General features: G+C 41.3%; 8 protein-coding genes, 3 non-coding genes and 2 pseudogenes across 86 annotated transcripts; 5 read left to right on the forward strand and 8 right to left on the reverse strand.

The window, feature by feature from the left end:
* Window positions 1-52,871: 52,871 nt before the first annotated feature.
* IL1RL2 (interleukin 1 receptor like 2) lies at window positions 52,872-97,476 on the reverse strand. 13 transcript variants are annotated; one of them, XM_047854404.1, is made up of 13 exons: window positions 97,450-97,471; window positions 96,578-96,680; window positions 96,329-96,457; window positions 95,851-96,134; window positions 94,321-94,555; window positions 91,066-91,261; window positions 82,480-82,639; window positions 78,546-78,620; window positions 71,215-71,344; window positions 70,074-70,210; window positions 67,919-68,062; window positions 58,381-58,542; window positions 52,872-56,504 (listed from the first exon to the last, which is right to left on the reverse strand). In XM_047854404.1, exons 3-13 carry the CDS (start codon window positions 96,367-96,369, stop codon window positions 56,137-56,139), a joined length of 1,932 nt encoding a protein of 643 aa, XP_047710360.1. In that variant the 5' UTR covers window positions 96,370-96,457; window positions 96,578-96,680; window positions 97,450-97,471; the 3' UTR covers window positions 52,872-56,136. The 13 variants fall into 13 exon arrangements, with proteins under 13 accessions (XP_047710360.1, XP_047710359.1, XP_047710355.1 ...); XM_047854403.1 differs by having other exon boundaries at window positions 96,329-96,686; window positions 97,450-97,476; XM_047854399.1 differs by having other exon boundaries at window positions 95,851-96,680; window positions 97,450-97,476.
* Window positions 95,140-186,217, reverse strand: IL1R1 (interleukin 1 receptor type 1). 7 transcript variants are annotated; one of them, XR_007151208.1, is made up of 14 exons: window positions 146,936-147,088; window positions 136,442-136,578; window positions 132,801-132,864; window positions 123,805-124,039; window positions 123,506-123,695; window positions 122,316-122,484; window positions 120,270-120,335; window positions 114,830-114,947; window positions 113,908-114,059; window positions 110,806-110,949; window positions 109,877-110,044; window positions 107,654-109,346; window positions 106,940-106,941; window positions 95,140-95,150 (listed from the first exon to the last, which is right to left on the reverse strand). XR_007151208.1 is itself a non-coding variant. In XM_047854416.1 (13 exons), exons 4-13 carry the CDS (start codon window positions 132,856-132,858, stop codon window positions 108,928-108,930), a joined length of 1,719 nt encoding a protein of 572 aa, XP_047710372.1. In that variant the 5' UTR covers window positions 132,859-132,864; window positions 136,442-136,574; window positions 185,676-185,773; window positions 185,919-186,217; the 3' UTR covers window positions 105,966-108,927. The 7 variants fall into 7 exon arrangements, 6 of the variants coding, with proteins under 6 accessions (XP_047710372.1, XP_047710370.1, XP_047710371.1 ...); XM_047854416.1 differs by lacking the exons at window positions 95,140-95,150; window positions 146,936-147,088 and adding exons at window positions 185,676-185,773; window positions 185,919-186,217 and having other exon boundaries at window positions 105,966-109,346; window positions 136,442-136,574; XM_047854414.1 differs by lacking the exons at window positions 95,140-95,150; window positions 146,936-147,088 and adding exons at window positions 185,676-185,773; window positions 185,919-186,217 and having other exon boundaries at window positions 105,966-109,346.
* On the reverse strand, window positions 117,247-120,259 carry LOC125162887 (small ubiquitin-related modifier 1-like; annotated as a pseudogene).
* Window positions 186,218-266,994: 80,777 nt separating the features above from the next.
* On the reverse strand, window positions 266,995-301,390 carry IL1R2 (interleukin 1 receptor type 2). 3 transcript variants are annotated; one of them, XM_047851150.1, is made up of 10 exons: window positions 301,196-301,390; window positions 285,560-285,664; window positions 284,427-284,551; window positions 283,345-283,609; window positions 277,265-277,445; window positions 274,588-274,762; window positions 272,400-272,462; window positions 271,219-271,354; window positions 269,270-269,412; window positions 266,995-267,187 (listed from the first exon to the last, which is right to left on the reverse strand). In XM_047851150.1, exons 2-10 carry the CDS (start codon window positions 285,586-285,588, stop codon window positions 267,048-267,050), a joined length of 1,257 nt encoding a protein of 418 aa, XP_047707106.1. In that variant the 5' UTR covers window positions 285,589-285,664; window positions 301,196-301,390; the 3' UTR covers window positions 266,995-267,047. The 3 variants fall into 3 exon arrangements, with proteins under 3 accessions (XP_047707106.1, XP_047707107.1, XP_047707108.1); XM_047851151.1 differs by lacking the exon at window positions 285,560-285,664; XM_047851152.1 differs by lacking the exon at window positions 285,560-285,664 and having other exon boundaries at window positions 301,263-301,336.
* A 5,409-nt stretch (window positions 301,391-306,799) lies between these two features.
* On the reverse strand, window positions 306,800-306,883 carry TRNAQ-UUG (transfer RNA glutamine (anticodon UUG)). The gene has a single exon. It is a non-coding gene; the product is annotated as a tRNA-Gln (tRNA).
* A 75,047-nt stretch (window positions 306,884-381,930) lies between these two features.
* Window positions 381,931-575,999, reverse strand: MAP4K4 (mitogen-activated protein kinase kinase kinase kinase 4). Of its 50 annotated transcripts, none has more exons than XM_047851577.1 (33): window positions 575,919-575,999; window positions 574,276-574,341; window positions 490,077-490,133; window positions 458,100-458,225; window positions 456,737-456,847; window positions 450,849-450,939; window positions 448,184-448,314; window positions 445,569-445,623; window positions 444,028-444,106; window positions 440,529-440,704; window positions 438,117-438,189; window positions 436,387-436,597; window positions 422,536-422,697; window positions 418,622-418,708; window positions 417,831-418,043; window positions 416,694-416,855; window positions 413,949-414,182; window positions 412,909-413,015; window positions 411,331-411,482; window positions 410,556-410,653; window positions 409,752-409,760; window positions 408,337-408,512; window positions 407,415-407,535; window positions 406,161-406,352; window positions 403,964-404,081; window positions 403,471-403,641; window positions 396,410-396,553; window positions 390,132-390,266; window positions 387,710-387,810; window positions 385,570-385,743; window positions 384,877-385,036; window positions 383,980-384,119; window positions 381,931-382,266 (listed from the first exon to the last, which is right to left on the reverse strand). In XM_047851577.1, the coding sequence occupies exons 1-33, from the start codon at window positions 575,925-575,927 to the stop codon at window positions 382,183-382,185; spliced, it is 4,125 nt and encodes a 1,374-aa protein (XP_047707533.1). In that variant the 5' UTR covers window positions 575,928-575,999; the 3' UTR covers window positions 381,931-382,182. The 50 variants fall into 50 exon arrangements, with proteins under 50 accessions (XP_047707533.1, XP_047707535.1, XP_047707534.1 ...); XM_047851579.1 differs by lacking the exon at window positions 575,919-575,999 and adding an exon at window positions 574,684-574,947 and having other exon boundaries at window positions 385,594-385,743; window positions 411,331-411,479; window positions 417,831-417,950; XM_047851578.1 differs by lacking the exon at window positions 575,919-575,999 and adding an exon at window positions 574,684-574,947 and having other exon boundaries at window positions 417,831-417,950.
* RFX8 (regulatory factor X8) lies at window positions 575,042-832,914 on the forward strand. 7 transcript variants are annotated; one of them, XM_047851627.1, is made up of 17 exons: window positions 575,042-575,108; window positions 575,791-575,930; window positions 580,980-581,075; window positions 775,888-776,011; window positions 786,146-786,207; window positions 787,304-787,390; window positions 806,425-806,488; window positions 810,435-810,545; window positions 811,133-811,210; window positions 814,057-814,170; window positions 815,036-815,186; window positions 817,432-817,490; window positions 819,119-819,275; window positions 821,691-821,785; window positions 824,970-825,084; window positions 827,907-828,223; window positions 832,548-832,914. In XM_047851627.1, exons 4-17 carry the CDS (start codon window positions 775,940-775,942, stop codon window positions 832,722-832,724), a joined length of 1,659 nt encoding a protein of 552 aa, XP_047707583.1. In that variant the 5' UTR covers window positions 575,042-575,108; window positions 575,791-575,930; window positions 580,980-581,075; window positions 775,888-775,939; the 3' UTR covers window positions 832,725-832,914. The 7 variants fall into 7 exon arrangements, with proteins under 7 accessions (XP_047707583.1, XP_047707581.1, XP_047707580.1 ...); XM_047851625.1 differs by lacking the exon at window positions 575,042-575,108 and adding an exon at window positions 575,217-575,593; XM_047851624.1 differs by lacking the exon at window positions 575,042-575,108 and adding an exon at window positions 575,217-575,498.
* Window positions 626,238-626,322, forward strand: TRNAP-UGG (transfer RNA proline (anticodon UGG)). Its single transcript has one exon. It is a non-coding gene; the product is annotated as a tRNA-Pro (tRNA).
* On the reverse strand, window positions 661,164-661,560 carry LOC125161709 (40S ribosomal protein S12-like; annotated as a pseudogene).
* A 14,248-nt stretch (window positions 832,915-847,162) lies between the features above and the next one.
* Window positions 847,163-878,879, forward strand: CREG2 (cellular repressor of E1A stimulated genes 2). Its single transcript, XM_047854304.1, has 4 exons — window positions 847,163-847,579; window positions 850,242-850,411; window positions 875,482-875,595; window positions 878,730-878,879. Exons 1-4 carry the CDS (start codon window positions 847,163-847,165, stop codon window positions 878,875-878,877), a joined length of 849 nt encoding a protein of 282 aa, XP_047710260.1. The 3' UTR covers window positions 878,878-878,879.
* A 49,311-nt stretch (window positions 878,880-928,190) lies between these two features.
* Window positions 928,191-964,910, forward strand: RNF149 (ring finger protein 149). Its single transcript, XM_047851863.1, has 9 exons — window positions 928,191-928,812; window positions 940,260-940,510; window positions 941,442-941,510; window positions 947,396-947,478; window positions 949,637-949,733; window positions 953,051-953,249; window positions 956,899-959,326; window positions 960,788-960,930; window positions 963,173-964,910. The coding sequence occupies exons 1-7, from the start codon at window positions 928,356-928,358 to the stop codon at window positions 956,940-956,942; spliced, it is 1,200 nt and encodes a 399-aa protein (XP_047707819.1). The 5' UTR covers window positions 928,191-928,355; the 3' UTR covers window positions 956,943-959,326; window positions 960,788-960,930; window positions 963,173-964,910.
* LOC125163168 (small nucleolar RNA SNORD89) lies at window positions 959,404-959,518 on the forward strand. The gene has a single exon (XR_007151325.1). It is a non-coding gene; the product is annotated as a small nucleolar RNA SNORD89 (small nucleolar RNA).
* On the reverse strand, window positions 962,210-980,379 carry CNOT11 (CCR4-NOT transcription complex subunit 11). Its single transcript, XM_047851862.1, has 7 exons — window positions 979,748-980,379; window positions 976,722-976,886; window positions 968,257-968,409; window positions 966,380-966,582; window positions 964,925-965,127; window positions 963,425-963,521; window positions 962,210-963,344 (listed from the first exon to the last, which is right to left on the reverse strand). The coding sequence occupies exons 1-7, from the start codon at window positions 980,259-980,261 to the stop codon at window positions 963,147-963,149; spliced, it is 1,533 nt and encodes a 510-aa protein (XP_047707818.1). The 5' UTR covers window positions 980,262-980,379; the 3' UTR covers window positions 962,210-963,146.
* Window positions 980,380-1,041,195: the final 60,816 nt, after the last annotated feature.

Raw genomic sequence — 1,041,195 nt, forward strand, 5'->3', positions numbered from 1 at the left:
AATTGTGCAACCACCATCATAATCCAATTTTAGAACATGCCCCTCACTCTAACAAGACAGTTGAGGCCCATTTACAGTGAACCACCCCCTGGCCCACTCCTAGTGCCTGGCAACCACATCGGCCTTCTGTGTCTCTAGATTTGCCTGCTGTAGACCTTCCAAGCACATGGAAACACACTATGTGGTCTTTGTGCCTGACTTCTTCCACTTAGTAGGATGTCTGGGAGGTTCTTCCATGTTTACTATGGATCAGGACTTCGCTTCTTTTTATCGCTGAGTAGTATTCCATGCAGGGATGCACATTTTGTTTTTCCATTCACCAGTTGATGGACATTGGGTTGTTTCCACTTTGGGCTATTATAAATTAATAATGCTTCTTTGAATATTTATGTGCAGAAGTTTTTAATTTTGATGAAGCCTAATATATATATTTTTTTCTTTTCAAGTTAATGCTTTTTGGATCCTCGCTAAGAAATTTTTGCTTACTCCAAGGTTGTGGAGTGAAATTTTTCCCTTTGTTCTTACAGGAGTATTATATTTTCAATTTTTACCTTTAATCTCCAATACATTTTATCTTTTTAAATTTTTTTAAAGTTTTTTTTTAATGTTTATTTATTTTTGAGAGAGGAAGGGAGAAAGAGAGAGAGAGAGAAAGTTGGGGAGGAGCAGAGAGAGAGAGAGGGAGACACAGAATTCAAAGCAGGCTCCAGGCTCTGAGCTGTCAGACTCAAACTCATGGACTTTGAGATCGTGACCTGAGCTGAAGTCAGACGCTTAACCCACTGAGCCACCCAGGTGCCCCTCCAATCCATTTTAAATTAAAGTTTTTATGTAATGTAAAATATGAATCTAGGTAGATTTTTGTAGAGATATTTAGCTCTTACATTCCTATTTGTTAAATATTTTTCTCAATAAAGTATTTTGGTGTCTTGGTCAAAACTATATACATGTGGATCTAATACTAAAATCAGGTATTATGACTTTTCCAGCTTTTTTTTCTTCAAAGTTATTTTGGCTTATTCTAGATTTTTTATGGTTTTATATAAGTTATAGAATCAGGTTGCCAATTTCTGCAAAAAAAAATCTTCAGGAATTTTGATTGGAATTGCATTAAATCAGTAGATAAATTTGAAGGGAGCTACATTTTGTAATTTTAGATTTTCAATGCATCAACATGTTATATATCTCTTCATTCTTTATATCTACTTTAATGTCTCTCAACAGTGTTTTGTAATCTGAAATGTAAAGATTTTACACATACTGTAAACAATATATTTTTTTAAGTTTAGTTATCTTGAGAGAGAGAGAGAGAGAGAGAGAGCAGGGGAAGGGTATAGAGAGAGAGGGAGAGAGAGAGAGAGAATCCCAAGCAGGCTTTCCACTATCAGTGGGAAGCCCAACACAGGGCTCGAACTCATGAACCATGAGACCATGACCTAAGTAGAAACCAGGAGCCCTCCGCTTAACCGACTGAGTCACCCAGGCACCCCATATTCTTTAAAAAAAATTATTTTCTAACTGTTCACTGTCAGTATAGGAAAGCAATTATACCCATATATTGATCTTATATCTTATGACCTTGTAAATTCACTTATTAGCCTTAGAAGATTTTATGTTTTAGATTCCTTTGAGTGATTTTTGTTTTACATACACACTTATTTCTTTGGAAAACAAAGATAATTTTACTTTTCCTTTCAGTATTTATGTCTTTTATCTCTTGCCTTATTATACAAACTAGGGCCTCTAGTATAATATTGAATAGAAATGGGAAGAGCAGGTATCTTCCTTGTTCTTAATCTTAAGGAGAAAATATTTACCTTTTTACCATTAAGTATAAGTTTGGGTTTGACCACAGTTGACCTTTGAACAATGCAGGGTTAGAGAAAATACATTTACAGTACTATACTGTATTTGTATACAGGGGAAAAGTGTGTATAAATGGACCCAGGCAGTTCGAGCCCGTGTTGTTCAAGGGTCAACTATAGTTCTTTTTCTATTTTCTTAAATTAGATGTTTAGGTCACTGATTATAATCCTTTCCTTTTCTAGCATAACTTATGGGTACTATAAATCAGAACTATATATTTCTTTCTATGCACTGCTTTAATTTTGTCATACAAATATATACATATAAACACACACACATTCTGTTCCCTGTATTGTCTAATTTCTCTTGTAATTTTTTCTTGGACCCCCTGATTATACAACAATGCATTGCTAAAAATCCAAATAATTTAGGAATTTTCCAGATATCTTTTTGTTATTCTAATTTAATTCTCTCTTGGCCAGATAACTCACTCTGTATAATTTTAATACTTTTAAAGTGTTGAGACTTGTTTTATGATGCAGAATATAGTCTTATCTTGGTAAATGGTCCACGTGCACTTGAAAAGAATATTTATCCTATGGTTACTGGGTGAAGTGTTTGTAAAGGTCATTTGGGTCAATTGTTTGTTGTTATCAACCCAACCTTTTTATACCATAAAGAGGTTGGGTGTTTTGGGTGTATTTTATGATTAGGAATACATTACTGAAAGAGAATTAAAATAATTTCCAATTGTGATGGTGGATTTGGTAATTTCTCACTTCTGCTCTGGAAATTTTTGTTCGCTGTGTTCTGAAACTCTGCTTTAGGAGCATATACTTTTACAATTGTTCCTTTTCTTTTTTTTTCTTTTTTTTTTTTTTTGTTGATGAATCGCCTTTTTAACATTATGAAATGTCTCTTTCTTTGGTAGTACTCCTTGTCCTAAAATCTACATTGTCTGACATTACAATAGCCACTCCAGCTTTCTGATAGAGTTCACGTGGTATAATTCTTCCATTTTTCCACTTTCACTTTACTTGTGTCTTTTTACTAAATTTGTGCCTTTTAAATAGCATATACTTGGGCTTTGCTGTTATTACCTAGAGTGACAATTTCTCTCTTTAATTGCAGGATTTAGTGCATTTATTTTCCTTCTTTTTTTTAATCACTCTAAAATTCTATGATTCTGTAGTATAATTACTTTATCTTGAGTAGATTGGGATCCTACTCATTGGTAATGTTATGGATAGCCTAGACACTCACATGTCTTTCTTCTATTTGCTTCATGCACACAGTGAACTGAATTCCCATTAGTTTCCCCCCATCTTCATAAGCCTATTTTTTTATCCAGTTACTAGCTCCATATTACTGAATCAACTGTGAATATTTATTCAGGTCGCACTCAAAATGATTATCTTTATCGGGTAAAGAGCCAGAATTTACAACATCCTTTAAATGTGTTTGTTATCCCAATGTTTCCATAGTCAAATGCTTTGTTTTAGACATTCTCATTACTTTGAAACCTTATTTCAAAACAGATGTGGTAGCTACATGGAATTATACACATTCCTAATATTTGTTTTCAAATATGTGCAGAATTGAATTACTGAAGATTGGTTTTGAATTTGCAAGGTCGTTTTGCAGTAGAAGAAATCAAAAGCATTGTTAGCACAGATATTCTCATTCAAGAGAAGCACCGTGCAAGATAATATGTGCCACCATGACTTGATTTACTTAGTAAGTACACGAGTATTATCTGAACGACGCCAGAAATAGGTATTATTGGCATTGGTATTATTTATTACCCAGTCTAACAATTTCTGTCTTTCACTGGAAAAGTGAATATTTTAATGTAAATATCAATCTTGTTGTGCTTGTGTCTATCATCTTGCTATTTTTTGTCATTTGTCTCCTATTTATTGTTCTTTACTCATCATTTTCTAGCAGCCTTTGGATTAAGTATTTTAATATTGCGTCTTTCCCTATTGGCTTATGATCTCAACTTCTTTGTTTTATTTTTATTGGTGCTGTGGGTTCCTGGGGTTCACAATATGCATTGTAACTCTTCATAGTCTACCTTCAAGTAGTTTATGCCATGTAGATAAAATGAAAGAACACTAACGTGATATATTTTATCTCCCCCTTTATGCCATTGTTGTAATGCACATTAATTGTACATGAATTGAGGCCCTACAATACATGGTCAGTTACTTTTCCCTTAAAAAGCAAACTATGCTTTAAATCCACTATCAAACAAAAATGACTTTGTATTTACCCACATGTTTACCTTTTCTACACTCTTCATTCCTTCATGCAGATCTGAGTTTCCACCTGCCATCATTTTCCTTTACCCTGAAGAACTTCCTTTAAACTGCCTTTTCACAAAGGTTTGCTGGTAATACATTTTCTCAGTTTTGCTTTGCATACAAATATTTTTTTATTTCACGTTCCTTTTTAAAAGATATTTTCCACGTACATAAGATTCTAGGTTAGCTGTTTTTTTTTTTCTTTTGGCATTTTACAGATGTTGTTTCATTATTTTCTGGCTGGCATTGCTTCTGACAATAACACAGCAATCATTTTTACCATTCTTCTATAAGTAATATGTTTTCCTGCCCTCTGGCTTAAATTTTCTCTGTATCAGTGGTTTTCAACAAGTTGATGCATTGCCATTGTTTTGTATTGCTGAGCTTCTGAGAATTGTGGATTTATTTTTTACATCACATATTAACATTTTATTATGCTTATTTCATTAAATATGTTTGTACTTAAACCTCTTTCCTCCTTCTGAGACTCTTGATATTGTGTTAGACTCTCAATATTGTCCCACAAACCCCTGAATATCTTTTCTTTCTTTTCCACCATTTCTTCTCCTTTACATACTACAATCTCTACCCTGTCTTCAAGTTCCCTGATTTTTGTTTTCTTCTGCACGATTCAATCTACTGTTAACCCCATTGAATGACTTATTCATTGCAGATATTATATTTTGTTAGTACAAAATTTCCATTTGGTTCATTTTTTTTTTCTTTTTCATTGTTGTCTCCCTATTTAGATGTCCTATTTGATCCTTACTATGGTCACATTTTCCTTAAAGCTTGGAAAGTAATTAAAATAGATATTTTAAACATCTTTGCTTATTCTATCATCTCTCTCAGATCTGTTTCTATTTCTCTTAGTTTGGGGATCACATTCTCCTGCTTTTCCAAATGTCTTATAGTTTTTTATTATGTTTTGAGAATTTGGAATGCTATGCTGTTATGTGTCTTATTATTTTCCTTGAATTGTGAAACTTATTCTAGGAAGAAGTATTTTACTTGTGGATTTATTTAATCCTCTGAAAATTTATCATAAATCTTTACTCAGGTGGGTCTAGAGTAGACTTTGCTCAGGGTGGGTTACCTCTGCTTACTACTCAGAATTTCAATAAGGTCTCTCCACTTTGGCTCAAGTAATGTGCCTGCTATCCAAAGTCTGACAAATTTTTTTTCATAAGTATTCTCCACTTCTCTAATTATTTGTGGTAAGAAGGCTAGTCCAACACCAGATACTCTGTCATGGACTGAAAAATCAATTTTGATTACAGCAGTCTCCTGCTCAAAATCTTTTAGATCACGACTATTTACAGAATAAACTCAAAATTCCTTAGCCTGAAAAATCTGATTCAGTATGCTTTATTTCCCACATCTGTCCTCAAAATATTTTCTACCAGGAAAAAAATTCATCTTTTCAGCCTCATTTTTGGATCAAAGTCTTGGGTTCAAATCCTGCTTGAACTTTGGTTCTCCAGTCTGTAAAATAAGAATAAGAACCGGGCACCTGGATGGCTCAGTCGGTTGAGCGTCCACCTTTGGCTCAGGTCATGATCTCACAGTCCGTGGTTTCGAGCCCCACACTGGGCTCTGTGTTGACAGCTCAGAGCCTGGAGCCTGCTTCAGATTCTATATTTCCCTCTCTCTCTGCCCCTCTCTGCCCTGCTTTCTCTCTCTCTCTTTCTCAAAACTAAAGATGTTTTTAAAAAATTTGAAAAAAGAATAAGCACCATACCTACCTCACAGGAGTTGTGAAGAATAAATACCATAGTTTACAGAAAGCACCTAGTATAGTGTCTGTCTTATCAGAGGCACTTAACCATAAGAAGTATTGATGCACCTGCCCTTTGATGTGCCCCCAAGTAGACTGCAATTTCCTAAAGAATAGACGTAACTATTTCATCTATTTACCCCTCCCATAGCCTAAATCCATGCAATAAATCATAATGGTTAAAAACATTGGCCTTGTAACTAAACCTCCCAAGTTTATTCTTTTATCCTACAAGGATATACTGATGTCATATGAATTAAAAAACAAAGATCCATGCAAAGCAGCAAGAATACTATTGGGAGCAAAAACAGACATGGGGTCTCTGCCCCAGTAGAGCTGACAGTCTATTGTAAGAAACAGACACCAATGAGACATTTACCAAAAATAAAAACAAACAACAACAAATAGAGCAGGCAATGGAAATCGTGCAAAGCACCATGGCAAGAAGGAGGGTGGGGGATACAGAGAACTGAAATCAGAGGGCAAAGGCTGTGCGTGTGCTACAAGATGAGGGTGGAGAAGCTTGGTTCAATCCTTGAGGTCACGTTAAGAATTTCCATCTTTAGCTTAAGAGCAGTGGGACACAGCCGAATGGTTTTAAGTAGGGAGATTACTCTGGCTCTGCAGCGTGAAGAACAATGTAGAAATGTACAGACATAGCTGGGATATATCAGCGTTTCAGTTACTTTTGCTGCTCAACAAATCACCCTCAAATTTCTCAGCTTCTTTTTTTATCAAGTATAGTTGACATGCAATGCTACCTTAGTTTCAGGTGTACAACATAGTGATTGGACAAGTCTATATGTTAGGCTACACTCACCACACCTGTCACCATAAAATGCTATTGTGATGCCATTGACTATATTCCCTGTGATGTAACTTTCATCCCCTGGAACAATCATTTTATTATGTTGATTGATTTAGTATTTCTGAAACTTGGGCAGACAGGGGTGGGGCGGAAGGTGGAGAGAGTAGAAGGTGGAGGGAGAAGGGGCATAACTTGCCACTGTTCCATGATGCCTGGGAACTTTGCCTTGAAGACTTTTTAAACTGGGAGGGCACTGGTGGCTAGGGTCTGGAATCATCTAAAAGACTTGATCACTCACTTGTCTGGGCTTTGGCTGAGATAGTGCAAAAATTATAACTGACGACCAAAATGCCCACATGTGACCTCCCCATGTGGCTTGGCTTCCTGAGAGCATGGCCATCTAAACTTCTCAGGGCTCCAACATCAGTGTTATAGCAAGCAAGATAACGTTGCATTGCCTTTTATGACCCGGCTCTGAAGTGACACAATCCTACTTTAATGAGACTTTGTTGGTCAGTGCAGCCCCAAGTGCAGCCAATTTCGAGGGCATAGAACCTACACTTCACTTCTCAATGGGAGATGTTATCAAAGAACTTCAGGGCAATGTTTAAAATAGCAAAATCAGTAATAATGTTATTTCAATAGAGATGGTGATAGATGAGGGTAGCTTAAACCAAAGTGGTGATAGCAGAGGTGGAGGAAAGTATTTAAGACGTAACATTAGCAGGACTTGGTGATAGAACAGATATGAGGAAAGAGCCGAGGCTTTCAAATTGCACAGCAGAAGGGATGGTGGTGCCACTTACTAGACTATGGAACAGAGGAAGAAGACTGGAGCTTGCACATTCCGGTTTGCGGGGAGGATAACTTGAATTGGCTTGGGAAATGATGAGTTGGGAGAGACGTTGAGACATCGCAGTGAAAGTCAGGTAAGCAGCTGAATGTATGGACTCCAAAGAGACATTAGGGTGGGCTAGGGGAATTATTATTTTGGTGGTCTTTGACATCAAAGATGCAGGTGAGATCAGAGAGGGAATACAAAGCGAAAAGTAATGAGGGACAAGCATAAATCTTTGAGCAACTTTAACATCAACGACTTTGGAGGAGACAGAGGCTAGAGGTGCCTAGAAGAGCAGTCAAGGAGTTAATAGAAAATGAAGAGTCGCCTGCACATCAAAATCCCAGAAAAGAGAGGAGCTAAGGAAAGGAGAGTGGTCAAGTGTCATATGCCGAGGAGAGTCTAGATGAGAAGAGGTCTGAGGATCTAGTGCAGGGAGTTGATTACTGTGGATGCTGAGATTTTTTTTCCATAGAGTTATGAGTGCACAGTGGAAAATGAGAAGAAACCTGTCTGAAATGGAGGCAGAAAAAGACCCAGGGCTTTCATTCCACAGTCACCACTGAACCCAGCGTGCTCAAAGCCAATGAGTGATTTTGCCACCATTGGCCCTTCTAATCACCCTGCCTCTATAATTTCTCTTCACTGAAAAAAGCCCCTCTTTGTTTACACTTTATATTGCTCAGCAAACATACACTTCGTAGAAAACCCTCTTCTGTGTTTCATTTAGCTGTCCTCTTTCACCCACCATTTACCTGCAGGCATCCTCCTGACTCAGTCCGGGTCCCATACCCACTTCCCCCACATCCACTCTCTCCCCCACAGCCTCGCTTACCTTGAGATGCACACCTGCCTGCAAGATGGCTGCCTAGACACACATCTCCATGTTTCTTCCTCTGCTCAAGCTTTTTCTGGCTGTTTTGAAGGCCAAATGCAGATGATTTTGTTGCTGGAGCCAACAATGTACCCTACCCAAAGTTAAATCAAATGAGTCCTATAAACTCTTCTTGCCATTGGTTCTTCCCTATTTCTAGTTCCCCGTATCTCAAATTCTGATGCCACCTTCTGCTTTTTGCTACCTTCTGGCTTCCTGCGCTCATCTCTGCCTTTTTGCCTCTCGTGTGCACATATATCCAGGGCGGTCTCCTGCATTCTCCTGGATTCCCACGAATTTCTATCTTCACAATAACCCAGGCCCAGTGTTAACACATCCGTGGCTCTAAGAGCCACCTATCAGGCTCCCTGATAACAGTTGGTCAAAGTCATCTTCTTGACATGTTACTATCCTGTATGTGATCGGGTGATTAAAATAGAAAGGGGAAGTTCCAACTGGTTGTCAACGCTGATCCTTTTGCATGGTTCCCTGGAACACTATGTTTAGAATTCTGAATCCCCATCCAGATTCTTGCAAGAATTCCAAAGTTGGCTGGTGCCATTTGGTTATTTTGTTATTTGTTTTGCTCTTTGTAAGAATTAACAGACCCCGTTGCAGGTCAAATGCAACCCTCGGTAAGAACATTGGATGAAATAAAAATAGGCCTATATTTTAATCTCCATAAAGGGTTAGGATATTCCCTACAAATTCCAAAAATTCTATAAAATATGACTTATTAATGTGTGTTAGGAGGTGATATGGTTCAACATTGGCTCTTTTGCTTCTTTTACATTATTCGTCTCCTTTATATAGCTACAGTTATCTTAGAGACCTACTGGTTACAAAGAGCTCTTAAAAGGAATGCCTGATCCAGAAAATTTTCATCTATGGATCAGTTATGACCCACCAGCTCCTCCTCAGGTTGTGACAAGCTGTCCTCGTGTTTTGCCTGTGCGCTATACGATATGGAAACGTAGAATCTGTCAAAAGAAGGACCACCTTGAGAAAACACATCCCTGGAGATCCAGCAACTCTCTTTACCGCTCTCAACGCTTTCACCAGGTGAAATTTCATCACGTTCGTGTGCAAAACAGGCAGGGCCAGGACTTGGGTACCACAGTTAGACAATTCTGAGAAGGGTGTCTCTGGCGACTGTCATATTTGCAATATCAGTGTGAATGCATCACAGATGCTACTGCACAGCCATATTATAGACCTAAATTTGGTTATCAAAACATGGCACACAAATTTTCAAAGATTTATAGTTAAGGTTGATGATAGTAATGTGCAGTTGTTCATTGTACAACTCAACTGCTGTTGCCGGTGGAACACCTTTGGAAAAACACATGTGATATTAATGAAAGCATACAGTGACCTCTTGGTTTGACCCACCAGCCCTTAGTGTTACTGGAATAATTTGTCCCTGGACACTTTCAATAGATTTTCCAAAGTGTTATATGAAGACCCTATTAAGCACATGTTGTCTGGCACAGGGCAGGTGCCCAAAATAGTTGTGCAGAAAAATAAACGCGCTTTTTCAAAAATATCTTTGCCATTTACTAAAGATAGAACCATTCATTAGTTGCTTGCCTCTGATGAGAAGCCCTCAAGAAGAGTTACCTATTCTGCTTAAACACGTTAGTAAGAGCTAACACTTAGGAGCACTTGCTATAGGGCAGACACTTTGCTGAGCACCTTATCAGTATTATACGTTTCCTTCAACCCAGCCTTTGAAGCAGGTACTGCAGGTGCTTTATAGGATGAGGGATCTGAAACAGAGAACGTTAAATAATTTCCCCCAAATAACAAAGTTAGTAAAAACTGAAGCTGGGGGGCACCTGGGTGGTTCAGTGGGTTGAGCATCCGACTTCGGCTCAGGTCATGATCTCACAGTTCATGAGTTCAAGCCCCACATCGGACTCTGTGCTGACAGCTCAGAGCCTGGAGGCTGCTTTGGATTCGGTGTGTGTGTGTGTGTCTCTCTCTGCCTCTCCCCTACTCATGCTCTGCTCTGTCTCTCTCTCTCAAAAATAGATAAACATTAACAAATATAAAAAAACAAAGAAACAAAAACACCCCCGCAAAAAAAAAACTGGAGCTGGGATATGAACCCAGGCAGCCTGCTCCTGAGCTTAATTTATCCCGTGGTTTGCAGTTTGTCTCAGCTAAGCACTGAAAGTAAGTAGAACCAGACCGAAACCAAAGGTTGAGGATGACACAGCGGAGGCAGATGTTAGGTTAAGAAAGAAAAGAGGGATCTTCAGAATTGCACTCCTTCCATTTGAAGAGGGCTGAGGCCAGATGTGACCGTAAAAAGCGGTCAAGGCCAGATGTGACAGGAACAAAGGGATAGCTTACAAATAGGAGTGAACCAGAGGCTTCTGGAATATTCTGGAAAAAATTTTTCCAGTTTTATTGAGATATAATTGGCATAAAACATTGTGTAAGTTTAGGGTATACAACCTGCTGATTTGATATACATGTCTATTGCTCAATGATTATCACAATAAGGTTACCATAATAACACATCCATCACCTCACATAATTACCTTCTTCTTTTGTGTGTGTATAGTGAGAACAACTGAGATTTACTCTTTTAGCCACTTTCAGTTATACAATAGAGTATTGTTAACTATAGTCACCATATTGTATGTTAACTCTCCAAAACGTATTCATCTTATATCTGGATGTTTATACCTTTGACCAACATCTTCCCGTTTCCCTAGGACCCCAGGCTCTGGAAACTACCATTCTACTCTCTGTTTCTATGATTTTAACACTTTAGATTCTACATATAAGTGATACCATATAGTATTTATCTTTCTCTGTTTGGTTTATTTCACTAAGCATAATGCCTCAAGGTCCATCCATGTTGTCACAAATGGCAACATTTCCTTCTTTTTATGGCTGAAATAGATTGTGTATATAGGTGTGTGTGTGTGTGTGTGTGTGTGTGTGTGTGTGTATGCCTCATTTTCTTTATCCATTCATCTACAGACGAATCCTTAAGTTATTTCCATTTCTTGGCTATTGGTTATTGTGATTAACGCTATAATGAATATGAGGGTGCAGGTATCTCTTCAGGGTAATGACTTCATTTCCCTTAAATATATACCCAGATGTGAGATTTCAAGATCATATGGTACTGCTGTTTTTAACTTTTTTTGAGGACCCTCCATACTGTTTTCCACAGTGACTGCACCAATTCACATTTCCCACCAATAGTGCACAAGGATTCCCTTGTCTCCAGAACCTCACCAGCATTTGTTCTCTCTTATCCCTTTGACAATAGACATGCTTTGAGGTATAAGGTGATATCTCACTGTGGTTTTGACTTGCATTTCCTTGATGATTAGTGATACTGAGCATACTTTCATGTACCTATTGGCTATTTGTATGTCTTCTTTAGGAAAAAAAATCTGTTCAGATCCTCTATTTTTAATTGATTTTTTTGTTGTTGTTGTATCTCTTCTGTAACAAAGAGGATCTGAAAATCTCCTCTGCCCTTGTGCACAGTAAGCATACCAGTGGGAGAAGTTCATGTATGCATATTTTAGGCTGAGGTCCGATAAGACCACACCCCTCACTGCACCTGCACTTGACCTCCTCAGATCTCCACTTCAGATGAACCTTCAACCGTGCCAATGACTAAGGAGTCTGAGTCTCCCTTCATTGCTGACTTCCTTCTTCTCCCATGTTGGGTCCAAGTTCTCAGATACCTATAAATCGCTGAACCAGATGCGCACTTGAAGGAGATAAAGCAGCAAGCAGAAGCTTTGAAACTGCTCCACCTCCTCTGCAGGTCAGATTCTTTGCGAGTTAAATCATGTGCAGACTGAACTTGAGTTTGCCCTTTTGATTCCTCGGGACTCCTCAGAACTCCTTTGGAGTCATTCCCTGACATCACCATTCTGGCTCAACCCTATGCCCCCCTTTTTTTTTAATTTTTTCAAAAAATGTGTATTCTTGAGAGATAGAGACAGACAGAGCACTAGTGGGGGAGGGGCAGAGAGAGAGAGCGTGAGACAGAGAGACACAGTGTGGGAGACACAGAATCCAAAGCAGGCTCCAGGCTCCAGACTATCAGCACAGAGCCTGACGCGGGGCTCAAACTCACAAACCACAAGATCATGACCTGAGCCGAAGTCAGACACTTAACCAACTGAGTTACCCAGGTGCCCCAACCCTGTGTTCCTTCTTGATTGGGTTTTGAGGGTACTAATCCTCTCTAGGTCCTAGTTATTGATGAATACATATAAGACATCTGCTAGAAATCTAGATCTAGAGATACAGCTAATGTTAATAGTAAATCTAGATTAGAGAAAACAAGTAGAGCCTCTTGCCTCCTTCTTCAACACAAACCTTGGAACCATAAGACCCTAATTTACCTTCCTGACTCCATGGGCAAGGTAAGCCTGTGCCTGCTATATAAAGAGAGGCAAAGAGTTAGGACAGGAAGAAGGGAACAGAAGGGAGATAAAGAGTGACCCACTGGGGCGCCTGGGTGGCTCAGTTGAGCGTCCAGCTTCGGCTCAGGTCATGGTCTCACGATTCGTGAGTTTGAGCCCCACGTTGGGCTCTGTGCTGACAGCTCAGAGCCTGGCGCCTGCTTCAGATTCTGTGTCCCCCTCTCTCTCCGCCCCACCCCTGCGTGTGCTCTGTCTTTCTCTGTCTTTCAAAAATGAATAAACATAAAAAAAAAATTATTTTTAATTAAAGAAAAAAAAGAGTGACCCACCCTGAGAGAATTTTAGGGCCACAGATCCATCGTCTCAATAAGGTACTGCTTGAAGGTTAGCCCCCAGTCCCATCAATAACAGAAGCCCCTGAAGGGAAACATGAGGAAGGGTGGATAAGGCACTTTCTAACATTCCTAGCTGTTAGTTCTCTTAACTCCTCAGGCTTAGCAATCAAGCTTGTGACTTACGCTTTTGATATCTTCTTTGGGAGAAGAGATTTGTGGTTGATTGGAGAAGTCTTGCTTCCTGTTTCGAGGCTGTTTCACTACTCTGCTGTTCCTAGGAGAAAGAAGTTCAGTTTGGGCACCCAGATAGCTCTGCAGGGTTCAACACTGGGCATTAAATGTATTTCCCAACTAAGGACAAAAACCCATGGCTTTATCTCCTTCTAGTGTTAAATTATGCCAAAGGCAATATCCATGTAGACCAGAGGACATAAGCAATAAACCAGAATGACAATACAATAATATCCCAATTCCTGGAACCACAAAAGTCCCAAATTTAAATTATCTTCCATTATTAAGGTCTCAAGAAGAAATTGGCCTTTGATCAATGTGCCCTGAATTAAAGACCAAAAATCCAAATCATTTCCTACTTACTTTTCTATTCTGACATTCAACCAGGAGAGTTCTGGGATCCTTTAGCATCTGTTTGGTCCTTTTCTACTAGAAACCCCTTCAAAGTTTATCTCATCCAATGGTATCCTTCACGGTATCTTATTTTCCCAAAATGCTCCATGGCCATAGCATTTTCACATCACCAACCCCACTGATACTTACAAAATTTCAAAAACAAACCTCAGCCGTTACAAGTCATATCCCAAACAAATACAATTGTTTCTCATTATTCACGGTAATTATGTTCTATAAAGTCACTGTGAACACTGATTTTCAAATACTTCTTGTGCATAGAAACACTAGACAACTTCAGCATCAGGCTTGGGGTCCAAGTTAAGCAGTGAAATCACCAACAGAAAGCACAAAAAAATGCAAAAATATTGGCACTAACTGGACCACAAAAAGGACCCTTGTTTGCAATATGAAAGTTGAATCAAGAAAGCAGAGCATTGCCTTGTTCCACATCAACTGGGAACATGCACATTGGGTGAGTTGAATTTGTGCTTCTGTGTGTGTCCATAAATACTGCAACAGCAGCATAAGTATTGATTTCAGCGTTACAAATAAATTTTAGCAAATAGGGAAATTCACAAGTATGGAATCAGTGAACAAGGAGGATGAAGTGCATGTTTTCACAGCCCAGGACACAGTGCATTCTGGACCCATGTTGTGTCACCCTGCAAAAACCACAAAAGATATCTCAATTGCCTGGAGGAAGGAACGTAGGCAAGGAAATCGAGAAGAGCCAAAATATGGAAAGACCCCAGATGCCCATCAACTGACGAATAAATAAAGAAGATGTGGTATGTTACTTGGCAGTGAAAAAGAATGAAATTCTGCCATTTGCAACAACATGGATGGAACTAGAGTGGATTATGCTTAAGTGAAATGAGTCAGAGAAAGGCAAATAACATATTATTTCATTAATATGCAGAGTTTAAGAAACAAAACAGATGAACATAGGGGAAGGGAAGGAAAAATAAGGTAAAAACAGGGAGGGAGGTAAACCATAAGAGACTCTTGAATACAGATTACAAACTGAGGGCTGCTGGAGGGATATTGGGTGGGGGCAGGGGCTAAATGGGTGATGGGTCTCAGGGAGGGCACTTGTGATGAGGACTAGGTGATGTATGTAAGTGATGGATCACTAAATTCTACTCCTGAAATCATTATTACACTACATGTTAGCTAACTTGGATTTAAATTTTTAAAAAAGAAAAGAAAGGGAGAATATCTTTTGCTAGCCTTACCAAGATGCCTATTCATCCGCGACTCTTTCTCAGTACCTCTGCCTCTGAATGTCCTCACGTGTGGAGGGAACCTTTCCTCTAAATGGTAATTGTGGCACGATGCTCACCATGTCCTGAAGGAAAAGAAATCCTCATCTGTACCCAACCCTCTTTCTCACTGAGGGAGCTTTGGGTCTTGTTAGGAACCACACAGAACCTCCCTTGGAGGAGGTCTGACAGCGACATCTGAGAGACAAAATCCAACACCAAGAACATAAACCACGTGGCTTCAAGACTTCAGCACTCAGCACTCAGCACTCAGAGCACTCAGTTCACCAGCACTCTGGTGTGCTTCAGAGATCACCAAGGGGTGAGCAGAGCAACCAGCCAAGAGGTCCCGGCTTGCCATGCAGATGTCATTGTTGTCCTAGAAAGTGTCTACAAGGGAACTCCAAGAAGGCTGGTCTGTTTTAGCCCAATACGTACTTGCATAAAGGAGAAATTCCTAGGGCACCTGAGTGGCTCAGTCAGTTAAGTGTCCAATTCTTGATCTCAGCTGAGGTCATGATCTCATGGCTCATGAGTTCAAGCCCCACATTGGGCTCTGTGCTGATGGCGTGGAGCCTGCTTGGGATCCTGTCTCTCCTTCTCTCTGCCCCTCCCCTGCTTGTGCTCTCTCTCTCAAAATAAATAAATAAACTTAAAAAAAAAAAGAAAAAGAAAAAAGAAGAAGAAGAAATTCCTTAGGCTAAGCCATCAGCCCCTTCAGATAAAGGAATTCTGTGATGCATTCACTCCAAAAATAAAACAAGAACTTTAAACCTCATTGGGGTTATTTGACTATTGTATAGCACCTTTCCTTTCCTACTAGGGAAGGGTCTTTTTAGGAGTTGACCTCATCAAAGAGTGATTTAAACTCTGTCACCAAAGGGTGCCTGGGTGGCTCAGTGGGTTAAGCCTCCAGCTTCTGCTCAGGTCATGATCTCATGGCTTGTGAGTTTGAGCCCTGCATCGGGCTTTTGGTTCTCGGGTCAGAGCCTCCTTCAGAATTTCTTTCCCTCTCTCTCTCTGCCCCTCCCCAGCTCATGCACGCACGCTTTCTTTCTCTCTCTCAAAAATAAATAAACATTAATAAAACCAAAAAGTAAATAAAGGCTGCCGCTGAACTTAGGAAAGGATATAAAGCACTCTCACCCCGCTTGTGTCCTTTTGCGGGGGGCTGGAGCCACCTTTAATCTTCAAATGCCAAGACACTAGATATAGTGCCGGCTACATGAGCCAGTAATAGTATTTTTATTATTGATTAGGGACCAAGAAGTTCCAGGATAGTTGTTTTACTTGTATGGATCAAAGCTGCTTTTAGAAGGCTTTTTTTTTTGGGGGGGGGCTTTTCTGTTCCCTTTTCAGATTTTTTAAAAAAATGTCCCCACCATCTATGCAAATTATATTACATCACATTCCCTGATCACATCATATCAGCAAGCTGCCCAATTCCTTGTTACCGCAAGTGACAGAGTACCCTGCAGAATCTAACAGGAAATGTCTGAAGGAATTCAAGCCACGGGGCTAACCACATAAGGCTGCAGAAAGCCGACAAGCACAGAGGTCAGGAACAGACTTTGAGGCCAGACCAGCAATGCAATCTTGGGCAAGTTATTTAGCATTTCCAAACCTCAGTTTCCTTATCTGTAAAATGGAGGTAACTATTACAACTTCTTAAGATTATTGCCATGATGCATGAGAAAATGTAAACGTAAAACGCTTGGCCCATAATAAAAGTTCCACAAATAGTAGCCACCCTTTTTTATGCAATAATGTATGGCTTTTTCTTTTTTCTTTCTGTCCTTCTTTCCTTCTTTCTTTTTTTCTTTCTTTCTTTCTTTTCTTTTCTTTTTTTTTTTAAATTCCAGAGAAGTTTCCAGCCCCACCATCTTTTGGAAGACAAATGGTTATCTTGGAACAGATTTTTTTTTTTTCTCTTGAATGAGGTCACTTGAGTGCCCTCTTAGGAATGAAATATAGGTGAGTTGGCAATCTAATTGAAACTTCTTTTTAATGGGCCCAGAGTAGCTGCATCTGTGGGGGAATAAACCTTGCTACAGAGAAACCTAAGGGTTTCTGGAAGGAAAGAGACTGTTCCCAGGGATTCCGGGGTAGAGAGGCATAGTGATGGGCAGTACGGTGACCCTACATGAAGCCCTCAAGTTGTGAGCACAGACTGGTGACCAGAGCTCTCAACACATTGGTTGTCCATTGGAAAACAATGAGTGCAAACCAAATAAAGGGCACCTCCGAGGCCAGCAAGTACATCCTGGCAAGTAAATACTGAGTGCATCATGGCCACCTCAAACAATGACTGTGTGGAAAGGACCACTGTGGCATCAGATTCCATATCCCCTTTAAATGATGAAGCAGATACTATCTGCAATAACGGAAGGGATTTTTTAAATGAAGAAAAGTATGCTATTATTTAAGGATGTAATTTTGACCAAGAAGCAAAAATCCATATTGATTTTGCAGGGCCATTGAATAGGAAGTCCACTGGGGAGAATTCCCTTCCAGAATGACTCATTGTACTCGCAGAATCTTTACGCAACAAAGTCTTGCATCTGTTGTCAGATTACTGGAGCAAGAACTGCTGACAAAGACCATTCATTTGCGTATAGAGTATGCAGACAGGCATCTGACTTAAGCCAAGCTACTCTTCCTCGTCAGCCTCGGAGAGACTCATCAGTCTGAAAACATCAGGCAAACCACTCCAGAAGCCCTGAGCCAGAAAGCTACTGGGGAATGAACAGAAAGCCTCTCCCCATTTCTTAATTTTCCACCGGTCACCTCATGTTCAACTAGAGGAGTCAGTTCTAGGGACTTACTACTAGGTCAATCCTTCCACAGACTGAAACTCAGGTGACAACTTATGGAGAAGAAAGGTCAGAGTGTAGATGTCTCTCATGTCCACGGTCCAATCACCACACCCAGGGAAGTAGTCTTTCTAGGGACTGGGGAATTGGATTAGTGGCTTCCTGCTACGTTCCTAATTTGGGGTCAGAAAGTCTATGATAGGGCAGGTGTTCAGCTAATACACTATGCCATCAGCACATTGACAACCATGACATGTACCTTCATGGTTAAAAGGTAAAGTTGAGAAGATCCATAGTCATTGGGAACATTTTCTATAGGGCCAGCGATATTGTCTCTTAAGCTACATCTGAGTATTCAACAGAGCCTCAAGGGAGGAACTAATATTTCTTCTGTGATCACAGCAGCTGCTGAAATCAATACACTCAATATTTCCACATGCACTAGTTAAACACAAAGATAGCTCCTCGGCCTCTTACAAAAGAAATCAATGGAGAAGGAGGGTGTTAGCACTTTCCAGGGAATGCTGTGGTTTTAAGTCATAGTAGCTGCCATTATTTTGGAGACCTTTCTATACGCCAGGCCCTGAGCTAAACTCTTCACATATATTAGCCCATTTGTATGCTAAAGACAACTCTGAAATTAAGGTATCATTAACACCATTGTGGTATGGGAAACTGAGGCACAGAGAGGTATCAGTCATATCCTTAATAAGTGGGAAAGCTAGGATCCAAGGTTCAATCGAGTGGACTCCAACACCTGACCTTATGATTGACACTGTCTCCAAAATCTTTGTACTTATTGTCCACTTCTCACTGTCTTTTAGGTGAGTGTCTTTGGTGCCAGAGTAAGGAAGTAGAGCATTGTTTAATTAGTAACATAGCCATCACAAAATTATCACTGTACCTTGTTGGCCTTATGTTTGTAACTGATGCTCAGTAGCCCTGAAGAGATCACTGATCTAGGCATGTTATGAGAATAGACACATAAGCTTCCTGCTATCTAGAACTTTCTGTGGCAAGACAGATGTATTGGCAACATTTGCAGAGACAGATAAGATATCTCAAGACAAACACAGTTGCTTAGAGATGTATAAATATCATGTGTCCCACAGAGTAGACTATTCAAGAAGTGCATTTGGAAGCCAAACGTTAAAATGTTTCTGGAAATGACAGAGCATCTCAGGATTCTCTAAGTCAACATTTTCTGAGCTTTCTTAAACACAGAACACTTGAAGATAATAACACATTGACCCAATGCTGTAAGAGAATACAAGATATTTCACATGCTTAAAATACAAAGCAAAGAACATGTTACAGATGAATTACAGTTAGCATGTTCACCTATGGCTCACCATTCTTTAAGGGTGTAGGTTATCTAAAACTAAGAGAAGTACATAAATGAAATGGAAGCTTTTTCCCTTTAGTTTGATTTTAAATGTATTTCACAGGGCACATATCTATGGCATTATTTGTGTGTTTATGCAGGACTTAGTAGAATATTTGAGGAATAATAGTGATCCAAGGAATTATGGCTGAAGACAAGGAGCTATGCAGAGAGAAGAAATGTAGATGAATAAAGGAGAAATAGGAAAGGGTTCTCACTTTAGCCTATAGCACTAAGAAACTCAATCTTCACTGTAATTAAATATCCGACTCAGTTTAGGTTCTAAATTTTTAGGGTAACAGCATAGAGCATCAGAGGTATCCAATGAGAAGGTGAGATGCCAGTTGGAAGTCTCCTGCAATAATCATTCTGACCAAGAAGGGATAAGGGGTTAAATTTAGAAAATGGATTTTAGAATGGAGTAGCAAGGAAGAACAAATTGTGTTTCTTTGTTTAAGAGCAGAATCAGTTTTATTAAGTTATTTCGCACCAGAAGGGAAAGAGAGATGGGAGTTTGGGGGACACGCTTCAAACAAGATGGGTCGGTGCAGAACAGAGATACCAGATATTGGAGGAGGACCAGTTAGTGGGAAAGGAACGGTGGGTTCGCCTTTGGATACGCTAATTTTGAGGTGCTGTCTTGATGTGGAGATGTTGGAAATATAAGTCAGCAAAATTATGGGCTAGACTTATTAAATCTTGGGATTTCTCCATGTATGAATTGCAGTCACGTCATGGAGATGATCGAGGTCACTTAGGAAGAGGGCAGAGCAAGGACTGCAAGGGACAAGGATGGAGCCCTGGGGCGCATGGAACTCTTGGTGGGCAAGAGGGTGAATGGCACCCGCACAGGGAAGGGAAAGACAGAGAAGGATAGAGACATTTCCATCAGCAGCTGGTGCAGTCACTAATGACAGTATTGAAAGTGATTTCGGAGATGTTGAGGACGGCATGGACAGGACAGACACAGTGGGTGGGAAGGAAATGCTAGAAGTGAGAACATTAAGTTCAACGTGTGGCTGTTTGCAAATGGCAATAAGTGCAAAAGACCACCAGCTTCTCTTCTCAGAGACACGAAAAGGGGGAGATGGACAAGCCCCCCCAGGAAACAGAATGCACTCAGGAGAATCAGCTAAGCCCAGGTGCTATAAAGAATATTTTCTGAAAAATGTATGGGTGAAGGCAGTCTACCAAGAGTGGACCATGCTATCTGTCCTCTCTCCCACTCTTCCAGCACCCTACACCTAGCTACTTCCTCACATCTTCAGCGTTCAGCTTAAATGACTTCCTGAGGAATCCTAGACTCAAACTGTCTCCGTTTTTTAATACAGCCTGGGCTATTTTCCCTATTGTGCTACTCTTCAGATACGTAATTTGTTCAAAATCTCTTTTCTTCTAGACTCAGAGCTCCAAGAGGCTAGGAAACATATTTAGTGTCTTCACTATTGTATCCCCACGTAATAGAAGTTCAATAAATAATGTGTGGAATGGATGAATGAATCAATCAGTCTCTAGGGATCCAGGTTCACAGTGGAAAAGGTTGGTCTGGGAGGCAGCACTGGGAGAAAAAGCGAGCAGGGAGGTAAAGTAAGAAAGTATTAGAATGAGCTGCAGAAAGCAGTGACTCAGAAGTACATGGATGTTGGTTTGTGAAGAAGGACTTGAATGAGAGGCAACTAGTTTCTGGACTCTGCCTGTGATTCCGGTCTAAAGAAATGTTTGCTTTGATAATTAGTAGCATCCAAGGTAGGATGACACTCACTGATCATGGTGCAGGCAGGAGGAACAGGGTATGAAAAAAGCCTTGATGCTAGAGGACACAATGGGGAGGTCTTGCTGGCTCTTGTAAGGACTTTATTTAGCTTTTACTCTGGTTGGGACAGCGAGCCTTTGGGAGCTTGAGGAGTATGATCTAAAATCTTAAACCGGTATTAAAATTGCTACTCTGGCTGATACACTGGGGAGGGTGTCAAAAGAGGAAATAGGAAGAGCAGCAGCTGGGGACTACAGTCATCTAGATGGCAGTTTGGGATCAAGATGTGTGATGGGGTCATGAGAAGTGGTTCCATTCTGCATACAATTTGGAAGTAAGCCACCCAGACATGCCCTTGGTTTGGGTTTGGGTGTGAGGGCAAGAAAGAAGGAAAGGGAGACCCCACGTTCTCAGCCTGAGCACTTGGAAAGATACAACAGGCACTGGGGCGCCTAGGTGGCTCCATTGGTTGAGCGTCCGACTTCAGCTCAGGTCATGATGGCACAGTTCGTGGGTTCGAGCCCCGTGTCAGGCTCTGTGCTGACAGCTCAGAGCCTGGAGCCTGCTTCAGATTCTGTGTCCCTCTCTGCTCTTCCCCCGCTCATGCTGTCTCTCTCTTTCTCTCAAAAATAAAAAAGTAAACATAAAAAAATGTTTAAAAAAAAAGATACAACAGGCACCAATAAGAGAGGATAAGAGATAAGAGAGGGTGTCAGTAGGGCAGGCTGGGGGAGGGGCTGTTGTAAATATATTAAGTGTGAAATGTTTATTAAATATCTAAGTGGCAAGGTTGAGTAGACAGTTTGGAGCTCAGGGGAGAGCTCCAGGCCAGCGATATAAATTTGGGACTTTATCACCCCACTGATTTTATTTAAAGTCCTGAAACTATTTGGGGCACATGGGTGGCTGAGTTGGTTAAGCGTCCAACTCTTAATTTCGGCTCAGGTCATGATCTCACGGTTTGTGAGTTCCAACGGTGTCCGTGCTGTGGGCGCAGAGCCTGCTTCGGACCCTCTCTCTTCCTCTCTCTCTGCCTCGCTCTCTCTCTCTCTCTCTCCCTCTCAAAATAAATACATAAACATTAAAAAAAAAATAAAGTCGTGAAACTATTTTTAATTTTAAAACTTTCGTACTCTTTTCCACAACGGCTCTCCTACCTTACGTCCCCACAACAGCGCACGGGGTTGCCATCTCTGCGCATCTTTGCCAGCACATATTATCTTTGTTGTTGTTGTTGTTGTTGTTGCTGTTGGTAATGGCAGCCATAACAGGAGTGAGACGGTAGCTGTATGCAGTTTTGATCGGCATTTCCCCGAGGATTAGTGGGATTTTTTTATATACCTGTCACCCCTGTGTATGTATTCTTTGGAGAAGTATTTATTCAAGTCCTTTGCTGGTTTTTAATTAGGTTATTGATTTGTCTGTGTTGCTACTGAGTTGTGGAAGTTCCTTATATATTTTGGATAGTAATTCCTGATCAGGCATATGGTTTGCAAATATCCTCTCCCTTTTCACGGATTGCCTTTCGCGCTGCTGATTGTTTCTTTGCACAGAAGGTTTTAACTTGATGCGGTCTCACTTGCCTGTCATGTGATCCAGCAACCACACTTTTGGATACATATCCAAAAGCATTGGAATCAGAATCTTGAGCAGACCCTTGCAACTCCCACGTCCATTGCAGCACTATTCATAATAGCCATCACCTGGAAACAACCTTAATACCCAGCAACCAATGAAGAGATAAATAAATTGGGGCTTATACATACAATGGAATATTATTTAGCTTCAAAAAGAAGAAATCCTGCCATCTGTGACCACTCGGATGGACCTGGAGGACATTACACTGAGTGAAATCAGCCAGGCACAGAAGGACAAATACCGCCGCCCCCCACTGACATGAAATATCTAAAATTGTCAGACTCACAGAAACAGAAAATAGAATGGTGTTATCGGGAGCTGGGGGGAGGGGGAAGTGAGGAGTTATTTTCAATGGGTATAAAGTTTCAGTTACACAAGATGAACAGGTTCTGGAGATCTGCTTTACAACAGTGTGCCTGTAGTAAGCATACTGTATTGTGCACTTAAAAATGTATGAAGAAGGTATATCTCCTGTTAACTGTTCTTGCCACAAGATGGAAGGAAGGAAGGAAGGAAGGAAGGAAGGAAGGAAGGAAGGACTGAAAGAAGGAAGGAAGGAAAGAAGGAGGAGGGAGAGAGGGAAAAAGGAAAGTTACAAAATTAGATGAGATAGAGAAGGCAGAACGAGCCTATGGCAAAAGGCTTTGGCCATGAGAAGGCAGCAGGGGAAAGAGTGTCCCAGGGGAGACCCAGTGAAGAGGTAATGGGGGTTCAACAGAGGAGCGTCCTCTGATCCAGGGGACATCATTGAGGAGGAGAAAGCGTCTTTGCTTGATCCAACTTTAGGCTCCTGAACCTTCTCTTAGGCCTGTCTGTACACTTCCCTGTAAAAACCAGTTTTAGCCAGAACCTGGCTTTGTCAGTTTAGCTGGAAAGCCCCACCCTCACTATTTGATGACCTCATGTCTGATCAAGGTTCTTCACCCTTCGCCCTTCCCCAAATGATGTCTGATCTCCCCGACCTGCCTTCAGCAAGATTCTCGTCAGGTAGGCTTAGCCAGAACCTCCCTTAGCCTTAATGTTTCCCCTCAGGAATGTTCTACCCACTGATCCCCACCCTTCTCCCTGGCTACAAGTTCCCCCTTGTCCTTGTTGTGTGAGAGGCTGAGTGCCATCTCTCTCCCCGACTGCAAAATCCCCCTGGGATTGGACCCCATGTTACCATCTTGAACTGGTGCCATTTAATATATATATTTTTTTTACTTTAACAAAGATGGGGGATGAGTTTCAGAGAAACCAGAAGGGTCTTCAAGGGTTAAGGAGGGGCAAGCGATGGAAACAGAGATCTGTGGGGAGCATGGGTAATGCAGCCTGTGGGAGACAGTGTGATCTGGGAGACATGACTTTCTGGCAACTGACTCAAGTGGGGGTAAAGGGGTGAGAAGCTGAGACCTGAGGTCCCAAGGCAGATGATGGAGGTGAGGCCTTGAGACTAGGGAGATGGAAAGCAGGGGAGCCAGGCCTCATAGGAGGCATGGAGGAGGGGGAGAGCAGTCTTTCTCCAAACACATGGGTCCCCTCTGCACCCCTGGAAGTGGAGGTCAGTGGCCCTGGGAAGGTACTCCTACCCCGAGGTACCGGGGCCACTCCTGACCCAGGGAGGTCAGGAGGCTAGGAGGCCCGCAGGAGCTGCCCAGTAATGCTGGGCAGAAACTTTCAGGTGAGTCATTTGGGACTCCATCCCCAATGCAGCCTCCTGTAACATCCCCCAAAATAGTCATGTTGTCAGTCCCAACTGGGTTACCCAGTCCAAAAGGATAATAAGGAAAATGTGAATGAAGTTGTGAAGCCAGCAGCATCGGGAAGCCTAAAGAAGTTGACACTTGATAGAAGGTGGGGTGAGCAGGCGGGAAGGAGAAAACTGGAGATTCCCCCGGACCAACCAATGTGCAGCTTGTGGGCTGGACTCAGCAAGCCCTGAATGGGGATCGGAAATTTAGAAGGGCAGGAGCACTGGGTTGGGGGATGATGCTCAGCAGGGCTGTGGCCCCCTGCAAGGCTGAGTGTGGTCCACAGGGGTGGCTCCCCCTGCCAGGGGAGTGGGGGGCGGCTGAGAGCTGAAGGACCAGTGACCGGTGCTCCCCTGGATTTCTCACAGTGGTGCCATAACTAAGAAAGACAACAGCGAGACCCATCTCAGGACAGCCCATCTCTGTGACCCAGCTACCATCCCCCAGGAAGGTCCGCCTCTGTAGCAACCACCTTCCAGCTTTGGTACAGATGTTCTGTGCCCGTGTTTGGAAGCCTCTCCTCTACCACCAAGTGGAAGCTCTGAGTTGTATTCTTCTTACGAGCAATGAAATGTCATTGTATCCCAATAAATGTTCTAAGAGTGAATTGTGTCTAGGCCCTGGGCTCGCTTTTAGGAAACTGTGGGCGAGGTGACAGGAACAGGCATCATCAGCCAAGGCCCAGGCCCATGAAGCAACCCAGGGTTCACGAAGTGGGCCACCATGGGGCAGGGGAGTGGGAGAGCCGGCGGGCCTGGGTCTGGGGCGGCAAGATCATCTGAAGGCCCATGTGTGTTGGCAGGACTCTGTATATGGGCATGAGGCCAAGATCTCCATGTACTGCCGGCCTCAGGACTGGCCTGGAAGCCAGCAGCCAGGCCAGGGCTTTCAAAGATCTACCCGAGTCGTGACAGAAGCGAGAAGCTAAGAAACAAGGGAGGAGCTGACTGTTCTTGTGATTCTGACATGTTCTTCCTTATCTGTTTGACTTGGCCGTCTGTGTGGTGAAGTATCGAGAATGCTAAAAATATGACTCCCTTGAAACTTTTTGGGGAACCTTCCAAGTCCAGATACTTCAGATATCATCACACGAAAAGATAGGATTCAGTAGGGAGACAGGGGAAGATTAGGACCTGAGGTCCCTGAGTGGGGAAAAAAACTAGTATTTTGGAACAATGCTGGGAGCATCTGACCACAGCAAACCCCCTTGGACGTAAGGTCTCTTAAGAACGTAACAGACACCCCCTCAGGTTTGCCTCAGGAATTTGACAATCAAAACACCTAACTAAAATAAGTCAACCGTAAAACTTACGTTATACACGGGACGGTATGACCAGTCTGACCCCTCACACAATGGAGTCGAGTCAGTCAGGAATGAACAACCCAGCACCTAGAGCTCTCCAGCCAGTAGGGGTAGAACCTGAGAAGGAAAAAGGGGGAAGGGAAAGGAGGGCTGACCAGAACCTTATAGAACAAGACCTTTAGTCGGGGGCATTCACTTTCAAACGTCCCCTCTCTGGAAAGAGAGCTTTCCTACTATTCTTTCTAATCTCATATCTAATAAACGTTGGACCTGCTGCTCATTCTGTGTCCACCCCTTCCTTCTTCGAAGCGGTGAGACAATGAACCCCAGATACTGAGGTGAAAAAATCCTGCGACAATATGATAAGAAGCCGCCTCCGCCTCAGAGCCCAGGTGGGGTGCTTGCTTACTGTGACCCCATCTGGAAACAAATCACTCAAAAGTAAATGCCACCCTCCACTCGAACACTGCATTTTCTGTCCTATTATTGTAACTATCAGTAGCCATCGTGGGCTGAATGCTCGTTATACAACAAAGGCTTTGCTAAAGCCCTAAGCTTCACTATCTCCTTTATCACACAGTAGGAAACGCCATCCTGATTTTGCAGGTCAAAAACCTGCAGCTTAATAAAGCAAATTAAGGGTGGGGGTGGTGGGAGGCGGTGGGGGGTAGGGAACGGGGGCTGAAATTCTGGGGTCCTTAGCTCATACCCTTTTTTTAGTATTGTGATAAAATATACATAATGTAAAATGTACCATGTTAGCCAGGTTCAAGTGTCCAAGTTCATTTGTGTTAAAGTACTTTCAGACCGGGGCGCCTGGGTGGCGCAGTCAGTTGAGCGTCAGACTTCAGCCAGGTCACGATCTCGAGGTCCGTGAGTTCGAGCCCGGCGTCAGGCTCTGGGCTGATGGCTCAGAGCCTGGAGCCTGTTTCCAATTCTGTGTCTCCCTCTCTCTCTGACCCTCCCCCGTTCATGCTCTGTCTCTCTCTGTCCCAAAAATAAATAAACGTTGAAAAAAAAATTTTTTAAAGTACTTTCAGACTGTAGTACAAACATCACCACCATCCATCCCCCAAATTATTTCACCTCCAAACTCTACCCATTAGATAATACCTTTCCATTCCCCTCCCTCGCCCCCAGCTACCACTGTTCTACGGAATCTGACACTTCTAGGTCCCTCACATAAGTGGGGTCATACAATTTTAATCCTGTGACTGGCTTATTTCACCTAGCGTAAGGTCCTCAACATAAGGCAGAGCCATAGGAGAAGGTGGCTTCAATCCCCCAACCCCTGGGTGAGGGGCCAGCATTTTTCCACTGTGCCGCTCTGATACTTAGGCCCGCGTTCTTGATTTTGCGATGGACGGTATCCTGCTTGAATTGTGTCCCCACACTCCCCAATTATAGGTTGAAACCCTAACCCCCGTACTACCTTGGAATGTGACTGCATTTGGAAATGGGACCTTCAAAGGGGGTAATTAAGCTTAAACGAGATCATGTGGTGGTGCCCTAAGCCAATGTGACAGGTGTCCCTAGTAGAAGAGGGACATCAGGGATGGGGTACTCCTGGAGGACAGGCCATGTGAGGACCCAGCGGGAAGGCGGCTGTCTGCAAGTCAAGGACAGAGGCTCTGGAGAAACCAAACGTGCCAGCATCTTGGTCCTGGACTTGCGGCCCCCGGGACCATAAGAAAATAAATGTCTGTTCTTTAGGCCACCCAGGCCCAGGCTGCGGGACTTTGTTATGGCGGCTGGAGCTGACTACTACAGACACGGCTCTCTGTGTTCACAGATACGAAGGCCAGTGTCACACTGCGGCCTCCTTGACCTGGCGACAGTCCTTCCCCTGTCTGATCTGTGGGCATGGACCACGGGGGTTACCTGATTCTACGTATCCTGCCCAAAGGGATGTGGTTTCTGAGCCCTTCCGGGGGCTGGCACTGGATGACTTTTCAACGTTGTATGTTTCCAGCACTGCCCCTGGCCTCCATGGAGGTGGTTTCACTGGCCCCAGTAGCCTTATTTTCACCGAGGGGACCTGTTCCCATGGCCTGCAGCACCACAGAGACGTCATGGCTTCACCAACTCTGTGAATCATTCCTCTCTCCAGCCTGCTGCTTTGGGGCACTAGAGGGGGAAAAACACCTCACAGAGAAAGTCACGCGGCCCGAGAAATGAGCCTCCACCTTCTGAAGGGAAAGTTACCAGTCTCCCTAATAAAAGTACGAGACTCTTTGACCTCAAATTCAGAGTAATTCTTCTATACTTTTCAATGCTCTGTGTTTAAATTTGCCACTCGGAGGTGCCACAATCTGTGTCTCATCTTGCTTTTCAGCAAAACAAATAGAATTTTTTTTTTTTTTTTTTGGTTCTAAGACATATAAATTCTAAAACAGAGCCTCCACTTGGTCCAGAGAAACTGGAGGCCCTGAGAGACGTTTCAAAGGGTAGAGCGAGCTGGGGGGTGGAAAGTGTGTTCCGTGAGGGGGAGAGAAGGTGCTAGAAGAACCAAACAATTGCTAGAAGAGTGCCATTGGGGGCCACCCAGGAAACTCAGTGAGGAAGATTAGGCCCCGCGAGCGGCCTTGGAAATGTATGACCCAACACAGGGAAACTGAGTAAGAGTGAGAACACCCATTACTGAAAACGAGATTCATGAATTTTCATTTAAGAAGAGCTCAGGAGAACATCAGCCACGTCGATGAGGCATGGGTTCCCAGACAGATGTTTCGGCCAGAAGCCAAAGAGGGTTAAGACAGAGATTCCAGGCAGGGGAAAAGTCTTCATGCTTCAAAGAGGAGAAGAGAAATGGGTACAGGGTTCAGGGAGTAGTGACGAGGCTGAAGGGAATAGACGGGTGTGCAGTTGGAGGGTAGAAATTAAAGGTGAACTGAAAATCAAAAGGGGAAATCTTAGTGCAAAGAGGTCAAGGCAGGGGCAGCAGCCACAGCCTCTAACGCAGAACAATCACAGAAGTGGGGCGACAGAGGGTGTCACTTGTTGGCCGAGGTGCAGGAGGCCCCGAGGCCAGGATCAATGACAGCCCAATGTCATCTGTACTGGTTGGGCACTCGCCGAGTAGCAGGAGTTATCTGTGCCTATCATGGACCGGTTCGAGAAGAGGAAACCAATGAAAAGGAGAAAGCGAAAATTTTCTGTGTACCCTGGGCAAGATACATCCCTCTTTGATCACTTGAGAATGATAAAGGGGAAGTTCACGGGCATCAGCAGTACAAGGACCTTGCATTTGGCAGTGGACCCAGGGTGGGCTTCCCGTCTGGCCATGCCTCCTCCCATTGCCCAATCCTGGTTTCTCCCCCGCTTGTGGAATAAGTGCTGATGGACCTCCCTTCATTTGCTGACCAACACATTTACAGAATGTAGTCAGTAGGCGGATATCAACCCGACATCTGTTCTGGCCAGGCCCTGTGTTATATGACAGATACTCACTGGAGATGGGATGGCAAGATCAACAGAGGTTTCTCTCCACAAGCAGGATAACACGTTCATGTGAACCCAGCTGCAGTGAGAGGGCCTGCCATAGGGCTGACGAACCCTTCTCTTCCCCCCTGGCTTGTTTCCCTTTCGTTCCCACAGCATCTTCCCAGACTTTCGGTTTGTTTGGCTTGCACCTCTATCTTGAATCTCTGGCTGTGAGTCACTGGTCCCACTTCCTAGCCACTGAGGAAATGGACACCATCTGATGGGTCCGCACCACCTGCCTTTCCCAATGCAAAACTTCTGGGATTTTCAACCGTAGTCTCCCTCCCCTCCCGGCAACTCCTCCTCCCAGAGAAAAGTGCCTTTTTTTCTAGAGTTAGCCCCTCCCCTTGCGTGCCGGGTGTGATCTCTCAATCCCACCAGCCCTGAGTGCAGTCTTACCTCTTACAGGGTTCCTCCCTGTCTCATCCTTATATCTCTACGGGCTTCCCCACCCGTCTCTACGGTTGGTGCAGGCTCCTCGCCCTAAGGAAAGCCTTCCCTTACATTCACTTTCCCATGCGACTGCCGCCCTCCCTCCACCTCTCCTTCCTTCCCGCCCAAGCGCTTGCCCAAGGCCCAACCCCAGCCTCCGCCACCCCCATTGCACACCCACTCCTTGGACCCTTAGGGTCTGATTTCCGGAGTCCTCCTTGAACTGCTCACTAAAAGGTAACTGAAGACCTTTCGAGTGACATGCAAATCTCAATTCTCATCTAGCCCCCACTGGGACCATTTGACGCTGTGACCACTTCCCCTTTGAAACTCCAACCCACACCCCACTCCCTTCTTGCTCTCCCTCCCACCACTGATCGTTCTTTCTGGATTCCCACTCTGATCCCTCTCTCCCACTACAGCTCAAACGCAGGTGTGCTTGATCTGCCATTGCCTCTCTCTCCAGGGACGCTCATGGATTCCCACACCTGCAACCGTCAGCACACGCAGGTGGTTTTAAGACCCACATCCAGGTGGACCTTCTTCTCAGCACCCCTTCCTTCACCTTACTTGCAACTTCTTGCATGCTACGTACACAATATGCGTTGTGTTCACCCACTTATTTTATGACTCCCTGACATTGACCCTATTCAGGCCTTTATCTTCTCACCAGGACTACTGCAATGGCTTCCTAATTTTTCTCCACATCTGCCATAGTCTTCATGCACTCAATTTAGTTTCCTTCTCGAAAACCAGTGATGGTTCACACAGCCCATAGACTAATGTCCAAATTCATTGCTTAAGAGTCTTCACTCTGGATGCATGAGTTGCAGACTATGGAGAAATTATTTTGCCTTCTTTGAGTCTTGGTGTGGTTGTAAGAACAGTCGTTCAGGTTGTACACTGCACAAGTATGCCCAGATGATGGAATCCGTCAACACTAAAATCAAACTCATGCTCCAGCCACCAAATCAGTGGCCTAGGCCGAGTCTCAGTCTGGTCAGAGTAGGAAGAAGCCTTTCCCTAATTTCCCCAAAGGTTCAGGAAGGGCTGGGACTTCCCAGATTTCTTCCACAATACATCCATATTCCTGCTGCTACCTGACACTCAGACTCAAATCTTTTATTTTTCCCAAGTGTACCAGGTACTTGAATAGCCAAGGGTGAGTTTCCATCATCTCTGCAGCAGTTTGTTCCTTTATTTTGCAGTTGGGGAAAACCTCGTCCTCCAATGCTCCGTGGTCTGGGAAGGCTCTGTGCTTCCCCCCCAACTTGGAACTTCCTCTTTAGTCCACATCCTGGTTACACATTGATTGAGGACTGTGCCACTCTGGCTTGGACTGTGCTTTTGGTTGGGAATCTATCTCCTCCACTTGGTTTTGGGTGATGTGATAGCAAACCCAGAGTGGAGCCCACTCACGTTTGCTCTTTTGAGCTTAGTATTCCCGGCAGACCTGAACTTGTCACTAAGCACTATGGGGGTTACAATCTGGAAGACAAAGGGATAGAGCAGAGTTTAAGGAGCAAACATGCATATTTTGAAGGAGGCAGATTAGAGAATGATTTTAAAATAGCTGTCTGAATTAAAGCGATAGTACAAAATAGCCCTGGGTATATTGGAAAAACACAGATGAGTAAAAGAAAACCAAAATGACTCCTAATCCCTCCAGCCAGAGAGAACCGTTATTATCATTTTGCTCTACAACCTTATAGATGTTATTATATATTGATGATCTACCAAAAATAAAATGAGATTTATGTGTTACTTACTACTTTACTTGGTGTATCACGACTACTTTCTTTCTTAAATTTTTTTAATGTTTATTTTTTTATTTTTGAGACAGAGAGAGAGAGAGAGAGAGAGACAGAGCACAAGAGGGGGAGGGGCAGAGAGAGAGGGAAACATAGAAACTGAAGCAGCTCCAGGCTTTGAGCCATCAGTACAGATGGGGCAGGTGGGGCTCAAACCCACGAACTGTGAAGTCATGACCTGAGCCAAAGTTGGACGCTTAACCAACTGAGCCACCCAGACGCCCCTATCATGAGTATTTTCTGACGATATAAAATATTTTCTATGGGATTAATATTGTTAATGTCTGCATAGTATTCCACTGGGTCATTGTACCATAATTTATTTAAACGTTCCCCAAATAGGTCGATTTTCATTTTGTCTCTGTTTTATGTAATGCTGTAGTCAACATCCTTGTAACTATCTGATACAACATAACTTTTCTCTTAAGAATAAATGCCTTAGAAAGACAAGCGCTGGATCACAGGCCAGGTACATTTTTAAGACTTTTGATATCTGTAACTAAACTGGCCCTGGAATCTCCCCACCAACCTAACCTTCCCATTGGAGACCAGCGACTTGCCAATTCCACTACCCTCACCGAAACAGGTGTTTCAGATCACAGATGTTTAAAGCTGAATGTAATCCAAGAGATGACCCACAGCAAGGGTCTCATACGTGTCTGCCACTGGACCCACGGGGGCCCGGACAGGGCATTGTGTATCTATCAAGTTCTGCAGGTGACACTTCTGCACAGCCAGGTTGGAGAACCACTGATGAAGTCCAAACCTCACGCTCCCTGTTTGAGGAAACTAAGGGCCAGAGAAGGGGTGGGTCTTGTTTAAGTTGGCCCATTGGTGGAACAAAAATTAAAGTGTATCCAAAAGACAAAGGAAAGGATGCTGTTAGATGGGGAATGAAATGATAATCATTTTGCAGTGAATTATGGATAAGAGAGGCAGTCGTCCCTAGGTGTTTATAGTAGAAACTTCATTCTGGGTCTGCAGACGATCTAAGAACATAGAGAAGGAATGCTACTCTTTCCTCCATTTCATGGAGGCAACATCCCCAGAAAATTGGCTCATCACCATTTGTTCATCTTAAACTTGCATTTTTAAAAAAATTTTTAAGTTTATTTACTTATTTTGAGAAGAAAGAGAGTGAGCACATGAGCAGGGGGGGAGCAAAGGGAGAGGGAGAGAGAGAGAGAGAGAGAGAGAGAGAATCCCAAGCAGGCTCCTCACTGTCAGCAGAGCCTGACACATGGCTCGAATTCACAAACTGCAAGATCATGACCTGAACTGAAACTAAGAGTCAGACACTTAACCAACTGAACCACCCAGATGCCCCAAAATTTGTATTTTTTTAAGTCTGTCCTTTTTAAGATATTTTTATGTTTATTTATTTTTGAAAGAGAGACAGAGCACAAGTGGGGGAGGGGCAAAGAGAGACAGAGGGAGACACAGAATCCGAAGCAGGCTCCAGGCTCTGAGCTGTCAGCACAGAGCCCAATGCGGGGCTCGAACTCATGAACGGTGAGATCATGACCTGAGCCAAAATCGGGTGCTTCACTGACTGAGCCACCCAGGTGCCCCTTTAAAGTCTATCCTTAAAGGAAAGGGAAGAAAGGAACATACAGATAAACTCCTACAGATAAACTATGTGTGAATTTATTTTTTAAAAATAAAGAAAAGTTATTTTTACAAAAGCCGCAACAAATAAATTTGTGTCAACCCAAAGAAAAAAAAAGACACAAAAATTCATTTTTAAACAAAAATCAATCCTGATGACATAAGTCAAGTAACCGTTTCTTGGTTGGGGGAAAAGCCGTGCATTTGCAGATGAAAACATTTCCCAGGAGGAGAAAAATACTGTAGCTTTGTGGCTTTAAGAGTCTCGAGCGAGCGGCATTAGGGCACAATTGGATTTTGTGTCTATTTTAGGGTACATCGAACTCAAGTGTAAGAAGCCTAGACCCTGTGACCCGTCATTGCTGCAGGCGTGAGCACACAGAGAAGAATCATGAATCCGTGTGTGTGTGTGTGTGTGTGTGTGCGCGCGCGCGCGTGCGTGCGTGCGTGCGGTGGGCAGGAAAAGCTGAGGAATCTTGCCTGAGACGCATGGTCTTTCAGAGACCAGCTGAATTAGCAATTGCAACCAATGGCTCTTCCCAGTTACCACTTTACAAGAAAAAGTGATTGCAGCACCCTTTTTTTTCTGAGAAAGGAAACATTCTCAGAAAGGAAAGAGAAGGTTTTTTTTTTTTTGCTTTGTTATTTACTGCTGTCAGGAGATACACAGCTTGTGGTTTCGAAAGTTCGAATTGCCTATCACCAAATCCACCTTACCACTCCCACTGGTGAAATGAAGCGTTTCTTTCTTGAGCGTTGATCCATCAATGAGCAACTTTGTAAATGAGCACCCCTCCCCCTGCATTGCCCTGAGTGCCATGGGACACAGCCTGGGACCCCGAGGAGCTTAGGCTACGGAATGGGGAGTGAGAGCGGGTTCACATCTTACCCTGCAGGCAAGACTCCGACTTCCTCAAGCTTTGCACAGGAAGACGAAGAGCATTCCCAGAAGCCACTCGGCTTGCTGATGCAATCAGGCCAAAGGAAAAAGCAGCCAACAGTGTTGGGAGAAACTACAACGCCTTCATCCGGGAGATGATCTTTTCCCTGCTTTGGGAGAGTTATGATACACTTGGGCACATCAGAATCCTTAGGTGACCACCAGGACGACACTCCTCAGGTGGTCCCGAGGGCTTCTCAACCTCCGCCCAACTGACACTGGGGCCCGGTAATTCTTGGTTGGAGGGCTCTGTCCTACGTCTTGTGACGTGTTCAGCAGCGTCTCTGACCTCTACTCACTAGACGCCAATAGCTGCCTAAATCCCCCGGTTGTGACAACAAAAAATGTCCCCAGACATTGCCAAATGTCTCCTGGAGCACAATCACACACAGACACCCCTCTCCACTTCGAGGTGACACTCCCTGTTTCCTAGGAGACCATGCACAGGTAGGTGAGGAAAACATCGGAGAGGGGGACCTAAGAAAGGACTGGAGAACAGAACGATTGTCTGTCTGCAGTATTAAGAGAAGAGCAGGCTGGCCGGTAACAAGACCAGCAGCCACAGTGTGAGACACTCCAGTGTTCCAGTCTCGTGTCTTCTTCCCCAAACATATCCATGAGTAGATGTTACCCTATCTTAACAAAGGCTAACCAGTATTCTTTTTTGTTTTTGTTTTTGTTTTTTTGTTGTTGTTGTTGCTATTTTGACCATTTCTTTTTTTTTTTAATATATGAAATTTATTGTCAAATTGGTTTCCATACAACACCCCGTGCTCATCCCAAAAGATGCCCCCCTCAATACCCATCATCCACCCTCCCACCCCTCATCAACCCTCAGTTTGTTCTCAGTTTTTAAGAGTCTCTTATGCTTTGGCTCTCTCCCTCTCTAACCTCTTTTTTTTTTTTTTTCCTTCCGCTCCCCCATGGGTTTCTGGTAAGTTTTTCAGGATCCACATAAGAGTGAAAAGATATGGTATCTGTCTTTCTCTGTATGGCTTATTTCACTTAGCATCACACTCTCCAGTTCCATCCACGTTGCTACAGAGGGCCATATTTCATTCTCTCTCATTGCCACGTAGTATTCCATTGTGTATATAAACCACAATTTCTTTATCCATTCATCAGTTGATGGACATTTAGGCTCTTTCCATAATTTGGCTATTGTTGAGAGTGCTGCTATAAACATGGGGGTACAAGTGCCCCTATGCATCAGTACTCCTGTATCCCTTGGGTAAATTCCTAGCAGTGCTACTTAAGCAGTATTCTTAAAGTCACCCAGACTCTCTGTCACCAGGTTGGGGTCTGAACCGGGTCCCCCATGCTCCTTCTATTGCTATAACAAGGTATAGAACTAATGATCGACTATGGAATTTTGAACAAAACAACGTAAAATGGGGTCACACTAGAAAGGTCCTAGATTACCAAAAGGAGCAGTTGACTTTTTTAGATGCAGGTCGCATCCTTCTCACTGATTTTGGACACTTTTTCAGAGGCAATGGAAATTAGCTTTGAGCAACAATATAAATTTTAGGGGGGAAATTATTAAGAAGGCACAGACAATATGGAAGGAAATAGAGTAATAACAAAACAACTAGTTATGGCCTAGTAAGAAGATTAAAGATATAAATGTGACATTTTTAGAGGAAAGAAAATATAAATTCAGGGGAAACTTCTTTTTCTTTTGTAATAAGTGGCCCTTCCAGAGGCACACCCAACCAGAAATTAAACTTGGGTGTATGTGCAAGGAATAATCCTCTTAACTGAGGGACGTTTCCACCCTGTAATAAGGTAAGCGAGGACAAGAAATCACTTGGGATTCCCTGAGAGACCATACTCATTTGGAAAGTCATATCACCTTTCACTCACTGACAGTGTCTTCCCTTAGAAGAGTAGGACCCAGGAAAAGAGGAAGAGGGGAAGGACCTTCTTGGGGGGAAACGGTGACCCCACTTGGGAGAATGAGTTATGGCCAAAGAGACAGAGCACATGGTGGCCCTGGTCCATAGAGTGGCATGCACGAGAAGGACACCTGATGCAGCATCCACTGGACCTGCCAAGGCAATGATCACAACCTCCGCCATGATGTTCTGGATGCATCCTACAGGGACAGCTTTGTTAGTGTGGGTAGAACCTCACCTCCCTGCAAGGCTATCCCTGTGTCTTCCACCAACCCGTCATCATAGCCACCTGGTAACTTATTACAGACCTCAAAATATTGGTTTTCTGTAGCCAAAACCGTCATCATCTCATGCCCTCGCGGTGACAGCACACTCACCAGTCCCTGAGCAGTGAGGAGCATGGGTAACAGACATTAAAGGTGAGGGTCCCTTTCACATTTGCCCTCTGGCAAAAGGCATGCTGAACGACCTTTGACCCGTGACCCAATGATGTTCGACTGGACATAGTACTGTAGACCTAACAATTGTAAGGAAAGTGATTTGAGGATGTGCAAATCAGGCACTAAAGTAGTCATAGAAAAATTATCATCTTGCTTCTCATGCCAATGGAATGTAACAACAAGTGCCAAGAGATTAACAGGATATTAACAAATCCTCTGGCCAGGATGCAATAAAACTAGAAATAATTAACAATGTTACTGCAAAGGCAGCCATATTGGTCCAAATGAAAATCAAAACTCAAATATCCCCAAGTTAATAAAATCATAACCAGAAGAATGTCACATATTAAATTTCTGGAATCCAGCCAATGAAGAAAAACAAACAGAAGTTTGGTAACATATACGCCTCTTATATACACAGAAGATACCAGGAAACTGAGTAAGACTCCTTGAAATGGCCCAAGCCACCACGTTAAATACCATCTCCATCTAAAGACAAAAGAGAGATGTTGGGGGCTGGGGGAGGGGCACCAAGGGGGGTGTAGTTATGGAAGGTTATGAGAGAAAGTGCAGTAAACAAAAGTAGGTTGCTATGCAGACTTAAATAGGGTGCATTCTCCACCGATGAGAGATTCTGGTGATTTAGAGTCATACTTCTCTTCCTGGTACAGAGTGGGAAACGTACAAATAGAAAGTCCCCTTAGAAATGCGAATATTCCTTACAAAAGGGTAATTTCTACTGTGTTCAGGGCTTCTCCCATTTCTTAAAAATAATCAGCTCAAAATAATCCATGGGCCCAAGGCACCCATGGAATTATAGTATTATAGAATTCTATAATTCTATCCTTAAACGTTAAACCTGTTTATTGATCTCAACTCAAAATACCTTTGAAACACAAATTGGTTCCATTACTAAGGATGTTTCATGTTTATAGTTTTGCTCTTCAGTCAGATTCTAACAGTCTGCTTGAAAATGGGCACAAAGAAGCTTAAAACACAGAGATTTTCGAAAGTCTTTATTGGTCGGTCCTCTGTTGAGATCTCTAAGACACAGTGGGTTCGCTAGAGTGGCCTGCACTAAATTTTCTTGTTTTATTGTTCAAAGTACTCTGTGGCCTCTGTCCTTCTGCTTATCTCTAGCATCAATGATCCAAATCTCTTTCTGACCTTTCTCCTCTTCAACGGTTTCCTCTGAACTCCCTGCAAAGGGGTGCCTCGTGATTCTTTTTTCTCTTCTACGGCATTTGCTTGTTGGCTTTATTTTTTGTTTTCCTTTTTTAAAAGAGAGGCATCTTATGAGTGAGCCCGGTGGTTTATAACCACTGGGGAAAAAAATCAACCCTCTTGTTCAAGAACAATCAGGAGTAAACAAACTTACCTCTTTACATGTGAGTTCACACATGGTCGTGGTGGTAAGGTGATAAGCAAATCAGGGCTTCCTGGCCAGAACAAACAAGTGCATATCATCAGTAGCATTTTCTCGTTATGTGTTTACAGTCTATCCTACATGTCTTAGGCAGCAATATCAAACAACTTGAAGGAAAGAAAGAAAGAAATAAATAAATAAAGAAAGAAAGAAAGAAAGAAGATAGAGAATGAGAGAGAGAGGGGAGGGGAGGGGAGGGAAGGAGGAAGAAAGGCTCGACTACGTGCCAATAATTCTAGTTCCTGATTCTAGTTAAAATAAAAGGCACAACTCTGACAACTATCCGAGAAGGCCACTCCCATAGGCTCCCTTCTTTCAGACAACCAAAGCAAAACCCAACACATCAAGCCACCATCACAATCAAGAATTGGCCTCGTTGTGGAAAGCTGCTCTTGTACAACCACGTTTAAACCATCTCTGTGGTATGATTGAAGCAGCATAGGGGCAGCAGAAAACATTTCCCTCCTTCCCTTCTACGTTCTTTGCCTGATCTAATAATTACATTGACATAAGACAGATAGCAGGAGAAAAAGAAATTAATTTCGTGTGTGCAGGAGCCCCATAAAAGTAGGAGAACCAAAGAAGTGATCAAAGCAAGCAACTTATATACCTTTTAGATAAGCAGTAAATCTGTGATGAACTCACAAGGCCGAGAGGTTTGGGCTTGAAGCAACAAAGCGGTGAAGAAGTAAATTTTGTCCATGCAGCCTTCTCAGCCGTAAATACCTGATCTCTGGGGAGAAGGCTCCTTCTACCCTCCTTGTACAGAGAGGGTACCTTTCACATGGGAAATGTGTCTCCTGCTTTCAGGGGGACAAAGGAGGGTAAGAGTGTCCTTCTTGCACTGGCTGTTTCCCAAGTATCTTTAGCTCAAGATAATATGCCAAAAATGGCACTTCAGGGGATGGTATATTCTTCTCTCCTTCAGGAGTGTTTAAACTAGCTGTTGGGGAAAGAGAGAGAGAGAGAGAGAGAGAGAGAGAGATACTTCTCTTTATTTGGATGTGTCAGATATAAAAAGGAAAACTTTTAAGTGTCCCCGGTGGTCCCAGTCGGTACTGAGATGGGCTGTGGGCACAGTCTGGACACTCCACTTCGGGACAGGTGACGATGGAGAGGCACATCATGGCAATCCCCCCTGACACCAACGTGTGCCTGTGCTCAGCCTGCATTGTTGTGATGGCTCAGCTTGCTCCTAGGAGAAAGTTGTTGTGATTTGAAGCATCATTTCAACAACCCCAAAGGTGCCCTTCCCCACTCTCCCTCACCAGCCCACTGATTCCCAGAAGAGAGCCGTTGACAAAGAACCAAACTACTCCAAGCTGTTCCATTGGAAGCAGATCAGCTCTCATTCATTTATTTACTCCCAAGATTTGTAGAGGGAGGGGGCAGTGAAGGAGGGGCAGGGAAGCATGACATTGTTGCTTCAACTTGAATTTCATTTTACTGATTATTAAAAGCATTTATTTGGCTAGGTTACACCAAAAAGATACATAAAAGTTGCTTCTGAGCCATTAAGTCATTTTATAATTTAAACCAAAACATCCTCATCGTAGAAGCCCCAAACTTAGTATGTTTCTTTTATCTCTTTTCCAAGGGGAGAAACTCACAACATTATTCTGGAGAAAAATCTGCATTGTTTATGGTTGGTATTGATCAGAAAGGAAGTCTAATGGGAAAGACGGAACTATGGAGGAGGATTACATTTGTCAGAATTCTTTCAACTGCAAGAAACAGAGACCCAACTTACGCAGAAATGAGGAAGAGTTAACTGCTGAACTTGAGAATTCCGAGGGAGTTTAAGCATAGCAGGATCCAGGATCTCCAACAACGTCATAGGACTTTCTTATTCTTTCTCGCTCTCCCTCCCCTTCTCTGATTGTGCTCATCTGTCTAGCTCTTCATTTTTGGCATGACTCTTTCTTGATTCTGACAAATTCTATGCTTATGGAAAGAAAAATTGCCACTGGCACATCTACTTCTGAGAGAGGTGCTGCGGGGGGTCGGGGGGACAGAGAAGGAGAGACAAACATACAATTTTCCCCACTTAGTTCAGCTAAAACGAAATTCTAAACGCTTCTGGCTTACCCATCCTGGGGCACAAAGCTATTGTTGAACTATGTGCAGACCATGCGGTGTTAGGACTGACCAAGCCTGGATCATGGACCATGGGATCCATATGTATACAGGTGGTAGTTTCCTAATGGAATCAAAAGAAGGGTAGGAAAATTTATGGATCATACCCAAAGTATAGTCCACCACAAACCTAGACCCCGTCTAAAAGTAAGCAAAACTAGGAAGAAAACCATTACTCAGGGCCATCATGGCATATTGGATTTTGGAGTCAGCTAACCCTGCGTTCCAATAGTATTGTATACTTGGGAAAGGGATTTGAGCTTCAGAAGCTCAACACATGCATCCTCAAAATGTAGCTCAGAAGGGTGGTGTAAGGGTTTGTATGCTAAGTGCCTGAAACACGGTAAATGCTCTCAGCGAAATGTTAATCCCTACAGCCATCAGACGTACCATTGAGATACCAGGTGTGGTTCCCCTGTGACAGGTTTACATGTTTGTGCAAAACACCTACATTCATTCAACCTTGTCCTGCGTTCTCCTGGTTTCAGAGAGTAAATGCACCGCCTCCAGTGTTGTACCTGCTGTCACTCATGCCCCACAGCAGCCCATATTAAATGTCAGCTCTCTGCTCTTTTCCTGTAACAAAGCTTCCGGATCTCCATTCCGCCTCAGCTAGCCATCACATTGTAACAAAATCAACTGAGTTTATCCCCACAACTGTGTGGGTGTAGTTGTTGGAGACATTTTCATTTAAAAACAAAAAACAAACAAACAAAAACCCTACTCACGCTGATATTGCATACACCTACTTTTTTTTTTTTTCATCTAATTCTAGAAAGGTATGTGGTGGTGGACTGATGGAGATGTTTTTGGGAAAACATAGCATTCTACAATCCCTAAATGTTACTAAGTAACTGATCACTTAAGCAGAAAGCCAGAACTAATTGAGACACAGAACCAAGGAATAGGCCTCAAAGATCATTCAAGTCAATACCTAATGTAGAACCAAAGGTTTTGGTGTCCAGTGACATGCTGCTCTCAAAAGCTTGAGCCAAAGTGATGCGTGACCATCAACAGATCCTCCATTAGAGGGGTGCCTGGGTGGCTCAGTTGGTTACATGTCCGACTTTGGCTCAGGTCAGGATCTCATGGTTCGATGAGTTCAAGCCCCACATCGGGCTCTGTGCTGACAGCTCAGAGCCTGGAGCCTGCTTTGGATCCTTTGTCTCCCTCTCTTTCTCTGCCCCTCCCCCCCTTATGCTCTGTGTCTCTCTTTCTCTCTCAAAAATAAATAAACATTTAAAAAAAAAAAAGGTCCTGCATCAGAGCTCGAGGTGAATAAGAGTTTGATAAACTCAAAACTAAGATTACCCTTTGTTTTGTTTCATCAACGTACTATAGGAATTCAAGAACCACACAGAGTCAGACCAACTTCAAGTTTCTCCTTATGGTGAAACGTGCATACAGAATTTACCATGCTTGGGTGTGCCGTTTTGTGACGCTAAATACATTTGCCTTGGGGCGCCTGGGTGGTTCAGTCAGTTGAACGTCTGACTTCGGCTCAGGTCATGATCTCGCGGTCCGTGAGTTCGAGCCCCGCGTTGGAATCTGTGCTGACCGCTCAGAGCCTGGAGCCTGTTTCAGATTCTGCGTCTCCCTCTTTCTCTGACCCTCCCCCGTTCATGCTCTGTCTCTCTCTGTCTCAAAAATAAATAAATGTTAAAAAAAATTATAAATACATTTGCCTTGTTGTGCAACCCATCGCCACCATCCATCTTGAGAACTTGTTCACCTTCCCCAGCTGAAACTCTGCACCCATTGAAATCTAGTTTAATAATAAATGTTTCATGCATGTGAAAAATACATAGAATGATATCATGAACACACAGGCACCTGCCACGCAGCTTCCCCAAATTATAGTTTGTAACATTTCATCCGGATCTCCTCCTCCTCCTATTTTCTTCTTTTTTTTAAGAAATGGGACATTTGTCCATACAACTAGAAACCCCCACGTGGTCCACTCAGGCCCATTTCACTCTCTTTCACCCCCAAGTGGCCACTATGTTCATAATTTTATAACATTTGTGCATATCCACAAATAACACATAGGACTGGTTTTTTTTAATGTTTATTTTTTTGAGAGAGAGAGAGAGAGTGTGTGCACACAAGTGGGGGAAAGGCAGAGAGAGGGGGAGAGAGAGAATCCTAAGCAGGCTCCATGTTGTCAGTGGAGAGCCTGGCATAGGGCTCGATCTCACGAATCATGAGATCCTGACCTGAGCTAAAATCAAGAGTCGGGTGCTTAACTGATGAGCCGCCCAGGCACCCCAACATAGTACTGTTTTGTGTTTTATTGTATCTTTACTATATCTAATGACTGTAACTATTGTGTGTATTCTTCTGAAACTCTTGATCGACATTGCTTTGAGTTTTACCGGTATCAGGACGCTCCCCCAAATCTGGCTTCAACTCTCATGTCCTTTCTCTCCATCCTTTCCATCTCCTTCCCTTTCCTGATACTGATTCATAGGGGTTTAGAGCCAGAGTCCAGTGAACAGTAGAAGAAGAGAAGCCATCTCTAGCATTGTGCCTCCCTGGGCGATACCATGAAGAACCCTGGATCAAGGGACCTACCTCTTATATCATGGAGTGCCAACCACGTGACCTAAAATCTGTTTATCCTCATCTGAAGATCGGTGAACAAGGAACCCACGCAAGACTTTTTGTCTTGTTCCTGATTTTCACCTGGGTGTGACACTGAGACTAAGCTTAGTTCCCCATAACCTAAGTACAAACAGCTCCAACCAAAGGCCCACTGAGAGGGACACTGCAGAGGAATTGGTCCTACCGCCCTCACCAGCCCCCGGGCCCCACCCCTCACCAAAGAACAACACTCCACATCCGGAGAGAGGTCAAGGGACGGGATTTCAACTCCTACTGTGTCGGCTTGGCTGGTAGATTTGCCCAACTGTCCCTGTGCCTCTGAACTAGAGGAACGTGGACTGGAGAAGAGGTGGGGGCACGGACACTCACTGCCACACCCACGTGGGCACACGCCACCAGAGGCTCTGGCTTCTAAGAAGTAAGAACGATGGATCCTCACGCACCTGCAGTCCTGATGGTAGACCGTGGCAGCAGGTGAGCTGAGAGCTTCAGGTGCGGGGAACACAAGCATCACAGGTCCACGGTACCAGGCCGCCGCTGGTCATCAGCAGGAAAGAATAGCCGGATGAGAGCTCCCGGTAAGTGGGACACGGAGGTGTCACCACCCACCTACCTGAGGACCTTGGACAACAAGCTAGGAGAGCAGTGGAGATGCCCCAGGGAGGCAGCTGCCACCGTGTGCAAAGACGGAGACATCTTTCTTTCTGTCTCTCACTGCTCCAACTAGGGCATGAGACACAGAGCAAGAGGACAGGTGCCTCATAGCACATGACGCCCACCTTCACGCTAGTCCCGAGACTCATCTCCCCTCTCTGCTGAGAGAACAAAAGAAAAAGAAAGGCTTTGAATCAAATGACTGATGTTTGGGGGCGCCTGGGTGGCTCAGTCAGTTCAGCATCCGACTCTTGATTTCGGCTCAGGTCATGATCTCATGGTTCATGAGATCGGGCCCTGCGTGGGTTCTGCACTGGCAGCACAGAGCTGGCTTGAGGTTGTCTCTCTCCCTCTCTGTCTACTCCTCCCCCGCTTGCTCTCTATCAAAGTAAATAAACGTTAAAAAAAACAATGACTGAGGGGCACCTGGTTGGCTCAGTTGGTGACGTGTCCAACTTGATCTCACCACTCGTGAGTTCAAGCCCCATGTCGGGATCTTTGCTGACAACTCAGAGCCTGGAGCCTGCTTCAGATTGTTTCCCTTTCTGTCTGCTCCTCCCCAGCTTGCTCTCTGTCTGTCTTTCTCCCTCAAAAATAAATAAACGTTAAAATTTTTTTAAAAAATGACCAACGTTTTAATATGGACTAGAGCTGCATCCTATAAATCCCAAATAATTCTCCAAAATACCCAAAATGACTAGCAATGTATAAAATTAGCTAGATCATAATTAAAGGACCTGATGGGAAAGGGGACTCAGCACTGGGGGGAAAATATGTTTGTACCACACTCATTGAGCTCAGTTACCTGGCTACCCCTGTCGTCCACCTGCTGCAACAGTCTTACAGAGTGCTTGCAGTGATAAGGTGAGATTTCATTTTACACTTTTCCTTCCTTGATGAGACATCTCTAGAAAAGTCTTACAGCAAAACACTTATGCATTCAATCATGTAAGAAGCCCAAGCCTACATGTTATGCCTTTAAGGGATCTTTTTTGTGTGTTTCTGAAGCAAGAAGGGGTTTAGGATCAGCGTGCTCACCTACTCTCCACGGTGTATAATTCACCAGTATAGATTTGTATTGCTTTGTGTCAAATCAATTCTAATGAGAAGCCCTTTGAGATAGAAGGGGGAAAAAAAATCCCAGGGCGCCCTCTGCAGGACACTTGGAGCAATCATGGGCACCTCTCAGGTGGCCTCAGACCTCACGAGGTTTATGGGTTTGGGATATCCTCGCGGCTCATCCGCAAGGAGTTTTAAAGAACTTTCAGGAAGCCAGGCAAAGCACATCTTTTGGATTCTCTGTCTCAGGTCCCACCCTTGAGACGTGGGACAGGCACAGCCCACTTGGAGCGTCACTGGGCAAAGTCCTGGAGGAATGGACGCTGCAACAGAGGAACAGAAATCTGCTTCCCGTTTGCTATTCGTCCTTCAAACTCCGTCTCAAAATATGATACAAATAAAATCAGGTCAGATTATCCTTATTTTGCTTGGAAGCCATTATGTAGATTCACAAAAAAAAAAAAAAAAAAAAAAAAACTTGGACAGGAAGGAGCCGGCGAGCCAATGTCACTGATGCTCCTGGGCCCCAAGTTGGTTCCCGTTATTCATCATTTGGCAGACACCTGCGAAGGCCCCAGGACAAGACAATGTCTGTACCTGTTGGCGCGCAAACTGGCTACTGTCACAGTTGAGACGTACGACGGCTATTTTCCCCTTGCGTAAGAGAGACGAAGCCTGTCTAACATGCATAAGGTCATTTGTGGGGATTTTCAAAGCTAGCCTGCACTGCTGAAGAAAAAAGTTGGAAAACTGAGAAGGGAATCTGTTTTCAAGCATGAAGGTTAGGGGTGAATTTCCAGCCCTTGTCCACCCGCCCTCAATGAGATATTTGGTTTTGTTGATTTATTCCAACAGACATGGAGTGCTTACTAAGAAGACCCTCTCAAGGCCTCAAGCATCTCTTCCCAAGAATGTCTCAAGAAATTTCTCAAGAATATCTGTGTCCTGGGGCACCTGGCTGGTTTCGTCGGAAGAGCGTGAGACTTTTGATCTCAGAGTCATGAGCTCAAGCCTCGTGTTGGGTGTAGAGATTACTAAAAAATAAATAAATAAACCTAAAAAGAAAAAAAAAAAAGAAAGCATATCTGTGCCCTGTCAACTGTGGTATAGGAAATGAAATAGAGAGGATGACATCAGAGCAGGGCCAGAAACATCCTAAAATCCCAAACCTTCTTTTAGTTTTAGGGGAGTTCAACCTCCCCATAGGAGGTCAGCCCTCCACTGCAGCCTGCCTGACTCAGTCAGGCTCTGTCCTCTTCCTGTCTGGGGAGAGCAGTCTTCCCCACTGGGCCCTTAATACAAAAGACCCCCAAACACAACATCAGCCTCTTCTGCCCTTGGCGGGTTTTGTCATCACTGTTGTTGAAGTAATTTACTCTACCAGCGTGGTTAGTGGGAGGCTAGAAGTTTCTCTCTTTCCGTGTGGAGCCTTGGGCTTTTCCTCACCTGTGTAGTATGACCCATCAAGTTTTTAAGATGCCCCCAACTGGACGGAGCAGTAGAAGAGCCCAAATCCGCAGGAGCGCCCCAGACACCATGACCCTGCTGGAGAAGCGCCCTGATAGGAATCACCAGGAACATGGCATGCACTTCCGACAGGTGCACTAGACATGCCTGGGAATTACACAGCCTCACCCCAGAACGGAGACATGTGCTACTGGGTCCTGCCAGATCAAAAACATCCCACCCTAGAAGGAAAAAGAAAAAAAAAAGAGAGAGAGGGAAGGAGCCAAACCATAAGAGACTCTTGAAAACTGAGAATAAACTGAAGGTCGATGGGGGGTGGGAGGGAGGGGAAAGTGGGTGAGGAGGGCACCTGTTGGGAGGAGCAGTGGGTGTTGGATGGAAACCAATGTGACAATAAATTTCATATTTAAAAAAAAATAAATAAATATACATTAAAAAATAAGAATAAAAAAAAATCCCACCCTATCTTGTCGATCATTTCTTTTGAAATGTACAAAAATGTATAAAACAAGAAGTTTCCCATTGTCATTACCAAAATAGGAACTCAAATACGAGCCTAAAATTCTCCACTGACACACCTTAGACTATTTCACTTTCTGGCATCTTCGGTCAACATGGTGTGAGTCACCACTAGTACAAGCTCTCTGGAGGGGAATTTGGAAGGATGTACCAGATGTCTTCATCTGGAAATCCTATTTCCAGTAATTTACCCAAGGCAAATCATCAGGTGAATGAGCCGTGTTTGCCAAAGTTACAGACTGGAAACAACCTAAACATCCATAAGTCAAGGGATTAAATAAAGTATAATACCTCTATCCAATGGAATGCTATGCTACCGTTAAAAGCGATGCATGGTGACTATAGTTAATAATACTGTACTGCATATTTGAAACTTGCTAAGAGAGTAGATCCTAAAAGTTCTCATCACAAGATGTTGGCTTATTGTGGTGACCATTTTACAATACATACAAATATCAAATCATTATGCTGTACACCTAAAACTAATATCATGTTGTATGTCACTTATACCTGAATAAAAATGGAGCTTTGTGTTTATTGGCTCATAACTATGTCCATGTGCTATTGCTATGTTGGTATATTAGTATTTTACTAGAGAACATTTAGGTATGTATTTCAAGATCAAATCTTTGTAAATATTCATATGTAGGCTAAAATGCTAATAAAGATTGGTTTTAAATAACTTCCCATTTTATGAGTTTTTCTAGTGGGCAGAAAGTCGAGAAAAGCAAGAGCTGTCTACATTGTCCGAACAAAACAAAGCGAAATGCCTCCTTCTCTAGCTTCATCCTACCCTATAGAACACAGTCTTTGTTGTTTTCACAGGCAAACTGGCTTAAATGTCTGAGAATTGGGTGGGGTTTTTTAAAATTTTCTTTTAACTACTCTGGTTTTCAAACTTTTCTGGAGAAAATTTTAAACATAAAAAAGTTGAGAAAATAGTATGCTGGACCCCCATGAACCTCATTCATAGCCATCAATTCTTCCATGGTCTCCACCTCTCCCTGCACTGGATTATTTGGGGACAAATCTCAGACATCACAATGCTTAACTCATAAGCGTTTCAACATATCACTTCTGAAACACAAAGACTGTTTCGGAAACATACCAATACTACCATTATCATAAAAAAAAAATTAACAGTAATGCTCCAATGTCATAAAACACCCAATCAGCGATAAATTTCCCTAAGGCCATTTCTTATAACTGTGTTACCTCCTGGATAGGTTACCTAATCTTTTATATCTTTAGTTTCTTTATTTTTTTTTTTAAAGAGACTATATAGGATAATTGAAAGTATTAAATGAGATAATGTATTTAAAGAGGTTAGCATGGTATCTGGCACAGATGATTTGTGACATTATACACTTTCTCACTCCCTAAGCATTTATATGAATTTGCCCTTATACTGTAAATTACCTGTTCATTTCCTTTGGCCCTTTTTCTAGGGCGCATTATGGATATCAACCCTTAACTTCATACTTTTGCCCACAGTTTTTTGGTTTATTCTATGCTTTTTAAAAAATTTTTCTAATGTTTATTTATTTTTGAGAGAGAGACAGAGTGTCTGCAGGGGAGGGGGGGTGAGAGAGAGAGAGAGAGAGAGAGAGAGAATGCAAAGCAGGCCCCAGGCTCTGAGCTGTCAGCACAGAACCCAACATGGGACTTGAACTCACGAGCCATGAGTTCATGACCTGAGCCGAGGTTGGACGCTTAACAGACTGAGCCACCCGGCCACCCCTACTTTTTTATGTCACTTATGATTATGTAGTAAAATATGTCAGTCTTTCTTTTCCTTTGTTTTGACCCAGTATAATATACATCTGCATTTTCTAGTATTTTGTGTTTTCCTGGTTTTTTTTATTTAGCACATATTAACTTTGAGAAATACTCTTTAAATTTTTTTTTCAACGTTTATTTATTTTTGGGACAGAGAGAGACAGAGCATGAACGGGGGAGGGGCAGAGAGAGAGGGAGACACAGAATCGGAAACAGGCTCCAGGCTCTGAGCCATCAGCCCAGAGCCTGACGCGGGGCTCGAACTCATGGACCGCGAGATCGTGACCTGGCTGAAGTCGGACGCTTAACCGACTGCGCCACCCAGGCGCCCCAAGAAATACTCTTTAAATGAGCCCTATAATCTATTCTTTCATTTAAAATGCAAAACAATGTAATCACTCTCTAATCCATGAGCTTATATATTTTATAGAATCAGGTTTTTCTTAAAGTGGAACAACTCCATACATTAGCTCTATAAATTATGTAAGATAATTTGGGGTTCCCCATATTTATGGTGACACCAACAACCAGTTTTTCTCTAGGGTCTAAAGTGCTTTTCACATATATAATACTCAAAACCAACCTATCAAGGAAGTACTATCCTCACCAGGGTTCTGGAAATGAGACCTGTGGCTGATGGAACAAAGAGATTAGAAAGCTTGAACCCATGTTCTGCCTCTCTTTCTTCCTCTGCAAAGCAGACTTCCTTAGCATGCCTGCCCCACAGAGCCGAAAATGAAGTAATGTATATAAAGCATGTAGGAGAGTATCTGGAGTGTTGTAAGTGCTCTGTAAATGTTAACTATCATTATCATCATGAGCACTAACGCAGGAGTAAAAATCATGAGTGCAAAAGAATAATAATTTTGGTAAAAATGACAATATAGTAAAAAATAATATTGTTATTACAATGTAATAAGAGCCAATGTCCACTGAGGTCTTACTAGGTGCCAACAGGCATTATATTTACTTGCTGGTCATCCTACAGCGTAGGTGCTTTTATCGTCCTCTTTTTATACCTAAAGCAACTGAGGCACAGAGTTTGTGACTTGCCTGAGAAAATCACCAGTTGTGCAGACGTACTCAGTTAGCAGGCGGTGGGGTTGTAACTGCAGTCTGAAGTCAGGGACACCCTCTGGAGCCATTATGCTTAGAGCTCTGTCTTGTGGACACAGAAGAAGGAGGACCTTCTGGCCCCCATCACAACTCTTGGGCTCAGTACTGCCGTCTCTGAAGCGCAAGGGTTAAGAACATAGTGACAGACTTAGAAAAATGGCACTGAATACTTCAACCTTTGCCACGGCCTAAGAAGAGGAAAGCTATTCTTGGCCTTAAGTTAAAGACCCTCCGAAAGCTTACATGCACCGGTGAACATCATCTCTTGAGCGAGGTGCCAGATGGAGAGCATTCCCTCAGCCGCCAGCAGAGGGCGCAGTGGAGCCGTGGGGAGGCACCAGCGTCCTTTCTTTTTTACCAGGTTAAGGCGTGAATGTCCTTTTCTCCTGTGTCTCATGAGAGGAAATGCTTCTCTCTTTCTCAAAGGCCTTCACCCGCTTTCTTTTCCTCTTATCCTCTTACTCAGGCAGGAGCTTCTGTTCATTTAAAACTGCTGTGGGAGAGACTTCTGCTGGCCCTGGGGTCATTTAAAATAAACAAAGCTAATTGACCCGGAAGTTAGATAAAGAAGAACTATAATAAGTTCTTGATAAAGCCTTGTTGATTAAAGAAAGCAGAATGTCATGATTGGCTGGGTCACCAGTAGGCTGGGAAGCTGGTGCTGTGTTTTTCAAATTGCTTTGGAAAACCAGAAGGTGGTCCTTAAGTCGGTAGGCCGTGACCTCGCATTTTGAAAAACTGAACGAGAGGAGAACAAAACAGAATCGAACATGTAACAAAAAACGGAATTGTTTTTTTCATTCTCTCCGCGCGCGCGCGCGCGCTCGTACGTGTGTGTGTGTGTGTGTGTGTGTATGGAGTTGCAATGTAAAATGTAGTTAATCCTGCAGTTTGCCGTTTACAAAACATGAACACCCTTGGTAGCAGAGGCCAGCACTTCATGTACAACCTAAGCTGCGTGTCTCTAAGGTCTGCACCCCTGGTTTGTCCTACATGTGGCTCCATCTGGGATGGGGAGACAATAAATCATGGCTCTCTGGGCTGACCACATTCGACAGATGTATTGAAAACTCATCCAGCCCCTGTCCAACAACTTTCACTCCTTATGTTTTTCTTTTCTAGAAAGATGCTAAGCAGAGTGCTGGCGGTGGTGACGAGCAGGAGGTTCTGATAACACACAGAGCAGGAGGGAAACAGGGAGAAAGGAGGGTGTGACCACAAAACCATCACTGTGTAAACCTTTGGTCTCCAGAGCTTCTCTGGGTAAGTTAAGGGACAACGTGAATAAATCAAATAAAACAGTAGGTATCAGTGACTCAGATTAAGAACTAATACAGCCATTGAGTAGGAGGGAAAGGAAGCCACTGCGCATTATTCTCACATTTTTCTGTAACTATAATCGCAGTTTGGATTTTGCCCAGTTTTTCAGGGGACACAGTCACCCGGGTCGTGTCGTCAAGTTATAAATAGAATGGCGACACACTGGTAACCTGGTTGTGGTAGAAAAGGGTTTTTAATTTCTAGATTGATAAAATTGTCCTTTTCATATGAGCTCTGAACAAACAAAAGCGAGATTTAGGTTTCAGAATTGAGAGTTCTGAATTTACTCGATGGACTTCTGATCGTTGCAAGACTTGCAGCTTCATGTTTTCTCGTGGCCAGAAAGGGGAAGGGGCGTGTGCTGTTCAGGCACGGGCCTCTGTGACCGATTCAGCCGGCTGCGGCCCACAGGGATGCCCCACCTGCTCTCGCCACGTCCAGCTCTCTGTGGCGGAGCTGCTAGAATCCCAACACCAGCCTCACCGCACAGCCAGAGATTGCAAAACACAGCAATCCGGCCAAGCATTTGGTGCGAGGTCTCTCCGCCGGGTGTGAGTGCACCTGTGTCTCCCTTGAGCGCATTCAGGGCCCGAATCGGAAACGATGTGCTTGGTCCTCTTCTGAGATGGTGGGAGGTGAGGGAAAAGCATTCTGATGAGGACAAGAAAGACTCCATCTTGTAGTCGGACCATCTGATGGTATATCCCTGTGGATTTCATCCTCTCTCTCTTTTTTAAAATGTCTATTTATTTATTTTGAGAGAGAGAGAGAGAGAAAGCAGGGGAGGGGCAGAGACAGAGGGAGAGAAAGAATCCCAAGCAGGCCCTGCACCACAAGTGCAGTCACCGGAGCCAGATGCGGGGCTCGAACCGACGAAGCCGTGAGATCGTGACCTGCGCCCAGATCAAGAGTCAGACGCTAACCAACTGAGCCACGCTGGAGACTTTCACTCTCTTTTGTTATCCCTTCTCGTCCTGTAAAATCTTTTTTGGTCCTTGCAGGTGTCAGTTGCGCTTCTAGGTATTAGTCAAGGGTGGACAGGCCAGATCGCCCGCGGTGGGCAATGGCAACTGTTGTTAATATAAGAACCTCTGAGGAAAGGTGACTCTGGAGAGCAGGGCCAGAGCCACAAGCACCGATTTCCCTTCTCAAGGGAAGAATCTCTCTCTCTCTCTCCGAGGTCTAGGGTTTGATTTTGATTCAAGCAAATGGCAGCATCCCTTTGAAGCTACCTGGGGAGGGAGGGGAGAGGGAGACAGTGTGTACAGAGCCCCATCCACGAAGGCCCCAGAGGAATCCATCTGAGATCTGAGAAGAGTGGCCTTTAGCCGTCACAACAGACGTGCTGCTGCTAAGAGGGCCCCCATCGCCCCCATCACTTCTTCTAGACATTGAGGATTCGTCATCTATAGAACAGTCTTTATTCAAAGAAGGAAACCAGGGAGGAATTTTCCACTTTAACTTTCCAGACACGGCCCTGGATAAATCATCCAAACAAAGCATCTGTTGGAGGAAAGTTTATTAAAAACTGAGTCAGGATCAAGAGCCAAAGAAAGGTCAACCGACTGGGCCAGAGCAGGCAGACCTCTGAGTCACCGCAGTTTGGCAGGGGCAGAAGGCGCTGGGGGATTGTGCCCCCCGGCCCCAGGTAGGTCAGACGACTCCTCGTGACTCTATGGCCTGTGCCAGGCACTTTCGCATACGTGTCTTTATCTCGGTTGACCTTCTGGGAAAAGACCAGACCTTCCTGGACCCTCTATTTAATGTGACTCAGTCTTCACCCAGGACTTTCTCACAGGCAGACTCACAGTATTTGAGGGGAGAAACCAAAGGAAGTGGGTCCTGTGGTTGATTCAGTCATTACAGGAAGGTGGGCCAAAAGGTAACGGAGGGGTTCAACACATGTTTCATCTTTTCTTTGACCTATTCCCCTCTCACCCCTGCCCCCAGGTGAGTCCTGTCCCCTCAGGTTATCCGGAGCCCCATTTACCTCACCACGCCCCACTGGGGAAAACAGGAGAGAATCAGTGGTGGCCTTCAGCTTTCATATAATCTGCCTTTCTATCGACTATCCGGTGACACCTAAACCTTCCTAGTTGTGCAAACTTAGACATGAGTCCACAGCTGACAACTGAATATTTTTTGCTTTTACCTTCTAATCTATGTTTCAGTGGCAAAGCCAGGCTAATTCAATCACTTACATTTTTACCACATTGTATCCCTTTGTTCCACTAAAAACTGGTGGAAATTAAAAATGGAACTGCTGGAACCAGGAAACTAGTAATAATAAAATTGAGAATGAGATGGGCGAGTACTTAGTATGAAGCTTACACTTCACGATCGCGAGCAACTTAATCACGGGTCCAAGTGCTGAGATGTAATGTTAAAGAACACCTACAAAACAGTGGAAATGCACATTTCGGGGGCTGCATTGTGGATCAAATTGAGGATCCTCAGTGGAATCCCAGCACCCCTTCCTTGAAATCTCTGTTAGGGACCAGCCCATTCTCTGACCCGCGGAATTAATGGTCTCTCCATCCTCGGTCAAGGGCTATCTGCACACACGCTACTTCAAGCCCTTCTCTCCCACCCACCACCACTACCCCAACCAAACAATGCCTCTGAACTCCTGTTACAGAAATTCTGGAAGGCTCTGAGGCAAGTAGAGTCTTCAGGACATATTGTCGAGTTTCATTTCAGGGGCGTTCCAATGAAATAATGGCAAGAAGTGAGCAACTTCCGGTACCATAACAGGGTGCTTGGACTCACAGCCACTGAGTGTCTCAGGGAGAATGGAACATGATCTGAGAGGTGGTAGGACTGGCTTGAGGCTAGAGGAGGGGTGACAGCACGGTCCTCCGGAGGCCCAAGATAGGCCTCAGCTGGGTCTCCCCAGTTCAGGTACTTCCTTCAAACACTCTCCCGGCCTGGGATACTGTGTGGTAGAGTGAGCCCAGCGGAAGGTTATTCCTGACACCTACCTCCCAGGATTAGGCTTCGAAACTCCCTGAGCTCCTCATAATCAAGACCAAGCTGCAAGCGGGGACAATATTCAAAGCCTCCATGGGAGCCGGTAGCCCTGTGTGGATACTCAGGGGATCAGGAAGGCTCGGGGTCCTTGCCTAAAGAAGAGGACACCAGCCAGCAGGCAGGGCAGTACGGTTTGGAAAGTTACTCCAGCTGAGCGCTCACAGCATGGGCCCCAGTCGTGGATGCCGTGGGTCTCAATAGGAGCGCCTGTCTCCAGAGGCATTCTTTGTGTGACTTTAAGAAGGTAGTAGAAAGCTTAGGATTCTCCAAAAACTGTGGGCTGCCTACTGCAAAACGTTCAATGCCGATTGATTTTCTTTCCCCCCTTCAGTTAAAATTTTTTTCCCTGAATATCATGGCCAGAGTTCTTTCAAGTGTATCCTGACTCTTGGGGCTTCTCTGTCTCTCTTCATCCCCTGGAAAGAAAGGGCTTGGAAGGAAGGGGGAGGCTTTGGGGCATGGACTCCACATAAGCCAAAGTGAAGGGCAAAATGCCTGTCTGACCCCCGCAGCCAACAAGCCTTCTCCAGCATCGATAGCAATCTCCAGGTACAAAGCAGAGAAGAGAAAACTGAGGCAGTGAGGGGAACAGAATGAGGAACACATCAGTGGCCATTGCTTTGCTCCTGGGTACATCCAGAGAAATAGCTTCTTTTCCTTAAACTGGCAAATCCTCCATGAGGAATTCAGACTCCCGTGTTATACGGAAACCAAGAAGCCAAGAGTTTACAAACACCTGATTAGAAGGACCCTAATAAGCTTATTACTTCTGGTGATTGTCCCTAGTCCCCGTAATAAAATAGACACATGCTACTCTTCAAGCAGATAAGAAATAAAGAAGGGAGGGAGGGACTAAATAAGAATAATGAAACAAAAAGCAAATATTACACATGAATCTTAGTGACATGTGGCTAAGTGAACTAAGCCAGTCACAAAAGGCCAAATCCTGTATGATTCCACTTATATGCGGGACCTAGCATAGCCAAAATCATAGACATAGAAAGCAGAACATTGAAGGGGCTGTGACAGCGGGGAGGGAGGGTTAGTGTTTAATGGGGACAGAGTTCCAGTTGGGGAAGATGACAAAGTTCTGGAACCAGACGGTTCTAATGGTTGTACAAGGTGAATGTATTTACTGCCACTAAAGTATACAGTTAAAAATGGTTGAGATGGTAAATTTCACATTATATATACTTCAGCACAATGAAAAAATCTTCAAAGAACAAACGTTACATAAAATAAAGAGGGGCTTGACGCTAAGTGAGAACTGGCATATGATGGCAAAGAAATGTGTAACCTTAGGTCACCTCGGAACCTAAATTCTAAAAGACTTGAGGGGGCTCCTCATGACGTAAGATCCCACCAGACACTTTATGCTGTCTGCAGCCTGTCAAGAAGGTCACACAGCCACCTATTCCTGTCCCCCATCCCCCAGACTCCGTCCACTCTGCTCATTCCTGCATGCTAGGGTCTTTGTTCTCCCAACTCACCCCTCCTGCTCCTCCTCCCCCTCCCCAGCCCCTGTCCTGCCCATTGGCTGATTCCCTTCCAGTCCCCATGACCCTTCATTCGGGCCATGCCTTAGTCTGTCTGGGCTGCTATAATGAAGCACAATACACTGGGTGGCTTATTAACACTGGGTGCCCTCATGGTCAGGTGAGGGCTTTCTTTCAGATCACAGACTTCTAGCTGTGTGCTCACATAGCCAAAGGGGGCAAGGGACCTCTTGGGGTATCTTTTACGAGAGTACTAATCCTATTCGTGAGGTCTCCACCGTTATGACCCAATCACCTCACCTCCTCCTCAAAGGCCTCACCTCCCAATACCATGACATTGGGTATTAGGGTTGCAACATGTGAATTTGGGAGATACAACATTCTGACCACAGCAGGTCACTTGTTAGGGTTTGATGTCAAAACCACAGAACTTGGACGCTATCTAAGCCTCAGGTCAGGTCTTTGACAGTAGTTTACAGATGAGTTTACAGCGAATTTTTAGCATCAGAAATCCTCATGCCTTGTTCAAACATAGATTGACCTGTGATAAGGGGACACCGGCTAACTGACAGATGGCTTTGTTTGACATGGACTAGAATTGCGTCATGTTGGTGTGCCAGCTGTGTCTCTCACATGCTTCTAAGAATTCTGGCCTTCATAGGCCAGCTGGAAAAACAAGCGAATTGTTACTTATTTTGATTTGGTGGATAAAGTCTTTCAAGACTGGAGTCCTGCAGGAGGGTAACTAATGTGCAATCCCAGTGGCGCCACACTTGGTCCCCACTAGTCTGTGTGACCTTTAAGTGGCTTCCAGTATCAATGTGCTATGACTGTGGTCATGAAAAAAGTGCCATTATCCTCGCCTGCCCTCCCCGCCATTCCCTGACTTCCGTCTCTGGCCCCACGTATGCTACACTGCATGCCAAACTTCCTGACATCTTAACCGCCACTCTACAACTCTCGCGTCCCATTACCCCAGGGCTCACGTGCTACATCTCTGCATTCAGGGAGTGTTCATGAGAGCCTGTAAGTGAAGGAGGGCCTTCTGGAGAGGTGACGTCTTTCCCTTAAGAAGTAGTCTGATCAAAACAAGCAGCAGACACAGGCCCTCTCACCACAAGTATATACGGTAGCAAGCTTCAAGCAGATGGTCCAAGTGTGATGCATCGTTGTCCCTCTGTAAGCCACCCCGTGCCAACAATGCCATCACTGGTGGTGAACCCACCTTGGCCCCCCACTTGCCGGCTATGAGGTCTCAGTCCGTGTGCTTCAGCATCTGGGCGGAAGAAGACGGTGGAGGCTTTTTGGGTGGCATGTGATATCTCACTTTTTTCCAGAACTTGGTCTTTGCGCACTGTGACTGCTCTGTGAAGTCCCCACTCCACTGGATGGCCCCGTGCTTCTGCTTGATGTACTGAATTGACTCTGGCATGGCCGTGTAGTCCTTGACCTTCTCCAGTTCAATCAGAATGACCTTCATCCCGTCCTGGATGAGCGCATTATAGACTGCGATTTGTTCTTCGGACATGTTCTTTAACAGGTCAAAGCTCAGGAATTCAGGAACTATGATGATGATCAGCCTCCTGCACAGCTTGATGTTTTCATCAATGACATTGGCCACAGCTGGAAATAAAGAAAGAAGAGGCGGATTATCTCATGAGTGAAACAGCCCAGACCTCAGTGCTATTGAGAATATTAGAAAGGGGACCCAGGAAGACAGTGTGGGCTTTAAAATAAAGGTGACTTAGGAATGGATTAATAAACTTGTTTTAAGTTCATTTCTTTATCTTGAAAGAGAGAAAGCGAGCGGGGAAGGGACAGAGAGAGAGGGAAAGAGAGAGAATCCCAAGCTGGCTCCATTCTTGATCTCATGGGGATCTCATGGGGCTCGATCTCACAACTGTGAGATCATGACCTGAGCTGAAATCAAGAGTCAGACACTTAACTGACTGAGCCACCCAGCCTCCCCAGTGAAAGTTTTTTTTTTTTTCAAACATTTATCACATCCTCTGTGAAACCTTCCTGACTTTCCCTGAAAAATTGGTCCTTTGTATTCATAAGTCTTATTTTTTGGTGGTTAGCTGTCACTTTCCTCAGGCTCCACCTTGTGAACTACTCTGAACAAGGGTTTTATCATCCCCAAGTTGATATCTCCAACTTAGCCGAAGGGCTGGTATATATTAGATGATTAACACATTTTTTAAATAGATTTTAAAAGGATAGGGAAAATGTAGATAGCTCAAACATTGTATTAATCTTTATCGGTGTTTTCCTTTTGTGCTTCACAGCTACTTAAAGGCCCAGGACTTATAGAACTAATGTGAAAATGAATAACATCCCCTGATGATTTCTTGGGGAGAGTTCTTGAAATATCCAGCTATGGATGCAACTTGGTCTTTTTTAGCCATAAAGATTAATTTTTATATCCTCCTTATTCCTAGAATATAAAAATAGATTGTGGCCTTCCCAAGATCATGTTCTTCTTCCCTTTGGTTTATTTTTATATTTCTAGTGCCTAGAATATTACGTGGCACATAGTAGGTGCTCAATAAATATTTGCTGAGTAAGTAAGTGACAGAATGTGCTTACGAAGTCTTAACTCTCCCACATGTTTATGGCAAGCGTTAGATCAAATTTTCATTTCCTCATGAAGGATGATTTTATGACTTGAGAAGATGAGGGCTGAGATATAGTTGTAGCTCACCATGGATATGAGCAGCCTACAAATCCAAAGTACTTAGCAACCTTTGCAAACGACCCAGAACAGGCCACTAGCAAATGTTGTAAAGTAATTTTGGTTTCCTTTTGACCAGTAAAGGATGTTTATTTCAAAATTCAGCCATTTATTGTATAGAGTTCCGGGAAGGAAAACTTGCAGGTCAAAAGGGAAACTTTTATCTGCCGAATGTCTCATATGTGCTAAGCTCCATACTGGTCTCCGCTTGGGTTTTGCCTCATTTCATTCTCTTGGCCAAGTCAGGGAAGCATTCTCATCCCCATTTGACAGATGAGACAACTGAGGTTCAGAGAGGTTGCCTGCATAGCCCAAAGCTTCACTGCTGTCCAATGGGAGACATAAATAAATGAATTCTATTTTACTTATGCAGGAAAAGCCTGGGGGGTTGAGGTTTATAAGATCAGCTTTAAACATGAGCAGATTGATATACTCAAGCTGATGGAATACATTCAGCAGTTAGTCTCAAGGGCATGAGGGCAAATGAGCCCTTGTCTCCTTTCAGTCTCTTGGCCAAGGCTGCCAAGAGTCACATTATTTCAACCAGGCATTCCAGTCACCCTCCTGCAGGAATGGGCCCCAGAGATAAGAGGCCCGGTCCTAACTTGGCTCAGGGTCTGTGGGTTGGGGAGGTACAGGACTCTCCATGTTTCCATGGAGAAGGAAAGGAGAGTCCCCCACCCCACCATTTGTAAAGTGAAGGAACAGAGACCTCCCTCTCCCTCTTTATCTGCTGCTTTTATACTTTTGATACTCAAAACTTACCTTGTCCAGGAAATTCATCCCTACCAAATATAAATAATTTGTATCCACACTGCCTCTCTAGCACCTCGGGCAGAATCTTCAACACCAGTGTGTCCACCTCGTGACTCTGGATTTCTCTTTGGGGCTTGGGGTACAAGACATAGGCATCATACAGCTTCCCATCTGAAAAGGAAATGGGATACAGTCGTGGGATTATTCCTACCACATTCTTTTATGCCACCATGGCGAAACTCTGAGCTGCTACCCTGACATCCTTCCCTTGGGCTCATTGACTTTGGAGTGCCCACTGGCTGGCTCAGTGCCAAGCACTGCCACACCAGGCAACTCTCATTCTTTCAGGGCTTGAAACGTTCCTCTTCACTGTCTTTTGCTTGTGTCGTTTCTGAGGGCAGGTTGAATGAAGCGCACATCTTTGTTCCTCGACAGGTGAGGTGTTTTTTTCGTCTGGCTTCTTTTAGGATGTTTGGATTGTCTTGTCTTTGATCTTCTACAGTTTGAAAATGATAGGTCTAGGTGTTTGTTTCTTTGTTTATTCTGCTTGGTACTCTCAGAGGTGTCTGACATTAATTTGGGGAAATTCTCAGTCAGTCGTGTTTCAGATATTTATGTTCCTTTCTCTCTTTCTCCTCCTTTGGTCTTCCCATTACACTTATGTTACACCTTCTCTGGTAGTCCCACACTCGTTGGATATCTTTTTTTTTTTTCAGTCTTTGTTCTCTAGCTTTTCAGTTTCAGAAGTTTCTAGAGTGATATCCTCAAGCTCAGAGATTCTCTGCTCAGCCATATCCACTCCACTAAGAAGCCCATCAGACGCACTCTTCATTTTTGCTACAGTTGTTTGTTTGTTTGTTTTTAATTGCTAGCTTTCTTTTTGGTTCTTTTTAGGATTTTCTTCTCTCTGCTTACATCACCTGTGTGTTGTTACATGCTGTCTGGTTTTATCCATGAGATCCCGTGGCATACTAATCAGGAATATTTTATTTTATTTTTTATTTTTATTTTTTTCAATATATGAAGTTTATTGTCAAATTGGTTTCCATACAATACCCAGTGCTCATCCCAAAAGGTGCCCTCCTCAATACCTATCACCCACTCTCCCCTCCCTCCCACCCCCCATCAACCCTCAGTTTGTTCTCAGTTTTTAAGAGTCTCTTATGCTTTGGCTCTCTTCCACTGTAACCTCTTTTTTTTTTTCCTTCCCCTCCCCCATGGGTTTCTGTTAAGTTTCTCAGGATCCACATAAAAGTGAAACCATATGGTATCTGTCTTTCTCTGTATGGCTTATTTCACTTAGCATAACACTCTCCAGTTCCATCCACATTGCTACAAAGGGCCATATTTCATTCTTTCTCATTGCCACGTAGTACTCCATTGTGTATATAAACCACAATTTCCTTATCCATTCATCAGTTGATGGACATTTAGGCTCTTTCCATAATTTGGCTATTGTTGAGAGTGCTGCTATAAACATTGGGGTACAAGTGCCCCTATGCATCAGTACTCTTGTATCCCTTGGGTAAATTCCTAGCAGTGCTATTGCTGGGTCATAGGGTAGGTCTATTTTTAATTTTTTGAGGAACCTCCACACTGTTTTCCAGAGTGGCTGCACCAATTTGCATTCCCACCAACAGTGCAAGAGGGTTCCCGTTTCTCCACATCCTCGCCAGCATCTATAGTCTAATCAGGAATATTTTAAATTCCCAGTCTGATAATGCCAACATTCCTGCCATATCTGGCTCTGATGTTTGCTGTCTCTTCGAATTGTGTTTTTGCCTTTTAATATGACTCATACTTTTTCCTGATAGCTGGATAGAATGTGCCAGGTAAAAGAAAGTGCTAAAAAAAAAAAAAAAACGCCCTTTAGTAACAGGGTGGTGAGGTGTGCAGTCTATGGTCCCTATGATTAGATCTCAGTCCTTCAGTGACTCTGGATTATGAACTTCACAAGCATTGCTCAGTTTTTTATCCCCACTTAGGTGGGGCAGGATGGCTAGATTGGGCTGGAGTTGGGTATTTCTCTCTGCACAGGTCAGTTAGGCTCTGATAACACCCTAGCAGGTAAGGCTTTCATTAAGTAGTTTATCCTGAGGGCAGGCATTGTTAATAAGAACACAGTGCTCTAGGATATTTCAGAATGATTTTTCTCCTCCCCTTCTGGGGGCAGAATATTTACTGTCAGAGCCAGGTCAGACTTCCAGGAGGTAACACTCACAAAAGTGTGGGTTTTGACCCCTTCTGACTAGGTCCTTGTGAAGATTTTAAGTCTCAGATTTGTCCATATTGAGCCTCCAGTGATTTGTCAATTACAGTTCAGAGTTTCCTACCCCATGGACATCGATCTAGGAGGAGGATGGTCTTTTCACCATTATATAAGCATCACTTCAAGATGACGCAGCCCCAATTGCAACCTGACTCCTTTGACTCTAAGTCCACCACTCCCTGTGGTGAAAATGAGAACTGAAGGCAGGAGTTTCCATGGGCCCTGTGCAATGGCGGACTTTCGTAACTGTACCTGGCAAAACCAACCAAGTCTCTCACAATTCAGACCCATTAGTGAATTCCATCACTGCAATTGCGCATAGCACTCTAGAGACCAAGCCTCTGAGCAGACTCTAGGAACTTCCTGTGTGAAACTGAGAAGCGAAACACGGCAGCACATTTCGTCATCACCGGGATGAGCCAAGCATTTATTGAGCAACTAACCACATGTAACAGTCACTGTGCTCACCTGCGTACAGATGAACAAGACACATCTAACTGGAAAGACCATTCACAGACTTGGAAATAGAAACACGAGGCATTGCAAGATAACAAATGGCCTCATGAACTGGAGAAACAGAAAGAAAAGAAACTTCCCCATGGCCTGGAGCTCTTGAGAAAAATTCACAAAGGATGTAGGGCAGCTCCTGGATATTAACGGACTTAAGGAAAAAAATGGGCTGGTAGCGGAGGGTAAAGAGATCAAGGAGAGAGAGTTTGAGAAGGGCATGGAAGGGGAATGTTTATGCTCTACTCAGGGGTCACATGAACAAGTAAGAAGCTTTAGCATGCTAGAAGGCTTGAGTGACCATCTCATTAGAAAAATGTGATTTTTGAGGGGTGCCTGGGTGGTTCATTCGGTTAAGCATCCGACTCTTGGTTTCGGCTCAGGTCATTATCTCGAGGTTTCCTGAGTTTGAGCCCCACATCGGGCTCTGGCGCTGGAGCTCGGAGCCTGCTTGGGATTTTCTGTCTCCTCTCTCTCTCTCTCAAGGGCCCTCCCCCATTCGCATTGTCTCTGTCTCTCTCAAAATAAATGAAAATAAACTCAAAAAAAAAAAAAAAAGAAAATGTGATTTTTGACCTTCGGGCTATTAAGAAATTCATAGCCAACCTAACAGGAACCGAAGAGAGAGCCATCCCTTTCTATTCCTCTTTTATGGAAGTTTTTTGGATTGAATAGACTTGAAAAGAAGGGTGGCTCTAAGCCCAACAAAAGAAGGTAGAATTTTATATTCGTTTAGTTTTTGTCTAAAGACTGTCCCCCAACTTAGGATGGTTCGATTGATGATTTTTTGACTTTATGATGGTCTGAAAGCTATACACATTCAGGAGAAACCATACTTCACATTTTGAATTTTGATCTTTTCTAGACTAGCGATATGTATTCCTCTCCTCTCTGTGATGCTGGGCAGACCCAAAAGCCACAGGTCCCAGTCAGCCACGTGATCTGGAGGGTCAACAATCCATATACAGACAACCATGCGATACCCATACACCTGCTGTTTTCCACTTTCAGGGCCATATCCAGTCAATCACATGAGACAGTCAATACTTTATTATAAAATAGGTGTTGTGTTAGATGATTCTGCCCAACTGTAGGCTAATGTAAGAGTTCTGAGAACGTCTAAGGTGGGCTGGGCTAAGCTATCATGTTCTGCAGGTTAAATGCATTGAATGCATTTTCAGCTTATGATATTTTTAATTCATGATGGGTTTATTGGGATGCAACCCCCATCATAAATCAAGGAAGATCTGTAGTGAAAATGTGCACAGAACTTTAGAGTTTCCATGTAGCCTTTTCTCATTTTCCATAAATTCTCACCCCAACCACTGACAACCTTCTGGTCTCTGCCTACCCTTCCTGGTCATCCTGTGGAAAATGGTAATATACACACATGTGCACACAGGCACACTCTTCCTCAGTCTCTCTACCCCCTGTAATAAAAGGAAACTGTGTGAAAATGGGGGCTTCTTTTGGTGTGATTCTATCTTCAGTGTCTGGAGCAAGAAATGGGACAGAGGAGGTCTCCATCAGTCACTGCCAAATATCTGCATGGGGCTTGATTTTGCAGAGGCTCAAGGAGGTTACATCTATGTAGGAGAGAGAGAAGTTTTAGATCATGAGCAGATTTTGCTTTTTAATAAATCAGGGTCACATAAGTCACGTGCCAAAGGGATGATTAATTTGTGTCTAGAGTTGGCAAAAAACCAACCGACTAAAACTCCTTGTTCAATGTCTTCAATGTTACTAGTCTATACCACTACTCCATAAGTGGATATTTTTCTGTATCAAATTTAATGTCATACACTTGATTTTCTAAAGCTGGGGGACATGTGAATTTTTTTTTTAAGATTTCATAAAGGCTTTATGCTTTTAAACACTTTAGAAAGGAATTAAATCTTCTCACTTAAAACTATGATAATATTTATCCTTTTTATGGTAAAGGGGTGGTTGGCTTGGTACTTTCTTTGCCACATAACAGAGCTTCCCCACTGAATACAGTATTTCCTGGTCTAGAAACTACAACAAACATCCATGTTCATCACCACCTCTGTCGGAACCCCTGCCACCGGTGTCTCTCTTCCCTCAAGCTGTTTCTCTTTCTTCCTTCTCATACAAACAATAAAATGAAATAAAATAAAATAAAATAAAACAAAACAAGATAAAATAAAGTAACAAAATGAAAAACTATGTTAAGTGAACTCTCTCCTCTTTTTTTTAATGTTTATTTATTTATTTATTTTGAGAGAGAGTGTGTGTGTGAAAGGGAGAAGAGCAGACAGAGAGGGAGACAGAGAACCCGAAGCAGGTTCTGTGCTGACAGTGGAGAGGCCGATGCAGGGCTCAAATGCAGGAACCACAAGATCATGACCTGAGCCAAAGTCAGACGCTTAACCGAGTCACCCAGGCGCCCCCTGAATTCTCTCTTTTGACAGCGTTCCAATTCCGTGTTTTTATATGAGGAGTGTGAACATACAGCTGCTCTGTGCTGTGCAACGTGCAGACTTTGGGACAGAAGAGACCTGGGCAGCGAAGGACTCACACTTTTTAAAAACTCAAAATATAAAATGCTCCCAATTTTTCAGTCATCTTTTTTTTCTTTCGAAGCTTTTGAGTAGAAACGCTTATGTTCACGACTTGTTCTCAAAACGTAGTGGGCTCTTGTCACTTCCAAATGATCAAATCATAACTGATTGACCCGATATAGCAAAAAACCAAGCTGACGCCATTTTGCTTTTCACATCCGCCTGCAGTTTTGAAGGGCCGTCTTAGCCGACTGCCTGCCAGCACTGCACGGTTGTGTCTCTCACAGTCACAGTAAGGGTCACGTTTATACCTTCAGATTGCAGGTAAGGAAGCTGAGACAGACAAGGCCGCGCGTTATTTCTCCAGTCTTTCAGCTGCCAAGTACACAGCTTTGAGTCAAACCCAAGCCCACCGCCCCTCTGGTGTGGCTGAGATGAGAACTGGGAGGAGGAAACTTCACAAAGTTTCTCCCTGATTAGTCTCGTGCAAGTGGGTCAGACAGCATTTTTTACAAAAATAGCCCTAGCAGTATTTCCAGTTCCACATGCTCTTTCAGAACGGACCACACCCCCCCACAAAGAGGTGGAATCTACTTCCACTCCCTTAAAATTGGCTAGGACTCTATAGCTGCCTTGGCAAATAGAATGTGGTAGAATTGACACTAGAAATTTAGGGTCTGAGTCATAAGAGAAAATATGGCTTTTCCTGGCTCTCTTGTTCTTGAAACACTAGCCCTTGGAAGCCAATCACCACGCTGTGTGGGCTCCTGTGGGCTTCAGGAGCCCACACCGAGAGACCACAAGGAGAGGCTGTTGAGAGAGAAACCGAGGCCACCAGCTGATGGCCAGAATCAACTGCCAGTCCTCCAGCTGGGTCCCCAGACATCATGGAGCTGGGACAGGCCATCCCCTCTGTGTCTGTTCACATCCTGACCCACAGAACCCATTAGCAATACAGATGGCTGCCCTGTGCCACAAAGTTTTGAGGCAACTTGCTTCCTAGCCATAGTAAATGGAACAGCAATTGGGAAAGTGACAATGAATGGCAATAGATAATGATGAGTTGGACACCCCCCCCCCAACTGTCTATTTCACTCAAAAATTGTGGAAATGTAGACCTACTGGTAAGCTTTTTGAGAAAATGGCCTGCTGGCAGATACCCCCATAGCCTGCCTCTATATAGTGGTGGGGTAACAGTTCATGAAGATTCTGGCCACACTTTTTTAATTTCCTGAGGAGGTTCAGCCCTACTTTCGATGTTAAAGCATCTGCATACGGCTTTATTGGCTCTCGGCAAAAAATACAAAGTTTGTTTGCATAAATTAATATTTATGACAGATCGCTTAAAGATTATTCAAGCCCTTACTTTCTTTTCTTATATTATTGCTAAATCTCCAACCTGATCAAACTGGACCAATGGAGAAATCAGATAGAATCCATCTGGCCTTCAGGTGTTTTTACTAAATTGCATGAAGTTTGGCATTTTAGCCTTAACATGGAAGACACTAGAAGAAAAGCCACATTAAACATGCTATGACATTTACCATGGGAAGGCTGTTGCAGACAAGGTTCATTATATTACACCCTTGAAAAAATAAGGCCTCCCTACAAAAACTTTTCCTTGGAAAATTGTCCCAGACAAAGCCATGTGCTGTCACGAGCAACTGAAGGGTATTTGTGAGAAGCACACAATGAATCTTGTCATTGCTTTGCCTTTACTTCTAAAGCAAGCTCATCTTTAAAAAGTGTCCAAGATTTGTCATTAATTCTACCCCCAAGCTTTATTTTATCGTTCTACCCTCTGTTCACTGTACCTGCTTTGTTTGTTTTTCATTGTTGTATTCTCCACAAACCTATCTGGAAGCAGGTGAGGCATACACAAATCTCTCTAGGAGATGTGTAAGAGCACTCTTATAGTCTTACACACACTTGCACAGCCTGGAAGGAAAATTTTTAAAGTAACTCCTCTAATTTAATAGAGAACATACAGAACTCATGGATATTAGGGCTGTCGATGACTCAATAAAACTGAGTTATACACACCTATTACTCATGTTATAAAGCGTAACTAATCGCATTGGAGTAAATAACTTATCATAAGAAAGACACACTTCATCTATTTCCTCATTTGTATTTGCCACCCATTACTCCACAGTTCCCAAATAACTCAGGAAATATCCCTAAGGGATACAATACTTGGAAATAACATCTGGGACAAATCGTAAGTCTCATCGCTAACTCGTTGTCAAAGCCAACACTCAGAGAGGAATTACAGGGGTAGTTCTCATAGACGGAGCTGTAGAGATTAATCATAAAGTACGCAAGTACTCCTCGGAATTAAGAAAAAAAATAGAACCCTGGCTTGACTATGAGCCCCGATGTCCAAATTCTCAGCCCGAATTTGGGCTATAGCCTGCTCCCAGCAGAGGGTGGGGCTCCCTGAGTCTGTCATCTGCTCAGCTCCCCACCCCCCCACCGCTCTGGGTGAGTCACTATTCCTTTTATCTCTTCCTGCTAAACTCCACCTCACCAGCAGACAGCTGCACAGGCCCTCAGCTCTCAGACTCCTGGGAGTCCCAGTGAGTCCGGGAGTGAGCCACACACCAGGGCCAGAGATCTGGAAACACCACTGAAGTCTCTGCAGTTCCCTGTCAGGCAGTAAACAGAGGGCAGCTGGACCACTCACGTGTGGGTGTCAGAAAAGACAAGTGGTGATGCACTGGTCCCCTGCCCCACAGGCAGGCAGGAGCGCGGCCAACAGGGAGACTCTGCAGGGACTGCGGCCCCAAAGAGAAACCCCACGTTCAGCTGACTGTCCGCAACCTAGAGTCGCTTCAGGCTGCGCTGGACACACAGAGTCAGGTTTCCGCGACTGAGCTGTGCCACCAAAAGAGAATGCAGGGGTGCCTGGGTGGTTCAGTCGGTCAAGCATCCAACTTCAGCTCGTGAGCTCAAGTCCCATGTCAGACTCTGTGCTGACACCTCAGAGCCTGGGACCTGCTTCAGATTCTATGTCTCCCTCTCTCTGCCCCTCCCCTGCTCGCTCTCTAGCTCTTTCTCAAAATAAATAAAAAACTTTATTAAAAAAAAAACAGGGGCGCCTGGGTGGCGCAGTCGGTTAAGCATCCGACTTCAGCCAGGTCACGATCTCGCGGTCCGTGAGTTCGAGCCCCGCGTCGGGCTCTGGGCTGATGGCTCAGAGCCTGGAGCCTGTTTCGGATTCTGTGTCTCCCTCTCTCTCTGCCCCTCCCCCGTTCATGCTCTGTCTCTCTCTGTCCCAAAAATAAATAAACGTTGAAAAAAAAAATTAAAAAACAAAACAAAACAAAACAAACAACCCATGATGGTGGGAAATGCCTTCTCCTCGGAGTTTCAGGATCTCACAGGCATTTGTATGTTGAGTAGTGCTGGCAGGACAGACGCTTCGCAGACCAAACTGAAACCCAGGGCAGAGTGGCAGGGGCAGCTGAGGCTTTGGCCTTCGGACAACAAGATGCCCCTTGTGCCCCAGGTCCTTGCTCAGTGCTTTCCTGGACTTGAACTCAGTTGTTCCTACAATACTCTGTGAGGCAGGCTCTGATCATTTTCTCTCCCTCCCTCCCTCCCTCCCTCCTTCCTCCCTTCCCTCTCTCCTTCTTTCCTTCCTCCCTTCATGTTTCTTTCCATTCTATTGCCCAGAGAGAGAAGAACCTTAAATACTTTCTAAGATCACACGGGAGTGAGTAGAGAGCCAAATGCAAACTCAGGTCTCTCTCCAGCCTTGAGAGTCCTCTGACTCTTAAATCTTTCAGGTACCAAGCACAGGGCCTAGAATGAGCTCCAGCCGCAGGCAGCTCATCACTCCTCATGATGTAAATTCTGTTCATGTGCCGACCATATTGAAGATGCATCGCAGATGGGGAGCCCTTTGTCACTCCAGGAGAAATTGTCTTCTTTTGGAAACACCAGAAGATGTGAGAACGGCTCTAAAATGGTCACAGTAGGACCTGGAAGATGATTTGCTCCTGTTGCTTTGTAAATGTTTGCTCAGTCACCACTAGCCTGCAAGCCTTATTTAACTGAACAACGCTGGTGACCACAGACCAATTGTTTCCCTGAGGCATGAGAAGTTCCAGGAAGATTCTTTCCTTCCAATTTGCCAACAACATGAAAGGCAAGCTAGTAAAATATGTGAAAGTATATTTACAATGGGTATACGGATGAGCAACAACCAAGTATGAGGCATTTTTCATTGGTTACCCACACTTACCTTCTTCGATCTCAGTAGAAAGGAAGGCACTTCGATACCAGAGAACAATGTCAATCTTAAAAATGTTGTAGATGTACGTGACAGACACTGCTGCACCTATCAGGGTGACAAGCCCTCCTATCAAGTAAGCTTGAACATCCGGGGCTACAAACGACAGCAAATAAATACATAAATAATCAGATAATAATCATAATACAAAGGCTCAATTATACACTTTACTTATACAGATCACATTACAAATACCAAATGGAAATGTGTGAGAGGTCAACGAGGATACTGCTTAAATATTTTTTTTTTACAGTTAAATAACAGGTATATGGGAGTAGAATAATCTAGCGTGGACCATGAATTTCAGGAAGCAAATGTGCTCTTGGGAACCTGGGGAAGGAAATCCTGCAGAACTCTCGCTTCTGATGGTGGATACAGCATGGTTCTGAGGCATGAGAACTGCTTCCAAAACACACACAACCAGGTCTTACTTAGTCAACACTAGACTCTCCAGAGGTAGACCCTAAGCGTGTGTATTGGAAGACCTGGTGGTTCTCTTGCACATTCCTGATTATTCCTGTTATAACTGCTTCCACAGGCACCAAAAATTGAGCAGCAGGATGTCTGTCATAAAGAGCCGTCAACGGCCTCCCCTGAAAGCCAACTCTGTTGTCTCCATAAGGCTGGCAGAGAGCCAGACTGCCCCCTTTGTGCCGGCAAGGTCTGGGTTGGGGGCCTGCCTGCAAGGCACGATCTCAGAAAGGGCGTCTACCCCTGCTCTGCTTGTGAACACCACTGCGGAGCAATTATGGCAAAAGCAGTGGGTGGGAGATGACCAAGAAGCAGAACCAGTTCCTCTGGAATGTCAAGTCCCTAAAGACATGCTCCCACATCACCGCTGCCACCACCACCACCACCACCACCGAGAAGAGGAACACAGCCTTCTCCCTTACCACAGCCCAAATCAGTGCTGCCACGGAAGGAAGGAGGCTCTAGGAAGGAGAGAATTCGAAAAGTGGAAGAGGACAGAGGAAGAGAAAATCTCTCCATTCTTAGAACCCGCCGCATACACCACTTCCTTCATCAGCCCCTTCCTGATGCTCTAGTCCCCACTAGAAGGTGTGTGTGTGGGGGGGGAGGATGGCCTGGCTTGGGGGGGGGGGTAGGTATAGGGGGGGTTCTCTTTTCTTTGAACTCACAGAGCACATTCCTTTTTTTAAATACTCTTTAAAGATCTTATCACAACCTGCCCTAAGTCACACCATACTGCAAACAGTCTGAGGTGGAAGACATCTCCATGCACCACTGCATGTCTTTAAATAAATGGCACAACAAAGCATCGTGACTAAAACACATTCTGGGTCAACAGAAATAGCAGCCCACTGATTAAATCCCAGCACAACCAAGTGGATCTGCTCTGCACGCTGGTGCCCAATCTCATCCTGACCATCTGTTTGAACCTCTAGCTTCTGTTAGATAGATCTGCCCTTCCCATCCATCCTCCACCTCTCTTTGTCCTTCCCCAACTCTTGGAACAACAACGCCACCCCTCCCTTTAGGAGGACCCATGTCTGGGAACCTGTAATGTATAGACTTCATGGATCTTGATACTGTAATGGTCATGATAAGAAAACCATGTTGTGCAATATTTATGAGATTCATAAAGCTCCTGGTAAGTAGACAGGAGTGATGGCCAGAAATTCTTGAGTTGGTCATTCATCGCCTTCAGGAGTGTTGATATTATCTGCTCTGGAAATGAGTTTAAAACCATCACATTTCGGGGCGCCTGGGTGGCTCAGTCGGTTAAGCATCCGACTTCGGCTCAGGTCATGATCTTGTGGTCCGTGAGTTCGAGCCCCACGTCGGGCTCCGTGCTGACAGCTCAGAGCCTGGAGCCTGTTTCAGATTCTGTGTCTCCCTCTCTCTCTGACCCTCCCCCGTTCATGCTGTCTCTCCCTGTCTCAAAAATAAATAAATGTCAAAAAAAAATTAAAAAAAAAACAAAAAAAAAACCATCACATTTCCAAACAGGAAATGAATGCTGAGTTTTTCTACTGACTATCACTCTGCTGCCTCATGCCAAGTGCTTAATGCCATGCTGTTTTCATGTGTCTCCTTGTCATTGTTTTGAGCCCTCCAAACAGCATGTACCCCACTGAACAACTACCTGGGAGTTTTAAAATAAAGTACGCTGCTGACACTCCAGCATGGCAAATGAAAGGATGGCCATAATCTTCCATTTTCACTTCTGAGAAGGTTATGTTCACTGTGTAAAAAATATGTTTCTGAAAAGAAATGTGAGATCTGTAAAAGAAAAGAACCACGCAGTTATACATGAGTCATATTTACCCAACCTACTGTACCATCTTCAGTCTAGAGAATAAAAGTCTCTCCCACAGAACACTTTGGGCCATCCTGTTACCCTAAGAAGGCTTCACGGAGTGGCTCAGTGAGGTGTGTGGAAATTTTTCATTTTCTTCTGGAAGGTGACAAGGCAGTGTGGCTCTGTTAATTACAGATAGCATCGTCAGCCCTCCAGAGCCTTGGCCTGGTCCTCTCCACTTATCCTAACTTATCAACCCTGCAGGGTTCAACACAATTTCTCCTGCCCTCTGCCTTCAGTAGTCTTGATTTATACCACCCAATTTAAACAATCACAAATTGGGTTTATACCACTCAATTAGCTAATGATTAAGTCCTATCTCCCCTAAGAGTCCCCGTGTTGCTGCCTCTTTTGCTACTGAAGCCTAGAAGGTCTATAGCTCATGTTATAACTAAACAGGAATGAGGCTGGTTTTAAGTTGGGAGAAATTGATCTTGTTGCATGAAGGCCATACTTGGTGCTTTGCCTCATGTGTCTGACTAGGGTGTAAGCAGGATTGAACACATGAACACCTCACACCCCCTGATTCAAGAAGGTTTGGCTGTGCATAGCACTGGCAAGATCTTTGAGAGACAAAGCCAAAAGGAGTAATGAGGGATCAGTGAGAAGCATCTAAAAAAAGCAGTACTAGCATCAAAACACTTCATGTTTATTTTATTTTTGAGAGAGAGAGAGAGAGAGAGAGAGAGCGAGCATGAGTGGGGGAGGGGCAGAGAGAGGAGGGAGACAAAGAATCTGGAGCAGGCTCCAGGCTCTGAGCCATCAGCACAGAACCTGACATGGGGCTCGAACCTACGGACTGCGAGATCATGATGTGAGCCAAAGTCAGCACTCAACCAACTGAGCCACCCAGGCGCCCCCAAAATAATTTAAATGAAGAAATTCTTGCCAACTTTTAGGGAAGTCAGAAAAACACAACACCTACTCAAATCCTTCTCTGATTCGTTTGGATTCATTGTAGTAATCATCCACCAAGGTGTCATTGACTCTCCAGGATCGGAGATTTGTATTATCCCTTGTGTCTGTTATATTGCAGTCTACAGTAAGAGTAGTGCCTGTAAAAAACAAATTCATAAATATTACATGGAAAGTCTATAAAAAATGATCAGCTAAACAAAACCTCTTGCTTCTGAGCCTGGAATATGTTTTGATTACCAAAAATACCCCTTGGAGTTCAACGTTAATCTACTTTATTCTCTCCTTGGACAGAAATAATAGGGGACAAGTGGCCTTCCAGGGTGTTTAAACAGCCGAATATCTGGCCAATGTCTTCCACAGTATTAGGGACACAAATACTAGTTCTAGTCTTAGGAAACTTAGCAAAGAACTTTAAAGTTTACAAAGTATTTCACACACATTGTCTCCTTAGGTCTTCATATCCTCAAAACTATACTACAATAAAAAAAAGAGGAGGTGCTATAAGGTCCATATTACAGATGAGAACACTGAGGTTCAGATAGATTAGTGACCTGCCCCCAAGGTCACACATTAGAGAAAGAAATGAGACATGAACTCTGGTTTTCTAGTTCCAAATCTTCCAAATACTTTACCAATCGTGACCCCTATCCTGACTCCACACATGTCCACAAATTATATTTAACAATTTTATATTTTTATTTTATTTTTATATGTATTTATTTTATATTTTTCTTTTGTTTGGTTCTATGAGCCTAATAAATTCCATCTATTTACACGACATAAAAAGTTACTCTGTTTCTAAATAGTCTACTTCATGTTTCTTTATTCCAGCTGGAATTAAGGTTTTAAAAAAAAAAATTCTCAACTATAACACATGTATAGTACAAAGTATAGAATATACATGTAAAGTGCATATCCATACCACCTTCACCCCATCAAGAAAATGATATGGGGGGGTGCCCGGGTGGCTCAGTCGGTTGAGCGTCCGACTCTTGATTTCAGCTCAGGTCATGATCCCAAGGTCATGGGACTGAGCCCCACATCTGGCTCTGTGCTGGGAGTGGAGCCTGCTTGGGACAAGAGTGTCTTAACTATTAGTCAGTCTTTACATTTCCCTACCAACATTATAAACAGATTCAGCAAAAAATGAAACTCTATTGAGATTTTGGCTCTCCCTCAAAACCAAGGAAACGGGTTTAAGAGTTCAGTCTTGAGTGTGTTATTTCTTCTACAGGTTTCTAAAGATAGATTTTTAAAAATCAGATTAAGGATGTTCCCTTACATTCATAGTTTTAAAGGAAGTTTAAAAAAAAAATTCTGGGGCACCTGGGTGGCTCAGTCGGTTAAGCGTCCGACTTCAGCTCAGGTCATGGTTTCACGGTCCGTGAGTTCGAGCCCCGCGTCGGGCTCTGTGCTGACAGCTCAGAGCCTGGAGCCTGCTTTGGATTCTGTCTCCCTGTCTCTCTGACCCTCCCCCCATTCATGCTCTGTCTCTCTCTGTCTCAAAAAAATAAAAATAAAATAAATATTTACAAAATTTAAAAAAAAATTCTAGTTTAGGTGTTCATGGTTTTTGGTGTCTATGAGGTGAATATATTATTTTTTTTCCTTTGGTTTGTTAATGCAAAAGAAAAGAATGAATTACCTAATAGGAAGCAGCTTGGCATTGTTTCATGTAAACCCAACTTAGGCCACAAGGTAACATTCTTTAACATGCTGTTAAAATAAATTTGCTAAAAATGTGCTTAGAGTGTTTCATCTGTGATGATGAATGAGATTGGCCTGAAGTTTGCTTTGTAACAACGTTCGTTTGGGGTTTGAGGGTTAAGAGTTTCCTGACCTAGTATAACGAGTTAATGACTGTTTCCTCTTTTTCTGCTCTGTGAAACATTTTGTTCAAATTTGCTAAATGTCTTTACTAACTGCTTTGTAGAGCTCACGGGAAAAGCCAACTAGATACAGAATTTTGTTTGTAGCAAGATTTTTAAATTTATAGTCTTATTCCTATTCTGAAATCTTGTGCCAGATCCTCTGTGCTGATTTTTATATAAAATGCCCATTTCTTTTTAGATTTTCAAATTGGCACTAAGTTGTTCAGAATATCCTTTTGTGATCTTTTTCGTGTGTATATGATCTACAGTGATGGCCTCTTTTTCCTTCAGATTGTCCCTTCCCTCATTTCTTAATCATCCAGGGGGCTACCATCACATCCCACTTTCAAAAAAAACAACTTTTTCTTTGTTAATCACTCAACTGCACGTTCATTTACTATTTCACTATTTTCTGCTATTACTTTTCACTTCATCTCTTCCATTTTTTTTTTTAATTTTTTAAAAATGTTTATTTGTTTTTGGGAGAGAGAGACAGCATGAGTGAGGGAGGAGCAGAGAGGGAGGGAGACACAGAATCCGAAACAGGTTCCAGGCTCTGAGCGGTCAGCACAGAGCCTGATGCGGGGCTCAAACTCACAAACTGCGAGATCATGACCTGAGTCGAAGTTGGACACTTAACCAACTGAACCACCCAGGTGCCCCGATCTCTTCCATTTCTGTTGGATTTATTTTGTTTCTCCTTTTCTGTCTTCGGGGGTGAGCGTGTTGCTCATAGATATTGCAACCATCTTCTTTTCCTAACTCAGGTTAACAAGCGTGCTCTGATCAAATCTTTGTATCTCATCAACCTCACTGTAATCTTATTAGTATTCACTGTCAAATAATTTTCTCATTTCTATTATTATCCATGAGCTATTGAGAGGAGTTTTTATTTGATTGTTTATTTGATTTGATACGGTTATTCTAATTGTCTTTTTATTACTTATTTCTAACTTCTGACAATATGTAGTTGCAATGATTTCAATCTGTTGTTATAGCCCAATATATGGTCTATTTTATCAAACATTTCATTGTGCTTAGAAAGAATGTGTAATCTGTAGTAGCTGGGCACAGGGCTCTGTAATATAAACATCAGGCCATTCGTTGGACACATTTTGTTTGTCATGATAGGGTGTTCTGTTTGCCTGTTCTATCAGCTATTGTGAAAACCGTGGCTGGTATTATCCCATTATTATTCCATTATTACTGTAAATTGGTCAATTTCTCCCCGTAATCCTGAACTAACTTTCTCTTTCTGTATGTACATACATACACACACACACACACACACACACACACACCTTTAAGGCCATGTTATTATGTATCTAATAGGTTCAAAAATGAACTTTCAATCATTATGAAGTATCCCTGTTTATCTCTAATAATGCATTCTGCCTTCGTATCTACTTTGATATTAGTATAATTATACCAACATCACTTTGGTTAGTGTTTATATCATATATCATTTTCCAGTCTTTTCCAGCATCTTATAGACAGTCCAGAGTTTTAATTTCTTGTTCAAGCCCAGTGTGACAATCTTAATTTGGAGCATTTAGTCCATCATATAATTGGTGATATATGTGTGTTTAAATCGACTTATATAGATATTTTATTTGTAGCATCTGTCCTATATGTGTCTTTTCCTCCTTGCTTTCTTTTGATTCCTTCTTTTGGATCGCTTCTTACCTTGCTCTTGATTATTATTACTCCATATAACCCTATATTTTAAAAATTATTATTATCTTAGGGTTGCCTTAAATATTAAAACATAGATCCGCAAACTTATCAAAGTCTGATATTACTGATATCTCCACTCTCTTCTAAGAGAATGTAAAGTCTTAGAATGTAATTACATTTGACCTTCTCCTAGCATACAGGCAAATGCTGTTGGGAATTCTAACGTCATGTATATTTTAAATTCCATGAACAATCATCATTATTACTGCCTTATGCAGTCAAGATTCATTTAGATCTGCTCACATATTTACATCAACACTGCTCTTTCATTCCCTCCTACATAGCTGATTCACAATCTGGAAACATTTCCTTCTGCTTAAAGAGCATTGCAGTCGTTCCTTTTAAGACTGTGCTTGGCAAAGTTTGTCATTTTTAGTTTGCCATATTTTCACTGATTATAAAATTGGCAGCATTTTTTTCAGCATACAACCTCTGTTATTTCCATTGAAGTTTCAAACAGTGGTTTTACTGTTGCACACAGAGCATGTCTTTTTTTTTTTTTCCCCCTAACTTTTAAGATACTTTTCCTTTGTTTTTTGGTTTTCCGCAGTTTCACTGTGGTATTTTAAGGTGCAGGTTTGGTTTCATTTATCCTGCTGAGTCTCCTTAGCTTCCAGGGTCTTTTAATTGATGTGTCTATCAGTTTGGAACATTCTCAGATTATCATTTGAATAATATTGCCTCTGCTGTCATTTTTCTCTTTTCTCTTTCTTGTAGGACTGTAGTTACATACAGGTTAGCTCTGCAGATCCTCTTCCTCTAACCTCTATATTTCTTATTCTTTCGTCTCTCTGTGCTTAATCCTGGACATTTTCTCCTGACCTATATTTTAGTTCAGTAGTTCTTTTTTCAAATGTCTCATAGGCTATTAAACTCTGTATTGAATTTTTTGTTTTGGTATTGTCTTTGTCAGTCCTGATGTTTCGTTTGTTCTTTTTCAAATCTGATATGCTACTCTTTTTAAAAGTTTTCAACTGTCTTTTGAAAATTTCAATCATGTCTTTTCCTTCCTTGAACATAGTAAGCACAATTTATATATATATATATATATATATATATCGTTTTGGTGTATGTTTTTTATTGCAGATGAGCATATTTTCATATTTTCTTAGTCTTTTTTTTTTCTTCTGTGGATTATTCATTTGCCCCATTTGGATTATTCACATTCCTTGATTTGTTGGTATTTTCCATAGAAATTATATTACCTGTTTTTTAATACCTCTGTTCCAAACATTCTCTCTTAGTTTGTCATTCACATTTTGATTTTACCATTTTTCACATATACATACACTTAAATTTTTTATGATAGTCTAATTTTTAAGATATACACACACACATATATATATATACATACATATAGATACATATATACATACATATGTGTGTGTGTGTGTGTGTGTGTGTGTGTGTATCTGGGACCCTGGGGATCTGTGTCTGCTGTATGTGGTCTACCAACTAGAATTTACTGAGTCAAAAGTTATACATATTTGTGAAGGGTCTGAATACATATTAGAATTTCCCTCTGCAGAGTTCATACCAGTCCATTGACTTATTTATCTATTTAGCAACTATTTCTTGAGCATCATCTTTTTAAAAAAATATTTGTTTATTTATTTATTTCGAGGAAGAGACAGAGAGAGAGCAAGTAGGAGGGAGGCAGAGAGGGAGAGAATCCCAGACAGGTTCCACACTGTCAGCACAGACCCCAACACGGGGCTCGATCTCACAAACTGTGAGATGATGACCTGAGCTGAAATCAGGAGTCAGATGCCTAATCGATGGAGCCACCCAGACGCCATAAGCACCTTCCGTGTTCTAGAAATTGTTCTGAGCACTGATGATACTGGAGGGAACAAACCAGATGCAAAGCTTTCTCCTAAGAAGCATAGATTCAAATAGAATTAGAGATAACAAGACAGGTTCAAAATATGTGAGGTAGTGATAAGTACTTTATGAAAACACACAGAAAGCTCAAGGGCTAGAGCATGATGGTGAGTGAGGTGTGCTATTTCAACACGGTGGTCAGGTGAGATGACATTCAGTGGAGACCCGATGGAAGTGAAGAAACAGACCATGGGGATGTGTGTGGAAGAGCGTTTCAAGTAGAGGAAACAGCAAGTGCAAAGTCCCTGAGGTAGAAGTGTGCTTGACTGTTCAAGGAACAGCAGGTATACCAGTGTGATCAAAACAGAAGGACTGAATGGAGAGCTGCAATAAATGAGGTCCAAGCACATGTGAAGTGCTAACAAGGGGAAGTTGACCGTGGAGGGCCCTGCTGGGAATGCAAGGATTTTGAATTTTAGTCTGAGATGGGAAACCTTTGGAGAGTTTTAAACCTAAACATTTTTAAATGATTGCTCCTATTCATGGCTGGTCATGTATTAGAACACCTCCGATAGTGTCCTTGCTAATATTTGGTATTATATATGTTTTAATCCTTACCAATTTCATGGATAGATATCATTGTTTTTGTGTATATTTTTTATTGCAGGTGAATATATTTTCGTATTTTCTTAGTCTTTTATTCTTTTGTGAATTATTCATTTGCCCTATTTGGATTATTCATATTCTTTGATTTCTTGGAATTTTCTATAGAAATTATATTAGCTGTTTTTTAATATCTCTGTTCAAAACATTCTTAGTTTGTCTTTCACATTTTGATTTTACCATTTTTTACATATACATACATTTAAATTTTTTATGATAGTCTAATTTTTAATCTTCTGTGATTTCTTCCACTGTTTCTATGTGTAGAAAGTACATCCTTCTGAGGTTGGACATAAATTTATCTTTTGTTATTATCATTATTATTTTATTTGAGAGACAGTAAGTGCTTGTGAGCAGGAGAGGGGCAAAGAGAATCCAGAGCAGGCTCTATGCTCAGCACAGAGCCTGATTTGGGGCTCGATCTCATGACCCTGGAACCATAACCTGAGCTGAAACCAAGAGTTGGACACTCAACCAACTGAGCCACCCAGGTGCCCTGATTTATCTTTATGTTCTTTTTTTTTTTTTTAATGTTTACTTATTTTTGAGACAGAGAGAGACAGAGCATGAACGGGGGAGGGTCAGAAAGAGAGGGAGACACAGAATCTGAAACAGGCTCCAGGCTCTGAGCTGTCAGCACAGAGCCTGACGCAGGGATCGAACTCACGGACCACGAGATCATGACCTGAGCCGAAGTTGGACGGTTAACTGACTGAGCCACTCAGGCACCCCTATCTTTATTTTCAGTGGTACTTTTGAGGATTTATTTTTATATGTAGTTCTTTAATTCATCAAAAATGTATTTTCGTGTCTGATATGAGATAAAGAATGAACTACATATTCTTCACATTTAACAAGTTTTACTAATATTGCACATACACTATATCTCTTTCTCTACATATCTCCTTTACTAAATTTCTGTGTATTCCAACATATGCTTATTGTTTTCTGTTATGTTATCTAATCTTTGTGTTTGCGTACAAATATCAGTATTTTATTATAGCTTTATAATTAAACATACTTTAATATTTACTAGGAAAGATCTCTATTTCTTCTTTTTCACGCTCTTTATTTCTTCTATTCAATTGTTTTCCTGCTAACTTCTTCCAACATTTTTGACATGAAGTTTTAACAAATGCCTTGTCAAATTTCAGGACCGTCAATGAAATTTAATTGGTTTTATATTAAACATGTATATTAATCTCCCCTTAGTGATTTCAATGGCTTCAATAATTTTACTCACCAGGTTGTACTTCAATTGAATTGTTTTTTGGATAAATGATTTTAGGAATTCTTCCTGCATATCCATGTGTTTCTGCTAAGAAATCAAACCCACGTGAAATTGCATTAGAATCATGTATGATACCTTCCCAACTACTTATCCAATGCTAGTGTAAAGAAAACACAGTACTAAGCAGATCTTCAGTTAATACTAGTCAAGGAAAACACAAAGCTCATGGCATGATGAAATGCCACCCCATAAATACCTATTTTGAAACCAGAAATAACTGAATTGCTAAGGAAGAGCCCTAAGCACTGGGCTACCATGAGAGCTCCCTTCGCCATTCTGTATTTGGAAAAATGTAAACTGATGAGATTGTGTACTAAAAGCTCATTACCTAATAATCCAGATGCAGTTTGTAAGCAGTGGCTCTAAGCAAAGCTCTGGCCTGGGTCCTACAGAGAGATAATGATCCTAATGTCTCACTGCTCCATCCTCTCTCCCTGCTTTTCCACATTCTTTATATCCCATCCTCTTCCATTATACTTCCACTGTATCACTGTCTTCCCTTGTGTTGACTTGTCAGCCCTTCAATTTTCTCCACTTATTCTCTTCCCAATTTGCCCACCAACATTTAGCAATCACCTGCCTAGCCCCACGTGCCTCCTCTAGATTTGGGGTGGGACGCGGAGAAGCTATAAGAGGGAAGCTAGGAAAATGCAAAAACATATGTCCTTTATAATGACAATAATATTTGCACGTTCTACATACAAAGCATCCAAATTCAGTGTGTTCCAGACAGAAATCATCACTGGCCAGTTGATATACCACCTTGCTCTGGATCGCACACAGCTAAAATCTAGAAGTCATTCTAGGCAACAGCCCTTCTCTTACTTCTTCAAATTACCAACCACCAAGTCAAACTAATTTCACCTCCTAACATTTCTTCATGTGTGCCTCCTTCTTCACAGCTAAACCCTCTATTTTCCACTCTCTACTCTTTCCTAGGTACTCTTATTCATATCCACCCTTCTATTACCATCTAAAGGCCAAGGACTTTGAAAGTTGCATCTCCAGATTTTTCTCTAGACTATGGCCTTGGCCTACTTGACATCTCCGCGTGGACACCTCCAAGTACTCAACTTACCCACGACCAAGCTCATGATCTCTTTCCTAAATCCAGTTTTCCTTCAGAGTTATATTATTTCATTGAATAATATCACCAACCAGCCCATTGCATATGCCAAAAGGCCTAACTCCCTTGACCTTGCCATATCCCTTACCCCATATTCAATCCAACACTAACACCTGTCGGTTTTACCTCCTAAAATTCCTTGAACCCAGCCACATCTCTCCATCTTCAATGCCACCATGTTGCCTGTACCTACCTGATATCTCACCTGCATTTCTGTACCCACCTCCTACATGCCACTTCTACCCCTGTAGGGATCATTCTGTGCACAGCAGCCACACTCAGCTTTCAGAAATGTAAGTCACATCATGCGACTCTCCTGCTCTCCACCTGTCTGGCTGCTTACCATTGTTCTTGGAATGAACTCCACACTCTCTGCTTTGGATTGCATGTTCCCACCAATTCCTGGCCCCTGATTACTTCTCCAACCTCATTACCTAGCGTGACCTCCCTCCCTCAGCATTGCTCCAGCCAACCTGCCTATTTCCCATTATTCAGACATACCATGGTCTGTTTTGTTACAAGGCCTTTATTTTGGCTGCTCCCTCAGTCTGGAAAAATCTCACCCACTCCATCATTCAGTTTATGCTTCCTGACTGTCAGTGTCACTATTATCAAGAAGCTTTCCCTGACCCACAGACTTCTCAACAGGTCCTTGTCTGTTTGATCTCACATTTTCCATTCTCTCATTGCAATGAATCTCCTTGGTAATTACACATCTCACTAGCAACTTATCTGATATAGCTCTGCCTCCCCTCCCTGCTCAGACTTCAAAGTTCCATCAGAGCAGCAGTCATGGCTGTTTTCCTCCTTATCATGCTCTCTCTACTAAGCACAGGACCTGGCCTTGTTAGGCACTTAGTAAAGAGCCACTAAATTACAGCCTGAAGAAGAATCTCCTGCCTATTCCACTCAAGTTCTGATTATCAGCCCTCTTCTGGGTATTGCAGCAGCTGCCAAAGTGGTCTGCAGGCTCCAAGACACTCTTCAACTCTTGCTCAACCATCTCAAGACTGGTCTTGTCCATTACAAATGCAGCCTCATCCCTCTGCATCCAAAGGCTCTGCAGTGGCTCCATGGGAAAGCCTGCGTGTAACTGGCCCCCTTAACCTTGACCCTGTTTCACTCCATGGCCTCAGCAATCTCCGCTCCTTACCACATGCTTACGTATGTGCCAATAAAATTAGTTTTAGATCCAACACAAACTATACTGGTGGACACTTTTATGTTTTGTCTTAGACCATTCTCTCTGCCCTGTCTCACTCCTTACATCTATAAATCTAACTCATCCTTCAAAATTCAGCTGAGAAGACATTTCCTCTTGGAAGCCTTCCAAGGCCACTTATTTGCCAGTCTCGTGACTACTTCTGATTCTTTTACTGTTCCTCAGACACTATCTATAACTCTATCCTTATCACGTAATGTTAAAATGATTCATTTACATCTCCATCTCCACTGCCACCAGGTTGAGAGCTTCTCAACAGAAGAAACAATGGGTTTATGTTTTTTTTTAATTTGTTAATGATCAGGTTCTAACAATTTGGGAGATATAATAGATCATAATTAAGTGTTTGTTGCAATGGCACGAAATATAGACTATTGAGCTCAATGACCTCTTGAGGTAGTCTTCATTTCACCTTTGAAATGTTGTGTTTCAAAGAATCCCTTGGCTACCCATGTAAAACTAAAGCATGACAGTTGCCAATCATGCTGTTAATAAATAGGTCTGTGCCTAGTCTAGGCCAGGCACTGGGCTAGGTGTGGGGGATTGAGCAAGACAACTTTCGCCTACCTTTGGAGAGATAACAGGTGACGTAAAACCCAAAAGCATGAAAATCATCAAATGTAATACAATTATTTTTCTTAAGTAAAGGGTTCTAGGTGGGAAGCAGGAAGCCATCCATGCTAAATACATGCCTAAGAGAACCACACCATTAGGAAATTGCTAAGTACCACCCAGCGTTTTGAAGTCTGATAGAAATTAGTGACAGATATAATGGTCCAAATCAAAGAAATATTCAGTCTTCAGTTCTTCCCATTTAGATGAATAAACATAGAAAACAACTATCTCCTGACAAGAGAGCAAAAGGCAATAGCAAGAACTCCTTGATGAAGGTGTTGAAAAGAAGGAATGCTCATCTGGCCACTGAAAGCCTTAGTCCTAGACCTGTTTCTGTCACCAACCAGCTCTGTAAGTTTCATAAGTTACTCCTCCTGGGTCTCTATAAAATTAACGGCTTAAGCTGAATCATCTTTAGGGTTTCTTCAACCCCAAATATTCTGCTTTCAGGTCTCCAGGTCATATGTTCAAGCCAACTGGCTGCTCTGGGTTGAGAACTGATGCCCCATGAGCATCAAGTCCAGAGACCTTGAACTCTGCATGCATGGGCAGGGGAGGCCAACGCTGGAGTGGCCCAGCAAAGTAGTCACAGTAGTGATGGCTGAGGGAAATAAGAGTAACGATAATATCTACCACGTCCTGAATACCTATACTTTGCCAGGTACCCCAGTACCTGCTTTACATACGTGCTCTCATTTCATTTTCACACCAAGCGTGTTGAGCATTCTGTTTTCCCAGATGAGAAACTGAACTCCTCCTGCCCTTTGACCACCCCCTCTTTCTCCCCTCTGATTCTAACAATGGCAACTTTGAGAGTCTGCTAACCCTCAAAAAAATCAAGATTGAGAATCACTGCTTCCCAAAGCCAGCCATCTCACGCAGAGCCAAGAGGAAGCCAAGGCAATGGATATGAGCATATTTACTGATATTCACAGTGATGCTGTTTAAAATAGTGTACCGCTTCCCTGTGTGTGTCAGTTGGGCTTGACACGCGTAGTCCCCTCCGTCCTCTGCTGAAACGTTGCTCACTGAGAGCTTAATTCTCCAACGAGTAAACCGTCCTCCTTTAATCTCTTTACAGTCCTAAATACAAAAATATATATACATATATATTTTATTTACTTATTTACTTATTTGAGAGAGAGAATGAGTGCAAGGAGGGGAGAGGGACAGAGAGAATCCCAAGCAGGCTCTGCGCTCAGTGCAGAACCTGATGTGGGGCTCGATTCCCATGACCCTGGGATCACAACCTGAAGCAAAACCAAGATACGGATGCTCAACTGACTAAGCCACCTGGGAGCCCTTATACATATACATTTTAATTCAAAGAGTATTTTGGTGCATCAGTTACATTCCTAGTTAGCACCTCCTATGAACTGTGGGGAGATGAAAGAAACATGTGATCCCTAGACCATGGGTAATGTATAATCTAACTGAAGATGATTATCTATCTATCTATCTATCTACTATCTATCCATCCATATCCATCTATATCTGTAGATAGATAGAAAGATGGATAAATATCTACAGAAGATCTGACAAAGAATATGTTACAAGCTACAGTGAGTGCTGTAAATATTAAGTCTAACAGAGGTTGAGAAGAGAGAGGCCTAAGTGGGCTAGAAGGAAGACTATATGGAGGATTGAGTAGGGTCCTCAGAGGAATAGGGTAGGAGGATGTGAACAGGCAGGAATGCCTTCCACCCACAGGGGACCATATCTCCCAGTGGACCACCATCTCATGGCACCATGACCCTTTGCTAAAACTGCAAGCCCAGGTGATTAATGACTGCTTCCACTGTGTTCCAGGCCCAAATACACCTTCTCAACCTGTCGGGGGTTGGACTTTACAGAGGTCCAAAATAACTCTTCAAGAACATTCTGGTTGGTGGTCTGAGCAATAGTCAAAGTATGATGGCTAGGCTTATGGGCAGATGTCACATAACTTGTTACATCGCCCACGCTGCCGCTGCATCGACAAGAACAACCTCACGCCAAACCAGCTTGAGGTCTGGTTGGTCTCAGGAATGCCTTTCTTGCTTGGCATCCTCGGCAACCACCCACAGGGCAGGCCTCAGCCTCCATCTGTCTGTCAGAAGCTCACATTCTCATGCTAACTGCCACTTCTTCCATCTCACAGACCCCCTTCTGAACATTTCCTCAAAACTTTGCCCCTTTCTTTGGGAAGTGCCACTCAACAGAGTAACTTCTTGAATTATTGAGCCCATTTATTCATTAAAGCATTCAAGTTCCTGCTCTTTGCTAGTCTGTGAGAGGTCGTGTCATACAGGAATAAGATGCAGTCCCTGTCTTCAGAAAGCTCACAACCATGTAATATAGAGGACAAACTTTCAGGGGTTACCCTGATAAAGATTTAATTGCCTGCGTTTGGAGCTCTCTTCTCACGGAGTCAGCTGTAGCTAGCTCAGGAGCAGACTCCATTCTTCATGGGAACAGTGTGAATGGATCCACCTTGGAAGCTAAAACTCAATAATGCCAGAACGAGCATTTGTTTATTTATCATGTGAATTTCTAAAAGTTTTACCTTATTCCCCATATGGGAAACCCAATTATAATTGGATAGTTACTTAACAAACAGAATGGGAATTATTAGTAAGGGTCAGATGGGTGAAGGCATCAGATCCCATAATGTGATGCCACCTTCTTTGGAGTAGGGACAAACAAAAAGCATTGAGTCCTTGGACTATGAAAACTTTCTTTCCTGGATAGGGCTTTGATAGGGACAATCTCTGCAGGCCCAGAATACATGGATCCGTATATCCCTTTCTACATTTCCGTCATTGACCAGTCCCTTTCTGATCGACTCGTCCTTTCTTTTAAGATGTACAAACACTTAATCATATGGAAATCCAATCTTGATAATTTAAGAAGCAATCTTGATAGCTCCTGTCCCTTTACAGTAACTGGGACTGCTTCTACCACAGTCCACTAGGGCATCATTGTAGAGTTTAAATTCTCAGAAGGCCTTGACTGTTAGTTAAAAATCTGTAAGTGACATCTCACTGACAAGACCTAAACTTAAAATATTAGTAATGAGAGCAGGCAACACTTGAATGTATTTTGTCTCCCAAGCGCCAAGAAGAACACTTTGAGCCCAGCATGTACAGTGGTTGGAGGAATAGAATGGCCCAGAGTGTCTGGCTAAGATGCAGAACCTACAGGAGAGTGACAGAGATAGAACTGGTCAGGCACCCAGAAGCCCAATCATAGAAAACCATGAAAATGGAATGAACGTTGCAGCTTTTCCAGCAAGGGAATGAGACGATCATATTTGCCTTTGAGAATGATCTCAGGAAGTACAGATACAGCCTAACAGTGGAGCAGAAATCATTGTATTGAGAAGTAGTTTGGAATTGAAAAAAAAAATGGAGACATTACTGCTTTTCCAATGTGAATACTTCATTGTCCATGAGAATGCATATTTTATTTTTTTAATTTTTTTATGTCTATTTTTGAGAGAGAGAGAGAGAGACAGAACGCAAGTTGGGGAGGAGCAGAGAGAGTGGGAAACACAGAATCTGAAGCAGGCTCCAGGCTCTGAGCTGTCAGCACAGAGTCCAATGCGGGGCTCAAACCCACAAACCGCGAGATCGTGACCTGAGCCAAAGTCAGACGCTTAACCAACTGAGCCACCCAGGTGCCCCAAGAATGGATATGTTAATACCTGAACCTTCTCCTCCATAACCCTTCAATTTCAAGGACCATCTCTATTCCTCTTGGTCTTCAATTATCCCAGCCACAAGCTGGGCTTTGTCATTATCCAGAACCACTATGTTTCTAAATTCCTCAAAACAAATATACCATTCTGATTATCATTTATTATTCCATCTCTTCCATTCCTTTATTTTAACCAAATAATAGCATGTGATATTTATTTATTAAATAATTGCTATGTACCTACACTGAACTAAGGGCTTACCAGATAGATGATTTCATTCACTCTTCAAAACAAATCTGTGAGCCCTTATCTCTTGGACGGGTTTTAGTTGCATAAAGCAAAAAGCGTCCCAGCTATTTTAGGGGGGAAAGGATTTAACACAGGTATTAGGCGCTTACAAAATTTTAAGAAGCACTCAGGCAGTGAGATCTAAACCAGACCATGCTGGTGAACTAGCTCACAGGATCCCTGCTACCTCTGACATAACTGTGAGGTGGGAGTCAAGACTTTGAAACACCCCATCTGAAAGTCAGACACCAGGAGTTGCCACGACGCAACTCTAGCATGCGAAGTCATGCCACATCTAGTAAAGTCACACCAACAAATACATCATCAGAAGGCCTATGCACTGCTTCTCAGCTCCCACAAAGCCGAGGTCTGGGCCCTGGAACACCGCTGCAGAAAAATCCCCATGTTCATGCTGTCCAGCAGAAAAAGCAGGACAATCTAGACAATTTCTCATTTCAGCCCTTCAGGGAAGCCAGCTGAAGAAGCTTAGTCACATCCAGAACATTAGCTGCAGGAAACCCTGGAAAACTGTAGGGTGTGTATTTGGTTGCTTTGGTTGTTTGTTTGTTTGTTCGTTTGTTTCTTTTTAGCTTTATAGCCTCTCTAGTGTTTAAAGAGGCTCACCATGGACAGTGAACATCTATCCACCATGTTCATTATAGTCTTCTACCTGAAATTTCTACCCATCACACCCATTTTTCTGTCTTCGCTGGAAGCAGTCTTCTTGACCCTTCCATTTGGTATTAATTACCACTTTCCTTTAGGTATCATTTCCTTTCCCATCATGTGGCCGTCACTTTACTGACCCCCTTTCAATTCCTCCACACTGTTGCCCTTTATCCTTGAAGCATATTCAGCCTACAAAACCCCATCCTGGGTTGGTCCCATTGTCCCTCTTCTACATGCCTACAACCCGATGAACATTATGAGAAAAAATCACATCAACATGAGTCTTGGCATCACTACTAATTCATGGTCTTCACCTTAGAAATTCTTTGCCTTCGACTCCCTCATTCACCTACTCACCTACACTGTTCTTTCTAAATTTTCACCTAACATCTCCCTCCAACTAATGGAGAAAAGAGGAGCCACTGGGAATGAGTTCCCTCCACTTACTCTCCTCTCCTTTCCCCTCATTCTGTCAGTTCTATCTTATACACTCTCCTCAATGGTCCTCGTTTAATCACTGAATTTCTGAAATAGCGTCAATGATCCACACACCACCATACGCAAGCCCTTCCAATTTATTCCCTGCAGTGCCTCCACGAGGACTTTACTAACGCGTAAAGAAGTGGAGTATGTCATTCTCCTAATAGGGTGATTGGCCGTTAACATACTTTAAGTGGGGGAAAGGCTATGTGCTGGTTAGCAAACAAGATCTTCTACTTCCTAGCATCACCTTACCCCACTCGGACATGGACCCCAGACTCTAATGCCCCCAAACACCATTCTCTTTCTTACCTGATCCCTTTGCACCTGCTAGGGTTTTTTCTAATTGTCATCATTTTCACCCCCCACCCCCCCTTCCCCACCAGCTTCATTTCTATTCATTCTTTACGCAGTGCAATGCTCACCTCCTACACAAAGCATTTCTTGGTATGGCCCCAGGCAGATAATAGGCTCTAAGTGCTTGGAGAATTGATTCCAACGTTCTCATTTGACAGAAGAAAACACTGAGGCCCAAAAAGTAACTCAAAGTCTGAACTGGAGAGTAGCAAAAACAGAGCCATAACTGAGGTCGCTGGTGGGAACAGTTTCAGAACAATCCCTCTTCTTCATATTGTTTGACTCCTAGCCTCCTATCTGCTCAAGCTGAGCAGATAGTTTAAAAATAAAAATGCCCAGGGGCGCCTGGGTGGCGCAGTCGGTTAAGCGTCCGACTTCAGTCAGGTCACGATCTCGCGGTCCGTGAGTTCGAGCCCCGTGTCGGGCTCTGGGCTGATGGCTCAGAGCCTGGAGCCTGTTTCCGATTCTGTGTCTCCCTCTCTCTCTGCCCCTCCCCCGTTCATGCTCTGTCTCTCTCTGTCCCAAAAATAAATAAACAAACGTTGAAAAAAAAAATTTACAAAAAAATAAAAAATAAAAAAATAAAAATGCCTGAAACTCACCCATGGATAATCTGACTCAGGAAGTAGAAGATAAGTCCGAGCCAAGTGCTTTAAAAAAAAAAAAACCCATCCTCTTAACACTGAGGTAGTGACAAAGTTGATTCTAAAAACCTACCTCTCTACAAATGTCAAGTGCTTTCAAATCTATGACCACACAGGCCCAGGCCGAGAGGAAAAAATTTCGAGAAGAGTTCTACTGATAAGACTCTAAAGGGGCATAATGCTGGTGCCAAGAGGTAATTGTTGCAAGGCTGCAAGGTGGGAGACAATGCTGGAGGAAGAGTCTACAAGAAGCCATGGAGAAGAACGTGTGACCCCGTATCCTGAGAAAGCCAAAGTTGGATTCGGAAAGTGGGTAATGCCACAGTCCAAGCCAACTGAGGCTGAGGGGACGGTGGCCTGGCAATCAGTACCCTCTAAGTAAAACAGGAATACTGTTAGGGAATTTTTTTTTCCAAGTAGGCTCCATGCCCAACATGGGCTGGAATTCATGACCCTGAGATCAAGAGTTGCATGTTCTACTGACTTAGCCAGCCAGGCCTCCCTTGGAACAGGATTGTTGTTAGTTTTTAAACTGTAGTCAGAGCCAATGCTAACAAGAGGATAATGAGAAAGAGTATGCAAACTGTTTATTATATGTCCCAACACATATTAAATGAATACTTGTCACGTAATTTTTTTCCACTGGCCCAATAGTTAATAAGAAAAACAAAACATATTGGAGATAGAAAGAACTCAGAAGCCATCCACCTATTCAACAGAAACTTACTGAACATTTCCTCAGGGCCAGGTATTAGCCTTGTAAGTGGAGAAGACACAGGCAGTAGCTATAAAGTCTGTAAAGAGAACTTCTCATTAAAGGAAAACTGGGTGTTTAGAACTAAGTGTCCCAAATACTTCTTTTTTTTTTTAATGTTTATTTATTTCTGAGACAGAAACAGAGCATGAGAGGGGGAGGGGCAGAGAGAGAGGGAGCCACAGAATCCTAAGCAGGCTCCAGGCTCTGAGCTGTCAGCACAGAGCCCGACGTAGGGCTCAAACTCACAGACCATGAGATCATCACCTGAGCCGAAGTTGGACGCTCAACCTCAACCAACTGAGCCACCCGGGCGCCCCACCCCCAAAATTATCCTGAAGGTGACAGCCAGTAGACTGATAAGACAGTGCTTTGACAGATACAGGTGTAGGAGACAAAAGCTAGAGTCAGGGCCTGACGTCCTGCCAAACTCTTAAGTCCTCAGCTGGGATCGAAATGACCACACAGTTTGGTTAAACCGCTAAAAGCATGGCCCTAAAAGAAGACCGCGTCAATCCCAACTTCAAATGATGATTCTCACAAGTTTACTATTGCGCCAAGCAAGCCAGGCTTGTGCCTATATGTACTACCTACAATATGATTCAATTTCAGTGAAATTCATAAGCTGGCAACACTCATCTATGCTATTATAAGTCAGGGGATTAGGGAAGTACAGTTCTTTGGAAGATGGCAGAAGGGGGCCTTCTGAGGTGCTGGTGGTGTTTTAGTTCTTGACCTTGATCACTGGAAGGGGTAACCAAAGGGTATGTTCACTTTCTGATAATCCATCAAGCTTGTCCCCTTAAGCTTCATGTATTTTCTATACATACACTGAACCTCGATGGAAATTGTTCACGCATTCCAAACATTGGTACCCAGAATATATAAATATATAAAGTCTCTTGTAAGTCAGCAACAAAATGGTAAGAAAAAGGAAAAAAAAAATAAAAATAGGGCAAAAGGTAGGAGTCACCAGTTCAGAGCATTCAAAAATGGTCAGTAAATGTATGCAAAAGTTGTTCAATCTCAGTAACACTAATAATTAAGGAAAAGCAACTAAAACAACAATACAGTAACATTTACACCCATTAAGCTGATAAAAAAATATATAAGTCTTATAATACAAAGTCCCAGATAAGGTTTTAGGGGGTTCAGGATATTGCAGGGGGTGAGTATAAGCCGATAAAAAATTTTGTCAAGGAACTTGGCATCATCAATGAAATTGAATACTTTATACATAGCCTACAATCTAACAATTATAAGGTTAATGAGAATGTAGCCTACAAAACTTGCACACCGGCAAATGCGCCTTCAAACACAGGGATAAGGCCATTCATTGCCTTGTGAGAGCAGAAAATGAAAACAAAGTAAATGAACACAAAACGTAATAGGATCAACAAGGCCAAAACTGGATCCTTGGAAAAAAGTAATAAAACTGACACCTCTCTTATGAGAGACTAATCCAGTGAGACAGTGAGAGAGAAATACATTGTAACAGGGATTAAAAGAAGAACCTTCTGGCAGAAACAGACATCAAAAGAGCAAAGATGATAAACCGTTGCATGCTAGAGTATCTGAAATGTTTAATGAAAGGAGCAATTTCCTACAAAAAAAGAAATCTTACCAAAACTCTTTCAGGAAGAAACGAGAAATTGGTATAAGCCTCTCTCCATTAATGAAATTGAATCAGGTGATAAAAAGGTTTCCACAGAGAAAAATCACGCCCCAGATGGCTGTACCGACAGGTGCTAACAAGCAGAATTACAGGAAAACTAATCCTATCTTAAATAACCAGCCTGGTCTCCTCCCTGCCTAGGATTATGTCTTAGACATTAATATCTGCTGGGACAGCCAAGAAAAGAGAATGCTCCAAGGTGAAAACACAAGGTGCAGAAAGGTGAGTCAAGGATTTCGTGTTTTCATAAAAAGTGAAGGACAAAGATATAGTTTTATTTGCTTGGATAGCATGATATAAAAATAATGCAAAGGATAGAAGAAAGTAATAAAAGCAGCCACGTGCTAGGAAAGGTGTGACAGGCCCAGGGCAAATACAGCTCAGGAGAGCAGAGGATACTTTCCAGGGGTGACTTTTTATACTTTGTGATTATTGAATCTTGTGCGTGTAGTACCCACTCAAATTTATTAATCTGTTAGAATAAAAGAATAACCAAGGATAGTTCTCAAAAAATATAATAGCAGGGAGGTGGTGAATACAAGGAATAAAATATTTCAAAGTTATAAGAACCATAAATTTTAAAATCAATAATCAGCTGGGTAAAATTATCAATATCAATTAGCTAACAATTAGCTAGGTACTCAAATCTCTTTACCAACTCTGCCTTGAAAGATACAACTTAAACTAAAAACAAGTTTAAAAAAAATTTTATGCTTATTTATTTTTGAGACAGAGAAAGAGTGAGAACAGGAAAGGGGCAGAGAAAGAAGGAGACACAGAGTCTGAAGCCAACTCTAGACTGAGCTGTCAGCACAGAGCCCGTCGTGGGTCTCGAACTCATGAACTGTGAGATCATGACCTGAGCTAAAGTGGGATGCTTAACCAACTGAGCTACCCAGGCCCCCCAAAGTGAGTAAGTTTTAAAGAAGAAGAAAAATATCATAGGAAAATTATTTTTTTTACCTTGTACCACGTTATTGAATCCAAAACACAACTCTGTGGGAAGTTCAGATGACAGGTAAGACTGTCGTCTTTTCCGGCATGTAGTATTTGTTTGTATTCATCTGATAAAATCAGTTGACTGTTTCCAGAAAAACAATACCAATATTTTCTTAACACAGTTAGGTTTACATGGATTCTGTGACAGGTGTTTGTATAGCTGTAAGAAAATGGCAAATTGAAACCTCGTAAACTCCAACAGTCACAAAATCAAATGAATCCACTCATCTCCAGATTGCCAAATCATCTTCAAGATATTGTGCAAGCCCTCTGCCTCAAACGAGGTGGGATGCATCTCACAAATCATTACTTACAAAAAGGAAAAAAAAATATATTTATATTGTGGAAACCCTGGACAACACCTTAACCACGTGATCCAACTGATTACCACCACCAAGGGGCAAATGAACACCATGAGCTGCTGAGTGTGTTGTCTGAAGAGGGTACAGACTACATGCTATTCCAGCCAAGAAGGCTCAGCCTCATCCTACTCAGGAAGAAATGTCTGGCAAACCCGAATGAAGGGATAGTGTATAAAATAATTGTACTCCTTAAAAATGTCAATGTCATGAAGCACAGAGGACCTGTTCCAGATGAAAAGAGACTGAAAATATGTGACAGCCCCATGCAATACATGATCCCAGATTGGATGCTCTACCAGAAAGGAAAGGAACAAAATGTGTCAAGAAAAATCGAGATGATTGACAGAATTCTAGTGTGAATTTGGAGTTAGATAAAAATGTTATATGATGGTTCCTGAATATGATAACTAAGAAAATATTCTTGGCAGCAAACACACATGGAACTACTCAAGGCTAAAGGAACACGATGCATACAACTCAAGTGTTTTAGAAGAAATGGCTTAGAAAAAAAATATTGCGTGTAATATACATATACAGCTGACCCTTGAACAACGAGGGGGTTAGGGGCACTGGACCCCGTGCACTGTTGAAAACCCACATAGAACTTTTGACTCCCCCAAACCTGAACTACTAATAGCCACTGTTGACTGGAAGCCTTACTGATAACATAAACAATGGATTAACACATATTTTGTATGTTATGTGTATTATATATTGTGTTCTTACAGTGAAGTAAGCTAGAGGGGCACCTGGGTGGCTCAGTCAGGTGAGCGACTGACTCTTGATTTCAGCTCAAGTCATGAGCCCAAGGTCGTGAGATCAAGCTCCCTGTTGAGCTCCACGTTGAGTGTGGAGACTGCTTAGGATTCTCTCTCTCCCTCCCTCTGCCCCTCTCCCCTGCTCATGCTCTCTCTTTCTCTCTTTAAAATGAAAAAAGAAAAAAATAATAAAGTTAGAGGGAAAATGTTAAGGAAATAATAAGGAAGAGAAAATACATTTACAGTAATGTACTATATTCATCAAAAAAATATCCATGTATAAGTGGACGTATGCAATTCAAACCCATGTTGTTCAGGGATCAGTCATATATGGAGAGAGAGCAAGAAAGAGAGAGAGAGAGAGGGAGAGAGAATTATAAGGTAAATGTGGCAAATGTTAAAATAATGAGGAATCTAGATAAAGGATAGGTGGGAGTTCTTTATACTATTCTTGCAAACTTTGAAGGGATTTGAAATTACTTCAGTGTAAAAATATACAGTTTACTAAGTATGTCTCATATCTATATGTTAATGATTTTTGAGAATTCACACTTATTTTTTTCCATGACAGCAGCATCTGTGTCTACTTTCTAGGAAAGATGATCTTTCCCTGTCTCACAGCAACCAGATTTAAGTATTTTAAATCCAGCCCAGGCATCCAGATGAATTTGTGTGCCACACAATCTCCAGCTCTATTATGTCATAACCCAGGGTCAAACAGGACAGGAGACCTCCACGAGACACCTTGTCAGCACCTTAATCTAAACAGTGAGTGAAATTGTGGAAAGGAGCCATGAAATAGGGGCTCACAGCCACTCCCACTTGTGTACCACTGGGCAAATGCAATCACCTTTCTCCAGTACCAATTTCCCATATAATCTCAGCTAATTGTCCCTTCCACCCTATCAGGCTGGCGTTACTTCCATTTTACAGATAAGAAAATCAAGGCTCAGAGAGATCAAATCATTTGTTAAAGACATGCATGCCAGTAAGGAAAGGTAACAAAATTGAGGCCGTTGGGCAAAATTTGTCCACAAATGTGTTTTATTTAAACCATACTCACAAAGCTTATTGAAAACTCACACACACACACACACACACACACACACACACATACATACAATTTCCAGGTTCCCTGAAAACTTAGAAAATGGGCTTGAGCTGTAGAGATTGCTGCCTTTGGTGGGACATATGCTTTCTGGTTCCCCACAGCCCCCACCAGGCTCAACTGTCTCCCTGCCATGAGCCCTGGGTCACTCACTCATTTACATTACATCCTAACATGAGGCTTACTTAGCACAGGGCCTGAAACATATCTGTCAGTCACTGTTAAATTCCTATTGTGGTGCCATTACAAAAAGGTGCTCAAAGGAGGTTTATCCCCATCTGGTTGTGCCACCTGTCACGAAAACTTCTGGCATTCTAAGAAAGAAGGCAGCAATAACAATGCGAGAAACAGATTTTTAAGCTGGTCTGGCCTGTGGCCTTAGATCAATGGGAAAAGACGCATTTCATGTTCCAACAACTGATTTATAAACCTGTTCTGTTTTAAAATGTGTTCACTGGATCGCTTCTCGGCATTTTGGCTGAGATCAAGTGTAAAATGTGTTCACTGGAAACCGTCTGGTAACAAACTGTTATAAAACTATTTTATTCTCTCACTGAGCTTTCTATGTTTATTAAGAGTTTATAAAGAATTTTCCTAAAAGAATTATATATATATATGTACATATATATATATGTACGTATATATATACAAATATTTTTCAACGTTTTTTATTTATTTTTGGGACAGAGAGAGACAGAGCATGAATGGGGGAGGGGCAGAGAGAGAGGGAGACACAGAATCGGAAGCAGGCTCCAGGCTCTGAGCCATCAGCCCAGAGCCCGACACGGGGCTCGAACCCACGGACCGAGAGATCGTGACCTGGCTGAAGTCAGACGCTTAACCGACTGCGCCACCCAGGCGCCCCCATATATATATATATATATATATATATGGTTATAACACTATACACACACGTGTGTGTGTGTGTGTGTGTGTGTGTGAAAAAGAGACAGAAAGAGGGACTTAGTTCTATTTTAAATGAGCAACTTACTTTATGACACATTGGTAGATCCCGGTGTCCTCCTGTGTCAGGGGGAGAAACAAAATCCAGTTTTGCTCCTGGTGAATTCTGGACTGTGCATTTGTGGATATTGGGCTTTTGCCAGGATATTTATACCATGTTACATGTACTTTCCCGGACGTCGGTGACAGGTTTATACAATTAAAAGCAAAAGGCTGGCCGGCGGAAGGTGTCTCCTTGTACATTCTAATATCCTTGCATGCATCTAGGGAAAGAAAGGGGTGGGGGAATCATGAAAGAGAACTCTGGTGCTATTTATTATCAGCTTTAACAAATGCCTCTTCAATTTTCTAGCCAATTTGAAATTGTATTGGAGAGTTTTCTCAGCGTGGGAGTTCCCTAAAATGGTCTGCTGATTTGATTTATGGACAAAAATGTGTCCATAAAAGACATTGACTCATCCTCTCTGTCTGGGATGATTTTGTTCTGTCCCTTCTTTCCTAAGACCCTGAGTCCTTATCTGCCTGAGTACACGTTCCTGTTCTGAGCCCCCTTGTCCTGTTTCTTTGTGCTCTGCCACCCAGTTATTTCACTCCGTCTTGAATAAAAGGTGCAAGTATTTCATCTCAAAGAGGATTGTTTAAAAATCTGCTCATGTTAAAGTTCGCTTCTACTGAACCGCATAGCATGGCACTGCACTGCGTGTCTTCTTGGGAGAAGTCTGTTCTGCTGCTGGGTTTTGAGCCTTTGGACTCAAGACTTCCAAATTTGCCTACCCACACCTCCTCACCCCACCCACCTTCCCCCTCCCAAAGGTGCCTCAAAACCCAAAGGGGACATTTGGGGCTGAGCGTCAGATGCTGGGAACTTGCTGTTTCCCCACTCAGCGTTAACTTCACTTGGTCCCCTGGGGTGGAAGTAGCAGAAAGGCTGGGGGCTGTTGTGAGCCCCCAGATGGGCCGCGCAGGCGCTCCCACAGAGCCGCAAGGAGGCAGGTGGGTGAGGGTGGCCTAGACCCGAGGACGGCCCAACGTACCTGCTCTGACAAAGGGTGGAAGCGCGATGGACACGCCGCAGAACAACAGGGCCAGCATCCCCCCGTTGGGCGACAAGGAAGACACAAGGTGGGAGCAGATGAGGTTCGGCGGGGACGGCGACCACGAATCTCAGAGGTCCTAGCCCAGGCCTACCTGTCTTCGCGGGGTGCCCACATTTACCCGACGTGCCGCCAAAGACTCCCCGCTCCCGGCCCCACCTCCAGAATCCTGCAGGCTGGAGAGGGATCAGCGGGAGGAGCTGGGAGGCGCGGTGCCGGGAAGTGATCATCGTAGGGAGGGAGGTTCCCAGCTCCGGGGTGCGCCCTGGCCCCTCCTGCGGCCGCGGTGGCGTGACCTCTGCTAACCCGCAGCGAGGCGGGTGTGCGCCCTGCGCCGGGTGAGCGGCACGCCACCCACCTGGGCTCCCCACCTGTGCGTCCCGCGTAGCCTCTCCCCTGCGCGCCTTAGCCTCGGGGTCCGCCTGGGCCTGGCGGTCCAAACGCAGCCGTCACCACCAGCTCACCTGGGAGAAGCCAGCTTAGGCCGACCTGGCAAAGGGCCGCCGGAAAAGGGAGAGGAAGCCAGAGCGCCGCCGGACCGGCAGGTAGCGGGAACTGCACACCTTCGCCCAGAGACGGAGACTGCTCCCCCAAGGTCGCCCGGCGGGCCGGGGGCCGCCCTCCCGGGAGTCCCGATCTCCGGCCTCTCGGTCGCGCACATGTTAGCCGGCCACTTTCCCTCCACACCTTTCCGACGGCCGGCGCCGCACCCGCTTGGCTCAACCGCAGACTCCTGGCCCGTGTCCACCTGCCAGACCGGCGGGAGCAGGCAGGATCCCGCGGAGAGAGGAGAATGGGAGACAGGCACTGAACCCAGGCGTGGCATTTCCATACCGCGCTACTTCCTTGCCACCGTGGGCAGGGCAGGCCTACCTTTCCCAAGGGGAGCGTAGGAAGGAATAGTGCCATCACAGGAAGAAGTGGGTTTAAAGGCGTTGTTACCTGATTTTCTGGCGGCTGACAAATCTTTCACCGGCAGTCATGTCTCCTTAGATCTATTCCGAATCGTCCCCATAAAGGAACTCTTGCCTTTCCAGACCGTCTGAGCAGTTATTACATGCCCTGCTTGGTCTATACAGAATACCCCAACGTGGAAGCTGTCCCAAATGGCTTCTGAGGAATAGCATTTCCCTGCCCCAGTCAGGCTGTTAACTTCTGTAAAGCAGACCTCCCAGGGCGATCCTGAAATACCTGAGCACAAAGTCGGCTCCTGTGTGAAGTTTCCAAAGATGGTATCAACCAGGACAGGTTGCCCTGGCCTTCAGGAGACACCCAGAGATAGGCCTGCAGGGCACTGGGACTCAGAAAAGAAGAAGAAGAAAGAGAAGAAAAAAAAAAAAAAAAAAAATATATATATATATATATATACATATACATAATGTAATCTCCATTTAGCAGATTCCTGACCAAGCTATCTCTGGCGGGTTTTGTGGTTTTAGAGAGAGCGAGACAGAAGCAGCTGCAGGAACAGAACAGGAGTTCGGCAATTTCATTTCCAGCACAGCTTTCTGTGATGAGCTGGGGGCCAGGGGTTTGTAAGTTGCTATACTCAAAACATTATTGAGGATTCTAAAGTGCTTGTTTATGTGGGTTACTGCTGTCAATATTTACTATATCAGAAATTAAGACGGAGAGCATTTAAAACGCTTATTTTCTTGTTTATTTTAAATACAAACAATAGACTTTAACATAAGTGTTAACATAAATGTCATGCACCTTATGAAAAATAACTGAACTTTCCAGAACAAATTTATTGAGGAAAGTCATACTGTTCTACATACTACCACATACCCCTGCTTAATGTTCCCAAGTCTCTTTGATGTCTGACTTAACAGAAGACAGCTGGATTCTCACAGCTGCTTCGGCACCAAACCTCTTAGGATGTAACATGTCAGGTAGCCTCTGAAAAAAAATCCACTTTCAAGCAAAAGACTGGAGAGAATGAGAATTAAAAAGATAAATGTTATGCCCAGAATTCGTGATCCCCAAAGACTACCAGGGAGCCCAGTCCGATGCAAAAGCAAAGAGCCTTTATTCGAGCTAGCTCCAGCTCCATCCCCTACCTGCACCGATGCAGCGGTGAGATACCAGGAAAGAGAGAGCAAGTTTCAAAAGCACAAAGATTTTATTGGGGTCTAGGGGCAGTTGGTGAGGTAATGGCTGTGGCCTCAGCCGATTGGCTGGGGAAGGGTTGGAGTCCTGTTACGCAGGTCGCCGGGCGTGTTTTGATCAGGAAATTTGAAGTGGTGAGCGGGAGGTTACTCAAGGGGAGGAGGCGTGGTCAAGGTGAAGGACACAGAACAAGATGGAGTTGGCGGGCGTAGGCCGCCCTTTCAATAAATAGGGTCTGAATACTATTATGAAAATAGTTTTGATTTCACACACCTTGGCAACCCTTAGGCCTCTCACACTTGGAGGACCCCTTTGGTAAGCTGCAAATGGAGAGCTTTATTCCTTTCCCCTAGCATCAGCATTAAATGAGGTTCTTCAGTACATGTACATTCAGCAAGGTCTAGGCACCCACCCAAAACAAAACAAAGGTGTTACTACAAAAACTGTCAAGTGACATACATACAGAACCATTGTTGTAAGCAGTGTTAAAAGTTATTTCCATTTTTTTCTTAACTCTCATTGTCTTGTTCAGCTTCTGCCTTATAAAAAAATTTGTATCATATCTTACTTTTTTTATAGCTGGACAGTAGTCACGAGTGCCAAATCCAATCAGTATAGTTGCCCCAAAGTTAGAAGTTCCAATGTGCCTTCCCAGCCCCCCACCCCCCCCCCCCCACCCCTGCAGTGCCTCGAAGGGACATTTCTGCTATTTCCTTTTTCTGGTGAGGCTCTGGACCGGCCACTTTACACTTTCAAGGATGGTTTCTAGGCCTGTTTCCTGATAGGTGGAGGGGGAACCACTTGGCTCTGAAGGCAGAACCTATCAGGAGGATGGAAATGCTGTTTTTAAGGAGGCTGTAAACGTTGCAATTAAAAACAACAGAAAGCCAAAACATCTAGGGCAGGCCCTTAATTACCTTGAAAGATTGGAGAAACCGGAGAGCATTGTTTGCTAATGAGAAAAGGGGAGGTAGGAATTCAAACAATGTATTTATGGAGGTTCTCTGTGGCTCAGCTCAGGCTTGCTTTAGGATGGCCCTGAGAAAATTGCTGTTTTGTGCGGGAACTTCCCGAGTTCAGTCACTTTATTCTTCTCTGATTTTCACATTAAAATTTTTCCTTTTAGAGGTGCAACATGCAATGGTTAACAGCTAACAAATTCAAAACAAATCATAAGTCATGGAAGCAAGACCCAGACTCAAATCACAATGACCAAGTTTCTGTATACCTTCCCCCCACACCCCCACCCCCAAACTCACTATCCTGTTTAGTGCTTATCATTCCGGTGTGTGTGTGTGTGTGTGTGTGTGTGTTCCTTAAGCAACATAAATGCAAACATTTTGAAGAGTGTAGTTCTAGTTCTAGATCATTCAAGGTCACTACTGTATGATATTCCATTGTTCAACTGTACTCCCATTTATGTATCCCTCTCCTTTAGACATACAGGTTGTTTCCAATTTATATTTGCTCTTAAAAATAGTGCTATGGTGAAGATTTCTGTAATGTTCTCTTGTGTGGCTTTTTTTGAGAGGTTGTCTAGTGAGTGAAATTGAGACATCACTGGGTAGATGCATCTGTGACTGTATTAGAAAATCCCTCATTTTCTCCACATTAGGCACCCTTTAGAGCATAAGGTTTACATTGCTTCACGTTCTTGGCAATATTTGATAATGTCAGACTTTTACATTTTGCCAGTATCACAAGTCTAGTGACGTAAAAGCTATCTTGTGATTTTATTTTATATTTCTCGAATTCCTAGTAAGATGGGACATCTTTGCCTATGTGCATTGGCCATTTATGTGTCCCCTAGGAAATGTTTTCTCACGTGCTTTGCCCTTTTCCCCACCTGGTTATTTGCCTTCATTTTATTGATCTACAGAGAACTCATTAAATTCTGCCTCTGATGTCTCATGTAGCTGCTTTCAAAGGGAGGCATAGAGGTACCTCACTGTCCTCTCCCTGCCAGGGAGTTCAAACCCCAGCAACAGCCCTTATGTATGACAGAGGGATGATTACACCCACTTTTCAGAGGTGGCATTTGTGAAACGCTCCTTGCAGGGTGCCCGACAGCAAGAGATACTTGATGAGCCTGGAGTTTATTCTCACTCTCCCACTGACTCCTTGTCAGTCTTCCCTAATTGCAGATATTTTTTGCAATGGCAACATTCTTAGAAGTTAATGTCATTGGGCACAAGCCATGGTTAATGGCCTCTTTCCAATGGTTTATTTATTCATTAATTTATTTTTATGAAGTGAAACCATTTCTCCACAGATCCTTTACATCATTCTGAGAGCAGGTGTAAAACAGCAATCTTTGTAATGGAGGCATCACTGAGTTCAGCTGGGTTGACTTTTACCTTCAGTCTATTTGCTCCTTAGACAAGGTTGTGATGTGTATTCATATACACGAATGTGTGTTTTATACAATACACAGTGGCTTTTATTTGTTCTAGCTAAATATCCGATGATTTCCCACTGAACCCAACCCGCATGTCAAGTTCCCCAGTGAGGATGAAGCAGAGATATGTTCACATGTAATGGTCAAATGCTCTGAAATGCAACATTAGGCTGGGGTTGGGAGGGCGGGGGTGGAAGTTCTACCGCGATCTTCATGCCTTTCAGGTTCTTCAGTTCTCACATTTGTAGTCTCTGGGAGACTTGAAATGTACAGCAGCAATTCTGTGCCAGGCTTTTGTTGCTGGAATGAAATGAGCTTCCAGAGAGGGAAGAAGCAGTAGCTTGGGTTTCCTGAGGTCCTAGGCCTGCCCCTCCCCCAGGCTCGGTGATCCCTTCATTCACTCATTCACTGAGCATTCATAGATATCTGGGGAAAGAGTTCTCCTTCTAGAAGGAACAGCTAGTACAAAATTTCTGAAGGAGGAGAGAGTTTGCATGTTTCAAAATAGCATAAAGGAAGCCAGGCCAGTGTGAATTGAACAGAGTGAATAAGCAGAAATGCTGGATAAAAGAAGTCACAGAGTAGGCTGGAGCTAGACCACCCAAGGGGCCCGTAGGCAATAAAAAGAAGGTTGGATTTGATTCTAGGTAAAATGAAAAGCTATTCGAAGATTTAAAGCAGAAAAGAAATATAACCTTATTTGCATTTTTAAATGTCACATTGAGCATTAAAAACTCATAAAAATGGCTAAAATTATAAAAACTGTTAATACTAAGTGTTGAGAAGGATGCGGGACAAATGGAGCTATCATATACTGTTAGTGGGAACACAAATTGGCACGACTACGTGGGAAAACTATTTGGTAGTATCTTCGGAAGCTAACTCAGCAAATCCACTCTGAGGGATACACCAAGTAGAAATGTATGCATATGTTCACAAAAGAGACATTTGCTAGAATATTCACAGCAGTAGTGTTTATAACTGTAAAAAACTAGAGATTACCCAACTGCCCATCAACAATCGCATAGATAAAACAGGTATGGTTGATTTCATGCGATGGGATCCCATAGAGCCATGAATAAAAACCACACCCAAGTGTAGGCAACAATATGGACAGATCTCACAGATGAGTCTCACATCCATATAACGTCAAGCAAAAGAAAATGGATTTTAAAACAGACATCATACTACTTGATTCCATTTACATAAATTTCTTTTTTTTTAATATATGAAATTTATTGTCAAATTGGTTTCCATACAACACCCAGTGCTCTTCCCAAAAGGTGCCCTCCTCAATTTCAAAAACAGGAAAAATTAATCTCTGCTGTCAAAAGTCAGAATGGCCATTTCCCTTGGGCCAGGGGCTGTCAGTATCTTGGGGGACACATGACAGGGATGCTCCCATGCTGATCACCTTCCTTTCTTGATTTGGATGCTGGCAGTATGGACAATACATGTCTGTGAAACTTCATGGACCTGTTTCTGTATGTGTTCCTTTCCAGATGTAGGTTATACTTCAGTTAAAAAAAAAAAATCAGGGGCGCCTTATACTTCAGTTAAAAAAAAAAATCAGGGGGTGGTTCAGTTGGTTGAGCATCTGACTTCGGCTCAGGTCATGATCTCACAGTTCGTGGGTTCGAGCCCTGCATCAGGCTCTGTGCTGACAGCTCGGAGGCTGGGGTCTACTTCAGATTCTGTGTCTCCCTCTCTCTCTGCCCCTCCCCTGCTCACGCTCTGTCTCTCTCTGTCTCTCAAAAATAAATAAATGTAAAAAAAATTATAAATAAATAAATAAATAGATAAAATCAAAGGCAATTTACTCTCAATACAGCATGAAAAATTGGTTATGAGGAATCAGGTAGCAAGTAGAGAAACGTGGCCCCAGGTAGGAGGTTACTAGAGTAGATCAAGGAATATCCAATCAAAGCAGAAAAGCTAAATTACGGACCATTCACCTGATAGGCTTAATCATCACTCAGAAATCACATTTCCAGTAATAGTAATATAGGCAAATGTTTTTACTAAGTAAGGGTATTAAACTGCTCATATTATATGATCCCAGCTTTATCAATAGAAAGACAATAAAATGTTAGTAATAATTTTTAAGTTTGTAAGATAAGGGGTGAATTTTTCTTACTTGTATTGTTTAGAAATTTCTGCATTCTCTCAAACCAATACTGTTTCCATAATACAAAAAGGTTGGTTTTTTTTTAAACTCATTTAAGAAAAATGGTTCTCATACAATCAACTCATAGAGGCATTACTGTCCCCACTTGCCAACAGCCTCCCTAAACTTTTACTCCCTAATTCCCCTGCATCATTATGCCCACCCCCGGCCAACTTTATTTATGCCTTATGTTCTCCCATCCAAAATCTCCAATAGCTCCCTTGTACCAACTCCGAATCAAAAAAGGCAGATATTTTATTCAGGGATTTAAGACCCTCTACCATACGAATTCATTTCCCGAAGTGCTTTCTCCTTTCACACTATTCTCTGTGACAAGGTTTAAGTGTTTTCTGACTTTAGAATTTTCCCAGTGTCTGGCATAACATGAGGCACATCATTAACACTTTAAAATAATCCAAAAGTAAACTTGAGAGCAAAAATATCTCCCCTATATTTGAGAATCTAAGGGAGGACGTGGGGTCCAGGTTTTAGAAATAAGAACTCAGAAGAAGGCAGAATTGTACATTTCCTCTTAACAGTAGTGTTCAAATGGATGGCCACTGTGCACAGCTGTGAAGGCAACCGAGCAGCTGAGTGTGTCTCAGGCTAAGCAGGATGAGTGACGTAAGATGGCAGAGGAGAGAAACAGGAGTGGCAGCCAGGCAGGATTAACCACTTGGGCGAAGCAGAAGGGGGTTCCCACGGAAGATGTTAAACATGCAATCCCCTCTCACTAAAGAAGTCCCAGGAGTCTCTCTCTCTCAGGATATATTTAGTGAAAGGAAAACCAGGGAACCTTGAGAAATGGTATTCCTGCAGCTCATCTCAGACCCAGAAGTATGAACTAAGCTACACTTGGGATCACTTCCAGGTCAAAGGTTCTGAGAAAAACAAGTTTCGCTGACTTGCACTCTGAGCAAATTAATCTCCCAACTCCCAGCACAAGCCTGGAGGAGTCTCAACAGTATCCTGTGGGGCTAGATTCAAGTGGGACAGGCTCAACTGGTCTAACAACTACACATGTTTCTGACTACAGTGTTAATATTTGGGCTGCAGATTTAAGGTGAACACACAGGGTTTATGTACTTTAATCAGCCAAAACCTGACCAACATGTGTTTAGATGAGCATGTTTTTGTTTTGAAAGGCTAATAGTCACTTTAAATAGTGTCTTCTATTTCCTGTAATTCTCCTCCCTAAAACTAATATTTGCATAAAATTAATATTTGCATAAACACACACACACACAAAGTCATATTTTGGTTGTAAAATAAATGTTGGCATACCAAAAAGAGGTCCCTCCCACCTGTCTCCCCACGTACATTTTTATGTGTAATCTATTTTTCATATTTTATGAATTTTGACTACTGTCCTGACCCATTTGTGCATCTAAAAAAGTAAAAAAGGAACAACTTTCCCCATTCCAACTCCAGAACATTCTCTTCCCAACTGCTACCCCCTCTGTGACTTTCACATCAAGCCCAACTTACCACACGAACAGATTCTCATCTCAAAGGTGAACAGATTTTCTTCTGACAAACTAGCTTGAGGAGATCTGATTTTATAACCATCTGATACTTATAAGTCCCCCAATTAATATTTGGGAAACCTACTACAGGTGACCCTGGAACCATGAGCAGTTCAAACCTGTGTTGTCCCGGGGTCAAGTGTACATTAAAAATAACTAGTCAGATCCTGACTTGCTAAAACTGGATTAAGTAAAAGTTATCATTTTTAGAAGTTAACACCAAGATAATATGCCCTCCTCTCCCTCCATACCCAAAACTTCATAATCTGAAAAAGCTATGTTGTGGCTAAATGAATTGGGGGGCACCTGGGTGGCTCAGTCCCTGTCTCTTGATTTCAGCTCAGGTCATGATCCCAGTGTTATGGATCAAGCCCTAGCTTGCGTTCCATGCTGAGTGTAGAGCCTGCTTGAGATTCTCTCTCTCCCCCCATGTGCTCTCTCCCCGCCACTCTCTGAAATAAAAAATCCAAAAAATTAAGTTTGTTTTATATGTATTGAACAAAAGGCAAAATTTTTTAAAAAATGTATCTTGGGATTCTTTCTCAGACACCAGACAGGGTCTTTCCACATTTAAAAACCTTGAAACACAGGTTTCCTAGGTTGTCCTATTTCACAAATGAGAAAACAGGAGACACAAAACAACGAAGTGCCTTGCTCTAGTTTCAAAACTCCAACAGTGCTGGAATTTATATTCATGTTTTTTCCACCAGATGGCACCCTTACTGAGAAACATTTCTATAGACAAAAACAAAACAAAATAAAACAAACAAAAAAAAAAAAACCAACAAACCCAACCAAACAAAAACACCCAGAAAACAGAAAAACAAAAACCCTGTTCTAAGGAAGTTATTTAGTAAAGAGAATAAAAATCCTCATGACCAAAAAAACAGAAACAAAAACAAAAACAAAAAAAACTTCTAAATGATTTTTTTGAAAGGTTGTTAACCTTGATTTTGTGTTGTTTGCTAAAAAATATATTAACTGGTAAAATAACAAAAATATGCTAAAAAACCTTCTGAATTTTTCCAGTGAGAAATTCTGTATAACCAAGTTTTCTGGATAGCTGATCCTGAAGTTTTCTGAAGTTCTTGCATTTTTTTTTCATTTTTATTGAAAAATCTTTCAGGAATGTGTTAAATCCCTTTACTTTTTAAAAAATTTTTAATTAAAAATAACGTTTTTTATTTGAGAGAGAGCATGGGGCAGGGGGTCAGAGGGGGAAGGAGGGAGGGAAAGAGAGAGAGAGAGAGAGAGAGAGAGAGAGAATCCCAAGAAGCTTCCATGCTGTCAGCGCAGAGCCCAACATGGGGCTTGAACTCAAGAACTGTGAGATCACGACCTGAGCCAAAATTAAGAGTCAGACGCTCAACCGACCGAGCCACCCCGGCGCCCCTAACTCCCTTTCTTTAGACATTAGACATCCATTAAAGCCCACTGTCAGCAGAGGGTCAGCTTGGACGAACACCAGTCCCCACCCCTCGGCGATACAGATATGCCATGGCTGAGGGGAGCAGGGCTCCTGGCCTCGGTGTCACGCAGCTCTATCTGGCCACTTGTACTTTATTTTTCTGACTGCTTTACTTCCTCCTTGGTGTCAGTTGCCACTTCTGGTTTATTACTCTTCTCTCTCCACTCTATTTGCAGATTCCCATATGACATGAGGTAACCAGGTGTATTCACAGAATGACTACTAAGCAAACTCCCATTTTCTGAGGGCCCGCTGCATGCTAGGCACTTTGCCTGTCAGAATGTACTTCATCTTTCTAACCCTTACACAACTCAGTGAATTCGATATTATACCCATTTCATAGGTGAGGAAACTGGGGCTCAAATAGTTTGTCCAAATTTGCACAGCGAGTCTGAGGCAGGATCTAAGATGGGTCCTCAGACCCCAGGCTGACCTGCCTCCCCAGGCCGGCTCCCCTGAACTCGACCTGGGAGTTCAGAGAATCTCTCTGAAGCAAGAACAGAACAGCACCGACCATGCAGAGGGCTCTCTGATCTTTAGAGTTTGTGAGCATGGTGAGCTTGCATTGTGGACGCGTTGGCCAATTGTGTTCACCTCCTGGGTCAAAGGAGGAACTCAACGAAACCTTTTGCAAAATGTGGAACAGTCCATACAGATGTTGCCCTTGTCTTTTTTGGACTCATAAAGTGTTAACAGTAATAAAACTCACATTTTAATCCATTTTAGAAGCAAGCAAACAAATGGAGTAGAGTTGAGGCTAGAGATGGGATCCAGAGCTCATTGGCTGGCTCATGGACCCTGAATTCCCCAGACAGAAGGTGTTCTCACCCTACATCAGACCTGGGAGTGTGACCCAGCAAGCCCAGGGCAGGGCCGGCATGGAAACAGATTTTAATGAGGATTCTCAATACCAGCTTTTGCCAATTTTATTGGAAAACAAGTACAGTCCATCGATCAGTGATACATGCTGTACATGAATCTGGTGTTTTACTATATAAAAATACTTGGTATCTGCTTAGAATTGTACAAACACGTTTTTAAAAACCCTTCATCATTAACCAATAAAAATATAATTTATCAAAAATACCACTGAGAAAAATGGCTCACTACCTTTTCTGTTATTGCAAATAAACAAAGGGAGGTGGAAGAAGGAAGATATAAATTCTGCTAAGCCAGTTTTTGACAACTGGAAGCGAAATGCTTTATGGCAAACTCTCCTTTAAACACTCACACAAACAAAAAAAAATTACCATCAGATAATGCAGTAAAATCTAATTAATGGGAAAGGCCTGAAAGGAAGAGCTTAAAAGAGGTTTTCAGGGAAAACAATAAAACAAAGGAAGTTCCCAGGGAACTAGGAGTTTAGCGCCTTCCCCCGGAATCCCCCCTGGAAGGACTGGGAGTGACAGGCGACATGCACTTTCCTGTTGGGGCTCCTCCTGGTCCCAGGGCACATCCCCTGATTCTTGTCCCTCCAGAAATTCCAGGTGCAAATGCCGCTGGGAATTCTTGGTTGTTCTCCCCGCTCCTTACTTTCTGGCCAACTTTGCTGCTAAGTCTAATGTTCGGAATTGGCTTTCGTGACACTACACAGCAAGTATATTTTACAGATGACAGACTAAAAATGATCAGCAACATAATACGTTTTAAGCATCTGATAGGCCTTTTGGGGGCATAACAGCCCCCCCGCCCGAGCCCCACAGACTTCTGGCTACAGTTCGTGTATATGCCGGCAAATAAAGATAAGGCAGTTTTTTAACAACAACAACAACAACAGTCTCAAAACAGCACTATTACGCAATGCTGTAATATTGGATTTAAGAAAAAGCAGGTAGAAGGAGAAGAGGCAAAGCATTCAACTCTGTTTCTGTCTGGCTCTAACTGCTTTCAGGGGGAAAAAATATGCTATATAAGACTGTGTTCACCCATAGCATTAAGCATAAAAAATAAAAAAAAAAACATAGGGCCTGTCCATGTTCATACAACTTCTAAAAATGGTGCCCGTGCCCCTCAGCAAATGGCACATGAACTTGGCTTTGCAGTTTTCCTGGGTTTCTCTAAGGACTATCATCACGTTTTAAAAAACCGTGTCCTAGACCAAAACAGCAACTTGCTTTCATTTTTAATTCACTAAGAAATATCTACCTTTTGGGAAAGACTATATGGCAGCAGAAACATTTTCTGTAAACTCGAAACAATTTTTGTAAATTCCAACACTCAAAAGTTTAGAATTTGGTTTCTTAAAGAAAGCATCTCTAGACTCAGCCACCATCTCAGAAAACAGTCATTTCTTCTCACAAAAGTGCCAGGGTAGGGGCGAAGGGGACACTCGATGACCTGAAGTCAAGCGTTCAGGACACTGCACTAAGAAGCCAGCGACGGAGCTAGAAGCCCTACGTCTGACAGCACTAAGCGTGATTTAAAAAACAAAAAACAAACAAAAACAAAACAAAACAAAAAACAGGTCACTTCTTTTCTCTATAAAATTAGGATGATTGTAAAACTTAAATATGAGAATCTGTGGACAGTTTTCAACAAGAAAGCCCCACACAAATCTATGTCACATGTGCTAATTACTCGTGAAGCCACCGCAGACTACAAGAGACAGCCCCTCCTGCAGAGAGCAGGGTCTCTCTAGTTGGGACACATAACCACCTTCTCATAAAGTGACGGCCAGCAGACTAAGTGCCATCAGACTGAGAGCAGAGAGCAGGTGTCTCAGGGCAGTTTCTTGGGGAAATCTCTTAGAGAAACAGAGTTGGGGTAAATTTTGAATTTCATACAACTCTGGGGGGTTGGAGAAAATTCCAGAAGACATTCTGGTCGGAGGAGACTGGAAGGAGAAGCAGAGATGAAGGAACACTAGGGGCAGGTGTGGAAGTGCGCAAAGGCCGACCTGGGAGTTCACAGAGCAGGACAGTGAGGGGCACAGCTGTGCGGACAGACTCGGGGTTTGGGGGCAGCAGTGGGGAAATGCAAATGCATAATTGGGCTTTAGGTCCTAAACCGGGAGAGGTGTTTTCAGTAGGAACAGGAGGAGCTTGGAGCAGCATTTTATGAAGGAAGGCTAATCCGTGGGCCAGGTGTGTGACAGAGAGGGAGGAGGAAGGGATTGGGAAGCTGTCCTTCCAAAGACATGATGAGTCAAGTGGAATGCACAAGAGGAAGGTGCTACAGAAGGGTCACTCCAGGGGGAAAGGCGTCCAGAGTGGATCTATTCTCTGCTACTCCTGCTTTTGAAATGCCCTCTCTCCAGCAGAAAGCTAAGGTGATTTCAAAAACATGCAATCCTTTTTTCACCGAAATGAGAATTTTAAAGGGCTGTGAAATGAAATTCAGTCTCTGGAAACAGACTGCTGGCTGTTGATGGGTAGGGAAAATGCGAAGCAAATGGTAAGTTCTCCAAGCGTACTGCTTCCCTCCTCTGTGAAATACCAGTCTCACTTTGCCTGCAGCACTGCCAAGGAAAGCCTCTGGGGTGGCCAGTGACCATGCTATCCCCGGGGGCTGGGTCACAGCTGCCCTCCTTGGACTGTGGACAGCTCCATAAAAACATTTATAGATGATAAATATTTCCTGATTGTTCTTTCCTCTCATTTGCTGTCCTGGTGCCTGTTCTCAGCAGTTCAAACATTTGGACAGGGCATTTGTTGCCTTTTAAAAAGGACTGCCAAGCTCTCGGTTCTGAATTGCCCTGACCTGCTATTGTCACCACATCCTGCTCCCTGAGCAATCCGATTCCAGGTGATCTCAAGGATAAGAGACTCTACACGTGCATTTTATGACTATATAGTCAGTGAGGGCACAGCCTGGCCTGCAATGCCAGAAGACAGGAGTCACCCAAGGAACTCTTGGCCAAGCTTCTCCCTGCTACCCGAGAGGCACATGCACCTCCCTCTGAAGCTTTTTCTTCGAGTCTGGTCTCATGGCCAAGGACAGTAACTGGTGTTTGGATGAAGGTGGCTGCCGCTGGACGGGCATGTGATACCTGACATTCTTCCAGAACCTTGTCTTTGCAGACTGCACGCCCTCTCTAAAGTCCCCTGACCAGCGTATGGCCCCATGTTTCCGCTTAATGAATTTAATGGTTTCTGGCATTTTCTCATAGTCTTGGATCGTCTCCAGTTCAAGCAGGACAACTTTAATCCCATCCTGAATGAAAGCATTGTACATTGCTATCTGCTCTTCAGATGAATTCTCCAGCCAGCCCAATCCTGATGCCTCTGGGACCAAAACGATGATCAGTCTTCTGCTTTTCTTTATGTTTTCATTAGTGACGTCAACAATGTCTGAAAACAGGAAGCCCAGCAGAGTAAGTAAAATTTCAATTTATAATCATTCTCTCCCAAACCAAGACCCGACCCCCATCCCCTATGTCGTACAATGTTTTTTTCTCATCCTAATTAAGATTAAAGAAGCTTCTGATTTTATAGACCAGCTTAACACCTGGCCCACAAAAGCTGAATATTTCACTTAGAACTCAGAATACTCCTGGTATAAACTTTAAAGCCTTAAACCATTTGATCTCTCCCACTCTTATTTTACTGTCTCAGTTGTAAAGTAACCAGTGGATCTAACTAGTTCTGAAGTTTTCCAAAACTAAATAAAACTTTGTCAATTCTTGTGCCAACAAAACACAAGAAAAGTAAGTACTTTTTGCAGTTAATAGATGTGGAAATCATCACTACCAACCACTGAGGAGTTCTTAAAACTGCCAAATATATACACCTATGCCACAGTTCTTCTAGAAAGATGAAACCTAGCTTTAGCAATTATTTTTACAACCAGACTGTTTTTTTTTTTTCCGTGACACACATACCTTCCCCAACATAGGCGTCCCTTCCATAAATGAACAGCTTATATCCACACTGTTTTTCCAAGACCTCAGGCAAGACTTTAAACACAAAAATATCTGAGTTCGAGGTGGACCCTTCCCCAAGGGTCTTTGGATATAGTATATATGCATCATAGGTCTTTCCATCTGAAGCTAGAGGGGAAAGTAAAATATTTAGATGTATTTGGATCCAATCTATCTGGACCAAAAGATTTGGTAAAGTCAATACCCCAAACATGCATTTCGGAATGAATTATTAATTTTGTGTGGGGGATGGTATGAACGAAGCAGCAATGCCAAAGTACAACAACTTTTTAAAGTGTTCATCGACAAGTTTCTATTTATTGTGCTTTACACTATGAAGGTGTTCTTATGTTGTTGAATGGCCACCTCAGGTGCAGAGATTGTCTATCTCTTGGTCTGGGAACTATCCTTACCTCACTGGTCTTATCTTCTTCCCCAGTGTCTTGGCCCTGTATTCTATCATTCTTCCTTTTATGTATTATTGCAGTATTGGGTTTTTTTTTTTTTGCAAGATTTAAACAAAAGAGAAAGCGAGAGGTTCCCTGACACATGAAAATCGTTCTTTCTTTCTTTTGAAGACAGATCATGGGGTCATCTATGTCCTAACCAGCATGGAGCAGGCCCTCAACAATGCATATTGGATTTACAAACAGATGCTCTCAATGCCTATCTACCCCACCATTATGAACACTAAAGCAGTAACCTGGAAAACAATGCTATTTAGTCTATTCAGTTCCAAAACTATAATTATGTACACGAATAGCTACTATTCTTGCATATGCCACATTTCATTTTAAAATTTAAGTAAACACCCTCTCAGCCATCTTCTACATCGCTTGACTACCCCTTATCTCCAACAAGGAAATATTGCATAGAATACAAAGTTGTACCTTTTGGAGGGAGAAAATCATAGCAAGAATCCCTGTACCAAAGCACAATGTCAACCTTGAAGATTTTGTAGATGAAAACAGAGCATGTAATTACTAGAGTTAACATGACAAACACACCAATTGTGTGCTTCTTGAAATCAGGGACTATGGCAGAAAAGAGGGAAAAAATATATTAGAATCAAAAGAATTAAAAATTTGAGCATACCAAATTAAATATCATCATCCCAGAGAAACCATTTTTGGGATTGGCCTGCAATCCCAAATCCCAGATAATATTAACCTATTCATTATCACAACTTAGTAATGCATACTAATGTACAAAGCCATCTAGAATTGATACTGTATAAAACTGAGGTGCATTGTATTAAATTTCCACCTAAATCTTATAATACAGTTGACCCTTGAACAATACAGGTTTGAACTGTGTGAGTCCATTTATATGCAGTTTGTTTGTTTTTTTTACAATACCATACGGTAAATGTATTTTCCTTATGATTTTCTTAATAGCACTTTCTTTTTTCTAGCTTACTTTATTATGATAATACAGTATGTAATACATACAATATACAAAGTATGTGTTAATCAACGGTTCATGTTATCCATCACGTTTCCGGTCAACAGTAGACTATTAGTAGTTAAGTTTGGGGAAGTCAAATTTATACTCAAATTTTTGACTGGGAATGGGGGTGTTGGTGCTCCTAATTCCCATGTTGTTCAAGGGTGCACTGTATACAATAACACAGAAAAAAAATGCCAAATACCATAGGATAGAGCACTTCAGAGTAAAACAAGTCAAAGTCACACAAAAGCCTACAAAAGTTTCTGGAGGTACAAGAGTTAGCTGGGGGCGCCTGGGTGGCGCAGTCGGTTAAGCGTCCGACTTCAGCCAGGTCACGATCTCGCGGTCCGGGAGTTCGAGCCCCGCGTCAGGCTCTGGGCTGATGGCTCAGAGCCTGGAGCCTGTTTCCAATTCTGTGTCTCCCTCTCTCTCTGCCCCTCCCCCGTTCATGTTCTGTCTCTCTCTGTCCCAAAAATAAATAAACGTTGAAAAAAAAAATTAAAAAAAAAAAAAAAAAAAAAGAACAAGAGTTAGCTGGGGAAAGCTGAAGTTTGGGGGTAAGGAAAGAAAGGGCTTAGGGATGCCATACAGTATGTTTCACTCTTCCACACTCTCTCAGCTCCACTCTCTAATTATTCATCCAAAGATTACAGCGGAGGAGGGACAGAGAAGTAAGGTGAAGGAGGGGCAATGGGGTACGGTGTAGAGAAGAAAGAAGACAGTGGCTTCTAAATGACAGGGGCCATGCAGAAAAGAGAAATCTAACAGTTGCATCACTCTACTTTCCCAGTTTGGGTCTTTGATCCATCCGTAGCTGATTCGGGTATGAAACAGAAATCAGGATTGCACATTTTCCAGACCAATATCCAGTTGGCCCAATGAACAGTTCACATTTACAGCCTTAATTAGTGTAGCTTCACACAAGATCATGATACCTGTAGTGTAAATCTTCCAGATTTCTTGTTTTTATTCAAGGCCACCTTGATTATTCTTGTTCTGTTCCATTTCCATGTGACTTTTATTTTTTATTTTTATTTTTTTTTAATTTTTTTTTAACATTTATTTATTTTTGAGACAGGGAGAGACAGAGCATGAACAGGGGAGGGTCAGAGAGAGGGAGACACAGAATCTGAAGCAGGCAGAATCTGAACAGGCTGTCTGTGCTGACAGCTCAGAGCCCGACGCGGGGCTAGAACTCACGGACCGCGAGATCATGGCCTAAGCCGAAGTCGGCCACTTAACTGACTGAGCCACCCAGGCGCCCCTCCATGTGACTTTTAGAATAAACCTGCCCACAACAACACACCCAACCCGAACACATACCCACACTTGCACAAATACTGTTGAAATTTGGATTGGAATTTTTTTGAATCCATAGATTCATTTGGGGAGAACTGATATCTTTATAATACTGAGTCTTACAATCTATGAACATTGTATAACCTTAGGTCTTCTCTAATTTATCTCAATAATGTTTTGTTTCTTTTTTAGTTTGTATCACACTTTTGAACAGACTTTGCTAGACTTATTCCTCAGTATTTGATAATTGTTGATACTATTGTAAATGTAATCTTCTAAATTTAGTTTTGTTTGTTGTTGGTATTTATAGACATACATAGAAATACCATATATATGCACATATATGCATATGTTTACATACAGACAGAAAGACCAGTGATCTTGCTAAATTCATTTACTAATTCTAATAATTTGTCTATAGGTTTTTAAATTTTCCTCCATGTACACATTTATAAATACCCTATTTTTAATTCAACTACAAACAATCAAAATATTACACAAAGATTTTCAGTACTGTGTTTGATTACACAGTTGACGAGAACTAGTGATTTCTGACTTCCTTTCTGGAAAGTGGATATTTAGGCTTCCCCTGTTCATCCATTATTCTGTCATTTACCTAAAAATATTCATCAGATACCTATGATATGCCAGATTTAAGTCACTACTAGCTCTGGATATAGAATGAATGGGGGGCGCCTGGGTGGCGCAGTCGGTTAAGCGTCCGACTTCAGCCAGGTCACGATCTCGCGGTCCGTGAGTTCGAGCCCCGCGTCAGGCTCTGGGCTGATGGCTCAGAGCCTGGAGCCTGTTTCCGATTCTGTGTCTCCCACTCTCTCTACCCCTCGCCTATTCATGCTCTGTCTCTCTCTGTCCCAAAAATAAATAAACGTTGAAAAAAAAAAATTTTAGAATGAATGGTAAGATAAATGGTCAGCACCATCACACAATTTAAGTCAAGGAAAGAAAACTAAGTATGACAGATACTGTGACAGGGACATGGGGTTCTCTGAAGTATGTAACAGAGAAACTAACCTCATCTCTTTGGGCAGAGAGCTTGTTAAGAGCAGGCAGCAAGACAGAAAGCTTCCTAGAAGTAGTTCAGCTGACAAGTGAAAGAATAGAAATTTGCCAGGTTAAGAGGAATCCAAGAGCTTCTAAGCAGAGGAAATAGCATTGCAAATCTCCAAGTCATGGAATCTTGCAACAGGAAACCAAAACTTCATTTCAAATATTTTGTTGTTTACCTGGATGTATCAATTGGATATATGCTGAATTTATACCATCTGTATTCTTGGCTACACAGGTAAATGGATATAGATAAAATCTACTTTCCACTTCTGAAATATTAAGTACTGTGATGATTGTGTTCTTTCTTTTGGTTGAAGGATTTTCCACTCTGTTAAAAAGAAAGAGAATACATGAAGTTGTTTGAGTAAAACTACTACAACTGAGACATATACACATGGTTTATCTCTTAATTCGCCACATGAATTACAGCAGAAGTTATCACCAGCCCTAAGCACAGGGATAATAATCAGGCTGTTGGCAACACTGATCTGAGATTTTATAGCCCAAAGACCACAGTCAGTGAAAGATTCAGTAGCAGAGATCATGTTAAAATTATCAGCTTCCAAGAAGAAAAAAATGGATGCACATGCTAGTCACCATGGGGCACTGAGAAGAACGCACGAAACAGGAGATTGGGACAGATGACCAAGGAGAATGCTAAGGAGTCAGGAGCTGATCCCTAGAGAGGAATCAGAAAGCCACTAGAGACTTGAGAGGTAGAGTGCCAGGCTCTTGGCCCACCTAATGAGTCTTTCCTAAACTGCTTTTAAAACCCCAGAATATCATGAAGGGTAATTCAGGAAAGTTGCTTCATTAGAATTCTGTACCACATCTACCTATGGTCAAGAGAAAGCCTTCCAAGTGGTTCAGAATTTACACCACGAGGACATGTATTTTTACCTTGTGTGTAAGTTCTTATAAATCCTGTTTAGCTCAGGAAAACTCAATATGGGCAGCAAAGGGTCAAGACTCTGCCCAAAGAGATGAGATGCCAACTAACTCTTGCTATTCAATGAAACCATCAAGGTTGTATAAAGCATGATATGAAGTGTAATACCAAAACTTCTCGGTTGCACGATAGGCTTTTAGCATACTTACGGCAAATAATCCTCCACCAACACTGGGTCGTCGTCATCAATTAATGACCCATTCCACTTCCAGTATACAAAGTCACTCAACTGGCCACTGACATTGCAGATCAACTGTAGCCTGGATCCTGCAAAGCAATATATTTTTAATCAGAGCTATTGATTTTTATCTGATCTATCTAGATTAGTAAATGGCTATTGATTAAAAATTTTAAATTATAGAAAAGTACAAACAGAAAGAAAAATTGCCCTTAAACCTACCACTCGGAGAGAACCGTGATTAGTAACTTCATGTATCTCATTCTTTGTGTATACGTGAAATTTTAAAAATGAAACATTATTGTCTACTATTTATAAATATTGTATACTGGGAACTTCAGCTCACATGATCAGCCTTCCAAAAGAGGCCGTTTCATGGCTGCTTAGTATTCTGTAATACAGATCTACTATGATTAATGGCTTTTTTATTGATAAACACAATTTGCTTCTAATTTTTCATTATTAGGATTAATATTCTAATGAACACCCTTGTGCCTCAATATTATACATATCCTGAAGTATTACTTTGAATCTGGAAGTAGAATTAAGAGATAAACATATTTAAAAACTCATCCTCCCTCTTCCAAATGAGACTGTACATATCTACACTTTGTCCAGCAGGGTATGTGAATGCTCTCTCACCCCCAAGCCCCCAGATTCCAAATATATTTGCTTAGTCATTGTCCAATGAGAGAATTAAAAACACCATTTAAATTTTTGTGTGAATTTCTTGGGATACCTGGGTGGCTCAGACAGTTAAGCGTCTGACTCTTCATGTTGGCTCAGGCCATGATCTCACGCTTTGTGAGTTGAGCCCCACATCAGGCTCTGCACAGACAGTGTGGAGCCTGCTTGGGATTCTTTCTCTCTGCCCTTCCCTGCCTCTCTCTCTCTTTCTCTCTCTCTCTCTCTCTCTCTCTCTCTCTTTCTCTCTCTCTCAAAATAATAAAGAAAGAAACTTAAAAGAAAAAAACAAAAACGTTTCTGCATTTCTTGAAATCATGGTGAATGGACATCTTTTATAAGTTCAGTATCGGTTTGTTTTTAAGAACTGTTTGTTATGCTTACTGTCCATTATTTAATTGCTTCTTATATTAACTCCACTGCTGTATGGGAGCTCTTTATTCACTGAGGATATTAACGTTTTATCATACATGAAAACTATTCCAAATAACTTTCAGAGTTCGTTGCTTTTGTTTTATTTCTGTCTATGGAAATTCTTTGATATTTCTCTCTCTCTCTCTCTCTCTCTCTCTCTCTCTCTCTCTCCCTTCCTCCCTCTCTCCCCTTTTTTGGTCAAATTTCTGTTTTATATGTTTTCACAATTTTTTCTAAAAGCTTTATCACCAAATCAGGAAAATACCCAAGTACATTTTCATTGAGGTATATAATGTTTTCATTGTTCTGACTGTTTTAGTTCTTTACTCTGTCTAGAATGTAATTGGGTATGGTGTGAGAGAGAGATTTAACTTCATGTTTTTATCCAAATAGCTCATTTATAATTTCAGAACCCCTTATTGGATAATAATTTGTAATGTCACTTTTGTCATAAAATAAATTATTTGGGACTTTCTTGGTTGAGCTAAATGTGTATACTGATGTCAAGGGTACCACAATCTTAATTACTATAGTTTTAGGGTAAACATTGGTATTATTTAGAGCTCTTCTTGTCAATACTATTTTAATAATCTCATCATTTTAATATTCTGGGTGAATTTAAGAAATCACTTGCAAACTTTTGAGCCCATTCATATTTTTGTCAGAATTCCATTAAAACTATAACTTTAGGGGAGCCTGGGTGGCCCAGTTGGATAAGCATCCACCTTCAACTCAGGTCATGATCTCACAGCTCTGGGTTCGAGCCCTGCATGGGGCTCTGTGCTGACAGCTCAGAGCCTAGAGCCTGCTTCAGATTCTCTGTCTCCCTCTCTCTCTGCCCCTCCCATGCTCACACTCTATGTGTCCCTCTCTCTCTCAAAAATAACCATTTAAAAAATTTAAAAAAAAATTAAAAAAAAATTTTAAGAGTTGATATCTTTACAATCTCTAGTTTTCCATACAGGAAAAACATACATTTCTATTAAAGTTTTCCATAAATTGGCATTTCTCAAGACTGTTTCCATTATTGCTCCCTTTTGAGTCTTTTTAGACATTTTTACCCTAATTGACTACCTCCCCATGAATTTTTAATACCACAGACATACAGTATATCTGTTGATTGAGGTTTTTTTTCCTCTAAATACCAATTTTATCCCCACTGGAAACAAATAGCTCCCACTCCTTGTCAATATGCATGCTTTAAATCTCAGTTTTCCTGATATTTATATGTCAGAATTTTTTTCTCCCCTCTAAATCCTATTTATTTTTAAAAGATTTTGCCAAGAAACTATAGACATCTCTATGACATGTTGCAAACAGGATCTCTTTCCCCATTATGTTTTCTAGTTGGTTACTGCCAAACAAGTTCACCATTTTTAGAATATTGATTTTGTTACAAGCATTTTATGTATTTTAATGAAGTTGTTATAGACAATGTCCATTTAAAACCCACATCCCCAGGCCAAAAAGTACAAATAAAATTAAAAAGTGCAGTGTTCTGTGGTATACACTTGTGTATGAATAACTTTATTGACTGCTTATGAAAAGCAGAACTTTTCGGGGATCTTCTGACAAGATTTTTCTTTAATCTTAAAATGCTTTCTCTTCAGTGACACCATCTTTGGAGTCAGTCACTATTCTCACCATCTCTATGCCACCTCGACGCCAACCTGCTATTCCTCTTCTTTGGGGTCAGACCCCCAGATTTTAAAAGCAGCTTTAAATTAAGGAAAGGCCATTTTGCCACAGCTCAGTTCTCTGAGAAACTTCCATCTCCCACTGAAAGCCACAAGTCAGGAGGGAAACAATCACGTGCTGGAACTTCAGGTCCAATTGGAAAGCCAGTATGAACACTCACGTCGGTCTTATTCACCACAAGCCTGAAGAAGCATGGTCCTGGAAAAGATGGCCCCTCTGTGCACACACGTAATTTATAAAAAGGAGAGGGCAAAGGAAGGAGACTGAGGCTCGATTACTAAAAATCAGCACCATGAAAACAAATGATAATGACTAATGGACACCAGAACTCAAATTACCAGACGTTTTAACGAGGTGAGGTGACAGTCTTCAGTTCCATCTTGAACGCCACAAAAGAACTGTTTTTAAAAGTAAAAAGGGACTGACGGGAAAGAAGGAAAGATAAAAAGAATATCTAAACTGCTGAAGGACCCTATTTGCTCCTGATATCCTGATAAACCTCAATCACTTCTTCTTCCTCCATTCCCAACTCCTTCCGACTGTGATTATCAGCAATTCTCTGACCTTTGAAGAGAAGCCTGAGTGAATTCACTGGAACTCCCAGTCTTTGACAGTATGGTTCTTGGTGTTTCTTGAGACACGTTGTCTGTCCTCTTCACTTCAAAGTGAATCTCACTGCGATCCTGGCCAACCACTCTGAGTTTAATGTGTGCTCTTTCCTTCTTATCCCACAAGTCCCCACTTGAAGGCTTTGACTCCTGGTCAGACATGGTGATGATGGCTTCAGCCAGGGTCTCCTCCTCACAGCAGTGGCCTCGGAGAAGTAGGCCTTCGCTCTGGGATTCACAAATCTATCTCTTCCCCACAGCACACCACCACAGCTGGAGGGACTTCTGCTATACCTAGAATATTAATTTTATATCTGGCCAATTAGTAATATATTAATTCTAATTTTAATAATAAAGTCATTTTCTCCCTTACAGTAAGCATGACTTGGTTCCTTTACTTATGGTTGTATCGGTGGGCACTTCTGAAATATGTTAAGTAATGCTGGTTATGTGGGCATCTTTGTCTTGCTCTTGACTTCAGTGAGGGGGTCTATACCTGTAGAAGGTCTAACACAACAGTGGCTCACCATGAAGAATGTTAGTGACTACTGGTTTGAACTGATGTTATTTATTAAGTTAAGGAAGTATCCCTCAGTTCCTAAGTTATTTTACTGGTAATTTGGATTGAATCTTATCAAATGCCTGTTAGACCTACAGGGTAATCATAGGACAGGGTGATGGGTGCATCAGACCAACATGATACATTAAAATATAATAACATATGATATATTAAAATATGCTTCTGAATATGAAGCTATTTTTAGATTTGGAGATCAATGTCACCTAAACTATAGAGCTCTAAAGTGTACACATCTAGAACAAGAATTCTTAACAGAGGCTATGGCCACCAGGGCAAATAGTGGATATCTTGGGCAAGAAAATCCTTAGATATTGCAATGGTTTGTGACCCTGCAAAGTGCACGGTACATCAACAGATATACAATATATCTGTGGCATTGGAAAACTGAAGAAGGGAAGAAGATAGGGTGGGGGTAGGGTGAATGCCTTTTTAGGCTCTACAGGGGAGCAGTAATGAGGAGAAACAAAAAAGCATTTCTCTAGATTACTAGAATACTGCTCTAGATTCTATATTGGCTTATATGTAATTGTGAGTTTTCACATCTTTGTTTTTTTATACCTGTGAATGCCTTTATATTACCTCCCGCCATTAATAACTGCTTGGACACATACAGCATCCTTTGGTCCCAAACTTTTACCTTCTAATCTCTGTACAACTATTCACGGTCTTCATGTAGTTAGTTTCACAGAAGAGAACTTTATATGCCAGCCTGGTGTTTGATCCTCTGATATAAAAATCTGTTTTTATGTTTGGGCCAGTGGTTTTCCATAAAATTTTCAGTGACAGCAGAAATGTTCTATATTTGTGCTAATGCAGTAATCACTTGTCACATATGGTTATTAAGCCCTTGAAATATGGCTACCACGACTGAAGAACTAATTTTTAATTGAACTAAATTAACTAATTTACTTAATTTAAATTTACATGTACATAGTCACATATCGCTGGTGGCTATCGCATTGTATAGTTTAGGTCTGGATGCTTATAGGATTATGTCTTTGTTCCTGAAATAAAAAATTTTCACTGACTTGATGGTCATCCTAGAAAAAAAAACGTATCCTTTTTGGTCTCTTATCTTATTCTTCTGCCTGAAAACTTAGGTCTGGTCATAAGAAATCCATCCTGTACCAGTCAGATAAATTATACTTCTCATTTCTAGTCCTTTTGAACTTGGTCTTTGGCTAGTGTTTCCATGGGTAGTAAGTATCCACAGGAGAGTGGGGGTGGACAAATCAGACAAGGCTAGATTTTTGTCCTGAGAGGCAGGAAATCCAAAGAAACATTTAAAGACATAATCTGTGCCACTTTCCCACTAATGGTAGGTATATTCAGTAAATAATTTAGGTTATGTGTGGTAAAGGCAGAGTTTATCTTAATCTTGAGTTCAAAATAATGATTTCAGCATATTCTGATTGGAGACCACTTACCCAGACTTGCTTCCATTGTCTCATTAGTTGGACTCACAATTATAGGCTTCACAGGCTTGTCTTCCTCTGAAAGACAAACATCAGCAGGGGTTCTTAGTCTCTTACAGAGCAGAATCTCAGCGGATGACAACAGTTAGCAAAATATACCAAAATATATCACATGGAGTCTGGCCAGATATTCCCCTGAGAGCCCAGCGCATATATGGCAGGAGAGAGAGGGCAAGAAGTGAAAGAAGGAGGCCACCACAGAGGCCACGGCAAAACCATGAACGCCTGCCAGAAAGCCTGGGCCCTGCTGAGCCCATCAAGTTTGGTGCTACAAACACACATATCACCAGGACTCCAGACAAGTGCCTCTTCCTAAAGCAAATCAGGAAAAGCGAGTAGCTGTGGCAAGGTACTTCTGTGGATGAAGCATTATTAACCAGAAGGACCGTCCAGTGCTAGACCTGCTTGTATTTCGTAATTTTAGTAATGACCCAAGAGTTGAGTGCCAAGAAATTTGGCATCATTTATTAAAAAGGGTGGAAAAGTATGAAGGAGCTCCAGAAATCCATCTGAGTTTTATTTACAAGAAGACGGACTTCAAAGGTTGATCTGTAGCCAACCCTGAGAAACTATGAGCCGGAATGGCCAGGATTCCACCATAGTCAAAACAAAACAAAACACAAAAGGCAAAAAAACAAAAACAACAACAACAACAACAACAACAACAAAGCAAACTCCATCAGAGCAGGATATTGTCTCTTTTGTCCCCTGACGTATACCTAGAACAGTGTGCCTGGCATAGAGTAGATGCTCAATTAATATTTTTGAATCTGCCTTTATGAAAACAAAATATGACCTTATCTCTGATGAAGTATATTATTTCTATAGAAGGGATCAGAAAATGAGACAGAGGGTATTTAAAACATATTTGACCTATCTAAAAAATTCCCTAGTTCTCTCTAAAATTCTGTCTGTCGCTCTGGTTGCCGTATGTCAAGAAAGACAAGCCAGAGCTACACAATGGCCAGAGAGAAGCTGCTAAAATCTCAGGATGGTAGTGATATAAAGACTGCTGGAAATTATAATGCACTGGTGCTTGTAGGATGTGGGCAAGGAATTAATTTTGATTCAATAAAATTAACGTTTAAAAAATATAAGTTATTAGATGATTGAGAACACCTAGCTATAGGTAGGGTGATCATATTTTGGAATTACCTGAGATAGTTCCCATTTTTGCCTCTTGTCCCAGCATAATTACCAATAAGACTCCTTTAACTTTTAAAGTCCTGGTTAAAGTAACTCTTCTATTACTGAAAGCTGACGAAATCTGACACAGAAAGGATGAACATTCTGCCCATCCCCAGGTAATGTAGGAGTGCATTTTCTTGTAAAATAGCTTCTAGGGGAAACATAGTTAATAGAGAATTGAAAGCCTCGAGAAGATTTACTAGAAAAATCATCATACACCTTTTTACTTCTCCTCTGTTCTGCACCAGGCACATGACCACAAGTTGAGCATACCTGATTGCTGATCTCCCCAACAGTCTTGGAAGGTTGTATCCCATTACAGAAGAGGAAACAGGCGTAGAGAGGTCAGGCGAGCTAACAAGAAACTAACAAGAGGTAGAGCGTGCTCTGGGAGTGCAACGTATTCCAAAGCCCATCAGCATCCACCCCATCACACCAACAACCCTCACTGCTACACACTCAGACTCCCCAAGCGAAAGACCTTGGAACTACTCTTCCTCATACACCAGCCACAGGGAACTCCAGAGCTCTCTGGAAGAACCATCTTTAGCCATGCCAAAGAACAAGTCTCTTGCTTCCATTGGAAAACAGCTCGTAACTGTTGGTTGAATTAGCCCTGCATCTGAGGCAGGAATGCAAAACACAGACGCGGTATTAGCAACAAAGACTAAACTAATAGCCATGTGACATTTGGCAAGTCACCAAGCTGCTCTTGGGTTTAGCTCTTCCATTAACAACGAAGGGAATACTAGAATCATGATTTCTGGGCCTTCCCAGGTTCAAACTCCTAGGACTGGAGCTATGACTCACCTAGAGTGAGAAGTTCTATAACCCGGGTAATACGATACTGCTTTCCCAAGTATGTATAGGATGCTTGACAAGTATAGTTCCCCTTATGTGCTGCAGTCACATTCGTCATGATGAGTCTATTTGTCAGTCCAGTAAAGTTCACATTGTCAAGTAGTAGAGGTTTGCAATCCTAGACAGAGGCAGAGGAAGGGAGTATTGAAAACCAATTAATGAATTCCCCCTGCCTACCAGCAAAAGAAACTGTTTTTTCACATTGGTGAATGTTTTACAAATGTGTCTATTTATGTGTATGTATGTGTATACACACGCACACACATATGTATACATGCATATTTATGTTCATATATATTCATACATATGTGAATTGAAAACCTCAGGAGAATTTACAAAAATAATCTCACATGCCTATTTATTTCTCTTCTGTTTTGCACCAGGCACATGATCACAAGTTGAGCACATGTATGACTACATATATATGACCATGTTCCTTACATACAAGTTTTAATATAGTATGTTTTTGGCAATACTCACAATTACATTTCCAGGATATTAAATGTTTATGCCTATGAGCCTTGCACTTTGAAGACAAGTGAAGACAAATTTATTTGCAAGAAAAACATGTTTGAGGAAAGAATGCTAACACCATATTTTCTTAGTAATGCTGTACTTCCTTTCTTCATTGACATTATTTATTTTGTATTTCTTCACCCCTATAAGATGATTCCCCACATAAGCTCCAACCAACTAGGTAGAGCGAAAGTACCAAAAAACGTGATGTGTTCCATGGAGTGCTAGCCAATCCACTTTCAAGATAGTCACAGAAACCACTAAATTATTTCAGGATCACTTAATATTTTTAATAAAGCAAAAATACATATGTTTTATGATAAATAGGGATCTCTTAAAAACCTTAAATTTATAATCAGTCTTATCATTAAATATCTTTTACTTCTACTATACTTTTCTCAATCTTAATCAAATAAAATTAAGAGAAAGTAAGATTTTTATTAAGCTGCAAATTAAATGTATGTAGTCTTACAACTTTTAAAAAAATTTCTAATAGGTTTCACACACAAAAGCAAACAACATGTCACATGAAAAAGTCCTCTGCGGATTCACCCTATGGTCCAAGACAGAAAACTGATTTTATCTGACAGAAAAGCAAAATACCATATGTAATATAAAATTACCTTATGCCACTGTATTTTGGGTAACTCATGTTTTTCGTCTCTAAAAAAATCCAAATAAGGACACACAAGTTGTCCATCTCTTGCAATGGGTAGTTTCTGTGTAAATATAGCTTCTGCATTGTAACACAAGTTAGGTTCATGCTGCACAAACTTAATAGCTATTTTAATTTTGAGGCAGTAAGTTGAATTTCTAAAACAAATCAAAATAGATGAATTAAGCACCATTAAAGATGTTTCCATCCTTAACGACTGCAGCCACACAGAACACATGTTTGTAACATTATTAATCCCTTTCTTACCTTACTGCACAATAGTAATGTCCCGAATCCTCTACCTTAGCGGGAACAAACCAAAGTTTATCTTTGTGCTGATGAATCCTGGAGTCTACTTCCATAGATATAGGTGTCTTGCTGTCATTTTTATACCAAATTATAGTGCCTTTCTTTTCGTTCGGGTTAAGAAGACATGAACGAACATCAATTTCATACGCAGATGAAACTAAAACTACTTTTTCTTCACGTTCCTCACAAGTATCTTTAAAAGGGAAAAAGGGAAAGCAATTTCCATGAGAAATTCGTCAGTGATTTTTAATGTAATATCTACATATAAACACATCAATTATAAAATACATCAATTCATATTATGTATGAGTTTTAACGGCTTTATGATTAAAAGTATAATCTTGGGGGCACCTGAGTGACTCAGCTGGTTAAGTGTCCAACTCTTGGTTTCAGCTCAGGTCATGATCTCACGATTTGTGGGTCTGAGGCCTGCTAGGCTCTGTACTGACAGTGCAGAGCCTGCTTGGAATTCTCTCTCTCCCCCTCTCTCTCTGCTCCCCTTTGCTCGTGCTCTTTCTCTCTCAAAATAAATCAATTAACTTAAAAACATTTTTTTAAATAAAAATATCATCTTGGAAGTCTGAAAGATTTATGTACAAATCCAGTTGTGTCACCGACTAGCTGTGTGTCCTTGGGAAAGCTATTTAACCTCTCTTATCCCTTCCTGTCCATCTAAAACTTGGTGCTAATGTAGCAGGAGAGATATCTACTTCAGTACAAAATGGACTGGATTTGGCCTCCCACCTAAACAATTTTAAAAATGGACCGTGTATATGAAACAACAATATTCAAGACACTGAACATCAGGGAACAAAAGACAGAAATACTCGAAAGATGGAAAACAAAACAGGTGAGCCCTACAATTTTCCCAAGTTACTGCCTAGAGAAAGATTCTAGGTCATGACATTGCAAGGAGGAAACACAGGCAAAGCCCAGTGTTCTCTCTGAATGGAGAAAATAGAGCTGGGAATCCAGGTAAACCATAAGTTTGCAGAACAGAATACCAAAGGGATTATAACTGTATAGATAGATAGAGCTTTGAAGATAAGTCTCCCTTAAGCTTTCAGCTGAGTACCAATTAGCATAAGCACATTAGAAGTGCCAAGGCCAGGGGCGCCTGGGTGGCGCAGTTGGTTAAGCGTCCGACTTCAGCCAGGTCACGATCTCGCGGTCCGTGAGTTCGAGCCCCAGGTCAGGCTCTGGGCTGATGGCTCGGAGCCTGGAGCCTGTTTCCGATTCTGTGTCTCCCTCTCTCTCTGCCCCTCTCCCGTTCATGCTCTGTCTCTCTCTGTCCCAAAAATAAATAAAAAACGTTGAAAAAACAAAATTTAAAAAAAAAGAAGTGCCAAGGCCAGAGTGAAAACTGCCAAAAGGTTTAGAGTGAATATCCACTGGAGCACACACTTGCTAGTAACATTTGATGTTTTCAACAGGCAGAATGAAAAGCCTCCTTAATCATGGGGCATCAGGTAAAGTACCCAGATGATTCCGACCCACCAGATGGGACGTATTAGGCCCCATACAAAACCTTGTTCTGATCATGACTAATAAAGCTTAAAATCAAAACCTGAAAAGACCAACTACTTCCAAGTCATAACCTTGTGGCCGAACAATTCAAGAACATTTTTAACAATACAAAAATATCCAGCACCCAAAATGGTAAAATTTACAATGACCAGCATTCAATCAAAAATTATCAGGTGTGCAAAGAAGTGGGACAATACAATCAATAAGAAGAAGGAAACAGTCAATCAAAACTGACCCAGAATTGACACAGATGATAGAATGGATTGAAAAATTAAAATAGTTATTACTACTCAGTTCCATTTGTCCAAGATACTAGATCAAGCATGTTGAGTAGAGACATGAAAGAGATGTTTTAATGAAATTTAAATCAAATTTCTAGTAATGAAAACTACAATGTTGTCTTAAAAAAAACACTGGATATGATTAATGGCAGATTTGACAATACAGAAAAAAAGATTAGTGAACCTAAAGGCACAGCATTAGAAACTATCCAGAATTAAACACAGAGAGAAAAATAACAGAAATTTTACAAAATAAAATTAGTTAGCTGCAGGACAACTTCAATACATGTAATATAAATTCCTGAAGAAAAAGGAGAAGAGAGGTGGGTGAAACATAAAAAGTACTTGAAGAAATACAGGCTTTCAAGATTTTATTAAAATAATGTACACACAGATCCCAAAATCACAATAAACCCTAAGGAAAAAAAAAACCATGACAAAAACTACACCAAACACAAAAATGATGCAGCCTTCTTGTCAAAAACAATACAAACCAGAAAAGAGTAAAATAACGTAAGTACTGAAAGAAAAAATTACCAACCTAGAATTCATGATCTAGTAAAAATATCTTTCAAAAACAGGAGCAAAATCAACACTTTTTTTTTCAAATTTATAAAAGCTGTAAAAATTCACCACCAGTACATCTATGCTAAAATATACGTATATATATATATATATATATATATATATATATATATATATGTAAGGAAGTTCTTCATAAAGAAGGAAAATAGTATCAGATGAAAAATGAATCTATATAAAGGAATAAATTCTCAGAAATGTTTCTTCCATGGGTAGTTATAAAATAATTTTTATTATTTAAATATCTTTAAAGATAACGGAATGTTTAAAGCAAAAATTTTTTAAAAAGCATTGTGAGATTTATAACACGTAAAGAAGTAAAATATATGGGAACAATAAGGCAAAGTTCAATAAAGGAGAAGTGGATGTATATTGTTCTAAATTTTTTATACTATAATTGAAATAGTATAGTATCACTTAAAAGTGGATAGCAGTAAGTTAAAGATGGATACCATAATCCTGAGAGCAGTTATTTTAAAAACAAACAAGTTATTAGTATAAGCCAGACATAGGAGATAAATATGAATTATGAAAATTCTCAATCCAAAAGGCAGCAAAAAAGTGAAACAAAAATGAAAAGAATTTATAGGACAAAGAGAAAATAAAATATGATCCTAAATTAAACCCAAATGTATTAATAATCATATTAAAATATTTTAATGGTCTAAATACCCCAACCAAAAGGCAAAGATAGTTAGACTGGATAAAGAAAGAAGGACCCAACTATATGCTGCCTATTATACACACACTCTCACACATACACACACTTTAAGTATAAAGACACAAATACATTAAAAGTCAAAAAGAGAAAATATCTACCATAATACTAATCAAAGGAAAGTATGAATGATTATTATATTATCCAATTTTACAGTAAAGAACATTACCAGGATAAAAATGGCCACTTCATTGCAATAAAGCAGTCATTTATCAAGAGGTACACAGTAATCCTAAATGTTTATTCACCTACTAACAGTGCTTCAAAATACATAAAGCAAAACCTGATAGAACTTCAAGGGTAAATAAAGAAACTCACAATTACAGTCAAAGATTTCAACACCATATTCACAATAATTGATAGAACAAGTAAAACAGCCATATAATGATAATGATATAAAAGATGTGAGCACTGTCAATGAATTTGGCATAATCAATTTTTTAACTTGTTTTTAATGTTTATTTTTGAGAGAGAGACTGACAGAGCATGAGTCAGGGAAGAGCAAAGAGAGAGAGGGAGACATAGAATCCGAAGCAGGCTTCAGGCTCCAAGCAGTCAGCACAAAACCCGACGCGAGGCTTGAACTCACAAACTGTGATATAACGACCTGAGTTGAATTCTGATGTTTAACCAACTGAGCCACTTAGGCACCCCTGGTGCAATCAATATTTCTAGATAATTCTACCCAACAGAGCAGAAGACACATTCTTTTTGAGTGCACACAAAAAATTTTATCATATTCTTGTTCATAATCTAATATTCAATAAATTCAAAAGGATTCAAATTAGACAAAGTATGTTCCCTGGTGACAACGGGACTAAACTAGAAATCAATAATAGAAAGAAATCTAGAAATTCCCCATATATTTGAAGGATGTAAACCCCTTCTAGATAACCCATGAGTTAAAAAGAAAGAAAAAGGGAAATTAGAAAGTAATTTAACCTGAATAAGGAAAACAAAACATATCAAAACTTGTGGCATGCACTAGCAGCAGTACCTAGAGGAAAGAAGACAGCACTAAATGTCTACAGAAGAAAAAAGATCTCAGATTACTAACTTCAGTTTCCACTTAAGAAACTAGAAAAAATATATATACCCAAAAGATCTGAGAGAAAAACTGATGAAATAAAAAACAGGAAAATAATAAAGTCAAAGATACCAAAAACTAGTTCTTTCAGAAAATCCATCAAATTGATATATGTCTAGCTACTGATCAGGAAAAAAGAGGGTGACATCTCTTATTACAAATATTTTAAAGGGATAATAAGAAAATCTTATGAACAATTTTATACCAGTAAATTTAAGAATTTGAATAAAATGAGCAAATTCCTTGATTATAAACTTCTCAGAAGAAAAAGATAACCCGAAGAGACTTGTAAATACTAAATAAAGTAAATCTGTACTCAAAAAACTTCCAAAGAGAAAACTTCAGGCCCACATGGCTTCACTAGGAGAAATAACACCGATTTTATATAGTCTTCCAGAAAATCGAAGAGTCAATAACACTTCCTGGTTTACTTTGAGCTCGGCAGCATTCAAATGTCAAAAACAAAGACACGACCAAAAAAGAAGCCCACAAGCCACTCCTCATCGTGAACATAGATGTAAACGGTTTTTAAAATATTTTAGCAAACTGAATCCTACAATAATATCAAAAAAGGATAATGCATTATAATGTACATAACATCAAAGGAATACAAAGTTGGATCCACCTCTTTTAAAAACTCTATGAAATTCCATATTTGAACACCTATTAAAAGAAAAATTATATGATCATCTCAACAGTGCAGAAAAAGCACTTGACAAAATCCAACATCCATTCCTGATAAAGACTCTCAGCAAACTAGAAATGGGGGGGAACTTTCTGAACCTGATAAAAGACAGGTACAAAAAACCTACAGCTAATCATATAGTAAGATTAGGAACAAAGCAAGGATGTCCACTGTAACCACTTCAATATTATACTGGAAGATCCAATTAGTACATTAAGGCAACAAAAAGAAATAAATGGCATCCAGATTGAAGGGGAAAGAAAAATGTCTTTATTTATAGCAGACAACATGACCATCTGTGTAGATTATGCTATGAAATCTACATAAGACCTGGAAGGATTAATAAATTGTAGGATATGAATATGCAAAATTAAATGTGTTTGTATACACAAGCAAAAAATAACCAAAAATTGAATTTTTAAAATATCACTTCTAATAGCATCAAAAGATACGACTAAAGAATAAATCTGACAAAAGATGCTTCAGACCTATCCAATGAAAATTACAAAATGTTGCTTAAATAAAGTTCTAAATAAATGAAGAAATGTATAATCTGTTCATGGGTCAGAAGAATCAATTTTGTCAAGATGTCACTTCCCTCCAAAACGATTTATATTCAATTCCATTTCATTCCAAATATGAGCAGGATTTTTTTTTGTATAAATTGGCAAGCTGATTCTAAAATTCATACAGAATGAGTCAACAATTTTGATTTTTTAAAAATGTTTTAAGAAGTTACACTGCTTTATTTCAGCATTTATTATAAAGCCACAGGAATTAAGACAGTGCAGTATTGGTATACAGATAAATAGGTCACTGGAATAGAAGTCTCAGAAATAAGACTGGAAATTTTTTTCCATCAAAGGCTTCCAATAATCAAAACATTTATTTAAGGGCGCCTGGGTGGTTCAGTTAGCTAAGCATTCTGATTCTTGCTTGATCTCTGCTCAGATCATGATCTCAGGGTCATAGGATCAAGTTCTGCTTTAGACTCCATGCTGAGTGTGGAGCCAGCTTAAGATTCTCTCTCTCTCTCTCTCTCTCTCTCTCTCTCTCTGCCTTTCCCCCACTCCCTCTCTCTCTCTTAAAAAAAATACAAAAACAAAACGAAAAAAACAAACACATTTATTTAATAACAAACCAGCTAAATCTCAGTGGAACAGAACAGTTTGTGTTTTTGTAACTTAAAATACTGTCATCCCCTTTTCCCAGCTTCACTCTAGCCTTGAAAACAGAAGCTCGGAAAACACAACAGCTATGAAAAACAGCAGGCTTTCAAGAGGAGACCAGGTTTGGAGCTCCTCAGAAAGTCCTATTCTTAGAGCACTGCCATGAATTTACCTGACTGGAAGCTCCTTGGAAAAGTCACAGAGTGGTGTTGTACCAAAAAGTAAATAATCCAATTAAAAAATGGGCAGAAGACATGAATAGATATTTTTCCGAAGAAGACATACAGATGGTCAACAGACACATGAAAAAAATGCTCAACGTCATTCATCATCAGGGAAATGTAAATCAAAACTACAATGAGATGTCACCTCACACCTGTCAGGGTGGCTAAACTCAACAACACAAGAAACAACAGGTGTTGATGAGGATGTGGAGACAAAGGAACCTTCTTGCACTGTTGGTGGGAATGCAAACTGGTGCAGCCACTCTGGAAAACAGTATGGAGGTTCCTCAAAAAGTTAAAAATAGAACTACCCTAAGATCTAGGAATTGCACTACTAGGTATTTACCTAAAGAATACAAAAATACGAATTCAAAGGAATATGGGCACCCCAACAGTGCAGAGCCTGCTTGGGATTCTCTCCCTCTCTCTCTGACCCTTCCCTGCTCACACTCTCTGTCTCTCAAAGTAAATAACTAAAAATTAGGGAAAAAAACATAAAATTGAGATAAAAGTGGACAGGGGCGCCTAGGTGGCTCAATCGGTTAAGCGTCCAACTTCAGCTCAAGTCACGATCTCGCGGTCCGTGAGTTCGAGCCCCGCATCGGGCTCTGGGCTGATGGCTCAGAGCCTGGAGCCTGCTTCCGATTCTGTGTCTCCCTCTCTCTCTGCCCCTCCCCTGTTCATGCTCTGTCTCTCTCTGTCCCAAAAATAAATCAACGTTAAAAAAAAAATTGAACAAAAAAAAGAGAGAGATAAAAGTGGACAGGTTAGCATGGTACCCTGTGAGGACTTCTAAATATTTAGCTACTAGGAATGGCGGTAGCAAAAACAGTATATGATAAAAAGAGTAAACTTTAAGAAGGTCTCAGCTAGACACCCTGTTCTGTTTATCTGGGATTTGCCCCACCACTCTACTGAAATTTTTCTGATCTATAAGTTTTAAGCTGACACATCAAATAAACAACTCTAAGATATCATCTTACTTAACTTATTTAAGTATCTGCATTTGACACCTATGATCCACTCATCCTTGAAACGCTTTCTTCACTTGGATCTCAGGACACTTGTCTGCTTCTCTCCTACTACATTTCAGGTCTGTCTTTCACTGAGTCTCTGATGAGTAGAAATTTGACCACCAACCTTGGAGATCTTATCTTTTCCAACCACATTCAGGTGACCCCATCTCATCTCATGATTCTAGTACCAGCTGCTTTCTGAGGTCTCCAATTTTATATCCAGCCCAGAACTCTCCCCTGGGCTCCGGACTGCTTAGTCAACATCACTATTTCCACACGGAATGGAGCTAAACTTAACATGTGTGGTCTGAACATGGATCTTCCCCTGCCCCATCAAGGGCAACTCCACCTTGCACTTGGCTCAGGCCAAAACCCTTAGAGTCAGCCATGATTCTCTTTCTCTCATACCCACATCCAATTTATCTTAAAATCCTGTTGGCTCTATCATCAAAATATACCCAAATTTTGAGTACTTCTCACTTCTCCTTGCCACCCTTGAACACGCTCCCATCAATCCTTGCCTAGATCACTGCAACAGCTCTTAAATGGTCTGTTTCTGCCTTTGCCTCCCCACGATCTATTCACCATGTAAGAACCAGAATGATCCTGTTAAAATAGAAGTCAGATCATCTCTCTGGTTTTGAACACAGACCCTGCAGTTTTCTATCTCACACAGAGTATAAGCCAAGATCCTTAGAAAGGTCTATGGGTTCTACACAAACAACCCTCCATCATCCTCCCCCCACTACCATTATCCACATGACCTCGGCCTTTATCACATCCCTCACCTTTCACTCTGCTCCAACCACACTGGTATTTTAGTTCCTAGAACATGCAAGTACTCCTGGCCTCAGGGCCTTGGCACATGCTGTCTGAAATGTTTCTCCACTCCCAACCTGATATCTATATAGCTCCTGCCTCCCCCCACTTCAGGTTTGACTCAAAGGTCAACTTCTCAGTGAGGCCTTTTCTGGCCACACTATCAAAATCTTTAACCTTCTGCCCACCCCAGTCTCCAAACTTTATATATCCTTTTCCTGATTTTTTTTCTATGTATGCTTCTTAGCATATGACATAATATATACTTACTTATCTAATGCATTGTCTCTCTTCCCTAGTGGAATGCAAACCCCATGCAGGCAGATATTTCTATTGGGGTTATTCACTGTGTCCCCAGCACCTAGAGCCTAGCACAGAGTAAGGGCTAAATGCATTTGCAGTATGGTAAGAAGAGGAAAAAAGGAAAAAAAAAATGAAGAAATCAAGAAAACAAAGAACTGTCTTATGATGGTTTTCAGTTCAGTTGTGGGTTCATAATGAATTTTGATACTTCTTGTGAATGAGAGCCAGGATTTCCCTTATCACACTCTTCAATCAGCAACAAAGTCGGAGAAGGCTTGGCCCTGACATTGGAGACCCGGACTTTAGCTCCTGCTCTGACACTAGCTACGTGAGCTTGGGCTTGTAAGCTCACTGTGCCCCAGTCTACTGTTCCATAAGTGAGAGAATGAGGAAGGAACATCCAGCAGTACGGTTTTGCGACCAGGAGGTCACAGATTCAATAGAACAGGAGAGAAAAAAATGACTCCATCACAGAAGGTACTTCATGAATTCTAAATAACAGAGTTCCTCAGCAAACAGGAACACAAGGAAATGTTTACTTACCGGCTTCCAGAGAAGAAATCAGTACAGCTATGAAACAAAGCCTAAGTAACACTTTCATATTCTCCTGGAAAAGACAGAAATGGAAGAAAAACCAAAATAAAAATGTCACTATTCCAGAAAAATCTCTAAAACCACACATGCTAACTCCCACCTGCCTCCACCCTCCTCCCCAAGTCACACTGATGGGTTAGTGCCCTGCATCAATGTGATCATGCTTCTGGACAGAAGTGGGGACAAATTCAAACAACTTAAGGTTAAGAAAGCATCCATCATCTGTCCCAACATTCATTTCCCACCTTGTTTTCCACTCAAATTTCCCTCCAAGGTAATCTATGCTATATCCAAAGTGACTAGGCCCTAAACCAGCTTGCTTCTACTTGTGTGGATTTGTTCCCCACCCAGAATGTACCCTATTGCTAGGACCCACTTGCAAAAGTCTTCCCATACTCCCAGGTCCAGCTGAAAGGTCACACCTTCATTTTATAAGGTAAGATACTAAATCGTTGGTACCAAATGGTATACCTAAGTAGAGATGCCCCAAAGAAGACTTTAAAAAAATAGTTAACAACATATATAGAAAATAAATGGTTTTCGCTTCTCTGAAGCTATTTAAAATTTCTACAGTGAGCATGTATTTGTCTTGTCACAAAGGAAAAGCAAAACAAAACAAAACAAAAGACTCCATAGGCCCTGGGTGATTTAGAAGACCACACCAACATAGCATCGGCCTCAACAGGTATCTGTCAGCCATAGGGCTACATGTGGGATGCAACCACATCAGGCACTTGATTGATACTGGAAAGAAAACGTGCCCACTGCCTCATCAATAAAACAATGTCACTAAAATCATAGCAATTGGATGTAAAAAGAAAAAAAAAACAATTTTTCCTACTCTTCTAAACTTCTCAAACCCCAATGAAGTTAATTTTCAGGACAGCCTCATTTTCCTTCTGAATGTTCCTTGTAGGTGCTCCTGAACAGGGCATACAGTAAGTTCTAGTCTCACACCTCCAGTGAGCTTCTGCACAAATCGAGGGCCCGTGAATACCTCAGACTCAGTAGGCCCCCACCCAAACTCATCTTCTCCCCACCTCAATGACAGGGACAGCACTGCCCTGCACAGGCCACACACACTCCCACCCAATAAGAGATCTAGGCCAATGACCTTGAATCTACCACCCCCCCACCCCAGAGCTGCTCTCTTAACCACCCTAACCATTATCAAGTGGCCCCGTTCACTCACACCCACTGCCGATGCCTCTAGCTCAGGCGATCACCAGCTCCTGCCTGGATCAATTATGGCAACAGACTTCTCATCGGTCTCTTTGCCTGTGGACATACCACTTCCCCCTCATCCAGAGAGCCCACAGACCCACAGTTACCAAATGATCTTTTCAAAATACCTCCACTGGCCCCCCAGTGCACACAACAAAGTCCAAACTTCTTAGCAAGTGCATACAGGTTCTTTGTGCCGAGGCTCTGACTTTCTTTTTCAGACTCAATGCCCCGCCTCCTTGTCGCCCACCGTGGTCCACGGCCTGTTCTTCACCTCAGAGACTTTGCCTTCCCTAGTCCCTCCTCCCTTCACCTGGCTACCTCCCTCATCTATCAGGTCTCAACGCCATCACCATCATCCCCGACAGACCCCTAGGCCGGCTGGGCCTTCCTCCTCTGTGCTCATGCAGGTCATAGCCCCCGCCCAGCACATCTTACTGTGGTTATCCCAGGACAGGAAGCATCATGAGGGCAGGCACCATGACAGGACCCTCACTGCCTCCACAGAATGCCACTACACTTGGAGCTCAAGCCCTTAATAAATTTGCATGGAACAATGAAAAAATTAACAAAAGAAATAGCTCTCCCCTCTAACCCAATTTCAGGGGCAATGTCCAGAGTAAACCATGCAATTTCACATTTTAACAACACCTGTCTGTTAATTTTTACAGGAGATGAAATCTGTCTATATTATCTGAGGCTACAAGTTAATTGCAAGCACAAAACATATTGTAACTAAGACATCACTAATTCAGACACTAATGACGTGCAATCATTTAAATATTATCTGAAAAATGTTCTATTTAAGAAGTGGTATTAAAACGCATTAAAAAATGTCACAACGTGCTTTTTCATAAATGCTCAGAGAAAAAAAAGAAAGACTTTCTCAGTATGTAGACGCTCCCATTTATAGTCTCCCCACTTTACCCCCAGCATGAAGACTATGATCCTTAAGCCTGGTTCAAGCCTTGAAACCTATCTCAGAGCAGTAAGACTGCATTCCTTAAATATCCTGTAATTCTGACATTTCATTTACGTAAACTGGCCTTCTCCCAAGTTAGCCGAGGTTAATCACGCTATTATCACTATATACTGCCTTTAAACTATATTCAGCTTATTAGCAGCCTGGCTTATTAGCTCTTTCTGTAGCTCTGTGGAAGTGTTTTAAGTCTCCCTGATAGAGAGGCAGAAAAATAAAGGTTTACATGATTTCCCAATGACCAGGTCCAGGCCAATCAACTACTCACGTTACTTTCTCTGAAACAATATAAAGGCACTAGGAACCAACTGAACAGTGCCAGCTATTACTTCATGCAGTTACAAGATCTGACTTGTGTGATTACTGAACAGGGAAGAAAAGAAAGATGCCCGGGTGAATTTTATGTATAGACTGTATCTCAGGATCTAATTCCAAATTACTCGTAGGGTTGTAGAGAATTACTTGGAGAGAGTTACATGATGACGCAGGGGTGTCCACCCCCGGGGCCCTAACTCAGCCTGGAGGAGGGCTCTTGGACAAGGTGTTACCTGAACCTCAGGAGGCGGTGGGGAGCCCGTGGAAGAGATCAGCCCCGTCCTGTTTCAGAGTATAAACCAAAGGTGGGAAGCTGAGAGGCAAAGCTGGGGAGGCCCAAAGTGCCCAGAACACGGAGTCTCGCTGTGGATATGACTGCAATTTGTAGGTGGCAAAAAAGAAAATCACTTAAGCCACAGGGTGGTGTGCGATCAGATTTTCATGTTTTATAGAAATCTTGGCACCCACGTGGAATACAAACCAGAGATAAGAGGGTTGGCGGGGAGAGCAGGCTGCTGTGAAAGGGAGTCCAGATGAGAGGGCATGGGGCGGTGAGCCAGCGGCAGTGATGGGGTGTATCTGAGACCCAGTCAGAGGCAAGCGAGAAGAAGGGTGACAGAGGGGGTCTGGGACGCACCAGCGCCTGTTCATTCAGGTGGAGACCAGCAATGGGCAGGCCAGAAAAGGGGGACAGGCTCCAGAACCCACAGACAACCCGAGGAGATGCCCAAAGGGTGTCACTCACAGCACGACTGGGCCTGGGTCTCCTGTGGCTAGCTAGCAGTGTGGCCTCCAACAGAGACCGAGAACCCCAGTGTCAGCTGACAGCTGAGTGACATGGACACAAGGCCTGGAATGTGCCAGAACTGGAGGGCATACAGAGCACTGGGAGCCATCATCACACAGGTCGTAATCGTAGTGACAGGTAAGTGACCTGGTCACTGGGAAAGTGACTGAGCAGTGACCCTCAGAGCGGCCACAGACCCCTTCAGAAATCAGATAAAACCATGGAGCTGACCCAAAGGAAAATGTCCGGACAGATGTCCAATATTGAGAGATATGCCAGGATCACCTGAAGCTGAGGCTGAAGACTGCAGCTGTCTGTGAGAAAAGGCCGGTGAGCCCCTCGCCCCTCGAGTGGTGTGAACTGGTGTGTGAGGTGCTCCTGCTTCTCAGGATGGAGTCAGCATCTTTAAGGGGCGAGTCTACCTGGGGAAGGAAGCACACACACCAGTGTAAGCTCGACTGAGGAAGCTTAGTTACCGACCGACCACTGCACAGATCTCAAGAGGTGTCCAAAAAACCCACAACAAGCTGGAAAAATGCACCATACATTTAAAGAGCAAGATGTCCCACGGTCCTCTGAGACGACGGTTTCAGAAGATCAAATCAGAGGCGTGAGAGATGCCAAGAGGTGAACAACCATCATCCCTTCTGGGAAAAAAAAAACCACATACAACCTGGCTCTTTGCCAGCCTCAGGGATGCAGAAAAATGGAGCCACCTGTGGGGATCTCACCGCTTTCTGCACTTGGAGAAGAAAGCTCAGAGAAAGACCCAGATGCCAGGAAGAAATGAACAGGTCCCTTGTAAGAAGAGGCACACTGGGAGTCCTTCCTCACATCAAGTGTATTGCACTCCAAATTACAGAATTTGAAACAACTTCCAAAAAGCTGAGCTGTTATGTCCTGTAGACATTCCACAATCCTTTCCCTGGTTTTATGGTTTACTTTCAACATGTTGGAGTCTGACATTTTCTTCAGGTCTGATTCATTTCCTTAGGCCTTGGAAATGCTGGTATAAGGCATTAGGCCTTTTAATGTCCAATCAATAAAATAGCCTAATGCAACACCAAACACGTTGCTTAGGTTAAATAGACTAACTACTGCCTGATGATTCATGTTAGATTTATGAGAAGATACAGCATAACGTGAAGGGGTCAGAGGCACAGTGGCTTCTCCACATGAATCACACAGAACACAAAATCAAAGACTCCCTGATCTTCCTGCCCCCTGTCCTAAGCACAGTGCCCTCTTGGTCTCCAGGAGTATGGCCCAGAAATGAGTGCAGCGGGGGGCAATTACCTGGGGAATGTCAGAGAAATTAACAGAGGTGGGGGGGGGGGGCGGGGGGGCGGGGAGCGGATGGGCAAGAGGAATGAATCTACTTGGAAAGTCCAGGAAATCTTTTGCAGAATTGACTTCCCACCTCCCCTAAACCACTTCACTTTCCCTCTTCCTCTTTGCCCCAGAAAGTTGTTTAAAAGAACGTTTATATTCTGTCTCCACTTCCCATCCTCTGCTGTTTGGGTTATAGGGTCTTCTCCTTGCCCATCTGCAAGCACGCTGCCTTCCGCTTCCACCACGCCTCTCCAGTGCTTCTCCGGGCTGTCACTTTGTTCTACTGCTCCCAGTCCACCTGCTTCTTCTGTGATGTCCAACCAGCTCTGAGCCGATTCTGATCTCAGGCCTTTCCCAGGGGCCCTGTAGAGGCCCCTGCCCTCAATGGCCAGGACCACAAGTCACATAGGGCACAGGGCACCGCATGCCTCAGACCTCTGGCTCTGGGACCCAGGGCTCGGGCAGCAGTGGTGGCTCGCCCCAGTTGCTGGCCTTCCCTACCTAGGCCGGGAGAGAAAGGTACAGAGAGGACCCTTTACCTCTCCCATGCTCCTGTGAGGAGGGGCCCATCCTCCTCACCTTGCATGTGGTAAGAGCTCAGGAAGGAAGAGAGGGAGGGAGGGAGGGAGGGAGGGAGAGAGGAAGGGATTCACCCACCCACTATCTTCACATTAGACTACACGAAATCTGGCCTTGAAGCAAGGGGGGGGAAAGGATAGAATATAGGTACTCAGTGTTGAGTCAGAGAAGAGAAATGCAAGGGAACCACCCTGGACAAGGAAGACTACCACTTCAGGGGTTACACAAAGGACGCACAGCCAGGAAGCCACGCAGGACGCTGGGGGACAGCAGACGGAGCAGACCAGACACTGGGAGCGATTCCTGCCAGAAGGAATACCGGCCAAGTCACCCTCCCTTGTTCAGAGGCAACTGAGCAAAGCCTGCAGTGATTTTTGAAATTGGTTTGTAAGTAAAATTCAAAATATTTTTAGAAAGTATTGGCAATAAAAAACGTCATGCATTTATTCCACTGTGTTATTTTTCAGATGCGTTTTCCACATAAAAAAAAATGACTAAGGAAGGGGAAAGGATTAATGTTCCCAATAAACTAACAAGCCCTAACACAATGCTCCCGTCCTGCCCACATGTGCAGTGATGTCTGTGTTCCATAGGAAATTTCCCACCCTGCCTACCCTCCTCTCCATGGCAGCTTCCAGCTGGTGTGCAGAGACCCAGCCATGCACTGAGGTGCTGATGCCCAACCACGGTAGTCAGCCAGGGCCTGGCATGACAGGAGGCCTCGGCTGGTCAGCCCCCTGCCCCCAGCAACCTGGTCTATGCACTGCAGTGCCCCGGGGTGCGAAAACGGGAAACACAGCTTTCTATGACAATTACATGAAATGTATAGTTCCCCTTGAATTTTGGTGATTATAACGTATTTGGAAACTGGAAACTGGTACATCACACCACGATTATGTGCCATATGAAAATATGTATGAAGCTAGTTGTTTATTGACGATAAAATGGAGGGACTCCTGGGTGGCTTGGTAGGCTAAGCATCTGACTCTTGATTTTGTCTCAGGTCAGGATCCCAGGGTCAGGGGATCGAGCCTTGCATGGGGCTCCAAGCTGAGTGTGGAACCTGCTTAAGATTCTCTCTTTCCTCCTCCTCTGCCCTTCTCCCCTGCTTGCACATGTGTACTGTCTCTCTCTCCCTCTAAAATTAAAAAAAAAAAAAAAGATAAAATGGAAATGTGAATTTGAGGCATAAAGCAATGTCCTACCAGACCTAGAAGGACAAACTTCAACGTGAACTAAATTACAAAAGCAGAGATCAAGTACAAGAATTAACAATGAACATACAGGCCCCCAGCAGAAGCATCCCACTTCACCACACAGTGCTGTCCTGTCAGTCTGCAAGGAACTCCATATCCAGCACTGACACAGGAAGGGTGACAGCTGGGGGACAGAGTGACTGTCACCAGAACCCAAGTGGTTTCCACGAGGCCCAGGGCCCCAGTGCAGAGGGAAGGGGCATTTATTCCTACTTTGTGGCCACACTGCATCTATTAACGCCTTCTTGTTCTGGAAGAATTTCCCACAACCTCGAGGAATTTCCTTCCTATTGCTGAGGAATCCCCCCACATTGTGAACCTGGCTTTCCAGGACAGAAGCCAGGCACAGGACAGAGGTGGCATGCACCAGACATCATGAAGAGGCAGGTGCTGTGTGGGTCCACTTCTGGGAGAGGGGCAGCGGAGGTACCAGGCTCTGAGAGCAGCGTCTGAGCCCAGGCTGTATTGTCCTGCAAAGGACCTGTGGGGAGCAGAAGCTGGGATGGTTCATGCTCTCTCTGCCTACGTTAACCTCCAAGATGGATTCCCGGATTGCCCCCAGCTCGGTCACATATCATGAGGGGCCCTGCACGTGCACACAGGTAGACATTCCAATCCACATATCCAAGTTCACCCCCGCCATACAGCCTTGGCCACTCAGCAGACCAAGGAGGCATACCAGCAGCAGAGTCCATAGGGGAACAACCTAAGAAAGAGACCTGTTATACTCTGTCCAGGCTGTCTGGACAAGGCATTTGGGGGGGGGGGGGCGGGTACCTGGGTCATGGCCATGCTACTGTTCCATTACATGTTCCAAGTAGGCACATCCTTTTGGTTCTACAGACTCCTGGCCATGCTAAGGCACACAGCTGGTTGAGAAGCAGAGCAGAACCCTCCAAAGTACAGGACCTCTGTGGGACCACTTTTGCCTGCCTCTAAGGGAAGTTCCGCAGCAGCCAAACCTCCACAGAAACCCAGGAAGAGAGAGAAGACAGCAGCAGATGCCCCCTCCTTCCTCCAGGGACCTGAAGAGCCCCACATCTGAAATTTAAGTGAAATCCTAACGGTACTTTCACATTTCCACCTCATACCAGCTCACTGTTCACAATGAGTGCCTTACAAATACATATGCAGCATCATTTAATAAAACTTCTCATCCCAAACATTATTCAACATGTGTATCTATGTATATTTGACCTAAGAGAAATATTCAGAGAATTAGGCTTCAACTAAGTGACTGTAACTAAGAAGCGACTGTGGATAGCCCCTGGAATCACCACAACCTCCATGCTCTATTGAAAACCACTATGTTGTGGCAACTGGGTGGCTCAGTCAGTTGAGCGTCTGACTCATGACTGCCCAGGTCATGATCTCACGGTTTGTGGGTTCGAGCCCCACATCAGACTCTGTTCTGGCAGTGAGGAGCCTGCTTGGGACTCTGTCTCCCTCTCTATGCCCCTCCCCTACTCACTATCTCTCAAAATAAATAAACATCAAAAAAAAAAAAAAAACATTGTGAACACATATGGGGAATGGAATATGGCATTAAAATCAAGTCCATAATTTTGACCTTTACCTGTTACAAGGATTCAAACAGCAATTAAACAGGCTCCAATAATGTTAGGACCCAAAACGTTAGGTTTAAAGACAAGGCATAAAGAAACTTGCTCATAAAGCCATAGAACCACAAAACTGTGGAAAATACTTTAGAATTCTGGACTTACACAAATCCCTCTTTCATAACCTAGAATCTGCAAATCCCCAAGGAGAAGCTGTAGACAGCCAGGGAACTTGGAGTCTAACTTCCTAGGGTACTGATTTTACTCAAGGATTCTCTGGGCAGAGTTATGTTTCTATTAGAGAAAACATGGCTATATTATGAAATGGAAAGAAAGATCTCCAAAAGGTAACGCATGAGTCATCAAAGAAGCCCTGAAGGTGAGTCACTTTGGAGTGCTAGGTTGAGCATTTACTCCTTTGGTGGTAAAATCTGAGAGGCATTGCCCTACATAAATACCCGCCGTCATCTCTGTTCGGCCCCAGTCATGAGAAAGGGAACAATGAGGGCCGCACAAAGTCACACGCGTGGGGCCAGACTGTCAGAGCAACCTAACCCTAACACTGAGACACCTCCCCAGGAAGGTTCCATGCCCGAGACAGGGAAGGAGAACAAGGATGTGAACACAAAGGGGGTCACCACAGTGTGGTACAATGATTTCCGTTCTGCAGAGAGGAGAACCATGTACCCCACCACACACAGAGCTCCTAAAACTCAACTGTGTGTTCAGCATGGCTATCACTGATTTTCCCCCAGAGAAAAAGTTATGTAAAACTATGAGCTAACAAAACCACTCCCACAACAGAGGCCACAGAAACACGCATCATCTCAGAAAGTCTGAGAAACACTGAAACTTGGGCGACCTTCCTTTCAGATGACCCAAAAGCCCGGCTCACAGCAGATTCATCCGGCGTATTTGCCCACACGAATGAGGCAAGGGAAGTTTTTTAATCACCAAAGGCTATCACGCACAGGGATATGGAGATAAAGTAAACACAGTCACAGAGGTTTTAGATGTTGCTGTATAGTCTAAGTTGTTCCGCTATTACAAGGCACAAAGCCACCGGATTGGTTGGTTTCGTGTGGGTTTCAGGGACAATGGGGAAAATAAAGCAGAAGGACGGGACTGCCATCACTAGAGGGCTACAAACAGGAATCGGCCAGACCTATCTCTTGGTTGGACTTGAATTTTAACACAGTCCAATTTCTCCCCAGTGAACCCTCTAGGGCTCCTGGACCACAGCAACCAGACCCAGTGACAGGAAGGGCTCTGCTCTCCTGTCCCTTGTCTCCCTTTCAAATGCTCTGCCTGGCCCTGTCAGCCCTCCAGCACAGCTCCAATGCAGTGCTTGCTAGGGGCCTGATACTGAGTCTGGCCTCACACGGCTTGCCCTTAAGCACTGCCTTCCAGCTGTGAGAACGGTTCTGTTGCTCTAAGTGGCAGCTACAGGTAGCCTCAGGGGGCTAGACGTTCTCCATACGAATTTTTCTTTGTTTTCACTCCTGTGGTTTTTTTACCGAGATGAAATACGCATACAGTGAAACACACAGTAAATCTTAAGTGTATAATTCCATTAACTACGACAACTGTATACACCAGAATACCCCATCAAGATACAGACCGTCTCCATCCTCCCCTAAAGTTCTTTTGTGTCCCTTACTAGCCACCCCTCACTGCACAGGACTCCACGTTCTGATTTCTATCACCACCAATATGACCTTTTAACAGTTAACTTTGGACGGCTGGCTTGCACCCAATCAGTGCCCTGCTATGTTAGGGCGCACAGGGGCATGAAGGCTTCAGTCACTCGCTACCAAGTGATGCAAGGGAAGCACTAGTTCTCAAAGGGGCTGGTGTGGCTGCTAAGGTAGCACTTTTGAAAGCGTGGAGAAGGGGACACCTTGGGTGATCACAACGAGGCATTTAGTGGTAGAGGCCCTTCCAGAACAACTCGAGGCAGTTCCAGAAAGTAAAGATGGACTCTTGTCCTGCCTGACTTCCAAGCATCTCATGTCACTTATCATTTGGGGAGGCTAGTGCCTAATTCCGTCCTACACTTATATATTGTTGGCACGCTTTTCGTACATACTAAATTTTCCAGGAATGCAAATATGGTGAAAACAGAGAGGACTGGCTTTGACAACCACTTAGACCTTGAGCAAGAGTCACTCATCATTCAGTGGTACTTGGATCCCCCACCAGGATGTCTCTGATCCGGACCAAACTTGGAGTTGTCCCTGTGATCCTACAGTCCAGCCTACATAACCCATTTGGCAGCCTCATTGGGTTCTAGTTTGGTTCTGCCCAAGCATCCATCCACACAGTGATCCTTTACGTCTAGCTATTATAGTGACTATTTGGAAATTACATTGTCGGTAAGTTTTATTATATTATTTCAGAATTGCAAAGATTTGCATTAGTAAGGGGTAAGTGATGAATCACAGGAATCTACTCCCAAAGCCAAGAGCACACTGCATACACTGTATGTTAGCTAACTTGACAATAAACTATATATTTAAAAAGAGGGGTAAGGGGTTCTGAATGAGCCAAGAAGCACTGCTCTAAGTGACAGAATTTAATTCTGGATTGAACTCAGGGGCAGGAGTCATGGGCTGTATTTGCTGGTGGCCTTCAGTGCCTTGGTTTGCCAGGCCACACGTGCAGAGCTCACGATGCATAGGCCACCTCCCCCACCTCCTACTAGCACCCTAAGTCCAGCTGAAACTCGGCTACCAAACTGCACTGTCGATGGGGAATCGTTTCAAGAGACAGCCTAAAAGTTGCTCTTTGTACCTCTTCAACGGGGACCCTGGGGGAGGAGGGGGGGGAAGGTCCCACTTTTCTCTGTTACCAGGCATCCTTTTACTTCTCCTAAGCACTTCATTTACAGCTTGAAGACAATTGTGTCCCACCAGGTTTCCTGTCTCCCACTGCCTGCAGGAAGGTACACTGGGGTTGTCAACCTTGGTCACACATTTAGAACGCCCTGGGGGCTTTAAAAACACCAGTGCTTGGGCGCACCCCCAGAGACGCTGGTTTGTTTGCTCTGGAGTCCTGGCATTTCTCATCAGAGTACCTCAGGCAATGCTAAGTAAGGTACAGGCAAGGCCGGGGCACCCAGCTTACCTCCAGATTTATAGCCCCACTTGGCAACTTTGCAAATAGATAGTTCACGAAGGTTTACGTTTGACACTTTTCTAGACTCACTGCAGGCTCCACTTCCTCTCCGCTCTTGTTTTTCTTTCATCCTATTTTTCATTTATGGCATCTTGTAAATCCTTTCTGGAACAGGTAGGAATGGGGAAAGCCTCCATCACCCTGCCACGTGTATTAGAAGCGCAGAGTTCAGGCGTTCAAGCCTGCAGGAACCCCAGCCCCTTTCAACACTTGGTGAGCTCACTCTGGTTCCAGGGCTCCCCCACAGGCTCCCCAGTGCTGAGCATGGCCAGGAGGCTGCAGCAGCATTTCCTGGGGTCTCAGCCGGCAAGGGCAGGGTGGAAGGAGCAGGCGAACAAAGCTGCTGACAGCACAGATCCTGTAAGCCGGCCCGACAAACTCGAAACCTCAAAGGAAAACACAAACCCAAATACAAACTGCAGCAGATGGAGAACATCATGAGGCTGGGCCATGGCCAGTGAGTCTCAGTGCCTTCCGATGACAGCTGTCCTTCAAAGTGGCAAGTTCACCGTGAGTCCGTCATGTAGCATAATCTCTGTACTTCCCTCCTCCCTATGCTGGGGTAGTTGCAACTGTCCGGCTTTGCCACTTTGATTAATAAAACACTCTGTTTACAACATCATCTCTTCCTGCTTCCAGGAGGACACCCATCTCCCACTGGTGCATCCCAGCCACACGGTTTCCATTTTCCATGATCCAAGGGCACGGCCAAGCCCTAGAGTATATCTCAGCATCCTTGGGAACCACCCATATAAGTTGTATCTGTATCCATTACCTTCTTGCCCTCTCCAGTGGAGACACTGAACGGTGTCCTGCCTGTGGGTGGCCAGCGGGCCCACTCTCCATTCAAAGAGGCAAAGTTCAAAGAACCCCCTTAGGCAGAGAGACTGCAGTTGCCCTGTGACTTCACCAAGAGGACTCACATCCATTAGAGGGCAGAGATTTTCATCTATCCCATTCACTGCTCTGTCCTCAGTACTCGGAACAGTGTCTGGCACAAAGTAGGTATTCAATAAACACTTGTTAAATAAATAAGTGAATCTAATATTAAGTAGTATTTCACCAACAGTAAAAGAATTACTGACAAGATGCTATTTTAAAAAGCCATAAAGAAAGCCTTTCCGCATTATGCCACACAGGGCTGAGTAGAGCCTGTTTAAAAAGGAGGGTTTAGGGGCACCTGGGTGGCTCAGTCGGTTAAGTGTCTGACTTGATTTCAGTTCAGGTCATGATCTCATGGTTTGTGAGTTCGAGCCCCCCCCCTCCGGCACTGACGGCTCAGAGGCTGCTTGGGATTCTCTCTGCCTCTCTCTCTCTCTCTCTCTCTCTCTCTCTCTCTCTCTCTCTCAAAACAAATAAATAAACTTAAGAAAAAAGAAAGAAAGAAAAAGGAGAATTTAGTTCTGCCCTGCCAAGATCATGTGAAAATTCAGGTCAAACATCCTTTCTGGAACTACATGGAGGCCACCCAAATGTAGACAGGGCCAGGTGATGCTCCACATGCCACAAAGTGGCAGCTCGCCAAATAAGACTAAAAATACATAAAGGGTTCCACGTCCCTTCTCGCATCAAATCCCATCCCGGAGGCCCCACGTTTTCATCTAGCACAAAACATAATACAGGATATGAATACAGAATATTAAATGCAATGACAAGGATATGAAATAAGAAATTAAAAGCAGTCAAGAGAAAAAAAGGTGGCCACAAATGCACAGTAAACTGGGTGCGGAAAGGGGCAGCAAACCCCCCAGCACTCCCCCCACCCTACATCCCTGGCTCTCCTCAGTTCGCCAATAGTCCTGGAGTTCAATGTTATACATTCACTTTCCAGAAGCTTGGTACCAAGCCAGGGTGACCCAGACAGCACCTTCCAGTGACAGACGGATCTCAGCTCACCTTTTTTTCTCCAAGGCATCAGTGGCCCAGAGATGTCCCTTACTTGGTTTCTACGCTGTGGCGCTAAAAGCCCTAAAACGTGCCCATCTGATAAGCATCTCCTACCACCAGAAATCACTGGGGACATCTGCCCTGGCAGGAATCCACATACCCTCAGCAGCACAGAGGAGAAAGCCTGGGCAGGCACGGACCATGGAAGCCATCGTGCGGTAAAGCAGAAGGCATTGGAGTCCCGAGGGCTCACTCTCCTTCTGGGTGCCAGTCCCCCAAGTTAGTCACCTTGTCTAAGCCTCCACTTTCCCTGCTGTGAAAGGAAGGTGGTAATAGCGTGTCTCTCACAAGACTTTGGGGAAGATAAAAGAGAAGCTTAAAGAGCCTTGTAAACTGTGAAGTACTGGACCTGCCTGTTGTGAATGAGTCTTCTTCATGTCTGTTTGTAGCTACACCCAGCATCAGCCTCTCCCTGGGGTCGCGGGAGCACAAGTTTCTCTCCCCCACTGTAGGGCATTCGCATTCGTCCTTACCTTGTTGACCAGACTGACAGCTCTGAGCCTAAACCCCGGAGAGGGACACTCCTGAACCAGCCATACTTGGCTGCATTCAAATTCCTGGAAGCAGTTTACATACACACACACACACACACACACACACACACACACACACCACAACAACCCGCCAGGACCATCGTCAAGTCCCCCCCGCCCCCCCGCAAAGGGATTTGAACAATCCTTATTCCGGTTTCACACAAAAATAAAAACAAGCAAAAAACCCCCACAGATTTCACCGCCATCACCTTCTTCCACAACAAACTGACAACCAAGTTCAGTCTCAATGACTTAAGAAGGACGCTTTCCGCGCGGTCTGTGCGAAGGGAAAGGTGTCAAAGCCACGGTGGGTACCCACCCCACCCCCCACCGCCGCTCCCGCCCGCCCGCCTACCCGTCAACACTCCAACCCCGCAGGCTGCAGCTTCCTCCTACCTGGGCGAGCCCCGGGCCGCCCCGGGCCCAGCGCGGCGGGGCGGGCGCCCTGGGAGCCGGGCGAGGGGCTCCGGGGCGCGGGCGCGCGGTTAATCACATGCCCGCCGGCTCCTGGGGGCGCCGGGCCGCCGCCGCCGCCGCCGCCGCCGCCGCCGCGCGCTCCGTGTCGGCTCCGGGCGCGGGCACGAGCAGGAGCCGCACCGCCCTTGCGCCCGGGAACAGCCGGGCGCGGCTCCTGCTGCGCTGAGGCTCCGGCTCCGGCTTGGACGCCTCGGGCGGAGACGGACGCGGGTGGGTGGGTGGGCGGAGGCGGCGGGGCGGGCCGGGCTCAGGAGGGAGAGAGCTGGCCGGGTGCCCCCGCTCCCTACCCCCGGGAAGCCCGGGACTCCGGCCTGCCCCGCTCATCCCCCTCATCGCCGGGGGCCCCGGGCTCCCGCACCCTGGAGGGGCAGTGACCGTGGTCCCACCCGCAGTGACTTGGGACGACTCACCTGGACAGCGTAACCTGGCTACCACCCAACTGCGGGGTCCCTGGGCATGACTGCAGCGAATGGAGCTTGGGACTTTCAGGTCCCAGAAACACACACTTTCCAGCCTAAGAGACCAGATAGGGTCAGTCACTGGAGCCTGAGGCCTGGCCCCTGCTCTCTCACACTGGCCCTGGGAAATTTCACAAGTCACCAACCTCTTGGTACCTCCTTTCCTCTTCACTGAAAAGAGATCACAGCAGCACCCACCTCATGGAGTGGTTGGGGAGATTACATAAATTAACACTGTAAACCAGCGCCAAGCACAGGGTTGACACAAGAGTCACTTGCTGCTTGTTATTGTTTTGCACCTGGATGAAAGAGCAGCTTATCGGTGGTACAGTCTTGATACCAGACTTCTTGGCCTGACCAGGTATTCTTTTAAGCTTAAAACCCACTTACTCCCATCCACTCATTTTGCACATGAGAACTGGTAGTCCTAGAAATGCAGTGAATGGCCGGGGTCAGGCGTAGACTTTGGTGCGGGGAGGGAAAGATGCTGGGGTATCAGCAGAGGCTGGCTTGGGCTCCAAGCCCCACAGCCAGGGGCTTGGAAGCTGCTCTTCCCTTTCCAAAACTCCATACCTCCAGCAAGTGCCTGGACCCTGACTTGTTTTGAGGACCTAGTGAGCCATCCTCTGGGGACACATTGAGTAAATGATGATTGCTTCCTTCCTAACAGAATACACACGCAGACACACACACACACACACACACACACACACACACACACACCCTTCCTGTATCCCTTCCAGGCTGGGCAGGTGCTGGTTTCCATAGCCCTTCCCTTGATATCTCTGTCGGAAACCCAAGAACTGAGATAACCCTGGCCTCAGCTGGCCCAGATAATTCTGGGCTGGAGGAAAGCATAAAGAAACCAACAGCAATAATTCATCAACCCTAATGCTGACTTGTGGCCTGCTGTGATGATAATTTCTTATTTTTTAAAAAAATTTTATCTGGTTCCAGCCCTTGCATCTGGTTCCTCTTTCTCCAAGGAACAGGCTTAACTCTGGGGCCAGTGACACGGTATTATGAGAATTCGCCAGGCGTGCCTGGGTGGCTCAGCGCCTGGGGTCATAATCTCACAGGTTGATGAGATCGAGCCCCACATCGGGCTCTGCGCTGACAGCGCTGATCCCGCTGGGGATTCTCTCTCTCCCTCTCTCTCTGCCCATCCCCCTGCTCACTCTTTCTCTCTCAAAATAAATAAATAAAATTTTAAAAATAGCTTAAAAAAAAAAAGAATTCACCAGATGTCCCCATCTCTTTAGTATTCCTTTTTAGAGTGGTGGTTCTCAAAACATTGATTATACATCAGAATCATCAGGAGAGAGAGCTGGACCACTGTTGCCCAGATCCGTCACATGAAAATCTCTGGGACTGAGGCCCAAATCTCAGTGTTATTAAAGCTCCTAGGTGATTCCAACATGCAGCCAGGGGTGGGAACAACTGTTCCTCTGAGCCCCCCTAGTGATGGCCTTACTGTGAACCCTCCACTTGAAGCTGCTTCAGCACGTGTCCCAGGGGCACTTAATGAAAGCTAGCATGAGCAGGTCAGGCTCAGTGCTGCAGAACTAGTGTTGTTAGTGAGCATAAACATATCTCACAGTTTGTATAGTGAAAGTTTTTAAACAGTTTACGAGTAGAAAACATGATGAGTCTGTGTAATAATGTAGAATTTAAAATTACATTTTAATCTAAATTTCAAAATTAAAATTTAATTTTAATTTAAAATTACATTAAAATTAAAATTTAATCCTAATTTAAAATTACACTTAAAATTAAACTAAATTAAATTTAAATTAATAAAGTTAAATGTAATTAAATTTTTAAATTGGAATTAAAATTACACTTTTCCTTGTTTTTTTCTTTGTATTCTGATGCCTCCCACCCACACCTACCCCAACCATCCTGCTAGACACGTGAGCCCTTAGACCCAGATAAAACACGTATACACCCGTCTATTATGAGGATGGGGTTTGAAGACCTTCCCTTCTTACCTATAGCCACTGTTCTCTCTGGCACTTTGAATGTATCTCCTCCCTCACTCAGCCATGCTGACCACGTTTCCAAACTCTCCCTTCCCTTTGTTTCCTTTCCTAGGTGGCTCATGTGTTCACCTGTCTTGCTTCACCCCTGAGTTGAAAGCTCATGGTGCGGAGATTGTCACTCCTGTATGCTCTGGTCTCAGCACCACACAAATGCTCTGAATGCGAATGTGTAAGACATATGCCTCCGCGGAGGTGATGATATTTGTGTGTTTCACAAAAACTTACGAGAAACGGAAATAACATCCAGGGTCTGGATGGCACCTTCTGGAGTGTTATCTCCCTCACTACCTTCCCATCTCTGAGACTCCTGTCATTTGGAAGACTCGACTGTCTGCCATCCACAGACCACCTTTCTTGAGAGAGACCGTATTCTCTGAGGATTTTCGGTGTATGACCCTCCTAGCAAGCTGCCCAAATCATGGGACTGTCTTTGATAAGAGTGTCTAGTAATGCACAAGAAGCAGAATCCTGGAAACCACCAGTGTCAGAGCAAAGCCCTGTGTCCAGGGTGGTCTGTGCCAAGGGACAGGTGTGACAGTGGAACTGCCTGGGCCTGAGAACAGGCTGTTTCACAAATGGTGACACAACACTCCTAGAGTGTTCAGAGTCCCCAGACCCTCAGAGGGGGAAGCCAAGGGGTAAGAAGGCTGACACTGACCACCCCTGGCAGCTGGGGATGCCAAGGCAAGCATGATCCCAGCTGGGGTCGGTAAGTCCAGAGGACGACGTATGGAGAGAACTCCAGTCAGTGTCCAGAAGGACAAGGGGTTTAGAAAGAGAAGGATTCTAAAGAGAGGAGGCTGAGTCTTGCACCAGTAGAGACTAAGCAACTCTGAAGTGGCAAGCTTTTTTTCTAGCGCTAGAGATGGAAATGAGGATCCATGAACTAAGCTGACTTCAGTTGTGGAAAATAAAATGACATCTTTGCACACAGGGCCTCTGTGATTCTTGCTACGCCTGTTTTTCGTTATTTATAGAACTGCCAGTAACGGCTCACAGAACCACAGTGTTCCCTGAGATAGGTTTAAAAACCACTGTCCTACATGGACTTCCTTCTACAGCCTAGTTTTTCGTTCCTTTCACACATTTTCCATCTCCTGACCTCCAAATAACCACATTTTCAATCTGTGTCTCATATTACCTCCCATTACTGCCACTTGTCCGTTTTCATTGGCTCAGGACTATCCCTTTCTCTAAGCAGTTCTTTGTGGGTTTCTCTGACCGTTTTGCTGTTCAGATTCCTCTGATTTTGCAAGACCTTTACCAAGCAGAAAGCCGCATGTGAACCAGAGATGAGAGTTGATGAGAAACTGTAGAATATCATAAAATTGCCAATGACGGTAAACTATTTCTTAACTTCCTTTATAAGACGAGGACAAAAAGATGGACATGGCAGGCAGCCCGGCAAACTTTTTATTCTAATTGTGGCTTTAATCTTGCTCAATGAAAGCAACTGAGGGGCTCCTGGGTGGCTCAGGCAGTTAAGCGTCTGACTTCAGCTCAGGTCATGATCTGACGGTTCCTGGGTTCGAGCCCCACATCAGGCTCTGTGCTGACAGCTCGGAGCCTGGAGCCTGCTTCAGACTCTGTGTCTCTTTCTCTCTCTCTGCCCCTCTCACGCTCACACTCTGTCTTCTTCTCTCAAAAATAAATAAACATTAAAATAAAATTAAAAACAAAAAGCAACTGAGTGCAAGTGGCTTCTTACACCTGGTTTTATTTCCTTGCTAACAACACGAAACAGCACAGAAGTTCCAGAGACCGATAGACGGGGTGGCTTCCAAGAACTGCTGCACCTAACAGAACCAGACTAGTGGCCTCTTACTCTCTTATGCCAGATCTTTATCCGATCATTGGTTGAACACATGAAACTCAAAGCACCAATAGCCAAGCCAGCCATCACCACCCAAAAGGCAGCCATTACCAGCTTCCCTCATCATCCAAGAAGGGCTTTTTCTTTTTAATGTTTAGTATTTATTTTGAGAGAAAAAATAGAGAGCAAGGAGGGGAGGAGCAGAGAGAGAAGGAGACAGAGAATCCCAAGCAGGCTCTGCACTCATGGGGTTTGGACTCATGAACTGCGAGATTGTGACCTGAGCTGAAACCAAGAGTCTGAAGCTCAACTGACTGAACCACCCAGGTGCCACCAAGAAGGGTCTTTTGAAATCTTTGTCCTCAGTCATGTAAAGGACACATAACAAAAGCACTGCCTTCCTTAAACTCATCTTTGAACATAATGAAAGAACTGGCTGCCTTAAATGCTTTCCCTTGTATTTCTACAAGGTCCCGCTATCTTTGGTTCTCTGAAAGTGTCTGTAATTTGTCTCTATGTTTTGTCACGTACTCTCTTCCATAAGCACCTTCCAAAATCCAGAGTTCTTGTTGTAGCCTTTTAACTCTTCAATCCTTTCTAAACATTACTGCCAATTTGTCTTCTCTAAATGGTTTCCTTTTAATACTATCACTGTAGTAGATTAAAAAATGGCTTCAAATTCTTCCCTTCTCCAATTAAGAGGTGAAGTCTAATTCCTCTCCCTTGAATCTGGGCTGGTCTCGCTGGCTTACTCAACCAATTCCGACCAATAGAATGAGGCAGGATTGACTTTCTGGAACTTCTGAGGCCAGATCATCCAAAACCTTTCAGCTTCTTCTTAGGCTTCTTGAAACAGTCTTGGTACCCAAAGCTGCCAGATAAGGAGTGTTATCATCCTGAGACTGCCGTGCTATGAGAAATTCTAAACCACATGGAGTCCACAACCCCAGCTGACAGCCAGAACCACCTCCCACCATGGGAGAGCACTATTCTGGAAGTTAAGCCAGCCAACCCTGGTCAGCTGCTAGCCAACTATATCCATAGGAGAGTCCCCAAAGGAGAACCACTCAGCTGAGTCCCATCAACCCCAGAGCCATGAGAGATAATAATACATTGTTGTTCTAAGTCATTGAGTCTGGATCACAGTAATAGATAAGCAAGGCAATGACCCAACTCAGAAGTATGTCACAACTCGCTGTTGGCCTGTCCTGTACCATACAGAATCAGCCTAGCATGCAAGGTCTCTTCAAATTAAAATGACACATATCCTCCCTTCTCCTGCATCACCTCTGACCACTGCCCAGTTACAGACTTCCTGAAGATGATTATTATGATTATCTCACCAGCAAATAAAGGGAAAGGAGAATTATGACATAGTGAAAAGGTTTAGCTTGAAATATACTATTTTGAGTAAAAGAAGTAGTTATTTCCTTGTACGTTTCAGCAAGTACTAACTGCAAGAATGAGTTAGTTTCTAGTATTGTTATTTTTTTAAGTTTATTTATTTATTTTTGAGAGAGAGAGAAAAAGAGAGAAAGAGAGAGATAATCCCAAGCAAGCTCCATGCTGTCAGTGCAAAGCCGGATGTGGGGCTCAAACCCATGAACCTGAGATCATGACCTGAGACAAAATCAAGAATCAGACACTTAACTGACTGAGCCACCCAGGTGCCCCTCTAGTGTTGTTATTTGATGGTTTGCCAAGAAGTAGTGCAACCATCAGAAGTAAGCCTCTACAGACAAAGATACTTAGAAAGGTAAGGAGCAAGCTACTACCTCCGACAATAGAAGCAGAAGAAAAATCTGGCCAGACTCAGGAGTGCCATATTTGTTGAATCATTTTGCTAATTTCCAAAGACTATGTTAACACCTGTTCCATTCTTTTGTGTCCTCACAACAATTTGGCAATAGTCAGCAGCAGGTGGACTACTGTCCAACAATAATTACTATTATCCACGACTTCCCTGAGAGAGGATGGGAGCTGGGAAAGTTCTCTGTCCTGGGTCCAAAAGTTGAGAGAAGAGGCCTTAATACCACTGATTCCTTCTTTACCTCTTGCATCCTCATAAGAAAATCGCTGAATTAAGAGCCTGGGTGATGAGTGCTGAGCTCTTCGTACCCTGGGATAGTTAGACCTGCTGAGGAGCTCAGCTTACAGTCTAGAACATAGTGGGTATTGTCCTCATAGGAGGTGAGTGATACTGGGCTTCGGGTCCTCCTGAGAGTGACAACAATAGAAGCCTATAATATCATTTCCCCCGAAAATGGCATAAAAGATTTAGGATCCAGTCTAGACCAGATTCTGGGCAGGAGACACAGAAGGTCCCCTGACTGTGACTTATGCACAGCCCTCAGGAGGTGACTTCAAGGACTCCCTCTTGTATTCTACATCTGTGGTGTGCTATTTAATACCTCAGCCTCTAGAATCATGACAGTATTTAAATTATTTAAAATTAAATAAAATTTAAAATTCAGTTGTACTAGTTAGACTTCAGGAACTTAATAGCCATCACATGTCATGAGTGGCTACCATATTGGATAGCACACCCATAGAACATTTCCATTACTGCAGAATGTTCTATTGGACATTGCTACTCTAGAGTCTAGAGAATTCAAGGCCTCTGGAAAAGAGGTCTTTCCCTGGCAAACTAGTCTTCATCCAGAATAAATAATCTGCTCATTTTAAATCTATACTTAAGTGAAAATATTTACACCTTCCCCTTTCCTTCTCATCAACCTTGTCATTGTTTAATCTGTCTTCCATTTCTCAGCTAAAACATACCAGGTCACATGTTTTCTCTATATTTTATGAGCTCATTTTTTATATTATTGTAATTACCTTACATTCATCAATATGATTCTTTGTCCATAATTGTTTCATGTCTATATTTTTATTTTTCTAATAAAAATATATGTAAGATCTTCAAGGATAGGAACAATGCATGGGGAGGGGGGGGGGGGGGAGGTGGACGCCTGTCCCAGAATACTCATTTACAACCTTGAATGTGAGAAGTAGTCAACCAGGAGCTCCTGGGTGGCTCTGTTGGTTCAACTTCCGACTTCAGCTCAGGTCATGATCTCACGGTTTGTGAATTTGAACCACGCATCGGGCTCTGTGTTAACAGCTAAGAACTTGGAGCCTGCTTTGGATTCTGTGTCTCCTTCTCTCTTTGCTCCTCTCCTGCTTGTGCTCTGTCTCTCTCTCTCAAAAATAAAAATAAATAAAAATAATTTTTTAAAAAAGAAGTAATCACCCAACCAGCTAAGGAAGAGGGTATAGGGAGGTTTTTCATGATAAGTATCACCGCAAACTTGTGCTGTGCCCATAGTGATTTCTAACAAAGGTAACAATCTAGTCCCCAGTCACAAGATCATGAAATCAGCAAGAGAATATTTATTACTTTTCAATTAAAAACAAAAAAGACTGAAGGTTTTAAATGCAATATGTTAGCACTGTAAAATCTTACCACACTACATTTTCATCACTCCTTTTTTTATTCTCTAAGAAAAAAAATCATTTACAGTGTTTTGCCCTGCTGCTTTGACATATTGTGTGCTTGTCAAGGAACTTGGCGATTTCCCAATCTGGACGTGAAAATAATAACACAGAGAAACAATCTCAGAGAAGGAGCCCAAGGAGAAAAAAATGTAGGTGACACCCAGAGCCCAGGCTTTCTCAAGAGTGTGAGGACTGGTCCCTAAGCATAAGAGTTGAGATGCAGATGATGGGGCGCCTGGGTGGATCAGTTTGTTAAGCATCCAACTTCAGCTCAGGTCACGATCTCATAGCCCATGAGTTTTAGCCCGCATCAGGCTTTGTGCTGACAGCTCAGAGCCTGGAGCCTGCTTCCGAGTCTGTGTCTCCCCCTCTCTGCCCCTCCCCACTCACGGTCTGTCTCTATCTCTCAAAAATACATAAACATTAAAAAAACAAATAATAATAATAATAAAAAGCTTAAATGTAGAGGAAAGCCCTATGTGTCCTAGGAAGAGAGTTTTCCCCCCATGCTGTCCCAGGAAAAGGGGAGGAAGTCAGGAGTAAAACAAATGCTTAGAAAGTGTTGAGCACTTTTTCCACTTTCCCTGCTCTCTGTGTGGAAGTAGTGAGGTAGGTACCTGGATGACCCAGTGAAAGCCAGCAATTAGGAAAGACTCTGAAATAGCATCTGCGGAGAGAGAAACCCAAGCCAGACATGGCAGGGAGCAGAGACCATGGAAAAGAACAGGGCCAAGCACACTGTGGGCTCAGGGGCACAACAGAGCCCCCATAACTACCACCTCACACACTGATCTCATACATCTTCTTTCCAATGGATCCCAAAGTTTTTCATATTATTCATATGAAAATGATATCAATAATATTGATACGATATTACTGATTGTAAAGGGCATTGCTTTTTTTAAGATTTTATTTTATTTTTTCAACTTTTTTTTTTTTTTTTTTTTTTGGGACAGAGAGAGACAGAGCATGAACGGGGGAGGGGCAGAGAGAGAGGGAGACACAGAATCGGAAACAGGCTCCAGGCTCTGAGCCATCAGCCCAGAGCCCGACGCGGGGCTCGAACTCACGGACTGCGAGATCGTGACCTGGCTGAAGTCGGACGCTTAACCGACTGCGCCACCCAGGCGCCCCAAGATTTTATTTTTTAAGTGATCACTACGCCCAACTTGGGGCTCAAACTCACAACCCCAAGATCAAGAGTTGCACACTCCATGGACTGAGTCAGCCAGGCACCTCAAGGGTATTGCTTTTAAATTTAGATTCCTGACTGTTCATTACCAGTATGCAGAAATACAACCAATTTTTATATATTTACCTTGTGATCACAAAACTCACTTATTGGTTCTAGTAGCTTTTTTATTGAGTTCGTAGGATTTTCTATGTAAACCACCATGTTGTCTACAGAGCTGTACTTCTTCTCTTCCAATCTGGATGGCTTTTATCTTTTCTTGACTTTTTACACCAGCCATATCTAGTACCATGCTGAACAGAAGTGAGGAAAGTAGACATTCTTGCCTTGTTCCTAATCTTAGGGGAAACTTTCAGTCAATGATATTAGATGTAGGTCTTTCACAGATGCCTTTTATCAGGTTGAGGAAGTGCACTTCTATTCTTAATTTTCTGAGAATTTTTATCAGGAATAGATGTTGGATTTTGTCAAATGCCTTTTCGGCATCTTTTGAGATGATCATATGGTTTTTCTTTTTTGGTTTTATTAATATGGTGACTTACATTTATCAACTTTCCATTGCTAAGCCAGAATTACATTTATCAACTTTCCATTGCTAAGCCAGAATTATATTTATCAACTTTCCATTGCTAAGCCAACTTGGCATTCCTGGCATAAAGCCCTCTTGGCCATGATGTATTTGTGTTTTTACACATTGTTGGAATGGACTTACTAATATTTTGCTTATAATTTGTATGTCTTCATGAGGAATACTGGCCTACAGTTATTTTTTTCTTGTAATGTCTTATCTGGTTTTGATATCCAAGTAATACTAACATCAAAAAGTTGGGGAGAACTCATGACTTGGGAAGTATGTATTCTTCTTCAATTTTCTGGAAAATTCTGTACATAATTGATACTATTTCTTCTTTAAGTGTTTGGCAGAATTCACTAGGAAAGTTATTTGGGCCTAGAGGTTTTTTTGCGGGAAAATTTTCCATACAAATTCAATTTCTTTAATAGACAGAAGACTATCCAAGTCATCTATTTCTTCTTGAATGAGGTTGGTAGTTTGTGTCTTTGAAAGAAATTATCCAGTTCATTTAAGTATCAATTTTTTTTGCATAATTTTATTCCTAATATTCTGTCATTATCCTTTTAATATTTGTAGTGTGGTGCAGTGATATTACCTAAGCCTGATATTGATATTTCTGTCTTCTCTCTTTTATTCTTGATCATGCTACCCAGGGCTGTATCAATTTACTGCTCTCCTCAAGCCTCAGCTTTTGGTGTCATTAATTTCTCTAGTATGTTTCTGTTTTCTTTTTTTTTTTTTTAATTTTTTTTTTCAACGTTTTATTTTATTTTTGGGACAGAGAGAGACAGAGCATGAACGGGGGAGGGGCAGAGAGAGAGGGAGACACAGAATCGGAAACAGGCTCCAGGCTCTGAGCCATCAGCCCAGAGCTCGACGCGGGGCTCGAACTCACGGACCGCGAGATCGCGACCTGGCTGAAGTCGGACGCTTAACCGACTGCGCCACCCAGGCTCCCCGTATGTTTCTGTTTTCTATGTAATTGTTCTCTGCTTTGATCTTTGTTACTTCTTATCTTCTGCTTGCTTTGGGTGTAATTTGTTTCTCTTTTCCTAGTTGTAGTTGAGGCTGAGGCCATGGATTTAACACTTTTCTGCCTTTTTAAATAGGCATTTCATGCTGAAAATTTCTCCATAAGTGATGTATATCATTCCACATCTAAGAACATTACTTAAAAATAGAACTGTCATATGATCCAGCAATCCCACTTCTGGGTATTTATCTAAAGAAAATGAAAACACTGATTTGGAAATGCACATGTACCCCTATGTTCATTGCAGCATTATTTACAACAGCCAAGATATGGAAGCAGCCCAAGTGTCCACTGATAGAAGAATGGGTAAAGAAGATGTGGTATATATACACGAGGGAATATTACTCAGCCATAAAAATGAATACAATCCTGCCATTTGCAGCAACATGGATGAACCTAGAAGGTATTATGCTAAGTGAAATAAGTCAGGCAAAAACAAATACCATATGATTTCATTTATATGTGGAATCTAAAAAACAAAATGAAATGGAAACAGACTCATAGATGTGGAGAACAGACTGGTGGTTGTCACAGGGGTGTGGGGTGGGGGGACAGGTAAATCAGGTGAAGATAATTAAGAGGTACAAACTTCTCAGTTATAAAACAAATACGTCACAACTTACTGAAAAGTATAACATAGGGAACATAATCGATAATATTGGAATTATTGGAATATTGGCGTTATTGGAATAACTTTGTATGGTGTCAGAGGATAAAGGTGATTATGTTTTAATGTATAAAATCATCACACTATGTTGTACACCTGAAACTAATATGATATTGTATATCCATTATAATTCAATATAAAAAAAAAAAAAAGAAACTTACAATACCATAGCCCCATCTTTTCCTGCCTGGCTTTTGTGCTATGTGTGTCATTCATTTTGCTTTTACGTAGGTTAAAAACCTCGCACTGCACTATCACTCCTTCTGTTTGAACAGTCCATTTTCTTTTAAAGAAATTTATGCCATAATTTCATCTCCACCTGTCATCACTTTCCTTCTGCCTAAAGGATTACCTTTAATATTTGGTAGTGTAGGCCTGCCGGTGATGAATTCAGGTTTTGTACGTTTAAAACAGTTTAATTTTGCTTTTGTTTTTGGAAAGCATTTTCACTGAATATAGAATTCTAGGTCGTCAGCATTTTTTCCCCCAGTACTGTAGAGACAATGCTTCAAAGCCTTTTGGCTTACGTTGTTTCTGTGAGAAATCTGTCATCTTGTCATCCTTGTTCCTCGGCATGTTCTTTCACTGACTGCTTTTAAGATTTTACTCTTTACCACTGGTTTTAAGCAATGTGATTATCACAGAACATAATGTATCGATCTCTGTTTCTCAGGGTTCACTGAACTTCTTGGATGGATGGGCTTGTAATTTTCATCCAATTTGTAAAAGTTCTGGCCATTGTTTTCAAATATTCCTTCTGTGACCCCTCCTGCTTTTTGGAGACTTTGATAACATGTGTATTTGGCTGCTTGAAATTGCCCTACAGTTCACTGATGCTCTGTTCTTTTTTTATTTGTTTTTCTCCTCTGTGTTTCATTTTGATAGTTTCTACTGTTGTGTCTTTAAATTCATTATTCTACATCGTCTAATCTTATGTGAATCTCATTTAGTATACTTCGATCTCAGACTTTGTAGTTTTCATCTCTAGAAGTTATAGGTGGGCCTTTTTTTCTTTTTTTAACATCTTCCATTCCTCTACTTACTGCTTTGAGCATATGGAATATAGTTGTAATAACTGTTTGAATGTCTTGGTCTGTGTTGGTTTTAGTTGGTTTTGATTGATTGATTTTTCTCCTTATTTGTCTACTTCTTTGCATTGCACAGCGATTTCTTATTAGATGCCAAACACTGAAGTTTAACTTGCTTGATGCTTGGTATGTTTGAGTTCAAGGATGCATTCTAGCTCTTGGAAGTGCTTCCATTATTTGGGGTGTTGCCCTTATGATTCATCAGGCAGGGCCATGGCAGCATTCAGTGTGGGACTCATTTCACCCCACTGCTCAAACACAATCCTAGTTCTCTATCAAATGCCTGCAGGTTGTGAGGTTCTCCATTCTGACGGGCGGGAACAGAAATTATGCCTGGCCTTGCTGTCTACTACTTCATCTAATCCCATGGGTGGTTAATTTCTGGCCTCAGGTAGTTCCCTCACACGTGGGCTGACCCATACGCTGCTGAATTCTCAAGGGAGACCCCCCTTGCAGACTTGATGTTCTTCCTCATTGAGGCTTTCTCCTCTCTGGCATCCATTCTTGTGAACTACAGCAACCTGGGTCTCCCTTGGCCCTCAGCTCCATCTCAATTCAGCAAGTTTGCTGAGTTCTGCCAAGACCTCCCTTCCCTGTGGAAATGGCTAGACACCCTTCCACAGCCTGGGAATTCTCTCATGTCAGTAAGTGGGGGCAATCATAGGGCTCACCTCATTTTTCTCCCAGTCTCTCAAGGGTCCCTGTCCTTCAATGGCTGATGTCCAGTATCTTAAATGCCCTGGTTTCATGTATTTTATACAGCTCTTTTGTTGTCTGTCATGAGAAAGTAAATCCAGACCCTACTAGTCAATCTTGGCTGACAGCAGAACTTGGCTACACAGTTCTCAGTGTTCATAAATATGACAGTTGGCCAGGAACATGTCTAACATTCTTTACACATCTCAAAACGTTTTCCTTTTAATTTTGTTTGGAAAAGCTTTTGAAATATTTCTAAATCACAACCCAGAATTAATAAATGTTAGCCAAAACCGAGACTTTTGAGGAAGGAAGGAAATTGTGAATGATGTCAGATAAAGGGCAGTCTGGCAACCGCTGGGTCCCAGAGGCAGAGAGACGAAGGTTGTGTCGTGGGGAGGGGAGAGGAAAAATAGTGAAGCAGGAGGAGGGGAAGGAAGGAAAGGGAAGAGGGAGGAAAAAAGACATATAAAGTCCAAAGAACCTAATTATCTATCCCCAGGGTCGCCAAACCCAAGAATTTTAAAGGAAGCATTAGCAATTGTGATTGTTTGAATACAGGCATCAGGAGGGAAATGTTGAGAGGAATTCTATGAGGGTCCCAAAATATTGCTAAAGAGAACAAATAGTTTACATTAGTGGCTCTCAAAGTTCCCCGAGATCCTTTTAGAGATCCACAAGGTCCAAACTACTTTGATGTAATTCAAAGATGGTGTTATGTGTATTCTTCACACACATTCTCTTGCAAGCACACAGTGGATTTTCCAGAAGCTACATGATGTGTATCTCAAAGATTGAATGCAGAAGCAGATATAAGATTCATCTGTCCTTTGTTGAGCCAAACATTCAAGAGATTTCCAGAACAATGTAAAACAATGCTATTTTTTCCATTTGTTTTCAAAATACATTTTTGTAAGAGAAATGTTGTGTTAACTGGTAATGGATTTATTTTTCTTTTTAAAGGATCAATAAAATTTTTAAGTGGTTTTTTTTCAATACATGAAATTTATTGTCAAATTGGTTTCCATACAACACCCAGTGCTCATCCCAAAAGGTGCCCTCTTCAATACCCATCACCCACCCTCCCCTCCCTCCCACCCCCCATCAACCCTCAGTTTGTTCTCAGTAATTGGTTTTAATGTCTAATATGTGTAATACCAGTAGAGTTAATCAGGTAAACAAATCTCTTTAAAGTTTTCAATAATTTTTCAGAGTGTAAAGGGGTCCTTAGCCCACAAGCCTAAGAACTTCTGTTCTAAAGCTTTTGCAGCCTTACAGAGACCACTGAGTACTTCATGGAAGTATCTTCCCCAGAACAAGGATCAAGAAGATCCTTGAAGATCAAGGAGTCACAAGGGAGGATCACCCCCAACACCGGCTTCTTTACCTTTTATCCAGACTTTGAAATGATGACTCATAGAATGGCAGCCCCTGTAAGCCTCATCCACAAGGAACTGGGTCTTAACTCATTATTGAGGTCTGAATTGCTCTTTTCAGTGCTACAAGTCCCACCCCGAATTTCTCGAAAGGGTTGCGAAATTGCCAGTGTCCTCTCCAGTCTGCTTCACCATAATTTTTCCACTATTCATCTGACCCATGCCTAATAATTGATCATTTATGAAGGAAGGAAATGTATAATCAAGCACCTATTACATGTCTGACAGTGAGTTCAGTGCTTTCATAGGACATCACATTTATGCTCACCACCCTATGAACAATATCATTATCCCCTTGTTTTATAGATGGAAACATAAAACTTAAGGATCTTGCCTCAGATTATCCAGTGAGTGAAATAAACCAACGGGGACTCAGCTCACTCTCCAAAGCTCATGGTCTTTGCCATTCATACTGGTACCTTTCACTGCTCTGCCATTATCACTATTGTGTTGCTGTTGTTTGTAAAGTAAAAAGAACACCCTGAAATATCGGAATTCTGCTTTCTACAACCAGAGGGAGAACAGCCTAGTGGCTATAAGTGTAGACAAAGGAGCTGGACAGCTGTAGGTTGGATCCCAGATCTATCATGGACTAGCTGTGTGGTGCTGAGCAAGTCACTAAACTTCTTTGTTTCCTTGATGGTAAAAAATGTTCCTAATTACACCTGCTTTATCGGGTTATTATGAGAACTGAAAAAGTTGATATGTAAAGAGCATTTAAACATTGTCTGATACATAGTCAATGATAGAGATGAGTGTTATTTGCCATACATTAATTATATTTGGGTAAATTACTCAGGATCTATGAACCTAAAAAAACAGGTATAAAAATACCTGCCTGGGGCACCTGGGAGGCTCAGTTGGTTAAGCACCTGAGTCGATATTGGCTCAGGTCATGATCTCATGGTTCATCAGATCGAGCCCTGCATCAGGCTCTGCACTGATCCCGTGGAGCCTGCTTGGGATTCTCTCTCTCTCCCTGTCTCTCTGCCCCTCCCCTCCTTGCTCTCTCTCTCTCTCTCTCTCAGAATAAATGAATATTAAAAAAGAATAACTGTCCAGTTACACCAGAGAGTTATTGAGAAAGTCACAGATAATGAATGTACTAGACAGTATTTTTAACTGAATAATATGCAAATAAGCAAACAATATAGAAGGTTTATTTGCCATAAACTCCCAATATGATGTCATTTTTGAATAGGGAGTTTTCTGGTAAAGAGGAGATCAGTATTTCTGGCTAAAAGAGTATGTACTTGTCACCACAGCTAATAAATCCCTTATTCCAAAAACACTAACCAAAACCACAGTTAAAAAGCAGGATATTTCTGCACAAACACTCAAGTCTAAAGTAACCAAGTGTGAAATGTAAAATGACTCAGTCTCTCTGTGTGTGATCGAACAGTGAATTTTGTTAATATCATGAGGAACTATCGGGAGCTGAAATTTAAACAGTCCTCAGAGATATTGAAGGACTTAAAACAAACAAAAGGTCAGTTTGCAACCAGAAGTTTCTCAACATTCCTTACGTAAACTCAGAGATTCAATTATTGCCATGCCAAAGTTGTTCTGCTGCCCTTCATTTTTCATTGTTAAAAAGTTTTACCAAAACTTGAATCATTTCCTGTCCTGACAACCGCAATATCTTTTTCCCATTCTTTCTACACTACTAAACTCCAAATTACTATTGCCAAAGAAATTCCCTTCCGCATTGCCAAATGGTATCTCAAGCCATTAGATGTCACATGCACATGAGCACACACGGGAGCATGCACGCACACCGCTACTCTATCTGAGGTCCCTACCGGTGCCTCATAGCATGTTTCACATCTAACTCACTGTCTCTATTATTTGTGACCTTGTTTCTTAACCAGCTATGCCTATTAGAATGTAAGCACCCTGAGGGTAGGCTTTTGGTCTGTTTTGTTCACTGTTGTACTATCATTGTCTACAAGAAAGCCTGACGTGTGGTAGATTCATTTTCACTTATATTGAATGAATGAATGAACGAATGAATAAATGACTTAGCTCTGCACATTGACGGTCCTTATACTTGATTTCAGTATTCTTCATCCCTTACATTTGACAATGTTTTATCTTCCTTGCCCCACCTCTTATGCAACCGGTTATAGTTTTCTCAACCATCTTTGTTTTGTCTCATCAGGCCCTAGCCATGAATATGTAGGTTGTTGACATTAAGACAACTTACCTGTCCTGGATCTTTCTAAGGGTACGTGGGGAGCTGACTCAGCCAATAGGACTTCACAATATGGAGACCTAAAGCAAAGTGTTTCTCACCCTTGATGAAGTGAGGGTTCGGAACATAGAAATGAGCAGATCAGAGAAAGCTGAAGTCTAAATCACGAATCAACCACCCCCTGGGCTGCTGCACACAAGGAAGGACCCAAAAAAGGGATTTACATAGAAGCTTAGACCACTGCTCCAATTCATGGCTTGCATTTGGGCTAATACGTGGGCTGGAAAGAGCGTTGATATTACAACCCTTCTCCTTCAAACACAGATGAAATAGCCACTGGCCCTAGATATGAGAAAGGGGCCTCATGAATCAGATCGAGAGATGGCTGGGTCAGTGGGCTGCATACCCGGCTATGCACCAGAGTCCCATGGGCATTCTAGAGCCCTCCTTTCTGAGCAGAATCTCCACAGATGATGCCTGGAAATCTGTATGTTTAAAGAGCTACCAACTGCTCCTCAGAATAACAGCCACTAACCAACAAGCCCCAGAATTTTCCCAGGGCAGTTTTAAGTGGTTGTCTGTTTGGGAGGGTGCATTATTTACTGGACAGAAATTGGGAATACTAGAGGTTCTGCAATACCCAGGGCCGCACTAAACGACAAAATGTCCTCCAGCCCACAAAACTTGAAAATATCCCACCAGACAAGATGGTAGGTAAAATCTAAGCCCAGAGCCTAATTCTGTTTTTCATAGAAACACATAGCACTTTTTGTGTCATTTTCATATGTGTTGAATTTTTTGGAAATGCAGCTACCACAAAAATTGAGGTGAAGTAGAACTTTATTTTGGGGGGAACTTTAAAAAAGATTTTTCACCACTGGGGAAAATCACATCATTGAAGGCAATGCCACTAATGATACTGGAATCTCCAGGGAGACACAGACTGTTTCCATCTACATTTGCAGCTGCCACTTTACAGACATGTGTGTGTGTTACTGCAAACTCCTGTTTCTTTGTGTCTTCCAGCTCAGTCATACTCATGTACATACACATTGAATTGAATGTGGAATCACTTTTATTTCTCCTTCACATCATGGTTAGGGTAGCATAGTTCAATTTTTAATACCACGTGCAGGTAGGATATGTTCTCGGTAAATTTCGTTATAGAATAGTAAAGGGGATTTATAAAATATTTTTTAAGAAAGAGAGCACTAAGTCCTTGGAAGGTAAGAACCACTGATCTACTTCTGTCCCCCTCGCTCTAACGCTCCCCTACTCTCTCTCTCTTTCTCTCAAAAAAAAAAAAAAATAAATGTTAAGAAAAATAAAACCACTGATCTAAATCATCTAATTCATGTCTCAAAACAAAGCTAATGGTTGGAGATGACAACACCATTGTCTTTGACTTGTCCTTATTGTCTATGTGTTCACCCTTGACTTTATCCCATTCCTTCTCCACAGTTGGTGACCTATTCAATGGCAAGTCTTCTAGGAAAACCATTTCTAATTCCAAGTTTTGCAGCATCCAAAGCATCACAAAAGAGGTCTTTTTCATGGGCACCCCCTCCCCTCCAGAGATCTTTTCAGCTTTCCTCAGCTTTCCTTTTGAAACACGGATAATTTGAGTTTTGTCTTTAGAACTTGTTTTTTTATTAACACAAGCCCTGCTTTGAAATATTACACCCAAGACTGTGAGAAAGGAGACCCAACCAGCTTGGCTGACACTCCTGAGCCATAAGTACCACAGTGGGGCTGAGAATTCTTAAAGTTTTGTGCTTCCCTTTTTAAACATCTCCCTTATTCTCATGCATCACCTGTGTGCCACATTGTCATTTCAGGCTGCTAAATGCGACTTAATTCTAACTCACCTTTGTGACTGCCCTCAACTCATGTCAGAAACTCTTCCCTTCACTTTCTCCGGAAGCCCTCAGTCCAAGAGACAACATGGTTACAAAGACTTGTGACCAAGGGGAAAGAAAAACATTGTTTGTGCCAAACTAAATCCCAGTATGGAATTAGTCTTCATGAAGAGACGATGAAGTCACAAGAGTAAATCCTCTACTGTGGTTTTCCTACCAAGTTGTTCTTCAGGGAGAACACAGCACATGCTAAGTGATCAATGGGTTCTAGATAGTTGGGTAGTAGCTGAGAAAGAGCCTCCAGGAGATCCCCTTGGCCAACAGTCTACAGAGCTATGAGGGTGGCCACTCTGCTGTCTCTTGAATTATCCTTGCCAAACCCTTCCTTGGCTCAAATAGTGCAGGCAGCATCTGAGGTCTCTACTGAGATGACTTCACTCAAAAACCTTCCCTTCTTCTCCCTCCCCTTTTCCAACCTCTCCCCCAATTTCCTCTCCCTGTTATTCTCCATCTTCCACTACAATTTCTTCCAAATCCCCTTCCTTGCTCTCCATCAACCAAGAAAGATCCACCTAAGACACTCTACTCATTTCTCTATGTTCTTGGAATTGTATTAGTGTACACTATTTTAAACCATAACATTTTATTATTGCATGTGTGTAAAGCATATATGTGAAGTATTTCCCCTGATCCTTTCATTGACCACTGATTCTGGTAAATGTACTTTTGCTGTACTCCAATTTTCTTTGAGCATGGAACTCTGGGAATATTTCATTCCAAAGAAGCTAAATGTATTTATAAGAAAACTCAGCTTGCTTCTCAAAGTTGGCTTCATAATGCTGTTTCCAAAAAGATAAAAAAAAATACAACTTCCCATGAAATAAGGGTAGCATGGTACATCTGTGGTTAAATGTCTTTGACCAATCTTTGACATTATATTATATCATCCTTTGAATCAACCCACCTTGGATTGGGACCCAATGTCACCTTAAGGAAATAGGCTAAATATATTTGTATATTTAATTCAAGGCTGCATTTGATCTTTCTCCATTTATATAGATGCCTTTGGGTTGGTATCTACTCAGTACATAGTATACCCCTATTTCTTAGGAAGATAAGCCAACCTCCCTGACCTCCACTTCCAGTCCATAGGTGTGGGGCTAGGGACACTTGGATGGTTGGGCTGAGAATATTCACTAGACCCAAAGTTGGGACATTTACATGCTCTCTCCCAAGAACTTTGCATCAAGCCTGAAATACGTGGAGCTAATTCCTACATGTCATGGATGGAGTCAAAATGAAAGTATTGTTCTTCTTTGGACTCCATTTGGGAGGGTGGCCATGTTTTCTTCCATGTGAAGCAGAGAAGAAAAGAAAGCCAGTTTTCAGAGAAAGAGAGAAGCAAGAAGTGGAGACAAAAAATGAAAAGAGATTCAGATTCTGACAGACAACCCCCCAGGCTGATTCAGCCCTTCTGGGAGCCAGGCTGCTTCCTTGTCCTTGTTCCCAGAGGCACTTCTGAATGGTGACTAAATTTCTTCCTTTCTGCTTGAGCAAGTTTATCTCCTTTAAAAATGCCCTTGGCTCTTGCCATTGCCAATTCTTATTGCTTACAATCATCAAAATCTAGCTGAGAGCCCTCATTCTTATCAGATTTTTTTTGTAGATTCTTAGATTCCATTGTTTTTCCAAGAGTTAGCTCTTCTCTATTTCATGTCCACTCATTCATTATTGTGTGCCCACACGCATGCACACACACGTGTGTGTGTATGTGTGTGTGTGTCAAACACACACACAGATTGCCAAAGGGATAAGGTATTATTATTTACTGATAGCACATTTTCTTCTTCCAGGAAGTACACACTGAGAAACCAAGATATCATCAGAAGTGTTCTGATCAGAAGTGATCATCAGAAGGATCAAGGAATCAGACAGGAGGGTTACTCCAGTGTTTAATGGCATCGCTTTTGGGGGCCTTCATCTTCACCCTGCACCAGGACCTACCAAGGGCTGTGACTTACCCAAAACCTGGGTGGGCATTGTCTCATTTGTCTGGGAGTCCTTATGTCTTTGCTATATGACAAGCTGGACTTCTTTGAAATGGACAAAGAAGAAAGAAATGGACACATCTTTTCTTTAGCTGTATAACATGAAAGCCAATCTATTGCACTAAACTGCTCCAATCCCACTTATATTAATTCAGACTTATATTAATTCCCACTTATATTAATTATGTACAGGGATTTCTGTTTCTTGAATATATAAAAATGTATACTCTTCCAGGATCACCCTTTGTGTCTGGTTGCCCAGTGGTTTCATACCTTTGAAGAAGAGGCATCTATTACCTTGGGAAGAGGAAGATGGAGGCTAGAACAAAGAAGGCATTGCTCATCTTTGAACCCCAGAATACAGTTTAAGGCAATGGCCAAAAAAAAAGCCTAAGTTAAAATGTCATTAATTGTAAGATGTGTAATAGAAAAGAAGAAAATGCTGCCAATTAACTATGACCTATCATCTATTGCAAGATGTATCTTAAAATATGCTGGGGAAATGGCAAGGCTTTGTTGAGAAACAAAAGGTATTTATTTGGAACTCCTCAAGTGGACTTTGCATCTTAAGAGTCAGGGAGGAAGACTGGACCCATGAACCAAAGACTAAGCAGGGCTAGACTAGAGCAGTGGAGACCCTCTACCACACAGATGGTTAGGGAATGTCCTGAAGCTGATGGAAAGAGCCCACAGAAAGAGAAAAAGGAGAAAGCAAGAGCTTAACTCCTACAGTCACAACTGAAAGGGGGAGTAGAAATCTATTGTGAAAGGGCTGGTGGCCTCCTCCCCCATGAGGTCGCCTGGGGAGACAGCAATTCCCTCAGAGAAGGTGGGTGCAGACTGAGACCTGGCTTCCAGCTGGGCAAGGAGAATTGCAGAGCTGAGAGAGGTGCCACCAACAGATGGAGAGAAGCTGCTGAGAGTTTCTGGCACCAGAAGACTGGTGTCCAGAAGCCTCACATCTACACCAATACCCAGAGTCATCAGTACTGGGTGACTTGATGGCCTACACCCAGGTGAGACTGTCACACCACAATAGACACGTGGTAGACAAAACACAGCAGGGACCCAAGGACAGGGCTACCACCATTGACAAAACAGAATGAGACATCTCACCAGGGCCAGATTGGGTTGGGCCCCCTCCACGATGCTGGCATGGGAACCAATCCCTAGAGGATGCTAGATCTACCTTAGGGAGAGGACCAGAGAAAAGCAAGAGGGAGAGACCCTGAAAGGCTATTTACGAAGAGTTACTGAGATTGAACACAAACTATGACAGAGATAATAACGTCTGTATTTGGCTAAAAACCTTGACTTGTACTGAACATACTAGAACTCCTCTTACATTTAGTCATTCAATAAACAGTGATTGAGCACATACTATATACCAGGCAGTGTTCTAGGTACTTGGGATGTATCTGGGAACAAATCACACAAAATCCCTGCCCACATGGAGCTTACATTCTACATGGTGTAGACAGACAATAAAGAGTAAACATAATAAAGAAGGAAATAATATAGTACGTGAGAAAGTGAATGTGGAAAATGTCTGCCTCAAGAAGACTGAGCCTGAGAGCAAGACTGTGGTTTGCTACATGATATATATTTCCCATCTGAGCCCCTATACTTATCGTATGCCAGTGGTGTCATAACACAAGTTAGACCCTACTCTCAAGAAATTGACAATCCGGGGCACCTGGGTGGCGCAGTCGGTTAAGCATCCGACTTCAGCCAGGTCACGATCTCGCGGTCCGTGAGTTCGAGCCCCACGTCAGGCTCTGGGCTGATGGCTCAGAGCCTGGAGCCTGTTTCCGATTCTGTGTCTCCCTCTCTCTCTGCCCCTCCTCTGTTCATGCTCTGTCTCTCTCTGTCCCAAAAATAAATAAACGTTGAAAAAAAATTAAAAAAAAAAAAAAGAAATTGACAATCCAACCTGTGAGTTTATACAGTGAGCTTCATGGGAGCAGGAATTATGCCCTTTCCTAATTTAATGAATATTTACCAAGCACCCAGTAAAATATATGCTAAGCTCTGGGCACTCCCGCAACACACATACAACACACAGATACGCACAACACACAAAATACTCACAAAATGCACACAGCAAACACGATACACATGTAACATACACACTCACACACAACACTCACCAACACACACAACACACAAAAAACAGGCACATGACACAGCCATACAACATACACACAACACATAAAAACACACATCCATACAACACACATACACAAAAGCATACAACAAACATAACACACACTCACATAACACCCACATCAAAGTCTCTGTGCTGAAGTATTTTAACATGAAGGACCCCATGACAGAGATGAAGGCTGATTTAATCAAATTAAGCACGTGAAAGTCAGTGAGACCTGAAAGCATTGAGACCTCAGAGGGAAACTCCAATTGAGCTAGTTCAGGACAAAACTATTTGTCCACCTGAGTTCCTGAAACAGCCATTACAGAGTCCCATGAAGGGATTTCTGGCCATGAGAATGAGTTATAACTAAAATCCACCTGCATAGCTAAGAGCTAATGGTCTGCACTTGTTATGTAATTCCCATTAAGACTCCAAACTCTGCCCCTGCCAGGCTGAGAAGGCCATTGGCACCAGATGTACCTTACATCTTTCTCAACACCTGGAGCTTACACAAACATTACAATCGCACTGTGAAATTGTGTCATTGGGATTTCAGTTCCAGAAGTTAATCTGATGCAGTTAAGTTCAGAACAATAAATCACCGACTACACACAATTTATTTTCTAATTTTCAGCAGACCAAAGGAAGTTCAATTTGGTTTCCATAATAAATATTCCAATTTCACATGAGAGTACAAAGGGAAACCCTCCTTAGACAAAGGCAGTTTTTAAACTACAGTCAGGAGTTTATTTCAAGGTATGCTTGAGTTATTGGAAACAAGGTCCAACCTAACTTGAGCATAAGGTTACTGTTTTTACCATTACCCTCTGACAAATGTTTTCTTTGCTTCCAGAATTGTATGTTTATTTGGAGCAATATTCATTTATATATCTTTTCTTGATACTTTGCAAAACATTCTTTACCATGCCAGAGGACTGATTTTGGTGGAAAACTCTCAGGAGGTAGCAGCTTTGGCACTCCTCCAAAGTCTTAATAAGTGAGGATATAACTTTTGAAACTCAAGTGCTCGGAACAAAATAAATATTTTCTGCCCAGCAGTGTCCCCCACCCACAAACGCCATTTCTGAGAAGCCCATATGACACATCCCCAAGGAGCCATACAGACTTGGACACACATTTAAATAAGCAATAAGCTGTCTTGAGTCCTTGAGTTACAAGGTGAGATTAACCTACTGATAAAAATAACATGCCAGAAGAAACATGCCAGGAACGTGCCAGAAGAAAGGATAGAGACTCAAAGGCAGCAATCTGAGTACAGAAGTAACTGAAGAGAGATGTTGGAGGCTGTTTAATGATCTGAGAAGTCAGAGATAACTAACAGTAATATACGCACTTGATTTTGTGATGTCAACAAGAGAGCTAAGCAAAAAACGTCCATGCACGACAATGCCACAAACAGCATTAACTCACAGGAGAGGCCAAGGTGCCTCCAGCTCTACTATTTCCAAATTTGCTTCATCAGTCTCATGCCCCCTCTGTCACCTTTCCAGAATGGCAAACACACAGATAAAAGTGTTTATTGTGATACTTGGCATATGGTAGGTGCTTTGCATTGTTATTTGTGGTCCCCCAAAGGTGGGCAGAGAAAGTATTAGGATTTCAAGTGTAGACTAAGGACCTCTTCCCCATCCCAAATTGGACATGTGGTGTGATGAGAAAACATGTGGATATGGGACGACACTGCCCAACATTTAAAACCAAGATGTTAAAACTAAGACTTGTTAACATTTACTTTGTCACGCACCTAAGATTCATAGGGAAATAAGCATAATCTTTTTAAAGACTTTTTAAAGATTTTTAAAGCCATTTTGAGGGTGTTTTTTTTAAACCTTTTTAAAGGTTTAAAACTTTTTTTTAAGGTTTTTTTTTTTCCTTCCCCACTTATCACTAGATACTTTCAAACTGGGTCAAACACATATTGCAGTGGGATAATAAATTAACATGAGAACAGTAAGAAGCAGAACTAAGAAACTATAGATGTGCAAATTTTATTTAGAAAAATGTAGCCTGATCGTGAACACATTAGGATCAAGTGTCGAAAGTCTGCTGCCATGATTTCCCGATTTGCCCCGTTTCTTCGACTGTGCAAAAGGGACAAAAAAAGCAAACCCAGAGGTTTTGGGGACAATGTCCTTCCTCCTCATTTTATTTTATTTTATTATTTTATTTTGTTTTATTTTATTTTATTTTATTTTTATTTTTATTTTCATTTTATCTTTTTGTATCCTCCAATGCGCCTAACCCAGTGCAGAGAACTCATTAAATACTTTTTGATGCTTTAAAGTCAGACTCACACAAAGTGATCTCAACTATAGGAGTACTGATGTCTCAGAGGCTGACTCACTAGCAGCATTTAGACTTTCTTATTAATAAAATTCCCCAAATACACTAAAGAGCATTCGGATGTAATAAAATTAATCCAGAAACATCATTTGCAGAAGTACGTTGTCCATTTATTCCAAAATCTGCCTTACTTTTAAAGTTTGTTTTTGTATTTTGAAAAGAAGAAGAAAAAGAAAAGCAGTTGCCATATTTACTTAAGAGTCAATATGGCCCCAAATTGTTAAGTAAAGACTGTGCGAACCATCAAACCTCTTAATGGCTGCACCTAACCATCTCATATTCAGAGTTTCACTGTTACTACTTTAGACAAGATCCTGTGTGGGGGGGAGGAGGGGGAAGTTCTTAAGTGTTTTCCTCAGGAGAACTGGGGAAGAACAAAGGAAGCTTTAGCAGTTCGAGAAAAGGCAATTAGAAGAGTCTGAACCACCAAATGCAATACACTTACCTTGCCAGCGCAAAACTGGGTAACCTATGTGGGCTTATTTTCCACCTTATCAAAAAGGATGGTTAGACCAAAACACACTTTTCTTCTGAACCATCCACATTAGCTGAATAAATAGTACTAGGCAAGTCCCTACTCACTCTTTGCTTCAACGTTGGCAGTCAAAGTCTGCCACACAGGGGCCCCCACTGCGGCTGGGATGAGGCCAGACCACTCCATTGCAGGTCCTACACCCGCCTGGGTCTCCCTGGACTCTAGCTTTTGCAAGTGTTTGCCTCCTCACCAACTTTCCCGGTCGCTACCTCTTTCCCTCCACAGAGAAAGTCACTCTTCCTCCTCCAGCTCATGCCTTCCTCCCCACTCCTCCAACCAGGGGGGATTCTCTCCCCTCCTCTGAACGCTTGGCTTAACCTCCCCCTCTCTGATGGCACTGGCAACCCCAACTTCGTTCTGGACGAGTTCTTCACTGCCCTGATACTCAAGTTCTTAAAAGCAGGCTCTTTCTCTGACTATAGCTTGAACAGAGCAGACATGTGAATCTTTGCCAAATAAGTACACAGTGGCTACATTTACACGACTAATGCCCACCGTGCCTTAGAAAATTCCACCCACACTGAAGGGATGGAGAGCCTTTGGTAACTTCTAGGGACAAGGTTTTCTGGGAAATGGGTGTAAATTCCCCCAGCAGGCAGGATGTGGCAATTGCTCTGGACAGCCTTGCTCCAGACAGCTTCTTGTTTGCTCAGGTAATTTACTGAATTTATGGCTGTCTACATCCCAGGTCAGTGGTTTTCAACCCACATTATACCAGTGGCATGGTATAATCACCTGGCAAGCTTTTAAAAATCCCTGTGCTGATGCTGTGTCCCAGACCAATCACATGAGAACTTCTGATGGTGGGACCCAGGCATCAGCATGTTTTAAAGCTTCCCAGGTGATTCAGATACACAGCCAGGATTGACGACCACTGGTCTAGACCATAGAGGATGATCCTATTCAGCAGACGTATATCCAATTTGTACAGAACTGCATGGTTCGCTAACACAGCAAAACCTGTTTTCTACATGGACCCAGCCTACTGTGGCCAGGCAAAGAAAGAGAGTTGAGCCTCAGGGACTTAGTCACACACAGCAGGTTTCCCTAGAACAGTAATTTATAATCTGGACATCAATACATCAGTTCCAGACCAAAGGAAGTACCTGTCTCCACCACCCCTCCCCGTAGCATTTTTCTCTTTCCTGTGAAGGTAGTTTCTGTACACTTATCACACTGTCATACCAAAGTTCTTAAAGGTTTCAACTGGGAAAAAGAAGTTTAGAACTCTAATCTTGCTGTTAAATAAAACTCAGAATTTGAGGTTGATGATAAATATTCAAGCATGGTGAATGATGTTGGGTGTAATTTCCCACATTATTACAATAGCAAAAAATGGAACTGCCCCTTCTCCTTATGAGTCAGCTCAGTAACCCACCATATTAATCTAGAGAAATGCTTAAATCTTGAGGGAAATTTATTAAAAAGAGGTAGTCGTGGTAAGTTCACATGAGATTTTTCAAGTCAACTAAGTCTAAGTACACATTCCATCACCAGTGATTATAACCACGTATTTTCCTTCTAGGAAAGAAATCCCGTGAATCTTTGCACTGCCAGCTACATTATGTGTATAGGTACATGAATATCAATATGATTGGCGTATAACATTGTGTAAGTTTAAGGTGCACAAGGTGTGGATCTGATGCATTTATATATTGCAAAATGACTACCACCATAGCATAAGCTAACACCTCCAACCCATCACATAGTTACCACTTCTTTTTTTATGGTTAGAACATTTAAGATCTGCTGTTAGCAAATTTCAAGTGCATGATATTAGCTATAATAGCCATGCTGTACATTAGATCCCAATGTGTTAATCTCATAACCGGAAGTTTTTATCCTTTGATCAAAATCTATTTCCCTCTAAGAACAACACTCCTCCACTCTGTTGCTCTGAGTTTAGCTTTTGTAGACTTCACATGTAAGTGATATCATACAGCATTTCTCTTTCTCTGTCTGGCTTATTTCACTTAGCCTAATGCCCTAAAGCTTCATCCATGTTGTTGCAAAAGGCAGGATTTCCTTCTTTTCTCGTGGCTGAATAATATCTCGTTGCATATATATACCACATATTCTTTATCCATTCACCTGCTGACAAATATTTAGGTTGTGTCCGTATCTTGGCTATTGTGAATAACGCTGCAGTAAACATGGGGGTGCAGATATCTCCTCAAGATCCTGTTTCTACTTCTTTCAGATATACACCCAGAAGTTGGATGACTCAATCACATGGTAGTTCTCCTTTAAATTTTTGAGGAACCTCCATACCATGGTCAGTAGTAACCATAACCAATTTACATTCCCTCCAACAGTACACAAGGCTTCCCTTTTCTCTATAATCTTTCCAGCACTTGTTATCAGTTGTTTTTTTGATATACAAATTATTCTTTAATGGACAGATGATACTATTTGTGAAATCAGGTTTTTCCCACCTACTTCAGGCAGGGTCTGTTTAATCATTCCAGAGAAATATCTATCAAGTTAATTTGTACCTTATTATTATGTATATTTCATCTAGATTGATTTTATTTTAAAAATTATCTACTGACTATTTCAGAGCGTGGAAAATAACTCTTGCACATGATACCTTTTTTTTTTTTAATTTTTTTTTTCAACGTTTATTTATTTTTGGGACAGAGAGAGACAGAGCATGAACGGGGGAGGGTCAGAGAGAGAGGGAGACACAGAATCAGAAACAGGCTCCAGGCTCCAAGCCATCAGCCCAGAGCCTGACGCGGGGCTCGAACTCACGGACCGCGAGATCGTGACCTGGCTGAAGTCGGACGCTTAACCGACTGCGCCACCCAGGCGCCCCGCACATGATACCTTTTTAAAAAACTAGCTTACAGATAACATGTGCCAATTTGGGTGATAAATCCATATCAGAGGAGGAAAGAGGGAACCTTAATCATGTGCTTCATGTGAACAAACTTTGAAAAACATCAACACTCACAACAATGTGACTATTTCAACTACACCTTAAGAAGAATGATTCCAGGGGCACCTGGGTGGCTTAGTCGGTTGAGCATCCAACTTCAGCTCAGGTCATGATCTCGCAGTTCGTGAGTTTGAGCCCCGCGTCAGGCTCTGTGCTGACAGCTCGGAGCCTGGAGCCTGCTTCAGTTTCTGTGTCTCCCTCTCTCTGCCCCTCCCCACTCAAACTCTGTCTCTCTCTGTCTCTCAAAAACATTAAAAAAAAATTAAAAAAAAAAAAAAGAAGAATGATTCCATAAACCAGTGCTTCCCTTCTTCAAGTTCTCTTACCATTTCAGCACAACAAAATACAAAGAATGTTGGGATTCCAGCAGACACGTGTTTATATCTGGACTCCTGTTAATCATTCACTACATCTTGAGAAACTACTTGCTGTCTCTGGGTCTCTGTCTCCTTCAGGAAAAATTAAAAATAATAAAATCCATGTAAGGAACACAAGTAATATCTGAGAAGCACCCAGAAATCATGGGGAGGAGACCGACAGGGGCAGGGGAGGAGGGTGCTACATTGTTGGTATTTCCAGAAGAGTGTGGCTGCTAGTCAGCCTACAACAAAGAGATCAAGAGGTGGGCAAATGAAATCACAGACAACAAAAGACCTAACAAAAGATAACAAAAGAAAAGTTGCCCGAGGATTTCCAGTCAAGTTCTACCCTCTCACTAACTCCGGGAATAGAGTTAGGGTAACCACATCAGTTTTTTGGGGGGGTGCACTCATGGCTTTGGAATGTGTTGGTTTTGTGATCCATGTTGGAATATGCTGTCGGCAAAATTGACTGAGTGGCTACGGTCATCAAAAGCAACACTGCTTACCTCAACCAAGAAAGGGCTCACTGTCAAGAGGTTTGGTATCTTTAGAAACAAGATGGGATAATTTAAGCATGGTTGTGTCGAATAATACCCCTTCAAACTATAAAAAGAGGCAGACATCCACAAAAGACGCACACATGCCATCACCTAGTTAATGTTAGAACAATGTCATTATTCATTCATTGAGTCCGAGAATGTCTGAAGGCTTCAGACATCAAACTTGCTAAAATCCTTTCTGAAATTTCAGTCTTTAAAGCAAATAATGCCATTGTTATGGACTGATTGAACATAGATATAAGAAAACTAAAAAGCCTAAAAATCTAGGAATCCTAAGATATTTATTTCAACTATGTTTAACAAGTATGTTTAGACACATTTTAAATTTTACAAATAATGTTTCTGGACTTTTTTTGTTTTGCTTTTTGGTATATATCCCTTTTGCTGCCTTTTTTACCCATCATTATCACTTGACAGTCCCTTCCCCAAGTTGCTTTCAACTGGACAGTTCTGTCTGGGTTGGTTGAGCACCTAGAATTCACCTGAGGAGTCCCTTCCTCTCGGAAGGAAACCCTGCCCTCTTTTCCCGGGACCAGGAGGAGAAGCTTCCTGAGCTTATGAAACTGACCTACAGCCTTCCAATTTCCTATCCAGATGTTCTATGTCCATGGAAGCCTGCATCCCTTAACACCTCTTCAGGGCCAAAGTTCATGCAGTCTTCATTCCAGGTGCCCCTCCATGCACATACATTAATCCCCACTCTGCTGTGGCCACAAATGACCAGTTGTGCCATGCAGACAGGCCTGAGTGCCCCCCCCCCAATCATCAATACTTTGTCTTGTTCTCTTATGTTTATTTACAAGATGGAGGCTCTTCTCAACTTGGAGCCTTATCATCAGGTACCCAAGGGCACAGTCCATCCATACCCCTTCTGCAGAGCCCTCCCAGCATCGCAAACTCATGAGCAAAGTAGCCCCATAAGAATGGAACCGAAGGACCAGGGTGGAAAAGCAGTCATAGTAGAGGGAAAACCTCTCCTCAGGGCCTTCCCCAGATAATAAAACTTAGGTATTTGCTTTATTATGGAGTACAGAAAGCCATGGTCTCAGTGCTCAGGGGACAGTCCCAGCTCCACCCCTTGCTCACTCAGTGGTCTTAAGGAAACCTCTCTAGTCTTCACCTCTAAAGTTAGAATGATAACCCTACCTGCACCTCCAGAGAAGGATGTGGGAGAAGCACATTGATGGCCCACACCATGAGGCCAGAGTTTTCATATGGAAGCTGAAAGGTGCAGGGCCCTTTTGCTGTTCCTTTCCTGCCTTCCTTTTGGTTGTTGACATTTGATTCTCTAGAAGCCAGACTAAACTGCTGCACATTTTCTAAAGCTTTCTATTTTCCCTCCCACTTCCTCTTCCTCTTCCTCCTGGGGGCACCCAGTACAGTGCTTGGCCCAGACTGGAAATGCTACAGTGATTTGTGAAAACGACCAGTTAATTCAGCGAGGTGTGAGATAATGAAGGAGAAAGTCCTTATAAGCTGAGTTTTACTTCTGGGAGAGGTAGAATGTATTTTTGTGGAACATCTCCATGGCATTGTTTGGGCAAAGCTTTTGTCACTTGTCACACACACAGGAATTCAGGGCTGGGCAAAAGAGTGAAGTATCTTGGGTGCCAACGCTCTACCACATGTCAGTCATGTCACTGTCTCTTGTGGCAAACGCAACGACTTCTGCCCATGACATCCACTATCCAGATGAGCTATTATGGTCTACAGCATAAGACTTTATAGACTCTGTCACCATCTTTCCAGCCCATGACTGAAGGCTACCTGAAATTCAGAATAAAAGCCAATCTCCTAACAATGGCTGCAAATGCCCACATCGATCTGCCCCCTGCCCGTCTCCAAGCTCATCTCCAAGCCCCCTCCCTCATACTTGACCAACCCTATACATGTCTTCTTCTGTTCCTTGAACAGGGCTCTACCGTGCTGAACCCTCTGCCCTCAACCTGTGTGCCTCAGACCCCGCCCTCCTCCACCAGGACCTGCATCACCAAGCTAATGTAGATCTTGGCTCATCAGTCACCATCTTAGCAGCCGTCTGTCTCTTTCATGGTGCTAATCACTATTGGTACATGTGCTGCTGCCCAGCTTTTTTGTGCTGCCCTTGCAAGCTGCAGCCAGATTGCCCTCACTCACTATGGTGTCTCATGGCTAGACACCTAGCAAGGCCTAAGAAAACAATCATTGAGTAAACCAAAACTTATGATCACAAACAGTTTTAAAAACAATCTCAATACCACTACATGCATATTAGAATGGCCAAAATCCAGAACACTGACAACAACAAATGCTGACAAGGAAGTAGAGCAACAGGAACTCTCATTCATTGCAGGTGGGAATACAAAATGGTACAACCACTTTGGAAGATAATCGGCAGTTTCTTACAAAACAGACTTACCATACAATCCAGAAACTGTGCCCCTCGGTATTTACATAAAAGAGTTGAAAATTTACATCCACACAAAAACCTGTACATAGATATTTATAGCAGCTTTAATCATAATTACCCAAATTTGGAAGCAACCAAGATATTATTCAGTAGATGCATGGATAAATAAGCTGGTACATCCAGATGGTGGAATATTATTTAGCACTAAAAGGAAATGAACCATCAAGCCATGAAAAGACACGAAGAAAACTTAAATGCCCACTTCTAAGTAAAAGAAGCCAATCTGTTCCTTGATTCCAACTATATAGCATTCTGAATAAGGCAAAACTATGAAGACAGTAAAAGATCAGTGGTTACCCCAGGTTGTCGGGTGGTGATGGGGAGAATTAATAAGTGGAACACCGAAGATGTTAGGGCAGTGAAAATACTCTGTGTGATACCACAGTGATGTGTGCATGTCATTATATACTCGTCTAAACCCACAGTACAACAGCAAAAGTGAACCCCAATGTAAACTATGGACTTTGGGTGAAAACGACGTGTCAGTGTCGGTTCATCAATGGTAACAAACTCCGGGAAGGGAGAGCATACTGATAATGAGGAAAGCTATACATGTGTGGGGGAAGAACATAAATGGGAAATCGCTATACCTTCCCCTCAATTCTGCTGTGAACCTAAAACTGCTGTTAAAAAATAAAGCCTAAAAAAAGAAACCTCCATCATGACATGAGATATGAAAAATTTAAAAAAAAGCTGAGTTAACCTCTTCCTCCAAAAGATCACAAAAGTTTCATAAAAACCAGTTGACTGTGGGGGGCGCCTGGGTGGCTCAGTCGGTTAAGCGTCCGACTTCAACTCAGGTCATGATCTCACAGTTCGTGGGTTCAAGCCCCGGATTGGGCTCTGTGCTGACAGCTCAGAGCCCAGAGCCCGCTTCGGGTTCTCTGTCTCCCTCTCTCTCTCTGCCTCTCCCCCGCTCATGCTCTGTCTCTCTCTGTCTCTCAATAATAAATAAATGTCAAAAAAAAAAAAAAAAACACAGAAAACAGTTGACTGGCATACTGTGTTGACAAGTGCATGGGGAAACATTCTCTCCAATATTCCAGAGGAAGTGTTCATTGGCATAAGTAGGTGGTACGTGGATGGGCAATTTTGAAATACATACAAAATCACAAATGCACATAGTCTTTGACCTGTAATTCCACTTCTAGGAATTTAGCCAATAAATACGCTTATTTGCCACTCTGCAGAATGACACAGGTGAGGCTCTTATTCATTGCAACACTGGTTGTAATAGCAAAAGACTGCAAGCAACTTAAAAGTCCACTGAAAGGTTAAAAATGCACCTCACTAGATGCAGATATGGACTAGCGTGCAGAGGAGGGTACACCATCAGTGTGCGTGATGGTTAATTTTATGTGTCAGTTTGACTGAGCCACACGACACCCAGATAGCTGGTTAAAGACTGTGTCTGGGTGTGTCTGGGAAGGTGCTTGTGGAAGAGATTAGTGTTTGAACTCATAAAGCAGATGGCTCTCCCCAGTATGCATGAGCATCGTCCAATTCCTTGGGGGGTCGCAACAGAACAAAGAGGCAGAACAAAGGTTGAATCAGCTCTACTTGAGCTGAGACATCTGTTTTCTCTTGCCCTCCATGCTTTTTGTTCGCAGGCCCTCAGACCTGGGCTAGAATCTACACCTTTGGCTCTACAGCTCTTAGGCTTTAAAACTATGCCACCTGCTTTCCTGGGTCTACAGCTTGTCGACGGCAGATAGTAATACTTCTCAGCCTCCATAACCATGTGAGCCAATACTTTATAATCTCCTCGCTCTCGCTCTCGCTCTCTCAGGATCCCAATTACATGCCCAATAGGAGATTGATATACGTGTCTTCTGCTGGCCCTGTTTCTCTAAAGAACCCTGACTAATACAGTGTGGAAAAGGTGGAAAAAAACTATTAACCCTCGTTTAGCTACTTGTTGGTGAGAGTGAGGGAAAGAGGTGTCCGAGAAAAGGAAAGAGAGGAAAGACTTCACTAGATACCCCTTTTAAATTGTGTGTTACCTATTCAAAAGTACACAAACTATATGTTATTTGTTGAAAAAAAAATCTAATTCCAAAATCTTACTGAAAAGTTCAACAGAAAATTGTATAAAATGCTACTTTAAATTATATTCTTATCCCCATCTTATAACTGGAACAACTAAACGAAGAGAAGGTAGGTCAGTTGCCAGGAGAAAACAAAGCTGGGCGTCCTCTCCCAAGCTAGTACTTGCCTTACTTCATTCTAGCTTCCTTGGAGACATTTCTTGGACATTCCTCGTGCAGAACTAGGGGCCCAATGGATAGAACATTTAGGGAAAGTGCCCCCACGTATTAAACACTCAACGTGTCTAGGCCGAGATGATAAATTGGATGATCCTGCCAGGGAATGTCAGCCTGAAAATCAACTCCAGGTACCATTTCACAATGGCCCACATAGAATCAGAGAGAACAGGGCAGAGCACCCCACCTCCCCACAATCCCCAAGTGAGGGGATGAACTGGCTGAGTTTCCAGGCCCGACACCTTCAAATGTAGCACAGGACTCATAGCACTTTTGGACAAGGAATCCATCACGTCAGCACTCAACTGTCCAGACCACTGTAGCATGGAGGCTAGGAAGTTCAATGGACTTGATATAGATTGATGGGGAATCTCCCATCACTAGCTCATCTCATCACCTTTGGGCCACTTGCCGAACTTCTCAGAGTCTGAGTTGGTTTGGTCCCTGAGCATGTATAATGATGCCAATTTTGCAATGTTATGAAAAAGATGAGATATAATGATGTAAGAACGCAGATCAATGTGTGTTCCTTAGTGGGAACTCAGTAAACGGTGGCTATGTAGCCAACTGGACAGCACAAACATCGTCGGTGGGTCAGCGGTCCCAAACCTACGTGCCATTCATCGTCTCTAGGGTTCAGTCAATCCTACCCTCACCAACCTGTGGGCTCTAAGTAAGACTGCATCATGAATCCCAGCTGTGCACTGACTTTGAGCAAATCACTTCTCTGTCCTTCAGCTTCTTAATCTGCAGAATAAGATCATAACAGTGACTACCTTATATACAAAGCACTTAAAACTAGATCTCACGTATAGTTAAGTGCTTTATGAAGTATTAGCCCTCATTATTATTTATTCGGCACCAAGTTCAAAGCGTTGCTAAGCATCAATTTGGTTCTGATGTTGATAGCCTAGCACTGAGCTGAGGATCAGAGTGAAACTCTGTACCCCCTGTAAAGCTTCTTATACTCACACCAAGCCCATTTGTGAGACTTACTCTTACAAATCTATGATCTCCATTTTCCTGGTTCTACCCTTGGCTTGTATTCATTTGCTTAATATCCATTAAGAGCTTTAAAGGTTTACTCAATAACAATGGAAACCAACCCAAATGAAATTAAACCATTTCCAAACTCTTCTGTGATTCCTTTCCTGGCAGAGTTGGGTAAAAATGTTCCTGGCTACCTTCTGTTGACTCGTTCAAGAAACATTTGTGGAGCCTGATACCGCGAGGTATCAGACCCCCAGACCAGGTGCTAGAGAGAGAAACGCACATAAAACAAGCCCCGCCTTTGAGAAGGGGGAACTGAGCAAAGCAAGTGGACAATGACAATGCAATATAAGAAGGATGGTGCATTGTCCTACTTTCAAGTGAGATAAGTAAGCAACAAAATAGAAACCATCTTCAATCTAAAGTATGTCCATATGCTGCTAGAACATACCAAATGCTAGGACTGCATCCAAGAACCAAGAAATATGTTGCAACACACACACACACACATACACACAGACACACACGCACGTGTGCACACTCTCAACACACACACTTTCCAAGTCTAGAATTAGAACACATTGCCAAAATTTCAGCGTGCTGCTCTCCAAAAACAACATACTTTATAAGGCAAGAATATAAATAAACAAAACAGCCATCATAATAGTACCATTTTGTATTTCTTCCTTTTTTTCTATTCAAAAAGCTTTCCTCTGTCTCATCTCTCCATGTTCCGAATACAATCATATGGTGGGTTGAAAAGTCAGTCCTTACTTTTGAACTTTATAGATAAAACGGAGGGGCTGCTGGGTGACTCAATCGGTTGAGCGTCTGATTTCAGCTTAGGCCATGAACTCGCGTTTCACGTGTTCAAGCCCCTGCATTGGGGTCTGTGCTGACAGCTCAGAGCCCGGAGTCTGCTTTGGATTCTGTGTCTCCTTCTCTCTCTGTCCCTCCCCTGCTTGCACTCTGTCTCTTTCTCCCTCTCAAAATTAAATAAAGATTTTTAAAAAAATTTTTTTTAATTTATAGACAAAAAGGAAATAAAATCATAAAGACTGAGTTTTGCCCTGGGTTGTTCAAATGGTGGCAATTCAGAGCAAAAGCCTCTGATTCCCCACATCTCAATCTACCTTCTGAGCGACATCAAATGAGGTCAAAGTCCCCAGAAATTAGGTTGGCATAAGTTACTGTAAGAAATGATTGCTTTGATAACCAGAAAGACAAGAAGAGACTGAACCCAAAGGGGCAGAATAGGAAACCAAAAGGACTTACAAAGGGTTTTCTTAAAGCAAATCAAGACCACAAAATAGCCTTTGCCAGTTATTAGATTAGCAAGCGCATTTAAAAAAAAAAAAAAGGCGGGGCGCCTGGGTGGCGCAGTTGGTTAAGCGTCCGACTTCAGCCAGGTCACGATCTCGCGGTCCGTGAGTTCCAGCCCGAGTCGGGCTCTGGGCTGATGGCTCAGAGCCTGGAGCCTGTTTCTGATTCTGTGTCTCCCTCTCTCTCTGCCCCTCCCCCCTTCATGCTCTGTCTCTCTCTGTCCCAAAAATAAATAAACGTTGAAAAAAAAAAATTAAAAAAACAAAACAAAACAAAACAAGGCAAACCCCAGTGTTAGTGAAAGTGTGGGGGAAATGGTATCTGTACAGAACTGGAGGGCGTATACATGAATAGCATCTTCCTAGATTAATTTCGTAGCAGGGACCAAGAGCTTCAAAAATGCTCATGCCCTTTGACCCCATGGTGTTCCCTCTGGGGAAGACAGTCCCAGGAAACAATCAGGAAGAGATAGAAAGGTTAGTGAGTACATCAGTCTTGTAAGGTTAATAATAAAAAAGAAAACAATCCAATATCTACCAACATGATTTCTAAATTCTGTATGTAATGTGATCACACAACTTTTGTAGAAAGAAATTCATTAGCATGGCGAGATGATCACAATATATTCCCAAAAGGGAAAAGCAGGTAATAAACCAGCAGGTACAGTACAAGGATGTTTTTCTTTTAAATGCAAATGCAATCAGGGAAAAAACATATGCACCAAAATGTTAACAGCATTATTCACACAGTGACGGGTTTTTTTTTTTTAATTTTTTTTTCAACGTTTATTTATTTTTGGGACAGAGAGAGACAGAGCATGAACGGAGGAGGGGCAGAGAGAGAGGGAGACACAGAATCAGAAACAGGCTCCAGGCTCTGAGCAATCAGCCCAGAGCCCGACGCGGGGCTCGAACTCACGGACCGTGAGATCGTGACCTGGCTGAAGTCGGACGCTTAACCGACTGCGCCACCCAGGCGCCCCACAGTGACGGGTTTTTATCTTTCATCTTTTTTCTTGTCTATGTCGTTTATTCTGTATCTGACAGTGAGCATGGGCGATGCGTGTTGATTTGCCAATTTTGCAAGGGCACATTTTAGAAGTGAATCCCAGCCATTCCTCAACCATGCCTGGCAAGGTTTTCTCCTAAGTAAGCAAGCAGGCATGTGCCCAGAAGGGGTTGAGGGATAGAAGACTAACCCCTGCATGTGGCCTTGAGAAAGGCCCTAAGTATCTCTTGAACTTCATCACCAGAATCAGGAAGGTTTAAATCACCTCAAGAAGCACTCCCTGCTCTTCCTAGGCAGCATTATCTCCCTCCTGTCCCCAGCAGATTCACACGTTTCCAGCAAGCACAGATCCTTCCTTGGCCTCCAGCACATTTGGTGGTCTCTAGCCACCCGTGAGTGGGTCGCCTGATTCACAAACCAGCTGGTCATCAGCTGCACCTTCTGAAAACATCCTTCCTCACCACAGTACCTACTAGCAGTTTGCTTAAGAGCAAAGAGTCATGAATTGAATTGAATTGAATTGAATTGAACGGTAAACCTCATTTTGCTCTCCTTCTGGTGTTCTCATTTCTCTTTAATCTTCCAGATTCTATCCCATTTTCTTATCCTTTTCCACAACAATGCTACTGCTAGGACTATGGAAGTCAAGGGCGTCCAATAAAGAAACACCGGGGGATGTTTCTAATCTCCTCTGAGAGTGTAAGGTCTTCCTTACAGCTGTGGGTGTAACATTCGTAAGGCCTCTGAAAAAAAATGGTTGCGCTTTTAAGATTACATTTTAAGCCCTTACTGGAGGAAGCTCCTGCAAGTGTTGCTAATACAATACATTATAACATTAAATGCAACCAATGGATGTCTGTTAATAGTAATGCAAGGCCTTCAGTCAAACATTGGCCCAGGTTGTGCCCCTCTAAAACTGACAAAACTTAATGGAAAGTGATAAAATAAGTCTTAATTCTAACATCAACAACAATGTTTTTTAAAGCTTCTCATTTATAATACCCGTCCCTTAAACCTCACAATTTACCCAAAGTCATGCAACTATTTATGGTTTATAAGTAGCATATATTTCCCATATCACTCATCGTTAGTCTTCCAGAGAGTAAAACATACCTTATCATAGGTGACCTCTTCATATGACTCACAGACACATCTCTAGGTCAAATATGGCTACAACAGAGCCATATAACTCCAAGAAATCCTTAAAAATCCTGTTTTCAACAAACAGCATAACATTATCAGTTTTATCAAATTCCATTTGTTCCTCCTAAATACTTTCTCAATGTATAAGTAAGCAAAAAGAAAAAGAGGAAAAAATACGGGAACAAAAACCAGAAGTGCAATTAATCATCTTACCATGTCCTTTCTTCATCGTAGGGACATTTGGGGATGGCTGGCCTCACAGGAGGTGGTGACTCCAAGGGTAAGCCCACAGGGCTTCTTCCCCCAAATAAGTCAGCTGAGTCGCAGTTGGTTATTAAAAACAAAAGTGCATTTTGATGTCAGCCCTGGATAGACTTGCTAATTCCTCTTTTCTCTCTCCGAAGAGCTTTGGATCTGGTTCGTGCAGCACCAGAGGGTACCTCACATCTTGTCGGCCGACTCAGTGGTACTGAGGCTAAAAGAAAGGACAAATACTCTGAGTGATGTGTGTGTCAGAGCCTACAGGGGCTTTAATCCTCGGCAGTGACACATTTGGGGAGCTACGAACAGGAAACTCAGAGCTGGGCAGACTGCCAGAATCATTCCGAAAACGTGCCAAACCCTTACGAAATACCCACACACTTTATTTCACATTCACCTCGAACACTTCACAAGCCTGTGTCTCTGTCCTCATGTGACTTTGCGTTAGACCTAGACAAGCCTTGCCCGCATGTCCAGCCTACCACAGGTCCCGTCATCCCCCGAGTCAAGACGGGCACTGGGGTGTCCTACCCTCTCCCTTGGTTGCTGTCCTCCCAATCCTTCTTAGAACAATATCCACAAACGTGAGCCTGAAGGACCTTTCATTCAGTTCTCTTTATCTTTCAGCCCCAGCGTCTCTTTGTGCCTCTGCCACATGCCCTGGGAACACCGCCAGCCTTTCTCTTCAGCATCCTAGAGGTGGGAGGCCCACTGATCACCCTCTGGCATAGGGTGTCTGGATGCTGGGACAGTGGCAGGCAGGGAGGGTGAGGGGAGATGAGGACTGTGTGTAGCCAGAATCTCTGCCTTCCTCCAGAAGTGGTCGGGTCTATCCAGGAGAGATGGTGCTGTCTGTCCGGTTGCCTCTTTCCTCCCTCTCTCCTTTGACCCCCTTCTACACCCGTCATTCATGTTCTCAACATGACATAGGGTCCAGCTTTTCACAGTGCTGCTCACGTATCTGCAGCAAAGGGGCGCCTGGGTGGCTCAGCTGGTTGAGCGTCTGACTCTCGGTTTTGGCTCCAGTCATGATCTCAGTTTCATGAGTTCCAGCCCTGTGTTGGGCTCTGTGCTGCCAGCACCAGGCCTGCTTGGGAGTCTCTCTCTCCCTCTCTCTCTGCCCCTCTCCCCTCAAGATAAACAAACAAACAAATAAATAAACTTGAAAAATAAAATCTGCGGCATAGCCAAACCTCTCCTTCTGGCCATCAGCTGGCCTCAACACGTCTTTCTGCCTCATTCCCACTGCCCTTCACAAGAACCCCTCGTGCCCATCTGGATGGCCACCCACTGACTCGAGAAGACACTGTTCAAACCTTGGCTTGCCCATGCTGGGCAGCCACCACCCTACCACCATCTCTTATCTTTGCGAATGTGACGACACCCACGTGCACGTTTCCAACCCTCCTCATTGCCCCACCCCCAGACTTCTGATCTTTACCACCATTCACTCAAGCATATCCCCCCGCCACTGCATCCTGGGGTGATTCTTCTTGCTCTGAACCTGTGTCTTGCCTCCATGACTAACAACAGACAGCAAGAGTAGCCACTTATTAGGTTTCAGGCACTTTTCTAGGAAATTTAACATTTTTAGACCCGTGTTACAGATGAGGAGACTGAGGTGTAGAAAAAGCAAATCCCTTCCCCAAGATCCCTTCCCCAGGCAGGGTGGAGCCCAGATTGAGGCCATCTGGCATTGTTCTTCAAGTCTTACCTGGAATCAGTGCTATTTGGGGGTGGGGGTGGGGGAATATATGTACTCAGGGACAATGCAATTTCCTCACACTATTGGTATCCTTTCCAGAAGGTGTCCCAGAATGCCTTCCCATTCTAGATAATTACCAAATAACCACAATTAATTGGTATATTAATGAAATTTAAATGAGATACCAAATGTTTTGCTTTAGCCATGGGCAGGAATTTCAACAACATTAAGAATAGGCAGAATGGTCTTGAGGTTTAAGGCTCCTGCAATAGTTTCGCTGACATTTCTAACCTATCTATAATGTGAGTGTTCAGGTCTAGGCCACCTGGTAAATCAACAGACTGCTTAAGACATAATCCCAGTGAAACAGCTGAGAAGTCCCTCAAAGGTCTGAATGAACTTTCTACCCTTTCTCCAACGAGGAGTAGCCATGAGCCTTGAGGGGCTAACTCCATCCCTAACTCTAGCATTGGCCCGACTGGTCTGAGCCAACCAGGGTCATTCTACTATTCCTTCCAAAGAGATTGCAGGATGGGCATAACAGGGCAAAGCCAAGTGCCACACAGCATCCTCCTGGCCATAGCAAGCACTTAGGGGTGGTCCAGTCAGAGCAAGTCTTAGGGCTTCTACCTGACAATGGTAAGAAGCACCCACTTAGGGCTGCTATGTGAACCTTTCTTAAGACAAAGAGAGAAACAAGCTTGAGAATGAAGCCCACACACAATGGAGGGGTTTCCACAGAACTACAGAGAAAGTGCTAGAAACTCATCCAACCCATATTATCTCTGGAATGTTCAGTGATGAGAGACATCTACTTTTTGGCATTGCCAGGTCAGTTGAATCGGGTTTTCAAACTATACTGACTAATGCAGACTCCCAGAGCAGAGATGAGTGGTGGCTGGGGAACCAGAAGGAGGGGCATCTCAGGGGAAAGAGTCTGACCCCAGTTCCTCTGCACAAGCAGCTTGCCATCTTTCTTTCTCCAGTTCCTCCCTGTTCCTCATCTCCTCCCCTCCTCCCCTCCCCTCCTCTCCTTCCTTCTCCTTGGCCTCCTTCTTCCCCCTCTTTCATTTCCTCTGTTTCTTCCTTCTCCTCCCACTCTTTCCTCCCATAAAGAAAAGGAAAACATCATCAGAGAGATTCCGAGTGGTAAGAAGAGGCCGATAAGGAGAGAGGAGACGACAGTCAGCAGTGGCTTGCAACTTCAGATGAACACCAACTCATAAGCTCTCAGACTTGGCTCTTATGCTCTTTGAAGCATACCAGCACCTTCCAGGGCTGCTAGCCAGGAGTGATTGATGCTGTAGGATGAACAATATTTCATTCCAGAGATGCTTCTGTCCTTCTACTGGGTGCAAGACCCTCTTCTAAGCATTTTGGAAGAAGAAAAAAAAAAAAAAAAAGGCCTGGAAGACCCAGCCTTGGCCTCAAGAAGCTTACCCTCCAGTAGATAGGCAAGCTGCAGATGCAACAATGGGCTTAGCCCACCATTAGTATTTGCCTCCCAAAACAGGAGTTTGTGACCTCAATTTTTCCCTCCTTGTTTAGCTTATCATCTTATCTAAGCCTCTAGTGGAGGAAAGAGATTTCATTTCAAGGATTTTTCTGGTCCTCTTTTCCATTCCAGAGAATTTTCTCTCCCTTCCCCTTTCCTGCTTCTCAACAAGGAGAAAAAAATGTCAGGAATCTAGAGTGTTTAGTTAACATGTGTGAACACACACACACATACACACACTTCTGCGTGGGATTTCTCAGTTGCTTAGTCCCTCCACAGAGTTCAGGGGAAACAAATAGTCATAGCTGGCAACAAAAATGCAATACCAGAAGTTAATGGAAAATCTCCAAACTCTAGGGTTCTTTATAAATGCTGGAGCACAGAACCTACTGAGTCAAGCCCAGAGGTTTTACTATTCAAACTATAGAAAACATCATTATGACACAGTTTTATCAGTAACATGGTCTTTGTAGAACCCCAGAACATTCTGTATTTACGCATAAGCGGTCAGAGACAACTCATGTATTTTCCCAGAATATTTTTATGGAAAAGTTTACACATTCAGAATTGACTTGCATTTAACAATATCTTTAATGTGTTTGTGATTCGTGTGTTTCCTACATATCACAACTGATGAGAAAGGAGAATATGAAGAAGCACATACAATATATGTGTCCATGACCACGTGTGTGTGTGCAAGTGTGTGTGCCTGTGTGCAAGCATGGACATACCTGGAATCGAACCTTGGCTGCCCGCCCTATGCTATGAGTCCTTAAGAAAGAGTAAACCTCTGTTTTACTAGGTCCAGCAATTTTGCAATTAAACAAACACTGACCGGAAACCCCAGGAGACCTGAGTATGGCTTTGGGGAAATCACTTCACCACTCTGGACCTCAGTTTCTACATATGAAAAAAAAAATGCAGGATAGTCTAAATCCTTGTTATATAAAGCATGGCCATAGGCCGAGAGCATCACCAGAGAGCATGTCAGAAATACAGAATCTCAGGTCCTACCCCAGAACTACTGAATCAGAATCTATATTTGAATAAAATTGCCCAGGTGACTTGTGTGCACATTTAGGTTTGAGGAGCACTGGTCTACATGATCTCTGAAGTACCTTCTAGTGACACATTCTGTTAGTTTAACCTTTGTTCCTTTAAACTGGAAAATTAACACACTATGCCAAATGGCCTCCTTGTAACCTTTGTGGTTAAGCCCTGGGAGAATCTGGCTCGATATTTGCCTACTGATTTCACTCCTGTCCCAGGCAATGACAAATAAACAAATCGGATTGTCTCCATGACCCTTCCAGACCACTAAGCCACACGGGGTCTTCCACCTTCCCTACCAAACCTCTTAATACTTCATACCTCCAGATAGCTCTTTCATCCTTCACAGGGTTGGAGGGATTTTGCAAGTACAGATTAGTGAGCAGGAAAGACTTTAGATAATTATTACAGAGCTAGACTTTTAGCACTTAATGAAACCATGATCACTAAGAGAAAACATGAATTGACTAAGGACAAGCCAAGTCTGGTGAAGCTCATTCAATGTTTGATGGCATTATAGATGGGAAGATTACACAGAATACTTCAGACTCAATGAATCAAGAGTTCATGAAAGCATTTACAAACTTCTTTCTTGTGAGCAAAATGAATAATACAATTAGTAGACCTGGAAATCTTCGTAAACACCCATACTCCATGACGAATGCGTCAATCTGAAGGGTGGTCTCCACCAGAAAACCTCAGGTGCCATACCTGCTCCCTACCAGGAAACTGACAGCCAGGATGGGGATATACATGGTCATGGGTGACCTTCCAGTTGTGATGAGTCAAGAGTGGAGGAGTGTGGGGGGAGGAGTACTGAAAGGAATACATTTCCCCCCACAAGAGCAAATTCAAGGTTAGAATGCAAAACTTGAATCTGAAACCAAAAAAATTATCAAGTGAGCATTGCCAAAAAGATCCAGAGAGTGTAGAGATGGATCCTGGTAATATTTCCAGAGGCCATGAATGAAGGAGAGGAGAGGGCCACAAAGCCAAGTTAGAGGCTAGAGATGGAGCTGGTAGGCCCAGGGCAAGTTCCTGAAGCCTAAGGGCAAGGCTGGCATGCTTACACAATGGGGGGAGTTTAAATAGACTGCAAATTCACTGAGTAAGCAATCAGGATCCCAAAAATCCCATTAGGAGGGAGCCATAGACCCCAACTAATAAAACAAAATTTAACAGAGACAAATGTGAAACCCTATTCTTTCTTCCCAAACCTAATTTTGTAAGTATAGGATAGGGCAAAGAGAAAGCAGAAGCATTGGTGGAAAACAAAACCAAACAAATGTAGGAGTTCTTGATTGACTAAGACATCCTCGATGAATCCTAAGCGTGATCAGAGACTGCATGCTTAGCTCCCCTGGTAGAAAAATGACGTCTAGTAAAAGGGAGGGTGGTCATTCTCATCAATCTCCAGAACAGTGTTTCCTAAACATTTTCCCATCATGGCACTCAGAGGAAATGATAACAAGGGCTTTCCTGGCCAGAGAAGATGAGCCAGGCTCTCCTGTTGACCCATAAACCAAGGGGATTGATATCTGCACACCTGGAAGCCACCAGGTATCCTACTCCATAGATGGAGCTAGGACAATGGAATAGAAAGTTCTAGAGGCCGATTGAAGAGAGACCTTTGTAACAATAGAGCTCCCAGCAATGAAATGGGCCAAATCCAAAGGTGATATGTTTGACAGATCCCTGAAGTATTCAAACAAAGGCCACTTGGGATGGACATGAACATCTAACAGGAATCCCTTCCACCATCTCTTACTGGCCCTCTGATTTTTCATGAAGTTTGTGGGGGTTTTTTGTTGTTGTTGTTCATTTGTTTTGTTTTGTTTTACCCTCATGGCAAATCACTGTGCTAGGCAGGCGCATTTTCTTATCATTCACAAATTGAAATAGGAAACTAGAGCTAGTATGAGAAAATCCACAAATAGAATTTAGATCTACCAACTTCAACTCCTTTCCTTGTTTTCCCTATCACAGTGACTAGCTGTACATTTCTGTAAACTTTGGGTGTGGGTTTCAGTTCTTCCAGTGAATAAGGAATTCAGTGTCTTTTATAAGGTAAGATGATATATTGTTTGTACCCATTATATTTCAAGTTCTAAGTGAGTCCCAGCCCAATAAATGTGTCCGACTGACTGTGCCATTAAACTTTAGATGAAACTATTCTGTCTTCAGTTGTTCTTTGACAAAAGTTAATACTATTACTAAATCTGTGGGAAGGTTCAAAGGTTTTGAGTAGTACAGACTTTTTAAATGGTTTTCTTATTTAAAAAGATATAACCACAATATAGAAGATAGGGAAAATAAAGTTTAAAAATAGTTTCTAATAGAAACCTTAAAAATCTATAAGATATGACGTCAAAGGCTCAGTCATTACAAATTGAACACATGTGCTCCTGCCCCTTCATGATCTTGCCATCTATTTCCTAATTATTGTCAGCATTTGGAATACTTCCATCTATTCCTTTTTTTCTATGCCCATATATGTTTGTAATCTCTCTCCTTTTTTTTTTAAGTAACCTCTACACCCAACGTAGGCTTGAACTCACGACCTTGAGAACAAGAGTCACATGTTCTACTGACTGAACCAGCCAGGCACCCCTCTTTGTAATCTCTTTTGATTTAACATTTCATTGCAAGCAGTTTTTTGTGCTATGACATGGCTTTCATAATTATCATTTTTAGTACTAAATTATCACATAATGCATATCACCTCCTATTCTGACACATTTCCCCTTCTTTGAAGTCTTAGTTCCCTTTATGGCTTTTGTTTTACATTTAGAAATTAAACAGATTTTTTTTACACACTACATTTTAAAAGTCTGGATGGATGGACATCTTCATGTCATTCACATGTCGTTTGAAAAGGACAGGATTGTCCATGATACAGAGTTCTTTTCCTCTTCATATGTTTTCTGTATGTTGTAGATATCTTACCAAGCAAGGAACCTCACCAAGATTTCTAATAGAAACCTTAAAAATCTATAAGATATGACGTCAAAGGCTCAGTCATTACAAATTGAACACATGTGCTCCTGCCCCTTCTGTAGCTGATGCTCAAAAGGATCACAAACACGATCACATTCAGTACAAGGAAATCAACAGATCATGTGTCAGCTTGATTCGCTTAACATCAAGAGCCATTATGAAGTGCCTTGGGAGGGGTGTGTGTGTGTGGCTGGAAAATATCGCTTTCCATGTTTATTATTCCTATCTCCTCATAGATGAAGATTTTATGAGCAAAGACACATTAATTATGTGGTTTCAGTCATAGAAATCACAAAAACAGAAGTATCCAAATGTACCTATTGGTTAACAAAATGCTGTGAAACTATACTCAGTTCTTGACTCAATTTCAAACCCTGTTCTTTGTAACAAGCAGTTCTCCTTAAAAACTCAGTTCAATTTCATTACTTCATCTCCAATTCCCTCAAGGTGGAGGAATCCTAATTAATCATGTTCCCTAAAGTTATTGTAAGTAATTCTTCCTTTAGAGGGGTTATTTCTACTTCCTCTCAAACTTCCTCTCTAAGAAATCTGAGTGCTTTTTGTCTAAAGGGATAATTCTTAACAAGATACTCTCATGATAACCGCTGTGAATGTATGGGGTAAAATGATGCATAAGAGAGAGGTTCAGCCAAATTCAGATGCCATGATTCATTTACTTCTCAGGCCTGTCCTTAGGACTTGAGCTCATTGTTCTGTGGCCAGTCTCTACAGAACAGCTCAGCTCTACCTGTTACCAGCTCTGTAACCCTGAGCAAGTTTCGTAACCTCTCTGTGCCTTGGTTTTTCATCTATAAAATGGCAACAACATTTATATGTACTTCATTGTGTTATGGAGAATTTTAAGGGAGATCATATATATAAAGCACTTAGAATGGTGCCCAGCATATACATTTTTTTTCTTTTTAAAAAAATAACGTACCACATAAATACAATTAAAACAAAATTTTCCTTTGAGGGCACTTGACTCAGTGAAGAGTCTCCTTCTCTAAGCACTTTTTCTGTACTCTGAATCCTCTTCTTCCTCCTAACTTCTAGCTACCAAGACTCCCCAAGGATCACAGCTGCCAAATGAGTCTCTTCACCTACCTCCTTGCCTCAACCCTTACCTTCTGGGAGGAGAGCTTAAAATAGTACCTCGAGCCCAGGCTGCTGTTCTAGTTCAGGACAAATACCAGTCTCTGGGCACTTCCCCTTGTGGTCGCTCAACACTCAACCGTTGCAAACTATGTCAAGTGCTGCGCCAGCCTAAGAATACAGCTCAGAAAGGACTGCTCTCAGGAACCCTGCCAGTAGGATGTGAGCCCAAAGTTGTATCCTGCGGGTGTGAGAAATGTTTGGACGGCATTAGCAGGAGGTTGGCAGGATCCACATAAGATCAGCTTGGCTCACCAAGCCCCTCCTGCCAGTTCCCCCACAACTTGACCCCACACCCAGACTTGCCTTTCCAACTCTCTTCCCTAGACACGCCTACCAACTCTCCTTTAGCTAACCTTGTCCCATTCCCCCATCCATCCAGTTACTAGAATCCCTTTACTTTCATTTTTTCTTTACATTTCATTATTAAATAGCCAGTGAGCTTGATTTCATCTTAAAAACCTTTCTTCTAGAAGGGTGGGGAAAATATTAGACTATTTGTTCAGTCATCATTAACATTTTATGACACAAGGTTGAAATGGTACACGTATATAAAATTATATATAATATATAATATAAATTGCATATACACATATATATGTGCATATATATAATTATTTATGTAGTTATTGGTTTATATGAAAAATCAATGACTAGGGATTTCCATCGGATGGACTCAAGAAACCCTGTGATAATAAACTGAGGATAAACATTTAAACCACACAGGATAAAGAGTGAGAGTAAAAACACTTCACACATAAAAGTAGAACTTAGAGGGGCTCCTGGGTGGCTCAGTCAGTTAAGAGTCCAACTTCAACTCAAGTCATGATCTCAGGACTCAGTGGGTTCCAGCCCATGTCCCGGTCTGTGCTGACAGCTCAGAGCCTGGAACCTGCTGCAAATTCTGTCTCCCACTCTTTGCCCTTCCCCCACTCATGCTCTGTCTCTCTGTCTCAAAACTAAAATAAAAACATTTTTAAAAAATTAAAAAGTAGAACTTAGAAACCGTTAAAAGCTTTCAGAAGGAGGTTCTTGGGTGGCTCAGTTGGTTAAGTGTCCCACCTTGGCTGAGGTCATGATCTCACCATTCCTGAGTTCAAGTTTGCATCGGGCTCCCTGCTGTTAGCACAGAGCCTGTTTCAGACCCTCTGTCCCCCTTTCTCTCTATCCCTCCCCCTCCCCCTTCAAAAATAAACATTACAAAAAAAAAAGCTCTCAGAAATACAAACTATAAAAAAAAAAAAATCACCAGAGGCAAATAGCATAGAAAAATGGTTATCTCAGCCTTATCTCCAGTTGAGGACTGATAAAGAAGTCTCCCATGATAATATGTGGCTCCTGGCACGCCTTTCAATGGGTTTGGAACTTGATTTTACACAAGTCTGTATGTTCAGAAAATCCATAAGCCAACTTAAAGTACACCTAAGGCCCCTGGCCAAGGGAATGTAAATACTCCCTGGAGGAATGTACTCTCAAAATGAGCCTCAAGCTTTTTTCGCAGATAGATTTTAAGCAAACATGACTTCACAATGAAAAATAAAACACACACACACACACACACACACACACAAGGATATAAACTACTAAATATTCACATAAAAATCCAAGAAAACCAGCCTGGTTAGAAAAAAACAAAAAACAAAAAACTATTAGGTGTCTCGATCAGATGTGGGGGGGGGGGGGGAGGTCAAAAATGTGGGGCACTCCAACCAGGTGGAGGCTGGTAACCTAGGCAGGGAAAGAATTCACCCAAAGCAGGGCAAAAGAGGTAGACGTTTATTGAATGCAAGGCAAGGGAGCCTCTGGCAGGACAGCAAAGGAGAGACTGTCTTCCGTGAGGCGGTGGGGAGGGGCCGCTTTGTAGAGCAGACTGAGGGAGTATGGGGACTTATGGAATTTTCCCTGTTTTGGTAATCCTACGAACTGTGCCTGGTTGTAACTGGTCAGTGAGAGCCTATGGCTATTTCATGGTAAGTTGCTCAATGAGTCTGTTTGCATTCAGCTCAGTAGGGCCCTTACACCTTGCTCGGGTTTCCATTCCTCAAGCCTGTTGCCTAAAAGTGGCCTCTACAAACACCTCTTGAAATATTAAATGATCAAACATAGGATATAAAGCAAATATGTATACATTTTAAAATTTTGAAAAGGAATCAAGAAACATAGTAAGAAACAAAAAATATACAAAATATTCAGGCAAATATTTTTTAAGATTTTTTTTTTTTTTAGTGTGTCCTTATTTTTGAGACAGAGACAGAGTATGAGCAGGGGAGGGGCAGAGAGAGAGGGAGACACAGAATCTGAAGCAGGCTCCAGGCTCTGAGCTGTCAGCACAGAGCCCGACACAAGGCTTGAACTCACGGACCATGAAATCATTACCTGAGCCAAAATCAGACGCTCAACCAACTGAGCCACCCAGGCACCCCAGGCAGATATTTTTTAAAAATATATATGTACTATACTATTAATTAAAATTGAGCATACAATTAAGCCAAAAGTTTAGAACAAATTTCAAGCCATTGATATACATACAGACCCTATTTTTTTACTACAGTGCAATTAAGTTACAAAGAAAAACTAAGACACATATATATTTGGAAATGTAAGCATACATGTCTGCTTAACTTACGATAATAACAGAAATTAGAAAACACTTAAAATTAAATAATACTTTTTAAAACCTATGTTTCAAAGCTAAAAGTATATGGCTATGGAGGGGACATTTTTACCCTTAAGTGTGTATATTGGAAAAGAGGCTAAAATTTAATGAGTTCAGTGCTTTCCTTAAGAAATTAGGAAAAGAAGACAGAAAATTCAAGGACTTCTACAAGCAGACATCAAAACTTATTATAAAGCCATAGCAATTAAAGTATTGGTCTGAGAATATACAAACAGACCAGGAACACAATAAAGAGCTCAGAAAGAGGGTCATATTGAGAAAATTAATGTCCATTAAATACATATGTAATCCCTACATTTCATATGTAAACTGCTCCCTTCCAGTATAGCCAGAACTAAGTAAATAGTTCTGGATAAATTGCTGCAAGCGGAATTGACCTGTTTTACTTAATGAGTCAAGGCAGTTATGAGCAAACGTGAAACTACACTGAAGTGGTGAGCACAGTTTAATGTAAAGAATTATTGAATCACTATGTTGTACACCTGAAACTAATATAACATTGTATGTCAGCTAAATACTTCAATTTAAAAAAGAAAGAAAATAGGAGCAAGTGTGAGTTCCCCATCGTCCTCTTTCTCCCATATATGAAGCTGGAAAGAAAGAGTTCCAAGATTGTAGGATGGCAGAAAGGTAGCAGCCTGGATGCAGCTGCCATTAAAAGCCACTGGGGTGCCTGGGTGGCTCAGTTGGTCAAGCGTCCGACTTTGGCTCAGGTCATGATCTCGCAGTTCATGTGTTGGAGCCCCACATCTGGCTCTGTGCTGAGTTCAGAGCCTGGAGCCTGCTTCAGATTCGGTGTCTCCCTCTCTCTCTGCCCCTCCCCCCACTTGCACTCTGTCTCCCTCTCTTTCTCAAAAATAAATAAACACTAAAAAAAATTTTTTAAATAAATTCATTCATTGTTGGTTTTTTTTTTTTAAAGAAGAGCCAATTACCAATACCAGACTTACAAGTGAGAAATGAACTTTCATTGTGCTAAGTCAGTGAGATTTCAGGCTTTGTCACTGCATTGTATTGTTTCTTATCCTGACAAATATTTGTGGAAGGTTAGTACATGACAGAGGTGACAATGCAGACAGTTCAATAAAACATTCCGGGACAAGCGGTAAAACACACGCAGAGAAAATGGAACTAGCTTCTGATCTCGTACTATCCTAAAAGAAAGTCTTTCAGCTAGATCTAAGATTGATGATGAAAGGCAAAAATCTTCATTTATTTTTTACAATAAAATATAAAAATATATACTTATTCTAAAATAAAAGAATTTCAGAGTAGTAAAAAAAAAAACTTTAAGAGGACTCAATGTCTTTAAAAATATATGAAGATTGATAAATTTACCTATGTTGTAATGAAGAACTTCCCATCACCAAAAGACATCTTAAAAAAATAAAGGATAAGCCAAAAGTGGGAGATATTTGCAATGCAAATGACCTATAGAGAATTAGGATCCAAAACATACAAAGAATTCCTAGAATCATTACGGAGGGAGAAACAGACAAATGTTAAAATGCGCAAAAGAGATAAAATAGACATTTCATACAAGGGGAAACTCAAAGACGAATAAAGTCAATGAAAAGATGCCTCAGTTAAAAATCCAGGAAAATTAGAAACACAATGAAATACTACTCTACATTTGCTAGATGGAGACACAAAAAATTTAAGTCTAAGAAACCAAATGTGGACAATAAATAGTAATTCTATTTGATGTGCTATAAATCATTACAACCACTTGGGAAACAATTTGAACATATACTTACCCTCAGATTCAGTTTATGCTTTGTCTAGAGCATATCGTGAAATATATACTGTAGGAGATGAGTACCAAAATGCTCATAGAAACATTTTTTATAACAGCAAAAAACCATGAAATCCCCAAAATCCAGTGGTAAAATAATGGATAAATTAATTACAGTATTAATTATAATATATTTACACCATTCAATACTATACAGCTGTGAAAACTAAGTTTAGCTACATGTATTGACATGATTATAGCTTAATTTTTTTAACATTTATTTATTTTTGAGACAGAGACAGAGTATGAATGGGGGAGGGTCAGAGAGAGAGGGAGACACAGAATCTGAAGCAGGCTCCAGGCTCTGAGCTGTCAGCACAGAGCCCAACGTGGGGCTCGAACTCACGGACCGTGAGATCATGACCTGAGCCCAAGTCGGACGCTCAACCGACTGAACCACCCAGGGGCCCCGACATGGTTATAGCTTAAAAACAAAATGCTAAATTAAAAAAAGAAGCAAATCACAGAAGAATAAGGCAATATTTTTTTACAATATAAAAAAAGAAACAAAATAATATATTTTTCCCTTTATTTTTAAAATTTATTTAATTTCAAGTTAGTTAACATACAGTGTAATGTTGGTTTCAGGAGTAGAACCCAGTGATTCATCATTTACATATGACTCAGTGCTCACCCCAACAATTGCTCTCCTTAATACCCATCACACATTTAGCCCATCCCCCTCCAACTCCCCTCCAGCAACCCTGTTTGTTCTCTGTATTTAAGAGTCTCTTATGGTTTGTCTCCCTCTCTGTTTTTATCTTACTTTTCCTTCCCTTCCCTATGTTCATTTGTTTTGCTTATTAAATTCCACATATGAATGAAGTCATATGGTATTTGTCACTCTTTAACTTATTTTACTTAGCATAATACACTCCAGTTCCATACTAGAGTTCCACATTGTTGCAAATAGCAAGATTTCATTCTCTTTGATCACAGAGTAATATTCCATTGTATATGTATATACCACAAATATTACACATACATATATTATATGTGTATACCACACACAATACCGTATTCTTCATCGATTCATCAGTCGATGGACATTTGGGCTCTTTCCATAATTTAGCTATTGTTGACAGCACTGCGATACATATTGGGGTGCATGTGCCCCTTCAAATTAGCATTTTTTGTATCCTTTGGATAAATACCTGGTAGCGTAATTGCTGGGTTGTAGGGTAGTTCTATTTTTAATTTTTTTTTTTTAATTTTTTTTCAACGTTTATTTATTTTTGGGACAGAGAGAGACAGAGCATGAACGGGGGAGGGGCAGAGAGAGAGGGAGACACAGAATCGGAAACAGGCTCCAGGCTCTGAGCCATCAGCCCAGAGCCCGACGCGGGGCTCGAACTCACAGACCGCGAGATCGTGACCTGGCTGAAGTCGGACGCTTAACCGACTGCGCCACCCAGGCGCCCCTATTTTTAATTTTTTGAGGAAACTCCATTCTGTTTACCAGAGTGGCTGCACCAGTTTTCATTCCCACCAGTAATGCAAAAAGATTCCCCTTTCTCTGCAGAAACACGACAGGGATGTCCACCCTCACCACTGCTGTTCAACATCGTACCAGAAGTCCAAACCTCAGCAATCAGACAACAAAAGAAATAAAAGGCATCCAAATCGGCAAAGAAGAAGTCAAACTTTTCACTCTTCACAGATGAAATGATACTGTACATGGAAAAACCCAAAAGTCTCCACCAAAAAACTGCTAGAACTGATATGCGAATTCAGCAAAGTCACAGGATATAAAATCAACATAAATCAGTTGCATTTCTATACACCAATAATGAAGCAACAGAAAGAGAAATCAAGGAATCAATCCCATTCAAAATTGCACCAAAACCATAAGATACCTAGGAATAAATCTAACCAAAAAGGTGAAAGATCTGCATGCTGAAAACTATAGAAAGCTTATAAAAGAAATTGAAGAAGGCACAAAGAAATGGGAAAATATTCCATGCTCATGGATTGGAAGAACAAATATTGTTAAAATGTCTATACTGCCCAAGGTAATCTACACATTCAATGCAATCCCTCTCAAAATAACATCAGCATTCTTCACAGGGCTAGAAAAAACAATCCTAAAATTTGTATGGAACCAGAAAAGACCCCGAATAGCCAAAGTAATGTTGAAAAAGAAAACCAAAACTGGAGGCATCACAATCCCAGACTGTAGCCTCTACTACAAAGCTGTAATCATCAAGACGGTATGGTACTGGCACAAAAACAGACACATAAATCAATGGAATAGAGTAGAGAACCCAGAAATAGACCCACAAATATAAGGCCAGCTAATCTTTAACAAAGCAGGAAAGAGTATCCAGTGGAAACAAAGGCAGTCTTTCCCAACCGGTGCTGGGGAAACCGGACAGCAACATGCAGAAGAATGAACCTGGACGACTTTCTTACACCAAACACAAAAATAAATTCAAAATGAATGAAAGACCTAAATGTGAGACAGAAAACCATCAAAATCATAGAGGAGAACACAGGCAGCAACCTCTTTGATCTCAGCTGCAGCAACTTCTTACTAAACCTATCTCCAAAGGCAAAGAAAATAAAAACAAAAATAAACTATTGGGACCACATCAAGATAAAAAGCTTTGCACAGCAAAGGGAACAATCATCAAAACTAAAAGGCAACTGATGGAATGGGAGAAGATATTTACAAAAGATATATCATATAAAGGGTTAGTATACAAAATCTATAAGGAATTTATCAAACTCGACATCCAAACAACAAATAATCCAGTGAAGAAATTGGCAGAAGACACAAATAGACACTTTTCCAAAAAAGACATCCAGATGGCTAACAGACGCATGCAAAGATGTCAACATCACTCATCAGAGAAATACAAATCAAAACCACAATGAGATACCACCTCACACCTGTCAGAATGGCTAAAATTAACTCAGGAAACAATAGATGTTGGCAAATATATTGTTTTGATACGCAAACATAAATGCTAAAATTATAGAAATGCTAAATTCAAGAGAGTGATTCTATCTAGGGGGAAGTGGGAAGGGGCAAGGGCACACAGAAAACCTTAAGGATACTGATAATGTTCTATTTCTCAGATTACTTGGTGGGTTTGTGAGGACAGGTTTTTTGATTTAAGGCCTATAAATTATATCTATCCCCTTGTAAACTCTGAGTGTTTTATAATTTAAAAATAATCAATGCCCTTCTCTTGTCTTCTTGCTTTTAAAGAAAAAGAAAACAATGTTGTAGTGAAAACTTCATCAGATAAAACGGAATTTATAAACAAGGAGAATTTTTCTTCCTAATAGATACATTGCTGTCCATTCCCACATTCTTTATCATCTCTGCAACCTCTTTTTACCATGACAGAAACTGTATTTTCCCCCATTTTTACTACCAAAAGAAAATGGCATCATCACTGCTTGCCACGCAGGAATTGTATGTATGTGACTCTCGGAGGAAATGTCTGGTTCATGATTTGGCAATAAGAAAGGACACTATAGTGGAGCAGGCAGGGAAATCCAAGGTTAAACTCTTGGGAAATGCTGTGAAGTGGACATTTGTTGGGTTTTGACATATGTATAAAGCTGTGAAATCATCACTACAATCAAGATCATGAATGTATCCATCACCCCTAAAATTTTCTAAAATCCCTTTGTAAATTCATCACTCTTGCCCCTCCCCAGGCTGCTGCTGATCTGCCTTTCTGCTTTTATTGATTAGTTGGCATTTCCTAGAATTTTATATGAATTGAATCATACAGTGTATGCTCTTTTTGCCTGTCTCTCTTCACTCGGCATAATTATTTTAAGATTCACTTATATTGTAGTATGTATCAATAGTTCGTTCATTTTTATTGCTGCATAGTATTCCATTATATGGATACACCACTGCTTTCATTCATTTAATTATTGGTGGACATTTGGGTGGTTTCTGGTTTGGGGCTCTTATAGGTAAAACTGCTATGAAATTTTTGTACAAGTCTTTGTGGGCTTTCATTTTCTTGGGAAATACTTTGGAATGAAATGTCTGAATCAGATAGTAGGTACATTTTGAAATTCGGGGGAAACTATCAAATTGTTTCCCAAAGTGGTTGTACCATTTCACATGCTCACCAGTGGTGTTTGGTGTATTAAGTATCCTCAATATGGCTAGTATTTTTCATTTTAGCCATTCTAACAGATATTTCCCTGAGAACTAATGATGTTGAGCATCTTTTCAGGTGCTTTTTTTTTCCAGCCACATATCTTCTCTGATGAAACATATGTTGAGATCTCTTGCCTATTTTTAAATTGGGTTATTTGTTTTCTTACTATTCCATCTTAAGGGTTCTTTATATATTCTAGATACAAGTCCTTTCTCAGGTATAAGATTTGCAAATGTTTTCTCTTGAATGCCTTTAAAAGAAAATGTTTAATTATGGTGACAGCCAACTTATCAATTTTTTTCTTTTACAGATTGTGCTTCAGTCATAAATATCTTTGCCTAACCCAAGATCACTGATGTTGTCTCATGTTTTCTTCTAGAAGTTTTATCATTTTAGGTTTTATATTCAGTCCTATAACCCATTTTGAGATCATCTTTGTAGTGGTGTCAAGTGTGAATCAATGTTTCTTTGTTTTTTGGCATGTGGGCTTTCATTTCACATAAGGGTGTCCGATCATTCCAGCACCAATTGTTGACAAAACGATCCTGTCTCCAATGCCTTTTTAAGCTTTGTTGAAAATTAGTTGCCCATATGTGTGGACTCTCTTTTCTGTTCCATTGGTCTATTTGTCAGTCTTATATAATATCATACTGTCTTGATTATTGTAGCTTCATGATAAATCTTAAAAATAGGTAGTTCATGATATGGGCTCTGGTGTGGGGAGAGAAGGTGAATTTCAAAGGTTAAGCTCTTAGGAAATGGCTGCCTTTGTTCCTCTTCCTAGCTTGTGTGTGTGTGTGTGTGTGTGTGTGTGTGTGTACACATGCCTGTGTATCAGGATATCAGAGAACTGACCGCTTTTTCAGTGCTAAATAAAAATTTCTCCTAGGAAGTTTCCTTCTATATATATCCACTCCTAGGCTTTATTACCTGTTTCTAAAAAATCAATCAAGTATAAAAACAGTCACCTTCAGCACTCTGTTAAGTATAAATGCAGCATCTCCTCACATACATATACTGACCTGACTTCATGTGGCCTAGGTTCTTATCTCTGAATATAGTAATGCATGCAGCCATTTCCTAGATTCAATATCCAGCAACAATGAATGTTCAAAAGTTTGGTAAGAATGGGTTAATAGCTTTTCTGGGGTAATCATGTGGCAAACCTCGAGACCTAGTTGACCCATTGCTCTAACCATAGAGTGTGGATTCTCTTACATAAGGGTTTTTGTTTGTTTACAAATGAAATACCTGATAGAGTGTTAGTATCCAAAATATATAACAAATTTACAAAACTCAATACCCCAAAACCAAATAATCCAGTTAAAAAAATGGGCAGAAGACATGAGTAGATCTTTTTCCAAAGAAGACATACAGATGGCCAACAGATACATGAAAAGATGTTCAACATCTTAATCACTCATCATCAGGGAAATAAAATCTACAATGACATGTCACCTCACACCAGTCACAATGCCTAAAATCAACACAAGAAACAACAGGTGTTGGCAAGGAAGTGGAGAAAAAGGAACTCTCTTACACCGTTGGTGGGAATGCAAACTGGTACAGCCACTCTGGAAAACGGTCTGGAGGTTCCTCAAAAAGTTAAAAATAGAACTACCCTATGATCCAGCAATTGCACTACTAGGTATTTGCCCAAAGGATACAAAAATACTAATTCAAAGGGATGCTCCAATGTTAATAGCAGCATTATCAACAATAGCCAAATTATGGAAAGAGCCCAAATGTCCATCGACTGATGAATGGACAAAGAAGATGTGGGAGATATATATATATACACACACATACATATATATATGTATATACATATATATGTATATGTATACATATATACATATATATAATGGAATATTACTCAGCCATCAAAAAGAAAGAAATCTTGCCATTTGCAATGACATGGAGCTAGAGAATATTATGCTAAGCCAAATAAGTTAGAGAAAGACAAATGCCATATGATTTCACTCATATGTGGAACTTAAGAAACAAAACAAACAAGCAAAGCGAATAAGAGAGGAAAACCAAGAAACAGGTTCTTCACTATAGAGAACAAACTGATAGTTGCCAGGGGGAGGTGGGTGGGGAATAGATTAAATAGGTGGTGGGGATGAAGGAGGGCATTTGTGATGAGCACCAGGTGTTGTAAGGAAGTGTTGAATCACTAAATTTGACACCGAAAACTAATATTACACTGTTTGTTAACTAACTGGAATTTAAACAAAAACTTTGGAAGAAAAAGAAAAAGGAGGGGGTTTGTTTGCTTGCTTGCTTTATTCTGTTATTTTATTGTGGTTTGGTTTTTGCACAAGGGTTTTTTACAGAGTTTTGCTAGCTTTCTCAAAAAAAAAATGAGTTAGATTAGGGGCAATTTCTTGTCCTTTAAAATAGCTGCTCTCTTTTTTTTTTTCTCATTTGGTGTTCAACTCATTCTTCCCTTCCCTGAGCACCATTAACCACCACCTACCTCAAGCAGTTGGGGCCATAGGAGCCTAAATCCTCATACCGGTTCCATGTTGCATTACTGGAATCACAAACAAGTCCTTCACACTGAATATTATTTTCTCATGTAAATGGTGGAAACCAATTACTATTCAGCCTCTCATTCCAAAAGCTCTCCTAAGATGTATCACAGAGAGACATCTACAGATGTACCTTTGGTTTGGGGGTAAAGTTATCTCCCTTTCTGGACTCTGAGTTTTCTAAGTGCATGTTAGCAAAATTTTTACTTGATCCTAATACATTCATATTAACAAGATATTCTACTCTTTTTAAGTTTATTTATTTATTTTTAGAGAGAGAGAAAGACCGCATGCGTGAGTGAGGGAGAGGAAGAGAAAGAGGGAGAGAGAGAATCCCAAGGAGGCTCTGCATTGTCAGCACAGAGCCCAATGCAGGGGCTCAAACTCATGAACTATGAGATCATGACCTGAGCCAAAATCAAGAGTCAGACACTTAACCAACTGAGCCACCCAGGTACCCCAATGATATACTCTACTCTTGACTGACCTGCAAAAATCCTAGTCCTGGAACTAGAAAGTCAAAACACACTTTGCCTTGGACACGCCATTCCCTCAGGCATCAGTTTTGACTTCACCTTCCTCTTGGTTCTCTCCTATGTGCCCCATTACGCAGATAAACCTCAGATCTATTGATCGAGAGCTCCACTTCTAGAGGAACTAGCCTGCAAGTGTGCTTCTCTGTGCTCTGTTCTCCAAGTTCATATGTGGTGTGCAAAGTAGAATTTCCAATGTCATTGTTAGCACAAGCCAAAATGTTAATTAACTCATGAGTGAGGAAATAAACAAGGAAAACCAAAAAAAGTTGGTTTAGAGAACGCTGAGAAACATGGGGTTTATATAATCAGTTGGGAAATGAATGTGAAGATAACATTGTCAAGAACTGCTTCTGGGAAGGATGTGCTAGATAAAAGATACACTGGACCTTGCCACAGTAATTGGGCAAATATGGATATACTTAAGAAGCTGTATTTTCAAACACGTCAGAGAGCTGTGAAAGCAATAAGGAATCGGAAAAAAAGTTTTCAGGGAATAGAGAACAATTAGAATATGAGTTTATGATTGCCAACCTTTGCTCTCTCTCTCTCTCTCTCTCTCTCTCTCTCTCCCTTTACCCATTCTATCTGCAAGCAGAGATTGAGCTTGGCCCAGGAAGAGGACCCTGCTGGGACAAAAACCAGCAAAGCTTTTAGTGACTGTGTGGAACAATTATGACAGTGTAGAAAAGAGCGATCTCAAACACATGACTAATCTGCAAAATGGGACGTTTGCAGAGGCCTGAGTAGGGCAGGTAGCTAGGCACAGGGTCTGAAAATTTTTCAAGTGCAGAGTGAAATCTACTGGAGTTTTGAAGTAATTACAAATCAAAACCTCCAAGAGCCTGCCTCAAACACATACCCTGTTTTCCCCTCCAGACATTCGCCAGAGTTTTCATCTATAGGGGGCTGAACACTGGAGAGCGGGGCTGTGAATCTCTGGAGGGCATGTCTGCATCTCACAATTTTTCAGGACTAAGGAAACACAGACTCACAAGTCTCTTTATGAAAGCCCAGAAAAGCCTCAGTCATGACACAGGGGTAAACCAGGGTCTCATGTGTCTTTCTAAAGTTGCAAATCCTGATTGGATTGAGTTTACCAAGATCTCATTTCAACTGTCTAACAAAAAAGAGGAAACTGTCTGATAAATAATGACATCTGATGCATCTATGATCCTCTAATGCACCTTTTCTGGAAAAATTAAAAACTTACTGACGAATCAAGAAAAGATGGCCAATAATCAAGAGAGAAAAAAAAAACAGGCAATAGAATTATACACAGATGACCAAGAAATTATGGTTAACAGATGAGGACTGTATAATAACTACAATTAGTACATTCAAGAAGATAGAGAAAAACATGAGCTAAATAAGTAAAAGGATAATAATATTAACAAAAGGAAATCTATGAAAAGTAGTCCAATAGACAGTCTGAGACTAAAAACTCTAACATTTGAAATAAAAAGGCAATTGATGGGTAAACAGTGAATCACACACAGAGCCAGGGTGAGTGAATCAAGAGACAGTTTAACAGAAATTGTCTAAACTAATGCATGAATAGAAAAAAGAATCATTTTAAAAAGAACACAAGAGATTTGTGAGACATACTTAAAAAGTCTAACATACAATTAATCTTAGAAGGGGAAGAGAGAAAGAGCAAGTCAGAAGCCATCTTTGAAGAGGTAATGTTAGCTAAAATGCGACAGGAAGTTACTCAAATAAGAATGCTGCCAGCAGAAGGGAGGAGGGGAAGGGACAAAGCAGGGAATGGATGTGTTTTGTTTTGCAGAACCAACTGCTCCAGCCAGAGTAGCTCAACTAGGTGTTTCCCCTGATAGTCCCTTACCTGAGCGAGTTTGAGCCGGATTGGAGCTGAGGACTGCACAGAAGCCCCCCTGAGTTGTCCTGAAGTTACCTTTAGCTCATTCTAATACTAATGTCTCCTACAGACGGAGCTTTCCACCATTTTTTGAACACACGATGTGTGCACTAGCACGTTGACATGGGAGACCCTCGCAACTGAACCAAAAGTGCCCAGCCAAGGGCCCTGCCCCTGCCCCCTAAAACACTGAATACGGCCACCTGTGCTAACCCCACAGGGACAAGTGCTTTGAGAGCAATCCCCGGATCTCCTTACTTGTGTGACAAGCAATAAAAAGGTGATTTTTTTTTTTTTGCTTTCAGCATTTCCTTGGGTTCAATTCGATGCACCCTGAGTGGTGACCCCCTTGGGATCGGTTATAGCCATGGCCAAAAATTTTCTGAAGGTGCTGAACCTCATATTCAGGCAGCTGAGCAAGTTCACTTTGCCGTTACTGCCACTTTCCTGTAACATCAATGGGCTGGGTTTGATTTAACTGGTCTTCACTTAAACAGGTTTTCCTGGTTTTTACATGGCCTTTCTCTTTTGAGCCTCATGTTGTAGCTGCCGAATGTCAGTTGTGCCAAAAAGGAAACAGACTCAGGGAGACCTTGGTCAAAGCCACACAGCTAAGTAGCAAGGCCACAACAAAAATTAATATTTGGCTACATATTGATATTTCCATTTTTACAAAGGACTGGCGTACATTACAGTTGTTTTGAAATAACTGGTAACTATGGTTTTTAGGTACTTGAGGAAAACACTTTACAAATGAATCATCAGAAGTGTTCAGACTTATTCAACCGTTCTAATATCTCCATCAGACCTTGAATCAGAGTAGCCTGAGATAGAAAAGCCCATATGCTTGTATCAAGACTGGCTCAGGGATTACCCTTGACCACTCAGAACTTCCAGCTCTTTGATCAAGAAGGCATCAGCAGGATTACACGCAAGATGATATCACTCCATACGACAGCACGTTGGGGCACAAAACAACTGGGGAGAAGGTGGCTACCCGAAAGAAAAAAAAGATTCTATTCTAGGCACCCTCAGTATAAGTCAGCAGCTGACAGGTAGGAAAGTTCTATCTATTTTGCATTTTCTTTCCGAACACCCATTCAAAGAAAGTGTTCTCTAAAGTGTGGAAATGAGTCAGCACATGAAGCTTACTCTCCTGATCAGCAGCAGAATTTCTTGGAGTCCAGGGCAGGACTGGATGTACTTAGAAACCAGTCAGCATTTACCGCTGTGCTAAGTCATGCGTCTGTCCCACAGAAGCCTCCAGTCCCCCTGGAGTTGCCCCTGCTAAGCCTCATGATGTTTCTGACATCATTCCTGTTCTTTCATGAAACTGGCACGGGTCCAAACCCCACCCCTCACTATGGCTCCCAGGAGGAAGTCATTCTTCACATGCAAAGCTCCATGTTGGTCACAGAGTTAGTTATTAGAAGACATTGGAGGGGCACCTGGGTGGCTCAATTGGTTAAGCGTCTGACTTATGTTCAAGTCATGATCTCACAGTTTATGAGTTCGAGCCCCGCATCAGGCTCTGTGCTGACAGCTTCGGAGCCTGCTTCAGATTCTGTGTCTCCCTCTCTCTCTGCCCCTCCCCCACTCACATTCTGTCTCTCTCTCTCTGTCTCTCTCTTTCAAAAAAAAATAAACATTAAAGAAGAAGAAGAAGAAGAAGACATTGACAAACTCTAACAATCTCTAAAAGCCAGACAGTTTTAGAGGCTGGACCATTGGCTTTCACTTGCGCTGACCAAACATCTCCCCGCACTGAATCTCTCTGAGACAGACTGACTGATGGCATGCTCACTCGAAGCATTTAAAGAGAGAGAGAGAGAGAGAAGTGGTATTGTCTCCAGAGGCTGTTTGTTAGAGCAGGTTGAATAGGAAAAAGCAGGACAATGAACACCAATGTTGCCACTGCGTATTGCTGAGCGTGTGGAATAATCATGGCACCATTTCCAAGAAACTGCTCTTAGTCTGCCCTGATTCCAAAGTTTTATACCAAGTAAATCAGTGGTGTCTGAGAACTTAAAGTATGTGCTTTGATCCAAAGCATTCCAACACGCACTACACATCCTTGGCTCCAGGACAAACAAGGCAACCATTTTTTAGAAGACAATTAGTACTTGCTTCTCGTGTGGTTTCTACCAGGAATACACCATGCGAAAAGAAATTTTCCAGAAATAACATTCAAATTAAGGGATTAGACATAAAGTGTCATGGAAGCAATACATAGGATAAGGAAACAAAGATAATTATAATACCAAAAAAGAAACAGGAGAGAACTTAAAGAAGGAAGAGGAAAAGAAGAAAACGTGGGCGTGAATGACAGAGTGTTGGGCTGTCTGGCCCACATCTACTGACAGAGAAACTCCGGAGAGGGGGTACCTAGCAACCTGTACTTTCCAGTAATTCTGAGACAGGCTGAAGTTTGCAAAAACACTGAACTGGAACATTCTGTGACCCACATTTTAGCTTCTTTAAGGGTGGGACTGCCTCTTTCTGTTTCATGTATTCCCGTGTATTTCGTGTATTCTGTTTCATGTGGGAATTAATGGGCCATTAATAACGATGGGTGACTGGCTGAGCAGTTCCTATTACAGTCACTGAGATAACCAAGAGAGGAGCCCCTGGAACTGCCCTGGTCCAGTAAACCCAAGTCCAGTAGGAACCTGAGGCTACTACAACTTCCGGGGTAGCAGCAACCCGCAACACAAGTGTTCCAGTACGTCCGCTGCAGTTTCCACAGGACAATCAAGGTGTCGTTCACATCTAATTAGTCCTGGGCTTGTAATCAGGGGTGGCAAGATCTCTGGCTTTCTTCCTTAGCAGGAAGCTGGATTACTCACTGGCAGCTGAGGTGCTTCCCAAACCTCTGACCCATGACTGGAGACAGAGCTGTTATTTCCTGTCTCTGGGTACAATTAGTCTAACTCAATCCTCATTTTTATTCTACTGTTAAACTTGATCATTTGTACGGCAATGGCTGAAACCATTGTGGAGTCAGACCGACTGATAGATGCTCTGCTATGTTGCAAGTTTAGATTTTATTTTTGGTTCTTGGGAGAGTGCCAGATACGCCATTTGGGTGTGGTTCCAATTCTCCCAACGCATTACAATTAACTCAGTATATCTCTATAGGATTTTTTTTAAAAACTTCTGCATTTAGAAATAGGTATTCTCATATACTCATATGTTCAACAAAGCTTTATTGAGATATAATTCAGACACTATAAATTTCTCCATTTTAAAAGTGTGTCATCCAATGGGTTTTCGTATATTCGTACAGTTGCGCATCCATCGGCACTGATTTCTGATCATTTTCGTCACCCCAAAAAGAAATCTCATGTGCATTAGTAGTCACTCTCCATTCACTTTGTACCAACCCACTCCTGGCAACCACCGAACAACTTTGTTCCTATTGATTTGCTTATTCCAGACATTCCCTATAAACAGAACCAAACAATATGTGGCCTTTTGTGACTGGCTTCTTTCACTTAGCATAATGATTTCAAAGATCGTCCACGAAGTAGTATGTACTGTAGTACAAATTTCCGTTGCTATATGAAAGTTTGCTTTACACTTGGCTTTTACGAAAGACCTATGTTAGTACCTGTTTTCACTCACTGAAAGATATCTGATGAGATTCTTCACTTTTACAAAATGGTAATTGCTTCTTTGCCTTACAGTGCTTCAGATTACAAAAGGGTTCTTAGGAACACTCTGCGTTTGAAGTGTGGAGGACATCTGTACTTCATTCCTTTTCATGGCCAAGTAATACTCCCCTGCATGGATATACCACACGTGTTTGCCCATTCATCAGTTAATGGACATTTGGATTGTTTCCACTTCCTAGCTATAATGAATAATGTTGCTATGAACATTGGTGAACAGGTTTTTTGTTGTTAATCATGTGAGGTATATATCTAGGAGTAGAATTACTGAGTCATGTGGTAACTCTATGTTGAACATTTTGGAGAGCTGCCAAGCCATTTTTGGCAGTTCTCAGTGAATTCTTGCCAGCAATAAATGAATGTCCCAATTTCTCCATATCCTTTATCACTTATTATTACCTGTCTTTTTAAATTTAGTCATCCTAGTGGGATTTACATTCCCTAATGACTAATGTTGAGCATCTTTTCAAGAGTTTATTGGCCACTCGTATATCTTCTTTTTAAAAATGGTTGTTCGGGGCGCCTGGGTGGCTCAGTCGGCTAAGCGTCCGACTTCAGCTCAGGTCATGATCTCGCAGTTCATGGGCTTGAGCCCCGTGTCGGGCTTTGTGCTGACAGCTCAGAGCCTGGAGCCTGTTTCAGATTCTGTGTCTCCCTCTCTCTGACCCTCCCCATTCATGCTCTATCTCTCTCTGTCTCAAAAATACATAAACGTAAAAAAAATAATAAATAAATAAATAAATAAATAAATAATAAAAATGGTTGTTCAAATCCCATGTCCTTTGTTTAACTGGGTTATTTGTCTTTCTGTGTTAACTTGTAAGAGCTTTTTTATATGTAGGGATACAAGTTCCTTATCAGATATATAATTTGCAAGTATTTTATTCCATTCCATGGGTTACACTTTCGGTTTCTCAAAACATGATAGGTTTTAATTATGATGAAATGCAATTTGTCTATTTTTCTTTTGTTGTTTGTGCTTTTGGTGTCATAGCTTAGAAACTATTGCCTATTCCAACACCATAAGATTTACGCCTGTTTTTTTTAAGAGTTTGTTAACTCTAGCTCATACAGTTCAGTCTATGATCAGTTTTAAGTTAATTTTTATATATGATGTAAGGTACAGGTACAAACTCCTTTATTTACCTATGGATATCTATGTGTCCCAGGACCATTTTTTGAGAAGACTGTTCTTTCCCCACTGATTTGTCACGATTCTCTTGCTGATATCAGTTGCTCACAAATGTAAGTGATTTCTGGACTCTAGATTCTCTTTCATTGATGTTTATGTTTTTATGTTTAGACTTATGACAGCACCACACTGAAAACTGTAACTTTGCACCAACTTTAGAAATTGGGAAGTATAAGTCAATGAACTTTATTTTTGTTTATTTTCAGGATTATTTTGGATATTCTGAATCTCTTGCATTTCCATATGGATTTTATGATCAGCTTCTCAATTTCTGCGATAAGGGCAACTAGGATTTTCATATAGATTGTAATAACTCTGCAGATCAATTTAGGGATTATTGCCACCATAAAAATGTTCAGTCTTCTGATCCATGAATGTAAGATGTCTTTTGATTTATTTAGGTCTCCTTTAATTTCTTTCCACGAGGTTTTGTATTTTTGGTATACAAGTCTTGTACTTCTTTTAACTGTTACTATTGTATTCCTTTTTAGACTATTATAAATGGAATCGTTTTCTTATTTCATTTTCAGAGTTTTCAGTACTATTGTATAAAATACAATTATTTTTGTAAACTTATTGGTTTACTAATAAACTAATTGGTTTATTAGTTCTAACAGTTTTCTGTAGATTCTTTAAAATTTTCTATGCAAAAAATCATGTTATCTGCAAGTAGGGATACTTCTTCCTTTCCAATACGTATGCCTTTTTTCCCTCTGACCTAACTGGTCTGGCCAGCACCTCCATTATAATGTTGAATAGAAGCCATAAAAACAGATATCCTTCTGTTGTTCCTGATCTTATCTTTCTCTCACCATTAAGTATAATGTCTGTTGTGAGTTTTTCAGGGATACACATTATCAACTTAAGGACATTCCTTTCTATTCCTAGTCTGTTGATTTTTCTTTTTATCATGAAAGGGTGTTGCATTTTGTCAAATGCTTTGTCTGTATCTCTTGAGATGATCATGTGGTTTTATCTTTTATTCCATTAATATGTTATATTATATCGATTGATTTCTGGATGTTGAAACAACCTTGCATTCTTAGGAGAAGTCTCCCTTGGCCATGGTGTATGATCCTTTTATATGTTGCTCTATTTGGTTTTCTGGTATCTGATATTTTGCTGAGGATTGTGCTGTCTATATGTATAAGTGATATTGACCTTCATTTTACTTTTCTTATCATGTCTTTGTCTGTTTTGGTATCAGGGTAATATTGGCTTCATAAAATGAGTTGTCAAGCATGCCTTCCTCATCTGTTCTTTGGAAGACATTTTTGAAGGATTAGTATTAATTCTTCTTTATTTTTTTTTATAAATTTTTTTAAACTTTATTTATTATTGAGAGACAGAGAGACATAGAACGTGAGCAGGGGAGGAGCAGAGAGAGGGGGAGACACAGAATCCAAACCAGGCTCCAGGCTCTGAGCTGTCAGCACGGAGCCAGACACAGGGCTCAAACTCACAAACCACGAGATCATGACCTGAGCTGAAGTTGGACACTTAACCGACTGAGCCACCCAGGCACCCCAGTATTAATTCTTCTTTAAATATTTGGTAGAAATGAATATTCATTGGAACTCCAGTAAACCATCTGAGCCAGGGCTTTTCTTTGTAGGAAGGGTTTATTATTATTATTATTACTAATTGAATTTTTTTTTACTTTTTATGAGACTATTCATATTATTTTTCTTGTTGAGTCAGTTTTGGCAATACCTTCCTAGGAATTTTTCCATTGAATCTAGGCTATTCAACTTATTCGCATACAATTGTTCAAAGTATTCCCTTATAATACCTTTTATGTCTCTGAAGTCACTAGTAAAGTCTCCTCTTTCATTCATGATTTTAATAATTTAAGCCCCTCTCTTTTTTTCTTGGTCAACCTAACCAAAGTTTTGCCCATTTTTCAGGAAACCAACTTTTGGTCTTGCTGATAGTCTTTATTTTATTTTCAGTTTTCTAGTCCATCTGTTTCCATTCTAATCTTTATTATACATTTCCTTCTACTTGTTTTGGATTTGGTTTTCTCTTCATTTTCCGGTTTCTTAGAGTGGAAAAATATGTTATTTATTTGAGATCTTTTAAAATATAGTCATTTACATTCCTATATTTCTCTCTATGCATTGCTTTAGTTTTATCTCATAAGTGTGGTGTGTTGCATTTTCAGTTTCTTTGATCTTAAAGTATTTCTAATTTCTCTTTTGATTTCTTCTTTGATTCATTATTTAGGATTGTGGTGTTTAATTTCCACACATTTGTGAATTTCCTAAATTTCTTTCTCTTATTGGTTTTTGATTTTATCCTATTGCAGTTGGAGAACATACTTTGCATGATTTCGATCCTTTTAAATGTATTGAAGATTAATTTTATGACCTAAAGTATGGTCTATCCTGGAGAATGTTCCGTGGGCAGTTGAGAAGAATGTGTATTTTGTTGTTGTTGGGTAGAATATTTTGTATATGCCTGTTAGGTCTAGCCCAGCAATGTAAAATTCACGATGTCTACCATCCAACCAAAAACTACTAAGCATAGGGGATATAGTCAATGATATTTTAATAGCATTGCATGCTGACAGATGATAACTACACTTGTGGTGAGCATAGCATCTGTATAGAGAAGTTGAATCGCTATTTTATATACTGAAACTAATGTGACCTCATGTGCCAATTATCTCAAATTTTAAAAGTTAAGTTTATTTTATTTAGGGGAGGGAGTAACAGAGAGAGAAGGGGAGAGAGACAGTGAGAGAGAGAGAGAGAGAGAGAGAGAAAGGGAGAGAGAGAGAGAATCCCAAGCAGGCTCTGCACTGTCAGCATGGAGCCGGACAAAGGGCTTGAACTCATGACCCAAGCCAAAATCAAGGGTTAGATGCTTACCTGACTGAGTGACCCAGGCACCCCTAAAATAAAAAATTTAAAAAAACCTTAAACTACTAAGCATTCAAAGAAGCAGGAGAATATAACCTGTAATGAGAAGAAAAATCAATCAAAACTAATCCAGAAATAACACCAATTATAGAATTAATAAACAAGGACATTAAAACAGTTATTTGAATGTACTCCACATGTTCAAGATGCTAAAGTATCTTGAAGTTTGATCTCAAACATGTTGAGTAGAGACATGAAAGAGATTTTTAAAGATCCAAATCATGTTTAATGAAATGAAAACCACCATATCTGAATTTGTTAAGCTTGTTTATTCATTTTGAGACAGACAGAGAGAGAGAGAGAGAGAGAGAGAACAAGTTGGGGAGGGGCGGAGAGAGAGGAGGACAGAGGATCTGAAGCAGGCCCTGTGCTGACAGCAGGGAACCCAACGTGGGACTTGAACCCACTAACCATGAGATCATGACCTGGGCCGAAGTCAGATGCTTAACCGACCGAGCCACCCAGTCACCCCCATATCTGAATTTTTTTAATGAATGGGATTAATGACAGATTCGATACTGCAAAAGAAATTATTAATAAACTTCAAGACATGGGAATAGAAATTATCCAAAATAAAACAGGGAGAAAACAATTGGATTGAAATGAATAGAGCATTGATGAATTGTGGAACAACTTAAGGTATCCAAATATACATGTGATTGTAGAGTGTGGGGGGCGGGAAGGAATGAGGTAGGGTGTGGTGATAGAAAAAAATATTTGAATAAATAATGGCCAAAAGTTTTCCAAATATGATGGAAACTATAAACCCACAGATTCAAGAAATGCAATAAACCCCTAGCACAAGAAGCCTAAAAAAGACTACCCCAAGGCGCATCATAATCAAATTGTTTAAAATCTGAGAGAGAACTTTAAAAGTTGCCAAAAGAACAAAGATAAAAATGACAGCAGATTTCTTATCAAAAATGATACAAAGCAGAAGATCTTGGATGAATATCTTTAAAGCACTAAAAGAAACAACTGTCAGCTTACAATTTTTTAGGCCATGAAAATATCTTTTGAAAATGAAAGGGAAATGAAGCTGTTTTCAGACACATGAAAGCTGACAGAATTCATCACCAGCAGACCTGCAGTACATGAAATGTTAAAGTGGGTCATCCAGGCAACAGGAAAATTATACCAAATAGGAACCTGGGTCTATAGAGAGGAATGAAAAGCAACGGAAGTGATAATTCCATGGGAATATATATAAGATTTTTTTTTAATTATTTAAAATCTCTTTAAAATATCATTGTTTAGGGATGATTGGCCAGCAACCCTACCTGATAGCTCCTTCCTCTGAACCCATCTCCTTTGAGAATTGTTTACACAACTCATAATCATGAGTTCAAGCCCCACATTGGGCATGGAGCCTACTTAAAAAATAAAACAAAACTATTTGAACCAAAATAACAAAAACGTATTGTGGGGCTTGTAACATGAGGAAGAAAAATCTGTAATACTAACAGTACAAAAGCTGGGTGGAGAGAAATGGAAGTGCTATAAAGTTCTTATACTGGCCAAGTTCTTATACTGGTCATCTGGGCCTCCTTGGGACACTTCTGGAAACGTGAATGGACAATTAGGATGTGTGGGGTGGTGTTACACCGAGAATTTGCACTTGGTGAGTGGGTAGACAAGTCTGTTGAGCAAGATTAAATGGCTCTGATAATCTCCCCCAATAAATTCTGAAGGCTTTAACCTATCTTTCCATTCTTGTCTGTCAAGATACCCCTTACATGCCCATTGAAGAAACAGACCTAGTCATCTGGGCCTCCTTGGGACACTTCTGGAAACGTGAGTAGGCAATTAGGATGTGTGGGGTGGTGTTACACCTCGAATTTGCACCTGGTGAGTGGGTAGACCTGTAGCAAGTCTCAACAGTCATGTGGAAGGAGATCCAGGAAGGTAAAAACCATTTTCCAGATGGCAAAGAGCTTCTCATGTGTGGCAGAACCCTCACATTACCCTTGAACTAACTAACACCCATAGCTGCACACCTTCTTGGGTAAATAGAGGAATGGAGACCCATACCTGGAGTCATCTGTTTAGTTCCTGCTTTATAGAATTTCTCCTTCAATTTCCATATCCTTTTCCATTGGAAGAACTTTATAGACTCTGAGCTATTGAACGCCATTGTGAAAAATATTCCCACTTTTTCCCTTAGCAGAATGTCAGTGAGAAAATGGGCATTCCTTATTAGATGTTGCAGTGGATTGAGGGAGGCTGCAAATCTTTGTCTCTCTGTCCTTTGAGAGGGGTGGTTTGTGTTCCTTCCGCTTGAATATGGTGTGAATGCCTTACCCGTGAGAGGCAGGGAAAGTGATATGCCAGGTGCAGACCAACACCTCACAAATACCCAGCAGCTTCCAGTTTTATACCTTTGAGGGTTTGGAATTACTGTGTAAGAAATAGGCTACCCTGAAAGAGCAAACACGTGGGAAGACCATGCAGAGAGTCCCTTAGGCTACATGGAGAAGAGAGGCCTGGTCAACAGCTGTCCTCACCAAGATGCCCACAGTGTGAGGGAACCACATTGAACCCCATCGGCCCAAGTAAGCCCCCCCATGACTGAAGCCCCAGCTGACATCGTGTGGAGCAGAACTGCCTGACTGACCCCAGCCTGCCCACAAAATCATGGGAGGAAACAAAATGGTTGCTGTCTTACTGAATTTGGCAGGGGGTGTGATTGCACAGCAATGGATAATTTAAGACAGCTGCGAAAATCTTAACATTTGAGCTTCTCTCAGAATTACCAAAACTAAACTCAAAAACTAAATGTCAAGTCTTATTGTGAAGCTGGAGACCGTGTGCTGGTCATCACTGGTGACATAAAAAGAGGGCGGGGCTGGAAGTGGTACTACCGGGTTGAGAACGGACTGAGCTACTTATGAGCTGTTTGACGTCGATAAGTCACTTGACCTTTGGCTCCTCCATCTTCTCACCACACAGTTAACATCAGTTTTAAGAGGTTCCGAAGAAGGCCAAATGCAACCATATGAAACGCAGCTTTTTACTGGGTGAGGTAGGATTGCATTTTGCCTCTTCTCTTCTCTTTGATCTTAGAGATTGGTTGACCACACGCCATGACTTTCCAAAAGCGAGTACTGTTGTCTCCTGCCTTGGGAAGGCAAGAGGATGTGAGATCTCGGCTATTAAAAAGGCAGTATGTTGTCCATTTGACATCCAAGAAAAAGTCCTGAGGGTAGTTCTTACCTGCTCAAAGTTTTAAGGCATTTCACAGAGGTTCTGCAAAATTTCTGAGTAAGTGGTGACAAGAACAGCGGAGGAGTCACACGGTGAACTTCTGAGAAATCCACCACACTTCACCTTTTCATCACTACCAGTCTGCACTAAGTTGTCAATCCCTGGGGGCGGAAGATGCAAAAGAGGAAAGGAACTAAGAGGGGAGACTTTTTTTTTTCAGTGATTGAATCTTTGTTTCTGTTCCAGTTTGTGGAGCCCATGGCCCCTCCCTCCATCCCAACATTTTTTGCAGAATCATCCTGTTGCCCAATGGATTCTTTCAGTACTCAGTTGAGTTTTTGTTTATTGGTTTTCTTATTATCTCTCTCCCCAACCAGGATGTCAGCTACATGAAAAGAGAAACCTGTCTGCTATGCTCGCCATGTTTTAACCATGGTCCCTGGAACAGCACTCTGAACACTCACGAGATACCTGTGCAATGAATGTCTTAGTGTGTCCACACTGTTACAACAAAATGCCGCAGACTGGGGGGCTTATGAACAACAGACATTTATCTCTCACTGTTCCAGAGGCTGAAAGGCTGAGGTCAGAGTGTCCACGGTCAGGTGAAGGCTCTCTTCTGGATTGCAGACTTCTCATTTCCTCACACGGCAGAAGCAGGGAGTTTTCTGGGGGTCTCCCATGGGCACTAATCCCATTCATGAGGGCTGTACTCTCACGACTAATCATCTTTCAGAGGCCCCACCTGCTAATATAATCATCTTTGGGGGGGCGCCTGGGTGGCTCAGTCAGTTGGGCGTCCGACTTCGGCTCAGGTCATGATCTCACGGTCCGTGAGTTCGAGCCCCGCGTCGGGCTCTGTGCTGACAGCTCAGAGCCTGGAGCCTGTTTCAGATTCTGTGTCTCCCTCTCTCTCTGACCTTCCCCCATTCATGCTCTGTCTCTCTCTGTCTCAAAAATGAATAAACGTTAAAAAAAATTAAAAAAAAAATCATCCTTGGGAGTCAGGATTTGAGCATATGAATTTTTGGAAGACACAAACATTCAGGCCATAGCAATTAAGAAATACATAGTCTCTCACACTCTGGCCCCATATCTACCTCCTACTGAATTTTCTAAGTGGTTAATCCTTTCACACACCCTTTTTTTAAGTTATTTATTTATTTACTTATTTATTTAGAGAGGCAGTGAGAAAGCAAGAGTGAGCATGAGCAGGGAAGGGGTAGAGAGAGAGAATCTCAAGCAGATTCCACACTGTCAGCCCAGAGCCTGATGTGGGCTCAAACCCACAAACTGTGACACCATGACCCGAGCTGAAATCAAGAGTCGGTCATTCAATGGACTGAGCCACACAGGTGCCCCAATCCTCACACACTCTTAAGTTTGAGAACCACCAGACCTAATGCCTGGATCAAACAAGAATGTTTAGGAAAAAACAAGGAGACTGAGAAGGTTTCATGATATTCCAGACCCAATAAGAAAAAAGGAAATTTTATGCCTACTGGACCAGGGCTGTTTCCAAACAGACCAACCAGCCCATTTTACTTAGTACAAGCTCAAAACTGGCCAGGAAGAGTACTCCCTCAGTCCCTACACTGCGAGAGCATCCTCCTGAAAGCTCTTTGACACTATTTCTAGGCACATCCAGGGCTGTATGACAAACCCTGATCTTGTCCTAACATGTGAGTGCGTGTGTGGCTCTGAGGCTAACCTATTGGATGGCAGAGCCGGCCAGGAGACTGAAGACCAGCTTGTCTGAGGGAGGCGGGCAGTACAGAGGGCCTGGCTTGAGGGCCAGACAGAAAGAGATTCAAATCCAACTTCTAATCGCACTGTTTACAACAAGCATATTTTAGAGAGATGAGAGATTGAAATTAAAAAAGAAAGGAGAGGGGCACCTGGGTGGCTCAGCTCATTAAGTGTCTGACTCTTGATTTCGGCCCAGGTCATTATCTCATGGTTCGTGAGTTCAAGCCCTGCCTTGGGCTCTGTGCTGACAGCAAGGGGCCTGCTTGGAATTGTTTCTCTCCCTCTCTCTCTGCCTCTCTCTTTCTCTCAAAAAAATAAATAAACTAAAAAAATAAAAATAAGCAAGATATAAAAAATAAAGGAGAAAATATAGGAGAATTTCTTATAATCCTCAACAGAGGAAGGACTTTTCAGCATGGCCTAAAACTCAGAGGCTGTGAAGGAAAATGACATATAATTTCAGCTACGTAAAAGAGAAATACTTTCATATAGAAAAGACGGTGTTGGGAAAACACTAGGTTCGCCAAACAAATGAAAACTTAGGGAAATTGTTGGCAACGTGTGTTACCAGCAAAGGGTTAATGCTCATGAGAACAATTCCCACAAATTCAAGACAAAACTGGGCAAAGCAGATGCATAAACAATCTGCAGGAGGAAAAAAGCAGCCCATAGACATGAAAAATATGTTTGAGATTACTAAAAATGAAAGAAATATAAATTAACATAGCCGGAAAACAACTTATTTTGGCAAACACTAAAAGATTTCTAAGACCCAAGAGAGTGAGATAAAAGGAACCAGGCACAGCTATCGTGATCATAAATTGTTAAAACCTTTTTTGGAGGATGAAGTGTCACCATCACGCAAAAATTTGAAGTTGCATTCTGTTTCACCCAGCCATTTTATTTCTAGAAGTTTATCTAAACTGATTGTGGCACAAGTAAACAGCTCTATGTGTATGGTACAAAGCTATTGCTTTTTAACAGCATTTGCAACTCCAAAAACCTTGGACTGATGCCAAGAGTCCATTGTGGGGAAGGCATGGCCCAAATGCTTGCATGGAAGAAGACTCTTGGCCAGTCATTGGCCATTGGCCATTGGCCAGGGGACACATGCATTGAGGAGTCCAACTGGGGTAAATCACATAACTCGTTGCCTGGCATGTAAGGCAACAGCTTCTCTCTCTCCCTCATAACCCTGACGTGAGACTGTAAAGCCGGGTGCTGCTACAACAGTCATTTCCCACCAGGAGGGGAAGCAAGCTTCCAGAAAAAACAACTTGCAGAGGAGGGCACATCAGAGGAAATGCCGAAGATAACAAGATAACCAGTGAAGCTGGAACCACTGGATTAACATCTGGAAGCTACTTTTTCCATGAACTTCAATTACGTAGGCCAAGAAATCTCTTCACCGTCTAAGCCAGTTTGAGTCACTTTCCGATACTTTCTGAAAACCTCACGACATAGCTATCGGTAGGGAAGTAGTTGAGTAAATCATGGCACAGGGGCCTCTGGGTGGCTCAGTCGGTTAAGCGTCCAGCTCTTGATCTCACCTCAGGTCATGATCTCATGGCAGTGGGATTGAGCCCTGCATCTGGCTCTGTGCTGATAGTGCAGATCCTGCTTGGGATTCTCTCTCCTCCTCTCTCTCTGCCCCTCCCCTGCACACACACACACTCTCTCTCCCTCAAAATAAGTCAATAAATAATTTTAAATAAATAAATAAATAAATAATGGCACTGCCATATAATAAAATACTGTGCTCAGGATAAGAAGTATAGGGAGCTATACCACCACTGTTGTGCACAGACTTCCATTAATAAGGAAAATGCTGGGGCACCCGGGTGGCTCAGTCGGTTAAGCCCCCGACTTCGGCTCAGGTCATGATCTCATGGTTCATGAGTTCGAGCCCCGCATCGGGCTCTGTGCTGACAGCTCAGATCCTGGAGCCTGCTTCCGATTCTGTGTCTCCCTCTCTCTCTGCTCCTCCCCCATTCATGCTCTGTCTCTCTCTGTCTCAAAAATAAATAAACATTAAAAAAAGAAGAAGAATGTTAAAAAAATAAAAATAAAAAAATAAGGAAAATGCTAGGGAATCATATGCATGGTATCACCCATTTAGTTAAAAAGATAATCTGTAGAGAGGTTAGAATCGTAAGGGTATCATATGCATGGTATCACCCATGTAGTTAAAAAAATAAATTAATCTATATAGAGAGTGATAGATTAGAATCATAAAGGAAGAGAAAGCTTTTATTTCTACCTATATAAACTGGTTTTTTAAGGCTTTAGCAATAAATACCTGTTACTTTAATGTGTGTATATATGTCTGAACATATATTTCAGCTTCAGAGCTCTGAAGTGTTCTGGATACCATCATTTAAAAAGTTAAGGTGTAACAGATGCTAAGGGCATAGTCTCCACATATCTTAGTTTTCACATAAGATCAATTTGCATAACCTTATGCTTATTTAGCTTTTGATCACTTTCTCCAGTTCCTTGTCTGCCTTGAAATAGAACATGTGTCTTGATCTCCAGAAGTAATAAAAATAAATAGAAATCCCCTCACAGAGCCTGGCACAAAATGTCCAATCAATGGTAGCTCTTGTTACTTCATTTTTCTTGGAGTAAAGGGAACCCTTCCTGAAATTTATTTTTGCTTGGGGCTCAATGAAACTCCAGTGAGCTCTGACATTATATGGCTTCAAACACCCTAGAAGCAGCAATAGCTCCCTGAGCCCAGCTCAGGAGCCGTGCTGGGGCTCCTGACCCTGGAAATAACATGGTCACAAACATAGCCCCAGGGAAACAGGAGGGGCCCTTTAAGGGAATCTTGGACTCATTCACCCAACCAGCTGTAAAGGAGCCTCGGAAAAATCATTTGGCTGCCCTGCTCATTTTTCAGAGGATTAGTCAAGACAAATCCCTTGGAATTTTCCTTAACTGGATGTCACCTCCTGTTTTCAATATGAAAAAAATAAAACTGAAGAGCTGCCAATGAGTGGAGTCTTGGGCCACATCCCCGGATTACTCCAGGCCAAGTTTTCCTTCTTCAGGGGTAGGAGAACTGAGAAGCAGGTCAGTCAGGGCTTCAGTGTCCCCAGAAACCAACAGCTTGGGGCTCTGAGCGGGCTTCAAGGCCTCTTTCCATCCCAGCTCACGCCTGTTTCATTTTGCAATGATGAATGTTACACACACACACACACACACACACACACACATACTTTGATCTTTTTTAAGTTTATTTATTTATTTTGAGAGAGACAGAGACAGTGTGAGTTGGCAAGGGGGAGGGGGGGCAGAGAGAGAGGGAGACAGAGGATCCCAAGCAGGCTCTGCTCTGCACTGTCCTTGCAAAGCATGACACAGGGCTCGAACTCAAGAACTGTGAGGTCACGACCTGAGCCAAAATCAAGAGTCAGACACTTAACCCACTGAGCCACCCAGGAGCCCCAACTTTGATGTTTTTGAAGGGCCTTCAATAAAGCTTTAAATTGTTGTCAGTTATTATTGGTTTTCAGGGTAGCAGCTCTTCTAAATGAAACGCTGAACAAGGCTTGGCTTTGAAGCTGTCTTCAAAGACAGCTTCATCTATGTGCATAGATGTATGCACATCTATGTATGCGTAGGTAATTTCAGAAATATTCCCATGCATATCATGTGTGCTACAGAGACTCAGGGAAGACATCCAAGTCCATGAACTTTCACACAAGGGGGCAATGTTCTATTGGGTTTTTTGAAATGTTTACGAAGTACGAAAGAAACAAAATGTCATGGTGCTCACGTCTGGCACACAGGAGCACTCAACAAATATCTGTGGGATGACTGAATGACTCACGCAGATGACTTGGGCCCTGGTTTCCTCTCTACCAATAGAGACAATCACACCCACTCTGTGGGATGGTGGTCAAGGCTGAGGTGAAATGCTTTGTCAAGGAAAGGCATACTGTGAATATAAGACACTGGGAATGGAGGGGTAGCCAACCTTGGTGTCCAGCTCTCCTACTGGAAACTAGAAGATGATCTGAGGTGAACTTTCCAAGGAACTGCACAACCACCCTCCATTCTTATCTCCCCTAGAAGCACATCTCCCCTGTAGTCAGGCTGCCTTATCAGTGTCCCCACACGGCAGGCTCAGCCAGCTTTGTGCTTGTGTTCATGCCGGGATCCTTCACCGAAATGAGTTTCCTGGCCCTCTGCCTGCTTAGCAGAGGTTACCCTCCCTTTAAAGTCCAATCGTCAGTTCATCTTTCCAAGAAGCCTTCAAACCATCTCTCTCTCCTGTCCTCACCTGTGCCCACCACCCTCCCTGTGAGCAGGCAACTTTCCCTGGTTGCCACCCTAACAGAAGGCAGGTGCCAATGTAGCCACCAGCTTGACTGTCAAAGCGCGCATCCTAGAAGCCTTGACTTTTAAGTCTGGCCCTGGAGTGAGAACAGAGTTTTGTTTTTATTTTTGCTTTTATTTGTTGTAATTCAAGAAACATATCCTAATAAATCAAAAGCCCAAAGCCTAGAAGCCTGGGGCATTGAGTTTATGTCATAAACCAGACAGGGAGTACACATCTGAACCAGCACATAACACAAGAAGTATGAGAACATATGACTGGGTTTGGGACTGCAGTGGAAATGGCATGGGAGGGATGCCAGGAGGAATCTGCATCTTGATGTCCAGACAAATCTCACATTGAAGCCCTACCTCCAACATGGAGCCTGTGGACGGGGAGCAAGGGGGCTGGGGTAAAGGAGGCCTGAGGGAAGCCTCAGAGTTCCAGTAGCTTCAGTGGACTCAGATAAGTTCCTTGGCTACCCACCCTTCCCCACAAATCACCTGCCTCATGAGACCAGGGACAAAGCAGGACACCCAATGACCAGGTCTATGGGCATCACAGGCCAGCATCCACTGTGGGCAGCACTGGGACAACAGGGGAGAAGAGGCAGGTGGAGAATCTTGAACCGGTCTAAATACTTGAGGAAACATGTGAGACTGAGAGGGCCTGAGTTCTCTCCAACTAGAAAGACTGGATTTTTCCAACATCTGCACAAGTAGGGATTCATGAACTAAGATCAGTTACAGAGAAAGAAAGTTCCATTTGGGTGTAATGTCACCCTCCTATCCAGCAGCTACCCACACCCCCTGGGTGACCAGCCAGTTTGCTCTGGACTGACCCAGAATTAACACTGAAAGTCCCTTGGACCAAGAACTTCTTCAGACCCAGGCAAGCCGGGACAGCTGGTCACCCTGCCTGGTGCTAATGTAGCCTCTTCTCAGGATGTCCCAGCTTGAATGAGAAGCAGAGACTCTGTCGATATTCAGAATATGTTCACTGGAGCAGCAAAGGTGACTGTAGCTATCCCTACACTGAAGTCTGATGGGGGTTGGTGTGGGGGGGTGTGGAAACTACTGTTAAAGAAATAATTAAAATACGGTGTGATAAGGGGAAATACAAATTAGAACAATGAGCTAGAACTGCACATCATGGCTAAAATCGAAGATTGACAACTGGAACCTCATACGCGCTCATGGGAACATACAGGAAGCAACCGCGTTGGGAAAAGTGATACTTTTTTTTATAAAACTATAAACTATAAAATTATAAAGTACCCTTTAACCCAACGAGTCTAATCTTAGATATTTTCTCAAGAGAAATAAAGCCATGTGCCCACAAAGGACCTGTACTTTATAGCAGCCTTAGTCACAACAGCCAAAAACTGGGGAAAGCTCAGGTGTGGGAAAGCTGGCGAACAAAGTAGGGCATATTTGTACAATGGAAAAGTGCTCTTGAAAAAGGAGGGACCTACACACACGTGGATGGATCCCCACAACCTTATGCTGAGTGTATATGACACGCCAGGAGAGACAAAGCTAATCAGAAATCATAGAAATCAGATCAGTGGTTTTACAGGGCTGGGGTGGGCAGTGGTGGCCAGGCAGGGGCACAGTGGAACCTCTCCACATGTTGGAAATCCTATATCTTGCCTGTGGTGGTTGTTACATGGGTTTTTACATTCATCGGAGCTTATCAAACTGCACGCTTAAAATGGATGCATTTTCCCATTTGTAGATTATACCTTAAATGAGTTGATTTTTACAAAATCAGAATGAGAAAATAGAACATGATGCCATAAAACACTGTAACAAGCATGCACACCAAGGGAGTGAAAGAAGCTTTGGTCACTGGGCTGGGCCAGAAAAGTCAAGGAACCGTGCCGAGCGGGAAAGAGGAGGAAGCACACTCCTGCAGAGACCATCCATACGTGCATCCATACGTGCAAGGAAGCACAGGAAGAATGGTGGGCTGCAGAATGGCACAGAAGGGGTTGGGGGGAGCCCACCGTGAGAAAAACGAGATCTGAAAGGTAGGTCCGGAAGAGTTTGGGAAAAGTCTCACTGGCGCTGCCTCTAGACTAATGTTGCTCAATCATGATGTGCTGATTCACAGAAAGAGCAGCTGGGTAGTGTTACTGTGGCATACAAGTGGCATGTTACTAATCGGGACTCAGTCAAGGGGATCCCTGCAATGTCTCGTTCCTCATGTGCAGGCTGCTGTGTTTTCTTAAGGGAGAGAGGGAGAGGGCACTCCTTCTGAGTGGGACCTTCCCCGTGCTGCAGGGTAATGCACAGTCAGGGGCCACTGTTGTTGGCAATGGCTGGGAAGAGATCCGTGCTTCAGAAGGATGCTCCGGCCACAGAGTCAGGAGAGGACTGGAGTGAGGTGAAACTAGAATCAGGGAGACCAGTCAGTAGGCTGGGACAATGGTCTCCCAACCCCAAGGCATGATGGGGTTTGGGTTAAGGCAGTGGAGGCATAGGGAAAAACACAAATGTATGTTTTGGCAGCAGATGCAGCAGCATTTTGTAAGATTAAGAGCACTAGGAAGTTGGGTAAACCATGAAGTGCTGACTTGGTGAGTAGCCAGGCCATCCATCACTCGGGACAAGATGGAGAAGAGGGAGGGCGGTCCAGGAGCCAGTGGTCTTGCGTCCCATGACACTACTGACAGCAGCCCGTGTTCATGATCTCTGCTCTTAACTGAAGTCAGGACAAAACTGTCCTTGGGGTTCTCTGCAGGGCATATTTGCTCCCTATCAGGCAGGCTTCCTGGAAGCATAACCCCCAGTGTACCCCATGACCCACTTCAGACCAGGGACGAGAGCACCAGCCCGGGTGAGAGAGGTGCCCACAGGCTCTCACGGTCCAATACTCACATCGCTCTGCAAACATGCGTGGCCCTAATTACTCCATTCACTCTGTGCTGTGCAGACCTAGCCTAATGCCCCTTCAGAAGTTCAATACGAAGTCCCACCCTCAGTGACAGGCAATGGGTCCTAACAATTAGAAACAAGCTACTCTGTAGGATAGGACACCGTAGGGTTCTTGCTTCCAGGTGTGTATCAATAAAACCTGGCACACTGGGGAGTTATGTAATCAGATTCTCCCAGGGCAGAGTTTTCTGGAAGCGAGTTCAGAGTCCAAACAGTCTTGCCCCTGTCTCTATATCATTACTCACCAAACTTCCTTGTGGAGATGGAAAGAACAGGCACAAAATTCTGAGGTACAGATCACGTATGATTTTTCACAATAAAACTAGGCAGCAGCAGAAACCCACAATTCAAAATCACAGTCCAGAGAAGTCTAAGGCGAGAGTATTGTTTTTAGTTGGGGAACGGATGCCCACCCGTGCATCCGGTAAACAATTCCCAAGGGACATGGGTTCGGAGGAAGGAGCTACCAGGTAGGGTTGCTTCCCTAAACCCTGAAACCTAGCGTGGCGATAAGTCTGTCACACAAGATCAGAGTGTGCTATGACTCAGAATTTACTTGGTTTCTCAGAAAGAAGGAGCTCTTTGCCCCCTTGACTCAGCCTTCCCTTCTGGGAGCAGTCCTCTGCCTCAGATGCACTGGGCTCCTTACCCCACTGTCCTCGCAGTCCCTCCTCTGGCCCTGCCCACCTGACCCGGAGCCCCCTGTCCCTGCTCTGTGTGTGCACACGCACGTGCATCAGGACCCCCACCCTGGCCGGATGCCCGTGAGGGACAAGGGGAAGCCGCCCCTCTCGGGGGCCCTAACTCTCCCTCTGAGATGTTTGTGTTTCCTGCCACCTTTCCCTGTGGTGGGATCAGAAGCAGCGAGAGGCAGCAGGTGTGGACTCCCAGCACCCTCAGGGTCTGCTGCCCCTGCTGTGGACAGCAGCGGGCCTGGGATTTGGGCAGTGACCAGAGAAGGAAAAGACACTTCAAGACTCTTCTGGGTTAACAGTTTTATCTGTCGAAAAATAATAGCTGGGCTTATACTGTCAGGAAGAGGAGAGGAAATAACATTTCTTAGGTATTCAGGGCTTAGTTACTTATCAGCCAATTCTTTTTTAAAACGTGATTACTGGTTTCCTGGACCAGACAAGCTTTGGAGCCGAGCTTCTCCTGGCAGTGGGAGGGAGAGAACCAGGAAGCCATGTACGAGTGACAAGACCTCAGGCCCAGGCTGAAGCTGCCATTTCCTGGGACCTTGGGCAAATTGTCTAGCCTTTCTGTGCCTCAGTTTCCCTATCGGTAAAAGAGGAATGATGGATAGTGATGGAAACTAAGGCACAGGGTTCCTGTGGGTACCACTCACTCGCTTGTGTATGCATGAGCACCTATTGTGTTTGGTCACAGTTCTAGAGGAATAAAACAGGGAATCTGTATCAGGGAATAAAACAGAGATTCCAGTCCCTACAGGGAAGGAGGGGGGTGGGAAATAGAGTGGTTGGTCGGGTGGGGCAGGGACTTGGGAGAGGCAAACAGGTACCCGAGGCCCAAAACTGATGGTGGCATTGCACACGGCCGGCACTTGCAAGGCCTTGACGGTGAGGGCCTCCTTCAGGGGTGCTCCCTGGGTGCCTGCAACTAGGTCAGGTGCAGGGAAGGGTTGATCAAGGCAGGCAAAGTGCCTCATAAAGCCCTTAATAACTATTAGCTGCTCTTAAGAGAAGCAGAAAAGCTCTGAAATAAAAACATACATTCTCTGGGGTGCCTGGGTGGCTCAGTCAGTTGAGCGTCCAACTCTTGGTTTTAGCTCAGGTCATGATCTCATGGTTTGCGAGTTGGAGCCCTGCGTGGGGCCCTGCGCTGGCAGCACAGAGCCTGCTTGGTATCCTCTCTCTCCCTCTCTCTCACTGCCTCTCTCTCTCTCTCTCTGTCTCTCTCAAAATAAATAAATAAACTTTAAAAATACATATAAATTCTCAAACGTTTCAATAGGAGCGAGCTATTTAGTGTTGGAGCAAATAGCTGGACACATCTCAAAGCGTGGGTCGCCAGCTCCGGCTGCATCTGAGAGAGGCCAGGGGGGAAGCAGGCATAGATGCAAACATATCCAAACAAAAGCATTAATGCTGGAGCACAAGCCACCCCAGAGATTTTGATTCCATTGATCTGGGGAGGGGCCCCAGCGTCATGCTTGAAAAACTCGCCCAGGGGACTCTAGTGCAGGATCAGGGTTGAGAACTACTCCCCAGGGTGAGGTGACGTTTGATATCATAACAGCAATCACCCCACGGGAGCACACTATGTGCCGATCACTTTGCCAAAGGCTTTACGAGAATTATCTCATTCCACCCCGCCTCACCTGATTCTACCGGGTCAGTCATAGTATCATCTTCATTTCACAGAGAAGGAAACAGAAACTTCAAGATTTTATGTAACTCTCTCAAAGTCAGGCAATTCACCACCTTCTGCTACCTCTCTGTCACAGCCCGGACAATAACTCATGCTTTTAATGGGTCTACTAAGTTTTCAGGGAACGATCAAATGTGCACGATGAGTTCTGCTTAAGAACACAAGACACCGTGTAATTTATTTTACAAAGATAGACATGCAAAATAGTTACAAATTTCCAAAACTGGGTGTTCAGAGCAGTGAGCTCTGATTCCTGGAAAATGCACTTAAGAGCACATTCCTGGATGATGCCCAGTAAGTGAGATGTGCTTGCTCCGGAAGGATGAGTCAGGGTAGACAAGAGGCAGGGGGCTTGTCAAGTCTGACGCACCAGAGATTGAGCAGGGCGCCGCTTTAGAAACAGTGGTCTCCTCCCTGAACCACAAGGTGGTGTTTAAGAGGAAACCTAAGTTTCCGGAGGGGAGTTAGCCAAGTCACAGAGAACCCCCGAATCTGGGAAGCCACACAGGAAAGCAAATGTCGAACAGAAAGGAGGCTCTGGCCACAGTGTCCTGATGCAGGACCATGATAATTAAAAAGAAGCATTGGCAGCCACCCCAGAGCGGGGCTGCTGAGGAGAGGCAGAAGACAGCTGCCCTGCAGTTCTGGGGCGAGGGTGGTCCCTGGAGATCTGAAGCTGGGGTGCCAACACGCTGTCAGCATGGCAGAGGATCAGTTCCATGGTTCACTCTCTTTTCCTGCCAAACCATCACCGCAGAGTCCCCGTCTGCCGCTTACTAGCTGTGTGACCTTTGGCAAGTTACTTAACCTTTCTGAGCCTCAATAGGCGATAGCTAATACTACCGCTTCCTGTTATTAAAAGTGGATGAGTTTTTATAGGATTGTGTCATGCGCAGCCAATCACCAGATAGCACTGCGTTGGGCAAACTTTTCGTATTAAATACCAGATGGTAAGTATTTTAGATGTTGTGGGCCAGGAAGCAAATATATATTTGCTCTGGAAGGCAGGCACGTGTTTGGGCCCAGATGCGTCTGTTGGAGACAGTCTCGGGAAGAAGAGCAACCTGTGCGTCAGATCAGTGCGGTGGGGGAGTTGAAGGCGACGGAGACCCTTCTGAGACCCCACACCCTCTCCTCCTGCACTCAGGCAGCCCCCTAGAAGAGAGGTCACTGAGGCTCCAGCTCCCAGACTGGGCAGTGCCCAACCACATTGGGAGTAGAGTGGGGAACAGGGTAGGGGAGGACACATCACCTTGGCTTCACAGTGCTCACCAGTTACCCCCAGAGCCATACAAATACAGGTGATAGGTGACATTGGCCTGAGGGCCGCAGTTTGCCGACCCTTGACGCAGCAGGAGAAGCCTAAATGTAACGCAGTTGTGAGTTGTGGGGTGTGATCAGTGAGCACACCCTCACCGGCATTCTCCAGAGCAGGACCCCGTTAATGGGTTATGAAAACACTTTAGTGGATCACTCCTGGCATTTTTTTTTTTTTTAATACAAGAAAGAGAATGGAATATACCCAGGTTTTCAGTTGCATCCCTCTATATGGACGTATGTTCTGGGTGCAATGTCAAATGTGTCTCTTACTGAGGATTGGACTCTCGGCATACTTTTTGGCTTCTGTATCCCTCAAGAAGGGGAGTTCTCCCATCTATTCATCAAATATGCATGGAACGCTATGATAAGTCCTTTGAGGAAAGGGGTCAAGTCATAATCTTCTGATTACCCTGACACCTACCCTCTTAGCTGGTGGGTAGAAAGTGATGGGAGGAAAGGGAAGCTGCTGGCATGTGCAGCCAATGCATATTCCTGGAAGGACCCTGGCAAGGGGCAGATCTTTGCTGGTAACCCCCCCCCCCCCCCACCATGGGCCTTACGGGCTTTTATAAGCAGAACTTCTTACAGAGACTCCTCTGTGCTCAGAGGAACCCTAGGGTTCCTTGATGTGCTTTGGAGGCACACAGGCTCTTGCCTTCCCTCCCTGACTTCAGCCAGAGTAGCATCGCATTTTCCTTCCATGTTTTGAGATGTCCTGTACATTTTCTTCTGACCCCAGGGCTCCAGTTCCCGAACATTAAACACCAAGCTGCTCATAGATGCACATTTATGTATACACGAAGCCAAGAACCCCCTCCCACCAACCTTCCAGTAATTGCTCTTGACCCACAGGGGAGGGAAGGCCTTGCCCTCAGAAGCAAACAAACTTCAAAGAGCTGTTTGAGAAGGAAAACAGGTCATGTGTACTTGAAAAAAGGTCAAAGGACATTTGATAACAGGGGGAGTGATTATTTTTTCTGGAGTACACAAGGGAACGTGGCATAGAAGATCTGTGGAGAGGTTATGAGGCCTGTGCAAGCAAGGAAAACTGCAACTCCTTTTGGTCAGGTGAGTTTATGGTGGGGGGATGAGGGGAGTCTGGTTTCCTAAGCAGGATATGAAAATAACTTACCCCAAATTTACAACTGAAGCTGTGTGCACCTGTGTCTGAGGTTGGGAGACGCAGAGAAGGAGTCAGGGTTCCAGCGGGGCCCCAGCCAGCATGTGACATTGGACAAGAGGGTCAGGTGACACCTCGGCCTCTCCACCTACAAACCCAGTGTAAGCTCATCTATCTGTCTCTCAAAGTGAAGCAGTGCATGTGGGATCATTTGAAGTCTTTCGATAGCTAAGGTACCATGTTATTCATTTTCTCCCAGTCATTTGTTTCCGGGTCTGGAAGGAAAACCTCACAAAAAAGGGGAATTTTGATTAATACCAATTCACTGACTTCTCCGCATAGCCCTGAGAAACTGGTAACTCATTTCAGTTCTCAAGGGGCTTTCCTAGCAAGGGAGGTGTCCCTGGTGATTCCACACCCTCATTTCTGAAGAGGAAAAAGAATCACTTTCCACCACAGCTGTTGTATCGGACAAACCATTCATCTGAACAGTATGATGCCCAACAGAAGTTAAATGATGCAAATGACCACCACATTTCATAGGAACACACCAGCCCTTGATTTGGGCCAATAAGAGACACACTGTAAGGCTTTGTGAGTCTTCAAGAATCAAGTTCAAGCTTTTCATTTTGACCTAACTTTCTACTTTGGGCTCTGGACGCAATTCACCATAGGGACTAAAAATCTCAGGAAGGGAGAAAGCTCTCCAGATATCCTTAGAGGAGGAGGAAGTGGGGACCAGATTCAGGGCCTGCCTGAGTTTATGACCAGCCAAACAGCTTATTGACCCCACATGTGTCTATACCCACCTATAATCGTAGCACAATGCTACAGTCCCAGAGAAACAAGTACATGATGGAAAGTAATCACCAAACAATGTACCTACATGACAGGCTTTGGAAACAAACCAGAAGAATATTCTTCTCACTACGTTAAGAAATAAGGAAACTGATACAAAGAAGAACACTTTATGAGCTGTGGAAAGAATGAGGACATGTAACTCAGACCTGATCAATCAGATTATATCATGCTCATGACCACAGTGACTAGTCCAGAGAGGATCATAGGACATAGCTGAACAGAAATATCATAGAAAATGATCTTTTCTCATGTGAATTGCTGTGCAAATATAATGTACACCTTGAGCTACCCGTGGCTGATATGCCTACATGCAGGGAACACATTCAAGAGACAAAGATAAGGCATCCTGATGGCCCCTGGATTCAGCCATGCCTGATGCTGTTCTGTTCCTGGGTTTTACTTAACTTCACTGTCTTTTGAACCAATAGACTCTCTCTCTCTTCTCTTCCTCTCTCTCCCTCCCTCTCTCATATGCTATTTTGAGATAAGTTGTCACTTGCAAATAAAACAAACAAACAAACAAACTACTAATAGATCTTTCTCAAGAGAAGTTTGGGGCATTTCCAGAGGCATTGGGCATACTTGTATCGCTACCTAATAAAAGCTGTTCATAAAAAAAAAATTACTAATAAAAGAACTTAGTTATGAGTGAGATTATATGTAAAAGCTTTATATTTTTATTCATTTGTATATTTTGACTATGATTCAAAAAGAAAACAAAAATGGCCTAAGTGAAAAACATGTAACTTAGAAATCTTGAAATATTATCTTTATAAACATGTCAGTGAGGGAAGTTGCCTGCTCATTCAATACAAATGCAAAGTTAATCCTTGGTCAAAAGTAGTCAAACAGGGGCTTTCCAAATTGGGATGTATAATAGGATTTTGCTGCTCTGAATGCCATCCAAAGGAAACATTTCCAAAACACAGAATGCTCAGTGGGCCCACTCAACCGTTCAATTCAAGAAGAGAAAAATGTTTATTGCTGTTAAGCTATAAAAACACGTCCAAGAAACTAAAATCAAATGTTTTGCTGGAAAATCAATTTGCTACTTTGCATTCACTAAGATGTTTTAATAATAAAACGCCTGTGAAACTATGGCTCTGAATTCTAGTCTACTGTTGCCAGTGGGCTGGGATTCTTCTGTCACCCTCGTTCACTACGGAGTCCTTGAGATCTGTCACCATCACAAGCGTGAACGATGCCACGAGGCAGACGCTGCCACAGGCACCGTCCAGACTCTGACCCAGCGAGAGACATATTCTGCTAGAGAAACCCCAGAGGGCAAACATAATCATTCTTGCCCAAGGTCAGAGAACTATTCAAGGGAGAAGCTGGAATGAGAGACCCCAGTGGGGTGTCCCCAGCTCCATTCGCCATGGGTCTCATTTAGAAATGATGAAGAAAATACACTTGGTAAGTGTATCAGCCCCGAATCATTGCCATCCTCACCTTTGCATGTCAGAATAGAGCCAAGGCCACGTGATCATCCTCCCCGGTGCTGTGACACTTGGGCCACTGGGATGACCCATGGCCCATGACAAGAGTCTGAAGATCCTATTGCTCCGTGACTGTAAGTCAAGGAATGTTCTGCAAGGAACTCGTGGGTCACTAAGGGATGCTTATTTTACAGAGGGGAAAATTGAGACCCAGAGAGGGGAAGTGATTGTTCAAGGTCACACAGCCACACCTGGTCACAAAGCTCAGACCCAAACGCAGATCTCACTCACCTGCCAGAGCACTCTGCCTCTTGAACTTTTCTACCTTCCCACATGCTTGTCTTCCACCTGGTGCCCAATGGCAGGACCTCCCGTTCATGGTTAATCCTGCAGGGTGATAGATGTGTAGACTCACAGGGGCTCTGCCCAGCTCCCCCAGACTCTGGAGACATTTGCTGTACCTGTAAAAAAGGGATATTTTTTATTTTTACATTTACATCTACATAAATATATATAGGGAAAGGCAAAAGAGATCATATCCCATAAAATGGTAGCCCAAACTCTGTCCCTCTCTCCACCCCCATCCCTGATCGAGCTTTTAGCATTGCTCACATCCCTGTCTGTGACTCATACTGAAGATGTGGTGTCCTTTGCCCAGTGCAACTGCCCCGAAGTACCTCCAGAAGGGGGAGGTGGTGATAGCTCACAGCAGCTAAGCCCAAACCAGCCAAATTGATAGAATTCCCTTCAGGTGGTGCTCTGCCTGAATTAGCTGCGGTCTCTCAAATGATTCCAAGCTGAGAACAATCGAGAAGAAAACCAGAAAGAAAAGCAGCGATTACATCATGGCTTTGGGTACAAAGTTACAGAGGTTGGGCTTGTAGAATCCAAGTGTCAAAAAGGGACTCATCACCGCAGGACCAGAAGGCAAGCGCCCTGCAAAATGGCTGTCCTCTGGAGTACTGGGAGAAAGAACAACTGAGTCGCCGATGACCAGGGGTCAGGGGGTGTGAGGCAGGGGGAAAGGAGACGAACCGTCCTAAAGTGGTTTGGGGCCGCACGTATGCTTCATGCGCACAAGAGTAGGGGAATGATTCCTCACCTCGCTGTCCAGATTAACAGAAGACTCTCACCGAGCCCCTAAGTCAAGCCGGCTGCTTGTCTATGACTGAGCATTGACACCGAGTGTGTGAGCAGTCAGAGGACATGATCCCGTGAAGAGTGTTTGCCTGGATGCCTGATCAGAGTGGGCAGCCAAAAAATGTCAGGTCTGTCTGTCCCCATCATATGTGGCTGGGTAGCCAACTGCCTGTTACGTTGACAGCAGGTTCTCTGATCTGAAAGCCTGAAAGGGTCACGGGGAGCTGTGTGCTGTCAAAGGCCAGATGCACGGAGCCTCCCAGTAGCCGGGAAACCTGTGGTCTGTGCTGATCATGCGATCACTTCCCCTTCCCCATGCACCTACGGTGAACAGGGAATTAAATGTATGAACTGAGTAGTTCATTTGTTTTCCCCCTTGAAAGAGCCCTCTTTGGGTAATTAGATACTTAAAAAACTGTTCTGGGGCATGGCATAAAGACGGCCTTGCGTGCTGGCAGGGAGGGCCTAGAAAACCCTCCTTCCGTTGGCAGACGGGGAGCAAGGCCGGCGCTCAGATATTCTCATGTCTTCGTAGGGTTCACACTGGGGAGGAAGCTAATGATTCTGGACCAACAGGTCACCACTACCCTCACACACACATACATGCACACACCATCCCCTCCCAGGAGAAGCCTACACAATTGACCCATCAGTTCATCAAAGGAGACCCTCATAACCACCCCAGAGATGACGGCCTTGATGAAATGAGAAATCTGAATGGGCCTGGAGGCTCATCTTCTCCCACTAGCAGCTGAACTGGGAGCTGATTCTGCAGGTCTGAGTTAGCTGAAGGGAAGAACAAGCTACCATCACCCCCTGAGTTCTAGAGGCCTCCCCTGTCCATCCAGGTCACTCAGCAGGGAGCATCCATTTTCACATAGTTGCCTAGTCCCTGTCCCTTGACCCCATGTAGAGCTTTATGAGTGGTGGGGCTCCTCCAGTAGACCAGATGTTCTGTGCCCGACCCCCAATGCAGGGTGATGAACATGCCAGAGCTTGTGTGGGCTCTTAACCAAGACCTGTGTGGCAGCTTGCCCCGCCTCTGAATGTCCCCAGAGGCACACTCTTTCTGAATATTTACTTCTGCTTTGTGTCATTTTTCTGTTTCCTCAATCTCTTTTTTGTTTTAATTTTTTTAAGTTTATTTATTTATTTTGAGAGAGAGAGAGGGAGAGAGTGCATATGCAAATGCAAGCAGGGAGGGGGCAGAGAGAGAGGAGAGAGAGAATTCCAAGCTATTTCTGCGTGCTGTCAGTGCAAAGCCCGATGTGGGGCTTAAACTCACGAACTGTGAGATCATGACCTGAGCTGAAATCAAGAGTCAGGCCCTTAACTGACTGAGCCACCCAGGTGCCCCTCCTTAATCTCTTCCAGCGGACTCTTCACAGTACAGTCAATGCTACCTGCTTCAGGCAGCCACTCCCCTTTTTAAAAGAGCAGATTTGAATCCTCTCTCTACTGAGAGGCTAGATAAACAAGTATCAGAGGGCAAATATACTCTTGGAGAAGACCAGAGAACTCTCCTTTGTGGAAGAGATCAAAAATCAAGAAAGGAGCAAAGTTCCACAAAGACCACAAACCTTTTGAGCATCTGTAACTAGGATGTTAGAACATCAGAAACAACGGAGGAGACAGCCATGCAACAATATGAAGGGCCCTTCCAAGAGTCCACTCAATAGAATCAGCCCAGAAAACATTGTTCTCCACCTACACGAGAGCCCTCTCAAATCTGGTCCCCCTGTGCTGCAGGCAGCTTTCGCTGGCCCTTTGTAGAAGGATGCTTTGCAGAAGCCACTAGAAGAGCCTCCCCTCATGAAGGAGCATCCAGCTTGAGCCTACGGTATTTGACCTTTCATGCAAAAGCCAACAAGAGAGCAAAGGGCTCCACACCAGCCCCGGCACACAGTGTGCACACAGTCACAGTTAAATAAATAAAATGAGTGACTGAGTGCATGAGAACAGAAGGATCTAGAACACTAGAAACACAGTTAGTGGAACCCATAGGATTCTGTTGGTAGGACCCAGTCCTTTAAAGATGATCCTTAGCAATACAGAGAATCTCTGCTGTGTCAGATGAATTAAAATTGAGAAATGGAGTGGATCATGCAGAATGCAGAAGCTGTCGAAGGTTAACCAGTGAAGAGGACCAGGGGTAGGACAGACACATCACCATCGCTCTCTAGGGCAGAGACTGTGGCCAGTTCTTCAATGGGGAAGTATCAGTGGTTAATGTCAGGATGATACTGTGCATACATTTGGGCGCTATTCATATTCACGTGGACTTTTGACGCTCTGGATGTGGTTATCAAATACTTTTTGTGTTTCTCATGAAGTCCTGAGCCCAAGGACTTCTTTAGGCATCAGTGAGGAGGTATAGCTGAACCAGGTGATGGCAACATCTGTAGGCCCAGGGCCTACAGAGGCAGAGGACAGAGAGAGCAATGTTTGCAAAAATAGGGCTGGGATAGGGCCAATTCAGTAAGGTGCTGCATCTTACACAGGGATGTTATAGCATCAGCAGTAGCCAGCCTCCAATATGACCCTCCCCAGATGATCCTCACTTTAACTAGTATCTATGCCTTTCTACCTTAACTATTAAATCAGGACTTGCCTACAGAAATAACAGTAGGTGACCCCTAAGCTAGGTCATAAAAGGCATGTAGCTTCCACCATGGTGTTTAGGATCACACATTCCAGAGGAAGCCAGCTGCATGTTATGAAGACACTCAAGCTGCCCTGTGGGACATGTAGATGGTGAGGAACTGAGATCCCCTGCCAACCACCAGCATCGACTGATCAGCCATGAGTTATCTTGGAAGCGGAACTTCCAGTCCCAGTCAAGCCTTCAGATGACGGTACCCCTGGCCAGCATCTTGACTGCAACTTCATGAAAGGCCTGAGCCAGAAAGCAGCCAAGCCAACACTCCTGAATTGCTGGCCCTCAGAGACTGTGAGCTAATAAATAGTTGTCATTGTTCAAACAAGGAAAATTTATTAAACAGCAGTGGATAACTAATGCAGTGTCTCTTTTAGAGAAGGTATTTTTCATTCCATTCCAAACTCTTAACTCTATTAACTGAATAGTTGAGAGTGGCAAATAAATGGCCCATGTACGCACTACCCCAGCCCTCCTCATATTCAGACAATACAGGAGACAATTTTGGAAGACAAAATGAAAAAACTAAACAATATATGTGTGTGTGCATATTATGTGTATACACATATACATGTATATGTACACATTTATATATATATGTATATACACACACACACATATGTGTATTCTCTCTTTCTCCTACACATGTGTATTCTCTCTTTCTCCTACACAGATACATAATAACGGTACAGTAAAACTTTGGATTGCAAGTAACTTGTTCTGTGAGTGTTCTGCAAGACAAGCAACATTTCTAATAAATTTTAACTTAATAAGCGAGCGATGTTTTGCAATACAAGTAGTATGTGACATTGAATGTCACAGGATCACAAGTGAGCCAATGGTGCTTGAAATTTGCTTTCATGTATGAGTGCTTTGAATTACAAGCACTGTTTCAGTTTCCAGAATGAATTATGCTCGCAAACCAAGGTTTTACTGTACTGAACTAGAACTCTGATGATTTGGGGTTTACTTTGATCTGCATAAAATGGGTAAAATTTGATGCATGAAAGGTACTTTAAGGGAAAGGAGTGTATGCCAGCCAGGAGAGCTTTGACTAAAGTTAAGTATGTGTTGATTACATATCTAGAAGGGACGTGTTCAGGAGCCAAACCAGGAAAACCAGATGACCCAGGAACACAAGGTGCTGTGAATTTGGCTAGGCTCACTCCTAACATTTCTGAGGTTTAAAATGAGACTACAAACAGGGACCACATAACTATGTGTCTGGACATTTCTATGGTATTTAATATACACCTAGAAATGTTATGTCTGAATTTCTACCTATTTGTGTCCCAGGCCTATGGCCAGCAACCAGTTGGTCCCCTGACCCTAAAACTATAGGGGATTCCCCACCATCCCCACCACACCACACCTTACTTTTCTGACTCAGGATTTCTAGGCAGTTCCAAAACCACATCCTCTCAGCCAAAGGGAGGAAGAAAATATAATTATTCAGGGAACCCAGCTCCTGCCTAGACATCTACTTTTAGCGATTGGTGGTAGCCAACTGTAAACAAAAGCAGCAGCTTTCTCCTGGTCTTCAGAGCAGACCTGTGATTTTCTCCTATTCCCACACAAACTCAGTGCTCCCGCCCTGCCACCTCAGGCTCAGAAGAGTCCTCAAGCAACTTTCTTCCATAATCCCTTTTTGCTCAGGTCTTGGCCAAACTTACAAAAAAATTTCTTAGGAGACTGAAATTAAATTTAAAAGGAAGACTTGAGGATTTGTTGCTTATTTCTCTAAAGTGTGGGGCCCAGGGCAGGGACCTCTTACAAATCTGAGGGCAGTTCTGACCTCAGCCATTATGGATGCTATTGCTGGAGGATGCTCTTGGTCAATGCCAGCTGAGGATTTACTCCACACTTCTCCTTGGACAGGATGTAGTTGAGGGAATAGAAGCATCTGATGATTGACCACTAAGGTCCCTTTTAATGGAGATTCCATTTTTCATGATCCTTCAATATCCCCCACTGGAAGCTGGTCCTTGGGTAGGATTTTATGTCCCTCATCCCTTCGCAAACAAACATGATGGATTCTTGCCATCCATGTGAGCACTGAGCTGCTCAGGGTTGGGGGAAAGCACTGAAGTCATGGTTAAGGGAATCAGATTTTGCTAACTTCACACTATGAGAATGAATGCCTCGGTCTCCCTATCTACCTCTTCCAACCTCCCAAAGGGTTGGAGAGTTATTACTTTAAGGATAAAGGCTAAACAATCCTCTTCTTGGTCCCTTGCCCACATTCAGTAATCACGTGGTGCTCCAGTATCACAGGAATTCTATAGATGAGGGGTCAGTAGACCCCAGCCCAAGGACAAAATCCTGCCCACTCCATGTTTTCATGAATAAAGTTTTACTGGAACACAACCATGTCCACTTTTTTACATACTGTCTATGGCTGCTTTTGTGCTATAATAGCAGAATTGAGTGGTTGAGATAGACACTGTGTGGCCAGCAAAGCCTGAAATATTTACTATCTGACTCTTCACAGAAAGAATTTGCTGACCCTTGCTCTAGATGATGATGGCCATTAACACTCCTATGTGCCGGGCATTGTTCTAGGTGCCATATCGCATCGTCACACCAAACTTTGAAATTATCTGATGAAATGATACCAATTTCATAGGTAGGGAAACAGAAGAAGAGAAAGCGCTTAAGGAAACCTCTCCAATGTCACCAATGTAATAGGGGCTGAGACTCAGTTCTGGCCAGTCTGGGTCTAGAAGCCATGCTCTTAATGGCAGTAATATACTGCTTGAAAATTCCATCAGAAAAATTCTACCTGTATTACTGGTGGCATTGATTTTATGAGGACTTCAGATCCCAAAATCAGACCCCCAGTTACCTCCATAAATCACTGGGAAGGGAGATGCCAGCTATAGTGGGCAAATGGACATTCAGGAATGCAATAGCTTTTTAAATTTGGTTAGAATGAATCTATCCCTTAGCACCAACAAAACGAAGTTTCTGGCTCCAGTGTGAACCCTCCTGAAGACCTCAGTGGCTTCACTCACATAAGGGCAGTGGTCCTAAGTAAAGTCTTTCCTGAGCCACCAGCCAGGTCCTTCAATGTACACCAAATCAGTCACCCAGGGACACACTCTTAGAAAGACCAAGCTTTGCCTTAATCAGAACACCCTTCCTGTAAGTGACCCCATTTTATCAGTTTGCCTCAACTAAATGTTAATGGTAACCTTCAGCCTATTAAAGGCCCCCACTGAAGGAAGAAATCACTATTTATTTAAGCTTCTTGGCTTTAGCAAAGCATGAATACTTCCATTCTGGAAGCGTTTTTTAGAGAATGCCAGCCAGCTATCGTTCAACCGTGGCTTTCAAAGCGCTCGTTGGTATCAATGAACAGCAAAAGGAAAGCTTCTGAAAACAAGGCCATTTGATGGAAGATCCCAGAAGACTTCACACATCCCGATCAAATAGGCTACTGGCTTCCTCAGGCTGTTGGCCTGAATCCCAGTTTTTGGCTTGACTTAAAAGGATTCAAATAGTCCCACCCATCCACACACACAGGAAGATCTGTTGCATCTATTGGATCTACTGGAAGTGATATACACTCTCCCTTTCTGGTCACGTTAGGAGACAGAGGGCATGTGTGATTGATCTTAAACATCTCCATTGTCCTGGCTCTCTGTGGAGCAAAGTTGGCCGGGTTTCAAAACACGGTGCAGGCGTCGTGGCCAACTGAAACATCTCAGATGGAAAATTGCTTCTAGGTACAACCTACTTCCTAAAGTACTTCAGACTTAAAATTAACCCTCAGAAGGAGCTAGAAAAGATGTTAAAAGGCCTCTAACTCAAATCCTTTGTTTTTCAAATAAGAAACATGAAATTCAGCAATGTTTGGTGATATGTGGCTAAGATCACACAGTTAGCCCTAGTAGCTCGAGAGAGTCAGTTTGGTAAATGAAATGGAAAAGGAATATGTGCCTTGGGTCAAACAATGCTTCAAAATATAGCGGCCTTCCCATCCTAAAACGTCTGGCCTTCCCAGAGAAACTACACTTACCATTCTTTAATGCATCCTTTCAGAAACATTCCAGACTGAGACAGCCTCAGTATATATGCCGATACACTTCTCTTCCACAAGTCAGCAAGTACATGTGATCACTCTGGTCCTTGCCCCCAAATAATCTCCATCTGTAAAAGTTGTCGCAGGCACAGCCAGGACTGTTTGTATTGGTCAGACTCCACCAGGCCCATACGCCTTTCATACAGTCATCACCTGCCAAGTTCTTCAGGGACACCTTCCATGTTCATTCACGTCTGCAGAACACAGCCCCAGCTGGCAGTGCCTAAACTTGGACTAAACGGGCTTAAATACGAACTCCCTGAACCCTGGCTGTGACAAAGGGCATTTAGATGTTACCTGCAATAGGCGGGTGTCATGGCAGTGGGTATTTCACCACATGGGGAAAAATCCGTTTTGGCTTGGACACTATTCAGGAAGTTACTTCTCCTACCAAGAGGATTTGGAAACACCCCTCCATCAAGTGCAGCAGGGCCACAGAGGCAGGACACAGAGCCCCGGACTAGAGGCAGCGGTCACCACCAGATCACCTCCTGACCACACTAATTGGCAAAGCAGTAGCCGAAGTTCTGCACAGCTGGCCAAAACACCCTCCTCTGCCACACAACTGGCAAACGCTGCTAGCAACCGCCTCCTCACCATTTCATTGGCTTCCCGAACAATGACCGAAAATTGAGCCATCTTAAGTCAAACCCCTTTTTCCATGGGGAAATGTCACGGGAGTTCTGCTCTTGGAAACCTACATCATGCAATAAAACAATGCCCAAACTAATAACTAAAATAAACACGCACATCTGTGCCTTTACTACTATTAAAATCAAACCCAGTTTCAAAGCAGCCTAGCGGCCCCTGGCTGACTCAGTAGGAAAAGCGTGCAACTCTTGATCTTGGGGTTGTGAGTGCGAGCCCCACAATGGGTGTAGAGATCACTTAAATAAATACAAACTTATAATAAATAAATAAATAAATAAAGCAAGCAAGCAACCTCATAAGAGTGTCTTTGGCAGAATTCTCCTGCCAGGTAGACATACTGCAGTTTCCTTTAAGTCCAATGACTTAAGTGCAAAGAAATGCACGGAAACCACTTCCTTCAGCCTCTTCATTTTGTCTCCCTAGAGTAAGCAGATCAGTTTTCACTACTTCAAGAACCTGGAATTCACATTCAGAATGTAGTCCAGCTGTCTCAAACATTTTATTGCTATTTGATGCTACCAAAAAGAAAAAAAAAAACCTTTTAATAATATATGGTGGGCGGGGGGGCACCTGGGTAGCTCAGTCAGTTAAGCATCCAGCTCTTGATTTCGGTTCAGGTCATGATCTCACAGTTTGTGAGTTTGAGACCCACATCAGGCTCTACACTGTCAGTCAAAGACTGCTTGGAATTCTCTCTCTCCCTCTCTCTCTCTCTTGCCCCTCCCCCACACTCTCTCAAAATAAATAAATAAACTTAAAATAATAATAATAATAATAATAATATGTAGGAGGATGGGGAAATTTCCATGGTAACATCTACTTTTACTTGACCTACCCCATGATCTGCCATTGTAATTTATCACCTAAACCACCTACAAGGTGAGTAAACAGTCTTGTGATCTGAGGGGCTTAAGAAAATTCCCCCATATCTCTCTCTCATGACCACATCATGTTGTCAAAAACTCGACCAGCAGCGGTCAATGAAGACACCTGTTTGAAGGTAAACGCTCTGTACAGTGGAGAACAATGAACCTCATCAGTTACTAAAATCTCAGTACACCTCAAGATAAAACTCATGGTAAAATGAGAAGAAACTGAGGAGTTGGGGACATAAGTCCACTGATGTAGTCAAACCTCAATTAAATGGGTGCATAAGAGCTTCCCTGCCCATCCCATGTTGGAAGAATGAATTGGGTTCAGTATAAACTATATAAAAGTATGAGCTTATGATTTTCTTGCCCATAGCCAGACTCTAGGAAAGAAGAGAAAACCAAAAATGAGGGAGTTCACCACCTGGGACCAAGGTTCCAAGAGGAAGGAGATGCTCAGGGACAAGGTGAAGTGGCCTGAGGAGGGATTGTCTGCAGAGCACAAGGCTGAGACACTGGGGTGACTGTTTTCCCTGAGGCCAGCCTCAAAAGGTTCAGGATGTTCCCACTGATTTCTGGGCACACGTTGCTATGACACTCTCTCTACGACTTCTAGATCTTTAGCAAAACCCCCTCTTCAGTTTGTGCCACCTCTGGAGACAACATGTTCCATGAGGTTACTCCCTGCTCTGTGGGGTCATGTATTATTTTCTTGTAAATTTCCATGCATCCCTGGGCATGCCCTGCTTCTCTTGTTCCAGAAACAGGTGGGAAAAGCCCATTTTCAATCTAAAGGTATCTTGTTTTGGGGTGCCTGGGTGGCTCAGTTAAGTGTGCAACTTCAGCTCAGGTCATGAACTCAGTTTGTGATTTCAAGCCCCTCCTCGGACTCTGTGCTGACAGCTCAGAGCCTGGAGCCTGCTTCAGATTCTGTGTCTCCCTCTCTCTCTGCCCCTCCCCTGCTCACACTCTGTCTCTCTCTCAAAAATAAACATTTAAAAAAATTTTAATAAAAAATAAAGGTATCTTGTTTTAATAGTTTTACAGATTTGTATTCTCAAGGCTGTTCAGTCTCAACCACTGAGCCTGCCCTCATACACCCTCCCTGATTTGTTCAGCCTGTAAATACCACTCTCAGTTTGCAATGAGTTGCTGGGATTATCACAAGCAAGGTTTGGGTCTGGGTGGCACATATCAGTGTCTCCTGTGACGGTCCTGTTCCCGGAAGGAGACTTCAGGCCAGGCAGCACGTGGGGAGAGACAAAGGGAATTAGAACTCCCCAGTAATCTAGGAAATCAACCAACAAACAGAGAAACCCCTGTAATCCAATAACCTCTAGAACCTAGGCTCAGAGAGACTGGGAGTTGGAAATCATCATCAATGTCATCTGATGATAATGACAATTTAAGCAGTATTTATTCTGTGACAGACAGTCAATATTATTTTACCCCGTTCAATTTAATCTGTAAAGTCACTTTATGAGATAGGCATTATCCTCCTAGCTTATAGAGATTTTAAGGAGTCTGTCCAATGTCACACAGTGAGCAATTAGCTGTGCTAGGATTTGAACCCAGGCTAGCCTGGTGCTTAATTAGCCCCCACATCATCTCCCTGGTCTGATACATTCTGGAAAGGTCTGGGAAGGAGATGGGACAGCCAGAGGTGAAGGACAATTCTGAGGCTACAATTTGTGGCCAGATATTTTTTAAATATAAAATTAATTAGGGTACAAGGAAGAAATCATAGGAAAAACAGATCTCAGAGCAAAGAGTGTTGTAGAAAGGCAAAAACAAATAAAATCTTTCATCTCTGGTATCTCTAATACTTCATCTTACAGACATCTGGTCAACCACTCTCGGTAAATGTGTGCTATAGAAATTTCTACCAGAAATAATTTTTAAATTAGTGTTTCAATTAAAATCAATAATCTGCACTTGGGTTCTTCCAAGATTTGAGAGCTATCCCTGGTCTGGTGTTGCTTAACTGCCTCTTTGTTGCTAAGATCCTGAAAAGTTGACTCTAGAATGACCTGTCTGCCCAAGCCCTGACCATCTGGGCAGGCAAGGCTCACAGAAACCCACGACAGCATCCCCTCAGAGCCATGTTCCAAGCACCGCCCCCCCCCCACCCCCGCTCAGTCAAATGCAGCCTGGTTCTAAACTCATAGGCTGAGGATTCTCTGGGGGTTGGCAACACCAAATGACATCATAGCCACAGCCATTAAATAGCTGATTCCAAACTTTGGGCACATTCCATCCACACACTTGATGTGAACAAGGAAACACCAGAAACTGAGGGGAAATAAGAATGTTATCTACTTCTGTGTTCAAAGTGTGCATTGTGAAAAGCACTTATCCAGTGAATTCTGCTTCCTGGGCTTAGTGGTTCATGGGCCTTGAATGTCTCCAGAAGAAAAATATATTCCTGGCAATGTCAAGAACAGAGACACCCGGGCATCTCCATCACTGCTGGTGAAAATGTAAGCATGCAATACCTTTCTGAGGGTATTTTACTTAAATCCCTTGAAATGCACATCTCTTGGACTCAGCAGGTTCATTCTTGGGAATTTACCATAAGGAGCTAATTAGATAAGTGTCAGCAGAGTCAAGGATGTTTATTGTAGCAGTGTTTATAATAATTAAAAACTAGAAGCAACCTAATGCCCTATGGTAGAGATTTGTTAAATAATTTGTATGATGTTGACACAAAAGAATATAATTCATACCATTAAAAACTATCTTGTAGATATGCAGTTATTGATGTGGAAAGATTAACCCCAACCCTACTTGAACCTTTTGGGATTTTAGTGTGTGCCTCCTCTTTATGAATGACTTCTCTGCATTTCTTTAATTATATTTAAATAGCCATTTCATTGTTCTTGCCCCACTCAAACATCAAGTGACTAGTATGTTATAGTATGTTCAGCAAATATGATTTAAATTACCTTATGGTAATGTAAGGTACAAGCTTATGGTGCCCATTCTTGTCTTGCCCGAGTGGAAATCCCAGGTTTGATAAATTATCTTATCCGGAAGTTAGCATCTCATCTGGTTTCTGGTCACACTTCAGACCTGCCCCAAATCTAACCTAATGACTTCAAAATACAGCCAGTAGAAAAGGAGGCATTTATCAAGCTAAACAGGAAACCCAGTGACCAAAACCAACTTTCAAGATAAATGAATACTTCAACGTGATCCAAAATGAGGGAGTACACAAAGAAATCTCTAACTTTGCAGATGACTCAGTTCTTCCAGATAACAAAATGGCAAGCTGCTGAACTTCAAGAAGGTCCGACAAAGGAATGAGTAGTAGACAGGAATCTACAGCTCTAATTCTCTGGGAGTATTTGCGGGTATACTTTTCCTTAAAATGACTTCCAGAAATGTTACCTCTACTATTTTTATAAAACAAAAATGTCAACCTATCGATTATAACCCTGAGAAGAAACGTGGCCATTCACTGCGTCCAGTTCTTGGCAACATTTACCCATTGCCCCACTGAGTCAAAGGGTAGCAAGGCCACCACTGTCAGAAACAGTCATTCTGTGTTTGCCTAAAACCGACTTTGAGCTGTATTTGGAAAACTATGTGAACCCTGGGTCACCACAGCTTTAAAAAGAGGCTCAAGGAAGCTCTCAGAGCACAAGTGATGGTTGCAGAGATGTGTACAAGGTCTACATACACTAGGCAAGAAGACAGAGAGCTGGATAAAAATCCCAGTGGGTGTGGCTTGAGCAGACTTCCCTTTCTCAGTCTCTGTTCTCTCTGGACTTGAGAGAGGAATTGATCAGGTAACATTTGTGAAAGTTCCTTTCAGGATGGCTGGAATTGACTAAGGGCTCAGAAAAACCCTGATTTGCCTTTTCATGGGAAGCATGCTATGGGAAGATCCCACCATGCTGAGGATCTTCAACCAGAACAGATCAAGGCACTGGGGATACTAACATTATTACAAAAAACCAAGAGAATGTGTAGAATGAGACCATCCTCCCCAGGACCCTCAGGAAACCAACCAGTGTACCTTCCTACCTCCAGATAGCCAGCATTTAGTGGAAAGCGCCACAAGGACCCCAGGCCAGTTCAAGACAAGATCTAAAAGCAGTGACAGCCAGCAGAAAAAAGAGAGCAGCCTGGCCAGGGGCAGGCATCCATGGAATCTTCAAGGGCTTTCTCTGTCCCCCTGCCAGCCCCAACCAACCCAGAGGTGTGCATTCAGGGGAAACAAAGAGGGTGTAAGATAACAGATCTCACTATATACACCAGTACACAACACACACACACACACACACACACACACACACACACCACAGCAGTGGGTAAATGGAAGAAATATATCATGAGATTAATTTTTTTAATGAACAATACTAAGTATGAACAATCAGAACCAGACTGTTCCAATAACCCAACATTATTGAAAAGCTATGAAAATGGACCAATGAGTCATTCGGGGGATCCACGGCCAGAGAAAAATGGGTATGTCAGGACACAACTGGCTATAGTTATTGAAAAAATTTCAAAACCATGTCATGCCTTTGCCCCCAAAGAGGTGAGACACCTGAATAAATTAGTTCCACAATTAGTAAAAGAAGATGTCTTTTTTCCAACAGTACCTGTGTGACATAAGGAACCGTGACGAGGGTGCCTATAAGGTGGAGAAGATGGTAGCCTTATCTGAATGGCCAGTCTCCTGGACCTCACTGTGGCATGGCACACCACTGCTTCCTGCTGGAAGTCCTCCTCAAGCCCAGACGTGAGCTCAGCAAACCAGCCCTCTCATCTTCTGAGCACCCGGCTAGTCACCTCAGACTTCTGGCTTCTTCAGCTGCAGGCATTCCCCCAAATTTTTGTTGTACTTTCTGCTTTACTTCCTCTCAGGAAGCTCATCCATAATCATCGCTGTACCTACTAACCGCTCATGGAAACCTCTTCAGATGGCCTCTGATACATCTGACTTATGTTTGCAGGTTGACTCAGAAGACTTAGGTCCACCCCTTAAAATTCAACGCTGAGAATGGAGCATGCTTTCCCCTCCTGGGGACAGTTTCTTCAGATTCTTGATCCCAAATCCCAGATGTGGATCACAGAGGAAAAGAGAGAGGTGCCCAAATTTTCCCCATGATTTCCTAATATGTATATTTGGAACTTAGTCGAAACAGCTGTATTTGGGCCTAACTGTAAAGATGCTACATGTCCTTCTAAAAAGGGTAAGGCTTCAGTGACTACAGGAAACAGAAAGTCGTGGCTAGGTTCCAGTTATCTACTGCTGAGGAACAAATTACTTCAAAACTTAGAAAGTTAAAATAACAAGTATATTACTTCATCTTACAATTTTGTAGGTCAAGAAGATGGGCGGTTGGGTGACTCATCTGTTCCATGTGGCACCTAAAGAGGTTACTTGGTGGCACTCTGTTGGAAGGGGCCTGGTCTGGTGGGTATCTGATACATCTGGCACCTTGGCAGGGGCAGTTGGGAGGCCAGACTCAGATAATAATCTCATCTAGAGCGCTTTCCTGGGCCTCTCCAGCATGGCACCCTCAGCGAGGTTAGGCATCTAATATGGCAGCTCGGCACCAAGAGCAAGCATTCCAGTCAAGACGCCCAGCTGTAAGTTGTAGAGATACCTGAGAACAAACTTTGAGAGGCCCAGGAAGTTGCCTCTGCCTCATCCTATGGGTCAAGCAAGTCACTAAGATAAGACCGAATTTAGAAGGAGGGGATTTAAATGCCACTTTTGCTGGGCGAAATTGCGAAGAATTTTCGACCATCTTTTTTTTTTTCTTCCCCGACCATCTTTAATGCACCACAGACCCTATTTTTGTCCTTTTCACTATTTTATGCTTGGGTTAGGCCAACTAGTTTTCTCTGTAGATTCTTTTTTTAGAGTTTATTTGAGAGAGAGAGAGAGCAAGGAGGGGCAGAGAGAGAGAGGGAGAAAGAGAGAGAATCCCAAGCAGGCTCAGCACTGTCAGCACGAAGCCAGACGTGGGGTTCAGACTCATGAACCATGAGATCATGGACCTGTAGTGTGCTCTGTAGATTACACCATGTCGTCCCTCGCTAGCTCCCTGTGATGTGACTCCCCTTATGCAGGTACTGTGGTGGCAGCAGGCTTAGCATTACTTTTAGGCCTAGAGGAATTAGTGACTGTTAGAAAAATATCATACCGACACTGATGCTAACATCCATTTTAGCAGATGATGGAGGTAAGAGTGTGAGTTTTGCAGGCACAGACTACCTTGGTTCAAATCCTTGCTCTGTCATTTACTGGCAATAAAAAAAAGGGGGGGGGGGCAAGAGGCTAAAATTTTCTGACCCTCACCTTTTGAATGAATATAATACCTGAGCAGGTGTCTTAGGGACCCCTCACTCCTGATCTGTGTCCATTCCTTCAGGTAAAACATTATGGGGGAACTTCTATGTGCCTTTCAGGAGATCCTGGGGACAAGAGCCCCAGTGGCCACAGTAGGTGAGCTCCATAAATCACCCTTTGCATGTTTTTCCCTTACTCCCTGCCTCCCTCTCCAGGCTCCCTCCCTCCTGCTTCCTGGTATCACCTCCCCCATAAACTACCTGCATCCAAGTCTTTGTCCCAGAATTCACCTTCAGGGGAGCCAAACTAAGGGAATTCTCACCTAACAGGTTATTCTAGCATAACTTAGCCTCAGAACATGAGAAATGTCCAGCACAAAACTGGGAAATAGTTCTCCCAATCCTTGCTTATTCTCTGCCTTTCTGGGATGTCAGCACCACTCACCTTTCCCCAAACTCGGCCATCCCTTTCCAGATCCACTCACTGCTCAGCCTTCCCTCCCTCCACTTGGCAAGACCCCACTCACTCCTCCCTAAGCAAGGGAACAGCCCTAACTCTGTCCCTTCCCAATAGCACGACTCTCTCCTTCCTGCACCTTCCACAGTCTCACACTTTATAATACTCATTACGTTATCTCCGTCTGTTTTCATCAGGAGACAAGCTCTCACACAGCAGTGGACAAGTCTGTTCTTGCTGGCTAAGGTAGGAAAAGCCAGTATTTGTTGAATGAATGAATGAATGAATGAACTAAATCTGCTTTCTTCTGTGATGCAAGCACTGTCCTCATCCCCTTCCTACTTGCCCTCCACTGACCTGCCCACACAACCACGCTGCAAGCCTTTCGCCTGCTGCGTTCCCACAGCACACTGGTGTGTCAGGCATGTACCACGCTATTCTCCACAGTACAAACTAGTGGGTTTTGCTTGTGGGTTTCCCTCCTTCCTTCCTTCTTTCTTCCTTCTTTCCTTTCTTTCTTCTTTTCTTTTTCTTTTTTCCTTTTCCTTCCTTCCTTTTCTTTTTTCTTTCTTCCTTTTTTCCTTTTCCTTCCTTCTTTCCTTTTCTTTTTTCTTTCTTCCTTTCTTCATTTTCCTTCCTTCCTTCCTTGCTTCCCTCCTTTCGTGAGAGTCCCAGCATCATGGCTTAAATCATGTGCTCACCAGAACGTCATGCATGTTGGTGTCAGTCCCACCTGGGTCTCCCTTACATGAGCTCCCTGGGATTACTGCACTGCACATAGAGGCTAATATTTGGCCTTACCCCAGATCCACCCTCTTGCAAATCAAGGACAACTGGCTGCCCCTCCAAAATAATATTCTCACTTGGAAAATGAGCTGCCCCAAAGGAAGGGAGGTTGGACACGGGATCCAGGTGTGGGAATACCTGCTGAGGGCTGAGAGCAGAGAAACATGCTGTGTTACCGCACCAGCCTTCTTCCAATCCAGCCCACAGAAACATGTTGCCAGATTGCTAGGACACTGGGCTGTAATCAGTGAGAAAAGAAAGGCTGCTAACACGGCTGTACTATACAGTAGGAAACTGAGTGCACAAGGCTGGGATTGGCTTTCTCAGGAAAAGGGAAGCCCGTGTGACCGTTTTGTTCCATGAGACGTAGCAGGAAGCTCAGGAAAGGGTTTCCAGATGAAGGTAAAGACAGAACAGAGGCTCCCCTTCTCCTCCCTGCCTTGAATGTGGGAACTACATCTGGCACTCCAACTGTCATCTTGTGACCATGAGAAAAGGTAAAAAATTCAAGAGTCACTGATCCTGACATCTTTGAGCTGCCAAACCTCTCTACTTCCCGTAATGTGAGAAAAAATAAACACCCGTTTTGGTTCAAACCACCCTGTATTGGTTTTTCTGCTCCTTGAGGACACATGCATCCCATCTGATACAGGTCTGGACTACAGAAGGCTTTTAGCTGCCATCGTGGCCCCTTCACCGGTGGCGCCCACAAGCTGGTGTGGCCTGGAGAAGCAGGTGCGGTCTGTGAAATGTCATGCCCACTCTTGTTCCATGAACTCCTGGAGAGCAAGGAAATGCTGCAGAATGTGTCAGTGTGTCTTCTTTCAAACCCCCACCAAGCCTAGCACCTCATTCATGGTAGTTATTTAATAGATTTTGTTTGTTTGTTTAAATACTTTGCTTCTAAGCAGGAGAAAACAGAGAATCTGCTTTAGGCTATTGCAGAACAATCGTAATTTAGGAAATATTAGAGCCAGTGTTGTCAGTGAGCATGGGGAGGTCAAGAGGCTCATGGTCCCCCAACTTCCCTGAAATCACCCCCACTCTACCACCACATGCTCTGGCTTGAGGGGATGGTGGGGAGACTGAGGACGACCTCTTCGTAAATTTTCTCTCCAGGCAGATTGTAATGTCAAGTGCATTACAGGAATTTGTCTTTTAAAGATGATGGGGGTGGGGGTGGGGTGGGGGTGAGGGGGGCAATGATGCACTAAAACACAAAGGACTGCCCATGAGATATCATCAGATGCCATTCTCTCCAGGAGACTTCTGAAGTCAACCTGGGCTTATGACCTTAAAGATAAGTCTTCTGAATTTCCTCAGGATGAACATTGCTGCGTAAAAGCTGACTCAAAAAGTCATGGCAGACTCAAATGTTTACCAAGAAAAGTGTGCTCAGCACTTGACATAACTCCCAAAGGACTTTATTCTAAAAATATTTTTATTGGAGTCTGAAATAACTTAATCATAGGCTCCGATTAGTCAGAGCTCAGCAAGCACCCTGTGCCCAGACTCTCAGACATTTAAACAGGAAAGTCTAAGTCCAAAGAACAGAAAACATTCTGAACCACACCAGTGACTCGGAAAGTGACCCTCCCTGTTCATACCAAGCTGTCAGGCCCTACTTTGTTGTTGGAAGATAATGTTAAATCTAAATCTCAAAGCGGGGCTGGGAGGGTTCTTTTCACAAGGGGATGAAGGAGTGAGGGCAGACAGAGCCTGGCAACACTAGATCTTCGAGAAAGGGAACTCCAATCTCTGGGTGTAGGAGGGAGTAATTCCTGCAGTAGGACTCTAGTGTCCTCCTTTGGTTGCAGAGAAAAACCTCCTTGTTCGCCTCAGAACATTTCGCTTCCTATGAACACATAGCCTGTTCATTCATTCATCTGATATCCTTGACATTGGGAAATCTATAGATCTCTGCTTTCCAAATAATATTTGTAAGGATGGATTCCTTTGAGGCATCCAAGTACACACATGGGTAGATAAACGGGGCCTTAAGGGAAAAGCCCATATAGACACTCCAGGAATAGGTAATGAGCTTCCTGGATGGATGTGGAGGTAGGGGACAGGGACTCTGTTTTCCTGGTCCGTGTGTGCTCCAAACCTTAACACTGTCCCTTGCTCATTCATTCACCAAGTGCCTACTGGGTGCTTAACATGTATTAAGTCAGTTAACCCGTGCTAAGCATGTCACTGGGACAAAGCCAAAGGGTATAAAGTAGAGACCCTACCCTTAAGGAGCCTATAATCCACTAGAAAAGACAGGTAAGGATGCAAGCAACTTCAGTGCCCTCAGAAAAGCGATTTTGGGGCCAAGACTGTGGCATCCAGAGCTAGATAATAGGGTTCAAACCCTGCCTCTACCCCCCTTACTACCTTTGTAACCAAGACAAGTAACTCAACCTGCTCAAGCCTCAGTTTCTCCATATGTCAAGTTGGGAGGGGTATTATTACTAGCCGTCTTATAGGTTTGGGACAGTGAAGGAGACAGTGTCTGAAAAAATATATAGAAAAAGCCTAGGCCATCGGCTCAATAAATGACAAGTATTCTATCTGTGTTGGCTGCCTAGTGCCCTGTGGGCACATAAGAGAAGTGTCTTTGCCAGCTTTGGTGGGTTGGGAAAGGCTTTCCAGGAAAGATCTGAACAGAAAGGAGGAGTCAGCCAACTGAACACGAGGGGAAGGAGTTTTCCAGGCCCAGGAAATAGCACAGGCCAAGGCCCCCAGACCAGAGAGAATAGAGACCTGGCAGAAATGCAAGTGGTTCAGTGTGGCCAGCACTGCGTAAGAAGACAGGCAGAGACCGGCAGCAGGTGAAGCCAGAGGCTAAGCATTCACCTATTCACTCAATAAGTATTTGCTGGGCACCTGCCTCTGCCAAAGCTGCAAACGCAACAGTGAACAAACAGGTACAACCCACTGCCCTCACGGAGCTTACAATCTAGCAAAAGGGGACAGAAGTAGACAAAATTAATGAGACAAGTAAGCTGACTGGAAAAGGCCTCTGGGTTTAGACGCCAGAAGGCGGGCAATAGGTAGCCATTAAAAAGTTTGAAGCAGAGCAGCGACACCATCAAGTTTGAGTTTCAGAAAGATGACTCTGGCTGCCCCGGGGGGAGGTGGGCTGGAGCTGGAGGCTGGCCTGGACGCAGGGGATCGCGTCCCAGCTTGAGCAAAGTACAAGCCTAGGATGGAACTGTCTGTGGCCTGAAGAAACCGTGAGGCTGTGGCACACGCGAGAGCTGCAGGTGCACGCATTTCTGCCCGCAGGCTCTCATCACACACCCCTTGGCTTTTGAGCTCCCCCTCCTGCGCCCCCTCGTAGCTGGCTCTCTGCGTGTTGGGGTCAGGCTCTCCGGAGAGAATCTGATTGGCTCTGAGATATGAGCTGTATCACGCTGCCCCTCTGGGGCCTCTTAGAGCTCAGCCTCTTTTTTTTTTTTTTTTTTTTCGCTTTTATTGCCTTTTTAATTTTTTTTAATATGAAATTTATTGTCAAATTGGTTTCCATACAACACCCAGTGTTCATCCCAATGGGAAACAATCCCATTGCCCTCCTCAACGCCCATCACCCACCTTCCCCTCCCTCCCACCCCCCATCAACCCTCAGTTTATTCTCAGTTTTCAAGAGCCTCTTATGGTTTGCCTCCCTCCCTCCCAGCCTGTCCTAAGCTTTCCTCCTCAAAGCCCTTGCGCGGGTCTACCAATGCTTTTTGCTCTGTGACCCTCTGCAGTCTGCTTTGGAGGGACAAAAAGTCAGACCCTGAACCCTCACTCAAATCACTCATAGGCGAGAAAAGAGAAACATGTGATTAACAGCATAGAAAGTTGAAAGCACTAAATGCTATCATAAAGGTCCACATAGGATTCAGGGCTGGGAGGCATTATCCCTGTGTTTGGGAAGGCTTTGTGGTGGAAGCAGCATTTGAAAAGAGCCCTAAAGTGGGAGTAGGGTTTGGAGAGAAAGGAAATGCATGGACAAAGCCAGTTGCAGGAAAGCCAATGGTAAATGGGCAAGCTCCTCCTCTGGCCCTAACCATTCAGTGCAGAAGCCATTTGTTGATTCATCCATTTATCCATTAAATCATTCGTTCATTTGTTTGTCCATTCATCCATTCATTTGTTCATTCATCCATTCGTTCATTCACTTATTTATCTATCCATTCATTCATTTATTCATCCATTCATTCAACAAGCAAATTGATCACCTACCAAGTACCAAGCTATAAGGACCTCTTGGCTTCTGAATGTCTCTTGAACAATTGCTGGACTTTTTTTTTTCTTTTCTTTTTGGTACAAAGGTGAGGCCGTATTGCACAGGAAACAAAGGCTTGGTCAATGGCCTTAGAAAGGTTCTGCCCCACTCTCTGGGTCTGGCCTCCATGAAGAGAGCCCAGTGGTACTCAAACTTTTTGACCACAGCCCAGCAATTCTGCCTGTTCTTTCTTCCAAAAAGAAGTTTTTGATAATGAAGAGTTGGGCAGGAACAACAACAAAAGTTGCAGTACAGTTGCCAGAAATAACCAAGAATTGCTTATTTTTAGGAGGCAATATTTGGTCCCCACTCCTAATGTTTCCTTCGATTTGGACACTCCTGGACCCTGGTCCCCTCAAGGTCCACCCTGAGGGAGGAGGTGTGAGGGACCTTCCATGAGTTTCAGAGAGGGGCCAAGCATGCCTTGCTCAGTCACATGCTCCTGTTCCACCTTTTAGGGGCAAGGCTATCAACAGGGAACAAACTTCTGCTGGGCTCCTCCCTTTCCTAAATTCTTCTGGGACTGAGTGCTGGGACCTGTCCAGCTCAGGCATTCAGAATCAGGAAGCTCCTAGGCCACACATCTATGACATACCCTCCAGCACCAGCTCTGTCCGTGATGTGGGTAATGCTCAAGTTCCCCTTCTTCTGCCTACTTTTCTGTCCTTCCTCTGAATTGCTTCAGAACTCAGCTGGGGAAAACAGAAGTGATAAGGAGTGGGATTTGTGGGTAAAATATACACCACGATGGAAACATCTGATGTGGCCCAGGGGATGCCTTTAAGTTGTGGTGGCCCTGCTGGCTCTTCCCTTGGAGGCTTGCAGCAGCCCACATGGGACCATGTGCTGCCTAGGTTGTTTTACAGAGGGTGGTGGGCAATTTCCAATCTGCATTATGCTTTGCCCCATGGAAACTTCCTCTGGCAGCCATTGCAGCTCCTGGGTGATTGGTTTGCTTGCTTGTTTGTTAGCATGTAGTTTCATATTAAGGCTGTTCGAAGTAGGATGGGGGTGAAACAGGGGGGCAGGCCCTGTAGTGACCAAAGCAAAGACAGGAGCCTTTGGAGGCAGACTGCTCCAGCCGGACCTTGAACTACATTAGCTACAGGCGTGTGTGGCATGATTTCAGGCAAAGCTGAATGAAAGTGGACTAAGCCTTTTCAATGGTGGTGGTACTGCATCTAAACTGCAAAGCTGCTGAGTGCCTGTGCTGCCCATGGGCACTGAGACGTTCTAGCCCTGCAGTCAGTCCCAGGCTCAAGCAGGCAGAGCCAGATCACGTGCCCCAGCCGCCTTCTCCACTTAGGCCAAGGACAGTACTGTGGAGGGACGTATTTTAAATCCATGTGCCTTGTCCATAATCTAAGAATCTTAAAATGCTCAAATAATTGCTGAGTGAGTTTCAATGTGACATGATTCTTGCTAGATGGGGTGGCAAGAATTGTTTGTTGAGGGAACGTGGCTAAAACCGTATTTCAGGCAGTTTATTAGGACAGTAATAAAGGAAGGTACAGCACAGATAAGGCAGAGTAAAGGGGCCATTAGGACAATGGCATTGAGTCTGGCCTGGGGTAGATGTTGAACCGATAGCATATAGTGGGATTATCCAGCTTAAGAGAGAAGATGAGCAGGGGGCTCTGGCAAGCCCAAGCTTATAGAGTTTATAGTGTTCACATGGAAGAGGCAAATGAGACAAAAATCTAGAAGAATGTGCCAGGGTGAATGAATGAATGAATGAATGAATAATGCTTGGTCCAGAAAGCAAAGGAAATTAAATGAAAGAAGGCTTTCAGACCCACAGGTGTTAGAAAACTAAACAGGACAAGCCAAGGTTCCAGTCCAGCTACTCTAGGAACCACCTGCAGGGCATGGAAATTGCTGGCACCCTGACCACTGACAGCAGAATCTGTGCAGGTGGAGCCAGACTTCAGCAACATTGCTTCAGGCACTCCATGTGATTCCAGTATGTGGCCAAGGCTGGGAACCCTCCTGCTTACCTGGTGCACACAGGGTTGGAGCACATCCCTCTGCTTCAGAAACATATTTAAGTGAGTGGGAAGTGGACTAAATGAGGGATGGGCATTATGGGGGGCATTTGTTGGGATGAGCACTGGGTGTCGTGTATGTAAGTGGTGAATCACTGGGTTCTTCTCCTGAAATCAATACTACATGGCATGTTAACTAACTTGAATTTAAGTTAAAAAAAATAAAGATAAAGAAAGATTTATGTAGGGGAAATGCTGCAAAGGGTCTTGATCATTCAAAAGCTGAGGGAAAATCAGGAACAGAGAGGCATGTGGTGAGGGGATCACTCTCAGGGAACCTCAGGGGCACAGGCAGGGTCTGCAATCTGCTGAGGGTGATTTTTCAGTCAAAGTGGGGCTGGAAGAGATGCCTGCCCTTGGGAAAGATGCAGAGGCCTAGAAAGTTCCACAGCAGGAGGCCATGGTCACTGGTGCTCTGGCCCAGGACCACATGGCCTGCTGACAACATACCGGGGAAGCTCTGTCACCAGGCAGGGCCTGAAACACAGGACTCATCAGAACAGGCCATGTAAGGAGTTCTGAGTGGGGAGCTGGGTGGGGAAGAAAGACCCCAGGAAAGACCCAGAGCCTGGGATAGGGGCTTCCCCTGGAGACACATACGTTACTCAAGAAAACATCAGAGATCCAAATGCTAAGATAAGAGGCACAGGTGGAATTTTCCAGATGAGGTCCCCATGGTGCTGTCACTAAGGCCTGTGGGAGTAGTTGCCCCAACAGATTTGACATTCCCACATCGTGGATTCTGGACAAACCATGTGGGACTCAGACTGTGAGCGTGCCTCACAACCCCCCAGGGGCACCACCGCAAGCTTCCCATCAGTGGCTCTGTCATTTCCAGTGAGTTCCCTGGGATGCCAATGCTGCTGGTCTGGGGCCGGCACTCCAAGAACCAGCTGCCTGCACCAGCACCCAACTGCCCTTCTCCCCAGCACCCCTGGGACTGCTGTGGTCACTGCTGACACCCAGTGCCAGGTGGGAGCAACCATGGTCTGAGAAATCAGCTCCAGAAGCCAGGAAACAGCTTATTTTAAAATTTGGTGTGAGTGGAGTCAGGGCTGTGCTAATATTGCATTAACACCTGGGACTTTTTAAAGGGGACATGTGAGAGGCCAATTCGATGCCCAAGGCCTCGGCACCGCACCCTTCCCTGCAAGAGACAGAAGGCGGCCTAGACAGCAGTCCCCTGTCCCTGGACAGAGAAGCCGTCCTGCTGAGACCAAGCAAGGTAGAATTGGGGAGGAGGAAACTCAGACTTTTATTTCAACATTTTTGAGGTTTGGTTTCTTTACACTCGCATTTACAAGGGCAGGATAATTTACTCTTTGAACTTTAATGTCTCCTTGGGAAACTGATAGTGCAAAAAGAATTTAAAATCAAACCTGGGCTACAGAATATTATTTTACAACCTTTTCGTGCTAACCCTTGACAGGTTTATGGTGACTGCTTTACCAGCTTGAGTTTGCTTGATAAAGGATGTTTGATATTCTTGCAAAAAAATAAAACTGGGGCATAGGTATTTTGTTGGCTCTTTACTTTTGGCCATTTATTTCCTTGCTGAACTTCTGGCGAGCTGTCAGATGAAGCTGGGCATAACTGTATTAACCCTGTGTTTCTGACACCTGAGCTTTGCTGACCCTGAAGGGACTGCCCTTCCCTAGTTAGCCCATTCAGGGAGCATACTTTTCAAATGCACACCAACCAACCCAGAGTCCACAATCCAACTACCTCCTTTATCAGTCTCTCACGCTCTCAGGGCCACTATCCACCTGCCCTAAGCCAGGTACCAGTGAATGAAATTACTCAGTGAAATTAGTCAAACTGGCCAACCTGAAGCTTGCCTCCACTGTCCTGTCCATTCCTTCCTCAGAAACCATACTTGGGTCACTTGGGTGGCTCAGTCAGTTAAGCTTCTGACTTTGGCTCAGGTCATGATCTCCTGGTCCTTGAGTTTGAGCCCCACGTCGGGCTCTGTGCTGATAGCTCAGAGCCTGGAGCCTGTTCGGATTGTGCCTCCCTCTCTCTCTGCCCCTCCCCCACTCACACTGTCTCTCTCAAACATAAATAAACATTAAAAAAAAAAAAAGAAGCTATAGTAAAGGCCATGCTCTCCCTTCCCTCCCTCTGCCTCCTGACCCACCCTGGTGCTTCCCCATGTGGCCCCTGCTTGGCATGGGCTGCCCCCTTCAGGGATCTATAACAAACCATCTTTTCAATGACAATCATTGCCTGATTTGTTGGTCTCACCACACCTGAATAATAATAAAACTGACATTTTAAAACAGTAATTTGGAACAGGAAATTTAATTTTTTTTAAGTTTATTTTTGAGAGAGAGAGAGAGTGTGTGTGTGTGTGTGTGTGTGTGAGCAGGGGAGGGGCAGAGAGAGGGAAACAGAGGATCCAAATCAGGCTCTGCACTAGAAGGACAGAGCCCAATGCAGGGCTCGAACTCATTACCGTGAAACCATGACCTGAGCCGGAATTAAGAGTTGGTCACTTAACCGACTGAGCCACCCAGGCACCCCTGGGAAATTTAATTCCCATGCTGTCCCTAACCATTTCTGAGCCTTCAGGGGGCTAAATCTACATTGCCCACCACCAGGTCCAGAAAAAGTTCATGTGTTTCCAGGACAAGCAGCCTCGGAAAGGCCAACTGGGACTGTGTGGGTGGGCTGCCCACCTTCACCCTGCAGGATTCAGGCCAGTTGGAGTCCCACAAGACAAGAGAACTAAAACCCTGAGGAATTCTGTAGGGGAGAGGGGCACTTGGGTCCCCTTCCTGGTGCTTCCTTCCCCATGGTGGGACCCCCACTAGAATCACTCTTGTCCCCTCATGGATTCCAGATGTACCTCTGGTGAGTTTGGAGAGGAACCAGACACATGCATCTCAGCTCTTATCAGTGGCCGGGTCACCCCCAGGAAAGCAAATATTTGCTCTGCTCCTTCTTTTCTGTATTCTTGTAAAGGACTTGCCCCCACTTGGGGCCAGCTGTTCTCCAGCTGTGTTGAGGCCTGGGAGTCAGTATCAGTTGTTTGTTGCCATACATTTAAGCCACATTATGATGTAATATTTAAACTTAGCCTCCATGCCCTTGTCTCCAAAACATGGGTTACAGTATTCGCCCACAGATATTTTGAGGATTAAATTGAGTAAAACATATAAAATCTTGCACATTGTAAGCAATTAAATGTTGGTTTCCTCTTCTTCCTTGCTTTTTTCTCCCTTACCTAAAGCTTTCTCTGGCTTGGTCCTTGCAGCTGGCTGAGCAGCTCTTGGCCCCCTGTGACCCAAATCCTTGACCTCCCTCAGGAGCCTGGTAACTGCAGACAGGCCATTTCTGAAGAACCAGTAAGCAGCACCTCTGGGAGTTTCTTTGCAAGAGACTTTGTTTTGCTTCGCTTCATCTGAACAAGAATGAGGAAGAATTTTCTGCAGTCACGCTAGGGAGAAGAGGCATACTCCATGGCTGAGCCATGTGGGAGAAGGGCTGCAGGCCCCCACCGCCACTGCGGTTGTCTGGCTGGCCACATGAGCCATGAAAGGAGAGCTTCTGGCTCCTGGCACCGCAGCTGACAGAAACTGCAGCCCAGGGTGGCGGCTGGACGGCTTGTCCTCCGGACACCCTGGAACACTGCCTTCTCCAGTGCTCCATTGGAGGCCAGATACAGTACTGAGGAGCCTTGAAGAGATGGCATGTTTAGCAGATGTCTGTAGACGGGGACAACAGCAGGAAAACAACCACCAAACACGAGGCCCATTTATGTGGCCAAGTAAGCTATTGGTAGGAGTCATGCAAATAACCAGTGCAGATTTGGGAATAGGGGCAGGAGCCGGTGGGATTCCATTTGTCCACACAGGCTGGCGAGTCCTGGGAAAACCCAAGCAGCACACAATTTCTCTATCCACCCAGCAGACGTTTCTTAAGTACCTACTAGGTGGCGAGGCACCATGTCAGGTGCTGGGGATGTGGGGATGTGTCAATGAGCAGAAGCGATCCTGTCCCTAGAAGATCTTACCGTAGACATACAACCCTACCCACTCTGAAAAGCCCCTATATTTTACCACAGCACATGAAATACTTGAGACATCAAATTTAATTTGAGTGCATAAATGTTCGTTCGTACCTGTTACTGGCATCCACTGTCACCTGCAGTTAGTTCTTGGGGAAGTGGTATTTCATTACATAGGGCTTGTTTTCCTACAGGTAGCATGCCAAAATGTGAGGTTGTCAAATGCTATTTACTCCCCCATCCCCCCAATTTTGTGGGGGGAGGTGAAAAAAATTCCAAATTGGAAGGTTCAACCAACAGAAAGAACATAAAACAGATGAAAACATTAAGAACACACCTTGTTTCTTTTGTTTGTTTAATTTGGACTCAGATGTGCAGAATTAATCAGAATCCTAAGTTGAAGACGCACACTCTTCATTGGTCCATGAGTGGCCTGTGTCTTAATCTGTTTGATCAGACATGATGAAACTTACATCTTCCTAACCCATCCCAGCCCTGGTCACCTGATGTGTTCACTATCGTGAGCCTTGGGTTTCTCATGCTCTTGCTTTCTTAAATTTTAGACAATTGTAAACCCTTAAAATCACATATGTACTTTTTAAATACAGATACATACACATCCAAATATAGTTAAAATGTAGTTTTATCACATATGTGCTCTTAAATATAAATATATAAAAATACATGTATGTATGCATATACGCATACAGAGAGAGCTCTTAGTTTTAGTTGTTTTTCATTTTATATAAAAAGGGCATCATGCCGGGGGCACCAGGGTGGCTCATTCGGTTGAGCATACAACTTTGGCTCAGGTCATGATCTCGCAGTCTAGTCCATGAGTTCAAGTCCTGCATCTGGCTCTGTGCTGACAGCTCAGAGCCTGGAGCTTGTTTCAGATTCTGTGTCTGCCTCTCTCTCTGCCCCTCCCCGTCTTGCACTCTGTCCCTCTCTCAAAAATAAATAAGCATTTAAAAAAAGGTATCATGCTGTAAATAGATGTTTCTGGACTTGTTTTTTGCTTAAGATTTCTAAGGTTCATCCATATTGTTGCATGTAGCTGTATTTTATTCACTGTCACCACTGTAGAAGATTCCACTGTGCCCAGCTTATGGATTCATTTTATTGTCTGGTGGGTATTTAGTTATTTCTATATTGTTGGTTTTTTCCTCTGTATTTTGGAAATTTCTAGACATTTTCAAAAAGAGAGAGTTGCATAAGGAACCCCTAGGCACCCGTCACTAGTGCTAACAATCGTTAACACACAGCCAATCATATTTCATCTATATTCCCTGCCCCTGCCATGGTACTGGACCTTTTTGAAGCAAATCTCAACTATCATCCATAAATATTCCTGTATGTCTCTTAGAAATATAATGACTCTTCTTTTGGGTGCCTGAGTGGCTCAGTCGGTTAAGCTCCAACTATTGATTTCAGCTCAGGTCATGATCTCATGGTTGTGGGGTCGAGCCCTGTGTCTGGGTCTGGACTGATAGCACAGAGCCTGCTTGGGATTCTCTCTCTCCCTCTCTCTCTGCCCATCGCCCCCCTCAAAATAAACAAACCTTAAAATAGAAAAAAAAAGAAATACAATGACTCTCCTTTCAAAATATAACAATTCCAATATCATACTTATACCTTGATATTATCATAAATGTGGTGTCCAAAATTCCCTCCTATTCTTTCTAAGAGCATGACCCCCAACTTGTGAACTGTGAACAGGAGGAAGTGCATAAGCCACGCAGTCAAGGTGGAATCTAAAAAGTTGTTTTCTGGCTGCAGTCAGCTTCTTTTCCAGGTCATTGTTGAAGCTGCCAGAATCTGAAGGTAGGGAACTCTGGAGAGCACTGGAGGAGGAGTCCCAGGAAGGAAGAGGGATGAGAGTGGGGTGGTGCCCAAGCCTGAGGAGCCAGAAAGGCAGAAGCACCCAGAGAAGCCCCTTGCAAAGTCCTCACCCCTTCTTCATTCCAAACCTTGCCTCCACCTCCTTCACGGTGAAAGTTCTGATTCGATGCTAAAAGGCTCTGCCTTCTCCTTTCCTTCTCCTTCCTTACACACTTACAAAACAGGAAAGGAAGGACAGAGAAGATAATAGCAGGGAAATATATAAGTAAGGCTCGAAAACTGCCTACACATTTCCTCAGTCTAAACCAGTGGTCAGAGAACTTTTTCTGTATGGGACGAGATAGCAAACAGTTCAGACTTTGTTGTCTCAACTACTCTGCCTTCAAAGAGCCAATGCAGTCATAGACAGACAATACATAAACAAAATGGCATGGCTGTGTTCTAATAAAACTTAATTTGCAAGGGCGCCTGGGTGGCTCAGTCAGTTCAGCAACTGACTTCAGCTCAGGTCATGATCTCACGGTTCGTGAGTTCTAGCCCCACATCGGGCGCTGTGCTGACAGCTCAGAGACTGGAGCCTGCTTTGGATTCTGTGTCTTTCTCTCACTCTGCCCCTCCCCCACTTGTGCTCTGTCTCTCTCAAGAATAAATAAACGTTAAAAAAATTTTTTAACTTAATTTACAGAAACACAAGGCCAGGCTACATTTGTCCAGAAGGCTGAAGTTTGCCAACCTTTGGCCTAAACAATACAACTATTTTTATTCCTGTCTATTCCTCCTATGGTTTTGATTATTAAACATTGCACTCTAGTCCCTGTTATCAACCCCATTTTCCAGATCAGAAGACTGACATGGAAAGACTAATGGCCTTGCCTAGGATCAGAGGCACCACATGGTAGACCTTGAATTAAACTTAAGAAATAGGTCTTCAAAATCCTTTGGTTTTTTTCCATCCTTTTCTAGCTGGATATGAATTTTAATATTGTCATAATCACATAAATCGCATAAAATATACAATTTTTCCATAACATTACAAGTATTTCAGTCTCGCATTCTTGTTAATTATAATTTATAATTGATGCGTAATTGTTCATCATCACGGTGATGAGTTTCACTGAAATATTTCATACATCTGTTTATCTTCTTTTGTTCAATTACTGTCTAAGATTAATTCCCAAGAGCAGCATCCCCAGGCATCTGCAGGGCCCTGGAGTGGCGTACCCGGGAGGGGGGCACTGGCCTGTGGCATTTGCCAGTTTCTATGGCGTCAGTACTCCCAGGGTGGTGGATTTTAAGCTACCAACATGACATCACTGAACAGAGCTCAGAAGAGATGCTACACTCAGCTCTTGCAAGAAGATACAAGCTGTTCCCAGCACCCCACTGGCTTGATACAAATTCCCTTTCTACTTCCCAGTACCAAGTTATAAATGGAATTACAGGAAATGGGAGTTACCATTTGGAAATGACCTTGAGTTTGCCTTTACAACTTGATAGTGTGTGTGAGTGCTTTGTTATCTCAATGTCACTTTAATTTACATCTCTGATTATTACTGAAACAGATCACTTTTCTATGGTTTCATTATGTGTTCCTTCCATAAATTCCCTATTCATGTTCTCCCATCTATGAGGGTCATGACACCTTTCTTTAAACCCTGAATTAACTGTATAGGCTATCATTAATTCCTTGAACTCGCCTGACATAATATCTTCTACCTTTTGCTTTCATTCTTCTATTAGGCACGAATTGTAACATAATTAAGTCCATCCATCTGTACCCTGCCCATTCTTGTATTTTATTGGTAGTGAACAAAAGAAAATACATCCTAGTTTCATTTATTCTAAAAACGTTTATTAAATGTTCAGTGTATGGCAGGCACGATTCCAAGTACTGGGGATACAGCCGTGACCAAAATAACATCTCTGCTCTCATGCAAATCCACTGGGAAAACCCACAAATAAATAAGTAAATATGTAATGGAAGGTTTGGTGATGATAAGATCTATCACACACAAAGCAGAGGGAGGGGACAGAGAGGGATGGAAAAGAGGTGCTATTCAGAAGTGCCTCTGGGAAGGACTCTTGAACAAAGACTCAAATAAATGAAGGAGTGAGTCATGCTAATTTTTCTACAATTTGATTTATTTAAATTTAATTTATCAATTCAACTGGGATTCTTTGGGAGGAGTAACATGATATAAAAGGGGTCCTAGTTTTGTTTTTTTTTTTTGCAATGTGTATGCAATCATCCCAATACCTTTCTTTCCTCCTTACTTTCAGAAGCTTTGTTGTAAAGTTGAGTCTGTTTCTCAGTTCACTAATATGTCCTAATAACATGTATTTTTCTCACAATCTACTCTATTTTAATTGCTACTTTTTGGCTCGTCCTTTTGAAAAAATTCAGCAATTCTTGCTGATTCTCCTTCTGTAGCATTTCTAAAGCACTCTTTCTGGTCTCAAAATGAAATTCCATCTTCCCCAAAACGCAGCCTACATCTTAACTATTTTTGTATCTATAACACCTTCCACGGAGCATAGCCAAGGTAGACTTCTAATACGCTTTTGTTAAATGACGAATGAATGAATTATAAAACTCACCTAGATGTTTTTGACTCTAACTCAGGCCTGGGGGCACCTCACTCTTTTAAACAGGTCACAAGTGGCAGGGAGCTACTCACCCGCCCACATGCACACTTCCTCCTGTCATTCAGCTTCAGGATAAACATCACATTCTTTCTTTAGGGCTTCACCATAAACACAGCAGCTCTGTTAAACTGAGGAAGAGCACTATCTTCGAAAAGGTCAAGCCACTTCCATGAAAAAGGATATCGCTTGGATTTGAATTGTTTTATTGCCTTTATTTCACTCGTGTAAGATTGAAAATCTTAAGGGCCAGTCTTTAACGTGGTCAAACCATATGTTTTTCCAGTTCTGTGTTTATACCGTCTGTGCATCCATATTCCCACCAAAACCAAGAAGACCAGGGAGAGGGGGGCCAGCGCAATCCCCCAGGAGAATGTGGCAGCTGTAGGAAGAACAGAGTCACATCATGGGTGGATGGAACATTCTCTCACTGCCAGGGCAGGACAGTGCAGGGCAGGTTTACGGAGAAGACAGGAAGTGGGGTTTGTCTTTTCTAATAATAGTGCACTGATTTTTTAGAAAGCATGTCCCTCAATCAGGTCAAGGATATTTGAGAATGATATCTGTGGCATTAGGGAAACAAGGAAGGTAGAACAAAAATCCAATAAAGAGAAACAGCAGAGAGTGGGGTGACGGGTCATGGATCCTTGTTCCGCCCGTTGAATAGTGTGCAATAAGATGGTATCTGTTTAGCGGCATCTGGGAGGCTTAGTCAGTGAAGCGTCCGACTTCGGCTCAGGTCATGAGCTTACAGTTTGTGAGTTCGAGCCCCCATGGGGCTCTGTGCTGACAGCTCAGAGCCTGGAGCCTGCTTCAGGTTCGGTGTCTCCCTCTCTCTCTTTCTCTCTCTGCCCCTTCCCCGCTCACCCGCTGTCTCTGTCTCTCAAAAATGAATGAACATTTTAAAAAAATAAAAAAAATTTTAAAAAGATGGTATCTGTTTAGGCCTCACCAGCTAACTATGACTTGGTCAGGGTACAGTCTGCCCCTTTCCAATGAGTGTGGCTATCAGGAAGATTAAGTAAAGTAGCAAAGGAAGAGAAAACAAACTTCAAATAAAGGAGCCTTAGGTGTCAAGATTATTGCTTGGGCCCAGCTATTTTACATTCTACTCCTTGGTATCCCTGTGTTATGAAAATAGAGAGAGTACAAATAAAAACATAACAAGTACACACAAGTACATAAGTGTTACTGGACTCGACGATGAAGCCAGAGCTCTACATTTTAAAGCTATTTATCATGGTCTGTCTAGGCCTCCAGGAATCTACACAATGTCACACCATTTCTCCAGATGATTCTTCTCTCTTAAAATCCCACAAGGTTTAGAAATGAAAAAAGCTTTAATTTTCCAAGCAGCCGCCCAGAGGCACCTCTCAATGCTGGTGACAGGCTTTCGGCTATGCCTGCTGCCATGAGGCATGGCCAATCCAGCACAGGACATGGAGGGAGCAGGCTCACATTACAGAAATGTTTAAAGGGTCCCAGCTTCAGGACCAGACAAACCATAGGTTCCTTTGGGTCACAGTCTGAACCCCAGAAGTGAACTCTGCTTTCCGTGGGATGCTTCCTTTCCAAATCTCTACAACTACTGACCCTTTCATGGAAATGATTTAGGACAATGGTTCTCAAACTTGAGTATGAAAGGCGTACCGCCCAACTGCAGTCTTTTGCCTTACCCTGGGAGAAGCTGGGTAGATGTGGGGTGAGCCAAGGGTTTTGTGTTTCCAACTAGTGGCTTAAGACATCAGGGGTGTTGTCATGCTCTGCCCTGAGGCTTAACCAAATCCTCAGCTTTTCAATTACAAGTCTGTCTGCAGCTGCCTTCCCAGCAAACACAGAGAATGTGGAGCGATTTCTTTGATTGCTACAGACTGCCCAGAAGGCATAATGAGACTGTAGCTGGAGATCACTTCTGGCTTGTCGCCTGTTGACCTCTCTGGCTGCCAAGGGTCTCTGCACTACCTCTATTTCCCTTTCCCACTCAGTGCTTAAACACTGGGAAGAAATCAACTTGGTCAAAACGATAGCATGGGCTTTTCGTCTTTCTTAAAGGTCCATTAAATGGGCACTGGGTTGACTGATGACTTTAACCCTGAAGCTGCCCTGAGCCCCACATATCTCCCAGCCCCCACCTCTTGGGGAAGGGAGTTTCTCAATTTCGGGATAAAGAATGTCCCACCCTCCCGCTAGAGGCGTCAGGAAGAAACAGGTGGTCTTGCTGATCCAGGGCAGAACACAAGGATTTTTTTAAGTTTATCACAGAACCACTTTGTCTTTTTTCCAAAAATCAGTTTGCTGCTTAAATTTTGATTTGAATATACTCTCCCAAAGCCAGCCTCCACCCGACAAAAAATAAATCAGAAAAAAATGAGAGATCTGCTTTCGGTGGCCTAAGCAATCACGTGGAAAGCCAGTAACATTGTCTAGCAGCCACAGAACATCAAACACGCTGCTTGATACATACCTTCTTTGACCGTGGTACGTAGCATCTGAGTACTCAGTGTGTTGCGCACAACGCATTTAAAATCCGTGTTCAAATCCTCTCTTATGACTGGATCAAAAATCAGTGGCACTTCAATGTAGTTCTCGTTATTTTCCGAGTATTCCCTGAGGGAGGAAATAATCACTCAAACATGATGTATCAAATGCAAGTTCGTCTTTACAATGGAGACATCCAAACACTCTCAATGAGAAGGATCTATTGTGCTTAAATTGGTCTCAACTCATAAAGTCAAGGGCACTTGTCATTCATTATATTTGTTCCCTATCTGGGAGAATTTCTAAGCCTGTGCCTGAAGGTGAGAGTGACACTGAAGCTGTTGGGAGTGACACTAAAGATGTTGGTGCCTGTAACAGGACACTTGTCACAAGGAGAACTTAACAGGAGCCAGTTTTGTTTGGATAATGGAAGAATCCATTTTTTAAGGCCATTGATGAACAAAGAGGCGGCAGTGGGAATAGAAATGTCTGGTTTGGGGAAACTTAACTGTAACACCAATAAATCATTTGCATATTGAGGAGGAGGGAGTTTCCAGGAATCCTGGCCTCCTTGGTGTTTCCTCCTCTCTGCTCCTTTGCCAGCTGTCATTCTGGAAACTCAAGTTGGAAGCAGAGAGCCGCAGATGGGCCAGGGAATGGCTCAAGTCAGCCATTTGTAGTGATGGTAATCTGAAGATGCTTCACTGCTACTGATGAGCATGAATAAAAACATCATGTATTTGGATCTACTAGGACTATCTTTTTTTTTCTCCTTGGGAGAAAATAGGCTCCTTTAAGTGAGTGGACAGTGTGAGTAAGCCCACATGAGGCATGTTAGCAATGCCAAGCTTTTCTCAACAACGACTGTGCAAGCAAGCAGCTGTGCTAACCACATATAATTCTGACCTGCTAAACTGCATCCAGAAAGGTATTTTTTGATAGGTCTTTCAAAAAAAAAAAAAAGATAAAAAAATTGGCAATTGAGGGGCGCCTGGGTGGCGCAGTCGGTTAAGCATCCGACTTCAGCCAGGTCACGATCTTGCGGTCCGCGAGTTCGAGCCCCGCGTCGGGCTCTGGGCTGATGGCTCAGAGCCTGGAGCCTGTTTCCGATTCTGTGTCTCCCTCTCTCTCTGCCCCTCCCCCGTTCATGCTCTGTCTCTCTCTGTCCCAAAAATAAATAAACGTTGAAAAAAATAAAATTAAAAAAAAATTGGCAATTGAAAGTTCAGGCTAATTCAGAGTACCAAAACTACAGTTTTAAAAATCTTTGATAATTGGGAACATTGAATGGTCTCCTTCCTCAAACAAATGGTTCACACTTACAGGGTCTGACTGTTCTACTTTCAGAGTGAGAAAACATATTCCAAAGAGTAATTCTTATGAGAACAGAATTCTTCCTTTCTTTTAGTATTAACCTTCCTTAGTGCCTGCGGCAGTCCCCAGTTCCTTGAGAAACAAAGGAGGCCCTTGGATACTGGGACTAACCTTTAGTCTTTCGAGGGGTTTGTGAAAATGTTTGACACTCAGGTTGCTGAGTGCATAGTGGAAATGTATTAACTCCAAAGTTTTTTGGGTTCTTTTTTTTTTTTGAAAACTGCAAAAATCGACACACAAATGTTTTTGAAAACTGCAAAAATCGACACACAAACGAAACAGCTAGAAAATGCAACATCAATGCCAAGTCAGCAGCAACTCAGCTCCTAGAGAAAGTTTGATTCTCAAGAGCAATTGGTAATGCTTAGCAAAACTCAGTGTATAAAATCCTAAAACTCCAACAGTTTAGAATCAAAAAGATTATTTTTAATGTAGAATGTGTGTCATTACGAATAGGTTCAGTATGACCTTCTCTAAAAGGAAGAGCAAAGCCCACATCAGTCCCCTAACAGCTATGCCTAGAAGATGCTTCTCAGCTGACAAAGATCTTCACACACTTACTGGCGCTGCCCCTCAGTCACACGGCCTCCTTGGTACGCGCTCTCTATGCTGGTGGTGTTGGCCATCCACCACAGCATGGTGGTCGAATGTGTGCCAGCTCCCAGAAACACCTTACATGGGATTGTCAATCTTGACCCTGCATACAGCAAGACAGCACACATCATACGTCAGAACCCAGCCAGGAAACAGGGGTCACACCAGTCCTTGCGTCCATCAGCAAATCTGAGTGGTGGACCCTTCCCCATCTTCTCAAACACAGGCACAGGCCTGTCTGAACCCCAGCCTGACTTGAGTGTGGCTTTTGACCTTCATTGAGCCACCGGGACCCCTGAGCAGCTTTTCCTTCTGGAAAACAGGAGAAATGAGGCCCTCCTACACGGTCGATGCTGGCATCGAGTGGCATCCCGTTAGACATAGTGATGTTCAACAGTGAAGTGTGTGTGAGCCAGAGTGAAAAATGGAGACCTTGTCGGTCACTTTCCTCACCCCAGTCAACCAGCTGACTAGCTATTTCGGCAACAAGAGACTGTCTCTTGGGGCCAGTAGTGGCAGGATCAGCCTCACTTTACAAATGGACTCTTATGGAGGGGCGCCTGGGTGGCTCAGTTGATTAAGCATCTGACTTCGGCTCAGGTCATGATCTCCCAGTTCATGGGTTCAAGCCCCGCATCAGGCTCTGTGCTGACAGCTCGGAGCCTGGAGCCTGCTTCGGATTCTGTGTCTCCCTCTCTCTCTGCCCCTCCCCTGCTTGTGCTCTGTCTCTCTCTCTCTCAAAAATAAATTAAAACATTACAAAAAAAATTTTTTAAATGGACTCTTATGGAAAAAGCTTAGCGTCAGCCAAGTTTGGTAAAGTGAATGATTTAAAATATACTACAGGTGCTGGCTACATGAGGGAATCATGCTGTTAATCCTCTCATACAGTTAAGAACTGTCACCAGAATGTTCGGATTTTTACATGCAGATTTTTGTAGGTACGGTTTTCATGTAACAAAATAGACCTAATTTCAACCAATGCCACTTCTAACATCTCACAGAAGGAAATGTTCCCTCGTATCTGTTATTTCTGCCTCTCACGCTGGGGTCCTGGGGTCCCACCCAGGGGGGTCACAAGGGTCTGGGACACTGCGCTTAGGGACTGCAGGCACCCCTGTGGGTTACATGGTCCTTGCGGGCCTTACCCAGTGAAGCTAAGATGGTCTGGTGGGGGGAGATAATCACAGGAATTGTCTCCTCTTCTTTTTCTGAGAATGATAGGAGGAAAAAAAGATTCAATTAGGAAAGCCTTCATTTCGAGCTGAGAGTCAAGTTCCATTGTTTAGCTAATTAACAAAGTTCTCCTCTACAGTACGGCCAGCCATTGTAAGATTCGACCTTTGTCTAGCAAAGGAAACAGGCTCTCCACAAAAGTGAGCATCTCTGGCCAATGCCTTTCCCAGAAGAGATATTACTGGAAGAGGCCACACTTAAATACACATTCCACTAACAGATGTTCTTTGCTGTGTGATAAATAATTAACCATTCCCCTCCCTGGCTTCCTGAATAAACCCTTAATAGCAATGTTCACAATGTCCACAAGATAGGCTTTACCCCAACATCTATTTGCCCTAAAATATCTCCATCCTTTCCATTCCTGCCTCTGAAGAGTCACTCGAAAAAAATTTAAAAAGGCACAAGTATTTGGGAACCACCTGTTTATACTGTTAATCCCACACTGAGTGACAAAGAGCACAACCCAGCATTGGCTACTATGCCTTGCTCATTGAAGACATAAACTCTTTTGGGAAACAGAGGTGGACTTCTGAATAGCAACCCAACTTCCCAAGAGGAAGGTCTCCCAACCACTTGAAGAAACTGGGCACCTGAACTAGAGCAAAGAGCGTGACTGGGGGTGGGTGAAGGGCTGCCCATCTCCATAGCTGCTCACTCCATCCTTACACCTTTCCTGGCAGAGCCTCTTGAAATCCTAACGTGAGTAAGCATTAGGCAGTCTCACAGCAGAGGACCAGATGGCTTCTTGACCATGAAGGAGTCTCCTCCCAGCCCCCCAACAAACACACATAATTGCATGCCTGCTGCACAGATGCTGGGGCAACAGAGAGGCGGCGAGAAAAAAGCCTCAGGGGCTAGAAACCTTAGTGCTTCTCAAATCTGAAGGTACATCAGCATCCGTGGGCCGCATGTTAAACACAGATTGCTGTGCTCCCCCCACCACATTCCTGTTTCTAATTCAGTGGGTCTGGGGTGGAGATGAGAGTTTCCAAGTCTAGTGAGCATCCAAGTGCTGCTACTTCTGGCTGGCCCAGGACCACCCTTTGAGAACCTCTGAGAAACAGTGAGATCATAACACTGGGTAATATGAAAGTTGGTCGCCCCCTAGTGTTCATATGCAGTATCACATAAACAGGATAATTAGGAGCCCCTTCAAAATCCTGGGAAGTTTCCATGATTCCCTGTGGGGGAACAAGTTGTTGGTATGAATGAATCCTCATAAGACAGTAAAATAGCCTAGAGATTTCAGTTCATGACACGATTTTCTCTGTAGTAAAACTGAATCTCTGGATTCCCTGTGACAAAAAAAAAATGTCTTCTCCCTTCAATGACTAATTATTTAACCTTAATGTATTTTCAAAGCCCTCCAAAATGCCTTAAAAGACTCCAACTGTGTACTTGTTCAGTATATAACATAAAGAAAAGCAGCATACTCTTCAGGGCAGAGTCCAGGACTTAAACACTTTTATGTTCCTTGCACCAAGCTTGATGTCCAGCATGTAGGAGGTATGCAATAAATGTTGAACAATTTTAAATACTAATCAACACTGTTAACAACATTACTTTCAAGTAGAACTCATTTAAACCAAAGAGAGCACTCACTATTTGAAATTCTAGTTTCAAGGGCCACGCGCCTTGGGGAAGACAAAAAAAAAAAAGGGCATTTTCCACTGGATATCCCAATGCACAGCCTTCTAACTGAAAAGTCCAATAAAATTCTAGTATCCAAGAATTATACATAAAGTTATGGCAGCCATGTTCTGATCGCTGGCCCTGGAGCACAAGCCTTCCAAAAGGGGTTTTCCAAAGAGACCTTCCAAGTGAACCACTGTTTGGCCCCATCTGCTGGTGTGTTTTAGCCTCACACTTGGAACCCTATCAACTACCCAGGGATTCAGCTTTCCTCATGAAAACACCCTGCTTTCTATCTTTCAAAGGTTCACACATGTCTTATTAGACTGATGCTTTAGGAGAATTGATAGGTCTGTCTTCCTTTCCTGCCAAAGACATTCAAGGAATTCCACGGGGAACCCTAATTTGTTCTTTACATGCTTGCTATTGACAGGGTGGAAAAGTACCTCAATGGCAAGTACTCACTGTTGACACGTAGTTCAATATTCCTAGTCACGTTGTACTGCATGCCTTCGTGGGCGAATGTCATGGCACAGCTGTAATAACCTGCATCCTCCACAGACACATTATGTATGAGTAAGCGAGAGGTTCCCCTCACACTTAGAAACTTCTCATTGTCTTGATCCAAAAGGACAGAATCCTTAGGGGAAAATATTTTTCAAAGTTATACTATGTACTAATTTATATCTCAAAAGCTATATGAATAGTATCAGTATTAACAATTGATGTTGAATATGCAATCCAACAATTGCCCTGGTATTTACTTTACAAATGTACTTTAGGCATACTATTAACTGTACTTCTTAGCAGAGGGAATTTGTTAACATAGAAAACATAGTTGTAGGGTGCCTGGGTGGTTCAGTTGTTAAGTATCTGACTTCAGCTCAGGTCATGATCTCAGTTAGTGAGTTCAGTCCCACATCGGTGGTCTCAAGCCCCATTTCTCTCTCTCTCTCTCTCTCTCTCTCTCTCTCTCTCTCTCATCCTCTGCCCCTCATGGGAATCTCTTTCTCTCTCTCCTTCTCTGCCTCTTCCCCTCAATCACTTGTGACTTGAAAAGTAATATTCAGAAGAAATAATATTGCAGTAATTACTTTAAAGACTGTTTCAATTTTAGGAGTCAGTAAAGATGGGAGAAAATTTGTGAAAAAAAGAAAAACTAAATGTGAGAAATGAGAGCACACTTCCTACATGGGTGAGAGATTCTGTGGGTCTTACACAACAGAATCCTCAAGAGCAAGGCCTCCAGTAACAGAAAAAAAACTGAATGTGATTCAAAAAAACATCCTAATGAGCACACAGTGTTCTCAGGAACCTATCTTTCAAAACCATGATGATCGAAACCTTGCAATAGTCAAACATAACCTTGAGCTGTTTCAGACTCTTGCTCTGAATGGTAGCAGAGACATAACTGGAAAGGTTTGTCAGCTAATGGCTCATAAAGTATTATTTTACAATCTATCTAACCAAAAAGAGATTTTATTGTTCCTAACAGGAGGAGCCAAACATGAAAAAGCCAAACAGGGCTCAGTACCCCCATTCCTCCAAGGCATCTAAGCCCCCAGGGGTCCCCTGAATGGCAGTGGTATGTGGAGCCTGGCCTCCTGGGCTGGAGTTCCGGCTGCACCATCTACCAGCTGCATGACCTTGGACAAGTGCCTTACACTTCCGTATCTCCATTTCTTAATCTGTAAAATGGAGATATTAACAGTCCCTACTTTGTTAGTTTATGCCAGGGAATCCAGAATAGACTTCTACCCAGTTCAGACTAAGTAACGATTAGCATTGATATCCTATACATATCTTGTAGCTAGAATACCAGTCAACTGGTTGACCTATCCTCGATTACAGAATTAATTTGTATCAAATTGTATTTTTTGTATTTTTTTAATGTTAATTTATTTTGAGAGAGAGAGAGAGAGTGCAAGCAGGGAAGGGGCAGAGAGAGAGGGACAGAGAATCCCAAGCAGGCTCCGCACTGCTGGTGCAGAGCCAGACATGGGGCTCAATCCCACACCCTGCGAGATTGTGACTGAGCCAAAATCAAGAGTTGGATGCTTAACCGACTGATCCACCCAGGTGGCCCTATATCAAATTTTAAACAAATTACAACTTTTCAGCATCAGTCTATGGTCTGTCTATATCAGGGATCAGCAAATTTTCCTGTAAAGGACCAGATAGTAAATATTTCAGGCCTACATTCCACATGGCCTCTGTCCTCTGGTAAGTTTGAAGAGCTATTCAGCTCTGCCCTTGGAGTATGAGACCACAGACACAGAAAGTATGGCCATGTCCCAGTAAAACTCTATTTATTGACACTGAAATTTGAATTCTATGTCATTTTCATATATCATGAAATACTAGTCTTATTTTTTTAACCATTTAAGAAAGTGAAAACTGGGGGCGCCTCAGTGGCTCATTTCAGTTGAGTGTCCAACTCTTGATTTCAGCTCAGGTCATGATCCCAGGGTCGTGGGATTGAGTTCCACATCAGGCTCCATGCTGAGCATGCTTAAGATTCCCTCTCTCGCTCTCTCTGCCTCTCTCCCTGCTCTCTCTCTCTCTTTCAAATAAAAGAAGAAAGAAACAAAGAAAGTAAAAACTATCCGCAGCAAATAAAAACAGGTGGCCACTCAATTTGGCCACTGGTTATAGCTATCATTTGCCCACACCTTGTCTACACAAGTGATCTGATGATAGTATTTATTCAACCAGGCAAGAAAACAAAGTGTCTATATTTACTCCTTTAACACAAAAGTTAATTATCATGTGCTTTAAAAAAGCTTCATTAATATGTGTACACGGTTGTTAAATAAACAATGGGTTTTTTCCCATTGCTATAGACAAATGACAGTAAAAAGCTATTCTCTTCAACTGCCACTTACTCTGCATTCATTTTACATTCTGTCTTCTTAAATTCCTACTCTGAGGACCCTTGCCCCAGCCACATAAAGATGAACAGAACATATTAATCATTGCCCTTTTTAAACTAACTAGTTGAAAAAAAATCAGAAATATAAAAGTGAATGTGTTATCTTCAGAATGGGTATTTTATATCCTTCCTGTAGTTGGTAAGACATATTTCAATTAAATGGCAATTTAAAAAAAAATTTTTTTTAAATGGCAATTTTTAAAGATGTACCTTGTACCACTGAATCTTCATGTCCATTTTGTTACTGATGAATTCACTCAGCTCAGGGCAAACTAAGGACCCAGAGGTTGACAACGTAAGAATTTGTGGGTATGATATGAAAGGCAGGGAAGCTTCTGTCTTCTCAAAAACCCTGAGCTCAGTGGACATTTCATCACAGTAAGACGTGTTTCTGATATAAAAGAGAAAAAAGGATAATAAATGACAAGGAAAAATAACAGTAAAGCTGAATGACATTAAGAATAATTTGGGGCGCCTGGGTGGCTCAGTTGTTGAGTGTCCGACTTCAGCTCAGGTCATGATCTCATGGTTCATGAGTTTGAGCCCCACAGTGGGCTCTGTGCTGACAGCTGGGAGCCTGAAGCCTGCTTCGGATTCTATGTCTCCTTATCTCTGCCCATGCCCCACTTGTGCTCTGTCTCTCCCTCAAAAATAAAATAAAACATTAAAAAAAAAAACAAATTTCCCCAAACCCATTAAAATCTGTGTTCTGCAGTTTCTTGATTAGTATCACAATGCTTCTCTTCCTGATCTTTTTGAGTCCTTGAGAGACAAAACAACAAAAAAGTACCACATCATAACTATTGTAAAAAAAAATGATGACATGGTCTGCATTTTTCCCAAAGGACCCTCTGCAAGCCTGATTTCAACCCCATAGAGGGTCACTAAGAGATCCCCAAATATCCTTCAAACAGGCCTGAACCTTTCCAGGTTCTAGGGGGTCCCTGAGCACAGCCCCAACACAATTCAACTTCCTAATGCAGAAGGCCATATCCAAAAAGAGAGATTGTATGCAAAAAGCCACCATTTACCTAGAATAAAGTTCCCTTTACTTCTTTTGGGAATCATCTATGAGCGTTAAGTCGAATTTCATAAAACTGCTGAGAACTTTGTGTAAGATCTATAAAATAATTTTGCAATACTGCATGGGGAAATGAACTTGGCAAGTTTTTTTTGTTTTGTTTTGTTTTTTTGTTTTTTTTTAAAATTTTTTTTTCAACGTTTATTTATTTTTGGGACAGAGAGAGACAGAGCATGAACGGGGGAGGGGCAGAGAGAGAGGGAGACACAGAATCGGAAACAGGCTCCAGGTTCTGAGCCATCAGCCCAGAGCCTGACGCGGGGCTTGAACTCCAGGACCGCGAGATCGTGACCTGGCTGAAGTCGGACGCTTAACCGACTGCACCACCCAGGCACCCCAAGTTTGTTTTGTTTTTAATTTGGGTGGGTTTTTTTTTTGTGTGTGTGTGTTCTTTTGGTTTTGTTTGTTTGTTTTTTGGTTGGCCTAACTCTAATCTCAATATCATAATTCTATCAAGACCCTAGAGCTGGGGAAATGGCAGAGGCAAAACATTGATAGAAACATAGGAAAAAAATAGAAAAACATGAAAATACAATGGTCTCAGCTAAGCCCCTGGCTATCTAAGAAACACAACACCAACAGAGACCATGAAAATGTGTGCTGTATAAGGAAGAGGCAGGGGGGAGGGAACCTGTACAGCAAAAGAAAAAACAATCTATATCTGAAGAAGGAACAAAATGTAAAAAATGTATGTGAAAGAAGTAAGTGATAAAATCTTGCTACCTGAAAGTAAAAAGAATTAATTCAAATATATAGAGCCAATATCTGTATTATATTTCATGTCTGGTTTAAAAAAGGAAAAGAATGAACAAACATTTTAGGCACAAAGAAATTCAGGAAGTTAACTATCATCTTGAAAAATATATAATCTCATTGTAAGAAATGTAAATGAGGAGGGGCACCTGGGTGGCTCAGTCCGTTGAGCAACTGACTTGAGCTCAGGTCATGATCTCATGGTCTGTGAGTTCAAGCCCTGCGTCGGGCTCTGTGCTGACAGCTCAAAGCCTGGAGCCTGCTTCAGATTCTGTGTCTCCCTCTCTCTCTGCTCCTCCCCTGCTCCCACGTTCTCTCTCTCTCAAAAATAAATAAACATTAAAAAATGTTTTTTGAATAAGAAAAAAGAAATGTAAATGAGGACAAGTCTAAAGAAGAGTGTACACCTGAAAAGAGTCATCCCAGCACCTGGAGATACATGCCAGGCCCTGTGTTGGGTGCTCTCTATATATTATTTTATCTATTCTCCAACCCTATGAGGCAGAAATTATTATTATATCATTTTTAGATGAGGAAAATTAGGTATACAGAAATTAAGTAATTTCCTAAGGCTGTACAACAACTAAGAGGTCAAACCAAGGTTAGAAGCCTGGTAAGGCTTTGGGAAAACCCATAAATTAGGGCAGGATCTGTGGAAACCAAACTTACTACGCATATTGAGAGTTACAAATCTGTTCACATTTTTGATCTGGTAATTCCCCTTGGGCAAGACACCCTGTGAAAATGACGCAAAAGAAAGATGTGTGCGGAATGATTTGATCAACACTCACATTCTCCACGTGGTGTTACATCCCCACAGCAAAGGGGTGGTGGTCATTAGTGTTGTTCACCAAATGTGTCCAATTCCCCCATCCTGAGCATACAGTGGAATTAACATGTCATGGCCCCACTGTGGGTGGGTACAGTTATGTGACTCTTTCTAGTCAATGAGATATACGTGTGTCACTTCTACACCAAAGTTGTTTTTTTTTTTTTTTATGTTTATTTATTTTTGAGAGAGACAGGACAGAGCACAAGTTGGGAAGGGGCAGAGAAAGAGTTTGAGACACAGAATCCAAAGCAGGCTCCGGGCTCTGAGCTGCCCAATGCGGGGCTTGAACTCACAAACCACGAGATCATGACCTGAGTCAAAGTTGGACGCCAACCGAGCCACCCAGGTGTCCTTGCACCAAAGTTTTAATAGCAATCTCCTTCTGGTATGGCAGCCAACATTTGAGATAGTGACTGCCCCCTCAGTCTGGGTTCTCGATTGTCTCTGAACCCAACATGGGTTTGTTGGCTTGTTACATGTGTGATAAATAAGCATTTGTCGTTTTAAGCCACTGACTTGCCCACCCTGGTTGACAGAAAGGCCTTGTGGATTCTGGATCAGAAGATTATAAAAATCACAGGAACAGGGCTGTTTCATGACCTGTGACTACAAATCCAAAGGGTATTATGGCAACTGCTGGTGATTCTCAATCCATTGGGAGCCCAATCTTAGAGCTGGAAGAGAGTTCTAGAGATCAGCCAGGTAGACTCTCACATGCTATGAAACTTTGACCCACACTGAGATTTCTACCGCCCCTCTCAATCTCAGATCTTTTTTTCTTTTTTTCACTTTTTTTTTTAATGTTTATTTATTTTTGAGACAGAGAGAGACAGAGCATGAACAGGGGAGGGGCAGAGAAAGAGAGGGAGACACAGAATCAGAAGCAGGCTCCAGGTTCTGAGCCATCAGCCCAGAGGCCGACGCAGGGCTCGAACTCATGGACCGTGAGATCGTGACCTGAGCTGAAGTCGGACGCTCAACCGACTGAGCCACCCAGGCGCCCCTCAGATCTTTTTTTCTACAAGAATAGAAAATAAAATGAGTATGAGGTATAATTTTTTAAAACAACCATAAAAACAAACTTTAAAAGACAAACATCACTCAGCTGACATCTCCCTGATTTTTGCATAGTATCACTACAAGAGTCAATAAGCATTGCCTTCAGGAAAAAAAAGGCACTTTCGTGTATATATTGACCGTCTTCTACGGTGCTCCCTATACTAGGTGCTTCACATGCTGTGATTTCATAGAACTCTCCCAACAACTCTCTTTACAGAGGAGAAAACTGAAACCCATAAATGCCAAGTAATAAGACCAACATCCTACCAGCTAGAAAATGAGAAAGCTAAGATTCACACCCATACTATTCTAACCCAATTCCGTTCTTTTTCTAATACACTGTTAAGTTTTCCTAGTAGTGCTCCTTAGGAAAACATTAGAATTCTTTTACACTAAAAGGAAAGAAAAACCATGCATTGATAGCTATTGTAAAATCAAGCATCCACATTTCCCTGCTATGGAAGTAAGAGATTGTCTATTTACTAGGCAGGATTCATTGACAGGATGATTCATTGACACACTGGACTATGACTCAGCCACAAAAAAAGAATGTAATCTTGCCATTTGCAACAACATAGATGGATCTAGATGGCATGATGCTAAGTGAGATAAATCAGACAGAGGAAGATAGATACCATATAATTTCACTCATAAGTGGAATTTAAGAAACAAATGAACAACAACAACAAAAGAAACAAACAAGACTCTTAAATACAGAGAACAAACTGGTGATTATCAGAGGGGAGGTGGGTGGGGGAATGGATGAAATAGGTGAAGGTGATTAAAAGTATACTTATAGTGCTGAGCACTGAGAAATGTACAGAACTGCTGAATACTCTACACCTGAAACTAATATAACACTGCATTTTAATTATTTTTCCATTTTTAAAGGAAATTAAAAATAAGACAACAAAAAACTTTGAAAATTAAAACTAGGCAAAGGACTTGAACAGACATTTGGCCAATAAAGGACATGGGTATATGCTTAGCATAACTAATCATTAGGGAAATGCAAATCGAAAGCCCAATAATATAACACTTCACACCCAGTAGGATGGCTATTATTCCTCTCCAAAACAAACAAACAAACAAACAAACCCCAGAAAATAATAAGTGCTAGTGAAGATGAGGAGAAACTGGAAGCCGTGTACATTGCTGGTGGGAATGTAAAATGGAGGAGGCACTGTGGCAAACAATGTGATGGTTTCTCAAAAAATTATTAAACATAGAATTACCATATGATCCACCAATTCTCTCCTGGGTATATACCCAAAAGAATTCAAAGCAAGGACCTCCAACAGATTTTTTTTTTTTTTTTTTGAGACAGAGAGAGCATGAGCAGGGGAGGGGCAGAGAGAAAGGGAGACACAAAATCCAAAGCAGGCTCCAGGCTCTGAGCTGTCAGCACAGAGCCCGACATGGGGCTCGAAGACTATGAGATCATGACCTGAGCCGAAGTCGGATGCTTAACCGACTGAGCCACCCAGACACCCCACTCCAACAGATCTTTGTACACCTATGTTCAGACCAGCATCACTCACAACAGCCTAAAGGCAGAAGCACCATAATTACCTAAATATGGTATATTTATGCAATGGAATATTATTCCATTGAATAATGTTGAAAAGGAATGAAATTCTAATACACACTGCAGTATGGATGAACCTTGAAGACACTGTGCTGAGTGAGATAAGCCAGTCACAAAAGGACAAACAATGTAGGACTCCACTCATATGAGGTATTTAGAGCAATCAAACTCATAGAGACAAAAAGTAAGATGGGGGTTGCCAGGAGCTGGAGGGAAGAATGAGGAATTCGTGTTTAATGGGCTCAGAGTTTCAGTGTAGGACGATGAAGAATTCTGGAGATGAAGGATGCTGATGGTCGCATAACAATGTGAATGTGCTTAACGCACGGAAGTGTACCCTCAAAAAGGGATAAGAGGATAACTTTTATGCTATGCATATGTTACCACAACTTTAAAAAAAAGCAACGGGACAAAGAGGGAGGGGGGTAGACCCCACATCAGGAGATTTGGGTTCCAGTTTCAGCTCCACACCCACCACCTAGGAGCACTTCATAAGTGAGCTTGGTCCCCTCACACATACAATAAGCAATTGGATTAATGCATTCCTACAGTCCCATCCAGTTTCTATATCAATTTCTTTTGTCCATGCGGATGCAGGCATGAACAAAACGGCCCAAGTCCCAGTCCTCCTGGGGTTTACATTCTTACAGGGTAGGCAAACATTAAATATGTGAACACACGTGTGTCAGGTAGGAAAACTACCAGCAGGGTAAAAAGACAGAGTGTCAGGAATGTTGTTTTAGGTAAAGTGGGTGGGGGAGCTGTCTCTAAAGAGGTGACATTTGAGCAAAGACTTAAATGGAGAGAAAGAGCCATGAGGGTATCTGGGGAAAGCTCTCGGGTAGAGGTATTTAAGGAACAGTGAAGAGGACAAAAGGTAGATTCTCATTTTGAAATCCAGGTCAACACTGAAGAACCATGCAAAAGTCCATTCTGGAAGGAGCTCCACTCCGTACCCTAGTCCTGGGGGGCCTCACCTGACAGTGCAGAGGTAGGTGCCAGAGTCCTCTTGCAAGGCTGGCAAGATCCAGAGAGCACCATCCTGGACCCACATTCGTGTCTCTTCTTCCCCTGGAATTGTTCTAGCAGAATCATTTTTATGCCATGTCACGTTGACGTGGGGGCTGACAGACTCCCACAACCAATACTGCACCTGGGGGCACTTCAGGACCACAGGCTCCCCTTCCACTTTGAAGTCAGTTTTGAAATGCTTGCCAAGAAACTGGCAGTTTCCTGCAGCCACTGAAGGACAGAGAGATCATAGTCAGGCTTCGGATCCAAAACCTCCTTGGATGGGCAGCTCTGAAGAAGCTGCGTGCCCCTAACAAGTGGCCTGCACCCCGGAGGCCCCATTAAACCCTCCTGTTATAATGACTTCAAAATTCCCAAAAACAACTTTTGGGTTACTGTCAATTCCAATTTACATTTTGTGGGGAAAATTCAATCTGGTTCACATGGAGATGAAAAAATGATTAAAAAGTTGGGCCATATTTTTCACTTGTTGACTCCTTATGATTCAAAGTAGATTTGGGGGGAGCCTGGGTGGCTCAGTTGGTTAAGCATCGAACTTTGGCTCAGGTCATGATCTCACAGTTTGTGGGTTTGAGCCCCGTGTCGGGCTCTGTGCTGACAGCTCAGAGCCTGGAGCCTGCTTCAGATTCTGTGTGTGTGTCTCTCTCTGCCCCTTCCCTGCTGATGCTCTGTCTCTCTCTGTCTCTCAAAAATAAATAAACATTAAAAAATTAAAAATAAATAAAATTAAAAAATAAAAGTGGATTTTGGCTGAGTTCAGATACAAAAAGAGCTTAGTTGTGACAGGACATGTGGTTAAAATCCAAAGGCACCTTTTCCTGAGGGCAAATACACCACCTTCTTGGCTCGCTCTTTGGCAGGAATGACCTATGCCCAGAGCAAGCACAGTGCAACAGAGGAGATGGGCAGGAGGAAGCATCTGTCACAACTTGCCTTTTGAAAACAATAGACTTCACTAGATAAACAACTGCTTTCCCCCAGAGAAGCTTCAGGCAAGCCCTTTCCAGCTGAAAAATTCATTTCTCACCTGTGTGTTCCTCAGGCTGAACGGTGAAGGAATAAACGCCGATTATCAACACGTACAAGACGAACATTGTTTCCAGCAACTTCTGAAGGACACAGGAGGTGATCTCAGGTTCAGCACCCCCTAATCTGTAGGAGGAGACAGAGGGGTCACCAGGAGCCACACACACACCCAGAGAGAGAACACCTTGACGATGGTCCCAGCAGGAGGATCTGGAAGCTTCACCTGAAGATGGAAATCTTTTTGCCCAGACTTTATAACCAAGAAAACACAAAAGTTTTGGATTTTCTCCTCAACAGCTATATTCACTGAGCATACCTAACATCAACTTCCCAGAGCACTAACAAGGTGCCTTGGAAGAGGTGTTCCATATCTTAAGTGTTTCTCTCTCCTGAAGTGTGCCTTAGTGCTCCCTGCTGCAAACCGAGATGCTCTTTCCTTGGTTGTGGCCACTGCCTAGGCTCTCTCCAACCTTCAGGTCTTTACTCAAAATCATTTTAGTGAGGTCTTCCCTGACCTTCCCGTGTAAAGCTGCACCACCCTTCTGTGACTGCCCCACATTTTCCTTTCCTGCTCTATTGCTGTCTGTGGCATTCATCATCAACCACGTTCCCTCCCTATAGAATGCAAGCTCATCTACTCAAAGATCCTATTTACAACTATATCCTTAAATTCTACTTGTTGAATGAATGAGTGGCTTAATCACTAGAAGCCAAAAGGTCTTTATATTTTACTTGTTGGAGAACTCTTCCTTCTGTCTCTATGGATTAGCTCTTATTTTACATACAATTCTGACGTACCTGATGGATGCTATGTACCGCTAACTCTCTGGTCTAGAGCATCCCAGGAGGAAAAGCAAAATAAGTTACAAATAGTGAATAGCTTACACAAGTTCATAAAGTACTCCTCCCCACATACTTCCCCAAGACTGGAGCACCAGATGTCTCCATATTTCCCTGCAGTCCCTTTCACACCGTAGCGTAATGGTCTGTTGTATTAGCCAACCATTGCCACAACCATACTACTAACAATCCACCTCAAGACTGAAATGCATAAAACAAGCGCCATGGCGATCACGCCAATGGTGTAAAGCAATTCTATCTCACATTCCGTGAATCAGATAGGGGTTGGCTGACCTAGATCGGGCTGTTAGGCTTGACTCCATGCTTCGGGTGGGATTTAAGTCTTCTCCATGTGTCTCTCATCTTCCTTGGACCTACAACCTCCTGGGAGATGATCTTCTGTGATGGCAAAAAAAGGACGCAATGTGGCAAGAGCACTCAAAGCCTTGCTCAGAACTAGCTTACTGCTGGTCTGCCCACATTCCATTGGCCAAAGCAAGTCATGTGGCCAAATCTGCCATCACTGGGGCGGGGAGATTACTTCCACCTCTAGTGGGAGGAGCCTCAAGTTACACTGGAAATGGAAATACCTGGGAGCAATGATGACGTCTGCCACAACCGTGTCTTGTTGGCTCCCCTGGGTAGGGACAGTCTTGAGAACCGAGGCATGGTCTAATTCACAGCCCTCAAGGCCTATAAAATACCCAGTCCCAGAGAGTACCGGAGATTATTTGTGCTCAAAAGCCTAGCAGGAAATTGGGAGTGATGAGTGAATCCAGGAAAAAAAAAAAAAAAAAAATTCCCTATCACCCCCCCTTCCCCATTTCCTTAAAGTTTAACTTGTTCCCTGTCCCTGGAACAGATACCATTCTGAATGTCTCACAGTAAACCCAGATGGACCTTAAGTGGCCAGGGCAGGATTGGTAAACTGAGGAAGTACACTTGCATGAACCCTCCCTCATCCGAAGGCACGGGTTCAGAGTTGCAGTCTGAACGCCCCCTTGAGTGATGAGGAACTGGAATGGGCAGTGAAATGACCTGAGATCTTCCCCTTAGCTGTGTGTCTACCCTAGGGCTGTTTCCCCTAAGCTCTTCCTGCTTCTGCGTGGTCCTATCCTTCACCTGTTTCTGAAACACAAATATTTCCCGTGACTTTAACCACTAACCCCAGCCTCAGGTTAACCAGGCAACTTGATTAGCATAAGAGTCACAACAACATTGACCAAGTTGCTTTGCCCTCTTTGCACACACATTAGCTTCTTGCATCCCCAACTGTACTGGTCCCAGCCAGATTCACTGGTTCTCTAGAGAGGCTTTGAAAAAAGATGGAGTCAAATACACATGTATAACCAATATCACATATCCAAGTAAGTGGATGAAGTCAAAGATGGTGACACGGGGACTGATATAATAGTGAGCTACTGAGCTAAACACTGAGAAAATAAGTTTTGCCATTTTACCCCCATGATGTGAATCTCATGATGCCAATTTGACAGACCATATAATACAAGAGATTAAGGAGGTTATATAGCTTGACCAATATCTCACAACTAGTAAGCAGGAATTGAAGTTTAAACCCAAGACTACTGATTCCAAAGCACTTACTCTTCAAAAATATAGTATTTATGACAGATGCTGCTAGTTTCCTCCTCTAAGATCTGTCCTCCCTGCTTTGCCAATTATAGAACCCCTGACTCTTAGTGTGACACATTGCTATCCCACACAAAGGCTATATTTCCCATCCTCCCTTGCAATTAGGAGTGGCCTAGTGACAGAATTTGGGTCAATGAATGTAGGTGGAAATGTATGCTCCTCCTGGGAAGTCGACTTAAAAGCCTCCTCAAAAGACTTAAAAGTCTCCACTGGTCTTCCTTCCTGCTAGTTCAGTATGGATATGGTGGGTGGATTACAGCCACCATATTGGGTCACAAGGTGCAGACCACTTGCAGACAGTGCTGGGATAAGACAGGAACATGAGTCCTTCAGTGGTTTCATGGGGCTCCCACCCTAGACTACCTTTTTTTTTTTTAATATGTTTGGGCTTCCTGCCATACATAGGCAAACTGAATCTCAATATGCAAACTTTTCAAACTTTATAAAAAGAACACGGGGGGAAGGAGCCCTGACAGGTCAGGTGTTGTGTTCTCACTGGTCCTCTTTCTGATACTCAACTGTTTCAAACAGTTTCTGCTGACTGACTCTTTAAGAAGTCACTTTGACTCAGCTTCCTCGCTGGCTCAGTCAGTAAAGCAAAAACTCTTGCTCTTAGAGTTATGAGTTCAAGCCCCACGCTAGGTGTAGAATTTACTTAAAAGAAAAAACTTATTTTATGGGGTTCCTGGGGCTCAGTGGGTTAAGTATCCAGCTTTTGATTTTAGCTCAGGTCACAATCTCACAGTTTGTGAGATCGAGCCCCATAGCGGGCTCCATTCTGAGCATGGAGCCTGCTTGGGATTCTCTTTCTCCCTCTCTCTGCCTCTTCCCCATTTGTGCATTCACGCACCCTCTCAAAATAAATAAATAAACTTAAAAAAAATAGAAGTAATTCAACTCAAAGGCAGGAGGAGCTGAGCAGCCTCCCTTTGGATGAGAGCACCTCCCAGGACACAGGTGCAGGCTTAGCCTTGAGTTATGTGGTTTGTAACCACGTTTAAAATTACTTTGACACCAAAGAGTCAGATTGTGTCCATCCAGGGGGAGTTATCAGCTGACGCTTCACAGAGCTACAGAGCTGGAAGGGTCTTAGGGAAATCTAGTCCTTTCACTTTCTTTTTCACATGTTGAAAGCGATTTGGACATTAACCTTCTTCTCAAAATCGCAGGTCTGGTCAGGATGAGAAGTAGAGACATTTCAACAAGGACCCTGTTCCAGTGGCATGAAACCCTAAAATGTTGTACTCCCCATCCCCTCTCACCCACCCACCCCCCTTCCAGGGCCCCCTCAGCCAAAGGAATTAATTGCCTTGGTTTCCCTCTGAAGACTTTGGCAAAAAACAACTGCTTTACTGTGACCTCTTCAGGAAGTGGCTTCAGACAACTAAACCACAAACATGCAGTAGTGATCATTTTTAATAATCAAAACCTCAGGAAAAGGCTGGAACCAAAATTGCCCTAGCGTGGGAAATAGTAATTCTTTGGCAGGCCTAAAGGAAAAAGAATTTGTTCTGCAGAGGTGTGCAGCAAAACATTCCTCTCCTGCCCTACTTTCTTTCAACGTGTCTTTAAATTACAGACAATTTGACATTTCTTGAATCCGAGTTGACCTTCTTACTGGAAGAAAGAAATTTTAAAGGCAACTGATTCCAAGAATTTGAATGACAATTTTTTTTCCACACAACTATGTTTCACTACACCCAGTGTATGAAAACCGAAGAATAAGATGGAAAGCAGGGCCAGGAATAAGAAAATGACCAACAATTTGTGGAGAGTTCAAGGAAGGAGAAAGAACACAGTACGGTGGAAAGAGCTGGTGGCCCCGCACTGAGCCTAGCACCCCGCTTACCGCCTTTGATCCCTGGTGTCAGCCTCCTGCTCATAGATGGTACACATAGCCTAAGAGTATGTAGCTGTTTGCTTCACCTTTTAATTTAATTTTGAAAATCCCAACAGACTAAAAAAGTGAGGATGGCATAACACCAGTATGTATTTCACGAGACTCACCAATTATTAACATTTTGCTTTATTCTCATTCTCTCTGTCTCCTTCCCTATATATACACACACATATATGTGTGTATATATACATATATAAGCATGTATATACATACACATATATATACATATATACATACACACACATATATACATACACACATATATACATATATACACATATATACATATACACACATATGCACACACACATATACACATATAATATACACACATATATACATACATGTGTACATATATACACGTGTATACACATATGTATACATATATACACATATGTGTATAAACATGCATGCACACATACATATACATATACTTACACATATATATACACATACACATATACATATTGTTCCCCTGAACACTGGAAAATTACAGACATCTCAAACTTCACCCCTAAATACTTTAGAATGCATATAGGAACACATGTTTTAGCAGATTGAGAACAAATAAGCAAATAAATGACAGCTCCAGAGATCAATCTTCAGGCATTTAAAAGGATTAAACATGTTACCCTCTAGTATATTTTAATATAGCTCTTAATTCACTGAAAAGATTAAACTTTATTTCTATCTTCACCTTGTTCCGGAAAGATTTTAGACAGCTGCCCATCTCTGAGTCAGGCAGTACAGTCACCCAAAAAAGCAAAACAAAGATGACAGATCTTGAATATTAATGAAGTCAAAGAGTTATCAGGCCCTACTCATACTATTTAGCCACCTCCAGTTTAAAGTAAATTCCTAAAAACTGACACATGTTGTTGCAGGCATGTGGTATGAAACCTTTTGACACCCAAAGGAAAATAAATATTTGCATCAATGTTAAGCTTGGAAATTTTTAAAATTTAAAGCCGAAGAAAAATAAGAAGTATTTTGAACTAAGTCTCTGGAAAGCACAGGATGTTAAGAGCTTAGGGAATAAGCTTCTTTAGGGAATAAGCTTAGGGAATAAGATTCTTTAGGGAATAAGCTTAGGGAATAAGATTCTTTAGTTTCAGATGCAGAGAAATACATGATCAATTTTGAGGCAGCCTTTTTTTTTTTTTTTTTTTTTTTAGTATACTGGCTTAAAGCAGAACCCTTGATGGGTTGTCTACAGAAAGGAGAGAAACTAGTTTCCCCACCACACCACACTCCCCCCACCCAACCCCAGAATTCAGGGAACTCAGTGCAGCATGGTGGGACAATTTCTGGTCTGCATGGCCATGTCAGAATGAGAGCACCTCAATGTCCTTGACTCCAGTGGGGTCTGGGGAGATGGAAATGCTTACTGGAAGCCATAGCACAGGAAGACCCATCTTTGGGCCATGATGGGCTGAATCTCAAAGGGAAAACTTAGAGAAGCTAAGACTTGGCTCCATCAAGGGCTACATGCCTTCTTTATGTTTTACTTTCTGAAACCACTCTTTTTTCATCAAACCTTTTGAGCTTGGTCAACTGCCCCAACCAGGAACCATTGGCAAAGAGGTTTAACAAATCAACCCAACTCATCTCCCCACTCATTTGAATCCTCTGTTCACACTTTGCATTCCCAGTAAGTCTGAGTCATTCAGAGCCCCCAGCAAGCTGGACCATCAACCAAGACACTTCCTTCACCTTCTTCCTGCATCAGGCCCTCTTACAGGCTACCCCCTGACAAGACCCACCCCTCTAGCTCAGAATAATTGCCATCCTCCTAGAATAAGACTGATGTGGGGTGGAAGCTCCACCCATGAGGCCCTCAGCACCCACAGTATGAATCCACCAGGCTTCACATTCTCCCAACCTGATAGTTGTGTGAGAGGAATTTTCTGCTCTGAACAATTCCAGAGGGCTAACTAAACTCGTGAGTCTGGTAGAGTGCATCATCCCCATTATAAACATGAAGCAATGGAAATAGACTCAGATACATTAAGTAACTTACCCAAGGCCACAGAGCTAATGGAATGATAAAGTGGAATGTAATCCTGAGTCAACACAATCCTTAGCCTTGGTATTCATCCTCTGCTCTATAGAAGCACCAGAACCTGGAGCTAGAGGGGGCTCTAGAAGTCATAAAGCTCAGCAGCCCATCCAAACAGTCTTTCCAAACCCAGCATCCTCCATAGATTGCCAACTTTACCCCTCATTAGATGGACACTTCCAGTCTTGGAATATACACATGATCAGAAACTTCTGTCATTTAGGGGCATATGGGTGGCTCAGTTGGTTAAGCATCTGACTGTTGATTTCAGTTCAGGTCATGATCTAGCACTTTATGGGATTGAACCCCACATCTGGCTCTACACTGAGGGCACCGAGTCTGCTTGGGACTTCTCTCTCCCTCTCTCTCAAAGTAAATAAACATTAAAAAAAAAAAAAAACAGAAACCTCTGTCATTTCAAATGTAAATTTGCCTTTAAGCTCCACTCATTGGTCAGAGTCCATCCTAGAAGGAAGATCAGAAGAAGTCCATCAACATTGCACAGTAGTTCTGAGAGTTAGGGAGTCTCTATGGGAAAGAACTGTGGAAAGCACATGGACTTGAGAGTCTGACAAAGCAAATGTGAGTCCTGCCTTCCTTGTGTGCCAGCGGGATGGTTTAGGGCCCGTGGCGGGGCAGGGACTGGAGGGCGTGGGGATCATACTGCCTCTGAGAGACTCAGTCTGCTAATCTGTAAAATGGCTGTAGCCTAGCATATGGCACAGAAGGGTCAGATTCCATGTGATATGTAAAGAGGTCAACACAGAGCTGGCAAAGACAAATCACTTAAAATGTGGTGGCTGTCATCAGCACTTTACAGAAGCAGACCCAAAAACTCAGGAGGTGAGTAACTTTATCAAGAGCACACAACTGGCAGAATTGAATTAGAAGTCAGAGTTTCCTCCACCTGCATTCTTACTAACTCCTGCTAAGGGTCCCTCTCACAGCCTGAGAACTTTCTGGTACCATAGTCAATAACTTACCTAATACCAGTTGCTACATTAGAATGGTGTTCAACTTTACCTAATGGAATCAATAAACCTGATGCCTAAATCCATGTTATAGAAAAATGTTTGGGGCACCTGGGTGTCTCAGTCAGTTAAGTGTCTGACTCTTGATATCAGCTCCGGTTGTGATCTCCCAATTGTGTGATTGAGCCCTGAGTTGGGCTCTGCGCTGACAGCACAAAGACTGGGATTCTCTCTCTCTCTCTCTCTCTCTCTGCCCCTCCAGCGCTTGTGCGTGCATGCATGCTCTCTCTTTTCCTCTCTCCCTCACTCAAAATTAAATAAATAAACTTTAAAAAAAGAAGTGTGTTTAACATGTAAACACACAATTGTAAATACATGCACACACACACACTGAAAGCCTGCCATGGAATTCTGATGCTTTCATTCAGACCGACATCTTAGCAGTAAAGTCTTTAAGCACATTAGAGAAGGAGATTGAAGCTGGATTTCTGGAAGCTGGATTCACTCTACCATTAACTAGCTATGTGATCTTAGGCAAGCCACTAAGAGATTTACCCAATCTGGGTCACAGTTTCTTCATCTCTAAAATAAATACAAGGACTGAGCTGCTGAAAGCTCCCAGGTCTCTTTCAGCTGTAAAACCCTAGGATTCAAAGTCAGTGTGGATTTGCACTTAGGCTCCAGCCGTGGGCACAGCTCCAGTTTCTAAAGCAGGAAGTAAGGGGCCTTAGTCAGATAACCACCAAATCTCATCAATTCACTTGCAGAAGTCCCAAAGCCAGAAAACAGCAGAGCCAGGATTCAAGACCTCTGAGTTCTCCTGAGGATGGGAGTTCTAGCTCCACTGGGCTACTCACTGGGTAATGTTTGTTGTGTGTTGGCATGGGACAGGAAGCAAACCCTTTAAGCCGAATGTGGCTTTCAACCTCTTGTAATCTGAGTGTACGTAATAAACACCACACAGTCATTCAGAGAACTTATTCATCTGAAATAAGGTGGGCAGAGGAAACAAGGACAAAATGATCTGAACAGCTGAAAGAGAGCAATATGATCCTGGCACAAAGGCATGTATATTTTACTCACAAAAGGAGCTTTTCACCTCTCTCACAGAACCTCTTTCTGGTTGCGTATAGAGTATTATCACTTTTCAGAGTGGCAATTATATTTTCTAAAGATGGCCACAACAGTATCTCCCATCTTACGTGGTCTTCTGTGATGTGATTGTGCACTCTGCCATCACAACTTGGAGTCCAACTCCCCTCCATTGAATGGGGCCAGCCTGGGACTTGTGTCTAACCCACAAAATAATGCTGGGTGAATGCTTCCACCTAGTTTCCTTGGGATGCTTACTCTGGGGAAAGTCAGCCACCATGTAAACTGTCCAACTACTCTGAGACCACCTTGCAAAGGAGGCCACATGTAGGGAATATGGTTGACAGTTCCAGCTATGTCTGGCCTCATAAGAATCCCCTCAAAGACACCATCCATGTGAGTAAAGCCCTCTTAGACTCTCCAGAAGAGTCCTTTCACTAGCTGAGTACCACTGTTTGAACCCAATCAAATCACATGGAGTAGAAGAATTGATTAGCTGAGTCCCTCTCAAATTCATGACCTGCAGAATATGTGAATTATAATAAAATGTTTGTTATAAGCTGCTAAATTCTGGGGCACTTTGTTACGCAGCAATATGTGACCAGAACACTTCATCAAAAGCAGATTCGAGGTGGCAAATTAGAAAGAGGGACTGTACTGGTAGAAGAAAATGTACAGAGAAGCGAGTGACAGCTGATGGCCCAATGACACAGGAGACAGAAAAACATTAAGAGAGATGCAGGAAAAAAGAAAAGAAAAATATGAAGACAGTTGCAAGAACCAGAGTACTTCAATCAAAGACCTTTAAAAGCAGACATCAATGGTCCCTCCACCTCACTATGCCTGACTGACAGTGTCAGGGTGACACATTCCATTGTATTTCTCTCCTTGCTATCTCCAATTCTTCTGCCACCATAGCCCAAAGAAAAGGGAAGAGCAAAACCCTCCCCAGAAAGGAGGGAAGGAAGTGGATGTGACATATTCCTTCCTGGTAGGAAGGGGAAGTAGAAGAAAAGGCTTTGGGGGCTCCAGGGTGAAAGGAGGAAAACCACAAGAGCAAGTAGGCATATTGGCATGCTCCTGAGACACACGGTAGAAGGGATGGGGGTGGGGGAGCAACTGAGAGCAGAGAAACTTTTGTTCTGCTTTCAAATTGGGTCTCCAGAGGAACCCCACCATGGTAAAGCAAGGCATCCTGACCAAGTAGGGGTGCTAAGGAAGAAGGGAAATAATGGCATGGCATGTTCAGGTAGAGGGATGCAAGGGTTAGTCCCCTGCTAGATTGAGTTCTTCACTGATGGAGAAGAGATCCAGATATTCCCCTGTGCTTCCAGTGGAGAATGGGAGGTAAACTGAGATCTGGGCTACTATGGGGCTGACATGATGAAAGACGAGGTGACTTGAAGCCAAGACTGCCAGATATTCAGTCCATGAGGAGCAGTGTGGCCAAATGTGGAAACATACCCCCAACAGGTGGTAAATTCCACATCCTTAAGCCCTGAGCTCTTCACCCTCTACTACCATGGCTTTTCTGGGGCTCCCCTGAGATCCTCTTGGTCCAGCAACAAATACTACAGCATCCATTCCAGTTGGTTGATGTTCGTTCATCTCTGCTGGTTGCTAAATATTCTGAGTATAATCTGCACAAGTGGCCAGTCTAAGCCAGGAGAGAAACGTGGCTGTGGCCAAGAAACAGAGAACTTATGGAGCCAGTGAGGCACACAGTAGACCCAGGTTGGCCATTGTCATGGCTCTGACCCAGCTGCAAGATCAGACCATGGGTTTTCCCAGCCACAGAACTCAGCAGTAGATTCAGCAGGACACTACATGACCACCCCATCCAGAGACATCTCTATGGAAACCAGTGAAGTCTTCAGGCCATCAGGTGTGGACTGTCACCCTTCCCATCCTGCCCTGAGGACATGGCCTCCCTATTGTCAGACTCCTTCCTGGCTAGGAGGTGAGAAACTCTGAAAGCCTGAGCTCCACCCAAAAGAGACTGAATAAATCCAAGAGAGGCAAATGTGAGCCAGCAAGATGGGGATGACATTTTCCTAATGAAAAGGGGCCTCAAGACCAAATGAGATTCTTATCAAAATAGTGATTAAAGGTACAATTTTTGGCATCAATTTGTAGTGAGTATAAAGTTTCACCATGCTACATATATTTTAGAAAGAGTTCCTTCCAAAATTAAGTTGTCAAAAAAGGTGGGTTTTTCTCTTTATGCATTGAAAGATCATCTTCCACTCCCTGGAAAATGTGCCCAGCCAGGATGGCTTGTCCTCTGAGGGTCACAGAAGGTGGCAGCTTTCCCTAGCCCTGTGTCCAGCATGTCCATGAGAGCAGAGAAAAGTCAAGCGAAAACAAACAATTAAAAACTCAAACGATTTTGGGGTGCCTGGGTGGCTAAGTATCTGACTTCGGCTCAGGTCATGATCTCACGGTTTGTGAGTTCGAGCCCCGCGTCGGGCTCTGTGCTGACAGCTCAGAACCTGGAGCCTGCTTTGGATTCTGTGTCTCCCTCTCTCTCTGCCTCTCCCCTGCTCATGCTTTGTCTCTCTCTGTCTCAAAAAAAAAAATAAATAAAACATTTAAAAAAAAAAACTCAAGTGATTTTTATCTATACCGTCTGGGGAAATCCGTTGCCATGAGAAAGCCCACTAAAGCCCAAACTTACTGGGTTTTCCACAGACCCAAAAAGTCTCACCAGGGAGTCCTTTGCTGTCCTCTGTGGCTGGGATCAAGCATTCCATTCACACACTAACCCCTCTGGCTGTTTTCAGCCCTGCAATGCCCAGCCGCCTTGTCAAGAAGAGATCTATGAAGCTGGACGGTCTGAAATCCTGCTTCCTCCCAACCTGAGCAACATGCTATGGTAGACAGACTCACGCTGACCAATATCTGGAACTTTTCTACTTTGGATACACACAGAATTTCACTTCTCTGTACCCTTGAAGTTAGGCATAGTCACATGACTGGTTATAGCCATGTAAAGTAAGTAGGAAGGATATGGATCACTAAGCATTTCATTTCTGGTGCCTACCCTCCAGCACTCTTTCTCTGAGCCCTTGTTTATTGACGGCGGCCACATAGGATGATCAGGTTATCTTGATAGGAGGCTGAGGTCTATCTACTTCCATCCATGGATCCACTCAGTTGTCTCTGCATGTCTTTCTCCTTCTGTTAAGTAGGAGAAACATCTATTTCCCACCCCAGCACTCATGTCAAAACAATCTAACAGATGGTCTTCATGAATTCTCTTTTGAAAATGTCCTCAAGTGGCTACAGGGAGCTGTCCACAGTCTCACATAGCTGACCAATGACAATGAGATAGCATGAGCAAAAGAAACTTGTGTTGTACTAAGCTACTGAGATGTTTTAGGTTTATCTCTAACTTGGAATGATATGCACAGCAACCAAAGAAAACAATTGTAATTGTTTTCTATTGTTGTGTAGAGATACCATGAACTTGGTGACTTAAAATAACACCCATTCATTAGTCATACTGCTGTGGGTCAGATGTCTGGTCTCAGCTTGGATAAAGTCTCTGCTCAGGGTCTAGCAGACTATCAAAGCTCAGGGTCCTGTTCCAAGCGGTTTTTGGTAGGAGTCAGTTCCTTTTGATTGTACAACTGGGGTCCCCACTTTCGTACTGGTTGTAAGCCAAGGCCACTCTCAGCAGCTAGAGGCCACCCACCATTTCCGGCCTCATGGCCACCTCCACAAGATGACAGTTTGTTTTCTCAAGGCCAATAGAACAATATCGGATGTTGCGTCATGTATGTCTGACCTCTTGACTCTGACCCCTAGACTTTTTTTTTTTTTATACAGTCTACCTGGTTGTATCAGGCACACCCAGGAAAACTTCTTTTGATCAACTTCAAGTCAGCTAGTCAGGGTCTTAAATTACACCTGCAAAATTCTTTCACCTTTGTGGTACAATGTAAACCTAATCATTACATTCTTATATTCCCTCCTCATTCAGGGGAGGGGATATACAAGAACCTGGATCAGTGGGGGTCGTCTTAGGATTCTGCTTACCACAGACATTTAAAAAAACATTCTGATGAATATTAGCTCTAGAAAATTCAGGAACTATCCACAGCTTTGCTTTCACTTCTTCCTTGCTCCCAAGTAAGAAAACCTTGTCCCAAATGTTTTGAAGCCTTGCTATTCAAAGTGTCATCCATGACCAGCAGCATCACTTGTGAAGAGAGGTGAAATCGCAGGCCCCACCTCAGACTCAGGCATCAGAATTATGGGCATATTAATGAGATTTCTAGGTGATTGAGAAGCATTGATCTTTAGATTGGTTTATCCTTAAATAAAGTAGGCAGAGGTCTACATGGAGTGAGAGCACAGCTTATATTAAATTCCCATGCCCTGATCACTCCAGGCTTTCAGAGCGGTTTCTGAAATTTTGCTGTCAGAATCACATAATCTGATGATGATATAGAATATGGTGATACTAGCTAACATTTACTGAACATCAATATACGCCAAGCAGTAGGCAAAGCTCTTTTAATTTCCCCAACGTGTAATGAGCTACATATTATTATTTTTGTTTTAGAGATGAAGACATGGAGGCTTACAAGAAGAGTTCCTTACTCCTCTATGGAAAAACAAATAAAAGTGGTGGGGCTAGGATTTGCCATAACTCAGGGTGTATGTGATCGTATTGTCAGAAGTTGTCAAAGCTAGTCCGTGAATCACAAACTAGGGTCTGGGCCAATTCAGCTTGTGAGTAAGCATTATTCAGCCAGAATGTTGGTATTACTTTTCACTGAATTTCTTTCCCAAGGGACAACCTTATTCCAATTGGCCACAAGCCCTATCACTCACAGACTCACAGAGTTGATTTACTGCCTGGACTGTGAATATACTCAAGCCTGAAATCCCCAATTAAGTCCACGTATTCTTGAATTTCCCCTTGACATTTCATGACAAATGTGGGTAGTATGAATACTTTCCAGAGATCCTTAACAACAGCAAAGAACCTCTGCTCCCTAACCCATCCCTGTCATCTGATGAGTGAAACTAATGTCCAGAAACTAAGGTATGTGTCTAAGTCACATAGCAAGATAATATCAAGGTTCTAAATTGGGCTCTTTTGGCCCTGCAATCAAATATCACAATCATCTGCCTCCTCATGTTTAGGAAACTATTTATGCTCAATATGAAACAGAGGTTCTTAACCAAAGTATGTTTCAGAATCGTTTGGATGGAGGTTAATACAGATTCTCAGACTTCTCTCCTATTCACACCACTGGTGAGTCAAATGCCCGTTAATCTGAGATTCATCAGATAAATTACAGGTTCAGAACACAGAGTTTGAAGTTGAGCTAGTCCCTGAATAATTAATAGAGGTGGGACAGTAAGAAGTATAAGGGACAGAATAGGGCAGTGGCTCTCAGCCTTGGTTATACATTGGAATTCCTGAAAAGTTTTAAATTTTTCTTTTAATGTTTATTTATTTTTGAGAGAGAGAGAGAGAGTGTGTGAGCAAGGAAGGTGAAGAAAGAGAGAGACACAGAATCCAAAGCAGGCTCCAGGTTCTGAGTATCAGCACAGAGCCAAAAGCAGGGCTCGAATTCACGGACCACAAGATCATGACCTAAGTCAAAGTCAGATACCTAACCAACTAAGCCATCAGACACCCCTAGAAAACTTTAAACGCTACTAATGCCTGGGTCCCAGCCCCCGACATTAATGATGTAATTGGTCCCAGGTACAGAGATTTTTAAAAGCTCCCCAACTGATTCTAACACTTGGCCAGGGCTGAGAACCACTGGAGTAGGGTCTCTGAGATGCTAGAGTATTAACAGCACCATCATCATTTTCCTTGTGACCCCACTGGGTTTGGCCCATCACCTGGCCACAGAAGCTTCCATATTCCTTTCATCTTTTTGCTGCCCTTTGCCACCCCCTTCCTATGTTAAGCAATGTTCCTTCATTAGTGAAGAACAAAATTGATAGGAGCCTGAGGTCAAGATTCAGACACTAAGATACCTCTTGTTCCTGCTGTGATTATGTGTCCATCCGTTAAAAGAATTCTCCTATTTAAGACCTCCGGCCTCTGGTACTCATGTCAAACCCAGTGGGTCTCTGAGAGCTGTTTTGAAAATGGCCTCAAAATGTTGTTGTCCTGAAACAACTCCCTGGTCAGTTTGCACTGGGTGTAAAACTTCTTGTTGTTGCCTAAAGAAGTGGTTCTCAAAGTGTGGTCCCCAGACCCGGAGCATCAGCATCACCGGGGAACTGCTCAGAGATGCAAGTCCTCAGACATTCTGCACACAAGTACTGAATCAGAAATCTGAGTAGATCCAGCAGTCTGTGCTTACTAAACCCCAGGGGTACAGGTACACCCTCAGGTTTGAGAAGCACTGGCCAAAGGCTCTGTCTTGACCATGTACCCCCACACGGAAAGCAGCTGATGATAACATAAAAAGGCAACCTAAACCCATACAACTGCCATTTGTCAGTTGTGTTTTTATGTGACACGGACTCTGGTAGCCTGTCCGTGGCTAGCAGAGGAGGAGGAACAGGGCCTGAGGGTCTTAATCACACAGTAGTTTGTCGTGCAACAGCTGGGGTGTGAGGTCCAGTGGGAGCCAGGAGGTTGAGGACACCTGCTGGCAGGACTTGGGAGATGCTGCCTGGCAGCTGGGAATAAATGGAGCAGAGACTATCCTCACAGCTCCTCTGACCCTACCCAAGTTTCCTGCTTGCCTCTTAGGGTAACCAAAGAGGCTAAAATGTGGGAAAATGCAATGGAAATGGACAAGACTGTAATGAGATGTGACTGTAATGAGATGTCAGTTGTGTGTGTGGAAATACCACACTGAACCGGTGGGATGGAACCCACTGCCCCCCTTGAGATGGCAGAGCTCAGAGAGATGGGCCAGGGCAAGGGTGAACTGGGTGGGATGGGGTGAGCTGAGGAGCAGGAAGCAGCATCCCATCGCAGGCCCTGAGCAGCTGGGGGGCGGGGGGGCAGGGGCTTGACAAGTCAGGTCACTCAACTGTCTGTTTATAGAAGAGGAAACCCAGACAGAGACGAGGCTTGACCTGGACCACACCACACTAATGGCAGAGCTGGGAGCTTCTGAGGACACTGGGGTTCCATGAGGAGCCAAGGCCTCCAAAGGTGTGGGATTCAAGGGAGATAATGCCAAAGAGTGAGAGCCAACATCTCGGCAGCACACACAGTGTGCCAGGCTGCTCCAAGCGCTTCCCATGATTCAGACTCATTTACTCTTCCCACTACCTTGGGATCCTCCTCACCAAGGTCACTATTTACATATGGGGAAACTGAGGCACTGAGAGGCTAAATGTAAATTGTGCAATGTATTTCATTATAATTGGGGATAAAAACTAACTTTATTTTAAAAATCGTACCTAGTTTTATTATTTCACGAGAATGAAGCAAGGAATAAAGGTAAGCTTAATGCTTCCTGGCTATTGATTACTGGCCAGCTGCTGGCCACTGGATAGATGATCTCTATCCAAATTGTACTCCTTATTCACTAGAGTACAGAATGGTTTAAAGACAGTCATGTTATGGACACAGGTGTGACATCATACAACTAGTAAGAGGCAAAGTCAGAACTCGAACACAGACCCTTTAGCCTCACAGCTCACACTTTACCACCACTATCTGCTTGCTACTCCTCCAAGACAACCCAGAGTCCTGGTGTTCAGCCGGCTCTGAAAGCCCCAGTGTTAGAAGAGTGACACCCACTTTTAAAAAGGAAACATGCCCTACTAGAAAGTTCCCCAACCTTCCAAAGAAGAAAGCCTCTGAATTCAGTGTAAGCCTTGTAGGCACAGCCTCCCCCGAGGTGACCTGTCTACAACTATGAATTTCCTTTTATTGGATTCTGCACCAATTTTACCTGTTGCTTGGAAACATGGAAGATCCTCAGAGACCCTCTGATCCAGCCCTTTTTTGACAGAGAAACTGAAGCCTAAGAAGGTCAAGGTCACCTTCACACAAGTGAAGATCAAAGAGATGAGGAATGTCACCCAGGAAGGCACCCAGAGACATCAGGAAATCTGCTTGAGGATCCATTCTGAAATGGAACTCAAGGGTCCTGACGCCTCAGATTTCTCTCTCTCTCTCTCTCTCTCTCTCTCTTTCCCTCTCTCTCTCTCTCTCTCTCCCTCTCATTCTGTCATTCCCTCTCTCTCTCATTCTCTCACTCTCTCTGTTTCTCCTTCTCTCTCATACCCTCACACTCTCAAAATCCTCTTACCTGCAGCCCTGCATTCTTTGACTTTGTTGCTTCTCGCCTGGGGAAGGCTGCCAGGCCCAACTTTTACCTTCAGTGGAAACTCAGCAGTCCAGGCAGGGATTTATATCCTCGTCCTCCAGGGATTTCCTAATAGGGCATGTGTCACTCTCTCTGACTGAGTGGCTGTGAACACACCTTTTCCCTCCTTACCGGGGAGCACCCTCTGGCTTATGGTGCTGGGTGCATGATCACTCAGTTGGGGAAGTGGCCAAGGAAACTGTGTGTAAGTTTCCCTATTTTTTTGTGACTCGCTAAAACTTACGTACTTCCAGCTGAGAGGTGGTTTTAAAGTGATGTGTATTCTGCCTGACCATGGCTCCATCAAAGAGAAAAGGAGGTCTTCTGGGCTTTAACTGGTGAGAGAGTTGATGTCTGTCCGCATGGAACCCTTCTGGGATAGAAGGAGAGTTAAGCTTTGAGTCCTCTGTGTCCCAGTCTTATATGATTTCTAATTGTTAAGTGAAGGAAGGGGGTGACTTTCCAAATCTTTATTACAATTTGTGGAATTTGTCAAACCGAATAGTTTGTCTGCTGGAAATGGAAATTCGGTCCTAAATCATGTCTGTACAGAACAAATGTCTCCTAACTCCCTCTAACAGGCCCAAAGGTTATGTTGATGGCTTCTCTATCCCCTTCATCAGCCACCAGGAGTTAGAGAGGAGGGAGTCATGTGGGGTGGGAGTGGAGGAAGAGAGGCGGTAAGCCAGACCAGTGGCTGCCACAGGAGCTTGCCCACTCACTGGGACCTGCTGCAAATCCTCAGATGCACAGGGCCCCTGATGGTTTCACTGCCTTGCTGTTGGCCCAGATGGGCTTACAAACACCCACCCCATCACCCTTGCCCCCTCCACATACCCCAGGGTCCAGTGCCCTCCTTGATATGAACACGAAGCCACAGGGGAAAGAGTAAAAATCTGGCCGGGACCAAGGCATGGGGCCAGAACATGAACCCTCTGGGTCCCCAAGACCTCCTGTTGGGCCAAGTTGCATAGTGTAGGCAGAGGTGTAATGTGGATCCCCCTGTTGGTGGATGGAAAAGAACATTTATCCAAATGTCCTTAAAAATCCATATTATTAACCTTAATGACACATTCTGTCTAACTTACTCAGATACTCAGGTTCTTACAGGTGAAAAGGCAGATAGAGAAATGCTTTTAGAGAAGTCTTAGGGATTTCATATCCAGAACAAATGGCTCGAAGCTAAAAAGTCCCATTGGCCCTTGTTTTATCCTTTTGCTAACAAGGAAGATAACTTTCAGGGAACCACAGCTCAAATTGGGTAAATAAAATCTGAGAAAAATGCAATGTTGGACCTAGATAGAAACTTAGAGGTGGTTGCAAATTGAGGTCCAGGCACTTAAGGAGACCACAGGTGAGGAAGCTGTATTAATTTATGTAATTTCATGATGGAAGCTGTAATACCCCCAAAATGGAGTTTCTTGGGCAAAGAGTAAAGGTTACACTGTATCCATGCTTATTCTTTCTCCAATGACCAGTTGAAGGGGGAGCGTTTGGTTTTGTTCTGTAATCTTGACATGGTTAGATTGACGTGTGAGCTATACATTTTGAGTCAAGCCAAGTAATTTCAAGGGTGTAAATTCACCCTAGCAGGGAAATTTCCCCAAATACCTCATCATCCCAGGATGAAGGGTATGCAAATAATTGAGTATTGTCCTCACTCTCTCTGTGGTCAACCAAACATACCAGCCTCAGCTAACCTTGCCTTGGCTGGGATCCTACTTGGTAAATAGCACAGGGAAGCCCACAGCTTAATATAGCCAAAGAGAAGAAGTGAAACCATGCAGTCTGCTTTTGGTCAAGTATAACTGCTGATCTTGTGATCCATAAAGAGGAATTTACATAACCTCACTTCTTCAATGGGAAAGTGTGATCATGGAGCCACAAGAATTGCTTGAATAGCCCTTTGAGGAATTAATGCCTCAGACCCAACCGTCACTGAAAGTACTCATGGAAAAATGGCGACCCTCCCATATCCCTCCATTTCCCATCCATGGTCTACACTGTCCCCTCCTCATTATCACTAGAGTGTTTGGTTCAATTTCTCCACCAACTGATGGGAAATGGACAAGGCACAGAATGTTCTATAGTATCTCGAAATCCTCTGAGGTTTGAGGTGAAAGTCACCCAGGATGTTTATTGCAAGGATTGAAGCAATGAGTCTTCATTTTTCGAACCCAGCCCTTTCTAAAGTCTGTTTGGGGTCAGAAATTGAGAGCAATCTTCTGAAAACCTCTGTGGCAAGCTTCCAACCTGCCCTGTGATGTAGAGGCCAGAGGGTACAGAAAAGTGAGGAGGGAGTTTGAGGGAGCAAAGAATCTGTGTTGGTCACTGTGTCATGGATTATAGCAGAGACTATTTGTCCCTGGTTTGATGGGACGGCCTCTGTCAAATTATCCTCATAAATTCACTCATTCTTATCCTTGATTTGGATTCAAGACAATATGGTCACCAAGCCCCTAGGGTCATTGAACATTCCAAGGCCTGCTCTGGTCAGTGGACCAATAACAGAAAAATACTCTTGTGCCTTATTCACAGAGGCAAGAGAAAAGTCTTCCCATCCCCATACATAATTAACAAACTAACAAACTAAACTATTGACTGCAAATGGGCTTCTAACTCATCTGTGAAAAGAAGTAAATGCATTCTGTGTGGGTTTCCAGTTGCTTCTGTAACAAATTACCACAACCAGTGGCTCCATACAACACCAATTAATTCTCTTACAGTTATGGGGCTCCTGGGTGGCGCAGTCGGTTTAGCCTCCGACTTCAGCCAGGTCACGATCTCGCGGTCCGTGAGTTCGAGCCCTGCGTCAGGCTCTGGGCTGATGGCTCAGAGCCTGGAGCCTGTTTCCGATTCTGTGTCTCCCTCTCTCTCTGTCCCTCCCCCGTTCATGCTCTGTCTCTCTCTGTCCCAAAAATAAATAAAAAACGTTGAAAAAAAAATTTAATTCTCTTACAGTTCTGGAGGTCAGACACGTGGCATGGGTCTCGGAGGGCTAAGCTCCTTCTGAAGGCTCCTGGGGAAAATACACTTCTAGAGGTTGTCCTCATTGATTCACTGAGGTCTCCAGCACCCTCACCTTCCCCCCGGGGTCCCATCATCACATGACCTTCTTCTATGTGTTCCTTGCTCCCTCTTGTGAGTTACGCTGGTGATTATATTTGGGACCCACTCAAATACACCAGGATAATCTCCCCACCTGAAGATTATTACCTTAATCTCATCTGCAAAATCCCTTTTGCCATAGAAGGCAACATAACCATAGGTTTCAGGAATTCGGACATGGGCATGTTCAGGAGACAATTGTTCAGCCATGTACAAGCACAGTTTGCTCCCAGTTCTGTTTTGTTTTTTTTAATACCCACAATAAAGGCAATCTATAAAACTCATTTGGAGATAAAACTTCCAAGTCACCATCCCCGGCCTTTTATGACTGTAAGTCTCAGGTCAAATGGCCTTCCTGGCCACTGTCACTCACACCCCAACCATGGCCCACCCTAATATAGCCCCAGTTTCCATAATGGCTTCTAGTTCCCACACAGCTCTTTTCTTTTTTTTTTTTTTTTTCAACGTTTATTTATTTTTGGGACAGAGAGAGACAGAACATGAACGGGGGAGGGGCAGAGAGAGAGGGAGACACAGAATCGGAAACAGGCTCCAGGCTCTGAGCCATCAGCCCAGAGCCCGACGCGGGGCTCGAACTCCCGGACCGCGAGATCGTGACCTGGCTGAAGTCGGACGCTTAATCGACTGCGCCACCCAGGCGCCCCAACACAGCTCTTTTTTTGAGTCATGAGAACTTTCTCTGCCTTCTAATAATCTCTTAGTAACGTATAGAAAATTTTGCTTTTTCGGCTGACACACTTCTGAAAAGCGGTGACGGGGCCTGAGTCATCCTGCAGGGCCCCAGGGGTACCATCGCCTTCTCATCTGTGTATCATGTTATATAATGCACGGCCTCAGTGACCCCACCTGCGCGGTGACACACCTGGCCTGCGACAGGCACGCACACTTCATGCAGAGCCCCGACCCCTCCAGCACACTCATCACCCCTGGGGCAGGTCGTCACAAGCAGGCTCAGCACTTGGGCTCAGCAGCCTTCAGCAGCTGGAAGGAGGGCCTCAACTGAAATTAATCACAAAGGAGAATCCACGCTTCTCAGCAGCCTGTCATGGGCTGGCACTCCAGCTTCCCCAGGAAGTGACATCCACAGTGGTTACACATGGTGCTTCATCCAGCGCTACTGAAGCAATTGCCTCTGCCCCCTCGGGCCTGTGGGTGGCCCATGACCTCATGCCACTGCAGCTAGCCTCAGTGCAACAATGCATACACTGGACAGGGAAAGGGTGGTGATGGTCACACCCCCTCACCTGGTCTGGGAGAGGTTGAGCTTAGAAGCATGGGGCAGTTACATGCCAATGTGTATTTTATGGACGAGACAGTGTTTTTAGAACAACTTTAAAATGAATCCACAGGGAACTCCATTCCTATGTCTGCCAAGTCAGGGCCAACCATTCCCCTTCATTAACCATGACCTTTATTAACAACATCTGTATTGTGAGGCTCTGACATCTGGGCCTTGCTGAGCCCTCAAGGGCTAGCCAACTCCTAGAGGTGGCAAACGACTCCCCCTACAAGCACACCTCTCAGGCGTGCCCCAACCAATGTGTGCCCATGCCCCAACCACTTACGAATGTGTCTACCTCCATGGACTTGGTCCCCATTTGGGGGGTCCATTTCCCCTTCAGATCAAACACCTTTTGAAGCATTCCAATCCTTTGGGTTGAGAAGAGTAGATTAAAAAAAAAACAAAAAACAAAAAAACGTTGGGGTGCCTGGGTGGCTCACTTGGTTAAGCATCCGACTCTTGATTTTGGCTCAGGTCATGATCTCCCGGTCTCTGAGTTCAAGCCCTGCATCTACCTCGGTGCTGACAGCTCAGAGCCTGGAGCCTGCTTCAGATTCTGTGTCTCCCTCTCTCTCTGCATACCACTCCCCCGACTCACATTCTCTTTCTGACTCTCAATCTCTCAAAAATAAATAAACATTAAAAAAAATTTTTTTAATAAAAATAGTTTTCTGTACCCTGTCAGTATCCCGGGTCTCAGCAAAGGGCAGGACAGTGTAGAGGCAAAGCAAGTGCCCCAGCAGGGGAAGGAAGAGCCAGCACAGCAGGGGCAGGGAGCAGAGAGCCCTGTGCCAGCGAGAACCATGCCTGGGTCCCTAGGGCAGCAGTTCTCAAAGTATTGCCCACACCAACAGCAGTGGCACGTCCTGAGATCCCGGTAGAAATGGCATTCTGAGCCCTCATGCCAGACTATTAAATCAGAAATAGGGAGGTACCTGGCAACTGGTGCCCCACCCACATGATCCCCACGTGATTCTGATGCTGACAATTTCTCCTCTTTTTTTCAATTTTTCTTTTTTTTTTTAATTTTTTAATGTTTATTCTTGAGAGAGAGAGAAAAAGCACAAGCGGAAGGGGCAGAGAGAGAGGGTACACAGAATCTGAAGCAGGCTTCAGGCTCTGAGCTGTCAGCACAGAGCCTAACATGGGGCTCAAACCCACGAACATGAGATCATGACCTGAGTCAAAGTCAGATGCTCAACCAACTGAGCCACCCAGGCACCCTCTTTTTTTCAATTTTTAATTGAGGTACAGTTGACATACAATATTATATTAGTTTCAGGTGTATGACATAGCAATTTGATATTTACCTTATGAAATGCTCACCATGGTAAATAGAGTCACCATCTGTCACCATACAAAGTTATTACAATATTATTGACTATATTTCCTATGCTGTTCGTTTCAACTTTGTGACTTCATTTATTTTATAACTTTGTGCCTCTTAATCCCCTTCACCTATTTTGCCCATCTCCCCTCCCCCACCCTTCAAACTATCAGTTTGTTCTCTGTTATTTATGAGACTGTTTCTGTTTTGTTTTGTTTTTTTATTTTAGATTTCACTTATGAGTGAAATCATATGGCATTTGTCTTTCTCTGTCTGACTTATTTCACTTAGCATTATACTCGCTAGGTCCATCCATGTTGTTGAAGATGGCAAGATCTCATTCTTTTTTATAGCTGACTGACATTCCATTGTGTGTGTGTGTGTGTGTGTGTGTGTGTGTACACACACACACACACACACATATATGTATATATGTATACATATATGTGTATATATACACATATATACATACATACCAAATCTTCTTTATCCATTCATCTACCAGTGGACACTTGATTTGCTTCCATACCTTTGCTATTGTAAATAATGCTGCAGTAAACATGGCAGGGGACACATATCTTTTCAAATGAGCATTTTTGTTTTCTTTGGGTAAATACTTAGCAGTGGAATTACTGGGTCATATGGTAGTTTTATTTTTAACTTTTTGAGGAACCTCCATACCGTTTTCCACAGTGGCTGCACCAGTTTGCATTCCCAACAGTGCATGAGGGTTCCCCTTTTTCCACATCCTCACCAACACTTATTTTTTGTCTCGTTTTTTAACGTTTATTTATTTTGAGAGAGAGAGAGAGTGCAAAGTGGAGGAGGGGCAGAGAGAGAGAATCTCAAGCAAGCTCTGCACTGACAGCCCCCCATTGCAGGGCTCCATCTCACCAACCATGAGACCATGACCTGAGCCAAAATCAAGAGTTGGACACTTAACCAAATGAGCTACCCAGGCGCCCCTCCTGTCTTTTTGATACTAGCCATTGTCATTTGGTCTTGATTTGCATTGCCCTGATGATGAGTTATGTTAGTATCTTTTCATGTGTCCGTTGGTCATCATGGATGTTTGAAGTGACAAAATTTTGAGAAGCACTACTCCAGTGGTTCTCAATTCTGGCTGCACATGAGAAGCTCTTAACAAATACTGGTGCCCAGGCCCACCTTCATACCAATTTAATCTTGAAAGAGGTGGGGCTGGGCCAGTCAATACTTTTTATGCTCCTGCAGTTATTCTAATGCGTTGCTTGCCACAGTTAAGAGCCACTGCCTGAGGAATTGAACTGCTCACAATCTTCAGAGCTGTGTCTTTACCTCTGGCAGGAAGAAAAGGTAAATAAGTGGGGGAAATTCCCACTGAGGACAGTTATTAAGAAAGACAAAGGTGAACCTGAGCTAGATCACAAGAGCTGAACTTCCAGGCTCTACCCTGGAATCAGGCCAAGCATGGGGACAGCATTCCCATTCATTCATTCATTCATTCCACTAATACGATTTTGAGCACTTGCTCCAAGCCCAGCATTGTTCTAGAACCTGAAAACTCACACTCTAGTAGAGAAAATGACAATAATAAAGACATAAACAAATGAATGTCAATTTATATCAAGCAAGATGCTAGTCAACCAGTAACCAATACTAAGGTAATTCAAATGTCATTTCTCACTGGGTTTGGTCTCAGCAACTGGCATCATCTGTTCTCACCCATCGAGTGTTCGGTACATCACCCCCATTACTTTTGGGACATCTATAAGACTTGATCTGATGACACTAATCCAGTAACAGTAGGGGCGTCAGTAATGCTGACAGTTTGGAAAAAGGTCTAGAGTGAAATTTACTCTGATTCCATCTGGATAAAAAGGGTTGCTAAGTCGGGCACCTGGGTGGCGCAGTAAGTTAAGCATCTGACTTCAGTTCAGGTCATGATCTCATGGTTCATGAGTTGGAGCCCTGCATTGGGCTCTCTGCTGTCAGCACAGAGCCCACATTGGATCCTCTGTTCCTCTCTCTCTCTGGCCCTCCCCAGCTTGTACTCTCTCTGTCTCTCTCAAAAATAAATAAACATTAAAAAAAAAGGTTGCTAAATAAAAAACAAAACAAAAACAAAAACCAGAACTATAGTGAGTACACATTACATACTTATGAAAAATAGTCACATGCCATAAAGTGATGATGTATTGATAACACATCATGATGATTTGTTCTAGGCTTCTCTATTCAGAACACTCTGTTAGCCTGGATCCATTTACAGAGTATACTTGACAGATTTCCAACTGCTTTTTAAATATATATATTCTCCAGTAATTCAAACTAATCTGCTTCTCAAAACATTGAGAGTCAAAGTAATAAATGGCCACTTTCCTGAAATCATGGGTTCATACTTTTTCTTCCAGCTTTTGCAGGCAAAAGTAAAAATCCCGAACTAATGCTACAAGGAAGCACCCTGTCACCTCCATCAATGCCTCAGGAAGATGAATGACCCCACAGTCATCCTGGCCACTCTCCAGGTGACTAAGGTGACCAAGAGGGCAATGTTAGGATCACACACAAGCAGACATGCCCACCTGGTTTGCCTTCCTGGGCCTGTACTCAAAGGAGTTCCATCCCCAGACTCTGTCAGAGCCCTGGTGGAGGGGTGGGGAAGAATCTGCTGGCTTCTCTAGGATTCAGTCAACCCACATATTAATCCTCTTCAGATTTAGAACCCCAGGAGCTCCCCAGCCCCAGCTCTGGTTCCTTTGGATTCTGAAAGACAGAAGGGGTCAGCTGGGCCCACTCTAACAAGCCCCAAGGAGCTGTCCAAGCTTTGGGGCCATTTGGGACCAAATACTAGTAGAACTAAGCAAAATGTTACAGGGATTTGTTATGTCAGACCATCACATGTTTTGTTCTCATACTCAGAGATCCAGAGATGCACAGATTGTCCGAGTAAGAAGAGGCTCGGGACCACCCCGGGGACCCCCTCTCCCTTTACACATGAGGAAGGGATTTGTGATAGGATTTCACCCAAGCTGAAGACTGAGGGATGAAGCCATCCCTTACCCTGTTCCCTCTCCCCCACCCCATGAGTACTCAAGATCTACTAGAGCCCTGTTCTTCTTTGAAAAACAGGTGGAGAAAACACTTTCCAGACTAAGCTCTGTGTGCTCTGGATGCAGCCAGCTTCCTTTCTTTGGTGGCACAGGGCCAGGCCATGCAGCATAATGCTAGTCTGGGTGGGGTGGGGCAGGGGGCGGGGAAGTAGCTATCACAGAGTCATCTCCGCTTCCAAGCAGACTTAGGTTTGGAACCCAGCCTCAAACCATCCTCAAGTGTGTTAACTCCAGAGACTACACTTCTGTAACTGCAAGAAGAGGGTCCCAGTAGAAGCTGCTCTCACTTACCGAGCTAGCAGTCACTGACTTCCTGCCTCTGTCCCAAGCTCTTTATTCACATATTCACTTATTTCATCATCCCAACAGCCCTATGAGGTATTATGAGGGATTCACAGCCCCGTTTTGCAAATAAAGAAACTGAGGTATGCAGTCATTAGTAACTTGTCAAAGGTGACAGACACAGTGTTATGGTTGAATTGTGTCTACCCCCAGAAATAAAAGAAGGTAACCCCCAGGACATCAAAATGTTACCTTGGTCAGAACTCAGTTCTTTACAGAGGCAATCAAGTTCAAATGAAGTCATTAGGGTGGGTCTTATCCAAAATGATTGATTTCCTTATACAAAAGGAAAAATTTCAGGTTGCCTGGGTAGCAGTGTCGGTTAAGTGTACAACTTTGGCTCAGGTCATTACCTCACAGTTCGTGAGTTCGAGCCCCGCATTGGGCTCTGCGCTGACAGCTCAGAGCCTGGAGCCTGCTTCAATTCTGTGTCTCCTTCTCTCTCTGCCCCTCCCCTGCTCACGTACTGTCTCTCTCTGCCTCTCAAAAATAAAAAAAATTTTTAAAACATTAGATTTTTTTTAAAGGAGAAATTTGGACACAGAGACATACACAAGGGGAAGATAGCTGTGTGATGCATCTACAAGCCAAGCGACCCCAGTGATTTCTGGTAACACCAGAAGCTGGAAGAGGCAAGGAAGGATCCTCCCCTAGAGCCATCAGAGGGAGCATGGGCCTGCTGACACCTTGATCTGGGACTTCTAGCCCCCAGAACTGGGCCAATAAATAACTGTCGTTCTAAACCATCTAGTTGGCCGTAACTGATACACAGAAGGGGTTGGTGCTAGAGCTGAGATGCCAACTCAGACCCTCCAATCCCAGAGCCCATGCTCCTCATCACCATCCCACGGGGTGGCTATGAGAGGGACAGTGGCCAGCTCAGCACCAGGACACAATGTAGCTCACCCGTAGTGGTGGCAGAGGAGGTTAGCTACGAACCCCACAAAGATGAAATAAACAACGTTTACTTGTTGGCCATCCACATTCTCAGAAAATAAATATATATGATGGAGATGGAAAATATCTCCAAGACTGAAACCATCCCCAACTCCCCAGCATGTAGCAACAGGACAGTTCAATTCAGAATGCCACATACCGTGCAGAGTATGAGGCGGTTGTTTACCACTTTCTTTTTCAAACTGATATTTCACTCTATCATATTCCATCAAGAAGTTAATTACTTTGCTACTCTTGCCAAGTGGGAGATTCCAGACGCAAAATGCCTTCCCAGTTGGGGCAGGTGAAAGGCCCTCTCCAGACCTGCTCCCCTCAAGCCTGGTCACACCACGGGGTCAGCAGTGGGTCCCAGACCCAGCACAGAGGGAACCTGACTCAGGGTGCTTGACAGAAGCACAGCCCTCACCCTGGCTGGGAGCCCAGTCAGCACCACTGATCTTGAACAGCCGTCCCCAAAACAATCGCTGGTGAGCAAGAGTGGGAGGGAAATCAGTCACTCATTCAGTGAAGCCCAACATTTATTAAGCACTTGCTGAGTTCAAGGACTGGATGTGCAAAGGTGAACATGACTGTCTACTAGTTAGTGGCCTTGGGCACGATTCTTAATCTCTCCGTGCCTCTGCATTGTCCTCTATATAGTGGAGACAATAACAGTGTCTGTCTAGGGTTGTTTTACCATTAAACTACCACTTAGAAAAGTGTTGTACACAAAGTAAAGCACTCAGTAAACATCAGCAACTACTACAAAGCTAACACCAACTCGTTAATGCACTGGACATGAAGACCTCGTCTGAAGCATAATGACATGAGGTGCCGAGAAAGTCTGAGAGATGAAATCCTCCTAGAAACAGCTCTCTGTTTATCTGAGGGCCGAGTAAGGGCCTGCCCTACTCCCAGTCTCACCTGCCAGAGTTCCTGGCACCACTCGTGAGCACAGCCCCACCTTGGGCACTGGGACCAGCCTACTGCAGTCGGAAGGAATTTATGAAGCCCCAAGCTATTGGCTCAGTATCGATTCAGCCTTGCCAGGCCTCTTCTGACCTTGTTCCTGCCAGACCCCTCTCCCAGGTCAGGCCAGGACCTGCAGGAGCTGCTGTGCACAGGCATCTAGGGCCAGTCTCTTCGGGGAAAGAAAGGTCAGAGGCCAGAAATTGGTCTGGGCACTTGGAAGGCAGTGACATCTATGGAAGGCAAAGGTGGGTGAGTAAGGTGGGAAGTAGGTGGGTAGATGGGTAGGGAAAGGAGCAAAGTCCATGCTTCCAGAGATATCTCTGGATCCCTGCCAGAATGATCCTTGTGCCTGCCTGGCTCTGGGAGACAGGCCCCTAAGGAAGCAGGCAGTCCGCACAGATCGCTGATTCTGATGGCTGAGCTCTCCACTTCCTTCTCAAGATTAGCTCCACTGTGCACCCCCATTCTCATGAAAACAGACAAAGGGAGATGATGTTTGTGAATCCCATCTGTGCTCCAGGCACTGGGTTCAATACACAACATGCATCATTCCACTTCAAGTACCAACCATCCAGGCACTGCATGGCATCAACTTACTTCTCCAGGGATCAGGAAACAGATCACTGGAAACAGGAAACAGGGGCAGAGAGCCCACTTCACACAGCCAGCAAGGAAGAGAGCCAGAGTTCCAACCCAGGGATGCCTCTGAACACCAAACCCTGTTCCCTGATCTTAGATCCCACATCCTGGGGACAGTATGTGCCCCTCTCTGCCAGACATGTCCCTGTAGCCCCCTGCCCCACTCTCTGATGCGGACTGGGGTGGAGCCCATTTGCCTGGCCTCTGTCTCCTGACCACTTCTAGAATTGACTGCTCCCATTGGCCAGGGGACTACATGCAGGTCTATCAGTGACACTGCTCCCCATTCTGGCATTTCTGCATTCCTCAGAGCCCTGGCTCTCACAGGGATGAACTTTTAATAACTGGATGCTCATACCGGGCTGACAGAATGGAGACATCTAAGCAATGGGGCTCCTATGAAGGCATAGGCTCAAGGTGGCAGGTGGGAAGCAGGCCATCACTTCATACAGAAGGTGCTGACAGACAGACCAGCAAGACTGGGTCTCTTCGTCTGTGCAGTCAGGGATTCAGAGCAGCCCTTTCTGAGGTGACGGCGCTTCTCATCTTCCCAGAGAAGGTGTTGGCTGCTCAAGGCTCCCTGAATGCACTCAATTACCTAGCCAGTGACCAGAGTCACACCAGAACTTCGTCCCAGTCTACTTGTGAGAGAAGCCTGTGGTAGTCTTGTCAGTGGCCAAATCAGGGTATGGCCTCCTAGTGACAGGACACAGACCTAGCCACAGGCCTGCCACTCTCCACCATCAGCCTGCTGGCCTCAGTCATCCTGTCCCAGACCTTCACTCAAGACCCTCTCCTGCAGACACCCATCCACTTCCCCCCACCCCCGGCCAACACTAGGCCCCTTGCTCCCCATTCAGGGTTGTCCCCCTCACTCCCTCTCCCAAGTGGTACCTTCTTCAAAGTCCCCTCCAGGTTAACCACTTGCTCTTGTAGTGGGCCTACTCTCCCAAATGAGTCCCCAATAGCTTTTGTCCCTGAAGTGCAAAAGTCATTCACATTAGAGCAAGAGAGCCAGCACCTACACACCAATGCCTCCTGGCCTTCTCTTAAAAATGAAGAGAGACATTACTGTGTTTGTTCTTTCAGACCCTTCTACTGCCCTGAGAACCAGACGGGAAGCAGTATGTCAACAGCCTTTCCTAGGGATATAATTGGGCCAGCATGAAGACATTAGTTCCCCTCCCAAAGCCCCTGAGGAAGGAGGGCAGGGTGTGCTGCAGCACCCCAAGTATGTGAGGACAAATTTGGCTAGCCACTATACACACCCCAAATCTCCAAACAGGCCTTTCTAGTCACAGCTCTTCCTCCCTCCACATTCATAACCTGGACCTTTCCAAGACACCAAGAGAAGGAAAGGAAGAGGTAACCCAAAGTGATGGGGCAGCGGGGTGGCATCCATGGCACAAAAATCCCCAGCCTGCCTGGCCTCCACCCCTAGAAAAACATTCCAGTCTCTCCTTGGCTCCCTTGTGGGCCCTGCTCTTTGAGGTGGCGGGAGGAGAGGCCCAGCTGTCTAATCTCCTGTGGGACAGGGATCCTTCCTCCAGTTGTTCTCAACCCAAACCACACCTGATCATCACCTGGGCCAGGCCCAAACACAGACATTCTGATTTCACAGGTTTGAAGTGTGGTCTGGGCATCGGGTTTTTAAACAATGCCCAAGGGGCGCCTGGGTGGCTCAGTCGGTTAAGCGTCCGACTTCAGCTCAGGTCACGATCTCACGGTCCGTGAGTTCGAGCCCCGCGTCAGGCTCTGGGATGATGGCCCAGAGCCTGGAGCCTGGTTCCGATTCTGTGTCTCCCTTTCTCTCTGCTCCTCCCCCGTTCATGCTCTGTCTCTCTCTGTCTCAAAAATAAATAAACGTTAAAAAAAATTTTTTTTAATAAAATAAATAAATAAATAAATAAATAAATAAATAAACAATGCCCAAAGGAATTCCAGTGGTCAGCTGACTTGGAGAATTGAAGCTCTATGCCCTGAGCAGGACCCACTTTTATATTTCTGTGTGTCCAGTTTGCCAATGCAGGATGGCATCCAAATTTCCCTCATGCCAAGCTAAAAAAGGGCTCTTGGCTTTCTTTTTTTTTTCTTTTTTTAAATGTATATTCATTTTGGGGATAAAGAGAGAGAGGGAGAGAGAGAGGGAGGGTGGAGCAGAGAGAGAGAGAGAGACAGAGACAGAGAGAGGGAGGGAGGGGCAGAGAGAGAGAGGGAGACACAAAATCTGAAGCAGGCTCCAGGCTCTGAGCTGTCAGCACAGGGGGGCTCTTGGCTTTCTTAAACACTCGGTGAGACTCCGGAAGGAGGTTCCCTCAGTTGCAAACTGACCTGACAGAGAACATTAGCTGCCAAAGTCTGAAGTTGGTGATTCCACTCCACAGCCTTGCCATCATGTTACAAGAAAAGTAAGTCTAAGACCAACTTTTATCTCATACATGTAGACATCTTTTTTTTTTTTAACTAAAAATGCTTACTAGCAAGAAAGGACAAAAGAAGTTCATATATCTTATCGGGTAGGCTCCAAAAGTTCCAGTTTTCCATTCTTATAAGTACTCCAACCACCATCTGGCGTGAAATAGTCCTGTAAGCTAAAAGCCAAGCCAGTATGAGGTCATGAGAATCCACAAAGGACCTGTACTGCATACAGGATGATTGGACATCATCCCTAAAGGGGCTTTTCATGTTCTGTTTATGCAAGAACGGAAAAAGCTCTCTACGATATCTTAGTCACACGTCTCAAATACCTTTAACCTCGGCAATGAGAACTGGTTTCTAAATTGTACCCCGAACATTAGCAGGGTCACTCTCCTCACCAAAAACAAAACAAAAGCAAAAACAAAACCATTCTAACCATTGTTTAGTTGTTGATTGAGACGGAGGTGACAGGAAGCCTCCTTTGGGGGACATGCTGACCTTTGGCCTAAACTCTCTTGACCCAAATGTTTACAGCACCTGGGGCATAGCTTAATCTCAGAGCCACACATGAAGGCACATGTAGATGCTTACATGGTTCCAAGGTCAGTTATCTGAAGCATGGAAAGGAGCTTAACCTTAACTGGGCACTCCCATCAAAGGCGAACAACCTGAATCTAGTCAGTAGCAAATGCCAGACAGAAAGCGAGGGACCTTCTACAGAATCCCACACCCTACTTTTCAAAAGTGTCAGTATCACGAAGTGCTAGAAGACTGGTACCTGTTCCAGATTACAGGTGAGGAGCAACAAATGATCTTGGATTCTCTTTCCTTTTAAAGGGCATTATTAGGACAAGTCAAGAAATCTATTCAAGGTCTATAGGTTAGATACCAATATCATGGGAATGACCTGATTTTGATTATTGTGCTGGGGTTATATAAGAGAATTCCTCATCTTTAGCAAATATAACCCAATGTATGTAGGAATAAATGGATATGCCTACAACTTAGTCTTTATTGATTCAGGAAACAATAATACACACACTTATGCACACATGCACACATACACATGTGGGAGACAGTGGAGAAGAACAAAGAAAATATAATATATTAACATTTGGGGAATCTGGGTGAATGGCATGAAAATTCTTTTTATTTTTGCCACTTTTCTCTGAATGTAAAATACGTCAAAGTAATTTTTAAGTCAAAAAAAGCCAGCCCTGTAACACGATCCATACCTGGCTGCTTTTCTCATCTGCTCACAGACCTGGGCCTCCCCCTCCCAGGCCCAGATCTTCTGTGCACACCCAAGGCCACCTGCTGAGGGCAGCTGCACATGACTGTGTGCCATGTTTCAGGGACCCCTTGAGTCAGCAGCTGGCTTTCAGGGTGACCAGCTCTCTGAAATTCCCAGGAGCCTAACACAACAGTCACGATCCCCACTCTTGTGAAACCTCCTCCTATCTCCCCGCCATTGGGCCTAGGAGGGAGCCACTAAAATTGTCCCTCAAACCTTATTCTCCACCCCCCTCCAACCCGAAACCTTGCTCCAGGAACTTAGGGAATTGTTTGGGGGGCAGGGAAGGGCTGACTCAGGAGCCCTCTGAGCTGGCTGTATCTACTTTGTGTTAGGTTTCTTCATGGACAGATCCATGCTTTTGTGGAAATAAAGGAAGTCCACTCAGATGAGAACCAGCAAAGGCTATTTATTCAGAGCTGGCTATAACAAGCATGTCAGCCACCATGTCTTGGTTTTGGGAAAACTTTATGATGGAAAGAAAGGAATGCCCTGGTTGGAGGCTGTCGACATGGAGAAGCTGTAGGCCCAGTAACCAGAAGCTGGGTACCCTGTGTGATTGGTGAGGGGTGCATAGTTGGTTTTCTCTGGCTGTTACAAGGGTTAACTTGTAACTTGGCTTGGTTTCTAGGACTGGTTGCTAGAGAATTACTCTGACCTCCTACAAGGCTGCTTAGAGATAGCAGGCTTGTTTCCTGGGCTGGTTACTGCAGACTGTGGGCCAGAGTGCTGTTTTTACATATATCCTGGCCATTGTCCATTTGTATATTCCATCTCCCAGTTGTTAAGACCAAAGTCTTTCTATCAGTACCCAGTGATCTCAAGTCCCAACTGTCAACCCAGCCCTGGGAGGTTTTTAAGGAGCTAGAACAACCATTTCTCTGATAGGTGCCCCTAAGTGTGTTTTGGTGTGTCTCTGAATCTTCACTCATCTGGCTAAAGGCACCCACACTGAGAGCATGTGCACTGAGAGCCATGGGGCATTTCCTCAGCACCATCCTGCCTGGGCCTCCCAGAGCTGCTGATGCCCCAGGCGCTCAGCTGAGCTATCTAGCCAAGGTTCCATCCCTCCTCCCCAAGGGTGGCGTGTCCTCCCAAAAAGCACCCTCAGCTTCTGGTAGCTCAATGTTATCACCATCTTCATCATCAGTACAGCTGGCCCTGTTTCCTGCCCATCACGCCTCAGGAGTCAGGCCCAAGCTCAGGCAGAACGGTATTGCCACATCCTCATTCTTGACATTATCCCTGCACACCCCTCTTTCTCTGAGAAGGGTTTCTGGTATGGGGAGTTGGATTCTGTTTATTTGGGGAAGCTTTTGTGTTGTGATTGTTGTAGTGGCCATGTTTAGTCAGTCAGAGTCTGAAATAGGATCCCTAACATCACCTTCCCTGCCCCTATCTTTCTGAGCAGTAATTTGCGCATGAATTCTCCAAAATCTGCCTTTTCTCTGGTAAAAAGAAAGCCTCTAGCCCAAGGTAGAGTCACTTGCCCCCAGGACAGCAAACCAAGACTTAATTGTAGTTTCAACCTCTCAAGGAGTGAAAACTTACAACCAATCAATCCCGAATTTTCTGGTCTGCACCAGTAAGGCAGTCTGGGCCTCTGGGCCAGTCATGGGCCTCTCTGGCCCTCAAAGGAAGATGAGATGATCCATCTAATAAGACCTCCTATCCTTCCCTTAAGGGAAGGTGACCTTGCCTGAAACAATCTTCTTTTGCTAATAACTTTTTGTCCCACCCTCCTTCCTATAAAAACTTTCCATTTTGTATGCCTTGAAGCTCTGCTCCACTTGCCAGATGAGATCTTGCCCAATTCATGAATCACTTAATAGAGCCAAATTAGACCTTCAAATGTACATGGTTGAATTGTGCTATTTAACACTCTAATCAACTGGAGCTGTAGTGAGTCTGTGGTACAGATACAAGCTGTGCAAATGTTCTCAGAAAGCCCAGACCAACCTCCAAAATCAAGCAGCCATGACATTTGCTTCATCAGTCTTAGTCACAAGAAACTTCACATTTCCTAATTTTTCCACACCAAATTAAATCTGGCTCAGACACACCCCCACCACCTCCCAAGCACACACATATACTTTAGTCAGAGCTGGTGAGAAAGCCAATCTCGGTCAAGTCCAGGGTCAAATAAGAATCCATAGGAAGGAACTTACTACCATTATCTTCACTCTCTGCCCAGGAGCCACATGGAAAACCCTCTCCGCAGACAAGCCCAGCACCAAAGGCCCTCATCACTCTCTCAAGGACACCCTGCTCTGTTCTCTGTGAGACAGAGAAACTGAAGGGACCCACTTAAAAAAAAAAATATATATATATATGTGTGTATATATATATATACACATATATATATTATAAAAAATATAAATATATAAATATAAAATATAAATATAAAAAATATAAATATAAAATATTATATATATATAATAGAGGCAAATTTGGTTTTTCCAAGGAAGTAGGGGGAAGCCAATTAAATCTCTTCCAGACAGGACATGACTTACATATCTATCAGCTCCCTACAATTAACAAAGAGCTGCAGAATGACTCCTAGGTGATGAAGAGGGTTAGACTCTGATAATCCAATGCTAAATGTCAACCTATAGATGATGCATAATTTTCCATTGAAACACACTTTTTCTTCAACACAAATCTCACTGAGCTCCACACTTGCTCTCCCATCCCACCCTCATCTGGATCAATCCAAGCTATTCCTGCAATGGACTCAAATCCCCTGAGGGGGAAAGGAGTGAGAGATTGAATATACAAACAATGGTCAGACGTTTAAGGCCAGGACTTGATTGGTAAATGACAGCTGTCCTAATATTTGTCCTCCTCTCCCACACACTTCTAATTTAGGACCAGCCAAGAAAGCCAAATACACGCCCCTAAACCATCACAGAGGATGCCCAGCTTCCAGTAAATTCACCTTCAGGTTCCCCATGACAAATATCTCCAATCAGGGCACACCCAAAACCTCCCCTATTTCTACCAGAAAGCTTTCCCACTCCTCCGCCTGCCTTCCAGTCTCTGCAAAAATCAAGTGATGGTGGCTAACTCCCTTGCTAGACCCAGCTCTAAATACATAGTGTTTGCTGCTCCCATTTGGATAGTTTTCCATTTATTTTCACAAGGTTATGTTCTGCACAACAGGATACAAAATATTGGTTTACCTGCCACAACAAGAGAGGCCAGAATTCAAAATCCAAAGGCTCGGCCTGCCTGCCTGTACCAGAGAGAAGAAAAATCTTACCTTGCTTATTCTCTACAGAGGCAAGAATGGGTTAGTTACACTTCATGTATCACCCTGTAGGAAGGGTGCATGGAACATGGGTGGGTAATCAGCATTGGAAGCCCCCATCATTTTCTGATCACTGAAGGCTATGGAAGGCAAAAATTGAAAAAACACTTCTTTAAAAAGAATTTGAATACCTCAACCCCTCCCAAACCTACCTGCACCCTATGCAAAGTCCCCTCATCTAGGCCTTTGCCCCTAGTGTTTCAGGCACAGGACCACCTACACAAATCCCACCCTATCCCTGCTCTGGGTCATTGTAACAGCTCCATCAGATGCTGATTCCCACTGCTAAACTTGCCATTCAGGTGAGATAGCCAGCAATGGAAGCTCTATTCTGAGAAGTCTTTCTCCAGGGTGGTCCACAGAAGGCCCTCATTCCCAACACCTTGGCAGGTGGACCTAAAATGAGTCTTCCTCTGAAGTTTTCCTTGCAAGCTTGGGAGGAGGGTTATAGAGGAGAAGTGGGCAAGGATGGGGAAAATAGGAATTGCAAGAGGCTCTGGAATCCTTAGGAGTTATCAGGAGAGACAGTTAATTATATTCTTATGTTCATAAGTTACCATTTTCCCAGGGTATAGAGATTCTATTGTCGATCCATAAAATAAAAATTCATTGAAAGCATTAGTGAATCCATTGTGGCTTTTGTATTTATCTCTTTTTTATCAGTCAATAAATACTTCAAACACCATTACTGTTACCAAGTAGGAGACTAAAGCTTTTTGCTACCACCTCCTGAGCCCCCAATCTGAGACCTAGTGACCACAGGTCCACCCAAGCTCAACCCCCACCCTTGCAAGAGCCCCTCTGCATTATGGCTCCCTTTGTCTTTACTGGAACAGGAGTGAGCAGCAACCCGTTCCAGAGCCAACTCTGTCATTTCTCAGCCCATTGTCCTTGGGCAAATCACAGTCACTCTGAGCCTCCTTTCTCAAAGAAGTTGCAGTAATACTCTACTGAATAGCTCACCAAGCTGATGTGGGGATCATATCACATGGAGTTGGTGAATGTTCTTTGAAAGTGGTTTTAAAAAAATAAACCCCAAATAAAGAAAAACAAAGCCATACACAGAAGGCACTACTGCCTATGAAATGCCACCTTCCTTCTTACCATAATTCTTCTGGAAGGATTAGGAATGAGGGTAACAGCCATTAATACAGCATTTGTATTTCATAAAGGGCTATTTATTACTTCAGGGGGGAAAGACTCAGGGGAAGGGACTAACTTGCATTTGATCCTGGCGGCGGTAAGACCCCTCATAGAGAGCAAAATGGAGTCACTCATGTCAAGCAATGACTCATGTCAAGCAGTGACCTAAGCAGCCAAGGGTGTTACAGCTAAGACCAGATATCACCAAAACCAGCACAGGCTGAGGACACCCAGAAATGATAACCAGCAGAACCAAAAGAGACCTGCAAAGGCCCAAGACAGGAACTGTCAGATTCTCTGGAAGCTGACCCTTTCATGTCTGACCACAACAAAAAGGCCCTTGAAGGCTCTGCCTGACTGATCTCTGAACATAACAGATCCTCCACTGCTTGAACATGATAAGCGGTAAGCACCGAGAGCTAACCTGGACCCAACAGAGTCTTCATCTCATCTGTGTGCTCACAGACTGACTTTGCATTGGCTTTGTTAACTTCTTACCCCTTGTTGTATCTTGCTTGTTGTGTGACTTGGTATTGTGCTTCACTTTGTGTGGCATGTATGAAGCCAAGTTCAATGTGTAGTGATCCTGAACCTGCTTGACAATTGTGTTAATCTTGCTTTATGATCGAGTAAAGCTGAGGTTGTGGAAAGACACAGCTCATATGTGAGCCTTCATAGCATGCTTGCAGACACTCGTTGACCCCCTGAACTCAGGATTGACCCCTGAACTCAAGAAACTCCTAGAAGCTTCTGCCTGTCAATTTCATCTCTTAGAAACTAACTAATTAATTGCTGGAACAGGTAAAGAACCATTTGAGGACAACTGTGCTTGAACAATTAATCAGAAAATGCTGGACAGTTACCTCAGCCTCATTATAATGTTAAAATCCTTCTCCTGGAATATCCAACCTTAGCTCTAATAAAAAGAGCCTGCTTACCAGATTTGGAAATTCTTCCCCATGATCTCCTTATTTGCTGCAAATAAAGACAACCTTGTGAGGCAACTCCACCTGGTGTAGTCTCTGTGCATAACTCATCCAGGAGCAGACCCACTTTGGTTGGGTAAAAATGTCAGCCCCTTTACCGACAGCTGTGTGACTTTGGGCACTTGATTTAGCACCAATGAGCTTCCATTTCCTCATCAGTAAATTATAAATCATTGGGAGGATTAAAGGAGATAATTAACCCACTTGGCTTTGGTATCTGACAGTAGTAAGTACTTACAGTAAATTCTCAGCAACTTTTCCATTACTATTAAAAAATTCATTTTAGTAGTTTCCCACAGGGCCAGATCTGAAAAACCAGAGTACTAAAAACTCTTCAACCCAACAAGAATTTATTGAGTGTCAAGTTAGCATTGCACTAAGCATTAACAGAAATGACAATATTCAACCCAGCCCACTGCCCTCAACAAGTCTAGAATCCTACTGTGAAGATCTTAAAGCAGGATCTATGAGTGCATGGTCGTGCATTTTACTTCCTCCTGTTATGTAACTTGGTCTTTTGGACATTAAATGAGACCCTGGGGCACTTAAGCAGCTGTGCGGGAGGAGCCTGGGCACTGAGGCCTCCGTGGCGCCCCTAGTGGAGGAAGCGGATGCGGCTCCCTCCTACCTGGACAAGGTGTGGATGATGCCACGGAGTAGCTCAAGGATCAGAGCATGCACAGACAAGGGGGAGGGAGAATGGTGCATTTTGCCAAGCAGAGCAGATTGGTTCTAGAATTCCCTTTGAAATTTCCTCTGAACACTTTTAGTTTTTTAAGTTTATTTATTTATTTTGAGAGAGAGAGAGAGCGAGCATGTGAGCAGGAGAGGGGGAGAGAGAGAATCCCAAGCAGGCTGCCCGCTGTCAGCCCAGAGCTTCACAAGGGGCGTGATCTCACAAACTGTGAGATCATGACCTTAGCTGAGATCAAGAATCAGACACTTACCCACCTGAGCCACCCAGGCGCCCCTCCTCTGAACATCTTTAGAAGGAAGCCTTGGCAGTAGACCCAGCCAGTAGGACCACAGAGTCTGACACTTTAGAGGACTCAGCATTTTGCAAACCTGAGGATGCTTAAAGGCCAGGAAGATTCCCAAGTAGCAAGAGTACTATATTATACTGCTGCTGGTCCTTTGCAGTTTTAAGACCCTTTCCACCTACGTTTTCTCACGTAACTGTCCCCACACTGCTGAGCAGTGTCATCTCTCTTTGACAGAGGGAGGTTAGGTGGTTTGGCCAAGGTCACTCACAGAGTAAGGGGCAGTGCTGCCTTTCCGATTCAGAGGACGCACCCTTTCCCAGGGCACGCTGTCTCTGGAGGAGCCCCTTTCTCAAGCACCTGCCAGTGTGGGGAGGCTAGTTGGACATGCAGATTCTGTACTGATCCCCACCCCCAGAGTTTCAAGGTCTGGAAGTGTACAAGGCCTAAGAATCTGCATTTTTACCCTGTCCAGGTGAGTCTGATGTAGCTCTTGGACCATATGTGAGAAAAAATAAACTGTCCTAGAGCCACAAGGAAAGCATTGAAGGAGTCAGTCTCATGCCACTACCCTAGTGTGTGTGTGTGTGTGTGTGTGTGTGTACGCACATGTCCTTTCCTCTCTCTCCTCTCTAGGGAGAAAGGACAAAAGACCCATTTGAAAGGAACAGGATGAGATGGCCAACAGGCACATGAAAAGATGTTCAGCGTCGCTCCTTATCAGGGAAATACAAATCAAAACCACACTCAGGTATCACCTCACGCCAGTCAGAGTGGCCAAAATGAACAAATCAGGAGACTATAGATGCTGGAGAGGATGTGGAGAAACGGGAACCCTCTTGCACTGTTGGTGGGAATGCAAATTGGTGCAGCCGCTCTGGAAAGCAGTGTGGAGGTTCCTCAGAAAATTGAAAATAGACCTACCCTATGACCCAGCAATAGCACTGCTAGGAATTTATCCAAGGGATACAGGAGTACTGATGCATAGGGCCACTTGTACCCCAATGTTCATAGCAGCACTCTCAACAATAGCCAAATTATGGAAAGAGCCTAAATGTCCATCAACTGATGAATGGATAAAGAAATTGTGGTTTATATACACAATGGAATACTACGTGGCAATGAGAAAAAATGAAATATGGCCTTTTGTAGCAACGTGGATGGAACTGGAGAGTGTGATGCTAAGTGAAATAAGCCATACAGAGAAAGACAGATACCATATGGTTTCACTCTTATGTGGATCCTGAGAAACTTAACAGGAACCCATGGGGGAGGGGAAGAAAAAAAAAAAAAAAAGAGGTTAGATTGGGAGAGAGCCAAAGCATAAGAGACTGTTAAAAACTGAGAACAAACTGAGGGTTGATGGGGGGTGGGAGGGAGGGGAGGGTGGGTGATGGGTATTGAGGAGGGCACCTTTTGGGATGAGCACTGGGTGTTGTATGGAAACCAATTTGTCAATAAATTTCATATATAAAAAAAAATAATAAAAAAAAAAGAAAGAAAGGAACAGGATGGGGGGAGGAGAGACAAATGAGAGTGTCTTTTCCAGAAGGAAGCAAAGGTGTTGCCTGAGGGCAGAGGAAGAGAATGGAAAAAGAAGGGATTGCAGACTAAAAACAGGTTTCCCTCCTCCCAGGTTTAGGCCAAACCCTACTCCAGCCACTGAGCTTCCAGTTGAACTCGCTGCACCTGCAACATTCAAGAGCATGAGGAAAGCAGGTGGTTTCAGAGGGCGGCCTGAGCTTCTGAGCTGGGACGGAGCCAGGTCCAGTTCATGCCAGTGTCCTGTAGTGTGGGAGACTCAAACCAGTGGGATCCAGGGTCTCGACGGCTCTCTGGGCTGTGAGCACTGTCTTCTCACCTGGGTAAGAATATAACACCCTGAGCACCTCTGTCAAACATCAGCTTGGTCCAAATCCCTCTTGCTAAGAGGGGTTTCAGCCTGTGACATGCACATTTGTAATGGAAAATGTGGGTTTTCTGAGCTCCACCAGGTTTGACTGACTTTGGAAATGTTAACCCTGAGGGGCACCTGGGTGGCTCAGTCAGTTAAGCATCCAACTCTTGATTTCTGCTCAGGTCATGGTGTCCTGGTTCATGAGTTCCAGCCCTGAGTCGGGCTCTGTGTTGGTAGTGTGGAGCCTGCTTGGGATTCTTTCTCTCTCTGTCTCCCTGCCTCTCTCTCTCTCTCTCTCTCTCTCTCTCTCCATAAATACATACATACATACATACATACATACATAAATGCATAAATAAAAGTTCTAGAAATGTTAGCTCTGAGTTTTCAGAAACCGAATGTGACTATCTAATTAGTCTTAGCCCCACATCTCCCAAGCCTCAGCCACTTCATTAGGCACAAAGAACCCCATGAAAGACTGAGTCCTCCCCTGCTGCCCCTCTGCAAAGTCCTGCATTGCCCTGGCTGTCCACTTCACTGTAGTCTAAATCACACTCTGAGGTCCCCTCAGTGTGCAAGAGAAAAGGCCCGGCTGACTGGGCAGTGGGGTCCCACACCTTGGAACTCACTATTTGTTTCCCAGGAAAATACAAATCCAAAGGAAAATACAAATCCAAAGGAATTTGTATTTTTGTTGAATTCTTGTTGAAAATAAGGGAAGAGATTTTCTCCCTTCTCTTTTCTTAAAGCATTTACCTTAGAAAACATATAAGTTCTTTCTTTGAAATGTATGTAAATCTTTTTTAGAACCTAAAGAAGCCTCTTGCCAGATTTATAACCCAGGCATGTCTTTCTCCAGGACCTGAGAGCCATTTCTTTGAAATGTAAACATCAAAGGAAATACCCTCTCAGTTTCTCTGGGAGAACCAGGAGCATAACATCAGCAGGTGCCTGATTCCAAGCTGCAAGAGTACTTCCTGTCATAAAGCCAGAAGAAGTTTATCTTTCCTTTGTATAAAATCAGTGAACTAAGGGCACCTGGGTGGCTCTGCTGGTTGAGCGTATGACTTCAGTTCAGGTCATGATCTCACAGTTTGTGAGTTTGAGCCTCGCATCAAGCTCTCTGGTGTCAGCACAGGGCCTGTTTCGGATCCTCTGTCTCCCTTTCTCTGTCCCTGCCCCACTTATGCTCTCTCTCTGTCTCTCTCAAAATAAATAAATAAACTTAAAAAAAAAAAATCAGTGAACTAACACAGGCATTGACTTTCTTTACCGGGTAAATTGAGGATGAACTATGTGTAACAAGTGGTACTGACCAGTGTATCTTGAGGACATGTATATAACAGGTTGTACCCGTCTGGCAGTGTAAGCAGTTGAGATTTCTTTCTGCTTTGCGGTCTCTTAGATCACTTGTGCTGCACATCACATTGTGGTTTGATGCTTATTTACCTATAAAATTGCTTTCTTTCTCTTCTGTCTTTGTCGGGAGATCTTCTGGGTTGGGAGAGTTTCTTTTTAATTCCGTTTCCCTGGTAGGATAAACGAGCCTCACCTCCATCTTTTCCAGACAGGGTGGGATTCCCCCAAACCTTGGAGTCCAGCTCTTGCTCTCTCAGAGCTTCCCACCGCTGGGAAGTGCTTGAAGTTGACATATGTGGGCCACCTGAGCACTGTCACAGGCCTTCTAACCTTGATTAACATGGAGGAGGAGGCCTTGCCAGGTGTTCACCGATGTAACCCAGAGCAGGACACGGGTGGTTGTTCAGAGTCCCACTTTCCAGAAAGAACCAGCAGCAGGGCCCTGGGACTGTGGCTCCGTGGGTCCGGGCTGCTATACCTGGAAAAACTCTAGGTTGGGAGAGATGGGGTGTCGTGAAGCCATAATCCAAATATGATTTATTTTCCCAGAGGGCCAAGTGTACTCAAGTAAATAATTTAAAATATCATTTGTAATGAAAACAAATGGAGATTATATTATGCTATTGGATTCAAATGTTCATACTAATTTCTAAGCTAACATGGGAGAAGACAAATGCATTTCATGCTTCATCCTTAGGGCTATATTCTCCCTACCGCTTCCCTACCTCAACTCTGGGCAGAGGTGCCCTACCTCACAAGCTTGAGAAGCTCTGCTTGGGAGCTGACAGAATCAAGCTGAGTGGTAGGCAGGGTGGGGATTGTTTCTCCATTAAAAAAAAATTTTTTTTGGGGGGGGGGCGCCTGGGTGGCGCAGTCGGTTAAGCGTCCGACTTCAGCCAGGTCACGATCTCGCGGTCCGGGAGTTCGAGCCCCGCGTCGGGCTCTGGGCTGATGGCTCAAAGCCTGGAGCCTGTTTCTGATTCTGTGTCTCCCTCTCTCTCTGCCCCTCCCCCGTTCATGCTCTGTCTCTCTCTGTCCCAAAAATAAAGTAAAACGTTGAAAAAAAATTTTTTTAACATTTATTTATTCTTGAGAGACAGAGAGAGACAGAGCATGAGCCAGGGAGGGGCAGAGAGAGAGGGAGACACAGGATCCGAAGCAGGCTCCAGGCTCTGAACTGTCAGCACAGAGCCTGACATGGGGCTTGAACCCATGAACTATGAGATCATGACCTGAGCTGAAGTCGAACACTTAATTGACTGAGCCACCCAGGCACCCCTCTCTGTTTTTTTTTTAGATTTTTTTAATGTTTATTTATTTTTGAGAGAGAGAGAGAGAGAGACAGACAGGCAGAGTGTGAGCAGGGAAAGGCAGAGAGAGAAGGAGACACAGAATCTGAAGCAGGCTCCAGGCTTCAAGCTGTCAGCACAGAGCCTGATGCGGAGCTCATGAACTGTGAGATCATGACCTGAGCCGAAGTCAGATGCTTAACTGACTGAGCCACCCAGGTGCCCCCCACCCTCTGTTTTTATAGGTGAAGTTCAGAGCTGTTCAGGGATGAACTTGGAACTTTCCATCATGCATGCTTACATGCACATGCACACACACACAGACACACTCACGCTGTCCTGCTCCGGGCCTGGAGGCTGAGCCCCACACAGCGCACCATGCAGGCCTCTCTTCAGCCCTCAGAAGGCCCTCGCAGGATATCAGAAGGTGGGAGGAGGCAGAGGGCATCTCACTCTCACTTGGCTCAGGAAAAACCCTTTCTCTCCTTGCACCTCTGAAGGATGGGCAGCTTCCACTGTGGCCAGTCCCTGGCTACCTCAAACACCCCTGTGGCCCCCTACTCTGCCCACACCTTGGAAAAGAGCACTGTAGAGACACATGGGGTGAATCTGCTTCCTGATGCGACTCCGGCTGATACAAGAGGCCTCACCAAGCCACAGAACTAGAAATAACCTTGTCCCTGACTTCCAGATCCAGCCTTTGGTTTTACCACAAGGCCTCTTAACTGCCCAGGTGACTAATTTCATTCTAGAATTGTTCACAGCAGGAAGGGGAAGCGACAGCATGAACAATTCTCCTCTTTCTCCTGTGGATTAATCTCAGTTGGCTTGTAGTTGACTGGTTTGGGTGATACACCCCCTCTCCACCCTAATCCAGCTGATTCTGCTTTGTGGTAGCTTAACCTTACACTGGGCCCCATGGGGTGGGGACCAGGAAACTCAGTTGGAAGTTAGAGCAGGCAGAGGTAGGTGCTTTGAAGATATTATTTCATTTAGTTGTCTAACATTCATCAGGTTGTGTACTTTCAGCCCCGTTTTAAAGACGTGTAAACAGATTCAGAGGGTATGAGGTGATTTGACCAAGGTCCCTCCCCAGTAAGTGGCATGGCCTACCTATTTTCTCTACACTGACACCTCTTGGTGTTCAAACTCAGGATGGTCTGCACTGATGGCATATGAAGGGCTGAGCCTTCAGGTCAAAAGCCAGAACCCCCAGGGTTTGTTTTAGGAGCTGCACTGTGTTTCAACACAGGGTTGCCTAACACTACTTTGCTTACAAAGAAGCAATGCCAGAACTTCTCTGCCTGGTTGAGAAACAGCATGTGGTTTACTCTACACAAAACAGAAACACGTTATGAAATGCCGCTAACCAGAGTCCAGGTGGCCACGGTTAGTTCCTAGCTCCAGGGAACAGTCTGAAGGAGGAGGTCCTGGGAAATGTTGCTGAGGGCCAACCCATTGCCTGACCACTGGCTCAGAGGCCCCTAAATTCCTCAGACTCTGAAGTCAGTTCACAGACTCCCCCAGGGCACTATGAAGAAGGCCATTGACCCAGGCTTTCCAAAGAAAATATTGGCTATTCTTTTGGGAAGCCTTACGTCCAGAAGAGGAGTGGTCAAGTACCTGTGACCAGGGAGAGAAGGTAGAAGCTCAGAGACTGTGCACCAATCCTGCTTTGCTATATGTCCTTTGACAGATCACTTAGCCTCCCTGGATTCTTACCTTCTCACCTACAAAACACACAACCAGCAATTCTGCCTTCGAAGATACCAACATGCCAGGAACTTGGGGAGCGTCTGGGTGGATCTGTACTACCTCCAGGCATGCAAAGCCCAAGGTGACAGCATCGGCTTCTACAAATTGGCTTTATGGTAAAATAAATAAAAGCCAGTTTCCTTACTGTCTCATCAATTAAAAGCAATATACTTTTAATCCAAGCACTGGGAGGAGAAAAGAAGAAGGCAAAGCCTTGGATTCTAGCTCTTGCTCTGCAGAACATAATAAATAATTTTGAACATAAGTCACAACCTTCCTGTGCTTCAGTTCCTCCCTCTGTCAAGTGAGGGGCATCACCTTTAAGATGACCTTGGAGATGGTTTTCCTTTATTCAGACCCTGGGTGGTCTCAGCCGCCCTGCTGGCCTGCCTGCCTAAGGAAAGCCAGCCCTCAAGCAACATCTGAGCTGGGCTAGACCAATAGCAAAAAAGTCAGCCTGAACACCCTGGTGATCCCTCCCATGTACTTTCCCCAGTGGCTAATCCAACTAGAGACCATCTTGGAAAGAACATCCCCCTCTGTGGGAACCCACCATTTCCCCTGGTAATACCACTTTCCAGCCCTTCAAGGAGGACAAAAGAGGAAAATAGCAAGGGGACACTGGATCAAGCAAACCCCAACCCCTGTTTGATTTGCCAAGACTTACCTTCTCAGTGGGATGCTTGGGCTTTCCAGAGACATTGAGCTTTAAAGAGTGAAGAGTTGTGTACAGAGGGGAAGAAGCTGCTCTTCAAGGCAGAAGGAATAGCATGGCATGTTGGAGGAATCTCTGACACGTGGTTGGTTCATTCTTCTGAACAAATGCCACCAAAGCTGTATCTTGAGTATGTCTCCAACATGTGCTGCCCTCCCACCCCAAGGTTGGCCCCCAATACAGTTGTCACAAATTCTAGAGGCATCGTCTCCCTGTCCCTGAGCCAAACTTTCAGAGAGGACTTCTAGTCTCTATGAACAATAAAATAATCTATTGTTCAAGACCAAACAGGTAATATGGAAAGCCTTGGCATTCTGCTTAGAGATCAGTCCAGGTAAATAACCATCATCGTCATCTAGATTGTTGCCACAAATATGCTTTATAGGCTGAAGTGGATATTGCAAGAAACACTGTTAATGGAATTCCAGAGGCCCAGGGTAAATCACATTATTTTTAATATATGTGGAAGACATGATAAGATGACATTTGGTGCCCATTCCTGCCTTCCTATACTGAAGATCTAAAAGCCCTTGCTGCTAGGGCTCTAGACACAAACCAGGTACCATCAGTTAGATGCATTTCCTCATGGTTCCGGAGGCCAAAGGATGGCAGAGCTGGTAGTTTCTGCTATTGCTACTGGCAAGCATGACCATAGAGACATTTGGGTTTTTTTCCCCCAGAAAATCATTCCAGGGGTCACTCACCAGCTTTGTGGGTATTGAGAGATAGCTGCAGTAGGGGTAGTTTGCAGATCAAACTACATAACAAGCCATTAACACATTGGTTACCAGGGTGTTTCTGATCAGGTGTTTCTTCTGATCAGGTGAGCAGAAGACAGTTATGTAGAATTGTTCTGGGAGTCAGTCCTGAAGCCCTCTCTTAGAGCCCCCTCCAGCCCTCATGTAAACACTCAGCATGTACCAAAGACAGAGCTGCTCACCATGGCAACAGCAACACAAAGCTGATGATCCAGGTGATAACATACATGGAAAGAGACTAGTAGGCTTCCTTCTCCTTGCATTCCTCACTCCCTGCCTCATGCCCATCTCTGCCTATTGAAATCCAACTCACCCTTCAAAATACAGCCAGATCTTACTTCTTCCAGGAAACCTTCCTTGGTGGAATGCTGGAAGCACTCTGTCCTCTCTGTGACACCCACAACTTCATATTTATTTCTCCTCTATAGCATAGAACATACACCTGGTATTTTAGCTATTTGCATGCAATTATCCTTTTCCGTAAGATGCTAACTTTCTTAAAGACAGGGACTTGGTCTTTTTTCTCTGACAACACTTGACCTAATGTTGATATCTAAAATAATCCCAATAAACACCATGACTGAATGAGGCCTGTTGAGGAGACAAGATACAGACAAAGCCACTGGGGAGGTATATGTAAAGGTTGAATTGAGTGCATTTTACAAAGAATGACAGACCATTTCCTCCATTTCAAGCAGCAAGGTGACTACCCTCCCTCCACATTTCTGTGCCCACCTCCAACCCCACTCACAATAGAAAGAGGTATATTCTCTGAGCAAACTGAACCATGGAGGTACCAGATTACAGGATGCTAAGAGCAGTAAAAATCTGTGGCCAAAGATAGGAAAAACGAAATGTAATCTGACCCAGGCAAAATTATGTTTCCTATATCACTTCTACCATAAGAAGTCAGGGAGTTTGTAAAAATTTAACACATCTCAAATCCCCAGAAAACATATTTCCATATTTGGAGATCCTCCTATGGAAAGGCCAACTATCTGATCACCCTAATGAAGCTCCAACCCACAACGCCTGCACAGGATATGAAACTTCTAATTGCTATTTCATGCCTCATTTTTAAACATGAATGGATAGTGATGAATCATTAGACATTTCAGGAAAGTGCTCACCATCAAAAAGAGGAACCAAAAGAGACAAACAAATTCACAGAAAATTTAAAGGAGAAGAAACAGGGAATGGAGAGAAAACAAACCAACCCTAGAATGTCCTTGGAGAAATGAATCTACCCGACAAGTACATATTACAAGAATAGGATATTGAGAGAAAAGAATTATCAGCAAACAAGAAGATTTCTTGAGAAACTGGAAGAATATATCCAACTACCAAATTAGTGGACACAGTCCACTCAAGACCTCCCTCACTCTGATACCAATTGCAAGTTTGAGGGATTCCTAAAACTATCCTCAGGTTCTACAATTCACTGGAAGGACTCAGAACTCACTGAAAGCTGCTATCCTCAATTACAGTTTATTACAGGGAAAGGCTGATTAACATCAGCCAAAGGGAAAAGTATATCAGGCAAGGTCCAGAAAAAGTACAAAACAGCATCTCCCCATGGAGTCAAGGAACATTATTCTCCCAGGGACAATGTATGATGACACACATGAAGTAAGTCTAACTAGGGGGTTCACCTGAGCCTCACTGTCCAGTTTTTACAGAGGGTCCATTACATGGGCGTATCAGTTCACGTGATGGATCTTGGGCCCCTGCCTCCAGTCCTTTCAGGCATGACACAAAGCCTGGGCCCCATAGCACACTGTTGGTCTTTCTGGTATGCTCAGTCCCCACACTAAGACTTTTGAGTGTGCCAGTCCTAACACTAAACCACATTGTTAGTTTTAGATATGAAAGGACTCAAAACATTTACTTCTCATGCACCTTTCTGAAGAAACTACTGGAATTTGTGCTCCTATAGAACTAAGGAATAAATAAAGAAAAAGATGGAGATGTGCTATGGCAGATTGCAAAACAAAACAAACAAACAAAAAACCCCACTATGAATCCTTTGTAGCCCCTTCTGTCTGTGTCCCCACTCTTGAAACCAGGCTGGCCTTGTGACTTGTTTTGACCAGTAGGATGCGGCAGAAATAACAAGTGATTTTCACACATAGTTCTCAAGAAGCCTTGCAGCTTCTGTTGTCACACTGGGAACTCTTGCACTACTATGTGAACAAGCCCAGGCTGGCCTGCTGGAGGATGTGGAGCCATGTAGAGAAAGGCACCAGCCACCACTGTCATTCCAGCTGAGGCTGCAGACACAGGAGCCTCAGCTGAGCCAGCCCAGACAAGAAGAACCACCCAGCTAACCCATGAAATCATCAGAAATAAACAAAATTTAGGTTGTTTGAGTCATCCAGTTTTGAGGTAGTTTGTTACCCAGTGAAAGCTAATGGATAATCATGTGAACCAGCAAATAGGGGGCTGATCTTAAGAAAGCTGCAAAGAAAAGTCTTCCCATGAAGACATCTTGGCCCACCTTTAACATTGCAGGGCCCAGGGCAAGATACAAATGGAGGCCTACATACTTTAAACTGAGCATTTAAAGATATGACTCAAGCAACAAATAGTTCAGTGAAATATATATACTCCTACTTTAGCAAATTCACCAGCATACCTTCTGGAAGGAGGAGGGGTGTTGAATTCCCACTTGGAGTTGTAGGCTGGAATGTGAAGACTTGAGAGGAGAGCTAGCCTCTAGCCCATCCCTTCCTCCTCTCACTGGAGGCTCTGTTCAGCACCACAAGGGACCTTGCATGCAAGGTCAACAGTCAAGAAGTTCTGTCCACTCTCTAGGCCAGCAGCAGCACCCCCAATAGATGCCCCTAGTCACATCTCTGTCTCTCTGTCTCTGGCTGGCTGGCTCTCTCTCTCTCTCTCTCTCTCTCTCTCTCTCTCTATCACACACACACACACACACACACACACACACACACACAGACCAAGGTCCACATTCAGGATAGCAGACTCAGAGAAGAGGTTCCCACAGGTCCTGGAAGAAGACTTGGAGCAATCCAGGGAATTCCAGGATCCAAGGTCCCCAGGGTGTGGTCTGCAAGGAGGAACGTGTTTCTGGATGGCCTGACGCCTTTATCTTAGACTCCTCACTCCGTGGGAGCCAAATTCCTGGAGAAGGATCTTCAAAGCATAGGACTTGGGTCATGGGTCCCCCTTGGTCTTGGACTCAGGATGGTACTGGTAACGATGCAGTAGTCCTGGAAAGCAACCAACTCAGACTAGAGCAGGAGATTGGAGAATTCCAAGAGGGAGGTCCCAAGAAAAACAAAATGGTTTTGTAAGTCATTTCATGTTTCACCATCTGGAATTTAAATTGATAGATCTAAAATGGATCTTATAACAAAAGAAATATTGAGAGAAGAGGGAAGATGGCGGTGTAGGAGGACGCTGGGCTCACCACGCGTCCTGCTGATCACTTATATTCCACCTACACCTGCCTAAATAACCCAGAAAACCGCCAGAGGATTAGCAGAACGGAGTCTCCGGAGCCAAGCGCAGACGAGAGGCCCACGGAAGAGGGTAGGAAGGGCGGCGAGGCGGTGCGCGCTCCACGGACCAGCGGGAGGGAGCCGGGGCAGAGGGGCGGCTCGCCAGCCAAGCAGAGCCCCCGAGTCTGGCTGGCAAAAGCGGAGGGGCCTGACGGACTGTGTTCCGACAGCAAGCGCGACTTAGCGTCTGGGAGGTCATAAGTTAACAGCTCTGCTCAGAAAGCGGGAAGGCTGGAGGACAAAGGGAGGGAGAGCTGCTGAGCCCCCAGACGACAGAGCTCAGTTTGGTGGGGAACAAAGGCGCTCACCAGCGCCATCTCCCCCGCCCATCCCCCACCCAAAATCCCAAAGGGAACCAGTTCCTGCCAGGGAACTTGCTCGCTCCGCGCAAACACCCAACTCTGTGCTTCTGTGGAGCCAAACCTCCAGCAGCGGATCTGACTCCCTCCCACTGCCACGGGGCCCCTCCTGAAGTGGATCACCTAAGGAGAAGCGAGCTAAGCCTGCCCCTCCTGCCCCCGTGCACCTTGCCTACCCACCCCAGCTAATACGCCAGATCCCCAGCATCACAAGACTGGCAGTGTGCAAGTAGCCCAGACAGGTCACGCCACCCCACAGTGAATCCCGCCCCTAGGAGAGGGGAAGAGAAGGCACACACCAGTCTGACTGTGGCCCCAGCGGTGGGCTGGGGGCAGACATCAGGTCGGACTGTGGCCCCGCCCACCAACTCCAGTTATACACCACAGCACAGGGGAAGTGCCCTGCAGGTCCTCACCACGCTAGGGACTATCCAAAATGACAAAACGGAAGAATTCCCCTCAGAAGAATCTCCAGGAAATAACAACAGCTAATGAGCTGATCAAAAAGGATTTAAATAATATAACAGAAAGTGAATTTAGAATAATAGTCATAAAATTAATCGCTGGGCTTGAAAACAGTATAGAGGACAGCAGAGAATCTCTTGCTACAGAGATCAAGGGACTAAGGAACAGTCACGAGGAGCTGAAAAACGCTTTAAATGAAATGCAAAACAAAATGGAAACGACGACGGCTCGGATTGAAGAGGCAGAGGAGAGAATAGGTGAACTAGAAGATAAAGTTATGGAAAAAGAGGAAGCTGAGAAAAAGAGAGATAAAAAAATCCAGGAGTATGAGGGGAAAATTAGAGAACTAAGTGATACACTAAAAAGAAATAATATACGCATAATTGGTATCCCAGAGGAGGAAGAGAGAGGGAAAGGTGCTGAAGGGGTACTTGAAGAAATTATAGCTGAGAACTTCCCTGAACTGGGGAAGGAAAAAGGCATTGAAATCCAAGAGGCACAGAGAACTCCCTTCAGACGTAACTTGAATCGATCTTCTGCACGACATATCATAGTGAAACTGGCAAAATACAAGGATAAAGAGAAAATTCTGAAAGCGGCAAGGGATAAACGTGCCCTCACATATAAAGGAAGACCTATAAGACTCGTGACTGATCTCTCTTTTGAAACTTGGCAGGCCAGAAAGCATTGGCACGAGATCTTCAGTGTGTTAGACAGAAAAAATATGCAGCCGAGAATCCTTTATCCAGCAAGTCTGTCATTGAGAATAGAAGGAGAGAAAAAGGTCTTCCCAAACAAACAAAAACTGAAGGAATTTGTCACCACTAAACCAGCCCTACAAGAGATCCTAAGGGGAATCCTGTGAGACAAAGTACCAGAGACATCACTACAAGCATAAAACATACAGACATCACAATGACTCTAAACCCGTATCTTTCTATAATAACACTGAATTTAAATGGATTAAATGCGCCAACCAAAAGACATAGGGTATCAGAATGGATAAAAAAACAAGACCCATCCATTTTCTGTCTACAAGAGACTCATTTTAGACCTGAGGACACCTTTAGATTGAGAGTGAGGGGATGGAGAACTATTTATCATGCGACTGGAAGCCAAAAGAAAGCTGGAGTAGCCATACTTATATCAGACAAACTAGACTTTAAATTAAAGGCTGTAACAAGAGATGAAGAAGGGCATTATATAATAATTACAGGGTCTATCCATCAGGAAGAGCTAACAATTATAAATGTCTATGCGCTGAATACCGGAGCCCCCAAATATATAAAACAATTACTCATAAACATAAGCAACCTTATTGATAAGAATGTGGTAATTGCAGGGGACTTTAACACCCCACTTACAGAAATGGATAGATCATCTAGACACATGGTCAGTAAAGAAACAAGGGCCCTGAATGATACATTGGATCAGATGGACTTGACATATATATTTAGAACTCTGCATCCCAAAGCAACAGAATATACTTTCTTCTCGAGTGCACATGGAACATTCTCCAAGATAGATCATATACTGGGTCACAAAACAGCCCTTCATAGGTTTACAAGAATTGAAATTATACCATGCACACTTTCAGACCACAATGCTATGAAGCTTGAAATCAACCACAGAAAAAAGTCTGGAAAACCTCCAAAAGCATGGAGGTTAAAGAACACCCTACTAACGAATGAGTGGGTCAACCAGGCAATTAGAGAAGAAATTAAAAAATATATGGAAACAAACTAAAATGAAAATACAACAATCCAAACGCTTTGGGATGCAGCGAAGGCAGTCCTGAGAGGAAAATACATTGCAATCCAGGCCTATCTCAAGAAACAAGAAAAATCCCAAATACAAAATCTAACAGCACACCTAAAGGAAATAGAAGCATAACAGCAAAGGCAGCCTAAACCCAGCAGAAGAAGAGAAATAATAAAGATCAGAGCAGAAATAAACAATATAGAAACTAAAAAAACTGTAGAGCAGATCAACGAAACCAAGAGTTGGTTTTTTGAAAAAATAAACAAAATTGACAAACCTCTAGCCAGGCTTCTCAAAAAGAAAAGGGAGATGACCCAAATAGATAAAATCATGAATGAAAATGGAATTATTACAACCAATCCCTCAGAGATACAAACAATTATCAGGGAATACTATGAAAAATTATATGCCAACAAATTGGACAACCTGGAAGAAATGGACAAATTCCTGAACACCCACACACTTCCAAAACTCAATCAGGAGGAAATAGAAAGCTTGAACAGACCCATAACCAGCGAAGAAATTGAATCGGTTATCAAAAATCTCCCAACAAATAAGAGTCCAGGACCAGATGGCTTCCCAGGGGAGTTCTACCAGACGTTTAAAGCAGAGATAATACCTATCCTTCTCAAGCTATTCCAAGAAATAGAAAGGGAAGGAAAACTTCCAGACTCATTCTATGAAGCCAGTATTACTTTGATTCCTAAACCAGACAGAGACCCAGTAAAAAAAGAGAACTACAGGCCAATATCCCTGATAAATATGGATGCAAAAATTCTCAATAAGATACTAGCAAATAGAATTCAACGGCATAAAAAAGAATTATTCACCATGATCAAGTGGGATTCATTCCTGGGATGCAGGGCTGGTTCAACATTCGCAAATCAATCAACGTGATACATCACATTAACAAAAAAAAAGAGAAGAACCATATGATCCTGTCAATCGATGCAGAAAAGGCCTTTGACAAAATCCAGCACCCTTTCTTAATAAAAACCCTTGAGAAAGTCGGGATAGAAGGAACATACTTAAAGATCATAAAAGCCATTTATGAAAAGCCCACAGCTAACATCATCCTCAACGGGGAAAATCTGAGAGCTTTTTCCCTGAGATCAGGAACACGACAGGGATGCCCACTCTCACCGCTGTTGTTTAACATAATGCTGGAAGTTCTAGCATCAGCAATCAGACAACAAAAGGAAATCAAAGGCATCAAAATTGGCAAAGATGAAGTCAAGCTTTCGCTTTTTGCAGATGACATGATATTATACATGGAAAATCCGATAGACTCCACCAAAAGTCTACTAGAACTGATACATGAATTCAGCAAAGTTGCAGGATACAAAATCAATGTACAGAAATCAGTTGCATTCTTATGCACTAACAATGAAGCAACAGAAAGACAAATAAAGAAACTGATCCCATTCACAATTGCACCAAGAAGCATAAAATACCTAGGAATAAATCTAACCAAAGATGTAAAAGATCTGTATGCTGAAAACTATAGAAAGCTTATGAAGGTAATTGAAGAAGATTTAAAGAAATGGAAAGACATTCCCTGCTCATGGATTGGAAGAATAAATATTGTCAAAATGTCAATACTACCCAAAGCTATCTACACATTCAATGCAATCCCAATCAAAATTGCACCAGCATTCTTCTCGAAACTAGAACAAGCAATCCTAAAATTCATATGGAACCACAAAAGGCCCCAAATAGCCAAAGTAATTTTGAAGAAGAAGACCAAAGCAGGAGGCATCACAATCCCAGACTTTAGCCTCTACTACAAAGCTGTCATCGTCAAGACAGCATGGTATTGGCACAAAAACAGACACATAGACCAATGGAATAGAATAGAAACCCCAGAACTAGACCCACAAACGTATGGCCAACTCATCTTTGACAAAGCAGGAAAGAACATCCAATGGAAAAAAGACAGTCTCTTTAACAAATGGTGCTGGGAGAACTGGACAGCAACATGCAGAAGGTTGAAACTAGACCACTTTCTCACACCATTCACAAAAATAAACTCAAAATGGATAAAGGACCTGAATGTGAGACATGAAACCATCAAAACCTTAGAGGAGAAAGCAGGAAAAGACCTCTCTGACCTCAGCCGTAGCAATCTCGTACTCGACACATCCCCAAAGGCAAGGGAATTAAAAACAAAAGTGAATTACTGGGACCTTATGAAGATAAAAAGCTTCTGCACAGCAAAGGAAACAACCAACAAAACTAAAAGGCAACCAACGGAATGGGAAAAGATATTTGCAAATGACATATCGGACAAAGGGCTAGTATCCAAAATCTATAAAGAGCTCACCAAACTCCACACCCGAAAAACAAATAACCCAGTGAAGAAATGGGCAGAAAACATGAATAGACACTTCTCTAAAGAAGACATCTGGATGGCCAACAGGCACATGAAAAGATGTTCAGCGTCGCTCCTTATCAGGGAAATACAAATCAAAACCACACTCAGATATCACGTCACGCCAGTCAGAGTGGCCAAAATGAACAAATCAGGAGACTATAGATGCTGGAGAGGATGTGGAGAAACGGGAACCCTCTTGCACCTTTGGTGGGAATGCAAATTGGTGCAGCCACTCTGGAAAGCAGTGTGGAGGTTCCTCAGAAAATTAAAAATAGACCTACTCTATGACCCAGCAATAGCACTGCTAGGAATTTACCCAAGGGATACAGGAGTACTGATGCATAGGGGCACTTGTACCCCAATGTTTATAGAAGCACTCTCAACAATAGCCAAATTATGGAAAGAGCCTAAATGTCCATCAACTGATGAATGGATAAAGAAATTGTGGTTTATATACACAATGGAATACTACGTGGCAATGAGAAAAAATGAACGTTTTTGGTAGCAACATGGATGGAACTGGAGAGTGTGATGGAAAAAAATTATGGAAAGAGCCTAAATTATGGTAAGAGCCTAAATGTCCATCAACTGATGAATGGATAAAGAAATTGTGGTTTGTATACACAATGGAATACTACGTGGCAATGAGAAAAAATGAACGTTTCTGGTAGCAACGTGGATGGAACTGGAGAGTGTTATGCTAAGTGAAATAAGCCATACAGAGAAAGACAGATACCATATGGTTTCACTCTTATGTGGATCCTGAGAAACTTAACAGAAACCCATGGGGGAGGGGAAGGAAAAAAAAAAGAGGTTAGATTGGGAGAGAGCCAAAGCATAAGAGACTGTTAAAAACTGAGAACAAACTGAGGGTTGATGGGGGGTGGGAGGGAGGGGAGGGTGGGTGATGGGTATTGAGGAGGGCACCTTTTGGGATGAGCACTGGGTGTTGTATGGAAACCAATTTGACAATAAATTTCATATATTAAAAAAAAAAGAAATATTAATGGTAAGCCCACATAAATCTAAGCAAATGAAAACATGCAATTATTAACTTCAGGAAAATCAAACACCATACATGAAATAAACAATGATTGTACACTATCTGGCCCAGCCCTTGTTTCAGTTGTAAATTTCTGTGTGCCCACTTGTTGGAATGAGCACTTGGTGTTGTGTGTAAGCAATGAATCATGGGAATCTACTCCCGAAACCAAGAGCACCTGGTATACACTGTGTGTTAGCTAACTTGATGGTAAATTATATTTAGGGAAAAAAAAGTAGTCAGACAAGTTGTTACTATTCTCTTTCAGTTAGAAGAATATTGTTTTCCAAACTTACATATTTAAATACTTAACTATTGATAATGATAATCAATGATAGTGATAGTGAAGAATGATAATAAAATTTCTATTTTTCATTGTCCCTTGATTTATGATGGAAGAAAATAAAGTTGTGTGTTCAGTATTTGGAGAGAAACAGTAAAAATGTAAACAAAGCAAAAGTAATAAAAGAAAGTTTAAAAAGACCTGTAAATGAGGAACAAACATTTCTGAAAATAATGGGCATTTTGGACATAAAACTATATTGTTTGAAATTTTAAAAAATAAAAAAATAAAGCGAATTTCTGTGTGCCCAGAGGAAATCAGACTAGGTAAACAACCCCTTCCATGGACAGTACAACCACGTTGAAGGAAAAAAGAAACATAGGTGGGGGAGGGATCCTTATAGAAGAGAAAATGCTTTGTAATAAATTCTGGATACAGTAATAAGATGGAGAGGGCCAAATTTCACATTAAAGTATATCTTTGAAAGCTACGTATTCATTGACAATGGCCTTGGAAATGAGAAATGGAATAAAGAGCAGTATCAGCCAAAGAGTGGGGGGAAGGGCTGGGAGCGAGGACAGAAAGAAAGTGCTGTGTTAGTCAGCTTGGGCCATAATAGGACCACAGACTGGGTGGCTTAAACAACAGAAATTCATTCTCTCACAGCTTTTGAGACTGGAAACTCTAAGACTGAGGGTCTATCAAGTTTAGTTTCTGGTGAGAACTCTCTTCCTGCCTTCTTGCTCTATGCTCAAATGGCCTCTTTTCTGTGCACATGCAGGGAGAGAGGGAGGCGGGAGTAAAAAGAGGGGGAGGAAAGAGAGAGAGAGATTTCTTCCTCTTCTTCTAGGAACACCAATTCTATTGGATTAGCTCCCTACCCCTATGACCTCTTTTAAACTTAGTTACCTCCCAAAGGCCCTATTTGCAAATACAGTCACTTGGGGATTAGAGTTTCAACATACGAATTTCGAGGGACATACTTCAGTCCATAACAGTGACCCATAAAGCATCGCCTGCTACCTGAAACCAGCTCAGTTTCAGTTCAGTGCAGCCTGTTAGGAGTGGTTCCAAACCAGGCACAGCCGAAGTACAGACTTGTTGACCAAATACTGTCATTTCACACCTAGAACAGCCTGTTAATAACATTGGGTCTGTGTCAGGAATCAGGACATCCAATGCCACAGTGCTTGTTGAGACTTCCCAAAGCATCCAGTTAAATCAAGGCAAAACAAAGGGAAAATACACTTGCTCTGCTTCCAGGGCAGTAGGCCATGGTGATGCGAGACTGTAGGGACCATCCTCACCTGGTCAAAGATATCTTGCTCTCCCATCTCACATGAAATAATGCTATAAGCCCTAATTTCCAGCAAACAAGATAGTTGTGATAGAAGCTGTTGATTGCACTCAAGGCATCAGAAACATGTGGGATTGCCAACAGTCTCTGAACCACGCTGGTGTGGCAAGTGGGTTAGGGCATTGCGTATTCGGCAGTATTGGGGCATGTAGATGAAAATGCCAAATTATTGAAGGGTCTGAGACATCACCTCAATTTCTCTTAATTATTTTTACAATTAAATGTGTTTTCTTTTAATTTTTTTTACATTTTTATTTATTAATTTTGAGAGAGAAAGAGACAGTGTGAGCTGGGGAGAGGCAGAGAGAGAGGGAGAGAGAAAATCCCAAGCAGGCTCCATGCTGTCAGCACAGAGCCCGACACAGGGATAGAACTTAAGAATCATGAGATCATGACCTGAGCCGAAACCAGGAGTCAGATGCTTAACTGACTGAGCCACCCAGGCGCCCCATGATTTTTTACATTATGTAAATAATATACACTCAAAACATATTTTTAATTTATAAAAAAGTTTTTAACATCACTTAAACATTTTTAAACTCAAAAAATTAAAAGGGAGAAAGTAAAGATTTGTTATTTGCATATAAACATCATTAACTTTTTAGTAACCATCTTTTCATTATCTGTATATGAATGCACACACATACATAAAATTGTACATACGTGGAATACATACTTCTTCTCTGTAAATGCCTTTTATAAATATAGTCTTCATCCTTTTTGCTTGTATGTACCCACTGCATCAACAAATGTTAGTAACTGGTATAATCCCTGCATACCTTTCTTGGAACTGGTTTATCTATAGATAAATATTTTGGTCATTGTATTATAAACGTAGGTTCATATTACACACCTTTCTCCGAAACTTGGTTTTATCACTTAGGAATACAACACTGTGATGATTAATTTTGTGTGTCAACTAGGCTGGGCCACAGGCTGCACAGATAACTCGTCAAACATTATTCAGGATGTTTCTGGTGTTTTTAGATGAGATTAACATTAAATGGGTAAAGCAGATTATCCTCCTTAATGTGGGTGGGCCTCATCCAATCAGATGAAAGCCTAAATAGAATTAAAGATCGGCCTCCCTAAGCAGGAGAGAAGTCTCCAGTTGACTGCCTTCAGACTTCATCTGCACCATTGGCTTCCTGGGTCTCTAGCCTACAGCCCACACTGTAGATTAGTGCTTGCAAGTCTCCACAATAGTAAATCTCTTTCTCTATGTATGTACATCCTATTAGTTTCTGTTTCTCTGGAGACCCCTGACTAATGCAATTGTTTTAAACATCAAGTTACCTTATGACCCAGAATGATCCACTTTTAGGTATATACCCAAGAAAAAGGAAAATATATGTACACACAAAAACTCGTACATACGTTTTTACAGCAGCATTATTGATAACAGCCAAAAAGTGGAACTCACTCAAATTTCCATCAGTAGATGAATAGATAAATAAAATGTGACATATCCATTCAATGCAAAAGAAGGAAGAAAGTATTGATACATACTACCAGTGGATGGTCCTTGAAAATATTATGCCAAGTAAAAGAAGCCAGACACACAAAGGACCACATGTTGTATGATTTAGTTTATGTGGAATGTCCAGAATAAGCAAATCTGTAATGACATAAAGTAGATTAGTAGCTGCCTAGAGTTAGATGCATGGGAGTGATTTGGGTGGTGGTTAAATAAGTACAGGGATTCTCATTGGGTTGATGAAAATATTTCAATTTAAATAGTGATGACAATTTTATAACTTCACGAGTGTACTAAAAAAACACAATTCACACATCATGTCACTCAAAACAGTTATCACCCCATTTGTGATATTCCCACCAAAGATGCAAGACCTGTATCTTTGATGTATGAGGAAACGTCAGACAACCCAAATTGAGGACATTCCATGATATAGCTCATCTGTACTCTTCAAAAATGTTAAGGTCAAGAGAGACAATGAAGGACTGAGGAAGCGTCACAGATTGGAGAAGATTAAAGAGACATGACAGGTAAATGCAATATGGATCCTAAGTTGGGTTGATTCTGGATGGTATCCTAGAAATCTTTTTTCTTTTTCCTATAAAGAGGATCAGTGGTACAGATGGTTGCAGAATAAATAATAACAATACCAATGTTCATTTCCTAACTTTGCTACTTGTAAGAGAATGTCCCCATTTTTACAAAACACATAGTGAAATAGGCAAAAAGAAGAATCATGAAAAATCATCTATATCTACCCAGAGAAAGAAAGAGAGAAAAAAACAATGTGGTAAAAAATTAACTGGGGAATCTGAGTGAAGGGAAATATAGGAATTCTTTGTATGACTTTGCAACTTTCCAGAAAGTCTGTAAATATTTCCAAAGGAAAAAAAAGGGAAAAAAAGAATACATCATAACACTCTCTTCTGGCCACTAGTATAGTGTAACTCATGTTTTCATGGGCTGCATGATATCCTTTATTTGGAGGAACAGAGTTATTTGAGTATTCTCCAATCATGGGCATTGGTCTTGTGTCTAATTTTTGGCACAATTTTTTGTACATTAATCATTACATGTTGGTGCTTTTATATCCGTAAGGTAGAGTCTTAGGAGTAAGACTGCTGGGAAGAAAGTTATGTCATATTTTTTAGCTTAGTACTTGTTGCTAGATTTGTTTCCTCAAAAGTCTGCACAATTCATTTTCCACCAATAGTATATGAGATATTTTTCCTAATATATGTCAGTAATGGATGTAACTCTTGTTAATTTTTTATAATCACATTATCCTAATTTGCATTTCCCTAACTGCTAATAAATTTTTACAATTTGCCAGCCTCTTGATTTGTTTTCTTATGAATTGCCTATTCACATATCTTGCCCATTTTCCTACTTGTTCACTGTTTTTTTTCCTAAATTTAAAAAGATTTTTTAACAATCTTTCAGGGTGCATTGAAAATATCCACCCATCCCCCAACACACATCCATTTTCTCATTATCCTGTTGACTTCACTGATAGTATAATTTTGCCATTTGGAAAATTATATGTAATCAAATCCATCTGTCATTTCTAATATACTTTCCAGATTTATTGTCTTGACTTAAAAATTCTCCCCCATCCCAAGGGTAAAACATAGTTGCTTAGGGGAGCCTGGGTGGCGCAGTCGGTTGGGCGTCCGACTTCAGCCAGGTCACGATCTCGCGGTCTGTGAGTTCGAGCCCCGCATCAGGCTCTGGGCTGATGGCTCAGAGCCTGGACCCTGTTTCCGATTCTGTGTCTCCCTCTCTCTCTGCCCCTCCCCTGTTCATGCTCTGTCTCTCTCTGTCCCAAAAATAAATAAACGTTGAAAAAAAAATTTTTTTTTTAAAAAAAAGAAAAAACATAGTTGCTTAAATTTGTTTTCATAATCTTTGATTTAATTATTTTTACATTTAGCATTTAATTTATCTGGAGTGTCTATTTGAATATAGAGTAAGGAAAGAGTTGATTTTCTTTTCTTTTCCTTTCTTTTTAAAGATTATTTATTTATTTTGAGAGAGAGAGATAGGGAAAGAGAAAAAGAACACATGAGCAGGGGAGGGGCAGAGAGAGAGGGAGAGAGAATCCCAAGCAGGCTCAGTAAATTCAACACAGAGCCCAATGTGGGGCTTAATCCCACAAACCATGAGATTATGACCGGAGTCAAAAGCAAGAGTCAAATGCCTAAGTGACTGAGCCGCCAAGGCACCCCAAGGAAGAGTTCTTTTTTTTTTTTTTCTTTGATGAGTGGCTAGTACTGCCAGCAGCATATAATAAGTAAATGACAAAGAAACCAAGGACAGCATGGCATGGTGGTTAGAAACCAAACTGGGATCCCCACTTTGCCAAGTGCTACCTGTATGACCTTGAGCAAATCATTGAACTTTTCTGTCCCTTACTTCCCTCCTTTGCAAAATGAAATAAATTGAACCTCTTTTATAGGGTTGTTATGACAATTACTCAGGCAATATAAGTGCTTAACACAGTTCCTATGAAATTTAGTACTGGTATTTTTCAGCTGCAAAGCCTCTTACTCTACAAGCCTCAGTGTCTCAAATGCCCAATCCACCCCAGGGCAGGACTCAGGGCCAGGCAGACTAAAAGGACCTCCCCAGACTCTCACTTAGCCATCATTGCCCCTAGGGAACCCAGGATCTCCACCCATCAACTCTCTCCTTGCCCAAGGCTCTTGGCCCTAGTCCCCAGACTCTTATCCCGCCCAATGAGGCAACTTTCCCAACTTTGCTTTCCCAACTTGCTAACTCCAGCTCTGCTGCTGTTTGGCTTAGAAGAGGAAGTAGGTGCTTGGTGGGAGTGTGTGGGAAAGACTTTGGAGTCATCTTCCAAATTCACCCTTCTTTCTAAACTGCTTTAGCTCTTTCCTAGTTACAAAGGCCAACTGGCCAGGCAATGAGCAAGGTGGGTAAGTCACCTGAGGCCTTAACATTTGGCACCTATTGTGATAAAGCTATATGAGTGTATATGGGATGCATGTGCTCCCACACATGTCCTCTCTTGGGTACAATAAACCTTTGAACAGTCCATGGAGACTGTCATGCCTTATGAAAAGATCAGTGTAGGAATGAGCCAAATATAGTCCTTATATGTATTTGTATGTTCATTAAAGTACAACAGTAATGCTGGGGGTGGGAGGCACAGCAATCTCCTTTCTCCGACCTCATATTTCCAGGAAGAGGACCTCTGCTTCAAAAACAGTCCTGCCATTCACCCTCCACCTCCACAGAGGAGGCCATAAGTGACAGGGGAGGGAGGCTTCCATTGGTGCACAGCCTTCAGTGGGTAGAGAGAATTTGACAAATGACCTCAAGCATTGTAAATCTCTGTTTCCACCTTTTCTCCCTTATTTGGTGCCAGAAAGTCATCCTGGGTTCTTGTATCTGTTCTTTTTTTTCTTTTTCTTTTTTTTTTTTTTAACGTTTATTTATTTTTGAGACAGAGAGAGACAGAGCATGAATGGGGGAGGGTCAGAGAGAGAGAGGGAGACACAGAATCTGAAACAGGCTCCAGGCTCTGAGCAGTCAGCACAGAGCCTGACGCGGGGCTTGAACTCACGAACCGCGAGATCATGACCTGAGCCAAAGTCGGATGCTTAATCGACTGAGCCACCCAGGCGCCCCATGTTCTGAAAGATCCTAAATTCTCTTCAAATATCTAGAGCAGGACAATGAGGATGAGGGAAGGGTGTTACTACTCTTAAAGCCACTTTGTCCATGCAGAGTTGGGGTATAAAATGAACAACAGAAAGGAAGAGGGCCAACAGCATCCACCTCTTGCCCATGTCTGGTCTTCTTGCCCACTGGGCTGGAAAGACATCTTCTCTCACCATGCCTGGAGCCTGGCTGCTCTCATCTCTGACTGCACCCTGGGATTACCTAACAAGTGCATTGGACTCTGACAAGTACATTTTTTAAGCCACTCAAGCGTTCAATAAGCCTAGGTTTAACTAGCCTCCTAAGAGTCCAGTGCTCGAACAGCCCAGAATGGAATTCCTCTCTTCTAGCAAATGTCCAAAAAAAGGAGAAGGCTTTCTTCCTATTCCCCTCCTGATAGCCTGCTGCAGTTCCCATTTCTGTCACTTGGGCATATTGGGATCTGGCTACTGGGAGTTGTTGGCAGACACGTGGCTCATTGATCTTCTCTACATTTGATTCCTACTCACTGAGTTTGGACTTAAGCCTGAGAGATCCTGGCGAGGGTCAATAGATGCATCAGGCTACAGCAGCCCCCAGATGTACACACAATTCTACCTTCTTAACCACCCAAATAAACAATCCTTTGTGAGGTGCAAAGTATCCCACCAGTGGTAACAACTAAAATGGGAGAGGGCTCCACCATGACACTACCCCTGCATCAGTTCAACAACCTGGTTTCTCCTTGCATGAGGCTGCTTTGAAGCTATAAGCTTTTGCTCACTACACAGGGCTCATTCGGCAGAACCAACTCCAACCAGTCAGGTCTCTGTGCCCAGTAAGTCCCCCTGGGATGGCCCTTGGAAGCCTGCCTAACTTTCATAAGTCTGTGTAAAGTTTTGCCCAAGGTGGTCTAGCTGTTGCTTTCCTCAGGTACCACTTCTGGGACACTGAAGTCTGTTTAATACACAGGGAATCCCCTTCCAACTGGGAGTGGCCTGCTGGTAGAGGAATTCTGAGAAACAGTAAGGAATACAAAGGAAAAAAATCACATTATAAAAGTACATTTGTCAGTGTGCATGACCTCATAGTTCTAAGAAGTCTAGATATTTCAAGCCTTGACTTTCCTTTCCCAGAGAGAGTGGGAGAAATATTCCACCCCCAAATTCTATTTCCTGGATTTGGTGAACACATCCCACTCACTAGAGCATTTGTATAGCAGAAGTCACTTACTCTTAAACTCTTTATCTTTCTTCCTAGTAAGGCAGGGCACCATCTGTCAGTTTTCCTCCCCACATAAGTCTCTTGAAACCTTTCCATGAAAACTATGCAATGCAGAGGCTGACACTAGGACCCATCACCATGTGCTGCTTGAAGCCCAGAGCATGACCAGGAGTGATCCGGTCAAAAATGTTGTTAAGCACAGAGATTTTCAGAATATATTTTCTTGTTCAAATTAAACAATCAAGCACCCAGATGAGTTAAGCACTCTGCTAACCTCAGGCCCTTTCAGGATTTGGTGGCAAAATCAAATTGCCGAGGACACTAGAAGAGCTCCAGAATTGAACTCTATTACAAACCATGGTATTTAATTCACCAGCTTCAACTGAAAGCTTCCCTGCTATGGATGATTATGCCAGAAGTGAGAAGTTAAGGTGGAGAAGGAGTTAAGGAGGGCCTTCAGTAGGCAGGTCCAGGCAGTAGGCAGTAGGCAGGGCCCACAGAGGTCTGTGTATAGAATTTAAAAGGACACCAATCAGTTTGCATATGTGTTTTTCTGGATCTATGGTCAAATGCATAGGTGCAAGGGATGAGAGTTTCATATAACCATAGTTGTGCTTTTGTGAAGCAAGTTAAAAATGAGAGGGAGCAAGGGAATGAAAGTTATATGCAAGTGTAACTCCCTATACAAGCCATGAAGCTGGGTAGGAGCTTCAAGTGGAACGAAGACAAATGAGCCCAAAGGATAATCAAGATTGTGATAGGAAGAGAATCACCTAGAAAGATGGATCTTGTGGTCATAGAGTAAGATGCACAATATTGAGATTATAAACAATCTATAGCTTTTGGCATAACAACTCCATTATTATTAAATCTATTTTACATATGGGGAAATGGGGGCACAAAAAGGTTAAGTAACTTGCCAAAGGTTGCATGGATGGTAAGAGGCTGAGCTAGAATTTGAATGCAGGCAGTTTTTCTGGCTCCAGAACCCACACTTTTAACCACTACACTATGTTACCCCTTGGACAAAAAAAGAAATGAGTGATTCAAGGTTTTCAGGAACAATGCAGGAAGAAGGAAGGAAAGGAAAGGAAAGGAAAGGAAAGGAAAGGAAAGGAAAGGAAAGGAAAGGAAAGGAAGATATCTTAGAACTTAAAAAAATATTCTCAAGCCAAAAATTGAGTAGACAATTTTCAGGAGTCACTGTTATAGCTGCTGTTGAGATATTGGGCATGTGAGCTACCAATGGTGCTGAGGAAAATCAAATAAAAGAAACAGGTCAAAAAATGGGACCCAAATACAGAACGGTGGAAGTCAGGAAGGGAAAGAAAAGACACCTGGAGGACAGGTCTAGGATAGTAGTCCTTGAAGGGGGGGAAAAAAAAGAGCAGGAGAGAGAAAGACAACATATGGACAGTGGAGAATCATTTCCTTGAACTGGAAAAATATTTGAATATTTGCAATGAGAAGATTCAGTGAGTCACAGGGAAGGCTGCTTAGAAAAGATACATGTACAAGCATATTCTGGTAAAACACCTGAACACCATGGACAAAAACAACATCTTACAGGATTCCAGACAGAAAAATCAAATTGCTTAAGTAGGGGGGAAAAAGGTAAACTGGCATGAGGTCTTCTATTTCTTTTTCTTGCCTGATTGCTCTGGCTAGAACTTCCAGGACCATGTTGAATAAAAGTGTCAAAAGTGGGCATTCTTGTTTTGTTCCTGATTTTAGGAGAAAAACTTACAATCTTTCACCATTGAGTAAAGGTTAGCTGTAGGTTTTTCATAAATGCCCTGTATCATGTTAAGGTAGTTCCCTTCTATTGCCAGTTTGTTAAGCATTTTTATCATAAAAGGGTGTTGGAATCTGTCCAATTATTTTTCTGCATCAATTGAGATGATCATGTGTTTTTTCTCCCTTATTCTATTAATGTGATGTACTACATTGATTAATTTTCATATGTTAAAAAATTTGTTTTAGTGTTTATTTGTTTTTGAGAGATATAGACAGAGCGCAAGGGGTGGGAGGGCAGAGAGAGGGAGACACAGAATCCAAAGTAGGCTCCAGGCTCTGAGCTGTCAGCACAGAGCCTGATGCAGGGCTTGAACTCACAAACCATGAGATCATGACCTGAGCCGAAGTCATATGCTTAACCAACTGAACCACCCAGGTGCATCGATTAATTTTCATATGTTGAACCACTTGTGTTCCTAGATAAATCCCATTTTATTGTGATCTATAATCCTTTTAATTTGCTGCTGGATTTGGTATGCTAGTATTTTGTTGAGGATGTTCACATCTATATTTACAAAGAACATTGGCCTGGAGGCCTTTTTCTTATAATTTATATGTATTTATAGGGTTTTTGTATCAGAGTAACAGTGGCCTCATAGAATGCATTAAAAACTTATCCTTAGTCTTCCATTTTTTGGAATAGTTTAATAAGGGTTCGTGTTAATTCCTCCTTAAATGATTTGTAGAATTCACCAAAGAAGACTTCTGGTCCTGGTCTTTTCTTTGTTGGGAGATTTTGATTACTGATTAAATCTCTTTATTTTATGTCTGTTTAGATTTTCTGTTTCTTCTTGAGCCAGTGTTGGTGGCTTGTGTGTATCTAGGAATTTGTCCATTTTGTCTAAACTATTTAATTTTTGACATACAATTGTTCATTGTACACTCTTATAATCCTTTTATTTCTATAAGGGCTGGAGTAATGTATCTACTACATTACTGAGTCTGCTCAGTAATGACTCAGTATTTGAGTCTGCTCTCTTTTCTTGGTCAGTTCAGTTAAAGAATTGTCAGTTTTGTTGATCTTTCCAAAAACCAACTTTAGATTTCATTGATTCTCCCTATTGTTTTTCTATTTATCTACGCTATTTTTTTCCTTCTGCCAGCTTTGGGTTTGGATTGCTCTTCTTTTCCTATTTCCTTAAGGTGTAAAGTTAGGTAATTGATTTGGGATCTTTTTTTAAATTTCGGTGTTTGTAAACTATAAGTTGTAGCTGGGGAAGACATTTTACATAATTTCAATATTCATGAATTTATTGAAACTCATTTTATGGCTAAACCTATGGCCTATCTTGGAGCATGTTCCATATACCCTGGAGAAGAATGTGTATGCTGCTGTTCTTGGGTGGAGTGTTCTGTTTATGTTTATTAGGTCTAGTTTAATAGTGTTAAGTCCTTTGTTCCCTTACTGATCTTCTATTTAGTTGTTCCATCCATTATCAAAAGTGTACTATTAAAAACTCCAACTATATTGTAAAACTACTCTTCCCTTCAATTCCATCAGTTTTTGTTGCATATGTTGTGGGACACTCTTTTTAGGTTTGTGCGTGTTTATAATGGTTAAACCTCAATGAATTGACTCTTTTTATCAATATAGTATGTCATTCTTAACACAACTTTTTTCTTTTTCTGTTCTGTCCATGCAGGGAGATAATGGATTAAGCCTCTTATTTCTTCCTTCTGGACAAGTTAAAGAGATGAGGACCTTCTCAGATGGATTTTTATCAACTAAACAGTGGGGAAGGGGCTTCTGCTGGTATCTCACAGAGCTCTACCCTTGATGTTCCCCTAAGCAAATTTGTTTTAGGGTCTGCCTCAAAACCAAAAGAACGTATGTATTCCTCAAACATGCAGATGACACAAAATGATAGTTAATTTAGTGGATGACAGGCTCAGAAGAAGGAAAAATTTTTATAAGTTAGGATTATGGGCCTAACCTAACAAGACGGAATTTACCAAATCCTACATTAAAGACCACCCGGGCAAACATAAAAACCTCACTATTGTGTCCATATTTAGAGTTACAAGGTGTCAGTGCCGTTAATTCAATCGTCTTTCTCTGGCACATACATCTAACACAAATTCAAAATAAGAAATAATGTACATGCATAAAAAAATTTATCATTTGAATAATCATTAAATGATTTTACTATGAAATAGGCCTGCATACAGTTAGATGTTAGAAGGGCAGTTATTTTTTTTTCTCTCCCTTTCTTTATGTACAGGATGGGACAGGCCATCTTGAAGGTAGCTGGAGGAAAAAAGCCTTGGGGATTTTGTCTGACCCAACCTCAGAGGCAACCCACAGAACAAGCACAGGCTGCATTAGTTTCAATGAAAGCAAGCATAAGTTGCATTATGAAAACATTATTCAGATGGAGGGAAAAAAGAATTGTGGGGCCCTTCACTGATTGGAACATGTCTGGGGTTCCGTGTCTGAACATCAGCAGGCCCAGGGCAGTCCAGAATGCCCAGCCAGGCACAACCTTGTCTGGAACGATGGGGCTGCCATCGGGCAGGAGTGCTGCTTTCTCTAGATGTTGTGCTCTCTGGGGGTGCCATGGTCCTCAGCACATCCACGCCAGCTCATTCTCACCATGAGGCCCTACCCCACCTGCCACCGGCCTCTGGGGACATGTCAGTTTGTGCTATTCTACAGCATCCAGGCTGATCCTGTTTTATTTACGTCTCTCAACAGATAGGATCACAACTGGACTACCTGATTTTGGTATAAAGGAGAAAGTTTCGAGAGTGAAGTTTCACTCAAAGAAAGTAATTCTGGGCCTTACTCCTCTGCTCAGTGCATTAAAAATAAATACCCTTCTTCAGAAAAGAAAACGCATGAAAAATCTTAAGCTCCAGGTAGTGAATATATTTTCAAGAAAGGAAAGGAAAACTGGAAGCCACCACCTGCTTACTGGTCTCAAATCAACTGAACTTTGCTCGCTTGCTGGAGAGGACAGGTTGGATCGAAGAAGGAAAATGTTGTCCAATGGCCAACAGCAACGAGGATTTCAGAAGGACCCTCTTCTGTCAGGATGCTTTAGGAATAAAGGAACAGAAATCCCAGTTAGAATTGGCTTAAACATGATGACAGTTGTCAGGTCTCCTGCCTCTGCAGCCAGTGGCCGGGGAGCCCCATGCTGGCTGACCCTAAAGCCCTGGCCCCTTCCCTAGGATCCCCCTGCTGCTCTCCCCTGTGTGCTGGCTTCATCCTGTGGCCGCAGTCTCTCAACCTGCTGCTGACTTCAGAGGAACAAAAAGCAGTTGTCTGTTCCTGCAGCTCTTGCTCAAAAGACACCTTTTTCAGAAATTTCCAGGACACTTGCCCACCAGTCTCCTTGTCAGAGTGAGCCATATACCCCTTCCTGATCATCTACCTGCAGGCAGATGGGGCACCTTCACCCCATCAAGCCCTAGGAGAAGTGGGTGGGAGGTGCGGGGTCACAAACCTAAACCAGATCTGTTCAGTTTAGAAGGAGACAGGGCAGGTGACCAGAAATGTCTCCTCAGATCTGTTATACCATGGAAATTTATGGACATCCTTCCATATTAAAAGTTCTATGTATGTGGACTGTAGAAAAATGTAGAAAACACAGAAATGCATGAAAAAGAAAACAAACATCCCACAACAGAGAAAACAGCTTTGTAAATATGCATCCTTATAATTCTGTAGATTTTATACAGACATATTTGTTATGCTTTAGAAATTCTGAAACAACCTGTACATGATGTTAATACCCTGCACTATTCAATAAATAATACAGGGAGCATTAAAAGTCTTTTAAACTTTAATAAAGGTAGAAGTATAAATCTACAAATTTACAAAATAGCGTCATTCATTTAACCTTCTTTTGTACTTATTTAGTGTTTTGAACTCAGAGTAAAAATTTTAACTTTTTTGTTTCATTATCTCTGACTGAACATGGCAAATGTTGACTAACACAAAAATCAAAATATTAAATATTTATTATTCTAAATTCATGAGTGCTTAAAGCTGTTAAATATTTTTTAATCCGTTTTATTGATTTTGTAGTATTCCACCATAATTTATTTAACTAGTATCATACTGCCAGATGTTTAGGTTCCCCCCCTTCCCCATACACTATGATTTAATGTTCTGGGCAAAGTGGTTTAATTATAACTCAATATAAATTCTAGATGATGTGTGTCCCTGAAGACCTCAGCTCCGAATCCTCCTCTTGGCTCCTTACTTCCCTTCCCCCATCAGCCAGGATTGTGCATTGTCATTTTAAAAAGCCAACTGAAGATATTTCCTAAGAACAACACGCTATGTAGGCTGCATGTGGTAATATGTTCGAGAGAAGCCTAGGGAAACAGCCAACCTCCTCTGATGACGAATTTGCATTTTGAAATAAGATTTGTCTAAACTATTCTTAGTTAAATGTAGTCCACATCCTCCCATGAAATGGAAATGTAAATCTATAGTTTCCCTGAGGTTTTCTTTTTGTTATCAAATACAAGGCACAAGAACATGATAGTAATTATTTTTCAAAGCCAAATATTTTCTTACAATTGAAATCCACCACGTAAAAATTGTTTGAAGTCATGGGGAACTTGTCACAATGTGTGATTAGACTATGACTGTATTGTTGAATCTGTATGATCATAGATATTTACATTGTCATGTATCAACACTAAATGTCACAGTTTGGTCAGGTTTTCTTTCTTAGCCCTTTGAAATACATTTCGGTCTTAACTGTTCCTAAAACGCTTTTGAGAAGCTTTACCAAAGGATGTAGTAACAGGATGAAATACAATCAAAACAATAAGAATATGGAAAGAGGAAGGAAGTAAATATGCTAATCACAGAGACCCATATCTTTACTAAGAAGGAGTATCGAGTTTGACTCAGAGTTTTCTTGAGCAAAAAGGGGAACAATCACATGGCTCTGCTCTGATCAGAAAGGGTAAAGCACCCCTGCTCTCACCACCCTCCATTTCACACAAACTCAGAAAGACACTTGTTCTGTGGAGTGTTTTGGACAACAAGTATCACAAGAGATGATTTTTTCCAGCAGCATTGTGTAACAAATAGAGAAGTAAATTTCTTATGTGTGCTTCTGGTAAATCTCCTTAGTAAAGATTCCAGAATAAATACTGTAGGGTGAGGTTTGGTTTAGATGAACTTGAACACATTGGTTCCTATGAAGCTTCCCTTTTCAGACCCTTTAATGTGCAATTGTGCATTTGGTTAATCATGGAACTTCTTTTGTGTGTGAGGACCTGCTGACATCTGGAAGGGCTAGTATTTCACACAACAGTGTTTAGGAAACACTACTTTAGATGATCTTCCTTAAAATTGTTTTTACTGAGCCTGGATTTGGAGCAGAAGTTGCATAGCTGACAGGTTGAGATTCTATTCTCTGGGGAAAATCCAATGTTCTGCTTTTCCATGTGGTAGGCTGATGGCAGAGAGGGGGATGAAGAGAAGTGATAAGCGAACAGATGAGCTGGCAATCTTTTGTGAAGTTTGTGAAGGCTTATTGCTCACCAGACTTATTGCCCTAAAGAGAATTGAGTACCAGTGGACAGAACATGGATTTTCCTTGAAACATGTTTAGGTTCATTTTGCCACTTGGAAAAGTACTCAGTTGTAAGATTTCAAGCCCCAGAGCTTGTAAACACTAGGATGCCTAAGCTTTATTACTGAAACATGTTGTACAATAAAAAATTCTACAAGTGGGAATCCTGACATGGTTTTCTTCATAAAGGACAGAAGAATTTTTATTCCCGTAGTCAGACTGATCAACCTTCCCATAATCCCCTCAAATTTATATATAACACTGTTTGTAAATATATGTTTCATTTGGATGTTCGTTTACAGGATATTATGTCTGAGTAATTTTAGCAAACACTAAGTTAAGTACTTAAAAGAAGGGTGAGTTAGAAGGTTTCATTTTAAGAGGGTAGACAATATCTGTTTTTCTCCACTTACTACCATTGACTAACAACAATATTAACAAAAGACATGAATAAAGAGAGGGGTATTCAGTAGATTTTCACATACTTCTACAAGAAAAGGAAATGAGAGCATGCATGCTGAGAGAAGTCCAGGGGAGGAAGCCATAGACAAATCTATATGCAAAAGAAGTCCACAGGAGGCCAGGGAAGAGAACTTCCTGGAGAAATTCAGGGGATTCAGACCCAGAGATGAGAAGGTTCTGAGGTCCTGGCAGTCCAGTGTTTATCACCAGGAAAAGAAGCCAGAGAGTTTCTAAAAAAATGTACCTGGTTGTGTGGGAACAGGCTAATGGTTTAGGAATCCTAGCATTTTGGAGATTCCCAGCTAAAGAGCTGTCCATCCAGCCATGTACCCAGAGCTCCCCATAAGCTTTCCTATTCAGACTTAATGAAGAAACAAACCTACTTACACAACAGCACAGGAAACTTATGTTCACCACCTATAAGCAATCTAGTCCTAGGAAAATTTAGAACCATCAGACATATGTGGACACCGGGAATGTAAAAAGTAAACAAGCAAAAAGTTGAATTTACAAAATCAAGAAACCTGTTAAAAGATTCTAATTTGTATCACCGTGGAGAAGATACTACATCCATAAAACAAAAGGATGCTATGGAAAAGAAAATCTGTGAACAGTTCAGATTATATATATATATATATATATATATATAAAATGTTTTATAAAATATATATATATAATGTTTTATGCATCTTATCAAAGAAATTTTTACTTTAAACTCTAAGTTCTTCCATGTTATGCTTTAGAATTATTGTTTTATCTTTATCCATAGAACAATCATCTGGAATTGATTTTGTATGTGTGAGGAATGGGTATTTTTTCACATATCACTATAAAAGTGATCCAGTTGCCTTTACTGAAGAGAACTCTTTTTCCCCAGTACTCTGGACTTTTGTCATAAATATAAGTATCCATATATGTGTGAGTTTATTTCTGAACTTTATTTTACTTGTTTGGTTTATTTGCCTATTCTTATATCAATACCACACTGTCATTTTACAGTAAGTCTTTTTTTTTTTCTTTTTTAATGTTTATTTCTTGAGAGAGACAGAGCGTGAGCAAGGGAGGGGCAGAGAGAAAAGGGGAGACACAGAATCCAAAGCAGACTCCAGGCTCTCAGCTGTTGGCATAGAGCCCAATGTAGGGCTGGAACTCACTGACCCCAAGATCATGACCTGAGCCAAAGTTGGATGCTTGACCGACTGAGCCACCCAGGTGCCCCATACAGTAAGTCTTGATATCTGGAGTGGAAATACTTCAACTTTTCTTCTTCTATCATTATCTTAGATATATCTACCATTTGCATTTTGGTACACATCAGTTTATTACTTTCACCAAAAAAAAGAGAGAGAGAGAGAGAGAGAAAAGAATAGAAAAGAAAGAGGAAAGAAAGAGGAAGGGAAGGGAAGGGAAGGGAAGGGAAGGGAAGGGAAGGGAAGGGAAGGGAAGGGAAAGGAAAGGAAGGGAAGGGAAGGGAAGGGAAGGGAAAGACCTGATGGGATTTTGATCAAGACTATTAAATCCACATAGCAATTTGGGGTGAACTGACATCTTTTTCATTCTTCCATCAATAAACATATCACTTTATTTGTTTGGTTCTTTTAATTCCTCATAAAGTTTTCTGTGTAGAGGACTTGCAGTTTTTTTTTATTAGAATTATTCCTAGGACTTTGATTTTTTAAGAGCTATTGTAAATGTATATTACATTTTTTTTTTAGTTTTGAATTTTTGCTGAATAGAAATATAAGTGATCTCTAAAATCTTTTTATTTTGAAATAATTATAGATTCATGAAAAGTTGCAAAAATAGTACAGAAAGGTCCCATGTACCCTTCAAGTCAATTTCTCCCAATGGTAATACCTGGCCTAATTATAATACAATACAAGTGAGAAACACCCACAGACTCTACACAGATGTCAGGGTTTTTCTTAATTTTTTAAATGTTTCATTATCTTAGAGAGAGAGAGAGAGAGAGAGAGGGAGAGAGAACGTGCCTGCATACGCGTGCACACGCACGCACAAGTGGGAGAGGGGCAGAGAGAATTGGACAAAGGATCCAAAGCGGGCTCTGTGCTCACAGCAATGAGCCCTATGTGGGGCTTAAACTCATGGACTGTGAGACCATGACATGAACTGAAGTTGGATGTTCGACTGAGCCACCCAGGCGCCCCAGATGCAGTTTTATATGCACTTAATTGTGTGGTGTTTTTTTAGCTCTATAAATTTTATCACATGTGTAGGTTCATGTAACACCACCACAATCAAGATGTAAGTACTGTGCCATCAAGGCAAAGATGTCCCTCATGCTGCCTTTTATATTCATATCCATCCACTTCCCACATCCCTAAACACTGGAAACCACTGTTCTCTCATTTCTGTAATTTTGTCATTTCATAAATATTAAATGAATGGAATTAAACAGTATGTGATCTTTTGAGATTGCCTTTTCACTCAGTATGCCTTTGGGATCCATATAAATTGCTGCCTGAACATTTATACATAAGGTTATCATTGATGTTAAGGGCTTTGGTCTGCCCTTTTTATTTATTTTTTGTTTGTTTGGGTCTTCTGTTTCTTTTTTCTTGCCTACAAATGGGTTACATATTTTTAAAGTCTTTATCTTGACTTATTTATAGTGATTTTGACTAATATTACTTTGTATAGTTTTCTTAGTGGTTGTTCTGGTTTGTGGGAAGATTTTTAACTACATATTCAATTTCTTTAGTAGGTATAAGACTATTCAGGTTGTTCTATTTCTTCCTGAGTTTTAGTTATTTTTGTCTTGCGAAAAATTGTTTCTTTTCATCTAAGTTGTCAAATTTACCATCATAGAGTTAGTTATAGAACACCTGTGTTAACACCTTCTCATGTCAGTAAGGTTTTTGTGCTATACTCTATTTCATGGTATGGGTAATTTGTGTTTTCTTTTTATTTTCTTTTTCTTTTTTTTTTTTTTTTTTTTTGCTTGATCAGTGTGGTTAGAAGTCTATCAATTTTATTGATATTTTTTCAATAAACCAGTTTCCGTTTCATCAATTTTTTTTCTATTCTTTTCCTGTTTTCAACTTTACAGATTTGTTTCTATCCTATTTTTTTTTCCTTGTGCATTGTTTGTATATAATTCACTCTTATTTTTCTAGTACATCTGAGTGGAAGAAACTTCATTCTTTTCAAATATAAGCATTACCAAAATACATTTTTTCCCTCTAAACATTGTTTAGCAACAACTGTTTATGATTAAAAACTCAGTAAGTCAGGAATAAAGAGAAACTAATTCAATGCGATGAAAAACATCTACAACCAAATCTATAGATACCCTATTTGGTAAAAGGTTGAATATTTTCCAAGATTAAGGACAAAGCAAAATGTTCACTTTACCACTTGTTATTCAATATATTACTCAAAGTTCTAACCACTGCAATAAATCTATAAAAAGAAATGGCATAAAGATCTGAAAGGAAGAAATAAAACTGTCCTACTTGCAGATGAGATGGTTGTCTGCATAGAAATTTCAGATAATCTGCACTATAACCTTCTAGAAGTTTTAGAAGTATACAAAGGTTGAAGGATACAAGATAAACCATAAACATCAATCACATTTCCATGTACAAAAAGCAAGTATGTGGAAACCAAAATTAAAAACACAGTGCTTTAAATAACAATGAGATACTACTATGCACCTATTAGAATTGTTAATGTCCCAAACACTGACTGTCACAGACTACGAGTTTGGAGTTCTCTCTTGTCCAGCAAGAGCAGATGCAGAAAAGATGAGAGAGGCTAATGTCAGGGAAGAGACAAGAGCCCCAAACAGGGGTTTTGTCTCCATATTTATTGAGCTCTCAAGATCTTATACACATGGTAAACGTGAAGAAAATCAGATAGTAATCATTAACTTGTGTGTGTAAGAAAGCAAAAGGTCTGGGGGGCAAGTGGAGTTGAAGTTGTGATCAAAGTATATTGGTGCCAGATGGAAAGTAGTTTTCTGCAGGTGATCTAACAAGTTACTTGTGATCCCACTGTAATAGCTCACTAACCAACCCTGGGAGTTTTCGCCCTGTGGTGGTGGTGGCTTTCCACCCCAAGCTTTTTTCTTTTTCTTTTTTTTTAACCCATTTATGTAAGTACAAGGAATTCTTGAACCCATTTCCCCACAACTGACACGACCAAATGCTGATGAGGATGTGGAGCACCGGGAACTCTCATTCACTGCAGGTGGGAATGCAAAATTGTACAACCGCTTTGGAAAACAGTTTGGCAGGTTTTTTACAATGCCCAAATACTCTTACCATTCAATCCAGCTATCAGGCTCCTTGGTATTTACTTAAATGAGTTGAAAACTTTATCTCCACACAAAACCCTGCATGCAAATGTTTATAGCAGCATTATTCATAATAGCCAAAAAATGGAAACTCAAATGTTCTTCAAAAAGTGAATAGCTAAACAAACTGTGGTACAGCTATACTATGCAGTATTATTCAGCAATAAAAAGAAAAGAGTTATCAAGCCACAGAAACACATGGAAAAGTCTGAAATCAATAAGCAAAAGAATCCGGTCTTAAAAGGCTATAATATTGTATGATTCCAACTCTATGAGATTCTGGAAAAGGTAAAACTATGGTGACAGTAAAAAGATCAGTGGTTCCAAGAAGTTTAGGGCACTGGGGTGACTCAAATTTTTTGCTGGTGTATGCATGGCTGTAAAAGCAACAGGAGTATTGGCCTTTCGGTTACAAATGAGTTGTAACAAGTAGGCAAATTAACAAATATGGAAACTAGAAATAATGAAGATGGACTGTAATTTATTTTTTCTTTTGGTTTTTTAAAAGATTTTCTCTGTATTTGGCTTCTGACAGAGGTTTATAATGATGTGCCCAGGTGTATTTTTCTTCTTGTGTGGGGATTACAGAGCTTCCTTCCTCAGGTTGTCATTTAATGTCTTTTCATCAATTTGGAAATATCATTGCCTGCAATCTCTTCAAATACTGCTGCCCTATTCTCACTTTCCTCTTCTTTAGGAACTCCAGTCTCCACGTATGTTAGACTTCTACATTATGTCTGTCCCATATATCTCGTATGTTCATTTCTGTATTTCCCATGCCTTTTCTCTGTAATTATGGATATTTTCTATTGACCCATCTTCCATACCACTAATCCTCTATTTTACTATATCTAACCTGCTATTAAACTCATCTGTGGAAGTTTTTATTTTTAGTATTTAAAAGATTTATTTTTATAAAACATAACAAAATTTAGCATCTTAACAATTTTTCATGTATTGTTTTTATTCAGGTATAGCTGACATACAAGGATATATTAGTTTCAGGTATACAACACAGTGATCCAACAATTCTACATGTCATGCTATGTTCACCACAATAAGTGTAGTTACTATTTGTTGCCATACAATCTTACTACAATATCATTGACTAGATTCCCTACGCTGTACTTTTCATTCCTAACTTATTTTATAACTGTAAGTTTGTACCTTTAATCCCCTCTACCTCTTAACTCCCTCCCTTCTGGCAACTGCAAACTTCTTCTCTGTATTTATAATTCTGGTTTTGGTTTTTTGGTTTGTTTTGCTTTTTAAATTCCACATATAAGCAAGATCATATATGTGTCTTTCTCTTATTTCACTTAGTATAATACTGTCCAGATACATCCATGTTGTCACAAATGGCAAGATCTCATTCTTTTTATGGTTGAGCAATATTCCATTGCATATATATACCACATCTTCTTTATCCATTCATTTATTAGTGGACAGTTAGGCTGCTTCCATATTTTGGTTATTGTAAATAATGCTGTAAGCATAGGGCTGTACATATGTTTTCAAATTATTTTTTTTGTTTTCAGTGGGTAAGTATTCACTAGTAGAATTAGTTTGTTTTTTTAGTGTTTATTTTTGAGAGAGAGGGACAGAGGATCCAAAGCAGGCTTTGCACTGATAGCAGCATGCATGACGTGGGGCTCAAACTCACAAACTGAGAGATCATAACCCGAGCTGAAATTGGACCTCAACCAACTGAGCCACCCAGGCGCACCCCCAGGAGTGGAATTACTGAATCACATGGTAAGTCTATCTGTAATTTTTTTTTTAGGAATCTCCATACTTTTTTCCACAGTGGTTGTACCAATTTACATTCTTACCAACAGTGCATGAGCGTTCCCTTTTCTCTATCTTAGCCATTTTTAAAAAATTTTTTAAAGATTTTTTTTGAGAGAGAGAGATAGCACAAATGGGGGAGCAAAAGAGAGAGAGAGGGAGAGAGAGAATCCCAAGCAGGTTCAACACTGTCAGCATGGAGCCCAATGTGGGGCTTGACCCCACGAACTGTAAGATCATGACCTGAGCTGAAACCAAGCTAAGCCACCCAGGTGGCCCCACTATCTTAGCCATTTTTGAGTGTACAGTTCAATAACGTAACATTCACAATGTTGTGCAACCAATCTCCAGGACTCTTATCTTGCAAAACTGAAAGTCTATACCCATTAAACAGTAACTTCCCATTCCCTCATTCCCCCAGCTCCTGGCAACCACTATTCTACTTTCTGTCTCTGTGGATTTGACTACTTTAGGTACCTCATATAAGTGAAATCATACAGTATGTCTTTTTTTGACTGACTTATTTCACTTAGCACAAAGTCCTAAAGATTCATCCATGTTGTAACATGTGCCAGAATTTCCTTCCATTTTAAGGTTAATTCCTTTCTGTGTTTATACATTTGTGTATCTCTTCATCCATCAATAGATACTAGGTTGCTTCTACCTTTTGATTATTGTGAATACTGCTGCTATGAACATGGGGTGTACATATATTTCTTTAAGACCTTGCTTTCAATTCTTTGGGTATATATTCAGAAATGGAATTGAGTAACAATTCAATTTTTATTCTTTGGGGGGAACTATCATACTTATATCATACTTACTTATGCCTCAGTAGGTGTATCATTTTATATTCCCACCAATAATGCACAAAAGTTCATTTCTCCACATCCTTGACAACATTTATTATTTTGTTTTTATAGCTGTCCAAATGAGTGTGAAGTGATATCTCATTGAGGTTTGACTTCCATTTCCCTGATGAATAGTGATGTTGAGCAACTTTTCATGTGCTTATTGGCCATTTGTGTATCTTCTTTGGAGTAGTATCTATTCAGACCTTTTGTACACTTAAAAAAATACCTATCTATCTATCCACTTATGTATTTATTGAGAGAGAGAGAGAGAGAGAGAGAGAGAGAGAGAGAGAGAGAGAGAGGATCCCAAGCAGGCTCCACACTAAGCACAGAGCCCAACATAGGGCTTGATCCATGACCATGAGATTGTGACCTGAGCTGAAATCCAGAGTCAAGATGCTCAACCAACTGAGCCACACAGGTGCCCCTTGTACACTTTTTTAATTGAGGTTTTGTTGTTGTTGTTATTGCATTACTAAAGTTCCTTACATATTCTGGTTATTAACTCTTTATCAGATACATGGTTTGCAAATATTCTCTCACATTCTGTAGGTTGTTTTATTCATATTCATGGAATTTTTAACAGTAGTTTCTATTACTAAATTTCCATTTTATTCTATTTCATTAATTCCAGTTCCCTGTAGAAATTTTCAACCATTTCACCTATTTATTAAACATGAAAATTAAATAGTCCAGTGTAACTCCAATATTTGCCATCACCTGAGGGTTATTTCTATAATTTTTTTCCAGGTTTATTTTTTGTTATTTCTTGAAGCAGCTGATAATTTTTTATTGCATATTGGACATTATGTATAAAAATTTGGAGGGGCGCCTGGGTGGCGCAGTCGGTTAAGCGTCCGACTTCAGCCAGGTCACGATCTCGCGGTCCGGGAGTTCGAGCCCCGCATCGGGCTCTGGGCTGATGGCTCAGAGCCTGGAGCCTGCTTCCGATTCTGTGTCTCCCTCTCTCTCTGCCCCTCCCCCGTTCATGCTGTGTCTCTCTCTGTCTCAAAAATAAATAAATGTTAAAAAAAAAATTAAAAAAAAAATTTGGAGACAACATTTGAGATCCACTAATGTTATCTTCCTCCACATAGAATATAGTTTGCTTTCTGGCATACAGTTAGAGTAGAGACACATCATCTTATCCAGTTTGAAATTCGATTCACTAGTCAGGTTTTAGTCTTTTGGGAAGGGTGGTCTTTTTCTGGTTTGTGCTTCATCCTGTAGTGTGGCCTTTCCATGGTGCCAATGGAAGGAAGCCCGGGATATTTACCAGGGCCTCTCCTAATTAGTGATCCATTAACTGAACTGACTCCCCAGACTCATAAAACTGTCAAAAGTTCTGCTTAGTTTTCTAATTTTTTTAGATTCTTGTGCCTATGATGTTTGTGAATTAGCAAATGTCTGAGGGAAATATGGAACAAAATGTTGAGTTTATGTCAATGTAGCTTCTATTTTTCTGAGACCTTAGACTTTTAAGTTTGGCTGCTTTGGTAGCCCTGATGTCTACATTTTGTTGCTATAGTTACTAAGGGGTTGCCAAAGGCTAAACTCAACTTCCCAGCCTCCCAGCAGCAACTTCTACTCTTGGACCTACACCACTTTCAAATTAGCAAATGCCTACAGAATCCTGGGCTTACCTGTATGCAACTCCTTCTCTATAGCATCATGGCCCCTTAAGTCCTAACTGCATTAATAGCTTTCCAATGCTTTCAAACTGTGTGTGTGTGTGTGTGTGTGTGTGTGTGTGTGTGTGTGTGTTTTATAGCATTTCTAGTTGTTCTCAGTGTTCTGGAACATGCTATTCCATCATTACCTGATGTCTTTATCTGTGCTTAGCAAAACAATGTATGATTGCTAAAATGAAAAAAAAAATCAGTACACAGGCTGAAAGAAAAATTAAGCAGAAAGACAATGTTAAATACTTTAATTAAAAAGACAAAGAAAAAAAATGAGATAGTCAATCTACCAGATAGAACATCCAATTAATAGCAATTCCTGCGGTGTCAGAGTTAGTGAAAGTAGAAAACAAAATAATAGGAAAAAACATTCCAGAGCCAAACAAAGTCACCAGACTTCAGATTGAAAGGGACCACTAAATGAATAATTAAAATGAAAGAAGACTTGGGGCACCTGGGTGGCTCAGTGGGTTAAGCATCTGACTTGGGCTCAGGTCATGATCTCACAGTTCGTGAGTTTGAGCCCTGTGTTAGGTTCTGTGCTGCCAGCTCAGAGCCTGGAGCCTGCTTCGGTTTCTGTGTCTTCCTCCCTCTCTGCCCCTCTCCTGCTCTCTCTCTCTCAAAAATAAACATTAAAAAAATTTTTTTTAATGAAAGAATACTCATGAGTACAGTAGCCACCCTCCTTTATCTGCAGGAGATACGTTCCAAGACCCCCAGTGGATGCCTGAAACTGTGGATAGTACCAAACCCTGTAAATACTGTATTTTCTTATACATACATACCTATGATAAGTTTAACTAGGCACAGAAAGAGATTAACAGCAATAATAATCAAATTGAACAATGATAATTATATGTTGTAATGAGAGTGATGTGATGTCTCTTAAAATCTTATTGTACTGTACTCACTCTTCTTCTGGTGATAATGTGAGATAAAATATCTACGTGATAAAATGAAATGTCGTAAATGATGTAGGGGTTGTGATGTAATATTACGCTTCTTTGACCTTTTGGTGATAACTCAGAAGGAGGATCTTCTGCTTCTGCACAGCAGCTGACCCCAGGTAACTGAAATCATGGAGGTGAAATCGCAGATTGGTGGTGGTGGCGGTGATGGTGGTGGTGGTGGGGTGGTGGGGTGGATCTATTGTATTCAGAACACCAACGATAATAGAAAAACCTCAGATTCATTCAGATGGGGAAAATTGTGAGTACCAAGAAATCAGAATCATACTGATACAAGTCCTAACATCAGCAACAATCAAATTATAGAAGACAATGGAACAATAACTTCCCAATTCGGAGGGAAATTTCTATTACTTTAGAACCCTATTCCCAGGCAAACTATCAATCAAATATGAGATGGAATGAATATAGACATTTTCAGAAAGACAAAAACCTGAAGTTTTCTTGCCATATACCCTTCCTGAGGAAGTTACTCAAGGATATGCTTCAAGAAAATAAGGAAGGAAAACAGAAAAAGGAAATGAAATCCAGAAAGCAGTTCATATAACCCAGGTAGGAGGAGGGGCACTGATCAGTGAAGTCCCAAAAGAGAATTGGTTAGCAGTCCTAGATAGCAACCAGTCCAGACTAGAGCAGGGAGTTGTGATGGTCTACAAGGGATGTCTCTAAGACAAGTGGATTTCATTCTATAGTTGATACCAATGAAAACCTGGATGTTTTGGAGGATAAGATGAGGACTATTTTTTTTAAAGGTACTTCAGGATTCTAGAAAAAAAAATCTACTTAGGAAAGCCATAGTTGAAATATGAACCATGGTTTCAGCAATTATAGAGGACAGAAGAAGATAATCCATTTGATCCAGATACCAGAAATATGCTGCTTTCAGTGGTATCGAGGTCATAACATTTGTAAAGAGTAAAAAGGAGTTTCTGCAACCCCTTGACTAGGCAGAGAATAAGATTCAGAGTTGGAATAATGTAAATAATATATATCTATTTTCAAATTTCATGATCAACCCATAGACAAAGCATGGAATATTTACATAGAGTAACAATTCAAATGTTATTGTGAGACTGTAAAAAAATTATGCAGATTAACTTCGAGAGGTAGAAGATAGGGAAAAGTGGCAAAGGGCATGGCATAGGGCTAATGCCATCACCTTACTCCTTGAGGAACTAACACATACTGACTGAATTTGCTGCAACCAAAATATGTGATGTTTATGTAGTGTTTATTCTGATTGTGCTGCTGGTGGTTACATGGGTATGTCAGTTTGTCAGACTTCATCAAAATGTACACGTAAAATGTTTGCATTTCAGTGTATATAAATTATATCCAGATAAAGTTGATTTTTTTTTTAGAATTAACCATAAATTTAAATTTAAAATGTAACTGGTAGAAGAAAGTATACAATTCTGAAAAGCTGGGAAGAGGACCAAGAAATGAGGGGTAAATTGGGCAAAGTCTTGTTTTTTTCTTAGCAAGGAATTGATATTTTAAAGTGGATAAATCAAGAAAAGAAAAGGCATTTTAACAAATTATAAAATCTCTACCATTAAAACATTGTGGCATTTGTACATGAATAGACAGACTAAGAGAACCAACCAGAAAATCCATTAGTAGTCCCAATTACATATAAAAATGTAGCATATGATAAAGATGAAGAAATTTTTTAATTTCATGACCCTCAGGTCAGCAGGGATAAGCTGGGTTTTTAAATATGTGTTATGAGAGACCAAGACAACCATACAGAAAAAGATAAAAAGCAGATTTGTTCCTCACACTGCACATCAGAATAAATCCAGACAAATCAGGAAATAAAATGTTAAAGAAAAAAAAGTAAACTATACCAATACTAGAAGCATGGAGGAGCAAAGTACTCCATAGTCAGGGCAGGAGAAGCTTCTCCTGACTCAAAACCCAAAAGAAATAAGAGGAAAAATTGGCTGTTGATCACATAAAAATAAAATGTTTTACCCAGTGTAGAAAAAAACTTAGGAAAAAAAAGGGATAAATGAAAAAAAAATATTTGCAACTTACCACATAAAAAATTATCTCTAATATATAAAGCCTTAAAAGTAATAAAGAACGGTCAACGGATAGAAGCAGACATCTCACTCACACACATACACACACATATTCAAATGGCTCTTAAACTCCTGAAAAATGTTTAACCTTCTTTAGAGGAAGAAGAATGTGTACTAACACTAAATTGAGACACAATTTCTAAGTTTAACTATCTACTCTGTTGGTGAGGTTGTCAACATTACTGGTGGGAATGGAAATGGTAAACCCCTTCAAAAGGGGAAACTTGGCATTATTTAGAGAAATTACATATTCACTGATACTTTGACTCAGAAAACGCTTCTAGGAGGGGCGCCTGGGTGGCTCAGTCAGTTGGGCGTCTGACTTCAGCCCAGGTCTTGATTCTGCACTTGGTCGGTTTGAGCTCCCGTGTCGGGCTGTGCTGACAGCTCAGAGCCTGGAGCCTGCTTCAGATTCTATGTCTCCCTCTCTCTCTGCCCTCTCCTGCTTGCACTCTGTCTCCCAAAAATATTTAAATATTAAAAAAATTTAAAAAAAGAAACGCTTCTAGGTATTTATTCCAAAGATACGCTGGTGAAAATTCGAACGTGCCTAAGGCTATTCATTGAAGCATTGTAGGGGCTGGATGAATGAACTATGGCACATGCATACAATGGGACACTAGGCAACCATCAATAGCAATGTGAAAGTGAGAGATTATCTTTGCTAGAACCAAGGTGGGATAGCAAAGGGGCAGGAGGGGGCTTTCTGGGATAACAGACATGTTCTAAAACTAGACTGTGGTGATGGCTACATTACTGTATAAATAGAGTGCAAAATATTTTCATTACGTGGCTATAGAGTGATCTCTGGGATGATTAAATGAAAAAAGCAAGGTACAGAAATGTGAGGTGGGCACAGGGTAGACACAAATACCCAAATACATTAGATTATATATTTTTAAGTGGAAGGATAAACCAGAAACTAACCAAAATGGTTACTATAAAGGAAAGAAGGAAACTAAATGGAGGGAATTTTCTGAATACATTTTCTTTTGTAGATTTGACTTGGAAAAGGAATACTCTACATAATTATAAAACAAAATTAAAATTTAAAAGCAATCCCCTACAATCCAAAGCAAAATATAAAATCAAGTTGGTGGCATAAATGCTCTCAGGCCAAATACAGAAACAAAACCTACCCCAAACAAACCTTAAATTGTTTTCATACTGTTGGTGATGGTGTTATTATTCTGAGTCTTTGGTGTACACATTGTAGCAAATGAATGATATTGTTGGTGAGGACTTCAGGATGGGAGAAGATATAGACAGTGAGATGGAGGAGATTAAATAAATAATTTATTGTCCTGAATTTCAGTATAAATTAATGATGAATTTTCCCTCATTAAAAAAAAATCGTTTCCATTGAAAAGACCTAGAAAAATGCCCAACTTTGTAGTGATGAGCAACACCAACACCATACTGTGGTTACAAAATACCATGTCCCACTAAAGGAGTTCATACGTCCTGGAGAGATGAGGGGATACCAGGGTTAAGCTACAAAATGAGCAAAATGAGCCTGAAACTTACTAATACCAGAAAGCAAAACCATTACAGACCAAATTAAGTCATGTATAAAACACCCAGGAACTAACTTAAAGAGTCATATACTGGCCAAAGCTGGAACCATTTGAGCATTTAATAACCCTGACTAAAAGGTGCCAACCAATTACTATATATTAAATTTATATAGATCCTAATACAAATGTACTGTTAAAAATCACTGAGACAATCAGGGAAATTTGAATACTGAATGTTATTCGAAGACATTAAGAGACTTTGGTTAGTTTTTTAGGTGTGATAATGATTTAGGATACTGAAATATTTGTGAATCAAATGATACAATGCCTGAGGACCACTTCAAAATAATTCACAAGTGGAGAGAATAATTTAAAGAGATGGCTATACATGGATAATAGCTGAAGCAGGGTAATGGATTCACAGGGGTCCATCTTTCTATTACTTTTGTGTATATTTAATTTTTTTCATAATAAAATAAAATTTAAGTATTATGTTAGCTTAAGTATTATGTTAGATATGTCACCAATATCTTTGGGACTTAGGTGTCACCTGAAAACAGAAAATAGGTCTCGAGTCTTCAGCCCATGGAGACATTCACTGTTCGAGCATGTGGAGTCTGTCACCTAGGGATCCTTGGCTCTGCCTACTGTGACCTCAGCTTTTCATGCTCATTTCCCACAACACTTCACCTCTTGAGAGGTCCTGTCACCTGATGGGAGTTGAACCAGTCTCCACTTGCAGAGCCCCCTTCCAAGCTTCTCCTTCCCCTGCTCTAGGAAGCTCACCTTCTCACCTTGGTTGCACCCTGTATTATCTTGCTCAGGCTGCCAAAACAAAAGACCACAGACTGGGTTGCTTAAAGAGAAATTTATCTTCTCATAGTTCTGGGCGTTGGAAGTCCAAGATCAAGTATGTTTTTGTTGCTCTTGAGTTTCTCCCTGGCGCGCAGATGGCCTTTTCTCCTTCTGGGCACTCTTGGGATCTCTTCCTTTTCTTACGAGGATACAAGTCCTACTGGATTAGGGCCCTGTCTTTTTGACTTAATCTAACATTAATTACTTCTAGAAAGACCCAATCTTCAAATAGTCACATTGGGGGTTAGGGGTTGAACATAGGAATTTTCCAGGGGACACAATTCAGTCTGTAACAACCCCCTCTAGCCCTTTTAGTATCTCTCATAGCTGTGAGAGCAGGACAGGCATATCAATACATGCAAATTAAGACACAAGGATGATGACAACAGATTCGGGTGTCAGTCTCTGATTCCTTCTTGCTAAGGAACTTTCCAATGAGGCTTAATAAGTGCAGGCAAGTGACAGCCTCTGTCTCCTTTGGTCTTAACTCACTCCTCTGGGAGTTCTCTGTGCTTCTATCTGATCGTGAAATTACTGTGATCTTCTGCATTTTTCAATGTCCTTAGTTTTTATTTTTTTATTTTTTTTTTAATGTTTATTTATTTTTGAGACAGAGAGACAGCATGAACGGGGGAGGGTCAGAGAGAGACAGAGACACAGAATCTGAAACAGGCTCCAGGCTCTGAGCTGTCAGCACAGAGCCCGATGTGGGGCTTGAACTCACAGACTGCGAGATCATGACCTGAGCCAAAGTCGGTTGCCCAACTGACTGAGCCACCCAGGCGCCTCCAATGTCCTTAGTTTTTAATATTTTTATTAACAATTTCAATAAAACAGGGTGGTTCTCAAAGTGTGGTCCCACACAGCAGCATCAGCACTGCCTGGACATTTGTTAGAAATGCAAATTATCTGGCCACACCTCAGACCTTTTGAATCAGAGCCTCTGGGGATAAGGCCAAGCAATCCCTGTTTTAACCCCTGTCCCGCCCACCGGATGATCTGATACACACATGCTCAAGGTTTGGAAACAAGACTCTGGGTGTCTAAAGCATCCATACCTGGAAGGGGTGTGCAGCCTTGCTGGTCCTGTCTGTCTCACAAGGAGCCTGAGCCTCACTCCCTGCAGTGTGCCTCAGGGTCTCCATGCACTTTGGGAAGGCTGTCGTCTTTTTAATTCCTCATAATGAACTTCCTTTGGGAAACTGAGCTACAATTAGATCCACTTCCTTCACTTAAAAAAAAAAAAAGTTTATTTATTGTGAGACAGAACGCAAGCAGGGGAGGGGCAGAGAGAGAGGGAGAGAGAATAACAAGCAGGCTCCACCCTGTCAGTGTGGGGCCTGATGCAGGCCTTGATCTCAAGACTGAAATCACAGCCTGAACTGATATCAAGAGTTGGGTGCTCAACCCACTGAGCCACCCAGGCACCCCTTCCTTCACTTTTTACACTGGTCTCTGTATGTAACACAGTGGTTTGTACAAAGCATGGTGCTTCATAAATATTTACTGAATGGATAAACTATTTAGAGCATAAAACTATAAGACATTTATTTCAAAGCAGATGCTTCAGTTTTATGTAGGTAAGAAATATGCTCTCAGATAGCTGAACTTGATTATCTCATGTTGGGGGAAAATTGTTTAGGGGATTGGTCCTACAATGATAAGCCCTTACTTCTGGCAGATTCCAGGATGAGCACTCTCTTATGTTACATCCAATTCACAACAACCATGGCTTCAACATAAACAATGTGGTAGAAACACCTGCATCTAACTTGTCTAGAATGGCATCAAAGCATTAAGAGTATAAATTAAAACAAGAGGTTCAGCACAAGGGAGACTGACATGGACTCTTAGGAGACACCTACAGATCCTGAATTTGGGGGACAGAACAGAGTGATTCAGGAATGGAACACTCAGAAACTTGTCAGTCACTAGGTTACACATAAATATGCTGTGAGTACACCAAGTTATTGAGCTACCATTGTTTCTCAATTTCTCCCACATGGGTCCCATTCTTTTACGGACCACACAATGGCAGGAAGCAGCCTCTGGACATACACGTGGACCAGATTTTCCCCACAAGCATGAGAAATCCCTGACAGTTTCATTTCTCAGCAGGATGAGGTCCTAGTTGCGCCTGTCACATGAGTCAGAGGTTCCTGACTGAACATGTTTCCCAGCACAGGGCATTCTGTGTGTAACACTCACTTTCCTCAGGATAAGCAGCCATCCAGCTCTGCAGATCCTACTGCATGCAAGTTCTGGTGGGGTATGTGAAAAATGTGTGCTCTCCCTCTGCCTATGAGCCTGGCTATGAGCTTGAGGAAATGAAGAAAACACCAAGGCAGGGAGACTTCAAATGTCAAAGCATGTGGAGTCAGTGTCGCAGGGAAGAATGAGATCTTCTTATGCATCACAAACTGCAAATTGGCCCCTTGATATTTGCAAATTATGTAGTCTGCCTTGAACTGTCTCACATTTGTTGTAATAAACCATGGAGCAAAAGTTTTATAAGTGAAAAAAAATAAGTTTCTAGAATCCAAGGCTTTTTAAAAAAAAGTTTATCTATTTATTTTGAGAGACACAGAGAAAGAATGAGAGAGCGAGCATGAGTAGGAGAGGGACAGAAAGAATCCCAAGCAGGCTCTGCACTGTCAGCCCAAAGCCTGATGCAGGGTTCAAGCTCATGAACTGTGAGATCATGACCTGAGCGAAAAACCAAGTCAGACGCTTAACCGACTGAGCCACCCAGGTGCTCCCAAAATCCAGGCTTCTTGATAAAAATACAAATGCATGAAACTGACCACAACCCCCCATCCCAGGTAGCTAATTCTAGTGGAATTTTGTCTTATTTTTTAAATCAAAAGAAGGGGCATTGATATATTAAAAAACCCAGAGTTTGGAGATAAACAGACCGGTTTCTAATTCTTCCTCCTCCATTCATACTTTTTAGAATGACCAGTGGGTTATTTAACTTGCAGGAGCTTCAGTATCTTCTCCAGTAAAGCATACAACAGTATTTACCTCAAAAGATTCTTACCATGGTAAGGTATATAAAGGGTAAAGGCTATATAGCACTGCACCATTTAAAATGGTAGAAGCTAGCCACATGAGCTATTCAGAACTTAAAATGTGGCTTGTCAGAACTGAGATGTGTTGTATGAAATATACACCAGATTTTCATGTCTTGTTATGAAGAAAGAATGTAGGGGCACCCGGTGTCTCACTTGGTTGAGCATCCAACTGACTCTTGATTTTGCCTCAGGTCATGGCTGTGGGATCAAGCCCATCAGGCTCCGTGTGGAACCTGGATCCTGCTTGAGCTTCTCTCCCTCTCTCTCTGCCCCTCCCCCACTGGTGCACATGTGTGTGCACACACACCTCTCTCTTAAAATAAACATTAAAAAAAATGTAAACCATCCCTTTACTTAAAATATTGATTACATGTTGAAATTGTATTTTGGATTATATAGAATTAAATAAAATATATTAGAAGTTTATAAACATGCACAATCAGATATATATCTTATACTAGAGACCAACAAAACAAAAATAGTTTGTGTTGCCGGGTTAACTTATTTTTGTGCACATCTTAAAAATTTCTGCTGCTACCCATCAATCACTAACAAGTGTCCCCAAAGTGTTGACTTCATGTGCTTTTTAGGTTGTTTTCTTGAAAGGCTGTTTACTGTATTTTCTATTTTTACTTTTAAGAGAGAGAGAGAGCGAGGGAGCATGAGTGGGGTAGACACAGAGAATCTTAAGCAGGCTCCACACACTAGCACGGAGCCCCATGAGGGTCTCCATCCCACGACACTGGGATCAGGACCTGAGCCCGAGAGAGGCACAACTGACTGAGCCACCCAGGAGCCCCAAAGTTGTTTAAAATCAGCAGTCGCACTCTTGGTGGCATCATAACGATCTCCATATTAGAGAACTAAAAACAAAAAAGAAACTTGATGCAGACACTGACAGCTATGATCCATAACCCTCATAAACTCCAATAGCAAGTAAGTATCAATTTTCACTGTTTAATCTTTGAAGAATGTTACAAATTTGAATTTAAAATGGATCTCTTTTCTCTGTTTTATATATTGGCATTCCACTGTTTAGGTTAGGTTGAAAATCCAACATAGACCTGGGCCTGGGAACATACAATGATTTCTGACAGTCTAAAGGGTTGACTAAATGCAGAAAGCCCTCTGGGACCACACAGCCTGGTCTCAGGTCCAACAGAACTTGCCCATTTCCTGAGGTGGGAAAGTCTGCAGGATTCATGAGTGGGGGGTGTAGAGTTCACTGGGGAGACAGCCGCATTACTGGGAAAGAGGAATCAAACATGGTGTGCCTTCCACAGTAGAGGCCCTGGAAAGGGAGCTCTGTGGGGCAGTGAACACATCCGTGTGCCCTGGAGAATGTTCTTATCTATGCCATTACCTGTCCCATTTCTGCTGCAGACAAGAGGAGCTCTTAGGGTTGTTGCCTAAATATTTATTTGCTCAAAAAATCCATTCATGTTTACAAGGAGTGCCAAAACCATTTTGTATGTGGGTTCAAGAATATTCTCAAATGGCTCACGGACTGTTAACCATTCTTGTATCTAGTCTCAAAACACCTCAAGTGATCTCCTCTACAACCCAATGAAAACAGCCTCAAGGGCATGGACTGGCCATCCATCCAAGGTGCCCATTTTGTTCTCCTGGACAATTGTGATTGCGCCTTTCACACTGGAGACAAATTCTCTCTACGGGCTCAACCCACCTTTTTTGGCTCTACCACCTGGCACCTTGCAGAGCAACCTACCCTCCATTTGTTACCCCTCCAAATAAATTTAAGTCAAGAAGCAGGTACCCCAAGTCTTTTCTTCTACAGGTTAATATATGTAAAAGTCCTTACAACAGGCTCTGTTTTTAGCAAATACACACAACGTATTTGCTATCATTGTTGTTAACCAAAACTAGAATAGATTGATTAGTTCAACAATCTTTAGATGTTTCTATAATTACTTCTCCAAATTATTTTTTGTTACCTTTTCTTTAAACCAATCTTTATGGGAACTTTATGGAGCTCTTCCCACCCAGGTCCCTCACCTGTGCCAAGGGTGCAACTTGTCCAGATACCATGGCAAGTGTATCTAACCAAATGCGACCTAACCACAATGGGACCATCATCTTCTCTCACTTCAGTTTTATTCATACAGTCCAAACTCACACCAACTCTTTTGGCAGCCACATTTTTTTTTTAAGCTAAAAAAGTGTAAATCTTTTTCGTATGCACCATTACTAAAGGCTCCGCTTTAACATCTAGAGTACACTAGGCACCATTTTCAAAGTTGGCCCTTTAGACAACTTCCCTCCATTTCACCAAAGGAGCACCATACCTCAAGACTGCTCAGCACCCAGTGGTTGCTCAACTACCAAGTTCCCAGAAGTTACTAGTGTCCAGACTTACTCAACGATGCACACTGCAAGGAAAGTTGAGCGACAATTAGACAGCTTTCCAGGAGGCAAAACTGAGGAAATGTCCTCGATGCCAGGAAGATACAAATGAGCTGCCAACAGGACAAGACCCTTTTCAAATGTGACAGTTTTAAGTATTTTCCCAGGACAAAACAGGGATCTGGCTCAGCAAGACCAGCTTTTGTGTCCCTTCCTGAGCACACAAAGTTAGAGGGACAGGCTGAGTACCCTAATCCAGGCCTTGGACATAAGCAGAACACCTACCAGTCCCAACCATCCTGGGGGTTGGACACCTGCTGTGAGCAGGTAGGAATGCTTCCCAAACATTCCTCTGTTCCAAAACTTGTCCATCGTGAACCTGATGTTTTAGCATCAGGATCTTGTGGGGGAGGGGATCACTGCATTTCTAAGAGCTCAGACTGAAAGAAAACACATCTCAGCAGGAATCCATTTCTGAGGCCACTTGTCAGCTGCTTTCCCTGCAGGGTAGATGGTTAACTGTGCAGTTTTCATTTGAGGCTGGAACGCTGTTTGCTATCAGTGAGGTGGTTGGTTTTAAAGCTGAAGGGAAGGTACCAGTGACAAAGGTGAAGAACCAAGGATGCCAATAAAAAGAAACAAAGTACTGATATATGCTACAACATGGATGAATCTTAAAATATTCTGCAAAATCAAAGAAACCAGTCACAGAGGACACAAGTTGTAGGATTTCACTTAATGTGAAATGTCCAGAAGATGCAAAGCCATACTGAGGAAAAGTAGATTAGTGGTTGCCTAAAGCTTTAGGGGGAGGTGGCGGTGGGGTGACGAGGAGATAATGACAAGGACAATAAAAATGCTTAAGAACTGATTGTGGTAGTGATGTATGCACAAGTTTGGATAGGCTAAAGGCCAATGAACGTTATGGTTTTGTGAACTGTATCTCAATAAAGCTGTTAAAAAACAATCAAGGAATTACTTAATATCATTTATTGTGAAAAAAGTTATTTAATATTGGCTTCCAACATTTGTAGTTGTGCCTGACGTCCAGATTGAAGGAAGGGATAAAATTGCCTTGCTCAAAAGCTCCACATCCTTCTGTGGGCATTTTGCGCTGGACCATCAAATTCAAATTTCCTATAACCAAGCAAACTGGGAAAGAGGACTTAGAAATGAAGTCCTAGTTATTACAGCTAGCCAGCTTGCAGCAACAGGGACTGGTGAATACTATAGTTATGTTAGGGTGCTGGGTGGCTTTGTGCCCAACAAGGCAGAACTCCACACCCTTCCTAGGACCTGTCTACACCAGCACACTTCCTCACAAGTCCCACAAGGCATACAAGTGCTGGCTTCCCTTTGGACTAACACCAGGGTTTTAATTTCATACTACTTAAACAAACGATCAGGAATTTGTGTGTGCCTGTTCAGCACCAGCAACATGTTTGGCAGTTTCTGAGGAGCAGAGAAGTTAGGATTTAATAAATGGTTAACCCTGAGAACCAACTTAAGCTCATATGCAGACTCTGTATGCAGACAGAAACAAAGAATGAACAAAAGCAATGCCACGTTCAGCTATCAGGATATAGGAGGCTAGTGACTGTAAGCACAGGGAAGTTAAGCAAGGCAGAGGCAGAAGTGGGACAGATTTTGAAACCTGGATAGAATCCGATTAACATTCAGGTGAAAGGGAAAGTGGACCAGGTCTGAGAACCTGTATCTGAGTATGTTATTTCTCCCAGAAGAAAATGCAGTAATGACTTTTCGCAACATTTAATTCCTTAACTGTTTTTTTTTTTTTTTCAGTTTTACTTTCTAATAACTACAGTTGACCCTTCAACATGTTTGAACTGCGTGGGCCCATGTGTTTTCCTTATAGCTTTAATAACATTTTCTTTTCTCTAGTTTACTTTAAGAATGCAGTATGTAACACATACACAAAGTATGTGTTGACTGTTTACGTTATCAGTAAGGCTTCCAGTCAATCAACAGTAGGCTACTGGTAGTTAGCCTGCTACCGGGGAGTTGGAAGTTATACTGAATTTAGATGGCACAAGGGGTTGGTGACCCTAGTCCCATGTTGTTTAAGAGTGAACTGTACTCTGAAAGTAAAGAACGGTATCTGTTGTTGTTGAAGTCACAGATGGCAAACAAGGCAGCAATTTTACTGTACCCTTGAATGTGATGCCAAAACACAGAGCTGGTATCAGTTATAGGGGCTGTTTTCATCTTGGTTGCTTGTTTAAGAAGATCCACACCAGTGGAGGACAAAGTAGGAACAGGAAGAATGAATGATGGTACCAAGACAACTAGCCCTCCATGAGATTTTTATTCCTTTATCATCCACCAGCTGTAACAAATATCACGTAGGAAAAGACAAAACATACTCATTTGGTGGCCTAGGTATTTACAATTTTATTTTTACCTTAGAGAAACAACATGTTTCTAATATGAAGCACAAAGGAGCTGGTTTATTAACATGTGAGTTATGATCATGTAGTGTGGCCTCCCCTTTGCAACCATGGAGGCTTGGCCAAAGTGCTGGTCGCGGCAATGTGGTCCTAGATCTGTCCAATGGGGATCACACATGTCAGATCTCTGGGGGAAATCAGTGACACACACCCCAGGGGCTTGGCCACAAAGACCTTCCAATTACTAGGCCTTAGTATTTATGATGCCAATTTGAGAAAGGGCCACTTCAACTGTCCTATTAGATACAAACATCATGCTAGTTTACTTTCTGATTCAATTCAGACTTGCAAAAATAAAACCTTATTTCCTCCTTAAGGATCAGCTTTACCCATTCTTGGCTTCAAGATCAAGAGCTCACCTTGAACAAACATTCCTGTTTCAGGAGATAGCAGGATATGGAGGCACCCTCTCTAGCCAGGGGTGGCACTGGGGAAGGAGGTGTGTATAAAATATGGATCCTAATGGGAAGGAGACATTCTGAAGGATCAGAATATACTTGAAACTCATGCCACATAAAATAGGTGTCATTTTTCTTTTATTTAAGGAGAAAGGTGGGGGGACAACAGTAATTTTCATAATACACAGAAGACAAGTTAGCACTTGGGTTGGGGGGGGGGCATGTACTTGCCACCAGTCTGCTTTGCAGCTGTAGGATTAGTAAATTTAATGCAGTCTGTCATTTGTATTACTGCTTAGCAAATTTATAATTGGCAAAGTTAAGAATTATGAGTCACTGTAAGTGGACTACAACTAAGACAGAAACCTAAACAACCCATAAAAAATCACTTAAAAATAAACCATAAATATGATGCACATTAGTGAAACAAAACCATTTTTGTAAACATTTTTTCCAACATAACATGTGCATGAGAAAAAAGTAAAAACACTGCACTCAATACAGAGTTGCTCTGATTTAAATACAGAAAGGTATTACTTATTAAAGCTTTGACTATACCTAGAGACATCTGTATTTTGAAGAGCAGTGCTAAGTAGTTCAATGTTCCATATTTAATGGTATAATACTGTCTTCTTTTTATAATTTTGCCATCTTGGCACTTTTGTGAAGTCACTACCCTGTTAAAGGAACAAAAAGATCACCCCTTCTCTAGAAGAAGGAAATTTCACCAGCTCGTAATTTTTAATGGAGAAACCTAACTGGGTACCTGAATCAAGCTGTAGCAACACAATCTGGTGTACAAGGTGCTGCAGCCAAGAAGGCAAGGACACCACAGCCAAGGAAAGCACACACCAGGAGCCCGCCCCATAAGGACCAACGGCAGTCTGACCTCAGTGAACTAAGCACACAGATGGATTTGATTACGTTCAACACAAACACCAAAAGAGTGCCAGGTGGCTACCAGGACAGGCACAATTCAGGCTTGAGCTCAGACCCCACTACCTCCGAAAGGAAATCCAGTTTTTGTCAAGTTCTAAATTGTAATTCCAATGAAAAGTCATGTGCATTATCTGTGCACCCCACCTTGACTTACAGACACTGAGCTTCAAGTCTGTTGGATAAGTACTTTTTTTTCTGTCTTCCTTATTGGTACCAGAAATTCACTGTTTTTTCAGATACCTGTTCAACTTTACCTCTCTCTAAAGTCATAGGAGAGGCTACAAAGCCAACTTGGATTGACCAAGCCATCTAGTTCTTTCTCCTCTTGGCATGCACACGTGTTCACTGTGGCATGTTTTATCTTACCCCAAAAAACTAAAACATGTAGGAAATCACCAGCGGTAATTTGATTTTGACTGAAATTCTGTGGTGATGGCATCTGGCCCATCTCAAAAGTCCCTTCCAAAGGTGGGATTAACTTTTCAATCTTCTCTGTGTTAACTATGAATCTGTAGAAAAGAACTAGTCCTTTCTGCTTTGGACATCAGCATCATTCCAAAGTCACACAGATGGAAAAGCCATTTCTAATGCCTTGTCCTTTTCAAAAGAGACTAAGGCTCGCTTACTTATCTGTCATTGTGGCTATGTACAACCAGCTGCTGTTTCTGCATCTGTGAGTATACAGATTGTTCACTAGGTTTTTATGATTCAAAGGAGAGCCTTCGGCAGAGATGCTGACCAAGAGGAACAGAATAACAGGGGTCAAACTGGATGCCAAATAGGATGAGAATGCTGGGCAAAGCCTTAACAAATAGGTGCAAATGACTGTTATATTTTTGGGAGGAAAATCTTCCTTTTTCATGTTATAAAAGAAACTTAATCACAAAGGAGTATTAAACCTATGAAATGCCAAGTTCTGTTTGGTAAACAAAGTTTAAAGTAGCCATCACACAATATTCCCACTCGAAACTCAACAAGAGGAAAGTAAGATGGCACAGCCATGACACTGAGCATTGCTCCTTTACCAAGAGATTAATAGTCTCAGAGGAATTGAGTGACCATGAAGCCATGAAACAAATTATTACCCAAGACATTTATTACAAATGTCATGAACATATTCATAAAGTAAAATTGGTTTAAAAAACAGAGAGAGAACAAGAGAGCAAGTGAGAGGAGGAGAAAAGCCAGGGCTTGGATATTACACCTAAAACACAGGAAGATGCCATCTTATGAATAAGCAGTATTAACTACATTCTTAAAATAGTTTTAGTGCATTGCATTTTTAGAAAAGGGAAACTCCACCCCCCCACCCCCTGCCAAGAAAAGGTTCCTGCAACACTGAACAGTTTGTGTGACTATTCTAACATGACCGCCTGTCTGCCACCAAACCCCAAATTGAGAACAGTGAGGCCCCTTGTGTTAGAGGCCATAGTTGCCCATCAACCACTAATGGTGCATCTGGTGAAAACGAAGCATTCTGCTCTCTGAACTTAGAAAAACAGACTGCATCCATCAGCATGATGAAACCATGTGGCTATTTCCCATCTTCAGGGACAATTTCTCTTGTGCCTACTGAGACCTGTGACAAAATAACAGTCAAACTTCAATCTGATAGTTTTGGTATTAAGATTAAATTAAACATTAATGTTTTCCTCCAAAAACATATAAACTAAACCACCTCTTAATGCATTACAAACAATGAGGTAGGCAAAAAAATAAACATGTGGCTGAAACAATTTCTTTTCCTCTGCAAGTGCAGACTGTGGTAAAACTTGTCGTGCTTCTAGGTTTAAACAAAAATTAAACCTTTAGGCTGAGGCAGTGCTAATACTGTCACACAACAAAGTTCTGGCCATTATACAAATGCACACATTTTCTTTTTCCTTTTTTTTTTTCTTTTTTTTTTTTTAAGAACCATCTGCACATGATTTAGGCAAAACCTGGTACACAGAAAAATGACGGAGTTTTTGGCCAAGCCAAAAAAAAAAAAAAAAAAAAAAAAATCCAAATAAAATGGGACCCCCTTAACCCACCCCACCCTGCCTCCCAAGCCCCACCCACAAAAAAGTTATCCTAGTAACTGTGTCTTTCACATTTTATAAATATTAACTTCTTAAACCTGCACCTTCTTCTTTGACCACATATTGTCACATTACAAAAAAGAAATGTCAATTAAATACACTGTTAATGTTACTATATTAAATCTGCTCTCTGCTTCAGCAAACCGCTCATGAGACCACCATTTTACACCTCCATGTGCCCACTTCCAAACCAATGGCATGTTCATAGTCTCCACTTTCAGATACCCATAAGACAGAGTCACTCAGAGACAAGGAATTCTGGAGCTGAAGGAAAGGCATTTGCTTTCTGGTCTGATGCTCGATCCCAAACACTTATAGCACCTGATGGTAGAATGTGAACAGCACCAGCTGCATTGCAGCCTTGATTTATTTTTGAGTAGGGGAAAGAAGAGAAGGGGGATAAACTGGTAAGAGGTGCAGAAAGGAAATGAAACGAAACGAAACACCCCACACGTGGTGTCTGCATACACAACTGTCCTGGACTACACCGGTGCAGCTCTGAGCTCCAGTTGCAAGGAATTCCAAGTTCTCAGGATCTCATTGAAGACTCTGGGGGCCAGCAATCCTCATCACAATGCTTCTACCAGCTCAGAAGGGAAGTCCTGCCTAATGTCATGAAATAAACCTGACTGCTGCCACCAGACCGAACGGAGGCGAAGAACACCTGCAAAATCAAGAGAAAGAGGGAGGGAGAGATTTACCATGAAAACACAACACAACCCAGTCCTTTGGAGCAATCCTTCCTATGGTTCCCAGGCAGGTGACCTAGTGCCACCAACACCTCAATACCTCAACACCTCCATATGCAGGCAGCCTAAAAGCCCAAAGGCCTCTTTCAAAAGAAAATCTGAGAGGACATCAGTATTACTTGATCATAAGGAGATCATCTCTGTAGCTAATTTTTATCACAACTAAGAAGGCTATCACTGCCATATTGTGAGAACTGAAAAGAAAAACACTGATATTTCTGAAATTGAGTTATTTCTTTTTATCTCCACTGCTAATATCACCTAAAAGATAAATGTGTCTGGAAAACTCCTTAGCAACCTGATTTTTCTCTTTTAAAAAATTAAGCTAAAATATATGTTATTTCATATTACTCTATAGTCACAATACTATAGTTTACTTTTGGGCCTTTGATTAGTAAACTTCAAAGGATATAACATAATAAATAATAAAAATATTTAAATGCCCAAGTTCAAAGAATATTATAGTTATCGCTACATTAAATATACTCAGGAAAATATAAGCCAAAAAGCTGGCAAAATCCTGGATTGGGTTGGGAAGTTGTATGGATTTCTAAGGTAAATGATTAGAAAACAATGTCAACACCATTAGTAAACGAGCTACAGGATCACAGGAAAGGGGGCTGGTGGTGGTGCAACGTATTTACTGAGCATGCAGTTAGGCAGAAAGCCCAGCTGTCAAGGAAGAGATCTAGAGCTCTTCTCTGTCAAGGTGAATTTTCAAATTTAATCTGAGAAGTCAATTAGTGGGCCACTGGCTAGGATATTTAATATATTTTAATGTGAGACAAGAGGTGGAAATGTTCTTAAGAGGGAAGTTTCTAAGGTTGCAACAGGCTGCCTCAGGTAGTAAGACATTTTCATCCAAGTGGAGGGAAAAGAGAGAAAGCTGGGCTTGGTAAAGGCCAGGCCCACCTGGGAGGTCCTTCTTAAAGCACGTGGGATGGGTCAACACCCTTGGCCATCCAGCTGCTCCACTCCAAGGCTGGTTTAGGGAGGGGATTCCAGGGAGTTGGTAGGCCTTGAAAGTAACAAGGATGTGGCCAGTTTTGAAAAACAAAGGTTTTTAGGTCTTTTGAAGACTGGGGGTCTCAGCTGCAGGAGGTGCTCATGCTTCTGCATAAAATGATTTATACTGTTAGGTATTTCTGACATGCAAACTATTTCTGACATGCAAACTATGAAGTTATTTTACTATTCAGAAGCAGACAAGTAGTATCCTTCTGATGCATATCAGGGTCTCGAGAGGAAACTTTTACCCTACCAAATTTGCAAGGGGCTTTCTTCCAATCACAGAAGAATCCCACTAGATTGGCAGTTTTAACCTTTTCTATCCCTAAACCAAACATAGCTCATACAGGTCACCTACTGGGGTTAAAAACAACCACTACAAACAAAATACGATGATTTTGGCAGAAACAAGTATCTCTTCTCCCTTCATAAGCAAACACAAAATAAAACAGACCCCAACTCCTATATACAGGTCTAAAAAGTCACTACTAAAATATTGCTTGATGAATTTATTTCAGAATCTATCAAAACCTCAAGAAAAGGCTTCACCAAACCCCATGGAAAGTAAACCACTACCAAAGCTAACAGCAGCTAAAGAGAAGTTGTAAGGAAACCATTACCTTGTCATTGCGTTCACATAAGAATTTTAGTCTTTGAGCCCTTTTGTGCATAAACACACCATCCAAGTGACCAGTTTCCACAGATCGGATCTCTATGGCCTTTTCTCCCCAGCCCATCGTCTGATTCGATCGAATATATGCTTTTTGAGAGGAGAAAACATGAAATTGTTATAGATAAGGAAACAGCTATGAAAAGATGCTGCTCATATAACACACACATTATCTGCATGTCTAGCATATGGAGATTTTTGTTTCTAAGGAACTTTGCTTTTGTTTTGTTTTAAGGAACTTTTGCTTTTAAAGTTTATCCTGAGAAGTGGTAATTTGAGTTCTTGAGATGGTTCATGCTTATTTTGAGCAATGACCCACTGGATATAGTTTAGTGCTCCTATTTTTATCAAACCAGTCATAAAGAAGGCAGGAATAAGAAGTGATGAGAAGAGAAAATGACTACATTGAAACCAGAACAACTTGGGATATAAACTAAAAATTTCAGATTATCGAGTGGCACTGCCACTCGAAAAAATAAATCCCTTACCCTTTTTCTGCCTCATTTTACTTTCCACAGATTAGTCAACAACCACATCTGTCCTACATCCTGGATGTCTTAAGGATTAAATGAAGGACTGTAAATGACAAGAGTTTTAAAGTGTTAAATAACTACTTGGATTTTGTTCTAAAACAGACTATGGCCAGTGCCATGGTCTACAATCTCCCTTTTCACCATCAATATTGCCAACATTCTGGGGTTTTTTTGTTTGTTTTTTGTTTTTCTGCCAACCATACTCCTAAATGGCCAAAATGTCTGAACAACAGGTAAAACTGATGTGATAACATGCAGTTTTAGAGAAGGCTCCATTTTTACATATGCTATCTTTTCCTCTGAGTGATACCTACCTACAGATGTTGGCATCTCTCCCCATTGCAGAACCACATCCTTGGTGATTCTTCCATAGGTATTCACATAAACCCCTTCATCTTCATAGCACACCAGAAGCTCCATGCCATCTGTGTTGGGGAGGATGATGATTGCATGGGGTTTGATGCTACACTGGATCTAGAGAAGAGGAACAAAGTACAGGGAAGTATGTTTGTGGTTATTTCTATCCTTGAAATAGCGTTCAAAAAGATTGTCTTGGTGAATGCACTGGTTAATATTCCAGGTGAATAAATACAGCAATTGAATAAAATATTGGAAAACTCATGCGACATATAACTCAAAGAATACCTTTTACAGGTCATGTACTCTACTAGTTCACATTTTCTGAGGCCCCTGGAACATATCTGGATTGTGGATTCTATTAAGAAATTAATTAAAACCACTCCCAACCCAGGGATATTCTGACCTGCCAGCAATTGCCCCAAATACATCCCATGTTAGTCAAAGCCAGGGCTAAGAGGTTTTCAGGAGGGCTTCACAGAGACAGGAGAATGGATTTCCACTTGTCTCAGAGCATGCAGCTATTGAGAATGGCACATCATTTAAATACTCACCCCCACACCAAGGGGAAGCAAGGAATCCCTGCTTGTGTTAGTTCACTAAGCAGAGTAAAGAAAAAAGTCAAAACAAAATGAAGCCAGTCAACCAACCATAGAGTGTGGGTTCTTTCTTACATGTGTTGGTAGATAAATGTCATAGACTGATCCTGAATCCACATCAACAGCATGAAATCCAGCACAGGATCCATAGATCACTTTCAACCTCTGGCCTTCCTCAACAGTGAGATCCACCAGTAATGGCTTATGTACCAATTCTCCAAATGACTACAAAGAAGTAACCGAGACAAAAGTAGTAAGACAAAGAAGAACTTATTTCTGATAGATCAAACAGGAGAAGCCAAACCCAAGGTACTCAGTTATTTAATTACTGAGCCATTCTGGCAACAACCATAAGCAAAAATACTCTATGAAATAAGTCTCTAATTTATTATGCTTTTGTCTGCCAATCAGCATCTAGGAGACATTTCTTCCAGAAGACGTGTCGCAAATTCCCCCTACCTGGCCCAAGAATTCCACCTTCTTGTCTTGGTGAGAAAAACATCTAAAGTGAAAGAACCAGGACTTTCTGTAGCACAGTATTCAACTATTCAATGCAGACAATGGAGAAAGAGGTAGAGTTGCAGGAGTCACATACTGAGAATTTTTAGTATGGTCATCATAGTCATCATAGAGACTTCTACTTTAATTTTTTGACTGGAGCAATACAGTGATGAAAAGCTGTAGGGTATTAACCTGGATGACCTGTAATAAACTAGATGACCTCAGTTCTTGATTAATATCAATACCTACAGCTCACAAGACAGACTTAAACAATATACTTATAAAAGCAACTAGGTGGGGCGCCTGGGTGGCGCAGTCGGTTAAGCGTCCGACTTCAGCCAGGTCACGATCTCGCGGTCCGGGAGTTCGAGCCCCGCGTCGGGCTCTGGGCTGATGGCTCAGAGCCTGGAGCCTGTTTCCGATTCTGTGTCTCCCTCTCTCTCTGCCCCTCCCCCGTTCATGCTCTGTCTCTCTCTGTCCCAAAAATAAATAAACGTTGAAAAAAAAAAAATTAAAAAAAAAAAGCAACTAGGAAAGTACATCTGGCACATAAAGGATATTAAGACCAGAGCTCAGAAGATACAACCAATTACTTTTAGTCAGTAACATGTGGATTTATTTCTTAAGCAAATATGGTAACCCCATTTATCCTGCTTTATTGGGGAATCAAGCAATAAGCAATCTAAATATGTCAATTTTCCAAATACTTGAAACTTACCCTTAATAAAATGTATCAAGAACAAGAAAAAAAGATAAGTAAATAGAATCATTTTGGATGAAAAATTCTTAATTTCATGATATGCACTAAAACAGCCCCAGGAGCTATACTCAAAGTTTTGTGCCTAATATAAGAAATGATGTTAAGTTATTTATAATATCTAATGTCAAAGTAATATTTTAATTAAGAATTTCATAAATTTGTATCTAATGCAAACTCTAGAATTATAAAAAATATTAAAAATACTCACACAGAAAAATACTAATGTTTTTCTATAGTTTTTCCCTTAATGCATTATTCATGCTTTTAACTTACTTTTTCTATTTAACGCATAATACATATTCCTGTGTCATTAGGAATTTCTGTAATTTGTTTTTTAGTTAGTATTCTATTGAAAAGATATACCTCCAAGCTGCCTACTGTTGGATACTATTTATCAAAAACATATCTATTTTAAATTTTTTTTTTTTTCAACGTTTATTTATTTTTGGGACAGAGAGAGACAGAGCATGAACGGGGGAGGGGCAGAGAGAGAGGGAGACACAGAATCGGAAACAGGCTCCAGGCTCTGAGCCATCAGCCCAGAGCCCGACGCGGGGCTCGAACTCCCGGACCGCGAGATCGTGACCTGGCTGAAGTCGGACGCTTAACCGACTGCGCCACCCAGGCGCCCCAAGATCTGCTTTTTAATTAGAGGTGGCATTACTTTGTCCTTTCTTCTGTTACCATATTGACATATCAATGTCTACCAAACATTTAGCTCTTTCCTCATACTCTGAGGGCTTGGAAAGCAGACAATGAGGCCTATTACATTAGAAATGGCCTCTCTTATGACAAAGTTATACTCTATATTAGTACATAGCTTTTAAATGATCAGTTTTAACTATTTAGGGTTTTTAAACTGTCCTCTGGCTCTTTCTTGGTCATGCATGCATGGCTGATGCTACTTGTAAGTACACTTGATGCTGTTACCTTAAAGGCCATAAATTTGTGATATGGCTTGGGTGCCCACGCATAGACCTCCACAGAACTCTTCAAAGCAATTACCAGAAATTTGATTCTTTCATATTTTACTGAAAACAACAACATAAACAAGAGAAGCACAGGTCAGAATCAACATGGAACTCTAAATTCTGTTAGTTGTCTTTTGCAAACTTTATAAATAATGCCTTCTATTCAGTCATCTAGATCAACAGGAAAAAAATGCTGAGTGATCAAACCTCAAGAGTTTCCTTTTCCAATACTTTTTCAGCCTATTCCCATATTTCTTGACTGATGTTTCGGACTCAATTCCAATACTCTGGTTACTATTAAGGAATACTTTCACTAATGTTCCTAATCTTCTTAGACTGCAAGTATTTACTAATCAAAGACAATGCCAGGCTTACCACCCTAAAGTCTTAAGGGCTCAGTATTGCTTCAAAAGGATAATGAAGTGGTTAATCAGCTAAGTATCACTTCAAACTGCTTCCTGATCTATATAGGCAGTGACTGCCTGAATTCTACCTAAAGTTCCATACAAAAAGAACAGTAGTAAAGGAAATCTCTATTCAGCTATATATATTTTTTCAGTTGAAAATGCCTTCTTTACATAGCTATTCCGGTTCTCTTGCAGCCAAGCAACTCTGCTTAAAAACAGATGCTCTGAGGGGCTGTGCCCTCACATGACTTAGTGGTCTGGCACAGTTCTACCAGTTTCTTTATAAACTATCTAATGTCACAATACTACTTTATTCTTCCTTTGCACATGAGAGATGGCTTGTTAACTTGATAATTCTCCTTGTTAATTTCCAATACAGTATCACTATTCGAATAAATCACTGACATTAATATTAAGACACAAAGGATTATCAAAGGTTGTCCAAACCAGTGCTGTTTAACAGAATTTTTTGCAATGATGAAAAGATTTTAGATCTGTACTGTTAATATGATAGCCACAAGTTATAGGTGGCTATTGGGCACTTGGAATGTACTAGTGCCACTGAAGAACCACATTTTATAGTTTATTTCATGTTAATTAATTTAAATATAAATTTAAGTAGCCCCTATTCTTGATGGAAATCATATTGTACAGCACAGGTCTTGATAAACTGAATATAATTTCCTAAAAGTATAATGAATGAATGGTACCACACACTCTTACCGCAGAAAATGCTTGTGATTCATTCTGTAAGAATGACAGACCTGAGGATAACTGTTTTATTCCAATGAAAAGCCCAGCACAGTGTAACACATCTGCCTCTAGTTCCCCCTGTAGGATAATCTATTCATGCACATTTCACCCATTCTGAACGATTTCATTAAATTTAACCTTAGATGATTTTAGTTACCCTGCAAAAATTATTTCACATAAACACAGCACAGAAAATCCCAATCCCAAAATTTCATCAAGTATATAGTACTACTTTTCAGTAACACTCAGAATCATGCCAAACTGGGGTGGCTTCTGCAATCATTATTAATCAGTGAGCTGAGAGTTGTGGACAGATTATATAAATAATAAGAGAATGTCAAGGACTGTAATATCCCTAGAAGCAGAGAAAATGACTATAGCATATACTTTCACAAACAGAAAAAAACAAAACATAGTAGCATAAATCAATATTCAATAGGATGCTTACATTAATCTGTCTTAGGTATAATAGAGACTATTTGCTGATCTTCTCAAATTCCCATTTCAAATTCTATTAGAATATATTATCTCTCCAATAAAGTTTAATTTGGCTAAGCGTCATTATTTCCCCTTTACTTCCAACATTAGTACCAGTATTTTAATTTTTTTTCATACATAAAAAAAATTTGTTTTGGTTTTGTTCTTGCAAGCTCTTACTTCATAAGAACCAAAGCATGCGTGCCAGCAAAAGAAAAAACAAGACAGTTGCTATGAAACATTGGCTGGCCGGCTAGATTCGTTTAGTAGTTAAGAGCACAGTAGCTTTGCACAGTGCGCTTCATTCAAAACGACAAGCCATATAGCTCTTTGGTCAAACTCTCAAACATTCTGTCAATGACTGCCAAGGACCCAAAGTCCTCTCAACGGAGATGAGGCTTGGAGCACAAAGCAAGAATCCAAATTGGCTGGCTTTCCTTTGGCAAGGTTTCCTTAGAGAGGTTATTGTGACCACATCTTACAGAGAAGAATCTGGACTGTCAAAGAGGAAGGGTAAAAAGCCTCGCTCGCAAGATGAATGTGAGCGTGAGATGGATGGAGGACAGAATGAATGGCAGGAATGAATGGTGTTATGTTAAAAGGTACATTGTGAGTCAAGATGACACTTCGGGATTAGAAGATGCCTTAGAAACATAATCGCAGAAAACATCTAGGTGTATCAGAAAGAACCCTGTGGAACAAAACCCTGCAGAATAAAACCCTCATGACCCTCCTGGAACTTACCAACTTTATAGTGTACACATCCTTCCAAATCCCCCACGGTTGTCCATCCCTGCTTCTTCTCAACTTCTGGATCATTGTGAAGTATTTTATTTCGTAACCAAGACAAATAGTAGACACGTAACTTATCTTTTTTGCCTAGCAAAACAAATATAAATATTTTATATATGTATTCAAAGTAGGTGCCATCTATTAATAACAGCAGTAACCAAATGAGCAATAAATATTATCCTCCTAAGGGAACCATTCTGTATGAGTTTTACTAGAACCTCAATTTAAGCTATTCAGATGGATTTTGAAACGCCTATAGAATTATCATCAGGTATAGGCCTGATTAGAAGGGAAGGTTTTAAAAGAAAAAAGAACTCACACTTATGTAGATAGCCAGTATCCATAAACCACAAAGTAATACAAACACCTGCACAGCAATGCAACCAACAGACCTTATAAGATGCTTTCACATGTATTATGTGATCTGATTCTCAAAACTCTCTGGAGTAGCTATTAGTTCTCATTAGACAGCATAGAAAGATTAAATAGATCAACCAAGGCAGGGAATCAAATCCAGCAAAAAGCCATAAATTGAAGATGTGTGCAACTTAAAGGGCCGACAGAGGACTCACAACCTATAAATCACTTAGAAGAGAGATAACCCAATTGAAAAAGTGGGCAGTCGACTATAACAGTCAAAAGAAGTTAACTCATAGATACATAAAAAAGTACTTGCTCTCAATAGTCAATTAGTGAATGCATATTAAAACCATAATGAGATACAATTTTATGCATCTATCAGAGTGTCTAGAATTAAAAAGAACAACAGTACTCAAAGTAGGGAAGATGAGGAGTAACTAGAAACTCAGAAACCAGTGCTATAAATTGTTAGAACCATTTTAAAAAGCTTGGCATTATCTATTAAAGTAGGATGCATGTATATGTACTTATGATCCAGTAACTTCTCTCTTCATATTAATGTGTGTGTATGAGCTCCCAAAAACATGAACAAGAATGTTCACAGCAGCATTGCTCCTAAGAACTGAAAACAGCAAACACAAATGTTTATCAACAACAGAACAAATAAATGAATTGTGGTATAGTCATACACAGAAATGAAGTGGAATACACCTCTATGAGCAACAACAAAACGGGTGTTGAACAAAAGAAACTAGACACATTGACAAGCTCAAGAAGAAAAATCATATGATCTTATCAACAGATTCAGAAAAAACATCTGACAAAATCCAACATTCATTTCATGATCAAAAATTCACAGCAAATAGGAATAGAGGGAAATTGCCTCAATTTGACAAATAACATCTACAAAAAACTTACAGCTAATACCATACTTAATGGTGAGAAACTAGATACTTTCCTCTTCAGATCAGGAACAAGGGAAGGGTGTCCCCACTTACGACTCCTATTAAACATCATACTACATGTCCTAGCTAATGCAGTAAGACAAAGGAAATAAAAGGTATGCAAACTGAGAAGGAAGAAATACAGGACTGTTCACATAGAAAATGACAAAGAACTGGTAAAAAAAAAATTCCTGCAATTAATAAATAATTATATAAGGTTGCAAGCTACAAGGTTCATATATAAAAGTCAACTGTTTTCCTATATACTTGCAACAAGCAATTGGAAATTTGAAATTAAAATACAGCATCTGCAGAAGTACTAAAAACCAAAAAAAGATATATTTAGTTATAAATGTGACAAAATAGGCCTACACAACATCTGTATGAGGAAAACTACAAAACTCTGAAGAAAGAAATTAAAGGAGATCGAAACAGATGGAGATATATTCAATGGTCATGGGTAAAACTCAATATTGCTAAGATGTAAGTTCTACTGAACTTGATCTATGTACAATCAATGTAATCCCAATCAAAATCCTATCAAGTTATTTGTACATGTTAATAAACTGACTCTAAACTTTATATGGAAAGGCAAAAGAGCCAAAACAGCCAACACAGTATTGAGCAAGAACAAGTTTGGAGGGCTGACACTACCTGACTTCAAGAGTTACTTCAAAGCTACAGTAATCAAGACAATGTGGTATTAGCAAAAGGAAAGACAGATCAATGGAACAAAACAGAGATCTAGACCCTCACAAATATAATGAACTATGGGGGTGCCTGGGTGGCTCAGTCAGTTGAGTGTCCAACTCTTGATTTCAGCTCAGGTTATGATCCCAGGGTTGTGGGACAGAGCCCCGCATTGGGGTCCACACTGAGCATGGAGCCTGCTTGAGATTCATTCTCTCTCTCTCTCTCTCCCCTTTTGCTCCTCTCCCCCACTGGTTCTCTCTCCCAAAAATAAAAAACAAACAAAAAAATACAATGAACTAATCTCTGACAAAGGATCAAAGGCCATTCAACAGAAAAAGGATGGTCTTTTCGACAATCACTGCTAGAAGGACTGGACATTCATATACAAAAAATAATGAATTTATAGACTTTGAACCTTTCACAAAGATCAAATGGATCACAGACCTAAACATGAAATGCAAAGCTATAAAGCTTCTAGAAGATAACATAGGAGAAAACCTAGGTACAACCTCCTTGGATTTGGCAATGCCTTTTCAGATATAACACCAAAAGGATAATCCATGAAAGAAAAAAAAAAAAAGGTAAGTTAGACATTATTAAAATTAAAAACTTTTGTGGAAGACACAGTTAAGAGAATGGACAGACAAGCCACAAACTGCAAAAAAAAAAAAAAAATTGCAAAAACCTATTTGATAAAGGACTTGTATCCAAAACGTACAAAGAACTCTTAAAACTCAAGAGAAGAAAACAAACAACCCGATTATAAAATAGACAAAAGACCTTAAGAGATACCTCACTAAAGATGACATACATAGATGGCAAATAACCATGTGAAAAGATATTCAACATCATTTCATCAGGAATTAAAAATTAAAACAATAATCAGACACTATACTATACTAATCCAAAATACATCACCAAATGCTGATGAGGCCATGGAGCAACATCTTCATTCATGCCTTGTAGGAACATGTGATAGAATCACTTTAGAAGACAGCCTAGCTATTTCTTACAAAGCTGAATGTAGTCTTTTTTTTTTTTTTAAATAATGTTTTCAAATTTATTTGAGAGAGACAGCAAAAGTGGGGGAGGGGCAGAGAGAGAGAAAGAGAAAGAGAGGGAGGGAGGGAGGGAGGGAGGGAGAGAGAACCCCAAGCAAGCTCTGTGCTGTGGGCGCAGAGCCTGACGCAGGGCTTGAACTCATGAAAAGTGTGAGATCATGATCTGAGTGGAAACCAAGTGTCGGGCACTTAACCAACTGAGCCACCCAGGTGCCCAGTTGAATGTAGTCTTACCTTATGTTCAGCAATCATGCTGCTAGGTATTTAACCAAGCACATAAGTTGAAAACATGTCTACACAAAAAACTGTCCACAAATATTTGTAGCAGTTTCATTCATAATTGCTGCAAATTGGAAGCAACCAAGAGGTCTTTCAATAAGTGAATGGATACACAAAGTGGCACACCCACACAAAAGATTATTCAACAATAAAAAGAAATGCACTATCAAGTCATGAAAAGACATGGAGGAACCTTAAATGCATATTGCTAGAGAAAAGATGCCAGTCTGAAAAGGCTACATACTACACATGATTTCAACTATGATGTTCTGGAAAAGGTCACATAGAAAATTAAAAAAAAAAAAAAAAAAATCAGTTGTTGCCAGGGACTTTTGGAGAGAGATGAATAGGTGGAGCACAGGGGATTTTCAGGGCAGTGAAATTAGTCTATAATTGTGGATAATTATGTGTTTGTCAGAACCCAAAGAACTGTACAACACAAAGGGTGAACCCTAACGTAAACTACAGACTTTAGTTAATAAAAATAATGTATGAATACGGGATCATCAATTACAACAAAAGTACTACACTAATGAGGCTAATTGGGAAAACTGGAGGTGGGGGGTAATACAGGAATTGTCTATATTTTCTTTCCAACTTTTCTGTAAACCTAAAGTGCTCTTTAAAAAAAACAAAACAAAAACAAAAAAACCCAGCCAGACACAAAAGAATACCTACCATTTTACCATTTCTGCAGCTTTAGTTCAATGAAGGTAAAACCAATTTTAGGTATTTAAAGGACAGTGCTTCCCTCTGGGAACATGGGGGGCAGTGACTGGGAGGCAGCAAAGTGGGGACTGCAGGGAAGCTTCTGGACTGCTGGGATTGTTCCATTTCTTCACCAGGGTATAGGTGCTACATGGATGGATTCTAACTGTGACAATTCACTGGGCTGTATACTTATAATCTGTGCACTTTTTGTATTATGTCTTATACTTCGACACAATCTTTTTAAGTTTTGAAGACTTTTTTTTTAAATAAAAAAATTTTTTTTAATGTTTATTTATTTTTGAGAGAGACAGAGTGTGAGCAGGAGAGGGGCAGAGAGAGAGGGAGACACAGAATCCCAAGCAGGCTCCAGGCTCTGAGCTGTTAGCACAGAGCCCCACGTAAGGTTCAAACTCATGGACTGCAAGATCATACCTGAGCTGAAGTTGGATGCTTAACCGACTGAGCCACCCCGGCGCCCGTTTTGAAGACTTTTTGAATGTGGGGAAATACTCAAAAAAAAATGTTAAATGAAACAAAAACTATGTACTTTTATGTATATAGCGTTCCATTTCCATACTGTAATACATACTTACAGATATGAGAAGGAAATATAAAAAAGTGTCAACGAGAGTGGTCTCTGAGATAGGGTAACATTTTGTTTTATTCTTCCTAAGGTTTTCTCATTTTTTTAAGCTTCCTACAATTAATATGTATTACTTTCATGATTGTAAAAAAAAATCATTAAAAGCTACAAAAGAGGAATAGAGAAAAGTAGACCCCAAAAATTACTGGTGTCAGCTGTTTAGTGATTCCCATAAATCTTCTTGTTCAGTGAATCACAAAATGAAGCCCAAGCCATTTTTAGTGGCAGATTCATTTCTCCTCCAATTTTAAAACCTACTCCACATTAACACTCAAGTTGTAAATGGTTGTTTTCTCATTTAAGTATGAGATGGATGGCGAAATTTTTGCACTTCAACAAACATCTTTTACTTACAACCAAAAGCGTATTTCAAAACTAAAATAACTGCAAGAGATGTTACATATAAACAAATATAGTAAGCTGGAGCTAGCAGATGACTAAATCAAAACTGCTGTGGGTTATGAGAAGACCTAAAGTATTCGAATTTTGCATACTCTTGACTCCAGCAATCATACAAATTATTAGGAAACCAGTACCCACGCATCATGGGCATGTGTGCGCAATGGTTAAGTCAACTACAAGATATATGCCAAAAATATCTACGTGAGGGGAAAAAAGGGATAAACTAAAAGATTTACAACAGAAGTAAATACATTTTAGAATATCTATACAAAAAAACACTCTATAGCCATATAAAATACAACTGTTTATAAAGAAATGTTTAATGACACAGAGAGAGCAAGTACCTGATTTGGTCAAACAAGAATGAACACTGTATAACTTCAGGACAGTGGTTACAGGGGCAGCTGAAAGGGGAAGGGAGGCTAACTGCAGGTACAAAAGTGTATCTAACACCTGTTAAAACTAATCAGTACATGGGTGTCATTATTCTGTAATCATTCTCTCATTATTGTCTGTATGTTTGAAATGTTGTATAACCATTTAAATGCAGATTTTCCCCCCTTTATGAGTGTATTTTAAGTGTGTGTATGCTTAAAAGATTAGAAGTTAAAAATTGAAGTCAATAGTATCTCTGGATGATTTTACATTTTATTTCTCCTACTTGCTTTTCTACAGTAGTGTTTTTCCACAATGCACATAAATTACATAATTTATACTAAAAAAAAACTCTTTCTAACAAGAAGCTTATAGTAAGTGTTAACGGATGTAAAGAAAAACCATAATATGGTACTTGTGCCATCATGGCAGAGCACAGTCCCTTCTGCATGCAAGAGTCCTATGGGTGGAAGCAGACACAAACCTCCAAGCCAGGGAAGCCACATTAAACCCAACGAGCAATGGGGCAGAGAGGGTGGTTGTGTGGGAGAGGTCAACTAGAGAGCGCATGCCCCTGTGCTTTTCAAGACTGCTCTTTAGAGGAGCCCTACAGGTTCAGTGTGTACACGTGGGTCACATCTTTCTATTACTTTACTATGAGACCATGCTATGATTGTACCTCGTTCAGCCATTACTTCAAAAAATGAGCTAACAGAAGTTTTGTGCTGGGAAGTAATCCTGCTTTATTAAATGAACACTTACCAGATATTGTCACCAAGACATTCAAGCCTTCAAGGACATCCATTTGCTGAAATCGTCTTCTGTTGATCAGAGGATATACCTTCCCTTGGCCACTTCTGTCCAGCAGCATCAGGCCACTCTCTGTACCCACTAACAAATTCACTCCTGTTTTAAAAACACAGAAAGACCTGAATTTTATGCCGTGCTTGGCAAACAGTCTGGTTGTATGGAAAGGATAACACCAGCTATCTGGAAAAGAGTGGTTTTTAAACTCACCCACAAAAAGAAATGCTTGGAATAGCCAGAGGTTAAAGTAACCAAATGGCAACAAATCACAGAGGAGTGAGGGTGAAATACTTACTTAAATCAAAAAAAAGATATGAGAGAGATGTCTGTTTTCATGATCCCTTCATACTTCCTTTACTGTCTTTATTTTGATTGCCAAACTTCTGGCATGAGATATAGCTACCTCAAATCCTTACCAATTTATGACTCACCGTGCCATTTTCTTAAAGACCATTCTCCATCATCATCAAGAAAGCAACAATATTTCTTAGGAATATTAAAATACTGTGACCTCCCCATGGGACCAATCCTGGCTTCTCTATTTGCTACCATGGTCTTACCCTGCTCCAGCTCCATTCAGCTCCAGCTCTTGGTTTTCTCTGCGCCCCCCACCCCTTTTTTAAACCTTCTCTGCTTCTTAAAACACAAAAGACATCAGACGTCAGAACCATCAACTCCTAATTTCATACTCTACCTGCTTTTCCACACCTGCTGTAAATTTCTACTGAAACCAACTTCTCAACTTTTGCCATTTCTGTAACAGCACCACCACCTGTTCCACACATCTAGCTAAACTGACCACCAGAACCAGAGAAAACCTTCCTTTCCCTTTCCTCTGCTCTCACCTTACACCAGGCTTTGGCCTCCTTGTAAATGATGGATAGTGACTTTAACTCAGGTTGTTACAACATCCTCCCTCTACTTGCTCATGGCAGCAGCCCAAACAATCCTCATCTTCCGACAATACTCGTTAGGTTCTACTACATCTTCAAAACTACACACCCTATAGGGCAGGGTACAAAAGCCTCAACTTGGCATTCAAAACTCTCTGTACCTTGAGTCAACTTACTTCTCCCTATCACTCACGTATTTCCTTAAATGCCTTCTTTCCTTGGTCTATAACCTTCCTTGTCTAAACCAACTTTGTAACATGTAGCACAGATCACCTTATATTCCTAAGCAGTTAGGCACATACATGTTTGCACTGATTCCCTCAACTGGGTAATAAACTCACTGAGACAAGGAATAAAGTATTTGTGCTTTTAAAAAATTGCCCAATCAATATTTACTGGTAGATGGAATGATAGGGAAGAATACCATGTATTTTCCTGAACCACACAATTCACGTTTTATTACACAGGAAGACACACACAGACATACACACATACCCTATTTCCAGAAAACTTCAAGTGAACAACTGTGAAGGCAAGAAGTAAACACGCTCCCAACCCTCTCTCAGCTCTGTCCCTGTTCCATTGAGCAAGTAAAACCCAAGACTTGGAGGGACAGTATCTATATCCGAGCAATCCTTGTGAGGAAACTGGACACACTTTTTGGGGTCTGGGGGGAAGCTGGGAACCTGGAATTTACATATGTAGTAACTATCACTGCCATTCAAATGCAAAAAACTTCAACTAACAGAGTGCAAGGCTCACAAGGACAACAGTTACAAATGTGCTGAAACACTGTAGGCTCTAAACTAATATAACACTATCCCTGGAGTCCTCAAAAAATGTAAAATGTGTAAAAAGGTCCTCATGAATTCTAGACATCTACAGTTTCTGATTATAGCGTGACCTGAGGAAAGCCCCCCATTAAAAACCTATTAGGCATATGATGCAGGTTTCCATTTTGCCCTTACAGAAACAGTGGTACGTTTCACAAGAGCATCCCTGTATGTGCTGCCCCACATATGCTTCCACCAAATCACAGGTGCTTTCCATCTACTACTACTGTAATGAGAGCTTGTTAGAACCTGACATACTATGAAATAGCTTCAGAAAATGTGAAGCAAGAAAAACCTGAGTATTCATTACCCATTAAGAGTAACCATTAAAAGTAAACAAAACTCTCAAAGTATGGTCATTTGAAGAGCTTAAGAAAAAGGCTTATGAATGCACATGACTTCGTCTGTCACTTATAATTAAGATTTTTAGAATGTGCCATCCAGACCAGCCTTGTCCAACAGAACTTATCTTGATGTCAATGTGTTAGCCACACGTGGCTACTGAGCACTTGAAACATGGCTGGTGCAACTGAGGAACTGAAGCTTCTATTAAATTTAAATAGCCACATGAAATATCAGCTATGGCTGATACTACCATTTTATTCATCAGGTAACATTGTGGCTTTGAATTAGGGTTCACAGCCTTACACTTTATAAGGCTCACAAGCCATCATGTTTTTCCATGAAAAAGTTTTTTAATAGAAAGATGACACACATCAGATAATTACTTAATGCTAAGAAAAAAAACACTGTCCAATTTAAAAACACACTTATCATCACTGCAAGAAAAATAAATGCTTATGTAATGCTCCTTCATTTTCATACAATTTCACTTTTGAGGTTCACCATTTTGCGGTGACCATCTCCCTATCAATGCAGAACTATATTTGGACATTATCCTTAGTGTTTTCCCTCCACATACCTAGATGAGACAATTTTAACTGGCTTCACAGGTAAACAGAAGAAAAACAAAACATTAACTGATAGAGCTGTTTTCAGACAGAGTCCATTCCAAAGATTCCATTTCATGTAATATTTCAATATATTCCCAATCTTCAATATCAAGTAGCTGAAAGACCCATGTCAAAAGTCTGGTAATAACTACTGAAATATAAGATTCTGAAACCTATTATTTGTGGTTTCCAAAAACAAATAGCATCCAAACATCAATCAAAATTTTACAGTAAGAAATAATAAATAAAAGACAAAACTGAAAAAGTCTTTTCATAAACATAAAAAATACAGATACTTTGGTACTTATACTCTACCTCATAATTCTCCATTATGTATTTCCAAGAACTATGTCATTCTGTAAAGTACTGAGTGTTAGTACTCAGAGGAATATTGAGTCACTGGAAAATAACCACCCTGGAAATTATGGGCCGATGAAAAAAATTAAGTTGCAGGCTGCAATAACCTTTTATAAATATCCTTTTTAAACCTTTCAACTGTTAGGTATAATTAAACTTTAAATATTAATTGCTCAAAGGCAAGCTATATTAGGAACTGTGACTGTATTCATAGAAATCTGGTTTAAGATGGGGAAAAATGGCTATTAACTCTATAATGTGTGATTTAAAGTTTCCTTTAAGGGCTAGTATCCAAAATCTATAAAGAGCTCACCAAGCTCCACACCCGAAAAACAAATAACCCAGTGAGGAAATGGGCAGAAAACATGAATAGACACTTCTCTAAAGAAGACATCCGGATGGCCAACAGGCATATGAAAAGATGCTCAATGTCGCTCCTCATCAGGGAAATACAAATCAAAACCACACTCAGATATCACCTCACGCCAGTCAGAGTGGCCAAAATGAACAAATCAGGAGACTATAGATGCTGGAGAGGATGTGGAGAAATGGGAACCCTCTTGCACTGTCGGTGGGAATGCAAATTGGTGCAGCCACTCTGGAAAACAGTGTGGAGGTTCCTCAAAAAATTAAAAATAGACCTACCCTATGACCCAGCAATAGCACTGCTAGGAATTTACCCAAGGGATACAGGAGTACTGATGCACAGGGGCACTTGTACCCCAATGTTTATAGCAGCACTCTCAACAATAGCCAAATTATGGAAAGAGCCTAAATGTCCATCAACTGATGAATGGATAAAGAAATTGTGGTTTATATACACAATGGAGTACTACGTGGCAATGAGAGAGAATTAAATATGGCCCTTTGTAGCAACATGGATGGAACTGGAGAGTGTTATGCTAAGTGAAATAAGCCATACAGAGAAAGACAGATACCATATGTTTTCAGTCTTATGTGGATCCTGAGAAACTTAACAGAAACCCATGGGGGAGGGGAAGGAAAAAAAAAAAAAAAGGAGGTTAGAGTGGGAGAGAGCCAAAGTATAAGAGACTCTTAAAAACTGAGAACAAACTGAGGGTTGATGGGGGGTGGGAGGGAGGGGAGGGTGGGTGATGGGTATTGAGGAGGGCACCTTTTGGGATGAGCACTGGGTGTTGTATGGAAACCAATTTGACAATAAATTTCATGTATTGAAAAAAAAAGTAAAAATAAAAAAATAAAAATAAATAAAGTTTCCTTTAAATTCTATGATGATATTACAGGCAATGGTCTGTAGTAAACTGCAGATAGTTTACTGTTAAGAGTGGGAACAGGGGCACTTGGCTGATTCAGTCAGTAGACACGTGACTCTTGATGTGGGGGTTGTAGGTTTCGAGCCCTGCATTAGGTGTACAGATAACTTAAAAATAAAATTTAAAAAAAAAAAAAAGAAAGAAAGAAAAAGGAAAATAAAAGAGAAAAGAAAAGAAAAGAAAAGAAAAGAAAAGAAAAGAAAAGAAAAGAAAAGAAAAAAGAAAAGAAAAGAAAAGCTGGAACAATCATGTTCAAAATGTATGTTAAAATAATCCTGGCTGTGAATGGGAAAACCGTCTTATTACAAAAATATAATAGGTAGCATCTTACAAAGCAGAAGTCAATTATATAAGATGATTAAAAAAGAATGCTTGAAGCTAGCATTTTCTTTTTAAAAGTTTTGTTTTTAAGTTTATTTGTTTTGAGACAGAGCAAGCAAGGAGGGACAAAGAGAGGAGAGAATCCCAAGCATGTCCATGCTGTCAGCATGGAGCTCGACACAGGGCTCCATTCCACGAACTGTGAGATCATGACCTAAGGCAAAACCAAGAGTAGGGTGCTTAACTGACTGAAACACCCAGGTGCCCTGAGGCCAGCATTTTCTACACAGGGCTCCATTCCACGAACTGTGAGATCATGACCTAAGGCAAAACCAAGAGTAGGGTGCTTAACTGACTGAAACACCCAGGTGCCCTGAGGCCAGCATTTTCTAAGAGGGCACACAAAAAGCCTGTCTAACCTATCTAACACTGGTCAGCTGACTTTCAATGCATCAATGTCACCATTTCAAACTAATACTCTAGAGTCCTCTGAATTTTCTCCCCTTGTCAGGCTACCACTCTCAAAGTACATGTCTTAACTTTTCTGTGTCTTAAGTCTTTAAAAAGCTTATTTTTAAATTTAACTTAAAAGGCTTGTTTTTTTAACTTACTTTTTAGCTTAGCAGGCAGTTTAAGGAAACCCATCACTGATGTGCCCCGAGCCAAGAAGTAACTCAAATACATGGATTTATAGAAATGCATTTCAACTTTAAGTCATCTTGCCCATCACTTCTTTCCACATACTGATAAAACGGAAAGTTCTACCACATTTTTAAAAACACAAGCTCAGGATACTCTCTTTCTTATTCTCTGAGGTATTAAAGAAGTTCATTAGAAGGAGGATTTTCATTAAATCAGCTAATGGCACAGAACAGAGTCCAGCACTTTGTAGGACATTAGTGTAAAATCAGTGTAAGACTGCTACCAAGTGCAAACGTTCCAGATAAAAATTATTTCACCAATTTCCAAAGAATTAACTTACTTAACACTATTTCTACACTAAATATAATGTATCAATTTTGATGATATACACACCCCCACAAAAGGCCTTTAAAAAGAAAGGACATGATGGAACTCCATTCCATGATGTGATCACAACTGGCATTCATGCAGCAACACTAACAGTGCCATGCGGTGACAATGCTGTGCCAGCTGCTTTCACATGATCCTAGTAATCCCCCTCCAAGTGGCTACTGTTACCTTTACCTACAAGGTCAATACAGAAAAGGCCTTCTGATATAGGAGACTTAAGATACTCAGTGGTGACAAGGACAGAAACCCAGAATTCAAAAAGTGAAAGAGAAAGCAGGTGTGTGTGCAAAGGCGAAAGGACTCTCCTGAACCTCTCGGGAGAAGACCGAGTAGGAGCTGGTGAAAGGGGCAGGAGAGCAGTCATCGGACAGACGTGCTGCGCACTCAACCAAAACGGATCGCATGTCTTCTGTCTACTTACATTTGTAATGTCAAGGGAAGGAGACACTGTTCTGATTAGAAACAGGGTCCCTACTGAAAACAGATTTTGGGGTTCAGGCAGGAGAAGAACAAAAACACAGCATGGGACTAGAAGACAAGTTCTAAGACAGGTTCTGTCTGTGGGAGCAAGGAAGGTGATGACAGAGAGGCCAGGTTCAGAACATGAGAGGGTGTAGTCCTGCGCATGGCAGACTTAGTCTCTTGTGGCGTCTTAGGTTGTGAATATGCTACACCAATACTGCAGACAGGCAACGGAGAAAGTCAGTACAACAGTCTGCTTCTGCAGACTCCGGCCAGTAAAAAACTGCTTTTAAAAACTTCATTTCCATGTGAGGCCCAAGTCATGAAGGGCAAGGAAAAACATCAAACTGCAATCCAACAAATTTCTTCATTTCTCCCTATAAATAAGGACCAACTCGAATGTCTTTCTCATCTTTCTAGTTTTTTCTTTACGTGAAGAAATAGGAGGTTAGCCATTGACTGAAACAAGTGCATGAACATACACGTGCCTGCATGATTCTTTAGGAAAAGGTTACAAGGGTGGGCATCGCAGAAGTCTTCCCACCAGGGGCACCTGGGTAGCTCAGAAGGTTGAGCGTCTGACTCTTGATATTAGCTCAGGTTATGATCTCATGGTTGTGAGATTGAGGCCTGCCATCAGGCTCCATGCTCTGCCTGGGATTCTGTCTCCCCCTGCCCCTCTCTCAAAATAAATAAATTAATAAACATTAAAAAAAAAAAAAGTTTTCCAACTTATCTGTTAACAACCCTTTAAAAACTCCCCAAACTATCCAAAATAGTACTTCTCTAAAAGACCAGTCCACTCTTCAGAATTAAAAAAAAAAAAAAAAAAAAAAGGATAGAGAGTCATAGTAGCAGTACAATACCTACCCCATAAGGCAGCACACAGAATCTCGGAGTTAAATCTCTTCTTATATTTACGAATCTCTGGGGTGTCACTCTGTGGCCTAGTGTTAGTGGGATTCACATTGACCACTGAGCCCTTCCGGGTAGGATCTTGCCTTATGGCTTCTGGTCTCATTCCATCACAGGAAAATCCCACTAGAACATGATACACTTTAAATTATTTTCTGTACACACAAACAATGCGCTTGCCTCCCTCCCCTGCTACACCTCAGTAAATATTCACATGTTGTAACGGACCCTTTGTCAAGAAAAAGAAATTTGTAAGAAATGTATATGGGAAAAGGAAACTGACTATGCAGCTCACTGCAAATAAGGCAATGCAAGCGGGATGGGTGTTTCTGTATCCGAGGTCTGTGCCTGCAAACAACCACCATGCCATGCCTCAGCCATCAGAAAGACCAATACAAAGTGACCAAGTCCTGTTTGTCAGCTGCTTTCTTGTTGCTCCTTTACTTACCCACAGAAGTCACTGTTGTCCCACTAGATGGAGAAATCTGTAGTAATCTGGGGTCTATAAAAGGTGTAAAGGAGGAGGAAGATTTGTGTTTCTGGAGTGTGCTACTAGCGGACTGAGTCTGCAATGTAAATTTCAATTTTATTAATACAAATGACATTAAAAAATGAACATACAACATTTCAATCCATTTCTACACTGCATGATTTCCCACTAGGAAGGCCTATCCCTCCTGCATCGTTCCCCCCAAATGCTCTCAGGGGTGCCTCTGCATGTGCACAACACAGCCTGACAATAGGCTGTTCGACCTGGAACCACCAAAAAGCTACATCTCTCTTCAGAAGTACTGTTCATCTAAGACAGGAATGCTGTGAGCTACCAACAAAATCTACACTTCATGCTCCAAGTTGTTTTTTTTTTTTTAATAAATAATGATAATAAAAACTCCTAAAGGACAGGCTTGAAATGTCTATCTCAATTCATCAATTTCTGACATTATTCTTCTGCCCAAAAAAAGCCAATTAATATATGTTGGAATATTGGCAAATCTTTGCTTTATATTATTTATTTTAAAGTGAGCCTCTTGCCAGAAAGCTACAGAAGCTTTGGCTACCACCGTTTTAGGTGCATCATCAGTAAACCCATATCAAACAGGGGCTCATTAGTGAAAGGTGCAAACAACAAGATATGGCACATACTTTTGCTCTTTTAGGAACGCTAGTGTTTTGGTTAATAGTGTAACTTAAGACAAAAAAAAATAACAAAACACAAAGAAAGTGAAACAAATTGTTAAGTGGAAATGTAATGACAATTAAAAACAAAACAAACGGAAAAATAAACTTGCCAGTTTAGTGAGTTAAGGGTTATAGTATATATTGGACATTAGAGCAAAATGGAGCAAAGTTTAAATATAAATATAAGGAGAAATGTGAGTGTAGGTGGGATATATCGCTGGAGAAAAAAGAACACTTCTGATCAAGTGCTTTAGTCCTGAAACCTTTCGCCCTCCACAGGCAGCTGAGAGCCACTATGTCCTAGAGCCCAAGACTGCCTAGGCTCCCAGGCTCTCTCCTCCCATTTCACACAGCTGTCTGCTGGCAAGCTTCCCACCCCATCCTGTGATCAATGGCCAATCCATCCGATGGCCAATCTGATGCAAGCCCACCTTGGAAGCAGTTGACTTGCCCCTGCTCCTCAAGGGGAGAGGATTATTCTGATTCTTTCTAACAAGGGAACCAAAATAGAAGCAGGGAGAGACAGGCTGGCAGTTAAATGTTTACATTAACAAGATTGGCTGAAGCTACATGCCACTCTCAACCTCCTTTCGACCATTAGACAAATGCATTTAAACCAAACCTCCCAAGAAATCAAACCACTTGTTTAATTTAGTACAGGGTGCTCAAGGTGGACTATGTCACTGCACTTGGGGCATAATCTTGTTCCAAAGAGCAAAGCACCACCCAACTAGCACCCAGACTGAGCACCACAGCCAAGCCTTCAAACGAGCACACCAGATTTCCCATTCAAAAATTTAAATTAAAGCATGCTCAGACCCTTGCTCTTCTTAAAATCCTAATTTTCTACATTTCCCTAAAAATCATTTGGCCTTTTCTTAAACTCTGAATGAAGGTGGATTTCAAGGAAAGACATCCTTTTAACAGGGTTGGTGAAAACGAATCAGTAACCAACCAACGATCTACCCCCCCCCATCAAAAACAAAAAGCAACTCAGCCCTGTTTGAAGGAGATTCCTGTACAGGATAACAAGTGTGTCCAGATAAGGCCAAGTCTGCTTAACCAAATTTTTCTATATTTTACTTATCAGATAAAAAGAATGAAAAAGGCAGATTCCACAAACGGCTACAAGAATTTCATGCCAAATACATATGGATCTGAGAACACAGCAATCATTTTATTTAGACTTTTAAAAAATAAACTGAATAAAGAAAGCCATGCAACTACACTCATCTAGAGAAAAGTAAACAGTGAACTGGCAAGTTGGAGGGACATTGATCTAGGGTTAAGGGATTTGTATGCAGATCTGAAACATGTTACTTGGGGTTGGGGAGAAGGGTAGGTGACAGAAGAAAGCAGGGGGAAGGGAGGGGTGAGGGGTGTGGGAAAGGTCTTCTCTGCAAACTAGCTACTAGGCAGTGCTGGTCAAACCCTATGAAAGCAGCCAGCTATGGTGCGAGACATACCTCATTAGTAGTGAGCTTGTCCTGGGGTGTCTGTGGGGACATGGTGGGTGTCGGCTGGCTGGAGGATGGGGAGGAAGAGGTGGAGGAAGTGGAGGAGGAATGGCTTTGCTGTAAGAGATCTGGCAAGAGGTGAATGCGACCGGCAAAGCCATTGCTCTCATGATGGCTGGCGCGCTTTTGGTCAACTGTACTCTGTAGAAAAAACAGGCACACTCGTCTCGCTCAAGCGCTGCTGAAATTCCCTATGACCCTACTGATAACTGACTTAATGGTGCTGTGTGACTTTTCAAACTGTTAAATTATCAAAGAAAGACCGGAGGAAACTGGCCAAAATTGTTCACACTTCCTCGCCAAATGCCTACATTGAGCCAACAGAATTCAAAGTACCTCATCTGGTGGCCACAGGACTTGCGCGGTGACGGCTTAATTGGTTTATCTGCCACACTAGCTGTTGTTACCAAAACCACTAGCCTTTTTTGTTTCTTTAAAAATCTATCTAAAGCCCTAGAGAGTACCCTGTCACTTCTCTGAATCCTGGTCTTTTCCGCCTTCTTCCCACTTTCCATCCGAATGCATTGCCATTGCATGAAACACACTCAGGAAAAGTCCAAAACACTAGAAAGGCGCCTGTTCTATGTCATGGGAAGCGCATCACTTCTCTGTCTTCTAAGCTAAGAAATGAACAGACAGTTGTAAAACTGCGTAATCCGACACATTTAATATTCAACAAGTGAGGAAACTAACGTTTTGGAACACACAAGCGAGACCTCCCAACCCTTTTGCTCCACGAGGCCCTCCTTGTGACTGAGGAGGCTCATCCGCTCTTCAACTGCTCCTGCCAAAGGGTTGCTCCTGCTGAGCACTGTGGATGCCCAGAGCTGGGAGCTCTCTGCAGAACCTCTGCGGCTGCCCCACTACAGACCAGGGTCTGCCTCCTCGCCCTGCAAGCTTGCTGAAGGACTCCATGTGGCTTTTCTACTGCTCAGACACAGACTGTGAGAATCGGCGTGGTGCTTGAATGAGGGCTGCCGCAAAACATGCAGAGGAGCAGCAATGTGGGGTGGAAGACCGCTAGCTACCTTCTTGGCATGCAGCACATACCTGCCTCCCTAGCCCCCGACACTCTACCCTCTGGGTCTTGTTAACATGAAAACAGATGATGATGTAGAAACAGCATGAGTGAGTGAATGAGCAAGTGGGTTAATGACTACAGGAGAAGCTCTGCCTCTAACAACAAAGAGAAGACACAGGTACCTGGCGGACGATTAGAGTGCCCTCCTTGGATGGAGTCATGGCTGGTTCACTTTCTACATCATCATGGACAATCATGGTTTTCACGGATTCTGTTTCACCATTGCTCAAATTCAGAGATGACCTATTGGAACAAAATTCAGAAGTGAAGGGCCATAATAATCCCATGAGCAGAAAACATCCAGTTTAAGATTTTTCATCTTCCCAGAGTGCTTGGGTGGCTTAGTCGGTTAAGAGTCCTACTCTTAGTTTCAGCTTAGGTCATGATCTCACAGTGTGAGTTTGAGCCCCGCATCAGGCTCCATGCTGACAGGGCAGAGCCTGCTTGGGATTCTCTCTCTCCCTCTCTCTCTGCCCCTCCCCTGCTCACTCTCTCTGTTTCTCTCTCAAAAATAAATAAATAAAACTTTAAAAAAACCAAAAAATTAAAAAAAAAAAAAAAGATTTTCCACCTTCCCAAAGGCGTAAGATGAGATCAGGCTACAGATATATAGTTTCCTCAAAGAAAATAAATGCTTAGCTTTTCCCTTTCAACAAAGACCTTTCTGCCAGTATTGTCTGTTTTTAAGCAAAAAATTTAGGATGAATTCTTATGGTTAACGTGTTTCAATCAAACTGAAACTTCCCTTCTGTCATTTCCTCAAATTAAAAAGAAAAAATAAAATAAAATACACGTTGGGGTCTTGGGGAGAGGCACACACGCACCCGCGTGCGCGAGCACACACACACACACACACACACACACACACACACACACACACAGAGAGAAGAGGGAAAAACATGAAGGCTGTCTGCTGTTGAATCCAGGAGAACTAAATGTTAAATGGCCATAGAATCAGGATAGGTTTAGAAAAAACCGGTTCCAAATGGAAAGAAAGCTCAGTGGAGACATTCTCAGCCTCTCTAAAATACACCAAGAACTGACGCTGCTCTGGTGTCCTCGGGTCCAGAGGTGGGTTCCTCAGCTCCTTCTTGTTCTACATCATCATCTTCTTCATCTGTTGTCCCTGACTCTTCACTGGATGAGGAGTAGTCTGTCACTTTGTGTGGCGGTCGCACATCTTCCACTGCTCGAAGTTCTTTGGCCAGTGCAGTCAAATCCTAATGCACAGGACAAAAAGGAGTAAGGCAAAGGGGCACACGCAGGGGGCAGTGGGAAGAAAACAGCAAATTATGAGACATTCTTCATTTTAACTACTGATAAGATAGCCACAGTATCGGTTTTGTAAAACTATTTTGTATTTACCAGTATAATTAATAAGAAGGTGAGCTCTTCAAGCTTTCGATAGAAAAGAAGCTAAAGATGTTGCACACAGTTCAAATCTCACAACAATAAAAAACTATCTGCTTACAATAAGGTAATAGTGTTTTTTTAAAACCCTAATGTAAAATTCTAGATCAACAAATGTGTGAAGGCAAATCCCTGGAGTTCTGCCCATATAACAAAGTCTTCTCTCGAGAAAACTATCCAGAAAGCAAGATTTTAGTTAAAAAGGGCTGACTGGGAGTTTTTATTTGGTGAACTCATTATTTTTAACTCTTTTATTTTTAACAATTTCAAAGCTAAGAAAAGTGAGTATATTATTCATGTCTCACTTCACAGAGTGTTAACAACTCGCCACATTCCTAAGAGGGTCCATGACACACAAAGTGAGAAAGTGCAGGCAGTGCATGCTGCTGTCGGCAGGAGGTGAGGCACACTTCTCTGGTGCCACCTTACCCACACTTCCCTGCAACGCTGCCAACAAATACGAACATCAGACAGAACGGAAATCCACGTTCAAAGATATCATTCATAAGGAGCTTCGCTTCCCTTTACTCTTCCATACTGAGATATTTTAATATTCACTCAATTATCCAAATATAATTTTTAAGTGTAATTATTATTTATACTCTACATTTTCATATAAAAGTCTGAAGTTTCTACTTGGGAATTACATTTGGAAGTAATGACTTTTTTTAAAAGCAGGCTATGTAGTCACTTTTCCTTTTTCTTTTTAGCAGTTCCAACTGAGTTTCCTTCTGCACAGGTAAGAAGATCTTGTTCTTTTTTGAGCTTAAGCCTCTGAAATAAGAGCGTATTGGACCTTGGGTCTTACTATTTCATAATTACAACTGTAGCTTTTTAAGAAGTTATTTTTAGAAGCTGTATTTAATAATAAATGTATGCAGTAAATTCTGTGTTAAAAAGACAAAGCAGAAGTCTAGGACTTTTGAATTCTAGAAAAGAACAAAAAGGCAAGTTGAGGGCAGAAAGGAAATGTGGATGGATTATAAGCTAAAATGAAGAGGCAGCTGGAATGTTGTCCTGCTGCAGAATCTTTCAGAGACGGGGCTTACCACTTCACCCTTCAGTGCAGTAGCAGTTTCAGTGAGCCGGAGAAGCCATCAGTGATGAAGAATGCACAGCACAAGGAAGCACGGGAGAGAGGGGAGTGAGGGGAAGTACAGAAATCAATTCAAGCAAGAAATCAAAATTCCAAAAGGCTTAAAACCCCCCAATGGGCACAGTTACATGGTCAGCTAATGCAACAAGGATTAAAGACCAAGTATGAGGAAGTCAAAACTGTCATTTCTGGTACCAAAAGGCAGAATTTAAATAATAGGTGAATTGAAGAAAGAAGCTAATGTAAAAAAATTTAGTCTAAAAGCCAGTTTTGGGGCATCTAGGTGGCTGAGTTGTTTAAGCGTCAGACATTGTCAGACAACACTTTTGGATTTCAGTTCAGGTCATGATCCCACAGTCATGGGATTGAGCCCCACCTATGTGGGGTTCTGCACTGAACGTGGTACCTGCTTGAGATTCTCTCTCTCTCTCTGCCACTCCCACTCAAAATAAATTAAAAAAAAAATTTTTTTAAAGTCACTTTGTAAATACCCAACTTATCAAGAATACATAAAGGTTAACGCTGAGCAAAGAGGTAAAAATAAAAAGGCTTTTCTTTCTTTTGTACTTTTTGAAAAAAAATTACTATAATGGTGGGATATAAGTGTGCACCAATGTGTGAGGACATGGCACTCTTTCTAAGTCCTGAAATCTGTAAGAGGGCCCCATGAAAAAGACTGTAAGCTTCTCAACCACATATTTTTAAGAGATCTCACTCAAGCTTGGAATAAGTAAAACTGATTTTGTAGAATTCTTACAGCAGGCTTGAGAGGTCTAAAAACTTCCTTTTTATCTTCAGATTTTTTCACTGCATTTTCGAGGCGCTGAGATGGAGAGCCTTCAGATTTGGATGACGCTGTGAAATTCAAGAGCAGAAATGGATAAACATAGAGAAGTGTGTCACATAAAGCTGACCCAGCCCACCCAGCCTCTGCCTCTCTCCCCTCCTTCTCCCTCCCACTCCTGCTAGCCCCACTCAAGGCTTCACACTCAGACCTGACTCTGCTTAGCATGTATTCATAACACCTTGTTACATTATGTCAATGACATACTGGAGGGAACTTTCACTAACTTAATATTTTGACAGTTAAAATAACCAATAATGATGACAGAGTGGATGGGAGCCTACATTCTAAGAAGTGGGTTCAAATCCCAGCTCGGACATTTAGCTAATCATCTTGGACAAGTTTATCAATCTCACTAAATTGCAGTTGCTTTAATCTGTAAAATGGAGACACAATACATTTCTCTTTCTCTCTCTCTCTCTCTCTTTTTCTCTCTTGGGGTCATTTTAAGGATTAAGTGAGATTATGCATATAAAGTGCTCACAATGAGAGGCATGTGTAAGCTCTCAAAAGTGAACTCTTTATTATTAAAATTATGGTAGCATTAGCAACCTGTACTGAAACATTGCTTTGTGGTATGCAGCTGTGGAAAAACCACAGTCCTTTTTACATGATTAAAAAGAACCTCCAATACACTATCATAGCCCAATACTGTTAACGAGGGAAGGGAAAAACAAAGGCATCCTACATCTCACTCTGAAGCGCTCCCCAGAGCCGCTCTGAGACCCAGGGTGGGACCCAGGCTGGGATCCTGAGTTGCTGGACCCTGAGGAGCTGCCACTGCCGGGCCTGGGCACCAGCTTCTCCACTCTCTCCCACAGCAGCCTGGGCTCAATACTGCTGTTAGAAAAGAAAAGAGAAAAGCTAATGCATTATGCCAAGATCAAGTTATAAACATATGCGTGATGTGTCCATCGATGTCTCTGAAATCTAGGTGAGAAAAAAATGGCAACATTTAACATTAAAACAGCATTTAACATTAAATTCACCAAAAGTTAATTAGGTTATTCATGGATTTTTATCTCCCAGATCCTTTTTTAAATTCAAGTATAGTTCACACACGTCACATTGGTTTTGGGTATACAAAGTATCCCAGATAATCTCATATCAAAAATGTTAAGTGACAGGCTACCATTAGCAGACCCCACATCTTCATCACAACTGACAGGAAATGCTACTGTTCAGTCTAAAAGCGTTACTATTTCTGTCACAGCTACAAACTCAGTTTCTTATTATAAAAAATTCTACTTATGTAATCACACACAAAATTATACTATTCTCACAATCCATCAGTGCCTTCAAGGGCCAACACTTATGCAGCATACTCCCTTGTATGGGCTGTGTTAGAAACATGACAGAAAGCACAGGTTGTGATGTACCCTGGCCACGGATGCAATCAGAGCACAAGTTTGCTAGGTTACAATTAATACAGAGACTCAATCACAGGAGAATCCCACAGTCTACCCTGATCATTTAAGGACTAAGAAGGCTCTCTGCAGCTTCTGGCCTGTCTTCCATCTTAGCACTTCAAGTTCTAAAAGGCTAGATGTGCACAAGGCTAACTTCAGAGGTTTGGCGGTGATCAAGTACAAAATAGTCAACATAGTGCCCTTTCCTTCTCCTAGGACGGCACTGGCCAATGGAAATCACAGAGAGGATGGAAACACTCTGTAGCTGAGTAGTATAACATGGTAGTATAACATGCATGTGGCTCCTGAGCATGTGAAATGGGACTAGCACAGCTAAGGAAAATAACTTTTAATTATATTGAATTTTAATTAAGTTAAATTCAAATTTAGATAGCTGTTTAGCTATTTTAAGTAACAGAACAGCTCTACAACCTGAAAATATTATTTGGTTAACTCACTAGTTTAACACAGACTGCAAGTCAACCCTGCACTTTCTTTCATTTGTGATTTCCATACCACTCCCAAGGCATTAGGACATCCTTTAGAGGATAAACTCCCTCAGGTTACAATTGTCTCAGACTCTCCCCTGCCTTCCCTGCCTTTCCTTCCACTTGCCCTTACACAGACAGGAAGTTTTCATTTTAAAACTGCCAAACATACAACTGGATTCAGACTCTTTTTCACTATAGACCAGTTTGCTATTATTCATGATAATGGATTTCCTGGCAGTTTTTCTTTTATAAACTGATGATTTCTTTATCCCAGATGGTTCCATGTTTATGAGCATTTTTATGAAAACAAGTATGATGGAATATTCTGTGCAGTAAACCTATTCTTAAGCTTCCCTCTTCTCTTACCTGGTGGAGTTTCTTTGACCTGCTTGGCTATTTTGCTGTCCACTGCCTTGCAGTGGGGAATCCCGACGTGACAGAACAGGGGAACGAGATGTTGTCCTCACAGGAACCTTGGGGTAGAAAAATATAGCAATTAAATTATTGAAAATGAGAAGAAAAAAATATTTCCCTACCAAAACATATTTTTACAACAGTTTGAATTATGTGAGCCTTACTATTACTACCCCTCTCCCTGATCCTTCTATGCCCTCCACTGATTCAATATGATAGAGAAAATTTAAGTCAAAGGCATCAAAGGAGCCAGGACAAACAGCCTTTCTACACTTCCGTAACATTTAAATGATGTTTGTACTGAAGCTTAGTGGCGGGGGACATACAAAGCATTTTGCTTAGGTAATGTGAGAATCAGAAAAATAAGCTCAAAGAAACCAAACAATGGTCTACAAACGGATCAGTAGGAAATGAAGACTGGTAGGAAGCAAGAAAATATTCAGAGGAAGCAAATTCCAAGTGGAGGGAAAAATTAACGAAATGAAAAAGTGCCTTTCATTTAACTTCACCATTAACTACCAAAAACAAAACAAAAAATTGAAAAACAAAAATCCCTCAATTTAAAAAGAACAAAATCATTTTTTTGGAAATGTTTATGTTAAATTTTTCTTAAAAGACCTTTTCTGAAAATTTTGATAATCATTAATGTTGCAAAACAATTTATAGCTTTTGTATAAATATGTAAGACAGCTGCTAAAATACACTTTGATTCTTTTTGTTCTAGAAGTATATTCTTTATAGACTTACTCATATATTATTCTGTTACTCTGTGTTTAAGTAGAGCACTAACAACAACCATAAAAAGCTAACTGGCCACTGGCTGAATATAACTGCCTAACTATGGAACTTTCCCCACTGTAAAAAGTTCCTTTGAAGTTTCACTGCCCCTTCATTCTGGTGAAGCCATCATACCCTTAATTAAAATAAATAATTTTTTTTTTTAAATAACAAAATGGAAAAAAGAAGCACACATCTGTCTTTCTGCTTCTTACCCTTGGAGGCACCTCGTCACTGTCTGATCTAGACCAAGCCTTTTGGGTGGGGTCAGGTACCTCCGACTTAGAGTCAGAACTCTGACTTAGCACCTCACTGCGGGAAGGTGGACATGGGTCCTGAGAGCGAAGATGGTGGTGTGCAAATTTGGGAGGAGAAGGGTCACTGAAGGAATGGGATCGCGAGACAGGGGAAACATTGTTCTTGAGAGATGCCAGGTGGGACCACTGTACCTTACAAGAAAACAAAACACAAAACATTCAATGCGTTCTGCATAAAACGCTTTTCTGGTCAATACCAAATCCAAAACAAGAAGTAGGGGAAGGCAAACTGGGGCAATACAGTACTCGGTAAGCCAAGCAGTGGAACAGTTATACTTCTAAGGGACGAAGCAGTCTGGGGAACACAATATATAGAAAAAAGCAAATTTACATTTATAAAGAAAACTCTTTTAATATCCAGACTAACATAACAGATAGCAGTAAACACAAAGATTAAGGAAACAAAACAAAATCACACAAAAAAACCCTCACAGACTCCTAGTCCTAAAAGGGAGGACAACATGCTACATGCACATCCACGTCAAAGCAGAGAGTGGACAGGCAGAGAGAGGGAGAAAAGAAAAACCACAAGACAGACACTGCCATACATGCAGACCTATCTATCCATCCTCACATCACCTGGTCTCGTAAAATTTCAGACCAAATAACCACAGAACACATTTAATGAGCAAAGACAAACCCCTATGTGTTGGCAGACTACAGCAATACAACTTAAAAACAGCCAACTTTTCAAATACACCGATTTTCTTTCTTTCTTCTCTCAAGTCATAAAACACTCATGCTTTAGAGATTGCTATACATGTTCACAATAGTTACAAAAAAAGGAATTTTGGTTTCTTTAGGAATATTCAATACTATCATTCCCTCTGCTGCTGCTACTGGAGTATGCCTTCTACTTGACAATTGAAACAATGTTAACAACAACTTGTCACCTGAGTTAATCTGGTTGCTTTTAAGTTGGGAAAATAATCTCTGAAATAATCTGTATTTTATTATATTAGATTGCAATTTATATAATTCCAGCTATGCTATCTATTATATCAACGCACTTAATGAGAACTAAAAATACCAAATCACAATTGGCTCAACCTTTCTAAATGCAAGATTCAGAATAAGTCCCATAGGAGAGGGACAAATTCCACTTACTGGCATAATCCCAGACTGCTTAAATGTTTAAAATTTTCAAGTGGAAAAATGTGAAACAAAGCATTATCTGCAACTATAATAAAAATTGGGTTTAAAAATAGAATCCTATGTGAACAGTCTCCTCAAAGAATTTTTTCATAAGCATAGGTTACAGCCCAAAGCAACTTTAGGTAAAAAGAAGAAAAGGGAGACTATAATCATTAACATAAAAGTAGCCTACATAATTCAGGAACTCCTATTTTCTAAATTGTTAGTGGCCAAATAGATAAAAATTTTCTATTTGTTGTAAGTTTAACTTTCAGAATAAAAAGTTTAGTCCTGGACTCTTCATCCAAATGTTGTTAAACAAACCTACTGTACTAGTCCCTCTTCCCTTCTCTCTCCCCCCTTTTAACCTGTACTGTTTTCTTCACAATCTGGCTTGTGGCTCAGCTCTTCTGTGAATCAACACACTGCTGACTGCATGCAAATTCCTCCCTGTCCCCTAACGCCCCCCACCCCACAAACACATGCTTTGCTTATTAGGTCTGGTCCTTCTTCTTTTTTCTTTTCTTCTTCTTTTTTTTTTTTTTTTTTTAAACAACTCCTCCATACTGGGATTATTTATTGTAAAGCATGTTCAAATCCTCCTTGGGATTTTTTTTTTTTTTTTTCTGAACACCACAGCTACTTCAATCACAAGAATATGAACTTTTGTCCCCAAACACATGCAAGCATCCGTGACAAGTCAACTCAGGCTTCAAGGTGCCAAATGTCTAAATGTTATTTATTTTCAGTAAGAGAATGGGAATCTGTATTTTAAGGACCTCTCAGATCTTTGACATGGATAATCCCTGCTATTAACTGTTTTCTCTGGACAGGACAGAGGGTTCTCTTTTAACCACATAGCACTCAGCCCAGGGGTTCTCCCTCACCTAGACAAGGCAGAATGCTGTGGTCAACCTAATGAAAGGACCTTTCCCCTGGCCTACTTCAGGGAAATGCATACTGAACCTACTAGATCATATCTTCTTTTGGATCTTGAACCTTTTGAGAATCTAATGAAAGGTTCTTTTCCCAGAAAAAATAGGTACATTTGGACAAACCAAGAAATTCTATATGTAATTTCAACTGGGCTGTCACTGGATTTCCAAAAGCCCACTCATGCAACTGGCCAGGAACCAAGGATCAAAGGTTAAGAAAAGGTTCTGGTTCTCCCTCTATGTACTTTCTAAAAACAAACCTGAAAAATTTTTGAATTAGAGAAAGGAGGCATTTGTTTATGAGCATCTGAGTTAGGAAAGACAAAAAGACTAAAAGAAGTAATCACTGAATCTAGATATCCTTAATGAGTATAATAAAAATCTTTTTAAAAAATCCTTCTTTTCTCTATCAACTAAGGGGATATCACCTGTAAGTTAATTTAGAATCACTCCTGCAAATCTCTTTTCTTCCTAATGTGGTAACAAACCAATCCGTGAATGTTACAAGCAGGCCCATGGCTTAGTGAACTACCGTGTGAGTCACCTCAGCCCACAGCCACCGGGCTGTTGCTACCTGTGGCTCAGCTGGTCTCTGCAGGGCAGGATGCACAGACTCGGAGTTGCCATTGGAAAAAGACTCTGATCTGGAAGGCACTGGTGGCTCCAATACTCTGCCTGTCTGCTTAGACTGGGCTTCAGGGGAGCTGTGGTTAGTTTTCCTAAATCTATCTTCCACCTGCATCAGAGAATTAGAAGACATAACTCAGTGTTAGTAGGGAGAAGCAGAGATCCCAAAGAAAGCTTGAGTGGAAGGGCCCTAGAGAGAAATTTTCTCTTTTCTCTAGCTACAAGGAAAGAGAGGAGGCAAATATAATAGGGCTAAAATTCAATTTGAGATAAACAAATATGAAAATAAAAATAAAAATTAAGCCTTTAAAATCTCCTGGCAAGAATTCTAAGATTGTACATGACGATAAACTAGAAAAAAAAAATGAACGTCACAACTAACTACACCAAAAGATTAAGATTAGAAGATTATCATCAGGAATTCAAAACACATTTCATCGTACCCAAAACAAAGGCATTCTAGGATGCGGAGAACACTTGCTCCTAGAATCTACTCTCTGTGAGGGTGAGACGTGGTGGAAGGGTGCCACCTACAGGCCAGGTTTCAACACACTGCAGAAGTCAACCAGCTTCCAGGACTCCTAGTATTCCAAAAGTTACCTACCGCTTTGCCACATCATCACCAGGAGGCTCTGGGTGGCCCAACTGCACCAATTTCATTAACAAATCACAATCAGTGATTTGTTAAAAAAGTCAGTATAATTGGGCTATAGGCACTGTTCATTTTCATGGTGGTTTTGGAAAAATAGTTAACCAGGCCACCATCCCCTTATGTACATTTTAGGAATGATTTTGCCATATAATCTTCCCTCTGTTTAGTGCTCACTTCACCCAAGAGTTGTTTTACAGAGGCACTCTGGTCGTCTCTGGAGAAAACACCAAGCAGATAAGGGACCGCAGGCAAGTGTCCTTTCACTTGTCTGAACCACATTTTCTTGGCTAGAAAACCAAAAGACTGGCTCTGATCTGCTCTCTGTGTCCCTGTCTAAGCTTACTATTACACAGCTCCTAAGAGTCATTCTACTACTTCCCAGGGAATGAGCAACACCGGATCAATATTTAAGCAACAAAGGAAAGAAAATACCTCTCGGGTTCTGTCAGTGGGCTCATAGTGGGGCTTAGGCTCTGGAGCGTGATAGCTTGGCTTGCTCCTTTCCTGCTGCGGTGGCTGCTGCTGCTGCGGGTGCGGCCTCCTGTGGTCATGCTGTAGAGACAGGAGATATGCTTGTTCTTGTTGCAACTGCCTCTGGAGCCTCTCTGCCTGCCGGTGCTCCTCCATCTCCCGCCATCGGCACTCCTTGGAGAGGGAGAGGAGAACACTAAATCTATGGGCCACCGCACAACTTGCCTCTTCTCTGGATTCATTCTCAACTTTTCACAAAGACCATGCCTTCCCCCCCACCTTTTTTTAATCACAGAGCCAAATGACTGGGATTTTAAATAGCGTATTACCTGTGGAAAAATATGACAGCTTGTTGCTAACCATAATATCACTGGACAGAGAGAGAATTCAATTAAAAGTTGGTTTTGGTGGTTTCAAAAGTTAGTGTACTAGGCAAAAATCCTATGGCATGTGCTTTGAACTTTCAGCCTTTGGCATTCTAGTTTGTTCACTGAATGCCAAGTTCTGTTCAAACCCTTGCTATCTACCAAAGAGAACAGTTAACTCTTTAACAGGAAATAAGTAAGTAAATAGAAGCCACCTCGAAATGTGCCCAAAGCAGCATGACCACAGAGGACATCTCCATTTGAGCCTGTCAGCCCACAACGCTAACCAAAATGGTCTGGTAATCACCACGGCTATGCCCAAAGCTCAGGGGAGGGATAGAGAAATGAGCCCTAATGCTACGGAACAAGACAGATACAGGGCGTTACCAGTAACATGGCCTGCTCCTGGAGCAGCTGCTGCTGAAGGATTTCCAAGTGCCGCTGCTCCTCTTCTAGCTGTCGCCTGATATACTCCTGTCACACAGAAATTACCCAGCGATCAATTTATCCCAAAGGAAAGCATCAGAACCACCTGAATGGAGCACCAAGAACCATTTGCCCCAATGGTCTTCAGTGGTAATTCACTTAGTGATGGATATATTATGAAACATATAGTGAAAGATTGTCCCCAAGATCTTCAAATTGGTCAACGAAGATCTAAAGAGTCTAATAAATGATGATATACACTCTACTGATATACACAAAAGTATCTGATAGTTCTTCTGTAAGAACGCAGCTGTTAAATACAATTGCAGGATTTCAAAGAACCAGGATATTCCTCTTAAGGATGGTAGACCAGAGAAATCAAGTTTAATTAGATAAGAAACCAGAGGGTTCTCATTGCCCTAGAGGGTTCCGATGAATCATTTAAAACAAGCATGGATTGCCAATTTTTAAAACCCCAAACCAAAACCCATTTTAATATTAAAACAGAACAAACATGATTTGTGTTTTCTCTGATGACACAGAAGGTACCTGGAATGACTGTATTCTGAAAGCCATAACCTGTGAACACCAGACTCAGGTGGTTTCTCACAAATGAACAGGCCCAGGCTCTTCAAGAAGAGACTGAGTGTGTGTGTGTGTGTGTGTGTGTGTGTGTGTGTGTGTGTGTTTGTGGGGAGGGGGCGGGGAACTTATTTTCAAGGGGAAGAGAATGACAAGCCTCTGGATCAATGAAAACAGGTACATACCCAAAACATGTAAAGAGGAGAAATCCAACCTTGAAGTTGCATGCATATTTAATAGACTAGGAAATCAAGAGACGTTTGGAAATCTCAGATCTTTAGAAAACCCTCAACCTTCCATTTTCTCAGTATCCTCATTTGAGAAATGAGTATCAAGAATATTCTTGGGGCACGTGGACGGCTCAGTTGGTTAAACGTCTGACTTCAGCTCAGATCATAATCTCATGGTTTGGGAGTTCAAGCCCCACGTCGGACTCTGGGCTGACAGCTCAGAGCCTGGAGCCTGCTTCAGATTCAGTCTCCCTCTCTCTCCCTGCTCCTCTCTCGCACTCTGTCTCTCTCTCTCTCTCAAAATGAAACAAACATTTAAAAAAATTGGGGCGCCTGGGTGGCTCAGTTGGTTAAGCGGCCGACTTCAGCTCAGGTCATGATCCCGCGATCCGTGAGTTCAAGCCCCGCGTCGGGCTCTGTGCTGACAGCCCAGAGCCTGGAGCCTGTTTCAGAATCTGTGTCTCCCTCTCTCTGACCCTCCCCCGTTCATGCTCTGTCTCTCTCTGTCTCAAAAATAAATAAATGTTAAAAAAAAAAAATTAATAAAAAAAAAAAAAACATTCTCTTGCAACTCTCAAGATTTTTTGTAAGGCTCAAATAGGACACAGAAATTAAACAACTCTGAAATACAAACAAAAGAAGTTTCCTTCCTTTTCAAGAAGGAAAAAAGCTAACTGTTCCAGAAAGGGAGTAGACTAAGAGATCTAAGAAGAGAAGTTTTATTCTGAAATTCACATTACGTCTTTACAGTGTCTAATGCTGACCATCCACTTGTACCATGGCACACATTTTAAAATAAAAATAGCTATACATCTGAGCTGGACAGAAGTTTTAGTTAACCAATAATTCTGGTTTAGAGAATGCAGGATAACACAAATCATGACATATACATTTCCTCAGAAACCTTTATCTTATAAAATAAACTTTACCCAAAAAAGCCAATCTGGGGGAAAGTGTATCTAGAAGGGCATTTGCAAAGACACTCTGATTCCAACCTGGGCTCCAAGTCCCATTCCTCCTAGCCTAACCTTCCACGGCACATGCTATGCCAAGCACTGACCTAGCATGACATGTGGCCTTCCCCTGCAACAGCTGAGAAAGGAATCTGAGTTCCAACTCACCTCTTCTTTGAACAAGACTGAAATGAACCATAACTTGAAAGACCAAATTAGTACAGTCGTTTTGTCTTTTTGCCTTCAAAACACAAGGACAACCAGGAAAGTCACGTCTATCCAAACCACAAATGTCCTAACATACAATGAGCACGAAGAATACAATCATACATGTATACAAACATGCAGAAGTGCAGTTTCTTACAGCACTGTTAACACGAAAGATTTTGCAACAGAACAAGGAAAGCAGAATAAAACTACTTTGATACCTATCTATTTTCAAGAAGAGGTAAAGGATACTTGCTATACACTGCTAGGAATTTACCCAAGGGATACAGGAGCGCTGATGCATAGGGGCACTTGTATCCCAATGTTTATAGCAGCACTTTCAACAATAGCCAAATGATGGAAAGAGCCTAAATGTCCATCAACTGATGAATGGATAAAGAAGATATGGTTTATATATACAATGGAATACTACCTGGCAATGAGAAAGAATGAAATCTGGCCATTTGTAGCAATGTGGATGGAACTGGAGGGTATTATGCTAAGTGAAATAAGTCAGGCAGAGAAAGACAGATACCATATGTTTTCACTTATATGTGGATCCTGAGAAACTTAAGAGAAGACGTGGGGGAGGGCAAGGGGGAAAAAAAGTTACAGAGAGGGAGGGAGGCAAACCACAAGAGACTCTGAAATGCTAAGAACAAACTGATGGTTGATGGGGGGTGGGGGAGAGGGGAAAGTGGGTGATGGGCATTGAGGAGGGCACCTGTTGGGATGAGCACTGGATGTTGTATGGAAACCAATTTGACAATAAATTATATTTAACATAAAAAAAAGAATACTTGCTATACATGAATGTTAACGACTGTCACTAGCACATTAAAGATTAAGTATTACTCTCACATACTCCTCTCACCATCACATTGTGAGAATTACCCCTAGGAGACTTAACTTTCAAAAGCTTAATTACTTTTACTCTTCTTTGCAATCCCTAAGTATAAATCAGAATGTGGGGAAAAACAAAACAAACAAACCCAAAACACACCAGTGCTGACTGGCCAATAATGTCAATAGTAACAGAAATATCCTTAAATTCTCAGGAAGAAATAGTACATGTGCAGAGAACCTGAAGCATATGATCAGTATCAAGGATAGTAGCTGAATACTCAACTGTGGAAGTTAATACCATAGTTGATAAATATTTTAAGTATGAATTTCAAGTATTATTTAAATTGGTCTCCATTCATATCTTTCCTCCTTTACCCAAAGCTCATAACAAAGAGCGATCAATTCAAAGATGTGAGAGGTGAAGAGGTTCTGAGGGGCTCACACTGACAGCACAGACACAAAAGCACAGTCCATTCAGGGAACAGAGATTTCTAAAGACAACTATAGCTGGCATCAATAAAATGCTCTAAGTATTACCAAAATATCATCTTTTCTGGCTAAACAAAACCACGATGTTATTAGTTTTTCTAATGCTACTACTGAGTTATATACAAATATGTTTATTATGATATTCAGCCACTGGATAATTCAAACATTCCTTGTGGTTGGTTTTTCAGTTCATTAAAGAAAAGGCTAATCATCATCCAGATATTTGAGGTTCAAAGCATTTAAGCCAAGCCCAAAAAGAAATATTCAGAAATCTTTTGGGCATCACACTATTTGGAGACCACTCAACTGACTTCAAGAGGTTTCTAAATGTAAAAATTTATCCATCATTTTTAATTCAATTTATTGCTGTGCTTCCAATTGTGCTTCGGCATTTTAAACCTCTGAAATCCTGAATGTGTGTGTGTGTGTGTGTGTGTGTGTGTGTGTGTGTGTGTATACGTGCGTGCACACGGGTCTGTACTTTGAGTCCCAAATCCCCCAACTCTACAAAGCAACCTCACATATGACCTCACATATGCATGGTCAGAACATTCTTTTGTGAACTAACCTGTTCTCTTTCAACTCTCCTCTTTTCTTCCTCTGCCCGTCTCCTCTCTTCTTCTTCTTTACGTCTTCTTTCCAGTTCCTCCAGACGCCTCTTCTCTTCTTGTTCTCTCCTTCGCTGTTCACGTTCTTGCTGCCTTCTAGCTTCACGTTCTCTCCTTTGTTGCTGCGCAAGTAAAGATATGTAATCAGCAGGTATCTTCTAACTACTGCTCTCATGACACTCTGCTGACCATTTACAGGTAGGTGCTAATGAGGGGAAGTTCACAGACCCCATCTCGACTGGCCAGCTATTTCCACACTGCTCCTCCACCCCACATGTACCAGCTTCCTCATAAATATTGGTCAAAGGTGGGGTGCTTCTGTGAATCCTTACACAGTTTGGTTTCGTTTGATATCAATTCCCCATTCTTCACTATACTACGCAACTAAAGGACAGGGAATTCTTTATCCATGCACATCACTAACAGAATTATCCAGGGCCCTTAAATCAGAAGAAAAAGAAGACAAAGGAATAAAGGAGAACGGAAGTAAAGCAAAGAAAAGAAAGAAATAGTTAAAAAGAGGAAAAAGAAAGGAAAAAGAAATTGACAATAAGAATAAGAAATGCCAGTATTATTCATAGTAATGAATTTAAGAAACTGCCACAGCACACATGCATACTATATGTCCTGCACTGTGCTCAGTGTTTGATATTCTTTATTCCATTTCCTTTATCTAATAAAATTTTCAAAACAAACCTGGAAATAAGTATTTCAATCCTACTTTAGAGATGAGCAAATAGGTTCAGAAGAGTCACGTGATTTGCCCAGTGTCACCCAGCTAGCAAGTCCCAAACTAGAAGGGCCATTCTGCCTCTAATGCCTGTAGTATTAACCATGTGCATCCTACTAGCAGGTAGGTAGACTCACTCTGACAACCGTTCCTAATCCAGGCTGTTCTATATAACCCCTAAGTATAGAGTAGTGGGACACACTGGGCACCTGTCTGGCTGCTTTTCTCATCCAGCCCCAGATATCTGTTAATAAGGCACTTCTACAGTGTAAAGTATAGAATTAACCAATTCTTCCCACAAATATGAAAAATGCTAGCCTCTAGACTAGGGCCATCTAATAAAACACTCCAGGATGATGAAAATGTTCTGTCTCAGTACTATTCAATAGAGTAGCTACTAGCCACATGTTGCTACTGAGTACCGAAAATATGACTAGTACAACTGAGGAACTTCCTTTTCAATTTTACTTCAATGAAGTTAACTTAAGTTTAAATAGCCATATATGGCTAGTGGCTACTGTACTGGACAGCACAGGTCTAAAGAATACACAGCCATAGAATTTCTCAAGACACAGGAAGCTGACAGTATTACCACAAACTTCAATGTGGCACTAAGATTATTAAATAAGAAAGTTTGGGATAAAGTTATTGGGGATATTAGACATAAATATTTATAATAGGCATAAAAGCAGGTATTTATTATAGTCTGAGTATTAATTTCTTCCCCCTCCCCCCCTCCCACACAAGCATTCATTCTGAAGATAGACACTTAAATGATTTCCTAAGAAATATAAAGAAATGTCTTATATGTGGAACCCTTGCACAGAGAGGATTTCTTGGTACCTGGTCTCTCTCAGCTGAGTGTTACATAACCATTACTCTCAATACAGTTCTGAGTTAGCTTCTGGCCCCATCTCCTCTCTCATTCCATATATTGCATGGTTTAGTTATTTTTCTTTAAAAATTTTTTTAAATGTTTATTTATCTTTGAGAGAGACAGAAACAGAATGTGAGTGGGTTAGGGGCAGAGAGAGTGAGACACAGAATCTGAAGGAGGGTCCAAGCTCCGAGCTGTCAGCACAGAGCTTGACATGGGGCTCAAACTCACAAGCTGTGAGATCATGACCCAAGCTGAAGTTGGACCTCAACCGATTGAGCCACCCATGTGCCCCTCATGCTTTATTTTTTTCCCAGCACTGTCTGCTCTTAGAATTCAACACACAAAACACAGTTTCCCCTGGGTGTGGGTAGGGTCGTAGAAATAAAAGAGTTCCTGTCCTGGTGTTTAGAAACTACAACTTTAATGGCCAAGGCATTTTTATTAAATTGAAACATGTACACTGTCCCCATACAATGTACTTGCTGCCTGTCATTTGCTAGCTTAATGCCCATATAGGCACATGTGCCATGGTGTGGGGCTTGCATTCAGGGCACCTGGCCCTGAGCACTGTGCTGCACCCTTGGGAGGAAAGAGGACTTTCTTTTTAAAAACTAGCTACTGAGGGGCGCCTGGGTGGCTCAGTTGGTTAGGCGACAGTGATGATCTCACAGTTCGTGAGTTCGAGCCCTGCATTGGGCTCTGTGCTAACAGCTCAGAGCCTGGAGCCTACTTCAGATTCTGTGTCTTCCTCTCTCTCTACCCCTCCTCCTCACACTCTGTATCTCTCTGTCTCTCAATAATAAATGAACATTAAAAAAAAATTTTTTTAAACTAGCTACTGATAAATAAAACCCACAAAACCACCTCACCCTGCCCCAGGACTTCATCAGCAATATAACACAGACACTTGAGGAAAGAAATCTGAGAATCTCATCCAAGCAGTGTTACTGGAGCCTTTCTACTTCAAAGCAAATTAAGTTAAGATCTTTTATTTTACAACTTTTGCTTTTTCCATTCAGGAACAAAAAGAAGAGAGTGGCTTTTACCAGTACGTTACTTATAATATAAGCTCAGAATACAACCATTTCTCTGACACTGGTAATAAAAATCCCCATATTTTGCCAATTGGGAAACAAGTTTCTTTGCTTTAAACAGAAATTCTTTAATTCTTTCAGATATTCCTGACTAGCCATGTCTTCCAAAGGAAAGCATCTTCTGAGCTTCTCTATTGAATATAAAGACATTCAAAATAAAACAAAAAGCCTTCTAATAAACCTAAAACATAAAGAATCTCATTCGATCAGTTTTAAAGCTTAAAACAGTTGTGAGTATTTTCCTCTAAGAGGTGAACATGGAAGCTCTGTGGAAGTTTCTGTCCTGAGGAGTGAGAGTGGTTTTGTGTACTCTACTATTTTTACAGACTCAGCACTGCTTAGTTCTGAGAACAACCATGGGCAAGGCTGGCAACAATCAGGACACTTTCAGGTTTTATAAAAGAGAAATGACTTGCTAGAATACATTGGGTTTCGCAAACACCTGGCAGGCAAGGTAAGAAGGGCCTCACCTCTGATGAAAATAAGAACCCACAATCACAACAAAGGAAGACAGAACAGCTACCTGACAAGATATGTAAACAATTTCCCTCCAAATCTGTCAGACAAAAGGAAAACAGAAAAACAAAGAAAAGGGAAACAAAATCAAAGGCAAGCAGTATCTACTGCCCTTAAAATTGCCCCTTAGTTTCAGAGAACTTAGGCTCCAAGTATATCGGATTAATATGAACAGGTCAGAAGAGGCAAAGAACCTTATGCAATGAATTTTACAACTTTTAGATAACAAAAGTAGCCAAAATGGGCTAGAGGGGTCCTTTGAAAAATTTTAGTACACACCATGGAATCCTAGAAAGACAAGTGAAAGGACTCAAGGGACAGAGGTTGTGGTCCTGATTCTGCTCAGCTTCCCTGTTACAAGCCACTTCCCCTCTATGAGCCTCAGGTTCCTGACTTGTCAGAACAGAGTTATGTGTGGTGGGGGTGCGAAGGAGGCAGTGTGCATCGGAAATCATCATGGTGTGGAGTTTACAATGGTTATTATTTTGAAGAAGTCAATAGTTGGTGTCTACAATGAGAAAAAGTGTTTAAAAAAGTCTTATAGGCAATGAACTCTAAGAGAATCATTCCTCTGCAAAAGATCTGCCCCCCACACCATCCTGTGGAGGGCGCCCTGATGCACTGAAATTAAGAGAGGAGAGAGGTGAAGAACTAGCATGGTAGGTGTCTACATCAGCAGTCTCTAGAAGTGAACAAGACCATCGAGTGAAGTCTAGGAAAAAAACACTCAACTCTTATTTACTTGTATTTGTAGCTCACCCTTTTTAAGATAGCTATTTCTGCATGTTTTATAATATACATACTCAGTGCAAAGGTATGTTAAGTAGACATATGCGTCAGATATATGCCTTCAGTTTCTCTTACCCTCCATGCCACTGCGCTATGCTAAGCAATGCCACATGACCACAGAGATGCAGACCCACAACAGCCATAGAGATGATGTGCTTACTGCCATTTCCTTATACAGCATGCAAACTACTAAAAATTCCTTAATTTTTACATATGATGTTGAAGGTCCCATTTAGACTTATAGTATTACAGTAACAGAAAGAAAAGCAATAGCCTGCACTTGTTTCTCTCTTATACTAAACAACAACAACAACAACAAACTTTAATGAAAGCAAAGCCATCCCTATCTCTGCTGACGCCTCAGCTATTATCAGCAAGGACTCCTTCAGGAAAGAGCCAGGAGGGGACACAACTCCAAGGAGAGCCCTGGAGGTTGCCATGCTGAGGTCTGGGAGAAACGACCAACCAGCAGCCTGCTACCACACAGCTGGCAGCCAGATGCGGTCTAGCATCCAACTCAAACCAGCCTCCAGATGCAAGCTCCAGAGAAGAAAAGCGGAAGTTGCAGAGGAAAAGCAGAGAGGGAGCGAACCAGGGTCAGAGCTGACTTTCCACATGCTAGGCCTCTCACCTGGAGCTGCTGCCTGCCCCAGTGCACCAAGTGCAGGTGTGATCTCAGGCCACCCACTCCCCAGACCCACTTCTCATCTCCCCTCTCCTGAGCTGTTGTCACCTTGACTTCAGGAAATGGCAGGACCTCGGTGCACGTCCTCTGGTCACATGGGCTCTAAAGTGGAAGCACTCATTCTCCTTCAAGGGAGTAAGCCTCCAAGTGGTAAGACATGTACAATCCATTTTCTTGGTTGTTCCCAACTACACTGAGGGCAGGGCTCCTAGCCCATTAGAAAATCTTGACTACTTTCATGTAACTAAATGCTACTACTAAGAGGCAACTTTTAAGTGATTTTACAAGGAGCTTTTTCCACATCATTTACATTTAAAAACATTTTTATTTTTTTAATTTAAATTTTAACATTAGGTGCAACACTGGTTTCAGAAGTAGAAGTCAGTGATTCATCACTTACATATAACACTCAGTGCTCATCACAAGTGCCCTCCTTGATACCCATCTCCCTCCATTTGTTCTCCGTCATTAAAGAGTCTCTTGTGGTTTGTTTCCCTTCTTTTCTTTCCCCCCACTTCCCATATGTACATTTTAAAAGTTTAAATTAAAGTACTAAGTACTTTAAAAATTCAAAATGAATTATAAGGTGTATGTCAAAAATAAGGTGCCCCATTTCTCCTCACCCCCAATTCGTGATTCCCAAGGTAGAATCACTTCCAATGCCTTTTGTTTTTCTCACAGTATTTGCCTCCTGATTTTTAAATAACACTTTCAAAAGAGCTATTTTTAAAAAAATGTCCACTTTAGACACCATCTATTGATTTCTCCCCCAAAGAATATCCATCCACAGCACCATTCCATGTTCCCAGTCTAGTCATGTGACAATTTCTGATTAAATGAAAACCACATTCAAGGCAAAATTTAGTGTTTGGAGGAGCTAATTGCCTTATTTTTGTTGTTGTGGTCTCTTTCACTGGTTTTCTATGGGTCTATCACAAAATCATCTGTAAAGTCTCTTGCACCACCATAGTCCTCCTTCCAATATGGTCAAGTCAATCAGGCATTCTTTCTTCCTAGAGATTTAACCTCTCACACCCCTTTCTTCCCCTACACCAACCAAGACTGCTTGCTCTCCAGGCAGCCTATGCTTGGCCACCAACTTCCTAGGAATTCTTTTGAACTCTCTCCTGTACAGGATCCTGTTTCCTGTAGCCCTTGCCACTTTCGTCCTCATTTGCTGGAACACGTTCTCCAGTAGCTTCCTGAGAAGTGAAAACAAGGCAAAAGGCTTGAGGGACTTCGCAGGCCACAGAACCTTTATTCTCACAAGGTACATATAATTTTGACTCAGGCTAGTAATTTTCCCTCAGATTTCTGCAAGCACAGCTATGTCATTTTCTAGTTTCTGATGGTGCTCCTGGAAAATCTCAGACCATTCAGATTCCTGATACTTAGTACAAGACCCATGCACACCCCAACCCTCTACCTGCTCCACCCACCATGGCTTTTAGGATGTTCTTTTCATCCCAGACATTGTGAGCTGTCAAGACGACATATGTACCTTTGTATGGGTCTTTTTTCATTCATTGTGCAGGAGACTCAGTACATCTTTCAGTCAGTACAGAAATTTGTATTTCTTAGCTCTGGAAACTTTCCTTGAATTAGTTCTGTAGTTCTCCCTACAGTAATTATTTCCTACACCATCTAATTAAATGGTTGTTAAACCCCCTGAATTGATTTGGTTTTTCTTCTGTTCATCATAAGCTTAACCCCCCCGCCCCCCACAACGTTTTCGGAGTTTTAATTTATAAAAACTTTTCAGAGGCACCTGGGTGGTTCAGTCAGTTAAGGGTCTGACTCTTGATTTTGGCTCAGGTCACAATCTCACAGTTTTTGAGTTTGAGCCCCGCACTGGGGTCTGCATTGACAGTGCAGAGCCTGCTTGGGATTTTCTGCCTCCCTCCCCATCTCTCTCAAAATTAAATAATTAAAAGTTTTTAAAAAATGTAAAAACTTCAAAAATTCTTAGTTTCTGAACATCGTTTCATGAATATTATTTGTTCTTCTCATTCGAGGGATATTAAGATCCTACACATGTGCATGTGTCTGTGTGTGCAATAGTTTCTGTTCCCTACACTATTTCCTTCAAGATCCTTTTTCTATTTGTCTTTCATGTTAAAGGTTTTTCTCAGTGCCCACAATCTTGGCTGTCCATTCACATTTAAGACAATAAAAAGGAAATTATAAGGGCTATGGAGAGTGGTTGGTAACTATTAAGCTTCACAGTAAGATGATGGGAAGCAGCATGGGCATTTCACTGGGGCTTTTTGTCCCTTGGGCTAGTCAGTATCTCCAGAGAGGAATCTCTGCAGTATTCTCAGAATCCTCCCTATCTCCTGCCTGGGTTGAGCAGAAGGTGTAGGAAAAGAAGATGGCATCTGTAATAAGTGTGGCCGCCAACACTGGGAGCTGAGGTGAGTGTGCATGCAGTCATACTGGTGAATACTTAGACTTCCAATTAATGCCTTTGTTTTCACTCTTTCTCTCTCCACATACTCAGTTGTGCCTGAATTCTTCATATACTGAGGCTCTGTTGTTCACTTTTTCTAGGAAGTCTATATCTGTTCCCACAGGGGAGAAGGAACAGAGTAGCCTGGCTGCCTGGGGTGGGAGAATCTAACTTTCCATATCTACATGCTGTTAGCCCCACCTGTTGCCTCTCATTTTTGACTCTTCCAGAATTTGCAGTACTAGCCTTCTTACAGTCTTTACTCTCCCATGTACTATCTAACTTCCACAATTTGGTTTCCTTTCTTGTTCTTGTTGTCCTTGTTTATACCATTTTTGTTTCTCAGTCACTTCACTGGGATTTCTCAACGAAAGTGAGGTAAGCATTGGGGTGCCTGGGTGGCTCAGCTGGTTAAGCATCCATCTCTAGATTTCGGCTCAGGTCATGTTCTCACGGTTTGTGAGTTCGAGCTTCACATCAGGCTCTGTGCTGATAATGCAGAGCCTACTTGGGATTCTCTCTCTCCCCCTCTCTTTATGCCACTCCCCTGCTTGCACTCCCCCTCTCTCAAAATAAATATAAAAAAAAAATTTAAGTGAGGTAATAAGCATCATGTTATTTTTTTCAACTGTTTTCCTAAATCAGTGTAACAGTTATTATGTAATTATTTGCCATAATTAAAAAAATTATGTTTTATTCAAAATGCACATCATAAAATAAGAGTAAGCAAATATCTTACAAACATGAATAGGCTACAACTGATGTTCTCAACTGTCAAATGAAAGCCTCCGAAAAGCTTTTTCTTGTTTCCTATGAAAGAAACTCTTGGTTGCTAAATCAACACACACACACACACACACACACAAAAGACCATAAGCTCCTTGAGAGCAGGAATCCTGTTTCACTTATCTTTTCTGCTCTGTAGTAAATATCACAATAAATACTTTCTTGGGTTGAATCCAACCCTCACACCGAACACACGGCATCCAAGAGAAAAACTACTGTGATTTTATCTCCAACATTTAGAGTTTAGAGTAATAAAGCACTAAAGAATCCATTCATATCTCTAGGTCCCAACAAGATCCAATCAAATCATAACGCCATCTTTTCAAGATCACTTGGAAAGTACATAAAAGCTTAAACAAGAATTGTTACATTTGGTTAGTGCCTCATACTTTACACAACACACCTTTTATGCCTCAGAATATTCTACAAAATCCTTTAAAGTTCTCTAAGGTCTCTCTGGAACTCAAATTAGAGATCTCAAACCCAGAAGTCCATTTAAGAGCAGGCATAAATTTCAAGAACAAGTCCCTTCTTTCCAGAGATGCATGTAGGACTACAAATGATTGATTCATCCATTTGAGAAATATTAAGCACTATGGTGAGTATACAAAGATAAACTAGACAGAGCCCTCTCCTCCAAGTCTTGTAGGTAACATAAGTCACATGCTTTTTAAAAATCAACAAGACAATGTGGAAAGTGCTGTATTTCCTAGGACTGGCCCACTAAGCAAGTCCTGTTATGAAAACCAACTGGTTGACAAGACTGATGGCTAAGGCAAAAAACAATGCAATTACTGATTCTTCTTCCACATTATGCTCTAACATTTGAAAGTGTAAATTGGACTAAGAGCAAGAATTTAAACTATGAACCATAAAAACCACTATACTCAGAAGAGGCTCTTAATTTAAGGGAGGGGAGACAATTAAAACTAAAAGAAATCCCTTAGTAAATATACCTTAATAGATGATTAATGTGAAAAACTGGCCTCTTGCAAAAGAACCTCAAAAGAAAACAGCCCAAAATAAAACATATGCCATCAACCATCAACTAAGTAACATCAATTCATACTGGATTAACCTTATGCCTGTGATTTCAAATAACAAAACCTATGAAACTCTAATGAACATGCCTTTTCAGGCTTACCCCACTAAGAATGAAAAACATGACATAATCCTTTGAAGCATTTGCAAATTGATGTCATCATTATTTTCTTAAATCACTCTTTGAAAACAAAATCAAAGAAACTAAAAAACTGCATGATGCTATAAAGTGATTTCTACATCTCTCAAATTATAAAGAGAATTCCTTATTATTTAAATTTTCCCAAGCATGCCCAAGTAAATATGTACTTTTCCAGCTATGCTTTAATTAGGCTCCCTTTCTAGTTTGGTATTTAAAAGTAATGCTTTCATCTCACAATTCTAAAAACTTTTCTAAATAGATCACGTTGATAATGGTGAGGTCCATTTAAACACACTTCACTGGACTTACTATTGTAGAAACTAACGGACTTTAATAAACCAGTCTGGTTTTCACATTCAGCCATTTCCAAGCACTTCCGGGGTCATGTTACTCCACAAACATACCACCAATCCTTGAGGTTTTTTTCCTGCCAGTTCTGATGAGGCCTTAGTAGAAAAATTATTTGCTTCTCCCCAAAGACAACTCTTCCCCATCTTTAGGCAACAAGTAACATTTGGTGAATTAAGCTAACTCTTACAAAATTTAACTGTAAATATAACCAGATGCTAGACTAGGATGCCAAAAGAACATGTGAGAACTTATAAGGAGGCTGAAAGACAAGACAGCTACCCTCTGCAAAAAAAAATGGAGCTGCTGACAGAGAAGGCAGGGCGTGGGCTACAGGGGCACCTGCACACCCAGATGCATGTATGTAAAAAAAGGTAGCACTGTGCTAATATGTACTTGTGATGGGAGACAATCATGATCTGCCAAACAAAGGCCTTCATGTAAGCAAAGTGGGGTGAGGAAATGGTTCCTATTCCTTTAAGATATGTGAAGATCCGGTTGGGGTAAAGGATCTGGTTGGGGTAAAGCACCATGCCTTCCTTCCAAGATCTCGCAGCCAACAAATACATGGGGCAGTTTATTAACTTTTTTTCTTAGAAACGTTTACATTTTTCTAGTGTTATAATTCAGCTTCAGTACTGATCTCACTTCACACAGAAAAACTGTTTTTCTCTTGCTTTCCTTTATCTTTAATTTTTTCCACTTTCACCCACCCCTCTAAGATTTTAGTCACTTTGAAATTTGTAGAAATGACAGGAATGAATATAACCATGTGTCCTCTTGGTGGAAGAAAAAGCAAAGAAACCGCTGGGGCTGACACTAACATTTACCCCCAACTCGAGGCAGCTCAAATCACCAAGTGACAGCTACACCTCCAGGGCCTAAAAAGTCTACAGAGCATAGGCACTGTGGTCATCTTCCCAAAGGGGAAGACTGGAGAGACAGGAAATTGGTTTGTTGTCTTTTTCTTTTTTCTAAGGAAAGGATAAATTCTAACCTTAACTGAGAAGTTTGATTGTGACTCTTCCATACTAAAATAATCAATTATGCATATTAAAAAAAAAAACAACAAAACGAGAATGTGCTGATGGCACCAAAGTCCTGCTAAAAAACAAATCTTCCCTAAGAAATTTCCTTTTTCTGAAGTTTACTAAAGTAGCACACCAAACACAGACAAATGTATCTTGCTTTTACCAATAATTAGGTAAGTTTTCTTGAGGTCGAAATGAGGAAGTATCTACTAGCAAACGGAAACTTAGTGAAATATGTAACAGTTCAAAAAGCATCTGAAGTACACTAACTAACATGGCAATCTTAACTTAGACTGCTGATCAGATGTTCTCTTCATATTTGTATTAAAATTAGATGAAGAATGAGAAAACATGCTAATCAAATATGTGGATGTGGTGGGAGTAGGAAGACATAGTTAATAGGTACCAAATCCAGACTCAATGCAAAGAGAGCACAAACCATTAGGATAAGACAACAATACAATCAAATATTCATTTGTGCCCAAAGAAAAAAATAAAGAAAAGAAAGAATGGAAGAAAAAGCTGGCCTGTGAACAATTTTTATGGGGAAAAAAATGAGCTAGAGGCAACAATTCTATTTGAGCCAGAGGTGTGATGATGCATCTAAATATGAAAAGTAAATGGTAATATTAAAATTTTTGAGGCTGGGTCATTACCACACGGGGTCTTGAATATGGATGAAATACTTAGAGTAAGCGGAGAAAACCCTGAGTGGATCCTGATGAGAAAGACTGAGGAGCAAAGTCAAACACTAGAGGAGCTGTGAGGTCCAGAAAAGGAGTGGACGAAGCTGCCAGTACAAACTTGGCTGCCTGAGCTCAGCATTCTCCCCTTTTTAGCCTGGGACCATCCAAAAGCAACAAGGAAAATGGAAAACAGAAACAGAAACCTCATTGTCAGCAAAACTGAGAGACAAGACTCAAAAATATCTGCAAGGGCTTCTAAGATCTCCAGTTCATGCAGAAGCCAAGGAGGAGGAAGCAGAGGAAAACAAAGGAGAGAGATCCTATCAGCACATTTCAAGGAGCAAAGGAAGAGTGGAGTATATACCCATACAGATTTCTTAAAGATGAAGAACTTAGGCAGGGCAAAAGCACCAACCTGCAAAGAGAGCTCAGAAATAGAAATGGTGGTGACAGGAGTCCTTAGCACCAATAAGCCTGATCTTATGGCAGCTGCATAGAAAGGAAAACCTATACTCAGTTTCCCTACAACCTTGACTCTTGGGCCATTTCTTTTTGCCAGTCATTGCCAGATATTTGTCATCTCCTTTCAGTTTTAACTGTCATTTATCTTATGACTGAGGCTAACCATCTTCACCTACTTTGCTAATAACAAAAAGAATCCCTATTCCCCACACAGTTCTGATTGAAGGTTTAATGACAATAAAGGGTTACAAATCATTTATGGGCTCAAATATTCCCAAATTACCTTCTGGGACCTAGAGTATAGACAATGCTTAATTACCCTGGGCTAGAAAAAAGGAGCTAGATTACCAAGAATCTAAATCAGTGGATTCTATTCATGCAAATGTGCCCTGTTTCATACCTAGCTCCATCTTTTCTGATTAAGAGGTGCCAAGAGGTGACTATGAGTTTGAACTTTTACTAAGAAGTTGAAATTAAAGGGCTAATTAAAGCAAGTAAAGTGCAAAGTTCTCACTTAGCAGACATCATTAATCCTCAAGTCTTTATTTTAACTAATAAAACAAAATGGCTGTAAAACTTTAGTGTCTCTCCTCTAGCCAGTGCTGGTCTTCACTTTGTAATCCTCACTCCCTACTGGGCACAGAGGCTGGATAACGAACACTTGTCTCACTACCACTTGGCCCGAAAGCAATTTCTGTAGCAAATTCTGTGTTACAAACGGGCTGGAGCTAAAGTTACAAACCACCAAACTAACCTGTATCGTGTCCTCAGGGAAAGTAGAGCCCAGGATTTAAATGGACAGTGGAGAATGTTGCATAAAGACACAATTGGAAATTGAGCCTTAAAACTTAAGCATTCTCATATATGAAGTCCACGGTCAACAGGCAACCTTGAAAAACACTGGACTACTCTGGGTTTCTGTTATGTTCAAAGAACATGGAGAAAGTCTTAAAAATACTACAAAAGAGTTTGCAAAGAAGCCACAAAAAGAGTTACACAAACAGCAATATTGTCCCTCCTACAGAGGAAGGTTATGTCCTATGTTTTTTTCTGCAAGCCCAGGCTAAACATTTCCATTCTCCTTAGCTAGACAGACATTGGTTTTCTAACTCAGGTAAAAGTATAAGTTTTGCAGAATTCAGGCTATAAAACACACAAAACAAAGATTCCCCCCAACCCAAATACACTCCTAACTAACTTGTGTAATATGTGCTGTTATCTAAATTAAATTCCACTGTTTAGTATCAATACAGGGCTTTTTTGTTGTTTGGGGTTCTTTTTCTGCCATAAGAAATGTGAAGCGATAAGGTGTATGAATTAAGTGGAGACTACTATGAATGAGAAACTGGAAGTTGTATTATTATGAATGAGAAACGTGGAGCTGTGAGACATATTATGAAAGGTAGTTAGGAAAATAAAATCAAAACTTTCTTTGAGCCCCAAGTGAAAGAGAAATAACACTTCTATGAATCACAAACGAACAAGTTGTGGGTAACCACATCACCAGTGGTGCTTAGTATTAATGAATTAAATGAGCAGCAGGTAGTACAAAATGTATTTCCCTATCACAGGATATAATTAATCTCACTAGATAACAATTAGATTACAGAACAGCATTTGTATTATACCCAACGTAATTCTTTTTTTCATCCCTTATTATAGTGTGTGCCTAAAGTTAAGGCATTTATAAAAAAACTGAAGTTAAGGTGTCTGTACCAAAAAAAATGTTTTTCCTGTGAAAAAGTCTGAAGTTTCAGAAAAATATGTACACATGAACTTAGATCCAGAGGCCAAGAGAAGAAACTAAGTCAGGTCAAGCTTGAGCTGGCCAACTTAAACCACAAACAGAAACAGCCTTTCCAGAACTGGTATGATGCGGTCTCTGGGACCCTGCTGCTCTGCATCTAGCACAATGGTGGGGCAGGTCCTTCAGTTTTTACAAGCAAGGAAAACATTTCAAAGACCTCAAGGAATGTGAAGACCTGACAGTCCGAAACCATAGACAGAAGCCTTCCTTCTGAAGTTACCTGACTAGCTAAGTTACCTAACTAGCTAGTTACCTGCAGGGGAAAGGTATCACATCAGGAGGCTACAGAAAACATTCCTTTGAGTGTCTGGCTACCAGTGTGAATAACGAAAGAGAATACCCACTGGACATTTCCCTCTTCCTACCTCTTCCAGCCTCCGCCTCTGTTCTTTCTGCTGCTCAATCCGTTTCTGCCTCTCTGCCAGCAGCTGCCTTTTATATTCTTCTTGCTCCCGGAGCTGTTGCTCCTGCAGTAGCTGCTGTCTCCGAAGAGCCTCGGAACGTTCCTTGTTCTCCTGTTGCAGTCTCAAGAAATCCCGACGAAGCGTCGACTCACCAGGCACGTTGACAATGGAGCTGTAGGAAAAGGCAGAGCTTTCAGGAGTACTCACAGATCACTCTGCCCTCCGGATGAGACAGCAGCCTCAGCATGCTATATTCCATTTCTCATTCATCCTCTTAATGAGTTCCTTCCACCCTGGGACTCAACTAAACATGGGAATAACTGTATCTACAACTCAATAGTATTACATCCTTTATCTGTTTCTGTCCGGGATGTCTGCATGACAAGACATCTCTAACTTCGGATTCTCCAATCAACTCAAACCCTATAAAAGGAAAGTTGAAATCCTCTTCTCCCACTTCATTAGTCCCTCTCTGACCACCTTATTTCCCACCAATAAAAGCAACATCACGTTCTGAGTCTACCACAATAGAATGATCAGAGTAATCTTCAGCACTACCCTTCCCTCCTTCTTCTGGTCCACTAAGTCTTGTCACGTATGCCCTCCCACTGCCTATTTCCAGAGTAAGCAGCTGAGCCCAAGTGGGTCCCAAGAATGAGCCACTGGGAGATAAACAACATCATTCCTAGCTGGTCTCCCTGCTGAGAGCCACCACTCTACTTCCAATGCCCAGAAATAACATGGCAAATCAATCTCCTGAAACCACTCTCTCCTTCTATCATACTCCTATCCAAAACAATTATATTTCTCATGAAATCGATTCAAATTACTAGAAAATATTTAGTCTCAGATGGATTAAAACATTCTCCTATGTATGAAGAAAAGGATATTACGGAGTTTTATCAGAAGATTTTCTCATCTCTTCATGTGCTCTCTTCAAACCCCCACCGCCCACACGTGGGTCCCTACAGGTCTCTCAACACGCCCTTCCAGCCTCCTTTTGTTCAGTAAGTTTTGTGTGGCTAAAGCACAAAGGACTGCCAGGCAAGACCATTATTAAAATTTCAAAATCTCATATTCCTTGAATAGTTACTATAAGGTTCATACTAGCAAACCTTTTAACCTTCTGCTTCACTGTACCTTGGGAAGCCACAGATAACCAAAACATAGACTAGTAGATGGGTCAGGACATTATACACACTTGTAGAAAAAATGCAATACTGGTAACCACACTTGTGGGAAGAGCAAAACAAAACAAAAACAGAAAACATTTTAGTAAAGACTGCAGTGTTTTTCATGGAGGCCCTACTGGCCCATGAGCAGGACAGTTCTTTGTGGGTAGGACTATTTAATACGCAGCACAGCATTTACCATCCATACCTTCTGGAGCAGTAAGTGCCAGCGGCAAGATCCCTTCCCTCAGAACCAAACACAACATTCTACATTTCCAAATAACTGGGGGAGGGGAAACGGTGCAATCTTGGTAAAGCACCACTGAATAAGAGAATCCAGAGGGAGAAAAGTGTTCATAAGAATCTTTTGAAGAATGAAGAAGAATGAAGAGATTAAGGTACTTTCAAAGTACTTTAAGATTTCTTCGAACTATGCAGGCATCTTTTGAAATCCTGGCATTAGCATGAAACAACCTCTTCATAAAGCAGGAAGCTGAACAGTGGCTTCATCATTATTACCTTGGCTCTCCTTCCTGCTCAGGCACTTCTTCCTCTTCTTCCTCACTCCCGCTGTACTCATATTCGGTTTCATCTATAAAGGACAAGATAAATGGAACAGTTCACAAATCATGACACATGGATGTACACACAAACATCTCTAAGAGCACTATGGCAGAAAATAAACGATACGTTCTTTATGAAAATGGCAATGTATATGGAGTACCTGGGGAAGGAGGGGGGTGACACCCAATTCCCTGGGCCACCCTTACTCCCCATGGAAGAGCAGATTTCACTGTATTCAAGACAGTCCCTTATGGGATACACTGGTGAGGGGGTACAGGGCTGTGAGAGGGGTGCTCAAGCTCTTGACACTCAAGAAAAGTGACTCCAATGCATCAGCAAATTGGCAAAATCCCATTGATGCCAAAAGGCTAAAGAAAGAGATTAACTGCCCAAACTAAGGCAACTAGGAGATGTCATCTGGTTCCTGTTGGCACTCAGGGAGCCACTCAGAGTGCAGCAGAGAGAAAGGTCTGCGGGACTGATGAGTGAAGTACAGGAAGCACTTGGGGCATTGAGAGACAAAATCCAATGTCCCCACATATTACAAAGGTGAAGCCAGGGAAAAATCGGTGCAAAAACAATACAGCAAGAGAAGGAGAGAGAAGGTGCTCTTCTTTCACCACATTAAGCAAAAATGTCAACATAAGCAACCTGTTTTCACATCAGCAGGTTTTATACTACGTCACCCCAAGCAACAGACCTTGTACTTAAGGTCAGTACCTAAACTTTGAGTGAACAATTTCACTCCAGAGAGCAATCAAAACTAGAAAGGTTGAAGAGATGTGTAAAACAAGTCTATTTGCAAACAAAAACCACATTTCTAACCTTTTTCAGAGACACAGAAGTTGGAAATCAGTATCTCGGTAAGAAAAACAGTTCTGAGAACTTAAAATGGGGTCAGTCTACATTACATATAATTCTAGACACACGTATCTACAGATTCATCAGTCTATATATACAACATTAGTTCTTTTCAATGAGAAGACCATCAAAACTGTATAATTTTAAAGAACATAAAAATAGGTTAGCTTCCAAAGGAAATTCTAACCTAAGTAATCTTTAGATTCTTTTAAGTAGTATTCTGTTATGTTTACGATTTGGTACTATGAACTATTAATTATTGACAAGAGGCTGAGGGTATCTGAAAGGTAAATGAATGTAACTTGAAAATAAAGAAATGAAGATAAAGTGCTCCATAATTCCCATCCACAAATGTGCACAAGAGTCCAGGCGGAGTACTCTGTAAACACCTGGCACGGAGCAAATGCTCCATGACGATGAGCTATTATTAAGAAAGTACATACTGGGAAAATGATTCCATATACAAATAACCTCCCTCTCCCACCCCCAAAAAAGCTTTGTTTTCAAATTTCAGTTCACTTATTGTAACTGCATAGCTTAACATACCAAACTTAATTACTTTTATAACTGAATATATCAGAGGACCAAAAGTAGTTGTGAGCATCGCTGATAATGTAGCTCTGAAGACTGAAAAGAACATGTAAAAAGCTCACTACAGACCTCCAAAGAGGACTGTGACCAAGTCTTTTTACTGCCTTGAACTTGCTCTTCTTAGTTTCTCTTTTGGCCTTGAAATTTGAACGTCAAAAAAATTCACCATCAAGATGCCAGTTATCAAACGCTGTTCTGTAAAGTTATGATAAGAATTCATAAGACAGAAAGATCAATGTGAGCTGGAGGCCTCGGTGAAGGCGGAAGATGGTGGAGAAGCCTGAGCTCCATCTTGCTGGACAGCAAGGAGACAGACGGTGCTCCGGACAGGTAGATACAGACCACACAGAGATATAAAACCAAGACACCAGGAACAGAAAGAAACATTAAATAATTAACATGTTCATGTTGTGCTATGGTGACAGAAAAGTAGTCAGGCACACATGTGGCCCAGGCCTGGCCATACCACCTGCACAGAGTAAAGCAGTAAGAAACCCAGAGGGTTCTCAAGTAGGAGAGACATGCAATGAACACACGGATGGTGATGTTCACAGCTGGTGCTCAATAAACCTTGAGTGACTTATTCAGAATGCAAATGCACATAATGAAGTAAAAAGAGCAGCAACAAAGACATGTTCCTGAGGAGGAACAAGAGAAACATCCCTTCATGCTGACCAGCCACAGTGGCGGTTTATCTGGTGTCAGCTTGCTGACAGAGCATGCAGCTCCGGTCTACTCCACCTGAGCTGGGCTGGCCCTGAGGCTCATGGCTGACCCGCAGAGCAGAGACAAACTATGCCAGCACCAGCCAAGGGAGCACAAACTCCTGGGTGGAAAAGGAGTAACCTATTCTGGTGGGCAAAAACCTCAATTTTTTTTTTTTTTTTTAAGATGAAAATAAAAACAGATTAATACCTTTCTCTCCTCTCTTCTTTCTGGTCCGGTCTATGTGGTCCTTAAGCTGGATTCTAACTTGCCTTTCATTTGGCTGATCCCTTATAAAAGGATGTTTCAAAAGCTGCTCGGTGGAGGGCCGCTGCATGTAATTCTTCACCAGGCACCCTTCTATAAAACTAAAAAATTTCTTTGACCTGTAAGAGAAAGTAACAAAGATCATCGAATTTCTACTGCAAAGAGCAAAGCTCCAAAATATCAGTAAATTATTAGTCTGAAAACATACAAGAGCTTCATAATTCACTGTGAACATTCTGCAAATGCACAGGGAAAGTACGAGGAACCCGGGACCATTGTGGATAAGGAGCATCACTTAAACACGGTTTAAGAGTTATACCACACCACCACCAATACACCACAGAGAGCTCTGAAAGCAGTCAGCTTTAAATGAACTAGGTTTAAATGTAATGTTGCTTATTAGTCATTTAATCACAGGAGTTTTTGTGAAAATGAAGGCAGACAGGATAGTAGATGTCCGGAACCTGGAAGACAAGGATGGACACAAAGATAAGGAGCTGGTAAATGACCAAATGCTTTGGCTCTTGAACCTGTTAATACGACATTTCGATCAGTTCTCTATGCTTAATGTACAGAGACAGAAATACATAATAGCTCTGAGGAGGGCAAGGACTCTGTCACAAACATTTACCCTACTAGCTACTTCTACTTTTCCCCTTTCCTCCATGCCTGGCTCATGATGACCCCCATCCATGGCCTTGGCCAAGACACTTAACTATACTATCTTTTGAGACTAAGATAAGATATGGTTTCTTTAGGTAAGGCTTTCCTTGGAAACACTCCACCCTACATGCCCAAAATTAGAAGCCTTTCCTCTAAGGTTGTTTGCATTTAATAGACTATACACTTCATGTTTATGTTTGTTTCCCTGCTGGGGTACAGGTCAGGAACGGATTTCTACTTTTCAACTTGTCGGCAATGCCCAGCACTGAGCATGGCAGACCACAAGAGGTATGTAATAAATTTTTGTTGAATGAATGAGTTGTTCAGTCTTTAGTTCAGTTCTAATTACTTCACTACTTTGAAGAATCACTTCTATTGTCTTGTATTTCCATTCAAATTTCCCATTTTTTTCAATTCGACAAATATTTACATTTCAATTTACATTTGTTTATGCTAGGCTCTGTAAGAAATACACATAGGAAATAAAGTGGAGGAAATCTATGGACGCACAATAGCAGGTATGTACTCAACCTTACAGAGGAAGAAAGAACTACCGCTACAGGGGGTTAGCCAGCATAAAAAAGTAGGACAGTTGATATTCTAGAAATGGGAGAGAGAAGCCACCATTCCAGAGTGAAAGGAACAACATGAACAAAGGGAGAAAAGTATTAGGGAGTAATGAATCGTTTTCTGATGCTAGTACAAAAAGTGGAAAGGAACAGAAAAATAGGTCAGAATCAGCTCAGAGAAGGGTCCTCAAAGTCACACAGCAAGGTTGTGACTTTATTCTGTGGCTAGTGAGGAACATGGTAGAGTTTACACAGTTGTAGTGGAAACTGCTCTAACACAGAGATTCCTAAACTCCAATGCCCATCAACTCCACTTTGAGAGTTTACTAAAAATACAAATACCTGGGTCACTCCTCAGACCTAACAAACAAGAAACACTTTGAGGTTGGAATCCTAAATGAAGATTCCAAAGGGATTCTCACATTCTATGTCTACAAATTAACATTTGGGAATCAATGATCTACAATATATTCTTTAAAATCAATTGTCAAGTTCTGCTAGAAGAGAATTCACTGATCACTTCTCTAAAACCAGCAGGAGAAATTTACACTGGTGGATAGGAAGATAGCAATCAGAAAGGAAAAAGAACACTATGTTTGCAATCATCTCATTCTTTCAGAATACCTGGATAAAATGACAGCAATAATGTAAATGGATGAAAATGCATCTAATCAACTTTAGAGAAAATGTGGTGTAAGAAAGCAGGAAGATTTGTTGCCATCTACAGCTGTCTCTTTAGATCACCGTATTATACACAGAATGGTTAATCCCAAACTGCAAATAACAGACAGAATAATCAGAGTGGGGCCAGCTGACAAGACTTGTGAATTGTGAGGTACCCTGAAGACAGAGCATAAACTCCCTTTAATAAAAATAGCATTATTTAGTTTAGCTAGATAGTGTTACCCACCCCCAGAACTTACTCCTTGGTGATGTCCTCTATACACATTTGGTTTCCCTAAAGTTGGCCACCCACCATTGATGACTACAGCTATCATGTTTCAGTACAAGAGACCAAGTGGGGCTAAAATCTTGACAACTGTATGGCTTTAGAGAACTCTCTAAAAACTGGTAAGTGGAACTAGATAAGCTCAGTTATCTGGAGTTGAAGGTGGTTAAAGACAGTGTAAGTAGAATGAGAAAATTCCTGCCAGCAGACAAAAGGTAGGTAAAGACAGTGAGGAACAGGGAGAAGTATGAAAGAAACAAGAGTGAAAACACGTGTGTGCATGTAAAGCCCACAGGTGGGCAAAGAAAACCACAGAACATCAGAAGATGAGCAACAAAGAAGAAGAGCACAGTAATGGCTAAAAGACCAAATCCAGAACAGAAGAACGCTTGAAACTGAGATGTTTCACATACTTCAGAATTAGAGTCAAGAACCTGAGAGGAGAAAACACTCATCGGAAAATAAGTGAGAATAGTTTCAGAAGGGGAGAAAACTACCATAGTAGGAGGTGGGCACCAGTGAGACAGACGTGCCCTGGAAAACAGGAATGGAAGAAAGGGAGAGGACCCACGTGCATGAGGAGCCTGAATGGAGACAAAGTGAGAGGAAAGGACTCAAAAAAAAAAAGTTCAAGGAGAAATAAGGGAGCAACATTCTCAGGTGGAAACAAAGCACTACCCTCTCCTGTAAAGACTTTTAAAACTAAACCAAATCAACACTTTTCCACACCGCTACAATTCTTAAAGCTTTCACGAGGAAGGTCACCATCATCTCCCTTCACTCATAAGCAACTTTGGCTTTGCAAGTATGTGAGCTGCAGGGAGAGAGAAAGGTGGCAGCCCAAAGAGAGGACCATTCCTCTCATTTCTGGAATGAAAAAAGATACAAATAATTCCAATGTTTTGCAATCATTACAGTAAATGCCTCCATTAATGTTCAAATCCTATCTTACCTGAGGAACTACAAAGTCAGTACAGCTATGCTTTTTAATGTGAAAATGCTTAGAAATATACTTAAAAGTGGGCTTAAATATTAAAGTGAAACCTTTTTTCTTTAACCATGTTACAGTATTTCATATGTTTTGTAATGAAAAGAATTTATCAAGAAAAAAACCAATTTAACTGGTGTTTCACGGTGCTGGCTCTTAGGTTCTTTGGGAATGAAAATGGCTAGAATTTTGTCTTGGAGCGAAACTGAAAAGGAACAATTTGTTTTAAAAAAGGAAAGAACAACAACAACAACAAAAGCATACATAGCTTACCATTTTTTTGACTTCAGCCTGGGAGGAGGGTTTCTGGGAATGAGAAACAGTGCTCTCATTGGATGCATGTCACAGAGAGCTGGGGAAAGGAGATGGTTGTGTCAGTATGGCACTTATTTTACTCATTTTTAATTTCTAGGGCTCACTCAAAATATCAAATGCGCTGTCCCATCATCTGATAATCTTTATGTCCAGCAGTTTAGACATCCAGCTATCAACCCTAGGATACACCTTGAATTTCCCCCTTTATAAACATAGCAAAAGATAAGGAGGTCAAGAGCAACAAGAAGAACATAATTTCACAATTCAAATTGACATTGGAAAGTTTTCATAAATCAAAGATAAATATGGATTCAAAGTCTTAAAAGAGTGAATAGCTTAAGTTTCTACACCATCTATAAGATCTCAACGAAAATAATTTTATTGTCATAGGGTCATTGTGAGGATTAAATCAGATACTGCTCGAAAAGGCATTCACAGAGTGCCTAGACATAGTAATAAGCCCAGTGAAGCCCTCCAGAAATGTTAACTGTTCTTTTGCTATAGCCAGTGTTACTAAGAAGGAGCAAAGACGAGAGAACAAAATGGATTTTTTGATTCTGTGCATTTACTGTTTATACTTCTTTCACTTGCCCATAAAGGCATAGCAGGTGTAAACGCACATATTAATATATCAAAAGAGATAATGTGCATTTTTGTATGTTTATTTACCTTCGTAAGAATCTTACAAGGCAGCTAAGAAATGGGGGCCAAGAAGACAATCTATTCCCACTGTGAAAAAAACCTGAAACAAAGGATCTGGCAATACATCCCTGTCTCAATTCCTCAGAGGGAAACATGAGGAAACATGGTGTTCAAGACTGACATACATTTCTGTACTGTAAACTAATTTTTAGCCGTTGGAAGTTTTTTTCATTCATTCAACAAATATTTATTCAGCAGCAACTATGTAGCATGACATGTACACATTCTTTGTGTACCCCTTTTTTTAGGGGGACCAGCAGATAACGCTGTTTTGTCCCTTTGTTCTCTGCAATTCTACCCGTCTCTGCTCAAAAATCAATTTTATGAAGTTGTCATTGATTTAACTGAAAGGGAGAAGCAAATTTCACAAGTATCCAAAAAAAGGAAAAAAAAAAGAAAAAAAATTATTCTACAGATAAAAAGTTAGGCCTCTATTTGTAAAGTAATAACATAAGTATTACTAAAATGTCCCGTGTTAGGATTTAGTTTCACTAAAGTTTAAATTGTGAAAAGAAAAATTACTGCCTATTATCTGATGTCAGCATAATTTCAGGTCACACATCTAAATACAACTTACATAAAAGATAAAATGTAGCCTACAGACTTCAAGGATCTTCAAAAGGAAGAGTGGATGCCAAGAATCCTTTTACATCTAAAACTTCACTGTATTTATGATTCCTTCCACTAAATGCCCCACTAGGAAAGGCTTTATCCATGAAGTTGTTCTTTTTGAAGGCTTGAGACTGATTTTAACTCACACAGAAGAACTGGGCTAAAGAAGAAAGCACATTACTTACGGGGAGCACCTTCTGCCATTTCAATGGCTGTAATGCCACAAGACCAAAGGTCACTCTGCAAAAATAAAACAGTATGTTACAGCTACTGGATTAGATATGAAGCCACTAACTTATCACTGCTGACTAGTCACACAAATGATTTAAAGGCATTTTTTGGTATATAAACTGAAAAGAAGTTGCCAGAAAATTAAAAGCACAAACACATACGTAAGAATACTTTCCAAGTGAATGAATGAATGAAAAAATAAATATAAAATTGACCTGTTAACTAGAACTGCTCCCATCTGTGACTGAATGAGAGATGGTCCATGTAAAAGCTTCTCTCAGCCACTGCATGCCTGCTGTTCAGTGTGTCTCCTCATTTCTTTACGTTCAATAATATTGACTCCTGGCCCAAGTTACGTTTAATTTTATGATTTATGTCACTATCTCAAACTTAATTAAGATGTTAAAATTTTAAAGGCTAACCTGAAACTAATATACACTGTATGTTAATTATACTTGAATTAAAAAATAAATTAACTTTAAAAAAAAGTTTAAAGGCTAGAAAGCCTTCTTTATAAAAGGCTCAGAGTTGAATTCACCAACTGTAATCACACCGCTGAGCCTCTCTACTCTCCCCTCAAACTTAATAACGAGTAAGCAATCAGCTGCCTTTCTAGGCATGGAATCTCTTCTCAGTCCCCTGAAATATTAATTGTAAAATCTGAATTTTAACTTTATTCCCCACCCAAATACAAGTTTCATGAGGGCAGACATTTTCGTCTGTTTTATTCACCTTTGCGTCCCCAAAATTGTGACTGGCATGTGGTAGGCACTCAATAAACATCGGCTGATGAATGACGGAAGTAGGTTTTATCAGCCAATTTCTTAAAATCCAAAACAGATTTTTAAAAAGCAGACAATTGGGTAGTTATTATCATTAGCATTCTTTTGTTTATATGCTATATTCTAATGAAAGATTTATTTAAAGTTGCTCAGTTTTCTAAATAACCTATAATTATGTTACACAATTCAAACACATGTTTGATTCCAAGAAGGACAGGCCCACAAATTTCTCCCTTATTTTTATGAGGTTTTCTATACTGTCAAGCACAAAGGAGGGGCTTCACCCACCTGGACTCAGTGAGTAATCTTAAGCATCAGTGGCGGGATATACAGATGTTCACGCCCCCCTGGTGTGATATAACACAAACCATACCCATCTCCTGAGGCAATCCTGCTTTAGGTTTTCTCAATACTAATGGAATTTCTCCAGTTTATAAGACACAAGGAAAATACCTTAACAAAGATTGTAAAGTTAAAATTTAAAAATGGTAAGGCAAATCTATATGGTGGAATACTGCCTTGTCAACAAATCAGTGTCATGAAAAAAAGAGGAGGAGGGGCAGTTTGTTAGCCTTGATTAAAAGATACACAGTAGCCAAACAACCAAATACAATGTCTTGTCCTATATTAAACACTCGTTTGGATAAGCCAGGTATAAACCAGTTGGGTTTAATTACAAACTCTGTACTATGAAATTATTTTTAATTTACTTAAGCATCATAATATTTTGGGTATGCTGGAAAATATTTTTGGATATGTAATAACATAATAAAGAGTGAAAAGTCACCTAGTCTATAATTTATTGTAAAATACTCCAGCATGTTTAAAAATAAAATAAAAATTTCTTGGGGCGTCTGGGTGGCTCAGTCGGTTGAGTGTCCGACTTCGGTTCAGGTCATGATCTCACGGTCCGTGAGTTCGAGCCCCATGTTGGGCTGTGTGCTGACAGCTCAGAGCCTGGAGCCTGCTTCGGATTCTGTGTCTCTGTCTCTCTTTGACCCTCCCCCGTTCATGCTCTGTCTCTCTCTGTCTCAAAAATAAATAAACATTAAAAAATAAAATAAAATAAAATAAAAGTTCCTCCATACCATATGCTTAAAATGAGCTTCATTAATTGGGTATTTATAATAAATACTAAAATACACTGGAGAGTGTGAAAATATGAACTCAATTTTGAATACCGTTAACAGATACATAGACACTCTGACTCGTTTAATTACAGCAAGAGAACTTTTTTAAAAAAATAATTTTTGTAAACGCTCAACCTGAATCTGATGATCAAATATGGGCTTTACATTGAGATCAAAAAAGTGCATTATTGATACAAGTCCCTAGAGGTCACTCTAATAATTTAAATATATTATTTGTGTGCCAAATCAAAGCTATAAAGCTCTTTAGCAATACTCTAAAATTTCACATAGATGAAGCTACTGTTATGTATTCTGACAGTATTTTTAAAAGTATAATAAACATCTGATTATATTCTTGAATTTTACAAGGATGGCAAACAGGGCAGAAGCATTTAATTTACTCATGACAAAAAGTTCTATGCACAAGTCAGTGACTTGCATTGCCCTGAAAGCAGAATATTACTTAGTAAGAACAGAGGTGATGGGGGATGAACAATAACAAGACAGCATCTCAATACTGTTCCAGAAAATTTGCACTTGCAACAAAGTTTCCAAGTCATTCTCATTGAAAAAGCAGTAAGCTTTTTGTAAGCAGTGCCCCCATCCCTCAGGAATGCCAGGGACCCAGTAAAGGCCAAGAAAGTAGGCGCCTCTTACTCTGTAATCGTAGGTGGCATCTGGGTTCTCATCACAGGCAATGACCTCAGGAGCCATCCAGTAGGGGGTGCCTATGAATGTATTTCTCCTCCCAACTGTCCGGTCCAGCTGAGCACTCACACCAAAATCAACTGTGGGAGGAAGAGAAAGGAAGGAGTAGAACATAATTAGCAAATAAGTAAACTATCAGACGAAGAAAGGTGAGGAGGAGGTGTCCTCAGAGTAAACTCAAGGAGTAATACTTCACGGATATACAAACTCCTCAAGGTCACCAGCACTGATAAGGAGCAGTCTCCAGAGCAGAGCCACTAAAATGACAAGATCCTCTACCAGTCTACTGGCTCCTGGGAAGCCTGAACCCAGCCACTTCCCTGAGCTTCCAGGATAGTGGCCACCAGAAGGACTTTTGGATGAATTAGGACGTTCGGTGCTTGCAGGAAACATGCCTGTGACAAACAAGATCAAGTCATAGAAAGCTCCAAGTTCAGGAGAACTAACACCCACGTGACCTAGCTTCTGAGGCAGCACTAACCACAGAAAGAGAAGAAAGCCACAAAGGTTTTCTGGAAAGAACACAGTAATGAATTCAATAAAGAGAATGAAGCTATATCACAAATATACTAAGAAACACCCCTCAGAGTACCTGGGACTTCCGTTTTTCAGAGCGACCCCTACATCCTACTCAGCCGAACGATGATGGTAGTCTAGAGGAAAGTTCAAGGGTGGGAGGCAGAGCTGACAGGAAGATCAGGATCTCTAATAGAATGTTTGCCAATGATACCACTACGTACATTGTCATTACCCCTAGGAGGACTGCACGATGCTGAGATCACTCACAGGAGTGGGGTTATAGACTCAACTTGTGTATGTACATCTCCTGAAGCCACTCGGGCAACGACATGGCCAAGAGGTGGGCTCACAAGCTAAGGGCTCCTGAGACAGACACATGTGCCAAGCAGTGTATGCCATTTGCAGCAACGCAAATAGCAGTCGCAAGTGATCACCAAGCGATTATTACGAAGGGAGTATCACAGGCCTGGCACCAGCGGGCCAGTGCAGGGGACACACACAGCTTGCTGAGTCACTGGGAATGAGAACAATTCAAGTGTCTCCTATCTTGGTTTTGAGGGAATTTCCTAAATGGGCACCCTATTTCTCCAGACTACCGATAAATGGAGGTATTATGCAAGAAAGCAATAATGAAGATTTTAAGGTAGAACTACGGTGAGTAAGATTTTTGAAAGATGGAGTAGATCCTTATGAGTAGAAAGAATTTTTTTCTGTGATGCCTTAGTGGAAGAAAACTTACTGCTAATTCTGTTTAAAAATTTGACAGAACCATTATATAAAAGTGGGATTGAAAAAAGTTCAGGGGCGCCTGGATGGCTCAGTCAGTTAAGCGTCCGACTTCAGCTCAGGTCATGGTCTCATGGTCCTTGAGTTCGAGCCCCGTGTTGGGCTCTGTGCTGACAGCTCAGAGCCTGGAGCCTACTTTGGATTCTGTGTCTCCCTCTCTCTCTGCCCCTCCCCTGCTCATGCTCTGTCTCTCTCTGTCTCAAAAATAAATAAAAACATTTAAAAAAAAATTTTTTTTAAAGGAAAAAAGAAAAAAGTTCAAATTCAGGTAAGGGAAACAGGAAATATAGAAGAACCATTATAAAATCATCTCCAGGAAGATACTTTGGACCTCATCCATTCAAGCATCCACATCTAAATTTACTGAGCACCTACTACATCTAAGCCACTAAGTTAGGTGCCAGATTAGAATGCTTTCATAAGGGGCACCTGGGTGGCTCAGTTGGTTAGGCAACTGACTTCAGCTCAGGTCATGATCTCGCAGTTTGTGAGTTTGAGCCCTTCGTTGGGCTCTGTGCTGACAGCTCAGAGCCTGGAGCCTACTTCGGATTCTGTGTCTCCCTCTCTCTCTACCCCTCCCCTGCTCACACTCTGTGTTTCTCTGTCTCTCAATAGTAAACAGACATTAAAAAAAAATTATAAAAAATAAAAAGAATGCTCTCATAAATAAAACATCCTAGTTGCTACACTCCTAGAAATTACATTCTGGTAAATAAGTCAGAAATAGAGGTAAACAAATAGCTGTATAATTATAAATTGTGATCAGTATCAATGAGGAAACAAGTGGTGGGACCCCATACAGATCAGAGGGTCAGGGAAGGTCTTGAAGATGAGGAAAAAACTGCAACTTCAAAACTGTTCCCAGTGGGGAATAGTGTATGTGAAGACGCCAAGGGAAAAGTCTAAGAAATATAAAAATGAGTGAACTGAAGAAGAGAGAAGTGAGGATGGTCACAAAGTAGGGCTGGAAAGTAGTAGGAGCCATGGCTTTTTATGGGCCATGGTAAGAAATGTACATTTTATTCCAGGTGTAAAAGGAAGCCACTAACGGGTCTTTAAGAAAGAAAGTGATGTGATCTGATTTAAACAGTAGTCTATTATATGGTGAGCAGAGCAGAGGGGAGAAGCATGAGGGAAGGGCGGTTGGAGCCAGACAAAATAATAAGCCCAGTTCTCACTTCTTAAGTAGAACAAAAGAGAAAATGTGGGTAACAGACTGAGTTTTTAGCTAAATGCCAGTGAGGTAGAGAGTGTCGCTGGTCTGCACCAGGGGCGAAGTATTAGATCATGTGGCACATGCATCACATACCAAGTTTCACCTCTGCATTCTCAGTCAACAATACATTCTGGCCCTTGATGTCCCGGTGAATCACGTGATGGATATGAAGATGTGCCAGTCCCTGAAGAAGACAGACAGATTTGAATTTTAGTTCTTTGTTGCTGCAAATAGCCAGGAACACACTTTTTATAACAAAATGCACATGCACGCCAATAGCTTTATGAACCATATTCGGAACGTACTATAATTCAACCTTAGTGCCTTCCCATGAAGACATCACCAGTAGTACCACACAAACAGAAAGAAGTACCCATTCCCCAATTCCAGTGGGTTAGGTCCCTTGTGTGAGCAACATTACCCATTTCTAGCTGTTCCTTGAAGATACGCTCTAGATTACCATCTGTAGTTTCTCTGCTGTAATTTGTGCTATTTGTGTACAGGGTGGTTCCTTTCCCACGCTACATGTCCATCTTTCAGTGGGTGACCCCGTGGGTATATCTGAACTAGACCCATCCCAGGGGAAAAGCAAAGAGCCAGAGAGGATTTTAAGTCTGGCTGTTGAACACTGCCTAGTTTTCCCACCACATAGTGACAAACTGCTAACTGCTGATCAATCCCACTTCCACCCCAGCATAAAACAATTCTGCCACTGAAACAGCTTTATGTTCAAATAAAATATCCTTCCTTCCCAAGGATATAAACCCTACTGGGCATTTAGCACTTTCTGATGACCTTGTATCTGGAGCAAAGCCCAAGAGCATGTCTCATAAGAGAGGTGGCAGAACAACAAAAACACATTCTGCATCCAACAGATGCCCGACAGACAAAAAGGTGTCATTCTCACAACTCCTGTACTTTTTCTATCTTTAGCTAGAGAAGCCAAATCTATAGGCTGCCTCCTTAAGATACAAGCAACCTATTTATTCTGAAATGTCTCAATTCAAAAAGGCCAGATCAGAAGAAAGGTTTATTTCATTTTCCAGTTTGATTTTTTGTGTGAGGTTTTATTATCATTACTGTGTAGGGTATGTGTTAAATATAACAGCCGCTCTAGAATACTAATTTTTCTAGCACAGGGGGTTTCTAAACAACAATTTACTAGTCTGCTTATAAAGCAGAATTGAGCTTATTGATGGCCCTGTTTATTTTCCCCCCACACAGGATGTGCAGTGTTACACCGCAAAGCACTGACTAGGGGAAAAAGGCACTAAAAATATATGGTATGTTAGTGCTATAGTTAGGAAGAAAGTCTCTCCTTTCAGCATGGCATAACTTTGAACAGCAAAGAAGAAACAAACAAAAAAAGTAGCTTCCCTAATTCCTTCATAATTCCTACTTCTATTATTTCAGTTCATTTTATATTCTCTTTCACAACCCCCATCTTATACTTTTACAGGATTATCTTAGCAACAACAAACATAAGTATTCACATCTTCTCAAAGAAATGTGGCCTGCATGCACTCTTGTTTCTTACAAGCAATAAACTTAAGAAATATCTACTTCCTGTCCCTACTGCTAAGGGATTGATGTGTCTCCAGGTGAAACCACTCAAGGTGTGTCTAATAGCTCGTAGACAGTGTGAACTTGAGTTATGATTATTCCAAATGAGTACATCTTTCCCTATATGAAGAGAGAGAATGCATGTTCAACTACTGCCATGCCAAAAGTTAAGCCACAATTATTCCTCCATAGCAAAGATAGTCCAAATACACAGTAAATACCACCCTAGAGCAAATGCATCAAAGTTTCAAAACCAGAAAACATTCTTCCTGTAACTCTCATTCATGGACATAGAGCAAAGGAACATCAAAGGTTGTCCTTCAGTGTTGGTTATGAAAGGCGTACAATGAATATCAGCTTCTACTAAAATGCATCAATAGCTGTGCGGACTATAAACGTAGAAGTGGGCTGGAATGAACATGGCTGGCTTTGTTGGTAAACCTTTGGTCAAGAGTCTCAGTGGGCCAGCCCAAGAGAGCTTTCCTACTGATGTCTGAGGCCTGTATGCTCATGACTCTCAACCTTCTGAGGATCTTAACATAGTAACAGCATGTGAATCTAACATCTACTAAAGAAGGTAGACAATGATCCCATTCACAATTGCACCAAGAAGCATAAAATACCTAGGAATAAATCTAACCAAAGATGTAAAGGATCTGTATGCTGAAAACTATAGAAAGCTTATGAAGGTAATTGAAGAAGATTTAAAGAAATGGAAAGACATTCCCTGCTCATGGATTGGAAAAATAAATATTGTCAAAATGTCAGTACTACCCAAAGCTATCTACACATTCAATGCAATCCCAATCAAAATTGCACCAGCATTCTTCTTGAAACTAGAACAAGCAATCCTAAAATTCATATGGAACCACAAAAGGCCCCGAATAGCCAAAGGAATTTTGAAGAAGAAGACCAAAGCAGGAGGCATCATGATCCCAGACTTTAGCCTCTACTACAAAGCTGTAATCATCAAGACAGCATGGTATTGGCACAAAAACAGACACATAGACCAATGGAATAGAATAGAAACCCCAGAACTAGACCCACAAACGTATGGCCAACTCATCTTTGACAAAGCAGGAAAGAACATCCAATGGAAAAAAGACAGCCTCTTTAACAAATGGTGCTGGGAGAACTGGACAGCAACATGCAGAAGGTTGAAACTAGACCACTTTCTCACACCATTCACAAAAATAAACTCAAAATGGATAAAGGACCTGAATGTGAGACAGGAAACCATCAAAACCTTAGAGGAGAAAGCAGGAAAAGACCTCTCTGACCTCAGCCGTAGCAATCTCTTACTCGACACATCCCCAAAGGCAAGGGAATTAAAAACAAAAGTGAATTACTGGGACCTTATGAAGATAAAAAGCTTCTGCACAGCAAAGGAAACAACCAACAAAACTAAAAGGCAACCAACGGAATGGGAAAAGATATTTGCAAATGACACATCGGACAAAGGGCTAGTATCCAAAATCTATAAAGAGCTCACCAAACTCCACACCCGAAAAACAAATAACCCAGTGAAGAAATGGGCAGAAAACATGAATAGACACTTCTCTAAAGAAGACATCCGGATGGCCAACAGGCACATGAAAAGATGCTCACTGTCGCTCCTCAGCAGGGAAATACAAATCAAAACCACACTCAGATATCACCTCACGCCAGTCAGAGTGGCCAAAGTGAACAAATCAGGAGACTATAGATGCTGGAGAGGATGTGGAGAAACGGGAACCCTCTTGCACTGTCGGTGGGAATGCAAATTGGTGCAGACACTCTGGAAAACAGTGTGGAGGTTCCTCAGAAAATTAAAAATAGACCTACTCTATGACCCAGCAATAGCACTGCTAGGAATTTATCCAAGGGATACAGGAGTACTGATGCATAGGGGCACTTGTACCCCAATGTTTATAGCAGCACTCTCAACAATAGCCAAATTATGGAAAGAGCCTAAATGTCCATCAACTGATGAATGGATAAAGAAATTGTGGTTTATATACACAATGGAATACTACGTGGCAATGAGAAAAAATGAAATATGGCCTTTTGTAGCAACGTGGATGGAACTGGAGAGTGTGATGCTAAGTGAAATAAGCCATACAGAGAAAGACAGATACCATATGGTTTCACTCTTATGTGGATCCTGAGAAACTTAACAGGAACCCATGGGGGAGGGGAAGGAAAAAAAAAAAAAAAAGAGGTTAGAGTGGGAGAGAGCCAAAGCATAAGAGACTGTTAAAAACTGAGAACAAACTGAGGGTTGATGGGGGGTGGGAGGGAGGAGAGGGTGGGTGATGGGTATTGAGGAGGGCACCTTTTGGGATGAGCACTGGGTGTTGTATGGAAACCAATTTGACAATAAATTTCATATATTAAATAAATAAATAAATAAATAAATAAATAAATAAATAAATAAATAACATTCTCCTAAAAAAGAAGGTAGACAAGTTTCGCTGCTGCAGAAATTAGCTAACCCAGCAGTGTCTTTGAGAACCCAGGTTATCCACTTGGGCTGGCTGGGTGCCTTCCTTTTCCAGGACAGCTCACCTCCTTCTTACCATATTGCTTTCTCTTTACCAAAGTGGACTCTCAGTGGTCCCTGTGAAAAAACACACACTAGCTTGTGACACACTGACTCTTCCAGAGACTTGTTTTTAGTTCATTTAGACTTTGGTTATAGAAAAAATTGCCATCCTAAATGAAATGTAAATGAAGGGAACTCTTTGTTTCAGGTACCCACTGAGGTGGAAAACATTTGGTGTATCTCAGAAGGATGTCCATTAAGCTATTTTGATCATTCCAGGGCCTCAAACAACCTGGGCATCTTTAAAATAATGTCTGAGATCAATGGAAGTAAAATAGCTAAATATACTTATTACACGATCAGTAGAAAAATGCTTGCCTGCATACATAAAAACATGTTAGTTGTCTCTGATAGGCAAAATACATTTGACACCTAGGGCATTCATACTAAAACCTACATCTCTGCTTGAGAAATCCTACACTGGAATTATATACACAAAAGGTGTCAGTAAGTGTAATATTTACTGACAATTCGTTATATACTCACATTACATTAAATAATTTCATATATACCAACTCATTTAATTCTCATAACAATGACACTTGCTTCATAAGGTTGGTATCTAAAATTTACAGATGAAGAAAGTCCTTAAAGGGGAGTAACTTTGCCAGGGGTGTGTATCAGGTAAGTAGCAAAGGCAGGACTCAAACCCACATCTGCCTCACTCTAACCACTGTTTTCTCCTGCAGACCATGCCAAGAGTTTTAGTTGTTAATATAATGAATGCATTTGCCCACTTGGTGAACTCTTTCACAGTAGTACAGGATGGGATACTTAGTTTTCCACTTTTAGACTCTGCTTCTTACAATAACCATAAAAGATAGGATTCTCATGTTTTCATAATGAAATCTGAGTGTGATTATAAAGAGAAGGTAAGGTTCTTCCACCTCAGCCCCTATGACTAGTTTTCTTAAGGGAATTGCTTAATTTCAAGGGCTTCATAAAATATCTTAAAAAAAGGAATTAAAATTCATCTCTGTAAATTCTAGGTGGTGTTTTTTAAACCTGAAATCCTCTAAGAAACTTAAATATAAAAGTAGGGTAAATTTACCTATAAATAAAAAATACAGCAACAGTTTTTTTTATTAGTGAGAGAAGCATAAGAATTAGATTCTAGTTTAACTCCACAGTCTTTATTTTTTAAATGTGGTGGGTAAATGAAATCCAACAAAATCATCTAAATGTGTAATTAAGGGGTAGTGACACTGGGACAGCTGGCCAAAGGGAAGAGGCCCACTGCTAACCCACACGCACTTTCCAAATGCAATCTACACAGGCCCTCTGCCCGTGGCATAAGTGCAGCACCACTACTGAACGCAATCATTTAGAATCTGCTAAAACAGTAGTTCAGAAACGTTAACATAATAAACTGGCTTTCAATCAGCTGTAAAAAACATTAAACATTAGAACTTCCCCTCGTAAATATTGCAACAAATTCTCAGAGTTAATGTCAAAGTCCACAAGATGATCCTAAAAGCCAGCGATTGGCATCATTGATATTGATTCATAAGCTTAGACACAGGATTCCTATAAAACAATAGTTAGAGACGATTTCTCTTCACTTGGATTTTCTTTTTAACACCTGGAGGGTGAATTCAGGGAAATACAGAAAACTATTTTTGTGTAAGTCTACTTTCCTTAGATACTTGTCATAATCAAAACCATGATGTAGCTTAAACAATCAAAGCCAGCCAGTTATACAGAGCCCTTGGCTGTCATGAAAAGAACAATCTGTACAGTTACAGTTAATGCAAAGTAATACTCAGGGCTAGGAAAATGAAAATGGAAACACAAGACCATGTACCGGGCATCATAGACTCGCCCTTCTCCTTACCCTCAGGATTTCTCTGGAGATGTAAGCTATCCAGTCTTCCTTGAGTGTGTTCCCTTTGGTGTTCTTCACAAGGTCTGTAATGGACCCAGCCCCGCAGAACTCCATAACAAGCTACGGGACAGACAAGACACACTGTGACTAGCACATCCTAGCAGTCAGTGAGAGCATCACAGCTATTAGTACACACTGGAGGGAAGTCAGGAAAGCAGTCTAACCCCCCTCTGCCTTCCCTAAAGATCTGGGTACATGATCATCTTGGAAGCATCCAAATTACTGAGAGCTCATTTCGCCATTTAATTTATTCACTGTGTATGTTTGATCCAGGAGATTTAAGAGTTTCTGATATTTAACAGCACATCCCCCAGTGCAGAGATTCTAAAGTGTTCTTCCTCTCTCATGTGGGCATGGGAAGACCATTTTGTCCTTAATCAGTGACTAATTATCAGAAATCTGATGGAAATACTCTAACATCTTCTCTCATTTGCCAGAGTCAAAGATATTCTATCTTCCATACATTATGATTCTCAACCTTTTATATTAAGAGAAATGCTATTTTAAAGCAGTACATAATTTTAAAAATACATTTTTTACAACACCTAAATGTTTATACAATATGAACACAAGTATATTTTTTAAATACCTAGAAAATGAATCGAGCGATTCTAAAATTTTAACTTTGATTGGACTTGGGCAATGAAAATAAAGATTAATTGCTTCTCTTTTGCCTTAATTTTGCAAATTTTCTATGATGAGTTTTAAAAAATTAGAGAAAGTATTTATTTTCCTGCTTTTTAAGTCCAGTGCCTTTGGCATAACTAACATGATAACCACAGATCTGACAGCATGTCAGTGTCACTATCTTCAAGACAGACGTGGCTCAGTAAGAGATAAGGCTGAATGTTTACCAATTCTAGGAATATCCCTGGAATTTAATACTTTCAATTAATTGTCATCAATATTAATAAATACTGTCATATTGTTTTCTTGTGACTTGTCCCCTTCCAGATGGCAAAGAAGATGCATTTAGTTGAGCTTCCGTATTAATTTCCATAAATAAAGTTTTTATTGTTGGTTTAATTTCCGAGCTCCTAATTTCCTTGCGTTTTGGTTACATTACTTTTAAAAAGTGCCATTTTATTCCTGAAACATGAAGTTAACTTTTTTCCACGCAAAGTGAAGCCAACATAAAAATAAACATTCAGCCAAGACTGTTTAACCTTTAACCAAGAAAGCCAAGGAAGATACCAGGCACTACCCCCTTTGTCTTTGCTTTTCTCTCCCCTCCCTCTGGAAGGTCCTTACTGTCCTTTTTAGTACAACTAAAGAGGAAACCTCACAAAACCGTCGGGAAACATTTGCCTACCCAGAGCTGGTCATCATGTCCTGGAGGGCTCTTCTTAATGAAAGCACCATAATATGTTGCAATATTTCTATGATGAGAATATTTCTTCAGCATATTTATCTCCAGTTTGATTTCTTCCTCTTCATCCTTAAGAAAAAAATAAAAATAAAATGTGTGGCTTTTGAATAATGTGCATTTTACCTTCCTCACCCACAGGCAATAACACAAGTTCCCAGCCCCTCCCACAAGGGAGAGACATACATTCACTTTATCCTAGTGACAAGAATTGGGGACTTCAACAAGACTCACCCTTTGAAATGTGATTACAAGCTATGCAAGAAATAAGTAAGTATAAAAGTTACAGATGTATATAAGATGTAGCATGGAGCAGCTATTCCATTAATTATGACCTTTGAACCTCAATTTGCTCATTTGTAAAAATGGGAGGAAAAAAGAGAACTGACTGGTACTATTTCAACTAATTACAACGAAAAGTTGTTTCTTTTCTAGAAAAGATTTGTGCATGTAAATCATCTGGCACACCAAAGGCAGAGAAGCTTCACCTGTAACAACCTTGCAGAAAGCATTACCTTCTGGTGTGGCCACAGGCAGATTACCGAATATAGAGCAGCACTGCAGGCCCTGGACGGATGGCACGCTTAATGAGATCCACTACCCCGAAAAGAGATCCAGGTGAGTCCGGCGAGCCACAGTAATAAAACATCATTCAGCGACAGCAGGTTGTTTTAGACTTGGCTCACCCCCCAGACTCTTGCTTTATTAAAATGAGATGAACAGAGGAAGAAATGTAGAGTTTGTGTGAGAAGATCAGAAGGAGAATGAAAGAAACAGATGGTGACACAGGTCTGGAAAATAAAAATAAGTTGTCCTTGTGAATGGTGAGGGCTGCCAGTCTCCGCCTTTCTCTCTCATACACCCCTGGGGCAGTACCTGCAACAGCATGGGCATTCTGTCCCTTGGTGCATACACATGACACAGAGAGAGTCTGCCAAACTACCTGCTGGGTTATGTTAAGTAAGATTTATGGACAGCATGAGAATGAGAGGAAAGCAGAATTAAAGTGATGAAGAGGAGAGAAGGTGGGGGAAAAGAGAAAAACCACACTGGCTAGAAAAACAGCATCTGGGGGAGGATAATGATCTTAGAGAAACACTGGATAATCAGATCTCTAGAATTCCCTTTATTACATATATTTACTGACATGCTCAATCCACTTACAACTGATGTTCTTCCTTCTCCAGGGAAGACTCAGCGTTTCTAAGTAGTCAAGGTGTGTAAGAGAAAGACAGTGCATGTGAAAGAACATGCATGCACACAGGCTGAAGAAACCTACTGTGACAGCCTCGCATCTCCAAAACCCATTTATAAGGCCTCACGGATCTAAAGTTTGGTTTGAAAATACTGTTAAGATAAAAGCTACAACATTATTAATTAGATATTAGTGATGACACCAAATGAAAAAACAAAATTTCTTAAAATACAACTTTCAACTGTACACTACTGCTTTAGAAACCCAACATGTAACAAAACAAACTCAGTACAGTGATTCTTTTTTTTTTAATTTTAAAAAAATTGTTTCTTAACGTTTATTTATTATTGAGAGACAGAGAGACACAGAGTGTGAGCAGGGGAGAGGTAGAGAGGGGGGAGACACAGAATCTGAAATAGGTTCCAGGCTCTGAGCTGTCAGCACAGAGCCCAACGTGGGGCTCAAACTCATGAACTGGGAGATCATGACCTGAGCCAAAGTCAGTCGCTCAACCTACTGAGTCAAATCAGGTGTCCCTCAGTACAGTGATTTTTCAGATGGTGGCCTCCAGCTTGGTCCCCAGACATAAGTACATTAGAATATTACAGTATAGTAATAGGCATAGTTGTCATGTGATTTTAGCAGATGGTGACTGCAAACACGGAGCAGAGTCACATGGCCAAGTACAGTCCATACAATAATCTGTGTACTAATTCTCATTCAAACCCTGTATATATGAAAACACACCAAATATATCACTTCAATCTGTGGTTTAAACATGGCCATGTTGAGAGTAGCAATGAAAACTGAGATACTGAATAACCAGGATAACTATCTTAATCCTAAACAAAAGCAGTGTTAAGCCTGGCTAGTATACACAAGAACACACTCCTACTTGGGACTTTTCTTCAAAGAAACTTTATACTAAAACATAAAAGGGTGACAATTTTTATTAATGTAAGGAAGGAAGCATGTCCAAAACACAGCTAGAAGGCCCAATTCATTAAAAGCTTTATCTTCTTGCTCTTTCCACATGCTCACATACACACGCAGAGTGTGTAATGACCACAACTTGCTGGCACACAACACATGAAGCCTCTCTCTCCAGCGTCACCACAACTTACAGCTCACTCCCAACAGTATCTGGGAGCAGCCCAGGACAACCCTAATGGGACCTGTCAAGACCAATAGGTTCCTAACAAAAAGTGGCACATGACCCTATGGCCAATAATGTGCTCCTGACTGGAAAGGCATGCAGTGACTGTCACTCCTAGAACAAGGCCTATGGTTAAACATGTTGTGCCCTGAAAAGCTAAATATCCCACTTTCCGTACACTGGACCACAATTAGATGATTAGAAAGTCAGCTAAAGGTTTGATTTTTTTTTCCTTTTATCCAAAATCATCAATGTACAAAGATCTGGGATATAAAGACTACACAAAAACAAAAAGAACAATGGTGAACTAAAATAGGAGAAAATCAAAATATTGATTTTAATTTTGTATTTGTAGCCAATCATGACATGCAGTGTGTGCATCTTGTTGGGTTGCACAGACTTTGCTTTTATTGATTCATCCCTACCTACCTCCCTTCCACTCCCCATATTGGCTAAATTATTCCAAGAGTCATTATTCTGTGTGATACTCTGCCAGTAAGTTTCACTTCTTGACAGAAAGCAAATGTTACCTACAATTCTCCCATGAGAAGCTTCCTGTGCAATAATTAAGGATCACAACATATTTTGATTAGTTTCAATATATTTTTTCTTTAGCAACATAAACCAGTGTCTTCTAGGATCTGACTTGTTCACCACTCTTTTTTTTTTTTTAAGGTTAATTTATTTATTTTGAGAGAGACAGAGACAGGAAGACGGGGGGGGGGGGGGGGGGGTGGGGGGGGGGGGTGGGGAGAGAATCCCAAGCAGACTCCACCCTCAGTACGAAGACCAAAGCAGGCTCAATTTCACAACATTTGAGATCACTACCTGAGCTGAAATCAAGAGCTGGATGCTTAACCGAATGAGCCACCCAGGTGCCCCTTTTCACCATTCTTTATAAGAAGAATTAAGAGCTTCCAGAAGCACTTGATGTTTTCAGAGCTCATGGAAGTGAAATTCTTATGCATTCTATATATTTAAAAATTCTCATAGGCTTAAATTCAGTGCTGTCCACTGATGTGAAAGACACTTAATATGCATAATGGTAAATACTGTTGGCAGACTGTCACAGCACAATATATTTACTTAAATCCAAGATGCCACTAGATAGAGACACTGAAGTACTTCACGTAATGAAAGTATGATTCACCATCAACCATAAAAAAGACATACATTTTTGAAATTGGGCCACATATTAGAAACAATGAAATATAAGAACTTAAATACAATCAAGTTTAGCAACAGCTTTTCTAATATAACTGAAACATCCAAGTATTATCCATAAATACAGTAATCAGATCAATGCCACTTGCCAGGGTATTTCCAAGGTTTAAGTAGTCAAATCCTGGAAGCATATGAAACTGAACTACCAAAAATTTTGAGAGGAAACCATACTGGCCTCTCAAACTAGTATTTTAGGAAATCGTTTATATATACTTTGTACCTTCCTTCTCTTGCTTCTATGATTTCAAAATAGATGACCATCATACATCTTATAAAATAAAAAGGGCATTTTACCACCAGTAACTGTCATATACTAATTAAGAATGCCCACCTTGGAGAAAAAGCATCAGAAATGTAGAATCTGCCAATGGCTTTGAGCCAACTACAACTGGAATCCTAAATATGACTAATGTGTATAATAATACATGTTGTCTTTGGAGTAATAATGAACCAACTTTTGAATTCAAATTTCCCTTTGGTCATTAGTTAAATACAATTTGGTGGTCTCATTGCAACATTTAAATATGTACACACTCCCACCACCACACGCCCCATTTAGCCTGAGAAAAATACAGTAGAAAACAGTCGGGGCAGGCTAAAACTGAAAGTTAACAACCACCCTGTATATGAAAGAAAGTGGAATGGACAAAACGACAGGACCTAAGATTATATATCCCATCTGTCTAGACCAAGTCCAAATGACCTTGCCCTTCATTCTCCTCTTTAGAAGCCCACAATCATACACAGATGAAAGAAAAAAAAAGGTAACTACAGAGAAGAGAGGGTACGTTTTGGTGAGAAAAGGAAGGCTCCCTCCTGGTTTTCTCCATGATGAGGCAGCTGCTAGGCTCCACTCAGCGATTTAATGCAGCTGATGCCAATTAGCATTTTGGACTCCAACCAGGGGAGCCAACTCTCATAGAAAAGGTCTTTGTCTCTGGCTGGAATAGGACTAGGCAAGGAGTTTTCTGTTGCCTTCCTTGGCTGCTTAGAGGCTGGAGGAGGGGAAAACATCTGAATAGTGGTAATTTTCAAAACAGCTATGGGTTCATAAATAAGTCATAGGGCAAGCCCTGCCCACTCCATCATCTGAGCACAGAGGAGTGCATATGATTAGTGAGTTTTTAAAAAATGACTCCTTAAAATATTTTTTAAACTGTTACCCAAATTTTCTTTCCTTCCACTGATGACAGTAACAATGTGAGGAGAGACAGGCAGACTTCAGATAAGCTAACTGGGAGGATCCAAGAGGACTGGGAAATGTTCTGAGTAATCATCTTTCTTCCCAGCATAATTCTGCATAGAATTAGATCTACCCATTAACAGCTGAACAAAAAAGGAAGGGCAATTCATTATTCACTGCATCTTTGCTAGTGGAGAGAGGGCTGATAAAATGAGATATGCAAATATCTGTTAGATTTCACCATCAAAATATATAAATGAATATACACTTAGAATGCAAATATCCATTTTTAAAGACTAGTTTAATCTTTTGTTTTAATTAACTACTACCGAACCTTCCATTATGTGACTGTAAACTGGTACAAAAATGAGAAGATATTACCTTTTTACCTGGCAAATCCCAGTTACACCTGAGAGTATTATCCAGTACCATACCAGTTGAATTAATCAAAATTATTATTTTTTTTTTTTACTCAGACACATGAAAAGTTATTTGACTTAAATTCACTGACAATTTAACCAAACAAAGGTAAACAGACCAATGTATGAAAAATGCTGCAACAAAATTAGGTTATAAGGTGTGCCTGGGTGGCTCAGTCGGTTAGGCATCCAACTTCAGCTAAGGTCATCATCTTGCGGTTCATGGATTCGAGCCCCTCATCAGGCTCTGTTCGAATTCTGTGTCTCCCTCTTTCTCTGCCCTTTCCCTGCTCGTGCTCCATCTCTCTCTCTCTCTCTCAAAAATAAAATTTAAAAATTATTTAAAAAAAAAAAAAAAGGTTATAGGATCTGGCTCTGTAGGACCAGCAAAGGAATGGCATGTTCTTTAAAATTAATCAGCCCACATCTTCCAAGATCAATCAGTCCCAGAATAAAAACCCACAGAAAAATTATAAAATTAACATAACTAAAATGGAAATCAGACACTTGAGACATCTTATTCAAGAAGAAAGGCTGTTCTGGACCCATTTCACACAAAAGGACACACTCTCTAGTTTTATTGCTGAACTTCTTCTGAGACTCCAAAGTCAAAGGGAATGGCCCTGAAGCCCTTAACCTGCTCTGTCTTTTCTGTCTATAGGCACCATACAGAAATTTTACTAGACACAACAAAGTCCTCACAGAGCCCTTTAGCTCCTCTGTCTTGTACAAAGTCTGCCAGGCCATACTATTTGCTGTATTTCGATGAGATTTTATCACTCAACTGATATCTAGAAAGTACGTGGTAAAGAAGAGAATTAAACAGTAGCACCATTCACCTGGATGGACCTGGTGGGGTGAGTGATGGGGGAAAACTGGAGGCTGTGACAAGATGATGTAGGATGGTGAATAAACTTCACTCCGTTTTCCTCCCCATGAACAACCTTGGGAGACGGATGCTTCCATGATTGATGCCAAGAACCACAAGGAAGCCAAAATACATCTCTGTGATAACCTCCAACCAAAAAGCACAACATGGCAAATGAACAGGATGATCCTTGCTCAAAGAATAAAGTTAAATAAAACAGATCATTATTCCTCTCGGATCTAAATGAAACTATTATAGCTTTCTAACTTTTCCTGTCATCAACAACCAGAAGTCCTAATAGTTGCCTTCAAGCCCCAATCTACAGGACATAACACCATGGGTACAAGTGCCTTAGCACTTGATTTCAGAATCCATCCATTTTCTTCCTTCATAAGGGAGTTATTTACACACACACAGATATACACACAATTGGAATACCTGCTGTTGGGGACCCTAACGTATGTCAACCTTCATAAAGCAGGACCTGAAACCTAGACACTGACTGAAATGGAAAACCAATCTGCTAGGTAAGTGTGTGGCCAAAATAAAATCCCCCAACCACTTGATGTTAATTGAAGGAAACCAGAATATGTCACCCCCAAATATGCTTTTAGACAGAATGGTTATTCTGAGCTAAAGGCACTTAAAAAAAAACACCCAGCAGGTATAAGAAGGGCATGCTGACCTCCCCCATTTCTTCCTGAAAGCTAGAGATAAAACTCCAATGTGAAAGATGTCCTTCCTATACCAACTAGAATAAAAAAAAACCAAAAAAACAAAAAAAAAACATTCTCATCACCAGAGACAGGGAGTTGAGGCCAAGAGAATTCTGTATAAGCAAACCTTGTTAACATATTTCTTATTTTCCTTTAGCCTCCCCATATATTTTATTTACTTTTCCACTACAGTCTCTCTCTGTGTTCAACAAGTATGAAAGTATTTGGGTTTTGCCATTTCTCTGAGTCTTCATTTTTCTTGCAAAGGCTCCCACATATATATGAAATATATATTAATAGACTTCTGTTTCTTTCTTGCTAATCTATCTTATGTTACTGGGCCCTGGTCAAGAACCTAGAAGGGCAGAAAGAAAGATTTCTTCCCCCATGCATAATTAAACTTGCAGTTTTATTGAGACCAAGAAGAGATAAGTAATCCTAAATACTCAGAAACAAAATACGTTTTTCACAGCAACTTTTGCCATTTTCAACACAAGTATATTGCGATAACTACATACATGTTTTAATGAGTATATACTAAGGAAAAAAGAAATGTTATCAAAGATTAACTCTGGATTATAGATATTTTCTTCTTTAAACTGACTTAATTTTCTATAATTGACATGTACTATTTTCCTAATTAGTAAAGGCAAAGTTAAGAGTTTAGGTTAGAGGAGACAGCTCCCTAAGAATTCAAAGTGAGTTTGTTTCTGGCAATTCACATGGCCTAGTCCCTCTGTCTCTCTGGAATAACGGTCCTTACCCCTTCCATGCTGTTCTAGAATCACCGCCAATCTCCCTGCTTGGGCTGCTTCCACCAATTGTCAGCTGTGAGAAGAAATTGATGGGAGCCTGAAGTACCAGAACCTTGCTGATTAATTTGCCTTCCATGATGGTACCAATCCAGACCCATAACTTCTTGAGATTGAGAATTTCCAAGCTTAAGTTTTTCCTAGAACAAAGGAGAAGGCGAATGGAGTCCATCAACCATCATACTATCTTCACCTTTCTGACCTGCCAAAGGATCGCTTAAAGAGAATCTTACCTCGGTCCATTCATACCCTTCTCTAACTAAGCCAATAGCAAACTCCATGAAGCTTCCCACAGTACAAGCCAGAAAAGAATAGAATACTGTGCACACTGAATAGAGTCTTGCTTAAAACCCTAAAATCAGGCCCAAGTAATGAATGCCAACAAGGGGCACAGCTCTGAAGAAGGTACGGGTTTGCAAAGTGGTACATGTTTGTGCATTTCCTACTGGATCCATCTGTGTGCTCACAAGCACAAAGGCTCCTGCTTCATAACTGACATGGTGAGTCACATAAAGGCTGAGCTCTGAAAAATGTCTGCAGTTAAAAGGAATGATGGGGATTTCTGCTCCTGGCCAAAATGGATTATCAAGGACCAGATTTACTCTCCCATTGAACAACTACAATTAGACAAAACATATGAAGAAGTTTTAAGGCACTGGACATCAGAGATTGAAGGACAGTGACCCTGGGGAGATGGGAAACATCAGGAAAGCTTTATAATTGTCCCAGCTTACTACCTTGAGAGAGATTCCAGGCTTTGGCATAGGAAGAAGAAATCCAATCAGAGCCCAGACAACTCTCTGAGTTGAGAGGCTGGGGAGTTGATAGGACAAAGACCAGAGAGGAGAGAGAGCTTGCTGCACAGAGAGCGCAAACAGGCTCTGGAGACCTGAGAGTCCCCCTTCAGTGTTCAGCAGAGCACTGCTCAACACATCCTTGTCGTTAGAAAGAGAACCTCCCAAAGCACCAGGGGGAACAGAACACAGTGCTCACAAGAACAGAGAATAATACCTGTTGCCACTGGCCAGACTGGGAGAGCTCACCATTCACAGGAATTTGGTACAACATTCAAGAGGCTCCTGCCTCAATGGCAGGGCAAAATCAGGCCCAAACTAAATGCTGATCTGATCCCAACAAAAAAATCTAAAAAGGATCAAACTGCTTTCAAGTAAATAACTGTATCACAGAACGAAACTCAATAATATGGGAATGTAAAATATCTAATACCCAATAAGGTAAAAATCACATGTTTGACATCCAACTAAAAATTACCAGCCATGCAAAGAAACAGCACAAATGCCCATGGTGAGTGGAGGGGTCAACTGAAATGACTCCAGAACTGACACCAATGATAGAATTAGCAGACAAAACCAGTAAACTACCTACTACCTACACCTCACTGTAGGGAGTAACAGTGATGCCTTTTGGGCATCTGTCTGTGAAGGAATGTGAGACAGCTTGTTTTTTTGTGGTCTATTAAATTAGAATCTAGTGCATTTAGAAAGCAACAACTTGGATTTACAGATGTCTCAATTCCTAAACCAGGGTGGCAGAATAAAAGCCCCTACACATCATACAGACATCTATCTGTTCCCACTCCCCCCCCCCCCCCACGGAAGAATATAATCATGAGACCTTGAAAATTTAATCACACATGGGAAAAAACCTGAATAAAATGAATGTGCAAAATCACTCTACTTTGGTAAGATTAAAACAATTTTTGTTTGATCTCAATTGCTATAAGCAAGCTATTAGTTTATGCCTTAATCAAAAGCACAGAAATTGCCAGACGGAAGTAAGTATTCTATAGAACATTCTTGGAGAAGTGCTCTCTGCTAGAGTAGGGAGGGTGTATGGTCGGTATTTACACAGCTCAGTAAGTTTCTAATTTGGTCTTGAGGATATCAATGGCCAAGTAAAGATTTTTGGTATGTCTCATGGTTTCATCTTAATCTTCTCACTTTTTCTGTCTCCCCTACTGGCCCGTTCATAAACTACCCTAATTCCAGCTTACCTTACCCTGACATATTTCATGGTACACCACTGTAGGTGAGTGAAAAAAGAACAAAGAAGAAATCAAACAATGATCATGTAGAGAAAAGTAAAAATCTACCCTTGGTAAACTGTCTTTCAAAGGTCATGTTGTTAAAATCAGTGGTGCCTTCAAAGTAACTCTTGGAGCTTGCTGAATAACAGAAAATAGCTAGATTGTGCCAATTATGGCAACAAGGAAATGAGCTTCAGTTCAAAGGTGTGTATGTTACCATTTTGTTATTTTCAAACAATTCCCTTCATTATGAATAATGTGCACAACTGCAAAGGGACTCCCCTCTTTGTTCTGAAAGGGTAGTTTCCATTCAAATACAATTGAGAGACCTCTGACACATATTTCTCACACCTCTGGAAGATCCTCGTGGAAACCACATAGGAAGAACCATTCCCTTAGCTCTAAGTATTCAAAGATGCTTACCACAGAAGTGATTCAAGAAGACAATGACTAAGTTCCACATATCTTTGGGCAAAACAGAAAACAGAATCAAGATATTCTAACTGCTGAGGGACATCACCCATTTAAGAGCTTTTAGGTGACAATTCAGGTACGATCATTCATTTGGGAATAGCATACCACATCCACTCACGTTCTGGGTAAGGTGGGACTTACCATGTACATGGAGACCATTCCAACACATCTCAAAACTTCTTAAATCTATGTGATCATTTCTCACTACTGTGGAGCAGAGAAAAGCTACAGAATGGCACCAGAAATAATGACTTCAAATTAAAACTCACCTCCTCATTTTTCAGTTCCAACTAGGAAAACCATTTAAAGTGTCTCTCCCTCCCAACTTTTTAGAAAACACACCAAATTATGTGAAGAGAGAAAATGAGAACATGGAACCAGAAGCTTCAAAGTCCCAACAGGAAAGGGGGACATTTAAAGAAAATCTTGCCTCAGTCCATTTCCATTCATACCCTTCCCTAAGCCAGTGGCAAAGTCCATGAAGTGGGAGATCTGATTCCACAGTGCCACCATCTGCACTGTGCTAGATATACAAACTGACCTCACATCACTTAATAAAACCCTACAGGGAAGTTTTACTCTGAACCAAACACCAGTATATTCCAAAAGAGCCCACTATAATAGCCACAGAAATTCATCAAAACGTGTCACCAAGTCTCCCAGCTGGAGAAAGCCCATTCTCTTCAAGAGCCTCACTCTAGTTCTGCCCCAAAGCCCTGCCAAATGCAAGTCTCAAGCTCCAGAAGAATCCAGAAAAAGCAATGAAAACATTAAGTACCATAAGAAACATATGCTCTAGAGACAGATAATTGCTTTCCATAGCACTCACCGCCCCACAGTGATTAGTTTAAAACCTACCTTCTCTATGAGAACACAAGCTCCAAAGACAGGGACTCTATCTTGTTCATCTCTGTACCCTGACAGTGCCTGTCACACTGAGTATGTGGGTAAGACAGTTGATCTTAAAAGAAAGAGAGAGAGAGAAAGAGAGAGAGAGAGAGAGAGAGCGCAATCCCAGAGCCTCAGTGTCTTTATATGTAAGTGGAGGAAACCCTAATCCATTCTTGGCCAGTGAGTCACAAGCCAGGATGAGTGAATGAAAACATCAGTAACATGCAAAGACTATCATGGTGCCTAGCACATAGTAGATACTCAAATATTATGTTTGGGAAATAAACCATAATTATCTTTTGATAAAACATTTAATACAATTTAACATCTAAACAAAAAGCATTCCTAAACTAAGTAGGAAGTAGTAGGAGGTAAAAGAAGTAGCCCAGGTGAACTCAAACTACACGAATCTCTGGCATCACCTGCCCTCTGGCTGCAGGTAGGTGGATAATCAATAGCACACACTTCGCCTAGCTTACTGACTCACTGCTGTGATGGGCTAAAAGGGTGTAGGCAAGGATGCCAGCCATCACTTAAACCAAGAACCAGCCACCAAAACAGTGAACACCACTATAGCCTATTTTCTTTCTGATTGCTATCGTTAAATTAGGTCTAGTGCTAAAGAATGATTAGCACCATGTTTCCTGAACCACAGATGCTGTTACCTCTGTTCATATAAGAATACAGTGTTAAACTGCAGGTGCTCCTTTTGGAAAAACATGGAAAGATACAAAAAGTCCAGATTCCCAAAAGACTGAAGGGAATGGATGACCAATTATCTTCAATATATGATATCAACTAGAAATCAGGTGATTTGTCCTGAGATTGAGTTAATCAATGTATCCCAAGTCTTAAGGAATGTTACAACTACCACTGGCACTTCAATCTGCCTCAACTTCAAGTATTTTCATTCTAAGACATGTTCTGAACACAATACATATTATTGCTGATATGGAGTATTTGTATTCTATCAAAAATCTTTCTTTAAATGTGATCTTAAAAGATCACAGGATTATTTAAAATGAAAATTTTACATGCATATAGGAATAAAAAGTGTTTTCCAGGAAAAAAATCTTTAAGTATAGGGTGGAAGGCAATAATACAGGATTAAAGTAATCCAATTTAAACAGCCCAACCAAAATAAACTCTCGATATCAATTCTGAAGACATAAGCTCATATCCTACCTTAACCTTGCTCCTCTCACCTCATGTATCCCCCCGCCACCCCAACCAGCAGCGAGCCAGCTGTACAGCAATTATTTAAAGCAAAGGAAAAGTGCAGATTTTGTTTTTTAGAATACCAGAAAGATAAGTGAATAGCAAACTTTTTGTTATAATCACTTTATACAGAACTTTAAAGCAGTCTACTATGTATGTATCTCACAAAACTGTGGTAAGTCATTTTGGTCTAAAAATAGCTCATTAACTTGAGATCATGTTCCTTAATCCATTTCCCTCCTTCTATAACACACACCCACAAACACAGTGAAAAATTAAGCTACAGGCTGGAGTCACTGGAAAAGAGATCTGAGAGGAAGGCCGGAGGATACTCCAGATGCTCTCTGACAAAAGTCAAACAGTGCCACTCCCTAAAGAACATGGCAGTCCTCCCTTTCTTAGGATCATCTGCTCCCTGTATTCTGAATGCCACAGAAGCAAAACACATGGTGTTTGTGTGGAGCCTCCCAAGTCAGGCTGGCCAAGTCAGAGTAACCGTTTAAAACTAGCACTCTCACTTAGGGCAAGAAAAAGGACCACCAATTACCCCATGCCTACCCCTGAGATAAGGTGGGTATGCGTGTGTGTGTGTGTGTGTGTGTGTGTGCGTGCGCGCGTGTGTGTGTGTGTACATGCGCGCTGGATTTCTGCACAAAGGAACAAAAGAAAGTAAATCATCACCATCAGATCACACAAAGTACCCCAAATGGCATCCCCTCTGAGAGGAAATACTGATTTACAGAGATCAAAATACAAACCAGTTAGTTACATGTCCAAATAAGTTTCTCCAGTGAAGACCCTGAAAGGCTGTTTGCTCACCAAACCAAACTCATAAGAACAAAGAACAATACTACCATGTTGGAACCTGCCCAATTCATCCACCCCTAACCAGCAATATAAAGTGCTAATTTACCATCTACCAATAACCCAAAAAAATGGAAGGCCAGGAAGTTGCTATGTCACTTTGACAGCCTTTTAGCAAGAACCACATCCCTATCTATGCGCATCCATTGGTACCAATGTATTCAATCAGCATGTTGAAGGTTCACTTCAAAACAGACACTGTGCAGGCACTGGAAAGGGAGAGAGCAGGGTAAGACACAGAAATTTGTAGGCTAATGACAGGAGTCAGGAAAGGGCAACCAGTTGCCCTGGAGGTGAGAAGAGATCTCCAGGGTGCATGTGGGCAGATATTACAGAGCTAAGGGTGTTGGGAAGCCAGTTTAAAAGAAATCCAGACAAGAGGAATCACTAATATACAGAATGAAGTAACAACACTCACCAGCAAAACTATTTTCTCATTCTCTGAGAAACTTAATTCTCATTAAGTTACTGATAAAACAAAATCTGTAAGAGAAATCAAGAAAATTCTCTCTTTTCCTGTCAGGTTTAGTATAAATTGGCAACTTCATATCTGAATTCATCAACAGTGCTCGTTCACTGTGCACGGATGTTTACACACTGGTGCATATTCAATAGTTAGTCTTTCTACTGAATACTTAAGTCTTGAGCTAAAAACTGACACAAAAAGAGCATTGTAGCCTCTGTTTGCAGAATTAATTAGGTTGGTCTGTTTATCTAGCCAAGCACAGATACAGAGTGGGGGACAAACTGACTTTAAAATTAAAGGTTCTCTAAGAAAAAGAAATGTCTCTTAAGAGTCCAAAGTAAACAAGGGGTTAATTTGGGGCTTGTTATACAGAGCTCAGTTGCCCTCAGTGGTTAATTTTAACTAAAGATAATGATATGCTTAATTCCTTGGGAGAAAAAAAATCATAAAATCTTAGACATATAATAAGTAAATTCTGGAGAGCTTCATGTTTTCAAAACGGTATTCTGACCTCTTCAGATATTATAAAAACAAGTGCCAATCTTGACAAAAGACTTCCCCAGAAGGGCCAATGCAAGAGCTAATGAGGTTAACTGATTACACACTAATTATGTAAATGAACTATAGTATGTATAAATGTAATAATATATAAGATAAATATAAACAATACACACATTTAATACCTATATAAAGGAAAAACCTCACAGCGGTACTATGTAATCTTCCTTAAACAGCCTCACTAAAAATGTACAGGAGCTGCTAAGAAATGCATCTCAGACACTGCAATTCTTGTGGGATTTGAATCAAACTAATTCACTCTGTTAGGCCAAAGCCTTCACTGCTGTTTTTGCTACCTGTTATACCAGAACAAAAATTTCTTAAACTTAGAATGAAGAAAAGCAGCACGTATGCATCGGCACTGGACTAAGTGATTTATAGGTACATACTCAATAATACTTTCAATTCAATATCTTCACGTCTGCAAAGAACACCATCTTGGGCTCTTGAGTCCCTTGTGACTTCTATATCGAGTAAGGATGCTTGGCATTATTCCACTATGCACCAAATAATTTCCATAAGGTTGCAGGAGAAGAGAACTACATTCTTAGACCAGATGTTTCTGGTGCTGGTGCTGCCAAGCACACATGGAAACCCCACAGCTGTGTCCATCGATCACAGACATGAGGTCACAGTCCAGCTTAGAGACGGGCTGGCAGCCGGCTATCTTGCCTTCCATACAAATGAAGCAACAGATGCTGAAGATAATATGTAAACAAATACTGAGAATGAACTACCTCAATTAAGCAACTGATGGAAAATTTGAAGTATCAGTAGAAATACACAGAATCTATCAAAGATATTTAAAACAGTACATTAGTTTCAAACAGTCATCAGGCTTCTCCTAGGTTATATACTGCTTCCTTTCCCTAATTCCAGTTTTCCTTATATTCAGATGAGCTAATAAAGATAATGTCAAATACCTTGTCATTTAAGAAGCAGAAAATGTATTGAGATTAAGTAACCATGTTGTACAGGAGCAATTAGTGCCCGCCTTTCAAGATCTTATAGGCCAAATAGAAAAACAACTAAAAGTAAAAAGTGTTTCCAGTCACACAGTATTATGAAGTTACTTAAACTAGCCTGTCCTGTAATATTTTACAAGCTAAAGACTACACTGTCCAAACAAAGTATATGGACAGAAGTAACCACTACATGAATATAAAGAGTATATGCACAATATTAACAAGTTTAAAGGTATTGTGAGGTAGTGACTCAAAAAAATCTATACGAAGTTTATGTTTGAGACTACATAAGACTAAAGCATTGATCTAAATTATTTAGGAAAAAGCTTAAAATAAATCTGAACTTATTTTTAAACTAAATGCAGCCATATAAATAAACACACACGTTCAACGGGGAGTTCCTTAAGTGATTAGCAGCAATAAGAAATAGCTTTAATCTGCAAAAGACTGGAAACACACCAGTCAACTACACTTATCTTGGGGGGGGGGGGGTAGCGGTAGAGAGAAGAGGGCAGTGTAAGGAAAAAAGGTTTTCCATCTTTCAACTTTCTAAATAAGTACATGACTTTTAATGTTAGAAAAAAAGGCTATTTTATCATGTAAAAGATAATTTTATATGTACAGGCACATATGTATCTAGAATATATGAAAACAGAAAAATATACACTAACATGTTAACAGTAATTAAGCCAAGGTGACAGAATTATGAAATGCTTTTTCATCTTTTATTTCTCTGTATTTTCCCCCTAGATTATCTATATTTCATAAATAAAAAAACAAAAATACTCCAGACGTCACTTTAACTTTTTGTTCCTACTGTTTTATTGAGCTATAATTAACACACCACAAATACATGTAACTTATAATAAATGTTATTATAAAATTATAACATAATAAATATAAACATATACCACTGTCAGTGAGCTAAACCTTTCTTAGAGGAAGAGGAGGATAAATTTTCACTTTCCTCCCATCGAGAAGATAAGCATTAGCAGTAAAACAAAAAGGCCCCAAAGACCTTGAACTTCTAAGCTAACATGACAAGAGTAGTTGAGAAAACATTCACCGTCTGTGATGACCTCAGCTTTACCTGAAGCAACATCAGCTATAAGTTTTGCTGTATTCAAACCACAGTGGGGGCCACAGCCACGGTCTCCATGGGTTAAGAGGAAGATGCAGAGTCCCTGTGTCTGTCTGCAGAAGCCAGCAACCTCCCTCCATGAGCTAGCTCCCAGGCCACAACCCCTACACACACTGCACCAACACCATACAGCACTCATCTCAAATTCTCTCCAACTCTATTAGCAAAGTGAGGAGAAATGGGCAGCTACTCCCCATCCTCCTCATGCAGAAAATGAAAACACACAGAGGAAAATTACTAGAACCTATAATCACTAGTAAGGCAAGGGGCTTATCTTGAAAGTAACAATTCACTTTCCTGGACTTCACTATGAAGATGCATCTTTGACCACAAATGTTACCACTTTCCTGACCCTTTTGTCTCTGGACTAAAGGATAATGACAGTCACCCTACACACATACACACACACACTCCCTATGAACCACGGTACCATTAGAAGGCACTTATACAAATATAGCAAGACACACTGTTAGTCTACTTACTCAAGCTATCATAAAGAAGTGCCATGTTAGGCTAAAGAAGGTGGAAGGGAAAACATAAGAAAAGGCTGCTGGAATTGTGTGAGCAATAGCACTCCAATGTACTAAGTCACACAGAGGAACCAGGTCCAGTATGACCATGGTTCTCACAAAGACCCAGAGAGGCTGCTGCTTCACACTGCCATTCCAAATTTTAATCTCCTTTGTCTTAACAACCTTTTTCTTCCTTTCCCCTATTGAACAAAAACATCTTCTTTCTAAACAACTTAAGGAAGAACAAATAACCAGGGAATCTTCTTTAGTTCTAGCCTCAGAAGGGAAAAAATCCAGCATCTTCAATAAGTGAACAAAAGTGAGAGGAGACTCGATGTAGCCCAAGAGCATTAAAAGTGAAACAGCAACAAACAAGTGTTCATCCACTCTTTTCTCAAACGCACACCTCCTCTCATTTGGGGACTCATGGGAAGGTGATTCACCATCAGGAAATACCACATAATGACATTCCCTCATTCTAACAGTTACTACTGTTACTGCTGCTCTCTTAGTTATGACAGAATGTCAACCAAAGACTTTGTGGATTTTAAACCACAAAGTGGTTTAAGATTTCTCACCTGAAGATATGTGAGGAACCAAGGTAGGGAGGGTGCTGCGCAGGATAGGGTGGGGCAAGAACACAGGCTTGCTTGGAATTTTATGTTGGGTTTCACCTCCCTATCTTTATTTCACCCCAAACCTCCACCACCTTAGAGGAGGCAAGGAGGACATGTTCCAAACAGCAAGGTCAGCAGAAAAGCTAACAAGCCTCACAAACAGGATGAAGACTCGAGAGCAATATGACATCACTTCAAAGACTCAAGCCAAATAAGAATCCCCAAGGGTGCCGTAGAGAAAACTCTGCTGAAGACTTGTGACAGTGGAAAAAATTCTGACTCTAATGAAGACAGGAGTTCTGAAAGTTCCTAAGTAATAACTTTCTTTGCAGTCATCAAAAGTTAGCACATTATCCACTCCTTCTCATGACTCTTGCAACTAGTTAAACAAATAATATTAAATCAGTAGAGGTCAAATATTTAATCATGTCCAAACATGAGAAATAAAGAAGTGACAGTTTTCCCCATAATACGGACCTCAGCATGTATCTATTAAAGGAGAAGTTCCTACACTGGCTAAATTTCCTTCTATTTCTGCAACAAGTCAATTCAACACCTACTATGTGCAAGATGGTGCTAGGCTGCATGGCGAGCTCTACAACCCAAATGGAGAGATGTGATGTATTCATTTAAAAACTAGTGGGACACACTGGAATAATAAAAGAAATGAAAATAAATAAAACTATCTCCCTATGCAGCAAAATAAATGGATCTCACAAACATAAAGCGAAAGATGCCAGACATACCCGTACCGTATGGTTCCGTCTATACCAAGTACAAACACAAGCAAAAATAATCTTTTGTGTTAGAAGTCAGGATAGTGGTTATACTTCTGGGGAGGAATTAAGGGGCACAAGGGGCACTCCTGGGGAGCTGGCAATGTTCGGTTTCTTGATCCAGTTGCTGGCTCATGAGTGGATGTGTTCACTTTTTGGAAATTCACTGAACTTATAATATAATGTATGCCTTTTTCTGTATTCACGTTATACTTCACATACAGACAAATGCAAGTAGACACAGTTACCCTTGAGAAGTGGCTTCTTCCAAACCTTTCCAAACCTGAAAATACATTGCTACAGCACAGGTATATATATTAAGGACAAAGGAAAAAAAAAGGTATCTGAGAATGTCTAGATATAAAAGAAACAAGATAAAGGAAAACTGGCATGGGGTTCCCAGGCCAGGAGAAAAGTCTACTGGACTTCAGAGCCTCCAGACACCGTGACAACCATCAGATCACAGATCACAGTAGCAGTCTGGGTTAAGAGGCAGGTTTCCGCCTAGTCAGGGCTTGTACTCTGCATCAGAGTGGGAGACCAATTAGCAGCAGTGAGTACTAGGGAGAGGAGACAGCACATCAATTTCCTTCACCTCACCATGGTTTTGAATAGAAGCTGAATGATTATAATGATCCTAAAGATCACTGAAAACCTCTAACATACACTGAACAAACATAATGCCCAAGGTTCAAAGGGACAAATTTGAATCTGTAAAAATGAACAATTAAAACAAACACAAGCTTTGAGGCAGGATTATAGTTATAATATAATTTAGGCTTTGTCATGGCACATCAGCATATAGAGTTAAAAATCCAGGGGGTTGAGTCCCATCTGTGGCACAGCTGAGATGGCATGGGGAATAATAGGAAGAAAGGCTGCTCTTTCAGGGTCTGCTCTTTTGTCAAAGGAGTTTCCCCACCTTGGGGTAGAGAGAGCCTAGCTTCCTCCACTGTTTCAGGGCCATGTATGTATGGATTAGTAATGCACCCACAATATTGCAGATGTGGATGCTAAAAACTTAGCCGATCAAATAGCTGCCTCTCTAATCTTGCTTTAGATAATTCCCACTAAAGTCAACACTCTTTTCTATAGTTAGTACAAAAGTCAGAATAATTAGAAGATAGGGAATTCTGTCACTAGAGATTTCTCACTTTCTTTCTCTCAGGGTATAAAGCTGAGGGGAGGGGGAGCAGTGAGGTTTCTCCAATTGAACAATTAAAGCTTTTATTCTAAAAGCTCTTTCATTGTCATAGCAACTTAAGACACTGTATGTTCTTACCATAGATTTCACCGGACATTAACAGAGTAAGAAAACAAGAAATTCCACTAAGTTTTATTATATGGGCAATTTAGTTTAGGCTATGAATTTATACGTAGGACCTACAAACAGAATTTAAACTGGACAGCATCTATTGGCATTAAATTTAGAAAAACGTAGGTGGGGGTGTTAAGGAGTTCTTTTTAAAAAAGTTACCATTTTAATGTTTATTTTATTTTTATTATTTTTCAAAGTTTTTTATATATTTATTTTGAGACAGAGACAGCATAAGTTGGGAAGAGGCAGAGACAGAGAGACAGAGAATCCTAAGCCCCACATGGGGCTCAAACCCATGAAACTGTGAGATCATGACCTGAGCCAAAACCAAGAGTCAGATGATTAGCTGACTAAGCACCCAGGAGCCCCATTTATTTTGAGAGACAGAGAGAGAGACAGAGAGCGAGAGCATGCACATGCAGGGGAGGGGCAGAGAAAGAAAGGGAGAGAGAGAATCCCAAGCAAGCTCAGCATGGAGCCCAATGCAGGCTCGATCCCATGAACCATGAGATCATGACCTGAGCCAAAACCGAGTTGGTTGCTTAAATGACAGCCACCCAGGTGCCCCCCAAAAAGGGTTACCGTTTTAAAAAATGAAGTGTTTCAAATGAAATGAGCACAGGATATTTCAAATCTGTTCTTTCCACCTGTCCTGCTTTACCATTTTACCACATCTAAAAGGGTATCTCGTGATATATAAAAGATTATTAAAAGCTTAATTTTCAAATAATTTCATAAACAAAAGCACATGTGTACACTCACACACACACACACACACACACACACACACACACTCATACAAAATCATTAACCAACTATACAGAACTTCTTTGAGCTTTGGGTTCTTAACACAGAAAAAGAAAGAAGGGGCACTCTAGTAGATTTCTAATATGTGTCCCAGCACTGGCACTATTTGTTCATTCAACGACCATTCGTGAAATGCCTTCTGTATGCCAGGCACTGAATTGGTGCTTGGGATTATGTATCACTGAAAAAAAACAAAGATCCCTATCATCATGGAGTTTATGTTCCTGGGGGAGAGGGGTGAGTGGAGTAATGATAGAGGCAGTTGATATACACTAAGTATAATACATAGGCCAGTTATACAATGTGGTATGGAACTGGAAAACTAAGAGTAAGATAAAGGCATTAAGAGTAGGAAGGTAAGGGAGTGGGCCATATAGCCTTGAAAGAATGGCATTCCAGGGGAGGAAACAATAGCAAGTGAGAGGTGTTGAGGTCTTTAGGCAGGAGCTCCCTGGCAGGTGGAGGAAAAGTGAGCAGTTTTGTATAGTTGGAGGAGGGCAAATGGGAAGTAGGAGAGGAGGTCTGAGACAGAACAGGGCAGGGAGCCAATCAAGCAAAGTACTATAGGCCACTTTGAAAGACTGGGCTTTTACTCTGAGCTAAGTAAGGAATCAGTGAAAGACTCCAATCAGACATTTCTAAAGGATCGCCGAGCTGCCATGCTGAGAAAAGAAGGGTGGATAGGGTGGTGGTAGTAGTAGCAGACAGGTCCACGTGTGTGATCGTTTATGATGGTTATAATTTGTTATGAGTTGCAAATACACCAAAGTTTAGAAAACAGGATTATAAACTCTCCTGTACCTATCTATAATCTACATTCAACAGTTATTAACTTGTGGCTCACTCCCTCCCACTGTCCACCAATGGCCATGATTATTTTGACAGAAACTGGGTATCATTTGAAGGAAGGATGTACTAACAGATCTCCTAACAAATGAGGTGAGTATATATGACAGGAAGAGTAGTCACCAAGGACTCCAAGGCTTTTTTGGCCCAAGCAAACAGAAGGCTGGGAATGCCAACTGAAAAAGGGCAAGGCTACAGGTAAGACAGGTTTATGGGGGAAGAGTAGGAGCTCACATGACATATGTTAAGTGTGGGCTATTAGACACCCAATTAGAGACGCTGAGAAAGGAATGCAGAGTTCAGAAGAGTCTGGTCCCAAGTCCTGAGAACACTATCCCTAGAATGGCCTCCTTGCGAGGTTGGCCCTTGGATTTCAGGAGGGTTTCCCCCACTCCTAGAACTGATAAGAGTGTCTCACTGTTCCTAGATGGTTTGAATAAAGAATGTAGTTTATTGCTGAACACCTGTTTTCCTGCTTGTAGTCTGAAATTTTTGGTACATGCCAGACAGATGTGCTTATGTGACCAGTTCCAAATAAAAAATGTGGGCACTGAGTCTGTAACGAGCTTCCCTGGCAGGCAACAACACTTCACATGACAACTCACTGCTGGGGGAATGATGCATGTCCTATAGGATTCTAGCAGGACAGGACTCCTGGAAGTTTATACCTGGCTCCCTTTGGACTTCATCCCATGCACCTTTTTCCTTTGCTATTTTTGCTTTGTGTCCTTCCATTGTACTATAAATAGCAACTGAGGGTAAAACTACACGCTGAGTCCTGTGTACTCCTAGTGAATCATCAAACCTGAGGATGGTCTTGAGTACCTCCAACACACCTTTTTCAATAAATTTGCTGGGAATGGAAACAGGAAGGGAGATGTCAAGATTTTTCACTTATAGCCGCCCCCCCCCCCCCCGCCAAAAAAAAATGGTGGAGAGGGAAGATGAGATTTTTAAAAGAATAGGGTCCATATTTTATGTTTTTAATGTTTGTTTATTCTGAGAGACAGAATGAGTGGGGAAGAGCAGAGAGAGGGAGAAAGAAAATCCCAAGCAGGCTCCACGCTGTCAGCACAGAACCCAACGCAGGGCTCGATCTCACGAACTGTAAGATCATGACCTGAGTAGAAATCAAGAGTAGGACACTTAACCAACTGAGCCACCCAGGTGCTCCCAGGGCCCATATTTTAAAACTGGCAGTTTAGGTTATGCAGAATTTGCTGGGTGACTTTTTTATTCAACTATTTACTTAGAAAAATGCTTTTGATTCATTAAACAATGGAATTAAACTAAGAAATTATGGAAGCTGCCTGGAGAGTGCTCATTAACAATCACAAAGAGCATCCCGTTCACAGTAAGTTTTGTTTAACCAATAGATCAAGAATAGCTCCTTCTAGAGCATAATTAATTTTCTATTTCACCCCAGATCTGAGAATAGTAGGTATTAAAAAGACCAGGTGTTCAGGAATGGTTTAAATGAATGAATTAGTGCAACTTCATGAACAGCATTTAAGAAAAATTAAACAAAAAACCCTGCAAACTATGGTTGACATTTGCCATTTCCAGTCCCAAATAAACCAAAACTGCATCTGGCCAAAGTGATTAGTACTTTGTCATATTTTTGGTAAGAATGAATGACATTTTTCTCTGTTCCTTTTTAAAACTATCCCACAAAGCAAGAGAGAAGACATAGGATTTTAAAGTACAGTAATACAATAAAAATATACTAGTACACACCTATTAAGAGCTGCCTCTAATTTACAAGAGGAAATCTTTATATATTTTATGTCAATGTCCATAACACTTTCTGAAATTCTCCATTAAAATTGCCAGGACAGGGGCGCCTGGGTGGCTCAGATGGTTACGCGTCCAACTCAAGGCTTAGGCTGACTTTGGTTCAGGTCATGATCTTGTGGTTCATGGTGGGTTCAAGCTCCCTATCAGGCTCTGTGCTGACGGCTCAGAGCCTGGAGCCTACTTTGGATTCTGTGTCTCCCTCTCTTCCTGCCCATCCTCCACTCGTGCTCTGTCTTTGTCTCTCTCTCAAAGATGAATAAATATTAAAAAAAATCTTTAAAACTGCCAGGACATTCTTTAGAAACAGCAAAGTAAGCTAAGCATCATCCATGTGAAGGGCTCTGTCATAAGCCTAGAAGGGCTATGAGAATCCTAAGAGTTAGCTTCCTATAAAGAGTTTCTAATCCAGTACAGAATAACAGAAGCAAGAAATGAATGCATAGAAATTATTCCCTAGGCAGTCGTTAAAAGAGCACTAGAAAACTGCTCATAGGGCAGGACAAAAGCAATCGCCAAGAACCAGACAGAGATGCCTATAACTAGAGGGGACAAAGAAGCCACCCGATGCAGAAACCTTCAGGAGTGAAAGATACAGAAAGAACAGAGTCATGAATATCAAAGGAGAATAACAATAGTAACCAAAGTCCAGGAGTAACAGAAGTCTTCAGCAAAAGTGAGTTATTTTATCTTGGTATCTTTAACCCAGCGAAGAAAACAAAGAAACCCTCATTTACTATGTAAAAAATTAATATACTAGACACTTTACATCTATTCTAGAATTCTAATTCTGACAAAAGCCTATGAAGTAGGAATTATTATTTCATTTTACAGATGAGGAAACTAAAAGCTTTATTAAATTTCATTCTAGGCCCTACTCTAACAAAGGGTGTTATTACTGTCTTGGGGTAAAAGCCAGGACATGACTATTAAATATAACAGAGTCAGACTTTCTATGAGGCTCATAAACTATAAATTCACCTTGAAAAATATATATAGGTTTCAAATTTATGTTCATAGGAAAGAGGAGAAAAAAGATAAATCATTTGTATTAGTTCAGTGGCAATTCTAAAAATAAAACCCAAAAACGAACTCTTTCTAAACACTAATAATTTTAAAACACTCTTATTTTCTTTCCTTAGAGGGATGAAATTTAAGTGTGAGGAGCAGATCTTAACTTATTTATGACTAATGTATAACATCTATGATTATTAATATTACAAAAATTGAGAATGCTATAAGATAGGATCATATCTTCAAGAGTCCTCTATTTCTAATATATTACTATAATGTTCCTGGACAATGAAAACAATAATGTAGATCTATTATAAGTTTCTCCAAGTATCCACGAAAAACAGACCATCCTATACAATTCACCAAAGATTTGAGCTCCTACAACTCACAAGGCATGGCAACTTGTTACTGGCTACTACATTAGAAGACAACTACAGAACAGCACTATACTATGCTCCTAATGTGAACTAGAGATATCTCAGGGCAATGAAAAGAAGATTGGGATGCTATTCTGGCAACAAGCTATGAAACCAGGTCAACTGCCTTTCTGGGTATCAACTATTGTCATCCATAAATAAAATGAAGGCTTTTCAAAATGAAAGACAAAACATTTGAGGTATACAGCTGACCTAGTTTTAATCTTCCTTTGCTTATTTACCTATTAAATAGATAAGAACAAAGAATTTTGGTATTTTGTAAAATCCAGTTGCATTCTTAAGTTAGAACGAATTAATCCAAAATAGAAACACATTCTATCTCTGCCAAAAAACAAAAACTAATCCTTTAAAAAATTTCACTGTCGTATCACCATCAGCAGTTATTTTTAAAACACTTCAACAGTTACCTATTTGTTGAGAAGTTCAACCTTTGCCCTCCACATTACTTTGGGGAAAGAAGGATAGATTGAAAAGAAAGAGAAGCAAGCTTTACAATCAGAAAAGCTTGGATACAAGTCCAAGCCTTTGTTCATTCTTTCTAGAAAGAGGGGATGATACTATCAGTCTCAAAGTCTGCTATGTGAATTCAAGCAAGTGCCTTTACCATACCCAATGCGATGCCTGGCACAAGTCAAAAAAAAAAAAAAAATGTGTTAGCACTTCATGCACTCTATACTTTCCCAGCTAGTAGATCTTCTTTATCACTTTAGTTCTAGTATCTGGTAAATTTTTTTAAAAAAAGAAAATACTAGAAATAGCACAATACTTACTCTAGCTCATTTGTCTAAGGTCATATGTTTATCTTATTCTATACCAGGTATTCTCAATTTGGGTGGTATCATTCTCCTCCCCAACAGGGGTGAAATGTGATTTTTGGAGGTGGAAGAGAAAAAGCTTAAGTCATTTTTATGTATAGAGCATAAAGATATACATACAGTACATGAACAGATGTACAGACACTTTAAAATTTCACAAAGGGTGATTAGGAAAAAATATCTGCAAAGGCTTCTTCAGGAGGTGATAATGAAAATAAAGCTGAGAAATACTATTGTATTCTTTTTTTTTTTTTTTTTCAACGTTTATTTATTTTTGGGACAGAGAGAGACAGAGCATGAACAGGGGAGGGGCAGAGAGAGAGGGAGACTCAGAATAGGAAACAGGCTCCAGGCTCTGAGCCATCAGCCCAGAGCCTGACGCGGGGCTCGAACCCACAGACCGCGAGATCGTGACCTGGCTGAAGTCGGACGCTTAACCGACTGCGCCACCCAGGCGCCCCACTATTGTATTCTTTGAGGATACAAAGGATAGAACTATTAGTTCTCAAAATCACTGTCATGCTTTTTTAATTAAAATAAATCAAAATTTAATCGATTTAAGAGCTTTTCTTCAGACTTGTACCAGTATTAATAACAATAGTAATAATAATAATAATAATAATAATAAAGAGATACAACTTGTGATCTTTATCTATAGAAAAGCTGAGTAAGGAAAACAATCCTAATTAGGAATTGCAATCTAGGATCAAGGTCATTTAAATTAAGTCAGAAGTTATCAAAGGTAAGAAAATGCCAGATAAGAAATCTGGCATGCCATAAACTTGGCACATCAGTTTCTCTCTCAGTAGCAAAGAGACAGAAGGTAGCTTGTGAAGAAAGGTAAAAAGTAAAGGCAAAGAAAGAAAGACTAACTGCGGCAGGGGTGGGGAGGGAGGTAGAGGAGGACACACAACTGCTGTCAAAACTGACAGCTGCCCATGGTCTCACTGATGCACAGGCGGCTTCTCCTGACAACCCTCAGGGAGCGATGCTACGGTGAGTGGGCCAGAGCCATGGAAGAGCAGGGAGAAAGTGCCACCCATTGCCTGAAATGGAAGAAGCCAGTACCAAGCTGTAAGGCCTGCAGCATTTAACTGGACTCTGAAGAACAACAGGATGGAACAATAGGTCACACAGTCCACAGAGATCTCTCCCTTGCTTCCTTTTGTTCTTATGTTCAGTCTAGACAAGAACAGCACATTCATTACATTGTGCTCCCCTCCAAATGAAAAGAGAGAAAATTGTCAAGCCTGACAGGGCCTTGCTTTGTCACTGGAGTAAGTTTGTTTTGCTCCCTACTGTCAGAGCATGAACTCCTTAAGAGCAAGAAATTTGTCCTGTTCCTCTTTCATGGACCTAGCTCAGATGGTGCTCAAACGCTGTTCTACCTACCAGATATGATCTATGCTGCTTTGCATTGGGCTGTTTCTGTGGCTCTTGCCTCTTCAATTTGATGATAGGCAGAGGCTAGGTTTTTACTGGCTATTCCAGGCAAAGCTGTGTTTTTACATACCTTTTATTCTCACATCCCTAGAACACAGTCAAGAATACGGAGGGTACTCAATAAAATCTGTGGGCTGGCTTCCTGTCCCCCAATGGGCATCAGGCCCGACATCTTCCTGTCCTCTAAGGAATAAGTCACAACTACCAACCACAAACATTTTGATCCTAAGACAAAAAAAAAAAAAAAAAAAAAAAAAAACAGTTTGCTCTGGGTGATCTGCTAAAAAACTTTGGAAAGGAGAAAAATGGTCAAGATCCATTCATTCTTTAAGGTCCAGATCAAATCAGGTCTTTCTACAAGCCTACTCAGAACCAAATGTTTGAAACTGTGACTACTTTCAAAGGCTCATTGAAAATCAAGGATCTGGGTTTTAATCTCTGTAATCTAACTAGCAATGTACTCCTGAGCAAGAGGTGCCAGTGTCTCTGAGCTAGAAATCTTCACTCGTAAATATGCGGGGGTGGCTTCTTTCCTGATTCCGTTAAAGTAAGCGTTTTCAAACTTGAGTGAACATCAGATACCTGGGAGGGAAAAGAATGGGAGGGGCCAGGAGGACACAGAGGAATGGATGAAGAAAGATAACCAAATGTAATGTGCAAACCTTGGCAGGACTAGGATTTGAAAAAATGGTTGTAAAAACATTTTTGGCACACTTGAGGATATCTGAATACAGACTGAACATCAGGAGAAATTCTGAAAGCATTATTTAATTCTTTTAGGTGGTATTAGGATCATGTGGAAGACTGTATTTTAAGACAAGTACACTCAGGTATGGACAAGTGAAGGGTCATTGTGGTGGCACAACAATACACAAGTAATACATATACAAAATGTTAACAACTATTGAATCTAAGCAAAGGAGAGAGTGTTCATTCCTTCAACAGTTCTGTAATTATGAACATTTCCATAGTAAAAAGTTTGGGGGAAATTACTAAAATGAAAACATAAAATTTATTTCTCAGAGATAAATCTTACTCCAAGAGTTTATGAACCCCAAGTTGAGAATTACTGGTCTAGCTAATTCACCTTTTTATCTTCCAGAGCATTAACTCAAAATAATGGGATATCCCCAAACTGCAAGAAACAAAGTACCAGCCCCTCACATATAACAACAATTAAGACACAAGGATTGAAAAGAAGGGATTTATCAAGAATTCAAACAACCAATTCAATCAAGTTTCCCTGAAAACACATACGTGCATGTCAAACTGGGGAACTCTAAACAAACTCTGTGGAGTGTATCAGTGCCAACTGCCAGTGGCCTGCACTGGTTCTAAGCCATGCAGGCAGACACTGCGTAATGGTGCAGGCCTGTTTGCTATAACCACACACTGGAGGCCAGGTCAAATCCTTAAGTTGTGAGAGCAACTGTTTGCCTTGCTTGGTTTTGTGCAAGGGCTTCAGTTATAAAGATGTTACCACTGGGGAAAACTGGGTGAATGATACATGGGACCTCCCTATATACTCCCTATGTAATTTTCTGCAAATTCTTCAAATCTATAACTACCTCAAAAACAAAAACACCACATTATAGATCTCATGTCCTGGTCTTCTCCAGTTTGAACATATCCTTAACCTGCTCTTAAACCCTTCCCACAACCAATCTGAGAAATGATAAGCTTTCTTTAAAAAAAAGCCCTTCAAAACCCTAAAGATAGTCAATTCTTAAGATTGTTAAAGTCTGAGAAGAGAAGAAATACAGAGAGATCTGTACATCTACAAATAAACACCTCCCATCCAGGCCCCTCACTTTCCTACACAGTACCTTTGCTTCACCTCAGGGTGCAATCTGAATTCTCAGTTGGCTCAGTTGTCCAGGATCACAAAATCAAGTACAGAGGTGACAGGGACTCAGTGCAGCCAGCCTAGAGCACATTCATTCAGGGATGCCAACAGCTGACAGCTGGGGAGAAGAGTAGCTAGACCATTTACCTCCCCACACCTACTACTTTTCTGGCCTTCTGAGCCTGAGGAATAACTAGAACCCTGGTAACTGCCTCTCAATTTGACCTAAGGAAGAGGCTCAAGAGTCAGGACAAATCTATTGTTTTCCTGAAGAATAAGCATTCACACTTTCTGCTCCTGAGTAGAAATCAGAAATCATACAGAGGCATCTGGGTGGCTCAGTGGGTTGAGCGTCAGACTCCTGATTTCAGCTCAGGTCATGATCTCACAGTTCCTCAGTTCGAGTCTCACCTTGGGCTCTGCACTGACAGTGCACAGCCTGCTTGGGATTCTCTCTCTCCCTCTCTCTTTGTCCCTCCCCCTCTCCCCATACAAAGTAAATAAATAAACTTAAAAAAAGAAAGAAAGACAGAAAGAAACCATACAGAAGCCTGCTCTCATCAAAAGGACCATTCCAACAGCCCCTCCTGCTGGAGCTGAAACCAGAAAATTCAGCTGCAAATTCCCCCTCATGCCAGCCTGCTCCCAGATCCCCCCTAGGCCAATGCCCAAAACTTTACAAGAGCTAGGAAGTTCTTGATGTGAGGAGTAGCAAGGGCATGTTTTCCAGGGTGCCAGCTGCATGACATCCTCTATCCATAATCACTACTTGCTCTGAGCCCTGACTGTGCCCCAAGTTATAGCACAGAGGTCACTGTATGAAAACAACACACAAGAAACATTACTGAGATGCTAATATGGTAAATGGCTGATTGGGTTTGTATTTGTTCTGAAGACTCACCATCTGGTTTTCATTTTACCTGAATACATGGGTTCTGTATAATTATTTTTAAAGGAGTCCTGAAAATGTATTTGTCCAACATTGCCTGATTTTACAGGCAAGGAAGTACCTTTTGTATACAATTCAAAAGTAGAATACAAAAGCATCTATTACACACATAGATATGTATTTCATAGCCATGCTCATAAAAGATGAGTAAAACAAACCAAAGCACCAATAGTGGTAATTGTAAGGTAGTAAATAAGGATTTAACTTTTAAAAATATTTCCTATAGGGGCGCCTGTGTGGCTCAGTCAGTTAAGTGTCCAATTTTGGCTCAGGTGATGATCTCACAGTTCATGGGTTCAAGCCCCATGCTGGATTCTATGTCTCCCTTTCTCTCTGCCCCTCCCCCACTCGCACTCTGTCTCTCTCAAAAATAAATAATAAACATTTAAAAAATGTATTTTCCTATATTTTACACCTTTTTAAAAGAGTGTTCACATATTGCACAGTTATAATCAGAGCTGAGCTTAGAGGAAGAGGATCTCTACAGAGAAGATGAGGAAGGGAGCACAGCCTGGCTGGTGACAAAAGCTCTGTCAGCCAGAGCAGCACAGGCTGAAGTGAGGAAAGAAACACAATCCTGAGGACTTTCAAAGTGCTTCGTAAAATTCCAAAAGCTTACATTTAAAATGGCACCTTGTCTGCTCGTACGCAAATCAGGAAGTATGTTAACAAACGCCAAAAAGTATAGGCTTTGGCTACCCCATTTCCCAGTGCAGCACCGGCAACATGCACAATAGCAGGAACGGATGCTTGACAGGAAGGTGCCATCCATCATTCCATTCACAGAGGGCACTTCATAAATAACTTGACTATTGTATTTAAATTACAGTTAAGTTAGAATTTCTGCTCCTTTCACCACTCTATAATCTTAAAAATAACATTTAACTGGAAAGCATCCAATTTCCCCCTAAGATGTACACCAAGATAGGGTCACTCTAGCAAGAGAATAATAAATAGTCCACGGGTACTTTTTCATTATAAAGTCTTCAGTATTTTCTTTGACAGAAAAAGAGCAGCCATCTCATAAAACGTTACGTCTTCAAATGTCCCGTAGTCCACAGACAACAATATTTTCTTATTCTTACTAACAAATATTTATAGTGGAGATAAGCATGTTCTTAGAGACCAAAGAGAGAATAGGGCTGAGGAGGAAACCTCTTTACAATACTCAATATCGCACACCTGAGATCAGTTTAGCCATTGTCTCCCTAGATCAACCCCAGATTTGGAGATATGGCTTGATTTAAAGATATCCCAAATCCCCACAGCTGCTGGCTAACTCTAGAATCTGTGATGTTATGATGGTAAATTTCATTTACAATTAGGCAAGTCAGAACCAATCACAAGAATGAAAAGTAAAATTTCAGATAAAAATAATTTAAAGTAAGATGGATTTAGTTCACTACAATCTAGGATTATCTTTAAAAATTAAATATAGACTTATGCATATATATACATCCACACACACAAGAACACATACACTTACTTTTTGTCTGAGTTAAACTCTCCTCTTTCCCATCTAAAGCTACAGAGTAAATCCTCATGTGACCATTTCAAGAACTATTTTTTGCTACTAAATTTTGCCAACAATCTGCTCAGCATTCTAGCAGATGTTTCTGTTTTCAAACCTCTGGGAACTTGGCTGGATCTGTTTTCTTTCCCCATGTTAAAAATAAAAGAAATGGCCCAAATGTGGCCTAATACCCTAGAGAAGCTTTTCCCCTACCCCACACCCCTCAATCTCCCTATTCATGTGACCTCCATGATCCCTTCTCAAATCTTTCTTTTCCATTAGAGAAGATGTTTCCAATTATGGTCCATTAAGTTGCCAAGGATGACATCACCCCCCCCCCTTGTTTTTTTTTAAGAAAATGCTACTGATTCCTAGTTACTTGGGGACCATCTGCAACAATTTAAACCAACTAGTCTGCTGGACCTTATAAACCCACAATGTCACAGGGGGGTAATTTGTTCAAGATCGATTCTACAAACAGAACAATACTCTTACAATGGGGGTTGGAGGGACAGGGGAATCTTGTCTTTTATATAATGATTTCTTTAAAAATATCTGTGCCTCAGGGCACGTGGGTAGCTCAGTCAGTTAAGCATCTGACTTAGGCTCAGGTCATGATCTCACAGTTCGTGAGTTCGAGCCGTGTCGGGCTCTGGTGCTGACAGCTCAGAGCCTGGATCCTGCTTCAGATTCTGTGTCTCCCTCTCTCTCTGCCCCTCCTCCACTCTCACTCTCTCTTTCTCTCAAAAATAAGTAAACATTCAAAAAAAAATTTTTTTAAGGGGCGACTGGGTGGCTCAGTCAGTTGAGTACCCGACTTTGGCTCAAGTCATGATCTCACAGTTAGTGAATTTGAGCCCCACGTCTGAGCTGTCAGCAGAGAACCTGGAGCCTGCTTTGGATTCTGTGCGTGTGTGTGTGTCTCTCTCTCTGTCCCTCCCCCACTTGTGCTCTCTCTCTCAAAAATAAACTTTAAAAATTTTTTTAATAAAAACATAAATGATATAGATAGATAGATAGATTTGTGCCTCAATCTTACCTCAGTGACATCCATAACTTTGATGGCCGCCAGCTGACCAGTTTTAACATGTCGACCCTGAAAAACAGAAAAAAAGAAACACAATTGGCACCACTGTTTTGCATGATCATTACAACAGAATGGCTGAAGTTTCAATGCATCATCTCTTTTGTAATTTTTCTCAAAAGTGATAATGAAATTAGTCCCATCCTCTCCAATAGAACAATACGGTTTGTAATACCAATGAACCACTTAATAAACAAGTAGTAGAACAAACTGAGTTTTGATAAAGCATCAATTCCTTCTTTCTGTCTTGGGTTCAATTTACATATCATTACCTCTCAATCTAAGCAACTTAATATTTTCTTCTATACAACAGGATAGTCACTTTTTCTTTCTTAACATCCTGCAAGAATGAAATGACCCAAAAAACCTCTAGGTATTTACTGTCAAAAAATGGAAAAGTCATTTTTCCCCAGTATACTCTCAAGACCCATTACTTGATTTTATGAAAGTAATACTGAGAGTCTTCTTTGAAGCTTTCCTGCAGTCCCAAGGTAGAGACGTTGGAAAATAATTACCCAGAACAGAGGGAGATAGGGATGATGCAGAAACAGAGAGTGCTTTCTTACAGCTATAGTATAATTCCTGACTTAGGACCTAAAACCCACTATTTCTATCCCTGGCATTTCAAACCAATGTGAGGTCATTCTCCTCTCACCCAGATGAACAGGAATGGATTTAATTCCTGTCAGTCCTGTGCTTCTCCATCCACTCTTTGCAGTGCTCTGCCGGCCTTTTCTCCGGCGAGTAACATAGAGCTACGCAGATATCCTGAGCATGATCTACTTCAGGGCATTATGAACAATGGTCTGCAACAAATGTAAAACACAAAGAATGTCCCCATATTTCCCAAGAGCCTGTCTCTCTTGTGGTCTCATGATGAACAGTTAGGAACTTTAGAACTTGAAACTTGAGGGAAGCTCTCCATTTAGTCTGGAAAGCTTACCCAGGAACTCAAGTTACATCTAGGACAAAACGACTCCATGAAAATGACACTGTATTACAATTACATCTCAACAGTATGTGGTTGGGACACCATGGATTCCTGCAATGGCAGAGCAGTTCATGAGCAGTAAGTGCACAATAACAACATACAGGAAACTAGGACAAAATCCATAGGCCAAGAACCTCAACCCAACTCTCACCAATCCACAGACATCACCACCTTCCTCCAAAGTGAACTACCTTCCTGGTCTTCAAAAGTGCGGACACCACCTGCCACAACACATACACCTGCAATTCAGTCTCAAGTTCTGCTTCTGAGACAAGAAGGGTTATCCCACATTGGTCCATGATCCAAGAAACACCACCTCCTGCCCTTTCCGCCATTTCCCAGCTACCATTCCACCAGCATGCTCTTCCAGCATACCCAGCCTCAAAAGATCTGAACCGCTACCTCAGCTGCTGTGTCAGTACCCCATTAGACACCTTCCCCAGCATTCTCACACAGTTCTGCTCCACAGTCTGGCACTCTTTCTGCATTAAAAGCGATGTAACCCACAATCCTGAATAAAAATGCTGCCCTATATGTATGTTACCATAAGGCACACAAAATGATCTAAGAAGTCATGTAACATCTATAGAAGCTCCATCTCAGAGATGCTCGGCATGGAATACAATTGTGTGTCAAGAAAGTTCTAATTTATGAACATTAAATGGGCTCCTATATTTCTGATTTGACTGCCATCTTTTACTACCTGTCTGTCCAAGATTCAGTATCTTTTGATAGTGTCCATTCCTGAATCACTTATTTAAAATTTTTGCCTATGTGTGTCATAGGGTCTGTAACTTGTCTTTTTTTTTTTTTTAATGTTTATTCATTTTCAAAGAGAGAGTGTGCACACTAGTGGATGAGGGACAGACAGAGACGGAGAGAATCCCAAGTAGCCCTGGGGCTGTCCACACAGAGCCCATCATGGGGCTCAATCCCACAAAACAAAAGATCATGACCTGAGCTGAAATTAAGAGTCAGATGTTTGACTCGGCCACCCAGGTTCCCCTAACCTCAGTCGTTTTTAAAAGTGTTGTAACCCCAGCTCTGTGCTAAGCATTAACACACAGGAAACTTAGTTGTCCTTCATGTCTTGGGCATTGGCAAGATCCTAAAGCTACAGGATAGTGATCCAGAGTATGGACTCCAGCATCAAGACTGTGTCCACACCTCATGTCCTCCACTCTGTAACATAACAGTGCCTCAGTCTCCTGTCTGTATAAAAGGGGTAAGAGTGATGCTCAACTCACAGGTTTATCATGAAGAATAACTATAGTGCAGGGGCGCCTGGATGGCTCAGTCGGTTAAGTGTCCAACTCTTGATTTCGGCTCAGATCGTGATCTCACAATTTGTGAGATCAAACCCTGCACTAGGCTCTGTGCTGACAGCGCTGAGCCTGCTTGGGATTCTCTCTCTCTCCCTCTCTCTCTCTTCTCTGTCCCTTCCCTGCTCATGTGCTCTACCTCTCTCTTTCAAATAAACATTTTTTAAAAAAGAAAAAAAAAAAGACTTAGCAGTCTGACAGTGGCATAAAACCTTAGAGTTATGAATTCACTTAGTATTTGCTTTACCAAGAACTTGAGTTTCCCCTACTAAGGGATTAGAGAATCAGGACCTAACAACTAATCAATTATTTGTGTCAGAAGGTGGACCACACAAAGGCACTAGTCTTCATTAACACATACCAGGTCTTCCAAAATTAGGTCCATTTTAAATTGAAATTGAAATCAGAAAACTGTCCAAGAATTCTGTCTCCCTCCTTTTCAAGAAACAAGACAACACTGAAAGAAATGAAATTTGGGGCTCTGGCAGCATTGGGCTTTCATTTTTCTGCTACCACTTCATTACTACATTTCCTTGGGAAAGCTGCTTAACTTTGACAAGTTTCCTAGGATCACTGGAGGATCCCAATGTTCTTTTTAGAATAGACGGGTTATAAATAAAGTGCATACAATACATAAAACCCTTGCCATTGTATCTGGCATATAGTGGACTCTCGCATGACAGTCTTCCTCTCTACACTTTCACCAGAGGCCCATGCTAACCTTTTCTCTTAATTCACCTTGCAACTACCTTACCTAGTCAAGTTAGGCCCATTTCTCATTTTCAAAAGGCATGGCCAATATGAGGAAAGGCAGTGGGGTGCTAAAGTAATATACTTCTCTATTTTTTTTAAAGAAACAAACAAAAAGACAACCTGTAAATTTGAAACAATTACCTACTCAGATGGATCATCTTTGCTTAAAAGAACCAAAATGGTGAGCATAACAGTCCCAGGAGAAAAACTACAGCTGGGGCTGAATGTACTAAACATCTATATGCATGTAATTGTGTGCTAAGGAGGTCACAGGAAGAGTTGTTTGAAAGGATAAAAATTTGTCTGTGATTTACTCAGTATTAACCAAGAAAGAATACAGTCACCCGCTTAGGGTAGCTCAGCTATAAGCTTAAGTCTCCAAAAGTCAGATGCCCCCACCCATCAGAGAAGCCCTACCCATGTTCCCTTGGCATCACTCGAGAGTGTAACAAATGGCCCTCAGTGGTATAGGAAGAGAAAATACACACAATCATAACCAACTGCCTTGTGCAGGGGACTCAAGAATACAAGAAAAAGCATTATTTCACTGAAGTTTGAGGCTACTATAGCATCTACTATAGCATTCCACGCTGACCTCTATACCGTCTCTTAAAGGCTGCTTCATGTAGTCTGCTCCCTAAAGATGACCAATATCACCACTTTCCTTCACCTGAGTCTGAATCCAGAATTGTGTCTGTCACTAAAATGCCTAGCCTGTGCATGGACAGATTTGGAACTTACTAGTAACAGGACCCTTACATTGTATCATCCACTCTTTTTTTTTTAATTATTTTTTTTAACATTTATTTATTTTTGAGACAGAGAGAGACAGAGCATGAACGGGGGAGGGGCAGAGAGAGAGGGAGACAGAATCGGAAGCAGGCTCCAGGCTCTGAGCCATCAGCCCAGAGCCCGACACGGGGCTCAAACTCACGGACCGCGAGATCGTGACCCGGGCTGAAGTCAGACGCTTAACCGACTGAGCCACCCAGGCGCCCCTATCATCCACTCTTAAAACACCCCAGTATATGACTTGGTCAGTATTAAATATACATACCTAACATCCATTTATAAACTTGACTCTTTTGTCCTATTGTCTGCATTTCTTGGACACGGTGTCCCTCCAGTGTTATAAAATGCCAGGAGGAAGAGACTAAAGGCCCCTGGCTTTATTTATGAGGCACCATGTAAACATTAATGCACTAATGAGACATCCAATGAAGAAAAGCCCCCAAATACTATTCAATAAACTATTTTCTTAGTAGCTTCTAAAAAACTTTATGAGGGCCAACAAAGCAGGTCATTCATTATCTTACTGACAGATGAAGAACTCTAAGGTGAGTTTTATTATTCTGCTGCCCAAGACACAACGGTAGCAGAATTTCCTTTCTACAACAATTATGTAAAATGTGAGGGATGGACTCACCATTTCTACCAACTTGTCAAATTCCTGCAATTGAGGTTTTTTGTTTTTAAAGAAACAGCTTAAATTATTTCCCCTCAATGCCCTCAAAGGGTTAGCAAGATTTGGAATTAAAATTGCTACTGTAATAAATATTATTTCACACAAAGTCAGACTGGCTCACACTAACCAGACCTATCCCCTTCAGTAAAGCAAACTTCAAGGCATTTGATTCATTTTTGGTCTGTAAATGGGGAAAACGAATGTTTCTTTTTTTAAAAGGAAAATTCAAACTATTCTTGGCAGACATCCAAGCTAAGGAAAATGCCCTAATTTCTGACTCTCTTTCATGATTCTAAGAGAGTCAAAATTGCCACCTTGTATCTGCAAATACGCATTACATTAATGATACATGTTCCAAGAAAAATACACATACATACACACCACAAGATTTTAAAATGCAAGGGCACTGTGACAGCCTGTCTGTCTGCCTCTACTGAAGGAAGTCTGTCCCTAACCCACAATGAGGAACCTAGTGGCAGAAGATCAGCATTCAGTCAAGGGAAGCTTTTAAATCCCAAGAGGAAAAAGATGGCATATCACCAAATAACAGGTAACTAACTCCTGCTGCATAATCTTTACCTAGACCCCAGGTGACTCCATTAAAATACGTTTGATGAATACATATGTTTATTGAGAGACAAACTCTGGTCACAGGAGGAAACTTAGAGGGAGTGTGATGAATTAAAGAAATGAAAGCCTGAGTCCTTTACTCAGGGCTCCTATCCTAGGGGATGGTCATGCTGCTGTTGAGACACCAATCATCCCTCACATACCCTTGTCATTGTATGGCACCAGTACCTCAGACCTGAACAAGGACGTGCACTGCAACTTAGCAGCTCCTTTTCTGCTCACAGAGCTTCCTACTTAAATCTCATCTTTCTGCACAGAATCATAAAGCTTTTGTACTCATTCAGCCTGAGAAAGTGGACAGACTATTAGAGAGGAAAATTCTATTAGGTTTATGACACTTTAAAAGGTAAGTAAACACAATTCAGGAACAATAAATATTTTCTCTTCTCCACAACCCAAGAGTGCACACTGACAGCCTGAACTACAGCAAGCATGGCCCTTGTGACACCTGGGTAGCATTCTAATACTAGATATAGGACTGTAAGAACAGGACACAAGGCACCAGGATGCTCCCACTCTTAGGGCATGTAGTGAACAAAGTGCTTCCTATGCATTTTCATTTACTCCTGATACAACCCAACATATGTATGTGCCGACGTCCCCACTTCATAGAGAAACTGAAGCTTTGAGAGGGTTAAGTTAATCAGATTAAGATTCACACCCAGACTTGTACCCTATACCAGGCTGTAAACTTCAAAACAGAAAGGACCACAAACGCCCTATTAAACCAACTTCCATACGAGCTGCCAAGTATACTATTCTACACACAAATATTGTAAGTGATTATAATCAAACCTGGGGATGTAGTAACCAATAATGAAAACTTACTCTCAATTCCTGGCCTTTTTCTCTCCTGTGATTAATCAGAAAAAGTCAACAAAAGAACATCCCAAAGGAATTCTTTAGGGAATCTGAAGGCATATGTAAGCACATTCAGAGTGCCTCATCCATGGCTTTCTAAAACTGATAACAGCCTTTTGTTTTTCCTTCCTTTATCTCACCATAAATTTTCTTTCAATAAATACTGGAGATCAGAATGTTTTTCCTTTCTGCTGAGTTTAACCTGAAACATAAACTTCAGAGATTAACTTCCTGACACTGGCTTTCTATTTGCTTAATAGTAAAACCTATCAATGCTCAGTAAACTGAAGACTGACTATATTTAACCAGTGCTCAAGACATGCCCTATACACTCCCAGGGGAGATAAAACACTGGATCCACCTTCAGGAAGCTTATAATTTAGAGGGGTGTTAAAAAAAAAAATCCACAAGAAGGGACATTAACATTGTGACAGAGAAACACTGTACTCTGTATCAGAAACACTTAGGAAACAGGACAGTGTGACACAAATTGCTCTGCCATAGTACGAGGTGCAAAAGGTACTACTGTTAAGGGGACCATTGCTGTGAGGCTAGTAGTGTAGACCCACCACAGAAGCTGTAGTGGGGCCTTTAAGGATTGTCCTAATGCTCTTGAAGATCACCAAAGGACAAGATGTGGACCCCTTAAGATCTGAACTACAAATAGTCCAAATCCCAGGCCAGAAGAAAGAGGGAGAACTCAGTGACTCACCCAGGACTAGAAGCTGTGTCACAAACTGCATCACCTCCCTCCAAACATGCAAGGACCTTAAAAGGGGGTTTTCATACACTGCACTGGACCAAGAAGATGCCAATCTAACTGAGTCGGGAAGGGGACATTCCATCATGGGGTGATGCGTGTGCTTGCTGCAGAAGGGGCTGCTCCTCATTCCCTAGCCAACTTGGAAGCTGTTACTTGATCTTAATGTTTTTTAGTGGTGTTTTGTTGGTATGCAGATGTAACATCTTAGGTATAAGAGGTTTCTTGTGGGAAAGAGAGATGTTAAGTCTTTTTTTTAAGCATGTAAAATTCAATTACAAAAATCACTAACTTTCACCCATGATGTGTAGAGTTTCAGGCTCCATTCATGAGAATTCCGTAAGTGGGATACAGGAAATCGTGACTTTTTAAAAGCCAGTCTCTAGTGATTCTTATGAGTTCTGAAGTTTGGAAATCACTTTTCCAAGCTTGTATTAAAAAGCCCAAATTCACGTTCTCATATCCTTTTTGGACTATACAGTATTTACTGACAGTAACATATGCACTCATCATCTTAGCTAGGGGTTTTGATATGTGAAGGTTAGATTTATAAATTCAGGGTGCCTGGATGGCTCAAGTCAGTTAAGCATCTGACTTCAGCTCAGGTCATGATCTCACAGTTTGGGAGTTCAAGCCCCACATCTGGCTTTGCACTGACAGTGTGGAGACTGCTGGGGATTCTCTCTCTCACTCTCTCTCTCTCTCTCTCTGCCCCTCCTCCATCTGCATTCTCTCTCTCTCTCTCAAAATAAATAAATAAACTTGAAGATTTTTTTAAAAATAAGTAAATTCTAAGAAGTGACAATTATGTTTATAATAAAAACACAGAACTTCTGTTCTGAAATGTTCAGGAGCTCAAAGGACTGGCAAGCCTAGTTAACAAACTAGCTGATTTAATAGTCAAGAAAGTACACCCAGAGAGCAAGGAGGACACACACTAGTGAGGCCAAGTCCCCAGTGTGTCAATTCTCTCCCCAAGATGTCTTACTCACATCACACATAGTTCAATCTAAAAACTGAACAGGGGAAGAAGGGGTGCACAGGCGGAGCACAGAGGATTTTAGGGCAGTGAACCTAATCTGTACTACACCATAACGATGGATACAAGTCATTATACATTTGTCCAAACCCACAGAACAACACCAAGAGCAACCTTACTGTAAACTATGGACTCTGACATGTCAATTCATCAACTGTAAAAAAAAAAAAAAAAAAAAAAAAAAAAAAGAAAAAAAAAAAAGAAAAAATGTGCCACTCTGGTGCAGGCTATCATAATGGGGGTGGTTATGTACATGCGGGAGCAATGTATATAGAAATCTCAGTACCTTCCTCTCAATTTTGCTGTGAACCTAAAACTGCTCTAAAAAAAAAAAAAAAAAAAAAAAAAGAGATTAAAAATTTTTTAATTCCAATATGTTCCCCCTTAGATTTCCTTATTTTATTTTATTTTTTTTTTTTTAATTTTTTTTTTTCAACGTTTATTCATTTTTGGGGGACAGAGAGAGACAGAGCATGAACGGGGGAGGGGCAGAGAGAGAGGGAGACACAGAATCAGAAACAGGCTCCAGGCTCCGAGCCATCAGCCCAGAGCCCGACGCGGGGCTCGAACTCACGGACCGCGAGATCGTGACCTGGCTGAAGTCGGACGCCCAACCGACTGCGCCACCCAGGCGCCCCAAGATTTCCTTATTTTAAATGCCAAATATGAACCCACATGACCACATGGTGAATGGCATGAGGCCTGCACTGGGCAATCAATCCACTTACCACTCTAAGGTTCTACATCCATCCACCTCCAAAGGCAAAGACCAGTTTCACTGGTTCTGCTTCATAAACCCCAAACCACAGGCCCCACTCCTCAGTGCTCTCTTCTAGGAAGTGTCTGTGAAAATTTCAAAATTCAACCAAAGTGGGGAGGCATGTTACCCAGACAGCACCCTGTGAGCCATTTAAGATAAGGAACCACATAATTAACTTGAAAGAGACAGCTCAGAACACTTCAAGAAACACCTCAGTCTTCAAAACCCTCCTTACAACAGAGCAGGAATAATGGCAACATGACCCCACCAACACCTGCTTATCCCATCACACTCCTCCAAAGCCTAACTGGTGTGAGGTGAGCAGGGTTGTACTGTTGCACATCTCATGCTTGTAACTAATATTTCTCACTTTAGTAACTGTTTATCTGCCTCTTCCTCCCTTCCATGATCAGGCTATGGATGAGCAGGAAGGCAGAGAAAGCACAGGAATATGTACATGTTATAACATCAGTGCAGACTTGCAATTTAATAAGAAGACAGTGCAATTTCTATTCCCTCAAGAGTTTAAAATTAAAGACCTCAATATAGAATTATACCTTTCTTAGGTTGGAGCTATCTTATCTGGAACAACAATCCCTTTAAGGAAAATTATGCCTCAGTAGCAGAGAATGTACAGACTTAACTTCCACTAAGAATCATAGTCAAAATAAACAGCATGTAAAAACTTTTACCTAGTGCCCAATCCCCAATAAATGAGTCATTCTGATGCTTACATCTTTTTTCTTTGAGAGCCCAATCTGAGTGGAAATCTTTCCAAACCCTGAAATCTTGAGTACATTAAAGTAACTTTTCTTGGGGCGCCTGGCTGGCTCAGTTGGTTAAGCATCCGGCTTCGGCTCAGGTCATGATCTCACAGTTCGTGAGCTCAAGCCCCATATCGGGCTCTGTGCTGACAGCTCAGAGCCTGGAGCCTGCTTCAGATTCTGTGTCTCCCTCTCGCTCTGCCCCTCCCCTGCTAGTGCTCTGTCTCTCAAAGATAAGTAAACATTAAAAAAAATTTTTTTAAGTAAATAAAGTAACTTTCTTTAATGGCTCAGGGAAATCATTATGAACATCAATTACTATCCTGTCCTTGTAATTAAGTGACAGCCCCAGGGAACGTTACGTAAGGCGGTAATATTCTGACTCCTCTGAAGAAGGCCCCGTCACTTGGGTTCTGTATGCTTGCTCTGTCATTTTTGGATGTGTTCTAGAACAGAATTGGGGTAGAAGGGGTGTTGGCCAGATAGCAAGCAAGTTCCAGTCAGGTGAGCTAGCAAAGGAGCAAAAAGCACCTTCATGTTGAGAAGTGGAGACAATTTGGATGAACATATACATGAAAGAGTGCAAAAAAAGAAATACTGCCATGAGAGCTTATGCATAATTCCTTCAAAGCAGGAGAGGGATTTGGCTGGGCAGTAAGTAAATTGGGAAGAAAGGGCAGCTGCTTTTTAAAACACCTGGTGAAGCTGCATTAAAAAGGGCAGTGCTCCTTTCAAAGGAGGCAGAGTAGCCCCATGGTATGGTACACACATGAGCCAGTGTCTGGACCACAGTAGTAAGTGTGAGGAATCATGTGTTAAGAGGGAGATTGGCAAATTAAAAAAGCACCATGAGTAAAGGGTCCAGAAAATATAAAGGAAAAAAAATCAGCATATCAATTCTTATATTAACAGTAAAAGACATGGCACTGGCAAGTCTTCAAATCAAAGTATCTGAAACAACGGAGATTTGGGATTCTGCAAACAAGCTATCATTAACATTTAATACACATTTGCAACTGCCTTTTCTTCTACTTACTTGAAAAACTGAACTGACCAGATTAAGCAATTTTAGTTTAAAATAACAAAAGAATGTTTAATAGCATAACAAATACCAAACCCTTTATTATAGGCAAAAGTAATGTATAAAGTTATTAGCCACTATGAGACATGGTATATTGCATTCAACAGCTAAGTAATTAGTCAATGTGGTAACACTAGACCTGACATTTGAATCCGTGACTGTCAAGGTGCATTAAAATAATATACTCCTAAAGGTAATTTAACTCACCATTGGACAAAATAAAACTGACCAAAGGAGATAACACAACTCATAAAACACATATTCCCTATTTGAGTGTTCTCATAGCAAGAACTGCACATGACACATGTTATTTTCATATTTGTTGTTACAAAAAATAGTGAGTTCACCTTTCTGTACTTTTCTAAATTATTGATATTGTTATGATAAAAATTTCTATTATTATTTTTAAAGAAAAGAAATCAATGTTTAAAATTAGTTCCTTTTATTTCACATACTAAGATACTTAAATACTGCAGAATGGTACCCAAAGTGGGCACTAAAACCAGGAGCCCTAGACTGGAAGCCCAACTCCACCACATGCTAGGACGGTGATCTTGGGCCAGTCTGGACATCGTTCTCTTCCTCTGTAGAATGGTGATAAATCACAACCCTCTGCAACAGGTCCTGCTAACTTCATGAAGAACACACTGAGTGAGACAGGAACCCTAGTCCCAGAAGACAGCATCGTAACTGGGAGCCCTGGGAGTGCAGCAACAGCATCAGCAGGAAGAGATGGGTACAACTAACTACAGTATCTGAGAGATGGCTTTCAAAGCAGGGGGCAGGTCCTCCAAGGTCAAACCTTCCAAAGTTCAAAACTACCATGGGCATGCTAGATGTTCCCTCCAATGGGAGATATCTGTGCAGGACAGGGTGGGTAGAGATAAACCGCATCATACACAGAATAGTGAATTTTAATGAGAAGTTTGTTTATTGCAATGTCTAACCATTTACCCACAACAAAAGATGAACACAGGATTCTGTGGGTTCCCTTCTTTCTCCTCTGATCACTAACCTCATGTCCACCAAGAAGCTCTCCTACATTTCTCCCCATTACCTCACATGACACTCAATTTTCAGTATTCACCCATGGCACAATTTCAATATTGAAATATCACTTGATGCAACACTAAAGCACTCAAACTTAATAAAAAAAGCAAGAGATTAGGGGCGCCTGGCTGGCTCAGTTGGTGGAGCATTTGACGCTTAATCTCAGGGTTGTGAATTGGAGCCTCATGTTAGGTGTAGAGAGGGAGGGAGAGAGGGAGAAGGGAGAAGAGAAGAGAAGAAGGGAGGGAGGGAGGAAAAAAGGCAAGAGATTAAATGATGCAAGGATTCGAATTCGATTCTGGGCTCCTCATCTGCCCATCACCAACCCAACCTTCAATTGAGGTTTCCAAATTGTTCCTTACCTTTTGTCAGCATTCAGGAAGCTGATTCTAATACGGTCCTTGAACCCAGATACATTTACAGTATTTGTATAAAGTCATACTGTAAGCAGCTTCGGGTCTCCCGGAATGATTTCTAAATACAAATATAACCTAGTTTCTGAACCTCAACTACTTCTGCTGCCATGTCCTCAGCACTGATACAGTTTAGAGGGCATAATTCTTTCCTCATGTGATCTGTAACATATTTGTTTTCCTTCTGGTTTTCAAAGTCTGCATACACCTCTTAATACGCTTGTGCTGAATATTCATAAGCACGTTCATGAATTTCATTCACTCTTCATAATACCTCAATTGTTCCTTTAAAAAAAAAAAAGGGGGCGCCTGGGTGGCGCAGTCGGTTAAGCGTCCGACTTCAGCCAGGTCACGATCTCGCGGTCCGTGAGTTCGAGCCCCGCGTCAGGCTCTGGGCTGATGGCTCCGAGCCTGGAGCCTGTTTCTGATTCTGTGTCTCCCTCTCTCTGCCCCTCCCCTGTTCATGCTCTGTCTCTCTCTGTCCCAAAATAAATAAAAAACGTTGAAAAAAAATTTAAAAAAAAAAAAAATAAATAAAAAAAAAATAAAAAAAAAAAAGAGGTAAAAGAGAAAACCCACCCTTAGAATTTCCCTTTGAGGTCTGTTTGATAGCATCCCTTACCAGAAATGATGCATGCACACCATAAACTCAAGTTTTCAAAGTATCCTTATGCAAACTCATACCATGTCCATCTAAAATTTAACTTGGTCAAAATGAAAACAATAATTGATAGTTTAAAAGATACTTCCACAGCGGACGCCTAGGTGGCTCAGTCAGTTAAGTGTCCAACTTCAGCTCAGGTCATGATCTCACAGTTCTTGGGTTTGTGAGTTCAAGACCCCCATCAGGTTCTGTGCTGACAGCTCAGAGCCTGGAGCCTGCTTCAGATTCTGTGTCTCCCTCTCTCTCTGCCCCTCTCCTGCTTGTGCTCAGTCTCTCTCTCTTTCAAAATTAAACATTAAAAATTAAAAAAAAAAAGTTTAAAAGATATTTCCACAGAAAATAGGAAGAGCTCTTGCCTTGGTATTTGAAAAAGAAAATTCCTCAAAGCATCTTTTGTTAGAAATCATGATCTACTACCAAGAACCATAATATAAAAATTGGTGAGTTTTCCTCACTGTTATATAGCCACTTCTTTTTTCAGTTGTGCACACCCATTACAGCCTTATCAGAATAAGTATCAAAATGAAAGACTTTGTCAGTAAGTAAATAAAATCAAAGAACTGTTTTAGAACTTTACTAGGACTTACATAAACTCAGTGGGGCTGGCTGATAAAGGCAGTGTTTTGACCACCTTCCCTGAGCAGTCTGTAAGATGAGACCATGCAATGAGCACATTATATAACTCAATGAAAAGGCAAAGTGAAATTGTGATGAAATTTATGCTTCCCTCTATTTTTCAGTCTCCTCTTTTCCTACTTTTCCTACCAACAAATCTTTCCCACCCCACAAAGGAAAGGATGACAGAGAAGCACACACTGTGTATTCATTCTTGCAACAAATATTTTCAATAATACTGATTTTTTTGTGTTTGGCACATTAAAAAGTATACAATATTTTAATATAAAATACAGGAAGTCCTTGAAACAAGCTTGCAAAGAAGAAAATCATCTCTATTTTACAGAAAGGAAGTGGGGGGTTCCACGAGATTGGAAAACTAGCCCAAGGTCATACAACCAAAACGAGAGCAAAATGGCTGCAATGCTCTAGGTACCTGAATCAGTGATTTGGATCAGCACCTCTCCTCACAAGCCACTGCAATTTAAAGCTAAAGGTCTAGGGGGTGCCTGGGTGGCTCAGTCGGTTAAGCATCTGACTTCGGCTCAGGTCATGATCTCACAAAATGTGAGTTTGAGCCGCACATCAGGCTGTCTGCTCTTAGCACAGAGTCCACTCTGGATCCTCTGTCTCCCTCTCTCTCTGCCCTTCCCCTACTCGCGTTCTCTCTCTCTCTCTTTCAAAAATAAATAAAACATTAAAAAAAATAAAGCTAAAGATCTACATTCCAGAACCCGCTTGCATCTCAGGAAATGGACAACAGTGGGCAGCAGGAGTCAGTATGTGAAATGTCGTAAGAAGTATCTATGGTCAGTCAGGGGATGGTGTGTGCCTTCATACAAGTTTATTTGCTTCCCTGCCTGTCCCCTCAGGTGGAGGAAAGCTTCCAGGGGTTGTTTCAGGAAAGCCTTCTCAACTCTTCTTAATCCTTTTCAGCCAACCCCTTACTCATTCCACAGCCTCAGGTGTTGCAACCAAAGTACTTTGAGAAACCTGACAATTGCCAAGGAATCACCCTAAAGTTCTTTGCTACCCCCATAAGACACCTCCCAGCCAGTGCCCACCCTGCTGAATTCTAGGAATATTACTGGAGTCTACAAAAAGCCTGGGACTATCAATATAAAAGGGCAGGACTCAGAAAATGATACAAAGGAGAGAAAGCAAACTTTGAAATTGCCTAGGAGATCAGAAGCCATGGCCTCACAGAGCAGGCTGGCCAAGCAAATCAGGGATAAATGAGTGTGAGCACGCACACATCTATGTAACTGCCTAATTAACTCTGCCCTCCAACACACTTAACTAGAGATGGCAGGAAAAATGCCCAGCACCACTCTTTCAGTGCCTTTCGCTTTCAACAACCACTTGATTAAACCTATGAGTTCATGAGACTATGAGACTCTAAGCAAGCAATGCATGTGCTGCTCCAGGGAAGTCATTCTCTTCAACCTACAGCCACAGGCATCTCAAATTACCCTACAGAACTGTAGGTAGAAAGAGAACACTGAATTGAAACGCTTCAAGCCACAAATAACACCAAAATTCGCTTTCCCAAGTAAAACCCAAGATACTAAAAGTAAACAAAAATTCTGATCATATGACTCAACTGCTCACTCTGCCACTAGACAAGATATATGACCTTGAATGAGCCACTTAACTTCTCAGAAGTGTGGTCATCTCAGTATAAAATGTTCAGGGCTCTGACTCCCCAGGCCAGCATATTAATTTACCAGGCACTGGTCTACACACCAGGGATACAATAGTGAACAAAGTAGAGAAAGTCTGTGCTCTCATTCTAAGAGGGGGACACAAGTGAATACTTTTGCTGCTGTTGTGAATATGTTCTGATGCTTAAAAAAAAAAAAAAGTTATAGGGAAAACCTACCAGAGCAAAGAGGAGAGGGAGTGCTGGGATGGGGTGGTTGCTATTTTATACTGGTAGTCAGGGAGGCAGGCCTTTCTGCTCCCCTGTCATTTGTGCAGAGAGCCAAAAAAGGTGATGAATACTTGCCCTGCAGGACCTTCTGAGCCCCAATTAACCTACACAGAAAAACTCACAGGCGCCGCAGGGTGTGCCACACTAGCCCTACTAACTTGGCCAGGGCATCATCCTCCGCGGCTTGTAGGCAACATGGTGGTTCTATTCAAGCTCCGATAATGGTAACGTGTTCCACTCCTTCATGCCAACAACAGACACAGTGCCCCAAGCACACCTCTGTGAAAACAGGCACTGCCCAGCATACCAGAACAGACCACTTCTCTGGGCAAGCCAAGCCATTCTCAACACTGACTGCTTCCTCGTGCAAAGCTCAGGCTTGGGTTAGAGAGAGAGGGCTGCAAGAGGCAAAGCCAAAGGCTTTGGACAAAAAAAGCTTCCAGACTTGTCCACTTTCCACCTGACTGCACAGTTTCTCTTCAGCAAAACCCCATCCTCAAGGTTGAGGTATGAGGTCTCTTCTGGCAGAGCCTAGTTATGACTCTATAATCTAGCACTCAAAAACAAAGTCTACCTTATTTCTGTAAGGACAACACTCAGAGGGAGAAAAAACAACACGTTTCATTGAAAAATAAATCCCTAAAACTATGGTGCACATCGTTGCATATTAACATTTGGAATGAGGTTACTTGGGCTATGAGATAACAAAATTTGATTGCTGAGTAATAACAAAAGTCTATCACCAGAGCCACATTTAAAAAAAAAAAAATTTAATGTTTATTTATTTTTTGAGAGGGAGAGACAGACAGAGAGTGAGCCAGGCAGGAGCAGAGAGAGAGGGAGACACAGAATCCGAAAGAGCCTCCAGGCTCTGAGCTGTCAGCACAGAGCCCAACGCGGGGCTCGAACTCGTGAACAGCTAGATCATGACCCAAGCCAAAGGTGGATGCTCAACCAACTGAGCCACCCAGGTGCCCCTTCCAGAGCCACATTAATAGCTTGTGTGTGCTGTCCTTGTTACGGCTGTACTTCTACCATTTCAGATGATCTTGGCATCTTATAAAGCCAATGCTTTTGAATTCTAAGGCCAGCAACCACTCTCTAGATGCTAATATAGCAAGGTTCTTCTCCATGGTAATTCACTGGCTAAATTGGACATCGTATTTCCTATAGTGGAGGGGGGGGTGCTTTTTGCCCATTTTTCAAAATTGAAAATTCCAAAAATGAAGAGGATGCACATTTCTAAAACACAGATTTTTAAGTTTTAAAGTTTCCCTTAAAAAATAGATTGGTTAAAGCTGGGTCTCCAGGCCCATGGAAACCAGGTGTAAAGTTGAACTGAGCAGAGGCTGCCCTGGGGGCCAGCAGGAGTTCTCCAGCAAGCCCCACAGCCCTCACTCCTCAGAATACTCACACATGTATGTACTGGCATGGGCCAAGAATCCTTGATCACAGGCCACAGCAGTGGTTCTTCAACCCTAGCTGACAATCAGTCCACCAGGAGGGCTTGTTGTTGTTGTTGCTGGGTGTTTTCGTTTTGTTTGTAATTCTACATCTTGGGCTTCACCCAGATCTACTGGATCAAAATCCTTAAGAGTGGGGTCTGAGCATCCATATTTTATAATCTCCCCTAAATAATCACAATAACCGCAACTATGGTCCCATGAGAAATAATGTCAGAAAGACTCCAGTATGTACCACCAAAACTCACATTCTTAATAAAAATTTAAAAAGCCCCCAAAATACCATCACCCTGGATCCCATGTTACAAGTTTTTTCCCCCATATTATAATGTTAAACATCATGCTGTAGCTAACAAATGCATGGTCGTGCACAGTTGTTATCTCATGACCATTGAAAACAAACTGGTGTGGCCCCAACAGAGTGGGAAAAGCCCAAACAGCAGATGCCATATAACACTTCAACAAAAACACTAAGTAGCAGATGACCACACAAGTGCCCCCCATCTCCCTTCCCCCTCCATTGCGGATGACCATACTAATTTATTATCCAAATAGGACACTGCAGAATGAATGAGGCACTAGAAATAAGTATGCCAGGACAAAAGATGTAAACCAGGACTGCCTTGGGCAAACAGAAGGTATGGTCACCCTCCCCCTCCCCTTCATCGTTCCACCCTTAAAGAATTTTTAAAGGACCAAAACACTCCCCTAAGTTCCCCCAGCCCACACACAAAAACCCACTACCAATGAAAACAACAAACATCCAGATGGTGACTCCTTTATTATCAAATTCCAAGTTAGAGGCAGGAAAAGTAACACCCCCCACCACAGTGACTATGGAAAAGTAACACCCCCCACCACAGTGACTATATCTGGCAGGCCCTCAATAAATGGTTTTTCAATGAATAATCAGGAGGCCAATGAAGACCATGAGTGGCAGATGCTGGCATGATGAATCTATTCGGTGATTTGCAAAGGCAACTTTCAAACAACCTCAAAGAAGAACTACAACCTTCAAACCTCTCAGGTGATCTCTCCTGCAGGGGCCTTCTGGCAAGACTAGCATAGCAGTCCTTACTTTAACGGACCACACAGGAATAAACTTGGTGAGATACAGATATAATTAAATGGGGGAGGACAAACAGGACCCAAGAGCTGATTCCCTTCTAGGATGCAGACTCTCTCCACCTGCCTCTGGAGTAGACAAAGTTCTTCCTTTTCCAGGATCAGGTACCCTGTGTTGTTCCTTATGGCTATGGGCCAGTTGCTCTCAGAACTTACCCCCTAAACTGGCCTTGGAAAACCACTCAACAATAGGCAGGAAGCTTGAAAGGTTAAGATGGACAGGGGAGGGGCGCCTGACTTCAGCTCAGGTCATGATCTCGTGGTCTGTGGGTTCGAGCCCCACACTGGGTTCTGTGCTGACAGCTCGGAGCCTGGAGTCTGCTTTGGATTCTGTGTCTCCCTGTCTCGCTGCCCCTCCCCCACTCGTGCTCGCTCGCGCGCTCTCTCTCTCTCTCTCTCTCTCTCAAAAATAAACATTAAAAAAAGACTAATGGAAAATCCTGAAATCAACTACAAAACCCATGAATGCCTACAACCATCATCATTCAGACCTTTTTTTTTTTTTAAGATGAAACTCTAGTTCATTAGAAGGATAAGCAGCACTGAAGTGTGATAACATGAGCAATGAGACTGAGAATGGCCACACACACACCATCACAGACCCCTGGGGAGAGGTCTTGGGCCTGCCTGAGAGCACACTCCAGGCTTCTTGAGAAAACCTGAAGGCTACCCATATTCTGCCATACCTGTGTGCCCCTGCCTCTGGGCCCTTCCAAACAGCCCTCCTTAGGAAGAATGCAAGTCTCTTTAGCACCAAGGCATTCCTTCAAAATTTGAACTGAAAGGGGGGCTTTTTGGGGTAATGGAATTGTTCTGTATTCTGACTGTGGTTAAATCCATATATGTGTTAAAATCCAAAGACTTATACACCAAAAGAGAACAAAGTCAATTTTACTTTATGACAATTTTTAAAATAAAATTTAAATACTGAAGGGAAGCAGGAATGAGTCAAAACCCAGGACACCTCTAAGACCTTCAGCCTCTTTTCCTGTTTTTTCAGTGAGGGGCCCCTCAGACAGACACATCCGCTTAGGGATTTTGCTCTGTTGGCATGATCTTCCCTCCCCCTCTCCCTCCCTCCCTCCCTCTGCTGGTGTTCACTTTTCCTAGTCTTATGACATTATCATGCAACAAAATTACAAATTAGCATCTCCAGTTAGGAAATTATCAGGGAAAATATCAACACTGAGACAGGTGTAATTCCTACCCCAAGAGCTACAGTCAAGGAGAAAGAGCTGAGCCACCAAGGCTCAGTAGAGAACAAAGAAGCACAGGAAAGGAGATCACAGATTCTGCAGCATTTACAAAGAACTATCCCACACCAATGTGAAGGTGTACTCATTTTCTGAAAACCCAGTGCAAAGAAACTGAACCTTGCCAACCCTGATAAAAACAAAGCAGAGTAATAAAGCTGTGAGCAATGTTACCAACTTCAGGCACCCAGAGTGAAGTCAAGGACAAAGTGAGGATATGTATGGACAGCCCAGCACAGTGCCTAGGTTATGCTAAGGTAAAGAAGCATGAAATAGCATGACCACACAAGCAATTCATTACATTACATGAAACTGATGAAACACCCTGCATCACAAATGCCAAACAGGACTTCATTCGCTAAGCTGTGCTGCGTGTACCACTTTTCCCATATAGCACTGAAAGTGAAACACAGTTCTTCCAGACTAGGGGGAGACCTGAAAAAATTCAGTAGCAACTTTTCTTTCCTGTCCTTTCTTGGATGGAAACACAGAAAATAATCTTCTCTGGATCTTTGGAAAGGGAGTCACAACAATCCCTAATTTAAAAGGAACAAAACTGGTATACATAGAAATACTTCTATACTGTGTTCTCAATCAGTAGGTGTGTTCCTAAAGCTGGTACTTAGATCAAAGAATTTTTTGCAAGTCACTAAAGTTCACCAAGTTTGAAGAAATTCTATTGGGTGTCCGGTTTCTCACACATGTGAACTACAACTTCAAGTACAGGGTTTGTTTCAAATGGGAGACACCTGAGGTGCATGGGTAGCTCAGTCAGCTAAGCGTCCAACTTTTAATTTTTAACGTTTATTTTTTGAGAGAGAGGGGGACAGAGCGTGAGCAGGGAAGAGGCAGAGAGAGAGAGAGAGACACACACACACACACACACACACACACACACACACACACACACACAAAATCTGAAGCAGGCTCCAGGCTCTGAGGTGTCAGCACAGAACCCAACACAGGGCTCAAACCCACAAACTGTGAGACCATGACCTGAAGTCAGACACTCAACCAACTGAGCGTGGTGCCCCAGCATCCGACTCTTGATTTCAGCTCAGGTCATGATCTCACAGTTCATGGATTTGAATCCCCGGAACGGACTCTGTGCTGACAATGCGCAGATTCTCCCTCTCTGCCCCTCCCCCACTCATGTGTGTGCTCTCACACTTTCTCTCTCAAAAATAAATAAACATTAAAATGGGAGACACCTGACTGTAAACCCTGGGGAGACAATTTGCCCTTTCAGGAATAAGAAACAAGACTTTGTTTCTGAATGATCTGCAGGTGGTTGAGATGCTGAGTACAAATCTGTGGGCCACTTCCCCAGTCCTCTCCATCAGGGGGTCACACTTAAGAATTGGTCAAGGGCAACAATTTTATTTGGGCAATATTCTTTCCACACTCTCAGCTGACAGAATTTTGAACCCTAGCAGAGCAACCACATAGCACAGGGACAGTAGGTCTTGCCCGAGGCCTGGCTTTTACTATGCTGAGGGAGATTAAAGAGGCCCAAAAAGAAGCCCTGCTGACAGACAATGAACCACACAGTTTAGGACCACCAGCAATTAATTTCTAAACCTTCAATCACAAGACATCAAACTATTGTGTTTCAGTCTTAGGATACTAGTAAACTATGAAGGGATTTTGCTTCTATTTAAAGAATGACAGTGAATGGGGTCAATCGGGCATCTTCTCATCATAGTTTCAAATTCTTCACATGATCACATCCATCCTGGAGCACTGTGCATGTCAAATCATCATGTGAATGAGGGAATAGCAATGGTGAACCTGACCTCATTAACTGGAGCCATTGTACAATTAAACGACTCAGCTGCCATCTGCATGGCCTCTGCAGTTAAAAATATAGGGGTAGGAAAGAAATTCAGCCAGAGAGAAGGAATAGGTACAATTTTAGGTGGAAAATGCTCCCTATTCTTTCCAGCAGGCTCCTGAAATTCACTGGAGTTTGAGCAGCTGGCACAGAAGAATATGTGAATAAAAAATGAGCTTGAGCAACTGGATGGGGCAACAGGGGATCGGCTGGTATGCTTAAAGACAACCTGGACCCAAGTGTAAGTGATACAGCAAAGGGGATATAACTTGAAAATGGCCATGCCACCTTCTCATCTCACTGCAGATGCTGGTGGTTCTCCCCACCAAGGTAATCATGACCATCATGACCCCAGGAAGGTATGAGAAGGTTTGCTTTTGCTCCTTCCCCCATGCTACTCACTCAATTAAGTACCAGCATCTCCTCTTTATGAAAGTAGGAGGGGAGAAGAGAGGGACAATGTATGCAACCTACATCCATCTTGGATCCTGCCACAGTTTGGTGCCACCTGATAACAGTTGCCTGCTCTAGCCTAAATACCCACTGGGAATTCAGAGTCTTGTGGCTGGCTGGCTGCCACACGAGACAGCAGCAGCAATTCTAAGAATCCCAGGTTAGACTGCTTAGTGCAATCCAAGATTAGGTAAGGAGACTACTGGGACACAAAGACCCATCCTCTATTTAAGAAATAAGACCAGGGGCGCCTGGGTGGCGCAGTCGGTTAAGCGTCCGACTTCAGCCAGGTCACGATCTTGCGGTCCGTGAGTTCGAGCCCCGCATCAGGCTCTGGGCTGATGGCTCGGAGCCTGGAGCCTGTTTCCAATTCTGTGTCTCCCTCTCTCTCTGCCCCTCCCCCGTTCATGCTCTGTCTCTCTCTGTCCCAAAAATAAATAAACGTTGAAAAAAAAAAAAAAGACCAGATAAAGAGGCAAGCTATTGCTAATCACATTTAAATGAATTTAATGTGTTAAATAAATTCATTAAATAAATGAATTGAAATGAATTTACAGAGTTTAATAATGTAATATTTTTATTCTACAAAAATTAGAATGTACAAAAATGTAATGTTTTGTGAAATTTAGACCTAAAACATATTTTCAGATGGTTGCTTTAGAGTGCTCTAACTACGTCTATGTTAACATGTTGTTAAATAGGAAATAAACTACCAGCAACTTCCTAAAGTAAAAAACTTATTCGTTGAAGTAAACAAGTGATATCATAAATCAACAGTAACTAAGAGATGTGAATGCACCCAGTTCCTCCTAGTATATTTATGAAATATAATTCTGTTGATGACATATTAATAAAAGCCAGAAATCTTTTATCTCACTGGTATCAGTCAGCTGTTAAGAGTTGTAAGTCATCCCCTAATTCCCTCCAGACATGCTTTAAATATGCAACCCCCAACAAAGTGTTCAAAATCATGACTCAAAAATCTCAAGACATTTCTTGATGATTATCACAATACTACAATCTTATTAAAATGCAAACATGAGAACTTAATTCATTTGTAATATAATGTAGAAGCACATACTACAAAAATCTTAAGCAATTTTCCCATCCTAATCCACTCCCATTAACTTATCCTTGTATCTTCTCAAAATTCTATCCACCATAACCACCCTTCCTTTTATTTAAGAACAAACTCAGGCATCTGTAAGGACCAGGAGGGCAGGGACCCTACCTTGCTGACTTTTCTCTACTGCAATTCTAGCACCTAGCTGATACTCAGTATTTGTAAGGAGCTGAAACTCTGCTTTTTTGTTTAAATGATAAGATAGGAATAAATAAGATTTTAAAATAATCAAAGTTAATTTTGCCATTAAGAAAAAGCCAAGTCACATAATACCACTTGAGATTTTGTGAATTTGGCCTCCTGAGTGGCTCAGTCAGTTAAGCGTCCAATTCCTGATTTCAAATCAGGTCATGATCTCATAGTTTGGGATGGGAGACTGAGCCCCGCATTGAGCTCTGCACTAATAGCACAAAACCTGCTTGGGATTCTCTGTTTCCCTCTCTCTGTCCCGTGTGTGTGTGTGTGTGTGTGTGTGTGTGTGTGTGTGTGTGTGTGTGTGCACGTGCACACATACACACTCACACTCTCTCAGAAATAAACATTAAAAAAAAAAAGATTTTGTGAATTATAATTTTTCCCAGGAAGGCATATGTCAAACATATGCACAAGATTTTGGCAAAAGCAAATTTTTTCATTATAATTACACAATTTGTACATAATAAGTAAAACTCCAGACCTTCACAGATTCTTCTCTTAGTTTTATAACCAAATACCATTACAGTTAAAATTAGAAGGGTTTGAGCAAGCTTATACCAACTGTGGCCACTGACATCCTGTACCTATTGAGAACTGGCATCTTTTCACCATAAACAAAAGACATTTGTGCCTTCTGCTAAAAGCAGCAGCAATACTGAAAGGGCAGTAGAGGGTGTTTTCTTATCACTCAACTGAGTTACCTCCTAAAACCCTTAGATTTAGACTGCCCAAGAAATACTAACATCAATGATGTTGGCTAGAAATACCCTTTGCTATGGAACAAATCTATCTGCTCGTCTAACCCCATGCCTACCTACCTTTCCACTAACATAGGAAAAAAGCACACAGTGCCATATATTTTTATTTGAGGAGTGGGCAAGAGAGGGGTTACTGCACTATCTCAAGATTTACACATAAAAAAAGTGGACTATGTATGTGGTTTGTGCAAACACTAACATTAAGTAAAAGCAAACAAAACCTAAAATGTCAGGACTACAACTGAAAGCACACAGTATCAAAGCCAAAACCTGGACACTGAATGAAGACCCCACTGTGGGTTTCAAAACTGAATGAAGTACTTTTTGCTCCTCGAGAGGCTAACTTTGTCTTTTCTAATCCAACACGTAATTTTTTGGTAAAAGCAGTTACCAGTATTAAAAGAAAAGAAGAAAGCGAAATTAGAGAAAGACAAAAATCATATGACTTCACTCATATGAGGACTTTAAGAGACAAAACAGAGGAACATAAGGGAAGGGAAACAAAATTAATATAAAAACAGGGAGGGGGTGGGGCGCCTGGGTGGCGCAGTCGGTTAAGCGTCCGACTTCAGCCAGGTCACGATCTCGCGGTTCGTGAGTTCGAGCCCCGCATCGGGCTCTGGGCTGATGGCTCAGAGCCTGGAGCCTGTTTCTGATTCTGTGTCTCCCTCTCTCTCTGCCCCTCCCCCGTTCATGCTCTGTCTCTCTCTGTCCCAAAAATAAATAAACGTTGAAAAAAAAAAAAAAAAAAATTAAAAAAAAAAAAAAAAAAAACAGGGAGGGGGACAAAACATAAGAGACTCTTAAATATGGAGAAAAACAGAGGGTTACTAGAGGGGTTATGGGAGGGGGGATGGGCTAAATGGGTAAGGGGCATTAAGGAATCTACTCCTGAAATCATTGTTGCACTGTATGCTAACTAATTTGGATGTAAATTAAAAAAAATTAAATTAAAAAAAAAGAAAAGCAGAATATACTAAATATAGTAATGTTCTCTATCTCCCAAGCCCAGTGGTCAATTTTAGAAGAAATAAATCAAAATCTTTCTGAAAAGCCCAAAGAATACTCCCTAATTGGATGTGGAAATGCAATATAATGATGTCCCAACTCATTATATTAAAATATTACTGTGATTATGATGCAAGATAATCATATACTTAGAGAGAGAGGCAGCTTAAGTAATTGCAGTAATAAGCCACATATAAAAAGGAAGCATACAAATAAGTAACGATTAAGGAAAAAAATAAAGAAAATCTGTGTTTCCATCAGTTTCTCCAAATCTTTTATTTAAACAACAGTACTGCTTCAGAGTAAGCCTCCAAATTCAAAAGGCAGTTTTATTTACGGGAAAGAAAGAAAAAGGGAAAACAAAAACAAACAAACAGAAAAAACAGGTCTGAGTGCAAGCAACAGAATATTATAGCTCATTCTCACCCAGTTATTAGCAAGCCCAACTATCACAGCAATTATTAAAGCAAATCTCCTGCCTAATTAAAACCGAAGTCAACCTGCCATACACCCCACAAACAGTGCCACTTAGAGGAGAACACCTCTGTCTGGGAGACCAGTCTGGAGCCAGAGCAAGAGGACTCTGCCCAGTGAAGACTCTGATTTGGATAAAAAGAGAGGCAGAGGCATCTCCAAAGGTGAGATGTTTGTTTACACCAAACGCATAGCATTGGTATACTTTCCTGAGGTCTGAAAGTTAAAGGACAAGGTCATTCTAGAGATTATGGATTATGGCAAAATCAAAAGCCAAAGACACGCCAAAGCAAGATGCCACAAGGACAACCTTCATGTTCAAAGAGCAGCTTACTTCTCTCTGAATTCCAAACTGAGGAGCTTCTGAAAACCGATCTGTGGGAGAGGAGATAAGCTCTTTACAATTTTGAATTTCAAAGCATTTCTAGCAAAAACCAGGTTAAATTCTAGGACCTATCCATCCAACTTCTAGTGAGGTAACATGTTTGCAAAGTATGTGTGGCTGTTGGTTTACTCTTCCGAAAGGAGTATCCCAAATATGTCTCTGTGGCTTTTCTCACTAGACTGAGCCACATACCCACTATTCCACTTAGCCATCCTCTATTTATTGTCAACAAGTCTCTCTGGCACAAAGAAGGTACCTCAACCCATGTAACCAGAGTTTGAAAGAATTATTTACTAGTATAGAAACATAAAGGGAAATAAGCTTAGATATCTTGAAACTGGAAACAAGTTAGGAAAAAACATGCAATGTTTAACTTTTTTTTAAAGAAAACGTCAAACAACTCTTAGTAAGTCTATAAATGAGATTGTGGCTGGAAATATGAGGCTTAAGGTTACTCTCCTTCAAAACTACCCAATTAATTCAAATTGCATCTGTATTTATACAGAGAATTAACTTGGGAGAGTCCCAGATTCTACCCCAAAGGCTGAGCATAGCTACCCCAAGTCTCCACAGCTCTCCCACAGTCCAACTGTAAGACTTTTGTGCTTATGCTATTACATACTATATAATATATGCTATATATTTTTATACTTTTATAATTTTATGATTATAAGAACACAAAAATCACATCAATTTACCTGATTTATAAACCCCACACATAACTTCCTTCTCACTAAGCTTGTGTGACTACCACCAGCTCCACCTCTGATCCAGGCCCTACTCACTCAAAAAGAGAAGACACAATCACTCCAATAACTTCATTTTTCTATCATTTCAAAGACTTTTATAGCATAGAGGCCAGGTGCTCAACATTAATTTAATTCATCAGGTAAGGGAGAAAGTCTCCCCAGAAAACAGTAGAGGATAAGGAGGGGCTCAACTACTCAGAAGGCAAAGGTGGGCCTGTAAGACACACAGGGCCAGTGCCAAGGGCTGCCAAGAGCATTTACAAGCACTTCCCAAATCACCCATGCCAGGCAAATGGTATGCAGTCTTTCATTATTCAAGATTCAACAAGCAAGCTGAAAAGAGGCAAAAATCAGTATGGCAAAAACAAAAACAAAACAAAAACACCACTTTTAGAAGAATTCATGTGGGCCTAACATTTTAAAATATAACCTGAAGAATGATTGCCTCAAAAATTGAAATGTTGTTTTTCTACTTTTAATTGTGAAATTTCTAGACATACAGAAAAGTGGAAGAAATAGTTTCAAATATACTGAATATCTAATACCTAGAGTCAACATGTAACATGTGACATATATATCTATTTCGCTTAATAAGATAGAGGTCCTCCTGAGCCATTTCAAAATAAGTTATGGACATCAAAAAAGTTCATTTCTAAATACAGTTAAGAGTATTCTCTTGCCATTATCACACACCATTATTACAACTAAAAAACAAAACAAAAACAAAAATAAAACCAACAGTCCCCAAATCATCAAATACCTATATTTAAATGTTCCTAAGCCCCTCTCCCCATTTTTTAGATGGTTTCTACAACAATCCCTCCCAGCATTCCTTTGATAGCCATGGCATTGACTTTTTGAAGAAATCATACCAGCTGCTTTATAGAAGGGCTCACATTTTGGATTTATCTGACTATTCCCTGACATTGTTTTATTATTTTTAACTCATTTTTCTATCGCCAGCTTTACCTTAGATTCTGATTAACATTTTTTGGAACAATATTTCTTAGATAACACTTTATATTTCTAAGCCATCTAGGATTACACTGTATCAGGCTTTCCAACTATTAGTAATCCTAAATTTGATCACATATGTAGTAAAATGAATGTTTTAGTCTTAAATGATTTCACTTAAAAGCACTTAGGATTTCTAGCGATGTTTATAAATAAGTAAAGGAGAATACAGGAAAAAGAAAAAGGAATAACAAAAATAAGGGAAACAGATGAGCCAAAATGTGGAACTGGGGTATTGGTTTACTTCAAGGAAAGTAGGCTAAGTTATAAATGACAAATGTGACCAGAAAATGAGAGGTTTGTAGTATTCATGTATAATCTCCTTTAGAATACTCTTAAGAACTTTAAAGCAAATACAATCCATTGGTGATTAATACAGCAAAACTATCCACACAGCTAATTCCTCGGGTATCATTAATATACATTTAAAAATGATATATGTATGGAACACCATCTTCCAAGTCACTACATACTTTTCTTTTTTTTTCTTTTTTTTTTCCAAAGTTTATTTATTTTTGGGACAGAGAGAGGCAGAGCATGAACGGGGGAGGGGCAGAGAGAGAGGGAGACACAGAATTGGAAACAGGCTCCAGGCTCCGAGCCATCAGCCCAGAGCCTGATGCGGGGCTCGAACTCACAGACCGCGAGATCGTGACCTGGCTGAAGTCGGATGCTCAACCGACTGCGCCACCCAGGCGCCCCCACTACATACTTTTCAAACATGCTTTTCCATATACATACTCACACTGTGGATCATCACAACAACCCCAGAGAAGTAAGTAGGGCAAGCATGTTCACATCCTCCTTTTACCAATGGGAATTTCAGCTCAAAGGCAAAGATTCAGCCAAGATCACTCACAGTTAGTGTCAAAACCAAGGTTAAATTCTAAGTCACCTGACACTTAGTACAATGAACTTTCCAACAAGATCAATTATGATTTGTCGGCAAGGTTCAACCTGGGTGCAATTTTTCAGAAACACCTTTATGTAGGCTACTACAGTGCAAAGCTATACAGGCAGGACACAGATATTTTATATACATAAAGTATAGTTTTATGCAAATACATATAAACATGTACTACATATAGTTCTTTTAATCTCAATGTTCCTCTATTTGAGTCAACAATATAAGTATGGTAAATCCTCTTTAAGAAACATTGATCCTACAAAGATTTCCCAACATAAGTTGTGTCATGTCACTACAGTTGCACATGACAAAGAATAAAAGATATGACAGCACTGCTGAAAATCAATCCCTATTCCTCAGGCAAAACAGCATTTAAAGTCACACTGTATGCAGCCTGGACTCTCTGAGTCTAGGTCTTTCCAGCCTCCCTCTATTCACAGCCTTGTGCTGGCACACTGACTGGCACTGATGTCCTTAAGTCGGATTACATTTTAAATGCACCAGGAGAGCTCTTTTTAAGTGAAAAGTATATCCCAAATAGAAAATAACCCTATTTTACAGAAATATCACAATTCTGTGTTTCTCACAGAAATTCTGAGGAAACATGTTTCAAGTTCGTTCGTCTCACTGTTAAGTAGTCTAGAGTCCATGAACCCCAAGGCCTTTTTTGACAGAACTGCCAGTGGATTTAATTTAAAATTTTCTGAAAATTGTTACTTTAGATACAAGATGTAAGGCAAGTCTTGTGTACATTTTTGCACATTCTCATAACAACTCTGGTCATTCTCTGATCAAAAAGAAATTAATTGAACATTTATTTTATAAGCCCACCAACTTGGGTTACCTTGTAAAAAGGGTTAATACCAATAACCAGCCTGTACTTTATACTCTGCAAAGTGGTTCTGCCGTGACCTAACTCCTATCCAGCTGTACGGCAACCCTGAGTACAGAGCCTTTATCCATTGGTGAAGTCGTAGGTGAGAATAACTGTTCTGGAAGTTCTGCTGCCTAAGTCCCTCAGTATACATGATTCTTCCTGGAGTTCTGTAGTAACTAATAAAGTAGACTCGCTGCTCCCTATACTGCCCAGGTTGTACAACTAGGTGGTAGGAAAGTAGGACTCCAACCCAGCTGTCTGGGACTACAAAGTCTGGGCCCTTAGCCACAACACTATCTGGCTTCACATCGCCAGGTGGTAGACAGATCCGCTGCCTCAAGGAACCCACCCAGCTACCTAACAATTGTTGATCAGATGCCTTATTTCCACAAATGGCAGCCACTAAAATTCTCCACATCAACCAACCCTCACAAGCCCAAAACAGCTGCTGGAAACTAGCAGAAAGCAGACTATTGCTTTCCATAATCCTTTCTTTTCCCAGTTCAAAGTACACCCACGCAGGGAGAACCAAGTGCTGAAAAGCTAGGGAGGAGGGGATTTCATCAAGTCAGAGAGAGAGCCTCACAGCCCTCTGCTAGCCTCCCTAGGACAACAGAAAGCTTTGTGCGACACATGCTTGGGAGGTTTCCTCACCAGCAATTTAGAATGAGGAAATTCCATTTACTGCAGACTTTTGTTAAAAACTCCCATTTAGATGGCCATGCCCTTAATAATCTTCCCCTGTGCCACTTTAGCCATTTTACCTCCACAAGAGCTGACAACTCAGCAGACGGTATCAAAAGTACTTCTGTACTCAGGCCTGAATGGGAGTATGAGGGCCTAGGCCAGACAGAAGTTCTATTCAGAAGGACAGGCTTTGAAAACTCCTCTGGCATTCTAAATCCCAGAAATTGAAATCACTGCAAATGAAAACCTTCACTACCCAGAGGGGGTTGGGGGCAAGGCCCATGACCAACTGTGCTACCTGTGCCAGCCGTAGATTCACCACGACAGAGAAGCCGGGGTAGACTCAGCATCTTATCAAGACACGGCAATCTGCCCAAGTCCGTATTCTCTTGGACAGAATTTCCCCCAGACATTTAAAATGAGGTATCTCTAAATGTAGGATGCACAACTCCTGGTGCCAAAGGTCATCACCTGAATCATAAGAACACCATTTAATGAATGCTTAACTGAAAGTTCACTTTCCATATACCTTTTTTTTTTTAATGTTTTTTTTTTTTAAATGTTTATTTTTGAGAGAGAGAGAGACAGACAGAAAGAGAGCAGGGGAGGGGCACAGAGAGAGAGAGGGAGACACAGAATCCGAAGTAGGATCCAGGCTCTGAGCTGTCAGCACAGAGCCCAAGGCGGGGCTCAAACTCATGAGCCATGAGATCATGACCTGAGCCAAAGTTGGGCACTTTAACCGACTGAGCCACCAGACGCCCCTCCATATACTTTCTAATCTTAAAAACAACCCTGCTTGGCAGAGGGGGGACTCCTGGACCTGTTTTTTCAGACAAGGAAACAAACTGAGAGGAGTTAGTTTGCACAAGCTTACAGACCTACTTAAGCCCACTGACTTGAGAGTCAACCCAGGTCTCCCAAATCACAGTTTACCTAGCCCATTCTTCTCCAACCATGTGCCCTCCTTGTGACTCATCATTAACAAGAAGGTGGTGTGTGGAGGCCCTGGCTCTGTACAGGTGGGACATGCAACATGGTGACAGATGGGGACAGTTACAGCTGAAGCAAAGACTAAGTGTCCCTTTTTCCCTCAAACGCCCATTCTCACTGTAATTTAATTACCTGCCTACAAAGTAAGAGGATCTTGAGGGTAAGGATTGACTGTCTCATTCATTTCTATATCCCCAGAACCCAGGACAATCCTAGACACACAAAGTACACTGGGTCAATGTTTGCTGGATGACTGGGCCTGAGCGAAATCTCAGACAAGTCACTGGAAAAGGTCAAGCAACACTGTCTCCACAATCTACACAATCATAGAAGAAAAAATTACGAGAAAAAAATATGCCTAATTGTAAACCTCCAAATCTTATTTTACATAACTTTAAAAATAAAGTACTTCATTTATACTAAAACCAAGTGAAAAGAAAACCACATTGCTACAATAGTACTTTAACTTCTACACCCTAGTTCATAAAATACAAATGCTTCACTTCAAAACTCTATATTGCTTAATTGTTTGTTCCCAAAAGACTTCCAATTCCAAAGATAAGAAGTTGGTTCTCTGGATTCAATCTAGTCTTTATTATCCAACTGCCAACAAATTAAAATAATCAGTTTTGAGCAAAAAAAAAAAAAAATTGTATTAATCTAACAAAGAGTATTTTTTGCCTCTGCCTATCACTTTGATTTTTTTTCAGTAGAAGAGTATCTTGTCTAGTTCCTATATAGATGTCTCAGAATGTCTGAAAGCTTAAGAACCCAGATAGAATGAAAACCCACAAATATTTTAAAGGCTTAAGTGAAATAAGAGTCTGAATTTCTTTTTAAAAAGGAATTACAGAAAAAGCTCAGTTAATTTTCACTTATATCACAGCTCCCCTTCACAAACAAACCCCTTCCTCTTAGACAATTTGAGAGAACAAACTCAGAGGAAATGCCAAGGAGATGGTGTCATGCAAGACTCCCTCAAGAAAAGGAAAATAGATAAGACCTCTTTCAAGAAGAAAAATGCCCAAGGAAACCCAAGGAAGTAAACTTCATTCAAACAGAGAGAAGTCTAACCTAACTTAATTAACCTTTATAGTCTAATGAAAACTAAAACAAAAACTCTAAAATATCTAAAGTTAAAATGGCAATTCTGCTTTATAATGTCAAACTCCCAAGAGATCAATTTAACCTCAAGAGAATATGCTACCAGAGGTGTAATTAATTCTAATGTCTAAATCAGTGACCTCTGCCAGATTTGTCTCCTTTCCTCAAAGCACATGTTTCCTCCTAAAAGGATAAGCATCTGAAGCAAACCTATGGGATCAGTCAGGGTTAAGATTCTTAAGGGAGAGAGGCTGAAAAACCTAACTCCTGGTACAATTTCAGTAAACAAAGAACTTTATTGCTCTCAATTGGTAACCGATCTGAAGCATGAACAAATGTGGAATCAGATGTCTCTGACAATGTTCGATGTGTCCTTAAATTCCTCTGTAGCATCTCCTTTCAAATAAAGAATATGAAATAGCTAGTGTTACCCCAGTTTTGACACATTGATATCTCTGATTTATCAACTTCCAAAATAGAGGGCTCCAGGATTATATTCATTACTATAAGAACTATTGTAAAATTTTGTTTTTCCTGGCATTTGTATTGTATGACCTGTCACTACTACTATGTATCTGATTCACCGGGGAAAAAATTTTGCACTGGGTTCAAGTCTTGATTTTCCCATTTGAAAGGTACAGATTACTTTTCTGCAGATCCAGTCTATTCACTTACAAGTTGTTATTTATTATTTACAAGGAAAGTGTTCTCAAATTTTACAGAAAGAGACAAACACAAAAACAGAGTTTATAATATATATAGTATGGTATATATAGTAATCTGTACAAAGTATTCTTGAGGTTATGAAGGGAGGATGATCTAAAATAATAAATATATCATTATCTCAAAAAGCATTTGTCTAACTATAATTATTTCAATGAGTTTCTAATGGCACTGTAATTGTATAAAACAAAGTCCCAAGGCTCTTTATGCCCTAAGCTTTCCAGGTGAAAGAAGTTTCCGTCTTGCATATCCCTTACCCCAAAGGGACACACAAGATACTTCTGAGAAGATCTCAAGAGTTGAATGAGATCTGAAAAGTCCAACAAACCCTGTACCGCTGCATTCTATATGAAGTAAAATGGAAGAATAAATAGCCCTGGCATTAAAGATCTTACTCAAACACAACCCACCAAGTAAATACTTAGGTAAACATTTTTCAGAGCAGAACAGGATAATTTGTAAGTGATGATGGACATTCAATAATAAAACACACTTTTGGTAAAGGTAAACTGGGACCCTGGTGACAATGGTTAGAGTCTAGTCTAGTCTAACAACCTCTATATCACTTTCAACAATAGTTTGACAGTATTCTTCAACTGCTAGGAAACAGGTACTGGTATTCCCAGCTGCAAAATAAGAACAGGCTGAACTAGATGGCATCTACTCAGCTTCTAGATTCTCTCTTAGTTTTATTAGATTTTTATTAAAGCTCATATTGAAATCTTACAGGAGGTCTAAGAAGGAGCACTTGGGATCCTATGGTTTCATTAAGATCAAGGTGTCTCTATGACTTCCTGAAACACAGCTGACCTAGAAACAGGTAGAGGTGGGTGTACATTATTCTGTTTATAACTTAGGCTTAAAGTAAGCATACCTTTCTACTCAAAATTATTCACTTTGGGGAGCTTACTTTAAACCTCATCAGCAAAATGAAACTACTTCTCCACATCACATCCCAACCCAAACTAAACAAGCTCTCCAAGGCAAGCAAAACCCAGGAAATTAACTTTTGTGTGTCCAGAAAACCTAAGCACATAACCCAGTTCAGCACAGCAAAAAGAAGACAGATCTCAAGCTGCACACCCACCCACCTCTCCACTATGTGCTAAATCTAGCACTGAAACCAAGAAGGTCCACTAACTCAATCCACTTCAGGACGAAGCAAAGAGAAAAGGAATACTATTGAAACTGCTTCACGACTACCTCAGTCAACTAACTAAGGAAAAGTGACAATTGTTACTTTATGCATGTGCTTATGGTTTAAAGCTCCAAAGTGTTCATAAAAGCAACTATTTTTCCTTCAACAACAACAAAAAAATGCTGAGTTATATTTTACTACCTCTTTCTTACTATAGTAAATGGGCCTAAGAATGTACTATAATCAAATCCTTTTCCTAAAATAAAAGTTATGTGAATGTGGTCTCTTTCTCGCTCTCTCAAAATATCTCAAAGTATCATTTTCTGGAGTTTCTGTTCTTTCAACAGTTGTCTCAGGCCAGGCCACCTACAAAGTAAAGTTTTTCTTTGAGTTTCTCTCGAGCACCAAGAGGGATGGGGGAACGAGAAAGATGTGCAGTGCTGGGTAACAAACAAGTATGAAAGGAACAAGAATATGGGCCCGCCTTTCCCTCTGCTGCATCTAAGCAGTTATATATCCCCTGCAGTGGTCATGTGAATTCAGAGTGTGCACACAAAGGACTTTTACTAGGAAGTCCACAAGAAAACCTTCAAGAATTTTAGCCTAGAATACAAGAATTTTTCACCCTGCTTAAAAACAAACAAAAAAAGACATCAAAATAACAAATTAAATTTTATAAAAGTAGTTGACAAATCTTGTCACTCTTAGTCATTAATTTCCAAATCTAGCAAATAAGGTCAATTTCTCACTAAGACTTCTTAGCTGATTTAATGTAATGGGATCATGTTCATAATTGTTTCAGGACATCAATAGGTTCACCTGGATAGTACACAGTCACTTGAAATTCTTTCTGGAGCAAGGCTTAAATAAATAAAAACAAATACATTGAACCACACAGAATACAGGTCACTGGGGTTTTGCAGCCATTACAAACAACATCCTGGGTCGTTCCCCTTCATCCTCACAACCTCCCCGCCTTCTATTGCCATACCTTTCTTTCCCTCATAAAAATTCAAAACCAAAAAAGTCATCAGACTGTGCTTTTCCAACAAGGAGCTATTGAGCATTGAGAAGTTGCTGCTGCTTTTAGTTCCAGCCAATATGCCACCTATACTCTCTTCTGGGACTTTGTTTTAATTCAATCTGCTTAGTGAAAACTTTTATCAACAATGCTTTCCCCCCCAATGTAGAGCCTCCAATACACTGTGAATAGAACCATGTCATAACCCATAGCTTGAAAGTCATTTCCCACAGAATCTGGCAGCAACCAGTTCCCGTATCTGGTGAGAAACATGGAAACACATTTAGCAGTAAGAAATGCCCTACAGACTATCTCTCCCTTTGAAAGCATTTCACATTCACGTAAACATAAGATTGCAGATTTTTTAGATTAACGACCAGCACTAAAAAAGAAAAGCAATTCATTCTTTGAGTCTTTTCAATTAACAGAAATAAAACAAAGCTCAAACACACTTGGCTGGTCAATCATCCCCTCCTCTTCATTTCGCTTCAAATAGAAACTTATAATTGTCCACCCTTATAGGAGCTGTGTTTCAGTGGCTCCTGCAAGGCCCACAGAGAAATCCTCAAGCAGCAGGAGTTAAGAAGCCACAAGAAACCTCTGCCTAGACTTTTTGTAGTTTAAAGAGTTAATTAAGCCACTCTGCTGTGAATGGCTCTTAACTCTTAAGAGTTAGGTTGAGGCAACTGTCTAATAGGTGCATAACTGATTAAATCCAAAGCAATCACCAAAACCCCTCAATGTGTTGGCAATTTCTGTAACCAGTACTGCCTGAAATAAATGGATTACCTTTTAGACTGGAGCTTGGAAATGTTTTCATTGGGTGTCCTATAGTCATGCATTCAGATTAAACAAAATTCAGCAGATATTTGCAAGACTATAAAATATCTGTAAGGATAACACATAAAAATGCTAGAAGTGGTACATATACTTGTTAAAAAACCACATCACTGTCATATATCAGAGCTAGATAAGACCTTAGGATGCCACTGACTTGATTTCTCAGACTCTGGGACCTCAACAAAAAAGACGGATATCTATACTATTTTGCTAAGTCCTCCAGGGAATGAACTTAAACAGTCTCCTGTGAGCAGCACAATGAGAATGTTTATATTCAAAATACCAAAGGGCACATTTCAAAACCTCTTATTTCAAACAAAGATTTTCTTTGAAAAGTGTGTTGGGGTGGGGCAGGGGGGTTGGGGAGAGAGTGCACTCAAGAAACTGATTTAACTATTTTAACCACAGGCAAATTTGGGAAGGTGTTTAGTAAGGAAGTCCAATCACAGTCTGCCACTGACTAGCTCTCTACAATCTCAGGCAAGTTGCAAAAATGTCTCTAAACTTCAATTTCATCATTCGAAAAAATGGAGATAGTAACAGGGCTTGCCTCATGGCATTAATCTGAAGAGGCCTAAATAAGATAGTGTGTGTAAATATGCTCCACTCCTGAAGCTAAGTAATTCCTGGCATGCATGAAACATGCAGTAAATGCTGGCTATTGTTATTACCATTATTTATTCTGCAACAAGCACAGAACTGGCATTGTCCTATAGTCTGCCGCTGGCCTCCAATGCCATGACTCCCTACAGTTGGAGCCTGGCACCAGTAGAGACAGGATTGGGTCTCCTGAGACTGACATGGTCTCATAATCAGACACGAGGCAGTGGCCGGCAGTGATAATGATGTGGACACGGTGGTAAAACTCTTGCGGCAATTCAGGGCAATAAGTTTGAATTCCAACTCTGCACCTTCAAGTTATAGGACCACAGGTAATTTAACTTCGCTAGTCTCCAGTTTTCTCTTCAGCTAAATGGGAATATTACATTATCTAAATTAATCCTTGCATGTGAAAAACTAGTACAGTGCCTGGCTCAGTGCACGATAAACATCACCCTTACCTTCCCTCCTCCTTTATCCTGTAACTTCCTAGCATTGAGTGCCTTCAGGCAGAAGGTGTGAGCTTGTCAACTGTGATCATCAGAAAATGGGCTGGGTATTATATGAATAAATACATGAGAAAATGTAGGATGATACAGGGAGCGGCATTTTCTCCTGAGCCAAGAATGAACCAACACACAGTTGGACTAAAGAGATAATGCCACCTTTCAGATAAGAGCATGAATCACTGAGAAACTAACCGTTCAATAAAAGACAAGCCAGTGCACTGTGAACATAACCTATGAAATTTAAACCTGTGTGGCCATGTAATCCCTATGTTATTTTATTTTCATTGACTTTCAGGTAATCTGAAAACAGACCAGGCTTTCAATACTTTCAATACTTTGGGGTAACTTCATTTACCCTTGGGCATGTCAGAAAATTCTCAATTTCAATATAAAATTATTTTAATCCACTTTACAATCCTGGAAGGAAGGGAGGTTCAGAAGAAAAAGATAACAAAAAACAAATAGGGAAGTAACATAAAATTTGGAAAGTGCTATTCTCCACCATCTTCAGGGAACGTTCACATGGCTTACTTTCTAGACCCTGAGGTCACCTACCAGTGAAGGCAACTAAACTATAAAGCACTGATAAGGACACAATGGTGTAACAGCTGACATTGTAACAGCTGGCTCCTTTGGGACCAAACTAAAGTAGAATCCAGTATAAATGAAAAGCAGCCCAAGTATGAGTGAATATGATAGTCACTATCCAAACCATAGTCAAGATTCATACATCTGGGGTGTTAAAGGTTTCAAATAATGCAGCATATGAAAAGCAATTTAAAGGGTACTTTTTGAATCAGTTATAAATACGCCCACCCTCTACTCAAGGCTACCCCCTCACTGCCCAATTTCACCCTACTCCCTCCCTCCTAACCAGTTCTGGGGAAGCTAGGTAATAAAGAACATTTTATTTAAATGCTGGGTTAAAAAAGAGAGAGAGAGAGAGAGATGATTTGCCTATCCCATTGGCCATTTCTCCCACATTCTGCAAGTAGGGACAGGAGAAAGAAAGGAATGTGCTTTAAGAACTGCTCATCCAGGAAGTACCAGGCCAGGGATCTGGTGCTCAGAGGATAAGACTCATAACAACAGACACTTCTGTGGGTCAAAAGAACAGACATTTTTGGTGATGTCCTCACCACAGTCCACTCAAGCCTCACAAATGGTATCCTCTCCCACACCCCACCAAACCATGGGTTATTCCTCAGAAATATGCTTTTAACCTGTACTATTTGAAGACTTAAAAGCAATAGCACATGAACACAACCCAGACATATCACTGCTGAGACTGCTAAGCCCAGAACAAGCAGAGGATCACTGTCCTTTCGTGACAGTGAGGAGAACCACTAGACCACCACTACCAAAGTCCCCAGGGCAGTGAAGAGGCTGGCCACAGATAGCAGTGATCATTTTTACACAACAGTGCTGCTTATGAAAGCTCCTCTGTTGTGTCCCCTGGTCAATTTTCTGAAAGGCACGCAGGTCAAGGGTTTCCATCTTCACTACGTCCAACGTGGAAACTGAGACTTAAGAGGTTGTCATTTACCCAAAGACTCCTAACACAGCACCTGACCTGCAGACGCCTATCCCTGTCCTCTCTCACTGGTGAAGCCTTCCCACAGGCTACCAGCAGGGCCCCCCATCCACACAAACACTTCACATATAACTGTCCGCAGACTTGTGACGAGGCAGCCCTTTTACCCATGTGGATTTATAGATCTACAGATAGCAACATTTTCACTCCAAAGCAAGTTTCAACACAAGTATCTCAACTTTTAAGGCCTCCAGACAATTCTCTCTGGCTAGAACTATCCTTGAAACTGAATGTTTTTTCCCCCAAGCTGTAGATCAGTCCTCAAATCAACAACAGCAAAAGTGGAAAAAAAAAAAATATATGTCCATCAGCTAAAAGCTAACTGGCCTGCCAGTCAAGAAAAGAGGAACTTTCAAAAGTGACCTGGATAGAAGTTACAGACTGCACTAGGACTGACCAACCTTGAGAATCCCAGCAACACCTCTGATTTTAACAGTAGCTTGCACAGAAACTTAGATGCACGCAAAACCATAGGCACCCAACCAGGAGAGTACACACATATTCAAGAGGTAGTGATGCTCATCAAAGCTACCACACTGTGCTTCTAAGTCAGCTCTGTCTGCAGCTGCTTGTAGTCAGGCCCCTAACTAAGGACAATTCCCCTACCTTTAAATAGAAGCTAGTACCAGTTTTAGTTTCAGCACCTCCAAACGGTCCCTCAACCTACAAGTCACACCAGCATTGATTTAGGAGTGATCTGTTCCATGCATGTGTTCTGTACCACAGTATCTGCTCCATTCATTTCTTTAAATCTGAACACCTGGAGACGCAGTGCCTCAAACTCAGCAGGTACCCAGTAAATATTTGCTGAATGACTAAAGGGACCTCAAGCAATCACCCACTCTGGTCTTTTCTTTGAGCCCCATTCTGCAGATGAGACATATTAGACTCCCGGGGTTATTTGTCCCACCAAGCTGGGACGAGGAAATAGCACTGGGAACATGGAGAGAATCAGTCTCTCATCCAAGCATCCCACTTCTCAGCTGTATGAAAAAGGTGGGGGGGAGGGGGTGCGAGAAAAAGAGCGTTTCCACAAAGTTGGTATCCTTTTTAATATATTCTACCAAACATTTAAAGTTTACCAATTTCTGAATTATTTTCTCCTTTCCTTTTACATTTGACTTCATGCTTCTTTATCTTACAAGAATATGTATATATTCAAATGTGGACCACTGAATTCTTTGCGGAAATGCTAACTCACAATTGAAAAGCTGTTATTAAAACCCTGTCAGCGGCACCTGGGTGGTTCAGTCGGTTGAGCGTCCAACTCTTGATTTCGGCTCAGGTCACGATCTCATGGTTCTTGGGTTCATATCCCACATCCAGCTCTGTGCTGACTCTGGGGAGGCTGCTTGGGATTCTCTCCCTCTCTGTCCCACCCACACACATGTGCTCTCTCAAAAATAAATAAGTAAATATTAAAGACAACAACATCAAAAACCAAAGCCCTGTCACACACTCCAACACACCAACAGGCAAGTGGAAGTGGCACACAAAACAAACCAGAAAGGATACCTCCCTCCCAGCAGCAGGTATCAATGTAAGGCAAAAGAGCTCCTCCCAAGCAGTGGGCCTGGAGGAAGTCAAATGAAAAGATAAAAGGGTAAAGAGCTTACAGCAGAAGATAACAATATCTGGATCCTCCCCATTTGTTAGATCATCCTGCTGACCCAGAACATGTCTCTTCATTCCTTATTTCAAAAAGCAGGCTTGTGCATTCTAAGTTCAGAGACAAGAAATTGTAAATAGAAATTAAGTGGATACATGAAAGTTCTTCAATAAATTTATCATCTGATAGTAAATAATTCTAGTTTCAATCCCAAAGCAAAACAATAGGGACTATTTTTTGCTATTTTGTGTGTTTGCTTTTAAAAAGCAAATACCAGGGGCTCCTGGGTGGCTCAGTTGGTTAAGCGTCCAACTTCAGTTCAGCCCATGATGTTATGGTTCATGAGCTCAAATGCCACATCGGGCTCTCTGCTGTTAGCACAGAGCCTGCTTCAGATCCTGTCTCCCCCTCTCTCTGTCCCTCCTCCACGTGTTCTCTCTCTCTCTCTCAAAATTTAAAAAAAAAAACCAAAAAAAACATTTAAAACTAAATAGATAGCAAATACCAGAAGCATTTGTTATTTCCCTATACACACACAGACATATCCCCACACATGTAAGTTTTTTTAATGTGCAAATGGAAATCTATTCCAGTGCTTCCCTGCTTTTAACAGCTTCATTTAGTGAACTCTAGACTCTTCTTCAAAAGCCAAAAAGCAAGGTGTATTATTGACAGCCTGTACCCACCAACTTTCTCTGGAAATCCCATAAAATACTAAGATGCTCTGTTTTACACCAAAGATTCAGGCTGCAGTTGCTTCTTTGAACTACACAATCTAGAAAACACACTATAATATACCCGACATATCAATGTGCTTAAGAAGACATTAAAAGCCCTTCTGCTTCTCTGAAGGAAATAACTCTACCCTTAGCTTTGTTAGTGCTATTAATCATGACTTCAGTTTCTCAAGTGTCTCCAGAGCATTTTCCACTAGAATCACAAGATGAAATGCCTCAAGTGAAAGATTCAGCTTCTTACTGTTTCCAATCATTTTCAAAGCCTGCTGCAAAGATTAACCAAGCCTACTTCTTGTACCAAATCAGGCACAACTAGTATTGAAATGAAACCCTGGGAGTTTTTTTGTTTGTTGGTTGATTTGTTCACTTCCTCAGACAACTTTCCTAATCCCTTATGGAAGGCTCAGGCAGAAAAAGTTTAGAAGAAAGAAGAGATACATAAGATTGTCGTAACTTAGCATCTAACCTTCTGTCCCTACTGAGCTGTTTTAATTTGTGGTCACCCATGATGCAGGTCTTCTCTAATTAGAAGGTGGGCATATCTGTTCTTTAAAGAAGTCTCTAATTATCCCACCCTTGAATTGCCTATCCCTGCGCGATGGGGACCAGATTCATCACTCTACCCTCCCCAAACCCAGCAGAAACATAACACAAGTCTTGACCAAGGGCATAGTACACAAAAGCAGCCCCAGGACAAACCTTAAAATTTCTCTCCTGGTCTCCATCCTAAACTCTCACAGTTAACTCTATCTTTGGATGTCAACATCAAAATGTGTTTGAGGGAAAAAAGATGGAGACATAAGACATAACATTTTGTTTATCCAAGGTAGTTACAAATAACCATTTGAGGAATACCTGGGTTCCTCAATATTACCTATGTTTTAGCAACAAATGCTAGAAATTTCATGTTTCTATTAAAAAAAAATCCAGAGAAATAAAAAACAAAAACAAAAGATAGGATAGATCTAAAAATCAAAACTACCTAAAAAGTGAGGATGGGAGCACTTTAGGGAAACAAGTCTACATTTGGCCTAAAAGAAATTTTCCCAAAGGTCTATACTGTTCTCAAAAGTGAAATGTAATTTATTTTTAATATGAGTTTAAATCTCTTTAAATAAGTATTTTTTTTAATGAAATTTATTGACAAATTGGTTTCCATACAACACCCAGTGCTCATCCCAAAAGGTGCCCTCCTCAATACCCATCACCCACCCTCTCCTCCCTCCCACCCCCCATCAACCCTCAGTTTGTTCTCAGTTTTTAACAGTCTCTTATGCTTTGGCTCTCTCCCATTCTAACCTCTTTTTTTTTTTTTTCCTTCCCCTCCCCCATGGGTTCCTGTTAAGTTTCTCAGGATCCACATAAGAGTGAAACCATACGGTATCTGTCTTTCTCTGTATGGCTTATTTCACTTAGCATCACACTCTCCAGTTCCATCCACGTTGCTACAAAAGGCCATATTTCATTTTTTCTCATTGCCACGTAGTATTCCATTGTGTATATAAACCACAATTTCTTTATCCATTCATCAGTTGATGGACATTTAGGCTCTTTCCATGATTTGGCTATTGTTGAGAGTGCTGCTATAAACATTGGGGTACAAGTGCCCCTATGCATCAGTACTCCTGTATCCCTTGGATAAATTCCTAGCAGTGCTATTGCTGGGTCATAGGGTAGGTCTATTTTTAACTTTCTGAGGAACCTCCACACTGCTTTCCAGAGTGGCTGCACCAATTTGCATTCCCACCAACAGTGCAAGAGGGTTCCCGTTTCTCCACATCCTCTCCAGCATCTATAGTCTCCTGATTTGTTCATTTTGGCCACTCTGACTGGCGTGAGGTGATACCTGAGTGTGGTTTTGATTTGTATTTCCCTGATAAGGAGCGACGCTGAACATCTTTTCATGTGCCTGTTGGCCATCCGGATGTCTTCTTTAGAGAAGTGTCTATTCATGTTTTCTGCCCATTTCTTCACTGGGTTATTTGTTTTTCGGGTGTGGAGTTTGGTGAGCTCTTTATAGATTTTGGATACTAGCCCTTTGTCCGATATGTCATTTGCGAATATCTTTTCCCATTCCGTTGGTTGCCTTTTAGTTTTGTTGGTTGTTTCCTTTGCTGTGCAGAAGCTTTTTATCTTCATAAGGTCCCAGTTAATTCACTTTTGCTTTTAATTCCCTTGCCTTTGGGGATGTGTCGAGTAAAGAGATTGCTACGGCTGAGGTCAGAGAGGTCTTTTCCTGCTTTCTCCTCTAAGGTTTTGATGGTTTCCTGTCTCACATTTAGGTCCTTTATCCATTTTGAGTTTATTTTTGTGAATGGTGTGAGAAAGTGGTCTAGTTTCAACCTTCTGCATGTTGCTGTCCAGTTCTCCCAGCACCATTTGTTAAAGAGACTGTCTTTTTTCCATTGGATGTTCTTTCCTGCTTTGTCAAAGATGAGTTGGCCATATGTTTGTGGGTCTAGTTCTGGGGTTTCTATTCTATTCCATTGGTCTATGTGTCTGTTTTTGTGCCATTTAAATAAATATTTATACTTAAAGGCAAAATGCGCAAGATCCACAAAACAGCATTTTTATAGCAAGTTCTCATCTTGCAATGAGAAAGGTAATCCCACAAAATTAAAATTCCAAGACAGGATGTAGAAACCAGGTCCTTGCCTGTGATTCAGTCATGAGAAGCAGTCAACTCTCCTGAATACAATATACATTACTGAGATATATTAACAAATTAAGCCACAAATAAAGCCACTTCTTAAACTTAGAAAATACTAAGTTTCTTGCAATTACTCTAAAAAAATGAAAACTATTCATTTATCATACCAACGATAAAAATACCAGCATACACATGTATTTTTTAAAAAAAATCAAAGGATACATGAATACATGATCTCAAAAAGTAGCAATAACAGCAGAGAAACCATGTGAGGGCCAATACAATAGTCTGAGGAATACATCTACCTAGAAAGGAAAAAGTAAGCAACAAAACAAAAGCAAGTCAAAGGTTTATTTATACTCTAAGGCTCCGTTTCCCAAGGAATGGCTACAGAAATCAATTTAGTAGCTCACAACCAGAAAGGTACTTTTAACCACACTTTCACACACGGGTGTTCAGCAGGACACTTAATGGCCATGGATGGCTAAGTGTGTGCACACATTCAACATTCATAACTGGAATGCACTTAAGACCCAAAGCTCTAAAAAGCTCCCTGTGAGGAGAGGAAATGAGAGTGGGAGAAACATCAGAATTACATATACAACGAGAAAAAGCTCAGAATTCATGGAGCAAAAGTAGCTATGTAATATAGGAGACATTCAGGATTCATAGCCAGAAGATGTTCTATGACTTTTGTTTTTTACCCAAGGGCAAATGATACCATGCTCAGCATTGTGTGAGAGAAACTACCACAGAACCAACACTCTACTTAAGTAGACTGTTCAGGAGAGAAGTGGGGGAGAGGGGTGGGACATTATTTTCATTTTCCATCTTTTGGTACCTCTCTGATCAGCCTATTTTATAATATGAAATGCTGTTATAGAAGAAATCATGTGATATCTAACCTAGAGCCACATATCTTTATAGGCTGCATATGCTGTATTCCATCTATGTTCAACTTGGTTTCACACTACTTAAATCGCCACTCATATGGTGAAAAAGAATACTAAAAAGAATACTGTATGGTCAATAAAGTGAAGTTAAAATTTTCTACCTCATCAGAGGTAGAAGTACCTCGAACTCTTTCCACCATAGTTACTAAATAAACTTCTGGTGCTCTAAGAGTTGCTCTCTGCAAAACTGACAACTCAGAATAAGTCATTTCCTGCCTATCTCAAAAAACAGGTCTCAGAGGTATAGAACCATATGATAACTGCAGCAGCCACCCAATTTTGTCCTTAGGAAGGGATCAGCAAAGAGCAGATGACAGAAAATGCTGCCTGCACCTCTGCATCTATAATGAGGCAGGCCTCCGGGAAGGGAGGTGAAGCCCAGCAAGTCAAGGCTCAGTCATAAGGGGCACTAGCATGGCTGCTCCTGCATCCCCCTGGCCACAGGAAGGCCACACACCAGCTCAGGCCCCCTTACCTCTTCACACAAAGCTCTGACATTTGAACCCTTAAGTGCTCATCACAAGGTAAGCTCTGCAAACCCAACGTCTACAGTTTAGTAAGTAGAAAAAAAGAAAACTAAATTTCAGTAAGTGATAAAAAGATCAAAGTCACTAAATTTGCTCTGTCCAGTTTCAAGAGTCACCTCAAGATTTCTATGTTCTTTTGTTTTAATATGCTATGACAAATTCCACTGACCAATTTTACACAGGCTTTAACAACGAGATTCCCTCCTCATAGTTCTTAGCAGAGTGGCAACAAATAAAGTGCTAGAAACACCTTAAGAAAAACAGGTCATCCCTTTCCCTCATCACGGTTTTCTTCTTTAAAAGTATTACTTGTTTCTGAGCTTAAAATGTGGGGTATTTTCATCCCTGGTAAAAGGAGTTAACATGTCGGGGTGGGGTGGATAGAGTAGAAATAAAGGGTAATAGCATCTTGCCAGGAAAATGTAAGTCCCCATGAAGAGCTCAATGGGCTGTCCTGTCACATGCTCAGGGAACAGACAACACATTTGTTGAAAAGCAGCACTGTTGAAGAGTTGGGGCCTTAATAACACTTGATCCAAAAATGACCCAATCAACGCTATTCCTTGTTACAAGTCATTTACTGAGAGACAAGGTCCACAGTTCTCCTATGAAGAACTCTTTGTTTTGTTACTTTCATCATGTTAGGAATATTGCTGACCAAATGAAAATCCTAAAAAGCCTCTCAGATCAGTATACACATTTTAGAAGCATCTGACCTTACAGTCCTAAAAATGAAGGCAGTCTCCTCTTTACAACTGTCCCCAAGATATGTTAACATCAGGTTAACAGAGATCATTCTCACACATCCCTCAGGCTCTTCTAATTTCAGAAAACAGTGAGTTTACCTTGCTCTAGTGTCACCAGCTCCTTCAAGCACAAAACCTGAGGCCAAGTTAGAAGTGGATGTAAACAGATTTCTATTTTTAAGAATCTATTTAAGTAAAACCTCTTTTAAAGGGGGAAGGGGATGCTGGGCTGCATGAAAGCCTCTCATTTTACTTTAGATTTAAAATCTGGAAGAAAGTGGGTTTGTTCTTTCAGGTTTCTAAATTATAACTTATATACTATGGGGGTAAAGGGGGAAGCTAGTTCTCACTAGCTAGTTATCCCATTCAGAGATAATAAAAATTCCTAAGCCTTCTTTGGCCCATTTCATAAAATACAAGTGAGGAATCTGTGTGTCCTATGTACTTAGAAGTGTTCCCTTTTACTTGGCTAGCCCTGAATGTCTATCAAAAACTTTACAATGAAACCACTGCAGAAGAATGCCAGTGAGCAAGGCCTCTGAGCACTCTCAGTGCTGGCTGTTGAAAAACACCAGGGGCGGGACTTTTTCCATAAAAAGAAGGTAGGGCTGAGAAAGGAGTACTGAATAGTTCTACTTCTCATTTTATTCAGGCCAAAGTTAGCATCAAATAAAAGGGGAGTCACCCTCTTTGGCACACATTTATTTATCATAAACACCCTAAAGGGAGGGAAAAGACAGAGACAATGGGGGAGAGTGGGAAGAGGGAAGGGATGGGGTAAAAGCGTGGGGGTGGGGGGAGCGGTACATAAAGACAGATGGAAGGCAGGAGGCTGGCACAGAAGTAAAAAACTAGGAAACAAACAATTTGTATTAAAGGCTTCAGAAAAACAGCACCAGCCCAAAGAGGTCACTGAAGAGAACAGGCAGGCCCTAGGTTACCTATCAGCTTTGGGTCCACAGCTCCACTGCCTTGGGCTGTGGCCTCCTCAGTCTGCCCAAACTAACCAAGGTCAGAACCAGTTGGTACATGCTTGGGAAGCCTCCAAGCAAAATCCCAGAAGCCTGGAAGCTAGCGCTCAGATTTGCTGCTGGGCAGCACTCTTCCTCCAGAGTTAGGATGGGCCCAACTCAGGAGTGCAGGACTCTGAAGGGTCCTTTACACTTTTCCTACTGCCCAGATGGCAACACCTACTGAGGCACGTGAAATCTTTCATGCAACACCCCTATGCCTTTGGTAACAATCTCCTCCAAGTCAAAGAGCAATACAAAGAGCATGCTCTTCACTTAGAGTGAAGACTTAGATTCACTAAGTGTAGTGAGACTTAGACTCACTACACCACCTATGAACACATTTATTCATCTGTTTACCTGTCTGCCTCCCTCAAAAACAACTGTAAGTTCCTTAAAGACTGGCAGACTGACACTCATCTTTGTATCCCCACCACCACCAGCACAGCAGTAACAACACTTACTGAGTACCTAACCCTGTAAGACAAACACTTGGTATGCATTAGTTTACTTAATCCTCACAACCCTGTTAGTTACTATTATTGGCCCCATTTTTCAACTAAAGACATTTAGATTCAGAAAGATAATTTTCACAGTGGCCCATAGCTAATAAATGCTAGAATGGGGACAGCTGACCCCAAAACTTACACTTTTAAGCACCAGGCCAGTAGTTCTGTTTTAGTCTCAGGATCTTTTTATATTCACAAAGATTAAAAACCCCAAAGAGCTTTTGTTTAGGAGGATTACATCAATATTTACCACATTAGAAATTAAAACTGAGTAATTAAAAGAAGGGAAGAAGGAGAGAAAAAGAGTGAAACTCCTTTGATCTAACTTAGCAAAAGGGCAAGGAATCCTCATTAACATGGAGTCTGCAAAATGCTCAAGGGAGAAAAGGATCTACTGCCCTCCACACTGCACTGTAGAAGATGGATACTCAGAACTAGAGTTTATAATAAAACGAGTCTTCAGGAATCCTTAAGAGTCCTCAAGCATCATAAAGTTGGATTTAATTCTCAGGTCCCTTTTTTAAAAAACCCTTCATAGTCTTAGGTAAGAGAAATAACCCCTATAAGCCCAGGTCTCATCACCTGTAGCTATGGGAATAACAGCTAAGGGGGTATTTTCAGGGTAGAAAACTCAGAAGTACAGTGTCCAACTCATAAACACTCCAAATGCTGACTACAATCATTACTATTATTATTAGCAATAGAAAAGATGAGAAGGACCACGGAGAGAATTTTCCACTTCCACAAAACTCAGCAAGGTTTTCTGAACTGACGTGTTTCCTTCCCTTACTCTAAAAATAAGGTTCTTTTAAAGCAAGTAAGGGAAGGGGCTTGCTTATGCTGACAGGGCAAACTGAGAAGACTAAAACCTATCTTCAAATATTTATTTTCCCTTTTGAATGTCAACATTCCTTTCTGTCTTCACAGCAAGCTTGAAAAGAACAGCTACTACAGACATCAAGGTCAAAAAGCACTGTTTCAAATCTTGATTCTGCTAGAGACAGTAAATGACCTATGCTGTGTAGAACTCCAATTCATATAATAAATTAGAAGCACAAGACAATAAAGTAGACCTATTTAGATTATGATGGCTAGGGGAAAATAAATCAAGGCGATATAAATCACTTCTAAAGTCAAAGGCAGGGGCAGATGTTCTATTGAAGGTTCAATAATATTTTCCATCCTTCTAGGATATTCTGCCTGGGGCCCATAATCCACATAGAACATAGGAACGGCCAGAGTCTCAGACATAACGAGCCTCCTGAGAGAGGATTTCCAGGGCCCTCTTCATTTACAGGTTAAGAGGTAGAAGCCATTCTGACAATCCCAAGGCTGGTTCCCTCAATACTTCTTCCACAGGTGACTTCTCAAATAAAGCTGGCCTAACAAGGAACTGATTAACAACCATAATCTATCTGAGTGAATTCTGAATTCATTCCTGGAGTTTAGAGATTCCTTAAAAATTCTGTTATCTGCCATGTTGTGACAGAAAGTTTTCAGAGTCAGGTTTATTTATGTATTTGTTGAAACCTTTACTTAGTCAACAGAGTTTATGAAAAGTAAATCTATATAAAAACTTTAATTCAATAAGGCATAGAGTGCTCAGACTGAAAAAGCAACTGGCAACGACCTCCAGGGAACTTAAATTACAACCACCAAGAACAACCAAAACACAGTATACCACCTATTTATAGAAAGCATCCTCTGCTTTCTATTTCTTAAGTTGTACTAAATTATTACAAAAGTAAATAGCAAAATACAACAAACAAAAACAAAATCTTTAGAACTAAATGATATTTCAGGGGAAAAAACACTTGGAAGACTCCTAACAATGTAAAAGATCAATGTCTTTCACATCCTATGTAACATGTCTTCATAAATGTTTTCCTTTTGGGTCATCCATGATACAAACTGAAGGCAAAAGTAACACCTTCCCACCAGAACCACAAGGAAAGAGTCCTAGGGGCTGGCCCACTGAGCTCATGTACAGCAGGATTTGGTGCCACACAAAAATCTATACCCCTCACTGGTATTTTTAAAATAGCACTCCTGTCCTGATTTAATGTGTCTATTTATTGAACATCAACTATGTGCAAGGAAGGAAAACACCATGTTGATTGCCTGTTTTATTTGAGCAGTCACCTCCAGGGACTGCAGTCAACTGTCATGGGACTATCAGAGTAGCTTCACCGCCTACCCTGCATGCCAGGCCCTGTACCATCTCTAAGCCACAAATTCTGCCTTCCGGGAACTACTGGGTAACAGGACACAGTCATGATTAAAAACATAAGGCAAATGTCCTACCAGAGGTACCAAGGAATATGATGGCCAACAAGCACACTTACATGTGTCATTTATGAACACAATCTCATTTAATCCTGACAGAGATTCTCTCCTTGAATAAATTGTAGCCAGGTTCCTCTGAACTCTCTTCTCAACTAGGCATTAACCTCAGCCTATGAAGACTTGAACAAGCTCAAACATAGTTTCTAACAGTTCAAGGGCACATCCTTAGGATGATGAGCCTGCCTCCCCTTAAAGGTCCTGCCTGCCAGAGAAACTCAAGCTGCCAAAAGAAGGGACTCTTCCAGCCAATGACTGAAGATAGGGCCCCTGTCCCCCAGTCTCCATGGGAGGGTAGGAGTCTAACTTCACTAAGGGCTAGCTAGCAAACCCAGATAGGTTTCAAAGGGACCAACCCTCTACTTCCCTGACTCCCTCCCTGAGAGGGCCCACTCACCTCCCTCACTATTCCTTCATTCTCCCTTTAAAATGGCCAGGCATCTCTGTATAGATTGAGGTTGAGTTCAGTTCATGCTGGACTCTTTTCCCTATTGCAACAGTTTTTACAGATCAAAATATGTCTTTACTACTTTAGTGTCTGGCTTCATCTTTGACAATCCTTAACACAACCTCATGAAATAGGCACTATTGTGATTCACCATAGTTTACAGGTGAAAAAACAGGTTCTTAGTGGGGAAAGTTCAGTCACTTTCCCCAGGTCACCTCCTATTTGGTGGCAATCCAGGCAGCCACTCGTACTTCCTTTAAAATACACTGGTGCAGGGGCGCCTGGGTGGCGCAGTCGGTTAAGCGTCCGACTTCAGCCAGGTCACGATCTCGCGGTCTGTGAGTTCGAGCCCCGCGCCAGGCTCTGGGCTGATGGCTCAGAGCCTGGAGCCTGTTTCCGATTCTGTGTCTCCCTCTCTCTCTGCCCCTCCCCCGTTCATGCTCTGTCTCTCTCTGTCCCAAAAATAAATAAACGTTAAAAAAAAAAATTTTATTAAAAAAATTTAAAAAAATAAAATACACTGGTGCAAGAAGAGAAGAACCCGGAAAGCAAGGCAGAGCCACAGGGGCCAAGAAATTAAGGGAGGTCATTAGATGCTGCAGAAAGCACCAGAGTCCCTAAAGTACTCTGAAAGTACAGGAGAATGGTGGGGAATAAGACAGATTCGAGAAACAGGGAAAAAAAAAAAATCACTGAACCGAAAAAAACTTCTGCAGATCATTATCTTATTTCTTTCACTTCACAAATCTCAAAGCACTAAATCACCTCCCAGAGGCAACTACTATCAATTTTGTTCAACCGAAACTGACTTTAATTGCTCAATATAAAAAGAAGACATCCTACTGCCTTAAAAAAAAAAACAAACAACAACAACTACATAAAAGTTATTTCCAGTACTGACTGTAGGCATTTCTCAGTATTTTCTCAGTATAAAGCCTAAAATGCTGTAATCCCTCAGGTTGGCCCCCGTGTTCATGAAAAGTCCAAGACAGTTTCTGGTCAGAAGCTGTTTTTCTAATTTCTTTTGTTCAATGGATTAAGAATGATCCAAGGTTTATGTAGATACTCTTTGGTGTTTGAAGTATCCCAATGTTTAGGAATGTATTTCAGGGACTTCAAGTAAGTAAAAAGGAGATGTCTCCATTTTTAATTTTGTTTGTTTGTTTTGTTTGGCCAGGGCAGGGTAGGGCAGACAGTTGTTACTGTTGACTCTGAAGCACATGTTCTGTGGTGGTGACAAGGCGGTGGAAGCACCATGGTCCAGAAGTGAGCTCTGAGTCAAACCCTGGTCCAGGCCCAGCCCTTGCTACCACCTATGAGCTTCAGTATGTTGACAAGTTAGGTAACCTCTCTGATTTCATCATGTTTCCACAGCCTGCCACAGAGAAAGGGACCAACAAATATTAACTCACGACCTTCCTTTCCACTTCCATTTACTCCTGTCAAAATTTTTATTTAAAAAGTCAGGAGACAGGAATCTAAATGAAGGAGCAAGAAGGGAGGAGAGAGTAGAAAGAAAAGCATAATTTGGGCTTGAATGATAGTGAGTAACCAGAAATGACAGCTTTTTTCCTTTTCAAACTTTCTTTCATCTGAGTCACCTGTTCCAGACATAGGCTCCTGGCTTTGAGCAATTCAAAAGGAGTGGCAGAGAAAAGAAAAGGAACACCCATTATCTTTAATGTGTGCACTCATCAGCATGTTTAATAAAACACTAGGCAGACCCACCTCCAGACTACTCCAGGCCTGCCTCGCTTCCAGATATTACTACTAAATATTTCCCAATCTCAGATCCATCAGAGACAACAATTAGCAATAGGGAAAAAACAAGAAACAAAACACCTCACATCAGATAATTGCTAATTAACCTAAGTAATTTGGACCAATTTATAAATTTATGAATTCTTTTGAACCATGTAACCAACTTAATTTAATCCAAAAATTAAAACGGGGACACAGCCCTCATTCCCCAAATAAGGGTGGCAGCTCATTACCGCTAGAGTAAACCGACACCCCTGGCCCCACTTTTGCATCTCTCAGAAAACATACATCATTCAAAATGTCTGACCAAAAGAAACCCACACACCCCAAGCAAGAGAAAAAGCACAAATATCAGAATGGCAGCTTTTCCAGGTGACAAATAATTGCGCAAGATTAAATTTTATTAGCAGCTTTATCATCCATGTTTCACAGATTTGTCATAATGACTAACTTCTCATAATCAAAACTCCAAATTACCCAAAAGCCCCTTTTTCCTGTGTGTGGACAGCTCATGATAGTACAGCACACAGTAATACCGAGATAGTAAAAATGATTTGTCAAAAGAGAGAAAGAAAGGAAATGAGGAACGGGGGAGGAAAGAGGAAAAGGAGAAAGATGGAAGGACTGATTAATCTTTTGATGCCAAAGCTTTCATTACTTTGATTTTAATAGATATCTTTCTGAAATGTACTTTAAGTCAATAAACTTTTATTAACTAAGGGTACCAAGGTACCAAGTACCCTAAGTGTCACAAACAGCAATTATAAAGCTTACATCCTAGCAGGAGAGAGCAACAATTCACTACAGTAAAAAATGAGTGTTACAAAGTCAGAACAGGTACTACTAGGGGACACACTACAATGGAGTTTATCTTGTGTTGGTCAATCAGAAAAAACACACTGATAAAACTTTCCTAAATGATGGAGAATCTGCAACAGAACGAGTTATTACAATGCACTAGAGATGAACTCAAAACAAGTAAGGACCAGTTATGTGCCAGGCAACTCTGATACCCAATGGGGTACAGATACACAGTGGCGATCCCTCTCTGGCACTAATCAAAGATTACACAAACAAATGTAAAAACACAACTGTGCCACAGGCTATGTCAGCAAAAGACAGTGCTAAAAGTGCCTATATTTGTGACCAGGACCCAGATGAGGATGACATCAGGGAGAGACCTGCAGAAGTCTCAGGTGCCTGGCAAGCAGGACCCGGGTAAGAGGCAGGGGCTGACAGAGGCCAGTGTGGTTGGCACCGCGAAACGGGACCATGGTGCCTGGATGGGGCCTGGACCAAGTAAGAGGCTGGACTAGCCTGGACATAGTCATATTAAAGAGTTTGGACTTTATCCTATGCATAATGGGCAATCCCTGAAGGAGGGTGACATAATAAGGCTTTTGTTCTGAACAGATCCTTACAGCTGAGCTGTAGGGAACAGATCAGATATAGATAGACCAGTTGGGTTTAAGAAGAAGGCTATTGCCAGGGACTGTGTGAAAACAAATGGGAAGGAATTTGGACCTCAGCTGCAGCAGCACCTCTAGAATTTTTAAACTTTGAAAACATCTAATACTCACTTGCTTTTGGTGGAATGAAACACCTATAAATAGTGGACTTTTACAAAGTGTTAACGGGGGAAACCATTAGAAAATAGAAGGTCGGAGAAGTCAGTTTCTCCCCTACAGAAAAAGCACCACTCGTCCATAAGAACATCTGTGAGCAACCATTCCAAGTTCTGAGACTTCAGTGTCACAATCACAATTTAACCTGTAACCATCATATTCATCCCACTCTCGAATTTATACCCTTCTTTCTACCTCCATTTCCAGCTCCCATTCCAACAGCATCCAAACAGCTCTCCTTGCTTCAGCCACACTTTGCCCCATGCCCCGTGCCCCATTCCACGTTCAAACTGACTCTCTCCTTCTACTGCTTCAACTCCTTCATCCTGCAAGTTTAGGATGAAGCCTGAATTCCTTGGCTAGCTGCAAAGGGCCTCCTATGGGCCAGTTGGCCCTTGCCTGCCTTTTTGCCTTGGCCCTACCCCACCCCCAACAAATGACAGAGAAGAATGACTTAAGGGTATCATGGGAAGCATTTACTCCAAAACTTACTGATTTTTCATTTGATCTCTGCAGGAAACCCCACTACAAAAATAAAACAGATGGTGCCTAGCTGGTGTCCTGGCCAAGCTGTTCAAACAGCCTTCCGCTCAGACACTGTCCAAGAAATGAAGACCTTTGCCCTCTGACAACTTCCACCTGTCTAGTACAGCGATGAAGAGAAACAGGGCTAACCCTAGCAAAAATGTTAGTCTGGAAGCCTGCTGTGGAGAACCCCATTTGTCACTGCAAGACTGCCCCCCATCCCCTTCACTCTTCCCTTTCCACCCTAGAACTTTCCTGCTTTCCAGCCTAACACCTCCTTGCCATCTTAACAGAGATCTCACTTATACAGCAACTCAAACTCAGTCACTACACTGTACACCTGCATGTTAAACCTTTACTGTATACAAAGGGAAAAACAAAAGGCTTTAGTGCTGCACAGAGCAATTTTAAGTTCTGGCGAGTGAGAAGGGAGGTGGTATAATCTTAGTCTGATGCCTTCTCTTTGTCTCTGAACAGCACCCTGCCCACAGATACAAGTCAAAACTGGGCGTTTCCCCTTCTGACTCCCTTCCCCTTTCCAACAGGTCCACCGATGCTGAGGAAATTTTCTCAGGAGGCTTCTTTCACTCCACAACCACCCCAGATTTCAGTTCTAGCCAGACCAGAGTGACGGTCATGCTGTTTGTTCCCTGGATAACACGACCAGCACACAGACGCGGAACCTCTCTCTCTACAAAACAGGCCCAGAAAGCACACAGGGAAGAAGGGTTGACTACAGTCAAAGCAGCCAACCCTCTGCATGTGAGGCCTCAGGAGCATAGGGAAGGAAGGCCAGTTCTCAGAGCAACACACAGAGCCTTGAGCTTGCCAATGTGTGCGTGAGTGAATAGGTAACAACCAAACGCTGTTCATTGGGCAAATGGGTGTATGATTATAGATACAAACAATGGAAATGGGAAAAAATACATACATATAAAAATTCTGGCATGCTATGTAATAAGGGCAATTACAATCTTTTAAGTAAACTACCTCATGAAAGAATCCTAAGCAGGCTCCACGTTCAGAGCAGAGTCTGATGCAGGGTTCGAGCCCATGACCCTGGTATCATGATCTGAGCTGATATCACATCAGACACTCAACCAACTAAGCCACCCAGGTACCCCACTGGGGTTTTTTTTAATACTGTAGTAAACTCTGTACATGTAACAATCAGCTGCTACAATGTAAAAGAAAAAATAAGGGGCTAGAGGATGGATATAATATGTTACCAGGTGATTGTTTTCTTTATATTTTCCATCTATTTGATTCTGCACAGATTTCAAAATTTCAATCTTCTTTATAACTAAAGAAATGAATCAACTCACTCATAGGATCTCCATTCTATCAACAGTCTCACTAATAACAGAAGAAAAAAGACAAAGAAATTCTTACCAGACACTCGCAGGAGCAAGCTGTTAAATTTATGAAATGCCCCCACATGATACACACTGCGAGATCCGCCCTCAGTTCTCCATCCCTCTGAGCTTAGTACTACTATCCCCAGGTTGCAATTCAGGGAACAAAAGCTCCAGGAGGTTAAGTGACTTTTTCAAGGTCACACAACTAGATTGTGATAGAAATGGAACTGGCTTAGAAATACCATTCCAAATCTTTGCTCTTTCTATAACAGAGCCTGTCTAGGAAAATGGTTGCCCAGGAGCTGGTGAGCCCTCAGAAGACAACTATGTGCTAATCACCTATCCTGGACTGGCACTGTACAAGGCCACCTGCACACAGAGAATGTCACCTTCAAGGTGAAGCTTGATTGGGGGGAGGGGAAGTATACTATCTCTATTTTTCAGGTCAGAAAAATTCAAAGAGAACATAATTTATCTGAGGTTTCCAAGCTAATAGTGGTGGAAAAGATATTTAAATCTGTCTGTCTGGCTCCAAATTCCTATTCTTCCCACTGCCCCAAACACTCTGTACATTTTGTCCTTTGGCCTGACAAACTGAGAGCCACAGGAGGCTGAGAAGCCAACCACCTACACCTTCCTGACTCCTCTCCTCTTCCTCAACATCAGAGTATCTATCTGTTGCTGCTCCTACATCAATAGCACTGCCTAATGCCCAGTGTTCATTTCACCAATGCCAGCTTTCAAAGAGATCCAAGTTCTAATTCTAGGACCTACCCTGACACCAACTTGCTGGGTGACCTCATGAAAGAAGTTTAACCTCTCTGGGCCCCGTGAAGTTAATGGACCAGATGACCACAAAGGTCTTGTACAGGCCTTATACTAAGTGGTTTCCAAAATCCCTTCATCCTTCCCCTGAAGAGTCAGGCCTCTCCTGACCATCTCTGACCATTACCAGCAATGGTCACTTCCTTCCTCAATCACAGAAGATCAGGGACAACCTCCAGCTCTGGGCTCAGTTGCTTTTGTGATGGGCAGACACAGAGACTCCAGGCCAGGGTAAGGGGCATTTAGAAAGCGTGCGAGTGACAGGCTGACTTTAGATCACTGAGGCTTACTGAGCGCAAGACTTCACAACACAAGTATCTCATCAGTTCCAATCCACAGTCCTGGAAGTCACCTGAAAAACCTATCTGGGATGCTGTCATACTGGCTGAGAGGTCAGTTGACACAGGGTCCCAGGCCAGGAGGACAGACAGCTGCAAGATCCTAAATACACAAAGGATAAAGGCTCCGAGAGACTACACTTTTGTCTTTCCAAGGCCACCAGCACTTCAATGTGGTTGGGAGGGGAAGGAGTAACAGCTAAGTGAAGCCACCTGAGAAGGAGAGACTGCTTTCCATTTTGTCAAAATAGCTAGGGAAGAGGGGAAATAAATTCACACGAGGTAGGAAGGGGAGAAAAAAATTCCCCTGGATTTTGTAACATCTCATTTTCTGAGTAGCTAAACTTTTAAACATTACTCATCTCAAGATGGTAAAACCACTCATTCCGAATGGGCGCCAGCCATTTTCCCTTCAGCCCCACTCCACACAAGCCCATCTTGATTATACTCCCAAGGAGTTATCAGTTCTCAAAGGAACAAAGTCAACACAAAGTAAGTAAGTTCTGGAGAGTTTATGAAGGAAGGTGTGTGGGTCACTTCAGCCCCAGGGCCACAGTAAATTATACACCAGCTACCCCTGTTGACTTTCTGAGCCCATTTCATCTCCCACTGTTTTTTAAATTAATAATAAATTATATTAAAATCTACACCTACCCTTTCAATGCCGGTTTTACTATATCTGTTACACAGAAACTTGCAGAACCAGCTTCCCTTACAATTCTGACGAATAATTCAAAATTAAGGAGAGGATTCACTATATTGGTAAGTCCACAGAAGATTATGGGACTCTTAATAATTTTCCTAATCATTTCTGGAGGAAGGGAAGAATGGTAAAATCCACCAACAGCAACCAAAACTTATTTCATTTAAAAAGAACCTCAAAAAACAGGAACAAGGCGCATCAGGTTCAGGTTCAAAATCCTTTCCTTTCCCCTTAGCTTCCATACATCATTTCATTTTTAAAAGAGGATTTTTAAGGCAGTGAAAATACTCTATGATACTATAATGACAGATATGTGTCCAAACCGATAGATGAACTGATATGAACTATGACTCTGTGTGATAATGATGTGTCAATGTAGTTTCATCAATTCTAACAAATATACCACTTTGGTGGGGGATATTAAAAATAGGAGAGGCTAGGGGCGCCTGGGTGGCTCAGTAGGTTAAGTGTCTGACTTCGGCTTAGGTCATGATTTCGCATTCCGTGAGTTCGAGCCCCGCGTCGGGCTCTGTGCTGACAGCTCAGAGCCTGGAGCCTGCTTCGGATTCTGTGTCTCCCTCTCTCTCTGACCCTCCCCCATTCACGCTCTGTCTCTCTCTGTCTCAAAAATAAATAAACATTAAAAAAAAATTTTTTTTTAAAATAGGAGAGGCTATGCATGTGTGGGGAACAGGAAGTATATGGGAAATCTCTGCACCTTCTTTTAATTTTGTGGCAAACCCCAAACTATTCTAAGAAAGTAAAGTCTTTAAAAAATAAGAACGGACTATTAACTATGTGAGGAAGTAAATATAATAAATATTAATTATAAAATCTAAGAGATGGATATAAATAATTTTTGATTCTATAGTTAACTTCTAACTTTTCTGTAGGTTTAAAATTTTTCATAATAAAATGTTGGGAGGAAAGCTCCCCAGGCAATTAAAATATACAAACATTACCTTGAAATGTAGTCCCCAGACCAGCAGCTTCCACACTGCCCACTAACTTGCTAGAAATGCAGGTTCTCAGCGCCATTCTATCTATACCTACTGGGCCTAAAACTGTGAGGTGGGGCCTAGCAATCAGTGTCTAACAAGTGCCCGAGGGGAGGAAAAGCACTGGTCATGACCATGCTAACACGCTGCGGAGAAATATGCTATGACAGTCTGTAGGTCTGAATCAAAATCCCAACAATGCTCTTGACTGGGAAATCAGGAGATTATTTGGGCTGTAGTCTTAAGGTTACCAACTCTGGGTATTTCCTCATTACTTCATGAGAGCAAGCTGGACTTCATGATGTTCTAGGTCTTTTGTTCCACAGGTTCCCTACATGGAGTCCTAAATGTGCTGAGCACTTTCTGTTTTACAATTTTTAACACAAGAGCTAACTGCCAACTAAACCATTAAGTGCTTATTTCTCTTTCATTTTATATTAATCTGTACTTGCAAAGATACACAGAAAGTTTAAAACACAAGCCATTTATTTGGTAAGCTACATCTGACAAAAATAATTTTCACTTCAGATAAAACTCTAAGGAGTTCTGCAATTACAATCAAACGACAACAACCTCACTGACTATACAAGGTTCTTTATACTTCTGGGTGTTTTGAGATAATAGTATTTGTTGAAATATTTTTTGTAAACTAGCTTAAGGCCTTTAAAATATACTCTACTGAGCTTACAAGAAATAAATCCTTTTCTTTGGATTTGGAAATAATTTCCAAATACCATTTGGAAAATGGTAGCTACATGAGAAAATCCTAAATGTTCTATGTTCTTATAGATCACCTGCAAACTATTCAAACAAATCATGAGAAAGTTCCAAAGGAGTAGAACTGAAGTCCTCTTCTAGCTCATTTGTAAGACGGTCAGGTGAAACAAATCACAAAATGTGAACTTTCTTATGTAGTTCAAGGAATGTGTTCAATAATCTTGGCCACTGAGGCCCTTTCACTCCAAAATAAAGTTATTTATGTTCTAAGTAAAACTGGAAGCCTTCATAATGGCAATGTGACAGTACTAGCCAGGCCAATGCAAAGTGGAAAACTGAAAAGAAGGCTTTTGACTAACAACCATTAAAAGCCCACAAGGAACTCCAAGATGACTAGCTATTATTAGCTGATATTTAGCTAAAACTGATGATAGTCAACAATAAAATCAAAACTAAAATACTAAAGAGGAAAGGATCATCAATTAGCAAATTACTGGTTCTCTGTGGCATGGCACCCATACCTACCTACTGAAGCAGACCACATAACCTAGGGGTAGTAAATACCACACTAATTCAAAAGCAGTTTTCACAACTCCTCTGAAGTTCTTGAATCACCACACAAAAAAGTACAAGCCCCAAAGACCCTTTATAATTCTGAATCATCAAACATCAGAAAGCCAGTTTCAAAAGTCTTAAATTTGCAACTCCTTGCATATAAATCAATCTGGTTTATCCTCACAGTCACAGTATTAGAGATGGCATGGCTGAATGCGTTATCCCCAGCCAGAGTCCAACTTCCTTCCAGCATCACCCAAACCTGAGAAGGCTGTGAAACTAAAAACAACAGGTCAAGGATTCCCCTACACAGGTCATGGAACATTCAGTGGACTCATCAAGACACTTAGCTTTGATCCAGACTTCCACCAACAGAAATGAGGGGGCCACAAAGAAATACCTCGTAAGGACAAGCAAAGACTTAAGAGATGAAATCCATGATATAAACTACCCAGTTAAGCCCTACAGAATGCTGAATGCCATAGGTGAATGCCACAGGTGGCCTGGCCCCTCCCCAAATCATCAGCCACAAATGCCACCCACCAGAGTTTTCCTTTCACATGCAACAGTGTTGAGATGCTGATTTTGGCACAGGACATGATGAGACAATGTCTCTTTTCATGTTGTAGACTTGAAGCCAAAACGGTGATGAGCATTTTTTTAAAATCTATCCTTACATCAGTTAACATACTCAGAGGACTTCCAAATTCAACCCCCAAAAGAGCCACAGGGCAGAAACTTACAAATTCCAGACAAGTGTGAATGCACCTTAGAACAACCTAGGGAGCTTTTAAAAATCCCACCCAGGTGTCACCTGGGTGTCAGTTCGGAGTCTCTAGGGTTTCAGAACAGTCACCTTTTTTTTCCCCAGCTCCCTAAGTGACTGTGATGTGCAGGCAAGCCTAGGACTCACTGGTTTAGGTGAGGCTTAAAAACTCCCCAGTGATTCCAAGATACATGAGGGTTGAGAACCTCTTGCCCATGGCTTCAGATTTCCCACTATTACTGTTTCTCTGTTGTAAACTGTAGTCAAGGAGCTTTGAGGACACAAGAAGATACTCAGAAGGACCTCTGTTTAGCTGGTGCAGCGGGAGTTAGGAAATAAAAGTAGCTAGAGAAGTTGTCATCAGCTGAAAGCGAGCCTACTGTCTTTCTGACTTTTACTGGTCAGGCAAAAACAAGAAGATGAGAGAGGGGCTCCACCTGCCAGGCATTTGCTATGGAGCGGAAGGAAAGCATGACACAGCTTTAGGACAACTCTTATATTCTATATGAGTTACCACAAAACAAAACAAAACAAAACAAAACAAAGCAAAACAAAGCAAAACAAAACAAAACAAAGCAAAACAAAGCAAAACAAAACGCAACACAACACCCCTAACCTTAATAGGCTACTCAAATACATTTCGCATACAGACTGCCTCTTGGGGCCCTTCTTTCTCCTGCCCATCAGCCCCTTAGTTCACAAAGTCTGCGCCACCTGCTCTCATAAAATAGTCTTTTTACACTGGTCTAGAGGAAAACAATGCACCTCTCCAAAGTCATGAAGAAGTGCATTTCGGATTCTCCAGGCTATTTTCGGGGATTACCTTTGTATCACTGTCTCCCATGAAATATTACCAATTTCTAAGTTTTATTCTTTTTTTAACCTCAGAGCCTACTGAAATGTCCTACGGTAAACATTAAATTTTACAGGCATATATTTGTAAAATGGGAATGTTACTTCTGTACTTTTTAAATGACTGAGATCTGAATTCATGGTAATAAAGCTCCTGAAAATAGCGCTAAAGGCAATTCTGCTACAGCACAGTTCTTTTAAAGGACAAATTATAAAATGTGTTTTTTATTAATGTGACACACAGAAAAATCAAGTATTAAAAATGTTCTCTAAAGGCCAATCTGATGCAACTGACACAAGAACCACAAAATATAATAATACCAATTCTGGCAAAATCAGTTTCAGCAAAAACTTTGCTTTCCAAATTTAAGCCTCAGAAAGACAAACGAGGTAGGTATTCCTGTATCAAAAAAAGAGAAACCAAAGATTACTAAATCAGCTTGAGTATCTGAATTTTCAGAAAGCACAAAGTCAAAATCCAAAGGAAAATGATAAAAAGAAAAATGTTTATTACAGTGCCTGCACATAACAGGCCCTGTATTAGTAAAAATATGTATGTAGTAAAGTGTATTTTTAAAAAATGAGTAAGATGAGAGAAAGAGTATCAACAAGCCATTTCAGGGAAAAACACAAAGTCCATTTGGCAGTTTACTAGACAGCTGATAAATATCTTAAGCCATTTGTTCCCTCCACTTCTCTGAGACCTTGAGGCTGAATTAGAGGCTCTCTGAAGTTCTTTTCAGAACACAATCTAATTCCAAGATTTCAACATAAAAACCACTGACTTTATCCACTATCCCCCCCACAAAATACACACTTAGGTACAACTGTGACATACACATCTCTGCCCAGACATTTTTTTTCTTGCTTCTCAGTAGTATTTTAAATCTTCAAGTTCTTCCTCTCTTCCATCCACCAGTCCCCCTTTTAGAACTTCCTTTTTTCACAATCGGGCGTTTGAATTTCCTATTCCAACAATGATACTTTCTACTGCCTGTTTTCCCAGACACAAGAGAGCATATAACCACGAACTAAATAGCATGCCTAAAAGTCTTTCCCGAGTTATCCACTTGATTACATTCACACCTGCCCATTTTTCCTCTCTTGACTCAAAACACAGCTGTTGTCTGAAAGGCCTGCCTCTGTTTGGGTCTGCAACCTGCTCCACAACAGCATAGTGGCGTCATCTATTTTCACTAGAAATATACTGCCACAGTTCAGATACCATCCTCAGCCTCTGACCCACTCTGTGACGGCTTCACCTGGAAACTTCAGCTCATGCCTTTATTCATTCACTCTCTGAGACCCTTAAATTTTATGCTAGGAAATGCACTACAAACTAAAACGGAATATGAGAATCATATTTTGACTTTTGCCATGTCACTAAATCACTTCACTGCACTGCCTTCCACCCAGAAAGAAAGCACTTGAGGGTGAGAGCACAGGAGACAGACCCCTGTGACCTACTCCTGACCAGGCCAAAAATCCACCGCTGTTCCATCTATATAACCTAAGAGATCCAGCTACATAATTGCTAACAGCCTTCCCAGACACAAACATCCTGTGAATCTCAGCCTACAATCCCAACTGAAAGTTATGGCCCATTCACAAAATTGCTGATTTTGAACCTACAGATAAACAAGACAGATACAACACACAGATAAGACATAATCCTCGCCCAGATAAGCCACTCTTACAGCTGTGTGCCAATGAAATGTCTAAATCAGCTGCTAACTACCAACACTTCCGGTTTTTTGTTTTGTTTTGTTTTGTTTTTTTCCTGCCTAGGTCCTTAGTGTTCAAAGTGTGAAATTAGTTTAGCACCACCTGGGGGCATATTAGAAATGTATAATCTCAAGCACCATCTCAGACCCTGTGAATCGGTGAGAAGCTTGGATTTTAACAAGCAACCCAGCTGACTCAAGTGAACATTAAAGTTTGAGAAGCACCAAACTAGGCACAGAAAATGAGGGGGAAAAAGGAAAACTTCATGGCTAGAAACTTCTGCCCTCCTTTGCTGCTCAACCCGACCCTAATTCCCCCTCCCTCCCTCTTCCCATTGTCATCCAGGGCCCCCAACTCTCCTACCTTCTCTCTGCCTAGAAACATCTTGCCCATCAACTCAACCTGTCAATACCCTGGGCAACAGTTTGGCAAATGGTTAAGTGCTAAACTTAAAAGTCAAGACTTGAAAAGCCTTAAAATCTGGTTTCTCCACTGCTTAGTTATGTGCCTATAGGCAAATTACTTAACCTATCTATGCATACATAAAATAAAGATAAAAATGAGGAAATGTATATATAAGATCTGAGTCAGTACTCAAATAACTTATTATTTTAACACACTGTCAAGGTGTCCCCTCTTATTCAATTATAATATGGTGGTTCCAAACCTCCCACAAATCAGTCCAGCCTCCAATGTCAGCATTTTTTCTATTCTGTCTTCACCTCTCCATTTCCATTAATTTATACAATAACATTATCAAAGGCTAACTGAGTCCTCACTGAGCTTAGCACATTCTGATTCTTTTCTAAACCCATCAAAATCATTGTGGAAATACCCTCAACTCTTAAACAAAAGCCTATGCATGGCCTATAGCATACCTTAGACATCCATACCCCATATGCCCAACCAACTGAAACTAAAAATGACCTCATAATGGAGCCTATGCCAACTTGTCCTCTAATGAGAGAAGACTACGAATTTTAGAAATAACTGATAATTCATGCCAAGAGTTTGTTCTTTTCCCATATAAAGAAATTAAGAATTAACATACAAGAGCCTTAACCTCAGACACTTCAACCTCAATCCTACTGTTTCTTTCATCCTTCCTAAGAATTGGAACTCATTTTCAAATTCCATCTTCTGACACATAAACAGCAGATACAATCTGGTTAGTTTACCTGTAGACAGATCTCATTTCCTCTTCATAATCAACATTTTGGGGAAGGAAATAAACTTCACTTACTCTCCTAACCACCAATGAGAAAGCTCACAAACTGCAAGCTGGGTATGCATGACTTCCTTTGGCCCAAGCCCTATTCTTATTTCCTCTTGAGCTAAGAAAAGCAGGCCTAGCACTGCCATACAGGAGTGGAGGCAGTTGAGCACCTAAAACCAAAGCAAACTTATGACTTATTTATCATTTTGCTATTGTCATCCTAGCCAAGTAAATGGATGGAAAATCCTAACTCCTACACATAAAATAGGACATGTGGTAACACTGCAGTTAAGAGTAATTAGACTTTTTTGTAAAATAAAGATATTTCAGGGATGCTCACACAACTCTTGATCTCAAGGTTGTAAAAGTCTGAGCCCCAGGCTGGGTGTAGAGATTAATTAAAAATAAAGTATTTAATAAATAAATAAATAAACAAACTCTAAAAAGCCAGCATTGTGTCTTCATCTAAAGGCCCAAAATGGAATCTTCCATAATATCCAAAACCTTTTTAATATTCCTTAATGAAGAATGAAAGGAATAGAAAGAACCATGATATGACAGAGAAAACAGTGATCAAAGAAAACAACAGGGTGCTGAAAAGGTTTGCCAGCCACTATCTTCCAGTATGCAGCTCCTGGTGAGCTGACATGTGACTGCAGCTGCCTGAGGGGCCTTCGGAGAGACCAGCAAAAGAATACCATGCAGAGCTTGGCCCCAGTCCAAATTGCTGACCCATAGAATCATAAGCAAATAAAATGATGGTTGTTTTATGCCATTAAGTTTTGGGGGTGGTTACCCAGCAAAGTCAACTGAAAAGGCCATTTATCACCACCTGATTGATATATTTTATCTTATTACACTCCATGAAAACACAGACTGTGTTTTTTTGCCAATTTCTATCTCCATCATCTACAAGTCTATTAGTATTTCTGTATTTAATAAATATGCTATATGTGTATCTGAACAGAAGACCATATGTAGTTTTAGTTTTTAAAAATGAAAATCTTGTTAGTTAATATAGATTACTACCTGATAGCACAGTTATTTGTTTTTTGTGTGTGTACTGTGAAAAAAAACCATTATGGTATTGTTATGAAATGAACTGTCATTTCCCATCCCCCCTCAAAATGTATATGTTGAAGCCCTAACCTCCCCATACCTCAGAATGTGACTGTATTTAGAGACCAGACTTTTCAAGAGGTGATGAGGTTAAAATGAGACCGTTAGATTTGACTGGTGGCCTTATAAGAGGAGGAAATTTGGACACAAACACCAGGGATGCACGCCCCACAGAGGAAAGACCATGTAAGGACACAGCAAGATGGTAGCCATCTGCAAACCAAGGAGAGAGGCCTCAGGAGGAATCAAACTTGCAGACACCTTGGTCATGGACTTCTAGCCACTAAATACAGTGAGGAAATAAATTTCTATCACCTAGACCACCCAGTCTTGCCATGGTATTTTTACATGGAGCTCAAGCAAATACAGATGTAGAGTTCACATACATTTGTTCTTATAGTTCTTAGGGTCTCATATTTTTATCATAATCTCCCATCACCCAGACCCTACCAAAAGTAGCAAATGAAACATTATTGAGGAATTTGTAGGAGAAATATTATGTGACAAGCAATATTTTGAATTTATTTTTAATGAAAAAGAAACAGGTTTTAGTACCATTTCTGTGACTGATGAGCTCTGTGACCTCTATTACCTGTTTAACACTAATCTTAGGTCCATTCTTTTACCAAAGTTTGGTCTAGATAACCTCAAGATTCCCCCCAACCCTCACATTCAATGAGCACCCATGGAAGTAATTACCAGAATGTTCAAATGAATTCTGCAAATGATTTAAAAAGGAGTTTTATCTCCTATTTTTATTCAGGGCTGGTTGATACCAGTTTGAACTTACAGAAGGGTAGTTTTCCCATTTTGCTGGGGAAAGCAAAGAACAAGCTCTTCTGATTAGTCATATAAGATAGTCATAGAACATAGTTCTTCTACTTTTTAGGGGAGAGGGGATTTTTTGCTGCCTTCTTTCAAGAACCTCTTTTGAAATGAAAGATAATTATGTTTAAGCATTAATATATTGCATTGAGATGGCATAATTTTCTCAGAGTTAAAGATTATTTCCCAATAAAGGTTTCTTCACAAGCAGAGGAAGTGTATTTTAGCAAAAATCTTCCTTCCCTGTAATTTACTCTGCACAGGTTGCCTGGATGAAATCTGTGTTCTGGGTAGTTCCTCTTTTGCTGATATTTATATACAAGCAGTTGGAAAAGTTAAAGGAAAACTGTGTTTTGAGAGTATAATAATTGTTAAATTACACCTGACAAGACTTGATAATTTAGCATTTATGTAGTACCACCAGATTTCCAAAGTGCCTTAAAGTCACCATTGTCTAGTGAAGCAACACTCTGGCTTGGATTTGAGACTTAACATGTATTATATGAAGGAGGTTCTTAAAGATATTAAACAACTTGCTCTTATCACAAGGTCAACTGAGTTTCAGGACTACAAATGAAACGAAAAGCTCCTTGGGCATTTGCTACTTTTGGTGGGGTCTGGGTGATGGGAGATGAGGAACTTTTTCATTTATCAGTGTCAAAATGGAATAGCAGGTTAGCAAAGCACATTTTTCCTCCTGGATGAAATATTTTAAGAATAAAGATTTTAATTTCACAGAAATTTCTGATTAATCAACCCTTAAAGTTCAAGGCAAACTATTTTTTAGTGGTTCAGGGCCAAAGTCTTTGACCTTCCTTAAGACACAGATTTCCCTCTACTTTCCTGATAATGATAGGTATGCCACCTAGGTATATAATTTGTACATACTCTGCAGTAAACTTTTTACAGTGAAATTTTTACAAGAAATGCCAAAATAATCTAGGTTGATCTATATCACATCTAGGTATCTTGGCTTGGTTCCCTGGATTTTTTACTCTTTTCTCTTTTGTGCTGTACAGTATTTAATTTATAGAGTCGCTAAGATTCTAAAATCATCATTATCAGATTATTCTTTAATGCATTTGCAGGAGTAAGAGGATTCAGGAGTATCTCTAGATAGTCTTTCACAAATATGTGTTTTGGAGAGAGCCTGACAGCATGGACTCTGCTTAGGATTCTGTCTCCCTCTCTGCCCTCCCCAGCTCATGCCTGTGCACTCTCTTTCTCTCAAAATAAATAAAAACTTTTTAAAAATTTAAGAATTACTACAACACTACAGTAATCAATACAAGTGTGGTACTAGTATAGGATAAAAAAAAAAAGGAGGGGCGCCTGGGTGGCGCAGTCAGTTAAGCGTCCGACTTCAGCCAGGTCACGATCTCGCGGTCCGGGAGTTCGAGCCCCGCGTCAGGCTCTGGGCTGATGGCTCAGATCCTGGAGCCAGTTTCCAATTCTGTGTCTCCCTCTCTCTCTGCCCCTCCCCCGTTCATGCTCTGTCTCTCTGTCCCAAAAATAAACGTTGAAAAAAAAAAATTAAAAAAAAAAAAAAAAAGGAATCAACAGAAGAGAATGAAGAGTTCAGAAATTTAAAAAAGAGAAAAACAGAGTTCAGAAACCCTCCAATTCAAGGTCAAGGGTTTTCAACAAGTGTAGCAAAACAAATGAATAGGAAAAGAACAGTCCTTTCAACAAGCGGTGCTGGGATAACACATGCAGACGAATGAACTGGGACCTCTCCTTTTCATAATGTACAAAAATCAATCCAGGGGATACTTCGGTGGCTCAGTCGGTTAATTGTCTGACTCTTGATTTCAGCTCAGGTCATGATCTCACAGCCGTGAGATCAAGATCAACACTTGCCAGACTTGGCTCAGTGCACAGCCTGCTTGGGATATTCTCTCTCTCTCTCTTTCTTTCTTTCTCTCTCTCTCTCTCTCTCTGTCTCTCCTCTCTCTCTCCCTCTCCCTCTCTCTCCCTCTCTCTGTCTCTCTCTCAAGATAAATAAATATACTTGAAAATAATCAATTCAAAATGGATCAAAGAACTAAAATATGAGAGCTAAAACTAGAAAGCTTAAAAGAAAACAAAGAACTAAATCTTCATAACCTTAGCTTAGGCAGTGGTTTCTTAGATATGACACCAAAAGCACAAGCAACAAAATAATAGACGAATTGGACTTAATCAAAATGAATAACTATTGTACTTCAAAGTACACTATCAAGAAAGGGAAAAGTCAACCCAAAGAATGGGAGAAAAATTTTGCAAGTCATATATCTGGCAAAGGACTTGTTGTATCTAGCATACATTAAAAAAAAAAAATGTTACAATTCAAAAATTAAAATAATAACAATTTTAAAATGTGCAAAGGATCTGAATAACCATTTCTCCAAAGAAGAAATTCAAATGGCAAGCAAGCAAATGAAAAGATCCTCACTACAATTAGTCATCAGAGAAATGCAAATTAAAACCAGCAAAATTATATAACACTAGGATGGCTACAATAAAAAAAAGACGGATAATTACAAGTATTGGAAAGGAAGTGAAGAAACTGAACCCTTCATATACTGCTGATGAAAATGTAAAATATTACAGTTGCTTTGGAAAACAGTCTAGCAGGTCCTAGACATAGAGTTCATAGAGTTCATAGGTTAGACATAGAGTTCATAGAGTTCATAGGGTTCATAGGTTAGACATAGAGTTCATAGGACCAAGCAATTCCATTCCCAGATATATTCCCAGATACATACACAAGGGAAAAACACAGTACAAAAAGTTATACACAAATGTTCATAGCAGCAATATTCCTAAAAGCCCAAAAGTAACAACCCACATGCCCATCAACTGATTAACAAAATGTGGTATAATTTAGTACCAATGCATACAACATGAATAAACCTTGAAAACATGCTAAGCCAGTCACAAAACACATACTGTTTGATTCCATTTATATAAAATATCCAGAATAACTAAACCTATAGAGACAGAAAGTATATTAGTGGTAGCCTATGGCTGAGGTGGGGGGAACCAGAAAGGTAGTCATAGAAGGACTGGGGTAATGGGGTTTCTTTTGAAAGTAATGAAGGTGTTCTAAAATGTGGCTCTGATTACACAACTCTGTGAATTTACTAAAAGCTACTGAATTGTACACTTTCAATGGGTAATACAGTATTTGAATTGTATCTCAATAAACCTGTTTTCTAATGGTATGTTTAAGACCCAAGACTGTTCCCCTCCTACTCCCCACTATTCCCATCAGAAATGGGGAAAGGGTCATTTTCACAGTTTGCCATGTTGCTGATGTCTCATAACGAAGAATAATGTGTCTCATAATGAGACACAGACTGGACCTATCACTGGACTTTCATTTCTACCCAAGATGGAGTTAACAGGGGATGAATTTACCTTTCTATTTAAAACAACCCAAACAAACTTGTACAAAATTAATGAAAATTTTAGTTTTTAAGAAACTAGACATGAGGCAATGAAAGACAGTGATCCCTGAGAGATAGGAAACAAATTTGGTGAGCCATACAACTGCCTGCACTTACTCCCTTTACAAACTTTTTGGGCATGGCACACGAAGAGGAAACTCAAGCAGAGCCTAGCAGACTCCCTTAGTTGAGGAGAAGGAGCTTAGAGTCCAGGCAGACTAAGGGATGTTAAGAGTTCCAGGTGAAGAGTACTGGAGATGAGAGCTGCACAAATGAAAGAGAAGAACTCCCAAGCTCTGTAGAGAGATCCCTACATACTCAGCCAAGTAATGATCAACTCATGCTAATCTTAAGAAAACTACCCAAGGCTGGGAGAAAAAAAACTATTCAAAAGGATTAGAAAGAACAGTGAAAGTGCTCACACAGGGATGGGAAAAGTATCTGTTCTGACAAACAAATGGAAAAACTCATAAATCATGGCGAACTAAGCAGAGTACCAGAAAGGTCTTGCCTGAGCAGTGGGGGTTAATTAGCATTAGACCGACCACTGCTCCAGAACTCCTTAACAAAAACCATAAAAACAAGACACAAAAGGTCCAAATTATTTCCAAGTAATTTAAATGCACCCCTAGGACAAACCTCAAGGACATTTTATAAGAATAAAAAAATACCAGCACCCAACAAGGTAAAATGCATAATGTCTGGCATCCACTCAAAGATTACCAGACAGCAGCACATAACCAAAGTGAGAAAAATCTATTTAAACTAACCCAAGACTGACACAGATATTAGAATTACAGACAAGGACATTAAAATAGGTATTATAACTATATTCCATGTTTTCAAAAAGTCAAGTAGAGACCTAGAAAATATTTTTACAAGACCCAAATCTTCTAAAGATGAAAAAAATACGATGTCTGAGATAAAAAATAGACTGGATGGAATTAACAGCAGGATCAACAGTGAAGAAAAGTTAATGGCACAGCAAAAGTAACCAGCCAAAATGAAGCCCACTGAAGAAACCACTGAAGAAATACTAGCCAAAAATTCTTCAAATTTGATGAAATCTCCAAACTCACTGATCCAAGAAGCTCACAAACAGCAACCACAAGAAACATGAAGAAAAGTCCATCAAGACACATCATAATCAAACTGCTCAAAACCAAGGGTAAGGAAAATCTTAGAAGGCAGGGAAGAAATGACACGTATAAATACAAAGGAACATAATAAGGACAGCTTTCTCAATAAAAATAAAGCAAGTAAGATGACAGTGGAGGAACATCTCTAAAATACTGAAAAGAAAAAAAACAGCAACCTAGAATTCTATACAGAGCAAAAATATCTTCCAAAAATGAATGCTCAAAAAGCTTTCAGACATACAAACCTGAAAGAATTAACAGATCTGTAGAACAACAACAACAAAAAAGGTAAAGTCCTTGAGGCAGAAGGAAAATGGTACCAGAGAGAATATGGATCTCCACAAGGAATGAAGAGCACCAGAAATGCTAACCACATGGGTACATGTATAAGGCATTTTTTTCTTACTATTTATCTTTTTAAAAGATAGTTGACTGTTTAAAAATAACAGATATGTTTTAAGGTTTATAACATATGTAAAAGTAAAATGTATAATAACAATACCGTGAGGCCAGGGAGGAGAAATGAAAGTGATACTACTGTAATGTTTGTTTTTTTTTTTTTTTATTACACATGAAGTTTATATCATTTGAAGGTAAAGTATGATAGGTTAAAACTGTGTACTATAAACCCTAAAGCAACCTATAAAACAATACAAGTAGAAGTTATAGGTAATAAACCAGAAAATGGAATCATAAAAACACTCAATTAATACAAAAGAAAGGAGCAAAAAGGGGAAAAAGACAATCTACCAATAAGACCAAGTCCTCGGTACGAGACAGAAAAAAATGAAACAGAATAAAGGTCAAGAAAAATAAATAAATTACATGTACAATTTAGCATTTTAAATTATTTTTCACATAAGTAAAAAAGGAAATAAATATTTTCAGCTAATTGAATAGCAAACTAGTAAAATGTCTAATTAAATCTTGGGGTTGATGAATGACAGAGGCCTTGCTTAAATAAAATAAAAAGAATTTTATACCTTGATGGTTAGCATAAGTAATTAAAAAGGACTTTTTTCTAGTATAATTATAGAAAGGTTAGAAATATTTCACTTGATGTTAAATTGTTTTCAAACAAGCCCACAAAACCATTTTACTCGGTAGGCTCAGGAAAAGAAAATACCTTTTGTCTATATTATCAAAAAGTAAATACATAAGACCTGAAAAGAAATGCAAAACTTCATCTTTTAAATCACTTCCTTGTATAACCTTAACTCTAGACACTTACTAAAAACTATTTGAATAGCACAAAGCTGCACACGACTGTTCTTATTTTACAGAGGTTACTTCCAGCCCTAAGATTAAGGGGACCAGCAGCTGAATAAAGTAGTCTCTCCTATGTGTGTAGTGTAGGGCTCAATGTAGCCCACTCTGGGCCATCCATTCCCCAAATATTCTAGATATTATTCCACATGCTGCTCAAAGGACACTCTGAGAGGTCTGATGGGAGCTCCTTCCCTACCCTACCTTATGGGGATGCTGAGAGTGCTAAATGGATAAGCTAACTCCAAAATGTTACAAGAGATGCAAAACAATAATGAACACCAAAGCAGCAACAGATGTAGGATGCAAGGCCTCCCAAGAGACAGATGGCTCAAGGCAAACTAAAAGGGAGAGCAACTACCATAATCAATGGAACACACCCCTTCCTATCTTTATTCGAAGTTCTATTAACCAGGATGATGAGTCATCAGCTCCATGGCAAAACAAGCCCACTGTTCTTTGCTCCTCACCCATCTCTGCCTCACCCAGAGAATCTGAATTTAAATCATGAAGTTTCATAGTATATAAAAATTTCACTGTATTTACTTTATCAGATCCAGCTTAGCTATACACTGCCCTGAGCCCTGCTCTTCCCCATCTGTAATATCATTCTCTTAAAATTGCTTGCTATGTGCTCCACAAGAACACAAGCTGATTGACTTCTCTCCTTGTTCACGGTCACCAGTGACATGCGAGCCTCCCATGGTGCCTGGCACATACCATATACACGTTAAATACCTGAGTAATAAATGATTGAAAGAAATCATGCCTAGCAGAGCAGGCTAAAAATTATCTATAGGCAATGAAACACAAAACAGATACTGAGCCGTCCAAACACTGAAGAGTAAAAAAAGTTGAACATCCACAAGTTTTGTCTGGGAATTAAGGGAAGAAGCAACAAGAATGGATAAAAGACCATATGTACATAGAACATAAATGCTCTAATATGTGAGTTCAAAGAGGAAAGGCCCTGGAATTAAGGCATGCCCTAGCAGGTGAATGAATACATCCAATGAATTGTGTGTCACTTGATTGCACATCCTATCCTCAACCTCAGGCAATACTGAGTGCCTAACCTAGGATCCCTAATAAATTGTATGTCCCTTGGATGTACAGCCCTGACTCAGGTAATATTCAGTCTTTGACCTGAGAGCTCAAACCAGAATAATCCTAAAACTACACAATTACATACAGAGGGTCTCAGAAAAACTAATGGAGAAAGGATCTGACAGTCAACAGTATTCTGTTACTATCATTAGCAGATAAGAATGAAAGTTCTAAGCACAAGAATTTCCAAAAAGTATACATAATTAAATTTAATTAGATCTGATTTTAATGCAGTAAGTTCCTTTAAAAAACATATCATAGAAGTACTTAGAAGAATAAAAGGTGAGAAAAATACTCTAAAAGGTATACTTGAAGCAAATCAAATGAATAATCATATTCCCCAATATGACATAACAAATCATTTATATTTAACTTGCTATATATCCTTTGGCCAAAGATTATAGATTGTTTTGCTTTTTTTAAATCCTGGTGAGTCAATAGCTTCTGCCAAGGATGAAAGAACACTCCTGTATTTAGCATCACATGGCAAATGGGCTGGCTACTGCACATTGGAATCCCCCCAAAAAACAGTGAGAAAGAAAAACTGGTTTAGCCTGGTTCTTATTACCAATGACATCACTGATAGTGAACAGTTTGTCTTTACAGAGATAAGAAACTGTACTCATGTTTAAAGAAATGACTTAAACCCAAGGATGACAAATAATGAGAGTGGGGAAGGTACACGCTTCAGGGAAGCAGACAGGCACGCAGGGTGATCAGAACTGGGAGGTGTTTGGTTATACTGCTGACAAATAGGAAGACCCAGGCAGATAAATCCCCACTCCATTCTACATAAGGTTCCAAGATACAGTCCAATTGCACAGCTCTTCTGAACAAACCCAGGGTGTCAGGCCAAAATACCTGCTGAATGCATTACTCACAACAGCCAGAAACTAAAAACCACAGCAAGTTCCATCAACTAGTGAATAGACAAAACACAGCATTATCCATACACTGGAAAACTATTCAGCGATAAAAAGGAACAAACTACCATACTTAGCAGTGTGGATGAACCTCAAAAACATTATGCAAAGTATAAGAAAACAGATGCAAGAGGCTTGCCTGGGTGGTTCTGTCAGTTAAGCCTCTGACTTTGGCTCAGGTCATGATCTCCCGGTTAGTGAGTTTGAGCCCCACATTGGGTTCTGTGCTGACAGCTCAGAGCCTGGAACCTGCTTCGGATTCTGTGTCTCCCCCTCTCTTTGCTCCTCCCCACTCACATTCCATCTCTCTGTCTCTCTCTCTCTCTCTCTCAAAAATAATAAACATTAAAAATTTAAAAAGAAAGAAAATAGATGCAAGAGACTACATACTGTATGATTTCATGTAGTGTAAGAAATGCTCAAAAAAGGCAAATATAGAGAGACATAAAATAGACTAGCATTTGTCCAGGGTTCTGAGCTGAAATAGGGATTAACTGTAAATACTTATCAGGGATCCTGCTAGGGTATGAAAATATCCTAATACTGACCTGTGATGATGGTTGCACCACTCAGCAAATTTATTAAAAATCAGTGAAATGTAGGGATGCCTGGGTGGGTCAGTCAGTTAAGCGTCTGACTTCAGCTCAGGTCATGATCTCATGGATTGGGAGTTCGACCCCCGCAGTGGGCTCTCTGCTATTAGCTCAGAGCCCACTTTGGATCCTCTGTCTCCCTCTCTCTCTGACCCTTCTCAGCTCACACACGTGTGTGCACGCTCTCTCTCTCTCTCTCTCAAAAATAAAAATTTTTAAAAATAAAAATAAAAATCATTGAAATGTAAACTTACAATGGGTACATTTCACGACATAAAATACACCTCAAGAAAGGGGTCAGGAAAACCCAAACAAACACGTTTAGCAAACTTCTCTTCTTCAAGAAAAAAAAAATATCTCTTCTTCAAGGCTTACTCAGAGCAGCAGCAAAACTTGTGATACATAACATCACCCTGCTCTGCACCTTGCCTTGCTTTCCTCATCTCCCTGGGCTTGCATCTCCCAAATTAAGTATCAACCCAGAGGTCATGCACTCAGGCAATGTTTTCAATATTGTTGCTGTTGTGTTTTTGTTATTGCTCTGGACGAAAAGAAGCAAACGCCTGAGTAAAATCGTAAGTTTAAAATCAAAGATAAGTTTAAAATCAGATACAACTTCTAGTTAACTTCCAGTCTGGTGGACTGATCACATGAGTCATGCACGTTAATTCCATGAAAATGATCTTAAAGTAAACAGAAGAATTAAGAGATAAAGGGGAAGGGATGACAGCAGAAATCATTTCTATCAGGTTTTGACAGCAAAAAAATGGATGGGGCAGCAATTCATTTACTAAAGAGGAAAACATTACAACTTAAGTACCTGCTGAGAAGGACACCAAGTGAGGTAATAAGCCCCACAGAACCCTAAGAAGATCATTATCTGGAAGCAACTGACACGACAAAATATATGGCTAAAAGCAAGAGCGCTAGTATTTAGTCACTGAATGCCCCAGAACCTCTTCCTCTGTCTCACAGTCTGGTGGCTATTTCACATCACACCATATCCATAAGAAACCAAAGATTAAACTCTGAAGAAACTGAAGGAGAAATGCTCCAGATGAGAGGACATGAGACAAAGTACTGCAACACAGGGTTGAAAAGTTAAGATAGTAGACTGCAGAGCTCCAGCCTTATTCCTCCACCCTGAACCCCAGAACTCCAATAAACAGACAGATAGCCCATAGGCAAGAAAGGCCTCTGAGTGTTCTTAGAGAAAAAGTGACTCCAAGGAAAAGATCTACAGGTATTGAGAAGTGGGTTTCCCCATCCATGAGAACATACTGACCCTGCTTACATTGAGATATCACCAAACAGCCTCCTGCCCATACACACTGAGCCTCCAATTTCACTTCTAGTGCCTTACTCTTAAATATGAGCAGAGTTACGAAATACCTGGGCATTTAAGAAAAATCTTTAGCATTAAACACAGAGACCAAAATAAACAAATGGAAAAAATAAAATCTGGAAAAAAAAAAACCAGGAAAATAAATGCAGAAGGACAAGAAAACAACAAAATCAACCTAGCAAAAAAATTCTATACTCAATATCCTCAGATAGAGGAGATATATCCACAAGAGAATAGATGCAGTCAAAAACAAAAAATATGAAAGAGAGCTGCTCATATAAATTAAAAATACACTAAAGCTAAAAATGCAATAGATATACTGAAATGTAAAGTCAAACACATAACAGAGCAAAAAGACCAAAAAAAAAAACAGTAAAAGATAAAATAAATTGAAGAGATGACTAATAGAACTTCCAGAAAGAGGGGCACCTGGATGGCTTGATTTTGGCTCAGGTCATGATTTCACGGTTTTTGGTTTAGAGCCCTGCATCAGGCTCCACACTGACAGAGCCTGCTTGGGTGTCTCCCTCTCTCTCCCTCTCTCTACCCCTCTTCCTCACAAGTGTGCACACATTTTCCCTCTCTCGTTGTCTCAAAATAAATAAGCTTTAAAAAATAATGAAAGCACCTGGGCTGTGCCTGGCACTGCTCTGGTACCTAAACACAGAAAAAAAAAAAAAAAAAAGAACTTCCAGAAAGAGAAAGCAGAGACGTTCCTTGGAGGTGAGAACAAAAGTATTTCCCAGGAAAAAAAAGGACATCTCCAGATAAAAAGAAAAAGAATTAACTAAATATGCAGATCAGTGAATGACAATGAAAGACACTCATAAAACCTAAGAACTCCAGGAATAAATAGAGTATCCCCAAAGCTTCTCAGAAGAAATTTAAAACAGGTCACACTCAAACAAAAAAGAAATGTCTTCAAAATTCCAAGGGAAAACTGGGTATTCAACCCAGAATATTTTCTACCAGATAACATAAAAATCCAATGTAAAAGGAGTGCCTTGGTGGCTGAGTTGGTTGAGTGTCGGACTTTGGCTCAGGTCATGATTTCACAGTTTGTGAGTTCTAGCACCATGTTGGGCTTTGCACTGTTAGGGTGGAGCCTACTTCAGATTCTCTTGTCTGCCTCTGTGCCCCTTCCGGGCTACCGTGCACGTGCTTCAGTGCGCACCTGCGCGCGCGCGCGCTCTCTCTCTCTCTCTCTCTCTAAAATAAACATTAAAAAAAATTTTTTTAATCCAATGTTAAAGAAAAATACATACATTTTCAGCCATCCAAGCAAGAACTTAAAACTTTTATATGCCATGCACATTTTCTTATAAAGCTACTGGAGGATGTACTTCAGGAAAATTAGATAGCAAACCCAAGACGAAGACTATTGTATCCAGGAAACAGAAATGATACAAGAGAACAGTTATGTACCAGGTCTAAGGGGCAACCATGCCTGGCCAGCTGTGAGGTACCTCCCCCGGAGGGGGAATCAACAGGTTATCTGGAACAATAAATTATCTGAGGTATTCAAGCATTTGGAAAAATTGTTGATAAAGGCGTAACTCTGCTGCGCATCTGATCTTTTAGGGCATTTTCAGGGGAAAGTAACCACAGGTACATAGAAAACTAAGCAAAAGAAAACGTATGCCAATGCAAGGGGGAAGGGATGTTAAAAAAGGATATGTAATCCTATTAGACGGTGGCTCAGAGATAAATGGTATTTACATACTCATAATAACATAAACAATTATCATCTTAACCCAAAATTATGATATACACACTCATTTAAGGGAGGGGATGAGTTTTAAGAGCTAATCTTCAACTACTATTGAAGTTCAAAACTGTAGTTCAACAACTGTAACTACTATTACAAGAAGTCAAGAAATGCATAAAACTGATAAATCAAGAAATAGCCACATAAGCATATCATTTAGAAATACAGCAGTAAAATTCAGCAGTAGCAACTAAAGGCTGAAAATAGATGCATGCCTCTTGGGAACAGGAATACTCCATGATCTGATATGAGAACTTTAGATCACTTGGTTGCAACCATATGCATTCATAACTTTTGATAGGTTTTGTAAGGCCCTACTTATCATAAAATGAAAATAAAGTTTTTAAGTCATAAAGTACAGGTGTGGTTTTTTTCAATTATTTTAACGTAACAGGATAATTTGTCAGCATTGGGCCCTATTTGAGATAGTTAGAATGATGCCCCAGGGCTCAAAGGCAAATTATGCACAAAGCTGTGGGCAGAATGTACCCTGGGTTCCCTACTTCTCAAGGGTGGGAGAACACCTGCTAGGCTTGGACAATGGCCCCAATTCTCCAGCTTGCTGATGCAACAAATCAACCCAAGAGCTCATGAAGACCCCCCCCCCCCCCCTCCCGTCTCCGTGCAGAATCAATCCCGCCAGTTCAGTGCTCCTCAAAGTGTGGTCTACTGACTAGGGTACAAAGCTTGATAATTTCAGAAACAGAATAACTGTAAAAACTCTTATTGCAATTTGACATTGTATCTTTTGATTCTAATAATAACACTTAGGCTGGTATTTTGTATATCTACTTTTTCATTTCACTTTTCTAGTCATTTGTTTGTACTGTATCTTACAGTACAAAGAAGCCTTTCTGAGGCTGAAAAAGCACACTCCAAGTCTGAGCCAGTTCCATGCGCCAGTGCATGTGCTGTGTCTGAATGCAAGTATGCTGGCCGGAGGACCTAGGGAGACAGACACATTACAAGATTTACAGTGGATGTTACATACTTGGCATTTTGTGTCCATTCCCCTGTCCTTCCTGAATTTCTTGAGGATAAACAAACTGCCTGCTTCCTTCACCACTATGTGTATACCCAACATGCACAACAGTGCCCAGGGCCCAGCTGGGATAAGAGCACAGCAAGAAATGGGAGTGGCATGAAACCAGCCCTGTATGGTTCAACGTTTTGTATCTCATCTCCTCAACTTAGTTCTTAAGTTCCTCATAACGCTACACAGATATCAGGATTTCTAATATCCCAATTTTAAACACTTGGAAAGTCCTAAAACTTACTCTTGCTTGTGAAATTCTTATAGAAAAAACTGCCTCCCATCACATTACTTCTCTTCTGAATAATGCCAGCAAACTTTTATTACTCAACCAGCCTAACAGAATATTGTATTTTGTCCACTGAACAGTCATGTAACACTATTAAACCTGAGAACATATGGCTGCCACATTGGTCACTGGGAATACATCACCTGGCTTTCTCCATTCTCCTCCTAGCCATCCCTCCATGTGTTCAAAATATCCTGATTCAACTGTGCTGTTATCATGTTGTAAGAGCAAAATACCAACCAAATCTTCCAAAAGCTAAATAAGTACTTGGAAATCTCTAGTCCCTGATCATAAAGTAATTGATCCCAAATTAGATAATATATGTTAATACTTTAACACTGGTAATGCAGACTAGTATTATAAAAGACCAACTTGAATTCATGAAAAGTCTGTTTGCAGTAAATATTCAAAAGCAATCTACTTCTAAGCAGTTAGTAAAATGATATGCAATCACTATCTGTGAAAGTTTTTAAAGCACTGTTTTTAAAAGGTAAGATGGTAACCAACAATTGTTTCAACCCTTAAAATTATCACAAACTGTAAATAAGTACTGTTTGATTTTGAGAACTTACTTGGAATAAGCCCGTGACTCGAATACAGTCAACTGTCCTATGGTCTACATTTTTGTATAATGTTCATGACAGACCCATATAGAAGATGGGGAGTGAGCCTTCCAGATTATTACATTATTATACACATTAGTGCTGCCCTCTGGTCAACAGTTCTGATTCAGTGTCTGGACAAGCTGGGTCTGAAAGCAGTACACTTGTACAGTTATTTAAATATTCTTTTGCTGTCTACCAATTTTTAAAAAATGAATGGAATACAGAAAAATGAAAGCACTGATACTAATGATAGGAAGCACAGGCATCATAAATTTAATACAACGCAAGAAGTAGAAAGTATCTGATGCCCTAAGAGTAGGCAATCTCTTGGCTTAAGCAGCTGTTCACAACCAGATGACCAAGTATTTACTAATCCAGCAAAGAAACAAAATAAAAGACTATGTATAAAATTCATGTGTCAAAGCATCCATCTCTAGTTTAAATATTTTTAGTTCCCTGGGAATGAAACTCCTTAGATGCTTATTCTTTGGCTTAGCACACCTGTTCAGAGATGTATTATTTCAAAAGTAGGATGTATTACTTCAAAGTCTTTGCCCTGCTAGTATCAGTCTGCAAAACCAACAAACACACACACTGCACCAAAAGTGCCCCCAGATAATATTTTTGGATTATCTCAATACATAGAAATATATACATAACCAAAATTGGTTAAGAGAAAAAGGCAAAAATACAAGATTACAGCTATGCAAATGAACATTTATTATAAAGTTTCAAGCAATAAGAAATTTTAAGACTACCATGAGTAGGATTTTATGTGGTGGTTGGATTTTCTGTAAGTCTTTTTATTTTTATGATTTTGTTTAATTGAAAAAGTTTTTGGAAATCTGGGGTTGATATTTTTAGGAGAGCTACACACCAATACATGTTCAACAGGGTTGGCCTCCTCCCACCTTACCCAAGTCCAGAATTCTTCCAGCGTTCACAGCTCTAAGTCTCAGAACAAGTCTGTACATGCCACTTGGCGGCAGTTGAAACCTTCTTACAATGGAAACGTTTAGTTCCTCAAAATTCATTTTGCCCCACTGGATGCCTTTACCTCCAGTTAAGAACAAGAGATGCCACACGTAAGGGATAACATTTAGAGAACCCTCTCCCACAAGTTTGTTTGCTCCAAAATGTTAGACTAATGATTTTTAAAAGCCACACGATTTCTACAGCACTCTACTGCTGAGCAATTGAAAGTAATTTTAGCACTTTCACAGATCCCAAGGCTCCTCCTAATCCAGTGGGCAAACAGTGTCCCCATTTGAAGGGACAAGACCAAAGCCTGCAGATAATGACTGAATTTAGCAGGTTGACCTCAGCGAGGAAGAATGCCCAAGAATTCAGCCCCAAACCCTTCCCCTCTACCACCACTGCTACTACCGTTTTGGCCTTTACCTCCCGTCTTCTGGACCACTGTCTGAGGACAACCATCTTACCTGCTCCTTTCCCAAACATCATCTGATCAGGTTTCCTACTTACTCCCAAGGGTTCCCCAATCCCAACAAAATTTTCAATGACCCCTCAATGCTCAAAGAATGACATCCCTCCTTAACTGGCAAGCATATAATCTCTCCCCCCCAAGATGCCACTACTCCCTAAACCTCAAAGTCACCCTCAGCCCTTCTGTCACACACCCCCATTCCCCTTTTCTTCAGTATATGAGGGGGACAGCATTAGCACCACGCCCTAACAGGTGGCAAACTCTGTGTTGCTTCTGCTTACTGTCTTTGGACCCAGAGTACTCAAGGTCTACAGCCTACCTTCCCTCCAAGAACAGGTTCAGACAGGGTCAAGATGTTCAAATCTCCAGAAAGGCTGCCATCCTTTCTGTGAGCAAGCCCCGACCCCAGACATTGCACCTGCTGGATTCTAAACTCCCTAACCTCCCCTCTCACTACCTACAGTACCTTTCCAAAAGCAGGATTTTCCTTCTCCTAGTCAAGACATTTGGAATACTAGTCACTGTATGCTCACCAAATACAAAATAACAAGCTAACAGTAACCCCAAGGGAAAAACAAAAATTGTCAAATAAATATTAAAAATAATAAAACCCAATATAACACAAAAACAAGCATTTGTTCTGGTTTTGATTTTTCACACTGTCCCTCTTTGATGAAAATAACTAAAATTCACTAGATTTACTCAACATGCACAAGATCATCTTATAAACGCTCCTTTTATAAATAAATGTTATTCTGAATGAAACCCCGTAAGCTGAAATTCACAATGTTTTTCTTAGGTTTTAATTTATGAATAGCCTTCATGGTGATCCCTCAGAAACCTAATGCAAAAACTAAATTTCTCTAAATAGAATATATTCTGTGTTTCAAATCTTTTAAGATAGTTACATACTCTTGAACTATACTCAAACTATTTATCAATTGTCACCAAATTTGGGGGTACTACCCAAAAAAAGGCACTTTCATAAAACATATCAAAACCCAGAAAACTCCCTCTTTTTACTCATTCACCTCACATAAATACAATCTTCTCAAAATAAGCAACCACAGTCACTAAAAAAATAAAAAGTTCACAGAAAAAATAGAAAATATAACAATTGAACAAATTAGCTACAGGGTTCAACTTAAAGATATTTTACCTGAAGTTATGTGAAGGGGAAAAAAAAAAGCTTCTTTATAAACAACAAATTACCACAAATATTTTCCCAATTCAAATGCGATTCACACAAGTGGATGTTTAGCAACAATAAACAAGTGCTTAAGTGTCAATAATCCAACCCCAAAACCACCATATACAAATCACGCCAACAAATCCTAAATAAACTCCTCTGCATAATGTAAATTGTTCTAGAAATTAGACATTGAAAGGGAGAAGAAAATGGAGATATTAACTGCCTCCCTTATTTCTATCATCTATCAAGACTGAACTTCCCAGTATCAGTTCATAAGTGCTGTGATAGTAAGGGAACATATAAGAAAAATCAGGAAAACCTTAACGCTGAGTATTTGATACTAAGGAATTAACTTTTTAGGTTTGAGAATAGCATTATCTGAATTATTATCTGATTATCTGAAAAACAAAATGATACATACTGAAGCATTTAGTGAAATGGTAACTAGGCTTTACCTTAAAACACTATGGAGAGAGAAAGACCACAGATGAAACTAGATTAGTCACCTGCTAGTAACTATTAAATTAGGTGATCTACTCTCTCTCCTTGTGTATTTTTTTAATTTTTCCAGAATAAAATAGAACTGCTGGTGAGCAAAATCTCAGGCACTATTTTGTGTGTGTGCCACTTTTGCACAGACTTCTTAATTTGTTAGGTTTGCATAATTTGAGAATTTCTTCTCAACTGTACAGACTTTGTAGTCAGAGAGCTGTGTCACTGCCAGTATCCCAAATACTTCCCAACTGCACTGCTCAGCAAATCTATTCCAAAAGCTTGGGGGAAGGAGAGGACAGAACCAAAGGAAATGAAGAGGGAAAAAAACTTAAACAAGAACCTGCCCAAACTACTACCAATAAGGAACACCCACCTCTGAAAGCCACTTAATACACATTCAGGTTTCATTCTTTCTTTCTTCTTCTGGTTTAAAAATGGATTGTTGGCTTCTAGTTTACTTCACTGCCCTTCACATCCATGCTGACTGAGGAAGATACAAACAATCCAACTACTGTGTAACCAGGTCAAAACCAAGCTTTGGCTAACTCACTTGGAAGAGTACACTCACCACTTAGATTTGGCCAGAAAAACTGGGTTAGAAAAAAACCGACTGGGGCTTAAACAAACACTGGGGCTGGGGAGAACGTCTTAGAGCCAGTTACCAGGCCACTCAGTGAGTTGCAACACAATCTTTTCCAAAATTTTCCAAAGTCTTCCAAATTCAGTTGAGCCCAGCAGGCTGAGTTAACAGGGCTTCCTTTCAAATTCAAAAACCTGGCCCCGGCCCCAACAGTTAACCAACAAAACACATGCTAATTCACTTGAGAACACCTAAGAATACAGACTCAAGTTCAGACCGCAGGCCGGTACAGAGCCCAGTACATAGCCAGGCCAGGGGAAGTTGGGGCTGGGGAGAGGCGTTCAATCAACAGATAAATCCTATTCAGAAAGCATAAAAGAGACAATAGGATCCACACTTAATTTGGCCTAAGAAAACGTCTACAGTCAGCTTCCAACCCCCTCCCTCCATTTTTAATGAAACAATGACAATTCTTCAGGGTGAACCACAAAGCCCTGCTTCATAAGATTTTTTTTTTTCTATCCCAACCTTGTACTCACTCTAACAGCTAGAAAACACCCCCAGTGTAAATTACGTATAGAAAACGTTTCACAGGAAGAAATAAATCAGGACCCGGGAAATTTAACATTCTGTTTCAAATTTTCAAGATCTGTGGCTCCATTACCTACAGCTCTTTCAGACGCTCCAGAATGTGCACTGAATAAAATGAACAGCACTGTTAGTCACATCAGGTGTCAGCTACTCAGAGAAGACTCATCGTCTCCAGATTTGTTAGTTTCCTTTACCGTTGGGGGGGGGGGGGGGGGGGAGGGGCGGGTGTTAAAAAAAAAAAGAGAGAGAGAGAGAGAGAGAGGGAGAGACAGGCCTGGGGTGGGTGTGCAATCTGGGCATCCTCTTGACTCCTCACTCTCCCTCATCTCTGTTTCAATTACACACCTGTCAAACAGGTTATTCCTGGAATTCAGATTTTATAATCCTCACGCTGTAATTCTTTCCTGCTCCTAGTGCACAAACACACGCCCCTCCCTGCTTCCCCAAAATACGTATGTATCTATCAATAGGATGTGTGATAGAGTTTTTCAAAAGTCGCAGGTAACACCAAACTCCTCACCTTCAGCACTTGGCAAACATTAAAACGAGGCAACACGAAGACAATTTTCAAGAAGGCCAAAGCAGTGGCTCAGGATAATCATAGGCCAGGCCTCCCCATACTGAATTCTCATTAATACACACAAACTCAGAGGGCCAGAATTGGAGAAAACCAAAGAATTAAGGTTGCCGTATAGAAAAAAAAAAAAAAAAAATGTTTTCCCATTTTATTGAAGAAAAGTGCATGCCTAAGAGTGTAGCTTATTTCCTTATCTCAAAGCCAGGAAATGAGTGAGGTCTTTTAAGGCCAGCCTGAATATAAACTCTTGTTTAAAAACAGAAGGACTGCAAGGCGAAACCCCTTTCCCAACTTTGGCCAAGTGGCGTGGCCTCCAGTCAGCGGCGTGTTTATCATCCTTTTCCTCGTCCCCCAACAAGAAGTTTCAACGTGCCACGGGAAACAAAGACGGCGCCCCACACCGACCTTATAGACTTGTCCATAGGTGCCATTTCCAACCACTTCCACCAGCTCAAAAATCCCAGCAGGATCCTGGAGAAGAGGAGGGGAGGGGTTAGAATTTAAAAGCAGCACAACAATGAATAAATAAAGCGGGGCAGTCGGAGAGAAAGGGCGCTTGCAAACCAGGTGGGCTTGGCCCAGCGCGGTCTCCCAGAGCTCGAGGGTCGCGCCGGGGCCGCGGAGGGCGGCAGGGTGGGGGCGCCGGCGGAGGGTCGCGCCCCGCCGCCCCGCACATGCCGACGCAGGCAGACAAAGGGGCCGCCGCGCCCGCGGCTCTGCCCGCGGCGGCGCCCGAGCGCCCGGCGGGGTAGGGCGCGGCCCCAGCTCCCCGCTCCCAGCGCGCCCGCGGCGGGGCCCGTCGCGGCCACTCACCCGCAGGGAGGAGAGGTCGATGTCCACCAGACTTTTTGCAGGGGAGTCGTTCGCCATTTTTCCTTTTTGCCACCAAACAAAATAGTACCAATAAATATATCTGTTTCTCTATTTATTTCCGTCACAGGCCAGGCCGCCGACGGCGCCTCCTCGCTAGGGAGCGGGCCGCCCGGACTCCGCCTCGCGAGGCCGGGGGCGGCGGCGGCGGCGGGCTGGTCACGGCTCTCGGCCGGCCCGGGCCGCGCGCGGAGGGCGGACGGAGCGTGCGCGGGGCGGCGGCGGCGGCGCTCACACCATGGCGCGGGGCGGCCGTCAGGCCCCCGGGCGTCGCCCGCCGCCTCAGGCCCCGGCGCCCGCGCCCCGCGCCGCGCGCCTGGAGGACGGGCCCGGAGCGTGGGGCCGCGGCGCCGCCGAGAGTTGAGCGAGTGAGCGCGAGGCAGCGAGACAAAGATAACCCGGGAGGCGGGGGCGGAGGCGGGGAGGGAGGCGGGGAGGGAGGGGGCGGCGGCGGCGAGGGAGGAGGAGAAACGGGACACCGAAAATATATTCTGAGGAGAGAGAAAACAGCTCCCCCTCTCCTTCTCCGGCAGGAAAAACGAGCGGAAACGCACTCCCAGCCCGAGCCCCGCTGGGGAGGGCGCGGGGCGAGCCGCCCGCTCGGCGTGAATATTCAGCAGGGGTGGGGCCCGAACAATGGCCGGCCGGCGGGCAGCGCGGACAGCGGCCGGGATGCGGCTACCGGCCGGCGCGGCGCTCGTAGAAAGGGCCAGAGTAGGGACGAGACGGACCGGGATGTCCCCGGTGAGGTGCCGAGGGTGAGGAGACGCCCCACCTCGCGCTAACAGAACGGAACAGGATCGACCTGGCCCCAAACGCACAGAGGCTGACGGAGCCTTGTCTCCGGCAGGGGGTGCGTCCCGGCCCGCCCCGCCCGCCGGCCGCGCCCGGGCTCTAAAGGGACGGGAAGGGGGTGTAGCCCGGCCAACGAGGGGCCGCCCTTTTTCCTTACCCCCGCGTATCCTACCCCCTTCCCCCACCACCAGATTCTATACCCCTAAGACCCTCATTTCCGGTTTCCCTACAAGGTTTTCTTTTCCTTTCTTGCAGGCTACGTTTGTGACACGCTCGTAGGGGAGGAATTCGTTGAGCATCACCTGGCCGTCCGGTCCCAAGGCTTTCAGTGGAAATAGTATCCAAAGCAGCTTCTCTTAATTGCCGTGCGCTGACTTCCTTACCTCCTTCATTAGGTGAGCACTGTGCTTGGGGCCCTAAGTGCTAACCCCAGTTTGTGCCTAAGATCGTTAAGGATCAATAAACAGGCTTCTAACAGTAACTTTGGAAGCTTTTCCGTAGTTAGGCAATTTGAGTCTCTTATACAAGGATATATTGTCTGCGCACTAGGACCATTTTCATCACACCATTCCATTGTACAAAAACTTTCAATGGCTCCCTATTACCTCACAGCAGGTTCGAAACCGAAGTGCGTCGGAATCACCAGGAGGGATTGTAAAAGCACTGATTGCTGACCCCACCTTCAGCAGGTCTGGGATCGGCCTGAGAATATGTACTTCTAACAAGTTGTCAGATGATGCTAGCATTGCTGTTACAGGGATCACATTTTGAGAACAAAAGCCTTACAGGATGAAAATCCAAGGCCCTTCACAATCAGGCTTCACAAACATCACTGTCATCATTGTGTACCATTATGTATGCTTTATGTACAGGACCCAATTTAACCTGTCTTATAGCCCTTATGTATTGTTATCCACATTCTCATCCTCATCCAAGGATGAGGAAACCAAAGTACTGAAAGATAAGGAATGTGGCTAAATTCCTTAAAAGCACAGCCTGGAAGTAGAATAGGGGTTCTCACTGGGTCAGCCTACTCAGAAAGGCTAAGACTCTGATTCAGCCAAGTTAACCTTTTACCCGGAATATGTTTAGCACTCTCCTGCCTCTCAACGACTTGAAGATTTTCAACTATGAGAATCCCTTCTGAGGGACTCCTGGAATCCATTGATTAGGGAAGTCATAGTAACCAAAGTGTTCCTGTGAATTGAAGTAGAGTGTTTCAATGATCTTGTTTTTTAATCTATTCACTGCAATGGCATTATCTGAGTGTAAATTATTTACTCAGAGAACTAGATTGCTGTGTATGACATGCTTCAGACCATATTACTACCACTAATATTTAGTAGTATTATTAGTATCAGGTAACACATATTAGGTTCAAACAGTGTGCTAAGCATTTACCGTACATAATCTCATTATTCTTCACATTAACCCCAAATGGTACTTTTATTTTTCCCACATTACACATTAAAAAACCAACATGTAAAGAAGTTAAGTGACTTCCTTGGTGAGCACAGCTGAACCCACTGCAGAAACGCAGCCCCCCCACCCCAAGCCAGCCTCCCTCCACAGGTTCACTCATGATTTTGAGGCCCACCTCTGATCACCCACTTCTTCTCTGCCTAGCCAGATTCTCCATCATCACCTCAAGCACAGCTCAGGAACCAACTCTTCCTTCTCCTACAAGCTTTCCCTGAATCTGTCTCTCCTAAACTGTTATTTCCCATGTCACCATTGTGATGGTTACATTCCATTTTCAATTCAGTACCTTTTCTTGAAGTACCTTACCCAGTTGAAGGCGCTGGCTTAGCTATTGCCTGAGATATAAGGAAGAGCTTACAATTTGATAATGGGTATAAGAGTCTCATGAATAGCTATAGTTAAAGGCAGAACATTATGAATTCTGGCTGTATACGAAGAACATTAAACAGGTCTAGTGGAAAGTATGCTAGATTTGAGGCAAAACTAAACTAGGTTTGAACTTAGTTTGTTATCAGTTGTGCAGCCTTAAACATGTTACTTAAATTCTGAGCCTTTGTTTCCTCTTCTGTCAATAAGATGAAGACTAGAGATTAGAAGAACCATTAAGAGGCCATCTTAAAAGCACAGGACAGAGTAATAAGGCCTGGAAAAAGCAGATACAAGGTCTCGGGCCAGTAGACTCTCTTAAGATTTGGCATCTGATAGGATGCCAGAGTTAGTGTAGACAAGAAGATAAAAGATTTACTTGTGGCTTAGAGCTTTGTTCGCACTTGGGACGATGTTGTCAGGAACACAGGAAAGGATACAGTTGTTGACTGGTGGTGACAAAGGAAGGTTTTGTTTTGGACTCTGTGGGAAGTTAGTTAACTTTTCACACAGAAATATTGACACCTACCCAGCTTGTAACTCTGCTTGAGATCTGAGGGTGAGGGCCATTTTCTCAATCAACAGTCCTATGTTAGCTCTGGCTGCCATAACAAAATACCATAGACTGGGTGGCTTAAATAACAGAGATTTATTGTATCGAAGTTCTGGAGGCTAGAAATCCAAGAGCAATGTTCCAGCTGATTTGGGTTCTGGTGAGAGCTCTCTCCCTGGCTTGCAATGGCCACCTTCTCAGTATTGTCCTCATGTGGGTTTTCACAGGGGAAAAAAAAAAAAAAAAGCTATCTGGTATCTCATAAGGACACCCACCCCTATTCTATCAGGGCCCCACCTTTATGACCTTATGAATTTAACCTTAATTATTTCCTTAGAGGCCCCATATACAAATATAGCCTCATTGGGGCTTAGAGTTTCAACACAAGGGGGACACAAGCATTCAGTCCATAATAAGCCATATGCTGTGTGGTACCAAGAAGTAGACTTAAGTCATGGCCCTTGTTCCTAAGAATCTCTTTGAGACCACAAAATAAACTGACCCAAAAAGACAATCAAAATAATAATCTGGAAAATAAATGCTAACTTGGCATTTTAGGCTGGAAGAAAAGATAGCTTGCTTAGACAAGGAATGTGAAGTTGGAAAAATTAGGAACCTGGCCACACTGGGCCAGAAGACTCGATTCAGAAGACCCTGAGAGGTAAAGCTAGACAGGTTAGGTGGGACCAGAAAAGCTAAAGCATGGGTGATGTGGAGGTTAAAAACAGAAGCCAGATTATCAGTCAAGTCAAGGGAGAAACAGCCTAGCCTTGGCTTTCAAGAGCTCCACAGGCAGGTTAGATGCTCATGTATTCAGCAGGCCATGAGATACAAATGTGTATCTTCCCAGGGTACAATGGGCCACACGACAGTTACCCAGTCACACAAGTCCCAAGGGGAACTCAATTATGCAAGAGGTCATCAGTGACAACTCCCTGTATATCACTTCACTTATTTCATAGTTTTTTCTTTGTTGCAAAAATATTGGTAGAAATTTTCAACCTCCGTATGAGGGCAAGAAGGGCAGAAGATCTGTGAAACTGGACTACATGATTATAACTTAAGGGCTCAGGGCCAGTGAGGGCTTAGGTCAACTGGAAATAAATGATGGAAGTGGTAGTGAGCAGGGGGAATTGAGTCAAACAAAGGAAGCAGTGGTGGAATGTGTTCAGGAAAATCCCAGAAAGGGAAAACATAGGTTAGGAGTCAGAGATCTAAGTTGCTCTTCTCTGATAGACAAAGTGTTAAGCAAATGCTTACCCTCTCTGTCTCTCAGTTTTCTAACATGTGAGATTAAGGACTTGGATGGAAATGATTGAAAGATCCTCTCAGGACCTTAAAAACTCACATTTATATCATCACCCTGGCCTCAGTCCTACAACTGCTCATACCTTTTAACCAGAGTGGAAGAGGGTTGATATGAGCAATGGAAGTTAATGGAACTTGTGGAATGCTGTAGATTTGGCAGCAAAGCTCAGCTCTTTAAAAGCCAACTTTGAGCATTGGTAGAGTCAGAATCTTTTTTGACTGGTGTATCAGTTGAATTAAAAGGAAGCAACTACTCTAGTGCACAACAGGATGGAAGGCGTAGGGTGCAGAAGCAGATCAAAGGGCAACAAAAGAAGAAGCAGATCACAGGCAAAACAGACATCCTACCCTAGCTACCAGGGCTGTTGATGTTGTCACTTCTTTCATGAGGAAGTTCTCTTAGTTCAGACCTCCCAAAAGGAGATCCTGAGACAGAGATTTGGTGCAGGTAGTTTATTTGAGAGATGATCACAGTAAGTCCAAGTGAAGGAGAAGGAAAAGTGAAACATGGAGATGAGCCAGTGAGGAGTATGTTAAGGAGCAGGTTTTACTCTGGGCAGCTGGGCTAGATGGACCTAGCTAGCTAGAAAAAGAAAATGTAGATTCCTCTTACTTTATGAGTTCAGGAAAAGTTTTCTGTAAACATATATTTAAAAAACAGAACATGGGGCGCCTGGGTGGCGCAGTCGGTTAAGCATCCGATTTCAGCCAGGTCACGATCTCACGGTCCGTGAGTTCGAGCCCCGCGTCGGGCTCTGGGCTGATGGCTCAGAGCCTGGAGCCTGTTTCCGATTCTGTGTCTCCCTCTCTCTCTGCCCCTCCCCCATTCATGCTCTGTCTCTCTCTGTCCCAAAAATAAATAAAAAACGTTGAAAAAAAAATAAAATAAAAAACAGAACAGTGTTTTAAACACAGAGGAACTTGCTAGTTCTAGAAAACCTATTTGAAATGTTGTATGAGGGGGGTTACTGTCCCTTAACTTAGCCTTTTTGTAAATTTGTATTTTGCAAATAAGCATATAAGGATTGCTTCAATCAACTTCCACTGTGAAAAGTCCTTTATGTAAAAAATCCTCAAGGGGTCTCAAGAATGAAGTCAGAGATAGCCGTAGCCTTAGAAATCAAGATGTGAGCCATAGGAAGTGGTTAGGAGAAGCTGGTTGGGGACATTAAATAGTTGTCAAGTATGTCTGTTTTTGATAGAGGGTTTGGTGAATGAAATCAGAGGCTCTGCCAAGGGTAGACCAAGGTAGTCCTGCTAGCTTAAGAGATAACAGTTTTTATTTATATTTGATCATATATTTGTGTCCTCTACAGTGAAATCTCAGGAAATGACTAGACCAATGGGCCTCTCTCATGTTCAGTTATTTAATATGTCACCACTGAAATAGATCAGATCCTGGCCAGTATGCATCAGAACCTCCATTGAAGAGGAGTTCAATCATAATCAAGTTTATTCCTTTAAAAATTAATGAATCACAAGGCTCCATTAGTGCAAGTTGGCCAGTCCTATTGATTTGCAGTTCTCAGTTGATTATAGTGATTCTACTCTCAAAATATTCCATACTCTATAAAGTGTGCTCTATAAAAAAGATTAAGTGGTGACCTACCGATGACAAACTATGAACTGTAAATGCCATATTTATGAATTACAAAATTTGAGGCCTTTCTTATTCTTTTGAACAAATATAATTGTCATTTTCATCTTCTCATCTATGTCTGTGTTCTATATTTAGTGGCCAACTAATCATCAGGACCAGATCGAGAAGCCAGCAATGACTGACATGGATCACCTGGATCACCTAATTGTTGGCTAAAGACAGCTCCTTGAGGTTAGTTGGGAGTGGGGCCCCTGGTGTTGGGGAGAGGAAGAGCTGGATGAGAAAGTTTGTTTGGATCAGCATAAAGTCTTTATCACTCCTGGAAATGCAAATCAGAGTCACAAAAAGGAAAAACCACTTATTCTCACAGAATTGCATCTTTTATTGCATTAGAACTTATCATTATTAGCTGGCTTCAGATTTATAATAGTGTTTGTGGAGAAGTGCTACACAAAAATAATCTTTAGAATCACAACTTTGCTCTTCAATTATGTAGAGAGGACAAAATGAAGAGAAAATGGGGCACCAATAGATGGCAAGAAGAATTAAAGAGGGAATACTTTGGAAAAGGCTACAACATAAGCCAAGTTAGAAATGTCACTGCCCATTTTGAAATTTCCAGGAACTGGGAACAAGACAGTCATTCAGAAGAGAGAACCAGTGGCCTAGGAAAAATTGAAAAGCTGTTTTTCATAACTTAATTCTTTACACACTTCCGACCTTAAGAAAATCCCTTTCTGGAGTGCCTGTGTGTCGCATTCAGTTAAGTGTCCAAGGACTTCGGCTCAGGTCACGATCTCGTGATTCATGAGTTCGAGCCCCGCATCGGGCTCAGTGCTGACAGCTCAGAGCCTGGAGCCTGCTTCCGATTCTGTGTCTCCCTCTCTCTCTGCCCCTCCCCCACTTTCTCTCTCTCTCTCTCTCTCTCTCTCTCTCTCTCTCTCTAAAAAAAAAATAGACATTAAAAAAATTTTTTTAAAAAGAAAGAAAATCCCTTTCTGCATAGCCATTTTAAACACAAAGTGGATAAAGAACTAGACTATGTGTTCTCTTTTACAAAAAGTGTTTCTCTGAACCTTAGGGTTCCTTGGAGGCAGTTCAGGGGCTGCCTCTATCCCAAGGGAGGTCAAGGGAGTTAGTAATAGGGCTGCTGAGATTATTGCTGCTTCCCTGCCATCACACAGGTTCTGCTTTTCTATGCTTTATAAATTGGGAATATGAGTAACAGTTTATGAAGACAAGATTTCCATGGCTAAGAAAAGTTTACAAATCTCAAGCGAAGGTATACTTAGAACCAAGATTTCTGTGATAATATGACACAGATATCTGTTAGATAGGTTTATGCTGAGTTCAAAACTAAGCAGCACATTAGGCATTTTTAAATCATGGCCATGACCTGAGTAGAAATGATGCAGGAGTGGGAATCAGGAAACCTAGGGTCTGTATTCCATACTACCAGAAGCTGCATTGTCATGGTGGTTAGAGCACCCAGACTGGTGCATGAGACCAAATATTCACAAACTGGTTCATTATTATCAAATGTTTCACTCTCCTACTACATCTTCTACACAGATCTGAGGATTCCTGTCTATAAGTGTGACTGTGATCTATTAGGGTCTATTTGACAGCCTGTTTTTTACTAAATAACCTACCTCCTGTTTTTCACACAGCACATTATGGAGAAGTTGATGAGATGATCATTTTTAATTTCTCAGAGTCGGTGCAAAAGAATGAGAAAGTTAAAACAGAAGAATTATAAAATAGAGTTACAAACAATAATCTGGGCAACACTGCTTATATTGACAAATTTAAAGAATGTTTATGAAAAGTCTAATAATAGAGAAATGTATGTTGTAATGCTAATTGAAAATATCACTGTAAGTTTGTATGAGATTATAGTCATAGCTGCACAAAAGCTAAAAACTATTCCAAGGAAAAATTGGGAGGAAATACATCAAATTTTAGTACTTTTTGGCTGACAAAACTGTGACATTTTTTTTTCCTTTCAAGAAGTGATTCTACAAATTCCCTTTAGCAGCATATCTATTTTATGAATTAAAAAATACAAACTTAGGGGCACCTGGGTGGCTCAGTCAGTTGAGTATCCAACTCTTAGTTTTTGTTCAGGTGACAGTCTCACGGCTGCATGGTTCGAGCTCCATGGTCAGGCTCTGTGCTGACAGTGTGGATCCTGCTAGAGACTTTTCCCTCTCTCTCTGCCCCTCCCCCACTTGCACTCTCTTGGTCTCTCTCAAGATACATAAATAAACTTAAAAAAAAAAATACAAACTTAAATTTTAAAAGAAAATGAAATAAAGTAATTGTATTAGTTTCTAGGGCTTCCCTAACAAAATATCACAAACTGGATGGCTTAAAACAGAAATGTTTTGTCTCACAATCTGAAGGCCGGAAGTCTGAAATCAAGGTATTGGTAGGCAACATTACCTCTGAAACCTGTAGGAGAGTCAGTCCTTCCCTGCACTCCTGGTAGTTTGCTGGCAATTTTTGGTGTTCGTTGGCTCACAGCTGCATAGGTCCAATCATGTGGCGTTCTCCTTGTCTGTGTCTTCACATGGCCAGCTTCTCAAAAGGACTCCAGTCATATTGAATTAAGGGTCCACCCTATTCCAGGATGACAATATCTTAACTAATTATATCTTCAACCACCCTGCTTCCAAATAAGGACACAATCTGAGGTACTGGAGTTTAGGAATTCAACATATCTTTTTTGGGGAGAACATAATTCAACCTATAACAGTAATTTAATGATTTCGATATTTCTTAGAGAAGTTGAAGACTATTATTCTTTCTTACCCTCATGTAGTGGTTTCCAGTTTAGCACATGGATGGTTTAGAAAAGCAGTGGTTTTTGATAGTTTTTGCTGTGACTTCCTCACCGTCCCTCTTGCCATTCCTCTCCTTATCTAACATGTATTTATTAGGCATATACTGAGTTTGTAGCACTGTATTAAATCCATCAAAATTTAAAAATCACACAAAACTTTCTTCTAACCATTAGCTACAAGTTACTTTCATTTTTCAAATAGACTGACTTTATTATAATGAATGACTTCAGTTTGTAAATCACCATAAAGAATTACCTTTAAGTTAGATAAAAAAAAAATTTCTTAGACCATTTTACAAGTATATAACAGATGACTGGGGGAAAAGGCAGAAGAAAACTAAAGAAGAAATGGTCCAAATAGAAATTAATTTGCTTGTTGTAAAGCCAGAAGCAATACTTTTCAGCACTGAGTAATCTCCAGTTTGGCTGGGATATTTGTAAATTAGCTAAATGTTTTAAAATAGTGTCTTACTGGCTTTGAACTATTCTTTGTGACTTTTTCCCACTGCGTTGCTAGAAATAGCTTCTTGTTTTAAATTGAAATTTAAGCATGTTTATTTAATTTTTTGAAAGAACTCTGTCTTTTGCTAAGTTTGACAGAAGTTCTTGATGTAATAATATAAATAAGGGAATATAGTGTGGCATGGATAAAATGAGGATGACTTTCTTTATATTTTCTAAGTATGATCATATTGCTTTTGGAAGCAAAACTATTTATTTCCCTTGTTACATCCATGCATTTATTTTAACAAGTATTTATGAGATTCAGTGACATATTCAAATCAGCGTGTGTATTCCATTGTGTAGTTATTCCCTTTTATTTCCAATTTCTTGTTAGGAATGCTTTGTGTCTAAAAAGCTAAGGAAATTAAATGCAAGACTCTGTCAATACAATGAAACTTTACTATGTACAAGTCAGGAAATTAGAATATGTTGTTCCTCCAGCAGCTGGTATTGGGCTACTCTGAACATTGTAAGTCAGGAAAGTTAAAGTGGGGCAGTTTTTGCTCTCAAGGATTTTATCTGGATACAAAAGAATATCGCTTCTCCCCACTGAGTGGAGAGCTCTGAGGCCCCTGAATCCTTAACATTTTCTGCTCCCAACTCCCCCTCTCTATTCTGCAAGAAGGTAGCTACAAATCAGACTGATACACTACCTGTGATGATGTCACAGGGGTAGTGTGCAGCGGAATGTAGTAGCTCTCCCAGCACTGCTACTGGTAGTAGTAATAGCCCTACTTTATCGGGTGTTCACCGTGTGCCAGGACTTTATCTACATTATTTCATCCTCAATGACCCTGAGTAGCAGACACTTTTGCTATCCCCATGTCATAGAAGGAAAACCAAGATGTAGAAACATTAAGTGATTTGGCCCTGATTGCCATTTAGAACGTAGCAAATCCAGGATTAAAAACTAGATTCACATGGACAACTTATGCTTTTGACCAGTAAGTTTTAGGTAACTTACACATTTTTACCAAGTTTTTGAAGACTTAATTCTCTAATGCAAAAGAAACTTAAAAAAATTACCTTCTCTGATTATAAATATAATATGTATTCCTTGAAGAAAATACGGGGAAATATAAAATAAAATACTAAAATACAAAATTAACCAATAATCCTTACCAATAATCATTAACACTTAATATATTTACTTTGTTTTTCTAAGCAAACACATGTGTGGGTGTGCATGTGTGTGGGAGTGTGTGTTTAATATAATCAGAATTGTACAGTTAGGTGACCTCCTTTTCACTTCATATATTAGGAACATTTCAACATCATTAAATATTCTGTTACAATCTAATTTTTAATGGCTGCATTGACTGTAATATAATTTATTTAACCAATCATGTGGTGTTGGGTACTTTGGTTATTTCTAATCAGTCACTATTTTAAATAGCACACATGCTAGGATTTCCTCAAGATAAATCCCTGGGAGTGGAATTGCAAAATCAAAGACTATGAACATTTTTAAAGTTCTTGGTATATTTTGTCACTCTCTAAAAAGGCTCTGCCAAATTATGAGATGGGAAGGTTTCAAAGTGGGTATTTCAAGTTCCAATACAGGCTCTAGTACAGGAGGTATTGTGGGGAAATGTAGATCATCCATCACTTCTCAAGACATACCTTATGGGTAGCCACCTGATATCTCCCAGTGGGGTCCAAGGAGGACCCTCACTCTACAGAGAAGGGCTGGAACAGAGGATGTGCACTGCCTGTTCAAGGCTATGAGTTCAGTGGTCCTTAGAAAGCATGAAACTACTGCTTCTCAATAAATAAAGCAGTTGTAAAGATTGCAGGACATTTACTAGTTAACAAAGGGTTTTCCTGCTCAGTATTTCCTCTGATCTTTGTAACATCCTTGGAATGATATAGCTTTATGACTATTGGCATTTTTCAGAGAATGAGGGTCATATTTAGGTGAGGGTACTGACTTATTCAAGGTCACACCACTTTATGCAGAGAAGCCTAGACCATGTCTAACTTGTCCTGCTCTCCTACATCAGGCTGCCTCTCTCCAAGAGAAAATCCTTTATGTAAAAGATTCTGTCACTCGACAAGTGGAAGTAACTTGGTATTATATTAAGGAACCCTTGAACTTGCTCTACAAGTAATTATCTTTATTCTTCTACATTTGCTGAATTCCAGCCAATAGATGCTGCCCTAGACACAGATAGTTCTGAGCTTTTGGGCTAGCAATCTTGAGACACTAACAAGCCTGGTAAATGTGAGAAATGAGGGGAATGCACTTAGTTAACATGGGGTCTGAAAAAGGGCACTTTGGGTAATTACATGTCTGGTTACACATTCTTGACAACTATTTAGAGCTCTGAATGATGGTGCAAAAACAATGCCCAGTTTGTTGGTTTGAACAAGGGCAAACAGGCTCAACCCCAAGTGTGAATCTGTACACCATTTTGGAATGTCGAAACTGGAAAGCCAAGGATCATCATGTATGATGCACACTTAAATTCACTAAAAATGAAGAAAAACAAACCTACTAAAAGAGAGTAGTCCCAGGTTTGCCAATATATTTCAGATGTATTTAATGTTACACGCACACACATGCACACGATTTAAACTTTACCAAATACTCACTTCTCTTACACAGTATTAAACTGGGGCAGGAATTGAAAACATGAGACAATTTGTAAAAGAAGTTAAGTTGTAGAGGCACCTGATTGGCTCAGTTGATAGAGTATGCCACTCTTGATCTTGGGGTTGTGAGTTCAAGCCCCACATTAGGTGTAGAGATTACTTAAAAATAAAATATTTTTTTAAAAAGTAAGTTCTAGCTGTAGATTTGCAGGGACTTGGTTATTATGTGGGTTTAGGTGCCTCTCTGAATTTAAAATAACTATGGTGGGCACCCAGGAGAAAATAGAGAATAACATGTTGAACCCTGAAACTGACTCTGATGGAGAAGATGAGTAAAAGTGTGGCTAACACAGAGGCTTTAATATTTTATGTTTTAATTTGCATGTTATAACATGTTCAACATTAAAAATATCTTTTGCATGGTGTTCCTACATAGATAGCTCTAGAAAAAGCATGCAAAGATAGTAGTATTATAGCAAATCTGTTATCTTGACTTTTCTAATTCTAAACTGTGATGGGATTGTGCAACTTTTTTTCATTTTATATCATGTGACACTACAGTGGTATGCTCACTCATTCTAAACTTAATAATAGTAAAACTATTAGGTTAGCCAGTCATGGCTAGCAGTCCATAACTTAATCTGGCTGGTTGGGTTGTATACAAATGTAAAAATTCATCTTAGTGTACACTTTAAGATTAGTATGTGTTATACCTCAGTTTAAAAGAAACACTGATGTGTTGGACAGGAATCAAAATGGTTAAGTAGCTCAAATTAAGGAGGATAGATCAGAGCTCTTTAGTCCAAGCTAATCAAAGCAATTAAGTGAAAATCAAGGGCGTTGTTAAAAACCCAAAAGTGGCAGGAAAGGTATGGAATCTGGACAAGACCATAAGATCCTTGCCACCAGTGTAAGGGGGATCCAATTATTAGGGGCAGTTGTCAGAAATAATTAACCTATTTCATGTACATACCCCAGTGAGTGGACCCTGCTCTATAGATTGACCCCTTCAGTGTGGATGAATCCTCCCAACCACAGGTATGCAGTGGAGTTCTCTCCTTCCAAGGAAATTCCTAACATGACAGATCACAAAGCAGGGAGGAGGGCTTTTGGAAATTATTGTTGTCTTTGCGCTATTTCTGTAGAGATGTCAGAAGACATTGAAGTAAAAACGAAATCCCTCCCTTGCACACTCACCCATCATACCCTCCACTTTTCCAAAGGTGCCCATTTACAAATACCCAACCAGCTACCCCCAGCAAATATTCAGGGGACTACACTGACTTTTGTTCAAAATAGTAATAATAAGCATTATTACTGTCTTTTACTGTAGAGGACTAAGAAAGAAAATAAATGACTGTCAGCAGTTCACATTGCACACTTGGTTAAAGCTGCTGGAGTATTCCATTTATATGTTTATGAATAGACAAAGTGGCAATGGTCTGAAAATTATGCTTTCAAGAGCTTTGTCTCTGAAATATCTGAAGTGCCATCATTACCTATTTACCCCTATCTTAGTTTAGGCTGCTATAACCAAATACCATAAACTGGGTACCTTATAAACCACAGAAATTTTTTAGAACTTTGTTTTTCACAGTTCTGGAGGCTGGAAGTCAGATTAGAGCACCAGCATGGTCAGGTTCCGATGAGGACCTTGTCTAGGTTGCAGACCACTGATTTCTCATTGTATCCTCAAAGCAGAAAGAGTAGAGAGAGCAGAAGCAAGCTCTCTCATGTCTTTTTGTAAAGGCACTGATCCCATTCATGAAGGCTTCACCCTCATGACCTAATTGCCTTCCAAAGGCCCCACCTCCTAATAACATCACATTGGGCATTAGTATTTCAACACATGAATTTTGGAGGGCACATTCAGCTCATAGCAAGCCCTTAGGATGAGAATTGCTTTCCTTTATTCATCATTTTAAAAGTACATATATTACTGATGAGGAAAATATATTAAATTCCTAACATTTTAATACAGACTAACGTCTTAGATGATTTTCTATCTAGGAGAAAATAGACTACTTGACAACTCTGCATATTCAAGTTAAGTGAAAGGTGGATTGAGGGAAGAGAGCAAGTGAAAACCAAAAGGGAGAGTGTACCAAAAAATTCAAAAAGTAGTTAACTGATTTGGCCAAGCATCATAGTCTCCAGTGGGTGTGGACTATAAGACTTATGATAAAGGTCCCTCACTCAAGCCTGTTGGAAGTGGCTATGAAGAAGCAATTTACCCACAAACGTATCTTTTTCCCTTTCCTTACTTTGTTTAAGGCACTAAAAATGTGTTTTTAAAATGAAGGACTGAATCGTTGGCTAAATGAAGAACTAAAGTTATATTTTATCCCTCCCTCCATTAAAGAAATAACTAAAAGAGGGGCACCTGGGTGGCTCAGTCAGTTAAACATCTGACTTTGGCTTAGGTCATGATCTCATGGTTCGTGAGTTTGAGCACCACATTAGGCTCTGTGCTGACAGCTCAGAGCCTGGGGCCTGCTTCAGATTCTGTGTCTACTACTCTCTCTGCCCTCTCCTGCTAGCACTCTATCTCTATCTCTCTCAAAAATAAATAAACCTTAAAAAAATTAAAAAAAAAAAGAAATAACTAAGAACAATAGCAACACAAAAACACAAGAAAGAAAAATTTCATACTCCAGAAATTTTAGGAATTCCTAGAAGACAAAGGGTGAATAGGACTGAGTTGATGGCAAAACAAGAAAAGGAAAATCCTGTTTAAAATTCATGGCCACATAAGCAATTCTAAAATTTCTCAACACTCAGCATAAATGAATACAAAGAACAAGCCTGGACTTTCAAACAGTTGTGAGGGCAGTAAGTTAAATAACTATATTTTGAACAGTCTTTTCCCTTCTCCTTCTTTCACTGTACATCCAGTGGTGACAGCAATGTGTGTCCCTAGGTTAAAACCTTTAGAACTGCGTTCAAAAGAGAAATATTCATCATGTTGGGGTTAAAGAAGGAAACAGGTGGACTCTGAAGTGCTTCTAGATCTTCATAGGGACATTGGAGGACAGAAGAAAGAGGTAGAAAGAGTTGACTCCATATTTGCTTCCCAAGTACAAGAATCCTTCTCCTAAGTGGGAGATTTGGCATGGGGGACCACATAGGTAATGGGGCTAGGACTCTAGAGAACAAATGAGGGAGGGAGAAAGATCCAGAAGACAAGCTTCTTATGCCAGCCTAATCCCAGATCCTGATCCTTCTTCACAATCAGAAGGAAGCAGACTATTCTAATCAAAACATTAAATGACAGATGAAGAGAGACTCTAAAATATGAATGCAAAAAGCCAAGATTAACCTAGTTATTTGTGGGGGAAAAAAACATTGAGAAAAGAAAGGCATCAGAATCACATTGAAGAAAAAAAAAAGACACAAACAAACCCCAAGTAAATAACTTTAACGTAGGAAAGGAAAAAGAAATACTTTATAAATTATATCCTCAGAGAAAATTTAAAGGTTTTCATGTCCTTAAGCTGATAAGAGTACATTTGTACATGTCAATTATCCCAATAACTGTAGGTGGGTTAAAATTTATTTAATAAAGGACAAAGACTCCAATTACATTGAAGAAAAAAAATACCATTTACTAGTAATGTGGTAGTTAACAGCACAGACTCTGGATTTGAATCTTGACTTTAATACCTTGTAATAATTTATGAACTAAATATTAAATAATTGGGCTAAGTAGAAGAGTGGATTCAGCTGAAAGTATAAGATCAACCAAGAAATTCTCCCTAAATGTAGTTCTAAAGGATAAAGTAATGACAATGGTCAATTATGAGATACAAAGTACAAGGCATGGAAGACAGAGAATTGCACATTTTTCCTGCAGCAGTTCTAAAGGTAACCGAGACAAAAGAAAGGAAGAAATATTCAGAAAAATAATTGAAGAAAATTTCCCAGAAGTGATGGAAAATATGAATTTTCAGATTTAAGAGTCCACTTTGTATTGAGCAAGAAAAAAAGGAAAAATAATCCAGAAAAGTCATCTTAAAATTTTTAAATTCCAAGAATAAGGAGAAATTCCTAAAACTTCTAGAAATAAAACAGGTGATCTATAAAGGAATGAAACTCAAATCAACATTAGAAACAATAGACATGGGGTACAGGGGGATATTGGCCAAAAATTAAAAACTAACTTCAAAATTCCAAATTAAAATTACTTCCAACTTTAAATTTTATGCCTGGCCAAGCTAATGTTCAAGTGGGAGGTCAAAATAAAGACATTTTAAAATTAAGAAAGTCTGTATTCCACAGGTCTTAGAAAGATAATATTGAAGAATGTACATCAGCAAAAGAAAAGTTTTTATAGATGCAGAAGATAAAAGATGCTGTATCAAACAGCTCAAAAATTTCAGTAGATTGTAACAGTAAACATTAATTTCCAGCTCACATTTCATGATGGTCATAGCTTGGGTATGACTCTATTTCAGGCTGTGGGTGTGTTCCATGTTTTTTCTCATTCTAGTACCTAAAATTAGGGAGCAGCCTTATCTGAGATGTGTCTGTGTTCATGGCCGAGGGAAAAGGAGAGAGAGGCCACAAATATTCAATTGGCTAAAACCCAATATCAGAGATGGAAAAGAAAGTGAATTTTTACTAATAATATTATTTTTATAATAATTTACTGCATATAGTAAGAACATATTTCATACATGTTAAAGATGATGGGTTGAAATTCCCCTGTTAAAGGACAAAGGCACTAATGGATTTTAAAAATCTAGATGCCATTACTAGTATTACAGTAATTAGTACACTAGTACAGGCTATGGATTTCCATCTTGGGTACACTACTTAGTAGGTACATGTAAAGTGAACATAAGAATAGTATATACCACTTATTTCATAGTATTGTTATGTGTATTAAATGAGATAAAGCGGGGCGCCTGGGTGGCGCAGTCGGTTAAGCGTCCGACTTCAGCCAGGTCACGATCTCGCGGTCCGTGAATTCGAGCCCCGCGTCGGGCTCTGGGCTGATGGCTCAGAGCCTGGAGCCTGTTTCCGATTCTGTGTCTCCCTCTCTCTCTGCCCCTCCCCTGTTCATGCTCTGTCTCTCTCTGTCCCAAAAATAAATAAACATTGAAAAAAAAATTAAAAAAAAAATAAATGAGATAAAGCATGTATAATATCTGTACCCCAATACATGTATAATATATTTAAAGTGCCTAAAAAGTAGTGTGCTCAATAAATATTAGCTCTAATTATTACTGTAAGAGACACCTGGAACAAAACAACAGATTTAAAGTTGGAAAATACAAGAACAGTACAAAAAACAAGATAGGGCAAGCAAATACTAGTGAAAATAAATGGGGAATATTGAGTAAATATGACGGATTAAAGATGCTGCCACTTCCAACTAAAAACCCACTAAAGTTATAGTAAAGGGAACTTTTTATTATTTTTTTAATTTTTTTTTAACATTTATTTATTTTTGAGACAGAGAGAGACAGAGCATGAACGGGGGAGGGTCAGAGAGAGAGGGAGACACAGAATCTGAAACAGGCTCCAGGCTCTGAGCAGTCAGCACAGAGCCTGACACGGGGCTCGAACTCACGGACCGTGAGATCATGACCTGAGCTGAAGTCGGACGCTCAACCGACTGAGCCACCCAGGCACCCCTAAAGGGAACTTTTTAAATATATAGACATAGATCTGTAAAGGCAAAGTCATGAAGCAACATCTTGGGGAAAGGAAAGCAGTTAGACATCTAATTGGTAAATGATTAAAAAAACAAAAACAAAACAAAAAACTCATGCCTGTTCGGCAGTGGGGGAAGAACCCAGAAGTAGACAACTTTGTACCACAGACACAGAGTATCAGGAAGGCTCAAAAGTACGAGTCACCAGCACCAGTCTGACTATGGAAGGTGGGGTATATGTAAGGCTAAAAATAGGATTATTGATTGAAGTTTATCTATAGTGTAGTTAGATCTCCAACTATACTTCCCACCTCTACATAATGCTAGAGCGAGAATGAACTAGAGTAAACCTGGACTCAGGGCTTAGGTGAGGAATGAGGAACCGTACTAAGTACAGTAAGCTTAAGGGAAATGCTACCATAAGGTAGTATAAAGTGAAAGCCCCTGGTCTCCTTCCTCCATTTGGCTCCAAGAATGCTCGTAGTCTGCACTATTACACAGGCGTGACTAGTCAGGAATCTGATTAGTCTAAGAGAAAGACTTTCAGATATTGATGGTGGGGGTCCTCCAACTACACTGCCCAGACAGATCTCCTTAATAGCATACCCACTAAGAAACAAGCCACATCCACACATAGGGGCCTTGCAAGTAAGCTGTTAAGTGACTTGCTCTTGATTATGAAAGATCATCTAAGGATTACCAGATATTCCAAGAAAGCCTCCACATATAAGCAGAAAACAAATCAAAAATCAACAAAAGAAAAATGAAATTTGGGGGAGACAGAAATATTGAAGTACAAGAAACTTAGGAAGCAAAACAAAGCAATGTGTCCAGAGAAGTAAAAGAAGATAATTGTATCTATGAAAACAAGAAACCAAGAGACTACAAACAAGGGAACATTCAAAAGTTGTCTTGGAAGTTAAAATAATAGCACGTATGAAAAAATGAAAGAATAAGAAGATAAATTTGAAAAAGTCTCCTAGAAAGTAGAAGTAATGATGAGCGTGAGTAAGAAAAAGGATGAAAATGAACTAGAAATGAGGATCAATGCATCAGTCTAGCAGTTTCATTTTCCTGAGAAATTGGAGTTTCCAAGAGAAATGAAGGAAAAGAAATTATCAAATTATCAACTCAAAAAAGATCCCCCTGAAATAAATGACATGAATTTCTAGATGGAAAGCATCAACTAGTGCCCAGCACAGTGGATGAAAAGAGATTCATACCAAAGCAACTCTTAGTGAAATTTCAGAGTACTCAGTACAAAAGAAAAATCCTAAAAGATTTCAGGAAACAAAACAGGCCACAAAGGAATGAGAATCACACTGGCATCACATATCTCAACAGCAAGTCTAGAAACTAGCAATGCTTTCAAAATCCTGAAGAAAAATGATTTTCAACCTAGAGTTCTACACATACCCCCCAAACTATCAATCAAATACAAGAGTAGAATAAAGACATTTTCTGACAGGTTACCCTTATGTCTCCTGTCCTAAGAAGCTTTGGATATGCTCCACCAAAATAAGGGAGTAAAAAAAATTGATTAATTAATTAATTTTTAAAAAGGAAAGGGAAGGGAAAGAGAAAGGAAAGGGAAACAAAAGGAGGGAATAATGAATTAAATTGGTAATAAAAACACGGGAGAATGATCAAGGGAATGCTCAGGGTGAAGATACAGAGAAGTCCAAGGAGGACAGCAATGCAGCAGGTCTTGAGATCAACCAATGGCACAAAAGGGCAGAGAGAAGACTGTGATGTGGAGGGGAGATGTACACTCCTGGTGAAAAGTTAGGAATGAATTAGTGATAGGTACTTAACCAAGCAAAGAGGGAAATTTATTAACTCCAGGGAAAATAAAAAGTTATACTTAGAAGGATATATAATCACAATATGCTAAATAACTTTCATAGGCATCATAATGAATATTGGATATTGATCTAATCAAAAATTATAACTGTTTTGGGAGGATGTGGCGAATGGAAATGGGAATGTGATGGAGTCATGTAAGGGAGCTAAATAGTAACATTCTACAACAGGAAACAGATAAACCTAAAACTAAAAAACCAAGAGATAGCAGTGGGAAAAGTTATTACTTAGAAATGTGGAAGCAATTATCAGAAGAACAATGAAAGTAATAAGTAGTTGTCTCAACGGAGAGAAAATCAGAGTGGGAGGGGTGAGTCAAGGAGTTCATTTTACTATAAGTCTTCTAAAATTACTGTAAAACCATATACTCATTTAAATGAAAAGCTATACAGGTTAAAAAATAAAGACAATAAGTATGGCAATATCAATACCAGACAAAATAGGATTTAAGACTAAAGTATTAGATGGAATGAGAAAATATATTTCATAATGGTAGAAAGCACTATCTGCCAAGAAAACATATTGTCATAAATCTTTGCTCTCTTAATAACACAGCCTTAATATGTATGCAAATATGCAAAAAAATGAAAATCCAAAATCTTGGTGGAACATTTTAAGATACTTTTCTCAGAAATTGAAATATTAAACAGACAAAAAAAGTCTGTATTTCTGTGGGAGATTTGAATAGTAGAATTAACTACTAACACACATATATATATTTACACATACATGGATGTTTGTTCACATGCATTCTTTTCTGTTAACCTCAGAATACCACTGTGAATCCGACCACATGGAAAATCTCAATACAGTTTAAAATGTACAAATCAGGGGCACCTGAGTGGCTCAGTTGGCTAAGCCTCCAACTCTTGATTTCAGCTCTGGTCATGATCTTGAAATCAAGCCCCATGTCCAGCCTCAGGCTGGGCCTGGAGCCTGCTTGATATTCTGTCTCCCCTTCTCCCTCTGCCCCTACCCCACTCACGCATGTGCATGCATGCATGTGTGCAAGCTCTCTCTCAAAAAATAAATAAAATAAGTACAAATTATATGTACAGGATACATTCTCTGGCTGTAAGGCAGTAAAATTAGAAATGAGCAATAACAAAAGGGTAGCCAAAAAAAAAAATCAGTTTGTTGTAACATTGTTTAAAATGTTTAACCCCTAATATAAAAAGATAAATTTTCACTGAAATTGTGAATTATTTTGAAATAAAGGACAGCAGGGGGACTACACAACAAAAATAGGAAGTTAAAAAGGACAATGAAATAATTCTTGAAAAAGAAACTTGTGAATTTAATAGGAAGAATTAATTGGAAAGGAAAAAACATATTTCATCAATAGAAGCAAAAGCTAGTTCTTGGAAGGAAGAGGGGTAAAGAAACAATAAAATAGATAAGCTTTTGGCAAGCTTGTACAATTAAAAGAGAAAGATAAATAAAATTAAGGACAAGATAAAACTAGAAATTCATACCAACAAATTTAATCATCTAGAGAAAGGGAAAATATTCTAGGAAAATATAAATTACCAAAAATGACCTTTTTTAAAACAAAAACACTTTATATGGGTTAAAAATTTTTATTGTGATAAAACATAGATAACACAAAATGTGTCATTTTAACCATCTTAAGCATACAATTCAGAGGCATTAATTATATTCATATTGTTGTGCAACCCTCATCACTCTGTTTCCAAATCTTTTCCATCACCCCAAGCAGAAACTCTGTAACCAGTGAATAACTCCCCATTCCCCCTCTCTCCTAGCTCCTAGTATCCTCTAATCTGCTTTCTGTCTCAGAATTTGCCTCTTCTAGATATTTCATAAAAGTAGAATCAGACACGATTTGCCTCTTTGTGACTGACTTCATTTAGCATACTTTCAAGGTTCATCCGTGTTGTAGCATGTATCACAACTTCATTGTTTTTTTAATGGGTGAATATCTCATTGTATGTATATACTGCATTTTGTTTATTCATTTATATATTGATGGACACTTGGGTTGTTTCCACATTTTGTCTATTATGAATAATGTTGCAATGAATATGGGAGCCAGAATGACTTTTAAAAAGCTAGAAAACAAAATAGACTAGTCACTATAGAAGAAATTAAAGTTACTGAAAGACTAATCTTTAAAAAGCAATTTGTCTCAGGGGTACCTGGGTGGCTCAGTTAGCATCTGACTCTTAATTTCAGCTCAGGTCATGATCCCAGGGTTGTGGAATCAAGCCCTGTGTTGGGCTCCATGCTAAGCAAGAAGACTACTTGGGATTCTCTCTCCCTCTCTCTCTACCCCTCCTTGCCTCTCAAAATAAATAAAACATTAAAAAATGAAAAAGTAATTTGTCTCAGTTACAGGAAAATTTTCTCAGATCTTTAGGACATTTAAAGGTTCCAGAGGTAGCAAAAGAAAGTTTCTTAAGTCATCTACGAAGCTAATATAAACCTGATTGGACAGAACTTAATAAATAACGAAGTATAAAAGAACATCATTTTAAAATATAGATGCAAAAGTACTAACAAATGGAGTTTACCAGTGTATTTAAAGGTTAATTCTAAAGTATTTGACTAAGTAGGGTTTATTCTAGAAACATAAGGCTAGTTCAATATTAAGAAATCCATTATTGGGGCCCCTGGGTGGCCCAGTCGGTTAAGTGTACAACTCTTGGTTTCAGCTCAGGTCATGATCTCACAGTTCGTGAGTTTGAGACCCATGTCGGACTCTGTGCTGACAGCATGGAGCCTGCCTGTAGTTCTTTCTCTCCCTCTCTCCCTACCCCTCCCCTGCTCACTCACTCTCTCTCTCTCAAAATAAATAAACTTAAAAAAATTTTTTTTAATCCATTATTATAATACATTCTAGTTCCATCCACGTCACTGCAAATAAGTCAATCAGAGAAAGACAAATACCATATGATTTCACTCATATGTGGAATTTAAGAAACAAAACAGATGAACACATGGGAAGGGGGAAAAAAGAAAAGAGAGGGAAACAAACCACAAGAGACTCTTAACAATAGAGAACAAACTGAGGATTGATGGAGGTAGGTGGGTAGGGGCTGGGCTAGATGGGTGATAGGTACTAAGAAGGGTACCTATGTTGACCACTAGGTGTTGTATGTAAGTGATGAATCACTGAATTCTACTCCTGAAACCAATATTGCACTGTTAACTAAAATTTAAGTTAAAAAAAAAAAACCTGAATCTATGAGGAATCAGCTTTTTATCCTTATAATAATGATACTTTTAAAAGTCTGTTTCTTGGGGCACCTGGGTGGCTCAGTCGGTCAAGCATCTGACTCTTGATTTCAGCTCAGGTCATGTTCTCATAGTTCCTGGGTTTGAGTCCTGCATCGGGCTCCACACTGGCAGTGCAAAGCCTGCTTGGGATTCTCTCTCTCCCTCTCTCTCTGCCCTTCCCCTGCTCTCTCTTTCTCTTAAAATAAATAAACTTTAAAAAAATGTCTATATCTTCTGTAAATATATAAAATGCTAATGTGAGGCTCAGTTTTTGTTTTCAACTGAATAAAAGCATGGAAAAAAGATAACCATGCATGGAAAATTGAAAAAAAAGAAATCTATTATTATAATTCAACATTTACAATTTAAAGAAAAAACCCAATGTAATTGTTTCAAATGTAAAACAATATTTTGTTTAAATTTCAACATCACTTTTGAGCAAATTAGAGAAAGAAAGAAATTTCCTTCAGTAAACATTATATGTAATGGTGAGATAATAGTATACCCTCTAAAAAGTCAGGAAGATACAGGGATACTAGTTACCACTACAGTTTAATATCCTATTGGATATTCCAATAAATTAAGCCAGGAAAGGAAGTAAGGGATAAAGATACCAGGAGCAAAAAAGGAAAAATTGTCTGTTTGGACACGGTATGATGGTCTATCTAGAAAATCCCAGAGAATCAGTAGAAAAACTGTTAAAACAGAAAGGGTTCAGTAAGAGAGCAATGCACAAAAATCCATGGTTTCCTGTATACACGTTAAGTAATTTAAAAATCCATGGGAAGAAAACTCATGTTAGCAACAACAAATGCCTTAGAATTGACTAATAATGAAATGAAAACAGCATAAAACTTTTTAAAAAGTAAAAAATAAAATACCTAAATAAATGAAACAGCAAATCTTGTTCTTAAACCAAGGGATTCAGTATTTTTAATATGTCAGTGTTCCCATTTGTCTGAGTTCAAAATAATTCCAAAAAAATTTCAGGCTGGCCATTTACGTGAAACTTGGCAAACTGATTCTGAAGTGCATCAGGAAGAGGAAACAACAAGAACAAAAAAAAAAATATTGAAAAATAAGGACAATGAAAGGGGAATTTCCCTGATTGATGGCAAAATAGACTGCAAAACCATAACATTTAAGGCAGGATGACAGTCATGTAGGGCTAAATGAAAAAAAAAAATCTGTTAATAGATGGAAATTTATTTTAAGGACCAACGTGACATTTCAAATTGCGGGGTGGGGGGAAATGATAAGGACATTTGCTATCCATTGGGGGAAATAAGATCACTACCTCACATCATACATAAAGATAAGTTTCAGATGAATTAAAGTTTTAAAGTAAAAACTCTGAGTTTATTAGAAGAAAATAATGAAGAATGTTTTTATCATCTAACTACAAGAACAGACTTCCTAAGCAATTCAAAAAAAACAGACATGCTCCCTGAAGTCAGGCAGCAGTCCCTGGAAGGGCCAAGACCTAGCACTGGAGATTGTCCTGGAGGAACCTCCCTGGCTTTGTTCAAGACTCCACCTTGACCCAGGCAATGGAAACAACCCAGGATGCACACTCACCCATGTGTGCCCACTTCTGTCGCTTCTAAGCTGTGTTTCCCCAGCCTGGAAGGTCCCCTAAGGAACCTACCTGAGGCCCACTGGAGAAAGGTAAAACCAGACAGAATAAAGAACTCAGTGGCTTGTGAAAACTAGTGGTATACAACATATTATCATAGCAAGCACTATCCATAGAACATGCTGTGATGATGGAATTATTCAGTATCTCCACTATCCAGTTCCATAGTCATTAGCCTTATGTGGCTATTAAACATTTGAAATGCAACTAGTAAAACAGAGGAACTGAATTTTTTATTTTATTTTATTTTAGTTGAGTTTAAATATAAATAGCCACATGTGACTAGTAGTTAATATAGGTTTTAACCTATATCAATTTCAGCCTAACCTCCTGGGACTTCACTATGGGCCAAGGGAGAGATGAGTACAGGCTAGGATTATTGGGGCTGGAACCAAGAGAACCTACAAAGAGGTTGTATTAGCTTCCAGAACAAATTACCACAAATTTAGTAACTTAAAACAACACAAATGTATTATCTTACAATTCTGGAGTCCAAATTAAAGGTAAGGTAGGCAAGACTGGATTCTTATGGAGACTCTAGGGGAGAATCCATTCCTTGCCCTTTCTGGCTTCTTTTATTTATTTATTTATTTATTTATTTATTTTATTTATTTTTTTTTTAATGAAATTTATTGACAAATTGGTTTCCATACAACACCCAGTGCTCATCCCAAAAGGTGCCCTCCTCAATACCCATCACCCACCCTCTCCTCCCTCCCACCCCCCATCAACCCTCAGTTTGTTCTCAGTTTTTAACAGTCTCTTATGCTTTGGCTCTCTCCCATTCTAACCTCTTTTTTTTTTTTTTCCTTCCCCTCCCCCATGGGTTCCTGTTAAGTTTCTCAGGATCCACATAAGAGTGAAACCATATGGTATCTGTCTTTCTCTGTATGGCTTATTTCACTTAGCATCACACTCTCCAGTTCCATCCACGTTGCTACAAAAGGCCATATTTCATTTTTTCTCATTGCCACGTAGTACTCCATTGTGTATATAAACCACAATTTCTTTATCCATTCATCAGTTGATGGACATTTAGGCTCTTTCCATAATTTGGCTATTGTTGAGAGTGCTGCTATGAACGTTGGGGTACAAGTGGCCCTATGCATCAGTACTCCTGTATCCCTTGGATAAATTCCTAGCAGTGCTATTGCTGGGTCATAGGGTAGGTCTATTTTTAATTTTCTGAGGAACCTCCACACTGCTTTCCAGAGCGGCTGCACCAATTTGCATTCCCACCGACAGTGCAAGAGGGTTCCCGTTTCTCCACATCCTCTCCAGCATCTATAGTCTCCTGATTTGTTCACTTTGGCCACTCTGACTGGCGTGAGGTGATACCTGAGTGTGGTTTTGATTTGTATTTCCCTGATAAGGAGCGACGCTGAACATCTTTTCATGTGCCTGTTGGCCATCCGGATGTCTTCTTTAGAGAAGTGTCTATTCATGTTTTCTGCCCATTTCTTCACTGGGTTATTTGTTTTTCGGGTGTGGAGTTTGGTGTGCTCTTTATAGATTTTGGATACTAGCCCTTTGTCCGATATGTCATTTGCAAATATCTTTTCCCATTCCGTTGGTTGCCTTTTAGTTTTGTTGGTTGTTTCCTTTGCTGTGCAGAAGCTTTTTATCTTCATAAGGTCCCAGTAATTCACTTTTGCTTTTAATTCCCTTGCCTTTGGGGATGTGTCGAGTAAGAGATTGCTACGGCTGAGGTCAGAGAGGTCTTTTCCTGCTTTCTCCTCTAAGGTTTTGATGGTTTCCTGTCTCACATTTAGGTCCTTTATCCATTTTGAGTTTATTTTTGTGAATGGTGTGAGAAAGTGGTCTAGTTTCAACCTTCTGCATGTTGCTGTCCAGTTCTCCCAGCACCATTTGTTAAAGAGGCTGTCTTTTTTCCATTGGATGTTCTTTCCTGCTTTGTCAAAGATGAGTTGGCCATACGTTTGTGGGTCTAGTTCTGGGGTTTCTATTCTATTCCATTGGTCTATGTGTCTGTTTTTGTGCCATGCCCTTTCTGGCTTCTTGAGGCTGCCTCCATTCTTTGGTTCATCGTCCTGTCCTCCATCATCAAAGCCAACAGTTTAGCATCTTCAAATTTTCTCTTTCTGTCATCACATCATCTTCTCTGACTCTAACCCTCCTGCCTCCCTCTTATAAGGACTCTTGTGATTACATTGGGTCCATTGAGATAATCCAGGATAAAATCCTTATCTCAGATTCCTTAATTTGAATCTGAAAGTCTCTTTTGCCATGTGAGGTGACAAATATACAAGTTCTAGGAAGTAGGATAAGGACATCTTTGGGGGACCATTATTGAGACTATTATTGAGATGACCAACATTTTCCATCACATAAGATCTAGGCTAATGACATCACCCCTAGAAGCTGACCTGGAGGTGGGCTCAACCACAGAAGCCTCTCCATGTTAGAGCACTTTTCACCTTTATGCTGGACATGGCTTATTAGATTCAACTCATGGGGGGGAAGACTATTAGGCCCAGCAAAGAGAATCAGGGCTCCCACCAGAGGCACTGAGATTGGGGCAGAGCTCCAGTTCTTCTGGGTGATAGCCTGGCTGCGGCCTGGGGAGATGAGAGAAATCACATCCAGGGTGTAGAATAGGGAAGATGGGGGTGTCAGTGAGTAGAAGCCTGCACATTATCTTCTGGACATTGGAGAGGTATTGACTGTTTTTTGAGCCAGGAAGTTATATAAACAGAGCAATGTTTAAAGAAGATTAAGCTGGAAGTTGTGTGCAAGTGGGGCCAGAGGGAGGGGGTGGGAAACTGGTGAATAAATACAGGCATGTAATGATTAGTTTCAGAGGGAGCAGTGGGAATGGAGAGGGAAGAAAATATGTGCAAGAAACATTCTGTCAAAGAGAAAAATGCACTAAAAATACACTGCTGAGCTAAATCAAAAATGGCAGCAACATCTTAAATCATTTTGAAAAAAATTGTTTCAGTTTTTATTGGTTTATACTTTCAAAGTATTTGTGTAATTGTTGAGTCTGTTAAATGGTTTTATTAATGCCTACAGCTGCCATCATACGATATATTATTTAGCAGGTATACAATGAAATCTTACTATATTCACTAAGTCTTTTTTAGATCATTAAAAAATCAGTCAGGTATTTGAAAAAGCATAATGTCACAGATATTTAAATTAGCACATGTAAGACATGTGGCTCAGGACTGCTCCTCCAATTGTAGCAACAGATAGATGTATTTTCACTATAGGAAGTTTTGACATTTACTACCTTTCACCTTTTAAAAAAATGAGGCTTGCTTTAACTTACCAGATGGCCCTCTCTCTGTGGCTTGCCTGCCATCTGGAATTTGTTTTGATAAATCCAAACATTAGGGATATGTTATCTTCCCGGCTAAATATAACATTTAGTTCACTCGCCTGGCAACCTATACATTTCTTCCACACACTAAAGAAGATAGTACTGTAGCTATAGCATGGTCACTGGGTGTAAACTGCCAAAGAGAAACCAATCTGCCTTTAGTGACCTGTGAGACAACTTTGAAGGAGGAACCAGAGATAGGTGGGAGTCCTTGAACTTGTGGGTGGCTGTGTCCGGTGGGATCAGGGCATTTTACATGCATCACATCCTGTATTACTCAATGTGCTCATATCTCTGGACACCAAAGATGTCCAGAAGCCTATACCTTTTTTTCTTTGCTTTAGAAAATTCCCATTTTTAAGGTTATACACATACATTAAAAAGTGGAATTATTTAAAAAAATAAAAAGTGAAATCATTGTACAACCTTGTAACAAAAGCAGGTGTCCCAATGCCAGCCTCCCCAACCTTGATTACCACTTCAAGAGGTTCCCAGTTCCAATTAGTTTGGCTGTTTATTTTTATTTTTGCCTCCATATTTTTAAAGTAACTTGCATATGGTACTGTTTATTTTTTTGCTTCGATGTTATCTTTTGTCTGTCTTCTGTGGAAGAGAATAATTCACTCACATACATTACACTTTCCCTCCCCATATAAATACATTCTGCTTTAAAAAAATTTTTTTAATGTTTATTTATTTTTGAGAAAGTGAGAGACAGAGCACAAGTGGGGGAGGGGCAGAGAGAGAAGGAGACACAGAATCTGAGGCAGACTCTGAGCTGTCAGGACAGAGCCCGACTCAGGGCTCAAATTCACAGACTGCAAGATCATGACCTGAGCCGAAGTTGGAGGCTTAAACAACTAAGCTACCCAGGCGCCCCTGCTTTGTCTTTTTTTTAAGTGGGTTCCATGCTCAGCATGGGGATTAAACTCATGAGCCTGAGATCAAGACCGAAGTGGAGATCAATAGTCAGACACTTAACTGACTGAGCCATCTTGGTGCCCCTATTCTGCTTTTGCATGCAGTACAAATCAGTATCTAGTATTTATATTACTATGACTTTGGAAATATTACTGAAAGCTTAGCCATGTCATGACATAGCCATGTCATGTACTATAATTATCTATATTTTCTTTCTCAATCTTTTTTTTTTTTGCTTTCTTAAGAGAATAGCAGCTTTAATTTTTCTTTTTAGATTTGTATGTGCCAATCACTAATGTCTCAAAATGTAAATTTCCTCTCAGTATATTTTTTGTTATTTATTTTTCAATATGTTTAAATATAATAGGTAATTTATTAATTTTATTTTTTCCCCTGGGGTCCCCCCTCCTATAACCCTCTGTCCTCCTGTCTCAACTTGAACTGGTAGCACTCCAGGCCTGCTGCTCTGAAGTCACAACAGGATATCCCCAACCATCAGTGTGGGGACAAGACACCCTTTTCTTTCATCTGGGTTGGAGTGCCTATTCCTGGATCCCATCTTTGCCTGTGCTTGGATCATTACCTCATTTCCATAGAGCACAGCATTCCTTAACAAACAAACAAACAAACAAACAATAACAAAAAAACCCATGGGAGGTGAAAAGTAAGACCAAGTTTTAGAAATTTTATTCTAGCCTCACCCTCCAGTGACATTTGCTAGAATTTTTATTTTGAAATAATTTCCCATAGAATTTTTAAGGTGTATTATCACTGTCACTTATGAGGAGTCTGAGCTTCTCTGATTCCTAGTCTATTCCTAAGGCTTTGACGGTGTCTTTTTTTTTTTTTTTTTAAACGTGAGAGAGAGAAAGAGAGAAAAAGAGAGCAATCTAGGAATGGAAAAAGAATCTTAAGCAGGCTCTGCACCCAGCACAGAGCCCTCCATGGGGCTTGATCCCATGAGCCTGGGGTCATGACCTGAGCCAAAATCACAAGTCCGACGCTTAACCAACTGAGCCAAGCAGGTGTGCCCCCCAACCCCGGCCTTTGTGTAAATCACTGGAAGACTTTAAGATGTTCTGTTGTCCTTGCTGCTCTGAAATTTCATGTGGCCTATGTACTGCTGTTCCTCCATTGCTCTGGACACTTGGTGAACCCTCCCTACCGGTATAGACACATCTTTCCATTCTAGGAAATTGTTTCATATGACTGGTTTATTTCCTTTGCTTCCTTTCTCTGTTCATTCTTGAATTCCTTTCTGGATATCAGATCATCTTGATTTATTTGCTAATATTTGAAATATTTTTCCAACTTTTTAAATTTTTCTCTCTGTTCTATGCCTATGATATTAACTAACATTATTTTCTAACCCTTTTATTGAATTCTACATATCTGCTCTCATATGTTTTTTATTATTATTACTGTTTTATTTGAGAGAGAGTGCGCAAGCTGGGGAGAGGGGCAGAAGGAGAGAGAGAATCTTAAGCAGGCTCCATACTCAGTGCAGAGCCCAACATGGCACTGGATCCAGTGACCCTGGGATCATGGCTGAAGCTGAAATCAAAGAGTCACATGCTCAATCGACTGAGCCACCCAGGCACCCCTCTGTTCTCATATCTTTAATTCCTAAGAGCTCCCTTCTTTTTCATTTTTATGTATTTCTTTGAAGGAGAGAGAGAGAGAGAGAGAGGGCACTTGTGTATGGAGGAGGGGCAGGCGCAGGGGGAGAGAGAGAGAAAGAGAGAGAGAGAGGGAGAGAATCCTAAGCAGGCTCCACACCCAGTGTGGAGCTGGATGCAGGGCTCCATCCCACAACCATGAGACCATGACTTGAGCCAAAAACGAGAGTCAGGCACTCAACTGACTGAACCACCCAGGCACCCCTAAGAGCTCCCTTCTTAAAAATTTATTTTATAACCTCTTGTTCTTATCTCTTGGATGTATGCCTTTAGTTATCTCTGTAAGGATATTAATTATATATATTTTCTTGTGTTCTTTGCCTATATCTCCCCAACTCCCACATGACATTTCTTTTGTTTTGACCCTTGTAGTTAATATTGGAAAGCTTTTTCAAATGTCTGGTGACCCATTTACAATTAGGAGTGGAAATCCTATGTGGGGATGTGGTGCTTATTGATTGGTGGATTTCATTGTTGGGTGATCTGGCTGATATGTTTCATTGGGAAATCTCCAAATGTACATAGGAGGAGGAAGTCCTCCTTCTCTTCTTAGGAGATATAAGCCTGGCTATCTGTGTCCTTGGAGTCAAATTGGAGAATGGGTGAGAGATGTCATTCTCTCAAGAGTTGACCTTCATTTAGTCCCCTCTTTTCAGTATGGTAACACCATTCTCCACCATTCCTGCTGTCCTTAGGGCCAGAGTCTGTCTAGCTCCTCCTCTTCAGAGAGTGAACCTTATCCCAGCATGTGTTGGGGTAGTTGCCTGGTTGCTTAGGATACAGGGGAAATTCAAGTGTAACTAGCTCTCAAAGCCACTTAAACCATATATACCTATTTTTAGTCTCACTTGGACTCCCACTTTGAAAGGTACTAATGCCTCTAATTCTTGAGTCTTTCTAGCTTTCTACTGGAAATCAGTCTACTTCTGAATTTCTTCCTCTGCTAGTTTAGATTTTAGGCTTCTCAAGGGTGCTGTGTTAGCACAATCCCATATAATTTCCAGGCTCCAAACTTGTGTTACTGTCATTTCTTCTCTTGTTCTGTGTCCTTGTAGGTTTCATTCTTTCTTCCTTTCCTTCTTCCTTCCTCCCTCTTTCTTTCTTTCTTTCTTTCTTTCTTTCTTTCTTTCTTTTTTTCAACTCATGTCTGTTATTGAAGATTTTGGAGAGAGTGAAGGCAAATACATGACTCAGTCTACCACATTTAGATATTCCTCTAGAGGACTTTCTAAATGGATCAGAAATTTTGGTAATGAGAAGGTATTTAAACATGGGTGTCAAATGACAGGAAAAACCACCTTGGATGTGAGTGACTGAGGAGGGGTATGATGGTCACATCACAAAGGTGGTCAGGCTTCAGCACTCACAATCTGCAGGGTGTCAACTGGGGTTGAGTTGGGGGTTTGAATAGGGAACACTGAAGTTCTGATTCTGGGTCAGATTTCTTCTTGTTACTAACTAGTTTATGAATTTCATTGATTCCCAATTTGTTGCAAATGGAGGAAGGAGAAAGACATGTAGCTTCCATTTTCTTTTGCTTCTTTCATTTACAAAAATATGTTTATTTATTTTGAGAGAGAGAACACGCATGAGCGGGGGAGGGGCAGACAGAGCCGGGAGAGAGGGATCCCAAGGAGGCTCCATGCTGTCAGCACAGAGCTCCACACGGGCTCAAACTCACAAACTGAGAGATCATGACCTGAGCCAAAATCAAGAGTCAGACGCTTAACTGAGCCACCCAGGACCCCCACTTCTTTCATTCTTAACAACATGGGTTCATAGATGGATGGGTGAGACATCCTTGTGTAAGTATTAGGGAAATTGTTATTACAGCATTGCTTAGGAAGACACAAAGTAGTTAGAATATGGAGCAGCTAAAAACTGCCATGAGTTACAAATTGTAACACATTACTTCCATAACTTCTTGCAAACAGTTTTACCCAAGTTTATCAAAACTCTTGATAAATAAAATAAATCCACATATTGATTTTCCTTATTTGGTACAGGTAGATCTGAACAGGAAGCCTTGTGTGTGTGTGAGTACCCTAACAAGGAAGGGCCTTGTGCTCCAGCTCTTTTGGTATCTAAGGCAGGATGTCATTTAAACTCACAGAGTAAAGGAGAGAAAAAGAAGAGACTAGAAAATGGGTTTTAAAATGGTAAACAACCATGTTCATAGCAATTTTATTCATAGTAGCCCAACGCTGGAAACAACCCCGATATCCACTGCAGAATAATGAATAAACAAAACAACTGTACAATGGAACACTACTCAGAACTGAAAAGAAATGAACAACTAATACAATGGCATGAACTAACCTCAAAAGCATTATGCATCCCAAAAGAAGGCAGACACAAAGTAATGCACAGCAGTGCATATTCTTTTCATTTGAAGTTGTAATCTGTGGATATAGAATCAGAACAGTGGTTGCCTTTAGGGGTAAGGAGTGAGATTGAGAAGGGACATGAAGGAAGTTTCTGGGGTAACATGTGTCTTTTATGTTTTGATTGGAGTGATTGCACATGTGTATATATTACCAAAATCACTGAATTTATACTTAAGATCTGTGCATTTCACTCTATGTAAATTTTGCCTCAGTACTTATTTTAACTAAAAAGAAGTAGCAAGTCTTTCAGAATGTCTCCAGAATGCTCATGCTGTTTCTTCCCAGACTGCAGAAGTACCAAGATTGTAGTCCTTTCTCCGGAACAAGCAAATTTACTGCGGGAAGTCTTTTCTGCCAGAACACATGTAACCCCACCTCTGTTCCCATCTAAGTTTTGCTCCTCCAAGTTCAGGGATGAACTGCATCACTCCCTCTCTGCCTAGGGTAACACTCCCCATGTGCAAGCCACCAGGCCCTCTTTTCATGTATTTAATTATCTTTGTAATTATCTTGTAGTGATGGTGTTCTCTTCTTGTGTGAATTGTTTGCTGTTATAGATTTTAAGCTCTCTGCTGTCCGGAAGTATGTTTTTTTGCTTTTTTGAATTCCTCCACAACAGTTTGTTCGGAGTGAAGGTTCAGTAAATGTTGGTTGGCTTAAAGAGAGGAAGGTTGTATGAGATGGAGGGGAGTGCTTGGGCCCTAGAATGGGAAAAGCAAAGGTGAAAATCCTAGATATGTAAACTTGGGTCAAGTTAACCTTACTCTGGGTTTCTGGGTTTTTTTTCATGTCCAAAAACCAGATATTAAAGCCTAATTTACAAGGTAGTTGGTTAAACAGAGAGAGTGGAAGAAAGAGAGAGATAGTATCTGTAGATATTGTCACAGTGCCTGGCTCTTAGTAAATATTAATCAATGTTATTTTTTTATTAATGAATATGTTTAAAGGAAGGGGTTCCTGAAATAGGTTCAGTGACCCCTAAGACTCAATACTACCCTCATTAGAATGTTTCCAGCTTGGTTTGCCTACCACCTCATTTCTAGGGTTCCTGACATTTGTGAGGGGATAAAGCGAGTGCCCTTGGAGACAGCAGGGGACGAGGTAGCTCCCATCTGTGGCCTGTACCTCTGGCCATCCCCATAATAGCAATTTGGAGACACTTACCTACTGCTCTGTTTTGGGCCACTACATACCCCTTCATCTTGCCTAAGGTAACAATTCATGTCTCCAAGCTTATTACTTATTAATTCTTTCTTTATTTCTTTTTCTTCTAGACTTTTAAGTCATGTTATAAAAATAGGGCTTCTTTAAACCATTTCTATAATATGACGCAACTGGATGAAATTGAATCAGCTAATAAAGATTATCTTTACAAAGAGTTCCAAAACATTTAATAAGCATTATTTAAATATAATGATGTTGTCTTCTTACATGTCACCTGTGAGTCTTATGAAGCAACCACTCCTTCCCAGGTAGCATACACAAGATTTAGAAAGTGTTGATGCTCAAAACATGCCTGTTGAATTGACTCACCTAATGCTACCTGAGAATATTTTCCTGTGGCATGCTCAACACCCCACAGTCATGGATCCTCATCTACTTTGAGATCCTGTGTTAATGGGACTGCCTGCTAACTGTGGCATACTTGCTCTCTTTGATAAACTTAGGATGTGGTGTCTTGAACTAAATAAAACAGTAGCTAGGTGCAGTGCAGAAATAATGGTTTTGATTGCTGACTTAGGTTTATTATTATTTTTTTTAATGTTTATTTATTTTGAAAGGGTGGAGGGGCAGAGAGGGAGGGAGAGAGAATGCAGGCTCTGCACCATCAGCGCAGAGCCCGACCCAGGGCTCAAACTCATGAACTACGAGATCATGACCTGAGCCAAAATCAAGAGTCAGATGCTCAACTAACCAACTCACCCAGGCACCCCACTGACTTAAGTTTAAACTTTTGATTAATTAAATGATTTTGCTACAGAGTGTCCAGAGTTTTGGCTTTTGCAGTTGCTATTTTGCTTCTTTGCCATCACTGTGTCCTAAAGCACCATGCATTTAGTGGGGGACTAACATTGGCTGGGCTCTGGAACCAGGCATAACTGAGTTTAAACCTTGGCTTTTCCACTTATCTACCAGCTGTGTGATCTCAGGCAAATTACCTAACTTTTCTGAACATCAGTTTACTCATCTTCAAATATCTATGTAACCAGGTCATTTTGTAGATTGGAAGGTATATACATACTAGCACAGGATAGGACACATGGAAGGCCCTGAGTACATAAAAGCCATAATGGTATTACAAAATAATAATTTCCACCATTTTAGTATGGATAACAACAAACCAATTGTGAGTGACTCATTTGCACATCCTATGCCTAGGGAAGCTATATTGAGTGCAAAATTGCTTTACCATAACAAGAGGAATCTACTGTATAGTCCTGTATAAAGGGGGGGGGTAATATATAAACTTACATTATCATCACTGAACCTAGCTTGATACAGCATATGATATACATCTGTGTCCTGTTGGTTCTGACTTGCTTCTCATGCAAGAGTCTCTTAACTCTCTTCTTGGAGATTAAAATCCTTTCCTGGTGGGACCCTGTACAACCCTTTAGAATTAGGTGAGATCTGCTTTCTACGAAGGCTCAGACTCCCATCTCAGGCAAGGATTGTGCCTTTCACTCTTTGATAGAGTTCCCTTCACTAGGCCCTTTGAGTTTGCTTCCACTCCTGTGACCTCAGGTAAGTCATCTCTTCTTCCCTGGTCTGTCTTCTCATGCTTAAATGCCATGGTTGGGGCAGCCAGATGATCCCAAGGTAAGCAATCTGAGAAGCAACATGAACTCCAGCACTCCTGACCCCGGTGCTTGGTTTCCCATAGGCGGAGATACATTTACATAAAGAAGAAACTGCTTAATGAAGTTCTGTCTTTCCTCTGAAGTACTCTTACTGCTCCCAATTGCTCTCTCCCTTCTCAAATGAAATCAAATCCCCCCTTTTTCCAATTCTCATTTTGTCAGCAAGCTCTTTCCCCCACTCTACTGGGCCCTGATCCATAATTGGCCTTGTTCACCCATAATACATTGCCTCTTGTTTTTTACCTGCCAGCCAAATCTTGGACCATCAGGAATTTAATACTGGAAATTCTATTCCTAACATGCACTTGTCTAGCTTCTTGTCTTACCCAAAACTCTTTTATATTTATCATCTTATTTGATCTTTGCAACAGCTCTGCACAGTAAGATGCTTTCCTGCAATTGACAGATGTAGAAACTGGAGTTTGGGAAGAGTGGGTCTGAAGTTCAGTAGCCAATAGGTGATAGAACCCAGATTATAACTTGCATTCTGACACTTGCCACTCTTAAGATCTTCAAAACCCACATTTCTATATTCTGTCAATATACTTAGGGCTTAGGATAGGGTTTTTCCCCCTTGTGTAACAATATGCTTAAGGGCTTAGGATACTTCTTTCCACATGTTAAGTTTGACTATTGCAATAAAAATAGCTCATCAAATAGAGGTAAAGATGTATAAGAATTTGTCTTCCTTCTCAAAATGCTGACTTAAGTTTGTAGACATTGAAAGCAGAGAGGGACCTTGGAAATCAGCCTATCCAACCCTGAACATTATACAGATGAGTCAGTAAAGCATTTGCAGGAAGTGTGTCTTGCCCGATGTCACAGATCAAGTTCAACCACTACCAGTGGAGCTTTGGGAAAGGTAAATAAACCTCTTGGGACAATGCAAAAAAATTTTTTTTAATTTATTTTATTTTATTTTATTTATTTACTGATTTATTTAGAGAGACAATAGGTGAGCAAGGGAGGGGTAAGGGCAGGGGGTAGAGAGAGATAGAGAGTGTCCCAAGCAGGCTCCAAGCTGCCAGCACAGAGTCCACATGGGGCTCAATCTCATGAACTGCGAGATTATGGCATGAGTTGAAATCAAAAGTCAGACACTTAACTGATTGAGCCCCTCAGGCACCCCAGACCAGTGCAAATTTGACCAGACTACTGGCCCACTCCCTCCACTGGAGTATTTGGTCTGTGGCAGGCACACAATATGCTCTGCTTGACATGAAGTGATTCTGCTGAGTCACTTCCAGTGGAGTATCACCCTTCCAGGAAAGTAGATTAGTAAGCTCCTTCTACCTCTTGTGTTTGTCCTTCTGAAGCTTCAAGATGGCTGACTGAGGTACAGCTGGGTTACTGAATAAAAGAGAGAAGACTGAGCTCATACCTTCTCTGCCCTGGAAGCAGAGCTCTTGTGTGTTTCCTGGTCACAAGTCCTGCCATCTCTGTCCAGCTACATGGATTCGGGACTCTCTCCCTATAGACCTCTCTTGTCTCCAGAATGCTTATCTACCTCTCCACCTGCCTCTTACAGTCCTATCTATTTTATCATAACTGTCGGCTTCTGTGCACTCTCTTGCTTCTCACTGTGGGTCTTGTGTACATTTCTAGTTCATTGGTGGGACAGATCCCATTCTAGCCTCTACTTGGTCTCTTCTATGCTCTGTGTACCTCTTCTGTGCTGCCTGAGGTCTCTGCTTCTTTATCTGTGGAAAGAAACTAACAAACCCTATCTTGCAGGGTTGTAGAGTATGATTGAAGCTATAATGGCATAACATCTGACCCTGAAGAGGACCCAAATAATGGTAGCTATTAATGTCTCTTCCCCCGAAACGCAGATGCCTAGAGGTTAAGGACCAGGTCATGGTCATTCATTCATCTTTGTATCCCCTGTGCCTGGGACATATCAACTGCTTAATAATTATCTATAGAACAGATTGGAAGAAAACCATCCTGGCTAACTGTGTCTATGAACATCTGTTGCCCATAGTCTCAGTGGTTCCCAAAATGTTTGCTAGAATGATGTTTTACTCAGTCAAAGCTACCAATCACATAATGGCCCCTCTTGGTTGTCAAGACTCAGCACTGTTACCAAAGGAAAAGGTAACCTTCATGCAAGCTTTCCTTAAACTGTCGTGAGAACAAAGAAAAAAAGAAGAAAATGAGCGTCTTTATCAAGGGACATTCTACAATGTTGAAATCGGATGTAGGAGGAAATGGTTAGAATTGCTGTTTCACAGAGGAGCCTTTTGCTCAAGGGTCTGGTTCTGTGGAGCACAGCACTGATTGGCTCCACACACCCATCACTCTGGCTGTGTGTCAGGCCACTGTGAACATGAGCTGCTTCCCGATATACAAAAGGTGGAGCATGGGTTGCACAGAGACATGACTTTTGACTCAGCTCAGAGATCAAGTTTGTTCAGAGATTTCCAGTTACCAAAAATAATCTATCCAAGAGCTCCTTTTATGGGTTGAGGGGTAGTAACTGAAGCAACACCCAGAACTCAGCCAGAGCTCCGAAGGTCCACCCTTGGGTCTTGCTTCTGCTGGAGAGGGAGAATAGTAGACCAACAGTAGGCAGCAAGTTCACATGCTTTCCCTCTGGTTAAACAACAACAAAGGAATAGGTATGTGGCAAGAGTGTCAGTTTAGTCATTGGAAATAAAAACAGCAGTAAGCTTTGGTACTTGCTTTAACTCTTATACATTTCTCAATTCATTTCTATATTTAGAAAATGATACTTTTCCAAATCCCACCACTTCTTCATGCCACAGGGCCACTGCCTCCATTCACAAATGGCTCACCATCCTCTTGCCTGTTATATTCCCTAGGGCCTGTGCTCTGAGGGCCCAGAATCCATTATCTAGTTTATCTTTTTGGGCACTTGTCATTTTCTCCCTTGCATTGTTATTCTGTATATAAATCTCTTGTGTTTCCCATCAGACTGCAAACTCCCCAAGGTCAGAATAAGATAACCCTCAGTTCCACCATAGCACATGGTACCGTGCCTTGGCTGTGGGGTGTATCACAAATACTTCTTGAATGAACAAAGAAAAAGTAAGGGTAAATATATCTTGGGACTTCAAAAGCTAAAAAAGTTTTAGAAATAGTGAAAAGATCTCATATAACCATGTAAAAATAAAATTACAAATTTTATTGTAAGATGGAAATAATTAGGGGTGACTGGGTGGCTCAGTCTGTTAAGCATCCGACTTTGGCTCAGGTTATGATCTCACCGTTCCTGAATTTGAGCATCGGGCTCTGTGCTGACATCTCAGAGCCTGGAGCCTGTTTTGGATTCTGTGTCTCCCTCTCTGTCTCTGCCCCCTCCCCCACTCGTGCTCTGTCTTTCTCTCAAAAATAAATAAACCATTAAAAAAACTTTTTTAAAGATGGAAATAATTATTTGGAGTGTAAGGAGGAGCTGCTCTTTTCCTTTAAATATGCCTGGCTAATTTGTGACTCCCTGAAGGAAATGGACCATATCTTTAAATCACTTCAAATGAGGGGCGCCTGGGTGGCTCAGTCGGTTAAGCAGCCGACTTCGGCTCAGGTCATGATCTCACGGTCCGTGAGTTCGAGCCCCGCGTCGGGCTCTGTGCTGCCAGCTCAGAGCCTGGAGCCTGTTTCGGATTCTGTGTCTCCCTCTCTCTGACCCTCCCCTGTTCATGCTCTGTCTCTTCCTATCTCAAAAATAAATAAAATGTTAAAAAAAAAATTAAATCACTTCAAATGATTTAATCACTAATCATTAAATCATGAAATGATTTCAAATGACTAGGCTAATGCCTAGCACATTTTTGGTATAATTTTTTATTTTATTGTTTTTTTTAAGATGGAAACATCTTTACTTCTTTTGCTTATCAAAAAAGTGTCATATGCTCAATGTAAAGTTTAAACAGTGTAGAAACAAAAGTAAAAAGTGAAAGGTCTACCAGAGTCTGTCTCCTAAAAGGTCATTTACTGATGTTTTCCATAGTTTTAATGCAATATGAATAATATATTTATACTATTTAATGTATTCTATCTGTAATCTGCTTTTATAAACATCAGAATGTCATATGGTCTCATTTGCATAGATATACATAAGTCTCCCTCATTCTGTAGCAGCTGCATAGTTCTCTTTATTACTATGATGGTTGGAACTCCAGGCGGGTTTCAATTTTTGCTAATATAAACCGTGCTTCGGTGAAATCCTTGCACATACATCTTCTTTGACACACGTATTTCTCTGGTTACTCCTAGACATGGGATTTATGGTTCCACAGGTATGAACACTTAACATTTTGATAGATACTGTCACATTTCCCTCCAAAAAGTGTATTCCAATTTATATTCCCAACAAGAAATGAGAAGGCCTGTTGGGTTTACCTACCTTTTAAGTCTTTCTTGGGTATATTTGGGGAAACTTGCAGGCAACATGATTTTAAAATGATACTTTAGGTCAATAAAGTACTCTCTACTTTTCCAGGTATTTTTACATAGAATACATATTCTCCTTTGACCTTCATAATAGTCTAGGATATAAGTAGGGAAGACTTTATTCCTGTTTTAGAATCTCAGCCAAAAAGACTTGCTCCAGGTTTCACTGTGAGTCAGTAGCAGTGCCAAAAGCAGAGCCCTTGAACAGTTTTTCTGAGTTTCTCTTTCCACAAGATGAAAGGACAAAGCTTGAGAGGCAAAGAGGGCATGGCCATGTGGTGAAGAGCCTCCCAAGGGTTCTGCACATCTTGAATTTACGCCAAAGCGGAAAGAATTACCTGATTGGGGTGTTGAGTTTCTTTGGCTGAAATAAGCCCTCCCTTCTGACCAAGCCAAGCAGGGGAAGGAGGAGACAGGTGGTGTGGTGTGTTGGTGTTGGGCCTGTCATGGAGCCCTGGAGGATGGGAGGTGGGACTTTAAGCACAGTGAGCAGTGTTGCCATGAGCTCTCCTTCCACTCCTTTCACAGATGCATTCAATTTAGAGGATACCAGGGAATTCTCACCACTTTCTTGCTGGGGTCCTCTGAAATCCAGTGCTATTAATTCATTTGCAAACTACCCTACTGTTTCCACTATATAAGGTTTTAATATCTTTGGAAGTGTAGTTTACTGATCCTTGACAAAGAAAGAATATAAAGTGATCAGTGCTATTGTTAAATAGAAATTTTCATAGGCTATTGAGAGAGGGGTAACTTTGATAGTCCAGAGCTACCTTACTTCTACATAGTAACTTAGGCAGGAAAGTTACTTTTTACTGAGGTCAGAATGGAAACTTCCATATCTTAACATAGGCTAGCAGACAAGTCAAGGAGGAATACTTTGGAAAACACAGTTCTTTGTTCCATGAATACCATTATGGACAAGGACTACTCTGTCTAATATTATAGCTTCTGGCTAGCCACACGAGGCTGTTGGCTGCTTAAAATGTGCCCAGTATGACTGAAGAGCTGATTTTTTTTTAAACAGTGTTTGTTAAAGTTTCTTTATTTAGAGAGAGAGACAGAGACAGAGCATGAGCAGGGGAGGGGCAGAGAGGGAGAGGAAGAAAGAATCCCAAGCAGGCTCTGCACTATTAGTACCCGACAAGAGGCTGGATCTCACAAACCATTTGATCATGACTTGAGCTGAAATCAAGAGTTGGACACTTAACCAATGGAGCCACCTGGGTGCCCCCTGAATTTTTTATTTTATTTAATTTTAGTATTTATAATTTTTTTAAGTTTATTTATTTTGAGGGAGTGAGAGAGAGCAGCATGACTGGGAGAGAGAGGGATAGAGAGAATCCTAAGCAGGCTCCACACTGTCAGCACAGAGCCCAAAACCGGGCTCGGACTCACAAACTGTGAGATCATGACCTCAGCCAAAATCAAGAGTCAGATGCCTAACCAACAGAGCCACCCAAGTGCCCCTAATTTTAATATTTAAATCTAAAAACTGACAATTCAGTTATTGGAAAACTTTTAAGTAAGTTTCAAATGTTGGAATATGAAAATACTTTTTTGTTTTTTGGTTTTTTTTAATGTTTATTTATTTTGAGAGAGAGAGAGAGAGAGACAGAGAGCAAGCAGGGGAGGAGCAGAGAGGGAGACACAGAATCTGAAACAGGCTCCAAGCTTTGAGCTATCAGCACAGAGCCTATCTCAGGGCTCAAACTCACAGACACTTAAACGACTGAGCCACCCAAGCAACCCTATCTTGTTTTTGTTTGTTTGTTTTTGTTTGTTTGTTTGTTTGTTTGTTTGTTTTGAGAGAGCATGTGATGAAGGAGGCAAGAAGGGTAGAGGGAAAGAGAGAGAGAGAATCTTAAGCATGCTCCGTGCTCACTGGGAGCCCCATGCAGGGCTCAATCCCAGAACCCTGGGGTCATGACTTGAGTTCAAATCAAGAGTCGGACATTCAACTGACTGAGCCACCCAGGCACCTCTGAAAATACTTTTTAGTGGTAAATTTTAGGAGATCTAAAAACCAATCAAGTGTTTCTGATGAAAAGTTAGCATCTGGATTGAGATATATTTTAAGTATGAGATAAACACTGACTTTTTAAGGCTTAGTATGAAAAAAAGAATATAAAATAGCCCAATGATTTTTTATATTGATTATTGTTTAAGGGATAATATGTTGGATACAATTAACTCAATAAAATATAGTATTAAAATTAGTTTTACCTGTTTTGTATTTTTACATTAAGAGATTTTTTTTTTAAATTTTTTTTTTTTTTTCAACGTTTATTTATTTTTGGGACAGAGAGAGACAGAGCATGAACGGGGGAGGGGCAGAGAGAGAGAGGGAGACACAGAATCGGAAACAGGCTCCAGACTCCGAGCCATCAGCCCAGAGCCTGACGCGGGGCTCGAACTCCCGGACCGCGAGATCGTGACCTGGCTGAAGTCGGACGCTTAACCGACTGCGCCACCCAGGCGCCCCATTAAGAGATTTTTTTAATGTTTATTTATTTTTGAGAGAGAGAGAGAGACAGAGTCCAAAGAGGGGAGGGGCAGAGAGAGACAGAGACACAGAATCTGAAGCAGGCTCCAGGCTCGAAGCTGTCAGCACAGAGTCCGACACAGGGCTCAAACTCATGAACTGCAAGATCATGACCTGAGCTGAAGTTGGACACTTAACTGACTCAGCCACACAGGTGCCCCTATTTTCACATTTTTTTAAACATGGGTACTTGAAAATAGGAAATTTCTTGGGCATTCGCTCATCCATTCATTCACCAAATGTTTATTAAGCACCTAATATGTGCCAACCACCAAGGAAGCTAATTAGCTACAGCACTGAAAAAGAGCTACACATTGGATGAAACTATACAAATATATATGCCATTCCATCTAAGTGTAACACTCCTTAAGATAAATACTAAAATCACTGCTGTTTTTTCCCTAGCTTCATGAATTTAACTTTCACTTCATTAGTTTACAGTCATTTTTGTTTTCTAATAGATGTATTTAAAGCTTGATTTTCCCGTAAGTACTTCTTTTGCTGCATTCCAAAGAGTTGAATTTTCAAAACTGTTAGTTTTTTTTCATTAAGATTATTCTTTCTTTTAAGTTTATTTATTTATTAAAGAGTACATGCATGCATGCAAGCATGAGTGGGGGGTGGGCAGAGAGAGAGAGAGGGAGAGAGAAAGAAAATCCCAAGCAGATTCCATGCTGTCAATATGGAACCCAATGTGGCGCTTGATCTCAGGAACCTTGAGATCATGACCTGAGCTGAAATCAAGAGTAAGATGCTTAACAGACTGAGACATATAGGAACCCCTCAAAACTATTAGTTTTAAATATTTTATAATTTCTCTTGAATTTCATCTTTATGAACTATTTGGAAGTATTCCATTTAGTTTCAAAATACATGGGAGAAATGGTTTGGATACCTTTTTATTGGTGATTTTTTTTAAGTTTATTTATTTATTTTGAGAGAGAGAGAGAGAGAGAGAGAGAGAGACTCCAAGGGGGGGGGGGGGCAGAGAGAGAGAGAGAGAGAGAGAATCCCAAGTAGGTTCTGCACTGTCAATGCAGAGCCCGACAAAAGGCTCGAATTCATGAACCATGAGATCATGACCTAAGCCAAAGTCAGATGCTTAACTGACTGAGCCACCCAGGCACCCCTACTGGGGATTTCTAATAATCACTAATATTGTACTGTTTTCAGAGATGGTGGTCACTATGGTGTTGATTCATTCAAATGTATTGATACTTCCTTTGTGGCCTAGTGTGATCAGTGTGAAAATATTCCACTTGTGCTTGAAAAAACTGTATGTTGTTTATTTGATAGGTGCAGGAGCCTTTATGTTACTCACTAGAGTTAACCATTTTTAAATGGTTTGTTCAAATTTGGGGAGCCTTAATTTTTATAACTATTGGTCTGCTTGATCTGTTAGGTTCTGAGAGATACGCTTTAAAATCTTCTGCTATACTGGGGTGCCTGGGTGGGTCAGTCAGGTAAGTGTATTGGGGCACCTGGGTGTCTCAGTCGGTTAAGTGTCTGACTTTGGCTCAGGTCACGATCTCACAGTTTGTGAGTTCGAGCCCCATGTCGTGCTCTGTGCTGACAGCTTGGAGCCTGCTTTGGATTCTGTGTCTCCCTCTCTGCCCCTCCCCCCACTCATGTTCTGTCTCTCTCTCTCTCTCTCTCTCTCTTTCTCTCTCTTAAAAATAAATAAACAGTAAAAAAAATTTTTTAAATCTCCTGCTATGGTTGTAGATTTATCACTTTACTCCTGTAAATCCATCAATTTTAGCTTTGTGTATTTTAAGACTATATTATTAAGTAGTTACGATTTCATAATTTTGTATCTTCTTGGTGTTTTTCTTTCTTCATTTACATAAAAAATTTTCACCTTAAATTCTGTTGTGTTTGATATTAGTATTACCAGAGAAGTCCTCCTTTAATTTGTATTTAATGGTGTATCTTTTTCTATTCTCCACTTACTGATGTATTTTGCTTGAGATATGTCTCCGTTAAATGGAACTTATGGCATGGGCACCTGGGTGTCTCAGTCAGTTAAGCGTCCAACTTGTGCTCAAGTCACGGTCTTGCAGTCAGTGAGTTGGAGCCCCACATCAGGCTCTGTGCTGACAACTCAGAGCCTGGAGCCTGTTTGGGATTCTGTGTCTCCCTCTCTCTCCGCTCCTCTCCCACTCATGCTCTGTCTCTATCTCTCAAAAATGAATAAATGTTTAAAAAAATAAATGGGAACTGTGGTAGATTGTCTTTTGTTTTTCCAATCGAAGACTCTTTCATCTGTTTACATTTATTGTGATTACTAAAATATTTGGATTTATTTCTAGTATCCATTTTTGTTGCTATTCTTATGTACTCTAATTCCCCTTCACTTCTCTTTCTCCTGTTCTATCATGCTAGATATTTTAAATTTGCCTTTCAGATCCACTGTCCATCCAACTCTATGCCCAGGAAGCTAACCTCAATGGACTAGCAACATACCCCCTTCCCCTTTGGCTTTTGGTTGGGTTGAAGCCACAGCAGGACATTGGAGGACAGGCAGAAAGGAAAGTTGGGCTATTGGTTCCACCAGCTCCCTTTCTGCAGGTCTGTGTTCCTCTGATGGATACCACAGCATATGTCAGGCAGGCTTCTCTAACACATACAGCTCTTGCTGGTTACCAGTAACTCTTCCTTTGCTTTGGTCCTTTAGATCTAACAGAACTGAAGATCCCCATTGTTGTAACACAGACTCTTTCACCTTTCCTTTTTGGTTTCTCACAACCCTTTGTAAATAATAAAGAAAAAAAATCTTTGAACAAACTCTTTACAGTTATCCCTTTTAAGTATGCAGTCTGTTTCTGGCCAAATCCCTGACCCATATACCTACTTTCTAATGGATAGATTACATTTTCTTAAAGCTCTTTGTGGAAGAGAATACTAATTCATACAAGCCCTACTGATTGGCATGGACTTTTTCTCAAACATGTTATTTTCATGTTCTTTTCCTCTGGATATAGGAAAAGTAACAAACAAAAAAATATTTAGACTACTTTGTCGATGGATTGTAATATTTATCTCTAATTTCTTGTGACTACCAAAGCATATATCCAAACCCTTCCATAATACATTCCTGTGGGCCAACCCTCTGAGATACACAGAGGAGATTCAGGAAGGAATGGATTGTAACTCACCATCTGTTAATCAATCAATAAATGTTTATCGAACATTTACATGAAAGGTCTTGCATTAGGTATTGGGAAGGAGGGCAACATGTTAAATGTTGGGAAAATAACTAAATCACCAGAACTCTTAGATGTATTTTCTCATTTTATCTCTCATTTCATTTATAAGGTAGAGATTATTGTTGCCTAATTGACAGATGAGATAACCAAGCCTCAAAGCAGTTCAAGCAACTTACCTGTTCTTTTACAACCACCATGGGACTGAGCCAGGCATTTTGCCCAGATCTCAATCTCAAGACCTGTGCACCTGTGCACCTATTTCTGTGTCCATAAATATGATTTCAGAGAGCTTTGTATCTGGGAGCAGATAAGATATAAACAGATGAACAGTGAGGTCATACTACAAGCACTGTCACAGGTAGCTTTTGTGGGCTGACATGGGCTGAGAAGGCTTTGTGGAGAAGGATGGGACAGAGCAAGTGGGAGGGAGAGGAGTCCAGTCCAGATGAGTGACAAGAGCATGGACCCAGGTAGGTTTCACTCCATTCTGACGCTGCTGTCAAGAACAAATAGGACACAGTATCCAACTTTTCAGACACCCTTGGCTTGTTTCCATTGTGTTTATGTGTTTTCACCCCATTCCTTTTATCTGAAGCTGGGAAATGTTGAGGTGGAGAAATATGGTGTTGTTTGAAGTGATACCCCTTTTGTTCCCTTGGGCTGGGTTTCCAGCAAAGGGGTGGGAGAGGGCTGGAGTTACTGAGATCTCTGTCTAAGCAGAGACAAGAAGGGCAACATGGAATCAGGGTAGCGTACAGAGCATGTAAAGATCTGGTAACTCAACCAGCGTTTCTAGAATGCCAACAACATGCTAGCTTGTGGTGGGTAGATTGCAGTGGGTTGAGAAGTAGGTTAGAAGCAAGGCAAGTGACAGTTGAGTGTCCAACTTCGGCTCAGGTCTTGATCTCGCAGCTCATAGGTTCAAACCCCACATTGGGCTCTGTGCTGACAGCTCAGAACCTGGAGCCTGCTTTGGATTCTGTGTCTCCCTCTCTCTCTGCCCCTCCCCTATTCATGCTCTGTCTCTCTAAAATGAATAAATGTTAAAAAATTTTTTTTAAAAAGCAAGGCAGGTGATGCACTTTTGAAGTAGAGGGGCAAGAGGGACAGAGAGGGGGCATTGGTTGGCAGGATGGAAGGACCCCCGAGCCATAATTCCCTGTCCCTACCTCACATGGTCCCAGGAAGGGAACCACAAGTGAGCTCTGAGCTGACACCGGCCCCAACTGTGGCAAAAAGCAACCCCAGGAAGTGGAGCACTGTGGTGAACACACAAGACAGTGAATCAGGAGAGCTCTGCTCATTTCCTTTTTCCTCCAGGCTTGTTACACCCTCTTAGGTCAAATCACATCACCACCTTAGTCCTGGAATTCCCGCTCAAAGGGGAAGTGGTATACTCCTGACCATGTTTCTGCCCAGCGAAGGCACTCACATGCCTGCAGACCACAGGCAAAGGCCGTTGGGTGGCCCTAGTTCCTCCTGTTTCCCCCAACAGCATCTGGGGTGGGAATTGCATGAGGTGAGGAGATGGGCACAGGAATAAGGCTACATGTTCCAACTCAATACAAAACACATACATCCCAAGTAATACACCTTAGCCATAGACAAAAATTTTAAATACGTCTTTAAAAAGCTAAGACCGTTGTGTCCAAGATTCGCTACCCAAATACAACCACTGCAAATATTTTGGTGAATAGCTTTGGAAAGAATGCCTTCCTTTTTACAAGACATATTTTCTCAAATGTCTATGGGTAAAGTTTAACACACATGCATTTATTTAAATATAAATATTAACCATGTGCCCCTCTCTCTAAAACCTCCCTCAGTTTTCACTCTGCATCACTGGTTCTTGGGCGGGAAAGGGACTAAGGAGGAAAGAAGAGAACCATTTGCATTCGGGCCCCACAGAAGTTCTGGAAGAAGCTGCTCTCCCAGTGCCAGTGAGAAGTAAAGAAATAGTGGGAGACTAAGAAATCTGGCTCCCTCCCTTACCCTCTGTTGGCCTAGCCCTGGGGAGAGGGGGGAATTTAGGTGGAGGCAGAGGTTAACACAAAACCAAACAACAGGGCAAATGTGAGGGAGCTGGATTACCTCCTTCCAATCAAAGACCCCCTCAGATGGCTCTCAGTTGGAAGGAAAGTAGGTAAGCTAACACAGAGTTGAATCTACCAATTCATAAGTCAAGTGTGATTGACAAATACAAATATATTTCCTGAAATGGTCCCCAAAGTACATTGCTTTTGAAAAGGGTTGTCACTCCAAAGAATCCTTAACTGGCTAAGTATTCAGAAATGTAAGGTAATATATTTGGTCATTGCATCTTCCTGGGCTAACCCAGTGTTTCAAAATTTCTGGCTCCATCACATAAGCAATATGGGCTGAATATGGAGACAAAGGAAGTGCCTCAGGGAAATCAAAGATGAAAAAGATCTATTTTCTTCAAAGGCCTCATTGTCTACTGTAGATATGGAAGAAATGCACAAATATCAGCCACACAAGGCACAAGACAGGCACAGACTCTGAGCCAGACTATTGCATTTGAACCCTGGTCCACCACCATGCGAGGACCATGTACAACACAGCCAGCCCCTCCAAGCTCCCTAGGGCATAGTGATAGAACCTGCCTCTGGGGGTATGGGAGGTTTAAAGGATAAAAGCACACAAGCCCTTGGCAAGGACAAGTGTGCAGTAAGTGCTTACCACAGCTCCTGAACATGTGAGGCTGACCAGAAAGAAGTGACCAGACCCAGGAAACACTTCTTGCAAGAGATAGGCCTTAATCTTTGGAGAGGTTCTGATGGCACAGATGGAAAGGGTAGGATTCAGAAGCACAAGGCTTGGAGATCGAGGTCTGTGGAGAACAGTCTGAAGAGAGTGACTAGAACATTTGCCTCAAGCTTTGTGTCAGACAGGTATGAGTAGGAGTCAAGTCAGGAAATCAGGGACTAAAATGCTGGCCTGAAGAGTCTGTGCCCAGTTTGGTAGGAAATGAGGAAATACCAAAGGCTTTGAGCAGAGGATACCAGGTGCAGATGTCGTTGAGTAGAAGTTATCAGGCAGATAGAGTGGGATGGGGAAGATGTGATGGATGTGGGGTCTCAGGAGGCCAGCGTGGAAATCCAGGGCATCAGTGGGGGTGGAGTGCAGAGTGATGTGGGAGGGATAATGCAGGGGGCAGGGCCAGCTTCAAGGGTAAGCGACTTTCACAGTCACATAAGATTATGCTCTGAGGTACCCTGTGCTTGTTTTAATGCTCTGCTGTCACTGTCTTGAAACTCTTGAGTTTTGAAAACAAAGAGCCCCACAAATTGTGAACTAGGTCTCACAAATTACATAGCTGTTCTCGGGAGAGGGGTATATAGGATGGGCAAAATATTTGGGCATGGAGTGAAGCAGAAGAAAGGAGTCATTCAAAGAGTTGTGGGAAATTTTGGCCAACAAATGAGGGGTAAGGAGTGCGAATGGTGTTTGTGGAGAGAACACATTGTGGGATGCACCAGCTGTCATGGGGAGGTGTCTGAAAACTTGTTGGGAATTTGGTCTCAGAGCTCAGAAAACAACTTTGAGATTAGTTACTTGAAAATCATACCCTCTCATTAACCTTTTTTTTCAAACACTAAAGGATTGTTCTACTTTATTTTAATGAGATACATTATTTTTTTAATTAAAAAATTAATAAAAGCATTCATTGAATAGTGAGAAGCTTTAGAAATGGGTGTAGGAAAGAGGCATTAAGAAATGTCAAGGGGCTGGTCACCTGGGTGGCTCGGTCAGTTAAGCGTCTGGTTTTGGCTGAGGTCATGACCTCACGGTTCATGAGTTTGAGCCCCACATCAGGCTCTGTGCTGACAACGAGGAGACTGCTTGGGATTCTCTCTCTCCCTGTCTGCCCCTACCTTGCTCGTGTGTGCTCTCGCTCTCAAAATAAATAAATAAACATTAAAAAAAAGTCAAGAACTTCATCTGGAATTCTATTGCTGTGGGCTAAATTGTGTTCCTCCCTAGCATTCATGTGTTGAAGTCCTCACTCCCCAATATGTCAGAATGTGACTATTTGGAGTTAGGGCCTTTATAGAGGCAATTGAGTTAAAATGAGGTCATCAGGGTGGGACCTAATCCAATAACACTGGTGTCCTTCTGAGAAGAGGAGATTTGGACACAGAAAAACAGAGGAGGGAACATGTGAGGACACAGGGAGAAGATGGCCATGTCCAAGGAAAGAAGGAGGCCTGGGGAGAAATCATCACTGCTGACATCTCATTCTCAGACTCTACCCTCTGAGACAGTAGAAAATACATTTCTGTTGTTTGAGACCTCCAGTCTGTAGTACCTTGTTACAGCAGCCCTGGCAAACATAACTGTCTTCCTTGAGAAGAACAAGAAGTAGAAAAATCCTTGGAGAGAAGCTAGAAGTGGTCAGGGATGTGCAGGGAGAGCCGCAAGCGAAGCCATAAAAGCGAAGAATAGCTCAAGGATGAGGAGTGGTTGCTAGTTGTCAGCAGGCCTTACAGAAAGGTGCTGGATTTTAGTATAAGGAAGTCACTAATGACCTTTGAAGGGTATCATTCACGCAGCAGGGGAAAACCAGTTACAGTCAGTTTGGGGGAGTGTGACCTGATGGTCTACGAGCAGAGAATCCAGAGAATCCTTAATTTCAAAAAGTTTCAGTATGAAAGGCAGGGGATGAGATAGGGCAGTAGCTTGACAGGAAACCAGAATCAAGGGAGGGATTTGTTCAGGGTAAGATTTAGGAAGCCCTGGACAAGCATGGCTATAGAAACCCCCAAGAGGGGGACCCAACACAGCATGTTGTACCCAATTTACATTTGTTCAGTGAGTGAGAAGGAAACTCACAGGGACCAGGGAAAGGGCACAAAGCCCAGTTGGGCAGCTGACGCACACACAGCACTGGCTTGGCACGGTATCTGGAGGAAGGAGAAGGAAGGGATCTTTGTGCTGCTCCCTAATTCTGGCAGCCCCTGAACTGTGCCTCTCCGTTTAGCTCCACCAGGTTCCTGTAAGGAGCTTGAGGCCTGGTTTCCCCTTACTTCTGTCCCTTTGGAATTCCCCTTGCAGATTTGCAGGGACGGGACTGTCCTCCCAGTGGCTGGCACACAGGCGTGTGAGAATCTGTTCCCCCAGGACTTTCCAGCGGCAGAGCAGAGAGGGTCCTGTTGCAAAGCAGGCAGTGAGACTGACTTGCAGACCTTTGGGATCCTCAGTGTGCAGAGGGTACACAGAGCTGCTTCCTGGGCCCAGTCCCCAGCAGTTGTTTTGTTTTCTTGGGAATTGGTGCTGAATCTCCAGGAAGCCACAACCTCAGCCCCAGGACCCCACTTCCCTTTGGCCAGAAGTTTACAAACTTTTAAAGAAAGTACTAGACCCATCTTTCAAACAATGTCTTAGAGAAATCCCTAAAATATCAGGGGGATAACAGAACATTTTATTAGTATACATCTCCATTATAACTTCAGACTTCTTGTAATTGCATATGGTGAAGCCCGCCAAGGAGAATTACAGGTTGTTTTAATAAATGGAAAAAATAGAAATTGTGGTTAAGGGGGCACCTGGCTGGCTCAGTCAGTGGCGTGTGCGTGGAGTGAACTTACAGCCCCTTGATCTCAGGGTTGTAAATTCAAGTCCCATATTGGGTGTAGAGATTACTTAAAAATTAAATATTAAGGGGTGCCTGGGTGGCTCAGTCGGTTGAGCATCCGACTTGGGCTCAGGTCATGATTTCACGGCTCGTGGGTTCGAGCCCCGCGTCAGGCACTGTGCTGACAGCTCGGAGCCTGGAGCCTGCTTTGGATTCTGTGTCTTTCTCTCTCTCTGCCCCTAACCCACTCACATCCTGTCTCTGTCTCTCTAAAAAATAAATAAACATTAAAAAAATTTTTAAATTAAATATTAAAAAAAAATCATGGTTATGGAAACCATTGCAACCTGATAAAGCTTCAGGCTTTAGTTTATTTCTGGTATCTGCTTTGGTCACATTGTAAAGAAATTCCTAATTCACACAGATAAATGGCTATAAACTGTTAATAGTTTTAAAAGGAACCAGCCTTATGACCTGAGATTTAACCAGAAAATGGCAGAAGATTTATTCAGAGTCTTTACAAAAATGATTTATCCTTGCAACACACTTAGCCTGTTGATCTGCAGTATGTCATGTGTTTGTAAGTAACATATTTGAATCTATTATGTGAAGTATGAAAAATAATTTAACAATCTTTTAAAAATAAAATTTGAATCAAATATTTGTGGAAACCTAAATAGAGCTTTCTATGAGATATAGATGGAAGTCCAGTACCCTAAGCACCACATAGAACCCCAACCCCATTACCAACCAACAAATGTTTACTGAATGCCTACTCTGTGACAGATTCTGTACTGAGCAGGAGATACAGAAAAAAAAAACCCACATCATCCCCACCCACAAGGGCACTGGGCTGGAAGATGAGATAGACTCAGAGAAATTCCATCAAGTGTAGGATGTTCAAGAAGTTCAGGAGACAGGCACTTGTTGGACCTGGGGAAGTGAATAAGAATAAGGGTACTTTGCAAGGATGGAGAGCAGGCTTCTAGAGGCTGTACACTCTATGCTGGGGGTAATCAGGAATTGGGCAAAGATGGGCAAAGAAAAGTCCCTTAGAAGTAATGCCAGGAGACATCATGTGAGGAAGTGAACTAGCACAGAGTATGTGCTGGTCTCAAGCTGTATGAGATGGCTATATGACATGGTGGGAGCGGAGGAGACAGCCTCAGAAGGCCGAGTTGCCAGGTCATGTCATGGAACAGGGCTTCAGGGTAATAAAGAGGTACCTTCGCTCTAACCTACAAGTAATGGACAGCTGTTGAGGGGTTTAAGCAGGAGGGTGCTGTAGTCAAATCTGCATTTTTAAAAGAGCGCTTCTATGGAATGATCCCATTTATGGAGGCAGGGAGACAACTTCAGAGATTAAGAGTGATGGAGGCTGAGCCAGGGTGTGGCAGTGAGGAACAGAGAGAAGCAGGTGGCCTTGAGTAATATTTAAGAGGCAGAATTGACAGGACTTGGTGATTGATTTGTTGGGGGAGCAGGGTGGGTGTCACAGATGAAAGAGAGGGAGGAGTCAAGGAAGCCCCTCTACAAAAGTGTCCAGCTCAGGTGGCTGACTATAGAGTAAGAATGTGAGCCCAGGTCCTCCGCTTCCACAGCCCTTCAGACTGATAGTATGAGAGGAAGCCTGGTCAGATCAGTCGTCTGGTTGAGAATCATCATCATGGACGTAAATCCAAAGGAAGAGTCCAAAGCCATTCTAAGCCCAGGTGAGAGGGTTGATCATTCTTGGAAGTTTTGCTTATAATTTGCTGAGAATGAATGAGCAATCAGTGTGTAATTCATTGGTTGATGAGATTAGCCCCACCAAAGCTGATTTCTACAAAGAATACAGTTGCAGAATCTAGTTGCTTTCTTTTTAAACTACAAAATCCACATAATAATCACATCAATACAGAAGCAAACATGTTTTCCTCTGGGTTCTGCTCATGGGGAAGTAATATATTTTCCAGATAGATCACAATTGCAATGAGCCACACTGGGGAAAATACTGAATGTATGAACTTAAAAGCAAGGAAAAATAACAAAAGTGAATCTGCCTTAGTATGACTGCATTCCTATGTATTTCGCAGAACTTGGTTATATTTGTTGGTAAAGTGGCAATCACAGAGGGAAAATAAAAATACTACATAATCAGATTGCTAAAGGGTTGGAAGGGGAATGGGTGGGAGAGTTTATGTGGTTTTTAAAATAGGAAGTTCTACCCTAAAGTGTGTCATTTCTGAAGTGAAGGAAGTTCCGATAGGCTATTAGAAGAGCCTGCACAATAGCATTTTGATGTTTTCCACACATTATATTTCATGACAGTAAACACATGGCTTTTCACCAAATCACACAGTGTTATTTGGATACAAAGTGACTAACACATATTCTAAGGTTGGCTGCTCTGGGATTTTATGAAGCCAAAGAGAAACTACTGTTTAGCCTTGTGAAAGACATGATTGGTTGCATTATCAATATATATTTTTTTCATTTAAAATGCAGGCTTTTTCAGGAGTGCCTGGGTGACTCTGTTGGTTAAGCACCCAATTCTTGATTTTGGCTCAGGTCATGATCTCACAGTTCACAGTATGAGCCTCGCATCAGGCACCACACTGACAGTGTGAAGCCTGCTTGGGATTCTCTCTCAGCCCCTTTCTCTCTGTCTCTGTCTCCGTCTCTGTCTCTCTCTCAAAATAAAGAAATAAACTTTAAAAAATGTAGGTTTTCAAAATTTTAAGGAGACTCTGAAATTGTGAGGGCAATGGCAACAAAGAAATGTTGGTTATTAACATTATGGGAAGGAAGCATGGTTTGAATGATGATGAAGGACTGGTTAAGAAGAGGAACTCTCAAGGTCATACAAAATCACTGAGATACTCTCTATTCAGACCGTCTGCTTACTAGGTCATAACTGAAACAGGCCCATATTAGTCCCCAGGCAAGAAGCTCAGCTGACGTGGAAATGCCACCCTGCACAAACATCTGCAGCAGTGCAGGCTGCCCGAGCTGATTTCACCATACGTGGCTCCAGTGTACTCTAGCTTTGACGTTCCTACCACCACCCAGGGGGGAGGGGAAGACCTGAATGACCCAGTGTCCCTGTGTGTGGATCCTGATCTCAGAAGCTTCTCTGAACCCTCCCAGAGCTTGGGAACTCCCTCAGAAGGTGACAAAGCAATTCTTTAGGGAGGTGGGGGAAGGAGGAAAAAGAGTCAAGACTGCATCATTATTTTTACCAAATGCTTAAGAGGATACTGGCCCATACTTTGTGTTTGCATTCAGAGCTAATGTTTTTGTTACTAAAGGTAAAGTTTGGCTATTGCAAATTATCTGATATTGTATCGTTGCTCTCTAAAGAGGAGCCTGCAAAAAGTGGGGGAGGGTGTTCCTGTGTATGGTGATAAAGACCATGGACTCTGGGTTTGAATCCTGAGACTCATTGGCTTTGTGACTTGGGCAGGTCATTTACCCTCTGGGTGCCTTGGTTCCTTCTCTGAAGAATGGGGGAGAGTAATGGACAGGGTCCTTGTGAGGCCGAAGTAAGTCAGCACTTGTAAAGGCTGTGCAATAGATCACTTGGAAAGCCTGGATATCCAGTTCAACACACATCTCTGTGTCAGGCACTGGCTGACCCTCCCAGAGAGTCCAACTTGGGAGCCAAGGAAGGCTACCCACACGTCAAAATCCTCTTCCGTCTTCAGCCAATGACTGGGTGTTCCTTCTCCACCCCCTCTGATTCCTTTTCAAGCTTAACTCCTCAGCTCTTCTCTTGAGGAATTCCTCAAGGCTTGCTCCAAGGCCCTCTTCTGTCTCTGTCTTCTATTCTTATCAGCTATCTTATCCACAAGCATTATGTCCATTGCCAGCCACACATACTCTGTACTGGGTTCCAGACCCAGGTATCAGCTGCATACTTGGAGGGACCTCCCAGATGCCTCAAAGGTACCACAAACTCAGTAAGTGAGAAGCCCAGCTCATACCTTTTTTTTTTTTTTAAGAGAGCATGTGTGAGAGCAGAAGAGGGGACAGAGAGAGAGAGAGAGAGAGAGAGAGAGAGAGAGAGAGAGAGAGAATCTTAAGCAGGCTCCATGCTGAGGGTGGAGCCCCATGTGGAGCTCAATAACATAGTCCTGTGATCATGAACCGAGATGAAATTAAGAGTTGGATACTTAATTGACTGAGCCACCCAGGCACTCCAAGAAGCCCAACTCATACTTTTTATAAGCACAACTGCCCCTTTTCTAGGGCAACCCAGTTCAGTGATTGACATAATCATCCATGAAGACCTAAAAGGGGTCTTCACTTTCCCTATCCAGTTTACCCACAAACCTTGTTAGTTCTGCTTTTTAAACATCTCTTGCTTGAATAAATCTGCTCACTTCTTTCCATCTCTACCAGGATGACCCTGGGCCAATTTTCTTGCTCAGCTATTGCCTTCTAACATTGAGCACAAAATATGGGTTGGGGAAATGCTTAACATGTATGCTGAGAAATTCATTAGTTTCCTTTAATGTTAAGCGCTATGAAGAAAAACATAGCAGGGAACATGGCTAGAGAGTCACCCAAGAGGGTGGTTGGGGGAGGCCTTTCTGAGGAGGTGTTATTTGAGGATCTTGAGGAAGAGGATTTCAGGACTGTCTCAGATTCACATGTCTTGAGATAGGAACAAGCTTGAAAGGTTAAGGGGTTGGAGGTGATCACAAGCTGGAGGTAGGAGGGAGAATGGGGAGATGAAGTGGGGAGGTCTGCAGAGGCCAGATCCTGTGTGGTTTTGGAGACTGTGGGCGGGAGTTCAAATGTGATTCCAAATGCAGTGGGAAGCCAGGGGTGACCTAAGCAGATCCATCAGCTCTCAGGGGAGTTGGTTGCTCATACCAATTGCTCCAGCCCCGTTGGTTCTGCGTCTGATAGAGTAGGGACACATAGAGCACTCTATGTTCATCAGATAATTGATGGCTCCTGAAATCCAGTTTGTTATTTTCTACAATCAAGGGTGTCCTCCAGGGCTGGTTGGCACAGTGATTGTGTCACCACCCACACAGATCTGCAGACCAGGAACATAGGGGCATCTTGACTTTCCTCTTCCCCAGCACTTTGTCACCAACTCCTGTTTGCTCTACCACCTAAGCATCTCTCAAATCTGTTCACCTCACATTCTTAGGTAGGAAGTAACAAGTTAAACCTCCCCATACTGGCTTCAGCAACACCGCTATCTGTGACCCCTCAATCCAGGGTCTAGTTATTCAGAACCTGAAAGGTGGCCAGACCTGGCTCTATCAGAGATTTATGTTCATCCTTCTGGAAGGTGTGGTTTGGTGAGCATGTGCAGGACACCTGGACCTATGGCTTATGGCTCTTTATACATCAGCCAATCGTCTATTGTTTCTGGGTTTGCTTAAGCTTATTTGTAAAATAGGTGTAATGATATTTGCTTTATTTCTTTCCTGTTGGGATAAAATACGTAGCTTTTAGGACAAGAAACATCACATCCATGATTCAGTGTGAAGTGTTGTTATGACTGAGGCCAGGATTCCAGCAGGAGCCTGAGGCTCACTCTTGGGGTGGGGAGGGGATGCCAGCTGCAAGGCAGTGGTTTTCCTGCCTGACTCTAGACCACCTGCAGCCTCTTACAGGGCCTGAGCTGTTGCCCTGCTGGTAAAGGTTGGTGAGGCGTCTCCAGGCCTGGTGGAAACCTGTCTGTGCACAGCTGGACCACATGGCACCAGGATCTCAAAGCATCATTGTGTCGCCTGCCATTTATTTCCAAAGATAATCTTGTATTTTCCCCTGAAATCCAAGTTTGTCGTCACCACTTGCAGTAGAAATGAAACACTGTCTTGAAGCCACCAACTCATGGCCCACACAGAGAGCCCTGGGAAGTGACTGCCTGAAGCCACCCTAAATCCTAGGACCTCAGGCCTCACTTTGACAATTTAGCCAAGTCACCAAAGTGCCTACAATGATGGGTTTGGTGGACAAGCGAAAATATTCTAAGATAAAAACAACTATAGAAGCTTTTCTCTTGGTAACCAGAGTGGATGTGCACAGAGTGGAGCCAAGTAGAAGAGGGAAAACTGCTCCATGCACAGCCCTCTCCTGCCCTTGATCCTGCCTCTTGGCTCTCACCCATTCCCTTTGGACCACACTGACCTCTTCCATGCACTCTTCTGCTCCACACTGACACTGGTACAGTGTTCTCACTTGTTCTCTTTTGCATTGTCAAGAAGAACAAACTGTCCATCTTCTGACTTTCCTCCAAGTCACATTCTAGCCCATTTAAACAAATGAGCTCTCTGTGATGCGTTCTAGACCTTTTGTCTAAACCGAGGCACTTGGGGGCCAAGAGGGAACACATATCATTTCAGTATTTGCTCAGTGTTGCCAGGACTTTTACCTATGAAGTCCCATAGTCCCTAGCACCCAAGGAAGGGTGTGGCAATCACCCCCTCCCCCTTGCAGAACTTCATTGAGAATTTGGGCAGCATCCCCAGGATGACCCAGAGTCAAGATGCAAACCTGCTTTCTCAGGGAAGAGTTAAGCTAGTGATTTTGTTTACAAAGAATCTTGGCTTTTTGCCCTTGTTTTAAACTTGTACCCCATTGAGATGAGATGGTTCAGTTACGCTTTCTTGGCAGCACTTAGCCACTCAGCTTATACTATCTGCTACTTCCCTGGGCATGCCCTATTCCATGCTCAAGAATTGTTAGCCTGTATCCTGTTTCAATAAGATAAGTTACCTTATTATCTCTGATCCAAATTCCCTGTGGCCAGCTGCTCAACTCTCGGTGATAATGCGAACAATACTTACTTCTGTTCTCAGTTGCTGATCTTTTTTAAAAAAAACTTTTTTCATGAAAACAAGAGTCCGTTTTCACAGGTGGGGAGCTGTGGCCTTTTTCTTCTAAGGTCTGCATCTGCCAGCAGAAGGACAAGACTGACAATGCTGTCGGGAGCTCAGGGGCCGGTGCTGTTCCAAAGACCTCCATGAAGCATTCAGGCAAATGAGGAGGAGTCCTGGGCACTGTGTAAAAACTCATGCAGCTGGCTCTTTATAATAGCCCCAGATTGGAAGCTACCCAAATGCCCATCAACTGTAGAATGGGTAAATAAATTGTGGTGTATTCACACAATGGAATACCCGCCAACAAAGAGAATGAACTATAACTACATGCAGCAATATGGATGAATCTCACAGACAAGACATGGTGTGAAAGTACCCAGACACAAAAGAGAACATACTGTATGATTCCATTTATAGAAAGTACAAAAACAGACAGAACTCATCTATGATGTTAGAATTAGGATACTGGTTACCCCTGGCAGTGAGAGAATAGGATTTCTGGGGGCAGCTTATATTCTGTGTTTTGTTTTGTTTTGTTTTGTTTTGTTTTGTTTTTTTCCATCTGAGCTCTGGTAAAACAAGAGCGTTCAGTTTGTGAAAATTCATTCAGCTGGACACCTGTGATATGAGCATTTTTCGGTATGGATATTATCTCCAATGAAAAAAAAAATTTTTAAGCGAAACAGTGGGGGCCGGCTTTGTCCAGATACCTTCTGATGGCTCTGTTTCTTAGTTCTATTTAACTGGTGACAATGCATAGACGTTTCTTCTGAGACAGAGTGATCCCTTGAGAAAAAACAGGTAGCCATCTATGACTTATCTTTTTTTTTTTAAATGGTAGACTCACATAGGAGTCACACCTTAATTATCCCGTGAATGTAACCTGACAGTCTTATTCTTTAGTTGAACTAAGTTTACGAACTCAAAAGAGCATTATACCTTTTTGCCTGATCGCTGGCACAACAGGGTTGACCTTAGGTTCTTTTTTCTTGTGATTAGATTTTGAATTTTTTTTTACATGTTTTTATTTTTATTTTTATTTTTGAGACAGAGAGAGACAGAGCATGAGCAGGGGAGGGGCAGAGAGAGAGGGAGACCCAGAATCCGAAGCAGGCTCCAGGCTCTGAGCTGTCAGCACAGAGCCTGACGCCGGGCTCGAACTCACAGACTGTGAGATCATGACCTGAGCTGAAGTCAGACACTCAACCAACTGAACCACCCGGGCGCCCCTAGATTTTGAATTTTGAATTATAGAAATGCAGGTTTTCCTGGGGAAAATGAGAGAGAAAAAAAGATGGAGATCCTGCACTGAAGTCTTCTTTAAATATTCATAATAATTCTTGATAAAACGTGTTAATTATTTTAAAAACAGAAAAGGATCTTTTGGTGTCCTCTAGGAGTAGCTTATTGGCAGCAGCTTTGAGTGAAGAACAGATCAGAAGAAGTCGCTAAAACCCTTTCACCCTGCTAACCACCTCTAACAATATCACATTAGGTCTCTGAAATGAAGTTCCATTATTCCTGGATAGTGTTGTAGTACTTTTTAGGTGACTGGATGAAAAGTTAAACCTTGATTTTGTGGTTTTAAAATAAAGTTTTGCTGAAATATAACATTTATTCAAGACATGCAGGGTGAGTCACTGCAATTGTTGCTAGCAAGGGACTTGTCATTTTAGATCTAGTATTGATGGTATTTTATTTAATTGATATATTCTAATGTGCCTGCACATTTTTTCTCAACACAGCTCAGAGTCATAATAAGGAGACATTTTCTCTTCAGAACCCATCCTCTAGGGCTGCAGGGACACAGTTCACATTTACAGGAAGACAGTTTGAAATGGCTCTCGCAAGAGCCAAATTCGGTTTGCCTTTTGTTGCTTCCATGTTTCCAAGCTCCTGGGCCTGAGTTAAGACCTACCTTTAAAAAAAACTACATCTCTTCCTTTGGTGCAACATTAACTCCTTGAAACATACTCCTCTCAAAGCTGTAACACGCTTACCTTAAAAAGCCCTTGTCCTTGGCCTTTCTCCAGCTCTCCTGTCAAAGACAAGCTGTCTTTCAGAAACAACTATTTGGAAGGGTGGGTTCTAAAGTGTTAATCATTAACTCCAGAGCTTCTTGATGAAGAAAGAAACAAAGACTACAGGCTTAGATCACCACTAACCTCAATGAAACTTCTGGAACCATGACCAACCTGGAAATCTGAGTATCAGCATCAGGCCCGGAAGAGAACAGAAACGGGAAGCAAGGACAAAACAAACAACTGGACTTCACAGAGCAGCAGTGTAGGCATGATTGGTTACATCCAGAGATGTGGCTCAGCTCCTTTCAATTCTTTCTAGCAAACAATGCATACTTGGGCCCAAACTCCAAGAGGCCTCCATATTGTCTACATTTATTTCAAGATTTGCCTTCTCTTAGAAAGAACAGTATAAATTCCTAGGTAAGTCTCAGTGCCTCACCAGTGATTTTTCCACCAGTCTGAGAGGAAATGGCAGTGTCTGGAAAAATAGTATATGGAAAGGGCCTCTGACAGGAACAGTAAAACCCTTCATTAAAAAAAAAAAATTATTTATTTTTTAATTTACATTCAAGTTAGTATATAGTGCAACAAGCTTAATGCCCCATACCCATTTAGCCCATCCCCCCCCTACAACCCCTCCAGCAACCCTCTGTCTGTTCTCTATATTTAAGAGTCTCTTGTGTTTTGTCCCCCTCCCTGTTTTTATATCATTTTTGTTTCCCTTCCCATATGTTCATCTGTTTTGTATCTTAACGTCCTCATATGAGTGAAGTCATATGATATTTGTCTTTCTCTGACTAATTCCACTTAGCATAATACCCTCTAGTTGCATCCAGGTGGTTGCAAATGGCAAGATTTCATTATTTTTGATTGCCGAGTAATACTCCATTGTATATATATGTCACATCTTCTTTATCCATTCCTCATTGATGGGCATTTGAACTCATTCCAGCATTGATAACGCTGCTATAAACATTGGGGTGCATGTGCCCCTTTGAAACAGCATCCCTGTATCCCTTGGACAAATACCTAGTACTGCAGTTGCTGGGTTGTAGGGTAGTTCTATTTTTAATTTTTTGAGGAGCTCCAAACTGTTTTCCAGACTGGCTGCACCAGTTTGCATTCCCACCAGCAGTGCAAAAGACATCCTCTTTCTCTGCATCCTCACTAACATCTGTTTCCTGAGTTGTTAATGTTAGCCATTGTGACAGGTGTGAGGTGGTATCTCACTGTGGTTTTGATTTGTATTTCCCTGATGATGAGTGATGTTGACCTTTTTTTCATGTGTCAGTTGGCCATCTGGATGTCTTCTTTGGAGAAGTGTCTATTCATGTCTTTTGCCCATTTCTCCACTGGATTATTTGTTTTTTGGGTGTTGAGTTTGATAAGTTCTTTATAGATTTTGGATACTAACTATCTGATATGTCGTTTGCAAATATCTTCTCCCATTCCGTCAGTTGCCTTTTAGTTTTGCTGATTATTTTCTTCGCTGTGCAGAAGTTTTTTATTCTGATGAGGTCCCAATAGTTCATTTTTGCAGTTGTTTCCCTTGCCTCTGGCGACATGTTGAGTAAGAAGTTGCTGCGGCCAAGGTCAAAGAGGCTTTTGCCTGCTTTCTCCTCAAGGATTTTGATGGCTTCCTGTCTTACATTGAGGTCTTTCATCCATTTTGAGTTTATTTTTGTGTATGGTGTAAGAAAGTGGTCCAGGTTCATTGTTCTGCATGTCGCTGTCCAGTTTTCCCAGCACTTACTTGCTGAAGAGACTGTCTTTATTCCATTGGATATTCTTTCCTGCTTTGTCAAAGATTAGTTGGCCATACGTTTGTGGGTCCATTTCTGGGTTCTTATTCTGTTCTATTGATCTGAATGTCTGTTTTTGTGCCAGTACCATACTGTCTTGATTACAGCTTTGTAATACAACTAGAAGTCTGAGAATCTGATGTCTCCTGCTTCGTTTTTCTTTTTCAAGATTGCTTCAGCTATTCAAGGTCTTTACTGGTTCCATACAAATTTAGGATTGTTTGTTCTAGCTCTGTGAATAATGCTGGTGTTATTTTGATAGGGATTGCATTGAATATGTAGATTGCTATGGGTAGTATTGACATTTTAACAATATTTGTTCTTCCTGTCCAGGAGCATGGAATCTTTTTCCATTTTTTGGTGTCTTCTTCAATGTCTTTCATAAGATTTCTGTAGTTTTCAGTGTATAGATTTTCCACCTCTTTGGTTAGATTTATTCCTAGGTATTTTCTGGATTTTGGTGCAATTATAAATGGGATCAATTCCTTGATTTCTTTTTCTATTGCTTCATTATTGATGTATAGGAATGCAACCGATTTCTGTGCATTGATTTTATATCCTGCCACTTTGCTGAATTCATGGATCAGTTCTAGCATATTTTTGCTGGAATCTTTTGGGTTTTCCATGTAGAGTATCATGTCATATGCAAAGAGTGAAAGTTTGACTTCCTCTAGGCCCATTTGGATGCCTTTTATTTCTTTGTGTTGTCTGTTTGCTGAGACTAAGACTTCCAATACTATGTTGAATAACAATGGCAAGAGTGGACATCCCTGTCTAATTCCTGACCTTAGGGGGAAAGCTCTTAGTTTTTCCCCATTGAGGATGATATTAACGTTGGGTCTTTCATATATGGCTTTTATGATCTTGTGGTATGATCCTTCTATCCCTACTTTCTTGAGGGTTTTTATCAAGAAAGGATGCTGTATTTTGACAAATGCTTTCTCTGCATCTATTAAGAAGATCATGTGGCTTTGTCCTTTCTTTTATTGATGTAATGAATCACATTGATTGTTTTGTGAATATTGAACCAGCCCTACATCACAAGTATAAATCCCACTTGGTCATGGTGAATAATTTTTTTAATGTATTGTTGGATCCAGTTGGCTAATATGTTGTTGAGGATTTTTGCATCCATATTCATCAGGGAAATTGGTCTATAGTTCTCCTTTTCAGTGGAGTCTTTTTCTGGTTTGGAATCAAGGTAATGCTGGGTTCATAGAAAGAGTTTGGAAGTTTTTCTTCCATTTCCATTTTTTGGAACAGCTTCAAGAGAATGGGTGTTAACTCTTCCTTAAATGTTTGGTAGAATTACCCTGGAAAGCCATCTGACCCTGGACTCTTTTTGGGGGGAGATTTTTGATTATGAATTTGATTTCTTTACTGGTTATGGGTCTGTTCAAATTTTCTATTTCTTCCTGTTTCAGTTTTGGTAGTTTATATGTTTCTAGGAATTTGTCCATTTCTTCCAGACTGCCCATTTTATTGGCATATAATTGCTCATAATATTCTCTTATTATTGTTTTTATTTCTGCTGTGTTGCTTGTGATCTCTCCTCTTTCATTCTTGATTTTATTTATTTGGGTCCTTTCCATTTCTTTTTCTTTTTTTTTTTTTTCTCCAACTGGCTAGTGGTTTATCAATTCTGTTAATTTTTTCAAAGAACGAGCTTCTGGTTCCATTGATCTGTTCTACTGTTTTGTTTTTTGTTTTGGGTTGTTTTTTTTTTTTTTTTTTTTTGGTTTCGATAGCATTGATTTCAGCTCTAATTTTTATTACTTCCTGTTTTCCACTGGTTTTGGGTTTTACTTTCTGTTCTTTTTCCAGCTCTTTAAGGTGTAAGGTTAGGTTGTGTATCTGAGACCTTTCTTCTTTCTTTAGGAAGGCCTGGATTGCTGTATACTTCCCTCTTATGACTGCCTTTGCTGCGTCCCAGAGGTTTTGGACTGTGGTGTTACCATTTTCATTGGCTTCCATGTTCTTTTTAATTTCCTCTTTAACTTCTTGGTGAGGCCATTTCTTCTTTAGTAGGATGTTCTTAATCTCCAAATATTTGTTATCTTTCCAGATTTTTTCTTGTGGTCGATTTTGAGTTTCATGGTGTTGTGGTTTGAAAATATGCACGGTATGATCGCGATCTTTTGTACTTGTCAAGGGCTGATTTGTGTCCCAGTATGTGATCTATTCTGGAGAATGTTCCATGTGCCCTGGAGAAGAATGTATATTCTGCTGCTTTAGGATGAAATGTTCTGAATATATCTGTTAAGTCCATCTGGTCCAGTGTGTCATTCAAAGCCATTGTTTCCTTGTTGATTTTCTGTTTAGATGATCTGTCCATTGCAGTAAGTGGGGTGTTGAAGTCCCTTACTACTATGGTATTATTATCAATGAGTTTCTTTATGTTTGGGATTAGTTGATTTATATATTGGGTGTTGCCACATTTGGAGCATAAATGTTTACAATTATTAGGTCTTCTTGATGGATAGACCCCTTAATTATGACATAATGCTCTTCTTCATCTCTTGTTACAGTCTTTATTTTAAAGTCTAGATTGTCTGATATAAGTATGGCTACTCTGGCTTTCTTTTGTCAACCATTAGCATGATAGATGGTTCTCCATCCCCTCACTTTCAATCTGAAGGTTTCTTTAGATCTAAAGTGGGTCTCTTGTAAAGAGTATATAGGTGGATCTTGTTTTCTCATCCATTCTGTTACCTTATGTCTTTTGATTGGATCATTTAGTCCATTGAAGTTCAGAGTGAGTACTGAAAGATATGAATTTATTGCCATTCTGTTTCTTGTAGAGTTGGAGTTTCTGGTGGTATTCTCTGGTCCTTTCTAGAGTTTGTTACTTTTGGTCTTTTTTCCCCTGTCTTTTCTCCCCTCAGAGAGTCCCCGTTAAAATTTCTTGCAGGGCTGGTGTAGTGGTCACAAACTCCTTTAATATTTGTTTGTCAGGGAAACTTTTAATCTCTCCTATTTTGAATGACAGCCTTGCTGGATATAGAATTCTTGGCTGCATATTTTTCTGATTCAGCACATTGAATATATCCTGCCACTCCTTTCTGGACTGCCCAGTTTCTGTGGATAGGTGTGCTGTAAACCTGATCTGTCTTCCCTTGCAGGTTAAGGACTGTTTTTCTCTTCCTGCTTTCATGATTCTTTCCTTGCCTGAGTATTTTGTGAATTTGACTATGATATGCCTTGTTGATGGTCGTTTTTGTTGAATCTAATGGGAGTCCTCTGTGCTTCTTGGATTTTGATGTCTGTGTCTTTCCCTAGGTTAGGAAAGTTTTCCGCTATGATTTGCTCACATAACCCTTCTACCCCTTTTTCTCTCCCTTCATTCTGAGACCCCTGTGATTCTGATGTTATTTCTTTTTAATGAGTCACTGATTTCTCTAATTCTTAAATTGTGCTCTTTTGCCTTAGTTTCCCTCTTCTGCTTCATTGTTCTCCATAAGTTTGTCCTCTATATCGCTGATTCTCTGCTCGGCCTCATCCATCCTGGCACCGTGGCAACCATTCGAGATTGCAGCTCAATTATAGCATTTTTTATTTCATCCTGACTAGCTTTTTCTTCTTTTATCACCACAGAGAGGGATTATAATCTATTTTCGTCCCCTATTAGTATTCTTATTATCGTGATTCTATATTGTGGTTCAAACATCTTGCTTGTCTGTGTTGATTAAGTCCCTGGCTGTCGTTTCTGCCTGCTCTTTCTTTTGGCATGAATTCCTTCGTTTTGTCATTTTGAAGGAAGAAAGGAATTGATAAAGTAAAAAATATATAATTAAAAGATTTAAAACAACACAAAAAAAATCAAAGGATGCTAGATCCTATGTTTTTTTTTGGTCTGGTTGTTGAAAGGAGCTTGATAGATTAGAGAAAAAAGGGAAAAAGAAAAGAAAAGAAAAATAATAAAAGAAGAAAAAAGAAACTTTGAAATATTGAAAAAAATAATATCGTTAAATAGAATAAAACGAAATGATGGAAGTAAAATAGAATTTGAAAAATTCACAAAAGTAAAAAATATAGCAGAAAAATAAAGAAAAATATTTTCAATAAAAATGGAAAATAAAAATAATTTTTTCTCTTTCTGTATTCAAGAATAAGAAAAGGAAAGAATAAGAAACAAATTAAATAGGTGGACCAGTGAACAGAGCGAAATATGATTGAAATTACATTGGTTTCCCCTAGAAGTCAAACTGTGAAGCACTTTATAGTCCTTAAACTAAGCAGGTGAAGAGACTTGTGTTCCTCCTCCAGAGCCCAGTTGGCCCATTTGGGCGGGGCTTGGTGTAATGGCTGTGTTCTCCAGTAGGTGGAACTGCTTAGCTAACTGGTATGGATTGTTCTGGCTCATGTAGATGTTTATGCGCATGTGCGGGAGGGGTGAAAATGGCGTCACCTAGCTGCCCAGTCTGTAGTATCACAACTCTGTGCTCTCCCCAACCAGCAATCCCGCACCTCTCCTTTGTCTCACACTTCTATCCACTCCCTGCTTTTACACTGTCCGTGACCAAGCCATCAAGCTGCCCGGCGGCACCTCCCTCCTGAGTTTCATCTCAAATGGGGCTGTTTCCCAACCCCTCAGTTATGAGGGACTGTGGCTTTGACCTGTTCCAACCTTCTGTGGGAGAGTCTCACTGAGCACAGGCTGGGTGCCTCCCTGCCCCCAGAAACGTTCACAGGACCATGCTGCTGCTGATGCCCAGAGACTGAGGCTTGGTGCCAGCCCACCCCACAAAAAGTTCACGTGATCATGTAGCAGCAGCATTTCAGGGATTATGGAAAATCACAACACACATCTGGCACCAGGCTTCCCCCTTAACATCCTTGTTCCATCACCAGTGAATGCAGTTGTTCTCCAGTGTCCACTTGGACCTTTGCCTGTGGGGTGGCCACACAGCCTCTACCAAATGGCCTCCCATATGGGGAACTGCCTCTCTCAGTGTGACAGCTCAAGGACCCTTCAGACCTCGCTGTCTGTTGGGGATTCGCCCTTCCCACCAGAGCTCTGCCAAGTATTGAGCTTCAGCGTTTCAGACTCAGCACTCCCCCTGTTTATAGAGTTTTAATGGAATTTAAACCCTCTCCTCTCTTCTTTCTTCCTTTTTTGTTCAGTTCCTTGCATACTTTTTCTTTTCTCTCCAGCTGCTTTTGTGTCTAGAGGATGCTTTCCCATACTCTCCTCCACCATGTTTCTGTCCTCTCTCCATCCTGTCTCCATAAACAAAAGCAGCTCCATGCCCTCTGCCACTTCTCTTTCCCCCAGTTCACCTATCTGTGCCACATACCTGCTGAGTTCTGTGGTTCAGGTTGTGCAGATTGTTGTGTTAATCCTCAAATATGTTTTCTCGGTGTGCAAGATGGTTTAGTGTTGATATGGCTGCATTTCAGGGATGAGAGACACAAAAAAACTTGTGTGCTGTTCCGCCATCTTGGCCCCCTCATGGTAAAACCCTTCATAATGATCTACAAATTGCTGGGTCTCAACATCACTGAGAACTCAGACTTGAGAAAATGTAGTTTCTGTATCTTCCTATGTTACTCTAATAGGAATAAACTGCTGATCACTCTGAAAGTTGGGCCCATGGGAAATATTGGCTGTGTTGACACTGGGATAGTAGGTACGGGGTTCTGACAGTGTATATTTGGCACCTTTGACAGAAGGGACCTGTGCCACACTTGGGAGTCATTCCAATGGCAATTGTCACAGGCTGGCTCAGGAGCCATAGGTGAGGCCTGTCCACACCCCAGGATCTGGACGTGAGTGAGACCAGGGCCTCTGTGACTATTCCATGAGGGAGCAATTGGCTAAAGATGAGAGGCCCAGTTTGGAGTCCTGGTATATAGGCAGGAGTTCTTGCAATAGTTTGGGGAGACCAAGTATAATTATAGGCAAATGGGCATGGAATAAGAGGCTGGTTCCTCACTTTGGCTGCACATTAGAGTCAACTGGTATTTAGGTTAATAGTGTTGCATAATAAATCCACCCAAACTTAATCATATAAAACAGCTACCATTTTACTACATCCATGAAGTCTGTGGATCGGAATCTGGGTAGAGCTCAGCCCGTAGTTCCTTGGCTCCTGTGGCAGTTCTTTCAGGTGGTGGTTATGCTGGTTTGGAGAACCCAAGATGGTTTCACCCCCTATGTATTGTCTTAGTGGGGATGACTGGGCCTTTTGACCTGAGCTCCTACACGTGGCTTCCCTAGCACAGTAGTCTCAGGGTTGCTGAACTTCATCAGAGTCCTAACAAAGCTGAGAGAAATGCATGGCCTTTATGATTTAGCCTTCGAAGTCACATAGTCTTTCCTTTGCCACACTTTATTAATTGAAGCACACATGCCTACCCAGACAAAAGGAGAGGGAAATTAGACTCCATCTTTATTTTATTTTTTATTTTTGGATTTGATTAGGTCTTTTAATTCCAGAGTAGTTAGCATTCAGTGTTATGTTAGCTTCAGGTATATAATATAGTGATTCAACACTTTTATACATCACCCAGTGCTCATCACAAGTGCATTCCTTCATCTCCATCACTTGTTTTACCCATCCCTCCATCCATCTCCCCACGGTAACCATCTATTTGTTCTCTATAGTTAAGAGTCTGTTTCTTGGTTTGTCTCTCTCTCTCTCTTCCTTTGTTCATTTGTTTTGTTTCTTAAATTCCACATGTGAATGTAATCAGATTGTATTTGTCTTTCTTTGACTGACTTATTTCCCTTAGCTTAATACTCTCTAGCTCCATCCATGTTTTTGCAAATGGCAAGATTTCATTCTTTTTTATGGCTGAATAATTTTTCATATTGTGTGTGTGTGTGTGTGTGTGTGTGTGTCACACCTTTTTTTATCCATTCATCTATCATGGGCACTTGGGTTGCTGCCATAGTTTGGCTATTGTAAATAATGCTGTTATAAACATAGAAGTGAATATATCCTCTCCAATTAGCGTTTTTGTATTTGTTGGGTGCATAGCCAGTAACGCAATTACTGGATTGTAGGGTAGTTCTATTTAAAATTTTTGAGGAATTTTCATACTGTTTTCCACAGTGGTTGCATCGGTTTGCATTCCCACCAACAGTGAACAAGCGTTCCTTTTTCTCCACATCCTCATCAACACCTGTTGTTTCTTGTGTTGTTGATTTTAGCCATTCTGACAGGTATGAGGTGATATCTCACTGTAGTTTTGATTTGCATTTCCCTGATGATGAGTGATGTTGAGCATCTTTTCATGTGTCTGTTGGCTGTCTGAATGTCTTCTTTGGATAAATGTCTATTCATGTCTTCTGCCCATTTTTAAATTGGATTATTGTGGGGGAATATTGAGTTACATAAGTTCTTTATATATTTTGGATACTAACCCTTTATCAGATATGTCATTTGCAAATATCTTCTATTCAGTAGGTATCTTTTAGTTTTATTGATTCCTTCACTGTGCAGAGATTTTTATTTTGATATCATCTCAATAGCTTATTTTCGCTTTTTTTCCCTTTGCTGCAGGAGACATATCTAGAAAAATATTGCTGTGGCCGATGTCAGAGAATTACTGCTTGTGCTCTCTTCTAGGATATTTATGGTTTCAGATCTCACAGTTAGGCCTTTATTCTATTTTGAATTTATTTTTGTGTATGGTATAAGAAAGTTGTCCAGTTTCATTCTTCTGTATGTAGCTGTCCAGTTTTCCTAACATCATTTGTTGAAGAGACTGTCTTTTTCCCATTGCATACTCTTGCCTCTTTTGTTGAAGATCAGTTGACCACATATTAGTGGGTTTGTTTCTGGGCTTTCTATCCTGTTCTGTTGATCTATGTGTCTATTTTTGTGACAGTACCATACTTTTGTGATTACTGCAGCTTTGCAGTATAACTTGAAATCTGGAATTGTGATACCTCCAGCTTTGTTTTTCTTTTTCAAGATTGTTTTGGCTATCTGGGATCTTTTGTGGTTCCATACAAGTTTTAGAATTATTTGGTCTAGTTCTGTGAAAAATGTTGTTGGTATTTTGATAAGGATTGCATTAAATCTGTAGATTGCTTTGGTTAGTATGGACATTTTAATAACATTTGTTCTTCTAATCCATGAGTATAGAATATCTTATTTGTTTGTATCATCTTCAATTTCTTTCATCAATATTTTATAGTTTTCAGAATACAGGTCTTTCACTTTCTTAGTTAAGTTTATTCCTAGGTACTTTATTATCTTTGGTGCAATTGTAAATGTGGTTGTTTTCTTAATTTCTCTTTCTGTTGCTTCATTGTTAGTGTATAGAAGTGCAACAGATTTCTGTACACCAGTTTTGTATTTTATAACCTTACTGAATTCATTATCAGATCTAGTAGCTTTTTGTGGAGTCTTTGGCGTTTTCTATATAGAGTATCATGTCATCTGCAAATAGTGAATGTTTTATTTCTTCCTTACCAATGTGGATTCCTTTTTTTCATTTTTCTTGTCTTATTGCTGTGGCTACGACTTCTAGTCCTGTTGATTAAAAGTGGTGAGAGTGGAATCCTTGTCTTGTTCCTGATATTAGGGGGAAAGCTCTTAGTTTTTCACCATTGAGTATGTTATAGACTCTATCTTTAAAGGAGTGCATTGTGGGGTGTCTGGGTGGCTCAGTTGGTTAAGCGTCCAACTTCAGCTCAGGTCATGGTCTCATAGTTCGTGGGTTTGAGTCTCACATCAGGTTCTGTGCAGACAGCTCAGAGCCTGAGCCTACTTTGGATTCTGTGTCTCCCTCTCTTTCTGCCCTCCCTCTCCTCTAAAATGAATAAACATTAAAAACATTTTAATTAAAAAAATAAAGGAATGCATTGTGGAGAACACATTGTGGAAGAGCATGAGGGTTAGGTGGTACCGCCAAGGCACCACCTTTGGAAATACAGTCAGCTATAACTGGGAAGCTTATTAAATAACGTCAAGGTTCATTCTGTTTCATGTGGTCTAGGGTGATAGTTCCCTACCTGGCAGACACTAGATTACCTGGAAGCTTTTAAAAATACTTATGCCTAGGTCACACCTCCAAACAAGCAAATCAGAGTCTCTGGGAATGTGTGTTATCCATTTGTAGGCCAGCAAGCCAAGTTCCAAAACCATTAGAAAGTAAGGTCCAGGAAACTGGTATTATTCCTCTCTCTCTCTCTCTCTGTCTCTGTCTCTCTCTGTCTCTGTCTCTCTCTCTCTCTCTCGGTGTTTCCAACGTGCATCCAGGATTGAGAACAATTGGGATAGAGCTTATGAACCTAGTCCATGAGTAGCTATGCAGTAGGACTGGAGGTGGTTCTCTCTAAGCTTAGATGTTTTATGCTTCTTGTATTTTCTTAGTCTCTCTTACTAGTTAGTGTTGGAAGTGATATTTTTTAGTTGGGCTGTGTCAGTAATCCCGGGGCCACAGAGAGAAAGGATTATATTGGCACTGGGGCTAGAGGCATGATTGGGTTTGGGCACAGTGGACAATGAGAATAGAGTTAGGGGCAAAGGCCAGATCTAAGCCATCCTGGTCAGCTGCTTCTCTGTGTCCGAGAGACTTCTCCATGGACTCTAAAGAAAGGCTGGATAGGAGCTGGTTTAGTTTTGAAGACAGGTGGCTGTCTTGCTTACTTTTTTGCACCAGGGTAAACTAACAACACGTATGAATATGTATGGTAAATAACCTAGTAGAAACCTAAAGTATTGTGAGGTCTGAAGGCAGGCACAAGACTCATAATATCTGTCTGCAGTTTGAGGAACCAGCTGTAAGTTTCCTATGCTGACTATTCCCAGAGAAGACCCTTTCAGAAACTTGCAGGACATCTACTGCAGCTTTTAATATGAATTCTGGTGGTTCAATTACTTATGGTCACCAGGGATCTTTTTTTTATGTTTATTTTTGAGAGAGAGAGAGAGAGAGAGAGAGAGAGAGAGAGTAGGGGAGGGACATAGGGAGGGAGACAGAATCTGAAGCAGTCTGCATGCTGTCAGCACAGGGCCTGACATGGGGCTTGACCTATGAGATCATGACTTGAGCCAAAGTTGGATGCTCAACTCACTGAGCCACCCAGGTACCCCTAGGGATCTTTTTTTTAAAGTTTATTTTTTTGTTTTGAGAGAGAGAGAGAGAGAGAGAGAGAGAGAGAGAGCATGCACATGCACACACATCGGGCAGGGGCAAACAGAAAGAGAGAGAATCCCAAGCAGATTCCGTGCTGTCAAGGCAGAGCCTGATGCAGGGCTTGATCCCACTAACTACACCATGAGATCATGACCTCAGTTAAAATCAAAAGTTGGATGTTTAACTGACTGGTTAAGTAGGTGGCTTCCCCCTACACCACCAGGGATCCTTAAGGTAAATAGTATGGCTTTTGACTATGAATTCCTTTATAAGTTACTCCAGGAAATGTGTGTTTTTGACTGCTAAGTGCAATAAATATCCATATTTGCTGCAAAACCCCAGATCTCACACATAGTAGGTGCTAAATAAATATTTGCTTCATAAGCAAATGGATAAATGAAATAGTAAATAATTCCACTCTTTTCCTGATAGCTTTTTAAAGATACAATGAATCAATTTTTTAAAAGGATAAAAAATTGAAAACTTAAAAAAACTAAATTATTTGTTCTAAAAGCCCAGAGGAAAGATAGGAGCCACTAGAAGGGCCTGCCTACCTGGCTTAACTAACTGATGCATCCATCAAAGCAGTTGGAGGAACTAGAGTTGGAAAGGGTTCAAGGATTACGCTGGCTTTGTTGTTGTGTTTGTTTTTAATGCATGGCCATAGCGTTTGCTCTTGACATCTCAAGTGCAGGGATGTGAATCTGGGATTATCTCCCAGCCACTCTTGGCTTCTTGTGAGTAATACCCTCACATCTCATTAGATGCACCCGCTACCATCTGGACCCGATCGACCTTGATCCTGAGCAGGCAGGAGGGGGTAGATGAGCAGAAGGAGGTATATGATGACACTCTAGAAAGAAGCTGGCTTGCCTGTCCCCCAAGAGCAAAGGGGTTAAGAGCTTTGGCTTAAGTTACAAGTGGCCTGGATTTGGGTCCCAGCTCCACTATTTACTGTGTCTTTCTTGACACGTTACTCAACCTCTCTGTACCCCAGTTTCCTCATTCATTAAATGGGGGTCACTAAAATTTATTTCAAGGGTTACTCTGGGGACTAAATGGGGTGAAGGATGCAAGCACTTAGCCTGTACCTGGCACACAGTAAAGCCTCAGGAAATGTTAATTAAAAAAAAAAAAATCCAAGGGTGCCTGGACGGCTTAGTTGGTTAAGCATCTGACTTTGAATCAGGTCATAATCTCAGGGTCCATGAGTTTGAGCCCCGCAACAGGCTCTGTGCTGACAGCTCAGAGCCTGTTTGGGATTCTGTGTCTCCCTCTGTCTCTGCCCCTCCCCACCCTCTCAAAAGTAAATAAACATTAAACATTTTATTTAAAAAAACCCCAAAACCTCAGTGCTGCCCACTGTGCTCCCCTCTGGTCTATACTTTCTTTGATGCTTTAGGGTTTCCTAATGTGGAAACAAGTAGTTTGAGAGTCATTGGAGTTTGAGGTTGGAGGAAGTCTTCAGGATCAGTCTGTTCCCCAACACACCTGACTTAGAACCCCCTTTTCTGCATCCCTGGTGGATGGCCATTCACCCCTACTAGAACTCATCTAGGAAAGGGGAGATAAGCACTTTGTGAAGCACCCCTTTTTGTTGTCCTCACTTCCGGAAAGGTTTTCCCATGCATCGAGCTGAAATCTATGTCTTTTATAACTTCTATGTATAATTTTGAGCTTCGTCCCCTTTCCATTCCATTCTCTTTTCCACATGACAGTTCAAAATTTTTGACACAGCGCTTTTCCCTTTGAGCATCTTTTATAAGCCAGCCTAATGTAATACTAGATTAATGTTTTATGTGTTTACTTTTTTTTTCTTCCTGGCACCTCTCCGAGGAACCAACTCTCCAAATTCTTAGTGGCTCAGATGAGGCCAAGCACCCCCACCTCAATTCTGAGTCCTAGAGGTGGGCATGTGGCCCAGAGTACTCTACCATCCTGACTACAGTGATTGGTTTAGAAATTATCAGATGACCCACGCTGGACCATTCAGGGGTCTCCACTAGAATTTTGCTGTAACTCTGGGAAAAGACAGATTTTCGTTTCTTTGGCGTCACTACCTCTATGGCTGATAAATGTGTGGCCATCTTTGCCAACACATTAGGAGTTCTTGCCTAAGAATGGATCCAAACACAGGAAAGCAAGGTCTCCAGTTAGCATGAGGTAATACTTCCTGATGACTAAATTTGAACCCAGGATCAAACTGTACTTGAAACCATCATGTCTTGAATATCCCAGTTTTGTAGACCTAAATCTACACCCTCCCTTCTTCTTTTTTTTTTTTTTTTTTTTAATTTTTTTTGTTTCAACGTTTATTTATTTTTGGGACAGAGAGAGACAGAGCATGAACGGGGGAGGGGCAGAGAGAGAGGGAGACACAGAATCGGAAACAGGCTCCAGGCTCCGAGCCATCATCAGCCCAGAGCCCGACGCAGGGCTCGAACTCCCGGACCGCGAGATCGTGACCTGGCTGAAGTCGGACGCTTAACCGACTGCGCCACCCAGGCGCCCCTCCCTTCTTCTGTTTTAAGCTAGTTTGAGTTGGTTTTCTGTTACCTGCAACCAAAAGTGACTTATCCAGACAGGAAGTTCTTGCTGTAGGACTCATAGAAATAACGTTGGTATTCTATCCTGGCTGCCCTCTCATGGATACCCAATACTTTGTCATTGTTGGCATATTAAAAAGGCTATTCATGCTCCATATTCCTTGAACCTCAGAGGCAAAGGCACTTGCCAGAACCTCCTAAACCTTTCTTCCAAACTATCTAAGTGAGCTAATCTGGGTCAGGGTATATCTCAACCAAATGTGCAGCAGAATCAACAACCCAGAAATGCCCTGTTTGCTGACTAGGCCAGAGTAAGTAAAGCATATGTCAAAGGATAGTGTTGTTTTAGGCTTAGAGAGACAGGCACCAAAAGTTGTAGCAGAAAGCCAGAGAACCCCACTGTCTCAGGGAGGGGAGGACCAGGAGAACTATTTCTTCCCTCTAACCTTTGGCCCACAGGCTTCCTGCAGAACTGAAACTTTGAAGAAATTCTCAGAGGAGGGATCTGGTTTTCTTCTTCTTCATCTTTTTGTTTTAAGTAGGCTCCACACCCAACATGGGACTTGAACTCATGACCCTGAGATCAAGAGTCACATGCTTTACTGACTGAGCCAGCCAGGTGCCCCAAGACACCTGGTTTTCTAAATTTTTATTTTATATAGAGAAAAAATTTTAAAGCATGGAATGGAAAGTATAACAAAGTTTCTATATGAGCAAACACATAGTTCTCAAAAGAACTAACTCTCCAAATTCTTGGTGGCTTATATGGGGCCAGCTGCCTTCCATATACTCACTATATTAGTTTTCTTGGGCCACCATAACAAAGAGCCACAGACTGGGTGGCTTAAACAACAATTTATTTCCTCATCATTCTTGAGGCCAGAAGTCTAAGAGCAAGGTGTCAGCGGGGTTGGTTTCTTCTGAGGCTGGTCTCCTTGGCTTGCATATGGCTGTTCCTCTGTCTGTGATGACTGTTTGCTAATCTCCTCTTCTAATAAGGACCCCAGTCATATTGGAATAAGACCTACCCCACTGACCTCATTTAACCTTAATTGTTTCTGTAAAAACCCTATCTCTAAATACAGTCACATTCTGAGGTACTAAGGGTTAAGACTTCACAATATGAATTTTGGAGGACACAGTTCAGCCCATAACACTCACCAACAGTAATCTCTGGATGCTCCAGCCATCAACTATGCAATGTTTAGGAAATTCAGAATCTTGATCATTCCTGTGTTTTTTTAAGCAATGAGATGAACAGGCTGTTTTTATCAATCATGCAGAAACTCACTGCTTCCTCAGAATAGATCCAAAGCAAAGGAACGTAAAGACCTGGCTGCAAAAGCAGCCCCAAATGTATCTGCTGAGAGAAAGAGAGGGGCCAATTTTCCTGCAGCAGACTAGGCTCACCTTAGCTGAGAATCCAGTAGAAGGCTAGACCTCATCCTTTCCCAGGTCAGCACTCCTGCACCTCAAGGAACAGAGTGGACAAGGGACTCTGGCAAAAACAAGAGGTTCACCTAAATCACTCTTCCTTGTGGAAGAGTGCCAGGGAGCCAGTTATATGAGTTCAGTTTTAAGCACATTTGAAAAGCACTAAGGTCGAAGAATGAAGAAAGAAAAGGCATGGGTCCTGTCTTTGAATTTTGCAACAAGTTTCAGATTTGCAACAAGTTACAGACTCTCCAGATAAAAAATACATTATTAAATAATATACAACACCAGTGATGTAACACAATAGATTACTTTTGCTTGAAAAATTACAATTGAGAATGGCATTGGAGTGAAGGACAATTTAAGTCATGTTTTAAATGTGTCACAGGAGGTGCCATTTAAAACAATCTTATAATGGATCTTTATTTTTTAAATCAACTAATTGTCAACATTTTGTTGGTTAAAGACATTCTAATTTTCATGTTAAAACAACGTTGTCTAGCAGAGCAGGAGGAAAAGAAATAACTAAACTGTGTTAGGTCTAAGCTGGCCCTTGTCTGTTTCTCTTCTTTTCCTCATTCAACACCCAGCATATTTTTGTTTTGTCCTTCCAATAGTGAGAGCTCATTTCCACCTTGGGACTTTGCCCTTTTGGTACCCTCTGCATCTTCATATCTTCTGGTGGCTTACTCATTTCATCATTTGGGTCTCAGCTCAAATGCCACACATCCTGAAAATGGCTTCCCCACACCCCACTCAAGTCCTAATTACTCCCTACGGCAGTGATTCTCCAAGTATGTATTCTCCAGCAATAGCAGCCTCACCTGGGAGCTTGTTAGAAATGCAAGTTCCCAGTCCCCACTCCAGACCTACTGGATGAGGAACTCTGAGAGTGTGGCCCAGCAATGTGTGATTCAAAAAGCCACCCAGGGGGCGCCTGGGTGGCGCAGTCGGTTAAGCGTCCGACTTCAGCCAGGTCACGATCTCGCACTCCGTGAGTTCGAGCCCCGCGTCGGGCTCTGGGCTGATGGCTCAGAGCCTGGAGCCTGTTTCCAATTCTGTGTCTCCCTCTCTCTCTGCCCCTCCCCCATTCATGCTCTGTCTCTCTCTGTCCCAAAAATAAATAAACGTTGAAAAAAAAAATTTAAAAAAAAAAAAAAAAAAAAAGCCACCCAGGTGAGCTCATGCACACTCAAATTTGAAAACCACTGCTCTGCCCAATTCCTTGAAGTATTTTCTCCACAGCTCCCATCTCAGAAATTATCTGATTTATTTGTTCATTTCTTGCCTATGTACCCTTACTAAAATCGAAGAATCATAATGAATGTGGAAACCTCTTTTGCCTTCATCATTGCTATCTGCCCTTGAACAGTGTGTGGCTCAATAAATATTGGTTGGATAAATGAGTGAATGATTAGATGGAGAGACAATATGAGTGGAGACTCTAGAGTTGGAAAGTGTGGGCTGAACCCTTACTCTGCTATGTGCCAATTGTGTGGCTAAGTCATTTGTGCTTCCTAAAACTGTTTCCTCCTCTGTTAAATGGGGATAGAAATAGCACCTATCTGAAGGTTGCCCAAAGATAAAATGAGATAATCTATGCTAAATGCTTCATATGTGCATAATAAACACCTATCATCATCATCATCATCATCATCATCATCATCATCATTTTATTGACTAGTACCCTCCTTCCTAAGGTAACTAGAACAAAGGAGCTCCAAGGGGATGAGAGGTTCAAGGAACAATTTGAAGGGGGAGAGGGAGAAGCTGGACAGATGTGTCAAAGGAAGTTATTTATAGGCAATGGGAAAGGGTGGACCATGTTCTTGGGAACTCCAGGACTGATGGGAACAAAGAAGCAGAATATTTGGTAAATAAAGCCTGATGAATATGGAGAGAGAGCTAGCTCTCAGAAGCCCATAGCTCTAAGGATCAGAAACTGGATCCTGAGCATGAGAGGAAGGCTCTGGAAAGTTCTGGCAGGTGCATGGCCCCAGAACTGCTTGCTGTCTCCTACATGAATGTGTCTTCTGAATAAACACAAGGCTTACTTATATCTTCCTCAGATTACTTGCCGTTTAGAGCAGCAAAGAGCCCTCTCTCCCACCCCCTTTGTATTTTGCCTCACTCAAGAAGAGAGGTTTCTGCTCAGGAATGACTTTATTTAAAGATGCCTTTAAAACTGTTGTTCTCCATGGCAACTAGAGAAATAGATGAGTGAAGAGCGTCTCCAGAATCCCCAGTTTTCTCCACATCTTCAAATTTGTTTCAGTTACTGAAGAAAAATGGCATGGCACAAACAACAACTCATTTTTCTCTCTAAATTCCAAGGCCTGATGCAATATGTTTTCAGCAAGTACTGTGGTAATGTGTCCTAATTTAATAAAACTCTGCAGAACGCAAAAATATGGACATCCAAAAAGAGTGACTGCTTATAGTATTGAAAATTTCTTTCTTTTTTTAAAAAGGATTTGGAGCAGTACACTACACCTGTAAAAAGTTAGATTTCCCTGGCTTGTGCATTTAAAATGCATTTTACAAAAACTCAACTTAGAATTTTTGGGAATATGTTGCCTCCAAAACGAGGCCACCCAGCAGGAGGTTCAATAGGAATGGTTTTAATCCCAGGCTTGCTTGGTGGAAGGGTTCTGCATGTCCCCATGGCAACAGAAGGCGGGGTGGAGTGGTAGTGGGGGTCCCTTTTGCTCTCTCTAGAGTTCCTCTCCAATCCCAGCTCTCTCTGGAGTTGGGGGTTTTTGGTGATGAGGTCAGTCAGAACCAGTATCCCTGAATCCTATGAGATTTGTTTTGGGGAGGACTCTACTAACATATAGAATAAACTCTTCCTTTGATCATCTTTGAAGTTTTTCTGGATGCTGCTTAACTCTGTGGATTAATAGTATGGTTTAACATAAAAGAATAGCCTGTTCCAGAGTGCCGGCAGCAGATTGTGCCAGAGATCCACAAGCTAGACCTTGCTAATGGAAGGCCAGAGACAGACCAGATTCTGTCCTTTCTGTTCCAGCCAGCTGAATCTGTGACAGCCACCTTTACCTGCCTTCTATATTCCAGCCTCTAAACCTTTGCTCACATCACACCCCTGTGCTGGTAGCTCTTTCTGCCATGAGGCATTCTTGGCTTGGTACTCAGGGCCTGTGACCTTTCGAGGACTGATGACAATATTTCAGGCCTGGAAAAAAATGAATTGGCTCCTAAACATGAGGATTAAACACTGAAATTGAAGTAAATATTTAATTAAGAGTCTGCAAAATGTAACATGATATCAATGAGTCAGCTACTACTCAACTCAAGCCCTATATGATTACATAAAAATGTTAACAGTTTGGATCACGAGAAAACATTTATAAGTTATAAGGAAACTCCAAACTGGAATTATAAAAATTATACAGCAAAAATTTATATGTTCTGTGGGATGGGAATATGTTTTAATGTGTTTGCTATGAAGTGGGACAAAGTTGGACCCTGAAGTCCTAGACATGGGCCTGGCACTATTTCTTAGTAACTTTGCAATCTTGGGCAATCAGTAAAAGTCATGGAACAATGCTTGCCCATTTGCAAAATGAATTTAAATGAGATCAAGGTGATTTGTAGATGTAGTAGTGCCAATGAAATGTGTGTAAATTTTATTTGTGAATAATCTAAGGCAAATATGTAGAAGTAAAAGGAAAGGTTTTCTCACGTGATGACAGGCTTACTACCTATATTTGATTCTCTTTTAGTGATAGGCCAGGCAGGTGGAGGCAAGGGGCCTCTCTCCACACCTCAAGGAAGTTCTGATGGGTCTGGGGTCTTCTGAAGAATAATGGAGAGGTTTTCTTTCCTTTGTAGACATCTGTTGAAAAGAATATTTATATATTCTTTATATTTCTCTCATTCCCCTAGAAGAAAGATAATAAAAAGAGCAAAGATTAAGCAGGACAAGAGGTACAATCTGGATAGTAGAGCTCATCCTCCTAGTTTGTTCAGTCTGGTTTGCAAAGACATTCCATCGGTAACCTTAACCTGGTAGCATATATTTCCAGGTACCCCAAAAAAGAGACTACATAGAAATCCACACTATGCCCCCCTCAAGAAATATCTCTTTTGTATGGCCAGTGCCCCCTTTCATGTCAGAAGCCTGCAAGTGGCAGGACTGGATGTACCATAACTATGAGAAGCTTGGAGAGGAGATTGCTGCTGGCATAGATGGGCATTGTATGGGCATCATTTCAATCTCAGGCCAGGCCCTGATTGATGGCAACAACTCAGATGGCCTGGTTGCAAAGAAAATGCAGTAAAATCTCCGTATACCTATACTGACTGGTTGGTTGATTGATCTTTAAAGTTTATCTATTTTTGTGAGAAAAGAGAGAGGGACGGGCAGAGAGACAGGGAGAGAGAGAATCCCAAGCAGGCTCTGCGCTGTCAGCACAGAGCCTGATGTGAGGCTCCATCCCAGAAATCATGAGATTAGGACCTGAGCCAAAATTAAGAGTCAGACGTTCAACTGACTGAGCCATCCAGGCACCCCAATACTGATCTATTCAAAACAGTTCCAAATTCAGAGCAGTTCCAACCCTGCAATCAGTTGTGTACCATATTATCCAATAAAAAGTATTGAAAAACTCTAAATGTGATTAATCTTTTTTATACTCTGAAGTATTCTGGTTTTCTAGATTTACTTAAGAAGGACTTTTTGAGGGTTCCTAGGGTAGGTATTTGTATTGGTACTTTAATATTCTTGCCTCTTGATCTCTGATTGTTTTGCCTGCAGCCTATGCTCTGTGAAGTTTGGTTTAAAGATGGACTTCTAAAGATACCCTGTGCATTGGAGTCACCAGGCCTGTGCACACACTCTTTCCCACCCTGGTCACCCTCTTGATCATCTTCAGTGATACACAGTTTGCTCATCCCTTAAGGTCTAACCAAGGACTACCCCTTTCATAAGACTTCCCTGGGCTACCTCAGACTGCATGGGCCTTTCTTTCTTCTAACCTTAGTGACTCAAATTGGCACCACTTATTTAGGATTTACGTTTTTCTTTGGATCCAATTCAGCATTGCCTGTAATTTCATGTGTGAACGATTCTGGAGAAGGCATATCAAAAAACAAGGCAAGCTTCCTCCCTTGAGGACATCTAGGGACATGTTAGGAGAGGCCCATGAAAGTTGAGGGCATGGAGGAGGAAGGTAGAGATTGGCCCTGAGGAGGTGGCCATGGAAGGGTGCACAGAGGTGGCAGCCTTCTTGCTGAGTTTGTGGGGAAGACAACAGGGAGAAAATCCAAAGCTACAGAGAGATGAAAAAGTTTGGACTTGTCATGGGACAGAGAAAGATGGCTGTGGCTCAGTTGTAGTTGTGGAGAGCACATTCCCTGGGGCCAGGCTTTCAGGGTTGGAGTCCTGGCCCCAGCACCTACAAGCTATTATGAATGTGAAAAGTTACTTAACCTCTCTTGGCTTGTTACCTCACCTGAACAGTAATGTGAATAATATTGGTATTGACCTCTTAAAGTCATTGTGAGAATGAATAGGTATAAAGTGCATAGAACTGGGCCTCTGTTACAGTCACAGAAATAGTGAAGATGAGCTGCTCTGGGGAAGAGCAGAGACCCATGGGGGAAATGCCACTGGCAAGGGGTAAAAATGAGGTGGAGCTTGTATGCCATGTGTGGGCGTGAGTTGGGGCTTTATCCTTTGGGCAGTGGAATCTTGAACTGTAACTTAAATGTTCATGAGGATATGTTTTATCTTAGTTAAAACTAAAGAGAAGAACTGTCTTATACCGTCTTGCATTCTCTATGGCAACTAGAATAGTTCCTGATAATAAATACTTGTTGAGTGAATGAATGAATGAATGAATACTAGGCTAAAAGATCCTCGTTTCTGTGTACATGGTATCAATATACTACATTTTACTGCAGTGTTCACTGAAGCTCTTCTTCTGTGTCTAATACACTTTACTTCTTCCAGACTCTCACATCTATGAACTTACTCTTCTCCCTCACTGTGATCTTTGGTCTTTTGTCTTTCTGTTCTCCTAGGGCATTTAATGAATTGGGTTTATGTCTGCCTGAATGTCTGCCTCAGGAACTGCAATTTTAAGGATGTGTGATTTCCTTTCCCCACTCCTCCCTGCCAGCCCTCAAGAGTCCTGACAAACCAGTCCCCATCCTGGGTCATTACCTTCTTCCTTCTCCACATCTCTCACTCTCAGCCTCCTACACACTGTAAGTCCCTACATTTAGGACTTATTAAAATGTGATGTTGTCTACTGCGTCCTCAGTGCTGCCAGGCAGTCATTTGTTCTGTTAAATCTTCAAAAAATTAAATATTACAAACATTTACAAAGAATATACAGCTCAATGAATTTTTACAGAGTTAACCTCCAACTGATCATCACCTGGGTCAAAAACTAGAATGTTTCAACACCCCTGAAGTCTTTCTCACGCCCCTCCTGATCACTAGTACTTTGTCTTTTTCTGCAGTAAGCACTATCCTAAAGTTCATAGTAATAATTTCCTAACCTTTCTTCATGCTTTAACAACTTAAACATGTACTATTAAACACTATAATTTAGTTTTGCTCGTTTTCTGAACTTCACATAGATGGAATTATATAGTATATGTATTGTGTGTATTTGGCTTCTTTGACTTATTATTATGTGTATGAAATTCATGTCATTGCATGAAGCTATAGTGCATTCATTCTCAGCGTTGTGTATTATTTCATTGTATAAATATACCATATTTTTAAATTATTTTTATTAAGGTATAATTGACTGACATATAACAGTATATTAGTTTCAGGTGTACAACATAATGATTTGATATTTGAATACAATGTGAAATGATCACCACAGCAAGTCTAGTTAACATTCATCACCATACTTAGCCATGAAAAAATTTTTCTTTTTTTTCTTGTGATGAGGACCTTCAAGATTTACTCTCTTGGCAACTTTCAAATATGCAATACAGTATTACTATAGGTAACATGCTGTACATTACATCCCCATGAGTTACTAATTTTATAACTGGAAGTTTGTATCTTAGGATTCCCTTCACTCATTGCTCCCCACCGGCCTGCATAATTTCTTTATCCTTTATGTAATTGTTGGATACTTGTGTTTTCACAAGTTGAAAACTTGTGTTTTCAGTTTGGGGTTATGTTGAACAGTGCTGCTGTGGTTATTCCTGTACATGTCTTTTGGTGCCTATGTGCATGTATTTTTGTTAGGAATTCCACTGAGGAGTGGAATTCTGAATCATGGAATAGGAGAAAGAGAATCAACTAGCTCCCAATTTTGTTATTGCAATTTACATACATCCACCATTCCCAGCAGTGAATGAAGGTTCAGGGTTCCATATCTACACTTACATTTGGTGTTGTCAGTATAGTGTTATCTCAGTGTTTAAAAAAAATTTTTTTTAATGTTTATTTATTTTTGAGAGAGAGAGTGCTAATGGAGGAGAGGCAGAGAGCGAGGGAGAGGCAGAATCCAAAGCAGGCCCAGGCTCTGAACTGTCAGCACAGAGCCCAGTGTGGGGCTTGAACTCATGAACTGTGAGATCATGATCTGAGCCAAAGTCAGATGCTTAACTGACTGAGCCACTGAGGTGCCCATATCTCAATGTATTTTTAATTTTCATTTCTCTAAGTACTAATAAAGTAGAGCCCTATTTCCTATGTTTTGGGGCCATGGATATTCTCTTTTGTTAAGTGCTTTTCCTTGTTTTCTTCTCATTTGTCTGTCTTTTGTTTCTGAGTTTGTAGGAGTCCTTTTGGGTCAGTTGAACAGCATCTTTTGATATACACAGAAGTTCTTATTTTCATGTGGTCTTGTTTATTAATCTTTTCTTTTGGTTATTGTTTTCTATAGCTGTGTAAGAAATGTTCCCCTGTCTTGAGGTCATGAGATATTTTCTTGTATTTTTTATAGAAGTTTTACTATTATTATTATTATTATTAAATATTCATTTTGACTATTATTTGCCTTTCGCATTTAAATCTATAATTTATCTGAAATTGGTTTTTATATGGAGTGAGATAGGGGCCAAGTTTCTTTTTTTCCCCACACGGATATCCCGTTTTTCCAGGACAATATATTTGAAATGCTATGGTTCACCCACTCTCTCCAGTGACAAACTTGTCATGTTCATGTATGCATGAGTCTGGTTTAGGGTTCTTTATACTGTTCCATTCACCTCTGTGTTTATGTCAGTGCCATACTATTTTAATTATTGTACCTTTATAATAAGTCTGGATACTTGGTAGAGCAAGTCTTCCTTGCTTGTTTTTCTTCTTCATAGAAGAAAGCTCTTTACCAACCTTTTCATTTCCATATAAATGTTAAAAATAAGGTTGTCAGTTTCCTATACAAAAAAAAAAAAACCTGTAAGAATTTTGATTATAAGTGTCTTGAGTCTAAACATAAGTTTCAGGGAAGAATTGGCATCTTCACAATATTGAGTCTATTATTTCATTAACTTGTATATCTACCCATTTTTTGAGATCTCTTCAATTTTTCATAATAATGTCTTACAGTTTTTTGCACATCTTTTGTTATATTTATTGCTAAGCATTTGATATATTTATGTTTTTTGTTAATGGTATTTTTAAAGTTTCTTTTTCTTATATATTATATTCCTAATTATATTAGAAATATAATTGTATTAATAATTACACATAATTATATCATCATGTAAATAACAATATAATAGATTTTTGTATGTTGATTTTGCATCCAGTTAATCACATATGTTAGGTCTAAAGTTGAATAGATCATTTTGGACTTTTAAATGTATGTTATCATTAGAATCTATGAATAATAAAAATTTCCTTTCTTCCTTTCTAATCCATATGCCTTTTTTTCTTATCTTATTACAATGGCTAGTACAATGTGGCATAAAAGTGGTGATAGCAGGCATTCTTGTTTTGTTCTTGATTTCCAAGGGAAGTTTTTCAATATTAACCATTAAGTATGATATTTAACATAGATATTTTGTAAGTATTTGTATCACTCTGCATCTAGTCAGTCCCAATGAGAAACCAGGGAAACAGGGAAAGTTCAACAAAGAATTATTTAACCATGATAGGAGGGTAACTATGAAAATGCAGAGATAATGTTAAAGGACAGCCAGGGCTGAAGGAGAGTATCCAAGGAAATACAAACTTGGAAATGGAGCTTCCTTCCCATGGCTTCCTTCCCAGCCCTCATTGTAAGTCATGTGGTTGCAGCACTCTGCTTGGTGGAAAAGTTTTTAGGGTTGCTCAGGCTAGCACAGGGCCATGGTTGAGAGGCAAACAGGAAACAATCTTTTAGGACTTAGGCCATTCAAGGCTGATGTAGAAAGAGTTAGGTTTCTACTGTGTTTGTGAGGCCAGGATCTTGGAAAGGCCATAGGAAGGCCATTACTGGACCTGGACTGAGGCTGCAAGATTACTGAGGACTACATGCTCTGTGCACAGAGCTGGATCAGAGCACCCCAAATGTGCCCACCCACTCACACCTCTGACCAGTGTGCAGCAGGAACAAGAAAAAGTAAAACACTGTACTTTGGAGTCAGAAAGAGAAGCCATCTTTCTCTTGCAGTGTCACTTCAGCACCCCCTTTTGGCAAAGTTCCACATACTTGGTATGAAGGAATAGTGAGTGCTTCAAGAATCCCGTCCATCATAGAGCAGGTACTGAAGAGTGAATTTGGAGCTGAAAGGCAATAAATCGATAACTGGCACAATACGCTTGATCAGATTAAGGAAATTCTCTTCTATTTCTAGGTTGCTAAAAGTATTTTTCGTGAATGGGTTTTGAATTTTATCAAAGGATTTTCCTATTGAAACAATCATATGGCTTTTCTTTACTATGAATGTAGTCAAGGACACTAATCAATTGTTTATTGAATAAAATAAGTAAATTAAAATTTGCCATGTTTTTGTACATTTTTGTAATTTTTAAGTGTACCAATTCAGTATCATTAATTACATATACGCCATTACCACTGTTTCAATTTTTTTCATCAGCCCAAAGAGAAATTCTGTGCCCCTTAAGTAATAACTCCCCATTCCACCTCTGCCCAGCATCTGACAACTTCTAATCTATTTTCTCTGAATTTTCCTATTCTAGGTATTTCACATAAGTAGAATTACATATTTGTCCTTTTGTGTCTGGACCACTACCCCTAGCTTAATATTTTCAAGTTTCACTATGTTATAGAACTCCATTTTTGTTGTTGTTGTTGTTTTTTGGTTTTTGTTTTTTTTGAGGAACAAGGACCACATTTTTTACTTGTTTATTTCTTGTATTGGAAGTATTCCTTGATGACATTCTTGGCCTGAGACTCTTTGCCGTAGACTTTAATCACCACACAATAGCAACCAACCACTTTGCAGGGTTTACTCTCTGTGTCAGTTTTATAGAGGCCTATGCATTACCCTAGTTTCTTGTTCTCATCAACCTTAATTAGGTTGATTTGGTGTTCAGCACGAAGGGCCTCACCAACCTGACATACATAGGCTCATCACACATGAATGCAACACACAAGGATGGATTTGGTGTTTGTTTAAGGCTTTGGCAGCTTCACAAATTCCATGTGGTAGGCCATCATGGATGAAGGCAGTCTTCAGCACCTCTTGTAAAAAAGTATTAACATCCATTACACGTCCAGCAGTAATGCTTTCCTCAACCATGGTCATGGGTTACGGGTGGAGCCGAATCTTGGTGCACCTGGGCCTCCACCTCCAGGTATGACTCCATGGTGGCAGGGAAAGAACAGAACTTCATTTTTTTTTAATGACTGAATAACATCCATTGCATGTATATGAAATATTTTGTAATGGTTAGTTATATATGTCAATTTGACTGTGCCATGGATGCCCAGATAGCCGATGGTGTCTGGGTGTGTCTGTGAGGGTGTTTCTTGAGGAGATTAGCATTTGAATTGATGGACTGAGTAAAGCAGATAGCACTCCCCAGTGTAAGTGGGCATCATCAAGTCTGTTGAAAGCCAAACTAGAACAAAAGGCCAGTGGAAGGCTGAATTTGCTCTCTGCTTGACTGATTAAGCTGGCTGGGATATTGGTCTCTTTCCTTTAGCACTCCTGGCTCTCAGGCCTTCAGACTTGAACTAGAATCTATACCATTGGCTCTCTAGCTCTCAGATCTTTGAACTACACCACCAGCTTCCTTGGGTCTTTAGCTTTGCATATAGTAGATTATGGGACTTCTCAGCCTCCATAATCATGTGAGCCAATACCTTATAATAAATCTGTTTATATTTGTGTATCTCTGTATCCATCTATCTGTTATCTATCATCTCCCATTATTTCTTTAGAAAAATCTAAATATAAAACATTCATTCACTTGTTGAAGGACACTTGGATTATTTCCACTTTTTGGCTAATATAAACAGTGCTGCTATGAACATTAATGAACAAGTACCTGAGTCACTGTTTTCAATTCTTTGGGGTATATATAGGAGTGGAATTATATGGTAGATCACATGGTACTTCTGTGTTTAACTTTTTGAGGAACCACCAAGCCGTTTTCCAGAGCTGCTGTACCATTTTACATTCCCACCAATAATGTACAAGTGTTCCAATTCTTCCACATCTTTGCCAACACTTTTTATTTTCTTGTTTTGTTTTTTTATCATAGCCATTATGGTAGGTGTGAAGTGGTACCTCATTATGGTTTTGATTTGCATTTCCCTAATGACTAATGATGTTGAGCATCTTTTCATGCATTTATTGGCCATTTGTATATCTTTTTGGCCCATTTTAAAATTGGGTTGATTATTTTTTTGTTTTTGAGTTGTAGGAGTTATTTATTATCTTCTGGATATTAAGTCCTTATCACATATATGCTTTGCAAATATTTACTACCATTCTGTTTCTTGTCTTTCATTATTAATAGTGTTCTTTGATGCACAAAAGTTTTTAATTTTTACGATGTCCAGTTTCTCTATTTTCTCTTTTGTTGCCTGTGCTTTTGTTTTTTTGTTTTTATTTTAAGTAGGCTCCATGCCCAATGTGAGGCTTGAGCTCATGACGCCAAGATCAAGAGTCACATTGGGGCACCCGGCTGGCTCAGTTGGTTGAGCCTCCAACTCTTGGTTTTGGCTTAGGTCATGATCTCACAGTTTGTGGGTTCAGGCCCCACGTTAGGCTCTGTGCTGACAGCGCGAAGCCTGCTTGGGATTCTCTCTCTCCCTGCCTCTCTCTAATGCTCTCTCTCAAAAAAAAAAAAAAAAAAAGAAAAAAAAAAGAATAAAATTTACCAAAAAAAAAAAAAAAGAGAGAGAGAGAGTCACATGCTCTACTGATGGAGCCAGCCAGGCACCCCTACCTGTGCTTTTGGTTTCATACTTAAGAAAGCATTGTCAAATCCAAGGAAGATTTATTCTTATGTTTACTTTTAAGAGTTTTAGCTCTTAAATTTAGGTCTGTGATCCATTTTGAATTAATTTTTTTATATAGTCTAAAGGAAGGTTCCAACTGATTCTTCTGAATGTGGATATCCAGTCTTCCTGGAACCATTTGTTGAAAAAACTACCTTTTCCCTCCATTGAATAAAAGATTTTATTTCTATATTCTTCAATTCTATTCTATTTGTCTATATCTGTCCTTATGCCAGTACCAACCATACTGTTTTGATTACCATAGCTTTGTAGTGCATTTTGACATTAGAAAGTGAGTCTTCCAACTTTGTTCTCTTTCAAGCTTGTTTTGGCTACTCAGAGCTCTTGAAATTCCATATGAATTTTAGAATCTACTTTTCCATTTTTACAAAAAATATCATTGGGGTTATGATAGAGATTGCATTGAGTTTGTATATCACTATGGGTATTGTCATCCTCACAGTATTAAGTCTTCTAATTCATGGACAAGAAATGTCTTTTCCTTTTATTTACATCTCTTTTAATTTCTTTCAGCTTTGTTTCATAGTTTTCAATGTACAAGTCTTTCATCTCCTTGGCTAAGCTAATTTGTAAGTCTCTTATTCTCTTTAGGTCTTTGTAAGTAGAATTGTTTTTAAAATTTCTGTTATATTTATTACCAGAATAAGGAAATAAAACTGATTTTTGAGTGTTGATGGTGCAGTCTGCAATTTTGCTGAATTTGTTTGTTAGCTCTAAAAAGTTTTTTGAATCTTTAGAGTTTTCTACATATAATATCACATCATCTTAGAAGAAAGATAATTTTACTTCTTTTCTAATTTGCATATCTTTTATTTCCTTGTCTTGCCTAATTGTTCTGGCTAAGACTTGCAGAGTGATATTGAATAATAGTGATGAAAGTGAGCATCCTTATCTTGTTCCTGATCTTAGTGGGAATACTTTCACTCTTTCACTATTGGGTATGATGGGTTGTGGGTTTTTCCTACATGGTCTTTATCATATTAAGGAGGTTGCTTTCTATTAGTGTACTGTGTGTTTTTATCATGAAGGTGTATTGAATTTTTCCAAATGCCTTTTCTACATTGAGATAATCTTGTAGTTTTTTCTCCTTCATTCTATTAATATAGTGTTACACTGATTGGTTTTCATATATTGAATCATCCTTGCATTCTGGGACAACTCCTATTTGTTCACAGTGTAAAATTCTTTCACTATAATGCCAAATTCACTTGGCTAATATTTCATTGAATATTTTGTTGAATATAGATTTCCTATATTCATTAGGAATATTGATCCATGATTTTCTTTTTTTGTAGTATCTTTGTCATGCTTTGGTTACACTGATCTCATAGAATGAATTAGTAAGTGTTCCCTCCTCTTTAATTTTCTGGGAGAGTTTAAGAAGGATCTATGCTAATTCTCCTTTAAATGTTTGGTGCTGGACTTTTCTTTGTTGGAAGGTTTTTGGTTTCTGATTCAATCTTTGTATTTGTTATAGGCCTATTAAGATTTCTGTTTCTTCTTGAGTCAGTTTTGGTAGTTGTGTTGTTTCTAAGAGTTTGTCCTTTTCATCTAGGTTACCCAATTTGTTTGCATACAATTGTTCATAGTATTTTCTTATAATCCTTTTTATTTATGTAGTGTTTGTTGTCCTGTCCACTATTTCATTTGTAATTTTACTTGAGCTTGGTCTTTTTTTCTTAGTCAATTTAACTAAAGTTTGTCAATTTTGTTGATATTTTTAAAGAACCAACTTTTGGTTTCCTTGATTCTTCTGCTTTTTAGTTCTGCATTTTGTGTATCTCTGCTCTAATCCTTATTATTTCCTCCTTTCTATTAGCTTGGGTTTATTTTTCTTTTCTTTTTTTAGTTCCTTATGGTGCAGAGTTAAGCCATTGATTTGAGATCTTTCTCTCTCTCTCTTTTTAAAATGTAGGCATTTACTGCTATAAATTTCCTTCTGAGTACTCTTTTTGCTGCATCCCATAAGTTTTGGTATGTTTTATTTTCATCCTCATTTGTCTCTAAATATTTTCTAATTTCCCTTGTGATTTCTTCTTTGACCCACTGGTTGTTTAAGAATGTTGTTTAGCTTCCACATGCTTGTGAATTTTCCAATATTATTTCTGTTACTGATTTCTATCTTCATCCCATTGTGGCTGAAGAAGATACTGTGTATAATATCTATCTTTTTTTTAATGTTAATTTATTTTTGAGAGAGAGAGCGAGCAAGCAGGGGAGGGGCAGAGAGAGAGGGGGGCAGAAGATCTGAGTCAGGCTCTGTGCTGACAGCAGACAGCTCAATGCAGGGCTCAAACTCACAAACTGGGAGATCATGACCTGAGCCAAAGTCAGAGGCTTAACCGACTGAACCACCGAGGCACCCCTATGATATGTACCTTTTTAAACCTACTGAGAATTGTTTTGTAGCCTAACATATGGTCTGTCCTAGAGAATGTCTCATGTTCTTGGAAGGAATGTATATTCTGCTGTTGTTGCATGGAATATTCTGTATGTCTGTTAGGTCTAGATGGTTTATATGTTGTCCAAGTCCTCTATATCCTCACTTATTTTCTGTCTGGTTGTTCAGTCCATTATTTAAAGTAGGGCATTCATGTCTCCAACTATTATTGTAAAACTATTTCTTCCTTAAATTGTCAGTTTTTCCTTCATAAATTTTGAAAGTCTCTTGGGTGTGTAGATGTTTTAATTGTTATATTATCTTGCTGTATTAAAAATGTTATTTATATATTGTCTGTCTTTTTCTCTTTTAATCTTTTGGAATTAAAGTTAATTTTGTCTGTTATTAGTATAGCTACCCCAGTTCTCTTTTGGTTAATCTTTGTATGAAATACCTTTTTCAATCCCTTCACTTTCAACATATTCATGTCTTTGTTTTTGTTTTAAAAATTTTTAATGTTCATTTATTTATTTTGAGAGGAAAAGAAAGGGAGAGAATCCCAAGCAGGCTCCATGCTGTCATCAGCACAGACCCCGGCATGTGGCTCCATCCCAGGAACCATGAGATCATGACTTGAGCCAAGATTAAGAGTCAGACACTTAACTGACTGAGCCACCCAGGTATCCCAATCTATTTGTGTCTTTGGATCTAAAGTGAGTCTCTTATAGATGTATATATTTGAATCCATTTTTAGAAACCTTTTCTGCCAGTTTTTATCTTTTGATTGGAGAGCTTACTCAATTTACATTTAAAGTAATTACTGATAAGGAGGGGCTTACTTAGTTTTGGCATTTTGCTCTTTGTTTTCTAGGTATTATAGCTTTTTTTGTCCCTCACTTCCATTATCACTGCCTTCTTTTGGGTTCAGTTGATTTTTGTTGTGCGTTTGAGTCCCTTCTCATTTCCTTATGTGTATATTCTATACCTATTTTCTTTTTGGTTACTATAGGGATTTAATTTAACATCCTAAGGTTATAGCACCCTAATTTGAGTTTATAACAATTATCTTCAGTAGCACACAAAACTTGTATGTAGCTCCCTTCTCCCTTTCTATTATTAGAAGCCACAGATTACATCTTTACATGGTACATGACCAGTAGTATGTTTTTTATGCGTTTGTCCTTTAAACCATGTTTTTTAAATTTATTTTTTATTTTTTTATTATTTAAAAATGTTTTAATGTTTATTTATTTTTGAGGCGGGGGGTGGGGGGGTAGAGGCAGAGAGAGGGAGACACAGACTCTAAAGCAGGCTCCAGGCTCTGAGCTGTCAGCACAGAGCTTAATGCTGGGCTCGAACCCCAGAACTGCATGATCATGACCTGAGCCAAGTTGGACACTTAACTGACTGAGCCACCTAGGTGCCCCTAAACCATGTTTTTAAAAAGTGGAGTTAATACCAAAATTACAATAATACTAGATTTTATAATTATCTATGTATTTACCTTCACGAGATCTTTTTTTTTAAGGTTATTTGTTGATTTTGAGAGAGAGAGAGAGAGCATGTGTGTACAAATGGAGGAGAGGCAGAGAGAGAGAGAGAGAGAGAGAGAGAAAATCCCAAGTAGGCTCTGTGCTGACAGTGAGGAGCCCCATGCAGGGCTCATGAACCATGATATTATGACCTGAGCCAAAACTAAGAGTCTGACAGTTAACTGATTGAGCCACCCAAGTGCCCCTTCACCAGAGATCTTTATTTCTTTTTACAGCATCAAGTAACTGTCTAGTTTCTTTTCAGCTCAACCAGGAGGACACCCTTTAGCATTTCTTTTATTATTATTATTAACAGAAACCTTTGTTTATTTATTTTGAGAGACAGAGAGTGTGAGCAGGGGAGGGACAGAGAGAGAGGGAGAGAGAGAGAGTCCCAAGAAGACTCCATGCTGTCAGTACTCAGCCCAAAGCAGGGCTGAAACATATGAACAATGAGATCATGACCTAAGCTGAAATCAAGAGTTGGATGCTTAACCAACCGAGCTACCCAGGCGCCCTGCATCCTTTAGCATTTCTTGTAGGACAGGTCTAGTGGCAACAAACTCTCTTATCTTTTGATTATCTGAGAATGTCTTAATTTCTGTCTCATTGTTTTGATTTAGAAATTTCTTTACTTCTCTAAGTTTTTTATTTTATTAAAACACACTAACAAAAAATTGACTGTCTTAACCATTTTTAAGCATACAGTCAGCAGTTTTAAGTACATTCATATTGTTGTGCAAACATCAACACCATCCATCTCCAGAACCTTTCCATCTTGCAGAAATGCAACTCTGTACCCATTAAGCAATGATTCTTTATTTCCCCTCTCCTGTCAGCCCCTGGAAACCACCATTCTACTTTCTGTGTCTATGAATTTGACTACTCCAGGTACCTTATACAAGTAGAATCATATAGCATTTGTCTTTTTGTGATCGGCTTATTTCACTTACTATAATGTTCTCAAGTTTCATCCATGTTATAGCATGTGTTAGAATTTCCTTCCTTTTTAAGGCTAGATAATATTCCATAATAGTAAACATTTTGTTTAACCATTAATTCATCCATGGATACTTGGTATGTCTGGTTATTCTCATTGTGTGCTAGAAGCAATATTTGAATACTTGTTTGTAGAAAACATTTGAGGCCTAGAATAACATTATTTTTTTCCCCATAGAAGATCTATACTTGCAGGGCACCTGGGTGACTGAATGGGTTAAGTGTCTGACTTCGCTCAAGTCATGATCTCACAATTCGTGAGTTTGAACCCTGTGTTGGGGTCTGTACTGACAGCTCAGAGCCTGGAGCCTGCTTCAGATTCTGTGTCTCCCTCTCTCTTTGCCACTCACCCACTCCCGCTCTGTCTCTCTCTCTCTCAAAAATAAATAAACATTAAAAAAATTAAAAAAGAAAAAAGAAGATCTGTACTTGCTTCCAGCAGGTTCCTAGAAAAATGTAGCAATCCAGGATCACACTATGCACTTTCAGGAATTGAGAAGATTTGAAGCTGGGCTGCAATTTTTGGTGGTCTTAGTTTGCTTCTAGTTTTCCTATGGTCCTGTGGAGACTCAACTGACAACACAGGAAATTCATTAGGGATCCTTCTCCTTCCTAATCTTCAGGGTCTCTGGGATCCTACTTTTATACTTCTCACACCATAAGGTTGGCAAAAGCACTGCTCAGATGTCTCTGTGGGAAGTAGCAAACACACCCAAGGGGAAAGGAATTCTAATATCAAGCGTACCCCTCTGGATTATCTCCTGAATCTAGTAGGGTAATTCTTAGTGCCTTTATCACCATCAAGTAGTTGATTTTTATATTTTGTTAGCTTTTCTAATTGTACTCATTGCAAAGTTTGGTCTAAATTATCTGTAAAGGAAGTCTGGTGGTTTTTTATTCTACTCTTTTTGTTGCTTCCTCTCAAATTCCATGTAGGAGCCATTGAGTTCTCTGCCACAACCTTCAGACTTCCAAACCAACTTCACTTCTTCAGTCCCAACAGATGGTTTGGCTTTTTGTTCATTTGAGGAAACATATCTTTCTCAATGCCCTCCTCTCTCAGTATTGTTTTAAATTATTTGTTTATTTGTTTTTGTATCTTTCTATATTTTTGTCTACTTCCTTCCTTTCTCAAAATAAAATCAGTCAAATCTTGTTAACATAGCTTCAGCTTTCTACCTCCTATCTCCTCTAATTTCCATCTCACCATGCTTCATCAACTAGAGACAAGCCTGTCTTAAATCTTTCCTGTTTATAACATTTTCCAGGGATTTCTCACCTAAATAAAACCTTACCCCCAATCTCCTACTGTCTTAAGCTGTCATGTCCTTTTCCCCCTTCTTTACATGGGTATTCTTTCCTGAAGAGAAAACTTCTATGGTTTCTCCTCCACCCCCACCCATTCTCTTGAAACTCTTTTGTAGATGGTCACCAATGACATCTAGGTTGGCAATGACTTTTGTCATTGTCTTCTATGCTAATTTCTTTGGAGCACATGAAACTATGATCTACTTCTCCCTAAATCTCTTTTTCTCTTGGCCTAAATTGTACTGCTATTTTCCTTATTCTTTTACATTTCTGACGATTATGCCTCTGCCACTGTAGCTGGCTACTTCTCTCAAATTCCTTATAAGACAACTATAATTTCAGAGTTTCTGCAAGGTCTTTGGGGGAAGATAAATGGTTCTATTGTTAGAAAGCCAAGAGTTTCAGAGGTGGGCCATAGGCACATCCTAGAATAGGGGAGTAAAAATGGGAAAAATTATTCTGCTTAGCAATCTAAAAAACTATTTCAAATAAACTGGGGAAATTTTTATAGGTTATATTGCCTTTAGGAAAATGTTTCTCTTCCTTAATGTGTATTTAGACTACATTGTCTCTGAGAAAAATTGTTTGTCCCTGAAAAGGGCACGTGAGATTGTGCTTTCATGTTATCTGTAGGACAATTTAGAGGGCTATCCCCACCTCCCACCATGAAGATACTTGAACAGGGACTGAACTTGTAGTGGGAAAGCCCTCTGTGGACTGTTATCCTGAAGCCACCTGCATTGTTATCCTAAACTGACTAGCTCACATTCTGGGAAACGTTCTAGTAGTTTCCTGTGCTCCCTGAGTTCCATGTGTTCCATTATGGTCCAGTGTTAGAGAAGCCACTGGGTCCAGAATAGAGGTGTGAAATTTGCACAGAAAAAGAAAAAGGTAAATGTGCTTTTGTTTAATGAGAGAAATAGAAGGATAGGTTTCAAGTCATGAAAACAAGACTAAGAAGTCAAATGTACACTGTGAAAGGAGTAATGCTTTTTCTTTTCTCTAGGATTCTGGGATATGACAATCTATTTAGCATGGAGACTTAAGTTTTCTTCTCTCCCTCATATCATTTCCTGTAGTTATTCCCAAAACTCTAATAAAGTTTTCAGTATGCCCCAGAGCCTTGTTTGAGTGGTTTTATGGATAAATAAAGGATACCCCAGAAAAGAGACATGCTGACATCTCTGCATCATCACCACCATATCCAGGTGTAATTATTGAAGAAGAACAGGAGACACAGAGGTCCAAGTGATGAAGAACAGTGTAAGCAACCCAAGGTAGTTCTGAGAGCAGCTGAGGGGAGAATATGATAATGGAGAGCCAATCACACTTCAGGGGCTGCCTTCCCCAAACATATTAAAGGAAAATATATCTGCCAGGGGAGACACTTCCCAAAGTTCTATCTTGAACTCTCTTTTCTGTTCTTGTCTTGCTCCCCTCTCTTGACATATTGTCTATTTCCATGGCCTTCTGTGAGCCTGTGGAATCATCTTCCCCCTCACTCCTAAGTTACAATCACAAGCCCATAACCTGTGTCCTGAACTCTAGTGCCGTATTCCCTACCAAGTGACTACAGGCATACTATTCACACCACAAACTCCATATGATTAAGGTTAAGCTTAGTGTTTTTACTTTCCATCTACATTCCTTCTATCCACATTAGCATTTCTGTCTTCACTATTTTTATTTTTGTTGGTTGCATAGTCAAGTTCCATTGCCCAGGCTTACACAGGGGTCATCTTCAAGTTCATCTCTCTTGCCATTGTCATCCATTTGCTTGAGCACATCCTGTCAATTCTTCTTTAGTAGCTATTCCTTTAGACCCCACTTTTCCATTCTTACTGCTATGATCCTAACTTGGCCCCCTTGCTTCATGCTCTGATTCTCGTGATACCCTCCTGGCTTCTAGTTTCTGTTTTTGCCTCTTCTAGGAATCTGCACATCCCTACCAGATTAACAGCTTCCTAAAATTTTTTTTACATCACTTCTCTGTTAGAACTTTTAGTGATTCCTTTTTGCCTTCCCAGCTGGTATTTAGTGACTTCTCTGGCTGGTATTAAAAATTCTCCAGTCTGGCCCCTTCTACCTTTCCAGTTTTATATCTCTCTACTCCCCTAAATGGGCCTTGCTTTCAACAAAACTGGTCATGCTGTCCCTTTTTTTTCCCTCTCTGTCTCATTGTTTTCTCATTTTCTGGCACATTCTTTGTCTGCTTTCATCTCAGACACATCTTTCACAAGCTCTGCCTTAAATGCCACCCAAGAATTGGGGCCAAAATTTCTGTCTTAGCCTTAAACCTCCATTTCACTGATTGTATATCATTATGTGTTGTAGGGATGTATGTATATGTCTTATTTCTCCTACTAAACTGAACATCTTGTGAGAGTAAAGATGTGTTTCCCATATTTTATTTCCTCCACAGACCCTATCAGAATGATAGACATATTATAATCAGCAAATGTGGAAGGAATAGCTGAATGAAAGAATATTCAAGAAGAAAATGCTAAAGAAGAGGAATTATACAATTGGGAGGAGATTTTTCCCTGTTCTCATTGAGAATTCTGAACAAAAGGTAATTTGTAGAGCTGATATAAGCTATATGTATAAATTTACCTTTGGCTTCTTGTAGTCATTGGAGTTGGACCAAATTAGACTTGAGCATGCAGATCTAAGGAAAATAGCCAAATGGCTTTTTCCTGAACAAAATTTATTTTTCTTGCCATAGCTATGTAGGAAGATAAGATATGAACATAAAATGGGTCTAGTTTTCCAGTCAAAGATAGGCCTTTTGCAAATATTATTAAACCTGTTATTTCTAAGCCATTTGCAAGTCTGGCTTAACCTACTAGAAACTACTAGAAAACATCATTTAAATATAGATTCCTTCTTCCAGATTAATGTATATAGAGTTTTCTAAAAATAAGAGTAGAAGAAAATGACATCATGAAAGCAAGGGTAAGTTCTTAGCCCTTTAATTCTACAGAAATTATACTGTTATTCTGGTCTGCTCAAATGGTTCTGTTGTGTTTACCCAACACACTGAGAGAAGAACAAAATGTCGAGTTTTAATAAGTTTTGTTTGCTTTAGTTGATAGCAAGTAATTTTTAGTCTCAGAAAGCAATGTTTTGTTTTGTTTTGTTTTTTACTTAGTGCTAATCTTGATGGTGTTTTGATGTCAGTGAGTATTTGGCTAGTTGTATTGCAATTTTGCCAAATTGCTTAGAGTCTGGATGAAAAAAAATCCATGAAATAGATTTTATATTAGTGACTTGATATTAAGTGAATTTGGCTGCATTATCTCTGTTTTTTTCACTTTAATCAAAACAGGGTAAGTACTGAAATACTCACATTGAAAGCTTAGCTAGAGCAAATTCTTAATAGGCCATTGTCTGTCTGTCTTTCTCTGTCACACATATATCTACTTCCGTTGCGCCCTTATATTTCTCAGAGAACAAATCTTGGTGATACCATGGAAATGCTCATTCGTCAGATGATCTGAACTTTCTGAGGTTATAAAAAGCGTGGCTCCTGGAAGCTTCCTAATGGACTTCTTAATGGGGATTTTCAGACTGTAAAATTGAATGGCTAGGGTTGCTGACCTCTTGAGATCTATAACCTCTTCTGTCATGGTGAGAATGGACATTGTAAGAAAAGAAGAGGGATGTGGCTCTTTCAGGTAAAATCATCAATTCAATGAAGCAAAAATATGAGTATCTGTGGTGGTCATGCATTGCAGATTGCCAACGACGGGGGGTGTAATTGATCAGGGACCCCAGCTGCTCCACTCTGAAATTCATCGTCATTTTGCACCAAGATCATGCCTCCTATGGACTGCTCTCAGTCAGTGACTGAGCTGGGCACAATATCAAGGCAGGGCTGTTCCTGGGAGCCATGGGACTCCTATGGCTTTTTTCAACCTTCCTCAGACTGCATAGCAGTCCAGGAGACTTTCATCCAACCTTTCTCCCTGCTCTCCATCACTCAGAGTCAGACTGGCATCATGGTCTAGTGGCTTTCCTAGCCCTTTTCAGCTTCTTTCCTATTTTCCCTCACAAGGTGTTTCCCCTTATGTATCCTTGTACATATAATCCCATCTGTTTCTTCAGTGATCTGGATTAACACGGCATTTACTGGGTATAAAGTATTCTTCTGGGATGCATAGATAAACCTCTGTCAGAAATAGCTCACCTCCATTTCCTTGTTCATTGCTCTTGCAGAAAAGAGCTGTGGGCACCTGGGGGTGGGGTGAGTGAGTATACTTTTTCTGATACTTAGCATGAGCTCAATGAATATTTGTTGGCATCATTCATTTATTTAATCAATTGTCCCTTTAGCCAGGAAATATATACACTTAGGCATACAATTATCCTAAGAATTTCAGTGAGGTAAGAGCATCTTTAAACCTTGGTTTATTTGGGTGGTGAATGCAACTTAACTGCATGTTTTTCAAGAGTAATTACCACATAACAAAAATGGGGCTGGGCACAATAGGGATTCACAGCATGAAGTACACATTTTGACCTCTACTCTGGAAGAATATTTAATTGAATTAGGAAGACAAGGTTTATAGTAACAAAATCATACTTAACAATATAAGTATGTAATTCATTATATAATATATAATTTATAGGACTTTATAATTTAAAGTATATAAAGGATATAGAGGGGTACCAGTCAGTTGAGTGTCTGACTGATTTTGGCTCAGGTCACGATCTTACAGTTTGTGGGTTCGAGCGTCAAACGTGACAGCATGTTCGAGCTCCATGAGAGCATGGATCCTGTTTGGGATTCTCTCCCTCTCTCTCTCTGCCTCTCCCCCACTCATGCTCTCTCTTACATGCTCTCTTTCTCTCTCTCTGTCTCTCTCAAAATAAATAAATAAACTAAAAAAATAAAAGATATAGAGACAGGAAAGTTTTTATGTTTATGGGGTCATACCCCAAATTCTCATCTGAAAAAACATATTCTATCCGGATTCTGTTTGCAAAGATTCATTTCCACTCAGACATTTTTATTTCCATTAGTGAGTATAGACTTTATCTGATATATATAAAGATGAACTCTGTCTAGCTGGCATGCTCTGGAGGAAGTGAGCTTTTACCTTTGTATAACTTCTGGAGAAACAACTTACACAGTAAAATATTGCAATGTCTTTTCCCACCTCTCTCCGAAACGTAAGCAAAACCCTAGCATCATGTTGGAGGCAGGCTCCAGGAAGGTACCATTAATGTAAATTAGAACTAGGAAGGTGTCTGATCAAACTTCCTTGTTTTTTAAGTGAAGAAATAGAAACATAATGAAGATAAGTGGCTTATAAGGAAGTTTTGGTTAGAAGCAGCAACCAATCTCAGTTACTTCAAACAAACAGACACATGAATAGAATTTATTATAAGGATTCAGGGATATTCCATGGAATCCAAAGGGACAGATAAAGCTGGGCTAGAAACAAGGCTGTAGAAAGCCCTGGAGAACTCAGGAATTCTCTTTTTGCCACACTTCTTAGGTCTGCTTGGTGTTCTTGGCCCTGGCTCTCAGAGAGCGCTCACATTCACACTGCAGTTCCAGACATATAAATTGGCTGGCTCTCTTCAATCCCTAATCCAGGTTTCTGGAGGAAAGAATCTGATTGGTCCACTGTGGGTCAGTTGTCCAATTTAGCAGAATTAGCTGTTGTGTCGGCAGGGGCCTCACATAATAGAAACTTGGCTGCATGTAAGGATGGGAGATGGGAGCAAATTGTATACTGTGTGAGCTCTGTTGATACCCCAAAGACATCTGCTGTAAAGGTTGTATGCCAAGTGCATGGCAGAGGTAGGGCAGGCTAAGTGTTCTCACTCCCTAACTTCGATGATTCATCAGCCCCTTGGGCCTAGGGCAGTGTAAAATACACACCTATACTGCACATGTGCATGAAGACACACGTAAAGATGCACACACAATTACATTGTGCATATGCGCATGTGTGCACAGGCATGTGTGCATGTATACATGCGTACATGCGTACATGTATACATACATATGGGGTGTTTGTCAGGTGGTGGTGAGGGCAGGAGGTCATATAATGTAATTCTCCATGTCATGGTTTACAGGCTGTTTTTTCTTTGATTTTTTAAATATTTTATTTTAATTCTAATACAGTTAATCTTTGATTTTTTTTAATCTTGAAAAATAATTTGCAATTTTATCCCTTTCAAGATAAAAACTAGAATCATAAATTTATATTTCATGATGCACGTAGCTGATTCTATGATGTTTCAACAAGTCTGCTATATTTCCAAAAGTCTCAAAAAATTTTTCCCTAGGTTATTGAGGCACTTTGTCCCTCCTTCAGTTTCCAGGTTTAAGACTGGTAAATATGCTGAAATCATTCGAAGGTTTAACATACCCACTTTCACCTGTCCTGTGGGACTTCTGTTATGTTGTAGGCGGGGTAAAAAAGGAAATGGAGAAGTATCAGCAATAGCAGCATTGAACGTGCTTGACCCATTGAATCTGTTTTTCCACTAAATCCTTTAAAAGGCCCTGCTAAATACCCACATTTCCTATTGAACACACTGGGATTCAGAGAGTGGAAGTGTTTCGCTGAAGGTCGTACAACCAACCACCAAACAGCAGACATGGCTTTTGAACTCCAGACTGCCTAGCTCTGCTCCCTTTGCAGTTGTCAGACACGACAAATTCTACCAGCAACCCAAAAGCGTTTCTCATATTCAGAAATGCTCTTTCAGCTTGAGCACATGTGAAGAACTCACGTAGAGTACTTGAAGCCATCTCCTCCCACAATCCTCCCTGAACCTTCTGGCTCAGGGGGTCCCGGTAGGAGGAGAAGCTCGGGGGTTACTGTTTCAGTCCTCTACAGCTGTGTAATAAGTCATCCCTAAGCCTCATGGCTGAAAGTAACTATTTAGGGGCACCTGGATGGCTCAGTCTGATAAGTGTCTGAGACTTGATTTTGGCTCATGTCATGATCTCATAGTTTCATGGGTTGGAGCCCTATTTCAGGCTCCGTGCTGACCATGCACAACCTGCTTTGTATTCTCCCACTTTCTCTCTGCTCCTCCCCTGCTTGTGCTCTCTCTGTCTCTCTCAAAATAAATAAATAACCTTAAAAGAAAAGAATTATTTATCATTTCTCACAATTCTGTGTCTTGATCAAGCAGTACTGCTTCACATGGCATCTGCTGGGGCTCTGGAATGGCTAGTAGGTCCAAGATGGCCTCACTGCCGTGTGGGTGGCTGCTGGCTGCTGGAAGCTTGGTGGAGTCCTCAGTTTTCCACGTGGGTTCTCCATATGGCTGCCTGGACTTCCTCACAGTACGGAAGCTAGATTTGAAGAAGGAAATGCAGACTGCAATGGCTAAAGGCCTTGCCTTGAAAGGCACCCAACATAACTTTCACCACATTCACTTGGCCATATTGGGTCACAGGGCAACACATTCAGGATAAGAGGATATGGACCCTAACTCTTGATGAAGGGACAGTGAAGTCTCATTGCAAAAGAACACGTAGGTCTTAAACAACCAGAAAAGAAGAACAAACAAAAACCTATGCCAACAGAAGGAACAACATAATAAAGATTAGTGTGAGCATAAATGAAACAGAGATGAAAAACACAGTTGAGATAATCAGTAAAACCAAAATTAAGTTCTTTCAAAAGATCAAAAAAAAAAAAAGGCAAACCTTAGCTAAACTAAGAAAAAAATAGAGAAGACACAACTAAAATCAGAAGTAAAAGTGAGGATATTATGACTGACCTTATAGAATTTAAAAAGATTAAAAGAGAATACTATATATAATTGTATGCCAACAAATTAAAAAGTTACCTAGAAACCCACAAATTGCCAAAGCTGACTCAGGAAGGAATAGAAAATTTCAACAGACTTATAACAAGTAGAGAAACTGAATCAATAATCAAAAACCTCCCAGCAAAGAAAAGCATGGAACCAGATCCCTTTACTGATGCATTCTACCATTTTTAAAACGATTTAAAAAAATTTTAATTCCACTATAGTTAACATAGAGTGTTATGTTAGTTTCAAGTGTACAATATAGTGATTCAAAAATTCTGTATTACTCAATGCTCATCAAGATAAGTGTATTTGGGGGGCTTCTAGGTGGCTCAGTCAGTTAAGCATTCAACTTCGGTTTGACTTCGGTCACGATCTCATGGTTTGTGAGTTGGAGACTCGCATCAGGCTCTGTACTGACAGCTCGGAGCCTGGAGCCTGCTTTGGATGCTGTATCTCCCAGTCTGTCTGCCCCTCCCCTATTCATGCTCATGTTCATGCTCTGTCTCTCTCTCTCTCTCAAAAATAAACATAAAAATTTTAATAAAAAAGTGAGTGTATTCTTAACTTCCTTCACCTGTTTTACCCATCCCCACATCTGCCACCCCTCTGATAACTATCAGTTTGTACTTTCTACTTAAGAGTCTGTTTTTCATTTGTCTCTTTTTTCTTTGTTCATTTGTTTTGTCTTCTTTCTTAAATTCCAAATATGAGTGAAATCATACAGGATTTATCTTACTTTGACTTATTTTGCCTAGCATTATACTCTTTAGATCTAACCATGTTGTTGCAAATGGCAAGATTTCATTCCTTTTTATGGCTGAGTAAATTTCCATTGTATGTATAGACAACATCTTCTTTATCCATTCTTCTCTATCGGTGGACACTTCGGCTACTTCCATGATTTGGGTGTTGTAAATAATGCTGCTAATTGGTGCAAATACCCTTTGAATTAGTGTTTTTGTATTTGGGGGATACTCAGTAGTGTGATTATTGGATCATCGGGTAGTTCTATTTTCAACTTTTTGAAGAACCTCCAGACTGTTTTCCACAGCGGCTGCACCACTTTGCATTCCTCCCAACAGTGCATGAGGGTTCCTTTTTCTCCACATCCTCACTAATACCTCTTGTTTCTTGTGTTTTTGATTTTAGCCATTCTGACAGGTGTGAGGTGATATGTCATTGTGGTTTTGACTTGCCTTAACCTGATAATGTGTGATGAGTCCTTTTCATGCTTATGTTGGCCATCTGGATGTCTTCTTCAGAGAAATGTCTGTTCATGTCTTCTGCCCATTTTTAAATTGGATTATTTCTTTTTTGGTGTTGAGTTGTATAAGTACTTCATATATTTTGGATACTAACCCTTTATCAGATATGTCATTTGCAAATATCTTCTTCCATTTGATAAGCTGCCCTTTAGTTTTGGCGATTGTTTCTATGCTGTGCAGAAGTTTTTATTTTTATGTCATCCCAATAATTTATTTTTGCTTTTGTTTTAAAGATGTTGCTATGGCTGATTTCAGAGAAATTACTGCCTGTGCTCTCTTCTAGGATTTTTATGGTTTCAGGCCTCACATTTAGGTCCTTATTCAATTTTGAGTTTATTTTTGCGTATGGTGTAAGAAAATGGTCCAGTTTTATACTTTTGCATGTAGCTGTCCCATTTTCCCAACACCATTTGTTGAAGAGTCTTTTTCCCATTGCACATTCTTGCCTCTTTTGTCAAAGATTAATTGACTACATAATTGCAGGCTTATTTCTGAACTCTCTTTATTCTGCTGTGTTGATCCATGTGTCTGTTTTTGTGCCAGTACCATACTGTTTTGATTACCATAGCTTTGTAGTGTATCTTGATATCAGGAACTGTGCTAGTTCCAGTTTTGTTTTCCTTTTTCAAGATTGCTTTGGCTACTTGGGGTCTTTTGTGGTTCCATCCAAATTTTAGGATGATTTGGTCCACTTATGTGAAAAAAGCTGGTGGTATTTTGGTAGGGATAGCATTAACTCTGTAGATTGTTTTGGGTAGTATAAACATGTTAACAATATTGGTTCTTCCAATCCACGAGCATGGAATATCTTTCCACTTCTTTGTGTCATATCCAATTTCTTTCATAGATGTTTTGTAGATTTTAGAGGTCTTAACCTCCTTGGTTAAGTTTATTCCTAGATACTTTATTATTTTTGGTGCAGTTGTAAATGGTATTGTTTTCTTAATTTCTCTTTCTGCTGCTTCGTTGTTAATGTATACAAATGCAACAGACTTCTTCTGTACATTGCTTTTGTGTCCTATGACTTTATTGAATTCATTTATCAGTTCTAGTAGTTTTTTGGTGGGCTTTTTAGAATTTTCTCCATATAGTATCATGTCATCTGCAAATAGGGAAAGTGTTCCTTCTTCCTTGCCAATCTGGATGCCTTTTATTCCTTTTGTTGTGTGATTGCTGTGGGTAGGCCTTCCAGTACTATGTTGAATAAAAGAGGGAAGACTGGATATCCTTGTCTTGTTCCTGGCCTTAGGGGAAAAGCTCTGTTTTTCCTCATTGAGTATGATGTTCACTGAGGATTTTTCATATATGGCCTTTATTATGTTCAGGTGTGTTCCCTCTAGACCTACTTTGTTGAGGGTTTTTATCATGAATGGATCTTGTACTTTGTCAACTGCCTTTTCTGCATCAATTGAAATGATCATATGGTTCTTATCCTTTCTCTTACTGATGTGATGTATCATGTTGATTAATTTGCAAATGTTGAACTACCCTTCATCCTGGGAATAAATCCCACTTGATCATGGTGAATGATTTTTTTAATGCATTGTTGGATTCAGTTTGCTAGCATTTTGTTGAGGATTTTTGCATCTATGTTAATTAGTGATATTGGCCTGTAGTTCTCTTTCTTGTGTGCTGTTCTTATCTGGTGTCAAGGTAATGTTGGCTTCATAGAATGAATTTGGAAGTTTTCCTTCCTCTTCTATTAATTGGAATAGTTTGAGAAGAATACGTATTAACTCTTCTTTAAATGTTTGGTAGAATTCCCCTGTGAAGCCTTCTGGTCCTGGACTTTTGTTTGTTGGGAGTTTTTTGATTACTGATTCAATTTCATTGCTGGTAATCAGTCTGTTCAAATTTTCTATTTTTTCCTGTCAGTTTTGGGAGGCTATATGATTCCAGCCAAGGGCATATGGCAGGAGGATATAGGGGTGGGACATGCAGTGTTAGCAAGGATTGCACAGGTCTGCTATGAGAAAGGATCTGGAGCCAAGGCCTGGCTGGAGGGGCCATGTCCTCAGGAAAATGTGGGGGCCAGTTGCACAGTGTTAGCAAGTTATTTAGAGAGCATTGGCACTGCACTGGTCCCCGCAGGTGTCCTTGTGTCTACGCTGGGGGACAGGGAAAGGAAATGGCACCTGTCTGCTCCTTTGTTCCTGAAGAAGGCTCCCAAGGATTCCTGCCCCTCCATGCTCTGAGATTAATAAACAAATCTACCTCCTGCATATGCCAGGCATTTTTTAAATGCTACTTCTATGCTATATTTCAGCAGAGCTGTTTGTTGTACAGTCTCTTTAAGGGTGGGCACTGAGTTTCCTATCACCTTCCTGGTTCTCCCAGGGCTGAGCTTGCTGAGTTTTAAAGTTCCAGGTGTTGATTGTAATAATTTGGGAAATTCAGGCCCTCTGGTTTTCATGCAGGTTCCTTTTGCCTGGGGTACTTAGTGTGAGGATCTGGCTTTCTTTCCTCTGCATGCCTGAGGTGTCCTTCCCTCCTGTGGACAGTCCCATGGGTCTGTTTAGCTCTCAACCACATCTTTGCCCTTCCTACCCTCTTTGATGTGGCCTTTTCTCTACATTTAGCTGTGAAGAGTCTGTTCTGCCAGGCTTCAGGTCATTTTCTGAGTTATTTACAGTGATGTGGGTACTATTTAGTTGTATCTATGGGTGAGGTGAACTTAGGGTCTTCCTATTTTGCCATCTTCCCTGAAAGTTCTCTAAATTTCACCATTTTAAAGGGAATTGAACACCAATTCTACTCAAACTCTTCCAAAATTTTCGAAGAAAAGGAAACACATTTTAATACATTCTGAAGCCAGGGGCGCCTGGGTGGCGCAGTCGGTTAAGCATCCGACTTCAGCCAGGTCACGATCTCGCGGTCCGTGAGTTTGAGCCCCGCGTCGGGCTCTGGGCTGATGGCTCAGAGCCTGGAGCCTGTTTCCGATTCTGTGTCTCCCTCTCTCTCTGCCCCTCCCCCGTTCATGCTCTGTCTCTCTCTGTCCCAAAAATAAATAAACATTGAAAAAAAAATTTTTTTAAAAAAATACATTCTGAAGCCAGAATTATTCTGATGCCAAAGCCAGACAAAGATACTGTAAGAAAACCTATAGACCAACATTCCTTAGGAATTCAGAATAAGCAAATAAGAAATTCAGAATAAGCAAATCAATAGAGATTGGAAAATTAGAAATTACCAGGCATGTGTTTGGGGATGGTGGTGGTAAGGAGTAATTACTTAATGAGTATGGCATATTTTTATGGGATAATGAAAAATTTTTGAAGCTAGCTGGAACTAGTTTTTACAATGTTGTGAATATCATACATACCACTGAATTGTATACTTTTTTTAAAAAGTTTATTTATTTTGAGAGGGGGAGGTAGGGACAGAGAGAGAGGGAGAGAAAGAATGCCTAGCAGTCTCCTTGCTGTCCACGCAGAGGCTGACACATGGCTTAAACTCACAAACTGTGAGATCATGACTTGAGCCGGAATCAAGAGTTGGTCGCTTAACTGACTGAGCCACTCAGGCGCCCCTGAATTGTATACTTAAAAATAGTTAATTATATGTTATTGAATTTCACCTTAGTAAAAATATAAGAACATGTAGGATAGTAGGTAATTGTCGTGGCTATTTTCAGAACACACACACACACACACACACACACACACACACACACACGATTAATATAGATAATCTGCGATTAGGTAAACTCTCAGATAATCATGGGTAGATTACTTTTAAGGACTGACAGCTTTATTTAGGGAGCTCAGCTGCCCAAATATTTTCCTGAGACTAAAGATGGTATTCTGAGCTTGTTCTCTTCCCTCCTGTCATGATGTAGGCCTAGCTGAATTCCAGTAGTACAGATCCTCATCCAGGAGGCAAGTCTATTTAGAGGACTGAGACTGGTGGCTCTCTAGTAGATGTGTTCACTGTGGGTGACAACAGTCTCATGTTGGATTTTATATGGCATTGCTCCCCTAAGATCTCTTCTTCCTTTTAAAGTTAGGAGACTTTATTTTATAGGAAATTGTCACTAAGATGTGACAAACTGAGTCTGACACAGAAATGCAAGCACCTGAAAGAGATGAATTCTTTGGGAAGAAGAACTTAGCTTCCCCTGGAGATCATAAACCTCAGCCAGCTGCTCCAGTTCTTCCCAAGATGTTTTATTAGAGAAATGGCATGAGCTGGAGATGGCTTATCCAAATGTCATAAACCGTTCATTTACAAATTTGAGATTGGCCCTTTTGCCCATGAAACATAAAGTTTGCTGTGTCTACCAGATTGCAATGAATAATTATCCTCAAGAGCTGAGCTCTACAGGTAAAATAACTTCTTTATTTGAGACAGTTCCCCAGATACTGATGTTTGGTGTGGACCCAGTACATCTTCCAGGATCTGGATGGCCCGTGGGACTCTGAGCCTTATTTTGTACTGAGGACCTTCTCCTGAATCAATCAGTCTCCAGCTGTAATTAATTCCTTTATGCCTAGACACACCCTTCCTCATTCTCTCCCTTTTCTTCTTGTCTTTGTCCTAAGCAACTTTACAAAAGGAAAAAACAGGAAATGCTAAGCTGTTTACATTGGTCCCAAAATTATTTCAGCCAGAAACAGTTTTGCATGGTTATCATATGTGTCAATATTATTTTGTTCTACTTTTCTCACTATTTGACTCACAAATTTTTTATCAGAACATTTATTTAATCTAAGTAGATAGAGGGGTATGACAAGGCAGCTTTTCCCCAAGGTTATCCCATGGACATTAAAAGGGATATCTAAGAAAATAGAAATCTGGGATCAGCTTAGTTTCTGACACACTGGATTAAACCAAGTTTAACATGCTTTTTAAACCATAAGATTTCCTAGAATATTCAATGTGTGGTATAAGTTTTAAAAGTGGGGATTTGAAATATTCCCCAAGTTTATTTAATCAAGATACCTTTCTTTGTGAGGCATTGGTAACAAGACTACCTTTGAAGAATAGTAGTTTACAAAGATTTTTGTCACATACTCCCTAAAAGAATTTCAAAAATGTTTGCTCCATTACATATTTTTAGGTGACATTTAAAATTTTCACATAAATTTAAATAGTTGCATTGATGCAAATATTTGAATATCAAAAATAAAACATATCAATCTTGAATAGTTTATAATGGAATTGCAAAGCTATAATAATTTGATACTCACCAACATCCATTAAAAAAATTAATTGAGGTAGTTTTTTCTTCTTGAATCTGTATTTCCAATTCTCTTTCTCCACAGCTTTTTGTCTGCAGACTATATTGTTATGCTTGAAAGTGCCTTTTGGGTTATCCCACCGTACAAAACAAATGTACAGAAACTGAAATTTTACATTTCAGTATAATCATAATACTTTATGCATTAATTTTTCTTACAGTTTAACTTTTCATTATAATTATTCTTTTAGAACATGATTGATCAAAACAACATAAATATATTATCAACTCCAATACAAAATTAAACGTAAAAGGCAGAATTTTTTGGAAGTAAATCTCTAAGTTAAATACATCATGATCAAGTGTTTCTTATGCATTTAATGAAAGATAAACAATGCCAAGAGCTGGCATATTGTTTCTTTTTTGCTATTAGGTTAAAAAGGTTATAATTTTATAAAATAAAGTTGAAGATCCATGTAATTTATTACTGCAATTAAAATAAAATTAAATAAATAAATAAAGATTTCAGGTGATGAAGTAGCATGCCCACCTTTCTCAAGTGGTAATACACTTTTGAGAACTCAGGCCAGATCTCAGCCTTGTATATATCCATTATAGGAAAGGATATATACACATATTGAGGGTCATGTAATACATTCCTGTGAAACTTCCAGAGTAGCCTTGGGATATCTTTGCCCACCCATGGGAATCCTCAAACCCCAGTTGAAGGCTTGTGTTATAGAACACAGTGAAGGAGACTGGTTCCACTGCTCATATGTGCTCTTGGTCAGCCCCATAACCCAGGGCTCATGGTTAGGTGCATAGAGCCTCCTCCCACACCTCATCTTCCATCTCATCCCCTTGGCAAATATTGCTAATTGATCAGGTTTTCCTTCCAAGGAGGCCAAATACTGCCTCAGGCCTTTTCAGTTTAGAACTCTAAGACATTCTACTAAGAGAATTGGAGCATAAGATGAAAAACTATTCAGGGGCTGTTGGTTAAGCATCTGCCTTCAGCTTAGGTCATGATCTCCCAGTTCCTGAGTTCTAGCCGCACATCGGGCTCTCTGCTGTCAGCGTGGAACCCACTTTGGATCCTCTGTTTCCATCTCTCTGCCCCTCTCCCACTCTTGTGCATGTGCTCTCCCTCTCTCTCTCTCTCTCTCAAAAATAAATAAACATTAAAAAAAAAGAAAATTATTCACCATCCTGAATTTAAACTCCTGAGTGTCATTCATCTATAAAATAATGGGATATGTCCATATACTTTTAGGTTAAGGTGCCATAATTTATTTAACCAATTCCCTACTCTCAAGCACCTGAAATGATTCCTATTTTTTTACAATTGTAGGTATATAATTTATATGTGGCATAATTCCCAAAGTAGAGCATTGGGTTATAAGAAGTCATAAAACAAATTTGTAACTTTTATTATACATATTGCCTTATTGTTGTCCCTAAAGATCCAACCAATTTAATTGAGTCTGACCAAGCTGAATATTTACATTCTTATTTACTTGTGAGCTTTATAGGTACCTCATCTCTCATAAAATTTTATGAGAAAATTTTACATTTACATTTCTCAAATTGCTTCTATGTGTTGATTCATTGTATTTGCTTATGTGTAAACTGTCGGCTTTGATGCCATATCAGATAGAATCTAGGTATTGATTGGTCATATTTGCATTCATTCTGTCTGTCCCTTGGAAGCATTTTATCAGTGTTGTTTGCCCTTCCCTCTCCACACAGATTGTTGGCTTGCCCTCGGAGTACTGAGGTGAGGGGTCCAGTCATCAAAGGGGAAGCTGCCAGGGCACAGTCATTCCGTCCTTGAGTCTCTTTGAAGTTGAAACAGAAAGATTTTAGTGCTTACTTAGTGCTAGATTAGTGCTTTCAGTGCTATCTGTAAGCAGAGTTAATTTCTGCCCTTTGGGTTTTATCAGAGCTCTTTCTAGGCACCTACTGATGCCATGTTCCAAGTTTGAGAGCTTTCTTTCTCACTAGTGAAGAGGAGTCTTACACAAATTCTCAGCACCTGGGAGTTCTAATCCTCAGAATTTTGTAATGTCTTCCCATTCATCCAATTCAATACTCCTTGCCTGGACTCAGAAGTAAGAATATATATATACCCTATAACTCCTCTAAGCCAAAATCCAACCATTATCCCATTAACACTTATACCTTGTTCTTCACACCTGCAGCCCAAGTTTTTAGCTCAAACTTGGACTATGCTAGTCCTTTTCTCTTGGGCTCCATCCTGGATAACAGGAACTGGAGAAATCAGAAAAGGAAGTTGGTTTTCTGTGTCTGGAAATGGAGTTACCACTTGTTTGTGGTCAGTGGATAAAACTAAATAGTGGCAGCCTCCCCCAAATGAGGAGTGCCTCAAGAACTATGGAAAAGTCACATGCATTGCTAGAAAGAGTCTCTTTCTGAGTGGATGTTAAGGTAATTACCCTTTTGAGTAGATGTGAAGGTAAAGATAGCTTCTCTGTTACCACTGGTAATGACTACCAATCTCCTTTTCCCATGACAAGCTTCCTACTCCATGTTATTAGCTCAGGAGTTGTTCGAAGAGGTAACAAATCCATTTATGTAAGGCAAGATGCATCAGATGGCTTCTGAACTCAGTGTTCCTTCAGATCATTTCAAAGTTGATCGCAAACTAATACAATCCATGGAAGAAAGCTAAGTGCTAATGATCAGTGAAAAACCAAATAAATGAAAAGTTGAAGTGGAGAAGATATCTACCTATCCCAAAATAGAAGTGTTATGTGGGGTGGGGGAAGGAAATCACTCAAAACTTCTCTTAATTAGTGCAAATTAAGATGTTGCAAATATGTGACTTGATTTGTATTTGATTAAACTCGGTCTCTGATAAATATGTTGATGTAATTCTCTGCTTCAGGTTTAGAATTTTCTGGTTTTATTATTATTTTACAGATCTTAGTGTGAAAATAGAAAAAGAAAAATCAAGGCATTTTATAATACTTGGGCTGTCTTTTGCAGTGGCCATTAAAAGGCAATGTAAGCCCACATTCCACATTGAGGCCCTTTCTTTTCCACTGAGGAATGCAGTTCTTTGTGTTACACTAGCTCACTCTGTGAGGGGAAGCCCACAAAGGTCATCATTATCAAAACAGTGAGGATACTGACCCTCTTCAGGACATTTGGAAAACAATTCCTATTGATAAGATCATTTCATTCCCATTTCACAAACAGTGAAACCTTCTGTGGCCCTCAAGGGCTTCCTCTAGGAATAGAGGTAGATGTGAGCTCAACAGAAATATGGAATTGAGCCCCTGGGAACCTCACCAAGTAAGTGACTGTCAGCCAAGGTTGGGTTGGGGGTTTCAGTCTCTGGAACTCTGAACATTTAGGAAGGTAGAGAGCCTTCTGCTTTCTGTATATCAAGTCCTTGGCTCTCCTCAGTTAGTCTCATTTATTGCTGTATTACGATTCTCCAGAGAGACAGGACCAATAGGAGGAATAGATAGATAGATAGATAGATAGATAGATAGATAGATAAGGAATTAGCCTACCCAATTATGGAGGCTGACAAGGTCCAAGATCTTCAGGGTGAGTTGGCAAGCTGGATACCCAGGAAAACTAATGGTTTATGTCTAGTCTGAGACCCAAAGCCTGTGAACTAGGAGAACCAATGGGGTCAGTTCCAGTCCAAAGGCTGGCAAGCTCAAGACCCAGGAAGAGCTCATATTTCGGTTCAAGTCTAAGACCAGAAAAAGCCAGTGTCTCAGTTCAAAGGCACTCAGGCAGAAGAATTCTATCTTACTTGGGGTAGGGTCAGCCTTTTGTTCTATTCAAGTCTTTGCCTGATTGGATGAGGCTCACCCGTATTGGGAGGCAATCTGTTTTACTCAGTCTATTGATTTAAATGCTAATCTCATCCAGAAACATCCTCACAAATACACCCAGAATAATCTTTGACCAAACATCTGGGCACCATGTGGCCCAGTCAAGTTGGCATGTACAATTGATCATTACAGTCGCCGATGTACAGACAACCCTGGCTCAGGAGATTTAAGAAACTTGCCGTAGAGAGCAAGTTGGAGTCACTCATGTCAAGCAGTGACTCACGTCAAACAGTGACCTAAGCAGCCAAGGGCATTGTAGCAAAGACCAGATATTGCCAAAACCATCACAGGCTGACAACACCCAGAACTGATAACCAGCAGAACCACAGGAGACCTGCAAAGGCCCAAGACTGATTAAGTACCTTTAAAAAGGAAAGACTTTTGCAGCAAACTGTCAGACTCTCCAGATGCTGACCCTTTCACGTCTGACCACATCAAAAAGGCAACTGCTGCCAAAGGCTCTGCCTGACTGATCTCTGAACATAACAGATTCTCCACTGCTTGAACATAAGAAGCAGTAAGTGCTGAGAGTTGACCCAGACCGGACAGAGTCTTCAACTCAGCTGTGTGCTCACAGACTGACTTTGCATTTGGTTTGTTAACTTCTTACTTCTTGTTGTATCTTGCTTGTAGTGTGACTTGGCATTGTGCCTCACTTTGTGTGACGTGTATGAAGTCAAGTTCAATGCATAGTGAAATGTCATTGAGTTTGGAATCCTGAAACTGCTTAACAATTGGGTTAACCTTGCTTTACAGATGAATAAAGCTGACATCATGGAAAGACACAACTCCAAAGGGCACTGTGCTTGCCCTTCAGAGATTCTTTCCATACTGCTGTGCGATGGGAAATACACCCATTTCTCCTCTGCTATGAAGTGGGCAGTTTAGGGGAAAACGTGAGTGTAGTGATAGCATCTTTTTCTCTAGATGACAAAGGGGGTTCAAGTGGAAGGAAGAATGGACTCTAAACCTTGAGGGCACCTTCTGCAGTGGGAAAAAGATGTGCTCAGTAGCTTCCTCTGGTGGCTCTGTTAGCTCTTCCCACTGCAAGGCTTTGCTAAGGAAAGATGAAGGCAGACATGACCATTGTGTGTCCCTGAGGCCCAGAATCATTGAAAGGAGGGGCCTAACCTGCTCTCAAAGCAGAAATTTGCCTATTGCGGTATTGCTTGGAAGCTTGGCAATTTAGCTTTGTATTGCATTATTTAAAAAATTGTTTTAATATTTATTTATTTTTTGAGAGAGACAGAGACAGGATGCGAGTGGGTTAGGGGCAGAGAGAGAGGGAGACATAGGATCCAAAGCAGACTCCAGGCTCCAAGCTGTCAGCACAGAGCCCGACACGGGGCTCAAACTCACGAGCTGTGAGATCATGACCTGAGCCAAAGTCGGACTGTCAACCGACTGAACCACCCAGGTGCCCCTGCATTGCATTATTTTAATAATCATACCAAAAAATTAGCCAGCAGATGTCTGGAAGCAGTGTGACAGAGGATGCAGACATTACAGCCCTTTGTGAGTGGAGCTGGCTCCACCTGCTCCAAGTGCTTCCTAGCCCTGCAATTGAAAGCAAAGAGGTTCAATTTTGAGTTCCAGGTTCTCTTTGTGAGATCAGTGTGGAGGTGATATTTCTTTACAAACCAGAAAGATAATAAGAGATCCTTTTATTTTAAATGTTTAATTAAAACTCTGAAAGAAAGAAATGCTCATCTTTAAGGAGAAATATGCCATGAGAATAAAAGTCTTTATTCCTCTCTGCTGTTTAAGAGTTTTAAAGGCTAGTAAAGAGGGCTCTTCTTTTTATGTTTTCCTTCTCTTTAGCATCCCCTTGTTAACTCATCCACCTTCTTTCTAGAACTCTTCACACAGGCCAGCCCCAGTCCCATTTCCTAGTTGTGTGGCAAGAGAGGAAATGGAAATGAGTTATGCACATGTAAGGTACTTGCTATCAGGCACAACATGATTGCATAGGACTAACAAGAGAGGAGTGGTTTCGGGTGAGGAGATGTTAGTAGCAGAATTGGAAGTGCCAGGGTGTTATGCAAATGGAGGAATTCATTTCACCTTCCCTTCCAAAGAGGAAACGACCCACCCTGCCACCCACTCTCAGAATAGCACTTCAAGTAAAAATGTGGAACACTTCAAAAGAGAGAACTCCGGTCCTCCATGGCCACAGCCGGGAGCCAGCAGAGGACTTTAGAAGGAAGCAAAATTTTGTAGAAATAAACCAATAGGGGATTTACTTCTTATGGACAACACTGATTGTACACAAGCAAGTGTCAAAGGTGGTAATGAGGGCTTGAAGACAGGACTGAATAGCCCAGGGCCCAGTAGACAGCAGGAGACAAGAGTACAAGGTCAGCAGATGCACAGCCTGAAGAGGGTCTGAGCTGAACCACAACTAGACTCTCAGTCACTGGGGGAACTTGAGGTTAAGAGCCAAGTGCCTTGAGAGGCATTGACGGGCTGTTGGTAAATTTTTCAGGTGTTTGAGAGAAGTGATGAGTAAGACCAGGGGGGAGGAGGAAATATACCACATAGAGCCTCCGAGTAGCCAGGTGGGAACGAGTTCCCCATGGAATCAGCAAGTTTGGGGTAGCCCAGCTGTAGGAGAACAAAGCAGAGCTCTGGAACTATGGGATCAGGGCATAGGCTGGGATGTATAGGTCTCACGGATAGGTATGAGCTACATATTGAGTGAGGATGGGGCAAAAAGGCCTTAGCAGTCCAACTGTGCAAGGATAGGGAATTAACAAGTTTGTTATTGAAGACATGATCAAGAAGGAAAAAATATGGAAGTAAATCTGATCTAAGAAGGGGTGCATTCTCTTCTGTCATTTATGTCTCTGGCTGGTGTAGTAGCCTTGAGGTGATGTCAAGGGGAGCAGAGACCCAAGATTTATGCTGATTGGGAGCATCTTAGAGCAAATGTGCGTGTGTTTGAGGGGAGGGTGGATAGACAGTGATGTTAATCACCAGGTGAGCTGGGCTTGGGCAAAAGGCTGTGTGAGGGAAACCATGGCATGGGAGAGGGAAGGCTAGTGTTGAAGGCCCCACAAAGTCAGGCTGAAATGTCAGGCTTCACTATTGAAGTAAGACCCACCAAAGGATTTAAGTTCATTGGTGTTCTTCCCATGTTTACATCATTTCTTCTCATGTAACTGCTAAAGTCTCTTGGATCTGAGACAGATGGTCAAATTGCTACCATTTGAATGACAGTGGGAGCCAAAGCAAAGCCTACTTTTTAATGGGGATGTGGAGTACAAAGACGTGGAGTTTGTGGGGCCAAGAGATACATCCGTCCATTCATTTGTTCATTCATTCATTTACTCATCCATTTATTTATTCCCTTATTCCACATATATTATTATAAACTAGGTTCCACCAATTGGGTGATTTTCCCACTTTGCTGATTGAGGGAATTAACATGAACTATAAACTTAGATACATTTCCTTTCCTCTTCAGCACAGCAGCCAGCAGGAAGGAGGGGATGAAGATGGGGTAGAGATAGGCAAAAAAATAGATGAGCCAGGTAAAACTGAAGGGGTGCCATTATGAGGTTTCCCCGATATCTCCCTCAGCTTTATAATCTGGCTCCACCTCTGTTTCCAGCCCCCATGCCCAGATACCTCCCTGATGTCTCATGCTCTAGCCAGCCCTGACCACCAACTGAACATGTCCACATCTCTATGTGAACTAAGCATAAAATCACCACATTTATTGAGAGTTTTTAATGTGCAGAGAACTAAGCTAGTTGCTTGATGTTCAAGATCACATTTATCCTCCCATGCACCTCATACAGATGAGGAAATTGAGGTTTAGAGAAGTAACAAGCCCAAAGTTACTCTGTCCACAAAAGAAAATTTGCTTTCACAGGAAGTCAACCAAAATGAGTATGAGTTTGTATTAGTTTCCTTGGGCTGCCGTAACAAAGCACTGCAAACCAGGTGGCTTAGAACAACAAATTTATTGTTTCACAGTTCTGGAGGCCAGAAGTCTGAGGTCAAGGTGTGGGCAGGGTGATATTCCCTCTGAAGAAATTAGGGAAGTATCTGTTCCAGGCCTTTTTCCCAGCTTCTGCTAGTTCCTTGACTTGTGGCAGTCTAACTCCAATCTTCATATGGCCTTCTCCCTGTCAAAATTTCTCCTTTTTATAATGACACAAGTCATATTGAATTTGGGTCCAACATATTCCACTATGACCTTATCTTAACTAGTTACATCTGCAAAGACCCTGTTTCTGAATAGGTCACATTCTGAGGCTACTGGGAGTACTTCAACATATGAATTTATGGGGGGATACAATTCAACCTGTAAGAGAGTTACTAAGTAGGATGAGTCTCAACTGTTTTGTGACCTAGTTCTCTACTGTTGCAACAATACCACACACAATTTACTCCTACCTGTGTATGGAGAGGAGTGGGGCAAGTGGGGAGTGAAGGGGGTAATGGGAAGCCTTGATGACTTCTCCCTCCTACTTCTAGGCCTTGCACGTAATCAGGCTGTGTCCATTTTTCCTAAAAGGGGTATGGGTACTCCCTCTTGTTAGGACCCACATGCCCTCTGTGTATACAGGTAGCTTTTCCTTCTTTAGGGGCAAACACCAATGTGGTGCTTCATGCCCAGTTCGAAGATATAATGGTGCAGAATGCCATCTATGGTATTCCCTCTGTGGCCTCTTTCTTCCCACTACAAGTCCACTGAAGGTCATTCAGGCCTTTAGTCAACACACATAGATGCATTTCCTGCTGTATGCAAGGCATGGGAGCACACACATCAGGGCCTCAGGGAACATGCAGTCTTGTGGGCCAGGAGCCATAAGACCAGGCAGAAGGCTTATTAACAAAAGATAACAGACAAAATACTGATGTTTTTCTTCTCTCTTGGACTATTGGGGAAGGCTTTTAAGAGATGTGCATTAGCTGGACTTTGAGGGAAAGCAGTAATGCTGAGAAGGGGTGGGATTGCACAGACTCTCAGGAATAGAAACAGTGTGGGAAGAGGCAAAGCCCAGACCATGCATTATTCAGTTTAGGTAGAGGCTATTTCAAGTGGAAAAATGGGGCAACAATTTTGGACAGGTGGATTGATTAAAGGGTCTTAAATGACAGGGTAAAGAATGTGGACTTTAAAGTCTCTTTGAAAACATTTCCTTCCTCATTTGTTTTTCTTTTCCTCTTCCTAAGGCAAATGTGATCTTTGTGGTATGCAGAATGTGGGTCCCAAAGATATTCCACACCCTCGTTGCCAGTACCTGTGAATATGTTACCTGATGTGATGAAGGGGATTTTGCAGCTATGATAAAGGCCTTAAGATGGAAAGACTTTCTTGGATTAATGAGATGGCCCAATCTAACCACATGAATCCTTAAAGTCAGAGAACAGTTCTGGCTGCAGAGAACTAGGGAAATGCCAGCATGGGAAGGACTTGGCTTTGCAGATGAGGGAAGGGCCACTGGATACTGGAAAAGGCAAGGAATGGATTTTCCCCTGGAACCTACAGAAAGGAACGCAGCCCCACTGATGCCTTTGTTTTGGCCCAGTGAGACCCATGTGGGACTTCTGACATTCAGAACTGTAGGATAATAAATTTATGTTGTTGTTTTAAGCCACTACATTTGTGTTAACTTGTTACAGCAGCAGGCAGGAAACTAATACAATCATCTAGAACACCTCTGAGAGTTGAGAGGCAGGTGGGGCTGCTGGGACCTTGCAGAGCACCTGATTTCAACCCACTAGGTAACTTTTTTTTTTTAAGTTTATTTATTTATTTTGAGAGAGAGAAAGAGAGAGAGAGAGGGCATGCCTGAGCAGGAGAGAGGGAGAGAGAGAATCCCAAGTAGGGTCCATGTTGTCAGTGCAGAGCTCAACGTGGAGCTCGATCCCACAAACGTTGAGATCATGCCTGAGCTGAGAGGAGAGTCAGACACTTAACTGACTATGTCAGCTTAATTTCTGACTGAGGAAACTCACGTGCAGCTCATCCAGCCCAATTCTTGTTCCACTGCTCTGCAATTCCTTCTTCACACTCTACCCTCCGCTGGTAGCTGGTGGTAGTGGTGGGGCGGGGAGGCATTTTCATTGGCACCAGGCCTAATCTGGGACTGTTTTCAGCAGGAATTAGCAACCATACAGCAGTGCATCAGTTTCCCAACTTCCATGGTATCAAGTTAAAATGTAGCCATTTATAGCTTCTCTATGGAAGCCACCTCTGTGCATTGCTTCCTATGTCCTAAAAATAAGAGAATGGAATAGTTTTACAAAACAAAAAGACTAAAGAAAAAAGAAAGAGAGAGAGACACCCCCCACCCCATACAGATTCTCATAAAAATCAAACAAAGGGATGAAGATGGGGAAGCCAAGGACATATTGAACTTCAGGCCTGCCGCCTGATAGCCTTTAGAGGCAGGGCACAAAGGTCACTTTCTTTTCCTGGATTCTATATATAGCATGTCAGTTAGACCAGCCTTTTCTCCAGAGGCCAGCTCTACTCCACAGATTTCCACCTGCAGGAATTTTGGGAGGAGGGGGAACTGCTCTGGTTTGTACCTTCCTTCTTCATATTTGGTGCTATTAACTAGCTCTGAAGTCATTGTTCTTTTTACAGAGATTGTTAGATGAAGTAGATAATAAGAAAAAATATTGCTTTCACAGCTGGCATAGTTCCAATAGAGACAGCAATTCCTTTTAAGAAATGCTGTAAGGGCTCCGTGTGTATTTACAAACACGTTATAGCCCAGTTGCCAACCCTTAATTGACAATAAGATCATGAATAGTTGCTAGCTAACCCGGATGTTTACTGATGGCCAGCAGAGACAGAAACATCTTCTTGAGATGGCTGATGTTTGCCACAGGGTGCCAGAAGTTACTGGCAACCCCAGCTTCTCTTATTCTTTCCTCTGAATAGCTAAACCTCCTGTGGCTGCGGTTTCCCTTTTTTGTAACTGATTGCTTCCATTTTACTGCTCACACCAGTGTGTTAGACATTTCACTAAGTCTTCTCACAGTGTTTTATTGCTGAATGCTGGAAATTAGATCACACATATATCAAAGGCACTTCCAAACTGATTTGAAAATTTATTGCTTTGGCATTTCAAAAAACTATGCATATTCCTCACTCCCTGTATTTTTTGCCAGAGTAGGAAATGTGGAAAAAAACCCAAAATTTACTCATTAATTGGAAGGAAAAGATTGTGAATATTTTATTTATTCAAAATTCGTACTAATATAAAATATATAACAGAATTGTAAAGCCAGGAGTCTGGAAAATGTCTTCCAAAATAAAAGGGTAGCCTTTATCACCTATGAAGTAGTCTTTCCAAAATAAATGAATTGGAAAGTAATCAAACCTCTAGATCCAATTACCCATTTACAGGAAAAATAGAAGAAAGATAAATGAACATGTTAAATGGCAGCATGGAATTGCCATCCATAAAATCCAGACCAGGGGAAGCTCTAGGAAAAATGACCTAGTTTCTTCAATAAATATACTGGAAGAAATAGAGAATATCAGAAGGGCATCTTATAGGTTAATAGATTTAAAACACATCAAGCACTTGGAATGTATGGACCTAATTGGAAACTGAATATTGATTTCATATTTGATAATTTTAAGGAATTATTATTAAATTTGTAAAGTTGTGATAAATATACACTTTTGATATAATTCCCTATCTTCTAGATATACAAATAGAAATATTTACAGAGGAGACATCCAAGATTTGCTTCAAAACCTGTGGTAGCCAGAAGGTGAACCAAGCTAGTTTATGAGTTGATCACAGTGGGAGCAGAGATTTGGGTACATAGGTATTCATTAAACCATTCTCCTTTCTACTTTCATAATGTTTGAAATTTTCACCAAAAAATGTAAAAAAAAAAAAAAAAAGCATTGCTTAAAGCACAAATGTAGAATCCAGTGATGTCCTTAAAATTGCCCATGTTAAAGGAAAAATCAGAAATGATGAAGGTTTAAGATTCTGGGTGTCTGCAACTCCTCCTTGCTGCTCCGTGTCACCTCCCCTGGACACCTCCCATCTGACTTCCCTCTCCAAAGTATCATAGGTCTGGCTGCTCGTGGAGAAATTTGGTGAAAGTCTGAGTAGTATGTGTGTGTGAGTGTGCAAGGCACTGCATCAGCCTTCAGAGTACTGGCTCTCTTCTTGCTCCCCACAGCCCTCTCACTTCCTGGGTGCCAATGGAAATTTACAAACAATTTTTTTTTAGACTTTTTAAATTCAAAGAAATTTACTTTGCTCATTCCAAGTCTATCCTGACAACTCCCTGAGGACCCCTTTCCTTATTTTACACAAAGCACAGCTCTTTCCCTGAGAAAAACTGTCTCAGTTTGAAAATCGGGGCAATAGATTGCAAAAATGGCTACAGTATTTTGCAGTTCCTTCCATCAAAAGGTGAAGTCTATTTCCTGACCTTTTGAATCTAGGACAGCCTTGTGACTTGTAATCAATATAGTGGGTGGGATGACACTGTGTAGAGTTGCTGAGCTCCACTGCTGAATGGAAGGCCACGAGGATTGGGGAAGAGCCGCCTGGCGATGGCCCTAGATCATCCAGCTTCCTGCTGACTGCAGATGCATGTGTGATGCCGGACAAGACCAGTCAGGCCAGTGCACACCAGAACCAGCCAACCAACCCACAAAATTATGAGCTACATATATAGTTGTTATTTTTAAGCATTCACTTTGGGGATTTTTTTCTAATGCTGGAACAGTTAGCAGATAGAGCCAATTACTCTTTCCTGCTGCACGGGGCCACTGGGTGGCTCCAATAAATAATAGACACTTAATAAGTAGAGTGATGGGGGACATGTAGTATTAATCAAAACTTAGAGGTCGGAGCAGACTTCCCAGAATAAAAGACACCTAAACTGAGATATGGAAGGAGATAGGAATTAGCCAGGGGAAAGGATGGGAAAGATTTCCAGGGAAAGGAAACTGTACCCACAATGCTAGGGGCATCCTGAATGAATGTGTGTTTGAATTAAGGGCTTTTACACTAACGGATACAATGAAATGAACTTTTTAGTTTAAATCTGAATTGTCTTTGAGTATTTTGTCTTTGAGATCCTAAAGTCTAACCCTCCTAGGAGGGGAAACTGGGGCCCCAATTATGGGCTGCTTCATATTATAGATATTCAAGCACACATTCTTATCTACTGGAAGTGAATAAACTCCTTAGGGGTGACAGATTATTTATTTTCGTGTTCCCAGACCTACCAGCTACCTAACACCAAGTGGGTGAGTAAAGGAACAAACCAATGTGTTACTGAGAGTCCTTGAAATTTTCATATCTCCAGGAAAAATTCACCATACTTTTTATTAATACTACAGGCCCCAATTTGCTCATACCCTGCCAGCAGTTTCTGCCTAGACCAGGCCTATAGATCCAGATGTATTCAAATTATCTTTGCTGCCATCTTCTCAGCTTTAAACACTTGCCTGCTATGTTCATTTTGATCATCTCTTGGACATTTTAAAATCAGCATCTCTCCAACTCCTCCCTGGGAAGCATTTGATCCTTCATCCTGGTGTGTTTTCCTGTTTTAGAGAATGATGAGTGCCTGCAGGGCCCCAAACCTACATTACATTCAGTCTGGTTTGAAGAAGGACAGTGCTTCATAGAGGTTCGAAATGGGAGATTTGTGAAGCAGAAGCTTAAATAGAAATGTGCCAGTTTTCAGCAATGAGCAACCAATTTCTGAATGTTTCTGGTATGCAAGAGAGGAAGCAGCTTAAAGGGCCTCTTATTTTATTTGAATTAAAGAAAACCCTATGAAATATGAAAAAACAATTTAACCTACAGGCTCCATCTGTGGATTTTCTATAGAGATGAAGCTCACATATATCTGTCCCAATACCTGATAGAGCAGCAGGCAAAGAGGGAATAATAGAAACTTAGACATGTATGAGACATTAATGATCATCTAATTCTGTACATCTATCCTGTACATGCCCTTGTTTTACAGAAAGGAAACTGAGACTGGGGGAAGTTAAGTGTGTGCCCAGATTCAGAGAGCAAAATGTATCTGGGAGTGACAATACGTTTATTATCTTGATTGTGGTGATAGCATCAAAGTGCATACCCATGTGTCAAAACTTATAAAATTATACTACTTTAAATGTGTGCAGTTTATTGGATGTCATGTATGTCTCAGTAAAGTTTTTTTTTAAGATGAAGGCAAAATAAGAATGTTTTCAGGGAGAACAGAACCACTGCTGGACTGTAAACTTGAACAATCCAGAATGTGAGACATATTCTTCAGTGCATGAATTATTGAGAAAAACAAAGAGAGGAGGAGAACACATAAATTAAAAGAGATGTGAGGGACATAGCTACCAAATGTAATGTGTAGATTTGTTTGGATCCAGATTCAAATAACTCAACTGTAAAATAACATTTATGAGAACATTGGGAAATTTTTACACTGGATATCTGATGATATTAAGGAATTAATTTTTTAAAGTGTGATAATGGCATTCATTTTGCTCAGAAAAAATGAAAGGTGGTTTTTAAAAGGTGTATATAGACTGGACTATTTACAAATGAAATATTGAGATGCCTGATATTTTCTTCAAAATAATCTAGTGGAGATATTTGAAATGTTAAGGAATTATTAAGAAGATTTGGGGGGTGTAATGGTATTCTGGGTAATTTTTAAAGAGATTGTATTTCCAAAATGCATAATGAAATATTTACAGAAGAAATGATATGGTTTGGGGCCAACTGAAACCCAGGACTGCACTGGCAATAAAATGATCCTGGTGTGTTCACGCATCTTTGGTGGCAATATGGAGGGATGGTGCATTCATCTATGTCTGGGTTATCAGGCACACACACAAAGAGAACCAAATTATTTACTATTCATAGCTATTAGGTCTTAAGTTCTCAGTAGAACATTATCTAGAAATTTGCTTCAAAGTAAACCTGGAAGTGGGGAGTTGATGATGATTGGATGATCACTATTGAGGCCAGTGATGGACGTGTGGCAATTCAATTAGAAGTTCCTCTCTACTTTGGTATATGTTTGACATTCTCCAAAGTATAAGGCTTAAAACCAACATTATGCAGTTTTTGAGTTAAGTGTAGATTGTGAATTGGTGTTAGCCTCATTTGAATAGTTAGTGGGGAACTGGGCTTACTCACAGAGTTAGAGGAACAACACATAGATTACTAATTGAAAGAGGAGAACCACACCTGTTTTTAGGTCGGTGTGAAACTCTGGAAAGTGAGCTCTACAGAGGGCATTTAAGAAGGCTATCATATCAAACGTCGGGCTCTGGGCTGATGGCTAAGAGCCTGGAGCCTGCTTCCGATTCTGTGTCTCCCTCTCTCTCTGCCCCTCCCCTGTTCATGCTCTGTCTCTCTCGGTCTCAAAAATAAATAAACGTTAAAAAAAATTTTTTTTAAAAGAAGGCTATCAAAAAGAAGAAATCAAGTGCCTCCAAAGACAGACTAAAGCCATATACCTTCCATTATCATCCAAACATTTCATGTACTGGTATTTCAAATTTTAAAAAGGCACCACCAAAATATGAAGCAAAAGTTATAAGAAACTCTTAAATACTCTGTTTCTGCATTTTCCATTTAAGAGTTTTATCAAAGAAAACTGAAATTTGGATTGTTCTAGTTTTGCATCACATCCTGCTTTAGGATGCCCTAAAACAAAACACAAACAAAAAATACTATACCTTCAATACGCTCTTCTAGGTCTTCAGAATGAAGGTTATCATTTTTTCCTTTGGCTAGACTTTTATGTTTGTGTATGCTTTGTCAATATGTTTATCATCTTCCTCACTTTCAAACTGCATTTCCTGTCCGGAAACACTGTGTCAAGATTATATTTAGCTTTTCACATAGAATTCCTCATGCCGCATCCAGGAAACAGAACCCTGTAAGTGAAGGGTGGGATCACCGGGTCAAGATGTTTCCTGGATAACAGCCCTATCAGTGTTCTGTCCAAACTTCCAACTTCCCCGCCATCCACTGCACTCTCCTCACTGTCAGAGCACGTGGGATGATGAGGAACCAACAGCAAATAAGGGGCTAATTTCATGGGAGAGTTTCCACTGCCCAGTGGCAGGGGAACTGGATCTTGTTGACCCCTTTGCTCATATTCTTATAGATCATAAATCTACATGACATGTCACCTATAAACATGATCTTTCCCTATCTAACTCCTAAGCTAGGCACTGCCATTTATCACCTAGTAGGCAGTGCTTCAGAAGAGATACTTTCTTCTCCTCTTGTGTGTAGACCCAACTGAATGTTAGATGCAAGAGTAAGGCAGATGGTGACCAAAATATCACTTCTGGCTCTCCCCCTCCAGGAATCCCTCTGCCTCTCTACTCTAGAATATTAGAGGTTCATGGGCTCACAAAAATCTCTCTCCCATCACTGAATCTAGACTCTCTCACTACCCTAGAGAGGCTGGTGCCCAAAGCAGGCAACAATACATTGCGGCTGCAGCACCCCCTCCACCTCAGCCTGGGGAGGGTGTCCAGGGAGCCCTGGAACTGGGCTTTGGGCATTGTGGTCTCCTGCCACCTCCTACTTCTCTGGGAAGCTGCTGGCCCAAATCAGGGCTGCTGAGGAGCTAGGGTGGGAAGCAGGTCCCTAGGATTCTGTGTGAAGTCCCAGGAAATGGAGAAATTTCCCTCCCCATTTTTTCCTTCTTTCTTGGTTCCAAAGAGTCTGTATTCTGTTCTCATTTTTCCCTATTTGGGGAGTTGCTCTCAGGTGTGTGTGCTTTCTTTGGGTAATAAATTGTGCTGTGACCCCCATGGGGAAAAAAACAACAATAAAAACTAGGTTGGAGGATGTGGTGTAGATGAGCAATTCACATTGGCTACTAACATACTCTCCATCCTTCTCTCATACATATCCTCCTACCCCCAAATTCTGATCATGGAAAGCCCACATGAGGGAAATCATGTTTGCAAGAATACCCTCTTAGCCAAGATTGTGCCTCATACTGGTCTTTCTTTTCTGGGAAAAGAGAGATTGATATCTCAGTGTTAGAGCCTTTTAATAGATTAGATCCTCTCAGTGGAAGAACATAGACCAATAGGTGTCATCTATGAATCGAGGAACATATGGAGGAATGAATAAGGGATAGGTCAACAGGCCAGGAATGATACTCAAGGATGTTACCTCATACGTAATGGGAGAAGAGGGTATGAGTCTTCCTTTCTAATAAGTGGATGTGTATTGGAGTAGGATAGGTGCAAGGTGGCAGTGAGGGTTCAAGGTAAAGGAAAAAACTAGGAGTCAAACTCCGTGCCCTAGGCATCACAAGACTAATGAAGGGACAAGACCAGGAGATGGCTGGTATCAGCTGAGTTATTTATTGGTTCAAGTAAATGGCTAAGGGATGGCCTTTCATATTGTAATTTTGCTGAATATATGCCTAAACAGATCCAAGTGGTGAAATTTAAGCTTAGTGGGAATTTTTTAAAACATGGAGCCAGATGAGAAAAAAGAAACTCAGTTTCTAGTTCAGGACCTATGAGCAAAATTGGATAACTGATCCTGTGGTGGCCTTTGCAGTAAGTTGGTACCACAGGAAATGACATGGCTTTGAGCAGCCTTTAGAGTTAACCTAAATGTTTGTGGTCTCACTCCAACTGAGGGTGCTACATAATGGAAGAAGGAAGTCAAGTGCTTTTGTACTATAATCATTGTGGTTAAATCTAGAATCAGATAAGGTCACATGTGTAAACTTCAATGTTTATTGATTATTGTAGTCAGAAAATATCTGGAATAACCACACAAGCAGAGATAGTGTCTAATTTTGCTTACAATTGTATTCCTGATACCTAGAAGAGTGCCTGGTACATAATAGGCACTCTGAACACTTGATGAATGAAAGAAAGCATGAATGTCAAGTTAATGGGTGTAAGTAGAATATATATTATTGTAAGGAGTTAGGAACTGAGTTTATTAAGGGATTTTCTGCTCTGTAGGAGGACAAGGAATAAGCTAAAGAATTTTGGTTATAGAGGTTAAAGCTATATATAGAACAATAGCCAAGCAAGTTAGTCAAGGCAGATTACTGAGGTTAGAGATAGATCAGAGAACAGGTTTCCGAGCCTGGTAATATAAGGTAATGTGTTCCCTAACCCTGCTCACCAGTGAGCATTGAGGTTTGGAAGACTCCTCTGTTTCTCACCTGAAAAAAACCAAGCCTTATGGGTGGAAAACATTTGGAAACACAAATAAACTTCTGCTTCTGGCCAAGATGGAGTAACAAGGACTGGATTTACCCCCTACTCGAAACAACAAAACACTAAAGAAAATATGTTTTCAAGACATTGGACATCAGGCAATGAAGGACAGTGATCCTGAGAGGGGAAAACAAAATTTGTCCCAGTTACTGCCTGCAGAGTGTGTCCAAGATGTAGCACAGGGAGGAGAACACAAGGAAAATCCCACAATGTCCCTATGTTGAATAGATGACACAGGTGATCCAGGGAAGCCAACTTGACTGAGTTCTCAGGGCAGAGTACTGAAGACCAAGAGGCTTCACATGATGACAACCTTTGAGATCTCCCCCTCAAGTCTTTCTTCACATGCATGTGAAAAAATTACCTGAAGCCAGGAAAAGGATTTCACAAAAGGATTAGAGGGAATAATCCCCTAACTTCTCACAGGGCTAGGAAAGATCCTCTTCCCACTAGCCAAAATGAAAAACCTCGCAATTCATAGTGTCCCATAGAGAACTCAGAAGAGTTTTGCTTTGTTAGTGGGACAAAATTATCACTAGACTCAATACTGCTAGTCTCACCTGGCAAAACTTAAGAGCAAGATCACAAGGTATCAAAGAGCAAGATCACAAGTTGCTTGCTCTTTCCAAGCAACTTATCCCAAAACAAAGTTCAGCTATATTTATAGGAATATGAAGGTATCCAGCACTCAAAAGATACAATTTGCAGCAGTCTGGCATCCAAATTACCAGACCTATGAAGACGCAGCAAAATGTGATCCACAATGAAGGGAGAGGAAATCAATTAATAGAAACCTACCCAGAAATAACACAAATGGTAGAATTAATAGTCAAAGACATTAAGATAATTATAATGATATTCCAGGGCACCTGGGTGGTTCAGTCAGAGCCCAGTTTGGATCCTCTGTCTCCCTCTCTTTCTGCCCCTCCCCCACTCACATGCACACTCTCTCTCAAAAATAAATAAACATTAAAAAATGACAATTATAACTATATTCCATATGCTTGAGAGCCTAGAGGAAAGATTGAACATGATAAGTAGAGACATGGAAGACAGACCCAAATCAACTAGAAATGAAAACAGCAATGTCTGAGATGAAAAATACACTGAATCGTGTTAACAGTAGATTAGACGTGATGGAAGGAAAGATTAGTGAACTTGAAGATATAACAATAGAAATTATGCAAAATGAAATCCAGAGAGAGTAAAGACTGGGGAAAAAATAAACAGAGAACCAGCGAACTCTAGAACAATTTAAAGCAACCTAATACACATGTAACTAGAGTCACAAAGTTGAGCAGGGAACAGAAAAAATATTTGAAGAAATCAAGGCCAAGAAATTTCAAAATTTGGTAAAAACTATAAACACACACATCTAAGATGGCCTCTGAACCCCAAGCAAAGAAACATGAAGAAAACTACACCAAGGCATATCATGATAAAGTTGCTTTAAAACATAGATAAATAAATAATTTTAAAAAACCACAAGGTGGGGAAAGGGACATATTATGTACAGAGGAACAAAGATAAGAATAATAGATGTCTTGTTTAAAGCAAGGGAAGTTAGAAGACAGTGGAGCAAATTTCTGAAGGTAAAACTATCACCTTAGAATTCTTCATCCAAGAAATATACTTAAAAAACAAAGGTGAAATAGAAACTTTCATAGACATACAGAGGCTGAAAAAATTCGTCAACAGTAAACCTGCATTACAAGGAATGGTAAAGTACATCTCTGAGGAAGAAGGACACAAACCTAGATCCATGCAAAGGATAGAAGAACACTGGAAATAATAACTATATGGATAAATGTAACAATTTTTTGTTATTTTAATCTTTTTAAAGGATGGCTGTTTAAAGCAGTGACAATAATAATGTATTGTGGACTTTTAAACATGTAGAAATAAAATGTAGGACACTGATAGCTCAAAGGCTGTGAGAGGAAAAATAGAATTATACTGTTGGAAGTTTCTTGTATTTTACGTGAAGTGGTATCATATTACTTGAAAGTAGGCTATGATAGGCTAGATCATAAATCAACCACCATAAAAGCATAATAAAGAGTTAAAGCTAATAAACCAACAGAGGATATAAAATGAAATTAGTTTTTTAAATGTTCATCTAATCCAACAGAAGGCAGAAAATGAGAGTGAAGAGAGCAAAGAACGTATTGGATAAATACAAAATACATAACAAGACAATAGATTTAAACCCAAACATATTGATAATCACATTTCATATGCATGGTCTAAATGATCTAATTTAAAGGCAGAGATATTCTGATTGGATAAAAATAAATGTAAAATTTAAAAACAAGACTCAACTGTATTCTGCATCCCAGAAAAGACAGATGTTCTATAACCCTTTAACCCACAATGTTCTAATGGCACTTGAACAAGTGCATCCTTCCCTTCCTATTCTATCTGTAACAGTTCCTTCTCCATCCAATGAGCCACTAGTCATGAAACCTTTTATGCCACAACATTTGGTTTTAAGTCTTTACTTCTGCACTGACTCCTCAGTACTCTTCTCAGACTTCATTTTAGGTTACTGTGCTTTTGCCCAACCTGTTTCTGTCTGTTGACCTGTGATCACTATGACCAGCCCACCTTCCTTCTGTGCTAACTCTCAGCCATACAAGTCATGGCACTTATATGAAAATACAAGAGATCAAAGCTTTGTGATGTGGGACTGAGACTTATTTGGGTCTATCAGTCTCCTCAGCTCCAGTTGCTCTACTCCTTAGGCCTAAGGCCAATATCAGATGGATACTGTTTTAGAAACAGCTAAGAAAGATTACCACAATGCCCAGCCTTAAGTCTCTCTTGTTGCTCACCTCTCTGTGACCTTGTACCCCACTCCTCATAACTTCCTGAAATGCACTCCTCAACTTGTGTCCCAGATCTAGCAGATGCCCCTGAACAAGTATACACTCTTGCCCACTGGCTTTCCTAATGCTGTCCAGATATTTAAGAATATTCCAATCTTGGTTTTTCCAAGACAGCACTATCCCAGCTGTCAAATAATACCCATTTGTTTGTGTTAGACAACCTGTGACATAAACAACAGCCCTACCACCACTACCACCTCTGCCTGGACCACCTCACCATCTCTCATCTATTGCTCTACCCTTTAAATGTCCTGTTCTGCCTGCTGGCCTGGATCTCTTCCCCACACTTATTCTCCTTTAATCATGTGGGTTTAATTCCATCTGGTCTTTCTCATACTGTTGCAAGGAGCCACCTCAAATGGATGGGTGCCTGGGCAGAGGTGACCAAAGCACTTCCACTGTTTGTGTCTTCTGAGAATAATTACCTCAGAGAAAACTCAGAAGACCCATGTATCATGTATCACCTTGTCTTTTATACAGTCACATCAATTTTTTTTTTTCTCCTAAGAGCATAAGAAGCCATATTACCAACACTTATATTGCCCTTGGAAAATGGGCAGGGCTAGGTCACATTTGGCACTTCTTAATATCTGCCTATATAATTCATTAAATAATAAACAACCATTTGTCATAATGTCAAGCTAAAGCCATTACAAGACACATGTGAAGGGCATGGCCATGCCCATTATTCCTTCAGTCTCAGTCCAAGCTGTGGTGACCATCCATCCTTAAGTTTGAGACACAGACCTTAGGGTCCCAAAAGAATCCAGGTAGTGGGCTGCTTAAACTCTAGAAGTTCAACAAGTAATGTTAACTTTTAGAAACTTTTGAAGCAAATATTGAGTTTAGGCTAGAAGTTCTCCCATGGATAGATTCTGTACTTTTGGTGGTATTGCTAGGATTAGAGAGATGGAAACCAATCTGAAACAGTATGGCAAGAGAAGATCTGGGACGTTAGGAAACTGTTGGAGCTTCTTCCGGACATAGTCCTAGTCATAACAAAGTAGCCTTTGGATTTGGAGGTACCATACCAGTGAGGGAATGAGGGAGGGCAAAGGCAGAAAATACTGACTAATGGTTTTATCCATGAACTTTTGATGCCTTCCTAATGGTACATAATGTGGAAGAGGTACCCACATTCTGCCAATAACTATTATAAGGCTTAAAGGTCAACCAAGGTGGTTTGCACTAATGAGAGATGAAGCAGAGTTCTTTTTTCTTTAATTTTTGATTCCAATATAGTTAACATACAGTGTAAATTAGTGTCAGGTACAATATAGTGATTCAACAATTCTATACATTACTCAGTGCTCGTCATGATAAGTATACTCTTAATGCTTTTTACCTGTTTCACCTCCTCTATCTCCCCTCTGGTAACCATTAGTTTGTTCTCTATACTTAAGAGTCAGTTTTTTGTTTTGTCTCTTTTTTTCTTTGTTCATTTGTTTCTTAAATTCCACATATGAGTGAAATCATAAAGTATTTGTCTTTCTGTGATTTATTTCATTTAGACTTATACCTTCTAGATCCATTCTTACTGTTGCAAATGGCAAGATTTCATTCATTTTATGGTTGAGTAATATTCCATTGTGTATGTTATATCTATGTGTATATATATATGTGTGTGTGTATATGTGTACATATATATGTGTATATACACCACATCTTCTTTATCCATTCATCTATTGATAGACACTTGGGTTGCTTCCATAATTTGACTATTGTAAATAATGCTGCAATAAACATAAGGGTGTGTGTATCTTTTTGAATTAGTGTTTTTGTATTCTATGGGTAAATGCCCAGTAATGGGATTACTAGATCATATGGTAATTCCATTTTTTTTTTTTTTTTTTTGAGAGAGAGAGAGAATATACACGCGAGAGCAACTGAGGGAGGGGCAGAGAGGGAGAGGAACAGAGGATCTGAATCAGGCTCCACACTGACAGCAGAGAGAGACTGATGTGGGGCTCAGACCTACAAACCGGGAGTTCATAACCTAAGCTGGAGTCAGACACTTAACCAATTGAGCCATCCAGGTGCCCCTCTATTTTTAATTTTTTGAGGAACCTCTAAATTGTTTTCCATGGTGGCTACACCAGTTTACATTCCCACCAACAGTGCACGAGGGTTCCTTTTTCTCCACATCCTCACCACAGTTGTTGTTTCTTGTGTTTTTGATTTTAGCCATTCAGAGTAGAGTTTGTTTTTAATCCATGTGTCAGACAGTGTATGATGATGCAAAAAGGCAGCCACAAACTACAATTACAGTCCACAACACTGGAATGAACCTCACTGTCTCCGTGGTACAAAAAAATACGTATGGTACAAATTGTGAATGAGCCCTTTTCAGCCATACATATGCATAGACTCATCATTATCAAGTCTATAGTATTATGCATAATTACTGTAGGACTATTTCTAGTCTGGAAAGGGGAATAGAGCAAAAGAGGTGTTTTATTTTTATTTTATTTTTATTTTATTTTATTTTACTTATTTTATTTTATTTTATTTTATTTTATTTTATTTTATTTTATTTTAAAAGGCTTTTCTCCACCTCCACCCATCATCACATTAGATTAAGAAATACACAAGGAAAGAAGTAGGAGGGAACTAATCATAAATGACTGGATGACTTGTTTCAAATCCCTTTTCTTTAGGGAATTTTACCTAACAGATTCTTGTGGAATCTGTTCCTAGGATCCCTGACATTCCAGTAAGGATGCCCATGATATATTTATCTATATATATTATATAGAGAACATATATATATGTGTGTATATATATATATATATACACACACATATATGTGTGTGTGTGTGTGTGTGTGTGTGTATATATATATATATATATATATATATATATATATATATATATATATATTCTCATTGGGTGAGAGAGTGAGAAGGAAAAAGGCCAGGAAGGGAAAAATTCTCTCCTTCTAATACCATAAGGAGGAGCTCAGTATCAGTTTGGGGAAGCTTTTATTTTATTCAATTATCCTATATGTTTCTGTATTTCTAAGAGATGGAGAATAAGAGAAGGAAAGAAAGAGAGAGACAGAGAGAAAGAAAGAATTATGTATGACTGTATATGTGAAATATGATGCCCACTATTAGAAAGCCCTGTATTTGAGATGTTTCCCCAGAAATAGGACAGGCAGCCACAGTGCCTTTCACTCCAGTGTGCAGAGTGGTAGAGCAGCTGTTATTTGAGAAAAGGTAACTGCCTTATTTGGGCTCCCACCTGTACTTTGGCTTTAATCTACCCTGTAAGAATCAAACCATTTAGCCATCTAGAACAGGGTTCCCTGAATGAAGCATATGGATCACACTAAAGGAATTCAGAGAGGAAAGCAGGTAAGGATTAGTGTCCTTACAAGGAAAGCTTTAGGGAAGAGGTAATGTTTGAACAGCCTTCAGGGGCTTTAGGGGAGGGTCAGTTCTTTAAACCTCAATTGACTCATCCTTAAAATGAGGGAAGTAAATGGCCCTCTATGTCCCTATTAGCTCAACTCATTGAGAAAGAAGGGCTTTCCAAAGTCCTTATTAGCTCAACTCATTGAGAAAGAAGGGATACCCAGCCCACCCACAGGTAGGAGGTGCTGTCCTTAAAAGAGGTTGCCCTCCCTAAGCCCTGCCATCACATTCAGGATGAGTCACTTAGAAGGCTGGATATGCTTAAAGTCCATCATGAGTGACTCCAATTGTGCGCATCTAGGGAAGTTAAGTATTAGTTGTACCAAAATAGTTATACTTTCCATGTCCGACCTGGGCATAAACACTGTCTCCTTGTTCCTGTCTTTAATGTTGAAATAGGTTACAACTCACCATCTTTCTATTGACTGGTCATGTCCAGGCCAATAACTTTCAAGAATTATCATGAAGCCACAGAGTGTAGGTCATAAGGAATCAGGCTCTGGTGCTCGACCACTTGGTTTCAGAGCCCAGTTATTAGTTGGTGACTCCTGGTAGGTTACTTTTCCGACTATGAAGTGGGGCTTGTAATATTACCTAACTTATAGTTAATATAGGTGAAACAATTAGCACAGTGCCAGGTACCTAAGCATTCAACAAGTGTCATTAATAGTCATCTTTTAAAGACACAATTATGCCAGTTGTAAAGTGCTCATGAAAAATCTTACCTTCCATTTCCCACCAGGGATGCTATAAAACTTGAAGTCATGAGTGTTAAAACACATAAAAATATGTGAATAAATACATTGGGATTCTATCTATACAAGACTGCTGAGGATTGCTGTATTGGGGAAAATGCCTCTGACAAAGTTGTTGTTTTGTTTTTTTCTTGTTTTTGTTTTTGTTTACCATTTCATTGACTAAACTCCCTTAGATTAGGATGACAGATAAACCAGTATTGTGCAACCCTGCTCATAATAAGTGAGGCAAGAGCAGACCTCAGGATCTAACAGACAGTGTTCAATACTGAAACTTCCTGTTGCCCTGAAGGAAATAGGTTTCAGTGCCCCTGACATTGTTAGTGGGATTTCTGGCTATGGCCAAGTGAGGAGGTCAACAAATACTGTCCTCAAAAAGTAACTATAAAGCTTGGAAATTTTGACAAAAACAACTATTTCATTGCCCTGGAAATTGACCAAAGGCATATAAAAATATAAGAAATATTTTGTACAGAAAACCACTAAGGACAGTGGGAGTCTGGCATTTTTGCCTGGGGCTACTTCCATTCCCCTGCCTAGGTCAGTGGAGAATGTTTTGCCAGGGAGGATGGGCCATGAGGATCAGCATCTTTGCAGCCTCAATCAAGAGTCTTGCTTGGTTTGGAGCAGTGGTGACACCTACATCCATCTACATAGTAGGAAGTGACAACATTGGCAGTGGATGAAGGTGACTCTATTAGCCCGAGGTTGCATTTGTGGCCGGGAAAAGCATATTCCTGGCTGAGTTGATGTGCATGCCTAGCAGAGACTGGAGACAGCCCAAGCTACGCACATAATCCTGGCCAACCATAGGGTTATACAGAAGATACAGGGGGTATGCAAAACAAAGCAAAACAAACAAACAAACAAACAAACAAACAAACAAACAAAAAACAGGTGGAAAGGAAAAACTTGGATAGGACATAAAAATGGCCTGAACTTTGAAAATGGCCCTCATCCACTCACAGATCCATCAGCAGAGGACAGAAAGCTTTTTGGTTCCAGGGGCTTGAGCAAAACCCCCCTCAAGTCTGGCACTCCAAAATAAAGGCAGAAATTGTCATACTGGATTAAAAAACCAAGATCCACCTGTATGCTGTTTAGAAGAGGTAAACTACACAAAGATTCCAAGATGCAAAAAGATCGAAAGTAAAATGATGGAAATAGATATCCAAAACAGTATCCGTAAGAGAGCTCAAGTAATTTTATTCATTTCAAATAAAATAAAGTCAATTGTACATTAAAGGAGTATTTCATAATGAGAATACGGTCAATACATGAGGAATTAAAACAATTACAAATGTATATACCAAAAACAGAGTAAATAAAGTAAAATCTGACAGAATTGAAGTTGAAATAAATAATTCCACAATAACAGTTGAATATTTCAATACCCCCTCAATAACTGATAGAAAACCTAGATACGAAATCAACAAGGATGTCGATGGGTTGAAAACTATCAACCAATTCACTCTGGCATATACAGAACACTCTGACTGTAGACACACATTCTTTTCAAGTGTATATGGAACATTCCCTAGGAAAAACCATATGATAGGCCAGAAAACAAGTTCCAATGTATTTAAACAGATTAATTATATAAAGGATGTTTACTGACAACAATGAAATTAAATTAGAAATCAACAAAAAAAAAGAAATCTGGGAAATCCCATAATACTTGAAATTAAACAACACACTTTCAAATAACCCATGGGTTAAAGAAAAAATCACAAGGGGTATTATAAAATATATGGGGCTGAGTGTAAATAAAAACACAACATATCAAAATGCTTGAGAAAGTAGTGCTTAAATGGATATTTATAGCATTTAAATGCTTGTAATAGAAAAGAAGAAAGCTCTCAAGTCAATAACCTAGGTTCCACATTAAAAAAATAGAAAAAAAAACAATCTAGGTACAAAGCAAGTAGAAGAAAGAAAATTATAAAGATTAGAAGAGGAACCAATGAAATAGAAAACAGAAAAACAATAAAGAAAAATCAGTGAAACCCAGACTGGTTTTTCAAAAAATATTAATAAAATTGAGAAGTATTTACCTAGACCTATGAAAAAAAAAGTTCAAAGAAGACACACATTTCCAAAATCAGGAATGAAAAACATCATTGCTGATTCTACAGAGATTAAAAGGATTGTAAAGAATTATTATGTATACAAGGAATACTACTTGGCAATGAGAAAGAATGAAATCTCGCCATTTGTAGCAACATGGATGGAACTGGAGGGTATAATGCTAAGTGAAATAAGTCAGGCAGAGAAAGACAGATACCATATGTTTTCACTCATATGTGGATCCTGAGAAACTTAACAGAAGACCATGGGGGAGAGAGAGGAGGAAAAAGTTACAGAGAGGGAGGGCAGAGTTACAGAGTTACAGAGAGGAGGCAAACCGTAAGAGACTCTTAAATACTGAGAACAGACTGAGGGTTGATGGGGGTGGGGGAGAGGGGAAAGTGGGTGATGGGCATCGAGGGGGGTACCTGTTGGGATGAACACTGGGTGTTGTATGGAAACCAATTTGACAACAAATTATAGTTAATAAAAAAAGAATTATTATGAACAAATTTGTGTGTGCGCGCGCACACACACACACACACACACACACACACAACTAGATAAAATGGACAAATTCTTAGAAAGTCAAAAATTGGGGGACCTGGGTGTCTCAGTCAGTTAAGCACCTGACTCTTCACCTCAGCTCAGGTCTTGATCACAGAGTCATGAGTTCAGGCCTTGCATTGGGCTCCACATTGGTCATGGAGCCGAAAGAAAGAAAGAAAGAAAGAAAGAAAGAAAGAAAGAAAGAAAGAAAGAAAGAAAGAAAAGGGAGAGAGAGAGAGAGAGAAAGGAAGGAAGGAAGGAAGGAAGGAAGGAAGGAAGGAAAGAAAGAAAGAAAGAAAGAAAGAAAGAAAGAAAAGAAAGAAAGGAAAGAAAAGGAAGGAAGGAAGGAAGGAAGGAAGGAAGGAAGGAAGGAAGGAAGGAAAGAAAGAGAAAGAAAAAGAAAGAAATTACCAATACTTATGAATAAATGAAAAATCTGAATTAGACCCTAAGAAGCAGAGAGATTGAATTAGTTTACAACTTCTTACAAAGAAAGCTGAGAACCTGATGGTTTCAAATATCAAAATAGATACAATATCAAATAATTAAAGAAGATACAGTATCAATCTTTCACAAAATTCTTCCAAAAAATTAAGGAGGGTAGTAAACTTTCCAACTCATTATTGCTTGTCCTGATATCAAAGGCAGACAAAGACATCCCCCAAAAAAGAAAATTAGAGGCGCCTGGGTGGCTCAGTCGGCTGAGCGTCCGACTTTGGCTCAGGTCATGATTTCATGGTCCGTGAGTTTGAGCCCCATGTCCGGCTCTGTGCTGACAGCTTGGAGCCTGGATCTTCTATGGATTCTGTGTCTCCCTCTCTCTGACCCTCCCCCGTTCATGCTCTGTCTCTCTCTGTCTCAAAAATAAATAAACATTAAAAAAAATTTTTAAAGAAAATCATAGACTGATATCTTTAATGTCCATAGATGCATTAATCTTTAACAAGATATTAACACACTGAATCCAGCAACATATAAAAAGGACGATACATCATGAGCAAGTGGGATTCACCCCCAGAATACAAGGCTGGCTTAACATTTGAAAGTAAATTAATATAAAACAATATGTTAATAGAATAAAGAACAAAATCCACATGGTCATCTAAATAGATGCAAAAAAAGCATTTGATAAAATCTAACACCAATGTGTGATAAAAACTCTCAACAGATTAGGAATAGGAGGGTAAAGGGCATCTGGGGAAAACCCATAGCTAACATTTTACTTACTGGTGAAAAAGTGAATGTTTTTCCCCCCAAAATTAAAATCAGTGCAGCAATGCCCAGTCTCATCACTTCTTTTCAACATTGTACTGGAGGTTTTAGCCAATAAAATAGGCGAAAACAAAACAATAACAACAAAAGGTAAAGTCATCCAGGTTGGAAAGGAAGAAGTAAAACTGTCTTTATTCTCAGAAGACAAGATTCTGTATGTTGAAAATGCCAAAGAATCCACATAAAATTAATAAGAATAAATATACAAGTTTACCAAGATTGCCTGACACAGGATCAATATAAAATAATCAATTATATTTTCATATGCTAGCAATAAAAAAATCCAAAAAATGTGATTAAGAAAACAATTCCATTTACAGTAGTATCACAGAAGATAAAATACTAAGAAATAAATTAACAAAAGAAGTGCAATACTTGTATACTGAAAGCTGCAAAACACTGTTGAGGAAAATTAAAGATCTAAACAAATAGAGAGATATTCCATGCTCATGGATTTCAAGTCTCAATATTGTCAAGATGGAAATTCTCTTTAAATTGATCTATAAATCCAACATAATTCCTATCAAACTCCCAGTAAGCTTTTTTATAACAATTCACAACCTGATTTTTAAAAATCTATATGACAATGCAAAAGACCTAGAGTAGCCAAAACAATATTTTTTTTAAAAGAAGAACAAATTAAGGTCTTACATTACTTAATTTAAAACTTACTACTATAAAACCACACTAATGTAGACAGTGTGGTATTAGTACAAGGGTAGGCATATAGATCAATGGCCCTGATTAAGTGTCCACAAATAAACCCTCGTGTTTACTACCAACCGATTTTCTATGAAGGTTCTAGACATTTCAATTCAATGATAAACATAAACATAAACATATGTTGCTGGTCCAATTGGGTGTCCACATGCCAAAAAAAGAGAATAACTTAGACTCTCATCTCAATAAAAAAACAACAAAATTGACCCATAATGGATCATAGACATAAATATAAAAGCTAAAATTATTAAACTTATGGGAAAAAAATCTTTGTAAATTTATATTGGGCTACACATGTTTACAAATGACACCAAAACAAGATTTATAAAAGAAAAATTTCATAAACTGGACTTCAAAATTTAAAACATTTGTGCTTCAGAAAATACCATTAAGAAAGTGAAAAGACAAGGGGCAGCAGGGTGGCTCAGTCAGGTAAGCGTCTGACTTCAGTTCAGGTCATATCTCACAGCTCATGAGTTCAAGCCCCGTGTCGGGCTCTGTGCTGACAGCTCAGAGCCTGGAACTTCCTTCGGATTCTGTGTCTCCCTCTCTCTCTCTGCCCCCCATCTCTCTCTCTCTCTCTCTCTCCCCAAAATAAATAAAAACATGAAAAAAATTTTTTTAATAAAAAGAAAAGAAAGTGAAAAGACAAGTCATAGACTGGGAGAAAATATTTGCAAATTATATATTTTGTAAAGAACTTATATCCAAATGGTATAAAGAATTTTCCAAACATGTTGATAAAAAAAGCAATAATCCCATATAAAATGGTCAAAATATTTCAGTAGGTATTTCACCATAGAAATTACAGAAATGACTAATAAACTCATGAAAGATATTCAACATCATTAGTTATTACGGAAATGCAAATTAAAACCACAGTGAGATACCACTACATATTCACTGGGATGACTATAATCAAAAAGGCAATAGCAAGTATAAGGACATAGAGAAACATAGCCCTCATACGTTGCCAGTGGGAATTTTATATGATGCAGCCACTTTAGAAAACAGTCTGGCATTTTCCTAGAAAGTTAAACTTTCTACTTGACACAGCAATTCTACTCCTTTTTTTCTTAATTTAATTTATTTTTTTAAATTTACATTCAAGTTATCATGTAGTACAACAATGATTTTAGGAGTAGATTCTTTAATGCCTCTTACCCATTTAGCCCATCCGCCCTCCCACAACCCCTCCAATAACCCTCTGTTTGTTCTCCATATTTAAGAGTCTCTTATGTTTTGTTCCCCTCCCTGTTTTTATATTATTATTGCTTCCCTACACTTTATTCATCTGTTTTGTATCTTAAAGTCCTCATATGAATTAAGTCATATGATATTTGTCTTTCTCTGACTAATTCCACTTAGCATAATACCCTCTAGTTGCATCCAGGTAGTTGCGAATGGCAGGATTTCATTCTTTTTTGAATGCCAAGTAATATTCCATTGTGTTTGTGTGTGTGTGTGTGTGTGTGTGTGTGTGTGTGTGTATACATACATATATATATATGTATACACACATATATATACACATATATATATGTATATATATATATATGTATGTATACACACACACATATGTATGTATATATACACACCACATCTTCTTTATCCATTCATTCATTGATGGATATTTGGGCTCTTTCCATACTTTGGCTATTGTTGACAGTGCTGCTATAAACATTTGGGTGCATGTGCCCCTTTGAAACAGCATCCCTGTATCCCTTGGACAAATACCTAGTAGTGCAATTGCTGGGTCGTAGGGTAGTTCTATTTTTAACTTTTTGGGGAACCTCCATACTGTTTTCCAGACTGCCTGCACCAGTTTGCATTCCCACCAGCAGTGCAAAAAACATCCTCTTTCTCTGCATCCTCACTAACATCTGTTTCCTGAGTTGTTAATGTTAGCCATTGTGACAGGTGTGAGGTGGTATCTCACTGTGGTTTTGATTTTTATTTATTTCCCTGATGATGAGTGATGTTGACCTTTTTTTCATGTGTCAGTTGGCCATCTGGATGTCTTCTTTGGAGAAGTGTCTATTCATGTCTTTTGCCCATTTCTCCACTGGATTATTTGTTTTTTGGGTGTTGAGTTTGATAAGTTCTTTATAGATTTTGGATACTATCTGATATGTCGTTTGCAAATATCTTCTCCCATTCCATCAGTTGCCTTTTAGTTTTGCTGATTATTTCCTTCGCTGTGCAGAAGCTTTTTATTCTGATGAGGTCCCAATAGTTCATTTTTGCAGTTGTTTCCCTTGCCTCTGGAGACATGTTGAGTAAGAAGTTGCTGCGGCCAAGGTCAAAGAGGTTTTTGCCTGCTTTCTCCTCGAGGATTTTGATGGCTTCCTGTCTTACATTGAGGTCTTTCATCCATTTTGAGTTTATTTTTGTGTATGGTGTAAGAAAGTGGTCCAGGTTCATTGTTCTACATGTCGCTGTCCAGTTTTCCCAGCACCACTTGCTGAAGAGACTGCCTTTATATTCCATTGGATATTCTTTCCTGCTTTCTCAAAGATTAGTTGGCCATATGTTTGTGGGTCCATTTCTGGGTTCTCTATTCTGTTCCATTGATCTATGTGTCTGTTCTTGTGCCAGTACCATACTGTCTTGATGATTACAGCTTTATAATACAACTTGAAGTCTGAGAATCTGATGCCTCCTGCTTTGGTTTTCTTTTTCAAGATTGCTTTGGCTATTTGGGGTCTTTACTTGTTCCATACAAATTCCAAGATTGTTTGTTCTAGCTCTGTGAATAATGCTGGTGTTATTTTGATAGGGATTTCATTGAATATGTAGATTGCTTTGGGTAGTATTGACATTTTAACAATATTTGTTCTTCCTGTCCAGGAGCATGAAATCTTTTCCCATTTTTTGGTGTCTTCTTCAATGTCTTTCATAAGATTTCTGTAGTTTTCAGTGTATAGATTTTCCACCTCTTTGGTTAGATTTATTCCTAGGTATTTTATGGGTTTTGGTGCAATTGCAAATGGGGCCGATTCCTTTATTTCTCTGTTGTTTCATTTTTGGTGTATAGGAATGCAACCGATTTCTGTGCATTGATTTTACATCCTGCAACTTTGCTGATTCATGGGTCAGTTCTAGCAGTTTTTGGTGGAATCTTTTGGGTTTTCCGTATAGAGTATCATGTCATCTGCAAAGAGTGAAAGTTTGACCTCCTCTTGGCCGATTTGGATGCCTTTTATTTCTTTGTGTTGTCTGATTACTCAGATTAAGACTTCCAATACTATGTTGAATAACAGTGGTGAGAGTGGGCATCCCTGTCTTGTTCCTGACCTTAGGGGGAAAGTTCTCAGTTTTTCCCCATTGAGGATGATTTTAGCATTGGGTCTTTCATGTATGGTTTTTATGATCTCAAGGTATGATCTTTCTATCCCTACTTTCTTTATTTTTTATTTTTTTTATTAAAAAAATTTTTTTTCTATCCCTACTTTCTTGATGGTTGTTATCAAGAAAGGATGCTGTATTTTGACAAATGCTTCCTCTGCATCTATTGAAAAGATGATGTGGCTCTTGTCCTTTCTTTTATTGATGTGATGAATCACATTGATTGTTTTGTGAATATTGAACCAGCCCTGCATCCCCAGGTATAAATCCACTTGGTCATGGTTAGTAATTTTTTTAATGTATTGTTGGATCCAGTTGGCTAATATCTTGTTGAGGATTTTTGCATCCATGTTCATCAAGGAAATTGGTCTATAGTTCTCCTTTTTAGTGGGGTTTTTATCTGGTTTTGGAATCAAGGTAATGCTGGGCTCATAGAAAGGGTTTGGAAGTTTTTCTTCCATTTCCATTTTTTGGAACAGCTTCAAGAGAATGGGTGTTAACTCTTCCTTAAATGTTTGGTAGAATTATCCTGGAAAGCCATCTGACCCTGGACTCTTTTTGGGGGGAAGATTTTTGACTATGAATTCAATTTCTTTACTGGTTATGGGTCTGTTTGAATTTTCTATTTCTTCCTGTTTCAGTTTTGGTAGTTTATATGTTTCTAGGAATTTGTCCATTTCTTCCAGGTTGCCCATTTTATTGGCGTATAATTGCTCATAATATTCTCTTATTATTGTTTTTTTATTGTTTTATTTATTTTTGAGACAGAGAGAGACAGAGCATGAATGGGGGAGGGGCAGAGAGAGAGGGAGACACAGAATCCGAAGCAGGCTCCAGGCTCTGAGCCATCAGCACAGAGCCCGACGTGGGGCTCGAACTCACGGAGCGCGAGATCGTGACCTGAGCTGAAGTCGGACGCTTAACTGACTGAGCCACCCAGACGCCCCTCTCTTATTATTGTTTTTATTTCTGCTGTGTTGCTTGTGATCTCTCCTCTTTCATTCTTGATTTTATTTATTTGGGTCCTTTCCTTTTCTTTTTCTTTTTTTTTTTTTCTCCAACTGGCTAGTGGTTTATCAATTCTGTTAATTTTTTCAAAGAACGAGCTTCTGGTTCCATTGATCTGTTCTACTGTTTTGTTTTTTGGTTTTTGGTGGGTTTTTTTGGTTTTGATAGCATTGATTTCAGCTCTAATTTTTATTACTTCCTGTTTTCTGCTGGTTTTGGGTTTTACTTTCTGTTCTTTTTCCAGCTCTTTAAGGTGTAAGGTTAGGTTGTGTATCTGAGACCTTTCTTCTTTCTTTAGGAAGGCCTGGATTGCTATATACTTCCCTCTTATGACTGCCTTTGCTGCGTCCCAGAGGTTTTGGACTGTGGTGTTACCATTTTCATTGGCTTCCATGTTCTTTTTAATTTCCTCTTTAACTTCTTGGTGAGGCCATTTCTTCTTTAGTAGGATGTTCTTAATCTCCAAATATTTGTTATCTTTCCAGATTTTTTCTTGTGGTCGATTTTGAGTTTCATGGTGTTGTGGTTTGAAAATATGCACGGTATGATCACGATCTTTTGTACTTGTCAAGGGCTGATTTGTGTCCCAGTATGTGATCTATTCTGGAGAATGTTCCATGTGCCCTGGAGAAGAATGTATATTCTGCTGCTTTAGGATGAAATGTTCTGAATGTATCTGTTAAGTCCATCTGGTCCAGTGTGTCATTCAAAGCCATTGTTTCCTTGTTGATTTTCTGTTTAGATGATCTGTCCATTGCAGTAAGTGGGGTGTTGAAGTCCCTTACTACTATGGTATTATTATCAATGAGTTTCTTTATGTTTGGGATTAGTTGATTTATATATTGGGTGTTGCCACATTTGGAGCATAAATGTTTACAATTATTAGGTCTTCTTGATGGATAGACCCCTTAATTATGACATAATGCCCTTCTTCATCTCTTGTTACAGTCTTTATTTTAAAGTCTAGATTGTCTGATATAAGTATGGCTACTCTGGCTTTCTTTTGTCAACCATTAGCATGATAGATGGTTCTCCATCCCCTTAACTTCCAATCTGAAGGTGTCTTTAGATCTAAAGTGGGTCTCTTGTAAAGAGTATGTAGATGGATCTTGTTTTCTCATCCATTCTGTTACTTTTGATTGGAGCATTTAGTCCATTGATGTTCAGAGTGAGTACTGAAAGATATGAATTTATTGCCATTCTGTTTCTTGTAGAGTTGGAATTTCTGGTGGTGTTCTCTAGTCCATTCTAGAGTTTGTTACTTTTGGTCTTTTTTTTCCCCCATCTTTTATCCCTTCAGAGAGTCCCCCTTAAAATTTCTTGCAGGGCTGGTGTAGTGGTCACAAACTCCTTTAATATTTGTTTGTCAGGGAAACTTTTAATCTCTCCTATTTTGAATGACAGCCTTGCTGGATATAGAATTCTTGGCTGCATATTTTTCTGATTCAGCACATTGAATATATCCTGCCACTCCTTTCTGGACTGCCCAGTTTCTGTGGATAGGTGTGCTGTAAACCTGATCTGTCTTCCCTTGCAGGTTAAGGACTGTTTTTCTCTTCCTGCTTTCATGATTCTTTCCTTGCCTGAGTATTTTGTGAATTTGACTATGATATGCCTTGTTGATGGTCGTTTTTTGTTGAATCTAATGGGAGTCCTCTGTGCTTCCTGGATTTTGATGTCTGTGTCTTTCCCTAGGTTAGGAAAGTTTTCCACTATGATTTACTCACATAACTCTTCTACCCCTTTTTCTCTCCCTTCATGTTCTGGGACCCCATATGATTCTGATGTTATTCCTTTTTAATGAGTCACTGATTTCTCTAATTCTTAAATTGTGCTCTTTTGCCTTTGTTTCCCTCTTCTGCTTCATTGTTCTCCATAGGTTTGTCCTCTATATCACTGATTCTCTGCTCTGCCTCATCCATCCTTGCACCGTGGCAACCATTCGAGATTGCAGCTCAATTATAGCATCTTTTATTTCATCCTGACTAGATTTTACTTCTCTTATCACTGCAGGGAGGGATTCTAATCTATTTTTGACCCCAGTTAGTATTCTTATTATTGTGATTCTATATTCTGGTTCAGACATCTTGCTTGTATCTGTGTTGACAAAGTCCTGGCTGTGGTTTCTTCTTGCTCCTTCTTTTGGTATGAATTCCTTCATTTTATCATTTTGAGGGGAGAAAAGAAATTAATAAGGTAAAAAAATTTAAAATTAAAAAATTAAAAACAACACACACACACACACACACACACACACACACACACGCACATGCAAATCAAATAAAGGATGCTAGATCCCAGGTGTGTTTTGGTCTGGTTGTTGAAAGGAACTTGATAGATTAGAGAAAAAGGGAAAGAAAAAAAAAAGGAAAATGTTGAAAATTTGGAAAAATTAATAAAATGACATAGAATAAAATTAAATGATGGAAGTAAAATAGAATTTGAGAAATTTATAAAATGAAAATACAGTAGAAAAAATTAAATAAAAATATTTTAATAATAATTGAAAATAAAAATAATGTTTTTCTCTTTCTGTATACAAGGAAAAGAAAAGAAACAAAAAAGAGAAAAAAAAGAAAATTGAATAGGTGGACCAATAAATAGACCAAAATACGATTGAAATTACACCGTTTTCACCTAGAAGTCAAACTGTGAAGCAATTTATAGTCCATATACTAAGCAGGTGGAGAGACTTATGCTGTTCCTGAAGAGCGAGGTCCCCAGTTTGGCGGGGCTTAGTGTAACAACTCCATTCTCCACGAGATGGCGCTCCTTAGCTTACTGAGGTGGATTGTAATGGCGCTTGTAAATGTGTATGCGTATGCGCAGGAGGGGTGAAAATGGCATCACCCAGCTACCCAGTCTCTAGTATGGGATCTCTGTTCTCCCACATCAGCAACTGCACACCCATCCTTTGTCTCCAGCTTCCATCTACTCCCTGCTTCTACACTGTCCTTGACCAAGCCATCAGGTTGCCAGGCGGCACCTCCCTCCTGAGTTTCATCTCGGATGCAGCTGTGTTTCCCAACCCCTCACTTCTGAGGGACTGCAACTTTGTCCCACTCAGACTTTCTGGGAGAGGGTCTCACTGAGCAGTGGCCAGGTGCCGGCCACACCCAGGAATGTTCACAGGACCATGGTGCTACCAATGCCCAGAGACTGCAATTGGGTGCCAGTTGCACCCATTTCTGCCAGCTGGGCACCGATTTCTGAAATGTTCTCACAATCAGAACATTTTTTCTCAGAAAATGTTCTCACAATCGTGTAGCAGCAGCGTTTCAGGGATTATGGAAAATCGCAACACACATCTGGCCACCCTTAGCAACCTGTCCCAGCACCAATGAATGTGATTGTTCTCTGGGGTCTGCTGGCACCTTTGCCTGTGGGGGTGCTGCAGAGCCTCTACCAAATGTCCTCCCAGCTGGGGAACTGCCTCTCCCCTTGTGGCCCAAGGACCGCCTGGACTTTGCTCCTGGGGATTCATCCCTCCCACCAGAGCACTGCCAGGTATCAAGCTGCAGAGTTTCATACTCTGTGCTCCCCATGTTTATAGAGTCTTAGTGGAATTTAAACTCTCTCCTTTCTCCCTTTTTAGTTCAGTCCCTGTGGCTCTCTCCACTTTTCCACGTTCTCTCCAGCTGCTTTTGCGGGGGGGGGGGGGGTGCTTTTCCCATAGTCCCCCCCCCTCACCCCCGCCACCCTGTCTCCATCCTCTCTCCACAAGCAAAAACAGCTCCCTGCCCTCTGCAGCTTCTCTCTCCCCCAGGTGACCTCTCCGTGCTGCGTACCTACTGAGTTCTATGGCTCAGGTTGTGCAGATTGTTGTGTTAATCCTCACATCAGTTTTCTAGGTGTGCAGAATGGTTTAGTGTTGCTCTGGCTGTATTTCATGGATGCAAGATGCAAAAAAAAAACTTCCATGCTGTTCTGCCATCTTAACTCCTCCAAGCATTCTTTTACCTTGCAGTTCCACTCCTAGAACTTACCCAAGAGAAATGAAAACACATGTCTACACAAAGACATGTATGTAGATATTCAGAACAGTATCACTCACAACAGCCAAAAACTAAAAACAATCTAAATGTCTTAACTTGTGAATGGATAAACAAAATATTTCATGTGCACCCAATAGAATACTGTTCAGCAATAAAAAGGAAAAAAACTACTAATACATCCTGTCACATAGATGAACCTCAAAACACAATTCTAAAATAGAGTGAAAGAAGCCAGACAGAAAAGACTAATTATTATACGATTCCATTTGTATTAAATGTCCAGAAAAGGCACATTGTAGAGACAGAAAGTAGATTAGTGGGTGCCTAATCAACCTAATTAACTGCAAATGGGTATAAAGGAATTTTGGGGGCTAATAGAAGTGTTCTAAAACTGGATTGTGGTGGCAGTCACTCAACTCCATAAATTTGTTAAAAATCATTGAGATGTGCCCTTAGAATCAGTGAATTTAAACGCATGTAGATTATGCCTCAATAAAGCTGTTTACAATCTTGAAAACATGAAATTCAACTGCTGTCCAGTTGGCTCTCCTTTGCTATGAATCATTTCTGCTGCTGAAGTTGTGTTAGAATTTGGAATGATCATGTGAATTTAATTGATATATCTCCAAGAAGATTGGTTTTATGTACCTAATGATATTTAAAGACATAAGCATTCAGTAAATTTTGTTGTCTGTTTACAGCCATCTCCTATTTGTTATGCTCTCTTCAGTGCAAGCTGCTGCCTTTCTCAGGGGGCATTACTACTCAATATTAGTAGTAATTAATTAAGAGCTCAGCTCCTACACTGGAAGCAAGCAGAAGGTCAAAGAAAGCCAAACAGATGTCCCCAAAATGAGTTTGGTTCTTCTAGCAAGTTTCCTAATTACCACTAATACACACATTTGACATGGGTTGGAAATACCCACTTCCTGCTAAGAATAGCAGTAAAATAATCAGCCAGAGAAAGAAAACCCTTTCATTCTTATTTACTGACAGTTGAAACATGTAAACATAAAAATCAACTCAGGCATTGAATCAACTTGGATCATTATGACCAAGTGGGAAGGTGGTTTGGTTGACATTTAAAGAAGAATACGGGTTGGGGCTTGTGGAAGGGAGACAGGTTTACCCTATCAGACATCAAGACTCATTTTGGAACACTAATAAATTAGCATTGTGATATATTAATAGACCAATGAAGCCAGAGAGCCAGAAACAGATGATATTCTATAATATAATTAAAAAGCAAAACCTTATACTACACTGAACTTAAAAATACCAAAACCTAAGAAAACAATTGAAAGCAGATTTCAGCAAACTTTTACACTTTCTAGGCCACATACATTTCTGTCCCTTCTTTTCTTTCTTCCCCTACTCCTTTTGCTCCTTCTTCAAACCTTTAAAAATGGACAATGGATGCATTAGTCACTTCACAGAAAACTACTCCAAATAACCAATAATCATATGAAAAGATGATCAAATGGGAATGTAAGCCCTAGCAAGATGTCATTTTGTCCACATTAGATGGATAGATGTTGAAAAGACCATGATACATCCAGAATACTTACATACCACTGAAGTATAAACTGGTCAAAACTCTGGTGGAAGTATTAACTGATAGACCCACTTTGAAAAATAGTAGTAAATATAATAATAATAGGAACTAGAAATCCCACTCTTAGGTATTTACCATAGAGAAATTCTTACATATGTATACCAGGAAAAAGTACAACAATGTTTATAATAGCAATGTTTATAGAAGCAAGGACTTGAAACAAGTTAAATATCCTATGGTAGTGCAAGGTATAGTGTTTATACAATGGAATACTATATAGCAGTGGAAAAAAAGTCAATGAACCATAACTATGCTCATCAACATGGATGAACTGCACAAATACATAAGGTCAAAGGGAAACAGTTTTGAAAGAATACACAGAACATGTATTCTGTACAAAGCTTAAACATATTTAAAACTAAACAATATGTTTTTCAGGATTACATACATTATGGCAAATTGTAAAGAAAAGTAAAGAAACAAGCACTCAACTCAAGGAAGCAGTGGCATCTCATGGGAGGCAGGCAGATAAAATTTGGGAGGGACACACAAGTCCTTCAGAAATATCAGCAATAGTTTCACTTGTGGGTGATGGGCATACAGGTATTGGTTTTGTTATTATTATGTATTCTTTACATGCAACATACAAATATTTATATCACATGTAAGTTTAAAATGAAAAATTATGTGACAGAAAGAAAAGTACAGTAAGATACCATTTATATAGATTCATAAAGCACAAAAAGCAAAGTATATTTTGTTCTAGATATACACACATGTGGTAAAAGCAGAAAAACACCCCCATAAGGATAATCACTAATATAATAAATAAGTTTCTTTGGAAGAGGTTGGCAGAGTGGAGGGCTTTACTTGGGGAATGTTACAAAGAGATTTAAACTGTGATCTGTAACTTTCTATTTAAAACATAAAAATAATTAAAGCTAAGATATAAGACAGGAAAATACTGACATTTTAAAGTCTGAATGTTGAGTACTTCGGTGTTAGGTATAAGGTTGCCAGGCTTAGCAGAAATAAAAAAAGATGCCCAGTTAAATTGAATTTCAAATAAAAAACAAATGATTTTTAGTATAAATGATTTAGAATTAAACATGTCACATAGGGACAGTCTGTGTTTTATCTGGCAGACCTAGTTAGTTATATTAATCTCTGTATCTTAAATACCTTATAAGAAAAAGACATTTGGCCTATTCATGTATATTATGAAAAATCAATCAGCAATTACATATTTAGTATGCAAAAAAATGAGAGGAGGAGATTACAAAGTACCTACAGCTTGTATCTTCAAGGCTCTGAACAGATCTATTTTCTCTGATTATTTAACTCTAAAAACTGATGTACTTATTTAAAAATCATAATTACCATTTATTATATGCTAAGATCTTGGCATGCATTGTCTCATTTGATCTCCATAACAACCTAGTCCTGGTACTGCTTTTCTTAGTCGTATAATAGTTTCTGGTACTTCACCAAGGCTTAGAAATTGGCCAAGTTCACCGAGCTAGTGACTGGTTCCAAAGCCATTGTTCCTTCTACCTGATGCCCCCCCCACACACCAACAACACTCTTTTCTCAGTCCTTCATGGTCTCTCCCCCACTTTGTGTCTATATCACTTCTATATCACTTTGTGTCTGGTTCCTCCTTTGACAAGGAGCCCTTATTAGCCCTGTGTTTGTTACCTTTCTAGATCCAGACCACCCTCCTACTTAGATTACATACTTCTTTGCTCATCAGTACCCAGCCCCAGCTCCAAATCTCTAACTGGTGTCTTTTGGGAAGAAGGCGCACATTACATATTTGTCAGTTGACTGGTCAGCATTTTTCCTAAAGGCATTCTGGAAGGCAGCAGTGGACTTGGCCACTTCCACCAGGCCTACTTTAAACACAAAGTTCCTTGGCTTCCAGTTGTCACATTAAAGTGCTCCAATTCCTTCTGGTCAGCACAGTGCATCACAGGGTCTGGAAACCCTCTATATTATACATCACACTGGGAAGCCCAGAGACAGTTTTCTTGGGAGTTTCCATATAAACAGCCCAAGTCCATGACTATTACTAATTTTTAAATTGCCCCAAAACAACCCCATTTTGTTGTTTAGAAGAGCAGGGAAGAATCCCTTCTGCCCCACAGAATAACAAAAGACCAGTTGGCTTCCTTTCAAATATGCTAATTGCCCAGCTTCCAAGTTTCAGCTCAAGGCCCATTTTTATGCCTGACAATAAGGTCTTGAATGGAAATGCTGACAACACTAACTGGTGAGAACAAACAGATATTCCAAGAAGGGGGATGCACAGGGAGGCAGTGAGCACCCATTCTAAGTTCCCACCCGCCTACAGCACACTCCAGACTACACAGGCCCAGGACCAAACCTGGTCTCTTCACTGGGGCTTGAGGAAATGTGATCCTGTCTCTTTGCTCAGTTTAAAAGTGGAACATTTTCCAGTTATGTTGGAGGGAGAGTTTGGACCCCTGCACTTGTGGGGGACCAATTCTGAAACTTGGAGCAATCAGTATACAGGCATGGACCTGGGATACAAGCCCCCAAGCACCCAGGTGCAGTTTCCCTGTTGTCAACTGCTCCCTCTGTTTGAAAGAGAGCATTTAAAACAAGAACCACGAGTAAACAGGCCTGGATGACCGAATGAATTTCACGAAGATGTGTTTCCTGTGTGGCACTGAGTAATCTGGGTCCCAGTCTGCATTTTAACAGCTCCGTCTAGCTAGCAGCCTTAATGTTCTATGTCAATGGAGGCTACACCTCCAATTCTAACCAAAATGAGTGAAGAGTTAGTCCATGGCATCATCCCCTTTCATTTACACTCACCAGTGAGGTCAATATTATTGTCTCCATTTTACAGATGAGGATCCTGAGCCTCAGAAAGGGTAAATCAGTTAAATAAGACCACACTGTTAATAGGTGATAGAATTGAAATTGAAAACCAAGAGTGCAAGGGACACCTGGGTTGAGCAACAAACTCATGATTTTGACTAAGGTCATGATCTCACACACAGTTCATGGTGATGGAACCCCGTATCGGTGCCTGGTTGGGGTTCTCTCTCTTCCTCTCTCTCTGCCCCTCCCCTGTTTGTGTGTGCTTGCACACTCGTGCCCTCTCTCTCTCTCTCTCTCTCTGTCTCTCTGTCTCTCTCAAAATAAATAAATAAACATTTTAAACCCCCCCAAAAAACCAAGAGTGTGAGATATGATGGGGTTCAGGACATGCTGCCCCAAAATATAGTGCCTTGACATATGGATACTTAAGTGGAAGGAATTTGAAGAAATGGCATATGCAAAGTCATGCTCACTTTCCCCTGGCCCTTCTCCCCTGAAACAGGCTATAAACCCTCTGTGAGAGGTGGCTTCTCTGTACCCAGAAGAAAGGAACATTCTCATGTCCAAAAACAAAGGGATGCCAAGAAGAATCCTAGCAAACAGGCCTTGCTAAATTCCCCATTTACAATACTTACCTCATACTCCTTGACCTATCATACTTCTACATGAAAACCCACTATTCATCACACCTAGTATAAAAATACTCAGGCCTGTTTCTTCATGGCTTCATTTCCTTATGAAGGCCCCCAAGTCATGTAAAATCTATATTAAATATATGTGTGTTCTTTTCTCCTGTTAATTTGCCAGTTTGATTTTTAGACCCAGCCAGAGACCCTAGGAGAGTTGAGGAAAATTTTTCTTCCCCTACAGATGCTACATTGTCCTACCCTTGCTACTCAAAGAGTGGTCCATGGACCAGCAGCATTTGGCATCAGCTGGGAGCTTGTTAGAAATGAAGTCTGGGGCGCCTGGGTGGCGCAGTCGGTTAAGCGTCCGACTTCAGCCAGGTCACGATCTCGCGGTCCCTGAGTTCGAGCCCCGCGTCAGGCTCTGGGCTGATGGCTCAGAGCCTGGAGCCTGTTTCCGATTCTGTGTCTCCCTCTCTCTCTGCCCCTCCCCCGTTCATGCTCTGTCTCTCTCTGTCCCAAAAATAAATAAACGTTGAAAAAAAAATTAAAAAAAAAAAAAAAGAAATGAAGTCTGATAATTTGCCTTTTAACAAGATCTCCTGGGCTTCACATGTTAAAGTTTGAGAAATGCTGACTCACATCCCAGCCCTTCTCAAATGACCCTGCTCCACAACAGAAAAAACTGAGCATGGAACCGTGAAGATCTTGGAAGAGAAAACTGGGTGTGACATAAATGTCCTGAGGAGAGTGGAGTGCTAGGTGGAAGGAAATGAAGCATTCAGGATAGCAGTTATGTTATGTCTCAGAGGACTGCCTTGGATGCAGCACAGAGAAAAATAAAGTGATAGTCTCTAGATTTAGGTATCTTCACCTCCTGGGTCTGCCATTAACTAGCTACAAAACCTTGAGAAAGTTGTTAAATCCCCTGAGTCTCAGCTTATCTCCAAATGAGGATAATGCTACATCTTAGGTTGTTCTGATTTTTAGTGGTGTGTGTGCGCGCGCGCGCGTGTGTGTGTGAATATATATAACATGCCTAGAATGTCATAGGTCATCAATATGGATTCATTTTAAATACTAATATCCACATTAAATATTATGTCATCCAGAGTCTGAGGGTACTTGAAAAAAGAATTTTCTTGCAAACAACAGAAACCAGTTCAGAATTCTGGCCAGTTCAAGGGATTTGTTACCAAATATTATGTAGTTTACAAAAAATCATTGTAAGTAGCTGATTCAAGCGGGAGCTTCCAGAAACAATTCCCAGGCTCAGAAGCATACTTGTGCGGCACTGCAGAAAGCCTTCCTAAGGCTCTCACTGCCTCCACGGCAGTCCAGCACTGGTGAAATGACTGCCTTACCTTCTGCCCTCTCCCTCTCGGTTCAGGTCCAAACTGAGTCCCATACTTTGGTATATCTCATTGGTGGACCCTAGATCACAACCAAAACCCTGTTTGTAAGGAAACCTGAGAAGTGTAGTTGCTAGCTTTCCAGTGGCTGCAGAATAAGGAGGCACTCCAGAAGGGGCTTAGAATGGATGACAGGGGACAGCCCATACTATCCACAACAGGAGATTGCAAGTCCTAAATAGGACAATCTGTTCTAGGGGTCAGGGCCTTATCTGGAGGCTGTATGGGATGGGGGTAAGGATAGATCACCAAGTATGAATAACTAGAAAGCAGGATGTCAAAAGGAGCTACAGAGAAGCTGATAGGTAAATTCATTTCAGGCACTGTATTGAACTTGCACATGCACAGAGTTCAGGGATCTCTACCAGCAGGACCTTCTGGGGTGACATTAGTAGGGAGACTTTCTCTTTGTGCTCATGCCTGCTTACTCATTCTCTGGCACCCTGTCTGGAGCCCACATTCTACCCGAGGACCCCAAATCCCCACTCTGGTGCCCAACCTGGCCCGGCCTGATCAGAATTAATTCATAAGAACATGTAAAGTGGAGGCTAAGGGCTTGATGAATTATGTAGTCACAAGGATGTGTCTGAACTTCATTGGAGCTTTCCAGTACCAAGTTTCCAGGCCATGGGAGTGTGCAAGCAGAGGGTAGACACTTACTAGTCATGGCTGCTGAGAGATTCAGGCGTGTGGAGTGCTGGGCCAAATGGCCTGTAAGGCCTTTTCTTACTCTGAAATTCAAGACTCTCTTGAGGCACAAGGTCTTACAACCCTGGAAGTGGCTATAATAAGGAGGAAGCATGGCAGACCAATAGGGAAGATTTGGAGTCAGGGCTCTCTACAATGTGCAAATCAATGTCAGAGCAGTGTCTACCTCCCTAGTTTACTGAAGCACCTGACCAAGGGGCTTCTTAGAAGCAGGGGCAGTGCCCCATCCCTCTGTTAGACAATTAATTGCATTGTTCTGTATGTTATTTACTTGAAGCAGTCAGTGCTCTCCCTTCTGAAAGGAGCCTGGCTTAGGCACTGAAAGGATTAGAGGAATAACTACTTTTACAAACCCACAAGAGGTGACCTATAAATAGATTCTTTCCATAATATTGTGAATATATGTGAACCAGAACTGTTTGAAAATTCTAAAAAACAAAACAACAAAATGTGTTGTGTGCAGCAGACAGGATTATGGTTAAGTTTCTTTTCTTCTTTTATTTGGATTTCTGCAAATATTTTTATAAAGTTCCTTTGTAGACTTCAGAAAAAGAAATCATTTCTCTGGACTTAAAGGGTAGATCATGAATCACTATATAAGGAAGAAGCAGACATGTTTCTAAGTTTGTCTCATTTTGTCTTTGGCTTGCTAAAGGCCATCAGTGAGACTGAAGGCTCTGGGCCTCTGTAGTTCCAAATCCAAGTTAATAGGGCCTCAGACTCTGTAGTTTGCCCTCTGTGTGTGGTCTCCGTTTTGTTTGGTTTGGTTTGATGTGCCCAGGTGAGCAGGCTGGTTTGAGGTGTTGGTATCCATACAGCAGCAGAGGGGACAAAAGGCTCTGGGGCCACTTCCTTTCCTACACAAGCAAAAGTGATCTTTCACAATCCATAGGATCTGGGTCTGACTTCTAGATAAAGATGGCAGACTCAACACCTGCCTCTGACTTTGATCTCTCCTGAAACCTACTAAAGTATAATAAAGAAAGTGAACAGGACAGGAGGTAATGAGGTTTGGAAGCTGGAAAGCAGATGAGAGCCAAATCTGGCAGTGCAGAAAGCTGAGATCTACACAGTTTACACTGCACCACCGTCAAAGAGCTCAGGACATGGCTGCAGCAGGCACTTCTGCAAGTAACCCACCACTCCATACCACAACTGCCTCTCCCCCACCCTGTCAGGAGACTGGAGAGTTAGTCTATGGAGAGAGCTCATGGGCCATCTCAGAACTAGGAATAGTGGGTACAATTGAGAACAGCACTCTGTACGAAAACGATGGGAAAATGACATGTGTTGTGCCTACTGGCAGCTGTGGTGAGCAGCCCTCTTTTCTCATGCAGCTCCCAGAGCACAAGCAAGCAGGTCTTCACCCTCTGCGGAAGATGCTGGAAGCTTCTCCTCAGGGGTGTCAGATGGCCCAAGAGGAGAAACCTGAAGGTACTAACATCAGAGGTTTCCCAACTCATGGCCCAGGCCGGTCACCCCCTGAGTAGCTAATAGTCAACAATAGTCCCCAGTCCCTGTGCAAAACATTCAGTCAGCCTTTTGCTCCCTTAGTCATCTTCTCCACTCCCTTCCCTTCTCTAATAAGCTGGGACCTGTGTGTCTTTTTGCCTTCTCCTGGGCTCCAGACCCATCCTCTTTGGCCTTCCCAGGAATGTTGTCTTGGTCCTCTTCCTGTCAGATAATAGATCCTTCTAATTAGCACTGAAACCCTCTCAGGTCTCCTCCATCTCACAGAACCCCTCCTTCAGTCCCACATCATCTCCATTCCTAAAGGCCACCTCTTCTGCCCCTCACAGCCAAACTTTCTCACATTCCACTGATTTCCCAATCCACTCGAGACTGTTTTATATCTCACAACCTTTTCAAGGAAGGACATGGTCAGTCCTCTCCTTGACTTGACAACAGCATTCACTAATGTTGACCACCATCTTCTTGAAATACTCTCTCCCACTGATTTCCATGGCACCCTGTTCTGATTTCTCTCCTACTTCACTGACTTCTCAGCTTCCTTTGCTACCTCGCCCTCTCCTACTCAACCTAAAAATAGTGTTCTTCAGGGTTCAATCCTAGGCTTTCTATTTTTCTCACTCTGCATTCTCTCCTTAGCTGATCCCATTCAGTTGTTCTTGAACATGTATCTTGAGCTCAGACCGCTCCTTAAGTCCAATTTCATCTTTGGAGGCAATGTAGATATCTCCAAATTAACTGTCCACACTTAATTCCCCATTTCTCTCCCAAACTTGCTTCTCTTCCAAAGCCCTCCTCATTAATGGCCAACATCTGTAGATGTTGTTCGTGTTGAACACCTGGAGTCATGTTTGACATCCTCTTTTCCTGTTCACACCTTTACTAAGTTCTGTTGATTCTACCTCCAAAATGTACCACAAATCCACCTCTTTCTCTCCATCTTCACAAACACCACCAGAGTCCAGGCCTCCATCATCTCTTGCTTCCAGACTACTTGCCCCACATTCATTCTTGCCCTCCAGTATCACTCCTCTGCTTCAGAACTTCCAGTGGTTTTCCACTGTTTTTAGGATAGAACAAAATCCTTCACTTGGCTTCCAGGGCTCAGGCTAATCCAGTCTCTCCCCCTCCTGCTTCCACTTTTGTCTTTCTAGCCACAGGGTTATTCCTTCACTTCCTGCCCCTGGGCTTTTGCACTTGTTACTCCCTTTACTCATGGTATCCTTCCTTCTCCGCCCGCCCTCCTCAGTGTTATGGACTGAATGTTTGTATCTTCCCAAAATTTATTTGTTAAAGCCCCAACCCCCTAATGTGACTGAATTTGGAGACAAGGCCTTTATGGAGGTAAGTACGGTTAAATGAGGTAATAAGAGTGGGGCCCTAATCCAGTAGAATTCGTATCTATATAAAAAGAAACTCCAGGGGCGCCTGCGTGGCGCAGTCGGTTAAGCGTCCGACTTCAGCCAGGTCACGATCTCGCGGTCCGTGAGTTCGAGCCCCGCGTCAGGCTCTGGGCTGATGGCTCAGAGCCTGGAGCCTGTTTCCGGTTCTGTGTCTCCCTCTCTCTCTGCCCCTCCCCCGTTCATGCTGTCTCTCTGTCCCAAAAATAAATAAACATTGAAAAAAAAAATTAAAAAAAAAAAAAAAGAAACTCCGGAGAGCTCTCCCTGCCCCAACCCCCCACCATGTGACAGAGCAACAAGATAGCCAGCCGGAAAGGATCCTTGCCAGAAACTGACTCAGCTGACACTTTGATCCTGACTTCCCAGCTTCCAGAACTGTGAGAAATCAATTTCTGGTATTTAAGCTACCCAGTCCATAAGTATTTTGTTATGGCAGCTCTAACTGGCTAATCACACTCAACTAACTTATACCATTCAAGTCTCCATTTAAACTTCATTAAAAAAAAATCTCTGAATCCCCATTACCACACCACATTCCCATTTAAAGAGGACTTTTTTTAATTTAAAGAATTTATTGCAATATAATTATTTCTCCTACATTCTTTTTTTAATTTTTATTTTAACTTGTTTTATTTTATTAAATTTACATCCAAATCAGTTAGCATATAGTACAACAATGATTTCATGAGTAGATTCCTTAGTGCCCCTTACCCATTTAGCCCATCCCCCCTCCCACAGCCACTCCTGTAACCTTCAGTTTGTTCTCCATATTTATGAGTCTCTTCTGTTTTGTCCCCCTCCCTGTTTTTATATTATTTTTATTTCCCTTCCCTTATGTTCATCTGCTTTGTCTCTTAAAGTCCTCATATGAGTGAAGTAATATGATTTTTGTCTTTCTCTGACTAATTTCGCTTAGCATAATACCCTCCAGTTCCATCCACGTAGTTGCAAATGGCAAGATTTCATTCTTTTTGATTGCCGAGTAATACTCCATTGTATATGTATACCACATCTTCTTTATCCATTCATCCATTGATGGACATTTGGCCTCTTTCCATATAAAGAGGACTTTTGATATTCAACCTCATAGCAGTTGGGTTCTCCTTTGTAGCATTTGTCACTATAGCATTAATTTATTGCACAAGTGTTGCCTTCTCCACTAGACTATGCTTGATAGAGGTAGAGACAGTGGTCTGTGTTGTTCAGTGATATAACCCCTGTATCTAGCACAGGGTCCAGAACATAGTAGGTGCTTAGCAAAAATCTTAATGGGTGATCTTTACAGTTATCCCTGAATTTGAGGAAATCTTGAACAACTTAAAAAAATTTTATTTTTAACTCCAAAATCTTATAGGAGAAAGGAAACAAATCTTATATTCTATATGACTCTTTTTAATTTGCAATGCCTAACTTGTCAGAGCTCAAATATACATTTTCATGTTGCAGTAATCAGTGCTGCTTTATACCCTGCCTTTTTTACTGCAGTGGAAAGGATGCCAGAAAAATCTCCCTTCTGGGACCTGGGCATTCAGTCAAATGCTGCCTTATCACATGGCTTCTTCCCTTTGATCACCAGACTATTCCTTAAAGTAGTTCAAGCCTGTAGGCCCTAAGTTACACACAAAATAGTGTAACGTGTAATTGTGTGGTAGTTTGAATATAGGTTCAAATACTAGATCAGAAGGAAAAGTCTATGATTGTTAGTGATGCAATCCAAGCAGGCAATAGTTCATTTGTACATGTGTGGGCTAGCCCCTGAGTGCCCAGCCTGTCTCCATTAGAACCACAACTACACCCAGTTAGTCCCACAGAGGAAGCAGCTCTCGGGTCTTCCCAGCCTGGGCTGTTTCTATACAATGTTTAACAGCTGCTGGTGGAATTGTTCCCTGCCATGGACTAAATATCATGTCCCTTCAAAACTCATATATTGTAGTCTAATTCCCACTGCAGTGGTATTTGGAGGTAGGGTATTTGGAAGGTAATTAGGTTTATGAGGCCATGAAAATGCCCCTCAACCCATGGTGGGATTAGTGCCCTTATAAGAAGAGACCAGAGCCCCTTCCTCTCTGCTCTGTGAGGACGCAGCAGGTAAATGGCTGTCTGGAAGCCAGGAAGAGACCCCTGACCAGGAACCGAATCTGCCAGCACCTTTTTTGGACTTCCAAGTCTCCACAACTGTGAGAAATAAAAGTCTCTTGTTGAGGCTGCAGTCTGTGGTAGTCTGTGGTAGTTTGTTCTAGCAGACCAAGGTGACTAAGGCCTCCTCCAATATCATCTCCCTGTAAGTCTGCACTATATTCTGCATCAAGGGACTGTCCACTTCCTCCCAGGGAAGGTTGGTTTTGAATTTACTGTTGTTTAACTCCTGTCTGATGACACTCTGCTGTCTGTAGAAGAGCTTGCTCAGAGGAAAATAGCCTGCTCTTAGTGTCACTCTCCAAACCAGAAAATTAGTCTTTAACTAGAGAAATGTCATTATCGTGACTTCACATGCACAGATACAGACAGAGGTCACACTTTCTACCTTTTTTCATGCCCAGTTATTATACGGATATACTGAGTCCTTCCCTATTGTTGAGCCCTCTAGTTGTTTCCAACTTTTTCACTACTACAAATAGCAATGATCAAAACATTTTTGTACTGCTTGCTTTTTTTCTAACTTTTAGATTTTTCCTCACAGTTTCCTGGTTAAAGCGTAGGAGTTATTTTATAGCTCTTACATAAATCCTATTCCTTCATAAAAGCCACAATATATGCAGGGTACCAGCAATGTGCAAATGAGCCTCCTCGCTCACATGCCAGCCCATACTAGGTCTTGCCATTTCTCCTTTTAACTAGTTTTATAGATACATTTTAACTAGTTTCATAGATACATAATGAGCCCTTAGATTTATTTTACTATTCATTTCTTTCTGTGAGAGTTCTATATGTGTGGTGAACAAAATGCTAACACTCTGAAAATCAGTTATCATTTGCCAACAATCAGAAATCTCTGCTTGATGACATAGTTTCAGCTCTGCCATAGCACTTTCCTCATTCACAAATCCACAAGGTATTGTTAATATCAGTGATACTTCAGGGGACTTAATGGGGACAAACGGTGGAAGAAAAAGCAAACAAATGAACAAATAAGCAAGGAAGCATTTCCTCTTGCAACATGGGCCTCCTCAAAGTCACTGTGTTCGTGGAAGGCCATCTAGTGGACCCACAAGGGAAAAATGCACAGTGGTGTGGAAAGGAGGCCATTTTCCCAGGCAAACACAAACGGGGTGGGCAGGGCTTTCAGGACTAATTCTGGCTCAGAGTCCTGCTTCCTCACAGAAGGAAGAGCTGTAGATTTCCCCAACTCCCATCAGCTACTATATACCATTATTTCACATTTCTTGGGGAGATGATGGACTGGCTGGCCTCTTCCTGATGGGGGTGTGTGGAAACCAGAAGGGAATAAAAAACAGTTGTTATATCTACTAAACTATACAAAGTTGGGGACTCAGTTAAAGAAGTGAATTTCTAGTGTGCACACGCATGCAAACCATGTGTTCACTTTATGATTCCCATAAAGTAAGGTGCCAACATTAGAGGTGTCTATTCGTTCACCAAATATTAGTTGAGTTCCCAGTATATGAACAATGCCATCCTCATTCTACAGATGGCTCTAGTTGAGACTGGGACGGAGAGTCTAAAGGAAGGGAAAAGACTTAGCTGTGAAAATTAGTTAAGGTAGAAGACAATGAGACTTACAGAGCATGAGGTCACTCTGCAATAGAAGAATCAGAGAACCTTCCATGGAGGAGGTGGAACTCTTTTTCTCAGGTTTGTTTTTTATTTCACCTAAATAAAATAATACATGCTTCTAAAAATTGAAAACAAAACCAAACCAAAAGTGAACCATCTTCTCATTACCCACATGCTCCCATTCTTGACAGGGAACTGCTGTTTATTAGAGTTTGTTTTGTATAATTCTGGGAGATAGATTTTAACCCAGGACTTAAAGGATGAAAAGGTCCAGTGGAAGGGAACAGGATAAGAATAAATATGGTAGAGGACGCTCTAGTACATGAAGGGTTAACTGGAAATGGGCACCTAACCCTGTTGTCATTGTGATATTTTAATTTTCTGATGGTCTCAGGTCCCCTGAGTTTCTGGTAGTACTCATAATTTATAAAAAAAAAAAAAAAGAAAGAAAGAAAGAAAGAAAGAAAGAAAGAAAAGAAAAGAAAAAAAGGAACTAGTTAATTAATTCCAGATACCTGGCTTCTTTCAAACTCCCCAGATTTTTTTTTCTTCTTTGGTTTGACCACGAAGTGAACCCGAGAGTATGAATCATAAGCCTTCACTTCATGAATGTTCTATTCCAAGACCTTTGACTTTTCAGAACTTTTTATATTGCATTCAAATCCTCAGGCAACATAATATTTCCCTGCTCTTGCTGGCCCTTGAAAATTTGCATTGTTGTCTAAGATTGGGGGACATTTGCTACATAGCAGCAGATACTTAACTCCCAATGCAGTAACTAGCAATCTCGTTCTTTGTAGACCTCCCAGACTAGTTTATGTGATTTTCTTCTGGATAAACTGCACTTAGCTCTGAGAGTACTTAACAATCTATGTTGTAAATTGCTATTAATTATTTGGCTCTATACAGACCATAATACTCATGAAGCCTGTCTACTCACTGTGGTAGGCTCCGTGCCTACGATCTCAAATATTTGCAGAATGACCAATGTTCCACAAGAAATTCTCTGTTCTAGGAGTGGCCCCAGAGTAAATGCATTAGCTGCTAGACACGTGTGATAAAATGATAACTCACCAACAGCTAAGCACTGCTTCCCACACAGGAAGTCTGAGTTATGCCTCCTTTGTGGATATCCCAAGTCACTCATTTTTGAGGAGAGTTAGAACTTTCCGGGATCAAACTGCAAATTGCATGACACACATTCTTCCTGACCCTTTTCCTGCCACTACTTCCCCAGTCAGCACTGACTGACAGTCAGCATTTGCCACAAAATCATCATTAGCATATCTCCTGGATGGTGTCACTGCATGGCCTGTGCTCACCTTCTCTACCCCTGGGACCTTCAGAGAGAGCTGGCCTGCTGCACAATGTGTAAAGCCCAACCACATACAAGGGTTCCAGCTTCAGTGTCCACCCAGACCCCCTTGCCACTTGACCTCTTGACCCACGTTTCCTATTTCTCTTTTCCATATCTCTTTAGGCCCTTGATGTGCTCCTCAGCCTCCCCATACCTGCCTCAGATCCTCTGTGTTAGTCAGGAGAGGCGAGGTGCTTGTTATAGTAACTATCACTCTAAAAATCTTAGTGACTTAATAACAATAAGAGTTTATTTTCTGCTCATGCTATTTGTCTGCTATGGGTTGGTGGAATATTTCTGCTCACTATAATCATTTAGGGACCCAGGTTGATATAGAGGTTCCTTCTCCACACAAAATTCCATGATCACTGTGCTGTGAAAAAGGCAACATGGTGAATTACAAGCTCCCAAAGCTTCTGCTCATATTTCATTGGCCAAAGCAAGTCACACGGCCATGCCTAATTTCAGTAGTTACAGAGAAGTACAATCCTACCACGCACCAGCAGGAGACAACTGGAGTATCTGCACATGACTTTAGTGACTACCAGACTCTCCTTTTATTGACAATGTGATTGGACCTGTTTGACAGCCATGCTGACCTTGGCCGTCCTGCCTGTTCCACAGCTCTGCTTGCTCCTTCCGTTTTAATCCACCACAGTCGCAGGGGGAAATTTCTGGCTGAGGAAACTGGACCACTACTTCCTGCCAGAGGAAGGAATTGATCATCATTCATGTGAGATCAGAGTCTCAGTATTAAACAAAATTCCCAGAGAGTTTCCAAACACCTTCTTAACCAGTAGCTTGCATTCAGCCAGCCAAGTAAGCTCCACAAACATTTCTTGAACTCATACTATGTGCCAAGGACCCTGGGAGGTGCTGGGGTTACACCCATCCACCACACGCAGTCACTGCTATGAAAGAAAAAACACACAGGCTAACAGGTTAAAAAATATCCAAAACAAGCCTTGCCTTCTTTACTATCCCAGAGCTTCAGAAGTAGTGATGGGGCCAGAAGAAGGATAGCTGATTCAACTCAGCATCAGGTGGGTCAGCCATGCTCAGGCACAAAACTGCCAATAGTGGAGGGGGGTTGGCCTACTCTCTTTGCTTCCACAGAGAAGTCATGTCACGAAATCATGGGACTGCCCACCCTGAGGCAGGACTCATAGGAAAAAAAGAAAAAAAAAAACAACAGCATGTTAAGGCTTTTCTACAAGTTGCCAGTTCATGACATGGCAAGTGGACTTGGCCTGGGTTCGAGTCTCAGCTTCTATATTCACAAGTGAGCCAACTCTCCGGGGCTGCTTCCTATCTGTGAAATGAAGATTTTGTGAAGATTACATGAGATAATATATACACAGCACTTACCAGTCTCCCGAATGTGGGAAAGAGCCCGAAATGGTATTCTCTGCTAATGTTATCTGAAGCTTGCCCAAGCACCTGCAGTGGGTACACAGTGTATTTGATCAGTTTTTAATCACTCTCCTTCTTTTGCAACCAACTGTGTTTCAGTAATAATCAGGAAATGGAATAAGTCATAATAATGGCCATTAAAAAATGCAGTAAAATTTTCTTTTGATTAAGCTTTCTATATATAATCATGACAGTAAAACATAAATATCCTATCCAGCACAAAAAAGGAAGTACATTTTTGGTACAACAAAGGAAGGAAACAATGGATTAGTGTTTTTTAATTACAATAACTTTTTTTAATATAGAGGAGAAAGATGTATACTTAAAAATTGGTTCATCATGGTAATGGATGATAGTACAATTCCATAACAACTGATAAATGTAAGGTAAAAAAATAAATTTGAATTTTAAATACATTTTCAAATATTACTCAAATTTAATCATGCATTTTGTGTATGGTAAATTTGCACATAACAAAAATATTATGTTTTGCAGTTGGCATAGTTTCAAAGTTTTAAATTTTAAAAATGAAAACTCCAAGTCATCATATAGAAGGTGAGACTAGAAATAACTCACATTCTGTTTCTTCATCTTTGCAATCATTCTGCTATCATTGTTTATTTCAAGTCTACTGTTTAAATGCGGGAATATGTAGTTCTACAGAGGATTAGACATGAACTTGAAGTGAACTCACTCAAAGGGAACACAGGCCGGTTTGCTCTCAAAAGGAATGGGTGTAGCTAAGCCCAGGCTAATCCACGGCCAATTGTATAATTGGAAGTTCTCTGAAATAATGTTTCCATGGTACATAAAGTTTAGTAAGGACTGCAGTGGGCAGCATTCTAAGATGGCCCCCAAATTGCAACGCCTGGGGACCAGGCATTTTCTCCTGTTATTCAGTTAAACACGAATCTAGGCCCTGCGTTGAGGGACTTTACAGAGGTAGTTAAGGTCTCACCTCAGTTGATCTTTTAGGGAGATTATCCAGGTGGCTTGGCCTAATCACATGAGCCATTTAAATCTGGTTGTGGAAGTCAGAGACATAAGGAATCTGAGATGTGAAGCAGGAGAAATTTTGGATGCATTGTTGTGGGCTTGAGGATGGAGGGGGCCACATGGCAAGGAATGTGAGTGGCCTTAGGAGCCAAAGACTCAGACTGGCTGACAGCTTGACTTCCATTCCAGGACCTGGAACAGAATAGCAGCTCAGCCACACAGTGCCACTCCTACACAGCTGTGAACTCATAAGTGGGGACTGGGTTTTTTTGTTTGTTTTTTAGCTTTATTGAGATATAATTGACCAGTAAAATTGTATGTATTTAAGATGTTGAGACAACTTAATTTTTGTTTTGTTTTGTTTTGTTTTGTTTTGTTTTGTTTTGTTTTTTAGAGAGAGAGGGCACACAAGCAGGGGATAGGGGCAAGAGATAGGAGAGAGAGAGGATCTTAAGCAGACTCCATGTTCAGTGCGCAGCCCAGTTCAGGGCTTGATCCCATTACCTTGGGATCATGACCTGAACTGAAACTCAGAGTCAGATGCTTAATTGATGAGCCATCCAGGAGCCCCTTGATGTTTTGATACTTGTATACACTGTCATATGATCACCACAAGCTAATTAACACATCCATTACCTCACATAGTTACTTTTTTGTGTGTGATGAGAACACTTAAGATGTACCCACTTGGCCAAATTCAAATCTGCAATACAATATTTTTAACTGTAGTCACAGTGCTGTGACATTAGATCTCCAGAACTTACTCATTCTGAGTAACTGAAACTCTGTACCCTTTGACCAACATCTCCCCATTTCTTCCATCCACCAACCCCTGGCAACCACCATTCTACTCTGTGCTTCTGAGTTTGACTAGTTTAGATTCTATGTTTATGTGAGTTCATGCACTATTTGTCTTTTTGTGTATGGCTTCTTTCACTTAGCATAATGTCCATGCTGTTGATAATGCCCATGGATCATCCATTTTGTCATAGATGGCAAGATTTCCTTCTTTTCAATGGCTGAATAATATTCTGGAGTGTGTGTGTGTGTGTGTGTGTGTGTGTGTGTGTGTGTGTGTGTGTCTGTCTGTCTCACATTTTCTCTATCCATTCATCCATCAAAAAATCTTAGGTTGTTCCCTATCTTGGCTATTGTGAATAGTGCTTCAGTGAATACAGGAGTGCAAATGTGTCTTCCGGATATTGATTTCATTTCCTTTGGACATATGCCGAGAAGTGAATGCTGTTTTAAACCAGTAAGTTTGTGGCAATTTCTTATGCAGCTATAGAAAAACTAACATAATGGATTAGTAATACACATATTCTAAAGTTTACATAAGTATTATTAAAAATCTATAGTAACTGCACCAATTATTTAGAACTTAAGAGGTGCCTGGGTGGCTCAGTTGGTTAGGTGTCCAGCTTTGGCTCAGGTCATGATCTCACAGTTTGTGAGTTCCAGCCCCACATCAGGCTCTGTGGTGACAGCTCAGAGTCTGGAGCCTGCTTCAGATTCTGTGTCTCTCTCTCTCTCTGCCCCTCCCCCACTCACACTGTGTCTCTCACTCTCTCTCTCAAAAATAAATAAACATTAAAAAAATTTAAAAATAAGAACTTAAACCAAAAAATATTTTTCGAGTGAGGACTTCTTTATCAATGACTTTAGAAATGCTAGAGCACAGTGATTCTATAAAGCAGACTGACTTTTCGTTGGTTTTATTATTATTTTAGAATTCTTTACAGATGGTGCTTCCCCTTACAGTCTGCATCTGAGGTGGCTGCTCTGCTCTTGGTAAGCCACTGAGGACTTGGAACCCCAAAAGAGGAAGAACCTTCTAGATCAAGCAGCTTTGTAGCAGTAGAACAGTAATCCAACCTCAGGCCCCTTGACTCCCAGTCCTGCCCCTTATTAAATTCTGGCTGCAGGTGTGCTGGGCAGAGTTCTGCCAAGTCTACTGTAAGTTTTCTGGTAAAATTCTTAGTAAGGTAACCAGTTAAGATTCATCAATAATCACTAGCAAAAGAATGCAAAGTGTTGTCCAAGATGAATACCTCATTGATTTAATATTTATTTAATTGATTTATTAAATTGATTTAATACTTATACCAAATAGGGCTGCTTAGGTTGCCATCTGTCTTAGTCTGCTCAGGCAAGTTTCCATGGGTGCAAGTGGGGAGGGGATTTCTTGTCACCCAATGAGTCCCAAGATTATACTTGTGGGAGATGGAATGGGGAATGAAGAGAGGACACCAGAGGGATGTAGAAAAGTAACACCAGGGTTCTGCCTCAGTGACCTCACAAGTTTGCCAAGAGCATGTCCCAATTGTTTAAGATTAAAAGAGCAAGTCAAGGACACTATGCCCAAGAGGAAGTACAATGGGCAGATTAGGCAGGGTGGGGATTGAGTTAAATGAACTTCACAAGTACTACAGGTTCCAGTGTTCCTATCAATCTTGACTTCCTCACCATAGAAAAACATCTAATACCAGTGGGTTTGGCTATAAATTAGGGGCACCATGTAGATGATCTCCTGAGTGCTGACTGGCTCCAAGACAAGTGAAGTGGACAAAAGAAGCTTGTAAATTGTGCAACACCAACTTCTCTTCTACCTCCGTCTTCTATCAACTCTGTCCCTCTGGACATCTGAGGCTTGCATATCCTCCAGACAGTCCTCTTGGGTGGGATCCATTTTGAGGTGATCCAGTGGGTCCAGATCCAGCCCAGACCTGGGAAGTCTCACCCCTAGCCTCTTGTCAGGTGGTAGTCAGATATCAGCACACTGTGTCCCTCAAAACCTAGACACATAGTGGTCCCCCTGAAGCCTCTCTATTCCTTTGCTTTCTCATCATCCTGAACATTCAACTGTGTATTACATTCATTGCCCCTTAAGGTCTCCACTGATCTGACACCTTCTTAAGACTTTCCAACCAGCTCAGTGAGGATGCCTTCAATTAATTTGTACCTTAGCCTCCTTCCCCACTCAGTATCCCTCTATTTTTAGCCTTATCCTCTTGGATTTCCTTCCCCAGCTGTTGCCTGTGTGAGTATGCCAATACCTTGATTGGCTGTCCTCTCTGTTGCCCAACCCCCACACCCCCACATGCCTACCTTTGGCATGATGCTGAACTGCCTTCCCTTGCATATCATCCTTCTGTTAAAAGTTCCTTCTCCCTCTAGCTAACAATCCTCTACCAGCACAGTGCTTATGTTTAAGACTGCTTCTGGGACACAGGCATGTGTAGACAGAAAAGCATTATTACTTCATTCCTTCTGCAGCTTTGGTGAAAACTCAGTGATAGATATTTATGGATGAGATATTTACCATGGCTCTGTGTCTGTCAGGACACCTTGGAAGGATATTTTCACAGCTGATCCACATGGCAAAGTCACTCTGGCCATTAGGAACCTTCAAATTGTCCTTCAGATGGGTGGTGATAAGAACAACCTTAGGAAATATACATAAATTTATGGTCCCTGGTAAATAATGGGCTCTCCTCATGTATATCAACTTTCTTCTAACTCAGAATGAGTCGCCTGCATATTCGGGCCACATCTCCTCCCAAATTTTGAAATGACTGAGGCAGCTTCATGTAAATTTCTCTGCTTTGAGTCTTAGACTGAAATGAATCAATTCTGAATGTCCTGGTAGCTCCTTTAGTATGGTTTCCAAGTTGGATATGCCAAGTAGGTGTTCACTATGATCCTCATAAACAGGGATTCCACACTGGGCTTGTGGATCTTCAGAATACCCACAGGGAATGGGGACAGAGGATTCAATACCTCCATCCCAATGACATAAGGTCCCCATGGTTTAAAAAAAGTTAGAAAATTACTGTGATGATTAATTTTTCATGTCAACTTGGTTGGGCCACGGAGTGCCTAGATATTTGGTAAAACATTATTCTGGATGTATCTATGAGGATGTTTCTGGATGAGATTAACGTGCACGCATAGACTGAGTGAAGCCAATCACCCTTCCCAGTGTGGGTGGGTCTCATCTGATCCATTAGAGGCCTGAATAAAACAGAAAAGTCTGAAAAGAGGGATTCACCCTCTCTGCCTAATTGTCTTTTGAGCCAAGACATCCATCTTTTCCTGCCTTTGGATTTAGAATCAGAATGAGATTAGAGCTTATACCATCTTGATTCTCAGGCCTTCAGACTCAGAATGGAACTATACCATCAGCTCTCCTGAGTCTTCAGCCTGCTGACTACAGATATAATATGTGTATATATGTTATATGATGTATGTATAGACCTATTATTTATAGGACTATAACATATACATATATATACATATATATATCTGTATTATACATTATATGTATTTTTATTGGTTCTATTTCTCTAGAGAACTCAGACATACAATTAACCAGATGATATCCATTAATACTTCCAGTTTACAAATTGTTTGGGGGATATGATATCAATTTCCAGTCTCTGTTGAGATTATAATGATCATGGATCAATGAGTTAAGGACTGTTAAAATAAATTCTGAGGGATTTGTCAACTCACTGGTTCAAGAGAATTTTGCTTTATTGGATATAAGACCTCTACAGAAAATCTCTTGGGCTTTTGATAATAGAGGGATTTTAATTTTGATAGTATTTCTAGTCATGAAATTTGGCTTTCTTCCCATGAAACAAATAAAAATTTACCCTGGGTCATTAGAAAGGATGAATGATTTCACTGCCTTGTGTTGCATTCAAGACCAGACAGCCACAACAACTTAGAGCTGCCTCATTCCCAGCTGGAATTTCTCTTTTTTTGAATATTTCTGTTTGAAGAAAGTTGGAATAAGGATTAAGATTCCAGGTTTCAGGGGCGCCTGGGTGGCGCAGTCGGTTAAGCGTCCGACTTCAGCCAGGTCACGATCTCACGGTCCGTGAGTTCGAGCCCCGCGTCAGGCTCTGGGCTGATGGCTCAGAGCCTGGAGCCTGTTTCTGATTCTGTGTCTCCCTCTCTCTCTGCCCCTCCCCCGTTCATGCTCTGTCTCTCTCTGTCCCAAAAATAAATAAACGTTGAAAAAAAAATTAAAAAAAAAAAAGATTCCGGGTTTCAGAGAACAGGCAGTATGTAATGTCAAGGAGAAAACAGGATGATAAAACATTCAGGTGAGGAAATGATATTCTACTCAATTTGGAAAACAAAATTCAAAAGTACTTAAATCTTTAGAGTGTTTTTAGAGTAGTTTAGCTGACCAGCAATTTTACTTTTTTTTTAAAGTTCCTATGATTGCGCCCAAAGAATTAAGAGCCCACATGGCCCAGGTTTTACATAGATCATGCCAAAATCATGAAACAAGATCCAGTTTTATAATGTATACCAGCAGTTCTCAAACTTTTTGGTCTCACTCGTCAAAATTATCAAGGAACCCAAGGGGCTTTTGTATATGTGCATTCTAACTATTGGTATTTACCCTGCTACAACTATAACTGAAAATTTAAAAATATATATTTATCCAGTCACTTTCATGACAATGATACATCCATTAAGATAAATAATATGTTTTTATGAAAAAGAGGCTATATTTTGAAAACTTTAATGGAAAGTGTAGAATTGTTTTACATTTTCGCAAATCTCTTTAGTGTCTGGCTTAATAGAAGACAACTAAATTCTCATAGCTGCTTCTGTATTTAGCCACTTGCAATACCACACGTCCTGTAGCTTCCAGTGAACTTCACTGTGCACATAAGGGAATGAGAGTGGAAGGGCCAATAGCAGCTTAATATTCTTGTGAAAATACTTTTAAATGTGCAGTTGCCTTGAAAGTGACTACAGATCACTCAGCAATCCCCAGAACACAATTTGAGAACCACTGACCTGCGTAACACCTCCTAAAATATCCTCTCCTCTCCTCTCCAATTCTCTCACATGCTAAAACTGCTCAGGGCTTCCCACCATACGACCATGCAACATCCTCAACAGCCAGCTCTGCAATTTGTTCCTGTGTTCCTCTGCCCTCCACAGCCTCTAGACTACATAGATTTCCATTTACTTAGCTTTTGTCACGGGTTTCTGGTGCCTCTGCCACTGCTCAGATTGTCCCCCACAAAGGGGAGCCCAGAGCACGCCTGAGTCCATCTCCATTTCCACCCACCTCTCCAGTCCTACCATCTGTGCCTTTCCTTCCATTCTGTGTCATGAAGTCTAGAAGCTGGGTGGGGAAAAAAAGCAGGTCTTTCAACACTCTGAAGTCAAACCCCTTACACATTAAGCAGTCACTCCCCATGTGCCCTCCCCCTTGCTCCTATAACCACTAATTGACATTCTGCTCCCTAGAGAGTCATCTCTTCTGGATATATCATATAAAAGGAACCACACAATATGTGGCTTTTTGTGTCCGGCTTCTCTCACTTAGTGTAATGTTTTTGAGGATCATTTGCATTGTAGCTTGTGTCAGAACTTTGTTCCTCCTAAACACTGAGTATTATTTCATTATAAGGATAGACCACATTATTAATTCTTTATAAACTCATCCTTGGCCCTGACTGTCTACATGCCCACCTTCCTATCTTCCTGTCTTTATTCTCCTCAAGTGGAGGAATTTCACTGCCCTGTTCCCAGCACCTGAGGGAATACCAAGGAGATAGTGGGTACTCTTAAATATCTGTAGCCTGACTGGCCGGCTGACTTTTTTTCATCCCTTCACACCTTTGCTATTGGGCTTCCTTCCAATGTTTGTTCAGCAGAAAGTAATTACCACCATCCAATCTCAGGTGCAGGCTTGGGCTGGCTCCCTTCAGGCTCTTCTCCCAATGAGCTAACAGTGCAGGATGGGGTCACCTTCATTTTCAAAGCTCAGCTTCCATCCTTTGGGCTTACAGGTATTTGGAGTCCCAATGGAAGGGCCAGAAATAGGAGAGCTGTCCACGTGGGGAACACTGCACTGCAGCCAACTAAGCCTCAAGGGCACTGAGCAGACAGACTCCTGCCGTGTGGTCGGCAGGGTGGGACAGGAGGGGATGCAGAACATGGACCGCTGTGAGCCAACACCCTGGCCACCGTTGGGTCTTGGCAGTGTCTCCATACTTCTTTGGAGCTCCCTTACATTCTTCCTCCATCTGCCAGGCTCTGTGCCTCTTAATGCCTCTGAGATCTGGAGCATCTTTTCTAGTTGTGAGGTGGTGAAAACCTATTTTTGTTCATGCTACTTAACCCAAATATTTGGTCTGTGCCCAAACCCCTGTGCCGCCTGCTGGCCCATCATGTCCATCCCCGAGGAAAGGAACAGAGAAAAGCCTCCATTTGGAGGGGGTTTTGTGCCGTATCTCAAAAACAGTAAATTGCTTCAAAGGTCTTTTATGGGTACTATTCGGGAATAAAATGGTGACTGGGATTAAGTCCCTGCCATCAGGAATTACTTGCGCTGGGCTGTGTATCTCTCATGATTACCTGTCTATCCAGTTTCAGGTGAGGTCAATTTACCATCCACCTGACCAGGAGCTGACTGTTTGACTCTGATAATTGAATTAGACACGTTTTCTTCAGAGGTGACAGACAGCTTAGCCTCCCAGCTCCAGCAGCTTCTTTTCAAACCTCTCTCCAGGAACATTATTTCAGTATCTGTAGCACAGGAGGGTTTAAAGTGCACTTCATAAAATAATGTGAAAGCTTCTTCTGTAAATAGACTAAAAAGTATTCTCTTTTTAAAAAAGCAACAGACATCCTCATTTTGCCACTCACAGATGCATGAGAATGGCTTTCAGAAATATTTTCCCCAAAGGTTACAAAATGCCTTGCATCATAGGTGGCTCTTTGGTTTAGTAATAAAAAGTGATCACAGTGGCCTATTAATTTACAGAAACTAATTCAAGCCTCGGGATACAGTCTAGAATTTTGTAGGCCGCTACTAACAGCTGCAAAAAACCCCATGGATCCAAGGCCAGAGAAGAAGAATCATAAAAATTATAGCAATGGAATATGCAAGGATTAAGGAGCAGCAACGCTGAAACAGCAGTCAGACTGATTTCCCCCAGAGACAATACATCACATAGGTGACTAGCCTTCCTGGATATATTTCCAACGCAGGAAACCATGTGAGCATCTGTTATGTGCCAGGGATGTATACGGACTATAAATACAAAGCAGCTGTGATAAACTCAATCTCAGAAAAAGCACCTTCCTTTTAGAAGTACAGCAGAAGAGCAAGTAATTTTCACCAGGGGTTGGGAAAGCTCATCAGAACAAATGTCACCTGTCCATCATTTGGGTCTAAGGCAGAGAGAAGAGAGAAGAACCCCAGATAACTCAAAGCTTTCTAGCTTGGCTATCAGGACAGGTGAGAGTAGACTAACCAAGACCTCAGGGGTAGACTTAGAAGGCTTGAGGTCTGCATTTGAACCTGACACTGGGGGTGCCTGCAGAATTTTCATGTAGCTGTTGGGGAATATGGCAACAACAGTAACAATATATTTCATCCTTTCAGTTCCGTTTATTTCCTTTTTTTTAAAACACTACAAACACACTCCATTTCACACTCTTTTAAATGCCAATTGCTAATCTTTTATCGCTAGAGTTCTTAAATTATTCTTGGCTATAGACTTGGATTTGTATGAACTCAGAGCTCTCCTTTGTTTTCTCATCCCATGCTGGGGGAACCCAGATAATTTCGGGTCACAGCTGCAGATCTGTGGTTGTAAGTGATCTCCTGGAAAATAGCCGTAAAGTTGCTGAAATTATCCTTTTAAAATTTTTATTTCATTTCATGACATAAAATACTTTAGCTTTGTTCTTGTGGCTGGATCTCCATTTCTGGCATTTCCCCAACCATGCTGTATTATCAAAGAGCTTCATGCATTTTTAAACAAAATTATCCTACTTTCCAGGGCCTTTCATTTCTTTTTCCAGGGACTTCAACTTTTTAAAGATCAATTACACTTGCAAAAAAACCCAGAATGTAACTAACTGTTGCTCCCATTAGCTATTGCATTGTGTGTAGACTTTTTACTTCTCTCTTTAAATACATTCCCAGAAATTATTCAAACTTTTGTTTTTCTGGTAAGGTCATTTTTTTTTCTCAGCATGCCATTGTTTATATTATGTAGTTGAATTTTCCTTGCATACCTAAATTTGTTGCTGTTTAAAAATACCCAGCCTCCACACCATACAGAATATATAGCATCAGTTCCTACCTTCTAAGAACTTATTGTTTTAAATATCAGTTGCAAATTACATATATTACTTTATCTTGAACCTAGAATCAGAAATTATACTTTAAAAGATTGACTACAAAACATGCAGACTTGTACATGGCAAAAATTCACCCAAACAATAAATAAACTAGTTAATTAATAAAACAAAAAAAGGAGGGGGAAATATTTACAAAATATCCTACTTAAATGGTTAACATACAAATTGTAATACAAATTACAGCTTAAAAATTTTTTTAATGTTTATTTATTTTTGAGAGAGACAGAGAGTGAATGGGGGAGGGGCAGAGCGAGAGGGAGACACAGAATCTGAAGCAGGCTCTAGGCGGGGCTCAAACTCAAACCACAAGATCATAACCTGAGCTGAAGTCGGAATCTCAACCGACTGAGCCTCCCAGGCGCCCCTCAAATAACTGAAGCATTATTGCTTCTCTTTATGGTATATAAATGCTTCTCTCTATGGTATATATAAATGGTATATGGTATATAAATGAACAATACTCTATTTTTGGAAAACCTTGCTCACATACTCTATTTTTCTTGTCAATAGTAATAGCTTTCTTATTGTTATAAGAAGGAATATATTTTATTATTATTATAAAGACAATATATTATTATTATTATTATTTATAGCAATATATTTTTGTTATCAAACAGGACATTTTATCCAGTTCCCTCATTTTATTTATTTATTTATTTATTTATTTATTTATTTATTTATTTATTTTTAAGTAAGTTCCACAACCAGTGCAGAGCCCAGTGTGGAGCCCAATGTGGGGCTTGAACTCATGACCCTGAGATCGAGCCCTGAGCTGAGATCCAGGGTTTAAGGCTTAACCGACTAAGCCACCCAGGTATCCCTCAATCCCCTCATTTTAAACAGAGTAATGCATAAAATTCTAGAGTCCTCTATACAAATGGGTGATTCTTAATATATTTTCCTAGACATGGAATTGTTGAGGTAAACAACAGGCATGTTTGCATTTTTAATAAATTCTTTCAAATTGCTCCATAGAAAAGTTGCTCCTATTTTTCCTGCCATACCCAGTGTTTGAGAAAGCCTGCCCCTTTTTTCATATCCTCAACATTAGGTGTTTGTGGTTTGTTTTTTAAGCCAATGGAAAAAGAAAAACATGTTGCTAATCTAATCCATGATTTTTTTTTCTCATTTCCATTTTAAATTTTATTTCTTTGATTATTAGGAGACTCGTGTTTCATGTTACATGGCTTTTGAATTTCTATTGTGAATCGATTAATCGTGTTCTTTACCTGATTTTTTATTAAGGTGCTTGCTTTTTTTCTTATTGGTTCATAAAAGCCCTTTCTTTGGTAAAAGTTGTAATTTGGGGGGAGGCGCCTGAGTGACTCAGTTATTTGATGTTGGTTGGGAAATCCGGATGTGACTGGGTGCTGGGAGTGTCTGTCAAACGTTAAGGTAACACAGGGGTCAATTTAAACCAGCATAGTGTTGATAGCTAAGAAAATATTACAGAGTCGAGGTTCAGTTGGCTCTATTGTCATTTATGCCAGAATCATTTCTAATAGACACATTAATTGTTCACGTGAATATAGCTCTTATAAATTTAAGCAGATATAGAAAAAGTAATGTTAGTTGCTCAAATCCATTTTTTCCACAGTACAGTGTTTAATTTGAAACTGTGAATAAAATAATGAATGAATACTTACTAATCTTCTGAATTTTATCATGACTTTTAAATTTATATATAAATTGAAATAGGCAAGGCACCTGGGTGGCTCAGTTGGTTAAGTGTCCAAGACTCTTGATTTTGGCTCAGGTCATGATCTCACAGTTTGTGGGATTGAGCCCCGCATTGGGCTCTGTGCTGACAGCACAGAGCCTGCTTAGAATTCTCTCTCTCCCTCTTTCTCTGTCCCTCCCCTGTTCATGCTTTCTCTCTCTCTCTCTCTCTCTCTCTCTCTCTCTCTCTCTCTCTCAATAAATAAATAAATAAACATTAAAAAAAACATTTTAAAAAAGGAAAGAGGCAATAAAATAATTTCAATGTTACTGAATGGATTTTTACAAATAACCTAATCTTGAAAAAATTCTATTGCATGAATTTCAAGACTCACCATTTCTCCAATATACACTGTATATAATTTAATTCCCTAACCTCTTATATTTTCACTTATCTGTTTTTACGTTTTGTTATATTTGCTACACACGTAAAAAAAAAAAAAACTATGCAAAGTTGGGATTACAATAAAAGGGTAACTGCATTTCCTTTCACTGTCATTTACGGACATTGTTGAACAGGCCCACTCAAGGATTATTTGATTCTCTGGGGAATGTACCTTTGCTTGAGTTACAAATTACTACTGATTTGGCCTAGATTCGTAATTGTAGATTTTTGCCTAGTAGGTTTGCAAAGATCTGTCTGGTAAACAAAGTTACAACCAAAATTATCATTTTCTTGCCTGTTAGGACATTAACTAGTTTTGTCTCTAACGCAAAGTGTTATAGGGTGAGCTGTGTCCCCCCAAATTCATATGTTGATGTCCTAACCCCCAATTCCATACAATTTATTTGAAGACAAGATTTTTGAAGAGGAAATTAAACTAAAACGAGGCCATGAGGATGGGCCCTAATCCAATCTGACTGGTGTCCTTGTAATAAGAGATCAAGAGATCAGGACACAGACACACACAGAGGGAAGGTCCAGTGAAGACACAAAGAGGAGATGGCTGGCCACAAGCCAACCAGAGGGGCCTTGGGAAAAACCAACCTGCCAGCACCTTGGTCCCTGACTTTTAGCCTCGGAATCATGGGAAAATAAATTTCTGTTGTTTAAGCCCCTGGTCTATGGTACTTTGTTATGTTAGCCTCAGTAAATAAATACACTTAGCAAAGCCATTTCGGCATGCCTTTCCTGACTAAATAAATTCTTAAATTCTACTTTGAAACAGCTTTAATGTCGTACTGAATCTCTCACTAATGTGTTAAATAAACTTTCTATATTTGTATGAAAGTCATGTTTTTAACATTTTGAACATTTTACTTTGACATAAGTTTTGTAAAAAGCCCATAAAATTATCTCCCCGTTTTCCTATTTAACATTTATTCCATCTGAGTACACATTTCCAAATGTTCTATTGTTAATTCTTTTGATATCTGACAACATATTGATCAACCAGTATGGTATGAATCAATATTCTCATCAGCTTTTATTCCTTGTTTGGTTTTGTTTTTAGTATCCCTTAGGGACTTCAGTTGGAGTGCCCTACGGCCAGCCTTCTTCCAGTTCATTCAAATAATTCTCCTTCCTTCTTTGTGTTACCTTAGGTCAGAGGGAGCTGAGAGATTGCTTCTGAAGGGCCCAAGCCCTGAAAGCCTTTTTAGATTAAAAAGAGCATGCAACAGGGGAAACTGAGGCTTTTCTTGGCTTAAGAAAGCTGTTGGGAAGAAGTCACGCTGACCCATCACTGATGCTGTTCCCCAGGGAAGGTGACATTGGATATTTTGTATCACATTATTCAGTGATGTCATAAAATCTAATAGAACTCTTTTCCAGTTCATCTGGGACTTTATCTGTAATCTCAGCCATCAGAATGTGACACTTTATTCACAGCAACTCATCCCTTATTGATTTTACTGGAACAGCTATCCCACATCACCAGGGTGAATTAAATTGCTTCCATTTACCAAAGATAGAGAATAGCCCTGCTCTTTACAAAGAGATGGGTGATAGTCATTTTTATTTAGAAAAATATTAAGTAATTTTCAGTTAGAGAAGCACATATTAGCTTATTCAAAGCATTCAGAGCCAAGGAGGAAGCTCTTAGCCCACTGTGGAGAATGGTATAGTGTTTGGAATAATTATTAAATAATTATTTAATTAATTAATTTAAAATTAATAAATAAATAATAAGGTGGTACCGATACATGCTACAATATGGATAATCCTTAAAAATATTGTATAAATGGGGGTGCCTGGGTGGCTCAGTCAGTTAAGTGTCTGACTCTTGATTTCAGCTCAGGTCATGATCTCACAGTTTGTGAGACTGAGCCCTGTGTCGGGCTTGGTACTGAGCAAGGAGCCTGCTTAAGATTCTCTCTCCCCCTCTCTCTCTCTGTCCCTCCCCTGCTTGCTCTCTCTCTCTCGACAAACAAATAAACTAAAAAAAATATTATACTCAGTGAAAGAAGTCAGACACAAAAGACCATATATTGTATGATTCCACATTCCATATGGAATGTCCAGATTGGGCAAATCCATAGAGACAGGCAGTAAGTTAGTGGTTGCCTAGGGCTGGGCAGGATAGAGCAGGTAGGGAGTCACTACTAAGATGTGCAGATTTTCTTTAGGAGTAATACAAATGTTGTACAGTTAATTGCTGTGATGGGTGCACAACTCTGTGAATATACTAAGAGCCATTGAATTTTACACTTTAAAGTTTCTGTTAGAATAAGGTTTTCTGCCCAAGGTGGAGCCTGGGGCGGGGGGGAGGGTGCTTCATTCAGCCAGCAATCTTTTATCTTTAACAAAAAGGAGCAGCAGGCACTTTCTGCACTACTGATGGTAGTGTGTATTACTATAGCCCCTTTGAAAACAGTTTCTCATTTTGAATAAAATTGAAGAATTACATACCTTATGACCTAGCAGTCCCACTGCTGGGTATTTTTGGTGCAACTGAAATGCTTTCAGGTGTGTACTAAAAGACATTTCATAGGAGCATTATTCAAAATAGTCCCAAACTATTGGAAACAACCCAAATGTCCATGAATAGTAGAATGGATAAATAAAGTCATACAACTGTCATACCATCATATGGAAAGCTATATGACAAAGAAAATGAATGAACTATAGCTAGATGCAGTGACATGGATGAATCTTAAAAACAAAAGTAAAAAGAGCCATGATGCAAAAAATTCAGTGTCCTCATATATAATAATTAAAATAGGTAGAACTGACTATCTTGTTTAAGGATGTATACTTAGCTCGTACGACTACAAAGAAAAGCAAAGACTGAATTATCATCAAAGTCAGGATAGTGATTATATTTGTGAAAAGGAATTATGGTTGAGAAGGGCCAAGAAAGGCAATATGCCATTTCTTAACTCAGTGTTTACTCATTGGCATAAAGTACTAATGAGTTACAGAACTACAACCTGTGGGTTCAATCCTGCCTGCCACTTGTTCTTGTAAATAAAACTTTATTGGAACACAGCCACACTCATTTATTTCTATATTGCCTGTGGCTGCTTTTCACTGCAATGGCAGACTTGAGTAGTTGAGAGATAGATTGTATGACCACAAAGCCTAAAATCTTTACTATCTTGCCCCTTACAGAAAATATTTGCCAACTCTTGTTTTATACTAATTTGTTAAGCTATATTTTATATTTAATGTTCCTTTTGTAGTGTATTGTATTTCACAATTAAAAACAAGATTAAAAAAGAATGCGGTGTGATAAGTACAATGATGGCACCATCATGTGGGTAGGTTTTGAGATCATCCAGCAGGGCTCTGGGTTGCATGAGAAGGACTAGGAGGATAAGGAAATACTTTGGGGCATTTGATGCCTAAATGTATCTTAATAGATGAGTAAGAATTAGATGAAAATGACTGACTTCTACTTCTGGAAATACAATTGGCGAGGTTACTCAGAATAATACTCTTGCTAAAAATCAATGAAAATTAATATATGAAAAAATTTTAAAATCTTATCCACTCATTTTACCCAGATCCTTTCTAAAGTCTGATGAGCATCAGCATCAGAACATATTAACCCAGTGTTCAGTTTGTCTCACAGTGCCAGTTCAGTTTTCCAAGAGTGGCCAACTAGGCACTCATGTTCCACACCTGGCTCTATGCCAGGGAGCCAGGCTTCTTGCCCATTTAAAGTCTGAGAGTAGTTTTGGGGCACCTGGGTGACTCAGTCCAACTCTTGATTTAAGCTCAGGTCATAATTTCATGGTTCGTGAGATTAAGCTCCACTTCAGGCTCTGCGCTGACAATGCGGAAGCTGCTTGGGATTCTCTCTCTCCCTCTCTTTTTGCCCCTCCCCCTCTCCCACTCTCTTTCTCTTTCTCAAAATAAATAAAATAAAAGATTTTTAAGTTAAAAAAATTTTTTTAAATAAAGTTTGAGAATATGTTCAGATTGTTTCAGCCCCAAGACTTCTAATAATTTCAAGTTCACTTTCACTGTGTATTAAAAACACCAAAGAGGTAACAAGATAATAAGGAATTACCAAACCAAACATTTAAATGGAAAACCTCTATGGTTAAATGAAACTCTAATGTTCCTTCTGGAGCATTTGCCAACTGGTCAAAATTGAGCTTGGGTTTCCTTGACCTCATGGGACAATGGGAGAAAAGTCAATACCTAGGGCATGACCAGGGTAGGGTTGGTCTTATGAGAGGCCATCCCTCCATAAAGCAGGGACCCAAAAAGTCTATTCCTTAAGCAAACATCCACAAGAAAACTTAAATAAAATTGCATCAATACTGAGAAGAGTGTGGGAAATAAAAATTTCCCTAGAGTCATAACCACAACCTAACTCTTGTGTGGATTTGCAGTTCATAACCATATCACCTGGTGGTCTAATACAACTCAAGCTTTGAGGTTAGTTTAAATTTCTCTTGGACTAGTAGTGTCCCAAGACTGCTGGCAAAAATAAGCACAGATTCTCTCTTAGAGGAAAGTATCTTCAGCCTCAGGCAGATAAAACTCTAAAGATAGTTTTTCAAGAATAGTGGCCAATAGATAGCCAAAGCAAACAAGCATGCAAGTAACCAAACATCTTGAACAAGAATAAGTAAAATAGTAGATTGGAGAAATCAAACTTCAAACTTCAGATAATTAATTATCAGACAATATATAACAAATACTTAAGTGTATTTAAAAATTTTTTTTGTTTGTTTTTGGGTAACCTGAGTGGCTCAGTCGGTTAAGTGTCTGACTTTGGCTCAGGTCATGATCTCGTGGTCCAGGAGTTCAAGCCCCACATCAGGCTCTGTGCTGACAGTTCAGAGACTGGAGCCTGCTTCAGATTCTGTGTCTCCCTCTCTCTCTGCCCCTTCCCAGCTCACACTCTGTCTCTGTGTTTCTCTCTCAAAAATAAATATTTTTTTTAAAAAAATTTTTTATGTAATCTCTACACCCAACATGGGGCTTGAACTCACAACCCCAAGATCCAGTCACATACACCAGTGACTGAGCCAGGCAGGCACACTTTCTTAATGTATTTTTAAAAAGAAATGCTCATAACAAGCTACAAAGCTTATGTCTGGAGGAAATAAGAAACTATAAAATGTGATACAGCATATTTTAATAGTAACCAAATAAAACTTCTAGAAATAAAAAATAATAATTAAAATTAAAAAGTCAATTAGTGGATTAAAAGGAAGATAAAATACATGAAAAGAGATTTAAAAGACTAGAAAATAGAGTGAGAGTCTAACATCCATTTAATCAGAGTTCCAAAAGAGAAAGAATAGGATAAAGGAAACATTTGAAGGGGTAATTGTTGAAACTTTTCCTCAACTGATGGAAGACACTAATCCATAAATTCAAGAAATCAAAGAAATCCCAAGCAGGATAAAATATGAGAAACTCACATCTAAATCTGCCATAGCAAACCTGAAGAGAACTTAAAAGAAGACAGGGAAAAAACCCAACACTGTCATCAAAGAAAAAAAACAGACGTATGACTGACTGTTCAGCATCAGCTATAGAAGCCAGAGGACAGTGGAATAATATCAACAACATGCTGGAAGCAGTAAATGTCATTCAAGACTTCTAAAACCAGTGTACACATCCTTCGATAAAGTGAGAAAACTAAAGATATTTTTAGAATAAAACCTGAGAGAGGTTTCCAAAAATAGATCTTCAATAAAGAGAATTCTAAAAGATAATCTTTAGGTAAAAAGAAAGTGATGCCATGATGAAAGAAGGAGCAAAGCATAAAGCAAAAGAAAACAGAAGGTACATGGGTAAGGCAAACAAGCCCTGCTTGTATAAAACAAAGTATTAATGCTGGGGAATGGCAAAAAGATAGAATTTTAAAATAAATTACAGCATTTCCTGAGAAGTAGGTAGAAAGGGAAATGAAGTTAAATGTTTTTAAGTTTCTTCTATTGTTGAGGAGTAGGCTAAATGTGTTAATTAGTTTAGACTTCAAGAAGCTAAATATGTATGCTGTAATTTCTAAATATTTCTAACGTTTATTTATTTTTGAGAGAGAGAGACAGAGCACAAGTGGGGAGGGGCAGAGAGAGTGGAAGACACAAAACCTGAGCAGGCTCCAGGTTCTGAGCTGTTAGCACAGAGCCCAATGTGGAGCTTGAACCCATGAACTGTGAGATCATGACCTGAGCTGAAGTTCAACATTCAACTGACTGAGTCGCCCAGGTGCCCCATGTTGTAATTCCTAGAGTAATGTTTTTAAAATAGACACAGGATGTTACTTCCAAATTACTAGATGATAAGAAATGGAATGATAAAAAAAAAACCTAAATCCAAAAGAAAGCAAGAAAGGAGAGAAAATTATTTTTAAATTTGCCATGAGATCAGAGGGTGCTCGACAAATAATGAAACTAGTAACACAGATATCACACAGTAGGAGGTTGCTATTAAATGAAGTGAGAGCAGGCATTCTCAGCACTTAGCAGAGGAATTCAGAAGATGAAAATAGGGGAAGAATCTCTATTTCACCATCTATACAACCATGTGGGACTCAATGGGTCTCCAGCTTCCTCCAAAACATCTGATGATTTCATGGTGTGTCTTTAAACTTGTGTAGTGTCCAAAGGTGCTATAAGTCATAGCTGTTGTCCATCTCATCATCGAAACCAAATGGATCCACTCCTCAGTGGGATGCTGTCAGCCTCTCTTTCCTCGACTAGTCTGCTGGGTTCACAAAAGTCATTTGACTGTCAACCTGTATTGTGAATGTTCCTCTCATTCCCGGCAAAGTTGCGTTATCCAGGAAGAAGAGTTGCCTTTGTTGGATTTGAGGAACTCTCTTCCTTGTATAAGACAAATAGTTTTTTTCAGCTATGTGAGAGCTGAGTGTGGGAGCCATTGTTTAAGCTTTCCTGTGCTGGGTTTTGTGATAAATTGAGACTTTTGTTTTGTTTTGTTTTTCTTCCTTGCAGAGGAAATCAAATGCAGCAGGCCTCTTTATGGTGGGCTGGATCTGATGTGACAAAGGCAACAAAGTCAGGAAGTTCAAGTGATGCTTCCTAGGATGGGTCTAAGCAAAAAACACCACCCCTACCTTATGAAGTAGAAAATATTATGCTAAAACAAACAATGCAAGAAATGGTCCTTTTAAGAAACACAAAACTCAAGTTCCTATCATCTCTCTCAGGAGACATTTCTCATTACTTAAGCCATTCAACAAACATTTACTTAGCACCTACCAGTATCTGTCCAGCATTATGCTAGTCAGTCCCTACCTTAAGGAACTCACCATATAGAGGAAGGACAGCCGGGCACACAGAGTGGTAGAACCCAGCATGAGCAATGCTGTGATAGAATTGAGCTCAGGGGTATAGGAGGGCCGTGGGGAACCCCGCATTTAAATGGGATGAAATAGAGGGGCCTGGGAAAGCTTCCAGGACAAGGAGAGATGACCCTGAAGTAGGTTGGACAGAAGTTAGCCAGGAGAAGATGAGAGGAAATCTAGAGGCTTCAGGCAGAAAGAGTAGGTGGTGCAAAGGCACTAAGACACATAGATGGATGCAGCTCCTCAAGGAACTGCAAGTTCAGACATTCAAATCTACATAATTGCTGTACGAATATCTGAACTATAGGCGTACACCCATAGAGAAGAAAAATCCTCAGGTGTGCGGTTATATCACTGCAGTCAGTTTTGAGAAACTGAGGATCCAGAGGACTGACCAAAATGTGAATGATAGCAAAAGTCTAGACGGATCACAAATTTAGTTGCAATACAAATTGCAACTGTACAATCTTGAGCAAATTGTTTAATTTCTAAGGATTTTTTTTTACCTACAAAACAATAAAAATATTCCATAAATGGGTGGACATGACAGTGTTTTATGAGTTTTAGGAGCAAATGTGATGTAATGGTAACAACAATTGTGTTAAGGAACATTGTGGAAAGTATTAGCATTCTTAGTGTCATAATGTTCATTACTGGCACACGGTTTGCTTGGTCTTCCCAGACCTCCACATGTCAAAAGACAGAAAGGAAGACTAGAGAAGATACAGTGGAGGGGATCAGAAGGGAAGGGCAGAGGATTCCAGGATCTCAGAGGCACTGGGGCTATTCATAGAGTAAAGGATGAGGAGGAAGGTGTGTGCCAGTGTTTGGCTGGGCTGCAGAAGGATCAGGATGGGAAAGTGGCTAATTGTGTGGTGGGCAGATAAGTAAAAAGTGAGTCTGTCAATCAACATTCTGTGACTCTCAGCATATTTCTTGAGCAGTTATGATCACACTCTTTTTATTGTTATTATTTTTATAAAACTTCCAGAGCAAGGAAATCCCAAATTTATCAGTCTATTCAGTTTTCATCGTGCTTTCCAATGCACAGCTAAAACATGAATTCAAGTGCTAGCTAAGAGGAAAATCAGAGAAAATTCATTTGCATCATACCAGAATGCTAAATGTATAAAACATAACTATATATGTATTTTTAATTTCCTATGCTATCTCTCCTTGGATAGAACCAAACTCTGACTTAAATCTTGCTTGCCATAAGAAGGCCCAAGTTGTATGTAATTATGGGAGGGAAGAATGGGAGCTGAGACTCCATCCAGAGCCCCAAGGAACCCGAACTCTTTCTCTAGCCTCCCTTTCACACTATAGTCAGAGACGCTGCTCCTGTGGGAGAGGTGAGCGAGATTCATTCACAAAGCCACCTCTTTCTCTTCTCTGGGTATGTGGCAGCTGGTGGTTTGGAGCCATGAGGAAGGAGAGTAGAAAGAAGAAAAGTAGACAAAGGAAGCATGAGACAAGGACACTAAGCTTCCTTTTTGCTAAACCTCTAAAAAACATTTTGTTTAACAGCATCCTACACTTCCTGGACAGCCCACAAGATCTGACTTATTCTGTGATGTAGCTCATACCAGTGTTTCCCAAACTGAGTTCCATGGGACCCCCTTATCCTTCAAGATGTTTATCAATGGTAATCAGTGTTATGTAAAAACAGACAAGTAAATGGGGAGGAGGTGGGAATCTTTAGATAATTAAACATGCAAACATTAAGTTAAATGATAAACAGGCTTATCTACTGCAGGACCTCTCAGGTCCTTTAATATAATACATCTGCAAATCACCAAGACAGATGTATAGTATTTGGAAGTTTTCAAAGAAGAATTTTTTGTATGTGCATGCAGAACACTTAGTTGCCAGAGTGTTCTGCAGAATGCCAAACCAGAGTCCTAATAACTGCATATTGAAAAAATACTAATGTTAATTATACTGTCAATAACATACTATGTTTGGATATTCTACATGTTGAAGAGGGTTTTAGGAAAATCTGAAACAAGTGTGTGTGTATGTCTATATGTGTATAAATGTCTTTTATGCATCATCCCCTGGAATACAGTTTCATATATATAGATAGATATAGATATAGATATATGCTTCATATATATATAGATCTATGCTTCATATATATATAGATATGTAATACAGCTTCACATATATATATATATATAATGAAAAGCTAAATATATCTATATATCTATATCTATATCTATAATTTCAATTTTCAACACATGACGGTGGAAAGCAAAGTATAATGAACTCATGGCCTGGCATCAGCAGTCATCAGTACCTGCCAATCTCATATCCTCTATCCTTCCCTCTTTTCCTCCCCACCCCTGCCAGCTGGTTTATTTTGAAGAAAATCTCAGACATCCTCTCATTTCATCTGTAAATACTTGAATGTGTATCTCTAGAATGGATGAATTCTCTTTACAAACATAACCATAATACTATCACCATACCAAAAATTTCAAAATAATTGACATCATTTTAACTATTTCTTTTCAATAAAAGTTGTAAAATAGGCAAGTCAAAAGTTTACTGAGCACGTACTATGTGCCAGGCACTGTGCTTAAATCTTTATCAGCTTTTTTTTTTGTCTCACAGCTGCACTTGGCAGTAGTTACTTTACTGCCCATTTTGCAACCAAGGAAGCTGCCACTTAGACTTCCCCCAGTGGAGTGGTTAAGCTTGCTCGAACTCACAAACCATGAGATCATGACCCAAGCCAAAGTTGGACACTCAACATACTGAGCTACCCAGGTGCCCCTAAAACTGCTTATAAATCCCTAGCAGTGCTTTTGCTGGGTCATAGAGTAGATCTATTTTTAATTTTTGAGGAACCTCCACAGTTTTCCAGAGTGGCTGCACCAGTTTGCATTCCCACCAACAGTGCAAGAGGGTTCCCGTTTCTCCACATCCTCTCCAGCATCTATAGTCTCCTGATTTGTTCATTTTAGCCAGTCTGACTGGCGTGAGGTGACATCTCAGTGTGGTTTTGATTTGTATTTCCCTGATGAGGAGCGACGTTGAGCACCTTTTCATGTGCCTGTTGGCCATCTGGATGTCTTCTTTAGAGAAGTGTCTATTCATGTTTTCTGCCCATTTCTTCACTGGATTATTTGTCTTTCGGGTGTGGAGTTTGGTGAGCTCTTTATAGGTTTTGGATACTAGCCCTTTGTCTGATACATCATTTGCAAATATCTTTTCCCATTCCATCGGTTGCCTTTTAGTTTTGTTGATTGTTTCCTTTGCTGTGCAGAAGCTTTTTATCTTCATGAGGTCCCAATAGTTCATTTTTGCTTTTAATTCCCTTGCCTTTGGAGATGTGTCAAGTAAGAAATTGCTGCAGCTGAGGTCAGAGGTTTTTTCCTGCTTTCTTCTCTAGGGTTTTGATAGTTTCCTGTCTCACATTCAGGTCCTTTATCCATTTTGAGTTTATTTTTGTGAATGGTGTAAGAAAGTGGTCTAGTTTCATTCTTCTGTATGTTGCTGTCCAGTTCTCCCAGCACCATTTGTTAAAGAGACTCTCTTTTTTCCATTGGATATTCTTTCCTGCTCTGTCAAAGATTAGTTGGCCATACTTTTGTGGGTCCAATTCTGGAGTCTCTATTCTATTCTATTGGTCTATGTGTCTGTTTTTGTGCCAATACCATGCTGTCTTGATGATAAAGTCTGGGATTGTGATGCCTCCCACTTTGGTCTTCTTCTTCAATATTACTTTGGCTATTTGGGGTCTTTTGTGGTTCCATACAAATTTTAGGATTGCTTGTTCTAGTTTTGAGAAGAATGCTGGTGCAATTTTGATTGGGATTGCATTGAATGCGTAGACTGCTTTGGGTAGTATTGACATTTTAACAATATTTATTCTTCCAATCCATGAGCATGGAATGTTTTTCCATTTCTTTGTATCTTTTTCAATTTGCTTCGTAAGCTTTCTATAGTTCTCAGCATACAGATCTTTTACATCTTTGGTTAGGTTTATTCCTAGGTATTTTATGCTTCTTGGTGCAATTGTGAATGGGATCAGTTTCTTTATTTGTCTTTCTGTTGTTTCATTATTAGTATAAGAATGCAACTGATTTCTGTACATTGATTTTGTATCCTGAGACTTTGCTGAATTCATGTATCAGTTCTAGCAGACTTTTGGTGGAGTCGATCAGGTTTTCCATGTATAATATCATGTCATCTGCAAAAAGTGAAAGCTTAACTTCATCTTTGCCAATTTTGATGCCTTTGCTAGGAATTTACCCAAGGGATACAGGAGTGCTGATGCATAGGGGCACTTATACCCCGATACTTGTACCCCGATAGCAGCACTTTCAACAATAGCCAAATTATGGAAAGAGACTAAATGTCCATCAACTGATGAATGGATAAAGAAATTGTGGTTTATATACACAATGGAATACTACTTGGCAATAAGAAAAAATTAAATATGGCCTTTTGTAGCAATGTGGATGGAACTGGAGAGTGTTATACTCAGTGAAATAAGTCATACAGAAAAAGATACCATATGTTTTCACTCTTATGTGGATCCTGAGAAACTTAACAGAAGACCATGGGGGAGGGGAAGGGAAAAAAAAGTTAGAGAGGGAGGGAGCCAAACCATAAGAGACTCTTAAAAACTGAGAATAAACTGAGGGTTGATGGGGTTGGTGGAGAGGGGAAAGTGGGTGATGGGCATTGAGGAGGGCACCTGTTGGGATGAGCACTGGGTGTTGTATGGAAACCAATTTGACAATAAATTTCATATTAAAAAAATAAAAATTAAAAAAGGAAAAAACCCTGCTTTTAAAAATAATTCCTCCATGCTCATAAAAACCTTTAAAATAGCATTCACACAAACCCAAACTAATTGCATTAGTGTGCCTTTGCTCATTTTCTCAGAAAATTATTAAACAAATTAGGGTGTGATTTATGATTTTGCACACACTCATGATTTGAACAAGTGCCTTTTGAGGTTATGTGACAGCTCTAATAGGATGACTTATTTAATTCCTACTGTTCTTTTGCAAGTGTAACCACCTTTCACTTTGTTTTTGCTTGGTTTTCTATCAGACTTCAGAAAACAATCCCACTTTTTATGTAGTAAGAGTTCAAATGTATTCCTCTACAAATTATTTACAAGCATTCTGTGATGAATGAAGGCTGTTCCCTTTCATTCTATGCATTCTCTGAGTTCCTCTGCAGATAATACTGTTTGTAACACCACTTGTGGCCAACCTTTCACGTGACCTGTGCAAAAGCAGGGAGAAAAAAACTGTGAGTCTGTAGAAACTAACCTCTACAGAAACAGTATGTCTCCAAAGTGCTCCAAATCATGGATTTCAGATCAAGAAATAGCAAAGATACGCTTTGTGTAGATTTGGATTTTCTTTCTCATCATCCTCATGTCTGTGAATGTGGTGTACCCGATCAATTTCAACTAGCACATGAACCAGACACTCAGAAGGTGAATCTAGACCAATGAAAATTTTAACATGTAATAGCAATTTGGAATCTCTCCAATGAGATTGCTTTGCTCCAGTATAGTTTGAAGTCTCCACGACTTACTGGTTTAGAGCCCAATGATCTTAGAAAGTCTCTTCCCCATATGAAAATGAAACAATACAGTTCTCTGTAATGCTTTCTCTGTGCAGATGCTAACTACATTCTACATTCTTGACCAAATGCATTATACTCATTAGATTTATTCAAAAATACATCTATTGCCTGAACACACCTGGTACATCCACAGAAAGTGAATAATTGTAAGGATTGAATGAAATTAAGCACCCCAGATTAGAGATGGTTTTGTGCAAGGATAAGTCACAGCTGGTGCCCTTTTAGAAGGTGAAATGAGACTAATTGGATAATCTAGAAACCAATTAGACTGAACTAGGCAAAAGAAGTCACTGTTCAACTAAAAGAGATATATTCAATGGCAGAGGGAGAAAAAGCTTGTAGTATATAAAAATGTGACATGAGGAATTGGAATTCTGTTTGATATTAACTTTAAGATTTCTTTTCTCTGTAATAGTATAGGACACTAATGGTCAGATGGTGAACCTGAGATAGAGGGAGACTGGATTTTTCAGATACAAGAGAGCATATACATGGGTCTGGCTATCTCATCAGTGAGTGCCATAAAAGGAAGTTTTTTGTTATGTCAGTTGCAATTAAACATTCTTTGAAAATAAAATGAATTTTGGTTTTTTTTTAATGTTTACTTATTTTTGAGAGAGAGAGAGCATGAGCAGGGGAGGGGCAGAGAGAGAGGGAGACACAGAATCCAAAGCAGGCTCCAGGCTCCAAGCCCTCAGTACAGAGCCCAATGTGGGACTTGAACCCACAAAATGAGATCATGACCTGAACTGAAGTCAGACACTTAACCGACTAAGCTACCCAGGCGCCCCCAAAATAAAATGAATTTTAGACCTAATTCTACTTAGCAGTCTATGTGGCTATATGCTCAACCCAAACAAAAGCCTTAATTATGCTGTTAGTAAAAGAGTCATATGCAGAGCAAATGTCTTTTGCACATTTAGCACATTAGGAAGGCATACACTGTGAATAAATCCAAGAATGTTCTTGTATTAGCATGTAACTACTCAGAGTCTTCATCTCTATGAGGGCTGGTCAAACTAGGGACACCAGCTGTCACCTGTCATAGATGAAATTAACTGGTCCTTTGGGAGGAAGGTATGAAATTGACCCCATGGCCTCCAACCAACTGGCCTCAACAGCTCTGGAGCAAGGCAAAGTAATGTTTGGATTTCGCTGCATCTAATATTTGATGTAGTAAACAGCAAAGAGACCACTGGTCAACCAGAGGATCATGGTGTTCCACTGTATTTCCAAGATCTGTTCCAATGCCTAGTACTGACCGGAGCAAAGTTAACATGCAAATATCACGTAATCATCAGTGACATAATAAGACCTCAATTTGGCCCTAACAAGTTGAGCCTAATAACAGTAGGCTCTCTCTTGGTTAGTTCCAGTCTCTATGGAAATGGGTGGGCATCTTAGGAAGTTCTTTGGGTGGCTGCAGGACCAACACAAAGAATGGAGGAGCCATGTTCTCAGCTTCCATAGGTCACTGAGAAGGACCTGTCCCAATGCAGGAAGCCCAGGATGTGAGCACTCAGGCCAAAGCAAAACGGATAAAGCAGCCTGGCAGAGCTCCCACCCAAGGTCTTGAGACGCCGACCACTTCTCTGGACACAACCAGAAAGAAAGAGCTGAACTCAACAGGGCTTCCTTGGAGAACATTTGATACCATGTCACCTGGTTGTTTCTTCTCTCCCCCTGCTAGTCCTTCATCACAGTTACCATTCAGCTTTCCCTGTTCAGTGGAGTCTCCTGGCACTACTTGAAACCAGCTGCTGCCAACCCACTTCTTACCCACACAGTTGGCCTCCTTCTTTGCCAGGTCATGAAGGAGTCTCTCCACATGCTGTTTTCCTTGACTCCTGGTCTGAGGGGGTTGATGTGGTGTCATCTGTCCTCTACTGGATGGCTTTTTTTTAATTTATCTATTTTGAGAGAGAAGGAGAGAGAAACAGAGAGAGAGAGACAGAGACAGAGAGAGACAGAGAGAGCATGTGTGCACATGAGTGGGGGAAGGACAAAGAAAGAATCCCAAGCAGGCTTCACACTGTAAGAACAAAGCCTGGTACGGTACTCAAACTCACAAACCTTATGACCTGAGCTAAAATCAAGAGTGGGACGCCTAACTGACTGAGCCACCCAGGCACCTGTCTACTAGATGGCTTTTTAAAGCAGCCAGCCCTAAACAGGGAAACTCAGCTGAGAAGATAAACAGGGCAAACCTCAGCCTCCATCACTTATTGATCATAAGTCCTTCCCACTTTACTACCCACCCCACCCCCTACACCAGAAAAATACCCTCCCCAAATTTCAAGATCCAGGCTGATTCCTGGTGCAGCTCCCCAAAGGGAAGCCAGCTGCCATCTGAGGTTGGCTCCAGTGACCTGGCCAAACCTCAAAGCTCAGGATCTTTTTAATGAATGTCCTATGATCTCTCCTCTAGAACTCCTTTTGGAAACTTATTCCTGGTACCTGATGATTGTGTCCCACTAGAGGTAGAGTGCTGGCCCTGGAGACCTCCGATATATCCCAACAACTACTTTCAAGTGCTGTCGCACAGAAGATAGTCATTGCTGTTTGTTGAGTGAATCTCTGCCTTACTTCCAAAATGTATTCATGTGGTGTTGGGGCAGGGGGGGGGGTGGTGTCTTTTTTTGAGGAAGATTTTTTAAATTATGGTAAAATATGTATAACATAAAATTTACCATTTTAACCAGTTTTAAGATTACAATTCAGTGGCATTAATAATTTACATTGTGCAACTATTATCATTATTAAGCTCTAGAACTTTTCCCTAATCCCATACTGAAACTTTATACTCATTAAACAGTGTCTCCCTATTTCTCCTCTGGTAACCACCATTCTTTCTGTCTCTATGAGTTTCACTATACTAGGTACCTCATATAAGTGGAATAATCCTTTTGTGACTAACTTATTTCATTTAGCATAATGTCTTCAAGGTTCATCCATGTTGTAGCATGTAATAGAGTTCCATTCTTTTTTAGGGCTAATATTCCATAGTATGTAAATATCACATTTTGTGTATTCATTCATCCATTGATGGACACTTGGGTTGCTTCTACCAGTTGGCTATTGTGAATAATACTGCTGTGAATCAGGGTACAAATTACAAATATATGTTCAGGTCCCTGCTTTCAGTCCTTTTGGACACTGAAGGAATTCAGATCAAGTCTCCCCAGAATGTGCCACTTTAGCATGTGGACTGTTTTGAGCTAAAGGCAATTGAGACCCTGTGGGCTCAAGAGAAAGTTTGCTCCTCCCTTAACCACCTAGAAGAATCTAAATTGGGATATTTCCCAGAATAAAGTTACTACAGAGATAAATTTTATCTGTGTGACCCATCAGTATGGCAGGGCAAACATCTAATTACCAAACATTTGCCCTTTTTCTTATTGTCCTATGAATTGCCCTGTTCCCCTGTCATGCCCCAGGATGCTATCCATTCCTCAGCTCAGGATGGCATGTATACCTCATTTTACCTTTCTGTCTATACACCTCTTATATATGTGGGGTTCTCATACAAACAAAATTAAATTTGTTTTTCTCCTGTTAATCTGCCTGATATAAATTTAATTCTTAGGATGGCCATAAGAATCTTTGAAGGATGAAGGAAAATTTTTCCTCCCAAACAGTACATACCCAAGAAGTGGAACGATGGGTCATATGTTAATTCTATTTTTAATTTTTTAAGAAACCACCTGTTTTTATAGTAGCTGCACCATTTTGCATTCCCACCAGCAAGAGAACATGGTTCCACTTTATTCACATCTTCATCAACAGTTGTTTTTTTATTTCTTCTTTTTAATAATAGCAATCCCAATGCGTGTGGAGTGATATTTCATTATGATTTTGATTTGCATTTCCTTCAAGGCCAATGACATTTAATCTCTTCCCATGTTGTATGTCATTGTATGATGAAGTCATTTGTATGTCTTCTTTTGGTGAAAATATTCAAGTCCTTTACCCATTAAAAATTTTTTTTTTAATGTTTATTTAATTTTGAGAGAGAGAGAGAGAAATTGACAGAGCACAAGCCGGGAAGGGGCAGGGAGAGAGAGGGAGGCACAGAATCTAAAGCAGGCTCCAGGCTCTGACCTGTCAACACAGAACCCAACTTGGGGACCGAACTGAGCTCATGACCTGAGCTTAAGTCACGCTTAACGGACTGAGCCACCTAGGTGCCCCTTTGCCCATTTTTTAACTGGGCTGTTTTGTTGTTGCTGTTGTTGAGTTGTCAAGTGTATTTTTAGTCTAGATGAAGAAATCCTTATGAGATAACTTATAAGCAGTCAGCAGCCAAAGTAACGGTTGCCTGACTGAGCTCTTCTTCATGCAACACGCCCTGCATTTATTAGCTCACTTAATACTTAACAATAATCACACAATCCCTGATAAGAGAAGTGAGGTTGGGAGAGAGAGTAAGCAGTTAAACATCATGCAGCACCGACGTGAACATATTGCTCTTGAGGGCAAAGACTCCCAACATCTGGCTGCAGGTTTGGGGGATCACTCCAAGCAATTCCCAACAGGAGCTACCACTAGAGTAACCTGGGGTCGTCCTCTCAAAAGTCCTGATGCCCGCTCCCCTCAAAACTCAGGACCAGTGGTTCTCAGCCCTGGGTGCACTCTAGCATCACTAAACTCCTGGGGAGTTTGTAAAAGCCGGTTTGCGCAGGCCCCTCCCATCCCCAGACCAATTACATCGGAACCTCTGGTGTTGGCGCTAGGGCGTCAATATTTTTCAAAACTCCACGTAATTCCAAAGTGCGGGCAGGGTTGAAGACCACTGCTAGTCAAACACCACGACCTGGTTTGAAACTTATACACTGATTTTTCTTTATTGCTTCCTCCTTTGTTTGATGGATTGGCAGCAAGGTGAGAAGAGCGCCTTCTGTATTTCTGTCTTTCGATCTTTTGACCCCGCCCGCCCCCAACCAACCCTCGCAGCTGGCCGCACCGCGTGACCGACGAGCCTCCGCCGCGCGCCAGGGGGCTCCAGCCTCGCTGTCTCGTCTCCGGCCCCCGCGCCCGCCGCGCGCCCCGCTCTAAAGTAAACACCGAGGAGCGGCGGCGGCCCGACGGGTGCAGCGCCGCCGCCCGCTCCCTGCCTCGGTGCGGCGGGCGCGGGTCTGCGCCATGGCCGAGGATGTGCCAGCCTCCCCGTCGGGCGGCGTGGGCACCCGGGGCGTGCACGGCGGCATCATCCAGTGGTGAGCGGCCCGGGCGCCTTCCCACCCGGCTGGGTTTCGAGGTCAGGGCTGGGAGGCGCTCTGGGCCCGTAGAATGGAATAGGTGGTGCAGGGAAGGGGGGAAACCTCACTTCCTCCGTTGCTGTCCCCAGGATCTGGGGCCAATGCCCAGTGTGAGGAGCGACCGTCTGCGCTCCAGGAGCCCTAATTTAAAAAAAAAAAAAAATCTGGAAGAACAGACGTTCACTCCCAGGACCAGCGCCTTTTGATGCTGGCTTGCCCGAGCCTAGCCCTGGATGGGACTCAAGACACACTTACGCGCGCACACACACACACACACACACACACACACACACAGAGTAAAAGCCCTCCTGGTGTGGGTTTTCCATGGGAGGACTTCCCTGTTGGTCACACTGACCGCGGGAAGCAATCCAGACCGCCCCCCACCAGGGGTCCTGTTGGTTGGACTCTGGCTTACATATACATCTGAAGGCACGTGGGCGTTGGCCCTGAGAGGAAATGTTTCCCCTTGGTATGAGATCCAGAATGGGATGTTTTCTAACTTAAAGCAAAGCAATTTTTAGCTTTAACAATGCATTCCACATTGTTTGTAAAATTCACTTCTGGCTATTTAAATAGGGGCAGAAAAACTGGAAAGAAAAATATCATTAGCCCTTGGGACTGATGAACTCATGGGTTTGTAGCTTTTCATAAATAGGAAAATAATTGAAACCAGTCCTAAAACCTAAAGCCTAACATTTAAAAGGTGAATAAATAGCAGAGTAAATAGAAGAATCTGATTACTTTTTAACAAGATTTTAAGAACTATTTCTCAGGAAAGGCTTTTTGAAAAAGTTATATGAGTGAAATAGAAAAATGAAGGGTGTGTTTGTGATTATAACATGAAAAGGCCTAAAAGGTTACCCTTTTCCTCCAAAAGAAAATGTTTGATATATTTTATCTTGCATAAGAGAAAAAAATCAAAAAAATACATATTAGAGCCCACATGGTGTTTTCAGAATATTACACAGCAGTGCTGTCTTTCTTTTACACTCACTAACTCAGACCCCTCAGCACAGTGGCTCCTTCTTGGAAGAAAGGACTATGAGGATGCCTTTGTCAACTATTCCAGGTCACCATTTAGTAAATTGGAGTTTCTGGGGTTTGCATTATATTCCAGAGACTTGAAAGAATGATTAGAGATTCAAAAATACCTGGACACCTTCCTAACATTGCTTGTGAACTGACACAATGCAGGCTGCCCACAGTGCAGGTGCCCTAAATCGCTTAGGATACTGTAGACCATTTTAGCAGTGAGCTGAACTAATTCAAGTCCTATGCTGTGAATTCCTACCCCTGCAGGCCTCTAAAACACAGGGGTCACGCTCTTCAAGTTTGAGGAGGAGGTGAAGCAATGGAAGTGAGGAGAGGCATAGTTTCCTGTAGAGGGCTTCTCTTTAGGCATCCAGTCTATGAGGCAGAATGTTTAACAGATCATTGGTACTGGTGGTTTTAACATTGGCGTTAAAAACACAGCCCCAACCACTTTGCACCCATTAGGAGGGCCATTATCAAACAAACAAAAATAGAAAATAACAAGTGTTGTCAAAGACATGGAGAAATTGGAGCCCGTGTGCACTGTTGGCGGGAATGTAAAATGGTGCAGCCATATGGAAAACAGTATGGCGGTGCCTCAGAAAAATTGACAATAAAACTACCCTTATGATCCCACAGTTCCACTTCTGGGTACGTACCCCAAAGAACGGAAAGCAGGGACTCAAACAGATTTTTGCACACACATGTTTATAGCAGCATTATGTATAATAGCCAAAAGGTGGAAATAATCCAAGTGTCCATCCACAGATGAATGGAAAAACAAAATGTGATATGTACATATAATGCACTATTACTCAGCCTTAAAATGGAGGAAAATTCTGATACATACTACAATATTGGATGACTCTTGAAGATATGCTAAATGAAATAAGCCAGTCACAGAAAGGCAAATATTATGTGATTCCACCTGTATGAGAGACCTAAGGTAGTCACGTTCATAGAGGCAGAAAGTAAAATGGTGGTTGTCAGGGACTGGGGCACAGGGAATGAGGAGTTAGTGTTTCATGGGTACAGAATTTCAGTTTTGCAAAATGAAAAGACTTGGTTGGATGGATGGTGGTGAAGGTTGCACAACCATGCAAAGGTGCTTAATGCCACTGAACTGTATATTTTAAAATGGTAAATTTTGTTACATGTGTATTTTATCACAATTAAAAATATATATATTTTTTAAAAACCGCACATGCAATAGAGCCGCTCAGTTTGTAATCCAGAGCCTTGGTATCCTGGAAGGTCTTAAAGATGCCCAAGGAGACCAGCTTCCTAGAAGAGCAGCAGTGGGTACTGACTGGCAGCTGAGCTGTCCAGACACTCAGAAACAGCTCAGACTTCCCAGTGAAAGTCAAGGGAGGCTGATTGTTGTCACGTGGAAGAAATGTTCCATTTGCAGCATTACTTCATTACTTCATTTTCTAGTCACTAGTCAGGTCCTCAACATTTCTTAGAGGCTTCAGTGCCACTGTCATAAGCATTTGATAAATTCTCCAAGGAGAAAGGTCCTGGAAGGAATGGAACTGTCTCCAGGAATAGAAGTAATAGACGTTTTCTGTTTCACAGACAGGAAGGACTATAGAAATGGAGAGAGAGGTGGTCAGACCTCCGGGAGCACAAAGGGATGAAGACCAGTGACTTGACTTCCCCTGCTAGGGGGGTGCAGACCAAACAGGTCTGACTGGGTGGGGCCCCTGGCTTCACACCTCCGAGGAAACTAAGCATCTTCTAATCCCAGTGCATGCTGAGCCTGGCTATAGACTAAAATAACTGTCTCCCACATTTAATATGGCTTTCTCGAATTTCTGAAGACTATGGAAATTAATGAAATGCAAATTTATTTTGAAAGATACAGAATTCATAAGAATTTTTGATCAGGCTGAATCAAAGGGTACTATAATTCCCAAACATACGTAATTCCCAGAGTTATGTTTTTCTTTGCCATGAAAAGGAGCACTCAGAAAATGTGAGAATCGCAGGGCTAGGTATGTGTGCTCTGATGTTGGTTTATTATCAGACTGCCCATCACTCAAATGAAGAGAACATCATGAATGTTTTTAAGATCCTAGCAATCAACTTCATCTGATTGTGAGACCTGGAAAATACAGTTCCTATGCAGCTCAGCAAGGAATTCAGTGATCAGATTCACTCCATACCAGGACAAGCTTTATAATTATGGACCACCAAATGACATTTTGGTTGCACAGTGTGAAATCATGAACCAATCTCACCTGCCAATGGTTCTGCCCAGCCTTACTGCCTACACATCCCCAGTCAGCCTCTCCTTGGATCCACATGGAGTTGAAAGTCAGGCTCACTTATCACAGGTGTTTCTGTGCTACCAGTCTACCAGCATGGATGTCTTTCTTGCTTCTGCTCAAGGTTTTGGAGGTGGACACTGAAATGATAACAATAAGAGCTTCCATGTGCCTGCAAGTGTACTAGGCACATCACGTGCTTGTTTTCCGGTCACAAAAGCCCTATGCGGGTTCTCCGAATCAGAGTTTAAGCATGGGTCTATGAGGTGCAAAGCCTTGGGTAATACTCATGATCGTAATTTCCTATGAGCATAGGAGACTGAATGCTGAACAAACTGCTGTTTGAGCTGAAGTAAAGGCACGACTCCGAATAGATGCTCAGACTGAACAAACTAAAACCTCTTTCAAACCTTCCATTTTTCCCAGTTAATGTATGCTGGCTGCCCACCACAGGCCAGTCTCTGAGATCTGGCTGAGGACTTTGGGGAAATGACCAAAGGCACATAGACTGAAATGGGGTGCAGCCAGGATCAAAGCAGCAAAGTCACCAAGTGGCAGTGCAAGGCTTAAAGCCAAAAAGCAGCCCTTTGTTTAGGTGTGTGACAGAGAAAAAAGTCTCATCGTAGACCTTCGCCGTTATTCTTATTGATAGTATTATTTAGTCTTGTGCACCCAGCAGGCTCAGTAGGTGGACACAGTTCACAGAGGCCTGGAACACATGAATTTCCATGATGAGGAAGAGCAGTTCGCAAAAATTTAAACTAGAGTTCATTTTAAGGAGTGAATATTTTGTGTGTTTCTTTTTTAAGGAGACCATTCTGTGACTAAATCAGTAGTAGCTATGAATAAGCAACAGTGAGTTTGAACTTAACATCTATCACATTGTGCTGCAGCTTCCACAGCATAGCTATTTTTTGTTATACTTCAGGTATGGGTTTTTCATGTATCAGCAAGTGGTGTCTTGACAAAAAGTGTATACAGACATCACCTAGTTATATGAATTTGCTACTCCCTGTTCCCACCCCACCAATAGACATCATCCTGTATTCAAGATTGAGCCAGATAATTGATGCCGGAGCAGCTAGATTTAAGCCATTGTGAAGTATCCCAAGTGTCCCCTTCCCACAATGATGTTAAGAGACTCTCAGAAAACCCCCTCCTTGGGCAGGAACTGGGTTGAATAGTGTCCCCCCAAACGCATATCTATCTGGAATCGCAGAATGTGACCTTATTTGGAAACAGGGTCTTTGCAGATGTAATTAGTTAAGATGAGATCATGCTGGAGTAGGCTGGGCCCTAAATCCAATCTCTCACATCCTCCTTAGAAGAGGAGAGAGGACGTTCAGAGAAGAGAAGCCCAGGTGAAGACAGAGACAGACATGAGTGCAATGCCTCTATAAGCCGAGGAATGCCAAGGATATCTAGCAACCACTAAAAGCTAGGAGAAGAGCATACAACACATTCTCCCTCAGAGTCTCTGGAAGGACCCATTCCTATGGACACCTTGATTTTGGACTCTCAGCCTCCAGAACTGTGAGAGAATAAATCTCTTGTTTTAAGCCACCTGGCCTCTGGTCATTTATACACCTCAGATACAGGGCCAAAGATTCCTCCCCCATCCTCCACCATATGTTGTTTTTTCATTTTCCTAGGAAGCCAATGAATGGGTCAACAACTGTGACTGTGGTCTTTAGCTCTCAGGGAAAGTAAATTTGGGCCTCAGCATACCTCATCCCAGAAAATAAGCTGTATATCATCAATGAGAAAGAAGAGATATTGGTAAATTCCCTGCTGAAAAATTCTTCTATGTTTAAAAATTATATTGGCTTGCTTTGGATATTTCTCTAAAAGAGAAAGAGAATGAGAAGAACCTGAGAGTCTCTCCTCAACTAGGACAGGGAATATTGTGATCAGATGTCACTAGGGACCACACTTTCGGACCTCAGTCTCCCTCACTTCTTGCCCCACACACATACCGGTTGCTGGAACAGGGACCTGGCTGTCCCCAGAGGGCTGGCTGTGGGCTGTGAGCCACAAGCAGAGCCCTTGGTTGCCAAGAAGGGGCCCCCGCCTGCCCCCCCCCCCGCCGGGCATGGGAGCACTTGAACAGTGAAGACCCCCACCCTGAGCAGAGGCCTAGGGTGCAGCAGATCACATAAATGCCACTCAGCTGAAGAGTGAAAGTGTACTGCCTCTCTGTCTCTTGGTTTCTTGTATTTTATATCTCATCTCAGTTTAAAAGATCAAAATATGGTGGCCTGACCAACAGGACTCAGGTTTAAACACTGTGCAAACAACTGGAGGACGGAGGCAAAGCGTCACACACGTGCCCTGGGTCACAGGCACACAGGAACTGGCAGGCTGTGCTGACTCCAGCAGTCACCTGCAGGGGTGATAGAGCAAATACATAATTCCCACTTTTTAGCTACAGAGATCTTGGCTGCTGAGCCAAGTGTCTGATGAGCCAATAATTCGGGCTTCTTTTTAATATTCCTACATGCCAAAAACAAAAACAAACCAAAAAACAAACAAAACAAAACGACAATAAAAATCCACCATGTTGATAATTAAAAGATCACAATCAGAATGCAAACTGGTCCTGCCACTATGAAAAACAGTATGGAGGCTCCTCAAAAAGTTAAAAATAGAACTACCCAGGGGCACCTGGGTGGCTCAGTTGGTTAAGTGTCTGACATTGGCTCAGGTCATGATCTACAGTTCGTGAGTTCGAACCCTGCATTGGGATATGTGCTGACAGCTCAGGGCCTGGAGCCTGTTTCAGATCTGTGTCTCCCTCTCTCTCTCTGCCCTCCCCTGCTCTCACTCTGTCTCTCTTTCTCTCTCAAAAATAAATAAACATTAAAAAAAATAGAACTACGCTATGATCCAGTAATTGCACTGCAGGGTATTTACCAAAAATATATAAAAACACTAATTCAAAGAGATACGTGCACCCCTATGTTTACTGTAGCATTATTTACAATAGCCAAATTATGGAAACAGCTGAAGTGTCCATCGATAGATTAATGGATAACGAAGATGTGATACACACACACACACACACACACACACACACACACACACGCACACAGGAATATTATTCAGCCATAAAAAAGAATGAAATCTTGCCATTTGCAACAACATGGATGGATCTAGAGAGTATAATGCTAAGCAGAATAAAAGAAAGACAAATACCATATGATTACACTCATATGTGGAATTTAAGAAACAAAACAAATGACCAAAAGAAAAAAAAGTAGAGACAAACCAAGAAACAGACCATAGAGAACAAACTGATGGTTACCAAAGGGGAGGATGGGTGAATTAGGTGATGGGGTCAAAGACTACGCTTATCATGATACGCACTTACTCATGTATAGAATTGTTTAATCATCATATTGTACACCTGAAGCTAATATAACACTGTATGTTAACAATACTAGAATTAAAATTAAAGACCTAATAAAAAAATAAAGGCCCACAATCAATATATTTAACTCTGGGCTGAGAACAAAAAGGTATGTTATTGATGCTGATTGGTGAGCCTTTGCATTCAATGAATTAAACAGGTTTCATTTCCTTGGATCCCACACTTGTATTTGACTATTGATCCTTATCAAAATGTCCTACTTTAGAAAAACCAATGCCAATTTCCTCTGCCTTGTCTTCCTCTCCCCGCAGGTTGGTTGACAATTTCTGTATTTGTGAAGGGTACAGTGTACCTCGTTGCCTGATGTATGAGATTTATGTGGAGACCTGTGGTCACAATGCTCAGACCCAAGTCAATCCAGCCACATTTGGGAAGGTAGGTTGTAAAGATAAAAAAAAGAGTATTCACTGAGTAAAAAAAACATGTGCAAGTGAATTGGTGAGGAAATACCATAGTTTATTTGGGTTCTCAGTGGGAAAAATTGGCTTCACTCTAGGAAGCCAACCAGATAGCTAATATACTTCTTTATCTTCTTTGAAAAGCCATTCTGTCCCTTGTCCACACTTAATAGTGAGAAGCCAGGAAAGGTAAGGAGTGGGGTGATGCCTAAGAAAGAACAACAATGGCAGCTCTAAATGCTCCAAATACTCAGCCAGGTTTGTTGGGCCATTATTCCCTGCACAGAAATGCCAACATCTAGCACCACACAAACTCCCAAGAGCCACTTTTAAATATCCTTTCTGGAGGTTAAGGGCTCTGTCAGGGGCTTTGTGTAGACCATATAATATAGAGCAAAGATTTATTAGCACAAGGATAGTCTCTCTGAGACCCTCCACATACAACAAATATTATTGAGAAGCTGCTATGTGCCAGACACTGTTTTAGATGCTGGGAATACAATAATGAGCAAGACAAAGAAAAATTCCTGCCCTTAGTCAATTTAGTCAATTTATTACACTTAGGGGAGACAAATAATATAAAATGCATAGTATATTAGATAATATAAATGCTAAGGGGACTAATAGAGCCAAAGGAGATGAGTGTGTGTGTGTGTGTGTGTGTGTGTGTGTGTGTGTGTGTGTGTATGTAAGAGTTGTAATTTTAGGGAAGACAAACAGGAAAGGCTTCCCTCAGGAGTAATATTTGAGGGGCACCTGGGTGGCTCAGTGGGCTAAGCGTCCAACTTTGGCTCAGGTCATGATCTAGCAGTTCATGAGTTTGAGCCCCACATCGGGCTCACTGCTGTCAGCACAGAGCCGGCTTCAGATCCTCTGTGGCCTTGTATCTCTGCCCCTTCCCCACTCATTCCCTCTCTCAAAACAAGTAAATAACTTTAAAAAAATTTTAAAAGAAGTAATATTTGAGTCCAGACTTCAAAGAGATAAGGCAGTGAGGATGTGGATATACGAACAGAGAGCAGCACAGGCAGAGCTTGGGCAAAGGCCCTGGGGGGAGAAGGAACCTAAGCAGCACAGAGGCTGCAACAGCTGGAGGGAGGAGAACAGGGAGAGAGGACCAGGATGGTTCTCAGGACCTTGAGGTCAAATCAGGGAGGTGAAAAGAGCCCAGGTGGCAGGGAGTGGACAGGGATGTAGCAGTGAGAAGGGGTCAAATTCTGGATATATTTGGAAAACAGAGCCAATAGGATTTGTTGATGGAAAAAATTAATAGAATCATGGAACTTAATTGTTATTAAATTAACAATAATAACTTCCAATCATGAAGTTGTATTTATGTCCAAGGCTCTTTTCTGTCTGGTTTTTAGGAATAGACAGACACCAACTCAAAACAAGTTAAAAGGAGAATTTTTTAAAGAAAAAGGATATCTCATTAAATCCTACAATAAAAAGTTTGGGTTTCACAGAGTCTAGTCCAGTGCTGCCCAACAGAAATGTAATGGGAGACATAGATATAATTTAGGACACCCTAGTATCCTCATTTTTAAAGTATTTTATTTATTTTATTTTAAAAAAATTTTTAGTGTTTATTTATATTTGAGAGACAGACAGACAGACAGAATGTGAGTGGGGGAGGGGTAGAGACAGAGAGGGAGACACAGAATCTCAAGCAGGCTCCGGGCTCCAGGCTCCTAGCTATCAGCACAGAATCTGACGCACAAACCATGAGAAATCATGGCCTGAGCCGAAGTTGGATGCTTAAACCGACTGAGCCACCCAAGTGCCCCGTAAAGTATTTTAAAAGGTGAAATTAATTTTTATTATTTTAAAATTTAACCCAAAATATTTAAAATATTATTTCAACATGGAATCTGTATTATAAAATCGTTGAGTTACTTTTTCATTCTTCATGCTAAGCCTCAAAAATCAGGTGCATATTTTACATGTACAGGCCATCTCAATTTGGGCTAGCCACATTTCAAGTGCAGAGTTGCCATGTGTGATTGATGGGGTTCCCATCTCGGACAGCCCACAACTAGACTGTAAGTCACCGGGTATCTTCTTACTTTCTCTCTGGTATATCCTTAAACCACTGGGACTCTGCTCCTTTCCACTGGCCTGCCCCATTCCCCTTCCCAGAAGCTGGTTTCCTTCACTGACTTCCTGATTTCCCATTTTAGCTGTTCGGATGGTGCTTCCCATGATGCTGGACCTGAGCTCCTGCCCCAGTGCCCGACATCATAACAGTCTGGCAAGAGAGGGCTGCAGGAAGGACATGTGGGTGGGGAGGAAACAGTTGGCATCTTTAATGCTTTGTCTTGTGTCACAGCCATCGGCCGAGGCAAGCAGCGTTAGAGGTCAAGAAAACAAACCAGCAGTGATTAAAGCTGAGGATCCCACAGCTAGTTGCAATGCTTGGGCTATGTTTGGGCAAATAAATTTTCCTCTACTCTTTCAGGTTCTTTTGGTTGGTCTAAGATTTAAATTGACAAGAGACAGATTAACAGGAGAAAATCAAACTTGATTATGTATGTGTAAGGATTCCCTATGGTCAGGCAATTGAGGCTTATATGCCACCCAGAGCTAAGGAGAAGGGGCTGTGAATGTGGGACCTCAAAAGGGAAAGAATGCAATTCACAGGAAAATGAAAAAGAGTAAATGTTTGATAAACAAATGTTAGCTGGGCCATATAGAAATGATAGAAGAATTTTAACAAACAAATTTTGTTAAATTCCTCCCTGTCTTCCACACCTAGTTAATATTATACTGTAGTTATCTATGGTGATGCCTCCCTTAGAGGACAGCAGATCCTCTAAATGCTTTTATGCATTTAGGGGAAAGGTCAAAGATTCTTCCTGAGCTTTCTCTTTCTTAAAAATAATCGGCCTAAAATAATCCACATACTAAAGAGACCCATTTTGGGGTGGCAAATTTTGCTCCCCTACAGTGTCAAATCTAGTCTCTTGAATTGTGAGTCAGACCTCTTTCCACTTGTTATTCCCTGAAAAATATCCTTGAGTTCAGAGGGACCTTAGAGGTCACCTGGTCCAATTCCACACCCAGTGCAAGATCCCTTTGAAAGTACCTCTGTGTGGAGCTTTTTATGAGAACAAAATGCCCTCTCTGGACAGAGACAGCCACAGGGCTTAGAGCTGGGTGATGGGGCAGCACATTTCTGTGCTTTTCCTCTGGGCAAACACAGTCCTTCCCCGGGATCTTGTTTGGCAAGCAGAGCACAGGCTGATGAAAACCCACTCAACTCCCTATCAGGGACCTTGGTGCAGCTCACAACCTGCACAACCATACCAGTTTGGGCAGCCACCTGGCTTGAGCTGAAATGATGTGGGTGACAAGGAGCTTGCTCACCAGGGGACGGTGATGCCAATTCAAAATCTTCCATTCCTCCCTTCATTCTTTCCTTTTTTTCATTCCTTCTTCTTCTTTTCGGTGGCCCTCAGATGGACAGCATTGAATTGGTTCATGACACACTGTCATCATGAATCCATGCATGGCCTTATTCCATCTGATTATTTAGTTCCTTTTTAACAACGTGGTAAACATCTGTGAAATCACCACCACAAATGAACCACATTACCAGTGGTCCCATGTCCCATCTCCCTGCCTGCCCCACTGGTGGGAACCATCAACCTGTTCCTCATCACCTTGCTTTTTAAAAAAGAGTTATAGTGCATTTATATGTATTTGCTAACCTTTTGACCACCTTCACCCATTTTCTCGTCTCTTTGCCCCTTGCCTCTTTCGACCACCAACCTGTTTTCTGCATCTGTGAATTTGTTTCCTGTTGTTGTTTTATTTTTTTACGTTCACATGTAAGTGAGATTATATGGTATTTAACTTTCTTTGTCTAATCTATTTCATATATGCATTCTAAAAAGCATATTTTTAATTTTTGTGGCTTAACTTTTTAAAAAAGTGGTATCATGTTATTTGTCATCTTTTGGGACTCTGTCCACTTAATATTATCTTAAGGTTTATCTAGATTCATTGGCCATTGTGTAATATTTCACAGTTTACTCATCCACTGTCCTACTGATGAGCATCTGGGTTGTTTCCAGATTTTTTTTTTTTTTTGCTATTGTGAACATTCATGTGTATGTTTCCTGCTGTGCACATGAAGATGTTATCTTGGGTGTGTATGTCCAGGAATGAACCTTCCAGGGTAAGGGGGTGTGTGGCTGTGATGTCTGGGGATGGGGCCAAACTATTTTCCAAAATGGCTGTTCCAGGTTACCCTCCCACAAGCAATTCTGTGGATTCCAGTGTTATTTCCAAAACATTGGCATTTTTAGATCCACTCCTTTATCCAAAAAGCTTCATCCCTGAAACTCACAGTCATTTGTGGAAATCCTGCACTTTTGACAATAATAAAATGCGTAGGAGAATCTTCTAATGTGGCAACTGCTCAAATATCTGAGACAATGTTTTATATCTCCCAGTCTTTTCTTCTCCACACTGAATTCTCCTGGCTCCCAAAATTTTACCTTCCTGCCCACTTGCTTCATTATGACTTCAATTTATTGATGTTCTTCTTGAAAGGTAGATAGCCCCAAGGGTACAGCCCGGTGCCTTAGGAGTGCTCAGAAGACAGGGCTCTTACTTTTATGGGCGGGGGGGAAGCTGAAAGGAGGGCTCCTATTGGCTTTTATCTTTCCATGTCACTCTGTTGGTTTCATTTTAAGTTTGTGGGCAACAAAAATAACCCTTAAGTATTTTTTCACATGAATTAAAATTAGGCCTTCCAAAACTTCTCTGTAATCTGTGAAATACTCTACATAGATACAAAATATTGTCACTCTCAGGTTATTGTCATTATGCAGGTAACCATTTGAATCCAGGAGCAGCCACTCCCTTATTCCTATATTTCAACTTCTTAGTTGCAATCTGCAGTTGTATTTACCAGTGTCTTGAATCTTGTAGGCCATCCAGTCTTCTCAACCTGGTGAAGCTCACATATTTGAAAAGTATATCTCTCATTGCCAGCTCAGCAAATAAAAGTGATATGAGCACATGTAAGATGTTGAGTACACATTATGTTTGCTAGGTGTCCTTGAGTAAGCTTTTCCAGCCAGCCAGGAATTCCCTCGGCTAACTTATCATTCAGCCCACATTTTGCCATTTCATCACTTGGCAGCTGGGGACCCTTCCTCAAGCGGGGGCCAGTTCTGGGTACCCCGGCTCTGCAGCGTTTTCCTTCTCTACCTGCCCAGCAGCTTAATCAGATGGAAGTGGCATGACTTGAGCGTGACATGTTTGAGTTCTGTAAGATCTCTGCTGCCTTTTCTAAGAAATCAAAGCCTATTTTTCAAAATCTTTTTCAACGTTTCTTGTAAGTGGTTTCCCCTCTGGGGTAGTCTCACTGCAGAGAATTCCAAAGGAAAAGTTAAAAAGAGACCCCAGTATGTGGTAATGGGTATTTAGTTAGCCTTTTTCATCTTAATACTTGCCTTAGAATCCATTCTTCAAGACCCTGAGGTACTAACTTTCAGTTCTCATTGGGAATTTGCCTGAAGAATGGGCCACTCAATGGAGCCTGAGTTGGGAAGGGACCCTTGCTCCTGAATTTGACTAATGGACAAGGGAGAGGAAGGGGAAAAGGATATGATTCCAAAGCATGTTTACAAGAGAAACAACAAAATACCCAATTCTCATTTCCTCCCTCCTCCCCCGGGAATGTAGTTGATTCCAGACTCCACATCAAGTTCCTGTGCAGATGTCGGAATGTTTCTTGCTCTTTTTGGCAACCCTGGGCATATGATGGGTAATGCTCATTCTTGGTGCCAGTGATAACCTCACATGGGTTAGGGAATTTCCATAACACTGACTTCCCTTTTAAAAACAACATTTACTGAGTTTTTCTGATTATAAAAGTTTATAGTCCCTTTATAGAAAATGTGAAATTTAGAGAAAACTGTATAAAAAAGAGGAAAATAAACAGTGCTATAACCTCACTGTCCACAGATGTAGCCACACATGCACAGTTTATTTGCATGTTTGTGCACACATGCACATACATGTGACCAGCAGGACCTGAGGGACTAATCACACAGTGACTTTGTCTGTGTTTCCTGTGGTGCTTAGAACCTGCTCATTGGGTGGTTCTTCCTTCACTCCTGAATGAGCATGTGAGTGGGCAGGATGACCTCTCTAGAAATCCTTGGGTGATACAGAGCACTGTTGTCACTCTTAATTTACCACATGATATCAGTTTGATGCTTAGAATGTCCAGTTCTATATAACACCCAGACTGAACTGGGTTTAAAGTAGAAACTTTTCCCCAGCTCCTTCAGGATAGTTTCTTCCCTGCAGAGAACTAGGCATGGGGGCTTCCCCTTCCCTCCCTACCCCTCCTCCCTGAAACTTGCTGGGGATGGTTTGACCCCTCTGGGAGCAGGGAAGGAAAAAAATGGCTAGAAAGTTCATTCTTCTCAGCTTCACACTTTGGGGGCCAGGAAGACTCTGGCTTCCTTGTCCCTTTGGTGGCTTCTTCAGAGCAGACCATGGGAATGTTCTAGTATGCCTCCCTTGTCTTGGTGAACAACTCTTTCGGAAGCCTGACTGTCCATCCTGGGGGCCTCTTGCTGGGCAGAATCTGGGCTCTCCCACATGTCAGCTCTTTTGCAGACAACTTCTCGCTATGGGAACTACTCAGCCATTCTTGGCCTGAACAGACTATGGGTGTGACGGCTGAAACCAGGGTGATAGCCACTCTCCTCTGCCTGTCCACCAAGTCCACTGGCCAGCCCATCTGTAGTCTATAAGGAGTCCTATGCCATAGCCAGATGCTAACTGCAGGGACCTCACCAAGAGCTCTTCAAGTGAATCATGAATCCCCTTCTGCTAGGCCTGAGGTGATTGAGCCACATCCTGTCCCACACACCCTTCACAGATAAGAGGGTCTTGCCATAAGAAATCCCCTTACACCTCCTCCTCTCTCTACCTCATGAGTGATTTGAATTGAGGACTTTTTAGGGTTTTAAAACCCAATTTTAGCTAAATGCCTGAGGATGCAAGTCCCATAAGATGTGTGTCTCAAAATTTGCTTTGCTATCTGTTGTCTGTTGTCTTCATGCCTCATCCTGTTGTATAGATACTACGTGGATGGATGGATTGAAATATTGATGTATGGATGAGTGTGCACAGAGGTGGATGGATAGGTGGGTAGACAGCATGCAATACGGTGTAATTTTTAATCTTTTTTTCATCATGATAAGTGTACTCTCTAATTCTGATCCCCTATTTCCCCCATCTCCCTACCCACCTCCCCTCTTGTAACCATCAGTTTGTTTTCTATACTTAAGAGTCTGTTTCTGGTTTCTCTCTCTCTCTCCCTTCCTCTCTCTTTTTTCCTTTGCTTCTTTGTTTTGTTTCTTGAATTCCACATATGAGTAAGATCGTATGGTATTTATCTTTCTCTGGCTTATTTAGCTTAACATTATCCTCTCTAGCTCTATCCAAGTTGTTGCAAATGGCAAGATCTCATTCTTTTTTTTGTGGCTGAATAATATTCCAGTGTGTGTGTGTGTTTGTGTGTGTGTGTGTATGACATCTCTGTATCCGTCCACCTATCCATGGACACTTGGGCTGTTTCCATAGTTTGCCTATTGTAAATAATGCTGCAGTAAACAAAGGGATACATGTATCCCTTTGAATTCATGTTTTTGTATTTTTGGGGTAAATATTGTTGATAATGTGATTACTGGATCATAGGACAATTTTATTTTTAACTTTTTGAGGAACCTCCATACTGTTTTCCAGAGCGGCTGCACTAGTTTGCATTCCTCCCAACAGTGCAAGAGGGATCCTTTTTCTCCATATCCTCACCAACACTTGTTTCCTGTGTTGTTGATTTTGCAATATGGTATGCTTTTTAACAGCACTAAGCCTGGAATGCACCTAATTAGGTCTAACCCTGGGCAAGTTATTTCATCTTTTTGTGCCTCAACATCATCAACTGTAAAATGAAGCAATTCATATTGTTAATGATAGTCCCTACCTTATGAGATGTTTTTAAGAAATTAATGAGAGAACTCATGTAAAAAGAATTGAGCAGTGCTAGCAAATAGGAAGCACTCAAGAAATAATTACCTTATATGATTACATGCCTATTTATCTCTCAGAATATCGTAAACATTTTCACATTAAAATATTTTAAAATAAATATTGTATAATGGTACAAAATACTTTGTGGATGTTCCAGAATTCATTTAACCATTTCCCTTATTGGAAGTTTAGGTTGTTTATGCTGTTTCTCTTTTCTAGTCTCCATCTGTACCTGGTAACTTCCCTAGGAGAGATTCTAGACAATTGTAACCAATTCCCAACCCTCATGGTAGTTTCTGATATTTGTACCCAAATCCCTAATATTTTTGACCTAGGAAATTTGTTGGTTAAGAACTGTATTTAGCTGTTTCAACTTGCACTTATTGGATGATTAGGGAAGATAAGCACTTTTACATGCATTTTGGCCATATGTATCTTGTGGGTACGTGTTATCACCAGACCACTTTCTATTGAGATATTGTTGTTTTCCCATTAATTTATGTGAGCTGTCTATATATTAAATATACATTTTTTAGTTACTACATTTTTTGGAAATAATCATCTCAGTTGATTTTTACATTTTAACTGGTGTACCTGATCATAAAATGGAATCAGAGGATAGTCTGGGGTTGGTATTACTCAATTAAATAAAATGTAGAGATTTTTATGCTGCCAGACAACTAGGCAATTTATTTCTGTTTATACCTCCAAAACACCAGATTATTTCCCAGAGCCTTGAATCTCACCATTCTTTTAGGTACTAAAGAACCTAAAAGGTTGTAAAAACCTACTATTTTACAACTAAAATAGTACTATTTTACAACTAAATATATAGGGAAGGTTTTAAGTGAGTTTCTTAAGAGGTGATGGGATTTTCAGAATCTGTAGTTGAAAGTGGGAATTTCTGGCCCCTAATTCTGCATTTTTAGACTTTGCTGATGTTTTCTTTTATCTCCTATGATTTACTCTTCATCTGCACATTTTGGTCCCCCTTCCCTGAAGGAGCCTCTCAGTTTGGCCCCACAACCTTGATGCTCAGTTGTGTAAGATTTGCCTTTCCTATTTCTTCATTTTTCCTCCTCCCCCCACTTTCCCGGGTTTGGGTGGCTTCTGGTAGGAACTGATAGGGCTGGAACCAGACCAGAGAAACATTAGACACTGTCAAATCCTACTACTTGGAAATTAAGAGAAAAATAAAGAGGGATGTCACAAGAAACTAAACAGAAAAAAGAGGCTGAATGATTATGGAGGGGATTGTAGAAAAATAGCAGAAATCATTACTTGACTGCTCAAAACACTGTGCCTTCCATGCTCTGTATTTTTCTAATTCCACCATGCTCCAGGATTTCCACTTTCAACAGACGTGCACTTGGATACCGTGCATGTCATGGACCTCTTCTAATAAGGCAAATGGAACAGACTTCTATTTTTTAATGTAATTGATTATAAACATATATCAGTGCTAATAAAACACATCAAAAACATAACTAGGACATGAGAAGTTGAGTCAGAAGTAGCCGTGTTATTCAATATTTTAATAGCATTTGCTACCAAAACCTTAAAACGAAAAAGAATAAGTAAACAAATGAATAGTATAGTAAAAAGTGAAAATGACTATCACATTGGAAAAAGAGGAAATAGTAAAATCATGGCAACTCACATGATGGACTATTATGCAGCTATTGATAACCCTATTTTTAGAGAATTCCTAATGACAAGGGGAAATGTTTATGTTACAAAGGGGAGGGGAGAAAGTAGAAAGCAAAACTGCACACATGCTAACTGTTTCACATGAACACCCACAGAGTACATACACATATTGAAGCTTTGAAAAAAAGACTAGAAGGAACCACACTGGGGCTTAAATGGTGGTTTCCTCTGAATGGTATATTTTTGTCTTGATACTTGTCTGATTTTTCCAAATTTCATTTGCATATATTTTCTTTATAATAAAAAGAGGAAATACAATGTAAACATTGTAAGAAAAGAAACTGTAAGTTTTATTTCTATATTTTCAAATCCCAGCTTTAAATCTGGCTTATTCTTTCAGCTTGTGCGTTTGGTTTTTCCTGATCTTGGTACCCGGAGGCTAGGCACGAGAGGAAGTGCCAGGTAGGTTTATCATTTTTGTTTTATTTGAAATGTTAAAAGACAAACATTTTGAAAAATCAAAAAATGGGTGACAAAAAATGCAAAACTAAATGAACTATAAATATCAACTCTTACCAGAGAATTCTCATACTTCAAATGAAATCCTAGTGCGTGGAATAATTTAGGTGATACTAGAATGAAGTGTTCATTTCTGTTTTCTTAGTGATTTTGTTAAAAATATGCAAGTTACAATATGTTTTCTTGTTTGAACACTTTAAGTGTTTTGACATAAATGTCTAACTGTTGAAATATTTAAATAATTACACGCAGAGAGCAATAGAACTGTTTTAGTTACTCTTTGAAGTAAAATTTCTAAGCCCTCATCTAATTAGCATATTTGAATTATTTTTGAGAGACCAGGTACCTACGTTCTATGTATTTTTAACGCAAAAGGAAATTCCAGTGTTATCAGGTGCATCGGGTTATAATTGTCACTCAATTACTATTGTTATTTGTTGTTTCTTTTAAATGAAGAAAAATAGGAGAAATCAGTGAGATCAGGAAATCAGTGAGAAGGGACGGAAGCCAAATTAGGAAAGGGGCCTGCTACCCATGAGGGAATGAAGACAGCCGAAGCATTTGCCAAACTAAACACTGGGTAATAGTTAATTTGAAAAAGTTTTGTCCTGCTGTTTTGAGCCTAGACAAGCAGCTACAGTTTCCCAGCTCAGCAAAGTGCCTGGGCTGCAGAGAAGGAACCTCCTCCCTCTTGGGTTTCTGAGAGCTCAAGTCCAGTTCTCAGTACAGGGAACATTGGTATTGCTACCCTTCACTTTAAAAACGTTCATGGCAGTGACAGCAGGAGCCTCTCCCTGTCACATCTCTCTAAGACCAGAGTGTCCTAAATTGGGGAAGAAGAGTGGAACATTTGCAAGCCTGTTTCAAAGCTGATGTGTATGAAGTAGTATGAATCTGTCTACATAACAGAGCTAATAGATGGAGTAAATGATAAAACTCCGAGAAGAACTTCAGGTCTTCATCAGCGAGTCTATTCTGTAGCTTCTGTAAAGCATGTCAGTGGTTTGACATAATCTTTAAGACAACCTTTATTTTTCAGGTATCATTATGATGGAATCTGTATCAAGAGAAGTTCTTTCTTCTATGCCCAGTATTGCTACCTTCTGGGTGAAAAAAGGGATCACAGGTTAGTATCTGTCATTTAGGTATTTTGGTCATGGGTCACTATCTGCCTTTTTTTTTTTTTTTTTTTGGCTGTTCCACTATTAATCCTTCTTAAGGATGGAAACACACACATCACGTCAACATGGCTTTGATGTGGGCAGTAAATCAGTCTCTGGCAACATCACTGGCCAGAGAAAGGCATTTCCAGTTCATTCTCTTGGATACTTTTCATTATAAGTATCATCTCAATTGCCAGAGCAATTTTTCATTGAGTGCATCTTTGTTCTTCTCAATTTCTCTGTAAAATTTGATGGAATTGGTCACTTCTTAAAACTTCCTTTAGCTCTCAAGAACTTTTCATCCAATTTCTTCCCCAGAGCGATCCCTCTGAGTCTCCTTATCTCTCCTCCCCTGATATGCAGGCATTTTCCTGAGACCCAACCAGTGGTGCTCTTCCAATCTTTGGCCCCAAGATATTTCATCCTTCTTTATCCATCACCTATCACCATGCCCTCACAGATGACTCCTCCCCTAAGTCATTTTTGATGGACCTTTCTCTCCCACCTCCCAGCCATTCCTCTTGGACTATCTACTGGACATCTCCACGTAGATGACCCACTGGCACCTCATACTTAGTACGTAAAAATCTAAATTTTTAATCTCCCTCCAAATCATCGCTGCCTCTTGACTTCCTTATTTCAATCTATGATACCAGTAGGTAGAATCTGCACAAAGTGTTACCCCCAAAGCCATCCCCGACTAGCTTGGGAACAAGAGAGTCAGCCCAGAGATGGTTCTGAAGCTGTGGAGCTCATTCAGACGAGCACCTGGACCAAACAGGAGGCGGATCAGAAAGATCTGTCCAAGGCAGTGTCTTCAGTTGGTTGAGTCCATGTCAATAGAAGGGAGCACAGATGACTCAGCCCGGCCTGTCCCATCAAAACCTCAAACTTAACCTCAAATAAAGTCATCACATTCTTCTTCCAACCAGCTCTTCCTCTTAAATGTCTTATTCATCGATTAGTCACAAAGATGGAAAAATTACATCAACAAAAAATAGAGAAGTTAGGGAAGGGAATACATAGGAGATTTATTTCAGTTAGGGTTAGAGCTTTCCTTGTGCTAATGTATTCTCCCGCTTGCTGACCCGTATGCTCCTCAAAGGCTAGGCCTAGAGTTTGTGTCTTTTTGCCCCAGGGCACCCAGCAGGCAGTTTGGAGAGCCCTGCAGCATGACATGGCTGTTGCTCAGCAGCACTTAGAGGCCATTAGTGTCCTGAGGTCTCTGGGTCGATGTCACAGAGAGAGGGTCTGGAACTGGTCTTTATGGGGAAAGAAGTAGGCTTCATCCTCAGCAAGGAAAAGGAAGGCTGTCAGGGACACAGGTAAGAACAAGGGTAACATTGGTTTATCCATGACATAGGCCCAGCAGTGGGTGCTTTTCATGCTCAACACATATTTATTAATATTTAATAATTGATAAACTTTATACAGTCTTGGCCAATTAAGAGAGACTTTTTAAGCACTAAGATCTAAGGTAACCTCCTTACCAATTCCACATTTTTAGAAATACTAAATATATATTTTAGAATGCAGAAATATAATAAATGATATATTGCTGTTAATAATCCATGAAATATACGGGTGAAAATGTCTTCTATTTCATTGTATCTTTTATATAAGGACATGTGTGACAAAGTTAGGTCTCGAAATAAAAACTTCATTTCTCTGGTTTTCAGATAATGAAAACTATGGAACTCATCATTCACTTATTTGTTCATTCAACAAATATTTGAGTTCCTACAATAAGTCAGGCCCTGTTCTAGTTACTGGGGATGAAAAAGTAAACAAGATAAACAAGGTCTCCCTCTTGTCTATCTTAATGGGGAAGATGTAAGACAATAAAGAAGGGACAATAGCAAGATTTATCTGAAGACAGTAAAACAGGGTCATGGGAAGCCTCCTTGAGAAGATGCCTTTTGAGCAGAAATATGAAAAAAAGAGTCAGCCAAGTGAATATCTGAGGGACAAGTATTGCAGACAGAGGAAAGAGCAAGCCCAAAGGGCCTGAGGCAGGAATGAATTCAAAGAACAGAAAGAAAGTCTGGACGTGGAGGTTGGCGAATGAGCAGAAGAGTGGGAAGAGAGGAATCTGAACACAGAAGTGGGACCTATAAGTCTTCGCAAGGACATGGGATGTTATTCTGAGTGTGATAGAGAGACACTGGAGAGTCTTAAGCTGGGAAGTGATTTTTTTATTTTAATTTTTTAGAAACTTTAGTATAGTTGACACACCTGTTACATTAGTTTCAGGTGGATAACATAGTGATTCAACTTCTCTGTGTTATGCTGTGTTCACCATAAGTGTAGCTACCATCTGTCACCATCCAATGCTATTGCAATAGTATTGACTATATTTCCTATGTTGTACCTTTAATCCATGTGACTCATTTGTTCCATAAGTGGAAGCCTATATCTCCCTCTCCCCTTCACTCATTGTGCCCATACCCCATGCCCTTTTCTCTGGCATCATCAGTTTGTTCTCTGTATTTATAGGTCCAATTCTGCTTTTTGTTTGTTTATTCATTTGTTTTGTTTTTCTAAAAAAATTTTTTTTAATCTTTGTTTTTGAGAGAGAGAGACAGAGTGTGAGTGGGGGAGGAGCAGAGACAGAGGGAGACACAGAATCCGAAACAGGCTCCAGGCTCTGAGCTGTCAGCACAGAGTCCAACGCAGGGCTCGAACTCACAAACCACGAGACCATCACCTGAGCTGAAGTTGGTCACTTAACCAACTGAGCCACCCAGGCCCCCCTATTGGTTTTGTTTTTCATATTTAATATGTAAGTGAGATCATATAGCATTTCCTTCTCTATCTGACTTATTTCACTTTAACATAATAACCCTCTAGGTCCATCCATGTCATTGCAAATCACATGATTTCATCCTTTTTAATAGCTGAGTAATATTCCATTGTGTATATATATCACATCTTCTTTATCTATTCATCAATTGATGGACACTTGGGTTGCTTCCATATCTTGGCTGTTGTAAATAATGCTGCAATAAATATTGAAGTGCAAGTATCTTTTCAAATTATCTTTTCTTTCTTTGGGTAAATATCCAGCAGTGGAATTACTGGATCATGTAGTGTTTCTGATTTGTATTTTATGAAGATTAAATGAATTAATACAATGAAAATGCCTGAAACAGCACCTGGCACATAGTAAACATTAAATGTGACTCTTAAGCATATTGCTCTTGACTTTGATGTATTTATTTTATCATATCTATGATTTTTTCATGGTATTATGTCCATGGTTATTATTTTGGTCATTTTATTTTTCAGCATTCCTATTTGGTTCTTTTTTATAACTTCTATTTTTTGTGGAGGCTTTCTATTTTTTCATTTGCTTTAAGAGAATTTATAACTACTGGTTGGAGCATTTCTATAATGACTGCTTGAAAATATTTGTCAGATAATTCCAATATCTGAATCATTTTAATATCAGTGTCAGTTTATTGTCTTTTCTCATTCAAATTGTGGCTTATCTAATTCTTGGTATTATGGGTGATTTTCTTTCTTTCTCCCTTTCTTTCTTTCTCTCTTTCTTTCTTCCTTCCTTCCTTCCTTCCTTCCTTCCCATATAATTGACATACAACATCACATTCTTTTCAAGTATACAACATAATAATGATTTGATGTTTGCATATGTTGCAAAATGATTATCACAGTAAATCTAGTTAACATCCATATGCAGTTACATAATTTTTTTCCTTGTGATGAGAACTTTTAAGACTTACTCTCTTAGCAACTTTCAAATATGCAATACAGTATTATTAATATAGCCACCAAGCTGTACATTACACCCCCAGGACTTATTTATTTTATAACTGGAGTCAAAAGGTACAAATTACCAATTATCCATCCCCAGCCCTCTGCCCCACCCCCGGCAACCACCAGTCTGTTCTCTTTATCTATAAGCTTAGTTTTATGCTTTCTGGGTTTGTTTTTTTGTTGTTGTTTATTTGTGTTTTTCTTTAATTTTTTAAAAAATGTATATTTATTTATTTTGAGGCAGAGAGAGAGTGTACATGAGCACACATGCAAGCAGGAGAAGGGCTGAGAGAGAGGGAGAGAGAATCCTAAGCAGCTCCACGCTGTGAGCACAGAGCCCAGTGTGGGACTTGATCCCATGAACCATGAGATCATGACCTGAGCCGAAATCAAGAGTCAGCTGCTCAACTGACCAAGCCACCCAGGCACCTCTGGCTTTAAAAAAAATTTAGATTCCACATGTAAGTGAAACCATATAATACTTGTCTTTCTCTGACTTATTTCACTTAGTATAACACCCTCAAGGTCTATCCATGTTGTCCCAAATAGCAAGATGTCATTCTCTTTTGTGGCTGAATACTATTCCATTGTGTGGAATACACACACCATATTTTCTTTATCCATTCAAAAGTCAATGTACACTTAGTTTGTCTCCATAGCTTGGCTATTGTAAGCAATTTGTGATGAACATAAGGGTGCAGATATCTTTTTTGGGTTAGTGTTTTTATTTTCTCTGGATAAATACCCAAAAGTGAATTTGCTGGATAATATGGTATTTCTATTTTTAATTTTTTGAGGAACCTCTATACTGTTTTCCACAGTGGTCGCACCAATTTACATTCCCACCAACAGTGCACAAGGGTTCCCTTTCTCCACATCCCTGCCAACACTTGTTATTTCTTTTCTTTTTGATAATAGCCATTCTAACAGGTGTGTGATAGAGGTTATATTTCATTGTGGTTTGATTAGCATTTCCCTAATCACTGGTGATGCTGAGCATCTTTTCATGTACCTGTTGGCCATCTATATGTCTTCTTTGGAAAAAATGACTATTCAGATCTTCTGCACATTTTTAAATTAATTTTTTTTTGCTATTGAGTTGTATGTTTATATATTTTGGATATTAACCCTTTATCAGATATATGACTTGCAAATATTTTCTCTCATGAAGTAGGTTGCCTTTTATTTTGTTGATGGTTTTCTTTGCTGTGCAGAAACTTTTTTAGTTCAGTGTAGTCCCACTTGTTTATTTTTGCTTTTGTTGTCTTTGCTTTTGGTGTCAAATTCAAAAAAGTCATTGCCAAGACTGGTGTCAAGGAGCTCACCACCTATGTTTTCTTCTAGTTTTATGATTTCAGGTCTTACATTCAAGTCTTCATATCATTTTGATTCAATTTTCGTAGCATAAGAAAGTTCCGTTTTTTGGCATGTGGCTGTCCAGTTTCCCTGACACCACTTATTGAAGAGACTGTTGTATACTCTTAGTTGCTTTGTTGTAATTAAGTGACCATATGTGTGTGGGTTTACTACTGGACCTTCTATTCTGACCCATCAATCTATGTATTTTTCTATTGTATCCTGGACATTTTCTATTGATTTTCTGTTGTATCATGAGCACTTGGGTTATGATGTTAGAGAGTTTTGATCCTATTTAAATCTTCTACTTTAGCAAACAGTCACCCTATTTAGGTTTAGCATGTAAGTTCTGGTCTATTTTTTTGTGCTGTAGTTCCAATGACAGTTTAGTCTTCAGAACCCTTGCATGCTGCTCTGGTCTGCTTCATTCTTTTGGCACTACAAGGTCTTCTGATCAGTTCCCTACTAGTGCTACCTATAGGGGCTGAAGCTGCTTCCCTGGGCCACCTTCTGTGGGGAAGGCAGACAGCCAGAGTGGCTGGGCCTGAGTCCTTTTCTGCCAGTTGGTGTGAGTCAGAGAAACACCAGGTTCTGCTGGCATTGCTCCTATGGATGGAATGCCTGCCCTTCTGTGCTCCATTGAGTTGGCCAGAGGATTCAATACTGTCCATGCAGGCAGATCAGCCCACCTGTCAGTGCCCCGGGTGTGGAGTTGGGGGTGGTTCAGCCCACCAGGATGTTGAGGCTGCCACTGTGGTCAGACTGGGTGGCCAGCCCATACTCCAAGAGCAAGGGCTGTAGCCCCCTCTAGGTCTCTATTAGACTTCCCTCTCCTAATCCTTTGTTCGGAGAGTGCAGATTTTTCTTGGGATTTATATCTATGTCTGCTGATAGTCTAGATTTCAGGTCTCTCCAGTATCCAGTCCAGATATGCATGGAACATGAAAAGAAAACCCAGGGCACTCACCACACTGTCGCTTCTCTAGGCAGTCCCATCTTCTTTCCAGCTTTCAGAGCCCTTGTATCATGATTCGCTGAAAAATTTCTGGGGTATTTATTTGTATTACAGGGAAGCAGCAAGGAAAAGTGAATCTACACTATCTTGTTCCCTATTCATCATTCTAGCTGCCTCAGAAACCTCCTGAAAGCAGACCATGTATATATTATAAATTAATGTTATCAGTGATTGGAATCCTTGATTATACGATTGTGCCTAACAAATTAAAATATGATGAGTCAAAATATGATGGTAGAGAGTTTTAGTTGGGACAAGATGGTGTAGATCAATTTCTTTTTGCTAAGCACAACTATGAACCCTGGAAATAATGCAAGAAGAAAACAAAGAAAAACTCTAAAAAGTGGCAAGAAGAAAATGAGCTGATTGGGGACCCCAGGGCTGCACAATCAACACAGTGATAGGGCATCCTACATCTTTACCCACTCATCCAGGCCCACTGTTTCCCAACCCACTACCTAGCAAGATGAGGCATCCAGGTAGATTCATTTCTCCTCTCATTCCTCTAATAATATTGGTCAAGGGGCAGCAAGAGGGAGTCCCACCAAAAATAAACAGCTAGGGAAAGCACTCTCCTTACTCTCTGGGTCTGAGACACTCCTTTTCCACCATGAGATACAATAAGGAGTGTGAGCTAATCTGTCAAGGGAGACCCAGCTATAGCAAGTGGCTTAGTCCAGGAAGCCTGTGTCCCCACTCCACCTAGAGGCAGCTAGAGAGCACCAATAGAGGGAGCCCGTGCCCCACAGAGACCAATCCCCCACCCAGTCTGGGAAAAGCCCTCCAGCTCCCTCAGGCAGCACCAGCAGGGACCCCCAGTGGTAACAGATAAACCAGGCAGACCAAAATAATATATTCATACCCATAGCTAAAATTTACTACAGAGATATAGTAAGAATACACAGTCAAGTCATAAGGCGAAAAGAGGCAGAGGTCTGGAGGCGTCTATATGCAGGCTTCCACATGCTCGTTCTCTCCCATGAGGGGTCACACAGAGTGCACTCCTCTATGCAACAAAAATACAGCAACACATGTGTGATGTTTCTGTTCAGGTAGGCCCATTATGAGACTCCACACTCAAAGATTTTATTGGGGGATGGTCATAAGCACATTCTTCCTAGCATGTGCCAAAATGACAGATCCCCAAAACTAAAGTAGGTTATTCAACATAACCTTCTGTGGACTATATTGTTTGCACAAACAGTCTAGGCACAGGGAACCACTCTTATCAGTTAACTGTTGACTGAGAACACCCTGGGAACCAAGTTCCCAGACTCCAGACTAGGGCCAATCTTGCAAGCATGACTTTCTAAGGAGAGCAGTCTCAATACTGCTATGTTATCTCTTTTCTGCACAATTGTATGACCCTGTGAATATATGAAGAAAACATTGAATTGTACTCTTTAAATGAGTGAATTGTATGGTATGTGAATTATCTCTCAATGAAGTTGTTTAAAAAAAATCCTAGCAAGGTTTTTTTGTAGACATAGACAAGCTTATTCTAAAAGTTATGTGGAAAGGCAAGGCCCTAAAATAGTTCAAACAATCTTGACAAAGAAAAATCAAGTGAGAGGAAACGCTACCTGATACTGAGGCTCAGTATGTAGTTATAGTAATCAAGACAGCAGTGTGGTTTTGGTGGAGGCACAGAGACAGACCAATGGAACAGAATAGAGAATCCAGAAATAGATCCACTCAAATATGCTCAAATAGCTTTTCACAAAGGTGCAAAAGTAATTCAGTGGAAGGAAACTAGATTTTCAACCAATGGTGCTGAAACAACTAGATGGCCACATGCAAAGAAAGAAAGAAAGAAAGAGAGAAGAAATGATCCTCACAACTAAACCTTACAATTTATACAAGAATTAACTAAAAATGGAACATAGATGAAACAAACAAAAAGCCAAAATGGATCATAGATTTACTTTTAAATTTTTTTAACGTTTATTTATTATTGAGACACAGAGAGAGACAGAGCATGAGCATGGGAGGGGCAGAGAGAGGAGACACAGAATCTGAAGCAGGTTCCAGGCTCTGAGCTGTCAGCACAGAGCCCAACGCAGGGTTCAAACTCACAAACTGCAAGATCATGACCTGAGCCAAAGTTGGACGCCTAACTGACTGAGCCACCCAGGTGCCCCACATAGACTTACTTTTAAACCATAAAAATATTAAACTTAAAAAAATAGGAAAAAATCTTCGAACCTAGGGCTAGGCAAAAATTCTGAGACTTGACACCAAAGCCCCAGTCCTTAAAAGGAAAAGCTATTAAGTTGGATCTCATCAAAATTAAAAATATTGTCTGTGAAAGATTTTATGAAGAGGATGAAAAGCCAATCTACAAACTGGAAGAAAATATTTGCAAGCTACATATCCGAAAAAGGACTAATACCTAGTATATATAAAGAATTATCAAAACTCAACAGAAAGAAAGAGAGAAAGAAAGAAATACAATTAGAAAATGGGCAAAAGAGGGGAGCCTGGGTGGCTCAGACAGTTAAGCGTCCCACCTTGGCTCAGGTCATCATCTCACGGTTCATGAGTTCAAGCCCCATGTCAGCCTCTGTGCTGACAGCTTAGAGCCTGGAGCCTGCTTTGGATTCTGTGTCTCCCTCTCTCTCTGCCCCTCCCCCATCCATTCTCTCTCTCTCTCTCTCTCTCTCTCTCTCTCTCTCTCTCTCTCTCCTTCTCTCTCTAAAAATAAATAAACATTTTTTTTAAAAGTGACCAAAAGACTATACCTCCCACTGAAGAGGATATATGCAAATAAACACATGAATGATCAGTGTCATTAATCATTATGGAAATGCAAAATACACTTCAGTGAAATACAAACACACACCTGTCAGATTGACTACAATAAAAAAACAGCAACACCACCAAATGCTGGTGAGGATTCAGAGAAGCTAGATTACTCTATACATTGGTGGTAGGAATGCAAAATAGTGTGGTAGTTTTAATAAAACTAAACATACAATTAACATCCAAACCATCAATTGTACTCTTGGACATTTATCCCCACACAAATGAAAATTTATATCCACATAAAAACTTGTAAATTGATGTTCATAGCAGCTTTCTTTATAATAGCCAAATATTAGAATCAGTCCTGATATTTTTCATTAAGTGAATGTTTAAACAAACTCTGGTACATCTATACCATGAAATATTACTCAGTAACAAAGAGGAACAAACTATTGATAGAATAGCTTGGATGAATCTCTAGATGCTGAATGAAAAAAACTCCTGTCTCAAAAAGTTCCATACCTTATGATTTCATCGATAAAACACTTTGAAATGACACAACTTTTAAACAGAAGACAGGAGTGCCTGGGTGGTTCAGTTGATTAAGTGTCTAACTCTTAATTTTGGCTCAGGTCATGATCTCAGTTTGTGGGATCAAGCCCTGCATCAGGCTCTGTGCTGACAGAGACAGAGCCTGCTTGGTAATTTCTCTCTCCCTCTCTCTGCCCCTCCCCCAAGCTTGCTTGCTCTCTCTCTCAAAATAAATAAACTTTAAAAATAAAAATAAAAAAAATAAATGGAGGACAAATTGGTGGTTGTCAGGGACCTGGGAATGAAGAAGCAAGAGAGGGATATGGTTATGGAGGGGCAACACAAGGATCCTTACGATCAGGAGAATGTTCTGTATCTTGTCTGTGATGATGGATACACAGATCTCTATAGGTGATAAAAGTGTATAGCACTGAATATACACAAAAATGAGTTAAAGTTGAACTAGGGAAGTCTGAGAGAGATCAGTGAATTGTATCAATGTCAATATCCAGGTTGTGATATTGTACTGTAGTTTTGCAAAATGTTACCCTTGGGGGAAATTAGGCAGATTAGAAAGCTCTCTAAATCACTTCTTACTACTTGTCAATCTACAATTACCTCAATTAACATTTCAATTTCAGGGGTGCCTGGATGGCTCAGTTGGTTAAGAGTCCAACTTCAGCTTAGGTCATGATCTCACAGTTCGTGGGTTCAAGTCCTGCACTGGGATCTCTGCTCTCAGCACAGAGCCCGCTCTGGATCTTCTGCTTCCCTCTCTCTGCCCTTACCCTGTTTGCTCCCTCTCTCTCTCAAAAATAAATAAAAACATTTAAAAGTTTAAATTTCCAATAATAAGTCAGGCCTAATCCTACATGATGACAGGTCCCATGAAGTATCCCCACAGAAATCTGCCCATTTCTCAAGGTCATATCTCCAGATGTCCTATTGTTTCTTCTGCTCAAGAGCCCATTCTCTCTTCTCACAGAGTTCAGGTCTTTATTTCAAAGCACTCTCCTGCACGTTCATCTTCCTCTGGAGAGCTTAAATTGCCTCATTACCTTAACCGAGCCAGGAAGCATACAATGGTAGGAGCCCCAGATCCCACACACCTGGAAGTCTTCAACCCCAGTGGGCTCAGGGCAGCCGGCTGCCTGGCTACTCAGGCACCTCTTTCCATTTGCCATCAAAAACGTGACTGCCCCTGCAACCCGGTGTTAAATACAGAGGGGGAACCCCCAGCAAACCACAGAGGAGTGTATTCGTAGTTCCCAAAAGTTGAATGCCCCAGTGAAGCAGGCCTGATTTACAAAAACTTTCTTATGAACATTTGCCAAAGAGAAAAATAGGAATCTGAATTCTTGGTTTTTGTTGTTGTCATTGTGGGTTTTTTTTCCCCTTTTTTGTAAGAGTATGCCTTCTTAGGAGCATCTTAGAGTAGAATGTACTCCAAACCCAGCAACAAGCCTCTGAGTCATTGAACTGTGTGTACGCTGTTCCATGGCATCCTGTTTGTCTTTTGTTCCCCTCTGGACCTTGCTTTAAGGAAAGAAATGGAAATGCCAATAAAAGCATCAGCACTGAGAGGGGCGCCTGGGTGGCGCAGTCGGTTAAGCGTCCGACTTCAGCCAGGTCACGATCTCGCGGTCCGTGAGTTCGAGCCCCGCATCAGGCTCTGGGCTGATGGCTCAGAGGCTGGAGCCTGTTTCCGATTCTGTGTCTCCCTCTCTCTCTGCCCCTCCCCCGTTCATGCTCTGTCTCTCTCTGTTCCAAAAATAAATAAACGTTGAAAAAAAAAATTAAAAAAAAAAAAAAAAAGCATCAGCACTGAGAGATTTGGCCAGGAACCAGGGATGGTAGCAAAGGGGTGGCTTTGGGGGATTCTGCTTCCTCTTCACCACCATCCCCCAACACTACAAAGAAGCATGTAATAATCTAATTAAGATTAATTTAGTCTCAGGGCATCTGGGTGGCTCAGTCAGTTAGGCATCTGACTTCAGCTCAGGTCATGATCTCACACTTCTTGGGTTCAAGCCCCACATCAGGCTCTCTGTTGTCAGCACAAAGCCTGCTTCTGATACTCTGTCCCCCTCTCTCTCTGCCTCTCCTCTGCTTGCATGTGCTCTCTCTCTCAAAAATAAGTAAACATTAAAAAGATGTTTTTAAAAATAAATTAAATTAAATTAGTCTCAAAATAAGCCCTTATCTCCTCCTTATGTCCTCCATGTTGCACCTCCAAAGGCCCATCAGTATAGAAACTATGATGCCCAGGTCTCTGACACCATCCATGTCACCCCTCCCTCTATGCAAGCAGAAGCAGCAGGAGGACATGATCCAGAGCCAGGGACTATGGCATTGATGATCCCCTTAACTGGGCACTTAAATAGGTAGCCTAGGAGCAGATTGGGGATTTCAGCGTGTCAACAACATTCGTTTGCAGTGGGGTGGGGCGGGACTTGCGCTGAATTTTGCTAAAAAAACTGCTGAGGCAGCGTCTACCCTGAACCAAGCAGAGACCAAGGTTTGATTTTCAAAGCAAATGAAAAGTTTGAGGCTTTTTTTTTTTTAAAGAAAAATGACTATAAATATGCAGTGTGTACCATATGAAAAGGACCCCTTCACAAAATCCAGAACATTTTCCCTCCTGCTCCTCTCTCCGGGGTAACATAATTTTACAGGGAATAGGCCTCCCCAGATTCCAATCTTGTTTAGCTGGCATCCAGACTGAGACTTGGAGCTGGGTATAATTGCTGACCTAGAAACTCACTGCAGAATTGAGGCCAGAGTATGAAATGCTTTATTATTGTCTGGGGAGAAGGGGGGAATGGAGAGGGAGAGAGAGAGAGAGAGAGAGAGAGAGAGAACATGCATGCATGTATTATGGTCACATCTAGAGAAACAACCCAGATTAATTCACTGTTATTCTCTACCTCTCAGACAAAATCCCTGTTAATATGTCCCAAGGAAAACTTTTTTGTCATTTTGCAAATAGATGAATCCCATTCTACCTAATGTAGATTCTGAAATCAACTGTATAGAGTCTCATATTTCCTTCAGGAAATATGGAAACTAACCCTTGCCCTCATTCCTCCTCCAAGAAACCTCTGCCCACCTCTCTCTCTCTCTCTCTCTCTCTCTCTCTCTCTCTCTCAGCTTTTCCAACTTAAGATATTAAAGGCCTTTGAAAAGCTTCTAAAATTGTGCCTTCTACATTCCGTGCCTTTGTTCTTCAGTCCTTTGTTCTTCTGCCAGCTCAAGAGCCCAGGGGGCTGCCTCGGTGGGCCCCAGAGCCTGTGGAATCCAGGGCTGTGGGTCCACAGCTGGCTAGTTGTGCCAACAAAACAGAAAGGCGAAGGTTCGTCTTTCAGACCACACCACCCTGGAGGAGAATGAGTTCACAGGGAGCTGTCAGCCTGGCAACTGTGGTACCACAGACCTAATGATGTCAGAGAGAACACCAGCAGCTTCTTCAGAGTCTTTCTCTAGCCCCGAGAAGGGCTTCTTTTCCTTCTGTTTGTGCAGCCATGGCACAGGGCAGGAGTTGAGCCTTCCTGGCTCTGATGAGCCCCAGAGGGCCTAACTCTTAGGTACTAATAAGGTATCCAAGTTGCAACCCGCTTTTTGGCCCTGTCCACCCTATGGTTTTCAAGGCTAGTTAGAACGTGTTAAGGTTAAAAAAAATAACGCATTACCTGATTGCTGCCTGGCAGTTCAAGAAACATACACGTGGAGAATTATATCCTAGACTGCACCCTTGCTTGGAAAAGATTTTGAAAGCAGGTAACGCTTCTAAGCTCGCTAACACTGGACGATCTAATTTGCTCAAAGCATCCCCTCACTCACCCATCTCCAGCCAGAGATGCCCGCTATAAGGCCACACGTTTGCTGTCTGCCGGTGGAGCTTGACTTCTGCTTGCTGAGTTTTACCCCAGGAGGGTGAATATAAATGAATTAGACTTTCAACACTTTCAAAGGTGTTTCCTGCGGTCACCATTTTGCAATTAAGTTGTTCATAAAGTCTAATGGGTCAGGGTACAGTTAAGCAGTATAAAAAGCAACAGCCCCCAATGCAGAACATGACTAATCTACGACACTCAGCAAACCAGTTTTACAAATAAGGTAGTTCTTTATTTTAAGTTTCCAAAACCTGACATCTTACTTTGTCCTTCTTGTGTACATTATTTTTCATCCTACCTGTACCTCTTGTAAGACAGAATGGTAGAAGAGGTATAGAGATGAGACTCTGAAGTCAGTGCCGGGTTTCTAGCTCTTTGAATTGTTTCTCTTTTCCAATATATAAAATGGGGATAATAACGAGTTATTATCTACCTACCTCGTGGATTGTTGGAAGAATTTGGGTAATACCAAGTAAAGCACTTAGCAATGAGTAAGTGCTCAGTGGATTGCAGTGATTAGTATCATTAGTATAAGCAAAATTATATCGAAGAAAGCTTTTTTGCAATCCTAACAACACATGTCTTTATATGAATACATATGCTTACTATTTCAGTTTTAGTTACAAAAATATTCATTAAGTTCATCGTCTCCTAATGAAACCGAACTAATTAATTCATGTGCTTAGAGGAAAACTTGAAATTAGATCCTTTAATGATCGGAAGATGAAGCACCTTGGCTTTGCATTCTGACACCAAACAATGGTCCACAAATTAGGTTTTATTACATTTTTATCCTCTTACCTTTGTAATTGCTTCAAGTTGTTTCACTGCTGTTGGAGTGATTTGAGAGGACAAATTACGAGGCCAACATGATGTAAATGAAAGCCTGGATTAATGACAAATGATGTCAAAACCTGAGAATGTGAATGCAAATTGTAGTTAAACTAAAAGAAAGTCAAGTGCCAAAAAGCTAACACTGCATTTGAAAGATTTTATGGGGGAAAAAAAAAGATGAGTTGTGTGCCATGTAATGACGTCTCCATCCTCTTCACGCTGGATCCTTCTTTAGCCAAATTGATCATAAAAATTAATTAAAGTAAAATGTGGTTCTCTTGCTGTGTCTACACTGCACTGAGTGAAGTGGACAATTTGTAGGGCCCCAGAAGAGTCTTCCTCCACTCTCCCTGCACGAGGCCCAGAAAAAAATCTTCTAACCATCATGTAGACCCTGGAGGGCTTGGAGTCCACGTGACCACAAAGGATATGGGCTCTGGGAGCTGGAACAGATTTTGGGGGTCATCAAAGCCCATCTCCTCCCTGTATAGGGTTGGAAAATTGAGGCCTTCAAAGCAACAAGCTTCAAGCAACAAGCTTAAGGCCACATCTCAAGTCAGGGGCAGAGCTTGACAAGGATGCCTATTCTATTGTACTATGCAAATTCTCAGCCTTCCTTCTTCCTGAGTCTCTCTCCCTCCATTTCCAGCAGACCCTTTGCAGCACCTCCTGACCCCATTCCCTATCCTGAATAGCTAAATCCTGACATCCTGGGTCTGGTCCAAGTTATGCCCTGTGGAGCATGAGCTGAGGGGACTGCTCACAACACAAGGGACATCACTGGGCAGACTCGATTCGGCACCATGAAAGCGTCTCAGGCCTCAGGGAATGATGGAAGAAGACATCTTAGACTGGAAGCCCTTCCTTCATGGCAAAGCTGGCTCTGGATATCAGTGTGGTTTTATTAGAACCATATTTTAGCAATGACTATGCTTTTAACCACAACCTAATAAATGGCCCACGGGACTGAATCAAAACCACACCTGGAAAGTGATGCAGTGGCAGTGACCCCTAGAACATGAGACCATCCTGGCTGGCACTCTGAGAGCTGAAAGTGTCACCTCCAATGCTGTTTTGGCCTCCCTACCGTCACTGCCCCTCCTCTTGAGTAGTAGACCCCACCTGTCTACCACAGTCTCCAGTTCTAGCCCAACCCAGCCTCATGTAAAGATTAAAGCATGGAGCCAAGACCTGCAATGTCCATTCAGCCTAGTTGGCCAGATCTTCTGGATGCCAATGCCCTTGTCTTGGGTCTCCACAGATCTCCCTCTTGGCACAAGGCTGGTCTCCAACAGTGATCCTCTGCTCACTTGCTTTGTAGTCTGCTCTGATACTGCCTCCTTCTCTCCCACTAGCTGGTGCATACTTTCATGCATCTTTGCTTGAAGGTTTGAGACTGGGTAATTTTTTAAAGAAATAAATAGGATTGCACTAAACCTAGACCCATGTTGTGAGCCATTGACCTGAACTAAGGCATCCCAAGGTTGGAAGAGGCCGCCTTGCCATTCTTCTGAATAAGCAAGCTGTCACTGTTTGGCCAGATGCAGATGGGCAATTTTTTTTTTTAACATCTCTCTCCAAAGTTGACATTTTATTTTTCCTGTCACCATTGTTTAAAAGCATAAAATCCCCCAATTTAATGGTACAAAAATAAAATAGCTCCCCAGTGAGGATAGTTGGGTTGTATCCCCTAGTCTGATACGTAAAGGCTATAGTGCAGGGAGTTCCCCTTCAGTCTTCCTTTTCACAGCGAGGAGGGTAACGCCACCCTCCTTTTGATAGCTGTTGAATTAAACTCGTATTCTATATTGAACACATGGCAGAACTTGGGAGTTACATTTATAAATCCTAAATAATTGAGAGTGTCACTCTCAATTGAATGGTTCCAAAGCTATCAGAATCAGGGTTGGGGCAGAGGGGGTGAGCAATAAGGTGGAGGGTTTCCCTTCTCGTTCCTTTAAGTCCAAAACTAAACCTTCTAGCTTCCAGACTCCTGTTTGTAAGTATCTAAAGGAATTTCCCATGAAGATTGCTGTCATCGTCCAAAGAGTTTAGTAAGTGCTGTCCAAGTACAGTGTTGTGATAAGTACCAACCAGATGGGGTAGCTAATCACAAAGGAAACTCTCCTGAGCTTATCAAGGTGCCAATTTACAGGCATGTAACTGTTGAACTAACAAGAGGATAGCATGGACCTCATGACATATGTTCTCCTAACACCCTATATTTCAACTGTCTTAACTCCCACTCAATGTCTTTGCAATTATTTGTATAATTTTTTTTTCCTCTACAGAGGCTATCACCTCTGTAGAAAATATTAGGAGTAGCATATTAACACAATGTAGACTTGTAGAGAAATGACTCTACCTCCAATTTAGTGGAGGAAAGCCTCACAAATGATTTTTAAGACATTTCTTAAAGGCTGATGACTATATACTTTTATTTAACTTCCTTGTCTATTAGCCCTTTATTCAGTGAACTGCCATTTATGACATTTTCTTCTGTTTTATTTCAATCTACATTTTATCCAATGTTTTTATGTATTGTTTTTGGTCTTGTTGATGTAGTGTCCCAGAATTTGTGTGGCAATGGGCTATTTACAAATTTTACCTAGAGAAACTCCATCATGTTCCATGCCTACCCAAGAGATCATTGAGATATGACAAGTGGAATTCTTCACGTGTGGCTCTCCTTGCATCATCCATCAATCCATCATACTATGTGGAGGGGAGATATATATATCTCCCCTCCAGGTTGAACAGATCCCACATTCTGAAACTCTCTTGCCATTAAGCACTCCAAAGTACAATTCCCATTGTGATAACAACTCTTAGTGGAAGGTTAAAAGGGTGGCTTTCCAGTGCTTTTGATCCAGACCCTGAATCTATTTGCCCTGTTTTGAAATAGACTATTATGTGGAAACATTGATTAGATGGGTATCAAGTATTGTGCCCAGGTTTCCATGACTTGGGTTGGACACAAACCTTCAGCAGAGAGCTTCCGGGTTTTGGAGAGGCCGAGCAGGACCATAGTCTTTCCCTGTGTGAGATTAAAGCTATCTACCTCCATCTCCCCTGCTCCCCCTGATTCTCGCCTCCTTCCAGGCCATCTCATTCATGACCATTGCCTTAACAACAGATGTTGGCAAGGATGTAGAGAAAGAGGAACGCTTTTGCACTGCTGGTGGGAATGCAAACTGGTTCAGCCACTCTGGAAAACAGTATGGAAGTTCCTCACAAAATTAAAAATAGAACTACCCTATGACCCAGAAATTGCACTACTAAGTATTTATCCAAAGGATACAAGTGTGCTGTTTCAAAGGGTCACATGCACCCCAATGTTTATAGCAACTCTATCAACTCTATCAACTCTATCAACAATAGCTAAAGTATGGAAAGAGCCCAAATGTCCATCGACAGATGAATGGCTAAAGAAGATGGAGTATTACTCCATCAGAAAGAATGAAATCTTGCTATTTGCAACAACGTGGATGGAACTAGAGGGTATTATGCTAAGCGAAATTAGTCAGAGAAAGACAAATATCATATGACTTAACTCATATGTGGAATTTAAGATACAAAACAGATGAACATAAGAGAAGGGAAGCAAAAAGAATATGAAAACAGGGAGGGGGGACAAAAACATCAGAGACTCTAAAAGATAGAGAACAAACTAAGGGCTTCTGGAATGGTAGTGGGTGAGGGGAAGGGCTAAATGGGCACAAGGCATTAAAGAAGACATTTGTTGGGATGAGCACTGGGAGTTATATGTAGGAAATGAATCATTGGATTCTACTCCTGAAATCATTATTGCATTCTATGCTAACTAACTTGGATGTAAATTTTTTTTAAAAATGACTATTGCCTTGCTTCCAGAAGCAGAGCACTAGCCCACTGCCTTCCTCTTCTTTTTGTATGATTACATAGAGTTGAAACAGTCAGGTATGAGGATGTGTATTGACTTGGAGTGGACAGAGTAGCCACAGCTCTGAGGATTGTGGGGGCACTGGGGGAAAAAATGTCATTTCCTCTGGCATCCACAGAAAACACATTCCTTTTGAAAAAGGGGTCATCTCTGGGCTACCAGTTTCTCAAATACCTGGAATTAAAGGAAAATGTACCAGAATGCATAGATAGGACTGAATCTGTTCTCTATGACATATGAATGTCTCCATTATATAAGGTATGAATCCAAGAGGCATGGTGAAATAGGACATACATGTCATTATTCTCACTTTCCTCATTCTGTGAAGGTGCTCTGCTATATCCATCCACTCAGAGGATATTCTCATATATGAATTGATAATTTTAAAAGCCCCAAATCAGGGACACCTGGGTGGCTCAGTCAGTTAAGCATCTGACTTCGGCTCAGGTCATGATTTCACGCTTTGTGGGTTCAAGCCCTGTGTTGGGCTCTGTGCTTGGAGCCTAGAGCCTGATTTGTATTCTGTGTCTCCCTCTCTCTCTGCCCTCCCCCCCCCCGGCTCAAAAGTAAGTAAACATTTAAAAAATTTTTTAAAAGCTCCAAATCAGAAAGTATAAGACTTCATTTCCATGATGATTTTTCTTTTCTCTCAGGAGCAAGTTCTACCTATGATGACATCATAAATTTACGTCTAAGGAGAATAAACCTCTCAAAAGAAATACATGGTTACCCCAGTTATAGAAATTGATTTTTTTAACTCCAAGCAGGTGCTAATCACCAGTCATGTATAGAAACTTGGAAGAGAGTTTTGAAATACAAGTTATACCCCATATAAGTAAACTTGCTGCAAAAAAACACTTCATACTTGTGCTCAGAAACAGGTGGCTTACTAAAATTATTTCTCTGTTATCTGTTCTGTCACAGTGGAGATATCATTGCCTTTGAAAAATCTACTAACTATAACAGCATTATCCAACAAGAAGGAACAGTGAGTATGGAATAAAATAAATTTACTATAATAGAGCCTGCAATATTCAGTAATTGCCTGATTAGATGCAAGTGTTTTCCTATGTTTAATGTTCTTAGTATGTGTGGCCCTTAACCACTCACCCATTTTACCAGTGTTGTTGATTATCCACCATGTACCTTCCACATCCTATGCTGGGACAGGTGTCCTCAAGGAGCATATTGTTTTGCTGCACATCAGCTGTTTGTGTTTCTTTTGTTATAATTAAGAAGTATGTTTAGGTTGTTGGGAATAAATTTGTGTGAAAATGTCTCCATATTACAGTTATAGCTTTTTGAATTAGGACACCAGAACTATTAATAGCTAATCTATGACATCATGAGTTGAATTTTGCTTAAGTTGGCCAAGATGACACAATAGTACTTTGATACTGTCTTGTTGAGAGGGTCATTGAATGGGTAACTTTTTGAAAACTTGTTTTGTGACAAGCATTCTTGAGGACTGAATGGGGTGTGAGAGAAAAGTAAAAACAAACTCCCTATACGTGAATAGAATACAGTTTCATGGCTGGGAAACTGAGATAGACATGAAACAACCGGTGTACTGTGGAATAGGCAGGGTAGGCTGTAGGTGGATTGGGAAGTCCAAAGTGGGATTGGGGAGAAAATGTTGTAGTGGGCCAGAGTGACTAGGGAAGGTTTCATGGAAGAGGTGGCCTGTGTTCATTTCCTATTGCCACTGTAACAAATCTAGCACAAATTTAGTGGCTTAAAACACAAACTGATTTTCTTACAGTTCTGGAGGTCACAGTCTGATATGGTTCTCACCAGGCTAAGATCAAAGTGCTGGCTACAGTCTTTCTGGGGGATGGAGGGGAGGATCTATATCTTGTCTTTTCAGCTTTTGAGGCTGCCTATGTTCCTTGGCTCATGGCTCCTTTCTCAGTCTTCAAAACCAGCAAAGGCGGGCTAAGTCCTCACGCTGCCATCTCTCTGGTTCTTTGAAGCTTGGAAGGGCTCCCCCCTGTTAAGAACCCTTGTGATTACATTGGGGCTGCCTGGATGCTCCAGATAATCTCCCTATCTCAAGGTCCTTAACGTTAATCACATCTGCAAAGTCCCTCTCGCCATCTAAGGTTCTGGGGATTAGGATGTGGATATCTTTGGGCAGTCATTAGTCTGTCTGCCATACTGTTCTTGAGCTGATCCTGGAGGGGTCACTCAGATCTTCTTTTAGGAGGCATTCATCTCGAGAGTGTAGCTTGCATTCACGTTAGGAAGTGTGTGGGCAGTGAGGAGCTGGAGGTGAGGATTTGGGGAAACCGTAGGCTCTGGGTGGGATCAGATGGCAAATAGCTTGTCAAAGCCAGGCTGGGGAATTTAGATTTGAGACTGTAGGCCACCACTGAGGCAACTTTAGCAGGAGAACGACAGGATACATTTGCTTTGGGAGTGATAATTGAGGGAGCAGTGTATTCAAGGATGCAGAAAGGACCAAAGGCATCCTGGAGAATTGATAGGGGAAGCAGATAATACCTAGTAGATTGGGTGTTGATGGAAAGGGTCCCCCATTGTACCTCCAGGGTGAGACACATTGTATGTGCTTACTAAAGATTACAATGACATTTGTTTAGAACTACTGAAAATTCCAAACTGCATTTGATATACCTGGAAAATCTAAATAGAATTTCTCACATTTTTCTTTGTCATTTTGCTGAACTATTTCTGCAGAATGGGAATCCCTCCGATTCTTTCCTGAATGCCTTCTCCTGAAGAAATTCCAACTTCAGTGGTTCTGTAATAAACTTTCACTTTAGATTTATGATTATGTATATTATAAAGAAAAGATTTCAATCATGATTTTAAAACATTTTTCTTTCCTGAAAGATCAATTCTTTTCATAGGAAGAGCTGGGAAGGAATTAACTTCAGGAACACATAACTTTGCTTTTTATTATTATTTTTTGGTAATCAATTACTTTTACATGGTCCTTGTAATGATTTCTTACATTACTACAATAGTACATATACAGACTTTGAACAGGTAGAACAGTGATGCATTTGCCATGTTGAAATGTAGAAATTTCTGCAGTGAGACAGAGAATAGTCTGACTGGAACTATGCTTCTCCACTTGAGCATGCATAAGGCTCACTAAGGAGGCAGATTAAAATGATAGATTGCTGGCCTCATCTGATCTACTAGGGCCCTAGAGATATGAACCCCAATTGCTCCCAGGGATTCTGATGTGGATGGTTTCAGGACCACACCTGAGAAGCACTGGCTTTGATAATAGAAACATAAGCCTCAGGAGCATTGATGAATACAGGAGGTCAGGGTGTGCTGTGGAGAAAATGGATGTAGTTAGGGTAAGATGTGGTAGGTAAGAGAAGCCAGCCCAGAGTTGGACTGGATGATTCCTTAGTGCTTCTCTAATAGAAGATTAATGACCAGGACAGTGAACTCCATGAAATAGCCCCATTTTTCTTGATGACCCACACCCACATGCTAGAAGAGCTCTCCATCCAATGACTCCAAATGAAGCCAGTGTTCCAAAGTGGTAGGAATGAAGGTTGAATAGCACCCAGTGCAAACCCAGTGAGAACCAAACAGCACCCAAAGGAAATGACATTTTTGGAGCTGTTGCCTTTCTACATGACTATGTATTTATTTAGACACATATACCTCTATTTTTATTTAAAAATATATATCAATAAGGCGAATTTCAACTTGGCATCTTCACAATATTAAGTGCATACTGTGCATTTTTCCAAGGAGAGGAACAATTGCTTTCATCAGAATCTCAAAGAGGTTCAGGACCACAAAGAGTTAAGTAGTACAGATTTTAGGACACTAAGAAGGCTGTTGACCATGACCCCTAATCTTCTCTGATCCTCACTGTGATGTAGGTTGATAACAAGGAAACATGAGAGGAGGAAGCTGGTAATGTCTGTTCTCGAGTATGTGCAGCACTGTGTGGGATGGGAGCTGAGTGCTACTCCTATCCATAAGGGTGGGTGCAGGTGGTTCGAAGGCCACTCTGCCCTCAGGTGGCTTGCAGACAGGAACATACTGCAAACCCACATAAACAATCTACTAAGCAAGATATAAGTGAGTACCTCAGTAAGGCTCTAAGTATATAAGATCTGAGAAAGCTAAGGATGAAATATTGATCTTAGAACTGTACTGTCACAGAGCACCATTGAGTTGGAGAGACACTGAAGACGAAAACCCTCATGCTTGTTGTAATCAAACGTGGCGGGCTATGCCATCTCAATTTCCAACTCAAAGGAATGATTTCATCCTACTCTATTGAAAATGGGAATTATTTAAAAGTAGTTCAGGAAAATCTTGAAGAAATCACTTAAAATAAAACCAATGTCCTTCAATCAAGAGTGATCATGCCTTCCCTTGCTCAAAGGGGACAGCAGGAAGGAATGTTGAATTTGCTTTCTGCCATGTTACCTTTTTTCCTCCTTGATGGAAACATTTTACCATTCTGTAATTTGTACTTCTAAAGGCTGTGCTCTTCATTTTCCTTGGTAGTTAGCCCTGAGATTTCTAATATGGGCATCATGACCTAGACAGGATCCGGTTTTATTTCAAGGAGGGACAGTTATATAGACAAGGATTATATAAATGCATTTGTGGTATTAAATTATTCATACATAATATTTTTATCACGTTACTATATAGCACTTGTAATACATGACTGCAAGAGTGATACATCTGGGTAATATACTCAGTTCTGACTGCTTCCTGATGACCATAGTTTATAGAATTATAGGAGAAAGATATTATCACTTCGAATGAAATAAGGGGGAAAGTTGCTGGATCAATGATATATCCAGAGTGTGTATAAAAGTTTGCATAGAACATTAACCTGTAGTAGCAATGTGATCATAACATGGTTTATATGCAAGAAAATTCATTTATTTTGAAGAAATAATCCGTGTATAAATGGTTTCTAGTGTGAAAATCATTCACCGATAAAGACAGACCCCATTGGATCCCCTTTGTCTGAATTCAGGAGATGTCCATTCTGGGAGCAAGAACTGGCAAAGAAGTACTCCTACAAAATGGTAGGCTTGCACACATGGGGGAAAGTAACTTTTCACACATTTGATGCCTAGGGGAATAGGTGTCTTCTTATTTTGTTGTGATCATTTGAACCAGATGGAGTACGTTTGCCTTCTGCCAGACCTGTGAGCACCAATGTTCCCTCCCGGGGCTTGGTGTCAGTCAGGAGGTTCAGGTCTTCCCCTCACATCTTACAGAAAGGCTCCACCTAGGACCACTGTGTCATTAGAGTGAGGGCTTCCCTATGACAGAGCAGAGAACAGATATGCAGGTTTTCTAGAAGCTGGGACTGGGGAACATGGAGGGGCAAACTGGGGTTTAGGGAGAAAGATGTCAGATATTGGTGGCCTCTTTAGTGGATGGTACAGACCCTAGAGTTATGACATCAAAATTGAAGCTATGTCAACGTTAGGCCAATAACATGTATGCATTGCTACACATAAATAAACAACACTGGAAGAGCTCAGCTACTGTTATATCAGAATTGCAACATGAGCAGCAGACTCTAAGGGCTTAGAAAGATTCTTTGAGAATCAGTTCATTCTGGAAGTGCCCCTAAAACTGAAATGATTTTCCATATCCTTCCTAGATGGCCTTTCTTGCTGATGAATACTACAACTATTGCCAAGAGATTTTACAAAACGTGAGGAACCAAGAACTTGAGAGGGTAGGGTTTTATCTATAAAACACAAGTATTTATGACTCATCATTAATCATTGTACTTGAAAAGACCCCTCAAGGGATGTCAGGTAGTAATTTATTGCACTGAAGTGCTTAGAAGGCAGCTATTTATAGTTATTGAGGTGATACCTGAGGTGATATTTTTATTCAGTTTAATCATTTGGAAATTTTCCAAGGTGCTAATATAACCTTATGCTTCAAATATAATTCAGCTATTTTTTAAGATGTAATTCCTGCTGATTTTGAATAAAGTTGTTGGTAACATTATTCACCCTAGAATTTTCAGTAACACTAAAGAGTCATTTTACTGATAACCTGCTAACTGAAAAGGAAGCAAGACTTTGAAGCAGGGTCATCTGTGTTGTAATGATTGGATAATTTTATTCTAGAATTGGCTGTGAAAAACATTAGCAAATCTTTTAACCATTCTGAATTTTATCTTTTTCCATAGAAAATCCAGGGGAACAAGTGCACATTTAAATGAAATCTTTTTTGATGCCTAGTGTTTTAAGTACTTCAATTTTGGGTGATAATGTTCATTGGCATGAGTTCATTTAGTACTTATTGTGTGTAAAACATTACAGTGAAGGAGATACCAAGGTGTTTTCAGGATGGCCCTTGTCCTACTAATGCAATTTTATAAATATCCATCCACATTGGATATCTAATATACTCCTTTCCTTCATTTGCTCATCAAACATTAACTTAATTCTTACCCTGTGACTAGAACCATTTCTGGAACTAGGGAACGTATTCTTCATAAGGCTTATAGTCTGGTACTAAAAGGAGCAATACAAGCCAATAAATATGATACAATATGGCAAGTTCTAGAATGGCAGTTTGATTGGATTGTTTTGGGTGCCAGGAGGAAGAGTAATAAGATGGCTGAGAATCTCCCGGGGGTGGGGGGGGGGGGGAGCCATGTTGCTGTTGATTGCAGTGAAAAAGCAGAAGTTCAACAGACTCAAAGTGCAGTAGGAAAGGGGTTCCAGGTAGAACCAATGGTGTAGGCAAAAGCAGCAAGATGTTCACAGGCAATGACATGACAGAAAGGTCACTATGACTAAATGTTAATATCTCTTAAGGAGAGAACCAGAGGGAAGGTGTGAAAGTAGTCTGGTGCTAGAAAGGGTCTCATGCCCTGTGAAGAATTCTGATTGATTGAGAAGCGGGGCAGGGGGAGTGGTTGGAGACAGTGATGCAAGATCACCATACGGGAGCAGAGGACAGTGAGGAGGTTTTGTCATAGTCAAGGTGAGAAGTGAGGGAGGAGGTCTGGAGCAGTGACAATGACGTCAGAAAAAAAGATAGACAAATTGGAGAAATATTCCTAAAGCAGATACAACAGGATTGGATGACTTTGGGAAGGATTGGTGAGAGAGTTATCAGAGATGAGCCCATGGTTGCTATCTCATTAAAACCCACCAACCCTGGGGCGCCTGGGTGGCTCAGTCGGTTGAGCGACCGACTTCAGCTCGGGTCATGATCTCACGGCTTGTGAGTTCGAGTCCCACATCGGGCTCTGTGCTGACAGCTCAGAGCCTGGAGCCTGCTTCGGATTCTGTGTCTCCCTCTCTCTCTCTCTGCCCCTCCCCGCTCATGCTCTGTCTCTCTCTCTGTCAAAAATAAATAAACATTGGGGCGCCTGGGTGGCGCAGTCGGCTGGGCGTCCGACTTCAGCCAGGTCACGATCTCGCGGTCCGTGAGTTCGAGCCCCGCGTTGGGCTCTGGGCTGATGGCTCAGAGCCTGGAGCCTGTTTCCGATTCTTGTCTCCCTCTCTCTCTGCCCCTCCCCTGTTCATGCTCTGTCTCTCTCTGTCCCAAAAATAAATAAACGTTGAAAAAAAAAAATTTAAAAAAAATTTAAAAAATAAATAAACATTAAAAAAAAAAAACCACCAACCCCAAAAAGCCATGCTCCAAAGTTACCAAACTGACAGTAAAAGGATTAATAATCCTTTCATCCCACTATTGTATTTTTGTTCAATATCTATGAGTCTCCTTGGAGATGTCTTCTGAAGAATTAATGCCCTGGTAACAAGATTTCAAATCACAGGCTCATCATCAGGTACTTAGAGAGTTGGCCCTAACTTCCTTGGCAGCCTACATACAGGGATAGTCCTTGCCTGGAGTCATTGGCAGGTCCTCCTGTCAGGGTTTCAATGCTTCAAAATATTTGAGCTTACAAAAATCCCTGAAAGGCAAGAGTCTTTATTAGCTGGCATCTCATGTTGGTCATCTGGTTCAATAATAGAGTCCGAAGAGTCATCATGGGCAAAGATAAAGAAAAGTAAGGAAGCTGCCATTTTGTCCCACAACAAAAAGTATCTACAGAAGTCTTTAAAGAAGGCCCCTATGTAGAATGATACTGGTCCTTTTTTATCACAGAGTCTTTAGGTGAATTCTAAGTTGGCAAGGAGGAAGCCTCTTTGATTACATACTGTTACACATCCTTCTGAGCTGACAAATAATTGAGGGAGTCAGTCAATGAACATTTATTCTAAACTGTGGTCTGTGGTCTGTGCCCTGTGGCCAGATTTTTATCCTGTTACAATCAACAGGAGCCCCCTTGTGGTCAGAAATGGCCTTCCTTCCAGAAAACCATGAAAATTACGTTCCATGTCTTCCCATCCAACTGGCAGTTGCTCTCTGATAGGCTACTGGAAAGAATACTTCTAAAACACAGCCTGGAAGAGCTCATAGACAAAGTTTTACATTAACTGGACTGAAATTCATCCCATTATCACTTGGAGCTGATTAAATATGTAACGGGGGATTAGTCTCACCAGACACAAAATGAGTTTTTGGAGGTATGTTCTATTCCCTCATCAGGTGGAGGACTTGCTCACTTCTTTCTGGAAATCTCTGCAGCAAGACACAGTCATGCTTATGTCATTGCCTGATGTGTGCCAGCTCTTTAAATGCTACGATGCACAGCTGTACAAGGTAGGAAGATATTTGTTTGCCTTTCCTTTCTAGAAATCGATACCAAATGCTGGGATTAGAACCACAGCCCTCCTGCTCTGCAGTCTCTGTGGTCTTCAAGCCCTCTGAGGAGTAAATAGTGGTGTTGATGGACCACGAGCCTTTTGATCTTTCCCTAAAACTCAGCTTTTTTTTTTTTTAATTCAGCGAAAGTTACCTCATGTAAAGAAAAAGCCAATACACATGGTGACCTATGGTTCCAGCGATTACTGAACTCTGCACTAGGTCAAAGTTCTTTCTCTGGTAATTTCAACAAAAGAAGACTTTTTAGAATGAGTAATCGGAATAATTGCTTTGGGATATACCTAATTGCCAGGGTTTTCTGGTTGTTGTTGGATTTTTGTTTTGTTTTGTTTTGTTTGTTTGTTTGTTTGTTTGTTTGTTTGTGTTTAATGCTCTATCTCTAGAGTGGTTATCATTATTTGGGGATCAGTTATATATAATTTCTGTGGTTCTCCTTAAGCTGGCCGTGAACCTTTACCTTTTACTTTATTACCTTTTAGGAAATAGTCTAGTCCTTCAAAGTTTTTAACACAAAGGTTGAAAAACAGTGGCTGGGTTCTCAGCCCTTATGTATTTGGATTTGACCCACCTACTATTGGCTGAAATAGTGTTTCTTAACATTTTGAATCAATTAGCAATGTTTTAAGATCTTTAAAAAAAAAAAAAAAACATCCTGGTTGCACATCCTGCACAGTGAGCAGTGAGTGGCCAAGCCGCTGGTGGCTTTCTCTCTGAGTTTGTGGCACGTCTGACCATGGCCACCTGTAACTAGAGGACCCCTACCCTGGGCGGCAGCCACCACATCTTAACGATTCTGTTGCAGGGAATTGAGGACGTTCTCCTTCATGATTTTTTGGAAGATGTTTCTATTCAGTACCTGAAATCTGTCCGGTTATTTAGTAAGAAATTTAAGCTGTGGCTACTTAATGCTTTGGAAGGGTTTCCCGCCCTCGTGCAGATCTCCAAACTCAAAGGTAGGTTTCAGTGAAAAAAAAAAAAAAAAAAAAAGAATTCTGTTAAGAGTAGATGACGTATCTGACTTTCAGACTGAGGCAGGACACCTCAGTTGTTGGGTAACTCTTCCCCTCCTGCACTAACCTGTGGTATGCAAGGCATGACCACTTCAGATCTGCTGGTGTTTGCTTTAGTGCGATGATGGGTCCTTGTGCTGATCCACCCACACCCTTTCACTATTGCCCCTTATAAATACTAACAGGGACTTCTGACAGGCCCTCCGGGATAGAGGTGCAGGGAAGGAGCTGGCCCGGCCTCCAGCCCCTGGCTGATGCGGCCTTTTCAAACCAACCCCCGAAGGCAGCCTACAGTCCTTGGGCTCACTGGCCACGCAAGCAGGGCTGACCAGGGCTCAGGTTCCAATATTCTTCCGCCTCTTTGTGCTCTCTGTGGCCTCCCGCAAGGCTTCAAAGAATATTGCTCCCTCTTTTGAAATCCCTCCCATGCCCTTAACTTTCTTACACCTCTTGGGCCACAGGGGCATTGACACCTTTGTGGTCTCAGTCTGCCCATTGGCTTTCTAGAACACTTTCCCTTCCATCGTGCTGCCAGATGGTAGTGGCTGAATACTACTTCCCCCAGGCTGCTTGCCTGCTCCAGGACTACAATGGCTTCCTTTAAATGCCAGCATTCCCCACGTGTGTGTGACATGTTTATGGTCCTGGAAATACCCATTTTCTCCCTCCTGCCTCTGTGAGGTTTTCCACCACCACCTGTAGCTGCTTCCAACAGCCTCCCCACCAGGACCCTCCTTTTCCTGGGCCAGCTTGCTCAGGGCTGAGTCTTGCTTTCTTTGCACACTGTTTGCTACCTTCTCAGAGTGCCCACATAACAGGACCATGTCTAATTTTAACCCACCAGCCCTGCACCCCTTGCTGGGTTTGGTACTCACACTGGGAATCTTGATCTCGTGTGACCCACCTGAATCATGGAACCATGACCACGAGACTGCCAGCCAAGAATCCTCAGGGAGGGGGTGCTGCAGGGAATGTAAGGTCTGGAACTTGCTGTGGCAGAAGATCCATGAAGTGGGGAGACCAAGCCCCACTCCAGCTTTCCTGTGATGGCTTTACCTCCCATCTTAACCCAACCCCGGGCTCCCTCTGTCCTTCCCAGAGGCACTTCAGAGCCTCCTAGTTGATCATCCTGCCTCCAGCCTCACCCCCTCAGTCACACTCCTCTCCACACCTAGTGATCATTCTACACAGTGATCTGACCCATTAAAACCTTCCATGGCCCCTGCTGCCTGGAAAGTCCCCTATGCAAAGTCATTCTCAGCTTGGCCTCTGGCCTCATCTTTGTCCCCAGCCCCCTAGGGCGTCCCTCCACTGGTGCTCCTCAGCAACACAAGACAGGTTGTCCCCAAAAAGGCCCTTATTCCTGCTCCTGCCTGTGCCTAGACTGCCAACCCCATCCGCAACCCCCTCCCTCACCCCCCACTCCTCACCCTTGCTAACTCCTAACTTGCATGTTCTAAGTCATCCCTGACACCTTCTTCCAAACAGGCCTCTCCCTTCCCTCAGCAACCCCCACCCCCACCAGCACCCCCTTCCTTCCTTCTTCCCTATGCTGCTCTCACACTGCCAGAGCACTTACCCTGCTGTGGGGAGGGAGTCTGCATGTCTGGTGACCCATCCTCGGGGGGGTGAGCCCCTAGAGGGTAGAGGCTGCCTCCTTTATCCAAAAACCTGGCAAATACCCAGCAAACATTTATGGAGCAAATGCTGCACGCATATCGGTCATAAAGATTTGTCAGATGAATACATGCACACATTCCCTTTAGATTTTCTCTTGTCATCCTTTCCTTTCCTTGGGTCATTTTTTGAGGAGAGCACTGTAGAGATGACAAAGTCGGGGAACTCAAGCTTCCTGGGCAAAAATCTTCAACTCCTTTGAGCCGGTGTATCAGATGTCGGGGTTACATCATTTTATAGTACAAGGGAGGGGGGACTGAGGGGAAGGGGTGGGGGGAGGGGGGTGTTTTAGTCAGTGGCCCCTGTCAACCTCTCCTAGCCATTCGGGAAAGGGTCAGCGGGTGGTGGGAAGCAGGATACACAGAGGTCTCCCGATGTGGAGGGCAGTTTAGGCGGCTATACCTTCCTAGGTAGATGTGTGTGCCTCTGTCTGTGCCTCCTCTCCCCCACTATGTACATGAGAACTTGAAGCTACCCTGTCAGTAATGGCCACGTGTATTGTCCTTAACAGAAGTTACTGTGTTTGTCAAAAGACTAAGAAGAAAGACATACCTTTCCAACATGGCAAAGGTAGGTTTCGGCCAACATGACAGGAGGGAACAAAGCAGTTTCTTGAAGCGAAAAGTGAAAGCTGCAAGTATTCCCTAAGAGCAGGTGGCAGTTCCCTTTGCAGGGAGGCCATGTGCATCCACTTAAAGGGCAGAGGACAGACAGGAGGACCTTGCTGGCCACTAACTGGGAAGGCCTAGTGGGGCCAAGACTCATCTAGAAGCCCATCCCTCAGCTCCCCTCCTCAGAAAGGTTCTCCCTGCAGAAGAAAAAGCAGAACAAGCAGGTCAATGTTATAAAGTTCCAGAGGAAGACCCCATATAAGAGCAGACCAGGACCAGTTAGGGTCAGAGGTGAAAGGGCATCATGGCAGACAGAGCCCTTCAGCCAGTGCGTGGCCCCAAAGACTCAGTGTGTCCGGGCTGCCAGGTCTCCCTGCTGGATTGATTGTGTAGTTTCAGTGTTAGAGGAAGGCAGACTAGGGCTGAAAGAAAGATTATATAATGCCTGTGTGCAGGCCGCTCGGGAATCTGTTCTGAAATCCTATGGACACCAGATCAGGACAGTGCTCTGTTCCAAATCAGCAGGAGCTGTGTTGGGCCTTCCACTTAACCCTCTCCATCCCTCCAGCACAAACTCTCCCTAGACTTTGCATTCGTCGGGGCTGTTTCCTGCCTACTGCTCACAGCCCATCCAGTTCTCCAGCACTTTCTCATTCCTGATTGGGTCAACGGGTGATGGCCTCACAGCAAGGCCTTCATCCCAACCCAACTCAAATGGCAAGCTTGGGTTCTGGAGCCATGCTACTCTGAATCTTATCTTTGTTAACACTATCAGTTGGGAAGGTTTACTGAACACCCCAGGTGCCCTCAGGCTCCTCCTCAGTGAGATGGAGGTGGCTCTAGAGCCTGCTCCTGAGGCTGGTGTGAGGATGGCCATCCCACAGACTCCAGGAATGTAAGGGACTGGATTGGCGCCCTTGGCCAGCTGAGGAACTCAGCTCCCAGAGGCTGAATTCATGGCCCTCCCTCTGAGAGGAAAGGACAGGGACAGCTTCTGAGTCCCCGCAGCCACCCTGTGGAACCAGTCAACACTCACTCTGCAAAGCCACATTTCCCTTGCAGAAGCTCAGTCACTTACTGTGTTCCTCTCTAGAGTAGTTTAGGCTTGTGGAGTGGGGTGCCCCGAGAGCCCCGACTGCTGTGAGCAAACCGCTCTGAATGCTTATTTTCAGAAATACAGTTCTAGAATGTATGAAATTCAAACACGTCAGTTGTCATTTAGGATTCAGTTTTAATCCACTTCTCTTTCTCCTCAACAAAAAGTCTTGGTCATTTGGAGAGGGGGATTAGGCAAAAGTAAAATGCCAAGGGGCGCCTGGGTGGCTCAGTCGGTTGAGTGTCCGACTTTGGCTCAGGTCACGATCTCGCAATTAGTGAGTTCAAGCCCTGCATTGGGCTCCGTGCTGACAGCTCGGAGCCTGGAGCCTGCTTCCGATTCTGTGTCTCCCTCCCTCTCTGCTCCTCCCTCACTCAACGCTCTGTCTTTCTCTGTCTCTCAAAGATGAATAAATGTTAAAAAAAAGTAAAAAAGTAAAAAAGTAAAATGCCAAGATTTAATGAAGTATTATGCTTCCCCATTATCTTTAGACTATGAGAATGGTATTGAAAAACAACAAGAGGGTCAATGTTTTGAAGTCGGATCTACATGCCATCATCAATCAAGGTGCTTTGGACACTTCTAAGAAAGCCCCGCCGAGTAACCCGTGCAGCACGGCTGACCTGGAGATGCACACAGAGATGCAATGTAATCTTCCTTCTGCAGCTTGCGTTACTGGAGCGCTTGGGATATATCTGGGGCTGCCCGGCCATCACTAGTTTATGAGTTCTTAATAGAGGTAGAACCTACTTTACTCTTTAGTATTATACTTTATCTGCTCGCACACCTCTTCCTGCAGGGGTGAGGAACACCCAAGGGAACACTCCCAGGGTCCGCCAGGCCACCAGTGCTAGTACATGTTTGTTGAATGAATGAACAGATGAGTGTGGTTGTTGCCTCACAGCATCTCCTTCTGGAAATCAACCTGGAGTGTCTCCTTTGGAAGAAAAGACTTCTTCATCAATCTTGTACACGCACAGATTCGAAAGTGTCTTTTCTACCCTTGTCTGAACTGGATTGAATGGCCTCCCTGCCTTGCCAGATTCTGCTGCCACTATTGTGAGCATCATCAATTATTATTTTTAACAATGTGAAATTTAGCCATGGTGCTTTTACTGTGTTTTGCTACTTTCCAAACAAGTGATAGTAAGTATGTGGATATTCCTGCCCTTTGCTATCTGTCGTAATTATTTTTTTAAAAAATCTCCCTTCCACAAAGAGCTCGGCAAGCTGGCTGACAGCATCGTTCCATCCTGGGGAAGCAAGAGTAGTGAGAGAAGGAGCTGTCCTCGCTCAGAGGGAGAACCTGGGTGTTGTCTCAGGAGGAGAGCTGCAGAAGGTGTACGACCTCCTCCCCCGGACTGTAGGCGAATCTCTAGGCCCCTGTATGAGAGTCGCCGGGGGTGGGCCATGGGGGCCGTGCTCGGTTGGCACCCATTCCAGACACTCCACCAGGGAGGCCTGGGAAGGTCTACTAGCTTCATCCTCCACGAGCCTGACTCTGTCCTGGTACACTCAACTCTGCATAGAGCTCTGCTTCCCCAGAACCTGTGAGCTCCTTCGGATGTCAGCCGTAGCTTCTTCATCTTGCTCCATCCAGCACAGTGCTGGCACAGGGTAGCCCTTCAGTGCTTCATAACTAGATGAGTACCTGGAGTCGGCAGTGCATACATGCACTGCAAACTATCCTCGCCTCTTTCTTTAACCTTGAAGTAGGGCTGACTTTGGTAGGATTTACCAGTTATTAAAATATTTAAATAGGTCCATACTGGGCCACCTGGGTGGCTCAGTCGGTTGAGCATCCAACTTTGGCTCAGGTCATGAGCTCACAGTCTGTGAGTTCGAGCCCCGCGCTGGGCTCTGTGCTGACAGCTCAGAGCCTGGAGCCCGCTTCTAATTCTGTGTCTCCCTCTCTATCTGCCCCTCCCTTGCTTGTGCTCTATCAAAAATAAATAAACATTAAAAAAATTTAAAACAAAATAATAAATACATAGGTCCATACTTTTTGGCTAGTAGCCCCTGCCCCTGTTGCCTGGCCATCCCAAATCCCAGCTCCTCCCTAGGATCTCCCTTTCCAACCAAACCAGCAATGAAAAGGTGAATACCTAACCCAGCAAGCTTCAGAGATATGGACAAGCAGTCCTCATTAGTAGGAGCCCAAAAGGCCTCCCTCCCAGGCTACTGGCTCTCCCCAAAGCTCCAAGTGCTTGCCCAAACCCTGCTTTTGCTCCCACTGGAGCCCAGGGAACCCCAGGAAGGCATGAGGCCTCTCTCCCAGATGCCTGCCCAGTCCTCCTGTGTTCCTGCTGGCATTCTTGTGGACGGAAGAACTTCCAAGAGGGCACAGAGCCAGCAGGGAAGCAGTATGCTGGTAGCCACTGCTGACACCTAGCAGGCAAATGCTTGAGGTGTACCTCAAAGATCTGCCAGATGAACCCTGGCCAAGCCTCAGTCAGGGCCATGGCAACCTACTCGGTTTTCTAAACTCTGCTGGGTCCATGGCTGCATTCAAAAAGGCGAGAGAGCCAAAGGCTGTTCTTTGCTAAGTGCTGCCTGTGCAGGTGCAGGAGCCAAGTCCCAACGTCACATGTGCTGGGGCTCCACCCTTCAGGTCTGTACTAACTGAGTTTATAACCCCAGGCAAGGCACATCCCTCATCAGCTTTGATGTCCACCATCAGTTTCGAGGACATTAATAAACTACCCCTTTTGTGAACATGGCAAGGATAGGTGAGGTCATGTCTGTATCATGCAATGAGCTCATTTCTAGCTGGGTTCTGTATAATTACAAGGTGTAGTTATTATTTCAAAATATTTTTTCCATTTCAACAAGTGACAGAGGTGGTTCCTAAGAGGCAAGACCACATAACTCTGAACTAGTTGACCGCAGAGGTGACAAATCCGGCTTTAGAATTCATGCTTTGTGTTCAGAAGGGGTGTGAGGCCCCAGGGAGTTCCTTTAAACTACTGTTCCAGTGTCGTCCCCTAGGTTACCTCGTACACAAATACTTACAGTAAAATCCTGCTACTTGGCTCACAATCTTTTTGTTTCTTTTGTCTATAGGTTTAAGCAGTTTGATTTCTTTGCTGGGGACATCCACAGACCTCAGTGTATTCCTGAATTGTCTGTCTTCAAATCTCCAAGCATTTGTCTTCCAGGTACAAAACCATATTTTTAAAATTTCTTGAATTTACATCCAAGTTAGTTAGCATATAGTGCAATAATGAGTTCAGGAGGAGATTCCGGTGATTCATCCCCTATGTATAACCCCCAGTGCTCATCCCAACAAGTGTCTTCCTTAATGTCCCTTACCCATTTAGCCCATTCCTCCACCCACCACCCCTCCAGGAACCCATAGTTTGTTCTCTATATTTAAAAATCTCTTATGTTTTGTCCCCCTCCCTGTTTTTATATTATTTTTTGCTTCCCTTCCCTTATGTTCATCAGTTTTGTACCATGATATTTTTTTAAAGAGAAGAAGGGGTTGTTGATCATTCCAGCTACATTTTAGCACCAGTGCCCGTGACCCGATGAAATGAAAGAGTTTTCTCTGGCCAGAAATGTGTCATTGCTGGTGCGGGTGTTAAAGATAGGGAAGTGGTGTCTCACTCCTGTAGCAAGGCAGGAATCAGAGGCTGGCACATGCAGGTGTGTGTTTGTGGGTAAGCATGTGCTCTTGGGTGAGCACATGTGGGCTCAGGTGTGTGTGCAGGTGAGAATGTATATGCAGATGAGTGGGGGTGGGTGAGCATGTGTGTGTGAGTGACCACTAGTGAGTGTGTGTACAAGTGAGCATGTGGGGGAGGCATGCGTATGCAGGTGAGTGTGTGTGTGTGTGTGTGTGTGTGTGCGCGCGCAGGTGAGCTTGGATGAGTGTATGTGTGCACCAAGCAGAAGTGTCTAGGAGGAGGGGCAATTTTGTCTGTTTGGGGAGAATGGCACTTTTCTGGGTACTTTGCAGAACCATCCCAATAAAGCATCAGGCTTGATTTCACAAAATCAAAGACGAATTGTTTTCAATATAGATGGGTTTCGTCCTTCCGGTCGACTTGAAACTTGGGTGTTCCTTGAACAGGGAGGGTTCTTTGCTTAATTGTCATCATCCTCTGCTTCCACAGCCACACTGTAAGAGCTGAGAATGCTGTCCAAGAAAGCTACAGCACCCTTGTCCTAGTGGCCCACGGTGGGTGGGGCATTGTCCTCTGAAGTCTGAGGCCATCAGGAAAGGCCTTGATGAGGGAGGTGGGGTTTAAACTGGGGTGTGGAAGGTGAATAGGATTAAAACAAGCTAAGGGAGCAATGTCCCCACGAGAGACCTGAGCAGAATGAGCATATGGAAAAAGGAGGATCTGTCTAGGGAAGAAGAAGCAGACATCTCTGGAGGAGACTTAGAGGGCCTGTACCGTGAACATGACTTTGGGCTTTCTCTGTTTAAACTTCTCGTCACATTTCTTTCTCTCCTCTTTCCTGCCCTGCCTGTTCTTGTCCGTATGCCTGTCCTCCCCATCAAAGAGAAAGGGCACAGACAATACCTGAGACAAAGACTGCAGGCAGCACTGGGATCGCACACCTCATAGAGATGAACCAGAAAACTTTCCAGGAAAGAACTTGAAGGTCATTCCCAACCTTTGGCAGGTGTCTGTTTCCGTTCTTTGCTTCTGGGTGATAATCATTCCAGATTCTGTATGGCTTTTATCTCTCCCCGTCGGTCTTTGGCAAAGCTTATTTATAACAGTGGTAAACATGTTTAGGGCCATGATGCTGTGGAGACATTTATTCACATGAAAGCTTCACCCACAGAAGCTTTCAAGCCTCTGTTCCTTGTTTTGGGTATTCACTCCACCTCTGACTTTAACCAAGATGAGCCCTCTGATACCAGTAATACCAGACCTGCCTTGGAGCAGCCAGAGGGGCTCATCTTATTTTAGACCATGTAACATGTTGTATTTCCCAAGACTCCACCACCCTATCTTCAGCCTTCACCAATGAAGCATGTTAGAAAAATGGTGTTTTTGTAACTGCGTGCCTTTGAAGGGCTTGTTTTTGTAAAGCAGCTTGGCTGATAAAAAGCAGTGTATTGTCAATAAAATACTCAGACTGTTAAAATGTAAGCCCTTGGGCATGTGGGAGATGACTAATGGCTTCCGTGGCTAGCATCTGGCAGCTCGCTAGCAGAGGGAGATGTTCAGCTGCGTCACGTGTTCGTTCTCCCCGTTCTTGTGCAGTTGGGGCCCAGGAGCAATTTCTGAACACGGGAACCTGAGGTGCCACGTGGGTGGCGAGCGGAGGAATATTCCATACTGTTGAGGGTTTATGTCTAAACGTCTAAGCAGAGAGCTGGTCGCCCGCAGCTACTTCTCTTGATGCTCTAAAAAAGTATCCTTGTGTCTGAAGCAGGGCTTCTCCCAGGAGCCCCATTTAGACGATCAGAAAGACTGGCGGGGGGTGCCAGAAGCCACGGGAGGAGCGGGGTTCATGTGTTCCCAGAGCCCAAGGCACTCCCAGTGAAGGCAAAGGAAGGAGAGAAGCAGTGATGAGAAAGGGGATTCCTTCATTCCTAGACAGTCTCAACATCTCCTCCTCAGAGATATGTGGCTAAGCCAGTGGGTGGTCCACATATACGATGAGGCTTAGGAGGCTTTGGGGCATTCATTCCAACGTTTGCATGCGAGATTCATATGATCCCATGGGTTTGTAATTCATTGCAAGCACGGCCCAAGGCAGCTCTCAGTCTGGTTAGTTTCTCAGCCTGCACACAGACAGGCATCTCACCCACACCCAGTTAAGTGCTATGCAGGCCGTCGGCTGGCCTCAGCTCTGTTGGCCCCACGGGTGGGACCTGCCAGTCCTCAGATCATTCACCTGACGCAGCGGCCAGCTTTGTGCTTTCCAAAATCAGTGCCATCACCTTCATGATTATGGGATTCTGTGCGACTTTTTCACACGAACGGCCTTGGCAAGGATAAAACAGCCACCGTCTCTCTCAATGGCTACCGCCAGGTGGGCTTCAGTGAGGCTGCCCTGCAGGATTTCTCTGTTGCGCTTCACAAATGACTTCTTTCATGGGGTTAAAACAAAAAATGTAGGCCAATCTCCCACCTCTTTCCTTCTCTCCACCAACTTCAAAGCGTTCTTCTCTGGAATCATCTCCACAGGAGATGCCACAAGACCAGATATAGGCCAGTGTGCCTCTGCCTCTCTGCCCGCCTCATCATTTCCTCTTCCTCTTCTCCTTGGGCCACTTGGGAAAGTCTGCGCATGACACCTATGCGCATTTGAAAACATGATCTTCTTGATTTTGTCATAAACCCCAGCATTTTTTTCCTCACAAAAATGTAATAGCCAAGCAGAAACAAAGAAGAGTTTATCAAATTGGCCGCCAGCTTCCAGCTGAGATGGAATTTCCTTCTTACCACTGTGAGCAAAGCCATGACCCTCTGCCACAGAGATAGTTTTGGTAAGTCAGAGACTACAAAACATTTTGTATTCTACCCTTTAAAAATGTTATCATAGGGGCACCTGGGTGGCTCGGTCGGTTAAATGTCCAGCTTTGGCTCACGTCATGATCTCATGGCTGGTGGGTTCGAGCCCTGCATTGGGCTCTGTGCTGACAGCTCAGAGCCTGCAGCCTGCTTCAGATTCTGTGTCTCCCTCTCTCTCTGCCCCTCCCCACTCACACTCTGTCTCTCTGTCTCTTAAAAATAAATAAACATTAAAAAAATTTTTTTAATGTCATCATAGCATAAGTATTCTCCGTGTTCTACATAGAATCCAGTCATCTCCTTTTCACCTTTTATTTTTTTTTTTATAAATTTTTTTTTTAACGTTTTATTTATTTTTGAGACAGAGAGAGACACAGCATGAACGGGGGAGGGGCAGAGAGAGAGGGAGGCACAGAATCAGAAGCAAGCTCCAGGCTCTGAGCCATCAGCCCAGAGCCCGACGCGGGGCTCGAACTCCCAGACCGTGAGATCGTGACCTGGCTGAAGTCGGACGCTTAACCGACTGCGCCACCCAGGCGCCCCTCCTTTTCACCTTTTAAAGCAAAATACAACATAGACACAGAAAGTCATACAAAGCCATAACAATCATTTTTTTTTAATGGCAACATGATACATGCTTCCCTTTCCCATTCCATCATGGTTGGATGTCTTAGAAGCTTCCCCAGGTTTTTATTTGTTTGTTTGTTTGTTTGTCTGTTTGTTTTAAGTAGGTTTCAAGCTGAACACAGCCCAACACGGGACTTGAACTCAACCCTTAGATCAATAGTCGGATGCTTAACCAACTAAGCCACCCAGGTGCCCCACCTTTGTTTTTGAATTGTGTTCTTGGGACATGTTAAAGAAAGCACCCAGGAAGCCAACTAAGATAGAAAAAAAAGTGGGTTCTTTGGGGTGCCCATATTTAAATTTTATAAATAACAGTTGATAAAGTCATCCTTGTACGCGGATAGTAGAAAGAGTGAAATAGCATCCATTGCAAACTTTCTGGTCAAATGGGTGGTCTTTCTCTGTCAGAGAAGCTCACGTCTGTCACATATGTGGCAAAGATGGTGTGTAGGAGAGCTGTAGGAAGGGAATTTCACCCCTGAGCCCTCCAGCCTCATGGAAAGAATCACTCACTCCAACGGCTATTTATTGTGTCCCTACAAAGTCGCAAGTGCCTTCCTGGGCACTGAGCATACAGTAGTGGAAAGACAAAGTCTCCACCCCTGTGATCTTGCACACTAATCAGGGTGAGGAATCCCTGCTCTAGAGATGTCCTCACAGCGAGCAGATGGAACAGGGAAAAGGAGATAAGCCCTATGGTAGACCAGTTTTGCCAACACTCTGGAAGGTGGCTGCTGTGAGTTGCCATGGAGATGACACCCATTGGTAATGAGATTTCCCCTTTAATGAAGTCCAAATGACTCTGCTTTATGCTAATGCTCTCCCAGCACAAAGTGATGGCACAGGGCTCACATGTAGTCATGGAAAGAAACCCAGCCCTGAAGCTGTCGTCCCCTCCCCCAATACACTTTCTTTGGATCCCTGTATGAAGCCCAAGAAAGTATTTACACCAGTTTTTCCTCTTCACATGGTTAAGTGGGCCAGAGGGAGGTCAGGCTCATTCAAGAACCTGTCAAGCCATCCCATCTCACCCAGATCTATCAAGGAAAAACAAACATTGTATAAGGCTTTGATATGGACAGAAGTTTGCTTGAAATGGACAAAAGGCATTGAAACAGGCAAAAGGTTCAGCACACTGGTCTGAGTTATCTCTGTCTTTCATTGTGTTTAAGTTATTTTACAACTCTTGTCCAACTGATGATAATGCAAATGATCCTCCTTCAGGGAAATGCAAACTAGCTGTGTCAGGTGGATGCCATTGATTACTGTCCTGAGGACAGGTCTGTTGAATTTGTGTAAATTCTTCTCTGTCTATATATGGTCAATGCTTTGAATTCTCTTTTGAACCAGTTGCAATATTTTACTAACTTCCTCTTTAATAAATGACACATGAGTTCTTTGACACCCATTCATTTTATATCTGTATAAAGAGTCAAGGTTTTACCTTCATTAAAAAAGTGTCTTTTAATGATAGCAATAAGCCAGATCCCCCTCCCCCACACCCCACCCCAGCCCCGCTTTTCAGCCTAATGTTAATTATCTTTTTCTTTTCTGGAAAACCAAAGGGATTTGGAGCGTTTCACTGAGTCACATGCCCTCCTGTCTCCCCTACCAGTCTCGCTGAGGGCACCCCTTGCAGGCCCACGTGAGAGAATGCCAGCCAGCTTCCCTCCCCCACTTCCCTCACCACAAGATGCAGCCACACAGACTGCAACAGGGGAAAGGCATAGCTACGTTTCCAGCTCTTTCCAGCCTCCTAAGGGCATCTGGCTCCCTTCTGCACTATACCTCTGTGTCTCCCAGCCTGTCCCTTATGGCCCAGCCTCATGTGCCAACCACGGGAGGCCAAGGGGGCACATTCTCCAGCTCTGGGAGCGGCATCTCTTTCTCTGTGGGATTTGTTTTTCTCCCACCTCACACCAGATGGGTTTTAAGTTCCCCTTCATGACTCAGGCTATGTAACTGTGCTTTCTGTCCAAAAGCCTCCTTGACTGGGATTCGTGGGTATGGAATGCCTGCCTAGGACCCCTGAGGATCTGCCAGAGGAGTGAGAAGGTCCCAGTACACAGGAGTTGAAAGCCCCAGAAAAGTTGGTATTTCCACAGTGATCTGTTTATTTGTCCATCTGTCTATATCTAATTATTCATTTGGGCTTGTTATTTCAATGTAGGCTCCTGGCATCTGTTTCATTTGCTGCTTCTGGAATATGTGATTCATATACTTCAGTCATGCATAGAAGAGGAAGAGGACGACGATGATGTGGGAAATCTCAAGGAAATGCTACCAGATGACCAGTCTCTTGTCCAGCCAGACCAGGCAACCTTCCACCCTCCAGATTCTTCACCAGCCCTGGCGTATGACAGCCCACATATGGATCCACATCGGGTGATGCTGAAACACATAGGCCAGAGCCGATGTCCTGTGGGCGTGAACAGTGTGTTTCTCAGGGTCCTGGGCTTCCTGGTGGACACTGACACGGGTGATAAGGTACAGACACAGGGGCAGGCTTGGCAAGGGAAGTAAGAACTATCACATGGTTAGGAAATCCACGAAGATCATTCTGTCCAAACAATGATACACGATTCTAGACTCATCTTTGCTTCAGGAGATTTTTGCCAGGGGTGATGATAGTAGCTTATCTGTTAATCACTGGTCAGCAAACGTTCATGGTGTATAGATTATGTACCAGGCACACTTGGAGCTGTGGAATATTTGGATGGCCTGGGTCTTGCCTTGCCAGAGTTTGCCAGGCATGCTTATGATGAAATTTGGAAGAAAGAATTCCTGAGATGTTTTTGGTGCAAAAAGGTGATTTTATTATAGCATGGGACAGGACCCGTGGGCAGAAAGAACTGCACTGGGATTGTGAGGAGTGACTGATTATATACTTTTTGATTAGTGGGGGTTAGGGATAGCATAAGTCTCAGGAATTTTGAAGCAAGGCTTTCAGGACCTTGAGGGGCTAGCTACTGTTAAGATAAGGTTTAGTCTGTAATAAAACATAAACATTAATGTGCTAAGGCAGCCATGACTTCCTTGAGGAAGGTCACACTCCGCATGTTTCAGGTGTCTGTCCGTGGGCTGCAAGCTGTAAGATTTAGTTTAAGCTACATTTCTCTTGACTTTGTTTTCCTCAGTAGTTAGGCTAACTGAGCTAACTAAACTAAGAGGTAAGCCCTGAAACACCTCTGCCATTTGGGATTTTGAAAAGATGGAATTGGGGTACATCTTGAAAGATATAAAAATAAGAATTGCTATTTCCACCTACTATACAACTTTTCTATACATTATCTCCAAGCCATACAGCCCTGCAGAGTATTTGCCCTTATCATTTCTATGCCATGGCTGAGGGAACTGAGGCTCAGAGAAGCTAAGTGACTTGCAGGAAGTCACACAACAAGTAAATAGTGGAATGGAGATTGGAACCCTGGCCTGCCTGATCTCTAGTCCATTCTTCTCCCACAACACAAGATCAGAGGAGGGTGGTCCATGCCCGAAGGAGAATAGGACACAGATTGCAGAGTTCAGAGAGGGGACCTTGAGTGCCAGAAAGAGGAGCCAGACTGCTGGAGCAAGCAATTGAAACTCCTCCATTGCCTGGGGAAGTAGAGGGTGCCTGATGTAAAAAATTGTCTTAGTACTAATTTCTAAACCTTCTATACACATGTTTGGAAGTGTAGCCACTTTACATAGTATTTCTTTTGCCCCTGCAAGTTCCCTCCCCTTTTGAGAAGATGAGGAGTTGAGCTGAGTAGGAGATCCAGGCAGGGCCATTGCCCTTCACCTGAGTTAACGGTGGTCTTGACCATGGGAATAAGTCACAGCCTGAAACAGTTCAATGTCCTACAGTCCTCACAATAACCAGAACCTCACAGGGACCTTTCCTTCCTGAATAAACCCTCATTCCAAGTACACCAGAGTGCAGAGAACCCTGTTATTAAGCACTACTTGGACAGAACACCGTACTAGACAAAAATAATATGAGCCAGAGTGAAAGAAATGCGTGTCAGGTTTACACATTCTCTGGTTTTGGTCTTTGTTTTCTTGTCTTGCAATAGTTATGTTCATATATCCAGCTGCCTTTGATGCTGTTGGTGGAGTAGGTTCAGACATGTATGTATAAATAAGAAACTCACCTCCTCTGTGAGTGTGTATGTGAAGCAGACATGACAGATAGGCATGAAATAATGATATACTGGCCTCAAATCAGGGACCCAATGGTGGGGGCAAGGAGAGCTGGGCCCTGTTAGGAGAGGAGCAGCTGGGGACAGTTAGGGCATCACTCACGAGCTGGTATTTCAGGGCTGCTGGCAGAGAGAAGGCCCAGTTAGATCTGAAGAAGGGACCAGTTGGCCAGGCTGTGCCCAGGAAAATGTCTCTCCCTGCACCCTGACCCTCTGGACGAAATGTCCTGTCCTGGCAACAGGGCCCTGCAAGGGCTGGCCAGTGGGAAACTCACCTGAGTACACTATGGAACATTGTATGGAGTCCTAACAGGACAAGGAATTGTGCTGGACATTCAGCTCCAAGTGTGCACATCTCCACTCACTGGCTGGGGAGAGAGCTAGGACTGTAGACAATTTGACATGCCCCTTAGTCACCAAGGTAACCAGGAGTAAACTTCGTGTTGGGTATGTAAATGCATCGTTTCGACAACACAATGAGATGTACCATCATTGTTCCCAGTTCACAGATAGCATAACTGAGGCTTATGAAGGGTTGAGTAATGTTTCCAAGGTCACCTCACTAGTAACTGACAGATCAGAGATTCAAACCTTCGTAGATCTCCTTGCAAAACTGTCCCTTCCTAGCACCCTCTCTCTTCCCAGAAGGTGCTGCCATGTGCTCTAATTCCAAAAGCAGTGATGGGAATAAATTAGAAATACCTTCAAGTCTGATGATTTGGGAACATAAGTGGGCAGTCTAGTACATAACTTCCTAGATGAGATTCAAATTCCCTGTCTTCCACTTCTTAGCTGAGAATCTTGGGCAAATTGCTTAATTTATCTGTACCTCAGTCTCTTTATCTACAAAATAGGAATAATACTATCTAATTCCATAGGGCAGTTATGAAGCTTAAATAAGTCAATCATTGTAAGATTCTTGGAACATAAGTTAAGTACCCATAACCATTAGTCATCATTATTAATTCTCCAATGAAACCTCCTAACCTGAGCACCTTTCACCACACCCCACCCAATCCCCTAGCAACTCTGAAGTTCATTGCAGTGGGGTTTGACCTATATTTAATTGGTGGAAACAATAGAGAAAGACATTAACTACTTAATTGAACTACATAATAAAGCAATACAGGCAGATGAATGTCAGATAATCCAAGGTAATATGCATTAGAGATTAATTAAACCTGCCTCTGTTTGTGCATGCTTGCTGAATTAGCTATAATGACTTAAACACTCTAACACCAAAAAGTTACGCTCATCTAATTTTTATTGCATTCATTATTCGGCATTTGCACTCATCATCAACAAAAAAGCACACCCTCTGTGTCCCATCTGCATTCATCTGCCATGAGTTAACACCCCATTCAGCTGCACATCTGTGGCAGCCTCGTTCTTGGAACAATTTAGTGCCGCCCTGCACCTATGATAACAACCGAAGTCAGCATTCTGGACTGCCATATCCATCTGCCACTCTTCCACATTCTAGCAATGTTCAAAATAGGAAGGTGCCAAGGAATGTTTAAGAATAAAGTGAAAAAATCACACTGATATTAAATAAGAAATATTCTTTTTAAAAACATACTACACAGTTTTCACTTTAGGGCATGTATTCAAGGATTAAAACATGGCAAAAATATTTTAAAACAAGCAACTCTTTAGCTCTAGAACAGAGGTAAAGACAATTTTTTTGAGAGAGAAGAAACACATCTTCTGGTTGGGTGGTGATGGTTATTGTCAAATTTAGGGAGGAAGAGTATGAAATACTTTCACTAACCTTGCATTTGAAGTTGTCGTGTACCCATCTTTGTCAAAATATGTTGACTTATGGGGGGTGGGGGGTTATCGATAAAACAGGGCCAAGAAAATACATCTCTGTCAGTCTGAAAGTCATCATGTCCAAGGATTTGCTCATCTCCCAAGTACCACTGGAGCTAAGGAAGGAAGGCATATTATCCCTTTTTCTCTGATAGGAAGACGTGCTAAGTGAAGTTAGATGTGTTAGCTGAGAGCAGGTGCTTAAGCTAACATCAGAATCTGAATCTCCCAAATCTCTTACTACCCAGCTGAGTGTTAAATTAACCAATGACTATTTTCATGGTCCTCCCACCCCTACCTTCCTTATCTACTGGCATGCTTGATGGATGGTGGAGGAAGGGTCTGTGTGGGAATTTGAGCCAAGAATACAGGGATTGGTCTCCAACTGGAAGGCAGCCAAAGTGATGAGCATTACAGCCACATGGAGCCCCACGGACATTTCATACGTTTCTTCATGATTTTCACACCAGATCCACACTCTCCCATGTCCTTGATGGAAGTGTGCTGGCTTTATCTCAAGTGGTCACAAACAACCGCAGGCCCATTCCTTTTCCTAAAGACAGCCCACCTGCCTCACCCTCCATGGCCTCTCTCTCTTGTACCATCTGAGGGTTAAGATTCTCTCCCTGCAGTCCTCAGGCCTTGAGCATTCCTCAGAGAAATTGGGATCTCCAGTAGTAGGAGTAAATAAATGCAGAAGCTTCTGGTTAGGTCCGTGAGGGCATGGTGGAAGAATTCAAATGGTGGGTCCTGCAACAGGAAATCATATAATTTCTCTTTTTATCTTTTCCTTGTGACTGTTTCCCCCCTTGCAGCTCATCCAGGTATTGTTGGAGGACAAGGCCACCGAAAGCACCTTCAAACTCAGCCTTCCTGTGGGACAAGAGGCCCTGGTAACTCTAAAAGATGGACAAAAATTTGTAATTCATGTATCAGATGTACCCCAAAGCTCTGAAAATATTTTTTTCAGGGAAAGCAACGCTAATATATAAGATCACTTCTTAGAATAGGACATGAGAAAACATAGATTTTCACTCTTAAAAATATATTAAGTGCTAAAGCTTTTGTATTGATGAGAAAGAAGATTTTATGTACATAATAGAGGTAGCATTGTCTATTTTGTGTTTATATGTATTTCAAGCAGTTAGTTTAGGTGAATCATATAAACTGATTTGGAGAATATTTTTTGCTTCTGTTGCTTTTCTTCGGGGCTTTTCAAGTGTTTTTACCAGGGACTTAATAGAAGAGAAGTTTGAGAAATCTTGTGAGTAGAGAAATGGATAGATCTCTAGCGAGAGATAAAATTTGAACACAAACGGGTACAACCAGTAAAAGGCCAATGGTAACATTTTTCTTCCCCTTGGCAGGGTCCCGATTGAAATAGAATTTGTGGAAAGATCTCCTCAGGCAGTAAGAAACAGACAAAATGCAATTTGATACCAACCGTTAGGCTTACTTATTGGTCCATTAAGAACATTCTTGAAGTGAGGTCGAATTTTGAACCCAACAATGTCTGCAACAAATGGTGATGCCCTGCTTTGAGTCACTTTTTATTGCTCTTTGTTGCAAAATCCTGAGAAATGTTGAAACTAAGAATAGATCATTCACTGCTAAGCCAGATCAATTTTTATGTAACTGATTATAACATTTAAAAGGAATTTAGCAATTCATGCTTAACATGACTTCTGGTATAAGAGGAAATAATAGAGAATATTTTATTGATCTCATGTTATATAAGAAATGAATTAAATTTCCCTAAATGCTTGGAAATTTTAAAGAAACACGAACTGTGTCACTAGATTTGTTAAGAATTATGCATCTTTATAGTTAAAGAAGCAATCATTATTTCAGGGCCCTTTACTACTACATTTAATAGGTTAACATTAATTAAGCTCTCTGGGAGTAATAGTTTATCAAAGAATTACTCAGGGATATTCCTTTACTCACTGTTCAGTGACCTTGCATATCATTCATTTGCTCACATGTAAGTGGACAGATGGGAGACAAGAAACAAAGGTAGCAACAAGATGTACCAGATTGGGAATAGTGAATTTTATTTGCATATTTTGAGGTAAACTGATTAGCCGAGAGCTAGCAGAGGATATTCAGTCCTTGAAAAAGCTAACCAGGTTCATCAAAGGCAACAATCTGAATTGCTTATCTCTGGGGTCAGAAGTTAGGTTAGGGGATGAGGGTGGGTAGTAAGAAACAGGAGAGGAAGAGGCTTCTGGGACCCCTGATAGTGTTCCAATCTGCCGTTCAAGTGTGTCCACCTTGTGAAAATGTGTCACAGAGCTTATGACTTGATTTGATTAATTTTCTGCTTTATGCTATGTTTGAAAGTGTATTTTTTTAAGTTTATTTTATTTTGAGAGAGAGAGAGAGCACGAGTGCGGAAGGGGCAGAGAGAGAGGGAGAGAGAGAATCCCAAGGTGACAGACCCTGCGCTGATAGCACAGAACCTGATGGGACTCAGTGTCACCAACCATGAGCTCATGACCTGAGCTGAAACCAAGAGTCAGACACTTAACCGACTGAGCCACCCAGGCACCGTGAACATGTGTTTTTAAAATAGAAGGTATTGCATATACACTGGGTATTGCATTAGAGGCTCCTGGTGGGGGAATGGCTAAGAAGCTCATAGAAGGATTTCAGGACAAAGTGAGCCAGCTTGGAAAGCCACCAGGTTCAACGAACACTGATGTGAAAATGGAACCACACCTGCCGTGTACATCTTTGTTTTTCCCTCTCAATCCACCTCGCTGACAACCTGAGGCAGGAGGCCAAGCAAGAAGAGAGAATCTCCCCACATCCACCTCCCTCACCCCAGGCCTCAAGACCCAATACAGTTCTCAGCCAGGACAGAGGAGAAGCTTTCATCCTTAATAAAGTTTGACATTTTGATTATTACACTGGATTAGACATTTTAATTACTCATCAGAGATGGTTCTCGTTTCGTTCACGGCAAATTATGCTCAGAGACTGAAATTGTCTTTGCCAGTAATTTATTTAACAAAAGTTCACTGGGGGAATTATAATTTATAATAATAATATGTCACAAGCCAGTAGCATACAGGATAATGTCTCTTCATGAGCCAATAAGGAAATAATATAGTCCAAACCAGTGATAGATTAATTACACTACTGTTCTAGGCAAAGGGGAGATGAAAGAAAAAAAAAAGACCAAATTTAATTGAGGTGTACCTTTCTGCAAGTTGGTTCTCAGAAGAGTTGGCTTAGCCAACCAAGAGCTGACGTCCAGCTGCCAGCACAGATCGCTAGAGCACAATGCTAGCAGAGTGAAGAGGCCCGTGTTTACGGGCAAGATCTCTTTTGTGGGTCCGCTGCACGGTTTACACCACTGCCAGCAAGGAGTGTAGCCTTCATTGTGGCAGGAGCTAATGTCTCAAGGTCTTCAGAGAGCTATTGAGATCAGCCAAGAGTAGCCTTGCTCAGACGGAACACTCTTGGTGAGTCTTCACAAATTCTTGGTATTAAGGGTTTCCTCTCTGTAGGCACTCAGTAGCACAGCTTGGGTGACATCATTCTGACATGGCCTCCCCAAATGTAAATCACCCTCAGATCAAGACAACTTCACTTAAACTGTAAAGAAGTGGACTTGAAATGATAACAATACACAACGGTTGCTATGACTGGTAGTCTGGTGTATAAAAGCAACTGGTGGTCTGTTATCTGAACGCGAACACGATTGTAAATAGCCACTGCCTCTAGCCCCTTCCCCAAACCTGGGTTTTTATCCAAGAGCCAGAAATAATTCATAGATCAAGTGACAAAGGTTGTTCTCTGCTTGCGCCATCTATCGCTTCACAATTTCGGCATGACAAACTAATCCTTAATGGCTTAAAACAGCCACAATGGATTTATTATTCCTTACCAGTCACCAGGTTGCTTGGACAGTTATGCTGATCTGGGCTGGACTTCATGAATCTCAGCCGGGCTCACTCAGCCATCGTGTTTTCTGAAACAGTAATTTGAAGTAGAAATAATAATGAGACCCTGTACAAACCAATCTTCCCAGGGCACATCGCTGTTGTCAATATGGTACTTACAGAAAGACAAGCACATCAAATAGCACATGGATCTTGGAACGTTAAATTTGCACTCACGATGATGTTAAATCGGAAACCCACGAACAATCTGGTAGCAGACAGATCTTGCAAACACAGAAGTTTGATCTAAAATGTATAGCAATGTGTTCTCAAATATTTGTCATGTATATTCTTTTACCAGGAACTCTTTAAGCATTGGGGATCATCAGTGAACTAAACGGGCAAATCCCTGCTCTTCAGGAGTTTGTAATCCTGGTAGAAGACCCACACCGAACTAAGGAACAAATAAAAGCCAGGTATCTTAGGCAGTGATTCCTAAGTATAATAGTAAAATAACACCCAATAACGAAAATCATGATGGGGAGGCAGGTGTTACTTCACGCAGGGTTCTCAAGCAAGGTCTCTTTCACAAGGTGTAATCTGAAAAGAGATCTGAAGAAAGCAGGAAAAAAGAAATTGAGAGAGCCTCCCAGAAAGGTGGAAAGTTGAGTAGCACTACCAGGCAGCCCCAGCAGCCTCTTGAAGTTAATGGCCATGAATTTTAAATTATTAAGGGATTTAAAATCACTATTGGTTTCCAGAAATTTGGCAAGCCAGTTTATTTGAACTAATTCATCAGGTGAAAACAACTATATGTGTTGGAAAAAATATAAAATATCTTCTTAAAAGCATCAAAAAGATAGAAACAAATCTCTAGGTCCTAATCTAAAAGAATGTGGAATTTAGTGTGGTGAGCTAAGGACCAAGGCTGCTTTTTCCAATCCCCACAACTTTGAGCTTCAGATTTGAAGAGAGCAGTAGTAGTCAAATACCAGAAGCCAGCCAGGGTAGGAAGTCTAATAGCGACCTTATAAACTGGAACCTCCAAAGGGCTATACACTCCAGGTAAGGGTGAGTAGGAAGTAAACGTGCCCCTCCTTCCCACCCCATCCTCACTCCCCACCCAAGATGTGACAAGTAAATTCACTGAATGTATCAGGGTCAGGGGAAAGCTGTCGCCCTCTCTTCTCTCTTTCTCCCAGGCCCTAGCAACCACTCCTTTTATTGACAAATGATACTCAATTGTATGGATATACCACATTTCATTTATCCATTCATCATCGTTTGATGGGACATTTAGGTTGTTTTCCCGTAATGGAAACATGAATAATTTCATTTCCACTTGAATAATGCTTCTGTGAACACTGATGCACAAGTTTTTGTGTAGACATACATTTCATTTATCTTGGGTACATGTACCTAGGAATGAAATTGCTGGTTCATATGATAACTCTATGTTTAGCCTTTTCAAGAGCAGCCAAACTATTTTCCAAATGGCTGCACCATTTTATATTTCCATCAGAAATGTGTAAATGTTCCACATTTTCACCAATATCTATCACTTGCCTTTTTGATTATAGGCATCCTAGTGGGCGTGAGATGGTATCTCATTGTGGTTTTGACTTGCATTTCCCCAATGACTAATGATGTTGAGCATTTTTCCATGTGCTTATTGGCCATTTGCATGTCTTCTTTGGAAAAATGTCTGTCCAAATCCTTTGCACATTTTAAATAGGCTTATTTGTTTTGTTTTGCTTTGCTTTTTGTAATTGACTTATACATGTTCTTTGGATATTCTGGATACAAGTCCCTTGTCAGATACAGGATTTGCAAATATAACAGTTAATACTGTAGTATGTCTCTGTAATAGAATTTTTTACCTAGCCGAAACTCCCTTATCACACCTGATAAATAAAACAACGTTCTTTCATATCATCTGATACTTAGCCCACATTCAGATTTCTCTACTGACCTCAATAATGGCTCTTAACAGTTGACCCATCTCTTGCATTTCATCTTATGTCTCCTAAATATTTTCATATCTATAACCACACACCTATAATTTTTCATCCCATTTATTTGTTGAAGAAACTGGGTTATTTGTACTATGGAGCGTTCCACATTCTGAATTATATGACTCGTTCCATTGACTCTGTATTTGTGTTATCTAGCAGTTAAAATAGAAGCTTCAGCAGATTCAGGCCAAATTTTTTTCAAACACTTCATAGATAGCACTGTGTACCTCCTACCTGTGCACACTACTACATCACATCAGGCAATACTTGATGTCACTATAAAGGGCTAAATATTTGTGTTCCTTCAAAACTCCGTATGTTGAAGCCCTATACCCCAGTATTCAAAAGTGGAGGCCTTTGGGAGGTAACTAGGATTAGATGAAGTTATGAGGGAGAAGCCCTCATCATGGTATTAGTGCCCTTATAAAAAGAGAAAAACAGGAAAGGTCATGTGAGAACACAGTGAGGTGGCTGTCCACAAGGCAGGAAAAGAGTCCTCACCAGACATCGAATCTACCAGCACCTTGATCTTGGACCTCTCAGCCTCCAGAACTGTGAAAAATAAACGTCTGTTGTTTAAACCACCTAGTCTATGATATTTTGTTATAGCAGCCTGAACAGACAAAGGTAGTCCTTTGTCCCACATTTGGTGAAATTAAGAATTAAGATTCAGGACACCTGGGTGGCTCAGTCAGTTAACTGCCTGACTCTTGGTTTCAGCTCAGGTCATGATCCCAGGGTCATGGGATCAACCTCATCAGGGTCTACGCTGAGTGTGGAGCCTGCTTAAGACTCTCTCTCTCCCTCCCTCCCTCTCTCTCTCTCTCTCTCTCTCTCTCTCTCTCTCTCTCTTTCTCTCTCTCACTCTCTCTTTTTCTTTCAAGGGGTACCTGGGTGCCTCAGTTGGTTGAGCATCCAACTCTGCTCAGGTCATGATCTCACAGTTCTTGGGATCAAGCCCCATGTTGGACTCAGCACTGACAACAGAGCCTGCTTGGGATTCTCTCTCTCCCTCTCTCTCTTTGCACCTCCCTTTCTCTCTCTCTCTTTTTAAAATAAAAAGAATTTAAAACTTTAAAAGTTTCTCACTCTCTCCCTCTGCCCCTCTCCCCTGTTCACACACTCTCAGTCTCTCTCTCAAATGAAAAAAAAAAAAAAAAGAAAGAAAGAAAGAAAGAAAGAAAGAAGAGAAACAAAGAAAAGACTTAAGATTGATCATGGGGTTCAGGTGTTGCCAGGATGATCTATCTACTATAAGATTCCACTCAATATTTCATTTAGTATTTCACATATTGATTATTGTTGCCTATATCGATTGCTTCATTAGGGGTTGCAAAATGATTTCTTTTTCTAATGTTCTAATTCCTTCTAGATATATTAGCTGGAATTTGTCTAGAAAGAAAATCTTTCCCATATCAACAATTTGGTTACCTCGAAATAGAATTGAAACATAAAAGGAAAGGCAGGACAAATGCTTGAACTATTTTTACTTTAGAAAAAATAAATTATCAGAATAAATTAGATGCCTTGATAACTTCCAGTGATGACTACTGAAAGCTTGTCTTTTGTTTTTGTTTTTAATCATTATTAACTCAGGAGACCCATTACCAACACTTGTATCTTACACAGTTAACAGTGTGATGTCAAAAGCAGACATTGTACAACCAAAAAACAGACATTGGTGCCTTCTGTGTACAGTTCTATGACATTTTATCACATATAGATTGTGTAACCACCACTGCAGTCAAGATGCAGCACTCTTCCATCTCCACAAAGAGCTCCCTCATGCTGCCCCTTTACGGTTACACACACCCCACACACTGTCCCTAACCCTTTAGCAACAACTAATCTGTTCTCCACTCCTATAATTTTGTAATTTTGAGAATGTTCTGTAAATGAAAACATATAATGTATGACCTTTTTTTTTCTTTTTTTTTTTTTAACGTTTATTTATTTTTGAGACAGGGAGAGACAGAGCATGAACGGGGGAGGGTCAGAGAGAGAGGGAGACACAGAATCTGAAACAGGCTCCAGGCTCCGAGCTGTCAGCACAGATCCCGACGCGGGGCTTGAACTCATGGACCGCGAGGTCATGACCTGAGCCGAAGTCGGACGCTTAACCGACTGAGCCACCCAGGTGCCCCAGTGTATGACCTTTTAAGACTGGCTTTTTTTTTTTTTTCACTCAATATAAGATCCACCCAAGTTGTTTCACATATCAATTTAGATTTCTTTTTATTTTTTAATTTTTTAATGTTTACTTTTGAGAGAGACAGACAGAGTGTGAGTGGGGAGGGGCATAGAGAGAGAGGGAGGCACAGAATCCAAGGCAGGTTCCGGGCTCCGAGCTGTTAGCACAAGAGCCTGACATGGGGCTTGAACCCACGAATCGTGAGATCATGACCTGAGCCGAAGTCAGACACAACCAACTGAGCCATCCAGGCACCCCTCAATTTTTATTTCTGAGCAATATTCCATGGTACGGATATGCCTGTATGTAACCATTCACATATTGAGGGACATTTGGGTTGCTTCCAGTTTGGGGCTGTTACAAAAAAGTTGCTATGAACAATGATGTATTTGGTTTCTGTGGGAGACACACGTTTTTAGTTCTCTGGGATAAATGCCCAGGAGAGCAATTGCTGGGAGGACAGTAAATATATGTATGCTTAGTTTTTTAAATAACTGCCACCATTATTCTTTTTGATGCTTAAATTATTCCACCTTTTCCCAGTGGAAGTCTTTTCAAGTTGACTCCTGTGTTCTTTTGACATGACCCATTAATCTTTTCTAGCTTTGGGTTTTGTTTTTTTTTTCTGACCAAGAAGACATCCCAGGCTCCTCTTTACATTCCTAGCTCTAAACTTTAAACTGTGGTTTGTCCTCTGATTACATGCCTCTCATTGTCCTTGGCAAACGTTTGTGAGTAGGAAGTAATGGGTGAGCAGAAGTTCTGCAATGTGTTCCCTCCCATCACTAGTCAAATCTTTTTGTAAATATACCAAAGGCTAGTGTCCTGCAGCCAAACGTGAGAATGTTTGCTGGTGGAAGAGTCCTTTGCTATGAACTGCTTAAACAAGCCTAAAATTTCTGCAAAATGTTACTAAGCCAAGTAACTGAGTTCCAATTCAAAATAGCTCCTTCTGTATAAGTGCTATGACCACCTGCATCATTGATGAGTAGCCCATGTGGTACTCATATATTCCTAGTAAGACTATGAAATGGTAAAAATCATAATGGAACACAGTTTGACAATGTTTCAGCCTGCTTGAGCTGCTATCACAAAATATCATAAACTGGGTGGCTAAAACCACAGACATTTATTGTCTCACAGTTCTGGAGGCTGGGAAGTCCAAGACCAAGGTTCTAGCAGACTGTTTCTGGTGAGAGCTCTCTTCCTGGCTTGCAGATGGCCACCTTCTCACTGTATCATCACATGGCTTTTCCTTGGTGCACATTGAGAGAAAGAGTTCTCTGGTATATATTTTTTTTAATGTTTATTTTTTATTTTTGAGAGAGACGGAGTGTGAGCAGGGGAGGGGCAGAGAGAGAGGGAGACACAGAATCTGAAGCAGGCTCCAGGTTCTGAGCTGTTAGCACAGAACCCAATGGGGGGCTCGAACCCACGAACTGTGAGATCATGACCTGAGCTGAAGTCGGACGCTTAACCAACTGAGTCACCCAGGCACTCCTGGTGTCTTTTTTTTTTTAATGTTTATTTATTTGTTCTGAGAGAGAGAGAGAGAGAGAGAGAGAATGAGAAAGAGTGTGTGAGCAGGGAAGGGGCAGAGAGAAAGGAAGACAGAGAATCCCAAGCAGGCTCCTGGCTGTCAGTGCAGAACCTGACACAGGGTTCAATCTCATGAACTGTGAGATTATGACCTGAGCCGAAACCAAGAGTCAGATGCTTAACCTGCACCCAGGCGCCCCTTTCTGGTATCCTTATTTGGGCACTAACTCTATCAGACCAGTGCCCCATCCTTACAACTTCATTTAGCTTTAATTATTTCATTCGAGGCCCTATCCCCAAATATAGCCACCCCAAACACATGAATTGGGGGTGGGGTGGACACAAACCTTCCATCCACTGTAATTATCTAAATGCCGCACAAAGACAAAGAGACAACAGATACGAAAGACAGGTTAGAGACCAGAGGGAAGGTCCAAAATGTTTCTAAGGAAAGGAGGAAGGAAGAAACCCACACCTAGTTGCATACCAAAGACATAGAGAAGAGTTTTAAAGCCACAGGAGAAATAAAGAACAGTCATCTTCAGAGGTGTGGCCATGAGACTGGAATCTGACTTCTCAGCACCAGCACAGGAACCGAAGTGGAATGAAAGCCTCCATGTGTTGAAAACGGGCCTACTGCTAGAATTCTGTACTCAGCAGAAATATTTTCTGCCAGTGAAACAGAAGTAAACTTCAGACAAACAAAAGAGAGTGTGCCACTATTAGACCCTTGTTAAAGGAAATTCTAAAGGATATACTTCAGTAGGAAAGAAAATGATCACAAATGGGTGATCTGAGATACAAGAAAAGATAGAGTGAGGAGACTGGAGAGTACATAGGTAAATCTAAATGAACGTAGACTGCATAAAATAACAATGTCTCATTGTATTCAGAAAAATACAGCATTAAGACAAAAATAACGTGTAAGTCAGGAAAAGGGATAGTCTTTTGAACAAAGAGTGATGGATCAATTTGATCTCTGTAGGGACAAAATGAACCTCATTCATATACAGAAAATGTTTTTAATGGATTACAGCCCTAAATGTAACAGATAAAACTATTAAGCTTCTAGAATAAAACATCAAAGATATTTTTCATGGGCTTAGATCAGACAAAGATTTCTTAGAAATGGTACAGAAAGCACAAACCATGAAAGAAAAAAAATGATAAATTAGACGTTACCAAAATTTTAAATGGTTGCTCTTCAAAAGCCACTGGTAAGAAAATGGAAATGCAAGCCACAATCTGGGAGAAAACACTGGCAAAACGCCTACCTGAAAAAGGACTGGTATGGAGAACATATAAAATAACTCTCACAACTCAACACTAAGAAGACACAACCAGATTTTTAAATGAGCAAATATTTACACAGACAATTCACCAAAGAAGAGAGACAAAAAGTAAGCACATAAAAAGCTGCTCAATATTGTTAGCCATTAGAAAAATGTAAATTAAAACTGCCATGAAATGCCACGACACACCTAGTAGAAGAGCTAAAATTAAAAAGCCACTCAATAGCAAGTGTTGCCAAAGATGCAGAAAAACTGGGACTGTCATGCAGCGTCAGTGGGAATGCAAAATGGTATAGCCACTTGGAGGGAAAAGAAAGCTCGACAATTTATTATAAAGGTAAACCTATGGTTACCATACAACTCAGCAATCTTGCTCTTAAATATTTACTCAAGAGAAATGAAAACGTGTCCCCACATAGACTTGTACGTGAATGCTATCAATAGCTTTATTCCTAATAGCAAGATAGATAAATAAATAAATACATACATACATACATACATACAACCCAAGTAGCCATCAACTGTTGAATGAATAAACAAAACTATGGCATGTCCATACAAGGGAATACTACTCACCAGTAAAAAGGAAAACACTCCTGATACATAGAACAACATGGATTAGTTCATGTGATTATGGAGACAGAGGTCCCATGATCTGCCATCTGCAGGCCGCAGGCCCAGGAAAGCCAGTGGGGTAGTCCCAGTCCAAACACAAAGTTCTGAACCAGGGGTGCCAATGGCGTAAAGGCCCAGCCTGAATCTGAAAACTGGCGAACCAAGAGTGCTGATGTCCAAGGTCAGGAGAAGGTGGATGTCTCAGCTCCATTCAGACCCACAAGGACTGGGTGATGCCCATCCCTATTGATGAGATTAATCTTCTTTATTCATCTACTGATTCAAATGCTAATCTCTTCCTCAAACACCCCCACAGACACACCCAGAAATGTTATTTTACCAGCCATCTGGACATCCCTTAGCCCAGTTAGGTTGATGCATAGAAACATTAGCATTAACAACTACCCCAAAACAATCTGTGGCACTTTTCAATACCAAAGCACTGGAATAAAGAAAATAAAATTAATTCTTACAAATCAATACAAAAACCCACAGGCAACCCAATAAAAATGGGCAAAAGACATTAACAGGCATTTCACAAAAGAGGATATCCAACTGGCCAATGAAAGTATGCAAAGGTGATCAACCAACCACATCAGTCATTAAAATAGAAATGAGACACCATTACTCATCCACCAGACTGGGGGGGTCGGGGGTGGGGAGAGAGAAAAGACAGAAAAATCTAACCATAATCTGTGTTGATGCGAATGTGAAGCAACAGGAAAGCTCATACACTGATAGTAGCAATGTAAATTGGTACCATCATTTTGGAAATCAGATTGACATTATATAATATAATGAAGCATACTTCTACCCCACAACCAGCAACCCTACTACGAGGTATATACCCTAGAGAAACTCTTGAATGTGCACCAGTGCCTTAGTTTGGATTCCTCCAAAGGGCCTGAGACAAGGACTTGGCACACGGGTAGTTTACTTTGGGATGTAGTCCTAAAGAACAGGAGTGGGGGACTAGAGTGATTGGACCAGGGAGGAAGGAAAGCCATTCTAAGGCTGTGTCCCTTAGCTGTTACCACTGTGAGCAACCGGGGCTCAATCCTGCTGGATACCCTCTGAGGAAGGGTGCAAAGTGAACTGCCCACCCATGACCTGGAAATCCTTTGACTCCTGTCCCCATTGGCCAAAGATCCCTTTTCTTGGGATCTATGAGTAGAATAAATTACCTTTTCAATGGCAGGCATCTCTTGATCACCTGGCCTCACCATACCTGAATAACAAAACCTATTAAAACACCTACCAACGGGGGCATCTGGGTGGCTCAGTTGGTTAAGCATCTGACTTCAGCTCAGCTCATGATCTCATGGTTCGTGAGTTCAAGCCCCACATTAGGCTTTGTACTCACAGTGCAGAGCTTGCTTCGGGTCGTCTGCCTCCCTCCCTCTGCCCCTTCCCCACCTCTCTCTCAAAATAACCAACAACAAAATAAATAAAAATAAAAATAAATAAAACACCTACTGACAATAGTTGAATAAATGGTCATATAGCTACACTATGCAATACTATACAGCCATATATATCTACAAACAACAAAGTAAGTATGATTCTCAAACATAATTTTGACAACATAGAAAGACACAAAAAAATTAAAGTATGATTTCATTTATATAAAGTTCAAAATAGGTAAGATGAATCTATAACACTGAGGATTGCATGTGTAGGAAATCCAACTATAAAGGAAAGCAAAGAAATGTGTATCACAAATGTCAAGACAGTGATTACCTCTAGGAGAGGAGGCAAGGGATTGTGATTTGGGGAGAGAGGCATATGGAGAGCTTCTGGGGAACTGGCAATATTCCCTCACTTCACCTGAATGATTTTAACAGGTTTTTTGTACATATATTTTTATGCATTTGCTGCATGGATTCTCTCAAGAAAAATATTTGTAAATTACTATCATGTACCTTGATGAATGAACAGAGGGATTAAAAGTGAGGATGAAAATAGATCAAAATGCTAATTGTATTAATCTATCTGGTGCATGTGTGTGTGTTCACTGACTGTAGAACCATAAAGACGCCAGATCGCTGCAGTGGAGTCTGGGAGGGTGATGCAGTGGGACAGACAGGGATAGACAGACAGGCAGGGATAGTCAGACAGGCAGGGACAGGTTACAAGGGACCTATAAACTGAGTTAAAGAGCTTGGACTTTATCCTGCTGGCAACGAACAGTAAGAACTGGGCATTTATTCTTCACATCATGTGCTGGGACTGGCAGAGGAAAATATCCACCTCCACCAAAGCCTCAAAGGAAGAAGTGGCCCCTAACAGCCAAGAACAAGAGCCTGGGTGGAAGGAGTCAGCTGCCAGGCTCGCCTGCCTCCCCCCCCCCCCCCGCCCCCCAGAGCATATGATAGAAAAGAGGCTGTGGTATGCATCTATCACGTGTCTGCTCTATGCTTCTCCTAGGCCACTGGGATAGAAGTGACTGTCCTTACTTTACAGACACGGCTGGTAGGTGATAGAGCAGGATGTCAGTTCATTTGAAGTCATTTGAAAGAGCTCACGTCTTTTAATGACTTGCTATACTGCCTCTCCAAGACTATGGGACACATCATTCAGGGGCAAGTGAGAGAGGCTGGCAAGTCAGCAGCATAAAAGGCTGGCAGAGCCATGGGAGGAGACGAGATCATGCAGAGAGAATACCAGAACTCCCCTTAGACTAGCAACAGAAAGAAGGCATCCTGGAAAGGGTGGCTGGGGTGGGATGGGAGGCCAGCTTGGAGTGCACTGAGGAGATTAAGAAGACTTTTTAAAGAAAAATGGCTTTGAATAGGAGGGAAAAGGAGGAGGCAGATGGAATGGAGGGCAGGGTAGATAACGGATCCTCTGGCTACTGCACAGTGTAACATTTACCAAAATATCTACAAAAATTCTGATGCTAGTTCAAGTCACTTTCATCCGTAACAAACTGGAAGCAGGACTATTAGATGTTAGGTGGAAAATCTAGAGCAGAATATGTCTCTTAATGGGCAGATAAGGGAATACCATAAGCAGAAGTTAAAAAGTGTAAATGATTTAGAATTATGTTGCTATCTATAAAACTTCACTATTGGAAACAGCTCAAATTTCCACCAATAAAAGAATGTTTTGAAACTCTGATACATTCTTAAAATTCTCTGCTACTCCATCCCAGCCACTTTGTCTCTGGGTGTTTGCTACCTTTTACTTTGGTTGATATGTAAAAATTTGACTTTGCTTTCAGAAGAACTCGCAGCAATGCACTCCTAAGTAAAGCGTAAGACAGTCATTGTCCTTACAAAGCAAGGGAATGGCTTTGGCATCAGAATGACTCGGTGGTAATCTTACCTTCACTATTTACTTAGTTTCCTCCTCTATAAAATGATAACAGTCCCTACCTTTATCTATTACCAAAATATAAGCCTCTCCAGACGTTAACTTATTTAATTCTCCCATCCATCACCCAAATGAGTTCAATACCGTGGTTTGCTTGTTTTTCTAATAACGGAACTGAGGCACAGAGAGGTTAAGTGACCCGGCAGGGTCACACAGCTGGTAAGTAGGGGAGTGTGTTGGTTCGCGATTTGAACGCCCACCACCCCCTGGCTGCAGAATCCGTGCCATCCAGCAGGAAATGAGCCCATCCCCGGACCTCGCACACGGTGAGCACTCTGTGCACGGCGGCCGCAGGACGTGCAGCATTCGAGTGGAATCCGCTTTTCCAGGAGCTCGAGTTCTCAACACGGCGGGAGGCTGCGAGGGCATCCAGGGGTGGGAACCCCGCCCGGGAATCCTGCGGCGGTCGCGAGCAGAGTCCAGTTCCGCGCGTCCGCCGCACGGGGGCGCTGCCGCCCTCGCCGCCGCCCGCGCGCTCCAGGCTGTCCCCGCGGCAGGGCGGGCCGCTGCAAGATGTCCGTGCGCCGCGGCCAGCGGCCCGCGCGGCCGGTCACCCGCCTCTCCTGGCTGCTGTGCTGCAGCGCCCTGCTGTCCCCGGCCGCGGGCTACGTGATCGTGAGCTCGGTGTCTTGGGCCGTCACCAACGAAGTGGACGAGGAGCTGGACAGCGCCTCCACCGAGGAGGCGCTGCCCGCGCTGCTGGAGGACTCGGGCAGCATCTGGCAGCGCAGCTTCCCGGCCTCGGCTCACAAGGAGGACGCGCACCTGCCGCCCCCGGCCGGCGCCGCCCGCTCCAGGCCGCCCCCCGAGCCGCCCGGGATGTTCTCCTACCGGCGGGAGAGCGCCCCGAGACTGCGCCCCAGCACCGCCCGCTTCCTGGCCCACGCCAGCGCCTGGGGCTGTCTGGCCACCGTGTCCGCCCACGAGAAGGTAAGCAGCCCCGCCCGGAGCCGGCTGCAGGTGCGTGCCTGGCGGTGGCCTGGGGACCGGGAGATGCTAGCGACCGCTCGCGCGCTCGGATCCAGGTCTCACAGACGTGCCCCGCCGGCGGGGTTGCGCTGTGGCCGGCGCGTAAATAACGGAACCAGATTGTGCTTTGGTTAACCTGGCAAAATGGGGAGCTTGGGAGGTGCTGACAGTAAGGCATCCTGCCAGGCGCATGGGGATTGAAGTGCAGTCTTGAGATGGTCAGAGAGGCGTACACATAACCAGCGCCTGACCCGAGACCTGGACAAAAGAAGCCAGAGCCGCCTTCGGCATCATAGAGTAGGCGCGTGCAGCCTCCCAACCCACAGCACCCAATGGACCCGAACTTCCCGGTCACCTACTGACACTGGGGACTGGGAGAAAGACACCACGGGGGGTTTGGTGGAAGTTCACTTTTGAAATATGGAACTTAAGAGGTTTTCTGGAATGGAGGCTTAGGGTGCAAAGTGTATAAATGCTGGAATGAGTTGTTTTCAGCTGCTGTTTTATCATTCGGTTCGTAAATGTTTTTACTCACCTGTTAGGTATGATTCCACCTTAAGCCAAAATGACATGGATAAATGATGAGGAAGTGACATCCCTAAGTATACACGGCCCAGAAAGCTTTTAGGGCTGGTGAGATCGGTGTAAGGGTTTTATTACAGAGAGGTACTTTGAACTCCTGTTTAATTTATGCAAAATAAATATTTTTTTAGGGAATGGATAGGTCATTGGCCAGCGGCAGGTTCTTACCTCAGGTATGGTCTCATCTGTTTGGAGACTGGCCAAGTCACCGAGTTGTCCACTTTATTTTCCCCTTCTATGGAATTAAGTGGTTGACTATGTTAGTTTTGAAGGTCCTGTTTTACTTTTTAAAAAATATTTAAATGACTTTATTCTGATTATGGCAATGATCTTAATCACGTTCACAGCATCCAAATGGTTCCTCACAGTTATAAATTATGCTCCTAAGACATACCTTAGGAAGATATGAAGCTTAAATAATGAGGCTGATCTTAGTCTAAAGCACGGATTGTTCTGGGGTGTGTGGCTGGCTCAGTGGGAAGAGCGTGTCTCTCGATCTCAGGGTTGTGAGTTTGAGCCCTGCATTGGGTGTAGAGATTACTTATATAAATAAATAAACTTAAAAAAAAAGAAGAAGAAGGATGTAGACAGAGTGAATGTTTGAAAAACCCCTTGGAGCACCTGGGTTGCTCAGTTGGTTTGGCGTCCAACTTCCGCTCGGGTCATGGTCTCACAGTTCGAGAGTTCGAGCCCCATGTCAGACTCTATGCTGACAGCTCAGAGCCTGGAGCCTGCTTCAGATTCTGTGTCTCCCTCTCTCTCTGCCCCTACCCCGCTTGTGCTCTGTGTGTCTCTCTCTCAAAAATAAGTAAACATTAAGAAAAAAAATTTAAAACCACAGATTGTTCAAGCAATTAAAAGTCTAGTGCCAACTAGACTTAGTCTAGTACTAAAGATATTTTGACTTTTGACATCTTTTTTCTTAGCGTTATTAGGAATTCCCCTTTCCAATATTGACATTTAGTCCAAATTCAGTCCATTCAGAGAGCATTTACCCTATGCATGTCATGTGTGCAAAGCATGATTCCAGGCAATTTATGACAAGCTGAAAAACAGAATCTGTAAATGAACTTATGTTCCCATTTTGGAAGACACCTTAACATTGTGTCTTCTCAAATGATGAAAGCCATCTCCTATTCCAGGTCTATACACCATTGCCATGCAGTGCTTTAAAGACAAGACAGCTCCTGAGTTCTGAGTTCAGTCACAGTAAGGAATATTCTGTAAAGGGTAAATAAAGCTCATGAAGGTTGGAATGCAGGACCCAGCAGGGCCTGGGAAAACCTAAGAAATACTTGCATACATGTCTAAGAATTTCACCTACTCCACCAAAGATCATGAATAAAAATGGGTGTGCAATGTTTCTGTGACTTCCTTTTCTCTAAAAGGGCAAGTTGCTGACTCATATAATGAAAAATTGATTACAATTAAAAAATGGAACTAATAAGTGAGAAAGTGGTGTAGCTGTAAAAGAAACAATAGTAGAAAGTTCTCGGAGTCCAAAGACCAGGTAAGATATTAAAGTTAAGACTTAAGATCTATCCCCAAAGTTGTCAGAACTTTAAGAGAGTTGGTGAAGGCAGTTGGGCTCACAGGGGCAGGTTGTAGCTGACTTCCATAAATTTCAGTGCCACCCCCAAATAACTTTAAATGTAACAAAGTGAGGGTGTTTTCTATGCACATGCAGCAGCTTCAAGAATAATCCCCTAGCCATCCTTCCAAACAGAATGTCCCTGCCCAGCTCCTCAATAGAGATTCCAGAGCTATCACCGGGTGAGTTGGGTCGATTGGGAACCACTGTGCCTTAATTTACTACCTGTCAGAACCATGGTGATGCCATGCCATCCACATTGCTATATTTCCTGGCTAAGCTCTCAGCTCAGGTCAATCCAAAACCCTGCATTGAAAACAAAAAATGAAATGAAATGAAATGAAATGAAATGAAATGAAATGAAATGAAATGAAAAATAAAATAAAATAAAATAAAATAAAATAAAATAAAATACCCTGCATTGAAAAAGCCTTTTTTGGTGTTCGTTAGATCCCAGGACTGCCATTTGGAAACTGCCTGCCCATCAGCGACGGCCCCTTGAACAACAGCACTGGGATTCCTTTCTTCTATGTGACACCCAAGGACCCTGCAGTGGCTGATCTGATGAAGAACCCCATGGCCTCCCTCCTGCTGCCAGAATCTGAAGGAGAGTTCTGCAGGTAGACAAAGAGTTTGGCCTTGCCCATACAGGTTCTTTGTTATAAAGCAGAGGGTCTATGGGGTGGGACCTGTCTGAGTTGCATCAATTTACTGGGGCCCTGAGATGCAAAATGATGTGTTCACCAACTTGAAGTGGAAAGAGTATATGTACCTTTGGACTCAGATAAACAGAATTCCACCACTCACCAAGCTATGTGATTTGGGGCAAGCTACCTAATTTTGCGGAGCCTCAGTTTCCTCATCTGTGAAATGGGAATAATAATTTCTGCCTCATACAGTTCCTGGGAGGGTTGAGGGTCTTGTACAATATCAGTGAGCAAACAGGAGCTCCTGTTATGATGGGAAAGGGGAAGCTGGGAGGTTGATGAAGGAAGATCCAGTAGTTTGTCTGTGGGGCACATGGAGCATAGAATCTATTTACCACCCCAAGAGTCTCCTGCTTCGCTCTCTATTTACTGTTTTTCAAATGAATTTCTAACCCACTATCCCCCACCACCAGAGATGTGTACCCAAAGACCCCATATTCTTTAATACACCCTCTCTTAAAAGTCTGAAAGAAAAGACATTTACGTGCAAATGGAGCATTGATCCAACACCTCTGTCTGAACTCAAAATGTAGAGCTTGAAATCAGATCCTGCCTGGAGATATCTGGACCAAGTTTGTGTGGGGGCATGCAGGGAACCCCCTGGGCAGCAGCAAATGCAACAGGTGGCCTCAGGCGAGTCCCTTAACCCCCAGGACTCTGTCACTTCACTATAAGATGTAGTGACCCTTCAGGAACTAGGATAGGATTTATCCCAATTCCAAAGTTTGATTATTTTTTATGCAAAGCATAAAAAAAAAACATATAAAGCAAACAAATTGATTAGTTCTTTCCGGGGTAGGGGGGTAGGTGGTGGTAATAATCAAAGCCACAAAATGCTGTAAAATGCCCAGATGAAAGACCTTGTCGCTTCCCCTTGGGACACTGACAAGGAGAGTCGGCACCAAGCTGGAGACAGTTCAGCTGACCCAGTTCCCCAGCAAGTATGGCAAGAAGCCAGGAAAAGGGATGTTTCCTCTTTCATGGAATATTCTGTGTGTTCTTGGCCAGTCAAGTTTGCTTGCTGGCACTAGAAGTATGTGCCCAGGATACCTTTCTAAACGCCTGAGGAGTGCCTAGGTCAAGCATCCTAAAACTAGTCATGAGGCTGGAGAGTGTTGATCCTGCACCTGCCCTTGAAGACAGACAACAGAACACAGAGCGGTGCACACAGCGGCTGCAGCTCACAGGTTGTGTAAGGAATTTATTGGAAGGTTCCAGGCGGACGTCAGCAGGAGCTGAGAGCTGGCAGCCATGAGAAACCCAGCTTAGAGAGGACCTTGCCAAGGGGGACTGAGGTTCTGCCAAAGCTGGGCAGGCCGTCTACATGGCCTGGAATCAATCATGTGTGCAAACCATCTTCATGGCAGGCCCACACACCAAAAGTGCAAACGTCTGCACAATACCCCAGGGCAGCTCGGGGCCGGAGGTGGCCACCCAGGCCCCACTCAGCCACCCCAGGGCCAAGGGCATCAGTATCTCAGCACACTTGTCACTCTGGCCTGGAAGAGGAGGGATAAGTGCCACCAGGCTCCCCAAGTCTAGATCCTCACGTGAGACTCCTTCTCAGAACTCCTCCCTCCTTGCACTGTTTAAGCTTCTGAAGCGTTAAGACACAACTTGAAGAAATAGGTACAGATCAAGGTTAGCCCCAGTGAGCACCGAAGCTAAGGTTACCAGACAGTGAGGGTTGTTATCACCCCAGGGTCCACTACTTCCAGTGAACTGCTTATGACCAGGGGTGGCTCCTCTGAGTGAGCTTTCCAGTCCAAGTTCAGCATTACATTTGAGGTTTTACGTCCAGAATCTTGGTAACGTTGAGCCGAGAGACTTACCAAGAAAGACAGGCAAACACTGAAGCCCTGGGGAAACAACCCAAGCAGGAGCTCCTTGGGCCACAGGAGCATAACAAGGCATCAGGCAGAAGTGTCCAGGGCTAGGAACCACCCCGACAAGCAAGAAGTTCAGGGGACAGCCTGGCAAGGCAAGCACAAGCGGCCCCTGCTGCCTGATCCCAGGGCCCGGACAGAGGGCCGGCGACACCACAGGTCTTTGTCAAGCGCTTCAAAGTGTTTCCCACAGAACAGGGGGATACAAAAACACTTGTTTCTCCTGATGATGATGGCGATCATGACAACGACGATGATGAAGTTGATGAGGAGGATGATGGTGAATCAAAGCCACCTGATCCTTTCATCTTTGGAAGGCAGCTCTTACTCAGGAAAATAAAAATTGCCTTCATTCTATAAAGTTGGTGAGTTGAAATTGGGAATCAAAAACTTGCATTTTCACCATAACATTTGGTGCCTTCCGTGGGCTCGTATTCTCTGTGGCTCCTATTCTCTGTGGCTCCCCTCTGGGGAGGGGCCGGGTCTTTCCCATCTCATCCTAAGTGGGAAGACAAAGCCAGAACTGGTTCCTTCTGTGTGATGCATCCCAGGGCTCTGTGGGCCCACAGGGCCACGTTGGGGCTGAGGAGCCCTTGGCAGCTGAACAAACCAAGGTCAGGCCAGAAGGAAGCAACATGGCCGCTGAAACTCTGAGAGAAGGAAAAGAGGTGCCTTCCCAGCCATTCCCTGGGCATTTCAGCTACAACCTGCCTCTGCGTGAATCAGGGTTAGCCCTGGTGCCTGTGGAGTCTGGATGGGGACAGGCTGGTGAGCTCCACTTCCAGGGGCAAGACGCAGCTCAAGAAGTGGGGCCAAACACAATTCCTGCCTGAGGGTAAGCTGAATGCATCTGATTCTACTACAAGGCCAGGCTGAGCCGGCCGCCTGCTTTTAGAGCTCCACACACATGTAGATAGCTGTGTGTGCACGTGCATGGGCATGCACCTGTGTGTACTGTCACACGTTCATATTATCCATTCTCACAACAGAAACGTCAACTGCCCCCACTGGGTCCCCCAGGCCACTCTGTCACCTTGAATTCATCGTCAATCCAACAGCTGAAGTGACCTTTCACACCCCAAATCAGATCCTGGAATTTCCCTGCTTAAATGCTTTCATTGGGAAAAAATAACGAAATCCTTGGTAATGGCCTAACAGGCCATGGGTGGCCAGGATCCTGCCTCCCTCTCAGTATAGATAAGAGAGCCTGATCCTTTGCTAATTGACTTAATATTTGATGCCTATTCTAGTTTTATTAATTTGAGAGCTTTAACCTGAAAGCTCATTGTAATCCAAGCTGATATGTGTTTGGCAGGTAGCTAAGAAATGCGCCTTTTTTTTATATATATAATTGACATGTAACGTTACATAAGTTTAAGGTGTACAATATGTTGATTTGATACATTTATATATTGCAGTGTGATTAGCACCCGAGTTTAGCTAACACCTCTGCCACATGCCATGATTACCATTTCTTTTCTGCGGTGAGAACATTTAAGATCTGGTCTCTTAGCAACTTCGGAATCTCTGCTACAGTGTCTTTGCCTGTGATCACTATGCTGTGCGTTAGCTGTCCAAAACTTACTCATCTTCCAGTTATATGTCTTGTACCCTTTGGCCAATGTCTCTCTGATTTCCCCCAATCCTCAGGCCCTGGTAACCACCATCCTACTCTGTGTTCTGGTGAGTTTGGCTTTTTTTTTTAGATTCCACATGTAAGTGAGATCATACCGTATATGTCTTTCTCTGACTGTCTTTTCTCACTCAACATAATGTCCTCAGGGACCATCCATGTTGTCCCAAGTGGCAGGATTTTCTTTCTCACGGCTGAGTAGTATCCCATTGTATATATAAGAAATGCTTTTCACTGAGTAAGCACTCATGTATGTTGACTCATATCTTGCCTCCCAAAATTGATACTTAGATCCATCAAAACTGCTATGGGTGAAGGACATTGAGTATCCAAAACTCTCAGGAAGTTTAATGATGAAAATACACAGCAGATATGCTTTCCTTAACTGAAGCTGGGAGAGGCCAACATCTTGAGAATAAGGAAAGGGACAAATATTTCTCTGTATTTTACAGGTGTATGGGGACCTTAAAGAGTTTCTCGGTGAATCTGAAAAATTCAACCTGGGATACTGCATCCCATGTAGTTAGGGGATTTTCCCCCAAACTTTTTACCACCCGATCCTCTGATCCCTGAACTTACCCTAAAATGTCACAGTAAAGTCACTAGATTTAATCGCACCCAGCTGTCTTGACTCCCGCCAGGACATATTGAATTGGGTGCTATTACCCTGTCTTTCTTCCTGGAGGAGATCATTTGAAAGGGAATCTTACTGGATAATAAGCAGAAAGTGACTTTCAGTACTGATTAAGGACAAGATTGGCGGTTTCTAAGGGACAAAGCTCAAGTCTCCAAACTCAGGTGAACATGACAAATTGAGAATAAGATTCCAGTTTACAAGCTTCACCAGCAATCCGCAGCCCCCTCCTCTCTCATTTTCCTCTCCCTTCAAATACATAAGCATATAGAGATGCTACTATGCCAAAGTGAATTTATGCTCAGACCAGAGACCCAGTTGTATGAAAATCCAGTAAATAACAAAGCCCCCCAGAGACATTTCTCATCCACTGAAACATCTTTTCTTATGGAGCATGCAGGCTTGAACACCGTGGATTTTAGGTTTTACATCTTCTCAGAGAGCCAAGGCAAAGCAGGCCCTCTGGGTCAGGAAGGGTTCTTCTATTGAATGACATTCTGTTGTTGGCATCAGATGAATTTCCATTTGGAAGACTGGAAATAAATGGAAACAAAAGAGGTTTATCGGATGCTTTTCACAATGAAAAAATTTTGATAGTTTGGACAAATGCTATGTTTCTATCTGAAAACACTTGTTTCCTTTTTCCCAAAAGGCTTTTAATGAAATATTGCCATGGCCTGTTCCTTTCCCCCCAGCTGAGGGCATCTCTGCCCAAACAATGAGCTTGTCAAAGGTCTTTAATTGACCAGGACTCAGTGTGGTTTGGCATCAGAGGAGATGCTAAGATTCTGGTTTGCAAAGGAATCTAGTTTCTGAGAGGGAGGTGCCAGACCCTGAATGGATTACAGCCCAGTGGGTGTGTAAAACATAGGATGGAAGGCTTTCAGAAATGATAATCCCTCAGAATTATTGGCTTGGGGGGTGGGGTGCCATGTTGCGGATGCAATTCTACACCGAAGAATCACACATCAAAAAGGCATCACTCACACTAGAGAGTTTGGGACAATGTGCTTGGACACAGATTCCTGCCCTATCCTCTGAGTAGCCCCTGCATTTGATAGGCACATTAACAGTGTGAGAAATTCTTTTGGTAAAACGTGGGAGGGTGCTGATGGTAGGGCTGGTCTGCCTTTATGCCACAAGCACAGGATAAACGCTTGGTGGGCGCGCACAACTCAAATAGTGTACTGAGTTTAATTATTCCTTCTCTGCAGCAAATGACAAGAAATTCCACAAATATAAATGCCCCTTAGCCTGCATCTTTTTAACTATTCTTGTAGGAAGAAGAAATACGTTGAGTGGTAGCTGAAAACCTCAGCCCAGCCCAATTCTAAATGCAAGCTCTGGAATTTGTGCCCCTAGAACTGCATGTGGAAGGCAGTCTCTCTTCTCTCATTCTCTAGGAGAGTTTGCACACAGAGTAAACATGTGCTTGCAACAGCTTGCCTGCTAACGGCCAAGATACATCTCCGTCTGCACTCTGTCTACCTGAGACGCGACATGAGTTTCAAAGCACAGGGCCCAGCCCTCATCAGATAAAGAAGCTGAATTCAATTTCTCTTCACTGAATTGTGTTCATTCCCCTTGAAGGCAACATATAAATCTTCTAAATAGATTGCTGTCTGTCCGGATTCATGTTGCCTCTTCTCCTTTGCCTACACATCCCTGAAATCCTAAAGCTAACACTAACCTGAGTTGCTTTTAAAAGAGCTGTCTGGGAAGACCAGGGAGCCATATGGACAGAAGACTTACTGAGCAGGTGTTTGAGTATTCTCTCCCATCTTTCACTCGTTTCCATGGTCAGTGCTCCCAATAACCTGCAGCCACTTCTTTCTCCCGAATTTCATTTCAGCTCCATGAAGTTTTGTCCCTGTGATTCCCAGGACACTCATTTCATGGGTGCACTGATGATTCTGGTTCCTCTGTCTTTATACACCTCTTTCCTGCATCTCTGACTACCTCTCCTGATCCAGTTCATAATGTTTTATTCACCTGGTAGACATGATTCCTCCTTGAGCTGAAATGATATGGATTCATAAGGATGCAACTTCTGTAAATATACACCTTCCAGAAAGCTTTTAGGGTTGCTGAGATAGATTTAAGAGTTTTATTACAAGGCCCTTAGCGTCTGGAAATCAATAATCTCTTTTGTATATCTATTGGATTTGCCTATTCTGGACATTCCCTATAAGTGTAATTATATAATGTATGGTTTTGTGACTGATTTCTTTCACTTAGCACAATCCTTTGCCAATGCAAAATGAACGAACCTTTTAGAATCTCTAAAAGCAAAAAAGAGCATTTTATTCAAGTCCAAGTTAAGACAGCTGCCTGGGAAGCACACTCTTGACAGGGAAGAAAGTGCTCTGGAGAGTGAATCATTTTTACAGACTTATATCCTTTTTACATCTTGTAAAAGCTCAAAAGATTATGGATTAGCATGTAGGCAGGAATCACAAGTTTTGTCATAAAGCAATGCAGGGAGCAGGAGCATTGATCGATATCTCAAGGACAAGATGGTGTTCCTTTAGGCTACTCACTCACAAAACAGGTGTACGATGTGTGCTTGGCCAGCTGTAAATTGGGCTTGGGGTTGGAACAAAGTCTACGGACAGTCATGCAGACTTAGAAAGAAATATAATATGGCTTCCACTGGAGATCACACTGTTAGAGTTTTTCTCCCATCAGTTTTCAGGGCTCATTATGTTTTAGCATGGATCAACACTTCATTCATTTTTATGGCCAAATACAATTTTTTTGTATGAATATACTACGTTTTATTTATGTATTTTTATTTATCTGTTCATTAGTTAATGGACATTTGCTCCCATGTTTTGACTATTACGAATTATGCTACTATGAATATTTGTGTACAGGTTTTTGTATGGACATTTTTTTTTTCAGTTCTCTTTGGTATACACCTAAGAGTGAAATTTCTGGGTCATATGGTAACTCTGTGTTTAATTTTTTGAGGAACTGTTTTCTTCACTAGCTGCACCATTTTATCTTCCCATCAGCAACATATGAGGTTTCCAATTTCTCTATATCCTCACCAACCCTTGTTATGCCTTTTTTATGATAGCCATCCTAATGGGTAAGGAGTGGTATCTCCTGTAGATTTGATAAGTATTTCCCTAATGGCTACTGATGTTAAGCTTCTTTTCATGTTCTTATTAGCTACCTATATATCTTCTTTGGAGAACTACTTAATGCCTTTACCCATTTTTTCAAATTTATTTATTTATTATCAAGTTAGCTAACATATAGTGTAGTCTTGGCTTCAGGAGTAGATGCTCATAATTCATCACTTACATACAACACCCAGTGCTCATCCCAACAAGAGCCCTCCTCAGTGTCCATCGCCCATTTTCTCCACCCCCCCCAACATCCTATCCCCATCAATCCTCAGTTTATTCTGTGTATTTAAGAGTCTCTTATGGTTTGCCTCCCTGTTTGTATCTTATTTTTCCTTCCCTTTCCCTATGGTCTTTTGTAAAGTTTCTCAAATTCCACATATTAGTGAAGTCATATGATATTTGTCTTTCTCTGACTGACTTATTTCACTTAGCATAATACCCTTCAGTTCCATCCATGTTGTTGCGAACGGGAAGATTTCATTCTTTTTCATCACTGAGTAATATTCTGGTGTGCGTGCGTGTGTGTGTGTGTGTGTGTGTGTGTACATACATAAATACACTACATTTTCTTTATCCATTCATGAATTGATGGACATTTGGGATCTTTCCATAATTTGGCTATTGTTGATGGTACTGCTGTAAACATTGGGGTATATATGCCCCTGTGAATCAGCACTCCTGTATCCCTTGGATAAATTCCTAGTAGTGCTATTGCTGGGTCATAGAGTAATTCTTTTTTTTTTTTTTTAATTTTTTGAGGAACATCCACCCTGTTTGCCAGAACTGCTGCACCAGTTTGCATTCCTACCAACACTGCAAGAGGGGTTCCCTTTCTCCACCTTTCTCCACATCCTTGCCAACATCTCCTGTTTCCTGAGTTGTTAATTTTAGCCACTCTGACCGGTGTGAGGTGGTATCTCAAAGTGGTTTTGATTTGTATTTCCCTGATGATGAGTGATGTTGAGCATCTTTTCATGTGCATGTTAGCCATCTGGACGTCTTCTTTGGAAAAGTGTCTATTCATGTCTTCTGCCCACTTCTTCATTGGATTCTTTTTCAGGTGTTGAGTTTGGTAAGTTTTTAATAGATTTTTGATACTTACTAACTCTTTATCTGATATGTCATTTGCAAATGTCTTCTCCCATTCCGTCCATTGCCTTTTAGTTTTGTTGATTGTTTCCTTTGCTGTGCAGAAGCTTTTTATATTGATGAGGTCCCAATAGTTCAGTTTTGCTTTTATTTCCCTTGCCTTTGGAGACATGTCAAGTAAGAAGTTACTGCAGCCGAGGTCAAAGAGGTTGCTTCCTGTGTTCTCCTGTCGGATTTTGATGGTTTCCTGTCTCATTTAGGTCTTTCATCCATTTTAAATTTATTTTTGTGTATGATATCAGAAACTGGTCCAGTTTCATTCTTCTGAATGTTGCTGTCTAGTTCTCCAAACACCATTTGCTAAAGAGACTGTCTTTTTTCCATTGGATACTCTTGTGACTTCGTCAAAGATTAGTTGACCATATATTTGTGGGCCCGTTTCTGCATTCTCTATTCTATTCCATTGATCTATGTGTCTGTTTTTGTGCCAGTATCACACTGTCTTGATGATTACACTTTGTAATATAGGCTGAAGTCCAGCATTGTGATGCCTCCAGCTTTGGTTTTCTTTTTCAACATTACTTTGGCTATTCAGGGTCTTTCGTGGTTCCATACAAATTTTAGGATTTGTTTTTTCTAGCTCTGTGAAGAATGCTGTTGCTATTTTGATTGGGATTGCATTGAATGGGCAATGGCATCCCTTCCAAACTCCATGTCTCCTGCTTGTGCCTTTCTCTTCTTTTCTGTGTCTCACCAACCTCCCAAAGCAAAACCAAACCCTTCTGTGTCTACTGCCTCTACAGGAATCCAAAATGCAATAACATCAGGGAGGATGACATTTGCAGGATTGCACACACTTAATCTCTCCTTCTCTCCTCCCACACACCAGCCTGGGTGCACTGGGGAGGGGGCCTTCCCTTGCCCTGATCATCCAGACTCATTAACGTACTTTCCTAAACATGAAAGCAGCCCTTCCTGAGACGCATTTGCTACTCTCTGCTCCCACCACATGGCCTCTACCCTAGTCACACAGACATGCAGGAATTCATGGCCAGCTCCGGTCAGTTATTGTTTCTAGTAGTGATTTTATTTTCTTGCTCCTTCAGGAGCCAAAATATGCAGTTAAGCTAGACTTGGAGGTCAGGAAATAGCAGATGGGGTATCAGACTGGAGGGCTATGCAAAGTGATTACCAGGGAACAAGAGGTGAAGGGCAGACTTGGGGGAGGTTCAGTAGGAGAAGAGGCAGTTCCTTTCCTGCCAGTGCTGCATACATCCCAGGCTGGGGATGGACCAGCAAGGCCCTGAACTAATCCAGAAAGAACAAGGTCACCAATGGATTCCAAACTTTGCATCAGCAAGGTCTTTTTCATTATTTCGCTCTATACTCCATATACTATGAAATATTTTTGTCTAATAGGCAGACAGAGTTTTGAAATAATTTATCCCCCCATTTTTATTACTCAAAGACATATGTACATATGCAAATCAGAGCTTGTGATCAGCATGACATTTTTACCTCACTAATTCCAGAGTGATTTAATTCCAACCAAAAGCAAAGAAAATGGTTTTACATGGTGTCAAGAACTGTGACAGGTCTAAGATTTTACCCTATTTGCAAGCAAGTTGGCTATGTTCCTTCTCACTAACAAGTGAGCCTGCCATGGTTCATGGATGCTGGCAGAAGACACAAAACTCATGGGTCAGAGAAAAAGGGCTGTTACAGCAATATTAGTAGCTAGAGCAGCAGCACTTTATGGCAGGGGTTCCCATGGGCCCTAATTCCCACAGGGATGTGAAGAGGACCACGGGCATGTGTACACACAGTGTACATTGCATTATGGGAAAGGAACCCTCAGCCCAGAGAAACAAAATCTTGTATAACAGAGCAAGCCTCCCTGCCATCCCCCCCCACCCCCAAGAAAGACAGCATCCTCATCCTATTGGACAGCAAATGAGCCTGCCCTTCACCCCAGAAGGAAACACTGTCTCTTCCAAGGCTGTTTGCTCTATAAAGATCTTCAGGGAAAAGATGGTCCCAAACACAGGGAGCTAGTCCTCTGCTCACAAGAGTTCAGAAACACGAAAGACCCATGGAGAACTTCTGCCAGAGAGATGGTATATAGAGTCTTATCTCAGAGAAATGCATAGATTTGTGAATATTTTTTAAATACAGGCCATTTTTGCTTCACATGATCCCGCGTTAGTACCAATGGTAGCATATGGGAACCACCCTTACTTTACAAAGTTCCACCATGACTTTACTACCTGTATTGAGAATAGTTTGTGGATCACTATTTTTTTAAGTGTTTATTTATTTTTGAGAGAGAAGAGTGTGAGGGCATGAGTGGGGGAGGTGCAGAGAGTGAGGGGGACAGAGGATCCAATATGAGCTCCGCGCTGACAGCAGAGAGCCCCATGTGGGGTTCAGACTCATGAACCAAGATATCATGACCAGAGCCAAAGTCAGACACTCAACCAACTGAGCCACTCAGGCACCCCTGTGGATCACTATTAATACCACCCAGCATTAGGATCCATTCTAACAACAAGAAGAGTTCCAGAAACTGCAAACCCTCCTTTCAGTGAGGAACCACTCAGTTGCAAGACATAGAAAAATAAGCTCAGATGTGCTTAGAGAATTAAAAAAAACTGATTAGTTGACATATTTGAAAAGTCCAGAGGTAGGCTTTTCTTAGGGGCTCTGCAGTGTCGGCCAAAATGAGATTTTCCCGTTTCTCCTGTCTGCCTCCTCCAGTGTCTGCTCCATCTTAAGGGTGGCCCCACTTGTGATCCAAATGCGGTGCTGGCAACTTCGAGGTCGTTCTCTGTTTATGTCCAGCAAAAGCAGGCATCTCACCAGGTAGACTCCAAAGGAGAGTAAGGGGGTTGCCCTTCCAGAAGTCCCCAGCAAGTAGGTCCTTGAGCTTTAATGACTAAACTTCTTGTGCCAATCCCTGAAATGTCACTCTGGCCAGGGGATAGAGCATGCTGGTTGTTGTAGGCAATCCCAGCCCTCAGGATGTGGGGATGGAGTAGGGCTCCCTGAAGCTGTGTGAGGGAGAATGGATGCCTAAACAATATGCAAAGTACAGAGGCAAGAGGCGGGAGTGCTTCCTGCAACCCCTGTTCATCAAGGTGAACTGGAAGGGTCCCCTGGGTACACTGCATCCCCCTTCCTGTCGCTGGTGCATTTACTGACCAGGTGTGTTGCACTCACGTGACTAAAGGTGGGGTTGCAGTCTGACCTCTGCCAGATGGTATATGGTTTCCTTTTGCTGCTGTGACAAAGCACCATAACCCAGTGGCTTCAAACAACACCAATGTTAAGGTTATGGAGCACAAGAGTCCCAAACAGGTGTTAGTAGGCTAAAATCCAGCTGTAGGCAGGACTGTGTCCTTCCAGGAGGCTCTAGGGGAATAACCATGTTCTTACCTTTTCCAGCTTCTAGGAGCTGCCTGCACTCAGCCCATGGCCCCTTCCACACTCAAAGCCAGCCGTGGCTAATTGAGTCTTTCTCATACCACATCTCTGTGACACTCTCTTTGGCCTCCCTCTGTGACCTTAAGGACCCCTGTGACTGCATTGGGCACAGCCAGATAATCCCAGATAATCTCCCTATCCAATGTCAGCTGATTAACCACCTTAATTTTAATTTCTCTTTGACACAGTCACCTGTCTCAGAGATTAGGCTGCAGACCTCTTTGGGTGGGGGCATTATCCTGCCTACCACAGGTGGGAAGAAACTTAATGCTGAGTCTAGCTGGGTTGCCCACTATGTAAATCGAGTTTTCTATTTGCCTATTTAAATACATCATCTCCTTTGTATTTTATGTAATCACCACCAGTGGAGAAGCAAAACACTTCCTATTTACATATGATGCTCCCTATTTAAATTCTGTAATGACTTACTTATGAGTACTAATTTGTTGCTTTCATCAAAGAGCAATTTGTGAAGAAATTAGCTTTAACAGTGAACAAATAATTGGGTACAACTGATGACAGTCTTGCCCAGTATATGTAAATTTTGTTCCTGTTTACTATTCTTACTTATCTTCTCCTATCTCGGGTTTTTTACAAAGTTCAATATAGATTCAGTTTTTGTAGTTATTATGTGGATTGCTTCCCATCATTCCTTCTCCTTAACCCACAAGAAAAATTCACAGTTCAGCAACTAATTTTTGCGGTTTCATAAACACAGCAGACCATAACGTTTCCAGTGGTATACAATGTTCTCACCTGAAGCAATTTACCTGAAAATGTGGGCATGTCCAGTGTTTCTCTTGCTATAACTCAACAGGATGTATAATAAAAGAAAACTTCCAGGCAAGTGAAAACAGGTTCCTTAAATATAAGCAAAACATATGCTTTGCTTAACAAACGTACCTTTCTCAAGATTTTAATGCAATGTAACGGATGAGAATGAGTTTCAATGAATCGTGCCTCAGGGCTTCCATTTTAGAAATGTGTGCCATCTGGGAGAAGAGGATCTGTGAGAGTCTGCTTGGCCAGCTGTGTCAGGAGCCCCCAAACCACCCCCAGGCTTGATGATTCACAAAAAAACTCACAGGATTCAGGAGCTCGTGCTTTATGACTGTGAAAGAATACAGATCAAGGTCATCAGAGGAAAAAGCTGCACTGGGCAGAGTCCAAGCAAAAGCAGGCACAAGCTTCCAGGAGTCCCTCCCAGTGGGACCGTATGGAGACACACTTAATTCTCCCGGCCACCACGCATGATGACGTGTGCAAAATATTGCCAGCCAGAGACGCTCACTTGAGCCTTGGTATCCGGGGTTTGCACTGTAATTCAGTCACATGGGCACTACAGTGTCTGCATGACTGATCTCAGCTACTCCGTCTCTGGGCCCCACGAGTTCAGATTGATCCAGTGTGGCCTAGGGCCTCAGAAGGAGGTGTCAAGAGCTCAGAGGTTAGCCTCCAGGAGCCAGTCAAGGGCCAGTCCTCCTGAAACAGGCCATTCTTTGAAATGTGCAGGGTTTGAGCAACTGTGGTCTGCCGAGTTAGCTCTTTGCCTGCGTGTCAGATTACGTGACCTACGTCGTGTGGATATTGTGAGGCTTAGACAAATCAGTTGCCTTAAAAGATATGTGATGTTATGTAAAGAAGATATATAAATGTCATATAATCACACCTGATTTCAAAAAAGAAAACAGAAATTATATCATGTTCTCAGCAGCAATAAAATTATGAAGTGAAACAAATGAATAGGTAGCCAAGTGGCTAGATTTGAAATGATTTGCTTGGCCTACCCAGAAACTGGCAAGGTCCCCACAGTGGGGACAGCTTTTGCCATGATGCCGGGGTACATCACAGTATTAGGACGGTAAAAACACACAAACTTCCAGGAGCCAGACAGTGTGTGCTGTCCCCACATCTCCCTGGGCTCCTTCAACACAGGCTCCCAATACAGGGAGAGGATGTGCCACAAACATAATAGGTCTCCATTTTAAGCTTAAAAAAAAAATACTTCCAAGATTTTATAAGTTAACTCCCCCCTACATTACATGTTAGCTACTACTCTCCTAATTTAACCCCTTCCATCCCATAACACCCTACCTCTGCAACAAATGTAGCCAGAGAGGCAGAGGGGGAGGCTCTTGGTGCTCACCATTTCATAATGACCGTTCAGTCCCTACCATCTTTGTGTTAGCTCAGGCTGCTGTAGCAAAATACCACAGCCTGGGAGAATGAAACAGGAGAAATTTATGTTTTCACAGGTCCAGAGTCTAGAAGCCCAAGACTAAGGTGTCAGCTGGGTTGGTTTCTCTTGAGGCCTCTCTCCTGGGTTTGAAGACGGCCACCTTTTTGCTCTGCCCTCACATGGGCTTTCCTCTGCCTGCCCCTCCCTGCTCTCTTCTTATAAGAGCAGCAGTCCCATCGGATGAGGAACCCCCCCTTATGACCTCATCAACCTTAATTAATTAATTAATTAACCTTAATTACTTCTCTGAAGACCCTATTTTCAAATACACTCATGGGGCACCTGGGTGGCTCAGTCGGTTGAGCATCCGACTCTTGATTTCGGCTCAAGTCATGATCTTGCGGTTCATGGAATTGAGCCCCAAGTCCAGAGCCTGCTTGGGACTCTCTCTCTTCCTCTCACGTCCCCAGCCCTTGCTCATGCTCTCTTACTCTCTCAAATACAGTCACACTGGGAATTCGTGCTTCACTATTTGAATTTGCCAGGCACACATTTCGGTCCACAGCAATCTTCTTGATATTTCATGATTGATACCCCCACCAACTGAGACTGTAAAATTCCTGAACTCTCCAGCCACCCCACCCCTTTCAGCCCCCATAACATTTGAACAGCAACAGCATCACTATTTGAGGGCTTGCTACACATCAGGAACTATTCTGATTATATTATGTAAGGGTTTAATCCACATGTAAGGGTTCCAGAGACCCTGACGAACAGCCTACCTCTTCCAGTCCTACAGTCTAAACCAGGGGTCAGAAAATGATTTCTGTACTGAGGAGATGGCAAATGTTGAAGGTGAGGTGGGCCATGCAGTTTCTGTCACAACCACTCAACTCTGCCATTGTAGCCTGAAAGCCGCCACAGAATGGGACTGTACTCCAATACAACTTTTTGCAAGAAGAGTGCAATCCAAATTTCATATAGATTTCATGTGTCATAAAATCTTCTTCTTTTGATTTTTCTCAATCCTCTAAAAGCATAAAATCCATTCTTCTCTCTCGTGCCAAACAGAAACAGGTGACAGGCCACGCTTGGCCAGCCAGGCCATCATTTGCCTGATCTAAACCAGTGGAGGAATGAAAGAGTAAAGCAGACAGAATAGCAAAGTATTGCCTTCTCATTGACCTAGCCAACATGGTGTGGGCCAGGGAACTCCAGAATTCGATAGATGTACACAGTCTGCAGCACTGCACCCGGGGCCTCCCTGAGCTGTGGCAGGTCTTTCTCGTTTATGGCAAATGGATAGCATAGTATGTGCACTTCCTGCAGGGAGATGTTCGGTGTCTTCTTTCAAAGTCACCAGTTAATGTAAATCTGAGTAGTGGAGAGAGTCAAGAGCGTTATCCTGGGGAGCCTTTCTCATTGCAGGACCGAAAAGTCTCCCTGTCTCCCGCCACCAACACCTCAAAACACCACTTATAAGGCAGGAACTTTTTGTGTCTCTTTCTTACAGGTGAGGAAACCGAGGCACAGAGAGGTTGAGTCACAGCCAGGATTCCAGTCTAGGAGGCTGAATAGGAGCCCCTACACTCTCTCTCTCTCTCTCTCTCTCTCTCTCTTTCTCTCTCTCTTTTTAGTTTATTTATTTTGAAAGAGAGAGAAAGAGTACGAGCAGGGGAGGGGCAGAGAGAGAGGGACAGAGAATCCCAAGTAGGCTGGGCATTGTGAGTGCGGAACCCAATATGGGGCTTGAACTCACAAACTGTGAGATGGTGACCTGAGCCGAAACCAAGAGTAGGACACTTAACCGACTGAGCCACCTAGGCATCCCTGAGTAGGAACCCATACTCTTAACCACCTCACTGTATGCCTTTCATGTCCTTCTGCATTTACCATATATCAGAATGTTTGGCTATCCGGACTGTACAAGACAGACAAGGAAGGAGTACTCCATCTCCCTTTTTCCTGACTCTAACTGGCCTCAAGCAAAAGGAAAATGCAAGCTGTTCCCCGCTTCCTTCTCCTTTGATGTTGGAGAACAATCCATCATAAAGTTTTCTCATTTGGCCTACCATAATGAAATGCAGTGCCGGAAAAATCTTTCAAGGCTATAGACTAATGGAGAAGGGAAATAATTCAGTCTGCCTCGAAGACGATCTTCTCTATCTTTAACCTGCTCACATTCACTTACTGTAGTTTCACATTTATAAATATGAGAAAACCATTCATTACTTCCTTATGATGTTCATCGTGCTTTTACATTCCTTTGAACTCTGTGAAGAAGGCAGGCAAAAATTAATGTCCTCATTTTTCAGAAGAGGAAATTGAGGCTATGTTCTTGGGGCTCCAGCTCACAAGGTCAATGGGGGCAATGAGACCAGACACTGTATTTGCTGTGACTCAGCTATGTCACACAGCTCTCACAATACAAGTAAAATCATTCAACGTCAGAGGTGAATCTTTCCAGCTCCTCCTGTATATTCAGTAGACAGAAATAGTAGATAAATGTTTGAGAATTTTGTGAGTAAATAGATTTCCCAGCATGTACTTCTCGATCTAAAATGTTCACAATTTAATTTTTGAGTGGAAACAAATAAGATAAAAGCTCTATGTAGGCTATAATTCCAAGTTTATTTAAAAACACTTATTTTTACTTTCTAACATATTTTTATAGTCTCTAAATCTTCTACATGGAAATTCTTTGTTTTTAATCTTAACATTGTTTATTATTTAAAGTTTTAAAATACAACTACAGACTTCATCAATCTAAAAAAAAAGTGGTAGGAAGAAAAACATTCTTTTAAATGCATACTCATAAGAAACAAAAAGAAATCCCCTGGGGGTCAGAAATGAAGATGAAACAAACAAAAGAAACAGAACCAGAACTTCACTAGTGGGGTTTGCCGGTCTGGGAAAAGTAGAGGCTTAGGTTTTGATACAATGAGAACAAAGAAACAATATCTTGGGCTGGGTCAGGTGATGGGTTAGATATAAGGGCCCATTATAAAATCTGACCCCCAAAGAGCTACACTTTCAATTAAAGATTGGGAAACCTTATGCATTTTATTTTTATTTATTTTTTTTTTAAATTTTTTTTTTCAACGTTTATTTATTTTTGGGACAGAGAGAGACAGAGCATGAACGGGGGAAGGGCAGAGAGAGAGGGAGACACAGAATCGGAAACAGGCTCCAGGCTCTGAGCCATCAGCCCAGAGCCCGACGCGGGACTCGAACTCACAGACCGCGAGATCGTGACCTGGCTGAAGTCGGCCGCTTAACCGACTGCGCCACCCAGGCGCCCCTACCTTATGCATTTTAGATATCTTTATCTTATAATCAATTTAGTATATCTTGGGTATCTATTTCTGGTATTTACTGTTTCTGCTGGCTCTTGCTTCTTCCTGTGAATTATGGACTAAGGTCATCTTTAACAAGGTTTTGTCTGAGAATCCTTTGAGGATTTCCCCAGGGATACCAAACAGCCCAAGAGAAAACAAGCAAACAAAAAAACCCAGATACTGAATCGTTAAGAGTCCTTCAACAAAACCATCAAGACTGATCACCTTAGAGTAAAGTGCACTAGTCAGAAAGCCATACCTGTGCAATCACAATTTCCAACTGGCTCTGGGGTGCCACTTTAAAAAAAAAAAATGTTTAATGTTTATTTATTTTTAAGACAGAGAGAGACAGAGCATGAGCAGGGGAGGGGCAGAGAGAGAGGGAGACACAGAATCTGAAGCAGGCTCCAGGCTCTGAACTGTCAGCACAGAGCCCAACGCAGGGCTTGAACTCGTCAGCTGCAAGATCATGACCTGAGCGGAAGTCAGCCGCTCAACTGACTGAGCCACCCAGGGGCCCCTCTGGGGTGCCACATTTTAAATATGAATAAACAGCCAAGGAAAACATTTGAGGAAAGTCTCTACCATGCAAAATGAACAGATAAAAAGAACTAGGAAAAATTAAAGCAATACAAAGAGAAGGAAGCAATTTTTCAGGACAGAAGACAATATAGTGCAGAAGAATAGGCTTTAAAATAAAAACATGAGAACAAACAGAAAGAACCCTTAAAAATTAAAAATATGCAGGGTGCCTGGGTGGCTCAGTCAGTTAAACATCTGACTTGATTTCAGCTCAGGGAATGATCTCATGGTTTGTGAGATCAAGCCCCACACTGGTCATGGAGCCTGCTTAAAATTAAGAAAAATTAAATTTAAATTAAAAATATGGTAGCAAAAATTAAAAATTCAACTGAAGCATTTGAGGGTAGATTTGAAGTAATCTGCCAAAAAGTAGCATAAAAAGAAACAGATGAAACATATGAGAGGAATAATAAGAAAATTAAAAGGCCAATCCAAAAGGTCCAAAAGCCAAAATAAAAGAATTCCAGAAAAGGTGAATTGAGAAAATGAAAGGAAAAAAATTGCCAGATATAACTGAAGAAAAATTCCCCCAAACCAAAAGACATGAGTCTCCAGGTTTAAAACAATCCACCAAGTACCCAGAACAATGGATTTTTTTTTAAGCCTGTATCAAGGTACATTATTGTGCACTTTCAGGGACTCATAGGTAAAGATTAGTTTCTGAAAGCTTTCAGAGGGGCAAGGGCACAAGGTCACATACAAAAGAGCAAGGAAGAAGATCACACTGGACTATTTAATCAGCAACACAGGAATGGAGCAGTACCTTCAACATTATTTGGTGTAATCATTGCAAACATAGCATTTAATACTTAGCCAAACTATCCATCAAGAATGAAAGTAAACTAATCACATTTCAAACATACAAAACCTCAGGTAATTTTACTTCCACTGAACTTTTTCTTAGAAAACATATATATTTTTGACAGAACCATTATACCAAAATGAGAAGAAAGAGGAAGATGGCAGCCCAGGGAAAGAAGTGATCCAACACAGGATGGGGAAATTCCCCATTGACCAATAGAGGGAGTTCTCCAGATTACAGTCATGTAGCAAGCATAAAAGCAAACGGTACAGGTGGGACCCAGAGGATGACAGTCCCCAAGAAGGAAAAAGTGAACTCAGTGGAATGCTACTTTTTTCTTACTTGAGATATAGTTCACATACCATAAAATTCAACCTTTTAAAGTGTGAAGTTCACTGACATTTAGAATATTGACAAGGTTTTGCATCTATCTGTCACCACTATCTAATTTGAGAATATTTTTATTTCCCTCCAGATAAGCACCATGCACATTAGCTTAGCTTTCTCTTCCTGTTTCCTCTTCTTCCCAGCCCTTACAGCCACTAATCTTTCTGCCTCTATGAATTTGCATATGCTGCATATATATACATATAAATTTTACACACACACACCTTGAAGTATCTTCAGAGTTTATCCATGCTATCAGTACTTCATTCATTTTTTTCAGCAGTGAGAGAACATATACATTTTATAAATTTGTTTAAGTTTATTTTTTTTATTTTGAGAGAGAGAGTGTGTGTGTGTGAGTGGAGGAGAAGCAGAGAGAGAGGGGGAGAGAGAGAATCCTGAGCAGTCTCCAGAGACCAACGCTAGGCTTGATCCCACAAACTGTGAGATCGTGACTCCAGCCGAAACCAAGAGTCAAGCATTCAACCAGCTGAGCCACCCAGATGCCCCAAAGTGTTTTTTAAACTAATCTCTACACCCAGTGTGGGGCTCAAACTTACAACCCTGAGATCAAGAGTTGCACACTCCAGCAACTGAGCCAGCCAGGCACCCCAGTAGTTCATTCCTTTTTATAGCTGAGCAATATGCCATTGAATAGCTATCCCACATTCTGTCTATTTTTGTGCCATTCAGGTTATTTCTACTTTGGAGTTGTTATAAATGCTGCTACTATCAACAATGATGTACGAGTTTTTATATGAACTTACGTTTTCAGTTCTTTTGAATATGATGGAATATGTCTTATATTTGAGCATGCTAAAAAGAAAAGTTTGGGAATGAATAAATGGTAGGTTCATAGAAAACTACTAAGCAAAAGGAAAAAAAATAAAAGAAAGATAAAGGGGAAGTTATTAACTAATTCCAAATGAAAACAAAAGGTTGTATAAAAAGGAAGTTTAGTCATAGTATACTACATGGCTTAGTAAACACTGTGTCACTGCAAACACAATATTTGTATGAATAGAGTAAAAATTATGATAGAACTACTTTGGGAGGAAGAAAAGTGTGTGTGTGTGTGTGTGTGTGTGTGTGTGTGTGAAGGATAGATATCCAGAAATTAAGTCCAGAAAATATTTAACACATCCTTTAATAATCAATAGAGTAAGAAAACAAAAACAAAAATAGCAATGAGGTAAGAGATTTGAAGACACTTAAGCTTGCTGTGATGGTAATTTGTAGAACCTTGCACCAAACAGTTAGAGAATGTCCATCCTATTCAGGCGCACAGCAATTGACCATGAGGCTCTAAGGCTGATTTTAATAAACATCAAACAATAGATACCATATGGATAACTTTCTGACCAAAATGTAGGTTGGAAATCAGTGACTAACAATGTAACTGAAAAAAAAATTGTCAGTTAAAAATTATAGTTTCAGCACACCCACTGTATTCATTTTCTGTGCTGTGTAACAAATTGACACAAACGTAGAGACTTGAAGTAGCACACACTTGTTATATCAGTTTCTGTGGGTGAGGATTCTGGACTTGGCTGAACTGGGTCCTCTGCTCAGAATCTTCTGAAGCTGAAAGATGTCAGTGGGGCCGCAACCCTTTCTGGAGCTCTGGTCCTCTTTCTAGCACCTGTGAGTGTTGTTCCTCGTGGAACAGTTCAGTTCCCTGTGGTTGTAGGACTGAGTCCACAGCTCCTAGAAGCCACCGCCCATTCTCTCCACAGCCAAGGCAGGTCACCTTACAACAGCTTACCTGTTAAAGGCCAATAGAAGGGTGTCTCCCACGGGTAAGACAGTCTCTCTCTCTCTCTCTCTCTCTCTCTCCCCCACAGTCTCTAAGTCTATCTCACTGGCTGTGATATCTTATAAGCATGGGATTACCAGCGCTTCACTTTTGCCATATTCTCTTGGCTAGAAGAAAGTCCCAGCTCCTGCCCACATTCAAGGACAAGGGGTTGTACAGGGCAGAGTACTAGGGGTGGAGATGATGGAGGCCATCCCAGAATTCCACTTACCACACTCACTGATAGAATAAGAAATCATAGTGGTAATGAATAGACTTCACCCATAGCTAACTTATGAAATCTTTTATTGAAGAAAGATTTAATTTTAATAAGTCACATTCATCTACCTTTGTGGTTTGAGCATTTTGTGTCATCTTTAAGAAATTCTTTCCAACCCTGAAGTCATAAATATTTTATCCTGAAAGTATTAGGGCTTTGCTTTATACATTTAAATCATTAATTCAATTTAGAATTTACTTATACGTGGTCTGATATTTTTAGATTTTTTTCCAGACAACCATTTTTTTCAGCACCACTTATTGAATAATTAGAACTTTACCTGCTAATTTCTAATTCAGTCTTTGTTTTATGTGAAATAACATATAAGCATGGGTCTACTTCTGGGTCTTCCAGTCTGTTCCCTTGGTCTGTCCTTGTACCAATACCCACTGCCTTAATTAATATGGTTTTATGTTAGGGTTATCTGTAGAGGAAGCGCTCCCACCATGTTGTTCTTCCTTATAGTGGTTTTGACCATTCTCAGACTTTTGTTATTCCTTGTGAAGTTTAGATTCAGCTTGTTTTGTTTTATTAAAAATATATATATCAGAATTGGAACTGAAATTATAGCGTCTCTAGAAATTCATCTCCTTTAAATTGGGTTTTCCCATTCATGTATTTGGTATAACCAACCCTCTCTTTACTTAGGCCATTTATGTATTTCAGTAAAGTCATAATTTTTTCCACCAAGGTATTACACATTTTTGGGTTAAATTTATCCCCAGGTATTTTATAGGTTTAGTTACCATCTATATACCTTTTAGTATATAAAATGTACTTCAGGGGCGCCTGGGTGGCTTGGTCGGTTAAGCATCCGACTTCGGCTCAGGTCATGATCTCACGGTCCATGAGTTCGAGCCCCACGTCGGGCTCTGTGCTGACAGCTCAGAGCCTGGAGCCTGTTTCAGATTCTGTGTCTCCCTCTCTCTCTGACCCTCCCCTGTTCATGCTCTGTCTCTCTCTGTCTCAAAAATAAATAAACGTTAAAAAAAAAATTTTAAATGTACTTCAAAAATAGTTTTTTTCTTATAAGTAGCAATGCAGTTGTTTATTGTTCTTGAATTCAACAATCTTGCTGAGCTTGTTCTTAATACTAATATTCTGAGTGTGGATTCTTTTGCATTTTCGTCTCTATACAGTCATGTCATTTGCAAATAACTACAAGTATGCTTATTATTTCTCAATCTTTATACATATTTCTATTTCTTGTATTACTACAAAAACCACAATATCTAATAATATGAATGCTGTCTTGTTCTATGAGATATAACATAACATATGGGTAGGATTTTGATAAATATCCTTTGCCCTAGGTTGCTAGGAGCTTTAAAAAAAATCATAAATGGAAACAGAAGAAAAATAAGTTATTTGGACTTGATGAAAATTTAAAAAAAAAATTTGTGCATCAAAGAACACCATCAAGGGGCTCCTGGGTGGCTCAGTCAGTTGAGCATCCAACTCTTGATTTCGTCTTAGGTCATAACCCCAGAGTCATGGGATCGAGCCCCAATCAGGCTCCACACTGAGCATGGAGCCTGCTTAAGATTCTCTCTGTCTCCCTCTGCCCCTCTCCCCTCCTTCTTACTCTCTCCTTCTTACTCTCTCCTTCTTTCTCTAAAACAAAAATAATCATAAAAATAATACAAAGAACAGTATCAAGAAAATGAAAAACAAAATACATTTAAGTCACATATTGGAAAGGGATTTGTATTCAGAATATACAAAGAACTCTCACAACTCAATAATAAAAAGGAAAAGAACCCAATTTTAAATGGACAAAGGATTTGAATAGACATTTCTGCAAAGATATACATACAGCCAGTAAGCACATGAAAAGATAGTCAATATTAGCCATCAGGGAAATGCAAATAAAAACCACAGTGAGATCACTTCACACTCACTAAGACGGCTAGAATGAAAAGGACAGACTAAAACAAGTGCCCTCAAAGATATGAAGGAATTCACTTCGTACAGTGCTGGTGGGAATGTAAATTAGTGCAGCTGCTTTGGAAAACAGTCTGGCTGTTCCTCAAAAGGTTAAACGTAGAGTTGCCGTAGGATCCGTCAATTCCCTTTCTGACAGTTCCGCCTCTAAAAACCACGTCCACGCAAAAGCATGTGCGTACATGTTCATAGCAGCATTATTTGTAATGGGAACAACCCAAATGCCCATCAACTGATGAACTGGTAAACACAGTGTGGTCTGTCCATACAATAAAGTAATATTCAGCAATAAAAACAATGCAGTGCCAATACAGGTTAAAACATGGATGAACCTTGAAGTCACTATGCCAAGTGAAAGAAGATAGTCACAAAAGCCCACATACGGTATGATTCCATCAGTGTGGGCAAAACAGGCAATTCTAGAGATGGAGTGTAGATCAGCGGTTGCTCAGGATGTGGTAAAGGGTCAGGAATGAGGAATCATTGCTAATGGGCAAAGGGTGTAGTGGATAGGTGATGAAAATGTTCTAGAATTAGATAATGGTGATGGATGCCCAACTCTGAATATTCTGAAAACCCTCAACGGTGCACTTTAAAAGGGTGAATTATATATATACATATATCAATAAAGCTGTAAAAAATTAAATTTCAGGGGCGCCTGGGTGGTTCAGTTGGTTAAGCGACCGACTTCAGCTCAGGTCATGATCTCACGGCTTATGAATTCGAGCCCCACATTGGGCTCTGTGCTGACAGCTCAGAGCCTGGAGCCTGCTTCAGATTTTGTGTCTCCCTCTCTCTCTGCCCCTCCCACTCATGCTCTATTTCTCCTTCAAAAATAAATAAACATTAAAATTTTTTTAAAAAATTAAATTTCAGGTAAACAACTATTCTCACATGACTATGTGTCATGCAGTATTTTAGCTGGCAACCCTAGTTAGGAGAATTACTAATTAGGAGAATTATATTGTATCATATCATATCATATTATATTTATATTAGAATTATATTCACCTGGAGAAAGAGTGATATCCAGAATACAAAGTACATCCTCACTGCCAGGTGACTCTTTCAATGAAAGCCAAGTCTTAGAAGAATTCTGTTACCATGGAAACACTTATTAGCAGGCAGTTACAAATACAGTCACGCTAACCTTCTCATTATTTCCAACATCCCTTACGCTGAAGGAGGACCCTCCACATTCTGATTGTGATGTCAGAAAACCTTCACCTCAGTCACTGCTGGATCCAGGCAGATGTATTGCCTTACTTCTGGAGCACAACTCCTATTGTCTTTGAGTGGTACCCCTAAGGTTGTGCAGAGTAGCAACAGGATTCCGGACAGTGGCTCCCAACCGGGGTCTTGCAGAATTGCACCCTTGACTAGATGCACCCCCCAGGGTGCAGGCTGATGTCTCACTTACCCAAACACACCTCTCACACAGCCAGTGCCAAAGTATGTTTTTACTGTTCATTTATTATTTATTTTGAGAAAGTGGGTGGGAGAGGCAGGAAGAGAGGGAGAGAGAGAATCCCAAGCAGGATCTTCACAGTCAGCACAGAGCCTGACGTGGGGATCGATCTTACGGAAGGTGAGATCATGACCTGAGCTGAAATCCAGAGTCAGACACTTAACCAACTGAGCCACCCAGGCACCCGGTGTGCCAAAGTATTTTAAAGTAATTATAGATAGTGTAAAAACTTCAATGATAGACCCAGCCATGTGACTGCTCTTTTTAATTTTTAATAAAATTCTTGGTATTTCAGGCTTATGTTCTATCATCATTTTAATAAGTGAAAAACATTCTTTGAATGCAGAAAAAATATCGTCGACCCGGAAGACCCCCGATGTGCCCGGTTGACGCTCACTGGCCAGATGACTGCAGTGTCTCCAGAAGAAGTAGAATTTGCCAAGCAAGCCATGTTTTCAAGGTTTGTATATGCTTTGAAGTTGGTTTGTCCAGAAATACACCGTAATAAAAAGCGGAAGTCAGGACTGTGCCATGTGATGCCTCTGAGGCAGTGATAGTGAAGGTCTAGCTGTGATATCAGCAACATGCTGCATGCAGGTGACAGCAGAGGCCAGGCAGACCGTCTTCCTGTGGCCTCACCCTGCCTTTAGACAGCACCCCACACTGAGGGATTCCAGGCGTTCTTCCCTGAGCACTTGCAACCCTCTACAACGCCCTGCCTTGATATGGAAATAACCAGGGGCCCCTGGGTGGCTCAGTCAGTTAACATCCAACTCTTGGTTTTGGCTCAGGTCATGATTTCATGGTTCATGAGTTCGATCCCTGTGTCTGTCTCTGTGCTGACAGTGTGGAGCCTGCTTGGGATTCTCTCTCTCCCTGTCTCTCCCTGTCTCTCTCTGCCCCTCCCTGGCTTGCTGTCTCTCTCAAAAAATAAATAAACATTAAAAAATGGAAGTAAATAATTGAGGCTTTGTAGAGAAATCCAGAAAACGGACATTTTCATACATCCAGAAGTGAAAGCACCCTTCTCAGTGTGGTCCTCTCACACCTACATCTGACCCACCGAGGATTCTTGCATAGACAGGCTTTCTGCCCCACCCTCCTGCCCTGACTTGCTTAACTGAATCAGATTCTCTGGATGTAAGACTCAATCTAAATTTTAAAAGCAGGTCCCAGGAAATTAGCATTTCTACTAAAGTTTAAAAATCACCGCTGTAGGGATCAAAATGTGCCAGAGGGCAGACCAGTTAGCAGGAGGCGGGAGGCCCAGAGCTCGTGAAAGGTAAGGAGGGTGCCTGCTTGGAGGGGTGGTCTCCCATGGGTCAGGAGGGTGTCTGTGCAGGGAGGGCAGCAGGGAGTGGAAGGGTGGAGCCAGGGCTAGGAGCAGTGTGTGTCTTCCCAGAGGCACAAGCAATGAAAACAGGCAGATTCACACTTAATGTTAGTTAGTGGAAGAGTAAGACGAAAGCAAATTGTAAGCTGCAGGAGCTACCCACACCCCAAAGGAGGTGGGAAGATTTTACATACAGGGGAATCATCAAATAAGTAAACACGGTAAGGACAGAGGAAGCCTGGTTTCTCACACCACAGGAAGGGGTTTTTTACGCGTAAACGGAGAAAATGAGAGTGAACTCTGGAACTGGATTGCGATTGGATATATCAACATGAACGCGTGGTTTTCAGTACATAGATTGAGAAAAGAGCATAGGGGTGTGTGTGTGTGTGTGTGTGTGTGTGTGTGCGATTTATTTTTTAACTTCACTGTCCTCTTTTTTTAATGTTTATTTGTTTTCTAGAGAGGGGGAGGGGCAGGGAGCGAGGGGAACAGAGGATCTAAAGCTGGCCCTGTGTGGATAGCAGAGAGCCTGATGTGGGGCTTGAACTCATGAACCCCATGATCATGACCTGAGCTGGTCAGACGCTTTACTGACTGAGCCACCCAGACTCCCCGGCCCAGCTGTCCTCTTTCCTTCTAAACCCTCCTCTTTCATGTTATGATAGGCAGTGAGACTAGGTCAAAACCCTAGGGAGACCGTTGGGTTCATTAAATTCATTCCGTACTTTCTGTAGGCACAGTGTTGCTGAATTTTCCACCACCATGTTACGAGGGTGCCTTTACCTCCTGCTTCCACTAACTTTATCTTTACCTTCTTTTAAACCCCTGCTGTCAGTCTCCTCCAGGTCCCTCCCCCTGCCACTCACTGCCTGGATGCAAAACCAGTGCCCCCTGGGATTTGTTATAGTTGCAGGTGCCAAAATGTGTTCTGGCTGCAAGTACAAAACGCGTTTGCTTAAAATAACAATAACAACAACCTTTTATCATCTTGGCTGCACAAGTATTTGGAGTATTGGGGCATCACATCAGCTTATTTCCAACTTATTTCCAAATCGTTTAGGGGGGAAGAAATAGTTCATTGTACTGTACTTTTCAACTTCTCTGTGAGTTTACGGTTATTTCAAAATAATATTTTTTATAAAAGGTCATCAGCCTATTATTGCATCTGCATTGTTGCAAATGTTCTTCCCAGTCTGCACTTGGTCTTCGAATTTTTATAACATTTTTAGATATGAGTAAAATTTTTATTTTTATGAAGTTTATTTTTTTTCATGTTTATTGATGTGTTTTGAGAGAGAGAACACACACATGCCAGTGGGGGAGGGGCAGAGAGAGAGAGAGAATCCCAAGCAGGCTCCAGCGTGGAGCCAGACATGGGGCTTGATCTCACGACCATGAGATCATGACCTGAGCTGAAATCAGGAGTCGGACACTTAACCGGCTGAGCCACCCAGGTCCCCCAATTTTTATGAAGTTTAAAAGAAGTGGGCTGGGGCACGTGGGTGGGTCAGTCGGTTGAGCATCCGACTTCAGCTCAGGTCATGATCTCACGGTTCGTGGGTTCAAGCCCCACGTCAGGCCTTTGTACTGACAGTGCCTGTGTTTAGGGTTACACGTGAGAGAGAAAGCAAGTCAGTAAGCAGAAGGTGGAATGTGATGTTCCCTGTCCACTCTGTCTGACTCTCAACTTGGTTCAACACTTGTAAGCCTGCTGCAGGAATGGAAATCTCCCCCTGAGCAGATTTGTTTCGGAGGCCCGCAATTCTTTTGACGTCTCACAGAGACAGAGATGCATAACGCCTTTCTTTATGTTTCCTGATAACAGCAACCGGCATTCACTGAGCACTTGCTCTGTGCAGGTGCTTTATGTGTGCAGAGTTGTTTGCTCCCCCCGCAGCCCCACAATCAGAGCACCGTCACTGTCGGCCCCCTGACGGTGAGGAGACCGGGGTTTGAGAGGGCAAACAGCCCATGAAGCACCACAGCTCATCAGCAGCCCGCCAGGGATCCGAACAAAGGAGCCTGGTGCAAGACTGGGCTGCCCCTCTGTGGAGATGGCAGTTTCCTGCCTTCCTAAGGCTGCCCCAGTCCCCATCCTTGGCTCCCTGGCATCCGCCTCTGGCTTCAGCCCAAATGAGGCCTGGAGTCTGAAGGGCTGGATGACCTGCCCAGTGATACACCGACTCTGGAGCAGTGCCCTGGGAGGGACACCCCCTGATAAGAGCAGCTGTGTCGTGACCTCTCCTTTATTTCTGCAGACACCCAGTTCTGAGGAAGTGGCCTCGTCAGTATGAATGGTTCTTTATGAAGATGAAGATAGAACATATCTGGCTTCAGAAATGGTATGGTGGAGTATCCGACATTTCAAGGGAGGAATACTTCAAGGCAGTTCCAAGAAAGGCCTGATGCAGTAAGAGGAAAGCGCTCGGTGTTTGCGTGAAATGAAAATCTTTTAAGTGCTGCTGCCGACGGCGACTGACCGCTGACTCTTCGTGGCCAGGGTTCGCAGCAGCCCTGTCATCCTCACAGCAGAACGAGAGAGGGTGGCCAGGGAACCCTGTGCCAGACTGGATATTAAAATGGTCATTTGCAAACTCCCAATCCACACAGGTACTCACATATATAGCCTTTGTTCATATCGTATTCACACCCGTCTCACGGACTTGAGAAACATTGTTGGTTGTCAAAGTGACATGTTGAGACAGTTGCCGTTCCATTCCTTAGGACAAAAAAAAAAAAAAAAGAGGTATGTGCAGTGTATCTCACACTGTATTGTGAGAGTGCTTTTGTTGCTTGCTGTGCCCAAAGCAGTCTTGATTCGAAACTCACTGCAACCATGAAGGAACTAAGTGCATCACACGGTCAGTCTTGAGTTTGGGGTGAGCATGCAGGACTGTTTGTCTCCGGATTATCCATCGCCACGTACTGAACTGCAGGTGCGCTATGAAGTCACATTTGCTAGAATGTATCGGTTACTTATGAAGCTTTGGTGGCGCTGTAACATGAAAATGGCATAAGAACACAGAGTCTTGTGTGCAGCCCATCTGTGTAGGCAGGCCATGGGAATACACTAATGAGGTGGGACAGCCTCAGCAACAAGCTCTCCAGACCCCCACTGCTAGTGCTTCTGACAGAGGGTTCCCTTCTCTCAGGCATGAGGTGTGGCATCCAAAATAAGAAGTGTCTCATTCTGTGGTATGTGGAGAGGAGAGGGGAGAGGCTGAAGAGGGGAAGGAAACAGGACAAAGTGTAAGAAGAGGAAGCAAAGAAATCAGTAATTGAAGGCACACTCCCTGCCCAGCTTTAGACCAGGCCCTTGGCAAGATCATCTCATTTAAGCCTTATAACCAGTGAGATTCACATCATCATTGCTACTTACAGATGAGAAAACTGAGGCTCAGAGAGGCTAGGTCCATGCCCCAAGACCTGACTCCAGAACTCACTGCGCACAATGGATAGAGTGGTACTTAGATCATTTCCAATCTTGAGAAAAAGACAAGAGAGTTACTGAAATGCACAGGTACTCATTGAATCGGCAGAATCAGTAAAGTGATGACTAGTCTGCCTGTGATGATTTGTCACTGTTAACTACCAAAACAAACAAAAATTCATCTCTGAAATTTGGTTGTTACTACAGATTTAAAATGTTTCTACAAATTATGTGCAGGAGCTCCTGGTTTTTCAAGAAACTACATTGTACCTGAGTACACATCTAAGGCCTCTAAGGACCTATGTGTATATATCCAAGACCTCTTATATTGAAGTCTATAAAGCATCAAGCAGTACCCCATTTTCTGTCTTTTCATAATGGCCATAAACCCTCTCTGGTGGGTTAGGTACATCGTATAACATAAAAACGCAACACTATATATAGGAAATATACATTTTTAAAATAAGTAAAAATGTTATTAATGATCATATTTTTGTTTAAAAAATTAAGACATGAACAGAGTTTGAGACGTCAAAATATTTTTAAGTGCCTTTTACTAAAAGCATAGTAAGATGCACAGAAGTCTTTATTTGTCAAAAGTCAATTCTCAGAAGAGTTCCTAACAATAGCAATTTCTAATATATAAGAATAAGGTAATTTTGATGGTATTTCATACTTCTGAGTTTAAAATTACTGCTATCACCAATTTAGAGGTAAGAGGGGACAACTGGAAGGACATACCACATACTCCATAAGTCAACCTCACACCTTAATTCTTTGAGCATCACTACCTCCTGGTTCTGTCTTATGAATAATATTCCTATGCTAAGTTTGCTTTTATAAGCAGTTTCCACTTAGCTCATTAAAGGCCTCTCTGTTGCTTCAAGGGACTTTGCAGTGTGGGTGCCATTTATAACCACTGGTGAATGTTATCAGTTATTTATCCAAATTATAGGAAATGAACCCTAGACAGGTTGGATGATAAGAAAAGTGTTGAAAAAAAAAAAAGTGTTGAAAATGCACTTGTTTGAGAATGATGGGCCTCATTCAGGCCAGTGCATTTTAGCAAATCTCCAGACATTTACACTGATAAAAATGTTTAAGGCTGTACCAGAAGTTCTACACATGGCATTAAAGCAAGAAAAAGAAATTAAATGCATATGATTGGAAAGAAAGAAATAAAAATATCTCTGTTTACATATGACATGATAGAAAATTCCAAAGAATCTGTTAAAAAGAAAAGAAAAGAAAGAACTCATGGGTTCAGCAAGATTTCAGGATATGAGATCAGCACACAAAATATAATCATATTTCTAAATATTAAAGATGAACAAAGTGGAAACAAAAATTAAAAGCATAATATCATTTATAATCACTCTGAAGAAAGTAAATACTTAGGTATAAATTTATCAAAACATGTATAAGATCTAAATGCTGAAAATTAAAAGATACTAATGAAAGAAATCAAAGATCTAAATAAATGAAGAGATATACCATGTTCATGGATTGGGAGACACAAAATAGCAAGGATGTCAGTTCTCCCCATATTTATCTATAGATTTAATCCAATTTCTATCAAAATCTCAGCAAAGTTTGTAGACATATTCAAGTTTATTCTAAGAGTTCCAAGACATAGGCCTTGGAATAACTAAAACAATCTTGTAAAAGAAAAATAAGTAGGAGAAATCACTCTATTCAATATAAAAACTTATTATGTAGCTATAGTAATCAAGATAGTATGGTATTTATTGATGGAGGCACAGACACATACATCAATAGAACAGGATAGAAAATCTAGAAATAGATCCACACAAATATACTCAGTTGGGTATACTCCCTCTTCAATGGAGGGAGAATAGTCTTTTCAATAAATGTGTTAGAGCAATGGGATATCCACAGGCAAATCACCTCAACCTACCTGTCACACCTTGTATAAAAATTAACTCAAAATGGATCATAATTCTAAACATAAAATGTAAAACTATAAATTTTTTTTTAAAAGTAGAAAATCATAGGGACCTAGGGTTAAGCAAAGAGTATTTTCACACCAAAAAGCATAATCCATAAAGGAAAGTTGGATAAATTGCACTACATCAAAATTTTAAACTTTTGCTCTGAAAAAGACCATGTTAAGGGAATGAAAAGACAGGCTATATACAGACTGAGAGAAAAATATTTGCAAGTCATTTCCAACAAAGGACTGGTATCTAGAATATATGGAGAACTCACAAAAACTCAACAGTGTTTTTAAAAAATCCAATTAAAAAATGGAGAACATATACAGACTTTTCACTGAAGAGGATGTACAAATGGCAAATAAGCTCATGAAAAGATACTCAATATCACTAATCATTAGGGAACTGCAAATTAAAACCGCAATGAGATACCACTAAGCACCCATCAAATTTGCTAAAAATGTAACAACACCAAATAATAGTAAGGATGCAAAGAAACTGGATCAGTCTTATATAGCTGAGGGGAATGAAAATGGAACAGCCACTCTGAAAAACCATTTGGCAGTTTCTTATAAAACTAAACATGCAGCTGCCACACCACTCAGCAATTGCACTGTTGGGCATTTGTCCCAGAGAGGTGAAAACGTATGTTCACACAAAAACTTGTACATGAATATACATAGCAGCTTTATTCATAATATTCAAAAACTGTAAACAACCAGATGTCCTTTAATGGGTGGCTGGTGAAACATATGATACATCCGTGCCATGGAATACTACTCAGCAATAAAAATAATTTCTCATACGAGCAACAGCTTGGATGAATCTCCAGAGTATTATGCTGAGTGAAAAAGTCAATCCCACAAGGTTACATACTGTAGAATTCCATGTATACATTTTGAAATGCAAAATTCTAGAAATAGAGAACAGATTAGAGTTTGCTAGGGAGGAGGGTGGAGAAGGAGAGAGGTGGGTAACACACAGGATCCTTGGGATGGAACATTTTATATCTTGACTATACCAGTATGAAAATCCTAGTTGTGATATGGTATAGTTTTGCAAGGTATTACCATTGGGAGAAGCTGGGTAAAAGGCAGACAGGATCTCTTTGTATTATTTCTTACAACTGCATGTGAATCTACAATTTCTGCAATTATCTCAGAGTAAAAAGTCTAATACAAATAAAATTAATGGCTTAGCTTACTTAATAAGGCATTTATGCTACATCTTGTTAGTCCCCAATGAAATGAAGAACTGAGCCATGTGCCAAAATCTAACAGAACAGACAACATTAGTTTACTTTTGTCAACCATCAACCTATGCATTTGTGAAAGTGATAGATTTAAGTTTTCTAAATGTATTCAATTTAACACTGAATACAAATTAATAAGAATTCAACAAATCTCTGTATTGGTTTTACATGGGACACTTAGAAGGGGACAATATCTTCAAGTTTCTGACATAAGCATGTTGAGTAAGCTATAGGTGCATATAGGAATCCAAGTCTCCACATACTGATTCTCCACTGATATTTATAACAAAGAACTATATTTCCATGAATCTTCCTGAAATATTCTTAAATATTCTGGGAAAGTATTCTTCTTCTGTTTCTGTGAATAGCTATATCCTGTTCCCCACGTTTATTTACAGTGATTGTACAAATCTATGATGGTGACACAGAGAGTATAATTCTGATGTTACTTGCTTCAGTATACCTTGTATATGTTGACTCATTATAAAAGAGTTATTCTTTGGTTGAAATGTATTTCTACAATTTTTCCAGAAAATCTGTATTTCATTTTCAATAATTTAGCCATCAAATTCTGTTCTGAAAATAAAACTTCTCTGGAATAATTTATTGATGCATATTTGATTGCTATAACAGCAATTATAAAACTTGAATTAGAACAAAGCTATGGTTTGTCTATGTTATGTGATGCATGTGGAGTGTGAAATCTATTTTCAACACTAGATATGTCTATTTAACCAAAGACTATTTCATTCTTGACATGATTCTCGTGCTCAATTAAATAAAATTATGATATTTATGTACAGTCCTTTCATATAATATTGCAAATTGACATTACTGGATTTCTAAGAAAATAGATGCTATTAGAATAAATCAGCAGTTAAATTTCCTATAGAAAGGAAAGAATCTGCAGGGGAGCTTTGTTGATGTGATTTTTTTTAAGGCTCTAAGTACAATGCACTTAATTGGCAGACTTGAAAATGCTGATGTAGCCACACTTTGGTGTTGCCACTCTTAGAAGTATTTGCCATTTTTAGCATACTTGTTGTTCCCAGACTTCAGGGCTATGAAAAAGCTCCCTTTCACTGCTGAGAAAACATGCCTAAGGAGTCCCACATGGAGTGTGCCAAAAAATGACAAGCTCACAAGAATGATCAATCCTGCAGCTTCCATAGACCACCCACCACTATTCTGGCTTCCCGGAGATATTCTTGTTCTCCATTTAGTAACCAGTTGGCCAATTTACACACGATTGAAGGTTCTCCAGGACATAGGTCTTTCAGTGGTGGAGTCCAGAAAGTCTGGGAAAACTGAGATGGATTGGTCACCCATCTGCTTTGGACCTCAGGCCCCCATACCCTGAGCAAGTCTCCTGCAGTGACCCGCCTCTGAAACTGTGCATTCAGACCTTCAACCACACCCTCTCTCCTTTAGCCTCCTGTCCTGCCAGAACCCTGAGGTTCTTTATTCTCAGCGTCTGACTCCCTTACTCAAGAAGGTGACCACAACATGTAGGATTACATGGAGAACAAGGCCCTGCCCTCAGCAAGTTTATGTTTTGTAAACAATAAGTAAACAAGCAAGTTTTTAAACCAGGTAATCTGGTAATGTCTGTAGATTCTCTCCAGCACTTCGGCCAGTATCCCCAATATCCCCACTGTTTTCTGTTGGAACCACATGTCAAAACCCTGCCCTGGATAAATTCACTGTCCGTCTCTGCAGCCAAGTGTTAACAGGGAAAACCACAAGCACACAATTGGTCACACCTTAGATCCAGGGTCCACATCCTCACCTGGGCCCTCCACGCTGCCCAAATCCCCCTCGGGTGTTTCCCATTCTCTTAAGCAGCTGTCAGACATCTCCACAGTCCAGCCCTGGGAGCCCACACCCTTGTTCCCCTCCCAGAGAACTCTGAACCCTTGCGATGAGCACTCCCTCGCCTCCTTTCAAAATGTCCTATTCCCCTTCCCTTCTCCTCGCCCAACAGCCTCCCCTGCTGCAAGGTTTCCCAGCACTGCTGCGGGATGCAGTCCTGAGCAAGGACAGGCGTTAGCGGGGTAGAAGCCAGCACCACGGAACAGAGCGAGATGAGGGGGGAGCTTCCGGTGTTCTTTAAACGTGGCTGGTATGCGGCGTCATGGGAAGTAAACCAGGGAAAGAAGGAAGTGAAGTCAGGAGAGGCTGATGCAGGGAGAAGCTGGACTAGCTGTAAGGGGACCCAGTGAAGCAAAGAATAGCTGTGTTAACCTTAAAAATAAAACTGTCAGTTATTTTACTATCAAAAATGGGTTTATTCAGAAATAGAGAATGGCAACTCGGAACAAGCAAGCCATGGCAAAATCATAGGCAAACCCACAACACAACACAAAGGACAGGACCGGTCTTTCTTAGAGGAGTGGGAGAAATGGGGGGGGGGGGGAGGGGGTTTGTTTTAAACGAAATAGTCACAGGTGTAAACTGGGAGTCCAAAGTGCCGTGGCTTTCATTGGCTGAGTTGTGACAGTCTCTCATTGGCTGGGCTGTTGGAGAGGTGAGGAGAGAACCCTTCCTCCCTCCTCGACCCTGAAGTCCCTGAAGCCGTAGCTAACTCAAGTATCTACGTACAAGGTAAGTGTTCCTGTTGGGTCTGCAGTTGACAACCAGTGGTAGGGCGTTACAGCTCCCCCTGCTGGCCTCCTCACGCCATTTTAAATGAGGTTTCCTTTTACTAATTTTCACAGCTGCGGAGCCAACTGTACTTAAGCCAACCCGAGGGAAGGCCGAGTCACTATAAATAGGGAGATGTGTGAGCTAGTGCTCTCTAGAGCTGAGCTGTCAGTGATGACCAAGGCCAGGCTGTGGCTGTGGGAGAGGCAGCTGGGGTGACCAGAAGATGGTGGGTAGGGTGAGACAGATGCCTTGGACAGTGAATGAACAGTAGGCAGATGGGGCGGCGCCAGCAGAGGGGAGGGAAAGAGGGGCACCTGAGCCCACTGGGGAGTGCCCACCATCTTATTGTCAACGCTTGCCGAGACTAACTTCAAGTGGTGAGCTTTAAAGGAGCGGGGCTGTTTTGTCTTCTTTTAGTAGAGGAGTAATGATGGGTAAAGCACTCCTAACATAGCCTTTGAAACCATTGTTTCTCAGCTTTGTGAATTCGGGAAACGAGTGAATTTCTTGAATCTCAGTTTCTTCATATGCAACGTAGGGAAATTATAAAGTGCCTGGCTCATCATAAGGGTTAAAGAGATGGTGGCATCATGTCTTGTGATTTTCACATTATATATTAGTCATTTGTTTATGTGTCAGACTCCTCCTGTGACCTACTTGAGGGGGCTGATTTCACACCGTACCCTGTTTATGGCTCACGGTAAGTGCTCAACAAATGTTTTGGCAAGAATGGATGAATCATCTGTGGGCTTTGGGCCAGAGCCCCTCCCCAGGTCACATGGGTATCTTTCACTGACACATTTGCTTTATTCCTTCTCCTGCTGTGACTCACCTCCCTAGCCTTCTTGCCCCTCACTGAAGTCTTGCATCCTCCTGACCACTTCCAGATAAACTGCTGACCCTATCTGTGCTTCCCACGCTACTTCTGGCTTCCAAACCTGGATTTTCACTACACCCTGGCAAGGAATCGCTCCGCCACCTGGTGGCTATATCTGGGAACTTCAACTTTCTCAGAACCTGGAATCCTGGGAGAAAATCCCAAATTCAGAATGCAGGATCTAGGCCAGAGAAAACTGTGGCCCTGAGCCACCTATAATGACTGTGGTGTACATACATTCACACCAAACTCTCCCCTTTGAAAACATACACACAAACGTAAATGTTTTCCCCGCACATGATGACAGGTCACAATACTTTGTGACATTTTGATAGTGATTTTTTACTAAATATTTAATTATTTCAATTATTTTAAATTATTTCTAAAATAATTACTTAATTACAGAAATTCCTGGACTTTAACTCTTGCTACAAGCTAGGCATTTTACATACTTAAAAAAAAAATCTCATTTAGTGTTTGTATCTGTCCTGCAAGGAAGAAAATGCTTCAGTGTTCCACGCGGAAACCTGTACCTCAGCAAGCTCTTCAGATGTGCACACTCCTGGGAACCTATGAGTACTAAAGCCAGGACTGACTCCAACCTCCTCTCCCTCTTCTCAGTGCTGTACAGTTTTTCTGGAAGGACCCAGCCATCTCTATATAATTTTCCTTCCATTCTCCACCAGGGTGAGTGGCTGTCCACGCTGCTTCCAGCAGATGCAAGGACCATGAATCAGTGGAGCATTTCCTGAGTGCCAGGCCTGCTACGAGCCAAGCCATCGGTAAGGCATACCCTGTTTAGTCATTGCAGCAACCCTGGGAGGTGCGCCCTCGTCTGGTGGCCAAATGAGAAACCGTGCCCAGAGTCAGGCAGCCAGCAATTGCCGGCCCCTCACGTCCATGCCCCGAACCACCACCAGTATCAAATTGTGATCAGTATCAAATTTTTATTTTGATTCGATAATACAAGAACAGCAATGCAAATGTGCCTACAGCCAGGCAGTAGGACCTTTTGCCATGATACCCACCTCCCTCCCAGCCCTTCCAATGTCTTTGTAGCTAAGTCCCTGCTTTAATCCCTGTTTACTGGAATTATCTAGAGTGTTTGTTTGTCTGCTTGGACACTGATTAACACCTTCTAACAAGAAAGAAATGTGCATGGCATTGATCTCTTAGGTTCTCCTGGCATAAAAAACATTTGTTGTCATGATTCACATTTCCCAAGTCATACAATATTTTAATTACTTTAAAGATTGTGCTCTAGATCTCTCCTACATGAATGCCACTTTTTTAATAGATAATTTTGAAAGAATTACGTAGCTGACCTGAGAGTGTTTCGGAACTGTGAAACAGTATGACTGTTTGGGGTTTGTTTGTTTTTAAACATGGTAATTATTTTGTTATTGTGTTCATCTGTGGTGTACTACGTTTGGCAAAGTAGCTGGTCATTTTTTTTAAATGTTTGTGTATTTTAAAAGAGAGAGCGTGAGTGGGGTAGGGGCAGAGTGGACAGAGAGAATCCCAAACAGGCTCTGTGCTGTTAGTGCAGAACCCTATGTGGGGCTCAGACCCACAAACTGTGAGACCATGACCTGAGCCAAAATCGAGAGTGGGATGCTTAACTGACTGAGCCACCCAGGTGCCCCAGCTTTTGAAATGAATATTGAAACAATCCTCTCTCCAGACACTATATTAAGAAAGGAAAAACTGCCCTGCCCTGAATCTGGCTGGCACAACAGACACAAAGCCAGTGGCAAAAGTTAACTGGAAACAAACAGTATGACTCCCAAGGTCATGCTACAGCTGTCAAATGTCATAACAAACCCCTTTTGAATGACTTATGCTTTCTTGATGAGAAACCTTATTCTAAAATCAGCAGCTGTCAGAAATTTTGCTGTTTAAAGTCAGATCAGTGAGAATGAAAAATCCCACTTTTGCCCAGATCTATGTCTTTAACGTAGAGAAACACCTTCCATTTTAACTCAAATTCAGTCTCTAGAAAAGCACTTTCTAGACAAGACATTATATAGCTATTTTAATTTGCTAATTTCCAAGAAACAAAGCCCTGAGTCTGATTTGCAGTTTAGACCCAAAACCGACCCCTTACACAGCCCTGTTTGCCCTGAGGCTATCCAAACATTGCCTCATTTAAGTTGTACCTAGATTCCCTTCCCCCATATTACATAAAAACCTTATCTCTTTGTTTGGTGAAATGCCCCAGGGCTCTGCTGGTAGCAGTCTCTATTTCCTTGAGCCAATAAACCTGACTTTGTCAGACTTGAGGTTTGTGGGGATAGCTGTTGGCTGAGCAAGTGAACCAGCTAGGACTGCATCCACAGACCCTAATGCTCCTGCCTCACAATAAGGAGCCCCCCCAACCCACCCCCCATCCCCTCCACCCCACTCCCACTTCCAAACCATCAGGAAAGCTGAATTATCACTCAAGAGTTGTTTGAAGGGCATAAAACAGATCAAAAGGGTAGAATGGACTAGAAGGGGTTATTCATCTAGGTTGAGAGACAGGCAAACAAGATCATCTTTATTCCCCAACAGAGAATGCAGCCAAGTTATTCTTATAATCCAGATTTAGTGGCTCTCTCCCTAGAAGATGGTGATGAGTAAATGCTTAATATCACTGAGGAGGCTGTATTCCAAGGCATCGTTCTGTAAGCCATGAGACATTCTGTCTCCGACAATGTATTAAGTGTTGATTTTTTTAATCTTATTTTAAGTTTATTAAATTTGAGCTAGAGTGTGTGCAAGTTGGGGAGGGGCAGAGAGAGAGAAAGGGAGAAAGAATCCCAAGCAGGCTCCTCACCATCAGCACGGAGCCCAGTGGGGGGGGGGGGGGGGGGGCTGGATACCACAAACTGTGAGATCATGATCTGAGCCAAAGTTGGACACTTAATCAACTGAGCCACCCAGGCACCCGATTAAGTATTGATTGAATTATAGCCACCCAGTAAGTTTTGAGATGCCCTACCATGACAACCAATAATTTCCATATCATCTGCTTAGTTGATTTAGATTGTATCACAATGTTTTGGTTATCTATTGCAGTGTAACAAATTACCCCCAAACTCAGCAGTTGAACACAACACATATTTATCATGTCACATAGTTTCTGAGGTCAGGAATTCTCATTATGCACTTTGCTAGAATTCTTAGGGAATTTAAATCCAGCTGGTACTATTCCTATTTGAATGAAGATACCATGTATTTAAATTAAGTTAGGGGCACCTGGGTGGCTCAGTCGGTTAAGCGTCCGACTTTGGCTCAGGTCATGATCTCACTGTTCGTGGGTTCGAGCCCTACATTGGGCTCTGTGCTGACAGCTGGGAGCCTGGAGCCTGCTTCGGATTCTGTGTCTCCCTCTCTCTCTGCCCCTCCCCTGTTCATGCTCTGTCTGTCTGTCTGTCTCTCTCTCTCTCTCAAAAAAAAAAAGAAAAAAGAAAAGAAAAACTTAAAAATAAATAAATAAAGTTAATATGAATGCAACCTGTGAAAGTCTTTGTTGTTGTGTGTGTATACTCATACACACAGTCAGCATACTCACTTTCCTCAGGTCTGGAATACAAATACTGTTTGAGTTAGGATGTATTACCCATGGATGTTGTACAGCTCAAAAGTTGAGCAAGTTAGGGCACCTGGCTGGCTCAGTCAGTGGAGCAGGCAAACTTTGATCTCAGGATTGTGAGTTCGAGTCCTACAGTGGGTGTGGAGATTACTTAAAAATAAAATCTTTAAAAAAGAAAGCAAAAAACTAGAGCACCTCTATGACAACATCAAAATATTTTAGAAAAACTTAAGACGTATTCTTTTCGTAGCTGAGTTAGTATGCCCGTTCATATTTATGGACGCAACTGTTATGTTTGGTCTCTGTCATATTTTATAATATATATTTTATTTACTGTACTTCTTTTCCTAAAGATTGCACATTCTTTATTCTTATTTATTAAAATATTTTTGGTATTTAGGGAAGTTCATGTTTTTCTCCTTGTGGTTACCTCTGAACTTACACCTTTTGTTTTCTGCAGTATCTAATTGGCTGTTAATTCCAGTGTGTTGCTCATCTCTAGAGTTTCCATTTGTGTCCTTTTTATATCTTTCTTATCTCTACTTACCACAGTCAGTCTTTTCCATCTTGAACATAATAAGCAGAGTTATATTAACTGTGTGCTTTGTCTACAGATTTAATCATCTTGTCATTTCTGGGCCTGATTCTGTTGATCTGCTCTTCTCCTCACCAGCCTCTTTTTTACTGAATATTGTACCTTGTTTGGGGTGCTAGATGTTTTTGTATTCCTATAAATATCATTGAATGTTGTTCTGAGATGAAGTTATTTAGAAACAGTTTGATCCTTTCAATTTTGTTTTTTAGGTTGGTTAGGTAGGATCAGAGCAACCTTTAGTCTGTGACTAATGTGACTCCATTACTGAAGCAATAAGTTTCTGAGTACTCACTGTCCATGAGTTGGGAAGCTTCCCACTCCAGCCCATGAGCACAGGAACAATTCTTAGCCCTGTGTGAGCTTCCAGGATTGTTCCCTTTAATCTAAAAGGCTGATTCTTTCCACAGCCTTGAGTAGTTTCCTCATACACATGCACTGATCAATACTTAGCTGAAGACTAGAAGTAGACCCTTGGCAGATCTCTGGCACTCTGTGTGTGTGTGTGTGTGTGTGTGTGTGTGTGTGTGTGTGTGCGTGCGCACGCGCATGCAGCTCTCTCCTGTCTGGCACTTTCCTCTGCACACTCCAGCCATCTTGGCCTCCCAGGACTCCTGATCCCATTTCCTCAATTCAGGAAACCACGGGGCTCTAGCAGGACTCACTCACAACACGGAGATTCTCTCCAGACAACAAGGTGGGCACTCACACGTCTCACATTGAATGATTCCTCAGGAATCACTTTTCTCCATAATCTGATGTGCCAGGTCTAAAAACCATGACTTCACATATTTTGTCTTTGTCTTAGTCATTTCAAGTGGGAGACTAAATCCAATCCCTGTTACTCCATCATGCTAGAAGCAGAAGTCCCTTGTGATTTTTTAATGCCTTTGCTCCCCTCTTTTCTATTTTTTTTTATTTCATAACTGGATGTTTGTACCTCTTAATGCCGGTCACCTATCTCCCCTATCTTCCCACCCATCTCCTCTCTGGTGACCACCAGTTTGTTCTCTGTATTTAAGAGTCTTTTACTGTTTGTTTGCTTGTTTTGTTTTATTTTTTAGATTGGTATTTTTCTTTCTCTGACTGACTTATTTCATTTAGCATAATGCCATCCAGGTTCATCCATGTTGTTGCAAATGGCAAGATCTCACTCTTTTTATGGGCGAGTAATATTCTACTGTGTGTGTGTATGACATATATATATCGCATACCACATCTTTTTTATCCATTTATCTATTGATGGATACTTGGTTGCTTCCATAATCTGGCTATTGTAAATAATGCCACAGTAGACATAGGGATGCATGTACCTTTTTGAATTAGTGTTTTCATTTTCTTTGGGTAAATACCCAATAGTGGAATAACTGGATTGTGTGGTATTTCTATTTTTAATGTTAAGGTACCTCCCTACTGTTTTCCACAGTGGCTGCTACACCAGTTTGCATTCCCTCCAAAAGCACATAGGGTTCCTTTTCCTCCACATCCTCAGCAACACCTGTTATTTGTCTTTTTGATATTAGCCATTCCGACAGGTATAGGGTGATATCTTATTACGTTTTTGATCTGCATGTGCCTGATGATGAATGATGTCGAACATCTTTTCATGTGTCTCTTGGCCATCTGTATGTCTTCTTTGGAAAAATGTCAGTTCAACCCCTCTGCCCATTTTTAATTGGATTGTTTGGTTTTTTGTTTGTTTGGTTTGGTTTGAGTTGTATAAATTCTTGATATATTTTGGATATTAACCTCTTATCGGTTACATCATTTACAAATATTTTCTCCCATTCAGTAGGTTGTCTTTATGTTTTGTCGATAGTTTCCTTTGCTGTGCCAAAGCTTTTTATTTTGGTGAAGTCCCAATACTTTATTGTTGCTTTTGTTACCATTGCCTGAAGAGACATATCCATAAATATGTTGCGAAAGCCAATGTCCAAGATATTACTCCCTGTGTTTTCTTTTAGAAGTTTTATGGTTTCAGGCCTCACATGTAGGCATCTCCTTTATTTTCTTATTTAATTTTTATGATCTGGTTCATTTTTAAATTGGTATCCTTTAAAGCCCACCTATTGTCTCCAATAACCAATAAGCTTATTAAGTTTTCCACTTTCCTACTCCCTTCTCCCATATTTTAGTTTTCTTCTTTCAATTTTATCATAATATATAACATCTGTACTTTGGTCTTCTACATTTGTCCCCACTTCTAAAAAAATTTTTCAGTTTGTTTATTTAGAGAGAGAGAGGGAGAGAGCAGGGGAGGGGCAGAGATACAGAAGGAGAGAAAATCCCAAGCAGGCTCTATACCATCAGCATGGAGCCTGACATGGGGCTCGAACTCACGAACCATGAGATCGTGATCTGAGCCAAAACCAAGAGTTGGGCACTTAACCAACAGACCCCCCAGGTGCCCCTGTCCCCAATTTTGTTTTAATCTTAGAGGTATATTTATATATTTCAAAATACTCACCATCAGTCTGTTTGCTGAAATTTTCCAAGTCATCATTTGGTTATATAATACTCATCCTGTAGTAAATCCTCAAAGAAGTTGATAGATGCAGATTTCCCTATGTTACTATATGTCTAAAATTACTTTTCTTTAGCCTTGATATTTGAAGGACAACTTGGCTCGGTATAAAACCCTTGGATCATGCTTTATTTCCTTGTTTTCTTTTCTTTTTTTCTTTTTTTTTTTTTTTTTTTTTTTTTGATGGTGTGTGTCGTTGCTTTCTTGGTATGTAGACTAAAAAGTTTGATGCCAGACTAATTTTTTTGCTGCCAGACTAATTCTCTTTCTTTTGTAATTTATTTGATAAATTTGCCTGCAGGCCTTTAGGATTTTTTTTCTTTGAAATCTAATAGTTTTTTGTTTGTTTACTTGTTTATTTATTTATTTTGAGAGAGACAGAGACAGTGCAAGTAGGGGAGGGGCAGAGAGAGAGAGAGAGAGAGAGAGAGAGAGAGAGAGCAGGCTCCCAAGCAGGCTCCACACTCTCAGTGCAGAGCCCAATGCAAGACTTGAACCTATGAAACTGTAAGATCATGACCTGAGCTGAAACCAAGAGTCTGATGCTTAACCGACTCAGTCACCCAGGTGTCCCAAAATCTAATAGTTTTAATAGGCAGTGTCTCAGAATTGGTATCTCTGGGGTAATTTCCCCAGTACCCAGTAAGACCTTTTACTGGATAGGTCTTTTCTCATTTCTTTCTGCCATTCTGGCCAGTCATCAAATTAATACTAAAATCCTACAACTAACCAGATAGTTATATTCTTGGTTCAGAAAGAACCAAAGTCTTGGTTCAACACTTTGAATTAAAATATCAATTTGAATGCTATGCACTAAAATATATGTTTTTTTAATGTTTATTTTTTTTTGAGAGAGAGAGTGTGTAAGCATGAGCAGGGGAGAGGTAGAAGGGTGGGGGGAGAGAGAGAATCCCAAATAGGCTCTGTGCTCTCAGTGCAGAGCCCAACACAGGGCTCCAACCTGCAATCCGTGAGATCATAACCTGAGCCTAAATCAGGACACTTAACCAACTGAGCCATCCAGGCATTCTTAAAACATAAGTTCTAACTAGCAACCTAAATATTGTGTGGAGAAACAGACTGTACAACAAATATCATAAAAGTGAAAAAAAATTTTGTTCACTTTCCAGTATGCTTTATAAAAGTTATGGAAAACTGGTTTCTTTATGACAACAAAATCAAACTGAAGTTAGTTCAACTTATCTAACATCATTTGAGATGTTGCTGGACACTATGTTAATGTTTTTCAGTTGTTAATTATGACGTAATGCAACATGTAAGCAAATATAACAGGCATTCATTTAGGTAACAGCCACCTAGATTTAAAGGATGTTGACATTTTGCTTCATATTTCTCTGTTTTCTAAATTTTTTTATGTTTATTTATTTAGTTTTTGAGAGAGAAGGAGAGAGAGAGCAAGCCAGGGAGGGGCAGAGAGACAGGGAGAGAGAGAGAATCTTAAGCAGACTCCACACTGTCAGTGCAGAGCCTGATGAAGGGTTCAAACTCACAAACTGTGAGATCATGACCTGAGCCGAAATCAAGAGTCAGACACTTAACTGACTGAGCACCCCAGGTGCCCTAGATTTCTTAAAGAAATAAAGTCATACCCCCAATCCTTCTTTCTTCCTTTGCCTGTAGTCACCGCTATCCAGCAGATGGCAAGTTTATCATCCCATGCTTATTTTCACACTTACACAGACTATGTGTTCCTCCCCACAATATATAGTATTGTTTTATGTGCTTTAAAAATTAATATACTTAGAATATTGTTGTCAGTGTCCTTCTGCAACATTATATATTTATGATTTATCCTTATTGGTGGTAGGTAGACTAATGGCCCTCCTATGGTTTCCACATCTTAATCCCCAGAATCTGTGAATGGATTGGCAAAAGGAACTTTGTCTTTGTGATTGAGTTAAATATCTCAAGATAGGAGATTATTCTGGAATATCTGGGTGGGCCTGACATAATCACAAGAGTCTTTCTAAGTGAAAGAAGGAAGCAAGAGAGTCTGAGTCTGAGTAATGCAATGTGAGAAAGACTTAACTAGCTACTTCTGGCTTGGGAAATGGAAGGGGCCATGAGCCAAGAAATGCAAGAAGCTTCTAGAAGCTGGAAAAGGCAAAGAAAATGTATTCTCCCCTAAAGCCTCCTCAAAGGAATATAGCTGTGCTGACACCATGATTTAAATTCATTGAGAACCATTTTAGACTTCTGATCGCCAAAACTTTAGGACAATAAATTTGTGTTGTTTTGTATTTTTTTAAGTTTATTTTTTTATTTGGAGAGAGAGAGAGAGAGAGCCAACCACGTGTGTGTGTGCACATGAGAGCTGGGGAGGGACAGAGAGAGAAGGAAAGAGAGAATCCCAAGCAGACCCAGTGTTGTCAGTGCAGAGCCTAACATGGGATCCGATCCCACGAACCATAAGATCATGACCTGCACTGAAATCAAGAGTCTTACGCTTAATCTACTGAGCCACCAAGGCACCCACAATTTGTTTTAAGGCACTAACTATGTGATAATTTGTTACAACAGCCATAGGAAACTAATGTAGTACATATTCATGACAAATTAGTTCCTATTAAAAAAATGAGTAAAATGTAAAGGATAAGACCCAGTTAATAAAAACGAAAACTCAGTTCACAAAAATTAATTGGATCTTGATCCGTTCTATTAAATGAGGTGAACTTATCTTAGTTTTAAAAAAAATAATGCTAATTGATTTTTATTTGTTATGCCAGAATAATATCCCAGTTATAAAAATGGGGAGAAATGGGAGAGTCTGATGTAGTCCCTACACACATACAACAAAAAAAGGTTTTCTTTTTTTTTCTTTTCTTTTTAGTTTTTATTTTTTAAAATTTATATCCAAGTTAGTTAGCATATAGTGAAACAATGATTTCAGGAGTAGACTCCTAAATGCCCCTTACCCATTTAGCCCATCCCCCCTCCCACAACCCCTCCAGCAACCCTCAGTTTGTTCTCCATATTTATGAGTCTCTTCTGTCTTGTCCCCCTCCCTGTTTTTATATTATTTTTGTTTCCCTTCCCTTACGTTTATGTTTGTCTCTTAAAGTCCTCATATGAGTGAAGTCATATGATTTTTGTCTTTCTCCGACTAATTTCACTTAGCATAATACCTTCCAGTTCCATCCACGTAGTTGCAAATGGCAAGATTTCATTCTTTTTGATTGCCGAGTAATACTCCATTGTATATATATACACCACCTCTTCTTTATCCATTCATCCATCAATGGACATTTGGGCTCTTTCCAAACTTTGGCTATTTTTGATAGTGCTGCTATAAACATGGGGGTGCATGTGTCCCTTCAAAACAGCACACCTGTATCCCGTGGATAAATGCCTAGTAGTGCAATTGCTGGGTTGTAGGGTAGTTCTATTTTTAGTTTTCTGAGGAACCTCCATACTGTTTTCCAGAGTGGCTGCACAAGCTTGCATTGCCACCAACAATGCAAAAGAGATCCTTTTTCTCCACATCCTCGCCAACATCTGTTGTTGCCTGAGTTGTTAATGTTAGCCATTCTGACAGGTGTGAGGTGATATCTCATTGTGGTTTTTACTTGTATTTCCCTGATGATGAGTGATGTTGAGCATTTTTTCATGTGTCAGTTGACCATCTGGATTTCTTCCTTGAAGAAGTGTCTATTCATGTCTTTTGCCCATTTCTTCACTGGATTATTTGTTTTTTGGGTGTTGAGTTTGATAAGTTCTTTATAGACTTTGGATACTAACCCTTTATCTGATATGTGGTTTGCAAATATCTTCTCCCGCTCTATCAGTTGCCTTTTAAGTTTTGCTGATTGTTTCCTTTGCTGTGCAGAAGCTTTTTATTTTGATGAGGTCCCAATAGTTCATTTTTCCTTTTGTTGCCCTTGCCTCTGGAGACGTGTTGAGTAAGAAGTTGCTGTGACCGAGGTCAAAGAGGTTTTTGCCTGTTTTCTCCTCAAGAATTTTGATGGCTTCCTGTCTTACATGGAGGTCTTTCATCCATTTTGAGTTTATTTTTGTGTATGGTGTAAGAAAGTGGTCCAGGTTCATTGTTCTACATGTCGCTGTCCAGTTTTCCCAGCACCACTTGCTGAAGAGACTGTCTTTATTCCATTGGATATTCTTTCCTGCTTTGTCAAAGATTAGTTGGCCATATGTTTGTGGGTCCATTTCTGGGTTCTCTATTCTGTTCCATTGATCTGAGTGTTCCTGTGCCAGTACCATACTGTCTTGATGATTATAGCTTTGTAGTATAGCTTGATGTCCGGGATTGTGATGCCTCCTGCTTTGGTTTCTTTTTCAAGATTGCTTTGGCTATTCGGGGTCTTTTCTGGTTCCATACAAATTTTAGAATTATTTTTTCTAGCTCTGTGAAGAATGCTGGTGTTACTTTGATAGGGATTGCATCGAATATGTAGATTGCTTTGGGTAGTATCGACATTTTAACAATAGTTGTTCTTCCTATCCAGGAGCATGGAATCTTTTTCCATTTTTTTGTGTCTTCTTCAATTTCTTTCATAAGCTTTCTATAGTTTTCAGTGTATAGATTTTTCATCTCTTTGGTTAGATTTATTCCTAAGTATTTTATGGTTTTTTGTGCAACTGTAAATGGGATCGATTCCTTGATTTCTCTTTCTGTCACTTCATTGTTGGTGTATAGGAATGCTATCGATTTCTGTGCATTGATTTTATATCCTGCAACTTTGTTGAATTCATGAATCAATTCTAGCAGTTTTTTGGTGGAATCTTTTGGGTTTTCTATATAAAGTATCATGTCATCTGCGAAGAGTGAGGGGCAAAAAAAAAGGTTTTTTTAAGGGGCACCTGTGTGCCTCAGTCAGTTGAGCATCTGACTTCAGCTCAGGTTATGATCTCATGGTTCATGAGTTCAAGTCTGACATTCAGCTCACTGCTGTCAGCACAGAGCCCACTTCAGATCTTCTTTCCTCCTCTCTCTGACCCTCCCCTGCTTGTACTCTCTCAAAAATAAATTTAAAAAAAAGAGGTTCTCTTAATATAAATTGGCATAAATATTAAGGAAATGGGATTCTGGAAAAAAATACATTTAAGTCTAATAGATTTTGAAATTAGGGATCTAAATTAAAGATATAATAGGGGCACCTGGGCGGCTCAGCTGATTAAGCATCCAACTTCAACTCAGGTCATGATCTCATGAGTTCGTGAATTTGAGCCCCACATCAGGCTCTCTGCTGTTAGCACAGACCCACTTTGGATCCTCTGTCCCCCTCTCTCTCTCTCTGCCCCTCCCTCTGGTTATGCTCTTGCTCAAAAATAAAAAATAAATGTTAAAAAAAGATAAATTATAATAAACAAAGATATATCTGTCTACACATGTAAGGTTAAAATTTCCAAACAAATTTAGAATGATGGTCCTCATGATGTGATATCAGAAAAATCCTCAGCAACATATGAAGAAGAGCAATGATAATTCTGTTAGACATTATTTTCCTGCAGAGCCTCTGTATAGCTTTAGTTTGGAAAAAGAATCTGCTATGTATAGAGGCAGGAACTGTGAAAACTAAAATTAATAAATAACAAGGTTCAGAACTATTTGAATTCACATCATAATGTTTCATTATAACTATCTTAACAAATTCCCACAGTTTTTTTTTCCGGAATTCCTTTTTGATGATTTCATACAAATTCATACAAATTTAAAATTGTTGATTTTTCTGGGGTACCTGGGTGGTTCATTTGGTTAACCATCCGACTCTTGGTTTCAGGTCAGGTCATGATCTTGGGGTTTCATGGGTTTGAGCCCTGTATCAGGCTCTGCTCTGGCAGCATGGAACCTGCTTGGGATTCTCACTCTCTCTCTCCCCCTCCCCCACTTGTGCTGTCTCTGTCTCTCTCAAAGTAAATAAATAAAGTAAAAAAAATTGGTGATTTTTCTGAGCATGCATAAGAAAGTAACCTGAGAGTTCTGTATATTTTTCACAATTGATTATTCTGAGCCTTTTGGAATAGTTGGGTTAAATAGCCAGTACAATAAGTCCTCCACATCTTACTCTACTTACTAAGTGATCGAAAATCATGAGTTTTACTGAAAACAAAAAAACTACCCAAGATCTAAGACCTATAAAATAGCTCTAAGCTTAGGGATTAGCTGAAGGAGGGAATGAGAAACTTTTAAAATGTCTTTGCATCTAGGTGAAATTATAGCCAAATAAGTTTTTCAATGTGAAAAAGATACATTAAAAGTTTTCCATTTAACCAGAATTCACATAATGTAGAATTAGCCATTGTAAAGTATACAATGCAGTAGTATTTAGTACATTCACATTATTGTGCAACCAAAACACTATGTTTTAAATGTATTTGCACAAACCTTTAAGACACAGAATTTTTCACCAAGTGTTAATACATGATTTCTACAAAGACTGCAATCATTGCAGCTAAAAGAGTTCGAATATCAAATAGCTATCCAACAGTGGCAACACTTTGTCTTTTCTGATGCCAACAAATTTGTCCAAATCCCTTCAGCTAAAAAGTCAACAGAGATCAAAGGGGCTCCTAATGTTACTGCTGAGGAAAAAAAATGTGTGCTCTCTTCACACATTTTAATAAATCAGTAATGCCCAATGACTTACCTGGTGGATAATGTCTCACAGGCTTTTCAGGAGAGAACAGTCATAATTTCCAGAGTAAATTTGATAGGTATTCGTGACATTAGTGATAATAATCCCACACAGATGTTTGTCCTTTTTAGTGCTATGTGATTCGGTCTTGCAGTTTTTCGCTCAATTAGCAACTTCAAATAGAAGACCCCAGTATTTGGAAAAGCTGACAAAATGGTTTCTTATTCACCAGTTAATTTCAACATAGACACTCTTGAATACTCACAGGATTTCACCTCTTGAAGGAGCAGTTCCTCCCCTTCTCCCACCTTGGGATCTGCCATGAGTGCCTTCTGTTGGCAGAAGGTAATAGGAAGTCAGCTGGCAAGGGAGTGTGGGACTCCAAGAGAGTTTGTACACTCCCAGCCCTAACATTACAGAACCAGTTAGAAAAGAGACATTGCAGATGTAAGAGACAATTGGTCAATAACCAGCACAGTCTACCCCTGGATAGCCGATCCCTTTGGGAATGATGCCATATTGTGGACTGAGCACTGACATCTGTTTGTGGCAGGACCAGCACACAGTAGCCACAGTAGCAGCACCAGTCTTGTGAAAGGAAGCATAAGTTGCTGAGTCCATGCATTACGCACATCCCCACCTGCACTGGGCAGGGGTGATGGAAAAAAGAGGCTAAATGACATGCACAGAATAGGTCATGTCATTCTTCTGATTATTACGGTCTTCCTCTGCTCCTTGGTGTACATGCACATGGGGTATTGAATATTTTCCCAATTTTTGCCCATTCCAAGATGTCGATGCACATTCCCCCTTCTCAGGCCTCCTTGTTATCTGTCTTATTTTCCAGATCCCTGGCTATCTAGCCAAACAAACCATTAATACAGACCATCTCTTTGGTTGTCTCTCCATGTGGGCAGTCTTGCCTAGGATTTGCCTTCCGTATTGTCAAAAGACACCCTCCTGGGGGAAACCACAATGTCGCAGCTGTCCACTTCCGGCTGATAGCAGCATATCATAAACTAAGCTTAAGTTTTTCCTCAGTGACTTGGTCATAGAAAACTCCCCATTAGACTGGATTATGTGGGCTGTAACCTTCCATCTCAGAACCCTTAAAGCCTTTCTTATCTAGATCCTGGTAAAAATAAATGATACCCATTTTTCATCTAAGTACTTAAAACATTGGGTTCAGTTATTGGTTCTACTTGAAAGAAGAAATGAGAAATGAAGCAGTTGCAGAAATCATATCTTCACAGCAGCTGAACAAAGAGAACTAATTCAGGAATTTCCTCAAAACACCTAGAGCCTACTGGAGAAATCATGAGAACCCAAACTGAGCTTCAAGAAAGCTAAAAGACCACAGAAGTTGATTTGGAAAAAAATGGTCTCTTTCCTCTTCTCTACTCATTCATCAATTGATTTTTTTTCTTATTTTTCGACTTGTTTATTTATCTGTTGTAACATTTATTGATCACCCACTTTACGTCAAGCACAGAGTGGATACAAGAGTGAACAGAACAAAGCCCATGCCCTCACAGAGCCTCCATCACCGGGGTAGGGTGTTGTGAGAATTAAGTGAGTTAATACATACAAAATACATGGAATAGAGCCTAATGTATATAAAGCACAAAGGAAATGTTATGCTTACATTCCTTTTTCTACCCATAATGTCACAGAGAAAGAGCGAAAATTTGAGAATGGCAAAGAACTCTTATGGGGCAAGCAATCCAACATCTTCACATTACAGACATGGAAATGGAGGTCCAGAGGAGGCCCCTCAGGTCTCACAGGGTATAAGTGGTCGGGCCCAAATCACAACCCAAGACCAAGGTGGGCACTACAAGGAGTGATTTAAGAGATCCCAGCACAGCATCACTGAGACAGACAACTGAATATATGTGCCAATCCCATCACTCCCTAATTATGTAACTCTGGGACAGCTCTATTCACCCATGAGGAAGAGGAGGAGGTTCTTGAGGGTTCCACAGAGATACTGAATGTGATGGTGCCCTTAAAGAGAAAGGTGATCCCACTTGTAAGGGAATAAACTTCATTATTTCCTTGCTGTTCCTTTTTGATTTTGTTCCAAAGGGACTCTCTTGAAAGATGGAGTAGAGTACAACCAGTGAGAACCATCTCTGCCTAATTTAAGCGAAGAGAAGTCTTGGAATTCTTTGGGGATGACCACAGACTTGAAAGAAAGCGACAGTTCCTGGCTTCTAGAGATCTGCTTCAGGAGCCAAGAGAAGGTCTCTTCAGAGTCCTGGCCTCTGAACAAATGTTCTCCAATCATCTCCAGTTTTGTGCTGCTCTAATTCAGGTTCTGGGAGAGAGCGCCTCTTTGAGTCACTTGCCAACCCCTGAGTGAGGGAAAGGAAGCACCTTGAGTGACGCTCCCATCAAGACTGTATCCAATGTAGAAGGCTTTTTCTACAAAACAAAATGGTGGTGCTCCTAGCAAAAGAACAGGAGATGGACCCTCAGTAGGCACACCCAACAGATGTTTACTGTACTTAGCTCAGTGGTTTGGTCACAGAAGTATGTTCCCCAGTCAAATCTCAATTCACTGAGACTGTCCCTTTTTCTCCTTACATATTAAGTGGAAAAGAGGAAACCTGCATTTTTAATTTAATTTAATTTAATTTAATTTAATTTAATTTAATTTAATGTGTTGATTTGACTGGGTCAAGGGATGCACAGATAGCTGGTTTAACATTTCTGAGTGTGTCTGTGAGAATGTTTCCCAAGAGATTAGCATTTGAATCACTAGACTAAGAAAAAAAGATCACTTTTACCAATGTAAGTGGTCATCACCCAGTCCATTCAAGGTCTGAATAGAATGAAGGAGGAAGAAGGGTGAATTTTCTCTTTTGCTTGAGCTGGGACATCCACCTTCTGCTATCCTTGAACATTGGTGCTCCTGGTTCTCAGGCCTTTGAACTCAGATTGGGGCCATCAGCTCCCAAGGACAAAATACATATTTCTTACAATGCCATTAGCCACTTCAGTGGCTAGAACAATGCTATGGAAACTGTCACCTGCCATCAGTGCCTCTTGGCCTCTGGGTCATGATGCCAATTTCCATGATAATGCAGGTCCTCCAAGAAGCCAACTCCAAGATAAGATGAATGGAGCAAGCATTTTATTATCCCTGTGAGAGAGAATGGGAAGGAAACTGGGAAAGGTAGGGAACAAATTAGCACTCATGCAAATTTGACCTTGAGTAAGGAGAGAGAGAAGAAAGACTGCTGGGGGTGTCCCAGACCTCTGTGTGATATAAGAAAGGTTCTGCAAGTCCAAAGGAGAGCCCTCAAGCCAAAGTTGGCCATCAGAAGAGGTCCATGTCTTCCAAGAAGTGCCTCAGCATCCCTGGCTGGAGCACCCAGTCATTGACCAAGAGAAGGCCAGCCGCAGTAGTCAGTTACACCCCTGCCGTTTGAAGTCTACAAGATTCACTGTAGAGCCACCTCAGGTTCACAGTCATCTGTCTCTAAAAGGAGTGTTCTACCCAGAAATATTAAATTCTGAGAATCTAGGTCTGTAGACTACAAATGTTCATAAAATAGCTAAATGATTATTAATTTTATCTTGTACCTTCCTCATGTGGTCTCTGTGGGTTTTTTTGTTTGTTTGTTCTTTTTAGAAAAGCCCATGTCCTTTGCTAAAACATTAGATACTTCTAATTGAAGGGAGCACTAAATTCTGTATTTCTTGACTTCAGTCTTAACAACATAAGAGTTTGTTTCTGGAAGAAGCAAAATTACAGTAAATTGCCTCTGATCCTGCCCAGCTTTGCAGCTTTTGAACTTGTTCTGTTAATTCATCCATGAATTAATATGCCTCCCATTAATCGAATTCACACAAGACTGGTTTTATAAGCCATCATGCTAATTTATTAATGTTAAAAGAAGATAAAATCTTTGTAGTAAACCATGATTGTGGCTTTGATATTAGATGTAATATATCTTAGGAAGCCAAATTAGAGATCAAGTCTGCAAGGTAAGCATGGTGACCAAGGAGGGGAGGGGGCGAGCTCTTCTGCACAAGTAGGTGTGTTGAGCTTCTACAGGAAAGAAGTATCCAAGGTTCCGGCATCTTCTCTCTCGCATGTGGAGATGGGCCATTGCCTACGGGGCACTGACTCAGTCTTAGTAATAACACTGTTTCTCACCCACCATCCTCTCCTTCTGCTGTATGGTAGCCAGTTAATAAGAATTTTAATCTTGCTGCACAGTGTGTTTATTCATTCTATAAACCCTTATTAAGTATGAACATGGTAATTGTACTGACTATAGGGACTACAACGCCAGGTAAGGTATGAACCTGTTCTTCACTTGCAGTGATAATGTAAAATATATAGGTAGCTGACTAGAATATATATCTGGAAGAGCCCACTATCTGCTTTGCCCTCCATGGACCCCACATGATTGATCATGCCATCTAGTTCTACCACAAATTCTTGAATTTAGACTAAGTTGGGCTACCAGTGGTCTTAAGAAATCTGTTTGCCCATTTCTAGTGGACTCTATCTCATTCTCCAATAGCCACTGCAATCCTTTTCCTTGTTCTCAAAACACAACACCTGCCCCACCCCAGTCTCTGGTGACCTCACTTTCTATTCTCTTGGGAAGAATGAGTCACCCACTAAGAATGCCTTCAGCTTCCTGCCTCTACACATCAAAATGTCTCTGTATCCACACTTACCTTGTCATCCTTCTCCCCCATATATATCCAAGAAAAATATATACTTCCTTCCTTGTAAGGTTGCCTCTTCTGGCTGAATCCCACCCATATAGCAACTTTTTGCAGACTTCATCCATCAACCACTTCCTCTAACCTCCTTCCTCATCTCTCCATATCCCTGGTTCCTTCTCCTCAGACTACAAAATTCCCATCTCCCCCACCCCAAGAAAGAAAATTCTCCCCTCAATCCTACGCTCCTTGGAATTACCAATATTGCTTCTCCTCAAATGACTTAACGCATTTAATGGTTACATTTACAGCTTCTGGTATTATAGCCAAGATAATCCCTGGGGTCTTCCTCCTTGAACATTTATCTGTCATTTTTAATGTCTCTTCTTCATTTTCTTGCCCTTCCCAACCACCATTCCTTCTTCCTCCCATGTTCTTGCTTGGCTTAAGGTAGAAAACCTACCCCCAAGTCTCTCTACCTTCTCTCTTCAAATAGTTTCCTTTGTGGGCATCCCAATCCTCGTAGCTTTCTAATCATCTGGATGCTGTTACCTCTCAAATTAGGATCACTATACCTCACCTTTCACTCAGGTTGCTGACCTACATTGTCTGTGCATATTTCTACTTGGATGGTTTGCCAAGCACCTCAGACTCAATCCAAGCCTGCTCATTATCTTCCCACCAAACCAGTTCTTCCTGCTGCCTCTCTACTTTGGTTTGTCACCATCATTCTTTCAAGCACCCTTTCTTTCCCTTGTTCATATTTAAGCAGTTTTAAGATCTGTAAATGCTGCCTTAATCATGGCCCTGGCAGATCCCACTACCACCACCCTGATTTGGTCCCTCATGATTGGTCTCTTATAACTAGTCTCTCTCACTCCAGTCTCTTACTCTTTAGATACCTGCTCCTCAAAGATATGAGGTTAATCCTTCAAATCAAAGTAAAATCATGTCACTTCCTGGTTCACAAAATGTCAGTGTGTCCCTGTTGTCCACCAAGTGGAGGACAAACCCCATAGTGTGGAATCCAAGTTCTTTTCTTTTTCCTTTTTTTTTTTTTTAAGGAGGCTCATGCTGGGCGTGGACTCAGAACCCTGAGATCAAGACCTGACAGATCAAGAGTCAGACACTTAACCAACTGAGCCACCCAGGTGCCACACCCCTCCAAGTCCTTTCAAATGTGGCCTCAAATACTTTCTGACCTCACCTCACTCTAACTTCTTTACCCTATTTTCCATTCAATTTTCACTACTTACTAGCTTCCAAACACAACCCCAGTTTTCCTACTTCCAAACTTTTTCTTATACTGTGTCCTACCTCAAATGCCTTATCTTTTCACCCTACCCACACCATTCATAACCTAATTAAACAATGGGCAGTGGACCTTGATAGACATTTTTCCAGGAAGATGTATAAATGGCCAAAGGGCACATGACAGGATATTTGATATTGTTAATCATTAGGGAAATGAAAATCAAAACCACAATGAGATATTACCTCGCACCTCTTAGAATAGCTAATATCCAAAAAGACAAGAGATAACAAGTATTGGTGGGGATATAAACTGGCCACTATGGAAAATGGTATGCAGGTTCCTTAAAAATTAAAACTAGAACTACAATATCATCCAGCAATCCCATTTCTGGCTATATATGGAAATATATGGTATGGAAACAACTTAAGTGTCTGTCAATGAATGAATGGATAAAGAAAATATATATATTATATATGATATCATGTATCATATATATCAATCCATATATGTGAATTACATATATGGATTTACATACATATATGACAGTGCAGAGCCTGCTTGGGATTCTCTCTCCCTCTCTCTCTGCCCATTCCCCACTCATGCTCTCTCTCCCTCTCTTTTTCAAAATAAAGTAAAAAAAAAAAAAATTGGGAGTGCCTGGTTGGCTCAGTTGGGTGAGCGTCCAGTTTTGTTTCAGGTCATGATCTCGCGGTTCTTGGGTTCCAGCCCCACATCAGGCTTTGTGCTGACAACATGGTGCCTGCTTCAGATTCTCTGTCTCCCCACCCCTCTCTCCCCCTCCCCAATTTGCACTTTCCCTCTCTGAAAAATAAATAAACATTAAAAAATTAAAAAAAAAAAACTTAAGGGACACCTGGGTGGCTCAGTCATTTAAGCATCAGACTTCAGCTCAGGTCATGATCTCATGGTCTGTGAGTTCGAGCCCCACATCAAACTCTGCACTGACAGTGCAGAGCCTGTGTGGGATTCTCTCTCCTTCTCTCTTTGCCCCTCTCCCACTTGCACTTGCTCTCTCTCCTTTCCTATTTAAAAAAAATAAAATAAAAAACTTAATAACAAAATAAAAATAAATTTAAAAAAAAGAAGGAAATCCTGCCATTTGTGACAACATGACTGAATCTAGAAGACATTACGCTAAGTGAAATAAACCAGACACCAAGAGACAAATACTGTATGATAGCACTTACATGTGAAATGTAAAACAGCTGAACTCATACAAGCAGAGTTGCTAGGGGCTGGGGGAAACGGGGAAATGTTGGTCAAAGAGCACAAACTTCCAGTTATAAGAGGAATAAGTTCTAGGTGATACTGTATTGTATACTTGAAACTTGCTAAGAGAGTAAGTATTAGAAGTTCTCACCACACACACACAAAATTATGTGAGGGGATTGGTGTGTTAACTTGATTGTGTAATCATTTCACAGTGTAAAAGTGTATCAAACTGTTACACTATTTTTTATTTGTCGGTTATACCTCAATAAAACTGGAAAAATTATTTTTATCCCCCAAAAAATCTTAACTATCATTTAAGATTTAATTCAAATTCACTGCTTCAATAAAGCGTTGCCAGATTTTTCTACTTGGAAGGTCTCTCAGTATTGATTGGAGCTTCTAATGGTACCCACTACAATTTACCTACTAACAAAACATACAAATATTTTTTATTTTATTTATTATTATTATTATCTTTTTTTTAGAGAGAGAGAGAGTGAGCACGAGTGGGGTGAGGGGGCAGAGAGAGAGGGAGAGAGAATCCCAGGCAGGCTCCATGCTCAGCACAGGGCCCAATGCAGGGCTTGACCCCATGACACTGGGATCATGACCTGAGTCAAAATCAAGAGTTGGATGCTCAACTGACTGAGCCACCCAGGTGCCCCCAAAACATACAAATAGGAACATTTCATCTCTAGTCATTGTGTGTAAGCTTATGCCATATTTATTTTTGCATTCCCTCATACAGTGCCTCATACTGTCAAAAAGCATAGTCCAATATCATTAAGCACATTGCTTGGTTCAGCTGAAATCTTTTCTTTTTGTATCAAGACTCTTTATTATAAAGGAAACAGTAGATTGGTACAAGCTCTTTATCTCCTGTCAGACCTTTAACAAACACTTCAGTGACTGGTACCAGACTAGAGACCACACTTCAAGTAGTACTGCCCTCGGGCACGGTGTCTTCCAGTACATATTTTAAATGAATAAGTACTCTGGCTGTTGGGCAGTCTTACCCTCCTCTATTAGAAGTCATTTACCTCATTCAGTACTTATTTAATGGGAACAGCCTTTTCCCAGGGGAAAAGTTCAGCGGCTATTTTTTAATTTCTCAGCTGCCTAAGGTGGTATTAACAGTTGGGGCGAGTGAGAAATTGACCAAAAAACTTGAAAACCTCAGGGATAAAAAGTCCACAGGGATTTTGAAAACCTCCAGCATATTCTTGGGAATCTAAAAGGCCACATGCTTGTGCAGAACTGTGTGCATGCTTAGGAAAGGCTGAGAAGGCCCTAATCACTCACTTCTAGATTACCTTGAGGCTCTGCACAATTCAAAAGAGAAAGCTAGGACAGCATTGTACACTGAGAACATGCCCCCACATAAACACATTCAGCAAAGGCCAGGAGACTTGCTGGTTCAAGGCATTTAGGAAAATCTCAGACCAGTTGTGAACAGACAATGAAGCGAACTGAACAGAGAATTCAGTGGCCACACACAGCAAAGAATACAGGCTTTACAGAATGGGTTCAGGAAAGTTGCTAAACAAACAACAGTGACAATAAATGCTGAGGCGGGAGAGAATCTGATTTAAGTCCAGTTTTCACCAAAAATATACGAAACAAGCAAACAAACTGGAAAGTAGGGCCCATCATACAGGGGTAGGGGAAGCAGTCAATAGAAACTGCCCCTGAGGAAACCCAGACATTGGACTTGGTAGACAAGGACTTTAAATTAGCTACTATAAATATGTTCAAAGAAAAGGAAACTATGTCTACAGAAATAAAGGGAAGTATGAGAATGATACCTCACCAAATAGATAATATCAATACAAGGAAATTATTTTAAAAAGAAAAAAAAATAGAAATTTGGGTGTTGAAAGTACAACCACTGAAATGAAAAATTCACTAGGGGAGCTCACCAGCAGATTTGAGCTGGCTGAAAAAATAATCAGCAAATTTAAAGATAATTTATGTTTAGATTATCCAGTGTGGGACACCTGGATGACTCAGTCATTAAGCATTCGACTTCAGCTCAGGTCATGATCTCACAGTTTGTGAGTTCAAGCCCTGCCTCAGGCTCTGTGCTGACAGCCCAGAGCCTGGGGACTGCTTCAGATTCTGTGTCTCCTCTTTCTTCCCCTCCCCCACTCATGTTCTGTCTCTTTCTCTCAAAAATAAATAAACGTTAAAAAAATTAAAAAAAAATGATTACCCAGTGTGAGAAACAGAAAGACAAAAAGAATCAAGCAAAATGAAAAAAGTCCCAAAAAACTGTGGGACACCACAAGCATTCTAATACACACATAATAGGAGTCCCAGATGAGATGAAAAAGGGGAAGAAAGAATGCTTGAAAAAACATAATGACTGAAAACAATCCATATTTGATGGAAAACATTTTTCTGTATGTCCAAGAAGCTCAACAAATTCCAAGTAATACAAACCCAAAGAATTTACATTTAAGCATATCATAACCAAACTCTTGAAAGAGAGAATCTTAAAAGCAGCATGACAGAAGTGACTCATTATATAGAAATGATCCTCAATAAGATTAACAGCTTATTTCTAATCAGAAGCCATGGAGGCCTGAAGGCAGTGTGATGACATATTTAAAATGCTAAAATTAAAAGATTGTCAACCACAGATTCTATACCCAGAAAAACTATGCTTCAAAAAATGTAGGAGAGGACACCTTAGTAGCTCAGTTGGTTAAGCTTCCAACCCTTGATTTTGGCTCATGTCATGATCTCATGGTTCATGAGTTCAAGTACCACATTGGGCTCTGCACCGACAGCATGGAGCCTGCTTGGGATTCTCTCTCCCTCTGTCTCCGCCCCTCCCTTGAGCACATGCTCTCTCTCTAAAAATAAACATTTACAAATGTAGGAAAATATTAAGACATTCCCAGATAAGCAAACAAACAATTAGGAGAATGTACTGCTAGCAAACTGCCCTGCAAGAAATATTAAAGAGGGTTCTTCAGACTGAAATGAAAGAGCATTAGACAGTAACTTGAATCCACACAAAGAAATAAAAACACTGCGAAAGGTAACTGCAGAGATAAATATAAAAAGACAGTTTCATTGCACTGTAAACTAACTAGAATTTAAATAAAATTTTGAAAAAAAAGACAATTATGTTTGTAACTCTTTCCTTCTCCTCCCTGATTCAAAACACAAGTGCACAAAGCAATAATTATAAAACTCTGTTGATGGCTTATAATTATAAAGATATAATTTATATGAGAATAATTGCAAAAAGAAGAGGGAACAAAGTTATCTTGGAGTGAAGTTTTTATATTCTTTTGAAATTTAGTTGGTATTAATCACAGATTGTTATAAGATGTTAATTGTTATCCCTAGGGCAACCAGTAAGAAAACAACTTATAAAATATTCTAAAAGAAGTGACAAGCGAATTAAAGTGATAAACTAGAAAAATGTCTATATAACACAAAAGAAGGTCATACCAGAGGAAATAAAAAAACAGAAAAGACATTAGATGTATAGAAAACAAACAGTAAATTGGCAGATGTAAATCCTACTTTATTACTTTAAACTGACATTAGGGGCGCCTGGGTGGCTCAGTCGGTTGAGCATTTGACTCTTGGTTTTGGCTCAGGTCATGATCTCACAGTTTCCTGGGGGTTGGAGTCCCATATCAGGCTCTGAGCTAATAGCTCTCCCTGTCTCTCTTTCAAAAATAAATCAATAAACATTTTTAAAAATGAGGAAAAAAAAGAAACTAGAAAAAGACAAGCAAATGAAACCCAAAGCAAGCAGAAGGAAGAATTTAATAAAGCTTACAGAAGAAATGAGTAAATTAGAGAATAGGAGAAAAAAAAATAGAGAAAATCAATGCAACCAAAATGTGGCTTTTTGAAAATATAAACAAAATTGATAGACCTTTAGTTAGACTGACCAAGGAAAAAGAGTGCAAATAACTAAATCAGGAATGAAAATGGGGACATTGCTGCTGACCTTACAGCAATAAAAAGGACCCAGATGAAACAGAAAAATCCCTGTAAAGACAATTATAACAGTTATCTACAAAATGGAGCTCTATTTATTTGGCTGACCATAAACAAATATTTCCAAAGACGAAACAAAAATAGAGGAAGGAGATAGTGAATTTTGCCTATTGGCAGACGAGACTGTCAATGCCTTCTTTTCTTTATTTTGTTGTTAGGTTCCCCTCTAACTGATTATCTAAATAAGATTAATGAACAATCTTGTCTTTTCTCATAAATGTACTCAGAGGAGTAGCTCATTTTATGAGTATAAATGAATAAATGTATTACTTATTTCCAAAAGAACAGTGATATCCACAAGCTTGAGGAAATGGAAGACTTTCTCATGGTGAACTATTACATTGTCTAATGGGCTCTGCTAGCATAAGCTGTAATCACTGGGGTGACCCAGTGCTAGGAATGCATTTAAGAACTTACAAAATACAGCCAGCATCTTGCAGCCTTACACGCTCCCTGTTTATAGGCTTTTAGCAACCATTTACAATTTGTGTGTATTTATGGGGTTTGTAGGATGTCATAGCCTGCTTATTTCACAAGGATGAAGAAAAGTTTTATAGAAGTGTTTTGGTAAATGTCCAACCTCATAATTTTCATCATCTGGTAAATTACTTATTTCATATACTGGAACTAAACTTTCAAATGGCAGTAAGACAAAGTTTCCATTGATCTACTTGGGAATATTTGTGAGATAATCATATTTTTGAAAGCAGGAGATACTAGGCACCTAAAAATCCTAGAAACTAAGATCTTTAGTACTTGAGAAAGAAGCTTGATTGAACAAATTGTATGAAAGATATTTCAAGGGGCACCTGGGTGGCTCAGTCAGTTAAGTGTCTGGCTCTTGATTTCAGCTCAGGTCACAATCTCACAGTTTGTGAGTTTGAGCCCAGCATCCGGCTCTGTGCCGACAAGCACGAAGCATGCTTGGGATTCTCTACCTCTCTCTCTGCCCCTCCCTGCTCACACACACACACACACACACACACACACACACTCTCTCTCTCTCTCTCTCTCTCTCTCTCTCTCTCTCAAAACTAAACATTTAGAAAAAAAGAAAGATATTTTAAGATCTTGTATGTGATATCAAGACACAGTTGTATTTTGAGTCCGTTAACAAGTCATATGTTTTTGCTAGACACACAGCAATGTCTCAGGAAGTCTGCTTGCATTCACTTGGTCCTACACTGTCCAATAACATAACACTAGCCACATTTGGCTATTGAGCACTTGAGATGTGGCTGGTCCTAATTAAGATGTACTGGAAGTATAAAACACATACGGTATTCCAAAGACTTAGTGCAAAAAAAGTAAACAATATATTGATTATATATTGAAATATTTTGAGTATATTCAACTGAGTAAAACATTATTAAAATTAGTTTCACCTGTTTCTTTTTACTTTTTTAATGTGGCTACTAAAAAGTTTAAGTTTACATATGTAGCTCATATTGTATTTCTCTTGCACAGTGATGATCTGGTGTATTACAGATAACCTGACCCATCCAAAGGTAAGATTCTAGAATGGGCATCACAAATAAGCAGGAGCCCTAGAAAGGCCTGCAGAAATTTTCTTTTTGAAAATTCATCGTGGATAGCTTTTGGAGAATGGAGTCCAGTTTATCCATCATTTCTTAATGCTGGCAATGTTCAGAAGACCAAAGAGGTAGCTAGTAAGTTAAAAAGCAAAAACCAAACAACAAAGCAGGCTATTGTGCAAAGGAGTGCCCAGGCCTGGGTCTAATTATAGTCTGATTCAACTTCTGGAAAGGATGTTTGATAATGTTCCGGTTTCAGACTAATAACTAACATTACCAAATTACCCCCTTCTGTGCATTGGTGCCATATTTACGGGTTCTTTTAGTGATCCCAAAGTTAAGAGAGGCCTCTAGCACCCCTGACCCATATTAGACCCATATGCTGGAGCCACTGTGGCCTAGATTTAGACTAAGATGAGCCCAGGGAGATTTCTTCTCAGGAGCCATCCTGGGTTTTCTGGTTTGAACGGAGTCCAGTAGAAGTTCACCCCAGGACAGGGGCTTCAGGGGACTCTACGATCCATCTGGGAAGTCAAATGGGCAGTGCCTTTGACATACTCACGGGGGAACCTAGCAAAGGTCTGGGTTTTTTGTTTGCTTTTTTAACATTTATTCATTTTTGAGAGACAGAGACAGAGTGCGAGTCAGGGAGGGGCAGAGAGAAGCAGACACTGAATCGGAAGCAGGCTCCAGGCTCTGAGCTGCACGGGGTTCAAAGTCACAAGCTATGAGATCATGACCTGAGCTGAAGTCGGACACTTAACCGACTGAGCCGCCAAGGTGCCCCAATATAGGTCCATTTTTTGTACCTCCAGGTGTCCTTTGCCCTACGCTCACCCAACACACACTTACATACCCCAAACAGAACTAGAAAGATTTTGTAAACCTAGCAACCCAGGTTTTACTTAAGCTTGTAATATTTATTTTATTACAAATAAAATCATTCAACTGCATTAAAGAAAATGTCTAAAAGAGAGAAAACATTTTTTTAATTCATAGAATTAAATTCAGAACATTCTTATTCATCCAGAGTAGTACCAACACCAAAAACAACCTATACATGATAATTAATAATTAATTAATAATTACTACATGATAATTACATGATTTCTATTCTAGTTCTTCTTTAGATAAACTTGGGTTGTGTAAAGGTGAATATGTGTTGTTTTTGAATTTTACCAAGTTATAATTCATTCATTCATTCATTCATTCATTCACTCATACATTCATCACTATGCTTACCTAGATGTACAAAGTCACAGTCCCTGCCATCATGAAGAGATTAAGCTACTTTGGAAACTTCTTTTTTTTTTCAACCTCAACAGAATCTCAGAATGCATCTAGTCATACCTAAATCAGATAAGTGATGGTTTAGTAGCAGAACCTACTTTCATGATTTCTAATTGGTAGTATTTATTTTGAATTTAAAAATTTTTAATGTTTATTTATTTTTGAGACAAGGAGAGAGAGCGCACACGCAAGCAGAAGAAGGGCAGAGAAAGGGAGACAGAGGACATGAGGCAGGCTCCAGGCTGACAGCAGAGAGCCCAATGTGGGATTCAAACCCACAAACCGTGAGATCATGACCTGAACTGAAGTCAAAACTCAACCAACTGAGGCACCCAGGTGCCGCTAATTGGTTGTATTTATTTTGAAATAGTAATTTATTCACCTCTTTATGCCCACATCACCCCCACATCCCTCCCCAATCCAAGCAGGTGCAGGGCTCTCCTTCTTGAGGTGTTTCTTTGTCTTAGGAAGTTTTGCTGAGTTGACGACAGAAGCCGTTGGCTCGTCCCTCCTTTGAAGGGGTCCTAGCCAGTGTCACAGAAAGAGAAATCCTCTGAGGAGCCTATGAGGTAGTTAGAAATGTGAATTCATGGGCCCTGCCCCACCTCTGAGATCAGAATCTCTGAGGGTAAGGCCCAGGAAACTCTCTCAACAAGTTCTTCAGGCAATGAGTATACACGTTGACTGAGAGGGGTTAGAGGAAGGATTCCAGAGACAGCGCACACCTTTGGGAGTAAGGAGAAAAAGAGAAAGCCAGTCCCCCAGACATGCAAGCCTCCAAGGCTGTATCCAAGAAGGTGCTGAGATCTCAGGTGAGGTGGCACTGGGGTTCCTTGCCCAGCAAAGCCTCCTCCTGCCCCCATGTAGGCAGGGAAACAGTATGTAAACAGAATTTATGGTACCACTGGACACCTTGACAGTGAGGGGTTCATGTGTCTACAATGGGCTATTAATCAGAGCCCTCCTCAGCCCCAAACCCCAGATCCTGGACCCCACTGGAGCCCTACTACATTTCGAGGGGCCCTTCTGCTGACTGAAACACTCATCGTGGTACAGAGACCATAGTCTTACTTGATTGATTGAATGAGTGAGTGAGTGAGTGATTTGATTTTGATTTTTTTAGGGTCAGACCCTGCGATGACTCACTTTGGAAAACAGGACTTGGAGTCCTGCAGCCGCTTCCTCTGCCTAGAATCCAACACAGAGAAGCAGAATTGGAGTTTGGGTGGGTGTGGCTACAGTGAAGAGGAAGGAAGTAGGGGGACCCCTCTGTGATCTTGCTCATTAACTGCTCCTTCTGACCTCGCTCAAAATTTCCCTCCCTGAGGTGCTCCTCCCACAGACCTGGCGCAGGGCTTCCCATAAGCAGAGCACAGTGCCTAGAAAAGGGGCCACAGGCTCAGGTACTTTCAGTATCAGCCGAGTAACAGGTGGGGCAAGGTTGAAAGTGTTAAGTCATATCATAACTTGGGTGCGCAGAGAAATTGTGTGTGGTCGGTTGCTTACCCAGAAGCAAACCTTGAGATGAGTTTTTTAGGTTTTCTTTGTTTTGAAGTTTTGGGTTGTTTGGTTGGTTGGTTGTTTTTGTTTTTTGGTTTTTTGGTTTTGTTTTTTTTGGGGGGGTGTTTGTTTTTGTTTTGGTTTTTGTTTTTGTTTTTGACCACTTCACATATATGGAGGTTTATGTGCAGGATACCTACCTAGAAGTAGAAATGCTAAGTAGGTGAATTTACATATGTTTTTAATCTTTAGATTTTTATAATCTTTTGATCCTCTTCACCCATTTCTCCCATCCCTTAACCCCCACCTCTGGCAATCACAATGTACGAGCTTAGTTTTTGGTTTGTTTGGTTTTTTTAAGACCACACATATATGAGAGAACGTGCAGTATGCCTTTCTCTGTCTGACTTAGTTCACTTAGCATAATGGCTTTGAGGTCCATCCATGTTGTCACAAACAACAAAATTTCATTTTTTATGGATGAATAATATTCCATTCTGTGAGTGTATGTGTGTGTGTTTGTGTGTGTGTGTGTGTGTGTGTGTGTGTGTGTGTGTGTGTGTACCACAATTTCTTTGTACCACAAATCCATCTGTTGATGTATACCTAGGTTGTTTCCATATCTTGGCTATTATAAATAATGCTACAATGAACATGGGGTACATGTATCTTTTCAAATTAGGTTTTTTGTTTTCTTCATATAAATACCAAGAAATGGAATTGTTGGATCATGTAATAGTTCTTTTGTTTTGTTTTGTTTATTTATTTTTGGGAGAGAGAGAGAGAGAGAGAGAGAGAGAGAGAGCTCATGAGTAGTGGAGGGCAGAGAGAGACAGAGACACAGAATTCGAAGCAGACTCCAGGCTCTGAGTTCTCAGCACAGAGCCTGACATGGGGCTCAAACTCATGAACCATGAGATCATGACCTGAGCTGAAGTCGGACTCTCAAGAAACTAAGCTACCCAGGCACCCCATGATAGTTCTATTTTTAATTTTTTGAGGAAACTCGATATTGTTTCCACAGCAGCTGCACCAGTTTACATTCCCACCAACAGTGCACAAAGATTCCCTCTCCCCACGTCCTCACCAACACTTGTTATTTCTTGTCTTTTTGATAATAGCCATCCTAACAGATGTGAGGTTATACCTCATTTGTTTTGATTAGCATTTCCCTGATCACTGGTGATGTTGAGCATCTTTTCATGTAGCTGTTGGTTATCTGTCTTCTTTGGAAAAATGACTATTCAGATCTTCTGCCCATTTTAATTTTTTTTACTTTTTAAAGATTTTATTTTTAAGTATTCTCCACACCCGACGTCAGGCTTGAACTCACAACCCCAAGATCAAGAGTTAGTTGCATGCTCTACTGGCTGAGCCAGCCAGGCAAACCTCTGCCCATTTAAAAAATTTTTTTAAATGTTTATTTAGTTTTTGAGAGACAAAGAGTGACAGAGCATGAGTGGGGGAGGGGCAGAGAGAGAGGGAGTCACAGAATCCAAAACAGGCTCCAGGATCTGAGCTGTCAGCACAGAGCCCGACATGGGGCTTGAACTCAGGAACCTCAGGATCATGACCTGAGCCCATGTCAAAGGTTAACCGACTGAGCCACCCAGGTGCCCCTCCTCTGCTCATCTTTAAATCAGATTTTTTTTGGGAGGGGGAGTTGTATGTTTATGTATTTTGGATATTAACCCTTTATCAGATACATTATTTGCAAATACTCTCTCCCATTCAGTAGGCTGCCTTTTTATTTTGTTGATAATTTCCTTTGCTGTGCAGGAGCTTTTTATTTTGGTGTAGTCCCACTTGTTTATTTTTGCTTTTGTTGCTTTTACTTTTGGTCTCAGATTCACAAAGTCATCAGTAGAACTATGTCAAGGAGCTTAGGAGTTTTATCATTTCAGGCCTTACATTCAAGTTTTTTGAGTTAATTTTTGAGTTCCATTTTGAGTTAATTTTTGTGTATGGTATACGATTGTAGTCTAGTTTCATCCTTTTTGTTTTTATGTTTATTTATTTATTTTTGAGAGAGAAAAAGAGAGTGAGAGGGGAAGGGGCAGAGAGAGAGAGGGGAACAGAATAACCAAAGCAGGCTCTGCACTGATATTAGAGAGCCCAATATGGGGCTCAAACTCATGAACTGAGATCATGACCTGAGCTGAAGTCAGATGCTCAACCGATTGAGCCACCCAGGTTCCCCAATTTTTTTCTTTATTATTGATTTCAGTAGTTTTTAAAAAATGTTTATTTATTTTTGAGGGAGAGAGAGAGTGCAGGGGAGGGGCAGAGAGAGAGAGAGGGACAGAGGAATCCAAAGTGGGCTCTGTGCTGACAGCAGAGAGCTTGATTTGGGCTTGAACTCACGAACTGAGATGGTGACCCGAGCTGAAGTCAGATGCTTAACCAACTGAACTGTCCAGGTGCCTCTTAGTTTCATTCTTTTTTCATTCTTTTGCATGTGGCTGTCCAGATTTCCCAGTACCATTTGCTGAAGAGACTACCCCTTTCCCATTGTATATTCTTGACTTTTTTTTTGTCATAAAGTAATTGACCGTATATGAATGGGTTTATTTCTGAACTGTTGACTCTGACCATCAATCTATGTGTCTATTTTTATGCCAATACCATACTGTTTTAATTATTATAGCTTTGCAATAGAGTTTGAAATTAGAGAATGTGAGGCATCCAGCTTTTTGTTCTTTCTCAAGATTGTCCTGGCTACTCAGGTTCTTTTGTGGTTCCAAACTGTGGAATGGTTTGTTCTATTTCTGTGAAAAAAGCCATTAGTGTTTTGATAGGGATGTCACTGAGCCTATAGATTGCTTTGGGTAGTAAATTCTTTCAATCCATGAACACACAATATCTTTCCATTAATTTTTGTCATCTTCAGTTTCTTTCCTTAATTTCTTATAGTTTTCAATATACAGGTCTTTTACCTCCTTGGTTATATTTATTCGCATATCTGTTATTCTTTCTGCTGCAATTATTAATGGGGTTGTTTTCTTAATTTCCCTTTTTGGTAATTCATTATAAGTATATAGAAATGCAACAGATTTTCATGTATTGATTTTGTATCCTGAAACATTACTGAATGTATTATTTTGAACAGTTTTTAACTACATTTAGACTTTATACATTTAAACAATTTTAATTTTATTTTATTAATTTTTTTTAATTTACCTCCAAGTTAGTTAGCATATAGTGAAACAATGATTTCATGAGTAGATTCCTTAATGCCCCTTACCCATTTAGCCCATCCCCCCTCCCACAACCCCTCCAGTAACCCTCTGTTTGTTCTCCATATTTAAGAGTCTCTTATGTTTTGTTCCCCTCCCTGTTTTTATATTATTTTTGCTTCCCTTCCCTTATGTTCATCTGTTTTGTCTCGTAAAGTCCTCATATGAGTGAAGTCATATTTGTCTTTCTCTGACTGATTAACTTCACTTAGCATAATACCCTCTAATTCCATCCATATAGTTGCAAATGGCAAGATTTCACTCTTTTTGATTGCTGAGTAATACTCCATTGTATAAGTATACCACGTCTTCTTTATCCATTCATCCATCCATGGACATTTGGGCTCTTTCCAAACTTTGGCTATTGTTGATAGTGCTGCTATAAACATGGGGGGTGCATGTGCCCCTTTGAAAAAGCATCCCTGTATCCCTTGTATAAATACCTGGTATTTATAAATACCCAGCAATTGCTGGGTTGTAGGGTAGTTCTATTTTTAATTTTTTGAGGAGCCTCCATGCTGTTTTCCAGAATGACTGCACCAGTTTGCATTCCCACCAGCTGTGCAAAAGAGATCCTCTTTCTCTGCATCCTTGCCAACATCTATCATTGCCTGAGCTGTTAATGTTAGCCATTCTGACAAGTGTGAGGTGATATCTCATTGTGGTTTTTACTTGTATCTCCCTGATGATGAGTGATGTGGAGCATTTTTTCATGTGTCGGTTGGCCGTCTGGATGTGCTCTTTGGAGAAGTGTCTATTCATGTCTTTTGCCCATTTCTTCACTGGATTATTTGTTTTTTGGGTGTTGAGTTTGATAAGTTCTTTATAGATTTTGGATACGAACCCTTTATCTGATATGTTGTTTGCAAATATCTTGTCCCATTCTGTCAGTTGCCTTTTAGTTTTGCTGATTGTTTCCTTCACTATGCAGAAACTTTTTATTTAGATGAGGTCCCAATAGTTTATTTTTGCAAAAAGAAAATTACAGACCAATATTCCTGATGAACATAGATGTAAAATCCTCAACAAAATACTAGCAAATTGAGTTTCCATTGCCTTGGGAGACATGTTGAGTAAGAAGTTGCTGTGGCCAAGGTCAGAGATTTTTGCCTGCTTTCTCCTCGAGGATTTTGATGGCTTCCTTACACTTAGGTCTCATCCATTTTGAGTTTATTTTTGTGTATGGTATAAGAAAGTGGTCTTCATTTTTCTGCATGTTGCTGTCCAGTTTTCCCAGAACCACTTTCTAAAGAGACTGTCTTTATTCCATTGGATATTCTTTGCTGCTTTGTCAAAGATTAGTTGGCCATACATTTGTGGATCCATTTCTGGGTTCTCTATTTTGTTACATCAATCTTAATATCTGTATTTGTGCCAAGTTTGAACAGTTTTATGGAGTCTTTAGGGTTTTCTATGAAAGAGGAACTATTACAACTGATAGTAGAGAAATAGAAAGGATCATAAGAAATAATTATGAACAATTATAATACTCCAACAATTAGACAACCTAGAAAAATGGGCAAATTCCTAGAAACAGATGGCTTACCAAGATGAATCATGAATAAATAGAAAATCTGAACAGATCAATTACTGATAAGGAAATTGAATCAGTAATCCAAAACCTAGTAACACACAAAAGTCCTAGACCAGATGGCTGCATTGGTGAATTCTACCAAACATTCAAAAAAGAATTAATGCAACCCTTCTCAAACTCTTCCATAAAATAGAAGAGGGAACTCATTTTATGCAGCCTATACTACCCTGATACCAAAACCAGACAAGGATGCCACAGGAAAAGAAAATTACAGGCCAATATTCCTGATGAACATAGATGTAAAAATCCCCAACAAAATACTAGCAAATTCAATTTGTAATGTATTTTAACAATACATTAAAATAATCACACACCATGATTGAGTGGGATTTATTCTGGAGATGCCAGGCTAGCTCAATGTGCAGGTTAGTCAGTGTGATAACCACATTGACAAAATGAAGTATAAAAATCATATGATCATCTCAATGGATGTAGAAAAAGCATTTGACAAAATTCAACATCCATTTATGATAAAAACTCTCAACAAAGTGGGTGTAGAGCGAATGTATGTCAACATATTAAGTCCATATATGGCAAGCGCACAGCTAACATCACACTCAAAGGTAAATGCTGAAAGCTTTTCCTCAAGACAAGGATGTCCACTATCACCACTTTTATTCAACATATGTTGGAAGTCCCAGCCAGAGCAATTAGGCAAGAAAAGAAACAAAAGCATCCAAAATGGAAAGGAAGAAATAAAACTATCACTATTTGTAGATGGCACTATTTGTAGATGGCCACCACCCAAAAGAACAAAGAATGGGAGAATTCTCACATACCTAAGATTGTAAAATTGCAGATGAGATTCTTTGCCAATGCATGTATTATGGAGTCAATAAGTGAGACAAAGAGCCATTCAAAAAACACAAAATTCTTGCATTGGGGTTATGAATGACACTGTCAGTCTTTACACCAGCCTCACCCTCTAAGGTATTTCTTTAGTGGGGATTCTTTTGCACACTGTGAGGGAGATCTTCAAGCACACTGATAGGTATTACTTGTATTTGAGTAGGCCAATGTAGATTTAAACTTTTCTATTAAATATCATTTTGAAAAAGTTAAAATATCTATAGAGGTGAAAAAAACTTTATCCAGTCACAGGCAAAAGAGGAAGGAGGAAGGAAGGAAGGAAGGGCAGAAAGAAAGAAAGAAAGAAAGAAAGAAAGAAAGAAAGAAAGAAAGAAAAAGAGAGAGGAAGGAAGGAAGAGAGGAAGGAAAGAAGGAAGGAAGAGAAAGAAAGTCAGCTTATCTTGATAGCACAATTAAAGTCTCTGGTGTGAATAAAATAAAATGTGGTATATTACACATTTAAATAACATTTTTTTAATTACAAGTTTGAACTCCATTAAGAATAATATTACAGCAGGGAGCCTGGGTGGCTCAGTTGCTTAAGGGTCCAACTTCGGCTCAGGACAACGAACAAAATAACTGGGTACTTTCCCCTGTTTGATATTTTTAAAACTTCCTCATTTTCTCCCAAGTAATGATCAACAGCAAAATGAAAAGGGACCAGGGGGTCACTTTTAAGTAAAAAGCAGTAAAAAGATACATACCCAAATAAAACCACTCCTATTATTTGCCAGTCAGATTGGCAAAGGTCAGAAAGTTTGCACATACATTATGTTGGAGTGTACTCTCATACACTGCTGGTGGAATGGAATTTGGTAAAACCTCTGTGGGAGAGCACTTGGGAACATATACCAAAATTGCAAATGCACTAACCTTTGCATCCACCAATTCCACTTCTAGAAATCTATCTATAGATAATGTGTAAGGGACATATGGGCAAAATTCTTTATAGCAAAATTATTTGTAATGGCAAAACGTTGATAATGGCCTAAATGTCCATTGGTAGGGGACTCGTTAAATACTTGATGGAAAAACTGAACATACAATGAAACCCTATATAGCCTAAGGAAGGATGAGGGTGTGTTTTACAAGTAAATGAAAAATGCAAGGTGCAAAGTAGTGTATAATATTCCACCGTTTGTGAGAAAAAGGTATACATATAAACATATGTATAACATATAAACATATAAATTAATTTGTTGTATAAGTATGGACTTACATTGGAACAGTCTATAAGAAACTAGTAATACTGTTTGCCTTGATTTGGGTAGCTGGGACAAGGGGTGCAATGAGCATTCCCTATTGTATGCTTTGAATTTTGAATCATGAGAACATACTATATTAAAAAGAAGGTTTTTTTTAACATATCTATCCTTAGGACTAGCAATTTCACGTTTAGGAAGTGATCCTATGGGAGAGACATTACATGACTAGTTAAGTTTTCAATGATAAATATTATAAATTTTAAATGTTGTAATATTATTTGTAATATAAATATGGAAAATTTTATAAGATTTTCCATATTATGTTCTCATTTATAATATGGAAAAATAGAAAACAACTTAAATGTCCCAAAACAGGATTAATTATAAAAATAGTGCTGCTTTGGGGGCACCTGGGTGGCTTAGTCCATTAAGTGTCCGACTCTTGATATCAACTCACATTTTTGTCTTAGGGTTGAGTTCAAGCCTTCCATTGGGCTCCATGCTGGGTATGAAGGCTACTTAAACAAAACAAAATACAGTGCTGCTTTCAAATGATGAAATATCATGTAGTCATTTCAATGATCTTGGAGAGGGACACCTGGGTGGCTCCGTCAGTTAAGCATCTGACTTCGGCTCAGGTCATGATCTCACGGTTCATGGGTTCAAGCCCCACATTGGGCTCTGTGCTGACAGCTCAGAGCCTGGAGCCTGCTTCAGATTCTGTGTCTCTTTCTCTCTCTGTCCCTCCCCTGCTTATGTTCTGTTTCTCTCTATCTCTCAAAAATAAATAAATGTTGAAAAAAAATGATAAAATAAGTGATCATAGAGAAGTATATTCATGACGTAGAAAAATGTTCATAGTGTATTCATGATGTAGAAAAATGTTCATGAGACTTTGCTGAGTTCTTAAAAGGCAAATAAACAAAACAAAATGCACTGTATTTTGTCATTTTAAGAAAATTTACAGGAAAAGGGCCCCTGGGTGGTTCAGTTGGTTGACTTTAGCTCAGGTCATAATCTCGCAGTTGGTGAGTTCTACCCCCACATCAGGCTCACTGGTGTCAGAGGGAGCCTGCTTCGGATCCTCTGTCCCCTCACTCTCTTCCCCTCCCCTGCTTGCACTCTCTCAAAAATAAAAAAATAAAAAAACACTGAAGAAAATTTATAGGAAAAAAATCATAGGGACATAGAAAAAAGTCTGGAATATGGTTTACCAAAATTTGGCAGCATTTCTCTGGTATCATTATGATATTTTCAATCTTCTTTCAATTTATCTATACATTCTGATTTTTTTTTTAAGTTTATTTTGAGAGAGAGAAAGAGAGCATGCGCTCATTTGCATGTGAGCAGGGGATGGGCAGAGAGAGGAGAGAGAGAATCCAAGCAGGCTTTGCACCCAACTAAGCCACCTAGGAGTCCCTATATCTTCTGATTTTTTTTAAAACAATGAACATGTATTATTATATGATTAATGGGGGGGGGGGGGAAGCCAGGGGACAGATTGTGGTGTCTAAAGAGCATTCCCTACTAAAAGGAAACAAGTGTCCTCAGGGAAATGGCTGATGCTCTGCTGACTACAGAAAGCAAGGAAGATATCAAAGGGGCCAAGTGGATTTTGGAGCCCATCTAAAGAGGTTCCCACTGACCAGCGATGAGAGACTTCAATAAGTGGACTCCAGTAAATGTGGGCTACAATAAGAATAATCACAGCAAAAGATTGAAACTCATCAAGTATGCTAAATTTATGCATTATAAATGACAATTTAAAAAGAATTCTCTTACCTGGCTCTATAGTGCAATGGATAGTGCATTGGACTTCTAAAAAGAATTCTCATTAAGGGAGGTTAGGGATTTAGTATTCTGAAAACTGATAAAGGAAAGAAAATTTTAATCTGGCTTTTCTATATAAATTGTCCCTGAGGGTAACCTTATTTGGTGAAGGGAAGTTTCTCTTTATAGAAGTATTCTAGCAAATAAAATGAAGAAGTAATGATAGAATATCACCACTTGGCAAACACTTAATGAAACAACAGATTTAGGTAGTGATCATTAATGGCAACTAACACTGCAAAAAAAGAAAGACACTCCAACATGATGCCACCACGTGGAAGTACACAGCACCCCCTTTTTTTGCCCAGAAATCCAATTTGTATCAGAGACCCCTTGATCTAACCACCAGGTCACGGGAAGTACAGGGGATAGAGGAACATGGTAGATTGTCATCAGCCAATGCAATCAGCCAAATACAGAATGTGGGAAATTATACAGGACAAATCATCCAATTCTTCAAAAAGATGGGGCGCCTGGGTGGTTCAGTTGGTTCAGCGTCCCAACTCTTGATTTCAGCTCAGGTCATGATCTCACGGTTCATGGGTTCGAGCCCTAATTTGGGCTCTGCACTGACAGAATGGAGTCTGCTTGCTCTCCCTCTCTCTCTCCTTCTCTTGCTCTCTCTCTCTCTCTCCCTCCCTCTCTCCCTCTCTTTCCCTTCCCCCCCCAAAATAAATAAATAAACTTAAAAAAAAGAAGGAAAAAAACTTATGAAAAAAGGAAACTCAAGACACATTTCCACCAAATGCAATGTGTGAACGTTTGAACCTTGATCCAAACAAACTCAATGTAAGATACCATTCAGGAGACCATCAGGAAATTTGTGCACTTACTGGATATTTGATATTAAAGAACTGTAGACAATTTATTTAAATATTGTGATAATACTGTGATTATGTTTTTATTTCTAAAGGTACATATGAAAATGTTTACAAATAAAATATGTCCAGAATATCCTTCAAAATAATCCAATGGGGCAAGCGGAAGTGGCCAAGAGTATATTTGACATGAAGTTAGCCATGAGTTGATCATTGTTGAATTTAAATTATAAGTGCATAGAGCTTCATTACACTAGTCTCTCTACTTTTGGAAACATTTGAAATTTTCTGTAATAAAACAATTAAAAGAAAAGATAATGAAACCTGCACCTATCTCCCCTGTAAAGAGTGTGTAAAGAGTGTGGTGGGGGTGAGGCCTGTCAGCTTTTCTTTTTGGGACAATAGAGAAGGGGAAATTAAAGAGGCTGAATGGCACTTGGCAGCTAGTCTAGGGGACAAAGGCCCTAATGGTTTAAGCCAGTGGTGGCAGCTTTGGAACCAGCTCAGGCCTGTAGCTGGTAATGAAAAACTGAAAACCAAGAAGCTAGGGTGAGCCTCAGGGCTTAAGAGCCGCAAGGCCTGTTCCTGTTAGCCTGTTGAACTTCTCTGAGCAACAAACCTGTACTCAGTCATGAGTCCCTTAAATCTGAAACAGTAAAAAGGAGCTATTTTGCTCATTTAACAAACATGGATTACACGCATAACTGTGCTTGCTGAGGTAGGTAGGTAGGTACTGTGCTCGCTGTCATGAAAACAGCAGACACAATCCTTGCCTTTATGATATAAGAAGGCTAAAAACCTGTATTTGGAAAGCAGTATTGCTGTTATAACATTAACATATAAGCATAGCATACCTAAGCAACATGGAAACTAAGAGGAGCACCCAAGTTTGTCTTTAGGAACCAAAGAAGGTTTCACAGAAGAAATAGCTTTTGAGATAAAACTTGAAGACTAAGTTGGTGTTTGCCAGGACAAAAGCCAGGAGCAGGAGGATTTCAGAAAGAAGGAAATGAATTTGCGAGACATAATGTGAAACTACAAAGGCAGATTCTGGGAACTACAACTATTTGTTTTGCTAGACCATAATGTGTGTGTCTGAGGAACTGTTCTCTAGCCTGCTTGCTCTTCTAGGCCTGGGACAAGGGGAAGGCCTTAAGCCTTCCTTTAAGCCTTTAAAACTAGTTTCCTGATGGGAAAGGGACAGGAGATTTAACTTCAAGGAAAGCTATGGGTTATGGGTCAGGCTGCATTTTACAGCAGTTTTAAAATGGAATCCAAATGGGGTGCCTGGGTGGCTCAGTCAGTTAAGTGTCCGACTTCAGCTCAGGTCATATCTCGCCATTTGTGGGCTGGAGCCCCTCATGGGGCTCTGTGCTGACAGCTCAGAGCCTGGAGCCTGCTTGGGATTTTGTGTCTCCCTCTCTCTTTGCCCCTCCCCTGCTCATGTTTGTCTCTCTCTCTCTCTCCTTCAAAAATAAACATTAAAAAAAATTTTTTTTAAACCTCCCCAAAAGAAAAGCCCAGATGTTTTTATGGGGTTTTATTAATAATACATAAATAAATCAATAATAAAATGCAGTCTAAGAAGTAAAATAAGTCAGAAAAAGATACGTATCATATGATTTCACTCCTTTGGAATTTTTTTTTTAAATTTTTTTTTTTCAACGTTTATTTATTTTTGGGACAGAGAGAGACAGAGCATGAACGGGGGAGGGGCAGAGAGAGAGGGAGACACAGAATCGGAAACAGGCTCCAGGCTCTGAGCCATCAGCCCAGAGCCCGACGCGGGGCTGGAACTCCCGGACCGCGAGATCGTGACCTGGCTGAAGTCGGAGGCTTAACCGACTGCGCCACCCAGGCGCCCCATCCTTTGGAATTTAAGAAACAAAACAGATGAACACAGGGGATGGGAATGAAAAATAAAACAAGATAAAAACGGGGGCAAACCATAAGAGATTCTTAAATATGGAGAAAGAGGGGAGGTGAGAGGAGGGATGGGCTAAATGGATGAGGGGCATTAAGGAGGGTACTTGTTGGGATGAGCACTGGGTTCTACTCCTAAAACCAATACTACACTGTATGTTAACTAACTTGAATTTAAATAAATACGTTCTTAAAAAATACAGCCCAAGAGAGGCTAATAATAAAAAGGAGAAAGTGAGAAGGTTTAAGGCACAACAAAAACCCTGCTATGAGTGGCAACAGCCTACTTCCTTCAATTATAGATCCTTGTAGAAGGAGGAAGATGAGTCAGTCAGAAATTAATGTTCTAAACTTTTCCTGCAGCAATAAGGCTTTGTATCCACGGCAGTTTTAAATGGACTATCGCCCAGTATTTCTTTCCAAATATTTATTTACTGCTATACAATTTAAGTGCTCATCTAAATAGGTAGTTAGATGCACTTATTTCAAAACTGCAGATTGCACATAAAATACCATAATAGAAAAGGCTGTTGTGAGCACAATGCTTGAGAGAAGCTACAGGGTATCAATTAGCATTAAATAATTGGCCACCAAACGTATCTGGAAAATATGTGCAGCTTGGTTCTAGACAAGCAAGGCCTCCGCCAAGTGCCTTCCACGGAAATTCATTCATTCATTCACTCATTCATTCATTCATTTATTTATAATGTTTATTTTTGAGAGAGACAGAGACAGAATGCGAGTGGGTTAGGGGCAGACAGAGAGGAAGACAGAATCCGAAGCAGGCTCCAGGGTCCGAGCTGTCAGCACAGAGCCGCACGCAGGGCTCGAACCCACGAGCTGGAGATCATGACCTGAGCCGAAGTCGGAGGCTCAACCGACTGAGCCACCCAGGCGCCCCTCCACTGTAAATTCTTCATAAACATTCGCTGGACGACTCTACACAACCGCGCTCCCATGCCCCCCGGGCCCGCACGCCGAGGAGCTTCCCGTTTCTCCGACGGCTACTTCCCCTGGCTTCGGGGGCCCTGGAGGTCCTGTTACACAAGCTCGGCGTCTGGCCACCGGGCCCCCAGTGGCGCAAGCCGGCGAGTGGGTTGCCAGCACCCGTCCCGGCGTCACTAGACCGCCTAACTGCCAGAACCAGACAAGCTCAAGGCACTGAGAGGGTCTGACTCAAGCCAGCACGCGCTGCTCGCCCGCCGGGGGAGGGCTCCCCGGCGGGGAGGGGCCAGGAAAAGCCCCGCCCCACGCCCCGTTCCGCCAGGTGCGCGTGCGCCGCGGCCCCGCCCGCCCCCCGGCCTGGTTTTGCGCTGCTCCGCGGAGAGCGTCTTTTCCTCGCTCTCTGGCTGCTTGCACGCGCCCTCCTTCCGGACCTCGGGAGTCGCGCAGCTCCCGGCCCGGTCTCCTCCCCGACTGCCTGGCTGCGGGGCCATGGCGTGGCGGCGGCGGCCCGAGGCCGGCGTCGGGGTCCGCGGCGTGCTGGCGCTGCTGGCGCTGGCTGTGTGCGCGCCCGGGGCCCGGGGGCGGGCGTTCGAGTGGTATTCGGCCGTGGTGAGCACCGAGTACGTCGACCCGTACACGAACCGCACCGTATGGAGCGTCTCGGAGAGCGGCCGCTTCGGCGACAGCTCGCCCAAGGAGGGCGCGCAGGGCCTGGTGGGCGTCCCGCGCGCGGCGGATCGCGACCCCGAGGGCTGCGCGCCAGATACCCGCTTCCTCGTGCCCGCGCCCGGCGGCCATGGAGCCGCGCCCTGGGTCGCCCTGGTGGCGCGCGGTGGCTGCACCTTCAAGGACAAGGTGCTGGTGGCTGCACGGAGGAACGCCTCGGCCGTGGTCCTCTACAACGAGGAGAGCCACGGGAACCTCACCGTGCCCATGTCCCACGCGGGTAAGCCGAGGTCGGGGGGCGCGGGGAAGTGGCGGGGGGAACTCTGCAGCCTAGTCATGGCCCGCGGCCCTCTCGTCCTCGGCCTTGACCCCCGCCTCCCAGGGGCAAGCAGCGAAGGGGCCGGGAGCGCGACTCTGATGGCCTCTGGCCGTTGAGAACTACGGGGGAAGCTCTAGGTTTGCGCCCTGTGACCCCCCTCCCCCCGGGACGCTGTAGGAAGTTAGACGGGCCTCCAGACAAAATCAGATCTTCGCCTTGGGCCCTTCAAGTGAAGGGAGGTGCCATCTGGAGGAGGGCAGTGGGGAGAGAGAAGGAAATTAAAACCCACCGAAAGAGGATTGTGGTGGAAGGTCTCATGATTGCTAATCATGGGTCCCTTTCCATTCTTCGTTACCCAGAGTCAGGTGGGGTGAGAATTGAAGCTCTTTCCTAGCGCGCTCCAAGGTCTGGCAGCCCCTTCACCAACGTAAAGTGGTGATTGGTGGCACTCTGTTTTCTCCACTTTAATAAAGCGTGTCCGAATATTCTAAACTTTCGAATCAGAAAATCTGGATTTAAGTTCAGGTATGCTTTCTCGCTCTCTGCATTGAGGTTAATACTGGCGCGACTGCCAGTTAGGTTCCTTGAGTCTTGAGTTCAGATGAAATTTTTCAAGTTGTGTACATTCAGTAAAAGATCTTGCTCTTTGCCAGGCAGTACTTCCCACACACCTATTCCCCTCAACAGGTTCTATCTTCAAGCAGTGATGACAGTTTAAAAGTCTTATTTTGCAAGAAGACATCCTCAGAACTGAATTCCGAGTCCCATAGGAGCAGTACACAGCAGAGTGGACATATTTCTGTTATGACTTCTAAGATCATGACTCTTGACTTACTGTGATTAAAGTCTTTTTTAAAGTTGCTGCTGTTGCAAGTCAGACATCCTTTTTCCTGTACTTTTGTTTTTCATTCTGCTTTGATTTTTTTTTTTAATGTTTTATATTTGAGAGAGACAGCGAGCAGGGGAGGGGCAGAGAGACAGAGACAGAATCTGAATCAGGCTCCAGGCTCTGAGCTGTTAGCACAGGGCCTAAACTCCCGAGCAATTGAGATCATGACCTGAACCAAAGTCAGCCTCTTAACTGACTGAGCCACCCAGGCGTCCCTTTGTTTTGATTTCTTAAAGGCAAGTTAGAACTTAACTAGAATGAGGACAGAAAAGTGACTTTGGATTTGGCCTATTTTAGCAGTGATGGGAATGGAAATCAGTTGAGAGGTGAGAAAATGGAAACTGTTAGAACAACTCTTCCAAGAAGTTTGACTGGGACGGCCCAGGAGGTGCTGAGAAATGGGCAGAAACTATAGGGCAAGTGAGGGTAGGGTGAACAATGGTAAGCCATGTTTGATATTGGATGGAAGTGATGTATCCAGGATAGAGAAGAGGTAACCACTCATGTGGTGGCAATGGGTGAGGCACCACCTTTGGTACAATTATTACAGTGATTACAAGTCTACCTAATTGTTGTACCCAAGTCATGTTTCCATAAGACTACCATGAAAAGCCCTATCAGACTTCACAGAGCATTCCTGATACATCCTATTGATGGTTTTTCCCAATTTTAGTAGTTCTGTCAAAAAGGTTAGTGTGTCAGGATTCTGATTCTGGGTCCTTGCAATCTCTTTTGAGTCTACAACATCTTCATTTGGACCTTTTCTTCCTTCCTTCCTTCCTTCCTTCCTTCCTCCCTCCCTCCCTCCCTCCCTCCCTCCCTTCCTTCCTTCCTTCCTTCCTTCCTTTCATGTTTAGTTATTTTTGAGAGAAAGCAGGGGAGGGTCAGAGACTCCCAAGTGGGCTTCACACTGTCAGCACAGAGCCTGACATGGGACTTGAACCCACAAACTGTGAGATCATGCCCTGAGCCAAAACCAAGCATCAGACACGCAACCAAATGAGCCACCCAGGTACCCCAGGACTTTTTCTCTTCAGTGGCAGGCTCATCAGCTACAATTTTCTAAATTTGTTTACTGCATTTTTTGATAATGACATTAACATTTTTCCAGGCTAATAGCACTTGCTTTAAAAATGATTCAGCCGCCTTGCTTGCTTATACTAGTGACACAAAATTTGTCCAGGCCCAGAAAAACACCACATCGATGTTTATTTGAAATCCTTTTCTTGTTTCTATTCCCATTATCAGTGTCCATTCAATCCCTTTTCTGTGACAGTAATTGTTTGAGAAAAAAGACAAAAGTAACAGCTTTAGCAATTTTTTTTGAATGTGTGAAAGTACCCAGTGTGTAGGTACTGTGCTCAGTGCTCTTCATTCAGTGTGGCTCACTTAATCCTCCTGACAGCTTTTTGAGGTAGGTACTTTAACCCCTTTTCACAGGGCCCAAGGTAACAGGGTGATCTGTATATATAGCCACATCATTCTTTGTTGTGGGAGAGGGTTTCCTGTGCATTATGGGATGTTCAGGGTTTCTGGCCTCTACCTACTAGATCCCAGTAGTAGTGTCCTGTTATGACAACTGAAAATGTCTCCAGATGATACCAAATGTCTGAGGGGAGAAATGATGACGGAATCATCCAACATTTGAGCCACTGACTTAAAGGGAGATTAATTTGGTAGCAATGTGACCAGGGCATTAGACATGAAAATCTTCAGAGACTCTTGTCAGACTTTTGGGCTAGTCTAAGTAGAAATACAGTTGACCCTCGAACAACACAAGGCTTAGAGATGCCAACCTCCCATGCAGTTGAAAATCTGCGTATAACTTTTGACTTCCCCAGAACTTAACCAGTAATAGCCTCCTGTTGACTGGACACTTTATCAATAACATAAACAGTCAATTAACATATGTTTTGGATGTTATATGCATCGTATACCGGATTCTTACAATGCAGTAAGCTAGAAGGAGGAAAATGTTATTAAAATCCTAAGGGAAAATACATTTACAGTACTGTACTGTATTTATTGGAAACATTCCTTGCATAAGTTGATCTACACAGTTCAAACCTGTGTTGTTCAAAGGGTCATCTGTATAAGGGCCAATATTATAGTGGTGACCAAAGGAATGGAAAGGAATGACCTTCATACAACTTGGCCCAACTGGGGACAAGGGTACAAATGTATCATGACTTTTTGAGAATGGAGTAGCATTAAGAATGGAAAGAATGGAATTAACTCAGAAGACAAAGTGGCTTTGACATACTTGAATTTGAAATGTCACACAGAACCTTGAATGCAGCTCAAGTTTAGGTTTCTTGCATTTTGTCAAGATGTGGCTAGAGACAGTAAAAACCGCGGATTTCAATGGTTTGGGTGTTCCTGTGTATTACTGTTGTCCTACAGAATAGGTAGAGGTGGCTGCTTGTAAAATTAAATCGTGATAGTCTTTTCCCAAATCTCAAGGAGAATTTCACCAGTTTTTGTTTGTTTTTTTTTTAAACCTGTTGCTTGACTCTACTAAATCCAGTATAAGATATTTTGTGCTCAAATCAGTTTTTTACTGTGGTTCTAAAAAAAAAAAATCATCAAGATAATATTCTATCAGAACAACTATAAGGACTGTTTAATTAATCCCCTGTTAATTAATCTTAATTTCCTTTACTTTAGCAGACAGGATAATGAGCAGCCACTTTGGGCCAACTATTGTGCTTGCTCAGGGATAGAAATGCATAAGACACATGCCTACCTTTGAGGACTTTGGGGCATGGTAAGAGCGATAAACAGCTTTCTAGATAATATGGTTTGGACCTTGATGGAATTATATGCTTAGGAAACAAAGAAAGGACATGTAAAGCAGGTATTGCAAGGGTAACTAGAAGTCATTTTTACCAAGGTGAGTAAAAATTGGTACAGGTCAAATCATTAAAACAAAAGCTTTTATAGAGTATTGGCCTTAGTGTAGTTATTGTCAGTTAATAAATGGGATGATCTTGGGGATGCCTGACTGGCTCAGTCGGTAGAGCATGTGACTCTTGATCTTGGGGTAGTGAGTTTGAGCCCCATGTTGAGTGTAGAGATTACTTAAATAATCTTTAAGTAATAAATAGGATGACCCTTTAGCTGAAATCTTGACCTTTTAAAAATAGATTCATTCATTCATTCTGCATACAGTCCACATTCTGTTAACAGGTGTTTACTGAGTGCCAAGTACTGTCAAGGCTTCGAGCTATGTTTGAGGAAGGGGCCAGAGTTGGGATGGAGGGAGATGACTAAGATGTAGAAGCCCCTAGCGTCAAGGAAGATGTGCATTTTGCATTTGCAGAATATGGTAAATAGTTTTTTATAAATAATAAATTTTTGATGATGTTTAATGCTATACTCAAATGATCCAAAAATTTGGATTTGAATTAATGTATTTTGGTGCTGTAGGAAGACAGAAATGGCACCTCACAGGCACATAGAAGGTGGGATTAGCTGAGACAGTTCCCAGAAAGATTGAATTTTGAAGGACACGTTGATGGAGAAGGGTGTCTCTGGGTGTGTGTGGTAGGTGGGGTTGGACTACAGGACATTGTTGGTGGCAGGAATAGAATTGTAAAATGCTGATTTCCTGAGATAAAGTAATGCATTTAGGAACACTGCAAAGAGGTGGATAGTATATTCAACAAATACGAAATATTTTTGAGCAAGTCGAATTATCCAAAATGTAATTTTAAATTCCAAGGAAAGAATCAACATTTGTTTTTGTGTCCTGCCAACACTTCCTAGCCAACCATAAAAACATTTCTGTTTTGTGTAATAACTTCAAATTTCAGAAACATTTGCATTCATATTTGGTGTCCTGTTCCTCCTGCAAAGCAGTCCATAGTATTCTCCTTATTGGGGCATTTCAACTATATAGAAGGAAAGCCAATATTTGCATACAGAAACTCTTCTATAGGTCATCACTGTGTGATGCTGGGCTACAAAAACTAATAAATAAGAACAGGTAGTACTCGTCTAGTGAGAGAGAGAAACCTATAAAGAAATTGTGGTGGGTGTATAAAAAGCTGTGTCTAAGAGGCACTGATGCATTGCAGCCACAAAGGGGTAGGTGGTTCTGAGCAGCCTTGAGTTGAGCTTGTGCTGAATCAGAGATGTGACCAGGAGTTTCCTAGGTTGGGGGCAGAAGGTGGAGAGAGTATGGAAGTTATTAGAAAAAAAGAAAAAAAAAAAAAGGACCTGAAACGTCCTGGGTTTCTTTTGCTGGAACTCTAAAATGTGTTTCTTGCTGCCTGAATCAGTTTTCTAGAACAGAAATCTAATCTACCACTTTAAATATTTCAGTAGTTCCCACCTCTATATAATTTCCTTTGGGAGGCAAAATGGTACACTAGACTCACATGTAAACTCTAGAATTTTGAACCCACTATTTTTTTTTTTAAGGTTTATTTATTTATTTTGAGAGAGAGCAAGCACAAGCCGGGGAGAGGCAGAGAGGTAGGAAGAGAGAGAATCCCAAACAGGCTCCGCACTGTCTGCACTGACAGCACAGAGTTCACTGTGGGGCTGGAACTCATGAACCTTGAGAACATGACCTGAGCTGTAATCGAGAGTCAGATGCTTAACTGACTGAGCCACTCAGGCACCCCTGAACCCACTATTTCCCAAGATAGGATTTTTTGTTTTTGACCAAGTGGTAAGAGGAACATAGAAATTTGAAAGGAAATGCAAACATATGCAATTTTATTTTTGGCACAGAAGAGTTTTATATTATGGATAGTTTGGCTTGCTAAAGAGTACTGTGTTTGGTATTTACTATTTGACAAGTTTATGATCATGTTCTCTGTACACAGACCTTGTGCTAAGTAAGACAAAAATAAAACTGCCTTCAAGGAGTTTCCCTGTAATGGTGAGAGGTATAGATTCTTTGGGGAAGGAGGGGGATTGCACCAGGTGACATTTTTTTTACATAAGCATGATTGGTAGCAGTGTTAAGGTCTAGGGAAGAAAAATCTTGAGAGCTTTCTCTCCCCGGTCCCAAGTCTTTGAGCGTCTGTGCATCCTGTGAAGAAACAGAGGTGTTCAGTTTAGAAATAAGCTATGACTTGCTCTTTTGTGCCACTAAGGCTCTCTAGGATTGGCCTAGGGAGGAGGCAGTGCATCAGGAGGTAAGGGCAGGGCCGAATAAGGTGCCTGTGCCTGGCAGCCCTTGGGGTCATGCATTTTCATTGAGCTGCCCTGCTTCCAGTTCATCCCAAAAAAATGTCCCAGAAAAGTAAATCATGGGATAGAATGAATCTTCATTCTGAGTTTTATTAATTTAAAGTGGTTCCCAGAAGCAATCTTGCTGCTATAATTAGCATAGCAAATGGTTTAGCTGTCATCCTAGACACTTTTTTTTTTTTTAATGATTTCTTTTAACCCAGTGAACTGTTTTAGTTTCCTAGGTAAAAATTTTCAAGTAGATATTACAAGTGTTTTCAGTTCAGGTTATCCTTCTGATAATTGTTGTGTGTTAATAGCCCCTCCCTTTGAAAATTTTGGTGTCCTTGGTGCCTGGGTGGCTCAGTGGGTTGGGCGTCCAGCTCTTGATTTCGGCTCAGGTCATGATCTCACAATTCATGAGTTCAACTCCCGTGTCAGGCTCTGTGCTAACAGTGCAGAGCCTGCTTAAGATTCTCTCTCTCCTTCTCTCTCTGTCCCTTCCCTGCTCATGCATGTGCCCTCTCTCTCTCAAAATAAATAAACTTAAAAAAAAAATTTGGTGTTCGAGAACCTCTCTAATCTCAATTCATCTTCCACCTCTCATTCATTCATTCATTCATTTATTCAACAAATATTTATTAAACACTTTCTATGTGCCAGGTTCTATGTGAGGCACTGGGGATAGGAGATCAACAGGATAACCTTTACATATGCAGTAGTTGCCCCCCCCCCCCCCTTATCCATGGTCTCAGCTTCCATGGTTTCAGTTACCCACAGTCAACCTTGATCTGAAAGTAGATGATTCTCCTGACCTATGCTCAGAAGGTTAGTAGTAGCCTAATGTTAGGTCATCATGTCCACGTCACTCACCTCCCTTCATCTTATCATGTGGGCGTTTTACTTCATCACAAGAAGGGTGAGTACAGTATAAAATATTTTAAGAGAGACCACATTCATATAACTTTTTTGGCAGTATGTTATAATTGTTGTACTTTATTATTAGTTGTTCATGTCTTACTGTGCCTTATTTATAAATTAAATTTTACCTTAGGTATGTGTAGGAAAAAAGCATAGTATATATAGAATTTGGTGCTATCTGTGGTTTCAGACATCCACTGGGGGTCTTGGGATATATCCCTCATGAATAAGAGGGAGACCACTATATTTTTATCATTAACCAAATAGGCCCAGTCACCATCCCAAATAGGTTTTTATGGTGATTTCACAGCCTAGAAATCCCCCCTTCATTGTCTTGGTAAACCTTGCCTGTCCTTCAAGATGTAGTTCAAGTGTCCTCCCAGGGAAAGAGTTCTGTCCCACCTCAGACAAAATTATCACTTCATTTCTGTAGCTCTTTGTATTCTACTTTCATATTAAATAAGCAACAGTCAAAAATAGAAAAATTCTCATTCTCATTTTATGGCTGAATAAATACTCTCAGGGTAGATTCTCCAGACCTAGACAGTGGATAACAGTGAGATTTGAACCCAGCCTGTGAGGCTCTGAAGGCTAGGTCCCCCATGAGGAGAGGGTAGGGCAGACTTACTATGTGGGAGCTGGGTCTTCAGACCCAAGGATTGGCTTTTCCAGGCGGTGTATGACATTGAGCAGCTCTCAAGATTTCAGAACCCTCATCTGTAAAATGGTAATTTAACCTCTTTCTGCTGCATGTGAGATATAAATATGAAAGTGCTCCAAAGTTATTTTCCCCAGTTAACACAAAGAGCATTATGTCTGTACCAGAAGTTTTATGTGGCTGTAACCATAGCATAGAAACAGTTTTGTTTTCTGTATAAAACTTTTTAACTGAAATAGGTACGTAGGGTTCATTAAACTGTTCTTTCTACTTGAGTCCATACTTGAAATTTTCCACCAAAGGGGGTTTATGAAAAAGGCTTTCTGCTTATAAGGTACCGTGTAATTACAAGTGGTATTACTATCATAATAATTGTTTCTGTAGTTGTCTTTCTCAGCTTTAGATGTTTGCTTTCCTGAAGGCAGGAAGTGCCTTCCCCCTTAGCGTGTCTCCCCAGTGATGACATGGCAGACTGTGTGAGTGTGGAGACCAGTACAGTTCTTGTTAAGTGACACTTTGAGGCCTGGGTCAGAGGATCGGCCTCCAGGCCGGAGCCACCTTAGAAGGGTGCCCTTCTGGTGTTTCAGTAACTAAATCCTGATGGCAGTGGGGGGGCCACAGTGGATTTGCTACAGATTCAGTTTCTCTGCAAAAGAATTGCGTTATAAATCAGTTTCGAAGCGATGCCAGAGAACATTCTTTATGTGTATTTTTAAAATTAGTTTTGAATAGGTAATATGTGCACATGATACAGAATTTTTACTGTGTCCAGCTCTTTCCCTACAGACATAGTCAGGGTCCCTAGACTCTGGGTCACATTCCAGAGGCAGTCTAAATTGATACGACATCTAGATCTTTCGTCCACATAGTTTGACATTTTGCTTTTTTCCTCTTTTGTCGTGTTGAGTCCTATCAGTGCTAACAGTTGCCGCCTCAGTCTGCACACATATCCTATATGTATTTATATAGGATTTATATAACTCTCTTCCTATTGATGGACGTTAGATTGTGATACCATAAACTTAGAGAAAACAAATTTGACAACAAATATCTTTATAGATAGTTCCTGTATACATATACAAATAAGTTCCCCCCTGCAGTGTGCAGGCGTGCAGATTTGTGCTCACTCTTGACAATATAGAGGATCAAAACTTTTTGATCTTTGCCAATCATATAGACGCAGATGGTCCCCAACTTACCATGGTTTGATTTACGATTTTTTGACTTTATGATGGCACGAAAGCAATACACATTGAGTGGAAACCATACTTCAAATTTTGAATTTGGATTTTTTCCGGGGCTGGTGATGTGCCCTACAGTACTTTCTTGTGATGCTGGGCAGTGGCAGCAGCCCCAGCTCCTCCTACACCACACAATCACAAAGGTCAACAACCGATACAACCTTTCTGCACGCAGACCACCCTTCTGTTCAGTTTTGGTATTGTACTCAATAAATGACATCAGATAGCACTTTCTTACAGGCTTAATGTTAGAGGATTTTGCCCAACCTTAGGCTCTTGTAAGGTAGGCTTGGTTGAGTGTGATGTTCAATAAGGAATATTAAATGCATTTTCTGCTTAGGATATTTTCAACCTATGATAGGTTTTGAGGATGTAAACCCATCATAAGTTGAAGATCTGTTTAATGTTTTCATCTGTACCCTGACTTAATGTGTTTAAAACCCATTTGTTGGGGAGTGACGACAGAGGCATTTAGGTTTTCTATTTAGGGTGATGGTTGCACAATTTTCGTGAATACACTCAAAACCACTGAATTGTGCACTTTAAAGAGGTGAATTTTGTGGCATATGAATTCTGTTCTCGCCGAAGCTGCTATGTAAAAAAAAGGTATTCATCTTTTCTGCAAACTGACTTCATTTCCTTTGTTTTTCTGTTGCTCTTTCTCTTCCAGGAAACTGTTTTCAGTCTTTGTTGTGTTATATGCCTTTTTTCCCCTTGATGACCATTTTGCTCTTTTGATCTTGATTCCTTGATTTTGCTCTTTTCTTGCCACATGGAAAATTTTCATGTTTATATTTCCTCTTTTTTATATATTTAAATCTTTGATTTAGTTGGGACTTATTTTGCCATAAGTTGTGAGAAAGGGATGTAGCTTTTTTTCTCTCAGATAATACCCAATTTTCCCTATACTATTTTTTAAAAAGTAATCCATTTTACCCCAGTGGTTTAAAATAACATTTTTATCATATACTGAGGGTTTTTTTTTTATATATTAGAGTCTAATTTCTGGACTTTTGATTCTGCCCTGTTATTCTGGTTGTTTCCTGTGCTGCTACTACACTGTTTTAATTACTTTTATTATAAAGGTTTAGTCTGGGTTTTATTGTTTAAAAAGTTTTCCCAGTCAAAAAAGTTTTGCCCGATCATTCTTGATTGTTTTCCCCTAATGAACTTCAGAAACAGCACTTAAGGATTTAAGAATACTTAAATCTTGAGGGGGCCTCAAGGGGCACCTGGGTGGCTCAGTCAGTTAAGCGTCCAATTTAGCTCAGGTCATGATAGTTTGTGAGTTTGAACCCCACATCGAGTTCTGCGCTGGTATCACAGAGCCTGCTTGGAATTCATTCCCCACCCCCGCCCCCCCCCGCCGCCTCTCTCTCTCTGCCTCCCGTGTTCATGTACATACACACACACTCTCTCTGTCAACAATAAACATTAAAAAAAAATAAAGAATACTACTGATATTTTATGGTTATTATATTAATCTATAGATGGAATTCACCCATCTTTACCCATTCTTTCCTGTTATCATTATTATTATTATTATTGTATTATGTCTGCTCATGTCTTCGGACCAATGTTAAATAATAGTGATTATAGTAGAAATTCTCAGATGCCTCCTTGTGTTTAATAGGCATGCTTTGGGCATCATGTATTAATGTTCATAAGTGAAATTAGTCTGTATGGTTCTTTTGGTTTCACTCCCATGTTTGGTTTTATTCTCTAGAAATAATTTCTAGGGGTGCCTGGGTGGCGCAGTCGGTTAAGCGTCCGACTTCAGCCAGGTCACGATCTTGCGGTCCGTGAGTTCGAGCCCCGCGTCGGGCTCTGGGCTGATGGCTCAGAGCCTGGAGCCTGTTTCCGATTCTGTGTCTCCCTCTCTCTCTGCCCCTCCCCCGTTCATGCTCTGTCTCTCTCTGTCCCAAAAATAAATAAACGTTAAAAAAAAAAATTCTTTAAAAAAGAAATAATTTCTAAACTTCCTTTTTAATTTTTTTAATCTGTGGAACAATTTTAGTACTATTGGTTTTACTTAAAGGTTTGGTGGTAGAATTCACCTGTGAAATTGAATGGCGCTCTTAACTTTTGGGGGTAGTTTTTAGAGACTTATTCTACTTCTTTATTTTTTTTTCAAGTTTATTTATTTTGATAGAGAGTGTGCCTGTGAGCATGAGCGGGGGAGGGGAGAAAGAGAACTCTAAGCAGGCCCCATGCTGTTAGCACAGAGCCTGACTGGGGCTCAGTCTCATGAACTCGTGAGATCATGACCTAAGCCAAGATCTAGAGTTGGACGCTTAACTGACTGAGCCACCCAGGTGCCTTAAGACTTACTTTACTTCTAATGTAATCAGTCTGTTTTCTCTTTTGGGACCAGTTTTCCTTGAAAATTAAACATTTTTGGAAGTTTTGGGATGGTTATATGTGGACAGACTGTAGTATTCTTCTATTTCTCTTAACCTTTTTCTGTGTCTTATTTTGTGTTCTTCATATTGACTTTTTTTGTTCTTTCCTCCAGGAACAGGAAATATAGTGGTCATTATGGTTAGCTACCCAAAAGGAAGAGAAATTATGGATCTGGTGCAGAAAGGCATTGCAGTCAAAATGACCATAGGAGTTGGCACCCGTCATGTGCAGGAGTTCATCAGTGGTCAGTCTGTGGTATTTGTGGCCATTGCCTTTATCACCATGATGATTATCTCGTTAGCCTGGCTGATATTTTACTATATACAGCGTTTCCTATACACTGGCTCACAGTTTGGAAGTCAGGTAATTATGGATAATTCTTTTTAAACTTTGCTTTTTAAAAGATAGCTCATAAATATTTCTCATATATATTGTCTTTAAGTTATATTTGAGGGTTTTTTTTGGACCATATTCTTAATTTCATTTTCACTCATACTGTTTAATTACTACACAACTTTTTGAAAATAACTTTTTAATTAGAATATATTAAATTTTCTGTTCTGTAGGATATTAAATACCTTTAAATGGGGTCACTTTTTGCATATTTTGCTCCTGCAGATACCCTCTTTGCCTTTTTCAGACATAAAGGGGTAATAAATAGGCCTGAGGTAGAGTGGACCTGGTTCTGTGTTTAAAATAAAAGAACACTGGGCCTGAAGGCCAGGAGCAGAGTGGGAAGGCCTTCCCGGCTTCCATTGTGGGGCAACTTTCAAGGCGGTTTTTCTGCAGAGAGACAGTGTCTCTGTCACAACAAAGAGGAGGGCAGTAAAAGAAGAGCCAGAGGCTTCCAAAGACAGGCCTTTGAATTTCATGCTTATCCTGTTGTCTTGAAAAGCCACCCTCTCTGGCTTTGGTAGTCGTCTGGCATCTGGTAGTTGTGTCTGGGTCATCTGGCACCTGCTGCATAGGAAGCCGCCTTCATTTTAGGGACAGACGTTAATATATTGATGAATATGTGGGGCCCCCATCCTCAGCTTACTCCTCTCTTGCCAACATTTAAACGTGAGAATTAGTTTCTTCCCCAGACATGGAGTTGAAAATCAGTATTCTTGATCAAACATCTCTTTAAGTTATATATGGCTATTTTATACATTAGGATGTAAATATTAGTTTTTGTTATTTTCATTGTAGTCATTCAACTTTGTTTTTTAAATGAAGCTTTTTCTATAAGCTTATGTAAATTTTTGAAAATAGTGACTTAAAATTTTTAATGATGATATTTTTCCTACCTAAGAGTCATAGAAAAGAAGCTAAGAAAATTATTGGCCAACTTCCACTTCATACTGTAAAGCATGGAGAAAAGGTAATATTTTCATGAGGTTTTTTTTGTTTGCTTCTCTTAAAGTATGTATTTGTTTATATGTCTAAGTAAAACTTTCCATTCTGTTAAACTCACCTTGACCATGTGGAGTTTTGGCTGGTTTGAGTTAGAACTAAGTTGCATACATGTTTCATTTTGGAGAAGGGTTGGCAGAAATACTCCTTTGCACATGTGAAGAGCCTTCCAGACCTGTGCCATCAGATAGGGTAGCCTTTAGTCATATATAGCTATTATAATTTAAAAGAATGAAATTGAACTTACAATTCAATTCCTGAGTCACACTAACTACATTCCAAATACTCAAATGGCCCCATTGGCTGGTTGCTACCATACTGGATAGGACCGGTATGTTCATTTGCTAAGAAAGTTCTTCCTGTTGGTCAGTCACAGATGACTCTAAGGAACCTAAAGAACTTCAAGTTCCATTAGACTATAGACCTTTGATAGTTTAAATTCATTTCTGTTAAATCTGAGGCTGTGTATCCATTCTCTCTGATTCCCTTAATTGCAGGGAAAAAATACTGGGATTTGTGGAGAGGGGGAGAACAGATGTACTTAAAACTACTTTTTAAAAAAAGAAAACATTTTGACATGGCCAACATGAGACTGAAAAGGTCAAAATCATACCAGAGTTTTAAAGCATTTTTGGAATAGGACAGATCCTAATCTAGAACCTCAGATTCTAGAGGATTGATTCTTTAAAAGGAAAACAGTTGCTAATGAAGTAGTATTTACTTTTTTATTTGTCTGTCTTCTGTGCTGTAAAGTGTGGATAACCATGTTGACTTGTAGGTTGACTTGGTTGGTTCTGTTGTTTTTTGTTTTTGTCTTTGTTTTTGTTTTTATCATTTTTTAAAATTTTATTTTTTTAATTTACATCCAAATTAGTTAGCATATAGTGCAACAGTGATTTCAGGAATAGATTCCTTAATGCCCCTTACCCATTTAGCCCATCCCCCCCTCCCACAACTCCTCTAGTAACCCTCTGTTTCTTCTCCATATTTAAGAGTCTCATGTCTTGTCCCCCTCCCTGTTTTTATATTATTTTTGCTTCCCTTCCCTTGTGTTCATCTGTTCTGTGTCTTAAAGTCCTCGTATGAGTGAAGTCATATGATATTTGTCTTTCTCTGACTAATTTCACTTAGCATAATACCCTCCAGTTCCATCCACTTGGTTGCAAATGGCAAGATTTCATTCTTTTTGATTGCCGAGTAATGCTTCATTGTATATAGATACCACTTCTTCTTTATCCATTCATCCATCGATGGACATTTGGGCTCTTTCCATACTTTGGCTATTGTTGATAGTACTGCTGTAAACATTGGGGTGCAAGTGCCCCCTTCGAAACAGCATCCCTGTATCCCTTGGATAAATACCTAGTAGTGCAATTGCTGGGTCGTAGGGTAGTTCTATTTTTAATTTTTTGAGGATCCTCCATACTTTTTTCCAGACTGGCTGCACCAGTTTGCATTCCCACCATCCGTGCAAAAGAGATCCTCTTTCTCCGCATCCTCACCAACATCTGTTGTTGCATGAGTTGTTAATGTTAGCCATTCTGACAGGTGGGAGGTGGCATCCAATTGTGGTTTTGATTTGTATTTCCATGATGATGAGTGATGTGGAGCATTTTTTCATGTGTTGGTTGGCCATCTGGATGTCTTCTTTGGAGAAGTGTCTATTCATGTCTTTGCCCATTTCTTCACTGGATTATTTGTTTTTTGGGTGTTGAGTTTGATAAATTCTTTATAGATTTTGGATACGAACCCTTTATCTGATATGTCGTTTGCAAATATCTTGTCCCATTCTGTCAGTTGCCTTTTAGTTTTGCTGATTGTTTGCTGTGCAGAAGCTTTTTATTTTGATGAGGTCCCTGTAGTTCATTTTTGCAGTTGTTTCCCTTGCCTTTGGAGACGTGTTAAGTAAGAAGTTGCTGTGGCCAAGATCAAAGAGGTTTTTGCCTGCTTTCTCCTCAAGGATTTTGATGGCTTCCTGTCTTACATGGAGGTCTTTCATCCATTTTGAGTTTATTTTTGTGTATGGTGTAAGAAAGTGGTCCAGGTTCATTGTTCTGCATGTCACTGTCCAGTTTTTCCAGCATCACTTGCTGAAGAGACTGTCTTTATTCCATTGGATAGTTTTGCCTGCTTTGTCAAAGATTAGTTGGCCATACGTTTGTGGGTCCATTTCTGGGTTCTCTGTTGTATTCCATTGATCTGAGTGTTTTTGTGCCATGTTTTTGTTTTTAAAGGTTTATTCATTTTTCAGAGATAAAGAAACAGAGCGTGAGTGGGGGAGGGGCAGAGAAAGAGGGAGACACAGAGTCCTAAGCAGGCTCCAGACTCCGAGCTATAAGCACAGGGCCTTATGCTGGGCTCAAACTCACAGACCATGACCTGAGCTGAGGTCAGACGCTCTGAGCCACCCAAGTGCTCCCCCCCCCCCCCGTTTTTTCTTTTTTCTTACATCTCACCAAATTGTTGAGACTTCACTTATTCCACTCTCTCTTCCCCCTTCAAAAATAACCATACTTATTGTATGTATCTCTTCTGACCAACTTAAAGGTTTAAAACAAATAATACTCATTAGAGGCTCCTGGCTGCCTTAGTCAGTGCAGCATGAGACTTTTGATCTTACGGTTGTAGAGTCAAGCCCCACCCTCGATGTAAAGATTACTTAAAAATAAAATCTTTAGAAGAAGAAGGAGGGGGAGGGGGAGGGGGAAGGGAAGGAGGGCAAGGAAAACATAGTACTCATTAAATATAGACCTTTGATTTTTTTTTAACTTTGGCTTCTGATATTAATGGGTTATTTAGAATATTAATATGGAGATACTCTTGGAATTACATCGTTGGCTGCCATTCTTTCCTTCATGCCTTAAACAGAACTAACAGTTGAATTTTAATAGTTTGTGCAGGGTACTGGTTTCTTCCCATGCAAATGTGTACTGAACAGAAAAAATTAAAAAATAAATAATAGAAGTTTCTCATGTCACAGCTTAGGTTTAGCACCTGATGTACAGATCACTGAGGGTCCTTGGGGAGAGAGTCTCCAGTGAAAGCCTGTGACAAACTGTACATGCATTAGATGTGGCCTGTTACTTGAGTAGCATGTAGTTTTATGTTCCCCTGAGAAAATGTCTTTTACTCCATAGCAGAAAGTCTCAGTCTATAAAATATGAGAAAACAGAGGCTTATATGTATAATATACTGAATTGAATCTTTGAGAACATAAGTAAATTGATATCCTCTTCCTATACAGAGCATATTTTAAATAGAACATTTTTGAAAATATGATTCCACTGTTTTTGAAAGTTGTCAAAATAGGGGCGCCTGGGTGGCTCAGTCAGTTGAGCGTCTGACTTAGGCTCAGGTCATGATCTCACCGTTCATGGGTTTGAGCCCCGTATCAAGCTCTGTGCTGACAGCTCATAGCCTGGAGCTTGCTTCAGATTGTGTCTCCCCCTCTCTCTGCCCCTTCCCTGCTTATGCTCTGTCTCTCAAAAATGAATAAATGTTAAAAAAAAATTTTTTTTTAAGTTGTCAAAATAATGGTTAAAAAAGGATCCCTAGGGGCACCTGGGTGGCTCAGTCGGTTGAGCGTCTGATTTGGGCTCAGGTCATGATCTCATAGCTTGTGAGTTCAAGCCCCATGTCAGGCTCTGTGCTGACAGCTCGAAGCCTGGAGCCTGCTTTGGATTCTGTGTCTCCCTCTCTCTCTGCCCCTAACCCACTCGCATTCTGTCTCTGTCTCTCTCAAAAATAAACAAACTTTAAAAAAAATAAAAAAAAAAAAAGGATCCCTAAATGGCCTGTGAGGTACATAAATGGGTTTTCTTTCTTTCTTACTTTCTTTTTTTTCTTTTTGTTTTTTGTTAAGTTTTATTTATTTAATCTGTACACCCAAATGGGGCTCAGACTCACCACCCTGAGGCCGAAGAGTCGCATGCTTCTTCAACTGAGCCAGCCAGGCACCACATACATAGATTTTCTGATGATTCTGATTGAACTTGTACTGAAAAGTGTGTTTTCTTAAATCTACATCATGTCCAGTTCTAGAGACAGGTTTGTTTTCTAGTTTTTCTTTTCTTATGGGTGCATTCACAGTAATGTGTAAGCTGGCAAACCATTAGGGGCTTTAAAAATTATTTCATCATGGGGCACCTGGCTAGCCCAGTCAGTTGGCTAAGCGTCTGACTCTTGATTTTGGCTCAGGTCATGATCCCAGTGTTCGTAAGATTGAGCCCCACATTGGGCTCTACACTGACAGCATGAAGCCTGCTCGGGATTCTTTCTCCCTCTTTTCTCTGCCCTTTCCTTGTGCACATGCTCTCTTCTCTCTCATAAAATAAATAAATAAACTTAAAATAAATTATTTCATTACTTTTGCATGGCATATGATAAAACAAGTGATAATATTTACTTTAGTGGTACCATACCATTTTAAATGTTAAGAAATTTTCATATAATCTTTGATAATAATAATCAGTTTTTACTGCTTGCTTGCTAGCAAGTGATACACATGGCTCAGTGTATTTTTAAATAATTACATAAGGACAGGGTAGCCATGTTCCCATACAATCCACTTGCTAAAGTTGCAGCTACATGCAGACACTGGTTATAATTTCTGAATCTATCCCGGAACCAAAGAGAGTCTCATTGGCCTGTCTTGGGTCAGATGACCACTCTGGCCATGCCTGCTTTGGTTGATTAGTTGAGGCCAGGTGGTTTAATATGGGGGGTACCCTGGGAAACGGGGGGAAAGCTGATACCACCAAAAAGGTCTGTGATTCATAGATTCTTAGAAGTGGAAATTTTGTCACAAGACTTTTCCTCTCCAGCACATTTTATTTCTTTTTGCCTTTGTTAATTTGATGGATGAAGAACAGTAATTGAGGGGTGCTTGGGTGGCTCAGTCAATTAAGCGTCTGACTTTGGTTCAGGTCATGATCTAATGGTTCATGAGTTCAAGCCCCATGTCAGGCTCTGTGCTGACAGCTCAGAGCCTGGAACCTACTTCAGATTCTGTGTCTCCCTCTCTCTCTCTGCCCCTCCCCTGCTCACACTCTGCCTCTCTCTCTCTCAAAAATAAATAAACACAAAAAAAATTAAAAAGAAAAAAAAACAGTAATTGACTTTAATCTGTGATTCTTTTATCATTAGTGAGGTGAACATTTTCAGATATTTGGCCATTTGTGTTTCTCATTTACAAGTTGAAACCATGTTCTTTAGCAAGTTCTAGTGAATTTTTGTTAGTTTTTAATGATTCTAGAAATGAGTATCTTATTGGATTTTAATCCTCTTTTTTTTTTAATTTTTTTTTTCAACGTTTATTTATTTTTGGGACAGAGAGAGACAGAGCATGAACGGGGGAGGGGCAGAGAAAGAGGGAGACACAGAATCGGAAACAGGCTCCAGGCTCTGAGCCATCAGCCCAGAGCCTGACGCGGGGCTCGAACTCACGGACCGCGAGATCGTGACCTGGCTGAAGTCGGACGCTTAACCGACTGCGCCACCCAGGCGCCCCTTAATCCTCTTTATAAGTTTTACATTTGAAAAATAACTTACCATTGTAAAGCAAGCATGTGCATTTATTTCCATAACCCTTAAAACGTGAACATTAAAGACACATGAACACTCCCCTAGTAGCTAAAAACTGTTGGTGTCTGATTAGGTAGACAATGACATTTTTTCCTTTTCAGGCAGCTTCTGTAAAAAATCTCTGGACAGTGGGGAAAAGATTGTGTTTAGTTTCCGGCTGCACCCCTGTAGTATAGAATTGGTCATTGTTTTAGCCAGGACGTGGTGAGTTTTACTAAGCATAGACCGTGTAGCAAGGATGCAGTGAACTCTTTTCTTTCCTCTTTACAGGGAGTCGACGTTGATGCAGAAAACTGTGCAGTGTGTATTGAGAATTTTAAAGTGAAGGATGTTATCAGAATTCTGCCATGCAAGTATGTCCTTGTTACTTCCTGAGACGCTGCAAACTACCCACTATGTTTCAGGTTTCCGACAAAAGTGTTAACGTGTTTTTTTATGATGTAAGGATCTTGCTATCATGTGATGATCTTGTGATCGTCTCATCTTTTAGGAAGGAAGCTGGAGCCTTCGAGGCTCCTGGATTTAGATTATATTGCCTTCAAATTGCTTAGGACACTTCAGGTCCTAAGACAGACCCATTATGTATCTTTGATTGGCTTCTAGTCTAAAGCACGGCTTCATTAGGAACCTGGGAATCCCATCCCACATTTAGCCATGCAAGATATGCTGTGTCGGAGTAAGGAGACTGAAGCATGACTGGTGAAGGACCCCAAGGGGGGCGGCCAGGAATAGTTAGCAGAGAGTCGATTGGGGAGGGCAGTGGTCTGCTATTATTTGCACGCTGGGGTGTAGGGCTTTAGGTAGGTTCTGCCAAATAAATATTTCTTGCTTTAGGTATACTAGGGGCTTTGCTTTAGCAATGGGAAGTCAAGCTTTCCTTTTTTTTTTTTTTTTTTAATTAAATAATGGGATACTTTATTGATAACCATTTAGAAGAATGGCTGTTACCAGAAAGATGTACAAAATGGCAATATACTTTAGAGTCTGATCAGTTTTAATTATACTTCTCACCTATTGGAGAAATAGGTCAGAAGTTAATATGTAATTATGGTTTGCTTTGTGTTTACAAAGTACTTCAGTATTTATATATAAGTACTCTATAGTAGGTTAAGTTCTCAGTAATTCTGTAGAGAAAACAAATAAATATCAGAATAACAAAAGTTTCCAGAATAAAGATTGCTAACTTCAGTTTGCAGGCTTTTATATGAGGTTGGTGTGGTGGGCACTTAATGTATTGGGTCAGTATGTCCTGTAGAAAGTTATTAAAATCAGAAAGGATTTTTACCATAGGATGCTTTAGGGCCAGTCTTTCTGACTTAAAAATAATGCTTGGGATACAGCACAAGTGAGCGGCCTGAGGCTCACTTCCTTTGTGACACCAGATCTGTCCTGATAGCTGAGCTGGGTTTCATACTTGACCCTCACAAGCAGACATGTTGCATGTGCACATTTCCTGGTCTCCTGATCTGGGGTTTTTACTTGTTTCTCCCCATTTTCTCCCATGCTTTATTTAACAGATTTCGCAATAAAGCCAACATGTTTCCTTTGTGTTTCTGTAAAAATCATTCCATTGGGTCAGTCAGCTTCAGTTTCAATTTGAGGATGGAAAGGACAGAAGACAAGCTGGGCTAGACTGTATTCTGTAATTAAGTTCTTTTATCTTTAACTGTGCTGTCAGACTTCTGTATGAAGAAGAGGTCTTCAAACAACAGCATTAATAGTGATAACAGTTGCTCAGTATTTTCTGTGCCCAGCACGGTTGTAAGCACACTGCATGTCGGCTGCTGAGAACAGCCTGGGGTGTAGATACAGAGAGGTTGAACAGCTGGTTCAGACTGCCAGCATCACATCACACAGTGGTCACTGGAGCCATGGGTACTGTATCCATTCTCCTGACTCTGTATCTTCACCATGTATAGAAGGCAGATTCACCAGGTAGGAGGCAAAGGGAGCCAACTAAGACAAATCAGTAAAAGAAAATACGTAGGCAGTTTTTCTTTTTTTCTCTTTTTGATTCTGAAAGTGATCATTTTAGAAAAACATGGAGTATACAAAAACACGGTTAAGACAGAAATTAAGTGCTTTCTTTTAAGCCTACAATCTAAGACGATCTGTTTATATTTTGCTGTATTTCCGTTTGATTCATTTCATGAACTTCTATAAGATACTCTGAGTTCAGGATAAGCTTTTTGCTGTTGGTTTATTTATGCCACATTTATTCCCAAAAGGCTTTTAAGTAAGTTACAGGGGCACATAAAAATATAGCCTAGCATGAAGCAAAAATAAACCGTGCTGTTTTTGTGGAGTGAAGGGAAAATTTCCCTGTAAGTTCCAGATTCTGTTTAACATGGGAAATAGAATAGATAATGACATAGAATAAGTGAATAGACTAGAATGTTGATTTGAAGTTGTTTAACTTGTTCTGAGAAGGTGAGTTAGTAGAATGTGTTGTTTCCTTAATAAGATATAAACATTTATTTTAAAACATTAACACATACTTAATTTTTTTAGGCATATTTTTCATAGAATATGCATTGACCCATGGCTTTTGGATCACCGCACGTGTCCAATGTGTAAACTTGATGTCATCAAAGCCCTGGGATATTGGGTTTGTTACATTTTTGTTTATATTCAATCTCTGCCCCGGTTCTTCCTGAGTGATGCGATTTCATTACTGACCAGAGGCAAGAGGAACGGATTAAGTGCTCCTTCTAACATGTTTGTGGTTCTCTGAAGAAATTTTCCTCGTGATTAAAAATGCATTTTTAAGACATCCCAAAAAATTAATGAACTGCTACCTTTGCGGTTATAGACTAATACGGCCAGATGCTTCCCCCCAGAGAGTTTGTAATTGCTTAGAGCAATGAGCTTTGGTATGCTGCCCTGCAGACTATATATATGCTCATCAGTGTCATATAAACAAGAATTATAAAGTTTGAAATGAAAGGAGCCTCCTACATTTTCTGGCTCAAGGCACACATGTTACATATGAGGAAACTGAAGCCAACACTCCTTGACACAAGGCCTCAGATTCCTGGCTTTCGAAACCAAATCCTGCTGGGGAAATTGGTCCCGTGTGGAATTTGCTCTGTCAGTTTGTGGTACTCAGGTGGTCGTAGGACCTTCCTCAGAAAACAGAGACATGAGGGCAGAGTGAAAGGGGGTGCTTCATCGTAGCCAGCCATGTGCTGAGGGCCTTATGTACATTATTACATGCAGTCCTCAAGGCCGCTCTAAGAGGTAAGTACTATTTCTCTAATTAGGAACTTGAGCTTAGAGAAGCCAAGTAGCTTGCTTAGGTCACACAGCTAGTTACTGGGGAATCAGCTTTCAGACACCAGCTTGCTTAATTCTTGGGTATAAGCTTTTAACCAGTAGTCCCACCCAAAAGGGGAGACATAGGGGGAAAAAAAACAGATTTCTCTAGATTGCTGTATTTTTAATTATTTTTAGAGTCTTCGTGTAATGTATTGTCTTAAAATATTCTTGATTGTTAAACAGTAAATAATTTTGAAATACTCATCTCTGGAAGAAGTCATTTAAGTATCAAATAAACTTCTTGTATTGCTAAACATTTTTTTTTAGAAAACTTTATAGTGTTTATGGTAGAGCTAGAGACCACAAGGAGGTTTTTCATGCACCTTACAGCCATAATAGTCCTCGAGGTACCCTGTCATCTTCTAGCTTAGTGCGCCTTAGAAAGATAGTTGAGAGCCTGCTGCCTTAATTACTACTGTAATTTTATGTGAATTATATTTTTCAGTGTGAGTCCCAGAATGCCCTCACCATAGGTACACAGAAAGAGCGGGGGGGGGGGGAGGGGGGGGAGGGTTGGTCAGCATTCAAGACCTGTCTTATTGAAAGAAAACTTCACCCGCTTTAATGTCTAGAAATTTTGTCTTTCCTCTAGAATTTCTATAGTTTATAGTTTTTAATAATGATGGCTCTACTTAGCAGGGCATAACATGCTTTCTTAGTGAACTTGAAACTTAGTGAACTGAGCCTGTAGCTCAGACAAGAGAGTGCACTTTCCTAGGATTTTAACCAATACAATACAGGGAGCTTGACAGATGTTTTTCTTGGCAAAGGTTTCCTTTTTCCTCTTTTCCTTCCTGTCTGGCCCCATACTGTCAGTGCAGAGCCCGACACGGGGCTCATCCTTGCAAACCATGAGATCATGACCCGAGCCAAAATCGAGTCAGATGCTCAACCGGGTGAGCCACTCAGGTGCCCCCTAAAAGTTTTTATAAAGATATTTCGCTAAACTTAGCACTGAGACTTTAATCATTGTGAGTTTTGTTTTGGGAAATATATCTACGTATGTATATTTGTTAAAATGTTAATTTCAGAAAGCTTGAGTATGTCCTCAGAAAGTAATTTTTTTTTGAAGAACAGAAACCTATAGTAAGAGATTAACTTGTCTTGCCCTTAGTTTTTACTTTTTGGATGAATGTGCCGTTTTCTTTAAACCCTGTGGCCCGTCCTGCACTGGGTTTCGTAGGTATGACACTCTCATATGGTAATGACTGGTAAGAGAGCTGCTGTCAGTCCTTCACATGGACTTGGGAGGTGGTCCTTTCATTTGCAGTTGTAACCTCCTGGATGGGCCATTTGTCACTCTTGTTTTCATTCATTCAGCAAGCATGTATCAAAGGAGCACTCTTTCAGGTGCTAGATCGAAACTTGGGGAGACAAGACAAGTGAGACGCAGCCCTTCTGCCTGTGGGCTCTTGGGGATTTCACTTTCTGGACTTTGGGGGCCAGGGGACACACCCGTGCACAGTGCAGCAGAGGATGTATGTTTGAAGTGCTGAGGAGCATGGAGGAAGGAGGAATTTACTCCACCAGGTGGAGTGGGGAGATAAGAAGGTGGTATTTTAAGAGGGGAGTCTGAGCCTGGTGTTAAAGAGTTTGTCTGACCGATCACTATATTGCAGATAGGGGTATGACCCTGTGGGCTTTGAGACTGGCAGGTAGTCCAGTTTGTCAGGCACTTCAGTAACTATCTGGGAAAACAGATAAGGGTGGGCTGGGTGGGAGTTTGGACTTTCTAGCAACTCGGTAGGATTCGTGGTTTGCTGTGTCGGGAGTCTCAGTTACCAGTGAGGAGGAGTCTGTGCTGTGTTGTTCAGGAGGGCGGTTCTAGAACCCTGTGGAGTGGCAGTGGGAGCAGCGTGCCAGCCGTGCCCTTGACCCCGAGAGCCCAGTGAGGGAGGTGCAACAAACACCATGTTCTCACGTAAAGCCCAGGCTCACAGTAAACCCAAAAGCCACCGCTCATTTACCAGGTGACCTAGTGGTTTCCTCTCTCACAATATGGCCTGACTCTGGTATTAATCAGAAAGGTATCTGGATTAGCCTCCATGTAAGACCGGGCTGTCGCTTTCATGGTCCTGTTCTTTAAAGCAGCGCACGGGAGAGTTGAAGGTAGACTGAGAGCCAATAGACACTGTCCTCAGGGAGCCACAACTGATTGTTTTTAAGTGAACTAAATGCAGTCTGAAGCCCTCTGTTTTCAGATACTGTGTTCTTCCCCCAAACCCTGGTGCCTGCGCTAAGACAGTACGACAGTTAGAGGCAGTAATCCGAGCTCACGGCCACAGCCAGGCTGATTCACACCCTCTGTCCAGGAAGCAGGGAAAATGCATCTATGACAAAGCTTCACTTACTGTCAATAAAGAATTTAAAGGTGGCATTGCTTACGTCAAGGTGGGAAATGGTTTTTAAAATAAATACCGTTTAGGTCTTAGCTGCTTATTGAGAACTAATTAATTTTCTGATGTTGCTAAATAAAGAAGACATTAATGTTCTTGCCTGATTCTGTGTATAAAAATATTCCGTATGGATTATGCCTAATCATTAGGAGATGATAGATAAGCTTTGAATGTGTTACCCAGACAAGGTATTTTCTTTTCTTCTCTCAAGGGAGAGGTGGAGGATGTGCAGGAGATGCCCGCTCCAGAATCTACCCCTGGGAGTGTTTTGGCTGCAAATTTGAGTATTACTCTACAAGAGGAGGACAGAAGCGAGGGGAACAATTTACCATCCTCTTCCACTAGTGAGTCTGCACTGCAGTGTGATGCCGGCTTTAAAGAAGATGCAGGTGAAGACACAGCCTTACTAGGTAAGTGCCTTCCAGGTTATAAAACAATGTTGCTAGCAGTTAGGGAACAAAATGAAAAAATACATAAAATGCAGAAAAACATAAAGGAAAAATAGAAACTGTGATCCCACACCTGGAAATACCATTTTAACATTTTGATAAATAGCTTTCCAGATGTTTTTCTGTGTTTAATCACATATCATTTATGTGCTGTTAGGTAGCCTGTTTTTCTCTTAATGTGTGCAGCTCTTTTCTGTATCAATAGGTGCATGATTCTGTGTGGCTGTGTAGTATTACAGTTTAGATTCACTGTAATTTCTTTAAACCGCACCCTTTTGGCGACTTTATTTTTAACACTCAGAAATCACTGTGTAGGGGCACCTGGTGGCTCAGTCAGTTAAGCATCTGACTCTTTTTTTGTTTTGTTTTAATGTTTATTTTTGAGAGAGAGAGATCCAGCCCCACATCGGTCTCTGCACTGACAGTGCAGAATCTCTCTTGGGAATCTCTCTCTCCCTCTCTCCCTCCCTCCCCCCCCCCCCCAAGAGCTTGAGTGTTCTCAATCTCTCTCTCTCTCTCTCTCTCTCTCTCTCTCTCTTCCTCAAAATAAATAAATAAACATTGTTTAAAAAGTAAAAAAAAAAAGAATTTATTATGCATATACCCTCACCACTTAGATGTCTGATTATTTCTTGTCATTCTGAGAGAGGAGACAGAGTGAATTGCATTTTTTTTAATTACTAATGAGGTGACCTTCTTTTACATATTTGTTGGTCATTTTTATTCTTTCAGGAGTTGCCTGTTTCATCCTTATTTTTCTCTGGAGAAACTAATTTTTTCATGTTGCTTCTAAGAGTTCTTTGATCTTTGTCATATGTATGACATATATTTCTCCCCCAGTTTGTCTATCCTTTGACTGGTTGGTATATTTTGCTAGTAGAAATGTTTAATTGTTCTCTAGTCCCAACATATGTTCATGATTCTGCCTTTGATAGCATACTAACTTGGGAAGGTCTTCCTTATCTCAGGATTATAAATATATTAACCCATATTTTGCTAATATTTGTGGTTTTGTATTTTACATTTACATTTTTAATCCACATAGCTTAACGGAAGGTTTAACCTATTTTTCCCCAAAATGTTTAACCAGTTGTCCCAATATTTAGTGAATTCTAATCATTTTAGTGAATAATAATTATATATGTTTTGATATTGGCAAGGCAAATTCTTTCACCTTTATTCATTTAAAAACATTTCTGGACTATTCTGCATTTTTCTAAAAAATTAAAACTACTCTGCCGAGTGAAAATTTTTATTATAATCGAACTTATTTTAACTGGGAAGAATTGGTGCTTCCAATTTTGAATTTTTCCATACGGGAAGAGGAAACATATCTTCCCAAATCAGTAAAACTCAAACTGAATCAGTTTTATGTTTGGCTATGAAGCAAAAATAAACAAATACTAGAACTTAGGTTTTAAACCAGTAGCCAAGGACGAAGAGCACACTGTGGAAGAGAAGGAAAAACCCATTTCCAAGCATTGGAATGCAGAAAGGACATTCTCCCAGGCGGCTCCCTGGTTGCCTGCTGGGATGGACCACCTTTAGAATCCATCCCGTCCGGTTGAGCCCAAGTGCGTGCCAGTGTCATTTTTGCCATTGCCTTCAGTCTCCAGAAAAAAAACTAACTTTCCTTTCTCTAGTACTTGACCACCCTTGAGATAGTTAAAGGCCGATAAAGACTCTCCCTAAGCGTCCCCCACGTTTTCCTGCACTCTTGTTATCTGCCGTGCATTGGTCTGTCAGCATCTCCTCTCCCCTCTTAGAAGTAGGATATTATTATCATTTGAAATAGTGCATAGTGTAAACTACAAGTGCAAGTATACAACAAAAACAAGAAAAGATCAAATCCAAATGCAAGTTAATTAGGAAAATGCAAATTGAAATAGCAGTAAGATATCACTTTCCAGTGTTCAAACGAGAAAAAAATTCAAAAGACAGCTAACATTTATTGCTGGCTGGGATGCAAGAAATGGGCATTTCCATACATTGTGCTATAAATGTAAATTGTTATGGCCTTTTTAAAAAAATTTTTTTTTAAACATTTATTCATTTTTGAGAGACAGAGCATGAGCGGGGAAGGGGCAGAGAGAGGGAGACACAGAATCTGAAGCAGGCTCCAGGCTCTGAGCTGTCAGCACAGAGCCCAACATGGGGCTTGAACTCACGAACTGCGAGATTATGACCTGAGCCGAAGTCGGACACTCAACCGACTGAGCCACCCAGGCGCCCCCTGGCCTTTTTGAGTAGCCATGTAACAACATCTATTAAATTAAAAATACACAGTCTTTGAAGCTGATATTTCATCCTTGGAAATGTATTCTATACAAATAAAATCACCCCTACACACACACACACACACAAAAAGAAATAGTGCATAAAAATAAAAGTGGAAAAAGAAGCTAGGTTATAAAACAACAGGATGTTAGATACATTCTGAAGAAGCTGGGCCCACTCCCCACACCTGCCTTTTGTGTGTGTGTTTGCTTTCTTCTTTTTTGTTTTTTGTTTTTGTCCTTTTTTATTTTTAATTTCCAAGTATTTCTTCACGAGTAAATTGACAGGTAAATTTAAATGTTCATATTCTTTCCACCTTATCATTGTACCAATATAATTTGAGAAATATTAAATTGGAGAAATCTATTCTTTTTTTAAAAAAAAAGTTGAGAGAGAGAGAGGACATGCATGCACACAGGGAAGGGGCAGAGAAAAAGGGAGAGAGAGAGAAAGAGAGAATCCGAAGCAGAGCCCGACACAGGACTCAAACTCCTGAACCATGAGATCATGACCTGGGCCAAGAGTTGGACGCTTAAGCGACTGAGCCACCCAGGTACTCCCAAGAAATCAGTTCTTTTAAGCAGGCACTAGTACTTCCAGAATAAAATGTGGCTTCACTTAAAGTTGAGAAAACATTTACTAGGCTCTTTGGAGCAACTAGAAATAAAATGTGGAACTTACTAATGATAGACTACTCGCTAGAGACTGTGTTTCCCTGGTGAGTACTCCTTCTGTTGTCCAGTTGACCTTCTTGGCTCTGACTGTAGGTGAGTTGAAGTATTTGATTCTGTATTTAAGGAAGTACTCTATTCCTGTAAGAAACCTTCTGACTTTGAACCACCAGTTCCTTTTCCAAGATAGTTTAATGTCTCTGTGCCCATGTTTCATCATCTGTAAAATGAGCATAATAACATCCTAATGCTTACCTCACAGAGTCACATATATAACACAGGAAATGCTCTCTGTTGTTTTTGTGGGCAGTGACACCACCATCATCATCATCAGATGTCGTCATAGCTGTCTGGTTTACTTTTGAAAACATACACTAGTTCACCAACTAAAAGACTGCATCCTTTTTTTAATAGCACCATGTTGGTTAAAGTAACATTGGTTAAGCTAATGTGAGAAAACTTCTCACACTCTGTGTGAGGAAGATGTTTGTATAGTTTTTTTGCTCTCTGGAATGAGTTGCCAATTTTACATGTAGGTTTTATGTACATTTTTTTGTAATTTGTTGCTTGAATTATAGTCTCCAAATGAGTCACAGTGCTTCTGTAATTGAAGTTTAGAATATGCTAAGTGGCTGACATTGGCTTTTGTTGCTTCATTGTAGAAATGGGCAGGAGCGACCTTGAACATGGAAGGCCCATCTCCTAGCACACATCCTGGTGACCGCGTCACGGACAGAGCTTTGACTTCAATTAAAGGACTTTTTTTTTTTTTTTTTTTTTTTTCAGCACATAGTTTGTATATTTGAAAATAATGTACATTCTTTTACCTTTCAGGTTCTGATTTGATACACAAAGGGCTAAGATATTTTATTCTTAAAGAGATGTTTTGATTAGTCTTAATATATTTATCTACTAAAATATATCATTTATGATAAACAGTATGTTGTTTTGGACTATTACAGAGGAGACCACTAGGAAGGCCCTCTAAAGGGGGTGGCAGGGGGAGGTTTTTCTGAATACTACTAGACTAGCTACCACGGTACTGTACAAATGGGATTTTGTTTCTCAAGGATGGCTATAGACTGAGCAACTGAATTTAGACTAGTGGAAGTGGAATTGTATAATTCACTTCAGTTATTGATCACGAGTTTTCCTTGGAGGAAAGGCTTTTCTAGAGCATTAAACTTATAAATGAGATCTGAGAAATCTACAGCTTTCTCAAACCTCCATGTTATTATATAGACTTTGAAACCTACGAACACCTTTTTATTGTTCTCTCTTTGGAATTATAGGAAAAGCGTTAGGTGACTTTAGGATTTGCATTTTCCCTTTTTAATCCCTAATTGCTTGTGATACCTTAAAGGAGAGGGAAATTTGTCCATTTTTTCTACAAATGAAAAGCTAAGATCCTTCATCACACATGAGCAGTAAGTTCTTCATTGCCTTAAGGAAATCGAGCAGGCAGAGTTTTTTGTAAATGATGACTGTATTAGTTCCAACTACAATTTAATCTTTACAATTAAAAGGATGGAGAACTTTGTTTCTGTTACAAAGTAAGCAGTTTACTTGATTGATTTAAAGATCATGATCTCGTGTAATCATCTATCCTTTTTATTCTTGGCTGTTCTCACTTGTAGGTTGAAAGCGGCAGGTGAATGTAAAGCTTTTGGAGACTGCACTCTTAAATTTTATAAAATTATTAAGTAAAAACGCACACTTTCTGCTCTCCTCTCCCTTCTTGGAGGTGGAAGTTGAGGAGGGTGAGGGAGAGTTATTTTTTTAAAACTTGAAACTGTTGTCCTTTGTTGCTTCTAAGTTAGTTGTGTGTATCTTTATTTTGTGAGTAAAAATAAAGGTCTGTTTGGAGTTTTAAAAAATATAAGGAATTCATTCTTAACAGCTGCATCTAAGTTTTGTATGGCTCTGTTTTCTTTTTTTTCCTTCAAACTATTTGTTGCCCTTGGATTTTAGCCACTCATAGTGAAACATTTGGTGAGTAAACAGTTTTGCTGGTGTAAATTCTGTGGCCAGATTCAACTTGAGGAGCTACTGAAGTAGAAAAGTTGACTGACTTTGAGCTCTCATTGACAGCCTCAAAGTAGGTTTCCTTAATAGCCATTATCTTTGTGGTTCATTGCAAATAGGAAAGTATGTCCTTGATTCTGTACCAAGTAGGTTTTTTGCTGTTTGTATTTTAAGATACATACTTGGGAGACATACTTTAATTAATAATTCTTTCCAGTATCCAATGAAGCAGACTTTTAAAAAGAATATCATGACAGATCAAGCTAAATTGTTTGATAATTACAGAAGTATGATTTCTTCATTAGCAGCTATCAGATACAGCTTTCCATAATTCAAATGTTTGAACACTAAACTGCAAATTCAAGAGATGGGAAGAACTATAGTGGTCTGGTCTCATCTGCAGAAACATGTCTTTAAAAATAATTTTTTTGTTTATTTTTGAGAGAGGCAGAGCATGAATGGGGGAGGGGCAGAAGAGGGAGACACAGAATCCGAAGCAGGTTCAAGGTTCTGAGCTATCAGCAGCTCAAACCCACAGAGCAGTGAGATTCTGACCTGAGCCAAAGTCGCTTAACTGACGGAGCCACTCAGGCACCCCTGGAAACATGTCTTTAATAGCAGAGAAAGGAATTACCAAGAAAAAATAGAGAACTGCAACACTTTGAAAGCTTCCTTTGATAGGCTTTTTTTTAGATATAAATATGATAGAAAAGGGTCAAATATTAGAATGTTTGCTGAGACATGAAATTGATAAAATGCTACTCAGAATATGGGAATGTAATGAAGAAAAGGTAAACCAGAGAGATTTGGTTTAAGGTTAGTCATATTTATGGCAGCAATCATGTTCCCACTAACAATTGTCATAAAAGCCATTTGTTCACAATTACTGTAGAAAGTTTTTTTTTTTTTAACTTTGAAAGTCCCAGGCAGCATGTGAAAGAAGCAGTTTGACCATGAACGTGAAGCACTGTTGTCAGTCGCCTACCCAGGTGCTACTTCTGGGTTTCCCGCTAGAACACCACAAAGGGCAGGAGGAGATGTGCAAAAACAGGGCACCTTGGACAGGTAAACTTCCTCACACGCTGAAGTCTGGGGGATCTTGAATATAAAAAGCCTCTCCTGAGAGCTTGTCTCCTGCAGTCACTGAGGAGTGATGACAATAAAAGGCCGAATTGCAGTGTGCCCATCAGCAGTTTGCTCTCTGTGGGGCACACGATGACAAAATCTCCAGAAGCGAATCACTGGTCTGACCTCAGTAACCTCAGGATTGAAGCTTTGCACTTGGGCAGGCTTTCTCAGGGGGGTCTGCTCTTCCCAAAGAGAGCTGATATTTTTAGAAGAAAAAATAATCAGTGAATTGAAGGCATTGGATCTTAAACTGAGTAGTAAATACCTGTCTACATACTTTGCAGTCTACTTGCTGCATCAGGGACTGCTAGAATCAGAAACAGAAATAGGCCTTCAAGAACAGGTGTGTTCCCACTGGGATGAAATACCCAGTGTAACCAAATTCCCCAAGAGGATAGCTTAATTGGCAAGTTTCTTCTTTTGAGCACATTAAAGTTTATTTGCTCAGTGAAGGCTGAGCTTAAATCAGTATGTGTATGTTATTAACGAGAACCTGAGGTAATTACATGTTTGGTCAAAAGCAGTCTCTTTGAGCTCAGCCTAACCCAATTTGTGATTTACAAAGCACAGGATGCTGGCCTGAACCAAAGTGAGTCTTATATATAACATACACTGTGCTTCTGTGACGCAACAACCAATTAGAAAAGCCACCTACGCCTTTCCCAGTTAATTTCGCTTTTGAAGTTTTAAAAACATTTCATTTTAAAAGATACTAACGTAATTCTTATAAAAGTGAAATTTCTACAGTGTAATCAGCCATTTAGCTAGATTTGCCTTTATTCTAACAGCAAAGTAGAAGTTGTAAATTGAAAAAGGTATATGGATCACATTAATTCAGTCCATTTTTTTTGAAGAGGTGTAAGCTTGTATATTATGGGCTAATGAGAAACCTGAGAACACCAGCACTTTTGTGGGGCTTGGCTGCATAGGTATTGGATCCCAGGACTGTGTTTTTGGAAGCATTTTAGGGATGGATTTCCTGATCAGAACAGTAGTGATTGCATAAAAACGACAGACCAGATATAAAGTGAAACCAACAAAATGGTCTTAGTACCTAGGTAGAGTGTGCAAGAATTTTAAAGAATACATAAAAATATGCGTTAGTTTTCCAGATATCCTTAAAATGCTAAAGTGCTGCCCTTCAAAATATTATTTAAAATAAGCGCGTGAGCCATCGCTTTCCATGAGAATCATTACAAGATAAAGTAGTGGTACACACCACTTAAAATTGTGGGAAAGTGTGTACTCTGTAAGAAAGGTGATAACTGTTTCTTTAAAGTTGTTTAAATGTATAAACACTGCTAAAAGAATTAAAGTAGTTGTATTTTGGGATCTGATTAATTTTGAAGCATTTTTTCTTTCTACCCTATGGTGTAACTTAGTGCTGTCTTTTTACAGGTGATTTGAAGATACTACAACTAGAAACCGGAACTAGAAAACCCAGAGAATTCAAGATATGTTATTTTTAACATGGCAGTCAATTGAACTACACTTAAAAGTTGATTACAGTTATTGAATCCCAGGACTATAGTTGATTTCAGGTAAACTTTCTTCTACTTTTAAACATGTTTAATGAAGAACCTCTTGCTGGTGTTTAAATTTTTTTAATATTCATTTTTGAGAGAGAGAGAGAGAGTGAACAGGGGAGAAGCAGAGAGAGAGGTAGAGTCAGAAGCAGGCTCCAGGCTCTGAGCTGTCAGCACAGAGCCTGGCTGCTGTTAAATGTGAACCTGACTCACTTTTGGGGGAGGGGAGGGGGATAAAATGTTCCCTAAATATAACTACTGTTTTTTTGTTAACTATTTAGATTTGGAAATCTTCCCTCTTTCAAGTAAACACCAATAGTGTGATCTTGGAATTTTTAGCAATAGTCTATTTGCAGAATCCAGAATTTGTAAATTCACCAACTGAATTTATCTGTAACCCTCACATCAGGATGGGCAGTGCTTTTTGCAAGTCCTTTGTGGACACGTACAGTGCAGTGAAAATTTTGAGGCATGTGACACACTTTTTCCAATTGAGGTTTAGTAAGAGGACACTCTGCCTTCTTGTTTCAGCTCTCAAAGTGTCAACAGTGTATCCTTCTCCACTATGTATTTTCCAAAATTTTCCAGTGTATTTTCCACTATGTATTCTTTTCCAAAATTTTGTACCTTGGTGATTTTACAGTTTAAAATGGCCCCCAAGCACAGTGTTGTCTCCTGTTCTCAGCACATGAAAGCTGATGTGCCTTATAGAGAAAGTACATGTTAGGTAAGCTTTGTTCAGGCATGAGTTAATAGTGCTGTTGGCCAGTGTCGTTCAACGTTACCAGAGAATCAGTAGGTCCTGGAGCCCTTCCAACAGTCGTCCAAACTTTGCCATTCCCAGAAGTATCTCAATAATACTTTTGGAAGTATTTGGAAGTACTTTTGGAAGTAATTCCCAAACCTAATAATGTAAAACAGTGATGCCCACTTATAGGTATGGAAATCAAGGCTGTTACTATCATTTTGGATGTCTTAAAGGCATTCCTCTAGTACACTGGCTTGGGTTCTTAATTCCTTTAAGCAAATACATTTATAAATACCTTACTTTCATAAGATTACATAAGACATAAAATTTCTTATAAATCTAGGAGTACTGTTTTTTTGCTGGTATTATAAGGTTGAAACTCCCTCTTTAAACCAGTAGGCTCGGTTTCCTTTAACTTTTGCTGAGGGTTAAATTGGAAGGTGAATTCCTGTTGAATAGATTACTTCCCTATAAAGAGCAGGCTTTGGAAGTACCTCAGTAAATGAGGAATTTTTCATGCTTTCTTCAAGTAAAAAAAACACATAATACAGTTCATAAAAAACTTTAATGTAAGGCACTGTTGTCCAAAGTTAAATGAGGGATAACAGCCCACATGACGCCAGCCACCTTGTCCTCCTACGTCTCAAACAGGTCATCTGCCCTAGCACAGGCAGCAGGGTACAGACTCTACATGACAGTTCCTCAGTGGTGATGTTATCTCCCAAAACATGGACTAATATTTTTCCTTTAAACAAGAAAATAACTATCTTAGACTAAGAACTGAAGAACTAATGAACAGCTCAAGAGGAAAAAAACAGAACACTACACCAGCTATTATAGTCTCAAAAAAGGTTTCTAAGAGTTTCCATGTTTCTAAGAGGTCCAAGGAATGCATGTATTCTGTTGTCTATTAAGTCCCCATGACAAGAAAGGATAAAGCTAGAAGCATTTCCTTGGTTCAAACTGTGCTTCAGGAGGCGGTAAGGGCTATACGCATAAATGAGTTCAAGGACCAAACTTCTGTTTGCCCCTTGATTCAAAAACACTTAACTGATTTCACCTCAAAGGCAGTATGACAAATTCTTAAGAATGTCTTCATTTACTCTCATTAAATACTAAAATATCAGAACCTTAAGAAAACTGGGATTCTTGATTTATCAGTAGCCTGTAAGTTGTGTTTTAAACAAAAACAGGCACCTTGGTTCTACAGTGCTAAAGACCGCATCTACTTTTTTGCAGGAACTTTTTTTGGATAACTGCTAATCCTAATCATCAGCAAAGACACCAAAATAGACACATTTTTCTAAGTTCTTACCAAAAATCCATTTCAAGGAAAAAGTCATCCAGGAAGGGAAAATTTTGCTTTAAGTAGATAAAGTAGTGTTTATATGCATTAGGCCAAGCAATCCACTCAGGGTTCTAACAGTTTAAAAATTAAGTCACAATACAGCTGAATAATGAATGTGGTGGTTCTGATGAGGTATTACTTTGACATTTTGGTCTCGGAAGGTGTTTCTCCAGTGTCCAAGGTCTTCAACAATCGGAAAAGGCCAGCGGCTTCTCGTATCCTGCTGAATTCAATACAGAATGCCTGCACTTCTATAAACAAGTCCTGCACGTTAATTATTTTGTTACGGATCAAGGACTGGAGAAAGACACACACAAGACGCACCAAACGATTCTGAAAAAGAGAAAGCAAATTTAGTGTACCCGTTTTCTTGGCAGGTATTTATAAAATTTACAAAAATCTCTGCTACTTACCTGCATATATTTATCCTTAATTTGTTCACAAGTAGAGATGCAATTTGATATGTAAAGGTGAATAAATTCAGGAGGTAGATCAACAGCTGTAGTGAGTCTGTTTCAGAAAGTTAAAAAGTTAGGGCTGTTACAAAACACTGTTACCCATAAAATATAAAATTCCTCTTTGGTCATTTAGTCAAAATTTCTGACAGATGATCAGTTACCTACTTTTAAACATACTTATGCAAATAAGCCTGAGTCACCCACTGTGTTAGTCAATGGCACTTCATTTTTTAAGTCTATACTTAGCATTACATTACACATGAAAATTACTCATAATTTTGAACACCACATTTCTGTGTTCTTGGTTGAATCCTAATTTGTAGTTAATGGTCTTCAAGCTCTAGTAAGTAACGTTAACTAAACCTCAATTACATGTAAGTGCTGTGCAAGGTGGTAGGTCCAAGAAGGTATAATTTTTAATAAGTATAATTAAGGGCTAAAATGAGGGGTTTGCAAAAAGCAGTGTAAATGAAAAAACAGGAAAAGCCTTAAAGGTCAAGTGGCCTAAAACTGAAACCTCGAAGTATTTCTTGTAACCTAGCAAGTGATGTGAGAAAAAGCTGGGATCTGGGATTAGTGTGCCACATTCAGGAACATGGTGGTAGAGATCCGGATGGAATGTGACAGAAGGCATTGGTGGCACATTAGTGTCTCCAAGAGGAAAAGCTGGTATTTTCCAAAAGATTCTGTGGAATATTTTAAGGAAAACAAAAGATGGGAATTCCATGTTCAAATAAAGGTATGCTATGCTAGCTATACAGTATGAATTTCCAAAAGGAATTCTAAACTTCTTTGACTACAGAACCTTTCCCCATAAAGCACCAAGGAACCAGTGCTCTGAGAAAAGTGCTGTGGTCACTTGAGGTTGGGGGGGAAGGGGGTGGCGGGGGGGGGGGGGGGGGTGGCACAAGGAACAGACCTCATCCTTGAAATTATTCTCTAGAAAGAATACTACTGATAAAAAGATGTGGTTATTCTTGGACTAAATACCAAATAGCTGGTGAAAACAGTGCTACAAGAACATAGTGAAGGGGAAAAAGCTGGCACTGAGAGGGCAGTCAGTCCAAGGATGGGAGCAGAAGCAGCCCCAGAAGGAAGTGAGTCTGCACTGGAGGGAAAAGCCTGAACAGGAGAATGCAGACACACAGTAGTGTATTTTCAACAAACAGCTGACCAGTTTTGCCAATGACAGAAAATAAAGTTGAAAGCCTCATGCCTGCCTCCTCTCTCTCCCACCCCAGAAAGAACACTCCTGTACACATACTTGTGATTACTTAGTTCTTACTGGCTGATAAGCTTAAAAGGGCAGCCTTCAGTACAATTTCAAGAAGGTTAAAAAAAAAAAAAAACAACTAAAAATTTGTTGCTAGTTTTTGCCTTCTGGCCATTTAATCAGGATCTAGATTCACACCGCCCCCGCCACCCACCCACACCCGATCAAGTATAAAAACTTACCGATTTACAACTTCCATTGAATGCAAAGACATGTCCATGTTGACCAGAACCGAAAAATACTCCGTGATCTGGCTTGACTGCATTAACTTCAGCAGCATTTCTATAGCAACTAGAGGGTTGTTTTCCACTAAGTCTGGAAGTTTGGCTGGAGTGAGGCCAATATGATAAACGAGTTTGGGGTCTTTTTCCAATTCACCCAGGAGCTAAATACAACCAAATTTTTAAAAAGAGAGAGGTTCTTAAGTCAAATATTCTCTTTCCTGCCTACAAAACCAAACTATAAAATAATCTACATTGAACCAACTTGGTAAATTTCTTCCCTCAAACCCATCATAATCTTGTATTAATTTTTAAATTTACATTTAAGCTGTGAAGATATTAAAATGCAGACACCTTCAAGACTAAAAATGCTAGTGATCCCTTTCCAGGGCATTAAACCAGCCTCAGTATGGTCTGGTTGGATAGAATGCTGTGTGGACTGTAACAGTATCCTCCTTAACAGCTTTGTAGGCTTTTCCTATCCTCTGTTATAACCAAAAATTATCTTAGTTGCCAACCAGTTCTCCAGAAAAGCACAGACCACAAAGAACTGAGAACAGGGGAAAGAGTGCAGCCCAGGCAGAGAGCAGACACTCAAGGAGAGAAGCATGACGGGAGGAGATCGCTGCCCTGTTGTGGTGCCTCACGGCAGGACCGTACAGTTCAGGCCCTACTCACGTGATGCAATCTAAATAAATACCTTCAAAAGCAGTTCTGCCAAATAAGTGGTTTTTCTTACAAATTCTCTATGTTCATTCCCCTACCTGCCCGCATATACCACAGTGGACTGTGTTTTAGGATGGCCTAGCAAATAAAGTGAACTACGAACAGCTGTTATTTGACTCTGAAAGTAACATTTTCAGTGGTAAACTGGATTGGAAGTGTCAGTATGTCCTCACAAGTTCCACTGTTTAAGTTTGCAAAGCTGGGTAAAATTCACCAAACAGAAACCACCCACCAGGTATCCTTGCCTTTCCCCGCCCAGGGGAGTCTTACACAAAGAATATCAGGGGCTATTCTAAATCTCAAATCCACCACTAACCAGCTGTGTGACAGTGGCTAGCTTACCTTCCCTAGCTCTCATTTTCTTCCTCCATAAGATGTTAATCTCACCCTCAGTAGTTACTGTCCAGCAAATGTAACAACATATGCAAAATGCCAAAAATGTGAGATCCATCCTACCCCTCCTCTCCCATAGTCAAAATGGCCCCAAATAAGTGTTGATACATGTTGAGTCATCAGTCTTTTTCCACCAGAGTAAAATGACCAGAGTGGGAGGGGCAGAACAAAGCTCCAGAGATCTAAGACTTCTTGGATCCAAAACATTCTTATTGCTGGCTCCTATCAGCAGGATCATTTTATTGGTTATTTATCATGTGAAGGATTAAAATAAAACACCTACAAATAAATACATACCTGTGTTTGTTGAGGAGAAGATAAGGGGCTTTTGAAGGCTTTGGCCATTATTCGCTTGATCTCCACACCAGTGCTATTCTTGACACACATTGATTTGTCCCATTGAATCGCATGGTCAGGCTCTGTTGGATTCAGCCAAGCCAGCTCATCCTCACAAATGTGGAGTGGAGGTGGTGGACGAATAAACTCTGGCCGGAAATGGCCTGTAACGAGAGTAGGAATGTTTGCTTCGATCAGGAAGCTACCATCTATGCACATCTGTATAAAGATAACATGATAAAACTTGCAGACTTCAAAATCCAAAGCAGAGATGATATAGAAAGTCAGGGTTTTATTCAGAATGCCAACAAAATGAAACACTGATATAACATTATTATTCCAGAGCCCAAATCTACTTTTCAGGAGAGATGAAGGCATTACCATGATCTGATGATTTTTAATTCAAGCATGATCACCACTGAGAAGCAAAAGGATACAACTTCACATACTGGTGAGAGTTCTGATGGGAAAAATGAAATGCTACTTGATCTCACTCTTCCTATTCTTAGTGACCGGTATTTTTTTTTTTTAAGTAGGCTTCACACCCAGTGCAGAGCCCATCGTGGGGCTTGAACTCACAACCCTGAGATCGAGTCCTGAGCTGAGATCAACAGTCAGACACTTAACCGACTGAGCCACCCAGGTGCCCCATTAATTACTATTATTTTATTCAGTAGTAGTGAATAATTACTATTATTTTATTCAGCACTACTATTTGTGGTTTTTTCTTTGCATCTTCTAATGTTGAGGTGGCAAATTATGTGTAGATAAAATGGCAGGGAACAAAAAAGTACAGTTGGCTTGACATTCCCAAATGAATCCAGAGACTTTCATAAACCCCTGAATTCACAAATTCCATATTCATTTTCATAAAACAGTAAAACAACAATAGGAAAATGCAGTGACTCTACCTCAATTGTTGTATGAAATAAGACTGAACCCTAAATTATAAGCCCAAGAAAATAAATGCTGGCTGGGATTTTTGCTGAACAAATTTCATAACTCACTCTGGATTCCACACAGGGCCTCAGATGGCTTATTCTGACCATGGGTCCTAGCCCCTGCCAAATTTGAGAATGGTTTGTTGAAAAGGTTTTCTGGCTAAGAATCACCAGTTTATCTTCTACTCTCTCTTCACTTACATCCAGCATTTTACATCTAGTAGGACTAGCATCTCAATCTCTTTTCAGACCACTTACAAAAAGAAAAAACTTTTAACACCTCAGGAGAAGCACTACTTATATGATAATGAAAACATTCCCATGAAGTACGTACGTTTAGCCAGACTCCGTATCTGATTTGCTTTTCACATACTTTTCTGGTGGCTTACGCAACACACAGTAAGCAAATATTAAATGAAAACCAGTATGTGCCATGGGGCTGTCAGGCACACTTGTGCTCAGCTTAGACTTCAAATATTAAACCCATTTATGTCAAAGATCTAATAATGGCATTAAAGTCATGTAAGTTTTAAACTCATGGTGACACTCCATGAGTGTCCAAATTATAATTTGGAGAACATTTTCTTATCCCTAAGGATAAAGCATGCCTTCATCACTAAAACCACATAGAAGCCTGAATACAAAAGTTAATAAATTACAGAAGACTCATTTCAGTAAAATCAGAATTGGTATCTTCAGGAATGCTGATAAAAAAACTTGAAATGTAATTTTATTAAAGAACACAGACCATCACTACTATGTTCTACAAGACACTATGGGAAGTGTCTCACTGAATTCAAGTTTAAGCAGCAACAAAGGTAACACCATGTTTTAGAAAACCAAAAGTCTCAGGATGCTGGTAAAACAAAACCAAGTACAAAAAAGTAATATACCTACTTTCAATAGGTGGCTTTGGTCCACTGACTAAAGCTTCTGTGATTTGAGAGGCAACTGAGCTGTCAAATCCAGAATTAGAAGAATCTGGGTCTGGGTCACTGAGAATACTAGGGAAGCTAGCCTTACTTTGGGTTGGCAATTCAGACTGGCGTTCTGAAAAAGGGTAAAATAAGAGACATTTTTAAATTGAGGGCAACACAAGGAAAGTGAAAAAACTAACTGGGAAAAGCTGTCTGCAACATATGAACAAAGGGCTAGATTCAGAATATAGATACATCCCCCCTCCCCCACCAATACAAATCAGCCAGGAGCTACAAAACCCACCAATAAGCCAGCAGCAGCTGCAACCACACTCTCAGCCAGTTGTGCGGGGGGGGGGGGGGGGGGGGGGGGGGGGGGGGGGGGCAGCCACACCCGCCAGAGCATCCCCATCTGCTGCAGACCAGTCACAACAGAAGGGTACATACAGCCCATACAAGGGATATCCATAGTGCCGGACTGGTGATCAGGGGGTATTAAACTAATGGGCTCCACAGGACATTTTCTATATAAGGCCACTACTGTCAAGTCCAAGAGATGTAAGTGACATACCTAATATATAGAAACACAGAGTCAGACAAAATGAGACAGAAGAATATGTTCTGAACCTCAGAAAAGAACTAAAGGAAACCTAAGCAATCCACCTGATGAAGAGTTCAGGTAATGGTCATAGAGATGCTCACACTGGACCAGGGAGAAAAGTGAATAAGCTCAGAACTGAGCTGAAGAATACAATAACTGAAATGAAAACTAGAGAATAAATAGCAGATGCAAAAGAAAGGATCAGCGATCTGCAAGACAGGGTAATGGAACACACCAAGCACAACAGCAAAAAGAAAAAAAAAATTAATGAGGATAGGTTAAAGGATTTCTATGACAACATCAGGTATTATAACGGGTCCCAGAAGAAGAGAAAAAGGGGCAGAAAACTTATTTGAAGAAGTCACTGTTGAAAACCTCCCTAACGTGGGGAAGGAAAGAGCCAGCCAAGTCTAAGATGCTCGGAGAACCCTACACAAGATGAGCCCAGGAAGGTGCATATCAAGACACATAATTAAAATGTCAAAAATTAAAAGATAAAAGAGAATCTTAAAAGCAGCAAGAGAAAAGCACACAGTTACAAGGAAAACCTAAAAAGGCTATCAGATGTTCTTTCAGCAGGAACTGCAGGCCAGAAGGGAGTGGCATGATATTCAAAGTGCTGGTAAAAACCCTACAATCAAGAGTACTTAACCCCAGCAACGCTAGAACTCAAAATTGAATGACAGATAGTTTCCCAGACAGACAAAAGTTAAAGTTCATCACCACTAAACTAGCCTTACAACAACTGTTAAAGGGACTTCTATAAGTGAAACAGAAAAAGCCATAATTAGAATAAAATTATGAAAAGAAAAAAAATGCACTGGTAAAAGCAAATGCATACTAAAGGTAGTAGATCACCTACAAAGCTAGTATGAAGGTTAAAAGACGGAAGTAGTAAATCAATTATATCTATAATAATTAGATAAGGGGCACAAAATAAAAAGATGTAAAATATGAGAATATATACATGTATGTATACATACGTATACATACAATACATCCGTAAAATACAGAGCCAGGGGTGAGGTGACAGAGTAAAAATATAGTGCCTTCAGAATGTTCAAACTTAACCAACCATCAGTTTACTTTAGACTGGTATATACAAAGAATATTATATATAAAACTCATAGTAACTACCAACCAAAAACCTGTAACAGATACATAAAAAACAGGAATCCAAACATAATACTAAACAAAGGGATCAAATCACAAGAGAAGAGAGCAAGAGAAGAACAGAGAACTATAAAAACAACCAGAAAACTAACAAAATGGCAAAACATACATATCAATGAATACTTAAAGTGAACTAAATGCACATTTACTTTTAAGTCAAAAGACAGTGACTGAATGGATTAAAAAACAATACCCATTTATATACTTCCTACAAGAGACATGTCTGATGTCAAACATCAGATCCAAAGACACAGACTGAAAGTGAAGGTATAGAAAAAAAAATATTCCATGCAAATGGATGGGGGGGGCGGGGAGGAATACTTATACAGGACGAAGTAGACTTTCACAAATTTTTTTTAATGTTTGTTTATTTTTGAGAGACAGAGCACAAGTGTGGTGGGGGGCAAAGAGAGAGGGAGACACAAAATCTGAAGCAGGCTCCAAGGCCCTGAGCTGTCAAGCACAGAGCCCATCGCAGGGCTTGGGCCCAAACTCAAGGACCACGAGATTGTGACCTGAGCTGAAGTCGGAGGCTTAACTGACTAAGCCACCCTGGTGCCCCAGGACAAACTAGACTAAAACAAAGACTGTACCAAGAGACAGAGAAGGGCATTATATAATCATAAAAGGGACAACCGAACAAGAAGATACAACAATTGTGCATATTTATGCACCCAACATAGGAGCACCCAAATATATAAAGCAAATACTAACAAACATGAAGAAATTGACAGTAATACATAATAGTAGGGAACTTTAACACCCTATTCACATCAGTGGACAGATCCTCTAAACAAAAAATCAGTAAGGAAATAGTGGCTTTGAATGACACACTGGAACAGAGGGATTTAATGGATATATCTGGAACATTCCATCCTAAAAGAGCAGAATACACATTCAAGTGCACATGGAACGTTCTCCAGAACAGATCATATATTAGCCCATAAAACAAGTCTCAACAGATTCAGAAGGATCAAGTCATACCATGCATCTTTTCTGAACACAATGCTACAAAACTAGAAATCAACCACAAGAAAAAAACTGGAAAGACCACAAATACATGGAGGTTAAATAACATGCTATTAAACAATGAATGGGCCAACCAGGAAATAAAGAAGCACATGGAAACAAATGAAAATGAAAACACAAGTTCAAAACTTTTGGGATGCAGCAAAAGCAGCCCCAAAAGGGAAGTTTATAGTAGTACAGGTCCACCTCAAGAAGAAAAATCTCAAACAACCGAACTTTACACCTTTAGGAGCCAGAAAAAGAAGAGCAAAACCTAAAAGCAGAAGGAAGGAAATAATAAAGATTACAACAAAAATAAATGATCAAGTGGAATTTATTCCTGGGTTGCAAGGACGGTTGAATATTCACAAATCAACCAGTGTGATACACATTAACAAAATGAAGGATAAAACTGATATGGTTATCTCAATAGATGCAGAAAAAACATTTGACAATATTCAACATCCATTCATGATTAAAAACTCTTAACTAAAATGGGTATACAGGGAACAAATCTCAGCATAATAAAGGCCATATATGACAAACCCACAGCTAACACCACACTCACTGGTGAAAAGATGAAAGCTTCCTCCTAAGGTTAGGAACAAGACAGGCATTTCCACTCTCACCACTTTTATTCAACACAGTACTGGAAGTCCTATCCACAGCAGTCAGACAAAAAAATGGTCTGGTAAGAAACAAGTAAAACTTTCACTATTTGCAGATAACATGATACTAACCTATAGAAAAACTGAAAAGACCCACCAAAAAACTGCTGCAACTGAAAAACTCACTAAAATCACAGGATACAAAATCAACGTGCAGAAAATCTGTTGCATTCTAATTTTTTTTGTTAACATTTATTCATTTCTGAGAGACAGAGCACAAGGCGGGGAGGAGCAGAGAGAGAAGGAGACACAGAATCCGAAGCAGGCGCCAGGCTCCAAGCTGTCAGCACAGAGCCCGACGCAGATGTCAAACTCACGCACCGTGAGATCATGACCTGAGCGGAAGTCGGATGCCCAACCGAGGCACTCAGGTGCCCCTTCATTTCTATACATTAGTAACAAAGTAGTAGAAAGAGAAATCAAGAAAACGATCCCATTTACAACTGCACCAAAAACAGTAAGATAACTAGGAATAAATCTAACCAAAGAGGTAAAGACCTGCACTCTGAAAACTATAAAGCACTAATGAAAGAAAGTGAAGATGACACAAAGAAATGGAAAGACATGCCAGGCTCATGGCTGTGAAGAACAAATATTATTAAAACGTCCATACTACCCAATCTACAGATTCAATGCAATCCCTATTAAAATGCCAATAGCATTTTTCACAGAACTAGAACAAATAATCCTAAAATTCGTATGGAACTACAAAAGACCCCCAAATAGCCAACGCAATCTTTTGAAAGAAGAACAAGGCTGGAAGTATCATGTTCTTGGATTTCAAACTAACTGCAAAGCTACAGTAATCAAAATAGTATAGTACTGGGACAAAAACAGACACACAGATCAATGAACAGAATGCCCAGAAATAAGCCCATGCTTATATGGCCAATTAATCTACAAGAAAGGAGGCAAGAATAAGATTGGGGTAAAAGACAGTTTCTTCAATAAATAGTGCTGAGAAAACTGGACAGCTAATGCAAAGAATGAAACTAGACCACTTTCTTACACCATACACAAAAATAAACTCAAAATGGATAAGAGACCTAAATATAAAACTTGAAACCATAAAACTTCTAAAATAAAATATAGGCAATAAACTCTTGGACATTGGCCTTAGCAACTTATTTATAGATAGGTCTCTCCAGGCAAGGGGAAAAAAAACAAAACAAAACAAACTGAGGCTACATCAAAATAAGAGCTTCTATACAGCAAAGGAAACCATAAATAAAAAAGCAACCTAATAAATGGGAGAAGCTATCTGCAAATGATGTATCTGATAAAGGGTTAATATCCAAAATAAATAAAGTACTACAACACCAAGGGGAAAAAAACAAAAAACAAAAAACAGATAATCAGACTTTAAAATGGGCAGAGTACCAGAACATTTTTCCAAAGAAGATACACAGGTGACCAACAGACACATGAAAAGATGTTCAACATCACTGATCATCAGAGAAATGCAAATCAAAACCACAGTATGACCTCGCACCAGTCAGAATAGCTAGTATCAAAAAGACAAATAGCAAATGTTGGTGAGGATGTGGAGAAAAGGAAACCCTTGTGCACTGTGAGAATGTAAACTGGTGCAGCATGTCTGGAATACAGTATGGAGGTTCCTCAAAAACTAAAAACAGAAGTACCATAGGACTCAGTAATTCCACTTCTGGATATTTACCCAGAGAAAACAGAAACACTATTTCAAAAAGACATAGGCATGCTTATGTTAATTGCAGCGTTTTTTTTTAATAGCAGGATATGGAAGCAACTTAAGTGTCCATCAAAAGATGAATGGATAAAGATGTGGTATATATATACACAATGGAGAATTGTGAAAAGGAATATTAAAAAAGAATGAAATCCTGCCATTTGTGACATGGATGGACCTAGAAGTTATTCTGCTAAATGAAATAAGTCAGACACACAAAGACAAATACCATATGATTTTGCTTCTGTGTGTAATCTAAAAATATGAAACAAATTAAAAAAAAAAAAAAACAGAAACAGACTCCTAAAGATAGAAAACTGGTGGTTGCCAGAGGGGAGGGAAGGAGGAGGATGGGCAAAATAGGTGAAGGGGATAAAGAGGTACTAACTTCCAGTTTTAAATAAATCATGGAATGAAAAGTACAGCGTAGGTTATACTGTCAATAATGCAATAACTTTGTATGGTAACAGATGGTAACTACCCCTAACATGATGACCACTGAATAAATGTGCAGAACTGTTAAATCGCAATGTTGTACACCTGAAACTAATGTAATATTGTAGGTCAACTATACTTTAATGTCTTAAAGAAAAGTCAAATCAGTGTTTTAAAAAAGAAATAATGGGCTGACTTCAACAAGCATTTTATTTCAAAAGGCTTGGATGGTCAATAAACATCTGAAAATATGTTCAATTCCATTGGGGACAGGGGGTGGGGAAATCAGTCAAAACACAAGATCCCCTCCAGATTAGCAAAAATTAACATCTGAAATTATCAGATGTAGATAATGTCACGTAACTTGCACACTGGTAATGGGAATGAAACATGGCACAGCAAAATCTGGAAAATAATCTGCCATTAGCTAGTAAAGTTTTACATGTGCTTATCTTTCCTGCTAGAAGAAACACTTTCATATGTACACTAGGAGAATGTACCAGAATGTTCATGGCAACATTACGTCCATCAATAGTAAAATGGATAAAGAAACCACTACCATTATGTCATCAACATGGATTCATCTTACAACCCACACCCAAAAGAACACTGTATGATTCCACATGCACATCAAGTTTAAGAACATCCAAAGTTAACCTACAGGCATGCACAGTTTGGAGGGCTATAAAGTAAATCATGAATGATTATCACAAAAAGTCAGGTTAGTGATGGGGAAGAAAGGGAGCAGCGAATAGGAGAAACACATAGGGAGCCACAAGATCCTGAAACGATTCCATTTCTGAACTTAGATAATGGTTGCTCCAAGGTCACTTTATAATTCCTTAAAATGTACATGCTGGTTTTATGAAATTACGTATTTCAGATTTTGTAATTTTGAAAACACAGAGCTAAATTCCTAATTCCTTAAAGAGCTACCAGTGTTAATAAAAGACCATCGATCCAATGGAAAAATGGCCAGACATGAAAGATGCTTGAGATCTGTAACCACATGTTCAACTCATTCATTTAAGGAAAATGCTAATTAAAATTATCCTGAGATGCCATTTTCTCAACTCAGATTACTAAAGCACAAAAAATTAACATACTCTTGACCAAAATGCAAGGAAAATGTTTAAACTGGAACACTGTGTGGTAAACTAGTAAGTGCACGTTGTCAGGAATTTTTAATAAAACCTCTAAAATGAATACTGACATTGTTAACAGGGTAAAAATGCCCCTTATAGTTACTTCTGTTTAACTTGTCTGCTTGTTTATTTAAAGTTTAAAAAAAAAATGCAAAGGCATCCTCCATAAACACACCTCTGGTCCATGAATCCTACCACAAGACCTATGAATTGAAGGTCTCTGCAAAGTTCATCTGTGTAGCCAGCTCCAGAGAAGACAGGTGCATCACTTTGTTTTTGTTTTTTGGTACTTGTAAAAATGAATGGATTAGGACATCTTCAATCTGGGTAGGGGACAGCAAGCAGCAAGCTTAGCCACTGTGCCCAATTTTCTCAAGACTAAAGTGTTATTTTCTGGGCTTGATATACTTTAAAACTTTCTCACAAACTAACTCAAGTCATCCTAAGTTGCAAGGGAAATCAGATTCTCATTCTATTAAATACAAAACTAGAACCCTCAGAATATCTATCCCTTCTGAAGGTAAGGTGACTGAAATTGCCTATCACCTCTGTACCCAGCTTTCATATTATCTTTTCAAAATTGTATTTTATTTCTGTGAATAGATTGTATCCAGCACTACTGACCAATAGGTATTTCTGTGTACGTTCAATCTTAAAAGCCTTAAAAAGATTTCTCTTGATTTCAGAAAATAACCACTGTTATATTGTTGATACCCAGGAGTTAAAAAGTGAGGTTCAGAGGTTCAGAATGCTCCAAGGAAAAAGGAGTTTATTGAACAATGTTACCTTATGTAAGAAACCAAATGTCACAGATGCATTAAATCTAAGAAGGATGGGAAACTGTCAAAATTAATTAATACTGCAGCTCACTCAATCACAAGATCAAGGGTTCAAAAATTTGCCTATATATTAGAATTTCCCTAATGAATCACTCTCAAGTGGTTAAGACCCATTCATCCATATTTTTGCTGAGAGCAGTTAAACAAAAGGCACCTCTTCTTACCTTCCCTACTCAGAGATGCTCTGACCATCCAGATCAAGAAAGTCCCCCTATTTTCTATTACAACATGGTTTTGCTTCAAGAGAACCCATTCATTCGTTTACACATGTAACACAGAAGGTGCCAAAACAATCATCTTGAAACAGAAGGAAGGACACAGCAGAGGTTTCATATGTCCTGATTTCAAAACTTCCTACAAAGCAACTGTAATCAGAAGTATAATAGAATCCAGACAGGCAAAGCAATTATAGAATAGAGAGCCCAGAAATAAACCCTTCCATATACCGTCAAATGATTCTCAACAAGGGTGCCAAGACAAATTGTTTGGACTATTCAGGGTCCCATGGGATTTCATATGAATTTTATGGTGGGTTTTTCTCTATCTGCAAAACACATTGTTGGGATTTTAAGAGAAATTGCACTGAATCTGTAGATCATTTTGACAGCAGGAAAAAATTTTTAAACAGACTAAATTTTATCCAGCATTCTTCTTAAATTGGAAACAATCAATTCAGGCGAAAACTCAGAGTGAACTTCTGTGCCATATTAACAAGGATCCAGTACTGAAGCTGTTTTTCACAGAAGTTATTAAGCTTTTAGCACAGTTACAAAGACCTTCATTTTAACTGGAGAAGCTCATAAAAAAAAAAAAAAAGGCGGCCTTGTGCTACCACACAAGAATACCCAAACCACTGATTCCTCCTTACCAGCCAAGGCTAACTGAAGCCCACTAATGTCCACAGACTGGCCCATATTTCCAACATCCATCAATGCGATCTGTCGAGGTGTTTTTTTGAAGAGTTCCCTTGGGGGTGCCAGCATCAGCTGGGAAAGAAAAAACTTTTCTGGTGGAGTTATAGGAGGTAAAAATCCTGTAAACAGAAATGTATAACAATTTCTCCAATGGTTATTTTTTAAAATTAACTTGACTCTGGTAAAATTAGCATTTGCTACTTGCTATTTCCATTCACTCATTTTTAAAAACAAAATTAAGTTTCAGTGAACCAAATATATACATTTATGAATATGTAATTAAATATGTCATTTGAAATTCTATTTGTGGCAATATCAATGAAACTTGAGGTTTTTTTACCTGTATTTCCAACATGCAAAGGCTAAAGCTTACACGTGCAAGCAAAAACAAAAAAGCTACAGTGCTCAGAAATGCTCTTCTTGGAGCGCCTGGGTGGCTCAGTCAGGTTTTGATCTCATGGTTTGTGGGATAGAGCCCCAGCGCAGAACCCTCTTGGGATTCTCTCTCTCCCTCTGCCTGTCCCCTGCTTGTGCTCTAATAAGTTTTTAAAGTTTATTTATTTTTTGAGAAAGAGAACGTGAGCAGGGAAAGGACACACAGAGAGTGAGGAAGACACAGAATCCCAAGCAGGCTCTAGGTGCCCAGCTGTCAGCACAGAGCCCAACTCAGGGCTCAAACTAACGAACCGTGAGCTCATGACCGGAGTCAAAGTTAGACACAACCAAATGAGCCACCCAGGTGCCCCTCAAAATAAATAAGGTTAAAAAAAAATGTTTTTTCTTCTGCTGCTGCAACTGTACAGGTTGAAGAGACAAGGAAACATCATTAGCAGGGCAAATACACTTCTCACACCTGCTTCAAAAAACAGTGAAGCTACAAAATTCCCACCGTGCCAAATGCTGTCCCCTTTTGTTCCATATCCAGTGGTTCACCAAGCCTCATCCATTCCCCAGGGGCACTGTCCCCAGACTCTGCTCCCTCCTCTCTGACCCCTCCTCTCCTCTCCTGCCTGAACTACAGGTCAGCCTTCCTAATTTCCCCAGCTCCCAGTTTTGACTCCTGCCCACCCATCACCCAGTTCACACTCCCACTTACCACCTAGTCATATTTTTATGTACACATATGCTCACAATACTTAACCTGTTTACACAGGATTAAACCCAAACTTCTGCACCATTTTAAGTCCCTTCATAATCTAATCCTGACCCACTTGCCAAATATCATCTCTCCCCTCCAACCCACATATCCTACATTCCAGTTGCACAAAATCTTCCAGGTTTTAGGAGTCCTGATTTCAAAACATCCAATATATCCAGCTCTCTAAGAGTACCTGACAGGGCCACACCCTTCCCTCACACCCCACCCCCACACACACCCCTTACTCCACCTCTAATCACCATCCAGCAAAAACATCACTCCCTCTGAGGACGTCTCCAGCCACACAAGTAGTTGTTCCTCTCTGCTACCAAGCATTTTATATGTGACATCTAATACAACTCTTACTACACTGGTTATGACTACATTTATGTCTCCCCAACCAGACTGCAAGCTTGAGTGAAGAGAAGTCATCTTACTTACCTAGCTCTGAATCTGAATCATCTGAAAAACTTTACAAAAATATATCTATTAGATGTTCACCCTAGACATACAATATAAGTCTTGGTGTTGATATAGCTTCCATTGTCCATTTAAGCACCATCCCTGCTTTAATAAAAGTAATGCAGTCTATGGTCTACATCTAGGTTTACACTCACTACATCTGAGAATGATGTAAGTGATCCTTCCTATGCCTAACCTGGCCTTCAGAATTCAAAGGGCTCTCTGAATAAACCCCACAATGTCCCCATTCCCTGCTAAGGGACTCTTAGGATGGTAGGTTTTGACAACCCATAATATGTTCCATTGCTTTCTGGGCATTCTGGAACTCCCTGAAAGCCTAGTTCAGAACTAGTACCCTAAAAGGGCATCTTATCCAACACAAAGTTTGTCCCTCTTACATAAGAGCACTGCAGGAAACCAACTAGAGGATGTTTTAGATCCAAAGGGGGTGCCACGCATGAACACCAAGTGGCCTGCAACGTAGAAACCCTCCTGTGCCATGAAAAACTTCATGGTATTACTTCAAAATTCACTGCCTTCACTTGTAACTCCCTGTATAGTGGCCTCTACCCACACCGTGTTTTGCTCATTTTCTCACAGGTTGAGTACTTTAAGATCAAACTGTTTCCCACCTCTAATTACCTGCTTCCCCCAGTACAATGGTCTCTGTCTTAGTCTTCCAAGTACCCTTATCACTAATCACCATCCCCTCTGTGCCCTTCTGCTTTCCTGGCTGAGTCTTCTCCCAAAGTCACGTCTCAAAAGGTATCTCTTTGAGTTAAAAAGAAAAGGCAGCCTTGAATGTAACCCACAGATCTGATCTCACCAATGCTGCACCAATATACATTTTACATAACGTCCAGTAGTCATGCGTTTCCTAACTTAGGCCGTAAATTTGAGACTACCTTTTATCTTCTGCTCCCATCACATTATCCCAGGACACGCAACAAACCAACGAAGGTGGCTGCAAAGTCCTTAAACGCCATTTAAGGTCTATTTCCGCCCAACAACTTCGAGTTCTGAACGAGTTCTATTTACTTGACTGAGACTTAAACCAGGAGCGGGGTGTCATTAGTTACAACGTCACACATCTCAAACGGGCTTAACAAGAATGAAGCGCGACTGAGTTGCTAAAACTCTCAAGCCCCACTCAGCTGCATGGTTTCATGGCCTGTACAGTTGAGAGGAATAATCTGCAGTGCCCTGAATCTGTAATTAAGCTACCAATTCTCCATATTTGGGGGGGGGGGGTGGAGGACAGACAATTTCAAAAGGAGACAATGTCACTTGCGGATGAACTCGCACAAGGATAGGTGGAAAGTTCCCAGTCTAACCACAGCGCACATCTGGCTTCGGAAGGGACGGGCTGCCCCGGCGTACCTGAGAGGGGCGGCCTATCGGGCTCCTGGCCGCCGCGAGCGGGCGGCGCGGGGTTGAGCAGGTGGGCGAAGCTGGCGGCGAAAGGGTTGGCGGCGAGAGGCTCGGTGCGATACATCTCCCAGAGCAGGTAGAGCGCGGTGAGGCGTTGTGCCGCGCTGGGCAGTAGGTCCGGCTGCTGTAGCAGCATGACCAGCACCGAGCCCAAGCGGAAGTGGTCGGCCTTGCTGAAGTAGTGGTGGAAGGCAGTGGACAGGCCCTCGAAGGTGCTGCCGCCTCCCGCCTCCTCCGAGATGATACTCAGCAGGCTCGAGAGCTCCTTCGGGGTCAGGCTCATCCTGCCCGCGGGCCCCCCCGGGCCTCCACTGCCCGGCCCGGGGCCGCCTGCTCCGCCTCTGCCGCCGCCGGAGCCTCCCGGGCCGCTCCTGGACGCCGACCCCGCCGCTTCCCGGGCACCCCTCTGCTCCGCGGCGGTGAGAAGTCGGCCAGACGCCGCGCTCACCCCGCCGCCGGGCATCAACCTCGACCGCCTGCCCTGCTTCCCGGCCGGAGCGGCCCTGGCGCCGGCTCGCCCCGTCCCCACGGCCGTAAAGCGCGCTGTTACACGACAGCGTCGCAAACAAAACACGTCGGAGAAGCCAGACAGCGGCAGAGCGGTGGGGCAGCGCCGAGCGAAAGCGAGGCCCGCTGGAGCGAGGCCAGGGAGAGGATCCGGAGACGCTGGGTGGGAAGGGTGAGAGGCCGGAAGCGGGGGCGGGGCCTGCGGGAGGGGCGGGCCAGCGGGGTTCTGGCCTCTAGCGGCCGTGGGACCACCCGGCGCGGGGGGCGAGATCTGCACTTCCGCGATCCCAAGCGGACCTCCTAGGAGCTCCCGGGGCAGTGCGTGGCACCCAACGGTTCCGACGACCGTGGGCCACGTTATCGTGTGGAAAAATGCGTCTTAGATTCAAAATGGTTTTCTTAATATAACATACGTGATTGTTCATGATTTTAAACTGTTTAAGTGCAAGTAACTGAACAAGGACATTTCTCATAACCAAAGTTAATTTCGTCTCACATTTTTTTTTGCACAAATGGAATCTTACTGCACTTGAGTTTTTGTACATGGTTATTTTAACAGGATATTGAGAAAATTTTTCCAGTTAATACTCATTTACAAAATTGTTATGCGACTTTTTGCTTTCTCTGCCCTGAGGCTCTGATTCTGGCCTTGAGTGTGCGTTGTAAGGCGCTGGGGAAACTTTAGGAATAGTAGCTCCAGGGGCCCCTGAGTGGCTCAGTACGTTAAGCATCCAACTTCAACTGTGATCATGATTTGGCAGTTTGTGAGTTGGAGCCACCAGGCTCCCCACCCCCTCCTCTGCCCAGGGCTCTGCAGTGACAACTCAGAGCCTGGAGCCTTCTTCAGATTCTGTCTCTCTCTCTCTGCCCTCCCTTGCTTGTTCTCGCTCTCAAAAATAAATAAACATTAAAGAAAAATTTAAAAAGAAAAAAGAAATGTAGCTTTCTTGACAATGTTCTCTAATTAAAAAAAAAAAAAAAGTAGCACCAGCCCCCAAAGATGACGGCCCAAGTATTTAAAAAACAAAAACACCTCCCCAGGTGACTAATGTGAACTCAGGGCTGAAATCAGTGGTATTCCCCAGACTTGCCCAGCCCCCTCCCTAGACTTAACGAAATCCTAAGGGATTTCTGCCAGGCAGGTTAGGGAAATCCGGTGTGCACTACACAATGATAGCAACTCAAGAATCATCTAGTTAGGCACCACCTTCATCTCAAGTAAAACTGAAGGAAGAGAAATGGCCGGGTCACCAGGTATGCAAATTATGAAGGCTGCTGCAATCTACTGCTAGATTGTCCACTTGAAAGATCCTGCCAAAACATTTCTAACAGCAGCAAATACTATTTGCTAACACCTGGACCGTTGGGAAACTGACTCAAATTAGCTAGAAAATACTCTCATTTTCTTTTTCTTTTTTTTTTTTTTTTTTACTGTGGTAAATAAACCTTACTGTGTTTGAGCCATTTTGCATTTTGGGCTCCCTTTGTAATAGCAATCAGTACACATATCTAGGTTTTACTTTTCTTTAAAGATGTTTCAAAATATTTGAACATACTACCCACCACCATCACCACCACCAAAAGAACTAAATACTTTTCTTTTCGTAGGACTGATGAGGGAGCTATAGAGCAAGCTGAGGGCAAAGCACAAGCTAGCACACACACACACCCCACCAGGTGGGAAACGTGTGAGATTCCTCAGGTATTTCAGGCTGCCCAAGAACAAAGGAAAGTACAGAAAACAAATGGTTAAACTGATACAATTACCAAAAAAAGGAGGATCTTACCAATAGCCTAAAGTCCAGGAACTCCCTACTGTCATAAAGTCAACGCTTTGCTAGAGGGAAAAACAACCTTAGCTTGACATTAGCTAGGCCTCCAGTAATCTGTGAGTCTTCTTTAGCATATAGAAATACCTTTATAAACTTCCTCTTGACTTTACCTCCCCCATCTTCATACTATGTAATCAGTCACTCTTCACAACCCCAGTGAAGCTCTTTCTGCCCACAGGTCCTGTCTCCGTGCTTTAATAAGATCACCTTTTTGCGCCAAAGACGTCTTAGAGAATTCTTTCTCGGCCATCAGCTCCGAACCCCACCATCACCCCAAAACCCCATCAGGATCATTTTCAAAATTAAGATGATATCCAGAGTTTCCTACATGTTCCCTGAAAACAGTTCTCAGGTCCTGAATTAGTTTCCTGGCAACAAATAATGACAAACTGGGTGGTTTAACACAATAAAAATTTATTTCCTCACCGTCCTGGAGGCTAAAAGTTCAAAATAAAAGTGTGGGTTGGCAGGGCTGTGCTCCCTCTGAAGGCTCTAGGGAAGAATCCTTGTCTCCGAGCTTCTGGTGGTTACCGGCAGTCTCTGGCATCCTTTGCCTTATAGCTGCCCCATCCCCATCTTTGCCTCTGTAGACACATAGCCTTCTTCCCCGTGCGTCTGTGTGTCACATGGCTTTCTTCTGGGGACACCAGTCATTGGATTTAGGGTCGACCCTAATCCAGTAGGACCTCACCTTCACTGATTATGTTGTCAAAAACAACCTCTCTGCTTCCGGGCCAGAAGACAATGCGAACACAGAGTTTGGGGTAAAGAAGAACAATAGCTTTGGGGCGCCTGGATCGCTCAGTTGGTTAAGCGTCCAACTTCGGCTCAGGTCATGATCTCATGGTTCATGGGTTCCAGCCCCGCATCAGGTTCTGTGCTGACAGCTCAGAAAGAGCCTGCTTTCTATTTTGTGTCTCCCTCTCTCTCTTCTCCCCCGCTTGTATTCAGTCTCTCTCTGTCTCAAAAATTAACATTAAAAAACAATTTTTTTTAAGAGAGGAACAATAGCTTTATTGCTTTGCCTGGCAAAGGAGGCTGCAGCAGGCAGCCCTTGAAAAAACTGCAAGCCTGACCCATTCCCCCTCCCTGAAGGAAAGGGCGGGGAAGGGAGTTATTGGGAAATAAATACAGGGCCTGGCCAGTTTCAACAGGAATTGTGTAGGTGCTGCCAACCTCCAGAGTAGTTTTCAGGGTGGTACCAAGTTCCTGATACAAAAGGCTAAGAAGGGAGGAGGGGAGGTGTGTGGAAGAGAGGAAAATGGTTGCTTTAAAATCGACCTTTGCTGAAGCATTAGTGCAGCCATTTTGATTTTTGTGCAACTTTATGCTTTTAAGCGGTTTCACTTACATCTACAAAGATTCCATTTCCAAATAAGGAAATAACGATCTGAGGTTCCAGGTGGACATGAATTTTAGGGAGACACCATTCAACCTACAAGACGCTGAGGGGAGGATTGCTGGCCCAAAGTTCTTCAAGCTGGACTAATAATTAAATGTACCTGAGACAGGTTAACAGTAGGGAAAAAGCCCCAGAGTTTTATTACATGGGCACGGAGGTCCACTAATGAAATTGAAACCTAAAAAAATGATCAAGGCAGTTTTCATACTTTTTAGACAAAGAGACAATACATCTATGAGGCATTGACAAGACAAGAAAACAACTTTGGGAACTTCAATTGTTGCAGGCTTTTTTTTTTTTTTTTTAACCTCAATACCTGTAGTTCGTTGTCTTGCTTCTTCAAAGAATGAAGAGGTGATGGGGCGCCTGGGTGCCTCAGTCGGTTGGGCGTCCGACTTTGGCTCAGGTCATGATCTTGCGGTCCGTGGGTTCGAGCCCCGCATAGGGCTCTGTGCTGACAGCTCAGAGCCTGGAGCCTGTTTCAGATTCTGTGTCTCCCTCTTTCTCTGACCCTCCCCTGTTCATGCTCTCTCTCTCTCTCTCTCTGTCTTAAAAATAAATAAGTGTTAAAAAAAAATAAAAAAAAAAAGAATGAAGAGGTGAGCACCACAAAGAATGAGCAGCAGGCAAAAATTCATTAGAGTATAAGAAAGTAAGAATAGAATGAAAGCTCTCTTTACAGAGAGAGGGCATTTTGTTTTATAGGGTTTGGGTCGGCCCCTTTCCTTCCCTCTTGTGTCTTCTCAGGTTCTACTCTTATTGACTAGGTAACTCTAAATGCCTACTCATTCCTTTTTGATTGGCTTGTTTCTATTGTATGAGGGGTGGCCTATGGCTATACCATTCCCATACATTTTATGATCTACTTATTTAAGTATTTTGATTGTCAGATTCCTGAGGGGAACCTGAGGGGGAGTAGGTGGTGTCTGTTACATTCTTAAGAGGAAACTTATGGCCCAAAGAGGTTTGCTGTGGTCAGCCGCTCCCAGCATTGTTCCAAAATATATGTTTTTCCCCACCCAGGGAGGGACCTCAGGTCCTAACCTTTCCCTCTCTGCCTATTTTATCCTATCTTTTCCTATTATACAATTAGTAAGGAATTCCACACAGAATTTGGGCTGGGGTAGTACAGTAGTAAAAAGTAACAAGTGTTGTTGGTACAGCCTTCATCCCTCTAAATTTCCCATCTCTGATGATAAGGGTGGCACAGGAAGGTACTTCTCCTAAGGACGATTTCAGGGGGACAGAGGAGGTCTAAGTGTCCTACACAGGCTGTGTCTAAGTAAATTTTATTTTAAATAATCAATAGGCCAATTTTGAGTGGCCTACCCTTGGCCTCCTGAAGGCCCTAAGTTCTCCTGAGCTTGTGTCTCGATAGTTGTTCTCCTTCACACCCACCTCATCGCTGCCCTTAAACTCGACACCAGCATTTGGGGATTTAACAAACACTGTTTTGAGCTCCTAATATGTGCCAGACAGTAATATTAGGCACTGTTGAAACGTAGTGAATGAGAGATCAAGCCCTGCTCTCATAATGCTTAGGGGAGCTTGGTGACCTCTTGGTTAGCCTCACAGTAACTATCTGTGCAGTCTAGAATCCCCCACTGGAGAATCACCTCATCCTTTATGATAATTGACTTTACCAGATAGTCAAACACCCCACTGAAACTGATTTAAATTCTTTCTAAAATGGATCACATGTTACCCTCTCTTTAAATGGAGTATATAGACACAATTTAACCCTGCTCCAATCATGCTCTGATACACTAATGACAAGGGCCAATTAGGCATAAAGAACTATTTGCTGTATATAAAGTGTTCTCCAGTGGCTATACTTTTTTAAATTCTTGGGTCTGTCTTCTATAGTTTTTCTATTTCTCTCATCCCTGTTGGGTTGTTGTTATTCTCCCGCAAGAGTGAAATGAGCCTTGCAGTTGGGGTTCAAATATGAGTGATACAGTGAGAGGGTGTGTAGTTGCTGCAAGTTTGATTCTGTGACACTGTTTAGAAACTTTTCAGAACATTCACTGCTTCCTTGCTGTGCTTCAGGTAGCTGAGGTCGATGGACATTTGGCTTTTCTATCTGAGCTAAAATCTTGCCAGATGTTTACTTCTGTTTTCATCCTTTTGTAGAAATCCTCATGCTGTTTTTCCACTGCTCCCTATTCTGGGAAAGGCATTTCCCTTTCAAAGGCAGCTGGAAATGTGTAGGAGTTTGCTCAGGCTGCCATAACAAAGTACCACAGACTGGGCGGCTTAAACAACAGAAATTTATTTCTGGCAGTTCAGGAGGCTAGAAGTCCAAGATCAAGGTTGTCAGTAGGGTCAATTTCTTCTCAGACGTCTCTCCTTGGCTTATAGATGGCCATCTTCTCTTTGTATCTTCATATGGTCTTCTGTCTGTGTTCTAATCTCCTTTTCTTATAAAGACACCAATCACAGTGGATTAAGGCCCACCCTAATGACATTTTAATTCAATTACTCTTGAATATAGTCACATTCTAACAGGGGGTTAGAACTCAACAGCACGAATTTGGGAGAGATGGACCCCAACTCAACCCATAACAAAGAGTGAACTTGACTTTGGTATGAGGCAAGGAAATGTTTCATTGTCTCTCAATTGGCTGCAAGAATCCCAGGAAACTCTAAACAAAAGGGAGATGACTGAAGAGCTCATACCAAAGTTATACTCAGGGAGAAGACTTACACATTTGGAGTGCAGAGCATTTTGTGGGTAGCCAGTAAAGGAACAAGTTTTTCCTCACATCAACAATCAATGCTTTCTTGTTTCTTTTCAGCCTTTCCACTGGGTGTCTAGTGTCTAGTGGTTTTGCATTGTGCTCTTAATTTCCACTTTCCTGATGTCTAAAAGAAGTTCACATGTTATTGGACATTTGGTGTTCTCTTGTGCAGAATTCCTATTCAATCTTTTGCCCATTTTTGTATTCAGCGGTTTGATGTTTTCGTATTGATTTGTAGAAATTTTTTATAGTCGTGTGTATGTATATATATTACATACATACATATTTAAAGTTGTAAACAGTGTTTGTCTTCAGATGGATACTTGTTTTTCTTTTTACATTCATGTGACTTTCAAATAAACATGCATTAATTTTAAGACTGAAAACATTTCTTTTTTAAAAATGTTTGTTTATTTTTGAGAGAGAGAGAGAGCATGGGCGTGAGTGGGACCGGGGGTGCAGAGAGGTAGGAAGCGAGAGAATCCCAAGCAGGCTCCGTGCTGTCAGCGTAGAGCCTGATGCAGGCAGGGCTCAATCTCCTAACGTGAGATCATGACCTGAGCTGAAATCAAGAGTCTTTCACTCAACTGACTGAGCCACCCAGGCACCCCAAGATGAGAAAAATGTCACTGAAAGACAGAAAACATCTCTTGTAAGTGTATGATTGGGATTTGTTCTTTTTCACTCAAACACCTGCCTATGTGTTCTTCCTGGAGTCTCCCCCATGTCCCAAACTGGAAGGAGTGCCAGACGTTCCTTCTCCTTTGTTCTGCCTCCTGAAACTCTGACAGCTCCATTCTTGGTGTTGAGAGCAGCTGCAATCCACTCTCCACGTGGAACACTATGAAACACAAGGCAAAGCAGTTTAACTCTCCCTGTGGTGCCGTGTAATAGGTCTTGGGGTTAGTTTTTCTTATCCCTTCCATGTGGTTCCTTCAGAAAAACTGAGCGAGGCAAGAAAGGGTCAGCTTTGGTGGGAACATTTGGTTTTCTGCCCATCAGCTGAATAGTCGCCTCCGGTGAATAGGTTAGCATCAGAAGGCTCTTTCCATTTTTCTGATTCTCCCTCAAAGCCCTTCCTTATTCTGCATGTGGTGATAAATCTGGTTTCTTTTCAAGTCAGGGCATTCAAACCACTTGACCCACAATGTCAGAGTAGTAGGAAGCCAGGGAGGTGAGCGCGAGCTTCACCATCAGGCTCACCAGGCATGCTGCTGGGGTGCAGCTCAGCGGACACCTGCCAGGACCCATTTGCCAAGCCCATTTGCCTGCCTGCTTGGCCCAGGTGGGACGACAGTGTGAGTGACACCCGGTCCCTACCTTGAGGAGACTTCAGGCTAGATGAGGAGAAGCTTAGTCTTTCCTCTACTTTATAACTTTAGGCAGGCTGTTGACCCCTCTGGGCCTCAGTTTCCTCTTCTGGGTAACAAAGAAAATCCACAGGGAAGGAAGCCATTCCCTGGGGCTCCCCGTGCATCCCCTTACCTATCTTGAGAAAGAAGAGAAAAAAGTTGAGTTTATTTTGAAAGAACTAATCTTTCTTTGTAGATTTTTAAGCATAAAACTGGCTTCACTGTTCACCTCCAATAAAACTTTTAATTTAGCCTTTCGTTGACCTCAGCACAACACATCTGACTGAAATTGATTTCGAGCATTTCTAAATCCTTCCAATGAAAAAGACCAAACCTATGAATGTAGATATTTTGGAACACCCCTTTTGTTTATTCAGCGATAAATGATCCTGCTGAAGAGAACTGGCAATGCCATTCATTAATGACAATCATAGAATTGAAAACAGCTACAAATTGTAAATTGTGAGTTAAGAACTCAGAAGAGGGGCACCTGGGAGGCTCAGTCAATTAAGCGTCTGACTCAATTTCAGCTCAGGTCATGATCTCACAGTTTGCGAGTTAGAGTCTCACATCAGGCTTCTCACTGTCACTGCTTGGGATTCTCTCTCTCTCCTTCTCTCTCTCTTCCCCTCTCCTCCCCACCTCAAAGCAAAGCAAAACAAAACAAAACAAAACAAACCTTAGAAACAAAACTCAGAGGGGAAATGAATGAAAAACTAAGTGGTTATTTTTCTCATTTCCCTGTTGCAGATAATTTCCAATGCTTTGTTTTTGTTTGCATATAATTGTACATGAACTTATTATGCATGCCCAAAGATAATTTAGTAAGAGCTACAGTGCAGGTCCCTTGGCATTTGGAGGGTGATAGGGAGACAGGATTTTCATGAACCATTTCAGTTTATTGGGAAAGGAACATAAAGAAACAGCCTTGTCCAGAGTAACATGGAGTCACAGTTAAGAACATGGGACCCAGCTGACTGGGCTTGAGTCCCCACCCCAGTTACCAGCTTTGTGAACTGAAATTTGAGTCTCAGTTTCCACTGGTAAGCGACAGGTCAACAGTATGAACTTTCAGAGGGTGCTCGCAAATGATGATAAAGGCTTGGCACAGCGCCTAGCACACAAAGCCTGGCTGCCGTGATAGTCAAAATCATATCCATCCAGGGCTTGGACTCTGTAGACTGACCAGCTTTCCATCTCCTGAATGCTGCCTCACCACCCAATGGCATCCAGGTCTCCCTATCACAGATGAGCAGTCCTCGGATTTAAAGGACTCAGAAACCCTTTATTCTTAGGGCACTGTGTGGCTCAGTTCAGCGTATGACCCTTGATTTAGACTCAGATCATGATCTCGTGGTTTGTGAGATTGAGCCCCTTACTGGTCTTTGCACTGACAGAGTAGAGCCTGCTTGGGCAGGCTGGCAGGTGTCCACAGAGCCTGGGTGGCTCAGTTGGTTAGGTGTCTGACTTTGGCTCAGGTCATGATCTCACAAGTCATGAGTTCAAGACCCATGTTGGGCTCTGGGCTGACACCTCTTTTTTTTTTTAAATAGTTAATCGTGGCTTTATTTTATTTTTTGTTTTTTTAATATATGAAATTTATTGTCAAATTGGTTTCCATACAACACCCAGTGCTCATCCCAAAAGGTGCCCTCCTCAATACCCATCACCCACCCTCCCCTCCCTCCCACCCCCCATCAACCCTCAGTTTGTTCTCAGTTTTTAAGAGTCTCTTATGCTTTGGCTCTCTCCCACTCTAACCTCTTTTTTTTTTCCTTCCCCTCCCCCATGGGTTTCTGTTAAGTTTCTCAGGATCCACATAAGAGTGAAAGCATATGGTATCTGTCTTTCTTGTATGGCTTATTTCACTTAGCATCACACTCTCCAGTTCCATCCACGTTGCTACAAAGGGCCATATTTCATTCTCTCTCATTGCCATGTAGTACTCCATTGTGTATATAAACCACAATTTCTTTATCCATTCATCAGTTGATGGACATTAGGCTCTTTCCACAATTTGGCTATTGTTGAGAGTGCTGCTATAAACACTGGGGTACAAGTGCCCCTATGCCTCAGTACTCCTGTATCCCTTGGGTAAATTCCTAGCAGTGCTACTGCTGGGTCATAGGGTAGGTCTATTTTTAATTTTTTGAGGAACCTCCACACTGTTTTCCAAAGTGGCTGCACCAATTTGCATTCCCACCAACAGTGCAAGAGGGTTCCCATTTCTCCACATCCTCTCCAGCATGTATAGTCTCCTGATTTGTTCATTTTGGCCACTCTGACTGGCGTGAGGTGATATCTGAGTGTGGTTTTGATGTGTATTTCCCTGATGAGGAGCGACGGTGAGCATCTTTTCATGTGCCTGTTGGCCATCCGGATATCTTCTTTAGAGAAGTGTCTATTCATGTTTTCTGCCCATTTCTTCACTGGATTATTGGTTTTTCGGATGTGGAATTTGGTGAGCTCTTTATAGATTTTGGATACTAGCCCTTTGTCCAATATGTCATTTGCAAATATCTTTTCCCATTCTGTTGGTTGCCTTTTAGTTTTGTTGGTTGTTTCCTTCGCTGTGTAGAAGCTTTTTATCTTCATAAGGTCCCAGTAATTCATTTTTACTTTTAATTCCCTTGCCTTTGGGGATGTGTCGAGTAAGAGATTGCTATGGCTGAGGTCAGAGAGGTCTTTTCCTCCTTTCTCCTCTAGGGTTTTGATGGTTTCCTGTCTCACATTCAGGTCCTTTATCCATTTTGAGTTTATTTTTGTGAATGGTGTGAGAAAGTGGTCTAGTTTCAACCTTCTGCATGTTGCTGTCCAGTTCTCCCAGCACCATTTGTTAAAGAGGCTGTCTTTTTTCCATTGGATGTTCTTTCCTGCTTTGTCAAAGATTAGTTGGCCATACGTTTGTGGGTCTAGTTCTGGGGTTTCTATTCTATTCCATTGGCTTATGTGTCTGTTTTTGTGCCAATACCATGCTGTCTTGGTGATGACAGCTTTGTAGTAGAGGCTAAAGTCTGGGATTGTGATGCCTCCTGCTTTGGTCTTCTTCAAAATTACTTTGGCTATTCGGAACCTTTTGTGGTTCCATATGAATTTTAGGATTGCTTGTTCTAGCTTCGAGAAGAATGCTGGTGCAATTCTGATTGGGATTGCATTGAATGTGTAGATAGCTTTGGGTAGTATTGACATTTTGACAATATTTATTCTTCCAATCCATGAGCACGGAATGTTTTTCCATTTCTTTATGTCTTCTTCAATTTCCTTCATAAGCTTTCTATGGTTTCCAGCATACAGATCTTTTACATCTTTGTTTAGATTTACCCCTTGGGCTGACAGCTTAGAGCCTGGAGCCTGCTTTGGATTCTGTGCCTCCTTCTCTCTACCCCTCCACTGCTCACACTCTGTCTCTCTCTCAAAAATAAATAAACATTAAAAAATTTTAAAAAGAGAACAATGAAAATAACAAAACACCTATCATGAGAAGAGTCACATTACAATCTTTAATGTCTGACTTAATGGAAAAGAGCTCAATTTTCATATCCGCTTCTATATTTGATCTGTTGGAATATTTTTTGGTTAATGTATATGAAGACAACCCAGCCTCAGATATTTAGTTGAAAAGGGAGCAGCTCAATATGCTTTTTACATAATTCTGGCTATCCTTTGATAAACACCAAAACTTACAGTTTCTTAAAGGCTCTTTATAAACCATATCAATATCTGAAACCATGTCAATGAATTTTCATAGTCGGTTATGTTAAAGTCTGTTGGTCTAGTTTGCACACTGTGGAGATCTTTCACCATGGATGATTTTTGGATTATCATACATTAGTCATCTGGAAAATACTGTTCATTGCGATATGCAGATCTTCTATATGTTGATGCATTTCATTACACAATATTTAAAACGCACATTTATTGGGTGCCTGGGTGGCTCAGTCGGTTGAGAGTCCGACTTCTGCTCAGGTCATGATCTCACACTCCGTGAGTTTGAGCCCCACGTCGGGCTCTGTGCTGACAGCTCAGATCCTGGAGCCTGCTTCAGATTCTGTGTCTCCCTCTCTACCCCTCCGCTGCTCATGCTCTGTCTCAAAAATAAATAAAAACATTAAAATTTAAAAATAAAATAAAACTCACATTTATTAGCGTCATCACTGATATCAGAAAAGTATTTTAAGTATTGGGAAGCTCTGAAGCTCACAGTGCAGACACAAGTTTTCCAAAACTCTAACTTTCATGTGAATGCTCAAATGTTATCATTGGCAACAAATACTCCCAGTAGTTTTCCCTGATGTGACAGGTTCACTTAGTTCATTTTCAAGAAAACATTTGCCAAGTACCTTGCACTGAATAGCCATCATTTGCTCATCAGGCTTCAGAGTAAAAATGGTGCTCCATGAAAAAAAAATGGTTAATTCAGCTCTAAATTCAAGCAAAGTGCCAAAGTGCTTTTCTTTGAAACAACTATGGATGTAGCAGAAATGCTTCATGTGTACTCCCTGTTTTGTCAGATAGAATATTAAAAAGGCATGTGCTTAAGGGATGAGATTTAATACAATTAATAATGTTTACTGTTTTATCAAGGACATTTTTTTATCTGAAATATATATTTTAAAAAATTTTAGCATATATTTTTTTATATACATTTGCCTTTAGAGAGAAAGACAGCATGAGTGGGGGAGAGGAGAGAGAGAGAATGTTAAGCAGGCTCCGCAGTCAGCATTGGGGCCTGATGTGGGGCTTGATCCCACAGCCTTAGGTTCATGGCCTGAGCTGACATCAAGAGTCAGATCCTCTACTGACTGAGCCACCCAGGCGCCCCTCATCAAGGGTATTCTTAAGTGAAGCTGGCTTTTATTCCTTTTTTACCATGAGCACGTTCACAGCAGTGAACACTACAGTTGCCAGAATGACGTGGTGCTGGGGGCTCGATTGGTGCAGAAGTACCCTGCAATTTTACCCAGCATTGCGACTGCACTGTCAGTGCAAATGTCACTGCAGTAAAAAAGGCAAATGATGTCTTGTTTTTATTATGAAAATAATTTTGACCTTCCTGACATCCTGAAAAGTTCTCAGGCTTCCATGGACCGCACTCTGAGAACTGCTGCCTTAGACCAGGGATCAGCCAGCTTTTTCTGTGAAGATCCAGATAGTAAATATTTTGGGCTCTGTGAACTGTATCCTCTCTTACAACTACTCAACTCTGCTGTTATAGTGCAAACACAGGTTTGGGTAGTATGTAAACAAAGGTGGCTGTGTCCCAATAAAGCTTTATTTACAAAACAGGCAGATTTGACCCTGATGGTAATTTGCTGACCCCTGCTTTAGACAATCTAAACTGTTAATGGACTTTTAAACCACAAGATGATTGCCTATTAATGTCACATCAGGCAATCGAGTCAAAACACAACAAAATTTACTCCACCCTGCCTCTTTCACACAACCTCTTCCCCACCCTGGTAACAAGATACACTGTCCTCAGTGCTAGGCTCTGTGCTTGTCCTGACATTGCACTTGTCAGAGATGCCTGGGTCAAGATCCCAACAGGAAGCAGGTGTCATGTTCAAATTATGTAACTCTAGGGGAGTTGGAGGAGGAGGGTGTGGGGAGTCACAAGCAATAGGGCAATCACCCAGGGGTGGGGAGTTACCATCTCCAGGCCCAAAGAAACAAGTGGACAGAAGGATTGTCAGAACCTAGGAGGAAAGCGTCTATTAGAATTGGTGAAGTTCCTATGTCCTAGGGAAATAAATACCCTAAATATTCTACTCTTCTGTCCACTCAGATCTGCTGGAGCAAACCCAACCAGAAACCAGAGGCTTAGGGGAGCTGTTGATGTGGTCCACAACCTCCTGCACTACATGGCAGGGTAGAGACACGTGGACACTGGCTCTAGGGGAGGCAGATGAAGATAAGTGGCATGACAATGTCCTATAATTACCTGTATCTTCAAGTAGACACCCGATGTGAAGTCAGATGCATGCCCTTCTTCACCACTGGATACACAGTTCTCCACACGTGGCCCTCTGTGAGGTTTGCTGACAAAGAATGCGTGAGAGTCCAGCTGTTGTGGCCAGGAGGCCCTACGGAGCCATAGTAAGCCCTCACTCACCTGTAATTCGACCATTTGAACCAGCCGACCCAGGAGACCACCAGCACCCGAACGTCCAGCACCTGAGCTGCTGCTGCTGCTGGGCCAGTGCTTCTTGAAATCTAGCACTGGCTGTCCAAATAAAGAGCTCAGTGCCTAGAGATGCGCTGAGCTGAGCTGTTTCGGAATTTGAGTCCAGAATCCTTCCTCAGGCACAGGATCACTGCAGAAGTGGACTCCGGTAAGTAGCTTTCTGAGTTTTACCAGCAGAGGTCGCCCCTCTCCTAAGAAATCTCATAGAGAACACCACTATGCAAACCAGACTAAAGGAGAGCCCTTCTGGTTGAAGTGAGGACTCCCAGGGCCCCACTCACTTTGACTCCCCTGGACTAACCCTCGAGGTGGCCTGGAGGTGCTGTCATATTCCCACAGGCTCTAGGAAAACAAGTTGAAATCCAGTGCCTTTTGCAAAAAATGAAGGGCCCGATGTTGCACATGAACCTAGGAAAACCCTCACGGGTTTTTCACGTCCATAAAAATAACATTTAAAAATAGCACTCAAATTAAAACAACCCAAGACCTTTTCCATCACATAAATACTACTTGTGGGGCACCTGGGTGGCTCAGTCGGTTAAGTGTCCGACTTTAGCTCAGGTCATGATCTCTCAGTTCGTGGGTTTGAGCCCCACGTCAGGCTCTGGGCTCTCTGCTGCCAGCCTGTCAGTGCAGAGCCTACTTTGGACCCTCTGACCCCCTCTCTCTACCCCTCCCCCACTTGCACTCTCCCAAAAATAAAATAAATATTTAAAAAGAAATACCACTTGGTTTCATTTGTCACTGTTCGCTTCCTAGAACATTTTCAGGGTATCTTGTATCTTCCAAACTTTCTTAGGTTTTCTAAAACTTTAAAAAATAGTTTCCTTTTGCCTTCCTTTTACGATTTTTCAAAACATGACTAAGTTTTCACCACTGTCTTTTTAATTTCTTAAAACACAAATTGACTTTTATTTTACCAAATTGATAGTTGCAAACGAGATGGAATAGTTCTAACAGCTCATCATGAAGAAACAGCAGTCTCCTGGCCTTTTCCTTCCTGTGCTATTCTTCTTCAAGGAGACAACCTTTTTCAACTCTTTCAGCTGTCTTCTTCTGGCATTTAGTAACCTCATGTCTTACCTACATAACACATTTATAATGCCCTTTTTTGATGAATGACTTTTGATAATAAGAGGTGCCTGGTTGGCAATATAGTGTGTGCTCCCACATGCCGTTACTGGGAGGAACAGGTGGTCCATACACGTGTGACGGGACAGACAGGTGGAATCTTGCACCTGCTGTCTCCTGGACACGGCCCTGTGAGTCCCTTTCCTCTGCTGACTTTCATCTGTATCGTTTTGTGTGTAACAAACCATAACTGTGAGGATAACCACTTTTCTGAACTCTGTGAGTCCTTCTAGCAAATCATTGAACCTGGGAGTGGTGCTGGAGACCTCTGAATTGCAACTTCAGTTAAAATGCAATAGAACACCCAATTTTAAAAAACAATTAACATATATCCATCCACTGCTTACAGAAACAATCTTGAATATGATAACCTATAGAGAAATCTGATGAAAAGCCTCAATTTTAAGACATGTGAAAGCAAGTTCTTAGTATTTTAGGCTTACAGCTCACTTACTACTTTGCTGAACAACCCAGTGGCTTTTTGGCACAGCTGGAATAAAACCCTAATTCCTTTCTCTAATTTACAAACAGCAACTCTTTGACCTTATGTGGCAATGCTTGTCCCCCTTCTTCTGTGCTTTGTTCACATTGGCCGTCCTTCTGTCCTGTAGACAGGCCAACTCATTGCAACCTCAGGACCTTTGCACTTGCTCTTTTCTCTACCCAAAGAGCTGGCTCCTTCCTGTCTTCTCATCCTCAGCTTCTCCTCAGAGACTTCTCTGATCCTGAGGGAAGTAGTCACCCAAAAGTCTCCACACCATCACTCCCCTTCAATCTCTGCAAAGTACTCATTATTGCCTGGTAGTGTTCTTGATGTTATTTATTGATTCATGTCTTTCTTCTCTCAACGGAACACATGTTCCACGAGAACAGGGATCTTTTGTTTGATTTATTTTGTTTTGAGAGAGAGAGCACAAGGTGGGACGGGGACAGGGAAAGAGAGAATCTTAAGCAGGCCCCATGCCCACACTGGAGCCTGATGCTAGGCTCGATCTCACCACCCTGGGATCATGACATGAGCTGAAATCAAGAGTGGATGCTTAACCGACTGAGCCACTTAGGCACCAGGAGAACAGGGATCTTAAGTGTGTTAGTTACTCTCCTAGGACTTGGAAGAGTGCCTGGCACAAAATATGTGCTCAATAAATATTTGCTGAGCAAATGAAGGAATGAATGAATGATTGGTCATTACTGTACATTAGGAGTAAAACATTTATCTCATTCATCTCAATCTTCGGTTTGCATTTAAAATGACCCGAGTAGCTTTTTAAAAAGCCCTGATACCAGGCTGTACCCAAGACAAATTAAGTCAGAATCTCTGGGTGTTGGGACCAAGATGTTGGTTTTTTTGTTTTTGTTTTTTTGTTTTAAAGCTCCTGAATATTTCCAAGTCTGAATCTGAGAAGCTGATCTCAAAGATTGTGTATGTCATTACCACTAAATGGCATTAGAAACTGGTCAGATGTCACCAACCAAGGCCTTAAAGCCCACGCCCTTAGGGAACCATGAAACCAATACTAATCTACCTTTCTTTTCTTTTAAGTGCTTATTTATTTTTGAGAGAGACAGTGCATGTGGGAAAGGGGCAGAAAGAGAGGGAGACAGAGAATCTGAAGCAGGCTTTGCACTGACATCAGAGAGCCTGATGCGGGGCTGGAACCCACAAACCACGAGATCATGACCTGAGCCAAGTCGGATACTTAACTGATTGAGCCACCCAGGAGCCCCACTACCTTTTATTTTAAAATTAAGCAAAAACGGAAGATCGGTTGTAGTTAAAAGTTACGTAATTCCATCCAATATAAACACCAACCCAAATCTGATGAAAGAAATACAAATCTACAGAATGTGAAATTATTTTTCTGGATTTTAGTTATTTCTAATCACTTTCCCTTCAAAAACAAAACACGTTAGGCACACAGTACATTACAATAATAAGGACTACTTGCCTGTCACCCAGGCTAAGAAATAAAAAAAATATAAATACAACTGTAATCCCCTGAGTAAGTTTCTCCTCTCCCTACCCCTCCTATTCTGAAAGGTCTGAATCTATGAATATGCTCTTGCCTCCTTAGAATCTTTCTACAGACACCATAGATACACCAAAAACATGTAAGCCTATGTCTGGGTTTTAAAACAGTCTCTCTTCTTTTTTTACTAACCTAACTTAGTTTGAAATCCTTTTTTAAAAAAGTATTTATTTTTCTTATTTTATTTTATTTTATTTTTTTAATTTTTTTTTTCAACGTTTATTTATTTTTGGGACAGAGAGAGACAGAGCATGAACGAGGGAGGGGCAGAGAGAGAGGGAGACACAGAATCGGAAACAGGCTCCAGGCTCTGAGCCATCAGCCCAGAGCCTGACGCGGGGCTCGAACTCACGGACCGTGAGATCGTGACCTGGCTGAAGTCGGACGCTTAACCGACTGCGCCACCCAGGCGCCCCTATTTTTCTTATTTTAGAGAGAGAGAGTGAGAGGTGGGGAGATGGGCAGAGGGAGGGAGAGAGAGAATGCCAAGCAGGCTCCATGCTCAGTGTGGAGCCCAATGCAGGACTTGATCCCATGACCCAGGGATCATGACCCAAGCCGAAATCAAGAGTCATATGCTCAACTGAGTAGTTGAGCCACCTAGGTGCCCCCAAATCTTTTTTTTAAATAACCGTTTTATGGAAATATAATTTATATACCATATAATTTACCCATTTCAAGTGTGTAGCTCTTCAAGTGTGTGGTTTTAAGTATGGAAAACTTCTCTTTTACAGTCTACTTTTTTTTAATGTTTATTTATTTTTGAGAGAGAGCAAAAGTGGGGAGGGCAGAGGGGGGCGCACAGAGGATCTGAAGTAGGCTTGGTCCTAACAACAGAGAGCCCGATGAGGGGCTTGAACTCATGAACCGTGAAATCATGACCTGAGCCAAAGTTGGTTATTCAACCAACTGAACCACTCAGGTGCCCCTACGGCCTACCTTCTAAGATGGGCTCTGGATTCTTCAGAAATGTTCTCTGACCACCCCCACCCCCCCCTTAACTGATCATGCATGAAGTTCCCACCTGCTTCCATGGCTTCCCTTTGGAGCCATCAGTATCATCTCTTATATACATATCTTCCCCATCCCCAGTTTGGCAAAGAAAAAGGCCTGATGGGACACCCAGCAAACCAAGGGGTGCTGGGGAGAATTTAGCAGGTGCATTCAATAAGCCCGTGTGTTGTTTGAAAGTTTAACAGGTGGCATGTCTACTATTTTAATTAAAAAAAAATTTTTTTTAGAGAGAGAGAATGTGAGCAGGGGAGAGGGGCAGAGAGAGGGACAGATAATCCCAAGCAGGTTCCATGTTCAGTGTAGAGCCTGATGCAGGGTTTGATCCCACAACCCTGGGATCATGACCTGAGATGAAATCAAGAGTCAGATGTTCAACCAGCTGAGCCACCCAGGAGCCCTTCTACTATTTCAATTTTTTTAAAATTTCTTTTCAGTCTTATTTCTCCCCAGCATTTGTCTAGTTCTAACCTTTCTAACTGGAAAACGCCAGAAGGAACCAGAGGAAGGCAGAATATCTCCTTACTTCCCAGAGACCAAGCTCTATGTCTCTTGTTCTCCTGATTTCCGTCTCACTGATGATAAATGACCTCCACACACTGATTCATTTGCAAGCAATGACAAGAGACACAGCCTTCAGGTAGAGAACATTCCAAGTCACAGAATTCCTTTTAGTAGAAAAATGTAGCAAATGTAATAGAGACAGTCCACTGGCCTTTGAAATAGAGTAAACTAAAGCATAGTAAGTGTTAACTTCCACTGACATTCCTACTGGCAACTCAGGGTGTGAGCACTGCACTGTCGTGTTGGCTCAGCTCATCACTGACTTCATGCCCAGCCATGACTGTGCTCTGGGGTCAGAATAAGGGAAACCTCCAATACACCCTTTCCAAGCTGGAGAGCCTGGCGAATGGTAAACTGTGCTTACTGGAGTTTCCCTGGAAGTTCATCACCCAGGGTAGACAAGGGGAGTCCTGGATCAGAGATGAAGGATGGTTTATTGTTCACATGTTGGCTCACAATCCTCTTGGAGCTCCCTGGGTGTAATCTGAAATCGGTCCCTATATAGGGAGGGCAGGGAGAGACCAAAGAAAGGCAAGCCACTCTAGGTTGGTAGATGACAGTTTTAGTAAAAAAGGGAACCTCCATATAAGGCTTGTCTTGGGTGATATAGCAAGATGAATGGATCCTCACATCTGCCCACTGAATCTTAAAAGTTTATAGAGGCCTTAACTGGGTTCAGTCACAGATACTATGTGGGTGTTTTCAAAACCACATCACCATCTCAAGGCTGTGTCCTTGGAGCAGGAAAGGCAAGCAAAACCCACATTCGAAGGACAGGGGAGGGGGTAAGGAGCCTCCAAGCGCTGGGATCCAGCTCACAGGTCAACTGGTGGGCATGTCTTTTTGATGACCTTTCCCACCACTCACAGCAATCGCATCAGCCAGACCAGCTGCATTCATGCCAGTTCCCAGAGCCCCAGCTCCCAGGACAACACAGGCACGACCAGGTGACACTTGCACCACAGTGGGTTAGGAGTCAGAGCTTGTAGAACCCACATCTTTTATAATGGACAGCAGACATGTTACAAAGAAGGACACCTTTAGTTGCACCTACCCTTTGCCCAGGCTGTTTGCTATATTCACATCCTTGAAAAGATGATCCAAAACAAAGGCAGTCTATGCCTTACTGTACAAGATCCAAGGAGTGTCATCTCCCAGCATACTTTAGTTGCTGTACAAAATTACGCACCATTATTAGTTCTGAATTACATGCATTTTAAAATAAATGGAGTCTTTAAGAAAATGTATCTTACATAAAATTCAACTCTGGTATTTCCTTACCAGGCTACTGAGAGTCAAAGCAAAGCAAAAACTAAATTTCACTTTAGACATTCTGAGAGTGTTTCTCCAGGCTGAGAAGTTATGAGAGAGAAGTAGTCAGTTAATTACATTTCCCTAACCAGACAGATTTTCATTTCTTGCTACTTTGCCACTAGGAAGGAGAAAAAAGAAATCTTAGGAAATGTGCATAATATAAAAACTATTAAAGATGAATTTATGTTTACCTTGTGACAAGGAAAATATTACTCCTTGATTAATTTCTCCTTTTCTGCCTTCCTATGGGTGGAGCCTGAGGTGGAAGGTTTGTTTTTCTCAGCAGTGCTGTGGATGGGGGTGCAAATGAGTAGAGGTGTAAGGGGGCAGGGAGGGAAGCAAAGAGTGTGCAGAAAGGGAGAGGAAGAGGGGCGCCTGGGTGACTCAGTCGGTTGGGCATCTGACTTTGACTCAGGTCATGATCTCACGGCTTGTGGGTTCGAGCCCCACAATGAATGGGCTCTGTGCTGACAGCTCAGATCCTGGAACCTGCTTTGGATTCTGTCTGTCTGTCTCTCTTTCTCTGTGTCTCCCCCACTCATGTTCTCTCTCTGTCTCTCTCTGTCTCTCTCTCTCAAAAATAAATAAAGCTTAAAAAAATAAAAAAAAAAAAAAAAGAAAGGGAGAGGAAGGCTGAAGGGTGGGAGAGGGGAGAGGCACCAAAGGCAGGGCTGGACAAGAAGACATACAGGACCACCTTAGGAAGGCAGCTGAGAGAGGTTATGGTGGATTCTTCCTTCCTTCCTTCTTTCTTTTTCTTTCTTTCTTTCTTTCTTTCTTTCTCTCTCTCTTTAATTTTATTTAAATCCAAGTTAGTTAACATATAGCATAATAATGGTTTCAGGACTAGAATTTAGTGATTCATCACTTACATATAACACCAGTGCTCATCCCAACAAAGGCTCATCTCTCTTTAATGCCCATCACCCATTTAGCCCATCTCCCCACCCAACACCCTGCCAGCAACCCTCAGTCTGTTCTCTGTATTTAATGGTCTCATATGGTTTGCCTCCCTCTCTGTTTTTATCTTATTTTTCCTTCCCTTCTTCTATGTTCACCTGTTTTTTTCCCTAAATTCCACATATGAGTGAATCATATGATATTTATCTTTCTCTGACTGAATTATTTTGCTTAGCATAATATACTCTGGTTCCATCCACATTATTGTAAATGGCAAGACTTCATCCTTTTTGATCGTCGAGTAATATTCCAGTGTGTGTGTGGGGGGGGGGCGGTGTGTACCACATCTTCTTTATTCATTCATCAGTCAATGGACATTTGGGCTTCCTCCATAATTTGGCTATCGTTGATAGTGCTGCTATAAACATTGGGGTGTGTGTGCCCCTTCAAATCGGCATTTTTGTATCCTTTGGGTAAATACCTAGCAGTACAGTTGCTGGGTCGTAGGGTAGCTCTATTTTTAATTTTTTTGAGGAAACTCCATACTGTTTTCCAGAGTGGCTGCACCAGTTTGCATTCTCACCAGCAGTTATGATGGATTTTTTTAAATGTCTGTGGGTGTGATGTCAGTGGAACCTTTTCCTTCTTCTCTCCCTGAAACTTTATCCACATTATTTAGGGGATGCTTTTCAGTGGGTTTGGGGTTTTTTAAAAGGTATGGCTACATAACCTCGGCCTTGAGGTGTGGGATGACAGCAGAACCAGCCTGGGGAGCCCAGTCAGATTTCAGTTACAATATTACTTTTACCCCCCAAACACATCCTACTGGTTTACCTGTGCAGTGACAGGGAAATGCCAGGTCGCTAGACAGACACTCTGAAAAGGATTGCTCAGCTTCAGGCAAGGAACATAATCATCTGCAATGAATGAGGGGCTATTTGGGAAATATTTGTAAGAGAAGAGAGAAGCTTCTGGAAGGCCCATCTTCTTCTCTCCCCACAGCTGCCCTCTGCTGGAGAGAAAGCATGCCACCTGCACTGACCATGTGGTCCCTGTCCGTTCTCATTTTTCTCTCCTCTGTCACGACACTGAACACACTCAGTACCCATCACCACCCCTTTGAAACTCCCTCGTCTCTTAGCTCAGGAACCCGCTCACATCAGTAGTGGAATAACAATCGTGAGTATTCCATGAGTGTCTGCTTGTGTCCAGCAGTGTGTTCATACTTTACACACATTACCATGCTGAATCTTCACAACCGCTCAAGCAGACGGCAGATGACATGTTCCTCACGTTCAGCGGAATAGGCTGAGCCTTAGCAAGCTCCTCAAGAGACTGCTGCAGCCGCTCAGAGGTGGAGCCAGGAGAGAAACAGCGTGGTCTCTGGCTTCAGGCTGGAGTGGTGGGTGCAGGGAACAGCAGAGAGGAATGGGGGTGCTGGGAGAGAAAAAGAAATACGGGCAGACAGATAGCAACAGGGTGGCTGCCATCCTGGGACGTCCACTGTGCGTCAGGGCTTGACGGTACTACTTCCAGGCCTGACTATAATTCGGAGTCTGAGGAGGAAGCAGGCCCTGCAGGGGGGTAAGTGACCTAAACAGGGTCACAGAGGTGGCAGAGCCAGGTTTTGGCTCCAAAGCGGGTGCTCTTTGCCTGTTATCACCCTGTGGCCAAAAGGAGTTTTGCCTCCCATCTGGGTTCTCACAGGTAGCTCTGCCTCGTCCCCTGCTCCCCCACAGCCACCTTTGTCGCGTGGGCCCTGCACTGGTCTTGAAGGTAGCTCAGGGCACTGGGCACTGACCCACCTTGGATGGACTGTGCCAGGCCTCCTCGCCACCGAGGAGACCCTCCCAAGAACCTCACATTCCAGTCACCCACAGCACCTTTCCTAACCCTTTTCATTCCTCACTTTCTTTTTCACTGCCACGTGCTCAGTAGCTCTCACTCTCCTTTGCAACACCACTTGATGTTGAAAAGGCTTTAAATACACACTAATGGGGCACAATAACATCATCTGCCCTCAGTGAGGAATTATTGATTGTTTTGTGTAAAATATTAACGTGTCTTTCAGACCATTTATGTCAGACTACAGAGCTCACGATGCCTTCCTGATGCACCAACCACACTAAGACCTAGTTTAGTTTCTGGGAAAACATTGAGTATTTACCATGAACATTACCTTTTTTCCCTTCTCTCTTCATTTCTGTGACATGACCAGACACTAAGGAATAATGGCTATGGGTTGGCCATGTTCATGCATTGGCTATTTTTTCAGGATTCTGCCTGGTCTGTTCATATACACAGCCATATTCTCCCATTAGTATCCCACTGGCCTGATTTTCAGTTGAGCAATTTAAATTCACTGACTCAATTGCTCCTGTCAAATTTCGTCTCTGATGAAATAAAAATGTACAAAGTTTTTGGCATGTGATCTTCCAAATGTTCCCCTGTTATTTTTTGTGGAAATGCGCACGATTGGTGGCAATGTAAGTGCAGGGTCAGAACAGGTGTGTTCCCTGGTTCCACACTGAGGGCCGGGCTCTGAGGCAAGATGGAGCCTCCCCATTGGGAGGTGGTCCAGGAGCAGAGGCCACAGTGTTTGCTCTCAGGAGCTTCTTCATATGCCATCAATCAGTCAATCAACATGGATGACCATTCTGAAGCCATGTAAGTAGTTGAGCAGTGCTCCCCAAAGTGTGTGTGGTGCATAGAGTTGATATTATATGTCATTAAGCCTTTTCTTCCTAAGCACACAGAGAGACCACGCTGTATCTTGACAGATGAGACTGCTGTGGCCAGGGCAGTATGGGGAACATCTAGGTCCAGCCCATAGAAAACTACCAACCAAGCTCCCCCATTCTCTCTCTCACTCCCCTAGCTATTTTGAAGACCACATGTTCCAGATGGTGAGGCTATAGGAGGGAGGAGGGCACTGGGACTCACGCTGTATACCCTGACATGAATGTTAACATTTTCATTGCATTAGGTCACTATTTCCCTAAGATAGCCAATCCTTTCCTGACTGTTCAGTTGTGTGCTATTTCAAACACTTATTAAGTTCCTTGTTTGTAATTGTTTCTTGCTCAAATAATTTGAGAAACTTTGGTTTAGACTTGTCTATTGAAGAACTTCTTAGAGACTTCATTATTCTAACATGGGTTGTGAATCTTCTACAGAGCTTTGACACGTTGACACTCCCTTATTTGACAATAGAGCCTTTTTTCTGCAGGTATCTCATGGGAAAGAACATTCTGAAAAATATACTTGGGGGGAAATACTGCATTATAGAATTGAACATGGTAAAAGTCTTTTAAAATTTAGAATAGAAAGAGGCACCACTCTGCCCCATGATGTGTCTTTGGATATGTCTGAGACAGTGCTCAGGGGTTTGGACGCTCCCATCTAATTACCATCTTTGGGGAGAAAGACAAAGATTGTAATTACAGAAATATACATTTCATAATGTATTTTCCAAAGTTTTCAAGTCCCTAGCTTGGTGTAGATCAAGAGAATGCCAATCAGCTGGTTGCCTGGGGCAGGAATGTCTACGTGGCACTAAATCATCATTAGAAGCACAGACAACAAAAGAAAAAATAGACAAACTGAACTTCACCAATATTAAAAACTTTTGTGCTTAAAGAACACTATCAAGAAAGTGAAAAGTGAAATGTTTACAAATTATGTATATTAAGGAACTAGTATCCAGTATACATAAAGAACTTATGTACTTACAACTCAGCAATAAAAAGACAAATGAACTAATTAAGAAATGAGAATTACCTTTCCACAAAGAAGATACACAAATAGCCAACAAACACAGGAAAAGATGTTCACGTCTTTAGTCATTAGGGAAATCAAAACCACAATGAAATTCCACTTCACACCCAGTAGGATGGCTATACTAAAAAAGATGGACAATAAAAAAGATGGACAATAACAATAACAGTAAAAAATAAAAAAGATGGACAATAACAAGTATTAGCAAGGATGTGGAGAAATTGGAACTCTCATACATTGCTATTGGGAATGTAAAACAGTGGTGTAGCTGCTTTGGAAAACAGTTTGGCATTTACTCAGAAAGCTAAACATAGTATTACCATATGACTCAGCAATTCTACTCCTAGGTACATATCCCAGAGAAATGAAAACATATCTGTGCAAAAACTTGTATGGAAATGTTCATAACAGTATTTTATTCATAATAGCTAAAAAGTGGAAACAACCCAAATGTCCGTGTGGAAACAACCCAAATGTCCGTCAACCGATGAATGGATAAACAGAATGTGGTATATTCATACAATGGAATAGTCTTTGGCAATGAAAAGAATTGAAGTACTGCTACATGTTACAACAGGTATAAACCTTGAAACATTATGCTAAGTGAAATAAACCAAATACACACAAAAAGAAGCCATATTTATATGACTCCATTTTTATGAAATGTCCAGAATAGGCAAATCTACTGACACAGAAAATAGGTTAATCATTACCAGCTGCTGCGGAGAGAGGCAGCAAGGTGCTAAAAAGGAAACCAGTCCAAAGTGGAGTCATTTGCCCCCTATGATAGCAAACTAAGATTTAATTACAGTTTCAATCTCCCCTAGAAATGTAGTCTTATCTGGTCAGTCAGGAACTTTCTGGCCAGTACCAATGAGGTAATCTATCACATGGGCCCTCTCTACTTCCCCCACCAAGGAAGATGAGGTAATCTGCATGATGAGACCCCATGTTCTTTCCCCTAAGGGAAAGTGACCTCACCTGAAATAATCTTTTCTTTTGCTAATACCTTTTGCCACACCCTCCTTCCTATAAAAACAGTCCATTTTGTACAACTCCTCAGAGCTCCATCCTATTTGGTAGATGGGATGCCACCCAATTCCTGAGTCACTTAATAAAGCCAGTTAGATCCTCAGATTTACTCAGTTCAATTGTTGTTCTTTAACAAGGGAATGGAGAATGGTTACTAATGGGTATGAATGTCTTTTAGAAGTGATAAAAATTATGGAATTAGATGGTAGTGGTGGTTGTACAACCTTCTGAATATACTAAAAACCACTGAATCATCCACTTTAAAAGGGTGAATTTTATGGTTCATGAATTATAGCTCAATAATAATTTTAAAAATCATTAGAATAAATGAGAAGCAGGGTGCCCACATGGGACTCCTCACATAATTGGCAAAATGTAAAATGCCCTTGGGGGGGGAACCCACCCCCCACATTAATCAGTGTACCATTCCTCAGAAGCACCAACACATCACTATGGAGCACTTTTGCACTGTGCGTGTGGATAACTGTCTTGTGCAGACCCAGCTCTGAATTTGAGATTAAACATCTGACAAGATAATGCCAGGTAAAACAATGCCCAGATTAGTGCTGATAACTGGAGATGAGTGATTTATTACCTAAATTATAAACTCTTCAATATTTTTACCATTGAAATTGCCAGATTCAGAATATATAACAACAACAAAAACAACTGGAGAACGAGAACTACAGAAAAGCAGGAAAGTGTTTGCCACACACGAGCCAGAAGACAGAGCATGTAAACATAATCGGAACAGAACTGTGTGAGTGGGAATGATTTATGCTCTGCAGTAATGAATAACAGAAAAGCAGGGACATGAAAGACAGTTATTATTTTTTTTTAATTATTTCAGAGAGAGAAAGAGACAGCGTGTGTGAGCACTCACAAGAGAGAGGGTCAGAGGGAGAGACAGAATCTGAAGCAAACTCCATGCTGAGCATGGAGCCCAATACGGGGCTCGATCCCACGACCCTGGGATCATGACCTGAACCGAAATCAAGGGTCGGACTGGTGGCCGACTAAGCCATCCAGGCACCCCAAAAGATAATTATTAAAAAATTCAAATATTGCCAATGAGGGTATGACAATATAGAACTTGACCTCAGTGCTGTCCTCCTGGAAAACACCTATGGTTAAGAAGATTCCCTACCCTTTTGTGTTCTGAGAAGCAGCTAACCTTTGATGGGGAGCAAGAATTCCTGTCTCCTTCAAGGTCCTTTTAGCAGGACTAAGAATTGAATTGACATGAAACAGATTCACAGGGGAAGATTTAACTTAACTGTGTATGTACAGGAAATCCACACCGATGTGGAAATTCCAAAAATAGGTATAATGAGGTATAGATGTCATTCTGAATTAAGGGGAAGGGGAGAGGGGTCTGGGACTTCAAAGGGAAGGAGTGCAATTCACAGGACGATGAAACAGAGTAAATGTTTGTTAAACACATGTCTGCTGGGCCACTCAGAAACAAGGGGACACAGAGGACTTTGATCAAAGTGGCCTTGCTAGGTTCCTCCTCCCTGCCTACCACACCTAGTTCATAGTATGATGGAGTTATCTATGGTGATAGCTCCGTTCCTGAAGCAGGTCCTCTATCTAAATTCTTTTTAGGCAATTGAGGGGGAGGTAAAGAGCTTTTCCTGAATTTGCTGGGTTTTGGTTGTTTTTAATTTAAAATAATCTTCAAAGTGGCCCATCTTGGGGTGGCCCGCCCTTGGCCACTACACCCTTATCACAAAGAACTACTCCTTTACATTAGAATTAGATAAGACTTGCTGTCCACTCTTTCTCTTGATGCCATAGGCCTGGTGGGTGATTCCCTGGTCTCCGTGCCTCCATAAAGCCCACGCCTCTCTCCTATATGCAGAGGCATTCCTCACCAACGAATGTTCTCCCTGTTGCTATAGCCTAAATAAAATCATCTCCTTACTTATCTGGCTCATTTTTGTCCTTCACGAGCATATAATAAATCCTTTATTATCAACATAAAGAAAGAGGTACACAGTTTTTATTAGTAGACAATCTGTTCTTTCTGCCCCCACTAAGAAAATGTTGAAAAAAACATTTAAAGAATGTCAGTTTGAAGGGATGCCAAATTATTCGCCAACCGAGGGTACCCACAGCTAGAGTTTGTCTTCACCAGGCAGCTCTGATAACAAAGACTGTGGAGCAGACTCCTTTGAAAAAAAAATTCACTCCTCTGTGATGACAAATCAAGGGAGCTTTTGTTTTTTTAAAGCAAAACCTCTCCAAGCACACCAGCTTAACATTTCTAGAGTAATCATCTACATTCCAGTATCTAGGGATACTTTTTCTCCCATCCCAGAGCTCTCCAAATGCCAAGTATCTAGATTTTCCTAGTTTTTTGGATACAAAGGAAAAAAATGTATATTTAGAACAAATTTTATGCCAGATGATCAGATTTTTTATCTTATTGCTATATCTTATTTTCTAACTTCTTTTCGTACCTTGACTACCATATGTATGTTGTATGCTCAGAGCCTTATAAATTATGGATGACAGATAAAATGGAAATACTCTGAGATAATCACAGTTCAGTAGTACCTTGAACTTTTGCACAGGGGCATTGGTGAACAGGTTCACTCTGGTCCGTAAATGAGGGATATCACTGAATTGTCCTGATATTTTCACTAAGCTCTTCCATTCCTGATTCTTCCCAGGGATCTGCTGGGCAGCCTCAAAGCTGGACACACACCACCATCATGTCTTGGATTTATCTGGATTTTCCCCATGCTAAACCACAGGGGTTTCAGGCAACAACAAAAATGCTGCACTATTGAATATTCATGATCATTTCTTCTGTTACCTGTCAGAAGGGGCTCTGATTTTGTCCTGGGCAAGATCTTGCTAGCTGGGGCAAAGCACTTTTGGAGGTTGATCAATCAAAGAAGCTGTTGACTCTGGAAAATCAGGGCTCAAAAAAAGTGTGACTTATCTTGGAAACTTCCTGGGGTGCCCCCTCTTCTCAGGTACAGGATACAGCTTCAGGCTAGTCCAATAACACCTGTTGTAATGATCAGAATGGAAGGAAAACTGACTGCTACAGTCCTTGGGTCTGTGGCTTTTGTGTTGCTCATGTACGGGGACAGGAAAGCCGAACCCTCTACCATCTCGTTACTGCCTGCCTGCTGTAGCTGTGTTTGTGTAGTCAGGTAGCAGAGGAAAAAGCAGTCCCGGCCCAGCGTCTCACCCACAGGTACGAAGAATGAGAGGTTGTGTGCTGTAGCAGAAAGATACTGAGCTGGGAGACCCAAGCTCTGGTCCGGGGCTGTTACTTTTGGGCTGTAAGACTTTGGGCAAGTCATTTCTGTTCCTTGGGCCTATTTCCCCTCATCTATAAAAAGAAGGGATCTGATTCAAATAATCAAATGACCCTCTTCTAAATCTAGCTTTTGCTCATCAATCACTTTGGAAGTAATGTAAAAAGTTTAATTGACTTAAGAGGGTTCTTCTTTTTCTTTTTTTTTTTTTTTTGGAAGATTTTTATTTTTTAAGTAAACTCAACACTCAACGTAGGGGGCTTGAACTCACAACCCCAAGTTCAAGAGTCACATGTTCCAGTGACTGAGCTAGTCCAGCACCCCAAGAGGGTTCTTTCTTTTTTTTTTTTTAAATGTTTATTTATTTTTGAGAGAGAAGGGGAGTGGAAGGGCACAGAGAGAGGGAGAGAGAGGATCCCAAGCGGCTCTGTGCTGACAGTGTGAACACAGTTCGAACTTACAAACCATGAAATCATGACCTGCACTGAAATCAAGCACCAGACATTTAACTGACTGAGCCACCTAGGCGCCTGGGGGTTATTTCTAATAGTAGGAGTATGGTTAGGCCTGACTATTTCCTTTTTTTTTTTTTTTTTTATGTTTATTTATTTATTTTGAGAGAGAGAGAGAGAGAGAGAGCATGTGCGTGAGCAGGGTAGGGGCAGAAAGAGAGGGAGAAAGAGAATCCCAAGCAGGCTCTGCACTGTCAGCATGGAGCCCAACATGGGGCTCGATCCCACGAACCAAGAGATCATGACCTGACCCAAAATCAAGAGTCAGACGCTTAACCAACTGAGCCACCCAGGCCTGGGTATTTCTAGCAGGATTGTGCTTATCATTCTTCCAAGACATATTTATTGAGTACCCATTGGGCACTTGATAAAAAAATGATGAAAACAAAGATTCCCACCTTGCATGAAACTTACATCCTAGCAGAAAGAGACAGATCCTAAATAGTAAACATAGTAAATACAAAGTTATAATTATATAACAACAACACATTATTTATGTGGATAATTCCAGCAAAAGCACATCCAAGTACACACCCCAAACCAGCCTCCTGTGGAGAAAGCTGGTTTGAAAGCTTTAATAGTTACTGCTTTCTTTAACCAACTAACAATAGATAGTCCCCAACTTACGAAGGTTCAATTTAGGATTTTTTGACTTTATGATGGTGTGAAAAATATATGCATCAGCAGAAACATATTTCAAAATTTTACTTTTGATCTTTGCCACGCTAGCCTTCTGCAGTATAATACTTTCATGATGCTGAGCAGGCAGCCAGCAGCAGCTCCCAGGCGGCCCCACGATCATGAGGGTAAACAACAAATACCCTATGATGTTCAGTAGGTCAAGTGCATTACATACATTTTCGACTTAGGATATTTTCAACTTCGGATAGGTTTATCTGGATGTCACCCTCTTACAAGTCGAGGAAGATCTGTAGATTGCCCTCCTGTGGAAAGCGGGGAGAGGGGGTGGCCAAGTGGCTCTGGATCCTTGCCCTAAGAGGTTTTTTAAATTTTTATTTATTTTTATTTTTTGGCATTTATTTATTATTGAGAGACAGAGAGAGACAGAGCATGAGCATGGGAGGGGCAGAGAGAGGGGAGGACACAGAATCCGAAGCAGGCTCCAGGCTCTGAGCTGTCAGCACAAAGCCCGATGCGGGGCTGGAACTCAAACTGCGAGATCATGACCTGAGCTGAAGTCAGACGCTTAATCGACTGAGCCACCCAGGCGCCCCCTTAAGAGTTTTGTTTACAAGTAACAAAACCAATTTAAGCTGGATTAAGTGAAAAGGGAGAATTTATGCTAAGGATCCAGAGATGTGTCATAGAACCCAAAGCTGGCCCCAGGACAGAGACAAGTTGCCTGGGGTGCACACTTGTAGGAGGTACTCAAGGTGCTTGCAAGGTTAGGGTGACACCTGAGAGAAAGACCTCATCAAGTGTTTGCATCCTGGGTTCTTCGCCCGACAGCAGTCCTGGTCACCTCCTGTGGCCTGGGTGTCTTCTTGCTGCCACACCACATTAGACATATTTAGGTAGCTGATATTCCACAATAAGTGCATGCTGCTATCAAAAATGTTAAAGATTTTATAATTTGGTGTTAGAAATAAACATTATTTGACTTTGTTATTTTCTTTTCATATTTTGGAGACTATAACATTTCTTTCCAGGACTGAAACGTTTTTGAGGGGCCTTGAGACCCTGTGCAGGCTCAGGGCCCAGTGCAGCTGCCCCTCTCAGCTCACCTTAAACTCTCAGCCGACCCGTTCTGATTGCTTCCTCCGCCAAAGGGCCCCAAGTGAAATCAATCTGATGGTATCTGATGGCCAGATTTGATAAAGGGGCCAGGTAAGAACCGGAGCCGCCTTGGGGACGGTTGGGAATCTCAAAGCAGACACACATTCTCCATTAGCTGCATCCGAGGAGACTAATTTCAGCAGGATCATTAAATGTTGATGATTCTGCAAATGTCTTTTTGTCTGTGTGTTGTGTGTGGTGGGGGATGTAGGGAAGGCTAGTTTTCCTCTGAAACAGAATTAAGCACTAACCAAAGGCAGGCGGTAAGGTAATCCTGCATATAACCTTAAAATGACCATGAAATACAACATTTAAGACTTTTAAAAGAGATTCAGGGGGAAAGGAGAGCTCGGGGGAACCAGTGAAATACTTGAAGTTCAGGAGACAGAAAAGAGGTCAAGGAATGCTTTCACAATAAATCAGAGAGGCGCAAAGACCAAGGCTTAGCATTATGTCTCCTCCAAAGAATTTAACCGTCTCACCATGTGGGCTTTGCCCACTTGTGTTAAGACATTGGACAACATCACCAAGTGTTAGGGCATCCCTCTGTATCCAGTCCCCAACCGGGCTTAGTCCTGCATCTCCTGCAACATAGTCTGCAGAACGCACAGGGTCCAGAGAAGCAAACACCCTGACGGAGAGGCTATAAGCCCCTTCATTCTTTTTTGCTTGTTTGTTTGTTTGAGAGAGAGAGAGCATGGGAGCAAGCAGAGGAGGGGAAGAGAGAGGGTAAGAGAGAGAATCCCAGGCTCTGCACTATCAGCGCGGAGCCCGATGCAGGGCTCAAACCCACGAACCTATGAGATCATGACCTGAGCCAAAACCAAGAGTCAGAGGCTTAACCGACTGAGCCACCCAGGCGCCCCAAGGCTATAAGCCCCTTGTAATCAGAATGAGTGGCAGACCTAAGCTGAGCTGGAGCCCATGATTCCCAATTCCCAGCCCTGAGCATCACCCTTACCACCCACTATGCACACATAAGTTGATTCGTTTGGGAAAACTATAGGTCATTTCTACCTTCTGAATAATACTTGGAAATGATCTAACACTATTACTTTAGAACGAAGTATTTCAATTTTGCTATGTTTCTTTTCTATAAATGTAGAGTTTATGTTCAGTGAGTTTTGTTTGTTGAACTACTTCTTTATGCTTTGTCACAGACCCGCAAGCGATCAGCAATAACCCCAGATCTGGGGAAAATGGATTATGGGCAGTTTCGTATCATAACAACTTCTTGCTTAATAGTGAATAGAAAAAAAAAATGCCCATGAGCTCAAAGAAGGAGGGGGCCCTTGATGAATCGGAGGGGGCGTGTTCTCAGATTTAGGTCAGCCATAGGAAAGGTTCACCTTCTCGATTTCTCTTCATTGCTTTCCTGAGCAGTTCAGACCATGGGCATGTCTTATGTCAGAGGAGGCGCTGCTGATCATCCCTGAGAGAAGAGCCTCCAGAGGTCAGGAGTTTCCCAGCTCAATGTGGGGGATGTTATCAGAATAAGGTCGTTCTTGTCCTTCCTCAAGCCTGGAGCAGCCTGTCATCACGGCTTCCTCCCTTGTGGAGTGAAAGTACTGCATATGCCACAGTGAGGACCCTGCGGGGGACAGGGGTTTCAGTTCCACTGTGCTCACCACAGAATTGCCCCTTAAATACTTTCTGTAGGAGCTGGAGGCAGAGGAAAAGGGTAGGATGTGGGAGGGAAGCCTGAAGGTTGACAGCTTCCTGCACAGGGAGGCAACCCCCCTGACAGGAAACCATCCCTGATTGGAAAACCCCATGTTTTGGACCTTCTGTGAAGTCAGACTGCCTTTTCATCCAATCCTATTTCTCTAAGTGAAGAGTGAGGGAAATGAGACCGGAGGGGGAGTAAGGATGACCCTGAAGGGGGAGATGTCAACGGCTTAACGGCTGTGCACATGAAGCTCTCCTAATCCGTTTATCACTTGTACCTTGAATGTTTGTGTACTTGAAGTGGCAGAAGAAACTTACAGCACTGGAGGGAAAACAGGAGCAGGGGCCAAAGCCTGAGGGATAGGCTTTGATGAGACAGCCCTGACTTTTCAGATGGTAGCATCAAATGGGGGAGAGGGGAACTCTAGGGTGCTGAGAAACTGTCACTCACCCACTGATTCATTTATTAAACACCTGAAGTGGGTAGCCACCGGGCTAAGCACTGGGGAGAGAAGTGACGAGAACCCAGACCGGCCTCTAGGAGCTGACAGGACAACAACCATGACACGATAGAGTCATAGGGTATCAGGGAAGGGATCCTATGAAGCTAGGAGTGAGGAGGAGCTTGCCAGATGGAGAGGACATAAAGGGGGGGCGGGGAGAGAGTGGGCATTTCCTGCTGAGGGAACAGTAGTGTGAAGGTAATGAGCTAGAGAGGGCCCAGCCTGCATCTCAATGTTTCCCAGTTAGGGGCTGTTGTCATAGTCCAGATAAGAGGTGATGAGGGCCTCAAAAGGCAGTGGCAGTGGAGGTAGAGAGGGGAGGAGGTTAAGGGATACTAAGGAGGGTCAACAACCAAAGTTAGTCATGAGTAGGATGTCGTTGACTTGAGGAAAAGTCTAAACTTCTGTGACAAAGAGGCCCTCGCTTACAATGGCTCAAAGCAGAAACATATTTTTCTCGCTAACAACCCACATAGGGGTCAGCTGGAGGTCTGCTCCACAAGGTTACTCAGGGGGCTCGGCTGATGATCACTTTGTCATTCCCCACACCTGCTTTCCAAAGAGGCCCTGATTGGTACCATTCAGCTAGAAGGAAGGGGGCAAAGGGAGTGGCTTTACAGGCCAGGCCTGGAACTGGCCTCCATGACTTCTACTCGCTTCCCCTGGTGCGCACTTTGTCTCATGGCCGCACCAGACCACAAGGGAGTCTGAGAAATGTACTCTAGCCTTGAGTCCAGGGAGAAGAGAAGACTGGGTTTTGGTGGACAGCCAGCAGTCTCTGCCCTGGTAGCTAATGATAGCTTTAATCAGAATGGGGACATCTGAAAAGAAAACTAGGTCCTTGAGTTCAGCTCACCCCACACACATCCAGGACCCTTCAGAATTCCCAAGCATCCCTAGGGGGCCAGCTTTTCACTCTGCAGACTGCCTCTTCCTCATCTTGCAGGGATAAGAGAGCAGTGAATCAGAAGCCCTGGGACCAAGTTTGAAGTTTATTTCTTTGGATGAAGCGTGGCTCTTTTTAAAGCCATGTACTTCTTCTGTGAGGGAATTGGGATCAATTGTGCTAGGTGTCCAGTTAAAGAGAGTATATTCAAGAAATAGCCTGCCCATTAGTAATATGAAGATGTTGTTTGTGATTTTCAAAGAAGATAAAGCCCAGTATCCCAGTAATAAAAACTACTGAAAGAGAGTTCTTAGGAACATCCTGGACAGGACATTGCCTTAGACAACTTTGGTGGACAAAACCTCACATGTATCTCATCTAAGTCAATCCTGGGGAAAAAATCTTGAAGATCATGCCTATAGCAATTTTTTAATTTTTATTTTTTAATGTTTATTTATTTTTGAGAGAGAGAGAGAGAGAGAGAGGTGGAGGAGGGGCAGAGAGAGAGGGAGATACAGAATCTGAAGCAGGCTCCAGGCTCTGGGATGTCAGCACAGAGCTCAATGCAGGGCTCAAACCCACAAGCTGTGAGATCGTGACCTGAGCCAATGTCAGTTGTTTAACCAACTGAGCCACCCAGGCACCCCAAGCCTACAGCATTTTTTTTTCGGGGTTTCTGCTTTTCCCTTTCCCACAAGCTGACCTGGCCTATTCCTGAAGTTGTATTCATGGTTAGAGATGAACTTTGAGTGTTGGAATTTTGGTGAACATAGACGAATGACACCTTGGACTGTTCATGGTGAGATACCTCCTGTGCTCTTTACGTCAGCAGGTCTAGAGTCCTGATCTGAGAGGTAGATACATCCAGCAATAAAACACTTCTAAAGGTTTACTAAATAACCCAGCCCAGAGATAGCGGATTTTTAACTTTAATGTTTCAAGCCAAAGGAATCAACCTCTAATTCCAGAAGTTGGGGTTGATACACAGCAAGCTCTATCAAAGAAAGGGTATAAATTACAGAGCAGGGAGTTCCTTACATCCATGAAAATGGGCTATGTGGATGGAAGCCTTCTCTCCTATGTGCAAAGTTAGCCTCAACCATAATTAATAATCACCAGTACAATCCAGCATTGAGGCAAATCCCAGAAAGTCCTTGACTTCTATAAGCATGTTTCTCCATGTGGGCAATTTTGTGCCATGATTTTTTTTTTTCAAGGAAGAAGCTTGGGATATAATATCAGGGATGATGCCATTTGCGTGAACAATGTTAGGGGGAAAAGCTTCCCTTGACAGCTGTTGAGCAAACAGAAACAGTTGATCTCCTTGCTTCTTTATTCCACTTACCTTTTCTTTCGTTCACCTTAGGGAGGCTAGTTAGAGCTTGTTTGCACATGTCTTAGGTGAATGCATTCAGGCAAAGGAGTGGGAGGAAAGGAAAATGAGAGCAAAGTGACAAAGAGCTAATAGGTAGACTTTGTAGGGAAGTTTTAATGATCGCCACTATCAGGAAACCATTTTTTCTCTCTTAAAACTGTAACTCTATATCGTATAAACATTCAGCAGTATGTTCACGCAAATTCCATTTAGAATGGCATCTAAAGCAATAAAACACTTAGGAATAAGTTTAACAAAAGAAGTGCATAATCTGTTTACTGAAAACTACAAATATTGTTGAAAGAAATTAAAGAGGACTGAAATAAGTGCAAAGACATCTCATGTTTATGGACTTTTAGTCTTAATACTATTAAGATGGCAATAATACCTAAAGTGATCTGCTGATTCAATGCAATTCCTATCAGAAGTCCAGCTGGCTTTTTTTGCAGAGATTGACAAGCTGATCTCAAATGCCAACGGAAATGCAAGAGCCTCAAAGTAGCAAAAACAATCTTGAAGAAGAGAAAAGCAAAATTGGAGAACTCATACTTTCTGATTTCAAGACTTACTACATAGCTACAAAAATCAAGACTGTGTAAAACTGGTATAGGCATAAACAAATAAATCAATGAAACAGAACTGAAGGTCCAGAAATAAACTCTTACCTTGATGGTCAACTGATTTTCAACTAGTGTGCCAAGATAGTTTAATAGGGAAAGAAGAGTCTTATCAACCAATGGTTCTGGGACAATTGGATACCTGACGTAAAGAATGAAATCAGACCCTTACCTCACACCATATACAAAAATTAACTCAAAATGGATCAAAAACATAAACCTAAAGGTTAAAACTATAAAATTCTTAGAACACTGATAGTTATAAATCTTTGTGACCTTCAATTAAATAATGATTTTTTACATATGGCAGCAACAGTATAAGCAACAAAAAGGAAAAAAAAATAAACTGGACATCATAAAAATAAAAAACTTTTGTGCTTCAAAGGATATTAGCAAAAAAGTGAAAAGATACTCACAATGGGAGACAACTTTTACAAATCATACATCAGATAAGGGACTTTGTTGTGGGCTAATTGTGTTTTCCCCAAATTCATATTTTGAAGCCCTAACTCCCATGTGACTATATTTGAGAAAAGGTCTTTAAAGAAATAATTAAGGTTAAATGAGATCATAAAGGTGGGCCCTAATCCAATATGATTGATGTCCTTATAAGAAGAGGAAGAGACACCAGGGATGTGGGCACACAGAGGTAAAAGACCATGTGATGACACTGTCTGCAAGCCAAGGAGAGAGGTCTCACCAGAAACCAACCCTGCTGGCACCTTGATCTTGGACTTCCAGCCTCCAGAACCATCAGAAAATACATTTCTGTTGTTTAAGCCACCTGTTCTGTGGTATTTTGTTTTGACAGCCCGAGCCAACCAATACAGACTTTATCTTGAATATGCAAAGAACCATTATAAGTCAAAAACAGGAAGGCAGTACAATTTAAAAATAGGCAGTGGATCTTAACAGTTTTCTAAAGAAAATATACAAATGACCAATAAGCACTTGAAAAGATGCTCAACATCATTGGCAATTAGGAAAATGCAAATCATGGGGTGCCTGGGTGGTTCAGTTGGTTGAGCGACCAACTCTTGAGTTAGGTTCAGGTCATAATTCCAGAGTCATTGGATCGTGCCCCACATTGGGTTCCATGCTAAGTATGGAGACTGTTTAAGGTTCTCTCTTTCTTGAATTACAGACCAATTTCCCTGATGAACATGGATGCAAAAATTGTCAAGCTATTAGTAAATTGAATCTAACAATACATTAAAAGAATTATCCAGCACAATCAAGTAGGATTTATTCCTGGGCTGCAAGGATGGTTCAATATCTGCAAACCAATCAACGTGATGCACCACAGTAATAAAAGAAAGGATAAGAACAACATGATCATCTCAACAGATGCAGAAAAAGCATTTGACAAAATACAGTACCCCTTCTTGATAAAAAAAAAAAACCCTCAAGAAACTAGGGATAGAAGGAACATACCTCAGGGCACCTGGGTGGCTGAGTAGTTTTAGCATCTGACTATTCATTTCAGCCCAGGTCATGATCTCACAGTTCATGGGTTCAAACCCTGAGTCAGGCTCTGCACAGATAGCATAGAGCCTGCTTGGGATTCTCTGTCTCTCTGTTTCTCCCTGTCTCTCTCTTTTTGACCCTCCCCTGCTCACACACATGCACTATCTCAAAATAAATAAATAAACATTAAAAAAAAGAAGAAACATACATCAACATCATAAAGGCCATATACAAAAGATCCACAGCTAGTACCATCCTCAATGGGGAAAAACTGGGAGCTTTCTCCCTAAGGTCAGGAACATGACAGGGATGTTCAATCTCACAACTGTTGTTCACATAGTACTGGAAGTCCTAGCCTCAGCAATCAGACAACAACAACAACAAAAACAACAACAACAAAAGTAAAAGGCATACAGATTGGTAAGGAAGAAGTCAAACTTTTACTCTTTGCAGATGATATGATATTCTATGTGGAGAATCCAGAAGTTTCCACCAAAAAAATTGCTAGAACTGAGACATGAATTCAGCAAAGTCACAGGATATAAAGCCAACATACAGAAATATGTTGAAAAAAGAGAAATCTGTTGCATTTCCATACACCAATAATGAAGCAGCAGAAAGAGAAATCAAGGAATTGATCCCATTTATAATTAATTGCACTTAAAAAATAAGGTACCTAGGAATAAACCTTATAAAAGATCTGTATGCTGAAAACTATAGAACACTTATGAAAGAAATTGAAGAAGACACAAAGAAATGGAAGAACCTTCCATGCTCCTGGATAGGAAGAACAAATATTGTTAAAATGTCTATACTACCCAAAGCAATCTACACATTCAACACAATCCCTATCAAAATAACACCAGCATTCTTCACAGAGCTAAAACAAATACTTCTAAAACTTATATGAAACCAGAAAAGACCCCAAATAGCCAAAGCAATGTTGATAAAGAAAACCAGGGGCACCTGGGTGGCTCAGTTGGTTAAGCATCCAACTCTCCATTTAGGCTCAGGTTATGATCTCATGGCTTGTGGGGTCAAACCCTGTGTCAAGCTCCATGCTGACAGCACAGAGCATCCTTGGGATTCTCTCTCTCCCTCTCTCTCTCTCTTTGCCCTTTTCCCACTCTCTCTCTCTCTCTCTCTGTCCCTCTCTCTCAAAATAAATAAAATAAACTTTAAAAAAAGAAGAAAAAGAAAACCAAAGCTAGAGGCATCACAATTTTGGACTTCAAACTATATTATAAAGCTGTAATCATCAAGACAGTATGTTATTGGAACAAAAACAGACACATAGATCAATGGAAAAGAATAGAGAACCCAGAAATGGACCCATAAATGTATGGTCAACTAATCTTAGACAAAGCAGGAAACAGTATCCAACAGAAAAAAAGGCTCCTTAGCAAATGGTGCTAGGTAAACTAGACAGCAACATACAGAAGAATGAAACTGGACCACTGACACCAGACACAAAAATAAACTAAAAAGGGATGAAAGACCTAGATGTAAGAAAGGAAACCATCAAAATCCTAGAGAAGAAAACACGTAGCAACCTCTTTGACCTCAGCCACAGCAACTTCTTACTAGCCATATCTCTAGAGGCAAGGGAAACAAAACAGAAAATGAACTACTGAGACCTCATCAAGATAAAAAGATTCTGCACAGTGAAGAAAACAGTCAACAAAACTAAAAGGCAATCGATGAAATGGGAAAGATATTTGCAAATGAAATATCACATAAAGGGTTAGTATCCAAAATCTATAAAGAACTTATCAAACTCAACACCCAAAAAACAAATAATCCAGTGAATAAATGGGCAGAAGACACAAATAGATACTTTTCCAAAGAAGACATCCAGATGGCTAACAGTCATATGAAAAAATGCTCCACATCCCTCATCATCAGGGAAATACAAATCAAAACCACAATGAAATACCACCTCACACCTGTCAGAACGTCTAAAATTAACAACTCAAGCAACAACAGATGTTGGCGAGGATGTGAAGAAAGAGGATCAGTATGGAGGTTCCTCAAAAAGTTGAAAATAGAACCACCCTATGACCTAGAAATAGCAATTGCATCGAATAAAAAATGCTGATTCGAAGGGGCACATGCACCTCAGTATTTGCAGGAGTGCTGTCAACAATAGCCAAATATGGAAAGACCCCAAATGTCCACTGACTGATGAATGGATAGGAAAGATGTGGTATATATACAATGGAATATTACCTGGCAATCAAAAAGAATGGAATCTTACCACTTGCAACAATGGGATAGAACTAGAGTGTATTATGCTAAGCAAAATAAGTCAGAGATAGACAAGATCATATGATTTCACTTATATGCGGAATTTAAGAAACAAAACAGATGAACATAGGGGGAGGGAAGGAAAAATAAAACAAGATAAAAACAGAGAGGGAGGCAAACCATAAGAGACTCTTAAATACAGAGAACAGAACTCTTAAATACAACTGAGGGTTGACGGAGGGAAGTTGGGTGGGGGAGATGAGCCAAATGGGTGATGGGCATTAAGGAGGGCACTTGTTGGTGTTACATGTAAGTGATGAATCACTAAATTCTACTCCTGAAACCAATACTATACTATATATTAATTAATTTAAGTCTAAAAAAAAAAACAAACAAAAAACACAAAACCTTTCTTTCCTCGGCACCTGCTCGCACACATGCTCTCTCTCTCTTTCTCAAATAAAAAAGAAAAAGAAAAATGTAAATCAAAACCATAACGACGGGGCTCCTGGGTGGCTCAGTCAGTTAAGCATCCGACTTTGGCTCAATTAATGATCACACAATTCGTGAGTTTGAGCCCTGCATCAGGCTCTGTGCTGATAGCTCAGCACAGATTCTGTATCTCCTTGTCTCTCTGCCCCTCATCTCCCCCTGCTCATGTTCTGTCTCTCTCTTTCTCGAAAACAAATAAACATTAAAAAAAAAACATAATGAGATACCACTTCACATTGACTATCACGCTGCAGTATCACTATCACATTCACATTGGCCATAATCAAAAAAGACAGAGACAAGTGTTAGGAAGGTGTGGAGACATTGGAACCCTCACACGTTGCTGGAAGAGATGCAGCTTTACATGGAAAATAGTTTGGCGGTTCCTCAGAAAGGTAAACAGATTTGCCATTCGACCCAGCAATTGCACTCCTAGGTATCTAACCTGAAAGAACTGAAAACCTGTGCGGACAAAATACTTGTACGTGAATGTCCACAGCAGCATTATCCATAAGGGCTAAAAGACAGAAACAACCCAAATACCCATCAACTGATGAATGGATGAACAAAATGTGGTGCGTTCACAGGGTGGGATAATATTCATAAAAAGGAATGAAGTATTGATACAGGCTGCAATGTGGATGAGTCTTGAAAACACTATGCTAACTGAAAGAAGCCAGACACATACTGTATTATTTCATTTATATAAACTGACCAGAATAGGCAACTCTATAGATTGGCATTGGCCAGGGGCTGGGAGAAATGGGGAATGGAAATGACTCTAGTGTGCACAGGGATTCTTTTAGAAAATGTGATGAAAATGTTCTGGGATTGGATAGTAGGGATGGTTGTACAACCTTGTGAATGCACTAAAAACCACTGCATTTTGTAATTTAAACAGGTACATTTTATGATATGTGAGTTATATATTTTTGAAAAAATGTTTATTTATTTATTTTTCTAAGTTTATTTTGATTTATTTTGAGAGGGATAGAGAGCAAGTGGTGGAGGGGCAGAGAGAGAGGGAAACAGAATCCCATGCAGGCTCCACACTGTCAGTGCAGTGCTCAATGCGGGGCTTGAACTCATGAATTCTGAGATCATGACCTGAGCTGAAGTCATGAGTCAGACACTTAACCACCTGACCTACCCAGGTGTGCCTATTTATTTTTGAGAAACAAAGAGAAAGAGAGAGGCATAGAGAGAGGGAGAGAGAGAGAAGCCCAAGCAGGGTTCACGCTGTCAGCGCAGAGCCCGATGCAGGACTCAGTCCCACTAATCATGAGATCATGACCTGAGTGGAAATCAATAGTTGGTCTCTCGACCAACTGAGCCACCCAGGTGCCTTGTGAATTATATCTTATAAAGCTGTTATCTAAAAAAAACTAAAAAAGTTTATGCACATATACAATTTAAAGGAATTTTCAAAATGTAAGTACAGTAGCCATCATATTATTTTGTCCACTAGGTTAAAATACTTTAGGAAATCTCCAGGCCACTATTTGTTTATCTTTTGCTTCCCTGCCCTTTCTCCCCTTTCCCTGTATGATATGTTTGATCTGATGATGGTTCCTTCCCATTTTACCTCTCTCTCTAGAGCCACACCCAGAAGGTGAGTTCTCAGCAAATGTAAGGCTCTCCTCTTACCTGTCCCTATGCATTTGGAGGAGGGCAGAGGTCAGGGCAGTGCTGGCCTGTAAGGTCTGGTGCTCACCACCCTCTGCAGGCCTGAGCAAGTGTCCTACCTCTCCTTTTTGTAAAGATTACACCACATAGTTTCAACCTTCAAAGAACTTTTATTTATTTATTTATTTATTTATTATTTATTTATTTATTTAGGGAGGAGGGAGGGAGGGAGGGAGAGAGAGAGAGAGAGAGAGAGAGAGAGAGAGAGAGAGAATTCCAGGCAGGCTCCACACTGCCAGCACAGAGTGCAACGTGCAGTTCAAACCCACAAACCATGAGACCATGAGCTGAAGCCAGATGCTTAACTGTCTGAGCCACCCAGGTGCCCCTCAAAGAACTTTTAACAGAGGCATATAAAATGTGGATGATAATGTGTGTTTGAGGACATATGACTGAAGGCGGGGTGGATGAAAGACGGTTTTCAAAGTGCATCATTTTGTACTGTTCGAGTTTTTACCATGGGTTATGGATGGAATTGTGTCCCCTACCCCAAATTCATTATGTTGAAGTCCTCACCCCTAGTACACCTCAGAATGTGATTGTATTTGGAGACAGGACTTTTAAAGAGGTAATTAAGGTTAAATGATGCCATATGGCTGGGCCCAAACCCAATACGATTGGCATCCTTATCAGAAGAGGAAGAGACACCAGGGATGTGTGAAGAAAGGTCATGTGAGGACACAGTGGGAAGGTGGCCATCTGCAAATCAGAGAGAAACCTCACCAGAAACCAACCGCCTCAGCACCTTGACCTTGGACTTCTAGCCTCCTGAACTGTGAGAAAAAAATTTCTGTTTAAGATACAAGTCTGTGTTATCTTGTTTTGGCAACCCTAGCACAGTAATATACTATATGAATACATGTTTTTTTTTGTTTGCTTGTTTTTGTTTTTCTCGTAGGTATAATTAAAACAATGCAAAAGAACTTACAACTAATTTAAAAACACAATGCTATAGATTGAATATTTTTGTTCCAATCACCTCTGAAATGCATATGTTAAAACCTAATCCCCAATGTGATGCTGTATTAGGTGGTGGGGCCTTTGGGAGGTGATTAGGTCATGAGCTTCATATAGGATGGGTGCCAGTATAAGAGGCCCAGGAAAACTCCCTCGCCCTTTCTGCCAAGTGAGGACCCAGTGAAAGATTGCTGTCTGTGAACTAAACACCCAATCTTCCAGCACCTTAATCATGGACTTCCCAGCCTACAGACTATGTGAAATAAATCTCTGATGTTTACAAGCCATTCAGCCTGTGGTAGGTATTCTTGTTACTGCAGGCTAAAAGGACTAAGATACATACAGAGATCATGAATGAATGCAGTGAGGTAATACATTGTTGTCAAATGAACAGGATGGAGAGAGTAGCAGTCTCTTTTTTTTATATATATATTTTTATTTATTTTTGAGACAGAGAGAGACAGAGCATGAGCAGGGGAAGGGCAGAAAGAGAGGGAGACACAGAGTCTGAAGCAGGCTCCAGGCTCTGAGCTGTCAGCACAGCCTGACATGGGGCTCAAACCCACGACTGTGAGATCATGACCTGAGCTGAAGTCAGACGCTTAACCAACAGAGCCATCCAGGCACCCCAAGAGAGTAGCAGTCTCTTTATTCCTGCTCTCAAGCTGTCCAGCTTCCCACAGGCCTTCCCCAGCTAAACCTCCTAGTCTGTGCTCACTGTGTGCCCTCCTTTTTTTCCCTTGTTCCACCTTTGAAGCCCCAACTCCAGCTGACATCTGCTTGGGAAAGAAGCCTTCCCATTAACCTAGAGCATGATCTTGTCTTCTTCTAGACTCTAAGGGGAATCTTCTTCTGCCTCCAAGCTTCATTGTTAAGATTTGGTCTTGTTCCTATTTATTTTGTAATGTCTGTGAGGCCTGGGTCCATCCTATGAGCCTGGAAGATTCTCCCTGAAAACATTTTGCTTGATTGACTAAGTCCAACAGGTACCTCCAACCAGAACAGGAAAGAGAATAAAACCCAGTTTCTTCTACATTACTTTGGTTAAAAAATGTGTTAATTTCTATAACAATGTGTTTGAAAGGCTAATTCTAGGAATAGGAGTTTTAATTTTTTTTAAGTTTATTTATTTATTTTGATGGGGGGGGGGGGCAGAGAAAGAGATAGAGAATCCCAAGCAGGCTCCACACTGTCAATGCAGAGTCCAATGTGGGGCTTGAACTCACAAATTGCATCATCATGACCTAAGCCAAAATCAAGAATTGTATGCTTAACCGACTGAGCCACCCAGGTGCCCCAGAATAGGAGTTTTTAAATGTTTATATAGATTTCATCTTAGTCTTTGCTAAAATACCGTCTTCATAAAGGTAACATCATACTGTAATGCAAATATACAATGAAAATGTCAAAGATTTATGCAATTCATTAGTTAATGAGGGAACAATTAAGATGCTGTGACTAATAAGATACTATAAGCATTTGCAAAACTTAGGTATACATCACCAATTTAATACATCGCTGGTTATATACAGAACTGGATAATGTCCAACATGGCCATAAGCTCTAACCTTTGAGGTTATCTTTTCCATGGGATGAAAATTAATTTGCATTAAACTCGACAAAAATCTACAAGTTAACCTTTGTCCCTATGGACTTGTAAAACATATGCTGATGTTAAGGAACACCTGGTAATCTCTTTTGCTCATTTCCAAGCAACTAAAACAATGCTCAGTTCCTTAGAGTGGGGATTTATGGGTGTACCAAACTGAGAAATGGGAGTTAGTGTTACTAGAGGCCTAAACCTTTCCTTGTAGGTATTCGGTGATGGGGAGGAATCTGTGAATTTTTGTTACTTATCATTCCATGTCCCCAGCAACCAAAATAGATATTTTAAAGTTGGCCATTGGTTTTCTTACAGGTAAAGAGAGGAAATCATAGGCCTCAGCCATCTGGAATTCAATTAATCATTTTCATCTTTAAATGTGAGTTTTCTAAACTCATTCTACTCATTTTTCAATTCCTGCTCACTCTTCAAAATGAAAAACAAAAGTATACTTATCAACGTACATATTTTTATAAGATACATCTTTCTTAGACCTAAATATGAGACCCGAAACTGTAAAAATCTTAGAAGAAAGCACAGGCAGCAATTTCTCTGACATGAGTCATAGCAACATTTTTCTAGATCTGACTCCTGAGGCAAAGAAAATAAAAGGAAAAATAAGCTATTGGGACTATATCAAAATAGTCCTTCACAATGAAGGAAACAATCAACAAAATTAAAACAATCTACTGAATGGGAGAAGATATTTGCAAATGAAATATTCAAAAAAGGGTTAGTATCCAAAATATATAAAGAACTTCTACAACTTAACACCTCCCCTCTACTGAGTATTTACCCAAAGAATATAAAAACACTACTGTCCTACACCCCCCTACTGGGTATTTACCCAAAGAATATAAAAACACTAATTTGAAATGATACATGCACCACTATGTTTATTGCAGGATCATTTATAATAGCCAAATTATGGAAAAAGCCCAAGTATCCATCAATAGATGAATGAATAAAGATGTGGTGTGTATGTATGTGTATACACATGTATATATATGTAGTGGAATATTACTCAGCCCTAAAAAAGAATGAAATCTTGCCATTTACAACAACATGATAGAGCTAGAAAGTATAATGCTAAGTGAAAATAAGTCAGAGAAACACAAATACCATATGATTTCACTCATGTGGAATTTAAGAAACAAAACAAATGAACAAAGGAAAAAAAAGAGACAAACCAATAAATAGATTCTTTTTAAAATTAAAAAAAAAAATTTTTTTTAAATTTCCATCTCAGTTAGTTAGCATATAGTACAATAATGATTTCAGTAGAATCCAGTGATTCATTCCCTACATTTAACACCCAATGATCATCCCAAATGTTGGGATTGGGAGGACATCCCAGGTGTTCTCCTTAATGCCCCTTGCCCATTTAGCCCATCCACCTACCCACACCCCCTCCCGCAACCCTGTTTGTTCTCTGTATTTAAGAGTCTCTTCTGTTTTGTCCCCCTCCCTGTTTTTATATTCTTTTTGCTTCCTTTCCCTTATATTCATCCGTTTTGTATCTTAAAGTCCTCATATGAGTGAAGTCATATGATACTCGTCTCTCTCTAATTTTGCTTAGCTAATACTCTATAGTTCCATCCACATAGTTGCAACTGGCAAGATTTCATTCTTTTTGATTGCCAAGTAATATTCCATTGTATATATATACCACATCTTCTTTATCCATTCATCTGTCAATGGACATTTGGGCTCTTTCCATATTTTGGCTATTGTTGATAGTACTGCTATAAACATTGGGGTGCAAGTGTCCCTTTGAAACAGCACACCTGTATCCTTTGGATAAATACCTAGTAGTGCAATTGCCAGGTTGTAGGGTAACTTTATTTTTAATTTTTTGAGGAACCTCCATACTGTTTTCGAGTGGCTGCACCAGTTTGCATTTTCAACAGTAATGCAAAAGAGATCCCCTTTCTCCACATCCTTGCCAATATGTGTTGTTGCCTGAGTTGTTAATTTTAGCCATTCTGATAGGTATGAGGTGGTATCTCATTGTGATTTTGATTTGTATTTCCCTGATAATGAGTGATGTTGAGCATTTTTTCATATTCCTGTTACCCATCTGGATGTCTTCTTTGGAAAATATCTATTCATGTCTTCTGACCATTTCTTCACTGGATTATTTGTTTTTTGGGGTGTTGTGTTTGATAAGTTCTTTATAGATTTTGAATACTAACCCTTTATCTGATATGTCATTTTCTTTTTTTTTTTTTTTTTTTTTAAATTTTTTTTTTTCAACGTTTATTTATTTTTGGGACAGAGAGAGACAGAGCATGAACGGGGGAGGGGCAGAGAGAGAGGGAGACACAGAATCGGAGACAGGCTCCAGGCTCTGAGCCGTCAGCCCAGAGCCTGACGCGGGGCTCGAACTCACGGACCGCGAGATCGTGACCTGGTTGAAGTCGGACGCTTAACCGACTGCGCCACCCAGGCGCCCCTGATATGTCATTTTCAAATATCTTCTCCCACTCCATTGGTTGCCTTTTAGTTTTGCTGTTTCCTTTGCTGTGCAGAAGCTTTTTATCTTGATGAGGTCCTAATAGTTCATTTTTGCTTTTGTTTTCCTTGCCTTCACAGTTATGTTGAGTAAGAGGTTGCTGTGGCCGAGGTCAGAGAGGTTTTTGCCTGCTTTCTCCTCAAGGATTTTGATGGCTTCCTGTCTTACATTTAGGTCTTTCATCCATTTTGAGGGTTTTTTTGTGTGTATGGTGTAAGAAAGTGGTCCAGATTCATTCTTCTGCATGTTGCTGTCCAGTTTTCCCAACACCATTTGCTAAAAAGACTGTCTTTATTCCATTGGATATTCTTTACTGCTTTGTCAAATATTATTTGGCCATATGTTTGTGGGTCCATTTCTGGGTTCTCCATTTTGTTCCATTGATTTATGTGTCTGTTTTTGTGCTAGTACCATACTGTTTTGATTATTACAGCTTTGTAACACATCTTGAAGTCCAGAATTGTGATGCTTCCAGCTTTGGTTTTATTTTTCAGGATTGCTTTGGCTATTTGGAGTCTTTTCTGGTTCCATACAAATTTTAGGATTGTTCATTCTAGCTCTGTGAAGAATGCTGGTATTATCTGAACAGACTCTTAACTACAGAGAACAAACTGGTGGTTGCCAGAGGGGATGTGGAGGTGTGTGTGGGTAAAATAGGTAATAGGGATTAAAGAGTATACTTATCATGATGAGCACTGAGTAATGTATAAAATTGTTGAATCACTAAATTGTACACCTGAAACTAATACAACACTGTATGTTAACTATACTGAATTAAAATAAAAACAGAATAAAATTTTAAAAAGATACATTTCTTTAAACTTAAAACAGCCTCCTGTTCATACCCTTCCTCACCCCTCATGTCCACTCCCTACAAACTTCTTCAACTCTTTTTGCTCTTTATTCTGCTATTTGCTTCCCTATTTCTAAACCAAATGCTTATACTACTAATTCTTGATTTTCAACAGAAGATAGTATCAATTAATTTCCTTTTACAAATGATGAGAATTTCATTTTTCTACCCTTCACTTTTCCCTAATACATAGCCCATTATTCCACCATAATTAAAACCCACATTCAGTGGTTATGTTATTTTGATTAAATTAATGCTGTTCAGGGGCTCCTGGGTAGCTCAATCAGTTAAGTGTCCAACTTCGGCTCAGGCCATGATCTCTCAATTCATGGGTTTGAGCCCTGTGTCATGCTCTGTGTTGACAGGTCAGAGCCTGGAGCCTACTCCAGATTCTGTGTCTCCCTCTCTCTCTCTGCCCCTTTCCCCCTTGCACATTCTCTCTCTCTCTCTCTCTCTCTCTCTCTCTCTCTCTCTCTTGAAAACAAACATTAAAAAAAATTAATACTATTCACAGCCAAGTTCTGTTTATGTATGATTACATTTCTCTCCATGTACATCTTCATTCCCCTTGCATTAAACATTTCCTCATTTAAAAAATTTGTTTATTTTTCTGTGTATTCAACACAAATTTGCTCTCAAACCCTCCACCAGAGCTCTCAGGCTCCTCACAACCTACTTGTTCTCAAGCAGGTTAATTCCTCAGGTACCAAACTTTCCACTGCCGTTGGGTTGCTTTCACCACATACGACTGTTGTGTGGGGTCTCACCTTGACCCTTGGAGTGTGAGCTCCCTTTGACTCTCCTGTGTTGAGTCCTCTACTTCCTGGCTCCCATTTCTTCCCCTTTTCCTTGATTTCCTCCCTCTTTTCGTATTCTTCAGTATTTCTTGAGAATGTATATTCAGCAAGTAAAGTTTTTGAAGTATCTGAAAATGTCTTCACTTGGTTAACAAATTGTACTTGATTAATAGTTTGGCTGGGTATATAATTCCTATTTTAAAACGATTCTCCCTTAGAATTTTGAAGGTTTTATTCCACTGTCTTTTACTTTCCAGTATTATTGTGGAGAAGTGTCATATTGTTCTGATTCCTAATCTTTTGTTTGTGATCTGTTTTTTTTTTTCTTTCTTTTCTTTGGAAGATTTTAGGATTTTCTTTCATTGGCACTCTGAAATAGCATGAGGATGTGCCTCAGGATAGGTCCTTTTTTGCTGGGCTATCTCTTTTGAACTGGGTCCTTAGATTTTATCTTTCATTCAAAAGTGAGCCCTTGTTAACGTCAATATATGTGAAGAAGTGAAAAAGGGAGGTTCACAATATATTCTAGTGAGTAAAATTAGAAATCATACCAGAATAAGAGTACTTCACTCTTATTGGTGATGGCTGAATATGCAAAAACAAACACACAAACAAAAACCATTTTAGGTTAAATCCTGGATCCTCCAAAAAAATAGTATAACTTCTCTCTTGGGAAGATTCTAATTTACAAAGATCCTTTTAATTTATCAAAATCTTCTATTTAAGAAGCTTATTATTGAAAGGGAATTCAGATTATGTATCATCTATTGATCAGCAATCTTTCAGCACTAATAGAAAGTGTTTCAAAATTTGTCTTTTGATTTAATATTATCATGAGGTAAATTAAAGGATGATCTATTTTGTGGGGGTTATTAATACAGGTTCTCTATCTGGTAAAGAAATGAAACAAATTGGTTGTAAAATAGGGAAAGAATTTGGGACAGGACATGGCTCATTTGTACACTTCCTAATTGTGTAATTTTCCTTGGCACATGTACAGACTCATAAGCATTGCCATTTAATATGATTTCTCAGATTATATCTCTTTTTTGAGATGGAAAAAGAGCTAAGAATAAAAATACAAGAATAATTATTCCTCCTTAGTTCTCCTGTCTCTTTTGGCCTCATTTTTGTGCATTGTTTCTCCAGGGAGAAGAGCCTGATCTGTTTGAGCCTGCACAGACCCTGGGAAGGGGATTTCTAAAGAGCTGAACAATAACTGTATTTTGTTGGACTCTTTCCAAACATGTTAATGTTCTTTATGTAAGTACAGGCATGGGAAAAAATGCAAGCAGAGGTTAGATGAACTGCCCTAGATTACAGAAGGATCGGTGCACTGTCCTTACAAAAGGGAATGCCAAGGACTTTCCTGCTGCACAAATCCTCAAAGAGAGTGCTTATAATGACTGTATTCTAAGCTACAGAGCCACCACGACTCCTGGAGCACAGATGACAGTTGTGGTACCGGCAGGAATTTACTTTAAAATACTTTACATTGGGTTATAAAGTGACATAGATGTATGTATGAGTTGGCTTTAATCCACACTCTGGAGCCAGCATCAGACACTTTAGTTCTAAATGTGAATTTATATTGTAGAGGTAGTTGGGGAGCATATAATCAAATGCCTGCACTCCAGCTGTCTTTCTTTCCAAGCAGCAAACAGAAAATTTGTTAATCAACCCAATGGATATTAGAAAAGTGATTTTAGGGGCATCTGGGTGGCTCATTTGGTTAAGCGTCTGACTTTGGCTCAGGTCATGATCTCACTGTTTGTGGGTTCAAGCCCCGCATCGGGCTCTGTGCTCACAGCTCAAAGCCTGGAGCCTTTTTTGAATTCTGTGTCTCCCTCTCTCCCTTCCCCTCCCCTGCTCATGCTCTGTCTCTCTCTCTCTCTCTCAAAAATAAATAAACATTAAAAAATTTTAAAAAAAATAAGTGATTTTAGGGAGGCAAACCATAAGAGACTCTTAAATACAGAGAACAAATTGAGGGCTGATGGGGGGGGGTGGGGGAGAGGGGAAAATGGGTGATGGGCATTGAGGAGGGCACTTGTTGGGATGAGCACTGGGTGTTGTATATAAGCAACAAATCATGGGAATCTACTCCCAAAGCCAAGAGCACACTGTATACAGTGTTAGCTAACTTGACAATAAATTATTTAAAAAAGAAAAGTGATTTTATCGGTGAAATTTGTTTTGATTTCTTTTTTTTTTTAATGTTTTTATGTATTTTTGAGAGAAAGAGAGCAGGAGTGACTGGGGGAGGGGCAAAGAGAGAGTGGGACAGAGGATCCGAAGCTATCAGCACAGAGCCTGATGTGAGACTCACAAATGTGAGACTCACAAACTCACAAATGGTGGGATCATGACCTGAGCTGAAGTTGGACGCTTAACCAACTGAGCCACCCAAGTGCTCCAACATTTGTTTTGTTTGAGAAGGTGAGTTGAGTAAAATGTAGTGAGCCCTTCACCTCTCACCCTCTAGAATGGTATGTATGGCTTAAACTAAACATTCCTATGTCCAATTTCCGACACAAGGATTCTGATTGCCTGATATCAACCACAAAATTACTTCTGGGATATGATTGTGATTTTGTCTTGAGTTAACATTTAATGCCAGGTGTAGTCAGAGCTCTGAGACTTCAAGAGCTTATAGAACAGGGTGTAGGACTATATGGACTTTCTTTAATTAAATTAAAATTTAATTTAATTAAAAATTAATTTTTTAAACTTAAATTTAAAAATTTAATTTAATCTAAGTTTTTGTATTTAATTTAAATCCAAGTTAGTTAACATATAGTGTAATAATAATTTCAGCTATAGAATTTTGTGATTCATCACTTACATATAATACCCAGTGCTCATCCCAACAAGGGTCCTCCATATTGCCCCTCACCCCTGAGCTTTATTTCTAATAAATGTTCAATATATGTTTGAATATGCTCCAAAATTTGGTCTGTGACTTGCTTCCATTTTAATAAATTACCTTTCTTTTCTTTTTTTAAGTTTATTTATTTTGACAGAGACAGAAATAGAGTGCATGAGTGGGGGATGGGCAGAGAGACAGGGAGAGAGAGAATCTCAAGCAGGTTTTCCCCTGTCAGCATGGAGCCAGGGCTGGATCTCACAAACCATGCGATCGTGAACCGAGCCAAAATCAAGATTCAGATGCTTAACCGACTGAGCCACTGGCTCAGGCGCCCATGGAAAGAAGAATTTTGAATGGAGGTCTGACTCCTTAAAGCCCACGTAATTTGGGTGATGACTCTAATCTTCAATGAAAGTAATGTTAAGGGAAAAGAAAGTGATGTTACCCTGCTTCTGTGAATAATACCGAAATCAACTCAGATTGTGTGTTAATGGAAAAAGCATTGGTTTGGGATTCAGAAAAGAATAGCGACAAATCCTGGTTCTGCTACCTATCAGATATGTGATATTGGCAAGTTACTAAAATTTGTGTGGGCCTCAATTTTCTCATCTGTAAAATGGGACTAATTTTATTTTTCTTTTAGCTTTATTGTGAGAAAAGCGAGATACCTTTCAGAAATACAGCAAGCACAGTGCTTAGGACATAAGAGTCTTTTTGCAGTGTTCTTCTTCCTTTGGGGGAATATTCCCTTGCTAAGATCTGAAATCAGATCTGGGATTTACTCCTCTTTTCATCCCTGGAATTTCGCATAGTGCTAGCTAGTTGAACCGGATCAATGGATGTTTTTTGACTTAACTAATCTCCTAAAACTTGTTTTGGGACTGGTTTTGAGCAGGGTTTTGAGCCCATTAGAAGAAAGGTACTGTAACAAGGATGTGTGAGTACAAAGAAGATATTTTCCCATACATTACATTCAAATGGACTATCATTAATAGACCAAGAAACTATGCCGTAGGTCACAGGTTTACATTCACAGAATTCATGTTATAAGAGGAAACACAAAGTCATGAGTAGGAGAAATCAAGTTGAAAATGTGGGCCAAAAGTCAAGTAGCAGAATCTGTAAGCAGGGCTCAAATGAAAATCAGTAATGTCAAAAACACATATTGCTTCCAGGATTAAAGAAATTAAATCAAAGAAAAACTGAAAATTATTACATTTAGTAACTAACTGGCAACTAATGGATGCTTATAGAAAACACAAATGACAACTCTATTACGAATTAAAGAACATTAACTGTGAACAGAAATCAAAGAGTTCTCTTACGAATTCTTTCTGGCATCAGGTGTAAGCAGGAGAATATTCAGCTTTCCTTTCCTGTTTAAAAAAAATTTTTTTAAGATTAATTTTATTGTTGAGAGACTGAGCACAGCAGGGGAGGGGCAGAGAGACAGGGAGACACCGAATCTGAAGCAAGCTCCAGGCTCTGACCTGTCAGCACAGAGCCCGACACGGTGCTCAAACCCACAAACCACAACATCATGACCTGAGCTGAAGTTGGACCTACTGAGCCACCTAGGTGCACCTTACATTTCCCGATTTAAATGCCTTTTCATTATTTTGAAATTGCATGTGTGAAAAAAAGCTTATGGGAAAGAACTGATGGCCAGGAGAGGATGCAACTGATAAGGTGGACAGATGTGGACAGAACATAAAAGTCAGGGCACTGAGTACAGGGGCAGGATCCTGGATCACTACCACCCTAAGGTGTAGGCAACTCATGAGGAAAGACTCATATGTGAAGTTTTCCACTTCTAATGTAAAGACTTTTGGTGTTACTAAACCCATGACACTTTGGCCAATTACCTGACAGCTGGTCTCTAATCCTAACCGTAAAACTAACCCTGACCCTAACCTAACCCTGTCCTAACCCTATCCTAACTCTAACCATTACCCTGACCACAAGCAAATAGTGTTACTCAAGTTTTGAATTGAAGGTATACTTTCATCTCTGAACACTTACCATCCCAGGGCATGTGTCTGTGCCTGTGTCCCCATGTTCTTTCTCAGACTGCAGTCAGAGTAAAAGCAGATGGCCACTGGGGTTCAAGTGTTCTCAGGGGAGAGACCTATACTGGAGACCAGGCCTATTTCTTCAGATATGCTTTGCCAAAGATTTTAGACTAAGTGGCATCTTTTTGGGGGATCATGGGGTATATTTAGTGAGGGTATTTGTATTCTCTGTAAGGGAACAAAAGTATCTTTGAAGGTTAACTTCTCTCTCCATTCCCCATCTTTCTACTACAATGAAATAATTTCAGCATCCTGCTAGGCATCGTCTCCCTTCTTCTTAACCGCTAAAGTATAATTTTCAAAAAGTTAAAAGCACGACTCTCATGGCAGCCATAAAATGAACATGAAGTAACAGTTTTATTCAATTCAGTAATTAATGAGGGAACCAGTAAGATGTTAAGACTAGTTCAAAGGAGAATCTTAAGAACAGATAAATAGGTACAGATTAAGATATTGGTCACAAATATTGAAGTGATTTTGCTAATAGATGTAAAATAGGTTAATATCCAGTGGGGGTATCTCTATGGACCAGAGTTTATTTGTACTGCTTTGGACACCATTTTCTACAAGTTACCTTTCAAAGTGTACAATTCTGGGGTTTTCAGTACGTTCACAATGTTGTGCAAGCATCATTGCGTTTTCCAAAACATGTTTATCACTCCAAAGGAAAATCTATGCCCATTAAACAGTTACTCTCCATTTCTCCCACTCTTCTCTTTCCCCTAGCCCATGACAAACACTAACCTATTTTCTATCTCTACAGATTTGCCTACGTATTTCATACATATGGAATCATATAATATATGGCTCTTTGTGTCTAGATTCTTCCATTTACCATAGTGGCTTTCAAGATTCAATCAAGCTGTATTGTAGCATGTGCCAATACTTCATTCCTTTTTATGGACGAATAATATTCCACAGTATGGATATACCACATTTGGTTTGCCCATTCATCAGATGATGGACATATGGATGTTTCCACTTTTTAACTATTATGAATAATGCTGCTCCTGAACATTCATGTAAAGTTTTTTTTTGCGTGTGAATACAGATTTTTCAGTTCTCTTGGGTACATACCTAGGAACAGAATGGCTGGGTCATATAGTAACTTTATGTTGAACTTTTTGAGAACATTTCAAACTCTTTTCCAAAGCAACTACACCATTTAAATTCTCATCAGAAAGGTATGGAAGTTCTAATTTCACCAATGCTTATTATTGTCTATTTCTTGTCTTTTAATTGAAGCCATCCTAGAGAGTGCAGTGTGGTATCTCATGGTAGGTTTTTTTTTTTTTCCTTTTTTCTTTAATGTTTATTTAGTTTTGAGAGAGAGAGTGCAAGCTGGGAGAGAGTGTGAGTGGGGAAGGGACAGAGAGAGGGAGACACAGAATCCAAAGCAGGCCCCAGGCTCTGAGCCATCAGCACAGAGCCCGATGCAGGGCTCATACCCACGAACCATGAGATCATGACCTGTGCCAAAGTTGGACACCCAACTGAGTAAGCCACCCAGGAGCCCCATAGGTTTTTTTTTTTTTTAACTTTAGAGAGAGAGAGAGGCTGAGTGGGGGAGAGGGGCAGAGGGAGAGAGAGAGAATCTCAAGCAGATTCCATGCTCAGTACAGAGCCCAATACAGGGATCGATCCCACGACCCTGGGGTCATGACCTGAGCTGAAATCAAGAGTTAGAGAAGCTCAACCGACTGAGCCACCCAGGTGCCTCTCATCATAGTTTTGATGTGCATTTCCCTCATGGCTAATGATGTAGAGTATTTTTTCATGTGCTTATTGACTATCTACATATCTTCTTGGGAGAAATATCTGGCTATTTTAATTAATCCTCTACTTCACTAATGTTCTAATTTTGTGTAGTCTACTTTTATACCCATCTATGGAGTTCTTTCTTTAAAAAAATTTTTTTTTAACATTTAATCATTTTTGAGAGACAGAGAGAGACAGAGCATGAGCGGGGAAGGGGCAGAGAGAGGGAGACACAGAATCTGACACAGGCTCCAGGCTCTGAGCTGTCAGCACACAGCCCAGTGCGGGGCTCGAACTCACAAACCGTGAGCTCCTGACCTGAGCTGAAGTCACACGCTCAACCGATTGATCCACCCAGGTGCCCCTGGAGTTCTTTCAAAGGTTTTTTTTTTTTTTTTTTTTAATTTAAGAGAGAGCAGGGGGGAAGGGCAGAGAGAGAGAGGGAGAGAGAGAGAATCCCAAGTAGGGTCTGCTCTGCCAGTACAGAACCCGATGTGGGGCTTGAGTTCAGGAACCCTGAGATCATGACCTGAGCCAAAACCAAGAATCAGACACTTAACCAACTGAGCCACCGGGCACCCCCATCTATGGAGTTCTTAATTTCAAGTATTGTGGTTTTTTTCCTAAGATTCCATTAGATCTTTTAAAAAATGTATATTTTTTTTCTAGTTCTTTGCTAAAATTCTCTATATTTTCATCTCAATCCTTGAACTTATCATTTATATATAATCCCATTCTGCATCTGGCAATTCCATCCAATATCTGTCTACTTTGTGAATTTCTTACTAATAGATTTTGATTTTTTTCTCTTTTTAGTCATATGGTCTTGTTTCCTATTATGCCTGGTAATATATTGATGCTGATATGGTATATGAAAGATCAAAGAAAAAACCTGAGGCTCTGGATGGTGTTATCATCTGTTGGGAGGATATATTTTTGCTCCTGGAAGGTAATTATGGTTGGGGGAGATCTTATTTTAGCTAGGCATTGAGATGCTTGTGGGCTGGGCAGGTCTAATCTTTGGGAAGTCTTGTCTTTTTCTGGTTCCTGTCTACACTGGGAGTTGTAACACTTTGAGGATCCCAACTCCAATTTTTGTCCCTCTGGGCCTGTAAACTTCTAGAAGATATGCTTGGCTTCTTGGTCTCTGAGCTGCAACTTGGGAATCAGCACATACTTTGAAGGGAAGAACTTGATTATATGTCAGTTTCACCTCTCCCAGGTACATATCCCTTCAAGTCCTTGCTGCCATAGCAGTTCTTTCATGACTTGAAACAGATTTGTTCTTATACTTTATCCAGCTCTTATGATTGTTTTCAGCAGGAAGATTGGTCTTTAACTGCCATTAGTAGAAGAAATTCCCTACATCTTTTAATGTCTTGATGAAGATGTATGATATGGTTGTGGGTTGGTGGCCAAGTAGGTTGCATATAACATATCCACTCAAACATTCCTATCTCCAGAATCTTCAGACTCTTTTCTCAATCTATAATATGCCAGGGAAATTTTGGCATCTCAGCCTCATTGACTATAGGCCATTGTTAAATCTAGGCTTCAATAAACTAAGGAATCAAACCTTTGAGCCACTCACAGGTGCTGAATATGACATATTTTATCAAGAATCCTGAGTACAAAATTTATTCATAAATTCTGCTGAATCCAACCTTATATTTTATACTTCTTGGTTTAACACTTTATTTTTTTTAAGTTTATTAAGAGAGAGACAGCATGGATGGGAACAGGGAAAGGACAGAGAGAGAGGGAGAGAAAGAGAATCCTAAGCAGGCTCCACACTGTCAGTGTAGAGCCCGATGCAGGGTTCAAACTCATGAACCATGAGATCATGACCTGAGCCTCCCAGGGGCCCATTGGTTTAACACTTCTTTTTTTTTTTTAATTTTTTAATGTTTATTTTTGAGAGAGAGAGAGAGACAGAGACAGAGCATGAGCAGGGGAGGGGCAGAGAGAGAAGGAGACACAGAAGCTGAATCAGGTCCAGGCTGTCAGCACAGAGCCCAACTCGGGGCTTGAACCCACAAACTGTGAGATCCTGACCTGAGCTGAAGTCAGATGCTTAACTGACTGAGCCACCCAGGTGCCTCAGTTTAACACTTTATGTTCCATGCCCATATATGACTGTCAGCTTTCTCCCAATACATATTGGCAAGATATTCTAACTCCCTTGGTGTATAAATCTATTTCCATCCCTGCCCCAGGAGACCGTGCAATCATCTTCCTGGGCTATGCTGGGAGTTACTATGGGCCCTGGAGCCAGTGAGGTGCCATGTGGGCAGGTTTTGAGGAGAATAGGCAAAGGCCTCAGATGAAGTCTTGAAAGCTCTTCCAATTAGTGAATGATAGTTTTCTCATATAGAGAAATGCTACTTCTGTTGGCAAGGGAAGCTTGGGATTTAGGAACTCAGCTTTTTAAAGTATTATTAATAATACATTAGTATTGTTTGTTCAGTAACTCTAGAATCTATGATGGTTTCTATTTTTTTTGCATTATGAAGCTCTATTTTGAATCTTCCCTCTTTTTCTTTCTGTTGATCAATTTTTCTAGAGGCTGTATTAATTTTTCAGTATCTGACTTTTGGATTTACCTATTTTTCTCAGTTACACGTTTGTTTTGATACATTTTTTGATAGCCTTCGGGGATAATTTTGTCAATTTCTATTCTAATTCTGTTATTCTCTGTCTCTTATTTCTTTCAAGTTTCTGCATCCGACTTGCTTTTTAAAAAATTGAGATATAATTGGGGCTCCTGGCTGGTTCAGTCAGGAGCATGCAACTCTCAATCCTGGGTTAAGAGTATGACCCTCACGTTGGCTGTAGAGATTACTTAAAAATAAAATCATAAAAAAAAATGAGATACAGTATAATTGACATATAACATTGTGTAAGTTTAAGGTGTAGTCCCCCTTAACCTGCAGACCTCAGTGGATGCTTGAAATCATGAATAGTACTGAACCCTATATATACAATGTTTTTCCTATATATATACCTATTATTAAGCTTAGTTTATAGATTAGGTGGTAAGAGATTAACAATTATAGCTAATAATAGCTAAAAATAGTAGCTAATGATAACACAATGCAATAAAAGTTATGTGAATGTAGTCTCTCTCAAAGCATTTCATTGTACTGTACCTTCTTCCTCTTGTGATGATGTGAGATGATAAGATGCTCATATGATGAGATGAAGTGAGGTGAATAATGGTGTTGTGATATAGCATCAGGCTACCCTTGGCCTTCTGTCCATAGATCAGAGGAAGATCATCTGTTTCCAGACAGCGGTTAACAGCAGGTAACTGAAACGGAGGATAAAGGCGGACTACTATATAGATTTGACATTTATATTGCAATATGATTACCATTGTAGTGTTAGCTAACACCTTTATTGTGTCACATAATTATCACTTTGTCTGCATCCCTTCAAATATTTCCATCACAAGTCTATGGTCCTTCTTCCCAATCACGTGTCCTAATTGCAGGAAGAGAATTTGCTCAAGTTGAACACTTAACCTTTGCAACAATTTGTAACCGGAACTACTGTATTTGAAATCGGAAGATGACCCCTGTCTGTCCTATGTCTATACCAGATAAAGGATTCTTTCAATTTCACCATATCTATACCTTGAGATGGGAATTTAATACTTCACGCTTATCTTTAAACAAACAAATAAACTCTCTAGGGCAGTCAGGAACAGCCATCTCACTCTACGATCTTTGTAGTTATCAGGGTTGCTATAGCAATCAAGTGCAGCAGCAGCAAGAGCCCCAAAAGCCTTGTCCTTCATCAGCCCCTCATACTAACCAACAGTGCTAATTTGAGTATCTTGCTGGCTCTGTGTGCCACAGATTACTACATCTCTTTTGCTCCCTGTGCATGCACAAATAGGTGAGGAGCCAGCCAGAATTCCCTATTGAGGAAACGGGTTTCCTGGGGTCCTGGCAGGGAACAGAATGCAACCCAGAATGGCTAGAGAGACTTGCTACTGAACAGGTATGGACAGGTTTAGGGAGCCAGTTGTATTTGTTTGAATAGCCATAATGAAGTACCACAAACTATGCAGCTTAAAACAACAGAAATCGTCTCACAGTTCTAGAGGCTAGAAGTCTGAGATCCAGGTGTCTGTAGGATTGGTTCCTTCTGAGGGCATTAGGGAAGGATCTGTTCTAGGACTTTCTCCTAGCTTCTGGTAGTTCCTTGGCTTGTGACAGCATAACTCCAAAATTTACAAGGTGCTCTTCCTGTGTGTGTGTGTGTCCATGTCCAACCTTCCCTCTTAAAAGGACACCAGTCACAATGCATCGAAGTCCACCCTAATGACCTTACTGTAACTTAACTAACTATATCTGCGATGACTCTATTTCCAAATAAAGTCACATTCTGAGGTACTGGGGATTAGGACTTTAACATATGAATTTTGGGGGACCCAATTCAAACCATAATACCAAAAAGAGGTGAGGAGTACCCAGAGATGAGCAAGAGTAGAAAGTTGTCACCATCGTGTGACATATTCTCTACTGGCCCCTCCAGATCCCCTCTCCAACCTTCTTCACTTTGCTCTGTGCCCAGGAGGCTGACTTCTGTCGGCTGCATCCCCTATGCCCTAAACGACAATGTCATACATGCTGATCCATTTACCGGACACGACTCTCTACTTGACCGGGTGGCAAACACATATTCACTTCCCAAGCCCCAGTCAAGCAACAGCTGCTCTGTGGGGCTTTCTCAGTCCCCTCCCTGAGGAACCCAACCTTAATTCTGTGCATCCCCACTGTCTCCACCCTGACTCCCACTACCCTTTGTACCTATTTGCTTACCTGTGAGTTCATCAGGGCAGGGCCCATCTCCCATTCTTCTCCGCAATTCCAGGGTCTGGCAGCTTGTCTGAGAGGGAGAGGTTCCAGTGAATATTTCTGGAAGGAGTATTTTCTTGCCATCCCTGGGCCCTGCTCCACTGCATCCAAATCTCCCTGATTACAGCGCTCTTCCTCAGTTTTACTCAGAGGATCTTTGTCAGTGGCCTCCCAGTTCTCAACCACAGAGGTCCCTCCTCTCTGGGAGGTCAATTCTGGTTGTTCTTCCCACAGGGCTCTTCTCTTCATGTGGCTTCTAACCTGCCCAGTTAGGTCCAGGCTTCTGAGCTGACCCCTTCTGATCCTCTGCAGATTTCTTGGTTTCCAGTGAGAAATATCACTCAGTTCCCACATGTTCTGTAGGGGATTTACTTATACTTTTCAGTTCTGTCCTAATTAACAGTCACATTTTGTCAGGGACTCCTTTGTCAAAACCTGAGGGTCATTTTGATGGGAGTTTTCCTTTACTTCTCTTTTGGGTGTTGGATTTAACTGCTTCTCTGAGGACATTGCTAGGAGGACCGTGAGCCTGTGCAAGGCCAGCTACCATGTGTCTAGTTTTACAACAGCTTTGAGGAAATACTCATTTTAAAAGCCCTACCTCCACATTCTCTATAGCTTTTCTTTAGTATCACGTACTCCGTGTTTCCCAGCCTTTAAATTCTCTTAGAACAAATGTGACTGGGTTGATTGCCGTGTAGGGGACTCGCAGGGGAGCCCTAATATCGCTGTCTTCTATACTCACGAGGACGTCTAGATTGAGTTTGATCTGATGCCTTGACTCAGGGTCGTACAATATCGCT

Source organism: Prionailurus viverrinus, chromosome A3 (assembly GCF_022837055.1).
Source record: "Prionailurus viverrinus isolate Anna chromosome A3, UM_Priviv_1.0, whole genome shotgun sequence".
Lineage (NCBI taxonomy): Eukaryota > Metazoa > Chordata > Mammalia > Carnivora > Felidae > Prionailurus > Prionailurus viverrinus.

Excerpts from the sequence above, each read along its gene's own strand:
- MAP4K4 (XM_047851570.1), bottom strand. The coding sequence starts at position 574,740 with ATGGCGAACGACTCCCCTGCAAAAAGTCTGGTGGACATCGACCTCTCC. Across the intron at positions 436,598-438,116 it reads GAGCAGGAAGGAGAGCCAAG|CTCCATTGTCAACGTGCCTG; the intron begins GTAATAATGATG and ends CTTTTCCTACAG. Across the intron at positions 404,082-406,160 it reads ACAAGCTCACTACTAATGAG|ACTCAGTCCGCTAGTAGCAC; the intron begins GTATGTCTCGCA and ends TTTACATTGCAG.
- CNOT11 (XM_047851862.1), bottom strand. The coding sequence starts at position 980,261 with ATGCCCGGCGGCGGGGTGAGCGCGGCGTCTGGCCGACTTCTCACCGCC. Across the intron at positions 966,583-968,256 it reads ACCAAAGCCACCTATTGAAA|GCCATTTCCGGCCAGAGTTT; the intron begins GTAGGTATATTA and ends CTCTCGTTACAG. Across the intron at positions 965,128-966,379 it reads CTTCTCCTCAACAAACACAG|CTCCTGGGTGAATTGGAAAA; the intron begins GTATGTATTTAT and ends GGTTGTATTTAG.
- RFX8 (XM_047851623.1), top strand. The coding sequence starts at position 768,789 with ATGGCCGAGGATGTGCCAGCCTCCCCGTCGGGCGGCGTGGGCACCCGG. Across the intron at positions 768,863-775,887 it reads CACGGCGGCATCATCCAGTG|GTTGGTTGACAATTTCTGTA; the intron begins GTGAGCGGCCCG and ends CTCTCCCCGCAG. Across the intron at positions 814,171-815,035 it reads ACGATGCACAGCTGTACAAG|GGAATTGAGGACGTTCTCCT; the intron begins GTAGGAAGATAT and ends ATTCTGTTGCAG.
- RNF149 (XM_047851863.1), top strand. The coding sequence starts at position 928,356 with ATGGCGTGGCGGCGGCGGCCCGAGGCCGGCGTCGGGGTCCGCGGCGTG. Across the intron at positions 928,813-940,259 it reads CGTGCCCATGTCCCACGCGG|GAACAGGAAATATAGTGGTC; the intron begins GTAAGCCGAGGT and ends TCTTTCCTCCAG. Across the intron at positions 953,250-956,898 it reads TGAAGACACAGCCTTACTAG|AAATGGGCAGGAGCGACCTT; the intron begins GTAAGTGCCTTC and ends GCTTCATTGTAG.
- IL1R2 (XM_047851150.1), bottom strand. The coding sequence starts at position 285,588 with ATGGAGTCAAGCCTAACAGCCCGATCTAG. Across the intron at positions 284,552-285,559 it reads AGCCTAACAGCCCGATCTAG|ATTAGGGGGTGCTGAACCTG; the intron begins GTCAGCCAACCC and ends CTCCTCCTACAG. Across the intron at positions 272,463-274,587 it reads TATTGAACTACGTGTCAACA|AAAAAGAAGAGGAGACAATT; the intron begins GTGAGTACTTGC and ends TATCATTCTCAG.
- IL1RL2 (XM_047854399.1), bottom strand. The coding sequence starts at position 96,295 with ATGGCACTATTCCTTCCTACGCTCCCCTTGGGAAAGGTAGGCCTGCCC. Across the intron at positions 82,640-91,065 it reads ATTCAATAACGTGGTACAAG|GACTGTAAAGAGATTAAAGG; the intron begins GTAAAAAAAATA and ends TTTTGTATTTAG. Across the intron at positions 68,063-70,073 it reads CTTTATTTTAAAACTCCCAG|CCCCGGATGTTCAAGCTTAC; the intron begins GTAGTTGTTCAG and ends TGTCGTTTGTAG.
- CREG2 (XM_047854304.1), top strand. The coding sequence starts at position 847,163 with ATGTCCGTGCGCCGCGGCCAGCGGCCCGCGCGGCCGGTCACCCGCCTC. Across the intron at positions 847,580-850,241 it reads CCGTGTCCGCCCACGAGAAG|ATCCCAGGACTGCCATTTGG; the intron begins GTAAGCAGCCCC and ends GGTGTTCGTTAG. Across the intron at positions 850,412-875,481 it reads TCTGAAGGAGAGTTCTGCAG|AAAAAATATCGTCGACCCGG; the intron begins GTAGACAAAGAG and ends CTTTGAATGCAG.
- IL1R1 (XM_047854415.1), bottom strand. The coding sequence starts at position 132,858 with ATGAAAGTGTTACTTAGGCTTTGTTTCATAGCTGTACTGATTTCTTCT. Across the intron at positions 122,485-123,505 it reads CCAAAATACAGTGGCATAAG|GATTGCAAACCTCTACTACT; the intron begins GTAATTTTATAT and ends GCCTCTGTCTAG. Across the intron at positions 109,347-109,876 it reads GGACGCCTATGTTGGGGAAG|ACATTGTTGACGTCACTAAT; the intron begins GTATGTGTGTCA and ends TCCTGTTTTCAG.